Genomic DNA, 934,989 nt, shown 5'->3' with positions numbered 1-934,989 from the left:
CATCGATACAGTTTAATCGCCTCTGCGAAAGATTTATATTTCGAAACTGTGAAAGAATGCATGAAGTTATGCGAACGTTGTTGACAGTTATATGATAATATTTGCCGTTGGTTATCGACATTAATGAAATTGACTTGGCGCGTATTTTACTTTTTGTATTATTATATTTCCAGCGATATTCCACTCGTTAATTTTGTTTTGTTCTGTACTGTGAATACGTATTACACACGTGTGATATTCAATATATTGCAAATATTGTTACAGATTAGTGGTCATTTAAATATTATGCATTTTTACAATCGCGTTCTGTAGCTGCTGTTTCATTTAAGAGATTAATTCTAACATAAAAAACAAAAGAAATATAAACTTGAAAAGCAAATCTCGTTACTTCTCGGAAGCTATCGCCGTTTATCAATATTTGTCGACAATTATTGACTTTGTTCAATGTCTGTCGACGATTTCAAGATGAATTCAATCTAATATAATTTAAAGTTCCAATATTAAAACACAAAAACATATAAAACATCAATGATACTTTATACATGGAAACACTGGTAATTTCCAATAAAAATACGTAACGAAGAAAATACAATGGAAACTTAATTATTTTTTCTACAAGTCCATTCTTCGAACATACATTAGCTTCGCACATACATCGAACGATGCTATCCGATCGCTGATCGAAGATCGATAACGTTTACATATTCGCCGTTGTAAACGCGAATCTCTTTGCCAGACGCCACCTGTTATACCATTCGCGAAATTACGAGATTGAGATTATTAGCGATTCGGCCATCGAAAATTCGCTATGCGCCGCGGATTGACCCCTCCCTAACCGATCCCTCATTGACGAATTGACCCCGATGACAAATCGCGTCGCACGTGTGACTAACTGATAGCGGCGCGAGTTTCTGTAATCCCCGCGATCCCAAAGCCACTGGTGGCCGATTAGCGAACGCGATTGCGTTCAGTTAATTAGTGCGTACAGATTGTCAGCCTGCAGTCAGGATTTCCTCTCTCTATTCCAAATCTCCTGGTTCTATTGATTTTCCAGCAACTCTGCATATTCGTATTTTTATCAACGACGATGGAAACGAAAATTAAGATTAACGGTCCCGGCTTCAAATTTCTAATTTGCCAGTCGTGATTTTTGAAGGAACTGCAATGTCTTTTGAACAGCTATTTTCAGTTACTGTTTGTATAGAAAATTTAATCACGGAAATATTCAAGCAAAGTAATTATCTAGTTCAACGTGATAAAAATCGTATTATAATGGCTTGTCGCCGTACGCAAACATTCCATATTATGCCTTTAAATATATTATTTGTTACATTGCTTCGGTTTAATTACTTTTCCAATAGTAGTGCACAGCTGAATATACATTAAATTAAAATTGTATTTTGATAAATCGAATTTAGATGTGTTCCCTATTGAAAACGCGTTTTAGCCAGTTCTGCGGGTCATTCAATTATAGGAAGGAATCGCGATTTGAAGAAGATTGAGAAATATAGACGAATTTAACCTGACTTCGAAGAAAAAAAGATCGGTCGAAAGTATTGTTAAAATTAGACGGCGATGATGGGAAATTTGTTAATAGTATATCGTTGTAACTTTATTCGCGTTAGTTATTCATAGTGAAATTATGTATTTTGAAGAAACTAAAAACATTTACAGTAGAGCAGAATTGTTTCTTCGATAAATAATCTAATTCGTGCAACATGAAACTGCAAATATACAGGCTCTTACACTCTTTGATGGAAAATATATTGAACAAGAAACATATACTTAATCGGGTTTAAATACGAATTAAATACGAATTTTAAATTCTATTCAATTTATTCAACATATTTCCAGTGATCTTTTCGAAAAATTTCTTGCAAACAGGGTAATGCGTCAAACGTTGCGTCACATTTCATGAATAACATTTGGCAGACGAAAAGTTACAAGACCAATTGCGTTTCGTGTATGTAACGTAATCATGTTTAAAAATCAAGGTGCTTGGTAAACTGTTAACACTACGTTGAATGATCATTTCTCTGTGGCACATCTCCTTCGTCGTGGTTCGAGGAGCGTGTGTTTAGAAACGGCTTGTCGTACGATATAAATTGTATATACACGTCGTAAGAGAAATTGGTCGGGTTCAAATAAATAAACATCCGTCTGAAAATGGGAGCGCTAAACAAACGATGATCTTGATCGTAAAATTCGCGAGGGCGGTGGCAGCATCGCTATTTATTTAAATAGTGGATATTTTTGTAAAACTTCTCTCCGCGCTACAATTCTCAACTTGCTTGTAATTTCAATTTCTTTTTCTCTCTGCTCCGCAGACTAATTTTCCTAACCTTTCCACAAAATTGTATAACTTTTGTTATTTCCACTTCCGCAATGTTATATAATTCTACAATTCGTTGTACGTGAATATGGTAGGTTAATAAATTCTAAAATTTACGTAATTTACTTTATCTCTCTACCGATGTAATCTTAGTTTCGATCCGGATCATAACGATCGGATAATTGAAATATCGGTAAATTCAAATTGTACGGTTACGTATCACCTAAAATATCACGGCGATGATTCCTTCGTTTTCGTTATTTCTATTATTTCCAAAAGGTATCTATCCGGAGATATTTTAAATCGAGCTGTTTCGTCGGTTATCGCTCTGTTAGGTCACTTTTTCCGATGGCAGGACACGTGTCCTGTTACACAGCGCTAGGGATGGGCGTCAAAGGAAGCAGCTAGTGACCTCGAGAAGCAACGTTTCTATTTAGGGCAGACGATAGACGATAAACCGTGCTCCAGGATGCAGCCTGATAGAAAGCGGCGCGTGCGATTTAATTTCATTAAGATAGATGGTCATTCATATGCGCGACATAATTCATTCTCGCGTCTCTCACTGTACTGCGCCGTTAACTTGTTCATCGTTGATTGGATTTTGATTATCTCATTGTTACTTATATACCCACTATTAAATCTAACTTTACTTCTAATTACTTCTAATTTGTGATCTACATGAATTATTACAAAAGCTTTTGTTTTAATCCCATAACGTATATTTGATTTATTTCTCGCATTCAGGTCGACATCGTATACGTAAATCATAAAAAATGCATTGCATTCTACGTCAGATACATGAAACCGTATCTTCTGCGTGTAATTTAAATCGAGTCTAGTTTAAATACATCCATTTTCCACTACCCAGCCATCAGAAATCAGATTGTTTAAATGTCAGCTTAATTTCGAGTCAAGTAACTTTAGTCGTACAAACACAAAGTTCAATAACTTAAACCTGACAATACATATTTCCAGCCAAAACGTAGCTCATTTTCATACGAATGAATACGTTCACGATGAATCTCCATTGTGAATAACCTCATTATTTCCGGAAACAGGTATCAGCGAAAAATCAGCAGAATAACGTTTATCTGCAGGTTTAATTAATTTCATTCTGATTAACAACGTTTTCGGTTCGTTAATGTAATTGGGTCATTAGATAACGCTTTCGAAACTGTAGCCACGAGTAACCTAAAGCGTCCGTGGAGCGGACGAACGACACTGATTATACGCTGAAAATAAACGAAGGCGACAGAAAAAAGGAGAGAATCGCTATTGTCTGACACCGCGATATACGCGTGTTACAAAACGATGACATCAAACGTATAAAACGGTTACGTTTTAGTGTACGATAAAAATTAGAAACATTTCGCGTAGCTTGCATCGAAAACAAGAGCAGAATCGTACAGAAATGCGTTGGCGGAGAAAATAAATCGACGTTTAAGATGGCGTACAGCTATAACATCGAAGAAGTACCGCCCGACGATGTTCCTTGCGTGGAACATGATATACGGCGTGCTAAAAAGTTTCTTCAAAAACACAGTCCACAGTCAGGTGATAGCTTGTGAGTTCGTGAATTTGAAACGCGACTTGCTCCATCGAATTTAATCGGTGGATCGGTGAATCGTTGAACGTAGAAAATTTGAAAAACGATAAAGGAATTAACCTCTTGTGCGATCAATTGATTAAAGTTAAAAGAAAATTGTTTCTGGATATAGAACGACCATCGAATATCGAAATTCCTGAGAAAGAAGAGTTTGAAGCGTGTTAGGAATTGTAATTGATTATATTTCAAAGTGACAGTTACGATCGCGATATTCTTATTTCTCGATAGAATGTATGAATAGGTTAGTTTGATGTAAAAGGCTGACAGCGTACCAAACTTTTGAACGTATGTATATCATTGGTCGGTATATCATTGTATATTTGGAATTATACTCGTTGTAAACAAGAAACTAAATGTACAGACATCTCTTAGCATCCCTTATGAAGTTAGAATTTAATAATAATTACATATCAGCTTCTTAGGAATAGCGAGACGCTTCGAGGAAATCTTATCGAGGTTATCAAATCAAAAATATTATCTTTGACTACTACTCGCTTTTGAATATAATCAACTATTTTAGTGGTCGATTTATTATTAATAAGTTTGCCTTACGATCTTCTGGAAACTACTTAAGGCAACTTCGATCAGTCATTGTTACCATATCATGTTACTATAGTACATGAAGAGATTACACACAGACAATTTTTAATTAGTAATTCTCAGTCTGCAAAAATTGCTAGTAAAGTTGGAATTTAAATTAACCTTTGTTAGACATATAATCCTCCTTTATTGAATCGATAAGAAATCTGTACCAAGAATGTGACTCGATATTATAATATAAAAGAAGTGTTTAATGAAATAGAGACTCGACTGTTTCATTGCTCAACTTATAATCAATTAATAGCGAGGATCGGAGTCGATCTCATTGTCTCTACAAATAGAAAGTATCGCAGTAGTAAACATTTCCTTAGATATTATTCTCGATTTCGAACGTTTCTTAGGTACGATCACTTGACGGAAGTATTAGCGAAGATACTCGCCGAGAGGCCAAAGAACGCGGTGGATATTTTCGAGGAATTCAGCAGAAAAGTCAAGGAGGAGAGATTCAAGACTCAGTCCAATCATCTACGAGACGTATACGTTGCACCGGCGCAGTATGAGGATGCGAAGGAGATCATCAAGCTGTTCAAGGTAGGGGCAACCAGCAATTAACGATTAAACCGGCATCTTTGATTTAACTGTCGTATAAAATAATAACGTGAACCGCGAGGAAGTTGGTCGTTATTTAGACGGGTACTTTGAGCGTCTTACTGCAATTTCAGAATGTTCAGAGTATCTACGAAGACAAGGGAGATAAACTCGAGACAGAAGAGGAAGAGGAAGAGGGGGATACGAAGAATAAAATACCCAACATGTTGGATCTTCTATTTTATTTCGAACAGACTGGCGTGGGATTGCCGCGAGTACAAATGGTGTTGCTTAATTTGTCTATACGAAAACTCATGGCCGAGTCTCCTATAGAAAATGTCAGGTAAATACCGAGATATGTTATTATCGTAAAGGAAATGTTCGAAAATGAATAAATTCGCGCGATAGATTTCGGATAGAAATCCTTAATAATTTAATTTCACGCGATATATTTTGGACAAAGGTTCTGAATAAATTTTTAAACAATATTCTTAAATTAATAATTTCACATGATAGATTTTGGGGAAAGATACTTGGCAGTCCAAAAAATTATTACGTGGTAGAAGCAGACTTGCAACCAGAGGAATTGAACAGAAGGTTAGAGGTAAACGAGTGACTTGGAAACGAAATTTCCATTTTTCACAATGAAATAACTCCAAGTACTGTCTATCTTGATATTATTCGCTTGAATCACTGAAACATTGTAAGCCAACACGACGGAGTAAATTCATTTTAGAAAGAGAGAGAGAGAGAGAGAGAGCAAAGCACTTTCTGAATATCGTCCACGCGTCTGCAGAGAATGGCGGAGGAGGAGAAACAGAGGCGTGAAGAGGAGCGAACCAGAGCGGAAGAAATGGCTATAGTGGAGAGAGAAGTTGCTGAAAACATGGAAAGAGAAGCGACGGAGGAAACTGAGGGAGTAGCTGAAGCAACGGAAGAAAAAGAACCGGAAGGTTTGAAGCTCGTCTTTCCGCCTCTACCTACTCATTCGTGGGTACCGCCAACGGAAGTGCCGCCGGAGAGAATCGGAACTGGTGCGAATACCAAGGTACACTTCACGAATATCTTTAATGTAGGAACAATAAAGACAGCAAAATTTTTTTACCGAAAAAAGAGATAGAAGTTAATTGTTACACGCGAATTAGATCGAGCTTCATTAAACTTGTGGAAATTGTAGTAGTTCGTGTGTTATTTTTTTAGAAATAAAACGCTTTTCATGTATTCGTGTAATTTTTAGGCAAAATTGCGACGTATCGTAAAAAGTTAGGAGCGCAACTTCCACAGAATTAAAAATAAAATTGTCTAATATGAGTCATGGTTTCTGGCTAACGATTAAACGTAACGATATCATTACGTTACATTCCATTAATCGAAGTGGAATCACATTGTACGCGTGGAAAACATCGACAGCATTCAAAGCGCAACGTTCGATCGAATTAATATGCGACGCAAAACACGGGGCGTGTTTTCCTGAGCGTGATCCCGGTGGTCGACTTTGTTCCAGGTGTATTTTGTATGCAACGAGCCCGGTTTGGACAAGTGGATCGAACTGCCACCGGTTACACCGCAGCAGATAGTAATTGCACGACAGATTGTTCGCTACTGCACAGGAAATTTGGAAACGCCGGTACGTGTTCATTTTCCACAGAGACAAAAAAATAAAATAAAAAAGAAAGAGAAAGGTGAAAAATATGAAAAATCGAGGAACCACGATTAAATTTCCGATTTATAGTATCACACTTTCCCACCATTCCCTGGCACCGAAAAGAATTATCTCCGTGCACAAATAGCCAGGATTAGCGCGACCACCCAAGTTTCTCCGATTGGATTTTTCACTTTTGGCGCCGGAGACGAGGAGGAAGAGTTGATGGAGGAAGTGGAGGAAGGTATATAACGTTTCGTGTTTATCTGGAAGAAAATTCGAAGAAGAAAGATCAGTACTATAAATTATTCGCAACGCTCATTACTGTTTTATATAAGACTCGTTTTATTAATCATAAAAGAGGAATTTTTCTACCTTATATAAATATATTATTCTTTAAATGCTATTCATTGCATGTATAGGTGGAGTATTATCGGAGAACGTGCATTACGATCCTTTGCCTATTAAGGATTTAATAGACCCTTCCATGTCGAACTGGTGTCATCATGCACCGTATCTTTTGAAACAAGGCCGCGTCGTATGGTGGAATCCGAAGGCAGCACAAGAAGAAGTTAGTCTTTCTTATAATAATAACAACAGAGACACAAGTTTGTAAAGAATAAGCGAAACTTCTAAAACGACCAAATGTACTTCGTTATGATCGAAACAAAAGAATCTTACCGAAAAAGTTTAGATAAAATTAATCGAGAACAAAATTTTATTTTTAAAATGAATATTGCACCGATCTAACATTGGGAGCTAGCATATATCTATATAGAAAATATCTACATAGAAAATATCTATCATGGACTACTTATCATGAAATTAGGAAATTGGAGAGGAAGAGGAAGTGGGTGAAGAAGAGGAGGAGGAGACAAGAGCTGGACCCGAGGCAGAGGTTGGTCCACCACTTTTGACACCGCTATCGGAAGACGCTATCGTGGATTCGATAATACCGTGGAGAGTCTTGCAATCTTCTCACGTTCAACTTGACCAGGCAGTTGCGTTAATTAGATCAAATATTTGGCCTGGCGCATTCGCGTTCGCCTGTGGAAGGTGCGTGCACTCTAACCCCTACTCAATAATGATTTTCCATTAAGCAGACGTATCTTTGATATTTATGTCGCCGACGAGTATAAATTCCCCTTGGGATATCGAAGAAACAGCACGGCAAGCTTGGCCACGAGGGGTACGGTTTTATCATGGGGCGAATCAACCGGGAAAAGAGGAATTATGGCGCGTTAAAGGAAAATTAATGCGCGAGAAATTACGCTAATGTTACTTTAATGGTGTCTCTCCACAGGCGTTTCGCTAACGTGTACATCGGCTGGGGTCACAAATACATCACGTACAATTACAGTCCACCGTCCATGCCACCTGTGCAAGATCAGTACATAATCGGTCCCGAGATTATGGAAATCCAAGATCCCACCTTCGAACAAGAAGAAGCTTACAGAATTTCCCAGATGCCACCTCCGCCAGTTATACCGATGGGTAAGATCAATGAAATTAATAGTATAATTGGATTGAGAAGATTTTATTTTTCTCGCGTTATGCAAAAAAGGAATTGTTCTTGCAGGAGAGGAAGAGGAAGAAGGAGTTGAGGAAGAAGAGGAAGAAGAAGAAGAGGAAGATTAAGAAGATGAGCAATCTGGATAACTGCGTTACCAGTAAGGTTTGGATCTAGAAGGATCTAGATTTACTGGTAAAACAGACGAATTCGACTGTTGGTACCCTTATAATTGACTTATCTTGAGAGAGAGAACAATGTTTCTTACTATTCAAATCAATCTATGTAAGAAAATAATATTCTAATGTTGAACACTTTATGTGCATATGAAAAACTATGATACTATATATTATATATATATTACAATTAAGTTTAATATTTAAAAATTAATTGAAAAGCTACATGATCTTTAAAAGTTTATATCTATCGAAAAATGTTTGGAAAATGTTTCAATATAAGTATTAAAAACTATATTTATGGTGATTTGTATATTTTAATGGTGTACAGCGTTTTTTAAGAATTAAAGCAAAAAACATTTCTTATAGATCAGTTTTCAATCGGTAAGATAGGAATTTCTTCCTAGGGAATTTTGTTTCCTAAACGTTTGATTCGAATTACTGCAGCACGTGCTACATATATATATATATATACATATTGTTCTATATCATATTATAACCTCTGAACCACGAATTTCCCGCCAAGTATAACTAACAACATATGCTTTTTAATTGTAAAAAACGGACATGTCTGAGGAAACGCCGGAAAGTGAATTTAGATTACGACCAATGAATTGTGAATTAAACCAACTTTCAATGCCTGATGGATCGGCAATGCTAATGCAAGGTAGGATAACCTTAATTATCACTATCATTATTTATTAATAACGTTTTATATACTTTAGGAAATACTGCTGTAGTTGCTGGAATATATGGACCGATAGAAGCAAAACCACAAAAAATGATTTATGATAAAGCATCAGTCGAAGTATCATACAGTCCTATCAAAGGTCCGGCAAGTAAGTGAAACAAAATGTTTAATTATTGAATGAAACCTGATTCAATTGCTCAACAATATAATGATATTAATGCATTATTAATTTTTTCAAGAGGTGGATGACAGAATGACAGAAATGTATATCAAAGAAACTTGTGAAGCTGCAATAATTGTTACTTTCCATCCAGCAACTGCTATATGCATTAATGTACAAGAATTAGAAGATTCTGGTGGGGTATGATCTTTATATTCCTAGTATAAAACCCCTTATACTATATATTAATAAATATGAATAAATTTTAGATATTAGCCTGTACAATAAATGCAGCATGCTTGGCACTTATTAATGCTGGTATCCCAATGAAATTTACTATTGCAGCAGTGAATTGTATGATACAGGAAGGCACAGAAAATATTATACTGGATCCTGATACTACTCAATTACAGGTATTTAAAGGAATATTTATATACTTTAAGGGAAATATTGAGATATTTAATGAATTATTTGATCATTTTAGGAAGCTAGAGCAGAATTTACATTTGCATTTGATAGTATGAAAAAAGATGTCATATGTTGTAATACTGTTGGTTGTTTTACGGAGACAGAATTTTTGGAAGCAATGGAAAAATGTAAACAAGTTAGTCAATATGTATTTGATTTCTATAGAAATCTTGTAAAAAAGTATGCAAATGTGATATAATATATATGTATTGTTTGCAAAACATGTTTTAAATACTTCTGTCAGGATCAAGCAACTTGCCATTACCATCTTTTTACCACATGCGAAAAAATCGATTTAATGATCTATTAAATCAATTAAAAATGAGTATTTTTATTTAATCTTTATCAAAATGATATAAATTTTGTCAAATATCAACTTTAAATATAAGAAAACACAAAAAATTATTTATTTATTTATTTATTATTTATTTAGAGAAAAATTATAAGCAAATTGCAAATTGTGGCAACTAATAATCAAAAAGTTCTAAAAACAATCGCGATATCTCGTTATTCGTAACAGTAAAACAAACACAACTATCATTTCATTGCATTAAATTCGTCGGGTCTCTTCTAAATTTAGTCCCAAAAATCTCTAATTACAAAAAAAAAAAAAGAACCATGGTTAACCATTATCTTATATACGTACGTGCAAAAAAATACGTTCGAAATTCATCTTGTGACCACGACCGTTATAATGAATGTGAATAATCGATAAGCGAAACTAGAGACAAGTTGTATTTTCTACTCGAGCCAGTTTCACTGTCGATTTCTTAAATTTGAATTCCAGAGACAGGGTGGACACGCTATAACGCGCCTACCCGATCGAAGACTGTCTGATCTGTCCTGATCCTACCCATTTATAATTAACGCTAACACCAGAAGGTATGCTACCTGTCTACCTAACACTAGATTTGGAAAAATGGCAAGAATCAAGCTAACCAACACAATCATCCTTCAGTTCTCAGACATACCATCCGGATGCGAAAAGCTTACACTAGAGAGAGGTTCCGAAACGTCTCAAACATTCGAGTATGACATACAACTTTTACATTCTAATAATTAACGTAACATTTTCCTAAAATCAATTGACGGTGGCTAGCGATCATTGTTTTATTAGCGATTAACTCTATCCTGAATTGATATATAAAGCATAAAATATTATTACTCGCAGGTAAAAGATTTACGTTACCTAACCAATCACCCGTGTCGATTCGGACTATTCGCCATACGACATGATTGGATGACTGGAAGAATAAAAGTCGCATGCAACTCGCCATTAGACGCGAAAGATATCGTCATTAATGTTACCTCTGTTCAGAAAAGTGTTCCGTTCCCTCAAATATCGTATCCTATGGTGGAAGTGGAGGTTACGCAAAATCTATAATAAAAAGTGATTGAACTCCATTAAATGCTCAAATTTGCTTGGATGTTATAAATTAATGGCTTAACTGTTATAAATTAATATCAAACTTCTGTAAATCGATGAATACGAGAAAGTACTTTATGTTATATCCACTTCTTCAGTACCTTGACTTTGTTTCAAATTTTGCCAATTTTCATGTTTGAATTGAGTATACGGTAGAATTCCATTTATTTGAATTTATCGCGGGATGAATACGTAATTCATATAATTGAAGTTCATATGATAAAAGCGTACTTATCCTCCTTACTACTTACGATTTCTTCTTCGTATGATAATAGTTCACGTCCAGAGAAGTAAATTTAATCACCAAATGTTTATTTCATTAAAATCTTGTATAAGTAAACGAAGCGCGTTCAAACGAACTAACTACGTCCGACATAATGTTATAAACTGTAGAGGGCGTAATAAAACCTCTAAATGGTCGGTGTTACAGAACATGTGGCGGAATATCTCTGTGGATATAATATCACGGAATAAGAACTTTATTCTGACTAATTTTCAATGCTATATTTTTATAATACTTTTTGTAATATTTTTATAATATTAATTATTAGTATACATAGAATATTACAAGACTTTAACATCCTATTCCTACAAACTTTCGTTTGAAATTAGCGTTTAGTTAAATACAATAACTGCAGATGGCTCCAATAATTTCTCCGTAAAGTGGTGCACTCTAGTTGTAGCTTTAGTGACGAATTCTTATCCGCGGTTTGTGGTTTGTCACGTTTAAAGAAAATTTCGTTTTCGTCTTGTTGCCCTGTCATAAATCGTAATTCAGTTTTTACTATACAACGAGCACAGTAAATAATCTAGTTAATCATTTTTCTGTTATCATTGTTTGCAACACAATTCCTCATTACGATGTACTTATTTCTATTTTCAGATCGGCGCTAGAATCAATTGGGAAGTACTTCTAACCGTCGTACTTCAAATTCGATCAATTTCCGAGGAGATAGTTCGTCTAATCAGTTTATTATTTAATTACATATAATTAGATACCTGCATGATCTTTCTTATATCTCAAACGCACGCAATTGCATTAATATGTTCAGAGTTATGTTATCGCCTCGCCAGACATTCTCGCGCAATATTTCCCTGTAATGCATAAATATCAAGAAGCAAATTCAAATCAACAGGTAGCTTCTCAACTTCCTCCGTCGCCCTAGCAATATAACTTTAAGTTTCGCGGTCATTTATCATCGCAGCCCATTAACTTGCGCCATAACAATCGGCGTTTCTTAGATTGCAATTATAGTAAATTTTCGTGCAGCTTTAACGAACCGTGTATATGCTTCTCTAATAACAGCAACGACTTTTCGTTGCCATCTTGTCTACTGGATACAATGAATTATTATACAAGTGTTTCGTTACTTCCCTCTTCCATCGTGATAGCTTGAGTGTCGTGACGAATCGCTGACTCAGCTGTGTCAATCATTTCGGTTGCGTTAATTTCTGTGGCTGCTTTCAGGGGAACCGTGCGGTAGACGATTTAAGGTTATAGTATGCATAGACACATAAATACCTATAACCTATGCATATGTATATATACCTATCTGTGAAACATAATGTATATATGTAGCTATTTATAAAATACCACGTTTGTAGAAATAGTTCAAATACAATAAATAATTTAAATACAATAGTCATATTATCGCAGGAGTTTTGAATTTTACATAATATTTCAAGTAATCGATCATATTCGCGCGATTTCGAAACAATGTAACAATGCATACAAATAGACTTCTCCGATAATCTTTGCATTACCATGCAAGAGTAGATATGCATCGGTTATGCATGTTGCTTCGTTAAAGCCAGCGTGGCGTGTAGCGAACGTGACATTGTGGAATAAATAAAGTTATATAATATGGTAGAATAAATGTGCATATCGATATCGTGTCCGGCGAATTTGCATCGGCGCACGTGGTACTACATTTCGACCTATCGCCGTAGCGCGGCGCTATTAAAAACGAATGGCAACCAATTACGCGGGAATGCAATTGCGACCATCTCCGTACGAAAATGATCGTTCTCTGCGATATTTCCCAGATCCGTTCTCCGACTTTGATAATTGCCAGTTGGCCAATTATCATTTGTAATTCCGTCAGAGTTCGAAGCAAACTATGCTCGAAAGTAACTATGCTACCGTGACTGAAATTCAGCCGTGCTTGTACGTTCGTTCTCCGTTTCTAAACTGGCAACAAACGGTTCCCTTAACGTACAGGATAATGAGGTCTATCCGCGATTCTGGTTATCGTTGCCGAGTATCTTAGACCTTTTCCAGAGAGGCAAAGAGCAACTAACTGACACGTAAAAAATCCTTACCAACGTCCTTGCTTGACGGTTTTCAACCTTGTCGGCAGTCTTCCTACGCGATTATCCGTGTCATCGACGAGCTTACAGCGATTGACTGTGCGTGTTAGTCGCGTATGAGTGTATCGTATGTGTAGTATGTAGCGTATCGTGCAACGTGGGTGACAGTGGAGAGAGTGATGCCTACGAAGGAGATCTCGGAGAGGAAAGAGACAGCTAGCCTCGACGAAACGAATAGAGTGAGAAGGGTAACGATGTGAAAGACGAAAGGAGAGGAATAAGGGGAGGAAAAGGGAGAGGAAGGGGGACAGAGAAACGCGTAGCATGAAATAAAAGGGGAGGGAGTGAACAGCTAAGGGGGGAGAGCAAAGTAGGGTGGGCGGCGACCGTTTCAAGCGGAGGAGTGCCGTAGGGGCCGATAGGAACGAAGACCGTTGAGTTTGAGGCGAGGTGAGTGAAGCGCGGGCGTCACGACGACGTCGGTATCGTGGCTGGCCTCCGCCAATCCGTCCCTCAGCGGCCATGTTGCTCGTATACCTGGGGCGGAGCGCCATGGTCTCTGTCTTTTTACGTTCTCCAAGCTTCTCTTCCGCTCGCTCGCTTGTTCTCCTCCTTCTTCGCAACCAACGTCGCGTCCTCGTCTTCTCGTCGTTTCTATTCTTCTCCTTCTTTCTTCCCTTCTTTTTTTCATTCGTTTTGTTTCGTTTTTCTTCCTTCGCCTCGCTCCCTCTATCTGGTACGCGTACCTTGTTCTTCTCGTTCGCGCTCGCGTTACACTTCTCGCAGTCGCGCTTCTTTGTAGCTCCTCTTTCTGCTCGGCCACCTTCTTCTTCTTCTTCGGGGGTAGCCGATCGCGCACCTGTGTGACCGGTGACGTAATACAGCTGGTATCTTGACCGCCAGCCGACCCTTTTCGCTTCGGTACAAGAACCGATCGTGTCACGGTAGCGTTGATCTTCGTGGTTTATGAACACTCCTTGGTTCGCCAAGTCTTCGCGTTCTTTCCTTCATTTACTTAGATATTCTGTACAAACCGTTTAAAAATTATACGTAGAATTATTATATACAGAATATTCTCAATCCTACGGAAATCTGATGCAATATCGCGGTATGATAGGTTATGTAGTATTTCCGGGACAATTATTTATCTTATATTCTTGCCAGAATCGTTCGTTTTCTATCATCATTTTTAAATGCTTCTCCCGAATTTTACAACAGAATGATCTGCGACGTAATTGGGACGTAACAGGACCATAGAAAAGATCTTATAGGAAAAGATACAAAGTTGAGATACATGTATAAACTTGAGATTCGTTCAATTATTTCTTAATACGAAACGAATAATAATTGCTATTGTACTGTTAGTGTCACGTTTCGTGTAGATATCGTCCCTTTCGATGCGAGTTTAGATATCCATCTTCCAGTACACAAGTATGTACCTACTTAAAGTCGGGTGACTTGAATTCAGACAAATTTCAAGTCAATTAGCGCGTATAAACACAAGCTGGATATCAAGTTGTTAGAATTCACCTAACTCGACTAATCGAAAACGGGGCTTAATTGAAGAACTGTATCCCTGAACGAGTGATCGGTTCGCGTGGAATCTTCCACGCGGTGGTTGCTTAAACGCATCGACTCAATAGAATCTGTAAGATATACGAGACGGAGAAACGGCATCTGCGAAGTCGAAGTGAATTATTTCCAGCGTGGACACGAGCAATTATTAGGATGCACACGGCCACTCGAGTTTCCCTCCGCGTCGTTCCGTCTAGGCGGCGGCGTAGCCGTTGATTTACGCCGCGTTACTCGGCAACGTTTTCGCCTCGCAACTGGGAAATAACAGTTCCGTACTTAACGTTTCGTTTTACGATTACGCGAATCGTATGTAATTGCCGGCTGCGAGCTCTGGCCGCCAGCGCGATTGTATTTCGCCTTCGAGACCGCGTCAACTGTCCTATAGATCTTGGCGCGGCGAAAGAGAGCCGGGATAATTGCGCGAACGCGGGTCCCGCCGGGAAACTCTGCAATTATCGGTATAGTATAGCGTTGCTCTCGCGCGAATGGAATTCCTTGGCTCGTTACGATCTTTCTTACAAATCAATTAGCCGAACATGAAGATATCACCGAGGAAATCGAGAACGATCACGTTTCGTTGCACGATTTTCTTTGAGAATTCGTCTTTTTAAGTTGCTTTGCTCTGCCGGATATGTGTAGGGCAGAAGCATAGATATGTGGCATAGCAATTTCTAAATATTTTATATATGTAATACGTAGATATATTAAATGGTTTACTTATTGTTAGTATATTAATTTAGATTAAAAATGATAATAGATCTAGAATGATTTTGTTTCGTTATGGTAATAGATTACAGGTAAATAATATAATTGTTCAAGGTGTATAAAAATCGTTAAATTTGCTGTGTTTTTATTGGATAGAAAATATATAACAACGAGTTTACAAATCGCTAGGATTTAATTTATCGAAATATTTTGTTCTACCTATGTAGCTATCTACTTATATTAAGGACATTTAAATTATTAGAAGTTAAATTTATGATATGATTATCAACAATTCATCTTTATTCATTTTTAATTTCGCGATCAAAGTCTGATTAAGAAATAATACAGTAGACGTCTATTCCAGTGGGTATTTTATGAAGATGATTTGAAACGTAATTACGATATCATTTGGCTTAAAATTAACTTTTCTTAACGTTTATCAACTTCTTTCCACAAACAGAGATAGTATAATTAAATATTATTCGGTTGACGACAGCGCGATGCGACATCATTCGGATTCTTTTGGTGCATCGAGGCTTATGTTGGAGCCAAAGATAGTAAATTGACAATACTAAAAAATACGATACACAAACGTAGCGCAATTTGTTCTTTTCATTTTCTATTTATTCATCTCGAGAGTAAAAGCTTGGAAGAATATCTCAAATTCGATAAATATATGAGAGTTACATCGATATGGTAATTTCAAGTTGCTTGAGTTCGGATAATTTGAATAATCTGAACGAAACTTAGCGATAGGCACTTTTATACAGAACTATAAAATGGCGATAGAATTTTTGCACGTAGGTACAATCCGTAAATATTTTTCCATCATTTTAGTCAAGTACCTATATACCTGCTTACGTTAAAATCGTATTTAATCATTGTGAAGATCGCAGAACAGCATTCGAACGATCGTTCTACAATTCAACCGTCTTTTCCGGTGGAAAACGCGGCGTCCGGCATGCGGATCCCCGGTGTTTGCGTAACCCGACAAAATATACAGATCGAATTCGGAGTGATTTGTTTTCTTTGCCGTTAGAAATTTTGTTCGGCCGTCCTAGATGGCTACCGGGTGAAAATAAACATTTTTCCGGGCTTTTTTGCCGGTGCACACACGCACACGTTATTCGCGTAGCGTGGACGCGCGCGTCAAATAGTTGGAAACGGCCGAGCATTCATCTTCCAACTATTATCTCCAACATAACTCATCTGTTTTCCCCATCAGCCAAATTGCCGTTCTCTCTCGAAATCGACCAATCTCCTCCCTTTCATCCTGTTCTCTCTCTATTCTGTCAAACACTGCCCGCTTTTACATCGGTGACTTACGATTCGCGAAAAAGTATCACCCTGAAATCCCATCCAGTTTTGTGATTTACTGAAAAAGACAAATTTTCACCTAGACGTATGTAGGCAGAAAAATTCGAAGGTTGTCGCGGAAATCAAACCTATTCGGAGAAAGGTCTATCGTTATTTTTCACTGGCGATCAACGTAGTTTCACTCTGAATAATTCTATGATCGTTAGATTTCGGATATTTATGTGCAATTATATTGTTAAATTATGTATTATACTTTATGAAATATTGTATTGAATATTGTTACTAGTATTATACTTTACTTTGGATATTTTATATATCCTTTTTTAAATTTCCCACAAATGCCTAAGAGTGCACGGTGCAATTATCATCCCTCAATTTTGTCAGGCTTCTAGCATCTGCCCTAGGTATCTCGGACAGCGATTTAACGATATCGCGTTATTTCACGTTACTACTTGACTTTCTTGCATTGGGGCATCGAGTTTCAGGGTTCTGGGGGTTCTAGAAGCCAGGACATCCCGCGGACGAGACCTACCTATCCACGGGGGTCAGAAACGTAGAAAGATAGATAGATAGAGAGAGAGAGAGAGAGAGAGAGAAAGAGAGAGAGAGAGAGATCGTGCTCGATCCGTTCTCGGCGGGGATGCTCCGAATTCCGAAAACGAGACCGTGCTCCTCTCGTGGGCGGATCGTGGCCCATAAATACTTGCGGTGTAAACACGAGTCGCCGAATGTTTGGCCAGCCCGAGCTCGGCCAACCGTGCCACGGATTCGATCGTCTGATGTAAACCCTTTGGTTAAATAAACCGGGCGGCAGCGTACGAGCCACGTTTCGTACGCACACATCCAACGATCGTTGTGTGACGGTGTTAGTGAGCAATAACGCGAGTGAATTAATTATTAATTCCACCCCTGGCCTGGCTATCCTTGCCTGGACCGAATGGCCTGGCACTGCGTTGAAACCAGACGAGATTCGCGACGATCTTCGGTTAGAAGAAACGTGTTTACGATACGCAGAGGATATCGGTTTTATGGAGTATCGAAATTCGTAACGTAAGGGAAAGAAATTTAGCCGGTCGATAGTAAGATCCGCGTCTCGAGGTGCGAGCATTTTATCTTCACAATCGCGAGCTCTTATCTGATTCGGCAAAACACCGTCGGAGGAAGCAGTAAATCATTTTGCCACGGGGAACAATCGAAATTCAGGTATTGTCACGTGGCGGTCATGAGATCCGTCGTTGCGACATAGAGCTCGAACGTTCGATCTACGTTTCATGCACCGATTTCTCGGAAACGTTGAAACACTCGTATCGTAATACGATCGTACACCGAGATATTTTTATACTTCGGAATAATTTTGTAACACCGTGGCATACAGCTACGTGATATAAGGCGCTATTTACAGATATAGCAAATATTGTAGATAACGTATGGCTAATTAATTAAAATATTTTTTACAAATTGTACGTACGTATATTTGTGGGTTTATAAGTATTTGGTCATTGGCGAAAAAATATACCTGCCATTGCATTGTATCGATATAAAACGAGGATTTTATTAAGAAATACTATATCCTTGTCATCTTATCTATGCAATTATTTAACACAAGGAACGGTTTGTTTCTCTTTTTTAACAAATTTATCGCGTCTTTAAATAAAATAAATGAGATTGATATATATTTCCAGTGTATCGACGCCGATCTCTATTAGCCACAAGCCTCGACGTGAACCGTGTATTTACAGTGGTAGCACCAAAATTAACCTCGTCTGCGTCACCAAAAATTATCTCGCTCTTACTTCAAACACCCATATTTTTGCAAAATCAGAAACCTATAAACTCATTGATGAAAGCGATAAAAACTTCTACCAATACGTTAACGATAAATATGCCTAACCGTTATAATGTGAAATAATGCGAAAAAGAAAAGATCTCGCCCCGACCCATCAATTAAATCGTCCAACAAAATAAAGAACGGCAATTGATCGTCGACCCACCGGGAGAGCAGGCATTCCACCCGAATACCTCGTTCGTAAACGCGAATATTACCGAACTACCCTCGAACGGACGTGTTGCGTACGCGCCGATGTACGAGCGAGTATTAAAACGCGTTATCGCGGCAAATAGCCGTCGTTTTTCGACGTGGGTAACAGGGAAAGAAGGGTCGCGCGTTTCGTCGTCAAGGCTTATTCATAACGCGCGCGAACGGACGCGCGAGTAGTGCACGTGTAACCGCGAGGCGAGAGGCGCGTTTATCGCGCGATGCAACGTGCAATGTGCGTCGGGTGGGCTGCGCCACGGGGGTCTCTCGTCCCGGACGTGTATTTATGGCCGAAAAAATATTTTATCATAATAATACGAAGATACGTAGCCACGGTAGACTCTGCCATTCTCTCTTTCTCCTTCTGCTTCTCCTTTTCCCTCACCTTATCCCTGGTTCGTGCGATCGTGGTGCAAATGAGCAGCTCGCGTATCCACCGTATAAAAGAGAACTCGGATCTCCACCGTGTTCTCTCAATGTTGCCTCGTTTCCTCGTAAGGACTCGAAGGTAGTAGATACGTGGTACGTAGCCGACGCGATAGGTTCGCGCGATTACCAGAAAAGTTATTAGGATATCGATCGGGATCGAGGATTTTTCGTTGGTTTTTACGCCACTTCGTCCGTGCACGGGGGTGCCACCGTGTGCTGCTGGAACCGGTGTCGGCTTGCATGGGGAAACCGAGCCGCGCTATAATGCACGCTAACGAAGCATAAAATGTGAGAACGAGCGGAACGTATTACGCTCCCTAGTACACCGTTCGTTTTGCTTGCTTCGTACGCGCGAGTGCACTCAAGAGTGGTCCAGAGGCTCGCCGTTATTACGCTTGGCGGGGGTGGGGGGAGGGGGGGGTGGAAAAAGAGGAGAAAAACGAGCCAGCGCGAACTCCGCGATACGTTACATGCATCGCGACGATCTCGCCGCCGGTGGATCGTCATTGGGGTTCAAAGGGTCGAAGTTTCGCGGGCTCCGACGTTCTCACGACCCTCGATTCACGTCGGGTGCTTCTTAATCGTCTCTAAATCTCCGAGGTGTTTCTCGATGTCCGAGCAAGCTTCATCAGAGTCAACTAAATCGATGATAAAAGCGCACGCTTCCTCTCCCGCTGGCTGGTCTGACTCGCGCGTACAACCACTTAACACATTAGCCGAGGCGTATACGCGGGGTGCAAAGTATCCTCGTTTAAAGAAAGTCCTGGAGAAATCGTGGTATCGTGTTCGGTCGGTTACTCGCCGCGACGTATGTTCAGACGAGTTACGAGGCGGCCGCGCGGGCAGTTGCAGCTGCGACTCTAATTGCACTACCGACTCGTATTTGCATACGCGAAAAATATCCTCCGCTTCGTAGCTATGATTATTATTAACTTCTGGACGGCGGGATACTGGTATTATTGAACCTTCGTTGCGCAGCTGAATTTTGTGACGGCCATTTTACCGTCGTTGTTATTATTGTTTCGTGTTTATTGCGCGTCATAATCGACTCGTTATGATCGACTCGACGAGGGAAGAGAAAATATGTAGGTAGTCGAATAACATATATCGGGTGCGGGAAAGAATTTTCTATACTTAATAATTTTAGTTTTACGGTCCATAACGTTACTTCAAATTGAGATATCTCGTTGCCTTTTGCCGCGTCTATGGAGGTGATATTGCAATTTTTAGACAGCGTTTACCATTCTGTTTGGAATATAAATTGAAAAACTAGCCGTAAATGTATGAAAAGTATATTCGATAGATGTTATGTTTTCGTTATGCATTGAGTTAATAAAGATGTTGATTAGGTCACGGAAATGATTTATTCTGCTTTTGATAAAAATCAACACCGAGATCGTGTAAGAGAGACTTTTATTCTAAAAGCTCGACGAGAAGTACATCGAAATTATATCCATTGTTAAAAACAAAGATACATTTTATTCGGAAGAATGCAGAACTCGCTTTTAATCTTCGGTTTTGTATAGATCTTAAGATCGTGTACGATGTTGTTCAATGGTTTTTGTAACTTTTTATCATGATGTTTAGAATACTATGCAATATATTCACGAATCACCGATGTATATATCTCTCCTGTTATATATTTGTATATATATATATAGATGTAGTAACACCTATCTATATGGGTAAGTAATGCGGACAGTTGGGCAAGTTCGTAATAACAATATACAAGTGGTTAAAATAATGACTAAAAGCAATATTTATCATTTTATAAGATCAACAGATTATAAATTCGTGTAGTTTATTTAAAAACTTACCAACAGTATATTGGAATTAAATAGACAATTCACTGACGTGTTCACAGGCTTGAAACATCACTGTTTATTAATCAAACATGATAGTATTTCTCCTCTCTTCCTATGGTATACGACGATTCAGTACATCCGATCCGTAATGTGGAAACAAAACAATCCGAGGATAAAAAACTTTTGGAACAACATAATTGTTCTATAACGTTTGGTACATATAGATTTTATTATTGCATATTAGTTTTCGAGAATCAGGTTTATTACGTGGCATAATAGCTGTAATAGTATTAAAGGATGAAATCGTCGCTAGTATGTTTACTTGTAGCTTCCTGTAATTAGATCTCATCGTGTTAAAAATAAGTAAAATAGTTGCAATGGCAATATATGCGCATATATGTATGAGGATAATTTATGAACGAGATTAGAACTTAACGCTAATAGCTGTTGCAACAGTTAACATCAACGACTAAAATTAACGAAGAGTATAATAGCCGACGAGTAGAACGTTAGATGCAATTTTTCTAATCAGTCTTTCATCAAACGAATTATATATGTAACATTTTCTGTTGCGTTCATGTTACATAAACGCATAGAGTTTATCGTTAATATAGACGCCAGACCTACTACATTCGTCAAAATGACGTTTCAGACTTTTGGCCTTATTATACAAGTATTTTTAATTTTTTTTTATTTTTTTTTTTTCGAATACAAACACGATCCTGCCTATTCATTTTCACTCATAATTTTAGTTCTAATAACTTGTGTGTTACTTATCGTAGTATATTATAAGTCAAAAGTTCTAGCGTTAAAGGATACAATTGCTTAATTATTAGTTCTCGCAGTCTATTTCACAAATGTTTCCCATTCATCTTAAGCTCATCACTGGACTCCAAATATTATCGATCGTAATAACACGACGATCGCAGTCGGCAATTTCCAACGACGACTTTTTGACAGGAGTCGCGGGTACATCGTAAGCAGCCCCGCTGGCGATCGTTAAACTTCCATTTATAACCCAGCAAGTAGTTTACAGTTTGGCGAAACGCGATGAATAGAGTTGTTTGGGCTGATCCTCGAGGATCCGATGACACGGCACTGCCCGCTGAATCGTGGGTGTATCATTAATCATCGTTCAGTGAAAAAAAAAAAGAAAAACAGATCGCGTCGCTTCGATGACGTCACAAGTTTCGCGGATTGCCAGGTCACGTATCATCATCGCTGAGTTTCTTATTGTTTTTTCTAGAGTAAAATAGCTCGAAGAATGTATTTTTATAGCTATATTACGATCGGTAGAATGACTACGTTAAATATAACAAGTGGACTGTTAAGAAGAAACGCTCGATTGGTGTGTAGCGCGTGGGACTTTGAAATAGGTATCGATGATCTTGAAAATCAATAAAATCCTTCGGATAAGTAATTCAATTACTCTAGTTATGAACTTTGACTATGGGATTAGATAGTAATTGAATCATCCATCGCAGTCAATCTTACTTGTAGAATTTACATTGATATAAATTGACACAACTACTTTATATACTTTTCCTGGTATATACGCTACAAAACAGATACAGTTGGACAATTATTTCTCCTACAACCAACGCCAACAGTGCCAACAACGTGCCTTATATACCACAATGATTCTCAGCGCACCAATTCTCTCAAAACTTGAAAATCCACGTTACAGATGACAATCTGATAGAATCGCTGGCGAGAAAATTCAGTTCTATCCCTCGTGTCTCCACAATTTTTTTCTTTATATCGACTTTACACATTGTGCCAGGCCACTGCAGGTAAACACATAGTCGTATCTATATTCATTGAGATCAGCTTAGTAGCCGAGGGAAAATACTGCGAGTTTCCAGCTCTTAACCGGTACGTCTGACGCAGGCAGCGAATGGAGAGTGAGAAAGAGAATTTCGAAAGAATCGGTGAAACCCAAGGGCTACGGGGGAAATTTCACCCTGACAGCAGGTGAAACGACCGCCGCGTCCGCCCACATTTGACGGCTGCGGGTTACCTCTGGGCACTTAAACTGAAATCTTGACCGTTCCCCGCCCTTCGCTTCCCCTCCAAGCTGGTGGAGATCGGTCGTCCGGGCCGGTCGATCTCGCGCGCTTTTAAAAAGCGTGGCAAGGGGTGGCCCACCGCATTTTGCCGGGCATTATTCGTCCCTGCGGGTGATCCCCACGGCGCGCTGCTTTCTCTTCTCCTGACCCTTCCATCTTTTCTCTCTGGCCCCGCGAAGCTTTTTGTTTCTTTTTCTTTCCCTTTTGTCTCCCCCCCCCCCCTATTCGCCCAGCTTTTTCCTTCTCGTAGGTCGCATTGTATCCTTTTATAAAGTCGTGCGCCCGTCTCGGATCGCCTGGACGCGATCTTTCGACGTATCGGTGTATCTCTGCCTCTCGTACCTTTCCCTCGTACCTTCTATTTGACGCGACTCTGCTCGAAAATAGTTTCTGCTTTAGATGGATTTTTGTAGCTCGAGTAATCGGAACGCCTATTCGTAATCTCCCGTAGGAATTTTATGGATTTGTAACGTTCTTTATATCTTTAGTTTCATGATACGATAATAGTTAATAGTTTCGCGCGTTGTTTGATTAAAAGATATAGGAACCAAACGTATTATTTACGTCAGATAAAAGATCCTTTGGTACTAGGAAATTGCAAATGTTTGTGATCCAAGGCTTAAAAATTTATCTATGGTCGTTCCGAACGCTTCTTCGACACAAAACTGCAGAGTTGGAGGAGTTAAAATGGTAAATGATACAAGTGTCGAAAAGGTACAAAACTATTCCTTTAACGAGGGGGAACTTAGCGAAGGTAAAAGGTATAAGCGCTAGAATAATCCGCTTTAGCTTTTAAGTTTAAGTATTCCAAGATAATACGTATTAGAATCGTACCTGGATTTTGTGTAGATTGTCGTCGAGACAGACTACAATACATATAATGTATAGATACATAAATTTAACTAAAGCGATATTTTCTTCTTTGTCATTTACTCAGAAGAGTTTTAAAAGAATTAAATGGATGAACAAGTAGTGAAAATGCATATTGTTCATGAACGATAGGTATAAATACGATAATTAACAGAATTGCATTTTTCGTTTCCATCAGAAGCCTTAAGTTGCAACACATTCCAATTTACCATTCCAATCTGCAATTCAATCCTCTCGATATCGATTCACCGTGTCGAGATACCTACACGAATGAAGCGAGCCGATTCTAAACTTCTGTATGTCGGCTCGGTCTGTGGAATCCGTGAAACGATTGAAAATCTAAAAACGAGTCGTATAATAAGATAAGTCGGAACGATCGGACGGCTACGGGGATCCTCATTTCGAACAGAGTCCGAAGGAAACCTATAATTACCGATTACTTTAACCGAGACTTCATAATTCCACGGCCGACGAACCAGGCACACCTGTTGAAAACACGTCGTCGCGGTGTCTAGGAATTCCTCGAGTTTCAACTGGTGGAAACGGGTACCTGGCAGAGAGAGAGAGAGAGAGAGAGAGAGACCAACAAATTATATTCGGCCAGTCACGGCGAAAAATTAATGCAGCAGTCCGATCACGACGCGTAAACAACCGTTGTTCCACGCCAGATATCGAGAATATCAGCAATTTCCATATGTAATTTCGAGAACTATTAATTACAATGGATAGAAAATAGCAAGGCGGATCAATAATCGACAGAGGAATTTCGCTTGGAGAAACAAAAATCGACTAATCCGGAGATAACTCCTGCGTTTAAAGAAATCTGTGCAAAACTACGATTTATATACCATATTTATTTCCATAATTCATTCAAAAGCCCGACGAGATCATTCGATAGTTGCTTCCAAACATGTTGACGTGTCTATTAATAAAAATTCGTTGTAAGAAAATGTTTTAATGAATTATCGAATATATTTTGTTCTGAAATGTTCGTGTCACAATTGCTTTTTTTAAAGCGTGCTATAGTGTTTCGTAATTATTAGGTAAATTCAACGAAGAAACATAATTATAGTATCTAGGTATAGAATATCTCGGAAAATATCGCTGGTCATTTTCCTGCTCCTGCATAACTGTAAACTGTGATACGGTTGTAAAAGTCATATCTGTATATGGCATAGTAAAACTGGCATATAAATTATCGTCTAATTTTTTGGCAAATAACAATTACAAAATAATGCAATTACGCGATAAGCATAAAACAAACGAACCGACAAAAAGTACGTAGATAACAATGGAAATGACGTTTGTTGTATATTTTCGCGAACAATATGTTTTGAATTCGTTGAATAACTCATTCAATAAGTGCAAAGTGCAAAATGTGCTACATAGATATACAAATTTAAATGGCACTGTTGCACTAAATGGACTATCAGTCCGGATTAAGATCAACGAGGGAATTAATCTCTGGAATTTTATTTCCTTCGTATCGATTATAAAATCACTTAACATGTAAATACAATGCTAAGTGCACAATTTATTTTCTAAATGAAACAGCTGTAAGATCCAGAAGCTTAAGTATTCGGTTACAACATTCCATTCTCCTGAGGCGCACTCCTCGTTAGTATTTTTTACGTTACGACAGTCCTCCTAGATTTATAGTCTGTGGTGTTCCGAGCGACGGCGCGTGTTTCATCGATTGTTGAAATTCGTCAAAGGTGACCAGAGGCAAAGAGAACGATTTGAATTTCGGCATTCTGTGAATTTGAGAATGAAATACACAGCAGGAGGCACAGAGGTTAATATTTGTAAACGGCAGGTAAAGCTACATTTTGTTCAAGGTAAATCCTTGATTTTATGTCGGGAATGGTAAGCCTTTCCCCTGGGCCAGGTAAAATTGTCGGATGAAAAAGTTTACAATAATGGGTTAATTGCGCGTTTACAATAGCCAGTAATACTGTGACGTAGAAGTTTTAAGCTATTAATAGTACCCTGCAATCAAATATATAGTCCAAATTGTAAATCGCATAATCCTTTTATAAAGCGGCATTTTCGAGGGACCTGAATACGTGTTAACCTGGACATTGAATGCGAATTATGCTTTGGTATACCGCAATTGTAATTTTCTAATTTTTTCGTCAAACTTTTCCTATTAAAATTCCTTTTCATGCACTGTCCCTATGCTTCCCAAGCAGTCAATTGTTTTCAACAATTATTACTGTCTTGGAGTGCTTTCCAACCATTGTGTTTCGGAATTTCATTTTTAAAGATTATATAAATTAAATCATGTGAAATAGCGAGTACATAATGGGTAATATTTCGTCGAAATTGAATCTTTTGAATCGATCACGATACTAATTTTCTTACTATTACTACGCTTCCACGTTATTCGTGTATTTTCATTCAAGTTACATGTAGGTGTTACTTGAAATACTTGTATCTCAATGTGTTTACACATTGCAATATATACAATGTATGCTTATATTACAATGTAATAATTGTCTTATAGAAGGTGGAAAATTTTGGCGTGTTTTCGTTATTAAAGTATTCGTGAGTAATCGATTGTATACGAATTATTGCACGAAACTATCGAATATTTAATTCAATTCGTATTTCAAGTATTCAATTCAACTGCAACGACCCATACCTAGCTATTCAGGAATCTGGTGATTCGTTTCGTTGAAATAAAATATTTCGACGAGGGTTGTCGAATGACCTTTTCATTATTGAACGAGCCGATACACAGTGTGTTTGGTTGTGCACACGTTGCTATATTCGGAGCCCTTGGGTTTCGGGGATCGGGGAAGAAAAAACGCTTTCGCCATTACTCATTCTTGCTCTTGTTTAAAAATACCATGCGCGTGAAACATGGACCGAATTGAAAGTCTTCCGTAGTGGAGGACAAGGAAAGCAGGCTAGGAGGGGTTGTCGTGTTTAAAAGAGAAAAGAAGGGAAGGGAAAGGGGAAAACGGAGAAGAGTAAGCAACCCCTGGCGTACGAGTCATGCCTCGGCTAACGGGGAGAGCTCCTGTAGACGCATGACCCTCAGAATATTTGAAGACAATTAATCATAAGATAGCTGGAAGGAACGCGCGTGAGAAATACGAGACAGGGATGTCGCTTCTTGTATCTAGTCTATCAGCTGCGTGCCACGCTTCTCCAAGAGCCGATACGCCGACTAAAAATAGTAAACAAGTTTTGCGACGATTTGTAAAAGGATAATCAAAATGTTGCTGATCCAGTCGCCATTACATTATAATTTACCCATCGATCGATAATATCGGCAAATTTAGAGAAGTTACAAGCTGTACGTTATAGAGACATGTTTTTTTACAATTGTATAATTTTATATGAAACGTAACGATTCCGCAATTTATAAAGTCTATTTAGAAAGATTCGTTTATTCGTTATCGCGAAATTTGTTACCGTTACATAAGAGAATTTATTAGTACTGGCAACTTGTAACTTGTGATTCGTAAGATCGAATCAATAATAATTCTATTTCTCTGATTCAATTGCGCAACAGCTCTTTACGGTATTCTTTGGTTTGTTAGCTTTCGACCCGAGAAAAATTCTATCCTTTTTCAGCTTCAAAGAAAACATACATTTCAACAACTGTACAAAATTCTAGTACGTAAATCTCACATTCGTACTAGTATATTTTCATTCTAAGCACCTGCCATTTAGTCCAAACTAACTATTCCGGGCGTGCTCGATTAAACGCGCGAAATCCGCGCGGAGAATTCAGCGGCTGTCAAGAAAAGCGTGGAACGCCATGTATCTCGAGAGCAGGATTTCCTCTCAGAATTGATTAGTCGCGCCGTAGTCTCCATCCCCTTTTTTTAGCTTGGTAATCTGAGCACCGGGTACCGGAAACGAATCTTATCTGCGGAAGGCGAAAGAGCAAACAACAGAATCGGCGAACGCGTTTCCCTCTACCGTTCAAACAAACCAGGTTTCTCCGTGTTCTAGTGTCATGAATAATCGGGCATCCACAACGTGGCTCTCCTTTTCTCCTTTTCGTTCGCTCCTTCTACCAAGGACCGACTTTAATCCCGTATGAATATGTAGAAGACCCAGACCTCGACCTGGTCTGTCCCTTTTTCCCTCGAATACCTCCCTTGCCTTCGCGTTTTCGTCGGTGCAATGTCGGTGACTCTTTGACGCCGATCACCAGCCGACACTCCTTTATCTGTGATTTGTAATTAACATAAATTCGAACCAGACATTCCAGGACAGAGCGCCGATTGTGCGAAAATAAGAAACTCGGTGAAACTTTGTTGAAATTTCAATTTATTGCACGGTCCTAAAAATGTCTTTATATTGTGTCTAGCGGGAATAATTTACAAGCGTTACGAGTTCAAGCGAAAAAGTACTAAAAGCTACTTAGTTTCTTATGTATTGTAAAAAGATTTGTGTAAATATTCATTACGGATCATATTTTTTTCAGATTTGTTCCTCTGTTAATACATCGGTTGTATACTCATTTGTTTCGTGATTGAATATTAGAATTGAACTATTTCGTAAAATGAAATCTAGATCGATCTTAAAGTATAATATACATAGTGGCAAATGTTTAACAGATCAATGTCACTATTACTTATATAATATCGTTAGATCAATTTAGATCGTTAGATCCGTTTACGATAAATTAATACGAGAATATATATATATAACAAAATAATGTAATATACAAAAGTATTCAACCTAAAGTACACGTTACAGCGTCAGAGGGTTAGGCACAATATCCAGGTGCATGAAAAACATAAATCTGCATAAATATGCAGACTCGAAACATCGCTTCTGTCATAAAAGTAACTGAATCAACCGCAGCGTATAGTTCATTCGTCAAAGCATAGAAAGGCATTTATACTTTTGCTCCTCGAGCAAGTTTTACCTGATGCTCGCAGTGTTCCCCGAATCGCAAATCAATTTACCGTTTGCGTGTGAGGAAGCGCGCGTACTCGTACGTATCCCCTGTTCCTTCTTCGCGTTCTAATACGAAATGTGTTGCACGCGGCACAAAGAGAGCAAGAGTCGATCCTCGGCTCGGGGGCAAAATTTATGGACGCGTGGTCCCTTAATAGAGACTTTGAAAGTCAGGTCGGTGCTGTGCGGTGGAGCTTTCGTCGTAATGGGAGGTATAAGCAGGCATTATGCACTTAGCGGACCGCTATAGTCACGCGTAAATACACGAACGTGGCGTTCTCTACGTGGCACGAACCGGCGTAACGAAAGAGAAGTGACGCGAAACGGTTTCGAACGGTGCGTCGGTTCCTCGCGTCGTGTCATAAAAGGGTTGACGGTTGTATATCACTTCCAGAAGACAGAGAAACGGTATAGACAGATAGAAAGAGAGAAAGAATACGAACCATCGTGGTCGTGTTCGACGAGGATCAGTGGCGCGATTTCTCATGTCTCGAATGCTACAGGTGTACCTGCGGGGACAAGATAATAATTAGTCCCGATGTCGGGACACCGATACTCCTTTCTGCCCTTCTTCCTCCCTCTTTCTTCTTCCTTCTGCCAGTTTTTTCACTCTTACTCTCCGGCCTTTTCCTTCTCCGACCCGTTGGTTGGAACGGCGATAATAAAGCGGAACAACTACGCGCAGTCCATAAATAATTCGGACCACGCTTTTCAGTGGTAGCCGCGCGCGATAGCCCGCGCCCGATAATTGTTTTTATTCGTTGAACCGGCTAATTTCACGTGGCCCGTTATCGTTTCCATTAGCTGGCCATTTTTTACAGGCTGCGTTTATCCGCGACGAAAATCAACGGATAAATCGTTTAGGTATACTCGAATTGGAGGGGTTCGTTACGTTTTCTGGTTGCGGTTCGTGCTCAACGTTCTGTCGTCGTAGAACATAGAGCAGATGAGAGGGATCGATATCCACTGGTCGATGTATCTACTTATTAATCGGACGGAATCGATTGAAAAAGCTCGCTGCATCTGGGCGACTGATCTTTCAATTTCCGACTGGAAGCTTGGCTGCTTTATTAACTTTATTGATTCGCGTCTACGTTGGCTATGCGTTGCGCTCCGTTTGCTTCCACTACTGTGCTACTCGTGCCAATGGCGGATCCAACTACAAGTGCAAGATTGTTCGTGAATGTAAATAAATTGAATGTATACGTGCGCGAAGTTTGAAGTCGCCGGTAATTTCAGTGATTTTACGAACATCGTTTTGCATAGTATTCGAGACGTGCGTTTTTATGACCCTAAAGAATACAGGATGTAAAATAACTTTTATTACTTGGCTACAGATGATTCTGAATTGATGATAGCGTACGTTTGTAAAAGTTATTATTGTGCATAATAAAACAGAGAAACTTAAGAATCGAATTTTTCAATTCCACTGGGTGCCCTCTTGCAGAAACTTGAAAGCTTCCGAGCATTAAAATATCTCCATGAACAGTTGAGTTGCTCAGAAGCCGTATATTCATTAACACCGTAAATTGAAAGGTAAAAAGGAGTATGTTAAGCGTTACAATTTTTTGATGTTTGGCTTTACTTGCAGCTTTTCTTGCAGCAAAAAAGAAAAACATATACAAGGAAATAATTTATTTCTTCGAGAACACGTCCAGATAATGAAATTAGAAAACTCACAACAAGTGGAGTTGATCAGTTTGCATTTCTATTTAGAGGCTCGTTCACAAAATTTCGTATTTCCAATATACTTTCACCAGCAGAAAGTACTTCCTTGACGAATGACTCGAACCGAAGGCAAACGCCAATTACCTCCAGCTGTATCCAATATTGTCACCAGGTGGAAAAATGCCGCCGTTTACGATTACGGTGTCAGAAATGCAGAATTGCCGACACTTAGGGTTTGTCTGCTTTATGTCTGGTCGAAGGCATTCGGCCGGTCCTGTCTTCGTCTGCGTCCGTGACGAAACATTGTGCTACCTGAAAGAGTGACAGAAGTGTATAGTTCGGTTTTATTGCGCTAACGACGGACCAAGGTTAAGGAAGAGGTGCAGTTTTTATCGAGGTCTACCATTTTACAATGTTTGCATACAAGATTTGTCACGGCCATTGCAACATCGTAAATTATCACAGCCAACCATCCGCCGTCAGAATACAGTGGAAAAGCAGCGCAGGAAAAGGGTAACTTTTCTCTTTTGTGACGGACCATTGCATCCTCGTCCCTTCGTAATTCGACTTCTGACCTTTCCGTTCCGTTTCCATCAACAAGAACGTGTTCTGATCTGTTTCACTTTCAAATTTTATGGTATCTATTATCTGTATGCAGATCGAAGCATGGAAAAATCGTTCGAACAAATTAGATTAAAGAGTTGTCTTTCTCTCTTAAACAATAATTTATTAATTAATAATATTCGGTAGTACGATATGATTGATAATAAATATCCTTTACATTTCTATTTATTTCGAATAGACTACCCAGTCGATTTAAAAATTACTCGTAAAATTCTACTAATAAAACTATTAATAAAATTTACATGTAAAACCAGTTTTATTATCAAACTTGTTACTACATGTTACGTAAGCAAATATTTTAGTAACGTGCAACTTGATGGCATACAGGTTATAACTCACAGGTTTGGGTAAATTGTAGACTGTGTAACTTGAAAAATTCTATCAATAACATTAGTTCAATGTTGCATGAAGGCACAGTAACTTGATTTTATCTGGTTAATATATCTTGATCAATTTAAATTATCTCGTAACTATCGTTTTAGAAACTAATACTTTGCATACTTGACAATTATTTGAAGTAACGTTATAGAGGTAGAATCGCAAACATTTTCAAAGTAGTAATACCCTAAAAATCCCATTTTTCCTCTTACACTGCGTAATGGCCTAAATCACGTGTCTTGTACTCGAACTCTCCGTTATTTAATCGTTCATCGATGTTGCTACGGTTGTCAAGGCAATTAAAATAAAGACATATTTCCCTTGAAAATATATATCTATGTAAATCCGTGCAAAATTGTAGTCCGCGGTTGAATTCATTAGAATAAACTCCGCCGTCGCGTTCAGTCCTGCGCAGAGCCTGGTAAAATAGTGTTTCAGATAGGAAAGACCAGAAAGTTTATCTCGACCGTACTCCAGCCTCTATAAATAATATTCTGTTGCAACGTGTACGTGCCGGCGAAATAAATCCCTGGAAATATTTGCTACTTACTATTTAAAACTATATTCATGATTCTGCCTCACTGCTCGCGAAACCTTGAATCGACGGTTCTCACGTAATCCCGTGAAAAAATTCATTTCATTTGCAACTTTTTTCGACCAATTTACATCATCGAATTTTGCTTTTTAACATTGCCGTTTTTAAAAGGAAACACTCATATTTTGCTGAATATTTCCTCTTTCGTCTTCTTACATTCTACATTTTTGTGAAATTTGAAGTAACGTACGACTTCTATTGGCTCAACTTACACATTCGTCGTAATCATACGACGTAATCATCCGAGATCCGTCAGAAACGAAACGAAAGACAGAATACGACGATCGTAACGTTTAACGATTAATAAAGATTGTTTCTGGCTACAAGTAGAAAGGATGGAAGAGATGCAAGGGAAAAGGTTCCCCCTTTTAATTCTTCGATCGAAAAGAAAAGGAAAAAAGGTAGAGAAAAAGAAGACATTGGCCCGTGTCCCTGCAACAACGGCGTGAAAGATTTGAATATCGAGAGACCGACCGGGTAGCATCAAGTTTCCAACGGCACAACTATTCGAAGAATATGTAAATGCCTTTTTTATCTAGACATCGTCCTTTCGCGATCCGTTCGACGGGTTAAGCCGTTCGTCGCGTCCTACGCACCGCGTCGTTTATCCTGTTCCTGATAAAAAAGAAGGAACAAACAGGAGATCCGTGAGGCGCGTGAAAAAACGATGTCGCGACAATACAGCGGGGTTACCAAACTTTTTTCCCATCGTTTAGTATCCGTAGACTGTCGTAACGAAACGAAATTCCAAAAGTAGACTCTCTCGATAAAGAGAGAAAATTCGGGAGAACAGTGAGACGAATAAGAAGGCAACGCGGACGAACGGCAGAAAGAAAGCCGAAAAGCAAAGGGCGACGAAGAGCAAAGGAAATCTAAATGGAAAGGAAATCTAGGGGGAGAGGTACGAGAGGATAGCCTTATGGGCAACTATGGAACGCCATGGGTATGGGATCGCACGCATGCGTCTCGTCCAACCCAGCGGGTGGTGGTGCGTGCTCCTTTTTTTTCTTTTCCCTCCTTTCTCTCCTTCTTTCCGCTCTTATCCCTCTTACGGACTGGAACCGATCTCTCCTCTCTTCGGCTTGCTGCTTCCCCTGGTACCTCGCTGCCAGTCAGAAAACTCCTCGTTTTGCCTCCACGAGGCCCTTCTTCCTCCAGTTGGTTCCCCGCTCGCGCACACACGGCTCCGTCCTTCGTTTCGTCTCGTTTCGCTTTTGGATTTCGGCCTCCCCTTTAAATAATTGTCCGCCACGGGGAAGACGAGACGCGCGGCTTCGAACCAGAGGCCATCCTCCACTCCGGGGGGATTCAGAGATGCATCGGGAGATGCATGCGATGTAGTCCTCTTCCACGAACATGTGGATCGCGTTTTGGCCCCCGTGGAACACGCCGATCGCGTAAGTTCCTTGGAATTCCTTCGCCGTTTCGATGCGTTTCACTAGAAGTCGCCTAACATTTTTACTGTTATCGGAATCTCAGTTTTATTCCCTGGCGAGGGATGATTTTTCAATCAGAAATTATTTGTACGAAATATGTCAAGAATCATATACCTGTCGTTGCCAGTATAACAATCTTCTATTTAAGTAAAAACACGAGAGGAATAAAGCAGCTCGAAACTAAAGCTTAAAACCAATGATTGCAACGTTTCCATGTTGCAACTATCAAACATTCTCTACCGAAGAAAACAAGGTCAAAAGTCAATGCTTATACCGAAACAAGGATCATTACCGAAACATCGAAGATGATGGGAAGCGTCGCGCCATCAAGTCGCGGTCGATATTTATCGCTCGAAATACCACGATCATCGCCGTTGCTCCTTCACTGATTTCCAAAAATATTCGGCCGTTAACTCGAACGATACCGAAGAAGGAGCATCGAAGATCGACGAGGCGCATTCTTCGGAAACGAATCGAGAACGAACGGATCGAAACATGGAAGACGTAGGAAGAATGGTGACCCGAATGGTCCCGGGCGCGAGGGCTGACAAAGGCGAAAGAGGCTAGCAGCTCGCGCGATTCACTGGAAGCGGCGGAACAGACGAGGACAAACATAATTCAGAATTATCCCGCGAGGCGGTCCCGTCTCACATATTTCATTTCTGGAAAGGGGTTTTGTCGGGGCCAAGGGGTGGAGACGCGGAGATCCCCGAGATCCCGCGGGCCGGCCGCTCTCCCGCCTCTATACTACTGTACACACACGGCCGTGCGTAATCTCGTGATTGTCGAGCATGCAACGAGCGCGTTACGCGCGTGTACGCGATCAGTTCGAGCCAGAGTAAACTTTCGTTGGAGCAGAAAAGCGCTGGCCAGTGTAAATACGCTGGCGATTCGCGTGCGCGTTCGACCTGTCCGGATCTGGATTTCTCGCCATGAGGCACCGGACCCGCGTAATTTATCGAGCAAACTCGCGGCACGTTGGTAACGCGAGCTGCGGCGTCGTAAAAAGCCTATAAATTTCTGCCACCATCTATGGAAAATATTCGCTTTCGTCCTTTGGTCTTGTTGATCAAGTTCATCGAGCTGTTCACCGTGAAACATGATCAGTTGGAATCGTCGTTCGATTCGATCAATCTTAACGAGCAAAATTAATTAAAGGAAACGGTTTCGGTAGTAAGGAATGTGTCGCCCCCGACACACATTACGATACAGATAGCACACACGTAGAATGCAAACGCGACTTATCATTGCATGCGACTTCTTTAGGTAGGTCGACGTCGATCGATGGGTGGCGCGTCTTAAATCCTGGCAGGTGTCGCTCGCACCTGTCACCCGGCTACGTTGTCTCCGATGTCCACTCGCGACAACATCCACTTTGACCTTTTCGCCCATTTTTTTCGCCTCGACGCGCAGCTGACCTTCGTTGACTCACGATCAGATACACGCTCGGTGCAGTAACATCGTGCCGGACGTACGGCCGAGATAAAAGATCCGCTGTATGTCCGGCTCCAAAAGGGCACAGGGTTTATACGTTTCTCCTTGGACGAATTCGACTTCGTTCCCAAGGAGTTAACGAGGACGATAACGCGATGCATTCGTTTCGCTAGAACGTATCAACCTCGTCCGAGCTCCGATCACGATCACGGAGTCTCACCTGTGAGGATACCGATGTTAAAGAGGCGTGTTGGTTTCGAGTTGAAACAGCTCGTTTTTACAAATGACACATACTCGTCGTGGCCGCGCACCATCTGCATCCGAGGCGTAGGCGGCCACGCCAATGTTTGCCTTCGACAGACGTGTCGACGTGGCTCAACCCTTGCGCCACACGTCTATTTTCTTTGCTTCTTAATTGTGTTTTCTCAGTTGTGGAATAACCTTCTAGCTCTCGTCCACTGATATACTTTTACGCCATGGCTTTAGCGTCGAACCTGCTCGCGAGCTCTGATCGCGAAAAACGAAACCGATGGTGCGAGGTACGCGACGTTAATATCGTCTATTCAGTTTAACATGTTTCATGACCTGTGGAGTTTCGGTATACGAAGAGACAAAACGACAGACGGAGGCGAAACTCTCGCCGAGCAAATGAAGATACAGGCTTCTTGCCATACTGTTTTGGAAGATCGATGTTATTATATCTTAAAATATACACTTCCCTTCGTGAATTTAGATTTGCCCTAAAGCGTTTAAACGTTAGGTCGTCTCGCGTAAAACAACCGACTTTGGAACCACTTAAAATATTTCCGAATTTACGGTAATGAAACGTGCAAACTAACTGAATACAATACGATCTGTATCTCGTGAATTGTTTTATTATAAAATTGCGAGACTGTGTATACATTACTGAAACCGAACCATGCATCAACGTCTAATTTGATTACTTTTCTTATATGAATTTCAACACGAGCATAATGCGGGCAAATCTGTTCCCAATGTTAATACAGCTTTTGAAGAATAAATAACCTGTCGTTTGTGTGAAAATTTTCGATCGAAAATTATGAAGATAAAACAATAAACCACGTAGTCGAATAGTACCAATAACGATCGACTAAAAATACTAATCCGAACGACAAGCTTGTTTTACAATAGCTAGGGTATATCGCATCTGATCATGCTTTGATTAATATCATTTCATTAATTGTAATCATGAAATCGATCACTTCACCCGTAACAACCTGATATTCTCCTGGATCGATGGACTCGTTAACCGAAGCTTCACACGGTACATTGAAAACAATACTCTAAACTGTATCGGAGAACAGTCGATTAATCTAGATTGTAGATTCTAGAACGTCGCTGGTTAATTAGATAAAAGAGAATTATTGAGCGCAGCCGTGCACGTTAACGACAAACGTTTATACGAATAAAACCGGAGAGCAGCGCGTATAGGTGTCGAGGTTCGTAACTGCTCTCCGTATAAAATCTAGAATCTTAACGGCAGATAAAGGTGCAGTAAAATTTACAGATGGAACAAACAAGGTTTCAAAGGCCGGGCTATCTGTAGGGCAGCTGAGACGGTGTACCTGAAAAGATACTATCCAGGATGTAAACGTTGATTCAGAGCTCGAACGAGCTCGTTCAACGATGTGGCTTAAGCAGGGCGCGAGTTTAAATACGGCAGCGGAGTTCGCGACAGCTTTACCGCTCGCTGTAAAACAAATCCTAATCTCTTGACGTTGCTACCGTGCCACTATCTGCTCCACTTGTTTGCGCTGTGCCGAGGCAGACGATGGCGCGTATAGGCACACGCGTGAACTCACGAGGTTTTCGAGCGACTTTGATAAAAACGATCCGCGCGCTTCGTACCCGTTACAACGGGGCGATGTTTAATCTTCGCGGTGGAAGCGAGGTGGGCGGGCGAAACGATGAAAGGAATCGAAAGAAGGCTGGCAAACAGTCTCGAAACAGGTATCAGGTGGGCGAACTCTTTGGAAAAGCTATCTCGAATATACGGAATTCGTCATCCTCTCTTCGTTTACACGTCGAGTGACTCGGCCTCGATATCGAGAGGATTCTCTCGAACGAATTTCGATTGAACTTTCAAACTGAAAATAGAACGTGGAGTTAAGGTTTAATTGGCCAAAACTTTGCATTCTGATCGATTTGTCCCCTGTTTCGTTATGAATGGAGTTAAACAAGCGTTAGACAAACTATCTCGAATACCTATGATATTCGTCACGAGGTATTCGAATATTTGCAAAAATCTTTTATAAATGTACCGTGCGTGTTATACGGGACATTTTCAAAATTCATTAACGCTATAATGAGATTGATTTATGTTACGATTCTCGGCCTACCCTATAAATATATATACGAATCTATCAAACCTATATGGAACTTCCTTGTGTTTGCTGAACTGAAGCGATAAAATCGGTCATGGTCCTTTCCTTATGGTATCGAGACACATTTGTGATAAATACCGTTGCTCGACAAAGATTCGACAAAGACAAGCTGCGCTTCTAACAAAACTTAATTTCGATTCTAATTTAAATTTCAGTTCTTCGATTGAGATCACCGACTTCAAGTTACGCGCGATATTTCATGATATGACGTTACAGTAGCGAATACATAACGTTCGGGTAATTAGATATTTAAAAAATTATAGGATAAGAGATTGAAGCGTTGAAAATCGAGTAAACGTAATAGGAAAATCAATTCGATCCAGCCATATTTCAAAGTCGCTTTGGCAAACTCCTCGGAAGAATCGATCGTTGTGTTGGAGAATATATCGAGGTTTAGACGAGTCGCAACCGACAAAGAGCCGGCGTCCGCGCGCAGAAAGCGTCCTCCAGGCTAGTTGCATCGGATGGACTCATGCAGATGAGCATAAGCGATGCCTGGAACAGCGTGCACGAGCTCGAACAGGAGAATGGGAGGGGCCATTCTCTTGTTCCAAGTTCCCTTCCACGTTGCATCGGCTACCAAGATGTTTATGTAGATGAGCGAACCTGGTTGCCGAGCCGTCCTCGTCGTCGACGACGAGACGTGGATTCTGGGCGCGAATCGGCGAACCGATGGAAGAAAAAAAAAAAAACAAAAAAAAAAAAAAAAAAAAAAAAAAAAAAAAAGAAAAAGGAACACACAGAGGCCGTTTCGCATAAATATCGAAAGGGCCGAGAAACGAAACGTTCGCGAACGAGGAAAGAAGATTAAACCCAGGCGGAAATTAACGTTCGATTCCAACGGATGTCTTTAAACGCGAATAATTTCGTAAATCAACGAAATCGGCCAAGAAATCGAGGTATCGTGGGTTTACAGCCGTCCGTGAAATTAGGAGAGCAACGTTATCGTATTTTTTCGCCGCGATAACGGCTGCGTTTTCAAGCACACACTTTAGGAATTATATTGTGTTTACGACTTCGGTTTCGTCGTGTTCTTTCGATCGTATAGCCTTTTCGTTTCGTTACGGTCGTTCATGGGAAAGGATGCGAGAACATGTTTGAGAACGTTCGTTTTTCGAAAGTGGCCACTCTATGGCCGCGTTGAGCAGCTATAATGCAATAATCGTCATGGTAGACATTGTAGAGTTTTTTGAGTTATTCGACCAGACTTAATTACCCTTCAGAATCGAATCGTTTGTAAGAAATATAAAATGGAGATATTTTTAGAAATCGAGTGGTTCGCGTTTCGATGATAATTAACGTTAACGGGTTAACACTTATCCCATAATATTTATTGTACGCACAAAATACAAAATCTATTATATACTGGATTGGGAGTTGTAGCGTAAATTTCGATTTCTAGAGACTCCTCGTCTGTGACGTTCATTTTAAATGGTAATGGTATATAGTTTAGTGTTATCTATCTATTCATTTATTCGGAATATATTTATTATTATGATGTAGTTGGAGATATAATTACACGTGATGTATATTAAGTAGAATTAAAACTGCGGACTTACGTGTTTAAATCATAAAAATAATTCATTGAATGTTTCCATCCCTTTGTAAATTGCGTAGTGTGTTTACCAAGCGTAAACGACATATCTATTTATTGCAATTATGCTGCTCGTCAAAGAGATGGCCCGTGTGAGCTATCTTTCGTTTCTCAATGGCGTGTGTAAAGTTTTTCGTCTGTAACGTGTAATATCGAAGCGTTATGAGCTCAGGATATGCGGTTCGTTGAATATAATTAAAAATATTATGAGGTTTAGTGCCTAACAAAAAAAATTGTTTTATTTTAAGAACGAAACGATAGCACAATAAGAAAATAATGATCAACATAAATTGTAGCTAACAATAAAATTACTTATCAAACGTATATACTCATTTAATAATGGGTACATCACCCTTTATTTTCTATTACCTCTATTGTACCATTTGGTATCGATTTATATAGTTTCTGGATGTAATTTTGACTTAACGCATCCTATTCGCGTACAATTGCATTTTTTAATTGTCGTACGTGTCGATACTGCTTTCCATTCGCGTATAAGCCGTGAACAAGATCTGCCCAGCAATTTTCAATGATATCAAGGTCCGGGGAGCGTGCAGGCCACGGCAAAATAGATGTATTATTTTCATTAAAGTACGATTGGACCAATCTTGATGCGTGTACAGGTGCATTATCTCGCTGAAAGATGTAATCAGGTCCGGAAGTGCGTTCTGCGTGATTATTTGTTTGTTCTTTGATTAAATTTATGTATCGGACGCTATTCATTCTCCCAACGATGAACTTGATGCTCGTGTTGTCGAAATAACCGATGCCGGCCCAAACCATCACGCCGCCTCCTCCCATTTGTCGTCGAATCGCCGACATTGTCTGTTTTCTTGTGTCATGAAAATAATATCCATCAGGACCATATTCCAAGTTGGATATCTTTCGTCTGAGAATAGTACCCTTCTCCATTTCTTTCGCCAATGCACTCATTCTTTTGCAAAGCGTAAACGTTCTACTTTGTGCCTCGTTGTTAACGAAGCTTTCTTTTTCAATTTTTGCCTCTTGATATTTTTGCAGGATAGTAGAACTCGACGAACACTCGAAACACTGACGCCAGCACCAGATCTTTCCATTATTATGCTTCGTTAATTGTTTGCGTTAACTGCGAAGCTACACGCAAAATTGCTCGCTTATCACGATCGGATAACACGATGACGGCCGACCGCCACTTTTCTCTTTGCCATGATCTTCAACATTTTTTAAGAAATTGTGTATTACTACACGACTTCTTATTATTACTTTCGATATTTCTCCTACCGATAACCGTCGCTGTTTTAGTTCTAGAATTTGCTTATTTTTCAGGCTCGTTTAATCTTTTTCCGCGTCCCATACTTGCGAATTTATATAATATATATATATACTGTAACCTTCCCTCGTTGATAGATCATGAACTACCGAGCAATTTCTAAACATATTAACAGAGTGTGCTATCATCTCGACCTTAGTTTGGAATAGTTTCTCTTGGTTGTATAAAAACATCTACGACATTGTGACTTATTTCCAACAAGCCGCGTATCCTGACCTCATAACGTTTTGATGTTACACGCTACGGACGAAAAACTTTACACGCGTCATTGAGAAACGAAAGATAGCTGACATGGGCCATCTCTTTGACGAGCAGTGTATATTTAATTATATTAATCCACGTTACAGATCAGTAATTCTGACGCACATTCATAAAGATAACAACAATCTTTTAGAAATTTCTATTCCCTTATTAAATATGCATAGGCAATGAACGTCGCTAGAAGAAATCTTGCAAGTTTCATATTTTTCCATCAAAGAAAATATTTTACCATCTTCTAAATAATATTTTCACCGGCTACCATTCGATAAAATCAGCAAGTAGATATAGGTTCTTACACTTGTCAATGGAAGGGACCACCAGACGATCCGCATGCTCGGCGTCATGCCTTACACCCGTCGACCGACCCCGTTAAGTGATTCGGCTAATTGCGTCGTCCCACTGACTCGATCCCTCGCCCTTAATCACCCTAATCGCCGTCCGCTAATTATTCGCGGCGCGATTGAAGAAGCCAACGTGGTCTACGGGCTGCGTGTAGGTTCTGCTCGAATTTAAACACACAGGGACATAGATTTCTTCGTTTTCATCCGATCGCACCTTTTTTTCAAAATTTGACTGCTTGTTAAAACACAGTCGATGCAGGATAGAGTAAGGTAGGATTATTTGAGCCAGATAAATTCAATCTCGGAATTATAATAAATAATAATAAATTTTATAATATACCTATTATAAAACGTTATTGGTCTGATAACAGAGGAATGAGAAAATATCGCGTACTTTAGATTCGACGAGATAAAATATTGAAAATGAGAAAATGATTCTACGATAGGATTATTTCAGTCCATGAGGAGTTTAAGAGTTTAGAATGAGATAAGAATTTCAGGCTTGAACGAAAGACGAATAAAGAAAGATAAAAGTATTGACAAAAGAATAAAAATAATACGATAATAATATGACGTTAACTCCGCACAACTCGATTCTTTCAAACTTTGTTTCTCCGAACTCCCCCTACAATCGATCTCTATCCCCCTTTTCAAAACAAATCGTTCAACCACACGCGAGATAAACAAGCGTTGATGGTCCAAATTGTTAAATTTAAATCGTGGATCGGGGCGATCGCTCGTAATTTCACCGTAAAGAGACGGATGAACTAATTGCAGGAATTTCGTTGCTACGTCGAGATACACGGGGAAGCAGGCAATTAGGAACAATAACGAGTGCCGTTGTTCCATGCATGAACGGTACGTAGCCCTATAAATCGTGGTACGAGGCGTGCCTTATTTTTAATCGGCTTTTAATTTGTCCGTGGCGATGCTTTGTGTTCGCCGACACCAAGCGATGCCTCGCTGCTAGTTCCTGGTCTCTGAGAATTTTCTATATTAATCGTATCACGTAATTATATTAATTTTAACGAATGCAAACCAATCGCGCTTTCTAAAATATTTTCTATGGCCGCGATACTTTCGATTCTTTTATGCAACACGACGGCAGAAAATCAAGAAGGAAGCGATGAACACGGATAAGTTCCTCCTACGGAGCAACGAAGATATTGAATTGCAAAAGTCTAATTTATCTTTATGAATTATAGATATCATAGAATTAAAATAAAAAAAAATATTAATTCGATCGTGCGATCGTAATTGCCATAAAATTATTATTGGATGGGAATCTCGAGGAAAGTTACGAATTTACAATCGCTCCTCAACCGTGTAGAATCTCCAATGCACTAATCCCGCCGATGGTAACACACGAAATACTATCGCGCATTTCTTCGAAGTTTGCTCGCTTGCTTACTTGCTTACTTGCTTACTTACTTACTTACTTAAAAATCTACCTTAGAGATTTTTGCTAATTCGTCTCTTATACTCACGGCCAGGGAATTAACGCGTTTTTCGTTGCACGTCCAACGATCCAGCTACGATACTAGGATCCTTGAACGACGAGACTGGGTCCTCCGGTGATATCGCAAAATCGCGTGAGAGATCAGCCAAGGGGGATATTTGAAAAACAAAAATCTTGACGGGCGAGTGTCAACGGAACGATAGCCTTCATCGTAGGCGCGAACAGGATACGATTAGCATTTTCCATTTGCATATTGACGGGATTTCGAAAAGTTATGAATATTTTACGACCCTCGTTGCCGCAAAGCGGGCCACGACGTCGACGACAATGTCGACGACGCGCGTACGCTCGTTGGTCCATTGATAACGTTATCGTACGATCGCGTGACGAGTTTAACGAGATGTGGATACGTCAGGATGATCGTGTGATTCGCGCAAGTCGACCAACGTCTACAGTGAATTATAATCGAGTACCTATCGTTGGATTCGCGTATCGTTCGTGGATGAAGGTCGTAACGAAGAGCAGTCGCCCCGTGATGGACGTACGATAAGGTTGAATTCTAAGCGAGGAACGATGACCTTAGAACAGTTCGAGCTGATAAGGGTACTTGGAAGTATCGGCCGAGTGTGAATGGTTACGCTCTTGGTCGAGAGGTGGCAGCGCCTGGCCCTTTGCACTCTTCATCGAACAGAAATTATCCGATTCTTGATACAATATGATTTTCATTGTAGCAGAAAGATAATATTTTCAAGTGTTTCAATGTCGGAATAGTATTCCTGAATATCCGAAATTGTTGAAGAAGCGGGAGTTACAAATTAAACATCGGTTCCATTAATAATAATATATCGATACAGTTAACGAGCTATGTAATATAATAAAGTTAATAAATGATAAATAGTGAAACGATAAGTTAAGGTTAATAAAATATCTCGATGTTAAAATTTTAATATCGATTCGTTAATATTATACGCCGTTCCTCTACGGCATATAATAAGAGGAGAATATAGGAAGAGAAGGAATTTTTACTTATGAATTAAATATTCGTTTTATTGGAAAATAAATCGTTATATAATAATCGAAAGTATATAACGAATGTATAGAAAATTATTATATAAAAATATGATTTATATGTAAAAATAATAACCAGAGTATCGTAAGATACGATCGGCGATGGGGTATTTTCGATAAATATGACACTAATTCATACAATATTGACCATAATACTTATCCTAATGTAACCGTAATATTTTGCAACGTCGATCTTTCTAGGAAACAGGAGGGTCACAAATCATTTCGATGTCTACAGAACATCGATTTCATTGCGGAAATTGTGTAATTTTTAAGATATTATCGACGATGAAATATTTTCTTGTCAAAATACTGTTATTTAAATACTATATCCTAGGTACTATTGGCTTGGCAACTAAGCGACTGTTGAACACTTGGTTTCCAACCCTATAAATTAGCTGAAATTTGTCTAGTTTCTAATTAATCATCAACATTGCTGAAGAAATTATATAATATTTTAGGGTGTAATCAAAGGGAAAGTTTTTTCGTGATCGAATATCGCGATATTGTAACTTTTACTTCTGACTATTACATCATAGAAAACAAAAATTCAAAATGCGGAATTTCGAAAAAAAAAAGTGGGAGAAAAAGAAACGAAAATTCCCAAAGAGGAATCTCTCCGGGAAAACTACGTTTGAATTGATAATTACAACCACTCCGAAAGAACATTTCGTCCCCTATATGTACGGACGAAATAACAATGTCACAGTAGCTAATTCGATAATTTGAGCAAAAAACACATTCGATAGCTCTCTATTTTGTCCAGAAATGCTGTTTCGATAATCGGCTATCTAAAATATAGTACACGTCGTACTGTTTAATAGGCGAAACAAATCTTCGAATAAGTTTTATCACCTCAGCTATGGTCATAAATCTAGGAATTTGTATAAACATCGGCAGTCTGTTTGAAGACTTATCAGCTTCCATTTCTTCTAGAACCTCTTTGCTCGCGAAAAGAACAGACATTTACGATATCTCTTTCTCCAAATCGAACCAACGATATCACATTCGTCGTATCACGTACCTACCCCTAGAATTTGCCATACCTCTGCGCAATACCTCTGTGACACGGCCGCGCGTATCCATAGAACCGAACTAGCTCGTTAGTCAGAGGGCAAGTTCGGTCGAACCGTAGAAAATTCTGATTTCGTCGCGACGGAATTCCAGCTATTCGAAATTGACATTGAACCGCTTGCGGGTACGCGTTTCGCTCGCGGTACGTAAGTTACGCGGCAGCAGTCGCGACTGCCACCGATCAATGTCCCGATTATCGATAGTTTCGGAATTTCATTATCACCGAGCATAAAACGGCCGTTATTTAGAAAACTTCCGAGCGATGTGACAGATAGAGACGCGAGAAGACGGAGAATATTTATGCGAACCACTGTGCGCGCTTGAATCACGAAGAACGATACAACAAGGTAGGATCATTTGAGACACAGCTAGGCCTCGACATGTAAAAGTTCAATCCTGAATTTCGCACTGATTAATTAAACTTCCTGTACGCTATGAGCAGACCACAGACTTTTATGTAAATTTACATTTTTATGAATATGCATTAGTATAGATATAGAGTTTAAAGAGAGGGAGAGAGAGATTTGTTTCACGTACTAAAAATTATAACGAGTGCTGTACTTTGTGCGCTTGATATTTCACGTACTTTTGCAAATTATATATGTATGTGCGTTCTATGCGCATTCGCGTTTTTAAATTTTGCATAAATGTATAAAAATCCGCGGCCTGATTACGTGGCATCGCTAGTCTTTCAAGTAATAACGGAGGAACGAAGAAACTTTTGGCCGTACTTCAGGCACGGCGAGAAGAAAAACTGCAAAACGAAACGAGAAAATGATTCGAAGAACTCCGAGGTATAGTTGTTTGTGACAGCGATAAGGTATTGCGTATATCAGCTCTGATTAAATAAACAATAAAACAACTTGGTCGCTAATAACCAGAAACCTACATGGTATATTTTCAAATGTATGCCGTTTAAAAATTATTCATAACCAAATTAGATAAATTACAAGAAAAATTAATTAACTCGGCTTACATATTCCAGTGACTCAACAACCCTATCTTATCTTAATAATTAATGGAAACTTGGCCGGTGGTTGATAGGTATCTGGCACGTGGTTCTGGCGATAACGATTCGTCATTTCGGACACGTCGGGACGAATTTACTCGCTCGATGTATCGGTCCATTGGTTCGAATCGTCACCAAGAAACGGAGGAACAACGATTTAATAAGGCGTTATCAACGGAACTGGTTGAAAACAGGCTTTTCAATTGGCAGCCGGCGGAAACGTCCGGGTGATCGATGGCGCGCTGGCAATGTTTTCGCGCACGGTGAAAAGAAGTCGCAAGACACGTCAAAATAATCTCCTCTTCTCTCGCTGGCTCTCTCTTGAATTAAAAGATAACCCGAACAAATCCGAATCGTCCAGCCACGACGTCGAAAAGGATGTGGCTGCAAAACAAGCGATTTATCTTGTCCACCGACCGAGCCGGTATAGGAGAGGCGGAAAATCATAGCGAGAAAGATATCTCGTTGACTATCGTCGAGAGAAAGGTGCAGAACGTGTGGGAAAAAGTCGTGGAACAGTGGATGACTGACTCCGATCGAAGAAACCAAAGCAGCCGCGAATGGACCGTGAGGTGCTGCCTTCTGGCAGGGAGACTCGACGTAGATCGAATCGCGACGAGTCCTCGAACTTTGACTTTTTCCAACGAGAGCGAACCGGTACGTGTTATGCAACCCGTCTTGGAAGCTACTGTCCGATCGTTGATGCGGCACGAGACGATTTCGACGAAAAACAGCGCGTAGTTGGTAGCTACAGTGCCAGCGATAAATTCTCGTTTCGTGTTACTGTTCCACGAGAGTTCACCCTGGGTGCCTCGTCACTTTGTCGATTGCTCGCGTCTTCTGTCTTCCGTCTTCGCGCAAAGCACCGGCGATGAGATCGTGCCATCCAGATAGGGGGATTTTACTCGTCGGAGCAGCGCGTAGCTCGTCATATTCTTCTCGATTAGCCGCGATAATGTCGCCTAACGAAGGTAGGCGCGCGACAAATCAGCGCGTAACCAGAAACCCGATGTAAAAGTCAGCGACGAGCGCGGTCGGACGAGAGCCTGCAAACCCGTTTCCCCGAAAATAATTCCCAAGACGCGGTGTGTCCCCGTGGTGTTCGTAACCCGTCCCGGTCTCGGGACAGTCGGTTGATTCTCATCCAGGAATTCCTCAGGTAGAAGAGAGACAGGTCATGAGAGGAGCACGAGTTGCAGCCAGGCTGCATAGGGCTCCTTTTTTCTCTTCTGGGGCGGAGCACTGTCCATCTACCTGCCCGCGACCGGAGCACAAACGCGCATTCTAATAATAATCTATGGGAACCCTGCTCAAAGGCACGCTCCGAAGGGGGAGAGGCGAGGGCAAGCGCGCGGGATGGAAGGAGCAAGAGGAACGGAGATCAGAGGTTAGAGGAGGACCGACGAGGACGATACAACGCGAGGATACGGTCAGGTGAAGGTACGCGGTGGGGGCAGGGGGAGAAGAGAGGTATTAGAGGAGCTTAGCTTCGTAGAGCCTATTATGAACGCAGCGGGTGTGGGTGGACACGGATTGCGGTGGATGCGACTGAATCTCGGTCCATGGAGGGGAACCCAGAATGGATTCAGGCATTTTTCTCCTGATTTCGCTGCTCCTCGTCTCTCTGCTGAAAGCCGGCTGTCGATATTTAATGCGATAATGTCCCGTCGCGTGTGACCAAACGTCCCCGTTGACTGACTGTTCGACCGACCGACCGACCGACCGACCGACTGACTGACTGACTGATGTCCCGACTTTCGTGCTCACGGCCGTCGACATGGCCGACTTGTCTTCGAGAAACCCTCCCCTTGGGCTTCCGGGACGAGCAGCTTCTCTTTCGCTGTTCAGCGCCCCGTTTTTCTGGACCAACCTCTCCGCTCTTCCGTTCACGGCCCACGTCTCCTCTCTTCCTTCTGCCGCGGTCTACTTCTTTCGTCGTACGTCCGACGGTTTAACGATTTTATTACCGTTGCGATTAGATTTCGTGCCGTTTTTGCGGGGCACGGGGCTCGACGAAAGAGTAACGGGGTCTTATTGTTGCTTTGTTTCGCCGGATTTATGAACCGGCGGCTTTTTCGTTGCTCCTTTGTTGGCTCGAATTGTTCAATGAACTAGCCACGATCTTTGATCGATGATCGCATTATCCGCAATTAATTCTTCGCTCGACTACTATACTTTCCTATTGGATTCACGAGGAATCCAAATCGATCAGCCTGCTTCCATTATTCACGCTTTCGCTGTCAATGCGCCATTAAGACGTAAGGAATCTTCCCTGTCCAGATCTTTCGATTCACCGAGGTACGTCGATTCGATCGAGGATAAACAAGAACGATACGACTTCGATGGGAGTAAAATAGTTTCGGCCGATATCTCTAACGGAGGGTGGCGTCAGTAGTTCATCTTGCAGGAGTTCGTGGAGGCGTTTTTACTGGCCGTGGTGGGCCGTGGTTGCAACGAAAGGGCTGCACGAGATGTGTGCGGGGTTCTAAAGAATGGTTTCCCGCGGCGCATCACTCTTCCCCGCCGGTTAAGGCTCCGGATCTCTCTTCGTCGTTTTATCGGCTGTGTTTACACCGGGGCTCGAATGGATCTTTTTCGGGAAGAGAACTTCCGCGACGTGTCCGTGTCCAAGAAGAACGATCGTTCTACAGCGGCAGATAACTCACTTGTCCGACCGCGTCAAAACAAAGGATCGTGTCACAGGATCCACCGAGGCCTGGCAAAAAAATTCCGTTTTCAACGGCTCCCTCCGCCTCGTGCGTACGTCACAACGAAGCAGGATTTCGCGCAAATCACCGTGTCCCAAACTCGGTTACCTTCTATCCCCAAGGACGCTCGAAGACACTCCGACGGAGTGGTTCCCTGGCCGTGTCCTAAATTTCAATACGCCAAATTGCCTGCGACTTTTTCTCACACTCGCCGATCGATTCAAAATTTATCGCGCGAATGTTCCACACGACTTCTTTTTATATCCACTCGTTATACGTACGTGTGACAAAATTTCAGCAGGTACGCTTTAAAGGTCGCTAAAAGTCACGTCGAATCTATTTGTATGGTACGCATAGCAATTTAAAAATACGATCGTCAAACGTCGTTTAAGTTAACTTGTGAAAAATCAAGGTCACGCTAAGATCGTTCAAAGGTCGTTGAAAATTATGTCTATGCTTCTGAAGGCCATTGATGGTATGTCGAGATAGTTCGAAGATAGATGAAATTCGAGGAAATGCGGTTTATAGGTAATTCAGAAATAAATTGAAACCTTGCAAGAACCTATCGAGTTATTGAGGAACATTCAAGGATCGATCGAGGACTGAATTATCGAGAGATTATTCAAAGTCGAATGAAGATTATCCAAGGTTTCGCATAAATCGTTCACAATCATCCAACTTTGGTCGAAGAAATGTACAATTTGCTCGAAAGCAAAATTTTCATCGAAGATCGTTCTTTCATATAAGACCATTTAAAATCACTGGTTATGTCAAAGTCTTTCATCATTAGGGTTAACAGTTTGGTTCGTGCATTCTGGCTTTTGCAAGAGTATATTGAATCTTTCTAATAGCTGTGTCGAGAAGAGTATCAAATTTTGGTGGACCTAGTCTCTCTCGAAATTTAAAATACAGAGGCTTTAAATGCGATCGAATGTTTATCCTTTCCCTGGTCGACGCGATGTTATCCTCCAGTGTCATCGACTGGAAAGGTATCCTCCGTTCCCCGGGTCGCGAAGTAACCACGGCAGTCTTACCGCCATAACTCACCCTCGCGTAATTACAGGGTGTCTATCGCACTCCTCCCCCTTTTCTCTTCATTCCTTCTCTCTCTCCCTCTCTCTCTCTCTCTCTCTCTCGCTCGCTCCCTCGTTTTCTTCGCATTTCGCTTCGTTTCACGTTCGCCAGTGGCCAGTGAAGCGTGGCTGCGAGGCCGTTTACCCGGGTACAGGTATGGGACGCGTGTCACCTGTTCCGAGACATCTCGTAAATAACTGAAATAACATCTTAAGTCTGGTACGCGATGCCGATCCTTATTGCGAACATCGGTGTTTGTAAACACGGTCGATGTTACTCCGCGTCTCGATCGACTGTACAACGGCCACGCCAGCGATCAAACGAGCAACGTCGCCACCAGCGATTTACGACGTTAGTACGTATTCTGCGTTACCAGAACAAGCACGATACCGCTTCTTAATTTTTGCCTTCGAGGGATACTACCTATCGAGCGAGAAATAAAAGAAAAGCGTTGCGTGAACGCGGCGCTCTATAATCCGATCTGATGATACGTTATCGGTTCGACCAAGTGTTAGGTATTCCGTAACTGATTATCATCTCGTGAAGTGGTAGGTAAGTGTAACGTTTGTGAAACGATAGCCAGTAGATCGTATGATCTATGACACGCGTCGTGTATAAGATCATACACATACGCACTGATGATTTCTATCGTTCGACATCTCCGTTGAAATTACCTATCGCGTACAGCGCCCGATTTCCTTTGCTCGAAGAATTCGATGCAACGCTTCTCTCTCGTCAATGTCAACGCGGGTCACGAGCGACAGCAGCGCGTGTACTCTTTTCACAGTAATTTACGCGATTAATAACGAGACGTTGTCGCGCGTCGAATGCGTCGAATAAATTTTCGCGACGAGCGCAGTTCGAGCAGAAATGATAAATAGGTGCTGGCGAATACTGTGGCGCGCGTCGTCCGGTGAAACCGCTCCTCGAGTACACACAGCGTTGACAAGTGGACTGGAACTGCGGTCGGGAAGGATAGAATCGGCGCGGGGCGACAATTGAGTCGTTATTATTATTGATTTCTCAATGGATAATTAATAACGTCCGTAGAGGCGGAGCGCACGGGTCGATTGAAACATTGTAAAGTCTCACCTACGCGGATCTCTGATCTCTCCGACGTCGAACGACAGTGTCAGATCGATGGATCTGTAAATGCCGCGTCGGATTGTCTAGGAGAGAATCGGACTGGTCTCAATAACCATGGCAGCATACCAGTCAGGATGAGTCCGCGCTTTCGAGACGCTCGAACGGAGCGTTAAGTGGTTGTCGAATGGGGATCGAACATTTCCAAATAAAAGGGGCACCATGGATCATCCGGAGAGCTCGTTCTCGGTGGATCGTGATCTCGAATCGCAGCCACGCTCTGACATCGCAATTTTTTCGTCGGGCTGCACGCATCGTTCATCTTAATTATTCCTTCCTATTTCTCTGTCCGTTCTTCCATCTTATTATTCGTACGGAACCGCTTCTTTTTTTCCTACATTATCCTTTATTCGTTATATTCTATAGAACGTACAATACGAAATACCGATGTGGTATTTATTTATTTTCGATATATCCGTACGAATCGAGACTTTGGAGATGATCGACTGTTTCTTCTATTTAATTAATTAATTAATTAATCAATCCTTAACTCTCTGTCCTGATACACGTTGGCTTTGGTTTTCCACATCGCGGCTGTAGATTCGATCGAACTCCTTTCACGATTGCGTTTCGTCGGTATTGGGTTGGTTAACGCGGTATAGGAAAGATTGGTTCGTGTTATAGAAATTCAGAAAAGAGATACTATCGGTGAGGTACGTTCTTTTGGCCAACGAAGCTCGAAATATTAAGCAAACTTTGGAAACTTGTTTCTCGGTAGACAGTCGCGTTAACCTGATTGGAGAAAACGGAGAATCATGGAGGGAAAAAGAAAGCTTCCGGTCGTAGAAACCGGATAGGAATCCGTTCGTCTTGCGTTTAGTTATTTACGAGGAAAAGTGCACAATTGCGTTTATTATTCTCCGTCACCCCGCCGCACGTAGAATTTCTATGCATTTGCAAGTGACGACAGGGAGATGCAACGGGGGTTGGGATTTCTCGCATGTCATCGCCCGCCTGTGTTATGTATATGTATGGAGATGTGTACGGCGTTCTCCATTGTGAGGCAAACGCCATTCGATTTTCCACTCCGGAAAGAAGCCTGCACGGTTTCCCCGACGAATTCATTTCAAGTTTGTCCGCGCGTTGCCTCGCCAATACGCTTGCCTTTAATCTTCCATTACTTCGATATTTTACATTCACGCGGGATACTCCAGTTTCAAATTAACGCAACGCTTGCAGCCTCGCGTACAATCTTTGACGGCAACTTTGAAAATTCCACTAGGGATATGTCTATCCTCTTACCCGACGAAAAGAAAAGAAAAGAAAAGAAAAGAAAAGAAAAGAAGAAGAAAAAAGAAATAAAAGAAAGAATCGACGTAGGAAAAGGATTTCTGCGATTTTTCATCGAATTTTAACAAATATCTGTTCAACGAGGTACAGCTTTATTCTCTCACGATGTGTTTCGCAAAAATTAAGAAAACGGACGCAGAGATGATTGATGTGCGAATATTTGCGATAAGTGGCACGAAACTAGATATCGCGACACGGATTCGAAATTTGTTATCGAGTAGTCGGCGATGCGACGGCCGCGGTTAAGATAAACTATACAAATATGCCTATTTCACGGTGGGAAAGGCGGTGGCCGGTGGGCGAACAGGCAAGGGGTCAGGTAATTCGGTCATTTTAGAAAATGTATGGGCCGACCTTACACGAAATGCATCTAACCAGTCCGTGCGCTCGACGGCCTCCAATCGAGATAAGGTAGCCTACGAACGAGCATTACCGTCACCAGAAACGAACAGAATGACCGAAAGTGGCGTGGAAGGACCGACGGGGGATCCTTCTCTTCTCTTTCCGTCCTGCGGCCTCCTTTTCCTTCGACTCCGGGATAGAGAAAGAGCCCGGTACACCGTTGCCCGCTTTGTCAGCGGCCCAACAGACGTAATGAGAATGCCGGCTTGCATACTGAACGATCCTCCGAGCGTGCATCGAGATTCTGATCTCGCGGTGTGTACAAACAATAACGTCGCCGCCGGATCGTTCGTCATTTTCTGTCGTAAATCAGGCTGCGCGTGTGCTCCCGTTGTAACGCTGACGAATGTCCCGCCGTCATAGTTGACCGACGTCATTTGTCGAGAGCAAAAGCCAAGGTCCGAAACGTGGAATATCGGAGAAGAGAGTCGACTTTCAAAATTCCAGAGGTATCCTCCGAGAAACCTATCTATCCTAGGATGTTACAATGCGAGTGGACCCCACGTGCAACGGCAATACGCATGAGAAACCACGCTTTTGTATCTGTTCGGCTGGAAGAAACGAAGCTTTTTAAACCTCTTCCAGACCTGTTAACTTTCTCGCGCATGCATAAACAAGAGATAAATGTTGCCTTCTACGAAAGGAAGATTGGAAATTACGCGAAATTCGTTCGATATGATATACACGATCGGTCGTTCGTTAATATAACGATATTCGATGGTAATATCTTTCACATTTATCGCATGTTTCCTATATTCTAAGCACTACTCTTATTACCGCATAAACGTCTTGTAACTTTTATGTATATACGTTTGTAAATTATTTCAAATTTCACTGCCATAAGCATAACAGTCGTCTCTCGTTACAACACTGATGAAATTTCAAAATGTTATGTTCGCATAAAAGTTTCCTATGGCGAGCGTCTAACTACGTTCCTCAGTTGCTGCTACGTATGATTCATAAAAATTGACTGTGGTAAACGTTCGAGTACCTTCACGAGTCACCAAACTCGCCACTCGCGCGAAATTAATATCTCACGCAGATACTCTCATCCCACGATTCAATGATTCGACGTGGTCAGTGGCTATCGTTCGGCAGACAGTTCCTCGAACGATCTTCGTTTCGATGCATCATCTCCCCGCCGCTCTTTTCCTGTTTTCCCCCTTGCTCCTCCCTTTGGTTCGACCAAAATCTTTTTAAGTTAGCAGAGAGAGAGAGAGAGAGAGAGAGAGAGAGAAAGAGAGGAGCAAAAAGAGAAAGAAGAGATGTTCCGATGGCAATACCCGGGTCGACCCCAACCCCTCCGGCTGCATCCCGTATGCAGCCGGCCTGCCAGTCATCCACGGGGGTTTAGTCACACTGGAATTTCGTTGGAGGATTTCTGCTGGGCTGTCCTTTGCTCGATCGAGCCGCGTCTCCTGCTGCCGTGCGAGCAAGGCGCTTCGGAACGCAGCGAGCGACGAAATTCCTTGTCCATCCGGCGCTCCGTGGAATTCGCCGAGTTCCACACGACGGCCTCTTCCGAGTCGTCGATGCTGGTATTCGGGACTCGTTAGACCGAACTATTCCGTTTTGATGCGCATCGCGGCTGTTACGCGGTCCGGATCCGACCGAGGGAAAATGAAACGAGGGTTGCGCTACGTGTCGCCTCGATGTTTGATTTACCTTTCGGTATTCCAAGTTCGGCTGGCAATTGTCTCTCTGTGGTATTCAACGCGTTAGCTTCGGCTCGTCTTAGGATATTTCTCGGTTGCATGTGTTTGACTATTCTGTTTTATTGCGTTTAGATAAATTATCGGTTTGCGAAAAGACTTTTCGTATGTCATGGTCACCGTGATTAGATCGAGCAGGCGAACGTACCCGAGGATGAAATAAATTCTATTTACGTTCTATTGCTTAATCGTGTTCGTAAAATTATGACTCCAAACAACCATAGTGTTATTCAATTGTCCTTGTCATATTCTATATTTACTCGTCGTCTTAAAGCGTTTGTAAGCAAGATATTTCGAAGACGGATACATCGTATATTCGATTTCAACGGATTACCGGCCTCGGAAAATTTCTCCAGTATACCAAACTTATTGCCATTGCCAATATTACGATAACGTAATTGGAAAAATGTGCAAAGAAAACGAAAATAAAGGTACAAGTAGCAATAATAGACACAACTTGAACGTCGATTCGCCTCGGCATTGCAACAAAATACCCTAAATTGAAGATCGCTTGACACTAACACGCCTGTCAATCGTGCTAGCAATGAGCAACTTCACCTTTGCTACAATTTTTATCCGAACGTGATCGACGTACCAATTATGTATGCGCGATAGAATTTTCCATGGAATGTCATTTAAATCGATACTACCCACGAGTGGGATTTGCAGTCTTTATCCCCCTTCGTACGTCATTGGCATAGAAAAAAAAAAAAAAAAAGAAAAGGAATACAGATACGCAATCGTGCACGTATGTATTCGTTTCTTCGCGTTTCTATCATCGTTCCTTAACTCTTACCGTTCTTCTTTCCAAATATTCCAATTTTTCGAATCTGCCGACGAACGTAACGAAAATCGTACGAAGGCTACGGCTAAGAAACATGAAATATTATAGGCTATCGAACCCTCAAGCTGCTTTTACGATAAAATATACGATATAGAACGCGTAAAATATAAATGCGTAAACATCGAACATCCGCGAATCAGCCACGCTCGAAACTGAAAGCCGCGATCAGTTAAAAATCCACGAGGTTAACACGAAATGGAAATTGACGGAGCCGCGTTTTACCCGCGTGCGAGGTTTGGACAGCGTTAATTTAAATTTCAGCTGTCGGAATCGAGGTGCATGGATCATAGCAGCCGGTAGTCTATAAAAATCGCTGGCGTAACAAGGGAACAATTAGCTGTCCGTTGATAAGGAAACATCGTACCCGCGATTATTGGCCGGAGCGCGAAGGCGGAACGAGAAACGAGACGGTCGCCGTTTTGTACGCTCGTTACCGACAGTCTCGGAGACCCTCCTCGAGCGCTCGCGTTTTTACGGGCGGCGCGGTCTCGTTTTAACGCTCGCCGCAATTACGGCCTATCGAGGGAACTTCGGTATCGCGGAGGAGCGTTTAATGACGAGATCAGATTCCCTTTTGCTTCATTCACGATGGTAATTTATGCCTGGGCCCCGGTACTCTCGCGCGCCTTCTCGCTAAGACGCCCACGTTAACTTCGTTGCCTGTCTATCACTATTATCGCTAACGCAACGACCGTGAGAGGTACATTCGGCTAGATTCCGCGGATAGCGGGCAAAAAGGCTTGTAATTATTTCGCTGTTCAACGTCGAGCTCGTTTGTCCATGTACAACGAGCAGATCCCTCGATTTCATGGAGATCATTGCCATTTAAAAACCGTGAAACACGCGATATAAAGCCACCCTCTTTGTATCGATGCGGCGCGGTGCTAAGCAGTTTAGCGGATCGCGATAATTGCTGCTCAAGAAGCGATTATTTTACGATCTTCGCTCCTTTATTGTCCGTTAATTTTCTTATCGATTTCTGCCTCTTTTAATACGATCAAGGTCGTATGTCTAGCGTCCAGAACGAGAATTTCCGCTCTTTCATGATCTCTACTTCAGATGTATCAACGTGTTCCTCGTTATTCTTCGTTTAGACAGTTACCATGTTTCATTTAACTATCCTTTATATATATATATAAAAAAAACTCATGCAATTTAATGAAAAACACGCGCAAGCTTTAATAATCACAGCTACATATCTATCTCCTCGTTCTCCGTACGCGTTGATACATCGTCATCCCCGATAGATGTAATCGAAGACAAGCCATTTAGCGCCCGAATCAAGAATCATTCAGCACCTTTGACCACCGCGACTCTCGCGTACTTTCTCGCATGAGCTTCCGAAACACGTTTAAACGTACCGGCCCTGTTCGTCCCCCGATTGTCACTTGTCACCTAGCCTGCGAACCTAACACCTAACCCATTACTTAATAACGTATCCGACAACAGCGATCAAACGTCAACCAGTATCATCGACTTTGCCGACGAATCGCAGGGGACCACCGGACTAAAGTATCGAGCGTGGCCATTTCGTTCAATTATTTAGCTCTCGAGAGGCAAAAGACCGACGATTCCATCGCGCGGATAGAATGGTTTTAGGGCTGGAAGGTTTCGACTCGCGATGGAAGCGCGCAAGGGCGGGCTTAATGGGGCGCGGATACGCGTTCCGTAGGGGTGTCGCATTCACGTCGAGTGATCGATCACTGGGTTATCCGGCCTTAGTCCTGTTATAATACGGCACCCCGTATAACGTGTATACGCTTTCGGGTCTCCAGGACGAGATCACGCGTACGAGATGATAAATTCCTGAAAGGCGTCCGTCACGGTGCATCGGGTCACCGTGTTTACCATGAATAAAATTTGTATCGCGATGCGGAGGGTGGGCTGCGTCGTGACTCGGTCCGAAGCCGCGCATCTGCATAAGAAACGTGCGAAACAATGTAGCCGGAGCGTGTGGCGAATCGTGTGCGCGCACCAAAGATTATCAGTTGGTCCTTTAATACGATCGAGAGCAATTGAACGCTTAACCTGCTTCAGAATCGTGTACGTAGGTGTGCCGTTGATTGTGGCAAGAAGCTTTAATTGTTCGACGGGAATAATCGGTCATACGAGATTAAAAGGCACGTTCGACGACTTTAACACGTGAGCCGATGTACGAGCGAATTTTCATTACCATAATCTTTTTATTGCTGAGGTCTAGCTACGGTATATACGTAGAGTAGCTTACGGAAGTATTCGAACACTTGCGGAATTTCGTAAGCACTGTAATTAGACTGTTGTCGTAATTACGTCAGTAAGGTTTGAAACCAGTCGGAAAATTTATACAGAAGTAACAAGATATTTATTGCGAATATATCATTTTTTGTAGAAAGTGTAAATACAAATACTTTCGCAAACTACCGCACATATCTGGTTTAAGCGAATTATTGTAGCTATGCATATGGAGCAAAGTGTTTGAATATGGTAATTTATGAATATATTAAGCTTAGAGTTGTGAATATTAATGAAGAAACGGAGGTGAAAGAATAAAAACGAAAGAACGCTGGGATTAGATATCCCCTGTTACATGTTAATTTAATTACTCCAAATAAACTTCTGCCATATGTGTCTGAATTATAGATGAGAAAAGATTTTTAATCGATCAGCGAGAGTAATTGGCGATACAGTATCGGATTTGATTTATGACATATAAAAGGAAGTAAAATAAAGTAAGTTCAAATTCGATGATACCTTTTCACCTTTTAATTCTCTCGCTTTGACCAAGTTTTGGACAAACGATTACGTGCAACGCAAAGTTATATATTCAGTTGTTGATAACCGAGTCACGTGACTCGATGAACACAGTTAAGTCACCTTGGTTAGCATACTTATCAGTCTGAATTATGCGCGTGAATGCGCCACCGTATCGCGACTAAGTGGTACAGTGCGTTAGAAAAAAGCAACGCTTTGAAATATCCTTGCAGAGAACAAAATCGCAAGCCCACGTAAGAACAATTCCACGATAACGATAAAAGGAAATCCTAGCGAAATGGGGCGAGTATAAATAAGTATAGTACACCATACCGTACATAGTACAAACGGTAATTCATAAACTGGCGAGTCGTTGCCAGCACACGTTGAGTCTCGTCACGTAAGTGGAAACCCGATCCGCTATTACAACGACCATTTACGCGATCATTACCCCGACCAGAGGAAAAAAAGAATAACGTCGAACTTTTAGCGGAGCGGCGTATCGGCAAAAAACCAGTGATTTCTTCGCGAATACTTCGCAGAATGGTCTCGACCGAACGACTGGTAAAAAAGGGCGAGGAAAAGAAGAAGAAGAGGGGGAAAAAAAATGGGACAAAACAGGGAATCTGCAAGATGTTCACGAGTCAGGAGGAAAAAAGCTTGGTTGTTCGAAGTATACGCACAAAATGGTCAATGAAGATCGGCGGGAGGGAAAGAGAGGCGAAGCAAGCGACACGGTTTGCTCTGGTTCTTGCGCTCGAGGCTGCTTACGCCGAACCGTGTGGTCCGTGTTTACTAACAGACCTTTTTTCTCACGGGCTTCAGCGTGTCTCCCGGATGGTGGGACGCTCGCAAACCCACAAATTCTCGCCGTGCGTACTCGTTGAAAAACCATAAACACGATTACAAGCGAGTCGAGTGTGCCTCGAGTGCGGCTACTCTCACGAAAGAGAGAGAAGGGGTGGCTGTGGCGTGGCGTTTAGGAAACGGAGAAAGCCTCGGGAATTCGGTAATCCGAGAAACATAATCGGATCGGTGTCGCGTTTCGCGAGCCTGACGAACCACGCTGCTTCGAATCCTCCTGGCCTCGTTGCGATCGGGGATCAGCTGTTTTTATCCATCCTCCTCTCGCCGCCCGTTTTTTCGACGGTCCCTAGAGGGGGTTGGAAAATTGGCGCGACGACGACTCGCGTCGTTACCGTTCCCATCGGACAGCTGCTAATTAGGCATCTATGTAATTGGTGAAACGAGACGGGAAATCGGTACGATCGTGGCTCGTTGATCGAGTTGAAAGATCATCGCGATCGTTAATCATATTAAAGCGAATAATGGCCAGGGAAAATTTAATTAGATTTTGGAAACAGGTACGTTTAATACTTTGGATAGATTACTTATTTTTAGTGCCCGCTCGCGGATATTTATCGGAAGTTTAAAGTTGCGAAAGCGTACACATCTCGAACGTATGAAAATATCCAAAGTAACGTCGTAATAATATTTAACGAATGAAACAAATTTCTATTTAGATTTAATTTGTTTAGTCGTCTTCGTGAAAATATGAAATTGTATAAATGTACAACTGTCGAATGAATATCGTCGTGAGTATGGATAAAAAAATATTTTCAATTGTCGGAAACGAATATTTAATATTCCTAGAAGATCGCTCGTTGTACTCTCGCTCATTGGTTATCGATGGTCGGATAGATGGATCTTTAATTCTTACAGTTAAAAAGGCATATGTCAATACTCCGAGTATAGAAATTATTTTACCTATTTATAGACACGCAGTGCCTATACTTCTCATTGTAGTGTATTTGAATTTTAATTGCTTCAATATCGTAACTCGTTGTACTTGCTATTCAACGATTTAATGTATTCTATTATGTCTTCTTTTTTATTCTTACGAGAGACACGCCTTACTTCGGGTAATTGTTGCTTGTTACTGGTGTACGTATGAATAATTTATTCTTATTGTGCAATTTATCGATGGCACTAATTGTTGTTACCGTACTGGTTTCCTCGGTATAATTATTCGCGCGATTTAAATCAATACAATACGATATTTATTACTAATTCAGTTCATAAAATTTATTCATAATTTGATAATTCGATTCGATGGAATATTTATAACGTAGATCTGTGTATAAATGGTTCTTGCAAGATAAACGAGTCTACACACGTCGAAATAAATAAATAAGATCTTTGACTCGTTTCCCAGTCGGTTCGAAAGTAATCGAATCGTATTTTAATTTAATTTCTTCTTTGAGTGGAAATTTCGAGCGCTGTAAATACGAAGCACGAGTCTATCCTTTCGTCGGTAAGATGAATTATAGAAACGTTGGGATGATTCCAATTTTCTTGAATCAAATATTGGACGCTCGCATCGAGTGCCAACATCGGAAATCACTATCAGATGGTCGCGTAAATATATTAAGGCTGTCGGAATGGAAATGATAATTTTAGTTCCACGACTTGGGATAATAATTGAATGGACAGATATATAAAAAGGGAAATTTTGCGGAAAATTGTAGCGCCTTTCCGCAAACGCTATTCGTCGATGTTGCGAGATCTTTCGTATCGTAGAAGGAAGCACCTACACGCGTACGTACGTTGGATGTAACAACTGAATAATAGAATAGGAAGCCGAGATGCAAGCTGAACTTAATTCAAAGGTCAGCTGTCTGGTGCTAAGAGTCGTAATTCGTTTTCTCGCAGAAAACTCGAAATATCAAGAGGCGAAGTTTCGATTCGCAATGGTTTTCTTCCAGTCGTTCAAAGTTCGTCTTATTCTTGCTCGACCAATTTGGCCGCGTTCCTCGTCCGTCGCAAATACCGTCGAAGAAACCGAAAGAAAGCCCGGCAAGAGGCTGGCTTTTCCCCGTGGAGTCGAGTTTTGGCTCGTTGCCGGCGGATCGGGCGAGAATCGCCTTGGATCCGCGGTTTAACACCGCCCGTACGTATCCTCGGGCACGCGAAAAACCGGCTGATAGTTTACAAGGGCTACCGGTCCCGATAATCCACGCTGGACGCCACGAACCCATTTATTTCGATCGAGCTGAAAAATCATTTCATACTCGACTATAAAGTTTCGTATACTACCAAAATCTTTGACCCGATTTACGGTGGTATAAGTATAATAAACATCGAATAAGACGTAACGAACTCGATGTAAATGTTCGAACCTGCGAATTGTAAAATATAAGGTTTCTGTACATTCAGGCGACACATTGAATTTTCATCGGTCGTATCGTTGTAATTCTAGTTTTTCTGGCTTTTTTTTTTTTTTTTACGTCTATTTCAAGTATAGCTTACGTTCCTCCAAATAACTGGTTTGCAGCAGCAAGAAGGTAGCTGCGATATTTAAATTGTACTTATTGGGAGAGAAAGACAGGCGTATGTTTCGCACTCAAAGGCGTAGAAGTTTATTATCACGAATATTAATCAACTAGAAATTCGTGTCACGTTCGAAACAGTCGTTCGATTTTGATCGATCTTTCACGTTCGTCGTTATTTTGGTTTGCTCAAATTACTGGAAAGCGTTCGAACATAGCTCTGTTTCCCTCGAGTGCCTACTCGCGAGAAATTCAAAATCTTCCAGTCGGATTCCGCATTCCGATATTCGCAATATATCCCGTGTCCCGTCCGTAGAGAAAAATGCAGAGGCTGTATAATTGATGAGGTCGAGCGATACGATAGGATACATCGTCGCGGAACCCATTACGAATCGGATGCTTAATTTCGAGCATCAGACATAGTGCGGATTACTCGTTATTCGGTTACGAACTTTCTCGAGGAACGGCTCGTACCTGGATCGATCGATCGTTACGTAACCTGGAACGAAGCGAGGAACGCGCGCTTCATGGAAATAGAGTTATATTAAGATGGAAGGCATTTCCGAACGATACATCGGGTATAATACAGCAACGTAGCGTTCGTACACAATGGGTGTACGCGACCTAACTCGTCCACTGTCCCTGCGTAATTCTGCGAAACACCCCTACTGTCTCCTCTATTGTGCCTCCGGGCATAACAATGTCAATGTCTATACCGTTAAGCCGTCGACGAAACGTGTACTATGCGATGTAGCCCAATTATTCCACTTCCGCAAAACATTTTCCTAACCCCGACTGTCGGCGATCCTCGCCTCCTTCTTCGCCTCCTGTAATTCCTTGATCCCTTAAACCGACCCTTTATCGACGAACTGAAATCCAACGTGCCTCAAGGACAAGGTTTCGAAATGTGCATAGCAACGGCGAATCATATTTTCTCTTCTCTTTGCATGTATGTATTCTTTTACATTTATTTAGAGGTAATGAGGCGTATCGAATTATACGCGGCTATCTAAACTGTTATTTAATCGGTTCGAAGATTAAATTGCAGGTGTTTGATCGAAACTATATAAACAGTTACAAAGTAAATAAATATAGCCGCGTGATTATGTTTTCGTTTCAACGCAACATCGATAATGGCAAAGGCGTAATAATTTCTAATAATCGCGCGAATAAAAAGCCTGACAACGTGCACTTCGTGTCCCGTTTCGACGATCAAGGTTTGCTTTAAGTTTTACGAAAAGTTATTTTACCCGATTTTCATTCGCTCATTCGTTCCTCGTCTCAATTTCTTTGTATATTTTTTATCCTGGCAGCGTTGTAACGTTATAACGTACAATAAAATTGCATATTTTATTATGGAAATTTGTACGAATAATCCGATGGACCAACGGACATGTCGAAGGTCGATTCTGGTAGCTTCCCGAAGAATATAAGCCCGGGCTTTCGTGTTACGTAAGAATCGATCATCTTCGGGTATTACGCGCAGTTTAATGGCTCGTGGCTGTTTACTCCGCGAGGGGCGAAATCGCACGGGGGAGAATCCCTCGTTACTATCGACAAGCTCGGTTCCATCTCGCAGTGTGATTTATTGCGAAATAACAGGCTGGAAGTGTCCCGTGCCAGGTAAACCCCCGACAATGTCCGGAACACCTACGAATTAACCGGATAAATGGTGTTTCGACCGGCGAGAGATCCGCTCTCACAGTGATCGTGCGATTTTCATCGTCGCTGCGTGTGGCGTCGAAGGTCCGTGCCAGTTTCCCTGCGCTTTCGGCTTTCCTAACTGCTGAAAATATTTCGCAAATTCGATGGAACTTCGATCTCTGAAAAGTCGACGGTTCGATTACAGAAAATAGAAAGATAACGAAAGGGACGATGAAAGTTGCAAGCTCGTCGCCGAACGTTTCGAATAACTCGAAGAAGCGTGTAACGATATCGATCGCAGAGCGGACGATCCCCGTGGAACGATCGACCGCGGCAGGTAAACTTCCGATTTCGTTCGGACGCGATTTACAAGATATGAAATGTCCGCGTCGTTTCGTGGCTCGTAAATATTTTTACCGCAACTGGAGGAAACCGACGTTAGACGCGGAGTGGCGCGATGTTGGCGAACGAAATTTAATTTAACAGCTGAAAATTTACAATACAAATGTTTGATCGTAGCGAATAGGTTTGTTATACCGCCGACTTTATAATAATTAGCGTTCACCGGTGTTTTCATAAAACATAAGCGTAAAAAGCGCGGTACAAAGTATCACTTATTTATGCCCACGAAGGAATTAAGATTACTTAACGGTGTGTTTGAAGGCGGGCTTATAAATCGCGAGAACCGCCGTCCGCTCGTTGCCTGGCACCCTGGCTAAATGAATAGTCGTTCCCACTGCCGTGCATAAAACGTGTAATTATCCTATTTTCATCGAGACGCGTACTCGTTTAGATAATGAAGAATGCACGGTCTGATATTTCAGAATCAATTTAGTCATTCGATATTTATGGCACTTTCTTCTGGCCACTTCGTTTCGTTCGTTTTGCATAAATTCACGCCAGCTTAAAAGGCGTAACCACGCACAGTCGTTTAATTCATTGCGTTCGCTCGAGACGCAGAAACATATCGCGTATATATTACGCGCGGTAATTAATCGATCGCCAAACGTTGAATAACGGATGGAGAAAAAATAGTAGAGGGCGACCGAAAAGCGGTGAACAGCTTTTGGTTAAAACGATAGACCGGTTTTTGCTCGCGAGCGTTGGTTTATTAATGCAACGGATGATCGTTCTTCGCTTCGTTAAAACGTAATCACGTTCAATTATCCGAACAAAGTGTCCGCCATTTCGGTCGGATAATCGAGGTCGCGCCGTAATTTGAATAAACCACCGCGCGAAAAATCCGCAGATGCGTATCGCCGGTAAAAAACGAAACGTTGAACGAGCTGGTGCGTTCATCGACGACGAAAAATATATTTCAATCTAGCGGACGTTGCATACGCGCTGGTATGCGACTTTCTTCGCGCGAGGAAGCTTCACGGCGCGACGCTTTAAATTTTTAACCGCACACGATTTGGTGTTTGTGCGATCGGGCATCGTCTTCTTAAAAAAATCTCGTGAGTAATCGCTTAAAAAAAGAAGGAGAGGAAGAGAGAAAAAGGAAAAACGAGAATATAAGACGAAAGAAATCGAAGGAATAAGATAAAAAAAAGGAGAGAGAAAAAAAAAAAAAACAGAAATCCACGAGCATAGTCGAAGACGAAAAAAGGCCAACGGAAGAGGAGAAGCGCGCCCGATGTTCGGGGCCGAGGATTAAGCGCGAAAGCAACGACGTCTGGCCCATCCTTTAATCCGGCCGAATATTAACCAGATTCGCGGCTCTGTTCCTTTCATATTTCGCCGGTGACGGCATCCTTCCACCGACTGTTGAACGACTGTCTCCGATCGAAACCAAGAAGAACGACCGAGCGGACGAGACGGACGAGGAGAAACCGAACGAACAGAAACGAAGAGAAAACAAGCTACTTACTCGAAACGTAGAAACTAAATGGCGGGAAAAAAAAAGTCCGACCGAAAAACGAGAGACAGTCCGAGAGGGAGCGGGCGTGGAGGGGTGGATACAGAGGTGAAGACGAAAGGAAACGGATACACGTCGATTCGCGATATTATGCAAACGCGAGGAGACACGCGTGTACGCGCCACTGTCGCGAACGCAACGGGGGCAGAACCGTAGGGGTCTGGGGGGTAGAAGTATGCGCGCGGGATGAGAGAGAGTCATAAAATCGAGCGAAGTGAACGCCAGGAGGGAGACACTGAGTGATGTCGGTGACAGCCGCCTCTCTGCCCTCCTCCGCCTCCGCCGCCTCCTGTCGCTATTACTCACCCAACGCCGAATACCATTCAAAGTTCGAAACCGCACGTTCGCGACCCAATTCCTGCGTGGAGTCAGCTGTTCGTTCGGTTCATTCAAAGCTCGATCGACCGCCGCCGCCGCCGCCGCCGCCGCCGCCGGCTGGCCGTCCCGCGACCAGACGCGTTGAATTAATAACCAGGGAATAATAAAAAGGAAAAAAAAAAAACAGAGAAGAAAAGAGAGAAAAAAAAGTAGCGAGAGAGAGAGAGAAAGAGAAAAGGAAAAGAAAAGAGAGAAAAAAGAAGAACGATAAAACGAAACGATGTTTAACGCGCGAAAGTCGAGGGCTATCCAAGCTCTCGCCCTACTGCGGCTCCGACACCCCTTCTGCCCGTGCAACGAAATACGGCATCGAGCCGAGAATGACAGCGTCGATACGCGCTGGTCGATTCTGTAAATTTCGTCGAGTCTTCGAACGCGTTCCAACGGGTCGGTCCGACGGCCGGCATTTAGCCGAGCCTCGTTATTTGTCAGGATCATCGGCTGTGCGTTATTTAAGACGTCGAGCTAACGCGACGAATTCCTTGCCAAGAGACGCGCTCCTATCTCCGCGGCTATTCTACTATTTCTGGCGCGATATACGCGCACACCGGCTTCCTCGCCTTGGCAGAGTCGAACGAGAAATTTCGAGTGTTCCTCGACTGTCCGTTGGAACAATACGAAGAGCGCGCGGTAGTTGAGCGATCGCGTCAAGATTCTCGTAGGATTCGCCAGCGAGCGTTTGAAAGAAACTGCTTAGCTCCGCTCCACACTCTCGTTTACTGGTGGTAACCATGCGTTAGTCGTGGAATACATTCTTCATCACACGCGGTTGGATTCGTTCAACGTCAATGATACAGTCGCGATTCCTACGAACGAACGCAGCAACATACATAGAAGGCTATCACTTGTTCGTCGTTTCACGGACACGGGTAGAACGGTACGGTCGTTCCGTTGGCTTCGTACAATCTTCGTGCATCACATCGAACGCGTAACAAGATTCTACCGTGAACGGTAGAAACCTGGATACAGAGCGGAGAGCGTGATAGAAGCGTCTGGTTTAACCGATACGGGTTTTCCTCTGTGCGAGAAGGTAAAATCGGAACAACGCATTCTCGTGTACGACAGCGTCGTCCTCTCGTCTCGTTCGTCGTCGTCGTCGTCGTCGTCGTCGTCGTCCGTCGGCGGTCTCGTTGGTAGTGGTGTAGCGATGGCGGAGAATCCCGTGGTTCACGGTCTCGCCGGCGCGGCGCTAGTTTCGTCGGCCGGTGGTAGGGAGATGGGCGGGACCAGAGGACGCATTGGCCGCGTTCGATGGGCGTGACTGCGCGCCTCCCACTCCTTCGTGTAGCACGGCGCTGATTGACAGTTAGCGAACGACTGCGGACGGCGCAGGATCTAAAACCGCGCTAGGCGCTGCTCTCCACGCTCGCTCGCTCGTTCTGCTCTTCTCTTACCCGTGGATCTACCCGGTGCTTTTTCGTGGGGGAAGAACTCGAAACACGCATATTCCCGTGGCTGCCTTTGCCTGCCGGCCCGCGCGCAACATATACACCAACCTTCCACCTTCTGTCCGCCGGAGTTACGAGTGGCACACGCAGTAGTAGTTACGGTAAGGGAGGTGGGTCGGACGCCGTCTCGCGGACAGCTCTCTCGCGCGTCACCTCTTCTCTCACTCCTCTGCGTGACCGGTTCGTTCGTTCAGTAATCGCCGCGAGGAGGAACGCGCTTCTTCTTCCGCCGCGAACTCTCCGTCGACGACGCGTATTCCGCACCGTTTCTCCACCTTGTCGCGTGGAGGATATTGCCGCTGCTACGAACCGCGAATCGCTCGGTGTGTCTTCATTCGTTTATCATCGTAAAACCAGAACGGCCAACCAGAGATATGTAATTTGGCGCGCGGCAACGCAATATTCGCAAACAAAGAGAGAGAGAGAGAGAGAGATACGTCGTTGCAACGCCGATACCGCCGCATCACCGACGCTCGGCTTTTCGTTCGTGTCGCGCGAATACGCGACGACGAACGAACTCGGCTACCACGAATCATCCGATTTAACCACAGTGAACTGTTGTTCGGTCGCGCTTCTGCGACCTATGCACGGCAACCTTTCTGCTTCAACAACTCGACCGACTGCCCGTCGTCATCGTCCGACGGAATTATCGCGAAAATAATATTATCCGCATATCGGGCAGATATCTCGGTTTCTTCGTTTCGTGCACAAGTTTCGGAGCAGCAGTGTGACGCGCGCGCGATCGACGGCCACGCGAGTCAAGCCGTCCGTCCGTCCGTGTGCTCCGCTCGATTTCCCCGTCTCCTTTCGTTGGAACGAAAACTCCAACGACGGCGTTGATTTCGCGCCAATACTCCAACGGCCACGTCGCAACGAAGGATGTAAAGGTGTTCCGGCAGTGACGTAGGAAAATCTCTCCGGTGTTTACCCGTGCCGTTTTATCTGTGAAAACAACAATAATAATCAGTGCAGCGGAGAATCGCTGTCCGTCGGCCGACGTGATAAACCGTGTGTCGATTCCGAGCAGACAGCAGCGACGCAGCAGCGACGCAACATCGATAATATCCGTGACAACTAGAGATCGAGTGATACAAGTCGTGGGGTGATACAAATCAGTTTTCGTTAGAAACGTGATCGTGAATGTTGTCCGTCGGGAAACAGAAATAATCCGTCGTTTCGTGTGGTATATCGGTGAAGTTGGATTTATCCGTCTTCGATATCGGCGACCAAGAGAAAGAGAAACTGGTTCGAAACTATCGTCGAATATCGGTCGCAAGCTGCGCACAAATAACAACGTGGAACGGAGGAGAACCTATGAAAGACCACGTGTTGGAAAAAGCGGACGACTCGAGCGTATAATGTGGCGAAACTGACGCTACGGAGAGACACACGCTCCGTGGCTGCTTGTTTCGGTCTGTGAGTGTCAACGGAACATCCGGCGGTGTGACCGCGACGATGAGGAAGCACGTGTGTCCGGCCGTAGCCGTAGTCCTGCTGCAGCGTTCAATCGCGCGTGCCGAGCTCTGCTGACGCTCGCCCCCGATTTCTCGCCGTCATACAGAGTATCTCGTGTCGCCGGTCGACTCGGATCCGGGGATCGTCGAGGACCGACGGAGCCAACAGCACGCGTCAATAGTGGTTAAAGTGCAGTAGAACGATCGTCAAGTGCTGTGGGCCCGTTTTATCGCGGAACCGTCGGCCGCGTCTCATCGTTGGACAATACCGCCGCGATCCAGCATCGCCGCGTAACCAAGCTAAGAAGAAAGAAATTTGGAAGCCGATAGCGAATCGCTCGAGAACGGACGTTTGCCCTGACGACGCTCTAGCGTCCTGTTCTCTCTTGGTCGTTCCGTGCGTTCGACGAGGGCGATAATCCGCGAGTCCTCTGAGTGTGACGAACGGGAAACGGGCAAACCGATCGCCCCGATAAGGCGAATCGAAAAGTGGGAAAACCAGTGTGTGTGAAGTGTTCGAGGTTACTTGCTTATACTGTGGGAAAATACAGCCGCTACGGTGGCTCAGCACGCAGAGTTCCCCGGCGCGGCCAGGGCGTTCATGGCGCAGCCAAGGGTACGTCCGATTTATCGATGATTTTACTATGTTCGGATCACGCGTATTTCCCTATCCGATCGGAACTCGATGAAAAACTTGGGCGCTCGCGCGCCGTTACGAGCAAAAGCAGCTCGAGAGTGAACCGCGGCACGCGTTTCGTGCATAATTTTTTCCCTTGCGTAACGTGATTTATAGTTCCGTACGATTCTACGTGTTCGCTACGTAGCTATCTAAATAATAGACGCAACACGCATGAACTTGAAAATCGGTGACCGTCGATAGGTGCGCGGCTACGACCTTACCCTGGCGATCGACCGGAGATTTCCACGCTCAAGGGACTATAAATCTTTCGTATAATAGCGTAGCCTGCAGATAGATTTACCTTGTGACGTAACCGTTCGGCCATAGGATATTCGTTGGTAAGAGAGGCGACAGTGTAGGTTTCATGGTGTACTCGCAGAATCCCGTGAAAGTGGCCCGTAGATCGGGTTAAAACGAGTTCGGGACGCTTGCTGTTTTGCACGCGTCGTATCGTACGCGTCGATTCCTGCTCTGCTCGAACAGGTCTCGATAGGACTTTGTTGTTTAACCGGGGCTTCGGCGTGATCGAGCAACTTGGAAGCTCGAAGCTCGAGGCTCGATGGGTTCGTGTAGGCAAAATCGTGGTAGGTAGGAACGCTCGAAGGGCGTCTCGAGGGATCGATTCATAAGCGTGTAATTTTATTCCCGACTCTTGCGACGTGTATCTCCGCTGTAGCAGCGAAATCGGCAAAATCTCTTGAATATCGCCGACGGAGCAGAAAATCGTAATTGCTTAGAAATTGGTAATACTCGCGAGACAAACGGTATATTTAGGAGAAACTAGGAAAATCTGTCGTTCGTCGAGCAAAACGGGTCGCGTGCAAGCGTGTTGTAGTAGTGTCGTCGATCGGGAATCCGTGTTCAAGCGGTTCGTTCCGGAGAAACTCTCTCGAGGTAGACAACCCGAAATTATCATTTTACGTGAATATCGTGCACGGCCGGATTGACATGCCATCGAGATGCACGAATCGATATGTGAGAGCGTCTGTTGGACGCCCGCGGATAGCCGCCGTTCGAGGAATTGATTACGATTCTTGTCGTCGACTGGAATTTTGTTCACGCGACCATCGTTCCGACCCGTTGCTCGCCGTGGATCGTATTCCCCTTGATTTTCACTTGGCGGCAGTCTGGAAACTCTGGCCGGCGCGCTCGTCTTCACTGTCCGTCGGACGTGAAACTGCGTCCACTCTGCCAGATGTCCTCTCTTTCTATACCTCGACTTTTATGTTTCCCTGCGGGAAACCTCTCCAACCTTTCCAACCAACCTAGGAATTTCCTTCGCTGTAGAACGGTATTTTTAGGGAAAATCAGTGAAAGCCATAAGGATTTTTCAAGTAAAATTTCCACCGTGATTTACGAGAAATTTCTTCTATCGTGAGACTTTATTTTTAGTGAAAATTAGTGGAAATAATTGGACTTGGGATTTTCCCGACAAAATTTTAACCAATCTGATAGAAGTTTGCATCGATGTGACGTTTTACTTTCAAGGGAAATTAGTGGAGATAATCGATAGAATTTTTCCTGCGAGATTCGAACCTATACGATGGAACTTTGCTCGATAGGGGAATTTTATTTCCAGCGAAAATCCGAGAAAATAAGCTGGAGAATTTTTTAGCCAAAGTTTAACGTACCGTTCCGGTGGCCTATAATCGGTAGAAATTTCTTTCATCGTGAGATCTTACTTTTAGCGAGAATACGGGAAAATAAGCAGTGGGATACCCGGAGGAAAATCCGAACCGTGGTTTAATCTATTCCATAAATTCCCATTTGTTGAAATTAATATTCCGAGACAGCGAATAGAATTTGAAGAACCGTTTGGAAGAAAGACATGCAGGTTCGTCTGCGAGCATTTCGTTAACGTTCCATTCGTGCAGCGTTTAACGCACGAAAATGGCTATATCGTTGAGAAAGAAAAAGGTTTCCCTTAGAACCGATAGCACCAGATGTCGAGATAAAATTTATCAGCTGGTACGTCGTCTAGTCGATCATCGTGTCACGATTCCGTCTGGCATAATGTTGCTACTCTTGTGAAGGGTTAATCGGTCAGATTTTCTCTGACGTTTCTCAAATTCCAGCGACGATTACGGTTTTATCGGACACGGCCAAGTGAAAACGGTATCGGTGTCGATAAAGAGCTTTACGAGATCGTCGATAAGCGACGATTGCTCGCGTGCCGGTCGATTTTCAAGTGACGGAACTTACCTCTCGTTCGGATCGTACCGTCGGGTCTCTGCTCTTCCCTGTCAGTGTCGTATCTCGACAAAGTGCTTCTGTCGATTTTCCATGTGTCCAATCGCTAGACGTTGCTTATCGAACTAAATATTTCCTTTTTAACGCTATCGCTGCATAACAATTTGCCCCTTTTATCCAGCGTTTTTGCGCAAAATTGCCTCGTACGAAATATCGTCTTACGTAAAAGTGGTTCAGAAATCGGTCGTCTTCGTGAAGTTCGAAACGGCGATCGATATTTATCGTCTAATATTTGCGTGGCTCGCTCTGCGAATGCCAGGCTTCTTGGAAAAGTGAATATTAATCAAAAATTTGCGTCACCTTTTTTGATAATGGATCGTAGTTTGAACAGTGGCGTTTGGAAAAAGCGGCAGTGAGTCGTCTCGAATGCGTAATTCGAAATTCGACGTCGGACACAGCCGGTTGCGTCTGCCGAGCAATAATCGTGAACGAGGAGACGAATGAATTTTCATGTATACGCGAGCAAGGTGAGGTTAGTTTCCGTAAAGTACGAGCGAACGATTTGTTAATATTGCAAATGGTACCTTGAGGCGTTTCGATTAGTCGTACATTATTCAGAAATATTATTCGAGCAAAAGTATGTTCGATGTGTTCCGGTCTGAATTATGTATCCAGCATTCTAATATATTAATTCGATAGAAAACTTCACCTAGAAGGCGCACCGATATTCCAAGTAGACGAGTAGTAGGAACCTTCTTTATTAATCTCTCTGACGCATTCGTGCTTCATAAAGCTTTCATAGCCCGTAATATGATCGCGGCAGATTGCAACATTTAGCAAAAATTCAAGTCGATTCCAGTGAAAATTCAATTCGACGTTCGTTGTATTTATCTGTATTCGGTATGTTTCGTTTCAAAGGCCGTTAAAAGGAAATATATATATTTTTTCGACTTGTCCGCCGCCATCTTGGTCATCACTGACCGCCTCCACTAACTTTAATTAAGCCGTGCACACCACGTTGCCACTTATATCCGTCAAACCGCGACCCTGATCGATACCAGAAAAAAACTACCCTAGCATCGAGTGTACACGAGAGAGAGAGAGAGAGAGAGAGAGAGAGAGAGAGAGAGAGAGAGTACATACACTCTAGCTCAAACATCATTGCAACTCTGTTACGCAATCTGTTTGTCTTTCGAATCGCGAAAAATGATCCACTTCGAAGCAGCGATCGAAACGCTCGATGAAATCTCTTCTTCCATCGGCCATCGACGTTCGCTACACAACCGACGACCCAAATATCTTTGAAATTCAAAAAAATGTCGACAAAAAATGCTAAAAGATGCATCGAATTCACGGTATCCGAATGTCTAATCAGATGTTTTACGTATCGTTAAAGTGCGATAGTAACGGGTTAAACTAACATTGCCATCGAGAAGAAGGCAAGAAAATCGCCAACGATAAAAATCGCGATGTCGGTGATGTCGACACGGAGGACGGAAGCAGAAGGGGAGGCTTCTGTGCGTTTAATTGCGAGTCGGGCGAGCGTGGAAATAATGAGAGCCGCGGATTGGCTGGTTGTACGAAATAACACGGTGCATCGACGCGGCGTCTCAATCGCTTCTCTTATGGCTGTGCACGTTTTACCGCTCAATTTTCCTTCGCTGCTACTTGCTCGAAATTGCCGAGATACCAAGATGCGTGCATGCACAGGTTTCGCGTGCGAATCGCTCTTTTCGTTCGATCGCCCAGCTCCGAATACCGCGTAAACGCAATTCGTGCGTTGCATCCGGGTCTATCCAGCTTATCCCGTCATATTCGACCGGTTCGTCGGTAATTTTATCGCGTATGCTTGCTCGAGTCGTGGCAGCGACGCTGTTGCCGTGATTAATGCGCACCAGACTTGCGACGAAAGTTCCGACGAAATGAATTCTCTTCTCTTTTCTTCTCTTTTCTTCTCTTTTCCCTTTCGCTTGTTTCTGGAAAAAATCGCCAGCCAGAGGGCAATTTCGAAAGCGTTTCGTCGATATGTTCGTGAATTTCGTGCTTTCGTGGCGAATCGGTGCGCGCCGCTGTGCCCAGCGTTTTCGGGATTAAAAATTCCAAGGTTCGGTGAATAGCGGCGACGAGCGCGGATTTTTGTCCACGCGGTGGCGTACGAACCGTGATTATGTATTTATGGGTATCCATCAATCACTTTCGCTCTCCCGATCGCCGCGGATATCGGCCTTTAGCCTGTGGATTAAAGTCGTATCGATTTCTCGCGCGTTCCATTCCCTGCCCTCGACCAGGCGATATTTTTTTTGCCCTCCTTTTTTCTTTTTTCGCCAGGTTTCTGTAGGTTTTTCGACGGGGACCCCCTTCTGGTAACGGTATATACGGGTCGGAGGAAAACGTTCGGCTGTTGAAAAAGAAAGTTATCGAGGGATTTCTGTCGCCTGACTGGTTATTTCCCAGTGAAATTTAGTGGGGGTCTCTAAATATCGTCCGCTTCCATGTGTGTTGCTCGAGATGCCCGAAAATATTCCAGCAGATGTATACACCGTCCTGTCGTTTGTTTTCACCGTCGAAAAAGTATTCAGGTCGCGGGAAAATTAAGAATATTGCGTTCGGTAGCATGTTCGGTTCTAAACATCAACGGGCGTCAGCTTGAATAATGCCCCTTCCTTCGAATTCTACCTGTACCTGCTTGTAATTCTAATCCAGTTCTTGCTTCATTCTCAATTTCAGTTCTGTACTTGATATACGTCAACGTTTCTTAATCGTAGGTACCGATTACTTTCGAGTAATCAGCCATATTTTTTTTCTTTTCTTTTCTTTTCTTTTTTTTTTTTTTTTTTTTTTTTTTTTTTTTTTTTTTTTTTTTTTTTTTTTTTTTTTTCATTATGCTACAATCTTCGTTGCGAGATAGACATGCTTCCATTGCTATCTCAAAGCGAGACGAAATTGCTCCACTTTTATTCTGCAATCTTTTCATTACAGACGGTATTCTTGAAATTTGAAGCGTTCATAATTTATAGAATATTTAAGCCAGTCTTTATTGCCATGAAATACGCATATAAAAATTTAGATATTTTGCTTAATTGTCTAAACGGTATCGTCGGAGAAAGCGCATCGTACGCTTCTTTTTTCCTTTTTTTTTTTTTTTTTTACAAATAATTATTCAATTCTCAAGTACGTATCTGCGCGTATTCCGCAGAGAAAAAGACCAACGTCTCTGCGACAAAGACAAAAAGCTCGATCAATCGATTTTCAATTCACCGTACTGCTTCGCGCTTCCAATTATTTCGAGCATCTTCGTAAGACGTTTTAATCTAAGCGCAGTTTCGTCCAGCAGGGTCGTAGTGGTGGTATCGGCGAGTCTTGGAGCGGTTCGAGGGCTAAAATCGACGAGCTCGTCGAAAAAGAGCGGACGATAAAGCGGACGATGCACGATGCGCCCTTAAGATAGGCGAGGCACATGGCGTTGTCCCGATGCGTGCTTGTACGTCGCAATGTTTTCCAAATGTCGACATCAATCAGAAAGTAACGAACAGTCGCCGGGCCCTTTCTCTCTCTCTCTCTCTCTCTCTCTCTCTCTCTCTCTCTCTCTCTCTTTTTCTTTCTCCTCGCCTCCCTCCTCTCCTCACGACTTCTTTCTCCGTCCTGGAATCTCAGCCATGTTTCTGCGAGCCAAGCGTACTCGATAACCGCGTCCTTTAGGCTCTATTCACAACTGGTTTCTGGCCCCGTATAAATTTCGCCGAGAGCGTGGCGCGATTAATAATCGATTTACTCGTGGAACGTGGCTATCGATTCGAGCAAATTGCCCGAACGATCGCGCTCTGAAATCTGTCGTTTCGCCGCGCGTTCCAAGGTTGGGCTACGTCGCGAGTATTCGCAACTTGCAAACCTCTCGATTTTTAAGATTCCTACGAATAATCCTGTTGTGCGCGACGAAAGCATTAGATTCAATTATCGAGAGTTTTGAAGATCGTACGTTTAGTGGTCGTTTTCATTTCTTCGCGCGATCGGAGGACGAATCAAATTTAAGTCGGATCGGTGGAAGTAGTAAAAGCGTTGGAAAACCTCGCTCATCGGCCGTGATTCGATTAATCCACCGCGCCATCATCGTCGCGAACTACAGCCACTTCTCCGAGGCGTTCGAATATCTATTTTACATTACGTTTCATCGCATTAGCGTCGGCCAGAAGTTTATACAAGCATTGCAACTAAGCCTGTAAGCTCATGTCGTGTCGACGACCCGCAGGGTAGCCTGCACGTTAATATAGGACACCAGCACACCATACGAGACCACCTTTCGAAATATTTCCGTCCAACGGAACCCGTTTTTATCTTTTTTCAATTCTGACTAAACTTCAGCAGCGTGGCAAACATTTTCGGTCGGACAAACTTTTCTTTCTTGCATTTTCGTATTATCGACAATTTCATAGCGCGTACGTAATGCTTACCGATAATGGTTATTGATATCGTAACCATATGTATAATACTCTAATTTATTATTGACACGAAAACGTATTTATGGAAACAGCAATTATCTTCTACGAATTTCTAACGTAACTAAAAATACATTTTTAACCCGTCATTAAAATGTTAAGTTCAAAGTTTAACGTTCGTTTCCACGAATTATTTTTTCTTCTTATTGTTGAGCCTTTTTATCGCGCACAAACTCGAAAGCGCAACATTTTCGCGAACAGAAATATCGAAATAATCGAATAATCGAACGTAAACAGCGAGTACACTGGAAAAAGCTTGGTGCGGCGTCGCGTTATTATCCAAAGTTCTCCAAATCCCTCCGCTTACTGGCGATCAACATTTTTTTTCACGGCCATACGAGATTAATAGCGAAATGGGAATGGCTTCGATATTTCTTGGCGGCGCGTTTATGCCATTTTCAAATTGATTTCCACGCGAAGGGTATGAAACCATAGAGAGCGAAGGGCGAGGGAAGTAAGAGGAAGAAGGACCGCGATCGGGTTATTGGTGTTTACCTCGTCGGTTCGAAAAATTCGCCGGCGGCTGCTCGTCGATCACCGGCTAATTTTCTGGGTCCTCCGGCTGGGTGATCCGCCATTCCCGATGGATTTTCGTCGATTTATATTTCCGGTCGTGTCTATAATCGCGAGCAGCCGCGCGCGCGCGTGTTCACCGTATTGATCGTGAAAGAGAGGGTGCACACGCGTCTTCCGCGTCGTGCCCCTGCTCGCCCCCTTGCTTCGTCCCCGGTGATTTATACCGTGGCGTTTAAGCACACTCGCCTTGACCTATCCGCTTGCAAATGAGCCACGTTTCTCGGACCACGGTGAATCCTCGAACCGGTCGATCCGATCGATCGGTTTCGTATGCCTCGAATCGACCGTTCTAACGCGAATTCCATGCTCGATGTGTTTGCCAGTCGAAACCAGTCGATTTTCGCAATTCCTTATGTATCCGCTAACGTGTCTGCTTCCATTCTATAAAAATAAATAAATGTATCTCGGTATCTACTTTCTAACGTATCATCTATTTCCTTACCTGTCAATATTCGCCGGTTTCTCGTATTTATAAATTTCGATCAAACTTAATAACGTTACGCGTACGATACAGCGGTGTATGACGTTCTTAGGTGTACGCGATGTTTTCTTCCTAAATTCCAGCGGTGAAATCCTGTCCGATGATTCTTGAACGTAAGAGGGATCGTTCGTCCCGAATTTCTTAGGAATTTCAAGTACCTTACGTTTTGTTATCTTTGTCGAATTTTTAACCACACGCACCCTATATTAACGTTATTCGTTGGTGTACGTGATATTCTTTTGATAGATTCCTGCGGTGAAATCGTCTCTACGTTTCCAATCCAATTTTTTAGAATTTCTCGGGAATCTAACGTACTCGGGTATCTCTTCGTGCTTCTAAATGTTTCATCGAGTTTCCTAATATGTAATGCGTATGATATGTTAGTTTATTATGCTGTTTCGCGTTCCCGGTGTTCTTCCGTCTATCAGGGACTAACGACGCAAGTATTCTTTGATGTATTTCTTCGATCATATTTTTAGATATTTTAATAATATCTACTTACTGTAACATGCGTTTATAGAGATTCTAGCGTTTAGATATAGGTACGCGATAGTCGTCTGTGTACTAAGAAAATTACGTCACCCTCGAAAGACGTTTTGATCCGGGAAACAAAGAAATATGCAAATGCCTGTCCTCAATCAACGCTGTCGCAACGCAAACGTAGTGCACTAATAACGAGCATCGGGCAGCCTTTACCTATTTGCAATAACTCGTCTTATTTTCTTATTTTTCTACCTCTCTTATCGAATATCGTTAAAATTTCCCGCTATGCGCATTTGTCGAATCGAGCGCGGCTCAGAAAAGTAAGCTCTTCAATCGCGTTATGAATATTTCATCGCGGCTGCAGCTGCGCACCGTGGAAATTCATGCCAAATAATTCGCCTGCAGGCATTCAGCGTCGTTTTACATCGGCGGAATTACCGCGCGAAAACATATCTACGTTAACGCCAGATAAACTTCTGCATGTCGAGTGGCGAATCGACTCGCAGCGTTTTTTTTTTTCTCTCACGCTAACAATCGCCAACCGAGAAATTATCGTTTCAATTTTATTAGGAAAAGAATGAAGGAACGAGCGTTGATCGTAACGGCGGGTAATTTAGCTAAAAAGTTGTACTATCTTTCAAGTTGTTCAAGTAGGAAATAAAATCGTGGAACCCGGTATTGCTCCATTGCGATCAAGGCTCCAAGTTACCGCGTCCTCTCGCGTTCTTGCTCTCTCTCCCGTTTAAGATATTCTACGCGATCCACTAGTGATATCTTCATAGCTCTACTCTCTGTGCTGAATTATTAGACGTTGGCCGTTTTTTCTTTATCCTTTTCTGGCGATCGAATTCAGTTTCCTTTGCGGCTTGCCGTATTTCATGAATTTCGGCCAGAACGGAAAGCTACGTGTACATCGATTCAGATTCGTTTTCCTCATATATTTTATGTAGTTTCCTTTATGAAACGAGCATTCTTGGTGCTGCTAACAGAGTCCTCGTAACATTTTACGATCAACGACGGTAGTAATTATGCGTATCTTAATAACTTTGATTAAAAAATCCATCTTCGAAGATGGATAAATCATGCATCTGTGACATAGTACGCGTAGGAATTCTCCTTACGAATGGAAATATCAAAGTATATCGTACGTATCACTCTGTTCCTCCTATATGAAAAATGAACCTAAGGGAACTTTTAAGGTCAGGGAACTAAGGAAATATCGTTTCGAGTTTGCTCCACTCGATCGCAAACCGGTACGATAATGCGGTGAAATCAGATGGCTCGTTCCGTGCTGCACCAAATACTTTGTACTCCGGTCTGTAACACATTCGACATTCGACAGTACTAGTCATTTTTGCCAATCAAATTTTTGCGATCAAAGATTCGCGATTTACCGTGTAAACCATATTCCTTTGGAAATCACGATAGCCGAAGAACCTTCCTTCTCTCTTCTTTTCCATCTTCTTCTTCGTCTTCTTCTTTCCTTTCTTCCTTTATTTCGTCGTTTTTCTTTCCGTCGCGAAATTACCAGCTCTCAAACTTGACGGTCGAGCCACGTAATTAGCGATAATAATCGCCTTGCTTTCGTTTCCGCGATATCGTGACAAGGTACATGCCGCGACGAGTCAAGAAAAATCATTGGCTTCCTTGTTCCTGATCGTTGCACGATCGAGATATCTTCGATACAAACTCGAGGAAACTGGCTGGCCGACGTTTCGCTGTTTCGTCCGTTTCACGTTCGTTTCTCGTTCGTTTCTCGTACAAGCTCGTTTGCCGATATTCAGAAACTTCCTCGATTTTTTTGCGCTCGAAGAGCACGTCATTTACTGGCAAGTTAAGTAATTCCCTCGCACGATTCTCCGTTTAACGTTCAACGCTGATCTTCCCCGTAATCGACTCCGACTTCTGGAAGCTCCATTACGTTTCAGCGGCCAGGTTTCTAAATTCCCTTTGATTTATTTGATCGTTAATTTATTTTAGCGAACGGAATCTTTAATTCATGCTAACGTCCCGATCTCGCCATGTCTTAATTTTCTCCGCGAATTCCTCTCAAAATACGATTCCAGCGAAGCGCCTTCCACTCGATCAAATTTCAACGATTCCGCACACGCCACGTACCACGCACGCTTACGAAATTCATATTTCACGCGCGTCGCTATCGTCCAAAGGTTCGCTCCACTCATTCCACTTGCACCTCGAATTGCTTGATCGTGCGTTGCTTTCGCTTTCTAGCCATCTTGTACTATCCCCTACTCTATCACCTCTCTTCTTGGTCCATCAATATTGATTACTCATTCTACTTACGTATATTCTACTTACGTCCAGTCCGATGATAAGCTAAAAGAGAAGGGGAAAAAACGTAATAAAATAGATAGATGTAAGGAGAATAAAAAGAAGAGTAAAAAAAGACGCAGACAGAAACGCAGAAGAGGTTTCGCAATAAATTCTCAAGTGTGTCCCCCTCGGTATTTCTGTAACCCGGTGTATTTTCGATTGCGCGTACACCTCCCCGTTTGACGACGGTTGTCTCGCGAAGAGCGGAAATAAATTCCGCCTATTTTTGCTCGCAACAACCGGCATTCCACGGCTATGCCACTCGGAACAAGGACGGTCGACTCTTCTCTATATTTAATGCATTAATAGCGCGAAATCGATGGATCCGGTTCGTTAAAGTTTACGACCGCCTTAACCTGTGACATTCCACTTTATTCTTCGATTATTCGTCGCTGACACTCGTCGAATCGAAAGTTTCGTAAAACCGTATCAACGTCGAGCGTTGCTCGGATAAGCCAGAGATAAAGGTGTCTCGTTGTTGCTGCTCGTTCGTGTCCTCGCTAATTAAAAGCGTATTAACAAATAACGTCGCTCGTTTTTCGTTGCAACGTTCGCTTACGTTCATCTCGATATCTTAATCTGCGCCAACTTATCGCGATTATCGCGAGCCGCTAAGGCGGGATAATAACGATGGCTGATAATAGAGGAGTAGCCGCTTCCGCGAAGTGCTATTTCAAAGCTCGCGTACGCGCTTCCGACGAAACAGAAACAGTCGCTGAGTGTATTAAACGATCTGCACACGATGATACGTGCCCCGCAGTACCATCGTCCATTTCTATCGATCCTGCGATAGTTGCACGATTACGTTCGGATGGAATGGTATCGATGTATCGGTAGTAAAAATTACTTACGTCGATGGAGCAACGAGTGTGTAGTACATCTTTAATTGACTACGAGGGGGCTACTTTATCGCGGGCGCTCGGTTATCGCAGGTGACATGGAAATCTCGAGTATAGTAAGCTTCTACTTAGTTTTAGTCATCGTCAAAATAAGTAGTTTATATAATAGTAGAAATTTATTGCTTCCTCTCTATTGTTTAGGATTTGTCGTTCGCATACGGTCAATACGTTGAAATGTGCATGGCTGCTTGATGCTTCATATTCGCTTGAAATATAACTTTCCGATGTATAATTTTCCAATCTGTGGTCACAGTCGTCTAACGGGTGAAAACAAATTTCGGCATATTCTTTCTTTCCTATTTCTATATCATAGCGTCAGGTAAAATCTACCGATACATAACGTAGCCTGCATACATTTATGATTAACCAACAGAGGTTCGCGTTCCGATACATGAATTCAATCGGACAGGAATAGTTAATTGCGCTGTGTGTCTCTGTTTTCTATTAAATGGAAGTAAAATATATAGGAGTGTCGTTGCGCGAGATCAATTCTAAGAATCGATCGGGATAGAAACGGTCGGTTATCGAAGTACTGCTACATCGAGCTAACGAACGACATCTAATTCCGATGTATAGTTTCTGGAAACCTCGTGAAACCAGAGAGAAGTCAATAAGAGCAATATGTATCAGCGTGCGAAGGCTGTTTTAAACTGCGCGAGCACGTGATACCAACTAGTCTCGTAATTACGTTCGATTAACAAGTTTTTCGAGCTGAATGAAACCGAGCGTCGCCTGTTTTAACCTCGTAACGCGTGAAACGATTCACTCGAGTTAAGAACGATGGTAAATTTCCTTCTGGTCGATATTGTTTGGCCGATGTAATTTTTTTCGGTCGCCTCGAACATCTGCCAGTAGTCAAGGTGTGTGTGGGTCTCGCGTTAATTACGAGCACTGCGTTGCGCGTTTACGTATATACATATACGAATATTCATACACACACACATACATATATATACACGTATGTATACGCGAATACATACGATCGATAATTCGTACTAATTTTTTTGTTCTCGCTTTCTGGTGGTTTCAGTATGACGACGGCGGGCTGCACGGGAGTTACCTCGAGGGCGGAGGTGGCGGAGGTGGCGCAGGGCTGTACGATCCGCACGGGAGCGCCCGAGGTGTACCGGGTCTCCATCACAGTCCACACCTCGGAAGTATGGGACCTGCACATCCACAGTATCCACCGCCCCCGCCGCAACCACCCCAACACGTTCTCGCGGCGGCAGCCGCGGCTGCAGCATCTGCGGTACCCGATGTCCACAAACGCGACAAGGACGCGATTTATGGGTGAGTTCGCCTCTTTAATCTCTGTTTTCCTTCTCTCGTCTCCTCATCCTCCTATCTCTTTTCCTCGAAGATTGAAGATTTTTATTCTCGTTATTCCTCCTTTCGTTAGTATCACGGAATAGCGAAATACAATTAGAAAATACAGACGGTAAGCGACGAATATTGCTATCATTGTTATCGTCCACTTTCTCTATCTGTCGTAAGATCCAGGATAGTAAAATACAAAGAGCATGGTGAGTTAATTCCAAGCGACGAGTAGACGAAACTTTTTGTTCTTTTATGTGTATCATCGGTGTTTTCATTTCTCAAATGGAATAAAATGGAATACGGAGAGCAAATAACAATTAAGTAGTGATTTTTTATTTACTTTTATCGAGGCTAGATGGTAATCAAATAGAGTAAAAAGAGTGTAAAGTGAAAATGACTCTTCTCAGTCTCGAATATTTATACTTCCTTTTTTTTTTTTTTTTTTTTAGTTTTTCGCGAGATATAGAATTGTGAAACGAACTGTAAGAACAAATGACAAGGTGTATTGCGGTCGCAATGATGAAATCTAACCATATAGTATAGAGTATAATAACAGGCGAGTTAACGAATTACGTATAACGTTCAAGGATAATACACGCAACGGTGTGTTTGACTGATACGTATAGTTCTGTCACACGTATGGCTAGATGCAATAATGTGCGTAAGTAATATGAAAAAGATGCTTACGGGATATAATAATCTTCGTTGCTTGGACAAGTAGAAGGCACATAAGTATAAAAGTGTAATGAAAGAAGAACGGCGAACATGTAGAAACCGAACAATTATGCTGTAACATGTACGAATCGTTAAGTTAACGTACTAACGTTAAGTACCAACACGTAGACGCGTTTATAGGTATAGGTAAAAAGGAAGAAATTAATCATTTAGAGCATTTAGAGTAATCACACGATTTCCGAAAAGTTACACATACATCGTACATTTTGCTATTAAAATTAAGAACCTCTCGGACAGTACGATCTACCAGCAGACTGTGGATTTTTACGCAAATTGATATTTTTATGGAAACGAATAGAAAAGTAGGATCCAAGTAGGAATTCGTTTCGTTTACGTTACCTCGGATATTTTACACAGTTATTTTTATCTTTGTCTATTATTTGCAATCTATGTACTGTCTATGTACATTTTCTACATCTTTAAATTTCTTATAAACATACAAATTTGCGATCTATCGATCATTTTGCAAGCTCATTCATTGGCTTGTCTTAGTAACTCGCCCCGAAAAGTCTCGTGTTGTCAAAGAATAAAGAAGATTTTGTAATCCCCCCGTCCTTCCCAAAAAGAAGTATATAAATACCTAAAATCTTGAATTATCGTTCGATAAGGATTTTCGTTATCAATCGATAGAATTACAGGCAATTTGAAAACGTCTAGCGAGGAAGAGTGGTATCGCGTACGATCGCAACGATAAGAGTTCAAAGTCCATCGACGTGCAGGAACCTTGGAGCGTCGCGCAATTAAAACGCGCGTTTAAAATCGGTCGAATAAAAATCGATTATCGGAAGGGGGTCGGTTAATACTTGGAGGCGACCGTTTAACGCCGGCACTCGTGTTAATACGCCCCTATCGGCATTAATCTGCTCGTAATTTCGCTATACATCGGCTGACATGGAGGAATGCAGCGTTACAATGGGGTTTGATAAATCGTAATGGACACGTGACTTACATGAAAATTCATGACGCGTTACGTGTTTATTTCTTTATTGCAACACCTTCTTCCCCTTCCTCTCTTTCTCTTTGCATATTCCTTGTCGTGTGTGCTTCTCAGCGTGTTACTATCAAGAAACAAAACCTTCGTGCCGGTGTCAACTTTTAATATTCAACGCGTTCGGGTTTCTTGTCGCGTCGTGGAAGGTTCTTCTTCCATTGAACTTTCCTCCCCTCCTTCGACTACACGGATAAAATAAATTTCGAATGTGCACACGTACACGAGTCCCCGACCGATGATTCATGATCCAGCCAGCCAAATTCAGAGGATCCAGCGCCAGCGTCGTTCTTTTTCGTTCGCCAAACGAGGTCCAACTTTCCATCTTTCGCCATGCTGTCCGCTTTTCTCTCTTCGATATTGCTTCTTACCGTCAGCGAAATTATCTTACGATCCTGCATTCCTTTCGCATTATTTACGAATAATATTTAATAGTTCGCGTGGCAAACTAGTCGCGTGTTTTCAATACGCACCAGCCGATTTTCCAGTAATAACATAATTCAGCATATAGTAATCGACGTTCCTACTAAGGTATGCGCGTACGTGAATTTCTATTCTCTCGGTGAAATTCCAAGCTGCTCCGAATCTCAAAGTTCAAGATTTCCCTCGATCTAAAATCTCGCGGATAAGAAACGTGGAAACGAGTACGTCGATAAACGAAAGTAACGAAAGTAACAGAGTACGATTTATAAAAGGTACTCGATATCAACTTTGGGAAGCCAGCGTAAAATAACTTTAGCTTCAGCTCGTATCGAGAGACGCTTTCTACGACTCTCCCGTCGAATGATTTCCCATTTTTTTTTTTTTTTTTTTCGTATCAACCGCGTTGGACTCGCAGCTGAGAAAAATAATAGCCAACCTTAATGGATTGCGCTTCAACTCTGGCGATATATCGACGTATTTCAACAAAAAATAAATGAGAAGATTAATAAAAAGAGAAAAAACATGGATGTACGCGTGAAAGGTGATTGAGGGAAACGATGGCGGAAGGTGGATATGGTGAGCAAACGCGTTTCGAGGCTGTGCCTCGTGCCACGCTCCCAGCAGGCTCTGAAACTCGTCAATTGGCCGTTTTACGAAGCGGCTCGGCCGTGTTCCGTGTGATTTATAGCCGCGAGATGGCCCGATTTCTGGTATACATCCTAGAACGGGAGCCTCATTATTTCCTGCACCCTGTAATTTGTCCACTCGTCGTGTGCCCCGGCCGCCGATCCCGAATGGATTCCAGCGCTTTCTCGCAACCGTCTCTGAGGGCCGTTACGAGGCGGCGTTTAGCCCCTTCTAAGCCGTTCATTTCCTTGCTCGTTGATAAACTCGTGTTTACAAACTGATCGTGTACTCTCGTCCAAGCCGATTGAGTCGTTCAGGTGAAATCGACCTGCCTCTGTCGTCTATACCGCTCTCATTCGCCACCGCGACTCGTCTCTGTCTTCGTTTAGACGTGGAAATTGCGAACGATTTATTTGGACATTGCGAAGACAGCGACCGGATCGTTGCCTTATTCGATAGTCTGTCTATTTTGGATGGACAGCGCCAGATTGCAGAGAATAGTGGTGATTTAGGATGTAAAGTCGCGGAAAGCAATTGGTTAACCCTTTCGAGATTAACGCGAGAATACGCCATGCAAATTATCGGCTATAGTTAACGATAAAACGTCTAATCGACGACGCGTTAACGTACGTTCTCCGACAGGATATTAGAGATCTAATGCCTCACGGTAGATAGTAAATCTAACATCTTGTTTCCATTTATTAAAATAAATTATTAATGCCCAATTAAATGCGCTTTGCCAATCGGATCTTATCCGAACCTGAACGCCAATCATGTAATTTCCAATTACATAAATGAATTGTTTTTTACTCGTTTGTACTCGAACAAGCGATCGCCTGATAGCGCCGAACTAACAAACTACTCTCCCTTTGCTATTCTCTGATCGACGAAATTTCTATCAAATTTCTATCAAAAATTCTATTCGTCGAGCATGTTATCATGGACGGATCAACGGCGAATAAAAAAGTAGAAGTTCAAAAAATTCATTCGAAACCAGCGTCGATTTTTGCTATGATTTTACACGGCTGCACGGCGATCGCACGAAAGAGTTTTACGTAAGTGTGGCAGGCAGACGTAACGCACAAGCGAATCTGCCAATCACGGCTGGGCTCGGATCCTTATGCAAGGAGCATGATTGGCCGAGTCATTTATGGATTAGACGTCTTACGCAAATCTCTCGTTCTCTCTCTTCGGCAGCACACGGCGGAACACAGGTTTGGCGTTTGTCCGTCCCATGTTCGCTCAAAGTGCTTCGTGATTTCGTACGCCGAAGCACGGCACCGCGGTCCTGTTTAATATTCCATTTTTCTGATTGACGATAATTAGTGCATTAGTGTGACGTTTCAGCAGATGAGCGGCTAATGAATATTAATGCACTGTTTAATGGAATTGATCGGTGCGCGTCGCCTCTATGATTACATCACACGCGTTGCAGTTAGACAGCCACCCGGTAAAACAGGATCCCGACGTTTTATTTCGGTGTCTAGCATACGTGTCTGGCTTTTTTCCCTTGCCAAACGGTTAAAATACTTTTCGTGCTCGGCAAAATCCACGTTTATTTATTTACTTGGTTATTAGCAATTATTGCGTCTATTTTGGTTACATGGAAGTCTGTCAGTTTGATATCAGTAGATACCAGCGGTGGAAAGGATCGAAAACGAACGGTGAGATACAGGAGAGTTAAGAGGAATAGAAGAGACAAAAATGTGGGCCATTAGTTTCTGAAATCGAGTTTAAACTCGATTTTAAATTCGATTTTAAATACCGACAAGCGATAGTGTTTGATCAGAGAAGGTTCGACGCTTGATAGCAGTTTCCTTCGAGGGAGCAAGGAAACAGCTGCAAAAACCACCTGTGGACATTTCGTTGAACCACGTTGAATAAGATCGCGGTTTTCGGGAAATATAATATCGCGATTGATTTTCAACCCGCCACCTTTATCTCTTATTATCGGCGACGCGCATTTCCGTTGTTTTTATTTAAGCCGCGATAAAATCAGCGCACAAGAGCAGATATGCGAAACGGAGTTCGCTTTCACCGGCGACGGTTTGCCGCCGCTTCGCTTTGCCGTGTTGCGAGGGTTGCATTTCGATATTTCAATTCGCCGTTGATGTTGATTAATACGTGTTGATAAACTTTCCTCGACGAGCAGGAATGCTAAACCATTGGGATACGTATATTCCCATTCAGTTTTCTCACGCGTTGCACGCGTCCAAAGCTTTAAGGCCAGCTAGTGTTTGGAATATCGTAACGATAGAATTCTCAACCCTCTCTAAACAAATTAACACGTTTACATGTATTAACATGTTTTGTAACAACCAGTTTTATTATAACATGTTTTATTAACCAGTTTCATACACTGGAAAACACCGTAAAACCAAATAACAATTCTTTCCCAAGTTTAATTCCTTCGTAGCGAGATAAAACCATAGGATGAAACGATACGAACTGAAAATAATTCGAAATGAATGTAACGTCAAACGAAGAAACTTCTAATTTGCCACAGGAAATCTGCGCGATCCCCTCCATGGATCCAACTTTTACGCCCAATTAATAGCGCGATTCGCCACGCTTAATAATAATCATGCTGCCTTAACCACTGTTACAGACGTTTCACAGAAAAACGTCGGCGTAAAAAGCACGATGTTGACGAATCCCGGAATCACTGCACCACCGAACAGTGTGTATCGTAACTGGTCGAATCACAGCGTGAAATTGCCGATGGCCGCGTATAAAAAAAGGGCTGGGTCGGCAAGGGCAAAAGGGGGAGGGGGGTTCGGCGGGGACTAGGAATCGAGGGCGGAAACCACAAAACCGCAAACATCCTCCGCGTTCAACGGACAATCATATCATTACGTTCTGCGGTTCCGTCATTCTGACACCTCGTTCCGACCCGTCATTTGTCATCGACGTTGCACTTTGCTGCACCGCGACCGCTTAAGAAGCGTGCACCTCCATTCATAGCGGCGGTTTTCCTGATTGCACGAAAGACAAACCGCACGCCCCTTTTTAGAACCTGCTGAAACCGCTTTTAATTCTCCCCCGTACGAAAAAAGAGGACGCTACTTTTATAATTCCTTCTTCTTTTTTTTTCACGGTTACAGTGGTTAGTACCTTTACTTTGTCATCTCTATGCTTTGGAGTATAAGCGTAATTGTTCGCGGATGTTCCAAGGTTGTTGTCCGTTAAACGGCTCGTTGTTCGATCGGCTAAAAGTAGGAGTAGGTTTTATTGTTAGGTATTTGTGGTTGATCGGTGCGGCGAGATTGAACCTGTGACGATCGGGCCATATATGTGGTGAAAGTGATCGTTTATGTTGGTCCTTTTTACGCTGCTTCGGTGTTCGTTAGGTTGTACGTTTATAACAGGTGGAAACCCGATATTTTTTTTTCCAATACGCATTCAAAAGTAGACGTTTATTGAGCAATTACGCACAGCGCAGGCACGGTCTCGTATTAAGAATTACGCTTTTAATTAGCACGTTGTAAGTAGACCTGCTTCACGGTTCATTAAAATTCATAATACCCACCCTTCTGCGATCGTGCAACGATCAAACTTCCAATTACGGAAACGACTGGTCCTAGGAAGTTCGGCAGCCACGTATTTATGCATATACCTATGCATGTACGATATCATAAATCGGGAATACCGCGTTAATCGTTGGATCCGTAATATGGCAAAACCGAGCGAGCTTCTTCGACCACGCGGCAATAATTAAATCGATACGATCTTCCAGAGACGAAAAGAACGCCGCTCTTTTCCCTCGGCGTCGATAAACACGCACGTAGTTTAATTCCATTGTTTCACGAGTGACGTTAACGGTCCGTTGATACATGTTACGCAATAATTAAACACGGCCGAGACAAGCCAACTTTTAACTTTGCTTTTCCTTCCGTGATTTACCGGTGTTCGTTCGGCCGTTTTGTTGGTACCCGTTGCGATTAGGCTAATAGGTGGATGCTAGAAACCGACCTTTCGGGGTACGATAGAAAACGCAAAACGATTCAACAAACGGAGAGAAAATGAAGGAGGGTGATGGCGGGATTGCTCTCTTTCTGTTTTTCTCTGTTTTTTCTCCGGTTTGGAATTAAAAACAGGATGGGACCGTGGTTTGAAAATACACGGAGGGCTTCGTGGTGGACGGAAGAAAAGAGAACGAAAGAGGGCACGAGGGAAGCTCGTTTTTTTTTTTTTTTTTTTTTTTTTTTTTTTTTTTTTTTTTTTTGTTGTTGTCGGCTAGACGGTTCAGCTCGGCTCGGCTCGCAGAGTCGTTGCTCGCGGCGGCTCCGCGTCAATTTGTCGAAATTCGTTCCGATTCGTTTTATGTCTGCCACGCCGCGAGACGCGACCCGCTACCATGCGTACACAATGCCTCTGCCCATAGTGCTACCACGTATCTTGGTTCCACCGTGTAGCCGTTTCGTCGACGATTCGTCTCGAGACCTCCCGAGGACGCGTAAAAATTCGTTCATCTCTCTTTCGTTGGTAAGAAAGGTGGTAAGAAAGAGAAGAAGGTCGTTCTCGTGCTTTTCCCTTTTCTCTTCCTCTTTTTTCTTTTCTCTTCGCTATCCTCTGCCTGTGACCGCGCACCACCGAGAAATTGTTCGTTTCCCGCTGGGAATTGTTTGACGATTAGAGCACGATAATTGAGCGATTAAGGCTGCTGCACGTTGTCAGGGTTTTCGGAAGAAATGCGGGCCCGTATCGTGCCTTCTGTGAAATTCTACTTGCTGGTAGGATATCGAACAGTAACCATTCGTATAATCTAGAAAATAATATCCTATATACTTGTATAGTTTTTGATAGCTATATACCTGATTAAGAAAGATATATACACGACGCGAGGAAACTCGCCGTCTTTTCAAATCAGAAAGAATTGTAGTAATTAAAGAAGAACAGAAAATAATAAAAAAATAATTTACGAGCGCACACATCAATAACTTAGCAAACGAGGTAGCATTATCCTTAGACTAACTCAGCGGTCATTTCCTTTTCCTCCGCTTTGTTCATTTATTACGCGCTACGTTTAAAAATACTAATAAGCCTTTCTTGCCTTAAGCTCGATCTTGCAATCAACTATTTACATATACGTTGTAAATCATAAGCCGAAAGGCTGTAAATCGTCACGGGTATATCTGTTTCTATTTTTTTTCCTTCTCTCTTTTTTTTTTTTTTTTTTTAATACAGATACACTGGTGTTGCGCGCACTTTAAATCAAGAGCTCGGTCCCTCCCCGGTTGCAACGTGTGGTTGCACCAGCATCGACTAATCTTATCTTATCCGGTGATCCTCCTAATGCCGCGGTGTAACCGCGCTCGGTACGCAACACGCTTGAGAACACCATGGAAATATTCTTTTCGCCCCTTGGTTCGAAATAAAAGCGTTTAGCGCAAGTACAACTTGCGGCGGATGTTCACGATCGCGTCGATACAAGAAACGGGATAATTAAGGCGCGAAATAGAAAACCTAAGGCGAGACTTTATGGCAACACGTCGATCGAACACCTTCGTTAATTGACGCGTTCTTCCATTCTCTTTTCTCTTTTCTTCGGTTTCTTTCAACGAGCGCGACGGCGACGTTCGTTTGCTCGCGGAGCAATCACTCAATTAGAAAAGCGTCGTCGGGAGAAGAAAAATATCGTCGCCCCTGGCGAAAAACCACGTGAATCGGCCACGAGCTACGTGTAAACGTCGATGGACTTATCGGACGACGCTCGTAAGAACGCTGGCCGTCGGACAGCGAAAGGATTCACCTTACGACTTTAACGCGAACGAACGATTGTTATTTTTTTTTGGTGAACGTTGATTGGCCTGCCAATCGAGTCCTGCTATAATCGGAAACTTCTGTGTGATGGAATTAAAGATGTTGATACAATTTTAGTCGCCTGTAGTTTCTGCATATGACAAGATCTAATGACGAAATCCGCAATCACTTAGTTGCCAATTCAATATGTTGTTCAACTTGTTAAAAAAGAAAGAAAAAATGATATATCTGTGACAGGTGAAACGTTTCTCTTTATCATTATATTACTTATATTACGATCGATTTGTAACTCTTGTATACAAATTTTAAGATTTGAAAATCCTTGTGCATATTCGCGATGCTTCTATAAAGTATGCAAATAAAGTATTTTTTCCTATACGTTTACGTGCTTCGTTAGAAATTTTTCACCTTAGTCGTCGATAGTTATACCCGCGTAGTGTTAATCGCTAGTGTATTACGCTTGCGTACAGTTTATTACGCTGATATCGCAAGTAAATAATTTAGATAAACAGAAAAAGCACTCTAATCTCTATTATTTTATTACACAACGAAATACTTGTATTCCAGAAGTTGTAGCTATTTTTTGCCACCGAGGACAACACGTTTTTTGTTTTTATCTAGTGACGCGTTCGGTAAGCGCCGCTTTCACCATTTCGTCGTTGTTTTCGCGGCTCTTATCTGCATCTTCGATAGTATTTAATCGCGTTTTAATCAAAGATATCGTTTTCCGTTCTACGGATAAATTTATTAGACGTTAAATACATGTCAATCTCCGTGTTCCTTCCTTTTACCAAAAGAAAGTCGACCGAATGAAAAGCGAAGCCCAGGAGTATTCAAACGAAGAAAAAAGGTCGTTCGAGAAATGAAACGAGTTTGTCGACAGTCATCGAGTTAATTAATACTTCGAAATCCTCTCACGAAATACATTTGCTTGAGTTCTGGTTGAATTGGTAGGTTGCAGGCATTTATCTCACCGTGGCTTTCTCTTGCTGTGTTACAGACACCCCTTGTTCCCGCTTCTTGCGTTGATTTTCGAGAAGTGCGAGCTGGCGACGTGTACGCCGCGTGAACCCGGCGTCGCGGGCGGTGACGTATGCTCGTCAGAAAGCTTCAACGAGGACATCGCTGTCTTCTCTAAACAGGTACGTATCTCCAACTCATATTTTGAATATCCGATCGACATCGTATCGATAGCCTGGTGAAGTATATTTCTATCTTAAAGTTTCTATCCTTCTATCTATCTCTATTTTATTTATTACATTTTAAATTTCTACTTTATATAACAGAATTACGATATTTGAAGTTCGTTCGGTTTTGGAAAATTTAATATTAATTACAAATCTCGATCTTATAGTAGGTAATTTTATAAAACGTGATATAAATCAGTCTGGTTCCGAGTGCGAAAGAAAAAAAAAACAGTAGAAAATCGGATAATCGTTTTCCTTTAAATTAAAGCTTCTCGAGAATAGTCGAACTTTGTTGGACAACATAAAGAATTAAGATCGGTATAGACGAATTTCACGAGCGAATCTAGGTAGAAACAAACGCGGAACTTCAAAATACTCTCGCCCTTGGTAATTCGAAAACTAGAGACGGCGGTCCGCTCCCCTGGTTTCCCCAATCCTATCCAACGACATCGTCGTCGCTCGGATGCCTCGTGAGAGAATGTTCAAACGTAACCTCTCCTAGGTCTCCGAAAAGAGGAAGAAAAAGAAAGGGAGAAAGATTTGAAGCCGCTCTAAATGAGTCACGACTCTCTCGACACGTCCTTTCCTCTCCGACAACGAAATAGCGTTGCGCGGCCATGGATGTAACCCGTGGGATGTTTAGGGTCCGAAAGAGCGCTGGCTCTCATCGTTGGGACTTATTTTTAGGAATTCCAGCGAGCCAGTCGACGACGAGCATCGAGCGAAAGATCGTTCAGGGCCGCGTTCTTCGTGGTTTGCCACGGCCAACCAACCGGAAGAAGACTCGTATTCACGTTGTTGTTCGCGCGGCATGCTCCTTTCCTCCTGCTTTCTCGCTCTTCGTTCCTAGTTTTTCTCCCTCGGTTATTTCTGTCTTCGTCCACGTTTCTCACTCTGGTAACTCACCTGAGGCGAGTCCTGTCAAGGACACACGCGTAGGTAACCGGAGAACCTATACGCGAAATCATTTCGGCCTTTTAAAAACACACCGTTTCGCCATCTACGTTCCTTGGCCCAGGCCGACGAGAAAGGTGTTCGTAGATCGGTCTTCAAGCACGTTCAGCCGTATACATCCGTAATTGTATGTGGTTGGTAATCGTTCTGGTACGTCGATGGATTTGTCGTCGCGAATAAATTATCGATTTTCCGTGCTTAGAAAAACGAAGATCCGTAGCAAAGAAACGGAAAGGATGGTGTTTCTCATAGGTAACGATAGAACGGTTTCGCAAACACACGGAACAGTCGTGGATAGTTGGCTGGTGCAAAACAAAGCGGAGGCGATTAAGTCGGGCCGACAGTACGAACGATAAAAATGTTGCCTTGGTGGTTCTTTGCGCGTTTAGTCGATGCAAACGAATGCAGCACATTTAGATTGAGGGATATCGACGCCTATGTATATCGTAGAGCTAGATAGCCACGCTGTTCGTGGGTTATCTTTGCATAAAATTGCACTTCTGCTTTCGACGAAACGCTCCTCGGTTTCTCTTGCCTGGCACGGCTGGCTAATTATTCCAGAGGAGCGCCGTGCGAGCGCGGTTCTCCGTGGCTTTTTAAACGTTCGAGAGGGTACGAATGGTTACGCGCGATTTCATTGAGCGCCGCGTCACAGATGGAAAAATCAGCTGATAGGTCGTAACGTTCGAATATAGAGCGTCGGTAACACGGTAGCAACGGACTCGAGCCACGGATACGCACAGATAACGATAAGAGTTAAACCTGGGCCGCAAGGTAGGATAAGGAGCGAGCTTGGTTCTTCGCGTTGATTCCATGCTGCGTCATTGTTTCGGCGTTGTGTATGTGATTTGAAAACAAACTACGCGCCTTCTTTTTTTTTTCTTTTTCTTCTTCTTTTTTTTTTTTTTTTTTTTGAAGACCGAGTTTATGAATGCCTGCGATTCTTCTTTATCCTCGATCGCCTAGTATTCTCGTTAAATCGTTCGCCCGTTCTATTATTTATCCGCGGCATGTCGACATTATACCGAGCGAGACAACAGCGCGTACTATTCTCGAAGAAGCCCGTTAGGATTGCGAAATTGACATGACATTTGCATCTTAATAAGGTGCATAGTATTACGCGGTTGGACGAGGGACGGAGCGGGAGCGGAGCACAGAAAAGGAAAAAGATATTGAAAGAAGGATAGCCGAAGGCTCCGTCGCGTTTCTCCCAACGCGGTCGCGTATTGCGAGCCGTCGTCGTGCCGCTTGTAGTAAATTGCGCGCCGCCTTTTGCTCGTTTCCCTTCCTATCCGCGGCGATCCACGCCGTGCAAACGTATCTCTTTTTCTCGTTGACGCTCTTTCACGCAGGGACCTCGTATTTCAAGCGTGCTATCGACGCAATTAATTTCCCTTTCTGTCCGTTGGAAGCGAGCAACGACGTCGCGAAGAGACGTCGTTACACCTCGCGCGGCTCTGTCACTATCTTCTCGAGAAGATGAAGAAGATTGCGCGACGACGTGAAAAACTTTCGAAACGAGGAAGTGGTGTCACAGTGTATGCCCTCGCCCGTGGGACGTGTCCCGCTAATTCAGAGATTACGCCGCGGTCCCCACAGAGCGGATAAACAAATTGTCGAGGGGGACAGCCGGTTACCCTGTTGCCGCGATCGTGTTCCCCCATTTCTTCCCAGTACAGATAATGAATTTTGATATCGAGTCAACACGGTCGTTATGAAATTTTTTCGTACGTTCATCTTCTCGTTTCTTCTTGGTCGTGCTCGCAAGCACGATACTCGGAGTTAAATTCATTTTGCTGGTCTATGGTCGACGAGACGGGAAGATCGCACCGGCGATTATAGCGAAATCCGCGCCGCCTCGCCCATTCGTTCTTTACTTGCCATCGATCTGTCGTCGCCGATGTCTAGGCAGGTCGTTTTATAATGTCAGAGGCGGAGGGGTCAGGGAGGTGAGGTTATGTACACGCACACCGGCGGTACACGTGAAAAGATAAGCAGGTGACAATCCTCTTGCGGTGGTTTCCGAGGCGTGTCGTTCGAGCCCTTTTACACTCCGTCGATACTTGGACGGAGGGAGATATAGTAAGGCCGGTGCGCGCGACAAAAGGGCCGCGCGCGCCTCGCGTACACGGGATTATTCGTCCGCGTTTCGTTTTCGTTGCGTGCGCGGCACAGCAGCGTGCGCATGCGTCGTAGGTCGGCGGCGGCGGTCGGCGCATGCGCAGTCTCAGTCGCCGCACGACCACCGCCGCCGCCAAGTCGTGAGAAGCGACGAACCGTGGCGAGAGCACAGCACGTTGGAGGGGGCAGAGAGAAGGGGTGCTCCGCAGCCGGTGGAGAGAGCGCTGCTCATTTTCTGCCATTGTAAATTGATCTATTCAATGGGGCCTGGCATTATCCCGTGCGGTCCACGCATCGTGCGTGCCCTATGGGGCCCCGATACATTCCACACGCAACCCAGTTCCCCGTGGTCCGCGCGCTCCCTTTTTGCGCTCGCGTTGCCTCCGAGCTATTCGGTTTTGGCCTCTCCGCGTTCAGCCCAGGCTGGTGGCTGCCTGCGACGTAGCAGCGCGCACCGCAGGAGCGTCCCGCTGCGCCACGTTACGCGCATTGTTGTGCCCTTTTTTACCAGATGGATCGGCTGTCCCAGTTTTCGTGCCCACCGTGGGCGCTCCGCTGTGAAAATTTCGCTTTCGTCGGCGTCCCGTTGCGACGTGTTGCGCTTCGCCGCGCCCAAATTAATCGCGCGTCCAAGGGAGCATCGACGCTCTTTTATTGCGCGGCCGAAAAACTCGTTCGACCAAATTCTTCGCCTTGGCATCGAAAAGCGGACTTATTCGCGTGGCCTGCGGCAACTTAAAGTTTAAGCCACGTCACTAGGTAGTCGCACTATCTGGAACGCATACGTCACTACTCCTTCAGACGCTCGAACTGTGGTGATCTGCAACGTCAGTGCAACAACGTCACTGCTGCATTGACCCAATTCGTAAAGACAGTAACGGTATAGAAAGGAGACGGACGGACAGACGGAAAAGTGCCGCATAAGGATCCGTTGTGATTTATCGTTGCAATTAGATTTCACCTCCGGGGACATTAAACCCTTGTAAAACGTTAGCTCCCGCACTTAGACGGCTTGACTAATGCGACCACAAAACAGACACGTCCGCTGCACACGCTACCTGCTTTCCCGTCCCAAAGGTGCGGACACCGTTTCCCAGGAATTTATATATTTGCTTCTCTTCTTTTCCTCTGGTGGAAGCATTTATAGGCATTTACATAGAATCACGCGATCTGTATGGTTAAAGAATTTTCCAAGGGTTTATCAGACTTGAGCCAATTAGGAACGAATCAACGAATTGTTTACGCGTATAATTTTTAACGATCGGCGTCTCGATAACCGCATCGATGACGTGTAGCATTCGAGGACGCTTCGTTCCCTCTGCCCCGAGCACGAGGGGTAGTGTAAACAAGCGCAAAGCCGGATTATCATAATCGCGATAACGGCATTCGCGACATCTCTTTTGTCGCGCAGCCAGAGGCGTGATCGTCGCTTCCAAAGATCGATGATGCATCGTCGAGTTATCTACGCTACCGGTCTTTTCGTGCGAAGGTCGGTTCGTTTGTTCAACAGTGATCGTACGACTTTACGAATCCTTCTGTCTCTCTCTCATTTTGTGGAATGGAAAAATTTAATAGACTCGCACTTTATTGCTCGCTTTATTGGCCGCTTATAAAACGATGCAATTAAACGCGATTACACAGAATTCCAGAGCGTTGAACGATTGCAGGTTCCGTTGCTGGCTTATCGATGCTTTGCGAACGGCGCGGCGTGCTGATCGATTCGAAGGTAATTAACCAAACGCACCTCGCCCGCGAAAGCTGTGAAAGATTTTTCACAAGCTCATTGCTTAGTGCAATACCCTTCTCATTGGTTTTCGTATTATTCTTCCATTTTATCGTCGAACAATTATTTTCTTCGTTATTCAACCACAAACGGTATTTAAGGCTGTTACATGCTACTACATATGTTTTGCACTTGCCTGGCTGCCCTCTGTTATCTTTACTAATCGCTCAATTGTTATCTTTTCGTTCGAAGACCAATCGATTATCCTGTGGTCTATTTTAAATACACGTATAATTTTATAACTACTTCGACCAAGGTAAATGGAATTTTACTACGATCAATTTAAATAGTAGATAATTCTATAGGACACTTTAAGAAATTTAGAACAGCATTTTATCTTCTATAATGGCAATTAATTAATCATAGCGTCCATGACAAACTAGTTTCCTCTTACAGTAATAGTTTGTGTCGTATTCGTCAGGGTAACTCTAATCCCTTTACGAATTATCACTCGTTCAAATAATAAGTTGGACAATTATTTTAAATTTCTCTGGGATCGCCAGGTAAAACTAAGTAGGGTGACCGTCGGAACAAAGGGCTCCGGGGAAAGTTAACGAGTATTGTAATTTAGGTTTCCGTCACGTGGAAAGGGACGAATATATATCTTCTGGTCCAGTCTGGTTCGATGGACCTTTGTCTATTGTTTTATTGTCTTTTGCCTAGCCACTTTGGTACATGGTATGCCTGCTATTTCCACCGGACGTTCCAGGCAAGGTACAAAGATCCCGTGAAATTTACGTAGAGTGCAATTTGTTTTATTATGCGAAGACGGTTAAAGATTACCGGTTACCCAAAGACTATTCTTCCGAAACAGCCCTTCTATTTTAATTTCTCGTCAATTTTAGTAGAATACCGACAAATTCTTACAAATGACTCGACAAATCGTTCCAAAATTCCTGTCATTTGCGTTTCATGGTCGAAGATGGAAGCTTGGGATAGAAGGAAGGTACGTTTTCGGTGGCTTTAAAGCGATGGCCAAGGAAACAGAAGTAACAGCCAGGCGGATGAGCAGCTGCTTCGTATATCTCTCGACGGGATCGTCGTACACCACGAACGGCTACGTGCATACCAGCTAGTCCTAAATAGACGTGCCGGAGCGAGAACATTTTCTAAATATTATCGCGCAATACATATTTTTATCTCGTGGTCGATGGAGGTGTTGTATAGGCCCCGCGGAATTTCTCTCTGGCGTATTCTATATTTATTATTTTTCACCAGCAGGCTGTCCGTCTTTTCCCTGTTGTCTACGGCGAAGAAAAGAAAAACGAAGGGGCTCGGATATACCTTGTTCATATTTTTAACGATAATATTTTGCTTCGCCGTCGAAATTTTCACGTGGTTAGAAAAAGTTTATCTCAACGGCGCCTTCGTTAAGGTCGGGATGTGTCTTCGTTTCATTCACGAGTTGACGTGCGATAAATATAGACGATCTCGGATATTTAACGGCAAACAACGTCACATTAATAGCTTTCGTATTGCTTTATACATATGTATGCATGGGCTCAATTAGCTGTCACTCGCAGCCCCCCCCCCCCACCCGCTCTACCTCTAATCGGCGTGATACAGTCGTCTCAATCGTTCACGATAGAAGGCGCAAACTTTCATGTAGATTTTGCTTTATCTTTATACCGAAACGATTAACCTCAATACTATCTCTATTTCTTACATGTTCCACGTAAAATTCTACGGTAGGACGATAAATTATACGTTTATTCGTGACCAGTGGTCGAGTAGCTGATGATAAGGAACGAAATTCGAATGGATGGTAGAGAGAAAGAGAGGCAGGAGACGAAACTGTTTACAATTTGTAATCGTCGTGGCTACCTGAACGGGCGTGTTTAGTTTGCCGCTCGGGGATCGCCGAAAAACTACAGTGACAGGACCCTGCAAGAACTAGTTTCCCCACTACGAACAGTTGACAGTATTTTTCTGAAGCGTACGAGACGCCTTCATTATCCATACACCCAATGCGAGAGGAACTCCCATTCAGAATTCAGACTCATGAATACGCTTCTCGAACCCGTTCCCAGAATTCTCGCGATTGCGTTTCGTACGTCCAGCTCCGTCGTCGACCGGTAATTCGATTTTAACGTTCGACCCGTTTTTTTCTTCTTCACCTGGATTGCCCCTTTCGGTCGCTGGACTCTGTATATCTGAATTATTCGGGGGAAATTTTTTATTCGCCCAAGACACGATTTTATAAATTGTTATGCAATAGGAAACACAGAGAAACGAATTTCCATGGGGAATTTAAGAATTATGTGTGGCGCTTTAGAAAACTATAGCCTGTTCATTACGCTTTAATGCGATTACTAAAATTCCTCAAGCGTTTCTAACAGCCGTTTTCTTCATGCATCATGTATACTTTCAAATTGATTCGTCCTTCGGTGTCAAATTGGCGACGAGAAAAAGTCCACATGACGAAAATCCAATCAAATTTTTTTTCCCTCAAATTTACACATTCGAGCAATAAGCTGGTCCGCATCGCGCGTCATTAACGAAGCAACGTTAAATTGAAACAAGAAACGGACGAAGGTTAAACGTGGAACCTATATCAGAGAAAATTAAGAAAAGTTAATGTTCTTCCGCGTCGTGGAGCAATTTTCGACCCTCTTAATTCGTTTCTCCCATAGAAAACCGCGGCAACTGATTACGAAACTTCGTTGGGTATCCTCTTTCGATATACCGATCAGAGAAACAATATCGAGGACCGTAGCGGCGCGGGAAGAATGTTAACGATATTCATCGGAGAGTCGGGGACGAGCGATCTAATCAGATGGCGCGGTTCGGTGTCGAGAGAGCATAATCTGAGCGCGGTCCGTCGGTGGATTCCACGAGATTAACCGGTACTTCCATCAAGATTTGTCGTTCGTCTTGTTCCTTCTTTTTTCCCTTGGATCCCGGCTCGCTTCCTTTCAGTAAGAACACCGTGGGTCCAATTAAGAGCGGGCCCCGAGGAGCATCGAGCGGTCTCGGGCATCGAGCTCTCTCCCCCGTGCATTCTGTTTCCATTCTGATCGGCACTATGCGGCGCCATGAAAATGCTTGAGAATCTCCTCGTCTCGTTCCTCTCTCGTTTTTCACCGTTTCCCCTCTTTTACGCATCCCCGATGGTCGGAACTGTTCTCTCGCGCGCTTCAGAGAATTCCATCGCGTTCACCGACGCGTTTCCGTTTCTATGCGTACGAATTGAACTGTAGGGGTCCAATTAAGAGAAAGCACGCGGAGGAAATCACTTAGAGAGAGACACTAGGCTGCAACAGCGAATCCCATGGCCAGCCACGGTGGTGCACGGGAATAGAATAAAATGATGGTAAAAAAGGGATATGGAACGAAGGATCGATCTAAGAGAGGGAGAACCAGCACGTACAAAATAAAGGAACGCTCGTGTACGCATATACAACTGCGCGAGATACGATCGTCTCTATAGTTTTAATACAGCAATTACCACCGAACTTAATTGTTAAAGATTCTTACGTGTGTGCTTGTGTGTTACAGATCAGACAAGAAAAACCCTACTACATCGCAGATCCGGAGGTCGATTCGCTGGTGAGTACACTCCTGTTATATATCATATATATATATATATATTTTATCGTTCATAGCGATACAGATTTTTCCACTAGCCACGAATGACAATTTCCTTACCGATAGGCGTTTTCTTTCTTTATCGTTGATGTTTCTTTGTTTCGTTCCGTACGCTCGACTCGTTCAAAGGCTAATCGTTCTCTTTTATCTGACGATCGCTACTGGCCACCCGGCGCGTTCCTTTTGAAGAACGACCATGGAAAAGATCGCCGCCTTATATACGGGAAACGTTTAATCGTCGATGGAAATTAAGGGAGTAGAAAACAAACTGCTGGAAAAATCAAACCGGACGTTGCTACGAAGCTTCCGTAAACTCAGCTTGCAACAACTAGGTTGTAACTCGGATATCTGATAATTGAAAAAAAAAAAAAGGGGGAGTTGCTTCGTCGGAAATTTGAAAATTACTTCCCCTTCTACGAACTGAGAGTAAATTAGTCTTTTTACGTGGCTGTAGAGAGAAACATCCTGACCGTGCAGAGTTATTGTTATTACTCCCTACGAAGTTCATAACTTACGAGACTTATGGAAAATTCAGTACGAACAGCTCGTAAAGCAAAACGCGTGCGAAGCCAGGGAAGGGTGATAATTAAAAAAAAGAAACGAGACACGAGGACACGTTGCTGGTGCGCCTTTGTTTTCTCGTACGCTGGCCGCCAGCCATTCGAATGGCAGACCTTCGAAACACCGGAGGAAGAAATATTTCAAACGACCCTTCGCGTTCTCCGATCGAGATAACGGATAGTGGCCTTTTTAAATATCTCGGATGTATTCCTTGCTGGTCGAGGACGTGTATGAGGCCCATCGATGCTCGGACCAGCTCAACGTCGACCTGCCATTATGGATTCCTTCTTCCAGACAGCGCTGTCCCTGTTCTGGTCACTCGGCTTTCTTCTCTCTCGATTTTCCCCGTATAATACGGTCGCGCATGTATTCTTATTAACACAACAGAACGTTGTTCGATAATAAAATTGACACGCACGCTTGCGTTCGATGTTTTCGAAATGCTCATGTCTTTCGACGGTGCATACGAAAACAAACATAGATATGTCGATTACTTGGCTCGTATGCTTCGATAAAACCATATAAAATGCATTGTCGAGCACGTAAAAATGTTGAGGTCGAAAGGAAAGTAGCGTGTTAGACATTTATGGCTATATTCGTTACCAGATCTGATTTCTAACCATCCTTGAACGAGCGACACCGAACCGCCACTACGATATTTCATCATAAAGTTCGTTCAACGAAGCGAAGGCCTTATAGAGGCGCGTCGTCTGCTCGGAAAAAAGTGTCGCGCGTTTTCGAATATTCGCTCGTAATTCAAAATTGGATATATCGAGCGTGTTAATGGTGAACCGGTGTACGTTGTTTCACGTTGGCTCTCTTTTTTTGTTGTTCTGTTTTGTTGCATTTTTTCCTGCTTTTTTCGCGGAGCCAACGCTCGTGGTGGTGCAGCGGTGGAAAAAAAGGGGGAGAAGGAAAACGGACGACGAGGATGCATTTCGTTGACGTTGTTCGCATCGTTGGCCTCAATTTTTCAAAATGTCACGCCCGTTATCTGAGCTGTCAGGACGGCATCGGTCCGCGCGCAAACATCCACGCAAGGTGTACCGACTCGCATCTCGCGCCGCTGTTGTCACAACTGTCGCTCGGTCTCGATCTGCTGAAACAGAAAACGAACGAAATCAAACAAAAAAAAAAAAAAAAAAAAAAAAAAAAAAAAAAAAAAAAAAAAAAAAAAAAAAAAAAAAAAAAAAAAAAAAAAAAAAAAAAAAAAAAAAAAAAAAAAAAAAAAAATACGAAAAAATACGAAAAAAATCGAAACAGAATGGAACAAAAATAAAAAATAGGAGGGAAAAGGGAGAACCGCGTGAAAAAGGACGGGAAAAGCACGCGAGAGGAAAAAAACGAGCAAGATATATTTTACTATAGTTACCGATGGTGTTGTGTGCCTCTGTAGTTTCGTATCATCGAAAGAGCCGCGTCGAATTATGCATCCGTGATATTAAATAAATGTAAGCATGAAACGACCAGACACGCGTTTCATCTAAATTTTAAAAGGAAATGAGACTGGACGCTTCGATGATTTCGCAGTGACGCGTTGGAATTAACTGTTACTACGTGCTTTCGAATGTTCTTTACCTCCATATTTGGTAGCTCGAGTACATATATTATTGCATTCGACGAACGTATACAGTCCCTTTTACGTTTTATGCAGTTCTGTCTTCTTTCCACGTAGATTCTTTGATATGTTCATTGAACACGTGGTTTGGTGAAGTTCCTTATTTATTAAAGAAACGTCAGCAGCAAGATATGTAGTTTGAAATTGAATTAAAATTTCAAATTTGTAATTTCCAGCCGAATTTAATCAAAGAACGAAGGGATAATTAACACGGTTCTTCGAGATCACTCTTCTACTCCCTTTTGGCCGCTCAAGTTACTCCCCACGGACGTTATTGCTCCAGTTACGCCATTGTTACACCTGCTGTTACAAATGCAATAATTCAAAGCGTTTCGTGGAAGAAACCCCAATCGTAACGAACCAGTTTAATCGTCGATCGCTATGTCGTCGCTGAAATCATTTTCAAATCTCGTATATCTTTCATCACCGTGCACGCCGTTCCTCTATCTTCCCGGTAGTGGAACTTTCCCAAACGAAATGAGCATTGCCTCTCTGATTTCTTCGAAAGTAACGCTATTACAGAGCCACGGATCGGATTCGATAAAAAATTCGAGAAGCGCAGGAAGGTCGAAGTGAATCGAAAAATCGTAGTCGTGGATCGGCGTAGCTCGTTCGCCGGCAAAAGCCAGTAGCAGCGTGGCTTCATTAAGCCCGTGGCAAATCGCAATCTACGAGCAATGAGCTTCTATCGTAAAGAACAGGCACGTAACGTCCGCGGTTTTTGCTGTCCGCGCCCTTTGCCCGCCTCCTCTCGTTCCCCTTCTTTTCATCCTTTCTCGGGGCCCTTTTTTCTTCCCTCCCCTTTCTCGCCGACACACGGGTCCTCTCTTCTCTCTGCTCTGTCTCGCGAGAGATGGCCGTCGATCGACAGAAGCCCGGTTTTTGCCGCGATTATTTCGCCGAACGGAAAGTGCTTCGCCACGAGTACTCCGTTACAGAGGTCCGGATCTACACACGCGAGAGACGACGACCTGTGTCTGTTGATTGGAAAGGTCGCCTGGAAACGACGTGGTGACACGGTCGAGGGAACAGCCACGAAAGGGCTCGAGATGGCAGAAAATTCTACGCAGCTGTGGTGGTCCCCGGGAAAGCGTAGAAAAGGAGCCTCGCTTCAGCTGGGCTCCGCTCGGTGCAACACAAAGGAAATTGTTGCGCTGTTCCTGAGTGTTTCCGAGCTTCGGAATCGTTCGGTCGTGTAGCGCGATTTGCGGTTGAATCCATCGTTTCGGATTATTCCTTATTTCGAGAGTCTCGTTGAACCGCACGGTGAAGAAATCGGAGGAGATTTCTGAAAAAATGGACTTATTAATCTGTGAGAAGTATATAGAATTATCGAGCGTATTTCCTAGTCAAATACTTATTTTATAAAGTATTTTTACTTAAGGTGTTTTAAAAGGATGTTTAACATAAAATTGAAACGAGAAACCTGTCGCACCAACGAGAATTCTTTCGTATTCTGTTCAAACTCGAAACACTTTTCTAAAAAGTATCAAGTCCTTACGAAAAATAAAAATTAAAACCTCATACACATTTTGCTCGATTATCATTTTTTCTTGTGAACTCTTCCTCCCCGAAGTTTCTCGATATCAAAACGAAATAATTGTCGTCCAGTCAGCTGTCTTGGCAGTATGGTTGTTTCTTCGTCTTTAGAACGCGAATGACGCCCCGGAACAGGACAAACGATACTCGTATCGCGAGTACGTCGAATATCGAGCAGTGCTCTTCTTTCATTCCTTCTACCTTTAACCTTCGACAACGGCATGCAAAACGGAGTCGGGGAGTTGTTCCACGCCGGAAGAGGCACGTACATACAATGGCGGACAAGGTAAGGCGTGTAGCGAGCTCGTTCTCTCAATTCAACGAAGGTCAGGGGTTTCCCTCGGGGTTAAAAACGAGAATCCACGTTCGCCCTCTGCGAATTCTTTGACCGCGAAGAAAGCGTGCTCTCCATTCGTTCCGCTGGAATCCATGTTTTCCAGCTGGTATGCGGATCTTATCTGAGGCGTTCCGATGGCACGAAAATATCCAGCGTAGCCTTCGAAAACTCTCTTTTTAAGTCGCCCCTCCTGTTCCTCTAATTCCATCGAACCTTATCTTTCGTGTACTTTCTCTCTCCCTTGTTTCGTGTTATCTGGATGGATGTTAGTAGGCTTATTTTCGCCAATCTTGATGGAGATCGGAAGCTTTTCGATGGTTAGAGACCCCTCGGTTTATAATGATTTTTGACAAATACCTCTCGTGCTGAGGGGAACTTTAACTTACCAAGGTCTAACGTTGTGCCAATGTAATACTTGCAAGTTTTTCTCCAGTCGATTTATAGCTTTAAATTTTGCTCTTTTTTTTTAAACAAGGCGATTATGAACAGGAATTCCAAAGACTTCGCTTATTTTAACAATTTTATGAAATTCGAGGCAAATTTTGAACTTGCCTTTCCGATAATGACATTACGTTCAACTTCTCCGCTCAGCTCTTAAAGAATCAGCTAATTTCTACTCTTTAGAAAAATATTTCTCACGTGTCGTTCTCTCGTAATTGATAAAAATTAATTCTCCACAGCTCGACAAAACTTTTAAAAAATCTTTCAAAATCATTAAAAATCTATCCATCACTCAAATGTTCAAATTCATGGCTAATTTTTCCCGCCGTTTCCGCCGATCTTCACGAAGAGGCAACGCGGTGGAGTCGCGCTAGAGGTCGAAACCTCGCGTCGTGGGCGGAGGAAACGGTGGTCAAAACATCTTGCACGGCGTCGTAAATGAAACGAGGAATGGTCTTATGCTGTTTCGACCGCGGAAGAGAGCAAAGCAAGCATACGAGAGTTTGAGCAACGTTTGTGAGAGGACCTCTGCGAAGGGATCTGCCCTCGCACACGCGCTTTAAATAATACTCCCATTAGCATAAGCGAGAAATGAGCCAATGAGATGCTAATTGCCGCTCTCGCGTTTCGAGAATAATTATTACCACGAGGATACTTAACTCGCTCGGACGTTAGCCACCGGTTGACGACGTTCTCCATGTTGCTTCTTCGGAGGGGCGACCGAATCGTGTGGAGCCACCTTTTACATGCGCCGATACTTGCACGATTTTGGATTTCCTTCGTTTCCGTCCGGATTGAAACGTGGAACAACTACATATTTGGGGGTTTCTGGATTTTTAGAAGCAGGAAATAGGAAACATACCGAGAATGATTTATTATTATTACGTTTTTACGTTATTACATCCCGTAAAGAAAGAACACAAGGCCAATGACGTACACATATCTTTTCACGGCAATAAAGATATTGCCATACGATAGTTACGCTATATTTTGTTTAGTAGTATCACTCGGTAGTATTATTTTCCGTACATTTCTTATGGCAATTTATGATATTCGTTAGTTGTTGGTTCTTTCATTGACATGAAAAATCATCGCTGATCGTAATATGAGAAATCCGGTTACGGGCAGTTAATGGCTGTACTACCCTCTAATCCAAATATAATTCCAAATAGACCGGGGACATTAAAATGATCCAGTCGTGCTTGGTAGATTCTCGCCTGTGTTTTGACTTATCGAATACAATCGACGATACATCGCACGTAGTTTGAGAGGAATGTTAAATATTCGATTTCTATTTAACCGCTTTAGAACGACCGCAGAATTTTAAACAATTTTCCTGCATCATGCAGACATCGCTGCAAGAATATAAAATTCTGGTATAAACTTTACTTTCCTTAAATTATCTTAAATACTTGTCTTAAATTTCAGCGTGTCGTAGTTCGCGTTATTATACCATTGAATTCATCGTCAAAAACGAATTCACCTCGAAAGGGGTAAAAAAGGAAGAGGGAAATTATCGAAGGAACTGTATAAAATTCGTAATTGACGTTCGTTAAAAAGTGAAAGTCAAAGAACGAGTAATCCACGAACCAAGTCATTGGAACCTGAAAGTATATTGGCCGGGGATCGTCTTGTAATGAGAGGTCGACCTCGAATGGGTTAAAGTCGTTCGTTTCCGCGTGGAATTGGTGTCCTTCTAGTCCGCTCCAGACGGTTATCGACAACGAACTCGAAGAGGAAGAAGCTATAAATTCTCGGCGAGTCGTTATTTTCTTCCCATAGGAGGCATCAGAAATTGTACAGCGGTCGCAGGGCTGTTTTTACCGACGCGTTGCAAAATGGAGAAGTATCGTGGTATCTATAGGTCGGCCAACGTCTATCACGTGCAAGGTACACAAAGAAGCTAATTACGTGGCGGGAAAAACGCGTATCGTTTGAATGGATGTTTGACGAAAAAATGAGACGAAGTGCAGCGTCAATGATTAATGGATAAATGGAGAGGATGCACGAGTGTAATAACACGTAGACAGAGGAAAACAAGAAGATTGACTAATCCTCACAACGCATATTTACTATGATAGTACAAAGAAAATATCGCGCGTTAATGAGAATCGAGGATCCAAGATATATAAATATAAACATCTATTTTCTTTGCCGCGTCTCATCTGTCATATCAGAAATTACATTTTCCGTTTCTCTCTTCGTGATTTTCATATCCGACGTTAAATTTCTTCGCAACGTTTCCACCGTTTCCAATTCCACCGTTTGTTCTATGAAACATTTCTCATTAGCCGGCTCGGTGTCTGTAATTGATATATCGAAAAACTGAAGTTCCGTTTTTTTTTTTTTTTCATCGACGACGACATAAACCATTTAATAAAATAACAGAAAGTGGAATTATTGCGTGAAATTGCAGAGATCGAGGAAACGAACGTCGACTAACGAGGTGATCTCAAGCATGTAATAAACTGTGATGTTCGATTAATAAGAGGATGCGAAAGGTTCGTGCGAGTGCTTACACGTCGCGGGATCGATGTGCGAAGAGAGGGCGCGTAATGGCGCGAAAAAGAAGGCGGCGGATTTTCAATCGGAATGCATTTAATATGCCTGGAATTATTCCTTGACACGTTGAACGAGAACCGATGATTTCCGGCAGGGATATTTTATTCGTGCGTGCCCTGGCATACCGTCTATCAATTTGTTGCGCGTCAATTTGCGTCGATCGAATATTTATTAATTGATCTCTCGTTCGCCGAGCCGCTGTTAATATTACACGCGAAATACGAGATCTTTTCTCACGAGATATTCTTCTACCTGCACGTTGCCAACATTCGATTCGATTCTATATCTCTGGACGGTTTACTTAGGAACGTTTGGCCTTACAAAATAAGAGAGTGCAGTACGCAGAGAGAAAAAGTTCTCTCGAAAAAACGAGAGTATCGAAGTTAGTGACTGGACGAAGTTTCTTCAAATGTATTAGCCATTGCTATGTTAATCAGTGGAAATTGTTGGTAATAGACTCGAATAACTTACACGTTCGTAAGAATTCTTTTTTGCTTCGGAAACACGTACGAGGAATGGTCAGTTCGACGTTGATTATTTATAAACTGTCTCGGAACCTGTCTCGAGTCTGGGCTCAATCTCTCGATATTTTCTTCCTTACTTTTTTCCACAAAATTGCAAATAAAATTAATCCTACGTTTACAACTTCGACGATATTTCTTACATTTTTACGTTCCTAGAACTGCGCCAAATCGTTCCCTATGAATCCTTCTCAAAAGAGAGGATCAAAAAAGGGAGGGTAAAACGATTAATTTGTTTATTTACCTGTCATTACCTATTTCTCGGTGTGTCGGTGGAAAGGGACACGGAAGAGAAGAAAGTTCAGGCGAGGAAACATTAGAAGCCTCTTTTTCACCGGTAAGTAAAACTATACCGTCTCGTTTTGTTTCGTATCTGCTCCATTTCCATGAATAAACTGCGCGCGTTGGACACATCGGCGACGAAGCGACGCTACGGTCGCAGGCGGTTGCAACCTTGCGTCGAAGCGAGCCCAATAAAAGCGACAAAACGCGCTCCTGCTCTCCGAGAGAGAGCCGGTACAAGAAGAGAAGCGGCATGGTAACGGTACCCGGGAAGCCAAGGATACCACCCGAAGCTGTGCCGCAAGGATCAGGAGAACGAAATCTTTCCGTCTCTTTTTCATCGGTCTCTCGATCGCAAAGCGCGCGTGTCTCCTTCGAAACGGAATCATCGCGAGTTTCTTCGCTTTTCACTCTCTCGATATCATTCACTTTGCACTTTATCCAACATTTGACGAATTTTATCGTAATTTCTGAAATTATATAATAGGAAAATAGTTGCATCGGTCGTCATGCGTGACACGTTTGTCGCCTTCATTGTGCAGTCATCGCGAAGTTTCTCGTTCGTTACTCTCTCACCGCCCACTTTTCTTATTATTCAAGAATCTATTTTTATAAATTTCTGTGAATATAAATATCAAATGTAAATTACTATAAACGTAAACCTTTATGAAATGTTGCTAAATTTCATCGATCGAAGCTAACACTAAAAGTTGGGTCGATCGCCTGAACTCTAACGCACGTGTGTCGTCTTCGCCGTGGAATCGCCGCAAATTTCTTCACTCCCCCGTTCCATCACACTTTTCGCACTATCCAAAAATCAAGCGAAGAAATGTCATCGTAAGTTTCCCATAAATTTCACCAATCGAAATTAGGAAATGTTTCTTGCTCTTTATGTTATCGTATTTCTTCTCGCGCTAGGTAAAGGGTCGATCGTTTCGAACGAACGATGATTTACATGGTCGATCGCGTGCCCGGATACTCCTCAGTTCTAATGAGCGACGCTGGTAACGAGTTACGTGACAGAACGGTAGTTACGCGGATCTCGAAGGTACGCGATGCGCAGCTTGTTATTCGAACCAAGTTCTGCGCGAATAATTGCCCGTCTTGGAGACAACGGCGTTGGCCCTGGTTGCGTGTTTAATTATATGTACGATTGGAAAATCGAAATCGTTGGGTGGCTAACTCGCAGCACGTACACGGAATTTTCGTGTCTAAAGGCGATTTTATCCTGAACGATGTAGAGGATCGTTCATTGACTTTCTTATATATCCATGTGACAAACATAATTGAGCAATCGAATGACTCGTTTCTTGCTTTGCCAGTATCATTTTCTCAGATATCTATATTTACTCGCTTTCTTTCTGTAGAAAATTCCACGAGAACTGTCTGGAGATCTTAACAAATCACTGAGTACTTGAATAAATCATCTTACTTTATTTGTTGACGTCATTTACTTAGAAAATTTGTCTCGCCTTTGTACACGAAAGTGTGAAGCATGCGCCGGAGAAATGTTTTCATTATTGAAATAGAAATATATGAAATAGAAATTGAATAAAGTAAACAATAAATTGCTTTCTAAGGTTTTACACTCCAAATGTCCAGTTAATTATCGCGATGATTTTTAGATTAAGCTTGGAATCTGCTGTAAATACCGTGAGTAAAGAACGAATGATTTCTGCGAAAGACTCCACGTTGTTTCGAAGAGTTTCACGTCGATTTCGAACAACTTTCGGAGCAGCTGGCTGCGCCGAAACTCTTTACGCCCACGCCACTGTCGTTCTGCCAGCGATGCACCGCTTCGCTCGTGCGTCGTCTGGTTTCTTTTGGAGGCCGGTTCGCGAATTAGAAATAAAAAGCTGTCCGCGAGCTCGTAGGAGGTGTGCCTCGTGGAGATTCTGTTGGACGAGTCGGGAGTAAAAGAAGCGTTCTCCAAGGGGTGGGGAGCGGAGAAGCATGTGTAAAGTATAACGTAACAGAGGAACTGGCGAACGCGCTGCCACGCTGGTGGTCCATTATACCGGTCTTCCTGGCGACGAGGACAGGGGGCACTTTCTCGCAACTTTGTGTGACGCAAGATGCGTGTCCCCGTCTAAATTATCGGAATATTTGCACTCCGATGGCTGACAATTTTTGCCTGCAAACTTTCCACCATCTATCCGACGGCGTGACTTTTCACCCGTCCCGTTATATTTTATTTATGCACATGGTTGCATACAAATCGGTGTAACGTATGTATAACGAATAGTGGAAAGCAGTCTAAAATGTACACGGTCATTTGTAGGTTTACGAATATGGCACGATAGTGGACGGAAGTTACTTTATAAAGCTGCAAGATTTATTGGTTCATTCGTTCGTTCATTAATGGAGTGGCGCGTTAAACATGCAAACGCGAGAGGGAAAATAAAGTCGTAGAAAATTACAAACTCCCGATGGTATCGCGGAAACGCGGGTATTATTATGGAGAAGAGAAGCGTCGAGAAGCAACGGACAATTGAGACAACAGAGCGAACTGGCAAGATAAAGCGTAATAGCAGCTATTAGTGGACTTCCTATAAAACAATCTGATAGGTGGCTTAAAAAAAAGAAAAAAAAAAAAAGGAAAAAAGAAAAAAAAGAAAAAGAGGAAGAAAAAATACGGAGGAGAGAAACTACGAAGCAAACAGTACAGATGACAGAGGCACTTTGCAAAGCCGTTTTAGCCATGCTTGCACTTATCACGAGCAACTTCAAACATGCTTTACACGTTATTAAACGAAACTGTGTGTTTTAATGATTTTTAAACGGTTAAGTAGCAATGAAACGGAAATGGCAACGATATCGAGGCAAATATCTGAATACAAAATTATTTCGCGCGGTTATATCGATTAAACTGCGGTTGATCGTGCACGAGACGGTTCGATAATGACCGATAAGCGGGAGCTGGCCGATTCTCCGTGTTTCTGCGTGAGTTGTTTACCTTGGCGCAGGTGACGTTGAAAAATAGGTTCACGAGGCACGATCGACGCCTGTTGCGAATCGCTGTGAAAAATGCGCCAGGAATTCCACGGCCTCGATCGCATGCAAATGGATGCGCTGACGCGTTTTTCTTTCGAGAACGACGCCAGGCACCGCTGCTCGTCGGGAGAGCTATACGTTCTCCGCAAATTTTATGAAGAATCTTGCGTAACCTCATTTCCCTATGCAGAATTGTGCAAATGAGAAATTAATATGTCTGAGTTATAGAATTCTGTTCTACATAAAATTCTACGATTCTACTTTATCGCGATGTCGCTTAATTCTATTATTCTACATTTCAATAGGTATAGTTATTCTACGACGTTAATAACCTAGCGTTTCAGAGTAATACGAAATAACACGTTGAAATTTTATATGTTCGCACTCGATATCGAATCAGATTCTTCAGTTTGAAAGGGATCTCTTTTCAGGGTACAGGATTTTTCACAAAATTTGACCCTGTTGAGGTCAAGTGACGAGACATTGTTAGAACGTTAATAGCCTCGAAAATGTTTCGTAAAACGCAGGTGGCGGTGGCACGGGAAGCCACGCGTGCTCGTTACACGTATTCTCGGTCGGTTATCGTAAATCAAGCGCCGATTAACGTAATTGCCGGCTCGGATCGGCGCTCGTTCCTCCCGCCCGTATCTCTATGGTCTAATCTGTACGAATGTAAAATTGAAAATTTGCGGAATCGACGAAAAAAACGACGCCTAATGACGTTGTTTCCCGTTCGGCCGCCGAATAAATTTCTATGCCGGCCCTCTCGATTCTCCGTTTTTCTTCGTTTCGCCAAATACGGCGATACTTGGCGAAAGCAAGTGTCGTTCTACTATCGTTTAAAGCGAAAAGAAACGACAAACAGATGCTATATAAAACGCGCTAAGTTAATAATCGCCGGGAGTTTCGACGATGTTCTAATAGCGTTACGTTTAAAAGATTTATCTTGGAAATGTTAACAATCGGCCTTTGAAAAGATATAAATTACCGATCTACTGGTAGGAAGATTTATATGCAGGGATATTTATCATTTCTATCAGCTATTCGTCTAACGTCAGTTAAATATTCAGCATTCGTATTCACGACGATTAAACGATCGCTTATTTCATTAGAATGAGAAATCTCGTAAATGATGTTCGTGATGCAATGATCTTAATACAATACACGACGGTACATATCGCGTTACATATTGTACCATGAAAGGTAGTTGGGCATTATCTACATGTTTCCTCTTTTTGAACGTATCAATTAAGAACAATTATAATTCAAGAATTAGTAACAATCGAAACGTAACCGACCGGTAACATTGTTGGCAACATGTTCGTCTCGATTCCGCTATGATTCTCCAGTCCTTGTGATAATTAACAACCGTTTCTTTAATCGTAATCGTTTTAAGTTTCTCCATTAAACCTTGAGAAATTGTCTTTAGCGGTATCTCGCGTGGATACTTTTCAGCACACACAGACCCGTTTCTAAAAATCACCATCTATAAATGTGCGAGAAATTCGTTCGAAAACAACGACCAACGGTTGCATTCCATCAAAAATTATTATTCGCCGGGAAAAGCGGCGAACCGAGCAAGTTTGAACACAGAAATGTATGCGTGCAACCCTTGGCACAGCGTTCGCGCGCATAACGAAGAATACATATTAAGATGACAGTGCGTGCTGGCACGGGCCATCAAAACGGCGGACTACCGTCTTAATAGCCGGAGATTTATAGTCCCGACGAGTCGACGGGAACGTCACAGCCGAAGGAGTAAGAGAGGCAGGCCCAGCCTCGTCGTAACCTAACCCCCCGGTCCATAGTCTCGAGCGCAGAAAGAACGACCGCGAGGTGTAGGTATATATAGGGACACGGCCAGGAAGAAACACGAGGAGATCCGTGGAGGACGGGGAAAGGTCTCTCTTGCCACCGCGAGAGAGCTGCAGCCAAAAGAGAAGAGAGCAGAAGAGACGGGGGAAAAAGGAAAAAAATGAAGGAAAGGGAAGAAAGAAGTTATCGCCTAGCCTGGGTGGTCCGCGAGGGAAGAAAGAAAGAGAAAAGGCCAAAGGACGATTCTTTGGGAAAAGGGAAGCGACCTATTCAAAACTACTAACATCGAACGTCCAACTTTCGGATAATTGGGGGATTTTTGTTTCTGCAACCTATCTAGGATCGAATTCCTTCGCAAGCAATTCCCCAAATTTGATTTCCATCGAATCGAGGACGAACGAATCGACACATTGTCGATAGACTGGTTCAGGAGGAAATCGACAGGCTGTATTTTCATCACGGTATGTTTATCGATGGCAAGTATCGCGCTGCTTAACAATATTTAAATATTGTCGCGTCGAGTATGTTGGCCCGTCGAACGTGCCGGAGGGTCATATATAAACCGTCCTTTGCTTGCACAGCGTTCTCGACTACCGTGTACCGCAGCTTCTTCGACAGTTTCCTCCTGTATACACAGCCAGGGAAACGAAGTCCGTCGTTTTGGCCGAAAGTGCCTCGTCGGTCCCTCCTCGAGGCGATCGTTTCCTCCGTCACTCCTGTTTCACGCCTCCTCTTACGTTTCTCTGAACGATTTCCTCAAACCCTGAAAACACAGTCCTTCAAATTCCTTCTTAATTGCGTGTCGACGCTTCCGAAAGGAAATATGGAATAGAAGAACACTTGAAACGAAAATCGTCGAATATCCATAGATATTACACGATTCTTTCTATTTCGAAGATCTTCCTACTCCAATTTCCAGGTTTTTTTCTGCGAAGCGTTAAATGTCAATGAATATCGACAAATATTAAACATATCTATAGATGTTCGACGGATGTCCATTGAAAAACTTTCGAATATTTGCAAATATACATTCACTGACGGAAGAGTGTCGTAATCTTTTGTAGAACAGGGCATTCCGTCGTCGTAAACTCTCCTCTCTATCGATACCTTGCGGTATTGGTCGCGCAACGGAATAAACCCCTCGCCGTGAGGAAACATTCTGAAAAACAGAAACTGTAAACAGAAAGGTAGAAGGAAGAAGTGAGAAAATCGCTCGGGCAGAGAAGTAAACGGAGTAGACGAGGACGAGGAGAAGACGGTTGGAGCAAATGGTCAATGAATAAGTCACACGCGATCGTGACAGTGGCCGGGATCGGTGGTTGGAAATTAATTACCAGGAAATAAGGGTGCGGCAGGGGGCGACGTCGGCGGTGGCAGGGCGTCGCGCGGTATTTTCGACGTCGGGCACACGAGGCACGACCGATAATGAAGCGGTCGCGAATCGGCCAAGCGTTGAGTCGAATCAAGGTTTACATGTCGGAAGAAGACGAACGTATACGCGATAGAGACGAACGGAAGGAGAGAGGAGAGGCAGAACGAAGCGAAGAGAAGGAGGCTCGGCTCGTAAATCACTGGACATCGATAAGAGTCGTCGCGGCGTTCGCGCGATGTCCCTCGTTAATAATTGATACAATTAACGACCATTCATTAGAGACGCCGCTCGTGCACGTATACAGATAGACGAAAGACGAAAGCAAAGGATTCGACAGCGAGGTGCGCCGTCACGTGATTCGCTTTGTCGTTAGCGCGTCTCGTGGTTGCGCTTCGAGATAACCGACTATCGGTTCTTCCTTATATTCAATGCTTAACAATGTTATCGGAATTGTTTGGTCTATGGATATTCTTGGACAGAATCGTTGTCGTCTATTTTTCTACGATAAACCGCTCGATAGTGCGTCAAGTTGCTGTATATGTGTTCTCCTCCTAGGTTTCGCAAGGTACATCACCTTGTAAATTTTACAAGAATGGTATATTAAAATTATTCTTTTTTAGGTAATATTATTACGATATATTACATTATATTATTATATTATAGGTAATATAATCTTTGGTATACTAAAATATTGGTTCTTTATTAGATAATTGTCAGATTGCGAATGTTTATGCAAATTTACAGTAATGAATACATAAGATATGAAAAGTTCGTTGGAAGATAGTATTTTATTATTTGAGATTACACCGTCGTACTTGTTAAGATCTTGTCGGTTGCGCTACGCTAGGAAAAATAATTTGTCTACTCGCTCGGACAAGAATAACATCGTGTAATCGTTTGTGGTAGTTTTTAGATAAAGGTAGTATAACCGTATGGATCATTTAATTACTGATAGTAATACTCATTATCTTCTGATGAGATCGATATTCGTATTATGGATTTAGCGTACACGTTATAGGACGGTATGTGAAATCTACTCGTTTCTACATGTAATCGTTTTAAATTAACAGCGGTGGTCTTCCTATCAGTTTCAAAGAATCTCTTTTTTTTTATCAGTCCTGTAACTCAGAAATTAAACAGCCCCGAGATAAAGAACTTTCATAATAACTAAGTAGTTTCGTCTGGTTTAAAATGCTAATACGCAAATTAAACAAAATTAGTCTGATCACGATATAATGCTTTACGATCGTTGTACTAATGATATAAAAGAAATCTACTGCAACTCGTTCTGTCTATAACTTTCCAGTTAAATTACATGTTATCATCTTCATCTTGGGATTCTTTAATTATGCTCGATACCATCTAATGACATAACCCGCAATCACTTAGTTGCCAGCCCAATAGTAAATTACAGGTCAGATCAAAAAGGTACTTGCAAACTGGTACAGACACTCTCGACGTTAATGCATGCATTTTCCATGCTATTCTAATCAGTAATTAGACACTTTCAATTTGTGCTCTTTGTTAATAGAAATTGATGAAAATGGCCGAATACTAATAGATTATAGTAGTGTTATAAGTTATAGTAATAGTGATCGGTATTGACGGTATTCTTTCTCAATGCGTCACGATCGATCGACACGTTGAAAAGAATCAGACGAATCGGGATCGAGGAACTCTTCATCGATTCGCTGACGTAGAATCGCGACGCAATTCAATTAGCAACGGCCGGTGACTCGTTTATCGGTTACAATTATTAAATCATCGAGGCTCGTTCCGGTGGTCGCGCGGCGACGACGCGACAGGAGGAGGCCGCGCGGCGAGCGTAATTTATTTCGCTTCTTTCGCCTCGCGCGCCGCTTATCCATATTTCTATTTAGTATCACAACGGACCGCGCCGCGTCAACCGCGAGATTTACGACGTCGTAGATCCTCTCGACCAGTTGGAAATTCCCTTGAATATCGGCCGTTGAAGCACAGAGCCTGACCTTCCCTTTTCCACCTTTTATCGTCGTACAAAGTCCTTGGCTCTTCTTCCGCTTCCGTCAGTCAGCCTCCCCTTACACGTTGTTAGAATTTATTGGTTTTTTTCTATTAACAAGCGGAATTACCAGCTTCTAATTTTCTATTAGAAATTTCATAAATTCACTGTGATTCCAAGGAAATATAGATTCGATATAATTTGACCGAAGTTTTATCGATTTACTAATTTTATAATTGTTTTATAGACTTATTATAAAGTTATCTTTGGAAGATATTCTATGGATTTATTCTTAGAAGATTCGTTTCTTGCTTCGCTATTCGTTCGTATAGGTACCATCCATTTCGATCTTTTTGGTTGCGAGTTCCATAGTTTAATCGTCGATCGTTCTAGTGTTGACGTTGCAATAGTAAAACGCGTAATATAGAAACATACAATGTCTTAAGTCATATTAGTGGTATATATAATTCCATTATAGTTATAATACCAAATCCGCAAAAATATATCAACATTAATTTCAGTTGCATTTCGTGAGATTTGGAACGATTATAGTAGAAACTGCGACAATCATTTTGTATCATCGATGTTACAACAATGTCTAGCGAGTACTTATACTTCTGAATGATATCCTAACGCGTACCATTAATTAGCTACTTCAACTCGATAACGAGCTATCTCATCGTTTCTCACAGCTACTCCATGAATCGACTTTATTCATATGCAACGCAACTTTATACATTCTTTTGGTGTCTCTTTCTTTTATAATTGGCGTTGGTGTCGTCCGTCTGGCTCGTTTCTGACTTTTTCTCTTCCTAAACGAGGATCAATTAATACGAGGACGACTTGGCGAGCGACTTGGTATGATCGAAACTGAGCAGGCAGACGAGAAATCGCGCGGTTTATAGGTGTCGAGGATGACGGGGTTCATTGGCGCAGATTAATGGGCGTCGTTGTCGCGTTAGCTAATTTGCGGCTTGGTCTCAAGATGGCTTTTAATTAGATTGCTACACAGTGCCAGTAATTCGAAGCTTTCTTGTCTCGCTGTTTTCCATTTCATGTTTCCTTATAATCAGAAATAATCAATTCTTACGTTCTTCATATATTACGCGAAGAAATATTATGCATATTTTATGTGGAACGTAAAGTTTGCATGTATTAGTTTGGAGAAGCAGAATTCTAACAAATGTAGTATTACAGCCGATCCTCAATTATTTCAAGCGGCGTGTCTAATTCTGAAGTCTCGCGATCCGTCTCGTTCTCTTTAATTCGGGCAAATTAGTTGGCATTGAAGGAGTACACTGGCCGCCAAAAGTTGCCGAACACGACGCAATCGACGCGGAAACGAGCTCTCCGCTTACCGAAAACATATTCCTATCTATTTTCACGTATTAAATCAATCGGCAGTGTATGGTAATTATCAAAGGTAAAATCTTCGTCAGACGCAGAAACGTGTCTTATAAATCATCAGCAGATACGACTTAGATCAAAGGAAGCATGAAAATTCTCAGAACATTGAATACCGCGTTTATTCTCCTACATTTCATACAACTGTACTTATATCGTATTACAGAGTTGTATATTCCGACTATAAAAATAATTCAAATAGAATTTAAATGTTCGATGCGCTAGATCGAGAGTGTATAGATCTATTGGCTACTGAATAGTCTCAGTCTTTCAATTGTCAGACATCTCATACACAATAGGACTAATACTACTGCTGAAATTCTACGAGCTATTAGTATCAATACAGCCTCTTGCATAACGATAACAAGTTTAGTAACAAAGCGAATGAAACTCCAGAAATGAATTTTACGAGCTACAAGTCCACCAGATAATTCGATTTGGCCCAAATTTGTAAAGTTCTAACAGTGAAACGCGAAGCACACAATATGCACATAACTCATCACTTCACCAATACACACTATTTAACACGTTCACTGTCAGACGAATTTTCCATGGCGTTTGCCCAAGGCGCCGACGTGAACTTTTCATTACACGATGCATATTATGTGGAAATATTATTTGCAGCAAATAAAACGAGTTATAAAATCATGCTTGAAGCGTTTTTCGTGGCGAGGGCCACCGGTGACCCCCCTCCCCCCACGGCGCTATAGCCAAATCGAGTGCCGGCCACCGGTTACCCCCATGGCAGTCAACGTGTTAAGTAAATTACTACGCAAGAGGATTCAGAAAATGTGAACAACGAAAAAATTAGTGTCTTTCAAAAGCAATCGAAATGAAAACGAGCGACGACTGCACTAACCCATTATAGTACACTCGCGAATAAAATTTCTTCGAAAACCTGACATTCATTTGTCACGTATATCTCGCATCGCAGCTTTTGCACGACATAAATTATCGCGTCATAAATTTCCCACCGATGCCTAAAACATATCAAAAATACAACGCATACGTCGCGTTTCGTCGCGAAGGCTTCGTTAAAGCGGAATGAAGACGGACAAGGATGTACAAAAACGGTGGAAATCAGCGTGCATGAATCGCTGGGCCCCGACACGGCGCTCATTTACGCGCGTACGCGTCTCGTATCTTGGGCATGCATCAAATACGCTTGCGTATACACGGCAGCGTGCGCGTCGAACGCCGCTGGAGAACGTGCAAGAGCGAAGAGGATCGAGAGGCGTTTCGAGCAGGCAGCGAGATCGTAGGGCGGAGGCCGCGTCATCGGGCGTCGCTTCCGACTGCGTCGTCCCTGTCTGCTTATAAATAACACCATCTCCTCGTTTCTTCGCGCATTTCGCAGTTTTTCTCGTCCTCCTCTTCCGATTCTCCTCCAGGCCCTCTTCATCCTTACAGCATGCTGCTGCAAGGCTAATTAATATCACGTGATGAGCGATCGTGGCAAAACCTCGCAGCCGAGATCGCGAGGGAAGAATGCACGTCGAGAATGGCATAACGGGACGGAGGCGGTTAACACTCGTGAATTACGATGACTCGATCATTTGCGATCTATGCTTCTTACGTGTTGCGTGTCCGTTGTCTTGGTCGGTTGCATCTTTGTGATTTTGTTCTTTGAAGTAGAAATGGAGAAACGATGAATCGACGAGATGGAAATAGAGAAACGAGAAATTCTAATTACGTTGTATTATGCAATTGTATAATATAATGTAACTGTAATTGATACATAAAATAGCATTACTGCAGTTGATTACGATTGGCATTAAAAAGGACGGATTCGCTTGTTTTTATTTTTGTTCGTCTGCTGGAAGCTTATGGGAGATTTGAACTATCCAATTGATAGAAAGTATGAAAATTTCACTATGTAATGAGAAGTATAGAATCTTGAACGCAAGAAGAAATAACATAAGTTAGGTATATTTTGTAGAATAAAAGTTATGCATACACATAAATGGTTGTAGCACATACATGAAACATACATGAGATAAAGATAGTTGCAAATGTTTTTTCTCCAAATATTAGAATATGCTGTATAGAATATTAATCGTTTCAAGATCGAATGTCTCTTAAGTTGTGGCTAAAAATTTGTTTTTATTAATTGCTGGCGATAGAGACATATTTCTTTTTTTTTACCTTTTCGCGAGGATGACATAGTACGGTAAAATTGAAAGCTGTTTTATCAAGCACAAACTCAATTATCGACTGATTAATTATTGACAATTTAAAACCTAATATTGTTTATACTCGACGTGTCAAAGGTGAGATTGTTAGAAGACGTATTCTCTTGTTCCATTTAGAGCCCGAGTCGTAAACGATCGAATCACAGTGAGCCAAAAGTGATATGCGGTCTATAAGAGGATAGAGAAGATATTGTGCTTGCAGAGGAAGTTCAAGAAAACTTCGATGCATCTGGCATTCGTTTCGATAATTCTCGAATTCATACACGGGATCGTCGTACATATATACGCTACACATATTTGCGATGGCGTTCGATCGAGGCGAGAGAAACGCGCGAGAACATCGAGCTGGCCGGAGCAGATAACGAAACGTGCGGCGAGGAACGAGGCAGCGGGTGCTGCTTTCGCTGGTCGAGAAGCAACAAAACCGCAGCTCGGATATAGAGGACACATTGTGCGCGCGCGGACAGAGAGCGGAGGAACGCGTCGCAGCGAATCGACTGCTCGCCTCGCACCATCTCGTCAACTCGAGCACTCGCAGGGGCTGCGAGTGTTGCGCGTCCGTTCGTTACCACCGCGATACCATCTTCTCTTTTTCTCTCGAAGCGCATTCTGCTTGCTGCGGCGTGCCTGCGCGTCTTTTTTCACCTCGCCTTCTTCGACGCCCATCGCTTGTTCCTCGTCGACGAACGTCCAGTCGTTGCAAACCGTTTGAGATTCGATTCTCGATCACAGATTTTCCTTTCTCTCGCGATTTTCTTCTCCGTTCAACTAGCGATGGGAAACTAAGGAATTACGTCGATTTCAAAATTCTGTCGCGTCTCGGCGATAATGCGAGGTTGATAGAAGGGACGAGGTACGCGATGTGAGTTCACTAGGCAGAATATGAAATGGAGCCGAAATATTGCGACTTTCTTGATCGTATTAATCAGATATGTGGCTAGAAATTATCGTGTTTATTGAAATGCATAATCTTTGTTGCACAATAGGACGAAACTTGTATCTACGAAATAATTATTCTTTCCGTTTGTCTCCTGTTCGAGCTGCTCGGAAGCGATACTAATCAATTGCATAAGCTAAAAGGTGGAGGACAATGATGGTTTCTAATCATTTTCTCCAATTCAATTTTTAATCGCTATTTCATCAAAAATGTAATAACTCGTACGTTCGTAAAAGAGAGACAGCGTAGCGTGAATTTTACCTCGCACCTATGAATACACGATAGATTTTGCCGCATGCTAAACATTTGACAGACGCTACGAAAATGATTAAACCTTCGTAGATAAAATACATCGTCTATTATCATGTACAATCTGTTTGCATCCTGGTAAGCAGAAGCTTAGGGCGCGACAAAATCCAGTCGCGACGATATTCTAATAACGGTTTACTACGTTCGAACATGCATCAATTAACCCTTCATTTCCAATTACGTGGCTCGGTAATTGCGAGTAACGAGCGCCTCGATGATCATCGGTTTTCCCTCGCTTGGTTTACTCTCCTTCGACGGCGAAGAAAACAAGAGATAGTAAACGCGAACAAGACACTAAGATCATGCATTTAATTATGTCGATCCGATCTGCTGTGATTCTCGCTTTAACGCGCCGTTTTACCGAACTGGACCTCGATTTTATAACCCAATGCGCTGGTTCCGTGTGATATTTACGGGACTCGTAACCGTGGCCACTTTTCACTTCGTTATCCGACTGTCGGCATCCAATCGGACGTTCTTTATTATTCGACGAATCGGTGTTATCGCATCGAGAGACGTGTTGACGACGTCCTTTCATTGTGGCCTCTTCTTCTTTATTATCTCGCAGAAAGGCTCCGATACGAGGCCCTCGTCACGGAAGTTAGTAAAGCGTGCTACCTCCGTTATAAAAATTCCTTCGTGTCCCGCGCCAAATTTTTCTCTTACTTTCGCTCGGCGATCTCGTCGGCAAAGCTTTCATTTCTAAAACGCTTAAACAAATTTCCATTAGCATTTATTCTCGTTATATAAAGATAGAACTTGTACCAGGGTGGTTATCTTTCTTCAAGCTCCTCGACGATTTCCGCAAATAAATTAGATAACCAGATTAGTAAGAAATAGTAGATTATATAAATAAATGTAGGGTATTATTTTATCTCGTATCTGGAACACTTTTTCTGTGAAATTTCGAAAAAAAATTAATTATTTCATTATATGAGTCGACATTACTGACCGGCTACAATCTTCTCTATCATATTGAATGAGGCCAACTTCTGCATAAAAGTACGTGTATACGTTGCTCAAAGTAATTAGCGGATTATTTGGACGTTCGTTACATTTTTTTTTTCTCTTTTACAACTGTTTTAAATACCGTCTTTAACGTAATGTCATACGAATACCGTATTACTCAAGTCTACAGAGCTTCTTCTTTCCCTCTGTTCATTTAATTGATACGATAAAATAATCCATGCTAACAATCCCCTAATTATATTGACTGATATGTAATTTCTCCATACTAATCCCCTTTTCTAAACTCTATATCGTTCCCACGAAACAACATCTATTACCAATCTTGCGCTGTAAAATCCGTACTTTCATCGGAAGATTCGTATCAAAACGAGCTCTCTCCGATACGATAATTCCTCCAAACCGTCTTCCCTTCGGCACCTCTTTCAAAAATCTTCACCCACGACTGCAAAGACTCTCCTCGAGGTTGACCACCTCCGCTCCATTAAAAGCTAATTGCGGATTGTCGGTATCGCGAGGACTCGCATCGGGAGGCACACGTGCGTCCTGTGGATCTCGTTGATCGGTGGCGGTACCGAAAGAGCCGGTAGGAAGAAGGTGGAGACGAAGGTGCGTGGAGAAGGATGGCGAAGAAAGAAGGAGGTAAGGTAGCAGTCTCGAAGCAGTCACTATCTGAGGGAGCACTCATCGCGGTCGCTTCGTTATCGGCCGCGCGGAATCATAATGGGCCATAATTGCATAAATATAATGTTAATTAACAATTAAGATTGCCGCTTTGCCTAATTGAATCGCCGCTGCTGCTAGCTGAACGGAGAAGAGGGAGGACACCCCGTTTTCTCGTTCGATCGGTCGCCAAGTGGTCGGTAAAAGAGGGACAGGAGGGGACGTGGACCCGGAGAGGGCTTCGAGGTGGCTTTAAACGTAACGCCGTATCGGAAAATTATGCCGATGGTCGTACCTCGAGTATGCACAATGCACACGTTCGATACGAAACGCCCTCGGAGAAGCGTGACCGTGTGTCGCTTTAGAAAAACGCGTATTTATATATACACGGCCGATGCCGATTCGAAGAAATAAAGAAGGAAGAGTGGAAGGTTAGTCGGAGAAGAAACTGCCCGCGATGAGTACAGTCCATTCGCGCGGACCTGATAGCGAAGGCACGACGACGATCGGGCAACGTGAGATCGTGCCGAGAGAAAATTACGAGATATCGTTATTTTTAGCAATTATCCGGAGGAAGAGGGTGGAAAAGGAGAAAAAGGAGAAGGGGGAAGAAGTAAGCCGGCCAGTATTACGGCGTCTAAATATATATATATAGATATTTATTTGTTACCTTTTGTTGATAAGCTGCGACAAGTTCTAAGAGTTAAACACGTATTTAGTTAGTTACGCGTAAATATTTAAATATCGTAAGTATTTATTATCTGTCCGTTAGGAGAACATGCTAAATACATATTTTAGCATATTGGATACAAAGAAGGCGCGACGAACGAAGCAGATGGAAGACAAAGGCAAAGAAATAAGACGAAGAATCATAATTGATAAACCTAGTTATTGCAAGTAATAACTGTTGGCGATGACTCACTCGGTTCAACACTGTTATAGAATCATGAAAAATATCGATTTCGTCATCGAGCTTGTTGACCGATATACACATTCGTTTAATAGAATTAAATTTATCGAAAGGGATACACGGTGTTATTATATAAAAAGAGTAAATGGGAGTTGAGAGCCAGACGTGATGCGGATAAGGTAACAGATTTATCGCGAAGTAGGTAGAAAATAAAAGTAATGAAAATAAGAGAATGAAAGAAAATATCAGCAAGTATCTCGATACTTAAATACGTAGGCTGAAGCAAGAAATCGTGTACGAAGATTTTCTAATGGTCTCTCCTCGCCGTGTTTCTTCTTACTCGAGAGGTCTGCACGTCGTTACATACACGATATCGACATACACGGTCGTTGAACCGGTACCATCTATGCCCGATGCGTATCGATCGCTCGATGGAGCACACGGAATTTCGGGGACGCAATTAGCGGCGTGCAGATGCAATAATAATTAATTCCCGTTAATCCTCGCGGAGTGAATCGACCGATAGTCCGCGGAGCTTTCCGTGTACGAGGGAAATAAATGGAATCGCTCGCGATACGCCAGTCTCGAAATCTTTGCTTGTGGATTCCGTGAGATCGTCGAAGCTTCGTATTCCTCCTTCCCTTTCGTTCGATCCCCTTTTACTCCTTTGTGTCGATCCGGTGTACAGCCTCTGGCGAACGAATTTTATTCGGTTTCTTTTATTTTCTTGTTTCAGATGGTACAGGCGATCCAGGTCCTCCGGTTTCACCTCCTCGAGCTCGAAAAGGTGAGTACTTTTCAGATTTCACGTTTTCTTCTCATTTCCAAGGCTATATAAAATGTTGGAAAGAGTTACGATGGCTGATGTAGTTACATTTCTTACAAAATAATAACATTTTATATAGCTTCACAGATTGGTTAAGATCGATTAAAAAATAATACACTTAGTAATATACCTAGTAGCGTAACATTAACGATAGTCGATGGACATTTCTTGAATGAAAACGGTATTCATCGCCGATAAAGAACCGCATAAACACACCTTTCGCGTCCACGTTTCTTAATTCTCTAAATTTTATATTACTTATCGTTCGGATGGAAGTATCTTACAACTACTACGTGTAGAAACTCCTCAGGTTTCAGAAAAGAGGAGGATGCCAAAGACAATTGATTTCGAAATCCTGTGAAAACATATACTTATAAACTCCATAAAAATATGATCCATCGTGTTGTCTTCGTACGCTACGGCCTGCAATATAAGTGTAACGATGACTAGCATAAACCAAAGGGTATAGTTCCATTAATAACTGAACAAGTAGGTAAAACTGTAGAGTAAGCGCGAGGTTGACGCGTTTGGGTGAACTTTCGAGCGTACTAGCGAACGTCAGCGAGCGGCGTGTTCTCTCGTCCGCTCCAATTGTCGGGGATTACCGGGTGTCGTGGTAGATAAGCCGTTCGTAACGCTTGAAAAACAACTGTTACGGGCGGAGCGCAATTTTCCGTAATTGTAGTGAAAGCTCGGCACCACCCGTCGTCGGTCGTCGGTCGGCTATGGTGCACACCTTGGCGGTTTGCTCGGCTCGGGCCGAGTTCCAGCCGTAAGTGGCGTCATTTAGCTGTCCAATGGCCGCTAGACGTACGAACACGGTGCACGCTCCAAGTTGTTTGCATTGGAACGGCCATCTTTCTCCATCGAGATCGTGATTTTTTCCCTTGCCTCTCTCGTAAACCGGAAACCTGTAAATCGGAGTACATGTCTCGTATTAGGTCGTATAAAATGCTACGAACTGTGTTATACCGAGAAGCCGAGCATAGAGGACGTGTATCGGCATATTCATTCTTAATACGAAAGGTAGTTGGTAAATTATAAATATATAAATATTAATTACTAAGATGCAGCGATTCAATTATTAATCGAGCTTTGCATTAATCAGAACCTCTTTTGGTCATCGTGTTGGAAACGAACGTAGACGAGACAATTTTAATTACGTCAGTTTTAAATCCTGCAATCGTACAGAGGATTATTGAATAATTAAATTAGTTGAGATAATTTATAAATATTATAGACGCATAAAATATCGACGGTCCATAGCGAGTGACGTAATTAATTTAAACGAAACTCATTCACAAGTCTTCGATAATCCACAACGTCGCTGCTTCGTAAAGCTGGTACAGGTATTACGACTAAAGATTCTATCGGCAATAACTTTCGATTTTCCCCGAATTATAATCAAGACGGGGTGGGAAGATACCGCGGCCGCGATCGGTCCCAGCGGACGTGGAAAAAGTTGCAGGTTGGTTCGTGTCACGGTTCAATCGACGACACGAGAGGAACAGCGGTCGGGATTAATTGAACCGGGCAGCCGGTTAATATTCCGCGTGCGTTCTCGCGTTGTTACTTCGGGACCACGGTAAATAAATATTGCATTAGAAGGCCGGCATGTTTCGGCCCGTTTTTCCCCCGCTAACGATTGATAACCGTTCGACCGGTAAAGCCGGTGCGCGCAACAGAAAAGAGAAAGGGAGAAGGAAAGAGAGTGCAAGTTTTCAGGAGGAGCTGTTTGCGTGGCCGCAGAATACCGGGGCGGGCCCCGTTCGGCCCGGCTACGCCGTTTTTGCGCCGATATTTTATCATACGAAATAGCGGACATCCATCGCATTTCCATCGAAATGGCAGCTGACGTGGCGGCAGCCATTGGCCAAGGGAGACCAGGCCGTCTCGATGCGCCCCTCGTGTGTGTTGCTCCCTCTCGACAGGCCCGCCTGGATCGACCGGTCGATCCTGCAATTTTATACCAATTTTCCTCATTTGCCGCGATTACATTATTATAAAGGCCGGGGCTACCTACCGGCGAATCCACGCTGGCCTGGCGTACACGCGGGCCAACCCTTCTTCCTCTCTTTCTCCTTTAAGCATCCTGAGTAGGTACTTTTTCTTATGCACGTCGATTACTCGTGCAAAGAAATTCTGATGGTCGTGCCTGGTCCGTTACATGCAAAATCGTAATCACTATCGTCGTTCGTTCATTTAAGAAGTCTTGGCAAAAAGGATGATAAGAAAGACGCGTTAAGAAGACTGGTAATATAGCCAACTGGACGATAGGCGAGAGTAAAGCTGAAAGAAATAAATATGTCGTATAATATTCGTCGTGTACCGCCGACACTATACGAATTGTAACATAAACGTTCAGTGTCTGTAGCGTTCTATTCGCTCAAGCGTAAATAAGTTTCGCATCTTTCCACTGTATTAACAAGACGACTTGAAAACTGGACTCTAGAAATTGGAAGAACAGTAACGTTTCTCTAGTTTCGTCAATTTGTATACATCGAAAGGATTACACGTACACTGCCACGAAAGATATCAATCGATTCTTCTACTGGAACGTCGAAAGTACAGATGGAAGTTGCAAGAAATCGGCGTACAGTCATCCTCGTATGGAAGACCGCTAAGAGATAAGAAACCGTCTCACCGGGATCAAGACGCCAAACCGATATTCCATCCCGATCGTAGCTTTTTCCTCCCACAAGTCCAGGCTCCTACGATTCCAATACGCCAACCGGTGGATTTATTTCAGCGAGATCGTCGGTCGCGATATCGGGGCGGGTCTCGAAAAGCCGCGACAAAACCTGGCCGCAATTTGGCACGGTGTGCGCCGCACTGGCATCGACGGTAATGAAGATTGAAACGTTCTTGGTCCCCGGAGTCCTCCGGGGACGAGCAGAGCCGGCACATGGAGGACGCGGAGCGAGCGAGCAAAGCGGAATGCAGCGAACGCGCGATCAAGAAGATTCCATAAATATCTGGAGCTCCGAGCAGCGAACGACAGACAGAGGACGAGAAAGTGATAGATGAAGAGAGAAACGAGACGAGTGAGGAAGAGGTGTATCGAGAGGGACGAGGATGTTTGACCAATAGGGAGAAGCATGGTAGCCCGCGGTGCTGCGCTTCGTGCATTTAACATTTTCGAGCCAATCGCGTATTAGCATAATTACGTTTTGCAGGGGCCCGGTGCGTGGAAGGAAGGTTTCTTCTTCTTTATTGCTCTTTCTCTCGTTTCGTTCAACTTTCTTGTTCGCTCTATACAGCCTCTCTGCCTCCCTCCATCGCGAGTCGGCCTCTCTTTCCACATCGATCTTTCCTTGAGTTGCAGCCTATTCGTCGTCTTCGTTCAGCTACCACGTTTTCCTCCGTTCGTCTTCGTCGTTCGTTCTTCTCCCTTGGACCTGTACACTCGTGGCACACACCACCGTATATACACGCTATCGCCGGTTAGAGAGCGGTAAATTTCTTATGGGGTATTATGGCGCACCGTGCATACCAACCGGGATTCATACCGGCGCAACACGCGGACACAACCCTCTCCTCCAGCTGCCCTACCTTAGAAACTGGTTCTAAGTTATACCTAGTCCTGTAGGGACAGCAGCGTGCCTCCTTCCCCCGTTGTTCGGGTTATGTGTTTTCGCGGACATCTCGACGGCCAGGACATCCGGGTTGCTCCGCAGGCTGTTACCCTCTGCCTCCATTTCAGCGTCTTTTCGATCGCGAAGAATAGCGTAGCCGTGGCCCTTAAAAAGGAATCACCTATCTGGATTTCAATCGTTTTTTTTTTTTTTTTTTTTTTTTTTGGAAATTGATAGAGTCGGTTGTAAAATTAAAGTTAGGGCGAAAAACTGTGAAAATTGAAAATAACTTTTTAAAAGCGCAGACTATAAGTATTCAATCTTCTTTAACATTGACATTGACAAGATTTTCACTACAAAAAGAGAGGTTAAGTAATAATATCTATGATATATCTGTTCCGCAAGACGGTGCCTGATATGAGATGCGTCTCCATTAGCGAATGCGTTGGCGAACACTGTTCGCGAATTAAACGTTCGAAAACCAGAATGACTCTCCACTCCTTCCGTTCGCCAGGACCAAGCCTGTCATCGACAGCCGGATGGAACGCATAGTACGAGTCGTTCGTAGGCGCACACCCGGTATATAGGTATCGTGCGTGCCGTAAGGGGTGGTCAGGTTGTGAATCGGGGCACGGTAGAGGAACCGAGACAGACACCCCGAAACCTTCATTACCTTCGGCTTCAAAGGAACCCATTGTGCCGTAAATGGGGTTCGCTCTGCGCTCCTCTTTCCTTCTTTCTTTCTTTTTTTCCTCCTCTTCTTTCTTTCTTTCCCTCCTTTCCTCGCTGTGTTCCTGCGCGTACCCCGGATCCGTTCCATTCTTCGAGCCGTTTGCCTTTCCGAGAGGCCGTCGACAGAAAGGGATGAGGTAGGAGAGAGAGAGTACAAAGAGGGAGAGACACTTGCTCGTTCGTTCCTTCGTTTACGTAAATTCTCCGGTAATTTCGGGGGTCGAATGAAAGGAAGAACGAGGGGGAGGCAGGGGTACGCGAAGTTCTTGGGGGCGGAGAGGGCACGTCGCGATGGTACGATGTCGCCTCGTGCGGAACCTCCCCTCGCACGATCCAAGGGGAGGAGAAAGGAGGCAGAGAAAGGAAGAAGGGACAACGGGCCGTTTAAGAAGTCTTTGAATCGAGAACTCGTTTCGAATGGAGGGCCCGCTGCTCTCCGTTCGTCGGCGACACGCTTCTTCTCGCTGTCGCTGTCCCTTTTCACCCGGAACATCGACGGACACCGCGGACTGGTTGAACTCTCTCGAACGGAAACTCGCGGGGATCTATCTGGGCGTGAACACCCGCAAGCAAGGGAATTTTCTTCTTTCCCTTGGATAATCTAACAAATGCAATTTTAGTTCTTGGAAGCATTACTCGGTCGATCGTAATATAATTTTGAAAATATCACGTAGGTTTATGGAACGGCGCGGCTCGACATTCCAAGCTTCTCTCTGTTTGTTTGCTGTTTATATGCTTGGACGTAGGTACGTGTTAAGATGTCTATTTTTACGTATTTATGTAACGATAACGAGGAAGATGGAAGGTTGGCGGGAATGTCTCTGACGCGCAATAGGGACGAAATCCGGCGGTTTGGTGGCCGACTGGCGAGCCATCGAATCGACACCCCTATTCGCTCGCAACTTGTTAAATCGGCCATAAAATGGGAATAATCTCGAGTTACAGGCGACGTTGTCGCTGTAGCTGGTATCGTGCTCGGTCATCGCGAAGCAGCCTCGATTTTTCGTCTCCTTCTGTGGCGTTTCTTCCACGCGCGCAGAGGAGAGCCACCTTCCGGTAATGGCGTTGCCTCCGGTGTCGCATGTACCTTACGGAGGAACACGAGAAGCGTTCGCGGGGACGCGATGAAAGCGATACCCCTCGCTGTTTGCAAGTGTATACGCTCTCTCTTTTTTTTTATTCCTATTCGTGGCTTTTATTTCGGCCTCGGAGTGGCACGTGAAAGTTTACGCCCGCGGTTCATCGCAGAAATTAAATACCACCGCGCTTCGCCGGATAATTCCATCGAAGAGGGGAAGAGCTTTCACCTTCTTCGATGGAACCAGAAAGTTGACGAGGAGAGAAGGAAATGGCGATCCTTTGAGACACTCGATATTTTCCGTGCCACGTCCTTCTACCACCGCGAACCGTTCGCCGTATCAGAAAATCCGAGAAGCTAGTACCCGCTTGGATGAATTAGATACCAAAGAAGTGCTGCGCTTCCTAGCATATCCTTGGCTTTAGGACAGGGGGATACTGTGTCAACCATGCGGCAGTGCGAGCGGTGAAAGGATATGATCTTGTAAGTGGAACGGCAGAAGAATCGTCCGATGCCTCAAATTTGAATATTTATCATTATGTCATGGTAGTTCTCGAATCTTCCGGTTAAATTTCGACAACATTTTTTCAAGGGTGTTTCTATTTGGTTTTCTTCTTCGCGTACATCTTTGTTGATTAGCATCGAAACACTTGCTGGTCTTGTATAAAACACGATATTGGATGCGGTCTATCATTGAATCTTGTACCTGCGCAAAATACGGTTTCGAAATGTACTGTAGCGGCACAGGAGTCATGGGACGATTCGAATCGAGGATGACTCATGTTGTTGTTTCGCCTCGGAGTATCAACACCGTTATGATATACGAAATGTAATAACGAACAAACTCCGGACAAGAGAGTATGGCCGCTACGCGCAACCGTCAACCGAAGTCGAATTTAAACTTTCCGGCACTCCCCCCACAAATATAAATAAACGAATACGATCGTTGAGACAATCAGTGAGTTAGTATCGAGCAATCTCATAGCGATTAATATCGGGCGAATCGTACCGATTACCGTGTATAACACTGAGCGAACGACGACTAACTCTGCGCTGCAAATAATATTAAATACATTGACTACACCAAGTATTAACACGCCAACACGTACAATCGATACATCACGGTACGATGAAAATTGGCAGAAACCGTTTGCTAGAGAAGTAGAGGAATAATAAATTAACAATCAATCCGATATAAAATTCATTGAAGAAATTTGCAGTGAGATTAAATGGGGAACTCGTGCAACGTATTTAATTATCTGAGATAGCAATCTTTAATCGTTTTAACAATTTCTCGTAAGTAATCCAGCATTGAAGAGTGGGGATGTAAATTTCTCGACGCATCACGTGTTATACATGTGATAGATATATAAAAAAAAGAAAAAAACCCGCAGACAGATCACCAGGCCCTTTTGCTCGTGACAAGAAGTCGGAGCAGAAAATGGTCACGCCGTTTCTAATAACAGTGGAGAGCGGTCAATGTCGTGGAGGACCCGTTGGATCCTGTGTCAGCGCCGGTTGGACCGATCGTCTGCGGTATAGGGTGACGCGATTCAGAGGGCCGATAGATGGCAAAAATTCGTGTCCGCGATGCATCGTATCATGTTCTAGATCATGAGCCGAATACTGGAGAGGTTTTTGGTGAACGCGGAGCACGGTATCAACTTCGAGCATCCACTCACGCGAGCCGATACAAACTATCCGCGGCACGGTCTCTCTTTTGGGCCGGAAGTTAGAGCGGTTAAAAGCGATTATAGAGACGGGAGATTCGAGTTTCACGCGATGCCAAGTTCGAAAAACGATTTTTGCTCAGTGATGGGGCTGGGGTGTGTTCGGAGCTCGTGTACGAGCGGTAAAAAATGGCTCGATAACCGTGTTCCTGTGCTCGCCACGTACACAGAGAAAGGCGTACGGTGTAGGTGAACGCTTCTCAGCGTTCAGGCCGTGGCTCCTTTCGGCGATCCGTCCCGGCCAGCAGAGAAAGAGAGAAAAAGAGAGAAGGAAAGACGGAACCCCGTTTCTTTTCTTCGGTGAGCATTGTCGGCCGGTTCGACTCGACTCCCGGCGGATCAAATTCTAACCAGTCCGGCATTATAGCCGCTGTCCTTCGAGCTCTCTCTCCACCGCCCCCTCTCGCCGCCCTTTTGGTCCCGCGTTAAAGAGAGTCTAGTCATCTCGAGGAGGCATTGTGTTACCGTGCTCCGTGGCATAGTTGGTACTTGGAAGAAAATTCTGGAGAACGTCGTGCGCGCCACCATGAGAACCACGATCTCGCTGACCCAGTGTATATACGTATAGCCAACTCGGCCGTCTTTGTCGATCTTCGATGGTTCTTCGCGAAGAAGCGTTACCGAATGGAGGGAAAAAAGAGGAAAAGAATCTCGGAGCAAGAAGTATAAAATACCGTACTATGTAACGTACTAAACGCGACAACGTACGCTATGGTACGATCTATGAAAAGAGGATCGACTGCGGATCGGTTTCGCGTCCGATCAAGCGTCCTCTCGCATACGTTTAACGCATGATAAACGCGTGCATTGTCTACGGTGGTCGGTGTCGGCCACGGCCTTCCACCATTGGACGGTGCCGCCTACGGCAAAGATGGCCGTCTTCTCTATTACATATAAATGCCTAATAAGAAGAACGTCGTATAAGTATCTACTAGGTGGATAGGTTGCCGAGAGGCAGCCAGGCAGAGCCTGTTGTAGAAGTCCGTCGAGAAGGGAATAGATGAGAAGAGAAGAGGAGCGGAGAGGAGAGGAGAGGAGAGAAGAGAAGAGAGAGGCCAGGAAGAAAGCGCGTGTACGCGCTTGCAACGAGAGAAGACACGCCGCCTCGTAATGCGCCTGGCTTCTCTCCGTTCCTCCTCCCTGTCGATTTACATATAACAAGATAAGCGTTTTTATTTGCTTTTGCTTATATAATACATTTTTTCTAAACCGAATCGAGCGACCAGGCAGAGGCGAAGTCGGTCCAAGGACCGGGAGGGCAGGGAAAGGGGAACGGGAGGAGGATGAACCGTGAGGAGGACGCTGGAGGACCGGGTATCCTATAGGCCTGTCAGACCTCATTTGCATACATAACATTCTGGTCGACTGGACACCGGTCAGACCTCCTCGCTCCCTCTCGCTTCGACTCGCTATCGACGATACAACGGGTCTCGTTGCTCGCTGCCGGACCGCTTCCACGGCCTCGAGATGCAACGAGCTCTTCGCCGGCCTCCTCCATCTTTGTGTATCGATACCAGCGTTCGTATCGGCCTCGCCATCCTGCGCGCGGCCCTTTTGGAACCGTGGCTTCGATGGTGAAAATACCGGGTGAACGTTTTACCCGAAGCCCGTAGCATCGTAGGTCCATTCCGATTCGACCATACGAAATCGTTGCCAATTTAGCCGATGTTTATAGCGGTTATAAGGATATTGAAATTACGGAATTAACCGAAGAGACGAGAGAGAAAGAGAGAGAGAGAAAGTGAAAGTCTCGGTTTAAATAACTCGTCTCGACGGTGCCTAGAATAGGTCAAGACTCGTTTGTACCATTTCGAATACCCATATTACGTGACGTTCAAACGTCCATAAAAGATGTCCAATGTTTGATTCAATTCGTTCTTTCTTTATGCAATCGTAGGTCCATGAACTATGCGACAATTTCTGCCACCGGTACATCAGCTGCTTAAAAGGAAAGATGCCGATCGACCTAGTGATCGACGACAGGGAGAGCTCGAAACCGCCGGAGATCGGGAACGGTCTGGACGGTGGTGGACCAAGGAGCACCGCTGACAGCACCAGCCACACAGACGGAGCCAGCACGCCGGACGTCGTGAGTACCTCACCATCGTCAACGTCTTATTATCCGCACGACGCGATCACCCCCCACCATCACCACCACCACCATCACCACCACCACCACCAGAGCCAGAATAATAATAACAATAATAATAATCACGCCGGTATCGGCAGTACCGCCACTACCACCCCCTTGCAACTGAGCCAAAACCAAAGCCAAAACCACCACCCTGCGCCGCAGTCGAACACCACCACTACTACTGCTATTACCCCAAGTAGCGCCGCCACAACTCCCAACTCCCTAAAGCGTACGCACCAACAGATGATGATGGCAGCCGCGGCGGCATCCGCGATGGCCACCTCGCCGCACGCAGCCGCATCCGCGCCCCCTGCGCACGCGCACGCCGCCCTCGCCGCCTACCACAGCATCAGCTCGGCCGTTTATCCGTGCTCGTAATAGACGACGCGACTTCCGTGTCGATACCGCGACACCTTTTCTCTTTCTATCCCTCTGTTACCCTCTTCTATTAAGTCTTTTTCCAATTCTATTGTCATTTCGCGTTATTCTGTTTCAACCTCTACTACTGTTACCACTTCTTTTTTTTTCTTCTCCATCTTCTTCTTTTTCTTCTTTTTCTTCTTCTTCTTCTTACGATCCTTTGTCCAATTTATACGCTGTCTGGCTGGCTATTCTTCGTCATCTAGACCGTCTATCATTCGTACCTCCCCTCTGGTGACAATCTTTCTTCGAGATCTACTTCCTATTTGTCAGCTGTGAAGATTAAAGGAATTCGAACGTTCTCCGGTCTTTTTATCTTGCGAACAGCCTCGTGGTTATATTCCGTCGCGTCTTCTTCGTCTTTTGAAACGGGAGATTCGATGAGATCGCTGGTGACCCATGCGTCAGGATGGTTCGATCGCGACTGACCGTAGCGGGAACCACCGCGGACGCGCACGGCGCCCTCTTGATTCGTCCTCGTGGCTCGAGGTCACGTGTGTACACGTCTGGGCAAAAGTGCCATCCGAATGAACCACGCGCGAGTCGCTCGAAGAAAGATGTGTACCTAGGCACGTTCTGTTCGTAACACTTTCTCTTTCCTCTTCTTTTTCTTCTTCTTCCGCTTCTTCTTCTTCTTCTTCTTCGACTTTCCTCTTGTACTTCGTTTCTTCGACCAAATCTTACGAACCAAGCTTCGACGATGAAAAAGATCGAGGGTTGCAGGGGTGTCACGTACGGGTCGTTAGGTTACGGTAACGCACACGATAGGTCGCGAATTGTTGGACTGGCGCTACTTGTCGGAATTTCCAGTACGTTGCTAGCGAGTGTCTCGTACTGCTCCGAGCAAAGGACGAGTGTTATTCTGTTTGGCACTTGGCTGGCTTTTGAGTTCATTCACGTTCCGTTTTCTTTTCTCTCTTCTACTTCCGTTCTCTTCCACTCTGTCACTACCTTTCTGTCTTTCTCTCTGTTAAACGTTGCTCAATCCGTAGAGAAAAACCGTTCAGTTCACATCGTATGTACATAATTTTACACACGGTCTCAAAACATTCTCCGAATTCTTCCTTCGAGGGCTTCCTCGCGTCGATTCAGATCGCTAAATGAAACCGCTGGATCTCAAAGATTCCACTCTACCTCCTTCGTCTAGAAGCTACAGACGGTGCAATGAAATTTATCGCAGGAATTTCTCCTCAAATGGTTCTATACGGAAATACCATGTGTCAGCCAAAGTTCGGGCAAGTTCGCTCTTACGGTCGATTACGTAAGATCGCGGCGTGCTAAGCGAGGAAGAACGCTTCTAAATTCGTCCCGAGCCAGAGACACCAGCCGTCCGATGACATCGATTTTCGGCTAGTGTTCCGCTTTCAAAACACGTCCGGAGATGTCCTCGCCCCTCCGAGACCGCCGTTTCGAGGTCCAACCAGTCACGATGAGCTATTATAGCCGAACGGGACCTTATGCAATCGATTCTACGTTTCGAACCTGTTGTTCTCGGGCGCTTATGCTTCTTCTTCTTCGTCTTCATCTTCTTCTTCTTCTTCTTCTTCTTCTTCCTTCCTTGGTTTCGGTGTTATGCGTCGTCGTGGTAGCACGTGGTACACGCGCCACGTGCTCCGCCGAAGAAACGACTGACGCGTCCACTCTCTCTCTTTTTGTCTTTCTCTACCCCCTTTTTCCTTCTGTTCTCCAAAAACGAAAGGTCTGTCGCGGTGCGGCACAGTGCACGGAATTTCGTGAACAAACACGGGCATTATAGCGAAGAAACGGCCGCGTACGGCGACTCGGTGTGCTAGACAAGGTCGTTAGGCGAGGATCAGGCGTTCGAGGGGCACGCGAACGAAAGCGATATAGTCGTTTAGGTAGATCGTTTCTTAGGTTTCGCGCGATTCGTTGCCACCTAATAGCGTTTCTTTTAGTCACCCGAACTAATAACATTTACGATAGTTGACTTGCAACTTTTTACACTTTCGATATAGAAGATACTATTTTAATTCGTTTCTGTTATTTTAAGGCGTAATTCGATATCGAACATCGATATATTGAATTTACTTTAAACGACTGACAATATGTCCCGTTCTTTGAACGGGACGAACGAGAGCCGCAGATCGCGCGTGTCCGTCGAAACCGGGGAACCCTAAATCGTTCTTCTTGCTCTAGTTTTGTCTTCTTTCGTTTGTCCCCCCTCGATTGTCCCCGTTTGGATACTGCAGAGCCAGGGAAACGCGCTCAGCGTCGCGGATCGCGCGATCGATAGTATCGCGAGCGGTAGGCGTGTTTATGACAGGCGTTGTATCGTCTACGCGGCGTCTGCTTTCTCAATGGTCCTGGCTCGTGGGCATGTGGAAGGTCGCGCGTGTCGTGGACCATAGTATCGTGTTTGGGTAGAGGAAAAAAAGAAAACGAGCGAGAAAAGAAGAAAATAGATCAGAAACGAGCGGGAAAGAGTGGAGAATATGAAAGAGAGGACGAGTGAAAACGACGAGACGGTCGTTCGTGGACATCGCGTCGGGGCGCGAGCGATGCGAATTCATTGCTGAACCGAACTATTAATCGTGATCAGAATATACGTAATAGGATGTAAGGCTTATAACGCGTAACAAAATGAATTTTGTGTCTATTTTTAAACGGGAAAACTTGTTCAACTTATGTCTAATTTAAGAATGAAGTGCGCGTGCAACGGAGAGTGGAAACGATGAGAGTGGGAATGAGAGCGAGTGCGAGAGAAAAAGGTGAGAATGAATGATAGGAACGCTCGTAGAAAGAGTCGTTCAGCGGTGGTAGACGTAAAATAGTTTTTAACTTATTAGTAGCTTTCGATTAGTGGTTACCGGGCGTAAGAAGCGCAACTGGCGTTGATCTGATTGAAAAAAGGACACGAAGGGACAGCGTTGTTAATTGTACAGCGATAGAGCGGTCTCGACGATTTCACCCTGCTTAAAGTACATCGATAGATCCTCAGCGAGCATATTCCTATATCTCTGAACACCGAATGGATACGAAACTCGATCGTTTCAAATTATAAATTTAAGAATGTGGTAGTCTAGGAATCTATCAAGGGTATATTAAGCAGGGTTTCTCGTGACGATCTACGGAAAAATCGAGGCTCGATCTCGAAGGTGCACGCGATCGAAAGAGAGCAAAAACGAAGACACCCACGGTGAACCGCGTGAGAAACAGCGACGAGAACAGAGAACTGAGCGAGATGCCCAGAAGTCGTACGCGATCGAACTATCATCACCAGAACACTAGGTCTCGGTACTCGTAACTAGGGAGTTGTGTGAGGTACAAGTCCTGGCCGGCAGGGCGCGCGAGGTCCACCCCCAATCCCCGTACTTAATAACCCTTGATTTGTGCTGCAGTAAAAATAAAACAAAAAAGAGAAATAATAATAAAGAACAATAAATAAAAAAAAGAAAAAAAAAAACAAAACGATGAAACTTTCTGCATATACACTGATAGGAAGGGGTATCGAGAGAAGCAAGAGGCAGAAGGAGCCGAACGAGCAGCCCCCCAGCTGGTGCCCGTCGTAGAAAACGAGCCTCGAGAGCTCCTTGACCCTGGAAATTAGCATTTCCTACACGCGAACCGATACACATGCGATTCGCTGACACTCACTTATATGAATACAGACATACATCTATAGACTAATACGCAGAACACGATCGTTATGAATCACAAGACCACACGACAGACTTATACAAGCGGGCGCACGCGAACATTTGAACCAAATCGTCTCGCGGGTGCACGCTGCCAGGTACACGACGATCTACCGGTATAAGCGATGATACACATTTACTATCACAGGGAAATATATATACACAATTACCATGCAAGTACATAATGTATGTACATACAGAGTAGAGTCTATGGGGAACAAACGTTGATCACTGACGTCAGGTACGTAACGCGGAAATAGGGTACAGGGCATAGGGCACCAGACGAGGGAGGAACGTCCTCCGAGGCTCCTCGTGGCTTCAGTGTTCTCCCTTTGCTCCTTTTACATGACCAATCCCAAATTAGGATCCGAAATGAATGACAAAGTGCAAGAACGAAAAGAGGGAAAAATACGACGAAACAAAAATATAACGATGATAGATTTCAATAATAAACATATATTATGCAACGATTGAAAAAAAGAAAGACAAATGCAAGGGTGTGTACGGAGGTTGGAAGGTGGGCTCCGGCACCAGTCGGTCGGAACCCTAGTTACGAGTACCGAACCTAGGGTCGAGAGACCTTGAACACGGGTCTCTCGACTTTTCTTTCTTTCTCCCCCTGAAAGAAATTAACGCTATGGATCCTGGGAAACGACACACGGTGGAGTGTCGAACGGAGCACAGTCAGCGCGATGGAAGTTGCCATGTTCGAAGAGACCGGGCTGAAGAAATAGGAGAACCGCGCTACCGGTGTTCTCCGACGTGTCTTCTATTCGATCATTACATTGTATGTATTCATAACGACGCTCAATTTTTACATATTTCGCTCTGGAGGATAAGCTACGTTTTCCTATTATAAGTCTCGTTTGTTCACTTTTTTCTTTTTTTTTTGTTCACCGCGCGAATTTGTACATTTTTTTACGCCTATTTTTGTGATTATTCAATTCTCGTTTGTTGCGTCTTCCAGTTGAGAATCGTTGGAATTTGTATATTTTTTGATTACCGCAACTTTGTAGTAGAAGATAGAGAATATATAATTGATCGTTGACATCGCGATATTTACGTGATATTCTTCCTTTGTCTTTTTTAATAATTTCTTTTCGCGCTATTCTTCTCGACGCGTAGAACTTGGTCGAAAAGTTCTGTACTTACTACGATTATTAGAAGTTTACGCAAAAACAGATTTGCTCCAATTTACGCTTATCGAACGAACGACCGGATCCACGTCACACGCGGAGCGTCTTCTCGAGCGCGTTCACGAGATGAACCACGCATAGGTGATGATGAAACTGATGTGAATACATAGTGCCATAGGTGCAGGGCAGGCGCTCACGCGTGCGCTCAGACTGTGTACTTAATTATCATTAATCAAAATCTTACTAACGGATTGCTTCGACGCGAAAGAAGCATGTGTCGATCGACCACGATCGCTTGACAGTCGATGCTGTGACACGAGAGACAAATCGGGACGAATCTACTTGTTTTTATTTGTACACGATTCATTTCCTGATTGAAGATCGCGAGCCACGTTTCTTGTTTTTCCTTTGACTTTAATATGATTTCGGTGGAAAAGTTCATTTTATTCGAATAAATTGTTGATAAATTGTCACGTTTGTTATTCATTGCGACAGTTCCCTACTTAAGGTATAACGAGAGACTGACATTTAGGGATCAGTTATTACGAAGACCTATCGTATTACGATGTAACGCGTATATCAGTTTTTAACGCATCGATAGAACGAGCTCTTCCACCGATCTGATGTTTTCAATTTCGCGATAACGCATGGATCTGTCTGCGATCGTGGTCGAATCGTTTGACGGAGATGCTCGGTCGGTATGGCTTGCGTCTCACGTGCTCTGTACACTTATTATTTTTGGGTGGGCGAGGCTGGCCTCGACGAACATTGAGGAAGCTCTCGTGAAGGCGAGAGGAGGCGAGCAATCGTTGTTCGATCGATTCCTCCTTCTATCAGGCGAAAAACTACCGATCGTTTGTCGAGGATGTCGCGTTTCATACATTTCTTCTTTTATTCTTATTCTTTTCTTTCGTCGAATAACATTGTACGTACTTCGTTCTTTGTTTTTAGATTTTGTCCGTCTCGTATCTTGTTTCGTGCGATTGTTAACGTTTAGTCGAGACGAGACTTTACTCTTTCACCGTGCAAAGTCACATATGTATACGCGCGTGAGTAGTTGAATGAGTTTACGAATCGCATACGGACACTTAGAGGGTCGCACGACACGCACGCGCGCGCGCGCACACACGGAACACACAAGCGGTCACAACTATAGGGAGAGACATACGCGGCACACTCGCACACGCAGATCATACACGTATATTCAGCGGCAAAGAGAAGACACACGTGTACACGCTGTTTCGATTAACCGACGGTGCATAATTATTGACTCGCGTCGGGAGAGACGCTCTCTTTCTCTCTCTTGTACACATCGACGGACATTGTGCATGTATGTGTGTTTACGATTACAACTTTTACCTAAACGTAGGCTTAAGGAACGATTGGATGAGATTTGGTACGGAGAGGGATCGGGCGTAGTATCGAAAAGAAAAGAGACGAAGGAAAAAGAAGAAGCGACGAGAAAATAAAAAGAAGGCGGACTCACCCGAACAATTGTATACGACTAGCATTACATAGCGATAATATATTACCGATAATGATAAACTTGTTTAAACTATTGTCTCAATCAACGTATTTTCATTATAAATAAATGTTAGCCTTTTGTTGAGTTAAAAAAAGAAAAAAAAATATGAATGAATTACGAGAGATGAACAATACATTCACTTGCCTGGTAATTTCCATTAAGAAAGAAAAAAACACCGATACCAATGAGATCTTCGCTCGAGATAAAAAAAAAAAAAAAACGAAGTCTCCAACTCCTATCCCTGTGCATGCAGAACACCTTCGTGTCCTTTTTAATTAAAGCGTCAACGCACGGCTGTTGCGTCGTCATCGTACTATGTTGAATAACGCGCTCCGATCGTCGCTGCTCCTCGTCGTCTATGTCGTCGTCATCGTCGTCGTCTTCGTCATGCTCGTAGTCGTCGTTCGTTGTGTAATTGCGATCGGCTTAATTAAATTCCCTCGACTCATCGTCGAACGCTTGAGCGTAAGGGAGGACGCCTTCGTCCTCTCGACGTGTGACAATAATGGCGAATACACGGCGAATCGCGAGGATAACGGACGATTCCTGGAACGATTCGTGGAACGATAAACTCGTCCATCGAGATCCTGGGAATTAATTAAGACATGAGTCAGGGAAACGCGGTCGGCGTGGTAAAGATTTCGCTGGATTCGCCTCGATTTTGACTCAAGGACGATGTGGATTGTTTTCGAGAGAACGGGAGGATATCGATCATCAAATTGCGAAGACGTGGCTGCAGAGAGGAACAACGTGGACGATATTCCCTGGAGGAACGACACACACCGGACGCGACGAGGGAATATTAGCAGAAGCTTGGCCATAAATCTCGGTTAACCCTCCGCTAATAAATATTTAACCCTTTAAATTTGCAACAACCCTCGGCGCGTGTAGCGATTTGCATAAGACTTCTATTTCATTTACACATCGCATAATTGAATATTTAAATTCAATTGCCTGCCGTTACGCGCTCGCTGTTCCGAGCCGCAAAACTGCAGTAAAACTTGTAACAGGGCCACTTTCCATCCCCCGAAAACCCACCCCCGTTTCGAGGCTGGCCTCTTCCGTGGCGAGAGGAACGGCCTCCTAACCTACCCTTCGCGATCCACGCTGCGATCAACCCTTGGAAACTGTTTCGAGAATATTTCGCCGCCCCCGGGGAACCAAGAGGGACGGACAGATTCTTACCTCGGCGAACGTAACGCGCGTAAGAAGTCTTCTTCGCTCCCTCGATCGTACCTTTATATCCCCGATAGTCACTCGCCCCCAAAGAATACCTCTCTTACGACGAATTGCGATAATTCGTCTCTTGCGGTGGTAAGATAATTTTTAGAATCGTTTTCAGGATGATTATCGCGGTGTTTAACGCGTTAATATTTATGGCATCGGTCGTCATAGTGATATGTCGATTGATTGAATTAGATCGAAACAAGTGACAAAGCGCACAATTAATTTTGTGTCTATAGAAAGTGTTTTAACTCATTCGCTTACAAATTATTTAGGAGCTACGAACATATAATTTTTCTGCCTGTTATATGTCAAAAAAGTAATTTAAACAAGCACTTTGACATTTCGAAAATCGAATGATTTACTATTACCATTCGCGAAGAACGAAATATTTAACAAAGCCTTTTTTTAATATTAGAACAAAGATCATGACATGATCTAAGACACGTTTGATCTTTCCGGAAGGGATGCAGAATGGCAATCACGTGGGCGATACTCGCGTCTCGTCGCGAAACTTTGCGTTCCACTAGCCAAATTAAAACCGAACCCTCCGGTCCTCTTGTTTTCCTCATTTTTTCTCGGTGCTCGTCCCGCCGCTAAATATTTTTAGAAGCGTTTCATCGAGTGACGAACGCGTATATACGCGCCACGTGTCGAGGTCCGTTCGTGCTTCGTGGTGAATGTCCTCGCGCCTTCTCCTCCTCTTCTCCTCCTCCATATTCTTCTTCTTCTTCTTCTTCTTCTTCTTCTTCGGGGTTCGCAACAACGATCTCTTCTACATTCTCAGAGCGACATCTGGTGTCGCGGCACGTATATGGCCGTTAGCACTTTCAAGAAAGGGATTACCATTGTCACGTTATTCATGCTAACGATGATCGGCTGAGATCGGTTGCGACGATAATCGCCATGTCACTAAAATCGAGGAGGCGGTCATTGTGAGCGACATACTGACAGCATAATAAATTATCCTTTCCTTCTCCCTCCTCTCGCCTTTCGTCTGTCCTCGCTCTTTCTTGCTCGCTCTTCGACATCCTCGCGTTCTCCAGACTTTTGCCCGGTTGTCGTACGGATCTTCCTCTTTCCCTTTTGCGAGATGATGCGCGTACCGGTACGTGTAGCGTTGTAACGCGATACAAGACGATCCGGCACACCCGTCCCCCGACAATAATCGCGAGGACAGCCGGCGATTATATCGCGAGAACAGTGCCATTCTTTGGCCGCTGTTTATCGGACCCGTTTGACCAGTCGCCATCGTTCCAATTGCGACCGTGGAGAAATTAGCGCCGCTATGAGGCTCTCGCAAGACTTCAGATTAAATTTTATCGTGTACCTACCATATTGCCCGAATGTCTTTCGATGTAACTGCTCGATTTGGACAGCCGGTAATTAAGCATTTTTATTTTTAACGCAATTATTCATCTTTTTCCTTGAGGAAAGTATCAAAGATAATTATATAATTTCTACCATGGGAAAATTTTGTTCTTCGATACACACCGATACTCGTAATTATTCGAGCAATTTCACTAGCCGATTCGCTGTTTTAATGGTTCGGATTGAAGTCACGTACAATCTTCAATTGACGATACGATCAAAGCAGTGTTCATTCTTCCAAAAGAAGATCGAGTGCGTTAATAATGGGGAGAAACACTTAATTGACTTTTATAGTAGAAGCGAAGTATACAAGTACGTATGAAGGAAGAAAAATGGAAATAATGTCTTTGTCAGTGGGTCAGTTGATAATATTCTCATTGTGAGTAGAATGAGGGATGAATCTAAAATGTATAATACATATATTCGCGTTTGCATATTAATTAAGTTACAACGTTGCGTCGTCCTGGGTATCAAAGCCATGATGCTCATTTCTCATCCGTGATACGCAACACTACACGTATACACGTCGCTTGGCACCTACCACTTAAGCAATTTTTCACAACGATATATGTGCCGAGACCGACGATTATTCAAAATATTCCCGAAGCAGCTATGGTTCATGCCACGTAACTCCGTTTCTTAGACCTCGTTTCTTTCTTCTTCACGCCGAACTATTTCTTAAACTTTGAGGTTGATTCCTCAATTACACTTTAATAAAATACTTTAAATACACTGTTGGAATATTTACTTCGATTGGAATATTTAATTAAGAACGATTTAATTAACGAGATTGCTATTTTACTTTTTTATTTTACTTTACAATTTTTCGAAAATATATCGAAAATTTTTCATCACCACTCGTCTGTATCGAAGGGGCGGAAATAGTTTGCGAAAGTTGACGCTGTGTCTTCTATAATATCATGGAAACTAGACCTTCTGTAGCTTGTTTTCTCTAACTACGTATTACTGAATTTTGGAAATTTGCAAACGATTTATGAAGAACATGATACTATCTATCCTCGAATTTCAAATTCTATTAACAGAACATTTATAGTTTCAGTTAAATATACTTTCATAAGTAACCTTTGAAAATTGCATGCTCATTTGATAGAAAAATACAAAAATTGAATAATACAACAGAGAACGGCCGAATTTCGTTAACAAAAATTTTACCCCGCCAATCAATGTCTATGCGTCTGTGCCACCCAAGTACGTAATAAGGAACGTGCTCACGAGGTAATATTCATAAATCCTGAACGAAAGCGAGGCTGCTGATGGCCGCGTCGTCGTTTTTTCCTCGCATCCCGACCGCATCAGCCACAAAGGAAAATCCGCTTGGATCGCCGCAAAACCGCGCGATACAAACGGCCGGAGAGCCGCGTTCCCACACCCACGCGACCAATAGAGACCTTTCTGAAGATGAGTAACCGTCACACGCTTATTTCAGACCCATGCTCGCGATAAGTATAACGAGTAAACGGATCAATTGCGTTACGTGACATTAGAACCGCCCGTCTATAGTAGTAAACGTGCCAAACTATACGTACAGTAAACACACGTTTTGATGTCATCATGTAACATCGTCTTCATCGTCAACGACACGCGTGTACGAATAGGTAAAGACGTCATGTGATGTCACTCGTAAATCTTCTCATCTCGTGGAAAATTCCCTATCGAGACGTTAAGCAATTTCTGTGTACACGTGCCTCTTACCCAAGATAGATAAATCCGCGATAATTTGCTTGTGACGGTAGTTTCAACTCAATTTTGTCTCTGAGTTTACGTTATGTTATTTGTCTGTGACTCGAGTTTATACACGAATCGTGTGTAGACGATATTTGGTGACGAATGTTTTGGCTCCTTTCTGGATAATTTTTCTATGTATAAAGATTTCGTAAAGAATACCACCATTACATCGGTGTTTCAGGCTTTCGAGACTTGTTTTCGAGATTTTAATAGTTATCCGGATTACATGATTATTATGTAACGGTGTTTCTAATTGATTCTGTACAACGAATCGATAATCGTAGTCATAGATAGTGACGTAATATATTCCGTCGAATATCGAAACTGTCTCCGACTAAACGTCTCTATAATTAACGAACAAACGTCCAGCGTAATATATGCACTATCAACCATAAACATTTGGAAACATGGAAAAGCAGTTATAAAATTCAATACATCGTCCATTGGTTTCGTATTACTGAAATCTTTTCATTTATTTCTTGAAGCTAAGCGCGTGTTCTTTTATCCTTTTTCCAAATCGTCGAACTACCGAAGATATTAAAATTCGCAACCTGTCAGCGATCTTTGAAACATTTACACCTTCGGTTCTAATAAATCGTTTACATTTTCATTTACGCCATGTTAAAATTCTCCTGTTTTATTGTAAAGCGACATTCAAATCAGGTAAGGCTCCAACGACAGAGGAACGTAACTCCCAAAGTAACTTTAAAAATATTACGAAAATCTAACGTAATATATAACAATAATAATAAAATATATAACATTAACGTAATAAAAATAACGGAAAGTATTTCGATTGAATTGCATCAGGTGTTCAAACAGCTATCTACGGTACTGTATATACGATTATATCGTACCAGTAACATCAACCACTCGCACCAGTTTCCACTTAAACTTCCCCAACGCGGAAGAACAGAGGACCTCGTCTTTCCAACCTTGTCTTTCTAACCTTGTCTCTCCAAAACTCGTGGTCGTGGTGCAAAACTGCTAGGCAGCCGATAATAACATCGTCGGGGCGACTAGCTACGTCAGCTGGGGATGTATATTTTCATAATGTAATATCGTTGCGCCACTTAGGGGTGGACTTTCTTTTCTGGAGGGTGGTTTCGTGGAGCGGATGCCACGCACAGCGGGCGTCAACGCTTCAGGGAGAACAGAGAGAGAGAGAGAGAGAGAAAGGGGGGGGAGAGTAGATGGGGGTAGAAAGTGCGCGGAGGGTGTTTTGCTGGTAATTGGTGCCAATTTAAACCTGCCCTTCGCTCGACGTAGCCTGTATTAACGGTAAGGGAGGCGCACGGGAGTCTCGTCGTCGACGACGAGGGAGGCCAAGCACGGGAGTTCGTGCACACCCTTCCCACGCAGTTCGTAGGGGCCACCCCACGTTCCATAGCGAAAACACGCACGCACACGAGCGCCACGCCACGTGCTCGCAGACGAGGACGAGGGATGAGTAGCGGGTACGCGCAAACACAGGCCTGCGTGCTGGTGAGAGGCCAGGAAAATATAATTAACGGTAATCGCTCGCGTATATGGCTCGGATTAACTCCGAAGGGGAAGCTCCGTGGAGCGGGAGACCCGCGTCAAATTCTTCGGGGTTACCGGATCGAATGAGTTTTCCTACGGGATTACGGCTCGCCGACTTTTGTTCGCTGTGGTCGCCAGCCACTTCCGGGAAATTGGACCGACTCTACATATCGTTGACGAATGGACGAAGACACATAAAACGACATTCGAATTTGAAATGTTTCGTCGTTGACTGATAGGCGAAATTTTGACTAATGTACGGATCTGTCACTTAGATGTGCGTCTTGGCTTCGTTTATGCGTCATGTTCCTAGCTGGTGATTCGTGGCAAGCCAGGCTTGAAAGGTGGTGAATGGACGAGTACAAATTGTCACGCTTCGGGTTCTCCGTGTAGAACACGTTTGATAGAAATTATACATACTTCGTAGCTACGTTTCGTAAATGTTGCTGCTGGCTTCTTTAAGGATCAAGTGATATAGTAATTAATTTTCATCTTCCACAACTTGATAGACGCGCTTGACATATTTTCTACGTTTAAGATCGCTGTACGGTGTCTTCCGAGTACGCGTGAAAAATGTCCAACTTTCGTCAACCAGGCGTCTTAAGATTTAAACTCCTCTAAATTCTTTAGTCCCCAAGGTCGTCGCTTACCTTGAATTCGAATGGACGGTCTCGCCCATTGTTCCCTACTGAATCCCTTTCTGACCGCGAGGTTCTGCCCTCACAGAAAGCGGCGTATATACAAAGTTACCCGCGAGTCGCGTTCGAAGGGACGAGTTTCTCGATCGAGAGGATGAAAAGGAGAGGTGAAACCGAAAGAGCCGAAGCGGGAATAGCGGGAAGCGGGTCGCGACAGCGACGGCGACGGCGACGGCAACGACGAAAAGGATCCTGCATCTTCTACCCTTGGAGCGAAGAGGACGGAGTAGAGACTGTTCGGAAGAGAAGACTCGGTGGAAGGAGGAGAAGGGGGAGATGCCAGAAGATCTTGTATGCAAATTCTCTCGGTGCATCTCCGTGGGATCCTGGCGGGATCCGTGGAGGATTAACGGGCCGGCTCGCATGAAAGGAAGAGGACGAGCGAAGGGAGGAAGTGGGAGAGGATCGGCGCTCTCTGTCTCATCCCCCTCACCTTTGTGTATCTCTGCTCGGCCCAACTCTCTCGGTGTACGTCTCTCGTTTCTCTTTCTCTACCCCGAAAGAGGATCGTCGATGCTGCCGGTTGCTCGTGTTCTTCGTCCCTCCATCCGCTCGGTTCGGCCGAGGACCGCCAAATAAGAGAAGCGTTCGCTCGCGCGCCGCTCGGCTAGAGTGGACCTCGAAAAAAAGAAGAGATCACGGCGTCCCGTCGCTTTCAGCCAGCGAAACGAAGCCCAGTGGACACGCATTCCGTCGTCGTAGCTGCGATTCAGCCTGTCTCTCGGTCGCCTTCCGATCGTGCTCGCGCGGGAACTCAGAAAGCAGAAACCGAATGGAGCGGGTGTAACGCGAGCCAGCGGGAGAAGCTTCTTTTCGCTATTCCTCTTTCTTCCCCGTCTTCCACTTTCTTTCGCTTCTTGTCTCGTCGTTATCTTTAACATCGCACGGTTCAGTCGAGAGTTTGTTCAGAAAAATCACGCACGAAGCTTTAGGCACGAAGATTCTTGGTATCTGGATTGGTCTTTCCGATAAACCCTTAGGGGAGGTAACGAAGAGAAGAGGATACGTTGAAAGAGGTGCGAAGAAAACTATTTGACGAAGATTTTTGCTCGGGACGAGCCGTTAGATATACGATCGCGAAAGAACCGCGACGCTACGTGAGTCGCCTGCGTGAACGGAAATCTCTCCCTCGTTTCGCGTCACCGCGCGCTGGCTTTATCGTTATTGCGGCAGTTGCGGTGCAAGATGAAGAGGAGGAAGATGGAGAGAGGGCACGTGTTTCGCGCGATTTTCTTCCAAAAGAATAGCGTTTGGTGTTCCACGAACGCGTTAGTTTTTTACTTGCGAGTAGATTCCGCTGCGACCAGATTCTCTTTCGGATTTTTCTCATGAGCACTCCCACGGCTGCGAAAGGTTTCACGCGCTTGCGGCGCGCATTCCGTTCCTCCGCTCGTCCTCCTGTCCTTCGTGTCGCGCGGTTTTTGCGTCCCTTCAAATCGAAACTCGCCACCTCTTTGCGTTTTCGGTTGTGTCCGATCGTGTTCGCCTGCGAGCTGCTTTTTCCCAGCTGATTAATCGATCGTGCGGTGAAATTAGCGCGGTCAACACGCTTACGTCGTACTTCGAGCCCGGTGTTATCCTCTCGAGCGAGGGTAATCGAGCCCGAACGCATAAATCCTATTAGAGGATCAGAGGGACGAGCCCGCCGCACTGTACGTGCGAACACGCGCGTTACCGCTCCACTTCCGTCCTCGTCTGCGAAACTGTGCCCGTAAGGACGTCTCAACGACGATCCACACCGGATGCATTCGGGTAAATCGAGCGCGAGAACGACCCTCCGACTCGGCATCCTACGACTTCCCGACTGGAGCCCGAGCAATGGGACAGATACTCGATTCGTCGACTATAAAGTGGCTGTTTCGAGATTTCACCGATATCCTGGGGTGAATTTCGGTTCTTTACAAAGTTTCTTCTTCTGCTTTTTTTCTTCCTTTATGCTACTTTTAGTACTCTTTTTGCTTTCTTGGGAAACGTTTAATTCTGAGCACAGTTTTCCTGTGATATGTGACTATTTTCAGGTTTCGTTAATATCCTCGGGAAGATTTTGGTTCCTCAAGTTTATCGTTTTATATAATATTTATAAAATTTCTGTTGCTATTTTGGAGTATTTTTGACATTCATACACTTTTCATAACCTGCTTATTATTGGCAATTTCATTATTCTATCAATATCTCCGAATATATTTCGGTTCTCTCTTTTCGGTATTTTTCATTGATATCTTCCTTGGTTTTCCTTTTATGAATTATTTAAGTACGAATGTGGCTTTATAATGTTATAGATCGCTATTTTGTAGTGTCATTCAACATCCTGGAGTGGTCTTCGGTTCGTTCATATCTTCTTATATCTTGCCATTTTATAATGTTAATATTTATGTGTTTTTTGAAATATCTGCATATGTTGTTACGAGTCTCCGGTTTTAAAATTAGTAGAGCGAGTATTCCAGACCTGTTCCGTAGAACTTCTTAACTGATAATGCAGAGCATGCCAGAGAAGCTTCATCTTCCAATTAAATCACTTGTCTATCACGATCTATCATCTTTAAGCGTGAAATTACACGAAGAATTCTCTCGTTTTTCACCTACTGTCGTTTCTCAGTAATTAGATCAAATATCTTCGGTTTCACAGCCGAAAAATGAGTAGTATGAAGCTTCGTAAATATTTGGCAACGTCATTTTCAACATTGCCTTCGTATCTTTGTCCGTACATCGTCGTCGGACAAGCCATTCTCCCAAGATTTACATTCCAATCTCAATTAGTTTCCACGTGTCGATCTCTTACACATTGATTATTTATAAAAAGAAAAAATTGTGCAAGACATTCGTCGTTCCACGTATGCAAACGATATTTCGATAATGCAGCGAGCCGTGAATTACTTTCGATGGCACACCTCGGTTTTTCTTCTCGGTCGAGCGATAACCGTGTTCCCGTAGCCAGCTAACGCGAGTGGCTTCGAGAGTCACGATGAGTTCGTTTTTCGACCTCAGCCGGCTAAATTTAACCCAGTCGCCGCTTCAGAATTCGTTCGGCCTGAAAAAGGGAACGCACGCCGCGAGAATCTCGAAAAATCGACGTGCCTCCGATATTCTGTCCAAAAATTCACCATTGCCTCTCTTGTACGATATAATTTCGCCTTAATAACGGGAATCACGTCGAATTTCCTTCTTTTTTCCACGTCGTCGAATTTCGTGCTCGAGTTCGTCTCGTTTCATCGCGACTGTTTAATCGATCGGATTCCAAGCGAGTCGATCGTCGAGATAATCGGCGTGACTCGAGAGCCCGACGACGGGCTGGTGTTAAGTGCTACGTTTGCCCTCTGCGTGCGGCTGTCTTGTAACACGTCAGCGCAGCCTGATTTCACGGGTGGAGTTCAGGCCGAGTCGCGACGCCCGTGTGTCACTCGGGGACGTTCGACAGCGGCGCTCGTCCATTTGCATTACGAACCACCACGGCCAACCAAAACGAAATGATCGAACGATCGAACCGCGCGGCGATCGCGACCTTAGCCTTGTGCTCGCTTTCGCGAATAGATACGCTGCAATTAACCCTGTTGCTGTCGCCTTACCACCTTTTTAGTTTCTTATTTAGAATCGAGAGACTTATCGGTTGTTTTGAATAGTACAGTGGCCAATTGGATATTACTTTTGAAATTTGATTGCATAAGATCGAGTGTCTTAACCCTACGTAAATTGGGTCGTAAGAAACGGAAGATCTTTTCGTCTTTTTAGCTTTTTATCTTTAACCTTCGATTTCTCTATCTCGAATTTTCATTTTTATCGGGTAGATTTTGAAACGTTTAATTCGACCGACAATCGCGCGATCCAATCCGACAGAAGTGTATGAATATCCGAGAACATTTTTGCATCTCCGAAAATACCGAAACATGAAACAAGAATTCACCTCGTGCACAAGGGAACAGATTGCCCAATTAAATAAAATAAAGTTGAGTTAAATTAAATTTAATATAATCAAAAAAAAAAAAAAAAGAAATTTAAGCGTTCTAATAAATTCCAAGTATACGAATGTTATTGTAAGTACGCTCCAAGGCTATATTAAATTAGATTGCTTCTCTCTAAGTCATTCCAATTTCGGAACTATGCTTTCAAGTATTAATTTCCATTCTGAAAATGATTGAAACTTCCTCCACGTCGAAATTCTCATTTATCAATCTTGCTGAAAATACGTTCGAATACGCTTGTTACTGCCAATTGTTATTTGATTCACATTTTTCCCCGATACTCGTGATTCCCTGGTCGTTGTCAGAGGAAGAGAAAGTTATCGCGTGAATTGACAGTGAAGTAATCGCGCGGTAGTCGCCGCGGGAGTCACGCGTAAACGTAGTTCTGGCGATTTGGCAACAAAAGACGCGGACGAAACGCGTCGCAGTGAACGACGGGCAATCAGCGTTGGTCCGCGGCCGCGCGCGTATTGAAAGACGCGCCGCTGAGAGGATCAGTCAGTCGGTCTGGTGCGAACCACGTCCACATCGCGACACGATCTTTTTCTTTCTGTCAACGTCGCGTGTGGGCGTGGGCGGGCCTTCTCTCTTTTCTCTTCTGCCTTTCTCTGGAATCCCTCCCTTTGTCGAGACCACGGAAAAGGGATCTCTTTCTCTCCCTATCCGGCTTATCTCGCTCGTCTTATCTACGCCTCTCTCCTTCTCTATGCTATCTATGCGAGTTTCATCATTCAACCAGATAGGACAAAGTGCTTTCCTCGGTGGATGATTTCTTGTCAGTGTTCGGAGATGAAGCACCGTGAAGTTCGATGTTGGAGACATGAAATATTTGAAATTTTTAGTTGACGCAACTTTTTACCTCGACGTAATATGTATCGTAGTTTTTATTCTTTCGGTTATTTATTGACTTGGCATGTTCGTGCATTTACGGAAAATTGCAAAGATTCGCAGAGTGCGCGTAACAGGCAACCATGCACAAGATATCTGATAACATCATTTCTCGAAATATCAATTTATATAAACATCCACGGTCTTGTTTTATCTTTATCTATTTGTTTCACTCTGCTCCATTACCGTTATTACTTATTTACCGTACATTTAGAGGATCACTAGCAGCCGAACTGAACCAAACAACACAGTAGAGTTAGATCCGTTTAAAAATTTCGTTCCTATAGGTATGATATAAAACTGCTGCTTAGATCAGACATAATATTTTATCTTTTGTGGCCAATCGCGATTATATTTGTAAGGATTAAACCTTCTTTTCCCTCTCTTGGTGTCGCTCGTTTCTCGTATTGAAATCCTATAGAACTATGGACGATAGTGTATCTCGGGCGTTATCTTCTGGCAAGTTGTTCCCACAGCGGCCCGGATGTATCGCGAGGACGCATTTGTCATTCACGAATAGGCGCTAGATCTTGGGTGGTCATCGAGTTGAGGGACAGACAGGCGTCGAAACCTTTTGCCTTCGCTTATCTTCCTCGACAATGGTCTCAGCATCTTCGATTAGCCCGATAACTTCGGCCTGTCGAGTGCTCGTGACTCGTGACTCGTCGCGTCTCTGCACGAAGGGAAATTGAGGAATTCGTTCCTGACCCGTTTATCAACGATAGTAATACAACGTAACACTAATACTAAGGATATTATAACGCTTAACCATTTTACACTCTAATATATACAATATTATACTTCAACGAGTAAACTGTGGTGCACTGTGTCTTTCTTATAAACTCGTGAGAAATTTCAGAATTGGTGTTTCCATTGTTAGTAATTGATAAAAGAATATCTTGCCCCATAGCATCAAGAAGAGCAGCTTAATCTTACAAGCGTTAATATAATTATAGAAGAATCTTTATTAGAATTCCTGTTATGTTTATGGTAGTAGCAAGAATATTTGCATACATATATCTGTCGTTGTACCTAAAAATTTATCTCTATGGCCTTGCTATAGATTTTTAACAATTGTAAATGTCATCGAACTTTGCAAATAGAGAAAGAAACTTCGCGTGACGAAAAGCTAACAATCAACATCTTCCACGTCCACCCGTGTACGGTTGCGTGTACTAAACATCCTATTATGAAATCTCTGTCTACCCGGCGAAGATAACGAGATAACGTCGAGCCGTGACAATAACCCGGTGAGACCTACGAGTTTGTTCTACGTGCTCCAAATATCGACTCAAGAATCTCTGGCAGAGGTAATCTTCTAATCAAAATAAAAAGAGAGTTTCTAATCGGCTACAAAATGCCCGGATCACTATCTAAACAAAGAATCCTCGCTTTTAACAAACCGCTTTAATCCAATTATTACGTCGAGTAACCGAATGACGTACCATTTGGGCGACAGAAGACGAAACGCGAATGATAAAAATGACTTTATATCTCTAACTTGGAAGATCTCTATGACTTTTTTCCGAGAACTCGACCAAAAGCTCGTGGTAAAAAACATCCTTATTCGGATGTCAAGAAACATCTTTCTTCTTACATTTAGCTTCTGTGCGGATCTTAATGCGATCATAATACCTTCAATGCGATTGTTTTTCCTTCAGGAAATTTATACAACATATAACGTCGAAAATTCTCCTGATCTAGGCCTTTGATCGCCATTCACTTATCATTTCGTCGATCTTCTTGAAACGTATACTTGCTGTATAGATTAAATAATACTATCTAATTGAGAAAATACGTAGATAGTTAAGAATTAAAATACAGTGTAATGTTGATATGTACGGTACAATGTTTCATTGATAACATACACGTAATGACACGTACTGGATAAACCTTCAAACTCGATTTTTTCGAAGAAGGAGAAGATTCAAATGAGAAAATTGTTCTTTAAAGTGTCTATATATTTTTGCACGAAGAACAACCTTCTATTCACGTGTATTACAGGTCCTGTCACATTTTCTACATATACATAGATATTTACATGGGACGAGCGTTATTTTTTAATCTTTCACCAGGGTATGCAGTTCTCAATTTGGAAAAAACGCTGGAGAAAAAATCGCTGGCCTGCATCGAACTTAATGTTCGTCCAGGGCCAGGTAATCGGTCTTGGGGCGGCAGGTGCTTGTCTAACATGCACGTCTTTCATCATTGGTTCGGGAACGAGGCGACGTATTGCTAAGTGCTCGTTCGCGTGACACCGAGCTTAGGATAAACTTAGTAACGCGAAACTTAGAATGCCCGGCCGTCTTGCCGACCCTTGTAGAGGAGGCGCACGTGCATGCACGCGGACCTCTGATGCTACTTTTCGCAGCTCCTCTGCTTCTCTTCGTCCCTTTCGGCCTGTGTTCGATGCTGAATCCGCCGTGTCGGTTGCAGATCACGCGTGCGATTTCCCTTTTTCCGCGCCGCTTTCGCGCTACGCCCGCTGCCTACGAAGTTGCCGGCTCGTTTCATCGTCTCGTCACATCCCGTGAATCATAAGTTCTTGTTAATTGAGGATTTATAAGCGTAAGTCACGAGAAGCGTTGACCTGTGATCTAATGATCGTTCGCAGAGGCTGCTGCGTTCTCAGAGCGAGTTCTTTGTCCTTTTTTTTTTTTTGGAAATTCCGCGATTTTTTTGGAGTATGGGAACGTTTCCAAGATCTATGATCGTCGCGTAATCGTCGAATGAAAAATTAGAGCAATTTCTTTGCTTGCCGTTGTAAAGAAAGCATTGCCGATCTCATATTATTTAGAGCAACACCAATGTTTTGAAATAAAAACTTTCTACGTATTTGAATGTATCTTTCTCTATCTTTCCTGATTTCCTGACCCTTGACTTTAAACAATGATTCATCTTCCACCTAAATGCCGAATATACACAGTTGGCACTACGCAATTGTCGCGAAAGAGATTTATACCACGAACGTTTAGTATCCGTCGTCTTCAAAGATCTTCGTCGTCCATTCGCTGACACGTTTAATGATAATTTAAATGCACGATTAACGTCAATCGTTATACGTTCAACTGCTTTCTGTTCGAGCCATTAAACCGACCGACTCGTAGATCGATTGCAAAGGAGGAACCCGAAGGTGTTACTTTTTTCATTCGTGAACCTTCGACTCCGAAAAGTCTGGATCGTACAATGAACGCGGGGAAAATATGAATCGTTGCTAAGGTAAACACAACCGACAACGCCGGTGTAGATTCATAAATCCCGGATTCATTCAGTGCTTCACGCAGTTCCATTCATCTTGGCCGCGTTGTTCAGCTATTCCCTGTGATCGATCGTTAAAGCTTGGATCCCCTGTGTTAGAATCTCGCGAGTGATAAGGGTCGCTAATCTTTGTCGTCTTTTGGGATTATTCGACTTGCTCTCGTCCCGTCCAAATCTACGTATCTAGTCTACCTTTAAATTTCTTTTCGAGCTTTTGATACATTATATAGGACACCTTCAACGACGTTCTGACAAATGTCTCGCGTTACAAGTCAATCGAGATCTTTCCAATATTACTCGTTATAAATTCATATGAGAAATTGTTTATCGTTTTGAAATTTTATATCAAATTTTCACCTACGTTTGTTGGGATTTTCTTCCTGCATTTGGAGTGTACTACTTATTCTTTATCTACGACGCTTTGAAGCATTTTCTATTTACTAGCCTGTACGCTTTTATAATACATAGATACATAATTTTTACCAATAATTCTTATTAATATATACATATTGTATATAATATAAATAATTACAAATAAATGCACGTCCATTCTTAACTTAACGTCCAATATCTGCAACCGCATTTTCACCAATATCATGTTATACATCTGCAGTTCCATTTTTACCAATAATTACAAATGCGTGTATACGCCCCATTTTCATTAGTAATCGTGAATAATCTTCCGTTTTCAAATTTTCATCCACGATTGCTAGCCTATTCGGCAACTTCATGCCGACATTAGTGAACGCGAAACTTTTCCATGAAACGAGACGAGATACGAAAGAAGGATCGTGTAGGAAGAGAACAAGAGAACGAAACAGCGAACGAGATCATCGAGCGAAACCGCTCGGCGTCGATGTCTATATGGAAGTGTGACATCCCGATGGTTATTCCTGGCCGCTTCGGCGTCTGCCCTCTATTAACGTGTGCGCGTTCTCTTGCGCGACTTTCCCCTTTCTCCCCCTTGGTTCGCTAAGGGGACACCGTCGTGGCTGGGAGGCGGCGGACCAGGGTCCGTGACGTGGGACAGGCCGAGAGGAGGCAAGAAGAAGCTTCTTGTCAGAAATAGTGGCAGTTCCCTGTCTCCGCGCCAGCCACCACCGATATCTATTCCGGCGCTGCAAAACAACATCTCTAGCCCTGTCCGACTAGCCTGCCCGCTATCTCTAGGCTGCTCGCGCCTCGCGAGACCGGCCACGTGGAAAAATATCGCGAATCCTTCCTTCGGACGGTCATTGAAAGTGGTCGGAAGTTCATTGTTAATTTGTGTTTCGTAGCGGAAGCGTCATCGTCTGTAAAATATTCGCTGTAGAATGCAGATCTGGAAGTCGTGAAACTTTGAAGAAAGCTTTCAGAATAATTCAATAATATAACGTTATAATTTAACCGTATCTAAATTAGTCGTTTTATTGATCACAGAATTTAGTTAGACGAAATAAAACAGTAGAATGATACAAAATAATGCATTAAGATATTTTCTGAGAAGAAAATTAAGAAAGCCGATCGTTTTATCCTCTAAGTGATTCCATATAAATTTTTACGTCGAAACTCGTTCGGTAGGTTATTTTTGAGATATGAAACAGAGGAAGAATTTCCAGTTACCTGATCCGGCGATTAATTAAAAACCATTGGCAGGAAGAATTCCTGTATCATCGAGAAGAATATAAGCTCCATATACTTTATGTGGCGATATCCTCGGGATAAAAATCGTCCGGAAATTGGTAGTAATCCGGGAATCAATTAAACAACGATACGGTGGTTAACAAAGTACTCAGATTGGTTAATTCTTTGAAAATTTGTCGGGCGATCGAGATAAAACGGCTTCAATCAACAAGCCATTCGATTCCTCTTAATTACGGTTAATGCACGTACGTACAACGCGCGAGAGCTCGTGCAATTAAGTTGTTATCCAGGGGTACAGGCGACGCAACTGTTTTACGACGACCGTGCTCGTAATTCAGTCGTTTCGTAGCATCTGATTTGCCAAGGTATTTCCTCTTTTACGCGTGCGCCATTCTGACGCCGCAGCTGGCCTCTGCGTCCTCTAAAAAACTGAACGCTGAAAGCCCGAGAAACTCAACCATACCGAGGGTTACGCTCTCTCTCTCTCTCTTTTCTGTCTTTCTGGCAAACGCTGATGCACCTTTCGGTTTCCGTGTGCGGGCGCGCAGCTGTACTTCGTCGGAAGAAAAGGTTCCATTTCCAAGAGAAAAATAACAGCAAGCAACACTCGGTTCAACGTAGAAAATGAAACTCGTCGAACATGTTTCATGCAAATTGTAATTTTCTGATAGGAGTTGGCATTTTTTCACGAGGTTTAATTCGTTGGAAAATGGTATCTCTATGGAAATCTTGAAAGGAGTTTGATGTTTCGTTCTGTCTGTTCTATGGAAATATTAGAGTTCATGAAATATGTAGCTAGGATTTATCTTTTTCTAAGAATTGAACGAGCATTGAAGAAACATTCGATGGGATATATATTTCGATCTTTCGTATTTCCCATTTTCCTTGTCTCTTTTCATACTTTGTCATTGATACCACTTACGATTTACGCTTACGATGGAACTGTATCGTGTCCGTATAAGACTACAATAATTAAAAAAATCAACAAACCTTGTGTAGATATTCAAACAAAAATATTCCTTTATTAATCTCAGCATTCGTAGCCTACAAAAGGTAGACTTTATTTATATACATCCTTTCTATGTCGAAGAGAAACCTCGAAGAAAGCTTGCAATACTTCAAATTCGTCGAATGCTACTCATTTAAAGTACTCCGTAAGATCGCAAAAAAAAATTCATCGTCTACAACCAAACTAAAGCGACCATCTATAATCAACTGAAGATCACTCGAGTCTTGCCACAACCCCCTTCGTTTGGGCGAGTTTTGCACAAAATTTGTTGGTCCGTGAGTGTGCACTATGCTAATGGTTCGATCTGTTGGAAGACAACGGTGCACGCCATTAGGCTTTGCGAGGTCGAGGTCGGCCTCGGGTTGCTCTCCGCTCGGTGGAGGCACGAGCAGCGCGTGTAAAGAGAAACCAGCGCGGGGGAAACAATGTAGGTAACGCGGCGAAGGTTAGGGGCGTCGTAAATCAAGAGAACGAGCATCGACGCCCGTAAAGTCATCGGCCACGATCACTTCTATCGACACTGGTGGGAGAAACGATTAGGCCGTGTGCGGCCACGAGGCAAGAGAGGAAGAGACCCAGAGGCCGAGCCTTCGTGTTCAAACATCCTCCTTTATTGCACCTCTAAACCCGCCACGACGATCCGTCGATTGGAGTCGAATGTAAATCTGATCTCTTCCTCTTCGCCTGTTATGCCTTTTCATTCGCCACATTACTCTGTGGGACTTTCTAATCGTGCAGCTTGACCCGAAACGAACGATAGCGTTTGGTAATATGCATTTATTAAATGGAAGCATTAATTAGCATGTTTAATAGAGATGATTTAATAGAGTTTACTCGGAAGATAGTTTACCGTGTAGTTATAGTGGCGAAGATACACATTGGAATTCTGGCTACTAAAATAACTCCTTTGAGGTTCATGATGAATGATATTAATCATTTTTGCTTCAATGTTACATTATCATATAATTGGCCATCGTGGAAGATTTAATGCCGCTAAAAGTGAAGATTACGAGCATCCATGTTGTTGATAGTTCAATTCGTCGCTATGTTTAATGATTATAGAGAGTCATTTAAAAGTTTGAAAACTAGAAAAGTTTCGACCGAAACGAATGTGAACACCTCAATTAGGAAAACGTTCGGGCGGAAAAATAATTTAAATTAAAGTTTAAATACTATCGCTTTTGAAGAGAAGATATTTCCATAGGATAAATGTTAATGCTAAAATTTGAGAATATTCATTCAAAACTTCTGCTTAAACAGATTCTCTTAAGAAACTTCTAAGAACAAATTATCAATAATATGAATAATTTTCATTGAAAATTCCCTTTCAGCCTAAGTAAAGTATATTCGTTCCAACTTGAAAAAGACTAAAGAAAGATTGTAGCAAATATCGTATCGCTATATATATATACACACCTATCACTATATATGCCAGCTACATAGCAGTCGTGTCACCGTTCGAATGTTAACTCCAGTCGGATGGCTGTCATCGTTCGCTACTTTACGCATAAAGCGTAAACAGCGTCGAATTAATCGAGAACTCGCGCGGTTGCGCGTGCTCGCGAGGGTAAGAGGAGGCACGCGGCGAACCGACAGATACAAACGGGAACCTTGGTGCGCCAGAAATCGGCTCGTTTAATTTTATCGCCGGAAAAAGGGAGTTCCGCGGCTCCCGCGGCGAGATCTCTTGGAAACATCGTACGCCACCACGGGCACGGTAGTAAGTATGTTAATGACTCGTAGGCGACAGCCTTTAGATCTAGACGTCTCTCTGTGCCGTGCCTTTAAGCTCCCGCTACGCTGCCAGCGAATAGTTCAGCATCAATCCCGACGTCTTATTATAACGTTATTAAAATAACCGGCCCTCGCCAACTTAGTTCGCGATTCCTCCGCCCCTCTGTCCCTCGCTTCTTCGACTTGGGCGTCTCTTGGCTCCTATGACGCGCTCATCCCCATTTCGAAAACGCTCCCATTCCCTTTGAATGATTTTCCTCGTCGTCAATAGCGTAATCCCTTACGATTTCTCTCTATTTTTTCTCTTTTTTTTTTTTTTTTTTGAAATCTCGATTGAATGGGACTCCTTTGAATTTATTATATGGCGTTATATGGTATTATATTTGAATCTTTCGATTGGTATTTGATATCGTTGGTATCGATTGGTAGGATGGTTAGATTAACGATATAAACGGGAAGTGCAAAGTACATAGATATTGTTAGAACTGATGCTTGAAGGTAAAATTTTTGGTGAATATTAAGTGTCTTGCTCCTCTGTGTTGGTATGTACGTGTATGTACGGAATTTTCATCGAGTTGTTTGAATTGATACCGTCAAGAATATGTTGAAATTGTGCCTAGTAGGAGTATTAATACAGTGATAAGCGATCGAATTGTAGATACAATATGATGTATGTACAAATATGAATTGATTTTTTAGATATGGTGAATATTATCACAGCAGATACTAAAACGGACTGATTATTATTTAAATTAGTGGAAATTATTAGCGGCATTACAATCTTTGTCCTTAATACTATTGCAACGAAAAATGTTCTAAGCTGAAATGTCCTTATTTTCATATAAAATGTTTAAGAATCCTTTTTTGCGAAATATCCAAATCGATTAGCCATTCGAGATTCCATGGTATCTATGAAAGGGCCTATTTGCAGGTTAAATCAAGATTTTGCAAGGAAAGTGGCGTTAAAACGGAGTAAATGAGCCACCCTCGGCCACCCTCGAAAAAATCGCTCTTTTTCATTCACAGCCCCGTTCCCGGTTTCGCTCTTTCTCCATTGAAAAATATTGCAAATTTCCTGCCCTTTCGCGCGACACCCCGGTCGTGCAATCAGCCGCGAAAAGATAACTTCCCCTCGAAATCGCCAGGAGCGTATTTTTATCGTGTTTACGAGTTCATCGACGTGTCGCGTGTCGTTGATATATCGTCATTATTTGCCTATTATCGAATCAACAATTATGCTGGCTAAAAACATCTGCCAGTTGTTTTTATCTTGTGGCTAATTATCAAATATTACGTGGTTGCCTTATCTGCCGTCCAACGGGAGAGTTCTGAAAGTCTTCTGAAAAGAGCCCTTTGTATCCACGATGGTGTTATGAGATCTTGTTCTATCTATTTGGCAAGCTGTATTTAGTTTACGTTCGAATGTGAATAAATTGAATCATTTGGAAATGAACAAGAAATTCAAATACTATAAACGTAAAAATATAATACATAAATATATATATATAATTTGTATTATATATATATATAAGTATAGAAAATATGAAATTAATATAAAATACGAAATCTGAAATTTTACAGCTTCGATTTTATGAAAACTTCACTTCACTTTTAATTTATGTATGATTACTAAATTAGGACGCCAGACTTAATTAATACTTCAATTCTACAAACGTTCATATTTCAGTTTCATATTTTTATGAATACAGTTGGAGCAATGTAACTCAAGTAGAGACTTTTTCGATTGCCTCACTGCTCTACATACGTGTTAAATGTAACAGATACTCTACTTGGATATTTTATATATTTCTGCATCCTATGTTCGCATTTTTGAACCACCAAATTTCTCAGAAATGCGTAAGATCCTGATCGTCGTCGGCTAATCGTTAATACTCACCCCTTAGATTTCTCAAGGAGTCAATGTTCTCCCTTGTCAAATCAGAACACTGTATAATATACTAAAAGTGAACACGCGATCAAGGAATTAATCGAAGGATCAAACGAACGTTTGCTGTTTTACGTGACTCGTGTTTTCGTAAACGGCGGCAGGAAAGCGGCGTTTTTTCAGCGGGCGGTTTCGTGCGTCCCACCCCCGCTCGCAAATCGTTTATCCCTCTCGTAGCGGACCTTCTACACGCTGGATATTGTATTACAGGCTTGAATATTTAACAAGTCCGGGCGACACTCGGCACCAGAGGGGCAGAAGAAATTCTCGAACTCTTATACGTCTCCCACCCCCGTGGGAGGTGTACAACCGCTGCCCCTAATTCTTTTCGCCTCGATTTTCCCGATAGTCGAGGGGCGAAAATTTTTCTCCTCTGCTTTCCTTTTTTTTTTTTCTTTCTTTTCACGGAAACCACAGCGATAGCGACCCTCTTATCTGCTTGCTACATGTCACCAGCTTTATATGCTCAGGCGAGACTGTAACACGACGCTGAAAGTCGTCGATATCGGTGAATTATTCAGCCAAAGGCGTTTCTTTTAATGGGACCGCGTGTTTTGCGCCTGTTACCGTGGCGTTCGCCTCTTTAAAGTTTCACTCGACATGTGTCCCGCAGCGTTAAATTTTTGTCGTGCAAGTAGCTGTTACAGTTACGATGTCTCTACCTTTAATAGGCTGTTTTGACGACACCTGTCTTAGGGTAGATCCTACATCCTTCATAGGCGAAACGATTTATCGAATGAGACATCAGTCGGACAATCGTGAGACGATTCACACATTCGCTTGGAGGTCTTCTATAATTGAAGTAATCCTAATCCCAGAGGAAAAGAAAGACAAGAGTTATTGGAAGAGGGACAGTCAAAGTTGATACGCGATGATAGGAATTTGGTCGCGGTCGTTATCGTAAATTATTCATTCTGCAGAAGTTATACAGATTTCAATGTATGTATCATGGCTAAATTACAACACAGATATTCGATTAAAACTTCAATTTTATTCTTTTCTAATTTTATTCTTCAATTTTATTAATTTTTATTAATAACGAAGATTTGTACCCTGTCCCAATGATCGCGTGAAAAGTTGATGTAATATATTAACATATTGAAATACGTATTATAATTTGGTAATTGCAATATATCTTTCCCCTTGGTCTTTTTCTTTCGTTAGTAGTTTCTTCGAATAAGGAGATAAATCTTGCTCGTAATTTCGATGTATTTTTCTTAGTCGTTCAAGGGGGAAAAAGAGAGAATAGGGGGTAGCCGAAGCTGTCGTGTAACTCCAGGAACCGAGGCGTATCAAACCCCCGTCTCCGCCTCCTGGTTCCCTGCATCACCGAGCCCTTCCTGCAACGCCATAAATCACCTCGACAAATTTAATTATCCTGCTGTCTGCGATAAAGCCCGGCGCGCATCCTCCTTGTTGTCTAACTTCACCTATCTTGCAAGCCCTTTAAGCTTTCGGCCGCCTCCACCGACCCCTTTCCTCCACCTTCTTTGCGGAAAATCCGCGAAAGGATGGCTCCTACATTTTCTTCCTTCCAAATTGTGAAACGCCTTTCGTAAATTGGAAACCGGGCCTCTGCTGTTTTTCCGTTTCGTTTATGCGTCTATAAGACTGGCAAGGGGAGGTTCTTTGTAATTTGTGGTGCTTATTTCGTCTCAGATGAACACGAATTAGATTATTTCTTGTTACCAGAGGTTCCGTGCATTTAGATGTTTGGCCGATAATTTACCGTAAATAGCTGAACCTTGGGTAAACGTAGAAATTTCTAATTTCATTTGTAGGATCTTATTTTGGAAATATTCTGTTAGCGAAAGATTCCTGTAATTTCTATCCGCGATGCAAAGATATTAAAAATTTAGATAACGCGTAGAAGTTATAATTCGTGAACTTGTTGATCAGAGAGGAGAAGTTAATTTGTTACTTGATTCGCCATCTTCTTCGATAATTTCTCTATTAGACGATTTTCACATCTATTTGGTTGCTTTTAAAGATAAATTATATCGCGTTTATATCCGCACGAACTAAAACCATTCTAATGAATTTATTTATTTCTATTAATTTTGAATTCCAAGCTTATATAGAAGTTTGTACTTAAGGGATGACCGAGCTTAAGCGATTAAAATATTCTAATTCCTGGCGTAAAATTAGAGAATTGCGTGACAAATTGTTAGGTAAATTCCCCTATAATACGCGTTCTGATTCTGCCGGTTAAATGCACGAACGCCCAACAGTTTAGCCCGCTACCATTATTACCATTATTGTTTATAAGTTTTCCGGCTAATGAAACGTACAGGGTGGAACGTGATTTCCGGTTCCAACCCCCAGATTACACGGGGTCTCTCGTTTATTCGGGTATACTCCGAGATTATAACAACTTGTTGTCCCTTCGATTAATCGAAATTCACGTTTATCCCTTTCTTGTAGTACCCGCCCTATCTTTGCTTCTTATGGCGGGCTTATCCAGATCGTAGATATCAGGCCCGGAATTTACCTTGGTTTATCACGATTGTCTTCTTCCTCTCAAAAATTGAACCACCACCTACCTTCTGATCGTTGGAAACACTTTCTACGCGATTGTACCCACCGCTATGATCAAAATTTCATCGAAAAGGGATAGACGAAAAATTCAATTTATCTCTTATCGCTCTCTATCTAAGCCGATCTCGTTCTAAGCCGATGAACACAAGTTTGATGATAAAACGTATCGATTCTGGAAATTCCGTAAAAACTCAGTCGCACTTTCTGGAAATATTTTCAAGAACTTATTGAGGAACCTATGAAAACATTTTGTGCGAGTCATTTTTTTCTATAATTCCTGCCCTGTGACAAAATTTCATCCACTGACACACTCTTATTCAAACCACTTATTCAAAAGCAATTTTATTCACAGTCACGAGTAAACGAACGAGAAAAGAGCTCTTCTGCTTGAAAAGTACCTTGGAAAGCCTTCTGAATAGACTGCCATGAAAAAATACTCACAAGCCCACGATATCATCTTTCTCGACAATTGCAATACTTCATTCAAAAGAAATGTTATTCATCGTCGGAATATATAGCAAACGTAAACCGACTTGGGAAAAAATTCTTAGCTGTTCACGGTTGGCCCACGAGCGGACGTAGGATTACGAGCGTCCGTGGTTTGCCCGATTAATCGAAATTCACGTTTATCCGCGTGGTCGAGCATCCGCGAGCTCGCCTAACCTACCTTTCGTTGGAGAGCTTACCGAGATCACTATTAACTGGGCCGGGATAAAGCAGGGCCGAGCAGGTTCTTATCTGTCCCCGCCGCCAGATAAATTTCGCAGGACCCGCGGATTAGGTTCGTGCGGATAGTGCATTCCGTTATCGGCATCGTTGCAGCGTCCTGCCACGCGCGTCTCGTTTCCGCGTTCCTGCTGCTGGACACGCGATTAGACGACACTTGGTGTGGGTGCGTGACTTCTACCCTTTGTGTTCCATTGCTTCCACTTCTGCTGGAGATCCAGCTTTGTTGCTAGGAAAAATTTGAGAATTTTAGTATTAAAAGTGTAGTTACATACCAACATAGGATACTTGCAAAAGAGAAATTTAATCGTTTTAATTTTTATCGTAACATTATGTTTGAAGCAGAATCGCTAAGATAGGATTTTAGTTGTCTTTCTTATCGTTCGTATCATTTCTTAAATCTTGTCAATACGTCATGCAATCATAGAGAATCAAGTCGGCTATGGTTCTCGAATTTTTACGTGCCGATCTTGCTTTTGTTTCGACAAGCAAAAATATCTTCAACGTTCTAAGAAATTCTGTAGCATACATAACATGCAACATCCATTCTTTCGTACTTCCGCTATACTTGAGAAATTTATTAGAAATAAAAGGAAAAACGATTGGACCCAAAAATGATTCAGGAAACACAGCAGGATTAACTACCGTACATTAAAACGTGTTTCAACACGATTTACCAAAGATTTGCTTAAACAAGAAACTCGTCCATATCAAAGCACCTTCGTTACCATACAGCGTGATACATCCACCGGACGACGTTACAAATCGTCAGTCCAAGACACGTAACAATCGTAACTGCAACAAGTAATACTCCTGGTTTCTTTAGAATGACGTTACATGTTACAAGTATATCCTACGAATCCAAAAAGTTCCAAGAAATTTCACCGTATACACGAGATTCAAACAATCGCAGCTAACGAACCTTATCGCCGAGGAACGAAAAGAAGGAACTGCCATAGGGGGAGGGGGTTCTATACGTAGAACTCTTTCACGCAGTTTTCCCCGCAGCTCGCTCGGTTCCTCTTCGTTGAAATCGTAACCGCCTCCGCCGCGAGATTGGCATAAGGCAACTTGACCGAGCCGCTCCCTCATTGTCCTGGCTGCATTATAATACAATTTTCAGTAGCTGAAGCCGAGGTTGTGGTCCTCGTGGGGTGGAAAGGGAAGAAAGACGCGGAAAAGAGAGAGAGAGAGAGAGAGCGAGAGGGCCACCGTGTGCGAGCACAAGAAGAATATTGGCGTACGCACGCCGATTACGCGTGTGGTGTATGCCTGTGTGCTTGCAGAGGTATAAAGTGAACCGGTGGCAGCGAGCACAATGCGCCATATCAAACAAAGCTGCTGCGCGCACGGGACTTCCATAGAAGTGTGGGTGGGTTCGCGAGGTATAGTATTACTCATTCAAATGATCCTCTCCAGAACTAGCTCGTTCTCCTTCTCTCTTCGTTGTCTTTCTCTCGTTCTCTCTCTCTCTCTCTCTCTCGTTCTCTTTCTAACTTGTTACCATCTCCTATCTCTGTCTTTCTCTGACCAATGTCGCGGCTCTCTCTTCCCCTGACAACCCTCTCACTCTGCAACCACCGCTCGTCACGATGCTTTTAATCCACCAGGCCAGGCATTCACATCTTTCTGTGCTCCAGTTAAATAAAGAGTCCTGCGCTCCGGGCCTGTTGCATGCGCAAACGCGCGCCACCGGGACCAAAGATCGGATATATGCAATAGGTATATATGCACGCACGCGTGTAAGAGACACAGATATCTAGGTGGTTCCAGGGAGAGAGAAAGAGAGAGAGTGGCTAACAACCCCTTTTGCCTAGATCCCGTTTCGGAGCTCGAGAGCTTCCTCCCGCGTCCATTGTGCCGACAACTTTTACCCCCTCCCTCGGAGACTATTATTCGAGTCACATATCGAGGACGCGGCGGCACCGCTGATTTTCGAGGCTACCATTTTTGTTCGCCAGACACGCGGCTGACGGGCATTCATCGAGTCGCGTTGTTCTACGATCTTGCGTGTTGTTCGATTTTTTTACGTTTGTTCGATTCATCTTGATTGATGGTGCTGGGTTTGGGGAGTCTGAGAGTTTTCAAATGTTTTATTAATTAGACGCATAATTCGTTGATTAACAGCATATCCGTTATTAAAAATACAGCTGCTGCAAATTTTCAGTTACATATTGTTATAAGAAATGTTTCTATTTTAAGTATTAATATTCGTTTCGATATATGCTTTATTGTATTTCTAATTTAGACTATTATAGATGCTAACGATTTCCTTGTAAATCTGAGATATATAATTATGTTTTATAGTTTATGATACTAGAACCATCAAATTCGTGAATATAATAGATTCCCGTTCCCTTTATTCGAGATAGTAAACATTTGGAAAAATAAACGAAATATAATTAGTTAGATATGTGTTTAAAAGTTCATATTAGCCCTTTCTACCGTGGAGATCCGTTTCCTCGTTCTCGATCATTTTCCACGGACTTTTGTCGCATACAGCGTGCTTCCATCGACATCCGACTTTTACCGATCACAACATCAACCTCGACGAAAATCTACCGTGTCCTGCCTTTTACGCACATTTTTCATCAACAGAGTTATGCATTCAACCCCTCCGATCGGAGAAGCCACTCTGAACGGATTTCTCGGTGCACCGTTCTAATGCCATTGTGCAAAATTGTCGTTCGCTTTGCCTGCGTCCGGCGGTAAAGTGTTTCTCAATTCTGCGCCCTTCTTTTCCCGCCCCTTTCCTAGGGGATTGTCAACAGTTACCCTGGGTTTCGGAGAGACGGGCCAGGTTCTATGCCGTGGAACTTCTTCCTTCAGCCTTTGTTGAGTGGAAAATTCTCAGAAGGATTCGAAAGGAAAATAGATGGACGACGAATGGGCCTTGGAACACCCCCACTGAGCGGAACCATTGTTCGAACCCACGTCAGGCCCAACCGACCTGTTTTCAACGATACCTAAGCTGCCCTGCTAGCTTGTGGATTAACGAATTCGGAGCTTTCGAAAGGATTTTCCAGTGGCGATCCTCCAGGGCCCTCCCTCTTCTTTGGTATTCGGTGTCTTTCGTCGAAAAGGGGAGGAATTAGGACGACCTTCTTTGTAATTTTCCTGACTTTGAGTGGAAATTCGTTCTTCTTCCCTGTTTTTGAACAGGAAATACTAGGTTGTTCTAGAGTTCCAATCGAGATTTTAATATATGTATATGCGTGTCTTCTTTGAGAGAATTTTTGTAATTTGTTGGATTGCATGGTGACCGTCCTTTTTTTTTTTTTTTGAAAGGTTCTTTTCCACCATGAATTTTTGAAGTTCCTTTCCACAGATTTCTAGAGTATCGAGTTTCTTTTATTCCAGAAAAGCTTCGTAAAAACCAAAATAGATGATCGTTCAATCACGCTAGTCTGGTGGTTGGAACAAATTGAAATGAGTATTCCAATTATCGTTCAATCACGTAATACGCAAGATCATAAAGAGTAGAAAAATGTCTAATGTCTGCTAAATGAACTTATCAGAATATGCAATTTGCTTTCTGAAAATTAAAAATATTGGTCGCGTACATATGTAACGAAGTCGAGAAATCAATAAAAGGTGCAGTTGACCGGTTTGATTCGTGAAAAACTCGATACGTAAGACGAAAAGAGTGAGAGAAAAGGAGAAGAATAACCGTGTGAAAAGTGGACGATTCTTTTCACGACAGAATGATCAATGTAAACGTCAGGATGTGTGCGGGAGATCGACCGCGGACCCTGATTTCATCTTACGCCGGATTATCCAGCGCTCGCGATTATATACAGGGTGGTCCATTGTCAGGCGGAAATTACGGAAACGCAAATTGGCCGGTGTGACTGTGACGGGCGCAGACGTGGGCCACGTGCTGCCACGTCGCCGCCGTTGCGGTTCCGTAATCAGTAATACCGGCGTTCGAAGGGGGTTGAACAGGGGATGGCGAGATCGGGGCGGATTTCTAAGCCGTAAGCCCCGCTATTGAAACGATCAGCCCCGAAGGCTGTGTTCCGACCGTGCATTTCGGCAATTACGCGTTAACGATGCGCGCCCCGATACCAAATTGCCTTTCTCTTCTCTAAGCGCCATCCATTCACGATAGTTTTCCTTTGGAGGTGAAACACGTGCCCGTTGACTCTGACATGTTTTCTCGTTATTCGTTTAATTTCTTGAGAAACGAATTTCCTTCTTTTTGTATCTTGTTCTGCGGTACGTCGGTCTTCCATTTTCAGTCCTGTTGTACTCTGTCGGTTATTTTCAATGGAAATATATTTTTCTGATATTAAAAAGTGCCTCGAGTTTCGAACAAAATATAAGATAGTTATCATTGATACGCACGCACAATTTTTCATTTCAGTTCTCTGCAGCATACTTTTTTTTAATATCGACGAGCTGTTTTGTTTGCCAAAACTAGAGTAACATTGAAATATAGTAAATTCGAGTATTGCAATAGGAATAACGAAGCTTGCGTATTTGATAACTTGAAAATTCTAAGAATTCTTCGAATAAAATTATTGAGATAAAATATTACATTTAAATATCTCTCAGAAATTATTTAATTTCTTTGTAGTATCAGAGCACATATAATGTCTGTCGCAAGAGTTTGAGCAGCGAATTCACAGAGATTTTTTATTTTCCTAGGAAAAATAACGTATACAGATCGCTTCTTGGAACCAATACTGAGATAACCCAGAAGATTAATATTTACAAGATAAATTTGCATGTTTAAAGACGCGCGAATAAATATGTCTTGAGTTAAATCAATTATTCCCGCCTGTTACACATGTAGAATGAATACTAACTCTGGTTTTGCAAAACTTTGACATTTGATATTCTTATTGGACTGAATAACTTTATAATTATTTAACTTTTTATTCATTTCTTTGAAACACCTCACACATAACCAATAGAAGTAAAATTCATTTATATGATAAGGAAGCTCTACATATCTAGCTTATTTATGCAACAAGAACAGAATTAATTTTTATTAGCGCAGCTATTAATGCTGAAATCCGATACTGACCATTGCAGTGAAACTTGATTATTCGTGAAATCATCGATCATGTACTCGACAATATTTATTCACAACGATAATCACTGCGTTGGTTGACACTCACAAAGGAAAAGCTAAAACGACACCTGTATTTATTAAAAAGTTAATAGAAACGATAAAGATTCTGTTGATAGGAAAATTGCCAAGTATTTTGTAAAATATTCAACTACATCGTTTTAAGATCAATTTAGAGTCTAGAGGAATGAGTACTTAATCAAGCACTAATCGTGAAATGTTAATCGTTTCTGGATAGATCATCTTACCAGAGACATCAATTATTTCGTTTCATAGGGGATTAGAAGCAGATCGTTCCCACCAGTTAGATAACTATCTCCTTAATGGAATATTTCTGCCTTAGCCGTGTATCGCTGCAAGGTGCAGTCTTAAATTAACAAATGATATCTCTAGACATTCTTATCGTCCGAACGTCCCTATCACAAATACATCTTGATCTTGGGTATATCCTATCCCCTCAATACTTCATCGCTATTTTCACTCTCTTAAAACCAGTTATCGTATTGTTGTTTTCAGCCAAGTCTCTGGAGAACGTGTTATTAACAATAATTAATAGGTCTTATGCATAGATTATGTAACTATCAGATTACAGATCTTTGTACAGTTTCATATTTTTATATACAAATAGAGATAGATTTATTTCATTTAATAAATATTACAGCTGGATTAAATCAATATTACTGACCGACAGAAACTACCTGTAAGTTTCCTCGATTTCTTTTCAACCGGGAGTACTATATCCAGCACCTGGACTCTCTTGTAAAATAATTTATCAACTAGTAATATTTCATGATGCCAAGTTACAAGTTGTAGATTTCGATTTTGCAATTTTACGTTTAATAGGTTAATCAGATAACTTGCGATATGAAAAATTACCAACGCTTCCGAAGTTTCATCTGTTTTATTAACTAACTTGTTACGCTGGCGAGAGAATTTATGAACGCTGATAATTTGTAACGTGCAATTTGTAAAGTGTTATTAGTAATATCGATCAATTAATATCGAATAATGTCAGTTCAATTACAGAAGAGAGTGTTATACGACATCAACTCAATGTCCGTAAGAATGTCAATGTGGTATAACCTATACGGAATACCGGGCTCTCAAAATATCCAAAAATATCCAAGGTATACGCATAAATTCGAGAAGATAGCAGCAGAATGTTCTCACCGATGTTCCCAAATGTCCATTACAGGGGTACTCGGTGGCACTGTTTGCAAAAGTCACCGGCAGACAAGCGGGGCGGCGCGTAGTACAACATTGCGAGCGTTTCTCTCACACGGGGTGGCTCCATTGTCGTCGCCCTTCGGCTTTTCCGCAATTTTTTCAGCGTATCCAGCCCCTTCGTTCGTCACTCGAGGTTTACCCGCCGAGTGAAGCCACCCCTGGTGTTTGCGGAGCTACCCGTTACGCGTATCGTCGATCGCATTAGCCGATGCGACTATGAATTTCAGAATGCCTCGTAATTGTTATTGCGCCGTTACGAAGATTCAAACCCGCAAACGCGCGTTCTCGTATTCGCTGACAGCGTCTCATGATCGGATTTGCCCTGTTAAGTGGACAAATCGATAGATTTTCCATTTCAGTGTCTTTCGTTTACAATAGTTCGAGCTTCGAATAATTTTATTACTTTCTATAATTCGTTTTATTAATACTTGTTTTCTTAGAAGAATACGCAGTAGCGTTTCAAGCTGTTTTGTTCAAGGATTATTTTATTTATTTATTTAACGATGGCACGTAGTAAGTACATTTAGTTCGGTCAATAAATGCGATGAGTATTTCGTATGCCAAAATATTTATGTATCTTATAGAAAAGTATTTTCTAATCACTTAAATCGTAAGTTGTTCTTCTTATAACAACTTTCTTCTTATTATCTTGTTATTATTCTTATTTTCTGTAGTAATTATTTTCCAACGATAATATTTATTCAGAAATACTTTATGTTTCTACGTTATCACTGTAAGAAATGGAACGAAACATAATTAAAGAGGTCGATGATATCTGTTACTTACAACCTGAAGCCTCAAAGTTGATTAAATCTGCGATTACATCGAATAGTCGAGTTTTATTATTACTGTATCGCTTCACAATCACAGATCTTGGTATTTACGCTTGCAAAATATCGTCGTGATTCATCGTAACGTTTTAACAATGTTTCGACGATTACTCAAAAAGTTTGTCGGATGACCAGCAAAGTTCATCGACCACGTGACGCCTGAAATCGATCGATTTCCCGTATCGCGGCGGGGCATCTGCTGACACTGCATCGCGTCGCGTGATTCTCGGCGAGATTTTCGCAAACTTAGTCGTGACCGATAAGCGTAGAAAGTCAGAGATATCGGAAACCAGCCTATCGTTATCGTTCGGTTATCTAATCGTCGTTCGATAATCCACCAACATTGTAACGAATAAGCCGAATAGACCGATCAAGGTCGCCAGTGGAAGATGAAATTGGACGAAGCGACGAAGAAGGCACGAGTTGTGGTTGAACGTCACTCGTGGTTCCCAGCAACGCATAAATACGATTTCGCGTAACAACCGTTCGATCGATGACTCGACTGTGTCGACAACGTTCGGACCAGAGAGTGGCTATCACGGCCGGTTGATTAATTCCGCAGATAATCGATCGAAATGAACGCAGATTCGAATCGAATCCCGTCGATCCGTGGCCGATTGTTTCCACGCTGACGCGTAGCTTGCACGCCGTTATCTTCGAAACTCTTCCTGGTTCGATTGCGACAGATAAGCTCGAGTTTCGATCAAACGAAATTTTTCTAGATCGTACTGTTATATTTCTTTGGTTTCTATTTTTGGCCGGAATTTTTTGTGCGCGATTGATATTTGAACGCTTCAGACGGTTGTAACTTTATCTTGTAAAAATGTCAACAGCAATATTCCTCACGTTTTCTGTATTTGCCTTTAGTGACAATGGCATAAAATTTATAATAGTTTCGGCCAGGAAAAATAATTTAATGGAAATGAAGCAAGAAATTGCACGTTGAAGGAGTTATGTGGGACACACGCTGACAGAAAGGGAATTTAAATGATTGGAAGGATAATACGATACGGTCGATCAATTAAGAGCTCAGCAACTTTCCAATCTATGTAGTCCCGAGATATTATCTTCTCGAACGATTCTCGGCCGAGTATGGAGTTGAAAAAAATTCCTTCGAATTATAACCCGTCACAGTGGCCGCGGAACGAGTTAGCGGGTTGTAACTGTATCAAGTTGGCCGTGACACGGCCGTGCATAAATCACTTCTGCGGCGTAAGAAGCGTCGCCGACAGAACGCATTCTCATGCGTATTAAGAAAGGAGCGCACGCGTAACCGTATATTCGTAAATTATGTGTTCTCGCGCACCATTCATGAATCTCTGAAACAACGTCAGATTTTCATTCGGCGATCATCAACGTTCTTCCGAAGAAGATAGTTCCTTTCATATTCACAAAAGAAATATAAATTTAATAAAATAATTTATTAAAATAAACGCTAAACTAAAGAGCACACTCTCCGTCTATGTATCCATTAGCGATAAATTCTTATTACAAGACCTCTTTTCAGCCAGTTTCTCGATAATTACGAAATATCGTGCTGCTCCCTCTTAGCCTTCTTTTATTTTCTTCTGTCGCAAACTTGAACAACCGCGAGGCGGCTTAAAATTACTTCAAAATATTCGTCTGCTCCAAACAACACTCACGCGAAGTTTCGAGACACGATCGCGATTTCCATATCGAGTAATATTTTGGTAAATGAAATTCCAACAGAAACGCGGACAGGTTGGGGGTTGCACGATACGCTGCGACGGCGTGCACGCGAAGTGTAACGAACGTCTGTCTTTCGGTCTTTTACATTCACGGAAAATTTCAAGGCTGAATTTACGAGCGCGAACAGTGAGAGAAACGGGGGGGGGGGTTGAGAGAAAGAAAGAGCGAGGGGGTTGAAGCGGTTGTACGTGGGTGGAAGGGGTGGAATCCAGGTCCGTGTAGCGAAGTGGCGGACGGAGAGCAGCGAGTAGAAGCTGATTCAATCATGATAATTCCTCGAATGAAATTTACCGCCGACCATCACGCACGTAGCCAGTAACGTAGCGGCGGCCGGGCACCGAGGGTGCTTGGTAATCGGGGGATGCTCGCCACCCCCCTAGACTGCCAATCTAATAATACCAATTGACTCGAGCGGCCGGCGAATGCTCGATTTGCGGTCGTCCCTCGTTTTCTTCGCGGTCTACGCTCTTATCCTGTTAGTCGGTGGCAACGCCGTTCGAAAAGTGGACTGGGTTTTGCTCGGCAGTCGAGTGCCACTTCCGCGAAAAGGGGTTTCTATTCGATTTGAATGCGTTCTTCGGGAAAATTCGATTTACCGGATGCGAACGGGGTACCGCGGCTTCCGGCTATGGGAGATGCTTTGTTAAACGGCAGTTTAGAATTTAGAACGTCGCGTTGGGGGAGTTGATGTTTGAAATATGAAATTCGTCGGGGGTGGTTTTCGACTGCGTGATCAAATGAAACAATGGTGTGAAATGGGATAGCGGTATGTTATGATTATTCATTGATATTTATGATCTTTTTTAGGACATCAAACGATACTTTTATTACCTACTAATGCGGTTCTAATTGAATTAAATTAAATCAGCGTTCTAAATCAGTTCTAGAAGTTCGCAAATGAGGGACGCGAAAGAAATATCCACGACTTAAAAATACATCTTAAAGATAGTTTATCACAGTGTTATAAATTTTTCAATGCCTTCAAACTTCATAGCATTACAAGATCTATATAATAGAAAAAGTAACGATGAGAAATATGTTAGACGCGTCCTTGGAATTTCTTTCTACAATCGCCATATTAAAAAGACAAAATTCAACAAACAAATGTTTGTTAAATTAAGAAGAAAAAGTAAAGTTACAAATAAGATATTAACGCAACATTATCGCTCAATGGATCACCCTATCGAAGGGACAAAAAAATACATAGTCATGAGATTCCATTTTCTCTGCAAGTTAAATCGTTCGGCGATTGCCTCGCCGATAGAGGAGCTTTCAATTTAGTTACTAGAGAGACTGCTCCGGTTCTTGATTTGATCTGCTCATGGAAACCACGTTCGTTGCCCCTTTCCCTTGAACCTTCTCGTTTATGCACCCTCGGTACGTTCTCGACATGTTGCGCGCATTGTCGATAGTCAAATGCATAACAGGCTACGGTGTAAAGGCGGCACGCATGGATGGTCCAGATCCCAGGCAATGCCAGATGGGTGACTGATGCGACCAGTAACCCCGCGTCAACGTGAAACGACGAGTCGAGTGACAGGACAGACCGCCCGGGACCGAGTCGAGGGTCAAGTCGACACCATATTACATTTCCTGCCGATTTATTCGAAACTAACGAAGTGCAGCCCCTTGCCAAGAAGCGATGGGTGTCACCGTTTGCTTTGGCCGCGTCGTTCATTCGCAAGATTTACCGATCACTTCCTGGGTGAATTTTAGGAGTTTCTAATGACGAAAGGATTGCTATTATGCGATATTATTATTTCACTATTTATCTCGTAACGCGTTCACGATTACTTCGTGTTACATGGATTCATCGGAAATTGGGAAAATAATTTTCTTAAAGAGACGAATAAGTTGTTTTAATTATATTAGTAGCTGGAACCGTGTTTGAAATTCAGATAGGTAGATTCAATTAGAAGATACAAATTTATCATTCGAATTTGTTGTCTTAAATATGTTATACATTTTTAACATCGGTGGTATGATGAAACTAACATCGACGCTTATTTCGGTCTGAATAAAAATCAACATTAACTTGCCATTAATTTTCTATGAAACAAAATCGTAATAGAACAGTTCTGGTAGTCGGATGAATTAAAATTCCTTTTAAATCATTCGTGCTCGTATAGAAAAATTTCTACCGAAGATCGGTAGAAACGAATTAGGAGATTCGTATTCCTCTGTATTCTTCATTTTGTATCTCTCCTCGTAAATCTCCAGACATAAAACTGTATCGTTACGCGATATCTTCATTCTTCGCGCACCGATATTAATCGACATTGTCAACAAAGGTATACGGTGCGACACAGTTCGAGTGGATACGTTCGATCAACGAATACGCGTCGTGTATATACGCGTCACAGTGTCAGTACCCGGAGGGCCACGGAAGGCAACGCGTTACACGCTCGCTTCCGCGGTTCGTTTCACGTTCCCTTCGAGTGTCCGCAGCTGTCACGGAAAAGTCGGTTGCGCCGGCAAACATTCCTTTTTTCCGGGGGTTCCTTTCATTGTTCGTGACGGTGGATCGCGAGCCGCCAGAAGAAACGATTCCATTCTGGTGCACGTACGATCATCCCCATCATCGCTAAACAGACAGAGAGCGAGAGAAAAAAGCAGGAAAGAAAAAGAAAAATAAGAACCAGTCCTCTCTGTCTACCGTCCCTGACGTTATGTTCGACGAGGTAACACCTTCGATGTACATACGTACGTAATACAGAGGGTTGGTAACGAACTAGAGAAGGAGAAGGATGCGAAAGAGCTCGCCCTCCTTTTCTAACTGGAGAGAAGGGCAGGTCTGTTCGATTCAACGGTAGAGATCCTGCTATAGTTACCCGTCGTTTCTGCGGTGCCCCTAGCGCAGGACGCGAATAATGACGTAACAATGGCTGCCGTGAGCACACTACAAAAACAGCGGCCATTGTGTGCCGACGAGAGGAGCGCAGAACCGAAGCGGGCCGCTCCTCTCACCGGGTAATGTGATTACACGAGCGTGCACGCCGCGCGTCGCTCGGTGCTTCAGGCGATTGACAGTCATCCTCGTTAATGGTGTTTTTAAAAACAATATCCACGTGCTCCGACACACCGGCCGGAGTCAAGGGTGCTTCTGGATAACTTATTCGCGCCTCCCTCCGCGAGCCGGCGCCTACGGATTTTTCGCTGCTAAGGGGATTACGCCGGTTTTATGGGGGTTTTAGATTTGTTTGTTGGTCCAACCTGGAGTTTGTTTTTTCATTTCCTTCGCTTCGTTTAAACACAGTGATCCCAGGCTTTCGCTCTAACATGTAAAATCAGTTCGATCAATTTACTTTATCGGATTTTAAATATATCGCTAAAGTAATTATCGTTCTCCCGCCTGTGTGTTGTAACAGAAATGTTTGAGAAATAAAATCTTGTTATTTAATATTTGGATCTACGAACATAATGAAACGAAATATATGCGACGGGTATATTTTAAAAGCAACGAGCGCGTCAGAAATACAGCTGAAGCTATTTTCTAAAAATCGTTTCGCACGAATTGTAGAATTCCCACTCTATTCGACGAGTAACAGTTAATTCCGAAAACATTGACACAGAACGAGAATAGCTGACGAGCGCGATAAATTTTATTGCAAATATCCATTAACCAAATAACGCAAAAATAGAGAGGACGAATAACTCAAATCTCGTTTCAAATTCGCTCTCCATTTATAACCTCCGATTACAAACTCTGTTTTCATATTTTCCCTTGCCAACTCAATAAAAAATAACAAATTTAGTAGTGGACTCGAGATCGTATAAACGCCATCTAATAGTTCATAAAAAAAGGAAGAAAAAAATCTTATACGATCCATCCCATAAACGTTGATGTATCCCTTTTTGCGCGGGAATCGAGTCTCGAGCGTCATCGTTCCCATATGATATTCCGGCTGTTCCCATTTTTCACCTGTCTCATGGAAAGGAAAGTCGTCCCGGCGATGATGCCGTGATCGACGTCCACGATGGCGGTTGTGCTCGGTTTCCAAGATAATCGAACCGGGTTCTGAGAGCGGAACACGATGCATCGCGATTAATTACCTAACCAAAGCGGCGCGCCCCTTACATCTTCATTATGTAGGCCAGCTCGTTGTAGGTGCCTTTCATGGCGCTCACTCTCTTTCCGCGAATGGAGATCGGCTGCGTTACGAGCAATTTCGCTGTATTCCGATCACGTACAACGCGTGGCGGCTTGGCAGTGAGTTGGCCAACTTGGAAAATCGCTAACGTCGATAAGCCACGACTCTCGGAGATCCACCCGGTCTTGGCCAGGGACGTGTTCTAATTAACCGCCGGGCTACTGGTTTAATTAACGCCTGTTTTTCTTCCTTTACCTCGCGTGGTGAAATCGACGATGAGAATACTGCCGGTTTTTTAAGTATTCGCTCGATCGGTTTTGTCTTCGGGAAGTAATTTTGTATTCGTCGGTGGTATCTTCACGCGTCTTTCTTTCACAGAATTTATGGGGTGTCGATTGCTCTAAATGTTAATTACCGCATGGAATGCGCTATACTTACGATTATTCCAACGATTGTTTCTAGTTTTATATCGTCGAGCAAACAACTATAACTTTCTCTGTTCGTTATTATAAATGTATAAGTAGTCGGACTTGGTTCGCGTTTATTAATTTAAGATTAATCGAAGGTAATAAAGAATCGTCAACTCAATATCGTCATCAACTGAAGATCGTGCGAAGGTGATAAATAATCATCTAAGTCGTGTTACACAATTCACGTGAATTGTACTATTAGAGCTTCCAGTAATCTAGAGGCGATTTAAATGTTTATGATATAAATACGAATTCTCGACACGTATGCCCGTTATTATGCATGCATGCTGAGAACTCAATGTTTCATGATTCCAAAACTGTTCTCATTTAATAGCAACGAAACTTTACTGAATTTCTTTCGAGGTGAAAGATTCGAAACTGTTGTTACTTTCAAGCCGTTCCGATACAAATTTATGCAGTTTCACCGAACTGTTAACTTGACCGCACCTATTAACTTGATCCACAGACACGCCTTCTATCTTCTCAATCCTCTCGGAATTATTAACAAACCGAGGTATCATCTCCAATTAACGCACGTCGATCGACATATACGTATGTATTTTCATGTTCCGGATCACGTTGCTTTCCTTATGACTCACAAGAACGCGAGATTCCTTCCGCAAATCATCTTCGATGAACCATAGAAAATCCCATTGCACGCGATCGTTACTTCGCCGATCCAGTTTTATCTTCGGAGTAAACAGCCTCGATCAACGAAGTGATTTTCTCGGGGTTTTCTTCGAGGCGTTCACGCTCGAGGAAACGTAGCTGTCGCGTCGGGGCAATTTCCCATGCGCCAGTACCATAATCTTCGTTCTGGTCGACGCTCCTTTCCACCGAGATTCGCGTGGCTTGCGCGTCGTACTCGCGTGTACGATCGGCCGGCTGCTGAACTCAGCCGTGTCCTGCTTCTGCGCCGCTTTCTGCCCGCCAGCCGGTAATCTCGTGTCCGTTCCCGTGATTCCAAGCCTGGCAACGCGTAATTTCGACCTCGATGTCGCGAGTTCCGCGACCGAGCCCCGTTCTACCAACAGGTAGAACGGTGTCTCGCGCGAGCTGCTTCTCGATGAGCTTGTCGCGCTCCGTCGTTCGATTCGCTTTAGCTCGCTTTAATTTCTTTATCGGGGCTATTAGTCCGAATTGTTGACAATTTTCCTTCGTCACAGGATCGGTGTTTCGTGATTGACCTTAGGTTCTTTGAAACCTTAATCGTGACAGGATTGGAGCTTTCACGGGACAAGTGTCTTTTAATAGGCGTCTTTTATAAAAATATTTTCTCTAATATAGTGTCTTGTATAAAATTTAGGTTCGTTTGTATCGAATATATGTACGTCGTTTAACCAATGGCGAACCCAAAATATTTCTTATATTTCAGTTAAATTGAATTCTTCGCGTGAAAGCCTAATTTCTTCTGTTGTTTTGAGCTCCCAAAAAAGCTGGAGAGGTTCCGACATACTCGTCGATATCTCTGTTACATTGTACAACCAAGTTAAGTCAAAGATCGGAAACATCTTTCGAGTACTCGTTAAACGTTGCAAGGGGAGAAACTCCAGAATTTTCTGGTTTTAATTTTAATCGACGAGGTATTTGGTGGCGATATAAATTCATCCTGTTTTTAAGTTTACTCTCGAACGGGACAAATGTATGTTACAACGTAATATTTAGTTGAAACGTAATTTGATAAAAATTTGAATGTATAGGATCGTTATATCTCGAAGGAAAGGCAATGAATCCGCGATGCACCGAAGCATGCAGACGTGTGACTAAATTCAGTCACGTATTTACACGCACTGTAAACTTCGGTGACGAACGGGGAAAGCTTTATTAAGACGAGACTCCCCTCTTCGTTGCGAGGTATAAATCTCTTGGTAACGTCGCGGCTTTCTGTTGCTTGATTTGTGGCCGTGGTTAGGTCATGATGGTTGTCTCCGGCTACTTTTTAGCAGCTCAAAGCTGAACGTAGAATATCTATAGAAAAAAAAAAACAACCTAATGGACGTTTCCAATTATTCAAACTTTTTATAGACATCATTCTCTGTTTCGCTATTTCCATAATAAGAATCTTAAATCACTTCGTCTGATGCATTTTTTGTATTACTGTAAAATCTTCGATTAGCTTCATTTGTCACGGAAAACGATTTCTACGTTATTCTCGACAGTTTAAACTAGCATTTAACAGCAAAAAGGTAATTGAGAAAAATTGCGAAAAAATGTAATCTCGATAATTATGGCATTGCGAACAAATATATTAGGATCTAATAATAATAATAAGATTCCTAATAAGCTTCCAAATTACTATCGCATGAATTTCGTTTCAATTGTGTCTCTGTCAAACGATGAACTAAACCAGATGATTGGTGTACATTTAAAAGCCCGCGTCGTGAAAAATTTCATTTCAATAATTTCTCCTATTCTATTTCACAGTAAAATATTTGACAGTCACAGCAAGATCAAATAATTCATAAGAAAATTCGAAGCTTTCGTTGGACAAACGTTCAGTTTCAAGAACTTTTTCCCTTTATTTCGCAATAAAATATAGTCGATCAAAAAATGAAATCATCGCGGGATGAAAGTCTGTGTAAAAAAATTCGAATTTCTATTCTTCGACACGCGTGTCATGCTCGTCGGACGAAACCGAGACCGCGGTTTTCTCTCGAACGGCGATTACAGTGGTCGGATGATATATTTTTCTTCGTGGCACTGTATTGCCGTGTAAACCCAATAAAGAGGCACGAACGAGCGGCCACACACGACGAACGACCAAGGAGAGGAACGCGCGAGGACGAGTGGTGAACGCGGGTTCCTCGCGCGCGCGAAAGGCGAGCCGAAACGAGATCGTTCCGGGCCGCGCGTTTCATTTCGAACACGGACAATAAAAGGATTCCGGTGATCGGACGTGGAAGAACGTTTCCACGAGGCAGACCGGCCCGCAAACAAACGAGGTCGGAATTTTCTCTTTTATAACCGGGCCAGAGCGGTTCACTTCGCGGAAGCCGCTGCTTATCGGTCGCTCCCGCTTCTTCTTCTTCCTTCTGGATCAACAAACGAGTAGCGTGTCGCCGCTTTTGCAGGCCCCCTGCTGTTCCTCGATTTCTTTTTCGGTTGCGCTAAAAGCACGTGTTATCCCGATATCTTCGCTCTATTTTCCAACAATTTGCCACTATTGAAATATACCTAAGCGAAGTATATTAAGCAATATGTATATAATCGGTCTTTCTTTTATGAAATATGATATTGCGACGTTTGGTAATGAATTGTTTGAAAAAGACAAGATATGGATTAGAGGTAAAATATATAGGTCTTTGGCAAGGAATGTTAATGCCCCTGTGCTGCAAAACATTTAAATTGTTACTTTAAGCGAAGCGTGCAAGAAGATAAATGAATATAGGTGACTAAAGTCTTGTTCTAAAACTTGTACCAAAGAAATTAGCATAATATGTACATACATGAAAAAGCAATAGGAGCACTATCTTGCACGTATCTTAGAAGAAATCACTTAAACTTCAAAAATGAACTTACTTACGAATCTTCTCTGACGAAGAGAACATCTTTTTCCATCTTTCCTCGCCTGATAAGACTCGAACTGTTATTAAAACAAAATTATAGGAAACTACGACGCTATATACGTCTATAAAAAGAAGGACAAATATAGATAATACATAGATAACGATTTAACCAGAAACTCTCGAAAGCATCGGTTCACAATTTTCCAGAATTGCATCGATAGATCCCGTCACGTACTGCCGAACAGCGTTCTCCCGGCGAACGAATATCGTCCGCGGAAATTAAACCTAGATATCCATCTGGGGCGTTTAATATCGCGAAGCGTGCTGGAGCAGGAAGTACGAGACAGCGCGTTTCTGCCATGCTCTATCGTTACGTCGAGATTAACGAAAGCGTGTAACGAGCGGCGGATTTCACGCGCGTGCACCCCTGTCAGATGAAACGTGTTCCCGTTTCGGATATGGGCTAACCCAACGCGGTCTACCGGTCGGTAGTAATAATAATACGATAGAAACCCGAAGAGCAAGCCCGTGGCGGGTGGTCAGTCACGCGGCCAAAGATTCTTCACAATGGCCCCCCGGCTGGAGTCCGCCTGTAAAATGCACAATATCGTCAAATTTCATTATCGATTCAATAATGCGGCCTTAATTCGCCTTAGACCGGGGCCCGTTGCTCTCTTACCTCGTGTCGCGGTTCGCTGCTTCCGTTTCGCGTTCAATGGCACCCTGGGACGTGGGTCCCTAGGGACCGTGGTTCACGCGTCGACCCGCTCAAAGAGCACCTCGACTCAAAAACCTTCCCTTCTCCCAGCGATCTTCTTTCAGTTTTTGTCCTTTTCCAGTGCCTGTTTTTCGAACGTAGATTGTCGGTGTATGGGGTTACGAAAGGAAATTTGATTAATGCAGGAGATGCAGTTGAGTAGCTGGATCAGGGTGGCTGGTGTTGTATCTAAGTTGGATAAAAAGTTATTAAATTACGAAAGCTGAAAGTTAATAAGTCGCGAGGGTTTGAACTGATTATATATAGAAAATCTGTGGAAGACTTTTTTAACATAGATAATAATTTAATTAGAAACTTTCAAGAGGATGAATCCACATTTTTAATCTAACAGAAAGTTATTAAATTATGATAGATGAAAGTGAAGGTTTATATAGAAGCTACCGCGGTTATTCGACTTTTGACAGTTTGCTAATGAAGAATTTTTTCTGTGAACTCTTGTATATTGAACGAGATACTTTTATCCGGTTTTAAGAATTCACCAGTTTGCTTTTAAAATACTGTCGCCACTTTTAAGTTCCTTCACTTAGGTACCTATTAATTCGAGCATGTCAGTCGAATGGTGTGAATTTATTAGCCTGTTACGTACGATCTTGCACTTCAAAATCTGGCTAATGGACGTCAATTACGACCGGATTATCGTCATTTCGGGAATCGGGCGTCGGCTATCTGTCGGAAATAACGCGGTCGATTTGTATGCACGTTGGCTCGTTAGACGTTTCACGGAATCATTTAGTCGGCCGTGTATGTATGTAGGTTAGAGACGTCGAAGATGGAGTCCCGGTCGGTCCATTGGCCGACCGGGTTAATTTCGCCCGTTGATTTCTCAGAATCGTTACCCAGAACAAGAGCCAACATCATGAGGAAGCATTTGCATCCTTCGTCTTCCCTCTACGGGAAATCCCATTCGATTTCGATCATAGTTTCATTAGTCAAACATTTTTTTTATAATTTTTGTCGGTAAGCCGAGTCACTTTTTCCTAATTTGAATTTCTGTCAGAGTTTTGAAAAAATTCTACAGTACTTATCAATGTCGGATAACCATGATCATTTTCAAACAATAAAGATTAGAAGAAAGAAACGCTTTAAAAGCGAAACTTCGGTTGAGTAGCAGGAGATCCTCTTGGTGTATGAAAGGTTTCTCTGTGCGAATCCTAATTACATACAGACGTATAGCTTTCTAACTTGAGAGATTTGTATATGGATCTCGCTACTTAGAAAAGGAAATCTGTAATGAAGTGCGAATAGTTAAATTTAGAATTTTAGAGTTCTTAAGAATTTTTCGAAATTTATAATTCCCTTTAAAAGGAGCGAATAACAAATTATGACAGACATAGGGACATTTTCAAAGTTTCACTTCTACCACTGTGCTCGCAGAACAGACAGAGAAACTAACAAAAGATGGAGAATCGTCCGAGATTCCGACCTAGGGAAAAGAAGCATAGTCTCCTCCAGTCTGCTGATTTCTTTGCAAATCCAGCCCCAGAGAGTTTACCCCAAATGGGGGAGGGGGTCGTTTCGCCGTTTTAAATAGATTTAAGCGAGTTTTTCCAGGCCAGGTAAAGCTTCTGCACGGTCGTTTGACTATGCTTGTCGCGTTTATCTTGCCACTAGGAGAAGCGGCTGAAAGCAGCAACCACCAAGAGACGAGGGAAAGAGACTCCGCTGACCCCGTGTACTTCTGTACACAAACACGCTGTCCCGCGCTATCGCCGCAGAGATGTTTAATGTTTCGGACTGTTTGAGAATAATATTTACACGCAGCGCGCGCCCAGGACCTTGGATAGCTGCTTCCGGTTTATGCTCGTGTGCGCTCGCCGTCGTTCTTATCGCGTCCAGCAGATTCACCGTACAGTCATTGGTCATGCACGCACGTGCCTCGCCAAGAACATCGTGGCTTTTGGTGTTAATCGTAAAGTAGCTTGCGTGCTTTCAAATTTGACCGCGATCAAATTTGGTTTCGATTCTTATTGATGCTCGTGCGTGTTCATTTCGAAGTAAAGGAAAGATCGAATTTCTGCCACCGCGTTCTTCAATCTTTATCTTTGAAAAATAGAAGATAATTGCAGTAAGTGAGATTTAAAGATACATTTTATCGTTGAAATTTTCTTAGCATCGTAAGTACTGATCTTTAACCTGTAATTAAATATATAGTATACATGCTCATAATTTAGATTAATGTGGTATGATGATTAATAGATGCGATGTAGTCTAGCATGCGTTTATTAACGAGGCAAAAGATATGTCTATTCACGAGGGAACACGGTGGTCTGTGGCTCGATAAAAGTCAGCATTAATTTTGTCAAACATACGTATCCTCTTTAATAATCGTAAAACTAAAACGATCTGGAAAATTTCGTTGAAGTTTTATCAAACTTTGTGGTTGCCATATTAATCACAGCCCAACGATTCAAATGTATGAAATATCATTTTCAACGAAACTTTGTCGGTCTTCGGAAACACTGGAATCTTCACAAAAATTCCAAACTCGCCGAGAACTCGTTTACTCGCGAACGTTACTATACGAAGACAGTGGCAAATCGAGCAACTTCCCCTTCCAAGTTCTTAGCGCTCGTTCACAATTAAATGTCAAACGTGTTCGAGGGAAATGGAGTCGATCGATTCCGTGAAAGTCTTGTCGATCGAAACGTACGCGAACGGAATGGCAAGCAACGTTTCCAACGACGCGTCGCCGCGGCGTCGGTTCGAAGGTACACCACCTACGAGCAACCTTCACCTACGAAGCAAGCCGCACGCGAGGTAATGATCGCGCGGTGCAATTACCCGACGTGACTTGCATTCTGCACCCTCCGCGTCACGATGACCCGTTCTCTCTTTGCCCACCGACGCGACGTTACGACGACGGCCCTCCGACCAGCATGAATTTTCACAGCCGACCGGCGACACCGATTTCCTCCTTGTCGATCGATCGGCACATTCTATTCTCGATCGACGGGCAAATTTGTATCGCGCGTGTCATCCACTTTCTATGCTATTCGCACGATTTTATTGTTAATTCTTCTCGGATGAAAGGTTCGTGGTGTCTGCTGAACGATTATGCGATAGATGATTTATGCATTATTTTATTTCTTCTTTTCGTTTGCTACGGATGTTAGTATGCAGATTGCAATGGAAAAGTGTTGCGGATGTACTTTGTAAAAAAAAAAAAAAAAAAAAAATAGATAAGCATAGGAAATGATGCATAAATAATATCTGCATTTATTTACATAAAGGATTTTGTTACGAATGTTCGGACTTTTTAGTGTTTAAAAGTATATAGATTTCTTAGAATTCTCATCGGAATTCTTTATTAAAGTTCTCGACGAGGAACGTTCGCCGCTATTTTCTCACGTTATAGATATCACTTTTCCCTTAAACTCTTCGATTAATCATACATTCCAATTTCACTTGGCTTCCAGAATTCCTCTGTTCACGAATCAAATTTATCTACCGACTGTTATTGATAGGAAGGTGTCAACTGTGTCTTCCCTTTTCAAATTTACGCTTCAATGACGCTTCAGAACGACCTTCGAGTCATCGCAGGTGCATTTCTAGCGTTTGACGTACATCTCGTTGGAATTAGTCGGGGTGATGACCGTAGATCGGAAACAGCCGTCGTGTGACACCGCAACGGACAGACGAACGATCGAGAAAAAGAGAAAAACGGAGACGCGCTTAAGAGGCGACATTGGGTGCTTACACCCGAGAAACGAGCCCTCATAAAGTTTATCGTCGTGGCAGAAGTGAGAACACCTTACGAACCACTGAAAGAGAAAAAGAGTGGCGACTGCCTTTCTACGGAGGATTGTCAAAATAGCCGATCTTTATGTCGCTTTTATAGCCGCTCGACTCGTGGTCGTTACGAGCGTGAAATCCAAGCTTCTTCCGGGGGACGACGCGGAGTCTGCACGCTTCTTCCACGCAGACTTTTACGAAAAACTTGCGGCCAGCCCACCGTAACCGGCTTGAAGCGTCGCGAAGGCCTGTCTGTCAGTTTGGAGACCACACCAAACTTTAGACGAGCAGGGGTGTCCTTTGAAACACATGGCGAGCAAACGATCATCCGAGAGAAAGACTTTTACCCCAGGGGGGGGCCCACGTGGCTTTTCAAAGCCTTGTGTATTCGTATTTTCTAACCGGAGTATTCGGTTACTCGGGTCCTCGGCGGTCGGAGAGCTGGAAAATATTCAGAAGTCCTTTTCGAACAATGTACAGTATTTTCGGGGGCGGCTTGCTGCTAATTAAGAGGATTCCCGGTAAAACTTTTGCTTAGGACGCCGTAATTTAGTTTTCCCCACGAAATGGGATGGTTGGGAGAAAAGAGGTTGCTTGGACATTTGTTATCGTGGTGTCGATCGGTTTGTCTTGACAGACGGTGAGTGGGCTTGGAATGCCTTGCTTTTTTTCCGTTGCATATCGCTCGTGATCTATGAGGGCCTGGTGTTTTTTTGGTGCTGAAATGTATGCTGCTTGGTACCGTTGAAGGGTGGGTTTGCGTGAATTGAAATTGGAATTAGGACTGAAGATGTTTGTTATATTTTTCTACATTTTCTTTTTTTATAGATTGGTTGTATGTTAGAATCGAGCGTAGGAATTTTTCATATATTTCTATCTCCTTTTAGATGTCTTCTGCGTACAGCTATTATGCTAAACTTATTCTAATTCTAATTGTAGCAATAACAGAAACTATCTGCTACTGTGCATTATCGCGATAGTTAGATTGTAAATATTCATGTTTGTCGAGATTCATATTTTTATAAACACAACTAAATGGAACCTGGAAAAAGATATGTTTTACCCTTTTAAATATTAGAATGAATATTTCGTACATACTAAAAAAAAAAAAAAAAAGGAAAAATATCTTTCCATCAGCCGCATTTATCGTCTACCAAAACTTTAAAGCTTCCAATGACATCACGAAATATCATTGGTGTGGCATATTGTTAGAGCTCCACCGGTGCCTTTTCTACCTTTTCTCAAACAAATGCCGAGGTTTAACCGGGGAGGCGCGTGGCCAACCTGCAATTATTACGCGCGGCTCCTTTCAAGCGCCCAGAGGACCGGACCATAAAAAATTCTGTCTGCGGCGAGCGCTATCGGACGGTGGCCGGAAACGTTCTAATTTCCGACAAACAGAGCGCCACTTTTTCCCGCGGCCCTTCCGCGCCCCCGGTATCGCCTCGTTGTGCCGGTTTTTGTCGTTCGGTGGACGACCTACTACCTGTTATTATCGCGTGTCGGTCCACCGGTGAGAACATAAAGCTGTCGACCAACACGGACGCCTCTCTGCTCTTTGCCACCCCAAAAAATATGAGCACAGATGCTTTCCGTTTAAAAGTTCTTCCTGTGCCGGTATCAGAGTTATTCGAAGGGACTTGAAACTGTGGCTTCGATCGAACGTGTTTCTTCTTTTTCTCGTTCAGGGGATGTATACCGCAGTGTCAGATTTAAGAATCGAAAGGACTGCTGTGGCGGAAACCAGTCAAACGAAATCAATCAAAATCAGATCATTTTTTCAGACGTGCTATAAATTCGCGTGTAGCTGACACTTAGCCAACCGAATAGGGAGCTCTCCTCGCTTTAAAGTACATCGCTGCACGACCTTAGCAACGCGTTTTATTTTTTTTTTTTTTTTTTTGTTATTATCAGTTATTGTTTGTCTGAAATCGTTCCCAATTAATTGCGCCACTTTTTCTGCTTTTATAAAGCATAGCATACAATAAAATACATCAATTTAGTGATGTTAAAATTAATAAAAGTTACACTATCAGTTACGACTAAATAAAGCTAATAGTATAAGGTGTAAAAGATAAATATTCAAAAATAAAGTATAAGGTATTACGTTCTGTGACCCAAATATACTAAAATCCAACCTTCGGCCAAGATGGTCAACAGCTGTACAGATTGCTCGGACCTGCAATAATCCTATAAGTAATCCGTTAAACAAAATCATTGCTGCAAAATATAATTGACTACTTAGATAGTTTTTAGACTTGTTTGTTTTTCAAGTAGTGAATATTCGTCCGCGTTACTTGGAAAAATGCGTCATGGACAGCGTATAGGTTGGCTTGTTCGAGCGCGTTGGGGAACGTATAGTTCGCGGTTGGCAAGGTTTTAAGTAATGCCCGTGGTGATAAGCTTTTGCAATTTTGAATATGGGATCTGTATTATTCTTTTTTGCCTGCAAATACATTTTAGAGCTGTCTCCTTGCTGGTACAAACCGCTCAATTAACAACGGTAGAATTACTTACTAGCGGAATTAATATTCAAGGTAATATTGATCGCTTACCATAATACATATTTTAAGTAGAGCAGAGCATAATTTATATTTTATCTCTCTAATTATCATCGTGAAGCAGAAATTCCACAAATATTCTATCTATCGCGTATTCAAATAATAAAAATATTATATTCCTTTACACTTCAAGCCTCCATAATTTAATATAACCGTGGCGGTGAACATCGAGTCTGGAATCGGTACTTTCGCGAGACACTTTCTCCATATGTTATCGGATAAATTTTGCGCGTCATCGACTGAGAAAAGATTCCTCGAGTTCGCATTCCACGGCTAATAACGATTATTCGTTTTATCGCGGTTTCTCCTCGTAAAAGGCAGTACGCAAATTCGTCGAGCGACGCGTTTATCGACGCCTGGTTTTGGAAGCGATCGATAACGGAAACGCGACGGGAATGATCGTTCGCGAATGATCAGGACGGGGTGGTCCGTCGTTTTACTCGACAACCAAAGAAACCGTAGATAAAGCAGGCGAATAAGATGCGGAGCAGCTAGCGAGGAAAGGCAGGTGTTGGCGACATTCATTAGACTCTGCTCGTTGCATCGCTTCGGTATGAAAGCATATCGTCGAGTACGGTGCGAGTTCTCATCATCGACATGGGACAGCGTTTCCGTTGGCTGTGTTGCCTTCTTTTTTCGTCGTGAACTTCCGTCATTCGATGCTTCCCACGTGATACGCGCATGGCGAAGTGTTTGTGTAATACCTATTTACATTGGAGCTTAAAAGCCTTCGATAAATATATTTTTGTACCTTTTATACCTGCTTCTGAACACGTTAATCCAGAAGTCTCGCAAAAATGCACGACTCAGTGTTTCTAAATTTATGAATATTTTACGAGATATCTATTTTACGCTCTTAAGTATTTTTTCGTTTTACGATGATGTTAAAGAAACAGTAACTGTATCTTTGCATTAGTTTCTTGAATTGCAGACGTTATTCTAAAAGACGTTTGACTAGCCGCTTAGAGTAAACGTTATTGTTACGTCGCTTTTATGTAGTTAGAAACAATAAAAAGCATCTCTTGCGATAAAGGGAAAATTGAATTGAATATTTGCACGAGAGGAACAACAATAAGCAACGCATTTTCTTTTATACAACATATTCTTACAATATACGATTTAAGAAAGTTTTGAAAGAAAGCAAGCAAAATCTGCGTGAACATTTTCAAATATCTTAGAATTCATTCTACGTTCAATGCTCATCTCCGTTACGTAAACAGTTTCCCTGTGAAAGCATCAGAACTTCGCCAATGTCTTCGAGACTCTCTTAAAATTAATTAGAAGTAGCTACCAGGACTCAAAGTACGACTAAAAACGTCGTTTCAGCCACCTTTTAAAGACACGGGGGAGCATCCTATGGTGGGGGACGATACCCAACCACCCTTAACCATCCAAAATGATACCCTTACAGGCTCCATGGCAGTATCTCGTTGTAAAGGCCGGCTCAATTGCTTTGATGAATCTTCAATTAGAGGGTCTACGGTAGTTTTAGGTTCAGAGTCGAGGGTGGGTTAACGCAATGCGGTGATAATATAAGATTGCGATAGGGCAGCGAGTAATCGAAACACGATGGCTTGCTTGATAACGTAAAAATTTGTCGACGGGCCAACGAGAAGACTTGCTAACGCGTTTCTTCTTTCTTGCTACGCGCGTATTTTGACTAACGAAATCTCGATCGAGGAATTATCTCCTCTTCCTTCTCATGCTTATCCCTTTCCTCTTGTAGATTTCGCCTGAATGACTAGCGAGTATGCCGTACCTTAACGATGTAATTATACATTCCTCGTACGATGGCCGTTCGCGGCTCGATCGTTTTCAGCTTAATTGTCGCGCGCATTAAAGCCATCACGGTTTTTTTGTAAGTTCCTCCAATTTACGCCACCTTTCTTCCCTGTGTTTGTTCTCTCGTCTCCCTCTCTCTCTCTCTCTCTCTCTCTCTGTTTTGTTCGTTCCTTTTCATCTGAGAAAGAAAAAGGAGAGAGGAAGAACTTACAATCGAGAAATTCCTCGTCCATATTTGTGTACGCCGTGACTCGTTAACACGTGAACGTGACGAAGGGGGACGTCGGACGTGAAAGAGGAAAAAGGACCAGGAGTCTTGGACCTACGCTACGTGGTAATCGGGAATTAATTAAAGTTTATGTTGCCGCTGTAAACGTTTATAACTGTCGGTGGAGGGGACAGGTGTTTTATTCCCGGAGACAGGCACGTGCCGTCCAAGAAGCTTCTCAGAGAAGACTCGTTTATTTTCTCTCTCGTCCCGCAGAAGCGCTTTCCTTTCTGGCCTACTGTGAAATATTTAGAAAAATCGAGCGACCGTTGTATTCCGTCGCGAGCAACAGGTTGGCGGCGATATCGCGGCCTGGCCAAGCGCGACGCGGTTTAATTTATAAAGGGAAACCGCTTCGTCGATTTGGAAGCCGCGAGGACCTCGTTCGCCGATTCGATCCAGTCTCCAGTCGGAAGTGCAGCTCCTCCGGCGGCGTCCCGTTGTAATTTGTCGAAAAACTCGAACTCTTGTCAGTTTATGATTTCTTATCGTTTATGAGAAATACAAGAGCAAGGTTTTCGTATGTTCGACGGACTCTTTGGATAGTAATACTTTTCACGCAGTGCGATGAAAGGTATTTTAATAATAGAGATTTCGATGTTACTTCGAGGTTTTGACATTTTTTGGATAATCCATTCTCCAATATTGCTCGACATTTGACACGCGTGACATTTACTGACTTTTATTACTAGCACGTACATCGCGGCGATGCAAATGTTATTTAATCGTAAAAGTTAAGTTAGATTTTGTTTAAAACTAATTTAGATTTCGCTAAAAAAAAAAAAAAAAGAAAAGGAACGTTTATTACTTCGTAGCATTTTGAACGATTAAATCGAAAGTCGAAATAGAAAATTCAGAATTGAATAAAACTTTTCCGTTGAAAAAAAGCCAGTTAAAATTGCCACACCTAGTGACAGACAAGCAAGAGTACCGTGTAAATTTCCGGATAACACGCAGCATCCGGGTTATCGTGCGCGACTAATTCCCCCGCTAGAGGCGAGCATAGAAACGCGGTAGCGCGACACGATGCGAGGCGCCTCGAGATCGTGTTACGACGCGACCATAAACGTTCCCCGGCTAATATTGAATTATGATACCGGCGGCGTAGGTACACTCAATAAAATATTAAATTCCACCAGATAAGCGGCACTCGTTTATTTAACCTCTCCTATTAAAATCTAGTTCCCGAACTCTCTGGCGATACCCGATAAGAATATTTCATTGCGCCGCGTGGTTTCCCCGAAAAACTCGACGGTGATTGGAGAAGAACGGTGTGTCGTCGAAGCCACGTGGCTCGTTTACATACACACTGAATCAGCAGAGGGCTCGCTACTGCTCGCTAAGCTTGCGCAATCTCTTATCAGATCGCTATCCTTCTTGTGAATACCGGTTGCAACAGCTTATAAGCCGAAAATACATAGTCGCGAGCAAATCGAGTTCCTTTCCTCTTTAGTTAACTGATGAACGCATGTCTGACGAGTAGTTGATTGCGAGGAAACGACATCGACGATATTGTTTCTATTCTGGAAATCCCTGGCATTCGACGTTGCCTAGGTATATCTCGAATATCGCTCGAGATCTCGTGGGTAAATATGCTCTGTAGACCGTGTCAATTCTTTGAAAATAGAATAGTTGAAGTTGCAAATCGAGTGAAAAGCGATCTGAAACATGACATCGTAGAACCAGTTTTAGGAGAGCAAAAAAGATACGAAATTCAGATCGTTTTAGAAGATGGTTACACTAGACGGTAAAGGACAACTGCTATCAAATTTTAGCTACAATGATCATTTCCATATCACATATTTCGTTACACTTTACTTTGAACGAATTGCCGATTCATCGGCTCCTGAATTTTCAATATTTTGAATCACTTTGGGATATTTTTCAGTGTTAACAAACAAATGCATGAACGACGCGAGTGACTCTCCATCGATATGTTCACGTACTTGTCTTTCTGCATATTCATCACAATTGAAGAATTGAATAATGGTCGATGTAACATTTGTTACCTATGTTCAAGAAGACCGAAGGGCATTGAACCCCACGATCATCAATTCTGCAATGACCAGTCTATCTACAAAGTTCCTCTGACTTTGTAGTTCGTCTGCAAATTCCATATATCAAACCTGAAAAAATAAACCAAGAAGGTACGTAAGTACTTCGCATTGCCGAAAATGTGGTAAAAAAGAGTTCACGAGGAAGGAAGAAGAGGACAAATGGAAATGACAGAAGAGGGATAAGGAGGAAACGGGTTGGCGAGTCGCGAGAGCGTAACTGGTATTCTCGGTTAAGTGGGAATGGTCGATGGTTCGTTAGGCAGAGCAGTTTTTCAGGGCTGACTCGAAGGAGTTTTTCGAGGCAGCTGCAGGGCGAGAAGGAAGACGACGCGAAAGGGGCACCTCCTGCACGCCGATCCTCTTCCTCTCGCCCTCTCTCTTCATTCCTTTTCCCTTTTTCTCGTCTTCGTCCAGAGGGTCGACATATGGACGCACACGAAGGACGCCTCCTTCGGTGCACGCGAAAAAGATCTTGGAGTATTCGTCGTCTTCGGGGTTCGCTGGAGCCTCGTTAAAGCGGCCAGAAACTTTGCATACCGCGCACACCACCGTGCCTCTCCTACATTCCTCTTCTTTCGCGACATCTTTGCCGCGAGCTGGTTTTCTTTCTTCTCTAACGCGGTTCTGGGTTACGTTTCTTCCGTTTCTTCTGCCGTTAAGAATTTCTATGGTAAATGGAAATCGAACGGCAAACGGTTCGATTCGAATCGTTTGGTTACGGTTTCTTTACCAATTTTCCAAGGTGCATACGGCGAGTATTGGGGACAACTTATGTCTATCGCAAGTGAAATTGACTGAAATATTGAAGCAGCCGATAGGAGTATCTAATCGAGATCTCCTTTTTCCTACGTGTATGTAAATCAAAGTAACTGATCCAGCCGACAGGTATCAGAGACTACTAACTGGTTATTTAATAATTAGAGCAATTTTCATAAATTGACGTTAATGAGCTGCCTGTCGATAGATTGTAATTCATGTGTCAACCGGCAAACATATTGGAAAAATATTCATATACGCTGTCCCATCTATTCACGATGAATCTCTCTTTCTTCTACTCTGTTATTATATATCGTATCGGACTTGATTTCAATCATATCCGTGCACATCTATAACACAGAGAAAGAGAGAGAAATATAATAGAAAATTCACAAAAAGAGAGTCTATGACGGTCAACCTCTGGTGTGAAATGTTCGGTTTTTATCTACAATTCAATTTATTAACTCGGACAATCTAAAGTATTTTTCAATGTTATATTATCTATGAATTTTTTTTAACGCAGCCTTTGAACTAAAGCGTTTTATATATAAGTGGAAAATAAAAAATAATTTCTTCGAGGGCATAAAATATTCGCACTTGCAGAGATCAAACTGCTGACCAGTCACAGTTCCAATCTCAAGGCCCAAAAATTTCTCATCGTTCCACATCTTCTGTACTATTTCCTCTAGAAATCTCTCAGAAATCGTTTAGAAATCCAGGAAGTGGCAATCCAAGGCAGCTGCGAGAAACGAAAGTGCCCTCGCGGCGAACGCGCCTTTCCAAACGATTCGATGGCGGGAAACTGCAAGAAAAGGCGAAGAGGCGCGCAATTTGGTCGCGTAGGATCGTCTATTTGCATAAGCTAATGAATATGTTAAATCAATTTCACAAAACAAGCAGAGTCGAAGCTGAAGCGGGCACCGGTTACTCGCTCGTACAACTGACCGCGGAGGCCTGTTATTATTGTAATTGCCGCGCGTGCAAAACCGTCTGTGGAAAATGAGCCTAATGTGACGTGTGCGGGCGGCACGTAAGCGGTGGCTGCTTTGACGCGCGTAAGCACGCGTGTCATTTACACGCTTCCCCGTTTCTATATTTTCGAAAGTTCAAACTCGATCGTTTTGCCAGCTAGAGAATAGTTTCAATGTTGCTCGATACGTTGGGTTGGTAATTTGCTGGCCAAATGTTAAATTGTCAGAATCGAAAGATAGACAGACAATGGTGACGAAGGCTGGAAGCAAAAATTGTCTTGAGTCTTAAAGTATTCGATGCTGGATACTAAAATGTGGCTATGCCATGTGTGGAGTTACAAGTGTCTTTATTTTGACAATCACTGTTTCGATAGATCGTTCACTGCTCGGTTGAATTTTCTGAATTGTTTCATATATATATATAAAAATAAAAGTACAGCGGTTGTGTCGATCTTCGTACGATGGTTGCCAAGTACTAAGCCCAGGGATTGCTTGGAAGTGACAAAAGTCTGAGAGTTGGCACAGAAATTATTCAAAAGATAGCGAGATAGCAAAGTAGTTGTGATCTAACTCCTTTTTGAGAGCTATTCTAATTAATAGCCTCTGCACATGCTACAAAGACGCGCTACCTGTGCCCCAATTAGAGTTGTGCCCAGCATAAATTTATTAAATTCCCTTTATAGATAACTCTGCTAATAAATCTAAACAAACGATGATGATCTCCCGATCGATTGGTACCTAATATACATATCTTTCCTTTATTTCGTCGATTTCTTCTATTCCTTTTTTTCTTTTTTTATTTCTTCGCCTCGAAATATGAAATTATTTTTTAATCATGAATTTTTATGGATAGATGAAAAGTGTATATGCTGTTGACTCATTCGAGTAGTTGGATTGGAAGACTGAACCGAGAGACGAGTCAGTAGGAGTGCGGGGCGCGTTTTCAAAGCCGGTTGCGTGATTCAGTCGGATCGATGGAACGCAGCCTGATCCAACGATGGCTAGCTCGTTTGCTCTCGAGCATTTATTAAATCGCGCTGTTGGGAAAGGGAATCGTAAACGATTCTTCGCGGCGGTTTACGAGACTTTCTAAGAAAAGGTACGAGGCATTAGAAACCGTCTGGCTGAGTTTACGAGCCCTTTACGAACGATCCGCGTTGCGAAATAAGAGATCGTACGCTCTCGCGCTGGTCCGATTCACGACGACGGGGAACAAATGGTTAACGGTATACAATTCGCGATTCTATTGTGGTCACTGATTCCACCGTCGATGAGAACTTTCTGGTCGTCAGATCTCTTTCAGCGATCAAACTGAAATTTCAAACTGGAATTTGTTGCCTTGTCTCGTAGATATAGAACAGTAGAGTTTTGGTAATCTTCGACTGACTTAGAATCGTTTACTTCGGTTGGCTACTAATTTTTTGTAATTTATTATTAACAAAGATGTAAAAATTCTGCAGGTAAAAATTAGGGAAATCTAAGTATTTCAAGTCGGTAAAATTCTAATCTAAAAATTCCTAGAATTCTAAATCTAAGGCTGTTAATCTAAAAATTCTACAAAAATATAAATGTACATTTTTATAGAATTGTAGACCTAAAACTGGACGTTACAAATGTCGATATTTCAAATAATGATTTCTTCTGACAATTACCATTAATCACGGTTCACAAGGAGCAAGAAATGTTCTTTAAATGGAGAAGATTCATTAAGCGTAGAAAAAGTTTTTCACGGGTTTGAGAATCGGTTCATCATTGCTCTATTCTAGAGCCTAGCGAATCACCGAGGTGCTGCACGTGTCGAGAGCATTACGCAGACCGAGCGTGCCATTATATCGTCATTAAATCGGTGTGCAGTCCTGATGCGTCTTTTCGGTAACGACCTGGCTCGATCCTAGCCGAAGGGAAAACCGCTGTTACGGAAGTAGTGCGCGAATCGCTTCGAGTCGATTGAGGTTAATGCAAGAATTAAGGAAAATGCTCTTGGTCTCGGGTTAGCTCGCCTGGGTGGCATGGTTAAAGTAAAGCGCGCCTCCTTTAACGAAATAACAACGCATTCGACTCGGTCTGGTCGCGCGAGAAATTTTACGTGACACTTTCTTTTTATGACGTTTTAATGGCTGCTAACTTCCACCACGCCGTTACGTTTCGCCTGTTTGTTTTCTACTTATACCGGGCGCCCGTAATTCTCCTCCTAGTCGACCGCTTTTGGTCCTTTATTACTCCGTGTAAGAAAATATTCTTCCGCGGTAAGTCAGGGTAACTGAATCTCGTATCTGTTATGAACGTCTATCGAGCGACAAAAAAGATCATCAGCGTCTATGAGATACAGATATCTTCTTCTGTATTTTCTTCTTGTAACTTTATCTTGCAACGTATCCTATGAAGCCTTGATTTTCATACAGAAAATTATTTACCACAATTTTATGTCGGAAAATTAACAATTAACAATTCTGCTGCACCTGTTACCGACAAAGAAACATCAAACGAAAGAAAATCGGGATATTTCTGTATGACAGTGAAGATGGACATTAGCAAACTTCGAATTAAAACATTAAATAAAAATCATACGAAATTTTAGAGTCACTCAAAATCTTTAAAACACGAATCCTTTTGCTTATTTCTTGACACAGGACGTCAAATTTCTTACGTACACGTGCATTATTTTGTGGTATTCGTTCAACAAGAATACCCACTCTATTCTCGCATAACATATAGCTCTCGATAGAACGCGATACGTATCTACGTATTCTAATAGCGTTACATGTACCTGAAATATATATATGCAAAATCAAAACAAAAGTAAATGAACGAAACCAATAGTACCGAAAGAACCAGAAGCTAAAAAGAATGTATTACACGTATATACTTGCATTATTGCGAACGATACGAATCTCTCGATGAAACTTTGTGGTCGTGGACGCTTAACGACGAAACAAGACGAAGAACGAATTTGCAGGGGAACAAGCTAGGAGGAACCACGTTAAAGATAAAAATGTCGTCGGCCGCACGATTTCCAACGGTGCCCGCAAGTTTCCCTCGCTTCGGCAGCGGCGTTCGCGCTTTGATTCTTTTTAATTGCGCGCGTCGCTTGATCGAGAGCGGCGAAATAACGTTCTTGGGGCACCTTAATGAGAGGGAATGTTAAAACGGCCGCGGACCCGGAGCCATTTAGCGGCCAAAAATTGCGGAATACCCCAGTGAGAAACAGCGGTTGGGGGACCTCCTCTCGCGCGAATCGCGCTCGGAAGATACGTTCGAACGACGTTAATGTTTTGCCCGTTTCCCATCTTCTTCCCTCCGTTTGCTTCTTTCATCTGTGTCTCCTCCGTTTACCTTCACCACGTAGCGGCGTTTAAAGGTTGGAATCGGGGGATGAGGTTCTGAGAGTACCGGTGATAAGCGTTTAAAGAAGTTCCAGAACCGGCGTATCTTACGAAGGATATTAACGCTCTCCTGACCGCCCACGTATATACCTTGGCCACGAATCTGAATGTTCTTATCGTCGTTCTTCCTTTTGCATTTTAGTTTGGAGGGAGATCAAAGATAGATACTCGATCAGCGTAATATGCGAAATGGTATAAAGTACATAAGATTATCGGTTCTTCGGTATCACAAAGATGTCGGAGATTCTTGGATTGATTCTTAGTGGATAGTAAATACGGATGGATCGAGAGTCGCGGCAGCAATGGAATTAGAAATTGAGAACAGATTTCAGATTAGAAAACTGGTCTAACGTTATAACCTGTTAGTTAGCCGGATCTTAATCAGAATCTTTCATAAACATGGAACTATATAGATGACGATGAAGATAAATCAATTTCAATAGACTTGGCCTTAATCTCTGCACGTGTAGATATGATACAATTTTTTAATTTGATAGAAATCAAGCATAAAGATATGATTATGTCTAAGAGATTAATAATTCGAGCGTTTAATTAATCGATCTCCTTCAGATCCAAAAAAATTATATCTTCGACACGAAAACATTTCCGTAATGCGAATCTTTTTACGAAACTTTTGCAAATCTCCATTGAAAAATGAAACGGGTTAAAGAAATTCTAAAGGATCAAAAGAGATTCTTTCAAAGAGAAGCCATTTTACATAGCTTTCTCTTTCACCTATAGGGGAAAATCTCCTAGAAAAAAGAAATTCCTCCTCCTAATTTCCATATTGTCGTACAGTCGACCGCACGAGCGTCAATAAAATCATCGGGTGTTCGCTACGCGCGTCTAACCCAGTGACCGACAGAGGCAACAGCTCTGACAGCGTGCTTAGAGCGTGAGAGGCGGAGGGGCAGAGTGTTCGTGGCAGCAACGAGAGTCGAGACGGAATTGGGGGACATGTAGACGGTTGGGCGGATGCGTCGAGTAATGTGCTTCCGGTTATCGAACGCCGTCTGAAGGTTGACGGGAATTTCGGAGTTCCGCTGCGCTCTGAGCCACATTGCAGACTCCTCTGCCTGGCACCTGGATCCTTCTCGGACCTTTCCACCTAGAGAAACGCGTTACCCGAGTCTTGTACGCGGTCCTGATTAAACAGAATCACCGACCGAAACATCTGTCCGTGGGTTTGCTTGATTTTCTAACCATTTACCAGAGGGATGAACGACGAACGAAGAGATTCTTATTCATTGCTGGTGAGGTGGAGGACGCGTACGGTTGACTGATAAAGGAACGAGTAGATGAATTTGTAATAGAAAAATATATTGAAATAAGTACAAGTACAGATATAGCGTATGCCGATCCAGATACTCGCTCTCGCAGTACTACAATACCAAAGAATATGAGCGCGTTCATACGTTCATTTATGGCAAAGTATATTACCACAAAAGATTGACCTTAATGTGTAACTCTAGCTGAAGGCTAGAAAAAGCAACAACAACAATCTATTTATAGTTCCTTTGTAACTCAAAACAACACTTATATCTAAGGACACAATAATATGGGCCTCTCTCTGATTTGAATCTTTTGCTTCACTGGAGGTATTGAATTTAGTGTAATTTAGTGTAGATTTGATTTAGTTGTAAGTTTCGGAGTAACCGAGGAGGAAGGAAGAAGGAAATTTGTTCACAGTTTGCTATTTTAGGAAATTTCCGAACGATTATTCCCTATTGATTATTTATTAGGAAGAAGGGACGAGTTAAGTCTTATTCATCATTATGAATGTCGATTTATACTACGATTTAAATTTGGAATATCGAGTTTGCTGAGAGTTTAGAAGGGACTGTGGTTAATGAAGAGAAATGGACAAAGTGATACCGGAGAAATTGAAACTTTGATTTAGAAGAATTTGTTTGCCGAAAGTCTATGGAAAATTGAAGTTAATAGAGAAAAAAGTAGAGTGATAAAGTAGTGGCGAGGAAAAGCTTTTGTAAAAGGAATGTGGCGAGACATATATTGGAGCGGCGAGACGGTAATAAACGCACAGTTTATCAAAGTGTTTGCTCAATAATAAAAACCACCGACTGCGGTGTTGTAACGCGGCGAGCCGAATTATCGGCGTGTCGTAACAATTGCTGCGGGCTGAACCCGTGGAATTTTCCCTCGGTGCATCTCTATCGCTTGCTCGCGACCAACGCGGCATCGTGTTAAGAAGGATTCGCAAAGTCGAGACTCGTTAAAATAATTTACAAACGGAAATAAAGAAATTTGTAGCGAGAAATTTTCCAACAAAGGAAGTTCGATTTTTACTTGACAGAGATGAACGCTTCTTTCTTGAAGTAAGAGAAGAGTCATCTTTTCAAGCAGAATTCATCAACGATATTAGTTTTATGCGTTCGACGTAACATCGTGAAATACGGTTTCCGTCTACACACGGACACCGGATATACAATTAACAATTACAAGTGAAAGTACTCGGATCATTACAAATCCAATTTTTTTATTAAGTTCGAACTCTTTGTCGCTTCAAGTTCTGATCCTGTTCTTAGAATGAGAGCGCGATTTAAAACATATTTAATTGGAAATTCAAAATTATAAGAGTTGCAATCACAGGTAGCAAAAAGCGAGCTAAATAAATTTATCGAACAAAAGTGGTATTTCATGGAACGTGTTACGAATCCATTTCCGGTTGGCGTTTGCGTGAAACGATCGGATGAGAAATCAACGCGAGGCATCGTCGCCTAATAAAAGCCACGGCGGACCGTTGGTAATCCATAAAATCGACGTTACATCGTTCCTAAGGCGAGGTTAGTTCACCGATGGAGAACCCCTTGTTCCGCGGCTTTACGTCGTTGTAAACACGAGAGGCGGCTTGCCTCTGCTGCTTTCCTCTCTCTCTCTCTCTCTCTTTCTCTCGCTCTATTTATCTATCTATCTATCTATCTATCTCGTCGGCCGAATACACATTTAATTAGAGCCGCGTCCGACCGTAGACATAATCGTAATATGATAATTATACGGTGGATCCGTGTCGCTACCGTAAACTATGAAGCGAGTATAAAACACGATGATCCCTGACGATGGAGCCTCCGCGAAACACCTCGCCTTCGCTCGATGAATTCGCTCAATCAACTAGACGAGAATTCGCGATCATTCCTTCGCGTCGTATCTTTCCGCGTGATCAATTCTTCCTCGATCTCGTTTTTGTTATATTTGCCGTACGATCGAGTGCGTCCGTTGCTTCGCTTAGAATTCTTAAGTTAAACGATTTCATCGATGATAGAGAGGGAAAGGTTATGGAAACTTAATTTTCAAGTAAATGAAATATATTTGTAGTTCAAAAGGAATAATTGATTCTGCGTGAATTTCGAACAAATTATTTATCGTTTGATATTTCTTGTTCCAGTCACGCTCGATATCGACAAGTTACTTACCAGATCCGTTCGTAATTTATATTTCCATGTTGTATTCTGTAACAGACCTTAAATAAAATAGTAAGTTAATTTTTATTATTATATTGTAATAGAAACAAATAAGTTCACATTCTGGCTGTGAAATGGAAGAAAGTAAAATATCGAGTTGAGTTCAGCAAGAGTTGAGAATCGGAAAGAGAAACACTCTCGAAATAACTTCTCAAAATAATCGTCTTCTTTTAAGCAACGTACAACCGAGAATCATTCTAGAAAAGAAACCTGGTTACAAGTATCAAACGTAAACGAATAAAAACACTTCTTGTCTCCATAGTCTTTCCTCGTTTGTCAGACAGACACTCTACCGATTCACACGTAACTACGTTCTTCTTGCTGCGATCTCTAGATCAACCTTTACATTCGCGCTGATGTACGGTCACTTTCCACGAACTGTCAGTTACGGCAGTCGGTACAGCGGTCAGAGAGCTCTCTTTCTCCTCGTTTACGCTTTTTCCAACAGCGAACGTGCAACTTGGATCAAAATGTAACTGGAAGAACTATTGCCCGGTAGATCAGATTGTTTCGATCCAAAATCGGACAGTTGCACTCTTGGATGAATAAATGCAAGCTAATTCAATTGCAGCAGTGCCTTGTTATAGTCACAGAGTCACACCGATTCGTCGTGACAACGGCGATGGAAAACGCGTCTCCGATCGAGGGTCAAGTGAAACCCAGCAATCTGTCGCTGCCTGTATATTTCTATAAAGGGAGAGGATTTAGAAAGCGTGACAGACCGTTCCGACCTCCGTGAATTTCGTATCGGAACAGCGACGTTAGTTCGCGACATTCGATCGATCTCACGATCGCATTTTGTTCGAACGCGGAAAGAAACGAGAAATTGAATATTAGCTGATGACTACGGTAGACTGAGAGTCAAGTCGGTTCGTTCGGACGTGAAATCGAATTACCGTTCGCGACTATGCACCTGTTAGCGATGTTTACCTGGTCTGCGGTTTTCCTGCCACCGCGAAAGAGTGGCCCTGCACGAAAAATATACGAACACGCGCGGTGGTCAGCGTAATAATAGCTTGGCATGCGACAGAACGCGTTGCGTGCGCTCTGTGACAGACGTAAGCGAAGGAGGCGTGCGAGAAAGTGACCAACCCTGCCACTCTCTCCTTCGCTGATGTTTCTTGATTTGAAGAAAAGACATTCTTCATCACGAAGACTTTTCACTAACCACTTTTTACTCGCCTCTGTCTCGTTGTGTCTCTGTTTGCGACAGAAATGTTCACATATTCGGAATTTAGAAATAGATCGAGCTATTACAATTGGAAATGAAATATTAAGACTAGATATGAATCATATATACATATAACGGTCTACTTATGCAACTATTTTAAAACGTACAAATATCCTAAAAATGTTTCTCCTATATTAGGGCAATTGTAGTAGGAAGATTAACTTGTCGTTAAATCTGTAATTGATTCCTTAGGAGAATAAATGATTATCTTCATATGGATGATATGCTGCAAGGAACGATGTGTTACACTGGTATGTTACGAAGAATTGTAACATAATAATAATAATAATAATAATAATAATGTAATTTCCACATAAAAATGTACAAAAATAATACTATCGCAGACAAAAATACTATTCTCAACAAAAATAATCCGATCGCTTTTCTCAATCTTCTTACAGTCTCATAAAGCAGTGAAAGTACTATATATGTATAACACTTAATTTCATTTATAATCTTCGCTATACTCTTACCTATTAATTGTAACAAATTCAACATCCACTTCAAATTGCGAACCAATTTACCTAAAATAGCCTGGATGACTATATATATATATATAACGAAGTGACGATGAAAAAAGATCATTCTGATCCGTTCAATGCACCGTTTCTGGACAGATATCGTACTGGCTGGAATCGACTGGAACAGAAGTCAGACCGCGTGTCGAGATAAACGGTCATTATTGGCTGACCGTGCGTTTCGTTATCACAGTAGAGCGGCGCATAATGAGCGACGACTGGAGTAGCACGCTAATAATAAAGGCCGTAATTGAGCGGTCGAGTTCTGGAGGCGAGCAGCGTTATAGGAAGAACAAGCGGCCGAGGGTTTCGCGTTCGTGTCGCAACGGGACGAATGAATGGACCGTCGCCGTATAACAGGCCCGCCGCTGCTTCCGGTTTCGCCTCCGGTAATTGAGACCGTGCTGCTCTCCGGCCTTCGTGAGAATATCGCGAAGATTTCCTCGTTTGCTCGCGCATAGAAAGCCAAACAGAACTATCAGTTAACTTTATTACCGTACTCCGTGTAGACTTTCTTTCGTGAGTATTGTATTTTACCTCGGAATTAAATTCTCCATGTTCCACGTGGCACATGAAATATCGAACGGACACTCCAGTGCTATTCTAAATTGAAATTATTTTCGTACGCTCGAGGAATGGAATATTTAAAATTCCGAAAATATTTCTCATCGAAAATTTTTTTTCTATCCTACGCGTTGAACTTATTTGGGAGAAATATTGCTCGACTTAAATATCGAGCTTTGTTTCGGAAACTCGTGTATTCGTTCATTTCGTTAGTCAACAGCATTCGCGAGAACTGGGCGAACGATTGACGATCTTTCTTATTTTCTAATCTCACAAATTTCTCCTTGTATTTTCCATACCTAATTATACGCATATCGCAAGACGTTAAATATTCGAGGAATTTCTTCTCAGAGTACAAAGGACGCTAAAACACATATACCCGCGTCAAAAACCACATCGTCTTCATCACACATGGCATCGCCAAAAGGTAAAACCGTCCTCCAGTCACGAAAAACCTTAGTTCCTCAAAAAGCGTTCGCACACTCGATGCAAATCTATATTTGATCGCTCATGGGAGATAGATACGGCGAGAGCTCTCGACTGAGAATTGAGGTGACGTATCCTTCCATTCGCCTCGGAGACGTTGGGGCAGGCTTTCATAGAAATTTGCATCACGAACTTTGTTTCTTCTCTCTTATTCCCGTTAAATATGGATGCATTTTACGTGCACGGATCCATATTCCGCGAAAAAGGGGACCGTATGGTGTGTATCTATGTACGTATGTGTGATCCCTTGGTGATGCGCGATCAAGGGAGAGCACGTGACACGGGTGTGGCAACCGGTGAATATATCCCGGATGCGGACGAAACCGACTGACAGACGGCGAACCGCATGTCATGGCCTCTCCGGTTCGCCTTATCGCGCCTCTGTATCAGATCCACCCTCGCCTAGGGGTTGCGGCTCCGGTAATGTCGTTGCCGAGCCCGTGGTTTCTGGAAATATTCGCGTTCGATCGCTCCATCGATCTGCTAACCGCTTCAGGAGGTTCTTTTGTGGTTCAAATGCTGATTTTTCGTGGGAAACAGAAAATAAGGGATTATTAAATTAACAAATACCATGTGAATGTGCTAGAAAATATTAACACCGGAATGATCAAAATGAACAAAATTAATTGGTAACTTTTCGCGGAAATTTTACGCATTTGCAACGGTGGATTCTGGTCCTGAGGAACTTTCGAATGGCCTTCTGATGTTCTTCTTACATCGTGTGTATATAGAATTACACATACATTTTCTCGAATATCTTCCATTGTGATTTCTTGGGTAAAATTATTTTTATACGTTTTAATCGCGCAATAATATCAGAGATGATCAAAGACAACGTTTGTAGAGTCATTCGATTTGCTAGGATAGAAACAGAAAAATTAATAAGAATTATACATATAATGCAATGAGTTATGAGAAAGCATTATCCTTGCTAAAGGAATTAGGGAGTATTATTATTAGATACTACAGGAAAGTACATTGACAGCAAGGATAAGTAACAGTCTGATTGAGATTCACTGTGTCGATTATTTTATTCCCTTGCTCTTTAATTGGAAGTCCTTCTGGCAATTTGATTTAACGTTTTCCCAGGGACAATTTCCCGTCTGGAAAAGTGGCATTTTCATGGTCTGCCGGATTTTGGGGCACTTTTGCTGTTACCCTCGCTCGATCATGTGTCTACCGTATGTGTACGTTAGTATATGTCACACGATGCCTGTGTGAATACGTTAACATATGTGAACAGAGTGGTCGCTATCAAGGCTTCGTCCGTCCGGTTTGTCTCTCTCTGACTCCCTCCGCTCTCTGTCGATCAGTGGTTCTCACAAATTTTACTCTGTCCGTCCAACTAATCTGTAAATCTTGAAAATAAAGTCGAAACTCGAATTAATACTTGGAAAATACTCTTTTTTACCAATCTACAATTTCTAACAAGAAGTTACTTCTTCGTTAGCTATAGCCGCCTGTTATTGATATAAAATATAGATTATTATATATCGGAGCGAAGCTGTAAACAAGTTTATCTAACTGTGCTGCGGTAGTCGAACCTTGTACTTCTTTTAACAAAAAATGAAGTTTTTTAACATTTTAATAAAGTCTCTAGCAAAAAATCAGAATCGGGAGAATCATGCTTATCGGTAATAATTATTTCGTACTTTTCTCAGACGTTCGAAATTTGTTAACGCGGAAAGAATTTAATCGTATCAAAGGTGACTCAAAGAACTGGACAGGATCTAATGTAATACTCAAACTCTCGTATTATATTTTACTGAAACAATAAGAATATAAATATCGTAGAAAAGTTTTAACTAACGATTAGTTATGAATAGAATAGTCTGAAATTTAAGACAATCTCTATAATTCCTAGTTCACCGCTTCGAAATAACTCACGGCGTCAAAATTTCATTAGCCTCGTAAATAAGCTTCAGTCTTAGAAACCTGAAAGCATTAACATTCTTAAACGAAACCATCGCTGAAAAACGTTATTTCCAGATTTCACACAAATGCAAGTAGCGCATTACCGAGTCAGCAGGTGCAATTCGTCATTCGGCCCCTCGAGATACGCTCCGTGCCAGACAGCTCGTTCCGTCGTTGCGTTTTCCTCGTTACACAGCGCCAAATAAAGCGTCGACGGGCGTCCGGCATAATTTTCAATAACAGATAGACGATCGGAGGAACGTTGCTCGCGTTGTTATCCGCCGGAAAGACAAAGCCTACTGGTGCAACGCGCGCGTCTTTAACGACTCGAGACGAGGCCGCGCGAGCACCGCTCGCTGAACCCTCGATTATTTTTCGCTAATGAACGTATATAATAGCGGCGGAGCCTGGGTGTCACTGTCCACGCTTAATGCGATCGCAACTCACGATAAGATGCTCGCCTCTTGGCAATCGTTAGCGGACAGCGTTCGTCCCGTACGCACGCGCCCCTTTCGTACGATCCGCGCGCGCGGGCGTGCGATAAAAATTCGCGCACCCTCTCGTTAGAGCCGCCACGTCGCGATCCACCGATCCTGATTGGTCGCTGGCACTTGAATATCCGATTTGCATTGTAAATCCGTCCACTGGTATCGATCTTCCTTTCGAACTGTCGAGCAGGAAACCGGACGAGCAACCTGGAATCAAGGAGTTAGCGCGAGTGTTGAAAGATTGGATAGTATAAAGGTTTGAAGTTGTTCAGAGAGGTGGGATTAGTGTGTTGTTGGAATAATATTGTCGGTGATGATATCAAGGTTTTGTTACGCGGATAGCTTTATTGTGGGAATAATGGGAGTATCGTTGATCTTCGAGTGGATTATTAAGACGGAGAAGAGGTAGGGCAGGAAAATGAAGGAAATCAGCATTGCATTTTGTGGCATTAATTAAGAGCAAAAATAAAGATTCTGGAGACTCGGAATCTCTAACCAAGGACACCAAAGCACGTTTGCAAATATCAAATTTTCGTTCTATAAAGTCAGAAAATGCGTAAAATTAACAAGTCCTCGTCGATAATTCTCACTGACCAATCACAGGACTTTTCGTCGATGAAGAGATTAAAAAGGAAGGAAACCGCGAAGGACGTGAGGAAGGTTGTTCACGATGGAAAAAAGGTGAACGATATGAGAGAGAAGAGAAAGGTGACCGCCTTATCCCGAGGGAGGCGAACGCAACACGGGAAACCAATTAGCCGAAGAACGCTGCGCCACCGTGCTACTAGATACGAGTCGGAGAGCTGTTCGTAGCGTATTCGTTGGAGCTGCCGGCTCGACCGCGTTGTTGTACCAGCGATCTGGTTCCTGTTATCGTTACCTGCGAGCCTCGTAGACGAGGCGTCGATCGACGTCGCTTAAAATCCCCTGCCTTCTGCAGCCGGAGAACCATCCTCAGTTTGCCGGCTATCGAGATACCGAGCTCATGCGGGTCGATCAGTTACGTTTCCTTCTTTGCCGCCCCTTCCTCGCTTTCTTCATCTCTGTTCGCGATATAGATGTCCCGCAACATCGTAGCCGTAGAGTAATAGCGAAGGTTTTATCGTTGAAGAAACTTTTTCTGCTGGACGATGTGGGCTGCTCTATGGAGGAAACTTTGTAGGATTTTATGCCTGACAATTGGTCTTGTCCGTGTTAATCCTACGTCGGCACGATGGTTTGAACAACGATGGATATCGTGAATCACGATGTTTTAGTCATTTTTGCATAGAAATGTTTGCGTTGCACGACCAGTTTGGATCGTCGCGTCGTCGTCGGTCGACAGCAACAAAGGCAGGATATCGTAAGTCGTGAAACTCGATTTCGAAAGAAACGTAGGAGCCCGGAGGATCACCGGGCGACGTAGGTTTTTCGCCGGTCGCCGCGGTTTTTTGAAGGAGCACGATCATTTGGGAGTCTAATTTATACGGCGGCTAAATTAAAACGAATGCGTCGGCCGGACGCATCTGCAAATCTCTGCGGGTCCCGGGCTCTCGGCGAGAAGAAGCGTCTCGCATACGAGGAAAAAGAGGAAGAGGCTTGGTGGCGATCCCCGGGGAAAAGAGAGAGGCGACTATATTGTGATTAGGGAGGAATGTTGATTAGATCCATCAGCTGGTCGAGTGTCGGCCCTCCTTCCTCTGCTCAACCTTCTTGAAACTCTCTCGTCCGAGTCGGACGAGAGCCTGTGGCCTCTGTTCAGTGGGACTCGTGTGAACATACTTGCTCCAACAATTTTTCTCGTTGCGTTATCTCGCTTGAAGTTTCTTTATACTCGAGATAAAGCGGCAAAGAGAATTTATATTTAGCGAGTTTCGCTTGATTTATTTGGCTATCAGTCTGTTAACACTAGAAGTACTGATCTACAGTGTGTGTGTGTACTGGAACATATTATAGACACGTTATAGATGGTTACAATTAGAGCAGCGTGATGAGAATAAATGTATGTACGTGTAAAAGTCGCACAAGAACGATATCTGATCAATTTCATCAATTAAAATATAAAAGAAACTGAAGATTAGAAAATGAAAAACGTTATACCTTGGTATTCATAATTATTCGTATTGTCTCCTTGTAGTACATAAATTTATGAAAATATTTCATCTGTTTTTTGGAACACCGAATATTGAAAAGGGAATTGATCAATTTTAATTGATCGGCGTAATTACTTTATTAGTCCTAGCGTTAAGTATAAAATGGTACATGTTTAAATTGACATAATTCCGAGTTAAATTCATGGAATCGGAATTTTATGCCCTTTTTATAGCTTGTGTTTCTTTCTACCTGTTTAATCGGTCGATATCTGCGATCTTCGCATCGATCTCGTATTCAATGGCGGTAGGTAGTCGGAACACGACGCAACTACGTTCCTTGACGAACAAAAGCGAAACACGCGGGCATTATGCAACGCACCTGAACGTAAAACATGGTATGGATGCGTGCAAGCATGATGAAGACTGTCAATACATAATTGCTCTGTCATTTATCACACTTGTCCCTACGTTCCTTCGGTCTTCGTCTACGATGTACGACGATCGCGCAACGTACCGATAAGAAATATAAAACCGACAGAAACGTAAAATTCATGAAAAATTCTGCCACCCCTCGGATTCCCTCTTTCTTTTCCATTACAAGAGTCAGCATTTCGGCGAGCGTCGAACGAAGAGCACGATCGCGTAGGTTTTCAAACGATAGGTGTGAAATTAACTCGATGCAATAAACGTCATCGACAAGCTGCTCGTTTTGAAATAATTGAACCCAGGATCGACGTGCACGTGCCCGTTTTATTATTTATAATCGCGCTTACGATCGCGCCGATAAAATGGCGTTGATGGATCGTAATGGCGAGAACTGGTGAAACGGTCTCTGCTATATTGTTCACGAAGAAAATTAATGTTCCACGCAATTTTTTCCCCCGATTCGCCGAGTACACATCATTGAAACTGAAATTCATCGAAATAGAATTTGAAGAAATTGCTCATCGCTTTAACCACGTCACACAATATTCATCTACCTCTCTGTGTTATATATGGAATATTATGAATAACAATTCTAGAAAATAAAAATATATGATTCGTCGCAAACTATAAAATAACATCTTCGGCGAACACCTATACAGGATCGCGAGAATATTCGAACGCTTGCAGATACTCTTTATAAATATATTACGCGTATTATACGAAACATTTAAGAATTTCATTAAATAATTTCATTAAGTACCGTACAATTTCTACGCATATTTTCAGATTTAATTCAAGCTTGATCAATACGATGACGGTCGTGTCTCCTTGCAGAGCTAATGAAAATTCAAGATGTTTTATATAACACGTACGATATAGACGTACAAATATTCTCTGACAAATGTCCAAATACTTTTTCGTGAACCAATGTAGTTACCGTTTCTATGTCGTCCTTGTTCGACCGGAAGCAGCAAGGGCGACGAGGCACCCGTTGAAGATTTCCCGCGGCGCGGTGTCAGGCGCGAAACCGACAACCCAGAAAATCCGCTGTTCCGGCCGCGATCGCTGGGACTTCCGTGGCAAAGCCGGCCGGAATTCCATTACCGAGGAAAATGTAAATATAATTGTGGCGTGCTGACATAACGGCAAGATAATCCGTCGAGCGGAGGCGCTGGCTCCGCAATAAATCGTAATTTATGATCGCCGCGGACAGCCACCCGGTATCGTCGAGAAATTCAAGACCGCGAGACCGAACCGAGAAAGCTCGACTCTCTCTCTTTCTCTCTTCTCTTCTGGTAACTCGTCTTCGTCACTCGCGACCGGCGATCATTCCGCGTCGCGCCCTCGACACTCGCTATCGTGGACGGCCTCTGCGCCTGTTTTCTCCGCCTCCTCTTCGTCCAGCCGAGAAACGACCTAGACAGGCTCGAGCCTCGATGAATCTTGGCCTCGCTCGATGGCCACGCTCTCGAACCTTTCGCGCTTTCTCGCTTCTACGATCCAGACTCGAGACTCTCATCCTCTTTCTCTTTAGAAACTTCGTCTTCCTTGCTCCTCACGGATCATCCATCTCTTTTAGAGACTCATCTATAGCTCTCTTCGTCGCTCCTACACACATCTTATGGTGTGCCTGTCCTTTTCTATCGTTGGGACTCGTGCGACGTCTGGCCGTTTTCCTCCGGAGCACCAATAAATTAATTGCAGAGATTTACGTATCTCGCCCGTAAAACAGTCAGCGAGAGTAATGCTCGGCCGCTAATTACATAATTATACGGCATTATGTTACGACGACCAATTAATACGTGGGTACAATGACTCGGAGGCGCGCGAGAAGTACGAGCGCGTAAGTCATCGGCTTGCGATCACCACGCCGATAACGGCGCATCTCGCGTCGCCACTTCGACCATCGGCCTTATAATTTATCGTCCGCGTGCGTTTACGCTGTGAACTACGATCCCCTATTTACTATTGTTCTCTCTCTTCTGAACCTGACGTTTCCGACTTTCACATTTTCAACTATGCTCAAATTTGGCTTGTTGCTTTGCAGAGTCGCGCGTTTGAGAATTATCCACGACTAAAGATAGTTTACGATAATTACTAGATTCTTATATCTTTCTTAATGCTTTAGAAACATTTGCAAAATTTTATAAACGTTGATCGGTGCGTGAATCAGTGCGTGTTATCGAAACAGCGAGATAATATTTAAGTTGAGATGCTAAATGCGCATGATTGAAAAAGCTAGTGGATCTTAGAGTATCTAATCTATTATAGCAGTTAGTAATTCTGTTGCGTGTAACTGTTCAATGAAACGTACAATTATTGTAGAAAAACGTTTAATTTCTTGTTTAGTGCAGTGTGCGACATATCCGAATTAAAATTCAGTACATGATCGCAAATTATCGAAGAATGCCATTCACTAATCATTCGAACCGACACAGCTGTTGACAGATCATCGATCAATTATCGACTGTCTCCGCGTATCTGTTACACTTCTCATCTGCGCAGTAAATCTTTATTTATGCTTCGCGATAGAATCTTTTGCCAACCTTGTATTCGCATATTGTCGACAACATTTTTACCATCCTTTTTACCTTCTGGCGCGCATCGATCTTACGTAATAAAAGATAGAACCTGATAAAAAAAAAAAAAAAAAACACGTTTCATTGAAAAATAAGTATTTTTCGTGCACACTGTACACAAGCTGTCTCACGAAATACTTGTACTAATTATCTTGTAATTTACATCGTTTACATTTACTCGTACGTATGTGTATACATATTTTCAGATCTGTTGAGAATTTTACCAATATAATCACGATAGTCGAGTCTCATAAAAATGCTAATGAAAGTTCAGAATGCCTCTCATAACGCTCGTAATATATTCATAAAAGATGTTTACGAGTGTTTGAATACGTAGTGAACTTATGGCCATGAATTCCTCCATTTTACTCGCGTAGAGAGCAACAGTATATTTCGAGAAATCGCTGGATGAAATCGAAAAGGAATCACGCGTTGACCGTTTCACCGAAACTCGTGATCACCGCCCAATCGTCAGTCTTGTTTCGTCACCGATCACGCGTCCCGCCAGCATCTTGTTAGCTCGTCGCTTTTCTTCCGTTCGGGGACGCCTTTTGACCCGGTGTTTTCCATCGTCGAAAAGGGGGCGGAGAGGGAAACGCTCGGTTACCAGAGCGGGGGTGGAATATGAGATGCGGGCAAACTGATTTATTTAAGGGGCAGACCAGACATCCGGTTTGTCGAATTACGCTTTAAGAGCGCCTGTAGACGGAGTGGCAGATAAAAACAGAGAGATGAACAGATTGGAGAGAAAGAGAGAGAGCGGGCAACGAGGTGGAACGAGACCGCGTAGCCCGTCGACCCGTTAACCGTTTATCATTGCATCGACACAAGTCACGCAGCCGGACCCTTGCCTGTCCATTTAAAAAACGAAAAAGACCGACGGGACTTTAGTAGGAAGTGACGTCACCGGGCAAGATCCACCTTCAAACCGTGTCGTTCGTCCATGCGAAATTCAATGGCAGATAAAAAATAGTTTAAAGAAGGTAAATGGTACGAAGAAATAGCTCTGTAATGTAACAGGAAATTATACTTGATAACAGTAACTAGGTGAAGTCATCGATTTTAAAATGGTCGGAGGTGAATGAAAACTTTATTAGAGGTAATTAAATGGTTGATCCGATGTATATAACTGCTCCGAAAGTGAAGTGCTGCGTTTCGAAGGTTTTCATCATCTGTATTTGAAGAGTATTAAAATGTGTTTGTGTCTTAAAACAAGTAATTTTAACTTTAATTTTGTAAAACTTATCCTACGAAAGACAGGGAAAACGTAGTCTTGTATTTACGTTTACATTTTCCTGCATGTGTCAGGATAAATTTTTGCTATTTGCCAATATGGTAAAAAGTGTATAGTACAAAGATTTACATAGATATCAACTTCACTTGTCACTTTTTTACTATAAAGTTCTTGATACATATATGTATTTTATCTCCTCTTTCTTCTTGTATTCAAAAATAAAAAGCCTAGAGAACAAGAAAATGTTTATTCAATGGAACTTGATGTTGATTAAAAACTGCAGAAACTTAGTAACCTTTGACTCTGAGCGATCTTTAATACGTATACTTCGCTTTGTACGTGGTTATATATAGTAGAAGGGAATAAGGTTGATTTAATCGATTCGTCAACACGTTCGGATTAGACTCACCGATCGGAACGATCGTGGCCGACAAGATCATCTTCGCCTCGTAGGTGACAATGACAAGCATCGCCCTTTGTTTCGTACTTGCTGCTAGTAGGAAGCAATCCAGCGACAACCGATGCATTATTAATGTCCCCCTTTCGCTTGTTACCGCTCTTGTACTCGCTCGCGCGACGTATATATCCTCCGTGTGTCCGGGACGAACGATCGCGGGCCCCTTCTAATGAAAATTAAGACGTCCCGGACGAGAATTATGTGAAATTAATTGGAACGTATACAACCGTGTCTATTCAATTTTCTTTGCTATTAAATCTAGATTAATGACCATGGAGACACGTAAATGCAGATAATGTAAATATAATACAATACGTATCTGTATACAATAGAGATATGACCTATTGTCTTTATTCTTAATTCTTACAAATTGTCTTTGCTCTTCGTCTAATAAGGACTGCGGGTGTTTATGTAAGTTTATAATTTGAAAGTAGTAGAACCTAGAATTGGAATTTATTTCACTTTCTATTTATTGTTAGAAGTGCTTCGTTTTGTATACGACAAGCAGAAGTTTGTTTATTTGGATGAAACTTTAATTACTCTTCGATCAAATCAATTCTTGCTATCTGAATCTACTCATTTGCATGCGAATTTTTATTATATGCGACAAGGAAGAATCGCAGATAGTGGGAAGAATGTACGTTACTGTATTTCGTTATGCTGATTGAAGCGGGACATCGTAATCCTGTTAAGAAAAGCAATAAAGACACATGCATATATAGTGAGAAGAATTGATTAATTCCACATAAACTCCAATAATTATTTATACATTTCGCTACTGTATTTTATATATTTTCCCATATTACGTACATTCTGTGTAATTTCTTTACATCCAAACATCCCACGAACACATAAATACCTACAATCTACTTATCGCATTCGATCAAACTCATGTTTGCAATATTTTCTATCGTTACAAGCTTACCACCCACGTGAAGTCGTAGCCATTATAATTCTATACAAAGCACGCGAATCGAACGCCATGGCGCCTCCACTTACGTATCATACATTGCAACTAAAGTACAAAAGCTAGAATATGCGATTATTCCATTGCCAAAGTAAAGTACTTTATATCAGAGAATTCCGTTAGGTTGGTTCGCGTGGAATTTCAATGATTCGTCGTATCTCCACGGTGAATCGCAGTGACGACGATCTTTTCCTCGGTCGTGCTTTCATCAGCAGCTTCATCGTCGTCGCCGTCGTCGATGCGTGTACACGTGAACGCGTCCTCGGGACGCAGGAAGGTCCTATAGATTTGACCGTGTAACGATTTTAACCAGATACGAGAGCGACCAATCGAGAGAGGGAGACCGAGTCGGTACATTATCGCGAAGATGATGCCTATGACAGCATGTGGGAGTCAGCTGTCACTCATTGTTGCCCTGGCAGACGTGATATATCCAGACATTTCGCTTCGTGATACCGACCTGCCTGGAATTCTTATCCTACGACCTCGGGCCACGATCGATACTGTTGCTTTTCGCGTAAACAAATCTGCCAGGGGAGAACGATCTTGCCTGAACCCATGATTTCTCTTCTGCTTAAAATTCACTGATAAATAATATACACACGTATACGACTTTAATAACGAAAGGGTTAATAATGCGATTAACAAATGAATGAAAATGGTATTTACTTACGAGGATTGAGTACATTTTATGCGTATACATCAAAATAATTTATTGATTGGCGTTCGTAAAGTGAATTTACTCGTTTATTGAAATAAATATTAGTAGTCGATCAAATAATAAGAGGTTCAACGGGAACGACTACTCGAGTCGAGTGTTTCGTTTCCCAGTCGTGTAGCAAAACTTTCTTTCGATCAACGACACCGTGAACGCTAACAAAATAATAATTCCATTCTTACATTACTCATGCTGTTTCGATTCTCCAACCACTATCTATAATACGTATACAACGCCCCGTCTCCAATATGAATTCAATACCTCATTACTATACCAGTCCTTCCTCTTCTTACAATCTCATACCAGTAAGTAAAAAAACAAGAAAGAATATAATACGTCAAATGAGAAGAAGAACACTAGAAATTTCCATGTACATATGTACATACAATGGCTGCGAAAGTATTGGCGCACTCTCTTATTTTCCAATGAGTTAACTTTTTCTTATCACGTTTCGTTTCTTTATTTTCGTACTATCAAATTTTTGCAATTACACGAAAGGACTACCGAATAAAGCGAATTTTTCTATATTTGTGCTATGTACATGCTGCAACAAGTGCAACGATGTTGTGTCGATATTATTCGTAGCCATTGAATATACCATACGCGTCCACGAACGAGAATTCAAAATACATAGTCGTCAGTCCGAAACAGCCCGAACGAATCACGAGATCGAACGAGACATCGAAACGATCCGAAATGGAACAATTAGGCTCCGGTTCAAAGAAACGTGGGCCTCGTGGTCGCGTATTCCTCGCACGAGGGGCCGCCAGGCAATTTGCCGCGCGTATTTTCCCGAACGGGCAGGTTCGCGGCTTCGTGATTATCACACAGCTACACCCGCGGAATAAGCGAGCGTACGCTCGAGAATATTCAGCGGTTGGCGCGAGGCCGATTCGTAGGACGCGCGCGTCGTCAAATCGTTTATGCGATGGGCATTTTCGAGGAGTGGTACGTGTGCTCCGCCTTTAATCGAGATCGAAATCGGCCGCCGCGGCCTCGTCAATGGTATTCCCCGTGGATGGGCAACGGTATTGCGCGCGTACGCCTCGAAACAACCCTTCGGACGTGACGTTTGTTTCGAGTAACACCGAAGAAAGGGACCTTTTCGAACTCGATGACCGTGTCGTTCGATGCTTCGTGGCCGTTTCGTGTGTTGTTTTAATGTAGTGCAAGAGAGCTGTGTATCTGAGCGTATCGTCTGATCGTTTTTTGTTCTGTTCGTTACAGAGGCCACCCTCCTCGTCACTCTCGTACCCTGGTGCGGGTGGTAATGACGACGCACGCAGCCCCGGAAGCGGGGGCACACCCGGACCTCTCAGTCAACAGGCGCCCGCAAGTTTGGACTCCTCGGATCCCGGTAAGTACATCGATGACTCCTTTTTTTTTTGTTAATTGTACGAGAGAACGTAGCTATTTATGTGGCAAATAATTTTTTGAAAAGCTGCCTTTTTCCTGTGATCGATTGGTCATCCAAGATTGTCGAGAATAGAAATACCGGAGTGTCTTTTGGTATAAAAGTGTAGAAATTAATCGTGTAAATGGTAACGTTTGATAAATAATTGGATATAATAATTGGCAGATAATTGGAAAAGTGACCTTTGGTTGGAAATATAGTTATGAACGTAGTTTGTACGTAGCTTCGGAATGAATAGTACTTTCTCTTGTATCGCGTTTAGTGTGTAATATTAGCATTTTAAGCCGGAGCAATCTTCGATGTGAATTACTGGTTGGTAAACATTGTCGACAGTAACTATGGTACAAAATTTCTACTAATTCGATAAGAATCGATAAGAATCCTGATTCAATAACGGTATGCCCGTTTTTTTCCTAAATTTTTTCTTTAAACCTTTTCCCTAAATCCAACGCGTTGCTGTTCGATTTTGAAGCTTAAGCCGAATTTATGTACGCGGATAAAAGACGGGGATGAAAACAACGTTCGCCCGTCGTGTTCTTCCGAAGTGGAACAGTGCAAGTTCGGCTTTACGACTCCTTTAGTCAACGATTTTCCACACGTTTGACGATAAAAACAAACATTTTATGATGTCTATCGATAGAATCGTACAACTTATTAACCAAACGGAAAATTGATAAAACTCGAATTCACTTTAAATTCAATTCTACACTCTACTTTCACGACATATAAATTATGTAAAGAAGGAAAGCGAGAGAAATAAAAGACAAATGGCTCTTGTATGTAAATAAAAGATGACGGAATTATTCGCCTAATCGTCGACCATCGACAGGTTTGCAATCGACGTTTACCGAATGTTTATCGATCGTATGAAGATTCACACTGTAGAAGTCGACGGATCGTGAGAAGCATTCGAACGAATCGATCAACGTGGATCGATCAACGAAACGCGAAGTGGGTCTTTGCGTGGACGAGAGTGCCAGCGTTCTTCGGGGTTCGGCGCGCTAATGACAATATCACGCGACAAGCAACGGCTTGATGACAATCAAGACGCGACTCGTCGAGACCCCACGGACCTTCTGCACGCCCTTCAAATTTTACGAACACCGACTCGCGCGTCAACACTATCAAAGCCGCGGCAACGCCAGCGTCGGGTCTAATGAGCAACCCGTCGCATTGGCGTAATGCTTTCCCCTCGTTTTCTTTTTTTTTTTTTTTTGCTCTCTATGAATTATCTTCGAATGAAAAATTCTCTATCGAAAATAGACAAGGTTTACAGAATTTTTTAATCGAATTGATTGATTTCGTACAATGGATATAATATATCTATGTATCTTAAAGGTGGGAAGTTAGATCCTATCGATTCAGCAAAGACTAGAGTTTTGTTAATCGAACATTTGTAACTTTTTTCCCAATCAATTTACATCGTCGAATAGCGTTTTTTAATATGAAAGGAAATTTCAAGGATTTTAACTGTGCCGCTATTTCTCACACCTACGTACTTTACAATTTTATGGAATTTTATAACATTATAATAAATTATCAATCGATTAATCCATGAGTCATCGAGAATACTCCTGCCATTTGAGTCTCTTCTCCCAGTTAACAGTTTCTAATTCGTTCTTATAAAATAGCGAGCCTCCAGTATATTCCATTCATTCTAATAAAAAATTTCAATTCCTATGTCGACAATCTCGTCATCAGGATTGCAAACGGTTATCACAAATTCCACGAACGAACAAAACGTCCCGCTTCGTACATACCTTGCCAAGCATCCAAACCACCTGCTGACGAACTACCCTCTTCTTACCCTTTAAAATTTCCGGGTACATTGGTAGTTTGAAGCAAATTCGCCTTGATTTTCACGCTGGTTGAACACAAAAAAGAACGGAGAACAAACCAGAATAGAAGCATTCCGCGGTGATGAGACGCGCCAATGGTTAGCGCGGCCGGGTTCAGTCAGTCACCGGAGGGTACACAAGTTCACGACACCATCCCATAAAGATTCATTAAGGTCCGCCCGTCTCTCTATATTCGCTGTGTCGTGGCAACGTTATAGAGCCGCGTGGCGTGCCAGTTCGCTTTTGTTGCGTGTGTATCGTATAGGTGTACTCTACTCGTGCTCGTCCTCTCACTTTTCTGCGTGCTCGTGTAAGTACACGCCACAGTCAAAACGGTTGATCAATAATAATCAAAAGCGCGCGTTTCGCTGTGTCGATCGTAGGAACAACTTGGGAAAACGGTGTCGCGAGTTCCTTAAGCCGTTTCATCGTCCTCGATTAGACTCGTAATAGCGCGTCGATAAGGTGGTCCATAGATTGCAATAATGTCTTTGTTAAGAGGTTTCTTTTTCAAATAGACGTTCTTTCTCAAAAGCTGTATCTTAAGTGGAATCACAGGCGATTGCGATTTCTTGATGAGAATTCTTCGAAATCTGTCTGTAATTAAGATCGATTATCGCGCCTCGCGAGTATTGTTCAGTATATGATTAATTAAGATTGTGTCGAAACGTGTATTTCAAAATTCCGGAATTTGATCGAATTAGTCAACAATACATTTATTAACGACCTTCGGTGAATTAATTGATTCTAGAAATAGTACGTAATTATTATACAGATCCATACATTTGTATTATCCTTATGTGTTACGATGAACGCTATGATATTTCGAAGATTGATTCGTTCAGTGTTGCTCCATTTACATTCGGGATATATATATATATATATATATATATAGCCTATTAGCTTTAATTGATGGAAACTAGCATTGATGAAAGAAATTTGTCAAAATTAGATTTGTTGAAATTAGTATTAACTATGGAAAGTAGATTTTGATGAAATTCGGATTTCATTTATTACAGTAAGAATCGATCCTGCTGAATTTTATAAAGGACAAGTGCGGAAATGAAATGGTCGATGATATAAATTTCGATAGCATACATTTTTTAGTTGAAACGTTACCTAAGAATAGTTACTTGTTCTACGAATATTTCATTAACGACGTGTCTGTCTTTGTCCACTTATAAATAAACTTACTAACCAAACGGAACGCTTGATTTAAAAACATTGATATCCGCTGTAATGATGTGATGAAACTGATTGTACCGTAAGAATTTTTGGAGTGCAAATGCTTGATTATTCTTTACTGCCATTTAAAAAGAGCGAACTGCGAAAAAACTCGTATTTTTCCAGGAAGAAACTTTTACACGCGTTTGTGGCCAGTGAATGTTCTGAGAAAATTGAGAAACGATTTGCAAACAAAACTTACATCTAATCAATATTGCTGTATTATGAAAATACAGTAAACTGTGAATATTAATTTCAACTACATCGCATAATGTTCATCGAATAATTCTAGCCAGAAGTAAACGAAGCACGTAGTATCTTTACGTTCACCGATGATGTCACGAATTCTTCTCGCTAAGCGTCGACGATTGCCGGTCGCATATTTGTCATCGGCCTTTAAAATTCATCGCATGAGAAACATCGGCCGTTTCGTGACGAGATTTCGATCAGGCACATTCTCGTTCGCGACTTGCGCTCGCACGTTCGGTATTAATTAAATGACGCTAAACGGTAACGCAACACCCCGTGGATCAAACGTCGTCGCGTTTCACCACGATCAGCACGGAAGCGCTTTTTATCCGCGAGCGTATCGCCGCGCGAGTTACCTTGTTGAATATCGCGATCTTTATCCTAACGCGACGCGATCAACAATGAAATCACTACGATCGTAAAATGTTATCCAACGTTATGCGCATTGAATCTTTTGCTCGATCCGAGTGAATCGAGAATATTCAACCGGATATCGATTTTAAAGGAAAGATTCTTCGCGAGGAGAATTCTAAGACGATGAATCGCGAGAAGGATGTCGTAGCCGCGACCTCGAGGAATTTTCGCGCGTAACGTAAAAGTGGAAACGGCCTCTGCTCGCTGAAACGCGGCAATCAGCAAGACTTTCTCCTCGATTCGCCTCGATCGCGTGCTAGAGCGAGGAAATTGTTTCCTCGTCGATAGATTTAACGTTACTCGCAGCAGGGAAATCGAGGGTCGACGTCTTGACTTTTCCAAGATTAAAATGAAGCTGCATATACAGATCTATAGTGTAAACGCCTATATACAAGATTTTGATTGTATAGAACTATAACTATTTTATGGAAAAATTTTTTTTCAAATCTTCATCCTGAACGTGCATTTTCTTTTAGGAAATATTAAAAACGTTTCTAGCTCTATTGAGAACCTCTGTTAAACGTTGTTCAGCGAATCGATTCCCCTCGGTAAACGAGGTAGCGGGCCGCATGCTATTCTCTCGTTAATCCTCAATTACAATATTGTTTATACCTCAAACGAGCTGGAGAATCGCATTTCTGGAAAAGCATGCCGCCTTAAATCGTCCGTGCACGCCAGTGACCGTTGCGCACGGTTTGTTTGTCGGAACGAGCCTTTCTATATCTTCCGATCTCACGTTTCCATCTCCGTTTTCTTTTTTCTTTTCTTTTTCTTTCATTTTCAAACGATGTCACACGGTTACGAGCTTTTTTCACGATGGTACAAACACCTCCGACCTCGCCCACGCATTTCTACAGATCGTATAGAAACTGTACGGTTCGAACAGTTCGCGTTCGGGACACGAGTTCGTCAGGTTACCTAACGTGCAGATAGCATCAGTCTCATCGAAGTTGTCACCGACGGACGAGGCATTTGCTCGGCGCCCATCCAGGCTTTTCTTCGTCGTTTCAGCCCTGTCTATCGGCCCTTTTCGTCGTTTCCCTCTGGTCCCGTGGGCTCGTTAACGTGCCGGCTTGTTTGCCCACAGATATCATCTTCGACGAGGTCTCTCCGTTGCGTTGGTCTTGTCCGCGACCGTGGAACCTCTCTGGCTGGACCTAATTTCTGTCGAATGGAGGCTTGGATCGTAGTATCTATCCCTTAAACATATTCCACGACTATTCGTCTAGGTATAGAAATACCAGCCGTTTGGAAATAATTATTCGTTTGATTGCGAAGCAGCCGGTTCAATTTCATGCCTCGTACTCCGTTCCTTTTTCCCATTTCTTCGTTATCTAAATGAAACAGACGTTCCTGAGTCACAGTTAATTTTGGCGTGCCAGTTCTTATCGAATATCGATATGGATATTTCTCGAATGGGATAAGATACGGTGCCGATGGTCAGAGATTGTAATTATTCGTCGGTCGACGAAGATGAGTTGCCGATCTCTTTGACAAAGTAATTTCTTATCGTTTTACGTGCCACGTATCGTATAATAGTTAACGAAAATCGATTTGTTATTATTAATTGTTAGTTTCGTGATTATAGAAGTTCCTGGCTTAGGAAACGACCCGATCAATAGATTTGAAGGAACCTTGATTTAGATTGGTGATTTTGCAAATTAAAATTGACTTCGCCGTTTGTGATGACTTTGTTTTAATAGCAAACGAGCGATTTGTTCGGCTTGACGAAATTATATTCGCTCACGGGTATATCGATACACGTCGTTGGGGCGGAATATTTTTCCAGGACACGATGGAAACGCATGTCAGCGTCACGTGGGAAGAGCGCAGCCCGGGCATTAACATATCGTGTCGCAATCGCTCGCGGATAAACACGTTCGTTCTCTCGTCGAGGCTAGAGGAGATTCTATCTCGTCTAGCTGGTCGATCGCGATACGTCCTCGATGAACAAAGCGTTCCTTTCAGTCGAGGAACTGTTCGATTCTTGCTTTGTTGCACCTCGTGAGAAATCGTCAATGTTCGTAATAAAGCTTACAACGTTTCGAACAGTTTATATTTCATCAATGTATAAACTTCTTAACCGATCAACCACATTTTTTCCAAGTTTCTTCATTTTGTTTCTCTCGTTTCTCTTCAATTCTTAAGAAATGATTCGTTTCTATAAGTTAAACATCCTAGGACAACTCGAGATAAGTTCATTTATTGCAAGAAGCAGACGTAGATGAGAGTAAATTCTAAGCTTGTATCATCGTGTTCCTCCAAATTCTAAGTTTACAAAGTTGATCAGTATGGCTCATATAATTCACACCTACTAATATAAACACTCGGATAACTTTGTACGAAATATATTAATTGTGGCTGAAACGCGATCAACAAAGATCCCAAAAAATCAAACGATTTAGTTGAACGTGCACTTCCAGCCATGCGCTTAAATACAAACTGCAATGCAACTATCGTCAAACGGTCCGAAACTTCGATTCGACTCTCCGTTTTGTTGACCGGAGACCGATTGTTAGAAGGGGTTCGTTAGCTTAACAAGACGTCGATCTACGATCTAAAGCAGCGAACCGACGCAGACCTCGAAACAATCTCCGTGAGTCTCTATCGATCCCTCTATCTGCTATGTGCGCTGCGACCCATCTGGGGCCCCAATGTGAAAGGGGGCCCATTCCACCTCCGCGCCCGATCGTTTTTTCCTACTATCCTCGGACTTTAAACAGTTAGATCGACCCTCTCGATTCGGCAGGAACGAGTCCTGTCAACGGAGGGCCCGTCCTCGTCGTCCTCCACTCTCTTCCTCCTTCTCTCCTCCGTTGCTGTGTAGAGTCCTCCTCTGGTAACAACCTTCCTCAAGCTTGCTGGGACTTTTCGTGCTTCTCGTGGAGATCCTTAATCGACGGTTCGTCGACTCTGTGGTCTCCGTCCCCTCTGGCCTGGCCCCCTTTCTTCCTCCCTCGTGTCGAAAGAGGGAAAAAGCCTGGGGACCAGATATCCTCCGGTTTCTGACAACTATCTGGCCGAAGACGGTTGAAGAGGCACGGGGAGGTTGGGTGAAAGAAATAAATGAAGAGAGAATCGAGGAAGAGAGGCGAGAGATACAACGAGGGACGAAGAGGGAGGGGTGGGAGCGTGTTAAAGCGTGTACGGGGACCAAAGATCACGGAGAATTCCTGGAAATCGGCGCATGTAGGAGAGGGAGGCAGAGAGAAGGAGGAAGATAGAAGTAATGAGGCTGATTCTCTGTTTTCTGTGTTTTCAGCGAGCGGCGGTATCGGCTGGTTATCGGGGGCCTTCTTTTTTTTTCCTTCTCCTCCTTTTCTTTTTTGTTCTTTCGGCCTTCGTCTCTCTTTGTCCCTCTTGGAGTTCTGTTTCACCGCCATCTTCCGCCCCCGTATTCCCCGAACGGTTCGCCACGTCGTGCCGCGCCGCTATCGGGGTCCCTCTTTCTGCCTTTCGAGTTTCCCTCGCGCGGCATAATGAGGCCTTCATGTCGTGAACTTCTGCGCCTTGTAACCCCTTTTTCATGCTGCTCCAGAGATCTCGGTGTCCTGCGTAAAACCTCGTCCCCGGATACCGGCTACCTTACCGCGTGTCTCAGTTAGCTGCCGTTTAGAAATCCGCTTTTAAAGCGAGTACTCTGTATTCCCTTCTACTCGAACGACAAGAAAGTGCTAGTGCAATGCATTAATATCACAAGTCTTATCGAATGCACATGACAATTTTGTTATCGCATGTTGCTTGCATATTGTTATCGATTTCTGATATTCTGCTGTATGAGGTATAGCCAGAATGACTAGTTACGATGATCATGCGGACTACTTATTCGTAATTTTTCATTTGGTATTGTTTTATTTTTTAGCATAGTCGAGTAATTTTAAGCTACATTCTAGCAACGATAAGTAAAAATTGGTTCGCTCGTTTCGTAGTTTATGCGTCTGGCAAAGTATGGCCGAAATTGAATTGCCATTAAAATGCTAAAAACAAACGTTTCGTCTATTACATTATTTTACAGGATGAAATAAGAAGTGAAATCGATAGGTTAAATATTCCTATAAATTCTAATTACTCTTACGTATAGTATACTTGTGTTCAAACTGTCAAGCATTTTAATGTTGATCACAAGCAATTTGTACTTGGTTCATTCTAAACATTCATCGTATGTTTCATTTATAGTAAATGCTCGTATCCAGAATAATCAGTGCTCAGAGGGTTAAGAATATTCTCAAGATACACTTCGTATAAATACGCATCTATCTACAGCCTCTCTTTGCCATTCTTCTAAACAAAATTTACTTCGATATTATCTTTATCTTAATTGCAAGTTTCTCCATATGCAAGTACTTTCCTGGTTCATATCCCATTCGAAATGAAAAACCGAATCGATAAGCGAGTCTTACGGCACGTGGTGAACGCAGATGTGTTTTATGAAGTGACGCGAGAACGCGTACAAAGTTTACGAGGCTAGCTGCAACAAAGCGGCGGGGTTCAGGCATCACGACGACATTGGAGTTAATCGACACGTTAATGAATAATAAAGTCGCGCGTCAGCGTAGTCAGCTATCGATGGCTCGCGGGACAGTTCGATAGCCGAACATGACAGCCGGTGGAACTCTCATTAATATTACTGTTTACTATGCCTCTTAATCGCGGACTTTTTCTCCGTTTCATACCCTCCCGTTCCTCACGCTGTGCTGTCAGAGTTCATTGATTTGAATAATTCTCGTCTATCGCGCTTCCTCGCTGATTTCTCGGTAAAACGTTAGTGCACGGTGCAGCAAAAATTCTCTTATCGAACGAGCGAATCGCTGACCGCGAATTCCTCGATAAATCCTCTCACTCGAGATTCCGACCCGAGTGCAGAATCAGTCTGCCTACTCGTTACGTACCTTCTTTTCTCCTGCAATTACGTAATATAACGTGCGTATTTAATTACGTAATATAATTACGTAATATTCAACCTTGGTTAGACGTCGTTCGGAATAAACGCGATTATCGTTGCTCTGCAAAAGTTCTTGCCGATAATGTAATATCTAACGATAGAACACGAAAGTGATCGTGCGATGCTCGTGCAACGATAAATCTCGCGAGGCTGAGCGTTCCACGGATCCGGATTGTCCGGATGGATGCGTGCGATAGCGCGATCCCCGCGGTTCGGTTCGACTAATAAAAACACAGCGACGGATGAAAAAGTGACGGGGCGCGAGAGGATCGCAGGTGAAATCGGCGATGGTCGAGCTCCCGGCCGCTCGATAATACGGCCATCGATAGCCCGGCTAGATTTGGCAATCGCGCGTAATTGCATCGATATTTCACATAAGCGGCTTAATTGATTTTTCTCTCGCTGGTTGGCCGGTTGGTTAGCTCGGGTGTGAGAGAAACAGGCAGAGGGAGAGAGAGAGCAGGAGGAGGATCGAGCAGGGAGAACGAGAGAGCCGTATTTACGACTATTTTTAAATCAGCCGGAATATACGGACGTTTATTAGGATGCCGATGAAACGGGCCGCGTGAAGGTAAATATTCTGAAATTTGCTGCTCGCGAACGCGGCAGATAAATAATGCAGCCCGCGTGTATTTAGTTTTGTTAATTATTGCCGCTGTTACCAGCACGCTCTCGATAGCGAGAGAGATGCTCCAGCGTTTGCGATACGGATACATTTGGGGTTGCATCGATACGAACAACCGCGCTGTTTGATTAGTTCACAGGGTTTATTGAAAGAATTCGTCAAGTGGAAGCGGAGAATAGGACTCGCTTCTTTGAAATTCTATTCTATATCGAACACGTGTAAGGAGTATACTTGAGACGAAGGTTTATGAACACGCTGTTTTTAAGATTCCATCTTATGTGTACGTGTCTAGTTGAAAAGAAAACTAATGGCGATATAAGGGAGATTAGATGAAGATGATTACACGTAGAAAATTTCTTCCCGCTGCTTGCAACATTCACCCATTATGCAAGATTTTAAAGATTTGCTAGTTCTTGCTGATTCGAGAAGCAATAAAAAAAAGAAAAAGAAATTAAAAATTGAAAATTCAGTGTCTCCTCGGATATATAATTCATATGGAATATTTCATAATTCGATTTGTCTTACTTCGTTAAATAATAAATTCAATTCGATGTTCGTTCGAGACAATGTATTATTATATTATCCGTGTCTATTACCAAAGACATTTTTTTAATTGATTTATATCTACCAGTTACGTATTAGCAAATTACAGTGACTGCTAAAGGACCTAGCAGTTAACATAGAAAGCAACTCGGGAAACGTAATATTTACTCCATCTTATAAAATATCTCGTCAGGAAAGGGAAAAAGAAGATTAGGTAGAGAAGATTCCATTAATTTAAGCTTCGAATAACCTTCTAAGAGACAGGTTGCCTAAAAACTTTTGACAACCACTGTACATTACCATCGATCGACGAGAAGATGGTCGAAACCGGAGCAGAAAGTCGAGAAGGACGCGAAGATCGGGCTAAAATGTCGAGCAAGGTCGCGTGCTCGTTCGCGGAACCTCGTCCAATTTCGTGTTGCCGATTTTTGCCCGCTTTGTTGCGGATCCTTGCTTCCGAGAAAGGAAGTCCACGGTGTCCCTTGGCGCGTGTAGCGTTGATTAACACACAATGTGACAGCCCCCCGGGAAAAAGAGCGTGGATCGCGCATGTGTTATCGATTCATTGGCGAACATCCCCGACGACACATGCACCTGTACATCCCGCGACATCAGCGTCGGCAGCTTTGATCACGATCCACGTCTGTTCGCGATCGCGACGCTTTACTCGCCGCTCGTCGTTAGAAAGTATAATACTCGAGCAAAACGCAGCAAATAACGAGGCCTGGTTTTTCTTCGCGCCGGGACGCTCTTCACGCTGGAAGTTTCCACTTCGATGCAGGTTTTTTCCCGCGATTTTTTCATTTCTCACAGGGATACTCGTGTTACGGTAGTTTTCAACCGGGCAGCTTTCTTTCGTATCCCCGCGGAGAATGCGAATTGGCTGCGACTTGGAAACTACGAGTACTCTTCTTCGATCTTTGAAGGGACTGATCTGAAGGGATCTGTTAGCGTAATTTACTAATGTTTTTAATCCTTACATCTGCGCTTTAATATCGATCTTTAGTATTAAATCGCTTACTGTACAGTGACGTCCGAGGCCGTGGTAGTTTAAAGGTGAAAAATACAAGTCACGCTCGCGATACGCGTTACAGGACAAAGTTAACACAAATCAGACTTATGGCCTGCATATAAATCCAGCAGCGTGTAACTGAACAGTTTCTATTCCAACGCGTAAGAAACTTTCTCATGTACCGTACCACGTACGATTACAAATTAAGCCTGCTGCAGTTTTCGAATTTTTGTAAGTCAATTTCGTGCTCGCTTCGAAAATCAAAAGATCATTCTGTTGAATAAATAAAAAAATAAGACAAGTTATTTGGAAGTTACATATTCTATCCATCACGAATTACTCGGACAATTTCAAGCAATAATATATGTTCGGACATGCTACTTACTTGTAAAAACACGCGAAGGAAAGGAATGTACATCGGTAGAATTATTAACGGATAAACGAACGGACGTAATGTATACATTAGCAGCACAGAACATATTAAGAAAAGAATTTCCTGCATTACATAGAGAATTCTGGTCCAAAACACGATCTCGATGGATTCTCCGTGCTATCACGGCGCAAGCAGGATTCGCGGTTGAATCGAGCCATGGATCAAGGCCTGGGGCCATTTTTCACCGCGACAAAGCGTTTTCTAATGACGCCGGATTAGCCTTGGCGACGGCGATCAGGCAGGATCACGCGATCCTCACGACGGAAAGCCAACGACGAGTGATCTGTCTCCGTAATTTATTCCGTCGCGGTTGAGCACCTCTGACCGACAGCTGTTCCGACCACGTAAGATAACCTAACTCGCCTTTCTGCTCGCGTGCGTGCGTATTGACGTAGCAGTTTGGATTTTTTTAAGTCGTCAATGCCCAAATGGCCGCCGCCGTCGCGCCGTCGCGGCCTAGCTCCCTTTGATTGTCTTCTCGGAAGCACCGAGATTCTTTCTTCCTGTCAGCCGGTTAGCAGATCGGTCACGAATTACCGTGAAGCTCTGTTCGCTCCTTGGACCACGGGTTCTTCGAATCGTTAAGTTTCAGAATAGAGAAAACGTATGGTCGAATCGATCCCTCGATGAATGGAGAGACGACAAAGCGACGAACAGTTGTCTGAAACAGGAGAAAATCCTTGGTGAGAGTGTATTATTTGAGAATTTCACGAGAAGGTTCTTACGAAACGTACGGTTCGGTGGATTCGTCGCTGAACGAAAGAATTAAAAACTGACGAATCTCGAGGACGAAAGAGAGGGACATTTTTCGCGAGAAGATTTCCATTAAAATACTTTAGGGGTTGCTTTTCCTAATTTACTAGTAAGAAGAACAGACAGGAATTTATTTTTCACTCGTTCTCGATGTTGTTAAGAGAAATTCTCATGGATTTCAAATATTCTAGGAAATGTTAATCATCGTTGTTGATTTGCTTAATGAGGCAAGATGTCTGTTCGAGCGTTTAGCGTTGCGGTGCGTTTCGTCTCGCCTATTTCCAATTCCGAGCGGATAGGTTCTCTGTACGAATTACCTTGAAACAATCTCCGGATATAATTAAACGAATGCTTCGAATAAAGTCCTCCCAAATTCGAGCACGTACTAATTGAATCAGGCAACGTCCAATAAACAAGAGAATTCTAAACGGGTTTGTTGGTTTCTAGGTACTGTACTTGAATCGAGAAAAAAAACATGAATCTTCTCTGACACGAACGATGTTTGTAATAATTTGTAGATTCTGACTACTCGAATGTATAATTATCTAAAATGTCGAAGAATTTGATATCATACTTTGTATTACGAACTGAACAATTCTAGAAGATTTCGATTCTGTACATCCTCTAATAAAAATAAGTAAAATAAGGAATACGTGTGTTCCATCTAGTCTATTTACCCGCGTGAAGATCGCATTTCCTACGAGCTCGATCAATGTCGAAGATGTGTTTTGCCCGTTTTATCGTATGCTAATGAACGGAGCTCACAGTGACGCAGATGCGGTCGCTATTAATATAATTAGCATAGCCAGCTCTCGCGATTGGGGTTATGCAATATTTTTTTCCCTCGAACACGACGCGGAGGAAACGCGAACTCGCTGTCTCGCGTGCACGCGAGTTTTATATGGTAATTAGGGAATCGATTGCGAACGCTCGAGCGTGATTGCGATCGCGGCGCGGCGGCGGTCTCGAATCGGCCGCCTTACGCTTGGCCGGCTGGTTCGAACGCTAATTAGAGTCGAAATCGGAAAATTGACCGTCAGCGATATCGGCTCGCTTCGCTGAAACGATCCGCGTTTCCCAACCTCTCTCTCTCCTTCTGCTCGTTCCCTTCGCTCTGGATAAAGAGAAAATGTTCCGTTACAGAGGGTGGGGGATGCTTGGTAATTAATCGCGCGCGTCGAATATAACGTAGGGACTAGAAACGAAATGCAGAAACGCAACGGTTACGAAGGTGATGTCGAAACATCAATGAGCCTTTTCATTAAACGTTGAGGATAATAAATCGTGATAGATCTCATTTTGGAGCAGGGGCGACCGATACTTATCAAATATAAATATAAGTATGTTTCTCGTAAACCGTCACTGATATAAATTTAAGAAGCGTCCTGTTTTGCAGCAATCTGAATTTTTCATGCAATTAGCATATAACCGACTTGCTGTCCAGCCTAGAACTGTACATACCTACATCATTATACGTTTATTAAAACAAACGTACTTACCGATTATGGAATGCCGACGGTGCATATTCTTCGTATACGATAAGACTTTCGTTTTCAGTTGTTTATTTAATCATAGTGCGAAAGAGGCGAATATCGGGCCTCAAATACCGCGTATGAAAGAAAACATGGCGTCATCTTGTTTCTTTACCAACGAAATATTCATACGCAGATCGAGAATAAGATCAACAGCTTCCTCTATTTTCGACAAAGTTCCAGAATCAAGATCATGCTCGAGGTCTTCGCCAAAGTTTAAGCGAGCCACCTTTGAACTTCTCGCACGTTGCTCTTTATCTCGGCTAAATAAACAAGTTATTCCGTCCGATCTGGCTGGTCCCCTCTCGCCTGTCTCTTTTTCACACGCCTCGCGTCGATATTCTTGCGGGCAAACATGCAGGCGTGGCGCGAAACGCGATGAAACGCGAGCGACAATGGAGGCTGTTGCAATTGCCGCGACGATAACGCGCCGGCTGGACCGTGTCAACGCTCTCTCGTCTCGTTATACAAGAGAGAACAGGCCGGCTGGGACTTTGATTTAACGATTTCTTGCGGTATGCTGCTTCCACGCGCCCCGTTCCACCGCTACGAATCGTCACGGATACTTAAGACGCCGCTCATAAATCGCGCCGGTCCTCGAGGGAGTCCTCGCGACACCTCGTCGAAACGTATTCTTCTGGAGTTTATGTCCGTGCTGGCAGTAAAATCTTATCCTCGAGAGATAGCGGCGTGCTCGCGACCAGCGCCGTTCGATATCCACCGATTTCTTCTTTCCTTCCGGAGAAATACGCCGATCCTCTTCGACAACTGCCAGTTTCGTTTGTCAAACGTGTTCGTAAATGTAAATGATGGTTTTCCGTCCTCGACATTGTGCAAGCGTTGGAAAAAGTGTACATTAGCTGTTTCTTTTCTTTTAGTTTTTGCAAAAGTTACATCGTTTTTCTGTGTACGATAAATTGGGAATTTCATCTCTGTATTCTAACATACAGTGGCTACAAAATATTTTACAAAGTGTTTGTCATCTTCTTAAATATACATATATATATATCTTTTTCCCAATATCAGTTATTTCATCCAGAAAAATCAATTTTAGAGGCGTACATAGCCCATCCTCGTAAGGCAACATCCACTATCACCGTATCCCAAAACGCATCTCGCTAGCAGCTCTCTGAAACTTCAAACTTAATCTTTTTTCACTCAATTTCATCAACTCTATACGACTCGCCGTATCGATAAAAAGGAACCAAGAAAAGGAAAACAAATTATAAAAAGTCGATTTAGAGAAACGAGGACCAAAGATCCACCCCGAAGAAATACGTTGACCGAGGCAGCCCCGTGGCCGATTTCTGGCAAACCCCGGGAGGAGTCGGCTCTCGAGGCGCAAACAGCATTTCGTTCTAAGAGAGTCTGAGTCGTTCTAAGCTTTTCCGCAAGGATTCACCGGGTGGGCAAGCTTGAGTGGCCACCCCTTTTAGCGTCGTTCTTTCTCCACCGGTCTCGCGTGTTTTCCTTCCCTTTCTTCCCCCGTTCTCTTTCTCTTGCTCCAACGACGTTCCCCCAACGTGGAAAGAGCCCTATCTATGCTTCTATCTTGTCTGCATTCCTTGGGGTATTACTCGGACGGGCGTAGCACGATTTTCCTCGAAGCTTCTTCGCGAAGTCGACGGTTGTTCCCGCACCTCTCCGCCTTCGTTTCTCTTCGCGTAGCGAACATGGCTGGCCCGCAAACTCGTTCAAATCCCGATGCGGCCCCGGGAACAGCGCAAACCCATTACGGATTCATCGTGCGCCATTAGCTAATTCTTCCCTGCTACTAACGTCTTCCTTTCCGCGCTCCCTTTTACCGTTCCTGCTGCGGTTTCCCTAGGCGTCTTACTCTGTGTGTTTTCCTCGCCTACGCCTTCCTCTCTCTCTCTCTCTCTCTCTTTCTTTCTCTCTCTTACTCTTTCGCTCGTCTCGGTCTCTTATTCCTGACTCGGCTCCTCTCCCGAAGGAGCTCTTCGTCAGCTCTTCTAGGACCCCCTTTCAGCGAGTCCTTCGCAGGCTTCCCGAAACGCGAGAATGATTCGACGGTTTGGAAGCCTAGCTCTTTGTTTCCACGAAAATTCGTGGGATTGGAAGGGTTTAGTTCAGTGGAATTTAAAGATGGAATTTCTTCTCCTGTTGGTTCTCGGAATCCTTCGATTTTGAAATTTAGATGACACAGGTACATAGAAAATGGACTTGCGAGAATGGATTTATGGACGGAAAATACTGGAAGAATTAGTAGATTCTACGAAAGTATTGTTTCACTTTCGTCATACCGAAAACAGTCGGATAGAATATTCGGAAATAAACTACGTGTGATAATATAATATTTTCTCCATTTATAAAAATTCGAACAACCTCAACGCAGCCACCTGTGCGTCCAATTCGGTTCCGCCAGCTCAGAACCGAGCGAAGCATATATCGCGATGCCCATAATCAGACCATAGGAAGAAAATCAGCATGGAAAACGAGAAAATAAGGGAACGAACGAAAGGGAATAAAGAGCGACGACTCGTAAAGATGCGCGACGCGGCGCGAGTAAACTCGACTCGTCTCCTGTGCGAGACGCATGCTTTAGCATTCGCCGGAACGAGCGAGGACGTGCCAGATTTTCCATCGTGTGTACGACCATCGAACAAAATTGCTTCGCCGTGGAGGAAAGATCGGCAACGGTCGGAGTGTAGAGAGGGAAGAAACAGGAACGCACAGGGGGTGAGTGGAAAGGGTGGCCCCGCGCGCGATGGAACGAAAGTGCAGTCACCCGGAATAAACGAGGAGGAGACCCGAAGTTGTTGGTCGAAGTTCAGCGAGTAAGAGAGAAAGAGAGACTGAGAGGGGTTGGGAATGAGTTTGCGTCGCGGCGGTGATGAAACTTTGCCGTGACGAGAAAGAGGGGTTGTCACGCCGTTCGCCTCTAAAACCCACCCTTTCGACCGATCCGCCGCCATTCCTGCTTCCGCGAGGCGTTTCTGCTTTTAAACGAACGACCAGCAGCGTTGCTCTCGATTTTTCCTCGAATCGGTCGAGATACTTGCTGTTTGCTCTCTCATTGGCGGATCGATGTCATTCGAGTGCGTTCTTCGTTCGCTTTCCAGGGCAAAATTGGTAATCGAGAGCTGCATCCGTTGGTTTTTTTCTACTTGTCTCCTTTGTGCGTTGAAAATTGGAACGCTTTGCATCCTCATCTCCGTGGTTTATCTATGAATTTTTAATTTTTTTATCTAATTTCATTACCATGCTATATTACATTTATATACAGTCGATCAAACAACTATTCGTCCACGTTGTTCGACGCGTTATGATATTTCATTTAATTCTTTGCGGCTGCTATATCCGCACGGAATAATTTCTGTGTACTTTGATTTCGTGTATTCATTGATTTATCTGTACGCAAACCGAGTACGGTACGTGGTCGACTACTTATACAGTCGACTGTATGTCAAAGTCCTGTGACGTATCTGAAGCTTCAAACTTTCAAGTTGTTATCGTGGTCTTTATAATTTGAAATTACATCTTTCAAAACTCGTCGGTTGGAAGTTTCGTTCGAGAATTAATCTTTCCAGATGAAGGAACACTATCGCGACGCTTTATCTGAAATCACCCTTAATTTCACACCCCTAATTTTCTGAAGGAAGGTCCCCAGTTTTTTGGCCAACAAAAATCCGAACTTTCTCCAATATGAAATATATATTAGATACCAGTTGGACAGGGGGTATTAGGATCGCGATTAGGCGATCTTGAACAAAGTTCTCAACATCGTTGACGTTCCCAAGGGTTTTACGATGGACCACACATTACGACCGAAGGGCGAAGATACCTCGTGGTCGTGATGCATGGATATAAAGAGAAGTATGACATATTTTTGCGAAGATCGTGCGTGTGAGCACAGTCGAGCGAGAGTACGCGTCTACGAGCGTCTAAATATAGAGCGTGAGTCACGGTAACGCGCGGCTCCGAGAGGAGAGGAGAGGAAAGGAGTCGTGCAAAAATACAGAGGCCGGAGTGTCGTCCTCTTCGCCTCGTCACGAGGAACTCGCGCACGTAACCTCGAAGTGTCCCCGCATTTTCTGCGTTCACCTTCTCCACGCTTTCCGCGTACTTGCGCGCTTTCCGCTTGCGATATGTCTTCGGATCTTCTCTTTGGATTTACACTTGAAATCTGTTCAAGAGGAAATAGTATGATATTTGGAAACATTTGCACAACGTTGTCGATAATTTAATGTTCCCTTTTAGTTTTCTGTAATTCGAAGTAGTTTTACCGTCGATCTTCAATCCTTTCGTGTAACGTTGAATAAATTGATCGAGTATAGAACATAAATTTCACTGTGTATAACGTGATTGTTAAAAGTCGTAGGAAGTATGTAAAATCGCATATTTAATTGTATGTATCTGTGTATTTTTTAAACTGGTGTCGCAATTAGTAATATAGATCATGCAAGTACACGAAGTACACGTGTCAATGAAGTGATGGAGAGAAAAATGATGATAAAACTCTGATGAAAATTCAGGATAGATAGAGCGAAATATATTTCAATAATTATTATAGTATTCGACTATCGGTTCTCTCTCTCTCTGAGTCGCAGCCGATTATGTTTTATGTTTTCGTATTTTAATTACATCGTTCTGTAAATTCTGTCGTTCTACTCAAAGACAAAGAAATCCTTTTCAAACTACTGCGCTTTTCGATACTCCGCAAATAAGAAATTCCTTCTTCGCGAACTATTTAAAATTCGCACTGTCCCGTTTCTGAATAATACTTCCTTGCCAGAGAAACAAGCTGCAAAGACATGTTCCACGAGAAATAGCTTCCCTTGTAGTAACCCCAATCACGAAAGAGTCTCCAGTTGCACCCTCAAGTGTACTCGATGAGTCGAAACGATGCTCGAGGCGAACTCGAGGCGGTATCGTTCGTCAGGCCGGAATTCGTAACCCAATTCCCAAAGGCAAGAGAGCTCCGCTCTCTGGTCTCCTGTTGGATGGTTCGACTCCTCTCGAAGCCGGGAACGACACGGCGAAACGAGATCCACCGATAGACCGGTGTATCGTATGGCAGCGTATCGCGATGCGCAACGGGGGACAAAACGAGGATGCGATCGTCGTCGCGAGGGACGCGCTTCGACACTCGAAACGTCGCGTCGTGGCGGAGGAACGGGTTCCGCGCGACCACGAGAAGGTCGCGGAGATGACGGCGGAAACCGCAGAACGATTGAATTCTTCGGGATAAAACACGACGCAGACGTATAAGGTGAAAAATAAAGGAACGTTGTCGGTGGTAAACGGCGCCAGGGGCGGCGAGGGGTGAAACCCGCTCTTTTTTCCCGCTCGCTGCGCCGAACAGACTTCATTCTTGGTTTACAAGCGTGCGGTCTACAAAGAGGTTGCAACGTTGTTAAAATAACCGCAGAGCTCGCCGCTCGCAGCCGTGCGTTTCAAACGTTCGCGCGTATGCGTGCCTGTGTATGTGCGTGAGTGCATGTGAACACGCGCGTGATCACTCTTCGCTCGGTACGCGCAAATAGAAGCGTGCCCGCGTACGAGCACGAAGAGGGTGGTGACGAGAATCGACCCATTCAATGGGTCGAAGGCTTGCGGTTTTCTTCCGTGATTCGAAAGAAGGGAATTCTGCGGTAATTTGAATTGTAATTGCTTGAGAATTGGGAAAGAAGTCGGGTAGAATCTTTTTGCATCGAAGTATTTGAATGTTCGGTACAGTTCGAAAGTCTGATTCATGTTAAAAGTGTTGGAGCAATTTAAGCTGCGATTGCCTGAGAATCGTGGAAGATAGAAGTCGTACAGGAGATTTAATTGTATACCTTCAAAATCTAGATTGGGATTTCTAATTTGTTCAAGAATTAACTACACAAGTGAAACGTTCATTTAGAATTGTTTGATCGTAGTAAACCCGGAGCAACGCTTTCAGCCACATTATTTATCGTAAGCTACTTCGTAACAACTTATAATTTGTATCGCGCGTCGTAAAGACAATTAATGCCATTTATTCCGTGAGATATGGGGTATAAATTAAAATAAACTAACTGAACTCGGTTCGACCGAAATTGGAACGGTCACCTGTGACTTGACCGTTTGTAGTAGACAACCTTTCCAGTTGTAGATTTAATGAAGCTTGGCGAAACATTTCAGCGTTTCTATCCTTAAGACAATTGCCAGATCTCCATATTAATATTCATTTGCATACGGTCAATCGTCTGAATCTCCGCAACGAGGTTGCGTTCCGATTGATAAACCTCATTAGCTCGAACGAATAGAATTCCAAATAGAACGCGTTCGAAGTAGAACGGTCTGATGAACGTTTGTAATTTCCTGGTAATCTGTGAGGTGCGTTACAGCTAACGCGTAATGGCCGCACGCGGCAATGGAAAGTGCAGCGATCAAAGTTTCGAAATACCTCTCCGGGTAACGCATCGGGTGCCAACGTACCAGACGCGAATAGATAAGCGTGAAAGGGTCATTTCCCCGAGGAGCGTGCTCATCACAGGTCCGCGAAAACAAATTGCTCGCGTTTCGAAATACGGAAGGCGAAACGATAACCGAAAGACAAAGTTCACCCGCGCCTCCACCCGAGATAACATCCGGCATCGACCCGAGATAAGTCGTCGAACTCTCGTACGAGCCTCGACGCTCGTTCCAAAGAGAGAGAAAGAAAGAGAGAGAGAGAGAGAGAGAGAGAGATAAAGAAAGAGCAAGAGCAGCCACTTCGCCCTCTCTCATGGTGTATCTTATAAACCATCGATTTTACGAGAGAGCAATTTGCACTAGGGAAAAAGCTGTAAGCGCTCTGTTCATTCCTTGCACGTTTGGAAAAAAACGATCGTCGAAATTGCAAAGAGATACAACGAAAGCCGCTTTCGAGGAAGCGTTATCGAGAAACGAGATAAAAGATTCAATTACTCGAGACGTGTACTGGCGAGATTGCTGCCTATCTGCGGATTTGTAAAATATGCTTTATAACTGTAAACACATGTCCGAGTTATGACCAGGCTACTATCAACTGGCTATAAATGTTCTACCCAATTCTAGGTTTCGTAATTTCATTTGTAATAAAGCGCGAGACTCGACGAAGCTTCTTCTGATTCACGGTTAACCAAATTAAAATTAGAATAATATCTAGTAATGTCTAATATCGGGGAACTTGGCTTGGATCATCATTGTAAAATATTTTATTTTACGATGATAAAATGAAGAGCCGTCTGAAAATGATTTTCTCCCGACGTAATAGCTATATTTACATAACAAATGAGATCGCTTGCGTATCTCGACTAGAGTAATAACACGGATAAACGTGCCGCGGATATTTCTGCAAATTCAAATTTTATTAATTGCATTTGAAGAAATGTACCTGAATATTCCAACGAGTTTTGGACATTTCATATATTTACCTATTGTTACGCGCAATTCTGTGTATCTTTGCAGTTTCAAGTATCCGATAAGTGCATAAAAGATCGCGATTCAAATCCGAGTTAAAATTATCCAGCCTCCGCCATGCGACGGTCATCCAACTGGCATAAAAACAGGTAACAAAAAGTTACCATTTTACTTAAATATTCACATCCTCCTCCGCGTAACATCGATTCCCCGAACGACAAGTTCCAGCAGAGTCAGTTTTCCGGCGGATGATGTGTTCAAGCGTGTGGCTCGGTCGCAACGCAAGAAACTCTGGAAACCGCAAAGTACGGTCGTAAATGGGTGGGCCTCGTGCGCGTTTTCAGCAAGGGGCGCGAGAGACGAGGATCACACGTCGAAAGAGACGAGAGCGAGCGCGAAGAACGACGAAGACAGAGCAGCGAGCCAGGGTGTTCTTCGTGGGTTGATATTTTTTGCCTGGCGTCCCTCGTCGACGTCGTGACTTTTATTGCGTGTACGGCGTAAACGCGACGTCAAGAGGCGAGCGTGGCTTTATCTCGTTAGAACCGCACGGTTAAACTCGAACGGCAGAAGCTAACGAGTCGATACACCATCTGGACGTTGCGCGTTTGCAAAGAGAAACAGGTCTGAAGGAGCCCTATTGTCCGCGAACACCTTCCGCTAACGGCCGCCATTTTTACTCGGGGCCTCCTCGTTGCGGTTTTAAAACGCGACGTCGACCGGCGAATGATGACGCGCCCACAATAATCGGTAAATGATACTGGCCGCGATGAATTGTGTATTAGTTCATTGTTGCCGTTAGATGGAAATTACAGCCGCGTTCGTAGTGTTTGAAGAAACCGCGATGGTTCGACGAGATTCCCTCTTTTGCTTGCGGTACCGAGGGTGTGCTTTGTGGTCACAGGAAAAAGAACATCACCGTCTGAACGAGGTATTCCTTGGAATTGTAGCCTGGCTTGTTTCTGGAACAGATGTTACGGGTGTGTGGCTGCTTCCATAAACACGCTCTTTCGGAAGAAACTCGCCTTTTTTCCAACTGCTTGCCGCTTAACTTCACACTTTATGGTTTCTTTCTTTAATGAGAAGCATGCGAGACTTCTCATCGATACATTGAATACTAGACCTTTTATAAATTTCTATTTCAAATATATATCTGGGCACTTATAAGATCTTAATTTTTCCTTATATTTACGATTACAATTTCTTCATTATGTTAAAGTCACCGTTTCAACTGTACTTTAACACAGTTTCAACGCCATTATATATTTTTGTAAGTAGAATTATCAGTGTTCGTAGCTTTAATGAAATCGCCGATCTGCACCCTTCTCGTAAGTCGACCAAGCTTCCACGAGAATACGTTACCATAGAAGAAACGTAAATAGTTGTAGCGATTCTACCTTATTATATATCGTAAAACTTCCGGTCGATTGTAAACGTTGATTTTAAATCTGACGCACAAGGGTGTAAAATATAGAAACGTAATTTTCCCCTATCAGAATAATAATTTACCATGACGTTGTACGCGTACGTGCGAGATAGGAAAAGGAGAATGAGAGACGTTTATCGATTACTCGGGGACTTATTGCCCCCGGAGGAGGTCTGGTCCCGAAAAAGGAGAACGCGAAGAATGCCTTCAAACTCGGTAATAATGAAACTCACTGATGTGTATGATTGAAAACGCCGGGGACCCGGTGAAATGGCTCAGCGAGAAGGGTCGATGTCGAGGAAGGGACGTGGCGCGCCATTACCGTCCCGTAATGCCGTTACGTAATTGCGTTTTTCTCCGCGCTTATCGCGCCATTTTTCGCGAGTTCGCCGAATGCTTTCTATTTGAATAAATGGCGTGCTGCGTTGTGGGGGCACAACAAAATTTCTCGACGAGTTGAATCGATATTCAAAACCTGTATTTCTTCGACTTTTAGTACCTGAAATAATAACTAGAGTTAGGTTACTTGAGGTTATTTAACTTTAACTCCCAGCTATTTAATTGTAATTTCTATTCGCGATTAGTAGTTCTTGTAGCAGATAAAATATAAAATATGCAAGAAAATTAAATACTCCAAAAACCAATTCCTGATATAGACAAATATATTTTTTCATCCCTGTTCGTTTGAATATTGTAGTCGATGTATGAATCTAATTGTTGTTCTGTTTTATACGAACAAAAATCTGAAAAGTTTCCAGGATACTCTGTACAATTATTCACGAAGCCTTACGTTCGACGTTTTTTTCCAATAAAAATAAAATATTTTTTCAAAAAAATTTAAAGACGAAGCAATCTAACCTAAATCATTATGATTCCACTCAAGAGTTAGCAATACCATTAAAGTAACGATAATAACATTCAGATGATTCAAAAGATGAAAGTCTTTTGTATTGTTGTGAATCTTTTACGAACGGTGTCATACAAGGATCATCGAATCGGCGCGTCATCCGCTTTTTATTCGAGCGCAATTTTTTCTCCGACTCGCGTAAAGAAGAAACGGCGAGCGAGTTTCGCGTAGTGTGTTCTCCGGTCGATAGGAAAAAGAAGTCGGACGAAAGTGTTGCCGTGCGAAAGGGAATTTCATTAGTCACCGGGCTTTTTCGTCAGGCTTGTTTCGTCGAGCGATTTAACGCGCAACGAGGAAAAAAGCAGAGACGTCGGCGGTGGTCACGGCTCGTTTCCCTCGATTGATTCGTGACAAGGCGCGAACGAACGGACCGCTAAACGCCTTCGCGCGATTCGCGCGAGTAAACGCCGTTTTACCTCATTTCGTCTCGGAATATCAAACCTTTCGCGCTTTTACGCGCCGTTTAATATTTCGCCGCTTTTTCGCCGCAACTCAAATGCCACTTTGCAACCGCGTTCTTTTCCACTGCCACTACTTTTGCCCCATAGCAAACACGATTATCCGATGTTAGAAAATTCAATAATACGCTGCCCTTCTCTCTGTCGAAATTCGAAATTCCAATTCTTTGAAATACTTCAAATCACCAGCTGTCCAAAGTTCGTTCTATACATACAGTGGCATTAAAAATTCAAAATGCTAGAAAATCCCTATATAACTATTCGGAAGTATCAAAAATTAGAAATGCCCAAAACGTTGTTACATAAATCACGAAGCGATCGATTAGATTGGCTTTCGAGTAGAAATTTCGGTGGAAAAATCGCACTCCTTTTCGAGAACCAGTAGCACCGAGTGCCCGTGGGTGGTCGCCGTGGAAAATGGCCGGATTCCCTGTGACTCGTGACGGATTCCCGCGTCTGTGATCCGTCACATGCAGATACTATTCTACGCTAGCTGCGATCGCCTCTTACAGAACGTCGATATCGATACAATGGAAGGGGGAACTCACCACTCGGTCGGTTTTTTGGCCACGCATCAATGCTCTTTAAAGCGACCTGCTTCTTCTCTACGCTCTTCTGTTTGGCCTTTTTCGCCCGTTCTTCCTCCCCCTTTTCTACGTTCATGGTGAATGGTTCCGTGTCGAGGGTCCACACAGAGGGGCAAGAGGGAGTAGATAGAGCAATGAAAGGGGGTTGGGCGATACCGAGAACGCTAGGCTCTCTGTCTGGCTGCAAACGTTGCATTGTGTCACTTCTTCATTCATTTCTGATTTTGCGGTCGGCTTGCGTGGCGAATCTGCAAAAACTCTCTCTCTCTCTCTGCCTCTCTCTCTGTCTCTGACCCCATCGCTCCCTCTTGTTCCCGTCTGTCTCCGAAATTTAGCTTCCCGTCTGCCTCGACGAGTCTCTTGTCGTGAATCGTTTTTCTCTTATTTCTACGCTCCTCCTTCGAGATCCGCGGGAACGATTCTCGTTTCGCTGTGAGAACGTCGAATATACGACAAACGTTGTTTGGAGAGTACGCTGAAGTACTTACACTTAGGTCATCGATAGTCAAACGACATACGACGATGAAAGCCGCTTAGAATTGTTATTTTAAAGTTATTCCTATGTAAAATAAATTGGATCGTTGACGACGGACGCGAAATTTTTATTTTTATTGATATCGATAAAAAATTATATAGTGACAACATCGATACGTGTCCCAGAATTTTTTCTATAATTCCATGTTTGCATATCTAGAATAGCAGAAATATTAAGATTGGACGTTAATTCAGTTTGTCCATAAAGTGTAAAAATATATGTTTGCTTCTGAAGGGTTGATTAGATAAGGTAAATGATTGGTAATTACCAATTTAAACGGTGATTGGATCGAAATGAATCATTAAATAACAGCGTGGTTTGTTGAGATATGTTTTCCTCTTCCCTGTCTCTTATAAAACACTCGTGCAAACGGCTCAAACAATGAATCATTCAATTATTCATTCATTGGAAACTCGAGACTGGATTTATCGATTACGTAATTATCACCTGAATTCTTGAGAATTCCATAAGATCGCGTGGCAATCAGCTCTCCATCACCCTCTGTCATCAATGCGACGATCTTGCACCTGGATATGCTCCTTGTATGTCGAAATGAAGAGGAAGAGAGAAAACGAGGGATGCTTGGATGCGGACAACGATGTTTGTTGTGTCGAGTAATCGAGCGTTACTCGAGTGGATCTCGCCAGGTTTGCCTTCGCTGAGAAAACAAACTGTGAATCTGGTCCGTGTTTCTCTTTCTCTGGATTGGGGGAGAGGCCCCCTCGACCCCAAAGGGGACAACAGGCTCGTGATTGGGTCCATTGAGGGTTTTCAAATGCACAAGCGATCCCTGTCCCTCTTCCGATCGTGGGAGACAACCTTCACGCTGTCACGAAATTCCTTCGTTCCCCTGCTGGGAACTATTCCTGGCGTTGAAAATTTTTCCACCACCAGTAACTCTGAATCTCTAGATCAGAAAATAATTTTAGTTTCCATACTGATTTACATTACCTTAATCCTTTGTCTTGTAATAACATGCATGTCAGGCTCGTGCTATGGATCGTGGTTACGATCCAACATAGATTTCAGTTGTAACAAGGTTTAGCTTCGTTTCTTTAGGCTGAAGATTTCTAGATTTAAGCAATTTTATGTTATCGTGTTTTAATATTCCGTGTCAGACATAGCGTCACAGCAATGAATAGCTAAGTTATATAGCTAGCAAAAAGAGTTTAAGGCAACGAGACTATGAAACAAGTATGTTCTTACCTGAAACACGTTTCACTCGGTAATTAAATTATTGAATAAACGTAGGGCTCATGAATATTCATCGGAATATTTGTTAAAATAACACTATCGTGTTGGTCGGTAGAGTGCGTTCTAATCGCGATTATGTTTATTACCAACTGTAATCTTATTTTTTCTTCCCCGGTAATTCATAATGGATTTCTCTGAAGTTATTGTTGATGGACGGGTTTGTCACGGTTGCCATTACGCGTCTCCTCTTCTTGTCGCTTCACACCTCGCGAGATAATCTCCGAATAAATTTGCCAGACGTAGGTCGTATCGTCGCGGCGTTCCGCGGTAGCCCGTGCGAAACTGGTCTGCAATCCGCTGGCGTGGCGCCTCGATGCGGAAGATCGTCGATCGGAATTCAAATTTCTTGAAAGGTTCAAGATCACTCGCGATTAATTTCTGGTTTAACTCGTTCTTATCTGAGTGAAGCTTTAATGAAGATGAGTAAAGAGTTTGATTTAATACTCGGGGCATAAAGTAGTAACGTGTTCATTAACGTGAAAATATGGATCTCTTATTTAGATAGCAGGTGGATACACATGCATCCACCTGTCCACGATCTATCGTTCGCGTACGATTGATAATTTGCATTGACCGTTCCAGCGAATAAAGTATGATATTCGTACAAACATATACAAGCTTTAAAATAAATTAGATATCGTCTAATTAATAGATATTTTAAATAGATATCTTCAAATCTTTTCAATTTCCCTCAACTTTATCCTTTCTCTTGCGACATTAGATCACATTTATCGTGATCTTTATCACATATATAATTATGATACCGAATCAACAAAGAAATTTGGTTTGAATTGCAATTTTATTTCCAATTCCTCGTACCTAAAGGTAACTGGAAAGAGAATGATCTATAATGTGCCCATGTCTCACATCAACGCGTTAACTGAGATTAATTAAAATTGACTTAAATAGTTAATAAAATTCATCCATTCTTTTCTGCACTTTCACTGACGACAAGTCTTCTCCGCTACATTGTCTCACACCACAACCACTTAACATGCCTTTAAAACACATCTAGCGAAAGATGAGCGAGATTTCACGCACCAGACTTTCTCGAGCTTACCGTACAAGAGGAGAAAATCCTCCTCGCGTCACCGGAGCCTCCTGTGGAGGCTGCGGCATTCAGGGAAGCGTGGCCCGGCCTGGCAACCCTCTCTCACCCTGAAACGACGCGATAAGAATGAAACGGCGAGGCTCACAATGAAGGTGTCGTTGCAGGAAATTATACAGCAGTTAGACGAACGGGCCTTTCTCTCCCTCTCCTCGTCCCTGGTCGCGAGCAATTGTCTCTTAGGCTGGTATTGTCTCGAACGGAACTCAGCCTCCACTCTCTCTACCTCCGTCTCTCTCTCGCTCCTTTTCTCCGCTTCACTCTCCCCGGGGGCCTAACGAACCGCTTGTCTGACACCGCGCGGCACAATGAGAGATCTAATCGCGGGTAAAGTACTTAATATCTTAAGGTCGGACGAGAGGCCCCCGGGGGTGGCCGAGCGAAGACGATGTCGATGGGGGTGGGGGCGTGTTCTTGTGCCGCGCGAAGATTCGCCTCGGTTACAGCGCGGCGTATCTGATGAAGAGGACACCTTCGAGTGACAGCTCGTGAACTCCGACGAAGTCACAGGTGTCTACGACTCAGAGAGCAGATAAACGCGTCACCGTGACCTTGATCTGCTAGGGTGAGTGCGGCGCGGCGGAATGAATTTTTGCATGGGTGCTTTTAGAGAGATAATCGGGGAAATGAGAAATGGAAGGATTCTTGGGGATGATTGCGATAAGTTTTTGAATAGAATGTGTCGTGTTCTTATAAGTTACTTTCTTATTGTTTCCTTTCATCTTTTTCATCAGCTTCTTGGTGCAATAATAGTCGTTAATAGTAATCCAGCTACTTGACAATATCAACTATAATCTTGATCGAAGCTAAGGAATACACATATTCAAAAGAATCTGAACAATAGTTGTTTATTTTTGACAACAATTAAAATAAAAACTGGTTGTAATGAGATATCGATCATTAATTTGTAAATTTCTATCAAATTTAAATACTATAATGGTGTACGTAGCTAAAGATTGATTAAACAATCGAGCAGTTACACCCACGTATGCCATGAAAACCAGGAAGGAATCTTAAAATCAAGCATCATTCACAAACGCACCGCGGTAATTAAGCGATGCACGAGCATAAAGGAGGAAGACAGCGAGGAGTCTCGAAGCTGCGAGTCATCGACCACGACCTGGCGCAAGAAGCGGAACCGTTTCGTAAAAAAGCGCCTGGGTGATCCCTCTGATTACGCGTAGATTGCAATCACGGGGCCCGCGAATTCATCGACAAAGAGCGCTTAATGATCGCGCAGTAAAGGACCTTTTTTCACGCAGTTAATTACTCGCTCCGTCCTTTTTCGTCGTTGCACTTTCACGAGCGCCGCTTTCTGGAAAGCAGATGCGTTGCGTTAAGAACGCGGCCCAGTCCGCGCAGGAAAACGGTGACTTGTAATATCGGCAACTAACGTAGGAGCCACGAAGGAGGATGAAAAAGGAGAGGCGGGAAGAAAGAGGAGAAGGAAAGTTGTTTCGTCGAGTCCTTCGGCAGTGTACACCTGCCACCTGGCAAATGAACCCTTTGTCTCTACTCGCCAAGTCATTAGGTGTACGCTGGAGGCAGTCGCGGCTTTAACTAGTTGACTAACCGAGAGTAATAAAAAGCGAAATAGCGGGAGTAAAACAAATCGCGGACGTTGCGTCGTGGTAACGATGATCTCGTCGCTGACACGCGGACTTAATCGAAATATTCAATCTCGGGGGTGGTGTATTACTCTCAGGCTCGACCGGTTACCGTACACGTCCGTTTCCAATCGATCATGAGTGATTTACCTTTTATTTTTAGAATATCCTTAGCCGACCGCTGTTGCGAAATTTAGGGATGTTTATTCGATGGTGAAATCGATCACTCGTTTGAGCATACGATCTTAAAGTCGAATATTGGATCAAAGTTGCGTGGCGTTTGATCGATAGATCGTGACTGTTTGAAGCGAACTCTTTTTGTACGATGGTTTGATGTTGCCTAGATTCTTAATCGATTGGCTGATATTAGCGATATTAGCGAGGGTAATTGATGAAGCGTGACTATGAATTTACTACACGAATTAATTAGCGAATATGAAGAAAGCGTAATGAAATAGGTTTCTTATGGAACACCTGAATATTCAATTCTCCAGTTGATAAAAGGAGAACGTTCATTCATGAAAGTTTCATGGAGGGTTTTACTGCATATACATATATGTCTCGTTCCATGGAATAAAAACATTTACAGTGTGTCTGTTTGAAACTAGTTCTAAAAAGATTTCATATATGCGTATCTATCGCATCAACCTGCTGTTTACAAGAACATCTTCAAACAGCAGGAGCAGATATTCCGCAACGCGGCCAAACGTATCCCATTCCGGAGACGAAAAATTCTCTCCCCATTTCTTATCGTCGCAAGCAGAAGCACGAGGGAAGAAAGCGTTTCCCGTAAGAGCCGGGTACGAGGTCGTTTCGATGGAATAACCGCTTGTAGTTTGCCTCGTATGCCTAATATCGTAACCATAATGATACGGCGGCATGAGAGAGCTACGGATTCTCTGTAGGAAAGAGAAGGCGGAGGAAACGACGCGTTTGAAAAGAAGGGGGAAGGAATATGGCGCGGTGAAGAGGCGTGTGCACGTCGACGTATGCAAAAGCGTGTCGAAAAAATGGAGGGGTATCTGGCTGGTCGGACGCGTATATGCAAAACTTCTGGTCGATTTTCGGCTGCTCTTTCGTCCGGCCTTGCACTCGTTCCTCTTTTTACCGCGTCCTAGAGTCAGCCAGCCCTCCGAATCTCTCATTGTTCTTTTTTTTTTCCCTCGCCCAGCATTTGCAATTCAACGAATACGTCGCGACTCGCACGCGTACGGGCCGATTCTCTAGCGATCTCATCGCCTGTGCGCGCGATACACGCGCGAGAAGAGACGTTGCATAATGAATAATAATCGCACATAACGTGGCAGTTGGAAAGTGGCACGCCACGGGGGATGCACCGTGTTCCCATTGTGCTCTTCCTCGACGCCTATCGGCGACCTCGACTCGTAATTTCTTTCGGTTTCCGCGTGACGATCTTATATGCTCGTCCTCTCTTTCCCTCTTCTTAGTTTCTCACCGGCGACCTTGTACCCCGGTTTTATTGCTTTCTTTTTTAATATGCCACGAACCGAGACACCCACCGCGATGGTATGAAATTGAACCTTTAATATTCTATGGAGTGGCAACGCCGTGAGAACGGGGGTCGCCGCCTCTCTCTTTGATACAGTTATATAAAGCATCATTACGGGGACGAACGACGACTTTATATTGCTATCTTCGCGGCGAGTCATCCACCCCACTGAGAATTCTAACTTTATTAACGTTAACCATACCCCCGTCCAGCTTGGGGCAAGGTGGTTTCTTGGTCGGTTACCTCTCGACAGGGGATGATCTTTTTTTAAACTTCGACTTTAAATCTCTTTGTTTTCCTATGATGTCGTACTACGAGCGAAGCTTGCTTTTATTAATAAGCATACAATGTTTCCCTGAGAAGGCATAAATCTATACGTTTCGTTTCCTTAGTTACGTTGGTAGAAATATAAAATTGCATACGAATCCGATTTTTTTTTTTTTACAGCCGGGGATTAGTTACGACCAAATGTGAGCTGCAATTCTGACGCAAACTTTCTTTCCAGCTCGGCATACTATATACGTTATACTACAAAACTTGGCAAATCAAACGCGATATTCCATTACGTAAATTACCATTGAAGCATCCGATGTAGGAAAATTTTGAACCGGTTGACAAAGTCGATTAACGCGACGCGAAGCCAGCCCATTACGGGGTGGTTCGTGCGAACCTCAATTTCGCGCGGTGCGATTAAAGTCGGACACCGGGATGAGGGAAAGAAATTCCCCCACAGGGCTTCTCTACCATTCATCGGGTCTGTTTACACGGGGGCGCGGCACCGAGTAATTTCTTTATTTCTTTCTCCGGCAGGAGTGCAAGGGCGTGGAACCCTCTTCGTTCCGTCTTGCCTTTGCGCCACCATTTGTTTTTATCAGAGGCTCCCGGGGGACGTTAACAGCCACCTGCCGGTACGTCGGCCTTCTCTCCGTCTTCTTACCACCCGACATCCCTGGTTTCGTTTTCGGAGGGTCCACAGTGAAGTACACGCGGTCTACTCCGCTCCTTAAGGGACCCGTTGCGAAAAGCTCCGGGAAAAGCCTTTCGTTCAGACACGAAGGGAAAAATGGCACGCGTGTCACACGTCGCGCTTCCCATGATTACGTTATTTCTTCGCGACTCGCATTTATTATTCAAGTCCGCGACACCCTCGCGTCCTCGACCGGTTCTTTCCCTCATCCCCTTTTTGAGACTTAGTTGACGTGAGTTTGAGGTCGTCAAACTGAAGCGCGCAAGCTTCTTGCTTACGTACTATGCGCTATCACTGTGTGCCTTGAAGCGAGCAGAGGAAGGAAACGATTAATGAAAATACAGAGTATCTTGGTTTCGCAACTCCGTTCGGTGACCTAGCGTTTGTTATGAGTAAAATCGTAGAGACAGTGTTCGTAATCGTCTATCTACAAACATTTCAAGCGAGATGATCGAGAGCAAAGCTGAACGCATTTGGCCCGTGCCCAGGAACAACTAACGTAGCTGCCGATCGCCATTCGCGAGTGAAAAACGCGTGAAGTTTCGATCGGTGAATTTCTTTGCTGGAGCGTTGCCGGATGCCTGGGACGAATTATCGGGCAGAAGGCGGTCTGTTTAGAGCGACGGATTAGAATCTGCCTTGAGGCGTCGTCGATGCGTTATAGAGAGATTTCGGTGCAGCAAAGATACGAGGGGGTGGTACGGGCGTAGTCAAGGTCCATTAGGAAACCCCCAGTCTAAGGAAGAGGAGAACGGTTGTTGAGCTTTCTCTTTTTTTCATATAGAAGAAAGGCTCCCTCTATCTCGAGAAGTGTCACCCATGATGAATAGTTGGCATGAACAAAAAGAATGCTAACCGCGTCCCTCCGGCCGCGCCCCGCTGGCGAATCACCCTCGTCAACCCCCTTGGTTCGTTTCGAGAGCGAACTCTCGTTCCGGCTCTCTCTCTCTGTTGATTTCCCGGAAAGGAGAACGCGCCACTCGAGAGCGGGATGAAGCGAGAACGATACCATCTTAATTAAAAGTTGCCAATTCATTTCGACCACCCTCTTTCACCCCCGTCGCCAGTTCCACGCTGGCCAACGCAAGACAACCTTGCCGAAGGCTGCTTTTGTCTCGCTTTGCAAGGGGAGCAGAAAAAAGCACGTCGAGAGATGATAATAAGAAGTTTTCGTCCGTGAAGGAAATTAAGTAAAAGCAGCCACCCTCTTTTTCAACGCGGTCCACCGGGAAGACTCCGCGGACCACCCTCTTTTGTCTTTTCTCAGCTCGCTCTCGGCTCGTTTAAAAACGTGTACGCGGAGGGGCTGAAACGGTGGCAAGGGTTTCTTAATCGCGGCAACTCGCCTGCATCGAGAAACGATAAAGAAGTACGCGCGACCTTAATGGCCGTCCGACTCTTCCGTTCTCGTGTTATCGTTTGGGGTTACGCTATGGAAACAGTTAGGCGGGTTGGTTGCGATTGTTCGTTTGTTGGAAGGACAAGTTTGTACAAGCTGGTCTTGGGGGAACCAATTATTCGGAGATTTGTATGTCTCTGGTTTAAATAATGCTTGTAAGAGGGATGGTTAGACTTTAGTAAAAATTTTAATTTCTATTTATGATACAAAATTCTTTATTCTCAACAGAAGTAGCCAGGATCTTATATATAACGTAACAAGCATCTCCAATTTTATATATTTCCTATCACATCCAATAATTTCTCGACCTTAGCTCGAATATTTTAATCGTTTCTAATGATATTTTTACGGAATTGGAATGGATTGATAGAGCTTCAATGAAGATCTTTATTGAATTCATTCCTAATGCACGATTAAATTCACTCCTATTTATAAACTTCCCAACTCAGCAAAAACATTCACAGCCGTGCCAATCGTGCAAATAAAATCGCAGATCCGGCACACCACTCAAGAATCGATTTCTCTATCTCGGCTCCGCAATCGTAAAAGTTCCTCTCTGTTAGTACGGTGCACGATATTGCGGCGGAATCGCGGCGTAGAAACGATCAGGGTCGTCATGACGAATCGTACGTTTTCGTTGATGGCCCGTTACGCCACCGAATGCTAATTAGTTCATTCATGGGGCCGGAACCGATGAACCGAGGATGGAGCGAGTCGCAAAAGGACAGCCGCGCGATTCGGCACGGTTTACACGCGAGGATCGAGAACAACTTTGTACGATGGCGCGTAAATAATTAAGAAATGACTCAGGTTCAGCCTCACTCCGCGTCTCTTCGTCTCTTTCGTTCTAGCATTCGCGCCTTTTCTAATTTCAGCCGTCCTCTCTCTCTCTTTCTCTCTCCGTTTGTCCCCGCGGTGCTTTACTTGCTCTAATTACGAATTTTTCGCCGATGTCCGCCGCTAGGTAATTTAGCCTTCCAATTTATATAAAATATCGCGCGGCTAATGAAGCAATTTGAGGCTGTCTGGCCGCCTAACGTATGGAGTCCGGCTCGCTTCGTTGTAATGGAGAGAAAACGGGGGTGGCTGGTAGAAGAAGGGCTTTACTTACAGAGATACCCCATTACCGGGCCAGGCATTAACTTTCCCGCTACGTTTCCCTGTTCCGATGAAAATCTCCAGTCGACACTCGCCGCAATGCGATACTTTCCCTTTCGCGATATCGCGTCTCTGGCTTCGACTTTGCTTCCATTATAGAAATAAATTGGTCTTTATGAGCTTTGTAAGTTGTCTGCTTAATTGTCTATTAATATTAGATTTATATCCTGGCTGCTGGGTATCGAATTTGCAATCATATAGCACTTGCGTGAGATGACGTGGAAAAATTCCTTCGACTTGAAGATATTTTCTTTTCGATGATAGAACTACTTCAGTGTTTTAAATGGTCAAGCATGCATCTTTAGGATTAATATAACTTCTGACAAGATATCCTCATTTTTCAATGATTCATACTTCCTCCCGGAAAGAATGCGTTTATTTATTACGCATGTAAATAGTAAAACATTAAAATCGTACATGAAAGTTGAAACATCCATCTAGAAAAAAAATGACTCAGGAAATCAAGCATTTTATATATCGCAATCTAATATGCATAAAAAAATACTCCAAGAGTTGTATTTACTTACAATGTATTTTTTTCCATAAACGTTCGCTTTAATATCTTCCTTCAATTTTCCAAGTCCTGTATTATTCTTTCATTTACTCTTCGGTAGCTCTGGCATTAAAATTTGATAAAGAAATCGCGGCTGTGATCTTTGCTGTACGTTTCGTTGCCGCGGTTTTTCCAAACACAGCATCTCGCCGGAATTCGTCAGCTCGTCTAGACGACGCGGGTCACTTAATTGAGAGCGACCCACGACTGCTATTCGTGCGCGTGACAGCGTGAATTATTTATGCACGCGAGAACCACGTGCCGTCATTGACGCGGCCGTCACGCCGACAGACCGCGAAGAAGCCGTTCAAAACGACGAGAGGTGCTCGGCGCCTCCTGCTCGTGACGTTTTCATACCTTCGAGTGCGGTGAATAAAAAATAGTCTTATCGCGAAAATTCTCCTCGTTCCTCGTTATCGCAGCTCTACTACGAAGCAGCTGGACACCGCTGAACTCTATTGTTCTTCCGTGACTTACGTGATCACTAGTGTTAGGAAATTATTCTTCGAACGCTTTTGGTACTCTCATTAACAAATTATTGGGGAAGATCGTAGAATCTTTAGATAAAACTGGAATCATAGCATAGATTAGTCGAAGGTCTATACTAGTAAATTCCAAATTCTATAGAATTTTAACGGAAAGTATTTCTGAACTACGAAGTATGCAATATTATTGGATCATAGGTGATCCGTATCTAATTTTAATTATAATTATAGTAATTTTATAGTATTTCTGTGAGTTTATATTCTATATTCTTCGTTAGACCCGTAGATTTTTACATAAGTTCATATTTTTGCACAAATACGACTTTATATCCGACATTTTAGAAATTTTTCCATATTATATACATATACCGTGGCACATTAAAATTTCCCATAAAAGCATAAATATTCACGGTCTAGCAATCATCTATAATCCAACGGTACCAGTCAAGGATCAAGTATCTTCGTTCCATCTTCTCGAACTCTGTTGATTTTTATTCAAACAGCATGCATATCTTGCATATTTCGTTTGAAATCACCTCGGAGCTTACCTCTCCTTTAATTTCCTCGCAACGCGAAGGTTGATCCACGTGATAGTTCGTTAGAGCATCTTCGTGACGGAACACGGCTCCGGTGGCCGACTGCTTACGCGACCGGCCATCAAATCGAGCTTAACGTTCCGGCGACTTCGGTTATTTGTATACACTCGCTGGCTAATGGAGCAGTTACAGCATGGTCGCGACAACGCGCGAATAAATCGACGATAATGCCAGCGAGAGCGTCTAACGAGAGCCACGTTCCCTGCGAGAAAGCGCGTCGTTTACGACGCTGCATAATTCCTTATTTATAATCCCACGCGTACGATGGGACACGTACGCGTGGAACGAGCAATTATCGCGTATGGATCATCGAACCGTCGGTTCGGCTTTTTCCGTAAATCTGCTGTCTGGTCGTTAATCGTGCCCACGGTTTATTCGTAATTTCAGGCATTAATCCTTATGTATTCATTGGCCAAAGTAGTCGTTAGAGATTTTTTTTCTAATTGTCCGGTTACTGGTTTGGTCATGTTTTGCTAGACGTGACTCGAAAGTGGGATCGAGAAGACGTCAAGCACACTTCGTATGAAATAAGCTAGTTTGCATATTGCAAATTCTTCGAATCGTAAAGAATATTATGGTCGACGTTGCTGTAAAACAGACACCCTTGCTCTTCGCTTCGAAGAAGATTGAAGAGTGTTCGCCATAGCTATGCAATTCTCTTTTTATAAGATATATTTATCGATGTTATTGAATGTGTATTCAAACATACAACCCTCTAGTGGAAGAACCTTTTTCCAGTTACAAATTTCTTCCATAAGGAACAATGACGCTATCTACCTGACGCACGTAGTTGCGTCACTAGATACAAAAGCGTGGAATATGAGTTAATTCATCACTCTGATTCCTAATCTCTTGAGTATAATAATTTCTTTTTAAAAATTCTATTTAAAAGTCAGTTACGCATATCGTTTTTCACGCTCGAGGATACAGAAAATGTTTCTGTATAGATCTACCTTTTAATACGTCATGTCACTTGCCTTAAAAATCTCTTAAGAAATTACATCATCCTTTATGTAAGAACTACGTAATCGACGTAACTGGAATTATCTTTATAGTAATTTAATTCTTGAATTACAAAAATTTCTGATTAAGAAACGACCAGATTAACAAAATTAAAGGTACCTTCTTATTTAAGACGATTCCATTGCTCAAAGACCACTGACTGAACGTTCCACTGACCTAGTGCAACCCTTAAAACACAGTGAGACACAGTGGCACGCGAGAGAATCGGCACACGGTTCATAAAGCAACGAATGGATGATCGGTTCTGTAGGATATCGCACGCGTAGCAGGTTGCTCGTCGGGCTAAAGCGTCCGCTCGTAAACTTGATCCCTGTATAATTTTCAATCGGGCCACGGATTTGACGACCTCGTCACGCTGCTACGTCTACTCCCTTCGGCCGACTTCCAGCCCCGCTCACTCGAGATCCATCGTCTTCTTCTTCTTCTTCTTCTACGTCCTCTTGCTCGGTATTCGTGGGGGGTCCCCGAGATAAGGGAGGAATGACGAGGTCGCAACGACCGGTAAAAAGGTGATCTCGGCCGGATAGTGCCGGCAGCCGGAGGTGGAGGAGCTCGAGGAAACTGGAACTGGAGACGGTCCCCTGACTCCCTCGGGCGTTGGGAAACGCCGCTGCCTGCGAAGGCCGTAAAAAGACAATACCGTTCTCGCGCCACAAAAGAGTCTTGCCACCAAGTACCATTACCAGGGAGGGTAGCGCCGATTCCGCGTGTACGGACATCGACGACAGACCGATCCCAACTCCGTGCGTGAATTTGTATGTTTCTGCTGTTTCTACTTTTCCTTCGATTCGTTCTTCTTCTTTGTCTTTTTCCTCTCCCCGATGATTAGAGAAGTTGGCGGATCATAGTATCGTCTTCGATTCTTCGAAATCATCCTTCGAATATAAAAAGATCTTGGCTATATATGGACGTGCGTATTTTCTCCTATTCTTCTTTTTCTATCTCTTTTCTTTCTTCTTCTCTGATTCATTCTTTTTCTCCGACTTTTTCGTCCTTGTGATAATTAGAGAAGTTGGTGGATCGTGTTACCACATGTGACTTTCTGAAATTATTTCTTAAACATAGGAGCCTTGACTACGCGTGAGCTCGTGAATCTTTTCCCGTGTCTTCCTCCTCTTTTTCTCCTGTTCCATTCTTCCTCTATATTTCTCCCTGTGACGATTAAAGTGAATTGATAGATTGTCCTTCCTATTCTTTCTTCTCCTCTTCTACCGCCTTTTCTTCTTCAATCTTTTCTCGTTTAAAATGAGAGGAGAAGTCGATGAATTCTACTACCACCTTCAGTTCCTCGGAATCAACCCTTGACGACACGCAGCAGCGAACTGTCGTGAACTCGAAGAAGCTATAGATCAAGAAAGTTATGCTCAAGAAAGAATTGTATTCTATACCCGAACGATTTATTTATCGATGATGTTAACTCTCGTCCAATCTTCTGTTTCTTCTCTCCTCCATTCGAAATTTTTTGAGGACCGAGCGAAGGGTAGATTGTTCGTGGGAATGTTTAAGTCCTTGGTAACGTTCTAACGAGGAGGAAGAAAGATATTTAGGATTTCGTAAGTAAACGATTACCTCCGACAGCTTATGTTTCTGTCTGAATGCAACAATGGAAAAAAAAATGGAAATGTCGAGATGTTCGATATGAAAATTTTTCTTTTTTTTGCCAGACGAAGTTGCACCGGCTAATTAAATAAAGCTACGTATGTCCTGTTTGAGCCGATTAAAATCTCTGTCCGGAGTTTCGCGCCGGATTTATCTTCGATCGCGTAACTAACCGAGTAATTCTCTTTTGTTTCAGGTAAGTGTGAATGACTTCGTTTCTGAGCGTGGCGGGTCGTGACTCGTGTGGATCGTGAGTACCTGGCGTTATTACAATTGAGCGTAACACGCTGATCGCCGCGCCCATTTCCCCCGCGATTACCTCGCCAATCATATCGTTGCTCGAACTTTATGCGGTTCCATGGAATCGAGTTATACCACTACACTTCGTTACACGTCGAATGCTCTGACATTAAGGCCGCGCAAGATTGTACAATACATGGATCGACGCTACAAGAACTGTTTCATACCTGAAACACTGTTCCATGGTTTAAGTTAAGCAATTTTATGGAGATTTTGTGCATCGTGTACATTCAGATGACTATCAATATGTTAAGTAGACTATCTCGCCGTGATAGCATACGATCCTTTTAAGATTATTTTTTTATTTTATTTTTCCTTCCATTTCGTTATTATATTTTATAAATACTACAACATATTTTCACTGGATCATCTCCAAAGGCGTTGTCATCTTAAATCATTTATTTAGGTATTGCCATTCACGAATTTTTTCTCCCGAAAAGAGCCAATTTTTTCATTATTATTCGATTCTAGACAAAATGCAAAGAACGGTAATAATCTTTTAAAACACATACAGTGGCGAGGACTATAAACAGAGAATTAAATTAAATTATATGTTATATAAATATAAAAAACGGAAAGTAAATTAAATTCCGATTCATATCAAATTTTAAATACATTTCTCGTACTTTGAAGCACTAGAAATATAAACTACAAATTTTTACCTCTAGCACAAAAATTACAAACAAAATTAAGTTGAGAAAACTAGCTGTAAGAACTTCCCCTATTTATATGCTCGCCACTGAATAACAGACGATTGGCAATCGCTGAAAGTGGCCCCAGAATACGAAATCTTTATCCTCGGCTCGTAATTCTCTCGGTGGTAATGGCTCAAAGAAACGTCGACGCGATCGACTTCCCATCGAACCCTTAATGGCAGTCGGAAATTAAAATGCGATTCGAGGAGCTCTCTCGCGTTTCCCTTCTCGCGAGACGGCACCCTCGCCACCGTGTCGGGGGTGTCGGGGACCGGCGGTGGCTTGATCGCATTTAACTTGGACGCTCATCCGTTGATTTCATTAAACGATAACCGGCGCGCAACTTTAAACCAGCCTGAGAGTACCGACGCATACGAAATCACGACGCCTCGTTTGGAGACAAGAAGCGGGGGTTGGTTTCGAAGGCGCGAAACGAGGGCGGTTCCGAAATACCAGAGGCGATACATTAACGACCCGTAATGACATCGGCGCGAGGGGAGGCTAGATAAAAATGACATTAGTCATTTGGTGTCGGTGTAATTGCATCTAGACTCGACTTCGAGCGATTTCCATTCGTGCCTGCGTGTACTTCAACGAAGAATAGGGCTGCTTTCTCAGTTTCGTTTCACTAGGAATCGAAACTTATTGTTACGAATAATCGTTTATTATTCGTAGATGGGTGAAAGTTTATTCATATCTGAAAGATTTGATAAAGATTTGAATTTAGAGTTTATTCGTTGTTTGCTATAAATCGTATAAAACACAGTACTTTAAAGGTTTAACTTCGTGGTATTCACAGGATCATTTTTAAATCATACATACGATGAACAAACCTTCAACTTTATTTTTATTACAATATATTTTGATTAATTTATTCGAAAATGGAGTTAAGCAAAAACTAAATACCTGGTAGATCGATATACAAATTATTCGAGTCTATTTGGACCGCAATAGGATATCTTTACATTGTATAACTCGATAAGACTTTCAGGTAATCGATTTCAAATCACGCCTCTTATTCTCACTATCTAATCGTACAAGTATAGTACATTAAATACTACTAAACGTACAACTAACCAGACCAGAAAAAGACACGTGTCTTAATTATCATTGGCAAGAATATCCGTAGAAACATTCACGGTTCTATCGATCATGTAATCAGATTCATCGATCAAAGAAAAGGAATGGCGCAGATTTCAGCGTGTTCTCCGCGTTCTCCAGCTAACGACGTTGTTAGCGGTCCTGTTACCATTATTCCGTCACAATTCCGCGGAGATTTATCGAATTCGGCGGGTGCCGTGGGTGTACGCGTATAAATGTTAACGACGTCGACGGTGCGTCCAGGTGTCGCGGTCACGAGTAATTGATTCTACCCACATGAGGATTCTCTGCGAGTAAGAAGCGTTCTGCTGCTGAGAAGCTACTGCCGCGTGTCGCGTTCAGGTGTAGCATAACCGTCGAGCAAATCGCCGATCTGTTCCCACGTTTTCTTGCGATCCGAGTAGTCCACCTTGTTCGAGACACGTGTGGGACGGAAGCCACAAGCCCTGGCTACATTTAAGTTCTGCTTAAGTACTTCTATTCGGCGTGACGGTCGTGTCATTTGACGTTGGATGAATGATTTTTAGGCCCTCGGTGAATGTCCACGTGTACGCGAAAGAGATTCTATTATTTTAGAAGTTCTACCTTCTACATGTGTGACGGGATTAATGGCGATGCTTTGCAGTAAGTTCTGCGCAGTACACTGTGCTTGGTTTTCTTTCGTAAGGGACCGTCGAGAAGATGAATTTGATGCATCGAATTTTGCGATTGCTGGAATATTTTGTAATAATTGTTCAGAATGGCAATTGTACCTGAAGATCTACGAGTATTGCGATGGAATTAATACGAACAACGTATTTTCTCCATGTCTTTATCGCGATCTATAATGTCCATTTATTCACGAATACCGTTCACTGCTTCTTAAATCTTTAGCACATTGTACGAATATAAATTGCACGATCAATTAATGTTTGGACGAGTATAAAAGATTAACTAATTATTATTTGTTTGATCTTTTGTCGCACGTGTATATCACTTGAAGAGAATAACGAATGACGATGAATCAGAAGCAAGAATATCTCCTTCGTGCGATTCTCCTAACTCAGACTCGCAGCAATATCTTCTTCGTACAATGAAACTTCATTTATCGAGATGTAATATCGATTAGTATCTCAACATCAACTTCTACTATTTGTATGGGAAATCATGGGAAATCATATACTTCTATTATATGAATTATCTGTCCTGCAACGAGATCAATGAAGATAAATAAAGTATCGTTCCATTGTTGGAATCGTACCTACGAATGAACAAAGAGACAGTATGTGAACAGTACGAGGCAGGATACACTGTTACCACATGTAACAGATAAAAACCGACTTATCCAAACTTGCCAAAGCTTGGCTCGAACAATCGAACAAAGTAACTTCCCGTAAAAAGTAGAGCACCGTATGACGAGTAATTCACTTCATTTACTCATAAGTTACACTCCCTGGTAGAATTGTATTACCAGGCAACCTCGTCTTCCCGCGTCGAACAATCGTCGAAGCGCGACCAAACCATTAAATCCTCCCTCGTTTACAGACGTACAAGCAGCAACCAGCGGAACACGGTCTCGTTACGAAGTCTCTACGCGAGACAAGTTGACAAGACTCTCTTGTATTGGAGCAAAGTCTAATTAAATCGAGCAGAGTCGTGGACCCATGCCTTGTGTCCACATTCGATTCTTGCCTGCCGGTTTTCTGCGTGGAATCGCCACAAGCCGTTTTCGTCTCGAGCCGGAAAACCAGCTAATAAATTATCGTACAGTCTCAAACGCGCGGCTGGGCGGAGAGGATCAGAATGGCGCGATCGCTCGAAGCTTCTCCGCTCGAAACGTGACTATCGCGGCGCCGTTCACGGTGTACAGCGGAGGCCGATGTTAATTTAATTGGACGTTCGATTCGCGTAAATAGTCATCGATTTACAGCTTTCATCCTGGCCCATCCAATCTTGACTATTTACGTGCCGACTGATCATTTCCTCGCCTTTTTCGATCCTCTGTCGCTGCTTTTCATGATTTATCGTCGATTGCCACTCGCCAGATGCAATTCTGTTGGGAATCAGTCCGTTTATCCGGACGATTGCGATCGGTGATAAAGTGAGCCTCGTTGAGGAGCTAGGTTTTTGCTGGTTCGTGCTTTTTCACGATCCTTCTCTGATTAACATGTCGAGTAGTAGACTCTTCTTACTGGTTTTGCACAATCTGTGGTATTATTTATCGCAGTAGTTCACGATATACTGTGAGGTTACGAATAACTTTGCGAGCGAAAAGAGATTGCATAGACTTTTCTCGAAACTGAGTTTGTAAGGATTTTTATTGCGGTAAGAGTTTCATCGAAGAAGATTAAAAAAGAAATGAAGAGAACAATTGGAAATTATTTTGCAGCACGGGAAAGTGAATTCTAGATGAGAAAATAAAATGTGGATCAGATTCAGATTAAATTCTCAACAGCTGTAATGAAATGGAAATATAATAACTGCGTGATAAGGTTCAGAGAAGAGACTCTACGAAAATTGTAAGTATGGATCGCAGGATCCATTTAATGGAAGACTGTACTGCTCCAAAATCTTACACCTACCATTAATCATTGTATTATCGACAAATATATCTATATTTTTACCTCACATAAAATTCATATAGTCAAATAATTCCAGCGGCAGACTATCACCGACAAGACTTGTTTTCCTAGAACGCCCAAAATCTTACAAAATACATTTCTATACACATCGCCAAGAATCATATCGAGCACAACGCGTTGCTCTCGACATTCGTAGGATTAGCCCTTGCGTAATTACTCCGAGGGACTTGTATATCGGTTGCGTGCTTGGCGCCGTGAAAAGAAGTATTACGACGATGGACGGTGCTTAGGAGTTACTCAGAGCCAGATCGATCTTAATCCAGGAACAGAGGTGTAGCACTCTGGTATCGGGGTATTAGCTTCCATCATTCGTGGGATAGACCGCGTACGAGGCAGAGCAGAAACAGACGATAAAAAAAAGATAGAGAAAGAGAAAGAGAGAGAGAGAGAGAGAGAGAAAGAAAGAGTTCTAGAGAAGATGTGGCGCGAGTTCGGCACGGTGCGTTACCAGGCGAAAGCACATACATCAGGCTCGTCGGCTAATCTGATTCCCCTAACAATGTGCACGCGTCGGAATCTTCTTACATTCCCCTTCTTGCTTGGCTACCGCGTTCCGTGTCCTTATTTCTCTTCCAGTCGTTGCTAGAGGATGTGTAAGAGAGAAACGAAGAGAGAATTCTACGTCCAGACGTTGCGTTAGAATCGTAGTTCCTCCCCGGATGTATAGATTTTTGGATTTGGCCCCTGTTCCAATCTGAGCGCAAACTCACGTAATCTCGTGCTAATAACCGCGATTTATCCTTCCGACTCTCGGCCTGTGCCGTCCCGATCATCAGAGCGTCGATTAGAGAAATCTTAGGGTTCAAATGATTTCCGTCGATGAGGGAGAGAAAGATGAGGGCGACGTTCGTATCGTAAACCAGTCGCGTGCACATCAGTGCCTCGTACGGATGTTATGTTTGTTTCATCCACTTTTTAAACGATTAGTATAAAACCTACGAAGGAGAATATCACCGATATCATTTATATCGATCACAATTAAAAAATATTGCTTGTAACATTGTCATCTTTTCGCGTTTTTCAATTTATAGTATCGGTCAGTGTGACTTCCAAACTCAACATAGATTTAATCTAGACTGCAATTCGTTAGAATAAATAGTTCAAATTAGAACACGCATCCCTTGTAAGCGTAGCCTAATGTATTGCTAATTTATAATATACGGAGTGTTGCACAAGTCGTTTGAAAGCCAAATCGATTAACACCACTTTCCGTAATTTTCTACTTCTTCTATTACTCCTAGTGAATTCTTAGTTATTTATTATTATTTTTCTGAGATAGCTGCAAAATCTAAGACAATTGTTTGCAACGCAAAGATTGCGAGACAAATTTATTCAGTTTGCCTGATCGACGACGGAAGTTTAAGCTCTCGATATCGCTCTTCCGGCGAGGATCTCTGAACTGGTTTGCCGGAGCAAGACGATTCTCACGGAAATCGCGTCGAGATTACGTCCATCCGCGGCGATTCGGGCGAAAACAACGGCACCTTTCATCGACGGTGCGACCTTGTGTACTCGTCGCGAGACAGGTACAGGTTGAACGCCTCCTGTCGTAAACGTAGATTAGATTATCACGCGTAGGAAACCGGAAATTGTTACTTCCACGAGGAAAAACGGAGCTGCAGAAACAGTCACGCTTTTATTGTCTCCGGTTTCTTGGCCGTGAAAAGGGCCCTTTCGTTAATAGGGCCGAATCGACCCACCTTTCTGGCTATCCCTCGAACTCTTTCTCTTTCCCTCGATCTTGGACGAGTTGTAGAAGCCGGCGGTGTTCGAGATAACGGCCAGGGGATCCGGCCAGGTACAAATATTTGACCGGTTAACTGGCTCCGTGTTTACCCTGTTAGCCGCGCTCATGGTCGTCGCGGTGCTTGTTGGCCCGTTCGTTGTCGCCGACGACTTCCTCGTGTGTATATTTCTGCGACGCCCCGGCTGGTACACACGTCGCCTCGGTGATAGTCCGCCCTCAAGCCGAGCCGGCGCGTTACACGCTCGTGGAACCAAAGCGTGGGATGTGTACCGTCTGGATAACGCGCGATGAACGCCTTGTTTCTTTCTCAGCCTGTTAAGAGGCAAACTTAGGGACCTGTTTATCGATCCTGTTCTTCGTGATGGTTCCTCCTCCGTGTTTCACTCGACTAGCGTTTTAGATTTGGTTCCAAGGAGATCTCTGCTTTTTCGTGTTGCTTCAGTCGTTTTAGATTAACACAATGTTCCGAAAGTTTCTGAAAATTCCTCGGAAGGTTTCACAGTGTAGGATATTGGGTGGTTAAGAGAATTTATAACGCAGTAAAGAAATAATTCCAAAAAGATATTATAACGTAGATGTGGTCGAAAGGTGTGGGTCTCGGGGTGAATCAATAGCGGTTGGCTCGTTCATTGTTAGAAAGGATTGTACTAACGATAATGACAAGCCTACGAGTCCCGTTGCCTCGAGTAGCGGGCAAATATGTTCAAACATGGTCGAGCAACAAACCGAGCAACACTTGGACGAACGACGACCCGTCTGCCTCGCGTTATCCTAAGCCTAAGCCAACAGGCTCCGATGCCAAGTGCTCTTCATACACGGTCTCGTGCCTCCGTCTCGTAACGAATGAGGAACGTGACTTCTTCCGTTTGTCACGCGCGGATTTTACCTTCGGTACGTTACCGAAGTGTCCTATCGTGATAGTATTGAAATCTTTTTCGTTGAAGTGTAATATATTTCATACGTTAATTCATTCACGTAACTATGAAAATCTCTATTTTGGAGAATTGTAAACTCCAACTCTGCAGGGGTTAAAATATTCTGCTAAACGATCTACGGAGAATAATTTTTGGCAATGGTTCACTTGTGAGTGACAGCTAATAATTAGAGCGTGAAGGAAGGTTGCGTGACTATCTGACGCATAGAGTGGACTTTAATAAGGTGTTGAAAATGTCTGCGTGGTGTGATTGGAGTGAACGAAAGTAAATTGTTTTAATTGCTTGCTATGTATCAAACTCTCATCTGTCCCCTAACTCTTTCCAAGATATTACTTAAAGCGGTAATACAAAGTTTTGTAATAATCCGACGAGAGAGGTTGAGAAACGTTGTGCTATTTCTCTCGCCCTCCGTTTAGTAGTACCAGAAATAATCGAACACATTCTCATGATGTCGATGTTTTCCATGTTTCAATTCAACGACGCCGACGACGCGAATTTCTACGATTCCTGGCATAATCAAATAGCGTTTTCACACGCGCGCCAGGCCTCCGGGCGAGGGGTCGCGTCTCGCGGAAGTGGCACGCGGAGCTGGTTCGCCGGCGTGTACGGTGAGAAAAAATCCGGAACTCTGCCGTGCCTTAGCGAAGGACCGTGTCGGTGGCGCGCATGGTTCTTAACATGGAAACGTACTTACACACGCGCACAAGATTTAATCAAAACGCAAATGCCGCGTCGCCAGCCGAGGTACGCCGCTTAAGAGAGCGTCATCGAGCCGCATGCCTCGCCATCTCGTACCTGTCTTCGAGCTACTCTCCATGAGGAAGCCTCATAAAGAGTCTCGGCGGGTCTCCAGGCGTCTCTGGTTATCGCGCGTGGTACATTCTCGCCGCTTCTCGTCGCGAAACGACGATAATAATTAAGGATTCCCGGTGAACCGAGACGTGTGCATACGTACCAAGCTTACCGAGGCGAGAACAATTTTCGTCGTGCTCGTCGACAACAGGATTGCGCACATTCTTTCTCTCTCTCTCTCTCTCTCTATCTTTCTCTCTGTCTCTGTCTTTTTCTCAGTTTGTTTTCAGTAGCGTACAGGCCAATAAGGAAACTCAAGTTCCCTACTCGTTTTGTTTTAGAATCTTCGCGTGTGAAAGGAGAATTATGGTACTTGGTTTGGAAAAGTTCGCACGAGGTTGTGGCGAGACTGATAAGAAATGTCAGACGTTTGATGTTCGTGAAACTTTATGATCACGGTGACCGATTTACGAGGAAAGAATTGAATGTTCTATTTTGTTTACGATGGGACAAGATGGCTGCCAGTATTACAGAATTACAAGCGTCTTGGGGATGTAAGACGGCCCTTGTAAGGTAGTTCATATATGCTCTAAGAACTACTAAGAAGGAACAAGTGTTCAGCATATTGTTTACTTTGAAAACTTTGCCTAGGCCATAGCTCGGTAAACTCGCTTCGCGGGGGCCATTTTACCCGAAATTTACATAACTTCCGTCCCTCGGCCAACAGAATGACATTTGTAAAACGTAAACGTGAAATCTCGCGTCCCTTCAACTTAATCATCCAAGTACAATTGCCTCCAAAATTCCTATAAAATATATTTACAAATCCTCCGTTCGAGGAACAAGGAATTTAAATTAAAAATGAAAAATTCTATCGTTCTATTTGATCTAATTAACGCCAAAGCAAATATCTCCTATCTTCCCTATACAAGTGCACACAATCTATTTACCGCCTTATTTACACGAGAATTATTCAAAAGAAGAAATTCAGAATAAAAGCTGCTCCATTCTATTCGGTCTGAATCTACTCGAAGCCGAATATCTTATCCTCTCAGCGATTAGGTACCGCCACATTTTATGAAACGCCACGAAGAAAGTAATCGTACGGACAGATCGAGACGCGAAAGGTGTTCAGCTACGTCAGTGTCAAGAGTGTACGCATCGTGTTCTTACCGTTACGTTCACCTGGCCTTTTAGCGAGCGAGAGAAGGTGAGGAAGAGATCTCATCCGTGCTCCTGACGCTCGTTATCGTTCGCAGGTTCATGCCAGCGAACAGTTAAGGTGCCTGGTCCGCTGGATGTTCGACGTTATAAATTCGAGCGATATAAACAGAGACAGACTATCGAGGTGGAGGAACCGAGGGATGGGGGGATGCAAAATGATTCGAGATGGTTAAGCGGAGGTGTGCCTGAACCGGCCTACCTTTTAACACTCTCTTCTCGCATCCACCCCTCTGATGAAACACGCACGCGGCCCATTACGGACAACACCTTGGTTCCACGTCTACGTGGGGTCGTTTCTATTGCTCCACAAATTATCGTTAATTGTTACTTTCATAAATTGTAACACAATATGATTTCATAGACTATGGATAGGTTACACAGATGGTAACGAGAGTTGATTATAGAATTAATTAAGAATCCTCTTTCTTTAACGTCGTTCTTAACCCTTGATGAAGATTTACGTACTTTAACATTGTTTAATTTGTGGAAGGATGTATTTATATATTTTCTACGCTTTTAATAAGACGATGGCGTTATGTTCTATTTGTGTCTCGTTCGAACGCAAAGCGATAAAGTTGAGCGTGGTAAATAGATTCTCCAGGGAGACAGGATTTTCCCACGTTTTAGTGGTCATTACTCATTGCCACGCGAATCGACATACATATCTCCCGTTGTCTTGATTTCCAATCTCGTGGTATCTTGGTCTTCCCACGCAAACTAGGTCGAGCTCCAATTCGAAGACGGTAGCTGGGTATCTTTCATCTCGTCAAAGGTGCCCCCCCCCCCTTGCCTATCTTTCTTGTTCGGTCAACTTTTCCTCCTCTGAGCTCTTGATGTAGAATATCCATTTGTCGGAACTGTTTCTAAAATTACAGAAAATTCTCGCTTATCACTGACCATTTTTCGACCATCAAAGTTTATCATTCAAAGAAATAATTCTTATCTTTAACTATAATTATTTCCATGTTGCGGAACTCTTCATATATAATTGCCGTAAGTTATTTTAACAGTTCCCGTCGATTTTTGGTTTATATTTATTGGCATTGTCGCTATATCCACAAAATAGAAATACATATTTCCTCATTCTACATAACGAAGGTGTTGAGTATTTCATCAAAATCGTCCTAGCTTTATCCCTATTAACCAGAAGTCGTCTATCCTTCGCGAGAAATTGGAATAAGCTCGCAAACGAAGCGTTCGCGTGAAAGGGTGGGCGAAGTGCTCGCGGGAACGAAGCCGCGAAATACAAAGTCTTCGAAGGTGTAACCGCAGCCACGCCCCAATTAGGTTCAGCGGACGGTTTACGGGTGTAGCTGGGCCGATATTTATGATGAGAATGTCCGCACCTGTGGTGACACTCGCCACCGAACGGCTAGCAACCCCTCCTGGAGCAAAGCGCGAGTGTTTTATGGCGCGAAGATAGCCTCACGCACACCTTCCTTCTACGGCAACATTAGCTACAGCCAGGTGATATATGACGCGTATATTGCTCTTGGTGAACGGCGAACAGCCGCGAGCCACTCTATCCCTGTACGATCCTATATCCACGTCGTCGCTTATTTCTAGGATACCCTCGCCACAGTGCTGCAAAGTTTTCGTGATGGAAGCGAGGCCAAACGATAGACGAAGGGTGGAAAGAGGGTCGAGAGTCTGGCTTTTTGGAAAATTCTCCGATTTTTCTCCAATTATTCTATCATCGTGTCACCTACGCCGTTATTGAGAAATATAATAGTTCCACCCCATCATTCACTGCAGTCGTTGGAGTATTGGAGGATATACAGTTGTTTATTAGGTTGGTTTCTCGTTCTCATTGTCGAATAGATAGTTAATGGTGGATAATTTCCTGTTCCTTGTTTATGATTTAGAAAATGAAAAGGTCGATATGGTGAGCGATATTGTCGAGACACTTTCAGAAGTAAGATAGCCAGTGTGTAGTAACCTTTCAAGAGAAAGTTTAAGCTCACACGACCGACTGAGACAGCGTGTGACTAATGGTCAAGGGTCAAGGGTTAAGGTCAACTAAAAACAAAATCAAAGTAGGAAAGAACGCTTCTACACTCTGGTAGTCCTGCAGGTATATTTTCGCTTTAGCTAAATCTTCAGAAGATTATATATATATATGTACATCATAGAAGTACGTAGGTGAAGTTGTTTCGAAAGGGGGATAAGGGTTGGTCGCGCCTCCGCCTGGAGACCTCTGACATCAGAGGTATCCACGAGGAAGCGTTCGTGACGTCAGCCGAGAATATCCGTCCATCACTGTCGGCCAAGAAAACTCCCCGGCAACATTCTTCTCCGAGTAGAAAATTGACGGCTTCATATACCTAGCTTGTTTTTGGTCTCACGAAAACCAGGAATCTTCCACCGGGACTAACTTCCTCTTTCCTAATCAAATTATTTTTACTCGATATAAAACAAGATAATCAAAACTATACTTCGTAACAGAATAACAAAGATAACTTTTAGAATACCTTCTGATTCTCTCGACATTCTCCGAGACTCTCAAGTAATTCTCTCAGATCTCACGCGCACTATAATTCTTGTCACGTGCAACCAAAGTTCCACGTGGTGCTATGCATCCCAGTATACTAATACATTCTTCGAATCCTCGTGGTATAAACGTGTGCTTTATCGCTGGTCGTTTACACGAACTCTTCCACACCTTCGAAAAACAAATTTTGCTTAAAATAATTTAATTTTTTAAAAAGAAAAAAGGGAAGAGGGAAAGATCAAACTTTCTACTCGACGAATTCATCGTAGCTTAAACCCTGTTGCGAAAGACACTCGAATCGATAGCAGAAACTAATCAGCCTGGTGTTCCGCGTCGCTCGCCGATGAATCACGCGTGTCCCCGTCTGCGTAAGGCTCCGCTACAAGTTGCAATTCGATTTCGTGTGCCTGACAACGGAGGATCTCGACGAGGAGAGGGCGGTGTACGGAAGAGGGAAGTACAGGAGTGTGGAACGGGAGAGGATGAGGCCGTTTTCCATCCGTTTCCATGAAGTATCAGCTCGCTATACGCGCTTTAATCGCATTCGAACGCAATGTCGTGGAAAATTTCATTGGAACGGAGGCGGAGGCGGCACGGCGGCGGAAGAGCCGAGAATCGAAACAGAATGGATCCCGCTGTGACTTTGTCTCGACGTTGCGGGACCCCCAGCCGTGTTCCATCGGAGAGATATTTGCATATCCACCAGTTCAGGACGGCGTCCGCGAGCTGCAATCGCGCCGAGCCGCGGCTCGAACCTTTTTACGAGGCCGCGAATTATGGCGTTACGATACCGTGCGCGCGTACATGTCGCTGATAAATGTGTATCACGACGCGTTGCTCCTTGCTCGGGATATCTCCTCGTCCTCGTTTCGGACGATCGCAGACTCTATTTTTGCCGGGAAGGATCGACGGTTTTGCAACCGCTACGTTATCGCGACGCAAACCAACCGTTTCTTTTATACCGACTCTGGATCACGCGTGCTGACTCGTTTAGCTGTTGGAAATATCGTAGATTATTCTTTGTAAAGATCGTATAGGGATTATTAATGATTGGGATTTGGAATTTTATATTAATGTTCGTTCTTATCGATCGCTTGTAAGGACAACTTTCCGAGTACTTTTTATGCAACAAATACTTCTGTATACTTATGTCGTATATTTATAGATCCGCTTATAAAGGTGCACAGCTTAGAGCTAGAAACATCGAATAGATACTTCTATGTTGTTCGAAACAGTGATATAAGGGACTTGAAATGATAAAACTGTCATGGTTACTGTATACAAAATACACTTACATTTTGAAGGAATAATCGTCGTCGTTCGATACTTGACAGATTGTGTGCTACCCGCTTGAAACGTTAATATATTTAAGAATTGTGCAGAAGAAAGCTTTATAAAAATCATACAATTGAAATAACCCGTGTTATATAAATATCGCTCCAATTTCCTACTATGTTACAGGAATAATTAAATTATTCAAAGAGCGCGAGCCATCTCAGTCTATTTCTTGTAGACATCATGTATCTTACTCTACGTTTTTCGCTTTAAAATACCTGACGCGCGATCGAAACCTACAGTGCAACGCATGTAACTGTGAAAACGATTCGGGTTTGAACCCGTTGGTTAAACTATGACCTCCGTTATCCATGGCAATCTCATCTGGCGAAAATCTCGGTCCCGAGGGCGTAACACGGGTCGTCTACAAAAATGCGCGAAACTGGTAATTCCAGACGCGCCGCAACCATCGAGAGAAAGAGAGAGAGAGAAAGAGAGAGAGAGAGAGAGAAGTTCGTCTTGCAAGGACTTTCGTCATTATTCGTGCCGCGTACCATTTGATGCCGTCGTTACACGTCGGAGCAATGAGTCGCAAAGGTGTGGCTAACCGGCACTGGTGCGTGAACCATTCGTTTGTACACGTGCCGATTCGTTTGGAGTTCGACATGCGCGGCCGGTGGTACGACGCGTTAACAAGTTCTACAAAGATTTCATAGCTTCTGTCTTTGAACCGCGTTCCTTTCCCGAAACGTGTCGTCGATGATCTCGTGTATCGGTTCAGAGACAGGCAAACGAGCGAGTAGCTTTGTCAAAATGGAAAACTAGGCTCGACACGCGAATAATAATTTTACTTGATAGACGTGTACGTGAGAGGCAAGGCCGTTTAAAGCCACTCGAGTATCTTTGGATTTTGAGTACAGTGCAGTATGCTAAGAGGAATGTACTACGCGGATTCTGGAATTTTGTCTGCTATAGCCCTTGTTCTTTCTAATATGCATTGTTTTTTTCTTTTTTTTTTAAATAATATATTCCAGAACATGAAACAAAATTCCTATGCGATATAAAAGTAATAAGGATAATATCAAATTCATTTATTCGACTGCACGATAGCTGCGAACAAATTTTTCTTAAAAAGAAATCGCGTTCGTTGTACCTTTTTGTTGTAGCATCCTGACTTTATTGATAAGTAACTGATTGTAATAGCATTCATTTGTCGTAGCATGTTCCATTCCAAAATACTCTGCTACATTTATAAGAGAAAGTATGTAATGTATCCCTTAAAGTGATTTTTGTAGTTGCAAATAGGTCATGCGTTTTTATACCGAACATTTTTCAAACTTCCGTTTGAGATATAGGAGGGAATTTGTACGGCGACGGTAAATATCTTCCTCGATAAGAAGCAATAATTAATTGGGTCGTTAGAGCGAAGAAAGTATAAGACCTTCGTTGAAATCACGCGGTTTCCGTTACACGGCGAATTTTAATAGCAACAGGAAACGCGTAATACGATGTGCAGGATGTGTCGTGTAGCTTCCCTCGCGTCTTTGAGCAAATAAACCAACGCGGCGAAGTCTGAAAGAAGTAGACAAGGGGGATGTCCTGATCGACTGGGACCGAGCCGGTGCATTTACATTTACAACGGGACTGATTGAATCTTGATTGAAAATTCACTTAATTAACGGTCCGCGCCATTATGTTTATCGCAGACAAAACTGACCATGCATGGACACTCCTGTATTCTTTTTCTTTGCTCTGCGATATATTACTGTAAAAAAGAAAAAAAATCGACGAAACGCCTGACAAATATTTGATCGTATAATCGACAATCTTTCGTTGCAGCATCAAGAATCTATGGAAACTGTCTTTGAGATTAATAGACGGCAGAATATTCTAAGGAAACTGCGATAACTACGAAAGTATTGGTACATATCTTTGTGTACTCCAATGAAGCGTTTTGTGTCAGGTTCTGCATTGTTCTCGTAGTATTAATTTTTGTAGCCACATGAGAGTACCGGTTAAACGATACGGAATTTAATATGCTTGGACCTAATAGGTATCAGTGAATATTAAATAAATGCAATTACAATAAATACAATGGTGTGCCAATACCGCAGCCATCGTAATTGGTCCTTTCACAGGAACCAAAGGAATTCCATTTACACTTGTTCTTTACTTTCTAAAAAAACCGGATTTTCTTATGCCCTTGAAAAATTCTCGAAATCGCGAGAAAAAATCGCGACCAAAGGAGGAAGTCGTCACCCCCTTGGGATAGGTCGAAGCGCAAGAAATACCGCGATGATCGCGGGGCAAACGGCCGAGTAGACGCGTGTCTCTTCGCGGCGAGATAAATCTGGTCACGAGGCGAACGTCCCGCTATGGGAGCGCATTCTTTCAAGGTGCACCAGCCGCGCAAATATCGATCCATCAATACCACCCAATGCGGTGAACGAAGGCTGGCGTGGTCCGCGATCCGCGATTCCATCCGAGATCGATCCGTCGATCGACCGATCCATCCGTTCGAAAGGAGGAGAGGAAAGAGCCGTGTGCCGACGGTCACACAATTTGCAGGATCGGCTTGGTGCCGCGTGCTCTCGCCCCACCACGTGACCGCCACGAGAGGACTGACCAGGAGCGCGCAAAAAATCGCTCGTTAATTGGGATCAAGACGTAACCCCTCGAGCATGCGGACGTATAGGGACATGGCGCGGTAGTTACACGTATCCCACAGGTACCGGGACGGTTGCCTTCTGTGGATCACGCACACATCGGTCCGCGGCCTGTACGTAAGCGCCGCTGCCACGGGAAATAACAAACGACGTGCGATCCTAATTAATTACTTGTCCGCTAATTACTGTAATTATATGTTGCCACACCCGACCGACCGCCTGTTCCTCCCCCACCCCTCTAATCCTCTCTCTCTCTCTCTCTTTCTCTCTCTCTTTCACTGGCTGGCTTCGTCGGACGGGAGGAGAGAGGAGGAGAGGATTTGTAGCGGCGCGATGTTTATTTTCAGCCGGCCACTCGCGGTAAATCTGCTCGTAATTTCTCTCGCGTGTCTTCGCGCGCCACCAACCCGCCAGCCGTTTCATCGTTTCACCTTTTCTCCCTCGATAGCGATATCACGATCCCTGTAGTGCCTGTACACGTTGATGCGTCGCGTTGGCGTATCGTGACTAATTCGACTTTCACGCGTTTAATTTTTAATGAAACGAAGAATGGAAATATAAGAATATATTGATGGAAGTGGCGTTATTTGGAAGATTTAAGAGAGAATTCCGTGGATGGTCGGTTTAATTATGAGAAGTTGGATTAACGAGAAGACGGAGTTGGACTTGGCTTTTAAGTAGGTTTACGATTATTCGAGAAAAGGATTGAGAAAGTTAGCACGCTTTCCTACACATATACGGTTTCTTCATTTGCATTCATCAAATCCACGGATTCGAAAACAATGGAAACTATTTAGTTTATACTATGGTCTTGCGATAAATGGAATTGTCAATTATTTCTCTAGAATGAAAAATTAATGGTGTACCTGACTGAAATTCGCTCGAAAATAACTGAATGAAAATGCTCGAAAGAAATCGATCGTACATTTTCTTCATAAGAAGGTATTAAAAAGGTGGCCAGACACGAGGATCTGGAAAAATTTCGGATCGCGACCGCTAAATTGGCCCGTCGAGCAGGGCGCTCGGCAAGAAATATGACAGCGGATCGAGGCCGATGATCGGAATAAAGGATCGAGGGCGGTTGCCCGAGCGACAGGTGACACTGGCAAAAAGCCACCGTCTCCAGGATTACGAAAGAGCCGGTGCGTTTCATACTTGGCCTGACGGGAGGGCATCCGATCTTGGAAGAGTAGGTACGATCGGAGCTCTCTCTTTGCGTTGAAAACAAGTAGACCGAGAGCGTGGAAGAAAACGTGGGACGCGATGTGCAACCGGGGATAAGGGAAGAAAAAAGGAAGAGGAATCGTCCGTGCTTTTGTCTCCAATTAACCGACCTCCAGCGACAAATTAGGTCGCGTCTGCTACGTGGCTATAACGATCGTATACACGTTCGCCACGGATAGGCCTCTATCGGACCATCCTTGGATTTCTAAGAGAGAAACGCGTCCTTGAGAGGATCGAAGGAATTTTCTGTATGATCGAGTCGTCGAAGAATCCTCCAGTTATCTCGCAGTTATCATTTAGTTCATAGAAATCGACGGTCGCCTGCGAAAGATACAGGTATCTTTATAGATTCCACTAGAACTATGTTCATATACGTTGTATTCGTTTAAACGAAATTTAGCTAGTGTTCGGTTCGATGAAATCATGGTTCTTGAATAAACTTATCTCTGAATGTGAATTCTTATGAACGAAAAATCGTAGATAGTAGGGAGGAATCAGTGGCCTCCTGTCGTATAAATTCCAATTACATATGCGTATAGGTTATTTGTTCTCCGACAAATTTATGTAAACGGAGTTCTACTCTGCTAGTTCTACCGATTCTGTTTCACCGATTAAATAGGAAAATGTTCTACATTATTAAATGGCTAAGGGAAAAGCATGTCCTTGAAAGAATCGTGGCACTCGTCTGTACGGCCGAATGGTCGAAGAATCCTCCAATTATCTTGCAGTTATCACTCAGCGTGTAGAAACCAACTATCGCCTTCGAAAGGTGAAAGATACAAGGATCCTTATAGAATACTGCGGTTCGCCGACTAAATGCGAAATTCTTGGAACGTAAGAAGAGAGGACGATAATCTGCGGACCGAGGAGTCTGCGCATCGTTAACTCGAAAATAACGCCGGCAATTTCAATAATCCGAAAAATACAATATATTAACGTTCCTGACAGAGAACAAAAAGCTGGCGCACATGGTACTCGAAGAGAAAAGACGATGCCCGCAGACGATGGAAGCGCGAGCGAGAGAGTCCGAAGACCAGTCCGGGCAGACAGTGTGGCACGCAGAGTGGTATAGTTGCGGCATTAACCTCTCGGTGGTGTGTATGATTGGGCCGGCAGATGTCACTCGTTATGTAAATGCCCGAGTGTTTACGAGGAGACACCTCTGGTAACTAGCACTCTGCACTCGCGGCTTCGTCGTAATGATGCGCTAGAAATGACTTTTCGTCTTTTTGCCCGTCCTCCCGTTCTTCGTATTGCCTGTTCTCCTGCACGTTCTTCTCTCGGCTTCGCTGTACGGTCGTTCCCTCGTTCGTCAATATCCTTCGGCTCTGATTGCTTTTGCTGGTTAGTTCGCCGGACAAAATAATCGGCAATGCATTTGACGGAGACTCGATTCTGTTGGCACTCGTAAGAGGTTCATTAAGTTTCCACTATTTTTTGTCTTTCTCGAGACACGTATCAAAGTTCAAAGTCGAAGTACGAGAAAGGTTCGTCGTGAAATCTCGCTCGAGATACAGAGAGCACGTCTACATTTGCTTGGGTCGAATAGATGGAATTGAAAGACGCTTTTAGTGACGAACAGACTGCAGATTTTTATGCATTTTTATATCTTTACAAACATAACTAAAGAAATGGAATCTTCATAGAAGTTTGTTTCATTGCTAAATCTTAGGATGCATAAAAATCCGCAGTCTAGCGATAAATATTGGGAAAATCGAGAAATTTTTCCGGGGATGAAAGACAAGAGTTTTGATTATGTGGATATAAACGGTTAATGGTAAAGACGCTAATTACTTCAATTGCTCGACTAAAGCTCGGAAAAGTTGAACGAAAAGTTGAACTTACGAAGAATTGAAGTTAATCATGGAAACGAATCTTCCGTTTTATCCGATTCCGCCATTAATGGAATTATCAACGCCGGTTCTCAATTACTTCTCTAGTCAATCGACTCGATTAATCACGATTGATGAATTCCGTTTTCCATCCTTCTCGAAAATATAGAACGTAATTCATTCGACACAAGGTTGAAATTAAAAATTTTTTGAATGTGTTGAAATTGCTCATCAATTTATTATGTTCGACTTTCACTGGACGAAGGAATTTCGTTATGAATTCCTCCGCCAATACTCAATTTTCGTTCAATCATTTATTTCCTACGTTATAAATTATCGAAGCTTCGCGATATTCATTCAATGAATAATTCGCGTCGATGCTTTAGAATCTTAAATAAATGACGAAGTAGCGCGCTAAATAATAAATGTTTTTGATATCAGCGATCTTCAATCCTCTATTGATGTCACTTTTGCAGACATCTCATGTTAATTATTTTAATTATTTTCAAGTCCAGGCGATTCGATCATTCTTCGAGCCAGCCAGTGCAGTGCAATGGCAAGGTCGTACGCGAATGGCTCCTCGCTGTCGCGAGATCGATATCTGCGCGTCGTTCGATGACGAGGACACCGATGATCATTCCGACTATGCTGTATCTTGATCCGCGCTAGAGACTAGGCTCCGGTTATTTCGAATTTTTCCGTCTCCGTTCGGTCAGGGCGAACCTCGCGTCCTTTGATTTGTCCGCTTAATGTCGCGCAATAAAGCTGTCTCGATATCTAGAAAATCAGTCGACCTTGTTAGAGCCATTATTAAACTGCAGATGTTTATGCAAATTCGTATTTTTATTAGGTAATTAAAGAAACGGAAGCTACGTAGAAATACGTTTTAATATTTAAATATTGTAACGAGTAAGTACTTTTGATATTATCTGGAGCTTGTATATTTTTGCACATTTCAGTTTCTCATAAATGCATAAAGATTCGCGGTTCGATTGTTACATTCTAGATGAAATTAAATCTCGTGCTCCGAAAAATAAATCCACAATCAATCGCGACGATCTTCCTACGCCCTATAAAAGTACCACTTCAATCAGAATGAGGTGCTAGAAAATGTCGCTGCAAGGTTAGTGCTCCAAATGTTACGTATGTGCACGTGTGTCACGCGTTACCTCAAGTAAAATTGTCCCTTTTACAACGTGTACGAATACTTTGGTGGATAACTGTCTATTCAAGAGGGCCGTGGTAACATCAATTTGTACAAACGTTAAAATCGAAATAAAAATCAAGATCCACGGAACGGTCACGGTTTAATCACCGTCACAGCAGCCCGTACAAATCAAAGCGAATTAGCCGGACAGAAAGGTCCGTGTTAGCGAACAGCCAATAAACCACGAATTTTCAGATAAACGCGGAATAGAAAGGCTTTTATTGGCGGTCGTACAGCCAGGACCATAAATAAGGCCTCGTTCTGTGTAAATAGCATCTCGTCTCAAAGAAGTGAGAGAGGAAAAGAGAAGCGAAACGCTGTTCGCTTTCGCGATATCTTCTCGCGCGAGCAGTTGGTCGAGAGTGTGCCACGCAACAAGGGGCCAGGACTTGGCGTCTAATTGCGTTAGATAGCGACGGCCTTATTAATAACCTCCGTGACGGAGGGATTATCCCGCTAGGAAGATATCCAAGAACGAAGGAAACGAGTCCTGGTTGAGGCGAAGAGCCGCGTGAGAGCCGGGAGATAGTGGACACGGCATTTCACTTAATGATAACCCGTCTCCTTTTGCTCCTCCTTCGCCCCCACCCTCGACTCCCGCGCCTTTCTCAACCTGGACGATCCAGAGGACCGCGAGAAGACCGGACTCTCTGACTCCTCTTCTTCTTCTTCTTGTTCTCCGTTCGTCTGTCCTTGCTTCTATCGTCAGCCCGATCTCACCGACGCAGAAATGCCACATCGGACTCCTTTTTGCCCTTTCTATGAATATTGCTTTATGATGGATATTCTTCTCGGTTTCTATACCTGGATCGTGAGAATATAACGTGCCACAGCTTTAGACAGTTTTCTTTTTTTATTCCGACAACTTTTTGTTTCTCGAGTGATTCCGTTCGGTTGTTGCCGACTCACGACAGACTGGTACAATTTCGTTATTCCAGGCTAATTTAACTTATTCCCGATACTCGTTATGTCGATATATTAATTGACATATGTTACTTAATTTTGAAGCAGCACATTTTAATTTGCATTTTATATTCTACGCAACGAACATCATCCGTGGTGCTTGTCACGTACATGAGATATAAATTAAAAATAAATACTGTGAAATTAAATGAGTCGAACAAATCAAATCTAACTCGGATAATTGCGATCATCCACGATCCACTTAAGGATTACGAATAAAATTGAACATTGAACATGTACGATATAAAGGTAGGTCGCTCTGGAGCTACAGAAACTGGACAAGTCTCGTAAAATACGTCAATGTAACAAAGGAAAGCGAACGTTTCCCACGGTCAGACCGGATAACGCGTATCCGAACAGAAAGTGGGGCGTGTCAACGGATCGGTTCTTTATTTTTTTCCTCCATCCTCGGGCTATCTTTTCCCACAAAAGCTGAGGATCCTTTCGCGGCAGGAGAGCCGACATAACTTTATACTGGAAGGGATTTGCATGCGCGTGTGAAATCGACTTGGTGTCTCGTTACACAGTCAGAATCATCGTCGTTGCTGCTTTCGTCCTGACGACGCTACGGGCGACGAATCGAAATGTTCTCCTGTGTACCAACCCTTAAACATCGTCAATGCAACATTGACAAACTAGGTATGCAAATACCTACTGCAAATACCCGGGGTAACGGCCGGCGATCAAAAGTCATGTAATGGTATGGCCACCATCAAGGCAAATGGCCGTGGCGTGGGTGTAGCGGAACGTTGGCGTGGATGAGAGGAGGATAACCGCGAACAGTGCGAGCAAGAAATCGCGACGGTCCCGTGGTACGAACAACGCTGTTCCGGCTGGGCATCGTTTCACAGGCACGTCAACGCGCGCGAGCTCGATATCTCAGCTCCGAAAGAATTTATCAAGTACAATCCGGTGATCGATCGAGGGGACTCTGAGTACGGTGTCGTTACCGGTCGGAAGGGAATAATCGTTCGTTTGAGACCGAATGTTTCGAAGGAACGCTCGATTGATGCCATTACTTTCGTCGGGACACTCGAAGAAGCTTGGCTTTCTTCGGAGAATTCATGAAACGAGGCTCAAACCTGTGAGACCTAGAAGTCCAGAAGAAAGATAGCATCGAATAGAATCATCGTTGCGTCTTCTAATTCTTGCTTCGCGTTTAACTTAGCCGTTTCCCGTGTTCCAGAAGATCCTCCGGTACGTAGGATCGTCGCCGCAGAAGATTTGAGCAGAGGGTAGTCAGGTCGTAAAATTTCAGAATCGCGGAAAAGATTCATCGAGATCGTTACCGATGCTGCCGGTCTCGTAGCTAATTGCCTCTTCAATCGTGCACCGGGCCGGTTCGATGTGCCCGTTTCGAAGGAATCCTCGCGAAACGGACAGCGATCTCTTACGGCGAAGGAGAAAGAGAATTCCGGTGCGTGGATCGTTCTGTTCGTTACAAGCCAGCAGCATGGGAGGAAAAAAAAACGGTCGCTCGTAAAACTACCAAATCGTAAAGAACGTCTCCGGGAATCATTAGTATACAACGTACAAGTATCTTCGCATAACTAAGCGGGCGAGTTTGGTCCCTGCGTCGCGTCTCTGGCCACTCTAGCCGCGCCACTTACCTTCCTCGCGCACGGTCGACAGATAATAACGCGAAGAAGAAACTAGTTGCCTTCGTACGATCCTCCCTCGTTTCTCTTTCCTTCTAGGAGTTGGCTTTGGTACGTGGCGGGCACGGATTCCTCGCGCTAAGAGCGGTTAGCGCAAGCAAACGCGCGTGGAATGTCGGCAAAACCGTCGCGTGCGATGCGATCGCCTTGGTCTAGCCGAGCATTCGCCGCGAGGAATCGGCCACGGATGGCGGTGCCGCGACAGCATGAATCCCCGCGTGTAAATTCGGAGTATGCGGCGATACTAGCGATCAGCTTGGTATTTTCGCGCGAACGCCGCGCTATAATTGATTTCTTATTTACCGGCGGTAAGAGTTCCCGGAAGCGGCGCCGTTTCGCCAGATCGCGAACGTCTGCGTGTCGTTCCTTCGTGAACGAATCGAGGAGAAAGAGGATTCGTGAAGCGATCCTCGCTTCGATGGAAGAATTCGCGGTAATTTGCGACTTTTTGCCGAGGTACGGGTATCGCCGCTGCGTGATGCTGCACACGGGGTGTCTGATGTAACTGGTACCGTGAAACTTTAAGTCATTGTTCTAGCTGTTTTTCAGCAGCACGTGTGCATTAGGTGTTTTCTGTTTTAATATCGTGTCAGATGGGAGATTTAGTTTTTTCGGCAGTTGTTTCGAAGCAATGCGGCAACATACGTTTTATGTGTTATATTTCCACTTTGTCTAACTTTTACCGACTGCCCGTCGATGTGTGATCTCTTTGCTCCTTACGAGAATGCTCTCGTATTCTTATAAAATGTGCCATTTATATGAAACAACCTGCATTGTCTATTAACGCAATGACAACTTCCACGTTTGACCAGTGTATTAAACGCAACGTGTATTAAATCTTGAAAGGATCATTGGCACGATACAATCCAAACTTTGTCGCAAGTACGATTCATCTTTTACGAATCTAATCCATATCACAAGAGAAGAGATTCAAATGACAAATTCTCAGCCATAAATCAGCCTTCCGCCTTCTAAAAATCGTTTTTCAACGAAAAATTACTAGAATATTCAAAAATCCCATTTAACTCGAAGACTTTCTAAACTATCAACATAAAATCCTCACGTCGGAGGCGTATCGCAGCCTGAGGCTTCCGTGCGTGCGCGAAGAGAAGAGAGAGAGAAAGTGAGAGAGAGAGAGAGAGAGAGAGAGAGAGAGAGGCGGAGGCGGAGGCGGCGAGAGCAACCATCGTGTTGCATATTTTACATTCTGCTGACGTTCGTGCCGGACACAGTTCGTTCTCGTACACGCGGAGTGTCGGCAAAAAGTATGGTGGTTCCGAGGCGAACGGCAGGACCAGGGGCCCCCGCAGTCGGGTCACCAGTTTTGTACCTTTTTGCCCGGCGAGGCGGTGGCTGGGGCGGCTGTGGTTGCGGCTGCGGCTGCGGCGGCACCGTTCGCTCGGTATGCGTGCCAGGACATCTTTTGACCCGCGAGGACCTCGTCCCTAATTTGTGATTCCGTTCGTCTCCGGACGCACCATGACTGCGTTCTTTTGCTTTCCATCAACTTGCTTCTAGTTCGCCAGAAGCCTTTCGCTAACCGCCGTTTCCGGAAACTTTTTCAAATTGGATGCCCACTGCTTTTACCCCGTCCTGTTACTTTTAATAAGACATTACAGAGAGGAATTTCGGGAAGAGTGAGTTGAATGAATTTTTTTTTTCTTTTTTAGAAAACTGGAAAACGAAACACATGCAAAAATTGTACATTTCTTATTAGAATATTATGTTATATGAACAGCAAATTAATTTAGGTTACCTAAGTTATTACCGAATATATAAATAATCATATTATATACGTAGATAGGAATTAAGTAATTTATCGAACATAAGTATACTTAGTAACCTGCGGAGTTAAATCACAGAAGATCCTAGTACTTCCATGGACGTGCAAGTCATCGGATTAGGATTCCCATTGAAAGTATCTGGAATTTGTTAAAATTATATGTTTCGAGATATTTGGCAGTAATGGAAAGGTAAATTACACGACACGGTAATGCGTACAAGTGGGAAAACACGGATTATTAACATACGCGTGTGTAACACCTCGGTGCTTGATAAACTTCGCTACCATAGAGTTCCATGCTTTTTAACTTTGCTAAAAAACTGAAAAATGTTGAAAGGTTTGAGTGGCCCTAATTCGATAGCCAGAGGCGGTACATGAAAATTAATATAAAATACTTGGTAGCTTCTGTACGGAGTTAACGACAACTCGAGCCAAGGTAATTGGTCAAAGTGAAAGAGCTTAAGCCTGATTGTTATAGCGATCGTGCAGACGGTTGCTGGCAGCGAGCATAAAACAGTGTGCTTCCAGTTAATTTATGAAATTAATAATGAGAATGCTGAACAGGCTGGCGTTGCGTAACGCGAATGGATACGTGGTTCGGCTTAATTAGTAGTTACAGTCGATTACAACGTCTTGACGACCGTGCACTCGGCTTCTTCCTCGGTAATTCCTCAGAGAACGTTCCACCGTCGCAAGAACTGTCGGCGGTAAATTGGAAAAGATAATAAAACGGGTTTACGCAGACTCTTCTATAACCACGATTTTTCCGACGTTTTGTCCGATAAAATTGACGATAGTGTTAGAATCAAAACGATTCCGCTATTCGCAACAACGTAACCGTCTCCATCGCGAGAACTTATCATTAATAACTCGCAGTTCAATTTATTTTCCTCGCTTCGTGTCATTAACGATCTATGTAATTTTCCTATTCCACATCGTAGCTATTCTACTCCAATATACCGATAAGAAGAATCTCTATTCGTACTTGCAGTTTGAAGAAAAATAACGTTTTTGCCATTCAATTACCTGGAAGGAGGATCGGGGTCGTATCAAGACATATCCATCGCGGTGATCGCGTTCCTCGATCGTTGGATCATCGATGTCGGGGCAGACGCACGTTCGCCAAATGTCGGTAGCCAGGCCGGCCCGAAAATTTTATTTAATATGAAATAAAACGCATTCCCGCGTGCTGTGCGTGCCAACGACGACGAGGAGGGCATCGACGCGGCCGCATCCTCTCGCGGCCATTGTGTTTCTCCTGTTTGCCGGTTCACTCGGACGTAGGTATCCACGGATCGTCGCGGGTTCTCAACCTGCCGGTTGTTCTACGTTTTCCCGCGACAGAAACTAAACGAGTCCGTTTCCGCCACGCGAAAAAGGGCGCGAGCTACTGTGTACGTGAGCCGTGCGCTCCTGTCCTGCTTACCCGGCCACGGAATTACGTGCACGCAAGTCCCGTGCACCTGCCGTGCGGAAATTTCTCGACGTGCGGACTTTCAAGACCTCGAACGTCGCATTTTCGAACCGTTATATCGGCGATGATAAATATTCAATCGTGTGTGGATGGAAGAGATGTTTGTGAATTCTGATACGAAGCGTAGAAGTTGCGGAAAGCGGATCATATTAGACGTAAGGTCTGATATCTACGTGATGTCTGATGATTTGATTGAAATCACACGAGATAGCTACACCGCGTAGACACAGATTACAGATATACACTTGATTTCCTTAATCTTAAACAAGATGATATCAAATACTTAGTACCGTAAAACCACCAACCAATTATTCTTATTCAAACGATTATCATCGCGTTTCGTTCATTTTTTATGGACCATCGTTCAGTGAATCAAACAACATCATCTACGGGGTGAAGAATATTTCCTGTTCGTTAATTCCAGTCCAAGAAATCGAATGTTCTTCTGTCTCGATTAATAAACATACGATGAGAGAACCCCTGACTGGTTGACGTTTCTTCGTGAGACCCGTGCACCGGCATAAAACGTATACACGTTGCGTAGCTCGGAGAGAAGGACACTGTCGCCACTAGCAAAAACACTATTGAGTTAATCAACTAATTTATAATTAAAATTCCACGCTGCGAGCCGGCGGGAGTCTCCGGTCGCCACTGTCTCGCTGCGAGTTGCGCAAGAAGCGAGTCTACTGGGTCCAGTGGCCGTGGTTTCGCGGTAATCGCCATCAAATTCATAGAACACCAATTAGCCCCTCATCGACGCTCGCGAGCCATCCTCTTGTTTGGTTCGTTGCCTCTTCCCGTCCACCTCGAACAGCTGGAAAAAGTCGACCTAGTTCCGATGCTCGAGTTTAGACTCGTTCCGACTAGCGGTTCCTCTCTTTCCTTTTCATCGCGTTTCGTGCTCGTTGCTTCTTGTCGGTGGTTCGTTATAGAAACTGCAGAATGGCAGACGTTTTTCGTGGAAAAGAATTAAGGCTCGAGTCTCAGAGTATTCCTTTGAATGTCTCTCGAGGATTTCTCTAAAGGATAATCTTTGACATTTTTTTTTTTTTTTTTTTTTACGATTCTCTGTTACTCGGAGAAAGCGGTATCTTCGGATGACTACATCGTCGATTTATGTTAGCGACGATATGAAAAATACGCTACGGAGCTGTTGGAGCATTCAGGAAGAGCCTGGAGAAACCAACGAAGCGGCGATACGAGGCACGCCGCTTCTGGAGTCCTTGTCACTTGTCATGGTCCGACGAACACGTTGCTGAGATCGCATTAATTACACGTATTAGAGCCTCCCGTTTTCCTCCCGCCTATCTCGCGCCACCCACATAGACGCAGGATTCTTGTTGCTCCGTTGTATGGCAGGCTCTTCGTTCGTCGAGGTCCTTAACCCTTCGAGCACCTTTCAAGATTTCGCGGAAATTTATCGTCACGATTTATTTCAACAAAACATGAATTAAATATTAGTTCCATTAAATTTCATCCATAATGGCGAACAGAGAGAGAGAGAGAGAGAGAGAGAGAGAGAGAAAACGGTGAGAGTACGGAAAAGCAGGATGAAATTTCGGAGCGGAAGAGGCAGAAGGTTCCCGCGGCGGTTTCTCTCGCTGAGAAAGGGTGGAAGGGGAGGAAAGAGAGGAACGGTCGAGTCCGCTCGGACGGGGAGGCGTTGGGCCCCGAACGGGCATAACGAGTTTTTGCCGTTGGAAATTTGTTAAGGGGAATGTAAAGAGAATAAGTGGCGATTCCCTTTCTCCCGTCCCTTCGTGTCTGACCGGCTGGTTCCCGTGGCGTATATAGGAGTCGCAGCCAGCCGGTCGCGGCCTGACTCGGTTGATTGACTCCCGGGAATTGGAGGCACGGGATACCAGAAACGAGCGGCGCTAGCTTAGCGAGACTTAAAAAGGAACTGGAGCCCGAGCATCGCGTATGTCTTTTTGCGATCGCGGCGACCCCCTTTAAGCGCGGATCGACGTGCTCGCGTTTCACGGTGTCTTTCGGCCCTCAGAAACGATCCGACCGACGACGATCGGCCGCCACTCCAACCACGCCGTTGCTTTTCCTCTCTGCCGACCACTGCACACGATATCTGGCTTCGTGTCTGTCTAGCCGCTTGTTCACCGGTCCCTGCTAGCCTCGTTTCGATTCATCCATGGGAATCGATCTTTCGTGCCACGGTGCCGCGACCAGCTCTTTTATTCTAACCAGAACACACGAGACGAGAAACATTCAAATTCTTTCGTGTCGTAGTAAAACGTTCCAAGATTATCCATCGATCTATCCCCGAATCGTGTAAATTCCTCGCAAGTCCGGACTAGCTGGAGAACTCGCGTTAATTAGACCAATTAATCGATGCCTTGATCAGGGCCCGAAATAAGGAGAAGTTGCGGACTGGCAAAGTGTCGCCGGAGTTTAGCGGCCTCTTATACGCTATGTCGAAGTGAGACGTTAAGTGCGGCTCGTACGTTTCGCTGGTCTCACAAATTCCCATTAGGCGCGACCCCCGATTCCTCGGACGGTGTTAAACGGCCGGCCGGGTTTTTCGTTGGATCGGCCGGCACGGCGTGTTGAATTCGGCGGATTCCAGGCGTTCGGAGGCACTGGCTCCCGGTCATTGTCACCGTTCTCGTCCGTATTAGTAGTGGCTGGCTTCACGGTCCGGGAGGGGCTTCGCGGAGATTAATTAGGGACGATGTTTTAGCAGCAAAAATGAGCCGGGGCAAGAAGCCGGCACCATCACCAGCCGCCTCGGATTCGCGCTAACTAACCGGCCGACGCCGCTGATCGGCAGAGCGCCTGCTCGTCACTACCGACCGCAAGAACGTGCTACAAATTAAGCCCAGATCGGCAGAAACCATCTCGAAAATTCGGCCTCCATCCTCTCTTCCTGCTGTGCTTCCCTTTCCGCTGCACCGCTGTAAAGAGTCACTGCGCACGGCTAAGGAATCCCGCGTACCAGATCGAATCACGCGATTCGATCCTTCAATTGCACCTCATCGATCGTTCATACGTTGGGAAAAATGTGCCTGTCAGACTTATGGTTGTTTCGATGCATGGTAAGAGTGATCTGAGTATAGTCGAATCCTTTCTGGAGAATACGGCTGGCTCGGGCCCGATGTTGATGACGTTTACTACTTTGTTTAATAGCGTCGCTCGAGCTATCGAATACTATTTTTACATCGTATCATTCTATGTAATTATTAATATTTATTTCCTATGAAAAGTCGAAGGTACCATATTCTTTCTCTTTGCTAACAGAAACGCAGAAAAAATTCAGGATAATTATCTTCTACGTCAACAATTTCGAATTCTTCGTCACTTTATTACACTATCAAAGAGTTAACAGAATCCATCCGACTATAAAACTATCGATTACAAATATTTTACGGCAAGAACAATTTCCTAGCTTCGAAGGCCAAAGAAAAATATTATATCTAAATACTAGAGACTCGTACATACTTGCTGCAAAATTGCTACGATTTTACGAGCGCGAGTACTTCCCACATGGAAGCTTTAAAAATCTTCGTAAATTTGAAAATCTCGATTCGTGGTGGAAAATATAGTCGACGAGGACGTTCGTGGGTGCCAGAAGCGACCCGATACTCGAGGAAGACGGGAGAAGGCGAATTCCAGGGATCGACCTCGTTCAACGATTTCAACGACGATTTCGAAACGGTCGGTCGAAGAAGACCCGTGAATACGTCGGCGATCATCGCGGCGCTCAGGCGGGGTCTGTCTTTTGGCAACGTTGGAACGATTATCGTCGAATTTATCGCCCTCGTTCCGTGTCATCGTGTCATTCATCGCGTAGACTATTCGGATCCGCGCGCCGTTTTATAGACGCGCTGCCAATTTTCACCCCCGACTTGTCACCATAATTTTTCCCTATATTTAAGACGTTGATCTCTCTCCGTGTTGTACACCTTTTACACTCCGGCTCGTTCGGTCGTTTCTAGACAACACGAATTATCGCGCCAATTTATTCTAGCGATAACGCGCTATCTTAACGTTTTTGTTCTTTTACTGGCTTTAATTAACCGTTGGTTCGTGGCGTGGTACAATTAACGCTGGAAACAGTCGATATTTTTGTTAAATTACTTCTGCGAATTTTACTTTCGCGCTTATCACGTATAGGTAGATTAAATTTAACATAAATTTACCATTAGTGTATTGATACAAGATAAATAAATATACGAGTTAAATGTGTCGAAGGACACAAACAGCATAGCATACATCATACATCGTACATTTCTATTCGGTCAAAATGTTTATTCACCAAAGCAGGCCACAATGAAATTAAATTTGATTTAAACCAACGCTACTTGCATTTAAGGAATTGCAGTTAATAGTAGGTGTAACTCGAGATTATTTTTATGCTAAAGTATCACTCGCAACATTGTCCCGATCTTTGTCTCACTTCAACACGTTTCCAATACGCTCAAATTCAATTCAAACCGTAGCACATCTGACCCGCTCCTTTCACGATCATCTAAGTATTCGATGCTACATCCTCCAACTTCATCAGTTTCAAATTTCAATCAGAACGTACTCTATTACGATCACTCCGGAAAATCTATAAAATATTCCTTCTGATAAATTGAAATCTAGCAAATCGTCGTACAACGTTGACGACATATGCGACGCGTTATACGAACTAAATACATTTTTACACCAGCCATACCGCTATAACTATAAATCATTAGATCGGTTAGCAATCGTATTCCACGAACATTGTAGCGATGTGTTCGTCGCGTTATGCGAATCCGCGTTACAGAGAGCTATACGCGAATCCATTCTACAGTGCCTATCGTGGTTGATCGTGGTTATCCCTTGAGTAGCTTCGTGGCATCAGCAGGAAGCGGTCGCCGGCGCCTTTATCGATCGATTCGCCGTGTCGATCGGCAGCCGAGGCGCTAATGGGTTAGTCAGCTCGAACACGACTCGAGGTACGGCTACGGCCGCGAAAAATTCGCCGCTCTTTCTCTCGCTCCCTCGAACGCGGCTGCAACATATGTAAATGGCGCGCGGGAGAGCAGCGCAACAGCGGCGGCAGAACGCACACTCGCCGCTCTCTCGCGTGTTCCCGGACTCGTTTCTCCAGCGTGCTATCTCTCGCTGGCTCGCGCGGAGACGCCAAGTCGCGCCTGCCGCCTAGGAATAATAAATAGAGATAGAGGAGCGTAGATAGCCGGCATGGGCCAGGGGGAGGTCGCGTATCCTGCCCACGCAGAGATTATCTCGAGGAATTATGAGTGACCGCTCCGGCTTCTAGGTTATGTAAAGCAGACATGACTATCGACGCTGTTCGTCCGTGAAATGGGCGATGGTTCTGGCTACGAGTTGCACAGACGCTTGATCGGTTGTCAAGGGTAGAGGGTTGAATCTTGCAGTCGATGTGGGAAGGGTTGCAGTTGTTGCGGATTTCGTGAAATTGTTTCAGCTTCAACTGGCATCTTTGGCTTGTAAATAATTACATTAGATTTTATTAAGGGGTTATTTAATTTCCAAATATTCATTTTTAATGGTATCGTATATACCGCTAATCAGCGCTGATAGCCGGCTAAAATACAGAATGTGAATTAAAGTACAGTAGTTTAAAATTTTAAAGATCCAAGTTGTGGGTTGTCTGTGATTCAAAGATATTGAGAACTAAACGAAAGAATGTAAATTAGTCGTGTCAAACAATGCCAGGAATATCAAAGACCATTTCAACAATTATCCCTTCAGTGTTTCCAGACAAGGCGAATAATTAATTCTTGTACTTCGTCCTTATTCAACGATATTGCTCAACGTCCGTTTCCTTCGTCAATCATCTGTCAACAACCAGAGACATTTCATAGCTTATGTATTTCTTTCAATCGGCGTAATTTATAGGGTTATTTCGCGCGAACGCAGTCATCGTAACAATAGAAAAGAAGCGGTGCACGACGTCAGCCGTCCGTGAAACTCGCACGCTTGTAATTTGTCGCTCTTTATATTATTCCGTTGTACGATCGAGCACGGTCGCCATCATTTTGTAATCGTTCAGTATCACGATGACGATCGGCAACGATCATCAGATCGAATTATCGTGTTGGCTAATCGCTGGAGACCTCGATTATCTTCGCGATTAAAAGCTGCGAGCTTCCATTCCAATGGCATCTCGGCTCGATTGCAATTCCTTTCCCTCCGTCTTGCTCTATCTGCCTGCATCCTCGCTTCTATCCCTCCGCTCTATTGCTTTCTTGTGGCTGGAAAAACAGGCGAATCGACGGCTCGCCTTCCGTCGTACGTTTCAATTAAACGCAACAAAAGGCGAAGGAACGGATTTTCGCATTTTTACAAGAGCCGAGGTCGGGAACGACGGCACACCGGGTAATTGCGACTTTTATCCTCGCGGCCGTATGGCGCGGCACACCGTGAAGAGAAGAATGCCATTCGCGCTCTTAATCCCCTTTTCCACGCAGCCACGGAAAGTCAGTTTTTCGTCGTGAAACGCTCTTTAGCGCCAAGAAGGCAATTAGCTCGGAATTAGCCGTGCATTCTGTCAGTTTTCCCATTTATGCATCGCTCTATCTTCCTTCCCTTCTTCGCGCGTAACGTCGTTCAACGGGTGACTTTTCACCCCTTGACGATGATCGAGAAAGAGAGAAGCGGCGAGAGTTATTTAAAATTGATAAAACGGCGAACGTTGGTACGTTATCATGAGAAATATATAATTGGCATTTCGGTGTAGAAAAAAAAGGGCACGATGAGTGAATGTAATTTTTATATATAATCATCGTGGAAAATGAAAATTCGACTAAAGCTTCTCCCTTTCTTTTGTTTCAGACGTCACGGGTAAGTGGACAAGCGAATTCTTTCTACTTTCTATTCGTTTCTATTCTACTCCTTCGTCACCCCGGTTTCTTCTTTGTTATTCGCCCTCTTTCTCGCGATCAAGGATCGTCCGTAAACTCGACATGACCGGATCGATCCTTGCGGAAATGCCTTTAACGATCGTAATTAACGAAGTTATTCTTTACTCTTGCTACTCGGCCGACCACGCAGGTTTTCATGCCGCGTGCTCGATGAAATGCCTCGTTTGACGAAACTAGTCGCTCGAACGATTTAATCGCGGCCACCGCTATCTTACCGATACTTCGACGTCGGTGTCGTGAATTTTTCACGTATTGTTATTCTGAAATGTATACGAGTATTTTTATTGACAATTATGCTCTTAGAAACTCTAAGATATCTTTAACCATTACTGTCCGAGTGAAATTCAACATTTTCTCGCGACTGGTTTATACTAATTGGTAAAATTCGAGGCTGTTTATAATTGCGCTATATCATATCTCCATAATATGATAATATACGTACGTCTTGATATATGAGTCAGTTAAAATCTAGAAATAGCACGCACCAAGGAATTAGCTTCAATATGGCCAACTTGAATTTCTATTGAATTTCGATTAAATTGAATTTTAATATCAAAGAATCTGTCTCATATGTCGAAAGTAGAAGAAATGGGGGGAAATATAACGATAAGTCGAGCGATGTGCCACAAGTAACGAGACTAAAAATATGCAACAGAATTTTAGAAATGAATTTGTTGACTAGGTATTTATTATTCGTTACTTTAACATGTAATATGCCTATCACACGTTAAACGAATATAGCAAGAAGTAAAAGTGATAGACTACAACCAAATACCATTATCAAATCTGCAAGTAGCATTGCGATCAGATCATTTGCAATTTCATAATCTACAAAATCTTTTCATTGCCAACACGTTTCCATTAATAGTATCTTGAAACGCGAACATGGCTAGTTCGATGGCAATGATATAATTAGTACCAAATAACAAAGTTCCAAGTATTTCAAAGGAATGACAGTGGCTGTACTAGAACGATCGTGAAGCGATCCGTGTCTCGTACCGATGGTCTTTCGCGGAGCGTTTCTTCAACTCGGTTCTGTGTTGGCGCGTACGGCGCGCGCCGCGGTAACGAGCCGCTCCGGCGGCTTAATTAGATTAATTAGATTGCAGCCGAGGCGGATCGCGCGTTCCGAGATCTGTCGTGATCCGCGATCGCCTCCGCCAACGTTACGTTTTCATTTCTACGCGAATCTCGTTAGAGAATCGAACCGTGACCGAGCTCGTTTCCACATCATTTTCTTTTTTTTTTTTTTTTTTTCATAATAATTCTCCACTGTAATTTCGTGTGCGTCTCGGTCTGCGAGCTTGGGGTTTTGTATTTTGTTATACCGATGGATTCATACGTCTTTAACTTCCCAATTTTATTTCATATCATCTTAACAAAGTATATATTGTTCCGATTTCAATTTCATTTCAGATGGTGTCGATAATTTACTTCCAGTTTCCGTTACGTTTCCGAATTAGATGATTTCTACAGATTCCTTTGATTTGTGAAAAATTAAACATAAATCACCGTTTTAAACATCTGACACGGAAATAAAGTCGATCGTTTTGATTCCAAATATTTGAAATCCCTGGCGGAATTTCGTATTTATGCTGAATATTCCAATCGCCGCCACACGCAACTTCTCGATTTCGATCATTCCATCGACTTTGGTTACACGATTTTTGTCGCCTGGCCCGTTTCCCGGCCGGTTTCGCCGCATTTATAAATAGGTTTTTCAGACGCGTGTGGTATCGGTCGCGCTCGTCAGCATCGCGGCTGAATGCTAATTTTACTAAATCGTATATCAAAAGCGTAATCTACCGTGCGTCGCGCTGCACCGTGGAATCCTTAACGATGTAATTAATATGTAAACTGTAAAATGTGTACGGGCCCGAATCGATTCCTATAAATATGTATGCGACAGATCGGCCGGCCGCATTCTTCGTTATAGTAACGTGTAGTTTTGCCGTCATATTTTTTTAACCATCGACCCGTGCGCGTCGATCACAAAGTATATTCACCGAGTATACCATGTTTCCACTCGTGGCGTCTTTCGACGCTTCGGTAAGAAAGCGCAGTTCCGTCGATCCCGTACTTTAATAACGATACGTCGAATCTTTGACGTCGATGAATTTTTATCCATGAATATTTATGCTTTGAACGTTCCTACGAGCACAATGTGGCATGTTCGACGCGTCGTCTACGCGACTTTCGCGCTTCTTCGGGGAAGAAACGCCCTCGAGTCACGAATTAACGCGGATTATCCATTCGGTCGTATATCAGACTCATTGCGCGGTCGCGTGAAGTAATTAATATATAAATGGCTAAAGGTGGTGCCGAGGAACGTGGTCGCCTATAAATATTTATGCATTGTATTATTCAGTCGGTGAAACGAGCCGGATAACGACGACGCGGTGCCGCGGGTAATCTCGAAGAATAGAAAAGGCGGATTGCGTGGGCAATAATTTTGCGACGGCAAGTGTGTGGAAAAAGGACTAGTCCTGGCACAATCTGAGAGTTATGAATCCCTTGACCTTACTTTGGTCCTTGCTTTATAAGGAATCATCCTCGTTCTATGATGATAAATCTTCTAATCGTCGAATATTTCGATTATTTTCGCTTGTCCTTAAAGCGAGTAAAATCGCGAACGAACGAATGACCGAGAATTTGAAGATTTCACACCCGTTTCGCACGAATATCGAAGTACAAATCGATAAACGAAGAAGGGTCATCGATCGAATCTGATCAGCGTACAGGTCGAAAGATGGTGTACAAGCGGCTGAAAGGAGGAGAGATCCAGAGAAGGTTCGAAGCGTTGACTCGAGTCTCTCTCGCTTCTGGAACCGCGCAAAAAACATCCGCGCTGGGCCGACTTTTTGGTCGTTAATTAGTCGCATTTTTTTACGATCCCTGGTCGCGTTGCACACACGTGCAGCGTAACAGTTCGTCGGAAGGATGAGATACGAGGCGAAAAGAAAAGGATAGAGGAAAAGATAGAAGGAAAGAAACTAGAAGATGAGTAATGAAGAAAGGAAAAGAGAAGGAAGATCAGGCAGAGCGACGTTAGTAGCGACGAGACTTAATTTTTAAAGCACGCTGCCCCGCGTCTGAATCGCATAATGTCCAGCATTGTGCGTTCCACGATCTTCTCACCGTTCTGATCGAGTCCCTTTGACAGACATATGCGGCAATCAGCGCGAAATACGCTCGCCATGTGGCGCGTTTAAGTGTAATTACCGGCCATGCTTCTAAGTATTCATTAACGGGTCCCGCGTGTCCCTTGTGGGAGCGACAGGTTAGATCGATGCCAGCGCGAGCTCGTCTGCATTGTGTCGAATCGCTCGCGACTCGATCATCCCGTCACTCCAAGGATAATTAAAAGACCATCTCAGGTGTTGATGTTAATGATCCTGGGAAAGCTGTACGAGACTCTTGCCCTTTGAGAATCTCGTGGAAATTACGCTCCATTCCATAGAATTAATTCGACGAAAGTATTTCTCATTATTGCTTCTTTTTATAGTTCGTATTCAACCTTTTTCTATCCAAATTTAACTTCGACCGAAAGTTTCTTCTTTATGCAAACATAAACGATACAAGCACCCTCATTTTCATTCATGCTAATAGCAATATCGTGTACCGAGCGTTAACACACCGAGCGCTATAAAACAAAGGTGAAAGAAATTGATTCTGTATGTATGGACAGCTTATCACTAAGCCAACGAATCGAAGCGTTTAGCGACGCATAATTCGCATTGGAATGAGCAATCTGAGCCGATAAGCGGAACACTTGAGGCCATCCGAAGCAGAGGGCAATTTGAAAAATGCTGACATTATGTGCACGGAATAACAACCTGAATCGACGTTAAAACTCCATTCAGGCGCGTTCACGGTCAACGTGGCATAACCATGTTCATAAGTACTTTCCTCCCTGGGATCGTCGTTTTCGAAGACACCTGCGTAACCGGCGAATCTCCACTTTACGTCTACCGTATTACCACTTTCTTCAAACGATACAAACCGATACACAGTATTACTTTAACGTGCAATAAAATCTGCATAAGGGTAGCCGGGTGGCTAAGGAAGCGGCCCAGGATCCAGCATGGGATGGTGGGGTTAATTAAAAAATTCAGTAGCCAGGGTAAATGAGGAAAATTAAATTTTATGGGCACGCGGTTAATCCCGTGGTGCGGGCACGTATTTATTGGCTACCGGGCTTCGATCGAGCCTGACGTAATGGGAATGATTTTTGGGAAGGACCATCGGCCCACCGATAAGATAAGCATCCTATACTCGCTAGAGGGAGAGAGAAAGAGAGAGTGTGTGTGTGCTTGCCTCTTTTTACCTCGAATACGGGCTCGCATACACCCGTCCGCGTTCTCCGACACCTCGGTCTATCCTCATCTTCTCCTTTCGTTCCTCGCGCTTTCTTTCCCCTTTACGATACCTCGAGCCGGGTCGGATAATAGCCGCCTGTTTGTCAGATCATGCGATAATTAGAATGCAAATCTACTAGGTGCTCGACGTGTGTAAAGCTTTATTCGATACTAGCTAGCCGATCCTCCGCCTCTCTTCTTTACCCTTCCACCTGAAAACCCGTAAAATCTCCTGCTTCCGCATAAATCTACGCGTCGAAGATTAACCAACAATCCGGTTTAATCCGATTATTATATTCGGTAATTAATTACCGATTGTTTGGCAATTCGGACAGTAAGAAATGGTGTTTCTCAAAATTATTCACAGTTGATGTTGGTAATAAGAACCACGAAAAGGGCAGACGTGGATTACTTAAAGCATCGTTTTAACATCATGATTTTTGCGGTGCCTTCGCGATTGAAAATAACGAACTCCTTATTAACGCCGTGCTATAATTCTCGGATGAAGACTTTGAAAATCATGAGAACGTCTTTTGGTTTACGGCTTTAAAAAGTGGCCATAAATTCGCACGACAATAAGGTCCTTCGAAAGGTATTCGAACGGATGGACGCCTCTTCTGAGACGTTCGGATCTGATGGAACGGCAGACCGCAACAACTCGGTGAACGGCACCGAGATACAGAGATTCTTACGAGCGGAAATACGACAGTATTAAAGTCGGTTTTACATCGGCCAGGAATGGATACGAGCCGGTTAACGTCGTTCGTAGCGGGGATTTTCCTTCGCGTTCCTATCGCTCGGTCCCCGCCGGATTTGCCCCTAATAGTGATTCTTACGAGTTTCGAGGCATCACGGAGTTTGCCGATGCCCCGAACGGTCCCTTAAACGACTGTTTGCTCCGCTTATGCTCGAAACGATCGCAAGAACTCGCCTTCGCCCGCATTGTAATATTTAGTAGGCGATAAATGTATCGAGAAATTTGGTTGAATCGAAGGGAAGTTTCTGAGATGCTTCTGACACGAACGTGGTTGTTTAAAGCGTGTAATTAATAACCCGTATAGTTGGAATATATGTACGTAATATACCTACGGGACTTTAGTCGAATGAAATCTGAGAATGAGAAATTTTAAATCGGACAGAATAGCAGTGTGGCGCTCGAAATAAAAAATAGGCAAGCTTATTTCGATAGTCAATAGACGATGCTATAGCCATTAAAAGATATAATATTAGAATACATACGTGATATAAGATAATCTTAAATGAAAATAATATACTTTCAAAAATATCTAGAGTTCAAAAGAACTGAAAGATAAGTAAAAACATCTGACAGTTTCTAATCCCTCAGCTACCAATCAGCTCCATAGAAGATCAAGATATTCGAAATAAAGATACCTTCTCAAAGCGTAAATAGAAATTCGAAGCATTTTGCAAGAACAAAAGATCTTCGATAAAATAAAATCTATTACTTTTCTATAAGAAATATGAAATAGCAATTTTGAACGTCGAAAAAGGAGGGAAATGGTTCCAATTTTCGCGTCTGTCTTCCACCGGCGACCCCGCTGGGACGTACGCATCTTTCCCGGGCGAACGAAGTTGCGGTCGCTCAACAAATAGATTACGTGCTCGTCGAGGGTTTTCCAGGGGGTTGTCTCGCGTCGACACTCCTCACACATGCTACTCACGTAGTCATCCCTCCCGTGTTGCTCTCTCCTCTCCAAAAATTACAACGCGTTAGCTCGAGATCCGCTAAGCATTCCATTATTAAATCTACGCCCGTATTACCGTATGCCGTGCGAAAGGGGCCCGGCACTCGAAGGGGGCCGACATTACGATTCAACTTGCGTCGAAGCCATCGAAACGGTGAAGACCGACGAACCACGCCGATTCGTCGTCGAGAGAGGTTGGCATAGATTAACCGTAATAACTTGCCTCGATTTGCGCGTATAGCACGCGCGATCGCGTTTAATCGCGCGACGATAACGTGACTCAATTCGAATGCTTCGTTTACATCATTCGTCTTCGCTATTCGATATGGCGGAAGATGGTGACTCTACTTCGAAGGAAATACGATTCTTTTTATCGATTGTGAATCAGTTTGCGATATGCAGCATTTGAGAAATTAATTTTCGATCGAAACTGAATTGATTCTGATTAGTGCAGATATTACTTTACCATACCGATTTCGTTTCTAACTTTAATTCATCTGCTAAAGAAAAAAAAAGAGATTAAAGGGAAAATACTTGCCACCGTTTATTTTAATGGCTTCATTTCTAATTAATACGCCGTCCGATGAATTCGATAAGACATATTATTGTGCATTAATGCGCGATACATGTAAGATACGGAGTTTATTCTTGTAAAAGAATAAAGGGACAGGGGTGTACATATATTTGCTCCGTGATAGGAATCCATTAAATTTCAGAGTTCCAAATTACATTAGACACCCGTTGAAAAGCGACGCGGTCGAAGGATTAGTGTCGAACAATATGTTCTTTGAATAAATTACCATTGATCAAGGCTCGTGATGCGCGAGTCGCGAAATTAATCACGAGCCTCTTCCAGAGCCTCGTACCAACGATTCGCGGATTTAATTTCCCATTAGCGTGGTCACACGTTGTTCGTCATTAAGGTTGTTTATTTGCCGGGGCTGGGGAGCGATCGGCGCTTAAGTTGAGCAACCAGAAACGATAGAAGCATTTCATTAGAAGAACACGTTTGCATACGAATCAACCGCGCGCGATCCTCCAACGATAGGATACGATTCTTTTTTTTTTCGCGCACACCTAGTCGACAACTTATGAAAATCAAACAAGTGCGGACATTCGATAGCCGGAGGCTGTTAAAAACGTTAATTATCGGTTGAGGAACGCAATCACCGATCTCTCTCATGGACGTTCACGTAAGAATAACCGGCTCGTTTTCAACAGATTTTACTTTCAAATCGTCCAAGACATTCTCTTTAAATGTTATTTCTGCGTACGAGAGGATAACCCTAGCGCTTCGTTGAGTCCTAGGGTTTGGTTTAACAATTCCTCCGAAGACGACGTTGTTCGTCGAAGGACAGTCCTCTGGCGATATTGTAGGAATAGTAACAATATCGCAGTCTTTATAATTTATTCAACTACCAGGCGGTGCAACACCGACGTCAAAGCTATGACTCTCAGACTATACCTGCGTTTGCCGGTGTTTTTTATACATTTCCGGGTACCAACATAGAACAAAAGTAAAGTATTTTAACAGCGCAATAAAGTTGCGAAGAGTTAAGGATGTACGATTCAGAAGTGAAAGGAAACCAAGATTCAAAATTTTGTACCTTTCTAACATAGGATACGAACGATATATATATATTACTTTCGACCTTTTGTACGAAATTAATTCTACTTTGTCAATTTTTCAACGTTTTATCTTCGCTCGTATCAGGCCCATCGTTGGTCGATCGCAAAGCGCGGACAAATCTCGCGATCGGAGCGGGAAAAAGAGAAACGCGAAACCCGTTCCCGAGCGCGATAATCACCGGTCCGATCGGGCTTCAAATTTGACAGGGCACCGATGGCGGCTGCCCTGTTCCCCGATAAATCTCCGACCCCCTCTAGGCCCTCCGTGTCGGCCGTCCGATCGGCATGCCCGGCCCAGGAGAAGAACAGTTCCAGCGGCACGATTTACCGGCAAAACGAGTGGAACCGTCGCGAAAAACCGGAACGTTCTTGACGGACGGGTGACTAAATCGACCCTAAAGTAGTACCGTCGCCCTGGCACAAAGAGACACGAGGCGACCCAACCAACCAGCTGAACGCTGCAGCCAAACAAAGAAAGAACAGGGATCTTTACCTTGAGAGAAATAGAGAAACGAGAACGAGAGAGTAGAGAAAGCACCTTGTGGTCTGTTCTTGTCACGGAGACCGGATACCCTCAGAAAAACTTCGCGCCTGTGATCTCACCGCGCGAGAGGATTTAGAGTTGTTTATCTACTTATTATGTCAGCCCGGGCTAATTGGGCATATTTGAGGATCAGTTCTCTGGGTGGATGCTCGCACGTATATCTACAGTGTATAAAAGAGATCGACGGAGCTCTCATCGTCCGGTCCCCTCGTCCGCGGCACGATTGCTCCGCGTTCGTGGCATTTCGCGGGGGCCGCGATTACAAGAGGATAATATCTGGCTACGAAAGAGACGGAAGCCGTGTCCGTGCCGGTTGCTCCGCTCTGGTCCGAGCTGAGGCAAGAACGCACGCATAACTTTCAACGATCATGACTCGGCTACCATCCGTCTTTAGGGAACTATCGCGCCATCAAGCATCCCACCGTTGGCCCCGGTGATCCTCTCCCCTGTCTTTCTCTCTGTTCCCTCTCTTTTGCCCTCTTTGCTTCTGTATTCTCGTCTTTCTTCCTCTCTACTCCCGTGACCACTCTCTTTTTCAACCTGGTACCGTCTCCGTGCTCCGGCTTTTTCTGCGTCTTCCCTGGATTTCGTGCGGCATCGGCCGTCTCGCTCGAAAGATGCATCGCTTCATTCCGCGCCAACGGACGCAGATTTTCGAGGCCGCTACCGAGCGGAATGTCCCGAGCCCGGCTTTATCGGTGATCGATCTTGAACGGTGCACGGCTCGTCCGAGATCGCCGGTGATCCTGGAATCGCCGCAGCTGATACCGTTCCCGCTGGAATTCCTGACAGCCGTTCACGCGCGAGATAGCGCTTTTTCCAGCGACCGTTCTCGCGTAAAAGGGCTTCGATGGTCAAGGAAACTTGAGATCCGTGAGACGATTCGGGGGGTTAAAATCGGAGGCCTTTGAACCGAATCATTTCCAATATGGTTGCGTTCAAATTATTAAGCGGCAGGTTGAAATTTTTGCAGTTTCTTAACTTGGCTTTCTTTGGTCCCTGAAAACATAGTTTCAAATACACGTTATAGCTGTTGCAATTAAGGAGATCGACGGGCAAGTGGTACAAGTGTAAAAACGAAGTACATGTTTTTCAAAAATGAACGAAGCGTACAGATACGTAACTCTCATATTTATTTAGAACATGTTACACCTAAGATTGAATCGTACATCGTAGCGTCGGGTTGGAAGAGGAAGGACGACGAAATAAAATGTATTCAACGAAAATGGCTGTTCAAAGAGGTGGAAGGTAGACTATTCGCCGTTGAATAGAACGTGTACAGTAAGCCAGTGCGGTTTATTAATATGATTTATGGGGGGGGGAGAGGGTGAGCACCATCCGTCGTTTTGGCCATGGTTACTCGAGGTTCCTCTGACCGTCTTCCGCCTTGTGTCGAATCGATCGATTCTTGTTTTGCCTAACCACGAAAGCGTTCATTCGGAGGGCGTGGGTTGAAACAACGCGGGTTACCTCGTCGATTCGGTGCCCTTTGTAACGGGACTCGAGCTGGATCGTGTCGGAAACTTGGTCCTTTCTAAAGACCATGTCAAATCGTGTCGCGAAATTTTATATTGCCTAACGATCGCAATTACAGTTGATTGATGTGTCGTGGCTGAGTGAATGCAAGTGCAACTCGATTCGTAAATGTCAGACAGGTGTGCAATACGATCGTCTATCGATGTATGATTGGAAGGGAAGGTTGGAGACAGGCAAAGTTCATATTTATGCAAATTCACAGTCTTCCGGGTAATATGGTCTTGATGAGAATTTCTTTCAGCTCTTACACTCTTAGGCAACTGATTTTCTCGCAATTTTGAAACCTCAATTGGAATCAATAGGTCATAGATGATCACAACAATTTAAGATAAATTTGAATCAAGTAACTTAATTTTAGAATCGTTAATTTGCATTCAGTGTATATTTTACGCCATAGATACCGCAAAACACAGGCTGCGAATAATAGCTTATAATATCTAAGATGTTGTAAATTTCTTCCACGATTCCACTGTTGCAGTTAAAGAGAAAAGGAAATTGTGGAAGCTTCTGGCCCCGTAACCTGTGCCACGGTTCGGTCGATTTCTAAATCGCAAACATTAGAAGCATACGATAAATATTTCTATAAAAACACCGCGTAAATCTTTCTCATCTCGAGAACTCTTCTCTGCCTCTTTACAATCCTTCCATTCTCTCATGGAGGTCTCGATCCGCCTCGTTCTTGCAGCTCGACCGACCACGTCCTCCAATCGCGCGTCTCCACGATTGCTCTAAAATGGTGCACAGTGCTTGCAACGCACTATCGGTTCCATTATCCATAAAGGAATTAACGACTTTCTTATCGCGAGTACCCAACCTGGTCCTCCTTACCCATGTAGCATCCACACGTGGAAGGGGTGGGAAAGGGCTACTCAGCGGACGATTTATCGTACAATTAGCACCGTTTATCCGGCCACGCGGCGGAACATAAACCCGAAAAGGCAGCGTATAGCCGGACGACCGGTTTAACGACATCCGTCGCGGTGTTCGCGTAGTAGATCGCGGACCGCCGGTATCGCGGTTCGAACGCGTCTTGCAACTTAATAAGCTGTTGGCCCCCGATCAACTGCTTCGTGTCCTCGCAAAGCCACGGAATCTGGTCCAAGAGTACGCAACCAAGCGGCCCGGTGCACGCCGGTCGAGGCGTGTAAACGCGCCGGAGATTCGTGGGCCTGTGTTATTGGCCGGCGTCACGCGATTTATCGTGTTCCCGCCGGTTATTGTAAATTGCCCGATGAAAGAGCGAACGGGATGGAGAATTTAGTGGCGCGATTATCATATTCCTATGACGTTCTAGTTGGAATCGCAGCCGCTCTTTGCTGTGGATAAATTCACGCTTATCGGCAACGCATAACGTTGCCGTGGAGGGTGAGTTGTGATATCATCGTGGCCAGGTTCGTTTTTCCGTCGGTTTTGTTTGAACTGGAGTTTGATTGACCGAGTTGATTAACTTGTTTTTTTTTTTTTTTTTTTTTAATAATCTTTCTTTGGACATTTAAATATTTGGTGGAACAATGGATGAAGAATTCTAATTAGAAATCGAGTGTCTCCGATGGTTTGCCTTAATATCTTTGCTATGGATATTTGCTTTGGTTCTATATACATCGGAGCAATTTTTTTTTATAAAAAAAGGCATATGCACGTGGATATCTTGTCACACGTTCTCCGCTTGGAGACTTGAATATTTGGTACAATAAAGAGTTTTGGTTATAAATTGAATATCTGTGATAATTATTATATCTAATATTCTTGCAACTGTAGATACTTACTTTGCGTTTTATAAAGATTCAAGCAGCTTTTGTTGATACAAAAAAGATATTTGTGCAAACGTTTAAATACTTTTTCGTAATTAATTGTACGTATGATGGAAATATGTTTAACACGGAGATGAAAATTTATTTGGTTGCAGCTGAACACGATGGAAAAAGTGTTTCGATTTCTATGTCGGAAAAAAGCGCGAAAATTACTCTAATGAATCTGCTAATTTCCAGCTCGCGATCGGATGCTTAAATAAACAAGCGATCGGATGGCGGGAAAAATTTATAGCTACGCAGAGCGACTAGGAATCGGACGGGGCGGTCGTAAACGTTTGAGTTACGATCGATTCGATCGACCCGCTCAAATTCCTATAAATTATATTTATAGGCGCACAGCAGATTCGATTCAGAAACGATAATTGTAATTTTGCACGGCGTTACTTATGTATCTAAATACTCGAGTTCCTCATATTGTCCCCTAAACGCTACCTTAAAAATGTCAAGGAGTCAGATTCCAATATTCACTCTGAATTCCAATGTTCGACAATAATCAAATTCATTCACGGGTCAACTCGACTTTAATCCGCTGATCAAAGAAAAGGATGCAAAAGATATAGAAAAATAAACCTCCATGATTACAGTAAAGAAAATCAAACTCGGCTAACGAGATTCCAAAGTACCTTAAGAGAAGATTTAAACTTAAACCTATAAACTGTAACTGTAAAATGGAAAATAGAAGATGGCCAAATCGCTTGACGTTACTTGAAAGTGAAATTATATGAAGCCGTTTATGCCCAAAGCGTCCTCTGGATGCGATTAAGAGTTCAAGAATTCTTTTCTTCCGTAAAAATGAACACTTTTGGAGAACGTGTAAAGAAATCGTAATAATTGCAATTAGTCCACGACCTGGGACAAAGCTACGTCGATAATTACGCGACTAACCCACCTCGGCGTCCAAGTAAATATATATACTCCCTCGGTCCAAGGTTCTCAGCGGGCTTGTAAAAACGTTTTCCTCGGTGCACGGCACGTACGTAGATCCCAGCCGGTCGGATCGAGGCGAGAGGCGAATTCTCTCGTAGCCGTGGACCACGGTACGACGGGCACGTATATATACGGAGTGGTTGGGATGAGGGAAGCGCGCAGATCCACACGAAAGTAGCGAGTGGTCAGCGCGTCGAATACCAAACGAACGAGTGTCCGCCCTGCGGATGACGGTGGCGTGCTGTACATAAGGTATGATCGTGTCCACGGACACGGATGCGGGAGAGAAAGAGAGACAGAGAGAGGGAGAGAGAGAGGGAGAAAGAGAAAGAGAGAGAAAGAGAAGAGAAAGTGGTAGCGCAAAGGGATGAGAGCGAGACAAAAGGCGTGTATCGTGAAAGAAGCGCGAAAATCGCATGAAACGAACGAGGATGGGAGGAAAGGGAGCACGCGACGATGATGGAATAAAAAAAGAGAGAAGAGAGTAAACGAATCGATACAGACGACGACGATGTTGTTGCATCGTGTGGCTCGGGGTCCACGTTCCCCTCGGGACCGGAACGGACGATTTCCTCGGGTTCTGATCAAAGGGAAGGCCGCTGGTACGCGTAAATTCTCACCGTGTAATATTTCATGAGACGTTTCGCTTTGTCGATGGCCGTCCGCGCGAGGAATAGGGAATGCCGTGTGGCTGTTCGACGAGCTGTGCACACTATGCTCGCCACCGGCTCGCTGTCTTCCGATAGGCGAGCACACTCGGCTCGCGTTCGCCTCTCTGCAAAGACCTGGTCGAACGAACGAACGAACTGACCAGGGAACGGAACGGCCCCGCCGGCCTGAAGGGGGATAATTGCACCGGACACGATCCGCTGTCTCGAGGTCTCTCACGCGAGACAGGAAGGCGAAGGAGGAGACGAAGGATGGAAAAAACAGGGAACGTCGGCCATTCGCGGACGTTCTGTCGCCGCTTAATCGGCCTCGATTCGTGTAATTCTACCCTCTCCTATCTTCTTTCTGAATTATCGCGTCGAAGCTTGCCGCATGTACTCGTTAGGCACCGATAACGGTATGGAATAATAGAAAATTATGAAACGGTTGGCCGATGGATCGCCGAGAATTCAGTCGAGGTGAAGCGGGGGACTCGAACCACGTAGGATCTCAACGCGTGAACAAACGACGTGTCCGCAACGACTACAATGGCGTCGAGAGATATGCTGGTAGCAATGAATATATTAGGCACAGCGATAAACCGTAAATAATATAAGTCTGAAGATTGGTGGAAAGTGTTGCTTTGAACGGAGTCCCGTGACCCGTTCGGCATAATGATTCATGCACGTGCAACACACGTCGTCCAAGTGACACGACGTTGCCGTGGCAAGATAATCGCAGTGAGTCTTTAAGGTCAGTCACGGATAATGAGCGTCGTCCCTTCTCGCGATACGCTAACGAAGTGCGGCGATTCGCGTTAAAAACTTCCAGCTTTGTAGCAGATCGTTAAACGACAGAAGACCACGTTATTCTTCGTTGCATTTCGCGTTTTATTGGAGTTAAATGGTTCTTCTTGTTACTCTCTCTCTCTCTCTCTCTTTCTCTCCGAAATAACTACTAAATTATCTGATAATAGTGACAAGATTGAAGTTTCTATTAAGTAAGGTGAAGTCGTGGCAAGCAACTTATTGACCCAGTATTTCTCACCAGTAAACTCTTCGAAGGAAACGTGCAGGGAACCAATGGAATCGATATTCTCCATCAACTCCACGATTTCCCACTAACTTTCCAACTAACGGAGATAATGTGTGCGAAATTAAGATTGAAAGATAGCCGTGGAAATTCTGCAATTTCTCAAGACTTCTTGCACCTGTTTAAGCAATAAGAGTGGTGGTCCTGTGCGGCTTCCCCGAACCGCCATCCTGAGATTTAAAATGCAATCCTGGTCGTCATACTTCGTACGCTGCATTCGGAATCGGCGACGATTTAAGGAAATTCAAACCGCGAATTTTACCCATAATTGGATACCAACGGCCAAGGTCACCGGTCGTTTCAATTCGGATTCTGTCCGCTATCGAAATTTCATTCGAAATTCCCGTCGGCGAGATCCTCGGGCATTTGGACATCTGGCGAGTTTCGTGCGTCTCGCGGTCGGTGCATTTAGAAAACTATCTCGGGGTGGAAAGGAGGAGGTCCTGGGGCGGGGAAGACGGAGACGACGTTTTAGAATTCACGTGATGGCGCGCACGGCTCCGCCACCGACGACCGCTCTTCCTCCCGGACATTTTAGCGACTGCCGTGCTTCGCATCCACGAGCGATTTCGCTTCTTTGCCCTAAATCCAAAGGCTCCCCGGATTCCGTGTCTGCCGGCGTCTTAAATTCGCTTTTCACACTGCTGGTACCGCGGTAGCTGTAAAACCTGGAAAACTTTTGAAGCCATTTTACACGAGAAAATTTGAATTTCAGCGGACAAAGAATCGACTCTTAGAATGAAAATTCGAATGTGCTACGATGATGTATGTATTTATTCTCGTACGGATAATGACGATGGTAATAATAACCACCATGGTAATATAACAATGATACGATATAACGAGGTGATCCGAAAACGCAATATGATACGTATACTACCATTTGGCTCGACGACTCGTACATAACCGTGTTAACCGTCAGCGATCGGCGCTGTGGACCAATTATTAAAACCCACGAACAAACGTAATTGTAAGAAACGTAAATTTGAACGAAATATTTTCCTGTATAAATCCGAATTAAATAATACGAAGGAGCCGTTGGTATTCGGAGTAAATCGAAATCGATTTCGAATGCTGACGCGCCGTACCCGGTTGGTCATCAAGAAGCAATCACGAGGCGGTTGAACCGGAACCGACGAGAGACGTAGGTACGTCGGTTCGTTCGTGGCTCGTCGGGAACGTCACCGGTTCTCCGGTCGTCAAGGTTCCCCCGTGCAACACGCATTTTTGCTCGCCGCGGACCGATAGATCGACCGGTTGACGTAACGCTCGATGCAAATCACCGAGTGACAGGTGAACGTGCACACCGTTTGCGGTGGATGGAGTTCCGCGGGAGCGCAGCGTGACGCGGCTTGATCTCTTCGTTACCGGATCGGGACCGCGAAAGGGAACGAGAGGCACGAGATGATGCACGGGCATCGGAAGCACGCGGCTTGAGACGAAGACGAGAAACGAGGGAGAAGGAAGCAGACACGTTTCTGTGGGAGCACGTTGCGCAATTCGAAGTACACGACGAAGGCAGAAGGAAGCGCAGAGACAACGACGCATTCACGAACGTCTCTAGGCTGCACGTCGTGCATCCATCGAAGAGGATCGCGGCGGTTATCGGAGATAAATCATTCGCGGCGAGTAAACGAAGTAGCGTACTCGTGGATCTGCTTGTTGCGAACAGGAAGTGACCACTGGCGATCTTAGGTAGCGAACATGGGGAAAGAGAGAGGCAGAGATAGACAGGGAAAGAGAGAGAGAGAGAGAGAGTCAGAGAGAAAGAGAGAGAGAGAGAGAGAAGAGGGCTCGTAATCGATTCTTATCGTTGCAAACTCGCAGATACGCGAGTAATGAGGATTTATATTAATTCCGTTATTCCATCTCAGTTCCAGATTTGTTGGTCGATTGAACTTGCTTTTACGGCAGAGAAATTATCGCGAGTTAGGTACATTCAACGAATCGATTTGCATCCGTTGGAAACGTTAATTGCCGTGTTAAAAGTTAACGATGACACGGTATGTTGTTATATTCCGTTTCAATAACGGGTCGTATTAATTCCCATGGAAATTAAAATTAATTCCTACCGATAATCGTGGCCGATCCTGATAACTGAGCCTGTTTTCCGAATGATCTATCACGATATTGTGCCGAGTTTATTTAAACTTTGATAACAATAAGAATACACGCTGTTGCCACGACGAGTGTTCGTCTTTCGTTCGTCGTTCGTTTGTCAAACTTGTCGACTGCCGTATCTTCCGTATGGTTTTAGAATGGAATCTCCTCAGCCTAGCACACAACCTTAACGATTCTGTCCTTTGGTGAATGGACGCTGAGGGATGCACCCATCGAGATGCGAAAGTATCTATCCACGTTGGATCCCCACTTCAATCAGGCTCAAGTTTACAGACCGCGCGGTGGCTGTGGCAAGCGCGTCAACGCGCCGTTCGTAAATTCTCGGCGGACAAACTGGCAAGAATAGTTCGCATAATTCTTCAAGGCCTACCAGTTTTGACGGCGGCAGGCGGCCTATCTTGGCACAATCTCTTTCTCTCCATCCCCCGCCCCTCTTCCCCATCACCCTTCTTCTTTCTTTTTCCTCCTCTCAGCCTCTCTCTGCTCTTCCCTCTCCTTTTTCCATTTTTTTTTCTTACCTCGTTCTCTTCGAGCCGGTACGTCAGCATCGGCTTTGGCTCGCGCGAGCGATGGAACCTCTCGAGACCAGATCCTCGTGGAACAGGGAAGGAGAGGCTGGAAGAATGCGGCACCCGATGGCTGGAATAACGTTGCACGCGGATATGAGATACGGTGAAAGTGGATCGTTAGCGCGACGCGTTATCGCGACTCCGCGATAAATCCACGTCTATAGAGAATGTCTGTGTCGTTTAGCGGAATAGGCAAATGAAGAAGTTATTAGTACGGGCGTGTGCGGTTGCATTGGTCGTTAGAGGCTAATTAAATTGTCCTAGAAATTAAAGTGGACTCCGCTGGTCGCTGGCGAACGCGCACTTACGCTAGTCGATTAACGAGTTCCTCGAAACTCTTATTAACAAGCCTGCTATCGGTCCCGATCTCCGATAGTTCCAGGAATCGCTAGGAATGATACGTGGCGCGTTACACCGTGATACGATCTATGGACGTGTGTACACGTGGGTCGAGTTGATTTCTGATTAGCTCGCGTTGCACAATGAGGAATTGGAATCATCGCTGCTTGTTGTAGGTGAACGGCTCGCGGATGATCGCTCAGCGCTTTCAGAGTCCTGCGTTTATTCAAACTAATGGCGATTCAAGGTTAGCTGACTGAGCTGTATAGTAGATCGGCGATCGATTGTTCGCGGGAGATGCCTCGACTCGCTTCATCGAAGATCTATCTTCAAGCCGAGCTAAATGATTTTTTTTTTCGATGTAAATTGACTTGAAAATTGCAAATCTTCGCGCGGAATTCCACGTGGATAGCCAACTGGTTATCTTTTAATTTTTCTCTTACGTAAAAAGTCTGTGATAAATGTTATCTGTACGGTTATTTTGCTATCCGGTTTCCTTCAAATTTATAAGGTTATATCATTCATTTTGTGCAATAGTAACATTCTTCTTTGTGTGCCAAAAAATAAAAATTAAAGATTAAGTTTGGCTTGTATGTCGACTACGTTCTACAGAGATTTTAGTTTCATTCGTTAAATTTTTATTCCACGCAAACTGGACAGAGAGTTGTTCGTTGAACAAACGTACAACGAAAGCGGTACATGTTATGGGAGTATAGCGCAGCCATCTCGAATCTAGACCATTCTTTTTTTCACGGTCGCGCGACTCGAAGGCCGTCAGAACGTAACAAGCCGAATTCGCGGCCCGTGACAGAAGCTAGTGGAAAAAAACCGTGTTGCTTATCCGTCCTTGATACGAGGCTGCCCAATTCTCAGAATGATGTCACCGCGTTCAAGAATGGAGCATCTAAAAAAGAACAATCAAGATTACTACTGGGCTTAAATTGAATTCCCTCCGCGTCATACAATTGTGAGATTCTGCTGATTCTAATTATTACCTATGCATCGATTGAACTGTATTATATCGTTCCTGGTATTCGTCAATTGCGTTAATCTATTCAGTGATCAACACTTCGTTAACCATTATATCGGTTTTCCCGATCTGGTCGCGGGAAATTCAACCATTAGGAAAGAACTGACGACGAATTCAATAGTGCAATTTGGTTTTCATTAAAATCCGGAACTCTGTTTAAACGCTTACTCTTCTCCGACTAAGGAAATTGCGTCAATGTACACACGGTATACAGAAAATGTATCGTTTAAAAATTATTTGATCGTCTTGTATCCAAATATGGAAGAAACACATCGTGCATTCTTGTTCACGAAGATGGAGTAAACGGAAAAAGTTTGATAATCGCGTCTCACCTGGGCGCCGTTGAGTTATCGAGTCGGTTCGATGTTCTCCACGGAATCGGATTAAACGCGTCACGCGCAGAAGCCCGTGAAGGGAAACGAGCAGCTGGACTGATTTTAATTCCGCCACTGGCTCATTGCCCGCTTCGATTTTCGCGTATTGTCGTTCTCTTCGTTCAAACTATGGCTATAGAAGTTTAGATCTTGTGACTATCTTCTAAATTTAATATCGATCTGTCAATAATCTTCTTCGTTGCATCTTCAAGCTATCGAAGTTCACTTCTTGAAACAGTTCATCCAGCATTTCATACAAATGATTTCATACGAACGGGGAAATAACGAATTTCTTTATTCTCAAGATCGTTTGGATTTTCCATATCAGATGCGGAAGGTGCCTACTTTCAACTGTTTTCAGGCGAATAAATAACGGCCAATGTGTTACACGCGATGACACTTTTAAACGTAAAGTTTATACACTGCATCGCTCTTGTAGAAAATTATATTGGAATCGGCGAGCGTGTAAATATTAGATTAATGCCTTCTGCACGGAACAAATATACATTATACAAGCGCGATTCCAAGAATGTGGAAATTAAGCGCTGCGCCATTTTCCAGTGGTTGCAGAACGCGTGCACCTTGAAGTCTTGGCGTACTGTTTAATTCAATGGGAAAGGATGTCTGAGATCTCCCACAAAGAAGATAATTTCATTGGGTCACGGTCTTCTTCATGGCTTTTCGCATTGTATACATAAAAATTCGTCGTGCGAGGTTCAAGGATGAGGCTCGTCTCGCTCAGGCCACTTCCGACGCATAATTTCGTTATTGTCGGGATAAGAGAGACGGGGCGACATAAACGAACGTCGATGTGTAGCTACAGCCTCGTTTGACCCTGCACGGTTGAACTCTCGTCGCGTGACACGTTGTAAATCACCGGGGCCCGACGTAGTAGCGATACGTGCCTGACCAGTTTGATGGCCGCGGCTCATTGACGCGGTTCCTCGGTGCCCCGCCATTCACAGGATTCGTGGGTGCGTTGCATATTCGACCGCATCTGCTCGCCTCGGCTGCCATTCGGGCTCCCTCGACGGTATTCCCCGTGAAATTTCCTCGAATATCATTGCGGAATATTTTCGAAGCTCTGAGACAAGTTCTCCCATTTTATTCTAATTCTACGAAGATTTGAGTTTTGAACATCATGATTAGCTGCGTTACAGATTAGGCAGCTTTTTTGGAGATTGCAGTAGAAATTCAGTTTTGGTAATTTTCGAATTTTCATTTTACGTGACCGTTAAAACGGAGTGCCTTTTGCGTGTCCACAGAGTTAAAAAGAGAAGCAAGTTGTTGGATTTAAATTCATGGTGTTTTGTGGAAAACCAAAGGGTAGAATTGGTATTACGATGATCAATATCTTTGGGATATTCAAGAGATCGAAGATACGTATTTTATCCGAGAACGAAGCAAAAAGACAGTCTTATCGTTTTTACCAGTTGTACATTTATCACACTTTTCTAATCTTCGAATAAAATTTGTACAGCTTTCGTGGGAAAAAGCATCGAATAGAAAATCACGGTTTTTCATAATCTTTCTTTAACTGAAAGAAGGATACGTCGATAAAGAGACGGGATCATGAGCGCGAGACGACGCGACGGCATCTGAACTGGTCTGCTTTAATGATATCGTGGCGGCGTAGGTAAGCGCGCACAACGCGACATATACACACACACACTCGTACACACACGTACACACCGCGTCTATAATGTATTCTGACCACGTGGCTTATCAACCGTTCGACCGAATGAACTTATCGAGGAACTAGCTCGCCTCTCGGTGTGCGTACCCGTGGCCGCTCTCGGTACCGCGAATAATCCCGACCGGCCGTGAAATATGGCGTTAATTCCGATCTCGGCTACTGATTTAGACGGCACCGATTTGCACCGCTAATTCGTTCCACGGTGTGCATTAACCTTACACGATGGTTAGAGAGTCACGCGTTTAACCTTTAGCGATCCTCTGCTGTCCACGTTGTCCATTTTTATTCTCATCTTACGACATTTTGGATTTCTCGCTCGATCCTGTATCTGAGGATTATGTTATTAAATATCTAAGGATTTCGACGATAGGTCGAAGGATTTGTAAGAAAATCCGTTCGATTCTGATCGTTACGAGCCTTAGAAAGAGAAAGCCAGATTACTCGAGAGTGTCACGGATTAAGTTCCTCTCAGTGACTGTGTATGTAACTTCAGAGAGCATAGAATAATTCTTGATAACTTTATTGTACGCTTACAACAACCGAAGTATAATACTCTAAATAACCAGGGTTCAACGTTTGACCATTTAGCTTCGTGTTTCGGTAATGACCCGGTAGAGAGAGTATGTCGGCGAGGTGGCGCGACAACGAGCTGCTGAATCGCGCGCGACTCTTCTTTTTAACTCGTCGTCGGAACCATTACCTACCGTGGTCCGCCTACTAGAGTAGCGACTTCTACTCTCGACGCTCAACCTCGATACTCCCGCTGGCCGACCGAGATCGTGGATAACAGTTATTAGGGGCTTTTTATAATGCGCGCGTACCCCGCTCTCTTTCTCTTTCCCTTGGTACCACGCCGGTTTTGCTCCTCGTTGCTCTCGCAGTTCGCGGCAACCACCTACCAGAAGGCCGGCTAACCATCGAGAGCCCTTCGCGAGAGAGTAAGAACGAGAAACGAGGAACGAAAGGAGACGGAGGCAAGACGGGCAAGGGAACGAGAAGAAAAAAAGAAGCTCCTGTAACGTTTACCCGTGCAACCGCGGTAAACGTATGCGTAGGACACTCCCAGCCACTTAATTATATATAATTATCGGCATTTTAATAACTAATCATTTTCTCTGGCTTCTTCTTCTTCCTCCGCAATTCTGTGGAGAAAGGAGCAGCTTCCGACGACGAACTCCGCTACCGTATCTCCGGCTCCTTTTGCTCCTCCTCCCTCGGCAAGCGTATACGCATCGTAATCACGCCGGTGTCTTTACTCGAACAAACGAACCGAGATCCTATCGATAAAAGGGAATCGATGGCAGCCGGTATAAGGATAGATGAATTTGTGGATCAGACGTAATTACCGAGTCATCCAATCGTGAGTGTAACTAGTGTTGACAAACGAGAGTTATCGTGGGCTGTAGAAGATAGGTTACCAGATGTTTAATGAAACAGCGATAAAACGAGAGAAACAGGCTAAAGTGATGTTAAGTTTTGAAAAATAAAAGGGATATCAGAGACAGAGACAGAGAGAGAGAGAGAGCGAGAGAGCGAGAGAGCGAGAGAGCGAGAGAGAGAGATATTTAGATAAGATAAATAGGTTAGAGATTTAACAGAAAAAAGAGGAGTCTATATGTTGTAAAAAGCACCTGCTGTATGCCAGTGGTATGAGTCTGTCTGAGTAAGGCACGCAACGTTAGCGAAATCAGATAAGCAAATTATTAATAGCCAGACACGAAGTAGCTTATAACGAGCGACTAGAATGGGAAGAAGGTTTCGAAAACATCGTAGCTTGTTGATCGCTTCCTCCTCTTCTCATCAGCGTCATTAACCCTGTGGAAGTCGCGGTTGATCTGACAGATAGAGCAAAATCTTGTTATAAATGTTTTTAATTTGTCCTGAACTGTGTATCAGTAAATACGCTGCGCATTGATCGCAATCATCGTTCATTTACTTTACTCGCAAGGGTATATTCGTATATTATTTAATAATCATAAATTGCCTTCGCATTAATAAAATTGAACATTTTTATCGCGCGTGTATAATTTACTATATCTGTTAGATACACCGCAAAGCAGTACTAAAATTTTTAGGGCTGCGGCCTCCACAAAGCTAAAGACAACCCCTAAATCGTTTCGCGAATCCTATTTCCCATCCCTCGTCGAATCTTCCGATTGCGTGCCAACGGTGATCGATTGTCGAAGGAAGAGGCAGGAAGAAAGCAGGGAAAAATCGCAAATTCTGGGTGCGCGACTTGGGCTATCGGTCGCCAGGGTACGCAAGGAGATTCGCAGGGGTGCGCTCCGGCCGAGCGCCGCTCGTAAATATCCCCCGGAACGTAATTAAAAGCTATCGATTTGTCGTAAGCCGCGTAATTGCACGAGTTACTACGCGCTTCGAATAATCGCCGCTCCCGACTGGGAAACTTCGTAGGGCCGCGCCGACGGAGATAACGGAATATTTACATATTATCGCGAAGCCTGCACGATCCACCTACGCCAGCCGCATGATGAACCCGTCAGCCTCCGCGCCCAAAAAGGGCTTGTGTTCGTGTCATGGATTTCGAATCCGCTTCCGTCTTCAATAGTCAAAGAAATTGATGGTTCCATTGGAATTTGCTTGGAAATACTGAATTTCATTGACTAAATCTTAGAATGATACAGCCTTCCGCTTCCTTAGTATTTAAAAGATATTTTAACACGTTTGTGTGATATTCAGGCAATGGCGATTTCTTTCTGGGATTTCCTGTGACTAAAGTTCCCCTCGAGTCTAGTCTATTGGCCGTGGTCGCGGGTCGTAAAACAGCGAGATCCCTCTTCGTGATTAAAAGACCGTCGACACTGTCGTTCGTTATGTAGACTGTTCCATGATTCTTCCATTTCCTGTGACACTTTCTACGTTTCAGTTTCGACGAGTTGAGTGTTTCAAAGAATACGTAAATAAAATAGTACGACGTTAACCGGCTGCATTCTTCTTCATTAACTGGCTGCCGCCGCTGATTCTTGGAACTAACGTTCTTAAAGTAAACTTCTTGCGCAATAATTTGTCAATAATATTAATGAGTTGGCAAACTACAAATTAAAGCTTCTAAAGCTAGACTTCTCTTTTACAATTTCAAAGTGAATAGGATAATCGCATTCTCTTCTTATGTTTTAATTATTTGCTTTACCACCCACCTGGTAGTATTGGTAACTTGTAATTTGCCAAATTTCATGAATAATATTAATTTTGATGTGCAACACGGTCCTGATGTTACGTATGCAAAATAATCAAATGTTTCGACTATCCATATATACTGTATACACTTAGTAAAAAATGATTTATCTAAAAATTCGCATCTCCGTTGCCAACTAGCGAAACTGCTGCATGAACGAAAAATCGTAATGGATTTCGAGACGTTCGGTTCGAGTGAAAAAATGCAAGCAGCACGAGCGTGCCGTGAGTCGAGAACGCGCGAAACGCGATACGAGTAAAATGAGTGTAGGGGTGGGTTGACGAAGGTCATATAGATTTCAGGACACCCGACACCTTCGAATCGGCTGGGGGTGGAGCCGGATCGCTCGGCTCGTTTCTCGACTTTCACGAGCACTAGGAACACGTGTCCGTCGCGATGCTTAATTTCACCGGCCGGTGAATATTAATCTCGATCTTCCTGTCGCGCAGAGTCAATCGACGCCTCGTGCAGGACCAGCCTCGTTCCCTCAAAAAAGCCAAAGCCACCATTTGCTGAGCTTGCGGTTCTGGTTCGCGTGGTTCCATATTTTCCTATGCTTAGCCTGCAACGATGAAATACGAAAACGGCCACCGATCGTATCCGCCCACGAGGATCAACTGTTTCCTCCCTTTTTCTCCTCCAAACGAGTACATCGGTGTGGCGAGTAGCGTCGCGTGATACCGGTCAATCATCACCGTGGAGGGCTAGTCGTTGAAAAACTACATGGTTGCCAGCCTCCTGACTTTGTATATGCAATAATATACGTGTTTTTGTATACATCGTATTGAAAACGAACGCTTTAATTCCCTTGGCCTTTCCTACATTTGAATCAGTCGTTTTATCTCTTCTCTTTTTGTCTTTTCCTCGGATTTCCTAAGGCTAATTGACAAAATATTAGTAAACCACATTTGCCTAGAAACAGCGAACAAAGTGCTCGTTCATCTGCGAGATTTTTCTCTCATGCTTCTCGATCCCGTCGTTGCAGCTAGATAGCATTTACATTCATTCATCGTACACGTGTATATTTACTGAGAAATATTCTTATGCACGTGGCCTCACGAATGAGAGATTTAATCGCGGCTATTCGTGAGGCTTTCGTTCTCGGTAAAATCTCATTTGTGTTTTAATATCCTTGTAATTTCTGTCGGCCAGATTCGCGGCCACTTCCGAAGACGTCAGGCGTCCCGATTTTCAGGCGAGTCACGTTGAATTATCGCGAACGCATCGTCGGCGAATTAATTCTCTCGCTCGATTGTGCAAGCGAATTTGCTTGCGGGAGATGGTTCGAGCGAAATTTTCATGGAAAGGAGGCGGTAGGGAAGTTTAAGGGGTGCGACACTCCACTCGAGCGGCGAAGTGGCCGAGCTTTATGAAGCACACACAGTAATGGTTACCTCTCTTAGAAGTCGGGAGAAGGGGGCGATTCAAAACGCTCTGTGTGTGTAGTTCCGCGAGCATTTTGCGGATCCATGGATTCGTGGACGCCCGTAAGTGGACTGCCTTCTGGTAAGGCAACGGTGAAGCTAACTCGAGTGAAGTTAAGGAGGGGCTTGGATGGCTCTTCCCACGGGAATAGGAAGTCCAATCCACCCCGTGGTTCCGTCTTCCCTTTCCTTAAACCCTGGAATGTATAAATCACTCCTCTTGCCCTCTGTCGCGGCTGCTCCTTGCTAACGTTTCGCTTCCTGCCGATGCTACGTAAGTTTCACTGCAGCTTCCTTCGAATTACCCTCCTCTGACCAAAATGCGAATATTTGCTGGCTACTGACGATAACAATTCAATTACGTCTTGATCCATCAACACGTTTATCGCTAATCGAACTAACAGTTCTCGCAAATAAATCTATTTCCATCCTCATAGTAATATGTACGTTACATGGATTATTGTAAAAGACTTTTTGACGTAAGCAACGAATACGTTAACATACATGTCAGTTTACAGCTTTGGCTACATGCTTTGGACCATTTTCCAATATCATTTCTTGCTCGGCATTATGCTAAAGTTTGCTTACGACGCCCTAAATCTGTTCGTTCGAAACGAGAAAGAGATTAGGATATAGAAATTCAACGACCGTAGTTTAAACTCCTCCATCTTTAAACGAATCGTTACTTCATTATCAAATGATCTAACATGCAAGATAGCGAGTCTATTATAAATTCTTTTCGCACCGGTTTCCATAACAAATGACAAAATAGACATTAGAGAAAAGTAACACGTGACACGTAGATAGCCGAGCAGAGAGGCGATTTGCGTACGCGTGCAACGTACACACGTAGGGCTGACAGAGGGGTTGAGGGCGGTTGGTAAATGTAAGCAGTAAGCCATTTTCCAGACGATGAGGCGCGAAGCCCTGTTCAGCCTCTTAGCACGGGTAATCCCTGCTTTACCAACCGAACCAGGCGGGGAAAGAAGCCACCCGCAGGTGCGAGCTCGGGGCTTCTTCCCCCGTGGCGCAGTCCATATTTAATGTCGTTCGTCCTCGTTACATTCCAACCATCGACAACCTCGACCGGAACTCGTTTCTTTGCTTCGTAATCGCGCGGCAACCGGCAAATATTACGTCGTCGACCGATTTTTTACACGTGCTACGGTGTCCGTCGCGGTTTAATGTCTCAAATTTAGACGATACGCATACGACCGACAATTATTCGATCGTCGTTAATTACCCTTCTTAGTAAGTCGCGATAAGCGAGTAGTATCAATTAAAATTAGCGTCACGATAAATACAGCGCGAGGCCGAGGCAGAAAGGCACCGCTACGGATTATGAGCCGCGCGTGCGTAATCAAATTAATACAGCCAATTATGGTTTAGCGTTACTCCTAATTATTTACACTTCTGCTGGTTGTTCGATTGCTACTCTGGTTCTCCCTGGATCATCGATGGCATGGCAAAAATATTCTAATAAACAATGTTTATGTTAGGACATCGCGGCGATCTCTCAACGCAGATCAACTTTCACGCATTGCGCGACCTCGAGGACTGTTCCTTGACTGCGGCCAGGCACAGACCGAGTCACGTCCGTGACACGAATCCACGCTTGGTTTCCTGTTTCCAAGTCAAGTTCAGTTGTTCCCGCAACGATTCCCGATCGGTTGAGTTCGTATTGGAATAATGGGGGAGGCGGAGTCGGCAGACCAAAGGGGGTGAACGTCGCGCTTCCACTTGGTTCTCGTTGTTCGTCGCCGCTCGCGATCGTCATTTGTCCGTGGGAAGTTGATCGATGGCGATCTGAAACGGCGCCGCCTTTTTTACGTCCGACCGGATGTCGTGATTGCCTCGCGTCAAATTGGAATTTCGTTCGATCGTTGGTACCATTTTATTAAAGACTAATCGTCGATCAGAGGCAAAGTTACGAGTGGAGCCAAGGGACAAATGGCAACATACAATTTTCTCTAGAGCAACGTAGATGATTCGACTTCGGTATAGTTACACGGTTCGCCTCGTTCGTCGAACAGAGGTGCATTCCACTCGCGTCTCGGGCGTAATTAACAGCGTGACGCAGGTGGAGACAAACGCGCGACCTCGTTAGCAATATCGTCGCTGCACGAGGAGCTGTACAAAGGAAACAGCGGAAGAAGTTTTGCCGCCCAATTGCCCACGACGCGCGCGATAAGAACTCAATTACCGTTTTATCCAATTGCGCGCGCCTCTTCCTGGCGCCGTCCTTTTCCCTCGCGCGAGCGCAATTTTTTCCCCCGCGTACCTACGATGGGAACGGAAAACGCATTCCTTTTCTTTGCCTCGCTCGCGGCTCGAGTTCCACGCTTTTTGTTCGACGATATTTTTTTTCCTGTTCGACCAACGGGTTTAACGTCTTCATACGCCATTGGGGAAGACCGGCGTTTCGCAAGTTGGTCGACGGTGTGTCAGTTCTAGTCTTGACGTCGAATCCGTTTCCAGGTCCCCCCGCGAATCAGTTGGAAATGTTAATTAAAAGTTCGGGACTGGCTCGTTTGAAAATGTAAATTACGCTCTAGTTATTTATTATTTGACCGGTCACTAATTTATGCGCCGCAGCTGTGTAATTCAAGTCCAATTACTTCGGGATCGGGAAATTTTGCGGTAATGAATATTTATCGAGCGGAACCTTCGAATAACCTGCACGCTTACTGACCAATGAAATAAATCAAAATACCTTGCGCATCGCCTGCCGGTTAGGTCGAGGGGGACGAGGTGCCAGAAAACGGCGGTGCCGTTTAAACAATGCCCGTGTAACGCGACCGGTTGCCCGGGCTGCATCGTTTAACGTTGGCGACCCAACAATACCATATCTTATTCAATCTGGCCGAGCGGCTAACGTTGCCAACGTTTCTAAGAGGCATTGTTCGGCATCAACAGTTAGCCTTGATTCAAGCAGATGTTGCTCGACCATCGAGTGCGTTGCCACGTAATTAGCGGCGCGTAATCTGGCCGCGTGGCAACGGCAACGACGCCATTACGGCTCCGACGGCCGCGAACAATGAGAGATACAATACCAACGAGAGACGATTGTAAACGGTCGGAGAGACTACTCGCATATCGAATCAATGTTCCTCGTGAAACCGAGCAACGAACGCGCCGCAACAATGCCTGTCCTCGCCACGCCCTCGCGTTCACGTTTTTCGTCTTCTTGTTAGATGAAACGTGTCAGATGCGTACACAGACCGCCACCTGCTTCCCCAGGAATGGAACAGCTGAAGAATAGTCTCTATGCGTTCGTCGCGGTAATCTTACCGAGAATAGAGGCTCCTTTTAAGCGGAAACCTAACGACAACTTTGTGGAACACTTTCTTTTTTCTTCAAACGACTTTTGATGGCTACGTGTGAAGTCACCTGACACCGAGACACCCTCTGCCTGTGTGACCCCACCGTTTGAAGTTTCGTGGGAGAATGCCGATGTAACTCATAAATTAGGGAAGCGGTTGGCAAAGAGACTGACTTATATATCTTCCATTAGACAGCTGTTCGATTAAATATGCACACGGTTAAAATATTTATAATAAAATTCTCAAAATATGCTAATCGCAACCATCCATCAATTTTTTGCTTCAATTTGATGTTTGATTCAGAAGCGTAGCTCGCGAAACGCATTAAGCCGACATTACAGCCGAAAAGATTCGAGCATATGCAAGCTTTCAGAGTTCGATATTGACGCCCCTTCGCGAAAAGGCAATTTTTCGTAGAGGATACACGACTATCGCGTTAACGTTGTTCCCGCGGGATGCTCTTGTCGAAGGGGTGCGCCACTATTCGCGCGCGTTTTACCCGTCCTCCGGTGGTGTACGACCACGGGGGGTTGAAAGCACCACGCTCCACTATTTCGCGGACAAACAGATTTTAATGAGTAAAACGGTGCGGCCGAATTGCATCATGGCGTTCCCGCGAATTTTACGGGCGTCAAACCTTTCGGTTCCACCCCCGGTAACCCCCTCTCGGCCCTCTATGCCAGCTCGACGTTACACCCCGCCATAGTCATCCATAGTTTATATCGCACGAACACGCGGCCCCCGCGTAATGGCCGTCCGTAAAATATTTATCGCGGAAATTAGTCGCACGATGATGTATGTCGCCGACTGTACGCACACAGTCGAACGTGATCGCGCTAGCAAGCACGCGCGCGCTCGCGGCCAACCGTCGACACGCGTGCAAGTTGGCGCAGGTAGATGGAAGCGTGTTTGCGCGAAATCGCTGCGACCGCACGCGCTGGGGGAGACTGCCACCCCTGTTTCACCTACCCCACAGGCTAGCGAACGTACTCCGTGTCGTATCGGCGAAATATCGATCCTCCGTTTCGATCGATCTTTTCGTTCTAGAACGGCACACGCCGCGTCATTAGCGACCGAACGAATTATCAAAGTTAAAACGATGCCACTAATTACCCAGCAGATTTTTATATCTTTCTGTTACTAACCCGTGTTTTTTTCTGCTCTGTTTCAGGTAAGTGTTGGAATCTAGATTCTACGGGATTGGTGCTCGACTATCGTAAGTTCTAGGATTAAGCCACTCCTTGAAACGACCATTTTGCGAAAGAGTTTATAAAGAGATTTCTCTTTGGTAGAAACGAAACGATATCTCGAAGTTTAAAACTTCCTATATAATTGTACATATTGTTTTAGACGACTGACTTTATCAGAATTGTGAAAAATCGAACGATCGTTTCGTTGCGAGTCGGTTCGTTTGCATTGCGTCTAAGGGTGGGTTTTCTATAACTAGCGAATACGTTTAACGTTGACTTCGGTCAACCAAGTGCAGCTAAGAAGGACGCGTAAGGACGCATACAGGCGAAGCTTGACGTTAAGAAACGAGAAACACGAGACTGCCGTTACGGGATATGAGTGACGAGGACGTAAAGGAGCTCGAGTGGCTGTATAATGAAATCGCGGGTCACGCGACCGGAACATTAGATCGAATCCGCAGTTATTTCCCTGGGATGGATGATTCATCGACGAGAAGTAATCGGAAGACTAGCAGGCGTTGATCGTCCTATTAATTCGGTCGCAAGACCGTCGATGAATGAACGATTCGACCAGAAACTGTTTTATCGGATCGATCGACGAGTCTGTTTGCCATGGAAGCGTGAAACGGAATCCAGTCTCCTAAAGTTTTCCACGATGGCTGTGTGCTCCTTCGTAACAAGCAGTTAGACGTAATGACGTGTGTTTACGCTTCTGAAAAGTTTCCTTCGATCCCGGTTGTTTCGTAGCCGGGGACGGAGCTTGTTATTAGTAGGTGCAGCGAGGATAGAGTCGTGATGTGACCGGGGTAATGTCAGGTTGGTCGAACGTCGCAAATGACGACGGAAAACACGGTATTAATTAGCGATTGGACGTTGTTTACCAGTCACGACCACGGGAACCGTATTGTGGGCTGCGCTTCTTGCTCTAGCCGACTTTTGCTATTACATGCCATTTAGCTAACGGTTCGACGTGCACCATTATTTTTACAGCAGTCGGTTAAACCACGCAGAGAAACTGTACCTCGTCCTTTTCGTTCCCCTTGTCGCGAGACCGATCCGACCTTCTTTCATCTTCATCCTTTCGATCGTATCGATCAGTTATAAGTCAGTCTTGCGAGCAAACAGAGAACATTGACTCGAACGTCGTCGTTAACTTCGATCTTTCGCCACGAGTTTTCATCTTCGAATGAACGACAGTGCAGTTGCCGCGATCGAATTTGCCGGCTGTCGTTTCAGGGAATAATTAGTCCAACGAATTTCGTCAAGTTCGGACGGTTTTCGGGGACAGTTTTTTACTCGAATTATCGTGTCGACGCGGTTTTCGTTCATAACAGAGGCTGGCATGAAATTCGTGTCGTCGAATTTCCGCTAATCCCGGGCTCGGTTCGTTTCGCGGACCCGCGAAACGAAATTAAATCGTGCGTCGGCCGCGTTAATTAATACGCATTGCCGGTGTGTCGATTCGCGTGCGCGATAGGTAATACGCGGCTCGATTCCACAATATGTAGTAGTTTCTAATTAACGGGAGACATTGCGATCGATCCAATAAAAGTAGGCAAATAAATCGCTGATACCCTGTCAGTACGGTCGACGCGATAAATCAGTACTTTCGGGCAATTATACGGGTTCGTTGCGCTGTGCCCGGCACGAAAAACAAATTTTGAGCAACAAGCATCGATTTTGATCTCGAATTTATTTAACGCCGATTAAGCTGTATCGGGATATATTCGCCATTTATAATGCTCGGCTATCGCGTTATAAATAACTGGTCTGTTTATGCGTTCGTGCGGCCTTTGAACATTAATCTTCGCGTCATTAATGTCCGATTAAAAGAACGAACGAGGGACCAAAAAAAATATCAATAAAAAAAGAAGTACATGGCGAACGGGATCGTTTGAACGCGCTTTTACACAAACATCGTGAACCAGACAGAGAGAAAGAGAGAGAGGGAAGCTCGATTTGAATAAGAAGCAAAGACGCGGTCGCGAGATCCGCAGGGGACATCAACTTTTCCCAACCTTCTGACGTTCAGCGTGCTTATGGATGCAGCATTAACATCGAGAAGTGACAGAAGTTAAGCTCTCCGTGTCATTTCGATGTCTCTTTAGCCCGTCCCTCTCCACTTTCGCTTCCATTCCACTTTCTTCCAGCGAATAACTATCCCAAGAACCTCGGCATCGGCGACGGATCCGTCGAGCTCGATGCATTTTAAAATTGCACGCGATTACGTTGCGCGCGACCTTCCGTCATCGCCAATAATGCATAAAGCCGAATGAATTAATGAAGACTTTGCGTCGAGAACGAGAATAGATCCTTTTGAAAGAAGCATGATTAGAATTTCGGGATCTTGCGCGATCTAAAATTTCACAGCTACGTCGTGGATCAAGTAAGTCGGATCGCTACGATGTCAATAGAATTTCTACGAGCCCTTATTCTACACCTTTCACTTTGAACCCTTACCTACCTTGATCATCCTTCGTTCCATCGATCGTTGATAACGCACCGTCTGCTTTAAAGCACCTCCTACACAACAGTAATTCGCATACCTAGTGCTTTGATGAACATCCATGCCACAGTTTGCCTGAACTATCTGTAACGATTCTAAGGAAACCTGCGTTTCCTCCGCTAGACAACGCGAAACAAATATTCGTTGGACGAAACCGAAGAAAGGGAGATGCGCAAGATGTTGCTACGAGTCCTCGTAGGTGAGTCAAGGTGTAAAAGTTTAGCTCGCGAAGGAAGAGGGGCTTCGGTCGTCGAGGTGCAATGACGTAGGGCGTCGGAGGCGTTGGTGGCGCTGAGCTCCCACCAGCGTATCGATTCCTCGATGCCAGGCAAGGAAACCAAACCCCACACCCCCTCCCTTCGGCTTCCTCTGCCTTCAACCACCCCCAGGCGGCCGTGTCGGCTAACTCAGCCTTCTCTTTCCCTCTTTCCGCCCACCTAGTCGGCCCAACCACTCACCCATCTGCCTCCCTCCTCTGCCACCCCCGTCTTCCGCCCACCGACAACCCCGTCGAACAGCCCTTCCTTCCACCGTCGTTTCTCTTCCGAGCGACGGCCAACTTTCTAGATATGAATTAACAGAGTTACGGAGCTTCTGCGGCGGCCGAGCTTCGAGTTATGCGGCTTACCAACTTGAGAACGTCTCCGTGGCACTCGGTTGCTGCGTCGTAGTTCGTGCGTTCACTATTCGCGTCCCCCTTATTTCCGGCGATACATCGATACGATTCGTTGATCTTCGAAATTGCAACTCCCCGTATCGAATATTTCGATCGCGTACACCTTTTGATTTACGACCATTCACCGGCACACAGCGCTAAAGCGATGTCAGGCGTTTTTTGTACGCCTGACACGCGTAGGACTAATAGGGTAATTAAGTCGGACAGCGTGGGAGTGGTAACTCGTCACGAATGCTGATTATCGTCGATGCGTAATCTGTCACGAGATCTGTATTCGATGGAATCCCGTTGTTAGCCTATACACACTGTTCCCCGTCTCCCTCTTCGTTTATATCTGTTTCCATTGTTTTATCGCGAAACGATCGCGTTTAAATCGCGCCTCGGCGCGAACGTTGCCCACGAATTCCATCGTGTTTCTTGTAGCCCACGCGAACCGTGCGCAATTTCGTCATCGACGCCGGTCGTGTCTTTTCCACATTGTCCTATTGTCGATCGTTAAATTTCTCTTACGATCGTGAATCGAGTGCACGCCCGTGATTTCACCGACACGACTGTGTCGGCCACGAAATTAATGCGTCCTTCAAACCCTTTCTCCCCGGGCCTCGTTTGACCCTTGCACGGTCATAGAAGCATCCGGCTGATAATGCCATTCCGCGGCACTGGGTTAGTGCAAGCACGCGGGTGCAATGTTGGAAGAGGAGGGTTCGGAGAGAGAGAAAGCATAGAGAAACGTGAGGAGACGACGGGCGGGGGTAGGGGCCGCCGGTAGTCAACGGAGGAAGGGGCGGTCGTAAGGGATGCGCGGGTAGCGGCGGAGAGGGAAGGGTTTGGGGTATTAAATCATAGAGCCGGAGCGCCTGCCGCCGGTTTACTGCCGGATAAAACGCAGTGACTGTTATGTTATGGACCACCTGTATGCCTCGACCCTGAACTCTCTCTCCCTGTCTCTCTCTCTCTCTCTCTTTCCGTCGCTTTACCGGCTGCTCCCGAGCCGACTGAAATCTATATACGTCGGAAAACAGCCCTCTCGCGTCCGCGTGTACCCGCGATATTGCTCTAGATTTGATAATTTCGCGAATTTTCTCCGACCTCGGTCCTGTTCATCCTCCAACGACACACTGGAATCGTCCTTAAACTTTCCAAACATTCCGGACACTTCGCCGATGCAGATAGAAATCGTCGATCGAGGGAAGGTTACGCGTGTTACATCGAGCTTGAACCTAAAATCGTGCGGTCGGGAAACAGAATCCACCCGATGGCCGATAAAAATTTGTCCGAGCGCGGCGCGCGAGTGAAAAATAGCGCAGAATCACGCGAGCCGCAACGCTAACAGGCGTTCACCTGCTCGCCTCGGCACTAATTAACGCGTCGCCCTCGACAGGTCTGACGTGCTAGCCGCTTCAGAAAGGAATTCGCGACGGGAAGCAGCCACTTCGCACCTAGTCCAGACACCAGCTGACAAAAACGGGGCCTCGAGTAGCTCGTGGAAAAGAGCAGGAAGCCTGTTCCTTCCTGTAGAAAGAAAAGCCGGGACCACGCTCCGGCTGCGTTTCTTCGTTCCTATTCCGGAATTTTATTCTTTCTCTTCTACCCTTTGCACGTCCTTGGGGTTGAGTTTTTTAGTTTCTCCGCGGAGATCGGTATCCGCGATTATATTATAAATATACATGTAACTTTCCAGCGAGGGAGCGTCCCCTCTTGTCGAGAAGACGGACACAGCACACGAGCACCGTCCTCACGTGCGCGAGATACCTGCCGACGCAACCGTACACCGTGCGCATTCGGTGCACAGTCACGTGTATTGTATATGGCCGGTACCATATCTGCCTTCGTATGAACCCAACGCTCAACCTTCGTCTTATCTCCTTCTCCTTCGTCCTTCCTTGGCTCGCATTCTGCACCACTACGCTCTATCATCTCTGTCTCTCTCGTCGTTCCTCTTGCTGCCGAGTTCCTCGGCCCACAACTCGCGGTATTAAATACAATAAAGACATTCAATGGGAATTAATCGGATATCTACGTATCTACCGTCCACTCTGGGCTGCATTGTTGCGCTGGTCCCGTGACGGCGCGCGCTCGACCGCCACTCTTTTCTCTTCTCGTTCCCGCTCGTTTTTCTCTCGTTCACCGGCGCAACTCCTCCTACTCTCCTACTCGTTCTTCGTATTTCACCTTTTTGCCGGTCGAGCCGCCGGGTCGAATGGAGATATTCCGCGGCGGAATAATATCGAGGCACGTTTTTAGAGAGCGCACCCAACGCTCCGATGCACCCGCTCGTCGGCCCTCTACACACCGCGCTACCGTTCGAGAGCCTGTGTAGTATGTTCAGTCGATCGACAAACACGAGCACGACGCGGGCCCACGACCACGACGAAGCCACCCTCGTTCGCATTCTCGCGTGAGCGACGTATGTAAGTACCTGCGTACATACGTGCACGAGGTGGATACTTAACGAACCCGTCCCGTGTGCCGCGAGCATGCGGCTTTTCGAGCGGCGGCTTCGTTTTTCTGACCGGAGGGAAAGAAGCGACGCAGACCGTACCGGCTCGATACGCAACGTCGACGGGGAGATTTTAATCTCGATCGGAGAATTAATTTGGTGCCTTGTAGGGAATTGCGCTCGAGGAATCGTAACTGTCTTTAATTCGATTATCGGCTGCTCTCTATCTTTCCGTGGTCGCATTGGGCATTGGGATACCTTAATGTTTTAATTATGTCGGTAACGAGCTTTTATGCGCATTATTTTTAATTCTGTCCGATTAGATCATAGGAACTTGTCGCTACTGCTACGAGACTACGAGGCGATTTATTACGCTATGGTGACAGTCGCTAATCTAATTTCGGAGTTGGTCTGTCCTCGCTATCGATAATATATAGGACGTTATTTTCTTCTCCTTTTTTTTTTTTTTTTTTAATGGCAGTTCGTATATCGCGAATTATCCATCAGCGAGTTTCACGATCGCTTCCGGAAATCTTGGTTTCGAGGAACCTCGATAAACACACGAGCAGTTGCCGCGAAAGTTTTCCATGCTGCAGGGTTCTTCCACGTTGGAACTTTTCCTCCGCGTATCAGGACACATCGTCCGCCTGCAACTCCACGGGAACATAGTCGCGCAAGTTCGTCAAAACTGTCAGACTGTTCGCTCGCGGAGTTACACCGCGCATTAAACTTTGAGCCCTGTTCCAATTCTTGCCACCTGTTTATAGTTAGCCTCCCCTCGAGCGTATCGATTGTTCATTACTGTCGCAACTTTGCGGTGAAACTTCGCCCGGAGCCAATCGACGTTACATTGTAACGTTATACCAGGACGGTGTGTTGTGCTGCGAAGAAAGCCAACTGCGTCTAATGATGGCTATATAGGGAAACTCCGTAGAAAACACGATGAATGATAAATGCGAGTCGAGTCGATCAATGAACACAGAATAAAACACGACCGAGGGAGATTCATTATTAAATCCTAGGAAAAAATATAGGGTCGTACGCGACATCGTGTACGCTCAGGTGTCGTTCGCCGACTAGCTACAGGAAATGAAAATTCATCTGCACGTCGATACTGGTAGCAAGCACTGTGGTAATTGCGAGATTGCCTCGGACGTAGACGTTGTCTTATCGAGGACGAACCTTCTTTCTTCGTACCGTTGCCTCCAAGACACCCCTCCCTTGCTGTTACAATTATTATTCATCTTATCTCAGTCGATTTGCATTATATTTAAATTTAAATACACAGCCAGGCGGTTACCGCCGCCTTCTCCACCCCACCTGTCGCCTCTTGGTCCCTCCTCCTTGCGTTCTTGTCTCGCTCGGAGCCGACGGGGGCCAGCTTGCCACCCGCTGCCTCGTAACTCCCGGCCTGTAATTGCAGGCCACGCGAAAACAATGCTGAAGTCGATACGATCACGTGACCAACTCGAAATAATTCCTGCTTGTTTTCGACCAGCCGAATCGCGTGGTACCCCGTGAGAGTTCCGTCGGCTCGGCCTCCAGATTCGTCGTTCTCTTTGTTGCAGGCTACGAAGGGTGGAGAGAGAGCGATGGTTAATTAAACGAGGGCCTCGAGCAGTCAACTCGTGTCTGCATATAATTTCTGCTTCGTGATTCTTCTTTCCCCTTTTTTCTCCCGTCCGTGTCGTGCGAGGGAAACTGCTCCGTAATTTCGTCAGGCCATAAATAGAAACGGAAACACGGCTTCTTTATATTCTTTTCTTCTTGTTCTTTCACTCGAAAAACGTTATTTTTCAATTATCTCGAGATATCATCGATTTTCAAAAATATCCCTGTCGAAGATTTTTACGGAGAATTTTCTTACTTCCTTTTTCAATCAACGTCCGATAATGTTCGAGTATCGACTATCGTTGCCGACCTGGCCCAACTGAAACATTAGTGGCGAAACGGCGTCATAAATAACGTCTTAAGTATAGCGTCACGGCGCGGCGTCGACCCTCTGCAGAAAGCAAGACCGACCTACGGGAAGTCCGTACACCTAGAATAAAAAAAATTTAGAAATTCGTACATCGTTCTTGATATTGTGATCGTAATTCTCGGCAGCAGAGTACCTCAAATGTCGGGGAGTCGGGAATCTTTCAGCTTTTCTCCCTGTGTACACATGCCGTTTCTTTCATTTTTATACCTAATCTGATTCCTAGGAAACGTTAGTGGGAGGAAAGAATCGAAGCTTTACTCCAATCCAAGAGGCAGAAAAAGAACGGTATCGCTTCTTTCTGCTATTTAGGAGATACGAGAAGAAATAAGAAGGTGATGGAGAAGGGCGTCGGCGATAAAGGTGACGTAGGGCGTCGCGACGTCCGTCAAAACGCGCCGGTTGGTCTTTCAAGAGAGGATCCTGGCTCCTTTCCTATCATTTTCTTTTTCTCACTCTTGTTCTCGTACTTGGCCTTCTCTCTCTCCAGCCCCTATGCTCTATGGGTTTCGTCGAAGAGAGAATCTTCCACCCCCTCCGTGTTTCCCTCGACCACTTTCCTTTCGTGTCTCTCGGCTGAAACGAGCGAAATGCTTCTCTCAGGATCAAGGAAGAGCGCAGACTCCAAACGGCACCGGCGACCCCCGTGAATGGCGACCCTCACAAACCAATCGTATTCCCGTTTCCATCCCTCTTCGCTGCCGGAGGAGACTCCAACGGGAGTTTCCCTCCGCGCAACCCTGTCGACGTCGTTACTGTTACCCGACCTGCCCCTCGTCGTCTTCCCCTTGCCACGTCTCCACCCTTCGAAACGCTAGCTAGCTCGACGATGATCCGACGTTTTCCAGCTTAAGGATGGTGTTTTCGCGTTTTAAACGCGATCTGGGTTTTTAAAGCGACTCGAAGAAAAATCTTCGACTCTAGTCAAGGATTTATCTGGAAATATAAAATAAATAGATACGTTATTGTTGCGTTAAATCATCGAGGATATCTTAAAAATGAAATTAATTCGTAATTAACGTTTACAGTTCGATTCCATGTCGCGTACCCTCGCTACCTACCCTACGATTCATTGACTTCAGTGGCATATTCAGGGGTCTGAATGTACGATCGTTCGGGCGTCTACGTGAGAAGGGATGGTTGCGCTTAACGCGACCGTTTATCGTCCGTTATGTAATGGAAACGTTGCCGCGTTAGCCGAACATATTATTCGAATCTTGATCGACACGACGGGGCACGGTGACCGGCTACGATTTGCAATTATTGTCGACACCGTTATCGACGCGCACCTGTCGTGTTGCTTCGCTGATAGCCGACGCGAGACTTAACGCACTGTGTCAGTCACGTGACGGACTTGTGCGCGCGTGTCCAAGAGACATCCGTCTGTCGAGACCATGCAATTCCCAAGGAATCCTTCTTTCTGTTCCACCATACGTATCTTCTGACGTCCCAAATGTCGCGAGGCGTAATAATAGAAACTGCTGGACCCAACTGTTTCGCGGTAATACCTTCATATAACTTTCCATCGATTCCATTGTTCTATAAAATTTATTAACCAGAAATAGCTGATCACGGAGTAGTTAAGACACCATACGGTGTATTTTTGGCGGTATTCATCTGGAAAAATCAGTCCACACGATTTTCTGCTACGAAAGAAAAGGAACACGCCGGCGAGTTATTCGCGTTTCTTCGTGTTCGGACGTAAAGTACACCGATGCGTTTGTATAGGTATTCGAGCGCGGAGAACGGGCGCAAACGGTGTATCGGGGACGATATCGGAACGGGGCTTCCGGGCAAAGAAACATAAAGAAAGCGGGGGGCGCGCCTCCGGGACAAAACAGCTGACGCCATGGCTGCCGCCAACCTCGTTCCTCCACCTCCTCCACAACCTCCCCCCCTGCTCCGTTTCCTACCCGTCTTTTCCTTCTTCTCTCTCCTCTTGTTTCTTTTTTCTCAGCTGCGCTTTCCTTCTTTTCCGCCGTCGTGCCGCCCGAGGGATTTAAAAACAATTCGGTAAATTGCATCCCGGTCCGGAGAGAAACGGAGAAATCGGGCTGAAAGAAGACTGGTTGGGTAGAGGTTGGTAGAATGGGGAACAGGATGTGGGAGGGTGGCGAGGGAGTTGCAGTCAGTATCGTCGTTGCACCGGCGTGATATCGCCCCGGATCCTTTCTGCCACGAAAGTAATTAATGCCGGCAAAGATACGCGGACTGAGCTAAATTCTTTCCACCCCCGCCTAACAACGTTCACGAAAGAACGGCCATCGTTAAAAATCCCGCGGCACTTTTTAGATCGGGGAAAACGGACGTGGAGGGATCCTTGTGAGTTCCGGCGCGCCACGATCAGGACCGAAGATAGCGGCGCGGAACATTGATAAAGTGTCCATACTATTTGTACTGGCGGCCTGTCGGAAATAAATAGCCTTCGAGGTTTTCTTCGCCCGCGCTACCCGGCGAAAAACTTGCTCCTCGTTGGTGGTAGTTAAAAATCGTCGAATTCCAACCGGCAAAATAATCCGGCAACCATTACGGAGCACGATCTATTTTCTATCCCGGTGACAACTCGAGACAAAAGGAGGTTCGCGTAGGAGAGCTGTTTCTGTTAGTTTCAATTTTCTGAAAAATATAAACAATATAGGCCGTGTAATGGATGTAGTAATTACATACAGAATTTGTTTACATGTACTTGCTATAATCGATGCTTAAAATGCTGGAGAACTCTCGAACGATTAGCTGCCACGATCTATTAATATTAAGATCTATTTTCATTATGCTGCGACAAAGAAATGGCTCGAGCTGACGTAATTTTATTTCGTTGGGGCTTAAACGTTATTACGCGCGAATAAATGCACGAAAGCAGAGGCGAGGCGAATTGATTGGCGGCTGGGCCTAAGCCGAGCCGTAAGAATGCAGCGTCGGCGAGGCCTTTGTGTCTCGCGTTTTAACAAGCCACGGTGCATAAATTAATCCAGAAGCCCGATATCGTTTGATTCGCCGCTGTGCCGCCATGTCCGTCCAAGTGCACCCACCTCTCCCTCTATTTCTCCCTTTTCCTCTCTTCCCGTCTGCGTGGCTACGTACTTACCCTCCCTACCGATTATACTGCTTACCTGCCAATACACGGTACACTTCGTATGTAATACCTCGCGTACGTGTATGCACCTTATGCACCCGCCTCGATATACACTTTTTATGGCCGTCGTGCCGTACTACTTCCAATGGTAGTCTTTCTCTTTCTTTTTCTTTGATGTCTCGGTCGCCGTCCTCGCGAAACGCCGTTATTTTCGCTATATGTCGCGTATAACTTTTGATACGAAATCGCCAGATTTAAAGCTAAAAAATGGCGGAAGATTACTAGGAAATTATTCAATGATAGATTTGTTGAAGCATAGGAATCGTTAGATATCATATAATAATCAAAAGTTATTTCTAAATTTACCGAATGAAACTGAACGACATCAGAAGTTTATCCTTTCCGTATACGTATAGAACCCAGAAATAGAAATGGAAATTGCGTCGCATTTTACAGAATCCTTTCGATAATGCCGGAATAGGTTCTAAGGTTATGTTTGTTTGGTTCTCGTTAAATATTCATTAGTATATTTGTCGCCATTGATAAAAGCTTTTATTTATTCAACAATTGAAGAAAATGTTTGTACGGAGTTCTTTTTTAATATTCCTTCTTATTCATAGCCAACTGCTTTACTTCTTGTCGGCTTACCATATAGCACACCGTTCTATTGTCAACATGATTGAATATAGGAAATATAAAAAGAATTCAATACACATACCGTTTATTCGATTTTTTCAAGTTAATTGCCGCGTTCAATAATGCATTAATTCAAAAAGAAAAAAATCAGTAGCTTACCCGCGATATTGTCACAATTCCTCAACCTTCTTCTACCATTTGTACCCAAGTATTCATAAATTTCAATTAATTTAGCGAGTTGAACACGTATTCCTCGTACACGTAATCGCTGGCAACGAATAACGTGAACGAGCCGCGTTAGTTCACACAGCTACCGATATGCGGCGCTTCGACTGTATCAGCGAGTAGTTACCCTGAGCCTCGCTAGTTGGCAGCACAGGCAAGGCGCGATTCGGTTGTATTACGTATAGAAACGTGAAAAATTCGTTAATTGTTTGAATAATTAGTGCGTAGTGTCGTTGATGGCCACTAGTTAATTAATCGACAATCGCGAAGAACTTGCGGACAGTTAGGCTGACAGTCGGGATCAGACAACTTTCACAGATAGTTGTTATCTGCATGTAACGCAATGTAAGTATATACGTAAACACGCCATTCATGGAACATAGCACGTAGCAAGTCAAAATTTTACGATAAGCGTACGACGTTTCTACAGCGTCATTTTGCCGATCGGATAAATATCGACGCTCGACGAGCTCGTAAAAACGCAACTAATAGAGCATAATCGTGTTTTATGTATTTTTATGGGCAATTCGTAATCGAATCCCTTGGGCGATCTCGTCCCTACCATTCTGTACCCATAACACCCCCCCCCCTACCACTCCTGAGCGGCTCTTCGTCATCGTTGCGCCGCTGCGCGGCCGATTGGTCGTCCCTTTGAAATATAAACACAGTGCATTTGCATGTTTTCCGGATTTAATTAGCTCCGATGCGATTATTAATTGCCCGCGGCCACGGGAATGGTCGCGCGTCGATACGTCTACCTCGCCTCCCCCCTACCGCCTTGTATTTACAATTTTCGTTCGTAAATAACAAACCGTGGCGACGCCGCGGGTCGGATTTTAACGAGGGAATTAATAATTCGGCAGAAAGAGGGTGACGGGCGGAGGGTGGGAAGCGGGGAGCGGTGGTGGGGAATGGACGTGGCAGGGCCGGAGAGGGAAGGCAGCAGGGCGAATTCAAGCGAGCATGCACAGGGAGAAAAGTAACGACCATAATCGCGTGGCTGGAGGTTTAATGGCGACGGATTGACCGCGTACCAAGGTGGCCGCTGATAAGTCGAGTCAGTTGCAAATGGAGCTTTTCTGTGCGTTACTTCGGACGATCGTTAGCGGAGATGGAAGATAGCGCGTTGGTTTCACAAGGGAACGTAATGGTTTGACGAAGAAAATTCGTTCAGGGCGTAAGGCACTGGACGTGTATATGCGGTTTATTTGTAATTTCAGATTTGACCTCCAACCGCGTTGCGTAATGTACAAATGTCGATCTACTTTTATTCTTTACATAATTCGTCTTTCTTTTTGGTTTATTTATATCGCGAATTTTAAATTGCTCTTTCGAATTTAAATCGTGTTTCTCCGGACTACAGCGACTACGAAAAGTATTTACAGAGTATTGTATTTATCGTAACGTTTATATATCAATTAATTGGTATGTGTATATATCCAAGTGCATATATTAAATCTCATATCACCTAGTAATACTCTCATATGATTATGATAGTGATATGTAACGAATGACAAAAAGATTCTTCGTTGAGGAAGGAAAGTTAAAGAAGTTAAGGAAAATGAGAATATGTACAAATATCTGTCATGGCCAGCGCGAGTGAAGGATATAGGAACGTTCATATTTACGAATAATTGTACGAGGATGTCTCCTCGATTGTTCGATCAAAATTGTGTAATTTATGATAGCTAAGTAACTGGAAAATCCAGTGATCCAGGGTTTTGCGTCTTGGTCAGAGCAGAGTTGACGTGTTTTAGTTGTTCGCCCGTGCACGTCGAGCGGCGAGTAGTTTTGTTTTTTGGCTGTAATTCAAGTCGGCGTGCAGGGTCAGTCTACCGGGACCAGTGAGATAGTTTATCATCATTTAGTCCTCCCGACCTGCCGCAACATTTTAAATCTCTCCTATCTCGGCCGTGTGTCGCGCTGGCCGAGGACATATGCTTCGCTATACGCGCGAGCACGTCAGCTTTCGAGCCTGTCCATGCGCTCAAGGAAAGATTCTTCCTATCTCTCGCCTATCGTGAATTAGTTTTTGCACTCGAAACTTGTTTGGACGCGTGATTACGTCACGATAAAGATTTTTTAACGTCAACCAACTAACTGGAAAAAATAATAAAAGTCAATGTCTCGTTTCTCTTAAAGGTTCTCTTTTTCTTTTTCATCTTTCTCGTTCATCTGCTCTTCTACCAAATAGTGCAAATCGAACAGTCGAACGAGCGATCGATATATGGCTCAGAGAGAAGAGAATGAGATCTTTCCTAAGAACAAGCAGGCATAAGAGCGTTTCATTTTAAAAGTATCGAGGCTACTCTCGCGTCCATCGCAAATTCTCCCGTTCCGTTTCCACGTAACATTAATTCCAGAGCAAAAGCAAGAGGAAAGCGTCTCGACGATCGGTATATACACGAGATATAGACGCGAACCGGTGCACCGAGTGGAGAAGGAGCGCGGTCCGGAGGGGGAGGAAATTGAGGGGTCTGGGAAAGGGGACGTCAAGCGCCGTCGATTCGCCCTGAATTTACGCTAAGTGCACCGCTGTTGCAGCGACGGGACCGGTAATTCGGAGAACGTGGTCCCGGGGTCCCGGGGGCGGGTCGTAGGTCGGCAGGCAGAGTGCCAGAAAGAGAGGAGAGAATCGTAGTCGGGAACAGGGCACACGGGTGGTGCGGTTTGCTCGGGCTTTGCGTCCTCCATCGTCCGATTTCCGACCTCCTCCACCTCCTCCCTCTCGGCCTCCTCTTTCTCTCGCTGCGTTTCCACCTTCTGGCTGCACATGCACACAGATTCGGCATTGTAGCGCTAATTAAACCAGCGCGTGTCACGAGTCACGGGCTGACATCACTCCGTGATTCCTGACCACCTCCGACCGCCCAACCACCCACTACTACCTCGCCTCTACCTTCTGTGTTCCGTTCAGCCCCACGTTCTCCATTTCCCTTCCGTCCCTTTCGGTCTTCTCCTCCTATCTCATTCTCTTTCTATCCTCCTCCCTCGTGTTCTCTGCTACTCCGTATTCATCCCTCTCTCCCTCCACCTCTCTACCGCGCCACGCCGCGACTGGCTTTTGGCTGCCATCGATCAAACGGCCTCCGCTGCGGGCTGCGTTTATAACTCGAACAATCGGACGTGAATACGGATAGGGAAGGCCGACGAGGATCCGTCGAGAATTTCCCTCGACCTGTTTTCTTCCGTCGACGCGACGATAATTCACCCTTTCGTTTGTTGTTTCAATGGAGGCTAGCGAATTCGACTTCGATCTTCTTCTCGTCTCGCGAATTCGGAATAGACACGGTCAACATAGGTCTCCGCGGAGAACGTAAAAATAGCCGAATTTCGAGGTCCGAAGAACGAATGTACGTATGTATTTTGAAACGCAAGGGACACCTTCGCGAGGCATGACGAAGCGCTCCGTGGAAATTTTCCCAACAAATTCCAGGCTTCTTCTATTTGTGTACTCCCAGGAGCGAATCCTAAAAATGGATCTATGCTTTCGTCAGGGATAGCCTATTATTACGCTCCTTATTACGTTCCCTATTTTAAGACCAGCGTTTCTTCTTCAAATTCCACGGACTTTCGGTTTATTATGTCTGCTGACGTATTTCTCTCAACGAAATGCTTCGTCTGTCTTCGTTTCCATATCGATCTGGAAACTTTTCCCAGGACATATAACAGCCATAGCGAATAACGATAATCGATTCAACGCTGTAGACTGATCGGGGCATTATTTAAAGGAACTAATAAACCACGTTTTGCAAGGTGCTTTTATTTCCGTTTGAGACCGTTCCGTGGTGTTTAAAAATTCAGCCTACGGCTGCTCGAATCGGCTGGCAAAGGGTGACGGGGAACGCGCGACGACCGCGCTAAGTGGCAACGTAAATTCGAGCGTCCTGGAACGAAAGAGTGTTAATTGTGGATTTGCGTTTTATGGAGGAAGTCGCGGAAGCGGAGTGTGTTCGCGAGTGGCCGCGCGCAACACCGCAGCTCGGTGCTCTCACCTGTCTCCGTTGAGTTACGTTAACACCTTTGTTCGATGTTATCGCCGGTGACCAGGTTCCTTCGGACCCGTTTCCATTACGCGTTTAATGGTAATCGCGCGTTCGCGCGACACACCGTGGCCCGTAGCTGCGTTTGTCAGCCGCGCCTACGTGCGAGACCCCGATCTGTACGCGCCTACGTGTTCTCCGTGATCTGAAACGCGCGTTTTCTATCCCGGTCCCACTTCTCCTCGGCTTATCTTTATTCCTCTTAATAACGTCCATTCGATTCGGCGCGCGTGTCACGCTATCGCATCCCTATCAAACTTGTTTCGTTTTCGTCTCGCCGTCCGTTTATACCATCCCTTTATGACGATTGTCCATCTTGATGGTCTTGAGAGAATATCAAAGCGTTGTGGATTGTTCTGAGGAGACTCGTGAAATTATTCTTTTATGATTACATACGAACTTTGTTAGTATATTGCTAGAAAGTGGTTTTGTTAATAACATAATATTTTAATCGTATAATATTATTTGAATAACGCGGATTTACAAAGAAGAGTGCTTATAGTTAATTCAGTATCCTCTTCATAGTTAACTCATAATATACAGATAGTACTTGTCTGTATATACTTAATTGAACACAGATCAGATGCAGGAGAGTCTAGAAGAGATCTATATCGTTCTCTGTAGTTAGAATATCCTGTGTTGTGTTTGTTCCTCTTCACTCTTTTTTTTTTTTTAATATTTATTCACGTTTCCGTAACAGACTGTGTAAGTAGCTTTGCTTAAAAATCACAAAACACGGGGAACTTGAAATTGTGGCGGCACTCGACAACACAAATACCGCCACTCGATACTAACTAGTAACGGACGACGGTAGCGCAGTGGTTAGCGCCTTAGGTTACGAACGTTCGGATCCCGGGATCGAATCCCGGCGACCGAAGTCCGATTTTTCTTCCACGAGTCATAAATAGGGAGAAAAATACAGCAGTACCCCCAACAGCAGCGGCATCTACAACCAGCAGCAACTAATACCATGGACCACACACACATGCACAGCCACCTCAACTGGTGACCCCGACGTGATATGATCGACTTCGAAACAGAGGTGTGACTGTGATAGCGCTAGAGAGACTTCAAGCCGCGAACCTACGACTGTGGAAAACTGGGCCTCTACCGCTACGACGAACACGAAAACGACGACGACGCGCACCGTAGCGACGAGTATCCACCGCCACATCGAAGATCTCGTGNGACGACGGTAGCGCAGTGGTTAGCGCCTTAGGTTACGAACGTTCGGATCCCGGGATCGAATCCCGGCGACCGAAGTCCGATTTTTCTTCCACGAGTCATAAATAGGGAGAAAAATACAGCAGTACCCCCAACAGCAGCGGCATCTACAACCAGCAGCAACTAATACCATGGACCACACACACATACACACCCACCTCAAAATGTTTCAACATATCTTAACAATGAGAAGACACTAGGTAGGGCATTTTAACTAAAGAGGGCAGTACATAAGTTTGGAAGAAAATGTGGACTTAGTTTCTCAGTAACCAACTGGCGAAAGACGGGAATTCGGAGTTTGAAAGAGCAGTCATTCGCGAAAAACTAATAAGCAAAACCTACCGCTGGGATAGTTTTCAGATATCATGCGGCATTCGTGGATCGTTGAAATGGCAAGTAATTGAATTAGCAGGTGAGTGGGAATCGCGCGCGTTAGAAAGAAGGAAGCGCGAAGGGTAATCGTCCGTCCGGCGGTGGCGAGGGTGTGTTTGTCACGGTCAGGTGGAGAACGGCGGAGACGAAGAGCGGTAGCGTCGAGATAGTGAAAATCGCGCAGCATGCTGCTTAAAATTAATTACTATACTGGCCGGTCAGTGAAGTCGTCCGGCTTGTCCGACAGCCGGCCGTCCCGTAGCAGCGCAACCCACCGGCCATTACAAACTGCGTCCTGTTTATCAATTTGAATTCGAAAGACGAGCCGAGAGAAGACGAGTCCGCGGCCCCGCAACAAATTACGTTTATCGGGCGTCATTAATCACCCGGCGTCTCGAACATCTGCGAACGTCCCTCTCCCCTTTCTCTCTCTCTCTCTCTCCGTGTGTTTCTCCACCTCCTCCGCCTCCAGCTCTGCCACCTCCCCCCGGGAGAGAAAGACACCGACTACGCGAAACGGAAAATACAAGCCGTGGTTCGCCTCTGGCGTCGTGGAAAATTCTGATCGCTTTATCGCGGTGATCTTCCATTCTATACGAAGAACAACTCGATAACGGTGGAAGCCTGCTGGATTAGGAGTTATCGTGTATGTTCTTTCGTCTTCTTCCCCTTCACTCTGATTTATTCGAAGATACTTAACGGTTAGAGAAAAGATACTAACTACTCTACGTAATTTATCATAGTGCTATCGGTGACACGTGACAAATGAAAAGTTCATTGGGTCTAGTGGGAAGAAGGGACACGAGGATTATAGATTCGTTCAATTTGGCGCTACATATAGTACAGGTGTTAAGTGTACTTCCTGGTCGAGTGGTTGAATTGTTATGAAATTTTCAATCTATTTATGAATACGAAAGGAATGAAGTTCTTTGTAATTAGCAATTGAACATATCTAATATTAAAGACTAAGAGCTAAAGCTTCTCGGTTGAAAGTCAGTTTCTCGGTCTTCCGAGGTTGGATGCGCCTCAACAGATGTAAAGTCGTCGCAATGTTACAACGACGAATTATTGAAAAATAATTTTTATCTCGATACATTCACCGATTCATGTGTGGATTACCCTTAAACGAAGAGTCTCGAGAGCACGGACGAGAAAGATCGAGGATAGCTATTCCGAGTAAATTTCATGCCGGTAGCACGTAGGTGGGTGGTACGGGCTGACATTAAGGTTAGATTGAAGTTACCGGAAGAAAGAGAAAAATGTAGAGGAACATGGTCACAGGAAGAGAAAGGCCGAAAGTGAAAGAGAAGAATAAAGAGAAACGAGCGAGGAGAGTTACAGGCGGCGGCAAGAGGAGAGCAGGTGCAAACTTGGCCTGTCAGGAAGTCGCTTACAGCTCGAGGACAAAAGCTTCCCGAGGGACTCGTGCACGCCTGGAAGCAAGACTAGGGACGAAGCTCGGTCTCGGATAGAGAAGATGCCAGCGTGGAAGAAGGTTGAAGGTGGCGGCGCGAGCTGGGATGGGGCCAGCCTAACTGTGAAATAACAGGGTGGCCTCCTCAACCCTCGTTTCAAGAGGATGCGAGTCTCATACGTCACTTCCTTACGGAGAAAGAGGGCGGCGTCTCAGAGTGGAAGTAGGTTATATTGATTTATTTATATCGAGGACGCAACCTCAATACGATGGGGTTTTTGGGAATGTATCTATATCCGGCCTATAACCTCGTCTATGTTTTCTATGGTCGAGATGGATCCTGCCGTTACGTTATGCCCTTTTAGATGTTTATCTATACCGATCCCTAGGATGGACGTCGCATCCACGTTTAATTCGCATACACAGTTAATATACAGTTGATAGCAAGCAATCGTAAGAACTGAAAAGACACTTATATGTTGCGTTTTATTTTCGCGCGATGCTGGTCGAAGATTAACGAACGGGTCAAGTAACCCTCAGCCAAGCGAGATTCCAAACGAATTACAAAACCGATGACAGACTACCGAATGGAGTAACACGATGCACGAGGCTGACTCATAAAAAGAGAGCAGAATTGTAATTGAGAATATCCGTGCGATTGGCCAGCGAAAAAGTTCAACGAACCATCCGCTGAAACTGGAAGCACGACACTCGTTAACGCAGATGAATCAGTGGCGGACAGCGGGGGACCCGATACCGATGAGAGATCCATGGACGCGCTGCTCGAATTACATTCCAATTTACAATCGTCGAGCGTGTGATAGTCTGTAAAAATAAACCGGGACCGTGGTGAGAGACGCGTTCGCGCGGAACGTATCAGACTTCGGGTCCTGACTTTTCGTCTCCGGTTAAGACGGCGACAAAGATGAAGAAGACGGTCGTCGAATCATCCACCTCTCCTCCAATTCGGCCCTCCTCGATTCCTGACTCTCCTCCCCTCCGATCTTTCTATCTCATTCACTCCGGGTTTCATCTGCTACACACGACTCGACCGCGTGGCATGACTGTCGCTAACACGCGAACCCCGAAGTTAACCCGCAATTTAGCCGCAGAGCGATCGTTCAAAAGAGACGTCTCACTTGATGCCACTTAACGAATCCCCCGCTCGGCCCGACTCGTGCTCCGTTTCCAGATGCGACGATTGCTCTCCTCAGAACACGGAATCGGCCGTGATTAAAGTTTCAGGGGCGGAATAATTCATGATGCGGTTCGAGCGCTTCAATGAATTCGAATCGTCGCTTTCGTGTGTCTGCCATGGACTTTCCCTCCGGATTCAATTATCAGCTCGTGACTATCGCGTCTATATGAAAGATTCGATTAATAGGACGAATTACGTTTGCTGGTAAACTGTTAAAAAATTGATCGTCATCAAACGAGATGAATACCGGAAAACGGACAAATAGAATGGAATTCGTGGCATCCTTTTATAGAGCATCGCAGACATTCTCGGACGTCTTTGAAAATTCCCACGATAAATCACGGTTACGGAGTTGACGGGGTGACGCGTATGATTACACCCTGTCTCTTAGCGGCTATAAATTTCTTCACGGCCGCTTCACCTCCACTCTAGGATCCTACAGGTATTCCCGGAGTCCCGTTTCATCGACGACTTCGGGGATAACTGTGACGCACGGTCTGCCAGTGTTTAATGGGTCGGCAACGCTGGCGACCGACTCCGAATAATCCTGATGTATCGTTTATTCGCTCGTTCCTCCTTCCAGCGTAGAAAGGCAGGATTCCATCGACGTGAAGCAGTCATTTTCGCTTTCTCCGAAGGATCTCGAGCTGTTCTCCACTTCGTTCCTTCTCCACCCATATACTTCTACCTGCCTGAAGCGTCTTTCCTCTCGTGATACCGTCCTCGTCTCTGTTATTCCAAAATATTATTTCACTATCGTTTGTCACACGAGCATCTTCGAGAAATTCGTTCGAATTCGTCGTCTTTCGATGCACGTTGATCCGTGAGTTAGGCGTCATCGAATCTCTAATCTCCTCGTCATTAACGTGAATCCAGCTGTCCCCCGAGCCAGGGATAATCATTACTTTCGAATCACTGGTTCGGCCCTGTCATTTGGCTAGGCTACAAATTAACACGACTAACCATAACCGTAACGTCGGGTTAAACGCACCTTCTCCTCGGGCCGTAGAATTAGAATCCCAGCTCCGTTTTTTAGTCCGCTAAACCTTTCCAAAAGAGAGAGACTTTTACTTTTCGTAGTGGCAGCATAAATCACCGGTCAAATTCTATATTTTTCACGCAAGTTTTAGTTTTTCATCGCATTATCAGGAGCCGAAAGACGGTGGTGCAGTCGATTTGTTTAATTAAGTGTCATGGATAATAAAACGATTCGTTATTTCGGTCCGTGGTTCAGACACACGAAGGAGGACATCTAATATCGGCGCGCTTGGTCCGCAGCTTCCGAAGCAATTTTCTGCTTTTCAAGAATATAATTTTCGCCGGGGGATGGTCGGCTATATTTCCGTAGATAAGACTGTAGCTCCGGCGGATCCGGCGGCCGCCCGGGCGAGACCCTACTCTCTCGTGTGAAATTACTTCGCTCCGCGGCTTACTCTTATCCCCCGGTGCCACCCTTTCTTACCGTGTATCCTCATTCAGCTGGGATCTCCCTGGAAATAAAGTAGATACCTTTCCTATTTTCGCATCCGGAAAATTGCAATACCTTGGCTACGAAACTCGTTCTTGTCCGCCTTATAAATCAGTCTCGCGGCCTCCCGTTTGCCACGTTAATCGGTTCGTGATTCGATCATTTCTCCTTTCGTAGTTCCTGATTATTTTCGTCGTATGTATTTACGTCGCTGCTGAGTGCTTTGATTTATCATCGTACCCTCGATGTCACGAAGGAAAGAAGAAGAAAAAAGAAGAAACGGATATAGGAGAAGAATTTTTTCGAACACGCGACCGTCAACGTTGATATTAATCGACGATAATTTAATCGTGAAATACGGAATATCTGGCGTTTCGGTATCGCCAGTGCATCTGTCGTAGCCGGCGCGACGTTGCGAGGATTCGTTCGATACATTCCGGTAGGCGGTGAACCCGTTTGAGCGAGTACCGGCTCTTAACGCAACAAGCTCTCCTCGCGCGTTTATCTAATTATTATAATTGTGCGATTATTCTTGGTCGAACGAGCCGCGGCAGGGGTGAGATCGCATGCCGACCAGTGAAGCCGGGAAAAAGAAAGGAAAAAAGTAACGGGATATATATGGAGCAGCACGCGATAGAATCTGCCCGGTCGAAGTCGTGATCGTTCGCATCACGAATTCTTTGCGCCCTTTGTGTATCGAGACTCGGCGCATTCTTTCCACGCGCACATATTGCTCTCCGCCTTTTTACGTATCCGTGTAATAACTGTTCCTCTGTTGAACTTTTACTACAGAGCCACATTTATTTTTGTATCACCAAGAGCAACTCCTCTTTCGATGGTCGACAGAGTTTTTATGTTTGCCTATGTATTTGCAGGAATTTATGTGTTTCATTAAACTCTCGAGCGGCGACTCTCTCGGTGATTCGACTCGTTTCTGATATCGTTCACACGATGCAAATTCGATTCGTACTCCGATCGGTGTTCGCTCACGGTCATCGATTACGTGACCGTGCGGTTCTAATGCAGCGTTTTCAGAAAAGAACCGGTCGAGGGCGATTTTGTTTGATACCAGGTGATATTGAGAAGGCAGTGATTAACGGTGAATCGATTTTTTTCTTTGCTTCAGGTAAATGGTGTCCGCGTAGGGAATGGAGTTCGCCGCCGGACGCGCAGCGAGCGGCGAGCGACGCGCGTCGTGGCGTTCTTTACTCTTCCGTCTTCCTCGGTAGCCCCGGTAAGTTTTACCAACTTCTCTCTTCTCACTTCTCTTCTGAAACTTTTCACCCTTCTCTAAATTGAATATCCCGGGCGAAATATGGGCCGGCCTGGTTTTCTTTGGTCGCGTACTCTCCGGCGTTCTAGCCGAACTCCTGTGGAAATTTTCAGCCGCTCGTACGTTACCCTTAATTAAACGGCACTCTGGCTGTTTAACGTCCCCGTGGAGTACTAGCATTAATCGTCGCGATTAGGCTCGTGATTTCGCGCGTAGTATATTTATCAGGTACTCGTCGGGTATTTCCACCCTCTCATCGAAAGCTACTGGACTGGACGATGTTTACGAGGAACCTGAATAGTCTCGTTCCTAATCCTCCGAATAAATTTCCACGAAGGAAGCACCGAAGAGGAGACGAAGAAACAAGCGTAAAAAGGAACGAAACGGGAGCGAGAGTGTCTGAAATACGCATGCAGACACGGTGTGCAGTGAGAACGCGAGCGATATACGCGGCCGTCAGTGGGAGGAGCGCAATCGTTCGCGGCATAAACAAGTTTTAATCGTGCCTCGGGCATTCGCCGCGTTGAATAAATATTGATATCGGGTGACGCGACGGCCAATCAGAATCGGGGCTTATAAAGCAAGCCGCTTACACCTCCGCCTGTCTATCCATGCTGCGACGCGTACACACGCGCGCGCGTCCCCTGTTCCATCTCGACGTGTTACAACATCGCTGCCTATCGACGATATACTCAGGCACGAAATATCCAGAGATAGAAAACGAAAAATATATTATATATGCTCCGAGACGCGAAAGAGGGGATTGATTTCTTGAATATTGCTCGTGTGTGTCTCGTTAGTCTCGTTTTGCTACCGGTGGGTCGCGATCGCAGTGGCGCGATGATGTCGAGCATCGATACCTATCGATGCCCGTCCAATTCTCGCGGAAACGATCGTCAAGCTGTCCATCTTCGATTTCTCCTTTAATTAAATTACGCGGCCGCCAAGGAGGACCTCGATAAGGGGACGTAAATCACTTTCAGCCGATAACTAATCGAACGATTCCAAACGAAAGACGTCCAGGCTCGTCGTGGAAGACAGGAGTATCGCGCATGCGCCCGCGAACACCGCCGCTTCCCTCTTTTCTCTCCCTATCGCGTTCCTCTTTATCTCGGGCCCTCTCTTCCTCTTCGTTCGAAGGAACGGAGAGAATATGAGCGAATGCCAGAGGTAGAGAGAAGCTTGGCGAGTTGGCGCGACGCGACGGGGAGAAACCCGGAGAGAGGGAATGAGAGAGACGGTATAAGAGATCCCGGGTGTGAGAACGGCAAGGAATCGGCGATGGGTTTGGGGGGGGAGGGGGGAAAGGGACGTAGAATCTGGGAGGACGAAGAAGACAGACAGAGGGTAAGCGAAGGTGAAAGAGAGAGGTCCACGAGGCGTCTCCATGGCAACGAGGCGAGGCGGGAATGCGACGGTAACCATGGCAGCCGCGGGTTCCTCTCTCGGACCGACCTGTCTGTCCCTCTTTCTGCTCCCTCTTCCTCTTCGTTCGCCTCTCTCATATGGACCTCTTCCTTCCGCCCACGGACTGAGCCACGAGCACACCGACGGATTCGCAAAGAGAGAAGGTGGAGCAGTGGACGCGGGATCTGCGCTCTCGAGAAAGCTTCTGGCTTCTTCGTTTTGCTCTTTTCGCGATCTTTTCTTCTATACGACGACAATTGCGATAGCAATAGCACCGTTTTATCGTGCCGGTTAAACCGAGATATCGACGCGACGGATAAATACGCGAGGTAGCGGAGGCCGATCCAGCTTTAATTGTAATTGCGGTGTAGAGCGCGGAACTTTGAAATACTTTGAATACATGCAGGCAACTTTGATGGACAGCTGGTAGAGAACGTTAAACAAAAAGGGGGATAAATAATGGTGTAGCTCATCGGTAATCAAACAAACTAGTTGAAGAAAGAACGATAGGTACATATATTTAGTTTATCGTGTTTGCTGTACAATCGGACGAGTTCCATACTTCCACACCTTCTTGGTCGATTGATGAAAGTATACAAAGGTTTAGAATTATTATTGCGCGTTTTCTCTTCGTCCATTGAGTTTCGTACGGTATCCATTCGTTAAAACGTCAGCCTGTTCCGCGGCGGTGCGTTAATATTGTCGTTTAAAAAGCGCTACGGGAGCCGCATTAATTAATCGAAATACGGAAACGGGGGATAAATTTTATCTCGGCCGCGCAGCTCGACTGTTAATAATGAATCGTTAATGCTAATTTTTGATTTATGCGTTCATAATCTTTCCCCCCGACGCGTCTCTCCGCGGCTAGATCGCACTGGGCCGCGCACGTTTTTGAATGCAACCGATATCGGTGACTGAATTAAACGACCGGCCGGAAGCGTGGGATAAATTTTGTTGCAGGATGCACCGGTTATTAATAATGACTATTTCCTAGCAGCTCGTTAATAGAACCGCAGCAACGATTGCAATTTACGCGTCCCATCCCGCACTCGGTTGCATGAAATTTTCGAATCGCTGTTTCCACCCCTCGTAATTTCAAATCGACTCTTTTGTAGCGTTCGAGCTGTAAATTTCTCGGAATCGCAGTCGCCTGGTAAAACGTAGTTGAAGCTAATGGAGAAGTTGTCGGTAAATTCGCGAAAGTCTCGCTAGACACTTTGAATTTCTACTCTTGAAGACGAACGTGGACGACCGTTGAAACAGCGTGATGGCGGTGCGTGCGAGCGTTCAAGCGCACGTAGTTCAGAAGCTATCGACATTCTTCGACACGAAAACGTGGTTCGCCGTTTAACCAGCCGCGTGAAAGATCCCAGTCGTAGACCAACTTCGCAAGCCTGATTATGTATGACTGCCGAGAAATCGCGGGATTCCAGGCGTCGCTTAACTCTCGATACGTGGACCCTTCCGCGCACGAGAATCGAGTTTCCGCGTCTGCATTATCCCCGATTATATATTTTTACCGCCTCATTCATTACGGGCCGGACGGACAGTTCGCTCTGTGGTCTCTGCCCAATGCGTCGATGTCCACTGTTATTTTCAGTTTCAGTAAAATTACAGCTCGCCTTCAAACGCAACTATTTTCGCTCGTTCGATCCAGCCGACGATAACGTTTGCAACGTGTTCTTAATTTTCGTTAATACCGTCGACCGAGCCAACAGGGATTAGCGCGCGGAAACAGCGACAAACTTGTTTCGCGACCTCGTTCTAATTTCTTCTCTACTCCTTCGCCACGCGTTTCGCAGATTTTTCGTTAAGATATCTGACGTCAATCGCGTGTACTTTGTTTATCTTGATGAGGATAGAGACTTTTCAACGGACAATAACGTTCGAAACATCTGGAGAAAATAGATCGGTCTACGTTTCAACGAAAGACACGAGGTTACACGAATCCTCTCCTTTTTTCTTTCGTTCGTTCGTCAAACGAGAAAACTTTATCACTCCGCTTTGGTTACTCGAAGTGGGTCGCGCCTGTCGCCGACAAATTTAAGAGACGTTTAAATTTTCCTTCGTTCCGAAATAAATACGGCCGAGAAAGAAACGGCCTCAGTTTCGCCCCACTCGGCGGAATTTCAGTGTCGGCGAGCGAATAAATTACCACGCGGTCGCGTCTGACAAATTCGTCGAGGTTCCGTCGAAAAGCTACTTGACCGCTCGTTCACGAGAGATCTCGTTACTGTCCTAGCGGGTGTGCTGGGGGTTGGTCGAGAGGTATAAGGGACTCGAGGGTGGGGCGGCCAGAGAAGAAGAGCGAGTCGGGACGGAATTCTCTCTGTTTGGTTTTTCGTGGATCGCATATCAACCCCCTCGGCGTCCCCTTCGCCGCCTCGCAGGAACGGTGCTCTAGGCTAACCCTCTCCTCCTTCGCCACCCTCGGTCCACGCTGGTGCAATGGTACACGACATGGCTCCCTTTTCCGCCGAGTGTAACGTAATGTAAGGGTTGCGCCCGCGTCGACGGTGTTTTGGGGTGAGAGAGTTTAAAACCCCTCGGGGCTTGAGGTCCAGGCCGGTTAGATTTATCGGATGTTTTGGTTGGCGGCCATTGTTAGCCGACCTCTCTCCACTCTCTTTTCCTCTTTCAAACTTCTCTGCGGCCAGTGGCGTAGTCGATTCAATAGCAAGTCGTTTTTTCGTCTTTTTCCTGAGGCACTCGAAGGCCCATCGAGCGCGACCGGATATCGAGATTTTGCCGCGGTAATAACGCCAAGAACGTGCCGCTGTTTCGTGTTTGTCTTGCAGTGGAAACGCAACATATATATTCCCCGTTTTTTCTCGACTCTATTCGATGGTTCTCGAGTCATTTTCATAGCGCACGGAATACTCTAACGAAGATGAAATTTATCGTCTATACGTAGTATATGCAGTTCGTTGATAGACATGGAAGTTACGCTATTGTACCGTGCTTGGCGCGCAAACAGTCGTTCCAGTAGGATTTCTCGGTAACGCCAATCTCCAGCAACCCCTCCGCTATTCCGCAGCACGGTGGTTTGAACGATGTTGGAGCTCACGGTCCGCGACCCTTCGCTCCAACCCTCGTAACCGCACTTCTCTTTGCCCATTCTAACCGGTACATCGCGATTCGCCCGAGAAAACCGTGGAACACTGTCTCGCTCGGTGATCGATGCGGTCTTATAATTAGCTCGCCTTAAAAGCGAGCTTCCACCGTTCTAATTGCAGACTCGAACTCCCTTTGTATTACCACTACGTTGCTTAAACGGTGTGTCCGTGAAATCTGCCAGAAACCAGCTTGAATTTCCCCATCTGTCGATGCGTTGCCGATGAACGATTGAAACGTTCGGCGTGGAAACATCGTTCGGTCATTGCGAATTCGTCATCCTGGTCAGAGTTTTCGCGGAAAGGAGTTAGCAAGGAGCGGGTTCGTACAATAGCCGAGAATCAGGCTTCGCGAAGAAACGACGGAGGACAGAGAGGGAAGGCAGGGTTTCTCCGGCGAGGCCGCACAGGGCCACCTCGTGTTCTTCGATTAGCAGGAGACCGACCCGACCATGACCTCTCTCCTCTCCTTTCCTCGTCCGCTGCGTACCATGCCATAGGTGGAGAAGATTCTCCGGCTCTTTCATTCTCTCTCCGTTCCCTTTCCGTTTCTCTCGTGCTCCATCTCGCGGCACTGATTGGACGATCCATCACCGGCGCTCCTCTCTCTCCAGCCTTCGTCTCCGCGTCCCTCCCTCTCCTTCTACCCCTTGTCTCTCTTGCCCCTTACTCTCCAGTTTCCTCTGGAACCATTCTTACGGAGGAACCGGACACACGTTCACGCGCGTATGTACGCTCGTATATATGTAACTACATAGGTGAATACATAAGCTTACGAGAGGTATTCAGGGAGTACGGTATATGAGAATCGCGCGGACCAATGTATTTCAGCTGTGTTTCAGTTTTTCGAATTTCTTTCGTTGAAATAAAATATCCCGCGTATAAATGGATTTCTTAGAAGAATCTCAGGGATCTCTTCCCTTTCCTAATAGATTCATCGTCTGTGGTTTCGTTAGAACATCATACGGAAGAAGTTTAGAAACGGGTTGATCGGGTCATTTACAAGTGCGATGCATCGCAACGCGTGCATTGACGCGTGCACGTAGCCTCGCGTACTTACACGCAGTCACTCGGCAACAGGAACACAGGCGACTCGCATACCGGCGACCATCGCCTAGAGGGGCGGCCATTCTTGCGAAAGGGTGGGAGGGTAATTGGTTCCCATGGAGGCAGAAAACGCCTCGCTCGAAAACGTCCCGTCGAAACTGCACGACGAACTCGGCCGTGACGCGGATCTCGAAGTAGGAGGAACTTCGAACAAGGCGAAACACGAGAGGAGGGGAACTTATTACGAACGATGAAAATTTCCGTATACCGTATGGAATTCCTCTGTGTACGAATCGTATTGCAACGAAACGAATCCGTCGTCATTATCTTCTCATTGAAATATCGTCGTTCCGTTGCGATACACCCTGTATAACCGAGGAGTTATGGTCGTCGGAGTATCAGAAAGAAAGGTGAAACGGTAGAAGGATTAAAGACACGGAGAATGGAGATAGGCGACCGACCGGTGGCAGCGGGTGGAAATAGCGGATCGGTGGACGTTGGAACAATCGAGGCGTCACGTGACGATACGGCAAGTTAAAAGGGAAAAAGAACAGGCAGGGAAAGGAAGTAAGGAGACGAAGAAGGAAGGCGACAGCCCGATAAACGTGATACACGTCGCGGGATATACACAGGCGTGCCGCTATCCACGGTCCGTATTCATTAGTTCCTTACTCAAAGGCACGGAAATAGTTCCGGAGTTGCGGGAGGCACAAAGCACAAAGCTCTGTCGCAGAACAATGAGAGATAGCGGGGAGTGAGAGAGGAGCGAGAGGTGAAGTCATACATAACAGTGATAGTCGCGAGAGAGAGAGAGAGAGAGAGAGAGAGAGAGAGAGAGAGAGTAAGAGAGGAGGAGAAGAAAGAGAAGAGAAACAGAGAGGGAGAACTGCAGATTTCATGAAGTCGAAGATAGGCACAATGGTTTAGCTGGTGAGAGTGCACCATTTCTCTCTCTTTCTCTGTCCACCTTCTCCCCCACCCTCCCTCCTTCTCTGTTCTTCCTTTTGCTATCTACCTTGTTTCTTCCGCTCCTCTCCGAGCAATATTCGTATGTGTTGAATATATTAATGCGCCGAGAGATATGTAAAGCGTGTGTGACTGGGATTCGCGCGACTCCGCTCTCGCTTCGGCGGCTGGGCCGCAGTGCAATATTAGTGAAATGTGTCTCAGAGCGTGCCCATATGCGACTCCGATATTAAACAGCAGCCGTCGTTGCATCTGCGTTTCCCGTCTACTCCGTACGTGTTTCCACCTATCGCGTAGCAGACTCCCGCGCGGCCTCTCCGAATTTCGCCTCTTCCTTCCACTGTCGTTATCGACTGCCTCACGGCGTCTTTATTCTCGCCTCAGCGTCGAGCAACGGGTGTATCGCCTCACGGTCATGCGATATTTTCCGAAATATGAAAATCCAAGCGGCCACGGTGTCCTTCATTGAGATGCAAAACGTGTCCGCGTACCGTCTGGAAATAATGACTATGTAGGTTACTTATTATTTCCCGCATTTTTCTTAGAACGGATATTCATATTTCTCGTCGGAAAATTACGATTCTCGCGTAGAACGTATTCGTAGTGTCGTTCGTCAATCGTTGCCGGTAGTCCAGCGTTTTAGAAGCTTTTCAGGGCAGACGTGCTCTATTTCGTCCACCTCGAGAGACGTGCTCGAGCACATTGGCGAGTACGCGCGCCAAAGGACAAAGGAAACACGGTGGAATAATTAAAACGCGGAATTTACGAAAGGACGGAGGCAGCGAGTCTGCCGGCTGCATCATCGGGGGACAAAGAAGCGAGAGGACAGAGAGCAGGACAGGGAGGGAAGAACACGCCAGGAAAATATACACGGAGAAGCGAAGAGACAAAAAAAGAAGGGAGAAGAGAAAAAGAAAAAAAGAAAAAACGTGGAAGAGACGAATATAGCTTGAAAGTGTGCTAGTGGAGGGTGAGTCGAAGCTATATGGAATAGAGAAAGGTAGGAGGGAAGGGTGGTTTCTCGATGTAGCACGGTACGGCACCGTACAATCGGTGGTACCGGCACATGGGCACACGCCGACTTGCTCTCCCTCTCTTCCCATCCTTCTCTCCACATCTCCCTCTCTTACCCCTTCGTCTTCTCTCCGCTTTGCCCTCTTTCTCTTTCTCTGCCTCCACCTCCACATCCACATCCACCTCGAACGTGCCCCTGCACGGAGTTCTCCCAACCTACGGCCCAGCCCCGGCAGCAGCAGCAGCAGCACCCAACCCAGACCCTGGGGCTGTCAAACGCAGGCCGAATCTTCTTCTGCTCGTGACAGCCTGGAAATGAAGAGAGTGCCCCCGCGTGGCGTATCCTACCCGCTTTCCTATGTACGTTAACGCGCGTCCTAGGAATGTACGTTCTGTTCTCACACGCGTGTCCACGTTATCCCTTTAACGTGTACGTGGACCAGGGGCCTGTGTGACGAGAGCACGAGTTCAACGGAGGTCGGCGCTCCTGTCTCCGTCTCTTTCATTTTGTCCGGTTCTTTCATTACCCCCACCCCTGTCCCCCTTTTAATTTTGTCTGCGTCTGGATAGATTCATTTTTTTTTCTCGCTAATTCGTCCGTAATTGTTCTCTCTGTCGATGGGAGTTCGCAAAATTGCTCGACAAAGGTGGATCGGCTTTTTCTCCATTTTTTTCTCTCATTTTCTGCCCTTCCTGTCTTGTTCGAAGGGCCGAGGGGAAGGGAAGGGAATTATAATCCGACTCTCTCGTTGGCGTATACTCGAACGGTTTTATGCTTTTTCCCGGCGGTGACACGACGAAGGCTTTCGAACGATCCGTAAGCCCACGACCGTGCCTAAGCCCTTTTGTTACGAATTGCAACTTGCGCTTTTTAACAGATTTCAGACTGCACGAAACTTGCGATACTTTCGTAGGATACTTTAAAGGATGACTAAAGAGGCTGAAGGGGTTCGTACCCACCGATTACGAAGCGCTTTTCGAGCGCGATCATTAGCGCAATTATTATTGTGTCGGAGCACAATGCGCGCACCGGCTTCGTCGAGTACAATGGGCGCCGAAGGTGAAGAGGCGAAGGATGGAGAGAGAGAGCGCGCGCAGATGGAACGGACTGGAAACAACGGAGTCGGTAAATTCTTGAGACTTCGCGCGAAAATAGAACGAAACTTGGCGTAACCTTTCAAGGAAGGAGCACTCGACAGTCTGACAGCCGATACCCGGATAATTAACGAGTTGGCCCGCTTTTAAAAACTATAAAAGTCACTGATAAACTTCATCGTGTTCAATGGGTATCCTATTACGCGAGGAACAGTATCGTTACGTTAACGTCTACGCCTTTGCAATACGCGATAGACGATTGCAAAGGAATTCCTAGCGTATCCTTCAAACGTTAGGCACCAGACAGGAACAACGTTCTCAAGAAGTAAGTGCCAGCAGGTACCTTTAACGTGTATACAACCCGACCTTTGCCGCTCGGCACTACGAGCATAGCGACCGCATCGAATAGTCATTCGAGTCCCTTTTCGACGTTAGCTTAAAGTATGTTCGATGCTCATTGCTAAAAGGATACGGCGGAGGAGAAGGTATATCTATTAGAACGTAGCCGAGCGGCACTTGATGCGTTTACATCGCCGTACAAGAGGTACTTGGCGTATACCTCGGCAGATATTACCAGTACGTTCACCGTGTTATTACGGCGTTACATTCCATCGTACAAGGAATCCGTCGCGTTCGATCCACGAGTACAATGATCCTCGTTGTTCTCGCTTTTTTCTCCTCTTTCGTAGCGGGGCCGTCAGAACTTGGTCGGGCTTTCGAGAAACACGCCGAAGAAACTCACAGGGACACACGCTACGACCCCTGTTCCCTTCTTTCGAGTGGTGACGCTCCTTGAAAAAGTATTATCGACGATCATCGCTCCTTTTGCGAAACAACGGTACACGGAACTCGTCCACTTTCCATCCGTTTTATTATTGTTTTACTACACGCTCCGGTATATCGCCGTACGAGAGCGTGTACGCAGCCACGATGCCTCGCCCACATCGATAAATCGAATTTCTTATTAGAAACGGCGTGCACAGGGTGGGGGAGGATCGATCGTAATTTGCAATTCGATACAGGTGAGTCAAGCCACCTTTTCCAAGCCTTCGTCCCTTTTTTCCCTCCTTTCTTCTTTTATCGTTACACACGCGGTGCGCCGTGTTTTAACCCTCTTCTTTTTCCCTTTACCGTGGATTCTCTCTTTCCTCTATAATTGAGACAACTAACTCTCGATCTTCTCTTCTTCATCCCCGTCGAACGAGGAACGCTCGACGGGGAAAGAGGCGAGAGCACAAATTATTATGCCGGGCCAGATGGGTCTCTTCTTTTCTCTCCTTATCTGTTCGCCGACGTGTTTCTCACCCCGCCCTATTAGTTGCCCGTGTCTCGAGAATCCATACGGTCGACCGGTGCCCGTTTTTTCTTGCGGTCCCCGTGGCTCGTTTCTCGGGCTTGCGACACGCTGGTCGCGCGGCGACCAGAGGTTCAACCGGGGTCTCCTCCACGTGAAATACTGCGACTCGATTTCAACACCTCGCCGTCGTTAATTAGCCGAGCCACTCGACTTTTATTCCGGCAGCATCCTCGCCGTTTAATTACAACCGGCGTCTCTGCAACGCCGAGGCCAGGGAGGGATAGGAAAGGAGGGAGGGTGGGAGGGGGGGTGAAAAGAAGGTTGAGCGCGTGTGCTACACGTTCTGCCGCTACCTGCCGGACGTGACACACGGAGCCTCGCGACTAACACGCGCTCCCACCACGTATCGACTGGTATCGCCGCTATCAGTGCCACGTATACGCGGTTCGCTCGCTGCCAGACCAGTTTTGTTCCACGTCGCCTTGCTCGATCTGCTGCGAGATTCGGTAATGAGCTTGTGCCCCGACCGAGTCCGACTTTCTTCGTTCTCCGTCTACCTGACTTTTATGTCGTCGATTGGAATTTCACCACGTAGACATTCTTTTTCCTAATTTGAGACTTAATTCGAAAATCGACTCCATAAATTCTGACAAGAGTTCGAGGGCTGAGAGATACTCCATACGCGTGTTGTTCGGAGCGTGTAGCAAGCAATCGTGTAGGCTCTCACGATTTCTCGCCACGCTACATCCAAACACCGTCCACCCCAACGAAAGAGAGTAATCGCTTCTCTGTTTGTTTGTTGTTCTGGTTTAATTCTTTCGCAAAGCCGTACCACGAAGGGGTCCGCGGTATAGGTCAATGGGAAACTAATTGTCGGCGTTTGGAGGGTGCGCGTGCATGGCCGGGGGGGACTTTCCGTTGCTGCTTGGAGGGTCGATTCGAGGGTGGTTGAGAAGTCCAAGCACTCGACGAGAGCACGGACGTGGAGAAGCCGGAGCTGGACGATGAGACTAGACGGAGTAGAAGGGCGAATGAGAACGCTCGACTGGAGTGCTCCGACAAACGGATTGCCACGACAAGAGAAACAATGCGATTCCGCTTTCTCCTCCTCCTCCTCCTCCTCCTCCTCTTCCTCCTCCTGCTCTTCTCCCTCTGCATCCCTGACAGAGAACCGTAACCCGTCCCTGTTCTCTCGTTCGTGTAACACGCTTCTACGTGGCACTTTGGCATCGTGTATCGAGGAGAGCCTCGTTCGATCTCGAAACACGAAATCCCAGCGATTTTATATCGACGAGGCTAGCTGGTCGCCGATAAAGATGCCAATATCGATGAAATAGTACAGCGTTCTATGCATTAAGGGAATCCAGAAAATCGGGGGCGTGGTAATGGAAGACAGCTACCATCTGGAGCACCGTGTGCATATTTATATTCGCGGACGTTGTTGCATCGTAGGCGGCGTAAAAAATTCTCAAAATTGCACGGTCCTCGCCGGAGGCCACCACTTACCGGCGTTCTTTAGGTCTCTTGGCCGCGCAACATGTAAAGTACCGATATTATGTATTTATTATAATGCGATCCAGGCTCCGGCCGATCGAGAGCGGCTGCGTTGTTCCATCGGGTCCTCGACGGCGAGAGGCGAGGGGGCACGGGCAACAGGGATAATCAATTTATCACTGCAGGTGCCTCCGCGCATTTACATACACGAGGACGACGGAGAAGTCGTCGTTACCTTGCCGTCGCTCTTTTCGCATTCCCTGCGCAGTTATTCGCGCCGGTACAAATTGCCGCGCTGAAACTCGATGCAAATTCCCCTTCGATCGGTTTACATGGTCGATCATCTCGCGACGCGATACCGGGAAAAGTACCGGGTACACGCCGGTGCGTTTTTCGATACAGCTGAATATTCATTTCGCGGTCTGCAAGCCTTCGTGTAGCCCTGCTGTCGTGCATCGGTTAACTTCCAGCAATTTTCTACGATTTCGTCCCTCGTTTCGTGTAATCGGTCGATCGAAATGTGTTCCTTTAAAGAAACACGACCTCGAGATGCCGATTAAAATAGCAAGGTAATGACCTTGCCTGTTCAGAATCGGAACGTTTATAAATTCGTCGCTTTCATTAATCACGAGAGAGACAGGGGTCGCGGCACCGAAATAGCTTTTATGTAATCGTTCTTACAGAACGTTGACACGTCAAGGATCAACGTCCTGGATGGAAGATCCCATTCAATAGTTTCTCCAGCATCTCGGTATAGTTAATCAAACGGTTACATATACGAACAGTATCGACGATATTTCGCAACCGCGAGGCTTGCGAGACGCGTCCGTCGAAGGTCGTCCGGATTTACTTCGTCTCTATCGCGTAGCGCTCGTCGTAAAAACGGTGCTAATGCGAATGCAATCTGAATACTTATCCATTCACGAGGTCGTACGATTTTCCGTCTACTCTATCCTATATCATAATTGTCTATCTCTTGTTCGATAAATTTTATCGGTCCTTGAAGCTCGCCTCTGTAGAAATAAGATTTAAATAATTCAAGGGACTCGCTCTAGACAATCAGGTACCGGAGAATTTATCGACGGATAACAAGCACTTGGACGTTCCGCGCGAAGCAGCCAATTTCCTTATCCTAGCATAACTCGAGAGACACACAGTTTTTACAGTTAGCCGAACGTTCGAATAAAATTCGCTGGATCACGGAGCATCGATTATCCCGCGGGACATCCAATCCGTCGTAAACGATCATCTTTCCTCGTGTTTTCCCCACGACGTTTTTCTGCTGCGATTTCAGCGACATCAAGTCGGGACAGCCGTGCTAAAATAATCGTAAAGTAACGGAAGGTCTCGCCCACGCAACGGGTCTCCCGAGCGACGTTACATACTGTACACCTACTTCTTCTATCTACATATCGGCCAGCGCGAGCTCTCTTCCCTCCTTCTTTCACGCGGGTTCACTCGTTTCGGCCTCTCGTGAGATAGCGACGTGCCGTGCGAGCCACGTACTCGCCGTCGCCATAAGGGGTTAGGTTTACGAGCCGAGCCGGGTGTCGATATCGTTGTCGTGTCGTTGCGAGTGTGCCTGACCTCGGCGACTTCTAGATCCATGGACGCGTGTACCTGGCCCCGCGCCTTCGACGAGTGTATTTTGCTCGGTCCAGGTATATCCTATGATCACGCGAAATCTATCCTCGTTTCGTGGCGAAATGTTAGGAGCGCTAACAATCCACTGTTTCGGTTTTCACGGATCTACTTTAACGATGATAAAGGAACGAAAGGGAACAGATAGAGAGTGGCGATATTTCAGACTGAATAATCACGGGCTTTTTACGCGCTATTATGCGCCAACTTTGGTTCACTTTGCCCGTTGACGTTTAGCAGAGGGCCGAGACTTGGCGATTACAACGTTTGCCAGTGAGAGACGCGCGGTTCCAATAGTCGTGTGACGCGAAACGAACGGGAACCGGCGCTAGACTTTATATGTACTCTTACACACCGCTTTGAAGGTGCACGCCAAGGGAGGGACGCGAGGATTCAAATGAAACACAGTGGAAAGAAGGGGACATGAAATTCGGTTCCGACACCGTGTCGTCGTGGCCGTTTACATCGTGCTCGTTTTTGTCGCAGCTGTCGCTGTTTTGTCTGCGATGAACTCCGTGGGCTCTTCTCCGCGGCAACGAAGCCGAACGCCGCGTTTTTGCCGCTATTTTCGTGCCGTTAAAAATGCATCCATCGGGACACGTCAACGCGCCCATTCGCCGTCGCGTCGTCGACCTTTCTCGCATCCACGAAGACTGATGCCCTTGTTGTTGACACGGAATATCAATTCTGACGTCTCGAGAAGAATTCAAGTAGAACACGCGTCCCACCGTTTCCACTTCTTTCAGTCGTTTGTTTAAATTTCAACAGTTTCACTTCGTATCGCTTCGTTCCCCAACCGTACGAAAATAATAGAAACTAATCGCCGACTGCTCCGTTCGAGACGAACACGTTATTCTGCTCATCCTCTCGATCGGCGGTCCCTTGATCCCGCGCAGGCTTTACACGGTGTTCATAAAAAACGAGGCAGCCGCGGATGGAGCAGCGTTCGATCAGAATTGAGAGAGGAGCGGAAGGAGGACGGATGGATCGGGGACGGGCGCGGAAAGGAGATAGAATGGAGATACGTTGCCTGGGGTTTAGACGTACATAAGATGGAGTCTGGTTTGATGGAATGCTGCCTCCATCCCAAGCACACGGGGGCCCTCCCCTAACTTCTGTCCTCTCCCCTCCCTCGTCTCGGATGTTCAGCACCTCTCTCCCACCTTCGCCGTGCCGGAACATGTGTGCGAGGTTGTGTTAAGACGACTCTCGCGCTTACGAAGCCGGCGCGTATCCACCAAGATGGAAAGAGAAAGAGAGACGCGGTCTCTCGAATAGCCGGGGAACGATCTGTATCCACCTAAGGCAGCCAATGAGACGGACCGCCATATTAGGCGCTTGTATATGGCCTCCTCTATGCGCCGCAAGACGTTCCGCGTATGCTTAAAATGGAGATAATAATCGCGCCGCGCTGATTAGACGGCTGTCGCGGATTCCAGGTAGCTCTCGAATCGCGCCATTCACGGCTTCCCCTTATGCGATTCTCTGCCGGTGCCGGGCACGCTGCAGCCGCCGAGGACGATTGTCGGTGTTTCCTGCGTACGCCGCTCGTATTAGGGCACGTCGGTGGGAAGCGCAAGGTACGGCCAAGGGCCGCCGAGATCATCGAGCGCGCGTACACGCCGCCGCTGATGGACGTCGTTCTCTGAACTCCTTGAAACCACGGCGCACACCGTTGTTTCTTATTAACCTTTTGGTACTTTGCGCGGTGCACCGCTGCGGTGCACTGTTATTTGCCGAATGGCTTCGCAGCTTCGCTCGTGGTATTCGATTTTATAATACGTCACGCAGACGGATGGGGATATTTGGAACGTGAGAAAGCGTGCAGGAAGTTTGAACCCAAGTTTCGATCTAGGAACTTGTAATTCTGAAATTCTGCTACAGCAATACGTGGCATATTTTGTTAGCCTTTTCGTGTAGATTCCGTGGTATTACGATACGTTGAGAAAGGTTTCTTAAATGTTCCTGTTGGTCGAACGATTTGCAACGATTCTTGAAGTAATATCTCGGACAGATTGCTTTGTTGTGATTTAGGAGAGGAGAGTATAAATCGTTAGTATACACCTTTACGTGGGAAATTATTTATCTCGCACATGTAAAACGTTCTGTACCAAGGCTGTCTAGTTTCGCGTCTGTTGACAGCATTTCATTATTTTTGAAGGCAACGCTGTTCTTTTTTAAATGGAACACCCTATGTTTTATACAATGCCTCGGAAAATGTGGAATTACGAATAAAATATTCCGCCATAAATTCACTAGTTGACAAAACACTTTGCTCTCTGTATCGGAAACTTTCTTCTCCTAACAAGTTGAAAATTTGAAGGGTGAGTTTCTTATTTCTGTCGATACTCGTTTTATTCCGTTGCTCGTCGGCTTTAAGGATCGCGTGTGCGTCGTGGAAAAATTTCAATGGCATAAAGCGTGTCGCGATGCACAGCAGCCCGGCCACGATCTCTTGCGAGCAAGGTATATCTCGTGCGCGGCATTGTTCGATAGGACGGGGGTCCAACGAGATAGCAGATCCGGGAGAGATAAGCGCTCTCCGGATGATGTATCGCCAGCGATGCTTCGCTGCGCCAGTTGATCGTAAGTACCGGCCTGAACTTGGTACCGTGCTGTTTTCCGACCAAGGACCCTCGAGATTCGAGCAGGCATTCGATATCGGTACAAACTGTTCCATAAAGCACCTCTTTCGCGCCTGCTTCTGCGACCTGCAAGATCATTTATATTTCCAGCATGTATAAAAAATGTCTCATCTCTTTTGTACACTCCCCCTCCTTACCTTTACAATCGAATGATCAAACATTCCAAAGAATTGCCATATTTTTGAAAGCGACAAGTTCTATTTAAGACACAAGACAAGCGAATTTATTTGAGAAGTTTCTCTACTTCTATGTACCCGAAGAAATCTACTCGTTATTTTGGCCGACGGACGCGAACCGAGCCGCCCTTTCCCGCTTTCGACAAACTTTCCATTATACGTCCGATCCCTGACGGGACGGTACACGGTCACGCCCCCTTAGCGCGCCCTTGCCCCAAAGGGATGTAAGTCACCGGAGCACTTAAGCGAGTTGAGACGAGGCTCGCCACTAAATAACGCGACGCGTCCAAAAGGCGAGCGGGCAACAAACTAGCTTTTTGTACGTCGTCGTTCGACTCCCCCTCGCGTCATCTTTCTGATCCTTCAAACCTCTCTCTTTCTCTCTCTCTCTCTCTCTCCCTCTCTCTCTCTCCTCTATCTCTCTGTCGAACTCAAGAAACTCTAGTGGCCGCCTAGGTTACCGAATCGATAATGAAACTTGTCTTCGACGTCCAGCGGAAAATCGAAGGTCCCCTGTCCGTCTATCTATCGGGAAACGCACGAGAGAAAAACACGTTTGCGAAACGTTCTCCGGCTGGTGGAATTCACGGAAATGGAAACGGCGCGCGTAAATCACATTTACAGCGTTGGCAAAGTTATCGACGGTTTTATGGGAAATTAAAGCCCTGCCGAGCGGACCGCAAAGTCGCGTCATCATCGTCGCGGAGCGCGGGGGAGACTCGTGACTGCCGGGCTGGTTTCGATCGTGATTGCCGAGCAGCGAATTTGTCGCCACGTGTTTTATTGTACGATGAAATTGGATGGAGAGCCGCGGCCAGGATCGCGCGAAGGGGGACGCGAAACCGGGACCGTAATAAAACGGACGCGCGTGCTAAACGTGTCACTCAACGTGTCACAGATAGATGCGGAGCCGCGGCAACGATTCCGCACTCTAGCCGGTGCCGTAATATCCAACGCGAACAGGAGTTTTGTTTCTGGCGAAAGCGGAAATTGCATCGGAACAGTTACAACCGTCGGACGGCTGCGTTCTGCAAATCTATTCCCGTCGACTCCAATATTCTTCGACTTTCGATTCGGCGAATCGTACGATTTGTAATCAACTGGAGACGATAAATAATTTCGCCAGAATATACGTTACGCGAATATGTGAACATACGGAAGACAAACTCTGTGAGAGATCGTTGCACCCGTTTATCTGAAATCGTTTCTCTATCTAGATTCTATATTATCCATATCTGCCGACAAACAAGCCACGCCGCGTAAAAGGCATTCTCCCGTTGACAGGGAAGAGTGTCACGGTGCCATTAACGTTAACAACACGTGTCGTGGCGAATTCGTAGGAAGGCTGTCCCATTCCCCTGACAACGTTCTCAAACAACGATCTTCGTCGTCGTGAGCACGCGACATTACAGGCAGCGTTCTCCTTCCGTGCTCCTGGATAATTTACGATCCCGCGTGGTCGTTGATACGAAAAGTCTCACAGGCAGTCCTCTATCGACCAAACGGTGCCGACGGATCCGCCGCCCCCTTCGTGGCCTCCGAAACGAGGCCCGGTACCCCGGCTGAATTCCAGTTGATCCAGCTAAGCGGCCTCCTAATATCGTCCGGCCCGATTCTACCGGTCGGATTCTCCCGATGCTCGTTGTCGGGAACTCCTAATGGCGATGCGTCGAAAACTCGCGCCGGCTCCAGGCAAAGGGAGCGAGAAAGAGAGAGAGAGAGAGAGAGAGAGAGAGAGAGAGAAAGGCCAACGCGGTGGACCGGTCGAGCGACGCTGACGGGTCAGCATGAATAATGTCGACTCATTATTCTTTCGGGGGGATTTATCAGGTCGAAGTACCGATAACGCGCTCTTTTCGTTCGGTCGTTCCGCCGGGGAAGATGCGGTCGGAGATAGCTATGCATTTATGCGCGTTGGCGGAGTCAGAGGATCGGAAGAGCAAGAGGCTATATCTTGACTTCTTCCTCTTTCGCTTTCCTCCACTTTCGATCTTCTATCCTACTTCCACGTACTCGCTTCTAACCACGTCTTTGTATATATGCCCTTATTCTTCTTATTCTATCTCTTTCCCTCCGTTACCCCCCCTTTGCCTCTTCTACTCGCGTCTATTTCTCGTTTTTCTTCTGTTGCTCCTCTCATCGTGAATCGTCGTCCCTCGACTCGTCCCTCGAGCGGGCTGCGTATATCGGTGGAACAGACGGTATCATAGTTAGGAGAGGTCCTCAGTTCGGTTTCTGCGGGGCGCTAACAAGACGGGCCTGCGGGCCAGTCGCAGTGAGTTATGGGCCCGCGCGTGCACCGGCACACCAGCGAGAACGCACCGTGTGTACGTACTGCGAAGGAACAGAGACGCGGCCGTGTGCGAGAGTTAGATGCGAGAGAACGTCGCACAATATCGCGCCTCGTCTCGTTGGGATAGGATATAGAGGGCATAGCGTAGCTGTCGCCAGTTTTCTGGCTCATTACTGGCCACCGGCGCCCATTTCTCTTGAGCTCCTCTCCGCGTTTCTCTCCCTTCGTTCCCTTCGTGGCACTGTCTCGCGTCTGTCGGGCAAGAACTGTGCTCGCTATTGCACCGAGTTTCGTATTTGCATGCTGATGCCGTGCACGCGGTCGGCCGTGTGAATACGACGTCACGGTTAAATTTCTAGTCGGCTTGATAGATCGTCGATATTAAGGTCCGCGACTCTCCGTCGTCGGTGTTTCATTCGTCGAGTTAATTAGCCGGTTAATGGGACGCCTCGGCCACGAGCAACGCGCTAATTGCCACGAAGAAAGTCGGTGGAATCGGTCGAGTTTCTTCACGTTCGATACGAATTTCAAAATTTTCTACGGCGACGTAACGTAAATATAGTCGACGTTCGAGGGGGAGTTTCGACGCGTTCGCACCCGATTAGGTTATAAATATGTGGCAGAGGGTTCCAACTGGAAATAAACGGGAGTTAACGCGTCGTGATGCATGACGAAAAGTTTAAACGCGTCGCGACGCCGCACACGGTGACAAAAAGTAGAGCTGCCTGCCGCTTCCCTTCCGTCGCCGGCCGCGAAAACTCTCTATCTCTCTCTACCCGCTTACTAATTCCAAGACGAAAGCCGATACGTACCAGTTCGAGACACGTGCTCGTCACATGTACCCGAAAGCCATCCCGCGTACGTCAACCAACAGAGAAGTCGGAGCAGACGGAGAAGAAAACGACGAAAACGGCGTCCCGACGTATCTACCGGTGGCGCATCGCCATTAACGCTTTTATTTCTACCACGCGTTAAGTTTCCGCTCATACGACCGATTTTACTGCCTCTTCCGCGGATGTCCGTCTCCGCTTGAGAAAGCAAAGTAAACTTTTAGCCAGAAGTGTTTTAAAATTTCTATCCGCGAAATTAATCTACTTAAAATTTTTTTTTTTCATTTCGAGCTAGTATACCTTATGATCGACGCTTAATTTTTCAAAGTTCAAACGATTAGCCCCGACGAAGTTGAGCGGTTTCCTACTTCTCTGCGATCAAATCTTACATTTTTTTCGTCCTACGTTGTAATTTATATCGTGCATTATCTCTGCAATTTTCTTTGATCCATGTTTGCCTCGTTCCATTATCAAGTAACCACGAATCCCGATCGAACGTCCTTTAGCATAGAAATTGCGTTCCCTTAATGAACGTCAACCGGTGACGTTCCCATCGACGATAACTAATCGGAAGCGAGCAATCGAGAAGCTGTAGGAGGTGTCGCGAAACGGGTCATCGTTGGTGTCGCGTTATTAATTCGCTCCGGTAGTCCCAATTAAGACGGAGCCTCACGTTCTGCCGGTAATTATCATAGTAACAGCGTCGTTCCTAGCGGCAGCACATCAGCGAGTCCGCAGCGTCGGCCTCTCGGTCCCGTGGCATTAATTAGTGCAATCTCCGTACGTGCCTGGCTGCCAGCATCGGCCACGTTGATATCTCCCTTTCGCGTTTCTACGTTTCTCGTTCCATTTCACGTTCCGCGCTAACGTTCAACGACTGCATTGCCATTCGAGCTGATGGCTTTTGACGCCAGCTGGACGTTCCAAGATGACATCAACTACCTATCTGTCAGAGAATCGGACGCAAGTCCAGATTCGAATCGCGTCACCTCGATTTGCATTTGTTACGATCGTTCCAACGTCTTACGGTGGGTACACGAAACGAACGAAATACAAAATTCTCTGGCGTCTGCGGTCGACTCGTTTCTTTTTTTTTTCTTTTTCGTTTTCTTTTGCACGCGCGCAATTACGCGATTCCTGACGCGGCGCGTTACCGCCATGGCTAATGCTCGCGTTAACCGAGGCGCCTTCGGTGGTTGCGCAACGAGCTCCGCGCGTCGTTTCCCGCTGACGATCGTTATTTACTCGCCACGATAAATCTGTGTCGCGACTTTTATGTTAATGCGGCCGCGTCTGACGAGGATTCGTCTTGCCGCCGAATATCCGTGCACGCGAACGATGCGTTAGCCGGGACCAGAGCAGATTAGTTCGACGGAGTCTCTTCCGCCAACGTTCGACTTTCTCTCCGACCGATCCGATATCGCTTTCCCACACGCTACACGCGTTCCGTAATCCCCTGTATCGTCTGCACGCTGCGCGATCACGACGAACGTAATCGTAATCGACCGCCGAGGACGACGAAGACGAGGAGAAGAGGTCGAGAGCGGCTGGATCGCGAGGCGATTTACGCCGCGTCATTTCGTATCGGAGGACAACACGATGCGTCGATACAAATCGGCGATTTATCACGTAGATTGTTACCGGATAAGTATCTCCGCGGATCCTCGCGGAACTGGTACCCGGACGCCTGATGAATCGTAATGCGATGTTCCCCGCCGCGCGGTTCCGTCTAACGCGACGCGCTCGTTGCATCGTTGCTCGGCCGCGTAGCTTCTTCGCGTGAGTACGTGCTGCGGCACGGCTTGGTCCGCGTACGCGCGCGTAATTGATATATCCATATACGCGGAGGTACCTATGATCTCCTCGGGCCAGTCGAGCCGCCACGGCCACCGCTGTCCCGCGTCCGATCGATCTGTATTCATAGGTCGTACGGCATAAAATATACTCGGCATGTCCATGAATCAGATAACTGTCACAGCTGCTCCGTCGATGTCTCAATCAACCGCTCGACTCGCTCGCTCGTTCGTTCCTCGCCTTTCGCGCGCTGCGATCCAACGCTTGTCCCCGACCGCCTTCTTTTCCCTTCTTTCGTATGGATGGATTTTCTTGGCTGTTTTGCAACGGGTCTTCTTTTTTTTTCTTTTCTTTCTTCTTATTCTTTAACGGATGAGACGATGGAAATGGAAGGAAGGTGTGGTTGGCCGGAGAGTTTCTTTATTTAAGAGGCGCGCGTGTGAGAGCAGGTCTAAGAATAAATTGCGCTCTCGTGTTTCGAAATGTTTTGGATGGAAAGTTTAAAAACGTTGCGCAAGGGGATGTTATGAGATTGGGAAATGGATTCGGTTACGTTGGCGATTCGTTTCGGAAAAGTCATGGTTGAACGCGTTCGACCACCGCGAGAAGTGCCAAATAATTTCGTGGAATGAAGACGCAGGACCCTCTTTTACGAGACCTATTAATACTTTCTATTTTGACTCGGTAAATAAGTGGCGAGCGTACGACGTTCATCGTTGACGAGCTGCGTCAGGTGTCGAAAAATACGTGTTTCTCTTTCGACCACTTTGACGCGCTCGTCGCTTCGCGCGCCGTTTTCCCAAGTTCGTGTAAACAATTACTCGAAATCACTCGTTCGATTCAACATCTCCCCCACGTTTCTGTAGTCGCTTTCGGAAATCCAAAACGAACAAAAGAAGATGCAGCTTCGCTCGAAATGAGAGACTTCCAGATATTACTCCGAGACATTAATTCGGACAAATTCGGTGTCATCGCTGGTTCTTTCTTCCCTTCGACTCGTGTTCCTCCTCGCCCCGCGACGACGATACGTCGGTATTTTCGTCTCTACGTTCGGTTTTCGACGACGTGTCTTGCGTCACCGTGGTTGCAGGAATTTTACAAAAGTAGAGTCTCTCCTTTTCGACGAATTGACTGCTACATCTCTGTACGTTACGCAATCGAAAACTATTTTCTCTATCGCGAGCCATCAATGGTTCATAGTAGACAAAAGTTTCATTAGACGAGCAACGATATATATCTTAGTACGATTAACGTATAGCACTCTTCTCAATTAAAATATCCTACGAATAATTACAAAACGTGTCTGCTTTTCCTCATTTCACTTCAAATATTTGGTCGTTATATATACCTCGTAATATACCTCTACCTAAGATATAAAGAACACGAGAATTTTAAATGTTCCACATTTCATTATTATTATCTTCCATAATCATGTGGCTACGAAAAATAGATTTTCGAATGATTTACTTAAAGTTCTACGATGGAGAGATAAATTTTCTACAAAAGCTGTCAGAGAATGCGATCAGCGATGAACGTGTCCAACTCTTGGAATAACTTTTCCAACTTGAATTTCTTTAAAGTCTCCAACGATTCTCTCTCTATACAAAGAGTAAACCAGAATCCTACCGAACGTTTTCTCCAGGACGCGACGTGTCGTCGCGTACCACTTTCTTTCTTCGCATATAATCGAACCGTGAGATCTGCTCGCGATCGTTCGCACCGAATAAGGCATAGCCAGCCGCGTGGTAAGCAAAGCGTAACGAGCGCGTCCAAGTGTCGCGCAGCGAAAGGTTAACGCGCGCGGCCGCTGCGTACTAAATTATCCCCGTCGCTCGGCTCATTTGTAAGACAAACTCCTACAAAGCGTGCTCGCCGTTGGCTGCCGCCGCGCGACGCCGACGCGGGCCGATTTCGTTGCCGCGGGACGCCGTCACCGCGACAGGGCAGACTCCTCATCGCGCCTCATCTCTCTCACAATCGCCAATTAATCTTTTGGTTAAGCAGATTCTCGGATTAAGCGGCCTGTCCGTGTCAGTCGTGATACAAGCGCGCCACGGGAAATCGACCGTGGCGATCTTAGCGCAAGGGCGACACGAGAAATCCACCTCCGCTGGCCGTGGAGGAAAAAAAATGGGGGTGGGAGTCAACCACCAGTGGAAAGTAGAGAGGGATGCGGGAGGTGGGCTACGATCCGTCGAGCTGCATTTCATCGCCGAAAATAGTTTCGGAATCGGTGAACAGGGAACCTGCACTCTCCTTCTCTCGCTTTGGTCGTGCTAGTATAACTGGTCGAGGCCGTTCTGAACGAACGAGAATAAGCGTGTTTTGGTGCGTTGACCCCTTTCGTGATTTTCAACCACGCGAACGATCCTTTCCTCCCCCCGGTCGAGATGGCGTATCGAACTTTATCTTACAGCCGTTCGATCTTTTCCAGCTTTCCCTTCCTTTTTTTCCCCTCTTTTTTCTGTTAAACGGATATGGAGGAAATATCGGCGCGATTGTTGGAACTTTCGTTGACGTTTATGGCGCCTCTAATGGATAGTGGCCGTGCTGGTTTGGATAATCGAATTAGAAGCGAAATGGTTATTGATAGAAAAAAAGTGTTCGTTGCGTGAGATTGAAAAAAAAAAAAAAAAACAAAAAAATAGGAAAATAAGAGCGGACATTTTAGTAAAGCACATTTTTATAGCGTTCGAATCTAAAATATACACCGGTACGACTTTATTTCATACGTTCGATGCGTGCGTGGAAAACTGCGTGAAAATACAACGAACGTTTATTGCAAATATTACATCATAGAGAAACATGGGATATTAAATTTTCCACTTAACGGCATTCGCTCTTTATCGTTTATTTTTGCGTGACGTTCACGATGTGTTTTGAAAAATGAAATGTATATATACGTATCTATATACACATATATGCATCGCTGGGCTTGATTTAACTCCTTTCATATTTCACATCCTCTAATATCGATAAATAAATCGCGGCTTTAACGGGCCAATATTTCGTCAAACTTTAGCGACACTGCTCGCAATTTACTCTCAAATAATGCACAAACTTGCGTTTTCCATTAAACCACTTTTTTTTTCCTTTGTAATTTTACCATCCACTGCTAAGTCGAACATCTTTCGAAGAACGACATCTTCGTTCTCTTATCTTTCCTCTTCCGTGAAATTAGTTAAGCAGCAACCCAAGATTCGATAACTTGAGCATCTCAATCGCGTAGGAGACTTCAGCCATTTTTCTCCGAATGGCGATAGTCATGGGAGCGTGTAGGACGATACTTTTTATTTCGTTTCTTCTTGCTTTTTGCTTGGACACATTTTCCAGAGCTTCGTGATTCTACGCGTGCCGTATCAGCTAGCGTATCAGCAAATAAATGCCTCGGTATCCGATGCGTTTCTCTACCTACGCTGGTAGGCAGAAGGTTGCGGCGCCTTTACGCTTGGTACTTGCAAAGAGTTCGAAGCAGATCCGCTCGGCTGGAACGAAGACTGGGACGAAGACTGGAACGAACAACCACGAGAGATAGTAAAGTAAGGGAAGAGGAGTTGAAGTGAACAGGGTTCGTTCGACGGAATGGGAATAAGGAGTTTATTTTCGGTGGCCATATGCGCGGTTTATTTCGACAGTCCGCACGGCCACCCTAAATAGAGGTAGAGCTCTCGGTTCCGACGAAGACGTATTCGATGGTGTCGAGCTTCTTTATCTCGTCTCTGTCATCTTCCAGAACACCATGAGATTCCCTTTCGATCGTCGATAAAAATTGACCACGCGTGACACTAATTGCTACTTGCTTCTATCGGAATTATTGTGTTATCGTAGCGTTTAAGCTCGTTGCTCCCTTGTTATCTTCTTCGTGCACGCAACTTTGCTAATGATCACGTACATACGTCCGCCTCATTGGTTTTCGATCACGATTATTACAGTCATCGCGGCTTATTATTTCCAAAGGCGAATCACCGTGCACGATGCTCGGTCAAGCGAACACGCTGCAGGCCCATGAACTCCACTCGTGATCATCCTGATCATCATCGTATCCTCCATTCAGTTCAAGAGAATAACGTATTTATCACTGCGAGACGAATCGCCGAGTGTAATTAACCATTCTTCGATTGTTTCGCCAGCCTTAGATATAAAATATGACGCGACTTTCCTTCTGATACCGTTAATCCTATTCCGTATAAAGATACGTGCATCGTGATACGCGATATGAAACGCAGGGTGACTGGGTGTTGAATATTTGCTTCTACAACACAGCATAATGAAATGTTTCGTATAGCACACATACAGTGTATAGTACATATGCATAATACCCATGGAAGGTATTGTCATACCACTCAATTTAATATAGAATTTACATACTAATTATTTAGGTCCAAGAATATTGCATTTCGTATCATTTAGTAGGACTCTCATACGTCTACCAAAATTTGATACGAAATTGAAACGCGATAGAAACAATGATAAACCTGATAAAAACACGTTTCATTGGAAGGTCAGGGTGCCAGTACCTTTTGTAGCAACTGTAATATACTCATAAAATGTGTCTACAATCTCTTGATATTGTCTCTTATCATCGGTACGAATACCAAAACAGAAAAGGTTATTTCCCCGATGGCAGCCAGTTCGGCGTAGAGACCGCGTGTTTTCACCGTGCCCCCCGAAATAGCGTATAGTCAGGCCGACGTGAGACTTCGCTTATTCTTGACCCATCGGCTAAATATAACTCGCGAAAGCTTTCGAAAGAAAGAAGCTAAGAAGGAGAAAGAAGGGAATTCGGTGTTCTCTCTTGCATCCGCGTTGGTCCCAGAACGTGACGATCCTCTTGGTCGTCCGATGTTCCCGGCACCAGGGGGAACAGGAACGGCGTAAACGTATAATTGGCTACACTTAAATCTCTATAACGTGGCAGTAAAAATGCGCGGTGCGCCGCGGTAAATCAACACGAGGACGATATAGCTCCCACCATGGCGTTGGCCGCTGTGTGTCGCTCGTAAACGCGTCGTAGAGGGAAGGCGCGCGTGCACGCGTGCACCAGCGCATGCCATCCACAATTTTCGCGACTTTCCGCCCTGGAATTTATCGCCGCGTTAAATTTCATCCCGATGCCTGCACGCGTTTAATTTCCTATGGCTGTTGCCTGGTTACACCGAGGGGACACTTGTTTCTGCTTCGCGCAATCTTTCGCAATGTGTTTCAGGTATTTTAAGGCGATCGAGAATCAAATTGGGGTGGCGGCTGGTCGTTGGCTAGGATCGGAAGGTAGACAAACGTGGTTTCGATGATCGACAGGACGTGGGCAGTTGGTCACGCGTGAATAGCGCCGTGGCTGGATTATAAACGAGAACGTTATTAAATAGTAGCGTAGCGAGGTCGTGCGGCTAAGTATCGAGTAGCTTTCTGATTCATGCAGTTTCAGCTAATGCGGTATGCGTAATTTTCCATACAGATTTAATTCGGACTAAATTATACTCCACAAAGACTTCATTTTTAAGATGTTAATCTTTATGTATGTATTTAGGTTCCTGTCGATCCCTCCACTGCGACATTTAAACATCTAAATATCGAAGCCTAATCGATGCATGTTATGATCTCATCGTACTTTCTTCGCCGATGATGATACGTATCGCAGTTCGAACCTTGATTCACGTGTGCTGAAGTTCATCTGCAAAACTGCGGATGTAAAATTGCGAAACGACATGCGCGGACTATACAGAACCGGATTCTCCTTGCCAGCATTTTTAATTGCCGGGTCTTAATTGCTCTAGAATGGTGGGAAATTAGATGCATCGTGCGCTAGATGCGTATCCTTTAGCCTAGCATTCCTAGTTACCTTAATGCTTTAGATAAAACGATACATATATAAACAAGAAGCAACTCGCTTTAATCATCGACGGTGAATATTAGTCGGCATTTACGATACACGATTTTAATCAAACGTAACCTTCTTCCATTATTCTCTCATCCTCGTTTCTGAAAACGTTCGAAATATTCCACGTGCTGAAAAGTGCGTTCCTCTGTCACACGTTGTCCACGTTATCGTCGATGAATAGGACACGGTATTTCTTTCACATAACTCTGATCGAACGCAACCTTAGTTCGAGTAATTCCATTATTCTATCTTTTTCCTTCCTGTCTGAAAACAATCGGAGCATTCCACGTCTCCTTGGAAAACGTATCTCTTTAGCGTTGGTGTCTAGTTCGCGACGTCCGTCTTCCGTTTCTTGTAGCCGCTCAGGATGGGAAGGTTCGTTTTTCGGTGGGATTAGTTTCTCTCTCGCGGAAATGAGAAATTCCTGACGAGCAGGAGCCGGAGAGCACGGCTTCTTCGACCGATACGTCAGGGCACGGTAACGGCAGCGTACGATCGGCACGCTACATTAACTCGATTCACCGAGTAAATTAACTGCAATCAGGGGGACGGTCCGCTGGCCATTCCGTTATTCCGTTAGCCGGTTGCTGGCCGTTCCGCGCGCCTCTAGACCGCTCTATTCTCCAGTACGGGCTCGCCATTACAGCCCGTGGAACAACGCTGGTCGACGACGAATCGAGACAGGACCTAACGTCGTTTTTGTGCTGTGAACACAAGGACCACCACGAACGGCTCTCTCTTGTCCCCCGGACGAAAACAAGCGTCCTACTCCAGAGTGGGAAACGGATCGACGCCAAGACTCCTGGCTCCTTGTGAATCCAACCGTGATGGCTCGCTGTGATGACGTGATTTCTTGGCCGTTATTGCGCGATTGCATGAGCCTAGTCTTCCTGCACCGCGGTCTATACCCGTTCTATCTGCACGTTCCATCGCACTGATTTCTACATTTAGTTAGATACATTAGAAGCAATTTGCGATTCTAGGATAAATCGTGGCTAGTCCGAGATGTAGATTCACCAGATTTCTCCGTGAATCTTTGATATATTGAAGCGAAGAGAGAGTTATTTACCTATTGTAGACATGTCTGGTCACGTTATGGGGGCAGAAAAATATAAATGCGGTAGAAATACGCTTACTGGAACATGCCGGGAGACAAACAATTTATATAACTGCGGTTCATGTAATAGGGGTTCATCAATTTTCTTTTCTATGTATTATTTCACATCCGTGTAATAGAAGTTCCAGTAGCGCAATTAATCGAGCGGCAACTAAAGTTTCGTTTGATAAGTAAATATAAACGAAGTCCAGGTAATTAAGTTCTATTATACAATTTTCTTACAGCCTAAAATTTGTCACTTTATTAATGAGAAAATCGCATGAACATTAATTTCGAAGTAGTACGTACAAACGATTATAGAAATCGTATCTTGACAAACAGTTATCCGATCTCCAAGGATATAATATAAATTGGCTTCCCAGGCAATGTATCGAATTACCGTTGAATTACTGTTACTACTATCGATCTAGCCATGGCGATCGTAATTCGAAAGCCACACGTTCAAAAAGAATTCGCCATTCTTAATTGAACATTCGCGCGTTTCTCTCGTCGATTATTCCGTACGGTGAAATACCGTACGCCGTCAGATCCGAAATCTCGTCGGTGAAATCGAATGGCAGGTGGTCGACGGAGGCTGATCGAAGTCGATCGCTTTTCCCTTCGGTTTTCTCCAGCCCTTGATCGTTGCCGGAGAGAACGACGAACGCGAAGATACGTCGTGCACGGATCCGATTTCCATCGATCTCCCGCCGTTTCGCTCCGTCCGCTCCTACGACGGACAAATTTTTCGTCCTGCTGCCGGCCACCCTTTTCGCCGGACGAATTCAAAGTTAATCTCGGTCACGAGACCGTTCCTCGGCTCTCGAGGGGTGGTGGCGTTGGTGGCGATATTGGGTTGGCGCCCCCGGGCGACCTGTCATCGTGAAACCCCCGGGAGCACCGAGGCTCACCCTGATCTCTCTGTTACGATAGAACCTTGGGAACCGGGGCCTTGGGCGGCACGATAAGGCTCGGTCATTTATAATCCGTCGGCGTAAGTAGCCTGCCGTTCTCCTTCCGCGCCAATCCACAGAGAGAGAAAGAGAGAGAGAGAGAGAGAGAGAGAGAGAGAGAGAGAGGGAAAGGAATAAGAATAAAGGAAACCTCGGACTTCCGGCCGTTTCAAACGAGATCGATCGACCGATACGCCAGCTGAATTTTGATGATCGCGTTTACTGCTGCTCCGATTCAATCGTTCGTTACTGTTTTTATGTACCACCTAGCGAGCGATAGCCCAGTACATAATCGACTTGAATTTAGTGCAATTTCTAGCGAAGAATTCGTTTAGAAAGCGAGTGATTTGGTTCCGAATATGGGGCCAAGTATCTGACCAGGATGTTCCTATTCTACTTACTAGTTACAGAAGTAAACGTTGAAGACTATGGTTACGGTGGATGCGTATCCGAACGATACCGACATTGCAATCTTCGAATGTTTGATTCGTCGCTATAGCCTTGGCGTTATGCGTAACTGAACAAAAGCGATCCCAGTTGTTTCGTGATACTTAGACAAGTTCTGATCGTATAGTATGCTGACTTCGCGAAAAATAGCATCGAGTGGCTTTCTCGGAAGCATCAATTTTCACGCAGCCGGCAGTGCCGGACGAGTTCATCAGCTCGGCTCTTAATTAATGCGAGGAATGGATCTGACGGAAAAAGGGGATAGAAATGAACGGGGAGGATACCTGGAAATGGCTCCGGCCCGATAATTTATAAAAATGATATTTGCTTCGGCAAAGCGTGACCGTAAGCCGTCTTAATATCTCTCATTACCGTCTCGCTGCTCGAGTCCCCGGTGACCGTGCAATTAAAAAGCTAAGATTGATAAATGACGGGGAATTAATGCGGCCAGGGGATGAAAACGAGGGATGGGGTGGGGGGCAGAGGCACGGCATCGGAATCGGGGCTAGAACGTTTAGGGGGGCCGGCCGGAGAAAGAGGGACAGGGTGATTGCGGGTGGCTTAATGGTGTTTGTATGCATGGGAACCGGTCATAAGGGTGAGGCAGTTATCGCGCTCAGTCTACTTTGCGCCGAAAATCGGGACGTGGTTCAAAGTACTTTAAAATCTCACCCTTGATAATACATTCGAAATATATTTCGGTCCTAAAAAGAGTGACGTACGAAGTGGTCGTTGCAATTTTTTATATCTATGTTAAGCTTTATTGTTGTTAGAGTTTGTTCTTAGACCAAGTTCACGATACGATCGAAGACTCTTCTATTTCCAGGTTCTTTTTTCCGTGATCTTTAATAGAAGATTCATGTGATCGAATTTCGTTTGGTTACAGGTGACGCGAGTAACGCGAGTATCGGCAGCGGCGAGGGCACCGGCGAGGAGGACGACGATTCGTCGGGTAAGAAGAACCAGAAGAAGAGGGGCATCTTCCCCAAAGTCGCGACCAATATCCTCAGGGCGTGGCTGTTTCAACACCTCACGGTAAGTACTTTGCATATACCTTTCATCGCGTATCGCACGTCTCCATGACGTTTCTCCGTCCGTGAGTCTTTGGCACGCGTCGCCAGGCAACGACAAACGACGTCGTTCGTCGTCTTCGTCAACGATCGCTCTGACTCTCACTCGTATATCTTCTTATTGCAAACCGTACACAAACGTGACCTACATGGAAGAAACCTACCCAAGTTTCTTCCTTGCAATAACGGTAGTAAAGCAAGTGAAAACCTATCCGTTTAAATATCGTTTCCAAACGATTATTCACTTATCAAGCGGCGCTTAAAACCGAGAAGCGAAGATAAACGACGCAACGAAACGTCGCGGCAAAAAGAAACATTTCCTAAATTGCTTTTACCCGGCGCTGGAGTTAAGCTCGGGGAACGATGAGAAAAAGAAAAAGCAAAGGCGAAGACGGAAAAACGCGTTCGAGAGCGAAGGGACGTACTAATCTCCTAATGCCAAGATAAGGAGCGGTGGCCGCGGTGCCACCTCTGCTCGTAACCCACCGGGTCCTCGGCCATCTAATGATTCACGGGTAATCTGAGCCGCAAAAAGCGCAACGCGATTAAAGGGACCGGGAAGGGAGAAAAGAGAGAGAGAAAGAGAGAGAATGTTGCGCGCTGGTTGCCGGTGGCCGCGGTTGCGTAACGTTGCGCGCGGCAATTCGGAGCACGGTACATTGTCCCTCATACTACGGACACCCCATAGATTTCGGGTGTGATCAGGTTACCTTGCGAGAGCGGTAATCATATTGCAGCTCGGTTAATGCCATTACCGCACCGGGGGGGGAGGGTTGGCAGCTACCCTCGAAACCACCCCGCAACCAGCACGTCGTCCGCGTCCCCCGATACCCCGCTTTCTCCACGCTTCTCTAGCGCCGGCTTCACCAACCCCCTAACAACGTGTATTGGATATGACGTCGGGGATAGTGGGTTCATGGTTTAATGCATATACGCTGTTTGCGCGATGACGATATCGCGCGTCGTGAAAAGACGAGCTTCGCCCCCTGATACCGCGAGCGCGGCCTTCCTCTTATTCGGTTAATCGCGTTCTCCAGAGCTTGCAGCAGGCTAACGCGGCGGTGCTTGAAAGGATTTTAATGTTACTCCAGAATGTGTCTCTGTGTTGATGCTCTTCAAGTACTCGGTCGTTTTAGGTTGCTTGAGCTGGCGATTTTGCGAAGTGTTATTTAGCTGCTTTCGCGCTAGAGTTGGCGAATAGTTCGCAAATATCGTGGATCGCGAATAGCATTCAGTGGTAATACGTGATATCACGAGTAGCAGACAAAGAACTCGTTGGAAATTATTATTCACTCGGGAGATCAGGACAAGATGATAATGCCTTCTTGGTATAAACAATCTATGGTTTATGCAAAGACGCCGATATCATTCATTCCAGAAACGACCAATCGTACGTAAAATAAAAACGAAAGTGTGTGATCTGCTGTGTAGTTTATGACACTGATTTGTCGAGAAGAACACCATGTACATTTCGTTCACACAATCGATGTGACGGAAAACTATTCACAAACGATTCTCGAAGGTAGAAATGGAATTTAAAAAATTGATTAAAAGGATCCTGTTTTTTCAACGATCTAACCACGCGACCAAAGTATGAATAATTACGATTAGAAGATAAAAATAATTTTCATTAGGGATATACTCGCAGAATTCGTTGCAAGTCTGATACTCCATGGCTGTACTATTACGCGATATCCACTGCCAGAAATTACAGCGGTTTTTCGTGACGGTCTCGGCTCTATTACGAGCGATTAAGCAACTATACCATGAACCAGAATTCATTCGGCGCACTGGATACATATTACGGCTTAAAAGAATAACTGACTCGAGCCAAGTGTGTATTCACTCGAATGGCAGTCTCTTAAAGAGCTCCTTCCGACGTTCCCTTTTTCCAGCAAACGAATTACGGCCTCAACAGCCTTGATTTAGCGTCCTAATCTTTCTCCCGCGATGACTTACGACCGCAACAAGGGCTAACATTCTCCTTGTTCACCCCGCGGGACCGTTTCGTCGGTAATTATTGCGGAACAGATGTCTGAAACGAGTGTGGCTCAATCACGGTACAACTAGCTGCTTTCGCACGAATTTTCACTATTCTGCTTCCCTACTTTTTCTTCGATGTACCTTAACGTCATTATATCTATATATTCTACATATTCGACATCTACTTTCGTCGGCGGACAGTGTCTCTCTGGTTGCTTATTGTGTCACGTTAAAGTGCAAATAAATCGAGTAACGGTCGAACTTGAATACCAAGCTGTTCGCTTCGGTAAATTTATCACCGTGAAAGCGAACGCGACGTTGTCGTTCGTTCCATCGTGTCTTGTCGTGGTCGTGGTCGGGCGTCGTGTCGTTTTCATCGAGGATTCCAGATCGTAGCAGGCCACCGGCCACGTCGTTTCACCCCGTCGGCGAAACATTTCGGAATCACGGGGACCCGCGCCAAGGAATTCGTCGGAGCTCGCCAATAACCTGTTCCCGTTCGAGAAAGCCAACGCCAATCTCGCGTTCCGCATTGACGCAGAGCGAAGGAAGGAAAAAGAGAAAAAGAGAGAGAGAGAGAGAGGGAGCAACAGGAGCGGGAAAGCGGCATCAGATAGTACGTAGACATAGTTTACATACAGCCATATATAGATGACTACGATCGAACAAGGGACGTGATGGTCAGCTTGGATAAAGGCGCTTGTCCCGGTCGTAGACGATGAAAAGGGAAAAACTAATCTGTGTTTTGGCCGATGTTAGATCAAAGGAGACGAATATGTTGCTGGGAAAGCTGCACGATTGGTAGACGCGAAGAGTTGTCAGCCGAGTCTTGTACGACCGAGTGTACATTAAATTAATTTGATGGAGGCGGAGTGGCTACGCTCAGTTGGCGTGCGTTAGACGCAATCTGATATTCTACGGTCTAGCTTCTTCTTCTTCTTTGCGTCGCTAAATACTCGTAACACAGCGAGTGGGAATGTCGACTCTGGTCGAGAAGTTTCGCGACGTGCGTCGTGTAAAACGCGAAAACTGAACGGAAAAGTCACGGTCAACCGGGTGAAAGTCGCGCCGGGAAAGAGCCGTTTAACCCAGGAACTTGTAAATAGCGTTCGAGACGCGACGCCAGATCGGTGATTTATTTGTCGTCTGGAAGCCGCTTAGAACATGAATAATTTAGGCGTGCTCGCGAATAGAAAGGGTCGACGTTAATTCGATACAAGGATGTTCAAACAGCGAGAACGTCGTAACGCCGTCAGTGTACGAAATCGTTCCGGTTGTACCGACGAGAGGTTGGGAGAAGCGACGTCTTTCTCCGGTGGGTCTCTTGTTCGCCAGTTCTCACCGGGTTTCAGCCGCTTTCGCTCCTTCTCTCTTGCTCCTTGGCTGTCATTTTGAAAGCCATCCCGACGGCCGCCCCTCACCGGCCGTCCGTACGTCTGTCCGACCAGCCAGCGTACCAACCAACCGACCAACCAACCAACTCTGCGACCCTCCCCAAGTTTAATTAGACGGAAGAGGAGCATACATCATGGTCGACTCCGTGTCCCGACCTTCCATGCCAGCCAACTTGGGCTTTCCAGAATTGTGGCCACCGACCTACTACCACTTCTCTCTGTTCGTTCCTTCCTTCGCACACGTTGCTTCGGCAACGATGTTTGGAACTACGAGAGAAGTCTTCTCTAGGATTGTCCTCCTTTTAGGATTCTGTGTCGTCGTACATGTATGTAGCAATCTGTTCTATGTAGGAAATTATTCTTCCCAACGAAACTGGCGACATAATCCGCGATTCGCCGATTGGTATCGAACTGCAGTTGATATATCGTATCTGAATTTATCAGCAAATCTAAGACAACGAAGGAAGATTTCAACGAAAGAATAGAAATTCATTAGGAAAGTTTCGCTCGAGCCAGTAACAATTGCGCGTGGCGCTCGAGCGATAATGCGGAAGTACGCGGGGCAGGAAAAGAAGAAAGATTGAAGATGGAGTCGACATATATAATCCATTTTAATTTACTCGGAAGATATATCCCGTCTAGCTTGCAGTTTCCTGCGACTTCGCCGCGCCGCGCCTTCCGTTCCCAACCCCTGGCTCCTCTCGTTCTTCCATTTTCTATCTCCGCCTTTTGCCCGCCTGTTCCTCGATCTTTCTTCCTGCTTCGGCGTCGCCCTTATCCCTAGACATCGTACCGGAGTCTTCTTATATCAATGGAAACATTTCGCGAAATTACATTTGCCAGTTCCGCGCGTTGCGCCGTTTCACGTATCGAGTGGCTCCCAGGAATCTCTTTTACCTTCGGTCAAATAAATTTCACGGCGAGCAAGCCAGTTTCGTATCAGATCCTTCCTCGGCGAGATCTATGAATGTTTAAGTCCGACCTGTAGCAAAGATCTTCGTTTAGTCCCCGGTCATTAATCGATATAATTCTACTCGTCTTTCGTCTCGACCAAATTAAGGGAAAGCTGAACTCTACCGAAAGAACGTTTAAGGCGTAAAGAGACAGAGTAACCGAGAAGCGTACGACGATTCTTATTCCGTGTTTCGTGTTGTAACGCGAGAACGGAGCATAGTCGTGGCAATCAATAAGCCATCTAAGGCAGGTAATGCTGCTATGGTACAAACCACAAACCGGCAATGCCATTATCTGCACATGCACACGCATACGTACAGAGTCACACGCACACGTGCACACCAACGACCGCAGGTTGAGAGATGCAAGCGCAGTTTCATCAAGATCGATAATGAACCGCGTTTCATTTAGCGTATTGCGCGCTGCCATACCAATATATCTTGCCGCGATCTTTAATTCATCCGTATCGCGCGCGCCGATCGGATCGGGACTCAGCGTGAAGCTGCGAACAAAAACGGGCAGATCGATCTGACGCGTGGCGGCATTCTTCCACGTTCGACGTTACTCTCTCCGTGTAAAACGCCATAATCCGGTCCTTTTTCTCTGACCAATAGAATTGCTAATCCGTTATTTCCGACCGAGATCATGTTTCCCCGTCACGACTACGGTCAAGCCTTTTAATCGTCTCTTTCTAAATCTACTAGCCGTTGTACGTCATCATTTCACGAGAGCCACCTTCCCGGAGAGTGAAACCTTCCCTTGAGATCGTTCGTCTGAGAGAATACAGTAAGCTAGAGTTATCCGAATTATTTAAGCTTCAACATCGTAAAATTCAGTCTTGAAGTTTTAAATTTCAGTCTTGAAGATTCACGGAATCATTAAATTTGTTGTACGTTATGAGATTTCGCTATTATCTGATATTGAGGTGGTTTATTAAGAGACGAGTGATAAAATTGTAATAGTCAGTGTATATTAAAATCACTTTAAACGTAAGCGCAGAGGTAGTCGGTCGTGATCGTCGCTTGCTCAATGCTACTGTAGTGCTCGCTATACTGATTCGTTTTTCTGATTCCTAGAGAGCACGTGTGTTTGTTTATATCGATCGGTGGGCTTACTCCGGTTGACGATTACAAATAACGGCGATATGTAATGTTTTGTGCGGAGTTGGTTCACTTTTGAACCTAGCAAATCAAAACAACGTTGTCACTCCAAGGCACAACAATACGAGTCACACGGATTTGAATCGTCCTCGTTGACTCGTGTGCCGCTACGATATAATAACAAGAGAATGAAAAAATATCGTAAATAGATGCAGTAAGAAACTATATAAAAAATGAGTACTCTATTACAGGATTATAGACACGTAAAAATAAAGTAATACACGATATTGATTAATGATAATTACAACCGAGAATATTGACGTTAATTGAATAAACTTTCCGTTTGATGAGCTTAATTGCATTCTCGCAATAAATAGAAAACAATGGCCGTGGCCTGTCAATGTAAATACACGATATACTATTTCATCGTTCATCGTGCCACAAATAGCAGGCCGAATTGGTCTATTTTCAAATTACCTAAAAATCGTTCGTAACCGAGCATGACGAATTACAAGGCAAATTACTCAGCTTGACTAAAATATCGTGCGATGGTCGTTCGCAGGATTTCTCTCGCTGTGTTTCGAGACAGACCCCCGTCGGCAGTTGTCGACGAGTCTCGCGCAGCGGATTTCACGGAACGACGCCCTCCCAAAAGACGGTGGAACGGTCTTAGTCCGGATATTTTAAACAATTTGCATAGACAATCATAGCGGCCGTTTTTTCGGCCATAAAGGGGCTCTCGACGACACTCGAGTCGACTGCCACGATCCGCCAGCTGGCTGACTGGTTGGCTTCTGCCCCCGTGCCGCCCTCTTCGTCGCCGCAACTACTACTACCCGAGCGTTTTATGCCGCCATAACCGTAGCGTAGCATGGCCCACTTAGATCTACTATCTCGGTCCCGGCGTGGTGTCCGCGTACACCGGCTGATATCTATTGTCCCCTTGCCACCCCTGGACCAGCCGTTTAACCGACTCGCTTCCGCTACCGGGTTGCTCGTCCTTGCCAATTGCTGGGTCAAGGTCTACGAGCCCGCCTCATCTTCTCTCTCCAATGGCGTCCGACGATTATGTTCGATGAGTTCGTTAGCTGTGATCCTTGCATCGTTTCCTTTGGTCGTTGGACAATTGTTCCGCTGCGAAGTTACAGGCTTCTTCGACACACCCGTTGTCACCCTATCGGCTCGAAAGGACGTGGAGGAGACGTTTGCATACATCGGGCGGCAGTTTTCCGCTCGAACAAATCCTCGCGACTCGTTTCGCCTTCCTTTCCCTGGCTGGGATGTCGATGCTTCTTCTCGCTTTCTCCTCTTTCTGCGCCGATACCGACGCTCGTTTACCCCTCTGAGCGGGCTTTCTTTATTCCAACGTGTTTCTCCGTTTTACGATCTGCCTACGTTAGGGATTTTCTCGGGGAAAGCGATACACGATTCGGATGCTGTATGTCATGGATCATGTTAAATGGAGTTCGCAGTTAATTGTGTCTTTAATCGTTTCTATTATTTGTGTTGAGATCTATATGGCCCGATCGCGCTCTCAGATTGAGTTAATTTTATTGTATCGAGATTTTATAAAAAAGTATTTGCACACCGGGAGCAAGTATATTAAATTTCATATCATTAAATTTAATACTATGAAAATGAAGCGTAGAATTCGAGGAAAAGCTTCAATGAAAATTCAAGTATGTTCAAATTCTTTTTGCGACCACTGTATGTTAGTTAGGGGACACGTCAATGGATTCGTCAAACTTTGTTCTGTTTAAAAAATACGCATAATTGTTACAGACCATTTTTACAAACGCAATGAAGCGCCTCAAGAAAATCTAATAAATCATAAACTCTTTCGCACTGTGCGTTTATGTCCCTAGCTTCTCTTTCTCAAAGTGTGAAAATATATCGTTTGGTCGAGTTAGAGGGTTCAAGCAAGACGATGTAATTTCCTCTGTCCGTGGGGTAGCCCGCACGAAGGGACGTTTCCGTGTCCTCTCGGTTGTCCTAGTCTGGCGAAAGGTATGCCCCATCCACGCCGTGTCTCTACGGTCAACCTACAACCTTCAACCTCCGCTGGTTGGCTCCGGGGTACGGCAAACCCTTCTGGCTTTTGGTTCGTGCTCACTGGCGCCGCCTTGGCTCGCATTTGAATATAATACTTGGCCCTCGTCGAGCGACCGTCCCGGCAACCGAAGCGAACTGTAATTATGTTGATGCGCAGCCATTGTTGCGTCCATCCTGGACGCCCGGCTGAATGCCGAATCTCCTTCTTTCCCTCTTTGGAAAGGCCTCCACTCTCGCCCACGCCGCCGCTATGGCGAGAGATACCGAGACGATTATTCTCGTATGCTTGATGCGTTTTACCGAAACCGGTCAACGAGCAAAACGAGAAAGTTTTGGTCTGTTGCTAGTAACATGCTCTATCTCCATTCTACGTTTCTGGTATCTGTATTCCCAGGAAAAAGAACATAAAGGGAGAAAAAGGAAAAGAGGATTGGTAACAATCGATCGTGCAATTTCAAAGGAAAACTACTGATCCCCGTGCGAAATTAATTGGCGGAGCTCAGTTTCCCGGAGATTAACTCTCCCTGGTGGAAGGACGGGAGCGGGCCACGTGGATGATTAAAAAAAGGAAGAGAATTCTTAAGAGCCGGTTGGATAATTGCAAAAACTGTACGCGGTTAGCGTCGTAGTGACGGTATTGGAAGTTAGCGTGCAGGAACGGTGCACCGGGAGCGTGCAACGGGTTCAGTGTCGAGAGCCACCATCCCCCGTCTAGGTGAAGGGGTGGCGCGCGCGGACCCAGGATTAGACTGTCGCCCCACGACAGGGTAAGCCCCTATTTTTGCGAAATTTATCGCCGTTAATCCCTCACCCTCCTCACCCTCGCCGTTCTCTCCATCGTGCCCGTTGTTCTCGTTGTCCTCTCCGGTTTTGTCATTCTCTTTCTATCTTCGCCCGTTCGTCTCCTCGTCTCTTGTCCTCTTGCGCTCCTCTTCCTCCTCCTGGTGCTGCCACCGGTGCTGCTGATCCCTCCCGCCCCCGTTGTCGATATGAAAAATAATAAAATGCCGCGTCTTTATAGTCGCAGGCGCGCCCTTTGCCCCGCCGACGCGGCGCCTGGCCTCTTTCAGCTGCGCGCTGGACTACTCGTCGACGGGTAATCCGGCCGGGATTTAAAACATTCGTATCTTGAATATGCATTCATAGGTTTAAACCTGCGGGGCTGGCTCGCGTATATCCCATCGCCGGCGTGCGGGCAAAGGGGAGAAGGGAAAGTCGTAAGCGCAAACGTGGACGCGTGTTCGTATCGAGTCTATGCGTGTATACGTATGTAGGTGTGATTGTATGCGTCTCTCGTCCTTACGCTCGCTAAGCGGCGAGTAGAGCCCGGGTATTAGCTCGGCCACTCATTAGCCTTTCTGGTCCTACTTGTCGCTTGACGTAATCTCACGTCCGTCCTGACCGTCCGGCCAGGCTTAACTTTGACGCTGCTCCACGTCGCTACTTCCGGGGCTATCACCTTCGCCGTCGAGTTCTGCAGCTCGTGACGCTCGTTAGGCCTAGGCTCGAGAGCCGCCTCGTCTTCTGTGCACTTTTCGCCACACATACGGGATTCCTAGCTCCGTTATCAGATACCACGGTAAAGTACAACGACGACAGACGAGATGAGTTATTGTACTCGGCTGGTCGAGCCGTGCAACCAAGAAGATTCGAGCGTCTGTCCTCCTCGCGGTTATTTTCTCGCGTGTCCGATTGTATACGTAACACGATTCGGTAACGCTGATTTTTCGCTCGATACCGAGAGGGAGGGTACAACGATGGATAGACTTCCAGGTGAGAATCGTGTTCGGAATCCGTCAAGGACGGTGCTTTCGTTACAGTTTAAATTAATCCAATTATGCATGCCGAGCAAACCGAAGAACCGACTACTCTGTCCGTCTCCCCGCTTTCTCTCACTCTCTCTCTCTCTCTCTTTCTTTCACGGCCGTTCTCCTCTGGTCCGGACTTTAAAGGTTTAAGCCGAATAATGGACGTAAGGTCCGCGCCGTCATCCATATGCAAAACGTCCTCGCAGCGGCACGGATTAGTCACGGTGATTTCGAAAGGATCCGGGACGGCGGAATTTACGTGGCGACTCTGCTCCGCTGAACACCTTGCACGCTGATTTGTCGTCCATCGTCCCTCGTTACATTCGATTCAATCTCGTATCAAAGCAATTACTTCGACGTCAAATGTAAAACATCGCGGTTTTATCCTGAAAAATGTCCTTTGCCCCTGATCGCTTTTATCTTTAAAATAGAGCTCGCGTGAAGAGTAACCGGACGTGTACGCGTACTCTGTTTCATCAGCATCCAGCCGAAGCTCGATTACTGTTAAGAGTACTCGCTTAATAACCGCTTAACGTACCGCACTTATCGCGACTCCGAAAGCGTGTAGTCACGGCTGGTCCCATGGGTGCCTCCGACGGATTTATGAGCCGGAGCCACGCTGTCCGTGAACTAGGTTGAGCCGAGCTCCACGGATAAAACGTGGCTCCTCTTTCGAACGCCTCGAATTTTCTCTCTCCCGCCGGTCGTCTATTAATGATCCTTCTGCGAACACCAATCCCATTAGAGGCGTCTTATCCGCGATTCCCCGTGGACCTTTAAATTTCTTCTAACCGTCCAGCACGCCCTGCACGACGAAGATCGGGAACAGACCGCGAGAAGTACTTCTGTTAGTCTATGAACTCGATTCTAGTTCATCCGTGCTTTGTTCTAGAATCCATCGTGTCTAGGTGTGTTTGTGCCAGAGAACGTTTCACGGATCAGGATATCAAGCGGCACCCATTAAGGAGAGTGCCGGACATCCAAGCAGCCTGTGTACTTAACTGGCATTAGACGCTCCCCTGTTCGTGTAACGTTGAACGGGTGCGTGCGCGCGCGCCCATGTGTGTGTGTGTGTAAATGTTTTCGTATCGATCAAATATCGATACGCGTACCTGTGCGTGTCGATCGACCAAGTGGCATTTACGTCTACGACCTTCCCGATCTATCTATCTTATTCTTGGTTTTTGTTCATTTGCCCGCTCCCTCTCTCTCTCTCTCTCTCTCTCTCTCTCTCTCTCATCCACCATCAGGACTAGCAGTTTAGATTGTAGCGCTACCGTGTATAGTCGAAGCGCAGGGCTGTCTCATCGATTATATTATTCACAACACGTTGGACGCTTTGAGAGCGACGATAGAGTCGCATTCTTTCGCGCATCTCCTTCTTTCCATCAACGAATGATTTGCAACGAACGGTCGATCAACAGCTTCGATCCTTTTTCGGTTCTCTGCCTTTCTTTTCTCCTTCATCTCGGGTTACCCAAGCCTTTTCGCCCGTAGCTCCCGGCATTCTGACACAATGGCGCGACGTTTATGTGCGGAACATTAATTACCGGGCCGTTAACAAAATATCATCGAGTTGTTTTCAATCGATAATAAAGGCGTGGCACAAAACACCGGAACTCCGGTATAAATTATTTACGGGCGAATAGCGACGAGTCGGCCAGCGTATTATGCCGGAAGAGCGAACAAACGCGCGCTCGGCTCGTGAATTTCTATCGCGCGCAATTAACGAAATGTTAATTAATAATTGCTACGTCCGTTGACCTGTGCTCGTTCCAATGGCTGACACGAGGCTCGCCATTCCCGCTGTTCGAAAAATACGGCTCGATGATACGGCTTCGCAAAGGGCGAAGCGTTCCTGGTTTCTCGCGGTCTCTCAGGTAGAGGTTTCTTTCTCTGGCCACGTCCACGCGTGCCAACCGAACGAGGTGACTCTCGAACGAAGCCAACCTCGCGATTTTTGCGGCACCTTTTGCAGCCGGTACGCCGTCATCGCGATTGGACGGTTAACGAACCAGCGAAGCGAACGAATCGCCGTGGCGATTCTCCACGCGGTTCTCCTCGCGTTTCTCCTCGCGTTTCTCGCGCGAGTATCCTCCTTTTATTGGATTGGCCATCCAGAAGAGGGTTAGAGAGAGAGAAAGAGAGAGAGAGAGAGAGAGAAGAGTCCACGTTAGAGAAAAGAGAGTTGCTTTACCGGCTGAACGGGGCTTACAGTGGATCCGGATTTCACGGTCTTCAGGCGGTATCGTTCGTCGCCTCTTCCTTTTTCTTCTTCTCTCATTTCTTTCGCCGTTCTTACGCGGCGACTTCTCAGAGCCTGAGCCGTTCCGCGCTCCGCTCGATCCTTCCGCCGGCATATTTTACGCGTACGTTCGGATATGTTTGTAGCGGCTGGAAATGATTGGAGAAGAAGAGGTAAGAACGAGAGAGAAGCCGCTAGGTTTTTGCGTTAAGCTGCGGGATATTCTAGCTGGTAGCGGTAACTCGTTGATGAGGTTCGTTGATTAAAGGACATTTCATTGCTGCGAATTTACGCTACGTAAATATGGCAAAGTTTGGAATATACATAGTCTGGTACGAAGATTAAAACGATGCGTGTCCAACTTGTAATTTCTTAGTTTTCGTATTGCTATCGTCTCAACGAATGAAAAATTGGGATGGAAAACTTTGCGTATTAACGATGATTCTTCTGTATTTTTCTCAAATTTGAGGAACTTTTTAAAGACAGAAAGATACGGTTGACAGCGAGGACGCAGACGGTTCGCTTAATGATAATTAAATAAATACGAGTGTTCGCGAAAGTGTATCAACGAGTTAGTAGCAACATAAAAGATTAACAAGTTAAAATACATGAACTTCCATAATTTTGTCGATCTGTTAAACCATTGAAAGTATCATCAACGGTTATTAGCAACATAAGAAAGGTCTACTCCGAAAGAGAGAAAAGTAAATTCTCTCATTGTCAGCGAATTCCACGCGAATCCCTGGTTCCATTAATGTATTACACCGAGACCCAACTAAGATCCGTTCGAATTCGCTGGCGAAACAAGCCTCGAGAGTGGCCGAACGGGGACGTCGAAACACCGGTATCCTCTCTATGGTTCCTCGAAATGGGAGTTAACCTGATCCGAAAGACGCTTCAATTGCTAGAATCCAGCATAGGCGAGTATAGCACAGGCGGGTTCTCTCACACGCGTCCCACCCGACCATCCTTTAATTCAGGTTGACAGGTGAATTCCTTTCCCTCCGCGCCGCGACGCCGCTATCCCTCGGGGTAAGATAGATCCGTTCCCGGGATTTCCTACGGGATCCGGTGGATCTTATATCACCGACGGCCATCTCTATATAAGCAATCCCGCCCTTCGTCCTGGCTCATCCGAATTGCCGGTAGCGCTGGCATTCGATCTGCTGGGAATCCAGAAACATTTCCTCTCGGCTAATGCGCCGGAATTACGCAATTCTGGCTGCGCCTTGCTCCTCTTTTATCGGCGCCTGGGAAATCCCCGCGCGATGGAAATTGGAACATATCGATCACCGGTCCTTTCCTACGCTTTCCTTCCTTCTTTTCCTTTTTTTTTTCTCTTTTGTTCTTCTGCAAAGATCTCTGTGTCGCGAGGAAGTTCACGCATCGTCGTCTTAATCTTCACGCATCAAACGCGTACAGATTGCCTGGCCGACGACCGTAAAACGCAACTAAAGAAACAGGATTTAAATAGCAATTTATCTTACCCATTTAAAACTATAATAAAACTTACCTAGTATTTTTGAACTTTCCTATGGCCCATAAATGTCGTACGTAAAAACCCACTATCGACTAATATTCGTTGAGAATAGCAGCAGTTAGGATCGTTCGTCTAGTTCGAGTATAGAAAGCGTTTTCGTGTAACGTTGGTTTAGACACGGGCTCGTGAAAGAGTGTTAGAATTGCACAAAAGCATCCAGGAACCTTAGTTTGCGTTTCTCACAGTACGAGTAATCGCTTACCAGCCAGTGGTTACAGCCGACTAGGCTGAGACGGCCGTTTTTCTTCTCCAACAACGCGGAGAATAATTTCCCTGCGCTCTCTAAACGAAGCGTAATGATCGGTTCCGCGTGTCTTGGTCTTGGCGAACGGGGTATCCCGCGCCACGGTTCATCCTCTCGGTGATCTCCAGCGATCGCGACGGATACGTTCGCGATCGAATCTCGCGATGGATGGACTAAGCTCTCGGATCGGCCGGAATACCGACGTCAGATCGCATTAATCGTAATATCGCGAGATGTAGGACTGGCTCGCGGGCCAAGATTACATCGGACCAGAGATTCCGCAACGCGGTGCATGCTAATTGGAGAAAAATCGGGTAGTACTCGAGCGCGCGGACTTTCTCGTTTGCCGCTGAACGATCCGCGCTCGAATCGTCGGTCGTAGAGAGAACACGGCGAGATAGGGATCGGCTTTCGCTCCTCGTGAGCGTCACTGTAGGTAAGGTACGCGTATACAAGCCGTGGCTAACCACCGGGGAAACGAGGAGTAACGATTTTACAAAGTGCCTATCTCGACGTTGCGCCCTGCCTTCCCCCTCGTGCCGCGTCTCATCCGCTTTTTCTCTCCGCACGCACGATTATGCCGGCGCATTACCCGCGTACGTGCGTCGCGAGTACGTGTGGGCCGCGCCACTAGGTGTGCGTACTTCTTGCTCAGAATGCGTGCTTCGGCCTCTCTCGTAGTCGCCACTCGTTCTTTCTCCCTTTTTCTCTCCGACGAGATGCCCTGTCTGGAGGACCGACCGCGGCTGCTAGGAGGTGGTAGCGTGAAGAAAGAGCCCGGACCGAAGGAAAAAGGAGAAGGAGAGAGTGGCCGGCCAAAGAACCATTAGTCATGATTAGGCCGTTGACATTGACGCAAGCTTGTAGCTCGAGGCAGATGGAGTCCTTTGATACACACGAGCCGAGCCGCGCTCGACGATCTTCCCTCTTATCTTCGGGCTATCTGCTAGCACCGGTCGAAGCCCCTATGATTTAGCGGTGTTATTCGGTGTTCGCGGAACTGAAACCGCGGCTGGGGTCGTGTCGAGACTGGTGCCATCCAGGAAGAGTGTTTTAAGCGCGGTATCGCCGATCGGAGATGCGATCTGTCCGGTGAATTACGGAAACCTCGCGCAGCATTCGTAAACCTTTTCCTTTGATCGTGATCGTAACACCTTGTAACGTTGATGGTACTCTGCCTCTTTTGTTTTTATTCGTTACGTAACATGTTTATACGGTTAGCCTTTCTTACTTTTGCTAGCTTTTTTCCTCTTTTTTTTTTTATCGACGATCGTCAGTCATGCGTAAAATATACTTCGGATTGGTAGTCAGGGTCAGAAAAGAGCGAGCCTAGCGTCATGCATACGTGTAACCTTATACAAGCGAACAGCAATACCGAGACAGCTCTCTGCCCCTTACGCAGCCTTCTTTACATTATATTACACGAACCGTGTCGGATTACGGTTGGAAGTGACTCTGGACGTGTCGTCTATCGTCTACGTTGGTGATCCAGTGTGCCAGCATCGATCGCGGTCAAACGCGTCGGGCACGCTCTCTCGTCGCGCGTTACCTTTTTGGAGTTGCACTACGTTTCTTCAGTCTTCTCCAACTACCTATCGCATCTTAGATGTCTGTAACGATGCATCCTCTCATAATCTTGCTGTCGTCGTAATATCGTTAGAACATTAGGAAAAATTCTCCCTTTAAACCCTTTAACCCTCGAACTCTTAAAAACTTCACGTCTAATCTATCACTTCAAATCGTCGCGTATCTCTTAAACCAACTCCATCAACTCGCACGATGAGCAATACGACTTTAACACTGAAACTTTAAAATTTTCCATCCGTGATCTGCTACTCCGAATCATCGTACGTTCGTCGAGCATCCTCCGTCGATTTGCATGACGAGCAACTCGGCATCCACGAACCCTTGCCTGTAAAGATCGAAACGAAGCAGGCGCAAAATTCTCGAGATCCGACGCCGGAGCGTAGAAACGCCGGCGAGGGCCGAGTTTTTGCGGTTGCGTATAGCGATAGTCGGGCCGGCGAGGACTCGGCGAATCGCATTCCAGTGTCTTTCACGGGCGAGAATGAGCAGCGGGCCACGAGGGCTCGGGGAGAAGTTGGCGAGACCGTAGAAAACATCCGTGGCCCGCGCCGGCTCATCAACGCCTCCGGCTTCGCGGCGAAACCCATTGGCGCCCCGGGACAATGCCATCTGCATTCCGATCCCGAGGGCGAGAAAGCCGACCGCACGGGCCCCGCGATCGTCGTTTCTTACTTCTATCTCCCTTATCCCCTCGGTACTGACGCGATTTCAGTCCGGCACCGACGCGCGCCACCAAACTCTCTGCCGCCAGCTTGATGAATTCCGGTTTAATGTTCTCCGTCCGCGTTCTTTCACCCCGTGGAATTTACTGAGGAAACCAGAAACTCGTCTCGAGGGTTGATGTACGTTATGGGAGACAGCAACATGGTTGTTTTATTTTATTTTATTTTTTTTATATTTATTTTCTTGGTGTTTTTAAGAGACGAAGGAAATATCGCTGTTTAAATTCCGTAAATTTTTCGTTACGTCTTAATGTGAATATGGGCACTGCGAAGCTCGGGTACCTTCATATTGGAAAATTACCACTTCTTATGAGCATTTTTCTTCTCGAAATTAAAATGGAAAGCTTAATAAAGCGTCAGGAAAATGAAAAAGCGACGTGCAATGTTCCGTAATAATGCAGAAATTGTTCGAAATGCTCCTCGTAGGGTCAAAATATTCTCGGGATTATAGCGCTATATATACTTTTAGATATATTCTTGATTCTTCAAACGCAGTCCTCGTATTTAATTGCTGAACAAAAATATTGAAAATCGATTTCCTCGAAAACAAAAATGCCATATCTTCGACTTATCATCGACTTCGTATAATCTTTAAATACGCTTAAATTAACACATACATCACACATACAAATATATACTATAAATTATATACGTCATATAATCAAAGATCTAACGCCTGATTCAAAGAATCTTTCCTCGACTACCGAGCATTGCATGAAATTAATCTCTGTAGTTTCCTTAAACGGATAATCCCGTTTCTTTCTCGCATCTTCTCAAGTTCGTTGAACTCGAAATACGTTTCGGGGATGTGCATGGGGCGAAAAGAAAATGGGGAGAACGCGCGGCAGCGTAGCTCTCGTCGGGAGCGTTTAAACGGAGGCGCGTGATTTATCAGCGCGACGTTGGCGTCGTAACCGGTGAATTTCACCGAGCAAGCGTAAATGAAGCGTCTAACGACAATCTCACCCGCGAAGAAAGCTGCGACAAAAGACAGACGGGGAGGGTTGTAGGTCGCTCGGGGAGCATCTCCTGTTTTCCTTCCGTCTCTGCAAGTTCGTATCCTACCTAGTACCAGCTTTTTCCTCAGTCACATCTCTCCTCCCCGCGTCTGTACTCAATTTCAACGAGCAAGCAGGAAGATTAGGTCGCGGAACGAAGAGTGGCTGCGCGGAAAGAAGCCGAAAATACGGGTTCCTCGTTATTTCTCCTTAAACAGCGAGACTACAGAAATGGACGTTCCGTGTCCCTTTCCCCCTCTGACCCCTCTGACCCGAACTTCTTCCAGTCGGCGCGACCCGAACGCAGACGCGAAACGAGCGGACCCGTGCTCCGGCGAAGAACGGGGCAACAAGGTCGTGGTAAGAAGAAAAGAAACGTGGAAACACCGTGTCGGTGTAACGAGGAGAGAAAAGCCTGGAGTCGCTGGAACGCTAGGAGGAAACGCTAAGAAGAGCGACAAAGGTAAACGAATAGATAGAACGAAAGGTTAGAAGGAGTAAGAGAGACGGGGAAAGACGGATGGAGAAGAGGAAGGTCGAGGGTGGCCTCGTGGAGCGGGTGGTAGGTGGAAACAGTGGGGCAAGGAGGAAGAGGGGCAGAGGGTGCTCCTGGAGATTTATGACAGGCGTTAAGCAGTAATGAAATTGCTCGTTGCTCGTTCCTCGAGGGGTGTGGAAGGGATGGGAACCGAGTGGGACCCACACGGGGGGTTTGACGTTGTTCGAGGCGCACGAAGGCGCTGGCGGTAGAGACGGAGAGAAAGGTATAGAAGACGGGCGAACGGGGGCGGGAAAGAGAAAGGTGAAGAGAGGGTTGGTTGCTCGGTGCAGTGTACAGGAACAGAGTCACGTGGCGCAATTACCTCTCGCCAGCTGTGTATCTACGCTATTCTCTGAAGGACTTTTAATCGCGCGCGCCACCCTTCCGACTTCTTCCTCTACGTCGTCGTGTCGTTTATCGCGTGCCGCAAAGATACGAAATGCAACGGCTTCTCGGTAAATCCGTACGGCCCGCCAGTCTCTACCGAGCTACACGAAATCTGCAAGGTGAGTTTTAATGCACGTGGTATCGCGACCACGTTTCGTACACGCTACACTGTCTTGGCTGTGTCGTGAACGTTGTACGTACGCTTCGTTTCGCGGCCGAGGTGGTCGTCGTATTTCAGGCGGACGAGGGAACGTACAGTCGTCCGATCTAATCTTCGAGCATTTTCAGTTGGAACATATTCCACGATATAAATTTCGAATGTTAGCAATCCTATATGCGTTAGAAGTTTAACGATAAATTTAATTAAACCAAGCTGTGTCGTTGCGCTCGTACAACCGTATTTTTATCGTAAATTAATTACGCGTTGCTAGAAACGAATAATCGATCGAATTTCAATATTTTTATTCGAACGAGTAACATTCAAAGAGTCACGCGCAAGAAGCTATGGCCTCTAGTATATCCCTGAAGGATTAAACGTTTACAACGTGCAGAGCAATTTGTCGTCCCCGGTCTTCGAACCGAAGGAATCGCGATCGAGAGGCTCTCACGCCGGTCGGATCCATTTTCACACCGATCGTTGCAGAGTTCGGGTTACGGAAACGATCCGACGTGAGTATCGGAGCTGTATTCGAGACGGAATTCGACACGCGGCGAACGGGTCGATCGATCATCGAGCGGTAAGCGAGCGCACGCTCAACGATCCAGCGAAGTCGTCGTGATCGTCTGGCATCGAGCACCACCTGTTCCGCGATTCAGCGCCGATTTACCACTCGCTTCGTCGTTCACTGGGACGATCGTCGTCATTTTTCTGCGTACGACGCGAATTTTTGTTTGGACAACGCACCCTTTGTCCAACGTTGATCCGCGAAGGGGGACGCTTTGTGTGGCCGAACGCGGATGTCGCGGACATACGAACCCAGCAAATCGCGTTCTCGTGCGCGCGACAGCATCTCTCGAATCACGTTCTATGCGTGGCAGCCTCAGTTTGAACTTGTCCCGTATGATTTTCTTCCGTACTATGGAAAAACGCGAAGATGAAACGAGAAAATGAAATAAACGACTACGGTTATGTTAATTGCAGAACACAGTGGCAACTCCGACGAATCGCATGGTTTAACAAACGATAACCGTTGTCGAATTTCTGGAATCACATTTTTCAGATTCCTCCATACGCGAAAGTATCTATTGAAGAGAATTGTTGAGTTCGGTTTAGGAATTCCAGCGTGTAACAGGACTTTGGTACATTTACCCTCCGGATATAAAAAAAAAAAAAGAAAAAACAGTTACGGGGCAAACGAACCACAAGCTTCTATTTCCGTTTGTCCGCCAGAAGTTGGCTGTATTTCCGAGACATTTATTCCGGTTTGGCTTTCTCTCGAAGGTATCGATGCAGAATCGCGGAGGAACTACGTCCTCCGAGGGTAGTCCTGAGATCCTGCGAACTAGATACGGATCCTTGGAATCGGCCGCTTTTGTACGATAATATATCTTCTAGCGTGAGCCGCTGTTGTTACTTAGTAATTCAACTATTATTGCAACACGCGGCATAATAACGGAGTCAGTGCGTTACGGACAGCTAAATCGATGACGCTTGTTCGCGTTTTAATTCGACGCCGGCGTTATTACGATCTAATGTTCCGGCTTATTGCGCAGCCCGATAAGAGCCGAGATATCGAGTTCATTTGCATTTCTATATTTGCCTCGCGAAATGTCCTAACGACCGTGTCACGCACGTGCGTGCGTAGCGTGGGTTCGTGCGCGTTAGAACGGAACAGGGAGAAAATGGAGGAAGCTAGGAGAATGGATACGCGTAGGGACAGACCATCGAGGTCCAGACGAGCCAACTCCGCGATGGTTATGGCAAACGGCCAATCAAATTCCATTCTCCGAAGTCGCCAGATGACGCCGGATAAATACGCCGCACGCTCATGACCCTTGCCACCCCTTGTCGCGAAAAAGGGACCGTCGTTTATCGTGGTTTATCGCCAATCGACCCAGCTTTCGGTTAAAATGGGCCTCACTGCGGTAGCTCTGTCTCTCTGGTCCTACGTTAGGATGTTAATTAGATCTGTCTCGACGAATAGAACAGAGGTTCCGGAACTGTCGACAATGGTTATCCCTGGAAGGCGACTAGGGCGTTTGATTTATGAACGGAGGTGAGCCTCTTTCTACTACACCGTTTAGTCCGTTGCTACTTCGCCAGATCTATGCTCTCGTGATCGTAGTATTCTCTGCTTTTTGGATTGAAGCCATCGGTCATTGCAACATCGATGCTTCGATATCCCAATTGTGGCACGACGTAATATATTTCGAAATATCGGAGAATGTAATAAACTTCAAAGAGTTTTATTACTCAATAATATCATATTTGCATTTGGTATAAAATTTATGATGTAAGTTTATGCTTTTATTATCTAGTATACTCTATTTACGTAAATGTATACTTTGCTCGATATCGAACTTTCACGGCGATGGATGCGAGTCTAAATATTTCCGAGCCTACGATTTTTCCCACTGAATTGAACTATATGAATGTTTGGTTGAACCATGTTACAACTCTTGCTGTAAAAAGCCACGATTTGTTGCAAAACATGGCAAGATCGGGTATCATTCGACGAAACCATCCTGCAACACGGAGCAGCTCCAAAAGCCATCGAATAGCTCACGATCGGGTCCGAGGGCAGGTGAATAAGTTGCCGGACGGACGCGTCGCGGCGGCTGTTGGCGAAACATCGGACAGGTCCGCCGGTGACGGGCCTCGTTCTCTGGGGAGAAGAGAGGAGAGCGTTCGATGCATCGGGAGCTTTAGCGGGAAATAAATTTCGAAAGCGACACGCGGCTCTCTGGCCTCGCCGCGACAAGAGAAGTGGATGTTTTCGAGGGCGTCGCGCGGTGCATTGTTTGCCGTGAGAACCCGCCGCGGAGATGCGCAGAGAGATATTGCGAAGAGATAGAGACAGAGAGAAAGAGAGAAAGAGAAAGAGAGAGAGAGAGGGAGAGACGGCGGAGAGGAATGGAGAAGGGAGAACACAGAGCTCTGGCATCGATCTAGTCGTCGGTTCGGCCGGGGGCGGAGCAGGGACACAGGTGCTTCTCCGCGTCTACGGGCTTAGTGTCTGAACCAGCCCCAGAACCACCTCTGCGAATCAGCCTTGATAGCGGCCACCGGCTGCTCCGTATAGTCGTGGTCGGGACTCGCGTTGGAATTAGGCGATACCGTTCCCCCCTTTCTGAGACGTCACTCCGCGTGTATTCCACGCGCGCACGATAATTCATCGTCTGGCCGAAGCCTGCACGCGTGGTTGCTTCCGTCATTAGAACTGGCTACGGAACGTTTCTGGAACTGCGTAGCTTATTTTCGTATCGGAGAACGAATACGATAATTGATGGTCGTACTCTTACGTTAGATTCAGAGTTTTACAGACGTGCATAAATTTTCCTTGGATTATAGTTTTATGTTATTGAGGATATATCGGTGAAGAGAATGAGGATGGTACGTAGGAAAGACTAGGCTAGTAACGATGCTTAATGATGGAATTCTTACGCTTGTCTTACAGTGACTTTGCCGTTCTTACGCAATGCCTTACAATGCGTATCTAAGTTTCCGTTGTATTATGATCTCATGTTATCGAGGATAGATCGGTAAAGAGGACGAGGCTGATATATAGGTACAGAGTTAGACATTCGATGAGCAAATTTTTAAAATAATATGGATCTTTCTTGCGCTATGGGTTCGCGTTAGATTAACGAAGAGAATGGGGGGTGTAGTGGCTAGGGTAACGTCTTAAAAATCTGTTTTTTCGTCGGGTCGGAGCGTAGTCCCTTCGAGCGGGGATCGCGACAATTACGGGACGTCCGAGAGATTTATAGACACGGTGGAGGGAGAAAAAGAGCGTAGAAACGCGGAGCGAGGAGGCGAGGATCGAAGAGGACGGAACTTTCGTCCCGAACAGTCGTCCCGTGAATAAATTAGAATTCGAATATCCGCGGTGATGTATAATGTAATGGATACCGCGACAAGCAGAAGGATAGAAGGAGGAAGGGTAGAGCACGAACGAGAGAGAATGGGAGAAGAGAGAACGACGAGCCGCCGGCGAAACGGCCCGACCGCGCTAGCTGATTAATTATTTTTGTTTAAACCCGAAACTAACAACCATCGGACCGGCCGGATTCTTGGAACAGAAGAAACTTCCTTTACGATATTTGATGCTTCTCCGACGAGGCGACGCCTGCTGGTGATCACCGGACTCCTCGCAGGCCCACTACTATCCCACGATCCGTGTCTTCGATCGATGACGGAGCAATGATTAGATTTGGAATCAAGTTCCTCGCCGTTAGTTTCCGGGGATCCGATAGAGATCGTAGATTTCTGGCTCGGACGTGTCGCATCTCTCTGGCAGAAGCTCTTTTGTTCTTCCCTTTGACGGTGATCCTTGTCTTGGCCTTCTTCGAAAATCTTCAAGATCCACATTGATCGTAAGACTCTGGGAAGTTGACTCTTAAAAATAACGCTTTAAACGTGAACATTGATCTCGTTTAATTTCCATTGGATGGAAGCTGATACGGAGCAACCATTCGAAGGACTCGTATACGTAACGGGGAAAGACCTTGCAAGTTGCGTAATTATGAGGATAGCGTAATGGTTTTGCGTTTCCTTGCGAAAGTCGACGGATCGAATAGGCGACCTATTTGTCCTCGAGTAGCTTCTAATACAAAGTAGAAACCGGAGCTATCCGATCCAGTTACATAATCGTAGTCAGGTTTTCCGCTCCATTTTTCTAACGCTTTATAGCAGACGATATTTGACGATCGAAGTTTTTGATAATTTTCTTCAAGCAACTGGATTCTCGTCTCCTCGGTACGTGTATATACACGTTCGACGATACATACTATCGTTCGGAGGTGGACGAAAGTGGCGCATTTTTACGATCAGATGGAGGTACGTAGCGCGCACGGGCCTCTGAGAAATGATGGGAGTCGCGGCGGAGAAAATAAGGAGCCGAAATAAAAGGAACGGAGTGAACAGGAGACGTGGAGCAAGAGAAGAGAAGAAACAGAAGAAGAAAACGACGACGAAGACGACGACGACGACGACGACGACGAAGACGAAGACGAAGACGAAGACGACGACGACGACGATGACGAAGAAGAAGAAGAAGAAGAAGAAGAGGAAGAAGGAGAAGAAGGTGATGGCGGTGGTAGCGGAGAAGGACGAAGAGGGAAGGAGGGTTTGAGGAGAACTCGACTCGGAGATCATCTGCCGCTATAACAGGCTGCCAGCTGGCAAAAAAGTCAAACGCGAGGCTCCCTTCGCTATGCGATGCTATGTTGATGGCGTGTCGCTGCTTATTTTCAACCCGCTGCCTGCATACCTGGTTAGATCCGAGAGGGATCTCTGAAATGTTCTTGGCTCCGATCCGAAATCATATACTACTGCTTTCATCCCTCTCCCCTTTGCTTCGATCTATTCGTCTTGCTCGAACCACTCGTCGTCCTTTTCGCTCTTTCGTTGTTCCGTCTCGCGTCGTGGTTGTCGCGGTTGTCGCGTTTGTCGTCCTCGACCGCCCATCGTTGACGCCGACGACATCGCGATTCGCGTTTTCTGCTCTTTTCCGCCGCGCCTACTGCCGCAAATTTGTCTCCGTTCCCGTTTATTTATTTGCTCGAGTCGGCTCGCGTCGAACCTGCCTGCCTACCAGCGTGTGTATCGGCTGCGCGTCGTGTGTGTCACGCGAAAGCCCGCGCGAACGTGCTAATTATAATCCTCGATGGGCGCAATTGATCGCGCGACCGCGCGAGCACGTCCCGTTACGGCTCCAATTACAGCCTTGATCGCGTCATCGCGCATCGAAACCGCGGTATCCAGCTTGTATCGCGATTTTTCCTCGTCTATCGTTTCTCCGCTTAATTAGCCCAGTCGTCGCGACAGAGGCGATAATTGCGTTATCGTTGTCACGCTCGTTGTTAGTTGCCTGATGAAACGCCGCTATCCCCGCGAACGAAGATACGCATACGGCCAAGCGAATAAGTGGAACAGTAATAAAAATAAGACGATCACAATATCGTCGCTCGTGGTACCTTTTCTTTTTCCAACTGGTTATCTCGTTCCGTATAGAACAAAGGTGAGGTCGTTTTTGGTGCTTCGAGACGGGACTATTCAGAAGGCGTATCGTGACGAGATTCGTGTTGGATCGTGACAAAGGAATGCAGGAACAGGTAACAGTTAGAACCGGGCCTCTGAGCGCAAAAACATTTTCCGCGCGTTTCACGGTGAAACTCTAACCCCTTCGACCCGTTACACAATCTTATCGCGAGCCCCTGCTCACCACGGCTTTCCTCCTGCCTTTCCGATCCCTTGCCCCGTATTCGAGGTGGTGGCGGAGTTCTCGTAGCCTTCTACTTACCGGAGAGGGAACGACGCGACGAGAGAAATCGAACGAAGAAGATAAAGAGAAGCAAGAGAGAGAGAAAGAGAAAGAGAGAGAGAGAGAGTGAGTGAGAAAGAGAGTAGAGAAGGTACGGCAGGCAGTCAGGCAACCCCTGCCTTGATCCACGTTGTACCCGTGGCTCATGGGGGGTGCAGCAAGGAGGGGGGCTGAGCGGATGGAAAGGGGTGCGGGGCACCCCCTGGCTAGGTAGTAGAAGGGGTGTCGTGATAACGTCACGCTCTGACAGAGTGCCGCTGCTATCGCGCCGCCACACGCCGGCAGAGAAACAAAATGGAACCTCCGACCGTCCTACCCTTCCCACCGTCCACCCCCTTGCTTCGCCTTGCCATTTCATCCTCTCGACGAGCCACGATTTCGACCTCGACGAACTTTTCTCTTCGCTGGTCGACTCTCTTTCCAAGCTAGCTCGATTTCTACTATCAACTATGGGCGGACAACGTCGACGTGGCGTAAACGCGAAGTCGAGAAAGGTTTACCAGGTTCGTAAGAGCCATCAAGGCAGAAAAAAGTGGAGCGAAGATCGAGAAAAAGCGGAACGCGAGACTCGGTAAGGACATTGCGGCGTATCCACCTTTTCCAATCGTCCCGAGGCGCTCGAGATTCGATTCGGGAGATTAATGATCGGTCCGGAGGATCCGGACGATCTTCTCTCCAGTCTTTCCTCGAGCGCCTCCGGGCGACGAGGCGAGGCCTTTCTCGTCCTTCTGGCTCCGGGAACGAAGGACACGAACGGCAGATCTTGTCTCGGCCGGGGAGAGCCGCGTCGGAGAGCGAAAATGCCGGTGATATACAGCATCGTTCGATTTGATTCCCTGATCGCTAGAAAACGATAGTCTTTCCGAAAGATTGCATCTAATCGATCCCACCAAATATCTTCGATAAACGATTTCTGCGAATCTTTGCAAATTTCCGAGTTACAACGAGCAGTTTTCGTATTCCAGACGCATATGCAGTTCATGGTTATTAGTGGGTTCGTTAAATTTTCCTCGAATCGGTCTGTACATCAAATCTCGTCGATTTACTGGAAGAATAGCACGACTGAGAGAAGTATATTTTTCCGCAAATATCGGTTTGAAATCAAAAGATTGAAACAGGAAGTTATTTGGTTATATAGAAAGATTTCTTTTTACGACTTAGCCATTAGTCTTTCGATTTTCAGAGTTTCCAGAGTTTCTAGCAAGCTGTGTGATTGTTTATGATTGTTGACGACGTATCGATTACTAGTTGAAAAATGGCTTGAAATAGTTCTATTTCCAATTGTGACGTTGCTCCTATTAAATGACACAATTTTATTACAACTTCCCTATGAAAGTATATTACTTTCAAAGTTAATTTTTCAACGTGCCTGGAAATTTGATTTTATTTGAGATGTTTTACTCCCCCAACAAACTGTTAAACTCTGTTACCTATGCAAAAATCGTACATCGTATCCTTTTCCTTTAAAGCGATTGTTTTTTCACCGCATCTCTATTTATATTCAAACAATTAAAAAATGTCGATGTAACTCGGTAACGCGTTAACAGCCGAGCATTTCAGCGTCCGATACAAAGCGAAGCGCGAGGGGCGGGATCGATATGACGGGGGTACGCATACGTGGTTTCTGGCCGAGCACACGTCCTGGTCAAACGCACACAAGGTAGTGGCGGAAATCCAGCCGCTATCCGCAGCACGTATAGTCCGCGAAACACAGCCAACTTTTAGGCTGCGGCTGCGAGTGACCGGATCGCTTCCGGCGTATGCAAACGTGCCGCGTACATCAAACGCGCGAGAACGCGCAATAAATAGAAAGCAGCTGATATTAATTCCGTTAATTGCGTAGCTCGAGGCCGTGGGTAGCGAACCTGCAGACCACCCTCTTGTGTACTCGGGAATAACAGGTGCGCGTGTCTCTGAAAAGCTTGATTTTTCAAGCGTGCCGACCGTTTACGCGTGTGGATGCTGTGTGACATTGGCCGTGTGTTGGTACCTAGAGAGTACCGACGTCGGCTAATGGTACGGAAAGGGTGGCGAAAATAAAGAGGGTGACCGGCGGGTGGAGGCTGTAATTAAAACAGGAATGTTAATTACTCTTTGCATTACCGAAAAGCCTGTTATTGCCGGTGAAGCTGGCATGCGAATCGTAGCGCAAGCGCGCGCGACAGCAACAGCGCGAGCGGAGGCGTACCCAGTAGGTATCGTTGGAACATTTTAACCGAGCTTTTCTCTTTTCTCCCTTTCTCCTTTTCGCCCGGATGCGCCGATAATAGTCGCGTAATACTCGCCTGTCGAATTAATTGCAGCTATCGGGAATCGATCATGAACCGGAGGTTTCGATGAATTGACGATAACCGGAGGATGCCTTATGCAATCGTAATTGGCGCGCGTTATTCCGCGAGTAATTATCACTCGAAAACGTCTTATTTTAGTTCTACGACGACAGGAACGGAATCAACTGTAGGAGCAAGGTGAACGTAGCCTCGCTCAAATGTAAACGATCCGTCGTAATAATTCCCATACGCCTGCGGACCGTGGAACGTCGTCGTTGGCCACTGCTGATTTTTCCTTTTGGAATATTGAGTATTCGTTCCAGGAACCGGTAGTAAAGCGGACCGCGTGGGATCCGCCGCGCTGCCGGTAATTTATGTCGACGACAGAGACGTTCGCCGGGACCAACCGGTCAGAGGAATAGAAACTTAGTCGAAATCGACGGAATACTTTGTCGTCGTGGTTTAAACGGTCTCGCGTTCCGCAATACAAAGGAACAACGGCGCGGATGGAATGGAGGCCTGGCTAGGTCAGCCGGTTGGCTAAGGTCGAAGGGTCGTAAATACGGGGCCGAGTTTCGAGTGAGCGAGATGATTTATAGAAACTTAAATCCCCGGGGCTCTCGTCTCACCGGGCAGCTCTTCGTTCTCTCTCCCCTCCGTCTTTCTTTTAGACGCGGACAACGAAACGAGCCGCGTGTCTATCTATCTTTTCTCCATCAACGCCGGATACGGACAGGACGCAAGCAAGAACTCTGGCGGCGTTCAGAGGCGGGAAGGACGAGATGGAACCGCGAAGAGAGAGTCAGTCTCTCTCCGGGAGACTCCGGCCGCCCCTCTCTCTCTCGCTGGGAATATTTAATTACAGCCTTCGCGAGGAGTCGAGAAAGAACGGGAAGAAAATAACGCGGCGGGGGCCTCTTTCGAATGGCTCCGTTCGAAGGCGCACGCTCCTCTGTGTTTACCTCGTACTTCTAATTGCTTCGGCCTGGTCCGACTCTACCATTACGGCCGAACGGAGATCGCGTATCTCTGTATGCAACACTGCACCGATGCAACCGGTCGCGCTCGTGTGCACGCGTTTTATCGACGAGCTCGTGGATGAGCGGACGAAACCGCGCGCACGCTCGAAATCGGAGCCTCTAAGTAATAATTATTGAAGCGGTACACCCTAGGGGTGAGTCGACGAGTCAGGGATTTCTGATGCGCATCCGAGCCGGCGTTTCGTAGATTCGTCGAAGGACGACGAGTCGATGACTTTATTGGTCGAGTGAGGAGACGTTTGAAGTAAAACACCTGAGGATATTCCTCGTCGTTTCGAAATAATCGATACTTGCGGATTTTTAACCGTACGATCGGCGGAATTCTTTCATCGATAAACCATCCTCTTGTATCATCCACGTACAATCTATTCTATTTAACTCGACTGTTGGAAATTTTATACCAACAACTTTCGTATGATCTCTGCGAATAATCCCTCGGTATTAACCCTTTAAATGCGGCTGTTGTCAATAGACGTTGAAACGAGAATTTTATGAAACACCGCTGTCGAATCGATGGACGATATTAAAATTTTAATTGAGTTTGAGACGCGGCGATCGTTTATCGCCGATTCCGTTTGATATTGTATTTAGCTTTGCCTTGTTCTTTTTGCCTTTCATAGGATCTGTGAAAATCTACCCGTGCTCGAAGGGTTAATAAATATTCAAATACCCGGCAACGAGAAATAATATCAATTTTATTGGAAGTGGAAGAAGGGAGTAAGCAAAGTTTCCGCAGATCGACAGGGCGACGCGTGTTGGACGATAACCACGGTACCTTCGCTTAAACCGTACGGACATCTCGGTAGGTTGCGTTAACGCGCTGTTTCGCGATGGTGTTAGTGAGGAAAAGGGGTACGGCCATGTTGGTGAGGTGGCCAATGGCGCGCAGAGCACCTGCCTCCCGTCTCTCGCGTGTTTCGTCGGACGTGTGTGCCGGCACACCGTGTGGGCGTGCGTTTGCACGCGTGTATGCGTGCACACCTCGTGGAATTGCGCGCGTGCGCACGTGCATCGTCCCCGCACACGCACATGCACTGTAAACATCGCGCGCGCACTTCTTCATGGATGCTTACCACGCGTTGCTGCCATTGTCGCCACTATTATATTTCCGTATCGATGTATCGATCTAATATCTCGCTTCTATCCATGGTGTCGTATCGATTATTCGATCTTTTACCGATTCACGAATTTTCCATTTAGCAACATTTGCTTAGGGATTGAACATTTATCGACCTAGGTTGTACATTTGCAAATATTTTATTGTGATCGATGAACTTTTGTTTCGTAGTTCATTCTTGTTTAATCGTTGCCTTATAATTCAGATATCGCGATCGTTAGTGTGATTATTAATTGGTTTTACAACAAAATCAATATTTAATGTCAATGACTTCACTACCTGGCAGGGTAGTGCGTTAATTGTAACGGAATTATTGATATTATTGAATTCCTGTAAGAAGTTGAAGGCATGCATTTGTGGTTGACGATTGAACGCGTTGGCCTATATAGTGACGAGACGGGTTAATACTTAGTGTAGTCAATGTATTTAAAATTATTTGCAGCGCAGAGTCAATCGTTGTTTGCTCAGTGTTGTTCTATATGCGTATACAATACTTACTACTTACGTACGTAATACTTGGAAGAAATCTTGACGACAAAGTAATAGATGATTGTTTTCTACATTGCTCGCTGTGAATTCCTCACCGTCTTATTATACCGTCAGAGAACAACAGAAGCTAACAGAAACAATCTTCAGGATCCTCGAGAAGGAATCAAAAACTTCATGATGCGTGTTAAAAAGACCTCGTCGAAATGTTGGGAACCTCAGCTCGAAATGAATTCTCAGGAACATCGTCGTGCCTGTAGATCAGGTCCCTTCTCACGTCAGCGATCTTCATGGTTCTCGTGAGTCTCCAATTTGTTTGGCGATCGATCGGAACGAGGTTCGTTCCTGAAAAAGGAAGAGAACCTTTAATCTGGAATTCGAACGGCTGCCGATACGATCGCGGGTTCGGTGGATCGAGGCGGAAAGCAGACACGTCGAGGGTCCGTGACACGTGTAATTATCCGCGCGATTTCATTTGTACGCGTACGTAGATCGGCACACTGGACGCGCGACATATCCTCGAGACGGTCGACCGTCCTGGCGTGTCGTCATCGCGATAATTATGCGCGAGCCGAGCGTGCGATGCCGAGCCGCTGATATCGTTGCCTTCGGCGCGTACAAAAGCTCCGTTCGCGACGAATTCCACCAGGATGAAAGTTGATTCTCGGGACAGGCAAAAGAAGAGGAGCCGCGACTAACTGACAAGGTCGACCTCCACGACGACGACGACGATCCTCCGGTCGTATCGTTGGTATCGTTCGCCGCCAATTACGGTCAAGATCGATGGAATTTATGCACAAGTATGCGTGCCTGCTAGCAACACTCTTGCCAATCTTGCTTGATTAGAAGGGCGTACGATACCGAGGGAAGATCGATCGTTCGTCTTTGACCCACTTTTTCTCGGCTTACGCGGCATGAAAAGACGGGAGTATGACGGGTGCAACGGCTTTTAACGAGATATCGAACATCTCTCGTATGAAAGAAACTGAAGGCGCTCCGAGAGACACGATATCTTATCGCACCTTTACGTTATTCTCTTAATTCGCGGTTATAGCTCTATATGCCTGTTCTCGAGTATTAGAATACTTGTTGGTTTCGTATTCGTCAGAAGCTATAATGATTTAAATTGTTGGAACGCGATTAGTTGGATGGAATTTTGTATTTAAACATGCTAAAAAAAAAAAAAAAAAAAAAACTGCGAGAACTACTTGGAAGAGTTTCAAAGAAGTATAATGAATCGACAATTACTTGCTTGGCTCGTGTATAGCTCTTTGATCTAAACCTCGTTAAAAGAACTCCGGATGAATGAAATAGCGCGAAACTCGTTGCAAGTGGTCGAATAACAACATGTATAGAAGTGCGAGTTGTTTGTAATCCATGGTTCTGATCGAGGTAACGATTTTCATAGACTTTAATAATTTTCCAATGACTTGTTAAATTTCCCTCGTTTCTCTATAAACGTTCCAACAGTTACGAACAAGGATGTATATATGTATATATTAAAATCGAGAGGAGAACTTTGGTAATGACGATATCGTAACAATTGTCGTTATCGTTTAATACAATTGCGCTCGATCGGTAGATAAAAATGATCGTCGGTGACCGTGCTACTGCGAGTTGGCCCATCGTGCCACGATTTTAAATCATCCCCCGTATATGGGGAATAATTCCGCGCGATGGCTGCCTTAACGATGCGGTGAATTTATCGTAATTACCGACGATTAATTGCTCTAAAATAGATACGATTCTTCCCCCGGCTCGTTGTTTCCTATTTCGGGCAGCGGTTATCGCGATTACATAACCATTAACCGCTCGGCGATCCGCGCTCGCTTTCTCGCCCTCGTGGCGAGCGCGTTGTGTGCGGTCGCGAGCGCGCACCCGCACACCTTGCCGCAATTTCCGTGAACGTTTCGCCGGTATACAAATAACCCCGACGATCGTAGCCTCGCCGGGAATGGCCTCGGTAAATCGTTTTCGAGGAGAAAGGAACGAGGGAAAGAGATGCCGAGGAGCGAATGATAGAGAAAAGGCAGGCAGAAAGAAACAATAACAAAAAGAGCGAGCCGCCTGACCAGAGAGAAAGAGCTCGAGACCGAGGTACCAGTTAAAATCTTCATTGCGGTCGGCCATTCTTCTCTCGTCTCTCTGCCCTCTGCTCGTCTCGGCTCCACCTGGTGCTTTCGCGCTTTCGTTCCTCCTCTCGTTCTCGCTCCACTCCCGATGTTCCTCCTCGTCCGACGGTCCTCCTCGATCATTCGACCGGAGGGCAATGATGCGTGTACGCGAAGGTCGAAATCTTCCTGTACGAAGAGAAGTTCAATCAGAACGAGGTTTCGAACGTGCCACGACGTAAGAAGATTTCCCAAGGGGATGCTCGCGATATTCTTATGGTACCACGATGATTTCCTCTCGTCTTTGATATGATACTTCCTTAAGCCTTCTTCTTGCGCCTCGGTTTGATTCTGTCGCTTTCGTGAAATCCCGTAACGTACGAAAGTGATAGTGTGTTGTGGACGTTGTTGCTTTCCTCGCGGTTTCGTCGAAAGTCATGGCGAGGTCATTAGAAGACGATGTTCACGATACTTGTATGTGGTGGCTCGTTGGCTTCTACTCGCCTTTGATGTTCCGCTACTTCGATCCTTTTCCACGCGCTTTCGTTCGATTCCGCGATATACAGTGCAAAGGCTATACTGTGTCGCATAAAATAGAATTCCATTCAACCGTATCTCGTTTGTAGGAACAAAGTTAATACTGAATTTCCATTATCTGGAACTACGAATGTAATTTCAGTTATGCGCGTCGTCTTACGATGAATATATATGTTATATACATAGTATTAACCTGTACTGAAAATAAATTCTATGTATCAAAGAAGGAACGGCCAAATCCCATTACCAAAAGTAATGAAAATGGGGAATAGGCAACCTCTGTTACTGAAACTTCTCGGTTATCCGAAGACTTGTCTTCCGACCTGTTTGCATATAAGAGGCTCTACCGTATTGCTCTCCCCGCGACAAACGCAAGCATTGGTTGATTTCGTTGAAAGCTTGGTGAAATTATTAGATAATTACGAAAGAAAGGTTTCCGTCGAAACGCAAGTGTCATCGCGCTGCTTCTTCCCGTGCATCGATGGTCGAGCGCGGATCTTACGGTCGCGTAAATAATCGACTTTATTAATTCACCGGACGGCTGACAAATAGCGTACACATTCCAGCATGAAATATTCTAATAGCGTTTGCTTTATACGCCGAGCTGGACGTCGTTTATCGCGGAATCGCGTTCGCGAGGATCCTGTTGGTCGTTCGTCGTGGAACGAAGCGACGAGGAGCATACTGCTCGTTAATGGGCCTGCAGGAAACGAGTCGATTGTGGAACGCCGCCCATTAAGAATTAATAAGAAGAACGGACAGGACACGGCCGCGGGATCGATCCAATTGCGCTAGCATAATTGGACGGCAGTTTCTCGTAAAATTGTCCGGCTGGAAAACCGGAGAGCCTGGATGGTGAAAGAGGTCGTAGCTTGGCAAAACTCGGCCGCGCCACGAGTTCTTCTCGGAGCCGCGTTAGCGACCACCATAATAATTCCCCCGTGATTTTTATTTGGTCCCGTTTCATTGCACGGGATGGCCTATGGGCAGCCAGTACGGTCTGTTATTAGCGTCTGGTGCTCGCCGTTATTGCCGCTCGGCTATACGCGGCTCTTCTCTTCCCTCCTTCTCTCGTACTCGCGTTTGGTCAAGCGTCCTTTCTCCCTTTCTCTCGTTCTCTCTCCCTCTCTCTCTCTCTCTCTCTCTCTTCTTCATCCGTGGTGTGCCTCTCTCGTTCACCATCGACGAAATGGTGGTGCACAAGGTACGAGAAGAAGAGAGATTGGTCGGATGGGAATCCTTCTGCTGGAATCGACGCCATATTGGACATCTATAGGGATACTCAAGGAGGAACACTCTGAGAACTGTCCGAAGAAACTCTCCGAGGTATTACTCTCTGAGAAACCATAGTTTCTGAATCACATTTGCGGAATACACCTGTACTTGTCAATCTCTTCGGTTCTAACTCTTAATGCATGCCTACAGGATCTTTGTCGTTAATTATTCGCTCGTCCAATTTGTAAATATTCATAGTAGGGTGGCAATCAGGAGAGAGAGAGAGAGAGAGAGAGAGAGAGAGAGAGAGAGAGGGAGAGAGAGACGGAGTGAGAAAGCCTGTAGTCTATAGAGACGCCGTGACTTTCTGGTAAATTTATAGCTGACGAAAGAGGAAATATGGATCATAAAAGAAAGCGCGGGGAATATATTATGCGAGTTCACAGAGACAGCCCCGCGCAGTGATCGCGCGAGCGGCGACCAAAAAGGAATATCGACTGGACGATCGAGAGCAGAGAACGCGCGAGTCGTTTGGTAGCTACCGCGTTGCCGCTACGAAAGACATCAGGTTTGTTTTACGGCGCAGTTAAATACGATTTAGGTTTTAATTAAACCTAACTCGGAGCGAGCGAGGGGGCGGGCCCGCCGACTCCGCCGTACGAGACTGGCAGCGATAAAATATATACGTAGGTATACAGAAAGCGTTTCGCTGCCCGGTTCCCGTCCCTCTCGATTTCTATTTCTTTTTTGTTTTTATCCTTCCCTCCGTTTCCTGGCGTGGCGTTCGATTGAAAGAAAAAAAAAAAAGTAAGAAAAAAGAATAAAGAAAGGTGGAAGGGAGTAAAGAGACCGAAGAAAAAAAGGACAGCGTATTCGGTCGCGCCGATAAACAGGCAGAAAAGCTCGTAAAGAGCGTTTACTGCCGGCGAGAGTTGGCCGCCCTGCCAGAGGAGCTACCATCGCTTGGCACGGATCGACTTAACGCGATCATGTGTCTCGCGCCGATCACCGGTCGTATCGGGTGATCGATGTCGTGGTATCGAGAAATCTTCGGCCATCGTAATTTGCCGAGAAAATCGGCCTCGACGATCGCGTGATCTCCGTGAAGAACAGAAATTACGATATAATAGAAAGGCGAGCGAGTTCCTTCGGGCGTTCACGACCCGCGAGTTCTTAACATCGAGTTTACGTCGAGTCTACTCGTAGTCATTTTTCTGAAGCGTAACTGCGTTTTATTCGAAAGCGAAACGAAAAGCAAGACGCAGAGCGAGACAAAATGAGAGCTATGTGTAGGTTTCGAGGTAACCCTCGAGCGACCATCGCGTCGGTGAAATTACGCGAAGCCGCAAGGTGGGATTTCGCTGCTCGCGATCGGAACGTAGCCAAAGTCCTCCGACAGTTCGGAGTTTAAAATTATATCTCCGGTCGAAGCCGGTGGCCTGGGAGGTGGGTTGGGGTTGAGGGACCGCGGGGGTAGTCGGTTAGTCAGAGGCGCGAGGTGACCGCAGCCACGGCGTACAGGGTTTGGCGTAATGCACGCGTATGACGTGTGCGGATAATTGCAGTAGTTACAGCCACGACCGTGCAGCCGTGGTGGCAGCGGCGCTGGCTGGCTGTTCGGTTGGGGTTGCTGTGGCAAAGGGTGTCACCAGTCTTCCCCTCGACCACCCCCCCCCAATCCTCCTACCCTCCTTGCACCACTAATCAAATTCAAATGCATATACCTAACAACCACTGCACACACAGTCGTGCCGTTGATGAAATTATGGTCGACTGCACTCTGCACGCCGCCGTCGTTCACGCCGCGTCACCGACGTCTCCCGACGTTGCGCTGCAACGATCTCGCGCGCCATCGACTCTCGATCGAAAAGATCACGCCAGCCTGCGTCGTACGGCGCGTCGTTGCTCGACGTCTCCCGTTTCGTCGCTTTAACAATCACCATCGTCATCCGACACACGGTATCCCGTGGCGGTCTTTCGATTAAATTCGAGCGAAGTCTATCAATTACGGGCGGAGCGAGGTAAAAATCGGCCGTGAAATTCGATGGCTGGCCGGTAATTGAAAGAGGAGGATAGGGCGAAGGACGATGCGCGAGACAATGTTGCGTTACGCGACAGAGGTGGAGAGGAACGTGAATGAGGAGCGAGGAAGAGAGAAAGGGTCGGGGAAACGGGACAGCGAACAACAGGAGGGAAGTGCATCGTCGGCGATATCCTACGCGTCCATGGTCCACGGCATGGCAGTGCACGGTGCAGTGATGCACATAATGGGCGGGATGTGCACTTGCCGCAGGAGCCAATTATTCGATACGGCGGCCGGTCGCTATACGTGCCGCCGCTATCTCTTGCACGCATCGCGTATGGGCCTCTGGCTAACTCCTTCCTTTTCAGCCTGATTTCGCCCCCTGCATCCCCCTTTTGTCCACGCTCGCCACGTTCGCCGACGTTCTTCTTATTGACAACTTCGCGGCCGGGACAAAATCACCGTCCGCCGAATGATCGATCGCGTTTCAGAACGTAAAGGCAAAGTATAAGACAAGCCTTTGAGTTAAACGTTTAAACGGCGGTAAATGTCGATGATACTGGAGTCGCGGCTCAATTATCGAAGTCGATTTACCGTAATTACGCGTTTATGAAAAAGAAAACACACCGATCGAATGGATAATCGAGTGAAAATCTCTTAACGTTAGAGTATACGTATTTTGAAGAATTTACATACAAGATTCATTCACAATGAGATGCCGTGATTAATTCACGACGCAATTAGAGAAAAAAGTGGGTGGAAACCACACGCAAAACAGAAATCATCGGGTTCCTACGTGAGGGATCGAGACGTTTCCCACGGAACGGCAGCCATGATAATTCAGCGAAGACCGTGGCAGGGCGCAACGTTAATGGATATGAGAACTCGCGAAACGTGCGAATCCCGGCCCGTCAGGCCAGAAAAAGTCCAGCTTGATTCCCGATCGACGAGGTGCCATTACAATACCAAATGTCGACGATTCTCCTTCTTCGTCTCCCTCTAGGCAACTTCCTCGTGGTGAACGGAGCCGCGACGATGTCTCGCCGCGGGGGCAACAATGGCAAAACCCTTCAATTGTATTGAAATCCTCGGCGAACAAATGTGCGGCCAAATTCGTCAATAAATCTACAAGTCAACCAGGGCCACCTTCCCCTACGCCCGGCTTTCTTCGAGAAAGGAAAAGAAGGGCATCCTTCTACGCCCTTCGTCGCGTCTCCCACGTCACCGACAGCGCGTATATATTCATGTTAGCTGCGCGTGTATGCATATAGGCTCGTACACGCGCGCCGACGTGACGTATACACGGACGTGGTCAGGTGTACGCTCGAGAATAAGGAACACATTAAAATGCAGCCGCGTCTTTGCAAGCCGACTTCCCCTCCACGGCGAGTTCTCACGCGAGCGGGGCGGCGACGATAAGCGCCATTTTGCTTGACGTCGATGCGCCAATTCTTATCCCTGGCATCTGCTGCACCCTGGGCGCATGCATTATGCATCCTCTTGGTCGTAGCTCGCGTCCAGCGTTCCCCTGTATGTGGAAATCAGTACGAGTACGTTGCACTTTGAGAATTAATTTGAAACACCTTCAGCGATGCCGCTCGAGATGAATGGCGGAGATGGTCTCTGTTTAGCAAGATCGTTGCTGTATCACGGTTTTCAAGCTTTCGGATACTGGTTCGTGTTGCTACGGATCGGACGGTTAGACGGATTCGGTTTTCATATGCAGCCGTCAGAACGTTCTACGTCAATCACTAGTTGCCTCTAACTGCTGTTAAACTCCAGCTACTTATAATTACACGCTGCAATGTTCACTCAGCTAGATATTAATACACGGTATTCGGTTCTAATAATGCGATGATTGTCGAGAATCGTTTGATCATGCTTTAAATAGAGAAATGACAACTGTAGTTACCGACGTGACAAGTATTGATTTTGGAGAACGTTCGGAAAAATTGTTGTAGCTTAAACGGTTTAGGTTCGAGTTTTAATGGAACCGAATGGTTTGAGATCCGGTCTCGTGAGTCACGTTGAGCCACTTAACGTAACGAGTTCGATCTGTCCCGTGTGCCCGACGATCTACCCCTGCCGCTTTAGAAGCCACGTCCATATACACGAAAAAGCGTGGCCCCGCCGGTAATCGAGCGAATGCGTGTTGCAGGACACACACGCGCCACTGTTCCCGCGGGATGCTGTGCTCGATCGTTTCCTAAGAGCTGCTTATGCAATTTTTATGACGCTCTGCCGATTCCTGCCAACGTTCTACCGCCTCTTCGTAACTACGAAACCATATAAACGCGTCTACGTGATATTCTCGCCGGACCCCATTTCGTTCTTTTTCGTCGCATTTCACGCGGTTGCTTGGGAGTAAAAGTTTCGCCATTTGGGAAAAGTTAAATTCTATCGAGGTAGACTTTCAGTAGAATTTCTTAGTAGAATGTTTTACATCCCCTCGTTGATTGTGACTTCGATTATTTTACAGGATTCGTGTACTTTGTAATATACGTTTCGTGAAATAAGTTCGTCGTTTTCGTGCGAAATTCATATAGCAAAGGAAGATAAAGCTTCTAAATATTCCTTGCAAGATTTTTCATCTGTTCTTCCGATTTCATTACTTTCACATTTTTTCTTAGGCTCTCCATACCTCTATCACTTTCCAAGTATATATGTCTCGATAGAGAGTAGTAGCTCAAAATTGTTATCATAAGAATTCTTAAATTCTCTTTGTGAAGACATGCACAAATTTACGAAACTTTACGAATTAATATGGAAAACCGACGTACGTGATTAAACGTTGTGTTACAATTTGGTGACTTTCCTCTGATCGATGATCGAATAAAGAATCTAAGGAAACGTCATAAAACTCGGTCAGAAGTTTCTCGATGGAACGAAGAACCGTTGCATACGCACGATCGCGTATCCGCTCGCGTTTCCAATCATAGTAAAACCCAGACAGACACGTCGGTCCATAAACCGATCGGGGAAACGATACAGGGCCGGTGCGTATTATAGCGAAGAAGGTCGTGCGTGGATATAGGTATGCATAATGTAGAACGTAAGAGAGCGCGCGTCAGGTCGTAATGGACGCGATGCGTTATCTGAAAATGGTTTTACAAGGGCGACGCATCGCCCCCGGGCTCCATAAACTCGGCACCGAGCGACTCGTTTCCCGGTAGCGAGCTGCGAAAGGGAGTTGAAACGGCGCGAAGTAACGGGTCCCGTCGCAGGGAAAACCAAATCTTCGAATACGATCTTCCGCATCGCGATCCCGCGCCCTCTGGCCCGATATCTCCGCGATCGCTCCACCAGGATTCGCCTGCACGACTCTCGAGGCGCTCGTACGATCCAGTGAAATTGGTTTCGCTGGCGAGTGCGGCGAATTTATAATTTTCCAACGAGTTATGTCCTGTGGAAGTATGGCAGAAGATTGCGTCGAGACACGATAAGTTATGGTTTGTTGATTTCCTAATTTTCATTCGGAGATAAAGGTCATGAAATAATGTCTTTTAAAAAAGGAGGAGATCTTGTTACTGTGATGACAATCGATAGTTTTTTCCATATATTCAGAGCGTGGTAGATCGGCTAAAATTTTGTTTAAACGAGTTTAATCGACAGTGTACTTGAAATTTTTAAATTACATAAAATATGCAATATATGATTCGTCATGTTTTGCCCCTATATTCTTCATACGATACGCTAACACGATCGCGATAATTACAATTGCACAGTTGACTAAAATTTGTAACACAAGGTTTACCAATCAAGAATCTTTGTATTATACCTTCATTTCCATAAGAGATAGTCATCAAGAACAGATACAATCACCGTTTTACGATGTAATCAGTGAGGTCGTGGTCGATAAGAATCGCCGATATATTACACGCGCATGTAGCCAATTTCCCGGAAGGGTCAGTTGCCAGCACCTCGCACGGAAGTCGTCTAACGCGTTAGTCATGGGTATAATAGACAACCGCGCGGCTTTTTCGAGCCGGATAAGAGGCAGCAGAAGCTTGGTGCGCGATCGTTAAGAGGGGCAAAATTTTACGAACGAGGAAACGCGTCAGTCGGACACAATCACGCGCGCATTTATCAATTGTGGCATCGTTGCCGCGATAAGGAGCGTTTACACGCGCGAGGCCGCGGGGTGTCTGGTAATCCAGCGCACGTTCGCGGTCCCCCGGACCGACGGACGAGCCGGGAACGCAGAAGAAACAGCGAAAAAAGAGGATCCACCGAGTCCGTCGAGCATGCCGGTGTACCTGTTTCTCGGAGGATATTAACGAACGTACGTGTACTCGTGGCGGCGATCGCGAGAGCCCCGGCCAGACCCAGCACGCCTCCGAATATCCGCGTTCTCTTTTTTGCGAATTCGACCGAAAGGCGTCGTCGATCGATATCGTTGTCCGTCCTCTGCCTCCAACATCACCCCGCGATCTCCCTCTCTTTGTCTCAGATCTTAATTTACGGCCAGGTTATCAACTGGCAGAAGGCTCCTTTGCTCCCCGCTTCCTCTCAGAACAGGACTCGATCTCTGTCACCAAGACCTATCGGCCGTGGTAATTATCTTCGTTTTTCAGCGGCAAGCTCGACGACTCGTTTTAATACCCCGGGCCACGTCATTCATTCGCGTGTGGTCCATGGTATCGTGATCCAAACAGCCTCCGATTTCGTGTTTTCGTCCTTTCCGTTGATAACAGACGGCCACGAAGCTTCTTACTCGATAGCAGCAACATCGAGGTTTTTGATTTACGAAGTTTCCATTTTTTTTTTTTTCATCGCGTTAGACCGTACTTGGTTGGAGGTCTTACAGACACGTGCGTGTATTATTATTTATTGATTTTCGAAATTTTTTCTTTGGAAACTAAAATTGGTTGTCGTTCTTAAAAAGCCGTTGTTATTCCAGACACATGGGTAGAGAAGATATATTACGTCGATGTATACGGTAATCGATATTATGGACATACTAATGATACGCTAGATAAATACGTTTACTAAGAATAATAGACGTTATTTGAGTCTTGCATAAATGAATATATTGACTAGTCAATGTACATTTTTTAAAACTCAAACACATCTATCTATATATCTACATATGTACCGTTCTTTTATGCCCGTCCCAGTATTCTTCATCAAGTTACAAATTTACGTGTCTCGTGTTCAAAATTTTCGTTCCAATATAACGCTCACTTTTTCTCCTATTAACAGAAACAAGTTCGACAGGACTTTGCTCGTGCACATTTTCCAGAGGTCCCGTTGCGACGTTATCATCCGGACGAGTCGAGTGCCGTAAAAGCGGCGACGTGTTTCGCGTCCTCTCCGTTTCCTTCGTTCGCCGTTTCCTGCGTATGAATAAGCCGGGGTTACACCCTCCGGCTGCCGCGAGACACCCTTTGCCGGAGCACAAAGCTCGCTGGCTGCTTGTCGCCGGAAAACTCGTCGTGTCCTCCCGACGTCCCTCTTTTCTCGTCTTCCGCCACCACCTCTCTTCTTCTTCCTCGATTCGTCGTCGTTGCCTCGCATCGGGAAGTCCTTCTCGCGTTGATTTACCGTCGGACTAGCGGCGCTCGTTGTTCGTCGTCCGTCTACAACGCCACGCTCGCTCCATTTCGCTGTCCACCTTCTTGTTCCGCGAATGTTACGGGCGTAAATGCCAGTCGGTCCCGCGAATTCCCACGGCGTCCTCTTTTCTCCTGTGCAAATCACGACCGTGCTCGCTAACGACGCCATTTGAAAAATTGGTTCAAGTGCCTAGAGCGTTTCCCGCGAGGTTGTTTTAACTACTTCTCGATTTGTCTGCAAGCTTTTCGTTGGGAAATTACCTATATTATGCAGCGAATAGAAAGTGATGTTTAACTCTTTAACGTATGGTGTCTCATACAGCTCATCGCAATTAGTAACTTTGAAATGTGAGAGTAGACAAATTTATTTCTTTTTAAATTTGTTAATTTTCATTGTTAAGTTGATTCAATTAATTTGTTAAATACTCATTGTTTCGCAGATAGAGAACTTTCATTAGTTGCAACTTTGGTAGCGTGGAGGTATATGTCATAAAATTATTCGTAGCCGATTGTTGTATTAAAAGGAACAAGGTTTAATTCTTCCCACTAAATGCAAACAAAGTTTTACCTTACGTTATATATCGTACAATTTTACATAACTCGGGGGCAGCATATAAATATAATATTCAAAGTGTTAAACAACTCGGAGCGTTGAATCGCTCGGACGAATGACATCCAAATCAAACAAAGCCCAAGGACTCGTGTTTGCTCGATCGATATCACGAATGCGACTTTCACGTCGCACGTAGAAAAAGGAACGCGACGCTGCGTATTTAATCGACTTAATAATTTAATTACACGATCCTCTGGTTGTTGAGTGAGCGCAGGAGGCCGATATTGAAATACGAACTTTAATTCGCCGCCACGATTTACATCTTTCTTGTCGATATGGTCGTGGACCTCGCCGCGAATCAAGCTGGTATAAGAGCACACTGACCGAGCAGAAAACACCGAGTTCTGTCCTCGCGAAATTAGCATACCGGTTTATTAATTACACCGTCTCACCCCTTCGCTCCCTCCCTTCCCTCGTAGCCGTCCCTTGTCCACGAACCGACCGGTACAAGATTTCGTTCTCGATTCTCGGTACAAGCAACGAGGGGATGCGGGTTTTTTCTTCCTTTTCGCGCGTACAACATAAATCTCTGTTCTTGGTTGGTTGAAGAGGCCGAATCGACGTTCTCCGTTCTTTTTCCTTTCTCCGTTCCATCGTGGAATACGTGTAGCCACGTCCGCACCTGGTTATTACAGGATAACGAGTTTGATAGCGAGTTATTATTCGCAAGAACGATACACAAAGATGAAATGGTGTGGACTATGGTGTTTACGGTGAGAAAAATGGAGAAACACGCGGGGAGAATCGAAGCGTGAACGATGGACAATAAAACGCGAGAACACAAAGCGCACGTTTAACGAGGTTACGATCGGTGACTGATTGAGAGGAAACAGAGTAGTCGTTTCGAAGACGTTTTATATGCTCGCGTGCGTGGCAATCGGTGCCGCAAGATAGTCGTCTAAAATCAGTACAACTAATTCCCCGTTTTCTTTTTCTGTTTCAGGTGAGTTGCAAAAACACATCCAATTTCGAAGTTCGCTGTCCCGGCGGGACCAGCATCGAATTTCGTATATATATAAGGGACGTAAGTAAAAACGCTTGCGATCTCTCGCTTGATCACGGTTGTTCGATTCTTAGGATATTCAGCGAATCAGCGATGCGAAAAGTAATCGGGATACCCTCGCAAATCCCAGCTCGATCTTTCCAGCAAGGATTGCCCGGGCTTCTTTCCTCCTTTCCCCTTTCTTTTCCCTGTACGATCGTTCCTCCTGTGTCTTTCACTCTTTCTCTCTCTTTCTCTTTACCGCTCTATTTCTGCCCGTGAATCTCCCTATATCCGAATGCAATCTAGAACGCATTTTGCGGCCGTCCTGCAGGACGTATACATCTCCCGGCGTATTATGGAATAGAATGGAAGGAAAACGGGATGTAGAAACCGAGTGGAAAGAGTAGGCCTCGGAGGCTCATAACCCCATCAGGGCTTGTCCCAGGGGCGGCATAACACAACCCAACCCCCGGCCCTTTCTCCACCCTCCGCTTGGCCCGCGTCTCGAAACCACCTCTTGCGGTCTTCAGGACCAGATCCAGAAGTCTTACTCCGTTTCTTCTTCTCCTTCTTCTTCTAACTTCTTGCTCTTCCCACTTTGCCTCCTTTACCATTTCGTAGCCTTTTCTTTTCTCCGCTCTGCAGAGTCTCTTCGGGAGCTTGGCAAGGTTTCCCGAAAAAGAAAAAAAAAGAAAAAAAAGAAGAGAGGAAGGAAACACCATCGCCGCCGCTCGGTTCACGGGGATTGAAAAGAGGCCTTAGTTACCCACCAGAGACCCGACCGCGTTCGCGAATGGAATGAATTTTCGTATTTTCCGCGAGGGCATCACCCCTCAGGAAACTCGTTATTAATTTCCCGTTCCCCGATGCCACGGGGAACTTAACTTTTTACCCTCGTTCGCGATTTTTTCACCCGCTACAACCGCGAGGGAGCGACTCTAAGGAGAAAGAGTAGTCGGATATGATGGCGGAACGTCGTTGAATTTACCTCCGCGTTTACTTCTTGCGATATTTACCTGTTTTATGTAAGACAGTGTTCCGTTGCAAACATTCGACGGTTGCTATTCGGTGATACAAACGATGTCTCTTCCGTGGTTGCTGCACGGTAGCCTGGGAAAGGGTCTGCGGTAGAGCGCCACGTAAATTTATTTAGAAACCATCGAGGAAGCGCTGCTATCAATACTACTGGAGGCCGGACATCCTTTGAAGTATTCACGGTGCTCGAAGCGGAACAAAGGGCGGTCGACCGGCGCCGGATAAAGACGCGAAGTGCTCCGTTAACCCACGTAGCCGGCCTTTCTTTCCTTCTGTCCTCGGCCGCTTCTTTTTACCCTCCCTTTTCGAGGATCCCTCGTTTCTCTTGGCCGTTTCTCGGTAAAACGAAAGGCGTACGGACGGTCGCCTTGGGGTTCGGCGAAGCCCGATAATGGAGGCCGCTAATAAATTCACCCGTTAATATAAAATAATCGTTAAATGCACTTAGGACATACTTACAGCGACGCTGGCTGCGGTACGCGTCATCCTTTTTTTTATCGAGACCAGCTCTCGTCCTCTCGACGTCTTCGACCTCTCCTTCGACGCCCTACGGCCCTTTCGCCGCGAATCCCACGGATGGGCACGGAATAAAAATGAAAGGAGCTCATTTTGTTGCGGGTTCTGAACGTAACGTCGAACTTTATATCTGCCACGATATTGCGCTACACGCGGAATCGAGGTGATTGAGGTTTAGTGGATTTCGATGTAATACGCGAGAGTTCCCGGCCACTCGTGATGTACGGCTGTCTGTGCCCGACTGACCTTTTCTACTGAAAATTCAAGAGAGCTTTTATTCCCAGCGACTGTGTACGATAAGGTTTATTCATGATTGTACGAATACACATATTTCAGTCGACGGTGTTTCAAACTGTGTAACAGGGTCTCAAAGGGAATACGACGCTAACGTTGGATATTGGCAAAGAAACTTAATTACTAATTTAAAGAGCTGTTTGGGCGTAACGTTCTTGTCGACCAAAAGGAAGAAACAACGATATTAATACCACTATCTTTAACTCTGTCGCATTGCTCGGGTTAATTGTATCTTAAAAGAGACAGTATTTAATAACGTGATATCAAAAGATTACTGGTATCATTAAAGGGATATATTATATAGAAACATATCGCGTATTAATTAAATTGCAACAAAAGATATTCGTTCGGATGTATTTTTTTGAACAGTTTCAACGTGGTACTTGCTTATACGATTACACGGCGATTAAAAAGACACCTGCTCTCGAATACAGTCAAACATATCATTCTCTTACACGTCCTTATACCTCAAACAAGGTCTGCCGATACGTCGCCACAATTGCAAATCTTTTTGCAACCGTCGATTATCCCTAACACGCTGCTGAGTTCCCCGCGAATTTTCTCAATTTCGAGTTACGCGATAAGACGTCACGTAATGAAATCGCAACGTTACAAATCTATAAAACGATTACAGCACTGTATACAAGACACTCCAGCTGAATTACGATTACAAGAATGTAGTAGTGGTGATGTTTGGTGTTCGGAATGTTCGAGCGTAATTCAAGCGTAACACTGGATTCCGCGTGATATTGGAGGTTGTGTCCGAGGGCTTTTATTGGCCGCCACGGAAACGGACGCCAGTCGTCTATTTCCGTTTGGCAGACCGTTTCTGCGCGGCGTATCGCGTCGTCGACGTGATCAGCGGTCGTGTAAACTGAAATGTTAAGACGTGACGGGGCTGCACGGTGACACGCTGGTGCTACCGACTCGTCGCAGTGTATCAAAGCGTACACGCATCGCTGGCATTAGACGCTGACGCGTTTCGCGGCCTGTGCGCATTACCACACCATCGCTTCGAGAGCTACAACGCGACCGTCTCGACCGTTTCCTGTTCCGTTCTTTTGCATCCTTTTCGTCTTTGAACGTTCGAGGCTTTCCTTTCGAACATCTGCCCCGTTACGCGTCGCCAAAGACGGTTCCCCGTGACGCTTTTTGGAGAACGCGGTCTCTGCCGTAGACATTGTCATGTTTTAGATCCATCGAGGTGTAATTTGGTTATTAAGTTAACAAAATTCAGACATAGATGTCTATAGATGTAGATATGTCATAGATGTCACTATTTTCGTATAATATTTCAAAGGTATTACGAATGAATTTGATGGTAAAAGATGCAAGATTTAATTCGGAACACTTGTCGTTTAGTGAACTTTTAAAATTCTATAGATTTTTTTCTAAATCTGCACTCAACGTCTGTTAAGGTTTTCTCGATAGAATTTTAAACTTCTGTTTCAATTTCCTCGTTTATCTCGGTCGAAATTACCTATCTACCGTTTCGAAGTTGGCGGAACGCTAAGTTTTATCATCTTCTTTGTGCCATCTTCCTTCTTCTTTATTCAATTTAAAATGAACGTGATCTTTATCCAAAGAGTACAAAAGCCCAGGAGCTTTAAATACTTCCATATATCCATAATGGAATCTTGCCAACATCCAACCTTCTTAAGATAATTCGAATCTCTCACTAAGTTGATCTTACTAAAATTAAAAAGAAATTTCAAACACGAAGATATGGCATAATGTACTAAATGCGGATACCGGCTGTCAGATGGTGACGCGTTCTACTGGTAATTTCCTGGGGCGAGCGTGGTTGCGCGCGGCGTCGCGACGGCTCGCGGTCGCCGATTCGACGGTGAAAAGGAAGCGCGTCGCCGTCGCCCTACCGTCAAAGTTAATCCCTGCCAGGTTTCGAATCGGTCGAGAACCGAGAGCATAATTCAGGGATTCGTAACTTTACCCCTTTCACGTGTTCCCTATCGTGGAGAAACTCCGCGGGGCAAGTAATTTCCGGATGACGGTGATATATAGGATGACTCCGGCACGGAAAGTTTTCGCGCTCGAGCGCGCGGCACCGCGTACAAAGTCCGCGCGGGAAAAACGATCTCTCCTTAATTATGATCGAACGTACCATGCCTAACGAACCGGCCGAGGCCGCTCTTTGAAGATAGACACACGCAGTGATTTAAATTTAAATGGATCGCTGAGTTCTTTCGGCTTTCGAAAGCGAATCAGCTCGCGCAGATTTTTACGCTCGGTGTTTCTTTGTTTATTCTCGAAGATTTAGAACTAATGTACTCTCCTTTTTGTCAGGTTTCTACTAGCTTCTTAACACGTTCGTTAGTACAAACTGTTCCCTCTTCGTCTTCATCGGGCATCGAATGTTCACACTGTAAGGGACAAATATTGCGTGTTATTGTGATATTATTCACAATTTTACGGGATTATTTACTCATACTACGCTTAAATTGATATAGATATTTCTAATAGAAAGAGCGTGTCCTTTTACCTTTTACATAAAACATAAAAGGCTTCTCGCTCATTGAATAATCGTGTTAGGTTCGATGTTTATTATATCGAGATCATAATCTTATACAGCAAACAATCAACGAGCGGATGATAGGGGTTTTTTAAATTCATCAAAGTTACTCCGATATCCTTGCGTAATCTTAATCTTCAAAAATGCCCAAGATATCAACACTCCATGAATTCTCTCGTCTCGAGTAGATCTTCTATCTATTTATAGCAATCACCTACACCTCACACGTGTTACAAAAATGCTGATTGTTCGATCGTGTCGCGGAATCGAGATCTCTTAATTAACGCAGCGATACACTGCGCGGGTGGAGAGGTTCTCGCGTCTGCTCGTTATTCGCAGGTAATCAAAGGGAACAAGTGGTGGCCGGGTAATATAGCAAAGAATCCAAGAGAGATTCTTGCATAGCCGGTCGACGTGGACAGAGAATCCGTGGAACGAGCGTGGAAGAAAGAGCGAGGGAGGCTCGATTCGCGCCTCATTGCCGTCTAAGCGAGAGCTATATCTCTTTGTGGAAACACGAGCCCATGCATCTCCCGCCTTCACCCTGTTCATCTTCCGCGATCCGCTGGAAGGGCCCCTCTAACGAACTCGACGTCCACTTAGAGGCCCTGAAAGGAGCCACGTAACGAGCACCCCACCCCCACGAAACTCGAACTGCGGCTCGGTTGCGACTCGCGCCTTCGGGGCCACGCTGTCGCAACGTGTGTATGGATACACGGCCCACGTTTTCATGTATGCACAATGTACACGTGTGCGAACATTCGTGAGTCAGGGTGCGTGGCTTGGTCGCGCACCAGGCTGACCCAATATTTTAATAAAGCGCACCACCCGTAACTAATCGACTAACCTGTGGCTAACGGAGGCCGAGAGACACACAAAGAGGGAAACAGAGTGAGAAAGAGAGTCAGGCAGAGGGAGAGAGAGTCGTGCAACGCGGCGCATCGTGATGTACGGGCAATCAGACGCATTAATGCACCGCGTGCGCTGCACGCTCTCCTATAAACTATATTTATAACACTTCGTACGGTAATATATCCCGGAGCGTAGCGCGCGGAGAGATTATCGAAGGGAGAGGTAAATCGCCGAGAGGTAGAAGGGAATAGTGGATTTGAAAAAGGAATAAGAAAGGACCAAATGTCGAACATTGACTGATGGGTAGCGGTAAACTCATTATGATACGCCGTACCTTGATACCAGCCTCACGGACGCCAAACTCCACTTTTCCTATATTATCCAGATACCTAATTAACATTCAGCATTTTAACAAAGAAATCTTATTTTCCACGTTTATTTATCATAAACGAACAATACGAATGATCACAAATTCTAAGACAATACTTTAAAAAACAATGAACGCAATTGTCACTTTTCCACGCATTCCAATTTAAGTAACGGCGTAGCGCGCGATGAAAATATCGAAGAGGAAGTGACGAAAGCAAGTACAGGAGAGAGGATTTAGAAAAGGAATGAGAAAGGACGAAGCGTCGAACGTTGACCGATAGGTAGCGTGTACTCATTATGTGAGAAGTCTAACCGTTGGTCTAGATAGATATTCCTCGAGAATGGTTATCGATGAACGTAGAATGGCCACTCGGTTGTACGTGCGCATTCGTTAGCGCGGTCTTGTTCGGTCGTTTAAAAGTAATGAAATATTAGAGGTAATGTAAGCACGGTTGTGCGCACCACCTTCTAGCATATTTATGAAGCGGTTATCGGCGTTACGAATCGGCGCGGGCCCGGGCTACGAAGCTCGCCCCGGCATTGAATTCAGTTTCTATATCACGCGCCGATCCAATTACACCGTTGGTAGCCCTGCTGAAAGGGCTTCCATTCTCGATGCCACGGCGCATACGCCGCGCCCGCGGAAAAATCAAGCGGTCCCTCGTTTCAGCTGCCATCCCGGCTGCGATATCGCCTGTATCCGTAACATCGAATATTATACCGTTCGCCGGTGTTCGACTGATAAAATACGATCCGCGCTGTCTTCCGAGTTACTGGCGAGGTGCACCAAAACAATATCGTTAACGCCATGTTGGTTTCTTTCCTCTTTGCGATTTGGGTAGTGAAAGAATTATGTTATTTTCTTCTAAAGATTCTTCTAAAGATGTCTCAAAGTTAGCAATGAGGGAATTCTCTTCCGAGTACATAGTTTCGTAGGAACATAATAGTTTAGTAATTCTTTTCTTTCGCGATGTAAAATAGCAGTGCTTAGCGAGTGTAAGTTTCTAGTGCCAAAGTAGAAAAATAAGATAAGAATCGAATTATCACGAATTAAATAGCTTTCTCTAATTTCCTTTTCATCGATCAATTTTATTTTAATCTTGATATAATATAGATCGTTTTCTCTTTATTCGCTGTATACGTACACTGTGTATATAAACGTCCAAACAATATTGAACAATACGGGTATAAAAATGTCTTGTAATCTAATCGTACAACGTATATTGATCCAATGCTTTCAAGTTTGAAATTGTAAGATCTAATGCAACCCCTTTTAATATACCCAACGATGTTTTCATCAAACTCCTTAAATCGTTCGATTCACCCCTCCTGCATCGACGATCCTTTAGTAAAGATATATTCAGCACGAAACAAACATCAGTTTGCAAAGTGTTCCTTGCGGACACGCGAAATGGCTAGAAATCAATTCGATGATCATTAGAATATTTACTCTGGCGGAATCGGCCGTTGGCCGATTACAATGGGACCATGGGGTGACTATCGTTACAGATACCGCTAATCAGAGCGAATCATGCCGTATCGCGGTCTCGCAGTACATCATGCTCGCAGGTCCGTGCAGAGGGTCGAGGGGATGGTGCTACGGGGGTTGACTACTGTGCAACGACCGGCGGAGGTGGTGGATTTCGCGTTACTGCCGACCCATTATTATTCATATATTCCGTATCACGTCTGTTCGTACAAACCTACACAGAGCGTCCGCGAGCCATAACAGCTCGTCGTCGTGCCACCTCCGTAAATAGCCTCAGGTATACCTACACCAACAACCACTTTGCGTCCTTCGAGATCGCGCTCTTGAATATTCTGTCGGAGCTGTTTACCCCGACTCTAACCGGAAATTGACTGAATCGCATTGAAACGTTCGCTTGCTTTTGCTTCATCCTCTTTAACGTTCGTTGCTTTTATTTTATAAGAGAAAATGATTATTTCGTAAGTTGAAGATTTTTCAATTTACCAGAGAATTCTCGCGCGGACCGTTGAAAGTATCGCCACGCAAAATCAGCATTTGGCTGAATGTCGCAACGAAGGCGAAGCATACGTGCAGCGAGAGGTCGAATGTGCGGTTCAGGATGCAGGAGGAGGCAGTGCCCGACGGTAATTGCCGTAGGGACTGGTCAGAGCCACGATTTGCCGGGGACCAGACCGCCCGCGCGACTCGCCTTCTTCTCTTTTCTCTCGCTTGTTACTCGCTGCCTCTATCCTTTCCCTCTTTTATTCCCTTCTACTTATCTCTTTCTCTTTTCACGTCCTTCTCGTAGCGTGGTTACTAATTACGAATCGCTGGCTCGATCTCGATAGGCGGCTGTCCGAGTATACCGAAATTGCACTTCGCGTGCGCCAGCACCTTCTGACGAACATTCTCCTCTCTCCTACCTTTCCCCTTCAAATATTTAAACGTCTCGGTTTTCGTACACTCGAGGATGCTTACAAGGTTCCGATGGCTCGGTGATACAGTTATTAATTACAGGTTGCCAATTCCACGTCGATGGGCGGCTATTCGATCCTCGAAATTGCGTTTTATGTTTCTTCTGCAACACTTTTTGTCTCCCTTCGAGTTAACGCTACTTCGAGCATCGGCCGAACATCGGTGGCACGTTCAAAGGACGAACAGCATGACTGGAACTTCCTCTTTGTATCAACGATGCAATTATCGGCTGCAGATTATCGGTTTCGTTTCGACGGTTGTCTTCGATGATCGTCGACGTCGGAAATTCGACTGGATTCTTCTCCTTTCGGTGGACGGTTTCGTTGATTCGAGGTTGCGGCGTGACTGGCGCACGAGCATCACGTTGCTCCCGACATAGGCTTAAATAAACGTTCCCCTAGCGAGCACCTGCTGCCCACGAATTTCTTTATCCAGCTGCGCGTCTATAAATCGAGCGGCGAGCGACGCGCGCCAGCGTATCTTAGTGCACCGACAAAGGTCCAGGAATTACCAGCCCGTACACACAATTGCGTACCCTGTCCTCATCGGTTGCCCGGTAAAAACACCGAGTTTTCATAAATTTTATCGTGTCTCCTATTCATCGAGTTAATTAAAATTACTCCTTCCTTTCGGCGGCGGGAAAAGAAACGTTTGTTTCGTTCGTGATTTTTAGTCGTCCGCGTTAAACGATCCGCTTTCATACAATTCTGACTTTTCGAACGTATTATAGAAACTGTAGGTACGTAGAATTAAATGTTATGAAATTCTGGAATCCTAGAATTCTGTCATAGAATCGCCATTTGAACGCTGCCGCGGGCAAACACGTAGATCGCGGATCTTGACGTATTCGTATAAAACTTGACAATGTAAAATTATACAAAATGCGCTTAATATGAAAACGTATATATAAAATATCCAAATTACAGTTCTTTCTATGATACTCGATAGATAAAACAATTTTCCATCGAGGTTATACTTTCTCAATTATATCGTCAGGAATATGAATCTGCGCAAAGATGCGCAGTCTAGCGATGATATGCGATCGATATGCATCGTACAAGTATCGTACGTCGCGCGAAACAGCTCTTAGCCTTCGAATGCTAACAACCAAGAAACCTCTCTGAACACGATTCTCTGCTCTTCTGCCGCGTTTTCGTGCTTTCCCACGCGACAGAGTCTTCTTCTTCGTCACCGTGGAACGCGTCTCGTGAGTTACGCCGCTCGAATCCGATCTTCATCAAGCTCGCTCGCTCCCACCGGGGGTGAAGGTACGCGCGTAAAACGTCCGCGGTTCCATGCAAATTTCTGCGTGGGGGTCTTTGTTGGCCGGAGGATACGTGTTAGCTCGGGATACCCTTCTTTCCGGCCCCGCAGGGAGATAAATAATGGTAACGCGACTCCGCGCGATTCTGTCTACCTTGCGTCCGTCTTGTTTGCATAACCAGCCATATCGGTGGGGTACTCGGTGTGGGCCGCTTGCGTGGAGTCGCGGCGGTTCGCTTAACCGAATCAAAGCTCGCTCTCGCCGCTCGCTACGATTCCCCGTGTCTCTGTTCTTCCGTCCTTTGTTGTCGCCATCGCGACGCCGCGGTACGCCGTCGCTTTCTTTCGATGTCGGCGCGGGGGTGAGCGTGAGTGAATTTGACTCTGAAATATACGTTCCTTTTCTTCATTGTTAGGATGGTTTTTAGGAAATTGCGTTTTCGTATGCGCCAAGGTTTCGCAAAGTATTAGGTTAAACTGGTAGTTTACGGCGACTGTATTGTATGTATTAGGTAAGAAAATACTTGATGTTGAAGTTAACCAAATATCGCGTTCTTCCCGATTGCTGAATTTTGACGTGTTTATTTCTTTTCGTCGCTTGCCGAAGAGGACGCGTTTAGAAGTGTCAAATGGAATAGTAATTCGCAATTACACGTATTTTTGTACAAGATTTATTAACCTGAGATAAATAACGGCAAAGTTCAACAAACATTCCCCTTTATCGTTCGTCGAGAAGGCAACGTTTAGAAGTGTCAAAGCGGATATTAAACAATTACACTTGGTCTTTTACAAAACTCTAGATTTTATTCGACTGTGATAAATGGCAGGTAAAGTTCGATAACCTTAATAACAATTTTTCACTGCAGCCGCCGTTCAGTCTCATACGTTGATAACCTGAATTTTGAGATAGGTAACGCTAAACTCACGAGAGGAAAATTCAGCGTGTTCTTTCTCGGGCACGAAAAATCCCTGGGCGATCGCGGTGGCTCGAATTTGTTGGCAATTATTATTAGCTTATAAATATCTCGAGGGATCACGCGAGGCCATTTCAAAAGGGGTGTTGTCGGTGTTTATGACCACGGCGCGGTAAACCGCTGAGAGGTCGGAGAACGCGTGTATCGCGATCGGGCAAAAGCATCATCTGTCAATAACCTGGCCGATAAAAAGCGAGAGAAAGCGAGAGAAAGAGAGAACGGGCGCGAGAGAGAAATTGCCGCGTTGCTGGAAAAGAGAAGGCGAAATGGGAACGCACGGTTAGCGCGGTGCTAAATTTTCACGAATCGCGTGCACTCTTCTGTCGATTGGTCGGTCGTCGTGGCTTTTCGACGCGGCCACGTGTGTGCGAATGCACGCATTATCGACACGCGCGTGCATTCACGAGATGGAGGAACGCGGTGAATACGTCGTGCCAAGGGACAGTGGAAATTCATGCATTACGCGTAACGTCACCGCGGGCGGCAGCCATAAAACAACCCGCGGATTATCGAATGGGGCTTCGCATAAAAATATCCGGCTGTCAATCTCCGCTCCCGCGGTCACCTACCTCCCGTCGACCTCTTCTTCGCGTTGTTCCCCGCTGCCATATGGCAAATTGCCTTGTGAATTCTTCGCTAGCGCGAAATTAGGGTGCTCATGATAGGGGTAGTCGGTTTCGCGAACTTTTTTGATCAAACAGAGTTGTTGTTGTTGTGTACTAAGATCGTAGATATCGAACTTCACTGATAAGGTATTTTAACCAATCTTCCCTACATTTTTATATTTTCCCCTCTCTTTGCCAGCAGTGCAATAGGACTTAAGAACTTGAACTTTCGAGTTTATCAAGGGTCATGCAATTCGTATAATAGGATTTCGCTGGTTTTCTCCATTACCTATGAATGTTCGTTCGTGCAATAGAAGCTCATGTTCAGACTAGCGAATTCAATCGGCAGTTTATTCGACTGGACAGCAACTAAATTCGGTTCAAAGAATTGAATACGGAGTTGTGCTGTAGATTCGTGGAAGAAAAAAGGAAATGTAGTATTTTATCTATCGTATACACCAACTATGTATATTATTAAGAAGTATATAAGTATATATATAACAATGGATCAACAATTCCCGTTTCAAAAATAATGCTTATAAAATCTCTCCACTTTCAAAATTAACCCTTCTTTCATCGGTTTCATCTCAAGAGACTCATCCGTTTCCCACTTGACAGTGCAACTATCGAACCGACAATGATCAAGAGTACAATTTTCGTCTCGCGAAAAACAGCGTGGGAGCACCTTTCTGGTAGAGAGGATCGCTATTCTCGGAACGTTCCACGTATGCGATGCGACGATATCGCTCTACCCCTTATTACTCTGTCCATGTAGCGCGATCGCTTTTTCCAACGACTGTTTTTGCTCGCTTAAATCCAATACCAGACGCCCACCTTCCTCTCCCCGGGCATCGTAGCCAGTTCGTAGCGATCGCTTCTTCTCGAGCTTAACGATTGCCGGCCGACATACCGCTGCTCGATATATAACCGGCGGTTCTCGTGAAACCATCCCCCGGCGGAACCGCGCCGATCCCGGACGAGGATAATTAAACCATCGTGGAGTCGCGTCGCGCTATTTAACCGGCGCGGCAGAGGCGGTCACGCTGTTCATCCGCTCGAAACAGAGACTTCAAAGCTCGCTGGCGTCGCGCGCACTCGCGTGCAAAAAGCACGCGAACCGATCGTCCCGCGAGGCTGCGGCGCGGCCTGAAAGCCGGCACGAGTACATAAACAACACTCTTGAGTGGCACGACGGGACGCGCTAATGACCAGGATATTAAATAACGATAATGACGCCGTCAACGGGGCGGTTTTTTTGCCGGCTGTATCGCCCACGATGACGCCGCTTCTCGTGGAGCGAGAGCCCGTCCTCCATCGTTGTTGGATCCGATCACGAATCACGCGAATTTCAACAGAGAAATTTCGCAAACTTAATTAGCCGGAACATTGACCGGTGCGTGCCACGAAATAATCGACTTCCTTTTACGCTCCGGCTACTCTCTTCCTCCCTTTTGTTCTTCTCCTACCCTGACGCGATTCTGCCCGATTGCGTGATCGTGATGTGCACGTTCTGGTTTTGTTCGATTTCAGTTCGAATATGTGTGGCGAAATTCTTTAGTCTTCCCGTGGTTTGCTAAAGGGAGAGATTCCTTGTAATTTTAAGCCTTGTAGATCCAGGATTTTTTTGACACAATTCACGAGGAACTGTAGTAGATACAGTTTTGCAGTTGAGCTTTTGGAGAAATGTGGAAACATCGAATGTAGTGAGTTACTATTTACGCAGTATCCCATAGGAAGCATCCGTTTTCCTATCTTTTACTAAAAAAATTAAATCGAATAAAAATTGTCACACTAATTATCAATGTCGTCGCAGGAGTATCGCTACAGATGGATGATAGAAAGGTGGAAAATGCGTGGTAGTTTGCTATTCGCTACTCTAACGGGGAATCTCGATTATCGCGAATGGAGATGAAACAACAGCTGTCTTTTACGATCAAATACATCTACGTAACTTATCGAACATATTTCAATCTTCTATCAAATTTCTCGGTTTCCAGTCATCATAAAAACAGCCAAATTTTCCATCGTACGCAACAAATATTTTGCATAAAAAGAAGTACGAAAAAATAAAAATGGAATAGCAAAATAAAAATTACAATACTGTCGCATGAAGTAATTTGTTCGGATAGAAAAAAAAAGGAGGATCGCCGGAACAATGAATAATTGAAAAAGCCCTATCGATTGGCTCGCGCGTTGTGTACCACATTCGTTGGCGCATTAAGCGTCGCATCAGATAACAGGAAGCCGTGGTGGAAGGCTCTCGAGATTGGCCGGTTCTTTCGAGCCACGATAATCGACCGCTCTCGTACTCTGTTTTTAGTAATTACTCGGCCGTTCGTCGATAAGACAAGATGATCGATCGATCCAAACGCGGCGTCCGCGTGTCAGCTACTTGGCCAGCGATAATCATTACTCGGTATAGCGCATCCCGCGATGCTCTAAGGACGTTTGAATTATGGATCGCGAGTAATTAAGCTATCCTCCGGACGATCCCAGACAACGCCTTGCTGCTTTTATATCGACGTCGTTCGCGATACAAGAGAATATCTCGATCAGGACGATGGAGGATCGCTGCGCGGGAAACAGCCTCTACCAAACTTCCGTTCGCCATCAAATCCTTCATTAGCTTGTCCCCGTACCATTTAATATCCCATTCTCTGTTCTAAAATTTTGTTTCTCTTTTCTCTTTTTTCGTTCGTATCGACGATATCGTAAGAATCGATCCTTTCAGTTTCACATCGATCGAGGAAACATAATGGTCGGTAACGAATTAAATCTTCAGGATCTCTAGAATTTTTCTTCCATTAAATTTTCTATGGAGACGATCATCGCATCTCTGGCCAGATGGCAACAGATGGCAACTTCCGGCTGAGTTGTAGAGTTATACGAGTCCCGGGCAATTGATCCATCGTACCAGGTAGCCAAGCGTGCACCTGTGCGGCTTGCAATTCGCTCCGACGCTGGATGCAACGCGAGCCAGGTACCGGACAGGTGATTGTCAGTGCCTCGGGCGACGCCTCGAGATCTTCATAGAGCGTCGGTTCGCGCGGCTACAACCCGGCGTCGAACCAGACGCTGACATGCATGCTAGTTACACGCCCCGGGCACGGTGATCCAAGTAGCAAAAAATTGTAACATCCGTGAGAATCACGGTGATATGATACGCGTTAGTTGGTTAATTACCGGTAGTATTATACGCTGCGAATTTCCGTGTAATTTCAACCTGTTAACCACGTCACCTTTACACGGAGATTTCGATAACAGAGGTTTATGAAATGAAAAGACGACGAAGGTAAATGAATTTCGAATGCGTCGATTTCAATTCTTTCAAAGGCAAATATTTTATCATTTATTTTTGGCAGAAACCAAGCAATTATGATATAATAAATCCATTAAACGGTTATTACGTTTCAAAACATTTAAGAAATTTGGTTACATTCGATCGAGGAATACAAATTATTGCCTTTCATATAAATTTGTATTCGTCGAGTACAGAAAGATTATCATTTCGAGTAATTATATATTCAGAATTATTTAGGAACTCTGATTATGTTTCAAGACTTTGGCATAGCGGGAGAGTACGAAGTTATCCGATCACAATCTCGAAAGATAAAATAAAAACGATCCTCGCGAAAGTTTGTCGAGATATTCGCGAGACGGAATGCCGATAAACGCGTGATTATCGTACTGAAAACGAGCGGTTGGGATGGTCCAGGGTCGTGCATAGTACGTAAGAGTGGATAGCCGGCCCGTGTGTGAAACGTGTGCCGCCACGGCCAGTTCGTAAAATCGAATGAACAGTCGTTTTTATATTCCGCCTGTGCACGCGTTGTAGTCGTTGAGAGCGTTTAATTTTCCGCGTTATGAAGTCTCGACAGTGTTTCGCCGGGCTCCGATTTCCCTTAACGCGCGCCGCTCCTTAAATATTTTAATTCGCCTCCACCGACCATCATTGCCGCTGTTATAGTTTAAATTATTGCCACTTGCCGTTTATTATCATCGATATGGTGGCATTAACGTATCGAGGGAGACTTCTCTCGCAGAGAGTTTTGCGCGAACGCTTACCAGAATGCCTGTTTGTGACTCAATTTTATTGATTGTTGGCGAGCTGCACGATGTTACTCTTTGCTCTTGCCTCTGCAATTTTCCACCACTTTCTCCCTTCAGTTTCTTTCAAATGATTCATTTCCGAGATATTCGACATCGTTGTCCTTATGATTATTTGCCTATTATTATACGTTGTGCATATGCTTGTATTCAAATAGGTCGGTGTGTGTTTGCGAATTCGAGACTTGATTCTCATTTGTTTCGTTGCAACAAGGTGAACATACCTATACGTAGGTACGACTACAGAATATTCTACTTGATTTTATTCTTTCATATTTGCATTTCTACATTGAAACTTCTTTCGCGTTGAAGCGCAATATGTAATTAAATACCAGGGTGATTTTGAAACTTGTTGGCAGTATACGAGCCGATCTCGACAAACCATATAATACCATTAACCTGAACCAGGAATTATTCTGCCTTAAACTATTAGTATTCCGTTGAACGTTAACAAACATACCACGATATACAAATAACCGTGTTCTCGCAACAAGATTAATTTCCTGCACCAAAAACATTCCTTCAAATCCGGGCAAATATTACTAGGGCAAACAGTTCGCATACACATGCGTGTACTATAAATATCTTAAAAAAAGCGCGGGTTTTGTTGATGGGCACGGAAGTGCTCGTTGGCCGATATTTATTGCCGGGCACGGGGGCTAGCTTTAAAAATGCATTCCGCGCACAAAAGAGAACGACGGTGAGCGGTGTGCGCGCGTGCTCGCGCCGTGGCCAACGGGAACGTAGGAATTTGTTCCTATTTGTTTGAAAGCGTTATGCAGCTGTCAATGGGTCGAGCGGCGCACGTATGTTCGCCCGGAACGAGCGGTCAACACTTTTCTCGTGCGCGCATCACGATCTGTTCCATCCGATCGCGTCAATCACTCAAACTCTTCGACGCGCGCGGGTTATCGATACGCCGCCGCCCGCCGTCCCCGCGATCCAACGTGTACGCGAACCCGATGCACGCTTTTGACCATCCAACGGTCCTCATTATGAATATTGTATTTTATGATCGCGCGTTTTCATTCCCACCCATTTCTTTCCTCCTCGTTTCCGATTTTTTTTTTTTTTTTTTTATTTCTGTTCCTCGACCACGACACCACGTTCATCATGGTCGAATCATGAGCGTGTTTTCGATGGTGTTGTAATGCCAGACTTTGATGGATTTCGCAGTAATTTTCCATGTTGATGTTCTGCAGGTGAAATTTAGAACACTGAAAGCGAGATATGCGATCGAGATATGGTATTGAAATTATTTGTGAATTGTATGGCTCGTTTATTGTGTTAACTCTGAAATAATGTTGCAAGGTATTGATTTTCTTAATCAGTTTTGCGCTCTTTATTTATTTTATTTGCTATAGATAGTATATACACGAGAATGCGTATAAATACAGTGGCGCATATTTTAATATTCATACACAATGAACTCTGGTAACTTGTATCCTAAACATTTTTTACCATATTTACGTGATATCTATTTATTTATCTATTTATTGTTGTTATTGGAGATAAATCCGTTTCATAAAATTATACCACTCTATATACTTCTTGGTTTCTAAACTCTCTTTTGACCGCAATTGTATCTTGAACAAATTTTATTCCATCTATTGCATTCACGTATCGCGAATGAAAAATTCACGCAAAGAATCGGTCGTCCAACAGCAACGTTTCAAAATACGAAAGCGCAAGGGTGACGTAACCGATCGATCGGACAATACAGCCGAAGGATCAAAGATCAGATCGAAGTGCGTTCGCAATGGTCGGAGAATTTTTCCGAAGGTGGTTACGAAACGACAGGCAGCCATCGTGCGCGCAATTTTTCTCCTCTCGAGGCGGGTTAGGCTCGCGGAATGCCAGGCAGGCCACGATCCCGATGACGTAGCGGAACGTTGAAAACGTACTTGAGAAAACACCTACCTGACAATGTTAATGTTGCCGGGCACGACAGCCGGCCGGAATTATTGAAGCCGAGGTAACAGCGTGGCTCCAGCGATAAAGAATGACAGGAGGCGGCCGTTATCGCTCGTTCCTTTCATGAATAAGCACGCAAACATTCGCATCCATCGCGAGGAGCGGGCCGAGGGCCGATAAGCCGAATCGCTAAAGTCGGACGGCCCGCTATCGGTCGTATCGTGAACGTGCCGTATTAATTTGAATATTTAACCGCGCGCCGCTTCATAGGTTGCATGGCCGAGCAATTTTTTCTTTTACTCCTCGCTCTCTTTCCTCCTTTTTCTCCTTCGTTCGTTCTTCTACGATCTCGTCCTCGATTCCTCACGCTCCACGTCTCTCCCCTTACGAATGGTTGTAACGTCTCTATCTGTCCATGACGAAGGATCAAACGATAAAGCATGAAGCTCGGAGTTAGGTAATTTGTCAGAGAGGATTATGTTAGCCGGTTGACACATTTAGTGGTTCATGGTTGTCGACGGAAGTCAAATATTCATTAGGCAAGTAATATTCTTTACTGTTATATATTCCGTTATAATTAATGTATTTATATTCACCGACCTCAAACACTTCGACTAGATTACTTTTTTCGCCTTTGTATATCTCTTTGTAAATCATTCAAACCGCAAAGATTCTAACAGGCTGATTCATGGAGGTAATCGGCGATAGTAAATGTCCATCTATCAAGAAAAATGGAACCTAGAAATTTTAAATATACCGATAAATTCATTTTTTTCTTTTTTTTTTTTTTACTTGTCGAAGAAACACACGATCGTGCATAGATTTTACATTCTACGGCTATATTTAAGACGATCGGGAATTTAGTTCGTCATCGAGAGGCTTCAAGAATGCATGGAAACCTTGTTCGCCCGTGGCAGTAAGGGATCACGGTGGAAAATGAAAATCTCGTTCGCGATCGGCCATTACATGGCGGGGCAAATCGTTTCGGCGAACACGAGCTAACAGAGAAAGGAGGGTATCGGTACACGTGGAAAGAGGATACCGAAAGGAAGAAGAAAAAAGGAAGGAACGAGAGATGGAGGTTCGTGGATCTCCTTGTAACCCGTATAGCCCATTTCAAGCTCGCGTATATGAGGCCATTCGCGCGGAGCTCGACGACTAAACGAAGTCACCCCTACGAAGGGCTGTCGGCGGAAAGGGGTTGGTTGCCCTGCACGGGGTTACAAGACGAAATAAATACAATATTATGCAAACGGGCGGGGCTGATCGCGCTCGGCAAAGCCTCGGGAATCTCGGGAATCCCGAATAAATTGACACTAAACGTGGAAGGGTCTGCCCCTTCCTCTCGACTACCCTCGCCAGCGTTTCCTCGCTAGAGTGCAAGCAACCGGGCGATCCAGCTACGAGCACGGATCGCTCAGAGCAACGGGGAACACCGGAAATATATATCGATGCTCCCACAACACGCCGTATTCCAATATCACCTAACAGCTATTTCGTTTATACGCGCCCTGCGCCGAAGTTAGGGCGAGAGAGGGTGAGATCGTGCCGACCGGGAATGTGTTTTTCCGGAATCTATGCATAGCCGACACGCCGAGTGACGAAGGGCCAATTCCTGCTATCATCGTCCGTTGTTTCGCAAACTCTTTTGTTCTTGAAAATTCGTTTGAAATGGTTCTGTTGTTTGTTTGGTTGGCGGTCGTGCTAGTTGCAATTGCATTATTCTCTAGGAATTATATTTCTCCACGAGAGAAAAGGAATAAGAAAGATAAGAGGAAAAATAGAAGGAGGAAGGTGAAACCTGAGAAGATTGAATAATGGAAAATACGATTCGCTGTATCTTTCTTCGCTGATGTTCGATCGAGCCGGTTATTCGACAAATCGGTTACCTGCGCAAAACAAAAACTAAAGAAAATCCATGAAATTATAATACATGATAAACATAAAGATCAATCAAATGGCACTAAAATTCCAAAGTTTCATATAGCGGAGTTAACAGTTTGGTCCTGCGAACGACTCGAGTAACTTGGCTCTTTAGGACAACATTTTTATCACGATAACATCCACAGGATCGAAAATATGGTGTACAACGAGGTTAAATTCACGCAACAGGGTTCGTGGAGGTTGCACAATTTTTCTCAGGACATCGTCGATGGGGAGGTAGAAACGACGATCCTCGTTATCCCGACAGATGGTAATTCGATAGAAGTTTGGCCCGTGTTTGGATACGTTCCCGTAATTTATCGGCGCGGGGATATTCCGTCGTGCGGGGCGGTTGTTTCTCCGCCCGTAATTTCTGCCATTTTTCGCCGGGCCCTGGTAACGGCGTAAATAGCGGAGGTATCGTATAATCATCTAAATTACGATCTCAGAGCATGGCGTTCGCCGCTCCGCGCCTGGACAGAGGGTTGGAGAAGAGCGAAACGCGCTCGCGGACCGCGTCGATTCTAATCTCCCTCCCTCTTTATCTCGCCACCGCGTCGAACGTTGGCCCGGACAGTAAACCTTCGAACGAAATGGCACTCGCCGCGAAGCGTATCCTTGTTACCGATACCGGTAACGACGAGGACGGCCATTCCCGCGCTATGCCAGCCTCCACGCGTATATACGCCGAACTCCCACGCTTCCTGTTGCCGTGCAATCCAATTACTTCTTCCTTTCTTCCACCAGAAAGCGTAGAAAAGATCGCAAAGAAGAGCCGCAAAAATATACGACATCTGTAACCATCACTGGCAAATTCTTTTTTCCTGTTTGTTTCTTTCGATGTTCTTTATCATTGCTGAGAAGATAACACTGACGTTCTCGAAGCCTTCTACTCGATGCACATATTCTATATGCTGACATTGAAGTTTGTAAAATTTTCCACGAGATAGGAGCTTTAATTGTTGCTATTTAGTATGGTATAGTTTTTGATAACGTATTTGAAATTCCGAAGGTTCCAGCAGATTAATTCATATAGATAATCGAGCACTAACTATGTCGTTGTCCTTGAATATTTATATTCCTATTACACCCTTGTTTTAGTCCTTCCATATTTTCCTCGAAACTCAAGAAACTTGTCAACAACTAAAAAAAAAAAAAAAAAAAAACAGCATTGCGTGATCTAAGAAAAGCATAGATACGAAAGGAATGGAAGTTATGGAAATTTTAGATATAATTCTACTTACCACTCACTTCTTCAGAAACTTTATCTTTATCAACAAAGCAGCACCGGCGTCCTTGAAATATTCTACTAGATATACACGCTCTATCTGGTGACACTGGTAAAACGTTGCTTATTGGCGAACTAATCGTTAAAAAACAGTTCGAACCGAAGGCGCCATAAATCAGCCTTGCGAAAACGACGACGTATCGCATAGTCACGACCTAGAAACGGTTATTTCGCAACAAAGTTGCTTGCCATCCTTATCTCGACTTAGTTTCAAGTCGATATCGATGTACCAACGCCTGGCTAAGCCTGTCCATCGGTGCTTGTGTACGCGAGAGATCCCACGTTACGCCGACGCTCTCTCCTATCCACATATTCGATCAGCATCGCACGGTCTCTCGATATCTCGCCCGATTTTCCCCTGTTCGCTCTTCTTCTTCTTCTGGTTGTCGTTGTCCGAGTCGAGAGCGAGGCACGAGTGAGAATGGCGCGGTGCCCCGTAGCAGAAGATTATACGGTTTAAATGGATAATTAAATAGCAACGAAACTGACTGAAAGACTGACTGGGGATGATTGCCGGGTAGCGGCGCGAGCATGAGCGTGGAATTGCCGCCCGGGGGCCCCTTTGAAGAGGAGGAGGTTACGTTATTACGGCTCCGTCCTCTCACCCCGAAGTCGCGTCTAAACCGAACGGAAACGTTATAATTATCCTGATTCCCACAAGTCACGAGGTCTGAACTCTCTACGGTTCCGATTGACGTGGCGAGGAAAAAGGGCCCGGTGCAGCCCTTACCCAGGAAAACAGGACTCTGTCGGTGTTGCGTCGATGACGTTGTACCTTTCGAGGACCTCGGAGACCTCGACTTTTTGGCCTGCCTTGAATAGTTAAATGTCGGCCCCGGTGCACAGCCTACGCTTCGGCCCTAAATGCATCGTTAGAACTCGTTTCGTGAAGTTTTATAATCTTCGACGTACGTTATCGTTGTGATGATTGTTTTCTTTCAAATCCGAGGATGTAACGGTAATTAACACTGTCGTGTATGTTATGGACTATGTAATTTACTGAACGTCTGTTCTCCATAGAATTTTACGAAGAATTTTTCGATTAAATCACTATTAATTTATTTTTCACTCTTTTCCCGTGGGACTAATTGAGCAATTGTCTAGAAGAAGGGTCCATAAGACAAAACGCTGAATTGAATAAATGTTGGTTCTGTCATTTCAATATCAGCTACGTTTGGCTCGATAATTATAATGGCTCTCGAAGAACCTTGATCTTTTTACATTCATAAAGTAACACATACCACTCGGGACTTATATATTTACCCATAGACCTAAACAACCTTCTTGAGAATATTCTCCAATTTCTCTACAAAATCTACTCTCTAATAATATTATTGCAACATATATCGCCTTCTTCCAAACGTTTTCATCGACGATGTCCTATGAAAACAAGTTCTTACTTACTGCGTAACTTCAGCAAAATAATCAAGCGCCCGACGTTCCATCAGCGAAGCTCTCTGAAAACAGCGCCATAACGAAATCGCAGGTGTGCACTTTCCTCGGACCATTAACCGGTCAGTTAATCGCAACCAGTGGTCCCTCTTCGGCGGAGATTAGTCCGGAGTAGCCGTCAGACGTTTCATTAGCACGGTCCAATCAGTTCGATACGGCCCCTAGACGATCCTTAGGGCGCGGGACGCGGCCTAATCAATGAAATTGGGAGACAAAGCCGGGTCAGTAGCTTGGGTCAACGGTCATCGGTTGTCGCGACGATTGAACTACCTCGATCTCGAGGCTAACGCTACCTCGAACGACACAATGAGGTAGGTGTGTCTGGCCGCCACGTTTCAGGGTTCCTCCTTTACGCACCCTTCGTGCTTGTTCTTGACGAAACGCGATCGTGGGAGACTTGGAACGCACGTGCGCTTCATTCGGTCCAGGGGAAACGCAACGTAGACACGCTCGATGTTCCTCGGTTGTGTACGCGCGCGAATGGACCCCATGGTAGACAGGGTCGCGTGATAATGACAGGCCTGGGCGTTACACGGTGATTGAGGTGGCCGTGTCACAGAGACCCGCTTCGACCACGCCCTGCAGGTCGCCGTACCAATTCTCATCGATTCCTCGGCCACCCTGCCGAATCCTGCTCTTTGACCTCTAAGAAGCTAACGATAAGTTATGTAGTGTTCCGGGAAGATTGGAGCTCGGTGGCTTTCGGCCGAGGACGATCTGTTTTTGCAGGAGGATCGGGTGGTTCGAGTAAGCGTTAGGGTGTGTTGCGAGACGTTAAAGATACCTTTTATGTGATTTTAGGGATTTTTCGTTGAGGAAGATGTGTTTTTGTAGGAGGATCAGATCGATTAAAAGTCTGAGAGGTGTTATGCTTTATGGTGTATTGTGGGACGTTAACGTTTTGATACGCATAAGAACGAATAATATTGACAATGGGAGATTCAGGCTTAGGTGTGATAGGACTAGAAATGTTAAAATTCGTTGGATAATTGACACGCTCGAAGTATATCAATGTAAGTCAATATGAGACAAACAACAGTTCCTAGAATTTCCAAGGTACATTTTTCTTAGACGTGATCTTCTCCTGTAGAGGGCAAGGAATAACGTGTTTATCATTAGCGGTCTTTATATATTTGTTTACTCGGTATCTACGAAACATACAGTACAAAAACTACGTTTTACAAAATTTCTTAATCCTTCATCGTTAGAAAGATACAAGTACAGTTATCAACGATTACTACACATATACGTTTCTATTAATATTCATGGCGCACGTTATCGACGATCACGAAAAATCATAAGAAAGAGCGAAGTCAGTGGTCCGGGAATTTTTCACGCCGTCGAGCCCGGTATGCAGCATACCGGAATAGCTGATTATCGAACGCAAGCAAGCGCGGCCGCCGCAATGACGAGGCAGATTCGCCGACGATATCTATCTGGCAGATGGAGCTCCGCGTTTGCTCGGTTCCCGTCGTCGTGATGTTCCAACGGGGGTCAACATCGCGGCGGCATACCATCTTTGGGCTTGGCTTATCTCGTATCGTTCAGAGCTTGCCACGAATAGCCAGCAGGCGCGTCCTCGCGCATACCTCCATACATTCCATTGTATTTCGTCTGTAATTACACGGAAAGGGGACATGGCGCGTCTTCGTTCGGTGCACGGCTCGTCGCTCGGAGAATGCGTTCCCCATCTCCGATTCTAATCAGTACCGTGCATCCCTGACGGCCAAACGTCGCATTGACAGCGCGTTCCGATCGTTGCAAAACCGAGTTTCTGCATTCAATGTTCAAACATCACGGTTCGATCTATTAACGCTCGCGTACACTGGAATGCGTACAGGTAACGAGCTTCGCGGATGTTCTGTAAAGTCGTGTCACCACGTTGCACGACTGTTTGACAGACTGTGATCGAGAAATGCTAGGATTATGGTAATGCGTATTTTATCCATATATGGGAAATTTAAGAGCGCGATCATGCACAGAGTGCACATAATATGCAAAATTATGGAAAATATTCAATGTGAATTTATCGTTATTAAGATTACACATTTCTTCCCACTTATATCCTCGCATTGCATCCTCGCATCATGTTCGATTCTTTAATTTCTCTATATTATATTTATCGATACCAGATTTCAAATTTTTTCTCAGACGTTTTGTATACGTATAAACTTCTTTGGGTTTGTTAAGATATAGAAAGGATTCGTAAATACGAATAGTTTACTTTATTTCACACACAACAGCTATATATAATATATTACACTCTGATGACATCGATAACCTACCTGCACGCACGCTTGTTGTCAACCGACTCCTTTAGATTCTTCCAACGGTTCCCAATCGCCTTTTGTCTCAACTGAGATCTGGACGCTCTCTGACTCTTATATGCACATTCACAAGTACAGTGTAAATGTATCATCCGCCTAACAGGATTTTGTATCTAACTCGTCCAAGAAATTTTCAGCGAAGTTTACATAATTGTTTAGAGATAATATATAATTCCTAACTTATCACGTTTATCCTGTACAGATGGCTTTTACAAATACTTAAATCAGTGTCTTGTACAGAATTCAGAATTCTGATAGATCCATGGTTACATTGATAATTTGTAGCGATTATCGCATCGTGTATAAGGATAGAATGTGCCTTAATACATATGAACGAGAAGCATATGCCGAATAATAAAAATGGACATTCGTCATTCTAGTTTCATTTGTCATAATTGTCACATTTAACTGTAACTGACGTCTCGAACGTTCAAGCAGGCACGTTATATCTCCGGTAAAATCAGAGAATCATCGATCAAGGAGCGTATTACAGTTCTCTCGATTCTGTCTTTTATCCTGGTCCTCATACCGATTGCCGAGGTCTTGGCTGAGAGTTTCATCGTCGGGCCCCGGGTTCCGTAATATCCAGCCGGCTCTCGAATCTTCGCGTAGACGATCCTCTCCTCTTAAAGGAAATCCCGTGGAAGTCCTTTCGACGTGCGCCAGCCATTACCTCCGCGCTGCTCTTCGCTCTCATCCCGCTTGCAATAACGGCACATTAGAGGATTTTAACGCCGAAATTGAATAACCCCCGAGACGGTAACGAAGTTATGCTCGCTCATGGAAATGCCTTATATAGCTATCCACCGATGGAAGGAGACAGTCGGAATGAAGGTATTAGGGATGACTGACGCGCTGACGTCGCCGATTTCGTCCTCCAGTTCTCTGGTGCTTTTCCTTCGCGCGCCGTTCGCTCGTCCCGCTTCTCGCATCAGCAAAGGCCGACCCTCTGCTTTCAAATTGCTCGACCGTGGCAGCTTTACTGCCGGGTGCTTTTCTAACGATAGGTCGGTTCTTTTTACCCTCGGAAAAACGGTTATTAAAAGTTAAGATAATTGATTTCATCGCGGGTGTCGAATAAACGAGTTAAACTGTTTACGTATACAAGTTTCAAGTTATTGAAGATACCACGCCATTCTATGAAAATGTTGTGCTGAGTTGGAAGAAAATTTTATAGATGGAATCCGAGTGGTTACCCCTCGTAGAATTGGCCAAATTTATTTCTCGTTATCGGCCAAAATTTTCGCGTCTAAACATAGAATTTCATACCATCATCTGACACCGAGTGGAAAGGAAGAGAGGAAACAACATTAGGCAATTCTTTTCCTCTTCGCAATAGTTGCCATTTACCATTCACTACATCTACGAGTGCTATACATTCGTCAACGATTCCAACGGTAGCACAATTCCATAACTATGTACCGACAAAAGCTTTTAACCTTTGTAAAATCAAACCCGAGCTTTCGAAAAATTACGGAGCTTCGCAGAATCCTCGCTCCAACGCGTAACACTTTTGCCGCGAGATCTACTGGTACCAAAAGGGTGAAACCGAGTCGCGTGATGACGAGGCGCGATCCCTGCTCCCACGCCCCTAACGCCCCGCTCGTTAGTCGGAGTCAGCAGCGATCGTCATCGACGTGTCATTCAGCGCCGCGGTTATCGGGGGGAAACCCGAGTTTCGAACGAAGGACACGCGGATGGAAAGAGAGAAGAGGATCGGGAAACGGGTCGGTCGGACGTGAAAGTCCGCCCATTCGACATCGACGACCTGACGCAGCATCGAGAGCCAGCAAATTGTCGTGCTCGCGGCGACGTAGCGAGATCGTCGATCGTCGGGCGTTACGTGGATAGCGCAGTCAAGGGTGGACGACGAGTCCGGGGGAGGAGAGCGGCTTCTTCGTGACAACCGGTTACTGTATCGTCTCGTTTGATCGTAACGAGGATACGTGCGCAATTGGTCCGATCAGGGTGCAAGATGTGGCTCGGCCATTCTGGGGGCCGGGGGTGTCGTCGTCGTTATCGTCGGCCAGACTTTGGCAATTCTGCGGAAACCAGTCGGTTGGTTGCTTATCGAGGACGATTAATAACGGGCTCGGCTTGCTTCTCGCTTTCCTATGATTTATCGTCTGTAGCCTGGCTATTCGCGCTCGAGAACAGGTTACAAGTTGAAACATTGCGCGATGCTAATGCGCGTACATTGAATATTAATAGACAGTGAAATTAGTTTTCTTCTTTTTACGTTTCTCGGTTCCGTATATCTCGAGGTAGAAGTGGGCGTATCATTCTTTCAGTAATCTTTCGGTGTAATCCTTCGATTAATTTGACGTGGAATCGGTTTGCCACGACGTTGGATTCTCCCGATCCGTTTCTCGCGTTAATTGATCATCCTCGAGGAAACCGCGTCTCACTGATGGATTCTCCGCCGAATTTCATTTTTATTCCAAATCATCGCAGTTGAATTCTGAATATCGAACGCTGGTACCACACGCACACACACCTGTGGATACGCTAAGAGGTTGGAACTCCTTGGAAAAGATACTTCACCAGCTTGCGAGTTTGTACTGATTTGAATTTGGGTCACGAACGATCTCATTGCCTCGAGAATTGTCTTGCAGAGCAGTTCGCTCCACGAAAGGGCCGCGGTTATTTCAGCTACGTCTCCGCTATCAAGGTAGCAGCCCGTGCGATGAGGTTAGCGTACCACGAAAAGGGGTCGTCTCGAGGCAATCGGGCTAAACTACGGACTCATTTACACACTTAGCCGGGCTTCCGCCTCGCTCGTTTCTACCCCAGTCCCGGTCGACCGAGAGCACAAATGGTTTTCATATTGTCTTTTTATCGCTCATTTTCATTTTATCGCTTGTTTGGCTGCCGACTCGAGTCATCCGCTTCGACAATTCCGCGTGTCTCTTTCTTCCACCAGTTCTGATTCTACGCTCGAAACGGCTACTATTCTGACCTCTATTTTCTCTCTCGCGTTTCGCGCAAACCTATTTAATCCATCTGACAGTCGTCTAGCGACCTGTAGGTTTGGAAATTTCATACAAGTAATTTAGACGTCACTAAAAGAAACACGATATAGTTAGAGAGCTTCGAGTTACAGAATTAAGGTCACGTAGATGATATTTGTAATACTCTTCAAGTGTCAATCATCGACCGGTGTGGTACAGATCAAATCATTGACAGATATAACATATTTCCTTCCGTATTTTTCATTTTTCTCACTTTTTATTATTCACGTAATACAAGGACAATTGCTACCTTCTTATAAATGACTTCTACAATCATTACTTGCTAATTTATTAGCAATGCGATCCTCGCCATATCAATTGCGGATTAAGCTAAGAAAAATTGTAGGAATATTCCTTTTAAATTTCCAAAGTCTTTATTAATTCTTGCCCATGCTTCATTTAACGCGCATACTGATCCAACGTCATCTACTCTAATCAACGCAGTCCCGATCGTTTTCTCGTGCGATAATCGCGTAAGTATGGCGGAATATGGTGGTCGACTAAATCAGGCCCGGTTTTGCACGGCGACACTGTCGCTCGTAATTCACCACCAGGTCGCGCAAACACTAAATTCGACGAGAATATCGGGCCCCACGAGCCGATGCCAAAGCCGATGGTAGCGCGCACGAACGCGCGAGCAAATCCGGCTGCGCATAAAAGCCCGCGGCTGCACCGCAAGCGACCGAACCGCATCATATTTTTACATAATTAGCACGTGGCGCTCGCGGTATTACGTTCCCGGACCCTCGTACCCCCTCCCCCTGGTTAACCTCCCCCCTTTGCTCGTTACTTTTTCCCGAAGCCTGCGGTATTTTTGGAAACCGCTGTAAGCCCGCCGCCAATTCCTCTACCCCGTTGTATATCATGTTTCTTGGAGGCGAGCCATAGTATACATGCAACAGAAGCGTGGCTTCGACTCTCCTCTCCGCTCGAACCGCTCTCCTCTCTCACCCCCTCCGTGAAAGCCCATTGTGCGGCCGTGTATACGCGATCCAAGCGATTCTTATCCTAATTAAATCGGCCCAGAGCATTGTCTGCCCGTGGAGTTTCTATCGGATCTTGCCTGGCTACCTAGCGTTCTCTCCATTTGCGGCGGTAACGTCATACCGCCGGTATACAGCCGCGAGAGGGTCGATTGAGACGTGGCTGCGTATTCGACGAGGATTGATCGTGGCTAAATAAAGAGCGAAGGATTGAGAGACGCCAATTATTCTGGGAAGGCAAGTCGTGACGAGTTTGCGACTCGAAGGGAGAAAGAAACTTTGATGGAGAATTATGGATACGAATTTTGTTATTTAGGAAGCGAGGAATATAACGAGGAACGTAATACGAGGGTGGAAATCAGTGGCAAGCTACGGCGAACGTGTTTTGCTTGTCGCGAGCAGGCGAGCTATCGAAAGTATGGACGGGCGAGAATTTAAAATCTCGTTTAAGGGCGTGTGAAGAAATTTTCTAACATAGATTCGCGTATTTTGTAATTGTATATTTCTACCTTCGCTCTGAATTCTACGGGCGGTTGTCATATTTATTTTCAAACCGAGAAATGTTAAATAATCCTTGAAAGGTATAAAGGAATGATTTAAAGGAAGTAATCTAGAAACGTTTAATTCCTCCGTCTGTGTATTATTAACACAGCTTCTTGAAATAAATTCGTGGCAGTAACTGATGTTCAGAAAAATGTAACCGAAACCACTTTTGTCCTTGACGAAACAATAAGGAGAAAAATTGGCTGGCGACAGATTTATCATTAACCGAGAAAGGCAGAAACAAGCGGAAATGTCGGAAGGAATTTCAACTGGATCGTGTTTCGTTCGCAAAATCCAAGGACCGTCTCTCCCCTCCTATTGGCCAGAGTCGCGTCCGCCTCGTTGGTGTATGCATAAAACAATCAAGATAATTGTTGAAGCTACATGGGGACCGGCTGGCTGACTGCTTTCCACCCTCGTCTGGAATCGTGGTAGCTGCCGGAACGGAAGGCAGGCGGAAGTAAAAGGGACAAAGAGGGAAAGAGAGAAGGCAGCAGCTATCCAATTACATTGAAAACAATAGTCTTAAGTGCTCGCGGCGGTCCGTTCTGGCCTGCCCACCCTCCTCCCTCCTCCCTCCTCCGTGCCGCCGCCGATGCTTTTCCAGGAGGGTCGCCCCACCCCCGCTGGGGCCACCCGTGACGATGCACAACTTTGACTCGCTAAAAGTATTACCGCGAGAAAGTTACAGGTAACACTCCGCGAATTGAATGAATCTTGCAGACGCTTCTCATTCCTCCGGTTGAACGTTGCCCGATTAAGAAATGATCGTGAGGTCGACGAGGGGATGTCGAAGGTATATGAAAAAGGGGGATGAAGAGGTGAGAAGAAATCGGAAACCTTTGACGGTAGCATTGTCGAGTAGGCGTTTTATTAGATGTTCTTTGTCGTCGACTGAGAGCGTGGAAATAAAATACTTTGATCATAAAAATTTTAGTGCAAGGGAATCACGAGGTAAAAGAGAAAAAGTAATACAAGAGTATCAGGAAAAGAGAATTCAGTATTTAAGGAATGCGTGGAGAAACACTGGCGGTGTAACGACATCGATAAAAGGAGTCTGGTAATGAAATAAAGAAACGAGATCGTGATAAGATGCGAAAAATGAAAGGATAGAAAAACTATGCAACAACTCCGTAAAAGAAGCGAAAGGGCAGTAAAAAGAGTCGGAGGAATAAAAAGAAGAATGTGAGAAGATACGAGGAACACGAAGAATACATACCCTAAATAAGAACAAGCAACAATGGCATCAGAAAGAACGACGATAACACTAAAGCGCTTGAAAGAACGAGGTTTCACGTGGAGAATGACTTGAACATGAGTGAAGCTACGACGAAAGATACTTCGAATCTCCTAAAGATTCTCAAGGACATATGCCAGAAATCTGAGAATGGTAGTTTTAGATGAGAGTAGAACTACAAATTTGCTGATGTGAAAATGCCACATGATATATCTACAGGGCTAGCAATGTACGTACGTAAGTTCGACATTCGTACGAGTTCCATGCTTCCTATGATAAATGGATCCATGGTAACCTCGATTTGTTTGCTCAGTGACGACTTTAATATCGCGGTGGGAATTAATACAAGAGATGAAAATTAAGATGCACGACGCATTGTCCCCGGGGGACGAGCGTTTCGTGTAGCTCGTGATGTAATTAACGTGATTATCCGCGGATCGCGTGCGTTCTTTTTTCTTCGTAATGCAGGATATGATTCTATGCTCTGACAGGTCATTCAGCTAGCATTTTAGTCTTGTGTAAAATTGATTCAGTTATTTATAACATTCATAAATTATGTATGATATCGTTTAATAGTGTTCAGAAACTCGTTTATCTTTGACAGGATGTTATTCAATTACGAAATCGTAGCTATAAAAATGTAGAATAATATTGATCCTTATTGTGATTGTGACAACAAAATTATCTTCTTGGCGTTAATTGGCTTCATTTCGAAGTTATGAATCGTACAATTAAGTTTCTTTCAAATTACTATAAAGATCACTGGTATTTCAAATAATGATATCTGAAGAACGTAAACATAATATCAAAAAAAAAGGGAATATAACTGCTCCGTCTTTTAATAGGTAATATAAACAAATAAAATTGTATATTTCAACAAAATTAATGTACTCAGCTACTATAGATGGTAATTTATTTCCATCTTTTCTTCATCAGTGATCGTACTATTTTTGTTACGTTTAAGATACCGAAGAAAGAAAGAAAGATTTGAATCAAGACGCACTTTTAAATTTGCAGTTTTCACAGATTATATTTTTTATTCGATAGACATCGTACGCACGGATTAACACCGTTTACGAACCAAGACATTTCGCGGGAATGTTTTCGTTGTAACGCGCGTAGGTTCGGGCACGTGTCGTTCGTCTTCCTGTTGCTCGGCGTGCATCGAAGCGGTTGGTGTTGCCGCAAGTGCGAAATTAATGCGAGCAGTAACTTCGCTTGGAGAACGATGAGATTTATACACGAATTTATGGACTCGCGCAGCAAGACCGATGGAATAACCGAGGAGTGCATCATTTATGCATCTAGCTCCGCTTTCGCCGCCGCGCCTTTGAGCTCTTGCCAATGGCGAGCTCCCTTCGCCGCTTGTGTCACAGTGAATCATTTTTTCGGTACGGCAAGCGAGAATCTGAATGTATCCTGATGGAATTTTAAAGTGGCGTTTATATACGTGTAATTTTATTTCGACAAATTAGAATTATATCATGACTTTGACGCAGTTGACTCTTAAATACTGTCCAAGATACAAATAAAACCAAGTAAATACTGTAGCTTCGCCTTAGTTTGTATTTTGTAATTTTCGAAATCGATAATCAGCAATCATCCTCTAAATTTCGTTACAGAAACGAATAACTTATTAAATGTTTTATTATTAAAAGTATTAAAAATAGGAAAGTTGCCGGGATGTACGGAGAAGTTTGCAATGATATAGAACGAACTTCACATGGAGTGAAGTCTTCTGCTCGCTTTATTAAGCATTAACGTTTTAAGCCTCGGCGCTTTAATCGTAAATATTTAATCTTGCAACATGTTCCATTTAATCAAGGATTTTTGTACGACCGACGTAAAACCATAATTACAGGCGCGTCTGGTTGGGGAATTATTTTAGCGACAAAGTTATAGCTCGCAAAGTTAACATCGTCCATGTGCCGTTAGGAAACAAGTTTCTGCAAAAGGGTAACGTTAAAACGCAACAAGAGAATAATTTACAACGACATAGCGTGCAACCAGCAACGAAGTTGCTACGACCTTTCTTGCGACCACTAAATCCAGCTCGGTCATGTAAAGCTGTCGTTTCCGAGGGCTTTATCGCCGCGGATCCGTCGATTTCCTTCAATAATTCGCGACACAGAGATTATCTTGTAAACCGCCTATCCAGAACGTGTCCCTCCACCATTGACCTTTCTCCCGTATATCTTGAATGGCCTCTCGTAAACTCTGTCTTCCCTGAAAGCCAATACGAGCATCGAAGGACTGATCGTCGTGCGTGCATCTGCATCGACACAACACGATAAAACGCTTGTTGCTCCGTTATAGAGGGACGACCTTTTTTTTCTACCACTCTTCTCTTACCTTTTTCTCTTTTTTCTTCTTCTCTCTCTCTTTTTTTTTTATTGTCGTTGTTGCCCAGCAATAAATATAGCATATAGCATTTCGCAGGTGCGTCCAGACGACGCGATGCCCAGTAATGCGACTGCCGTCGCGCAGATAAAAGTCCCCCGTGCCATCTATGCGCTCTGTGCACTTACCTGTTACGCGATAAATCACTCGATAAATTGTTTAAAAGCATAGACTGCCGGGGAACGCGGAACGGCCCGGGCTTTGCCCTCGCTTCGACGCTGTGTCGTCGTAAATAACGCGTAAGTTGCGACCGGCTCGCCTCGACTACTCTCGCGTATAGTAAGGAAGATGTAACATTGGCTAGAAATGTTTTCGAGTATTACCATCGAAGAGGAAGGTTCGCTGGGTTAGTCGCAGATAGCGTGTGATTATGATATTTTGTAAAATGTACGCGGTAATTAGATTTCTAGAGGAAGAAAGTTATTAAGTTCGTTCGTTTCTTTTTGTTGTAGCATCCGTACCCTTCGGAAGACCAGAAGAAGCAACTGGCTCAGGACACGGGGTTGACGATTCTCCAAGTTAACAACTGGTGAGTGCAACGAGGAAATTTATTGCGTTAAACTGTTCGAAGAACTCGTAGCGAAATATGTGAAAATTTAGTCTTATTACATAAATATATAATCTCCATTTCTCTTCAATGATTCTTTTTCAACGAATTTTTCTCGGGAAGGTTTCATCCTTCTTTTCTTACTTCACTTTATAAATTTTACTCGAGTTTCATTAAGTTCCTAGAGTATTCTATTTCTGATAATTAAAAGAGTTTTATAGGAGCCTGAATAAATGACAGCGCGATTTCTTACATCCTGTGAACGAAATTCAACGTTCCATTCGGATTCAATATTTTGATCTTCATCAGTTTATCGTAGAGGAGACGAAACTGTATTATTAATCGAATACAGATATTTCATTTTAGTCTCTTTTAATATTAATAGAATTAGAAACTTCTTTTCAGTCAAATGCTAAATAGAATACTTCGACTGGTGTCAAACACGCTATGAATTGTTCGAACAACTCAATACGTATACATAAATCGATTACATGAATTACAGTCTTTCACAGACAGTTAATAATTCGTTTTCCAACCAGAGACACTTTCTCGATCTTAGCCTCATTGAAACACAAATTTCTTTTTCCCCTTGCCTGGTTACGACATCGATGTTATCCATAAAATCTGAATAGCATTAAGCTATTCGGTCGGTTAAGCTAGTCAAACAGCGACAAGTAGATTAGTTGAACGCGTGGATCGCGCGAAATACGGAGAACTGTATCGACAATACTTTGAAACGTACGCAGCCGTGTGGTAGATCTCGAAATTCCCGCGATACCTGTCTCCGCGCCGCCATTAGACGGCATTGTTGAGCCCGCGGGATTCCTGGCGTGCCCCTTGTCGAAGATAAAGCTGCCGTTTCAATGGGTTTTCGCGTTCCGTTCGAAGGAAAGCCATTGAAGCAAACTGAAAAGAATTTGACGTATCGGCGTGTCGGCTAGGAATTTAGGAATTCGATTTTTGCCACTCGCAGTTACAACAAAGTAGAATGTGCCAATCTGAGAAATCTTATCTTTTTATTATCGAAAATTTACAAATGGCACCTTTATCGAGAACAAAATTTTATCGATCCGAGTAAAGGTAAATAAATCACGAAAAGACAAAGGACGTGACAACATCGTTTTCTTAATTTCCATCTCGCTATCTCTCTATCCGCATTTCCCACGTTCCCTATCCGACAGTCATCGTCGTTCGACTTTCACCGGTCGTAAACCTTAACGACCCTCACAGTGTCGCATTGTTCGACGATTATTTCTTTAAAACCACGTACCACGGTTGTTCTATTCTGTTATTCGCTACGGTTCGACCACACGCGTTAACACGGGTAAGGAGAATATTTCCCGCGGAATAAAACCGTAACACTGTCGAAGCCGGCCACGCAGCGACGTAACGAGACGTTCAAAATAATATCTCGTTCGCGCGGCTTGCACGCTTGGCAGTCAGGTAGGCGAGCAGCCTGTAAAACGTTTATGCCAGCCCGCTTTATGCACCTTTAATCTCGGCGCGAAGTGCCGTACCGGATTATACTAGCCGCTATTATGTAGCGACTTTACGATTTTCGTATCTGGGCCGTCGAGGGAGCGAGACAGAGAGATCGTCTTTCTACGCTCTCGACCGATTTCCGAGACAAGTAAACCGCCTCGTTCTACTTTTCTCTTTATTCCACCTTCTTCGTTTTTCTTCTTTTCTCGCTGTTCGCCTCTGTGCTCTTGTTCCTTGTATTCGACGTTCGTATATCGAAACGAGAATACCGTAAATTCTGTGGAATTTTGACGCTACCGATAAACGCACTCACGAGCGCGTGTACTCCGGCGAGATTTTCGGTTCCGCTCGCCATAAACGCGATAGCGAAAAATGCGAGACACCGCGAGCCCATCGCCGCGGGATTCTGCGCTATACAAGCGGTGGTATCGTCCGCTGACCAGGATCTCGATCGTCGCGAGGAACAGGTTAACCGGCCCCTCGTAGGTGGCTGCATCCGCTTAGAATGCGGCTGCAGGTGCGGCTGATAAGCTCGACAAGGCGTGCTGCCTCTGCTCTTGGAATACTTTCCGCACGGTTTCTAATTCCGATCTCTGAACGACTATCTGATCGTGTGTTAAATTATGTATGTATTATTCCAAGCTAAATTAGTCTATCTGAAAATATGCACTTTGTACTCGTTTTTTATTATCGTTCGTCGTACGCGGACCTTCGAACAATAATCGTTAGCAGCAACATTCCACGAACGCATCGCTGATATATGGAACGCGTTACGAGTGGCTCGCTGCCTCCAGTTAAATGTCGACAGATTTTTTTTTCACGCTCTCCCCATCGATGCTCGAATTAAAATGAAAAAGAGAGAACGGAAAAAAGGGGAAAAGGGAGGGCAGGGGGAAAAGAAACGAACACGCGCTCGAGATTCCAGCCAACGAGATGGCGAGGTTACATTTTACGGTCGTTCGCGTTACCTTACGGCAATTTGCCGTACGCGGAATGCCGCTTCGGAACGATCGCAATTAATAAGCCGCTGCCTTCGTTCCTCTTATGATTCATAATGATACGGTTAATCGTTCGACTGCTGTTTATGGCGGGCCGGGATTAGTCTCGCGGGATATGCCGCCTTTCGTTTCGTTCTCCGGGAAACGCGAATTTAATTGCCGATGCGCCTTCGCAGGATTATCATCCCCAAGTTCTCCACGAGTTTGATGGCAGTGGCGCGTGTGCACGGCAATCGTTTAGTTTTCGACGTTCGATTGTGAGTTTCACGACCGCTTATGATAGTAGGCTTTTACGACGAATCGATAAATTCGAAGGAAATTGAGAAGGGGATGAGTGGGAGCGAGTTTTTTCAAATATTCTCGCCTATCGGTGAGATATCTACTTAACGTTATTAGCTTGAATATTCCTTTTATTTGCTGCATCGAGATGAAAAGGATCGGATGTAAGTTTTCCAGATCCATAAAGTGAATAGGATACGTCTAAATCATTAGGACCAGCGTTTTAGATGAAACTTGCGTTATCGAATTCGAATTTCTAAAATTGTGTTTGCGGTGAGAAATTCCCAGAATGCGCTTGATATTCTCTTCGTGGCTGTTTTTTTTTTTTTTTCTTTTCTTTTTTATCGTTGTACGAAGTTCGAAAAGACTGAAGCGTCTTTATGAAATATTCATAGATTCTTATCCTAATCAAAACCGACGACATACCGTACGCACCGTATTATAAATAGAACTCGTGTTATCGTTACTCTAAATAATTCCAGCATTGGAAACATAGTTTGCGCGCGTCATGAAAAAGCACTAGCATAGAAAACATTGAGTTAGATGAGCAGGCCATAATCGAAACCGTGAAGACCGAGAAATATTTCTGGGAATTGTCTTATTGGTTACGTTCGTGCGTGTTGTTATCAGATGTGTTAATCGATTAATCGGTGGCGGAGCACTAAATTCGAGTTTCATTAACGGCAAGCTATTGAATATAACGACACATAGTATCGTTCATCGTACTTCGTATCGATTTGCATAAACACTCCAATCTAACAATATCCATAATTAAATAACTATCCTTTATAAACGTAAAGACACATATTAAAGATATCGGTTTCACGAAATTCCCATCCAAATCCAAAATAAAGATCCTCCTAATTCACGTCACGTCAAAGGAAGTTGCTGGACAAACTCTTGGAAGAGTCGCGCGTCCTGAAGAAAAGTTAATTCCACGCGATCCGTTACGAGGCGGAAAGGGTTAAGACGAGCCAGAGAGCACCCTCGTGGAAGCTTAGTGCGTCCTGTCCCGTGAAATCCCTCGTTTCTTCGAGTTGATCCACAGTTACCTCTCCCCCTGCCCAATCCACGCCGTTCTCTTTACAGAGGACGGAAGCGTCCCCCTTGGCTCGTATCTCGCTATCTTGATAGATGTTTCCGCGTAACACCTGCGCCAGCATCCGAATTACACCGGCCCCTGTTTACCGTGATGTTTAAGCGGCCCTTTCACCCTTCCGTTCTCGTACAAGTTCTCGGAAAATACGCGTTCCCTCCCCGCTGTCACCCCTTGAAATTTCGTCGCGTCCGTACAGAACCGTTCAGGGGATTGGATTTACGTTTAAACGTTTCTTTCCCAATTTATTTCAGGGATTATGAGAAGGTATACGAAATGGGATACAGGTGCTTCTCGGAGAAACAAGTTATAATCCTTGCAATCTTTCTGGAGAATTATTTTTTTATAATTGCTTAAGAAGTTACATAATCTGTGGCAGAAAGGGATGCGCTAGCGTACGAGAAAGAACACGCGCGTGATATTATAATAAGCACGGTATATAGGTGCAGTATGCACCGCTCACAGGCCAAGTTTCATCGATATTCTCTACTCTTTATTTCACGGAGTTAAATTCATTTGGCAAACGAGCGGCTTATATAAGAACAATTTAACTACAAGACTGTAACTTTCACGTGAGTGTGAACTTTCTATAACATACGCTCGACAGCTTCTCGGACTGAACTGTCCCGTTGCACGTAATCTCCATGGGACTTGCGGGTCAAAAAATTTGTCGCGGTCTTTAACTCCGTCGATGTAACGGCGTCGTCCAGCAAGAATCTTGTTTATACCGACCGGAATGTAAGAATTCCCCGGAGGCTGTCTCAGGTTCAGTAAACCTCACCAAGGATCGAAATAATCCGCGTTCCCGTTTACGGTGTCGTCCACGGGGGTGAATCAGCGACGGTTCCTGCGGCCGGATATAAAATGCGAAACGAATTGCTCTACGTTTCCCATCCTCGTCCTCCCTTCGCCCATCCTGGCTGCACGCGGTTGGTCCGGCACGTCTGCTCGCGTTCTCATTGCATCGCGACGCCACGGAGACGCGGGTGGTTTGCGGCGCGTATAAATAAAATCGTCGCGACGCCTCGCGAAACGACGAGCTCGTATAATAAGAAGGAGAAAGAGAGTAGAGGTTGGCTCGAGACAGGAATTGAAAGGGACAGGAGGACGGGGGATAAAGGGTGGTGGACGTGGAGCGCGGTAATTGAGCACAAATCAAGTTTAAGGAGGCCTCCGGCGATCGGGATTTTTTTCATCGAGCCACGCGTTAATATTTATTTGGTGCACGTTCTAGCGACGCCTACGCGATGCCACGATAATTGCGCGGCCGAGTCCTGAACGGTGTTAATTGCGTCGCGGCGGTGCAGCCGCTCGCAAGAAGAGAGGGAGAGAGAGAGAGATAGAAAGAGAGAGAGAGACGCGTGCGATGTAACGCGCGCGGAATTTTTGGCAAGGCTCCCTGTTTACGTGCTCCCCCGTGCCACCAATATTTTCTCAGGCATCTGTCCATATCGCTGACATTTTCCCTCGCTGCCGGCCTCGTAATTAACCGTAACCGATGTCCACGCGCAAATTAGTAGCGCATAACTTTTCACCGCTCGACCATGCTCCGATGCGTCCGAAATAACCTCGACGAGGCTCGTCGCGCGGCTCTTCGCATTCCGCGGTAACTTCGAGGTTAATTAAGTCGATCGTGGTTGAGCCAGAAAGGAGGTTAAAGAAATTACGTAAAAACGATAAAGTTACTTCGATATTCGGCCGCGGAATCTCGTGGATTTTCCTGAGAGAAACTCGCGAAACGGAGCGAGAGGCATGGAAAGGAGGCGTTCTGTTTCTTTTCTTTCTGCTTTCTTTCTTTTTTCACGCAGACCGAAAGTGCGGGCTGTGATGTATGCTTCGCGTGGGTGGGCAGGTATAAGGGCGCACGTAGGCGGGCCGCAGAGCTTACGAGGCTTGCACTTGCGCGCCGGCGAAGTGTATGCGAGGGCCGCGGCAATTTCTTCGTGGCGCGATAAGTTTCGTGATATATTTCGCCGGGGGAAACTCATGTTTCCGTAATGCAATTAGAGCATGGCCGTTGCACCGTGGAACGTTAGCTCGGACGAGGGCTGCGTTCAGGAACGACGGCGACGACGACGTCGACGGACGATGCCAGTGGTGTTGCTTAGAAATAGCAGGTCTAATTAGAATACGCGAGACAAATGAAATAATTCGTAAATAAAACGCGTTCCCCTCGCGTCTACGTGCACGAAGGACGCAGTCCGCCCTCGCCCAACGGCAACCACCCCTTTTTCTTCTTTCCGCGATACACCTCCTTCGCTTCCCTCCGCTACTTCGCTTTCTCCGTTCGCCGCTCTGTTTCTGCTCACTGTCCCGCTCTCTCTTTCTCGCTACCTTCGCCCACAATTTTCCGTCACATATATCAACCCGGACAGTAGTTAGAAGCGTTGCCAGCTTGTTACCGTGTGTAACCCTTCGCGATCCTCCGCGTACGCGTGCTAGCTTACCAGGAATCGTGTATCGCGGGGATGAAACAGCTCTCGAATTGAGTTCAAGATGGAATTTATCCGATCGGACAACGTATATGTCATTTTCTCCTGGACCAGGCTGATTAATCCCACAGTCGGAAGTGGAACTCGATTCGTTAGATCGTACAGTGCATAGCGATATCAAAGGAGGCGTTGTGAATTATTTTCGAGGACAAAATTTACTAAAAACTAACGAGGAATATTATCTTTTTAAAACCAGAGGTATCCTGGCCTTTCGTACGAGTTAGCCGATCAAAATCAAATTAACAAATTTCTTTATGTCAATATTTATACCCAAACAGTACGATTGATCGTTATCGAAATTCGAAACGATCTACTAAATCCAATTAAGCCACTTCCATCACGTAAAATCTAATAAGATTGATGTGATTTATTATTAAGCTGATTTAAGACTGAGTTGTTCTAATTTACGCGAGTCGGAGGAAACATACTTCGAAAACTATTCTATTCCATCTCCTTGTTTGCAGAGTATGACACACGACTGTCGCTACTTCCGTTGAACAGCAGCGTGTTTCGCAGTGGCGCAAATGTGTACTAATATTTCTGCTAATTTAACCGTTCCCTCCCCACCGTCGCGTATCTGGCTAATAAACCAGCAGTTATTTATCGGTCTGCCCGTCCCCCCGGTCCATCTCCTCCCGCCCCACGTGCGGCAACTGCCACTTAGGCCGTTTATTTCGACGCCGCGTCCGACGCGTTTTTCCTCCGCCGCGAATCCACCATTTACTCTATTTCGTCGAAATAATTTTATCGCCTAGGCCGTTCGTTTCGTCGACACCTTGCCGCGCGTTGACGACCGTTTCTCGCTGTTACCGGCTCCCTGCTCGTGCGCCTCGCTCGAAATAAGTTTATCAGTCGGCCCGTTCATCCCCGATGACGCGTGTTCTCGTAGACGTTGCGCAATTTGCGGTAGACTCTCGTGCCTACCCGTGACGTTTATTTCTCCTTTCTTGATTTCGCTGATAGTTAAATTACTATCGCGTGGCCTTTAATAACTGATGCAATTTTAATGTAACTCGTCGAGAAGCATAATAATTTATTACGCAGCGTGCTATTCTTTCCGATTTCCATTTTCGATCGAGAAATCTTTGCGAACAATCAATAATTCTTGTATTTAGCTCGCATGCTTCCTCTAGAATACCATTTTCGATCAATAAATCTTTATAAAGAGCCTATTTTCGTTTTGTATTTAGCGCACACGCTACTATAAAGTCTGTTCGTTTTAAACGAAACATTAATTATTACGAGCGTCCGCTTTCCCAAAGTACTTAGTCGCAACAAATTTACGCAAGAAGGTAGCCACGTTCGTTAATCAATTTTCAGAGGGTGCTTCTCGCAGGTATATCATTTTGCTCTTTGCTACAACCGCGTGGCTGTCGACGAGTATCGCGCGGCGCCGCGAGACTTCCTTTCTTAACATCGCGTCCGAAATAATTTTATCGGCCAGGCCATTTATTCCCGCGCCGCGTCCCCGCGCTCTTGCGCGCATCGCCGTCGAGGTGTTTTTCTTCGCGCGATGCACGTCCGTCGCGGAGCACGCGATTTGCTCTATTTGACCGGAGGTTGAAATAATTTTATCACTTACAGCTGCAACCGAGCTGCCGCGACGGCGAACCGGTGTCTTAAGAGGATTTTGATGTTAACGGAGACGAAGAGCGATTTCGCTTAAGCCCCCGAGACGACGCTTAATCACCGCTCGAAATTTACCGTCCTCCGGCCCGGCCTTCGTTCTCCAAGCAGAGGAAAAAGAGCTTGGCACTCGGCTCCGTTGCCATACAGCAACGCCGCGTTTATTGAAACTCTCGTTCTTCGGGTCTTACCTATTCCCTTGATGAGAAAGTAATAGTGGTTTCGTGGAATGTAAAAATCAGTCGATTCATTACGATAGTATTATTTCGTTTAATCAATCCTGTTACGTTTCTTACAATTGTCTCGCCGCTTTCGAGATTTTGACTGAGACGCTGTACGCGTTGGTTCAGCCAGACGTCATCCGTTTGTGAAACAATTCATATATCTCCTATCTAATTCGGCGATGTCTGCGAAAGGTGGTAGTGAAATAGTGTCGTGAAAGAATATCACGTAGTTGTATTCATATCCTCTTCGAACTTACGTAACGTAGTGGACCTAAAACAGACATTGTCGTACTCTGCGCCTAAGAAATTCGGTCGAGGTTCAAGTTTCTTGCGATCACAGAATATCATTTTAACAAAACGATTTTATCATAGGCTACGGAGTAAGAGTCTCTTGAAATTATTTCTCTCGGTAGGTACAGATTTAGTAAGAATCGAAATTACGTTCAAATCAAGCCAGTACGTATCGATCTTCGTACGTTTACAACGCTTATTGGGCTTATCGAACGTTATCGTACAATCAGTAGACAATTTCAAACGAAACAAGCTTAATAACTCGTTCACTCGTCCAAAACGAAACGAACAACTTTATCGACGCCGCTAACGAACCTAACACGTTTACCACCAACACCCTATCAAAAGGAACACGCTATTTTTTTTTCATCTCGCGATACGATATCTGTACTGAGCCGAAGAGTAACATCCATAGAGTGATTTCGCATGCACCAGGCGACTAGCACGGTGTACAAGCACTCGACCACCCTTCTTCCCTGCTCCGTCGTTGTCGCGGTTCCTCGAGCGGATCGTTAACATCATAACTGTACGTCGCACGGGTAATTTAGACCGCTGTAAAACCACCAAGCAGTCTTCGTCCCGGTGTGTACGTTATAAACGTGTACGTACATCCATGTCTATATATACACATGCATATAACACGTGGACACGCAGAGCGTTCGGCTGTAAGCGACTTGCTAACGAGACGTTTCGTTTTACAAAATCGTCCGAGACCCGGGAGCCACGCGAATGGCGCCGTAAATCCTCAGACCGGATGTTAATATCCCTCCCCCTTGGTCGACACTGCACCCTGCCTCCCTCGTCACATCGCCGATCCTACTTGTGCCGCGTGCTTGGCAAATATTGTTGCACCGGGCGCGCGCGGTTGTCGCAGTTTTGAGCGCAATGGCCGTTAAACGTCACTTCTGCGGCCACGGCCGAACTAATCTCTTTTACGCGTTCCGCGAAAACGTTGCCGGGCCAAAACCATCGCTGTCGGGACGATGGAATGATGGCTGATGGTAAATCATCCGGATGCGCGGAGGTGGCAACGTGTTTTGTTAACGTGAACCACCGCGGAACCCACAGACAGCGTTTAAATAAGACGTGGTAATTGAATATGGTATAGTTAGACTGCCGTTTCGTACGAGATAAACGGAGTTTGGTGGTAATGTTTGCGCGAAGTACAGGTGGGATTGTACAGGTTGATCCTCTTGGTCGGTTTGTGTTGGCTGGATTTATGGTGGGCGACGTTTTTCCGTTCCTGGTCCTCGTGGGAAGAAAGGTTGCGCGGGATACGGCCTGAGTCGTTTGCATTCCGTGTAAGGAGCGATTCGGTTCGAATCCGACGAAGATTAGGCGATTCGATTAGCCGTGAGAGCTGGAGAACAGTCGATTCGCCGCAAATGAGCTCGTTCCGGGAAGCAGGACCTTCGGTGCACGAGTCGGCCTTTGTCGGGTAAAAGAAAAATTCTTCCTTTTTCTGATGCTGTTCTTGGGATTGGGAAAATTGATCTCTCGGAGAAATCTTTCTCTTTATATGGCGCTAAAAAGTTATTTAAATTTCTATCTTCGTGCCCACATTTCAACCCCTTCATATGCGAAAAAATATCGTATCACAATGATAAAAATGAATTCGAAAATAGTTCGTAAAATAATACAATTCCCCTTTATTTATTCGGACCCATAATTCGTACCACAGCAGGGAAAATAAAACAACGACGCTAGAACGTGCAGTTTGTTGAAAAACGTGTGATCAACATTTCAAGAGGATTTACGGTGGATCATCTGAAAAAACTCAAAAAGCAACGGATTATTAAATATCGATCAACCAGACGGCAAAGAACACATCTTCCTGCATCTTAAAAATCTTCGAAACTGCAAATTCATACCACGGAAGCGTATGAACAATCCTATACACTTTCGAGCCCGGTGCACCTCGAGGCTCTTGAATTTCTGGAGACGACGGAAGATCCGGATGCGTGACAAGGATCCAAGTTTATCGTGGGTCGCGGCCGCTGCTGAAACTCTGTAGGGTAACCGAAGCCCGCGCGCTCATGCTCGGCCGAGTTGAAAATCTTGGGGCAGCCGTGTAAGGCGCGTCAGCGGTGCGAGAAAGGGCCTCGAGGTGATGGAGTGACGCGATACGAGCGCGCACCGGTGACACTGTACACCCGGCTAACTTACGGTCCCCGGCATCACCTGCTCTTACAACGTACAAACGAGCCTGCACAACGTCGAGCTTGATCCGCGAGGCGAAGGAGGCCCGCGGGAACTCGCGCGCCTCGCCGCGCGATCGATGGTGCTGCGATAGAAGCGGACCAAAGGGAATGGACCAACGTTCGTTGCCAGACTGTTTGGTAGTCATCGAGTGATGCGTAGGAAAATGTGCGGAAATGTTTGGTTTGATGTTGGTGGAAATTGTATCATGCTGAAATTGGATATTTCATTAGGAACGGCAGGATCGATGTTTTGAACGTTTAGTGTCCTTCAGTAGAATGTCGTTTAAAGATGCTTGACGGATTTCTGGTCTCGTTCGTTGCTTGAACAAATTTTTTCTTCGATATTTGATAAGTTCACTGTTGTCAAAATACCAGTAAGCTAGCAGAAACATTTGCGAAGGTGAATATTTGTCTTCAGTATTCTTTGCAAGAGCGTACGTCAAAGTACTTTGATCGATTCCTTGTTTCGTTTCCGGCTTGGTGGATTTCTTCCTTCAAATCATTTGTTTAAATCGGGATAGTTCTAATAATCGATCGACTACCGTTCGAACTACTCGCTGTAGCATCGTTCGTAGAACGATAGATTTATTTGAATGAATTTCTAAAGACTCCAGAAACAAAATATTAATTAGAAAACGAAGAGGTGCAACGAACGTATCATTCAAGATAAATGGTAGAAGTTAGCAAATCCTATTGACAATAAGGCCGCAAGCTCAAAGATAACTCAAAGAATACACGTCACGTTTGACAAACGAGACTGGGCAATGCAAGCGCGGCTAGTGCGTTCGTCCAGCCAGAGAAATCCGAAATCGTGTAGTACACATCGTTGATTCGGACTCATTGGTTGGCTTCGTGTAACAATCTCATTTAGCAGCGCTTTCCACCCTCAGCTGGCTGACGGCGTCTCTCTCTCATCAAGCACCGTCGGTCGTCTGCGAAGTCCCCTCTCGCAGTGGTACGACCACCACCGCCATCACTATGTCCCGTATAGCGAAGCGGGAAACCCTCTGGGGGCCGTAGGGTGGGCAGGAGTCGGATATCTAATTAGCGGGGGCTGATCGGTAATTACTACGATTAATCAATCCGTTTTCCATTTGTACGCGCTGTGCGCGTTCGCCTGTGCCAAAGGGAGAGAAGAACCGTGGCCGCGAAGGGGGCGAGACGATATTAGGGGTGAGCGTAGGCGGGGGGCGGCAGCCACGAAGAGAACGCGAGAAGAATAGGCGTTCGTGACGGGCGACGACCGAGAGAGGGTTGGTGTACACGAGTGAAAGGGGTACCGAAGTCGAGAGCGAAGGGGTGCGCTCTGTGGATCCACGTTGTTCCACGATTCCGCTGGTAGTTTCGAGATTGGGATTGTCGGGCTCTCGGTCAATTAAATTCTCACAATGAGCCGCCGTTTTCGTAGACTTAGCGGTCCTCCTCGATTCTTCTCGAGTACGGATGTTGACCTGTGAAAACACCATTGTCACTCGTTTGTATACTTGGTCGGTGGAAAATTAAGGGCAAATGTAATCGATATTATGAAGGGGATGACACGTTTTAGCGTGTGATTTGATTGCGATGCAGTACGTGTCGATTGGTTTTAATAGGAGAATTGTAACGTGTTTGGACTTTGAAAAGCAGCGTGAATTACGCACGTACGTACGTCTCTCGTTTTCTCAAGGACGATTTGCATACGAGGCGACAAAGAGCTGTGTGTTACGGAGACCGGTCCTGGAAATCGAGTTAAATGCGTTCCAATGAACGGATCGCACCTACGCAATGGCGAGCCGTGGAAACCGACACCAATGTGGAGGGGCGAGGAAGATGGAGGTGTGGATGATCGGTAGCGTTACGAGATTGACCGGGTCAATATGCATACGTTTCAACCCACTCGACAAACTTTTATTGCATTACGCTCCACACGTGCATTTGCTGGCCCCTTCCTCGGCTCGTTTTACGCTCGTTCAGAAGCGGCATTATCACTGGCGTAGGCAGGAAGGACGTTTTTGACTTTGACGGGGCCACTAAAAGCTTCGATGACATGTAATCGTTCAAACCTAAAGCTGATAGTATTTATGATCTCACAACAAGTGTCGGCGTTCTAAAAATTTCCGAAGACCGATTAACTTCGGTGTATATATCATTCGTTAGATTAAAATACAGTTAGGCCAAAATTGAAGAGCCTGTCCTAAGTAGTCACGTGGCGATGAGGATGAAGATTTTTAAATGTTGTGAATAATATGTTTTCATTAACTTTGACATTTAAGCTGGTCAGAGGTCACACTGATCAACTCCATAAATTGGAAAGCACAGAAAAATGATGATATAAACACTGTATTTTAAATTTACTTTAGATTTTACCACCGCTTACGTCATCCTTTTGGGGAGAACAGCTAAAAGCAAATTGAGAATTGAACGTTAATCGTGGATTTGTATAATTAAATTAGGAAATTAACGAAAAACGGATTGATTTCGCTTCGCAGAGACTCATTTACGGAACGAATAGATAGAAAAATTCGAAAGAAAGGGGATGGTACGCCACTGGAGGCTCAGTGGATCTGGTTAGAAACAGTACGCTAATGTCGTAGAAGAGAGCAAGAGAGTCGTAGTAACGAGCGAAATTCTGGCAGGGTGTCGAGGCATATGGAGCGAAATCTCTTGATGCCATTAGCCCCGACTTTGTAAATAGTTTTCGCTGGAAGAATAACAGCGCGACGGCTGCGTAGGGGTCGTAACCCTAAACCCCTGTATAGGCTGTATTCTCTGCGAGCGTCGACGTTGCGAAGAACACCCTCGAACGAAAGGAGCCGATTGTGATCGATCATCGGGGATTGCTCTCTCTTTCTCTCTCTCTCTCTCTCTTTCATCGCAGAGTTTCAGGAAAAGGGTTGAAGTTAGCCAAGGGGCAGGAACCCCCATTATTTGTTTTGCACGAGAAGATTATCGCGTTATTACGCGGGACGAGTCAAGGGTCTTCTGTGATCGGCTCGTGGGACTCCGGCGTTCGAAGACACGCAAACACTTGGCTTCTCGAATTACATTCCTGAATTGGGGTTGCGCGTCTCGTAATCTTCGTGGAAGCTCGCCTCGGACGGACACGTGTCCGGACGTTCTCGAGGGCAGAATGTGGACCGAGTAATTACTTCCGTGTTAAGTCGTGTCTCGATATTTGCTGTTCGAACTGTGATTCAGACACTGCTACCTATAGCAATTCAAACGTGTTCGCCATATCAAATAATAATAGACAAAAATGCTACATATCAAAGTTTGGTACCAGTATCAGGATATTAAAGTTCAAGGAAACGTAAATCATATTTTTCTTAATTACTATTACATAGAATATTACGTAGAATAGTGAATTTCGAGTATAAAAATACTATAGATCATTCGTGCTAAAACTTACTACACAACTTTTCAATTAACCTAACGAAGAAGACGTTGCTCGTAAAATCAGTATCAAGATTCAACCGTCGTAAGTTGGCAACCATCCTAGTTGCCCATAGTTCGTGTAAACGTCGTTCCAAATAATTTTGAATGTCATCTCTGCGGTGAACACAGTGTCGGAAAGAACAGAAATCGGATGTAAAAGGAGGGGGATGCCGGATACGGACAGGGGCTGATGGGGCGCTGGCGAAGGTGGAGAAGATGGTCTGGCCGCCTCGAAGGCTCACGGGGAGAGGAGCCGTTGAACAGGGACAATGCTTTCATCATTGCCGCTCTTTCTTTCATTCCCCGTGCCGGAGGTGGACCGCTCTCTTTTGCCCTCTCCTCCTTTTTCACCGAACCCAACCCCTCTTACCCCTTTCTTTTTACGCTTTTTTGCCCGCAAAGGATCCATTGTCGTCGGGTTGTAGGTGGGTACCGTCAGCCGGTAGGTATCAGTGTCTCTACGCGGGCCAGGGTTTGGGGGATGGATGAGTTTTGTAAAAGTCCCTTCTTCTTTTTCCGTCCTTTGCCGGTGGTTCCTCTTGCCTTCCTCTCACCGTCCTAGCCAGTCGCCTCTCGTCCCATGGCTCGGTGTATGCGCCGCGCTTTTAAAAGGCAGAAACGGTCCTCTCTTCTGCAACTCCTCTTTGGCCGGGCCGCGCGATTATGTGTGCGCTTCAGGTGGATGACGCGCACGAGCGAGTCTGCCATGGAATGAGCACCGGCCCTCGCAGAAAGTCGTCGAGCGGACAAAGTCGTATCGGCTGAAAGGAAGAGGGTCGCTTTTGATTCTAATTCGTTGTCACAATACCGCCGCTTCTTCCCGTCCTGCACCGGTCCGCTCAAAGTCGCCTCTCCACCGTCCTTCCGTGGCAGCCGGTGAACGACCCAGTTCAAAGGTAGAATTTACGAGAATATTTTTTTAGCAAACGCTATTATGTTAAACTGTCGAGGAGATTTGTTAAAAAATTATAAAGGTTGCGCAGTTGAAGCGCAAGTAATTTAAGGCTGCAGTTGCCAGAGATGAAGCGTTGATTTTTATAGGACTATGTACTTAAGAATAAAAGTAAAAAAAAAGGAAGTGAGGAGTAGAAACGACGAGTTTTAGAAATCATTAGAGGAAGTGACTAGGAAATATTAACACTAAAACGATCAACGTGCTAATAACGTGATCAGTTCATAATGTTTCATAAAATTTGCTTAAATTTACAATAGCGAAGATATGAATGCGTTATGTTCTTTTTCATATATACGCAATTTATTCGCTTTCTTTTATCTACGCTTTAATTGCTGGCGATTCTAGTATAGGATCATAGGATCTCATGGACCTATAATTATTATAAAAAATATTATTCTAACATTTATATATCAATTGATTAGGCTCAAGTACACTAAATTTCATATAATTTAGTACTACTTCTATATGGCTACAAAAATTTCATACTGTGAAAATGAAATTTATAGAATTTGATAAAAACACTTTTCTCCTATCATAACAAGATAAGGATATATGCAAATAATCTTTTATTTGTAGTCATTGTACATTCGCAATTAGAACATCTTCATTCGCTTTCCCCGATAATTTCGTCGCAGTCTAAGCTATGTTAAACCTCAAACGTGTTAGTACAGAGAGAGTGGCACACTAATCGCGGGGACTCGTTTATCACGCGACACACGGCCCGGCTGACTTCTCCGTTCCGATCTGACAAATCCTCCGTTTTCATCCGACGTGTTCCCCTAGCCGAATGAAGACGTCTTTCGGTGTATTACCTCGCGATTGTAGGATGATTGTCGTCGTGGAGCCCCGCGGGAGGCCGGCAGATGTTTCGCGGCGACCCAATCAGACGACCCCCGAAGCGGTGCGCGACAATCAACCATCAAACAATCTGCCACCCTCCGAGTGCTCGGTTGCTTGGATGGCGAACCAAAACACAACCCTTCAGCCTTTTCGTGATCCGCCTCAAGTGAGCATATGCCTTCGCGGCTGGAGTGATTATTTTTCACCTTGCACGCTGAGGGTGCAGCGGAGGGTGAATAGGGTGCATGGTGTAGTCTATTGATTTTTGAACGTCGACGAGTTTAGGGAAACTGGGCTTTTGATTAATGTTTCTGCAATGTAGATTACATTTTGTTGTATCTTACTGTGAACAAAAATGTTAACGTTATTACCAATCGAACCGAGCTCTAATATGTACTTAAATATGAAATATGGAAGTATAATAAGAAAGAATAACAATATAATAATTATGGTTTTTGTCTTGATAAAAATTTATATTAATTTTGTTAAATTTATCACTAAATATTTCTAGTAGTTTGGAAATTAAGAGATCTAACGCCAATCATTTTTATTGATTTAGTAGCTCCATTGTTAATCTTTATACATTTGCATTGAATCGTCAAATTTCGCGTTATTATTATGGATTACTCGTTACAAAGTCTGAAAATCGACACAAAAGAATTTATCATCTTTCTGCCTTATGATATTATGCGATATACGGAATACAATGCAATGAATGGACTATCAAAACCGCCACGGACATACCGAACAATCTAACGTTCTCGCAACTGTTTTCAAACCTTCCAAAGAGCATGTTGCTTTTCTCTCGTTCCAACTTTTCCCCGATGCGAAGGTAGCGACGATGGAGTTCCATTTGGCCGTACCAGGGACGGCAGCCTAAGCCACTTCGTAACTCTTCCTTTGCTCGCGGTGGTAACTTTTAATTTCCTTCGAAGAAAGGTGATTCTAATTTCCGAGCGTGCCGCGGCGTGTATATATTGCGGAAGTTTTACCGGTCGGACTTCATATTGCTTCGCTGTGCGGCGGCTGCCCAAGACTCGGCTGACTTAACGCTTGTCTACCTAGTTTAGCGTCATCCCCGCGTTATTAAAGACTCCGCCTAGGAGTGTTATTACGCACCGGGGGCAGGTTATTACGATGTTGTCCGTGAACTTTGTTCGCCGCGGATTCTCGTTCCCGGGCGATGACGATAGCTCGATGATGAATCGTTCGCCTCGCGCCTCTCTTTCATCCGAGCCGAGTTTCTTGCTTTAATTCCGTTCGGTATACCAGACTAACGACGTAACGTCTTCTTACTCTCGTGGTCGGAAAATCAGGAAAAAGCGACGCCTCGGCGGTGATTTACAAAATTACTTGCCAGTTCGACTCGATTAACGCCATAACTCTGCCCCGTCTGACAACTGGATTTGCTAATGAGACAGGCTCCAGCTTTTCCGTAACGACGAGCAACCGATACTCGCTGCATGTTTCGATCGACGCAGATATCAAGCACAGGTTTACACATTTTTGTTGATTTCCCGATTTGCATTTTATCTGATCAGAAAGAGGAGTATAGGATAATCATGATTTATTCATAATAAATTTAAAGATTCGAGATTACACCGATTGAATGTAATAAAAAATATCTTAAATATCAAAGGTGTGGTAATGTTTATGGCTTTTTGTGAACGACAGAAATTTCCAGCGAACTTCGTTTCTTGAAATTTGTATGGAAATCCAGCGTCTAGTAATCGTTGATACGGTCCGCCATATATCGTTCAATGACGTTATCCAACTGGCTCGTGGAATATCTTCCTTGTTAGAAAGTTTCACGATGAGAATGAAGGTCTTTGGCGAAAGCTGCAAAGGGAACGACTGTCTGGGTGTTTCGAGGCTCGTAACGGAGACACCGAGACGAGAGCCGCTGGTGGTTAAGGATACGCGACCCAGTATCTGGTACGAAAGCAAGGAAGATCTTGTGTTATAGCGCTGCTGAAGTCCTTGCTCCGCCATTTGGACGCTCGGTCGATGGCCCATGTAGCCGTTATTGTCTCAAGACGGCATCTCGTATCGTTAGCTCGCTCCTTACAACGCCGTTGACCACACGTTCGATAACGACAGTCTTGGAAATTGTTAAAAAACGTACGACATCACGGATCCTACTCGAATTCTATCTTACGTTTATCTTTCCTCTTCTATCTTCTATGTATCGATTCGATGCTCTTTCACCTGCACGATGCTTTCTCTCGTCGCGTTGACTCATTCGCTGGCAAAGTCTCGGAGAAAAGATAACCGATCTTTATTGGATCGTCCGTTACGAGGACCGGCGATGGTTCCCGTCTCGGTGGCGTCTAAGTTAAGCGGATAACAGTATATTTCCGAAGCAGAATCACGCACCTGCGTTCCACAGCCCGAATCTCTCCCTCTTCCCGAGTCCACTCATTTTCCTTCGCGATTTTAACCTCCTATTCCGTAATTTGCATCTGCGGCTATATTATCCACGAGTTTAATTCAAAACGAAATTCCTTCGACGGAGAAGAATCACCGGCGAATCCCCACTCGCAGCTTTAGCTTTATTCCTTCTACGATAAGTCTTCCCAGATGGATTGAAAATCATTTTCGAACAACTCCGTTACACTTTTAGATGCTATTTTCAGTGTCGATTCAACGACTATTCAAAAATTCCGTCGCAATATTAAGTTTCATCTTAGATCATCTAAAACCTTTCTAGAGGACTAGTAGAGGATGCTTGACCGTGAGATTTATTGAACGAGATTGCTCGTTGTTGAAATCGTCGAATATATTTAAAAATAATTAAATAAAGTTATGTACAGACAATATTCGCTGAGACGCTCGTACAGTGTATAAGTCGTAAAATAAGATCGCCAATGACTCGTTAATTAGATCGCTGTTAAGTCGGGACAGAGTCGGAAAATTGAAATTCGTCTTTGTTCGACGGTTGCACGTGGCGACATTGTTTTGCCCGAAGTTTATTTATCCTTACATTATCTGTATCCTAACGATCTTGATATTCTGAGACAAAACAACAAGATGATTTGAAATGTCCTCTAACTCATGTGCCGCTACACCTTCTTCTAAACGGTGTTTCCAATACAGGTTTAAATGAATTGTCAAGGTCGATTTAATAAAGTATACAAAACTTCCATCACAGGTAGCTTCTAGTTTCAACTTGAATTCAAGGTTATCCAAAAATTCTGTCACGCGATTAATTTCTAGTTTGAACGCGGACTGCGACGATGAACGCAGACGCGATCTCCTTCCGCGGCGCGCTCGTTCGCCTTTATTAATTACACCCCCGGCCACGGTCTGGAGCACGGTAACTGGATTGCATTATATTAAATTTATCATAGTTTTCACCTCCCGCTCGGTATTAGATCCACGAGCCCTCTTACTGGGAAACAATTTACGCTAATTACAAACGCTGCCTAATTATACATCCGACCTATCCTTCCTTCAACCCGAAATCTCTCGCCGCGCCACCACTCTCTCTCTCACACACACATATACACACACACATATTCTCTCTACACCACCCTTTCTCCAGCTCAGCCCGAGGAGGAGCCCTCTTCTCGTTACAGGAAGCGCGGAGGGACGCCATTTATAATGAAGGTTCCGCGCGAGCGTGTACATGCACAGCGCGTACACCTGGGTTTACCTAGCTCTTCCGGCACTCCTCGTGGATGCTGAAATTGCTACGTACGCGCCACGAACACCGCAAACCCCCTGCCATAATACACCGCTCGACCCAGTTCCATCGATTCGATTCCCTCGAGCTTTTCGAACGGTTCCGACTCAACGTTCTCTCTGCATGGCCACGGACTCTTATTGGTCCACACGGATAACGAAGTCACGGCAAGTCGTGCGGGATTCCAACTTTTCGCGCAACTTTTTAATGGATCGCTCTGGATTAGACGTATGATCCAACTTGGAGCTTGCTCGCTTTACTGCTGCGATACGGTATCATAGTTAGTGATAAACATCGTATGGTTCTGAAGCGTGTTAAGAAAGGAATGAATACTTGGAACGTTGTTAATATACGTTTCTTTTAGATTTCATTGACAGATTTTCATGATTGGATCGTAGGTTCTGTACATGACAGCTTATAATTGTAGTTAGCTATATTTCTGTGACTAATTGTCTTATTCACATTCTTATGATTGTGTTCTAACTTTCTCATTCAAGCTTCTGCGACTGTATTCTAGCTTTCTCATTCATGTTCCTGTGATTGTATTACAGTTTCCTCGTTCAATTTCTTGTTACCTTGTAATCAACTTTCTGTGATTGTATCTCTATTTTTTCATTCGGGTTCTTTATTACAGAATTTTTCATTTAGACTCTCCAGAGCATACTTTTCTCGTTCTACTTCATTCTTTGCGTAACTCCATAAACACGTAATTAACGTAAGAATTGCGTAATTTGAATTGGACGCTGATACAGCAACAAAATACACATATTTAGAACGTATTCCACCAACGGCGTAACAACATTCAGTTCTTCAATCTCTCAAATAAAAAACATCACAGACAATAGTGAGTTTCATCGATACGTTTACGGAAGTTCACCTTACACTGTTGATTATCGAGGATTTATTTATGCAAATTGATTCGACAGAGCGAGAGGTATTAGAGAGGCGTACACGAGATCGCGGCCTAACCCCCGTGGAAAATATAACCCGGGTATCCGAGCTCCCGTGGGACTTTGCGCGCGAATATTTTCAGATTCGGAAATATGCAAAGTCTTCGGAATATTGGGGGATCCTCGTGGGCGGTAGGGAGGGAGCGGCAGCCCGTTTATAATAAAGCGCAATATCCGAGGATTTCCTTAAGTTGCATATTCAATGATTTCCTCGGAGACTTTGGCCGTTTCACATTCCCGAATCGAGGGGAAGAATAAAAAAAAGCGGCCACGGCAACGGCAAAATTGGAATCGTTAAAACCAAATTACTCCCCCGCGCTTCGACGAACTTTACGCATTGTTCTCCACCCGGTCGAGTGTATTATTAATGGTTTCGACCCCACGACGATCGGCCCGCGTTTTCAAATAATTCCCCTGTCGGTGTTAGACAAATTCCTCGTTTCGAATTACGCGACACTCGACTATTTTTATTTAAAAGGTAAATAGGGCTTTTAGGATGTTTATTTGACATGCTTTTTAAAGCGGATATATTTTTAACTGAGAAATTTCATGCTTTCTACTCGCAGAACTTTTTCTATAATTATTGAAATTGGAAACATCTATTTAAAAAAAAAAAAAAAAAACTATCATGAATAAAAGTGTGTGTCAAAAGTTACAAATACACTTTCACCTATTTTCGACAAATTTTGGAAGGATGTACATCGTGAAGGAACCCATGAAACAAACACCGATCATTAGAAAAACTTCTGATCCTGTCGTTTTTTATTCTCGAGAAAATAAATATAATATGAATTATTACACGACCAAATGTAACATTACAAAATTGAGGATATAAATATCCATCCCTAAAAACAAGCAATCGCAAAGTATTACAAAACTTTCGCCAAAGGTAAGCTGGGAACCGTATCAGACGTAATAAAACCTTGAGTACATTCAACCTAGCGATCATATCATCTAATCTGTTTGCCGCAAACGTCGCATTAAAAGATCACCAAAGTGCGCGCCCACGACCGGCAATCTGTGCCTCGTTCACGATTCTCTAACAAATCGAGCGAGAAAGACAGAGAGATACAAAGAGAGAAAGAGGAAAGAAGAGAGAGAAAGAGAGAACATATGTGAAAGGCTTCCCAGAGCGCGATCAGCGGATGGAATCGACGAACGCGGTCGAATCTCGTTCAGAGACGATTATGCAGACAAGGCCATGACGTCTACGGGGCTTGGTGCCGTGGGTGGCACCGGAACTCCAATTCAGCTTGGCCAGGGGCCCCGGGACCATGATAAATATTGTTTAGCCTTGTCCGACAGTGAGTCGGTAAGTGAAGACCCGGGCATCGTCGTGGCACCGATGCCACGTTGGACCGGGTGAGTGATGTCCAGGCGCGCGCCTCCCGTCAACGGGATAGGTCGGCGCGAAGGAGAATGATGATGACATAATGACGTCCCGGTGGGCGAGCAATAGCTGACATCCGCCACCGAATATTCTAAATCACTTGCTCGTCGTCGCCGTCTTCTTCGTCGGGGCCCCGTCGTTCCTCCTGTCGTCGGTGTCATGTTCGCGTCCTTGTTCCACGTCATTCCATGTTTACGAGTTCACGACTGTCGGTGGCCAAGCGAGCGAAGCGCGGCTGATGCACGCCTTGCCGTCACTCGCGTTCCCTCTTCCATTCCGCCGTTACCCCGTCACTGGCTGAATATTTTATCAGGAATTTGTTGGATTGCTCCGAAAATATTTCATGCGAGCTGGATACCTAGCATTACACGCTCCGTTGCTGCTTCACGATTTGAGGGAAATCAGGTTTGATAAACTGAAATGGTTGTTTGGTATATTAAATACATGGCTCGATTGAGAAAGATTTCTTGGCAGACAGGATTCACGTAACTTATAGATTTTCTAAGTTTCCTGATTTTTCTATAGTTCATGCTTTCTGATTTAACCCGACAAATACGGTTGCCGTTAATAAAGAACACAACTGTCGTCGATGACCAGTAACGTCAATGATATGTATCGTATTGATACTGTATTTAGCTTTGTTATTTTTTTGCGCTTGATGGGAACGATTTATGAAAATGTGCACATACTTTGATTCGTGGTTCCAATTAAATCAGGGAAGCTGTCCTTTATACGTTAGGATAACGCATTATAATAACGTAATTGCGATACGTACTATGAACACATTAACTCCAGTTATTCATACTCTTTCATACACAGATATTACACAACAGTTAAGTGATTATGGCTCATCTAAAAATACCTTTACGCTACGATGAAAGTTCAGCCACGTTTCCATATGAATATTTCTTCCTAAATCGATAAAACTTTTTTACGAAAGTGAACCAGTAAGCTTTCGTCGCGAGCAGAAAATCAGCTCGGGCGGATTCAGCCCGTTAGCGACGATGACGCAGCGTTATTGGTCGAGTCGCTTAAAAGTGCCAATGCGGTTCACGGTGGCAAAGAATAAGGGTATTACCTATCTCCTTCTCTCTTATCCCTTCGACTTGACTCGCACCGTGTTGCCGGTGCAAAATGTGTCGAGGGTGACTGTGCCGGAGTATCGTGAAAACTCTCTCCCCCGTTCAAGAAGGGCGAGACCGAGCGGCGACGGGGTCTATGAAAAATGATGACGCGGCGCTTGTAAAAGAAATGAAATCGGGCCTGGTTGCCAGAGAGGAGGCCGAGGGTTGGAAAACGATCGACGGGGACAAGAGAGTGTATTGCTTACGTACGAGGAGTAGAACAAAGAAACGAGGGCTAATTCGATGTGGCAGCGAAATAACAGTCGAACGCTTTGAGAAATGATTCTTACCCTCAACACTCGAATCGATCTTCCCAATTCTCCAGTTCGGCGATCGAATTACGTTAATGGTCTTCATATTCGTGTTATTACAGGTATTTTAATAGAAGTGCATCTATTTAACAACAAGAGTAAAATATTGATACTCTTTTATCGCTCCAATTTGCTGATTATGGCCTTTCTGCACAATTGAACCAAGGTTATTAGTGAAATTGTATAAGTCGTAAGATATTGATATTGATAAATGTTTCTTACGCAACGATAACAAGTTTGGTAATGAAACTTAAGAGGTACATTTTGAAAATTTTATATATTTATATATAAAATTATTTGATTTGATATACAAGTTATTTAATCGTAATATTTGAATTCAAATTGTAAGATTCTGAAAGGAAAATTCATAATTTACTAGTATTCTTATATCTCGTAAATTATTGTACAAGAAGAAGTAACGACATGTACAAAATGGATAACGTAAGGTTCAGAGAACTAGTTCGAAAATATCGATAGAATTTTAGTTCGCCATTAATGCCTACGTAATTTATGAGCTTCGCTCTCTTTTTCTTGATTTTAATTTTTAAGCGCACAGTGAACCTCACCATGCGTGAGCAAGCGAACATTGTTGTTTCGATACTATGTCGTTGAACAGGGGATAGTTGCGAATGTGTATCAATGGTTGTTCGATATCGTTCGTTATGGCGTTAGAAAAGGATGACTTTAAACCTACAATCTTTCAATCATTTACTGGCTTGAAAATTCCAATCGCCTGGAAACCGTCCCGTGAAACTTTACATTTTCAGAGCACGTTCGTGGGCCGTGGTGGCATAAAGACTTTAAGGGGCGAACCTATTTCTCGTAAAACGATCACCTAACCGGACGAGCAGACTGTAATCGGCCTTCGTGGACTCGTAAACACCGCGGGCTACAGCCATAATCCAAACCCTTACCTAGCTGACCAGAAACCACCACGGTGAGGCCGAGTCACCCCTTAATGGGTCAGGTGGCCGACGTTTTGATTCCCACGGGGGTAGTTCGCCGTGTCCTCTGTGACGTCATCGAACTTTACTAACGTCCGTTTCCTTCGAGTGTTCAACGGCGTCGCGTTGCAAAATGCAGGCGAAACCATTCGGTGTTTGGTGTCGTTTCTCCCTCGAGACGAAACGAATCATTGAAAACACGCGATGGAACGTTTTACTCGCGTTGTAACAACGATCCAAGAGAATCGTCACTGACGAGTAAACGGTGAACACGATTTTCCGTTCACGTACAAACGAATTTCGAGTCTTTAGACTACTTTCGTTCTCCGTACCGCCGTCTATGATCGTGTTTAGCATAACAATGAGAGGGAAAGAGTAAATGGACCGGGGGTTGGAACGAAGAGAGGGCGCCGTGGCGCGTTTTGACAAATCGCCCTGTTCCTCGTCTTCGTTTCGAGGCTCTCCCTTTTCTCCATCGTCTTTTTCTATATTCTTCCATTTTTTTCCTCTTTCTTCTTTATCTCCTGCCGAGACTCCGCGTCTAATTCCCCGGAATGTTTTCGACCGATCTCTCGCTGCGCCCAGCTTGCCCCCGTCCACGCGAGGATTTTCTTCCTGCGTTTCTTCATTCTCGATCCCCCACTCTTCCCTGTCGAATTTATTCGCGATTCCGTGGATAGATACGTCGGACCGCGTCTTTCCTCTGTCTGGGAATTCCTCGCGTTTCTTTAGGCCCACGAATTCCGAAACTATTTTGTAAAGCGGAATTCTTCGGGTGCTTGTTAATTAGAAGATTATTTATGTGTTTAGTTGTACGGGGAAAATTATTATGAGCGATAAGGAACGTCTTTCTATGTCTCTCTTTCTTTACCTCTCTCTCTCTCTCTCTCTCTCTCTCTCTCTCTCTCTCTCTCTCTCTCTCTCTCTCTCTCGAATGTGGCAATTTTTGTCGATCAACACAAGGGGATGGTCAATTACAAAGAATAATAGAGATCCGCGAGTTAGTCTGAAAAAAAAGTTTTCAACTGTGAACGAAGGGAGGAGGCTTGTCGTCTCCCCTACTTTCATTTCCCGTAGCAATAGTTCATTAAAAAGGTGTTTCAGGGGTAATTCCGTGAGCTATTAGGTAGCCTCTATTACTCCTCCGGGGGCCATTTCTTTCCTCCCTCGCCGCTGTCCTGGTCGCGATCCCCATCCCTGCACCCCCGCCTGCGGGACTACGGATTCAGCACGGACATTACGATAGTATAGCTCACTGGGATACCCTGCTCCAGCGGAAACGAGAAAAAGAAGACGTCATATCGTAACGAGGTCTCCTGTATGGTCTGTGCTTCGTGGCTCCGATTTTGCTCGGCGAAATGGCGATGAGAAACGAGGAAATAAAGATCTTTATAGTTTCGATAATTAGTAGACTACGGATATTTACGCATTTATGGGGGAATTTAATAGTTAATCTCTGAACGTAGCCAAGAGAGCTAATTCGGAAATCGTTATAGTAATTTTATAGATCCACTATGATCCGTTTTCAAGAATTTGAGTGATTTTTGATAGACTACAAAGATAGAGGGTTTTTATCTCTCTTGAACTAAGGACACGAAAATATACAAAATGCATTTAGTGTACAGAAATATGTATCGTATTCAAACTAAGGTGTTCGATTACAATGTCTGGTAACTTTCTAATTCTGGCGGAAACGTATTTACTTAAATTCTATTTCTTCGTGATTATGTTCACAAAAATATAAAACTGTACAATTCTCCTCGCATCCCACTATACATCAAAATATCTTCTTTCTACAAATTTCCGAGACGTTTAAAATTTGCCTCGCCCCTTTTTATTAGGATTCCAAATGCCGAAACATTAACCCTCGTAGATACCTTCTCGATTCACGAATTGAAAACGATGGAAGGAAACTACTACGATAGGAAGCTAGGAATTCTAACAGATACCAGAGACGGTTCGAACGAGATGGAAGCGAATTTTCAGAGTGAAATGGGGTTTCTGCGTGTGTGGCCACTAGCGGGGATGGCGGAGAGAACGACGAGAGTCGGTGCGCGTCCAAGTTGATAAGACCTTCTCGAAGGACGGAGGACGAGGGTGGATGGAACAAGGCCATTTATCACACGCTGAGACCAGGTGGAGAGAAAGCGAGAAGAGAGAGAAAGAGAGAGAGAGAGAGGGAGAGAGAAAGAGAGGATGGCACGAAGGAACTAGGCGAAGCAATATAGCCTGAAGGGACTCGTTCAAAGAATGGGCATAGAAGGTGCGACTCGAGAATGTAGATCGTCGTCGGTTCGCGAACGACCGGATTATTCCTTCATATATTACTTTATACAAATCATACGATTTAATACGTTCCGGATTGAAAAACGACCGCATTAATTCTTTCCATTGCTCATCTGTCCATTTCGGGTTTCGGGAAATTTCGGGAAATTAAACCTCGCGGTGAATAGGAATTCCCGTTTTTAACAATGGCCCAACCTTATTTTCAATTAAAGTCACAATGTCTATTAAGGAAAATGTTCGAGCATTAGTCGTTGCAGAATAGGTAGAATTCTTTTTATCTTTACCGTAAAAGGTGTTTATTCATACTTTTGAAGGATCATAGAAATTTCACATTAATATTAACAAAACATTTTACAGTTATTTGGATTTGTTTATTTACGGAGAATCACAGAGTAAGCGTAACCTAAGTGCAAACAGTCAATGTAACGTTAAGCATCGTCTCTCAAAATAGCTGGACGAAATACAGAATTTAATATAGAAGAATGCACATAGCCACGGATCAGCGACATATGAAATATACCTACCACAAAGGCAACAATTTCAGAAAACGATTAAGTTGGGAGGAATTCGGGCAAACGAAGAAACAAGCAATTTTCACGTGGCAAACGGTAGTTAATGCCTGGTCTCGGACGATTTTCGTGCCCGTTTTTCTATAAATCCCCGAAACGTGTCAAGAGCCGGCATAACGAGGCGATTACGCTATCCCCTCTATCCCCCTTGGGTCCTCCTCCTCCTCCTCCTCCTCCTCCTCCTCCTCCTCCTCCTGGAAGGGTCCTGAGGATTTCGGCTTGGGCCGCACGAGGAAGTCGCCCCGGGGCAATAACGCGTCATCTCCGGAAGGGGCGTTCGTGTAATTATACGGTAGCTAGCGACTGCCTCCTCTCTTTGCCTCTTGCGTTCTGCTCTCTCGCCCTTTCGCCTTTCCTAAACCGTAAACTCGTTGGTCCCACCGGCTACCGGTCTTCCCTATAATACGCCCTATCTCTCATAACGTAATAACGGCGCGGGGGAGCAAACGAGTGGCCGTAACTTCTCATCCTCTTCTCTCCTTCGCCGTCGTCGCGTATTTTGCCAATTACTCAAATTCACCGCCCGTTTGAACCTAATCTTTGATAACATTCCCTTGTATACTGAATCTCTGCTTCCTTTTTATGTCGTGACGTCTCGTCAAAACTCATTTAAGTATTATTCTAACTCCACGAGTTCTGCTGCAGCTACACTGCAGGGCGATGTAAGCGTTAACCATCAGTGCTGTATATATATTTATTCATATATTTAGGCATCTCGTAAATTATTTGTTACTTTTACCTTTCTATTTGTCAAACGAACGAAACCACTGAATTTTTTTTATGAATATATTAAGAAGAAATGTTATGCGAATTCTTGACGTAAAAATTGTGCTGGAAATTAGCCGGCATAGTGTTGATTTGTAATCTGACTAAAGCGCAAATGGTATCAATTATTAGATTACGGTTACTTCTGCATTTGTGAGAAATTCAAAGATACAAAAATGCCTGGTACATGTAAAAATATATGAAGCTTCGAAAGTATAGCATTCTTTATAATATTGAATGGAAGAAGCAAATGTTTGCTCGGATCCCATTTCTTTCATTTGCATAAGAATTCGCAGTAAAAGTAAATCGAATAAGAAGAATATCTTTCTCTTCTTAGATATTTAGCTGTCGCGAGATCGCCACGGTTTTTCTTTCGGTGATTTCGAGGCAGATTTCCAAATAGAAAGTCAAGTTCGCACGCCAGTAAATTTTCCCGCGAATCAGCCATAGGATTAGACGGGGGAGGGGTTAGGGTACCGGGAGGCGAAAAAAGAGATCGCCTCGCAGACTAAACAGATGGTATAAATTTTAACTTCGGCTGAGAGTCGCCCGGCGATGAATCAGACTAATCGTCCGCCTCTTAAACGCACTTTCGCGCGTTTCTATTTAGGGCTGTCTCCGGTGCCAGCGAACTGTCTTTCAATGATTCGCCATTTATATAGAAATTCCTTTGTCCCATTGAAATTGATACTTTATCTATTCTGGTGCAACAAGCAGCAGTAATTTCTCAGCCAATAATTTGCAAACGCTTCTCGGAACCGCCTCGTTCTCGAACAGGATTTAGAATCTTGGAATTTTTTAATTATGAATAACTGCAATAACAAAGTTTAGAAATCTTTCAATTTCAAGCATCGATGTTCTGCAATTATTTTTGAAATTTCTGTTACGTTTACAGACTCGTTTAATCGCATTTTCATTAATTCATAGTTGCAATTGATCAGGGGTGCAACAAGTCCCGTATTGTTTCTGGTAATCGACCGTTTACTGTATTCAACTAATTGCATATTGTACTAATTTACATATATTTCATTACGATGAATATTCAATGGAAAGGCACCTCGGTATCGCTGTGCGAGAACATTCGCATTATATCCTCTTACACGTATAACACATCGGTGTATATCAAAAGGACCTCGATTTCACACTAATAAGTACTAATTATATGTAAGATATCTTTCTACTTGTTGTGAGTAGTACAACTCAATCCATCTGCGAGTTATTCCCAGCTTTTCCATCACGAGAACCAATTCACGTCCTACTAATCGTTTTATAATTATAGATCAACAACGATGAATGCACTTTACTACACGAAGTATCATAACATTAAAAAAAATCATCGATGATTTCACGCGTCCAAAACATTAAAGCTTTGCCGCTAGAAAACGGAACGAAATTCGATATACATTTATTGGACAAAAAAATGTTTGTCTCTGCTATCTCTCACTCAAAAATCATTCCTAAACATCAAATTCCAATGTAAGATCTATCGTTCTGTATTTAAATAGCATAGATGTGAAGCATGTTGGCTCAGTTATCAATAGGACTTACATTAGCAGACAAAGAGCATGATGCTCGATAATAATTCTCGGTCGACTAAAGATAAAGCCGGACCTGGTGGCGGTCAGGTATCGACCTTTGGGTGTTAGGAAGCGGCTGGTGGTTCGTTAAATCGACGTGTTCGGCCGCGGGCAACCCCGGGGCCGCGTATTGTTGCAAACTATTTCGAGATCGTGTGATCTCGCGCGCAACAGCTGCGCTATCTATCACCAACAACGATTCAGTGATCGTGTAACGGCGCCGCTTCTGCCGCTGCCTCCGTTTATAGAGCGTAAACCGAGAAAGGAAACGGCGCGAGCGAACAGAGAGAAAGAGAGCGACAGTGACAGAGAGAGCGTGAAAGAGAGAGAGAGAGAGAGAGAGAGAAGAGAAGAGAGAGGAAGAGGGAGAAGGAGAACAGAATGGAACAGAGAATGGAGAGCCTCGTGCCAGGCCTCTGATCTTCAAAGTATGGGCGAAGCTTTTATCCTGTGCTTCGCCTCGGCTAACCTATCGCTGTGACACCTTGTCCCAGCTATATGTCGCTCTAGAAATCGTATTCCTGATTTCCTTTGCCACGCTATTCACAAGATCGCTTTGCGTTTGCGTTCCTCTTTGAGCTTTTGTTTGGGTAATCCCTTGTTAACAGGAGACTCGGATGAAACTTAATTTGTATATATATAGTTGCTCACGAAATTTCCAAAAATGATGAAAAGGCAACTGATGTTAACGATGAGCGATATTTAAATTGCTAGTAATAAGTAACATACGAGTATATTATTGCTATGTTTTTTAATAGTTAATGCAGATTTACAATCTGATGATTTCTTCTGGTTACTAATCTATCATTAGTTCAAACGCCTCGATAAAATTCACCTACTGTTACTACAAACCAAACGAAATATTGGAATATTTATCAACGATGACGTCGATGTATGTTCGTCCGTAGTAAGATCGTACGTAGGATTTGGAAATTAGATCTTCTATTCTTTCCTTCGCTACGTTTCGTGTTTCTTCCTCGATCGAGCCGCGTATAGATCTCACGTGGTGCAACCAGGTCCATCATGCGGTCAAGCGTCGCCCATTATTCCGCTCTTTACGACGCTCCCAGCAATCGTAAATGCTTGTCGAACGTGACGCGAAACAGATTACAGTTCCGTCTAACGGTCTGGAAACTTTACTGCTTCGAAAGATACTAATCATTACCAGTCCTTTTTTTCCCTTTAAAATATATCTACACAATATTACATCTACCATGTGCAAACATCTAAAACACATAAAGCTCCTCTTGGAATATTCTTTCCATTTTCCCCCTCAAAAAAACACGCTTTACTCAGTCTACAAACACGTTGCCGAATCAAAGAGAAGACAACGACACCACTGTCGCATTTTCCACTTTATTAAGCCTCTCACGATCTACCCCGTAGGCCAACGTACTCTCTCTCTCTCTTTCTCTTCCTCTTTCTCTCTCTCTCTCTTTCCATTCTTCCTTCAACCGAGCTCTCCCTTCGCCAGAACCTTAGAGTAACCGGGCCATGGAAATCTTTCCTTCGCAAGGGTTGAAATACCGTCGGATCGAGGCGTTTCCTCTTATCGAGTGGAACGAGACTTCGCGCCAGGAAAGAAAATGTAAATCAGACCTTGGGGTTAGGGAAAAGGATGGCGTTTGCGCCTCTGTACGCCGCCAGCTTCAGGGGGTGCATAGGGGGTTGGAAAAGGTGCCGATCGGTTGCTTCAATGAATATGTGTGTGCAACATCGTTTTCGTACGTGTGTCTCTCTGTTTGGTTCACGTCGTCGTGTTTGTGGGAGAACGTCGAGTCCGTTGATGCAAATGCAACTCTCGTCGGGGGTTGGTTGTTTCGTCGCCCGGTGATATATCGCCCCTCTTGTGCGTAAAACTCTCTCTTTCCTGGCCTGTATCGCATCTTCGTCTCGCCAGCCAAAGCGAGGCGAGGCCGACGTATTTTCGAGCCCCTGGGGCCGACGTTGCCGGCCCCTCTTTCCACTCTTCGGACTCGTCTACTTCTTTTTTCCTTTCCTCTTTCCCCGTTTTCTCTTTCTACCGCCCCCTTTCCTTTCTCCTCTCGTTTTTCCCTCTTTTTTATGCGTTCCTCGCTCGGGGAGAGAGAGCAGGCTTTAGGCGGAGCCGGACCAACGTCGCTTCTGTATTAGTTTTTACGAGGATAATACACAACGCTTAAAGGGATAAGGGATTAAACCCCGGCCCGCTACGACTGACCACCAATCCCCTTCGCCCGCGCGTATTTCGCGAACTCCTCTGCGGTGCTCTTGCGGACACACCTGCGAATTTCGCGTCGAAGCTTCTCAGACGATCCGGGGCAACCGCAGATTCAACGTATTTTACAGATGTTGCCGGTAATACTCGATTTTTGTTTTATCGAAGGAACCTGTACTGAACCGATCAGCAGAAACATCAAAAGACTCCATAAATTGGATGAGAGGAGAAGATGCTACAAATATTTCCGTTTTAGAGAAGCTGCACACGAATCGTATATCTGGAAAAATTGAAACGCAGAGTTGACCAATTTAAGTTCCGCGTGTTTGCAAATCTAAAACATCCGATCTATCTTTAAATAGATTTAGAGATATCAAAAACCTACGTGCAGAATATTTTGACAGTCGCACCCTGACAATTTTACACTGTCGCACTTTAACGTAAGATACGGATAGACGAAACTATGATATTTCCACGTCTGTACGCACCTGCACCGTGTCCCACGGTACAACCCCACGTGTCGGAAAAACAGAGGAGGAGCACGTGTCACACGGCGAATATCTGAAATATCGTCGCCGAATTTTCGACAAAACGAGGACAAGGTTTTCTGTCAGAAACATCCCACGGGTACCGTGCACGCGAACTCGGGGGCTCGAGCCGCGCGAGCACGCACGAGACACGATAATACGGCGGCTCGCTTGTCACGTGTCCCGTTATTTATGAATGTAACTCGCACCGTCGACCCCCTTATTCGTGGCTGGTTTTTACTTGTGTCTCGCGACGCCGTAGACCGAGTTACACCCCCGAAACGCCACGGGTTGCGGAGCCAGGCCGATATCCGTGGACCGAGAAAAGCATTCAGCAAAAAAGTGGGAGGGGACGAGATGGCAAGAGGTGCGCAGGGCGTCGAAAAGAGAAAACAACAGCAGATCCAAAGTTCGCCTGTTATTTATGACGCTTTCTCCCGGAGCAACCGCGACTTTCGTAAAAGCGCGATCATCCTTCCGTCGGATTCGCCGTTGTTTCCTCTTCACGACTACTATCCGTCTTGGACGAGATGTTGCTATTCTCTGCCGAAATTTTCTACGAGAAACGTGCGATGTTGGCACGCGTTGAACCTCGAAATTAAAATTCTGCAGTTTCGATAAAGAACTCTTGGGGTATAGCGCGCTCTAAATTTCTCGTTTTTCGTGCAATTTTTGTATCCAATGTGTACTATGAATTTCGAGTTACGAATTCTGATACTTTCAAAAGAATATCTAGTTTTCTATAGAATTGTAATATTCAATGCAGATTACGAACTTCCAGTCGAGGATTTTGGTACTTCCTTTGTGAGAACATCGACTCTTCTGTCGATTTTTGCGACGGGATATTCCATTTATAGATTATGAGTTTTTTTCAATAAAATACTTGCCTCGTTAAAGAATCAAATAGAATAACATTCCTATACGTCATTTTTATCAGTTGCTCGATTTTGTTGAATTTCTGTTCTACTATCCAGGCAATCTACAACACCAGTAACAAGTTCCAAATTCATTCGCATCGTACCAAAACTACCCCAGGTGCCAATCAAACTTACAGTCGACCATTTAACCATTCGAAGTACGAATTTCAAGCAAGCATCGCAAATCCGAATCGCTCGAACCGAACATTTCACCCCTTTCTATTCTCGTTAAACCGTAACTTGCCTCGCCCTTGAACCATCGCTCACGATCGCTTAGATTTTCAAGCTTGTTCGATACGTATGTATCTGTGGAAAACTTGCGGCTGCCATTATCTGGAGCGTACACACGCTGATATCCGCTGGAAGTCCCGTTCCAGGTGAACTGGTACCTGCGCGTGCCACGTATTCCGGTATCACGTGAGAGAGCGATGCACGAACAACGGTGAAACAGCGGAACGCTCGGTTATGCGCAGCATGCACGCCAGCTATCCCGCGAAATAATATATGCGGACGCTAATACATAGACGTTAGCCGCCACCAGATACCGGCGGGGGTGGTTTCGGCTTCGCTGTGTATCCTGTCTCCGCGCTGAGTGCATACTGCAATATTTACCCCCTCGATCCACCGGCCGAAACACGCTCTCGAACGTGCACCACCGGCTGCTAAAATAATGGACAAAATTGTCAGATTCTTTGACGTTGCTGCGTCGCGGTCCCGAATAATTCAGCTCGGTTCTGAAAGCGTTTTCACCGATTGATTTGGCGGTTCCTACGGCATAAGCCTATGCGATAGTGATTACTAATGTTTTCAAAAATATGAAACGCGTTACTATGAGGCAGCTTTGAGTAGAAGATGTCGGAAGTTTGATTTTTAAGAAATTGTTGAAAGAGAGTGATTTTAACGATTAATTTCTGGTTGCTACTCGTGGTAAAGATGATTTCTGCTGGAACATATTAAACATGCGTAAATTTTGGTTTTATCCTTTGAAGGATTGTTGGTAAGATTTTTACAAAATTTCACGTGATATATAGTAGGAAAGAAATATCACAAGCAATTCTCTTATGCCATGTACAGTGGATTTTTTACTCTTTTTTTATTATTTCTGACATTTTATTATCAAAATATGTCGTTTTTCCCCCGAGGACTGAATATTAATTATGTACCTATGCTATGAAATTAAGAAATTAATGAAAGCTAGAGTTAATAAAATTGGCTTCTAAGAGGCTCGTATCTTAGTAATGGTTTCTTCGTGACTAGAGAGTTTTCGCCACAGCGATCCATTGAAACTTACAAAGAGCCCTGTCCTTCTATCGATTACTACGATTCCTGATCGACTCCAAATAACCGTCCGCAGGACACTAGGCGGACTGACCCGCAGATGCAAACAATGAGAAAGGAATTCGTGCGGAGAACTCTACGGCGGACGGATGATTACTTTCGTCAGTTCGTTTGCGGCTGATCGTCGTCCGGATGAAATAAGAATCGCGGTACTAGCGCGCAATGCAAAACGCGTGTTGCACTTCTACGGCGCGCGCGTGTGCAACAGCGTGTGCACAGATTCCCGACGCGTATAATACGAGCGCCGATGTAAGACAATGCCGCGATTATCTACCCGTCTGCCTTGTAAGGGGCAACGTTCGGGATACGGAGGAGTATCCCCGGCTTGTCGACACGGCTACGGCCACCTAAAACATTATATTAACGTGCGAAGTAGACTCGAGTGTCCTGGCATGGACGTTGTTCCGGCCTGACTTTGTGTTTTGACCAGGAAAAATCGGGTCGTGCGAGGTCATGCTACGAAACTGGCAAGTAGAAGAGCATGTGTCGGTTGTAGGTTGTGTAAGACGTTGAAAAATTCGAAACCCGTGCGAATAATTGATGTGTAAATTCACGCGGAAATATTGTTGCTTGAAAATTTGAAAGTACTGCGTGTTACATAATATTTAGGAATTTGAAGGAATTTTGAAATGTTAAGAGATATTAGTGAAAGATATAAAACTAAAGGGAACTGATATTTGTAATTTCTAACTAACTGATTTCGAATTAAAAAACTAAATTAACGGGAAGTTTGGTATAAATACATTTGAAGAAGTAATTCTAAATTATTGGCCGGCGGTGTATGCTTCCTGTTTCGTGGAATTTAGAAGAATTTCGAATGACATCCGCGTCTCAATCTCTGTTCTCTGTAACTACGAACGTCAACGAAATGAAAAGAGTTTCAGGCAGAAATAGAATCTACTAAGTTGAACGCTATCAGTTTTCCCAAGCAGCCGTTCAAGATTCAGTTTTCAAACAGAATCTCAGACGTACGAGGCCACGGTGAACGACGTTAAAAGCGATCCGGTGGAATCAATTTCAATAAACGCTGGGAGCAGTGTCAATCGACGAGAGACGCGGACATCGCGAGGATCCGCGAATCGAAGTTCTGCCTAGGAAGATCCGGTGAAATTGCACGAATGACAGGGCGTAGGGGAAGGGGGAGGGGGTGTCGAATCAACGAGGGAGAAGGTAATAGAAAGACACCGGGAAGCTGGGGTCGGCTTCCACTTTCGCGGCTTTCTTTGTCGGCCTTTTGTCAGCCTGTGAATTAGATCGCGTAATCCCGTTTGTATACGAAATGACACCGTCGCTCTTCGTACGGGCTCTGACATTTAGGCAGCGAGCTAGTCCGGGCATTGTCAGCCTGTAATTGACTCCGATTGGAAGATTGGATTTGGATCGTCGTCGTAACTGCCGTGTGGGGTGTGGAACGCGAGCGCGCGCGCGTTTCGACGACGAATTCGTTTCCACGCTGCCAGACACTTCGTTAAGTTCAATTATCCGAGGAGGGGTTATCGATATGACTGGCGTCACGATGGTACCATGGGAGAGGGAGCGAGAGACAGGGAGAGAAATTCCGTTGTTAAATTCAAACTTCGTTTCGCTTATCCTCGAAAAGTTTCGCGGTCGCCAGCGATTTCCAGCGTCTATCGTTTCAACGTTTAAACATCGGTTTTCCTGGTATACGATATAATCGTATCACCGAGATAAACGATTTTCATCGATATACAAGATTTTAAAGTTCAACTTCGATGACTTAACCTCGGTGAGCTTCCCTCAACTTCAAATAATTTTGAGTCTTAATTCCACACTCTTGGTGTTCTTTTCTAGTCTTCAAGTGATCTTAAATACCAGTTACACGATCACTCGGGTGGCGACCTTTTAACCTCTCAGTTCTTACTTCTTCAAGAAAATGTTTTCATACATACGATATCCTTTGTGAGCGACATAGTAATACTTCCGGAAAATCTAAATATAATTCAAAATAATACTCGCTCATAAAAACGTAGCTATCTTTAAGGCATTCACCGGTTCAAGTCGGGTTTCTTCAAACGAACGCTATACTTTTTGCCTCGAATCACGTTTCCTCTAACCACCGAAACGAAACGAAACCACGTACCAAGATCGATACCCTCTCCGACCAGCTAGAAACGCTGCCGACTTCCTGTACGGGGAACGCTTTCGTTCTCGTTAAGTATTCACAATCGGTCTCGTGTAATTTAGAAACCGACGGTCGCGGATACCGGCACGCAATTAGACAGTTTCGCGGAAAGCAAACGCGCCCGCCTGCCAGCCAACCGGTCCCGGCTACGACCGATCTAAACGAAATATCTGGGATTCCAGAGTTGCCCGCAATCGTGTTTCATAAGACCGTAAAACGGTCTGTCATTAAACGCGGCTCCCTGTTGCGGTTCCCTCGTTTCGTTTCCTCGCGAAACGAAGCGAGACGCGGCTTTTTCGCGTGTTTGCGGTCCCTTCAGCCGACCGAGAAACACCTGCTCTCGTTTCTTCTTTTTCAACGAGGAAAATAAGATCTCTCTCGAGAACTCTCCATATCGCGGACCATGCAGGCGAACGAACTGCGGTTTGCGGACATTCAAAGCTGGTTTTCAGTATTCGCAAATGCGGTTACGATGCTTTGTCGCGCGCGGATCGTTGAAATTTTTTGGTGGCATCGTTTTGAAGGGTTCCCTGGTTCGTAAGCGATTCAGGAAAATTGGGCGACTTGTGTGAAAAGCAAAGCTGAAATTTTTCAAATTTCTTAACTTACAACATCATGGAATCGATATTACTTCAAACGATCTACGCGAGTGAAATGCTTTTTAGTCGGGTGAAAATTACTTTGTTCTATAAAAACTTTTGTCACGTGCTCCGCAACTTCGTGATTTAATTCAATATAAAGTTCTGCTGCGATATAGTTACAGAATAGGTTATAGAAGTTATGTAATATAACGAATATTATGTTAAAAAATGAAGACTGAAACTAAAGATAAAGACGCTTCCTCGGAGAAAGATAAACCTAGACACAGCTCGTTTTTGTTACGAGATTTGAATTACGTGTTACGTATATTGTATTTACTAAAGATGTGACTTAAATTCAACATTTCGTAATTTTACGGTTCTGTGTCTTGAAACATATCGTGTATCATTTACAAAAATTACGTCTCATTTTTTCGTTCGAACTTTGAAACTCTACTCGAGCACAATATCTGTTCTACGTAGACAATAATTAACTTAATGAGTATTTGCGCATTCTATGCGTCTCGATAAAATTAACAAGCTCCGAAGGTGATAATCCTCGAACAACAAGTTCAAAACATCGTTAATTTCCACGGTGACTGTTTCCATTTAACGAAACGATTAACTCGTTACTCGAACCTTGACCATTAACTGGAATTTTTTTCATCGGTCGCGGATAACGACCGAGCGATTTTTCCTGTACGTTCGATAGAACGAACCCGGACTCGCCATTAAATCACGCAAAAACGAACGCCATTAGAGGAACGGCCGGCTAAAGAGAATTCAGATAAGAAAGTAATTAAAGCGACCGTGGCAGTGTCTTTAGTCGCGGCCCGTGCGATCCGTTTCATAGCGCATTGTGCACCATCGACGATTCTTTTTCGCCTTTCGGCCGGCTAATCGACTCGATCGACTCGCCATTAGCGCTTTCTTTCGCGACCGCCGGGTCGATTATGCATGCCACCTACAGGAAACGTTTTGCGGTATAATTAGCGTTCCACGTGCAAACGTAGACAATACCGAAACGAGCTGAGAATTCTCTCTTACATGAACGAGCCTTAAGAACTTGCATGAGAACTCGGTCGCTCGTGTGCGCGCGACTTACACCGCAAATTCCGCCTCGTCATCGCACGATGACGACGCTCTTCGTCTCCTACAGGGACCGAGAAAATAATACACTGACCTACTGACCGAATCGCATGTAATCCGCCGATTAATTCTTCATCGAACAAGTTGCACGAATCGAGCAATTTTCGTTGTGCGTAGGATTTAGAATCCGTTTCGTTTATTTTTACCGTGAGTTGCCCATAGCTGTTTTCTTCAGAAATTACTGTATCTATCGATAGTACCTAGGGTTACAAGTTTACTCAAAAATTTCATACATCGACCTTCGAATTCTCTAAAGCCAGAGAAACCTAAAAGTATCCCAGATGTAACCGAGATACATGGATCCGCAGATATCTCAAAATATGCCCGAATCTCTTGGAAAGTCAGGAAATGGTAAAAACAGCGCGTTCTCCAGGCGATTAATACGTCTCGAGGCGAAGTGGCATGGCGCAAGAGGCCGAGGTAGAAACCGAGGTTCGATTCCGCTGGCCGATAGGCGTTCCTTTCGGTTTCTTGCGGGGTCCGGTGCATTTTTATTGGGCTCGTGAATCGCCTATGAGATCGGTTCGAGCAAAAAGGAAGCGGCCGCAGCGCCGCGTCAGTGGCCCCGTGGTGAATCAAGTTGTGTGTGTCGGTCGTGCGGCAGGGGGTCGGTGGCCGACAGTATCGCGGCTGTAGCATCGCTTCCATAACGCGCGAAGGGGCCAAGCGTTACCATCCTCTGATCCAACCCAAGTAAACTACAGGTCTGCTCCAACTGCTGGACCGTCATCAATTATCATTAGGTTCACGCGTGCAATTAGAAACGTGCGCGACTTTGGTGAAAATAACGTGTCGTCGCCCGATGAAGAAGAGTCGAAAGGAAGCGAAAAAGATTCGCGAAAGGAGAAAAACTGCCTTTGAAGAGGGGAAGTCGTGCGATCGATGTCGACGTATTAATAAAATCGAAGCGGGAGGACTCTGTCTCGGCTCTTTTCGCGGCTTGTTTATTACGCCGGGCATTTATCTTGTCGTAGGTGCGCGCAGGCCGGCTATGCCCGCCTCAAATGAAAATTTATGAAGCGCGGATTGCCGCGGAATGAGAGCGGAGCTGGTACGTACGTGGTTACGGAGGCCGGGGTGACGCCGCGGCCGGAATTAAGTCGCCTTCCGGATGAGTTATGACATCTCGGACGCAGTCAGCGATCAGACTGATCCTCTTTGTACGATAAACCAGGCTCGTCTTTATCCTCGTCTCTGTATCTCGTTGGCTATCGACACGTGTTAGGTTGTTAGGTGGACAAGGTCTAACGAGGTGGTCTGTGAGCGATGCTTGTTTCCAGTCGTCTTTCATGAAATTGAGCGGACGTATGTTAATTACGATAAACAGTTCCAAATGATTTGTGGTCATATGATTTAAATCACAAATTTACAAATTTCATGATAGATTTCATTATATTCAAGACTGTTCAGTGCTATACAACGAAGCACATACGTGGAAAAATTCTTCTATTTTATTTTAAACAGAAACGACACGAGAAGATTTGATTCGATAAGATACAGAATATAGAACAGTATACAGAATATAGAACGGAATTCCAGAATCAGATGAAAACGCTTCTAATCCACTTGTTTTCCATTAACTCGCTTATCATGTCGCTCCATCGTACCGCACAACCAGTTTCTCTGCATAATACCACCTGTAGTCTGAGAAATCTGTATTCTTCCACTAATCTCGCAGCACAAGAAGCATTTTTCCTCCAGTTTTCGAGCAAAACCTCTAATAGACCAGTTTCATTTAACCATCAGCTGGAAAACATAGCTCGGTCCGCGGCATTAGATAAAGTTTTTGGTAGGGCGATGCCGGGGAACGGCAGAGAGTGCATCGTTAATAAAGAATACGCCCTGGGCACGCATACCATCGGCGTTCGCAGCATCTCGTTATTCGATATTAATAACGAGCGAACCAACGGAGCGAAGAAGCGCCTCCCTGGCTGCTCCTCCCGGTAGATTTGAATCATTATAATGATTCCGCTCGCTACCGGTTAAAACTTAAAACATTCCTTGGACGCGCGGTCGGAGGAGGAAAAGAGAGACAAAGAGAGAGAAAGGTAGAATGAGAAGTGGAAGGAGGTCTTCGAGGGACGTTCACGTTCTTTCTGATGCTCCTCTTTCGTTGGCTGCCGGTCATTTGGTACTTCTAATCACGTGCCTCTCCGTCGGGGTTATAAATGACCCTTTGCTTTCGTCTCGTGCTCCATCTTGCGTCCCCTGACTGCCCTGTTTTTTCGCCGCGAACCTCTCGATTCGTACTGCCGTTGCTGCCTCCGGCCACTGATTATTGAGAGGTACCTTGGCCGCCGCTTGTTTTGTCCGATTCAACGGTTTCGTGTGTTATGTATATGGTCGAGTCTTTAGTAAGAAACATGACGTTGGACGTCAGGGGTTGAAATTTAAGAGTTGGATGACATATGTCGGCAGTAAGAGCATCGGGGCAATCTACGCGAATTTATATTTCTTTGCTATTATGTCATTAATTTGTTAATTGAGAAGGACGAATTAATTTCGTACTTGAACATAGGAATTTCTTCACCCAATTCTCCTACAATTCGTAGGTTGATTCAGTAAGTAAAATCAAAAATTGCTGAAGAATGTTTCGTGCGGCCGAAACGTTCCAAGATATATCCAATATTAACATTGTTCCCCACTCGTCCATCTGCCTCAAAACCGGCTGCCCCAAAAAGTCATCATCGTCCAGCGTCATCCTCTGTCCGTACCATAACGGTGCCCGCTCGCGTGCATCAGCATCGAGCACACGTTGATCCACACACGGTCGAAGAGGTGCATGGGTCACATTCCACGGCGCATTATTTCCTCGCTCGTAGCGTGGACCAACAAAAGGCAGCTCCTTTGAAAAGAGAACCCACCCCGTGTGCCCCTCGATGCCGGCTGGTTCAGCATCTTTTCTCTGCGTTCCCCGTTTCTTCTGCTTCTCGTTCCCGGACGGGCCCTCATTAATAGTATTCACCGGAGAAGATTCCAGCTTGATCGCGTTGTACGCTCGCAGCTTGGATACGAGATGATATCCTCCCTCATCCTCCTGACCACTGCCACGTTTAAGGTTTCTAACGAACTTCGGATGATACATGGGTTTGTCGGATTAGGCTGCCTCGGGACGCACGCTCCTCGGAACCCCACTCGTGTGCTCTTCGTCATCGGGACTTTGCCGTCGTTCGGTGTATTTTCGGCCGAGATGCTCTCTTTGTTTCCTTCGCCGTCTCTTTGTCGCTGCCAGGAAAAGCGTCCGCTTTGTGCTACAAATACGTAATATACAAAGCTTAACGTTACAGCTGTCTCTTGGAAAACGTACTCTAAAGCAACGTCGATGTTGGGACTAGCTGTACTAAGGGATGAATGATAATTAATAATGTGTCATACAATACCAACTTCCGATACGATTTTGATAATCGTACGACGCCAAATCGAGATTCTATCGAATCTATGAACATAACATTGCGTTATATTGATTTGAAATAAAATCTGTTTATAATCGAGAAGTAACTTATTTCATTTTTCTACAAATTTACATAGCTACCATCTTTATATTTTTTAAACTATTTTTCTAATATTCTCTGAAAATGTACACACTAGTGAAAGACTCAAGCCACTAATTTATCATGTGTTCGGGCTAGGACACGTTGCGTGCGTAGGACTTCATATATTCGTAATTATCAATCTCTCAATGCAACACGTCTGAATATAGTCGTCTAATCAGAAACATGTTCTGCGCGAAGACCTCGAAACCTTCTACTTACCTCAAAAAAGTCTGCCCAGACGGATCTATATTTCCTAAAGTCAGTGTGGAATTTTCCAGAAAGAAGCTGCTTAAAACCTGGAACACACGAATACTCTAAAAACATACTTACACGCGTGTATCCAATCAAGCATTGACCCGAGCGTAGAAAACATCCGCCGCCAGTGAGCTTGGCAGGATCACCCACCACCTCCGGGTCCGATGCTCTCGAGGAAGGTGTACTCGTGCTCGCTGCAACGTGTACGTAGGTACACCCACACCGTGGCTTGGCGGGAAGCGACGGGGGGTCGCGTGATTTGTGGCTGCCCCGTGAAGTCACACAGCGGCTGATATATTTTACGGGCGGCCGTCCTCCACCTCCACTTCTTCGCCTCCTTCTCAGCCACCATCAGCACCGAGGCACCATATAACCCTCTTCCCCCTCGGGCTCAGGTTCGGTGCATCATCGTGAAGCTCTGCGTGGCCCGCGAGGGGCCAGCAGCCAACATTGTGCCACATACACGACCGGTCAGCCGCCTTTACACGCGGCTACATCGTATTTACATGAGAAAGGAGTCGCCTCCACCTTTTCCACCCCGTTTGGCCCGGGACCCGCCGTTTCCTCTCGCCCCCGATCCGGATCCCCGACGAGGCGCCCCTCGAAGCTCCCTCCAGTGTAAACACGGTTCATCATTATCGCCGGGGAGCCTATATTTCAAAGGGCACGGCGCTCGCCTCTTTACGCTTGTCCCCCGTCACTTTGGACACGACTGTACGTCCTCCTTCTCCTCCTCCTCCATCCACGATCGCACTATCTATGCTGGTTCCATTGAGAATTTTTGGGTTTTTTGACTAATCTTTGTGTTCAAGTCGTCTCATTGTAGAAATGCTAGAGATGGTGGAGATTGAAATTTGAAATGACGGTTTTGAAAGAACATTTTCGAGTAAAGGAGTGAATTGTATACTAGGGCTTTGAAATTTAACCCTGGTTTTGTAGTCATAATTTTGTAGTCGATAGGTCTCGGAATAGCTGAACCGTGTTTATGGAATCTCTGATCAGTACATCTCGTAGATGGAATATTGGGCTATGTAAAATTGAACGAACCTCAGATCCTGCTACTAGATTTATGGAAGTTCGTTTCTATTATTTTCACAAATACGGTACAGTAATAACTCTAATTATCACGAAATATCATATGACCTGATTAATTTTCATTCGAGCTATTTATGTTTCCTGGTCATTTCCTAACATTGAAATATCAATACCACTCAATTAGCTGCCTCAACCTTATTTGAAGCGGTTATATCATTTCTACAGTTAGAGTACTCATTTCCTTCACGTATCATCAACCGGATTGTATATAGTCCTGCTATAGCACTATTAATTAAACCAACATATTAGAACTCATAAAAACGACTATTTTCCTTAACTCGCCACACGATCAACCAACTTCCATTCGACGATCCAAATCTTGAATACCAGCCATAATACCGGCTTAAAGTAATTTCAGCAAAAGATAGAAGAAAGTCGTTCTTATCATTCGAGCGATCGTAACTCAAATTGCCGATGAATCAAGGATTATATTGGTGGAAATCCACGCGGAGTGGCTCTGCGACTGGGTTAAAAAGTTGACGGCGGCGCGTTATCGGCGGCGAGTAATCGCGTGGCAGCGCGATGCTTGAAAAAATACAATCAAAGGCGTGCATCGGAGTAATCCAACGCGAACGGAACGCGGACGGTTGCGGTCCGGCCGGACTTCACGCTCGTCGATTATCGTTATCGCGGCTCGATGCGTGCTCCCTCGGCGAGCGGCGGGGCTTGAGGGTTATAAAAGAATTTAGACGCGGTCTGGTATTATCGGGATATCCACGGCGAGATAGCGGGGGGAACGGTGTTGGAAAGACAGGTTGGTCGCCGCGGGGGTCTACCGCGAAGAACGCATGCAACCAACAACCAGGAGAAGAAGAGAAGGAAGAAGAAGGAGAAGTAGGAGGAAGAAGCAAACGAAGAAGGAGAAGAAGAAGGAATGGAGGAAGAAGAAGAAGAAGAAGAATAAGACGAGCCAGTCTCTCGAATATACCTATATAAGCTCTTCTCTCTCACCCACACGCTCGAATCGTATCTACACGTGTGTACCAGTATGTATGCACTTGCGTTTTTGCCTCGCCGCTTTTTAATGCTTTTATGCCCACCGCGGACGAGCTATCGGGGATCTCGCGTCGTAAGTCTGGAACTTTATGTTTACGCCGGCTAACCTTCCTCCTTTGCCGTCCCACCTTAACTTACGATTCCCTCGCATGCCCGCGCCGCTTGCTTTCGCCTTGCTTGAGACGTCTCGCGTCGTCGTCGCAGTCCTCTTCGTCGTCATCGTACCGCTTCTCGTTCACTTTCTTCTTTCTCCTCTTCTCCTCTACTCCGCCTTTCGCTGCTGCCGTGTCGTTGCTGTTGCTGTTGTTACCGGCGCCGGCGGCGATGGCGATGGCGCTCGCGGCTTACCTCGTGTCCCGTACCTTATTCCTCAGCTTCGAAAGTTCTCCTCGAAGAATCGCGTAAATTCCCGCTGTCGGGAACTCGATTTTACGCAACTCTGGCAAGACGCATATTTAGGACAACTGTTCCACTCGATTCATAGAGTTTGATAACCTTATCCACTGTAGAGGTACGAGATGTCTAGGAATTGGGCTAGGAGTACACTGAATTTTTTCTTAAGAAGAAAGAGAAAGGTTGCTGGGACACGGGCATATCCGTCTGTATCATAAAGAACAGTAGAATTCATCGCGTGCTCTCCCGTGGTCGACCGTTTCTCAAGACAAAGAGCCCAATAACTAACTGGCGCACCGAAAATCATTAAACCTTCGGCTGGCCTCTGGCGCGCGCGAGCTGAACGCGACCCGAAAGAGTATTAATAATAAAGCTTCATTACACCGCGGGAGACGTCTGGTAAGCCTACGCGCGCGCCACGGAGAATGGCCAGTTAAAGCCCGGTTCATACTCGCGCTTCCGCACCGATGCTACCCCGAGATATCGATATCCAGCCAGGACAGGGAGCCCAAGGGAGACGAAGGGGAGGAGGGGGGTGATCCAGGTTGAAGGAAGACGGGAAACAGACAGAGGGAATCAGCGAGAGGAGGACGAGGAAAAGCTTATAGACACCCTCAGCTATCCATGGAGCCACTAATGTATGTAATTGATCTATTGTGCGATGCATTAGCTCTACGGGTACCAGATAGTTTATCCTCGGACCTGATGGCGAAGGTTCCCAGAGGTGGAGGGGCCGCGAAGAAATGGAAGGACCTTGATAGAATGACGAGAACGGCGGAGGAAAAGGGATCCCCGAATGGGAAACGGATTCAGCCCTGGCTCGCTTATTAGTTCTTTGCGTCATTAGATTAGGCTAATGCACTATGGGTTCCCCGTGCTATTTTCTCCGGAGCACGCTCGATGGAACGACATGGTGAATAGCATTGTCAACGAGCCCTTTCGCGCAGTCTCGATGAGAGAACGCGGCGAAAACTGGGGTGCTTGAATTTTTCATTCGGATGGAGTATTAGGGAGGCTTCGGTACTTGGAAAAGCGTATTTAGGTCGTGTTGATTCGTTTGGTATTATTCCTGGTATTATTGATTAATAGTTCTCAAGTAATATTATTAAGTCTTGTGGAATCTAGTCTGGTTTACTTAATTCATTATCTTTTATTCTATGTTTCATACGATAGAAACCATCGATCACTTTCATCGAATAAAATACTTGCGTCTAGAATACGAATTAAAATGAAGTGTTCACTTATAACGTTTAATTATAATATAAGTTGTTGGTTAAAAAAGAAAAGATAATCTACTGTGGTTACGCACACCTTACGTTTGAGATTCGTTAAAGAAAACGTGATTAGGACGAGGTATTTGATTTATTACAGCTAGAAGCTTCCAACAGAAAAGAATGCACGTTCATCGGTGAAACCACAATTTGCGGTTTCCCAGTTTCTTGCTGCCGCGCCGTCGTGCCGCGCACTCGTCGCATCCGGTAAAGGTGCATATTCTTTTCGATTGCAAAGGAAACCACCGTCGCTCATTATTCCCTGTTTAAGGCGAGACGATGGCGCACTTAGGCTTGTCGACACGTCACCTCGCATGACTCAAAGCCACCCCACTCTTCTCCTCGGGGTTAGACCCGTAACTGTTTATGCGGTCTACCGCAGCAGGGCCATTGACATATTTTGACTTCGTCGCTGGCTACCCTTTCCACGGCTTCGCCCTCTTCCGCGTTCGTTAGCTTGCGGTTCTTTGCGAAACCGTAATGCTAACGGCTTCAATAATCCTGGAATAGGATTTCGTGAAATGGAAGGTGGTCAGAAAAGAAATCGTGCTGGAAGCTAACAGACGCTCGTAATTGGAACAGGATATGGCAAATTACGCGTTCGTCTTAGAAGCAGCTAGTGATAGCTCGACGACATCGCGTTCAATCGGTCGTATGAAATTACCGGAAACTCTCCCCTCGTTTTCGCCTACCGTTGTTTCAATTTAAATTCGGCGTTCGATAACTCTGACGCTTATAAAAGTCTTCAGTTTCTCGAAAGAAACAGTTACTACGAAATAAAACAGGCGCATTCATTTGTCGCAGAAAGATATATATCTATCGCTGTGAAAATTATTGCGAGAAACTTTGTTTTCGTCCTTAACCAGTCTTCCTACAATTTAAATTCGTTATTCGACCAGCTCTCGTTAAAATCGGTATCCATTACGAAGTACTTCAATTTCCTAACTGAAATCATAGTCATAATGGAGCAATAAATTCACTCATAGAAGAGAAATACTTGTTCTTATCCTTAAACGAGAAATTTATTTTTCATTCCTTTCTTATTTCAATTTAAATTCTCCATCTGGTGGCTACCTAACATCGATATCCATTACAAAACACTTCGACTTCCTAAAAGGAATCGTCATCACAAGATAATGAGAATACGTTTATATTAGGATGATACGAATTCTAGCAGAAACACTTATGGAAACGAGAGAAGGTCCATCGTAACCGGAAGTCCTTGGCTGTCCCGCAGCGGCCGTAGGCGTCTATGCGGAGCACTGCGTGGCCGGCCGAGAAAACTATTATCTCGAGTTGATTATGATTGCATGACTGTGAAATTGCTCGTGACGAGAGCGGGGGCGGGCGATCGAGGAAGCAGAAGACGGGGAAGCGGCGCGACGGAAGGGGAATGGGCGAGCATTGCATGACTCCGAGTTTCTCGACAACAATCGTAACTAGCTTTCGGTAGCAGGCGTTTCGGGGTGGAACCACGCGGCGTCTTCCCACGTCAGCGTGACGGACAGACAGGCCTGACGGACTGACAGACAACGCGACCGGTAGCTTGTATTTTATTCAATGGCCCCGACGACCGAACAATTACGAGTGTTCCGCGTTTGGCCCTAGCGGACACGCATTGCACAGGATGCAGACGCAGGATTCGCTGCAGGATACTTCGATTGTGTGCGAGCGCGACCGGTAATTATCGTCGAACGATGCGCAAAGGAGAGACACGAATCCACCGGTGCGCGACTCGCTCGCTGGTTAATCTTGCCAAGCTTATCTGTCACCGTATTTCGACTGGTTTAACCTCAAACGCATGTCGAAGAAGCAGTGATTCGTTGCAATGGAGCGAAGAATCTTACCAGGTGTATGTAGTAAGCTTTGGTTTGTCGTTTAAAATTAGGCTCCAACTGTTTTTCATCTTATGATGGGATTTCATCGATTTTTAAAAGTCAACGAGCAAGAGTAAAATTGGGGCATGCAATTGTCGAAGCTTGTATAATTATTTTATGCGAAGCTCTTGATCTTCGAATTCTTTTATTTCCAAGTTATGAATTAGATTATGAAAGTTCTTTTAAACTGATCCTGTGAAAGGCACAGTATGAAATTTAAATGTTGCTTTCAACTACATATTGACTAGCCCTGATTAAATTAAAAAATACTGTCGCTACAAATTGTGAAAAGTATCCGAGTTACTACGCAGAGCAGCGTACATACAAAGGTACGAAGTAGACATTTTTTCAATTTCGACCACATATTCTACAGCGTCTTTCACGTTACCCGAGGTCTTCTATTCAGCGTTCTCCATTGCGAGAAAGAAATCACGTCCCTATTCCCTTAATTACGCTTCAGAATGAAAAGAAAGTGTGTGCGTGTGCAAGCAGAAACGTCCATCGTGGCTGGGTTTCTTCCCGCGATACTCGGCTCTTATCCACGGCCATTGTGATCTCTTTTAACGATGGAATAAAAACCGTAAGAGTAAAAAAAAAAAGGAAGAAAAAAGGGGAACGAGAATTCGAACAGAGCTGTCGCCACGAATAATTGGACTGCTAAACGAATCCTTGTGAAAATTCCGTTCGCACGACGACTCTCCTCGCTCGGTTTCCCAGGGATTAACGTTGTCGTCGGGTCTTTGTTCCCGAAATTAGGATGCGGAAGTGGATTTCCAGTTCGTCGTGACTTTTAGTAGCGTCGTCGTCGCTGTCTTTTTCCGCGTTGCGCCCGGAACAATGGCCGCTTTCCGCTCCTTCCTACTTTCCACCGATGAAATTTCCATGAAGAGCCACGACGACGACGTTCCCCTCCGCAGTTTTAATAAAACTCGCGTCGGAAAAATTTCGAGTCGAATTCGCCCGATGGACAGGAATCGCGCGTTTCGAGACGCTATGCCCCGCTCCATCGCGTTCTCCGAGCCCGCTGGTCTTTTTTGCGCGGGGCCCCGGTCGTCGCGCATCGCATTCTTCTATTTCAGCGTCGAGAAAACCAATTTCCTGGTACCTAAATTACGCGCGCTTCCGCACCCACCGCTCCCACTCACCGGTCGGTTGGAGGGGAACGGAGCCGAGAGAAAGAGAGACGAAAAAAGCTCGCTGTAATATCGCAAGTTTCCTCTTTCTGTCTCCGTCCCACGGTCTACGCTCTCGTGTCTAACGCGAGCTTCACGTTGAAGCGCCGCAGGGACGACGTGCACGGCTGCTGAAGAGAAGAGGAGAGGCGCGAGCAGAGCTGGCTGCTCCGGCAAAAACCTTAATTTGAAAACGTCACAGTTTAATTTAAAATTACGTAAGTAGGGGGCTGCGCGCACCCTCTCCGCCGCGTCCACCCCTCGTCGATCCACCACCTCGTTTCAACTCTACGTTCTCTCTAGTCCTCTTTTCTCCTCTATCTGCTGCTCCTTTTTTCTCGCGTCTCGTCCTTCTTCCACCGGCTACTAACCGTTCCCAACCGCTTCTTGTCTCTCCCTCGCGAAATCCCCTCGTCCGCTCCCCCCGAGGCTTCTTCAGCACGCCTGCCACGGCATTCTTGCGATCGTGGTAATAATAGACGCGAAGTTTCGCCCGCGATTCCGCCTTTTCTCGTACCTTCCGTCTACCGCCGCTTGCAATTATTCAACCAACGAGCGGAATCCTCCTTACTCGCGCATAGATACCCGATCGTCCACCGATCTGTCCTTTGGCGCGGGGGTGGATGTAGAAAGTGGCGCCGAATTGGAAGTTTCTCTATATTGGGTATATTTCTGGAACTATGGCGTTTGGTTCTTAAAACTTCCATTAAAACTAAAATTTGTTGATTTTCTAATTTTTATATCGATATTATAATTCGATGGCCATAAGAACGATTAATGATTTATGATTTAATTCGCGAAACAGAACTTGCTACGTCATTGTCTTTAATTGCAAAGGAAGATAACTTCTAAATCTGAAGACTATCTTAAAAAACCTTCTCCTCTACGCGTACAAGTTTCCAACTACGATATTTGTAGGAAAGTTAAACGAGTGGCACTGAACAACTCTATAAAAATACGACGCTTCATTACGATCTTCAATATACCGGTATTCCTTTTGCATAGCAAGGATTTCGCAACCATCCGTAATTGATCAGCTCGGTATCGATAAGAGTCACGCGGACACATTGGCCAATAAATATCTTCGACACGTTTTGCGACCGCGGTACACGCTACGTGTCCCATTTCAGATTATTTATGAGCTGACGTCTTCAGTGGCGACGAGTCTCTCTCTAACCGGGCATAGGAACGTCCAATTGGATTTGTTTCGCGTCGATTCTCCCTCTCGTCTATCCGCTTTCTATCCACGAGAACATGTGCAGAACACGGTGGCAGGTGAAAGGTCCCACCTTCTGTTTCCACCTATGATTCTATCGACGAATTCAAATGCAATGGATCGCGCCACGTCTCGCAGCTGTCCCTCGCGAACGATTTAACAGGCTCTTCGTAGGCGAACGAACGTCCAGCTCGTAGAAATATTCATGCTTCGAAGAAACGCGGAAAGGGTTCGCTCGCTATTTACTACGTGTACACGGTTGAAGATTATCGAGGCGACGAGGACGTTGTGGCCTGCCAGGGCGGTCAGAGTTATAACGCGCGTCGCGGTAATTTAATGCGAGCATCCACCGCTGTAAATTCGAACTGGCAGCGTAGGTGAATCTATGAATCGCAGGAAACGTTTGTCGTTGCTTCGAGATCGTGTATCGCGAGCGCCGGTCACTTTTCGAAGCCGGGGATGGAGTACCTTCAGGTGTTGTCGAGAGGGTGACGCGGATAAATTATGTAGGATTCAGTCGGGCATGTTCGATTGAGTATACAAGAAAGGGAATGCTTCTAGAAAATGGATTGGACGAATGATAGAGTTTATAAGTATATGTTAGAAATATAGCTCGGAGTATCGGTACATTTAAGTTTTCTTTAATTCAAGCTTGATCGTAGATAAGCGTTTTACGAATGGCTAACGTTAGCTTTTAATTGCTACTGTCAGACTATCTTGACTACTTAACACATTATAAATATAGTGAAAACGTCGATCTCAATTAACACATAAGGCTAAGTGGCTGAATAATTTTCATTTATATCTACAACTTCTAAATTTAGACTTTGAACAATTCATCTTATTCTGTTGAAAAAAATGAAAGATTGGTCTGGTCTTAATAAATTCGCCTCTGACAAAGCTAATACGTGTTCTTTATATGTTCAGGAAAGATACAGAGAAATACTAAAAATAATCACTAAAGACAATCACTAAATTCTTCCAACATATCTACTATTAAATTCACATTCTCCGAAAACCTAATCTGAAATTCATAATCTTGGCCTGATATTTTACTGGCAACGTCTCCATAACTTCTGACTGACCTCGGAATAACAAAACTGTTCAATGTCCAATCATCGTCGTTTTCGAACGTCTCCGGCCTCTTCGTGGAAGACGAACTCCTCGTCCTGGGTTAGATGGAATGTCGAAGATCGCGATAGGCTAGCGTACCTACCGCGCCGTGGAACCTGATACGAGAATTCACCGGACAGGCCAGGCATCTCGCGAATTTGCCGAAGAGTAGTGCGACTCTCGAAACGTTCGCTTTTTCTTTCGTTTTGCTTGCCACTACCTCATCCTACCTTTTATTCCAACTTCGTTCGTTTGCCGTGTGTCACTGACTACGAGGACACGCTCTCGCAGGCGCTCGTAAAATTTCTCGAGGCTCCATCAAGAGATCCGCGCGTGGATCGACGAGGATATAGATAGTGTCCTTGATCTCTCTTGCGACTCCTACTCGCATGAGAAATTGCTAAATACTGGGTTCAGTGAAGAAGAGATTTCATCTTACCACGATGTTCCACGAGACAGTTGAACGAAATACTACTGCTTAGTCTGTATCCGCGAAGATCGTTCACACCCTTGAACGTGATGCGTGTTATCTCTTTCACAGCGTGGCACGCAAGTCTTTCGTACCTTTTCCCCTTCCCCCGCTGTATTCCTTCCTGAAAAAGAGTCTGGCGAGAAGGTGTCCCTTGGTTTTCGTAAAAAGGAATCGAGATTTCATCTTGAACCTCTGATACTCCGCATTTCGTGGCTTTTATGTTACCCAGAGTCACGATGAATTTACAATACGACTTTGTTCCAACTAATCAGTCTCCAACTAAATTGTTATTAATTTTGATTATTTTCTATTTCTGTTACAGGTGAGTACATTGGACCCTGCTGTTACCTATCGTGCGATCTGTCGGTAAGATTTTCCAGTTTCACGAGTTTTAAACATTTGTGACTTCTTTTCTGAAACAGCGAAATAAATTAGATCCCTCTTTGGTCGAATGTTGAAGAATTTCGCCGGAAATCATTCCGTTTTAGCTTTTCCACGGTTCCGTCCTGTAACTTGATGGACAGCACGATGACGTTACTGTTTATTCGTGGCATTAATAGGGTGGCGATGAAAACAGGGGTTGCATATGTTGCACGATGTTTCCGCACGGGGTGAGAATAAACATGTTTGTGCCAAATAATGTGTCAGAAAGGCAGGGGGTTTTCCGTCGGAAGCTATATTTTCTTTGCGTGACGTTTACTGGGACGATTTCGGTGATCTCTTTTCCTCCTTTCTTCATACTATACATAGATACCTATCACATACTATATATAGATACCTATAACATAATTTGTAGACATTGTTTCCCAAGCGAGACAGTAATCTTTCCTTTTCCTTGCTACCTTTCAATAGAACATTATACTTTCCGCGATACATTGATAAAAATACTAATATAATAAGCAACAGAACAAACAAATAAAAAATTCCAGAAATTCTACGTATCTTTACTCTCATAAAACAGCAATGCACATTTTATCATTGCCTAATAGTTCAACACGTTGTTTTTGCTTAACAATTTGGAATCAATCGTATTACATTTATGCAACGAATGAAAGTTTAGCCAGTCAAACGTCCAATTTATAAACTACAAACGGCCTAAAAGTGAACCATCGAATTTTCCGAAAAAAAATGCATCTCCCTTCGATCAAAACGCCGAACGATTTCTCACGCAGTTGCACCGTTCCATCTCGTCGTACCTTACTTCGTTGGAAATTGCGAGCGTCCGCGGTGACGAAAACGCAAACGGGCCATTCCGTGGTATCCGCGCGCTGGAAACGTAATATTCCGCGCGGATTGCTCGCAGCTCGCGCCACTACCGGTCCCGGTCGAATCGTACAATGATCGTTTAATCGGCCGTGCAGCAAACAATCGCGTTCGGCGATCCCGGCAACGACTCCGGCCCGATTCGCAACCGGCGTCCGCTCGTCTTCCGCGCAAACGAGCATCGCGCGCGAAACGCTCCGGCAAGCATTTGATCGGCCGTGCTGCTGGCCGCCGCGTGTTCCGCAATACGCGACCCGTTTCCAACGCCCGACTATCGACAGGAAGCGCGAGATCGGCAAATCGCTGTGCCGGCTGAAAACTGTACAGGCTGGACAAAGGGGCGACGATTGATCATGGTTGCCGAATGCCTACACCATATATCGGCGACAGGTTAGCGATGGAACCACAGAAGGAATTTTTGAAGTGAAAATTGATAGGATTTGGAAGGTTGGCTTTTACGCGCAGGAAGAAACTTTGTGGGGATCTGTTGCGCGAGTAATCGAGTATACTCGATTATGGGAAAAGACAGTAGGAAAATTGTAGAGAAATTATTTGTAAAAGCTAGGAGTATGTATTTCTTGTATTTGACACTGGAGCTGCAGAAAATCTTGAAGAGGAACAGGGAAGGTAGCAGGAAAATCACTTTTGAAAGTTATGTATTTTTTGTATTTGACACTGCAAGCGCAGGAAATCCTGATGATCGTCGTTCATTCTGACGCTGTTAAATTATGATCTGTGTTTCAATTCAACGTAAAAATGTAGGAAAATAGTCGGAATAAATTCTAAATCCTTCCATTCACATTTAATATTTTATTCGACGTAAAAGGTGAATCTTTATTTAACTGATTAACTTTATTGAATTTATTAAATTCATTCCACGGAGAAGGTTTTTATTTTCTTTCAAGTTCTTCACACTTATATTTCATGCATTTTGTACATGATTATATTGCTACATTTTAGTTATTCTCCTTCCTAATTCATGTCTCGCTGTTCAGTTCTTGAAGAAGAATTCGATCGAGCGAAGGTTGCAATATTTTCAAAACTTACCCATTGTCTATACTTTATGTACTTCTTAATAAATCTTACTGTGACCGCTTAAATTGGCAGTGTCCACCGCTTTTGATGCGACGAGAAAATGCCGATTAGTGTGACGGATTAATAGAATTAACATATCGCGGGAAACGTTCCTCGGATGCGACACCATATTTCTTCAGCGTTGCGCGAGACACCGAGGCAACACAAGATCGTGACCAGCGAATCCGCGTTTCCGGCGATGTGTTCGAGCGGCGGGAGAACAACGAAGGGCACCGACGATGATTCAGAGATATTTATGGGGTGCAGAGTGTTGCCGCGCGAGCTAGAAGAGGGCATATCGCGTACGCTCGAGCAGAATTACACGATGTCGGCAATGATATAACGCGCTTCGCGTGTCCCTCTCTCCTCTTTCACCTTTTCCAGCGAATAGGAGATCCAGCAAAGTCCAACTACAAGAATTCTCCGCATTTAGGCTTGTTCTAAGCGCATTAAATCATATGTACGTTCAATCATTTCTGGCTTCTAGAACCTTCGCTTAATACCTTCACTCGTGATTTCTCGAAGATTTGTTGAAATATTAGAAGCTTATCATAATTTATACATGTTACTTAATATACAACTGTTCGACTTTGATTCTGAATGTCTGTCTTTGCGAAATATTAACATGCAGAAGGTATATGTAAAATATTAGACATATAGTTACTTGATGACTTTAAACAATAAAATATTATATTTACAGTTAAAATTACACGTATATCAACTGCGTCAATTGTAAAGATACACAAACTTCACAGATGGTAGTATAGTTACATTTTCATCGTAATCTATAATAGTAGCTTGATTTAATATTACAAAATTCTCTTTTCTGGAACGATGCGTACAGAGACGAGCAACTAGAGTTGGAAAAGTTCACCTGTTCACCAGATGGTCGAATAAATCTTGCGAGGCAGGTCAACGTCCTCTCTGGTGCTCGTCATACGGCTCCCTGGAATGCTCTCCGCTACGCTCCAGCGGAGGAACTCCAATAACTTCGGCACCGAATTCCTGTCGACCCACCCACCGCCTCCCGAAACGAGGCTGCTGTCGGTAGATTTGATCTAGGAAATTCGAACAGGGCTGAAATGTGCTGAACCGCTGGATTAAATTAATCCCAGTGGCCGGCTGTGATCGACACGCTCGATGTTTGAACGTTCTTCGAGTCCACACGTTTGTAGGTTGCGACCGAATCCGCAGACAACAATAGCGAACTAATAAATGACTAATGGCCATTTCTAGCCCGTGGAGAATCGCGTGAACTGCTCCACGTATCCGGTGATTGGCTAGCTTAGAGGCTGGAGTAATGCACAGAGATGTTTCATCTCGAAAAATCGCAAGGATATCCTCTTCTGTTGTATTTCTTTCTCCTTTTATGAGAAGTAGTCACTTAAGAATCGCGTTAAAGGCTACACTATGTTAACACGTTGGTTGTCATGGATATCACAGTGACTTACGTATTTAAATAGGACATTTCAAGTGTGTAAAAGTGTATAGAATACATAATGTATGCAAACAGATACAATATTCATAGCAAAGTATTTAATATATCATATATTTAGACGAGTGAATAAAGTTTCTTTCCACGTTTTAATCCTCGTAAAATTGCGCCAGTCTTTAACGAACGATGACATTTAGGTTCATGACATTTTTAATATCAAATAAGCCGTCGATCGTAAAGTCTTTAATATTTCGAATGTTCGAAATAAATGCTTAAATAAGTTTACTCTTTTTCACGTGTATATTACAAGGTGTCACGCTGAAATGACAAACGATATTTCGTGAAATATCCGGTGAATACGTTAAATCCAAAGCTGAGGATAATGGTAACAGAGTTGAAACAAATTCTAAAAGAGAAATTCTCGAAGCAACGAGGAAAAAAGCAGAGTGCAGGGGTCGACGATTAGGAGACGGATCGTAGATCGCTAGACTGGTGCACGCGGGCGCAGGGGTCGACCACTGACTTCCTTTATCGACATTTTGATACAAAATGGCTGCTCGCCGCGGGGAGTCCCCGCGTAATCTCTCTCGATTCAAATTAACACACGCAGCGCTCGCCGGGGGGCCGAGGTTGTGCCACGGGGAACTTGCGCCGCGGTATGGAAGAGATAATATCGCCGTGGATCCTGCGTTTCTTTGTCTTTCTTTTGGCGAGCCCTCGGTCCATCCTCGTTTTTTCTTTCTTTCGCCCTCCTTCACCTCCCCCACGTTAACGATCGCGCAGTAAAGAGACGAATGACAGGCGCCACGCCGGTTTTGACAAATCGCTGGCGACGGGGGACGCCAGTCGGTGGATATTCCGAGAGTGGCCCGCCTCGAAAAAGTACGTCTTGTTCCGCGCAACTGTGGCCACCGATCTCCCCAGAGAATTTGTCCGTCGTTACGTTCTTTCGTGAATCTTTCTTTTTGTCTCCAACCAGTCATCTAGAAATCGAATTTGCTTAATTTTTTTTTTTTCTTTTTTGTTTGCGGAATATTCGAAATATACATTGGCTCCGAATGATCAAGATTTTAAAAATTAAACACAGACTTTAAAATTGCGGAGCGTTCAACAATGATTTTCATCTGTGTATCGATCTTTCAGATCTGTTCAGAAGGGTTCGGTTCGTTATACCTGTTAGTGGTTTAATCATCTTCCCAGCAGCAAGATGTATTCGTTTTTACGTAACATTCAGAAACACGTTTTCCGGATCAATCTTTCTTATGAATATAAACTTGTCCAAAGCGAGAAACTTATAGCATCCGCATCCAGACAAAAATATTTGTCTCCGTTGAAGTGGCTGTTAACGATTTTTTAAAGAAATTTCTAAATTGACAGTTCTTTGCAATCTTAGAAAATGTAATGAACAACGTTTATAATCCAACGTAATGCTATTCAAAGATATCTAAGTGGGAAAGAAATTTCCTTCGCAGAAATTATGCAAAATAAGGAAAAGGTAATGAGAAAAACCGAAGACGTATGTGCAACTATTGCGTATAGAACACTTGTCGGTGAAATAAAAGGAGAACCGGAAGAGGCACGTGCTCCGACATAAATTCCAGTGTTCGCGGTCGTTTTGATGGTTGCGCGAGACCTAGCGAGGCACGTGGTTGTTTGCGCTCGCGAATCGCGTAAATAAGATCGACGCGGCAAAGATAAATCACGTTTCATAAACTGCACCTGCGATCACACCGTGCAGTCGGTTGTACGCGCGGTTGATAGATCGTTCGCCTGGAAGAACTGTCCGGGAATAAACAGCAGCGTCAGCGTGATTCGGCTGATTTCAGTAAGCGAGTTTCTTCTGGCTGATTCCGATCTGATTCACGCGGTAAAGGATCCCCGTTGAATTGATTGCGACTGCCCGGACACTCCGTAAGTCAGCGCGGATTAATTTTCAATCCTAACCCCGACGCAATTAATTCTTCCTTTCTTCGTTCTCGCTACGATATACTTCTTCTGTCTTCCCATGTTTGAATAATATTTTTCTTATGGGTGATACGTTCGAAGAATGTGGAGAAATATTTTCAAGTGGAAGTTTCCTGTTTGATATAGTACAGTTCGCGACATGTGGTCTTTGGAATGTGTCTATTAGATCGGGTTTTACTGTAATTAATTGTTTGATTAATTATAATGGAACGAAGAAACGCTCCGGGTTTAAAAAATAATTATTTCTTTGTCGTCAAAATTATATACGACGCTATATATTTCCAATTTTTTTTATAGGAAATGAGTATTAATCATTGCCCTACGTATGATAACATTTAAGATGTGTTTTTCCAGTATTGTATTAGATATTATACAAAGCTTGCATTGAAGATGTCAACGATACTTTAAAAGACACATAATGCAATTAAGAAAGCAAGCCTTTAGCTGTATATTTTATAAAATGTCGCTTGAATACCCAAAAATGCACCATTGTATATCTATACAATTTCTATAAACAATTAACTATTGATACCTAATTTTCATTTTACTGTTGAAAGAACATCGTACTTTTTCTTGGATATTCATTAAACGCGGATTCGATTACGCTTAATCGGAGAGTATTGCTGCGAATTATCAACTAAAGAGCAACCGGTCAGGTGAAACCGATCGGACGATATCGCGTACGTTGAACGACTTAACGCTCAGGGTGGAGGATGTTTAATAGATCGGCTGTTTGTGTAATTTAGCACTTTATTTGCACTTATTGTACAAAAGTAAAGTTTGATGTTAAGAACACAGCGGTTGTAAGATCTTGTTGAGACTGAAGTATTTCCTGACCGAGGAGTCACCAGCTCGGGGAGGACAGGTAATTGGGAATTTGCCAAAGAAGGGATAGGTGCTGACCGAGCCATAAATGGACGGCCGTTCAAAATCCCGAACAAGTATCTTTTTCTAACGATAAGACAAAATGGCAGAGATTTAATTACGAAGAATATCGAGCGAATCTAGTCGTTTTTAGAAACCCCTGTTTATATCCATTTTTACCGGGTTTCTAGTTATCGAAGGAATAAAAAATAGTAAAATATTCAAGGACCATGGTGTAATATCGTATGCACATGTGCGTGTATTTGCCATAAGTTAGCGAGAATTAAGCGTAACGCGGCGCCGGTTGGTTCGTTTTCGAAAACAGGGTAGGGCAGGGGCAGATAACGGAAGAGATTTTCTCCAACAATGGAATAGAACTGTTTTACATCTAGTCGCCAGATAACGATTCCCTGATATCTGTTTAATTATCTAAATTGTATTGCCCCTTATTCAAGGCTAGAAAGCACGCGACTGGTTACCGCGACGCTCGCTTTATTTCAACCGATAGAAACGACACGTCATTCCGTCGTTTTCATTACTTTTTTTTTAATTTCCCTCTTGCTTCTAACTCATTCACCTCCTGCGGTGTATCCAGCTAATGATCACAAGGAATTAAGAACTTACACTCTTATGTTAAATTAAAATCGACGGAATCTTCTCCTACGTATCGCCATTTCTTTGACATTTTCCGCGTGATCTATGGCGACCCGGGGGCGTCCGAATTCCTTCGATTTTTCCGTGTCGCCGACGTCGAGCTCGTAGCAGAAAATCGGATCTGCCTGCGAGGGGGTGAGAGAGCGTCGGTGGAGGGTGCGGTATCGAGACGGAGATTCCACCTCCGGGCCGGTTATAGGACGGCCGGATTTGTAATAAGAATGTCGACGTATAAAACTGTCAATAAGCGCGCTGACCCCAAACGTAATTTCAGAGCGCCTCCCGGTTGCAACTCGGGGGCGGTAGTGGCGGTGGCGGCGGCTGACCGGGGGCGAGAGGATAGATCGAGGCTGAGGCGGGAAATAGAGAGCGCTGGAGAAAGGTGGCTGGACCGCTGGTAGAGAAATCGAGAAAAGCGAGAAAAAGATATGGTGTGAAAAAAGAAATATCGAAAGAAAGAAGGAAATAAAAGGCGGCGGCGTTCAGGCCGAAAGGGTGGAACGAATCGTCGGAGAAGAGGAAACGAATCGAACAAATCGAAAGAACGGAAGCGGAGGATAACTGGAATTGTACGGGGAAGGGAATGGAGAGGAAGAAAACGAGAGAAAGGGGGAAAAAGGAAGAGAAAGAGGAGAGGCAAAAAGAGGGATAGAAACGGAAAGAGGGAAGAAGGAGAAGAATCCGAGAGTAAGAGAGCGGAGTGATGCGCGAGAGCGCCTCTGCCGGGGTTATATGGAAATGTTGGTCAAATATATCATTCCGGCTTGACAGTGCAATTCTCTTATCTGCCTCGCGCCGCCTGCCGCTCTACCCCAAACCATCCGAGCTCCAGGGGCGGATGGAGCTGCTGGTGGAGGCGAAGCCGGGCTACCGGGAATGGGGATGCTGGGATCGGGGGGTTGAAGCGGCCGATAGAGGATCTGCAAACACGCTGCCCTCCTCTCTCTCTTCTGTTCGTTCTCACTCACCCTCTTACCCTCTTCTGCTGGCATCCTCCACCATCCCTCGTTCCATCCGTTCAACCTACGCTATCCACGAATCTTCCCCACCCCTTCACGACCACCATTCTGCTTCTCTCGTCCTCCGTCACCGTTCGTTCTGCTCCTACGGACGATTCAACGACATGACGGACTGCCTAGCGAAACGAAAGTAGAATGTGGAATTTCGTAAACAAACGAAACACGTACATTTATTGGAGGAGCCGATACGAACGGCATTCTCTTGGGAACGTCCGTGGTTAAAGTTTCTCGTATTGTTAAATGTGATTTTTATTGGTTTCGCCGAAGCTAGTTTGGAATGTTATTTTACGAAATGTTATATATCAGTGTGATACTTTGTTGTAACACGCGGTACTTGTTCTCGTAGTCGAATGGACGTTGCTGATATACGCATAGCGCGGAATTACGAGGACGCCGCGTGTTTCAGGGAATTAATCCTCATTATTCGGAGACAGCCTCCGGCGGGAAATTAAACCAGTGCTAATTTTGAGACAAAGCCATGACGATTTGTCTTTTTTCTTCTGGGGGATTGCGAATACCGTTACACGCTGATATCACGTTTTAAACGGTTTCATTTCCACTGTATGTTGCACGCTTTGTCTCGAACACGTAATTTTAAATCTGAATTAGATGAAAATTAATGTCAGCCTCTTGACTTTATTTTAGAACGAATCTTCTATGCCACCAGTAGCTCGGATATGAGATGATTTGTTATAATTATTGCTCCTTATTACTAGGAATACGAAAATGGCAGAGGGATCATGTTGGTATTTGTAAATTTGTTTGCAAAATGTATTCTCAAGGAACGCTTAATAATTTCGAAATCAACGCACTCGACGCTCTATCGCAATAATTTCATTTCCACCAATAACGACCAGCCCATTGCTCATGCACGTGAAATAACACACACGCGAACACGTAAAATCAATTTAATCCACGTATTTCCATCAGGTTTTTCGTCGATCCTTCATGCTATGTTCTCGTCCTCCTCGATCCAAATTCCGCCCTGGAAAGTGGCCGCGCGAGACTTATACATAAACATGGTTGCACGCGCGCGTTTCAGTCTGATGTATTGCCGGCACTACGTCTCCTCGCGAGTAAACACGAAAAATCGGTCGACGCCGATAAGGAGCAGGGCTGAATTTCAGCGCTGCCTTTTTCGCATTTTCACGGCCCAAGGGGAAAGGGAGCCAGGGCTAAAAGCCTGGGGCTCGTTTCGGGGCCGTGGAAATGTATGCACGTGGCCGTGTTTGCCGGGCTGGAACGTGACGTGATCGATCACCAGCTCGTGAAAATTAGGCCCGAAACGTTGCCGAGTTCGGGGATTCGGGTTAGCTAGCCAGCGTTTCTCCACGAGAAAGCGTACAGTCCGATCGAGCAGATCTCGTTGACAAATAGCGCGACAGTAGGGAATGCGTCCCGTCGAGACAGTGCACAGTTCGCTGGAAAGCTGACGCTGCTTGATTTGTTTTCGACTTACGTTCATTTTACTTGCACATTTATAAGATAAGAATGTTGTTAGTGGACTCTCGAATAGGTTGCTTTTAATATTTACTTGAAATTTTAGTTCATGCAATACGTGCATGTCAAAAAAAAAAAAAAAATTCAAAAGTCTCTTCTTCCAGTGTCAGATTCTATTTTTGCCTGCAGTTAAATGGCCAATAAATTCATATCAGAAATGTTCCTGAAATCTAACGATTATAATTATCGAAATTGTACTTTTAATTTAAACACATATTGTCAGGATCGTATTTGACTAGAAAAAGAAATTATAATGCACATGTAAAAAATACATATTAATTGGTACCAAATACATGAATACCAAAATCTTTTTATAATTGCAAAACAATATTCACAAATTCAAGTTTGCAGTGACATGCCACAATAATAAAACAAGATCGATATAATGTATCCGATATCATAGCAAGGGGACAAATAGCATTCCTCCACGAATAGCTTCGATCAAGACTAAGAAAAACAGAAAAGGAGAATTACATAACGCAGCGCGTCGAAGTGCCTAAAGCGACAAGGAGCGACGCGTACAAATCTCGCGAGCGTGCCTACGGATACGCGCAGTGCGTCACTTTCGATTTCCCGCGTAATTACCTCGCGAGCATAGTTCCGCGACAGTCTTGTTATCTCGGCCGTGATAGATAGCGCAAATAAACATCTCACGGTTGAACCAGAAGTCGCTGGCGTGCACCTAAGATGGCTAACGGCAGCCTGGCTAAGAATAGAAACGCCTATTATTGCGTGGCTGACGGGGTGAGGAGAAGAGAGAGAGGGGAGGGATGATGGGGTGCGGCGAGAAAAGAGCTTTTGTCGCGGTTGCAACTTTGCCTCGACGTTCCACAAAAGTTCGTCGTTTAAGTTGCAGGGAAGGAGAGACGCTTTTACCGTGCCGCTGCTGAGAGACTGTTCCTATTTTCCAGTCGGCGAGACAGAATGAAGAGAGGAGAAAAGAAACAGAAACAGAAGAAACGAATAAAAGAGACGAAATAGAGAAAGAGTTGGTGGAGACGCGGAAGTACGGAGAAGAGGACGATCAGTTCTCCCCTTATCGGTTCATTCGTATCTGCGCTTGTAGTCCGTTCTATAATTGCCTCTTTTAACTAAGATTACGGGATTTAACTTTCGGATGGATGCGTGGAGCCCGTTCCGTGTGGCAAGTGGACGGGAGGAAAGATAGAGTCTGGATTTTTAAATTGGTTCTTATAACTTTGAATACGGGGGGCAGGTCTCGCGCGGAATCAAATCACCGCCGTCTTAAAAGTTCTGCGTTATCTCGATCCCCTGCCGAGTGTTTCTTCCAACTCCGGTGACCCTTTTTATCGCTCCTTTATAGCCGCGGTGGGGACCCTGCTTTCCCGCTAGATCGTTTAATTGTTTTTGCTGGCTTGTATCGTAGTTGAGAATCCTATGCATCGTACTCGGATGCATATATCGTTAGATCGCCATATTTGACGCGTGTCAAACGTATTCATACAACACGGTCTTCGTTTAAACTACCAAAGGAGATTTATTTCTAGAAAATTGTGGACGTATCTCTTGTTAATTGCGTACGAGTGAAAAGTGAATATTTAGGCGTAAAATTAGTTCGAAAATTAGATCCAAAATTTTATTCGAGTATCGATAGGATAGTTGAGGGAGGAAAATTCCTACCTTTTAACGCTGTAATACTTACTAAATATACCGTAAGGTAAGGGGATCGACGAATAATCACCCAAAGTGATTTCCATCAGCCGACACGATTTAGATCGACGGGCTCTGTGAAAGAAACCTGTTCGTCCGATCCTGCGGATGGTTCGTCCATTCCCAAGGATCGGCCAGTGTCGTCACCAGACTGACAGATCGCTGACGCTCACGAAAGGGTTTCGTGACAGCATCGTTATCGTGATTCGATTCCACGAAATCACGTTGATCCACGTTCTCGCCCAGTCTGTTTCGAGAATCCTTCCAGCCTGTCCCCTTGTCCGCTATCTTGCTACAGGATGAATTGCCTTCCTACCAATTTCCTGCGCCGGTTCAAAGCCGATCGCTTTCGGCCTGCAATTAGAGGGATGCGCTCCTTGTGCATGGTAATTCGGAACTGATTCAAGAGAGAGAGAGGGGGAGAGAGAGAGCAAGAGAATAGGAAGAGGACAAAAGATGAGAAGTTAGCTGGCCGATGAGCAAGGAAAAGAAAAGAAAAGAGAACGAGAGCATGAGACGTGCAGCGAACGAAGCGCCATCCTTTCACGGTCGAGGGTATATATCGGACCATTATTTTCTGCAGTATTTTAACGTAAAACCCTCCGGATTCCTGGAGCCATCGTATCGATTCCTGTAGTAGGAATCGACCAACGCGGGGGTGCACGGGGGTGTGGCAGGAGACGTAGGGGAGGCAGCTTCGCACGAAGCTTTTCCTGCGATGCAATCTTTGAAAGGAGAGCCGCGTCATTACGTCGTGGCGGTGGTTCACGGGCCATTGCCCCACCTCCCCTTTCGACGTACCCTTCCCACTGCCCCTCTTCCCCGACCAGGCTTCTCCTTTTCTTCTTTTCGCTGATCGCGAGCCCTCGTTCCTCCACCATTCCATGGGAGCAAGGAGAAAGCCGGTGCTTACCCTGGTTTTTCCCGATTCTGTACGGCCCAATGACACATGACTCGATATGCGACAACCTCATGCGTCAACCGAAGCCCCGTGACGCTGTTTAAGTCGTTCTTCTTTTTTTCCCCCCGAAGCGAACATTTAACCGAATCGTTTAAAGTACGTGAAGATTCTAAAGATATTTATTCGAAAGATTCTATAGAAATCGTGTGGTGAATTATTAGCTATCCCACTTGTATTATATCGTATTATATTGTATACATATATAGCACAGATCGACACTATACGTGGTTAGACCGGTGATTAAAAAAATGTATTTGGCTAATTCCTAAGATCACCTTCTAAAATCGATAACCTTAAGTGACTACACGTTTTATTAGTTATTAAGGTTGAACTTTGAGCGATCAGTCAGCTCACTGATAATATCGAATACTTACAAGATGACTCCTCTTGGCAATGATTTACCTCTATGTAACAAAGTGCTCGGTCTTCCTGCGATCTGTAGATGTATTTCGTTTGAATCAATAATAAAAACGTATACATGTTCCTTGTTTTCGAAATTATGTCTTATTTGAGGTAATTCTGCGATATTATAAACTAATCAGACCTGCATCTTCAGCATCCATCATTTCGTCTACGAAGAGTATTGAATCTCCAGGAGGCGTGTTTACAATAAAGTCACTCACCGTTCGGCCGCGGCTTTATCTCGATAATGAAGCCACAAAGCAGAGTCTCTATTTACCCGCGGACCTTCCTCCTCTGGCTCTCTTTCTGGTTACTCTACGCGTCTCGGCGTGCACGCTCCTCCGGTTTCTGGGTGGTGCGTCTCCGGGATATCCGTGCTAACAAGGTCCACTTGGGTGGCGCGGCCACGGCTTACCTGGTCGTTTGCTTCGGGTAATATTACCGCGAGACGTTTCGCAAGCGGACGAAGAGATGTTTAGTCGCGGTGGGTGGAACGGGTCGAATGTATACACAGGCGATCATTCGCTCGCTTGGCCGCGTGCACAAAGTTGCGCCACAGCTTTCAGGTTCGCGAGAGAGTTTCCAAGCTCGTGGCCGGCCTCGGCATACCGCGACAAAGATATTGCCGGTATTAGTAGGTATGCGATGATGGTTTAAGCTTCACCGTTCACGGTCGTGATTCTCCCTTTCATTTTTTCTCTCTTCTTTCTCTGTTGCCGAGCGTATAGGAACATTCGAAGCCGAGTAACGAGCGCATGCAAATCGCTGCCACGACCCTATCAGTTATTTTTAATGCCGGCTTGATGCTCCGCCGCCACCAGCGGATTTATCCGTCTCCGTAGCCGACCTGCCGCTCGCTCGAATCGCGCCGCGCCGAACTTTATGGAATAACGTTAACGATTCCTATTGAAAAGGGTCCGCGTCGATTTATGGAACGCTCGTCCCGCCGCGTCATTGTTGTTCCAACGTTGCGATCCTCCGAGTCCGCGGTTTCAGGGAAATGATCTATGGAAATGCGAGCCACGGTGTCGTCACCGCTAGGATTATTCTGCCCCAGTCCATGTTCCACGGTTTATCGCCGTCCAAGGCGGATTTTGTTATGGTGGAAAAAGTTTGGTCAAAAATTGCAGATTTTGCTGCATAAGATTTATCAATAGTCGTGATAAAACAATTACAGAGGTCAGTTTAGGGAGATACGTTGATTTTAAACATCATTTATCCCATTTGTCAATTTTTTATATTCAGATAAATTTCAGAAAAAGCAATATACCTTGCATAGCTTTTCTACTTGTCCGAAAATTCCGTTTCTTTGTAATTTACTTCCTCGATCGTAGTTTATAATTACACCAATTCCATACTAAAACGTGCATCGAGCTAGGAAAAGAGAAACATGAACAACGGTCGATGGTGATTCTGGTTATGCAGAATTATTAATTAGCGAAGAAATTTGTCCAGATAGGTAACTATTGAGGAAAGATCATCCTATTTAAAGCGCGGTATATATATAATTGCTTATTTATTCAACAAAATGAAATTCGATCTGAATCCTAGATAGCCAATTAAAAATTTCTCACTCGCACTCCCGATACGCAACCCCGTTTATTATTGCTTGTATTCGGAACCAGATTACACGGTTAGCGAGGGTTATGTGGACGAGAATCAAGGTCAGAGTCGTAAAAGCGAACGACACATCGCGGATAGGGGGGGGGGAGGAGGGGTAAAGGCAGTGGCCGATCGATGCGATCGTCTGGGAAGACGCCGGTTCCGCCGAATTCTCGTTCTCTTTCTACTCTTTCCCCACGAAGTTTCAGCGCTCGCAGGCCATAAACGCAGTAGTGGGCCCTGGGTGCAAGCTCCGGGGTTTATTATCAGGCCGGGCTCCCAATTAAGCGGCAGCAGCTGTGAAAATTAATGGAGCACAGCTTTTAAGATGTAATTGGGCACATTCATAACTCAGGGGTGGAAGGAGACCGGGAGAGAAAAATCGTGGCCAACGGGAAGGGGGCAGGCCAATCTACCCTTGCGCAAGAATACACTGTTGTAATTGATACAGCTATATACGCGTCGCCTTTTTTTCATAGAGTGAAACTCGCCGGTGAGTTACAGCGAAACATTTCCAACCCACCTCACTCGTTTGTTCCAACGACGAAAGAACTCGATGAATAAATAGGGATGAGTGTAGTGGTTAGTAGTAAAGATACGTTGATCGTGGGTTTTCATCAACTGGATTAGATTGGTCGTGTCGTGCATTTGATTTTTGATTATTGATATTCACCGCCGATCGTAGGTATTAGAACGCTTATTCGTTACATTTATTGGGAAACTAACACATTGTATTTTAATTGGTATTTTATAGTATAAGACGCATACAATGGACGCGCAATAAGAAATTTATAACAAAATAATTAGAAAATAGAAACAGCAGGTCATTTCGATACTTGTTACATTACAATTCTAACAAATTTTGTTTTAGTTCATATCATACGTTATAAGGCACGTACGATGTAAATGAAATAACAGGCCCATGATATTTAATGAAAGAACCAGAAACTAAAAGCAGTGAAAAGCATTCGATCACGTTAAATATTAGTAAGTCAACGATAAAAGTACAAAGTTATAGAGAAAAAGATATTAAAATTAACATACCACACATATCACGTTCTATGTAAGAAAACATATCGAAACTTTCACATCTCTGTCTCAAAAAAGGGACGAACTAGAAAAACAAAATATTGTTTCAATCGTCGAGAACGTAGCCTTTATAGGAAGAACAGTGTGACAAGAAGACGAGACTGAGAAGATCGGAAAAGAGTGGATTCGAGAGTGGTCGTTGCTTCCGCGAGATGGTGATAGCGACGATGTAATAATACCGAATGACGCGACATTGTACCATATCTGTCTCTCTTTCTCTCTCTCTCGTAGGATACGGTTCGAAGGGGTGGTGGGGACTTCGTCGGGGTTGGACGCCCCTTCAGACGCTCGTAAACATTTCGTAAATTTGCTCCACAGGTGTGCCATCGCGGCAACTAAGCCATCCACGCCCGACCGAATTCGCCTATTTACTTGCGCGACGTACACCCTGCGCTACACAACCACCCCTTTCTGGAGCTCGTTATCCCTTCCGGTCTGTTGATCTTTGTTCCGTAATTGCGACGTCTGGAGTTTTTCTTTTCCCTCGGCTCGCTATCGTCCGTCCGGGACACTTCGCTTCCGGCTTGGAAAATTGCGATTGCGTCTCGCGACGTTGTTTCTTCTCGTTCTCTCTCCAGTTTCCCTGGAGTCGCGTTCGAAATAGCATTTCCAGTGTGATCGTTTTCGAAAGGCAACGACTCTGCTTCGAGTATTCGATGGAAGAAATTGAATGGAGTTTTCCCGCATCCCTTTACGTTCTTGGCATCGAATTGTCTTCTTTGGTCGTCTCGATTAGGCAAAGTGCTCTTAACGTATCTTTCTCGTTCTCTGACATCTCGTTTTTACCGATCTCCGCAAAATTGTATCCCACATAGGAGAAGAATCTTTTCCTAAGAACTCTTTTTGCTATTTCTCTTCCAGCCAAGATCTCTTTCTTGAAATCGAGCCAATTATCAACAACCTTGCCTTTCTTCAAATACCGCAGAGCTTTGTCGAGTTTTTGCTCCAGGGGAACGTTACGTGTTCCCATATATTTGGTTATAGGTGGTCCGTGACGGTGGTGCATCCATCGGTCGAGGCCGAAGGTGGTCGTAGGAGGAGTATGCAGAATGGTGGAGGCGGCAGAAGAGGTGGAAAAGGACGCTGTGGAGGGCACCGTTCCGGAAACTGCGCGCGGATGTTTGCTACGTACACGTCGTGCGAGCAATGGCGGCGTAACCCGCTCCACGCAGAGTGATGGAGGAGCTTCGTGCCCGGGATACCGGTTTCCGGTTCGGTTCTTCGCCGATAATCTCGATCCTGCCCCGCCGCACCTGCGTCTCTCTCTATATATATTCTCGACGAGCGAACCATGTAAAAATAGCGCGAGCCTTCGGGAAGAAATATGTAAAACACGAAAGCCAGACACACGCGGCACGTACGCCGCTGCATTTCTTGTTTCCTGTTTCCCTCTTTTGGTCGAGCATGCTCGCCCCGGCTCTCCCGCTCTCAAATGAGATGGCCGGAAAAATTATGATTTCGAGGCTGCCGCGGTGGGACCGTAACTGAAATTTGATTCGGGAAAACGTTTCGTGGGGTAAATTCTGGAGAGTATAGGTACGAATATCGTATCCTGGAAACGTTGAAAGAAATAGTCATCGTTTCTCGATACTCGCATAAATTTCCTAAACGAATTACAATAGAATCGCTATCGACTTATCGGATTAGTCTCTCGAATATTTTCGTTGCTACTTCAGTTTGGTCTGTTTTCACAAGAATGTATCGATTCTTGTCTTTTACTTTTCTTACCTAACGTCACGAATTTCTACGTTGCTATTGGAACTATTATATCGATATTTTTGCTTAATACAAATCAATTTGTTGAAATATTCTTAAATCAATCTTATTTCAACGAATAGAAAAACAGGCCACAAGCGTGTGTGTTAAACGATTAAAATGACCGAAGAAACGCAACGAAAGATTGAAAAAGTACCAAATTCTAAATTCTACATTCTATTACTTGCACTGTGTCTTGCAATGAACAGCAACCGAACCCGGAGTCATCGTGACACAATTTCCTACGAAGGAAACCTCCAGCCCCGGACGTATTAAGAACCGGGGTATAAAGCAATTTTCTATCCATTGTTCCCCTTCGTCGACCATTATTCGAGGACGCGACGCCCGACACCTATCCCACACACGAGCGGAGACGTGTAACGACGTGGCAGCGAAAGGGTTGAACTCCGGGCAACCCTTTTTGCTCTCAGTTGCTCGGAACAACCGAGAAGAAGAGAGACAGAGCGAACAGAGAGTCACGGCCAGGGGGATAATTCTCATTTGTGTGTAATCGCGCTCGCAAAACTCCATCACACTTCCCTAATAGAGGCCACGAGGGAATACGCGGGTCGAATGACTCCTCGGACGCAGCCTTTATGCTTCGACGTTACGTTTCTGTCAGCCTGCTGTGTACGTGCATGGATGAGCCTGCATCTGGGGAAGCGTAATGGGGAACACGCATTGATAATAGAGATGACAACCGAGATTCTCGTCCAGGGACTGTAGGTCCGATTGTTTAAGTGGCGAAAACAGTTTGGCAATTACCCGTGATTTTTTGACGCGGCGAGTTATGGAAGATTTTAATCGGGCACTGAAATTAGTATTCTTTTTTATCGTTAAAATATTTCTTTGCCTCTTCAGAGATGAATTTTTCCTTTGGAACATGCATTGGGACATACATTTTCCGATGCTTTTGTAAAATTAAGTAATACGCCACACTTCATAGCTCGTTGATCCAGAAGAACATTGGTATTTACGGATTTAAGCTATCTTATAAAAGATATATTACATCCATTTTCATTATGGCACTTGTTTCCTTTTTATTATGAAAATAGTTTAATCAGTTGCTGCCAATAAACTGGAGAAAACCACGCACGTTATATAATTAATACTAGAACAACTAAATGGCAAAAATAGTTCTTTACCTCTTAAAAAAATTATATGAATTTACAGCAGAATATTTTGACCATTTTCAAAATATATACTTAAAAACTTGTTCCTTTTCTTGCGCTATATATCTTTTCATCTGCCATCCATTTTGATTTCCGTGGTAGTCCAACTTCTGTGTGTGCTTCAATGTTATCTTTTTCTCTGCCAAATATCAAGCGTTCTATACCACAGATATTTTTCTTCTCGATCAAAATTCCCACTGTCTGGACCATATTTGGTAGAAAAGAGTATATTAGATTTATGTTCAACCGATGCAAATACAAGCCTCCGCAATTCTTCGTGCGCGTTCACCTAATCCCTTTACGATGTTGCTGCGATCGAAGAGGGGCGAGAAGGAGCTGGTCATCGACGGCTTCGTTCCAATCGCCTCCGTCGAATCTCAAAGGCTTTGGCCCGCATATTGGCTCACTCGTAACTTCCGTGGAAGCTTTTGTTGTCCCACACACACCCATCTCGTGTACCGAGCATGTGGGATAGCGTTCTACACGTTCAGAAGGAAGCGAGGGTGTACCAGGAGGTGACTCTACTCTCACGCGTTATTTAGCGACAATGTGTCGCGCATAGAAACTGCCCTCAAGTAGCCAATAAACGGCGTTACGCGGCTGCCCTTTCCATTCACGGCCTTTGGGGCCAATTTCGTCAGATTTCAGGAAATTGTTGTTGCGTCCAGGAACGGCGTCTGGTGTCGCGTGCTGAATCGACAAACGCGGATCGCGTCGAGAGTCACGAACGCGTCCCGATCGCTGACGTACGGCCTCTTCGCTATCTAAATTACTCCCAGGTCCCATTTCTCTCTTTCTTTGGAATTTTGTCTGAGGCCGTAAATTTCGTCCGATTCGAAGTGATAGAATCGAGGTCAGTTTTGCAGAATTATCATTGTTTTATGACGTTTAGATTCAATGACAGTGAATTGTAATATGTTGAATCTTCGATCGTAATGAACGATGGGTTTTATCGTCGAACTTGTTTATTCGATAAAATGAGTTTGCTTTCCGACATGATAGCTTACGGCTTTCGATTCCTGATTTCACGTTTTTCGCTCTGGTTCTGTTTAACTAACTGTAACTGGCGCTGACGTTCTTCCTAATTATTTATTCTCACATTCCTATGTATATTTTCTCTTTATCTATTATACGCCGTATTATACAAAGGTGAAGCAACCTTAGTTCATCCACATACCAACCACCTATTCATCGTTCGCTGCATAAAACACTATCGCTCCAAGGATAGTCCCTCACCACCCTTGAAATTCTCATCTTCCTCAACACCATTCATAAACAATCGAAACGTTTCCCAGCATTTCCCTGGTTACGGGCAAGAACAACGCCGTCAGTGGCAATAAATTGGTGAATCAAAGCGTCGCGTCGCGGTAAAAGCGATCGCAGTATTTCCCAAGGAGGGCCATGCATCAGCGGGCCGGGGCGAATTATCAAAACAGGAAGCGATCGATCTCCGTGGCAGGAAGATGTATAACGAGGATCGAGCAGCGTGCAGAATCACCTGGCCACGAAGAGAAGAAGACAGAGGGAGAGCAAGAGAACAGCACGTCGAAGCTGTGAGGCGAAACCAAAAACGAAGCCGTGCACACCCCCCAAGGACCGGTTCCTCTATTAACTCCCTACGTGCCGCGACGGCTAAATGTTCCCCTTTACGCGGAGATAATGAAAATTACAAATAGCCCCGCACCGTACGTGCGTGCACGGACGTATGCGTCCGGCGTCCATACTGGAATTTCCACGTCGAAAGTTTCCCCAATGTCAGGAGTGTGTGGACCGTGTGGCGGAGCACGCCGCGCCCTGGACTTATAGGAAATTGTCGGCTGTTATATTTGCTAGCGGCTGGGGCCGAGGATTGGGGCGGCAGGAAGCAAGTCATCGCGTGGAATACATTCGAAGTGCCGATAAGTAGATTGGCTACCGACCGAACCGCGCTCCCCGGTTTGATTCCAACCAATTGCCACTGACCGACTATACTATGCTTCGTCCTCATCGTCGTAGTTTCGTTGTTATCTGGAGACAAATGTCTGGCATCTAGGTTTCTCGGAGGATGGAGTGATTCGGTGGTGAGAAGGGTTGGAATTTAATGCGATAGGTAAACATCTTTAGGTTTTCCCACAACGCGCATTTCCATTCCACGTTTCATATTTCACGTTTTCATATTTTTCAGCCTGTAATACATTTTCAGATATGTTCTTTCCTATGTCCTATGTCCAACCCTTCTCTGTGTTCGATATCCTACACTCTATTTGCTTTTTCCTACATTTCAAATCAAGCTACCAATTTTCTTAAGCCCATTTCCAAAAGCGCCATATATTGCAAATGAAGTAGAAGAAATATATTCTCAAGCGAGAAGAATACATTTATGCGTAACGTTGAAACGTAAAATGTAGCCCACCAATTGCCCACAAGAAATCTCCACTTCGCGTAAAGGAAATTAACTATCCCACAAAACGGCTATTTCTTGTGGATTTTGTTAGAACAACGAGTAACGTAATTCTATTGTATTATGAAATGTTAACAATGATTTGGAGATATAAATACGAACTTCTCAATTGCAGAGAACGCGAAACATAATAAAAGTGGTAGTTTCAGGATTTATAACTTCTTTCTCCAAGTGTAATGAAAACAACCGTCAGTCTGACACCTTCAACGTTCCGGGGGATGAAGAGCAACGCGTGGCAGGGGGTGGCAGTAGCAATAACGCGCTCGCGCGCGCGTTGCTGAAATTAGTTTTCCAGATAATCATCTCACGGCATTGTGTGTTGCGTCTCGTAGTTTCCTGGACGAGAGAGCAAATGGATGGAAAGAGTGGAGAGGGTGAAAACGCTTCGAGGACGAGGACGCGATTTAAAGTACAAATACGGATTAATGACTAGTTATGAACGCCTGCTTGATAATCAATTTTTTCACACTATTCGGTGCCTTTTTATATAATTGACCTTTGATAGACTTTTAAATCGACACTCCATAGTCTCGTCCAATTTCTTGTCTTACAGCTTGTCTTGTTTCGTAATTGTTGTACTACAAAGAATAGAAACTATTGTAGAAATGTTAGGCTGCAGACAAGTTTCTAGTCATTGAATGTAAAGTAAGATAGTGGAACAGAAGTCGAAGAAGCTCGCCATTCTTTTCAGATTCTCTTTCCTTCTCTCTTTTCGGCTCTCAAATTACTCTTTGAATCATTCAACGATTCGGAGAAAACTTGTGAACCGTATAATTATTCTTAATGATCTGGTACAAAACAAATTCTTGTCACGTGCAACCAAATTACCGCTTACACTCTCCGAATCGTCCCTCAATCACTATTTATAGTATGGCATAAGCATTCCCTCAGTTCTTTCTCACACTGTTGTATCCTTCCCGATTCTCCCGGGAGTTTCGATAAATTATCAAATAAACTGTCAAGAATTCTGATAAAGAGCGTTTTAAAAAACACTCGAAAGCAGTAAGACAATCAATTTCAAGATAAAAGACGCGATATCGTAACGCTAGAGAGAAAAAGAGAGAAACACGATTTCAATTGTTCCACGTCAGGAGTATAAAACAACCCTAACGCGAAGCAAGGGGAATGGAACGCGTCATTCTCGCGAGAATCGACTAATCGACGATTCGCTGGCCGTCGATGCCGCGTTCTCCTGCGAAAGCGCGGATAAAGGACAGGAAGCATGACGTTCGCTGTGCATCGACCCCCTCCGTTCGCTCGCCCGCACCCCTTCGAGCATTTCGTGGCGTTCCCGGTGATTAATGTTGCCGAACAAATTGTCTAGAAAAACATGTCGTAGCCGGGGCATTTCCCGCGCGTGCACTGCACCCTTTATCTACCCGAGTCACCCTTATTTCCCTCGAGCGTGGAGGAGGCGCACCCCTGCACGACGCCACCCCACCCACACTCGCCGATTTCTAACTCACCAACCAACCCCCGTGTATACACGGTGACCGTGTATACATGCCTGCATACATACATTACGCAGATGATATCCGAGTAATCCGATTTACTTCGACTTCGCTATCAACGTCATTGCCTCCGCCCCGTTTTGGGTAATTATACACCGACCTGCGCTTCCCGCACCCTCCTCAAGCTTAACGTGAGATTAGACGAGCCGATCTCATCGAGATCAGCTCGCGACAATCGATCGACTTTCGATGAACAACGTTACAAAATTTTACGCATTGCAGAGAAGATGTAAACGAGGAGATGGCATTTTAAGAATGCTTTTGGTATTGTCGATGTGTGACGAGGATGGAAGAATTTAATTTTTACCATGGTGAAAGCATGGTATGGTGCGGTAATGTATGGGAGAAACGTAATACGTTTTTGTTTTTGATGTCACGCGAAAATAGAGTATTTTTTAGTGTGACACAACTATATAAAACGAGAACGATCTGATAAATACGAGATGTCAGGTGACTGTGAGTGCTTATGCAAATTCATATGTATATGTGGACGTAGCTAAATGATAGAAATTAGCTAGAGATTTGCATCATTTACAAAGTATCTCAACAAGTACTCCGGTAATATTATATACGTTTAAAAAATGTTTAATTTTCCACAAACACACGAAGCCTTTGTAACAATGCTACAATAATCAATATCTGAAATATCGCTGTCATGAAATTAATCGACAGAGTATTAAACTTCAAAATAACTGCATCCCTAATTTCAAGCACGTGTTCAATTACGTTCCTCCCTCCTGATCTGCAATTATTCTCGAGGAATTAATTTTTCGAAAATACTTTCCTCTTCTTAAATCAAATATATAAATTGACTAGATTTAAAGTCGATATTTGAAGTCTAAGATGAAACACGGGCGGAGCAGAATTTCCTAGCTATCGTGGAGGATCGAGATCCGAAGGGTCGCGCGGAAAAACGGCCGTGGAAAAATTTAGTCGGCGGATTCTAAATGTCGCCTCGTTATAGTCACGCACAACATCGGTACATCGTTTGCAAAAAGGCCGGACAAGCTACGGCGTGTCTGTTCGTTCGCCGTGCTCCTCTCCACTAAATCTTCCCGATATCTCGCATCTCTCCGCTTCCCACCTGCGAATTACAAATTACCGGAGGACTCGTAGAACTGCACTGGCTCCGCTCTTTCCTCGCTTCTCCCTCGTTCGACCGAGTCGTCGCCACTTTAAACGTCGCGGTTCGTATCGTGACCGAAACTGACACCGATATTTTCGTTTCTCACGATTTCACCTGTTTCGCGTACGATCTTCACGAATTTCACGAGGGAAACCTCTATGATTATGTAGATCCATGAGTACGAGTTTGTATGATTTACGCGACGACGTTTATGAGAAAATCGCGATTCTTCCATGTAAGACTAGTGGTCGTTCACCTCGCAGAGCAGGCAGTATGATGTCATTTTTGCAGCGTTTGAGGGTTTGAACGGCACTTTAATGTCTTTAGGATAGAGGATGAATTTATTAAGGATAGAGGGAGATAATGGTTGTTTAATTCCGTAGATGTATTTGCTTGAAACACAGTTGCGAATATCAACGGGGCGTGTAACATTGAGAAATATTTTTTCGATGCCCGAAAGCAATTATTTTGATCTTTGTGTAATTTGGAAACACGTTTGAAGAAAATCAAATGTACGCATATTAACGTGACAAAATCTTTCAAGAGATTAACGCTAGAACTATTGACCATTAAAGTATAAAACCTGTGCTGGAGATATAAAAATGAAAGATGCGATGCAAAGAGAAAACCAAATTTTTGTGCATATATATTGAAATTTCTAAAATTATACTCTTGTAAATTCACAGAATTTCTATGAATAATTACGATTGGGTCATTTTGATCACTCTGATCTTCTGATAGTTTTACTATCCGTTCTTAGAAATATCCACTGTTATGGCCGTGTATCAAAGTTCGACAAAAAGATTCATATCCTGTTTCCCAACAAACTTAGATACAGTACAAATCTTGGTTTTTCTTTCTTCAAGACACGTTATTCAATTTTCCAAATTAGACTAATGACTCAAAGTTCTTCGATTTCTCATAATAATCTCAATAGTAAAATTCGACTTTTCCAAAGTGAGGGCAATCAAAAAACGAATAACAAAGAGGAGGCGAGATAAAATGGAAACGCGAGCGAAAAAATGCTGAAGGAAGAAGGAAGGAGACTGGTAACAATTTCGTGGTATTATTTACGTGTTCCGTGAGCGGGACGCGGTCACTGACGTTTTATACCTGATCAGCGACACAGGCCATATAGGCGGAACCTACCTGTACACATTTCACCTTTTCGTAGGTAAATGCGCAGGCTGCACGGGCACACGGGGTACCAGACGTCGCATAAAGCCCGGACTTTATTACAAGAGGATTCAAATTCCGCGCACACGGCGAGCCCCCATGCCGCGGTTCGGCGGATGGGGGAGGGGGCGAAGAGAACGAGCCGGAGAAAACGAGAGAAAGACCGTAGGAATATAAAAAATACCGGCTGGACCCCGTGAATCCTCCCGCGGTGTAAACCCATAAACCACTCTCGTATTCTATTTCTCGCGGATAAAAATTTCGATCTCCTCCCTATCCCCTTTCTCTCTTTTCCCACTATTCTTTTCTTCGTTTTTCCCCTTTTATTTTCTTTTACGCTCTTTCTCGTCGCTATCAAAGCAATGTTTTTAAACTTGTTTAAGCGCGGATATTAGTTTCCGTTGTTTTAATTGGTTTCGCGATTTATAATCCTTTCGTTGTGGTTATCGTTGATAAGAGGAAGGTTTACGATAGGGATATTTAGAACCCGTACTGTACCTATATTGTCGTGCTAATATCAGTTCTGTGTAAATTGACTAATTTGATGAATTTTGGAGTTCAATTTCGAATAAGATATCTGCTTTTGAATACATAAAGTGTAATACAATTACACCGCGCATTTAGTATCTGTCGGGAACAGGAGAGGAGAAGGTGTTGATCAGAAACAATCATAAGAGGATGTGATTAATCAGTTTCATACAGATACATAACTACTTTCAGGTGCGCAATGCTAAGTTTACGATTGAACATAATCGATACTATGTATATATGATATATGATATATACTGTGTACTTTTTAAATATTCCTTCCTCTGAAATTTAGCTGACAGGTTTTCAAGTACAACGTTTACGAGAATTATTTTATAAAATCTACTGGTCCACATAACCAGTTACAGTGGCAGACAAATTCAAACTTTCTCTTTATACGTTATCAGAATATTTCTTCATTTTTTTTCACGGTCTCGTTTTCCAGACCTCACACAAATCTTACTCAGCGCCGATTCAAACGGGCAAATATACAAAACTCCAACTTCACCCTCCATAAATTTCGTTTGCTTCTTCTTTCCCTATATCTCCAGGATCCTCGAATTTTCGGTATCAAAAGTCGTGAGCAGAATCCCGGCAAAGGAGCCGCGAGGCACGCGCGCGAAAATACGCGCCAGTCCGCGCGATGCAGCCGGTCGCGCGAAGGACCAAACGTCAGAATGAGAAACGTCTTGGATGTACGTAACGCTTCCACGTGCACGACCGAGCGGAGATGTAGGGAAAAGATTTCATGGCGCGCAGAGATGGTAAACGGGACGCTTTAGGGCCATCCAGAGGACGAACGGTCAATCTAAACGACCCCTTATCTCTCCACCGCGAGGCAGGCCTTCTCCGACAGGCTTTTTCCTCTCGCTTGAAATCTGAATAAAAAGTAGTTACTCGAGTGAAACACAGAGATCGCCGAGATCGGGAATAATGGGTACCTTTTTCCTCGGGCCACCGTCCGGGACGGATGGCACGGCCGCGGTTTTAGAAGCCTAAACAACCACATTTGCCTACAGGAACGGCGTGCTTACCGACGCGTCTGCTTTACTGCCGCCACGTGCCCCTAAATTCGAGGCACCCAGTGGTGAAAGTCAATCCTTGGTCCGACATGACTTCTAGTTCGATTTCTTTCACTTATCAGTGGAATGAGCGAGGTAGAAGTCTTTTGGTGGTTCATTTCGGTTCTTTTGCTGGGTGGAGACAACGTCTCTTTACAGTTTTCGAGAGAATTTTGTTGTACTTGAAGGATTATTTTTTATTCAGTCCTGGTAATAAATAAATATGCAAAGTATAAAACACGGGAATAGGGACACTAAGAAGAGGAAAATGAGAATATTGGAGACTTGCATGTTAAAGGAAGTAAAGTAGAAAGTTTGTAGAGTGTCGTAACGTCCATCGGTGCTGGGACCATACGGAGAAACTTCATAAAATATAATTTACGATAGGTACGTTTAACAATAAATATCGTGTCTTGTGCACTAGCGTATAAAGTATGTGAAAGTTTATAGTCTATCTTGTAATAATAGTCCAGGTGCAGTTCGTAATTCTTTTTCCCGAGATCTAAGAAGAAAGAATAAGAAGTTTTTGTTAAACTGCATTGAGATTGCAGTACTAGTAACAATAGTGTTACAAGAAGTACTAAGTAGTATAAGTTTCCAAGGACAATTCTCTATTATTTCAGAAAACATTATGACTATAGGGGCAATTACGGAAAGAGTGTCCAGTGGCTTGATGAAATTGGCACAATTGGTTATTAAGTGAAAGATAAAAATATTACGAATAACAATTGTTAAAAACGTGAAGTGGTACGAAGTAGTATTTTTCTTCTTTCGATCAATACGATTGGTTAGCGTTGTACATACATCTTGAACGATAAATACTTTTCTCGTCAATTTTACGGATGACAGAGAAATGATCAATTAGTATACCACTTAAAATCTGAAGATTAAGAATCTAACATACTTCTTCCTACGAAAAGCGTGTAAACGCACTCGCGAAACGTCTGATCGTTATTCGCGTAGCCGGTGCGTCTGGTCCCGCGATTGCTGCGAATGCCACGAAGACGGGGGAGGTGTAGCAGTTTATAACGGCGTCAGCAGTTGGTACATCTAGTGACTCGGGTGCCGGAGAGTTTAAGAGACTGTTACAAGCTGACGCCTTCGTCGGGGACGACGGAGATAGGGTGAAAATCAGGCTATAAGGGGGCAGACATGGAATATAGAAACGGGGAGGAAAGTAGACGGACGGGAGAGAATGTTAGGCACGGCGCAACCGGGTATCAACCCTCGACCCGACGACGAGATGAGTCTGACCCCGACGACGAGGTAGCCGGTGACAATCGGCACGAGTATCCACTACCCAGTAACGGGGGAGGGTTGCAACAGCTGTGGACTCAATAACTTGCTTCCGCGAACGGAACAGGCTTGCCCTCAAAGGGCTTGAAATGGCGACAATCTGGCTCGACGTTTCTCCGCCACGATGTTCCATTGACGATGGTCCAGAGTTTCGATGCTGCTCTTCGAACGTATTCTTAAAATTATAAGCGCATTAGCTTGGATGTAATTGGACACTTTGATGATTTTGATAATTTATATTACATTTACGTTAGAGGATTCGTATAGGATGTTCAAAAATTTTCTAGGCTATGAAAATTCTTCTTTATCTTTTCTTTAATAAACAGGGTCCCTTAGGGGTTGATAAAGATCGTGGATTATGAAGTGTGGAATATTTTGATTGATCTGTTATTCGCGTAGATAACAATGATGGTAACTTTATAGCGAATTAATATGTAATTAGATGCGACGACGAGAAATCTCAAGTCTCATCCCTCTCTTCTCAGTAAATAAATATCATCAAATTTTCCTGTATAATATAGCACAATGTCTATTACAGCCAAAAATACAAGATATCAAATTTAGCATGTCAAAATCCTGCCTCAGCTACAAATCCCTAAAAGCAGCATCGCCAAAAACGGCACCATTCTATTCAATAACCTCGCTACGCTCTTTTCAATCACTTGAGACTAGCCTGATCCCCTCTGAACCGAAAAAAACCAACGAAACACAGCTCTAAAAAAGAAAAAAAGAAACAAAAAAAAAAAACACACACACAGTCCGTTTGTAAAAGCAGGAAAATCGATCGTACGTTAAAAGTCAGCGGAAGAGCGGCGAAAATCGGGCAGGCGAGTCGCGTCGGACGTCGAACATTTTTCCGGATCCTTTTATTGGCGGGATCGTCGAACCGCCCATCAACATCAGCGCGAAACGACGCGCCGGCGCTATCGCGCTTCGGAACACGATTTAGTGGCGACCCCGGCAAAACAATTATATAAATTCCACTGGCGGGGCGGTTGAGAGGGAACCGAACCGGTCACGGGCCGCGGCACGGAGGTGAGGGGTGCAGAACCACGGGGGTGGATGGTCGGGGGCGGACGGGTGGTGTTCGCCACGGAGGTCGGAATTTTCCGAAAAAGCGTTGCGCCACGGCCATAGATTAAACGCAGCCGAGCTGCACACGTCGATGCGACGCGGCCGTGCGGCTGCAGTGGCAACGAGCGGCGGGAGCTATCAGTGACACGTCGCGTGTTAAATCGCTTTGTTGACACACATAACCTGTCTACGCGTATCCGATACGCGCGATCGCCGCGCGCGCTCGTTGCGCGCTCATAGCCGGCCGGCACAGCGCCGCGACCCCCAACCCCCTCGAGCCACCAGAAATTCGGCCCGCGCATTTTTTCCTTCCCATCTTTTACGCCACCGTTCCCTCACTTTTTGTTTCACTATTTTTATTTTTCATTTTATTTCTTTTATGCGTTGTTTGTTTTTACTGTTTTCACGGGCAGTAGATTAATATCACATCTCTCATTCACGTTGACGACTACTAACTAATAATATTAGTGAATTAATAAATGACGAGTCGTAGGTTAAAAATTTCTATTACCGATTTTAGTATTTCAGGCGCTTAATAGGGTAATTATATCGTAGAACTGATAAGTACAATTTTCCTTGTTTTAGTATTAAACTTGCTATCGTTAGGGAGGAAATTTTAGGAAAGATTAATATTAATAACTTGTCATCTGTGATTTTTAAATCTGCAAGAGTCTCAAGTCTTGTTTCATCAAGTTCCTGATGTAGCTTCTTGCGAAGCAACCCTAAATCTCAATAATCGATTCCGTGTTACCAAACCTGTCTTTTCATTTCTAAAATGATAACATTTCGAAAATGATTCGTCGCTTAATGGTTTGTCAAATTTACCTGGTTTATCACCTACCTTCAGGAAACTTATATTTAAGAATCTATACAAGTTTCTCGAGTAACATCAAAATGAAGAAAATGGTAAAAAAGGAACCTGATCTTCTGCCATGCATATAAAATCCCCAGTTCACACGTTAAAAATTTTGCTTCGGAAAAATTCCCAGAGTTTCGTACGCGTAGCTATAATTTATCTACGAAATAGCACAAAACTGCTCGTGAGAAAGTAACGAGTTATCGAACGTGTGTCCACGGTTTAAACAACCAGCGAGCAAGGCGAAAAGCAGCGTGGATCGATTCCGTTTAGCTCGCACAGAGGGAGGCGAGTTTTTCAATATCCGTGGGCGTGAGTATCGGCCGCTAAACAGATCATAAAGTATTGATAAAATCGGGGATGGCGCGGCAGGCGCTTGGATACAAATTTTCGGTGTGGCCACGCGGGCCAACCCCTAAATTCGGGGGCGGCACGGCCGCGATTTTGGCCGCAACACCGCCAGGAAACCCGATTACACGCTGGAAGGATGCTCACGGTCTACAATGCTCATTGAATTTGTCGAACGGGAATTATGTATCGCGAGTGCTGTCCGAAGGGGGAACAGAGAAAAGGCGAGAGTCAAAGGGTGTGGGTTAGAAAGCGAAGATTCGGGGTCCCGGCGGCGCGAACCGATCGCTCGAATGCATCACAATGAAATCGCGATCTCGATCGAAAAAAAGGCCAACGAGAGAAGGAGAAAAAGGGATAGGCGGTAGGGAATGGGAGAAAGAGATACGGAAAAAAGAGGATCGGAAGAAGAGGAACGTCGAAGGAGCGAGAAGAAAAGAAGGTCGGAGGAGGTGGAGGCAGAGAGGTATGGCGCGCGAATCGAGCGCGCATTATATTCGGATAAAATGATTTTATCGATCGTAAATGCAGCGGTTGGCATCGCCGGCTTATGAGCGTCTGGATTTACAACCATCGGCTCGGTATGTCCTCCGTGCTAGGCTCGCACGCTCCTTCTTTCTCGCCGGTGCAACAAAATTGTCCTGAAAGGCATGCGATTCCAATGGCCGCATAAAAATTCGACGTGGAAGAGCCTGCTTTATGACTCTATCGCTCGCAACGCTTGGATATCGGCGGCTCGACGATCTTTTCACCGTCACCTCCGTTTTTCTTTCTCGTTGGCGTTTTGTGACCCGAGGCTTTGAGTTTTTCTGCAAAGTACCAAGCTTTTGCAATCGGATTTGATCGACGTGCCGACGCAATCTTTGGTTGATTTATTATTTTTGAAAATACTTTATCAAGGAATATGAAACTTCGTATTAATGAAACGCCTGACTATGTTTTCACTAGATACAGAGCTATGCTATGACGATTATAGATAAGTTATTAGTAGACTCTGCCTGCATTAATCGTTTAATTCCTGAATGATCGAAAGTATTAAGGAACTCTTCAGAAAATGGAGTTGTCTAATCGATTAATCTTCTAAGTATCGCATATAATAATATTTCTGTAAAGCTTAAGAATATTCTTATCTTCGCAAGATCCAATAACTTTCTTAAAAATAACTACGAAGAATTAAGTATCGACCAATCGTAATCTGTAGAAAGGCGAAAAACATATACGAGATTTGTATCTATCGAAGCACTCGAAGGAACGGTTCTTCGGGAAATCAACGGGAAGCTTGCGCGGTGCTCGATAGGCGATTCGATTCATTCTCTAATGGGCAATGATCACGGGGACGGCTGTTCGAGCCTCGCTAATGCGAAAGCTCGCCGTTCGCGTCGCATTAGTCCGCGGTTCTCTGTACAGCGGCGAAATTGATTACCAATACCAGCTCGTTCGCTGGCTGGCCTGACTATCGCGCGTTCTCGTGTCCGTGCAGTAATGATGTTTTGATGCGAGGACCCCGGTGCACCGCCGCGTATCGACTGCAGTTAACTAATGGAAGCTCTCCGATAATTGCGAGCGCCGCCGGAGAGTAAATGTTGCCAGCGCGACAGTAATCATCGTTACCACCGCTGTTCTACCACACCGCGAAACGAATTCGACCGCCGTTGAGAAACTCTCGATAGTACGGGTTTGTTTGATGAGACGAAAGTCGGCAAATTTTTCAACCGGATAATATCGGTTCTACAACTACTTACGACTAAAATAGAAAACATGTACGAGGTAAATGAGAAGTATAAAGCACGCTCCTTCTCGCAACGCTCACGATAGCTTCTGCTTTTTACTGTTATTTAATATAAATTATTTAGATTCGATACATTTTTTGGAAAATTGTTTAGTAATTTTCTTATCGATGTGTAAACTTCAAAATTGGATGATACATCTTTCTTTCCAATTGTGGAACGAATATGACAGATGTTGGAAGATTTTCGAGTGTTGTATATGAAGAAGAACGTGATGCAGGGAGAAATACAACACTTTATACGTTATTCCAAAAAACTTGTAAAATCGTAACTTTATGGAATTTCTGCAAACAATTACGAATCGATTATTTCGATCGCTCTAGTAGTTGTAATGTTAAGGAAGATTTCCTTCGTATCAGAAAGCAGCCGAATAAATTAATAACAAAGCAGGAAACATATTTTGTTTGTGAAAGTAAAGTCTGCTTGAATAACATTCTCTGCGAAGGTTTTCCGCATTCTGAGCATTCGCTTCTAGAAGATTATTCATCCAAGAAGGGAAGTTACTTCATTTCCGCAATTCGCTTTGATGACGGTGCCGTTTCTTGCCGAAAGTCGACGCGCAAATGGCCGACGATTCGCTCGATACTCACGACGACGGTAGATGCCCATGAAACCGTACGAATCGAATCCACGCGGCGTATAAGCAAATTCGAGCATTATTCATGTATGCGCTTGGAGCGTACTAAATTTCGTCACGGCGCTGGAAGGTCATGCGGGAGACACCCTCTCGTAACTCTGGCTTTTATATCTTTTTCCATGGCAGAACCGTGTCATATGTTCTTGCCTCTCTCCCTGCTCGTATAAAAAAGTAACGACGAACTTAAGCCTCGCCATCGAGCATCAGCGATTCGTCAATTGACTTCAAACGATGTCGGATTATGCACTTTTCACAGGTTGATTACTTAGTAAAATTACTTTACATATAAAATGATCAATATAAATTGCGAACGTCTATGCAAATTTATATTTCCGTGGGCAGAGTTAAGGAAAAGAAACCTAGAAAAATAGAAATTTGTTGAATTTCCTATTGTACTTTATTGCTTTACTAGTACTTGTGTGTATTAGCGAGTACTTTAATAAGTAGAGCGTTACAATATTATAACGAACACGCTGTCCTATACATTTTTATACATTTTCCTGTAGATGTATAGAGATTCTCATAATGGTAAAAAATTCATGTTTCCGATGTAGATAGCTAAATTCTTTCTACTTTTAAAACACTCGCATTAGATTCATGGAAATACTTAGTAATTCCAATCTACGAGAATATAAATAATATTTATTCAAGTATAAGAATTTAATTCTCCCATCAATTCGAATTTCCCGAAAAACTGAAACCATCCCTCGGATATGCTCGATCGAGGAGGGTTCGTTAAACGCATTTATTAAAGCGTCTTCGACGCGTAGAAAGACAGAGAGAGGGCACGGTGTTCCATGAAAAATTCAAATTCGTTTCCGGAACGATGACGAGGCGGCGAGAGCCGGGCGCTTTTCACCCCTCGCGTGACGGGGGTTTGTTTCACGCCGCGAAACCGAGATGCCCCCCCCACCTCACCCCTTCGGCTTCATAATCAAAACTGCATTAAAATCCTGAAAGCGGCGACGAGGGCGCGGTGAAAAGTGTTTTGTCATCCCACGGGGGTTGGCACGACGCAATATGCCTCTCCCTTTGCCGCGTCGCGACCCGAACACGGCGTGAATCCTGCGCGTCGTAAACCGATAATTTTACCGGGCCATTACGATCGTCCACGATAACAAACCCGTAAAAAGTGCATCACCGCTCGCGATGCTTTCCCGTGAAAATACTAGCGAAACTGTTTTAATCGCGCTCGCTTTTTTCTCGCGCCTCCTCGATCGCGATAATAATCGCAAAACTAATTTCCTATCTGTCGATCAACGGCGCGATGATGCCCTCTGATGCCCTCCCTCTGGAGGTGATGGATTTTATTAGACTAAATGGAATGGTTTGTTTTATTGTAGATTTTTAGTGTCTATCGTAAACTTTTGTTAAACGTCTTAGTAAGCAGTCATCGAGCCGTGAACTGGATCAGCCCTTAATTGGAAGCTCCTGTAACTGTAGAATAAGGAAGTTGTCGAAGGCAAATCGATTTTCAAGTTTTAGTTGGTTGTTTGTAACAAAATTTGAGGTTGAGAAAAATTCAAAAAATTCGCGAAACCAACCCCGCGACGAGGCCGCCGGAGGGACGAGGGATGACAGGACCGTTTGCCAGCCGCTACCTCGACTGTAAAATTTCATCCTGTCCGTTCTATGTGCGGTGAGCTTAAGTTTTCCGGTGGCGAAGATATTTTTGCCGGTTTCCAACCCCCTCCCACACATCGAAGAACGAAAGAAGGAAAGAGAGGGAAAAGGTTGGGCAGTTGCCACTGCTTCCGTCCCCTTTCTAACTCTCTCTCTTCTCCGCCTCTGTTCTTCTTTGACTAGGGGCTGTGCGCCATTGTTCGGGCGATATTTCAGCCACGGGGATGGTTGCCAGGAGGGTGACGCGGGGGTTGGCGGCAGTAGTCAGCTGGCTGTGACACGCTGCCTACGCCGCCAAAGGGGAACCAGAGGCGTTTAGGAGTATTTGGGGGCTGGAAAGGGGCCCTCGGTTTATACAAGCAGGGATACTCTTTCATCCAACGATAGCCGAGGCCTTGACTTTGTGGGGAGTCGGTGTTACGATCCACCCGCGCGTTTACACACCCGCTGCTCTCCGTTCCAAGTACGCTATACTGTGCTCTATCGACGATCCGTGTTTCGTCTCCACTTTGTCGTTTGTTTTAAGAGGGTGTCAACCCTATCATTTTTTTCTTTGGTACTTGTGAAGGAACTCGGAGGAAGATTAAATAGTCACAGTAGTACGCGATATATTCGCTATTGAAATCCATCTAGATTCCTCTTATTTTGAAAGATTTCGTGGCGTTTCGCGCATTGTCGTTTACTCTAAAGCGTCAGGTTTTGATTTTTCTTAACAGTTTGTTTCAAGAATCTTTTCCTTCTTCGAAGAATTTCTTTTCTCCAGTAAAGTATGCAATATGCGGATCTGTTATATTTAACAATATCCACGCGCATACCATCGACACTCGCCCAACCGTGCAGCTCTCCAATTCCTTCTAATTGAACCGGAAATCTCCGTTGTCGACTTACGCGCGAGTTTCCTACCGGTCGGACCGGCCACTCGCGACTGGCTGAGCTGCGTCGAGCGTTAGAGTTTAATAATTATTATTCATAAGACTCCGGACAGGGAGCCGGCCAGGCGTGAGACCGAACAAGAAAGATGCGACGCGAAACAAGAGGGGCTGCAGCTGCCACCGAGTTTCTCCTCTCTCGCTCATCCCTCTTCTCGCCCATCGGAACCATGGTTTTCCACGATGAGAGAGGGAGGAATGGTGTGCTCCCGAGTCAGTCGAGCAGAAACCCAATCACTTCCGGCGTCTGCGCCCATTAGGGCGCCGCGACGCTGACGTCGGCTGACGTACGCCCTTTCGCCTGTCTTCCTTTCTCCGTCGCGCCCTCCCTCTCTTCCTCTTTTCCCTCTTCGTGGCCTGCAGCAACCTCCCTCTCAGGTTGGACCTCTACCAAACTCGAAATAGACCGCAGATCTATTGTTTGGAAAGCGCTCGCACGGAAGCTCCTTCACCGTGGCTAATGACGTATCGAGGATCCCGGGAGTTCTCTCTTCTTGCCGGCCCCGGTTGCTCCGTCTTCCGCCGACAACACACCGCCTCCTTTTTCTTCGTTGTTAGCCAGATAATAGGTCGCGAAGCGATGGAGAGGAGAATATACTCCCCTAGGATGTTTTTTGAAAAATTTAGTCGGGATTTACACAAATGATCCTTCGAGAACGTGTTTCACGAAGTGTTTGGGACAATTGATGAACGTGATTGTTAATTAAATCGCGAAAAGGAATTAAACTGTGTCACTTTTTGGCGAGGTATCTTGCGATAAGCTCGTCACACGTCATAACGAGGGAAATGGTAATACGCGAGATATCTCGTCCATAAATATGGGTAAAAATCTAATCTACTTCCGATTTTTTACTACAAAGATCTATAATTTTTAACGAATGATAGAAACAAGAGAATCGCGATGAATTGACCTAGATTAATCTAATTAACTGTCTTGCAGTTTGCAATGAACGATTGTATCCACCTGTAATTTCCATTATTCTATACGAGAAACTTATTACTCTATGTTCTCCCGCTACTTTCTTCTCTAAAAGTACGCAAGAATTATAAAAGGACGGTAAAAGCGAGAAAATTACGATCGTTGTAATTAGAACAGATCTATACAAAAGATTCGCATTGCAAAGATTTGTACAAATTTTAAGCTTTGTCTTTTTCTGCAATCACAAGTTGCATCGTTTGCCAGTCTTTTTATACGAGCTAATTCGTTGATCTGTATTTCCAAGAAAATTTTCTTCCTGAAAAAGAAAACAAGAATTTCGTACAGAAGATAGATACAGGGCGAAGTGTGATCGATGGAACGAGGACAGTTCGATTCCAGCCATCGCGACGCGCACCTGTAGTTCTCTTTCGGGCGTGCATTTCGCTCGGCCACTTCGTCAAATTAACATACACGATTCGGCCGGAAATTACGTCCGACAATTACCGACCTTACGCCGATGAAATATCGACGGTAACCGCCCCGGCCGGCCAAATTGAGATGAACGATACATCGACGTACGTATGCGCGTTCTGACCGAGCTTTCGACCTTATCACGCCGATCGCCTAATGCCCGCTGCCCATGATCCACTGATCTACATAATGAGTCATGAATACGTCTGGCTACCTGACTGTTATCGTTATCTCTGATTACCGGAATAGATTTCTTGCCAAGGACGCTGCTACGGGGAGATCCGTAAGCAACTAAATGACCGACGTTAGACGCTGATTGGTGGCATTACCGATTTATTTGAGGCTATTTTTCTTCAGAAAGCTAATGTATAGTTCGCATTTAACGCGGTGGATAAATCGACAAATGTTCTTAGATCTCGTTTGGAAATGAAGAAATGGGTTTCGAGGTTATAAGAATGAAATTATTTGAAACTGTTGATTTTCTTGTCGGATTTAACGAAAATGGGAAAAAGTTGATCGTATTTCTGATCTATATTTTGCTACTGAAATTAAGAACTTTTACAGAAAGTAGAATTGTTCTCAGTGATTCATACGTATATCGAAGGGATAATTAAAATAGACACTTTTTCCTGTATCGCGAGACTTGCACTCAGCTGTTTCTATAAATGTTTCTTCATTAAATGTATATTTAATTTTTATGATATTTCATAATCAACGCCATATCTGATGGTATTGATTCAATAAAAATACGATACATCTGTAATAATATTTATAAATCTCATCTGCATCTTGACCTGCAATTTTTCAATATGTATTACAAATATAATTGTAGAATTATAAATATAAATCATAATATTTTCATATTTTCCATGATATTATGATCTTATAGCAGTAAATAACTAAGACAAAATTTACATAACCACTAAGGAAGCCTTAAGACAACTGATTAAATAGAAGAAGATATATTTTCAAATAGAATTATTGAATATCTAAAGATTCTATCTTCCATTTCTGATTGGTACATTTCTTTTGTTACAGGTTCATCAATGCGAGGCGTAGAATCGTGCAGCCCATGATCGACCAGAGCAATCGAGCCGGTAAGACGAGCCCAATTCTGTCAACAGACCCTTATACACACACGTACAAGACCGAAGACGCGTATAATTTCATGTCACCTGTGCCGGGCATGCATCACGGATACGTTTATCCGGCTTATCACGAGGGTTACACTCCTGGTCCTTATCGCTTGACATAGATCGATGCGTTGTAACGAAGGAAACCCAGCAGCTATAAGGGCTCGTCGAATTCGATATCTCTTATTAACCTAAGATCGTTCCATTAGAATCATTGCTTCACCTATTATGTTGTTTAACGTAGATGTTATAATTTCATAAAGTAATGTTGCTCTTTATTATATGATTTATAATATTCTTTAATCTCTGTATCGCAGCAAATGCGAAATATTGCAATATCATATGCAATATTTTCTAGCATAATTTCTCAGAGTACTTTAAATAAAAAATACAACCTATCGATTATTGGAAAGATCTTTTTATACTTTGTAATAATGTTATTCTCTTTAGTGATCAGTAGTCTAATTAGTAGTTGAATCTATTATAGTTAATCGATTATATTCCCGTTTCCTATAATTAGATATCTTTGTTAACACATTTTTATCACTTCAAGTTGGCAGTTGTTTGACATATGATTAGATTTACGATTAGATTGATTTATTTTTCTTTACATATAATATCGATGTTAAATATTCATGAGAAACTGAATTTGAGAACTGACAATCACGTTGCCCGTTAATTCATCTCTTCTTTCGTAATTTGACGAAGAATTGACCGCGACGTGTTGTTCGTGCGATTTATGTAATTTTCGGTTGCTCGGAAGTATTCGCGTTTCCAAGCACCTTGGTCATTTATCAATAAACGAACAATCTGAACCGTATTAACCGGTAGCTCGTTTTGTTTCTTTGGCGGAAGGCAATTATCCCTCGTGACTCGATTATCGTCGATCGTAATCGTGCACTTCGTCCGACCTCTCTATTTTCTGTCTCGTTAACGTTCCGACTTCGAGTTCGATCTCTGTACTTTGTCATTTTTCCCCTGCAGAAACGAATTCAATCTTAATCGAGTAGATACACATCACAAAAAACGAATTCTCTTCGCTAATTTTGCTTTGCGAAATATTCCTCAATTTTTTGTTTAAGTAGCATTTCTTTGACCTAGAAATTTAATAATCAGGAATTTATTATTCGAAAGGAAAATGTTACATGAAATTATACAACGCGATCAAAGTATAGGAGAATAATTTATTTTAGAAAATCTAGTTAGCGAGTATATAATTTACACTACGTTCTCCGATATTTGGCGCGGAGTTTCTTTTAAAATAAATATTTAATATCCAGGCATTCGGTATTTAAAGTACCAAATGAAGGAGGTTCGTTGCGAAGATACTTGAGAAAATTTAATTTTTATATTTCAGGAAATTTAAAGTTACATATTTTCTTACTTCTGCATACTTTATTTTATACTTTGTTTTATTTGTTTTCCGCTATAATATTCTACGTTATTACGATTCTACTAATACTAAAATCCTGAAATATATATAAGTCCTGGTTTCTTATCTCTAATAAGGGAAGAGAAACGTAGAAAAGAAAAGAAAATTCTACTCGTATTGTAAACATAGAGGGTTAATAGCGTATTCGAAAATTTCCCTTGATACTCAAGCAGCGGGAAAGAGCAGCGAAACACGATAGAAGGGAGAAAGAAAAACAAGGAACCTCCGGTTTCCGGGCCGTGTAATCTGTAAAGACGTCGCGTTTACGAGGAGGGAATCACTTCGTTTGCAGTAAAAGGCGACAACAACGGTTACCTAGCCCGATATTGGGGTTCGTGGAAGTAGCGTCGCTCTCTTCGTTCTGTGGACCTCTCCTCTAGGGGTTCAAGGGTTCGCCTAGTGATTCGGATGATGGCGGAGAGGGCTGTTTCGTGAGGGCCCTGGTCGGGCAAAAGGTGGATAACGTTTCGGATAACGTTCGGATAACGGCGGGATAATTGGTAGCGGTGATCAGACCGGGTTTTACGAGCAGTCAACATGCCTCTCACCCCTCGACTCAATCCCGAACCGCGTCTTTTTCGACCTTCCTCTCGTTACGTTTCTTTGTTTCGTCGTAGATGAGCTAACCTGCCGGCGATCGGGGTTGGTTCTCTCGGTTAAACGCTCGAAACGAGAGAGAATGCTCGATACAGCGAGTATTTTTACGACTGACTCGCTCATAAACACTCACTGAGTTACGGGTTGTTTGCTCCAGCCCCGAGTTTGCCTTCTCGGAAGATTTCTCCTGTGTTTCGCAAGTGGGTTAGTTTGTTTGGATAGCATCTCGAAATCGTTGGATTGTAATTGAGATAGAAAAATCTGCTCGCGACAAAATATAACGAAAATGATTCTTTCTGTACCTATATTTCATACCATAAGTTTATCAAACTTCTAGTATTATCTAGTAGTATTCTAGTAGTATCTAAATTATTACGTTATTATATCTGGAACTAAATTACTAATTAATATTTATTCAACTTATCCGCTCCTAAATTAAAAATGTTATTGATAAAACATTTTATTATCTATTTTGAGTGAAAAAATCACTGTCGCCGTCAACAAATTCTAGAAAGCATTGCACGATTTCATTCAAATGCAATACATTTCTCTCAAAATCAAAAGCCACGTCCGTTTATCGAGTCCTACTCTCCTAACTTGGGAATATCGTTGGCCAGCTAGGAGCATGTTACGCTAGCAAATCGCGACAGTTAGAGAGCGAGCATGCGTGCACCGTCAGGGTAATTCCAGTTCGAGAAAGAGCGGTGGTAGAGAGAACTAACGAGCCGAAATGTCGCAGTCCGTATCGAGAGTAAAGTGGAAACCCGTGTACGGTTAGATTGTCATCCCGAGTCAATCCTGATCACGAGCCACTTCGCAACCCCTTTTCCTTTGCGTGTACCAACGTTTCTCTCAGTCTCTTCCCAAAGAGCTTTGCCTCTCGAATTGAAATTGATGTCGTTACACGTGAATTTTGCGGACCATTCGACCAAACACAGAGACCAGGAAATATTTCTAAAGGTGGGCGAAGCTTCGACTCTTTTCTTGTGAAAGAAATATTCGCAAGATCACGTGCAATTCGCCCTCGTTCTCATCCATTTTTCCGATTCCTCCGGGATTCGATCCTGGCATCGTTCGTTCTCCCTCTTGGCTTCTGGACGATCAGCAGTCCATTAAACCTTAATAGCCGAAGCATTAGGCCCCTGGGCAGATTTTGCTCCAACGGAAGCGAGATGAATGTGTCTTTCAAATGCTGCTGATCCCCCGTGGATCGTCCAACTTTCGAGCCTTCGTCGGTTTTCAACTTTGGTCGCTGGCTGAGACGTTTTATTTCCAAACCCCGAATCCAGAATTGTCTCTGCAATTTGCGTGAACGCTCTTCGCTGTTCATTAATTATTTGCGGATCGAGATGGCTATGATACGATTTATATTGGTCGCGTTAGTTAACAGTGGTAATCTATATTTCTTTCTTCGATTGATATATCAAATACATTGATCATATCTCTGTATGATTTACATTTTATACATTAATTCATTTTACGGATTAAATAGGATTTAATAGGATGGATTTATGTAAAATCCGTGTTTACACGTGGTCTGTGTACCACTTACGTATTCTACTTCGTTTCTCCTTACGCTGTACATTGTACACATAACAGGATGGATTTATATGACATTTGTGATATGTATTTGTAGATAATTTGTAGATGGTTTTAATGCTTGCGTTTTTCCTTCTTACTCGTCACTATAAATTAGTAGCTACCTTGCGACTGTTCGAAAGAATCGCTGCTCTGGTGCCCATTTGTCTCCCACGTTCTTTTATCGGGGAATATTACGTCCGTCGCGGTAAAAGAATACTCGGAGCCGAGGGATGAACGTCGAGCTCGTTCGAATTATATTAGGCCAGATCGCTAATTCAGAACACGTTTCACGGCGACATGGCTGCAACATCTCCCTGGATGGGACGAGAGAAAGGTCTCGAAAGAGGTAGACTGTTGGCATCGTCCGCGTCGTCGCGCTTCTTCGTGTCGAGCTAATGACGCGCGTCGACTCGATCATCAATCATACTTTCATTACGCGAATCGCAGCTGCTCCGCATTGACTTCGCGTGGCCCGCGGCCCATTGTTATTATTCCCAGCTTCCATCCTCGTCGCGCGAACATTCTCGTTTCCTGGCTACGGCCACGTTCTTGCCCCGCGATAACGATGGAACCGGCGCAATCAGTGATTTCATGCTTCGCTTCTGCCTCGATAACGATTCATTGCAACGTGTGAATCCAGAGGAATAAAGCTGATGATGAAGATCGCGCGCGGTTCTTGTTCTAGTTTGCAGTTGCAAGAGAACGTGTTTGGTTTGGTTGGAGGACCGATGATAATAAGGATGATTGGAGGATGCTTGTCTGGCAAGGCTGGCGATGGTTGGTTAAGATATTGATGAGCGGATACGGTTTGTCGGTTTTGCTGAGAACCGAGTTTGTATCGGAGTAATGGCGTTTTTCTTGGGCGTTTATGAAGACTCGGAGCATTCTGCGGTGAAAGTTAAACACTAGGTTGACAGATATGAATGGCTAGGAAATCGGTTATCCGCTTCGGTTAACCTGTTAGCCGGATCGTTCTTTAATTAGAAATTGCTGGACTTGTGGAGTAACAAGTTAGCAAACTAATCTTATTTAGATTGGTTTTAATCCTTATAAAGGACGATCCATCTCAAGAAATTGTTATGTCCAAGGGATGGTCTACCGAGTGATAAATTAAATTCTTCTCTGGTTAACAGGTTATTTATAGCTCCATTATTACACCTGAATATTCCACATAATTATGATATAATACATACATAGTAAATAGAATACATACGAAAGAACACAATAGGGTACGTGCATAGTGAATAGAACAGATGTCATCTATGACAAGGTATGCCAATCAAAGTAATCCTTCGAGTAAATAATTCAAATCTGCTTATGGCGATTTTAAACTTCCTCCGATTGGAACCTTATTTCCCATCGCTAAACACAGCAGAAGAAGGCAATTTTCCAAGTAACAGGCTCTCATGCCCTTATACTCATTCGAGCAAGGAAATCCCCAACGCGTGTCTCTTTGATCGCAAGGAGGGTACGATATAAACCTAATAGAATCCGGATTCGGGGAGACACGGAGGCAGCTTGTACGTCGTAAAACGATGCGTCGTGGCTTTATACTTTATAGTTCGAGTGGCTGTTCGTCCGTGTATCGTGCTCACCATCGAATGGGGAAGGATTTAAAAGGGATCGCGGTTTTACGGCTGGTATTAGGAGGGCGGTAGCGTTAAAACCGCACGAATGCCTTTACTGCCATAGCAGGCGTGCGTGAGCACGGCTAATTTTACACTAATTTCGAGCCACAGACTAGATCCGGACGATATCGCCGATGATCTCAGCCTGGACCATTTAATAGCTTTAAGATCGCAGTAGAAACGAATGGTTTGCTGATTTCTTACACTAAGCGCCTTTTAGCTTTTTTGCAAGATTCTATCTCTTCCGTTGATGATGCTTGAAACGTACGATTTTCTGACGAATCAAAAGGAAATTGGACGTTTTATTCTCTCTGTGAAGTGGATAGTTATTTAGTTTTGTAGCTACGAAAGGTTTTAAAGTTTAAGTATTCCATTATTTAGACCGAATTGTTGGGATTGTAAAGGAAATTTTCTCTTTATTAGTTATTGATAATAGGAACATCTTTTCTGATCTTCCTATAAAGAAGGTGTAGTACACTGACATTTAATGTCAGTTTCATCGAAGACAAATGTAATTATAGTTTACTTGATATATTGTATAGATATATATACGTAAAGATTGAAAGTCGGATGGAGTCATAACTAATTGAAAGCGATGTTCCGCGATAAATGGGAAATTTTAGGCGATTTAGGAACATTTGAAGAAAGGCTCGCTGAGGAACTTGTGCTTAGCAGCGCGCCATTCAGTGGTTGGTCTGTCAATAATTCTGGTTGCCTTCTCGCTTCTTAGAATCCATCCAATTTGTACGCAGGACAATGTGAAATTTCTGCGTGTCGACGTCGCTTTATGATCCAGGGAAGCCGCGTGTTTTTGGAACGCGGCCGCCAATCCCTATTAGTGAATTCTACGTTGCGAGCATCGTTCAAAAACAGAGAGGCCACCGCCTCTGCTCCCTGCGCACTCCCTCCTAAAATATTACATTACACTTTCAAATCGGATGGTCAGTGTGTAAATTGAATTCGATTACGGGCCGTTACGGAATCAAAGCTCCACAATCTGCTGATTGGAACGTGTGCCGGCGAAACGCGTGAAAACACCACCGATCATTCGTAATAAACTACCAACGTTTTCAAAAATCTGACGGCTATAGAAATGAGCGTGCAACGGTAACGAGATGTGTAAACCAACGTTCTTGCTGCTCTTAAAATACACCATCAACGCTACAATATATTTACAGTTAGTAATAGCTAAAACAAAGTAAATGAAATTGTAATAACTCGTAGTAATTTATAATTGCGTAGTAAAAAATCTTAAATCCAATCCACTGGCGACTGATAAATTTAGAATAAATCTCACATACGTGATCTATGATCTTGTGGAAATAAATATCAAGCAATTTAGTTTCACGAGTGTTTCTCAAGATCACCTGAGGTTTGCAACCCTTAACCACGAAACAATCGACTGCACAAACCTTGCAACCCTTTAAACCTACAAACCTACACATTACATAAATTGTTCAATTTGTTAAATACGTATTCTTTTATCATTAATTTTTCGCGTCATAGTTTGCTTCATTCGTACTATCACAATTCGCAAAAAGAATCTCGCGAGACAAACATTTCCTAAAATCTCCCTTGGTTTACTTCTAAGAAATTTGAAAGAATCTCAGTTCGATCATCTCTTCCTCGTTGAATGAAACGTTTATCGTTTTATAGGCACGGATAACTACTATGTTTCTCGTGCGTTCTTTTACCTTTAGCCCAATAACCTGACGTCCCGACGCCAACGCGCGAACGACGCGCAAGCAACATAGCCAGAATCGTGGTCCCTTCGCGTGCTCGTGAAACGACGCAGTAAAAACGTAACAGCGGCCCCGAAGTACCGTAAAGCTGTGACCGTACGGTGCATTTCGTAACGATGCCGCGATAAAAGGCGTCGGCCAAGCTCGCGCGAACCTTCCAACGGTTGTTTCCCTTCGTTCCCGCTGTTGAACAAGCTGTTTCTGATAGCACGAAGTCGGTCGAGTGTTTTTCATCACCTACCTACGATTGGAATTCCAAGATTGGAGTTTTATGGTGACGATGATTAATTGCACCCTTTGCAAACTAGGGTGCTACTAATCGAAAGAGAAAATTTCTTTCTCCTTTGAGTATTTCAAAGCTTTTAGCGCAAGCCTTGATTAAAAGAACAACCTGTTTGAGATTAAAATCTTGATAACTTGCAAGTTCCATGCTCTTAAATCTTTCAATGGAGGCGTTTGTAAAAAGAAGGTAATATATGGAAGATTAGAATTTTGATAACTGACAAAGTCTTTATTTTCAAAATTTTCAGTGTAATTATTGGCTAAAAGAGCAGCATAGGGCTAAAAGCGTGATAATTAAGGGACTTTAGTCGTGAGCATCTGCTAAAAGAACAACGCTGCCTGAAATTTTGGTCACTCAAAAAATATTTGTTTCGATAGTTTTAGCTTCCGATGTAAGCGTTTGCTAAATGCAAAACGCTTCCAGAACCCTAGAATTCTTCTAGAATTGTATTCCCAACAATTAAGAAATTCTTTATTTTCAAAGCTCTAAATAAAAAACATTAGACGAGACAACGATGTTCCCACAGCTAGAATCTTGGTAACTTGGATTGTAATTTTCAAAGGTGTTGTTTCAAATATCAAAAGGACGAAATTCTCAGTAATTCCAAGGATCTGCGTTCTCTAGTACCAGGAGAATCTCGATTTCCGGCCAGTAGTTCCCGACAAGCGCGATTTATCGCGAATCGCCTGCCACCGCAGTCCCAATAAACATGGCCGGACCCGCGTTCGATTTTACGAGACGCATTCGATTTACGCGTACCGAGAAACGATGGCCAAGAAAAGGGCAAAGGAATCAGCGACTAGCCGTGACGACTCAGTCGAAGATATCTTAATTGCCGGGTTTGCTTATTATTCTCAGCATTCGGTAGCCAAGGGTCAGCGCGAGAATATGGGAGTTCAGAGCCATAGATCACGGGGAAAGGTCGGCTTCGTGTCGACTGTCTTCCGTCTTTGTTCTACCAACCGTTCCAACCGAACGATTCCGCTCTTTCGTTTTTTCCACGACGTCTTCAGCTTCCTCTCTACGCTCACTTTCACAGAAGCTCGATTGTCGTTTACGATCGCCTGTTCGTTTTCCCATGCTGTCAGAGATCGACAAGCGAACGTCCGTGACCGTCGACTGTTAATAGCCGGTGTCCCTTCCAGGTTCGACACCGCAGCGCATCCGGCGATTAGTGTTTAATTGGCCGGCTTGTTTTTAATTCGACTGGTCGCATGCGTGCGACGTAATCGCGTTACGGCCTGATCCTAATCGGATAGGGTTGGTGCGGACGCTTTGGGTGGTTGATCGTTGGCTGGAACGTGGTAGGATGTTTTTCGTTCGTGCAAGGTTTAAACGTTAGACATGTGAAAGTAATATTAATGTATGATTTTTTTAATCTCTTGGGGGATGTACGTATACATGTACGTATGTTTAATATCCTTTTAACTGCTTGGTACTATCGCGAGACAGAAACTTTATGGTCACATTTCGGGGTGACAGTTTTCTAATATGTTCTCACGAATTAGCAGAACAATAACAAATTCTTCCGCTTTTACGATTGGTATAAACTAAAAATGAATGAATGACGATGAAATGAAAATTGGTGTTTCAAATTTTAAGATCACAAGTGAAAATACAAATTTCTGTTATTGCACATAAATGCAGGACCCGTGGCGTCAAAAAATTATTTCAATTCTGATAGCAAAAAGTTAAAATACGTACACAGAAAATTACTCGATGCGACTTGGTTTGTTATATACCAAGTTTACACTCTCTTCAAAGCGATATTCAAAGAATATCAGTGGGATCTATCCACTGCATCAACCCCATCTCTTTACCTTCAGCCCCAAGAGCCGAACGATCTAGACGCCTTAACGAAACTCGTACGATCAAAGATCCTGCGTAGTTCATCGAATATTCGGATCGGTCCGCGAGAGCAGCCCCTTGCGAATCAGCTCGCGGACCATTCGTCACGCACTCGCTGAGAGGTCTCGGTTGATAACGCGCCCCCTGTCCCCATCCTCTTATCGTTCCCCATTGCACGCGGAACGCTATCTGACCGATGTTGGAAAGAGAGAAGGTCCCTCGAAGCGGAGTCCAGTTTAGTCCGCCGCGCGCGTTCACTACATCCACTCCATCTCACTTGGCCGGCATCCCCTTCGGCCCGTCGCAACCCCCTCGGTCTCCTGGCACATTCGATTCCCCTTTTCTCGTCGTTCTTCCCGGCCTATCCTTCGTTCTCTCTCCTCTTCTCGTCCGGCCAGCGGATCGGCTGGCGTCGTCCCTTCCGCGCTGACCATCAATCAAGCTTGTCAATTTGTAATGGCGATTCTCTGTGTCCATCTCGGGAGAGCGGTCCAGACACCCCAGCCCACGCTCTCTATGTTCCCTTCTTCCGTCTCGTCTCTCTCTCCACCCCGTTCGGTGCGGTTCGATCTCCGCGCCACTCTATATCTGGCTAACTCGTCGAGAAGGGGGATGGTGAAGAAGGTTCTCTTCTTTCTCTTCTTTCTTTTCTTCTTTCTCTCTTTCGCTCTCTCTTCCCCTCCCGCTTTCTCTCTCTCTCTCTCATTCTCTTTTTCTCTCTTTTTGTCTCTTTCCGTTTTCTCTGTCGGTGGCTGGACACCAGCCCGCTGTAAACGTTCCTGCTGGCACTGATGGGATATCGGTAGATGGAGAAAAAGAGAAAGACCCTTGGCCGTCGAACGTCCCCCTCACTTGCCTCGCGGTCCACCGGTGCGCTAAATAAAATGGATGTCCTAGGGTCGGGAATCGGTAGAAATTGCGAACACCCTGTACGTCACCCAAACCAACTCCCGAGAACGTCATCGGAAGCGCCGACGTTGACTACTTCGTGCTCTGATATAGACATCGTGGTAGATTTGAATTGGACGGAAAATTGGGCGGTACGCGGTGCTCTTGCTAACCCTTAATTAGTATGGTGGTCATTTTATTAAGTAGACCATAATGATATATAATAATGAGGAATATAGAAAAAGTGGTACTTTGGTTAATCGTACAATGTTTGATATTTTGCAAATTATCGCGGAAGTAAAGATCGTTGGAGTTTCTCTTATATGAGAACAAAGATGATTTGCGTAACACGTGTTACGACGAGTTTGCGGACATTTCTATAGATTTACATTTTTATGGACACAACTAGAGAAACGAGGTCTTAGCAGAGATTGCTTACTTTATCTACCAAATATTATAACGGATATTATACATTGGATATTTTTTATTATGAATTTTTATACCTTAAAATCCTCCATTTGCAATCCAGTCACCGGTTCTATTTGTTACAAACTTTATAATCTTCGCGTATAATCTAAATGCATTTTAAGCCATCGTGTCTCAATAAAATTAACATCCCTTTATCCACGATATTCAGATAGACGTTTCTTGCGTCGACACGTTGTGTAACGAATTTTTTGACGAATAAGGAGCGATATTTCATTGTCTGCAGAGAACAACAATGGAGACCGAGGGGACAGTTAAAAGATCAAGGACAATTCTTGTCCTTTTCGACCATATAAGATTTTTTTTCTCTGCGTTTCGTGTCACGTAGACGTGATATAGAGTTACTTAGAGCGGCGATCCCTCGCGCATTACGGCCCCAACGTTTGAAAGGTGCTGGATACGGCTCCTTATACGACATACATCATACGTTAATTGAAATGGGGTGCATGAGCGCCAGTCGTCGAATACAAACGACCGACTTATAGAAATGTTATTATTTGCCGGAGGGTGAGTGGAACTGGGACACAACCAGCTTAGCCGGGGAAATTGCATCCGGTCGTATTAGAGTTTCGATCAACGCGCTCAGTTTTCAGTGGTTAAACGTAATATTGAGCCGACGGAGGTTGACCGTTCTGAATTATTCGATAAACTATCAATTTCTGAAATTTCTCTGCGTCTGTCGATATTAAGATGGAATCGATAGGTTGCCTCGATTCGAGCACATTGCACATCAGTTTCTCTGTAGATATCGTTAACGAAATCCTGTGTTACATTTAATCTGTTCTGAATAACAAACGAATGTCCATTATATTTAATACTAAATCTCTGGAAGTGGGTAAAATAATTCTTAACTTTTCATAGTAATTTTACAGACTTGCTACAGTTCTTTTTTACACATCAATATATAGCGCTGTATTAGTAGGTATAACGCCATATTAAAACTGCCGGAATGATTAAAACCATCCATTTTTAATTTCTTATAAAAATTTAATAGATTTCACGCAGCAGATTTTTCAGGATCTCTCTTAAATCTTTATGAAATACGTAGATTAAAGCTTGTCTCTCTTATATTACGTTTTCCCTCATATACGTTTCATCTCAACCGAACACGAGTCTTATATTTCAGTGGTCGGCTGGTGTTATCAGGTTGTCTAAATATCCGAAACGACAAAAATAAAAGTCTATATTCACTTTCTCCGCAAGAATTCCTTCGAAAATACGCTGACCTTTACTCTTATCGTTAGATCGAAATACCCTTTGTCCGTAAATCGTTTCATCGGCTAATAACGCAGAGCTACTGATACCGCATTCTGAACACGCGGTTACCCCGTCGAATACAACGCGTCGACTAATTTCCTCCAGCGAAATCCGTGCCCACGTAAACGAGCCAAGAGGTCCATTTTGTTACCGGTTACGTTACGTGTATAAACCGGCGTTGGGGTGGCTCCTCGAGCACGGAAATGAAGTCTTGGACGGTCACGATCGCTATGAAAAGATAAGGTCCGAGTTCTCGGGGCGCTGGACACCGCCCTCGCTTCGTCCTCCCCCTTTCCATTCGCCGCCACCCCCTCGCCATCCACCTCCGCTTTCCCCCGTCTACCGTCCCATTCTCGTCTCTTCCAACTAGATTTTTCATGCCGTGGATCGCGTCCGGTGTATCAAACCCGTACCTAGAACGTTCTGACCGTGGCTACTACGTATCACGGAGGGTGGACCTATCTTATCGGCGTAGCCATAATGGCCTGTTCTATCTCATCTCGAGTCTCGTTGACCGTTTGCCCCCTAGATCACTTTCGCCATCAAGGCTCCGCCGCGGTAATGGCAAGCAGGAAGAAACCTGGCTCGCTTCGAGGGACAGGCAAGGGGCAGGGAGTGGTATCGTGAAAACGCATCGACGCCGTTCCACGGCTGTTAAGTCGCTCTATCGTCCATCGGGCCGTTTTTTGATTCCACGACATGAGATCGACGCGTCATCTCGCTTCTTTTCTCGTTCAGTTGTGTATTGGTCTATGCGAGTATTCTCTTCCTTTTTGGATTAGAAGAAATATTATAGGGTGGTTTTATCTCTTACTTTTGTTGCTGTCTTCCCTTTTATCTTGCAACGAATATTTGGTAGTATATAAAACGAATTAATTACTAGCTTAAAATTAATCGATATAGCGAATTGTGAAAGTGAAATTGAACAATTGAAAAATGTAATTTTATTCGTGTGGCGTTCTTCTGACGGAAGTGTAGATTTAGATATCATTGGAAAGTATAAATAACAAAAAGCTAGGCATCTTTAACATGCAGCAGTTCATCGTAGTATCAACGATTAGTAGATTAGTGTGTTATTTTCTAGTATTATTTTCCCTTAATATCTCACTGCCTTCTATCATATCTCGATCGCTCAATTTAAAACTCCCGGTAAAGAGTGTATTTTAAAATATTCTCTAATAATTCATCGAGCGCCGCCTCAACTTGGCCCGCACGCTCTCACCGAAATAAAATGCTCGGATCAATAACCTCCAACGAAGAAATTAAACTTTACACCCATCAATATTCCTCGACCATCAAACAGACACATGCGAGAGCACTCAGTCCCTTGCTTAAAGAATACAAAGAACAAGCAGCCACAGATTACAGCGAGGAAGCCGAGCGTCGAAGCAAAGTTCACTCGGGCCGGGGAGTTACTTCGCGACATTTAAACGACCAGCCAGCCGCTGCTCGGCTTATTTATGTCCGTCGTAAGGAGAGACACTTCCGACGTTTGTGGCTCTCATAACCTCCGTTTATTGACACTGTTAAGAATGCTCTCTGTAATCCAGCGGTCGGGGTGCCCCCGACGGGGCTGTTGCATCCGCCGGCCTCGTTAAAATCGTAATTCCTCGTCCACCTTTAGCCGTGCATTATTATTTCAATGCCTCCGCTTCGTCTCTTACCGCACGATGGGTGGAATTGAAAGGAATCGCAGGATGACGTTCGCTCTCCAGACGCTTGATTAATCGAGGCCCGAGCAAGGTGCCGAGTGATGCGTCTTTCTGTTTGCTGACGGTCCACTTTGATTCCCCGCGGGATTCCTAATAAATATTCAGAGCCAGAGACGATACCTTCGATCGACGTTAAAAAGCGCTTTTAAGGAATTCTCGTTTCGTGTGCTCGTCGAATTACATACGTTCTTATATTCGGTTTAAATACGCCAACAAATTACAGACAAATTATCTATGATTTGCTGGCTCACGATTAAACACCAAATGTCGGAGGTCTTTAACGATAGAACGATCCCGTAGAATAAGCAACTAGCTAGCCCCTACGCTCGATTCTACGTCTCCCTGGGCTCTCTTCAACTTCAGTTTACGCATAAACCGTTTCCCATAAACGTAAAATAACGTTCGAGGAGACCGAGTAAGTAGCTCTTGAAGAAACGGTCGCAAAATCCAACTTAACGATCCCGTTCCTTCGCCAACGACGTCTCTCGATTTGCCATATGGCGTACTACGATAGCGACACGCGGGAATTCCAGAAACGTTTCTAATCGGCGAATTCGGGACGAGACGATCCACGACGATACGTCGTGCACATGTTAACTCGTCTACAGACCCCTGGAGCAGACAAAACAACGCGAAACTCGACAGCGTAGGCAGGTTCCCGTGCGCTGGTCCTCCTTAATTATCATAATTTATAGCCGATCGGTTAATTAAAATATCTAAATACCGTATAGGCCGCATAAGATCCGATAATATATATCCGAGTCAGGCGGTTGTCCTGCCGCCCCCTCGCTTCTCCTCCGTTTCGTACCTTATAAATATTAAATGTTTTATGGACCAGCAATACGCGTCTGCTCTTCCTTCTCCTTCGCCTTTCTCCTCGGCCCATACTGGCCGTTCGATCATTAATTATTTATCGCGTCAACTAAGGAGCCAGTCAGCCGCGAGCGCTCCACGGGTTTTATCGAATCGCCTCTCGGCGGATTTAGCGAATCTCGATCCGTCTGTGTCCGTTCGATAGAAATTTATGTGGACTCGTAACACACAGAGGGCGGAGGGTGAACGGTCGAGGGGTTGGAAAAAAAACACTGGAGGCTGAAGAACTGGGTTAAAATATGCCAACGCTCGACGGTCTGGAGTAGGGGGTAAATTAATTTCGGCTTGTCACGGGGAGGACATCCATAAATGCAGTAGCTTCTTTGCTACCCCGTCCCGCTTTCGTATACTCGTTCCTCCTCTTCCCATTCTCTCCCTTAGCCCCCTTCCTATCTTCCTTCTCTCTCCTTCGTTCTTTAGGGAGATTGCTCTGCATCTTGTACGATAAAAATCTGTCTTGTAACGCTGGTTGCTTATGCATTCGTAAATAAGTACTTCGTTGAACGTTGCTCAAGGCGAATCGATACTGCTCTTCTCTCTGGTATACAGTGTGTCTTCTTGTTTGCAGAAGCCTAGAGTTATTACTCTTTTCTCTTGTGACATTTTCGCGGATTAAATTTTTGTGAAGAAGTAAGAGGTTTGGTATAAAACGAATTGATAGGATGATATGATTTTCACCAGAATGAAATTAGATAAACGAAACGCCAATAAGTAGAATGTCATAAGTAAACTATTTTTTCTGTTATAATTCCCATTTGTAATAAAATATTTAAATATATTAATATAAAATATATGTATTTTAATATATTATAAATATAAATATATATTTTTTAATATATATATATTTAATATAAGATATTTAAAAGTCGAACTAGAACTAGCGTAGTAGTAGCGAAGTTTCATTTATTATATATCCTTATAACACATTAATTGCTTAGTAAATAATTGAGATTGATATTTACATGTTTGTATAAAGAAGCCGTATTTCATGAAATTTCTACTCACTTTTATCTCCACTGTACTTTAAAAAATACTGCATTCAGAACTTCAGGATTAAGTGGCTCTTTGCGTGGCTCTTACGTTCAACAAAAAGAATTTCTGACAAATTCCGCTAAAGAACAATCTTCGAAATTTTCTAAAATACGCAATTGCCATATTCTTTCTTCGAACGCGAAACGTCATTGCTGAAAATACAGTTGTCGTTCGATTTGCGCTATGAAACTCGATCGAAGGGGCTGTTCGATGTTCCGAGGGCAAACAAAGGCTCGCGTGGTCTCGATTTCCCGAAGATTTGGTCGGTGTTACGGGATCTTCTGGTGCAACAGAACAGCCGGCTGGTCTCGATCGATGTCCGCCGCTGGATATCCGAGAGCAGGAGCGTAGGAAAGTACCGAAACGGCCGGGCGGGGTGCACGTTAGGAAAGGGAAGTTGCTTGCTGGAGACAGCGGAAGAAAAATAGCGGAAGTCATCGACCTCCAAGGGGCTATATATCAGAGGGCTGCAGGGGGAGCTTTGTGTGTGGCCGTTTCCACTCCGTGTACACGCTCGCCCCTCTCGCGTGGACGTTTCTGCACGTACGAGAGAAGAAAGAGGCGAAGTTAAAATCGACCAAAAGAAGGAAGAAGAAAACGTTCTTCTCGAGAGGAGAGAAAAAGAAAGAACGAGAAGAGGAGATGTTAACTGAAGAAAATAAGGAGAGTGAATCTAGGATAGTAGTCCTAGCGTTTCATCATCGGAACGACAACGATGACCCGAGTTCGCCGTTCTACTCGATGTCGCCGACTCCTGGATTTATCTTAAATGAGACTCCCTCGGGGCTTAACTCGGCTTGGCAAGGCTAGGAAACTGCCGTGTACTCGCGCTAGGGTATGTTTCTGATTGATTAAATTCCTGCAATTACGTCGTGTCGTATATCACACTGAACATCCCCCGGAGAGGTTGTTTTAAGTCCTACCAGGGAGTATTGTTTCGTCACTCAACAGGGTTCCTTCGGATAGTGTGACTTACTGAGGATAGAGGCTGTTGCTTTTTGTATCTTGAGTTTGAGGAAGGTCGCGGTAGCCAGTGATTCCATTTACGGATTTTTTAATCTTTTAATCTGTTTTTTAATCTTCGTTCGACTGTTTCTCTGTTTTAATCGTACAGATACGAAGAATAGTTTTAACACGTAAATTATATTCTTCCGTGTCACGTATGAATTTGGCAGAAATATACAAATGATATGTAGATATCATAAATACGAAAATACAAATATATTATTGGTTACGAGAATATAAAAATTCATCGAAATTATGAGGAGATTTCGAAAATAACTTATATGGAATATGAATCAGTGGAGATGAAATGTCAAATGTCAGATAATTAATATACGTGCTCTCTTCGGATCTTCCAACAAGCCTTTACGGTTCTTGCTCGTAATTTTGAATATTTGGAACTTTGATCGAATAAAATATTCAGTATCGTACGAGATAAAGAACGGATACCTTCAGTTGGCAAACATCGACCGCGATATCCGACGTGAATTACCGCGGAATCCGCGTTTTGACAATACGATGTAAAGGCTGGCCGGGCAAGCGAGCCGTGACGATGTCAACCGGTTTCCGGAATTGTTTCCATTAGCCGTTTTAATCATACCATTTACGGATCTCGTGTACGAACCGGCAATGACATAGCGCCGCCGATTCGGCAGAAATTCATTGTAGAATCGTCACAATACACACTGGCCTTCGTGACACCGATATTATTCTCTCCTCGCCCGACGACATTATCTTCGATCGCCGTCGAAACGAACAATGCGCTAGGAAACGGTAGACGACACGACACGAGAGAAAAGGTGGGAGACGCCGTTACAAGAGAATAGATGGAAAGAGAGCGAAAAACAGAGGAAAAAATACAGCATGGATAGTCGAAGGGAAAGAGTGTTAGGGAGAGAGAGAGAGAGATGAAGAGTAGGAGAGAGCAGGCAGCAGGCGGATGAGTTATTAGATCCGGCGTATCCGGTATTGCGTCGCGGATGACCAATAGTTTCATCGAGGGATTGTTGAAGGTTCCGGAGCACATTTCCGGTTTCCGCTCCACGAATCACTCTTCCCGTTCCCCGTCTTCTTCTTATCCGTGTCTCGAGTCCGCAACCTCTCGGAATTTGCTTGCCCGTGAACGACAAGGGCTGCATAAGGGGAGAGGGAGGATTTTGGCTCCCTCTGATAGCCACTAACCGTGACGATTTTCTCTCTTCCTCCTTTCATGGGGCTCGAAGGTAGTTTGTCTCTCGATGTGTATTACTGTTCTAGGAAAACATTCTTGAGAGACCATTTTGGGTTTCAAATTGTTGATATTCTTAAATTTACAGTACATGTTAGAAACGTATATCACGATGATATACGAAGTAACGTGATGTGTTTGCCACTTAGTATGCAGTATAACCCCATTTATCTGAATTTGTCGAAGGACAAATGGTTCATGTAAGTAGATCATTCATGTGGTAGAAGGATTTCAATGTCCTTCGTTAACTATGATCTTTTGTCGATCAGGATAGATAAAGAATACATATGACGCATACACTCCGTCATCGATTTCAAGCGCGTTAAACGACCAAATGTAATCTCATCGAATCTATATTCGTATCCATCAGCGATTAACTACGATATTCTTGCAGAAAAAAGAAATTCTCACGACAATCTTCCGCCATATAGAACGACAGAATATGTCGGTAAGACATGGACAACTACTACACGATATCTCAACTTTTCCAAGAAAACAGATCCATAGCACTCGCTGGGCCCGCAGTCGGTTCCCGTCGCTAATTAAGTCGTCAATTTCGGTGGGAGCTCACGGGGGGCGGGTCGAACTTGCCGGCTCCTTTAAATCTTGCCGGAAGTTCGTTACTAGACTCGGTCACGGCGTGAACTCCCCGGGAACTGATGCTTGTTACTTAGACTGCTCATATTTATCACGGTTCTCGGCTGGTTCTCCTCAGGCTCGGTGGCCGCCCTTCTTCCGCGGTTTTCACACCGCGTTCCACCGGTGAAAGCCCCCGGCAAACTCCTAGCTGCCGCGCTCGCCCGGGTTATGCCCTCTCCGTGGCTGGAAACCGGGCAGGCTCTTCGAACTGGAACTCCGTCCGAAACTCACGGTGTCGCCGGGTAACTAAGTTCAGAAGCTCGGTTCGCCTCGGTTTCGTTCACCTTCCACCCCTTAACCCCTTCCCGCAAAAGGATTCCACGCTCGTCTTGGTTGCAGCCGGTCTCTCTAGGCTTCGACCTCTTACCACGGTTCCGTAGCTCCGGATCTACGTCTGTAACGCAAGCAGCCATCCAGTCGCTGGGCCGCAACCATAAGTTACTAATGTTGTTCCCGTGTTGGCGGGCGAACGCGCCACCGAGAAGGCGCACCCCCAACCCTTTCCTCCCTCTATACGCCCCCGCAAAACGGATTTCGAAGTTTTACCTCGTTTCCGAGGGGATTATCTTCGCCGGTATAATAGATACGCTTTAGTGGCTGCACGAAGGTGTCTTTCCGTGTTTTGCGGTTTGCTCCGGCACGCTGATCAGAGGTAATCGCGGACGAAACTTTGCGCGAGAGGAAATCTATCGCGCTGCGCTTGTGATGCGCCTGTTTGATCTAACTTTTACGAGTTGGTTGTGTGTTACGTGGCCGAGCAGTAGATTGTAGTTGTTCGTGCGGTTTCACATTTTTCTAAATAAATATTTCTATGAAAATTTCCCTTTTATATACCTTGTGTATTTGAAATATTATTTCGTAGGTGTAGTTTTGCAAAATTACGCCGAGAAGAATATCGGACGTTCGATGAAACTTTCACGAGTTTCTTGTCGTGTATATCCTCTAGGCAGGGCTAAAAAAATGGATTGTGCATTTTAAATATCAAATGTATTCTGTCTATTTCTAGAAATTTTCGATAAGAAGAACAGCGATAGCGTTGCATCCACGATGCAATTATGTGACGAGACATTTACTATTTTATGATTATAAAATTCATGAATATAAGACGAATAGACCCTCGGTAGAGATATATTTTACCGTTTAAATATCGTAATAGCTACTACATTATAGACATTTTGTATAATTTTGCACATTATATATTCACCGCATTCTTCGCATACATTCTCTACGATTTTGCATCTTTATATATTCCATAAACACATAAACATCCGCAACGTAATGATAAGATTTTGAATTTTACCGTCGCTAATTTTACTTTCAGCCTAATTTATGTCCATTAATTATAGCTTGTTTCTTGTAGCTTTTGGCGATATCGATGTTAATTCGTAGATAACGGTAGAGTAAACGTGTTTCGAGATAGTTCATCCTGATTTTTTTTTTTTTTTTTTTTTTTTTTTTTTTTTTTTTTTTTTTTTTTTTTTTTTTTTTTTTTTTTGATTTCATCGAACTTCATCGACTCTCGATACATACGGCTCGGGAACCGTCTCATAAATTTCGCCAGTCGTTTCTGCATCCGCAGTGGCTTACATAATTTATCATCGATTATAACGATGCACAGTTTAACGCGTCCTTATTAATCAATTCGCTGGCTATTTATTACGCGGCCGGCCAATTTGTAATCGTCGCTAATTCAGTCATTATTCAATTCTATAAATCGCCGGACGTCAAGGAAACGGAGTATTGACACTTCCCTCGCACGATCTTCGCTTTGAATAATCGGCCTCTCTTTAATTTCATAGATCTATAATAAAATATAGTAACGGATATACATAATTTCATCCAGTCGATTATTGTTACATTAACAAAGTGATTACGTACCCGGATGTGTATGTTACAGTGAGCGATCCGATAGAATTAAAAATGATACTGACTGAAGATCGTGCGAATATCTCGACAAGTGATCCGGACAATATACAACATATAGAAAGGGTGTCGCGTGTAAATCAGGCTGCGCGTAGAATTTCTGTCTAAAATACAATAAATCGGAAACGTAGAATTGAATCTTCCCTCTTGGAATCTCATTTTCCTATATAACTGCGGTGCGATTGAAAATTCGAGCAGTTTCGCGCGAATCATTGAAAAGTAGAATATGTTCGGTAAAAAGATCTTGTACGAATATCACGACATGGACAATGACATGTGACCAGTAGGATCGATGTACGTCTTTATTTATTTATTGAAGTATTCTGCTTATTATTTGGAGATATTCACAATTATCGCAAAAGTCAGAACAAACATAATTCTAACGCCATTCGAAGATTCAAATTCTCGGCCTGAATCGTCTTGACCCTTTAAACGACACACCAAAGTTACTCCCAGGCGCATCCTCGACATACTTTCTCGCAAGTTGCCGCGTCTGCAATTAACCTCCTCCTCCAGGAGGGTCTCTAAAATAAATGACCGGCCACCACGGTATTGCACTCGTAGTTTCGGTGTTAAACCCCTTCGAGGAGGGTCCGAAGCGCGCCTAGGCGAGAAACTTGGCGGATTTACGCGCGTTAGTAACACGCTTCCAGCTAAGTACGAGCTTTATTACGTTGCATCGAGTTTTTCCTCGTTACCAATGTGATCCTCTCGTGTCATTGGTCCATCGGCCCTCGAAGGCTTGCGCGTCTCGAGCTTGAGGAAAGGTAACGCGCTATACACACTGGTGACGAAGGGTCCTCGGTTAACGAACTCCCTCTACGACTGTGAAGTGCTATCTCCACGAGACTCAAAGGCGTTGTAAGAAGTGCCATTAAGACGGCGATCATATCCTCCGATAGTTCGTCTTCGTGTATTAAAGCACGGTGAAAGGTACGAAAGCGTTCGAGATACTCTGGAATCTGACGACCTGGAGATACCATCGATCCTTTTGTTCTTCATTCGATAATGGTCGATAGCGTGGTTTTGTGGGCTTCGTCATTTCAGCTACGATACGCCAAAATAGTGAGTTATACAGAGTGTCCGAGAATGTAAGTTATTTAGGATAGAACTGGACGCTGTGGAATATCGTAATTGTATTTCATGGTGACAATATATACCATAGTGTTAGTTCGTTTCTTTGCATCATTTTGCATCTGATCGTTTTTGTATATAACTTATACTGAAATTCCTCTGACTTTATCGTTATACGATCGCTGTATTCCTTTCTATCTTTTATAATGTATCGGTTGGACTTTGAATCAGTAACATCGTTATTTACACTATCGAGAGAGTTTCCTCGGTTTCGTACAAATATTTCAATATCACGGTTAGTCTATAAAAATGGTTCCTATCGCAATCGTTTATGGCTTTTACGCAATGACAATGACTCTATTTCGAAGTAACGGATCCCTATTTCAATATCATTCTGAACCATCGCGAGTTTAAAATCACGTTCCCATATGAAGTCCTTATCGACTACCATTACGAGACTGCAACTTTCAACAAAAACTTGGATCATAATCATCCGCCCGAGACAAGTCATACGAGCATACCGATCGTTTTACAGCCTCTTACGCCTCATCCTGCTCGAACAACGAGGAGAAAAACGAGAATTACAAGCTGAGATTGCAGCATCCGACAGGAGACGAGCGAACAAACGTTCGATTCGTTTCCCCGTGTGCGATCCCGCGGCGAAAAGGATCGGTAAGAGCCGTTTTCCACCAATCACGGGTGCATGGAACGATTATCACGAGCCCGATGAAACAAGAGGGTCCGAGAACGATTCCTTTGAGCGTCTTTCGCGTTGCCCACGAAGGCTGTCATGGAATGTAATCTCGCGTTATAGCCGCCACGATATTCCACTAACGAGGGACGCACGCTTGTAGTGTGATTAAACCGCGCTATAACGCAGCGGGGCGTCCCAGGACGTCCAGGACCGGCCACAGTATGGGAAATTAAGGAATCGGCCGCGCGGGAGGCGTTCGAAGAAATCGCACACTCGAGGAATACGCCACTGTGCGCGTCAGCTTCTTGTCTTTTTCTCCGCGTGCAAATTGCATCGTTAAGCGCACTCGCAGAGTCCCTTCTCTCGATTATTCCTCGCGAAATCAGTCGCGAGTCGAATGTTACGTTCGCGTCGAGCCAAGACGAAGAAGAGGTGGAAAGGGTGTGCGTTTACTGGGAATGCGTTTGGTTGGTGTTACTGTAAAGTTGCTTGAATCTATAGGATCTATCGGACACCATGATTTTGTTATCTGTGCTGGAATCTTTGAAGAAAGGATGTAAATTGGTTCAGAATACTGTACCTAATTTCTATTCAATCTAGGGAATTAAATTAAAATTAATTGAGTAATGAAGGATGGTTTTGAAAGAGGGTGGCGAGAGCTTATATATGACATTTATTTGTGCAATATATTAGGTATTATTCCTACTTTTTATCTTCTCAAATATATACATATATATATACGAAAGGAGATCGTTACTGATCGCTTTACTGATTCGTTATGGAAAAGATTTTTCTACGTTTCAAAACAATTTCAAATTAAATGAACGGGGTGTCAGTAAGTGCTCGGTAGGTGATCCTACAAGTCATCTATCTCAAGCAAATTAAATTGCATTCTACCAGTTACTTAAAATTCTGACCATCTGTCTAAACCTTTCCACTACTTTGATTTAGTATAGCTAACGTATTTGCATAATATTTCTTGAAGTGCATATATTATCAAGAAGCGAACAAATTTATTTCAATATAGTAAATGACAAACTTATTTTAATATAATAAATTGCTTCTTCAACATCTTCGTCGCACTTAACAGCAACTTAATGGCAATTTCCAGCAGGAAATGGTATGCTGGTTCATCCAATGGTATTTTGGTTCTTTATTTCGATAAAGAAACGGAGAGGGAATTGAGGTTACGATGAAATTATTTGCGTGCCATCGTCGGTGCTCCCTCGTCAATCTGCGATTCTTTGAGTTCCTCCGTGGGGTAGAGCGAACGAATCTGGCGGAGTATGGAATTCGCGGCAGAAAAACACGCGTCCGGGAAAACGGAAGAGTCGTGGGATGGATAGAGAGTGGCGAGGCAAAGAAACACTCGCGATAATTGTGATTTACGGTACGGCCGTGAAGCAAATCGCGAGGAGTCTGCTTGCAGCGCGTCACGTCCTAGAATTGTCTGTACCTTGAATGGTACAGAGATAAATATCGCATTTATTTGATTAATTATCAGTTGCGAAATTTGTATGAAAATTATTTTCCTTGCTGTAAGAGAATTTCCGGCAAAAATCTTGCGATTGCGTTTAAGGATATTAGCCTCTTTTCTTACAATTTTTTTCAGTATCTACTTAAGCGGACATTTGTTATTAACTACTGTACCGTATAAAACGCAAAAATGCTGAAAAATCGGACATAATTATTGTCTAGCGAGCCTTATTGAAAAATCGAAGCTACAGATTGAGTAAACGTAACGCTTTATTCTTCGAAAGGGAATAACTATCCATGTCACTGTAATTAAGCGAATCTGACCTAAAGAAAAATCAAAGTATCTCAAAGAACGCTCCGTACACGCAATAAACATGGCGCGTTGCAAAATCTGTTAATTTTATCGTTCTAAATACCGAACTTTCAAATTACAATACTCGTCAGCGAAGATGAAATAATTCCCCTTGAGATAAATCACGAGTTATTCGAAATTACTTTCGCATACAGCTATCCATCCAGATTATCGCAATCTCCAGCACCCAACACACTTCCTCTCTCTCTCTCTATATATATATATACCATCGCTATTTATCAACACGTGGAACAATTATTCGCATTGGCTGTAGTATTTTACCAAGAAACCAAGACTTAACGCAACAGCCTGACCCGCACAAAGGATCTGGCAAAACGAGCTCGTATTCGACAGGCAATAAACCACCATACACGAGCAATATCGTTCCCTGGGAGATAGCCCGACCAGATTTGGCATAAGAAAGGCTTAGAAGAGTGTTCGACAATGGCCGGCCTCCGTTACGAGATTTCGAGATGACGCCGCCACCGCTGTCTTTCTTCCTCTCGTCCCATTTGCTCTTCGTCTCACCGCGTATTGCTGCCCGAGGGTAGGACGCAATCAGTGGCCTTGATTTATCGCGGCAATATACATTAAGATACCGACATTAAAACTAGGGGAGCCTCCCGTGGATTCCTGCTCCATTACCGCTTACGAAAAGAGAGAGGTGCTGTCGTCGCGTCGACCGTTTCGATATACGAAGACGAAGATTGAATCCCCCGATGTCGAGTCCTGAGTGAATTGCTGACGTCGCGTGCGTTTCCGGTCCGTACCTCTTTCCCGGTATCAGGGTTGCGTGGGGGGTGGATCTTGTTTTAGATAGATGAATATATTGATATTCTCGAGGAGAATCCACCACTTTGGATGTTCCCTATCTTTCGAACAGGGATGATGAATTTTCTCAGGTGACATGAACGCGTCGACGTAGTCGATGTCACGAATGTTCATTACCGTTTCAGTTCTTAAGCAAATTATCGCAGTTTTTTTTTTTTTTTTAATAAAAATGGGAAATTAATTAAGTTTGAGTGAACCTTGCCATAGACCTTCTGTATACTGTATAGCAGTTTAAATGTAGATTATCACAAAATGAAGATTTTGTTGCGTGGAAAACTTGCAGCATACGATAATTTATGGCAAGGCGTCTAGCGATTCGGAGTAGTTATCGGGGTTTAGAATTAATCATTTAGAAGCAGCGTATATAAAAGAGAATTCAAAGGTGGCACTCTGCAAAGGTGAAACTACTCCAATGAATGAGAGATTAAAATAGAGTAGAGAATTCTAGCCACACGTTAAAATAAAAGAAATGATATTATATCTTCGAGATTACGAGAGTCCTAGTATCTTTGATTCTTCCCTTCGATATCTAATGTATCGCATCAACTGCTAATCCCCTATTATCCCCAAACTTAAAAAAAAGAAAAAAAAGAAACAGAAGAGCAAGCACGTGACATTGACTGAGAACGATACACAGCTCGTTGGATCGCATTTTTAAATTCACGAAAACGTCATTGGATTTACCGCAGGGAAGAAAACGGCAAGCGAATGACGGTTTCAAGGGATCCAACAAGCTTTTCCAATATCCCCTCGCCAATTACAGGACAGTGATCTAACCGTAGTAACGTGTAGTGTTTCCGCCATTGTCCGCAGGCCCGAGCGGGGCGTACAGTCCGGACGCGACGATGGGTTACATGATGGACGGACAGGCGGCGAGCATGATGCACCGGCCGCCCGGTGATCCCACCTTCCACAATCAGTACCATTACCCGCCAGAGTACTATGGACATCACTTATAAAGGTACGTGGGAAAGTAGTTCGGCCGGTTCCGTGTTGTACGTGCGACGTCGAACACGACACCGGCGGCCATCGTTGATTTGATAATCGAGTCGGTGACGAGGTCGATGACGATGGAAAGATTGATAGCAGGAAACGAAGATCGAACGGACGGTTAAATTGGTAAACGTTGATGAAAACCCGGATAAAGGGTTGAATTTGATGAAATACACGAAACATCGTTCTTATCATTGGGAAATTGCAAGTATTTCTTGGTATTACTGGTGGAAATGATGTTGCGAGGTCGTGTGAATGGATCTCTTAACTCGTGAAAGGATTTTTCAATTTCTTCGACTTTGCTTGTCTTTTTATATTATGCGACTGCTTTTGTTCGGTATCATTTTTTGATTTCGTGACTCTGAATCAGGATTGAAGAAATTAAAGTATTAAGTGGCTATATAGAAACAGACTGGTTGCGAAGAAATTCTTGAAAGCTTGAAACGGTAAAAGTCTCTCATCGAAACTGTACTACTTCCAATATTTCATCAAGATTGAATGCTATTAAAGTTCGCGATATCTCCCGTTCAATAATAATTCCAATAAAAATTGTACCATTTTTCAAGCGCGTGTGAGAACATTTATTGACAAAAAGTAATTTACGTCTGCATTAAAAATACGCGTTCTTATTTTTAAAAGAAATAAACATATCGTACAGTTGAAACTAGGCTCTCGTGTCTCTCAACAATCTCAAAGTACTTCGCCCCTGGAAGCACATCGATTCTACCTCCTAACAAATTTCACGGCCTTATCGTCTCTTTTCCACCAAGTACGACCAGAAGACTCGTACAAATCATAGATTCTCGTACTATTTCAAATTACCGTTCGGTCAGTCTTGAAAACTTGCGGATATAACAATCAAGTCGGTAGTCAAACAATCGCTGAAGCTTTGTAAATTGCATATACAAAGCGAGGAAGAACGCTTTTTTCCATCGTCCTCGGGGCAAGTAGAAAACGAACGGTTTTATTAATAGAATATGATTTGTCACATTGCAGCAGTAGTCGCAAATGAAGGTAGGCGATGGAACGACGGTTCTTGCGGAATGGGAAACGTAGCAGCGTGACGGAAGCGCAGCGTGCTCCGGTTGGCGTTTAGAGCAAGGTGCATGGGGGCAACGAGGAACGATTCGTCGCCTCCGGGGCGTGATCGACGCGGAAGCGGAGAGATATTTCTCGGCAGCGTCGCACGTCGAGGCTCGTGGTGCCGGCTGTTCGAGCCAGGAGCACACGATGCGGACGGTGGAAGCGGAAAAACAGCCATCGGTCCGGTTGTGGCTCGGAAATCGAGTATCGAAGCGGGGCAAAAGAAACTCGCGAAGAACAGGAGAAAGAAAGAAAGGGAGTCAAAGGATGGCGGGTTCGTTCGCCAAAGCAGAGAAAGGCTCCGTTGGCGGAGAAGGGCCGACACGGGACGTGTGGAACGCGTGGAACCGGAAGCAAGATGACTGGAGAGAAAGAGAAAAGAAAACAAATGACGAGAGACGCGCGGCTTGAAGGGACGAGAGTACGAGGAGCCGCGTAATACGATGGAAATTCATGTGATTGTTCTGTGTACAAATGTCGCGGTGTAATATTGTAGTGATCGAAGAATTTAAATGTTAAATTTTAATACGGTCGCGATCGAGCTATTATTAATTAACGATTATATAGAGAGAACATTGGGGGCTACGAACGAGGTAACCTCGAACAGAGTGATATAGGCAATTTCTAGCGGGCATGTGTACATTAAGAATGAGTGGTAAGAGAAGCGGGATAAATAAAAAGGTAGAAAAATGCAAGTAACGAAAGTGGTAGAGGGGGTTGGAGAACTAAGGCAAACCCGGTACTCGCGAACTCAGATCCGATTTAATTAATAGATAGATATGCACGTGCGGAGAGAGGCGACGAAACGGAAAATTCGGTAGTTCTGGAGGCACGAAACTACGCAGAATGGAATTCAATATGATCGAATGGTATATATATATATATATATGTATATATATACACACAAACGCGCGCGCGCGCGCAGATGCGCATTCATGTGTATATATATATATATATATATATGAGTGTATAAATAAATATATATAGGGAAAAGAATTTTAGATACGTGGTGGGTGGCGTTTCGGAAGCCTACTAGGAAACGAAATGAGAGGAAGATAAGTGCGGGGAAAATTGAGAAATAGTCGGTTCGAACGTTTAACGAACGTTTAACAAACGAATGCACCCGCGATCAAAACGTAAATGCGAATCCGATAATGAAAAAGGATGCGAGGATAAAGAATATAGGCAACGTGAGGAACAGAATGGAACAAATTTAAGAATAGAGAAACATAAACGAACGAAAGGAAAGGACGCGGCAGAACAAAAGAGAAACTTTTAGGACAGAAGAATGAAATCGACGCGTGTGCCGGACTCGAGCGTCGATCACATTCACTTGCATATATATATAGGTGACATTGAAATTTGTACAGTTATTAATTATAAATGAATTTACTAATTAAAGGAAGGAGTTATCATATAATATAAATATATACATAACAGACACACACACTGAAGTAACATGTGCGCCCCCCTCCACCCCCGATTGTAATATATATATACAAGCAAGCGTTTTAATTGGACTTTTGGGACGATAATTATTCTCGTGTGTGTTGTGCCGTGTTCGATGTGCGTACTGGACCGAGGAGACGCGTCGAAAGAATTAAAAAAAAAGGAAAGAAGCGGGGAAACAAGAAGAATAGGTAAAAAAAAAGCAAAGAAACGGGTGGCAAAAGCGGATAAAGTACACCGAAACAGACGTGAGGATGGTGCGGGAAAATGTGCGAACGCGAGAAAGGAGAATAGTATACGCAAGCGACAGTTGGTGAGGGATTATATATATTTATATATATGGAGAAAGGTATATATATATAAATATAAATAAATATATATATGTATATACTTATACACATATATACACAAAAATATAGATACCTGCGAGAGGATCAGGCGATTCTTCATCGTTCTACAACTCGGTGACACAGTCAGATCTCTCCTCCCCGACCTGTCCGACTCCACACGTATAGAAAACGATACACACGCGTAAACACACACACACACACACACACACACACACAAATATAACATATACAGCGATACAGAGGAAAACACGTAGACACAGGCGCGCGTAAAATGAGCGTTATTACCCAAGCCCCGTCTCCCCGCACCGTAAGGATAATTACGAAAGAAAAGGAACTCGCGAGAATCTAAAAACAGGCGAACTACAGACGATCTGCAAGTTTAATTAATATAATATATTGTGTATATATATAAATAGTTAATTGAACCGCGGCGAGCATGGGAAGGGAGGAGGGCAAAGGAAAATCCAAGATTGGCAAGGCTTTACGAGAGATGTTCGCGACCGCGCAGAATTCTCTCGCTCTCGTCTTTCCGCTCCTTTCTTTTCCTGCCGTTTTCTTTTCCTCTAGCCGCACCGCGGGGAGGTGAAAGGGCTCGGTAATAAACGGAGAATCTGTGGACCAGTGAGATCCTCGGCGAACAGTGGAGGTTGAATCGGGAAACACGTGCGACAACGAGGAGCATCGTATTGGTACACATTGGTTGGTTTCTTTCGTTCTCGTCTTCTCTTGGTTTGTAATCCTTCCTTTCTTCAATTAGTCACTTTTTGGATCCATATATATATATATGGAATAAATATCAAGAGCTTAAAGAAGATACTATTTATTTCATTCAGTACTATTAAAGATTGTAATCGAGACGAATGCCATGCCCTTTTTTATGCACCTATGCCTCGAAACAGAACGAATTGGCCCTATAAGACGTATTCCTCCTAGTTTGCTTTCAAAGAGGAGAAAACCCGCCCATCGATTTAATTTCTGTGTCAGTGGAAAAGTTTCTAGGAAGACTTCCTACGACATCGCAGTGAAATTCTCGAGTAATCCAACGACACCGCATTGTGCCTCGGGCAAAGAGAAACATCGAAGGTCAATGAAATTTCGAGTATTTTCAACGATCCAAAATTGGCAGCAGTTTCGTCGAAATTTTTTCCATATCCAAGAATAAGTTTGAGAACGAGATGAAATTTCCTGCGAAGCTATTGATCGGTATTCAGGATCTATCGAAATTCCATTGGATTCTCGAAACGAATGCAGCTCGTGAGACTGTAATCGCTGTGTATATTGGATGGAACGAGCCTTGGAACTGTCTCGAAACAGATCGTCGAATAAAATCGCAACTATAAGATGGGCCACTTCGATCTCGACACGGTTCTCGACACTTTCCTCGTCCTTCCCGTACCGTTTTCCTTTTAGAAATTACTTACCCCGTCGTTCGTAGAATTTTTTTAACAAACTAATTGACGCAGTTACGATGCTGAAAATTTCTTTAGCGAACAATTTTTATTTCGTTACGAATAACTTTCCAAACGTTGATCCAACGTTTAATTTTATCCGGTGGACAAGAAACGTAGAAAAGAATCGAAGAAAGGGGGAAAGAAAGAAGCGACACGCGCAAAGAGTATACGCAAGCGAAGCGAATTTTTGTGATGTAAGGATAAAGCAGAGAGAACATGAATTAGAGAGAAAGAGTTAAAAATTTCATTAAATTAAACGTCGATTATAAATCAACGCGTGGAAGGATGAATAGCGTAAAGTTCGAAATAGCTCGTGCTAGGTATCTTTCGATAATCGAGTGAATCGCTCGATTAGCGACGGATAACAGGAGAAACGGGACGAAGGTAAGGAGAAGGAAGACTGTGAGAGAGGCTTGGGAGAAAGAAGATGCGAACGAACGAAAGAAACACAGAGCATACGAGACAAATTTTATCGATATTTTCAATACGCCCGCATACACGCAATTCTTGTATAAAAATTTTAATGTAAACACACTGCTCTTGCCGCGAGTCGTGACGTTCACGAGAAAATCGATGCTGTCGTTTCTCGTTACCCCTGTTCGATCTCAAAATGCGATCTTTCAAATTGTATTCGCGAGAAAAATCAATCTTCTACGGAACGATAACGCGAAACGACGCTCGATTTTTTTCTAGCCACGGTCGAGCGGCGTATTAGTATACTGAAAGAAAAAAAAAAAAAAAAATGATAACCTACGTATACCGAAAGACTCAGGTGCGAGAGAAGTCAGTTATAGGTCCTGGTTAATTGGTGAAATTCCCGACACTCGTCGAGATCCATCGCGACCGATTTTCCGATCGGTGAGCGCGAGCACGCGTGCGTAGCAGCTCCTCTTCACGAATGCGACAATCGATCGTGCGATCCTTCGTCTGCGAATTTTTTTCCAAATTTCGACAATTCGAATCTGTCACTTGAAACGAAAAATACGAAAACTAAAAAAAGAAATGTATAAAAAACTGAAAAGAGAGAAGCAGAAACATGAAAACGCGTTAGCACCACGTTTTCCCGGTTGAAATTTCTCGACGACCTGGTTACCTGGATACATCGTATACGAGAAAACGCGAAAATAGTAGAATCTCGCGCGTTCGAAATCGTCCCGCGGCTACGACGTGTTTTTTAACATTTCGATGCAAATTCTCGCGATATTTTTCGTAAGAGCTTTTTACGACACGGGGACCGAGACTTTATACCATTTTACTGAGAATAAGCAGCGTCGCTCCCGTAGACGTGGAATATTTTCGTTTTCATCCGAATTGGATCTTGTCGATGCTAGAGGGGACGATCTCGCGACGTCCGGTGAACAATCGTATAATACATAATCGATTATCAAATACGAGACAATCATGGAGACGAACGCGGATGATGGTCGACGAAATGATGCGTGATCGAGCACGATCGTCTACGGAGCGAAGTGTTTTTACGAATTCTATTTGTTGGACGATATATTGTTTAATTTTGTTAATGATCGCTCCGTCGGTCGTTCCCGATTCCGCGTCGATTCGTCGTCGCGCATACGAGAAATTTCAATGGGAATCTTTAGCTAGAGCTTTATCAAAATCGTTTTATCAAGTAAAATGAAACAAAATTTCCAAACGGATGAAATTATAAAACGAGAATGTAAATTAGCAACATTGGGCCGTCGTTTTCGTCTGTGACGAATCTTTCGAGTAGATTGATACACGGTAAATGTCCCGATTTACCAGCGACTAGGGACTACGACAACGACGATTAAATTATTTTTTCACGAAGAAGATCGATGTCCGATGAAAATCCCGATGAAACAGACGCCGGTGGAACGCTCGTCGGCGCATTTCCGTAGCAGCCTGCGAAAGTGCAACGTCCATGGTGGACTCGCGTACGAAACGACTCCGTCTTTTTACCCCGCTCGCTGACACACCGCCCCCGAGGTCGGAGAACGCGATCAATATTTTCGTGGAAATGCCCGGCGACGCGTTACGCGGCGAAGAAAGGAGTAAAGGGGGGAGAGGGAAAGAGGAATAAACAAAAATATATAGGAAATAAAAGTAGGATCGCATGAACGATTAACGAAAAGAGCCTATACAAGGGGTGCGAGATGTGTATAGGCGTGTAAAATGGGAAACGAAAGAACGAAAGAGAAGAAAACGTAATGTTGTAGCGCTTATGAAAGGAATGTGAAGACGGCGGCGAACGGACGACGTTTATTGGCTGTTCGTTTTCTAAATGAGTTCACCCGATTGAATGAATCATCGCCTTAAAAATGTATACGAAGTAACAGTAAGGTATCTAAGTAATAATCATGTTAGAAGGTAAAGAAACTTAAAACAAAGATTTTATGAGCGACGACAAGAGCGGCTATAGGGGCAACGAGAGAACGCGAGTGAGAATGAGAGAGAAAGAGTCTGAGAGAAATCGAGTGGTAGCGAGACAACGGTGCGATCGAAGAAATAAATGCTGTGTATGAAAGGAACACGTGAATGAACGAGCGAATGGAATGAAGCGACTAGGAGGAAGTGATGGACAAGAAAGAGATGACGCGAGAATGTAAAAAATGGAGAAGAAGGAAAAGTAATGTATAATTATCGTGTAATTACGGAAGAACGACGATATTAGTAACCGCGTTGCCGGCGTTGGCGGCGATGATCATAATGACGACAGCGATAACGAGTGTTGGGCGGGGTTTGTCGGCCACCTGAAGATCGCCACTAATCGTCATTATGATCATCAAGCGATCAAATGATAACGAAATAATGCTGATGATGATGCTATTCACAACAATGATGATACTGATGATGATATATGATGATGATTATGATTATGCTGATGGTGACGATGATGTGTATAGTAAGCTACAAATTTATTATATCGGTATGGAATCAGATTTTTTCAACTGTTTGCGTATTGACGACCTATTGACACTCTTAAGTAAAAAAGATTTAAAAATGCAAAAATAAGAGGAACGGTAAATAAATTGAACAAAAAAAAAAAAATGGAAAAAAGAAAACTTAATCGAATCGAACTGTGTTCTGTGTTTGTGAAATCGGGAAAAAACACCGCTTCTTCGATCGTTGTTTCAGCACGATTGTGATAGCGCGACGACGCGGAAATTACGATACGCGTGTGGTCGTGCGGGAGGTGGTTCCTCCTTCGACCCCTCGAGAATCCCCGGGGCGAGGATGTTCGTTGATCCCTCGCGTCGATCTACGTATATTCTCACCTCTCTCTCGAGCAACTCAGAGAGCGAAAGAGAAAGAGAGAGAGAGAGAAAGAGAGAGAGATAGACGCGTGTGAAACGGAACTAAAGGAAACGCGTAGAAACAGAACAAAACACAGTGAAACGGAAACTGATACCTGTCGATGTAAAATATTAGTATTAACATATACGTGGGATTACGTGCACACACGCGTCCATCCGTTAACAAGAAAATGTGTCTGGACACGCGCGTACACGCGTCCCCGGCTTGCGTAGAGACGCGTGACGGCGTCTCTGGCATAGAGGGAACAGAGTCGATCAATCGCGTGAATTGGCCCGGATCGATTGTGTTCAAAACACTCACGGATCGCAACGTGATGACGATGAAAGGAAGGACGATGTCAAAGGTGGTCTATGTTAGAGAGTGTCCATTGTATAGTGTTTTTTTGAAACGTGAGCATTAAATGCTACATCTTGTGTACGCCCTCTTGTGTCCAGTCTTTTATTTCACAATGCTCGCGAGTAAATACGTTGACGTGGGTGTGATGCTCGTACGCCTCGCTTTTGAATATGTTTTTCTTTCCTTGTTTTTTCCTTTTTCTTATTTTTATCGGTTCTTTTGTGAGACTCTTTCTGAAAAATGTTCGAGGGAATGGTACTGCGCGGAAGAAATCGTCCTTCAATTTTGTTGGAGCATCACGCGCGCATCGCATTTTATCACGAGTGACAAGCCGTTGCTCCAGTTCCTTTTATCCCGTCTGCTAGAAGTCTACGGAACTTGGCCGATTTTCTCATATTCAAATCACGTGAATTTCATTTTGCTGCAATTTTATACATTAAAAATAGTTCACATATCCAGTAAAATAAAGTAAACATTCACCTTGTATCCATCAAAAATTCTCATACGATCTTTAAAAATAGCCAAGTTTCCACTTTATATAAACTATAAACTATAGAAACCAAGTCAACTCTATCAACTCTATGGCAATTCAACCTCGACAGCCTTTGAAAATTCACCTTCCTTTCTCTCGAACCAGGTAAGTCATGATACGCTACATATTTCAACTATAGACACCCTTATCAACCCTCGAAAACCATGAATATTCTCGATCACCCTGATCGTCGGACCATAGTCAGCACCGTTTCACACAATCGACATATGAACCAAACTAAACGAGATTCCAACGTGCCTCGAATGACGTTCGAACGACGTTGAATGCACGACGAGTTGTCGGATTCTGGCAAGGTGGACGCAACGGAGGATCGTTAGCGAGCTGTCGATGGCTCCGCTTTGTTATCCGCAAAGGTCACCCCCTCGGTCAGACTGAAAAACGAAAGGGTGCCGTCGATGTATAAAACACGCGTTTGCGATCCGCATCGTCGCATCCCCTGGACCGTGTTTCCTGTTCCTGCCTTCTCTCCAACCCCATCCACACTCTCTCCCCACCCCCTCCTAGTTCGCCTGTGCCCGTTCTGAAATATGATAGGGGCCGCGTATCCACCGTAGGTGCCAATTACCGCTGATGGTTATTCCATGGAAATGGACCTTGTTACGCGAGTGTCGAGAATCAAGGGGAAGGCACCAATTATTTTCGCTGCCGTCGATGCTTTCTGGCGGGCGTCAGAGCCGGGAAAGCGCCGACTCGGCGCTCTGTCGTCGACGTTTTCCACCTTCTAACGAGACAAATCGTGATCCCAGGCATCCCCTTTCTTCTCGCCATCGCGACAGTTCGTTTCGCTGCGTCGATTGTTTTTCTTTTTTCGTTTTATTTGGCACGCGGGGGTGGCACGAGATGGATCGAAGTAACGCGTGAGTAGCTTTGCGGGGCTGAGTTCTGGTATTATGGTCGATATTTCGACGTATAGAACGAAATACTCGTAAAATTAGGTAGAGGAAAATAGGAATGTCTTGCGTCTGAGTACAAGCAAAGGTAGCGAAAACTTAATGAAAAATTACTTTTTATAAAAAAAACCTTGTCCGATATAAATTTTCGTTAAATTAGGTAATGCCAAATATAAATAAGATATCGAAGACATGGGATGTTAATTATAAATTCCGATTTAATGAGATTTTGGTGACTTCGAAAAGCGATGATAACGGATGGGAGTTGATTATCGCGGAAAGTTGGTTGAACGAGCGGGTTCTCTCGTCAGACACGGGTGAACGCGTCAGGAAGTCGGCAATACATTAGACGAGACGCTCCGCGAGCAAACAATCTCGTAATGGCAGCACGGCACGGCTGACTGGTGGCGCGGTAATGAGATATTAGACTCGAGGCTGGCCTGCCAGAAGGGAGTGGCCACTTCGGGGTAGTAATGCGCGATAGGCAGCCGTTTATGCCGTACGAACTCGAGGGTCATTATTAGGGAGCGCTGCTAAGGGGCTGGTATCGTTTTCTCTCCTGGGACGCGATTAGGATGTTGTTTTCTTCGATGTCTTCGCGTACCGAATTGCCAACCGAACCACGGAACTCAGAAACGTCCTGCTCCTTCAAGAAGAATATATATCATCTACTAAATTGCTAGCTATAGCCTGAAAGCGACTTTGCATTCTTATAAGATTAATCTGATAAGCCTATGTTGCATAAACACAATATTATTTGCAATTTTTTTCGATCAATTTACGTTATTGAATTCTGTTTATTAATATCATCGATGTGAAGGGGAAGTTCCTAGATATTTTCTTTAAGACACTATTTCTTCTTCTAATTAGATCCTACAATTTTATGAAGTTTAAATAAAGTACCCCTTTTTTTATCATGGAAACTTTTAGTATATTTAATTAGTAAAATTTTTACTATTCCAATATCTGTTTTGTGTCCTGATGACACATTATGTAAGTGACTTTATTTGCCATTTTCAGGAATGTTCATGCAACTTCTTGGTGTTATTTCGCTGTATAGTTCTTAATGTCTCAAAAATGGAAAAGGAACGAAAGCTGTTGCACAAGTGCTGTTTTAGCCATTAATTTGATAAAAAAGAAAGATCTCAGACTGGCAAACACGTTCCATTAAGATCGTTAACAGCTGCTCGGCGCGAAACTGGAATCGCGTAAACTTGGTTGCGCGACACGGAGACGATCGGATCTGAGAGGCAACGTCAAATACGCGTTTATCTCTTAAACGCTTCCCAGGTGTTATTTTTCAGCGTCCGCCTTTCCGTTCAGAACCGAAAGCATCGTGCGAAATAATGGACGGCTTTATCGTCCTTCAATAAACATCAATTTTTCCATTCTTTGCGTTCAACGAGCCACGCGGGGAGACATTATACGCATTAACATTTCACGTCTGGCTCGACGCGACGCGGAATATAAATCCAAATATTTCAATCGAAAGAATTTATCGTCCCCGATGAAAGAGACGTAGTAATTTTGTCAAAATCACCGGCACTCCTGACTCGCTAGAAACGGCCAACACAATTTCTCCGGCGAAAATCTCCACGATCAACCAGCTCGAATATATACGTGACAGGAATTTGCCCAAGCACGTTCGTCCCACCCTGTCCCGAAAAATAACGAGGTAAACAAACTCGATGTGGCCTCGTGCAGGCCGACCAGTCAGCCAGCCATTCCAAGATTAAATTCATCCCCTAATTCATTACTCAGCGGTATGCCCGTTCGCTCGCGCGGTCGCATCAACATTTTCCACGGATATGCCGCGCGGCGTATCAATTACAAAAGATTAACAGTTAACTAACGGCGGCGGTATCGGGACCAGCGATCGTCGCTCGAGTACAGAGAACGATCGTTCTGCAACCGTTTCACGACCTCGTTTTACGCGGATGGCACACGCATCGCACGACGAGGGTAGATCAGAGAATCGCGAATTAGTAGACGACACGGCGGTCGTAGCCGACGGTCGTCGTTGTCACTGTCCCCACTTTCTGTCCTCTGGCTTCTTTCTCTGTCTGCCAGCGTCCACCACCCCTGTCCCACCCCCGCGCGGACAAATGGGTGTCCCTGCATATGTAAAAGCGGCGCTGTGTTCGGCTCACCCTCGGTCAGCCATTTGTCAATGTCAAGGCGCGAGCGCTGTATCCATGGAAACACCCCCGGCCAGCCGACAGCGGCGTAAGCGAGCGAGCGAGCACGAGCGAGTGAACGAGCCGAGCGGAGCCGTGGGCGACCCTCGGTTTTGCGCGACTACCACCCCGCCGGCAGAACGTAACCCCCGGGCTTCCACCACCACCATCGCCATTCTCCACCGCCGGGCGATACCACCCTTTCGTTCCTCCGATACCCTCCGCGCGACCACCATCCCCGTAGAACAGACTCGTCGCGCCGCCAACCTACACGCATGCTCGACGGAAAGCCGCGACGGTTCGCCGTTTCGCCACCCTCGCCGCTGGTGGCGCCTGAGGACGCGTATCGTTTCACTGTGTCGGGGCTGTATTGTAGAGGTTTCAGTTCGATGGTAAAGTCGGGGCATGGTGTTGCTTTTTAAAATAGTAACCGGCATTTTTGAAGAATTTCAATGTTTTATAACTCGATACATTTTTCAATGATGTTTAACAGGCGGTGTTTAATATTCGACGGGACCTAGCACTTATTTCTTTCCGTTTTTATTCTCATTCCATCCCTTGTTATTCTCACGTCGATGCTATTTTTTTATTCGCCGTTTCACTTTCGCGTCCTCTTTTAAGAATGCCCCTGGTTAGAAGAATACATCGAAACGCGTGGGGCGATTCTTTTATAGAGGTTGTACAAAAGCGGCGGACAAAGCGAACGCGGCAAAGCGAAGTGGATGATGGCGCGGGGGTCGGTGATGGTGGAGAACGGTCGTCGAGCGGTCGGCGTAGGTGGTGCGGGTGGCTGCATAGCAAGACAGCTCGCTTAAATATGCAGGATGGGCGGCGGCGCGCAGCATTGTAGCGTGCTTGTAGCACGGAGCAACGGGGTGAACTCGCTACTGAGGGAAACGATGGGGATGAACGAGCCGGAGAGAAGGCGAGAGAGAAGGACGAGCAGAGGTGAACGCGAGGGAGAACGAGAGGATGATTCGAAGGAGAAGCGAGACGCGCTCGCGGAAAGAGCGAAAGGGGAAGAGTGAGACGGACGATGGGAGGGGGTTTGAAGGACGAAAAGGGTGAGTGGAGGAGAAGGAAGGTGGGTCGTAGGCGCTTGCGCAGCCCGTAATGATTGACTGGCTCGCTGGCAGCCAACAGACAGACGTTCGCCCACCAGACCAACCGACTCACCCCCGCCGCGGCTCGCTTTCCACCCTCCCCCGTACCCTCGTCCTCTCGAAACACCCTCTGCCGGCGCTAGCACGGTCGTGGCGTCGTCCCTGGAGCAGGCTCGCTCAAAAAGCTCGCGATACAATGCATGACTGCCACCCCCGACGCCTCTACCCCCTGTTTAGCCAGGCCAACCCCTCCTCCCTCTTCTCCCTTCAAGCCGCTTCCTCTTTTCTTCTCTCTGGACCGTGCACTCCGGCTAGCCATCCTCTCTTATCGCTACCCTTTCAACCCTTTTTCCAGCAAACCTGTGTCCCCGATGTTGTGTTGCGAGCACTCGTGTGCGGACTCCGTACAAAAGCCAGCCACCCAGCAGATAGCTCGGCCATTGAATCTTTAAAGGTCGACTTACCGGGCCAGTGTATCGAGGCGCGTACCTGTCCGGATGGGATTCGGAGTCGGATAGAATTCTTTCTTGGAATTTCTCGGGAGCCGGACTGAAGCGAAGAGGTTTTCGTCTGTGGATTATTGGAATTTTTGGGCCAAGCGTTAACCTAGGCTTCATATTCATATATATTTTTTCTTTTTCGAGTTAGAAATGGATGGCATGGATGAAGCAGTATCTACATTCTCAGTGGATTTACTCGAAGAAATGTAAAAAACCTTTAAGACGCAGACTGATCCGCGTTTTTCGAATACCAAAGAATATTCTAAGATAATGGTTTATCAGAGATTCTCAAAATTTGAAGAATATTAGTTAAATCGTAAGAGGAGAAATATCGTTTCGTTGCTAAATGGTTGAGTAATAAATAATAATTTCCTATTTTCACCTTTCGAATAAACCAACATTCACTTTACAGTTACATATACCGTATAAATTTAAGCGATTGCGATTCCAAGTATTTCAATTGTCAAATATTTCCCCCGTTTTCATCTGCCGCTTCTTTAACATTATTCCATGGCAATCGAACACATCCTCCGCTTTCCTTCTTTTTTTCCATGATGAAATTAAGAATCAGAAAAAAAGAATTCAGCACGATAAGAACGCGGTTTTTAAAGCGTGTTCGGGCGATCAAGCTAAAGCTTAATGAAAAATCGCTGACGGATTTACAATGCATGATTTTTCTTTTTTTTTTTCGCCGTGAGAGGACCGGACCGAAATTAAAATTTAAAATAACTCGCGCGCGCGCTCTTGCAATACCGATGAACCGGTGCGAAAAGAGCGGCGAATTTATCGTCGGATTACCGTGTAAATATAAAAACGGTTATTCGCAACTTTTCGATGCAGGCGCGCGCGTGTCACACGTTGCATCCCCATTCGAACATTAGCGAAATTTACGCGCGTTTAACTATGAACGCGTTCACATAATAAAATCGACGAGCGCGCTCCGCTGTAACGCAGTTTGCAGAACAGATTAACGCCGTTCGTTTAAAATCGTACGCGTTATTCCGGATTCATGGTTTTCCCCGACCGCCGACCCCGCTGCCCACCGCTCTGGACATTTTTACAATTATGCGTTCAGCGACGAAAAACGGACTCGATGCTTGGCCGTTGGCGGATAAATTTTCATCCTAGTTTAATAAAAATTTGATGAATTTTGTAAAATGTAAACGTCAGGCAACGGTGGTGATAGTTTTAACGAAGGTCGATCGATTGCTCTACAATAAAAGAAGAATTATTAAATATGGTACGATAAAATAGAAGAATTATGAAAGTTGTCAGAGGCTCGAAATAAATGTATGCGAACTTTGAACTTTTGTGGTAATGGCTTTTGGTTTCTTAGAACTCTTATATATTACATCAAATGTTACCGTATGATTAAGCGTCAGCCTAACCTCAAGTTACGACTTCTTTCGTAATCACCCTCTAACAACCAAAAATCTTGAAGTCTTTTGCAACCCCGGTACTTGCTACGACGTACGTATCATTGTACGAGACACTTTACTGCGCGGTTCTTCGATTTCTCATTAACACGTCAGAAATCGTTAAAACCGTCAAAGAAATTTCTTAAGTATCCTCGCAAAGGATATCCTCCGAGATTCCCAAATAAAAATATAAAACGCGGACAAAAAAAAAAAAAAAGAAGAAAATCGATAAATGATTTAAGCCTCGACGACCAAACAACACAAATATCCCAAAAAATCCTATTCCAAGCGTGTATCAGCCATTCACCAAAATCATTCACCCGTTACCGAGCAATCGATCATCTCATTCATCTTTCCCTTCAGCCCATCGCAATATTTCGTCGATCCAGCAGATAACAACGGATACTTGCAGCTTCTTCCTTGAAACAATAAAAATGCACGTCTCTATCGCGCAAGCGGTATTCGCGAAAGAAACCTCGGCTCGGCGCACAAAGGTTGTCTGCATATTTTACCATTCTTCCATCCGGTCGGGCGTATCGCGATCGGCACGTTCGCGACGCGAACCGCGGCGGAAAGTCTTGGCACGGACGGAGAAAAAGCGAGAGGAGAAACAGGGAGAGGAGGGCTGCTCTGCTCGGGCGGCTGCCCGTTGTTATTTCCTTTCCTCTTTTTTTCCAGGCGTTTAATCCAATACCGGCCAGGCGTCCATCAAGCCTGGAGGCCGGTCGCAAAGGTTTTGTCCGGAGCTGTGGCCTCTAGCGCGGCCGTAGCCTCCCCGTAAATTCGCGCGCGCCGCGCGCAATGTTCTGCGTGTCGCATAAAGCGTAAAACCAACGTGAATTACGGTAGGATCGCGTTACAGCGGCCGCGGGGTCCGCGTACAACTGCCGCTGGCCCGTTCGACAATTCCCCGTGTCCTTTGCCCTTTAGAAATTCATGTAATTTTTTGCCCGTTGGTCCCGGCCCCGACACGCCAATTTTCCCACGGACCACCGTCGCGACGATCGAGAAATTTAAGGCCGAACCGGCGGACGCGACGCGAAGCTGTAAAACACGCGGCTGTAATGTTGTAACCAAGCTGCCCCGGAGGCCGCCGCTCGATCGTTACCGGGCGTCTGCGCGCGATATTCTTCCACAAGCGACTCTCTTCTTTTTTTCTCTCTCATCCTCTCTGCTTCCCGTTCTTCTGCGCTTCTCTTTCGTCATTCTATTTTTCTGCTAGATCGCCTCTTTTTTATTTGGTAACGGTGCTTTCTCTGTTCGACTCGGATGATCTTTATTGTGCGTGCAATCTCTGGAAGGACATAGCCGACGTAGGAAAGCGGTTTGATAGTATAAAATGGAGATTTTAGATCACGTTGAAGCTTGAAGGTTCGATTTAAGTAATTCGATGTAATGGGCTTTTCGGAAGTGAAATACACATCGATTCTTAAGTTTGATACTAGGATTTACCATGCGATTGCTTTGAGTTACACGCGGTGCATATAACAATAATTATAAGCACTGACTACTGATAATGATTACTAATTTAGGATTATAGTCTCGTAGAAAATACTGAAGATACGATAAATGATAAAGCTAATTTAAAAAGCCATTAAGCATCTAAGGACAGATGAAATCAAAGAACAGGAAACCTATTTACTAAGACGTCGCTTCCAGATCGTAATCATCGACAATTAATCTAACCGATATTTTATCCTCAAAAAATATAAAACGAGAAACGAATACGTGCCATTAAATATACCACCGCGTCATCTCCTAACGACGACAAAATTCAGAACGATCCCTGTGAACATTCATCGACTCGATACGCCGCAACTACAGCTACACCGAGGGTACCATCGCTCTAATCCCCTCAAAATCCAGCTAACAAAAAAGACGCAAGCTCCACCTTCTCCTTCATCCAACCCACACCATATCTCGAGATCCGCCAACCCGAGTCACCGATAAACCAACCAGTCACGAGTTCCTCGAAGGAAAAGAATCAGTTCCACCGGGTCCCATTTCATTTACGCGTGTCCCTCTCGAGAGGGAATACAGCCTGTTCGTCCTGCGACGCCCGTTTCAAGCCTCTCTTTCCCCTCCTTATTTTAATCCAACTCGCCTTCCACAGCTCGCTCGTTCGCTCGCTCGCTCGCTCGCAATTTCTTGCGTCGGCAGACACGGGAATCAGGCAATGCTCTCACGGAGCGAATGCAATTCAAATGCCGTTTCCGTGGCTGGTTCTACGTGCTGGTTCGCGCATCGGGGGCCCCGAGTCAACGAGAGGTCGTCGTTGCTAATTGCGGCTCGATCCTCGAACACGGTCGGACGGAAATGGAGAAGAGTTGTCGCGAGGACGAGTTGTTGCCGCGGCCTGTCGCCTCGCGTTTGCCCGGTTTCCGTGCTCGTTTCTCGCACAGCACGGCTCTGTCGTCGTGGCCTAGCAGGCAAAATAGCTTCGTGTCCAGTCGTCGTCCACTGGGATCGTCGTGCAGAGCGTCCACCGTTTCCGCGGTTCCTCCCTCGGCTCGGAAGTCGCCGATAAATCGGGGGCTCGCGACCACGCGCTGTGGAATTCGAGTGCGAACGAATTTGTAGGCAACCGGCTAACACGGGCCCGAGTGCCGCCCGTAAATGGCCTTACAACCTCTCGCCGAGTAGTCGGCCGGCAATTAATCGCGCGGCATTAAGCGCAAATGAACTTTCGTCCTCCTCTCTCCTCCCCCAACGACTCGCGCGGCCGAGGGAGGCGCGCGCTGAAAATCGACGGCAAGATTGGCGTCGCTTCCGGCTAATCGATCGTCAAGTATCCCCGGGCTCGCTGCTTCCAACGATTTCCGATAATTCTACGTTCCAGTTGTTGCGTTACTTTCTTTTAATCTGGTTGTCCACGGGAAAGGATGGAAGGAGTCGGTGCTCTCTAATAAGGAAAAGATCTCTGGTATTTTCAAATTCATGAAAGGTTGTCTATGGCGCGTACGTACGTTCGGAATTACATTTCGATAGAGTAGTATTTAAAGGAATTTTCTTGATATTCTTACTTATCTGCGAGTACTAGGCCATTTTCTTTCAAATCAGCCTCTGCGCTCGCACTGAAAAATGGAAGACGGTGCGTTATTTTGATCTTGTAATGTTTAGAGAAGGCTGATCAAGATTCAGGATGAAATTGTGACACAGTAGAATATGGCAAAAGTTACGTTGATACAATTATGACGATTGTCAGGCTACTTTTCTTTGAATCAATATCGGGTTTCTTATAACAGAGTGGGAAGCGAAGTTTGTTTCTGTAACAAAGAAAGGAGAAATGTTGATTTCGCAAAGTTCGTTTAATGGTAGATCGAAGTATATCTCAGATAAAATTACGATACAGTAGGATTTAACGGAATTATGTTGCTGATACTTTCCGCTATTCAACGGAAGTTCTCTCAGGACCCACGTCACGGATCTTGACAAATCGTTCTATCCATCCTGTGTTCGACCCAAGGAGGCCTGGTTAACGATCGTTTAACGATGCCGTGGTCTAAATATTCCAACGATTCTACAGCAAGAAAATCGGAAGATCCCATGGGGCGACTGAGAAATAGCGAGATGGTTATCGGTTACTTTGATGGATCTGAAAACGAAAAACCTTCGCATTGTCATCCTGTCCCTCTGTAGATAAAGAACTTATACTTAATCTTTCTTCGTGAAAATAAATGTCGAAGTCGAGATAATCTCTCACAATGATGATAATTATTGAACCAATTTACAACTCGTAACTCGTACGTACTTTCGTTTAATGCAATACAGCGACAAAAGTTAAATAACGAAGTTTATTTTAATCTAAGTGTAATATGTTTCCCATTATTCTAACAATTTCTTACCTTATCCACGTTCGTATTTTTAACACAGGCGCGAAGATAGACGTGAATTTATAGACTGTGCTCTTGCACAATAATTTATCAACTAATAAAACGACTGATTCGACGCGCGATACGTTCCAAGTCTACAGACTTCTATTGCGCAAAATAGCTTTCACAATTCTGTAATTTTAAGTCAAATAAAGCAATCGTTATCAATTCATAATTTGTAAAATTCACTTTGCCCGTTTTATTATCAGACTTCCTACTAACATATGACAGAACTTAATCTCACTCGTAATATCTAACTCGTAATCTATAACGTTTCGTCGATAATATTCTATTTATTAAATTATGTATAGAATCGTATTACATGTTATAAAGCAATGTAGTATCTTATTTTTTTCCAATTCTGTTAAATTCTTGCGTTCAACAAGCGACACGAAAACGCCTAGTGCACCGAGCGACGGAATCGGAAGGAAAAGAGAAATCAAAGGATCGTCCAGTCGCGAAGGGACAAGTTTATGGTTCTCCGTCACCCTCGACGAGGAACCACTATTCATTAATAGCTGCAGCCCGAGTTAGCCTGCTACGACGTCGTGGCAGTCCGGGCCGTCGCCAAAGCTCGACCGGCTTTATGGCCGTTTAATTGGCCGAGATAGACGACGATATATTATTATGCTAATTTTCAAGGAACTTCGCGGCCACGGGAATCGTTACCGGGAGATTAAAGGCCCTATGTGACATCGCACCGTTAATTACCGCATTGAACATAGACCGCACCGATGTTAGCGGCTTATCCGGCCTTCCTGGACTATTTGTTGTCTGTTTACACGGGACACTCGAACAACGCCTACATCGAAAATACAGGAACAACAGGATCCAACCGCGCCCTGACACAGAGAAGATTCCGACTCTAATTATAAACAGGTCCACTCGTATCTGTCATTCGAAACTTTGACACCGTTCGTTATTTTCTATTTCCAAAATCAGAGCAACAAATGTTTTCACGATGGTTAGTGGCACGATAACTAGAACCGGTTGACGTTCAGAGAATCAGTGTAATAGTATCGTGCAATTAAAAATTCTCGATGATCTTCGCGTTTTCTTTGTAGCGAGATCTTGTTTTATTTTAGTATCGGTATTCTAGAGTCTCTATCGAAGAAATAAATGAAACATTTTTCGTCAAATATGCACAATTGGTTAAAGTGTAAAGAATTGAATAAAATATCGCGAGATTAAAAATTCATAAAGATTGTTGCGTCTTTCGTTACAAAACCTTGATGTATCTTACTTTTCTTCAAGTTTCGCTAATTCCTACTATATAATATTTATCCTCCCACAAATCAATATACGCTTCCTCCCGTAAGTATCTGAACGCTTACGTATTTGCGGATTTCGCATAAACATCTTAGGAATTTGGTTTTTCTAATGAATTGATTACGTTGCTTTGTAGTTCTCATGCAATTCTTGGATGACATAAGCGATATTTATTAACGAATAATGTTGGCAAAGTTATTACAAAGATAAGGAAACGAAATCGTACGAAGACTGGTATCAGTAGGACGCGTTGCTCTCGTGTTTATGAATCTTAAATGATCGATATCCAATTAAAAGTATAAAAATATCAAACTTTACGCACCGTAAAGAACAAATCGACGGGAAATTATCTGAAACTGTTTTTTATCGTCTTGATACCTCCATACCACTCCTATGTGTACGTTTCCTCTTATCCATTCTTAAAATAATAATTGTCAATATTATTTCTTAATAAATATTACATAATATTGGCTAAAAATAACATTAAGATAGTAAGACTGCATAATAAATGCATAAAATTCGCGAATACCTAAGTGCACGGGTATTTACAAGAGCGTACATACTAGCAACTTAAATTTCACCAAACTTTCTTATCGATCCTCGCTGTCAAAAATTTCTTCTTCCGCCAAATTTACACCCTTCCAGTAAAAGTACATGGAGCAACCTCTCAGCATTAAATTCCTATTAGTCGATGCTAATGATAATTTGTAAAAGCCACTTTTCTCCCGGCCACTTTACTCATAATCGACGCGCGAAGTCCAGCTAGTTCGCGTAGCCATTATCGGTTTACCTTTCCGAATCGCTTGCTTCTCGTGGTTGGACAAACGAACGATCGCGTTTATCGAGGTCAACGATTTCTGCTCGTTTTTCTCGTATGGGAATCGTTTCAAAGGAACATCACGCTCGTGTGGCGATCCAGACATTTTTCGCCGCGGACAACCTTTCTCCTTCGCGAACGATTTCGTCCATAGATGATGCAACCCCTGTTCGCCATTCCAGGAGAATACACAAGCGAAAAACTCCAGCTAACTCGCATCTGTATCAATTTATGCCGCCGACAGCGTGGCCGATGATAACGAAAGCACCTTGACTATCGGGTGGAAGGAAGATAAACTGCCGGAGTAATCTCGCTGTATGACGATGTTTGAGGATGTCCGTGTCGTTCGACACATTGCGCTTCCTGGTGCATTCCAGTTGGATTATTTAGGTGAACGTCTATCTGTGATGGCGTAGGTCAGAAGCGGAATTCTCTTAATAGGAATTACAAGGAATTTAAGGAATAGTTTTTAAGATGGAGATTTTTGGATTTATATATTATACGATATATCGCGAGAATTTTAAGTCTCAGACTTTTGAGAATTTAAAATGCTTTTATGTATGTATATATTAAATTCAATGCATAGTCTTTTAGCTTGATATTACTTTCGCAGGAGGGACTCTTTTGAAAAATGACAGAAATGATTAAATCTATCGAATATATCTTCCATTAGAAAAATCTTAATTGCAATTGAATATGAGATGGTGATTTATAAAGTTGCTCGACACTCAGAAATATTTCAGGAATACATGAATTATTCAACAGTTATAATAATACTTGGTAATACAATTATATTGTACGAATAAATCATAAAAATTTCCATTACTGGGTAATTTTCAGTTCCTTAATATTCAAAAGCTTGGCAATGATATTAATGATTCAACAGTTATACGAATATTCAGCTTTCTTATTCACAATTATAATGTGAGAATAAACGACCAGAATATTATTTCTGTGACGGAGGAAGCTTAAAAATTTTATAAAGATGTACCAATAACGAGATCTTCATAATTGTTTTAATCATACTTGTAGGATCATGCGATAAAATGATTCTTCTATAGGGAAAATGGACTAACCAGCTAAGAGTGGTAGCCGTTAGTATCATCTCCGTATCTCTTTACTACCCTGATTAAACTCTTTTGTCTATTTAATACAAACAGGTAACATCGTTTACCTCTTCCAAGTGCATTACGCTTTCCTTAAACTATGCTGAAAGGTAAGAAAAATATAGATTTTGATTAATCAACCTAATACATCCTCCTTCGTCCCTCTGCTATTCAAATCGCAGTGCTCGTAACAAGATCTGCAATTTTCCTCGCCAAACATCACTGCACGCCACAAATTCCATGATTTCACCTGGATCGAAAAAGTACCTGGAAAATTCCGCGAAATCAGCCCCGGAAGCGAATTCCAGGCCTCTTCATTCTGCGATTTCGTCGTCGCTTTCGCGCGACTTGCACACAGGAACGAGATGCACCCCCTGTCCCCCTTCGTTGAAACAAATTGTTTGCGCGGTCTAGGGTGGCGTGTATTCGCGTCGCTGGAATGAGTAATGGCGGGCTGGCGGCCGACCGACCGAGTGAATCTACGACTCTGAAACCCTTTGGAAACGACCGTACTGGAACTGCCAACTGGAAACTGGCTGAGGGGCTTTAACGTAACGGAGTAACCGCGATTGGCGCAGATGGCGTGGCCCTAGCACACGCACATACACGGAACCGTCACCCTTTTGCGTTGTGTGCAACACCCTTCCCACAGGCTTTACCCGGTGAACCATCGTCCTTCGCGAAAACTGCCGCGCGTTCCAAGTAATTTACTCCGGCTCTTTCCCGATCGGGAGCAGCAGGTGTTGCCCGTGAGCCGCGGCTTCGTATATTTTTTCTTTCCTTTTGATCAACAGGATCACCGGCCCTTTTTATTGTCGGATTTGAAATTAGCATTTTAAACCGAAGACAGTCAGTCGTTTGGGTTAGGTAGAGGGGGAAACGTAAATTGGACGAACATGTGCGCGGGATATTCGAGTGATTTATGTTACGTTTGGCTGATTGAACGAGATGTTGTCCGAAGGATTCGAGTCTCGGTAAATGTCGGCGGCTAATGATGCGTGTCTTAATGATTTTAGGATAGACGAGTTTTAGGTTGGAGGAAATATTATCGACGTTGGAGTGGATTTCCCCACTTTGTTGTGGGAACTTCGAATTAGGTAAATGTACGAGAATGTCGTATATCTTAGAATTATTCTGTTCCTACATCAAGGTAGGAGGGGAAAGCATAACGAGTATGTTTCCTAGATTTCATAATTTTAATATTTCAATATTTGTGACCAGAAAGGAATATTTTAATAGTCAAAGCGGAAAAAATGCTATTAATTTGATCCGAAGAATCTTATATAATTCATTCGTATAATTGGTAGACATAATTGATGAACTTCGACTATGATAAAAGGTATAACTATTAAAACGAATATTAAATAGATAAATATTACGACGAGCAATATTTTTAAAATTATGAAGATAGTAAATCTTAAAATAAAATGAAACGAAACAAGAATTAAGATATACGATGCAAACTTCCAGTTTGTAATTAAATTGATTCTGTCAGATATTAATCCATAAGTAGCAAAGAAAAAGATTTAGTATACTCGAAACCAGCGACGTATGTTAACATTCAGTAGCTACCTATCTCTTGCTGCATTTGTGCTAATAGAAAACGTGCCTACGGAGCACTGCAGATGGAAGACAGCGCGAAAAATCAAAGAGTTACGAGCGGCAGAAGCAGCTCTCTGGAGCTGCAATATCTTAGCCAAGCGAGTCATGAACTAATTTTTCGATCAACCGTGATTTGAACGTATGGATAACAGCGAAATCGGTTCGATTGAAATTAGAAACGTCTTCCGATCAAGCTTGCTTTAATCGTGCCAGGTAATTGCCTATTCCCCATGCGATTAAACGGAAAGGAAGAAAAGTAAAGTAAAAAGAGGGTAAAAAGAGTAAAAAAGAAAAAAAGTGACAAGAAGTAAAGCAAGGTAGCTGGTCCGCGACTGCATAACGTAACAGCGTTGCTTTCGTTTTGCCACCGGTAATCCCGGAGGGGAATACACGACCCCCATAGGCTTTGATCATAATTTATGGTTATATAAGAATGCGAAAGGGACTCCCGGCACTGTTTACTGTCCTATACAGGATTACACGTGATACCCGTCCATTAATTTCACCGACCATCACCTGTCCCTTTTTCTTTCCTTTCGATTTTGTCCGTTCGTTTGCGGTGATCCTCGATTTTCCTGGATCTACCATAATATCGCAGGGAATTGGATGAATTTTACGTTGTTTTATTGTAAGTCAGAGGCGTTTTTGTTTGACTGGTTCAATCACAGATACTTTGTACTAGGTCACTGCATAAGTATCATCGTGATTACGTACGTGACATAAAAACAGTAACAAAAATTTTCTCTAATTTTTTAAACTACAACACTCACTGTTTGATTTGACAAATAAATAGCTTGAGATTAAAAGAAAACGTATGGAACGATATCCAGAAAACGATCATAAAAGATTTTTTACATAACAATACCATAGAAGTTACAACGAACCAATATTTAACATAGTCGATCATTAGCTCTTGCATTGTTTATTTAAAAATTATGCCCATTATTTTGATTCTAGCTCCACCTCTTTCTATCTTTCGTACTAGTCATTTCCCGCTTCTACCTAGCAAGGATTTTCCAGATCAATCGTGAAACCCTTTCGCAACAACTGGCAAAATGGCCAGTCCGAAATCTTCTCGAAATTAAAATCCGAAATTCGTTACACAAGCACAAGTCGATCTTCCGAAAGGAGCGGAACGAGTTGATTTTAATCGAAGTCACGTAACATCGGCCAAAGCATTAACTGGAGCGTATTACGTGCGTCGCGCTCGGCCATTTGGCTGCAAGTAGTAGCAGCGTATCTTTTGACCACGACAGGCCAGTATTTCCCAGTTAATGAACGCTCAGCCGCCGACAACGGTCCTGATAGACAGAGACGACGATACGGGATTATTAAACGCTGGTACGTCATTGTGTGACGTCGGTCTTGCGGCGCGTGGCGCCTCGGGTTTCTGCGTACCTAGCCTACGTAGCGATACGTGGAGGTAGCAGGCGCGTTACGAACGGACGATTATGTCACTTCGATAACGAGGATGGAAGGCGGCCGCAGTCATTTGTAACGTGACTCTGCGGAAATCACGGGGAACGAGAGGAACCGTTCTAACAGGAGCTTTCTCTCACCCCTCTCTCTCTCTCACACACACACACGCACATACACATATACTCTCACTCTCTCTCACTCTCTGGCCACTCTCGTCCTACCTCCCTTTGACCCATAGATCCAACCGTGTCTGTCTTCGTCTTTCGTCGACGAGCACGAATCACACGCGCGTGCTGCGTCAGATCGCGACTAATGGTATTAGTGTCATTGATAGTTGATGCGCTGTGTGGCGAACAAATATGTATTTATTGATTCCGAGGCTCGCACTGGAGAAAGGATGAACTAGACGAGTGACGACGACCGGCTGGAAGAGAAAGTGAAAAGTATAAGAGAATGGATAACACGAGGTTGAGAGATCAAGGGAAAAGGAAGAGGAGATTTTTAGAGGAACGTTCGTTCTTGAATCAGATGATCTCGAAAAATTAGGAGCAAAGACTCGTACTGGAAAAAGGCAGAACAGAAACAGAAGTATATAAGAGGATGGAAATATAATGAAGTCGAAAGTGGACGAAGAAGAGCCGAAAATTAAGAAGAGACCTCTAGCGGAATTTTTACATCGGCTCAAACGATTTTAGAAAATCACTAGCAGAGATTCGTACTGGAAAAAAGAGCTAAATGGACGAACGACGAGAAGAATATAAAAAAAAAAGATAGAAAGAACGAAGTTGAAGATGAAAGAAGAAGAGTATAGGGTGACAGAGGCCAAGAAAAAGGAGAAGGAGTTGTTTGAAATTTTTAGCCCGATTTAGACGATTTCGGAGAATCAGGAGCAAAGGGTTGTCTGTCTTGTTGGCGAGCCAGAACCTCGAGTGGGTTTCACGCTGGCCAATATTAATGGCTTCCAACCGATTCGAGCCAAATGGAATGGCTAACGTGTAAATCGAGAATGTTTGCGCTGTCCTCTGTGAGAGAATTCTCCTGCATGTGCACACATCGTGCGAGTTGTCATCGGCTGCGAAAGGGATGTTCGTCTTGCTATCCGATGTGCTGAGACTATAGTCGAACGATGGAAAAGGTTTGTGAGAATGTTCAACCGTGTGTTCGTTGCGTTATCGATAGTTGGCTTTTATAATATCCTTGTTGTATCCTTCGCTTATATCGTAGAGTGATTCAATGGGAACTGCTTCTTAAAAAAAAAATGTTCTTGGTAATTGGTCGTTTAGCATCAGAGGATAATTGAAACTTTTATCTGTAGAAGAATTGTTATCTTTGTTTGCATTTTGTATCTCGAAGGCCGAATATATGTCCTCTTATGTTTATTCTATTTACGTCTATGTATATTTATATTTATCTAATTATTTTTTCAAACAATATTCTATATTACGATACGAATATTGTTCGAAAAATAAGAACCAAATTCAAGATGTGTACTACTAACTAGTTTAATAATCGGCTCAACTATTTTAATAATCAATTACCATCAACGTCAAGATGTCTAAAACACAATCCTTGGCAATCCCGAGCGTTATTCCTAAATTTATTCCTCGAACCAAATTCACAAAAATATGAAAGGCGTCCCCTTCTGAAAAGCACGATGAACTCGACAGAAAAAGACAGACAGTCGTGGAGGTGTTGAGTGGAAAGAACAAGGGGGAGAAGGTCGACGGTGGGTGAAGGAACACTTTGTTGTTCTGACTGCAGCAAGAGTATCAGAATGGTAAACGACTCGTGTCCATTAATCACGTTTATAGCGGGCCACTGACGCAAGTTACCGTGTGTACTGTGTAAACGTACGCGTGTTCCCTTTTCGTTTCGGCCTCTTCCTTTCTGGGCCCGTTCCTTCTCTGCCAACTCTCGCTTTCCGCGTTCGAGCACCGTTTCAATCGGCCGCTAATGGCAGTATTGCTTCTTAGATCCCATTCAGAGGAGCGAAGCGCGCGAATGGTTGGCCAATGACGCGGCAGGTATGGTTTCCTGCTTCTATTACCGAGGACCGTGAATTCTTCGGGGTTCACGTGGCCTATGCATGGTCATTGATTCCATCGAGACGATATTTCCCACGCGTATACTCCAGCAGCTCTCCTTTATTGTCCCGGTTCCATGAACTGAATGCTAATGCATCTGAGACAAAAACAGAATTTTAGTAGAAATTCCTTATTGATTGAAATCAGGAAAGGGGCGATAAAAAAGGAACGGAGAGTAAAAGAGGAGAGAGGAAAGAGATGAAAATACAAAAATCAAAGGAAAAGGTGTGAAAAAGAAGAAGCGAGGAAAGGAAGGAGAGCAATAGTAGGAAGAGAAGAACATAACATTTTATCTATCTGCATTGTTGGTGAATTCAAGATCTCAGCAAGAATTTGTCGTTTGTCCACTCTGACAAATGTTACTGTTACACTGATGCGTGAAGTACAGAATTCTTACTCGTCATACTTCTTATTAAATCTGTAGCAATAATTATAAAACAACTACCTGAATCTAAATCAGCCTAACCCACAATTAGAATAGAATAATTAATGTTACGTTCCTTGTCGCATCATCGTACCATAGAAAGGTTAAAGAACCCAAACAATACGAAGAATGCCGAGGTTAACCCGGTCTTCACAGAACTTCCCAGTCACTCATCACCAGAGAAGAAAAAAATCACCAGTCTCCTCGGGGTTACTAGCTATTAGCTTGTGCGAGCGAGCCGACAATGTTGCGCTCGGTTCTTGAAACCGTGGCACAAAGGTAGTCCGCCCTCGGGGACGATAAGTAGCGCGGTGCCTTCGCGCTTGTCCCGCTTTAGAAAACCGGGATCCGACGGCGGGACGCGCTTCCTTTCCGCGGAGAGGGTTGGGAGCCGCGCAAATTTTCCACGCTCGTCGGCTCCAAACAGAGATACACGCGTAACGCCTGTCAGTCGTCGCTTTGTCGGCGCCGCTCGCCGATGTTGTTTTATTAATAAAATTCATAGAGACCCCAGGCTGGTTTCAAACCACCCTAAGAGAAATAGACAGACAGAGAGAGAGAGAAAGAGAGAGAGAGAGAGAGAGAGTCTGGTCTGGCAGCCATGAAACGAACGAACGAGTCGAAGAAGCGAGCGGGACAGGGGAAAGCGGCGAGAAGGCAACAATAACAGTGACAACTCTGATTCAATAAAGCATAATATCTGGACGAGGAGGGTGAGTGGAGGGCGTCCTTTCGACACGGGGACGCAGGGGTGAGAGCAGCGGACGCCACGACACCGAGGGGTTGCCATTGATATCAACATAAATCACAATAGGAATTTGTATTACAGTTACAGAGGCTGGTGGATAGGAAATAAGGAATGTAATAAAGAAAATGGCCGATCCAAAGTCGGGGGTGGCCGATTCCAATTGGAGGATGGCAGACAGAAGAACGTCGAGCAGTCATCCCGATTTTGTCAGGAATATTTTTCCGGGATGACTCGTTCAAGATCCGTGTATTGTATCCCGTGAATGGAACCATTGCAGGCTTTTTCTTTACTCTCGTCGATGCTTTACGCACTTCCGAGGGGCGGAAGAATTTGTACTCGAAGCTTCTTGACGATCCAAGAAAGATAAGGGTCTTTCGGTTTTGATCTACAGCCAGACACGTTTATCGAAGAGATAACCTGATCGATGTAGCATGCACGACAGTCATCGGATGGGATTTTGATGTATCTGCAGGGTTCAGGATAAACGCGGGATTTATCGGTTACGCTCGTATATTTATAATTTACGAGAATGTCAGCGGGCCGGTGTAACCTTCAAAATTTTGCGCCAATATTTGACCGCAATAAATCCCCCATCGCGACGAACTTACCTCCAAACATTATTCGTCACGCCGACTGCCGCGCTCGATAGAATAAAATCCCCTTATCCTAACCTTTCACCCCTACGAACAAAGGGTTGCAGCTCGTCGAACCGGTTAAATTAGGATTCGATCTCGAGCAGGATGAAAGACGATTAAACGAGCGATTAAAAATTAATATTTTTATTAGCCTGTTCTTCTTCTTCTTCGCCTTCGCGGGGATGATTTCACGGGGGCAAAATAGGTTGCGTTTGCGCATAAACGTCAGGAGAAAGGGGCAGGAGAGACAGAGGAGGAGACGAGGAGAGAGAAAGCGAGGAAGCACAAACGGCGGAACCCTTCGTTGCCTCCGCTGCAGAAACGAGACGTTCGAGGGCAGCGTGGAGAGGGGTTGGGACGCTCGGGGCTTTGGGGAAGGGGGTTAGTTCAGAGGCGAGGAATGGGGAATTGTAATGAGCAGCCCGACAGTTACAAATGACAGGACGGAATTCGCGAACTGCGATAGAACCCAGCTTCTGCCTAAAGGCCGCTTTACACGCTCGGACGGAAATGTTTCGTCCGTTGCAGGGCAATTCGACCTTACCCAAGGTCGTAACTTCATCCTCTTCAGCACGTCCCATCGTTAATATTTTCACCTATTTCCCTCCCCCATTCTCTTTTCTTTCTTTTCAAGTTGATAATTCCTACGTAAGGCGAATTATAAAATTCGTTTCGGGTAACTGTTCACGGGCGAGGTCGATTTTTCTAGCCTGGATTTCATTACGTCGACGGCGATTTTACTTCGTGTTTAATTCGTCTCAGGCGTTTGAAATATTTTATTCCCGCATGGAATAGTTATTTGTTACCGTAATATCAAATTCATCGAGTAATTACAGATTATAGATATCTGTCTCGTAGCTTGAAACAGAGATTTTAGGCAATACATGGTCAGACGTTGTCCTCGTATTTTCTTAACGACATTAAAATCTTACCGTTGTTACGGTTCCCAAAACTGATCGTTTGTTCGTTTCAACGGAGACAAAGAGACCTTTAATATTTCAACGGTAATATCATACTGAAACGACAAAATATAAAAGTTGTTCAACTTTTCTATCTCTCAAATTTCCCTCAAATTTAAGGAACTTTTTAACGACGAAAAAGAACACGTTAAGGTTCGAAACGACCCAAGGGACGTAGCGTGGTTCGACTAAATCATTCAGTACCAATTTCTCGTCGCAGCTAAACCGACTTGTCCCAATATACGAGACCCATCCAGGGGAATGAATTCACGGCCGTATAAATCGCGGAAACTTGGGATGATTCACGCGTTCCCCCATTGTCAATCTTCTCGTGTAAACTCGCCGAAACGAGAGACAACCATTTCTATCCCGTCTAATATGGTAGGGCGCAGGGAGACCCTGGCAAGTAACGGACTGGTGTTTGCGCATTCCAAACGGCTGGGTCCCGTGCTCCAAACGATAAGGTATGCCGCTAACGAGGCCGTGGCCGCGCGAGTTGATGCGACGAAGAGAGAACGACGACGACGACGACGACGACGCTGTTCGGCCCGCCGAAACATCCTGGTCCCAGCACCTACGAGGAATTCCGCGATTCCGTCGGCTGCCACAACCGGCCGAGACATTCCGAAATTGTCGGAACGAGCCGTGGAACGCGCGCTTATACGCGATTAAACTCCGGATGACGGAGGGAATTTCCGCCGGATTATTTCGTTTAAACGTTCAGACGATCCCGTTCCACCCAGAGAACGGATATTGGAAGAGTTTCTTGTTCCGGATAGGTAAAAGGTTTTTCTTTTCAGAGGAAGAGCGACTTGGTTTATTCAAATTCTATACGGGTTTTTAATGTAGGTAGTTTGTTCTTTATTTTTAAGGCGATTTTATTGCATTTTAATAAGGATACATCCGATAGGTGAAATTATTGTTATATCGCTTTCTTCTTAGAAATGTTGATAGTTTGTTGTAGATTAATGGCACAGCCCTACTGTGCCGAGTAACTAGATCGATAATTCAGTAGAATATTTAAGATTCTGGAGTTTATCGATTCATAATTCTTGTGAATAGACGCTTATTAGTCCCAGATGTAATTTTCATTGAAATAAATTTCTTAAATCGGACATAAAATACAATGTTACATATTGCAGCTTCCTTTTTAATATATTAATTTCATTTTATAATTACAACGTTTATTTGTCCTTATCCTAAACGATTATTATAAGCATGCAGTTATATATGAACGAAAGTGTATATTATTTCGATAGGAATAATTCCAAACATCTTTCGATTTCTCACAGAAAAAAAAAAAAGAAATGTTCAACGATACGGTAAAGTGACTCATCACATTCTCTCACCCCATTCGTATCCCGATGATGTGTTGGAACACAATGGTTGCCTAAAAACCGACATCCTGAAAGTATCCTTTATCCCCGCGAGATGTGCCACTCCGGTCCCAAAACAGCGGAAAATTCTCGATAACCTACCCTACTTTTCCGGACGATACAAGCTTCCTCCCCTCGTGAAAGAACGCGCGAATAAGCGAGCTTGAAGAGGACAGCGGATCTCTTTGGCGGAAGAGGCGGAAAGGAGGCGAAACGTTGAAATCCCTGAGGGAACGGAAGCGACGTCATACGAGTGGATCCTGGGATCTGATTCGGAATAAACGGCGCGAGGAGATATTTTGCGGGCTGGCTGGAGAAAAGGGAAAAAAAAGAAGAAAAGACCAGAGATGTTCTAGATCCCAATGCGCGCCATCATGGGACGTCCCGCGAACGCGAGGAGGTCATGGTTACCCGTAAAGGTTTTATCGGCCCGTACTTGCGGCGAACCCCTAATGCGCCCTCGCCGCGGTTTCCAAATAACTTTATTTTCCCAATTGGATGCGTGCTGTTCCGTGGACCTCGGAATCGTGTAGTCTGCAAACCGAGGGCGTGTTCCCACTTTTGACGAATGGTAGTTTTGTAACGCATTTGTAAGCGATTATTCTAGATTTTTAATTCGATAATCTTTGTGCAACTACATTGGAACATATGCTGTTATTGATTCTTGCAACAGAGGCGAATAAATTTAAATGATACGCGAACTAAGGTCGACTCCGTCGATAAATAGGAAATGCAAATATCTTCGACTAGTCAAATGTGCCGACGTAAAAGGCAAATTACACTTCTTTGTAATAGATAATTAGGAAAATGATTGTAGATAAGTAGGAGATTAAATAAATTTGTTTATAGTAAGCGATTGGCAATGAAGATGAATGTGATATATCATTTTGTAGCTTCAATTCCTGAAGATTAATGACTGCGATAAGTAAAGTGCCAATAGGTGAGTATTGGCCATGTTGGTATATGTACGTACATGCATAACACGAATTTTACGATTTGACGAATAGAAGCGAAAAAATAACGGCGGTCTATTATAAACAATTTCATTTATCTTACTGTAATACTTTCTTGAGATATTCACATTTTCGCAGAAAAGTTCTCTTGGAAGTGGAAAGTCTGGAAGAAACAGCAGAGCGAAACTCTTTTGAACAGCCACGCATTTATCATCTGAAATTCAAACTTCTCGCAGATTGATGAGGTTCGCGAGGAGTCAGCTGAGCCGCATTATTATTCTTTATGGTGTACCTGTTAATAGCATGGTGAACCGGTTTCCTATTTATGTTCATTGCTTGTAAATGTAACAACTGTTCCTTTCTTTACGATATATACAACAAATAGAGGAAAAGCTTTTAATGCAACTCAAATATCCGCACTAAACTTCACACATATATTTTCTTAATCACCTAAACGAAAATCCCCCTATATAGTGAACATAACTTCATTATCATTGACCAGCCTTACTTTTGTGAAATTCTCACACCCATTGCCCAAAAACATAACCAGCATTCAACTCCTTGAAAAGACAAATGATTCACTTTCACGAGCCTATTAATTGCAAACAGACGTCATAAATAATAATACCATCGTTTGTTTTGTTCATTTAATTCATGAAGCTTCTAAATTCAATTATCGTAATAATTACTCAATAAAAATTCCATTCTACCGTTTAAAAATGAAACGACTTTAAAAACGAGCAAGATCAAACATCAAATTAAAATCTAGGTAGAAAATCACCGGCCTAGAAACGAGCCAGAAGATGACTCGGTGCCCGAGCACCAGGTCGAAGAACAGGCCAGCAGATCTAGCGTTTAGACTGGTCGAACAGAGAAGCTCGGACGAAGGCAAGAGCAAAGAGAAGAACGAGAGAGAATATAGCGAAGCTCGTGGACGAAGAAGCAGGGTTCGGTACGTAGCAATATACGGGAGACTTAGCCGTGATAAATCCTTATATATGAGGCCACACCGCGGCGGCCCTCTATATGAAACTCCCTCCGGGGCACCCCACGGGATTACCCTTATACCTCTCTGGCCGACCTATACCGGCGAAGAAAAGTCACTACGTAGCTACGTAGACCGGTTACATCGCCGCTAGAAATAGAAAACAAATGAGAAGTCAACAGTTCCGCTCACGTCCAGGGATTCCTCTCTGTAATCGGCGGCTGATAGCTCTACGAATATCTGGCAGAGTCTGGCGCCGCCTGAAGCATGCGAGCTTCTGATAAGCTTGGAAATGGTTAGTGAAAAATTTAGGAATAGCTTTCAGGATTTTCTTTCCAGACTTTTCAAGCTTTCCTTGAGAGGCTTTGCTTCAAGATTTTAAGGGACGTTCATTGAGAGCGGCGAGGGTCCACGGAATTTTTCAAGAAAATGATTTCTTCAGCAAATATTGCATAAAGGTGTTCAACATTGTTACGTTATTATTTAATACTTGGTTCGGCTTCGAAAATTGAGATTAAAATAGTGCAACTTTTTATGGTGAGAGTTTTATGAAAATATAGTAGGAAACTTAGTAGAATGATGGCAAATGCAATTGCAGGCAACGAGGAGGAGGGAACGTATTATTGGTTGAAGAAATGTATTTGGTATGCGATAACCTAAGAATTTCAATGAATTAATACAAGATCTAATTGAATCAGCCAGAGGTGAGCCTGATCATCGAACGGAAGTTGAAATTCAGGATGAAAATTTCTGAATTCTGGTACCAATAGTAAGACGAGTGATTAATATTGAAAAGATTAACAACGATATAAAATAATAATAAAAGTCAATAACGAATAGAACTAAAAAAGCGAGGCTGAAATAGAAATTCGTTTCACCATCTAAATTCTACATCCTAGAGTTTGCTTCAAGTATTTTATATATATATTTTTGTTCAATTAAATTTCTATTAGTCCAGTAATTGTTACTATTTTAACATTTCACCAAGGTAATCTCACCGTCGGTAAAGTTGATCGATCAATTTCATCCAATTAAACCCCACTCAATTAAAAGCCAAGTGAAATATAATAGGTTCAGAATTGCTCTTCCAATATTATAGTCGTACAAAGAATAAAGTATTCTTCCCTTCGCAATTATTTTAGCAATAAGCAAGAGGAGATGGCATTTCGTTTCCGGCAAAATGCCCGCAGATCGCGAAAACTGACGGACATTTGGTACATTTTCACCGTGAAACACTCCCGGGGGCGTGCCTCTGGAGCGTGTTTTCCGGTGCGTTTGAAGTTATAAAGATTCGTATCGGTGGCGATAGTGATTATCCCGGATGGCGACATAATCGTTACGTCGTTAACTCTTAACGGCTGCGTAAGCCCGTAGCATCGTGCCGGCACAAAAGCGAGCCGGTATTTTGTTTTATTGCGTCGCACGGAAGTAGTCGTGCCAACACCCTAAAGAGTGTTTTCCTCTCTTTCACCGTCAATTACGCGCGACGTTTACGCGCCCTCTAATCAATTCCGCGTCCCCCTCGAATGGCCGCAGAGAAAAAAGAGGAAATAAAATGGAAAAGCCTCTTACTGTTCTTTCCAGATATTTTCTATCAAAGCTCGATGCCACGACGTTTCGCGATTTTTCGTTTTTCTGTTTTTCCTTTCCTCGTCCAGAGGGCATCGTGCTCTTGTTTCTCGTCCAGCTCTGTGCACTTTGTTAGAGAAGATGACACTGCATAATCTACGTATATTAATTCGTATCTATTTCATTAACAGCTACGTAGAGTTTAATATACGGCTAAACCTATAAAAAAGTTTAATTGTCTTTGCCGCGTTTTTGCGGAAAAATTTACTCGTCCATCGACAATCGATTTCGCGATATCGGGAACAATGGGGGGATATACATTAAAGAAATTTACACGATAATACGCGGTACAGAAAGGGGATGAAACTCGAACGGTTTGCAAGAATTATCAGTCGGTCGGGACAAAGAATTTCATAAATATTTAAACAAAGCCGAGGACGAGTTCGAAGCTCGATGTAAATTCAACGTTCGAACCGATCGGAGAAAGCCCGGGCAAAACCTGCGTTTTTCCAGCCACTGCCTGCGCGCCGCGGCCGGTCCCAACGAGGGCGCAGCGGTGCGATTAAAAATTAGCTGAAAATCCGATATCGTTCATTACATCATATCCCCGCGACGCGATTGTTTTTATTTGATGCTTCAACGCTCACGGTAGCCGTTTTAAATTATAGAGGATGCATTCGACGCGGCCGCGCGTGTGAATTCGACGTTTTTATTTGAAAGCTGATTCGCTTTTCCGTCCACCGGTGCGCGCCCTCCCCGCCCGCGTCCTGCTGCCACCCCCGTCATGACGCTGTGTGCAACCCCTCGGGCTGGGTGGTGGCACCGTTGAAATTTCCGCGCTCGCTGATGCGTATGACGTATGTAGAATATAAAATGCGCAACGTATTACCGAACAATTGCCAGCCGATAATACGTTCGAATAGACGTCAGTGCGTGTCATTAATGGTTTCGCGATTTTCCGTGAGTTTTCCAAGAATCTCGGCGAAGCACGCGGTGTCGTTTGTTGCCGACACGAAGCAAAACCGATCATCAACGTCGCGCGAAGATACGATTATAGTATGTGTGCAATATATACGTTATATACAGGTGGATATATTGAATTCGAGATGTCGAAGAACGAGAGGAACAAGAGCAGGACGGAATCGACGTGGAACTACGGCGGTGATTTCGTCGTCGAAACGACGACGATCGTTTTTCGGAAAGTATGGTGTTTTCCACGGGGGTGAAACGCGGGAGAAAAAAGCGCTTTGAAGGGGTCCGGAATTAATCGTCAGACATTATCAGAAAAATTACCGGACTGTAAAATTCACTCTGCGTCCGCGTTCGAAACACTTACGGCTCGTAAAAACGCTTCGGAATGGGGTAGAAGAGAGCGATCGCGAGGGGGTGGCCGGGACGTAGGATCAAAAAAAAAAGCTGCGCGGTTCGACGAGAACAGACCGAACAAACAAACAATCGAACAGCAAAACAAAAAAAAGTGGGGAAAAAGAGGAAACAAAACGGAAAGGAGAAAAAAGGAGGACAAAACGTGCGCCAAAAAAAAGGACGGGAAAAAAAAGGAAAAGGGCGGAGAACATCAACGCGTAAAATGTTTGCCGTTGCGACGGACGAACGGTTATCGCGCGTTGGCTGCGATTTTTGGTACACGAATCTCGCTGGTGGGAGGCTGGAAAATCGGCGGGAGGGGCGCGGGGATGGAAACAAACAGAGAAGATCCGCAGAAAATAGCGCGGAGGAACGGAGAAGGATAGAATCAGAGAGAAATCGAACGACAATAATTATCGTGAAAACGGAATATCTCGCTGGGTAACGAAGGGATGTGTCGGGGATTGGCGGGGGGGTGGGACAGACCAGCCGGATGTCATTCCCGGTCGCGTCGTTTTGTGCCGTGAGCGAACAAGAGAGACAGATAGAGGGGACAGAGGGAACGAGGGAAATGGAAAGATCGGTGAAAAGAGACGGAAACGGTGGAGAACGGAACGGAACGAAACGGAGCGAAAGAGACGGCGAAAAATCGCTGAAACCACGCTGGTTCGGGAGGGGTAGAACGAGTTCTGCGCGAGGGTAGGGGATGGTGTGCCGTTCGGTGCATGGCTGCCATTGTGTTCGTTATAATTAAAAACGCGATTCGCAATTGCAAATTGGAAAATGGGAGAGCGCGTACACCGGGCGGCGTTGTTTATGGGCTGTTCATTGATTTTTATGCGTCGAAATTAATGACCGACCTGCGATTTCGGGGCGTCGCCGTATAATCGGCGACGTGTGTGTACCTATGGGTGCCGTTACGCGTTCGCGCTCGCTCGCTCGTTCGCTCTTCGCTATCCCGCGCTGGCCGCGTAAAAAGGCCGGAAGGGATTCCGGACAAATGCAAAATTTGCAGCACGCCACCGAATAACCGAACGATCGCCGTGCCGAGGCCAACCGGTTGCCATCGATACCTTATTTGCAGATACACCCGGCCGCTTTAGCCCACGGGAACCCGTGGGGCCAGGGTTAAATGATTGCCGACTCGTTTCCGGCCAGCACTTGCCGTCCGAGTATTTTTGATTTCACGGTTTGATAGAAAATTTGAGTTTGTTTCCACGTTCGTTCAGTCCGTGAGATTTTTCCCTGCTTTGTTCTCCTTTTTTTTTCTGCGGGCAATTTCGGTGAAACGATGGCGAACGAAATGTGAAATATCGCGATTGGAATTTGTTCATCTATTCCGCGTAGGTGTAAATTCGTGGATTTGTTTAAATATTTGCGTTTACGCTATTAAGTGGCACGGAGTTTAGTTTTATTGCCGCAAACTCTATGCGAAAAATTGTCATTATTGTCGCAACAGTTAGTTTTTTAAATTTTATCGTGTCGTAATACGACAAAAATAAAGACAAAATAACGCGGAGGAAATAAAGCAAATTAAGAAAATCGACTGATTAAGAGATAACGCCTAGAGCAGTAAAAAATTACAATTTACCCGGACAATTGTCGATTCAAAGTGATATCTAATCGACAATCTATAATTTCGGAATTCCGTCTAGCTAGCCCGTTCAGAATCCATCAATTCGCCAAGGCTTCCTCTAGCCGGATTCACAACACCCGATGAATGTTTACTGCGCGCGGATTGCGTTTGGCACGGGGCGGAAATATTACACGGCGTGCATTGTGCCACAGGCTGCTCGGATATCACTTAACAAACGTTACGTACCGTGCGATAAGTTTTTATGGAAAACGACCGGACCGGAACCGGGCGTGACCATGTTGATTAATAGAACGGGACTCGGCGGAGTTTTTATTGGCTGAAGATGAGCGCGTCGATGCGCGATAAAAACACGATAACGCCATGGTTATTATTTCCGCGAGAGATACATCTGCGCGGGATTCTCCTCTTTTTCTTTGATATTGCCACTCGGATAAATCGCGCGTGTCTCATCCCTGTTATATCCACTGTCAATTTATTTCTTTCGGATAATATTTTTCCGAGAAGAATGCTCGAGGATCCTTCTATTCATTCGTAGTTGATTTATGAAAAAGTCGTATGCTTGCTTGATCTATTTCGTTAAATATTCAACAAATATCCTTCGTACCATAACTTTCTCGTTGTCTCGATTATGTGAATCAAGTTATCCAAGTTCAAACATCCTTACAAGTTTCTGTGTTAGTTCTCATTGCTCGAGTCACTTGACTTCAAACCTCTTGAAATTATTTTACTAATATCAATTTGTTAACTCGAAGTTTTAAGTTTCTTCTAAGTTTCAGACAAAGTTGATATTCTTTCAACTATTTCTTGACTCGAAAGAAACGAGGATTGGTAAGTAACGAAATATTATTTCTGCTTGCTCATACTAGTTTCGCAAAAACAAATTTTGATCTTTGAAGTATACTTCATTCTAGGCGATCTAAAGTTAGGCGACACGAATTCAAATCACTCAAGTAACTTGGTTTGTATAAAGGCAAACTTGAAAGTAAACTACTCGAATTCATACGACTTGAGTGATCCGAATCCGCTTATTATACTATTCGATAACTTCCATAAAACACACTTTACGCCATAGAAAATTAACTTAAAAAGATTTAACGAGTAATTTAATCTGAAATTACTCGAATTCCACCCAAAACATCACTCTATATCGCTCGTTACCGTACGATAATCCTCAGAGGAGGCACTTTGCAATAAAAATTTGAATTGAAGAAGCTTGACAAGTGACTGGAAGTTATTTGAATTCAACTCGAGGCTCGACTCTACATCACATATTACCATACGACAATCTCCGGAAGAGATACTTCACGCAATAGGAGGAGAGATAAATCATAATCGTGACGATAAAGACGACCATTTCGGTCTCTCACGAACGAGCATCGTTTAAGATCTCTATTCCCATAGACGGTCAGACTGGCAGCGCACGGTAGCGGTTCCTAAGTAAGCACAAATCCGGATGATGCGCTCATAAAAGCGACCCGCGACGTTACCATGGCGGTGCTCGCGTCGGAGAAGAGTACTCGGATCTAAAAGCGTCTCACAAGGGTCGGAGAGAAGCTCGAAACCGTGGTCGTCATCGAAGACGCGAGATTCTCGTTCACGTGTCACGTTACACCGTGAACTTATGTCGCCCGGATGGCCAAGTTTTACGACTCGCCCTTACTTCTTACCTTGTCTATGGTTGGACACGCCTGTGCACCATACGTGAGGCCACACGACAGAGAGCCCCATATAAATACGGTACCGGCTTGTGGTCCGTCAGGATGCTTCGTTTTATTATATCGTAACCCACGACGGTGACCTTATGGATTTCTGATTGATAAAATTGCCGGCGGGACCGGTCTTTTAGTTGCCTATGATCTACTCGTACCGGCGAATGATGTTAGATTATGTTTATGTCGACACGAAGTTTTGATAGAATATACGGTAATATATTTGGTATGCGGATCCATTGAAGATAGATTTTGCAGTTACATGATCTAATAAAATAGATGTCCACTCCCGAAAATGATATTTTCCAAATAATAATTCTCATATAATTATGATCTTTAATTCAGTGGATTTTGAACTGTTTATTCGTCGTTTCTCAATAAGTGAAACTCTGTTAATAAATAGCTATGATCTGCAAACGGCTGTAGCTAGTGCACCTCTAAATCCATTGGAATTACTACATACTTGTATATCTTTGATATTCGTGAAACACTTGTTACAGCTTCAGATTCACGGATATTTTTATTACTGCACACCTTTGGTTCCATTTAGGATACTATAATGTTCATGCAAATTAACAGAACTTTAAGGAACTCCACTACGGTAGCTCCGAATATCTCTTTCTATCTTTAAAGTATTCTTTTTGTAAAGTCGTTCCTAACACAGTTCCTGAATTAACTAAAATGAAAATGTACAGCGTGGTATATGGAGGTTCCGTCGTAGGACCATGCTCACCCTATAAATTTAATAAATAATCGTAGTAGAATCGTAGAAAAATAACAGTTACTGCTTGTGATATTATCGTTCAGCATCGTTTTGATTCTGAATTAATTATTATTCTTATGGATAGTTTATAACTGTCCTACACGTGGATTGTAAACCGCACAACAAAATTCATGCTATTGAAACTCACCAACAAGAAGATTATTTTCCGTAATAGATCTTTCGCGAAATGGCTTTTAACAAATATCAAAAAGCCTCGTTGATGGCTGCCCCCACGAAGCTTCTACAATAACGTCGGATATCGTTTCCCGATACGACATTCCACTCTGTTCAGATTCGTTTCAGCCGGCTCGGTGAAAAATATCGCGGAACTATCTACGGGAAACGCGAGCTCTTTCTCGTAGCGTGACGCCGCCGAAATTCAGGATCACCGGAAGTGAAAGGCGACCGAAGACGCGGCTACGTTGAAAGCACTTTTCGCGGCAAATGTTCCGTAACGGCGAACTGTTCGCCACCACTCGTCCCTTAGATGTCCACCCCTAAACAAATTTACGTTCGACCGGAAAATAAATGTTCTCCAATAGCCAAGCCTTTACGTATTCCATACGCGAGATCCTCAAGAAACTCGTCCACGTTGTATTTTCCTCAGCTCCGGTAACGTTATACGTTCTGCTCGGTTAACTCCGCCAAGTTTCCATCGTCTGTGCATCTGATTTCCGCCAAGAAATCTTGGATTCTTCTTCTTGTAAAATTAACAGTTTTGAGTACGACTGTGGTAAAGAAATTCTCTGTTTAAATATTTCCTATCTTAATTTTCCATCTACGCTAAATCACTGCGACTAGAGGCATAAGGCGTTTTATCTAGAAATTTTCTATCTAAATTTTCTATCTATACTTTTGTCAGAGATAAATGGAGATTGTGTTTCAAAGAAATTACGATTTGATAAGTCGTCGACAGAAGATTATTCAATTGATTGGATACGTAGATAAAGTTGATTTCGTAACAGAAGCATTCCTTCTTAAATGAGCGGGTTTAAAATTCTTCAACCGGGAATTCTATCTCCGTGAGGCTCGGCTCTTTCGGTCGAAGGTGATTCATCTAATCTAAGAATCTCGTCGTCCGTATAGGATTTCTCCAGCTGTATCGAATGTTTTTAACCTGTTTGCAAGGCAATCCGTGTTTTCACCCGAAACCATATTCAATCGTCTTCGTGTTTTATATCCTACAAATTAACGTACGAATGTCTTTATTTCCAGAGAAATATCAATATAATATTTCTTAGAATCGTCCTGGATCAAAGAAGAAGATGAATCTCCATTGTTCCTCTATACGTTGAATTTTACATCTTGGAATGTCTTAGCTGTCATTTATCTATTATGTAGGATAGTATTGTCAGAATCGAGGAAATTGTCGTTATCGTCGACAGATACAGTAAAATTCATGACGTTAAATTCAGACCCAAGTGTCCATCGAAAACTAATTTACGTCTACGAAGCAGAAACTTTTGACAAGAGAGACTGGATCTTCGCGGAATAATAACTTTAAAAGCATGTCAAGAGTGTTTTTTTAAGCAATTATACGTCTCGACATTAATGCGCCTTCGACCTCCATCGGAATCGAATATTAATTTGACAATCGAACTCGAATGTGATTAGTGAACTTTTCGCGCGACCTTAATTATCATGGAGAACCTACAAATGTATTTTATTGCGTAATATTTAACGCAAAAACATTGCAAATCAGAATATTCAAATCCTAAAATGATTCCTAAAAATATATCTGCAATGAATGCCTCTCTATGATCTTGCTTCACTTTTGTCACTTTTGACAACGTCGTTCACCATTCGATCTCCTCAATCATAATTAATAACCAATTACCCGACACGAGGATAGGAAACAACATTCGTTCCATGTATCGAGGAAAAGTCAGCGCGGCGGAGCGCGGTCGACGCGCAGTAGAAAAGGACAGTCATGATCGGGCATTCTGAAACGAGAAACAACACGAGCCGCGGACGATTAAAGCGTAGTCGCATCGGCCGTTTAAAAAATACACAAAGGCCCGGGTGACAACCAATCACAAGTGTCGTCGTTGTAATGCAATCGGCCTGTGAAATATCGCCGTGCCCGATACCGATTTTAATTTGCCTGCCTAGCCAAACGAACACGTGGCTCACGATACTACATATCGTCGCCGCAAAAGAATCGCCAAACGGACGTGATAATTATTATTCTCGAGACAAAGAATGGACACACCGATGCCAGAATCCGGTCCCAATCGACACCGATCCACTGATCCTCCAATGCACACGCACACACATACACACATTTTTCTATGTCCGTTCGTGTATACGTGAAACAGCCGTATGGACGACGTGCACGTCCAACGAACGAGGCTGGACTTCTTTGATGTTACACGCAGCGATGCGAGGCTGCTGGCAAACTCATTTTCTGAAGCCTGTCCTCGGCTGTCCGCGGACCCGTCGGCCGGATTACGTATTTTCCATTTACCAATCGACTGGCCTTTTCTCCCTGTCTAGTGGCGTCGCTTGACGTACGTACGTTCGGTTACTTTATAACGACAAAAAAGCGATTCCAGACACACGGGGAACCTGGTGGAGTGGTGGTGGTGGGGAGTCAGATCGGGTGGCACGAGGGTGTAGGTAACAGGGGGGAAACGGCTCTCTTGTCAGGAACTAATTAACGGTAGACGTCGACGTTCTCCATCGGCGGAAAGGAATATGTCACGGTTTATATTCAGCCCACCAACGGTCCAGCCGGCCGGAAGATTCCTATCGTCGGTATAGATTTATCGGGGCAATTGTTGTGTCTCCCGCGAACGATGCCACGAACCAGACCGTTTTCGGTCTACTATGGCCGAGCTAACATGTTGCGTTTGCCACGGAATTATTGGCGGTCACGGGGAATCTACTATGTATCGTGTCTCATGTATGCTTCATTTAAAATATCGTTTCGTATCTTGATGAATCAATATAAATGCTATTTGTAACATTGGAAAATAAAGTAACAGGGTTTCAATAAACGAATCGTTCTAGAATACTTTGAATATCCTCTTACAGAATAGTTTGTTTTAATCACGAGCAGACACTTCTTCCTGCGCGGTCTAACGTTCTTAAACTTGTTCAATGATATGAATTCTTCCATGTGTTAAGCAAAATCCATCCACACAGTTGATCAGGTTGACTTCTAACTGGCTCATGTATTCGCTGGAAAGATTCACTGTGCCCTATAAACTCTCGCATACGTTCAACGAAGTTCGTGATTGTTTCTCTGATCAAATATGGACTGCTTCTAAATCATTTTTGCGATTAAGAAACTCGATTTTCTTTACTCCGCAGATATCGTTGTTAATACATTTCATTCCATCGATAACGGTATAAAGAATAATTCCTACGAGTCGACGATAATCCAAATCTGACATCACGAGAAAGTGAAGTCACCAAAATCCTCTCATTGCTGAAGCGCGAGTCATGGTTCCATCTTCGACGAAGATGACTGGTATTCGATCCACGTCCGTTCGTTTTTCCCACCGCATCGATTAGCGCCTATTTATAGTAATTTGGCGCGGAGCCCTTGAGTTCGTAGAAGAGGAGCCATCCGAAGATAAGGGATCGTCCTTGCCTCGGCGCGAACCGAACCATCCACGCATTCGCAATCGTTCACGATGGATCTCCCTTTTCTTCGTTCGTTTCTCCCTTGTTGCACGCTGTGTCCGGCGCACTCTCACCTCAACGCGATCTTTCTCCCATTCTTTCTCCCGTTCTGGGCACGCACAGACACAGCAGAACTTGCGGATTCGCGTCATGCGGCTACCGGGAAGCCAGGCGACGTCCTGCATTGCGATGCGACATGGTGCACCGTCGTCCGTCAATCATCCAGAGACACGTCCCCGTCATCGCGCACTCTGCATGTAATATAACCAAACACCGGTCCGGCTGCCCGATCGTGTAAACAATCCGTGTTTCTGCTGCTCTTTCGAATTTTTTCGTATTTGTCGGGCGGAGAGGATCCGCGTGTAGTTTGGGACAGTGGTTCACAAACTGACAGCAGATGACAGCCGCTAATTTGAATGATAACAGCGTTAGAAGATGTAACTTGTACGTTCCTGTGCATGAAATTGAAGGAAGTTGTCTTAATCCTTAATCGGTGTTGTTAAATTGTAGGCGATCCATAATAGTTTAAACGGAGTTGTTCCATCTTAGGACATCTCATTTCGTAGCTTCTATTCTGCGTCATCAATCGAATTTATTACGTAGAACATAAACTAGAAGAAGCTTTTCTTCATCCTTTATTCGTATCCTTGAATAGTAAATGATCCATCAAAATGTAGATGAAATTATTTAATTTTGCGTGTAACAAAAACCATCGTATATACCCATACAAAATGGAATTTATCGTATGAGATATAGAAAAATTAAAATATCGCAAAATCGAAAGTAAGTTTGCTCCAAACTATCGTGGCCGCTTAGAACGTAAGGATACTAGTCGAGAGTTTGCGTGAATAGCGTTGGAATAATTCCACGGGCAAGATATATCGGTATCGATTAATCTTCAATTTCTTTCGCTTCATTTACGTTAACTTTTAATCGCGTTACACCGTTTATACCTGTCTATACGAATTGGAGCGTTTATCTGTCACTTCGTATCGAAATAGGGCGAAAAATAAACTGGAATTTTCACGCTCAGCCGACGTTTTGAGAACACGCATGTCTATTGGGCTCGACCGATCGGCTGGCAGGAATGAAAAAGGACGAGGCAGGTGACGTACAACGCTCCAGGTAATTTTCCATCGCAACGGGAAACAACAACGTATTCGCCAGGCGACACGGGACCATGTGTAACCGAATATTGTCATGAACGATCGAGCCCCGGCGGGGAGGCGTTTCACCCTTTTCATCATCCGTTGCTCGTCTTTTTTCCCCGTGGTGCTTCGGGGATACGTAGCAGCAGCACTACGAGAGAAACGAAGACTGTCGGCCCGATTGAACGGCTGACATGAATCGCTGCAGGCAACATTACGGTAAATTCGTGCAACGCTCGCACAGACGGCCTGCTTGACACAATCGACGTGCATTTAATTCGGTACCTGTCGTATTTGTACGCTGTAATCGGATATTATACCCGTACGGGGAGACGGTAAGCTCGGGCATTACACGCGTTTTATTTAGATGCTCCGAGGCTTGTATTAAACAGACGATTGCCTGTTTTGTTTCTGCCGTTACGGAATGACGTTTGTATCTTGCAGATGGTACTTTCGATTCGTTTTTGCTTGTATAATTTCACGTGTTCATTTTACAGGCTTCGGGAATAACAGGAACAGCTTGTAAGGATAAACGAAATGGGAATAAATCGGTTGCTCGCCGAGCAAATGTACCACGAGATGTTTATGAAGATTGATTTAGCAAAAATATCGCGAGAAGTGAATTATTACGAGTACCCATGAACTGATGTTACCTCTCAATTAGTATGTCTGTTTCGTTATAAGCGAAGAATTTGGGTTACGTTACTTAATCTTTGGTACTTCCGGTAAACTGAGACGTTTATATTCCAGCTTAATTTTCTTATTTGTATCGTCCTAAGTTTCCAAAAAATCTAAAAAAAGAAATTGTCATCGTCGATTATGAACCAACTATATTACGTGAGGATTAACGTGTAATCGATATGACCGACACTTTAACAATTTCCATACGAATCAAATTACACTACCGTCCCCTCAATCGCATAAAAAATCATCCCCTTCGTAATTTCGCACCAAGGAACGATCACCGACTACGGATCGGCCACGGCATCGATACCTTTCCAAGCACGGAACCATCGTTGATCCAGTAATGATACTCTTTGTCCGCGATCCTAGCGGCGGATGCAGCAAGAGGACACCGCGAGCTGTAGAAGGAAGGCATGGAGAGAGAAGGAAAGGTAGAGGGAGAATCTTGCTGCGAAGGGAAGGTACTCGTCGTAGCCTGGGGTGGGAGAGAGAGAGAGATAGAGAGAGGGAGAGAGAGATACTCTCGGAGATGGTATCGGATTGCGGGCGAACGGAACGTTGTTACATTCAAATTAGAGTGGACGACGGTATGCGTGGCGGAGAGTCGCGTCGGGTCGTTGTCGTCTCCGTGGTAGGACGGACCCGGTGTGTGTACGGGCGGTTCGCTTGCACACAACGCGGCAAACACGAGGACTTACGGACGGTGGATCGTATTCAAAACAGCGGGAGGCTCCCAAGCCCTCGAGCCGTCATGCGATCTTGTCCTTCCACAACGACCGGGTCCCATCGCGCTCCGTCTCCAAGCGGAATTTCAATACACTCGTATATTTAACGAACCCTCCCCTCCTCTCCTGTGGCCCCGTTCTCCACTAAGCGTATTCCTTATCCTCGAGGCCTGGTCCTTTTCTTTTCCTCTCGTCTTCGAGTCGCGCACAAACTGTCCCTGTTCCATGCTCCTCCTGTTCTTCTTCTTCTTCTTCTTCTTCTCCTCCTCCTCGTCTTTCACTCGTTTCCTCTTTCCATCGTCTCCCTGTCCACTTCACCGCCATTTCGCCGTCCTCCTTTTTCCCCCCTTTGCTCGGGGTTTCTTCGGGGTCCCCCGATACCTGGAGAACTCGTTCGCTCGGCCGCGGAATCGACTTTTTATATTTCCCCGCCGCGAATCTGCCGCAGGGCTGTTCCAAGCCCAACGCCGGGATTTATCGCCGGTTAAACGGCCCTGGCCCACGGCCACCTTATCCCCTGCTGGAGCTTTCGACGTGAATCGCCATCCCGGTGACTGGCTTCCCCCGCGAAAAGACGTATCGACGAGCCACTTTCCGACAGATTCAACGGAACCTCGCTCGAGGGGGTGGCGCGTACCGTGCACGAGATACCACAGGCCTCTGGGAATAATGGGGTTTCTGCAGGGATCGTGGCGTTGGGTCGTCTCGCTTGTTGATGGTCTAAAGTGTTTTCGGATGATGTAGAGATGAGGTGTTGTGGAGATGATGGTTGAGATTCAATTTTTTGGTTTCGGTTAAACTTCAGTGGATGCGATGGTGAGTTACGAAGATGAGATACAAATCTTACAGATTCTTGATATATTTGTTACAATTAGAAATATTAACACAAAGTCGAATGAAGTATTAATTGTTGGTCGATTGCTGGTATGTGAACCACATATTTTCGATAGTGCGAATTGTATAATTCTAGCATCATTTTTATACGAATTAAGTATAAGATTCAATCAAATACACTTGCTATGAAATTGCCCATTTCGTTAATTAACAAACAAGTTTTCATAAATTTACCTGTTACGAAGAGATAGCATAAATAATCACAAGTTCTCAGTAAAAATTGAAAAGAAAAAACAATGCCTGTGATGAATCGATCAACTTGTCAGCGATTTATGCATCTATGTCTGATTAACGCGCACTAAATCTACTGACAGTTAAACTGCGAGAAAGGAACATACCCTCGTCACTAATTCTTCTAACCAATCGAAACTAAAATTCCTGACTAATCGTACCATCAATCGAACAAACAATTAGAACGTGTTACGCAATCTCTTTAAAAAACAACTCACACAAGCAAAACTTTATTTGCCTATTCCCAAATCATAACTCGTCCGATCTTCGATTGCGTGGTATGGCGAAAAGGATGCAACAAAATAATCAGACGCGACGAGCAAAGGCACGGAGGCACGTGATCGCAATGAGAAGGCGCCCTCGAAGAAAGTTCGACGCGTTGCCGTCCTGCTATTCGGCCATTATCCGTGCGTTGCCCTTCCCGGCAATTAACCTGCGCGCGTTACTTTGTCCGCCTCCTCGTAAAATCCGTCTCCTCGCGTGCCACGAGTTTCCGCGAAAGGGAAGACGCGGTCTGCATGTCGTGGATCGACAAGGTCGTTTCTTCGATCGACGCTCTCGTCTGACTGTTCGCCATGTCTCGCCGACGCCGCCGTCTGCGGTGCTTCCGCTCCTGGTGTATTTCTCGATCCTCCGGCCTCCGTTTCCGTGCAGACGCGGACGCCGTCATCCGATGACGCTTGTATCTTGTTACATGACGCTTTTTTTTCCTCGTGACTACGATATTTTATTTACAAGTCAAGGAGTTGCCACGGAACAGAGAAAGTGGCAGAGGAAGACGAGGAGGAGGAGGAGGAGGAGGGAAGAGAAGGAGAGAGAGAGAGAGAGAGAAGGAGGACGAAGATGTTTACGAGTGAGTGAATCATGGAGGACACAATTTGTGGATTGAATTAACTTTGATGCTATGATGATGATAATTCTTAAAATTCCGAGTAAAAAGGAGTCAGATTTTTAAAAATATTCTTGATATTCGAGAAACATGTTTTCATAATTACATGAATTAAGAATCGAACAAATATTTTAGAAGTATCGGTCTGAAATGTGATTGATTGTGTGCGATGAGAAGTGATATGAAGAATGCGCGAATGAACTGAGATGCATGGTGTCACGTGGAAATTTGACTATAAATTTCAGGATTATGTATCCTGTCCTTATATGCCCTGTGAGAAATAAGAAAATTCCAGCCGTATTCGGGGAAACCTGTCATCGTATTATTAAGTATGTCTATTATTCCATTTTATATTTTATGAATAAAAATTTGCCTACAACCCGGAAGACCTACAAACTAGAATATCGATCAGAATTGCTTAAAAAAGAAAATTTGATCGACTTAACGAAACTTCTTTGCTTCGATTCATAAGATAAATTTTCTGCAATGATCGACCTAAATTTTTCGTTTCTTCGAAAGTAATAGTACCAGGGATGGGCCTAAGTTGTTCGATGGCCAGGAACAAAGAGGAGAACGGCAAGAAGCACGATCGACGCGAAGGAAGAGATACTTCCTTACGGATGATAGAGAGGAAACCGAGAAGGGGTTGCGTTTTTTTGCGTTTAAACGCGAAAACGAACACCGTTGCCGTTCCGATCTCCAGCGTATTTCTGACACAGAACATTACGAGTTTCGGGGCAAAAAGGAGCGGAACCGCGTTGGAGGAAGAGTGACGCCCCTCGAATAAAGTATGGCTCTGTTTACCCAGAGCTAATGGCCGTCGGATCGACCATCGTCTACCACGTAACCCGACTCACTACTGCGGTTCCTGCAGCACGTTTTATACGTCCACTCGGCGAGGAACACCAACGATCGTCGTTTCTCGAAAACAATAGAAATTTCGTCCGAGAATCCAACGTGGAATCTTTGAAATATAACTTCTTTATAACATACCATTTCTGTTCTTATTTCCAACTATATTTTATTATCCATACTTTAATAAAATTTCTGTAGAATTTTCTGTAGAATCTTTATGTATATTTTAGGTTAGAAATCATACAAAGTCCAAAGGGTAGAACATATCGGAGACGATAAATCGTGATTGAAGGTATCTCCAAGATCCTCCGCGGAGAATACTCACGTTCCAGACGTTGTGATGTCTCTGTCCAGCAGCACTGGGGGTATACATTGTCTTCGCCTTCATCTGGTCACCTCTTGACCCGCGTTTCCATACGATCACGTTCGTATTTCGCTGGCTGGTAGCTAGCGAAAGGTACGAACAGAAGTACACCCTATAGCTTTGAAAATTCCATCACGAACACCTACAACATAGCATCTCTGTCCAATTTCCTTCAAACTGCCAGAACCTCGATCTCCAATATCCCAATATCCCAATATCGCAGTACACATAAATACTTCAGAAACTATTCTAAAAGCATTCTACTATGACAAACCAAAGAACACGTCATAGCCAGCCTACCTCGTATTCTTTTTAATCCAACTCATTCATCTCTGGAGCAGCCAAGAATTTGCATAATTCTACGGTGTGGACGTGATGCCGGCACGATTATAATTCTTGGGCTGAACGCCGGCCACAAATTCCCGCACTGGCGGACGAAAAATTCTCAAACATTCATAAATTCGGGGGATGAAAGTTGACCTTGTTTTCGCAGTACGTCACCGACGTATTCCGGTTTGGTGGCGGCTACGCGCGCGCGAGAGAGAAAGAGAGAGAGAGAGGAATAGATGGAGAATGACAGGACGAGGATGGCGAAAGAGGAACAGGAAAAGAAAAACGGAGGCATGCCGTTTGTTTATAACTTTCACTAGCAGTACGAGCCGAGTCACCGAATGGCAGAGGGCTCTTTGCATAATACCGGCTGCGACGAGACAAATGGCGATCGTTTGGACGCGAAACGTCGGAAGTAATGGTTGCCCTTCTGGCCCTCTTTTTCAGCTTTTCCAGGCCAGCATTATTGCGCGTGGGCCGCCGCCGCCGCCGCCGCCGCGCCGTGTCCCCCTTTTTCCGTCATTCCCAAGTTTGTAGGGAACAAAACGACGGTGTACGCCTGCTACGTTCGTGTTGGTCCATCCCCGAAAAACGTGCCGACCACCAAACAAACCATTTGTTATCTATAATTGCGAAGGTAACATTTTTCTCGTTACACCGGCGGCAGAATTAAAAATATGGAAATACGGTGGATGTAACATGGCGTAATGCTGGCCCGCGTAATTCCTGCGTTCAACGAGCCTGTCCACGCAGACCGTAGTAATTCATTTCACCCCGGGAAACACGGCCAAAAGAAAACTGTTAGACCGGGTTTCAAACGTATCTTTTAATCGTTGCAAGATCCCCGATATCTGTTCCTTTTACGGTAATAACGTAACATATTGCGCTTGTATATTGTGACTTTGCGTCTCTGTCTCGCAACGCACAGTAATTTTTTTTTTTATCATGCAACGTGGAATTGTATTACACGTTGATATCCGGATTGTGATGAGATTAAAATTGTTGTGGTCGGATGGTTAGAACGTTTGTAAATTTATATGGTGTTGAGAAACGTGTAGAAGTTTATGGAAATTTACAAACTGAAAATGAAAATGGACGAACTAAACTGCGAATAAACGAAGGTGTATGTTAACATATACGTATTTTGAGACTCGTTTATTTTGTAAGAATGATAGATTCATTTTTCATTAAATAAAATATCAAGAATTTACCACTTATGAAATCTCAATATCTATTATAATATCTATTTTTGTTATAAGATCCTTATTTTAATGATAAAACTTATTCAAAATATACAAAATTTAATACGCTTGTATAATAATTAGCCAGATACTCGATACTGTAATACTATCTGTAACCATATTTCCAAATACCATAATCCTGTCTCAAATTGTATGTTTCTCAGCCCGACTTAAAGCGTCTCCTTCTCATACAAGAATTATATAATGCTCTTTATGGTCTTTTTAGTTGTATCAACTGCATCATTGTAAATATTAATGAGATCTGCGAGGTTCTCGACCTTTCCTGTTCACATACCACCTTTAGGCTGGGTCTTATTCGTGTCTTGCTTTCGTATAGACAATGACAATGATTACATATTTACTTGTACACCAAAGGGTTATTATTCAACCCATAAATAAATAAATAAATATTAATGAGATCTACGAGGTCCTTGACTTTGCTTGTTCACGTACAATCTTTAGATGCCGTCTTATTCGTATCTTCCTATCTTTCACGATGATAATATTTGCATAGTTACTTGCACACTAAAGTGTTCTTCTTTAACCCGATGATAAATAAATAAATAATAAATACAACGGTGTGCAAATACTTCTTGCGGCTCAAATATATACACGATATATATTGTACTATAACAATTAACCTAACTCTTCTACACCTAAAAACCCCTAAACTCGCCCCGTCACAATTCATCCACCAATCCAAGCTCTTTCTCACCGAACTCACCCCTTCGAGTAGCCCGTTCATTGACGGGTGCGATAAATCTTGCCGGGGAACGGGCGCGTGTCCGTCCGCTTTCCGCGGCGAGGGCGCATGGAGATGAGGACCACCGTGAGGCGCGCGAGAAACTCTTTGGACGTGTTTCGATGGTGATTTAATGCAACGGCGTGCAGGTGTCCTGGCAGTGGCCCGGCATGGCTATCACGGGCTTTGAAAGACCATCCACAATGGGAATCGAGGCTGAGAAGAGGCGCGGTGCATTTTGATGGAGCCGATCATCCGGCCCTCGTTGACTGGCCCCCGTGGCGGCGGCGTGGTCTCGTACAATGAGACACGTATCATCCTTATCCTGCCACATCTTGTCACGGAGCCAGCGTACCGAATGCGTCGTGTCGATTATAACGATTTGTTCGCACCGCCGGGGGCAGGCCTGACCGGATTGCCAAAGCACGCGATCTTTCTCAGAAAAATCGACACCCGAAATCGCCATTCCAGTCAGACAACGACGATTTTCGACGGTGATCGAAAGTAATCGGCCATTCACAGCGTCTATCGATTCTTAAGTGTTTTGGTAATTTGGGCGCTCCTTTGTACCGGGAATAGTTGTCGAAGAAGAAAACAATGGAAACGCTGACTGTTTTTCTCTTTGATTTCCCATCTTGTTGTTAAACTTATTTTTAATTCTCTCTTCTCTTCTTAGTTTTGTAAACTGTACGTTAAGTTGCTTGGAAATTATTTGCGCTTTTGACGATTGCTTCATTCTATAATGTTTTGTGCATTGTATATCTGCAGAGATTTCAAGAGAATTATCTATTATCTACTCTTATGGAATACTGCTGGATAAAATAGATTCTAGATGGACATTGAAGAGAAACATTTTTATATAAAATTCCATGAAAAACATTAAGAAACGTTCAACCATTAGAATCAACTATCGGCTCATTCCGATGTTCACAAAACTTTCTCTTCTGCGATAAGAAAAGAGTGAACGAATCTGGAGAAGCTATTTCAACGAATATTTAAAACGCCAACAAATTATTAGAAAAGACGGGTGTCCCGCAAAAACACCGCAATGCATGAAAAATGCTACACGCGTTATTATTTAACAAAACATTAATTTTGTAAAATCACACCATCTTCAAATTGTTTCAAATTCTAAGAATTTTCCGAACCTATGTCGATACTTATCACGATCTCCCCTAATAAATAAATATACTCGCACGATAAACCCTGGTAAACTCTAGCAAATACTCTCATTATCGCAATAAACTCCAAGCGCGATAAATCCTAGTCATCGACTCTTCGCAACCACTTACCACCTCGTGCTTCTCACCTAAACCACCGAGTTGCACGTAGCGTACGCGCAATTTCCAAGCTTCCTTCGCGCTATCCTGTCGAGGGAGGCAGCACCCCGCAGCGTATCGACTCGGCCATCAATCTCTGGTTCCGTCGCGGACACAAAGTCGGCCGATTCGAATATTCATTCGAACCGGCGACGCCGCGTCCCCCAGTCAACTGTCAATGCGCCGACAGCGGGACGGCGGGTTAGGCGAACGCGGAGAACCGAGAGGCCCAGGCTGAAAGAGGGGCAACTAAGATCCGCGGAGGCTGATGTATTTATAAGGAGGAGGATTTGCATACGATGCAGCAGATCGTCGATAGCGAAGACCAGTGCGGGGCGGCGAGGCTCTAAGATTCAAAGAAGCTTTGTGCCATTATATCCTGCCAGGCCTCTCTCTTTCTCTTCATTCTTCTCTCTTGCACTTTCGTCGGACCGGGCGTCCTGCCAGTTCTCTTTTAGCGGGTGAAATAGCGGCCCTCGTGCTATATTTCTTGTTGCGCCGCGATTCGCGGCCCCCAGACGTTCCACGGCTCTTTCCTCTTCTCCATCCGAGCCGAACCGGCGCCCAGCCTCCACCGCAACGTTTCCCTGATTGGCGTTGACTTATGAAGCGATCGCTTTTCGCCGTTTGAGTCCGACCGCGCTCTACCCCCACGACTATCTCCAGTATCGTGGGACCATCCTTCCTTGCTTTCTTCATGCGGTCGTGATGTGTCTTTTCCTTCGATGATTAGTTCCTGTTATGGAGAAGGTTCAAGCAAGGAGTCTGAGATACGTTTTTAGACGTAACTTCTTCGCCGATGCTGCTATATTTATAGTTCCTTTCTTTTCGATATATCTCGTGTAATTGAAATCGAAGACTTAAAACAATGTAAACGTATTCTAGGAAAGAAAGATTTCTTCTGAGGAATTTCATTAGGGTCTCTTTAAATTGTAGATATACCATAATTTAGACGTGGTATAGTTTCAGCCAGCGATATTCGTGTCTTGCCTCTCTAAGTGTAATAGATGGGTCAAGCTGATTTGATGTGAACTTGTTATTGTTAACGTTATAAAGCGACTAGCGTATGATGAACAAGTATTTGGATACTTGTATATTGGGAACTTGGTTCCACAGTTTATCGAAGATTTACTCAAATATTCAAACGCGATATTTAGTTTCGAGTATTTCTAATTACTTCTCTCGTCATCCTTTTCCCTCTGCTTTGGTTCTTCACCCACGTGTTTATGTTACAAACATTTTCCAGATCGTATATATTTCAAAAGATAAAATTAACTTAATCGGCGACAGAATTTCCAAAATTGAAAAGATGCTCGAACCTAATCTCTTTACCACTGTGATTTCGCGATCAGACTTCATCGAAGAAACTGAAAACGAGATCGTCGCAACGGTGTCCGATCACAAAGAGCAGCAGATATAGCCTCGACCTTGTCCTTCGACTAGTACGCGGCCATGCACGGTCACTGGCAATTAAGGGACGGCTAATTAATGGGTAATTAACGGTAACACTGCGAAAAGGAGACGTCGACGAGAGGCCAGGCTCCCCTACACAGGCGATCGGGTCCTCTGTGTCCCTTCTATCTGTACCGTGCCGGTATCTCTCGACTCAGTGGATCCCCTTGATCAAGGTGCACCTCCTGCGTGCCGGTTTCTTCTTCCTCACCGCTTCGCTTCTACCGGCTGGCATTGTTAATTGTTTGATCGACAAGATAACGACCGCGTCTTACATGCACCGCATCTCCTTAACTCTTCCACGCTTCCCTTCGACCGACGTTACTCCCACTCTCCCCCTGTCCTCTTGTCTGATGCTGGTCCCGCTTTGGAAACCCGCCTTTGCGTACCGATATCGCGATCGTCCGCTTCTTATCGATCGTAGATTAGACTATTTGTCCATATTGTTCTTTTGTTTGCCATTCAAAGAAAGAAAAGAAACGTTAATACCGAACGTGTGGCTCTTTTACGTATTTTACAGTTTCCCTTGCAATGGAGTTTCTGAATATAGCTGTGAGAAGATAAGTGTTTGAAAGTTTACTGCGTGTGTGGGTGTCGCTGTTTAATAGTTTAAGATCGAATAGCTTAAGAACAGCGACAGCCAGTTACGACCCGGCCTTCGACAACTATTTCGAGGATGAGTTTGTGGGGTGAGTATTTCTTACCTATATAGAATAAACAAATGTCATTCAACGTTGAAGAAACGTTCTTGGGATTTTTTAGAAACATATCACTCTTCGTAACTGGCGAGTTATCAAACATCAAAATTAAATCAAATATCGAAATCGATTATGGTGCGTAAGCCTTGAAAAAGCGGAGCTAATAGTATTCTTAAACTCGTCAAAACGTGAGCGATACTTCGAACCTCTGCTTGTGAGTATAAAAATTACACCAATTCGTATCCTCGCAGAATTCTTCCAGACCTATTCACCACGTTGTCCATTATTCGACATCCCATCCATATAATCCTGCTCCGATCCGTCGCAAGTTCGCCGATCAATTAACACGCGGCCTCCTTTAATTGCAGCGATCGATTCAGTCACCCCCCTCGGTTTACGTTTCCAGGCAAAAAGACACTTGGCCAGCGATAACGAAGCGCGCTACCGTAAGTACGTCGCGGTACGCGCGCAAGATCGATTGGCCAACGTTAATTGGCAGCGTCTTCGACTCGCGACGTCAACAAGAGAGACCGATACCCTGCGGTGTAAATAGATCCTATGCTGGTTAATTAGCCACGTGAAACGTAAACGGGGCTCCGTATTCCGAGAGGCGGAGGCCAGACTCTCTACGGGCGACTCTCATTAAGATATTCGACGGACCGTTTCTTATCGGGCCAGTGACAGCGTTCAATCAAAGAATCAGCCGGTCCCCGATCGTGGCAGCCTCGTTGTCAATCACGAGGGGCCTCTTACCTCCGGTCCTCGCCGCGAGGGTCCACCCGGACGTCTGCGCGAGTCCGTCTGTCGTCGAAGAGCCGCGACGGTTCCCCCGGCATCCGTATCTTCATCCATCTAATCGCGGAGTAATTGATATGGATGAAGATATCCCAGCCACGATCTTCGTCCGTCTCGATCGACGAGCGGCTTTGTCCACCACACTGGGCGGATTAGTCGCGACGTTTCCTTCTTTATGCGAGATCGCGGCCAACCGCACGAAGAATGGCGAAAAGGGACACGCGACCGATTGATGGATTCTAAGCGATAATTAGGCGAGCGCAGATTGATTGGCGAATTGTCCGCGATAATGTATGGAGGAACGTGTCGCGGGGGTTGATAGTCGAAGAGAATGAGCAGAGAACGTTGATAGCAATGGTTTTGCTCCATACAATCGTAAAATAATGGTACTCGATGGTGTTGCTACTTTTTGAAATTTGTCTTTTTGTATTGTCTTAATATTATTTATGCCACCTTCTTGCATTAAGCGAAGTTGTGGAAGTGAATCATATGCTCCTTTAGAATTGGATATTAATCAGGTATCTGTGTTGCAAAATTTTTAATGTAAAAGGCGGTTGATTAATTTCTGCTGTGGATTTATTAAATGAATTTTTCAGTATTAATTGATTTGAACAATTGTGTTACGAAAAAAAAAAAAAAAGAAAAATGGTGTAATCAGCTTGATCCCTGAGATTCTTCATTTATATTTTCCACCTATTACTCTTTTTTTATCGTTCCTATGATATGGTGATTCTTTACAGTTCGTTCTTTCTTATAATCTTTTAATTGATTTTAGGAAGGTGAATATTATTTTACGACAAATTTCAAATCATTTAAAGCGGATACTATATTAATATAATTATGTCTTTCAACTTTCTATACTAGTACGTACACACAGATATACGTGATTTATATTAAAAATTAGAATACACAATCTAGAAGTAACCATTGAAAAGTATATCAGCTTTAAAACTTTTATTATATAAAGAAGATTTCAACGGCCCAGCAATTACGACGGTTATATGCAAACTTTCCATCTCTCTCTTCCATCGTATTAATAAGCGCGTCTTCGATTATCCAGCCATCTAGCGAGAAATAAAATCACGAGCGAAGTTCCAGGAATATTTGCAGAATGGCAATAACGTCTCCGCGGAGAGGTTATCACCGGGGCCGTTCCCGTCTGCAGTCGTTAATTAGACGAAATTTAATTTCAGCCTTTGCGATCCCTTAAGTTCCCGAAGGCTCGAACGAAGGACCGAAACTTACTGCGAGAACCGAACCACTCTACGAACAAAGACAGCGAATTAAAGGGAGAAAGGAAGAGTAAGCTAGAGTAAGAGAGAGAGAGAGAGAGAGAGAGAGAGAGAGAAAGGAGCTTGTTAAACAAATTTAATATTCCCGGGGCCACGCGTTAAAATTTCTCGGAACTCAGGAAGACCAGCCGGAGGAAAACTTCTTGGGAAACTTGCATCAGCCCGGAAGGCACATCAAGTTCGTCGTTTCGCCCGCGACATGGCAAGCTGGGCGTTGCAGGTGCTTCAACGGAGCGAAAGCAGAGTCAACTCGAAGCCGTGCAAGTCGCCTCCACCCTCTGTCGAGTAGGCTCGATACACGTTGTTGGGCCTAAGCAACGTTTCCTTGTGAGACAGGAACGACGGAGTAGCTTTAACCGGCTGGAAAGCAACACCTGGGCCACGACTAGCGTGGATGCTGCGAGCTGAAAGAGGATAGCTTGCGGCAGAGAGCCACGGATACGGGGTTAGACGCGGCGGTAAGGTAATGCCGGGCCAGACTTAGGAAGTGGCGTCGTCGAGACGCCGTAATTTCTGCCACCCTTGTGCCAACCTGACGCCGCGCGACCTCCCTCAGGATATGCATGTAAGTTTCCCTCGCGGCGACACGTACCTTTCACGCTCGCGCAACCGTTCCCCGCCCGACCCTGTCCTGTCCTATCATATCCTTATCCCGCAACGTCTCCGCTTCCAGAATCCCGACATCACGCAGGATGCACGCCTGGAACCGAGACTCGAGGACCTTTGCACTCTCGACTCTTGAACAAAGTGTTGGGATTCTGGCGATGTTTGACGCGAGATAGATATGGGTCGAGATGTCGCGGATATGAGCGCAGCTTTGTGATGTTGGATGCGATAAGACATTTTTTAGTATTATTAGATTGTGAAAGCATTTTCTAACTTTATGGACTTATCGTTACGAATACAGTGTAAGAAATGTTGCTTGGATTGTTCCATCTCCCAAATTTCATAATGAAAACTTCAATCTCGATAGTTTGTGTTTCATGTTCACCCTGTATATTTTAACATATTTTCATAAATATATGAACATTTACAGTCTAGTTAATAATTTAGGATGCTACGAGAAGCGGAAGAGAACATGAAATCTGTCGTGGACGTAAGAGTTGTTATGTAACTGTTATAATCGCTACGTAGATACCTGATTCTGACAGTTTAAGTAGAATAGGTCGGATTAAACTTTGCTCCGCAGGCCGTAATGTTGCTTTCCTTCGAATTCCTAATGTCTCTTATATTATAATTCCGAGTATTTAAGTAGAATGGGTCACTCTAGGCGCTGATAGTCAGACAGTAATGTTACTTTTCTTCGAAGTTGAAGAAATCTCCTATATCGAACTATCTTCCATCTACGACATACTGAACACATTTCCATACCATTTTTACACTTCGAACAAAAATATGTGGACATTCGGTTTCTTCGGTTCCAAAAATTAAGTACCGAACCAATGATAAACCTTCCACCACTTGCAGCACATACCACGAGGAAGTCAAATAAACATCGATTCGTTAGGGAATCGTTAATTTTCCCTTTTGTGCTGCGAAACGAACCTGAGACTCACGATTGGTTTGCGGAAGAGCCGCGCGAAGAGGAACAGGTTTCTCGATCCCTTGCTCTCGTGCCGTCGACCGATCCAATTCGTAAATAAAGTTGGCAAGCGGCGAATTGCGATCGTGCACGCCCACGTAACTTCCATAATGGCGCAACAATTCCGTTGGCGTGGCCAGCAGCAGGGGTATCGCGAGGGCAGCTCGCGATCATTGCGTGCCGACCGGTAGTGAGGTGTTTCGTGGATGACGAGTACATGGAGGACGCCCTATTGAAAAGAGCCAAAAAGAAACAGGGTGGCATTGATGTATGGGTTACTTAGGCTATTATCATCACCAACACCTACAATCCAAGTAGCTCTGTCAGCAGAGTTATGGACAATATGCGAGATAAACCTTGTATCAAGAACAAGAAATAAAAATGGAATTTTCCTGCCAAAATATTTACAACATAAGATACATAACGCTAGAAAAGAAAGAAACTTTCGCCCCTTACTATGTCATGACAAATTAATCATTTTGACATTATTTTATTGGTTCTAGTGTTGAAGGTTCGTAAGATTCTCGTGTTTGCTCCTATAAGTTGAATACGAGTACTCCTGATTATTATTTTGCTAATTGATTGTCTATTTTCAGAAAGCTTATATCTTTGAAAGTATCAAGTTATTCAGCAATTTTGTCTAGTGTAAATGATATTTGTGATCTTGGCGCCACTTTCTTGACGAACCTGTCTTTTACCAGACACGTCGATATAACTATCTAGTGCATTTAAAGCTTTAGGTTATCTGCATATTTAAATTTTTTAAGAATATTAATACTTTGAGAATTCTGTATTGTTTATGTGACCGTCCTGATTTGGAATACTTGAGAGCTGTCTGATCTCCACATGAGCATTACATTTGTAACATGTTTGCAAGTACCAACCGCCCATCGAATGGGTCGCAGGCCCATTATACTTGACTTACTGATGGCACATAAAATGCTAAATGATACTATGTTTCTTTTTAAGTTAAATATGTCATTCAGAAGAAATCGTATGTTACTGCATCAAGAAGCTTACCGTACGATCTCTAACCGATTTAATTGCGTTAACCGCATAATAATAAACGTCAATAAAGTTAATGCTATACAATAAACTACCAAGTAATCTGAGTTACAAAGTCAATAAAAACGTACTTAACATATTTTTCCTGTAAGGTCTTCATTCAGTTAAAATATCTTATTACTACCAGTATTCGTTTTTGATATTCATTCATTATCCATTCTCGATATCAAATAAACGTTGTTTTATCCATCCAATTATTTACCCCGAACTCGGCTCACCGTCAAACGAGACTTAAAGACAAGTACCGAATAGTAGCTGCCGCACGTTGAATTACATCAGACCGTTAGCTATGTTGAGAATATCTACATAGTAAGGTTGGACTAGGTCTGACTATGCGAGGCACGCGAGGGAACGGCTTGTAAATTTTGCCCGAAATGAGAGTGTCACCGCGCTGCTACCCTCCTCGCCCCCTTTCCTTTTCCCTATGTCCCCATCCTTCCTCGTTCTCTTATTCTCCCGACGCTCAGGATCTTTCCCAACACCACGAAGAACCACCCCCAAACCCCCTGCAGCCCGATAGGACGATCTACTCTGTTCTGGAGTCTCGGTCGTACGTACTGCATGAATTCTAAATGAGATTCCGCGTCCCGGGCCAAGCAAAGGGAGCTTCTTTCGCGCGCGCGAGTCGCTCGCTTTCACACGGTCCCGCGAAATCTTCGCTCCGTTTCGGATGCAATAAATTCGTCAGCCGAAGAAAGAGAGGAGAGCCTGCGGAGAGATCCGTCGATGAATGCAGAACGGGAGAGAGAATGGCCGAACGACAGGAAATCACGAGAATGTAAAGTGCCCCGCAGACGTTTCGTGCATCGGTAAGATTATTGTGTGTTGCGTGCCGGGCAGATATGGCGACCGAGGTTCAGGAGATTGTCGTGGAATTCTTAAATCGAACGCGTTTCTTCAAGTTTAGTGCCGCCATCGTAGTTAGCGATAGATTTTAAATTGAAGATCGAAGGAGCTGCAGGAATCGAAGTAACGATATTCGCGATAAGATAAAACTATGTAGTATTAGGTCGTCCCAAAGGTTCCTTTCGTTTTACAAGGAAATAACAGATGCACAACATTTTTCGTTTTATACTATTTTATTGAGTTATGTATTGTCCACTTTGTCCAATTACTACGAAATGTATAATCCACTTTGTTCTATTATTACAAAATGTATGATTCATTTTGTTCCATTACTACATAATTCGATAGAATAATATAAAACAATAAATGTTGTGCATCTATTATTTCTTTGTAAAACGAAAGGAACTTTGGGACAGCCTAATATACTCCTGTTCTTAAATACTAAGACACCTCGTGGCCTTGTATAAAACCTGTGATACGATGCGTTTAGAAGCCACGATAAAAAAAATACAGAAAGGTCATTTTTTATGTCATTCTCTTGCGATAAATGAATTTGTGCAAGTAAATCGCCTCTTGAGAATAAAACGCTAATTGTATGTCTATATAACGAAACTAAGAAATTAGAAAAATGCAGACTTGATCGATTTAATCCCCGGGAGGCTGTATTCGTGTAATCGAACAGTTGTTTAAAATAACTAAACTGAAATACTCAACCGGCGGAGCTTGTAAAAAAACAAAGTAAAAACGTTAAATTCACGTAAGAAGAGCTAAGTCTCCCACGCAACTTCACCGGTTGCTGTTTCACTCGATTTCGTATTCTTGCCAGAGAAGCTGGACGCTTCAGCACTGTGCGAACAAGTTCTCAAACCTATTTCCCTGACTCCCTCGTTCTGTCGCGTTCTCCAAGGAGTCATGGATCACCGGAGTGCTGGCACTCAACGTCGTATGATAAACGTCGGACAGCCCCCTGTTTCTACGAAAGAACGTCTCCGGGCAGAATCTAGCGAACGAACGGCGCGGCGACTCCACCCTGTCGGCACGTTTCCATGCATAATTGTGTATCAACACGCGGCGTGTGCGGCCGACTTGATAACGTGACGAATGCCGTTGTACCAACCGCCTTTCCCCCTGTTCTATCATGGTGGCTGCCGATGAACGACGAGTATCGAGTGTCGAGCAACCGTGTCACGACACTGACGAGATGATCGATTGACTGATACCGGGACTCGAGGGAAACGCGCTTCGTTGGAATCACGCTGGAAAAATATCCGCGAATCCTGGCACCTTTTATATGGGTTACCGTGTTAACGAGCGCTGGATAAGGCTGGATTTAGAGAAAGATGATAGTTTATCAGTCAGATAATATAGAAAGAGATAAAATAGAAACTATGGCTGTGTGCTTCTATTTTTCTTTTGAAGCAGTTTATAGTTGGATCAATCAATTTAGAGTTTTTTAATGACTAGAAACTTCTGAAACATTTTTTTCTCTCGTCCCTTACTTTCGTTTTCTCCCTTTCTTGCGGTTAGTTGTAATTGACAAAGGCTACATAATGTAGGGATAATTTTGGAATTAACTAGTCCGAACTGTAATATTTACGCAAAACAGATTTGTCAGAAATAGTATCGATTAACAACATGAAATTATAACTGTAACAAGTACAAATAAATCCGACATTCGTAATTACACACTACGTAGCTACTACTAACTAACAATACTAAACAAGCAATATAGTAAATTATCGTACCCGTAATTCTGGTAACATCGATCGATAACGAATCATTCCTATGAACTTGAAACTCGTCCATTCGCCAATTCTACAAAATTCCTCTAATAAATTGCAACCTAAACAACCTAAATAACCTAAACAAGTTGGCGCAATATCGAGAAGAGCACGTAAGCGGTGCAGAGGGTGGCATGAAACGTGCATACGTGATAGGTCGAGGGTCGAGTGGTTCTGCTTTTCGAACCTTCCTTAAGAATCCAAGGGTGGCCCTGTGAAAAGGTTGGCTACCATACAACTACCAGTTTTACCCTCTCCGAACCACGAGATCCAAATGAAAAAGAGGAGAAAGAGGGGCTCGACCGAGAACATTTTCCCCGTGCGCGCTTTCTGCGGGAACCGTGGCGCGGCATGCGGTCCACGTTTCCCTTATTTATCGTTTCCCGATGCTTATGTTTTACTAGGCCGAGCCGTGGCGCGGTACACGATAAGGCTGGCAAGGGTGGAATCACTGAGAGAACCAATAACGTGATGTATTATACATAATGCATGGCCCGTCCCGCCTGGTCGCCTGCCTCGCTACCTGTGTAGACGTGCGCGAGCACCGGTTTTCCTACGCCGCCGACGTCACGGAGGACTCGAGAAAAAGGCTGAAGGGATGTGCTCGGTAATGGATCGTCGCGAGAGACAAATTCGATTTCGGCTACTCGCGTTCCTCGGCAGATCGCGCCGACGACGATCGGACAAACGAGCGTGGATGTTCTTCAACGCCTGTTCTCGTCATCAGACTTGATCGATCTTCGTCGATGGGCCTTCCGCACGGGAAAAAGCTGCTCCGGGTCTTGATTGTCGAGGCTGGTGGGATGGAAGATTGGATTATGGCGTTATCGAGGGAAAACACGTTGTTACTTTGGATATACCGTCGCTGGGTGTCCGAGTAAATTGTAGTTGCTTAAATGGTTAAAGTGAGGATGAAAGTAGAGGTTCGTTGCGTAGAAGAGAATGTATGACTCGTGAATACTTCAACAGGGGTTGGGAAGGTACCGAAAATAACTGTTAATACATATCCGTTATACGAACCGTTCAGAACACACATTGATCGGCGCCATAAATTGAAAAGCTGAAAAAGGTAATGATGTGACGAACATTATTTTCTTCATTTACCTTGGAAATTGCTATTGCTTATGTCAAGTTTTTGTAATAATGGAACTCGCGACGGTAAGTGACTTGTCCCCCGATAATTGAATATTAATTGTGTATTTATATGATAGAATTTGGTAATTGATAAAAAGTTGAGTTGATCAGTTCGAATTCTGAGGGGATCGTATAGAGGTTCTAACAAAGAACCGAGATATCGTCTGCTCTTTAAAGACTCACAGATCGCAACATATTTTAGGAATTAGAATTTTCAAAAATCTGATTATGATTAAATCATACACGCATGGAATGAAGTATTCGTACGAAGGCAAGTATTATCGACCAAATAAGAAAGTAAAAAAGATGAGTAAAATCCATTAATACTGTTATTGGAAATAACGTTCTGGTTGGTGCAATCGTGCTTTTACGACTGAGAGTGAAAAGATCGGCGGCTAGAAAAATAGCTCTGATCGCTTAACGAGTGTGGTAAATCGGATAGGTGGAAAAGAAACGATAAGGCAATGAAAAAGAAACTTGGTGGAAGTTAGGAAGTAATAGCTCCTTGACTTTTCCTCACATTATAAATCAGAATCCGGAGTTCGATCAATTTTCATTTATCCTCTTACGTTCCAGCGACTCGGTCGTTCGAAATTGACGCGTTCTGAATCATTGATAGATTTATATCGACCAACCAATATTCGATACATTAATATCGTAAGCTACCCTCTAAAAGATTCAATACCGACCCCGAATCCCAATTCGATCGAAACTGAAACGCCTTAATGCCGCTCTAATAACTTACCACGTTGAATTTCCGACGAGCATCGATGAATCGTGTTTTGAGGGAAAATTTTCGTAAAAAAAAAAAAAAAAAATAGTAGAGAATGTAGTTGCCGGAAATGGTGGTGTAAGAAGGGCATCGCGCGAAATGACTTTGCATTCGAAATACTTTAATATAGGAGAACGCATAATTCAAAATTGCACTCTAAATCATGGTCTCGATTCGCCTCTAGGCGGTGGATGTTTCAATTTCCTTGAAGCGCAATCTGATGGTCCCTGCACCGACCGCGGGAAACTGGGAACGAGAAAACGGAACCTGAAAAAAGGAGCCATAGATTGACAAAGAAGAAGAAAATCTACGGGTTAATTTCTGCTTAAGTTCGTACTATTCTTTTACGTAGATTATATTTAGAGTTTGATTTAAGTCGAGGAAATAGTACTGTAACCAAGTTAGTGGATAAGTGTCTAATCCATAAATTGAAATGTTATCAGTAAGCGGATATTTAATAATAATGCGGCTGTTTATGCAAATTCATACTCTTATGGATATGAGCGGAGAAATAAAACTTAGATACAGATTTGTTTTATCAATGTTATATATGTTTAACGTATTATATTCGCCTTTAAATTTATCGTCAAACTGTCTCGTTATTATTCCAGATTATATATGTTAAATAGAATAAATCATTATAAGAGAAGGTATTATGTAAATCGTTCCTACAACTAAAAAACCATAAAAAAGACTGAAACCCGTCTAACGCTAAAAAAATTATAAAGCGATTAAAACCTGTCTGACACATAAGGTACGATCTACTTCTACCATTTCTGCACTCCATCTAATCTCGTAACATAATTCTCGGCAAAACATCATCGCGAATTTCCTTCTCCAGCAATTACCCGTTAATCACAATGTGCGACTCTATACTCAAGAAACGCTGGATCAAACAAGTAGTAGATGGAACCGCGTCATTATCATCGAGACGGACGAGTTTCATACGCGTTATTCATTCGAAGCGAGTCGACAGGCGCGCGAAGAGTTCAGTCGCCGCGTAATTATGGCGGATGATGGGGCCAACGGGGGCAAAGGAAACAGAAGCAAAAAGTTGTCCGACGGTGGAAACGAGGAAGAGCTGGGGCCATCCATTAGCGCACCCTTGATTACTTTTTCTCATCTCGGCATCTAAATAAATAAAATATCGGACTCGCGCCTCGGTCGGCGTCACGACGACGGCAGCGGCATCGTGACGCTCAGATAACAGATAATGGAGAACGGAAGAAGCTGACTTTATTTAATTACGATTCTCCCCCGCCGACAACCCTCCACGTCGTCCAGGGAAACGGACGCACAGTTATCTCGTTTCTTTTCATTATTAACGTCGAAATCGATGATCCCGCCTTGGCTTCGTCTCGACTCTCGAAACAGCTCGAAAATATGCATGAGCTTGGCACGAAGAGCCTGGCTTTAGGCGAGTAAGACAGTTCCGCTGTCGAGAAATTTTGAAAAAACCGATACCGTGCGTTTAATCTTTACAGAAGGAAATTACGAATTATAATTGGAATTGATATTGATGAATCTCTTGAACGTTCTTTGCTATCTCGGTTTATACGAATATTTCAGGTATTTTAACTATGGAATTTTATAACGAAATGCTACGCTCTTCGCCCATTTTCTTTTAAAATTCATAGTTACAAGAAGTGTATGTAACTCAATAGTAGATCTGAATTTGTTTCAAGCAGCTGTCGATAGTATTATACTGTTCTATCATTTTCATAGCTGAAACATTCAGTTGCCCAATCTAGGATTAACAAGATTCTATATAGACATACACGTAGATATAATATCTGAGAATTAAAGCGAACATCGAAGACTCATAAATCGTAGGAATAGAAAACCAAAGCAGCTGCAAGTTAGTCATAACTGATATCTCCGAATCCTAATATATCAAAGTACAGCGAATTTCAATGTTGCAAGACGCGAAAGCCACTTCACTCGTAGTCGCATGATTGGTATTCTCCAAAGATACGATGGTAGCGTTTACGAGAAAAGGGCCGATCGATAGCGCGTTTAATTATCGGCCAAATTATCCGGCAATTTTTTGCACGTAATACATGAATCATTGTGGGCTCCTCATTGGCCATCCGGTAATGGCCGGGCGCGATTTCGTCGATCGGTATGCAAAGTGGCGCGAGCCCAGGCCCGTAAATCACAAGCGTGGCCATACGATTCAGCATTCTTTCGTTCGGCCCCCGCTCCGCCTTTCCCCGCTTCACCCTCCGCCGCCTCCCAGCTCGCCTCGTTCAACCCCCATTATCACGCCTGGCAAAAATAAGGCGGCGAGAGCCTTTTCCTCTGCCCGGTTTTAACGAGGCCTGGGCGATCAATGTAGACTCTTAAACACCCCGATTAGCTAGCTGTCACGAGCAGCCCACCCTCGGCTCCACCTCATTCTTTTCTTTAATTCGTTTTTTTTTATCGAGCCAAGGGTAATTAGGGTGGCATCCCTGCAGTCACTACTCCCTCGAAACGTCGTCAGCCAACCGGTGAATCTCTCTTCCTCTTCCTCTCTCTCTCTCTTTTCCACTTTTTCCCTTTATATCATTGCGAGTTTTCTGTTCTTCTCTGTCTCGATTGCGAACCCCCTTCGATCACCCCCCGAGGCGAGCTCCGCGTTTTAATGAGATTTAAGACTCTGTTGCTGGCTAAATTTTCATAAGGTCCCACGAGAGGCCATTTTTACTTCCCTGCGGTAATCTTCGTTTGGTTGGAGTTGTAGCAATTTGAACATTTTGCAGAATGGCTTTATAGTTTCGACGAAAAAACGTTGGAAGTTTAATTGTTAAATCTTGAAAGGTAACGCACTTTAACTAGTTCATCGGCTGGGATTGTTTCCTAACTCCAAGCTGGCTCTACTTCTCATTAATTTCTTAATGTCATTACACGATCGCACGATTAATATTCGGCTCTCAAGAAACAAATGACTTACTTTCATAAATTCATTCGTAACGACGAATAATAGCAATGTCAAATACTGAGGTAAATTTTAAAAACAATTGTAACATCATCGCTCTTCTGTACTTTTCACTTTACGAAGTTCATCGTGTGTCCTCTGAACGGTTCGTTTCACAGTTCTATGACGAACGTCTCTGCAATGCACCATTCCTAGAACATCGAGGAGTCACATTTTCAAGATATCGAATATATAAAAGCAACGTACGTATAGCCAGACGAGATCTCATCAAATCCAAAATTAAACTGAAAAATCCGTGGGCACGCGGCGTTCGAACATGGACAAGGCAAATGACAGGCGCACGCTAATGCACGCAAAGAGCTTTCCGCTGGCTAAGGATCCCGAACGAGCCATGCAGCCGGAATGGATGAAGGAAAGGCGAAAGGCAGATTAGGGACGGCGTTGGCATTAGCAAGAAACGTTCCCGTCCAGGGGAATTCGTCTCGCGGCTTAACAACCAACCGACTTAAGGCAACCGCGCCGCGACAACGGATTCTCTTCCCCCTCCGGCCTTCTCCACTCTGTATCGTTGTATCTCTGTTCCGCTTTAGCGAACGGCGCGTACTCGTGTCTCGGTTTAGTCCCTGTCCTCGTCTGGTACCTCGCCAGAAACACAGAGCCGTGACAATCGGCTGCAAATGCATCTCCCTCTCCCAACGGCGGCGGTGTTCAGCTCGATGCATCGGCGATGTGTCACGCCGGATTACCGGAGGACGAAGCTCCGCGCGACTGCCTCGTGAACCGCAAGCATTACTCCGGGCTCTCGTGGCCGGGACTGCCGCGTGTTTATCCCACGAAATCTCCCGATGAAAATGTCACGCTAAGTGGCCCCGCTACGCTATAATGTCCATTAGGAAAATTAAAGGACGTGCACGTTCGACGAACGTGTATCGCGCTTAATTGCACCACCCGCGGTTCCTGCGTCTTCGAGGAACCAGATTCGTCAGGATGGTGTGGAATTTGGGAGTGGACTGGATTTGGAGATTATTTTGAAGGAAGTCTCAAGTTCGAGGAGTAGACTCGTTCCGTTCTATGCATACGTATAGCTTTTTATAACAGTATAATTTTAGGTACTGCGATATATCGATCGATATTACGAAACCATTAAACGTTTTAATTTATGGTTTTGCTATATTTTTTTCATTGATTGTATCTCGTAATATAGGATATCAATGGATTGTAAGTTTGCATAAAAATAAAACGCCTGTTAGAGGTGTACTTTCCACGAACGTAAAGCGTTGTACAGATCATTCAAGTTGTTTAAATTAAAGTACACGAGTTCAAGTTTACATGTGTGTGCGTAAATGTAAGGTTAAGTGCGTGCAAGTTACTTGAATCCGTGTCGCTTTAATCTAAACGCAATTTGAATTCAAGAAATCTGTTTTCAAGTATTAGATACGTACAAATGGTACTCAAAATATACATCAGCTCATAAAGTTACCATTTATGGTAAAAGGAAACTGAACTGCTCTTGACACTTAAAAGAATATTTCTTATCAAATGAAATACCAGTTTCCAACCAACCGACCAGCTTCCAGCCGACCAACGTCAGCAAAGCGATTTCAAATTACTTGAACTCAGGCCGTTTGCTTCGAGCTTTAACTTAATAAATCTGACCACAGCTTTAAACGCACAAATACAACAATTTTACATCGTGTACGTTAAATCTCCCAAGTAAAACGTCGCTATAGAAAAAAGAATGATAGATGAACGGGCACACGAACACTCTGCAAAAGCTGCAAAATTCCTCGACTTCCTTCGAGGGTGGCTTACAGCCCTCGCGGCCGATTCTCGACATTATCCCCGCACCATCCTTCGCAACAGTTTCGCGCGGTTGATCGTCGCGGACGAGCGTGCCTTTCTTTTTGTCAAGCCCCGGTGAAAAACGTCGTCGCAGCTGCGGAATGCTAATGTACAGCGCCATGGTTCTGTCTTGCACTTTAAACTGTCGCCCCGCGAAACTCTTTCCTCTGAAAGAGGAATACACGGACTGCGTGGAGGGTGGAGCGTAAAGGGAAAGAGGCGAGGAGACAGAAGAAGGGAGGAATCGAGCCAAGGAAAGCTTTCTCCGACGATTCCAGCAAGCGGTGCACCGTGAAATTCGAAGCAGTAAATTCCAATAGCACGGTGCAAGCTCCGGCTGCTGGCTGCCACCACTACGCCGTTCCATTTCGGATTCGATATCGGCTATCGACGAGCATTGTTTCACGTTGCGACCGCGCCACGTTCTTCGGGATAAGTTAACGGCGACACGGGGAAGAGTGGAACCAACCGAGAAGGCCGAAAATAGCTGTGCTGTGTTCGGGAATGTGGTTCTGCCCGGTGATCTTTGACGCGAAGACTTTCTGTATAGTGGTTGAGAAACTAAATTCCAACTAGTAATTACATCAACTCCCAACTGGTGTCTTATAAGTCGCTCGATTTTCTAGCGTTCTATCTTCGCTTATTACATTCCGCATTTGCATGACAGAGAAAAGGCAGAACGATACTTTTGCATATGCATATTCAAAAATCAAACAATCTAACCCCAATCTGACCGACATTATTATAGACGCAAAATAACCCTACGGAACCAGAGGATCAGGAGGGTGAAACGTCCTTTAGACCTTTCAAACACATTGTTTTCATTTTCAGCTACGTCTCATTAAGATACTCTTCTCTGACCATAAAACGACAGCGAAATCAAAAGATTGATAAAAATGCATTTACCGCGTTTATCTGCTGGGCAGTTCGAATATCCTTGACGTGCGTAAAGACGAGAGACAAGCGTGACCGCGGAAGGACGCGGGAACGGGGCCGAATTTAAATTCGAACTTCAACGACGACCGTGGGACCACGGGTATGTTTCGCCCGACGTCATACGTGCGCGCGGTGAAGCCTCAAGAATCGGAGGATCGGGTAGCGCAAACAATACACGTTGTAGGCAAGCCGTGTCCATGCATAATTCAAATAGTCGCACAGCCGTCCGTGGAACCGCGGAACCGAGCGAATTTTCCCTTCCGTTTCTGCCTCCGTTCCTAGTAAATACGTAATCAGACCTCGCTATCATCCCGTCGCCCGCCTCCCCTTCCACCCTCTTCGTATCTAACCCCGTGAGCCGCTGTATTTCTCGTTTCAGCTCGTCCCGTACAGCTCCGCGGGAACACGGACTCCATCGTCGTAGACGCGGTTTCATCCCATCGACCAGCTTCTCTCTCGCTCTCTTCACCCTGCTCGTCCCTGCCGCCAACGTTCCATACCGATACGGGGTTTACACAACGACGCCTATAAAACACGTATGAGATCTTCTGTACCGCATTGCGACACTTTGACGCTACCGGCTGCTGGCTGGGGGAATGCTCGAGTGCCGTTTTGCACCGGCCCCACCTGCTGTGCTTCGCGGAAAATGGCAAAGTTTCCGCGATCCCGATCCTCCGCATCCGCGGTCACGATCCCCTGAGATCGCGAGGCCACGTTAAAGTCGATCCCGGACCCTGTTAACAGGGACATGAACCCTAGTGGATACCTTCGTGGGTTGCTAATTATGATATTGATGTTTCGAGGACTCAATAATCGATGGACGTTTATCGAATAATTGTAATCTTGCACGTACTAATTGTAGGTAATAATGGAATCAGGAAATGCTCACTGTTTCAATACAGAATCGTGTGTTAACGATAGCAAGGTATTTTTGCGGAACATTTGTGGCAAAAGTGATGTAGAGTGTAAATGATGGATAATGAATGTTGGAAACATTTGGTTTGTTTTTTGGAGATTCTGAAGTCAATGGATAAAGTGGAGCGAGTGAGTGAAGATTTGTACTTGTTGTTGTTGGAAATTAAATCGACAACTTGCGCTAGAACTACCAAATTTGTCGAAACAATGGGCTTTAGAATCTTTGTGTTTGCAATTGTGAAAGCATCACTTCTCAAAATTATGAGGCTTTTATAAGGCCTGTATGTTTAAGCTTGTTTCCCACTGATTATAAGAAAAAGCACTTTAATACGAGGGAACTATAAACTCAATAAATAGGATAATTCCGTTACATCGTATCACGAAAAAATAACACGACTTTCGTGGCTATCTGATACAGAAAACTCTTCTTTAAAGTACTGTAAATGTACGGATGAAACCATAAAATTATCATAGCAACGCAAACCCGTGCAAGAAATATTTTCCACGAAATCCTTACTCCATATTAATACATTCAATCCTAAAGACACTTTCGTACACCGTTGTAAATTTCGTGAAACACGCTTACAAAAGGAGCCAATTATACCGTAGAGAAGAAATCTGTAATTGCACTTTATGGGCCCATAAACATATTACATTTACAAAAACATGTTCCATACTATAAAATGAACAAAACTCGTCTTCCTAATAATTTCTGTTACCGAAACAAGTCCTCGAAGCAGCACGCTCTATCGCCAAACGCATAAAACTTGCAGCGTGATGGCGCCAGGTCGATTAAGTATCGCCGATGAAATTTATAAAACAACCGTTCCACTTTGGGATGGAGCAATTTCGTTTCAAGCACTCGTTAGCGGCAGCTTCTCCGCTTGCTCCCGCTGTCGTTACCGGATCGTTCGATCGTTTGAGGGATCGACAAGGTACCGCGTGAGATCCACGCGGTGCGGCTACCGGATCCATAATTCTCGGTCTCGCATCGGGACGCTTATCCGGTCTGCCGGTTTCGATGCAAAGGTATTAAACTGCCGGTAGGTGGTCTGCTGGCACCGAGAGGATAAAAATGTATATGGCCTCCGGGGTTATTGGCAAACGTATATCGGAATGAGCGGCCGCCTTTGCTCGTACGAGACTGCTCAAAGTTCCGTGACTAAATCTTCTAGAAATTCATCCCGTATAATTACAGATATTTTCATGAGAAATTAACACGTTCATTGCATACGACACGGCTTCGATATGGTACGCGTATAATTTCAGATTATGCATGGTAAATTTAAATTATGATATTTAAATTATTATATGGAAGTTATTTGTTGGCGTACGGTATTGTAGGAATAGACGCGATAGTCTATGGAATTCAAACAGATACACCGGAATTCCAAATATCTCCCAGGACGTGAAAAATTAGGGACAAGTAGTTCGAAGAAAAAGAGAACAATTCGTTAATCCGATGGTAAATAAAACTGAGTCGAGCGTGGAGGAAAGACGCCCGGTTTCCATTCGCATCGTAGCGGAGAGCAAAAAGAGCTGCGCCGATAGAACCGGTTCGTCGACGTGCAACACAGTCGATCACAAAATTGCTCGAAACTTCGAATTACCCGCAATTACTCCGACGATTTAAGAACGTCGTACCATAGCTCTTCGAGTGAAAGAGCAGTCGCTTTCGTTCCGTATCGTTGGCCTTTTCAACCAAACGGAGTATCCCTCTTAAAACAGGGACCTATGGACGGGATCGTTGACACACGGGATGGCCTTTGCTGAAATTACTTGAAAATTCTAACCGCGACACGTTGGAGCAACGAGGAAAGAGAAGGTGAGGAGGTGGAGGGAATGGCGAAAGGGTCTGCTGGATATCCGTTTCTCTCTCGGTAACATCCACGGGAAAACGGTATCAGTATGCGAGCTACGATTCGGCCACATCTCGCGCTCATCCCTCGACTTATTGCGGCTTAACTCCCTCCAACGTGGCACACACGGCATCGTATTCGTCCTTGTGACCGGTTGCTCGCACCCTGAGCACATCCCCGAGCCGAGCGTAGCTCCGTGCACAGATCTGGCCGCCGCACATGTCCGCCTCGCAGCCAAAGCCTCTAAATTGTTTCCATCATAAGTCCAGATACTCGTGGCGCATATATACACCGGGATAACCTTCCACGGCGGAGCCTCGCTGGCGCGCCACGAAAGGTGCTCGTGAAATACGCGAGCCGCTCGTACCATTAACCCCCGATGATAAGCTCGTGGGAGCAAGGGAAGCGGGGACCTTCTCGCTCTTTATTTTCTCCGATTTTCTCCGCTCCTTCGTGTCGATCGATGAAAGCACGCGTACGTTGAATTGTATTGTTTCATTCCTTTTGTAATGAGGGTGATTTTGTGGTCGATATGTGGGAATAGAAATTGCCAGAAGAAAGATAAACGCCGAGAAGAAATGGGACAGGTTTGGGAAATTTGAAGTTTTGAAACACGATTCACGGTGGCATTGTTAGGCTCGAATAATTTCTATTTGCCGAAATTCTACGTACATGAGTTAATGTCTTTGTCCGTGAAAGATATTATTCCTACGCGAATATATACTCTTCTCTGCTCTTTTTTAGCAATGTGTTTTACTTTTGTTTTTATCCTCCTTATTATTAAACGCGTACTGATTGTTCGAAAACATATTAATGACACTTTCTTTTTAAGTTTTAAAGTCTACTTTTTATATAGGCTGAGTTTGAGCATAAAATGTGCTGTAAAAGGTGCCATAAATTCTCTTATGACACCATTTTCGCCTTGCAAATATCATCACGTATGTAGATGAAGACACTTCTACTCAGACAGAGAAAACCTACGAATATTTTTCCTGTATATTCTAACAAAATAGCAGAACGATTTAATTTCTTCATAAAATTCGCGAAACACCGACGATAAAGCGACACCTCTTTTGTTCTTTTTGCGACGTTGAGGGAAATCGGTGCGCGTAGAAGTAGAAGCTAAGAAGAGAGACGTCGCTTTGGCTGCGTCGTTCCCCGTGGCGCTCTCACCTTGGACTTTTCAAGTGGTGGAAGGGCGTCACGGCGAGTGAAGACGGACGTCGCGACGCTACCATAAATCCTGAGCTTACCCGCCGACGGAGTGCGTCCTTCGTTCTCTTCGGGGTTATGTGCGGCACTTCTCCTGGCCGTTCCTCGTCCTCGTTACTCCGGAACGATCACTGCTCTGTCTGCCGCGTTTCCTTGCTGTTGCCGCCGCGAAAGCAACTCGCGCCGCTTGTTGCGGTAGGTTAACTCCTGACCGGTCGGAAAGTTCGACCTCGTCGAGATTTTACGAGGCAGCTATCTCGACAGCTTCTAAGTCATTGTTGCGCCTGGCACGGAGCTTTCTCGTACTTTTTGGATGTTGAGGTGCCTTAGATACTGAGGAAGTTCGTCGAAGTTTCCGTTCGCCGTGTTTGTTCAAAAACCGGGCTCGCGATTATTCATGGCTTTTGGAAATAAAGGTCCGGCGCAATAATTGTTAATTATATGGAGTGACAGGTGCTCATTCGCTTCGTTATCGATACAGCATCGAATTATTTTTCACGAGGGACCGAGCACGGGTAAACGAGCGAGCCTCGCCGATACAATTAAACATTATTGCGCTGGGAGAACTTCATCAATGTGGTTCGGCTGGAAAATACAAACCGAAACAGCGCATCCGATGTGGCCACTTTTTATCCATCGTTGTTGCCCGAATAAAAGCGGAACTTCCTGTTACGTTCATAAAATTTCATTTTGCCATCTAAGTTACTACGAGCGAGCGTTAGATTAAATCTCGCGTAAAATTTCATAACTTATCGCTTTCCGAATTTAGAGGCTTGCAAATAAGGGTGTACAACGGCGATAATCCAACGAGCTGGCGATAAAGTGCCGTCTATCCGCGAGACGAGCGGGGTTAATATATTTAATCGACCTCGTTTTATCACCCGCGAGGAGGAGGAGATAAGTAGCCAGTGGGATAAAAAATGGTGGCAATGCAGCAGATAAGGATACGTTTTTAACTGTAAACTAATTCTACCTGGTTAGCAGTGGCTCGTGACTCCCCCGTTGCAGAAAGTTTCCAGTGATGTAGTCGTCCCTAGAGTGCTGATATCCAGCGACTATTCACGGTCTGAATATTATTCGGGACGAATATAGATACGGCGCGCGAACTAGCCAGCGAAAAGGGGTGAGTCGCGCGGTAAAAATACCTGGAATTATAAAGGCACGCCCCGTCATTACAGAACAAATTAAAAACTAATTAAAACAACCGGAGCTCGCATCGCCTTCCCTATTCAACGAGGTGCAACGATTTTTCTTGGATCACGAAGCAAATAAACAGCCAAGGGGTAAGAGTTGTGGACAAGAAGTTGTTGAAACAAGCGGGAGGATTGGTGGGGAGTTAAAGACACTATAAAAATTAAAACTTTTATCGAATAATGTGTCTTACAATGGCCGCGAATAAATTTCAATTTTCTTTTCTTTTTTTTTCTGTAACTGCGATAACTTTGATTTAAGGAGTGAAATAATCCTTCAAAATTCGACTTTGTTCGTGTAGTCCCCGTCGCATACGAGCGAGAAAAACGCTACATAGAAGCGGTACGCATCTGCTCGAACACGGAACGTCGGGGCAAGGGTAACGTATGTGACGTCCACGAGACGACGTTAATATTTGAAAGCCATCTTCCTGCTGGCTTCTCATCCTCCGTCCTCCATCGTTCCACCTCCACACGTTCTCCGTCCCACGCAGAGTGACACCTCTTGTACGAGCGAAGGCACTCGACGATTATTTATTTATAGGCAAATGAAGTAGAGGCTTCCATTAATTGATGGGCTCTCAGTGGCCGCCAGTCGAGGGATGACGTCTATCATTTTAATTTACCGCGTCGTTATTAAATCGTCCCTACCAGCGCGAGGAACGCTCGCCACAGACTGCACACGCGGAAGGGAAAACACGCCTCTTACCCACCTCGCCCCTGTCGCCACGCTACCCACCATATAGATCGTACAAATATGAAAGTTAGGCTCGATATATCTACGTTTTCTCGTTTCCTTTTTCCCCGTTTTTGCATACTACTTTTTTCATTTTCGTTTGTTCGATTTCTCCTCCCTTTCTTTTCGTTTTGGTCACTCTTCGTCGACGCTTTTTCGAGGTGACGTTCCCAGTTCTGTTTCGTTTCACGAATTATTACCGCGGGAATTACCAGGTCCGCGTGCAGATATTCCAAACGTCAGGGGGAGAATAAAAACGTGTGGGGGGGGGTTTATGGACCGATCAAATGGAAGCGTTTCGATATGTAATATGTAAAACGACGATAAAATTGCGTCCATGTTTCGTCGTCGATGCCACTCTCCACTTTTTAGAAGTCTAACGCACAGGGACTTTGCTTTTAACGTTCTCTGAAAGGGTTTACTAATTCATCATTAACCGTATCCCAATAAAACTTACAACCTTGCGCAACAGCCTTGCACGAAAGCCTTCCATGAATATAACCTGCCCTACCTAACCTCTTCCTACCGATCATCAAATTCGAATTCACTTCACCCTCGATTAAATACCATTTAACGCGATCTAACATTTAACCCTGTACGTTGAAAGTTTCATGTTGCAGGAAAAAAGAAGTCTACCCTCCTTCAAGCGACACGGAATCGTAGAAATTCAAACTAATTCGGCGAACTCGTTACCGTGGAGGAATCGAGAGCGTTTTAAGAGGGTGGCAGAGGACGACGGGTGGGCTGGCCATCCACTGACACGCCGGAAATATTTGGCAGCTGATGGCGAGTATTTGGAGCGCGAGGGAGGCCACTACCTCCGGCTTGTAATTAAAAATGTCTCCCGACCCCTTCCGGCCGCCGCTCTTTTTACCCTACTGCGACCAGCCCCTCGCGAACCGACTCTCGCCCACAGGTTTCGCGCCGAAACGGCACCACGGGGCTGTCTAACAGGAATGCATCGGCGGGACTAATGAAAAACCTCATCGGCGTGTGTGTGACGCTAATGAGAAAGACAGCCGGCGAGAACGACAGCGGTCGATTGAAATTCACGAAGAAACAGCGGCGCCAACGAATATCGGCTCGTAGACGGACGCTCTTCATGCCGGAGACAGTTTTTATGAAGTAAAATCGTTTCAGCGGGAAAAGAACGGTGACGCGATGACGAGTATCAGGAACGTTTGTCTTTTCTTCTTCGTTCGATCGAGCTGACAATGATCACAGCGGGAAATATTTATCGCGGCGTATAGCCGTCAGCGAGCGTAGGACGCTCTCGAATTTGTAAGATGGAGGCGCGATCGTAAATCTACTACGTCTCGTTGCGTGCTTAACAATTGAATTTCATTCCGGCCGACTCGCGGGAGATTCGGTAGCATTGTTCTCCCCTGGATCCGGGCATAGACTACTTTTGGGACATTAATCTGTTAACTCGTCGCGTTCTCGCCGACTAGTTCGACGGCTGCTCGATTTATGTAGTAGGATAAAATAAGGATATTTGTTCACTGGAAGCGTGATTTAGACGTAACCGTGAGAGAAAGGAAGAACGTAGATTAGCTTCAACGGTGACGCTTTAGAGGCTGATCCGTTGAAATTTGTGTTTTACGACTATAATAAGAGGAAGTTAAACAAACTTACGAGCCATCTCTTTGAAACAAAGGACAGACTAATGTTCGGGAGTGACGTGCAACCAAGTAGTTAGACAAGAAAATGTCAATTTTCGAGACAACTGTTAATTCTCTCGGAACTCGCCACTTCGACTATCAAATCACTGTCTCAGTTCTTCGACGATCTACGCAAATTTTTCTCTCTTCTTGATTATATCACACTCTGAAAAATCTCACGTGGCAAAATTTCCACGTTGCAGTACGCATCCTATACCAACTCATATGTATATTTCGAATCTCTCCTTCATCCCTACAGGTACCGTAATACTAAATATTCATTAATTTCTCAATCCTTCGAACTTTCACTCATAATAATCTCCTCATAATGGAGGCTACCTCTCGGAACCGTTCACGACACAAATTACCTGTCAGATCTTGTCCCATCGCATCGATCAACGATTTCCTACTTTCAGAAAAGGCCGTGTCACCCTTGGCCCGGCGACATTTAACCAGACCCTTTGACATCGAAGGACAGAGAGGGGGTTGGCGGTGTCCAAGGCACGGAGATTCTGGCGCAAACCTGGCAGCGTTTCGTACTCTGCTGAATGATGCGGAGGCGGTAGTGACGTCATTAGCAATTCCGATCTCGTCGGGCGGAAATTATGTCCAGCGCGATGCGAGTCGCTCTCAATATCCTTCCCCTCCGTGGGCCAACACACGTTCACGGTAACGTTGAGAAGCGTTGGCGAAACGGGCGCGTACGTACGCGTACGTACGCCACGTACACCGTCAGACGAGATTCCTTCGCTTCCGGTTTCCGGCACGGGAACGGCTCCGCTGTGATTGGTTCTCTCTGACAGATCCGACGAAGCAACGCGGCCAGAACCACCGGACGATATCGTTCGCCAGATATAGAAGCGCGATTGTCACTTGACCACCGCGACGCTGAGACGCTATCGCTGGATAATTAGATCGGATCCACGTCACGTTCCGATCGATGCGTGTTTCATCGGGGCCTTCGAAAGGAACGCGGGGATATCGACGATGCTACTTTGAACGGGGAGCGTTCTTGTGGATAGATGGTGAATGACCTTCTCAAACTGGATGCCATTAATGCGATCGTTCGCACGTGAATGGCGAGCGACGTGGTTCGTGTTTTACGATTGATGTATGTCTTTAGGGATGATAGGTTAAGGAAATGTTGTATAACCTTCTATTGTATCATAGATTTCGGTAGACTCGATGGTTAGTTTTTTCTTTTAACTCTCAAGTAGTGTCGTTGGAGCATTGGGGAGTTATAACGGTTTAAGATGAGATTATTTAATTTTCAAATATTTCAGATAATTTAATTACCCTAGTAATTTATGCAACGGAGAATTCAACATACAAAATAAAATGAAACAGCCAAAATTTTAGTGGTCTATTATATATTATTATAGCCATATAACGCAACTACTACAACGCTGATACTACGTATATCCTCAAGCGATCATGCTGAGTGATCTGTAGTAGTCTGAATGAAGTTACTTAATTTCGCTTTCCAACTATTATAACTGCTTTTTCTATCTTTTCGAACACTCTTACGCGATGAAATCACGAAATTAACTGAAAGCAGGACTGACGAGTTTGGTTTCTGAGAGGCTGAAATACAACCCTTCCGTAAATACGATCTATCCAAATCTACTCCTACGTCTGATTAACTTACGCAAGTACGAGGCCTAATTAGAATATAAATTGCGATAAAATACGACTCGCATTGTAGAAGACTTTCGCGACCGGCTCGTTCGTCCATGGAATGAAGGCACGAAACTGAAAGCTCGAACAATTCGATCGGATCCGATGAGGCAGCGCGAAGGCAACGTCCGCGTCGCCGTTGCCAGATAGAAACGTGATTGTCAGGCCGTGTTCCGCCTACAGGATGCGGCGCGAGACATTGTCGCTAGATAATTGGATCGGCGAATCGTACCCATCGTGCCACTTCCAAGCTGAACAATGGCGCGACAAAAGAGCTAGTTTCGAGCTCGTGTGTCACCGCCGGAAAGATGAGGGACGTTCTATCAGTTTTCAGATGGCCGACTGTCCGGCCTGGAAAGGAAAGTAATTAAAGCGTCATGCGTCGTTTTCATCGGAGAAACGCGGAATCGGCCATACCAGAAGTGACAACGATGTCTCGTGTAATTTTTATTGTGATCTTAACCAAGCAAGAGAGAACTACTTTGATGATCGTTCATTGTACTTACCTTTAACTAACTCGTATAGTATACGAGTGATCTATACGTGTCTGTTAGAGAAAAACGTAACAGGATTACGAATCTTATAATGCGAATAAGTTAAAAATTCTTCGTCGATTACTATATTTTTTAAAACCTGTATATAGTATAGTACAGTATAGTGGTTTCTTGTCAATTAAATAATCAGGCCTTAGACAATAAGAATGTAAAAATATCGGTTGTAAAGTTGATTTCTGATGCAACCCGTTCGACATTTGACGATAATGACAAAATTTACGATGGAGGCTGTCGTACACAACTATCAACTACATTGGACGTGTGACACAACCTCTGTTAAAATTATTCATACGATTCATCAATTATAGAATATTTATTGAAATACATTTATTTACATACATACATTTAAAAGATCTCCGAGATTCTTCGGCTTTCGACTCACAGAAATACGAGTTTCCAGCTATATAAAGAAGACAAAATATTGCCGATGCTTTAAAATCTGTGGAAGAAGGCGTCGCTTTTTTCTCTGCAGATATTCAAATTCGAAGATTAAGGGTGACCACGACGGATGATCCATGAGAATTCGTTTCTAATGCAAAGCCTGGCAAACGGATGATACATACGCAAGTTCGAGCGAGTGTTCGCTAGAGAAAGAGCAACGTGTATAACGTTGTTTCAACGAGCTTGAGTTATCGTATTGGACTCGAGGGAGGAATGCTATTTTCGCGTGAAAAGCTGAATGCCGAATATAATATATGTCCGACGCTCGAAAATCGTAGCATGCAAGGAGGAAAAGATATTCCCGCGAAATCCTGACTCCCTCCCCGGGGGATGTACGATCGCGATACGAGGGATCGACAGTCCGCCGTCCACGCCGTACACCATCGATGGCTTCTCTGAATGCACGCGCATCCACTTTCGCATGATTTATGCTCCCAGTTAGATTTCTGTAATGTAACCAACGCGATCCGACGAATTGCAACAGTGGAAATCCGATCAAATTGCTGCTTATCATTTCTGCTTCTACCAAGAATATCCAAAGTAATTGGAGAAGTCGAGTGTGAAACAATAATTTAACTCCATAGAAAATTCTTATATCAAACTTAGCCCTCGACTGGCATTGTTTGGTTACAGGTGGCTACGATAGTTTCCCATAGGCTTCTAATATAGCAGCTTTCTACTGAAAGTATTCTAACAAAAATTAAAGCTTGGACATCTACCGCTCGGAGCTGCTGATTGATGGTCGAAAACAAATTACCCAGAACAGAATTAAAACGACTATACCATTATTCCAATTACGTTAAAAGCCGTTTGAACGTGAAAGGATAGTTTGTCCCAATCAACCCGACCCGATTACTGACGATAATTCCCACTTTTCTTCCTATGAACTTTCCATCTACCAAAATTACACCAAACAAGTCGCCGTCGAATTTTCCATCAACGATGGCGCCGATCGGCCACTCGTAGCTGACGCGTGAAAGCAACGAGAAAGAGAGCAGATGGAGTCGGGAGGCAAAAGGTGCGTTCACCGGTCCGCGATCCGGCCAGATAAGGATTCCAAGTTTTAACGACCCCTGGCCACTCCTCGTGGGCCTCGACGGCCGTGGAACTCGCACACGAACGACTCGGGTTTTCGCACCTTGCGAGGCCAGGTTATTTCCGGTAATGACGTAAGAGCCAGGGAGAAAGGCAAGACACGGGCAAGAGGTGGCGATGGTAGGAGAGAGCGGAGTCGAGCTTGGGCACGATGCTAATTTTCACGCGGCTCGAGCATTAATTCTAATTAAATATGTGCGCACGAGGGGCCACGGCGAGATAAGCGGGACGAAAGGCAATTTGTACGGGGACGCGGTCGGTTTCCGAGATAAAAATAAAGGAAAGGAGAAAAGAAAAAGTTTCGCAGAGGAATACCCCGAGCCTTTCTGGCTGTCTCATCCTATATTCCCCATCCCCCCGACGAGTTCCCCGTCGTTTCTCTTTCTCCCTGTTGCTCCGTTTGCTCGTCCGTTCTTTGTCTCTCTCTCCCTCTCTCTCTTTCTCTCTCTCTCTCTCTCTCTTCCTTTCTCTCTCGTCTTGGCACTGGTGAGCACTCCGGGGCTGATCTCTCTCCGGAGTGAGATGTTTAATCATTCGGTAGATTGAATTCACGGATCTCAGCGAGACGCTCGCCGCTGAATATTTTTGCATGCGATGTTTCGCAAACTCGAGCGATGTCCCGCGGCGCGGCACCGATAACGCTTCGTGATATCTTCCTTTCTCCCACGGAACGCGAACGAAAGAATCGTGAACACGCCGGTTATCGCCGCCATCGATTCTCGTCGAGCTGGGAAACGAAGGCAGCTAGTGAACGTTTTATCACGCAAACGAAATATTCGCTAATTCCAGCTATGCTTGATGCTCGGCGAGCTGTTTCGGAAAGAGCTCGATCAAGGGAGATCCAAGCCGGAGAATTCGAATTAAGAATCTTAATAAATATTCAGACACCATTAACCGACGGACACTGGAAGCTATGAGAGAACGGTCGCGGTCGTGGTCGTGGTCGCGCAAGTATTTCCTCCGAGTTTCGAGGACGGGAACCTTAAGCTTCTTTTCATTGCAGCCAATTTTGAGAGCAGAAGCCGGAATACTTTGAGACTTCGTGCTCACTTTGGACAAACTAAACGCGTTGCTTCTTTAGAGTAGATTTGTTTCCATTTAGTTAACCAGATAAACCTTTTTGTAAGAGACAGAAAGACGAAGAAATATTTGATTACAAGATCGAGACGTTTGATCTCGTAAACACTTAGTTCGTCCAATTAAACGAAGTTAGTCTCTTTCATCTTCCAAAAAATATTACTTTTTTGAAATCGTATTATTGCTCTTGCTGAGCAGCGAAATATTCACGGACATTCCAAGATCCAGCGAAGCACGAGCGAAGGAGAACGAGTAAGGAGAACTAAGTCAAACCCTTCTCAAGCTCCCGTTTCACAGAACCAAAGCGGCAACTCCTTCCATCATCCACCCGCCCCCTTGTTCCAGCAAACTCCCCGAGGGACGAGAAACGAAGTCACCGAAAGCGCAAAAAGTTAGACGAAGTATCGATCGTCTACCAGTGGAAGCAATATCCGAGTGACCCGACGAGACGATATATTAATCCGTGGTTAGTTATCACGCGGATTTCTCCAGGATTTCTCTTGGATATCGTCGAGGTACGGTGCACCGTGTGGTCGAAGTGTGTTTACTGTGCCACCGCATAGGTCGAGAAGCTAAAATATATATATTTGTGGGCGTGGGCCACGGCAGCAGTTGGTTCACGGTCGCTAGGTCGAGGGACCATTGAGTTACAGCCTCCACTATTGCGGCCAGCGACGTTTCTGAGACCAGCAATGTGCAGCGATAATGAGCATCGTGGTTCCAACCGCGTTCGTGGATCTTGTGGCAGTGGATATTCGTGTGTATGACGAGTGGTGGAAAATCAAGCGAATTTCTATTTCAGAATATCGATAAAGTTGAAAGGGCGAACAAGCAAAGAATGCCCACGGAGTGTTGGTACACGTGGTAGCGGAGTACGTGGAAATTTGATTGCGATGTTGCAAGAACGCGTGTTGCGCGTATAAAATTTTTAAAGGCACAGTGAGATCGAGATACGAGAGAGTTCTTGGCGAGTAATTTCAAATTTGACAGTGGATTTGTCTCTCTACATGGGAAGAAAAAAATATATGCGACCATTCCGAGTTATTCATTCGTTTCGATATTCATTTGGCTTTATTTAATCTGTCGTGTTGTTCGGAAGATAGAAAGCGATTCGTTCGAACAGAGATTAGTTTCAAGGGTTGTCTTTCGCAGATAAGTCTTACGACGATCGTTTTAATCTTCTGTATCGTGATATTTTATTCTCTCCGCGTCAACTTAATACCTCTGTCGCCGATGTGTTCGCTTCATTTCTGCCCTGGTACACGATAAAGGACAAGATAGGAGCGTAGATTTCGCCAGGAGGAAATTTATGGATCGCGCGTTTTATCGATCTCGGCGGCACGTAACTTTTAAATCCGTCGCCGACGGTATGGAGGCATTTCGAGTATTTAAAGCGTTCTGTAATTACACGAGGCGAACGAAGGAAGCGGCAGAATCGGGGAGAAGTACGAGGAAGGAGAGAAAAGAGAAGAGAGGTGAAACAGGCGAAACGAGAGTGGAGAATTCAGAGACGCGAAGGGAGGCAGAACGAAGCAAACGGAGTTAATTTACCGGGATGTCGCGGATCGTTCCCCCCTCTCGCCCCCTCCGAACACCCTGTTCCTTTTCCTTTTTATCTTTCTGCTACGTCGAACCGGCTGCGTTTCCCGCGATAAGATCTACCCGGCCTCTTTCTCCTCTGGAGATCGAGTTGCAGGAGGTCGAGAGGCAACGAATGCACCCAACTGCAGCGACAGGATGCAGGTTACTCTCTCTCGCGTGCGCGAGCGCGAGACAACGCTCGCAAACGACTCCTGCGGTAGCTGAAACTGCTCATTCCGCGGATGCTTTCAGGTACCTGGATATTTGAACGAGTGAACCGGTCGATATCTTCTTGGATAAATCTTCTTAGTTTTAGCACTGTCATGACTAACATAATAGCGTTCCCTGGTTGTAACTGTAGATAACGCGGGAAGATCGAAAGGCGGTAGAAAGCTTGTGCGGTAATTTAATCGAAACAGGTGAAACAAGTCTTGTCAAACGGATTAGGCAAATGAATTAAGCACATCAGGAAAGTCAGGTGAAGCAGATGAAGCAAGCGATATAAGGACAGCCGCATCAAGAAGATAAATTCGTTCAGTTAGGCGAATTAAATAAATCGAGATATTCAGATGAATCGCGTAAGAGTCGTACCGAGTAGATCAGTTAGATGAATTAGGTAAATCAGACAAATCAGGTGAATAAGGCGAAACGAATCTTGCAACAACAATAATATCGAGCTGATTAATTACAAGAATTAGGTGAGTCAAACGAATCAGGTTGTATCAAGCGGATGACACAAAGGTACATTAGACGAATCGGATAAATCAAGCGAATTAGGCGAATCGAATAAATTACAAAAATTAAGTACACAATGTGATTGAAGAATAAATCGGATTGAACGACGACACAAATTAGAAGAATTAAGATACATCGGATGGTAGGATCAGCTATACCATGTACGTCTGCCGACAAATTAGCTAAACAATCCATCTCTAAAATCTGCAAAACTAATACAATTCCTGATACCTTATTCTCGCGAGCTAAGCAAGAAATTGACGAGGCCGCTACAAATTCTCAGGAGCAACCGTGACTTTTACCCGACATTGTTACCATAGCCGTTCCAGCAGGACGCGACGCACATCCTGAGCACGTTAATCAAAGGACAATCGGCTGTTCGAGCAAAAGCTTGAGAGAAGCGTCTGCGCGTGGAAAAGGTCGCGGCGAATTCCAGCGTGGAAAAAACGAAGAAACCCAGCGGCGCGCTACCGTAAATTCGAATCATCTCATCGCGGATCCGGCTGCTGCTTTATAATGAGGTGCACGCACCTCTCGAACATCCACGGACTAGTTGGTATTTGTTTCTCGTCAGAACTTTGCATACGGCCGTGTGCGTCAGCGAACGTTGCAGTATGCAAAACAGCCGGGGGAGGTGCATCAGAGGTGCACGCCGAGAGCGTGGTCTGTCGTCCTTCTGCCAAGATAGCCGGGATTACCGATCCAAGGCGCGTCAACTTATAAGGATTTCTCCCTCCGTTGAATCGAAAATCCTTCTTTATACGACTGCCATCCGAGCTTTTCATTCTTCAATGTCTTCTTTCCTCTTTGTGCCCGGTGCCCGGTATACGGAATAAGGCGGTTAATTATCGCGCCAGCCTTCCCACGTCCACTGCCTATACGTCACTAACTTGGAAAACTCAAATTTGTTAAACACATAAAGGATTACCTCGTTGTTCCTTTCCCTCATACTTTTATTTTCTCTTTGATATCGTGGAAGTCTGAAGAGTTTCTGAGAGTGCAGAAAAGAAAGTAATCGTCCTAGAGTCGATGAATTATTGATGCCTGACCACTCCTGTCTGCGACATGTTCCTATTAGAAAAAAACCCTCAAAGATACGACATACTAAACAGCGTCTGGCAGTCTCAACAGACAAGGCTTCTTTAATTAGACGTTTCTTAATAGGAAATGGTCATAAACAATACTATACTACATAAACATAGAGGCCTGATTTACGATCGTAGATGCAGTAGAATTCCATTTATTAAAACAAAATTTTAGTTCATATGCTCGATTAAACCAACTTCCTTCGATTAAGTTCACTTGTTCGAATCTGAAGTTCCAGTTCTACTAGTTGAATGAGAAAATTATAGATGGCAAGAAGAATCGGTGAACTCAATATTAGATGATTATTATCAAGACCGCAGGAACCCAAAAGTAGATGTTCAACTTTCGTTCAAACGAATCAATTGATAGTTACTGCATCCTATAACTTGACACGCTTCGTATCGTTCACACTCACGGTATTACTTCCCGACAGCGTAATGAAATGACACGGACAAATGAACTTATAAAATAATTATCCTTTCATCGTCAAGATTTGAATTTCTGGTATCAGATGCGAAAACTGCACACCTACACTTTTTTATGAAAAAGAAATATTAATGATTATGTCATGTACGATGATATTTAAGAGCTGAAATTTATAAGCATACGAGTTTACTCTCTCTCTCCCTCTTTCTCTCTCTGTGTCTCGAGTTGTACCGTTAAAGAATCAAAACCAATCGTGCCAAAGTCACTTGTCCATGAACCCAATCGTTCTCCACAAAAAAAAAAGAGAGAGAAGAGGAAGGGCCAGCAGAAGGAGGTCGATCCGTTGGACATGCATCACCGGTTAAATATCTACACTATATTCAGTCTGTGCGAATGACGGGCCGCAGCGTGCAAGAGAACGACGAAAGCAGAGAGGCCGGTGTCGCGCAAGATTTACAGCGATTAATTCAGGCACGCCAGCTGTGTTTCCTGATCGCGTTGACGCCACCTTTGGCGCGGAGGCGGCGGCGGTGGCCCGTCGCCACGGCATGGCAGAGAAGATCGGGGCCAACTTCAATATTTGAGAAAGCCCGTGGAATCCCGGCCGCGGCGCGCACGTTATCGTGTTCAGCTACGGCACACGGAAACCGTGGCGTGGGTCCGCGTGCGGCGAGCAACCGTGCCCGTCCTCGCTCCTCCTCGCTGACTACCGAGATTTACAATGAGTTTCCGGTACAACCTGGAAGGAAGTTTGCTCGCGCCAGACCGCTCGTACCAACCACGCTACATAAACGTTATCGCCGACGTATCGCGCATTCGGATCTCAAACAGCCCTTCCGCCAATGTGGAGACGCCTTCGTCGCGGTTGCACGCAACACGCGCGGAACGTCTCGCGTTGCACGCGGAAAAATATATCGTTCCGTACGAACTCTCGTTCTTGCTCTCCATTTTTCTCCTTTTTTTTTCGCGTAGATGATCGATCCGGCGGAAGAGGATTGGGAAGAAAAATGCTTTTTTAATCCATTAACACGTTGACACAATGGCCACCGGTGACCGACGTTTCTAGATATTTTAGAACGATTTGATAAGTAATAAAACATTTTAGATAACGTAAATAGTTAGATAACATTAGGAAACGGAAAGCAATTTTCAAGTTTTCCCTTAATATTAGTCTGCATATGTAACTAATGTTTTTAATATTTTTGAAATGTCCCTGTGGTTGGCGTAAATCATTCGATAATTCATTCAAATTCAGAATATTCTATGAAGAGCAATGAAAAGATAGCAGGTGATGTGGAATTGATCGACAACGTGTCCATTTTTAAAATTGCTATTCTACAAAAGATTGTGAATATGGCTTATCGTGTTTTATCCTTGCGGTCTTTAATTATCGTTATGGATAATTATGATAATCGCGACATTTGAGTGTCTCGATCAGCTTTGCCAATAAATTGACACAATAATAAATTATGATAAAATAAACTATCGATGTGTCAGTCGAACCTCTGTCAAGCTGCACAGTTGACGAATCGTCGAGATATACGTGTGAGTCGTTCAAAAGTCACATTTATCATATCTCTGAATAGAAAAGTAAAGAAAAATAGTAATATGGTGAAAAAGCTTTTTTTTTTTCATTTACCTTGCGACTTGTGATTATTTACGACACCTCCTTACGATAAATAGACTTATGAAAGTAAATCATTTACTTTTTTTAGAATCGAATATATTAATCGTGTTTCTGGGTAATGAAATTGATAACTTACAACCTATGATTTAAAAGATTTTGCAAGAGAGTGTCACAAGAGTTCTAAAGGCATAGATAAATTACGAAAGAAATTAATATTCACTTGCTAGACGATGGAACTCCTTTCTGATGGTAATTGAGGAACATTTGAGGCTATTTATACCCTCTTGTCTTCGCATTTAATTATTCGAATCGTACTTTATTCTACTATAGCGTCGCGTCGATGCACGAAGCACCGTGCGTATATCTGAGCGCGCTTCAGCATTTGCGACGTATGTAACCTTCGACTGCGCCAAACGCTGCTTGCGATTCCGAGAAACGTCGACGGAGGTTAGGCAAAATGTCAGATAGGAAGGTTAAACGTGGATGTCATTAAGAATGTAACATCGGATGCTTGTGCTTCCATCGCACGAAAGGCTGCCAGCTTGCAACAATCTCGCAACGATCAATCTTTCCGCCTCACCTCCGCTAATTCGAAATGACAACTTCCCTTCGAATTCGATCGAGAAGACTATTCCAATGTTTATCCAGTCTCGTAGCAATTATACGTCGATAAATATTCGATACAACCATGGGAAGATAAAGCACGTTCTTCCTTCCGTTTTTTCACGATAAAACAAGAAACAATTTTTTCAACGTGGTTCGTGACAAGAAGCGGTCCAATTCCGGCAAAAAAAAAGGATAAATCATCGTGTTTACACGTATAAATTTATTACGACGCGAAAACAATGATCCGATCGAAGGAATAAATCTCGGGCGGTTGTCCACCGACTAGTCAACGTTTTGCCATTGACACAGCACTTATGTACGTTTCGTCGGTACCGATATCCTTGCCTGTTTTATTTATCACGCCGGTGAAAGCGAACGTTGACGTGTCACACCGACTAGATGAATTATGAATTCTGAAAATAAGCCGGCTGTCCGGGAAATATATCGATCGATCACTGTCAAATCCCTCAGGGTCAATGCTCAAACGGTGCCTCTTACAGCGTGGACACGCGTTTCCACTTACACCCGGATTAATTCGTTCCCCTTTCGTGCTTCCGCGATTTGTTCCTTCCTCTCTCGCTTCAAGCTTATTTAAAGCTCCCTTGACTTTTGCCTCGTGTATTTACAGAAAGCCAGCGAACTTAATCTTGATTTTAATAAACGAGTAGGCACTTGATAGTAGCCAAGATTATATTAAAGTAAAATTCGGATAAATCAACCAAAGTCGGATCTAATCAACGTGAAGTAGTCGAGCATTGTTAATGAAGGTTTTTACGATTAACCTTTTGCATTCACAAGACTTTTATGATACGATCGACCAAGCACATTGTCACAGTGTTCAATTTACAGCGAAGCATCTTGAAACGTATATCGAGAAGAAGAAGGTTCAAGATGTTTCTAAATTTATTCATATAGTATCTTTTCCTTAATGAGAAAAATAATAATGAGAAAAATAAAAGAAACAATTTTCATATTGCCAACTCCATTGCAGCAATGTCAGTGAGCTGCGAAGTGTTAATGATGATGATGATGAAATCGTATGTTTGAAATGTTACGACATTGTCTGAATAATGATATTAAGAAGAATAGCTTCCGCTACCTTGAAACATGGTACTTCGACTTCATTATTCTTTGTATCAAACAATAAACTGTAATACTCGTGGGAAGTAGAAAATGAGAAAATAACATTTCGAATAGCAAAGAGGTAGTTGAAATAAGAAAGCAAAAAGAAAAAGAAAGAATCAGAAATGTAAGAAGCAATAAAAGGTTATTTTGAGAAAACAAGATCAATCTCGCTTAAACGAACGAATATCACAGAACCAGTCGACTAACCCAATTCCCCCTGTTACACGGCCAGAATTTACGCGTGAAGTCTCCGCTCCAGACGTTTCATATAAACTCATCAACGTCGCTCGTTGGTAAGTCGCGTTCCCAGCGAGCAATTATCGCGGGCAGCGAGGAGCGCAATCTTTATTTTCCATCTTCGCGACATTCTTCAGAAACCGCACGATCTTTCGACTCTGAATTTATTTCGCATCAGAATTCACCGGGAGATACGATCCGCCGTATGTTTCGAGGGACCCCGTTAAAATCGCGGAAGAGTTAATTAAAGGCTGCCACACGGCGAGACATATCCAGCGATCTTGAGCGCGTATCTAATCTGAAAATCTCTAAATAAGCCTGGACGAGTCCCCGTGGCCAGCGAGATTAGCCAGACGTAGTTCCACGATAAAGAGAAATGGAAATTATAGGCATTTCGAAATTCTACAGAATTAACCCATTGACATGGTCAGTCAGTCTACCGGACGGTTGTGAGACACTGCCTGATCCTTATTTATTTGAATATTATTAATACGATTCTTAGTAACTTAAGAGTATAATATCTAATACTTTGAAGACTGAACATCTTTTTGGGTTGTTGGAGAAATTTGTTCGTCGATCGTTAATAGCAATAAATAGTAATTTTGAGAAAGCTTTGGTTCGTTTTTTTTTTTCATATTAGCTACGACTGGACTGGATAGTTATTTAAGTACGGACATTTATCCAAATTCGTAGTTTTATGTATAAAACTGAAAGAATAGGATCCAAATGGGGATTAGTTTCACTGACAATTATCATAACCACTATGTTACTTTGAAAATATTTTCTATATCTGTACGCTTAGCGATTATACTTGTATTTATCAGACGTAAAGGTTCTTTTTTCATTGTTAAAGGTCCTCCCGTTATAGTCCGAATTTTGCGATTTCGTACAAACGAAGGAAACGTGTCCTCGACGATGAAAGGAGGCAGGATCGAATGTGAAAAAGAGAAAGAGGGTGAAGAATAGAGGTCTCGAGCTTTTTACGAGTCATAAAGTCACTCGTGCTTCTCACAAGTCGCTTCCGAAGAGTAGGACTTCGACCCTCTTCTATTCTCTTCTCTGGCCCTTGACCTTGCCTACCGCCTAACTGATAATAATACCGTTTTTATTGTACGATAACCCTTAAACGAGCCGATAAAACGACGCTTTATCGCTTAAAAAAATGAGCCTAACTCTGGTATTCACGCTTATGTCGCTTCGAGAGGGAAAGTTGGGAAGACAGGTGAAGATCTCGTGTCGTCGATCCCTTTCACGGTACGTTGAGAAACGATACTACGATCGTTTAGATGTTGTAAAAAAGTTTGAGATTTCCGTGATTTATGTACTTCATATTTTGTTACGATATTGTAGCTTCAGGTCTGTTGAAATCGCGCAATAAGCTTGTTTTATGATTGTCGTTTACCGAAGTCCAAAAGAAACCGTGTGAATCCTTCGGCACTAAATCATATCTTTTCGTTACAAGGTGACAACATTGAATCGAGATTCTTATCTGTTACGATAGATTTCTTCAAATTATACAGCATATTTTATGCTTTAATTATACAGTATCTTTTTCTTCGCAAAAGCAAATCGATATCAGAAATTATATTTAACTTTGCAAATGTTCGTCTCAGATACAAAAGCACGTTCTCGTATCTCGCACATTTTTCGCAAGATTATTCCGATCAAAGGAACGTCGGGAAATAACGTCCTCCTGACTTTCCAAAATCCTATCTAATTTCCTCCTCGCTTAAACTCAAAAACATTCTTCCATCTTCCACGACCTTCTGTTACGATAAATTCCTCTAAACGATACAACGCTTCTTTCCTTCTGCACAGAGCCATTTGAATCTGGCAAATGTCCCAAACTACATTTGTCTAACTTCTGAAATATCTATCCTGAAATTCTCCTCCTCCACTTCTTTTCCTCAAATACTATGATGTTCTCCCCTCGATTTCTACGATATTTTCTCATCTATCACCCGGAGACCTCCAGTTCTACCTTCTGCTACCTTGAAGTGCCATTCTCTACCGCCGTTCGCAACCTGCTGGCTCGTCCTTTTCCACTGCAATCGATACTCCTCGCTACATCTGTCGGTGTCCCACCGAACTATGTTCCATTCTCCATCGGAACATCCGCCAGCTCGTCCGCTATTTTGCCACCATTTTTGCCGCGGGCGCCGCGATTTATGCGATAGCTTCGTTAATATGTAATGAATATTAATTATTTGTCAACGAAGGCGAACGGAACCACGACAAGATAGGAGAAGAGGCAGGAAAGAGGAACGACGAGGGTGAAGGAGTACAGGAGACGAAAGAGACGGTTGGTATCGTAATTTGTAATCTGCCGGCGTGAAGCGTATCCACGCGGCCAGCCGCGTGCTCTTTGCATCGATATGAGCCATCGCTTCGTTATGCGTAATGAACCGAGCAGCCAGAGCAAGCTCTCGCGACAATGAAAAATTTTCGGATGCGTAAGGGGATTGGTAAATCGGTTTCTTTCTCTACCTTGCAACGGATCGATGATTCCTTGTTGCGTTTCGGTGTCGAAGATGTTGCAAATTCGCCGTAGCATACTCGCTTGTTAAACGATTTTCGTTCTAATTTCTTCGTACTATTACGATTTCTAAGTAGAACTGTGATTCGTGACCGCAAATTTCGGAAGCGCGAGATTCCACAGTAAAGAATTCTACTCATCTTGCCCTGATGCAAATAGAGCGCAGCTGAATTTCTAAAAATGTATCGGGCAATTGCACAAACGGTGTGGCTTTTCGAAAAACTGAATTTAGGACAATGGAACTCGTCGAGAGACTCCGGAGTATTTGCATTTCGGTCTTCAGATTCGTTGGAGGGACAGTTTATCAGAATACTCGTGCACTGTGATCCTTAGCTTTTCAATTTGTTGTCTTCCGATCCCTCGTTTCTAAGAACGCAAGTCTTTAATTTCGCGGGAGTATCGAATTTTAGATTTCTTCTACGGAAGTGGTCTCGAAGCATTTAAGACTCTCCACTTCTCGGTGTCCCTAATAGTAAAAGGATCTAAACTACTCATCACCGCCCATCGAGCTTGACTTTTACTATCTGCCTCGTCGTTTCTCCGAGCCATCATCCACCCTTCCTTCCCCCTTCCGATATTCGTCCGCTTTTCTAGTAGTTCTCTCTGCGTAAAAAGGTATCTTGTTCCTTATCCAAAAGAAGAAGGAAGGAAATACCAGTAACGATCATCAGAGGCTACAAGCGAGACGAGCGTGGTTGAAGGGGCTGAAGCCGGTGGGCCGTCCTCGGTTCTTCTGCTTTTGTTTGTTCGCATTTCGGTGGTGTACCACGGCTGGCCTGCGAAACCAGAGGAGGCCGACGGAGGCGCAGAGGTGGAGAACGAAAGATGGACAGAGAAAGGAACAGAGAGGGCCAAGGAGATTGGATGAGGCTCTCGCGCAGCCTGCGGTATAATTAAAATACAGCCGAGCACCAACTGCTGGCCCGTGCTGCTGTTGTTGCTGCCTTCTCCTCTCCTCTTCCATCATCTTGCTCTTTTCTCCGTTGCTTTACGAGAAGGTGCTCCCGCTTCATTTTCCACTCCTTCCTCCTCTTCGCCATCTTCTCTCGCACCGTTACTTCTTCCCTCGAGTGCAGCCTCCGGCTCAGTGATTAGTATTTAGGAGCCGGAGTATTGGCGTCGAGGTACGCGGGCTTCCTCTCGCGGTTCTTCTCCTTTCCTTTTTACCAGCTTTCTTTCGTGTAGGATTTAACGAGAGAAAAAGAGAATGTCGGTAAATTGCGGACTTTGATCCGATTTTGTTTAGTCGTAGTCGAACAAGTGTCGTCGAGGATGGATCACGATGACTTCGATCGTCTAATATCTTCGAGATAGTAAATATTAAATAATAAATAACGACTCCACGAATTTCCCCCAGTAGGTCGATTTTTTCTTATTTCCTACAATTCTTTGTCGTCTTTTGAGTGTTCGTCGAAACACGCATCCATCTCAAGACTTCCACCTTCTTTTGAAAAAAAGCCACTCTGACACACACGCACATTCTTCCGAAAGAAGCTACTTCCACGGAAAAGTGAAACCTTCTCGCGATAAAAATCATCGACGATAAATTATTCCATTGCACGGCCTTCGGAATATACTTACTATTCGATCAAATACTCATCCCCGAGTTCCACAGAAACGTTGAGAACTCTTCCCTCCAATGATTTATTACCTTTCCCTAAACGATTCTCGTTATTTAGCAGGACACGATTGAAATCTGGACCACAGACATTCTTGACCATTCTCCCGCGAGCATCGCATATAAATCTTCGTCGAATTGCAGCACGCGCACAGACGTGTTTCTCGCGGGAACGCGCGGCGTTCCGCATCCATGTAAGCGGCCTTATTATTTCACGGTCCGTGCATACTCATTATACGCGCTGTACATGGCGGCCTGTTACGTTTACCGGCCAATTTGGTGGCGGACTGCCTCGTCTTCTGCCATCTGTTCGCGGCCCCGTAGACAGTTCCGTCCGCGGCGTTACGCTTTAATCCGCGAAACGAGCTCGTTTCGGATAAACTCCTCGTTTAAGTGAAACTCTAACCGAGCCAGCCTTAAGTGCCTCTTACCCTCTCGAGCTTCGCCGTTTCAAAACGATTTCGTATTATCTACGTCGAATCGGAGATTTGCATTCATCTTTCCGTTTCCTCCAGCATTTCCAGTTTACTGGTCGAACGAGCGTCTTCCGTGCGAAATTAGACTTGCTCGAAGCGATTTATCAAATCTCAAAATTAACACGAGGCACGTAAATTAAGAAACGTTGGCCGTTCGATTTTGTTTCCATTAAATGCCGATTTAAATTCATTCGTCTGGCGGAAAATCTATCAAATTTATTCTTCTACCTTTTTCCACATATTACGTCTTATCTCTTGTCTTTGTCTTACGTGTATTTTCCGTTAAAGTGTTTATAGTGTATTTTGTACTCGGCCAATTTCTAGGAGCAGCTTCTTTGAAAAATACAGCGTTAGATCGATACGTCGACTCGGAGCTCTTAATACAATCCCTAAAATAGATCCAGCCGGGAAATAGAGCGCGAGAAGCGATTTTTTCGGTCGTGCCGCGACGGAACCACGAAATGATATACAGTTGTTTGGCAAGGTGATACGAGGATCCTTTTCAGCCGGTCGTCGTCGCTTGTCGTCGGCCACTCTTTTACAACGCTCGTACAACCACGGCCGACATCAATCTCGTCATTAGTCTTCCTTTTCCTCGCTCGCTTCTTGCCCGAGTGTCTTTTTGCTAGACTCACGGTTCGAGTTATTGATAATTTGTCACGCGATCTCCGACTGCGGCCCATCCATCCTTCATTCGCGAGCGCACCGTTATTTCACGGGAACTTCTGCCAGATTGTCGTTGCGACGTTTACTTTTCTGGTTGACCTATTATGATGGACGATGGAACGAATCACGAACGATCCAGCTAGTTCACGATCGACAGATTCGTCGACGTATCATCGTTACGCTTTCGTTTATTCTGACGAGCACAGAACGATATGCTCGAACCAGAACGATGTTCGTGGCTTTTCGAACGAAGATTTAAGGGTTGATTACGAGCTGGACACGTTCGATTATCTCTCGTTTCTTCTGGGGAAAAAAGGAAGCGAGGTTGGCGGTAGGTTCGATGGATCGAGAAAAAAAGGAAACGATGGAACAGCCGGTGAACGAGTGAACACGAGAGGAAACGCCTTCTCCGCCCTGAAACGCCTCCTGTCCGTCATGCCGTCATCCCCCTTCTTCTCATTTTATTCCCCACCGTGACCCAGACGTTTTTCGTTAACGTTCGCCCCTAGCCACCTACCTAGACATAATTACAATTAACAAAACGCCAGGTTAAAAAAATTCCATTTCATTCATCGACGTCTCTCGCTCATTTCGCTACACTTCGAATATCCACTCTGCCTGACAATCACTCTTTCGTGCCTTGTAAATCGAATAATTAAATTTTGAGATTGTCGCGAGTTTTTACGAATTCCGTAATTGAATATCATCTGCGTTCTCATATTAAGAATTCCGACAGAGATGGAATTTTTATTTCAATTTTTATTTCAACTTTTAGCTTCAAGGTATTTATTTGATCAAATGGGGGACGAACGCGGCGGCGTATTTCCTTTTCATCTTTCCCGCATTCGCATTTAAACGACCCATCCAAACCGTTAGCCGCGTTTCTCGCTTTTCAAAAATTCATCAGCCATTCAGTCTCGACGCTTGCGTTTGCCCGCCCACGAAAAAAGCCGTATTCAAAGCGTATGCTCAGCATCGCGCGTCTCTTTAATTAATCAAAATACGTGAATACCTTTTACCTGGCTACCTAACGTTCATTAGCTTTTGTTCCTGCTTTTCTTTATACCAAGCATTACACAAACTACACGAAGTATTATAGCATGTAACTGGACATTGTTACTCGAGCACGAACCTATATGTATAATCGAAACGCCGATTGTGGTACTTGTGATAATCGTGAACGTTCGAAAATGTAGGCCACACCTTACCAGGTTTCTGATGAAAAAAATCAAATACCCACTACTTTTGTGTACCGTTTTCTGCCCTTTTTCAATTTTCGCTCTGCTTCGAACGCTTTCCCCCGGTTCGCTCTCCGTTCTGCCCGTGAGTCTCTACTCTACCGTATTCAGTTTTTGATTCTTCGTTTTCAGAACGAGTTACCTCGGTTTCGTAGATTTAATTTGAAAATCAGAAATGTCCATGAAGGATACATTTTACGACTTTTTTACTTGCGCAATGCGTTTCTCGACTTTCATCGACTTTATATTCAGGAATGTACGATTCTTACGAACATCGAGACATTCTTGGATTTTCTGCTCTTTCGCTATACTATCCAAATTCTACGCGTCTAATCTCGTAGAATGCATTTTCATCAGCAGTAAATCATCTTTCACGTGTCTCTCAAATGACTTCCACTGATATCTAGTTAGCTAACCAGTTCGAATTACCGTGTCAAACGCTCGGTACATTGATTTCTCTTATCGATGTACAAGACACCGTCGCAACATCGTCGCAATCTCGACGAACGGAAAAGAGTTAAAGAAAACAGAGTAAAACTATCTGTTCCGACGCTAAACCGGTTGTACGGTTCTCCCTCGATTCCATGATTTAGGGTATCGTCTCGAAAGTACTACTTTTCTGCCATTCCGCTACCAGCCGATCCCACAAGTCATTTCCACACCTAGGCATTAGGAGGCAGTAAGAGAAACGGGCCTCGGTCGATGGGAAAAAGGAGAAAGAGAGAGCGGACGAGGGCAAACGGGGTAGTGAACACGGCACGAGCAGTCTGTCCGTGAACGGATCACAGCTGTGCACCACGAAATTGCAGCGTGCGAGCAGTTACGAACGTTTTCGACCGTTTAATCGCGATAATGGTAGGCCACGCGACGGAACAAACTTTCCGGCCCCGAAGATTACGATGTTCTCGCGCGAGCGAGAATAAAAGTCACCGAACGCTTGTTATATCGTCGGTGTCACTTGGAAACACGCGTGATTATGGCCCTTGTAACGAGGGTTCGGCACCAACATCATGCTACTGTTCTTGTAACTCGACCTCTCTTGGGAATCTCTGACCGTTTCCTGTCTCCTACTGCAGAACTCAATTAATGAGACTTCTTAAATTATAAGCTGTCAATTCTATGAGATAAATTTTCATGCTTGCAAGTAGTAACTTTGAACGTGTTTATGGGAAATTGTAATATATAATCCACCTACAGGATGTGCGACAATACTCAAAATACTTAAAATAAAGTAAAGTAGTAGAGGAAAATCATCCGATCAGCGGGTACGTTGCAGTAACAAAAGAAGTTCTTCTTTATCGCTCAGCGTCATGCCTTGCTATTTGGTCTTATTTGAATATATAATGACACTTTCGCTGAATACAGAGTGCTCATCCTTATGATCCCGCCGGATTTATCAGAAAAGAAGCCTAATCGTTTTTCCAGCTGTCTATTACACTTGCATTATGATATTTCGAAACAGATTTCTATTCAGGTTCTAATGAGATAATTATTAATACGAAATATGCCTCGTCCATAGTTGCAGCGAACAATTTTCACAAAATATCCAACCAATCATGTAAACAAACGTCGCGGACAATTGGAAAAATTCCGTCGCCGGATCATCTGACGAAGCAGAAAGTTCGACTAATGATCCGAGGCCTCCTTCGAGCTGTACGAGAGGCCAGAAAGAAGAAGAAGAAGTCAAGCTCGAAGAAGAGATGGAAGAAAAGGAAGAAGACGCGTCGGAGGATCGGTTTCTTTTCGACGCGAGACCGCGGATGATCAGGTCGCTCTCGATGGTCGGCGGGGTGATCAAAGATCCCGGGCTGCGCCCTTACGAACTGCCCGAGAAAGGAACTAAAAGAAGCCAACGAGAGGAAGAGCAAGAAGAAAAAGAGGATAGGGAAAAATCGAAAAAATATTGCGGGTGTCGGGCCTAGTCGGAGAAGGAGGCTGCGGCTTGCAGCGGAAAGAAAGCGAGAGAACCTGCAGGTCGGAGGGTGAGGCGACAACCCGTGACCAATCTGACACTAAATCAACTGACGTGCGCTCCGTGCTCGATCACGTGCACGTGTAGCAAGCGTGAGGCTGTGTAAACGATGCAACATGCACCGCTGTCGACGATACGAACGATTTTGGGAACGGCCACGATCAAGTGATGCAACCACGGATTCCCGCTTAATTGATTCCGATATTACGTAAGGATGCGCTTGATTACGAGCTTTTGGAAGTATCGGTGATACTGTACTGCATGAGAATGCACAATGTAATTGAATACAAAGGACTGTTGCGATAAGAAGCAGGCCCTATTTTCCAGTAATTTGAATCAACGAACAAAAAACCAACTCAATGGGAATCAAATCGCTTTTTCGAACGTACTTTGCACTTTTGAATATATACCTTTCTTTCTCTTCGAATAAATGCAATTTAAATATCGGAGCAGTACTCTTGCTGCTTCATATCCTTCGATCGTATACGTTTAATCTTTGGATCTTGCTAAAACTTTGTGACAGACGTCATTGGTACATCGGAGGAATTTTTTGAAGCAAAAGTTTCTGAACAGCATATGTTAATAGCGAACAGAAACGAAGGATTAGAGTCTTTAAGAAGAACGACGATTTAAATGGCTCTGCTATAGAAACATCCGACTAGAAAGAATAGTAAAATTCATATTGTCGTTGCGTAATTGATTTTTGATAAGTAAAAATTTAATCACATAGCTGTAGAAAGTAAGAGGAAATAATTCTTACGAAATGGTGATAAAAAAATTAACAAGACACGAATAAGCATCTCGAAAATCGAGATTTCCACGTGGACCACGCCTTGAGTTCACGAACGACTAGCGGATCGACTCCAATTTAACTGAAATTTCGTCCAGGTACGTCACTAACGAGCCAGTATATATACAGATGTTTTCAAAATGGAAAACATCGGAACACGTCCCTTTTTATTATTCCTCGTGCGATTTCGTGCGTGCGCCGCGCAGAATATTACCGCGCTTTAAATATTTGCCCGCACGTTCTTTCAGGATTCTCGTTCAGACGGAATAATAACCTCGAGTATCAAGCCTTTCGATCTTTTTTTCTCCTTTTCACGTCGCTTCTTTCTTCTCTCTCTTTGCTGCAATAAAGCGAGATCGTTGATACGTGAATTATGCAAATTGCGGTCGAATGCGTGCTCACCGGCGAATTCGAGCACGATTACGTGTAACTGGCGAGAGCGAAGCTCGATCATCGAATTGAGTACAAGGAAACAAATTTGAAGGACTAAATTTCGTGTATAATGAGTCGGCGATGCAAAGAATCGATTGGAAAAAAAGAGAAACAGACAGGGTGAAAAACCGGGCGCTTCAATCGAGACCCTTCGAGAATAATGTCCATGGATATTCCTGCCAATTATACAGACAACTGATTAATTATTATTTTTATCGTCTTAGTTTCTTGGGCTGCCTCTAAAAACCCATGAAGATACTTTATTTTTAGCCACGGAGAATTTTAATTTTCTCGATGTTAGTTTCTTAAATTCTTTCTAACAATTCTGAAAAATTCTTCTTCTTTAATAATTAACGTTGAATGAAGCCCGAGTAGACGATTGTTACTTATCTGAATTTAAATGCTGAAATTTCCTTTAAGCATGCTTAAAAATTCTTTTTCTTTACGTACTAACGCTAAACGAAATCTAAGTGGAGGATTTTAATTTTCTTGGTACTAATTTCGTGAGTTTCTTCTCGTTTCTTGGAAATAGTTTTCCTCTAATTATTTTAACATCAAAGGAAAGTTTCAATGTTTACTTCTAGCATGCTCGATCCTCTTTAGGTACATTACTCCACCTAAATACGGGCACGCTATCAAGAAAGATCTCGTTCATTTTTTCCCGAAAAACGATTCCTTGCTCGGTGAAACGGTTTATTAACCAAACGACGTATGCATCATCGCGAGGAGAACGGTTCAACGTGAGGCATTAAAGCTAAAATTCGCCTGTAAATCAAAAGCTGGCCGCGATACATGCCGACGATCTTGGCCGCTGTACGAACCGTAATCGACGTTTATTAATCAAACTACCTCGGTGCTTATTAAAAATCATTCCCGCGCTAAAAACCATACAAGCATCGCACATTACCATGAACGAAATTTGCCTGAAGGAACCTCATTCCGAGTAATTATTTATCGTCACCGAAAGATCGATTCTCCTCGCGAACAAATTTCATTCATAGATATCGCAACACTTAAAGGAAAGGAAATAAATTTGTGTAATCATTAGAAAATTGTTACATTCTTCAAGAATTATCGTCTCATTTGAAACTTAAGATCGTAAGCATTTTTAGTATTGCAATGACAATCTGATGAATCGCGTGTAATAGAATGAAGTATTTTTCTCGCTTTTCATATTTGTATTATTAATTCTACGGTAAACGATTTCACAAATCACCTTCAAATTTAGGCACATTTTGCTATCAATTTTCCATATAATTTGTACCAAATCTTACCTGTGGAAATCAGTTGAAAAAGAATTCCAGGGCGAATACACAGATCAATCTTTGTTTATTTTTTCCACTTGTGATTCTTGCAGATAGTTTCTGCAAATTTGAACTGTGAATCATCATCTTGCATAAGCAGAAAGTTCTTATTCTCTGGTCGTTCCTTTGATAATTTCGATGAGTCGTTAAATTTTATAATAGATAAGGGAGACGTCCCAATACTTACAAGTAGGAATACGCACACTTTCCTTTACTCTCTCTTTGTTCTTTCGTTGATATTTCGAAATTGCAATCGACTCGGATCCTGACGTCGACGCGTGGGTTCTCCGCGATTGGATCGCGTCTCGATCGCGGATTAACGCGGAGAAATAAGCGAAGGATGGGACGAGCGTTCTCGTGGCGGTGGGTCACGCGGTTAAATCGCGGAATTCAAGCGGACGAGGAATGCAGAAGCGTTTCGAGCGATCGTTCGATAAATTCAGGTCTCCTGCGTGTTTATGGACTCGAAGTTCCCGGTATCACGGTGGGAGGAATTATTATAATGTTGCTGCTTGCAATTTGTACGCGTCGTTGCTGCTCGGGGTACCTCTTCGTTAATCGCTGGAAGTAACGCGACGTAAATTCCCGGGAGAAAAGGGCAACGTTCAACGTTTCCGTTCGCGAGAACACTTCAGATTGGACTTCGAATGGGATTAACCGAGAGTTATGTCTCGTATGAGCGGTAAGAAATCGCCTGGGATTATGACAAATCAAATTATACTAGGTGTTAAGCAAAGTTGAGTCTGCAATTGATGGAAGAATTATCTTTTGCTTTTGCCAAGTACTAATGAAAGTTAATCGCTTAATATTTAAGATCGTTAAACATTTCAGACTTGTTTGCTTCTTTGGTTACTAAGGACAGGTCGTTCTAGCGCTGACAAATGGAATATCGAGGTCTTTCATCCGATACGTTAACTTTTATTTCACGCAGAGAATCGGAGCAAAATAGTCAACACAGACTTTACTTTCTTTTTTGCACCCATTTCTATACAACATATTTTTGTTGGAAATTGGACAATTGTCTGCGACTGAGTTTTGTAGCTTGAAATTAAAACGTAAATCTTAAACAAATTCACTATTGCATGACACCGAACGTCTGAAATAGAGACACGATTATATACTATCAATTTTCATCGTAATTATAATTACCGATGTAAATATATAGATGGAACACGTTAGATAGTGGATACACAATATGGTTCCAGAATGAAAGACCTCGAACTAAAGTGGAGAAACGCCTCTCAAGAACTGCAATACCGGTATTAAAAGGAGAAGGCAAATGGAAACAAGATATCGATGACAAGCCAATAGAGAACGAACAGAAACCTACGCCGGAGGAACACAAAACGAAGTCTAGGACGAAGAAAATAGTATGAAACGAAGTTTCCTCCACCGAGACGAAGGAGCGAGGAGAGTACGACCGATAAGACTGGAATTTATCCGCGAGGATCGGTCGCAATAAATTCGGATCAACGAGGTTAGCCGTCTCCGAATTCGCATCTTAATACGATCGCGACAGTGTAGGACGAACGACGCGACGAGGAGCTGCGGTTCGAGCATCTCGTGAATGGAGAGGAATCCTCGATTGAAAGAACGTATTCTACGCGCCGTTTCTCTTTTTGTTTCTTTCTCTCGTACAGAACCTCCGTGAAGGAAAGACGAAAAAATGAAATCTTCGTTCGTTGGAGAAACGAGGAAGCTCGGGATCGCGAATCGACGGAACGCAGAGATGGCGAACGTGAAATAACAATGTAAAGAAAACGAGAAAAAATAAGAAACGAAGGAACAGGCAGAGAAAAAGAAAAAGGGGCAGAAGGCGCGGCGCGGCGCTGGCCGTTGGCTCCACTCGGAGATTTTTCAAAAAGGAAATTATAAAAGCGGTCTGGAAACGAGAGGGGCGGCTATAAAGAGGGATCTTTACGAGACACGGGGCTGCACGAGGCCCTGCTTTCGAACAGAAGAAGCGCACGGGACCTGCCGTGACATCTCGACGTTGTTTATCGAGTTACGGAATTCGAAGATAAAATCGTGCCAGCGGAGAACGGACGCTGGCCCCAGGGTAAACTCCAGGGACGGGCTTCTCGTTAAGGGATCGCGAACATGCTTGTTTCGCCACGTTAGATGGTTACTCTTTGTCGGGTGGTGGAATTGTCTCGCGGGGATGCTCGGACATTCTTCCCATATAGGTCTCTCGTTTGTTTAATTCGACGACGAGGTGCAAGCTTTCGGTGCCTTCGTGGGAGTTTTGGCGGTTACTTGTGAAACTGTTAAAATTCAATGGTATTAAAGGGTTTAATATCGTTTTGCAAGAAGTAGTTTTTAGTAAAGATTCTTGTCTCTGTTCTTGTATTATATAGATCTGTAATTTTCTCTACGTAGAAATTTATCGATTAAACCTTCGTCTTACAACGCAGAATGTAGAATCACATTTATTTGCCACGTGTACGTCGAATAGGAGATAGGTTATACTTGTCTGACAATTCAATTTTAATTACGCTTTAATTCTCTTCGTGTTCTCTTCTTAAGTTTGAACAACGTACGAAAGAAAGAGTCGCTTTTACGAAAGAATTTCTCGTTGCAATTATACGCTAAGATCCTTCTTCGAATATTATAGATAATCTACCTTGTTGGAACAACGGCTAGATTATACTACGACGATTGTAAATAATAGGTGTTTTATAAAACATTGGATAGCAAAAAATTGCATAGTAAATAGTTAACGTTGACGTATGTAGCCATAGAAAGATTCATAAGGCAAGGTGTTGATCCGATGGTCTAAAGTGCGAGAAAAACGGGAAAATAATTTGATACTTGTTCGCAATCGCGAATAGAATATTCAGAAAATATTTCGAGCGAGGCAAAGCACAATGAGTTCCCTGTTTCAAGCTACAAGAAACGCCGTACCTATTTGTACAACACGACGCAGGAAGTGAAGCGATAAAGGGGCGAAGAATAATTAAAATGTAACAAGAAGCTGTTTACCGAAAATTCCAACGGAGAACCGAGCACCATAGGGACACAGAGGGTGTAAATTTCCCGGGTGGAGAATAAACTACCGGTAATATGCCTGGACTCGCCCGCGAGAAAAGATCGTCGTCATTATAAAGATAGAATTATATTCTGACGATATTAACTCTACAGAAGCACTCCGCAATTTCCAGAACGATAAATAACCGTGCTTGCTTCGTGAGATACACTCGACGACGCTTTTATTGCGCAGCACGCGAAATTAGCGGCTGCTTCACGGAAAAATCTCCTTTTCTTCCTATTTTCATATTTTCGATCTTTGCATGATCGACGAACGCACCAGTGATCACGCAGTCGCCATCATCCCTCGAATCCATACCTTTTTTCTTGCGAAGGATATCAACTTCTTGTCTATAGAAATTAAGAAAGTTTCTTTGCTGCTACTACCAATTTTAAATTTACATTTGTCGCTTAATACTTTTGACTGAAACTTCCAATGACAATGGCAATAAATTTTTAAAAATGCAAGTTTGTTTCCAAGTGAAGTTTCCATGCATGTTGAAAAACGTTTAGAAAAATGCCTCTTTTTCTTTGCTAAAGCGCTGTAGAGCATTAGAAAGGGCCCAGAATATAAAAAGAAATACAAAATTTAATGTACTTCTTCAGTACCTGTTACCGTAGCTCCTTCTACTCCTTACTCACAGGTTTCAAATTCTTCCTGTACATCAATTTGTTACAAATTCCTACTGTTCTCCCTGTACCGTAATTCTGCCTGTACTTCGCCGTTTAATTCTTTTCTTACTACCGTTTGCTCAACCCCCTCCTGTACAAGCTTCAAATTCCTACCACGTTTTAATTTATCGCTTCTTCTGCCACCGAATCTGCTTCAGTTTTTTCTTCGGCGAGCTTCAAATTCCTCTTGCACTTCAATTTATCGCAATCTTTTTCCCCCATCCGCTGCAATTCTTTTTCCTACTTCTCCTTCTTTTTCTCCTTCTTCCACTTCCTGACCTTTTTTCGACCGGCTTCGCTTCTTTCTTCGACCGTCTCTAACAGTCGAAACGAGGAGACGAGGATGGAAGAAAAGGATGCAATTACATCGGGCGCAATTTATCGCGATCAATGCACAAAATAGCCAGATATCGCGAGCTTCGTTCTTGTTTAATCCCCGATTACGATCGTGAATGGACAGAAGAACGCGCGGGAAATACTGCCGCTAATGGCACAGATTTAATTCGGTCTCGTACCTGACCTCTCTCTCTCTCTCTCTCTCTCTCTCTCTCTTTCTCTTTCGCTGCGCCACGAGAAATACGAGTCGAGCCGTACTTTCGTTTATATCGCAGCGAATCACTTAATGGAAGACAGAAACCCGATTCGATCCTCTGAATTTTTGTCGTTCAATGAGATATCACTGCCAAGTCGTAACCAACGAGGAAAGTTGTAGCTAATTAGAAAGAATCATCTTACGTATAAACATTTCCAACCCTTGTCATCCTGTTAAAAAAATATATTTTCATTTTTATCATGAATTACCATTTAAGAAGTAATAAAATCACCCCTCGAACTAAACCACCTAGTTCACATTAATCTTTAACTAAGCCTAATCTGAAATTTAAAAAAATTTTGAGTCGCGATATATAGCCAACAATTTTTTCTGAAATACGGTGCTCAAATCTCTTAATTTTCTTCGTTTTTAACGCTCTTACGAAATTCCATTTCCAAGATAATAAAATCAACCGACTCACTGAATCAACTAGATACGATTTCCTTTCAACTAAACTTAGTCCAAAATTTAAACAAGTTTCAAGCCGTGGTATATCCCTAATAATTTCCCGAAAAACTCAGCGTCGAAATTCCTTTCCATTAATAATCCTAGACCATAATCCTGCGCGATGTTGCACCCGTTCACCGTCCAAAAACCGTCCGCAAGTATTTTTCCAAGCCGCTAGCTGGCTCGTAGGAAGGACCGGCGAAACCCGGGCTGGAATTAACGAGGACAAAAGTCCTCGAGTTCCAGCCGATCGTGGTGCAACAAGAGAACGTGGAGGGCATTATTTCCTCGTCCCCGACGGTAATTCCATAGAAGCATAGAGAAGAAGAGGATCCGTTCGTGCTTCGATCCCACGGTCTCGCTAGGCTCGAGAACTTCTCTTCTCTCTGGTTCTCTCGTAAAATCGCCGAAAGGAAGATTTTTAATTGGCATAGGAGTCGAATGGAAGTCACGTTGCAACGGCGTAGAGTGGCAAGAGGGATGGAGGAGCGCGCGTGGAAGAAAGAAGGAGAAAGATAGCCGAGAACGCAGGAGGTGGAGACGTTAGAAACGATCATCGTCGCCCTGGACGATCTCGTGGCCCAGAACGAAACCGACGATTCGTGGATCCGGGCTTCGATATTTCATATTTACGACGACGTACCGGGTATATAACGTGTTCCAGTGGACAAGGACAGGACCTTCGGGAGCTTTAATAACCTCGGCCCCTCTTTCGTATCGAGGGGATTATATTCCGTGGATTAACATATTGACGCGGTGTTCTTGGAGCCCCGTCGTTCTATCCGCATCCGAGGAAGGGGAAAAAAGGAACGAGTTAACCGACGAGTTACTAAATCACCGGCCGGACCCAGCCGTGGAACCGACCAGGAATTGTTATTAATATCCTGGTAACCCGGGTTTCGTTCACGAATAGCTGACAGCCGCGACTCTGGACGCCTCCGTTCATTGTGATCACCCTGGAACGATGGATCTCGTTAGGAGACGAGCTTCCTCTCGGGTCTAATTTCGACCGACTGGCCCCGTTGATTGGATCGATTCGGTCGGTCCCGCTCGGTGGGCGTTCGTTTTTTTCCAAATTATAGAATCGTCCGGCGGAGCTCCGCCAGCTGCAAGGAGGAATCAAGGGATCGAGAGTAAATTGGTATTCGACGTTTCCAAGTGACTTTGAAAGGGAAGATATTAGCTTTTATTCCTCCTTATTATGATAGGAGATGCACGGTTGAATTATTGCCTTGTATAAGCATAATTGGAAGATGCTTTTTGTGAGAAGGGATCAGAAATTTATGCGAACAAAAATGGTAAAAATGTATGCAGATGGGAAGGGAGAAGCGGAAAAATTCTTGAGATACATTGCTACGTAGCAAGGGAATAATGGAAGAGAGCCGTGTCTCGTCACGACAGGCTACTTGCTGTAATAATGAATGATACTCGAAATTCGCTCGTCATCCAAGGAGACAGCTCCTGACGCCTTCGCGATACCTCGTGCCACTTCCGGAAGGAATTATCCGCTTGTTATCGTAATATCCTTATTGGTGGATTTCGTTACTGCACTCTGAGTAAGTTTGATCCATTAGAGACTGTGAATCTCGTATTCAACCCGGAAGTTGCCTCGATCAGTTCTGTTGGAAACTGTATCACAAATAATCGTACACTGTGTATTCACGATATTACGATTTTTCTGTACAATGAGCTGCCTGTTCATGCGAATTTGTCCAGAGACAAATAACTCGTACAACTGAAATTCGTTACATTCTTACCACTATACGATTTCTCGTTCAAACGATACGAGTTCACGATCAAATATATAAATACGTAGAAATGGAATTCTGCTGTACTACACGACAGATGGAGTTTCTAGAAACGAACAACGACCAATGACAGAACTGTCGCGTGAATCATGTGACACTGCATCAGAAGAGAGAGAAACAGTCGAAACGACCTCTAGATGCATCGCTAACTAAACGAGTCTTTTTTATTCGGCTGAAAATGTCGAAAGAAATCAAGTAATTTCTCAAACCAATCGTCAAAATCAAAGTGGTCGTCTAAACTATTTTCCGTCGCGTTAAAAGAAAGAGAAATATTTAACGCGAAACTACGTTGCACGAAACAAATTTACATTCATCAATGGCGATTAGAATAAAAGTTGCTCACGTTCGGCCAAAACATTCGAGAAGAAGTCAGAAGACTCTCGATCGGACAGCAGAAAGAGGAGTCGTTCGTTTCCAAGCCGGTCTCTGGTGGAAGACTAACGGTCGTTCTCGCATGGAACGAGAGGGCAGGACGAAAAGTGTGCGTGAAAGCCCGGTGATAAATGATAGAACGTACCGGGAGGCCCTAGAAGACCCGCAGACCCAGAGACCCACTGAGCGCCGCGGACGAGCGGATAAAGGACCAAGCTGCCTTGTCTCGGCGCATATTAATGGACAAACATAATCGCCGCATCTCAGCAGGAGCCGGCAGCTGAAATATCCGCTCGTTGCTCTGCCTCTTCTGCTTCACGCCGGCAGCAGACTGGCGGCAGTTCCTCGCACGATGCCAGGAGGCGACGTACCTCGCCACGGAAGTGCCTTCACCGTCTTTCCTGTCGCGCCTGAATCCCACAGGATTCGCGGAATCCCGCGACCAAGATCCATCAAACAGCTTTACGACGTTCAACCAAAGTGAAAGTGTTTCGAGTGCTTACAGTGTTGGAACTTCAAATGAACGGTGTCAATAGTGTCGTGTATTATCGAGCTTCCTAGTGCTTGCAATTCTATTTGAAATTCTATTCTAATTTTAATTAAAAGTATCGATCTTTCGTCGCGGCTGTTTAAGAGTATCAGAGAGTACGAGCATGAGTATCGTTTCCCATGTGACCATGAAACGCGGTTCTGCAGTGAAAAGAAACCGAACATGCGTCGGAGAGAAGCACGCGAAGAAGTCACGCCCCAAAACGATCGTAAAACCTCGTAAAGATTGGCGATACCGCGCGAAAGCTTGATCGCTCCATACACGATGGAGTTACGAGAGGCTCGTAAGCGTGGTAACTTAACGCGCGGCGTAAACCAGCGGGGACCAGTGGCACACGATTCCGGTCGCGTTCAGTTTCGGCCATTATTATGCTCATTTTACACGTCGACGGGCACCACTTCCCTGCTCCTACGGCAGCGAGAAACGGTGGCGCACGAGCGAGCGAGCGAGCGAGCGAGTACGCGGAGTCACGATAACGCTCGACGTCGCGGCAAGTGCCGTTTGATTACGCTGTCCGCTATCAGCCGCTATAAAGTCGATGGAAGGCGGGCGTTAAAGCCGCCTCTCGGGCCCGCCTCTACCTCCTGTGCACGATCCCCCACCGTTTTCGCCGTCTCTCACCGGGAGACGCTACCAGACCTGCCGCTAACCATGAAGTTGCTCGCCGCGCTGGCGTTTCGCCTCGCCGGAACTGCCGGACGATCGCGAGCCAACGGCTACGTAACACGCCATTCCAACGTGCCCCTCGCCGTGCCTTCTCTTTCTCTCCTTCATTTTCCAAACATACTCCTTCAGTTTGGTTTATCGTTCGTTTTGTTTTCATTAATTAATTACAACGCGCAGACTTTTCTTCGTTATCCACATGGATCTTGTTTCAGTTCTGTTCTGCAGATACGAAGTAGATACAATCAACGTTCCTAGATCAAGATGTAAATCGTTTTACGCAGACCATTCAAACATTCTTCAGTTTGGTTTCTCGTTCGTTTTGCTTTGTTTAATCGATCACAGCGTGAAGCTTCTCCTTTGTTATTGAGATTTGTTCTCACTTTCGCTTCGCGGATACGAAGCAAATGTAATTAAATAGATTTAAACGATCGTGCGCAGACCTGTTAGATGAAGTAGGTAACGCGACTGGTTGCATGGAAGAAACGAAAAGGTAGATATACAGATTTGGTAGATTTCCAGCAGACGAATTGTTTGTTAAGCGTGTAGACGAAGAAAGCTCGTAATCAAGGTAGGCTAGTGAGTAGAGTTCGGTATCTTGATTGACGTCATTTAATGAAATGAAACTATAGAATCGCAGTACGAATTCAATTGCAACTTAGAAACTCAAACGAGTTGGACAAAAGTCGACTCAAACTCCCGATGAACTCCATTTTCATTTAAAAATCCCAAAGACAAAAACTTAAAATCCATCTGAACTTGAGCGATTTTTTACCAATTTACTTCTGATCTATTTTTAGCCAACCGTTTTAACAACCTTCCGATATAGAAAACAATCCAAATTCCAAGCAACGCTCCTTCATTTTACTATTCCAAGAACACACAAGTAGAAATCTATCAGATCTCCGTAGCAATCGTTCAATAGCATCGTCAGCTGTCCAAAATTGTTCGCCACGACTCGTTCTCCACTTTCCTTCTCTCTCGCGCTTCTTCTCCCAGTTCTTCCATTTCCTACCCTTCTTCCATGACCAAGCGCACCCCTCTCTCTGCACTCCGACAACACGCTTCCCCCCTTCTTCTGCTCAGCCCTCCTCTCTTCCATCCCTGTCGATCGTTTCTGTCAGCAGACTAGCGCTGTCCTTCGTGCACCACCGTCGAAACCGCCTTCGTGCAAACGCGCGTACCCGCTCACGGTGTACCGTGTGGCCCCGCGGACTGCGTGCGTGCGTGCACGTCCGGGGGTTTAATGGGCCCAGCTAATGACTATTGGCCGGCAGACCTGGGCGGGACCCGGAGAACTTGTCCGGTGCACACAGCGGCGCGTATGTGGGGCAGACTTGGTTCCTCGTCGACCGGCAATTGCCTGCTGGAATATTTCGTTCCCTCTGGCCGATCTTTCTGGGGATGTGGTCAGGATAGATTCTCAATCTCGATAGCCAGCAACGCGTTCCCGCGCTGTTTCCTCGCGGGAAACGCGTGTCTAGAACTCTGACGGTGATGAAAGAACTTTGCTGTTGAAACTGTTGAGAGGGATTAATGCGATTTAGATGCATCGTAGATGTAGGATTTAATACATTGTAGTAACCTGAAGATTGCGGAAAAATTAGGATTAATAGGGTTGTACGCACTCTCTCTGCCCTCGCCGCCAGAAGTCCATCGACGCCGACACTTTCTCGCAAACGCTCCTTCCGTCTGTCAGTTCCGATAATTAGAACCTTCCGATCCGACCTCTCCTATCCCCAGTGTCTAAAGCATTTGATTTACCTTTCTGACGAGTTCTCTAGCGGCTCCCATCGTCATTCTGCGTCTCATTCGCAAGATAAAACCTTTACACGGTTAATAGGAACCTATCGGGATTCCTGGATCGTTTGGTTTGTCAATTAGCTGTCGACATTACGAGAATTCAGCAAGAATTACGCATATACAGTGGCAATTTTACAATGTCAGAATTCCGTGATCGTCCGTGAAGTAAGGAACGCCACCGATGCAACATTAATATCCAATTTCCATAAATCTTCCAGCGGCGGCTTCTGGCCCGAACGGTGTAGCTTATCAATAAAGGGCCGCCATTCAGGGTTTCTAACGTGCTCACGCGCGTTTCGACCGCAATATCAATACCATCGAGGAGGCAACAATGCCAAAGGGGCCGATCCAGGGGAACGAAAGAGACGGAGCGACGAACCGGGTACCGAAAAGAAAGAAAAAGGGAGAAGAAGGACGAAAGGGAAAGAAGAATAACAGGAGAACGAACGAAAAAGAAATCGATATTCAAAGTACACACCCCGGCATCGGGTCCGCGGCACTCTAATTTCCCCTGCGATCAAAGCGGTCGTCCGTTTTAATGTCGTGCCACGACGTCGTCCTTTGGAGGAGGCCCTACACGTCCTACGGTCCTCCTCAAGGTCCGGTGGTGGTGTCGGGTCTTTTACGACGTGATTTACATAGAATGGCCGACTGCCGGGGCGTATATCGGCGGCATTAGAGACCCGCAGAAGGAGAGGAAGAAGAGGAAAGAGACGAAGAAACGGGCCAGAAGAGACGAAGAAGAGACTGGTGGTTAAGCGAAAAAGGTGGTGGAAGAGCAATAGCGACGCACAACGAGGCAACGGAAAGAGAAAGAAGGAGAAGAGGGAAAAGGACAACGGTGTCCATAGTTGCGAGCTCGTAAGTCAGTAATACGGAGCAGACGCGTAGCAGACGCTGAAAACATCCATCACGCTCGCGGGGCCTTATCTCCTCCCGTAGATCTCCGCTTCATAATTACATTCTCGCCAGCTCCAACAGTCCCACCCTTCCCCATCCACCACCCATCCCCTGAAATATTCTCTCGCGCCACTGTATCACCAGATACACGGTGGTTGAGATCGCGCCACCCTCGTGCATCCACTTCACCGCGTACGTGCCACGATTAAACGGAAAAATGTGACACGCGCGAACGAGTCGACTTAACTCGCGGACATTATTAGAACGACGCTTTTTATTCGCTGTCTAGTCAGAGAGGGATTCGCGGTGGACGTGACTTTTCGTTTCGATGCTACTTTTCCCTTCGTACTTGTCAAAAGTTCGCGCTGAAACGCGAGCAAATGCTGTTTGCCGGTCTCATGGCTCGTTAGGTGGCGCCTGCAGTCGCGAAGACAGACCGGAAGATCGAAGCTTTGCGGAGAACCAGCAACGAAATGAATGATTGGAGCACGATGGTCCGTTATTTTTTCGCGTTCTCCTTTTCTCAGAAAGGTTTAATCAAGGGACGAAACGAAAGGAAGAGAGTTGAGCAATGTTTCTAAAAGGGATGCGGTTGATCGTGAAACGCTGAGGCCTTCTTGTTTCAATTTTACAGCGGTAGGGTTACCGGTTTACGAGCGAATTGCGAGTCGGAGGAAGTTGTTCGTATCTGTACGTGTTGATTTAGGAAACTCTGAGTTAGATTATAGTTTCTTATAGATTGTGGTAGTTCACCGTGTTGCTTGTAGATAGAGTAGAGCGTGGATTGGTCTACAATTTTTTATTCGCGACTACGCGCGGCAAGTGGAATGACTATTTATCTCTATCCAGGAATAGATCACGAATCGGAATCGTGTTCGTAAGCTGTAGCCTCTGATACGTAGCACAAGCATGACTCGTGTTTTTCACAATTAATTCACAAACCGTATCACGATATTTCCACGTTGTTATCAAGCAAGTCTAATTAATTAAGGTATCTAGAAGCTTAATACCTGGAATTTCTTTTAGATCTTGATCACGTACAAATGATTAAGGCTCTATGGTTATAATGAATGTATGTTCCGACTGATTGAGATATCTGTAAACCAAAATGCATACACTCGTAAAAATCTATCTACACATAAATACATTTTCTCTGTTCATATTCATTAGAGCTGCAGTTTATCAAAACGCGCATCCACGCGTAACCATAGATCAATTACTCAAAGAACGAAGATTCTTTGTGCGCTCTTATCGCGTTTCTATTGCAAAATCAGAAATTGTTGTAATTACGCACACTGTACTTAAAATAGAAGGAAGAAAGGAAACCTCTTTCGAATCGTCCATCGATTCGCTAACGATTCCCTCAATCGATTGTTAGGGCAAACCGACGCAATAAAATTTCGAAGCAAAGGAAACGATGCTCGATAAGGGTGATGCAGCAGGCCACGGTCCAGCGTCTCGCGCGTATATACGTAACAGAATTGTTCGCCGTTAAGAGCGGCTATTAATCACGAGAGAACGAAAGAACTCGGCCGAAGAAGGATAATCCAATAACAACTCACTAGAACACGATACGGCCGCGGCGATAAGCGCGCGCGCACGCGGTTGATTGCATCGCGGCTCGGTTCCTCCAGAGATCGAGACAAATGATACCCCCGCGTTATCTCATTATGCGGAAGGCTAATTTAAGCGGTACCTTCTGAAAACTCTGGCCCGATAAATCGACGATACCAGCGGCCAGTAATTACCGGTAATACGCGCGATTACTTAACCGGCATCGAGGCCGATTGTCGACTCGCGTCTGGTAATTGGATCGGAATGTCTGACATCCCGGAGAATAATTAGCGTCTGACACGCGTTCCGTGCATCCGCGATTACGATGCGCATTATTAAGAAATACGACGATCGATAGAACGTATCCAGCAATTACAAAGTAAGAAGCTCGATCATTAGATTTGACAGTTGGCAGAATGGTTTGACAAAGTAGAAAATGACGATTTGATGTATTTAGTCGCTGCCGATATAGATGCGGAGGATGTCGTGATGTTTTTAACGTTCGTTCAAGTCAGGCTGAGTTTGTACGTTACGCTTTCTAAATTGTGGAATTAAGAAATTTCAATTCGAATAATTATCACGCCACAACGATCAGGATTATTGACAAACAGAGTAATCGATGGAGGAACGCGTCGTGAAATTATAAAGTTAGAAACTCGATCGTTGGATCTGACAGTCTGCGGGTTGGTTCGACGGCTGATTTCCTTCTAACGTTTCTCACGTGGTCTCGTGGGTTTCTTGTAATATTTTAGTTGGTTTCTTGCAATGGTATGCGCTTAAAATGATCCAGTACTGCAGAGTATTACTATGAATTTTTTACAGGTAGAATTTTATTAGAAGACAGAAGCTTTTAAGAAAATGAGAGAGTAGTTACATTAGGAGACGATAAAATAGTCAGGAGAATATAGTTCGTTTGGTGAAATAGTTTCCGTTTGCATATACTGTGTTTTAATATTGAATAACACGATATGATGTACTGCAATTGGTAGGAATAGAAATTGAAACTGAATCTGTCAAGGAAACAGATATCGTGTAAGTAGGTTCGTCTGTGTAAGTAACGAATTCGTGAAACAACGATCGAAAGCTGAGTAAAAGCTAGAAAACTCCTTCAATTCATTTAAGTATTGCTCATATAAACTCATAGATGAAATCATAGATTCTATTATTTCGTTTTATCGTTCCATTTGGTAAATATTAACCAGCCATTCAGGTTTCCAATTTCTCAATACGTAACAATTCCTTTATTCAAGGAGATCTTATTACCTTCTTGTTTCGTTTCAAAATAAATTATATCACATTCGCTATATTCAATATATCATTTGCAAGGATTAGAACCAACCTAATTCGGTTTGATTCGTCTTCATAAATTTCAAACTACTTTTAATTCCATGACTATACAATTATACAAGCGTCTGGATAACAACTTCTCCTCCATACAAGTTGATTTTTATCTTTGCACTCTGGACTAAATACGAGACCACCAAAGACCAAATTTACGCCATGAAATGTACACACCGTGGGCTGCATATTCGCGTGAAAATACAGCGGCGTCGACTGCGCGCCGGTCGAAGGGCGCGTTCTTCCAAGAAAATAGGAGAAAGGTAGCCAGGTGAGGAAGCCGATTAAAGTTTCAGCGACTCGTGACAATAACTACAACGCGAGCGCCAGGTGCCCCCGCTCATCTAACATTAACATTGCTGGTCGATAACGCCTGGCAACGCTAGAGAAAGAGTAGCCGTGTAGAAGACGGAAAGCCAAGCAGAGAAACGAAGACGGAGGATCGAGCCCACGGCGTGGGCGGAGACAATAATCGACTGAATAACTCGTTTGTCTTCTCGCCCGGCTGTTCGTTAGGGACTGTCTATCGCAAATATCGTGCGAGCACGAACGTATTTACCGACGTCTCGGATTGGAGTCGTGAGTATGAATCCGCCGGGGCGAAATGGGAAAGCGAAATGACGATCGGTGCCTGGAACGAATGAAAAGAGAATTGTAATTTGCATTGCTCGCGAGACTCGTCCTCCCCGCAGCTCGTTCCTCTTGATTAGTTTAACAGTCACGCGCTCGAATGTGGTGCAAGAGGATGTTGCCACGGTGGGAGAAACGACGATGGGAATTCTCTGTTGCCAACGATTAGTCGGAGGATTCTGCTATAGCGATCATACGTCTACGATAGGGTCTTGACGATGGATTATTTATAATTGTTTGTAATGATTCGTAACGATCTAATTGTAAATGATATTCGATTCGATCGTTAATCTGTGTTCTTTAAATATGCAGGTAAATAGGAAGAAGATGAAATGCTTATACGAAATTACATTTATATTGAAAGCTACGAGTACCTGGTCGCTTCCAAATTATTGCAAATGTATGAGATATACTGTAAATGAAACTCTTTAATATAATCTTCACCTCTGTCTAAATAATCCATTCTTATCTTAAATAACGATAGTTGGATGATAACGCAAGCAAGTTTCTACATTCTAAAAGCCACATTCTAAAAGTTTTACTCATTGCAAATAAACGTAGAACTCGAATGATATGAACATGCTTGCGATTGCACTTTAAATTTAACAGAGTACTCGGTTACAATTATACAAAAAAAGAAAAAGGTAAATAATTAACAATCGATAAACGTTCCGCTATAATTTTCAAAATATGACGAAAATATCAACTTTCTGATCGATTTGCACTAGGCGTTCAATGTACCTACATGTGTCGAAAGCGACAAAATTAAATTCGAATGTCACTCGAAGCTATGCAAATTTTATTTGAAATTACAATTGAAACCGATCCCGGTGATCGCGTGTCAGTGCAATAAATCCAATTATAGCCCGATAATTAGCATATGCCATCGAATATCGCGGAACGATCGAACGTCGAGCATCCACTTCCGTTTCTCGTCGATCCTTTACACACGTACGTTCACCAGACAAAAATAGTCGCGCGAAACCCTTAACGAGCGCTTGTCGAAAATATTTCACTGGTGAGGTGGCCGCGCTCGTCCCGTAACCGAGTTTCACCGGGCCTCGTCCTTTTTTAACGTCCACAGGTGATTTCCTGTGGCGTGAGCGGCGGCCATCGCGATCGCGGCGCGGGCGAGCCTTGCAATTTTTGTATTTGCAGGAATATTTATAGCGGCACAGGTGGATTACCATAAACAACGCGCCGAAGAAACTCAAAGATTACTGTATTTAAGTCGCGAGGGGGAATAATTACCGCTACCAGCAGGCTATCCATGTCGACGGCAGAGCCTCCGTAACCTCATAGAACGCTCGCCATTCTTTTATATAAGAACCTATTTTTCCGTCGGCGTTCGATCGATGGACGCGATCTTCGAATCTCATTTTCTATGACAAAGTTTATTTATGTAAATTACCCGATAAGAATTTTGTTATTACTGTCAAAAGAGAGAAAAGAAAGGACATTATTCCTAGCGTCGCATTATTCCTCTATTTGCATGATTGTAAATAATAGATACGTAATAAATAATATACGCGTGATACAAAAGTTTAATAAATATATGCAAGTTAAATCTGAAAGAGGAAATATTGTCTTTGAAAACCGTAAAATATCTGAGAATATCTGATTCAATTGATCAATGACAAAGAGCTAGTGACTAGGAATAATTTCTTTAGGTAAGAACACAAGATAATGTTCGAGTTGTTAGGCATCAGATAATGGTTAAATTCATGTTACATGTACAAATTACTCCGTAAATTGTAAAAAGATACATAAAAGTTGAGAAAATGGTGTTATATATACATATATATATATATATATATAATATATAAATGGAACCTTTAAAACGGTGTGAACGACCGTACAAAAGTTAACGTCGAAGGGAACATACAGATAATATTCGATAATATATTGTAGTAGAAAGATTTACAAGTGTTCCATGTTTTAATAAACCGATATTCAGGAACCTTAGGTTTCTGAAATACGGCCACTTGAAGTTATTGAATTATGTCGTATTAAGCGTTCTCCATTGACATGTACACGCGTTCCAGCAATCTCGTTGCATTTCCAAAGATACGTAACGATATTATGGAGCAATGAATTAACGTATTGCGATGCGTAACACCTTACGAGCGTACGGAATATCGTAAATTTTACCTTTCCTAGCATAAACTAAGGTAATTCTATTGCAGAAACGAAAGGTTTATTGAATTAAGGTTTACTTGCTGTAAGAACATATCAAAAATCTAATAAGCTTCGCAACTATTTCAACGAATATTCTGGTAATAAAAGTCACTGATCTTTAGTAACCATCATAATGGTGATCCATATTTATCGGAGCTTTGCGTCCATTATGGAGCTCAGGATACGCCCATGAATATTCAAACTTGGTTATCAGAGTGAACAGTACAAGTCCACAAATCATTCAAAAAATATCTAGCGATCTGGTCACGTTGATACCAAGGCAATGAAGCTTTCCGCGTCGAAAGGCGAGTTCGAGGCAGAAAACTGGGGACGAAGGTCATTGAATCGTGGACCTAACGAGCGGTAGCCGTAAAAGGTATAAATTCGCTTTACGTTCGTGTCCCGTACTGGTCACGCAGCGTGCCTCGCGACTTGATGATGATGAACTTCCTCGGATCCGTTGTTCTACCTCGCGAAGCTCGCTCGTAAAGTCGACTTTAATCTGGGCGCCGGGCAAAAACCGAGTCGGCCAATTGTTCGCGTTGTTTCGCGTAGTCGCGCGCCGCCCGGAATTTTCTAATAACGTCTACCTCGAAAACGTAAAATAAACGCCACGGCGAACGAAAGGAACGTGGTGCTTATTTATTCCTGAACGTGAAGCTTCGCGACGTGATCGCGTTAATCGAACTACTCTTCAGCCCACGCTTAGCAAAACTACAGCAATTTCTATCGACTTCGGATGAATTGCGTACACTCGAAAAATCACTCAACCTACGACAAGGTCTCGACGGTGCGGGTCGAAGGTTAATTAAAGTTTCTAATATCCTCGCTAAAATTTTACCACTTTTTACCGCGTACGTATTTTCTTCCTAAGCGCGCGTCGTATTCGGTCAGTTTAATAACCTCTGATATATGACAAGGCGCAAGCAACGATCTTTCTCCAAGTTTCCTATAAAAACTACCTTGATATTGCCATCATTCAACCACATTCCTCTTCAAAGATTAGAAATATCGGAAATAGTCGTATAGGTAATCGCGTAAAAGTCGGATGATTAATATCGCCGATGATATTTCCATGATTTAGCGGCGGCGCGTATTAACGACGCCAATTCCCTGGGTAATGGTGTCACTGTCAGCTCGGAGTCGTAGCTAACGACAGCCATACAACCATTTCCCCAGTGTCTGCTCAAAATTACGAAATCGCCGGCAGGCCAAACTCTAGAAAAGACGACGAAACTGTTTGCGATCGTGTACCGTTCCGATCGCAATGCATTAACGTCAACCTTATCACCTCTACGCTCTCAGTCAGCGGTCGCGGCGAGACGCGTACGCCATTGTTATTACCTCCACGATTATCCTCGCCTTCACTTCCGCCATTAGCATGATCGACAGCATTATTATTCCCGGCGTGCATTTTTCCAGTGAGTTCCTTTCTCGTTTGCATAATTAGTATTGCGTAAAACGCGCGGACAGTTCGAAACCGACTTTCGCATGCAGTCGATGCCACAGCGAACGGATTCCTTGCGCAATCGACGTATTTTTTTTCTTTTTTCATTTCTTCGTCACTCCTTTCTTCCCTCCTTCCCTCTCTCTCTCTCTCTCTATCTCGCTATGCTGTTGGGTTTTACAGTTTGCAAAAGTCAACCGTCGCGTCAACGCAATAATGCAACGTCTTTGATATGAATGAAAACTGGTAGACTGTGCGCCGGCGTTCAAGTTCTTTGGGTTTAGTTGGAGCATAGAAAATAGCGATTCGATATGCTAATCTTCGTTGATTTAAAGTTGGAGTATTTCGTGACTGCTGTGGTATTGATTTAAATTAATGTAAATTCGTATGCATCGAATGGCACGCTAGCTACCCTTCTTTTTTCCTCTTTTTTCTTTTTATAGAGTTGTAAAATTTTCAACTAGAGCATTGAAGTCGAATGTTTCGAGTGCTATACCTCGGAATTTGTGACATCCGAGAAAAATAGAACCGGTAATTGATAATTTAGAATTGGAGAATGTTATAGCTCCTATAGATTTGTATATGCGCGGGTAAGTACGTTACGTCTTTTGACTTGGAAAATTAAAAAATGTAGACGCTTCAAATATCATTGTGCGAGCTTCAGAATTTCCGTAGTCAGGAGACAAATAGGATCTTAATTGCTTAATCGATTACCATCCAAAGATTTTGATGCGTCGCGACTTGCAAAATTATACGGTTATTGAGTTATTAAACGTTATTCGATCTGAATTATTCCAACGATGAAAATTTCTCTCCATTCTACTGTCCCGATATTAATCTCGGGGGCATTAAGAAAGGCTGGGATAAAACGTTTCGATCTCGAGTCGATTCGAGATCGAGCAGGCTGATCGATAAATTTCGTGCGCTTTCGACGGTTCCCGCTTTCGTTACGGGGCCAACGTTATCGATGAATATTTATGAACGCAATTTGCAAAGTGGTACGTCGATACGCCCGTGATTATCATGAGTAATGTATTTTTTTTTATTCTTTTTCCCTCTCTTTTTTCCTGCGTTTCATTTTTTCTATTTTTTTTTTTTTTTTTTTTTTTTTTTTTTTTTTTTTTTTTTTTTTTTTTTTTTTTTTTTTTTTTTTTTTTTTTTTTTTCGATCGCAGTTTTCCTTCCTCCGTTTTAATCGATACGAAATATTTATAGCGGTGTTATCTGTTGAGTGAAATTGAAAAGCTTCATCATGCGTGACAGTGGCAACGATGACTCGAAACCGCGATCTGGCTTTATATTTGTTATTATATACGCGAAATTAAATATCGCGCGTTCGATGCGGAACCCGTAAATCGAGCAACGCCTTCCGTAATGGAACTCGTTTCGAAAATTCTTCTATGTAGCCGACCAATCAATTACCCGCCAAGGAACGACTAAATTAAGCGAGCAAAACAACGATACTTTTATTACAACATATCGATGTAACAATCAACGAAGATAAAATAATAATTCTCGATCGTCTGGAAATAAAACGCGCGCTTTCGTTTCCGAACGACGCTCATCAAACGAGTAATTATTGCTCACACTGACACGTAATTTGCAGCGTCGAATATCTTTTTCCATTGCAAATGTAATCCACCTCTCGTTGGTGCATAAACAACGCTCGATGTTCGCAGATTCCGCCAGCCAGAGAGGGAGAGAAAAAAAAAAAGAACCGCGGTTGACTGTCGATTTGAGTCGGTTATTGACAGTTCATTAAATTAAACGTTACGCGGCTACGGAATCGGCATCGACGCCAATGTCAATAAAACGTGAAATAGATTCGACTTAAATTACGCAACAACCGTTTCTTACGCGCACTCTTTCCCACTCGATGGAAAATTGAAATCGATTATTTCGTCGCAGCGTGAAACGCGTCCCCGTTAAAATACACGTCTCTGTTACGCTTTTTAATCGGTTATATCGACTTAACGTTCCGCTCTTAATTTCCATATTCGCTATTAAATACTACGTTATACGGTTTATTACCAGACGGTCTAAAGAAACAGCTCGACTAGCAATAATTTTATGTTAATGCATGATTATCGTTATCAGGCTCATGTGACGTCTTATCTACTGTTTTTCAGAGGATTATGTCGTTTATACAGCCGCGAACCTTCCATCAGTATAAAGAATGTATGAACCTGCGCGTATAATTACGATCCAATAACCATCGCGTTCAATAGCGCATGAAAATTTATCGACCGGTCGTAAAAGAGTCGTTTGTTGAACGATTGCTTGCTAATGTCGAAGGTTTGTTAATATTTTTCTAATAAAACCAGTCGCTCGATAACGCGAAAATGTATTATTCTTGTATATTTATATTAAGATTCGGTGGTGGAAATTATTTTTCGAAAGTCGAGACTGTCAGATAGTTAGATATTTAAACGTGCCGCGATCAACGTGTACGATTTGCGATCGACGAGAGTCGTGATCGAATAAGGTACATGGGAATATATTGTCCCGCGTGTATAACGTGGGACGGAAACGTCGAAATGATCGTAATGCCCTGATGATCGATGGATCCTCGACCCCGACGCTGTCACAGAGTTCGTGCGCGAGGTTTCTATCGCTAGACCACGATCGCTCGTGAACAGCTGTGACAGGTATAATTCTATGTAACTGTGCGATAAAAATGCAATAAAATAGGTTGTTCCCTGACATTTAAATACCACTTCGAAATCTTTACTATCGGCAGAATTACTTGTTTTGTCTCAAATTTTTATCCAACGTTGTACGTACCAAACAAGAAGAATTAACACGATATTATTTCACATATTTGTATAATTCTTTTTACGACTTCAAATTTGGGATGTTCAAGTGTTAGGATTGTTTGAAGTCGCGATTCGTATAATTCAAAACTAATGATATTTTATTTGGAGAATATGTGGAATATCAGAGTATTAGAAAGTGCTACCGACCATAATCTTTCATCGACAGGTAGTAAAGAGGATAATACATGAAACAGAACTAAGTTATTTTCCGATTACTCGACCTTTGGGAAAAGATGAAGGAAATAAAGAAAGATGAACATGACGAATTCTCGAATTTTACAACGCGGACTTACGAATTGTCCTACTTCCAAATATTTAGACAATTATTCAATGGGAATAAATTCTTCCAAAATAAGGAAGCATTATGTTAAGACAGCGCTCGAAAAATACTGGAATTTCGGAGCTGGTGCTTTTCCTATAATCCTAGGACAAGAAACTTCGATGATAGACGGAAACGTAGAAACGAAGGAAACCTAACCCGGACCTAACAAACAACGAACTAAATAACTCCGAATCTCTAACAAACGCTGCTCACAGCAAATATCTCTGATCAAAGTACAACTTCTTCGCTATTACACGTGTACGTAAAATCGAGCTTGGCGAGTCTTATTAAACGTCTCCCTTCCTGCGAACCCAGTAGCCTTGTGTCTGTGTCACTGGAGGATGTTCTAAAACTATCCAAGACGCTCGGCTCCCTTGAAATAACGTCCCAGGGAGATCCGGAGCTCTTACGGGTTGGAGGATGGTTTCGAAGGAAGCGTGCGAGACGGGGATGCTGGCAAGCCGTGTAGAGGTAGAGGCATGGAATGTAATCACAGGATTCCCTAGCGATCCTTCGGGATGCAGGTGGCCATCTTGGATTCTTAGCCGGCTGTTCGCCGCCTTATATATATTGTTCATTAGGCGTTGACAGTGACAGCGCGGCGGCTTCTATTTCTGAGTGCTCACGTGGCTCGTACACCCGCGGTATAGTACCTTCCGGTAGTCTCTCTCGAAATCGCTTACTAGCCAAGACCATGAAAACGGCTGCGACCACGAAATAAGTGTGGCAGGGTGAAGAGGTTAAGGTAAGTTTCCTGTTACACGTGCCGGCTCGTATATGACCGAGCGTAAACTTGCATCGTGTTCCGTGCAGCCGACGCGGCCTGATATTTACTGGCCCTTAACCGTCTGCCGGACGTAGTCGGCTTTCGTCGCAAGGATTTTTCTCGATTTTTGTGGTCCCTTCGGCGTAACGAGTTTCTTCGGCCCCGGTTTCTTTCGTATCGATCTGCAACACCAGTGGCTCGCGCTCTTATGTACTTGATGGCGTACTGGCTACCGCGGTATACCTGTCGAGACTGCGAAAACATCGGGGCTCGAGAAAATTGATACTCTCACCGAGGCACGTGTATTTTGTTAATAAGAGAAAACACATTTCGTGCGGAGGCATTTGAACAAATAAAACAAGAGTCTTAATATTTCTCGACTAGTTTTATGCCACAGTATTCGTTCCACTTTGCGCAACACCATCGTTTGAGAAATCGTATCGGCTTCGTCTCGATTACCCGCTCATTTTTCCACGAGCTTTCACCGTCGTACCGGGTACGAAACCGAAAAATCTAGGCACTAAGTCGTGGCAATTTCGTCGTACAACGCGCAACGAACTGCCTTATTTATTACGTACATAACAAACGTACGGTTCTAAATGCGAACATTAACGTCTACACGAACGCGATATAAAATTATATCGTAGGCACGGAGCGGTTGTAGTTGCCGATAGCCAGGAATACATCACGAATTCGCGAGACACCGGTTAATCCGTTTTTAATTAATCCCTGCCACGAAAGCCGGATTACGATACAAACGGTGGATGGCCGGACGAAATTGTTTGTACCCTTGTTGGTTCTCGGTCTGTTTCAACTACCGCTCGATATCAAGCATTTTCAGCGGATCTACGTTTTTATTAATTAAAATGGAACGCGACCGGGCAATAAATTGGCGCGATTAAAAGGCAGTTTCGCGTGGTAACGATTCCCTCCTACTCGTGACCGGGTCGAAGAATAATCGTTCCTTCGGTAGCGAACAGATTTGTTTATCAGCTTATCGACCGTCCGTTTCTGCCGTCGTAAGTTATATTGTAAAGCGAAACCGGTTCGGAACGCAGCCGGGAATGCCCGGCTGCCAGCCAGCCACGATGAAGTTACATTCTCGGGTTCATCGATGCATAACGATCACGCTCAACTATCACGATCATCGTCGCCGTCGATCGAACGTCGCGTGAACCGTGAGGGATGCGGATCATCAGAGAGCTTGTTCGTTGATATACTACGTGTACTTTCAGGATCAAAGTCAGTAATTCATGGTGAACGACGTAGTTGAACGTGATTCCTGTTAATGGTATTCGTTATGGTCAATATGCAGAATCAATCATCTCGAGTTGGCTCTTTCAGGTGATTAACCTCTCAGTACGCAAATTCTTACTCGGTCTAATAGCGAACACGATTAAGTGCCTTTGTAACAAAAGACACGAATATAGCCGCGTAATATATTTTTGCACGCATAATATATCATAGCCTGAATCCATGAGAATCAATGCGTGAAGTAATTGAGTAAATTGAGAACAATCTATGCTCGCTCATGTAACGCGTGTTAAGCGATTGTCATAGTAATAGCAAAATTATAGCAATATTAAATGCACCAGAAAAGTCAGCGTTAGAATATTCGATTGGATAAGTATCTGACATTTTGAACAACACGTCGAACAATATTTTCATTCACCTCTGTGAAACGTTTTACTTTTGTCAAATAACATAAACGCTACTTGGTACGAAACATATTATTTAATCTGGATGCTTGTAAATCCGAATATCGATTTTGTAGAATTATACTTCGCAAAGTGTAAAGACTTTGAAAAAGTTTTAGAAAGAGGCATCACAAAACATAAATAAATCCTTTACGATTATCAAATATTCGCAGTGAATGTTCCAACTAATAATCATCACGTTTTACTACTCGCTCTCTGGTAAGATCCGCTGCGATTAAAAGCATGAAAGGTAGAGCAAAGTACGTTTCTTGGCTACTGCAGTATCCCTTCCCGAATATCCAGCAAGACGATGACAGGGAGAAAAAATGTACCTCGTAAAGAACAGCGCAAATATGCATGGGAATTGCATGCGCGGGAGGAACGGCGGCGACCACGAGAAAGAGAGCGAATTCCGTAGAAAGAGGAGCGGCGTAAAATAGACAGGAGCAAAGAAAAAAAAAAAGAAGAAAGCAGACAGGGGTTAGAACAGAGGAGAGATGGAGAACAACCCTCTCGAGCTTCCACGAACGGCTAAAAACGAGCTGCATGCTTTGCACGTTAAAACGGCTCAGCCATAACTCCGAGGATTTTTGTCGCCGGCTTTAGTCGCAAACTTTATGAGGGTGCGACGAAGAGATTCGAAAAATTTCTCGCTTAACGAACACCCCCGGAGGGGATGATCAGTAGCTGACCTTACGGCCAGCGCGGAATTTTATTCGAACATTAGCTTGGTAAAAGGTGGTTCCTGGTGGAACTCTCGAACCGAGTGGCAAAGCGAAGGAAGAAGGCGAGACCCACCCTCTGTTTCTCTCGTCTCTCGTTCTCCACCGCCTCGAGCCAACGTCTTTGCATCGAACAACCATCTATGAATATTTCAGCCGGATAAATTATTAACGCGATAATTGCCTCGCGTGAAGAAGCGGGTTCTTTTCGTTGCGTTAACGAACGTATTCCTGATGGCGCCCCGCGATTCATTACGACCTCGTATAATTAGGTAGCGTTGTGCGCATCCCCGTCTAAGAGAGCACCATCGACTTTGATCGTGATAACAGCGACCAAATTATTGTATATCCATTTCCACGTTACCACGAAAGAGAAACGAAGAGCAACTTTCCCAGACAGGTTCGAGCGTTAATGCGAGAGTTTCTAAGGTTGGATGTAGATTTCGAAGGAAGTAATCATTTCTCTCACAGTCCTTGATAAAGTATGCTTCACCTTTTTTTCACACCTGCGAGCCACGGATGTCTTAATTCGCTACGAAAACCAGCTCTGACAAAGAGAGACAAGAAAGGAACAAGGACCAACCACGGAAACGATTCAACGTTCTCGACAATCGCGATCACGATGGACGTGCGGCTGTTGTGTCGGGTGTCAGCCATGATGTTCGTACTCCTGTTATCGCAGCTGCTTTTATCGGTGCAAGCAGAGCAGTGCGATATACGGCGCGAAATTGTGCAGTTCCCCGGCACGAGCGGTGGCCCGTATCTTTATTTAATTAGCGAATTACACGCGTTCAAAAGCAATGGAAACAGTCGTTTTTCGATCAGATAGCAGATATTTATACGAAACGGATGTGACTGGTCGAAGAATTACGAAACCTGACTGGCGGGCAATATACTTCCTCGTCTATGGTCACAACACGGATAAATATTTAACGATAATACGAATGTATAACATATGCTTTATTGTTCGCCAGACCTCCTTTCGATAGTTCTTCCTTAAAAACGCAGTTTATAATACACTTGTATTAAATCGTTTCGTAGGTTCTGCTATTCTTTTTATTTTAGATTTTTTACCAAGTATTTTCTAACTATCGAAACGACGTTGTTTTCTAGTTTAGTACTATATTTCCTCGATTAGTACTTAATCGTTAATAAAAGAGAAGTTTCCGGAAGATGATCGGTGTAACGAAAAAATGGTAAACAAAGATCTGAATCAAGAATATTTGGGACCATTGTATGACTTTTTAACATTTTGTGTGAATTTTTTGAAAAGGTAACAGACATTAACGAACGAACTCATAACGCTCTTCAGAGTGTTCCGCTCATTTCCTTAACTTCGTATCAAACTATTCATAAAGGAAAACTTATCATCACAAATACCACCGTTATTATAATCGTCAGAAAAATAACTACATATTTTACTATTAGAAAAAAGTGATAGCGTTTAACTTGAAACTTGACGATGCTTCTCAACATGATCGTGGGATCGTTTCAGATTTATCCCATGGAAAAGGGAGCAAAACAATAGTTTCGTTAAACCGTGATTAAGGGATAATTAGTGAAAGATCTTGAATGTTGTGCTGAATGTTGAGAAACGCGAGCTTTCGTGTAATTCCCAACTTCAAGATGTACGACGTTCTTCTCCTTTCTTGCTTTACCTTTTTCAAAAACGCGACTGGTAATTAGGAGCAGAGGCAAAAGGAGGCAACTGATTAATTATTCCTCCCGTTTAGCATCAGATACTACGCAACGTCGTTAATGGATCACAATTTATGGAAATGAACTGCTGGCAATGCGTACCACTGTTCGAACGTCTGGAATCACTCGTTGCTAAGAGTTCATGAATACCTTATTAACGCCCAGGAATTAGAACATTACAGATCTACATATTTTCACTATTAACAGACGGAAGCGAGGCATGATGAAGCTAGCGTGTATTATACTTCGTTGCATTTATACCAATGTATATACCATTATATTCATTCCTGTTCAAACACCCGTTTAGATACGCTGACTATTCTATTGTCTATGCTTCTATGTTTTCATGTTGCGTATGCCTAACAGTGTGCTCTGTAGGTTGTTAACTAACTACGTAATAAACTTATTTGTCTTTAACAAGATTGCAAATCTTTTTTCATTATGCCCTTCTTACAAACATATCAGAAGAGACAGGTATGTTCCTATTACGAATAATTGATCAGAACAAATTTTTCTCAAAGTGAAAAAATGTGGTTCTGAAAGGTTGTAAATAATCGACTTACCGCTCCATTTTACCATTCATTTCCTACCGTTCCCGTTTTACTCGAACGACGAAAAATTACGAAATTAAAAAACAGAAATCTATGAACTTACAACTTGTCACTTTACCGCTATCATTGCCAAATTAATCTATAAGAATATTATTAAAAATACCAGAAGAGGTAGGTATGTTCCTATTACGAATAATTGATAAAAACAAGCCTTTCTCAAAGTCAAAAGATGTTGTTCTGAAAGGTTGTAAACAGTCGACCTACTGCTTCGTTTCACTTCGTTTACAAATTACAAATTCTGTAATCATCTTATTCGACGAAAAATGATAAAATTCAAAAAGGTAAATCTAGAAACTTTTATAACTTGTCGATTTACCAATATTATTACTTGGTAAATTATCGTGCAAGAGGATCGTACAGAAAGCGGTTCTAAACTACCGACATTAAATTCTCCAGTCACCTTCGTTCATTCACGTTGTTATGTATCATCCGTGTGATCATTTCTCTTAATTCGTAACTCGATTCGAGGAACACCTAGGATCCCTGGTGAGCGGAGACAGCGAGGAACCACGAAGGAAGACAAAAGGAAGAGGGTCCTGACGGAAGTAGGATAAGAAGGGAAGTGTAAACAATAAAAGCCGGACGGTAGGGTTGAGCCCGGCTAATCTTGTTACGGTTATGAATCGCCGTACTCAGGATAATGCTGTCTACTCAGGGACGCGGGTTAATTTTATTCTCGCCCCGTCCGACCGATGAAGTCTTTCCTCGTGCTTTAATACGCCTTGATATGCTTCGTCTCGCGAGGATCCGCTTGGAACTTGATAATTACCCCTAGTAGAACGATTATCGCGCTAGTTCCTTCGAATAAAAGCGTTGAGTGAGCATTATTGTTTCTTCAACGATACAGTCCCTTCGAGATAACAAGAGATCTCGATTGAAAAATCTCGTCGCGGTCGATACTCTAATTATAAGCGTAACGTGTTTGTTTTCCCACTAATTGGATCGTCGAGGCGTGAGCCACGCCGCTGGCTGTTACCTCTGATTATCTGAAACATGGGGAAATAATAAAATAACCAGCAGGAAATTGTCTGATCTCAGAGAGTTTTTATATACAATGTAACAATCGTGATGTCATTGGCACGTTACCGTGTGGAACGACAAGGCTTCTTCAACGTTCTAGGTCCCGATAAACGCACGAAACCACGCGTTCTGCGTAATTCACACCGACCTGCGATAATGGACGGATAGTTACACGTTTCCCTTTAAGCAAGCGTTCCGACGAAGTGCTCCACGGATCATGCTTTCCCGCGGGATCGTAAATGTTTTCTTAATACGTTACGTTGAAACATTAACTGATTGTGACCTGCAGACCACCAAGAAAGTTCGGAATTATCTGCAAGTTAATTTGAATTAAATCAACGTTCCATCTACATGTCAAATACATTAAAAGACTATATAAATAACTCATTCGCGTGGATAAATCACTTCTTTCGTTTTCATCTAGATATCACGTACGAGCAAGAGAATCGGTTTCCATCGCGAGGACAATCTCTACGTATCTCGAAGTATCCACGAACCGAAATAGAAAAAGGGCGAAGAAAGAGAGGAGAAGCGAGAAAGTTCTGTCGCGGTCTCGAAGGCTCGCCCTTGTTCCAACAGCGGCTCCTCTCGGGCCTAGCGTTAATTAGTTTCGCCTGAGTTAATGACTTTTTCCCCGCTAATCAGGTAATTCCGTATCTCTTTAAAATAATCTCGCCGCTCGTCCGCTAATGAAATTCTGAACTCGTTACTTACACCCTCGGCCGTTGTTTCCCTTTCTGTCGGCGGTCCCCATCTCTGCTTTCCTTGCGAGTTTCTCGAAACCGATAGCGGACGAGGATCCCGCGAAAGAGGCCACCATATCCAGCGAGGCTCGTCGTGGAAGCATCTGCCCGAATTTTTCTTCCGCCCCGCGCGCATCCACCCTTCCCACGAAATTACGATGGCAGGGCGCTGATGAAAAAGCGGCGGATTTATGAAGCCGGCACCGTTACCTTCTTCGCACGCGCCACGATTATTCGTGAAACGCCGCTGCTAAAGTTCGTTTAATGGCCCCGCGGTAATTTCGCCCGGCGCTGATGGCCCGGGGATGGTTTGTCGGCCTGTTTTAATCGCTGCGCGATGTCGAAACTTTGGATCCTCGTATTCTCGGCTAGCCGCCGATATATTTGCCTTTTATGTTCGACTTTCGCCAGGCGGTTGACGGTTCCAGTGTTTAAATTAATCGGCAGATCGTACGCCGTAAACGTTTTTATTATGCGAAGAGCGCACTAGAGGCGTACATTTGGTTAGAAATAAAAGTTCGTGTAAATTAGGAATTTAAGTAATATTCTGTGTACTGTCAGTTGAAGAATAAGATACGTACGATGTAGAGAATGAAATTACAATTGACATTTATTCGTGTGTACTGGAGAGAAGATTAGATCGTAACTATGTTTGGAAATCTCATTACGGTAAAACTATCTTAAAAAGTAGCGAAAATACAAGTATTATTAGATTCCACTTCTCGTAGACATTTTTAACCAAGTTTAAGTTACTCCCGCGTTACGTATATAGAAATGTATACTATAGTTATAGTTAAAAGACGTATTGATGTAATATAAATTCTGTATAACATCAATAAATATTGCAAACGAAACAACAAAGTCCTTTCTGATAACAAAAATTCGATCGATGCAGCGAAAGTTGACAACTCCTACTCGAGTTGCATCGGCGTGACGTTTTCCATATTTCCAGCGTCACTGACGACATTTCCCGAAAACCATTCCAGTGTTCGCTCGTATCCGGCCGCTGAATCGTTCCCATAAATTCCTATCGAGCAACATCTAACTGGGACAGCGTGATTCCTCGCAAATCGAGCGCCAACTTCAAAACGTACGCGTGGGTGTAGCTGAGTTCCTCGAGTTGATCGTTCACATGGTCGAGGGTTTTCGAACGCCCGCCATAATGGTTGCGGATTACGGTAACAATTCGAGGCACGGTAACAACGCATTGGTTACGAAGGGCCCGCCACTTTTCTCGAGAACCCCACCCAACGTTCGCGTGACTATTCGCGTGATCGATGTGGTCTCGCCATTCAAGTCGTTTTAAATGTGCTTCGAGGTTTCGTTACAATTTGTTCGTCTGTCAAGGGCTGGCTGAGGTTTTATACTTTCCAGAGCACCGATACTCGCTCGATCGTCCGAGATTTTTTTACCTCGAATGTGAATAAAAATGGATAAGCTGTACTGGGAATGCTACTTTATCGCGTCTTTACGATTTGTAGAGATTTAAATGAAGAAATACAATCAGGCGATACGAAAGTAACGCATCTAAACCTGAAAGACTTGACTTGAATTAAAAACAATATTGATTAATTGTATTTTCTCATATGTCGTTCCATTTATAACGAGATCCTATCTTTCAGTGGGTTTTAACGATAAAAAAAAATTGTAGCAACCTAACAATCTTCCTAAAAATTGCTTCAAAACATACAAGACTCATAAGGGTTGCTTCCCCCGCATGTATCAAAATTACAAATTTTTTAAAGGCATTGCCTTTGGATCATCATAATTGCTTCGTCGCTATTCCATCCGCAATAATTAAACAGCCAAAACACATTTAACAAAACATTAAAGATACGGAACTTGTAATTTATAATATCTGCCGAGTAAATCTACGCAGTTCAATTTGGTTTAACAACCGCTAGAATAGCAGAGAGACGTCGTTTAATTAACGTTCAAAGGACAGAGCACTTTCACGCGTAACAACGATGAGAGATTATTATTCACGCGTTATTTTTCGCGTAACAAGACAGGTACACGGTCGCTATAATGAACACGCTCGTGGCACGAGAGGCCTGACGATCGCCATCTTGACCGAACTAACCACGTGCATAGACGCAAACGATGGCCACGCAGGTGGTGTGCATTATCTGTCACTCACACAAACTGATATACAAACGGTGAATTCACCATGGCTTCCCATATGAGCCTGGTAACGAGCATATGATTGCTTTGGTTGGTCGACTCTCCTGAAACAATCGCCTCCAACCCCATTCCCATAGAAATAGTCGACACCCCTCTCGAGGTCTAGCGAGGTGACGATTCTTTTGATACTCTTCCAATTAAAAACGCAGCCATGGTTCTAAAAAGAATCGTTAAAATAAGTCTGCTTCAAAACGCGCGAAGATTTAACACTCGTGTTGATTCTCAGATTACAAGGTAACGTTCAGGTTTTATGAGATTTTCCAAAGCGTAAAAATAATACGGTGATAATGTTGCCATGGTAGTACGTTTAGCTGACAGTTAAGCCGATAGTTAATCGCCCTGTGGAATCATATGGCCTGCCATTATTTCCGCAACTTGGTTTTTCCAATCTTCGATCACAGAAACAACGAAACGCTGCATGCACTCAAGATACGGTTTTCTAATCACTGAACGCCGAAAGCTAAGTCAATAGTCACGTTTGTTTCTTTCTACGTTGCATTTTATCGTTGTTACCTTATCAAACTGCATTGTTGATTATATTTTCTAAAATAAAGAACATCTTCACTTGATTCTTGGCTTGATCACTATAGTAACGATCCAGTCTGCTTTGACGAGAGTTGATTTTTCGCTAAAACTATCAAACATCAAAAACATACAATTTCCTTTGATTCTAATATTTTTACAGAGCCTAATTATTTCTACCATTCGAAGAAGCAAAAACTTCGTTGCCCCTCAATAAAAAAAATTCTTTTTAATATTCCTAAGATGTTATCTTATCAAACGTACAACCAACTTAAATTCCAGTGTAAATATTACCTTTATTCGAAGCGAAAACCACGGAAAACGGGAAAGACACGACGAACGCTTAATCACCGCGATAACAGGATCGTATCAGGCCGTGATTCCCCCTACGACGGGAACAGAATTTACGAGGATGCCGGGCGATAGATCGCGCGGGTCCGGAATAAATTCGCGGAACGTCTAGCGGGAGACGTTCGAATGGCAAAAAGGGGCGAGTTTTCCTCGGCTATGAAGATTCAACGTGCGCGACCGCGTACAACCGAACAGACTCGTCGTCCCGTCAATGTGAAACATCACCGTGCCACCCCACAAATAGAACCGACGGGATTTCGTTGCCGCGTGCTCGAAATACGCGTGTCAGCCGCGTCGACGTTTACAATTCTCCTAGCCAACGGCAACGGCGACATCTCAGGCCTCTTTTTCCGTTTCCCGCACGTTATCCACGCGTAACCGTCAGCCTAAAATCTGCATCTTTCTTCGGATAACACCGAATCAAAGATCGTATTTCTGATACGAGTCAGGAATGATAATGTGACCTATCGCGTGAACACTGGTTACGTCCTTGCAAGAATGGGTTATTTATCGCTGACAGAGTTTCTTTACCAGGTACTATACGTGTAAAATTTATCACTATAATTGTCACATATCATGAAGATCCTTGTCACCTACACGATATTGCACGTTAGTCTCATTCCCTTCCAGTTTAGCTATCGTGGTTCCGATCGTGGTTATTATTAATTCCTGCATGGAGAAGCGGAAGAAGACAATCAGAAACGTATAGGACTCTGAGTGAAATATATTTCCATGAACGATGTTCATGTAAATATATCGACAAATTCACGTTTTGTTTTGTTAGCAAGATTAGGGAGAAGAAGATCATCGTAGGAAAACATTCGAACCTACAATTTTCAAATTGATAATTGACCCAAAAGATAGCCATTCCAAAGAATTTCGATTTTTTCATCTTTCTCTCATCTAAACTGGATCCCTTGTTCCCTTCAGTCTCTTTCCGAGATCCAATAACGAATCACATCGAGTTGGACCTGCAAACTCATATTTTAATCATACCGCAAACTCCGAACAAACTCATTGATGCGTCCTTCGCGTCATACTTTGTCCCATCGCGCATGAAAAACATTCTGACTCGATCAATTCTTTAAGAAGAGTTCCTGCTCCTACCGTATGTTACGATACGTTTGCATCATAATCAGGACGGAACGAACAAGAAACGTGGTACGAAGAAACTTGAAAATCTCTTCCAACTTCCAAAGTCAGCGTTGCTGTTCAATTTTCTCCCAAAATTAAAGTACCTTGATGTCCAGCCGAGACATCGTAAATTCCGAAAATGATTCTCATCTCCTCTCATCTCTCTGACAGCAATCACGCGGAAACTCGACAAAGCAGGGACAGGGGGGCGCCATTTTACCGGCTTCGAGAGAAATAGAACCTTGCCGGAGAATTCTTCTTCCGAGTACGTCAGCATAGTTCCGTAACGCGAGGCGCGGACAAAAGAGAGAAGCGTCTTCCGTGGCGAAAGACGAACGAGCCCGGAACGCACGAGACGCTTGGCGGGGAATGGAATTTCGCCGACGAATTCCGGAATTCCAGCCAGCGTCTTCGGCGTCACACGAGGGATACGAAGCCTCTCTCTCTCTCTCTCTCTCTCTCTCTCTCTCTCTCTCTCTCTCTCTTTCTCTTTCTATACGCGGTAGATGCACGTACGAGGACGCGTCCCGAATAACCGTTTACCGTTCAGCTTAGGAATGTTACGAACCGTGGCTCGGAACCGCCATGGGCTTGCAAATTGTTCCCACGTTGCGCGGCAGCCGTTGTCAAGAAATTTCCCAGGGGTCCTCCACCGACGCGCACCGGCATACTGAGCGGCCAGATCCGACAACTTCCAACGACTGCGTTCTCCGTCCGGCTCACCATTGTGTTTCCGTTCCTGATGTCCTCCAGGATCATCGTTCGTCCATCGCCCGAAGCCTTAGGAACTGTTTAACGGAGTCGTTGAAGATTTCGGAACTTTGACCTTAGATTAATCGTAAGATCGAAGAATTTGAAGCTCTCGCGTTTGATCGTATGCTGTTAAGACCATTTGACGATTTAGCGTGTAAGACGTGTTCGTCAGCATTGCAGGTTCTTCAGAAGGTCAACAGATATAGCGAAACTGTCGTGTACCATTGTGTGTCACGAATCATCTTTTGGTCACAAGTCAGGTCAAGTGATCAGCTGACTAATTATAGGATATTGTGTTGCGTGCTTGAATATATTCCAGTTATTTTATAGATTCTCGTTACAGAAGCGCGCGGTTTTCTACAGTTTCAATGAAAGTCGTCGGTCATCAAACCTTCATCCACTAAAATTACATTATTTACACGTGAGAAATATTTTCATATTCCATAACATGTAGAATCTTCTACTCCTCCAACAAAAAGTTTCTTGTCATCAATAGGATTCCTACAAGACTCTGTCAACTTGCCGCATCAACCTGCCATCGTCCATCGAAACCTTCGTCTCCTTCCACCGCGGAACCGTATAAACCACCCAGGAACACCAGGGAATTCAGAAATTACAAGCTGCGAGGACAAATCTATCCGCGGATCAATCAACGACAGAGAAGTAAACAGGGGAGGCTGCGTTAACGAAGCGTGTGCAGAAAAACAGGCATCCATCGCTTGGTAAGGGGACGATGACGCGTCCTAGAGTCGAGGATCGCGTTCGTGTGCGAGGGATATAACGGATTGACCAGCCACGCAGAAGTTAGTGGTAGCTGTCCAAACGGTTGAGAAGCTTATATAGGCGGCGACCAGGGATGGCCATTCGGTCGTCCGCGGGGCCAGCTAATCGGGGGGGAATTAGATGAATATCTTACCTGGAAATCAGGAGAGGCCGACCGTGAACGCGGGATCGGTTGTCGGACAGAGACGGAAACGGTGGAAAGAGAAATGGACGGCGGAGGAGAGGAGTCTTTGGCCGGTAATATAGTGGCCGGGCTGATCGCAATAACTTACTTTGAATAAATGAAACGCCGCGCGCGGCCGTTTCGAACGCGAGTCAGGTTTCGCCGGACGAGCGGCAGCAGTCCTTCAACGGGACAATGTTTTAAGCGTTCGCCAAAATAAACGACGACGCCCGCGAAACGACGCCGCGGCCCGATCCACCCGCCCTCCAGGCTTCCAGCCCTGTCAACGTCGTTCCCGATCTAGGACATCCCCTCTAACGTCTCCGGCGACTGACCTGCGACCGGACACAACTCCTAGTGACACCAGTATCTGTCCGGATACGGCATAAAATAGCATCGATCCCAGATTTTTCTCCACGCGTCGTCTCCTTTCTTTTATTTATTCTCTTTCCTTTTTCTTTTGAGACAACTGCATTTTCTGTGGAATTGACCCGTTGACGAAGGGACGCGCGATGAGTATCGAGTTTGGAAAAAAATAGGGGTAAAACATAGATAAAATCTTTGATCTTTGTTAGTCAGCTTAGAATGTTTTCTAAATCAGTAATTAGTTAGAAACGATTAATATTCCAAGATTCGTTCCTATACGATTGCCGTATGCTTGAAACGTACAACGCAAGTAGATTCGTACCTTCATACGCGGACACGTGCGATGCTCAGTATACCATAAAGAAATATTCCTTTCTAATTCTCTAAATGTTTCATCATTATGAAACATACCATTTTCTTGTTCAACTAAATAATCCTATTCCAATCCACATTTCTTACGCTTTAAACTTCAAGCACACATAACTACGTTTCACTGATTTAATAATATTCTTGAAACAATTACTCCTCTCGAAGTAGCACGTACAGAAACATGATCTTGAACCATTTTTTAAGAATAAAGCTTAACAAAACAACAAGAAGAAAGCTTAACAAAAGCACATGGAAACACAGCAAGGATACGGTATTTTTACAAAATTGAAATCAACAGCCTTACACGAATCCACCGATAGGAACGAACCTATTCAGACGATTTTTACTTGAATTAAAAATTTCCATTTTAATAACTCGTGTCTCGACAAAGGCATTTATAGAGACTCTGCATACCAAGCGTACCTTTCACCAACGTACGACGTACAATCACCCAGCAGAGTGTTGTTTCTCATTAGAAATACAAGGATGGCGACCAGAGGCGAAACAAAGAAACGCGATAATCGTGTCTGCCGCTTGCGTAATCGATTACTGTCGAACGGAGAGCCCTGTCGAAACATAATAGCGTCGAAGTTTGCAGCGCCAGATTTACGTATAGAGCCGCGCTGCCTGTCAAAGTAGAAACAGACCGTGCGGGTCTTTGGTGAATTTACGAGACAGCCGGGCCATCTTTTACAGAAGAGCAACGCTGCAGGATTTTCAGCCATTGTATCGGCCGAGGCCTGCTCTTTGATAAGTCGCTGGCTGACTAACGAAGCCTAAAGGGAGTTCGCCGCTTTTCACCCCCTACCCTCCTCCCTTCGTTCACGTCTCCGCGTCCCCGATCGTTTCGCTGCTTCTTTTTCCTATCTCCTACGTGTACCACCGCGGCGACTCTCCAATCGATTTCGATCGACAGACAGTGACGCGTCGACCATTCGCGTGAAAGAGTGTGCTTAATGAGTAATTAAGATCGAGGTAATGCGTGTTCAAATTTTCCAACTGGGAAACATGTTATTTTTAAAGAATCTGTAATTTCCTTCGAGAATTACGTTACACTCGTTTCGGCAATTACAGTAATTATTGAAGTAGTAGATTGGGGGAAAAAGAGTGGATAAATAGGTAGTTAAGTATAGAAACTGCGATCCAACTCGTTTCTAGATCTTGAGCTGGAAATTAATAATTCAAGTATGGGCACATCTTCGTAAATTGTTCTCTCCAAACGAAAAGGACGACAGAGCTGAATACGATATCATTATGGATACAATCTTGTATCTTCGCTCATCGACCACGACCATATTTAAAGGGCTAATAAAAAATAATTTACCTATTCGTCCTTGCTTTCCTCCAACTTATCAAACTGAATAACATTCCTTAAATAAGTTTCCTAAAGTGTTAGGAGGCTCGGTATTAGAAAAGAACATGAAATTTTCTGGCAAACTTTCGCCTATCTTTACAACCGCAGGCGAAACTGGCGAGAGACGAAAACTGGAAGGAAATTTCCAGTACGATAGGTGCACTGAAAAATACAATGAACGAAAAGAAACAGCATTCTCTAAATTCGCTATCCAACGCCACCTCGGCAGGAGTAAACTCTAGAGAGGAAACGAACGTCGGAAACTAGTGCGCCGAAATTTCTTATTCTCCCTTGCTCTCTGCACTCGAAACGATTAGAAGGAAGCAACACGTGCCAGACTCTCGCCTTTCAAAGGGAAGAGAAGATTCCACGAGTCGGCTGTCGCCGTGTTTCAGCCATTACGATCGGGCTCCAAGGACGCCTTCTTCGGTTATCGCGATCGCGAAGACTAGAACGGCGATATTAATTCGCGATTCCATTTAATTTTCTCGAGGCGGGCCCACCGCAGCGAGAGATCCCGTCATCGCCAATCAATATGCTAACGAGCGATTCCGTGGCTCGGAACGGGGTGAGACAGAACCGACGAGGTGGAAGGTGGGGGTGACTTGGAATAACAGAGAGAAGAAGAACGAACAGAAGGAAGAGAGAGTCTGATCGGTAATCGAAGTGGACTCGCCGCTGGGGAACCTTCCACCTTCCTCTTCTTAGTATCTCTTTTGAATGTGCGCCGGCCAATTAAAATAATTAGCGACGAAACGAACGAGACCGGGTTCACCGTGCGATTATAGATACAGATACAGCGAGGGAAAGAGATCGACGGGCGGATAGAGACGAGGGGGAAAAAGAGATGGAACGAGACGGTGGACGAGCCCCGGGAATGGGAAAGGGAAAACGATGAAACGCGTTATTTACCGTGGATCTGATTTAATAACCGCTCGAGCGGAGTGTGTAGTTCGTTACGACGAGTGCGGAGGAAAGGCGACGCGACGGCACGCGCGGATCTTAATGAAAATCGCGTCGTTCTGCGTGGAGGCAGCTCGCTGATGAATGCTGGCAGCTTGTCGCGGCGATCGTCCCTCGTTGCATGAATCTTCGTTCCGTTTCCGCGGATCAGTTCCCAGACCAATCGCATGATCTCCTTTTTCTTCTTCTTTTAGATAAATTCTACATGGATTTGTACCGTTGTAAACCGATGAAACGTTTTAGACTAGAAATTGTGGAGCTTCGAAGGTAACATTATGGAATAACATACGGGGACACGTGAGTTGAGATTTGAAATCGATGAAAGGTTCGTGAACAGGAGCTTTATAGATTCGATGAAGAGATAAATTATGGGGATAAAAGTTGAAGCGTTCTTTTGAAAGAGGATCGGCGATAGTTTCCAGCCAAGGTAGGGTTTTTTAAAACCGCAACTGGTCGGAAAGATCTCGAGACAGTGCCACGGAAGAAAGAAACGGGAGACGGATCACCATTATTAGTGGGCACGCCGGAGCAGTTTCATTTTCGTTATTACCGGGCAATTTTACAGTAGTAAAGTGAAATTAAACAGAAACGTGTTATTTGGACGGTCCTGACGGGCGCGCCGGGTACCGATCGCCCTAGGCGGTCATACATAATCCTTTAATATTTTCTAGCAGCGTACGGTAGAAATGCTGAAAACCTGTGTGACTCGAAAAACCTAATATACTCCTGATGTTTTAAATAAACAATTTTTGTCCGGCTTTCAAAATCATAGCGTTGCCTACTTTCGTTAGAAATTGCTCGAACAACGTTGAATCTACTTTTTTTCTTTCTTTTCTTTTAACTAAACATTCGAAGCTTCGATACGGCTATATTTCGGCTATATTTGCAGATGAGTTAAGCTAGGGTCTAAGAAAGGTAGATATAGACATAGGTCATAATAATGTTTAGCTATGCAATCATCATTGCCATACCGGAGTTAAAATTTTCTACTTTCCAAGTTTCTGATTAATTTTAATGTTTATGTGTCGTGAAGTTCGCACTATATATATGAAATTTCTATTTTCATTTTCAGAATTGCATTTGCATTATAAATTATTTATGCCAACATGAGTAAGAGAGGCAGACAAATTACAGCAATCAGTTAATTGCAACGATAAATTCTCTAGTCACGTTATTATGAGTACCATAGCAGTTGGTTCTTATTATAACAGTGTTACAACTGTGTTTTTTCTTTAACGATTTCCTCCGTTTTCGTAGAGATTATTCTAAAATCACGAAACGGTAGCAACATGAACGTTCGTAATCATTACTACTTTAAAATAAATCGTTACTACTTAATAACCCATAAAAGACCATAATTACGCCACGGGTCGGAAATTCTCTGTAATTCAGCATTCTTCGACAAACAAATCCCTTGCTCCTAAAAACTATGGTCGGTCGTGCATCAAAATTTCGCTGTCGGCGATCAACGTCTCGCATCGATACCTTCAGCAAGATGGAGAGTCAGCGGACTGGTTCGATTACAAAGCGTTACAGGTGTACAGAAGCGATTCTCTGGCGAACGGATCCCGTACATATTTCACTATCATCGTCCAGTTACCGGCGGTGTCTCTGCTGCGCACACGGCGTAGCGGCCCTCCCCTGTATCTCGTCCAATCTCTTCGCGCAAACGTCTCAACTGGCGGCAGGCATAAATCTTAGTTCAGCCTCGGAGGAGCCAGTGTGCCTAAGAAGCAACGTGAACGACGACGACGACGACAACGCACAGCCAGTGCCACAAGACGAAGAAGAAGAAGAAGAAGAAGAAGAAGAAGAGACAGAAGAAGAGGACGAAAATAAAACACGAGAAGAAAAAGAAGAAGAGGAAGAGACGTTAAAAGAAACAAAGAAGCGACAGGCATGGAATTCGCATGAACGAACCACCAGCAGTAGCTGAATCGACGAGGAAAACAATCGACGATCACGTGCCTGACGGAAGACGATCTTTGCTTCGGAAGTTCGTTTCGAACGCGACCAATGCGAACCTAAGCGGCGAAACAAAGCACGAGCTCCGCCTACGTGCTCATCCTCTTCTTCGTTGTTGCTGTTGCTCCTGGCGTTGTTGCTGTGTTGCATCGCTGCCTCCTGGACAGCCACCACCCGTTGTTTTCGTCCCCTTCCAGCGTATCCTTTCTCTTACCACACGTCGATGAAGAGAACGGGGTCCCCTCGTTTCGCTAGCATTCGGGACCCTGTTCCTTCGCTCTTCCCTACCCCGCCTCCACCTCGTGTCAATTAATGTCCCTCCGTATGCAACATCGAGCGGCTACCTTCGCCGCATCGTGTCGCTTCCTTCTTCCAGTCGCCTCTCCCTTTGCCCCTTTTCCCCCGTTGCTACGGATTGATCGATGGCCGCGGTGGCCGCGATGAATTGGGCCCATTCGCCGCCGTATTTTTCGGCGGCCTCTTCCCCTCCGCTCCTTACACGCCCGACTCGTCGATGAAGGTTGTCCAAAGCGACGAGCTGGCGGCCGAACTTCCACCATCTCGCGCTCCACTTCATCGAGCGAACGATGCCTCGATAATTGTCGGTCGTTTCGCGTGCTGCCTCGATGTCTCTACTTTGATAGATACTTCTGTCGATGATATTTATACCAACGATTAATTTTTTTGATACCACGTGACGAATAATCGTCGAAGAATAATATCGAAAATACCGTGTTGTTATTTATATGTAGAACGATGTGGTCGTCACTTTTAGAAAGATATAACTCCCATTTTATCCTGGCGACTCTTGCCTAATTGATAGGATACTTTCGAATATCTGTCGATATTACTTATTTAAATTGTTACATTACTTAATTAAATTTATCGAAGATGCACATAATGGAAAGAACGTTTCCGACAATAGCTGTCAGGAAACTTTCCAACTGGAAATTCTTCAGCCTTCAATCATCCTCCAGAAGCAATATCTTTTAAAAACATTTCCTTTATCCTCGTTATACTTGCTCCTCAAGAACACTAATCTATCTCTCAACAACTCGACTCGTCTTCATCTCTGTTGATTACGCGAAAGCAAACGATTGAGAACCAATGAAAAGAGAAGAATCGAGGAGAGTCGAGTGTCCGACCGGGCGTCTCAGAACGGTACGCTTTCGCGGGTAAACCGGGCTAATGAGGCAGTTTGGCTGCGTCAGGGACGCCGGTTATATTTTTCTTTGACGCATCGAGCGCTTGTCCGACTGTCCGTCCATCCATCCGTCCGAGAGAGGCTTCGTGGCTTCAGCCTCTCTTTCTCTCGTGCTGTGCAGCCGCACGAAGACGAAGAAGGCGGACAACGTGGTGGAGCGTAGCGAGCTGGAGATTGACGTGGCACGCTGTCCCGCTTGACAAGAATGTGACAAGAACCAAACTGACTTCGCTGTCCCGCTCGTTTCGAGCACCGACGTAGGCGGCGGCCGTGGCGAAATTGCTCGTTCTTCTTATTCCCCCGGCGCCCATCGAAAAAAAGGGTAACACGGTGTGCGCCTCAGCCTGGCCACGGTGTCCAGCGCCACGAATTATTCGCACGATCTTCGCAACGATCTCACCGAGAAATCCCTCCTGTGTCGTCGAGTTTCATCTCCAGGATTCGATAATCTTGCAGACACTGAGGTACGGTTTCGATTATAATCTTGAGATAATCAGCCTGTGAACACGAAGAACACGAGCTTGAATTCTTCGCAAGATTTATAAGCATTTTAATGTTCTAATCTGGGTTGTTGAATATAGAAAAATGTACAGGGCGTCTGTGATATATGACGAAAGAAATATATTTTGCGATAAGGACAAATTTAATGTAGCTCTGTACGATGCGAATGAGTTAATTGTTCGTTTAAAAAATGGAGAAAATGTGAAGAGCAAGGTACTTGTGATATTTAGAAGGTAAAATAAATTTCTGTCCAAGTTTAACTTTTTCCTACGACTGTCAGCGTTTTACGTTAAGGATAGGTAAAAGAGATGGAAGAAATCCACTAACATACTGAAATAAAAGGATCTACGTGCCTCTAAAGATTTTATACGCGTTACCTGTTTAGAAAACGTACCTACTTGATCCGCTTTTTCAATTTCTTCGATTTATTACCAACGAGTATCGATGACACGCGAAGTACCAAGCTACGAAACGAATTTACATAATAAGATAGTATCTCTCGTGTAAGTTTATCAGAAAACACGATATTAACATCGGGTTATTCAAACTACTGACGTATCGGAACACCTAAAAGCCTCCGTCTCTGAAACACGTCTGTATCTAGCCACTTGAAACAGACAGAAAGAGAACTTGAAAACTATTTTATCTACAACGGTTCTCCGAAGAAAGAGCACGTTAATCTATCACGCGACGAGTCCATTGATCTCCATTTCGCATAACCGAAGAGTTATACCACCGCGGGTATAACTGTGAAAGGTGTCCAGAGAGCAAGAGACGTGGGCAGAGAAAATGGTCCTTGTCAGCGGCGAAAAACCATGTCGTTCGAGTGGTAACGCGTATTGTGACCACCTGGAGTGCCGCGTTGCGTCGATCGTTTCGCCGGTTTTTCTCGGTTATTAAGAAACCATCAATCTTGTCGGGCGATTGGATCGAGCGGCGTCGCGCCACGGGGTTCTCGTCGTGTTCCTCCTTCGTTCGTTGACCTTTCCTTCGCGGCGTTATGCTTACACGTACCAGGAACACCGTCGGAAGCTCGACGATTCGCTCTTTCGCGCTTTATCTTCGCCACCAGAGCCAGTTTTCGGTCTCGTTTCACCGTCTCCTCGCTCCTTCGGCGGAGAAAACGACTCGACCATCGGCTCTCTGACTTTTTTTTTCTTCCCTCTTTCTCTTCGTCTTGATCTTCTGCCTCCTTTTTACTGACTGGGTCTTCATCCGATCGACGAGACCGATCCGATCACCAAAGACCGGTTAATCATTCGAGGGGGCAACGTTATGGCTTGTAAGCGAGGCTGACAGATCGACAACGGAACCGTAACGTCATCATTGTGGCCGGCTTTTTGTCTCCTGTGTAAACATCCGCTTCCACCGTGTCCTGTTCGAGGATCAACGGGGATACTTGGTGGATCATTGGACAGAAGGTGAATGATGTTCGAGCTGGAACCGTTAGGAACCTCGATCTTGATGATCGTCGAGGGCTTGTCAAAAGGAGCAAGGATTAGGTGGGAAGATTGGAGGGTGTGGAGACTTCTTGCGTTACAAAAAATCTTTTAAATATTTCTGCGTGAAATATAGCTGCGTGACCGAAGGAATCAAATTTTCGTTAAACTGTAAACAAATTTCGTTAAACAAATAAAATTATTGAGATATACGTAATTTTGTGTGCTACACTGAATTAGCCGCGTATGAGTGTGTGTGTGAGAGTATGTGTCAAAACGGAAGAACACAACTATTCCGTACGCATGGTGGTAAAAAAGATGGTGAGACAAAAAGAATGCTGAGACACGTGCAATGTGTATCTACGAATATCTTGTGAATCACATATTAAATAAATATGAAACTATTTTAATATCGTTTCTACGTGTAATGTGAGAGTTACACATGTATTTCGGCGACTAAGATCCATAATTCTCAACAAAAATAACTAGCGTTGTAGCGTAATAAATTGTAGCGTAACGTGTAAAAAGAAGTTTTCCTTGTACGAGTGAAAATATCGCATTGCTGAAGAACTTAAAGCGCAAGAACATAAAAATGTCATTTCCCTCTCATTAAGTATTCCAACGTAGCTTATCTAAACGAGTTAAAAGTATCGCAGGATACCAGCGGAAGATCATTTTCTAAATATCACAGCGTCTAAAGCAGGAAAAGGAACATCGATTGGTCGTTCACCGTGGAAGTCATAGATCGCACGAGCTGTCAGTCGTAAGTCAACGATTCGCCAAGGAATTACATAAAAGATTATCGATAATAACGTCGTTTATAGCGGCACGTATACGCGCATCAGACGTATCGAGGGAATTTCTCCGGAGACGTTTAGCGAACGAGCTACGTGACGGGAATCCATCATCCGAGTCGGGCCTTGTTCCAACCAGGGGCCCCAAACAGACCGAAAAAAACAATCCCTGCCGTTTCGTTTCTATCTCTTTCTCTTTTTGTCTGTGCGTGTCCGTATGTTTCCCTTTCCTTACGCGTGTTGCGTGAACGGGTATACGCGTGCACCAACAACGGGTGTCACTTCCAGTCGTGTCAGCTGTCAAACGTAGAACTTGTAGCATGAAATTAATCGATCTACGCTCAGATAACGTCACACCATGCAGAATCCCGGTTTCACCAGGAATTACGTTATTCTCAACGATTGGTGCGAACGTTACACCAATTTTCCTCCTTGGACACCTATGATCCAATGAATTTATCATATAAACACCTGTGAGATCGACGTCTAGATACGAATACACGAAGTGCGATTTCTTGTACGACGTTTATTTGGAATACGTTCTCCGATGACGAAGCACTATTGCATATCATTTGCGCTGATTCAATTCGCTGCTATCGCACGATCTTATTAGAGAATCCTCTTGTTCAAGTTCTACCTGATACATGCGGCGTATATATGGAATAATATGACAATTCGCTAAAATATCAAATACAATTATTATTGCGCAGTTTTCCACCGTTTTCATACTTTTCAATACCTCGTATATCATCCGACCCCAGCTACGTAGAAAGTAAACATAGCTCTTACTATATCTGAAAAATTCATCAAGATAAATCATTCACTTCTCTAATTAAGAAAAGTATAAATCTGCGATGAAAACATAGAAAAAGTACTTGCACTCGATTGTATTTATTAAGACGTTTACATGCTGATCAATTAGATTCGAGTATATCAAATTTCAAACCATCCAGCGTTATATATTTTCATACAACTACAAAAGTTTAATTTAATGCTATGAAGGTGAGATGTTACAACATGATAAAAAGAACCATCATTGAAAAGTAAGAGTACATAATACTCTTTATAATATATAAAACTCTATAAAACTCTATAAAATACTCTCTGCAACCACTCTACATATAATTATAACTGTTCCTAAGTAAGCATTGCCGTTCATTTTATCAAAAATGCCCTCACGTTTTTACTAATAGTAAAAGAGAAGATGTAGAGTGCGTCAGTTTGACGAGTTTGACGAGTTCCATCGTTGACCAAACTCAAGAAGAAGAACCAAACAGCGCCCAGCAGAAGCTTTCCACCGCGAGAGGCCGGTACGCGTGACGGGAATCCATCATCCCCGACGGTCCCAAAATCGCATCTTGGTCCCCTGACGGGCGCGCCACGGACCCCGAGAGTGTCGGTTTCACGATGCACGATTCCTGTCTTACACAAGGCGGCTGTCAGTTCGAGTCATGTCAAACGTCAAACGACTTTCTCTGTCGCTCCAGCAGCTCGAGCTACTGTCGTTCGGCCCCTGGATTCCATTCATGGACCTCGCCACGAAATTTCACCGGGGACCGCGCAAAAAAAGGGTCGAATACAGGCCTGCAACACCGGACGAACCGATCTCGGCTCTCGTTCGAAACGAGAGCGCTGGAACGAATCCGTTCAGGGCCGACGACTCAATTCCGACGGGAGGATCCGCGAGGCCCGCGACGCGTATTAATTGCGGGCCACGGCGCGTGTAATTAGTTTCGTTGGACGATAATATCGGACGATGAGGGCCGATGCACGGGACCGATATCGAGCGTCGCGCGCTCGCCATCCCTGCCCTCTAATTATTGATATGTATGTAATTAAATACGAACGATGGGAATTCGAAAGGGGCGAGAGCAACGTTCCTTCGTGATTTTGCCTTTTAATTGCCGGGGGATTGATAAACGTGTCGCTTTATTTGAGAAAGCTCGGCATTTTTGTAAGTAGAAGAAAGATCGTGACTAGCTGCAGCCTCTTGCACGATCTAAGTAACGTCGTTAATGGAATTTGACGAGTCGTAAGATAGAGATGAGCTTTCGGTATTACATTCCTCTTGCACAACGACGACAGACTTATAAAGCGGAAACAAGCTGCAAGTTATTTCCTTTAGATTATTGTGTTTGACTTAACATTCTGGAAGACAAGAAGTTTTATAAGATAGAAACAGATAGGTGTCGTATGAAACTTATTTGTTAATATACAACATCGTAGGTGATGAAAATCGGATTCCTAGTAAATGTGTTGCTCCGAAACGGACACGATTACGAAACGTATTTGTGTTTGAACGTAATGTCATACCATTTGGTGCGTAGAATTTATCGGGGAGAAAAATTTGTCGAACGAGAATGTCAGAGAAGTACTTCCATATGTTGGAAAAAAACGTTTCACGAGTTGTGGGCCTTTTTATAAAGAAGGTACGATGTGTAGCTTCAAGAAAGTTTCCTATTTCCTTTCTACGAAGAACCAATATGGATGGTGTACGATAGAATGTATATAGGGTTGGCACGTTGCCCTAACTGGTTTATCAATTAATACAATACGGCGAAGTAATATATAGCATAGGTGGTACGACATGGAATAAGAAACGAGTAACAAATGAACGTGTTACGTAATTTATAAGGAAGAATACACGGTCGCCCATCGTTGCTTTAATTACTGGAGGCATAAATACACGTCTCAATAAAATTGCCACCAGTTGGGAAAAAAATTAACAGATGCAGCGTTTCTCTGTTCGTAATTGAATCTTTCTGTATGCAAATATATGCGACGAACTTCGAGGAATTCTGTCCGAATCGAAATACTTTCCCCGCCCTTAACATCGTGGCAGAGGGTTAATTAAAAGCAGGCCAGATATCGCATTAATACGCATCACGCTTCTTGAATGATTAACATTCGCTTCTAAGGCTGTGGTTACAGCGGATGCGTGTTCCGATGAACTGGCTTTATGAATTTATCAGGAGTTTAAGTCTGCTCTGGAGCCTAAAGACGTAGCTTAAAAATTAAACGAAGATTAAAAATAGCTGAGAAATTGACGAAATTTTGCAGAGGTCAACAGCATACTTATTAACATAAGCAACGTTTTAACGTCTCTGATATCTTAATTTTATGACGAACAATGTTTCAAAAATTTCGAAAAAACACGACCACGTAACACTGAAAACGAACGAAATTTAAAAGCTGCTTCTCCGTAAAGAAAAATAGAAAATAAGACTCATCGTATTCTTCCTCCGTAATCTTCGTATTTCATCGTTTCGGTTTATTCGTCGAAAGCATAGTTCAGCAGAACACGCGTCTATTGTAATATCCTTAATCCAAGAACCATAACACAGGGATATCGGGTGCGTCAGTCAAAGTCTCGAAAAATTCTCGCCTGGCGCGATACGATCCCGCCCCGATCGAAAGAATCCCTCGATAAGTGACATCGCCTAATGAACGCAATTAGTTAACCGAACGAGCTGGTCGTTCGGAGATGCATAGCTCGGGACCGCGGTGTAATCTCGGCACGCAGCTTCCATTGAGACATCGGAACTCTTAATTGCAACGGCGTACGTGGAATGAAGAAGAAGCCGAAACGGAACACACGGGGGTGCGTGGAAAGAGTGGAAGATCTTCTTCATCGACGGGGCAAAGACGTTGGGGGCAAAAGGCTCGTAAATCGTTGCAGGCCAATGGGACGTGGCGATGGTACCGTCTCGGGCTCACGATTGGCGGCACAGGGCAAAGCATCCGGTTCCAACCGGCTTATCCAATCCCAACGTGGAGCCTTGCAAGCGATTACCTACGTAGCCTCGGCCCGATCGCTCATGCTAATTTCATAACAACTACCCTTGCGCCAATGGGCGAGCCAGCTATAGAAAACAGCGAAAACGAAGGCTCGACTGGCCGCGAGGGACTGAACAAATAACACAAAAAAAAAAAAAGCAGAAATAAGGGTAAAGGAGATCGGAGCCTTTGCGAGACTCGGTCCACCTCCATCCCGGTGAAGAGGCAACGAAAGCCGCCTATTTCGTTCAGCAACCGTGCGTCCGCGCGTTCACCGTGGCCCCCAGTCGTAAAATGGAGAGCTCATCTTCGAGCTTGTGGCCGATAGAGGTTGAACGAGCCGCGGGTGATGCTGACGGCAGACTATCGGTAGGGAAAGGTTGGCGTACACCGCGTTGTCATCGCCGCTGGAAGTCGTGACCGTTTAAAATTAACTCGCGCACCGAGGATTTATCGGGGCGAGTGGTGGCACACCGTCACGCGAGGTTATATCACCGAGAAACGTTACTTACTTAGAACGACGTGCACGGTCGTCGAGCTGGCTCTGTACCTCGCCAGCCACGGTGTTCGACGATCGTGTACGCCGACTCCGAATTGACCCCTTTGATCCTTTCCTTCGGTTGCGTACTCTTGGGTATCGTCGGGACAACGAACGTTTAATCATTACGATTGACATTGAGCAAACGAATGTTACAAATCGACCAACACATATAGTAGTACTAGAAAGATGTGTTTCAAGTTAATTGTTAACGACCAGAGGATATTGCTTTTTAAGCAAGTATGTAGCTCATGATGCTTATTAAATTCCGCATTATATCGGATATAATAAATGATTCGTTATAATTGCGATATCGCGGTCGTCGAAGAAAGGTAAAAATGGAAGACTTCCGGGGGCAGAGAGTGGAAGACTCTCGGTGGAATTAGCGAAAGAGAGGAACGGCCGGCTATACGGTATTATCGACGGTTGGTCGGGGCAGAGGGAGCAGAGGCGGTCCCGGGCAATAATATTTCGCGTTCCGCAATTTTTTGCCCGGCCGTGAGTTCCATTCGAGGCTCATCGACGACTCCGGTGTTGCGCCACCGGCTCTCCCGGTTCCGCCGTGGGTATTAATTCCGGGAGAGAAGGAGAGGGCCAAACGGAAACAGAAGAGGGAACGACCGCTACGACGTGGAGAGGAACAGCGTGCCGAGGGAACGAACGGAACAAAACGATGCAGAAGACCATCTATGAGATGAGAAAATAATAATAAAGTGGAAATGAGCGAGCCGGTCCATAAATTGCTCCGCTCCTTGTTAATGGTCTGGGGGCCCGGGGCGACCTCAGCTAAACGTGGCCCGGTCTGACCCGGCTCTATCCTTCTTTATCCTATAGCCTTTCTCTTTTGCACTTTCTTATTTTCTGCCGGTTCGTTCTTTCCTACGATGGTCGGGGCCCCGACCAGAGGATCTGGTTCGACCCGTTCGTGGCGCTCTTGGAAGGCTCATTTCTGTATTTAATGGACGTCCAGAGATGGCCACCGAGTCCCTGGGCTCCCGAGAGTCAGAAAGAGGGACTTAAAAGGGTCCGGAGGACACAAAGGATCCACGTCGAAGCTCGGTACTGGCTGTGATTGGCGACCGGGCGTGGCCCTACCGACAGATATCCTGCTTCTTTTTAAACGCCGCTGGATTCGTGGACATGTTCGGGATTTAGCTTGTTCTTTCTTTCTCTTTTCATGTTCTTTTCTTTTTTCGCTAAGTTTAAAGAGTTTGGAAAACGCGGAGATCAACCGTAGGCAGATTCGTTGCATTGTTGCAGAATTCTTTCTTGAGAGATTTTGTGAACTGCGTGATAGACTATAGTAGTTGAAAGAATGGTGATATAATTGCTTGGATGTCTGCTTAGAATGAGGAGAATTGTCTGTTGAAATGGATGAAATGGAAGAATCTTTGGGACTAGCAGTTCGGAGTTAGAGTACCACTTTCCATTATGGGAAACATGAAAGTTATACAGTAATTGAAATAATGGAATTAACGATAAATTTAAAAAATGTATGTCAAGTTTTATCGCCTGGTTCGTTTCTCTCAATTAAAAGTATTTAAAGATCTCCCGTACAGAGGGCAGAAGCAACCAGGAACTCTGTTACTGCCCTCTTATAAAATTTGTGAAAAACAGTGTGTCGATGTGTCTACTGTGAGGATGTACCAACATAACTCGTCTGTGGTACCAACCTACCTTCTACCGTACCGACGAACGCTATAATATGTATATTGTTTGAGAATTTCTTATTTTCGAAATGAATAAATTAAATAAATTATTAATAAATAATAAAAAATCACAATAACTTACGATAATATAATATTGATAAATAATTACCAATACTATTAATATAATAAAATAAATGATTAAAGAATAATGAAAACTAACACGCACAGAGATAAATTATTAATAACGGAGATACTATTAAGATCTTTTGTTATATAGATATAACAAAATTTACTAATTCCTAATTTCGATTCGATTCGTACGTATTTCGCCAATCGCCACGCTTCTATACATCTGTGCTGCCTCGTATACCTAAGCCGGTTTCCAGTTCCCGCTTCCCTACTATATCGACCATCGACCTTACCACAGTTTAACTTTTACTGTCTCATATTATGAACACGTTGAAGCTATACGCATTAAAATCGAAAATCATAACACAATGTACATACATAAACGCATTTGTCTCACGAATGGCATAAAAATTAATTAATTTGTAATTGAATTGCATTTCGCGATGGTACATGATAAATCGCTCATATAATGTTTTCTGTTTCTCTAGTCCCGCAATCACTATACTCATTAAAATTCTGTTCATCATAAAATCATAAAATCTACGTGATTCAACCAATCATCCGTACTGATTCGGACCTTTTATCGTACGTCATGATTGAATGATCGGAGGAACAAAAATGTATGCGACTCACGATTAGATACGAAGAACGTTGCCTTCAGTGCTGCAATAGCCCAGGGGCAAATATCGCGCAGACCGTCATCAAAGAAAAACCGCCCATTCTCATGGTAGTGGTTGTGGAAAATCTTTAACAAAACATAGAATATTACAATCTATTCTCAAACTAATATTAATTACTTGAGAATTAAATTTTAGTCCAGAATTTGTGACAACTACATTTTAATGATAATAATAATGAAAATTGAAATCCTAATAATAATAAAATAGAATTAATTGAGGTACAATATTAAAAAATACTCACATCTTTGGATATCGCAACACAAAGGTTGTCATCACAAAGGATCCATTAGCCCCATGATAGACTAACATAATCAATAAAATATCTTTGTATAGTGTCAAATATATCAGAACAGCGTAAAGATAATATAACTGATTTCAAAAATTGTACTTCACCTGCTTGTTATTGAAGTTTTTAGCGAAACATGTTTTTCAGAAATAAGCTATGTGATATTCTATAAATATTCGACAATGTTTGTGTCTGAGCATTTAAAAGGTTTGTTTACAAAATATCAGTGGCGACGTTACACTAGAAAATTTACGTGTGAAACGGAGCAAAATGAGAAGGTTATATCGTTTTCGTGTTGTAAAGTAGCAAAATCTATAATGTATAAGAATCTACTGTATTAAACTATTCAAAATTTTACTTTACAATATAGATTGAAACGAAGAAATAATTTTAAATAAAGAAATGATTCAATATTTTCGAACTATAAAAATGATTTCTTTAATCTTTTACACTTTCATCTTAACGTTTTGAATAAAATATAAAAATATAAAAATTATTTATAATTTAACTATATTATATATGAATTATGTGTTATGAAGAGCATATTTGGTATACATGTACATATATCAATTGTATATAAAATATATTACGCGTTTGTTCATTAAAAATAATTATTAATTAAATAAAAGTAATTCGTACACATTATATCTCTTACCTTTATTATAATAAATCATGGCGTCAGCAAATCTGTATTCAAGATCACCGAATTGTCTGTTAATTATCAGGGCGCCTTGTGCATCTTCGAAATAATTTCTGAAATCATCTAATGGGAAAGAAAATCAAAGATTTAAAACAAATGTATAAGAGCGAAATTAATTACATCAAAAAAAAAAAAAAAATAAAAAGTATACAAACTCAAATTCTGTCTCGAAGCCATATGACAGAAGCTATTGGAAAATAAAAGTATGAAATACATGCTTAAGGGCAAAGGAACGAGGAAATATACATATACATGTATAACTTTGTGATAACAATATCCAATAAACTATTATATAAACACGTACTTATTAAACAAGGGTAATAATAGAAAGGGTAACAATAAACAGTAATAGAATGTCCAGAAAAATACTATACAGTCGAAATTACCTCAAACGGAATAACACATAATGACGCACAAATATTCGTGAGCAGAGTGATTGCCCGCGTTAGAGCTTCGCCTAGACGATCCCTCATTGGATGGATAGTACGCAACTGCTTTCGCGCAACCGCGCGAAAATTTGAAAAATTAACGTCATAAATATTCTTCCGGTCAACGAATTGATGACAAATTTTCAATATTTCCCTTTTTCCTCGTTAGAAGATGCATATACGTACACGAGTAAAGGATTTCCTGAAAAAGATCAGAAATATATCCAATATCTTCGTAGTGCATTGTTTAAAATTCAAACAAATGAAGTTGAATAATGAACAGAGAAGATAATTAAAGACGATATTCTTTTTGATACGAAATAAAATAATTTATTAGTAGGAAATTGTAATTGTATTTTATACATATGTTTATATATTATTTCTTTGTTGCAATGAGATGCAGTATCCAGTAATTTTCTCTCCAACGACACAACCTAATAGTTAAATACAGCATAGGACATAGCAAGAGAATCTTTCTTTACATTTTTACCAGTTTAATTTACCAATTTCGTACTACTCTACGAATTACCGCTAGATGACGCGCGTATTTTGTTCCGGTCAGTTCTAATTTTTAGAATAATATTGGAAACGTTGGCTAACCTGGTTAGTTAAAGTTCACTAAGCAGTATTTTCTTGACAATTGTTAAATTTATTTTACATTATAATAATATTAAGACAAAAAATTTAAATTAAAAATTATAAAGATATTAATTTTACCTCTTTTATTGTTAAAAGTTAATTTCCTGCGATACTTGCGTACAATAAAAGTTTATTGTATAAAGTATACGTAATTTGCGCAATTTTTATGTTTTTCTTAATATAATTAATAATTTCTTTCTTAATCTTTATATTTAATAAGTTTCCCCAGCATCTTTTTGTTTTAATTTTATTTGTAAAAACAAAATTCTATAAAACAAACAGAAAATACACGCAGATATCAGCGTCTCCTTACGGAAGATTCTAGAAGTAAAATCAGCTGACCCTGTCTTCCAAGCGTCAAATGCGTATTTATAAATAGTGTACCGAGTTCATCGGAAACCGAAGTTACTTTTCAATAACCAAACATCAAAATGGTTGATATGAAAAGTAATGTGAGTTTTGCGTGTCAACGATGTCTACAACCTCTCAGACTAGATCCAAGTTTTTATCATCTCGGAGAACACACGCTAGCCGAACTTTCACGTAGGTAATTTCTATTTCGAACTATATGACTTTATAAGTTTCATTGCCTATTTTATCTCTATTAAGAAGAAAAATGAGATAACATTTTTTCCCTGTAATAGTATTTTTAAATTATGCTATTCTACGACCTTTTATGATTTATTTATATCTCAAGAGTGATTATATTCATCCCTTTCAATTATTTAAAACAATTGATATACCATCAATATTTTATTTATATTAATTTAATTTAATTAATATAGTTCCCATTCAACAACATGTGGTGGGCGAGCTAGAGCCCCAAAGTGGAAGCATGGAACATTTAGTGCCACCATTTAAATTAACTGAATCTGCAAATGGAACAAATGGATTCATGTTAGTTGGGGATTCTGGGGAAACAGAAAGTTTAAGTCATCATTTAAAGGTATTTAAGACTTATACTACTTAGTTACGAGAAATATTAATGGAATTTATTTGTTGAAGGTACGGGCAACATTGTTTGATATCCTTAGTAGTAGTAGTTGTGCTGATCATCCACTCTGTGATGAATGTACGGATAGTCTTTTATTATTAATGGATCAACAACTGAGAATGACTGAAGGGGAATGGTCAGATTATAATGAGTACTTAAAGAAATTAGAAATAGAGCAACAACATCAGGGTCATGAAGATATAGAAATGGAAACTCTCACAAAAGAATTGCAAGATGTGAAATCTGAAGAGGAAAGAATGATAAGCGAATTAGAGGCATTGAGAAAGGAAGAAATTGCAACTAGAAATGCCATAGCTCAACAAGAAAGGGAAAGGGAAAGGTTACAAAGCGAAGAAGAAAGGTATTGGAAGGAATATTCAAAACACAAAAGAGATCTCATATTAGCAGAAGATGAATACCGTAGGTAATAATGACATGTTGTTGCATTAAATATACCTTTCATATTTCTGTTTCATTAACAGTAATAATTTTGTTTAGCTTGGAGTGTCAGTTAGCTTATGCTGCTTCACAACTAGAGAGACTGAAGAAAACAAACGTTTTCAATGCTACATTTCATATTTGGCACTCAGGACACTTTGGAACTATAAATTCCTTCCGGTTAGGTAGATTACCAAGTGCACCAGTAGATTGGAGTGAAATAAACGCTGCTTGGGGACAGACCACTTTGCTATTAACAGCTCTTGCTAGAAAAATGAATCTCACATTTAAACGTTTTCGTTTAGTGCCATTTGGTAATCACAGTTATATTGAAGCTTTAGATCAACACAGAGAACTACCATTATATGGAAGCGGAGGATTTAAATTTCTATGGGATACAAAATTTGATGCAGCAATGGTCGCGTTTCTTGATTGTTTGCAACAATTTAAAGAACAAGTGGAAAAAGGAGACAGTGGATTCTGTCTTCCATATAGAATGGATCGTGGAAAGATAGAAGATTCTGCAACAGGAAACTCTTACTCCATCAAGTAACTATTGTTTATATCAATACGATTGTTTAAATTATATCTATTTGATGAATGTATTCTATGTTTTGCGTTTCAGAATACAATTTAATTCAGAAGAACAATGGACCAAGGCATTGAAATTTCTATTAACGAATTTAAAATGGGGCCTTGCTTGGGTTAGTTCCCAATTCACAAAAGATGAGGCTGAGCATTAGCTTCATGTTAATTTATGCAAATTCATCCAGTCTTGATACATCTCTTACATTCATTTATGTACATACACGTTATTTGTAAATAAAGTCAGTTAAAGGATAATCCTTTTATTTAGAGTCCAATCAGTAATACTTATTTTGAACAAGTTTGAAAGATATTTGATTCTAAGTTAAGAACAGTGTTGAGATTTGTTAGCTAAAAACCAGGTGACACCATATAATAAACAAGGTGGACTTTGAACTTCCTCAGAATTGATGTATTCTTTTACTTCTGGGATGCTTAGTTCCACCACTTCGATCAGTTCACCTTCAGATGCAGCACCCCCTCCTTTAATTTGACGAATTACTCAAACTTATAAGGATAAAAGACATAAGATCTTTTCAAAAACATTTTATTGAACATTATAAATTTATTTAAAGCTTGTATCGTTATTTCTAATATAATTTTAAAAATAAAGGAATATTGAAAACAAATATATTTATAATTAAGCTTACCAGGGTGTGTATGCATCTCATCTGTAACTTCCACGTAAAACAGTGTATGTTTGCAGACTGAAGTGGAAACATACCTATAATCAACCCATAATAAAATAAATAACTAAATATAACAAATTACAAATGACATATATTTATTGTTATTACTATTATTATTTTTAATAAAACATTTTCTACATATGGACAGAATAAAAAGGTACAGCACATGCGCGTATACAGACACTATGACATTTCACGTATTATTTCTTACATCACGAAATGAAATATTGACAACTTTTTACTCTACAACTTACTCAACAAAATTTTGACATTTCAATAAATGCTTGCCATTAACACACCTGAAAGTAATGACATATTTAAAGGCTTCTGTTGGCACTTCGTATCCACATTCTTCTCTTACTTCATCTTTCGCAATCTCGACAAGTGGTTTATCTTTATCCACAATACCGGCGCAAAGTTCCAAAGTTAAACCCAGTGACGGTGGATATTGTTTAAGATCTACCGGGCCTTGTTTCTCCGGAAGAAACGTATAAAAGAACGCTGGGCGATATTGTCGAACAAACACTAGTTTCTTTCGGCTGATGTTGAAGATAATTATACTCACACCATCATGTGCTCTTACCACATCCCAATCTTTCTGTTCGCCATCTTGTTGGTAATGTATCCGAACGGGTCTGATCCACGGTGAATCCGACGGACATTCTGCTATACGTAATTGTTGCACATCGAGTATTCTTCGACGTATATTTTCATTTTGCTTCTCTTGTGCCTTTATATCCATTTCTTACGCGCTATAGAAACTGATTATTCGATTTAATTCAACCGTTTAACTCCCGTCGGTAATATTTCGATGAACATGCGCGCTGAAGACCTGCAGATGCCGCACTCGATACCAAACTGAAATGCGCAGTCTCAAACTTGCATTAGAATAGTTTCGTTCACGTAACGTTTATAAATCATTCCACATTATCTGTGTTAGGTAAGATAAGAATATATCAAGCGGTATTAATGCATTCTTTCTAACACTCTGTACCACTGTTCAAAAAGTTTCTATCTATTCTATGCTGTAATCGTATCGTACGTTTCAAATTTCACTATTCAATGGTCGGTTTTAAACGAATTCTTTTTAACTCTTTTATGACTCTTTTTTCAACTTCTTTTCCCTCCTAGGTCCTCTTCTAGCCTTTCTCTTAAACTCTTCCGCTTTGTACGCGTCTATAATTTCCTGCTGACGAACCTGGGTATCAACGTGAACAACATCAGGCTTTTTACGATACCTGGTTACAGCTGCGGGAGGAGAGAATTCGATCTCCATATCAGACGCCGTCGAGCTAGACGTGATAGAAGCATCGTCCTTGTTCTTCACGATTTTAAACTGCAGCGGTTTCATTGGCTCGGACAAACGAGGCTCGGCAGATGTCTCTTGCCTAATGGGATACATCGTTACATAGTAAGTGCCATCTTTCCTGTGAATATGTAAAGTCGGTGGAGAACCCGATCCTTCATCTTCTCCCTCCATTTTCGATTGTTTCTGCATCGACTGGTAACTCATAGTTCTTCCGGCTCTCTGTCTTCTTGTGCCACTCTTTGGCCGCGAAGGTGCTGATCTCGCGCGTTCTATTATTCTCGTGCGATCAGTTTTTCCACGATCGATTTTTACGCGATCGAGTCTTCCACGATCGGCTCTGCCACGATCGGCTTTTCCACGATCGACTTTCCCTCGGTCGGCTCGAGCACGATCAGTTCGTTCTATTCCTGCTTTTTCTTCTTCTATTTCATCCATAGAAACATCTTTCGCATCTTGCAGCATTTCGTACAAATAGCGGCCAATGGCACCCGGCCTCCAACCAATGCGCGGCTTCAATTTTCCCGCCGTGTCCATCGTGTTCCATAACCAACCCATGTTAGCCGGGACTCTCATGGGTATGTCGATACAGTCTCTGTGACCGAAGTGAATCCCAGGATAATAATCACCGACGAAGTAGACGTATCGCATTACTCGTCTGCTGACTGGAAATGCCGGTTGCGAGGTTATAATACCTGATCCAGCTACATAGCGATCACCACCAGGTCCTAGAGATCTTTCCCTTGCACTTCGTCGAGTCACCGTCTTAGCATCATGATGCTGATCGTGTATCGATGCCTGTACCGTCAGATTGTCCTGCTTCGAGTGCGGACTACGGCGCTTCAAGTCCCGTTTGGATCCTTTCTTCGTTTTACGACGAGCTTTTGGCGCGGTAGCGGCGGCACGCTTTACACCGGTCCGCGTCTTAGAAAAGACATGAGTGCTACTCTGGGTCGCGCTACCATTATCTGGTGGCTTCCTTCTCCTCGATTTGCATCTCGGTTCACCGCAAGGACCCACCTCCGAGTCCATCAGCGCGGACGACGTGGCTTCGAGCTCCTTCTGTTTGTCCGTTTTCTCGTCCTTCTTCTCCTCCTTCTTCCTATGTTTTACAGGCGCGGTTGGTAAACCGGCCTCCGGTAAAACAGGTATAGCCTCGCGGACGATTCCTAACCGAGGTGGCACGATTCCTCGTGCAATCGAAGGCGAGTAAGCAACAACGTGAGGACGCATATCGTCCATAGGTTTGATGCTACAGGGAGCGGTGCAAGTAGGAGCCGTTGTTGCTACTGTTGGTTGCGAAGTCCCATATGGTATCCTCCTCTTCGACGCTAGTCGATCTAGAGGCACGTAGTCTTTGTTGATATCTCTACCAAAATAAGGACTCTCTGATGGATCCATTAAACCGAGTCCCGGCAATCCTGGTACTTTCCCAATGGAATCCACAAAGTCTTGTGCATCTTTGAAAGCTCGAATCAAGCAATCTATCCCCAAACACGGTGATTTCATACATTTAGCAGCTCCTCTAGGAAATTTGGCATCTTTTCCAGGACAAATGCAGCCAGGAGTCGCCCCAGTTGGCGTTATACGAGGCGTGCAAGCGTCGAAGATGGGAATTACGTCGTTATCTCGAGAAGTTGCTTGTGCCGAAACCATAACCGGGCCACCGGAACAGCTGCAGCTGGACATATCTCTATCCTCGCCGCCACCTTCTAGTCGACTTTCCATATTATGCTTTTCATTGTACCAGGGATGATCAGTATCGTAATTGATCCATCTGAAACTAGACGGATCCAGATAAATCTGCTCTACCTCTCCGCCGCCTTTCAATCTAGTTGGTTTACTAGACGAAGAATCCTGTTTCAGAACGTACAACGCAGGCAGGGTATTGTCAACGCAGTAAGTATTGACTAATGGATCCTCCACGCGTTTGTTCTCGTCCTTGAGTAGTATATCGGGATTTCTTAATTTCATGCAGCAAGGATAAGTACAGCCTGATGGACATATCATAGGATGTATCGAACGATCCTTGGGCAAGCAGCTACACGTCGGCTCATCTGGATAGGCTTTGTATATCAGTTCTCGATATTTGGGATCGTTGAGCTTTTCGGCCATCGTTAGAGTCTTAAAAGCGGGATGATCCATTGGAATACGCGGAGAAGAGCCTGGCCGCTTCAGTAATGATTTATCCAAACCACTTTCATCTTTCGGATCTTTTTCAACCTTTGAACTTTCTGGAAGAATATAAGGACATAGAAATTTTTGAAGTGGTGAGTCCTCCAGCATAAAAGATTTGCCGCTCAGAGAAAATTGCTCGATGATACTGCTTCCGAAACACGATAATCTTAAAACTACGGCTATGTTACCAGACGTTTTCCCACTAGAATCGGTTACATCGAACGAATCTTTCACTGTACATGGCGTAGATAAACCGTTAGTGTCATTTTGTGAAGCAATCACATGCTTGCACATGCAAATAGGCAAAGATACTTTTGCGGTCCCCAAAAAAGCACCATTTTTGTTTGAGCAAGCAACGTCTTTACGGTACAGGTCTAAATACATAGGTGACCATCTTATAGCTCTAATCAGGGAATTAGGAGTCTTGGCGAACAAGCACGATTTTCCAAATTTAGAATCCCCAGGTGATTTATTATTATCACTTTCTTTACTTTGAGGGACACTTATCTCATACTCTGGCAGATCGACGAATCTCACGCATACGAGTAAATTATCCTTATTGATGTCTATAATTTCGAGGCTTAAAGTCACATGATCGACGAACACCTCGAGCATATAGAGCTGTTCCTCTTTCGATTTCGCAATCTTCCTTTTCAGAGCCATTTTCCGTTTTGTCTTGCTCGATGTTCGTTGCACACGGGAATTTAGAAAAGAATCGCGAACCCGCGAGAACTTCTGGAGAGACTAGCCGAAACGCGCCATTAATTTTGTGGTCGTTTTATGGCCAATAAATTTATGTACCTAACCACGCCAATCGGTCAGTTTTGTATTTAATGTGCCTCCTATGATTACCATGGCAACCCATATTAACTGAATTCCTATATCAGGTGATCATCTTATAAATAATTCCCTCAACGCTCTTAACGCTTAATAACGCTCTTAAAAGCCGTTATCTGGCTCGCCCTCCACCCTCTGCGCCTTTTCCCTTTCCTTTTCCTTTCTTCTTTTTTGATGGTTGTTCTTTTGCCTTTCCTTTCAGTTCATCAAGAGTCGTTCTATCCGGATACTCCGAAATATTCTTAGCAACGCCTTCCTGATAACTAGATGGTACTAAGCGTCTAACGCAGAACTCTCTTTCCTGGTCCTTATTCCTAAAGGCGAAGAACTTAGGATGTAGTTCATAGTGAGTCATGATCGAGCTGCCGAAACACGACATCCTCATTTCCATTTCCAATGTTCCCGAGGGATTTTCGCCAGGATCCAGCAGATTGAAACTACCTTTTACCTTGAACGGTTTTGGCAGATTTTCTGGATCGTTTTGAGCCATCGCTACTTGATCACATAAACAACCAGGTAAGGTTATTTCGGTTTCAGCAATGGGATACGTGTCCCCAAGGCGAAACACACCGACTTTTATCGCAGTTGATTGTAATTCTGCTACCAGGTGTTTCGGTTGCTTGATAAACAGACAACTTCTGCCTATCATGAAGTATAAGATGCCATCCTCGGTTGGTGGTGGTGGTTTCACCGAGTAAAAGTCGTCCCGCGTAATCTCAAATGTGGGGAAATCAAGGAACGAGACCTTCACGGTAACCGGATATTCACCGATGTCTTTGATTTTACTCTTTGTCAACGTCAACTTGTGAATCAGGATTTCGACCATGTAGATTTGATCGTCGCTACCACCGAAACAGGACATCTTGGAATTGGACGGTGTTGAAAATGGTTAGCATCGACGGAAGATCCAGTAGAAGGTAGGATGATATTTTATATGTATGTAATAATTTTCATACCGGGAATTTTTGGAGGTTCGGTACGTCGAGAGTGAATGACGGATCGAATGCGTAACAATCGAATCGCGAGTACGATGTATGATTGATGACATCGGTGAATTTATACATGTATCTATTTATTCCTACAAATTCTCAGCATCATCGAGTTAGCGCGTCGATGGATTATCTCTTACGACAATTTTCTCCAAGGGGAATCTAAACACCGATACACCAATGACTCTCTTCCTATACTTCGCTTCCGTGTCTATAGATATCCCATCATCAGTCTACCGATAAAAATCGCGTCGACGTATAGTCACGTATATCCCATCTAGCATACGCGACCGTACAGCGTCTCTAATTCCATTGGCAGTTATTACTTAGCTCCCACAGTGGTGTATACTTAATCTTGCGCCGTGAAACAGCTTGCCAGAACCGTTACGAAAATCTAAAGGGAAGCCTCGTCGCAAAACCGTCACTTTTTTTGCTAGCCGCGTGATAATCCCGCTACTCGGTGTCGTCGAGTGTATCCGAAACACCGCGTAATCCCAGGTAGCTCTACACCTTTTACATCCCCATTCTTTCTCATCAGGCCGTGATAATCCGTAATCGCCGCCTATTCGCGAACAAGCTGACCATTTGCGTCCGTTACAACCTGCAGTCATAGGAACCGCGCGATAGTTTCCTTTCTCCTCGGAAGCTAGGACTTTCAGAAGATGCCGAAATGTGAAACAACAACCTTGGAACGATTCGTTCCATTCCGTGGCCGCGGTTTCTGTTCTGGACTCTGGCCACCGAAAGCGACCGACTGGGCCAACGTTAGGACCAGTCGAACACCGAGGGCCGAAGTATGCGCTAATTGGTACGGGCGCACGCACGCACACACGTGAAAGAAGACTCGAATCCTACGTAAAGATCGAGGCAGCCGGAAAGGGGCGACCCAGTCGTATGGTCGAGGAAGGCTTGTAAAGCGAGAGCGGAGAGAGAAGAGATATCGTGAATGCGCTGTGGCCTCTGGTTCGGAAGACGCTCTGGAAGCCGACCAGGCAGAAGTAAAATTCCGAACCGGGCGACACGGCGGCTCGTTAAAATGCTTCTGGGGGTTTCGGGCGCGGGACGCTCCAGGTAATTGGCGATTAGCGATTAAAACGAACGAACATCTCTTTCTCTCTTTCTACACCGTTCAAAACGCGTCGTCTTCTTGTCGCTGCCCTTTTCTTCACTGTCTCCGACCGCGTGGACAGAGTAACGTTCGTATAAAGCGCCTTTTATCGACTCGCCTTAGAAAAGGAGAAAAAGAGACGAGGAAAGAGGTCTCTGTGTAGATTGGCCGATTTTATCTTCTACCTGGCAACGATGACACTCGACCAGGCCGTTTTTGAAGCTTCTTTTCTCTGGTCGCGAGACCAGGGAGACGGGGAATGGCGTCCTTAATCGTGCGACTCGAGGCAACGATGATCACTTTCCGGACGGGATTGGGAGACATTTCTTGCTCGCTTGCCTGGGAATCCAAGCGGGCCGCGCAATCCGCGCGAACGGTTACCGGCATCCGGATGACCGGAAATAAATACCGAACTGGCTGGACACTAATTTGATCGTATTTAGCCTCAAAAGGGGGCTTGTTAAGCCGAAAATTGGTCGCCAGACGTCCACTGTTTTTAATTGCGTTTTATGGCCACGGTTATTAATTTTCATGCTGCTTTTTAGAACGGTATTAAAATTCTCATGGTATCGGTTCTGCTATCAGCTTGTTTCCAAAAAGAATAATAGTATTTATTTTTGCATCGGTACAGCAGGTATATGGAGTGTTAAAAAAAGGGTGCTTCGGGTAATATTCTGTCTGTAATATATAACAGAGCTTGTACAGTATATAAATTGAAGAGTTAATTGGTTCGAAGTAAAAACACATTTTACGCTTCGATAATACAAGTTGCCGAAGTCTTGTTAGGGATTATATAAGATACCCGTTTTCTCTCTTTATAATCTTAAACCTCTGCACGATTTTAAATACGACGCCAGCAGAGATTTCAGCGTTTGTTCCGTAATAAATAGCACCGTGCCTTTGTAAAATTTGCACAAAAAGTTCTGCAACACATCGTAAAACAGGATCGCAACTTCATATATCCAACAACTTTGAAAACGATAAGTAACAGTTTCCGCAACCATACGATTTGAATTCCTTGACACGTTTTAGTCTGTTCCGGACTCTATAAAGAAATTACACACGATCGCTGTCCTGGTTATAATGTTGACTCCCATTAAATCGTGGTAGAAACCGGAGGACGTGCACGCCTGCTATTTACTCAAGATTCTCGCGGGATTGCTTTTGTTCGCGGCTCGGTATCAACGATCAGAATTATATAGCGAAAACGGCGAGCTCGAGTGAAATTAAATGCCGTGCGGCCACTTAAGGATCGACCATTGTGATCTGCGATTTTTTCCACGGTAGCGGTCTCGAATCCAGTCAGGTTAATTTGCCTTCTCGGCGATAACCGTTATTTCGGTATTGCTCGAAAGCGGTTACCCTTGTCCCGACGTCCGGTATTGGGATTAGTCATCTCGCTAATCCATGATGAGCCTGTACACGCAAACGATTCGCTCATTTATACATACATGAATAATATACATGGATGGCGTTCATCATCATCCTCGAACATATCGATTTTCCATCCGAACACTGTAGGCATGATTTGTATATTCAATACATGTTTATGATTGGTAAGCCAACATTATTTGATTAACATATTGCTACTAATTTTAACATGGAGGATATAGTATTATATTAGGGTATTTCAGAAAATATTGCGCACTGCGGAATGTTGCTGTAGCGTCTATAGCTAGTTATTTACATGAAGCATATATAGTTTCTTACATTAATAGAAATTTTTCTTTCTGTTTATATCTCCACTTTTCAGTTAGGTGAATTTTATATATCTAGTATTTTATCGTATTTTCTTGCACAATCTTTATTACATTGCGATGCAGTTAGCAACAGCTTAAACATTTTTGCCTCGATACTTATTCACGTTCGTTTGTTCAATTTATATTTTATAATCCATCGAATCATTTGTCGTTCGATATCCAGCGGTGCATTTATTTATTCAGCATCCAGAGGGACGCGTGGCCTCGAAGCAACTCGTTGAAACCTTGATAGCGCGCGAAACAATCCCACGACATTATTTCCTCCGCAGAGCTCCCCGTTTCCAGTTGTTCTTGGGCTTGCTCGCGCGCGCGCGCGCCCACCGCTTCTACGTACTTGTTACTGTGCTCGCCGCGGAATACTGTTCCAACTGGCGGGTTCATCGGCAATTTGAATAATTCTCTCTCGAAAGGAACGGTTTCTCATCTCGAATTCGCCTAACGTCCGATGTTTTTGTTGCACCGGTCGGCTCGCTCGCTATTTACCTCGGAATGCGAGTGCTTCTGCTCCACGCCACTTCGTAAATGTTCCATTCCCACGGAGAAAAGTCCGCGAAGCGACTCCCCGGTTCTGCCATCCGATTTCCGTTTTCCAAGTAAAAGTCCGTGAGTGTCCCCATTCAGGGTCCAACTTTCATTAAGACCAACGAACATTTACTTCCTTTATGTAACATCCGTAAATTGACCTAATAGAAGAGTCGTCTACAGAACAATGTAGTGCCTGCTAAAATATCCCAGACAAATGGCGGGAGAAGAACAAAAGGACAGGAGCAAACTATCAACTCTCCGAATCTGTTTGGCGATCGAAATATCGCGTGAGCAACAGAGTTTCAAGGCAGTCTCTTTGGTTAAATCGATCTACTACGTTGATCTTCGGCGTGAAGAGCCAGGTTCGCGAGACCAAGGAGACCCTCTTCTCCGATTTTCGATGATCTAGATCTGGGTAGCACCAGGAAGCCAGGACCGAAGGCAAAATTACCGGTGCCAGTGGAAGGAGGCCTCGTTCGCTCGCCTCCAGAGGTCAGAGGGCGATAGCGGTACCTTCTTCAGAGCCAAGGAAGGCCTCATCCTCCACGTCCTACCACCTATCGTGCTAGTATGCATTGCACGCTCCAGTACGAACGTTCCTCGAGCTCGTGCTCGCGCGCATCCATATACACATGCACATGCAGATTCTTCTGCACACAAGTGCAGACGTAACACACGGACCTGTTCATAGAGCAGGAGAAAAGTGGTCGTGCAACGAATGCTAAAGGATGGCCGGCGGCGGCGAACCAACTGTGCTGGAACAGAGGGCAGGGAAGAAGGAGCGAGGGGGATGGGAGATGCCGGAGAACAAGGAAGAATCAACCGGGAGGATATTAGAAGGCACTCTCCCGCGGCGCTAGACGAAATTTGTCAAACAACCCAGCGGACCCCAATTTGTTCTGCTGCGTGTCTTTACCACGATGAAAGAGCCGTAGGTGGTTCTCTGAGATCCTTTCGCTGCACGATCGGTGGATGGTCGTTATCGTTGCTACCAATGATCTTATTAGGTTATTAAAAGCTCGAGGATTAATATGGTGTCTCTAACTCGTTCGATACATTTATAAATCTTCCGATACCGATTGGTTCCTTTCTTCTGTACAAAAGGACACGTGCTACCGTGAAACGAATTAAGAATCAACGTCAAAGTCCACGTCATGTACCTATTTTTATCGCACACCGTTTGATCGAGATCCGAGTAGCTCGATTAAAATCATGACGTTATCAAGCGTAATTAGGCGACGAAAATAACGTTAACCAAGGGAATATCATACATACGGACGTATACATATACATACAAAGGAAGATACGGAGGGCGTAACGCGCCATGTTATTTCAATTTGCATGGTGGCGGGTAATCGCGTTCCCAGAACTAATTTAGCCGTATCGGACGGGGGACACGGTCCGTGATCGTAAGCCAGATAACGTTGCAGATGATTATCGGACGGCGCAATTTCTTGCTCGCCGGAAACCGTAAGTAAACGCGCTAAGCCGCGCGTCAGATGGCCGCTACAAATTAACAGCCAGTTATTTACCGCTTGACACTGTTCAACGTCATAAACCTCAGCCCGTTACCATTCTAGACGTTCCCCGGTGTACTTCATTGTATGGTAATCCTTCACGAAATGTGGAGAGGAAAAAGAGGAGTAAAAAAGTGAGAGAAATCGTTATGCAATTCTCACCGACACGTTCTCTCCGACTGTTGGATCCATTCATATACAGTAGTCGTAGAAAGAGCAACGCTACGACGTGTGTATCTTGAGATAACACTTCCAGATTCTCATTCGATTGCGTCACAAATTAACAGAATTAATGAGCAAAGCCGCGACCGTGACTCGTGACAACAGTCACTACAATATTCGAGAGATGAAAGGATGATCGCGTTAACCCCGACGTTTATTTTACGACGACCTCTCGTGACCGGTTAACTCGGACGTGTAACGATCGTTTTCGTCGGAACGCCCGAAAAAAGTTATCGGCGAAATGAATTGGGCAGTTTTTATCTCAAGGTCAATTCGTTCAGCCTCGCCTCTAGGGGGAAATTTTGGTCGGCCGCTAAAGACACGGAGGTGAACGAACTCCATAGGTTTCCTGATATTTTTCCAGAAATTTTAATTGGACTATCGGCTTGTAGTGAAAGAAATGTACAATCGGACAATCTTGGCTAAGAAATCATTGCAATCGCTGTAACATGCTGTCAAGTACGATTGTTTAGGACAGAGAATGGCATTGGAATAACTGTTCAATCGAAAGAAAGGCGGATAGAAAATGTTTGAATTTCTTTTAGGCGGTTTGGCGTCATTCGATACCACAAATCCGTTTTTACCACGGCGATCCAATTGATTCCTGGAAGGTAACTGTTATGATCTCCACTCGTCGTTACCGTGCTTCTTCAGCAGAGAAGCGTCGCGTTTCTTTTCGTACCTTCGAAAGAATATCGAGAAGATGATTATTTGCTTCACCAACGATGGCTAGTGTCAATTCTTTCGACTTTGAGCTTCCTTGCTTTGAGCTTGCTCGTATCGAGAGACCTTCCGATCCTCGACAGCCAACGAGATTTCAAGGATCTCGTAATGAAATTAACACTTTTTGCATACGAACGCTTTTTCCAGAAACCAAGGACTTCCGTTCAACGATCGTTCGAGTTTCTCGCGTAAATGTAATACGTTCTAGAAATTATGCGGCCGCACCGGGCCGCGTGTATGCACGTGCAGCTCGCGTTTAAATCGTGTAACCTATCGGAAAAGATCGTTACCAGGAACCATAAGAGCTCCAGCCACGTCGGCACGAGACACGGGATGAATCTTCAAGAACCGGGTTAGCAACGACCGTTGAGCGGCCGGTGAAGTGCAAGCCGGGATCCAGAGACGAGAGGCAGTTTGCCAGAGAAAACGGCCGAGCACCCACTTCGAGAACCTCTAAAACACTTTAAAGGGGAATGAAACTAGTCGTAAGGGAATATAGACTATCGTTGCCAGCGTAACCACAATGGTGCAAGTCTTGGAAACGGCACCACCGACTGGGCCTCAGCCATGGAATACCTTATCCATTAGACTATTATTTAGACAATGTCTTAAAGGCCGGTGCCTCGAACGGCCACAGCCTGTAACTTCGCCTGCGGGCAACTTGTAATTTGAAAATTACCGCGGTACCCTTCAGCCGCGTGAAATTAATATATCCGATGCGTTCGGATTATTTGAAGAAATTGCGGTCGGTCTGGCTACAGACGAAGCGTATTCTCGCGCGTTTTCAAGCTCGTTACGCAACGATAACGGAGCTCGTCGATGGATACGTACGTTCGTCGATGACACGACGTATTCCTTCGGAGATACAGTTAGGAAGTAGTGGCGGAGCTGATGACAAAAATCGTATCGCGCAGCGTCATGAATTCCTCTGTCCGCGGCTGGCAGAAAGTTAATTACAGCCGCAAGTGTTTCCCCTAACGAGGCAACAGCGACGAAGCGCAAGTAAAGTCAAAGTACGGTGCCGGTAGCTAAGAAATTCACGTAATCCTGTGCGTTCGTCGATGAACGCACGATTAAATTCCGGTTACTGAATAGAAGTGGAACGTAGGTTAATCGTAGTCAGGAGAAATTAAGTGGCTTGACCGGGTACCTGATTCCTACGGTGGAACTATCGATTCTTCTCTCTCCGCGGAGTTATACCACTCGTCGCGTAGGACTCTACACGTTCCCGCATGATTAAGCTCTTCCGATCGCGGAGGTCGTGATCACGAGCCGCTCGATCTATGTATGCGCTCGCCTCGAAAATCAGGGCAAGCTACTTCTTCTCGCGGGAACGTCGCGGGAACTTACGTCGACATCTACCTCACGAACAGTATATCGTCCTCCTCTCTTATATTCCCAAGAACCCGTTCTTTGCCGCGATGTCAACCTCCGATACGAACCTCCTAACCGCCGATAACCCAAATCTATCCGGATAGCCGCGAGAGATGCATCTATCCAGCGGGTGAAGTTAAGCCGCCGGGAACTCCCATTGGTCATCGTCTCGGGTTTTACTAACGAGAATGACTAAGAATAGACGACTACGAAGGATCCTGGACAGTTGAGACGAGACGCGAGGAGAGGCAACGAGACGCCGCCGCGCCGCCGGAGTGAAGCCGGAGTGAAGCCGGAGAAGAGCGAGTAGGCAAAGGGAGCCGGGTTAGGTAAAGCACAAAGGTAAGAGAGAAGGGAGGTAAAAATGTTTGGAGAAAAAGAAAAAGCGGGAAGATAGGAAAGAGAGGAAGACGGAGAAAGATGAAGCGAGGTGAAGGAGGCGAAGGAGGCAAGAGGAGAACGAACAGGGGGCGGGAAGGGAAGAGGGAGTGGACCACGTTGAGGTCGCGACCCGTAGCCCGCAGGCCTCAGTGAAAGGCCCAACGGCGATCCGCATCCGCGGGGCCCTGAGCAATCGAGACAGGCAACCTCACGAGAGACCAAGCGAAACCGAGACGAACGGCGAGCCCTGTGCCGAGGCACCGTGAGCCGTTTCTTAAGATCGCGTTCTTCTTAGCGAGCCCACTGCCATTATGGCGCACTTAAAGTGGCAATCGTGTGGAAGGCAGCACCGCCGCGCAATAGCCACGAGTTGCGCAACCTTCGGTGACCCCACCCTGTGAAACCACATCGTGAATCGAGTCCTATGAAGAAGCAAGTGGTTCTATGTTCGATAACTAATAAATTGCTGATAACTAGATGGCGACGAGTGGCTGGCTACGTTGTACAGGAGATTTGTAATAGGGACGATGTGGATGATTAATGTATTTGAGGAAAGACGGAGAGTTGTTTGTAAATTTAGTAGCAGCGATTATTAGTAGCAGAATTATTTTTCAGCATTTTTTAATTACAAGGGCTCCCTGGTAGATATGATTAGTGGTATTACTATAACATCTAATTTATGTAATCGTGCTTCGACTTAAGTAAGCTTCTGATTCCTGTCTTCGTTGTTGTAATTGTACAGCGAAAAATATAGAAGATAGTAAGAAAGTGGTATAGCCGACTAGCGAAAGACTAATTTATTTCCGAAATATAGCGTTTCGTTATTTAAAAGAAGTATTTTTAAAAATGTTTCGATATTATTTTATATATAATGTAAAGTTTTGTAGGATAGGTAAGTCGATAAGGTATCTCAGCAACGAAGTACTAATTTATTTTCTAAACGTAGAATCTATATTTTATCACCTGAGGTTAAAGTTCCCATAAAAATAATAGCATTCTCCGACGTCGTTTTGCATAGAGTGTTCATTTCTTGCACAGACAACCCTAGTTCTTCATAGCAGTCAAGTCTCTGCCGGTGGCTGAGGGTCCGAACAATCACGAATACAGCTCTGATCGAACGATAATTGGATAGATTACGCGGAACCTCCTCCAACTCCGATAGCATCTCGTTTATGCGCCCGTTTTATGTGTTATACAGCCCGTGGTCCTCCGCACCGTGTACTTGACTACAATACGTTCGCAGGACCGCTGTCTACAAACACGGTACGGTGGTCGGTGTGAGAACATTTTTGCTTGTTGTTAATGCTTAAGAACCATAGAGAATGATCGCATTGCCTCCTTAACTTCCGACTCAGTCCGCTGCTGTATTTGGCACTTCTACTTTCTCATTCACTTTTGAACATTCTTCATTCATTATATATATATATTCTTTAACGAAAAAAATAGCTCGATATTCTATATTAATTTTCTCAAAAATAACTAGGTCGCCTTTCGTGCAACACTCAAGTTTCATTAAAAAGTTTCTAGCGAAAGATTTCCTTAGAATCAATTACTTTCTCGGATATTTTCTTTATTTCGTTTGATATGAACTGCGATATTTTTAAACTAATATAACACATTGCCATTATATCATTATTATTAAGTTTGAAAAAAATGGCACTTCGGTGTAAGATATTCCCGAAACGTGGTTAAAAATAGTTGGAACGAGATTCTTCGAGTAACTCGCGCGAAATGGTAATTCTAATAGCGATAAGGAAGCCGGCGGTTTCGCTGCATCCAAGTCAGGACTCGTGAAAACGTGGAGGAGGCGTGATCACGCGATCGCATAAAATTTCAGACGCCGTATCCTACGATTTAGACGCGGCTGTCTACCACGGCCATGGATCTTCGTGGAACTCTAGAAACCTCATCGTTCCTATTTTCACAGTCGACGTATCCCCGATCAGTACGCGTTTCTGAAACCACGACAGAAGAGAGAAAGAAGTTTAAAATACGAATCAGCGATTCCAGGACGATACGATCAAGGTGGACTTACATAATCTGAAACAGACCGTTCTTTCTCGTTCGAGTAAGCTATTTATTTCCACGCGTCTACGATAAAATCAAGGTGGCGCGGACTCGATCATGCGGACGAATGAATGCGTGCAAGAAAAGCAGATCTCAGTGAAAAAGCAGGGATTATTTGCCAGAGGCTCGATAACAACGCGATCACTGATTCTCGATCGATTTTTATCTATCGATCCCGGGTACAACGACTCTCTATATCTTTAATTATACGATATCAACGACAATGATTAGAACGCGTAAAGTGATAATTATAGGCTATCTGACGTTTGACAGACTGTACATACTCGAGAAGAGATCGAAGTTTGCTACCGGACGCTCGATAGATTGGTGTAATCGATTCTCACCTTTGGATCTAATTCTTGGTTGTTCGAAGTGTGATACGATTTAATCGGTGGTTTCAATTACACGACGGCGTTAGCTTTTAATTAGTGCCGCTGAAGATGTGGAGTGAAAGATAGCGTAAGGTACTGGTAGCTCTATTATAGCTACATAATTCGATCAGTACTGTTGCAGTAGCTTCGAATCAGAACAACGTTTGGTCTGCGATATACATTCATGTATAGGATACAGAAAAGATATAGGATGACAGAGATAGAATTTAGTGGGGCAGAATTTAGTCGGGATCATACGGAACATATAACAACTGGTTATGTCTTGCTCGGTGCAACTGGGGCATCGATCGGACGGTTTAATATCGAATCGTTCAAAAACCCCTCAACTTGCGAAATGTTTATCTCTACTTGGCTTGAGTTATAGCTCGACACGCGAGGCGATCGATCAAGCAACCGTATCGTCGATTTGCTAGAAGAATAACACAACTAATTGTAAGAAAAATAAACTTACGGGGAAACTGGGTTGGAATAGAAAGTTTGCTAATTACTCAACTATTTAGCAATTAACAAAATGTTTTTTTAACAGTGTAGCTAATAGTGGCTGAATTTTGCTATTAACGAAAGAGTTAAATCCGCTCTATTTTAGGTTATAACATTGTTATAAAAGATTATTGTTATTAAATAACATAATTTTATTGGGAAAACACGAGTACCATTGTCGTACTAATACATAGTTCACTTTTACAATTTTTTGCTGATATCATAAAATTGACCTTGCGTGTCTTCTAACAAGCCGAGAATATAACTTTTGGATCGTTCAACGAAACTTCTTTTCCCGATCATTCTTTCTTTCCTAGTAAGCAATAGTGTTTCGGTGGTTTGCCGCGAAATCGTGTAAAGTGGAACGATCGACGGTCGTAGACACACGTAAGAGAAAAAGGAGCAACGGACGAAAAAGCGATAAGAACCGCCACGATTCTAGCCGAGCGAGGAGCCAGCGTGCTGACTGTGGGAAAACGATCGACTCCGGCAAAAGAAGGTCCGTAGACGTCGTAAAAAGCGTTAAACTCGTGATTAGGCGCGGATTCGCGCATGCCCTTGCCCGCGATTCTTCTTTGTATCCCGATATTCTGCAGCCCGTAGTTTCTTTTTCTCTCCGTTTTTGGCGATCGCCCCCGAGATAGTTGATACACTCGATACTACCCTAGCACGTGTACGATCAACGTTGTCGCCGTGAAAAAGAAGCTGAGGTTAAGGAACGATTTTCGAGCCGTTCATCTCGATCCGCAAACCGTGACGATCTTTAAGAGGTTTTGATTTAACGCTTCTTTCATACAGACGATCAGCTTTGAGCGTGATTTCTGCCAGCAATTTCCCATTCCCATTAGTCGACGTCGTGTCCGCATCTTTCGTTCAAATAATTTCGCGACCAGTTAACGCGATCTTTTAAACGAAATAAAGATAAGACGATTTAAAGATCGAGTGGTCAAGAATAACTGCCGTAGGTTAAAGGCACTGTGTTTAGCAGCCGTGTCGCTATTAACGCATTAAATATTGCGCTGCACAGAAGGCTGAGGCGATATCGAGAGTGTTCTGGATGAAAGAGTTCGGTCGATCGTTGTTACAAATGTTCATGGATACAGGGAATGTTACAGAGGCAAATTAGAGCCGCTTTTGCAACGTCTTTCGTTTGAAACTAGCTTTAAATGTCGGATTAATAGGGACGGTCTCCTGTTTATTATCGGTGATTGTAATTTAGTATCCACCAGCGGAAGACACGACTGGAGCACGCTCCAAGAGAACTGTTAATTGCTGGTCAAAAGTAGGAAATGGAATCGTGTCTGGACGATTCCACGGGTCATTAAGTGCGATGTGTGTCGTGTAGATATTCAACATCCTTCCCGTGATCCTTGTACGTCTTCAGCTTCCACAAATTAGTTTCGCAAGTAGCTACATGTTTTACTTTTCAGGAAAGGTAGGACGGATGGTGTCTTCTGTTAAGTCATTCGATAAGGACGATACGTATTGGGAACGTATTGGAAGCTGTTGAAGTAGAGACCGACGCACTAATAACTAAGCGAGGAAAGTATCACAGAGTATAAAAAAGACGTTTTCAGAAATATTTGGAATTTAGTATCAAATGAACTGATTTAACGTGAGCTGGACATAAAGATCTTTTCTTATCTGTAACTAATCTTAATGAGTGCAAGAATATTTTTTGTGGCATTATGATTGTATATACTTTGTTCAGGTAGCAAGAAATTGTTGAGTAAAAAGAAAGTAATGATGAAAGAGCCAGAGTTTCTTCGCGCGGTTCGCGGCAGTCTTTAATCGAACTCGTTCCAATCTCACAGTTTCATGGATGAGCTTGAGCTTAGTATTTTCCACGGGTACGGTAAAAAGCAACTGTATTTGAGAAATTTATCGCACGTGCTCGCGGTGGGTAGTCGAGGTGAGAAAAGAGGGATCGTAGAGAGCTACGAAGAAAAAAGACGGAACAAGTAGTTTGAAGCACGTAGCGTGACCCAAACCCGTGACAAATTCATCGTGTCACGCTGTCTCACGTGTTCCGGGGACTGTGGACCACCGACGGGACGATAGAACGCAACGCAATCGTGACTCTCGTCGTTGATATAATTTTGAAGTAGAAGAACCGTGGCCATTAACGAGTCATTAATGGCTCTGATCATGCGTGACTCCCTCCACAGGTTTAAAGGGATCTTTTGAAGAACACGAACCATGTACATCATTGTTCTAAATGATACCTCACAATTAACCTTTTTCGATTAATTTTTATTTACCTCTTTTGCAATTCTTCAATTATCCCTTCAACTTCCAAACATTTCGATACTCCCAGTTAACGAGAATTAACTGACGCGACAATACATTGCCGTGATATGAGAATCCTAATTCACACGTTTCTATTTTTATATAAGAATAAATGATATTTCTTGCGATTGCTAGAAAGTTACTCAGATATCACGTATACAACACAAGCTCGTATGTGTCAAAGAGCACTAGGAGGTAACCTATTGAGATTTCTTCTAACATAGATCCTAACATGCGATATTATTCTTTACGACTTCAAATTTGTTCCTCGTTCGCTTAAGTTTCTTTAAACGTCGCGAATTCCCTCATTCGTCTTCCTCGTTAATCATGCAACATCCCTGAATGGTCGTCAGGACCGTTGCACGCGCAACCAGACCGTCATACCAGTTTTATCTGGCTTCGATATCATCGGTCGCGTCACCCATCGATCAGTCAATCTCTCATCGGATCTGTGAGTCCCATAAATGGTAGTCCCGGACGTTTGTCGTTGACCCGCTTCCAAATTCCAGATTCGTCTTGGGACTCTCTGTTAGACGATTCTGGAACAGGCACCTGTGGTGTCGATGTCGCTGATGTTCCACCAGCAGCCGGCCAATGAATTTAAGCGAACTGAAACGATTCGAGGTGAAGCGAATACCGATGGGGTTGAGACAGGGGCATATAGGATCGATACATCATGGGGCCACAGCGGGGGTCGTTAGATAGCATCTTAGTTAGCGTCCTCGAATAGACGCGTACGTAGCTCACTCAAACGAACCAGCCTCGTCATTATATCCATATCTGCTTATCTGTAGCGGCCTAATATTCACGAAGCTTTGCCCGAGCTTTTGAAATTATACAGGGATTATCGGCTTCTCGTTTAAAGATCGCTTTGTTCCTGTATTCGCGCTGTAATGGGGTTAACGAGAAGCTTACGCCTGTTTATGAGGGAACGTGTTACGGGATGATCGGGATCGCCACTAAATTCTGACGTATATACGTTCGAGGACAGTGTGGATGATGGGATAACAGGAAAGCGTTTCGTTAAAGGGTGAAGGTAAGGAGATATTCTGGTATCTGGAGGAAATCAGGAATGAATTTGATGAAACGATTAGATGGAAATATGAGCAGGGTCCTTTTATTAGCTGCTATTCCTGCGTGGGTCATTATGAACAAAATTTTATGACAATATATTTATGTACATGAGTATCTTGCTGGTTACCTTCTTATAGTCTTCTTGATTCCAACATCTTCGGGAATGGTATATGGATTAAGTATCAGTTATTTCGTACAAGATGGCAGAACATCGCGAAAGTAACTAACGTCTTACACGTTTTCTACTTTCATGAAGACCGCTCTCCTTCTTATCTTACTTCCTGCAGTTGCCGCTATTTATGTCCAACACATTTATTAAATCTTGGGAATTAATCGCGAAGAAAATACGCAAATCTAAAAAGACGGAAACTGACTAGGCGCATCCGTTGCGCCACCCATTTTAAACTCTCTACAAGGAGAACTGTGTGGGTACTTTATGTTCCCTGAAATGTCCCGCCATTGTCTTCGAACCGGGTTATTAAGGTTTGTTTACATAGTTAGGCAGTAAATCCTACAAAAACTACCTAACTAAAAGTTTTCTCTGACTATCGTCCGATCAGCTTCTTCAATTCTAATTAGAAATTTGAAAGATTCATAAGACACCTTATACAGATACAGTACATGATGGGTACGTGATTCTACAATTCTCCTACCTAAATAAACTCTCACGATTCTACGTAACATTTGGCATCGTACATTTGATCTTCAGTGATCTTTTTAACAGTGGTTCATTTTAATTAAAACGTACCGATCTTTACACAAACCCGACTGTGTAAACGCAGCCTTAAGAATCCACGTTCACCGTCGAGGCAGTTGACGTACGCTTTATCTCATTGTGACGTCTCGTGGCACATATTACAGAGCTTACGAAACACTTCCGCGCGTTCGACAAGTTTGCTAATGTTGCTCCCATTTTTCTTCGTTTTAGCAACGACACGATGTGATACGATTCTTTTCTTCGAACGATCGATTTCTTACCAAAGAACCGATATATTCTTGATCAATGTTTCACAAGACGAGGATTCACAACGGGCGCAGGGAATCGTACGGTTGAATCAATTTCGTCATCGGGCCAAGTCCAGCGTCTGCTGGCTGGAAAAGTTGCAACAACCGTCAGAGCATTCCGCGTCCCAGACAATTACGGGCACCGATCGGCTCGGTTACGCCTACGATCGTTCTGGTTACAAAATCATCGGTCAGCGAGATTAACAAAGGGTTCGGAAACTGTTTTATCTGTTCTCGATCTGAAGGCAATAAAAGCCCATCGGGGGCCCCTGAGAGATAGCGCAGAAAATCTTTGCGATACCCTTTCTTACATCTGTGAGTCGTCGTGTTGCTCGATATAAAACGATCGTCGATCGAAAATTAACGGAACGATCCGGCACGGCCACGCTCTCGATCCGGTAATCGGCTCGTTACGTAAAAATACTTTCCTTTCTCTTCTTCTTCTTCTCCTTCTTCTTCTCCGTCTTCCTCTTCTTCTTCTTCTTCTTCTTCTTCTTCTTCTTCTTCTTCTTCCTCTTCTTCTTCTTCTTCAAAGCGGTGCCTCGAAAACGGTATCGTTGTATATAAATTACGGATATCTTCACGTAACTATAATACTCATAATTGCCGGATCATAATAAGCATGTAAGTTATAGGTACAAATCATTATTACCTGGTTATTAGGAATCGTATGGCTTTCTATGAACTCTTGTTATGCCTATTGTACGGATAATCGTCGCGATTTTCACTTCCTAATTAGTTTAATATCTGTGTGAGATGAACGGGCATGAACAAACGCGTTAGATTTTCGCAAGAAACTTTATTGACAACAGACATATCATCATTACGTGTTAAAGTAGACATTTTTCAAAGAGTTTTATAAACATTCTAAAATCTATTCTTTAAATGCGTTTCGTAACGCGCACTTATTGCTAGTACAAATAATGACATTGTCAGACATAGAAAAGTCATAAGTACATCTTAAATTGTTACCTTCTCTTCACGCTGACTGTTTCAAGGATATTCAATATTCCGTCATAAACCAATCTCTCCAACAACTCGCTGTTGCTTTAAAAATGATATACATCGATCGAACCTTGTCTTGCCCCGAACCATAATACTGTGAACGTAAAACTCTATATAGTGCTACATAGTTAAAATACTATCTATCACCTCCAAGTAATTTCGAAGATAAAATCAAGCACAAAGTTGGCTTAATTTCCCATTTTAAATAGAGAAGCTTTTCTGTTTTTCAGTTATTCGTTATTCAGTTATTCAGTTCATTTTTCGTTATATTCGAACAAGACAAATTTAGGTGTCGCGTTTCTCAGCAAGCTTGTACATTCCACTAGACGCGTACCAATGACTAGGTAAAGGTAAAGGAAGAAGCCATCAAGCTGCGACTCGCGGTTCGCGGAATCGAAGCTGTCGGACGATCGCGTCGATTCGCGACGATAACGCCAGGCGTCTGAAGAGCCGAGCGAAAACGTATCCGGACGCGCTCGTTCCCAACACGGTGGCAAGAACCCACATCACCGGCTCATTTATTCAGCCGGTCGACGTGGAAGTCGCCTACCAACGTGGCCCCGTTCCACCCTCTTGTTCGGTCGTCTCCGCCTCGAAAACCCTTTACGTCGAGAAGAGACTCAGGACAGCGAGACGTGGCTCATTACGCGGTACGGTCCTCTTTTATTGTTCATTACGGTAATGAGCGGCCCTGCCTGTTGCATTTCGGATTAGCCGGCGATCAATTAGTAGCCGGCCACGACAGGGAGGAGTAGGTAACCCGAAACTGGAAAATAAATAAAAGCCAGAAGGGTGAGAGGGGGACATCTTACCAAAGGAGAGAAACATCGGTGGACTGAAGTTAGGAACCTTGGGTATATAATCGGCACCGAATTCGAGAGAATGCGAGACACGTGTATTAATTTCACGGGACGGCTCGTAAAACTCGTGCCTTTACGATTCTAGCGCAGATACCGGCGTACGTTGGCTCTCGGCTGAACGTCGGCCAGTCAGACAGGTAGGTACAGGTTGGTACAGGCAAAGGTGTATCCGATACGCTGCCCCGAACGTTTATTTAAAACACCTTTTCCAGCGGGGCTCCGTGAGTAATATTGCTACGTAGATACTTTCGAAGATCTTCGTTCAACTGCATTTTTTTCGTCTTTCTTTTCGTTCCCGGGTTCTTTTTCTTTTGGCTTTTCGGCGAGGTTTGTAAGAGGCGGAGAAAATGTAATGAGCGAAGGCGTGTAATTCGCCATGTACGGGTTGTTCACTTTTTTCGTGCGATTCTTTCCAACAAATTTGTGTGTTTGTATAAAAGTGATGTAATGGGAGATAAGTAACTTCTAAAAAAATTCTTTTCGAATCTGGGAATGGAATTTTCTTGTACTAGTCAGACATCCATCATGTAGTTTTAAAAAATTACTTAATTTGTACTCGGTGAATGGGCCTCATTATTCTTTTTACACGGTGTTCCACCTAACTTCCTTACTTTCAATCACAGGGTAAGACGTCAGAGGAAGAGACAAATACGATAAGCAAACAAATTTTCCCAAGCTCGTACTGTTCAACATTTCATTGTCATCGTTATTTCCTTAAACAAGGCTACGTGCTGTGACCATCGCGAAATAGATAAGCCTAAGATCATTCCAATGATCTATAATACCATATCCTTCACACATCTGCAAAATTCGGACATGTATAGGTATAAAAGTACATCCCAAAACCGAGAAGTTCATTCAGGAAAAAATTTTTTTTAACCAATTGCGAACTACTCGATATACGTAGAAACAATTACATGGAAATAGTCTTAGACTGTTGCTCGACTCGATTAAACTCGAAGCAATCTATCGTTCGACAAAAAACCAGATCCTTTTTTTCGTTCTCTCCACTTCTTCCTTCAACATCCAACGGAAATTACGATTTTGTCTGTTCGATTTTGAAAACAGTTATAATTCTCCGGGTACGTTCTTGCCGCATTGTTTTACTCCCGTTCCGATCGTTCCTCCGTATCGACGTGCCTGCAGCGTCCGTCAAAATGGCCTCAGCCTCGTGAGAACTTGATCGAAATCCGGGCCGTTTCTTCCTGCCGGCTAATCCGCGAATGACGACGACGCGTTGTCGCGCCGCACAAGTGATCTCGCTGTTTTATCACGAAACTCTCGACCGTCCGCTGGGAGAATTCTTTTTCATGGCGCGTTTCGCGCGCCTTCTTTACGGCACCAATTACTCGGTCGTCGATGGAACGGTTGCGGAGTATTGACGAGTTGGTTCCCGTTATTTCGAGGGGCAATCTTCCAGTACAGGCTGTCGATTTGCCCTCGAAATCGAATCGAAAGCCGCCTCGACTTCCCGTGCTCGTTCGTCTGTTATGTCAATAACAGTAACCACGAATGGAACCGGCGAAAGGGTCTACCCTGTACAAACGATCAACAGCTTGCTTTATTTCGCGGTTAAATCGCCATTTCTTTTTATTTTATCTCTTGTTGGAATTTATCTGCTGATTCTGTTTTTTGGGTAATTAAATAAGGAATGTGCACGTTGATGAAAGCCCGAAAACGATCACTGGAACTCGTACCGGTTTGACTGATAGCAATTATTATTTGCATAGAGTACATATTAGGCTCGTGTAATTAAAATTGGAGAAAATTCGGCATAGTACAGACGTTATTGAACTAGTAGCGATTTTTAGGAGTTAATTCTCGTACTGTAAATTTCGAAGTATTCATTCACACAGGGTTTTTATGTTAATTTTTGTAGCAAGTTCTAGTCTTTATCTCGTTTATATTATTATTCTTTTATTATTCTCTTGATAAATATGTCCCCATAAACCGTGGGATAGTGCATAAAGTTGCGAAAAAACTTATTTTAACGAATCGAATTTAGACGTCGAGTCACGATCATTGATATCACTTCGTTTGTAAGATTGTGGCATTCAGAGATCCGTCGAATAATTTCACATGCCAATTGTGCATATGTTCGTATTTGTGTATTAAAAACAGTTGCTGCAAATATAATATTCATAGCGTACGTAAATTTGTATTTGTTACACATTTGCCGGCGAGCCCTATGAAAACCTCCTAGTCAATATAAGATAGGAAATCCATCGTCGAGGAGTTTTACCCGAAGGTCGGTTAACACATATTTTAAAACTTTCTTTTACAACAAATATCCCATGGTCTCAATCCCAAGGGTTTATAAATATGGAAAGAAAATCGTTACGTCTGAACGCGCTTTGGTTCCCCCATGCTAGCGCTATTCGATGCATTCCCATTACCATTCCGTACGATTAACGCGTTTCCTATCCTCTGTAGCATTCCCGAGAGGTTCGATCGTCGGTTAATCGGATGCAAAGCGTAATGAAGAGAAACTCGAAGATCAATCTCGGCGTTCACCGTTGAAACCCGTTTTATCCCCTCCAACCGGCCATTGTCTAATTTATTCGAATGATCGTGTAAAGACTATCTCGTATAAGGTGCACCTGTAAACGCGAAACACCGACCGCAGGGAGGGCCCAACTCAAGGAACACAGGTACCACAAAGCGTCCTACTAATAACGCCGCGATCGGACTCGTAAAAGCTGCCGAACGAAAACCGGGTCCAACCGATTCGAGGCCTCGAGATACTTCTTTTTCTTTTTCTCCGACGTCTTTTTCTTTTCCTCCTGACTCGACCTACGCCGACCTCCTCGACGTTTCATCCTCGTGGACCCACGCTTCGAGAGTGATCTTTCGATCGCCGGCTCCAATAAATGCAATTAATGATCTGTCACGTTTGATCCTGGCCCACCGATCGTTTCAGGGTCCTGTTTCACCGCTGCCAAGGTTGCATAGAGATTCCGATATACCGTGGGCTGACGGTTTTATGAGATCGGGAACGATGAATTTTGCTTGAGAACAAGCTCGAACAAGATTTTTAAAACTATGCGGAGTTTCGAGCAAGAGGAAGAAGGACAGAGCTCGGTGTGGTCTTTTTGCGCCACAAAGAGATTCTGCAGGTCGTGTTTCGCGATTCGTCATCGCGATGCTTCGTGGATCCTCCGGATCCTCGATATCGGTTCGATCTAATCGACGCCTCATTAAGGATCTACTAACGTCCCTGGTTAACGTGCAGTGTTGGGGACAGTGGTTCTCAGTTTGACTCTTTTGTCGTTATAAGATAGGCAAATATAGGAGATACGTATTTTTGATAGCGAGTAGTAGTGTTTCTGTGCATTATCGGTGACAAACGAAAGATACAACTATCGTCAGTTAAGGAAATAGATATATTCTTCCATACAGGGTACTCCAGTTGGATTTTTGAAGAAGATTAGAGACATAGTAATTGGTGTGATCTTAAAGGAAACGTTTCAGTACTGCTAAAATGTTTAATATCAAATTTTTTACGTACAAATCAATGTTCTTAATATACAGTAACTTTCAACTATTATTGTTGAATCCTAGGTGATCACAAGCGCTTGGACTGGACTTAACTTACTTAATTTTGGATTTATATTTCAATATTATTTGTATTCTATGTCATATTCAATTGTCACAAGAATACAAAGAATACAAATTAAGATAAAGTGCTCTAAAATTGAACAACTTGATCAGAACTCTTGTAGATCACCATCTATCTACAAAACCGATCGGTTTCAGAAAGAATTTATCAAGATTCTTGACCTGTCTCCGACACGTAACATTAAAAGCAATAAGCCTTATTTTACAAGACATATAGTTTACCTCTTCTCACACAATTCATGCTATTTTCTTCCCCTCGATCGTGCCTAGAGCATCGATATTTCAGTTCAGTTTACTCTCGATCGACTGACGATCGTCGTCACGCGTAAATCCGGGAAGACAATCGGCACTTTTGGCGCACGTAATCGTGCGACAGAGGTTCAACGTCTCCTCGTAATTACCACGAAGTCGGCTAAAGATAGACGACATGTAGCTGTCGAGCGAGAACTACGGAACGAACGGTCACGTAGCAACTGAAGAAGGTGGGAATCGAAGACGATTGCGAAAGGTCCGATCAAGGGGGTGGAAGGGAGAAAAAATTCGCAGGCAAAGAAAAGCAGAAATCACAAAGTGGAAAAAGTTGGTCTCGAAATAGACGAGACGAGTCGATCGAAACGATCAATGGGTAATTACGAGTCCATGAGTGACTTGTTGTCTTGATTCCCTCTTTGTTGCATTCACCTTTGCGGCCGTTTCTTGTTTCCCTCGTTGCAGCCAATAACCATGCCATCCATCCTGATGAATTCCGGCCAACAGATGCGAAACCTGCACGCTCACAGGACAATACTCCGCATTATTTTTCCCCTCGACTCTTCGGGATCGTTCTCTCTGCTTTATTCGCTTGTCTGCATGTAAATTGCGATTTTTGTCAGCGATATTTAAAGTTTTGTATAGCTACGTACTACAAATTTGACAAGATGACGTATTAGGCAAGTAGTTTTAATGTGTCGGGAAAGTCCAACGACATTTACACGATAACATCGCCCACCTGTATCGGAGTTAAAGGTGAACAAATCGAACTATGAAACGTGTTCATCGTTCTTGTCTTTCTTACTTGTTGTATATCTGTCGTCAATAGACTACCATCTTTTTAAGTATTCGTACGACGTCTGACAGTAGAAGATCTGTTGTAGTACAGGCAAACGTGTCAACATTTTTAAGAAATTTCTAAATCTGAAAATTCTGAAATCTTACATTTTTGTATTATTGAAACAACAAAGAGGGCTTGTATTATTGTTGGTAGAAATATGTGTGTGTAAATCGTGATATACTCAAAGCTTTAATAACGGTGACCTAAGCAGGTACATTATTTAAATGCTAAAAATTGATTTTACGCTGTGCATGAAATTTGATAGACGTATATTTATGTATATATAGGTAGATATATATACGATGCGTATATATATGCAAATCTGTGCGAAGTATCAAGTATTTAGAGTTCTCAACTATCGCCTATCAAATACACACACACACACACACACGTATATGCGATCCAACAACAATTTCTAATATTTTTCCTACATACGAATACGGCCCGCTTAAAACCTGTAAAAACGACTCTTAAGCAAATCAACGACCACTTGGCTCTAAGCTATCTTAGTCACAGCCATGTTATAACATGTTGCAAAACGTCCTGTTGCAAAATCAGATAAAACTGACTCAGCGAGCCTGGCGCTCGTCAAAATGCAATATTTTCATATTAAAACGACGGCACCTGAGCGTCTGCCATGACACAGCCGAGCTCAGTCCTCGTTTCAGTTTCCCATATCACATCGTCTAGTTTTCCCCTTTTTTCTCTTCTTTTCACGTGCCACCACGACAGCCAATAATCGTAACATCTCTGTGAGGAATTTCAGAGATCCGTGCGACTAGCCTCGTCGCTAATGAGAAAGCTGTCCGCTAGCCGCTTCCACGCCAGCTCGAAAGCCGGCCACCTTTCCTCGTCCTTCCGACGAGTGTGAACGTTCGGCCACCTACCAGATGATTCATGCTCATGCCCATCCACGTGGAAAACGAGCCGAGGAGATCCGGCGCGATCGCCGCACGCGGGTACACGCGTGTATAATGCTTGTGACACGGATCCTATCCAGTCGATGGAACCGCCTTTTCCCCTCGGGCTCATCACGATCGACCATCAGGCAACTTCGGAAAAACATGTCTTAGACAGGGTGGTTAGGGTCGAGGTTGGAACGTTATGCAGACTTCGTACAAGCGAGTCTTTCTACCAATTAATACGATGACCAATTGGAGACAGTGACGTTAAGTTTTGTTATTATCAGAAGGTATAACGCGCTAGATTACACAGCGGTGGCTAACTGCGGGATTTTATTTAACTGCGAATGTTTATGCACGTTCATACTTTTATGAATATAAATAAAAGGACGGAATTTAGATAGAAGATTATTTTAACTGGATACTAAATAATAGAAAATACTACAGTTATGTATTTTTCTATATTACGCGTATTTTGCGCATTTTTCGATAGAGTGTTGAAATTTGTCTTCTTTACTTAGAGATCTTTAATATTCTACAGTATCTCTAATATTATTATTTATTTAATATTATTTATTTTTAATTACGATATTCCTGTTAAATGTTACATATCGATCTTAGCAGAATTTCTTATATAATCCCTAGATGCAGACAGATTGTCTCCAAGTTTGGCAAACTCTACGCAAAACACAGCTTCCTCTGATCGCTCAAAATTTCCATTCTGCATCATTCTTTGTTGCTCGCGACAACCAACAAACATCTTCCTTACGATTTCCTTCGTTTTTGTTTAAACGAAGCGAATCAAACCTCCTTCTCGTCGAGAGCGAAGGTCGAATTAAATGAACGTTTCCTAGAAGTGAACGTTCAATACTCTGTCTCGTTTCTTCGAACTCGCCCCTTTCTTCGCGTTAACGATAGCTTTCACATTCAATGTGCGAACGGCAAACTGCCAGTGTCCGCTTACAGTACGGATCCATGGGTTTTTTGCGTTAACAATAGTAATACCAGGACTTGGACCGGTCTCGATTACCGAGATCGTGTTCACAAACGATGCAGACTGATACCGTGTATGTACAAGGATCGAAATTTCGCTGCGGCGCGCCTGGGCCTAATTTTCGTCCATTCGAGAGAGGCGCCCGATAAGAATTATCGTATTAGCAACGGAGCAGTCGTTCAATCGAGATAAACACGGGGGACAAACGAATGGAATAAATACCAATCGACGGGACTCTCTGATCCGATAATCTGTCGCTCGTTTCACTCGTCGGAACATCTGTCGCGACGCTTTGTCAAATAATTCTAGCTGGAGCCTTCAATTAACTTCCAAAACAATTATACTCGTATTGTTCTTATCCAATGGTGACTTAATAGTTCTTTTTTTGTAACTATTCTTCTATGTTTATAAGAGCATGATTGTTTCGATTTAGCGATGACTCGAACGGTTAAGTGGCGACAAAATGGTGCGAAACAGGGTCGAGGACATAGCCGCGGGACAAGCAACGTTCGATTCTTTCAGAGGCGAGCGCATCGCTGGGATTCCTGTTGAATGGAATTCCTCGATGCATCCCGCGAGGTCGAGTTTTGTTACCAAGTTACGAACACCAAGGTCGTCACTTCTCGTTGAGAGGATATGCGTGCATATAAGATCTTACTCAATTGTTCTAACGAAGGATAATCGATTTATATTTACCAACGATATCCGTTCGATTGAAGTGTAGTTTCTGATAATATCTCGTTTCAACAGATATATAAAGGCGTATTGTAAAATATTTGACAATCTATATAAATCCTTCCACGTGTATTTAGAAAAATTATTTAACTTGCGAAACCTTCACGGGATACATCCACATCTTTCTTCTATCTTTGCCAATAAAAATCTCACAGAAAGGAACAAGTTTCTAAAATATCTTTACAAAGGTTTGCGAATATCGATACGATTGTCAGAATTTCAATAGCAGCGTTAATAATGTCCTGTAATCGTTAAAATTTCATTCCCATGAATCTACAAAATTTATTCGTACGTAATACTTAAACATAAAATACAAGTCAAGCCAATATAACCACCCATCTGATAACACCTCGACGAGCTTACTCTCGAGCAGCGAAACCATCTCTGTACAGCGAGGAGGAACACTCCATCCAAACCAGTGGTCGTTTCACGTCGAATTACACGAAAACATAGCGACAGGCTCTCCTCCTGGCCATACACCAGCCAGGCAGGGATCGACGATCGTCTCTGGTCGTCTTTTTGATCGGCGCGTTGCGTCCAGCGTCCCAGGGGCGGTCGTGTCTCGTCAACGGGCCACCGGGATGGTCGGTCGAGAGGTAACGACCCACGGGGTCACAAGAAGGATCCTTCCGAGCCCAAGTATTCGCGACGAGGCACGTCGAGGGGGAAAGCTCGCGCACGCCAGAGTCGCGCCTCGAAGATCGTGGATCGGCACGGAGCAAGATTCGGCGGACGATCGACGCGGAGGGAGGGAAAAGGAGATGTTCGACTGAGATTCGATCGGTGGTCCCGCTCTTCCGTCTGTCCGTATCGAGGGATCGTCGCGACGAAGAAGCTCGACCAGGATCACCCTCGTGTGTTGCACGTACCCCTCTCTGGTACTCTTTCACGACGAGCCGCGTACCCGATGGTAGTCGAGTGGTTGTGTGTTGGTAGTCGAGGAGAAGTTCCGTGTACCGTGGCCTACCTTGGGTGGAAGGGAAGGTGCTGCGAAGAAGAGGAAAGGAGTATCGCGATCGATCGAGGTAGGAGAGAGAGGGGACGAGGGTTGTGAGAAGACGGAAGAAGAAAAGAACGAACGTGGACGCGATGGAGGGAGGAGGATGATGTTCAAGAAGGATAGACGAGCAACGACGTTGAAAGGGGAAAGAAAGAAGGGACGATCGGAATACGAAAAGGAAGATGGGTAAAGAAGGAGATACCTGAAGAGGGAGAGCTCTGGAGAAGATGCCAGAGCTTTTTCTCCGTCTTTCAAGCAGAGTGAAGAAAGAGAACGAAACTGGCAAACCTCGATGGACCACCTACCGTTCCTGATCCGATCTTCGTAACGCTCGTCCGTCTGTCCGTCTCGCGCGTGGGGTACTTTGCTTTGCTCTCGGTCACCCCGACCCCGCTGTTCCCATCAATAACGCTTATAATGTCTAATTAATCACAAATTATCTAGATCCCCGGACCGAAAATCGGAGAAAGCAAACCGCACTGATCCGTGATCTCGAGGACTGCCACTCGGCCCGCGGATGTGTCAATAGAGGTTACAAAGTGGAAGGTAACTGGCAAGAAATTCGTGTACTATTTGTCAAGCCCGCCGGCTGGAATGATGAAATTGTCGGCGAGAGAGACAGCCGGCCACTTTCCAGCCGCGTTATGTAAGCGATTAATTAATCGTCTCGTTAAGCGGCCAAGACGCGTTGGATACCGTGCCGGGATTATCTCCTTGGATCATTAATTTTCCTGTATTTAAACGCGCCTCGTTTCGTGGATTACCTGCTTTTTCCAGGCCGGCCACGCGAATGATTTATGAACGTCTCCGGCGAGCGAAGTCGATTGAATCCAATTCGAGTGGCCGATGAACACGTATCTAACTATGGAGACCCGAGGAATCATTGTTCGATCGTACGCCTCCGCCGCTGTACACCATCCACTTTCGATGGGTATTCACGAGCTGTACGACTACGTGCTGGCCGAGTCGGTGTGTAACAATAAGCGCCACTGCGTGCCGCGTTTGTAGCAAACAAGCCTGTTCACCGTGGCCAATTCCCACTGAATGATAACACGTAGGAGGATGCCTACGCGTTATACACACGGCTCTCTTAGACGTTCACCAGACGACAGGCTAATCCCCGAGGGGAGAAGGACTGGCAGTGGATTTCTACAAACAAAAGGGACGGAAATTCGAAGTCGTATTCCCGTCGCGATTGCTTTTGTTCGGCCAGTTCCAAGGTATTATGTTGGCGTTTAATTGAATTCGCCTTACCGTTGACGCAGCGTAGGATAATACCGGCGTTTAATTGATTAATTAAGGCGTATTGTAGACGAAACACGGAAACGCGCACTTCTCCGGCGTTCCTGATAAATTCTTGCTCTATTAAAGATATTATTCCATGACTTTCAATATTGCGCACGTAGCTCTAGAATTCTTAGAAAGTAACCGCGAGAAACGAAGTGATTTATGAGGGATGCTTGCTAAAAATTCGGATTGCTTTTTCTCGTTCCTTTAGGATCACAGTTTCCTAGAATCGTATTAATCGTTTAAAAGTTATTAAGCTCTAACATCGAGAAAATAGAAAGTCGCCTGGGTAAGCAGCGCGCGTATGTTTGACAATGAAAGAAGTTAAATGCTAGTTTGCATGATGTGTACTGGAAGACTGTTTTTCATTCCCTGTCAGTAGAGAGAGAATATAAGTAAACAACATTTTAACTCCATAATAAGTAGTAATGGGAGAAGCTGTCATTGCGTGTTTCAAAGATGTTAAGAAATCCACGGCAAGTATTTTAATCCTGCTGAATATTAATTGGAAATCAGAGACTTTTAACAAGTTCCCTCGATTTTCTTCGATCGATATCTCCGCCTCTCGAGTCCAGTTATACCTGTCTCGTCAATCGGCAGATAAAACCTATCGAATCACAAGATTCGTCGTCTCGAGTGGAAAGAAAAGAATCCAAAGCGTTCAACCGTCGGAAAACGTGCTAAAAGTTCCCAGGGATCACCGTCGGCATGGCATTGACGGGCAGAAACGCGACGAACAGAGAATAAAACCGGCCAGGTATCCGGCGGTCCAATTAAATCTGTAGCATGTATCACGGTTATAGAGAGTGCTTTTTTGTGGGCATTCGGGATCACGCTAGGCGGTCCAAGAAGGCCGTTCCCGTGCCTAACACCGTGGAATCGACGCAACACGAAAGGCGGATTGCTTGGGCTGTTCTCCGGGCTGTTCTCCGTTGGCTCTGTCTTATGTTCAGCGAACGGGAGGTGACGATAAAAAGGGAGCAACGAGAGAAAGAGAACAAACGGGAAGAAAAAGGGGAGGAGAACAAAATCATGGAAGAAAAAGATGGGCCGAGAGACGATGTTGGAAAAAAATTGAAAAAAGTCAGAAGGAGGTATGAAAGTTAATAGAATAAATGACACGGTCGTGGTGGGTATCCAGGATCAATGTCGATCGCGATGCGTGTCGAATCGTTTCGAGAATTAAATTCGTTCTTTCGTAGCGTGCTCGACCGTGTTGACTCGTGGTACCGTTTATTTTTACGCTTTCTCTCTTCTTCCCTCGTACACCAGTACATTTTCTCCTTCCGTTCTCAGCCGATCTTGTGCAGGCTCGTAAAGTCGATCGAAGGCACAGGCTGAAAGCTGTTGGCGTTCCTCGCTAATTTCTCTCTGCTCGAATATGAGAGTTTTATTGAAGCCGCTCGATCGTCGAACGCGGCGAGATATCTGGTTGTAATTGGTGCCGGTCGGACGGTGTCGCTTTTCATTTTATCGCGAGGAACCGGTTGTCACCGATGGTGAATCTCGCAGATCCATCGGTCGGCGGCCTCCTTTCAACGAACGAATACGCGCGTTACGGGAAATTAATCGCGGGAGGAGTGCGTAAGATTTGGAGCAAGTCTGCCTTGGCGCCTTTTTAATCAGAGCGTTGCGCCTAATTAATTGACCCGTCTTGCGTTCGATCTCAATTCACACCGTGCACCATCCAACGAGAATATCACACTCTTTTTCTCCTTTCTTGCTCTTGCTCTTCCCTTTTCTCGTCGAATCTGCACAGCGACGATAATCCGGATAGAAATAATTTCATCAAGGGCCTGTCTCACGTTCCCTCGTTCCATCCCCGTTTTTCGATTGGCCCGGAACAAGAGAAGCAGCGGATGTCTGCTTGCAGGATAAAGCTTTTTACGATCGAGATGATCGCAAGGAAAAGAGGATCGCCGCGAAAAAGGAAAGGGGAGCGTAAAAAATCATCGGTTACAGGATTCAGGGAAACAAGACGGGCATATGTATGAGGCGGGAAGCGAGGGCAGAGCGGTGTTACAAGATTGAAGAGCAGTTGTCGGCCCGAGGCCGATATAGTGTTTGTACTACTACATCGTCTATAAATCCAAAGCACCGCCTAACACCTACCCCCTATTATAAAAGTTGCAGCCATAAAAGCTTGCTCTTGCTCACCTAACATGTCCGCCATTATTATTTAATAGTCCCATTATTGTAATTGATAAGTAGTCGCCCGGCCCCGTTCGGCCTGTTACGGCAAACACGTTTTATTACGTCGAGTGTTAGGAGAGGGAAACCGAGCTGCTCTTTTACTTGCAGTCCCCTTAATGAACAAAACTGCTTAACGCCAACTCGATAAGAAGTCAAATTATCTTCAGCCGCTTAGATGTAATCGCCCCCATTAACGTTCGTTTCGTTAACCCTTTTGCACGTACGTAAGGCCACATAAGTACGTATGGTCCACCACGAGCTCGTTATAAATACCCGTTTAATTATGTTGATCTTTAACGGTCCCAGTTTTATCGGCGTCCCTCCCATGAACAGGCCCTGAAACCCGGGAACGGGAATCACGTTGATTTTACATGCGCGGATATATACCATTAAGCCGGAAATTATCACTGATTACGTTATTAGAGGCATTACCTCGCGCCTTCGACACCCGTTATCGGGTTGCTTCTTTTACAACGCGCCTGATACACGGTTCGCTATCCTGATCCCCTGTAATTGGTTTATTGGTTATTGTAATTACGAACGCGTATAGGCGTGCCGTTGGTTATTGCTTCTCTCTTTCTCTCTCGTATTACGTGAAAATTGTCGCGTGCCTGGAATTAAGTTATCCAACTACCAGTTTTCCCTGGGAATGATCGGCCACCAGTGAAACTTTAATTTATGAAATTACTCGTCGAGTGAAAGAACGCGACATAAAACGTGTTCTTGTTGCCTTATTTAATAATTACCGTGGCTGTTACTATACCTTATGCTTTTCTCGTACTTTAGTCCGGGCTTGAGTAATAGTAATTAATCAAAATAAGTAATTAGAAATTAGTCGTTTATGTCCTTCGGAGAATAAATTTCAACTCCAAAGAGAAGCATAAACCAATTTAATACCCTTCGGTAGATTCCAAAAATAAAGTTTATCGACTCGTGAACTTTGGCCCTTACGTAATTACCAAAAGCTTTTTCCAAATTCTTATGTTACTATATATAGTAACCGTCGTCCTAATCGTCAGTGGTTGCATAATGTTAATATTCTTTCAAAAGTCTGAGAAACTTTTCATAAAACCTGAAAGCTTCGAAAACTCTACAATCTAATCTAAACCTTTGTCTAACTCAAACTATCTTCTCGGTTTTCCTACGGTATCAACGATCCTCCCGTCCGCGTTTTAAAAATATTTTCTCTTTTGCTTCTTCGCTCATCGAATAATCGAAAAGAATGCAACGCATTTTTAATTTCCGAAACCTTCAAATTCCATAAACAAAGAAATACTTCTACCTCTTGAACTGCTATTCAAGAACGTTGCTAAAACAAAGATTCGCAGCCCGAGGTCGGCTGGATCGGAAATTAAATTCGATTTAATGGGAACCGCTTCCGATCGAGTCGATCTTGTGTTCACCGGGGACCGGTGTACGGTTGGTTGGAAATATTAGCAGAAATTTCGCGAAGGATGTCGGCTGTCCGCGCGCTGGTTGAAGCAAAGGAAGACCGGGAACGCGGCGATCCATCCGCGATGCCTCTTATGCGCTTGTATATACTAGCGTAATGATGGTTTATGGTCGATGGAGGCGCAGACCCCGTGGCGGTCGTGTTGGACATGCGGTAAACCGCAGAACGCAGCCGCGGCAAAACCTACGGTGGAATACCGCGGACAGGAATCGCCGGTGGCTTGCGAGACGATGCGCGTTAAGCTTAATTACCTCGTCCCCTGCCTTTCATCCTGGAAGGTCGGCAGCCACCGCGGGCTGGCTGATGTCATCGTAAAATTCGTCAGCCCTCGACGAATTTTTCTATTAAATGGAAAGTCTGGTTTTCCACGAGGAAATGCAATTTCGAATTTATCGACCACCAGATATCAAAAGGAATAGGTATATATTTGCATTTGTTATTGAATCCCTGGCATCTGCTTGGAGATGGTCATAAAATAGTAGTTGGTATATTTTTGGGTTAGAGGTGGCGAGAAATTATGCGGAAGTAGTTAGGGAGATGAGAGAAATTAATGTACTAATATGGTGAATGATAAAATTTGAATTTGTTAGGATCAGGAGTTGATAGGAAATTATTGGATGTAAATTTAATATTCCTGTTTATGCTGAGCTGTCTTTTTTTAGAAGATTTTAACTTCTTTTCAGTTATTTATGTTCTGTAAAATATAAATACGTGATACCTTCTACTTTGTGGTTCAAAAGTAGTGTACACTGCCGGCTATAAGTATCGGTACTGTTCGTTACATTTATTGGGAAGCTTTGATATATTTGACTTTATTTAGTATTTTACGTTATAAAGCATACGTGATACGAATAAAGTAACAAAATAATTAAACAACTAGAAAATAAGGACAGTGAAGGCATTCAATTTGTACTACGGTAGGCTTCTAATAATTATAGCTTACAGTGCATATTCATATAGACACCATTTTTTATCTAGAATAATCTCTTAAAGACCCACCTTTTCAAACTTGACAACTGTTGACAAAGTTTCGACATTTCTGTTTAAAATCTTACTCGCATTAAACACACGTGTATTATTCCCAATTTCTTCTTCTTCTTCTTCTTCTTCTTCATCTTCACCAACTAACAACAAAGAAGAATAAAATTCACCAGATAACATCATCGAATTTCAACTGTAAACAGAAACATTTCATCGACTCGCAAGTGTCCAAAGACGTTCCATTAACAGGCAGTCCGGACACAAAGGCACGGAATCAGCGTGAAAAACATTTCGCCGTGGAGAAATCCGTCGATTTATCGTGACGCAGATATCACGGCACGTAAGCTCGCTCCGTGGTCCGGGGTTCCATTCGTTTGATCGAGCGCCGCAGTGATTGCCCCGGCCGATATCTGCTCCCGCATCTCCGGCTAATGATTATTAGCCGTGAGCCCTCTTTACCTTATTTTTCTACCCCCGTCTGCGAACTCCCTTCGTGCACCGGCCTCATATTCATAGGCGCGCGATTCGCTCGCGGATCGTATCCTGCGAGCGATCGAGTCATCCAGGTAGGCCTCCAGGCAGATGGATCTTCCACGCGCTGATATCGGCCCCGGGGATCGTGACTTTTGGTTTGCGGTGTAAATCGAACGATGTTGTGTGTGTAATAAAGATCGATTGCGAACGGCCCAACCATGAGGATGCATCGTCGGCTTTTTAATCCACGAAACTCGTGCGCGAGAGCTTGTTTGTAATAACGTGATACGTTGTAGTGGAACGTGATTGTGCGATGCCTACGAAGGGTGAGGAAGGTAGATTTGTTAAAGAGAATGGCTATGTAGTAGCTTTGTGTTCTTCGTTTGAATCGAGCTCGAATATCTTGTAATAGAATAGTAGGTATATATATTTTTGGTATTAAGATGATTTCCTTTGATTACATTAACTGGCGGCTTTTATTCATCCGATTGTGTAAATTGATTTTCATTCAGAGACGAATATTTTGTGACATAATTGTGATTTTTAGTATTGTTGATTTGTTGTAGTAAAATGGCGATTTAATGGTATTTTTAATAGTAAGATGGTTTAATTTTATTATTAATTATTATTATTATTTATTATCAATTTTATTTTATTAGTTTCTAATTTCGAATATCATGCGATATAATTCCGATGGATTCCAGCATCAGGATGTAACGACGCTTCTATGAGTACGATATTTCATCGAAATAAATCCTTCGGGATATCCTTTTCGTATCTCGCTCGCATTATTCCCGTGGACACCCGGCAAGACCGAATGAATTATGTCGAGAAGAAACACGAAGTCGCGCTGACTGGTTGTCAAGCGCAATTTATAAACTTGTATCTGCATTAACGTGAATTATGGATCATTTATTACCATTATTTCGGTCGGTCTCAACGTGATTCCGTTTGACGTAATCTCTTTTATCGGAATCATCGCTGATCAACTCGGAATAATTAACGATCTCTTATTCGCGATTCCAAGGATCTCTGTCGTAACTCCTTTGTTTTTATCGTATCACCATGTCGAATTAACCGAAGATCAAATCGAAATGGAATCGAATTAAGAGGTCAACGAAATCAATAAAATGGATCATTATGAGAAATTGTTAAGATGCGACAGAACAGGAGAAGGATCGCGATGAAAGACAGCTTCTCGGCGAGCTTCGTAAGGGGAGACTAATACACGTGCAAACTTACGCCTCGTTCGAGGTTAGGGTAATTAATAATTCGATACCCGCATATCGACAGTGCCCCGTCGATTCTAAATGATCTCACGTTCTGGATTAGACTTTCAGCTTGCCGTTCCTGTCGTTTCGAGGAACATAAGCACGAGATAGCGATTGCGTAATACGCGTGTCCACGCACACCATCAACCATCGAAACATTAATAGGATCAATCCGTTTTAAACGGTAATTTTATCGTTCGCCGATCTTTTTTTCCTCTTCGAATTCTCTCCGAGAGAATTGATCGCGGCTATTAAGATACAGGAATTATGCGTGGCAGTTGGCAGACTCGGTTCAAACAACTAATTTTTGATGCGCGTTATTGCGACGTATTGTAATTGGTTTATCATTAGGATGGGTTTTATTGACACGTTACATTTAATTGCCGTATTAATAAGGCGATTGGAAACCTTGTTGTACATTTTTTATTTTTCAATATTTTAATATTTCAGAAATCTTCCATCCTTCTTCTGTGTTAATATGTATATTAGTAAACGTCGAATAAATACAAGATTGAAGTAGTAAAGAAGCATGAAAGTAAGTTCCATACAAATAAACAAGTCCAATATGAATAAAAAAGTGAAGGTCGAAAATATAGATAAACAATCTGAGCGAACCCAGAAGATAAATAATCAAACTGAAGATGTAATCGGTAATGACAGCCTAGTGATATGTATCGATATTATCAGTCGAATGTAGAACATTGCCAGCTACTCTAATAGAAAATCCAAGCCAGGAATAAATAGCGATCAACTTAAACAATAAAACAGCCACTCGCGAGTAGTAAGATCGACACCATATCGAAGAGAGCAAATGCAACGTTAGATGCATCACCGTTCGACACCGCATTTAGTCCAACGGCGAACGATTCATCGACGTCTATCCGAGCATCGAGGTGAAATCGCGGCTTCTATCTTTCTGATAGTAATTAATAACCTTGTAGCAGTCAGCACTCGCGATTCCATCGGAATTCAACCGATCGATCAGTCTTCAGCCATCCGTCTGCTTAGACGTATCCAACTGGAGCCTAAGTTCCAAGCAATATCATCATTACCAACAGCAACACGAGCACTCCGGGGCTCCGCGTAAAATCGCATGAAACCTCCACGTGCGTTTGCAGCCATAGATCTCGAATCGTATGCCGGTGAAGACCGAGCTAGATGAGAATTAATGATCGCGAATCGTGGGTTACGCCGATCACAGCCAATCTGGATTACGCCGTATCGATCAACGGTTCCGTTACGCACCGCGCATGATCGTTTTTCCGCGACTACCTACTCTCTCGTTCTTCTCCCCTTCCACCCTTTTTTTTTCTTCCCCTCGATCGCTTTGCCATTCGTTCGAAACGATTCCCCACGCTGGTCCGAACTTTGTTACGCTGCCTGGAGGCGAACATTGCGGAAGCAATCTGTTATGCCTCGGAATAAACAGGACCTGCAACTTTCAGATTCGGTTGGTTGGTGTTTTTACCGGGAACAGGTATCTTCGGTTTATTGGTATCGCGTTCGGCGATGGGATCTGTAATTTGGGAAGGTTTTTTGATTTACTCGAAGTGGATGGTGCGTTGCCCGTGGTTGGATAAACGAAGGGAATGCAAATCTAATTGCTTTTTGATGTAATAGGAGTATATTTTGAGATACAATCTTGAAAACAGGACATGCGCACCTTTGTTACTTGTACAAATGACCACATGCAGAAATTGGTCAGTTACGTCCACTTCTCTTGTTCACGTGTCGATTCATTAGTTTACTTCCCTGCAGATATTACATATGCCACATACGTTTTCGTGCGATTACTATCATAAAAATATGACACGTTCGTCTAGAACAGTCTGCATATATTGTGGATAAGCCATAGACAACGTGCAATATAACATAATACAACATATGTAAGGTACAAGTTGAGAAGCAAATATTAATTTACCATTAAAATGGAAAACAAGGAACAGTATCTGTGGACTGTTAGGTCTATATATATATATGGATAGAAATTGTTCATACTCTTCAATAATTTATTTTTCCTATCTTTTACTCGGTAATGGTCTACTTTATTAATGCGAAATCAGAGATACATGCCATGAAATAAAAAGGCGATATTGAGCAATACATTGACAGATAGATTTCAGTAGAATAAGTACAGTCGTTAGTCAGACACGAGTATGTACCTAATAGAGTGCACTCTATCGCTTTACCAATTTTCACCCCCAACAAAATGACACAATAAAACTTCCTCGTTTCGTTAGAGCTTCGCCCCTCGAGTACGTGATATGAAAGTCGTGAAATATGACGCTAAACCATCGATCAACCCCAAGAGATGTTCATGATGCTGCATCAGTTTATACATGACGAGGGGTACGCGATCAATCGACGACAGGATGTGGAAAAGAGCCGTCTGTCGCCACTGGGAAGACAACAAGTGTCCTCAACACCCTTTCACCCGTGTGTCACTCCGTTTTAACTAAACTGTCTCGTGGCATCCCTCGTCAACGTCTCCCTCGTTGCACCTGGCTATCGAGATCATCTCGTGAAAACATCGTACAAAATCTTAACGGTAAATTATCTGATTTTGATACGTCGACAGTAAGACAGTAAGAGACAGTAAGACTCGGCTGTTCACAAGTGAAATTTTTTTTTTTTTTTTTTTGGTAGTCTGGGGGTATAAGATTTGAATAGAATTTTCATGAAAGATAATATAAGATACATAGATACTACTTATTGGTATTTGTACAGCTGCGGCAACATAGAGAAAATGAAGCAAAGAATTACTCTTAAGTATTGAATATTAGATAAAATAATATTAGTATCTAAGCACCTACATATTACATCGATGTGATTCGCTATGTATCTATCGTTACTAAACAGCGGATGTTCGCGCAGATTCACGTATTTACGAATATAAGTGTTATATTTACGAAGTGTTTTACCTGTTAAATATTATAACGAGTATTTTACTGTGACTATCTTATATATCTTTGCGTATCATACAACTTCAGGTTCTCCACAAAAGCATAAAAATGCGCAATCTAATCGTTACCGCATTTCTTCATACGTCGAAACTTAGGCTAGCGTTACGCTTTATCGCTATACACCTTCTACTGTTTTCTCTTGAAACACGCAACACAACTGCAACCTCAACAACATCCGTATCTCCATTTCCATTTCCTCGCACTACGTCAGTTGCAACGTCATCGTCATCGATTCGTCGAGAGACCGTAACTCAAGTTGCCAACTGGATACCGACGTTACGCAACGTTTGAAAGATTAACCCGTTCGTGGCGTTCCACATAAGCAGATAGGTATCGCGTACGCGTTCGTGGCGGTTCGTTTAAGCGGCTCCACGGTTTCGTCTTACGTTTTGGCGCCGCTGGTGTTAGCCTCGCGGCCTAAACGAAAAGAACGAACGAAGAAGGGTGGAAAGGGAAGCTAGCCGATGGGGGTTCGGAAACAAGAGAGCCACAGGATAAAAAGAAGCGGCGAACGAACGCGCAAACGCTCCCGTTCTCGGATTACGAGCTGTCCTAAGCTGTCGCACGTGGATTCTGCCCGTGCACAGACACCAAGCGCGTGCGCGATCACGCGTGAACACGAAATTCGTCAAAGCTGCGACGCCAAACCTCCGACCATTGGCGTCGACATAGGTGCTTCTTGAATCGCTAAACCTGACTCGAAATAGGTTCCTTAATTGAAGGGACAGAAGACTCGAAAGCGTGTCAGGTTTGTTCAAAGTTCGTGCTTACTTGGTTATACGATACGTTCCATTTTTGTTTATATAGTTGTAGATAATTGTTTTAGGATTATTTAGAATGGTAATAGGTGTTTCTAGCAAGTATGGGAAAAATAATTTGATCCTGGAGAAGATGATTACGTAATATATTTGAGACACGCTTATGCGTTATCCTTCAGCTGCAAAATGAAAGAAATGTTCAAATGCCTGTCAGAGGATATAATACGTAGAATATAATAGAAGACGAAATAAAGTAATTAATATAAAAATATCGAGCACAGTACTTAATATGCAACGCAATCAAAACGTGTATATATTCCGCAGCCATCATACATCAAGACACTCGAACATAAACGAGCTACCGAGAGCAACACTGCAATCGTGCAATACTCGTACGAACAAGCTATTCCAATTACCATTTCAATATACATTTCACGCTCTCCCTGAAAACCCAGCGCCTCGACTGCTGCAGGATAAAACAACAATACTATCCATTAAAGATTTTAAACGCTCCCCAAACTTAAACCGCATGCACAACAGCCCACGTAAATAATAGCAGGCTTAATAAAATCATGGTTCCGAAAAGCGGCGCCAATGGTCGTAAAGCTGAAAGCGGAAGTACGTTGAAAGTAGAGGAGGCGCGTGGATAGAAGGGTGGACGACTAAACGCGTAGCCCCATTTAAATCGCCTATGGCCTGCTGACAATGCCGCGGTGATTGCGACAGATGCGTGGTCGCGCGTGTCCCTTTAAAAGGACGTTTTCGCAGCCCTCGTGCAGGGCTCCTCGTTCACCGATGGCCCCAACGGCGAGGGCGCTCATTCACCGCTGAAAAACGAACACAGGTGCGTGCCACCGGGGTTCCCCATTGACGCTGGCGACCCGTCTCTTTCTCTTTCTCTTTCTCCCTCGTCTCCCTTCCTTTCACGGTCTCCTCTCTACACCAGTCCAGATGCGTCGGCGGCGTAACGCTCCCGCGGGCGCAAAACACGGGGGCGCCCCGTTCTCGTCGTGCACCGGCGTCCCGTCGTCGCATCTGCGGCCCCGACACGGCCCACGGCGATTCGTAACCGGATCGAAGGTAAACTTAGTATTCTCGTGGCGTACCGCTCGAGTGCCTGGGATTCCAGGCTTCCAGCTCTGGCCGTGCGGATCGGCCAATTTACGAGATCTCGCGCGCGGCTCGTTTTCTGCCTCGTCTCGTATCACGTAGCGATACCTACACGGCTATTAAAAACGCGGTCGCCGCTGCTTTCACTTCTTCTAACTCTACGCCGATTGAATATTTACGAAATAAGGGGAGTTTCATAGGGCGAGAGAGTGACGTAACGATATGCTTTTGGGTATACTGTCGAAGCTCGATGATTCGGGTCTTTATACTCGCGACATTCAACCGGCAAGAATTTTTTGTTACATGTAGCATCGGCTACCGAGGTGAGCAACAAATGTTAGGAAATGAAAGAAATAGTAGAATTCTTTTTGAAATAACATAGTTGCTCGTCTATGATCCTTCGTACAATCGTCTGCTTTGTCAGAGCTACTCTTCCTTCAAATTGTCAGAAAAATGTGGCAATAGCCGTCTTGAAGCAAAAATGGTATACTGTTTGATGTGCCGCAGAATTTTAGCAATTGGTTTATGTGTGCTGTGAAATGAAAAATGTTGAGAATCAATATTCTATATGCTACAATGAACGAATATACAAATTATTTAGCTTGACTCAAATAACTTTACTTTAGCCTACATATTGTAGCGGATCAGGAAGTCAGCTCTGTTTTGGACTGGTTGTTCTTTTAGCGCTGGAATGTCGAGGATGTTGGTATCCGAGAGACAGAAGTACGCGTTAGAGGTGTGGCTGAGGAGGTTTCGTTGGATACTAATGAGATGAGATATTCTAACGAGAGGAAAGTCCAGAGACAGAATGAAAGAGAAAGGTAGGACGAGTCTCCGTAGCAAGGAGAATGACAATTATTTCAGCATCCCTGGAAACTCGCAGATGCCAAAGAAATTCCAGAGTATCTTCTGCGCGCTCTTGTACGCTTGCTTCTACGCAGTTTAAACACGCTGCTGCATTTCTAAACTAGTACTTAAGAATCTAAGATATTCTTGAGAAGGCCGTGTTCGTCGAAGAACCTTCGGATCAAGATCAAGAAAGTCCTTCGAGATATATTTTTGATAAACCTGTTCTACTGTTTATTGATGAAATCTTTTTCCTGTCCGTTACTGCAGACAGTATTAATTTTTAATATCCTTGCACTGCTATTTTAGTATTGGGACTCGTTTTTTGCGCTGCTCTTTTTCTAACCATGGCTTCCTTTAAAATATTCTTGTGTTACTCTTTATACCTGCAACTTTCTCTTCGCAGTCCTCACATCCTTTTTTATTTCTGGAATTTCTCATATGTTTTTTTCTCATTTCTACGATGCTACATTCTCTTTAAAATACTAAGCGATTAATCAGTGGCTCGGGCATTAAGATTAATATGTACATCTCTCAAACGAACAAAAAGATGAATCCTGCGAGCTTGGCAAAATCCCGTAAGGTATACCTTATATCTAAACAAAGATTCAATCGCTATTGAGAAAGGTACATAATATTACGCTTATAGTATTATAATGCGAGTCCTCCTTTATATCTACAACGAGTCCTAACACATACAACATTACACATTGCCTCCGGCTAGCTGAATCTAACGTCTAACATCCATTACAATGAAAAGGCGCGTAACGAGCCCCGCCTGTGTGCAATCGAAGCGCGGGATAAAGATATACGTAGTTCTCGTAGATCGTAGTCGTAGATGGATCGAAGGGGGCGTGCGAGGAATCAATGGCAGCCGCGTAACTTAATCCATTTTGACGCGGCGAGGCCTGAAGCGCAATCTGTCGGATCTCTCGATCGGAACCGGGCATTTGACGGCCCTCGATATTGGGTCCCGATTGGAAACTCGATCGAGGATGGCTACTCGAAGCTCGCGACTTGCAAACAGAACATCGGAAACGCGGGCTTAGGAAGAGGGGCCCCGGTAATATCTGGCGGGTCGATCTGTGATCGTATCGGCCGCGGTGGTACGATCCAGCTTGGCAAACAGGAATCGCGATACCTGGGGGCCGGCGTCGCGGCACAAAGCTCAAAACCGCGATTTATATTTATCGTATATATCCAAGCTTGTAGAATCCGTCGTGAATTTTATCGCCGGCTCATCGCCGCCGGTGAGTTCGATAAATTTTCCACGGGGCCCTACGTGACCGCTGTCTTCGATCGTTATTCCCTCCGCGATCGAGCAATTTCGATTATTAAGTCCGGCTACTATTTAAGGTTATAGAACAGGTAGCCCTGTAAAGGAAGTAGATCCCGTTGCCTGATCATGAACGTGTAGTTTCTACTTCGGATAATTGTACCGAATATTCCTGCAAGTAGAGTTATCCTTCCACATGTTAACAATGTTGCTGTTGATTGCTTCTCGTTACACACGTTTTACGCGTACGAATAATTTTTGGAAAAAATCTATCATGTATAAAGAACATAGGGGGGAGAGATAAGTAGGTACAAGTAGTTTCTCGTAGGAGAGCGATTTTAAAATATAATTTTGTTGATACGATACCGAGTCCAAATGTGGGATAATCAGCTGCTAGAAGTGCTAGTTGATGATATAAAACCGGCTTCACTCCCATCTTGTATGCTACTTGTTATATCGAAATTAGTTGTATCTACTTACAGGCTATTTGAATACTTTCACGCGTATGTTTTTATTAACAAAAACTGCCCCGAAGAGATTAATATAGATACTAACGTTAGCAGAACTACCTTCTTACTTTATCTTCCTCGTGAACGTTTAGAAAATATCTATTCCAGTCTACAATTTACGTCTTACAATTTACAGGCTTCTTCTCTTCTTTAATCGTGTCATATTAAAACATTTACTCCTTTTTATTAGCTTGTTCTAGCTTAGAACTCTCTCCGAGCATCTTGCTGTTAGTACGATAAAATCAACCACGAATCAATGGTAGTTAATTTAATTGTGTCGTATTAGAACACTTTCCATTTTATCAATTTATTTCTGCTTATTTAACTATTTTCGAGCATCTTCGTACTAGTACGGTAAACTCAACCAAAAATCAACGGTAGATAGTACCGCTGACTCGGTGGTATCTGGCGACTCGATCCGCGATCGTATCGAGGCACGAAGCATTCCGTATGGCAAACGGGAGCCGTGATATCAAGCGTTGCTCGAAAGCACACGGCGAACCTCTGTTATTACACCGCGGCCAACAGCGTCGGCGAATGTTTGCCTTAAGGCGTCCGCTGCTTTTCCTCCTTTTTACGTCATTCTCTCGAGCCGTTGAGAATCCGCTCGATCTTAACTCGATGATACTTACAAAGTGCCCTTCGGTGCTACGTGCACCTGTATAAATTAGCAATTAATTCGGATATTGATTTATTTCGTTCAGTTTGTAGAAGCTTAACGAAACTTCGAAAACAGCGAGAGATAACTTCCACGCATTTATCAACATCGCGTTTCTGGTTCTTTTCAACGGACCTGTATCATACGCGAATAACAGTGGTGATTTATAATAAAGTCTATTCTGAATATTTTGTAAATTTTTATAGGCCAGTATCACTCATGTGTGGCACGTTAAATAATTCATATATTCGGTTTGTCTATTTACTACGTTTCATGCATACACGTAGGCATTCAGCAGAAAGAAAGTAATTTTTCATTTTGAAAGTGAGACAAAATCAATTTCATTAAATCAAAACTTTCCGTATCTGTAAGATACGTATACAGATTTTAGATCGTATAGATTCGATCAAAAGACTCGAGATCTATCGAATCGAGAACAACGAAAAAATATTTAATAATGCTGGAAGCGAAAAAAGGGTTAGTACATTGATTTCTGTGATTTTATTCCGTTCAAACGATTATGCATTTCTAAGACCAGTAATTAGTCCTATTAAGCGAAACGTTTCGATTTTACTCTCGTATCCTTGCCTTTCCTAAACAGCGATAATATCCTACACACGAGTGAAAATTAAATGACTATCGGGCAATAGTCTTCCCTTTAGCAATTCTCACGCGTGCTCACCAGGAGAACAGTTGCTCGTTTGTGCCGGTACTGTCGGACACGCATAACAGCATGCAGTTACCGGTGCATGGGCGTAGGTTGACGGGTAAACCGATAATCAGCACATCCAACGAACGACTGGTGCACCTATTAAGACTCAATAACGACAGGTAATAGCTCAGGTGTTACGAAGGATGAGCCGATGGCTTCTCCACGTGGAGAAAACGATCAACGACGACCGACGGCTCGAACAGTGTGGGAAGCAAATTCAGATACAGTAGTGAATTTCGTTGCATGACTGGCGTGACTAAGCTTCGCCTTTCAGCCGCGACCGCGCGCCGAGTTCTATCATCGGCGAGAAAACGGAAATCCGTGTGTGTGGCCTCCGTCGTCCCGGAATTTCACGGTACTCCGGACTTAAAACGATCACGACCCACCGCCGCCGTCCTTTCCATCTTGTCGTCTGTTAGATACCTGGCTTCGTTAGAACGTCGTTTACAGAAACTTCAATTAAACGAGGTGACGAGGGAAAAAGTTTTCCAGAATGTTTGTTTTCTGTTTAAATCAGTGGTAGTTGAGTTTGTCGATTTGTTGAATGGTCAGGCTGTAAGTAGGGTCGTCCCTCGTATTTTCCGCTGCTGCTGTATTCACGAGCTCGCAAAAATATTCGAATACCTGTACATACTTCTCGTGAACACGTTATGTGTGTGTAAAGTTTAAAACAAGTCTAAAATGGTATGTTGAAATTACAAATATATCTACTTTATCTTCAACCTTGTTGATTCTTCTCTGAAATACTCATTGCCAAAAATGTATTGCAATTTTTTTCCATTCATCTTTAACAGTTTCTCTTTAACGAATCTCTTCCCTGCGATTCGCATGCCTTTTCCGCTTAAAATATCATCCACATTCATCTCAACTCACACGCTGGAACAATTCTCATCGAAGCTTACACCGTGCGATGTCACTCAGCCGAAAAATACAATATTCATGTCTTCCACGAAAGCTGCAGCGTTCCGCCGTTCTATAATAGTAGAAAATGAAGAGATCGACGCCTACGTTTCAACACATCCCACGTCCCTGTCGTAACGTATATACGACCTACCTTCCTGCTCCCGTAACGAGGCAGGGCGTCCCATAGCGATGTCACCGGAGAATATTCCTTATCCCTACAAACCCGTCCCGTTATTATTTCTACGATCTCTCGAAGAATCTCCTCGCTCTCGTTTGCTCTCTCGCGAGGCGGTTCAGTGCGGGTCAATCGTCGCTGGTAACGAGCGACAGCAATACAATTAACGCGCGTGCACAAGCGTAAAGGAAGGAGCCGGTTTCGCCCGTTGTCGTTAATTATCACGGCGTCGCTTATCAGCGTGCATTGGCGCGTTATCGCGGATCGCGATCGGTGACTCGTACGTTCGCTCTGTTTACTGCGTCCGCCTGGTGTCCGCTTTCCCGCGCGATTCCACCCCGCCACTAACGGGGCGATGCCGCGCGTTTGTAATCTTCTGGACGCTCACGCCTCTCCCTGCGCCGCGATACCAGAGAGAGAGGGAGAGAGAGGAAGCTGGAAAACCGCGCCTTTTCAAGCCATGCGTAATTAGAGATTCGTGTCGCTCCTTTGTGAAACCCGCTCTGCTTTGTAATTACCAGCGCTGCACAGGGTATTGAGGGGGTAGGAGGAGGCGCGCGAAAACCACAACTATTCGCGACATGAGCGGAGACATTGTATGCCGGAGAGTAATTAGAGAATTCTGCTGGATTCTAGGGTTGAATGAGTAACTGTATTCGCTTGATTCGCCGTGGAATTGCTGGGAAATGGGAATATCGGAATTTTACTCTATACGGGAGAGAATTAAAGAGATCAACACCTTTTATCAATTTCTTAATTTCTTTACGTAATATACGCGAGTATAATATTCGATTTTGAAGAACGAGTAACAAACAGATGATTTCTACATGTTCGTTAGTTGCAAAAAAGATGGCTAAATAATGAGGAGGGGGAAGACAGTTTCGATTTATGGAATTAATCCATATGACTTTTGAGGAATTTGATTGTAGCGCAAGCAGTGCGGTGACGATTGTTGAAACAGTTCGAAAATGTAGTTTAATCCTGGCACATCGATTGCGTCGTTTTCGACCCAGTATCCTTGTATCGATAGAAAATTACGAATTAAAACAAAAAATTACGAATACCTTTCAGTACCTTTTAGTTTTTGTGCTACAGTTTTTTCTTGGAATGCTATACAGAAATTTTTTTCGTATAAAGGAGAGGATAATTGAGATATAAAAATTCGAAAAAATTGTTCCTTCGTAGAGAGATGATTTTAAATCGTGAGATAGTGTACAGGCAAACAGTCTGACCTTTCCTCCAAAGATTTCTTGGAAAGACATTTCACAGAAAGTAGAACATTACGATTATATTGGGGCTAAAAAAGGAGTAGCAACGCAGCTAACGATAATTCAGCAGAAATTAAAGACAAGGTTTAGAAAATCCTCGTAAGAAGAATCTTTAGGTTTCTACTTGGTCATCTCTCAGTCCTTTCTTCGAACGGAAGTAATCAACGTCGCGAGATCACTCATAATCAGCCCGATTTTTCCTCGAAAGGTGACATTTCTTCGAATATTAACATCACATCCAGAATGATAATGCAACTATGTAAGTGTAATGCGAGGGAAGTCGAAGATAAAATTTAAAGATCCTCATAAGAATCTTCTCTTATACTCGATCGTCTGTGCATCTTTCTCCGAACGGAAGTAATCAACGACGCGAGATCACTCAACATGATTTTTCTTCGCGCTTGTTACGATCACGCCATAAAGAATTCGCAGATTGAAGTAGAGTCCGAATAGCCAGTCGAAAAGTTCCTAGTCACCCATCTAAGCTTCAACCATGCCCAATGCGGCCCAGCTTCAGCGATCATCCGAGAATTCATGCGTTTTCTGCATGTTAGAGCCGGCGGCGAATCGAGAAAATGATCGTCGCCGGTCGAGGGAACACTCTCACGAGTTCAACGGGAAGGGAAAGTGAAACCTTAACAGCTACTACAATCAAAGCCGCGAGGAAACCTTTTTAAACGTAGAAAACTTCATCTGTAACACCCGAAAGTCGCTTTCTCGCACCCTCTCGCTATAACGATCGGTTAAATCGCTGCTTGCTTTGCACGACTCTCACGAAACTCGTGCCACGAGCGATTCGCATACTTCTATATCTATCTTCTATTTACCATAGGAAAATTGAAATCATCTCGAAGAAGTGCATAACTCACATTATTCGCGAACAAATAGCGATGGATTTGATTTAACTTCAACAAAATAATGATCGAGTATTCAATGATAAAAAGATAGCAATAAACTTCGAACCCCTCTTATCATTTCGAATTCTACCAACTCTTTGATAATATTATGATAGGAAAGATTTCTTATATATGTAGCACCAAATGCGAGAGATACGTATCTTCATTTTTTTACAGAAAATACTAATGATTCCATTACGTACGATGATACAAAATTTATAGTGCGCTATATTTAAAACTTGCCTCCTCGTGCCACGTAATACGATGGTATTAAATAAACGAATCAAAATATCATCTTTGTTTGCCCTCCATAACCCGACATATTTCTACTAATAGCTCCTATCTTACCAGTAATTGAACCCGGAAGCCAGCAAGCATAGAGCGCCAGTTTACCGCAGAAACTCACCCCGTTTCTCAATCTACCCCCCGCAGATGCGCATTTTCGTTTCAGTAGGAAAGTGCAGGTTAACTAAGAGGTTCTCTCGCGTGGTTGACGGTAACGCAAAGCAGGTGTTAAAAATAACTTAATTAATGCTTGGTAGATACCGATACGATAATTGGGCGGCACTGGTGGAAGGTAGAGAAACTATGATTAACTCGGCATCCAATTAGTTCGTATTAGGTGCAACGTCGACGACCGGCGTCTCTGTGTCCGTGTACACGGTCTCTTTTGCTCCTTTTTCTATTTAACCGGTACGTTACATGTGCACGGTAGTACAACCGGCGTCTCGACGTTAGATCGGAATTATCGGCAGATTGTTCGCGGTCCGCGAATATCCCGATAATAGCGACTCGCCATTACGTATGTATGACGGGATATCGTTCGTTCGATTTCTTGCATTCGGAAAGGCCCGCTGTGTCGGGACGCAGCCTCATTACCGTGCCACCGCGTCCCTCCGTTCCAATACGTTCGCTTTCTTGCACCTTTCCCATCGAGCGGTTTTTAAGCGACGATTTGTCCGCCGCTCCTTCGAAATCGACTTTGTTCCGCTTCGAACATGTTTGATGACATTTGACGACGGAGAGGGGAATGTGGATATAGGTATGGATTTAAGAAACAGGGAGGTATGTTGATTATGGCCGATGAACGCTCAGGTTCTTCTTTTCAGGCTGTATTTATCAAGGAAGAGTTCTTTCAGCTATGTATTTGGTTTGAAGAGGAGAGTAAAGTAACATGTTGGTTTATGACGTTTTTAAACTAAAGTTCAATTTGTTTCCTTTTATTTGAAAAAGAAACGTTTGGAAAATAATAATTCTACGACCAACTTTCACTGACAAAGGAACAAGATATTCAATGTGGTTGAAAAAAGCTTTGGAAAGAGAAATGACAAAAATTAGAAATTTCACTGTAACAAAATCTAAGGAATAAAGAAGTTGAACTCCAACAACAAGATGGGCACTCGTAAGAATTCAAGTTAACAAACGTATCGCAACAAATGTGCGCAATTAAGTGTATAATTAAAAAAGCAAAGAAACTCCATCAAAGTGTATATATAAATAAAAAAAAAGCCTAGTTTAAACCTATACGAAGACATATCGAAAATGTACCCTTCTCTTTCTTTAATTATTTCTAATAAAAGAGGTAAAAAGCACTGCAATAATGTATATAAAAAGAATGAAAGGGAACAGTCGGCATTTCAATAGAGTGTTTATTAGCTTCTGTTTTAATTATCACTATATTACGCGATCGGAGGAACCGGTAGTCGCTGGACTTACATATGCAACAGATATTACTATTGCTCGTTCCACGGTGTTCAAGTAAAGCGTGGCCGTACAGATCCCGCATAATTGTGCAATAAATTGTTGCTTAATTGAGCGGCGAGCGTCCCTGATTTACATCGAGCTTTCACCTCTTTCATAAATCGGCCCGATACGTTGCGAAGTTGGAAAGCGATCGGTGATGTTCTCGCTTCTTTTTCGTGTTCCGGAAGTTGTACTGTGTCGACCCTCCGGTAATATGTGCTTTGTATCGTTGTTTAATCACGGGTGAGGCCGTAACTTTCGAGAAACCAATATTCTTTATAAACTCCGGAGAAATGCAAGTTATACGCCGTTGAGACTATCTTACATAGCAGGTACTATTATTACTCCACATATACACATTACCTTGAGATATTATTATACAAAAAAATTCGTGCACTCTCCGCTTCTGTAAAGAGTCAGTCGGTTGATCTGAGAAAGATCTTTTGGGATTATATTTGAGAAATTGTTTAAACTCCTTTCTTAAATTATTTTTGTTCCTAGTTGCAAAATTAAATCAGCATCAGAATTTCTTTACGTCCCACTGCAAACACACGCCATTTATTAACCTATCTGTGCGAAAATGAATCTTTAAACTCATACGGACTCATACAGATATCGGTCTTTGCTACTTACGTTTAATTGATTGCACAGTTACTCGAATAGAGGTTCTCGATACTGCGAAAAGTCAAAGAACGAAACATACGAAGCTTCGCAAACAACGTAACATAATTCAACGCCAAAGTATGTACTCAGAAGTATCCAAGATTGATAAAAAAAGAAAAAAAAGACAGGATCGTAGAAGGTCTGCGTGACAATGAAGGATATAGCTGAAAAATGAACAGAAAACGTTGGCGAAGGTTTCGCTAAGAGGAGCTCGACAGGCAGCTGCACTGCGTGGCAAACCGTGGCGCTCTTTCCGTGACTTTTTCTTCCCGTGACACGCGGGCTGACCCCTTTAAGAATGTTGCTCACCGGGCCCTGGCTCTCTCGGCCTTACCCGTCACGGTTATTACTTATTGCCGATCTCAAGGAGATTCGCCGTGTGCATTGTTTTATGGTGCAACGAGAGATTGGTCGGCGCGATGAAGCGATCGTGAAACGCTTGTCGCGAGAGAGCGACGTCTGCCGTGGCGAGAGGATCCCGATGACGAAGTAACTCCGACGCTCGATTGGAAACTCGTCTATTTTTGCCACGATGGAAATAATGATGACGAGAGTGCCTCGGGCGAAGTTAGCGTGGTAACTAGCTGCGGGCCACTCGAGAGCAGGCCGACAGTTGCCGCAAGGATTATTTTCGTTGCACGATCGTTCGAGAATTATCGCATTAGCGGATGGCTGATCGGTAATTGCCAGACGACGATCCCCTTGCTCGTCCATGTTAATCGGTATGGTGGCGAAGAATCGGGAGCACGATTACGAGGATGAAATTTAATCGGAGAGCTTTGTGGGACGAGGCATATTTGAGAAATTAATTAATTATGTTTTAGACTTCTGCACGGGGGAACTTTTTACTTAGCTTTGATACGTCTTCGTGCGTTACGATTACAAGAGAATTAGTTTAGAGAGAGATTTTCTTAGAGCTTATATTTGAAAATTTGTATACTTTCGAAAAGTCTTCGTTTCGTTGCTGGCCACATAATCCTTTCGACAAATTTTCACTTTTAAGATTTACCTCGGATGACGAGTTTTTGCGTGGATTTATAAACATTTAATGGATGCATGTATCGAGTACTTTATATATACTTATACTCAAGTAACAAGCCGCGAAATGCTTTCATACCTCGTCAACGACATTCTATTCGCAAAAAGATACCGCCTGGCATTTAAGAGGCATTTAATAATTGTCATTTACCACTGTCGCGTTTTCATCGCAACACAGACTGTAATTTTCCCGTGTACCAATGCCCGCGAAACCTGAAGCAATCACGAACTCTGTTCACGTTCGCTCCCGATGTGTCGTCCCGATGTTCCATTATCTCCTTTCCCGAAGCAACCGCAAGCAATGAAATAACACCGGCTCCGACTTCTCGATTCTGTACCATTCTCCAATTACATACGTCTTTCTGTCTGTCTCTCTTTCTTTCTCTTCCCAAGCCACGTTCTAACGAATATTTTCCAAACTCCCATTTCGAGCAAACATTTCTTCTTAAAAACAAAACCAGGCAAACTAGAAGAAAAGTCCAACGAAACCAGCTATAACTCCCTGTTTACGTCAAAAAAAAAACAGCTTGCCCCTAACTAAAAAACAAAGTAAAACGCGGTTCCATCAGCTCTGCTACTACTCGTTACCATTGTTCTCCAAAAACTAATGGCAACGAAGGATCGAACGATCGGTCCATCCGACAAATCATACGTTTCTGGTTCCCTCGAGGCAGTAGCAGATTCGTGAATGAAACCTGGCGAGTTCCAACGTTGAACGAACCCTGGCCGAACCACGAATGTTCTGTTTTTGGCACGTGAGATGGCCCTGGTTTCCCGTGCATCGACCTGTTCGCCATCGAGACAAGTTGTTCGCCAATCCGATGGAACATAAGGAACGAAAAATTCATTTCATGGCAGGAACATCGCGTCATTCTCCTCGTCTTCTACGTAGACGTCGCCATCGTCGTCATCTTCGTGGACGTCGTTATCGTTCTCGTTCTCTGCGTCGACGTCATCATCGCCCCCGTCTTCTACAAACACGCAATCGTGTTAGACGTCATCATCGTCCTCGTCTTTTGCTTCAACGTCGTCGTGAGTCTCGTCTTCTACGTCGACGTCGTCGTTGTTCCGTCAAGTATCCGGGCCATGGTATCTGATTATGGTGACGGGGTACGGGTTGAATGAGGGACAAGACGGCCGGTGGAGCGATAATACGGCAGTTAGTATGCGGCAGGTACTGTTACTTAATGTTAATGCCTCTGGACCCCATTGATACTTGTGTACGCGACGGAACGAAGAACAGATTCCAGCTACGAAACGGAGAAGTCCGCCACGGACGCGTCCCCTTCTCCGCCACACCGGCAAACACCGGGGTGGTGCACGAAGAAGCCGACTCTGGAATGCTACGAGTCCTGATCCGGTGTACAGTCCGGGTCCGTTCCAACCTGTCCGGCATGTACCACCGTGCAGTCGAGTCGAGGGGGCAAGAAGGAGAGCTCGCGACGAGGGATCGGCGAAGGATGAACGAGGGGCAGGGAAGAAGAGGGAAGAAATCGCTTTATCGCGCCACCGTGGCCCCCTCGCGGACCCAGCTCCAGCCAGCTCTCCGCGGAAAAATTGCAAAACCCACCAGTTTTGCTTCCATAGTTCGCGGAATTTATACTTCTGTGGGTTGAATAGAACCACTGCGATGATTCATAAACGATCGTATTTTGATATTTTATTAATGCGACCTGTTTTTAGCTTTGTTTTTACGTCCGAGCATTGGGTATTTATGCGACGCGTTTTGTGAAGGATGAATTGCTTTACGGAGATCTCTAACCCGTTGTTGAGTTTAAAGCTTTAGAAAAATTGAGAAAGATGTGAGGTTTGCCTTTGGAATTATTGACATTTGGATCTCTATGCTTTGGAAATTGGAATCTTGGTGATATTGATGCTTTGATGGTGGAAGATTCTTATTTTCATCTGCTACGATTTAATTCTTGTCCGATAGATTTGATAGAAGAAACGAATCATCTTATGTCGTTGTGGGTTTCGTGGTTCTTTAGCGGTTCACATTGATCTCACGGGATAATTACGAAACCCTGAAGTATTGCTTCTAAAGAGCGGCGAATTTATATTTTCTTAGTTTCCATAAAAATTGCACATTTCTTCAAAAATCACACCTTCGATACACGATGAAACGAAGTTTATAACACCGTAGCGTTTATAGTGCATTGTAGGATCCATGCTCTTTCGCAAAGCTCTTGCGACCAGCGTTCGCTATCAGTTCCACATTTCTCACAATTATTTATATTTCTCTAACTTCAATTAAAGTGACAAAATTTCCAATTACTCACTGACAATTTTCTTACATAATAAATACTCGATTACCAAAACACTCGTAACTTTATTTCTGATATTCAATTAATTGCTCGATATTCGGCGATATATTGCCACAGTACAGCTATCGGTATGCGATCCGAGTCTTTTGTCTTAATCGTTTCTTAGCGAGTTATCTCTGACCGTGTATTGTGCAAAGCCCGTTGGCGATAATTAACCCAGAGTTGGTCGATCGATCTCGAGACCACAATAGAACGAGCTCTTTTACCGACCCATTACCTGTTCGCAGTATTTTAATAAGGTCGGGGATGTCTTTATTACGCGGACACCTAGGAGGCCTGAGGATCTATGAGCGCCGCGCCGGCCAGAGTCCTCGTTCCCGGGCATTCCTGTTTCGCGTCACGTAGATCCGTTTAATCTACGCAGGTATAAATCAGGTTGATTTCTTAAATGAGGCAACACCAGGCTCAACATCTTCGAATTAACCTTGCACGCCGTGACATCATCTTGTATATTTCTTTCCTGGCTTTTTAATGGCGTCGAATAATTCACTCGGAAAGGGCGACGAGTGAAAAGAACAACGAAAACGACCGGGAGGGCGGGGAACACGTAGGAAAAAGAAAAGGAACGAGAGTGTAAAAAAGACGATGGTGAAAGGAAGAAGAAAGGCAGAGCGAGCAAGACGGAATTCGAAAGACGGAAACGTCGAGGAAAAGATACGATGGAGCGAGAGAAAGAGAGGAGAGTAAAAGGAAGGGGCGGTTAGAGGAGGCAGACGATGGTTTGGTCATACTTCGCCGGAAGAAATTTTTATGGGGGCCCATCTACGAGCTGCGAGCTCTCGACGGGAACGCCTGGAATTTTTAGATCCATTCCAGCTCACTCGTAAAACCGCACGCGCCGTAATTAAAAGCCACGGCGATCGCAGGATCTTCGCGTTTAGTGTCGCGGACATTTTCATTATTGCCAGTTACCTTCTCGGACAGATACGGCCGGAAATACAATAAAATAACGCAGGGTACGTGCAACGAATGCGGCCGTAATGAACGAACTTATCGAGCATGAAGCCGATATTTATTGTATATTCCTTTGTACCGTTGCCAATTGACTAATTAGTAGCAGATAAAAAACGCTTAATGTGTGTACATTGGTCAGAAGAGTCTAAATAATTAGCCGGTTCGGCTGCGAAAAGCTCGTAAATGATTCGAGCACAGAGGATCCACGTAACCGTCGTTCGTGATCGTTCTTCATACTCCATAAAACAAAGCAACTAACGGGACAATTTCTAGTGCAAGTTCGCGAATTCTCCCTTACGGCGATGTCAAGCTATCCGAGTACTGAGCGGCAAAAGGGGTAAGCACTGCCGGGACACGGTAACGAAGGGGGTTTCGCCGTGCCCCCGTGACGAGAAAACGGAAGAAAAAGTAGAAAGCACGGAGGGAGAAAAAAAAGTGGAGACGAGAAGGGACCGGTGAAAGATATGGACGAAGAAAGACACGGATCGCGAAGGCGAAAAGACAGAAGAAGGATGGCAACCGAACAGGCAGCCGAGAACCAGGGAAAAAGCCAGAGTGGAAGAAGGACGGGCTGACGAAGATTCTCGAAGGATGGAACTATGGAAGCAAAAACAGAAACCAGTCTCACTGGCTCAAGGCTGCCTACCCCAGAGAGTACCTGGCTTCGGTGCAGAGGCAACAGCTCGAGCCTCGGCTACCTGGTCTGCCCGTGAGTACCTGTCTGCCTTTACCTCCGATTCTCTTCCTTCTTCTCCTTGTACATCACTCTTCCTCTTTCTTCTACTCCTTCTTCCCTTCTCCCTTCGTCCTCTGCTTCGTCCTCTTCTTCGTCTCGATCCTTCTCATCCCTTCCTTTCTCTCTCCACACGAGTCAGCTCTCGTCCAAGGGGGGCCCTCCATCACGCTGCTACCACCTTTATCCTTGGTCCGTAGCACACCGATACGCGGAGTCGTTTCACGCAAATTCACCGGGAACGCCTTCGTCGAGCGCGTATACCCGAACTCGTTCCCCCGTTAAAACCGTGACGCATCGTTGGACCGGTCGAAGCCAGCATATCGCGCGGGTATCGTCCTCTTTGATCCTTCGACTTGGCGAAAGGACCCAGAGACCCCTCCGTCCACGCTCGACTTCGATTCTTTCCACGTAATTATACGTGCTTCGTTCCCGTTCTTCCTCGATAACGTATACCCGGTTACACACCCTGAACCGCCGCCGATTCCACCGACTGGTCGTACCTCCAGGAACGACCGATCCGAAAGTCACACGCACGCACGGCCACCGGTAGAACGAGCAGGACGAAGAAGCAGAACTAATTAAGAAAGACGCGATAAATCCGAGGACAGAACGATAGTAAAAGGGCTGGAAGGACCGTTAAGATGGATATTAGGCTGTGGATGAACGAGCGACGCGAAGTATCGCCGATGAATCGATTTCACGCGCACGCCTGGACACCGCGCTAATGGCGTCCTGTCCGCCGGCGAATCGGCGCCCGGCTATGACACGCGAAATGATAAGTCCTTGATGCGCCGTGGCGAATCGCGATAATTCGAAACTGATGACTCGCCGCGGGAACCGGCATTCGAGCCGGTGGCGATTGATAACGCGACGAAGCGACCATCGATTTGCCGCGGAAAATTAGCATCCGCGCCTATACTACGCCGATGACGCGTTCCAATCGACGACAATTTCGCGGTACCATGGAAATTGTGTTATTTAATGGAGCCAGGGAAGATTCAGTGGGAATCATCGGGCAATTGATGGTATCGGATGTACGATTTCTCTGATCAATTTATTTGTCTTTGCGATTTTTTTAGTGCTTGATAATCTTTGCCTAGTCATTTTATTTTCTGTAACGCCACGTGACTTTGGAAGTCACGTATTTTCGTATCCGTATTTTTCAAATTTACTTCTACTTGTTCGTCACTGATATACTAAATAATTTATACGTATTTAACTAGCTATTCGGAACTATGCTTCGCATTAAATTCACATATACGTAATTCAAATTAGAGTTTCCGTCAAGTATATTCCAGTTATAGAAGATTCACTTATTAAACTTCTTTTTATCGACGTTAGTGCCGATTGTCACGGTTTAATTAATTTTAGTCTGTTTCGAAATATAATTTATTACACGTATAACCGAATACATGGTAGGTGGTTCTTAAGCATACAGTTCAGGACAACGTTACAACTCAGCACAAAATGGTTTAACAACGCAAATGACTCGACTAAAGAAAATTGCTTTCACTCTCGATTCTCTACAAAGACTAACCCATTCAAAGATTGCCCATATTCATATTTCCCACATAGTATGTATATTCCAGTGCTCGTATATTTTCTTTTTCTCTATCTCAATTCAGATAAATTACAAAATCTTCGACGGCGATGTACTCTTCCTCTTCGAACATTCTATGTCACTCGTTCTAAACAAACTAAACGCGCAATTTTCAGAAGCTGCGCGTAAACAGCCGGATGCGTAATGGGGTCCGTAAAACGGCCGCATAATGCGCTGATTTTTATTCGGCAAATATCTGACTAACCTACCTACTAACTACCTACTCTTTATAGGCATTCCTATCAGATTGTATATTCTTTTATTTCATATGCAAATTCTCGCTATCAACGTTCCCACAATATATCGATTAGGCAGCAAATTTACGAGCAAATTATCTACCGCCAGTTACTTACGTAGCAAGTTCAAAGCAGCGACGATAAATGTGTCTTTAACGCTTCGTTAAGGCAGGATATAAATGATAATCGGTAGTCGTTACATGAAAATAACGAGAGGCTAAAGGTGGTAGCAGTGGATCGATTTCCTCGTTGCTCGTGGTCAAGCAAAAATTCAGCCAGCATCCTTACGAAACCGACGCGACTTCGTAACACAGAAAATTCCCGTTTCTTCCAGCGGCAACCGTGGCGAAGAATGTGAACTCGTTATTTCAACGATCAGACTGTGTCGTGCGCGACGCGAGACCCACCACATTCCATCGTGTATCCACCGTTTGCTTTGTCATTCTTGCTTGAACAACGAATTTACCCTTATTTTGCGTTTCGTGAATAGTGCGAATAACGTAAGGGATAACGTGGATCAGTAATTGTGTCGTCGATGGAAGTGCACGCTATATCTTGATAGGAAAATAAATGACGTAGGAGATGATAAAGATACTCGTTGTTTTATGTTTAAAGACTACAGGGGAAGAATGTGCTAAGTCACATTTCCCATTTTTTACGAGCATAGCTGATCAATGACAACCCCTTGTCTAGTTTTGCAGCTAAACACGTATCTTTTCATTCTCTTCCAAATTTTGAAGGTGTCTTTTAACATCGCAACACAGAAATTATTTGGCTTCTACAAAACTTGGTTAACTTGCCAGCTATTTTTAAAAGATTACTTAAAATACCTTTGAACCTGATAGGTTGTTCCATTTTCAATTGTGTCGTATTCAAATTCCTTTGTTCAATCATAACGAACATGTAACGATTCCCATAACTTTCGTTTATATGATATACGATACTGCTATACTTTTATACACTTGGTAACTTTTGCGTTTGCAAAGATAAGAACAATTTACCCGCCTTTACCGATCTCCAATCTCACCCCTACGGACAGTTTGCAACTCAAAATCGATCCAGTTAAACATCCTCGTCTTTACCCTTCGCTCGTTCCATTTTCCTCTTTTTCCCCGGCAATCGCGCGCATATTCTCACGAACGGAGCAGGCAATCTCCCTGTGCCCCACCCTCCGTACTGTCCATCGACGACAACGTCCCACTTAGAGGCCGGTATAACAAACTGCCTCCGCAGAAACGTACGCAGCTAGTCCGGTCGAGCAGCCAGCCAGTCGCGTTGTAATCGCGGAATAATTGAATCCGCGCTCACCACGCACCGATCTCCTCTACTCTGCTCTGTCTATCCACCTGTTCAACCTCGAGTCGCCGCGCTGTTCCCTTCCATCCTGCGACACTGGACGAAGAAAGAGAGGAAGGAAGAGAGAAAGAAAGAGAGACAGAGGCTTTATTTATAAGCGCCTGCAGCTACCGGCATAAACGCGGCGAGGACTGCATTCATAAAGGCCGCCTCCGGCCGCCGCCAGCTTTCCTAGACCAGGTCCGCGTGCTGTTGTTGTTGTTGTCCCGGTCCCCGGCAGTCGCTGGCGACGCTGGTGGCGCTGGCACCGTGCTCGGTGCAACCAACGACCCCGTTTACATCGGCTCCGGTCTGCTCGGGCCCCAGGGCACGCTACCTCGCTTACTCGAACTCAAACGATCCCCTTTTTGTCTCCCCCTCCCACTCTTCACCTTACCGCTTTCACCTCACTGTGTCTCTTGCTCTCTCTCTTTTTCTCTTTCCTTGTTTGTTCTCCTACGCCCGCAACCACCTTCTCTTCTCCTCTCGATTCTAAACGCCGCCGCCGCCGCGAGATTAATGCCGTATCCTTCACGATTCCCGAGCTCGTCCCCCGAGGCCCGCTTCCGGAGATCGTTTTTCTCTGTTGGATCCTCAACAGGAAGTGTTTGTATATCGTGGGGTTGGAGAGGCAACCTGGCTGATATTCGGGCATCACAAATTGCTCGGAGGAGGAATGACGAAGGTATTGCTTGTTGATCTGTGTTGAGACTACTGTGGCATTGGAGAGGGTTAACGATAGACGCTAGCGATTAGTGGTTAGGAGTGTGCCGCGTTAGGGTTTCAGTAGGTAGAAGCGTGTTTGTGGGATTTTTGTTAGTGAAAAATCGTAATTTATTTGCTGCGTGAAATTTCGTGCGGTTGTTTTTTAACGTATTAAAGACTGCTGGCATGTAATATCGCAATATATTTCTTCGTTGTTAAAGTAGAGTAGGCCAATTGTCAGTGACTCGAGGAAAAAAAGAAAGAGAATTTCTCGTACTCATTTTTTAACAACGATGAATGATACAGATCTTAAAATTCCCATCCTTGTCTCGCTTGCAAAAACTTGCAATTTTCTACTTTAATAGCTCCGTAAAATGAATATTACCAGCGGCGAATATATTAATAATTCATACCGTGTTGTCGTCAAAAATATATTAACTGATACTAAATTTTGATTAACAGCCCGTTCGTACGTTTTGCGAAGCGTAATCAAATTAACGTACAATCTTTCCATCGTTAAATTAATGTACAAGCAACTGGTAATGGAATTAAAACACAGTAAACACGAAAGGAATCGCGCTCGTTAAAAAGTCTACCCATAAATCAGTGTAACTGCTTGATGTTCCTTAATCAACGGTTTCAAAGTTCCTCAAAAACTCGTACCATTTATTCACACATTACTCGAACGAACTTTCCCACCGAATAACCCATTTCCCTCGAGTTCGTCGGCGAAAGTGTCGCGTCTGTTTTAAACGAGCCAAAAAGCCGCGTATATTTAACGAGGTTCAGAGACGCTATTTCTCCAATGGACAGGGCTCGTTAAGCGAATGTAACGAAGATGAGACGCTCGCGCAATGGTGACCCGAATAAGCGGATTGAGCGTGGATCAACGAGTGAAAACGTCGCGGAAGATGCATCGAAACGCACGCAAGCGTTTCTACGATCACGATCAAGCTTTTAAACACTGCACGGACCAACCACGAGACGTCATTCTGATTTCACGCTGCTGATTCCGCAGATTTATATTTTTAATTATGTATTCGCGTACTCGCGAGCGGATATTTATGCAAAATCCATATTTTTGCGACCAGGATTAAGAAAAATGAAGCTGAAATCAGAGGTTTCTCTCGTCTAAAAAATACGATAACGACCTTCGATATTGTATTGATTTCGATCTTTTATATTACGCGCCGAATTCTCTGTATTTCCGCATCTCCTTTTAAATCTGATAAATTTTTCATAAATACGTAAAAATCTGCGGTCTGTTCTGGAAGTATAATGGAGGAAGAATAGGAGATTTGATTGGAATTTAATTAATTGAGATCGGATGAAATTGTTGTGGAAGAAGAAATTGCAATCGTTCTTACTTTAATGAAAGCGAATATTAATTTCGATAAGATCATACTTTTATCATAGTTTCACACTTGGCGTAAACGTAAAAGTAGAATGCATTGCGTCATTGGAATCACTTGGAATCACCAGTTACCGATAAAAGTTTGTAACGATATTGCGTTGCTCCTCTCTATCGAGATTAGAGTTAACCATTGCGAATCCTCTAGTTATCGTTGAAATATTTGAGAGCATTGTGACGTTCAGGCAAGAGAATAATAGCCTTCGAGAAACAGCAGCGCGTTGCAAAACTCGATGGTCTGCATCGAGCTTTAACGCGACCGGTATTGCGACACAGCATACATCCTCGTTGGATATCGTCCCGGTTTTCTAGGGATATTTATGAGGGACAGTGGTGCGCGTACGATGGCATTTCGTTTGTTCGTGAGCACGATGCTCTCTCGCCAGAGCATAGCAATTCAGATAGGTCGCTTCATACGAGGAGAGAAAGAGACTGAGCTCAGGCAAAGGTTAAGAAGAAGCTTCCATCGATGCTCTGTTCATGCTCCAGAGATTTTCGACCATTCTCGTCCGTTTTTTATTCAGAGTTTCCGTTTTAACTCAATTCCAATTTAATTATAGATTTTGAAGATTATAAAACATACGGATAAATTTCAATGTTTTGTCGGAAAATTTGTCGGATGTTTGAAAAGGATTTTAGTGTTTAGAATACTGGAAAATGTAATATTCGACAAATCTTGAAATACTTTCTCTTAAATTATCGTACGATTTACATTCTACTTTGACTGTTAATTGTTTTACTTGAAATACAAAATTATGTGAAGCTCGATAGCCAATGGAATTAATGACCAAAGATAAGATATAGAATAAAACAGTTTAGGAATTGAACCAATTAAACGCAGATAAGAGAGAAGAAGAGCTTAGGGAAGAAAAATCGTTTCTTGTCTTAAAATTCTTCGGTCGAATCAGTCCTTGAAATTCTCCTCTAAAAGCTACTTATACACATCAACGCAAAAGATAAATTGCTTGTTTCGAATTAACCAACGCACCGACACTCCAATCTGAACGGCACACACAAGCCACAAAAAGCCTCATCACCTTGAAACTCGCAAAAAGTTCTCATATACAAATCAAACATAATCTTCATAAAACATTCGACACCGTGAAGAACCACCCTCGCCGGCGAACAGGAGGATCAAAAGCCCGTGCGCGTCACGAAGGCGTTCGGGGACGGTGGCTACTCAATTTTATTGGCAATAACAATGGCACATTGAAAGCTCGAGGAACGCTAATGCATCATTCTGATTGCGAGCCGCAATAAAGGGAACGAGGATGCAGCTTGGGTCGAGAAGGAGTCGGCCGCCAACAGCGTATAACGCGTCCGCCGATTTAATGCACCTGAGCAGAAGTTTAAAATCGCGTAAAGAGGATAGGAGTCTCGGGAGCGCATCCTTGAGAGCGGAAGGCTATTCCCTGGCCTTGGATGTCCGTTCGTTGCAGACGTCGGCGTCCGTGGAAACGATTCGCTCGTTATTTTCCAGCTGCGTTGTGTAATGAAGCGAGTTTCGCTACGTCGAAGCGCACGCCGATCTTTATTCCGTAGTTTATTGAAACCGGACGATATTAACGCGCCTCACGACGAGGGAAATAGAAAAATCGAAAAAAGAATATCGCGTACAGCTACCGGTTACAGCGAAGCTATTTGCTTGTTCGCTCGTCCGGAAAGGATCGATGGATCGTGTAGCCGATAGTTACTTAGAAAGTGGCAAGAAAGAATCTCGAGGTGGAATCGCGGGAGGTGTTTGAATCAGCGGACAATGCGGACGTATCGTCGGTTTCCGCCGCGAGCCAACCTTCTGCCCGATTATCCTTGGATCGCGAAAAAGCCGTAAATGAACGAGCCTTCGCACGAATGTGTTAAGGCTTGTTCATACTGTGACAAATAAGCTGCGTATTGCAAGCGTCCGAGGAATCCTATGATGAACCGCGTTGGTGGGAAAATAGTAGGATGTAAAAACTTGGGAAAAATTAACTTGTAATACGTGCTTTTTAAAGTCTTTGGAATTGCTTGTGCAACTTAGACAGTCCATAAGTCTTGATGTCATTTTTACCGTGCTTTATGGATTCACGATCGTTCATACGAAGCCTCGTAAAGTGAGTCATAAGTTGATTCGCACACCGAATTCCATCCACTCTGAATCACTCGTATCGAGTCTCATAAACACCAACTTCTGAATCGTTCACACGAACGTTTCATGTTCATCGAATTCTACGAATTATTACAATTGTTTGAACCAGTCTGGAAGAACTGGATGTCTTGTGGTATCAATTTCTGCACTGCGACTCTCTCATGACAACTCGTTAGTCTATGGTTATAGCGATCGTGTGTTCTAAAGGTTCTCTAATGATTCTTACGAGCATATGAATTTTCGTCAACAGTCGTTTCATTCGTCGAAACGATCAAACGTAAATATCCCTAGTTAGTACGTATATGAATTTTGTTCTTCGTACTTCCAATTTCTAGATACCGAAGCTTACTACGATCAATGCCATGGGTTCAAGATAACTTATACCATGTTCTACGAACTTTACAGTAGATCACGAGCTTTTTGCCGCACCCTATATATAATCGCATTTACGACTATTCGTAACAAATCCCACGGGTGCAGGCTCAACTGTACACGTAATTACCATGCTCGGTAAACCTCTAAACCAGAAATTAGAATAGACCCTTCCCAGGCACTTCCAATCAAGCTCCACGCTAAACTCCGCATTGCAAACGTAGCATAACGTTCAGCAATGCTTAGTGCTTATTCCGCGGTGCATCGATTAAGATCAACGGTACTCCTCGCGCTAAATAATCCTCGGCTAGCCGATTTTTTCCGGCTCATTAAGCCGGACGTCGACGGTCCATGGTGTTTGCATTTGCTGGCTCGTTACTCGCCGGCTCGCGGTAATTACTCGTAAATAATAATATATCCCATTATCGGTTCATAAATTTGTAGTCGGCGGAGCGCGTCGAAACTGCGAGACTGCTGTTTCACGAAACTTTACCTCTACTCCGCTCGTTCGTACAGATATACACACGTTCCCTGTGGCTGCTCTTTATCGTGGAAAATCGCGCACGATCATGATACGTACCAAAGAGAGGTTGATTTGGAATTTCATGTCTTGATTTACGGAATTCAACTTTGCTCTAATTAAGCCATGTACGTGCTCATTTACCAAGATTGCTTGAACGAAATACTCTTGTTATCGGGTAAGTAATCTCATGGATTGCATCACGTGCATGGAAATCATGGTACATATCGTTTCCCTGGAAACATTTCAAAAGTGTCTTTTAGTTTAAAGATTGAGGGAAAGATCTACCGGTCTTCGATTCTGCGAATTTCATCTCGTTAACGTCACCGAGTATTTCCAATTTGTTGTATACAAATTGATATTTCGCAATGATACGTGTAATGCTTGCAAGTTGTAGTGGCTTTAACGATTTTATGATTCACAGTATCCGTTATCTGATTTGGATGAAACTTAATAAGCTTAAAGAACAGCTATAATATTAAATACGTATATTTTTACAACATGCCAAGTTTAAGTCGTGGTCCATTACCGATCATCGTGCGATATTTAACAAATTATATGGTACTCGCCAATAACAAATGGTGATAGTCTCAAGAATTGAAAGCTTCTTGTAAACAACGCTGTAAGTGCAAAAATTAAAAAATGTTGCTCCTCCGTCGTTTTATATACCACATGCCAATGAAACTACTACAATTTTACAATTACAGAATTTAAAAGTAATTTCCATTTGTAAATAATCACTGATAGCGTTAAAAGGCGATGCCACCGATACGTCCAACATTGTCTCTGTAAAAAAGAATATAAGTGCCATTAAGCGTTAGACATGCTCGAACACAGAAACACTAAACATTACAAATTTTAGAATAATTCTCACTCGGTACGTTATAAAATATACCTTTGTGATAAAAATAAAAAGAACATCTTAAAAATACGAGTCTCTGCAAGCAAGAGGTGGCACACACGGACTTTTCTACAAGTACAATTCTTTTTCGATTGTATTAGTCCAAAGGATAGAAAATTTTGTAACGCGTTTGAATTATTTTTTGTACGCTTAAGATCTTACAGTAATCGAAACAAATTAATTTTCGAAAATATATTTCATATCGGAGAAGTTCTATCCCGTTCCTAAAAAATTCAATGTTTGGCACTTACAGCGCTGTCTACAAGGAGTCTTCAATTATGAATACAATTATTATTATTATTATTATTATTATATACGATAATCTATATGAAAATAAATATAAATATCTATAGACACCATATTATTTTTGATCAAAATTTGATACACATATGAAGGAATAGAGAAATGGCAAAATACGGGGACCCATTTTGAAAGCCGTGGTTGTTCTAATAACACGGGAGCACGATGGTCGAACGAACTCGTGGGACCAAAGCGCTCGACTGGTAGAAGAAAATCGTGGCTCGATATTCCAGTTTCGAGGGCCGATGGCGCGCTTGAATGGCCCCGTAAGAACCCGCAGGGCCCTCTAGACGCTCCTTTTAACCGGCTCTGATCCGTGACGAAATATTAATTGACACAAAAAGTGGTAGCTCGCCGCCAACTTACGAAACCGCCTGCGACCGTACACGTTGGTTTTCTATGGGCCTCGAGCCGCGTATATTAATTCGTATTAAATCCTAGTTGCGTGTGGAAAGGGTCTGGCCATTGTCATTAGAGCCGTGCCATTATTACCTTTCGGGTATTATAATTGATACCGGTGACTTTAACACCGAACTGTGAACCAAAGGAAAAGAAAAAAGGGGAGAAGGAAAGAGAGAGGGAAATACCGCACAAAGAATAGACGGTTCCTAAGAAATTGATCGTTTTGTCCCGCATAATTGTATCAATTTCTAAGGATGACGTAGAACGAATCTTTCTTCTCCTCTAGTTCCTTCACGAAAAAAAAAAAAAACGGTATTCGATTCTGTTTACCTTTTTTCTCACACGGTTCTAAGTGAATTTAATTGCACAAGTTACTTCGCTGCTATACTTTTCTTTAGGTATATCCTTTTCACAACGAAGAACACAGCGGAATCGAGACAATTCTGATTTCTATCGTTCCTGTTCTCATGGATGGTATTAAATTGCACCCGATTCACGTAAAATAATTGTTGTCCGAAACGTAGTTTCGAATCCAATACTTCTAACAGGAATGTTTTCACCTACTACGATTTTTCCCTCGGTGAAACTCTAGAAAACGCTTGCATGCTTTATTAGGAAATAAGCGGGAGAAGATCCTTTGGTGAAGATTCTTTAGAAAATCCTCCGTAACTTTCTTCTTCCTCTTCTCCTTTTTTTTAGCGACAACTTTAAGAAGAGTCCTCGCGGTATTTTCCTTTTCTTCAGTGAAAGCTCTAGAAAATCCTCGTATATTTTCTTCTCCCATTAATGCGAATCATTATATAATTCTCTACTCCATATGTAATCATCGTAGAAAAAAAGAACTCGAAAATTACTTTGATCTGCTTCTGTAATGAACGAAAAAACGGTACGCGGAAATGAAGGAAATTTCACTTGAGCAAGTGAAACTTGATCGGCGTTGATCTGACGCGTCGAACGAGCTCATAAGAAAAGGGTTAAACCAAGCTGAAGAAGGGAAATCACTTCGGTTGATACAGACATCGTTTCAGTATATTACCCGGAAATTATATCAGCGGTTAGGTTGGCTCGTGTGAAAGGTATATAGACGGCCAGTGAAACGCACAGGTGCTGAGAGGGAGAAACGAGAGCATCGAGGGTAGCAGTAAACTTTATATGGCAGCTTCTTTGTCCTTTCACGAATTTACGAAGCGTTTTTACGGCGGCCGATGCTCCTCGTAAATCGCCGGCACCCATGTAATATTCCGTTGTAAAAGCGTAAAGGCGAAAACAGAGGGAAACAGGGGGAGCAAGTAGTAAAATCCTCTGCACGCGGAGCCGCGTTTACGCGAACGAGCATCGATCACGCGGCGCGTTTCTTCGAATCAATTTGCACCTAAAATAAATACCCTTATTTACTGTGAAATTAGGGGCGAATTTTATGTGATATTTAACCTATTTAATATTTCTCAGCTTACCCTTATGAATATCTCAATACCTGGTTAGTCTGGTATTTTACGTGCAAGTGGATAATATTTGACGAACTAAAATTAAGGAGCTTCTTTTATTTGACGAACTTCAAGCTAGCGATACTGCGATGTTAGGATGTTTTCATGTGATACAAGTAATCGAAAGAATAAATTATCTTAGCGTAGTATCTTTCGAAACGTGGACGATAGAAAATTGTCAACCCTCGTGTCGGATTTAGATAATTCTCAGGTACAGTGGATCGCTCTTAAACCTGTTTACCTCGTAAACATCGTTCAAGGTCGGATTGGATTTTGTCTACAATTGCCTACTGTTTCGGTTGTTTTTATGGACTCATTAGGAAAAAAGATACACATAAACACGAAAAACGGTACACAATAACAGATTTTATTGATGTTTATATACAGACATAGAATAATGTTTTGATACAAATTTCTCTATTCAACATTAATTCCATTTACACTTTGAAAAATACATTATTTGATTACTGTAACCATACCAAGTAACACGATTACAATACCATAATTATACTTGCAAACAAACTTGACACATACAGAAAATCGGTAAATATCTGACATCTAAAAAATGAATAAAAATCGTGGAATGAAATTTGCTTGGAAAAATTTCCTATTCAAAATATTCGCTTTGAAACGTTCCGTCTGGCGAACAATGCAGGACAAATCGCCGGCCATTATGATTCTAATTACACGGACGAAATGTTTGCGGTCGAAGCGAACCGCGTGAGAGTTGGAACCTTAGCCGTGACTCCCCTCGATGGCAAATCAGCTTCTTTTCACCGTTCCTAATCCGTGGCTGTAATCCGGTTAGCCGAACGCATTAGCCTTTCGGCCTCCTACGACTGTCAAGATGTGACAGGTGAAAGAACAGGCCCGCGAGAACGGTCTTCACAACTTTCGCCGCAGTCTCGTTACAAAACGACTAAAAGCGCCACGAAATTCCCCTCCGTAGGAAAGTCGAAACCTCTCAACTTGAGTCGTTGTATTCCGTTGTCGTTCAGTGGCAAAGTTAACCAGTCGTCCAAGATATAACGGTGTCACTATCGGCTGTCAAGCGAACGTAATTGCTCGCGACAAGCTAATCTCCGAATAGGATAAACGACGCGATACCACGGAGCTAAATCACGCGGTGTAATTCGCCGCCGGCACTCGGATACCTCGAGATCTGTCCGCTTTTAATTTGCCAATTCTCCTTTGCGCGAACACGAGCCTGACGTGTTTCCTATTTGGTACACTTGTTAATTGAATCGTATGCACGTCGCGAGGTTAAACGCCGCCGAGTAAAACTGGTCTAGTTTCTTTTAAGAGATTAAGAACAAAGATACGGTGGTGGGTTTTTGGGATTTCTGCTCATTGGACAATCGGAATTTTAGAAATTTTCTAATTGTATAATTAATCGTCTCTCGGTTGAAATCAGGCTATCTGTAATCCGAATTTCAGAAATTCCCTTATTCTGACGAATCAGAATTGTTAATTGCTTAAAACCTTTAGTTTAATAAAAGTTTTCAAAGATGTAACATGGATTTCACAAAGCTTTTAGAAACGTGTTAGTCAGACGTTTCTTTATACGATAAAGATTAGAGGACCAAGTTTTCTACGTTACAAAGTTTGAGAATGTTTGATGATTGTTCCGGATTGTTGAGGTTATCAGATGTATAATGAGAGAGACGCGTGGATAAATTATAAGGCAGAAAAATATATTTGAAATACGGAAGTGAAAAGTACAAAAAAATGAAATAATAATATGAGCTGGTTCAGATCCGCACGCTAGCAGTGTTACTCTATAACTGAAAAACCCCGAAGCCAACGTCGCCTGTCGACTGTTTATGGTCTGCCTTCGTCGCAGTTTTTTGTTTATACGCTGTCGATGGTTTCAGTGCTTTAGAAAGCTAAAAACACCAGATGTAGAGTTTTCTTAAAAGCGGTGACCTTCAACACGGATAAAGTAATAGTAACTGTATCTAAGAAAATGATCCTGTGACGATAGTAATATATCTGGCAGTACGTTTTATTTTGTACAGATTATTCTCATTTATAACGTTATTTTTCTCGGAACTGATTCAAACCAGCTCTCCGATATATAGCTTCAGTAATTACTCATCTCCTCTATCAACTTAATCCGACACTCTGCCATTAAATTATTCCGGTAAATCGTGCAACCCTTGTTCAAGATATCCTGTACCAAACACCGTGTTCGCTAAGAATGTGTACCTGAAGAACGAAATTGAGCCGGGTCTCTGACCCAGGGTTCGGAAAGGTACACGAAAATCCCGGTGGAGAGAATCGAGGCCCGTTTATTAATACCAGCCCCGAAGGCTCTCGAGCAGAACCGAGGCGGCGAAGCGTGCTCGCAGTGTTCCCCACCGATTAGCCTGCCTCGACAGAATCACTCCGTGAGGGGCCCATAGGGGGCCCATTCTCGCGGGGGACGTCGTAGTGGAGGTGAGACGATGCCTATGCAGTTTTTTAACTCTTAATATCGCGTTCGAGACCCATCCGACTACACAAAACTGCCTCAAAAGCACAGCAGTTTAAAGGCAACTTTACGTCGAAATTCCAGCGGCACGAGTACAAAAAGAAACGAACGAAACCAACACGAGGACGAAAGTTTAAACATCGAAGAAACCTCGAGAAAACTTTTTTTGGTTAGATCGAAGTTCGATTTGGTAGATAACGAAGGTTGGTCGAACGATGGTACGGCACCAGGAATGTTAATTAGTTAATTAAAACGTCTTGGCCTGTTTCCACCTTGAGGATATATTTAGATAAGGTCGGTGTGTCCTATATCGGACACTTTTTGGGGCTGAGACCCGGATCGGCCCCGATTACTACGATCTAGTGCGTTCGACCGCAAGATAAGTCGTTGATGGACCGACCACTTCCGAAGACGTTGCGTTCAGATGCTGTTGGATCAAAGAAACAGTAAAGTAACGGTTAATTAGCTACAATGTCTGTTGTAAAATATGCTGAAGTTTATACTGAGCAAAGATTTTCCAAACTATAGAATTGAAAATCGTAGATTGAAGAAAAGAGCTTCGCGAACTTAAAATTAGAAATTACGACATTACCGTTGCAAATTCCAAAATTGGAAGTTGTATTATATTAACGTTCTTTGTCGTTTATTTTTCTAAATATACGGCAAATTTATCTATTACAAATTACGACTACCCCATGAGTGATACCGTGTAGTTCTCAGACTAAATGCTCCACCACCGATAATATATATCTACCACGAATCTTTGCATAAAGAATGTCCAAACTCTGAATTTATTCGAAATTGTTCACACCTAGCTGGCTCAATTGCACATAAATCTGAAAGCCGCTCTTCGTTGATAGCATTCACCATAAATTGCTTCGCAAAGTTCTCTACATTTTAAAAATGCGTTGCCATACTTGTTTCAAATCGTATCTCAACGAAAAATCGTCGTCATAAGGATCTTCCAGCAATCACATTTGCCACAGATCTCAGCCCGAAGTATTTCTAAACTCTAGATTTATTCCAAATTACGTTTCAACGAGATAATCGATAGGATACAAATTTCAGCGCATGCAACACCACTGGTAGCATTCACGACGAATTCCTTCCACAACGGAATCCCACCGCTGAAAGGGTTAATCTATCCGCGATCGAAACGACCGTGAACGCGAGCAACAACGGCCTCGTGCCGTTTCCTTTCATCTGTTCTCGGAGTCGAGCGATTAGATCCGACAGCGGGGATCGTGAACAGATGGGATCCTTGTGATCGCTGGTACTCTGACCAAAGCTCGAGACACACTTTCTGCTCTCTCGCGCAGGATAACGTGATTATCCCACCGCGTATTATGCGTGCCTCTATTACGTAGCCGTGGCATTTGCATCATGCTCGGTCGTTATTGAAAATCGCGACGAGCCACGATCGGTATCTTGACATTGATCGCGGATAACGCCCGACATGGTTCCCTATCATCGATCATTACTTTTCAACCAGACTAACCGTAGATTAATCCGCCAGATCAATACGTGGATCCTAAAGGCGTGGAAAAAATCCTTACCGATAAAAATCACGATTTCTTCTTCTTCTTCTTTCTTATGCAACACATCTCTAGAAATTCAACATCACTTGTATTTGTTTATCGAATATTTTTCAAGAATCTTACTGCTCAAGTATCCGTATTCCCTGAATTCCTGTAATTTTAAACTTGCTAATTACGAAGCGCGATTTACGATGTTTAATGTAATAACGAAATACTCTGGAAAATGCCATTTAATATATCAGTTCCGTATCGTATAGTATAAGACCAAACAATTCAAATTACAATTGTTTAGTCAGCGATTTATCGAAGATGTTTTACGGAACTTTCGTTTCCCCGTTGCTTTACAACTCTAACATCTCCTTGAGGATTCATTTTGGTCTGCTAAACGATCCATAGCTAATAGCTGATAACAAGCAAAGTGGAAAGAAAGGTCGTGGTCCAGGAAACTCGAATCCTGGACCACGAAGTCCTTCCACGGACCTGGAAGTCCGATGAAATATAATGTATGTGTATAATTCCTTTTTTTCAAGTTGCTTTAACGACAACGTTTAGCGGTGTAAAGTATCGGTTTGTGGCATTAGAAAGTACACGTGTAGATGTTTCAGGTGTTGGAACGAGTAAGTCAGGTTGCAAAACGTGAAACAGGAGAAGCATGTTAAGCCGCAAACGGTTAAGCGCGAGTGTTTGTGGAGTGGCGCGGTGTATTTATATTTTCTTGCATACGCTCGCTGGTTAGATATTCGAGATACCGACGTATGAACATTTTCACAACCCTGAAGCTGAACGAATTTAATATTGAAAATCGAGATCGTAAATTCGATTGCTAGACCTAACTGATGGCAGAGCAAAATCAAGGAATCCCATTATTATCATAGGTCGTATTCTCGAATTATTATCATTTCGTTAGAACGTGGAAAACTATTTTTCAATCGCCATTAATCGACAATCGGAAACTTCTTTGTTAGCCTCTTAATATTATCACGTTACAACTCAAACGGTTCAAAAATCTGGTTCAAATTACCAATTGGAAAGTCCATTATATAGGAAACATGAAGTTCAAGAACCTCGTTGTAACCAGACATTTCATATTGTCATTACAACCAGAAACATTGTTCTTTGCCTCGAAATTACAATCGCGAATGCAATTCCAGAAGCTTCAAACTACTTTACAAATAAAATCAGCAATTTGAAGTTTCCACGTACATAAAAGAAAATCTCTACCGTAATCAGAAATATTATTCGTTAGCCTAAAGTTGGTATCATGGTATCACAATGGAATTCCAAAAATTCCAAGCGTAATTGTAAATAGAAACTATTGCTGCAAAATTCTCCTGTATATCGAACAAACACTAGAGAACTCTGAAAACCCCATCTCGCCCACCATGGTTGTACAATTCCAAGAGTTTCAAGTTCAACACCCTGTCTCATCGAGTAGAAACAGAGTCGCAAGCTTGAAACCGAAGGTAGCCGAGCTTGTCCACGTCCCGATGGCCTCCCCAGGGAGGACAAAGACCAGATTTGCGTGGGCCAATGCACCGTGTCCCGTGCTCCACCAAAGCAATTACTCGTCGATCCTGTTCGGGGCACGGGGAGGAATCTCCATCGGTCATCGACGATCCGGATGCCCGTCACGTGGCGGCGTTTTGCGTGAGTACCACCGTAAGACCCTGAAGAGCGGTCCATTGAATGGAGAACCGGAGAAAGAGAGAGAAAGGAGAAAGAAAGACAAGAAGAAGAAGGGAAACGGGGATGGGACGAGGAGGCGTACGGATCCTGACGACTGTCGCGTCAATGCAAACGTCTAGACGTCACGAATAATGCTCTGACGACCCCCCTTCGCCTTTTATTCGTACGTGGCTTTCTCGCGATTGTCATTGATGTCCACGACCACCTCTAGCTAACCGCCTTCCAACGTTTCTCCGTTTTTCAGATTCAAGGAGAACTGTTTGAAAGTTGAATGTGCTGTCGCTGTGCACGCTAATGAAGCTATATTTGCTACTTCGATCGGAACGTTTCTATCATGATAGAAGTACGTTCCATTATCATGCCGATAATATAATTCTATGAAATTAATCTTCGGAATAATATATGAGCCGCCCAAAATAGCTAGCTTCGTTTGTTGAAATTTTTCAGTTTTAACGTACATTCACATACAGCACCTTTATTAAACGTTATTCATGTCCATCTTATACAATTTCATCGATTCTCCCTTCATTTTACTTTGCGGAGTTAACCGACTTAGTAAATAAACGGATCATGTAATCCTACGAACGAAGTAACTGTGGTTGCAGAGTGAACGTTGTTCATAGAAAATCTAGTCCAGTTCGCTTAAAAAATTGGGGTGACTGCGTGTAGTGAAAAATAGTAGCGCAGGAGGAGGCAGGAATCGGAATGAGCGGAAAAGTATAAACAGTGAAACGAACGGTGGTAGAACGGAAGGAAAACTGAATTGCAGAATCGTCGTTCCTAAAATATTCCCTTCAGTGTACTCGAGAAATTACTAACTACACGTGCAGAAAATCAACGTTGCTATAAACTACCAATAGGAGAATCTTCGTTGACGAACGGTCCAATCTATTTCAATTCACGAGTTAGCTACAATTCACAGTTATAAAATAAAACCCCTCGGGAGAACACCAATAGTAATCTGTTTCAAAATCGTCGTTTTTAACAAGAAATCGGGCCAGAACTGTAAGAAATAATCAATGCGATTCGTAATAAGGTATACGAAGCCGATTCATGATAATTCATCCGCGAGGGTTGTTTTTCCTGTGCCTATTAGCAGTCGCAAAGACGCGTCCTTGTAATTAAATACCCGTGCTCGATACATTCTCTCCGATACATTACGTGCTTCTTCATATAGCGGCCGTTCACGCAAAAAGGGTTACACCCGTCTGCACGCAAGGGCAGCGTTCGTTTAACACGCGAAACGTCGGGATACGGAACGTTCGACTTTATTACTGCGAGCATTCGCCGCTAAAATATCGCCCGCGTAATGGAACGCTTCTCACCAACGAGGTGCAACGATTTTTTTTCTGCATTTTCACGCGTTTAATCGCCACCGTTCTCGGATACCCGAGGTTCACGCAACACGGCGACTATTCCGCAGCATCGAGCAAGCCGATAAGCTCGATGTTTCTCCTTATCTTTATTAAAGCATATACTTGTTAACCGTTTCGAAAAGGAACCAGCAAGCGGAGGAATGTACTCGACTCTTTTATTTCGTCGCTATTCGCGCGTTCCATACGAACGTTCCATACATGGCGTTTCAGAAAGTTGGTACAAAAATTCAGAAGCATGTGGTACCGGTAGAAACAAACAGTAAGATCTACATCCTCGCTCAAAGGACTTGGCACGGTTGTTATATTTACTTTCGAACTGAAGACAGTGAAATAATTGTTAAACGATATTCCTGTGAATATCATCCACCTTGACACTGTATACGACTCAGAAAATACTTAATTGTATATACTGTGTATATATTGTAGTATATAGAGTGCTAGTGTATTAAAATGTGTACAATAACGTGTATATAGCTCAAAACTGATAATCTACAAAAGTGCTGAAGCTTTATTAAGAGTGAAACACGCCGTAAGTTTTTTCAGCAGTGTGTACATGTTCAGGACATGTACAGTTCAGGAGTATACATGGAACCATATATCATTAGTTTCAGAGTTACCTAGAATTGTTACGTGATCAGAAGACACCAACTGGTAGTCACATAATTCTTCATATAGTGATGCATATAGTTAGCAATCTCTTCATGTACTTTATTCCTCGACAGATTATATCTGAATTCTCGTACATTTTTTATGAAACTGATGAAAAATACGATCTAATTTCGACTTTTCACGCTCGTCTTATCGACCTATCTTATCAAACGTAATGGTGACCGAGTGCTTGGAATTGTTCCGATCTCCGAAAGCTTCTTCGCGCAATAAAACCTCTTGGACTGTTGCAAGCTCGTACTTCAAAACGTATTATAACTGCGAAATTAATATTTCGACACGCGTTTATCAAGACTCGTCTGCTTGTTTCGAGCACCGCATGGTTCTGAAGTTCAGTATCAACTTTCTGAGACATCCTATATACGTACGTATTCAGTTTTGCCACGGTATTATTTCTGAAAACTTACACGCAGCGGTAATAAAACTGACGGCAGTGTTGGTGTGCGCGCGAGGGAGCGCGCGAGTAAGTTCGCCGGCGCAGCGAGTGCAACCGATCGAGAAAGAGCGAGGGAGGAAAAGGAGAAGAGAGGAGCCGGTTGGCAAGAAATTCCTGCAATTTAATGGGATTCTTTGATTGGTACTTGATGCCAGTCGCCATTGGGCCGATACATACGCCATTCACGTACCCGAAAGGCATTCATAAGAATCGGGCTTTCTGTCCTCGGCGAAATTTAGGCGTCATCGATGTCAGCCGATTTTTCTCCCATCCATGCGCTTTCCCGGATTCGAAAAATCGTACGAAGATACGGGAATCTGATGCCAGGATGAAAGACTTCGTCGATGGATATGGGTATATTAGTATCAGTATATATGGGCGTACTTACATAGACGTACACTACTAGTTGTTAGATTTGATATGTCTAGTTACACATATTAATTAGTAGCTTTCTTTCCAAAATTATTATATGTAGGGATTTCTAGTGGTTTGAAATGGATTTGAGGAGAATATGTTTATAGAATATTAGTTATGTGTAATTTTAAATAAGTTCGAACGAAATCTTCGTTTGGAGATCATCTTTGAGGCTGTGACATTTCTTTCTGTGACACCAAAATAGGGTGAGTACAGAATAGGCAGCTACGTCACAACGATGTGACAAGCTTTCTATTCGACGATTTAGGCGAATTTACTTTACGTCACAGTAGTTGTTGAATATTTTCTTTTAGCATATAATGTCTATTTAGAAATTTAATGCACCTGGAAGAAGAACGGTTAAAGAATCAGATTGACACTCGTTATTGTCAATAATTAATAAGAATAATTGCGTCTGTACTTAATTGTTTCATCCCTAGTGAAATTTATATTCAACACGCAAAATTCTATTGCTGCGTGCAACTTGATTCTAGTAAGAAGCGAGACTTTTAATCTTACTTTTCATTCGATCGCAATTCAATAAATCAATAGCGTCTCGTCGATTTATCTGAGACTAAAATTCCAATACGCACCGCAACAAATTAAAAGCAATTTATCATCACGCCATGATTGCGATTCGTTTCAAGAATCATTGAACCATAAGTAACAATATTTTTGAAATCCGGGAAAAAGTTTGCAGCAAGAACAAACAAACGTTTCCCGTGTTCTTTCCCGCGGCTCGAGCGTACACGCCTGGACGTCATGCGAGCCCATTTTACAATTGTAATTCCGCGAATTAATCACGATATGCCGACTAATCAGCGGTCTCCTGTATTTCAATAAACCAGCGGGAGAATTTATAGCGAAACGAGAGAACGAGGTGCCAAACGTTCTGACTCGAGCCGCGTTAAACACCGACTAACAAAACTCGGTTTAACAGGCCAGCTCGGTTTACCAGCCTTGATTACGGCAATCTTCGCTAGCAATCGCGACGTTTCTCCCGCGAGCAACGCTCTAACGCTTCGCGTTTGCCTCAGGAAATTTCAATACCGCTCGAACCCATCCTGCCGCCGTTTCACGATTTTAATCTGGAAACGGTAATAATTTTTCCGCCAATTACCTACTGATCCGTGTTCGACCGTCGTTGTAATTTATACGCGCGATATTCCAGACGATTCTCTGAGGTATATAGCGACGAAAAATGCGCAAGAGTTCATTATCGATTCGAGTTCGGGATCACGAAACGCAATTGGAGTGAAAATGACGCGGTCGAACGACCACGCTTCCTCCTATAAATAATATCATCGAGATTCGAGCTGTTTATTCTAAGCTTATTAACTGCCTGGAATTCGTTGGTGCGGCGTGTGTATATCTCGACTTTTCCACGCGCAGACATTCCGCGAATTTCTCAAGGATCTGCGGGATTCCGACGATGGCGCCCTTGTGTCGCAGGATGTACGCGCGATTTGCTTTCAACAGCTTCCCTTTGGCCCTTGGAAATTCTGGTCGTAATTAACAGGTGTATTCCAGGGCGTTTATTATGTACGTTTGTGACTGTGTTAATTGCTCGGGGTATTTAACGTATTCGTTACTATCTTCGCCACTTCGCTATGTTCTACGTCTGTGCAAGTACAGATGATTATTGTTGAAGAACCTGCAATCGTTTCTCTGATTATATCTACATTGAATCGTGTAGCAATTTTGCTACTAATTTAAAATTATTGCTGCGAATATCAATAGCAATTTCCTGCACTCCGATAGGTCTTTTACCGTAGAACGTTTTAAGATAAGGGAATTTTTTAATTTCCCTTCGAGCTCTTTGCTTCTATGGATCGCGCGATTTTTCATCTTTTAGCCACGATTTACATCCAAAAATTATTGCTACTAACACAAGTATCGATTTCCGGTACTTAGATCAATTTTTTACCGTAGAACATTTTAAGATAAGGGAATCTTTTTAATTTCTTTTTAAGTTCTTCACTCGTACGTTCTATAATTCGACAGGAGATAAAGATTATACAATTATACTGTATTTATGCATTTATTCGATCATCGAAGATCAACATTTTGTTACTGTTTCCGATTGCTTGTTCGTGTAATAAGATTTCAAGCTTAGGTAAATGGAATCGATCGATAGAAGTTAAATTAATCGGACAGTAAAATTTCATTTTAACAAACGAAGTTCAAAAGTGGAATTCTATAATGTTACACACATGCGTGTGACAGGATATTCGAAATATTTTTGGAATTTATGCCTCGTGCCTCGCTATGTACACTCGTCTATTAGAAGATAGAAAAAGAATACCTGAAACATTCCTTAGGCTCTTTCGAACGATCGTAGAATGGCTCTATGGACTCTCAAATTTCGCTCGTTAATCTAACATCTATACTTCGTTGCGTCGTCAAACTGAGAGTCCCAACCGTAATCCTTTATCAAGTACGATCTTCCTGGGTTCCTCAAACCAAAGATTCACCGAGCCTTAACGAAGGAGGACCAGAAGTCATTAATAACCTATCGTGCGTATCTAAAAGGTCTTCCTAAATTTTCACAAAGGACGTTTCGGGAGGATAAATGGTCAATTTTCCGAATGAACTTGCGTAATTGATGGGACAAGTGTTTCTATTTAGTGACTAGAACACCGAATACCTCAAAGTGGGTGTCTGGCCATTGGCGTTATTCTTGCTTTCGCTTCTTCCTGTTGATTCGCTTTCTCTTCGCTTTCTTTTTGTCGCGGTTCGACCTCTCGTTGATTGTTAGGTAAATTTCTGAATGAAATCATTTTGTACGAATTAAAATGAAACGAAACTCAATTTTCGCAATTTTAAAAATCTAAAGAGAAGATAAATTGAATAGCTTGTTTAAAATACACAAATTAACAAGATAAAATTATAGTAAGAGGTAATACAGACCCGTGCAATGAGACAGGGTTCTGATTAACCTTTGTAGCGATTATTGGATATATTTTCTTTATTATATTATTTTATATTATAAAAGGTTTATAAGGAAATAACAGATGCGTAACATTTTTGTTTTGTATTATTTTATTGATCCATTTTATTCTATTGGAACAAAATTCCTTATAAAACGAAAGAAAGCTTTGGGACGACCTGATATTTGGTTGCTTTAATTACTTAATATTTAAAGCGTTTTAATAGCTAAAAATTCGTAGGAACCTCGAACAAGACACGATGATCGTTTATAGTTGAAAATCTTGATCGAGTTATGGAAAACAAATTTAAAATCTCCCAGTGTGCATGTAGGCTATATTCTTGTCAGACAAATATTAGGTCATTCCTATTCAAATCCTGGGATCAGTAGGACTGAAAGCAATACTTCTCTTCCATTCTTCCTTTCCTTTTCCTCTCCCTTCCTCTAGCTTTCAATTATTTTGCCTATGCAAATAAATGTATCGTTCACGGCCGTATTTCAAAATAGAAAAGAGAAATTCGTAAAAAGCATTTTATCGTTGATATATCAGACGTGAAAGGGTGCTCGCCTTTGATCTTCCTTGAAAGTGGGCAAACCTCGATCATCATATTTGCTTCCGTAATTGTTAAACGAAGCTCGATGAAACACGAAAATCTGAAAACAGGTAGAAGAGACACCTGTTGATTCCGCTCATCCCAAAAATCGTCTCCCACGAGGCAGGACACTCGGTTACTCGTTAAAAAGCCAGGGTTCGCTCGCTCTCAATATATCACGGCGGTGGCAGCTACACCGCTGACACGGACAGACGGCTCCTCCAGAAAACCGGCGATCTTTCGGACTAATGGGATTTTAACTAACGATCAGTAGACAAGAACCGAGCTGGCGACGAGACGCGCCAAATCGATCGATCGCTGCCTCCCTGGAATTAAGGATACTACGCTCTTTCTTCGCCTCTCTTCTCGCTTCGAGGAAGAATGTATCACGGCAATAAATTGAATTCTTTCGTGTCATGAATCGAATATTCGCTGTCTGTAACCGTTGGAATTAGCAAAAATTGACGGTTGAGGATTTTGTCGAGTTTTTCAATTATAATTAAGAGATTAGTGTTGGTAATATGTTGTTTGGTTTGTGTTGATAATATTAATATATACGACGATATTCTTGTTAGATTTTCTGTAAAGATATTATAATCGGTATTTCAATAAACGTGGCCTAATGCAACAATCGAGAATGAAATATGACTTTTGTTTTTCCACGTATTTCTTTTTCTTTCTATTTCTTTGTTGCGTTTGCGTTCATTCGTATTCTCGTTCGTCTACACTTTTTCAATCACGTCATTCGTCGCGCGCTTTTCTTTTTATTTTTCTCATAGCCAGAGGTTAATTAAATACTCAGCCATCATCGTTATAGTTATTAGCCGCTTTCTACGCCGACACCGACAAAGTTTCCAATTTTCATTAAGAATTTTATTTTCTCGCCCTACCTTACCAGAGAAAGTTACATCTCAGAAACACAGATCCGAAAAAATCGAATCACCTTCTCGTCCCGTAAACCTCGCCTGGAGATCGCTATCAAGGAATTAATCGAGCTCTCTCCGCCCAAGTTTTCACGAGGCGGCCGTCTCCGTGCTACTATCAAAATCAGCTTCCCATGCACTTTATAAATCCACAACGAATCAAGCACGCGATCAGGTTCCCATCAATATCACGAAAATCATTACCGAATTGCACGAGCGATTTCGACGTCAATCCGGCGAGTCTCATTAAATCTTCAATTAAAAATTCGCTGATCGACTTTCCATCCCACCTCTTTTCTCCCGTGCCTCTTTCCTTTCCACGCGTCAGGAGAGCAGGCACGTCTCTGGAAGCGGCGAGATAACGAAGAATATCTCGGGACTCGGTCCACGGCGGAGCAAGGGAGTTCCTAATGATCGAACCCTCGAGACCAACGAGGCCGAGCGAGCCCATGGATGCCGATCAGCGGCACTACGACCGTCACGCCAGATTAGATAGGTCCTTACTCGAGTTTTTACTCCGATCTCGGCTTAGATTATTTCGTTTAACGAGCACAATATGCATACACGTTGGCTTGTGTCGCGTCGAAGCTCGAGCCAGTGCTACGAAGGAGGTCCGCCATCACGCGAAATCACGCACGCACCACGAAACCCTCTTTACGCTGCTTATCTCGCCCCCTTTTCTCCGCCATTAATTAACCGAGCCTGCTTTTATCTGCCTGGTCTACCGTGGCTCGAACGTAGCCACACGCTCGTGGTCTGTTCGATGTTGCTGGTCACTCCGATGACTGGTCAGCCCGCAGAAAATTGAACGATCAGCCGGTTCGCGGCGTTCTCCATGTATCCACGCCGGAACGTCATCGACGATGATTCGATTATTACGGGCCAAAACGTTCTTGACCCGCCCCGTTTAACGACCAAGACAACCAGAAAGAAAATCACGGGATCCTCCGTGTAATTACAAAGTTTTTTCTCCGCCGCGCCCAAAATCGTCTCGCGTCGTGGTCGCGCATTACGCCCGCAAAACGAACCCAACACGACCACCCAATAGTAAATCGCTCGGCTCTGGAGTTAGGCTCCGGTGTGGTTTTTTACGTGGCGACGAACATTAAACAGCGTCCGCTAGTCGATTTTTCTTGGTTCGGTTATCGAGGATCCGAGCCTCCGCCACGACGATAAATCTCCGCTTTATCCGGCCGTCTATCTATACATCTTCGCCCGTCTTCGATCGTTATTGACAACGTCAGTGAATTAACGGTACGAGAGCCCGGCTGCGGATCCTTCCTTCCACGTTTCCCCACGGTTGAAAGGCGCCTTCTCAAAGGACGAATTAGAGGCTCATAGAGCAGGTACTCGTCCTGTATACACGGTGCATCGTAAATTGTGTTACAATGGGGTTAGGAGTATGGTTGTATGAGTTAATATGAAATAGAAATTAAGGATGATAAAATTATGTCGGGAGTTTTATTTCTCTTGTGACCCTACCATATTTTAAGCAATATCTCGATGAAAAGAATAAAGCAAACTCGAGTAAAAGTAAGGCGGACTATTCAGTATTATTACTTGTCGCGTGCGTCGTATTCGTTTAAAAACAAATTACAAAAATATACGATACTCCGTCAAAAGGACAATTGGATGCTATTTAACAGCTGCACAAAGAGAACAAAGTGGACTGTAATGGAATTCATAACATCAGACAACCTTTCTGCGCAATTGATTCAATAGAAAAGTCATTCGATCATCCTATTTGAAGTAAAGATTATAAGATTGCGAAAGAAAAGTCCTACAACTATGAATTCATTAAGGTAGACTTAAATACTCTGTTGATTCTCAAACGTGTGTCTCGCAAGAACGAAGCTTCCAACGCAATTTTCTTATTCTTAATCACTTTATTGGATAGGCATAGAAACCGTCTCGTATTTCTACCTTGAATCACAGCCTACTCTATATGTATACCTATAGAGTAAGTACTTAGCGACGTACATATACGTCAACGCGATACAACGCTTATCAAACGTTTTTAACGCGTTTCAATCGAAACGTGTCTCGCAGGCACGTACGTAATTACCTAAGGAATCGGCATTGTATCCGATTTCGTGACGCGAGTTAGCGCGAGCCACGGGCACGTGCAATTTACTGAATAACATGTTTAGCCAGGCCACGGGTTATTAATTCATGAAATCGCAGTGTCCTCGCGTGAGCATCGATGAAAAGGCGTTCAATAAGCAGCGCAGAAAAATTATACATTATTGATGGCGGAAGGATCTCTCTCTTTCTCCTACGTTTTTTCCCTTTATTCTTCGATGGATCCACTCGTTCGAAGAAGGCTCGACGTGTTATTAGTCCTCGCTGTTTAACGATTCAACAACGGCTGAATACACGGGGCTATTATTCTTACCGTTTTGTGCCTCTTTTCGAACGAGAATTAATACGTTGTTAGCCGCTGGAGTAACTTAATAAGATAGAAGCCGTAAGCAACGGACGTTTTTTCGCTTTCTTTCGAGCCTTTCGATTCGATGAATAATTCGCCGTTTCTTCGTCCTTCGATTTTAATTGCGCGAGTTTACGATGCCGATTCTGGCTAAGAATTCGCGATAAGATTTCGCTACCTTTTTCTTGTTTGCCGCGTGGTTCGCCGCCATCGAACCGATACTAATTGCACCATCCTGCCACGAACATTTGCATGGCCACGGTGGAAGCGTTCTCCGTTTAGATTTAGCGAGAGTCGACGCGATTTCGACGCGCAAGACGAGCGAACACAGCGCGGTATGCGATTTTTAATTCGTGACTACGTAACGGGTACACGATTTCAGCCGGAGCAATTAACGTGCCGTGTCAGAAGGACAACTGACGTGTGTTCGTGGTTAACGGAACCGGGAAGAACACCGGGTTCCTCGGTGCTTCGTGATACGCATGCAAATTCTCCCGGGAATCGATCAACCAGCACTCCGTCCTGAGTAATTTTTCTCGTCTTTTATCTCTTCCCCTTTTCCCGACAAAATCGTTTTGTTAATTAAAACGAAGCAAACGAAATTAATCTGATACGCTTGTTTACTCATATTTGTACTTGTTTCATGCGACAGTCTTTACATTTAGATAATGACTGTGATGATAATAGGACGAACAGAGATGAATCTGAAATCGAATCTCAAATCTTTCAATAATAAATAATGGTACTGTAAATACAGCGACAGATGTACAGATTAAACACGATGAGATTCCTTGACTCTACCAAGAAACGATTGTAGAAAATTTCGTAGAATCTACAGACATTTCATTTTGAACAAACCTACAAAATTTTATGTTTATCCGACAAGAGGCGTTACTCCGTTAGAGTCATATTTTTCTTGGTATTCGAATAATTTTTCAAAAAGAAACTCTTCTTCGGTGATTGTGTAGGATCCACCTAAATTGCTATCAGATAATGTGTCCAACTTTCCTCTAGAGTTGTCCTAGGCCACAAAATTCGCGTCCATAGTGTTATTTTCCACGAAATAAATTTAAAGTAAATTCATTCATTTTTTGCGAACCTAGAGTCAATTTCCCGATGTAAATTTGTTTACACCGAGAAGAGTTACGTCCTAGACGTGGCGCGTATTTCCGTCACATAACCGGTAGGAGTTCCTTTAGGAACGTCAACAGGGAATAGTAATTTCGCGACAGCGTGTATCAAACGCAGAAGCCAGAGGCAAGAAGCTCTCGGTCGGCGAAGCGATGACGACGACGGGAAGACGCAGTGGATTTTCAAGCGGCGCGGCGGCGGCCCAGCTGGAATCTGGTATCTATAGCCAGCCGACGAATACCTGAAGAAAGATCATTAAAATCCCTCAGCGTATACGCTCGCGCGGTTTGTATCCCGTCGCGTATCCATTACGCCTTAATTTCGCGAAGGCCTTTCGGTAAACCGACTCACGAATAATGCCCGCGGGAATAATCGAAATGGAAATGAGCGAGGAAACGCATCTACGGAAACGCATCTCGATAAGCAAAACCAGAAGAGAAATCGGGAAAAGAAGCATCGTCACGAGGTAATAAATTTTCGTCTCGAAGAGATTAAAACAACCGAAGAAACCGGGTATCTCCTTAAAGAAAATCCTTGATATGAAAGGAACGACGAAATTATCCTCGTTATGGAACGATTTCTCTCATTTCGACGGTGTATATTCGAGCGGACAGGAGAGGGAAGAGAGTAGAAACACCCCGAGTGAAGTGAATCCGAGACGATCTCACGACACGAGGGGAGACAACGAAGACAAGGCGGATGAGCACGGCAGCAACGGGCAAGATATCACAGGCAGCACAGGTGGAATCTGGTATCTGACGAAAAGGCAGGCCTGGGACAGCGAGGCACGGAGAAGGATGAGGAAGAGCGAAGAAGAAGCGAGGCAAGAAACGCGGAGAGGAGGACAAGAAGATACAACGGAAATGTGTAAGAGAGAGAGAGGAAGAAAAGAAACCGACGATGAGAGCGGAGAGCAGTGGTGGCTGCACCTAAACACCCTTGCGTGTACCGCACACGCGTTTTCTCCAGGCAGGCAGAAGCGCGTGTGCGTTTCGCCTGGGTTTTAGCCCCATCCTTACAGAGACCCCCCAGTCCCGTGTAACCCCCTTGAAAAGCCCCGTGTGCGCTTGCTCTTGCCTCTGTTGCGGCTGTAATAATGTGCTCACATATTGGAGTACCCGAGAAGAGCCGAGAGAAGAGGGAACAGCTCGAAGAAAACAGCGGGAAGGACGGAGAAGAAGATGCTCCCGAGAAGAAGAGGGGCCGGAGGAAGACTGACGGGCCCCGAGCTGGACCAACGCGCGCATCGTGTGTATATACCACACGTACGTGTACCAATGACTCCGCGAGGTAAGGCGTGTGAGTGCGTTAAGCGTGGCCACATGCCCACCAGCCGGTAATAAGAGAAAATAAGTAAAACCCTAAGGTACGAACCGGAGGGGGCATAGGGCGGCTGAAGGTGGAAAGGGGGCGAGAGGGAGGGCCATGCCACGAAGAGAAGAAGGAACGATAGGAGGAGGGAAGAGGGAGTACAGCGCGGCATGGATGGAAGAAGGAGGAGGAGGAGGTGAACCTGTTCCCGAGGGAGTTCCTTGACCCTCGGGGGGCACACTCTGTGTGTTGCGAGCGCTTCGAGAGACGCGAGAAGCCAGCGGTGTAGCCACCATGATGCCCGCCGGCTAACTTCTCTTCGGGGCTCTCGAGAGGTAAAGCCAGTCGAAGACGAAGACGGAACGCGCCAACGAACGAAGAGATGGAGTAGGATATAAGTACCTACTGCTCCGTGGCTGCGGTAGGCAGACGGGAAAAAGATGAAGGATGAGAGGCTACGGGGGAAAGAGACGCGAACAACCATATATACAAGGGGACCAAGGGGATTATACGCGAGAGGAAGAAAGATAGAGAGAAGTCGGTGAGACGCGGTCCAGGCAGCATCACCGGCGCAGCAGTATCCCACTACTACTGGCTGTCCGTCCGTCCATCCGTCCGTTCGTGGTCCACGGTGCACCATACTGGCACGCTACCATCCGAGCATCGTAGCTCGACTTCGTCGGGTATCGCGGGGCTGCCTTCGCGGAGACGGTCGGACGGAGAGGGAAACCAGAGGCGACTCCGATGTTGCGCCGTATCGTCTCTCTCGGCTGTACAGGTTCTTTCAAGCCAGAGCTGACCTCGCCGGTGTAACGAGTGGAAGAGATCAGGGCTGCCGGGAGGATCGCGAAAATTTAATTTCGATCGCCGCGGGGATCGTTAAATGAACGCTCGTTTTTCTTCCGCGAACAGCAGGAGAGAGAGAGAAAGATAGAGAAAGAGAGAGGGACGCAGGGGGTGGAAATAAATGTTCGAGATCGAGCGCGGCTGATCGCAATTAGGCTAACGCGATCGAGCGGTTCTCTACCAGGGGGAAATTAATTTTATCATCCATATTGCCGCTTGTAAACGTGGAACACATTACGGTAAATCGATTTAGAAGGTATTTAAAGCGTCGGTGAAAATCGGCCGACGTTAGGCGCTACAAGTTTCTTTGCGATGTTCCGTTTCGCGGAATAACGCGCAACAAGCGCTACGAGACGCGACTAGAAAGGAGTTCAAGCTCGCCAGAGGCCCGGTTACCGTTGATAATTTATTGCCATTTAACCGGCCGTCCCTTCGGCCCGCGCGATAACTCGACACAGGGAATTACGCGGAACATCGTATACGGGGGCAGAAATTCAATGACGAACCGCGCCGATGGCATTTCTCGCCGAGGAGCCACGGTACCATGCCTCCCGATCCGCCATATAATGACGGTGGACACGCGACAGCCACTTATCCATTATTCATCGTCCAAAATCATCCTTCCGGAATATACATAATTTCGTCGGTCCAGGCCTCTCGTCTCCCTTTTTCCTCCCCTCTCCTCCCTTCTCTCCCTTCGTCCTCGTATCATTACGCTTCTGGTCGTGTAACCGTACATTAAACAGCATTGATTCCCAAAGGAAAGAAAAACCGAACGAAAACCGAACAACTGGTCGACAACTCGATCTCGATATCGTCAGAGACTTCCGTGCTGAAATTCTCCATCGTACGGGGATCCGACTCCCGATCGAAGAAAGCCGCGCCGTCGAACCCGATGGAAAGTACGTAAACGTTCCTCGTGTTGTCGTGTCGTGGAACAAGCGGGGAACTCGATCTCCTCTCGCGTTCAACGAGGTGAGAATACACAAACGGCGTTTACGAACGGTCGCGATGAAACCGATCTTAAGATATACGCGAGCGGTTCGTCGCGGTTATCCAGCGTGTGCACCAGGATCCAGCATCCACCGTCCAGGGCAGCAAGTGTACGATCGTGTAATGCCTTCTAGAAAGGTATCGCGAGGGAAGAGATCCCTCTTTAACCTGACAGAGATAGAAATCCAAAGTCTCTGGCCGTCTACACACTTACATACATACATACATACATACGCTATGTAATACCAACACACGAGTCAGCGTGGTCTCGGCCAATTCTCCTTACACAATCGTATACTTACGTACGAACGTGTTGCACCAAGCATCCATGCGGAGGGGGCGGAGGGAGACTAGATCAGCGTACGTGCGTGCACCGCGAGCGTATCCACGACGGTACGTATATACAACGCGCGGGACGAGCTTGCCGCGCTGGACATACGAGAGAGGCCAAGCGCGCAAAGCGTGTACAAAGAGAGGCAACGACGCGAAAGAGAGGAGAGAAAGAGAAAGAGAGAGAGAGAGAGAGAGAGAGAGATGCATAGGTCTTGGATCCATAGGGTCGGGGTGAAGAGCGGCCCCTCCGGTGATGGTGGTGGGAGTCATCGATGCTCCCGATGGTGGAGGTGGAGGAGAATGGAGGCGGGAAGGGTCGGCTTCACGGGGGTAGGGGGTTCTCTCTCTCACGGCAGAAAGAGAAAGAGCGAAGGAGACAGGTGGCTTGAGTGCAACGGAGACGAAGGGTAGGGAGAGAGAGCGAACGAGAGTGTGGTCGGAGCGAGGGGGAGGGGGGAGGCCCGCAGGCCGGCCTGCGGCTCCGACTCAGTATCCCCGGAGCGACCGTCTCGTGTACCCCGCGGAGGTGCTGCGTTTCCGTGCTCCAGCGTGCACGACACAGCCGTAACACGCATACAGGCACACGTACACGCGACTCCAAGCCTTATACATATTTACACGGATACGTTTTACGTGGCCGTGCACGCACGCCTGGTCCACCTACACATCAGCAGAACAGTGGAAAGGTGCGCGTACGTGCACGAGGTAGGCGCGCGTGTGCCACCGTCCACACACCTGTTCCTTCGGTCGAGAGACACGCCGATATCTCGCGACGAGAGACGACCGCGACAGTTCGACGACGCGCGTGTTTATCAAGACCATCGCGTGGTTACATCGCATCGACAGCTAAGGGCGAAATCACCCCCTTACGGAGGAACAAGTTCTCGAGCGTGGATGCTAAACACAACGTAACTGGAACGCGTGTTTTTGGTGGAGTCCAGTGAATTTGGTGGATGTTTCGTTGATGGATTACAATGAAAAATAATTAGTCGCGGAGGTTAACGTCGGACTTCAAATTCCCGATACGCGCAAGTGTATCGTCCACCGTACGATTTACAGTCGCATTGAATCTGATATCCGATTTATCCTTCGAGCTCGACTCTACGCCCAAGTTAGATAATAAAAAGACGTCCAACTGCCTGGCTTGTATAGTGGATTTTCAGTCGAAGTGCGAGGCGATTCGGAAATTAGGACAGCGTCGAACGAGTTCAGGCGAAGTCTGAATCTCACGTAAATTTCTCCCGGTATCGGTGAGCACGTGCTCCGTGAACGGTTTAGACAGCGTCGGAGAACAGGTGGGAACGGGAGCGAGCGCATCGTCTCGATCACGTGTTATTCACGCACGTCTTTTGGAAAACAATTCGAGTACTCGTGGAAGTGGGTCGTGGTGAATTCGTGGAAGATCCAGGAACAGAGGCCTGGTGTTGTCGAGTGTACGTCACGTGCACACAACGACGCGACTCGGCACGATTAATTACCGGCGATCGAGGTGAAACGGCCGAGCAAGAAGAAGGCTACGAGAAGAGAAAGGAGGGAAAACGAAGAGGATCGTAACGATCTACCGATATCGCACGATCAAAGGCAACCGTACGAGGGAAAGGTACCTGTCGCGACGCGAGAGTGCACGTAAACATCTCCGAGCTCGTCCCGTATCCTGGATCCACACGTCCTCGTTGGAAAGCGTAGTCGTTCGTTCTCTTTGCTACGAGCGATCCTTGTACCTCTTCCGTCTAACGATATCCGAGAAGATCCATGAGAAAAGCAATCGAAACTCTATATTACCTCGAACCTTGTGCGTTATCGGATTTTCATAGAGAAATTTCAGTTTCCAAACGATAATTCCTAAAACAGTGTTGAATGAGTGTTTGAAAAGTGTCTCGAGGGAATATCGTATTTTTTGTACAACGACCGATGTATCTAGGAAGTGGAGAACCGTGAGATTCGAGATATATCGACAACAGTGGCTCTGGTATTCGGTGTGTGCTCGCGGACCGGAAATAATAGTAATAAGTATCGGAGAAGTGAAGTGTGATCGACGAACGGCAGGGTCTATAAACCGGTCGATCGTATGTACGGTGTGAACAGTGTTTTCTGAACCGATCGATCCGTGGAATAACGTCGGATATATACAGCAGCACCGACCAGCAACGACAGATCTATTCGATTTCAAATCGTTAGGAGTGGCTGAAGAAGAACTCAGGTGACCCACGGGGAATGGTGATGCGGTAGTCGAGGGATTCCTCGAGGAAAGACATGAGGGCGGCCGCCGCCTACGTCCTGTTCCTTGCCCACCTCATACAGGTAACGTGTACGCTTTATCTGCCCTATTCGCGACAACGGGCCGCGGATTCTCTTCCGTATTCGACTCATACGGACATGTATCCTGTCAGACGTTTAATGGAGCCGACGAGTACCGTCTTGTTCTTCTCGTAAACCTGCCTCCATCGCTTTCGCTCGGGAATCTCGTGAATTTTTCGCTACTTTGTAGACATTAATTCACTTTGTAGCGATTTTAATTTGAACGAATTCGTTTCTTCGAGTGTTTCTTTCTTCTTTTGCAACGAGAATTTGATTCTTCTTATGGTATATGAAGAAAAAAATAGAATATTAATCCCATTAAGAGATGAACATAATTTATCCTATTTGCGAACAATACTCAAACGTGCTCGTATAAATCGATCGTTTATCGCGTATCTGATAGACAGAGAAATGACGGGAAAATATTCGCAGCTGATATGAGTCGATTATTTGTCGTGTATCTAATAGATAAAATAGATATTATAGACAGATGTTTGTGGTTGTTAAACGAGTGGGTTAAGTACGATTATTTATGGAGAACCTGTAGCTATTTAGAATACAGGCACAGCATCTAGAGTTATTATTAAACCGGAGGAACAGCACGTCGTACGTGTTGGACAAGGCGTGCGCTTATACTTGAGACACCCGATGCAATCTCCCCATCAAATTGCTTCGCATTTGGAAAAAAGTCGAACTGGATACCCGATAATCAAACCACGGGAGACGGGGCAATTACTCGCCGATGCTGAACGATAAGGTCGCGGGGCTAGATAAGCCGTAATTACCGGCAACCATAGCCACGAATCGAGCTTGATGTATCGGTGTAAGATACAGAAAAAAGGGAGAGGAAAATAAAAAGAAAAGAAACGATTACATATTAATTACATGCATCAGGGTGAACGAAGCGCAAACTGTCGCAAAGTGGAACGATTAGATAAGTAGCGGCCGGCTCGGCGATGAATCATTGGGACGAGGTTTATTAACTTATCTTAGACGCTAATTCGATGAACGCGTAAAGACAGTCGGACGACTGCACGTACCATGTGTATTCTATTCGTCGTTTCTTCTCTCCTTCCCATACTCCTTTTTCCTTATTTCCAATCTTCGTTCTGATAACCTCGGGTATTCTTTTCTCTTCCATTTCCTCCGACAGTTTCGTTATTCTAACGCTTTTTCATATTTTCTTTCTCTTTTTATTGAATCTGTTAGTCGCTATAATTTTTTATAAGTGAAACTTATAGAAAAAAATTTGTATACATTTGGTAACACGGCAATTAACGAGACAGTTTCCGCGTTATATCGTTTACTATCAAATTACGTTTCACAGCTCGTGAACATCGTCCTCGTCCTTGTTGCGACCTCGATCTATCTCATTTCTATCGCATACTCTTCCAAATTTGTAACGATTGACAATTCTAATTCGGTAGAAACAATCGCGTATCATTGGCATTCTACATACAGTATACTCTTCTAAATTCATAATAATTCCTAATAGTAATAAGCCACGAAAAACATCCACATACATTACCATTTAATATACATACTCTCGTTTTCCCAGGACTACATAGTTACCAAACTGTCCCATTGTTGACGTGATCGGCTCTTCCGCTCGCGTTTTTCCACCATAAATTACGCTTAACCAGGAGGATCTACGTAAAAGCGCTAAACTTCTAACCAGATAATTCTGGATTCTTCGTAGCTATGGTCGTCTTCGTAACGATCCAGATGCTTTTATTTAAAAAATCACACTACAATGCGTTTAAAAATCTACTTTTGAGCACGTCTACTATTCGGAACTGAAATCAATCTTCAAATATACTGTCTCTAATAAATAGAACAATTCGTTTTAAATATTAGCTTTTTCAAGAAAAAATAACGTCACTACACGACCGAAACTACGAAACACGGCCACTAAATAATATTCTTTGAGACGTGGAGAATTGCCGACTTCTGTGTAAACATTACCCTACTTTAACCATTTTCACAGCCAAATAACGTGGTAATTAAGAATCGCAAAGAACATAGAAATTTAAATAATAGAAAATGATCAAAATCATGGCTTTTTCTCAGTCACACGGCTATTCTTGAAGACCGTGCGTCAAAACGCGATTCATGTCCCGCTCAAAGTTTTTTCCGGCCTTTCCACTGTCTCTTCCCTCTGCTGGTTTCTTCCCGGTTGTGTGTCATTGCACGAGAATAGGAGAACACGCGCCGCATCCTTCTGCTCGTTCTCATCAAGCGTATACATAGTTACGGTGTAACCGCGGTCTTTTTTACCACCGATGTTGCCTCGTCACCCACACTTATCATCTGGCTTCGCCTCGGTATCTTTGTCGTCTCTTTGCTCGACGCGTTGGCATTATTGCAGAGCCGGCTCCGTGTATCGTGCTATTGTCCGCGCCGCGATGCCCCGTCGAAAAATGTATAACACGTTGCATCAGTGTAATGGGACCGTCTTATTTGTATCTTCCTGCGCGGTTATTACACGCTCTCGTGCACGCGTTGTGTGTTCAGGAAGTGTGGCCGGGACACGGCGTGCCTCCTCCGCCGAGAACGCGCGGCTTCTCCAGCTGAGAAGGGATGATATCGTTCACAGATTGAAATGTTGGCAGAGTTATTCGAATTATCGAAGCTGTTGGTGACAGAATTGTTTATCGAATTCTGAACCATCGGTATCAGTTCAGGTTGTATTATGTTATTTATAGCGAGAGACATATTAGATTGAAAGTATATACAAGACGGTTTAATAAATGTTTCAGTAGACGATAATCAACTTCTATTTTAAATACTTTTCTATTATCGGCAAAAATTCTGTTAGATATTTTCATCGTCCCTCGTGATGTAAAGACAGCAGCTGAAGAACCAAAAGTTTCGTATCAACTATGGTTAGAGACGAACTTGACCAATTGTTCTCCACGATTTCACGAAACATATTATTCCATTATAACGAGAGCTATAGAGCTGTTTGCGCGATATATAGAATAATCTTTCAATTACTATTCACGTCACAGGATCCGAGAAAACTCTTCATACTGCAGGCTCCATAAATAACGAGTTAAAGACAAACCATGAATTATTCTTCAGTATATTATTCTTCAGTATATATTAAAAAATCATATATATTCGAGATGCATCACGAGATCTGACAAGATTTTTTTGCACTCGATGCAAGCCCTATAAACAAGTTAAGGACGATCCATAAATCCCTCGGAATTCTCTGAAAATGTGGCATGTGTATATTCCAAATGCATCACTTAGCTCCTTGTACTCGATCCAAGCAGCATAAACAACAGGCCAATAAATTAAAGACGAGCCGTAACTTATTCCAAAGAGCACTCTAAAAAATGCATCGGTACCACTCGACTGAAAAGCCAAACGACTGACAGGATAGCTAAACGATCGCCAGATCTTGAAAAGTCTCGTTCACGAAAAGCATCCGCAACAGAAGCTGCCAAAGAGGCTCGCGAAGCGCAATCTCGTTGACGGCTAAACACAGCCTCCGTACAACTCGAGACGTTCGAGACGAAGCAACCCCGAACTTGGGGGTAATTGGAGCTCGGGAGCGAAAAGTTGGACACAATGGCCACGAGTTATGGAGGGGGAGGCCCTTACCAAATGACTTTCGAAGAAGTGGTGCGCGGGAAGCTGGAGCCAGGCCGCGTCGTTCCCTCGATGATTTCGACCTAGCGCAATTAAGCGCCGTTGCTGCTCTCTTTCAATTACAGTCCGAGCTGGAATTACCGTTATAACGCACGGTGGCTGCCATCCGAAAAAACTTCGCCGAAAGTATTCCAAGAAACCGATACCTTAGACCCCATGAAGAACGCCCTGTCACTTTTCGACCACGGATCATTTCTAACGTTTAATATCACGGTAGACTTGATGGAACGGAAGGTGTAAACATATAGAGGGAACACTATATGTGTTCATTATCTTTATGATATTTCTTATGAAATGGGGATTTTGCCTCACGTATGTAATTATTTGCCAATTATTTGTTTGGGGGATGGAAAATTTGCTGGCGGAAGGTTGAATTTGGAGGGTGAAGGGTAATCGTAGAATGCGGGTTACAATTTCAATTCTTTTGTAATGGAATTTGCCTTAACATGTATTTGTTATTACAAGCTACATGTGTACGTATAAAGTGTCTCAGGAAATATTCTCTAAGATCGACTAGAAGCTTTAAAAATTCTCCATGTCCCGAGATATCAAATTGAAACTTGTAAAGAAAAAGAATTCACCTACAATGGTGATTGTTAGTTCGTCTTCTAGGCAAAATAATCCGCTCGTGAAGATTTCTTCTGTTCATTCTTACCGATTAATGACAAGCTCAAAAAATACTCGAGTATCAAAGGGTATCTGCAATCTCGCACGCAGCCAGGACTGGAAAAATACATTTAGGAATCCATGCACCACGAGTCGGAGGGGATCGTTCGTCTGCGGAGGACTGTGCACAGGCGTGACCGATCTCAAGCCAGCTCTCCTCTCTCCTGTGTGCTTTTTCTTCCAGAGAGCCGACTCTCGATCCATCCTTCGAGCACGTCCAAGCCGGATAATTAAGACGCGCCGACGGTGGAGACGATGAATTATAATCGAGTCGGTCCGAGAAAAATCCCCGCCGTGTACGAGTGAGTCGGATTTCGCGTGCGCGATTCCACGTCCAGACACAGATCGATCTCTCGTACCAACCTCCATAACGGGGGTTTACGATAATTGCTACAAGCATCCCGTGCAATTTCGAGCTTAATGGGCTGGCCGACGTTCGTCGACGAGCGTCGAATTCCATCGAGTCGTTCCGTCAAATTCCATCGTGAGGAAAATCACGACGGTCACGATCGCTTTTCACCTTTGCTTTGTGCGATATATATATCTGCGATATACTTTGGCAACAGCTACCGAGAGACGCGACACCTCCTTCGCTCGATTCCACCTCAACAATCTTTTATCCTGTTCCATTTTATTTTGCATTCTTTATTTACATTTATTCCTGTTGAGATTTGATAAGCATGTTTTGCCTTAGAATCGATGGTAGATTTAAGAGACGATTTCGATCTTGAACTTTGCGGATACGCAAAGGTACGTAGAGGAATGTATATGGGTCGCAAGTGGAGCTTTCTAAGCGTATTTGATTCGGTTCGTCCTCTTCGATCTTCTATTTTCCTCCTCAGTTGTGTATCTTCCTTTATTCTACGTTTGTCGACTTCGAGAGCGAAATTTTTTACTAGGGTGGATGGAGAATTTAAAAGTTAGATCATGGTCGTGGATTTTAGAGACACGTAGGAGTAAATTGGTGTTTTCAAATCCATTTGTCAGTCAGAAAGTAATGTATGCGTAGAGCAAAGTAGAATTGGAGGAACGCATTAATGGAACGGTTTTTAGTGAACGTTATAAGGAACAGCACCGTCTGATGTGTTTGACAATCATATTGAATACATAACGCGAGCGAACGGTACACGTGGAGGAATTTTTTTCCGCAAACATTGACATTCATAGTCGTTACGAAGGAAGCCGAGGATCCTAAAGAAACACGGACCGTAATTAATCAACGCCAGCGGATGAAACTCATTCGAGTGAACTCAATAACCCTGTCAGGGAAAATTAGCTGGAGCAAGCGCGTGCAAATCGCGCCTCGAACGGGTTTTTACGCAAAAGTTAACGTCTCAACTACCGTCCGAGAAATCTCGTCTCTCGATCTTTCCCAAACGAAACAAACCGAACGGGGGAAAACCTGCAACACAATTAATCATCGTCCAACTAATGTACTCGGCTCATTCGAAACACCCTGTCAAATAGCCTGGATCTAGCCTCCTGGAAGAACATCCACTTCTCGACTTCGTACGAAACAAATAGAACCGAGTCGTCAGCCCGCGGCTAGAAATTAATAACAGTAATAACACACCTTTATCGTGTGCTATAATCATCCAAAAAACAGACGGAAAAACGACGAAGAAAAGAAATATTCCAAGATAATACTCCGTAAATCACGTGGACGTAATATGAACAAGCTATTGTAAGAAAAGAAAAAAAAAGAAGAAAAGAAAGAAAAAGATAATACTGCGTAAATCACAAGCGAGCTATTCTAAAAACGAAAAAAAGGCAAGTGCACATTAAAGTTGTTAGACCCAGAAGTTGCAAAAGCAACGAGCGGATGATCGGAGCCGTCCCACGCGAAAGGGTTGAGAAAAAGACGCGCGTATGCCCCGCGGCGTTCGACGACGACCCGTTTAGCGCATTAGCGCGTCGCTTCCGCTTTTACCCTGGGAACCGATCTCTCTCTCCCGACGTATACACGTTCCCTCTGGCCGTACGGGCGCCCGGCTGCGTTCTTGTTCCTCTTCTTGCGCCGCTATCGCCGCGGCCAATTATCAACGAGCGAGAGCGCCGTCTCGTTGCTCGCAGGAAGTTGCAGCGGGATGCAGCCAGCCAGATAACGCGTGTACCCTATGGTCGTGAATTGGAAAAGTAAGAAGGGTGAATAGCGTGACGGGAAAGATAAACGCGGCGAGAACGTGGAACAGGTGGAAACGCAAGGACGAATAGGTAACACGGATGCCGAGTCGCGGAAGTACCGTTGAGAAAAGCGTCGAATCGATCCCCATTGCGGATAAGGAAAATGCAAATACACGCGTTGCTCGTGGAACATGTATGAAAAAAAAAATCGGCTCTAAGCGGGGGATAAATTTATTCTCGTCGACTATCGAACGACAGGCGTGTTCTGTGACTGAAAGACGAGCGAGTTAAGCGATCGCGAGGAAGCGAGAGGCGGAGAATCTGACCCACGCGAACGCTAGAGGAGTAGATGGAAAAAGAAACGATATATACGAGTCGACGAGTCGTGTAGCGTGGAGTAAAGTCGAGTGTGAAGAGAAAGAGAGTGACGAGAAGAGGTAATACCGGGAAGAAGGTGAAAACAGGGAGAAACAGAGACAGGTAAACCGCTGCCGAGGCAATGCTGGGCGGGTTAAAGCGAAGCGTTTAGCTGGCGGTCACGCGAACCTCCTATAAAAATCTGCCCTGAGGCTGGACTCGCCGGATGCTCGGCCAGATAGACAGATAATACCGTCTCGTGGCGGTGTTACACGCCGTGATCCTGTGTGCTCTCTTCTTAGCCCCGTGCGTTTCTACCCTGTTGTGCACCGTGGCGTACAGGTGCGTGCCTGCGAGTCCTTCTTCCCTGGCTGCTGTTCTTCGGTCGTCCACGACGCGGTGGCCGAACGAATAAAGAGAACAGACTGACGGGAAGGTAGCCAGAGGTTTACGAGTTCGGGGAACAGGATGGATAGGAAGGGGGCAGCTTTCGAGCAATTTGTGATAAACAGGGACAATTTTTGGTGAGATGCAGTTCGTTTGTCGACACGTGAAAAGAAACAATCTTTTGGTTCTTTTCTGACGTTTTAATCTCTTTGCTTCTTTTTCCCTTTTTTTTCTTTTTTTTCTTTTTTGCTATTGTAGGTTTGTGGCTGTTGCAGTAATTTGGAATAAACAGAGACAATTCGTGGGGAACGCGAATTTTATTCGTCGACACGTAAGAGAGCTTTCTAGATCCCTCTTTCATCTTTTAGTCTCCTTCTTTTTTTGTTTTTGATGTGGTAGAAAGTTCGTAGATATTCTACACGATCCTTCCAATTTATGAGAAATTTTACAGACAATTTTTAGAGAGATGGAAATTTATTTGTCGACGCGTAAAAGGAGGGAAACACCTATCTTTATTCTTTGACTTTCTTTCTTTCCTTTCAAAACGGTAACAGATTCATATTTATTCTGCTACAGTAGAGAAATCAATTACAGTCGAACGTTAAGTTCTTTTATCGCATCGAAGATTGAAAGAGGAGGGTACGGTATGTTAGGCAAATTAAAGACAAATGCTACTGTCGCAGTTACAATGTTTAGCTAGCTGTTACATTCACCGTGGCCTGTTCTTTCCACCTCGGCCGTCGTTTATCAACTTTGAGAGCAGAAGCGCGGTAATTTCACGGGTGTCGACGGGAACGAGTGACAAAACAGCGAATTACCAAGGCAGTTTCCACGGTAGCACTCCGAACAAAGAAGCCTGCTCTTGCTCCGGTGACGTTTCTTGTTGCCCACGATTCTTGTCATTCGTTCACCAGAGACATTTTAGCTTTCGTTCGATGAATAGCATGCCTATTTTCTCAAATACTTCCTACAAACATTTTATCGAGAACAAAAATCTTGAATAATAACGCCTGAACAAAAGGGACCATTTGGATCCAGAATATCTCCGAACGTCGGAAGCGTTCCAGTTTCTCTTTGTTTTCAACAACGTTGTTCATATCCCGTCGATTATACGTCATACTAAAAATTTCCACAGGGTGTCAAGCATGCACAAGTCTGGCTATCGAATATCAATAAATTGCAGTATTCAGTGGAAAAAAATGGCGCGAGTGTAATTTTTCTAAAAGTGAAATAAATACAAGAAACACGACATTCGTATTTATCTAGAGGATTTTGTTACGTATGAAATATAGATAGATTGCAAATATTTTAAATTCATATTTTTATGAATGTAATTACAGAAGAAGTACCTGAATGAAAGTTTGCTTTGCTTATTAAATGTTATAACAAATACGTTATTTTAGATATTTCATATGTTTCTTTGCATCTTTCAATTTCCTACAAGCGCATAGAAATTCAGGATCTCCGTTTATAAATTGATATTTATATATTTATTACGTTATTATAAATTTAGTCCGCCTGTGCCACTTTTTCTTCGAACCTCTCGATATCTCGTAGCATCATCGACGCTCATTTCCATGTTCACCGTGCACGACCATCGTCGATCGTGACTAAGTGTACGCCTTAACGCTTGACACCCATCAACGAGCCCGTATATCCATTTAATTTATTGTCACACCGTTCGATTCGCCAACGTCGTACAGCGTACACAGCCAGCCACTGTCACGCGTGCTTACGCAACGTGTAATCGTCGATGATCGACCGAACGATCTATGGTCGCTTGATTAGAGACTTGGCGCGCCGCGTCTTTTTCGACGAACAGCCCTCTTTACGCCCTGGGCGACACGATCGATTGTTTTACGCGTTCCAACGCGTCTTCGCCATTGAGCGTGCCGAAAAAACGAGGCTAAGAAACGACAGGAAATTGCACGCGAAATTTGCACCTGATTACGAAGCATTGATCACTGTCAGTGTTGCGACACTTTGATCCTCGTTACTTCGTCGCATGATTAATTTTAATCGATTGGATCCAATTGAACGAAAATTTTGCAAAGACGATAGTTATCATTTGGGGATATCAATTGACGAGACAGTAATTTAGTAATTTGATCAAATCGATAGAAACCAACTGAAAATCCATCCAAAATCAAATTACTTTTTCGAACTCTGCTGTAAATTCATAGTCGATTAATATTCGTAATAGTGACATTTTTTTTTACTTTCGTAGGTGAAACCTATACGTTTCTTCCTCTTCGGATAAATACAACTTAAATACGATTGAAATTGTCATTAAACGTTGATATTGAAACCGTTTAATCGTTGCATTTTGGGCTCAATACGAACGAATAATAAAACCCGCTGTTGTTGTGACTTTGCTATAATGACGTCGTATGTGACGTTGGCAAGTTTATATTTCTAATCGCGATGTACGCGAACCACGATCCCGTTATTAGAAATACATACTGTGTATATAAGGCACAACGATGCCATAACGTTGCGATTTCCTGGTGGTGACTCTGTACTTTTTGACAATAATGCAGTTTCCTAGGAATACAATACAAAGTACGCGATACCGTTATTAGAAATATAGAACCCAATGAAAATTAACGGTGTAATTTTGTACCGGTAAGCTGTACATTCAACAACTCTAAATTTTTTAACAATACAGTGCGCACAGTTGTACGATTTCGTTAGTACAAGGAAATAAAATAATTTACACTAATAAAACTATACGATTCGACACCTTTATATTCGCAATATCGAAACCTCAAACTTACATGTATTACACGATCATTGAACTGCGTATAATTATAAAAGTTCATACCTCGATAAACATATCGTAATTAACAAAAACGAAACGCATACAAAGAATGAAGTTTTGTCTACTAAATATTACGTCGAGTACTAAACTCTTCGCGTTATATCTTATATCTTTCCACGTTTTAGACGTTCTATGCGTTTTACACCTTCAGATTTGCCATAAACTCATAAAAATTCACAATCGAATCGTTAAGAATATAAATCTACGAATCGTATAGCATCACCGTTACAAAATCATAAGGCGTCGTCGTCTATATATCAAATTTTCAAACGAACCAAAGCGCGCAGATCACAACATCGACATTGAAAAATCACAACAACGTCGCATCATTCATCCCCAGCAGAACCGAAGCTCAAGGAAAGACAGCAGCCGGCGAGCAACGAGGGAAACAGGTTGTTATTGAGACCTCTGCGTGTCACGAAGTTTGGGATACCAAGGGTATTAGTTAATAGAGCGAGACTAACGTCTGCATCGACGTCGGATGCCTCTAGTCCTTCGAGTGTCTTGACTCACACCTGTTCTTCTTGTTTCGAGCGTTCGATTCCCGCCAGGTAGACGGATCAGGTTGAAGAAACTGGATGATCCTCTCCCCTCCGTACGCCAGGCTTACTCGCCGATCGTGTTTCATCCACCCTTGACCGGGCCAACAAAAGCTCATCGATAACAGCCTGCCGTTTTTAGTAGCGGCGACAAGTTCCCATGGCTCTTCCCACGGGGAACACGATACACCCACGCAACGATTACTTCTTAAACCGCCTGAGAAAATGCCGATCGACCCGGTAAAAATTTCATCCGTCGGCGTCCTCCGGCTCTGCTGTGCGTCTGGAGATGACCGTTCAGAAAATTGCGTCGGGTTGCCCTGTGTACACAGGAGGAATTCCTGCCGGGTAATTTGGTAAACAGAAAAAATCCCTCTGTAGAGGGTAAGACGTTGGCCGGTGTGTTTTGTGAGTGATTTTTGGAGAATCTTTCGACGATTTTCTAAAGATATCCTTTGGATTTGATGGATTTTTAACGTTTCACGTAGTGGTACCTACGGAAGAATTTCGGACATTTTGTAAATATTTAGAACTTTGAATATTTGATCTTCCGAGAGTTTACTCGTTAAATATCTATTTCGCTAGCATTCTGTTTGATATTCGACGTATTTGGTATTCAGCATTGGTATAGCATTTCACTGAAAGCACAGAGCACGAGGTTGATTGCTCAAACTAATTACGATCTTCGCTAACTTCGAAGATTTGACCGTGTCGGGAACGTAATTAGTCATTCCATAGACACAGTACTCTATCAATCCGATCTCGATTGCGCCAAATCACGTTCCTATCACGAATTACAGTCTAAATATCTCGCGAGAAGCAGTGGTATTCTATAAGAGCGGGAGGAGGCGTGAAACGATCAACACACTCGATCAACGTCGCCGAAACAACGCCTCCGTCAGCTTCTGCTCCCTATCGACCGTACGAACTTTCACTAGAAAACGAGAAAGGAAGAACGAACTAAAAGAAACGACCGGATTAATTTATTCTATTCTCTCCACCTACTGGCGGGCTGAAAGAGCGGACCGATTAAAATCGTCCTTGCTCGATGATCGGTAGTCGAAGAGCGGATCAGCCCGGGAGGACTTCCCACGCGAGCTAACAGTTTTTAATTATTTCGGTAATTTGTGGCTGATCGAGCCGGCTGCGGATGGGATCGAGTGGGTAGCGATATTAAGTATAGACCTCTCCGCGAAAACAGAGAGATATATGGTCGTTGAAACGTACACAGGCGCGCCTATATACGCGAATACATGGGCGAAGGATTCGAGCAACGTGTTTCACGGAGCAACGATTCGTCCGTGCTACGGTGTAAAATTAAATGGTGCTCCGACCGAGTCTATTTCGGCGGGGCAGGTAGCGGCCACCGGTAATTACTACCTACGACTTAGGAGCTCAAAGATAAAATGAAAGGGCCCGGACGATTTTCGAAATCGAATTCGCGTCAGTTGTTGCTGTTGCCGTTCCCGAGCCATAGAGCCCGTACAGGCACCCATCGTGCACCCATCGCGCAACCAGCGCAGCGTGCACCCTCCGCAGACTTCGAAGTTTTGTTCCTTTTCCGGTTCGACTTGGGTCGCGTGAGCAACTGGCCCTCTTCCCTTCTCCCTTTCTTTTCTCTATTTTTCTCTGTATCGTATTGGAAAGAACGAGGATCACGATGGTCGTCGAAGATGGGACGATTGATCCACTGTATGCATCGTTACGGAGGAAGTTCGTTAGGTGATCGACTGGTTGATTAGGTTCGCATGTGCAAAGAAAGTAGATCGATCGGGTTAGTCGGATTCGAAGGATATCTCGAGTTTGAACGAGATAAGCATTCTAATTGGTGTGCATGAATTCTTGGTGGAGTTGTACGTGAAACATCTTAGAACGATGCAAATTCTTTTTGCTCGTTGGTATAAAAACAGCATTGAAATACATAACAATTCGTAAAGGGGTAAATAATAGCCAGCTCGCTGGAAGTCGTCGTGTTAAACATGTTGCGTCTGACTTCTTCAAAAAATGTCTTCCTAATGACTTGTTCGAAACAAGCAGAAGACAAGCGTCAACTTGTACATATAAATCAGTTGGAAGAAAGAAAGGAAAAGAAGAAGCATTTGAGGATATCCATAAAACACATAAAAAGCCAAACTCAGATTGGTTCAAGGGTTTACAAGTACAAAAGTGGAATTATCATTTCGTTAGATAGCATTCGACGTTTCTTCCAAATCGGTAAATAGTTGAGAAATGTTCAACTTCAAACTGGAAGAATATATCAAGACCAGTAAAATAACAGGTTCACATTATTGATTTCAAGTTTCTCGAATCAGACAACTTTAGTAAAGCGAATTTTATTCCCACAGGTATCCCAAAAATAAGTTAAATAAATGAAAGAGGCATAGTTTTTGAACCGAAACTTCCGGGTTCGAATACGTAATTTCCTCCGCTTCGATCACGTCCAGCGTTCGTTTCCTCGTTCTCGGATTTCCTGGATTTCCAAAGCGCGGATTTACCCACCGTCGCCGCTTGATTTGTATACTTCTATGTACGTACATCTAATCTTAAAGTATCAGAAACGCAACTGGAACTCGCTAATTAGCATGCACGAACGAGGATAATGATACTTTCATTGATCCATCCCTATAACGAGCTTGGTCGGTTAGCTGCTTTTCAATTAAGATATTAAACACACACTTGCTTTTACATAATTGCATCCAGTTCTAATTAGGCATTTACATAATTATACGTATTCCGTATAAACGTTACCCCGCCCCCAACTTTATACGCGCTAATGAGATCGCTGATAACAATTAACCCGCTTAAACGAACGTCCCCGTGCACCATTTACTCTCGATTATCGACGATGATCGCCGCGTTTTCGAGAGTCATGCTGTTATTAAGGCGTCTGATTGAGGAGCACTCCGCCAACAGCGAAAGAGGAATACGGTTTTATCGATAATCCATTCCCATGAGTCACTTACAACCTGTTTCGTTCGACGATCCTCCTCTTCGACCTCTTTCTTGTTCCAACTCGAGTGCTCAATTATTTCTAGGAAGAACACAGCCATTTAATATCTTCCCGAAGTCCATGGAATAGATTATTCTAGCCTCTTTGCTACTTCTTCGTCGATCAATCACCAGACAGTTAAGAGTTAGGATAATTGCTAAATTAATTCTTTCCGATATAAAACTGAAATATTTCTGATAGTATCTTTGGATTGGTAGGTGATTGGTAGGTTTGGTGATTTTGTTAGCATCGGATCGTTTTGATTACAGTTTCATAGGAAAGATTGATCAGACTGGTTTACCATTCGCTGATCGTATAAAAATAATTCAAGATCTAAATGAGAGGTGTGCGTTCGAACTTTCTTTGTATAGCAAATTACGTCGAGCATTGGAAATTTTTAAGATGTTTCCTCGAGACTACGTCGAAACCACCTGTAACTCAGATAGCTAGAGATTAAATGTTAAATATGGAACATTAAGCACAGAATGTGAGCGAAAGCCATGTTTAATTAAGAAAATGTCGCTCTTCCTATCAATCAATGTCTTATCGCTTGAATGCATTTGCATATAAAGGAGGATGAAAAGAAACTATGAATTTGTATATCCACTCTGACTAATCCCACCTTAGATCCAATTATCCAAACACTACCGACAGCTGATTTCTGTTCTATATTATTTTATTGAATTAGCTACGATCCATTATTATGTTCGTGCATAATTCGATAAACTAATATAAAACAAAAGACATCGTGCATCTATTATTTCCTTATAAAACGAAAGAAATATTTTGGACAACCTAATACAAGGAAGCCCGTAGCATTGGAATAGGAAGAACTTCTAACGTACACTCTTAGTATATAACAACTACGTTAAGGATACGAATAAAGTATGGAAGAACGACTTAGAAGACCAGATGAGGAAACGGTTCGCGTTTCGTCAAAATCAAATAAATTATTATTAAAATTGATTAGCAGACAGAAGAAAAGTGAATATGGGATCAAAGGGAAGAAGCTCGGAAACAGTACCGACTTCCGTCGATATCCTTCAGGACAGGCGTAGAAAATTCCATGAGAACCGGCGGTAAGGATACGGTAGGATCGTTTCTCAGTATGCGTTCCGCGGCCGTTTTTTCGGTCGAATGAGTTATTCGTATTAACTCCCGCGATGTTCGACGCGCAGAAGACTAAGAGCCGAAGCGAGGTATGGCTCGCTGCACCTTGGCTATGCGGAAAGGAAAGGCTATTCTCCTGCGAATCGGCACACGGACGGCAGAGAGAAACGACTCATCCTCGTCGTGCACGTCGAGAGGCCCGGCAAACTCGTAACAAGTCACGAGCAGAGGTGTATACGCGTCGACGGCCACGGTAATGCTCTCAGAAAGGAGCCCTAAAACGCGCGTAAAACCCTCTACTCTCGTGTACCAGGTGTCCAGAAATCAATCTGGTGACAGAACGCCGCTCCTTTGTTTCCCCGTGTCAGCGACCGATCGTTTTTTTACGCAGATCCTTGGTGGTCCACCGATATAACGACGTTTTCAGCATTGGACAAGGTATAAGCTCCGTTGCTCGAATTTTTAATCTCTTTGAGAAATTTTACTTAAAAAATATGAAGAAAGAAACGGTGATCATTGCGTGGATGAATATTTGGATCATATGGATCATATGGATGAATATTTTTATAATATCGTTATGATACGATATGGGCTAAAGGAATGGCGTGTAACTTACACTGTCAGAATGAATTTTGTTAGAGTTTTGTAAGACTTTACATTTCTTTGCTATGTTATAAACTACGTGGTAGGTAAAGAAAGCGTGAAATGTAAAATATCGAAGAGTATAATCTTATAAATTCGGAATTCATTGCTTTATAGTAAACACTAAAGATCTACAGGATTTGTTTAATTTAATCCTTATCGGAATATAAATTACGTGATAGTTAAAAGAAGTAGCGTAAAACAATAAAGAATATAGTTTTACAAATTAAGAATTTATATATATATTATTCAAGTATCTTATAGTAAAAATTACAGTACAATTTGACTAGTACATGCGTATTAGTACCAGTATATGGCAGTATATCTACCGTTAGGTTTTGATAGACGTTACAAATTTCTAACTTCTTCCAATTTTACTAAAGATTCATTGAACTCCAATTCCAAAGCCATAAGCCTTTCAAATAGAGGTCATCTTAGATACATCTTCATCTAGAAAGTCTTTTAAGAGACCGTGGCAATAACGTGTCTGACAATGTAACAAGAAAGAGTAACTGGCGGAGGGAACTTCGAAAAAGCGCGGTAATTTCAGTCATTCGAAAGACAGACGATGCCCTGACGAAGTGGAAGGTTTTAAGTAGCAGCTGGAGGTAGTTGACACTTTAATGACTGATGCAGCGTCGGCTCTGCGCATCGTTTTCTTACGCATTTAACCGGTTGCTGCGTTAATGCCTGTTTATATTACGGTACTACTGCCATGATCGTGCATGTATTCGCACGAATCGGACGCGAAAAATCGTAGACAAGACTTGGCTCATTGCATCGACCGCTGTATGACTTCGCTGGACTTCCGACAAACGGCTTGACAGTTACTAAACGTCCTCCTAAGCGGATTAATCTTTCATAACTGCGAAACGTTACCAGGAACGATCAATAGAATTGAGTGAACATATCTTTCATTGTGACATGCGTATTATGGGAAGGAGTACATTATCAGAATGTTTTATCGTATTAGCAAATATTTCATAAGCAATTCGAATCCAATGACACTCGATATACCATAGCGAACTTTGTTTTACTAATATGTACATTATGTAGAGAACGCATAGAATAGAATTAAATAGAGAGGAACGAATACAAGTGAAAATACTCGGATTCTCGTGTATTTATGAAGATTTATAGAGCGCTCGCGATGGATGAAAATTGACACGTGATTGGAAGCGAAATGTTTTCTATAACGTTGGAAATATTAATCTTTATTAACCCTTATTTATTAGGATTGTTTCTCTATTTGAATATCTTACTCTTAAATTCTAAATCCTTTTTCTTATACTTACGCTTACACCGTTGTCACGTAACTGACCATAAGCGTTATTTTATCGTGTTAAAGGTAACCACTTTTAAGAAAACTCTACACATCCGGTCTTTTTAGCTTTCTAAAGCACCGAAGCCATCGATAAAATATAAACAAAAGACTGCGACGAAGGCAGACCATAAACAGTCGACGTTGGCTTCGGAGTTTTTCAGTTATAGAGTAACACTGCTAGCGTGCGGATCTGGATCAGCTCAAATTATTATTTCATTCTTGTACTTTTCACTTGTGTATTTAAAATATATTTTTCTACCTTGTAATTTATGCACACGTCTCTCTCTCTCTTTGTACATCTAATAACCTCAACATATCGCAACGATACTTGCGTTACTTTATGTTTTATAATAAAACATACATTTTGCGATACCTATATGTATTTAGTACGTAGAACAATTTTATAATACTACGGAAATATAGGAGAAAAAATCGCACTCATCTGCATCGAAAGTAAAAATTGATCGTCAAACGGAGTTACGCGTACAAGATTCGAAGAATAGGATTACAGAAGACGATCGGGAGGAAACAATGTTACCGAAAGAACAATCGACTTCACGAAGGAGGTACCCGGTGAAAGATGAGCTTTCGCACAATTGACCTAATAACCGTGAAAGCGAGCACCACGGGCAAAGTGATTGTTCTGTGGCCGAGAGGCGCGGAGCACGATGGGAAGTGGACGTTAATACGAGGTGTCCACCTTTATTACACCTCTCGACAGCTCTGAGAGACTTCAATTATCCCTGGGTGGAGCCCGACCTTGTGGGAAAACAACGGATCGAGCCTCTTCACGATGCTCGAGCATCATCCAGAGACACAAATGTCGTTTTTATGCCAGGCTATATTCTTTGCATAAATTCCAGTCATAAAGATGCTTAAACTACAGTAAATCTTTCCGTACAGAGATTTTAAACGTTTCTTTGCAGCCTTGAGAATTCTCGATTTTAATAAAAATTCTCCTTAAGGTCGTAATACTGTTTGACCGTTGATATTCGTCCGTTGAAGTTCTTTCCTCTCGCACATCGATAAGCGTAGGCTTAATCGATCGCGCATTGTTCAACACGTTTTATTCACCACGAATTTATTTGAGTTAAACGGAAGGTTATTTTAGACTTTCAAAAAATCCGAGAAACTTCAGCGTCAGATTAAGTATATTGATATATACAGTCGGAAGTTTCAAACTTTCGTCGATACGGATAGAAGTTCTTTTCCAGGAAGAAATCCAACAATGAAATATCGTATGACCCTTGGACGACCTACCTTAAACACGACTAATTATATATACAACTAGGAACACAGTCAAACGCGTGCTGAAATACAAGAGCAAGTTGTAGAAGAAGCCACAAATTTCTTACGGGACGTCTAATCGTCCCAATTAATCCGGCATAAGAGAATCAGATCACGCGTTGGCGCGCATAGTTCACCGGTTCGGCCGCGTGAGAAAGAGTAGCGTCGTGGCACAGCGATCGGCTGTTAAGAATTCCAGCCTCGTATCCACGACGATACCCATCCGTATACGTATCATCGAACGTACTGGCCGATGCCAGTTTTGAAGAAGGCCATGTTCTTCCGTGTCGGCGGCCTGAAAGCCATCTCCGCGGCTTCGAGCAATTTCACGTCGGCACGTGAGCGGACTGTGCAAACTTTGGCCACGCAAACGCAATCCCCCTTGTACCCTGGTCACAGTCGTTCACGGTTTTCAGCTGCTTTCGGAGGCAACGGGTTACTCCAGAGGCGAGTGCCTCCAGAATAAGTATGCACGGCTAATAAAACGACAGAGAAGAGGAACGGTCGTTACACTGCCGGGCTGGTCAAACACAGCCGCGGAACAGGGCGGAAACACACCGCTTCTTGGACCAAGTGAAGATTCAAGCGTCGTAAACGCGACGACGACGATCGCCCGCGGTACCAACCGAGACCAACCGCTCGAGCAAACGCACGCTGCTCGTTTTACGGCCACGACATACTCGCCGTTTGCACGCTCGATTGATATATTCCCCTCGAGGAGAAAGACTCTCGTCGCCGTTAACGGATATTGCCGGCAGGCTGCGTATTATCGACGTTTAGCTCGGTTAGATCTTTTCAGAATCGCGTACGGGGTGTACCAGTGTTTTGCAAGCTGGTTGTCTATGTGGGAAAATATGTATAGAAAAAAGTATGTTTGTTAATAAGAGAATTCGAGAGAGAGAGAGAGTTTAGTTTGAGGATCTTGATGTTGAACTTGATAACTCGACGAACTTCGATGTAGATTATTATCTGGCAGGAAAGTTTAGGTTTATAGGTTGGTTGAGCAAACTGCTTGGTCTAATTTGACAAATATTATGAAATTTATGTGTCCTATGTAAATTAGTTGAAAAGTAGCTTTCGCATCAGGCGATCCAAATATCAAGCAGAATTTCTCATTGTACTTGTCTTTTACTTGTACTATACACTTTTGATCTTTGCTTTATCCTCATAATTCTGACAATTGGATCATCAGTTAATCCAAATATCGGACAGAATTGTCCGTGTTGTCCTGCGCAACGTACAAAAAAGAATTTAACAGGCATCAAATATAACTTCTACTTCGTCTTTCCTCAAGATTCTAATGATCGATGCGTCATCGACAGATCTAAAAATTGAACTTGCCTCGCAAGATCGCACTACTTGGTATAAATCAAACGTACAAAGAGTTAAGAAGAGATTATCAAACAAGCAGACACCGAGTGCATATATCTACACATTCCTCACTGGCTTCTGCAATATGTTCGAAACGATCGCAGAAATTCCAACCGAAGATTCATCATTGAACAAACTGCCTATTCGCGGTAACGATAATGCGAGGACACGTTTCGTTTTAACGAAGATTCCTCGTTCGAGGGAAGGAACACCGCATTGTGTCCCTCGCGCGAACGTTCGCTTGATGGCTCCTCCATTTCCCGTGCGCCACAGCCGGACATTATCCGTGATTTACTCTTCAATTTCCGCGGGATTCATCCTGGCGAAGTTGCCAGCCTCTACCCTTCTTACTGTTCCACGGTGTTCGCACGAAACCACAGAAGCTTGGCTCTAGCAAGAGCGAAAATGTCACTCGCGAGACGACGTTATATAACATAGTAGGAAGCGCGTCGTGGAAAGGCCAGCAGACGATCCTCTGCGCTTTCTACCTTCGATCTTACTCTTACGATAATTACATAGGCCCCCAGGGCTCGTCCGTGTATGCTCGTTCGCTCGATGCACTTATACGTACAGGGTGTCTTCGTTATTTCAAATGATAAACGAAAATACATCGTGGTTTTAAATTAGCGGTACAAGCGAAGTTGAAGAGATCCTATGGCTGAAAATAAGACAGAAGTGGAGAATAAGAAAATTGCTTTGAAAGCTACGTTCTCGAGGAAATCGAGTCTTGTCGAGTATACGTGAATTTACCTGCAACTTCGTTACTCTTGATTTTCGTCTTACTTCGACCAGACAATCTCCCTGGCTTTACTTTTACCACGAATTTACAACGATATGAATATCGAATTTATTGCTCTACGAAGATCACTCTGATCTTGCATCGTCTCAATGGACCAATCTCTGCTTGTACTAATTCATCGTACACGCGAATATCAATATCTATCTGGCATAAAATTCGAGAAATTCTCTTCGTATTTTATATTGCTATTCTAACTCTCTAATAAAGTTTTTTAATCATCTTAGTTTATACGATATTTATTATTCAGTTATGCTTATAGAATATACCGACGAAGTTTGACTTTCAAAGTCTGGTACACCCTGTATATCCACGTATCCACGTCTAGGCACATACGTGTATGAATACGTGCATAAATACACGTATAATATATACGTTTAGTGTATGAGTACGTCGAATACACGTGCTCGCTCGATGCATTAGAAACCGATAGGTATAGGCGAAGCATACATAGAGAGCGTTTCGTAACTGCAACGAAAGGAAGACTCTCCGCCGTTGAAACGAGACGATTTCGTGCCGCTTTTATTGTTAATCGTACGTGGGCAAAAGCGAGAGGCCGATGTAAATTCACCACGGGTTGCGGCATCGGCGCGGTTGCGAGATCCCCCGCGCAATTTTGACCGTGAATGGGAAAGTAGATGGACTTTCGTGTAGACTAACCTGGACTGCCAATTTATAGAAGGTATCGGAGTTAAATCTCTTGAAAGTTGAAAGTCGGATTGAAGAACCTTTCTAGGCAAATGAATTTCTTGCGGAGCTAAATTATGAAATTTCAGTTTTCTGCTATCGCTGAGAATAACAAGCATGGGAAATATTTTGGAATATTTAGCAACTACAGTGAGTAGCGTGAAAAAGCGTCAATATTCCTATTAATTGCTAATATTGGGGCTAGTTACGAGTTTAATCGGAGATTTTTAGGAAACTGTATTTATTAGGAATTCGTATTACCGTTTAATTTCTGACGACTGACAGCTTGAAAGCGAAATACAAGATTGGGATATTAACGTGAAAGATGAAAGGAAGCATCGAGAAACTATATCGTGTTCAAATCTTGTAAAACTAAGTTGCATTGTCCTATCGTAAGGAATTTTTACAGTATTAAACTATAGGATATTTTTGGAGGAACATTCTTTTGCACCGAATCACGTGGTATCACACGAAACATGGGGATGAAGTACAAAAAAAATAATGTCAGAATGGGAAGGTGAACAGGGAACATCGAGAAACTATATCGTGTTCAAATCTTGTAAAACTAAGTTGCATTATCCTATCGTAAGGAATTTTTATAGCATTAAACTATAGGATATTTTTGGAGGAACATTCTTTTGGATCGAATCACGTGGTATCACACGAAACATGGGGATGAAGTACCAAAAAAATAATGTCAGAATGGAAAGGTGAACAGGGAGCATCGAAAAATTGCCAGAGCACGAATATAGTTTCGAAATAGTTCGACTTTTTCCAGCGAATCGGTTCGAAGTTGGCGAAGCGTTCGTAATAGATACTCGAGGGGCCTTTCGCCTCCTAAGGCCGCGGAGACTTCCGTTTTCGCGGGACCCGAGCTGGAAAATCCCGCTGTTTTATTATGCCCATTAGAAAGAGCCGAATGAAATCGTGCTGTGTTTAATGCGGACCGTTTTCTCCGCGTAACGAGCCCGATAAATTCGCCTTCATATTGAACGGAAAAACAGCGACAGCTTCGTCGCTAATGTAAACGCACTGATAGAGTTTAATGCGCCATTAGGGGTATCCAAATGTCAGATGTAAAAAGTGATATGTGCACGAATCAAAATATAAATTGCCGCAACTTAACTGGACTCTTTTTCGATGATTTATTCGATGTATTGTTTCAATAAATGATAGACTCACAGATGTTAATTTTAAAAATATAATATTTCAAATTGCGATAACATCTTCCTTCAGTGATAATCTGGTAATTTAATATCGCAAGAAAGAAGTTAGAAAATATAACTATAACGTTAATTATAATATAAGATAACTATAATATTTAACGCTTTCCTATTCTTTTCAGAAATAATTCCAACGAATATAACACAGTAGAACTCCATTTATCTCAAGTTCACTTATTGGAACAAAATTTTAATTAATTCCCGATTAACTGCACTTTTGTTGATTGAATTCGCTTGTCTGAACGTGAACTGTTATGTGAACGAAACATAATAGGTAGCGAGGAGAATTGGTGAGCTCCTATTATGTGAACTCCTGTTATATAAACTGTTCCCTCCGACAAGTTCGGATAAATGGAATTCTGTTATGTATATTTAATATCCATTACTTACGTTTCATTATACGATATTCAATATTTTCCTCCAAAATACAATAATATAGAATAAATATTCGAAGAAAAATTTATTTTCATATCGTGCAATTTTTCTAACTGATAAACTCGTATAAAAGATTAATTCTTCGATAGTATGATCGAAGTTTATGAACAGTATTATAAATATACTTCTGTCGATTGTCACAGGCTACGAACGCGAGCGGATTCTTCGAGGTACAGATCCTCTCGCTAACGAACAACAGGGGCACCCTGGTGGACGGTAGGTGTTGCGGCGGAGGAGGTGATGGCGGAGGAAAGGGAGAGTTACCACCGTGCACGACACCGTGCTCGACAGCCTTCTGGCTCTGCTTGAAGGAATATCAGTCGAATGTCACCGCCATCGGCTCCTGCAGCTTTGGCAACGTATCTAGTCACGCCCTCGGCCAGAACACCTTCACCCTAAGCGAACCTGTCACCCTACAACTTCATTTCACCTTCCGATGGACGGTGAGTAAAATGTTTTATTCCAGTGATTCTTAATCTTTTATTTACCACGAACCCCATTTAAATAATTTCTTGTTATCGTGGACACCAAACACTTAAATCCTCAGTGTGCCAAGTATGTTAAGTAATTAAATAATCATTTAACCATTAATAATTAAATAATTAAAACACACATCAACTGCTGAACAAATTTTTTGGGAAGAAAAGATTCATTATACATAAGCAAATGGATATACTAAATATTTGTTATTCGAATAATACAATAACAATTTGCGAGAACTTCGTAGCCTGCGGAGATTCGCGCACCACAGGTTAAGAACAGCCGTCTCGTTTTATTAGTTTTATAAATTCAGGCAAATTGAAAAATAAATTTTCAAAGAAGTTACAAAGAAAAATAAATTTTCGTTGAAGAATGGAATAAATTTCTGCAAATATATAGCATGTTCGATACTAAAAATAATGATGTCCAGAAAGAATAATTTTCAAATGAATCAGGCAGTTTCACGAACCTTGACAGAAGAAAATATTGATCCTCCATTACGTCTTAAACAAACACGCGTTTCTCTCATTCCAGCCTCGAATTATCATAAACAGCATAATGATATTTTCTCAGGCAAAAAGACGACCGTGTTCGAAAGTGTGAAACGTTCGAACAGGATTAACCTGTCAAAAGTAAGAATACTTAAGAATACGTGCCATTCGTGGGCTAATTAAATATCATACACTGTACGACTATTCGTAAACATGAGCTGAGAATTTTAACGCTAATTGTAAGTAACAACTTTAATCGAAAATTTCAAATAATCGCCTGGTAGCGAGCGATTCTGTCATTGGGATATAGAGATCTTTGTCCATTGATCATGGCGAGACTTCAAAGAATTCAGTCGAGGTGGGAATTCCTAAGAGATCGTTAGATGCAGTGAATATTTCAATATGGCTTCAGTCGGCAAAGATAATATCCATATACTCAATATCCTCCGTATTCAATTACCGTAACGAAAGTCAAGCTTAGCAGTTTTTCAAGACGCGCGCCGCGAAAATGATTTCATAGTTGCTATAATACCAGGAAATCAAACCAACGAACCCGAACATAGTACGAGATCTATGATATTTTCTAAATTCCTGACCACGATATCGCACACCTACATATATGCACATAACGCAGCACGGTTTTCCGTGCTTAACGCTTACCCTCGAAAAAAAGAAACAGCGGGGCGGCTTGCACGTATATTTGCTTTCCATATATTTTTTTATTGCGCGCCCATGGCCCCCCATAATTGAATTAGCTCGGGGAGCGCTAAATGCTCGAAGAAGCGTACACACCCGTGAACCTAGTCGCTCGTGGCAAAGAAAAACGAAGGAAAAAGCGAGTGGAACGGGAGGACGGGGGAGAGAAAAGATCCTTCACGGAAAGGAAGCAATTTAAGGGTCTCTGTTTATGCCCTCCTCTCGAGTGGGAACGGAACGAGGAAAGAGGGAACGCATCGGTCCCACCCTTTGTCGCCCTCGGAAGAAACGGGCCCCGGCATGGGTCTTCTTAGAGCCTCACGAGCGAGTTATGAAATATACAAACACGCTAGTGCTCTTCAAATAATCCACTACTGACCGTGTCTGCCTGTCTGCGTGCGAACGCGTACCTCGCGAGTTTTAATGCGCGCACACAGGCACAGTACAAAAGGAGAGCTGTGCCTCGATTTGGTCCGTTAGGTTCCAGTGGAGAGCCCTTGACGTATACGTTCAGCCGATGTGTATACCTCTTGCGCGCGGAAACACGTCGTCATGGTTGCTCTCGAGGATCTTCAGAGGATCTCTTCGGTACCACTCGTCGAAATCGACCGTTCGTCTCGACGTAATTACGCTCGACAGCCGCCTGACCGGGCCTGGTGACACATCACGTGTGTGGGATGTTGGCAATCGTTCACTGGAACTGCTGCTGCTGTTTGGGTTTAAAGATTCGACGACTGCTTTTTCATTACGCGAAGATACATTGCTAGGCATCTCGAATCAAGTGTTCCTCGAGGAGTTTGTAATAATTGGAAAGCGGCTTCTAGTTCGTATGGTATTACGAAAGAAGTTTGGTGAATCGTATGAATTTGTAAACTGAAGACGTTTTCTCCAATTAGTAGCTGTCTCTTTTAGTCGAGGATTTATTATGTACCACTTTGAGGTTCTCCAAGAGCTTCTGTATTTAATCTTAGGAAATTCTAGCTCCTGTAGTTCTCGTATTATTTGTAATTTTAGAAAAGAGTAGCGTATTATTAAGGAAAATAATTCAGGGACCACCTTTCTCTACTACTTTGCCTATCTTTTTTAGCACAAGATTTGTCATTAATGAGAAATTTACATCGTTCTAGTGTTCTTCAACTTCTCCCCGCAGTTTCTCTCCGGAACTTTACAAATTTCTTACTTTGAAAATCTTGATAGGATTCCATTGATAATCACTTGTTGTTTTAAAGGCAGCGAACACATTGCCAAAGAAAATGAACAACTTGGAAAGATTATCGGAAGATAATGTATCATTGATATTATATTGTTCATATGAACAACATTGAAGGCTGTCCTTGTTTTACACTATTCCAGTGTTCGCCAAGAGCTTCTCCCTACGCTTCTATAAACCTTTTACTTCAAAAATCTCCACACCATTCCACTAATAGTCATTTGTCGCTCCAAAGAAAACGAGACTATTGACAGAGAAGATGGACGATTTGAAAAAGAATTCCACAGTTAGAGGTCAGCCAAAAAGGAAGAAGAAGGAGAGGCAGAGGAACACGAGGAGACGTTGCCAAGCGACTGGAACCGAACTGGAATTCTACGTAACGACTCGTCGATAGAGGAGCAACAGACCGGAAATCCTTTGGATTCGATAGCTCTCGCGCGCCCCGCATCGACAAAGGAATCGGGGCTAGAAATTTGCGATCGACGTCGCGATACAATGCTCCCGTAGAAGTCCTTTTCCAATGGAGCGACCGGAGCCCTCTGTATTGTTGCGAAATTGCCGGCCCGCCCGGCAGAGATTCACTCGGTTGCCTTTCAACGATTTCGAGAATGAGAACAAGAGGCCGCCGTTTAATAGAGCCACGGGCGCCGCCTCTAAATGAGATTTCGCGCGATTTTAGCTCCAAGAGGAACGCGGATGATCTCCTTTCTTTCCGCCTTGAAACCCTGTTTCTTCGCACCAAGTACCATACCTGGCTATTGTATGGGGTGGTTTTTTTTCATCTGAAGAATAATTAGATGAACTTATTTTACAATTAGATATTTCGAAATTTATAAATTAGAACGAAAATGAGAGATATTTTTAAATTGTTAGCAAACCGTATTATTTTGCAACATATGGTTGCACGTATGCTTATTTTCGAATGAAGCGTTCTACATCTACCAGGCTCTCAATTTCATCCTCATAATATCAAATTTTTCGAGTCAAATCGAAATTAAATAATAATTACTAAATAATTTAATGTACTTTTACATTTAATACACTTGGCTAAAGTGCCCATTACAGAGTAGAACTACAGCCACGTATTGTTAAAATTCATTTTATGAGAATGACCAATCATCTCGTCGAACAGAGGCATAGTTATTGATTGTTACGACCACGCAGTAGGTTATTATTCTTGCTAAAAATTGGAACGTTGAATTTGCATTGGACGGATAATTTGAGAGATCCTAATTTTCCCAAAGCAACCTCTATTTTCTTAAAAGCTCCATCCGCATGTATGAATCCATAGACTATCCAATACATACAAATTTTCCCAACCACCGCCATCCGATAAAACATTTCGAGACCGGTGAAATCGACCGTAGACCCTCGGATAACCTTCCTCTCTGGAATACCGCGTGCACTTCGCTCGGTCGAAACCACGCTTAAAGACCATAGTCTTCCAGTTAATAAGCACGCCACTCGATACCGGTTACGACCAAAGAAAGAAACAAACAGGCATATATGTATACATCTGGCACGGCGAGTAATCGTCCTTCGACTTTCTCCGTTTGCGATTTCAATAGCGGCGTAAAGAGGCATACATAAGAAGGGAGTACCAGCCGCCTTTTCAGCGGTAGCATAATGGCACAGGAAACGATCAGCGAGATGAGAGTTAGCCGAGCTTTTGCACAATCCTGACGTCTGTGTGTGTCTTCTGAGCAAACACCACGTTTCGCATCTTTCCTTTCTCCAGCCACGTGTTTCTATCCTTTTTCATCCCGTTCTACGTTATATAGACGCGTCTTCTTCGTCGTCGTGTTCCTCGAGGCATCTTTGTCTACTCTGCCTCGTCGAAAGCCTCGATCGCTTTCCCGCTATTTTCATCCAGAGCCTTCGCTCTTTCCCACAATGATCATTTTCTCTCGTCCGTTGAATCGCGAACTTTCGTCGATTTTCATTTTCATTCTCCATACACGGACAACGAGTCGCAAATAAGCAAACCCGTTGGCGTATCTATTCTTGACACAATATCCGCGACTTCTAAGCATCCAATGTGGGCGCCTCTATCAATGATGTGACGTCACAGTCGCTGGGCCCACGTGGAACTCACCGGGCATTATGTTGGCTGAATTAGCGAGTCGCCCGCTCGACGTGTTCGCTCGCTCGAGGGTGGCGAGATTGAAAACTGCTGGATGATTCAATTGGACGTTGTTGGTCGAGGAATATAGGCAACTGGTATACTATATCGTATAGTACCAAGTATATACGTTCGTAAGTATTTCAATACTTCCAAATAATTGTCGCGAAACGTTTTTTCATTGTATCTTTGAAATACTTATGAAAGATAGTATCCGTAGAATTTGGTAAAATTGGTAAGCGATGAAATCGTTATAGTAACCAATTGAATCTATTTTGTATAAAACGTTATAGCTGGATTATTGCTTCTTATTTCTCGTGCGAATTTAACGATACGCACGTGATAGAGAAAGATTCGTGCGTGATTTTGATCGCGACTCAATAAATCAATCATACGTCGATATTGACGTATCTCAAAATAGTAATTTTTAATGTACTAATCAGAAACTCGATTCGTCGATGACTAAGTGTAAGCTATAAGGTAGAGTTTGTAATAACATCGAGATACACGCGTAGAATTTGATGAGTAATATTCTTACTTTGTTGTTGGAAACTACTGGCAGCATCGAGATTGGATCGTAATTGACTGAATCATAAATCATGCATAGTTAACGAAAAGTTTCGGATAACCTAAATATAGAATGAGCTAATAATATATGAGATTTTGGTTTAACGTTTTTATTAGCGGAGGATAATAACTCATCGATTCGCTACTTTTACAAATTGTCAATTTGGTCAAGTAATATAAAATAAAATCGTAAGTTTTCATTGACATCATACAACCTTAACGACGATATCTGATAATCTTATTAGATGATGAAATTGCATCTTATCGAACTATCGTACGAAACTAATTATAAACAACCAATTATTATCCGAACCAAAAATTCGTTTACAATCGACTCGTTAAAAGTCCGTTTCCCTTCAAGCTTCTCATCGATTCTGTCCACACGCATGTCACATAATCACGAAGAATATAAGGAAGAAAATGACCGATTCATTCTTGAAGTTGGTGTGGCCGAAGGACGTCGGATGATCGATGCGACGTTTAAGCGACCGTGTCACGCGTCAAACGGCATCATTCAATTTAGCCGGGTCGCTATTGAGTTCCAAACCGCGGCGTCGCGTAAGTAGATTAGTCGAGCGGCTTTAATCACCTCCGGGAGGGGACTTTCTCACGCTTTAATAAAGTTCGTCGTTACGGCTCGCCGTGGCTGGAAGCCTAATGGCTAAAACCGTTTGATCGACGTAACTGGAGTAGCCAGAGAATAAACGCAGCAACGTTTCTCGTCCCGCCTAGAGCACAAATAATCCGTAGGCGTTAAATTTCCCAGGTAATGTCGTTGGCATAATTAGCACCGGCGTATTAAACGACCTCGGCTCGGCTCAGAGATCGGCCAGACAGGTGAAAATCGCTCTCGGTCGAAATCCAGTGAGAAATAGAGACGAAAACGCTTTACCCTCCTTTCTCCGTGGCGCGTGATAAATTCCGATAATTATAGCTTCGATAATAACCCGTGTAATGATAAACGATAGTCGTCTAAACGGTGTTCGCCGCACGAACGACGGATAAAAACCGCGGGAGAACGAAAATGAAGGAGTCAAGCCCGTGAAGGCACGCCTCGAATCCCCGCAGGGGATCATCGTCGTGAGTCAGAATCCAACAGGTGTATTCTTTGCGTCCTCCAACGATTCCTCTATGGCCTCTTCTGCATACTTTTCGAGCCCAGACCCGTTTCCTGACCCTCCATCGAATCTCTCGTTCATCTTTGTTGATATCACATTCCATCCGGCTGTATCGTTTCGTCGAGGAACGTGGCCTCGTTTCGAGAATTACCTGCGAACAGAGTCTCGTCTAGAATTACCAGTTTATACCACGTCAATCGTTTTCAATCGTATTTCCAAGTGAGTCTGCTAATGTAAATTTTCTATCGCAGTTATGCTTTCGGACACGGTCTGACGTGGTTCTCGATGTATTTTGATGTTCCTGGAGACGGTGTTTTAATCTAACATTCTACGATCATAACGGTCTCGGCGATGCTATCTGTACTGGTCTCTTGATTTTGTTAATTTCGTTTGTTGCTTTTGCTTACATACTTTGCTTTGCGTTAACTGTTAAGCTGATTAATCTGAAACGAAATGTGTGTGGTTCTTGAGAAGCAACGTTTCAAATGGGAACAACATCTGACGATCTAAACCATTGTTCGTCGGCCACGTCGATGTTCGTTTTACAAATGTAAACGAAATCACCCTTCGTAGGTAGACGGTGGATCTACCAATAGAGATATTCGTGGCGTGTCATTTATATTTTCGTTGGGGACTGCGGCCGATTCTAAGCGCGTATAAATCACGCAGCGGCGCAGATACGGAAGCAGGATCGATTTGTCAAGAAGTGTACGCGAACCGGTCGTTAATCGACCGAACGGCTCCAAAATCGTTCCGCCGGCTCTCGGTCGCCCGCGGGGATCGCAATCAGGCTGCCTGTTGGTCGTCGGCCAACACGAGAGATTTACGTTCAACACGAATGAAAAACTTCCATCGAGCCTTTTTTCAAATTCCACGACGCACCTCGCGGATGTCCCGCTAATGAACTATAATTCGAGAACTATAAAACGTCCCACAATTAGTGTACAAATTTTGTCGAGCGACCATCCGGTCTCTAGGTTTTGCTATCATTCCTTTTCCATGAATTAACGACACACCATTTATCGGGGACATCGATTAAACGCTCAACGAAGTAATATAACCATCGATTTGTCCACGCTTCCGCACGATCCTGTTCTCAGGACGCGAACTTATATACTTACTTACGCACGTACGTAGAAATAAAGTCCCCGAGGCTTCTATATCGTTCGATGTCTCAGGGATTCTGCGCGTTTCCGCGTTCCCACACGTGTGAATTCAATCTATATTGCTACCCGTGACTCGTTAATTCCACGAGGAATCTCCATAATTCGCCGCAAGTGCAGAACGGATCGGCATTATTAATTATTTCTCTGAGAGAAAGGCGAAAGTCATCGATTAATCCCGGGCCAACGAAACTGCCCTCGTTGACGCGGCAGGGGAGCCAGCCGAGTATTCGCGTTTACAACGTAGATTTACGCTCACCGGGGAACTTATTGGTCAGGTGTACGCGGCCAGAGACGGACACGCAGCCAACGAAACACACAGGTGTACCGCGCATCGCGAGTATGCAAATGAAGGAAAAGAGGGGAGGAAGAAACTGTCGCCCCGGTTTGGGCAATGCCTCGCGAGCTTGTCCTCTACCCCCTTCTACGACTCCTTCGTCTTCTTCTTCTCCTCGTCTCCGCTTGCTCAGCCTTTAGACTGGCTTTGGGCCGCCTTTAGGTCGTGTGTGAACCCGCTGCGCGGACCGCATACCAATCTCCTCGATCGTCTCCTCCTTTTCTTTTATCCGCACCAGCAGAATCGTTTCTCTTCGTCCTCTTCGTCTTCTTCCATCGCTAGTTAGCCCGTGTACGAGTCGCTGCCGTCGTGTCTCCCGAACCACGTTTTCTGTTCCCTGTACAGGCCTCGATTCTTCGCCGCGACCTCGCGTGCACGTACACCGATATCAGCTTGTGATTGTGTGTAAAGTTAGGGGAGGGGAATGTGTGTACGTATTGTACGTCGGCGAATTTTAGAGGTAATTTTTGAATGAAGAATGCGCTATCGTTCCTGCTTGAAATATGGCCATTATTCCCGGGTGTGTTCAGAGGAGATTGTAATACGAATGTTTAGTGGGACCATTTTATGGCCGCAAGAATTATGGCGATAGGATATTAAGAATTTTTTCGCTGGCTTCTGTGAATTATGGAACGTTCCGATATTTTGTGCTGCGTCGTGTTACAGGGTTTAATAATCTGCGTAAAAGTGGAACATTGTGATACTTGTATAAATATACGATAGAATAACAAGATGAGCTATTGTATATCTGCATTGTACGTGGAATCAACCATTCTATTTTATAAAGCTTGCAATATTTACAGACTTTATCTTTCAGATAGTACGAAATTAATCCCTCGATGTGGAATTTACGATGCAATTAAAAGAAACTTTATTCGAATCTCACCGATCGGATATACACCGATCAAAATAAAATCCTCCAAGTTTTACTTTATAGTTTTACTTTCAGAATCCAGCAATCGTTCTCTCTTCCGATACAACTCCAAAATTCCCACCATCTATATATGTTTTTAATAATACGAAATTTACCCCTCGACGTGGGACTAATGATTGAGCGAAAAGCCTCATTCGAGTCTTCATATACGCACCGATCAAAAGAGAATCAATTTACATCATCTTGAAATCAACGAAATTACTCTGCAATCCGTTGACATCAAACGAATCTGCAGCACGCCATTGTACACTTTGGTCTGGGAAACAGACGACGCTCAAGAGACATCATTCTGCTTCAAGATGTCCAACAGTCTCGCTGGAGACACCTGTGCATCTAGAATTCTATTCTTCCAATACCTCTCGTACGAAATACTTCCATTCGTTTCCAAGCTCATCTTATAGCCATCCATATACACAGAGAAGAACGAACTCGTGTACGTGTAAATGGGCGCGAGAGTCGGACTCGCTCGTCGAGCAGGCATTTAACGCAAAGAATGCCAGGTTCCCCGCGATATGCAGGTAGAGGTACCAGCATACAGCACAACCATCAGTATCACGAGGTACTGACTCCTCGCGGAGCTCCTCCTTTGAGCGTCTCGAAGCGAGGAAAGAGGCTGGTCGCGACATCGTACGAAGGCTTCTTGGCCTTGTGCCCCTGCGAACAGTGGCTACCACCGGCTGCAAGAGGATTCTCTACGTCCTCTGTCGCTCGAAGATCCCCCCACAACTCTTTCTTCCTTCCCTTTCTGGCCGCGTGTCCGCTTCCTCCTCACGGACGTTCGTTTTTTTTCTCTCCTTCCGCGCTGCCGGTCCTCTCGCTCTACGGTTCTCGTCGGGGACAACGCGAGATTTATTAGCCAGCCGGCTAATTGGGAACCGAGGACGCAGGAAAGGATTCCAGAACGAAACTTCCCCTTCGGCGCTCGCTGGAATTTTCAAGGGGACGTGGAACAACCCTCTTCTACGTTGGCCCGCCGTCAGATGAATCGTTCCTTTCGAAGTATAAGAGGAGAGGGAATAAGTCTGCGAATTTATCGCATCGCGACGCCTGACCTCGAGACCCCCGATTGTTGCGGCGAGATTTAGGGTCAAGGGTAAACCACGGCCAGGCGGTGCTCGAAAGCGATCAAAAGTCGGAATTCCACAAGGATTCAGGGACCTCGTCCGCGCCTCGCGTTCCTGGGAAATCGCTTTCGAAAGTAATTGAACGGAGGAGCTGTTGGAATGCAGCTTTTGGGAGGAACGGAGCGCTGGAATTCCATTGCAAACCGTCTTATAGCGAGAGAATCGAATTTATCGCGACGCGCCGCTGAAAGGTGGGTCTGTTTAAAGGTGATGTTCGGAATAGGTAAGGCAGGGTTATTCGAATAAGAAGGATGCTTCGGCCGAGCTAAGTAATTTGCCTTGTAATTCGCCAAATTCCACGGATCCATGTGACTCAAAATGGATGTTACATCGATGTCGATAGGTATTATTAATTAGATAGAGGTATATTACAGGTTAATTAGAGGTTAATTAAATAGGCATTAGATAGTTTCGACTTTAGAATTCGAGTTTTAGATTTTTTATATTAAAATATAGATAGATGTCAAAATTTAGATAGTTTAGATTAGTAAATATTTGGCTATGGTATGTAATATAATTTTACTCGATCCTTTGTGTATCCCATGCTCTTTGCGAACAAAGTATAATAAAGGAAGAACATACCTGAAGAGGTGCGAACGTAAAGAAGCAAGGAGAACGGTAGATTTTCATAAAGCAACCTTTGGAGAATGGTTTGCGATTGGCATTGTGTTACCGTTAAGTATGGAGTTACGAATGCGCCGAGATGATACAGTACAATGAATAATAATATATCGCAACGATTTTACGTAAGGAACTTTCACGAAATAAATTGGCGTAATCGTCGTGTAGATCTGAGCCGAAATTTGAACACGGAGGCTCGTTCGAATGTATATACCCTTCGAAACACATTTTTGGAGGAGAAAGGTAAAAGAAATAAAACGATTAAATATCGGGTAGGCTGTAGATATGACTACTTTGTATATAATTAATGTTACTAATATTTTCTACACGTTCAAGTGGCTGACAAAAACAGGTATTTGATCCTAAAATAAAATACAACTATAATAAATAGATATAATAAAATACATGCAAAAATAAAATTTGATCGGTGAATTACTTCGCAATGTATTGCATTCGAAAATTGGTCTTCTATAACAGAAAAGAAAACGTGATTTATCACATTCGCTTCTTCCGAAACCAATACGATCTTCCTTCCATTCCAAATGCGCAGTTCACACACAGAACACTACACGCGCAAAATCTCATAACAAAATCCGCAATTTGTCGCTATATGCTCAACTGCACGTTTGAAATGTATTTTAATTTCAAATTTTCCATACCGAGTGTTTATGGAAAGACATAAAGCCGGGACGAGGGTCGTCGAAAGAAAGAAAGTAGGAAGCCTCGGGGAATAAATCGACAAAAGACATAAACCATTCACGGCTTCCCGGATCGGTGGCGGGCGTGCTGGAGGTTCGTTTCTGCTTAGTACGCGTCCTCACGTACCGCTCGTTCGATCTTTTCCGCGAAACCAAAGACACGTCGCCTGACATAGAGAAAGAGAAGGCGTTCTATTCGGCGTACGTAAGTACGTACGTGTAGTTACCGAGCCACACGATCGACGTGTACGCGTCTACCATCGACGAGCGCCACGATGCGATGGAACGACAGTCAACGCCAGATAGAGGCTCCTCAACCGCTTCTACGTGCCCGCTACGGCTTCTGTCCATCCTTTTCGGCTCCCGGCAAATACACCTTATTTCCACGTTGCGATGCTCTGATCCATTACCAAGATGGTAAAAATGCTGACTCACCGTGACTACAAAACGTAGATAAATTGATTCTGAAATCTGTAGACAAACTGCAAGACGTTGTTCTCAGTCTCTATCATAAAATTAGCTGAAGTCTTGATGCTTCTATAGCCTCGCTTATCACACCTAACGCTGTTAGGTACGCTTTACACCGTTATACTTAACACTGCAAACATTTACTAATGCTGTCTAATACTGTTTGAGGCTTCCGGACCGTAAACCGTATCCAACGGAAAGCTATTTCCGATGTTTCGCTAACATCGTAGATAACTTCACGAGATCTTGAAGTTTCTAACTAAATAGCAATCCAGTTAAGATCCGGTATGAACAAGATATGCGACGTAATTAGAATATCGCATCGATGACGATGTACCGACATGTATACCGGCGATTACAAAAGTGATCTAAGTCGTTTATTTTCTTCTACTAATTTTGGAAGATCGTTTCAGATTGTCGTAGTATCAATAGACGCGAGGTGAAATAAGTGATAAACTCCTTTTCTTTTTAGATTCTCGACTCGGGCCGCTTTCATAATCATCGACACATATGTCTGATTTATATTTTTAATAACACAATGCACACCATCGTGCTATCCTGTTATTGCATACTTGTCTGCGTTGCATCATTAGATATATGTATTTGTCGAATGACACGATATTGCTGGTGCAAAATCACATTAGCATAACGCGTCTGAAATCAAGTTTAAGAAACACGCGCGCGGAGAACCCTCGCGACGATTAATGTCGCGAAGCCACAGAAAATTAATTAATTGATCCTGGAACCGCATCTTACGGAATAATATCCGACTTAATGAATTTCCTACGCCCACGAAACCGGACGACCCACGTCCATGGATGGATCGATCGATGATCGAGACCGCCGGTGGTCGGATCGTGACTTTTACCCGCGATCCATCCGATAATTTATTACACGCCTGTGCGAGGACGCGGCCGCGCTCTTTAAACGCGTCCGAACAAAACGAAGCCCGTTGTTTTGCTCGGTGAAAGGCGAAAGGGGAAATTCGCTCGTAACGCGGTTTTCTGCGGGACACCCACGCAAATTCCTAGACGCTTCGTTTGTATATACTTCGTTCGTCGTATTGTGACAGAGTGGTGAGTGGATACTTTCCTCGATGATGGAACAAGGAAATGCAAATTTTAGAACTTAGATGCGATGTATGCTGTGACGAACATAGGCATAATGGATAGGAATACATAAATAGGGATACAGTGGCTCGCGAAAGTGTTTGAATACTTAATGTAGAAACCTTCTATGAATATTATCTTTAATTTATTTATGGAAACATTTGGAAAGCTCATGGAAACTCTAATGAGACCAAACTATCGCGATTACGTGTATTGATAAAATCTGAAACGAATTTAAAAATGCGTATACTAGAGATTACAAGATATTTATTGCAAGCATGCAATTCGCAAGAATCGTGAATTTTCCAAAAGCTTCGTATAATACGAATAACACGTTGGTAGAAATTCGAGGAGAAAAATTGAAAAGGTTAAATGACCTGGAAGATAGTAAGAAAGACACATTTCCTCTATTGAGTGCCCCTAATCCATTTCTCCCGACCTTTCGCGGAAGTGCAAAATTCTCGAGGCCGACCTGGACAGCACAAAGAGCACCGTTGTAGCCAATCCTCGTTGAGCCGGGTGTCTCGTGCTAAATGTAAAGTCGGCTCACTCGTCGCTGCCACTACCTAGAGCAGATGAGCGCTAATTGGTGTTAATTGGTGGCTCGCTTGGGGCCCGTCGTTCCCACGCCCGCGACTTTCATGCTCGACTTTTTTTCTCTCGCACCTCGTACATATATTCTAATTCGTTCGTCCGTCGCGTTCACTTCCACACGTCGCGGCATCCAGCCGGTTCTTTGTGCCTTTGCAGCTCGCGAACCGTCCGACGTTCCTTCATTGTCCGGCCGTCTTAATCGATATGAGTCAGCGCGTGGATTACGATCAGATAAAATTTCTATTATTCTGACATTTTCGTGGCGTACGGATCGAAACCTTTCTCTTCTTTCTTTCTCTCTCTCTCTCTCTCTCTCTCTCTCTTTTTTTCTTTCTTCAACGGGACAGCTGATGGAAGAGGGAACGAATGGAACGATGAATTTCGAAACCTTAAAGGAGAACGATCCGATCGATGGTAAATAGAAAATGACAGCTGAACAGATTCGAGTTATTCATCGAGCGAGATGGATCGGCTGCTCAAGGCCGTTTTTCGGATTATATCACACAGCATCGTTTAGCTACTCCATCATTCTGCCCTTTTGTCTTTTTGCTTTTAGCGCTCCTTCCGTTGTACCTTTCCTGTCAAAGAAGCTTTTAGAGTAATCGTAAGCAGCTACTAATTTTAAAATAACAGTTACTGTTTTGTGGCAGTCGGGTTCTCTTATGTAGCCAAGCTATTTCAATTCAAACGACTTGACGTGAAGTGATTTGTTTTAATGAGAAGGATAAATGGAAATTTTAAGTCAAGAAACAACAGGTTCACACTTGCAAAATAATGTCAAGCTGCTTGGACTCGGTAACTTGGCTAATTTGAACCAAACTCAAAGAATAACTCGCACTTTGAACCGTATCGAATATTCTTTGAAATTCGCGACTATCAACGGTTAGTGGGAGAAAATATGGTAGTCTCGCGTCATACAGACAATATCGTACTTTTACTCGCAATAGTTTTATCAATCTAATCTATTCTTTATAAATATTATATACTTTTTATCGCTTATCGCTGTTAGTCGAAACGAATACAAGGAATTAGCCTGTCTAGCTTCACTTCAGCCATAAAAGGAAATAATCTTCACTTTACCCATGAAACGATATATACTATTACACAGCAAGCAACGTTTATTAATTTCAATGTCTTTAAGAAATTCAAAAAAATCGGCTAATAGCTTTTAAAGACACACTTTCACGCAATCCTAACTGTATCGAGAGAAAGAAAAAGAAAAACCAGCAACCGGAATTCGTTTCAAAGGTCTGTCTCTCGTGGGTGACTGAAAATCACTGGGAATCACCGTCGAACAGGTTCCACGATCGATCGCTGCCAAATCGGTCGAAGCTGAGCAAAAACGTGGAGTTTCCAACGGTGGAAGTGTCGCGCCGCTTTAGGAAGCGATTTGTCCGCAAGAAAGGCGCGCGACATTAGCCGCGTTATCTAAGTATTTGGGTTGCCAGCGGGGGAGAATGTTTTCGCTAATTTGTCGATCGACAGTTCAGTCACGATCGAGCGGTTAGCCGGTCATATTGAATAGGTCCTGGACAGAAAAGGAAATCGATCAACGAGGGGAAACAACACGGTTCCCACATGTATCGTGACACGGAACGCTTCTTTCCAGCGTGGAACCCCGCGTGGCGTACCCACTGGCTCGCTAATCGAAAAGTAGGCTCCAGAAGAGAAATAAGAGAAAGAAAAAGAGTGGATCGTTGAAAAGCACGGAAGATATCTATTATTCGGCGTCGTTTGTTATCCTCGGGTCTCAATGCGGCGGAACGGCAACTCGCAGCTTATTTTTCACTTTCCACCGGTTCCATCGACTCAGCCACCCCCGTGGTCTGAGTGATCACGCGAAACACCTGCGGTTCTAATTAAAAAGTCGAACGAAGAGCTACAGTGCTTGGACTCGTCCCTTCTCTCATTGTCTACCAGCGAGGATCCAACCGAGTTCATTAAACCGCGCGCACACACGAGCGAGCACACGCGAGATCGTCGATGCGCTGATCCTTTTTTATTTATTTTTTTTTTTCTCCTCCACGAGACCGGTTCCATCGGGAACACTTCCAGCTTTCTATCGTACAACCCAGACCCCTGGACACCCCTTTGGGATCCGTTGCTGGTCGCGTTTGCTGCTGCTGTTGCTGCTGCTGCTGCTGCTGCTGCTGCCGTTTCTGTCTCCGCTTCAGCAGCCTCCGGACGAACAGATAGCCGCTGTCTTCCGCGACAGCGCGATTGGAATTTATTTATTGCATTAGCCGACCGTCACTCACGGGCCTTGATTGGTGGTACCAATCAGGTACGGCCGTTGGAGGAGAGGCAACGTTGGTCAAAGAATCGGTAGACCAACGAACGCACGCAAACTCTCTCTGTGGCTGTAATTATTCTGATTTGTGGCGACACGTGGAACACAGGTGTCACGGGTGAAAAATACGCCGGTGCTCTGATTACAACGACGATCGGTAATTATCGGAGACACGGTGGCCACCTTTCGATGGAACATTTGTTTTAATCCCTGCTGGTTGTGTTGCATCCCCGGTGGTCGGACGTCGCGTCCTCCTCCTCGGGTAGCTCGGCTACTTTTTTACTAGATTATCGATGAGCTCTCAAGGTGTCTCGGTATGGTGGAGGGATGATCGAACGTTGCGTTTAATCTTCCGTAGACGTTCAACATTCGAGTTCGGTTCGACGCCAATCAAAAGATATTGATGGAACGTACGAACGTATGTATATATGTGTAGATTGATCGGACACGTATGAATCGTAAACTGGGTGATTTAGGAATGATTTATCCGTGATCGATGATCGTGTGCCCGAAGGTACGATGAAAATAGCGGAATTAAATTTATAAAGTATCTGGAGGTGGGAAACGGAAGTAAAAAATTGATAATCCTATTGTGGCGTAATACGGGAGGTTACCGAGGGTCAGGAAGCCCTGTGTTAAATTTGCAAAAGTGCATCTCGGAAGGTTCCACTTAGAGGCCACACTGGCTAAGGAATTATTCAAGCTGACCAAGGGTTAATTGCTGGCTTCATCAAACCACCTCTCTTCCTCTTTCGAAGCAGCCCTAGACAAGCGTGACGTCATCTTTCCGTATTCGATTCGCGTTTGCCGGAACACGACCATTCAGCATATACCGGTTACGAAATACGTATAAAGTAACATAACGTAAAATGCAGTGTAAAATATGAATAATATAAGGTACAAGGCTATTATAACTCAAAAGAAAGCAAAAACCGGATATAAAATAAACTAAAGGATACGAAAGGAGAATTAATTTTAATTTAGAATTCATTTTTTTGAGAATTATTTATTCGTATAATAAAATAGTAAATTATAGCAGAACAAAGTAAAACGGGAAATATGAATGGAGGATTACTTTTAACTTATAATTGCTAATTTCAAAGAGCTCTGGGAAATTTCCCAGAATTCCTAAAATCCTTAGTTAGAAGATTCCCAGCCTCGTTATCGAATTTTTTTCTTGGCTCGCAGAGGCAATTCACGCTGATCCTGCAAGCGAGAGACGAGGCGAGCACAGGCGTGATCGAGGAAGCGAGTTTCAGCGGCATTGTCCTGCCAGGACCCACGTGGCACACTCTCAATCATGAAGGAAGAAACGCTCATCTAGCTTATCGCGTTCGGGTCCAGTGCGCGGACCATTATTACAACGCGACCTGCACGAAGTTCTGCAGGCCAAGGAACGACATATTCGGCCATTACACCTGCGACGAGAATGGCGATAAGGCGTGCATACAGGGTTGGAAAGGCGCCGATTGTGAAATAGGTGAGTCAATTCTCACATTTCATTTCAACGTATTAACATTGCGAGTCCGATTGTACTAAAAAAAAAAGAAACTTATCTTTGCTTCTAAAAGAAAGTATCTCAAACTTAACGTTGAGACAATTGTCATGCCCATTGAACATTGCATAAATTTCATTCTAAAGGCTTTGTCAATATCTACCATGTATCAGCCCTTTGTTATCACGTTTTGAATGACCACTATGGAAATTTTGAACACCTGGAACTAGTATATCCGCTTTGTATTTAGGACGAAGAATTCACACGTTAGATTCTTAGAAATTTAATTCTGAATACTCTGCTAATATTAGCTTCTTCTTGCCGATTTCAAATGCTCGTAACGCAAAATTTCAAAAAGTGCGACCGACGTTGATTCACTTCGACATTAGCGTTCGTAACTGTTTTAGAGTAGACGTTTCAAGATGCACGTACATAAATATCCATACACGATTATTTTATGCAGAGAGCGAATGTCCGGAAGATTTTCGCTTTCCCCTTCGCGGTTTGACACGGCTTGACAAGCACGCTGGGAAACATACATACGATCGGTTCCATGGATTGCTGGATAGGCATTTATAGCCAGAGAGAAGCGTAATTGTTTTTCGGTTCCGAATACACCGTACACAGAAACGGTCAGTTTCTCGGTTATATTTATTGCAAAGAGGCGGCGAAGCTACGTGTCTAATTAATCAAATGTACCTGGAGGAAGCACGGAAAAGTTACTTAGCTTCGAGTCGCATCGGTATCTCCGATTAAACGGTTGTATTCGACTTAAAGAATCGTTCTTACGTATATACCATCTTACCCGTTAGGAATAATTATTATCGTGAATTAGGATCTAAAGCCGCCACTATTTTATCGCATGGTCTTTGCTAATCGAACGCACGTTTTCATCGTGAAAAGCCAAGGAAAAGAAGAATTTATGTATATTTCTCCGCTCAGAATTCGAATTTATCGATTTATGGTGATTCGCTTTAACTGTGTTTGCTTTAGAGAAGTTTTGATTAGCCGACCAAGTTGATCGACCTCAACCGTTTCACGGTTAACCCAAGAGAGACTCAAGCAAATATAATATATCGGAAATTTCACATTTTAAATGCTGCCATTAAATTGGATTTTCATGTAAAAACATATCTTTATGAAGGCGCATAAACAATTTTAAAATACATATAAAAATTATAAATTTCATAACAAATATTTTACTTTGAACGGTCCGCATATTTTACAATATCACGCGTCCCCTGTGTATTTCCATAATTGGAATATTCATGTCTCCTAAAAAATTCCACCTATGTATCTAATTTCTGTTAGTAAAAATGGAAGAAATTTTATCGACGAAGAGATAATTAATTGCTAAATCGCTCATTTTAAATCCTTCCTAATTTTATTATACCGTCAGAGGGAGAGAATAAAAAGTTACTTGTAAAATACTCGATTAAAATTTCCTTTACAATTTCGAACAAATGGAAAATAATTTAATTGGTTCTCGAATCATTAGGTGCCTAATATAAACGCGGTTTTTTTTGCTCGTAGCGGCAGCCGTCCGTGAGAAAAGCGAGCGGAGCAGAGCGCGAGTCGCGCGACTACTCGAGACGCGAGGTTTCACGCTTCGAGGATCGATTAATTATTCCCTCAGCCAGACGCGGCGAACAAAAAAAGGCTGGTGGAATCGTTTAGCCGCCAATATCCTGGCAAAGACCTTGCGCGACGCTTCGTTGCATACGTAACGAGATCTTAGCGACGACAAAAGCGTGTTGCTCCGTCGTTTCGTGCCAGCTTTTTGCTATGGCTCTGATTTTTATAAAATAGTCATCTACTTTTTCGTCTCTCCTCCATCCCCTCGATCGTATGTCGTTCCGCTCGACTACGATCAACACGTTCTCCTCCTTTGTCTGGTTTTAATGCTTCCGGTAATTGAAAATCGTTCGGTAATTTAATGACTGAGATTACGAAGGTACATTGTTTTAACGGTGATGGAAAAGGCCGTTTAATTACAGCGCGCTCCGATCTGTTTTCGATCGTTTTCAGAATAATTTATTTTTCTTTCTTTAGCGTTCATTTATCGAAGTGGCTCATAGACTTATACGTCTATTACAAGTAATGAATAGCCATTTGTAAATTATTTATTAATAGGATTTTTGCTAAGCTGGAGTTGCTAATAGAATTTAAATGTTCATATTAACCACTAACCTACTAATAGGATCGATATTACATTATAATAAAAAGCTCTCCACTAGATATTTCATCGTTGTCGTAACTTCGGAAATATTTCAAAAAATATACCAAAGATATGCTACGTAAATCATCCAGAAGTAAGACCTATCTTGAAATTATAATTCCACCAGGGATTTGATCTCCAGAGTTAAGATTATTCCAATCGAGTATTCTAATAGAAAAATGAAAAAAGTTTCGAAAAGTAGATTTGACGCAGATCTGTGTATTTCCTACTTTCGACGATAGAGAAATTATCTCCTTTTCGAACTTGGAGAAAAAGCAAAGATTCAAAACTGTTAAGAGATTGAATAAAAGTTTGGAAAATGTGGAGAGATTTTCGCTAGAGTTCAATGGCTAAAAGGATAAGCATCGAGCTATTAGATGCAAGAAGCTCGTTCCACGTGGAGCTTTTATCGAGACGGAAAGCACGAGTCTCGCGAGTGTCTGATAGGCAAAGATGCAAACACGCGGCACAGCGAAACACACGAATTATCTCGAAGCGTGCCTTAATGGGCGGACGTTAGACGCATGTCGTACGATCGTATAAAGGTAGAGAGCAGCATCACGCCAGATCCCCTAGCACAATGCTGCCCGGACTAATACGCCAGCTCTTTCTTCGCTGCTTAATCGTTACTTCCGCCTCCCCGTGTGTGCTGTTTATCCGACTCGTGGTACGTTTTATCCCCCCCTCGAGAACATCGTTTTCGAAAGACACCAGCTATGTAAACGCTTGAATCATCCTCGAATCCCGTAGCATTGTTGAAGAAAGTGTAGTCCCCTAATGGTCGCTGAAAGGGATTCATATTTCGTATCATAGGAGAACGAAATGATAAAAATTGAACTTTGTGTGTCACTTGATACATAGAAAAGTGTGTTTCATATTCGTAAAGTTAAAAACGTTCAGACTGTTTAATCTTTACTCGTTCTCTGTAAAAATACGCGATCTATGATTGGAAATATGGATGGTTAATAATTGGAAATACGCGTTTCATATTCGTAGAGTTAAAAACGTAGAAACTATTTAATCCTTTGTAAGAACATATGATTTGTAATTAGAGATTATGTCTTTTAATCTATATTTTATCTCGTTTTACTTTGCTCGCGTTATTTTCGCGTCTTTTGTATTATTCTATCTCCGTATTATTTCTATATTTTGTTATTGTATAGTTGCTGTAATACGAATCGATCTGTTTACGACAGTATCGCGAGTTTTATGTTCTTAGAAAAACGTGTGAAACAGCGAACAGCTGTGATCTTCATAATAGTGGAAAAAATTCCGATCATAGAGAATTAGATCGCAGGAAAATAGTATTTTTATGTATTCAGAATATAAAAAATGAGACTAACTCTAACAGTAACTGTTTACAAAGGCTTTTTTTAACTTCCAATTGTCCTTCGATAAAGAATTTTAATATGTCTATTTATTCCTTGTCGCATGAATATATCATTAACGATGTTTATCCAAGCGTCGTTCAAGAATCGTCATATATCTTCCATTTTTTATCTTTCGTTTCATATGCAAATGCCAAGTATAATCGTTCGTTAATTATATATCCATTAAGACCGGCTATCTATCCAACGTAGATAACAAAAGGCTGGCAGGATTTTTCGAAAGGCTTAAATGCGCTGGAACAGTTGAAAACGAGCCAGAGAAAGTAGGACGAAACGCTATTAGACTTTTCTGCGGTATAGTAATTAGCAACCGCTGTGATATCGTGTGAAACCGAACTGTTCGGACTCGCGGTGCTCGAGGGCAATAGGAACTGTGGCAAGACGCTCGTCGAATTCAAAGAATCTCTTAAATTGCTCGTTCAACTTTAACAGAAAACAGTGGCTGCCTCGGAGACGCAGCCGGTTTCCCTTGACACTATGAACTTTAAGATCTTCTCGTTTGCTTAACGTCTGTCTTGATGCTCCTTTTATCGATGAGACTATGGTCATTCGACTTTGTTAGCTTCAAAGTGCACAGTAAAAGATTCACATAATTACTTTCCATAGCTATGACAGAAATTCCCAAGTTAACGTAAGAATTGATGTAAGAACGTAAGAGCGCGTATGCTGGGCTTTGCGAGGAGACAGAATTTTCGTATTCGAGAACGTATCGAAAGCGATAGAACTGGAATCTATAAAAAATGTAATTACAATAATTTATGAAGAGACACTTCGATCTTCTCGGCCTTCTTAAAACCTTACAGCGCGAGGCAAACCACTCACGCAATCAAACACATTTTTTTACAGCTGTGATACAATTTTTCCAACCAGTTTAACTTACAAACGTACTTCTGTAGCTACAGGTTTCTAAAAACGGGAAACGTTCATTAAAATCGCTAAGAAAGAAGATGAAAGGAGTCGCCTAGACTCCGGTTCCATAAGAAACATAAATATTTTAGGTACTGATCGTGAAATTCATTGAAAAAGTTCCACGCAATGATCCGCGATAAAAATAATAATAATCTGCAGCAAGTTTATGAAAATGAAAAATAATCTATAAAGAAAGACAAATATTCCATGAAGCAAATTGCTGAATTCGTAAACAAGTTCACGATAGATATGTAATAAAAGTAACAGTAATCTGTATCGAGTCTATGAAAAATAATAGCAGTCTATAAAAAGAGAAATTCCGTTATCTCTGCGGTGGAACGAACCGGGTCGCATCCCCTTGACACGGAATTATTGCGGCGACGGTTTAACGATGCAGGAGGATCATATTATCGGTATCACAATTAGACACGTTCCACTTTCGTCGAACGCAAGGGAAAAAGGAAAGGACAAACGATCCCAATTAGGGACTATCGGTGGAAATCGTGTACTCGTGAGACGACGAGCCGGTCGGTCGTTTACGAGAGATGAGAGAAAAGAGAGAGACGGAGAGGTAGAGAACTGGCTCCGGCATTTTTGTCGCGCTGTGAAAGGTCAATACGAGAATTTCACTCGTGCATCGTCTTCACACGAGCTCTATGCACCGACCGCATCATGCAACACACCGTTCCTTGTCGAGAGTACAGCGTATTTCTAGGCTCGTAACGCGAACGTTCGTTTGCATTTGACCCCTTTTCACCACGATCGTAAAATCCTTCCATACTGCTCTTTTACGAGGATCAGAAGCGTTAGAAGGAAGCGTTGGAAGAAAGACCGCGTTTAATATAACGCAGAATCGCCGTGAAATTAAATGCTGCGTTAATCACGAACTTTTGACTTCGTTAATTGCTTTGAGACACAAAGTTTAATCAAGTCGAAAAGTATCGATATTATTTATTACGTCATCTACTCCGTCGCTAGGAATTGGAAAGTTTGGTTGAAACAGAGGATGTTTCGCGTAGAAAGTTTAATTTATAGGAAAATCAACCGATATGTAAATTTATAGTAAAAGTAGCTGGTGGGTGAGACGTACATATGAGAGCGCGCTTTTATGCACAGTCTTTGTGTTATTTGGCGAATGATGAATTGTACAGTATCGCGGCTAATAGCGCGAGATAAGCTAAATGTTTGTCGTTTTATAGAGAGATTATCGGTCGTTGGTGGCAAAGGTAAAACGGTTGAAGCGGTTGCGCGTGAAAGTCGTGAACCTTCACCTGTAATCCGATTCTTCGCGCATCTGTTCCGTTCACCAGATCGGGGGAATACGAAAATAAAGAAACCACGGTGTACGAAGATGAATTGCGCGGGTTAATTCGCCTACTGCCGGCGGATTAGCAAAAAATTCCACAGACGTGTAACTGTAGACGTTCCCGGGTAGATTTATAGAGCCTGAACAACGAGAGAACGGTACTGTACGCGAAGCGTTGTTAATGTCGAGGATCCTACATGCGAAACGGTGTACTTCGACGAGATAGCCACGGTGAAAGCTCTGCTAATTGCTTTTCGCACGACCAACTTGCCAAATTCGTCAAAATTTCACGACTCGCGTTCAATTAACACGTTTCCCGCCGCTCTTCATCCAAGAAATCCGACCATTACAGACCGTGCGCAAATTTTAACGCAAATTTTAACGCAAATTTTAACGCAATATGATACGCGTTGTTGCAACAGTCAAGCACGTGTAGTTTGTTACTTTTTGTACGATACATTGTACACAAGCATCTTTGTTAGATTTTATTTAGTTTAATTGTCACGAAATCGTTACAACTTGATAGGACGAAAGAGAAACACAATTCAAAAAAATCGCCAGAAATATCTATATCAATTGAAAATGAAAACTCGCTACAAGAAGGTTCTGTACAAATTGAGAATGATAAATACGTTTGCAGTTGTTGAAGAACTAATACCTTTGGATCGTGTCAGTTTTGAAGTTAAGGTGCGATACGTGACACTGATTCATCTCGCACGTCGGTCCTGCATTCTGTGACTGCTAGTGAACGTGTTTTGTCACTGCTTTCTCGTCATTTATACAAATTATGCAACTTCCTTCTTATAAAAGGAAACTCATCTAAACTCGTAGGACTAAATCTTTGCATTACTCGTAATGATCAAATATCGTCTAAATCTCTAAACAAAAAATTTAGGAATTTACATACATGTAGAGTCTCTACTAAACTATTACCATTAACTGAAGTACGAAGAATCATCACAATCGTTAGAAAACTTCCGCTAATCAAAGTTACCTTAACTAGCCACGTATTCTTCCATAAAACTGATCGACGAAAAACACTCGAACCGAGACAAACCAGACGAAGTCGTGGCGCATTCATCACGGTAGATTTACTCGATTTGCTCGATTTCACGGGCAGACGAGCGCAATTAGCGCACTATACCGTGTTGCAGTCGATCGAACTCCCAGGCATATCCCCAGTAATCGACTTGCCTAAACGAAGCGCGAATCGTCGGTCACGAGAGCGCGATCCTCTTTCTCTTTCAACCCTCGCGCACCTGTTGCGTCGCTGATGAAGAAAAAGAGGGCTCCACGGTGAGTTCATCTAACCACCGTAGATCGAGCACACTCGCTTCTTCCCTTGATCTCTGCGCCGTAATTGCCCAGGCGCGAGTTGCCCGCGAGGGAAATCTTCGCGTTCCCATCTTCCACGCAACAATTGGAAGCCGGATAGCACGGAATCGATCGGCGCTCAGTGGATGCAAGAAAACGGCCGGACGGATCATTACGTGGATCCGACGGGCCACGAACGTCACGCTGCAGTCGCATAAATATACGTAAACGTTCGTTGTCCGCGCGAGAACGAGAAAGCTCGGCCATTAATCATTAAAGATCCTGCGAGCCAGTGTGAGTCCTTCGTTTATATACGTTCTCCCGTACGTGAGAATGTATGCACACGTATACCTATCTTGAACAGGTTAAAATATGCAGCTGCACGTCGTGATTGGTGTACCCTGTGGTTAAGGTTGAAAAATAGCTGTTAGCCGCGTGTAAACGTAAGATGTCCTAGATTTAAGCAGACACCGGTTGACAGAGGGTTTGCCAATCGCATACGAAGCGTTTAAGTAGCAGTTGCCGCGTGAAAAATAAATAAACTCTGAAATATCATCGTCAGTGTGTGTTATTATAGATGACAATTAATTTGAGAAATGTACTCTCGCGGCTCTATCAATTCTTCGGATAAAATAATTATCTCTAGTAGTAATCTCTATTAATAACAATAGTGATTGGAATTACTATCTATATAGGATTCCATATATTAAATGCTATCTGTCTAATCTATAAGATATTCGTCATCCCGTTCGAAAATCGTTGGTGAAGCCGAATCAAATTCATCGAAACGACATCGAAGCGATTATCATTCAGCTATTTCTTCATAGAATATATATAGCGTAGTGGAGAGTCGGTGTAACATGCGATTCCTCCTCCGGTTCGTTCGAGGGGCCACGGTTAACGGTAAAGAGTCAGCAAGAGTCGGCTAAAAGTCGTGCGGATACGTGTGTGCACACGCGTGTGTCGCCGCGGCGTGAGTTTTCGTTTCACGGTCAGAAGGATAATCCTTCTCTCTGTCACTTCTCATCCGTCTTTCTGTCCCCCCGGCTAATTGAGTTGCTCCGGCTCCGGCCACGGATCTCTGTCACGTTTCATTTTCTCCCGTCTCCGTTTCACCGTCAGCGTCCGAACGACGGAACTGTCGTTTCCACGGATACGGTGTACGTCTGTTCGACCGTGGACGAAATTGGATTTCGTCATCCTTACCACCTGTAAGAAGGAGAATTCGTACCTGTTATATCCCGCCATCCGTCCCCTTCCTCCACTCTCCTTCCATCTTTTCATCAGATAGAAGGACACGCCGATGCTTCCCAGAGGAGACATATGAAACGTCGGTGATCGTATAATCCGGCGGGTGAACGCGACCGCGGAAAATAATCCGACACTTATGCCTTCGTGACCGTGGGCGGATTAATCGTTTGTGTTTTAACTTTCATTCACGGACACCTTTTGTACCGCGTTATGGAGCACCGGTTATTGTTCGTCACGACGAGATTATTCCTTTGGAAAGTCCCTTGAATTATGGCTGCCGGTGGCTCTTCTTTTTCTACGTTATTGAAATCCCGGTATGCGACGCTCGAAAGAACCGGGGAAACGGATGGATGGAAATAAAATAGCTTCGCGATACTATGTTTGTGGATTGTAATAAGGAAATACATGGTTTTTCATTGTAAGTAGCTTGCTAAAGGAATTGGGGAAGCTGGAATGTTGGATTTTTAAACAGCACACAAGTGGAGGTAGATTAGAGTTGGTACAGTTATGGTGCCATTATGTGTGATATGTGAAACATTGCGAAATCTTCTTAGGAATAATGAAACACAACAATCGTGATTATATTGGCAAGAATTGACACGAATCTGAGAATGTATATAGAAACTACGAGATATATATTGCACAAAAATGGTCAAAATATTTGAACAGTCAACTGATTCACTGTATCAGCAGGCTACGATATTTAGTAAGACCATTTTTGATCTCCGACGGTATCTACACTCTAGAAGCGATTAAGTTACAGAAACCACCATGTACACCCACCCGCTATGATAATTAAACCTGTGAATTTGTATGCATCTATAAGAAACGCAAGGATGCAAAGATGCACGTCCAAAATAAACCACTCGTTATAATATTCAGAGGGGAGGCAAATATTTATCTAGATTTCCATTCTGTTAGTCATATTCGCAAAAATACAAATTTCCATAAACATTCGTACTCTGATAGTAATAAAAATGAAACTAAATAATATATCGAACTAACCATCGCTCAAACTATTTTTCAGCCGTCTGCAAGGAGGGTTGCCACCCCGTGCACGGCCACTGCAACGTGAGCGGCGAGTGCAAGTGCCGACACGGATGGCGCGGTGAACTCTGCGACCAGTGCACCCCGTATCCAGGTTGCAAGCACGGATACTGCAACGGTTCCAGCTGGCAGTGTATCTGCGACACGAACTGGGGTGGTATCCTCTGCGACCAGGATCTCAATTATTGCGGCACGCACGAACCCTGTCAAAACGGTGGGACGTGTGAAAATACGGCGCCGGATCAGTACAAGTGCACCTGTCCCGAAGGATTCTCAGGACCAACCTGCGAAAAAGTCGACAATCCCTGCGCCTCCAATCCTTGTGCCAATGGAGCGACCTGCAGAGAACTCGGGGAGAGCGCCCACTGTGAATGTGCTCCAGGATTCTCCGGGCCTTACTGCGCCACGGATATCGACGAATGTGCGTCTCAACCTTGCCAAAATGGAGGCACTTGCGTCGATGGAAAGAACGAATTCGTGTGCAACTGTCCAACAGCCTGGCAGGGTATCCTTTGTCAGTTCGACGTGGACGAATGTGCTCTGAAGGAGTCTCCGTGCAAAAATTCGCTGACCTGCGTGAACCTTGCTGGTGACTACAAGTGAGTACGATTTTTATTGTACTTTATTTGATTCTTACATAGAACTTGGAAACGTTGACGTAAGTTCTGTTTCTAGTACAGGTAACTTTAGAATTGTTACAAACTTAATAACGCATGAATTAGATACCTGATCTAATATTAGGATAATATCAGAGTTTTCACATTTTGTGCTCGAAAGTTAGACTAATTTCATTTCTTCCGAACTTTCACAATTTTACGTCGGATAGATTAATCAAACAACTTATAGTTGCTCTTGATATTTCAAACTTCTCAACTAAAAGAATCAATATGTATCGTCCATGTTTATTGACAAACTACAGTTTCCTTGAGAAGTTCGAAACATGGACAATATTATTGATCGCCTGAGGGATCGCCTATGAATTGTAAAATTTCTCGTAAAATTTCATTCGTCTTATTACTAAACCTGTTGCTGTTACGCGACAGAATGTACTTAACTTGCAAAACTTCACTAATAACATTAGTACAACTGTGCAAGCCGGCACAATAGTGTAATCCTCTGCAAATATTCACGTAAATAACTCTCCTCTCCAACAGTAAACTTTGATAGAAAAATACTAACATTTATAGTTTATTACTAATTTTTCTCGATCATTAACTCAATCCTATTGGTCTGATCTCAGATGTCGCTGCAGGAGTGGTTTCACAGGGAAGAACTGCACGAAGAACATCAACGACTGCATCGGCCAATGTCAACACGGGGCACTGTGCATCGACCTGGTCGACGACTACCACTGCAGCTGCACCGCAGGATATTCGGGCAAGGATTGCGACGTGGACATCGACGAGTGTGCCTCGAAACCCTGTCAAAACGGCGGAGAATGTAGAGACCTGGTGAACTCCTACGAGTGCGTTTGCCCAGTCGGTTTCACCGGATTCCAATGCGAGATCGACAGAGATCACTGCAGTCCGAATCCATGCAGAAATTCCGCACCCTGCTTCAACACGCAAACGGATTACTACTGTCACTGTCCCGAACAATGGCAGGGGAAGAACTGCTCCGAGCCAGCGGCTCATAATCCACAATTTGGCGTCATGGATGAAGAATCTGGCTGTGGTAGCGAAGGTACGCCTTGTGGAGGCAGAGGCAAATGCACTGGCGGAAGGTGTATTTGCGATGCTGGTTACACCGGGATGCATTGCCACGAGAATATCAACGACTGCAGAGGAAGTCCTTGCTTGAATGGTGGAACATGCGTCGATCTGGTTAACTCGTTCCAGTGCATCTGTAGGGAGGGATGGACTGGAGATCTGTGTGACCAAGGTGAGTGATTACGTTCAATTCTTTTCGCTTCGTTCGAAGTTACAATGTCTTTATACTATAATAAAGTACAGATATAAATATGAAAAAATGGTCGAGAATTGATAAGAGTTCAATGTATAAAATATCAAAAATGAATTATATATGTACAAATTAAAAACTATACATAATATACAGATATACGTACAATGTTTACGATCATTCGAGTTCCATTTGGTTATCGGTCTATAAAAATGTAAATTTATATAGGCATTCATAGTTTAATGATTACAATTATTAATATTCGTCTCGATCCATTAATTGTCGATCTTTCTTCGAAATTGTTGTACGATTCTATGAATTTTCCGAATATTCGACCTCATATTTATGCGACTCAAAATGATAGATTTATTAAAAAATATTAAAGAAATAAGCGATTTACCAACTACAATCCAACACGATTGCCTTCCAGACGTGGACGAGTGCACGACAACTCCCTGTCGTAACAATGGCACTTGCGTGGACGGAGTCGCGGACTTCACCTGCATCTGCAGGGGTGGTTGGAAAGGGAAAACATGCACCCTCCGTGCCGGCCACTGCGAACCAGGTACTTGCCGCCACGGTGGAACCTGTCAAGATCGCGGCGACGGATTCACTTGTCATTGTCCTCCAGGATGGGAAGGTGCTGCCTGCCACATAGCATCACCTGCGTGCGCGAGTAATCCCTGCGAGAACGGAGCGACCTGCGTGAACACCGCCGATGGCAACTATAGATGCGTCTGTCGCGAAGGTTTCGAAGGGCCAAATTGTCGTCGAGACGTGGACGACTGCCAACCTTTGCCATGCTTAAACGGTGGCAAATGCGTAGATGGAATCAACTGGTTTAGGTGCGAATGCGCGCCAGGTTTCACCGGTCCGGACTGTCGAATAAACGTGAACGAATGCGCTAGCGATCCCTGCACGGGCGGATCGACGTGCGTAGACGGTATAGCGAGCTATTCCTGCATCTGTTCGCCGGGAAGGACAGGAGTTCGCTGCGAAATCCGTACCGCGGGCGGTCTGGGATGTCCCGTAGCCAGTTGGGACGACGACTGCAACGTCTGCGAGTGTAGAAACGGAAAGAATCAGTGCAGCAATATCTGGTGTGGTCCTGGGAACTGTCTGAATGGTACATCGTGTCTAGCTCACGAGGTCTGTGTACCTAGTCCAAGCGAGAGTTGTCTGGCTCCGTCGTGTCCAGCCTGGGGTGAATGTCGTCCCGTGGAAACCGGAAGACGAGTAGGACCACCTGCTCTGCCCGCGCCGCCTTCCTGTTGGCCTGGACAGGCCACGCCAGGTCCAACCTGCTCTAGACTCACTATTTTGCTTAGAAGAGATACTCTCGCCGCTGGCACGTCCGTTGAGATCCTCTGTAGACGGCTGAGAAAGCTCCTGGCTGACCCAAGAAGGCCACAATCCATTGTTCTTTTGTGTGATCTTAAACCCGGAGATAACGATACAGTGGAAGTGACTATCTTTTCTGAGGCAGCCTCAGATGCTGCTAGAGATCTAGGCGAAGCTCTCAGCAGACCTCTGGGCAGACCTCTCGCTCTGGCCTCTGTCCTGGAGGTCAAAGTGGAGACGGCCTTGCTCAGTGAACCGAGTTCCGCGAACTCCAGCAGCGCCGGAAGCTACGTGGCCGTTCTTGGCGGAGCTCTGGCGACTGTTCTGGTCCTGGCACTATTTGGTGGATTGTGGTATCTTAGAATGGTCAGGCAGAGATCGAGTTTAACCGCAACAACTAGCAGCGAGACTTCGTTGCATCGGCATCGTAGCGATTTAGATGAGAAGTCGAACAATCTTCAGAACGAAGAGAACCTGAGAAGATACGCAAATCCTTTGAAAGACCAGGACCAAGGAGAACCAAGAGTCTCTGTGGTGAGACCTCTGTCTGGAACTTCGCTGGGTGCTTTGGGTACGACAGAGGAAAGCTTGGAGATGGTCTCTGAGGACAGTAGACATCGCTTGCCACCGCTTTATAAACCTCCCAGCGCAGAAGCTAGAAATAATACTGCCAGTTTCACGTACGAGGAAGGACCCCATAAGCCATACAGCAAACCCAGACTGCAGGAGCCGACGTATTCCTCTCATCAGCAACCGGGCACCAGCCAGACTTCAGCACCCCATCAAGTACTCACGGTTCACGTGTAATATGATAGAATCGCAAATGTTCGAAGATATCCACCTCTAAGGAAAGATCCTCCTATCTTTAGATGACAGAAACAAGGATGAAGAAAGCGGTTGTAAAGGACGTTGTATGAAGAAACGAAGTGAAAAATGATTATCGAACTGTAATGGGGGTAATTTGAACGAACAGACTTAAGAATGAATCGCATGATTGTTGCCTCATATTAAAAGCATGAATCGTTAATCACTTTTAGGAAATGAAATTGTGAAAAATTGTGTATTGTATTTTAAAATCAGGATTATTTTTTCTTCCTGAGAAATACAAAACGACGTGTAGGAGGCTAGAGAAAGAGATTGTATTTCCTTTTTAATAAGATTCTGCTGATTATAGATAAGAGATGATCTTTTAACAGAACTTTAAAGATTTATTGCAAAAGAAGCATCGTTCTCTATCTTCCTCCAATGGACCCCTCGCTATTCCACGACAATAATCGACAGTCTACAATTATATATCGACAACGTCGAGTTGTTTTATCGTTGTACATATGTACATAGCCCGTACTTATTAATTTTGCTAAGCCTGTATCACCTCTGAACGCCGTCGTCCCTATGGCCAGCCTTAAGGTGTAATTATCGACGTGTATCCGCGTTACAATCGTAGGCATTCATACGCGATCCGAAGTCAAGAACATAGCCAAGTGACGGCGAGCAGCCACCGTAGGTTTCGTAGAGCTATAGCACGTAGGCGAATTAATCTGCGTCAACGCAGGCTTCGGACGTTTCATCGGACGATATTATTGTGATACTCATAGAGCGAACGAGAGAAAGAATGCGAGAGAGAATATCGTGCGTAAGATTTAACCAGCTCCGTGACACCCTCTTGGAAAAATTACGAGTCAATCGGTGTTTCGAATCACGATCAAAGCTCGTTCGTTGATTAAATTTATCGATTAATTAATTCAAACTTACTTTTGCCGCCGATTTTGCTTTCAATCCTAACATTGGTCTTCTTACAATTTGTTCTAAATTTTCAACACGGTATTGCCTTAATTAAATGAAAATTAATTATTTCATCAATAATATTCGTGAATGTACAATTGTGCGAATTAATAAAACGATGTATCTTTTTCTGTATGAAGGGTGCGCGGAGAACTTTTGCGATCGACGAGAAGCGACATAGCACAGCCACGATCGCATGTTCCGAGCGATGTATGATGTAAATAGACCCACGTACATAGATCCAGATACTTTCTTGTCCCTCTTTTGGATCTCCCTTACCTATGCCCTCCTATCTTCCCCTGTTAGATGTGCAATTTTATTTTTCTTTTTTCTCTCTCTCTCTCATAGCATCGTTCCAAGCGTATGACGACGAACGATCAACAACGGGCGTGCGGAACGCGCGTATTACTAGACTTTTATCGACGAAGAGATCGCATAAATTCGTATTAGGCGTACGTAAGTTGTAACGGGAGAAATTTTTATAACAGATAGTTTATTTTATAAAGAAAGCTATATTATTATACAAAATATATAAAAGCGATGAAAAAATATATATATATAAATATATATATATATATTATATTATATTATATTATATTATATTATATTATATTATATTATTTTTTATTTTATTGCCTTGTATTAATATTGTTGAGAGATCACGGACAATAGTTCCCCCTAAATCGAAATTCTGCTTCTAGTACCATCGGTCGGAAAAACGATCTAGTAGATTTTCTTCTCTCTAATTTCGATTAACAGAACTAATGTCCTTGGTCCCTGATCTAGATAGCTAATGGATAATCCACGCGTTGTGATCAGTCCCGTGTCAGATAAGCGCGAAGGAAGCGTGAATGTGTGCGTGTAAATAAAGTTAAGCTCCTTCCGGTCCCGCAATCATTTCTTTTTTTTTTTTCGTCTAAGGTAGCGACAACGACAATGACGATGACTACGACTATGACAAACAACGATGATAATGGTGATGATGATGATGATGATGATGATGATGATGAACAAGTTTCAATAAAAAGTACAACCCTTACAACACCGCCTGGTTTTCACTGGTTTATTGTATATACCCGAACGCAACTGGCCGAACGAATTCTCTCACGTGGTGAGAGTCGATGTCCGCGCAAGTTGCATTCAAATCACCGGGAACGCAGAATCGTAGGTAGACGTGCCTTCCGGGAGCAACCGCCACAGGCCAACAAGACGAGAGGCAGAACGGGACAGAACAACGTGTTTGGTTTCGAATCATTTGATCGCATTAAAGAACGAAGAAAAGAAAGTTTCCTTGAAGGCGTGGAAAAGACTTTCTTTGTGTACTTTACGCTTTGTATAGTCGTGACGAATAGGAAGACACTCGATGTTTTTCTTGTCTTCTGTTCGATCGAATTTATTTCTAATTGGATGGCACATACGTTACATGGTTAGATGGCTCCATAAATTTGATCGAGAAGGTCATAATCGTAACATAGACTCAGGAACTACGAGGATAAAATTGAAAGAGAAAGTTTGGAATCCTTGCAACTTTCCTTGCTACTTTTATCCATATTTTCTTTCTGTATACACTTTACTCGTTGGTTTACACTTTTTATTAATCAACACGTTCAGTTTGCTTACTTGTAACATTGCTATATGGAAAGCAAAGGTCCAACTTGGAGACGCTTGTTTTAATAGTATGATGCAGTAGAGACGAAACGATACGAGGTATCATCAAACAGTATATTAAACTTCTCGTCTCATTTCTACGTCCTCGCTTCTACGAATAAAATATTCCACTTGTCGAGCATCATTTTTTGAGCCATCCTAGGCACTTACTCTAAACTAATCGCCGGAGAACAAACGTGGTCGTCGGATCCGGATCTCGTTGCTGGCAAACCGGCCACGGATTTCAATAGATCGTTTCATTGAGGATAATACAGTGTTCATTATCATCGAAAGCGCGTCTGAGATTAACAAAGGGCCCCGTGTAGGCAATTTCATGAGACGCCGAGACGAGGATCGGTGACCATCGTGGTGATCTTGACCACGGTACACGAGCCGCGTATACAACCGCGTGACTGCTGAATGAACGATCTGCCAAAATTACAATACAATGGCCCAGAAGAACCACTTGACGAATACCCAGTAAATGAGTCAGCCTGGTTGCTTAGCCGAATAAGGCTCGTGTGAACCACCAAGTCCAAGAGCGCCGTCACTGTGTAAATGGGATACCTTGAGAAAGCGCAAGAACCAAGGTTACAGATCGACTCTGTAATACCATCGGGAGAAATATGACGCGTTTTAACACCTATGAATGCCGTTTACAGTTCAAGACAGTTAACGTAAACGCTCGGCGAGCGAATATCGGACACCTGACGCGAGAAATCCCACCTGATCAAGGAGAATAAACGTCGTCGCGGATGAGATAAATAAATAAATAAATAAAATGTGGATAAATATAATATAGATAAAACATAAATAAATAAATAAATAAAATTGTAGCGTATCATTTTATCTGATCTGCATCCTCTTGCACAGTTGAACTAATATTAATTTATTTCGAAATTTTACAGGCCATAAATTACTAGTTGGTACTGATAAATTCTTTCGCGTGGCAAGTAATCTGTTTAATGAAAGGATTCGATTTTATTGTCTGCACGTGATAACTTCACGTTATCAAAATTTGAAGTTGGTCTCTTATCAATCTATCAGTAAAATAAACTAAAAGGAAGTCGAATTAAAAGGTTCAACTGAAACAAGACAAAGGAAATGGAACCTCTCGAAGTATTTCCAGTAATTCTACAGGTTCCTTAGCATCTTCGAATTCCATTTGCCAAGAGAAACTTACGTTTCAGGAAAATATAAATTTCGAGAATGTTATCGGAATATCGAATTACTATTTGGACTATTACGGGAACGAATGGGAATTTCTGGACGAGGAAATGGAGGAGGAAGAAGAAGAGGAAGAGAAAGAACTAGAAGAGGGTGACATTTCTGTAGACTTGCTGACACAATTTCGGCAGTCCACGATCGAAAAGAAAGCAGCCGAGATCCAACTGGAAAAAGGGAAACTACGAGAAATGGTTGGTGTAATTCCATTTTGGTAATCGTAACTCGATTGAAAAAAGATCATTCTCATACACAAAAAGAAAAGTATAAGGAGTATTGGCGTTGAATATGTAGATAAAAAGGGAGAGAGATCTGTCGGAAGAAACTCTGATCACTCCGGAAAGCGGGGAATCCATTGTTTCTGCCGAATCGTCCGCAGAAAGTTCAATCCATCCTTGCCTCAAAGATATAGATATCAGCGATTCCCAACTGAAATTGCAAAATCTGTACACGGTGTTTCCGATTCCTGACGATCCTGGCTTGGTGCCCGAGTTCTGGACCATTCACGAACGTAAAATCGAGTCTTATCCAGATGATGGCGTGCTGAAATTTTTCGACATGGTAAAGGCATCTCGCATCAGACCTATACAGGCCTTGGAAGATATGTTGCTATCAGAGAAAATCAATTTGCAATATTACGGAATCGATTGCCGCGCCGTTCGACCTCTTTGCGAAGCCTTGATGAAAAATCCTTTCGTTCATACAATCAATCTTACAGTAAGATAAATATTCGTAACCTTTGATATAAATTAACAAACATCAGTTAATAAGGTTAATACGATTAAAAGCAATTTCTTAATTATTAGAATTATTTCGATCGACAAATGTTTTTAACGAAAATTAATTAGAATTGAAAAAAAAAAGGAAAAAGAATGTTAATATTTTTGCCCGAAATAATTGTTTCGTAGGGTAATTGGTTATCAGAGGATGCCTGTTATCATCTGAATGAATTGCTACTGAAAAACAACATGATACACACGTTGGTATTATCAGGATGCAAAATTGGTCCAAAAGGTGCCGCGAAATTTCACGATGGAATTTCGGAGAATGTGTCACTGAAGACATTAGATCTCTCGGATTGTAATATTCGTAAAGAAGGTTTGGACTATATTACACAAGCAATGTGCAATAACGAAACCATCGAAACTCTTTTAATCAACGACAATAATTTCGATGAATCTTGCTCGGAGGCTTTGCAAAGATTGCTCTCCTGTTCGCAGACAATACAGCATTTAGAATTGTCATGGAATTCTTTGTACACGGCGGAAACTTGGAAGAAACTGATCAAAGGATTCGATAACAATGAAATTTTAATCGATCTTGATTTATCTTGGAACGCTTTAGGGAAAGAATGTGTTCCATATCTTCGTCGATTATTAATACGTTCTACGCCATTGAAAAAGTTACATCTGAATGGTAATATAGAAATCATAAAGACTTTTCTTTTAATATAGAAATTTCTTAATCCTTTGCTGGATTAGAACAGTGAATCTCGATATTCAGAAACCAATTTAATGTCTAATATCAATATTATATTTCAACTACGTTCAGGAAATCGATTTTATGATGAAGATATAGAGATCATAGCGAAAGGATTATCGAGGAATAAAGAACTGGAGGAATTATACTTAGGTAACAACCCTATAAAAGCTGAAGGTGCACTTAATCTCGTTAAAGCAGTTACACCCGAAAAATCGCCCGAAAGTTCACTACGTATTCTGGATCTTACGAATATTTGGGCGAACAAAAACATATTACCGGAGCTTCAAACAATTCAAAATAATAGACCATGGCTCGATATTAAGTTAGGAGGGATACTTAGTAATTACAAAGTCGAGGGTCCAGATGTACAAGCAATATTTTTGAGAAGAGCCAACTACGAGGCCATGAAACCAAAGAAGAAACGACATCGCAAGAATTTTGGTCACTTTGTATTATCACTTTCTGATGATCCCATCTCAAGAGGTATAGGAAAGTAAAAATGATACAGTAGTTGCTTCTATTGAAATAAAATTAATGTTACAGGGAAATTTGTAGAACTGGTAGAAAAATTCCAACTAAAGTTATCTCAATCTTTGGTAAATGAACTAATGCATACATTTGCTGGTGTAAGGCATACCGTCGATCAAGGATTATTAAAATCTGTTTACATGAAACATTTTCCGAATACAAAACTTCCACTGGAAAAACCTACTAAAAAAAGAAAAATCAAAGGTGCAAATATGAAAAAAGAGGAAAAGACAAAAACTAAAAACAAATATGGACTATGAAAATGAATATTACAGTTTATTACAATACTCTAACTTTATTAATTTAAATAAAATAAAATTATATTACATTTATGCTTTTTAACGAATAGGAAATAAGTGTTACAATACAAAAAATTACAAAGAATTGTAATAGTAGCGATATAGATTTTAAAATTTGATGCATTTCTTAATATCAATCTATGTAAAATATTCTAGCAGAAATATCATCGACGATCCAATTTATTCCTTCCACAAGATTTTCTGCTGTAACTGCTGAACATTTATATATTTGCCAATGATGGGTTTTAATATTAGGTAATTCCAAAATTTCTGCAATATCAAATGCAGACAATGCTCCAGGCAAATCTTGTTTATTCGCAAGTATTAATAAGCTTGCGCCTTCTAATCTCTCCTCTTGTAAAAGTTTATATAATTCCGTCTTACAATCCTCCAATCTTCTTCTATCTGCGCTGTCAATTACCCACACAAGACCATCTGTAGACTCAAAATAATTTCTCCAATAAGACCGTAATGACTTTTGTCCACCCACATCCCATATATTTAGTTTGTATCCACGATGTTCCAAAGTTTTAATATTAAAACCAAGAGTTGGTGATATTGTATCAATTGGTTCTCCATTAAGTCTCTTTAAAACTGTTGTTTTACCAGCATTATCTAAACCTCTGTAAATATATGAAGAAAGTGTACAACGAAGGTGTACAAAGACAAAGACTTAAAATATATATGAAAAACTACAATCATTAGAGTATAAAAAGAAAGAAACAGAAATATATAATAAATTATTTAACATAGTTGTTTAAAAAGTGGATAATACCATAACCTAAAAATATTGAAACATAAAAAAGCAAAAATACGTACAGCATTAAAATACGCATTTCTTTCTCCTTTTGCTTCAGTTTCTTAAGAACTGTTAACAATCCCATTATTAATTACATTAGGAATATCACTGGTCGTTATTTTATAAACATAATATGTACCCGAAAAATGTAAAGCTACTCAACGTAACAACTTTAACCTCTATCGAAAACAACAAAGTCAAATCCAATACCGAATGAGTATCTGCTAAATATAAAATGTGTTCGATAATATACAATATATTCATTTATATATTCAACATTAATAGTAAATGAACTACTAACAAATAATTTACTCAAACATATCAAATAATTTATTAAAATATATATTATAAATTATACAACATATTATGATAAAAGTAATTCTGAAACTTTATTAACAACATCAGGATGACAAAGTGCATTAACAACTTTTTCAGTCAAATCTTGAGAAGCATAAGTATCTTGGATATCAATATGAGGTTTAGAATCTTCTTTCACTGATTCAATATAGACTTCAGGAAATCTCTCCCTCTTCGTTCTCAGAAATTCTTTTAGTTCTGTATGACTAAGTTCACGAAGCAGCTTTACGTAAATTGGATATTCTGTTACTAAATCCTTAGCAGTCCATATATTACGTTTTATCTTTCCAGAAGATGATTCTACATTTCTCACAGTTTTACATTCCCCAATAGCAATGTTGAGCTGTTAAATAATTTGATTTTAATCTTAAATATTTATAATTAATATTGATATAAACTACAGATATGTAACGTTCAATATACATTACCAAATCTATACAATCAGTGTCATTAGGTACATTATTAACATCTTTCCCAATTCTGGTCACTATTAATTTAACAATAGCTTCTTTCACTCTTGATATATTATCTGTTATTATGGGTAGCCATATATTGACACTAACAGTTAATTCCAGTGACTCAACATAGTGCCACCAACCAGGAGGAACAAATAATACATCTCCTGGTTCTAATATTACTAATCTTGCTGTGTCTTGTATCTTTAATATATTAATTTCATCTTCTTTAGTAGGACAGAAAAAGTTGTATTTACTATATATTGTAGATTCTTCATAAGGAATTCTTGTTGGCTGGAGAAAATTACTTGAACTTGGAGGAAACAATAACCATTGTTTCCTAAAAAATAATATGAACACAAACAGTCTTACTTTTATGTTAAAATTTTTGTTTTTATTTTCATACATATAACTGACCTTCCATGAATTTGAGCAACTAAATTACAACCATAAGAATCCTGATGGCAATTTGTATGAGCTCCTTTGCTTCCAATCCAAAGAGTAGAATCATCACCAGTTTTATCAATATCAAACCTTTTCCAATTTACTGAATTTATTATTTCTGGTTTATCTTTAAACCACTCTTGCATATACTTATAATCAAAGTAATACCATTGTCCATGATCTTCGTGCAGGTTCATATTTTGAATAAAGTATGACAGTGTGATTGAAACTGTTGAACAATTTATTTCCCATTGTGGAGTCTGAAATATGTAAAATAGTTTTTAAAGCTTGTCACAAAAATGTCCAAACATAAATAAAAGGAAAAGATTAATTAAAATAATAATAATTTACCATAGATCTAGCATTATAACCAAGTCGAAACGGTAATTTAATATCGCCGAATTTTTCAGCGAGTTCAGATAAATTCCATTCTAATAATTTCCAACAATATTCACCTTTTTCATTTTGTAACATATGTTGAAATACTACTGGCTCTTTCATTTCCATAATAGCTTCATATAAGACCTTATCCGATGGTGACTTTAATTTATCCATCGTTGATAATTATTTACTCTTTTTTAAATATAAAATTTGATCACGTTACAAACTGTTCCATTTTAAAACTTAAATTGAACTTTATTTTTTAAGTTGTTAAAAATATCCTATATCTACGTTTTTATGCAAGTTTTTATAAATGAGGATACATCTTCTTAATAAAATCAAAAGAGCTCTTGTAGATAATAAATTTAAAGTTGTTTACAAAAGCTACAGACTTTGGTTAGCTTCAATGATTACAGATTATGTGCACGTACAATAGTGCGTTGCTAACTACTCAAATTCCGATCCGTGGTCAGTTAACAAGGCATTATTTCATGGCGTATTCTAACCTAACAGAAACGTCACGGTAGTTTAAAATTGAATATCAACTTGTATGGCATGCTTTTTAGTTGTACCTAACAAACAAGTAAATATGTTAAGGTATACGCAATTGTACTTGAATTATTTAAAATCAACATTTCTTTCTCGTCAGAATAATATATTAGTGCAACAAAACCGGGTAATATTTTATTATCTATTTTGCAGAAGATTAATACAAGACTGAACGTTTAAAGGTGAACAATTATTACTTTCTATTTTAGAACACATATATCTTAAAAAGAATGCATCCAGTACCGCTTCATAAAAAGTATGAGAGGCAACCACGGTTAACACATAAACATTTCATTTATGAATTCATAGAGCATTCATCTCAAAGGAAACAAAAAAAGATTGATTTAGTTTTGTTAGAGAGTGTAAAAAACATTGGTGAAAAAGGTCAGAAGGTATCAGTATCTTCTCAAAAAGCTTATGAAAGTCTGATATTACCAAAATTGGCTGTATATGCAACTCCTGAAAATCTTAAAAAATATATAATCGAAGATATAGATGTCCAGAGAAGGTTATCTAAATATAGCTCTCAATTTGTAGAAAAAACAATAAGCACATTATCTCAATGTTATTTACCAGTAACAATGTCTATGGACAATCCATGGACTATAGAAAAATGGCATGTGAAAGTAGCTTTTCGTAATGAAGGATATATTGTACCTGAATACGCTATAACTCTTCCAGAGAAGACTATATCTGGACCTGATTTATCCATTGAAAATAAAGAATTTTATGTTATCGTCAAAATTAATAATATTGAGGAAGTTAAAGTCAGATGTAAAGTACATCATTATACTTCTAACTCAGAAAAAGTGATTAAATATGATGTACCATATTACTTACTACCAAGCATAGCAATTTTCCCAGAAGATCAATCAATATTAAATTCCCTCCCAAAACATCCTTTGGCTGATAAAGAAAGCGTGGAAAAATAAAAAGTAAATAATAATTGTATTATAAATATTGTAATAAATAAAATATTTCGTTCGAAAAAATTAATTAATTTGTCATATCTATATTTTATTAACATGTGAAATACAATTATAATTAAATAATTTCATTATACATATATATGTGTAGATACGTGTGTATTTTAAGTCTTACGAATTAGAATTAAAAATTAAATGATTTTTTTTCGATGATAATTATTTTGCTCACAATACATACATGTATATTTACACCTTCCTTATTAATGTAATTCTCCTTTTTATCATATATTTGCATTTATGAAATAGGTATATATATATATGTGCAATCAATAATTAATTTATATAGTATTGAGTGTTAATTTGCTCTTCATTTTTCTTTTAGTTAACCTGACTTCTTACTAATTCTATTATTACGAATGAGACGTATCATTTTAATTTATTATATTGATTAGAAATGGAAGAAAGATATTTTGGATGGGATGAAATTTCTGATGGATTACTTTTATTAAGGTAATAAAGTTTTTAGAAATTCAAATACCTCATATTTTTGTATAAATTACATCCCAAAATATAATTTATTCATAAATAAAATACAATAAATAACTATTTTACTTATTATCTTTTTCTACATTTAAATATTAGTACACAAAAGACTGAGGATGAGCATACCAAAAAGACTAAACTACAATCTGATACTAATCATGTATCAAAGGTATATTGTCCGCACTCATACTTGATTTTAAATTTCCATGAAACCTTAAGTCAACGTGATAAGGTAAATAATAAAAAGAAAAGGAATTCAATTGCAATATCTGTAATTTCTTTATTTCAAAAATATATCATTTTTAGCTCAGATTTAGGAAATATTATTTAAGGAAGGTAGCTCCAAATGAACCAAATGTTATTATTTTACAAGATATAAAGGATCTTGTAATGTATTTATTAATCAGTCACATAAGCCCTCAATTTGTGAATTTCTTCTATTTACCAATTGTGGATCGCTTTTTGAGAGCTGCAATACTTTATTTTCAATATTATGTGATAACATGGGAAGAATTAATGAAAGAACGTACAGCTACTATGAAAAAAGCACCAAATCCTTTGGCTCAGGGCTATAGATATAGATATGCAGAAGAAATGCAAATTCTTCGTTGTGTCTTAGGTAGAGAATATGCTGATTTAATAGTAGGTTGTCACGATGTTATACAATATCATCATATGACTGGTGGAAAAAAAGGAGCTCCATCTGTGACACAATCTCAAGGAGAAAAGGATTTACGAATATTTGAGGTATTAATCTGTATGACACATCGTATTGTCTGGATAGCTCTAGAACGCAAGTATTTCAGTTTGATTGGTAAGTGAAAACTATAATAAAATAGAAAACATAAACTATCTATAAAATAATAAGTATATAATTATATTCAAACAAAAAATATGATATTTGTTCTAGAAATAGAATTGCACAGATTATTTAGAACTGAAACATATAATATAGCAGAAAGACGAAGTCATATCATTCAAGATATGTTATCTAATGATATCCAAGTATTACAAGGACACAAAATACAAGTAAAAAGAAAATTATTAAGAAATTCACCCTTAATACAAGGATTGATATACTCAGATTCTGACTATCGTCTTCTATCTTTAGGTATATTACATACTTTTATATATTTCTTTATAAAAGAAACAAAATAATGCATTATGGTTTACAGGAATAGAGGACAATTCAAATGATGAACGCATTCTTTATTTGAAATATGCACTTGTTGCTGAAGAAGATAAATTACACGAACTGGGAATAAAAGTAGGAATTTTAGGAGAAAATAGAACTAATTATGATATCCTACTAATGCCTCTGGAAGAAAAAGACGAAGAACAAGACAAAACTCAATTATCTGATAGAAGAAAACATGAAAAAAGAAGAAGTATTAAAGATACAATGCAAGATACAGTGAGTTTTTAAAAATGTTCTGAATACATGCATTTATTATGAAACATTAATGTTATATTTTTTACATTTAATATCATAGCAAATATCTATAAAAGTACAAAGACTTCCGTCTTTTCAAACCAAACCCGACCTAACACAAGACTTTTCAACGAGAACAATTAATATTTCACCAAAAGGCTACAAAATTGCGCGTCAAAAAGCAAGGAAAAAGTGGTTGATTAGAGAAATTAAACGGCAAGGATATAAAGAAACAGATACATACTCAATAGCAACAATGATAGATTAATTATTTTTTTTGAAAATAAATTAGGAATTATAAGCATATTTGTATCATATAATATAAATTATCGTAATTTGAATAATATTCTCTTTTAATTGAAAGTTTATAAACTTCTTCTATGCTATTATGTGAGCAAATATAAATGTTACAAATTCTTAATTTATGTTAGTTATATTTTTAAATAAATAAAATTTTGAAATTTGTATTATTTGAATTAAACATATGATATATATAATATATACAAATACAAATTAAAAGATATACAAATATATACAAATATATCGTTATAACACAACAAATAATAACAAATAACAAATTTTTGTTGACTATGTTTGTTGAACTAAAGTAAAATAAATAGAACACAAATCAATGTTGAGTACTATTTCAAGACTGTTTTATTTTTCGTGTAATTACTTAAAGTTAGTATGAATTAGTAACAATTAAATATTTGAAAATATGTGTCTATATTTGGTTTCGTAAAAAATTTACTTCATGCAATAATTTAATTACTTTACATTTAATATTATCTTGTAAGATTGAGTAATAATGAATAAAGAAATACAAAGTATTTATATTTTTAATTATATAAAAAGAGAATTGTTGATAACTAATACAAAATATGGGAAACTACTTAAAATTATTCGTAACGCGCATTGAAAAAATTTAGAAAGAAAAATACTGATAATTATTTTTATCGCATAAGATATTAAACATAGACACATATTTCGAAAATAACGCTTTTAGGATATGTGATAAGGGTGGATAAACTGAGTACAATAAGACAATGTAAAAAATATGCTTATTATAATTGGTAATGCCTAATAATGCGTACTAATGCTGATATTTTACAAGGAGATACATATATAGGTACATTTGAAGCAATGCATTCTTTTAAGATTAAATCTTGCATTGTCCTTATATAAATAATAACTGTACCTACTTACTACCATTATATATAATAACAATATATATACGACATTAATTTAATCCCAATATGGGTTAAATTGTAAATTATATTGTATTTCTGTCCATATACAAATGGCAAATTACTGTCCATTCGCATTGGTTTACATTTAAAACATTTATTATTCAAGATATACTTCCTTGCGACCTATTATTTATGAATAATGACACGCACATGTAACGTACAAAAATTAATATCTTAACTAGTACATTTGGCACAGAAACTTTGATAATAAAAACTAGATCTCACAAAAATCTGTACAATTCTAGTGTCACAAGTAAGTTGTTTTTTCTGCTGCTTTACTCTCTAATGACATTTATTTATAGTCTACAAAGTGATTCAACATAGTTCTTTTCTTTAATTTCGATTACGATATGTATTAAAATTATGATAATTTGAAATATATTGTGTACATTTGAAAATATTACATGTACGTAGATAACTCTAGTGTCAATACTATAACTACGTTGTAATCATTTAAATGTTAAATGGCAGTAAATGATTTAGTTGTCCTTATAATTAACCAGAGGAATCTAGTTTTTTTCTCAGAATCTGTGCCCTCTTTAATCTGAATTTTATATATTTTTACTCTGAATAATAAAATAATATATCACGTGTCATCTTCTCTTATAGGCTGCAAAAGAAATTGAATCATATTACAATTACTAAAGATATCAAAAATGAAACTATTTCGGCACTTCTTATTAAATTGAATCTTTAATTATATGTTACAGTTATCTATTACTGAACATTTATCTATATGATTATAATACAAAATGAAGAAAATGATGATAGTGATGATTATGCATATATCAATAAGATTATTTGCGATTATTCGCATATATTATTACAGCAGGCAGATGATAAAAAATGAATATGACCATTTATATGTATATGTAGTTTTTTTTAAGTTCAGTCATGTGTTCATGCAATTCTATTTTATAAATAAAGTTTCTTAGTAGAAAATAATCTGTTAAAACTTCTAACTTCTGTTTAAACAAAACCTAAGTTATATTCATATCAAAACATACAATGAACTGAATAATATACTGACTTTTAATAGAAGACTTTACCTCTGTTTAAAATAGAAACTTTATACAACTTAGAGAAGTTATATAAAATCATTTGATTATATTTTTACAAAATATTAATGACTATTATTTGCAGCTATATCAGGGTACTTAAAAACAAAATAAAAATCATTAATAGTGAAGAAAGCAATATGTAAAAATAAATTTATGTGCCCTGAAAAATTCAAATATAGTAGAATTACTTTGTAGGACTGTTTGTTTCTTTTGACTTTTGTATCTTTCATAAGCAAAAAGTATTTATTGCTATACCATTATAGCTACAACACTGTAACTGAACTTTTAAATTGTATTCAAAATAATTCGCAAATGTATAAAAGAACAAGATGATTTTACAATTTTTTCGTGATTACTTTTTTAGCAAGGATGGAATTTGTAGAATTTATAAGAAATACGATCTCTTTTCTTCCTTTTTATGGGAATCTAACTATATGATGTAATTGTACCCAATGAAATTTATATTAAATTAGTAATAGTTAACTATTTGTTGTTACTTTCTGTATGTCAATCCCTGCCATTATCTCGGATTTTTATAGTTATATAACGAAAGTCAATAACACAATCTTACATTTAGCAGCACATACACAAACAGTATTTTTTTCTATATTGTAAGGAACACACGTGAACTCGTTTTCAAATTATTATATTACTAAAATAGGCGGGGCTACGAAGCAATATCTGACATAAGTTGAGCCAATAAAGCTGGCTCTAAAAGTCCATGTGTTTGCCCCATTCTCTCCAAATTCCGTACATCCTTATCCACTGCCTCTAATGCTCGCTCCAATTCTTCTTCTTCTTCTCTTGATGGTTCATATTCCCCATTTCTGCCTTCTGAAAACATAAATCTTATTTTATTTTTAAATTAAAGTAATTCATAAGAATAAATATATTTCACACAACATATTTATATAAATTAATATCACATAATATAAAAAGGACAATATCATTATAATTACCAATAAAGAGGTCATTAAAAGCATCAGCAGGTAAGTTGTTGAGCACATTGCCAAAATCATGCTCTGCAGGATCCAAAGAAGGAAACACTTCATGATCTCCCAAATCTTTGAGTCCTCCTCCAAGACCAAGTCCTAATCCTAAATTTAAGTTAGCAGAATTTGAAGTTCCTTGTGCTACAGTATTCAAATTATTCAAAGTTTTTGTCTGATTTTCACTAGAGTTTATTTGATTCAAATATTGATTCTCTTCATGTACTAGAGTAGGATCTTTAATCTCAAGTTTACTTGCAAGAGGCCGCTTTCGTTTCTTTGGCCTAGATTTTGGTTTAGGCCTGGGAATTGTAGGAGATGTTGGTTTTTTACGAGCTTTCTTTGGTTTAGACTCTTGGGCTTTACGATGATAATTATCTCTTTTCCTTGCATGTTCTGGACAAAGAGGTAATTCATGTGCAACATCAAACACAGGAATACAACATTGTGTATTATCACTAAATTTGGCAGTGCAATGTTCAAATAAAAGTTGATCTCCATTCAACATAATATGACGAGAACAATGGCGAGTACAGGGCAAAGATATTTGTTGACATCCTTCAGCTCCACAAAGCCCACCAACTAGAAGTGGCCCGTCAACCACTTTACTTGTATTTGGAGAACCACTTAAAGCTCTTGCTGTAGATGCAGGATCCTTGCAAGCAGCTTCTAGTAGACATCTAGCTCTATCACGTAACAAAATTTCTGAGTCTGTCCCACCTTTATGTAACTGAAGTAATCTTCTTCTTAGTTGGGAACGCAATTGAGAAAGGCGTGCAGAACGATTCAATGTTGAAGTGCTTTCTCCAGAAAACCAATAACGTTGATAAATTGTCATTTCATCTCCACTAGAATCACTATCTGATATTTCATCCCCAGCTCTAGGATAATACAATAGTGTATGGTCCCGACTTTGCTTTCTATTTTTTAGTCTTTGTAAATTTTCAATATGACGCTGCTTCTGTTGAATTGCTTTCGCAAATTTATAATCTATATGTTCACCATCACCACTACCACTGCCACCACCACCAACACTACAATCAGCATCTAATTCTACAGCACGGTCTTGTACAGCTTTGAATTCCGCATCTGGTACGGATGTTATCCTTATTCTTTGTTTCATACATTTTTCTTTAGTCTTACTATTTTTGCAATTTTGCATTACTTTAGAATTTTTAGACGACACTACTGAAACATTTCTTCCTGTCGCTGTACCAAATGGCTCTGGTTCACTGAAAATATATGGATCGACATCTTGACGAGCCTCAGTTTTCAGCAAAGCCTTCAACCGATCCGAAAACTTCAATTTATTGTCCATGTTTGAGTTTTCGGATATAGGGACCTTCATTGATTACCGCTTTCCTCGTATCTTGTTCCACCTGCATTCTCAAATCCTCTAAATCTTCCTTTCTATCTAGATAAAACTTAGTTCAAGCCATGTGCCTAGATCCAAGTCCATACATAAATATTTCTGAATTCATAATACTGAGAATAAAAAAATAAAAAGTTATTTTTATTGTATTATATCACAGTTTGATTGTTTTTGTATTTGCTTTAGACATTAATGTTTACATATGCATCAAGGTAATACAACTAACAAAATGAAATTTTGTACAAAGTATAATAACTTATAAAATAGTCATATCCACTACATATGCTAATAATATTAATACGCACCCAACTTATATACATATATCTGCATATGTACAAAACTTAGTTTTGTCATGGGTTATGCTTTGATAGAAACGTTAAAACTGATTACCTATTATTTAGTATCAAATTTTATAGTGGAATTTTACAAAAAATCTTGTATAGTTAAATGACAATAAAATTTATTTTGTGTTTTAAAAGTGCAAATAATACTTTAGTAGTCAATAATATCTAGATCAATTAAAGCTACATATCACCATAAGTATAAATTTCAATTCACATATTCCTGTACATATATGTATCAGATGATTACTAAAGTCACCTGGTTCAAACAATAAGCGTGAACTTAGTCCATGGCTAGATCAGGATAAAAACAATCCTTGCCTCGCATAGCAATTCACACTAAATATACCCTATACATTTTCAAACAATTTCATTACATGAAATATTAAAGCATTGAATGTGAATTCTAAAAGTTCTGACAAACTTTGACAATTCAAAGCCATATTAACAAACATTTTATTTCTAGTGTTGACATGAGTACATGATGTTGGATATCAACACTGTTTGGTTATGTTCACTCCTTATATAGGCAATAAGACACTTTGCAAAATACTATAATCAAGTTTCAGTAATATAATCAGAAAAACTCATAAGATGAATCTTGCAGCATATTTATACCCTATAACAAGGGTAAACTATTCACAAATACTATCACGAAATCCTCTTTATGAACTCGTTTCGTTTAGTTTAACCGAGGTTGGGACAATGGAAATTACTCCCAACAGTAATGGAGGTTGTTGCCCAATCAGAAGCAATCCGACCTTTTTCGTACAAAATACACTCCAACGAGATTGAAGATTCACGCACAAATTTTAGCATTCATCGATAATAACATTAGAAAGACATGTCAGATGTAAAGAAAGCAAAATGGCGGACACTGCACACACGAACAGTTTCTCATGCGAAAAATCTTTGAATTCATTGTATTATCATTATGAATTCGATATACAAACAATCTATGTCCACTTTAAGTGTTAACTAATTTTAAATGATAATTTACGAAAACATATTTTTACATGATTTCGACTATTTCTATTGGAAATGTTTAGATTGTTCTCCGTTATTCATTTTGACATAACCTTTTAACTGTTTTATGTATATAATAAACCTAATTTCATTTCTACTTCTTTTCTTTTAGAAAACAGGATAGTATAAATAAAACGACAAATATAATAATATTTCATTTTTCAATTTTAAAACATTCATTGTATGATCTAGTTTCCTTAATGCTACATTGTATTCAGAGTAATTATATTTAATTTACATAAATGTATAGCTTTTCGTTAATATTTTAAAATATGGCATGTATAACATGACATGTATAGAAAATTACATTATGTTATTTAGTAACATCATTTTACTGAACTTTCTTGATATTAATATTAAAAGAATAAATTATATAATTGATTAAATTACAATGATAGTAATTAATATAATGTATCGAGAAATATTGAAATAGTTGATTTTAAATAAATTTTAGCCTCTTACAATAAACATTGAAAATTTCATGTAACATAGAATTATTATTTTTTTGTAGAATATGAAGTGCATAAAAAAGATATTGTCTTTTGATAATTAATAAGTAATAAACAGTGCGCGATCTATATCTATTCAAATATAATTAACATGCTCTAAAAGGATATTATACTTAATTAAAAAATATAGATGTAGAAAATCTATATATAAATATCATAAATATTATTTAAACACGTAAAAAGAATAATGAAGATAAAATAAATTATGCATGTATTAAATATAAAATCGGGCGATGAAGTCAATGTCAAGAGCAATAATTTTCATATTGCTACATAACCAAACCATATTTTATATTTATTCGAGATTTTATTCAAACATTTAATTTTTGAATTAATAAATAACTAGATTCTATATTTGTGTGATAAAACATTACAAAAGACAATTAAAATTCATAAATCTAGTAACCTTCAAAAAGTTACCAGTGATCAGCTGATTTTGACATTTAAGACTATAACCTATTAATATATTACAAAAGACCACCTGTTGATATAGTCCGTTCTTTCCGAAAAAATTTTTAATTATTAATACTCTACTATTTAAAAAAAAGGTAAGTGAATTCAAATATTATATTAATATCTTATTTTGCCAAATAGCATAAAATAAGAGTATGTAAATTATATAAACGAATCTTTTCTACTCTCTTGTGTATACTAAATATGCATTTAGTATACACAATATACATATATATTTAATTCTTTCATTATTATATAATTTTTAATGCTTGCCATTTTTCTAACATAATTGCATTAGTCTTCCGAATTTTATATAGGAAATAAAATAATGTTGTCAGTGATATGTATTACAACCTTGTTTCATTTATATTTTTTTGTTTTCTTTATAATCAAATATACACAATGATTGTGTACACAGCTATTTTGCGTACTTAACATTGCTTTAACTATAATTTTGTGATCTTTGAAATACATACAATTGCTAAAAATAGTAATTGGATTATGTACATATTATAAATAAACAATATGTTCTATAATAAGAAGAATGGTTACAATGTAGATCACAAAGATATAAATTTCAAATTTGAATGAAACATGTGAACTATAGCACTGTACTTAAAAAAAAAGTGCTAGAACAATGGACAATCAAAAAATTATAAGATAAAATAATACAGTACACTTAAAAGCATATTTCCACTGCATAAAATTCAATTTGTCTTCTATATTTTTAAATTCTATACAAAAAAAAAGGAAAAATAAATGAAATATTAAATGTACAATGCTTTTAAGTGACAAGTTCCTTCTTACAAATGTTCAACAAGAATAGTATACAATACTGTATAACTGTGTATACATAACACATATTTAATCCCTCTGATCTCACCTGTTTGATATTTATAATAAATGTTTCCATTTTTTCGTTCAGTTTGACTAGTGAATTTTTCTTATTGATGTTTAGTGTGCATTACACAGATATAAGAAAAGTTTACGCATTAACTCTTTTATCATATTTCTCATGTGATAATTCAAAGCTCATTTTCGTAATTTGCAATCAGAATATAATATGCATAAAATCACGTAAGCAAAAAGCTAGAGACTACTTAAGTACAAAGATTTAAACTGTATGAATAATAGAATTTTTGCACTCCATGAATAATGTAAATTGAATATAATACCATATAGAAATTATATTTTACCTAATCGATATGTAAAGTAGTCATACATAGATAATATTTCATAATTTTGAAAAAATAAGACATTTTCGTAGTGTAATGAATAAAATTGAAAACATGATCGCTTTTTTAAAGATCATTTTTGTTAAAAAATTGTCCCAATTGCTTTCAGTGTTGAAAATTTCTTTTATTCTATATTTAATTGATTCGAGTTTCAATGATATTAAAATCTTAATTTGAGGTATAATTTGTGGTAGACCCAAGGGACGGTGTATAATTCTTTTTCCTTATTATAAAAGTTGTATTTGAAAATTATTATGAATTAGATAATAAATGTATGTTACGTAGTTTTTCGTTGAGGTTTTTGTCCTTTAATAATAGTTGGCCGGCCTTTTATATAACCTTTCTTGCGACGTGGTGTCTGTAACATTAATGTCCCCCACCCCACGATTTCAACTACATTTCAAAATTACACAATGTTATGATTTAAAGAAGGAAAAACGATACGATTAAGAATTCAACAAAAGTAAATGTTTTAACTGCTTTAACTGTTTAGCATAAGAAATAGAATTCTCACCTTTTTACTAACATATGAATTAGCATTTCGTGCAACAATTCGTTTAGATATTGGAATGCTTGGTCTATTAAATTCATTTGGCTTTTTCACCCTAAAATTGGATTTTAATAAGGACGTTTGAAATTTATAAGTATAAAAATTATAAAATTTATAAAATTAATTTATGATCTCGTTATTATTATCTATAAAATTACCTGTAAATTCTAACAAGCCAATGTTCAGTCGTGTAGGCTTCTTCCAAATATGTTAACTGGAAATTTTTATTTCCTATTTCGGCGTTACGCGTACGATCATAACCAGAGGGCGATCGATAATCAATCTTTACTTTCCCAAATCGATAGTAACTTAATTTATACATTAGTGAATTCAAAAGGGTAGGTGAACCTTCCGAATCCACGCGAAATTCTCCTTTTTCAGTAAAATAATCACTTTCACGAATATCTTGTGGATGTTCGCCTTCAGCAATTCGTACCATCCAAAGGAACTTATTAACATCATCTCCGGAATATCCAATCATTCCTCCAAAAATAACTAATACATAATCTACATCTAATGATGTCATAATTTCGTAAGCAGCACTTTCATTTGAGCTCATTGCTTTTCCAACTAGAGCTATATGTGAATTATTCCAAGTGTTATTGTCCACAAGCGTAGTTCTATATTAAAATGAAAATGCTTCGCATTGTATTATATTGTATTATATATAGAAAAAAATTTAAATAGCACATTTTATTCTCTAATAATATATACCTATTAGCCATTCCAGCAATTTGATAGCCATAATCCCACCAACTCATAATCCTAGCATCAGTAGGTGTATTTTGTGCTAACCAATAATAAGCTTCTCTGAAATCATCTAGAATAGCTCTACCTCCATCATTACTATATGATGCCAAAACAATCGAAGGGCTAGAATATGCATTACTTGTAATCCAAGTACAATGCAGTGTAAACATCATCATTAATACAAATGCACCAATGACAACACCATTTCGAAGATTAACACCTAATCCATCTCCATTACCCCTAGGTCTCTCATGTCTCATTCTACGAAGTTTACCAGCTTTATCATAGAGTGATCTACCAGGACTTCTTTCTCTTTCTTCTTCACTTTCTTCTTCACTTCCATTATTACTTCGATCGTTTCTTTCATTGTCTTCCTCTTTGAAAAATAATTCAAGAAGATCACTAAATGCAATTCCAGCAAGCATACAAACAACTGGAGTTAAAGTGAGCATAAGCCTCACCATTACTCCAGCAAAATAAACAGCACTTATAGCATACAATATAACTGTAAAGTAATTATAATTAATATATTTGTGTAGTAAATTAATAAAGAACTTCTTTCTTAAATCTTACCAAAAACACGTTCATCATTGATACGTTTAATGCAGTACCACAAGCCCACAGGAAACGTTGTAACAAGAATGTGTAAATCAAAGAAAAAGCTAAACCATGTTGTAGGTTGATGTTCAGAAACAGATGCTATTATTGGAATGTGTATCTTTGCATAACCAGTATCCCAAAGTGAATAAAACCTTCCACTCCAAGGTGCAATAACACCGGCATAAGTCAAACATATTAAAATAAACAAAAGAATACCAGCTGTAACTGCAACCACTCCGCCAAAGTATTTCATTTCAGATTTTGTAAGTACAGTTCTTAGGTATCTATAATAATAAAATATACTGTATTACAAAATTTGATATATTAAAATTATACTAACATATTATGCTAACACACCTGAGAGTTGCCACAAAAATTAATAATCCAAACACACCTCCAGCTGCCATGTGTTCTGATGTTCTTATTGGTTGAAAACCAACAAATGGTATTTGCATACTCAATAAAAGACCCAGAATATAAAATGTAGTGTAACTTGTAAAAAGACGATTACTGAATCGATTCATGATCAATAATGCAAAAACATGAAGTGGAATTAAATTAATGATAAAAACATAACCACCCCATGCAGATACCATATAAAAGTAGGACAGAGCAGTCATAGAAGCCCAAAAAATAGAGCCAGTTTTAACTGATTTAACCCACAGATAATATGTAATTTGTAGTGCAAAAATGGCAATGCCTTCATTGTCATAACTTCCTGCTACAGATCTTGAAATGTAACCAGGTACAATTGCAATAAAACACGCTGCAAATAAACCAGCTCCTGCACTCCATATTTCTTTTGTTAATAAGTACGTAGAAATGGCTGTAAGACCACTAAATATTGGAGCTAAGAATACACAAATGTCTCTTATATGCACTGGGATATTTAAAGAATGTAATATATAATGTATAGATCCAGATGTTATCATTAATCCAGGATAAACAGTTCCACCTACAATACGACCCAGCGGATACCATGCTCTTTCATCAAACCAATTTAAAAAATTATAGAATCCATGTTGTACCATATATGCTGTAGCTCTGTAGTTAAACCTATGTTACAAAAGAATATTTTATTTTATAGTAATGTTTTATAATAATTAATATGTACACATATATGTAAAGCTAATTTACTTTATCAATTAAATTATTAATAAATATGAAAATTATTTTTTATGAACAAAATGTTAGGTAAATATTAAATGAAAAATAATAAATTAAATAATTATTATAAATTAATAATAATTAAAAATACGTACCAGGGATCGAATTCATGTATGATACTTTCAAAACGTATAACCGCGAATAACCGAGAAGCAAATCCTGAGATCCAAGCAAGTAGCAAAACAGTAAAAGTAATAAGAGAACTAAGACCAGCGGCGTTTGTTAACGTAGAAGTTTTCATTTGCTTAGACGTCGATTTCTTGTCAGGGAACATATCTTTTCTAGTATTTGTAATGGATGTTCTATTTGGCAACATATTTCCTTTAAATTTCTGAATGTAATGATAAATATTTCCGTGAAATTTTAACAGACATTTGCCATGAACATATTAACATTTGTTTCTATTCAACACGCTGCAAATCAAGCTGCTTGCAACAAATTATCAAATCACTATGCCTAGGCTAGGAGTTTAAGACACGTTGAACACCGGCTACGTGTTAACCATGACTTCGCAATGACGTTCTCTACCTACTTTCATAGGAATATGGGTACAGGAATGGTATGTTCGAATATGCGCTTAAACGTACACCACGTTCGTTATGAATATCAAGCTGCCGATTGGTTTCAATAACAACACATAAAATAGAAACAGTTTGTCTACCAATGGCATTAATTTTATATCAATATCACATCCGGTCATCGACTATGATCTAAATACAGATGCAGTCACATGTAATGTACTTACTGACACTTATTCTAAACCATCATATCCGGATAATCTTATTACTTAACGACTGCTTGCTATAACATAATACGCTGCGAAATTAATACTTCCTGTTTGCGTTACAACATACAAGAAATTTAAAAAATTTTGGTATGTAATCGTAGAAAATATTATGAGCAAAAGAAACACCTAAGAAAGTGAAATTTTTGTACACGAGGAACTGTAAATTATCTTTTTTACCACGTCCACCGTTTAAAAATAGTGATTAAAAAATTCAAAATAATGGAATAGCATGAATTAAATATCATGAGTGAGAAATTTCGCTAAGTAATATAAACGAAAATTATTCTCTCATGTTTACTAGTAAGAAGCAATTAATAAAACGTACTGGGAAAAGTTCTATTGGTCGTTATGATTTCTTAAAACTTTTAGCTACAGAATTTAAGACCACTAAATCTAAAGGTAATTTACATAAAAAAATATAATTACTTATATAATTATTATATAATTATAGAAAATAAATTATTTCCACAGAAGCAAAGGAACAAGTGTTAGCAAACCTTGCCAATTTTGCTTATGATCCTATCAATTATGGATACATAAGACAACTACAAATAATTGATTTGTTTCTTCACGCTTTGTCAGAAAATAATTTAAAATTAGTACGTTTTGCAGTAGGAGGTATTTGTAATGTATGTGCCGGTAGGTATATAATGGTTTGAAAGATTTATTTTCAAAAAGTACATCCTTGTGATAACTATTAATTAACAAAAGGATTATATTTTAGATCCAATAAATAAACTATACATTTTACGTAATCAAGGCATTTGTCTATTAACACCATTACTTTCTTCACAAGATGAAGATATCATACTTTCAGTAATTACTAGTTTAATATTTTTAATTACCCCTGATTATAAGAGTGAAGTAACAACTGAATTAATTGGAAAAATATCTGATTTGTCAAATCATGAAAGTAATCGTATTAAAAACTTAACAGCAATATTTTTAAATGACTGCACTGAAATGAAGGATAAAGTTGAAAATTTTAAAAATACATAAAAAATATTTTGGAAGGATATATACCTAATTATACCTTGATACATAAAAAAAGAAGTAGTTAAAAAATTATATATTATAATTCAATTGTGGAGTAAAATGAAGTTCTCAAAGCCATTCTTTAAGTTGTTAAAAAGGTATGTGCAAAGATATTGTACAGGACCTTCAGATGTTGTAAACACTATGAAAGTTGGAAATGAAATATCAGTTTTTAAAACAGTTACCAAAGATGATATACTAAATTTTGCAAAATTAACGGGTGATTATAATCCAATACATTTTGTGTCATCAAATAATCTTGTTCATGGTGCTCTACTCAATGGCTTAGTATCAGGAGTACTTGGTACAAAAATGCCAGGCCCAGGAACCATAGTAGTTGGACAAACCTTTACATTTCCAGCACCATGTTATGCTGGAGATATAATAGAAATAAAAGTGCAAATTGTTTCTATAAGAAAAATCATGAAATGTGAATATATTTGTATTGCAAATGGAAAAAAAATAGTTTTAAAAGGAAATGCAAAACTTATCAAAAAGTTATAAAATATCAATGCATAATAAAGTGAATATGTATAATCTTATCAATAAGAAAGTAATCTAAATCTTATTGTACATATATTTTAAGATTATATTCATATTAAAAGAATAAAACAAGCTTTTTTTTAAATACAATATGATTACAGTACTGCAGTATTATGAAATATTGCTTATTATGAATGTGACCCATTTTAATTGCTGATTTTACAAAACAAAGCGCATTCAACAAAACCTGCACGACTTATTGATTTTCATTACTTCATGCAAGTAATGCACACAATTTGATTAATGTAAGTATCATTAAACTGAATATATACTTGTATACTTTATTAATACTTTACAGTTTAGTGTACAGATTTTTATATATTCTTAATATACTTAGATGCAGCTTTCTTTTATTGGTAATTATTAATTAAAATAATCTTATTCATAAGTGAAATCTGAAATAAATATTTTTTTTACAGAAAAGATGAATCCGGTATTTCTGTTATCAATTCTCTATTTCTTATCTGCATCAGCAGATCAAATTAAAATAAAAGTTTTAAATGATACTCTTAAAATTGTAACTACTGAATTTCCAATTGGTTGTGCTTGTGGAATTTTTTTAAGTGGACAATTTAAAAAGAATGGTAAAGAATCACCTACAGGAGAACCTGCTATTCTTCATGATTTGCCTGGAGCATTTTCATGTACTCCAACTGGAAATAAACTGTGTACAAATAAATGCTTGGAAACTGTGAGTTAATCTATAAAAATACAAAAATTAATATCACACATATATTTTATTAATGATACAGTTAATTTCTTATCTCAAGTAACGCAAAATATGAAATATTTACTATAGATTATTAAACATCTGCCAAACAGTCCTAAAATACTATGTAATTCAATAAAATATGACTGTCATAAGGAAAGGGTAAGTTTTATTTTAATGTTTCACAATAGCTTCAAATTAACTATTAAACAACATTATATTATATAATTTCTTTATATTAGGCTTACTTATTTATTAAAAACTGTAACAGTGGATGGATTAACACTAATCTCTCTGCTGGAAGAGAATATTGTTGTAAGGATGGCACACCATACAAATGTCCAGTATATTAAAATAAATATCTTTTATTATGTATGTGTTTTCACTTGTTATAAATGTATAAGCTTTATACTTTTTTAATTTAATAAAACCATTATTGATTCTACCAATTTTCTTCTTAAATGTCCCGCTTCTTGTCTAAATATAGCTTCAAGAACATCACATATACTCCACAAAGAATCAAAGGAATCCCAGATAAATATCTGAAATCTTCATTCTATAATTAAATTGTCATATATAAAACTTTGTTCTATTTTGTGCACTTTAAGAAAGAAAAACTTTCAACTTACATTGAGTTTTTCTCTATACTTATTAACATATGAGGTATGATTTTGATCTTTAATTTGTGCCATTGGGTCAAGTTCAGGCATAACCCCAATAATATTACAGATGACAATGTTAAATTTAAATTAATCAGCTACTTTAAATTTGTATCTCAAACACTCTCTACTTTTATAGCCAACATTAAGTCTGTATAAAAGCTAATTTTTATTGATACAAAAAAGATGGAAAGATTATTTATCATTTATATTATTAAGAAAACAATGTGAAGCTCTCTATTATAAATATTATTTTGAATAAAAAACATTATAAATAAAAATTGGTAAGAAATATGTGTGCAAGACTTTTAGCATGTCCTTTGTGCTCACAGCCAGGTTTTTTAACATTGGATGCATTGCGAGCAGGATTAATAAGCGTAGCAACACGACCTCTTACATGCCCTGTGTGTAATGAAGTATTGCTTGGTATTGATAAGCTTACTATTCATTTATTCAGCCACACTATTAATTTAAGTAATAATAATACAACAGAGTCATTGAAACATACAAATATTATTACCAGTACTCATAATCCACCAATAATAAATAATTTAGAAAGTATTACTTTTCAAGATTGGAATATGTCTAAAATACAAATTACAGATTCAAATAAACTTTCACAGAATAACTTAAATATTCAAAATAGTTTAATATCTTCGCAAAGTCTGCAAAATACAAAAGATGAAGCTTCAATTTTGAATCCAGAAGTTTCTATTCAAAATCAAAATTCATTGAATCATATATCTCAAATTACATTTCCACAAAATTCAATTTGTGGAAATAAAGAGATACATACACTTCAAAGGAATAAAGAAATAGAGTCAGAAAAACTGCCTCAACAAATGTTACAAGAAACAATAAAAGTAGATTATGCTACACAGTACTTTGATCATCAAAATGTTAAAAATGTAAAATTTGTACAAAATTATCCTGAAACAGAATATGAAAATGTCCAAACATTTAAAAATTGGATAGAGGATCAACACTGTGAACAATCAAACAAAGAAGTAGCAGACAAAATGGAAAGATCTGTCGATAAACCTTGTAGTAATGAACAAATGATAATAACAAACAAATTTCCAAACACTATAAGTACATGTACCAATATACCATTGGAAGAAGCTAATGATAAGAATATACAAGAAGATTCATCTGTTGTATGTAATAAAAGACAAAATGAAAGCCTTGAACATAATGAGATATTACCTCAATTAAAACTTATAAAAACATTATCAACGAAACAAAAGACTGAGCGTTGCAATATATGTGGTTTTCATTTTCCTGATCATAATATTTTGCTTTTACATAAGCAATTAATACATATGATCAATGAGAAAGATTTAAATGTTATGCCTGAAAATTTACTTAAGAATTATTCATGTCATTTATGCTCTAAAGTATTTAACATGAGAGGTAGTTTAATGGTGCATATGCGAGTGGCACATATGGGATATAATTTAGGTAATTTGTTATTACATTGAAAGCATATTAATATCTATTATTTAATAAACATTAATATAAACATATTTTCAGGTTCTTTGGTCAGAGGTGGACAAATAGAACTCATACTTAATGAAAATAAATTTAGCTGCCCCACATGTGGAAAAAAATTTAAAAAGGTGGTAAATATGTTTCTTTGAATATGTTTTTGTACAAAATAAAATAAATTTATTATTATAGGAACAACATGTAATGCAACATTTAAAAACACATGAAGCTAAACAATGGGAATGTGATATATGCAATAAAATGTTTACAACGAAATATTTTCTAAAAAAACATAAAAGATTACATTCAGGAGAAATGCCTTATAAGTGCAACATATGTAATAAAACGTTTACTTTCCAGCAGTCATATCATAAACATAGATTATACCATAAAGATGATAAACCTTATACATGTACAACTTGTGGCAGATCATTTAAAGAATTATCTACTTTGCATAATCATGAACGAATTCATACAGGAGAAAAACCTTTTGCATGTGAAACATGTGGTATGTTAACTTTTGTAAGAATTTTATTTAAAAATGTGTTGCAAAAACTGAAATAATGCATGTTTTGTTTTCAGTTATTACTAACAATTTAATATGGATTTTTCTGTTCTGCAATGTATGTATAACAATGTTTTGTAGTTTATTATATCTACTACAAATACTGCTTATATTTAGAAGTATGTAATAACTATATTCATACAGCATATATTTTGAGAATTTTATAATTAAAAGCTCCTTTCTATAATGAAAAAATAGATGGATAAATATGACATCATCTTTTTTATAATTTAGATGCTTGCTTTTTAGGAAAATGTTTTCGTCAACGTGTTTCATACTTGGTTCATCGTAGAATTCACACAGGTGTAATGCCTTATAAATGCACAACATGTGGAAAAAGCTTCAGATACAAGGTATATCAGAATAAAAAAGAAATACTTTTATGATTTTATTAATTATCCATTACTATAGGTAAGTCAAAGAACTCATAAGTGCCCAGCACAACAAACAGGAAATGTACAACAAACAAATATCATGGATCAGAAGTCAGTAAATTTGCCAGATATACAAGGTATACACAATGATATATGTAAAACTCAAAAGGATTTTTTAAAGGAAAATCAAACGATGCTAGATACTGTAAATAATGAAGAAAACAAATACGTGTTAATAATAAATACTCAAGGTCAGCATCTTTTAACAAAAGAGTCTAACATTGAAAAAATACAAACTATTGCAAATACTAACATTACAAATAAAAAACAGAAGTTAGAAGAATGTACAGGGACAAACAATGATAATGAAAAAACAGGGAATATGTGGAAATCTGACATTCCTAATAGTCCTATATTTAAGAAACCCTTTGACACATGTAAAGCAATACAATCAAAAAATGAGAAACCATTTCAAGAAGATACACATGATTTCTTTTCAATGGTAATGTCTCCCCTTGAAAATGGACTATCTTCACCCACTGCTGAAATGGAACACTTAAGAGTATCATCCCCCACACAAAAAGGAGATATATCAAAATCTTATGATACTTTTAGAAATACAGCACATATCATGGAAATGAATATGTTTAATGCTGATATAGAACAAAGTTTTAGCAGTGCAGATAACAACGTAAATAATTTGCAAACTATTAACGAAGAATCATTGAAACAACTACTGTATAGTATTAATGAGAAATGATTAGACAATTCGCCATAAAAAATTGCGTTATTAGTTATCATCGTTATAAATAAATAAGAATTTTTCAAAGAAGAATTAATTATAAAAATTTATAATGAATTTCTTCTCGGAAATTTAAAAATATTAACAAAAATTTCTTTGTTTAATATGTACCTATTTTTTGAAACATAAAGTTTACTTCTTCGAAAAAGTGGCACAATAGTTAATATCGCTGAGTTAATCCTTGAATCATTTAATAATTTCGCTAAATATATTTTAGTACAAATGTTCAACCAAAATGCTTAAATCGCTTTTCCAGCTTTTATTAATGTTTATAGATGAATAGTATGTATTTTAACTAATCTTTTTTATGAAATAAAGCGATAATATTATTCTCGTTGCTGATTGGTTAATAAAAATCGAATAATACACATTAACCAATCATCGTTCAGAGAACGTTACAGTATGGCTACATAAAGGAACGCACATGCTTCAGCTGAATCAACCATACAACCTGCATCCTGTATAATCCTCGGTCGAGATATCGTAGCAGACGACGCTCTAATCGACTTGACAGCACAGTCTGTATTTTCACGTGTCCTCTTATACATCGCATTGCGTAACTGGAGTTCGACTTCCAGGGAGGAGCTCCCTTTTTCGGTAAGTAGTTATTTCAAATAAAATTAAAAGGATCAACAAACGTTTAATAATTATAACATATGTTACGGTTCTGTCAAACATTTGTTCTGTTTATTTTATCAGTATACTTCATTTATCGCAAACTGTTTTGACATAGGTTGAGAAATATTTTAACTTATCGGCCAATTGGATACTACTAAATCAGATTTTCAACCAATCGTAACGATGTGTACATACTTGCCGTGATCAAACAATAGAACCAGAATTCGACATTCGTTACGACATCGTAATTGTGAAGTTTACGTGTTTTCCTAGAAGATTTAAAAAGTGATGAAATAACAGTTCTATAATTGTTTCAACTTTCTATCTGTCTGTTTAATCTCAAAAACATTTTATAATTATCATTTAACACGTTATCAGCAAATGCGTTTATAATAGTTAAGATTGGGTTGACAAAACTATAAGAATTTTTTAAAAGTATTGAACAACGAATAACAAGCTTTTTGTTTAATTTGTTACACCTCCATGTTATTATTAACGTACATTAATTTTATATACGTTATTTTATCGCCGCTCTATAATTCTGTCTGCTTAACACATTTATTTATGATAACCTAATCATATTTATTTTGAATCCAAGCAGTGTTTAAGGTTTGACATATCACATGTTACCCATTAGTGGAAATTGCATTTATTCGAGTCATGATTTCTTTTCTAATAGACAGATTTATGTTTATTTATAAAAATATATAAGTTCATTGTACTAGTTTGAAAAATATAAAAAGAAAAATTCTTTTGAGATACTGTAACATAGCATATAATGTTACAGAACAACATATTGAATCACACACATACGAATACACACGCTCATACGCATAGTACATATGCATATTATTGTGTACATATCGTAGTATATGTCTATATATTATTACACGTATACTATTGTGTATATAATTATAGTTGTGTATATAAATACATGTATATATACACATACATATATTTTAACCAGGGAATAATTATATATTTGAAGATTTCTCATTGATATTCGATCAATTGTTTGCGATTAATTTGGCACTACAAACGAAGAGAAAGTAAAAGTTGGTGTTTGAAAAAACTGCGGCAAGATGGCTATTCGCGCCGGTTTTACATCTGCTGTTCCGTTATGAATTGCGATTTCACTCCATGCGGGCACCGTGTTTTCGAACGCACCTACGTTGAATTCGTGTGTGACGTTTCCTGATGGGGGCGGAGCATTCTCCAGCTTCCCAATTCTAACCAACCCGCTCCCGATAGCCGTCGCATTCCGCTGAGTTGCTTCAGTGTGCCTCGGCAGTGCGTTTGGTGCGTTTTTTGGTGTGTGCTAGTGCACATAGCCACTCACCAACGTACGTGCTCTGCGCGAGAATCCATTTTTGTGTCGTATGTAACAAGAAACGTTTGTGCTCATAAAAATCATCGACGAGAAGACATTTTCCTCGCGATGCCCTGGGCATGTTTATCCGACATTCAGGTAATCTTTATTCTGTAATTGAGAATTCTTTTCCTCTCTTCTACTCTTTTTTTTCTTCTTCTTCTTTTCCTCTTTGTCGAGGACCTGCATACCTAAGTAGGGTTCTCTTTTTCGAGGACCTAAACCTGAGGTCACACGGTAACGAGAGTGGAGAAACGAAAGATAGAAAGAGACGAAGAAAGAACTCGTCCTCCATTACTTGTTCACAAGCAAATGGTGGCTTGCTCACTTACGAGTCTTTGTTGTAATTATTTACGTCTTTCGTTGAATATCTTACGGTTGTACCGAATCTATTCGTGGCTTTGTTGCGAGCATGTAATCCTAGTATTCTTAGAAGAGGTTCTATGATGTCAACGGCACAATTTTGCATTGACCATGATATTATAAACGGACACCAGTTGTACTGTTTGTTATGATTCTTGGGTTTGTTACTATCTCTTTCACCGTGAAGGAAAACATTAATTGCGCATCGCCTCTGCTGTATTATTTAGTCACGCTCCTCTTATCCAAGTGTCCATTGATTTATCGTAATAAGTGATTTCTGTTTAATCTATTTTGTTGAAATTATACACACACACACACACATATATATATGTGTATTTTTTTTACTTTTAATGAATTATTTGTAAGTAGATATATATATTTCTTTGTTACATTTTTAAATAATAATACATTACTCTTTTAACATTTGTACAGGCTTTTATGTAATGAACATATTTAATGTGTTTTTTGTTAATATTTTTCTCTTTAAATAAGCTATATTTTAATAATGAAAGTTAAGTATAATAAAATATTTGTAAAAATGTTTATGAAAGAAAATTTAGGGTAGTAATTTCAACTATATCTTCTAATTTTAATTTTTATTACATTATAAAACCTTAATTTCATGACAAATGTTAAAATTAGAATTACTTTTAATTTAGATTTATTATTCTGTTTGATATTTTTAAGTCTAATTTCAATCTTAACTTAGATTATACTCTTGTTATTATATAATGAATGTGATGCCAAGGATATTCACTATTTTATAATTACTTTGGGTTTCATTAAAATGATTACATGTTATAGAACTTTTACATGATATTTTATTAGTTTCTCTTTTATTTAAAAAATTATAAGAAATATTTTCTTTTTTGTTGCAGACAGAATAGTGGCATGAGTCGATTAATCTATGGCAGATCAACAAGATCAGTCGTCATCAGGGGGGTCTGTAGAGACGGCCAGTGCTTCAGCAGACACCTCTAAGGTTAGAAGGAAGAGCTCTAGCAGTGGTAGTAGTGGTTATAGAAAACGACAAAGCACTGGTTCTATTCCTGTCACGTTGGAAGAAAAAAGACGTAGACAAACCATTGGTGATCCACAATCATCTGAAGTTTTTAATAATACTTCTTGTAAACATTCAAGTGAATCAACAGGAATTAGAACAAGAGGTGAATTTAAAGGTCATGGCAGTGGCTTAGAATCATATCTAGGTAATTATATTTTTTTAAACAATATGAACATAATCCTTACATATTGTTTCATTCTTTTACTATTATTTTAAATGTCATGTTTATTAAAAATTGGTCATTATTCTAGCTATAGTCTATATTATTTTCTATAGATAATAATTGGAAGCCACAACATAAAGTTCAGCAATCAAACTATAATATTAGTGCGAACAGTACAAGAGCTCGTAGTGTTGCAAGAACAAGTTTGCCAGAGTTAAATTTAACAGCTATTGACTGTGTTGCATCAAGGACTCGTTCTCGTACGCCACAAAATCCACAAGCCATATCACAAGGACATAATAGTTACAATTTATCAGTGTCCAGTGGTTACGATAGTAAAGAAGACTTAACATATAACAATTTGGTACCAACATCAACTGCTACACCAGTTACTAGTCATCCATCCACATCAAGAACAAGAGGTTAGTGTATTTATTGGTTTTATATTAAAAAGTGTTGGTTGCAATGAGATGTGATGTGTGATTTGAGTGAACACATAATACAAATTAAACCAACTCTAAAAATGCATTTATTTTAATAATTTTTATTTTAAGAACGCATATAAATGCATAAATCGTAACAATAATAACAGTAATAATTAATTAATTAACATATTTACCAATTACAATTAATTAATATGCATTTTCTGTAAATGGGCTCTTTTACTTAAAAAAATTAATCACTTTTAATGTAAATAAGATTTTATTATTTCAAGAACAATGAACTTATGGTTTTATATAATATGTATAATTAACATTACTTTTTAATTGTTTATGTACTAGCAATTCATTGTTGTGTTAAATTTTTTTATTTATAATGTTTTATAATTTGTAATGATTAATAAGAAATATGATAATTATCAGTTGCTTAATAGGATACTTAAATTAAGAAATATTTTCTGAAAATTTTGTTTTGTTAAAAAAAAATGCAATATCTTTTTATTTATTATTAACAACATATACTTTTATTTTTTCTAACATACATTTTTTAAACAATTGTAATTATTTGTTAAAGGAACTAATCAATAATAATTTTGAAGAACTAACCTTTTAAAATGTTCCAAAACAATTAAAATTAACTACATAAATGTTCTGTTCAAATAGAATTAAATTTTATCTTTATAAACAAATTAAATAATAATAATACCTTTAAACACACACGAGTGAAAACAATAATGTTCGTATTCACAACATATATTTGATACAATAATATCATATAAATTTATTATCATGATCAACTAAAAAAATCTTTGCTCATATATTAAAAGAACGTGTTTTGCAACCTTCATTTAATGGAGTAGTAGGCTAAAGTATAGGGTAGTAAAACTAGGATTTGATTCACAAATATCTTAAAATTAAAGAAAGAAAGTATTACCAAAATAAGAGTCATAGATCAGACTGTATCATTAGGCCTGAGGATGAGCGAATGTCTGGAAGGATTTGTGTCTGCTGTCAAAGCACTTTTTCCAATATCAACACAAACGTATCATCAAGAAGGTAAGCCTAAGGAGTACACACTTCGTACTACATTTTCTTACCCTTATTTTCTCTTAAAAATTCATGAGTAGATTTCTTTAAACGAATACAAATCATTATAAATCTGCTCTCTAAATTGGTTTTCCATACCCATATGCAAGTATATCATATATAAATGAAATCAAATTGTTTGTGTCAAATATGATTTATGCATGACATTATTTCTCCAGACATATATAAAATAAATATGGTTCTGATGTAAGTTATACATGTTTGTGCTATTTAAAATTTCATGGTGAAATTCCATATATATATATCTATATACATACATTTGTGTGTGTGTGTGTTTGTATGAAATTTATATATACATATAAATTCAAACACTCACTCAACATTGTTTTATTACTTGGAGATTTTGATGTGCAAATACTTCATGAGATATGAAGATGGATCAAAAATATTAGCATAACAATTGAGTAGAATATTATAAAAACAATTTAGTTATTCACAAATAAGACCATGCCTTAATACTCATACATATACATTGTACAATATACAATTTTACTTCTCTATTTAATGCAGAGTTTCTTACAATTAAAAAGACATTTTCCTCATATTACAAAATGCAGCATTTATGTATGTATTAAATAATATATATACATATAATAAGATATATAATTATGTCTACAATATGCATACAATTAGTAATGATCATTAATAAAATGTATCAATTTCCATAGATTTATAAATATTATCTTAATGGTCCAAATTTTTACTAAAATAATTATTATTTTCAGTTTTGAAAATTACTAAGTATATTAAATTTATGTATCCAAATGTGCAATATAGCATGTGCAATATTTTCATTTAATTTAATGGGATGGATAGTGTCAAATTAATAAGGTAAATATAGTTCACTTGTGGTAATGTTGAGCAAAAATACATATTTTGTATATGCACTTTGTTAAAAGAGATATATACATATATATATAAACACATTTTGTATATTCTACAAAAGATGTACAAAGCCTTACATGCAGATATGGAAAATACCTATACAATATAACTACATGAGTGTTATCTCTAATATTTCTTTCCTGTAATAATATAAAACTTATTGAATAGTATTTAATACAATAATCATATTTTGATGTTATAATTATACTGTAAATATTTATTTAAATATTATTAAATACTATCATTTTTTGAAAATGTAATGAAATAATCTATTTTATAAAATGAAAAATGTTTATAATTACTAAAGCATAAACATATGTCTGTATAAATCACATGTTTGTTCCTTCATAAATTTTTAGATATAAAGAAGGCATTTAATTTGTATTTTGCTTTAACTTTTGATTTTATGTGGAATTTATCCTAATATCCATTGTTTACCATTTTTATCATATATAAACATAACCTCCCAATCTATTTTGTTACTATATTTATAAATGTAATGTTATCATCAATATGTGATATTATACATACTTTTTAATCCTTAAGATCATTTATGAAATCTGTAAAATGAATAAAAGCATGTGTTGTACATCTATTTAGGTTTAGCACAGGATTATCCCATGAACATGTGTAATACGAATATGTATGCAATTAACATAATATCTATAAAAAGAAAATACATGCTTGAATAGGTTGTAGATTGCACAGAAGACAATGTACATATAGTATTATAAGTTATAACGTACTTATTATCAACTTTTAACTTGTGAAAATGCTTGATTCCTATAAATATGCACAAAAAACAATGATATTTAAAAAATTTGTTTTATGTGCACTAAAACATTATATATGTATGTTAACGTTTTTCCCTTTCTTGTTATCCAAAGTGGTAATGATTTTCAACGATAATCAAGTTTTAGAACATTTAAAAATCATTGCAAGTATTAAAGTCTTTATATATATAAATCGTAATAATAATAATAGTAAAATGTTTCAATATTTTAGGGTCAAAATCCCACGGTGGTACAACCTGCGCGAGTAGCAGTGCGAGTAGTCAAGTTTTAAGTGTGAAGTCCAGCATCAGAGTGGGTAACGCAGCCAGTAATTCTGTGGAGAGTGGTGGGGGGGCGTTGGCACATGACGGGGCAGGCACTAGTGGCATCGCCACAGCCACTGCCAATCCACCTGTGTCTGCCACCGCCACTGCCAACCCTGCACACCCTCATCCTGCGCACAAGCATATATTACGTTCTCGCGCAAAATTATCCAGTGACTATAAAGATCTGTCAAGTATTAACAAAACTTCAGGAAAGCATCATAAAAAAGATACTACAACAGGCACCTGTTCAAGCTCCAGGTAATTGATTGCTTAAAAATGATTATTAGTTATGTTTTGAATATCATGATGTTTAATGTGTGTTATCACAACTATAACGTTTTATTCAAACAGACATCGCTCTTCATCACGTGCACGAAAAGCAGTGATAGAAGGAGGTTCAGGAGGAAGTGTAATACCAGGTACTGACTCTTTGACTAATAGTACCACCCCCACAACTGTTTTATCTACAGTTTCTAGTAGTCAATTAGTATCCACAGCTGGAGAAGACGAATTGGCATCCACTGCTACGTCTGCCACTGGTAAGTTCCTCATATACAAGATGGTTCACAACAAATGTTACAAATCATAACTCTTTTTTGAAGAAGTTAGTGTTACAATATCATGTTTTTATTAAGCAAGTGGAGGACCATCCGGAATGTCAGGGACTACTGGAGACAGTGAAAGTGATGATGGGGAAGTTGGGAGGTTGCAAGCATTACTTGAAGCTAGAGGTTTACCTCCTCATGTGTTTGGTGCATTAGCACCACGAATGCAACATTTGTTAAATAGAAGTATGGGTGCAAGTTCTGGTAATGTTCTCTTCTTTGCAAATTCTACTTTTTCTTATTTCATTTTTTCATTTTATTTCATTTTTATTAAAAGCAATTTTTTAAATAAGTATTATGTTTAGGAAATAATTTTATAATTCTAGCTGCTAAAGCACAACAGTTACTGACTGGTTTGCAAGCTGTTGATGATGAAGGAGAACAGCTACAAGCTGTTATTGGAATGGGTGAAATTCTTGTTATGGGAAATGAAGATACATTAGCTGGTTTCCCTGTGAAACAAGTGGTTGCAGCATTAATAAATTTACTCGGAATAGAACATAATTTTGTAATAATGACACATGCATGTCGTGCTCTTACTTACATGATGGAAGCTTTACCCCGATCATCAACAGTTGTGGTTGACGCTGTTCCAGTGTTCTTACAAAAACTAGAATCTATCGAATGTATGGACGTAGCAGAACAGTGTTTAACAGCGCTAGCTATGCTTTCTCGAAGACATAGCAAAACCATTTTACACGCGGTATGTGTAGTATTAATTCATTGACGATCGATTTAAAACGAATATTGTTTCTTATTAACACGTCTATTTTTAGGGAGGAGTATCAGCTTGTTTAAAATTTGTCGATTTTTTTAATATCACAGCACAACGAGCTGCATTAACGATTACAGCAAACTGTTGTCAAAATCTTCATCCTGATGATTTTCACTTAGTAGCTGATAGTTTACCTTTATTAACAAGTAGATTGACAAACCAAGATAAGAAAAGTGTTGAGTGTGTTTGTCAAGCATTTAGTCGATTAGTTGATAGTTTTCAACACGATCCAGTGACTTTACATAAAATTATCAATGCAGAACTTCTTCAAAACTTACAGCAGTTGGTAAGAGAAATACTTATTTTTTATTATTATTTTTCTTAATAATGTAATGTTTTATGAACTTTATTACTAAAAATATATGCATTTTCTTATATTTTAGCTTATGATTACCCCACCTGTTAACAGCATTGGTAATTTCATAACAGTGTTGCGAATGCTCTCTGTGATATCAAATCGCTGTCCTGATTTGGCACAGCTGCTTCTGCAACAGAATATAGCTTTCACATTAAGTTATCTTTTAACTGGATCATTAGAAGTGAAAACGGAAGATGTAGAATTAGTGCCGCGATCTCCGCAAGAATGGTTTGAAATCACTTGCTTGATTGAAGAACTCATGCCTTCTTTACCAACAGATGGCATATTTAGTGTAAATAGTTTACTTGAAAGGACCAGTAATCAACAAGAAAATGTTCACTGGGAATGGCGCGATGAAAGACATTGCTGTCATCCATTTAGCACTATTGATTCTAGAATCATTGAGGTATTGTAATCATACTTGATTAAACATTATAAAAAATCAAATATGTAGAGTAAAATGACAATGTCTTCTTCAGATGGCATTTCAGAATGGCGAGGATGAGATTTGCTTGTCCTCTTTAGGACGAACTTATACGATAGATTTGACTGTGATGAAACAAATTAATGAAGATATTGGGTTAGCAAGAAGCATTTTTCGCAGAGTGAATGCGCATCCTACAGAAGGCAAAAGTCCTACATGTTCATCTAAGTAAAAATATATTAATATCTTTATGAATTAAGATATGTTAACACTTAGCTAACCGAATAGGGAGATCTCTCCTCTGTGAAGTACATCGCTGCGTGACCGAACGGGGAGATCTCCCTTTTTGACTTGTGCAATGTTTTCTTTTTTTTGTTGTTGTTATTATCAGTTATTGTTTACCTAGATTTGTTCCTAATTAAATGCGCCACTTTTTCTGTTTTTATAAGATACAGTATATAATAAAATACACCAATTTAGTGGTGTTAACGCTTAGAGTGCTGAATACTCGGAGCCTATGCCATCCGTACGGACGGCACGCTGCCAGCGCTGACGATCGCTGTTGACTGAATACTTTTTCGCTATACTGAACTCTGTTGATTGACTATTCAAAGCGCAAATCGTAATAAGTTATAGTAATTCTTTTGCACGAGATTAAATGATTCCAGAGCGTTATTTTTTAGTATTAATTATTTATTATAAACATTGAAATTTACAATAAACTAGAATTTGGGTAGTAAACTAGAAAACAATAAATTAGAAAACTAAATTTAGTAAATATAACACAAGTTAATAATTCAGTTATGTGTGAAAAATTTTAAAACAATTATCGATACATAATGCGACATCGCATTTTCTGCATTCGTATCGCGTGTCGTTCCTTCTCTTATTTTTCACACAAACAACACATTTTCTTCTTGATAATTGTGTTGTGCCGGCACAATTATTCTATCAAATGTCCAAATTGGACAAATTGTGAATGCAAAGTATTAAATAAAAAAAAAGAGAAGGCAGTTCCTTCCTTATATTTATCTCACACAAACGTAATAGTATTACTTCTGTGTAGGTGCTCAGAAAAATTGACAAACGCATATATGCGTCCTTAGTCCACACCGATGACTTTCGCCAGACGCATATATGCATCCATAGCACTCTAAGGGTTAAAATTAATTAAAAAGTTACACTATCAGTTATGACTAAATAAAGTTATAATCGAACGATACCACATTGTAAAAAATATATTAAAATGCATTATGAATTTTTTTTTATGAATTTCATTTTATTTTTATTTTTAATTGAATTTGTTATTTATCTTTAGTCATCTTTAATGTTTTTAATTTTACCTATATTTTTTTATATTTTTTTATATTTTTAATATATACTTTTAATTTGATGTTTTGTATAAACAATACGTGAACTTGTTAAACAAAATCATTACCGCAAAATATAATTGACCACTTAAATAATTTTTAGATTTCCTTGTTTTCTAAGTAGTGAACATTAGTCCTCGATACCTGGAAAAATACGCATATAGATTGGCTTGTCCATTGCAGTGAGAAACGTATAGCTCGGTGTGACTATGTTAGCTAAGTGTTAACACACTGGGGACTGGAGACATGAATTCGCGTCTTTTATAACTTCATGCGGTATCCTATAAAAATGTTAACTATTGTTAAATAAAACAGTAAAAAAAGCAATGGATGCTATAAACGAAATGTTATGAAAGTGTTTCTATATTACATGTTTGAATAATACGAAACCATTATCAATATATTAGATATTGGTCGTTTTGAATCTTTTCCCGTCGCTCCAAAAACACCTGGGAATTCAGGCTATATGCTTGTCAGAGCAACCGGTCTCCAGAGTGTTAATATTCAAAATGAATTTTTCACATGTTTTAGGTATTATAATTCGTATTATAAATTCTTGTAGCATGGATGTTGTACCTCCAGTAATTGAAACAAATGAATGGTTAGTATCGTTTATTCGAACGTTATTCTCTGTGTTATATGAAGTCTACAGTAGTTCTGCTGGTCCTGCTGTAAAATGTAAATGTCTCCGAGCTCTGTTACGTATGGTCTATTATGCCTCAACAGATTTACTTAAAGTAAGTGTATATGAGCTAAATGAGAATACTATTATATTTTTGAAATTGTTCATCATTGTTTACAATCTCCTTTATTATTATTAATACAGGACGTCTTAAAAAATCAAGTAGTATCATCACACATAGCAGGTATGCTAGCGTCCCAAGATTTACGAATTGTTATTGGAGCTCTGCAGATGGCAAGTATATTAATGAAAAGACTACCACAAGTATTTGGGGTTCATTTTCATCGTGAGGGCGTTTTACATCAAATACGTCAACTAGCTGATCCTGAAGTACCTCTTGGTGTTTCACCACCCAAGTGTCCTTCTAGTACTGGTAATTTGCCTATAATAATAATAATATATTATTATATTATAGGCAATATATATATATATATGATTATTAAAATGGTTTACTAATACGTTACATATTACTATAGTTACTTATTACGTTACAAAATATATGATTTAACATTTATATTTTCCATTTTTACCTTTTTTAGGTACATCGTTACCAAGCCCACAGCCAGGTCCGTCTAATACGTCGCTTTGTTCCACCACGATGTTTTCTTCTAGTAATGCTACATCTCCAATTGCTTCTCCATCAACGAATGGTAATATATTATTCGGTACGATTGCAACATGTCAGTTGAAATCAAATCTCTCTACATCAATGGAAACGCATACCAGAAATGAATTAAACTCTACCGTAGATGATGTAACTACACCACAAAGTGCTCATTTGTACGTGTATGCAACACTAAAATAACTTGAAAAAATATCTTATACTGTGGATGTAGTATATTATTTACATTAAATATTTTATTAGGAGAATTGGAGATGTCCTGAAAAGGAAACGACACAATAAGAAGGGTCGATTTTCTAGACTTGGCGGTACTACGCCACAACAAACTCAGCAACCCGAGTCACTTTTTACTGGTTTCGCTCCCAAAAATAATCGTTTCTTAGGAAATCTAAATCCTGCTAGATGGGGTCGAAAATCATCGTCTTCAAGTTCTGCTAGCGATAAAAGGGATACAAGTTCATCGACAAGTTTGTCAAAGCCGCCTAGTAATTCAAGCTTAACAGGAGGTAACCGAGACAAGGCTAAAGCATGGGTACGTGATCAAGCTGCTCAATTTTTGGCTCGATACCAGGATGATGCTCCATGTACACATCCTGCAATGACAGTCCTCTCAAGGCTTACTGCTGCCATACAACGGCTACAATCAAATGTAAGTATCTTTCGATATAAGTATGCAATATTTAACATTCATTAATTGAAAATGCATTTATAGGAACTGGATGAAATGTTATCAGCACTTACTGAATTACGAGATATAGTACTGGAAAGTGATATATCTCCATTTGAGATGAATTATAGCGGTCTCATCAAAGCTCTGCTAAACTACCTCACAACTACGGATGCACCTGGTAATCGTTATGATCGCCTTCGTATGTTCTGGAAATTATTTGCAGAATCAACAGTAAGTAAAGTGAATTATTTTACATTTTTATAATTTATATTGGAGACTTCCTTTGAGGAACATTCTTATTACAAATGTTTAATTTTTAGATGTGTCAAGATAATAACATTACCGACTTTAATCCTGGAGCATTTGGTGCTCTAGTAACAAAATTGAATAGTTGTGTTGCGCAGTTGGAACAATTTCCTGTAAAAGTACATGATTTACCAGCAGGATCTGGGGCTGGTCGTGGAGGTACTAGTGCTCTTAAGTTTTTCAATACACATCAACTCAAGGTAGAGTATTTAATTTTCAAATAACAATAGTATTTTAACTCGAATAACAGTAATAATTTAACTTGAATTGTTGTGATTTTGTAGTGTAATCTTCAACGACATCCAGATTGTAACAACTTAAAACAGTGGAAAGGAGGTACTGTTAAGATAGATCCTCTTGCATTAGTACAAGCAATTGAACGTTATTTAATTGTTCGTGGATATGGTAGAATACGAGAGGCTGAATCTATGCTTAGTGACGACGATAACAGTGAAGATGATATAGATGATACATTGGTAATATTTGTATATGTATATACATTTATAGCCTTTTTTGAATTAGTAAGTAACAATATTTTGAATTTATATTATTAATTTTATAGGCAGCAGTAGTTATAAGTCAAGGGTCAGCGAAACATAAACTCCAATTTTTAATTGGAGATGAAGTACTGCCTTTTAATATGACTGTTTATCAAGCTGTTAGGCAATTTGGTTGCACCGGTATGGATCATTCTGAAGCAGAAGCTGATGGTGAACCACCACTTGGCCACGATGCTGTATGGGTCCAAACTCATACAATTTATTATAGGTATTTTTAATTTCTACCCCTTCTTTTTAAAGCAAATAAGGAAAGTAAATGATCCAAATAATTTTTATTTGTTTAGACCTGTACCCGAGGAAGAAACTACAACGTCGCCAAAACCAGGATCAAGTTCACAGGGTAGTAGCCGCAAAGGCAAAGGAAAAAGTACAAAGATCAGTTCAAAACGAAAAGAGGATAGTTTATGGCTTGAAGGAGTAGTCCCTGCACAACGATGTCCACTTGATTCTTATTTGTTACCTACTTTACCATCTTCAGTTACTATTACTGATGCTTCATTGGATGGTTTATGTCTATTACGTCTTCTACACGCTTTAAATCGTCATTGGTGTGTTCTATTTCCTTATCTAAAGGGTTTAAATTTACTTTCTCCACAAGACTTTATTAATAATAAAATAGCCGCAAAAGCAAGTCGGCAGCTACAAGATCCTTTAGTGATCATGACTGGAAACTTACCTTTGTGGTTACAACAAATTGCTACAGTGTGGTAAGTACTAGGAAATTCATAATAGTTTACTAATACCAATTTTGCTTAATTATTATATTTTCAATCGTTTACAGTCCATTCTTGTTTCCGTTTGAGACAAGACAGTTGTTACTTTACGCAACATCGTTTGATCGAGACAGAGCTTTGCAGCGTCTTTTAGATTCCGCTCCAGAATTATCGGGATCTGACAGTCAAGAACGTGTTACTCCACGTTTAGAACGAAGAAAGCGAACTATTTCTAGAACTGATATTCTCAAGCAAGCAGAATTAGTTATACAAGACTTAGCATCTAGCAAAGCCTTACTTGAAGTGCAATATGTCAATGAGGTTTATATTGTATACTTGTTATATAGTTTATTTTTCATGTTATTTTCACAGTACTTTATAATTATTGTTTTACAGGTTGGTACCGGTCTTGGTCCAACATTGGAATTCTATGCTCTAGTCTCCCAGGAATTACAGCGTGCTGACCTTGATCTTTGGCTTGGTAGTTCAAATCCTACAGAAACAGGATATGTTAATGTTCCGCAAGGACTTTTCCCAATGCCGATTGCGTGGAATACTAAAGTGTCTCATCTTGCAAAACTTAAAACAAAATTTAAGTTCCTTGGAAAATTTATGGCGAAAGCGATATATGATTCAAGAATGGTACAAATTTTTATTTCGTTGATTAAGTTAGGACTTGCGACGTTATCATCGAGTTAAATCCTTATTTGTATAATTTTTTAGTTGGATTTGCCATTCAGTTTAACCTTCTATCGATGGTTATTGGGAGAAGAACATATGCTAACGTTAGCCGATTTAGCACATGTATGTCCTGATGTACATCGAACTCTTAGTAGATTACAAGAAGTTGTTAGACAAAAGGAAACAATTGAGAAGGATCAAACATTAAGGCCACATGAGAAAGCAAAACTAATAGACTCGTTAAATTTAGATGGCTGTTCAATTTCTGATCTCAGCCTTGTTTTTGAATTACCGGGTTATGAGAACATCGAATTGAGGAAAGGTGGAGGCGAAGTGCCCGTTACCATTTATAACTTGGATCAATATATCAAGGTACTTCTATTATAATGATTTGAACGTTAATGTATGAACTTATTTGATATTTTTTTCTATTACTAATTTCATACTTTAAAATTGATTGTTTAGTTGGTGGTACATTGGTTCTTATACGAAGGTGTCTTCAGACAAATGGAAGCATTTAGGGAAGGATTTGAATCTGTATTTCCACCATCACAACTGAAACTATTCTTCCCTGAAGAACTTGAAGCAGTGTTCTGTGGGCATGCGCAATCAGGCGGGCAATGGGATATGAAAACGCTCTCAGAGTGTTGCAGGACTGATCATGGTTATACACCAGATTCTCGTGCTATTCGTTTTCTATTTGAAGTTATGTCAAAATACAACAGTGAAGAACAAAGACAGTTCGTTCAATTCGTCACAGGTTCACCTCGGTTACCAGTTGGAGGTAAGTTTTTATTACTTTATGTAATGATATTTACTATATTCAAATAAATTTGAAAGAAAAATGTAAAAAATAAAATGTTATGTTACAGGTTTCAAGAGTTTAACACCACCGTTAACGATAGTGCGTAAAACGTTCGATCCGTCTATGAATACAGACGATTTCTTACCATCCGTAATGACTTGTGTTAATTACTTAAAACTGCCTGATTACACAACATTAGAAATAATGCGGGAAAAGTTGCGAATAGCTGCACAAGAAGGACAACATTCGTTCCACCTTTCCTAGAAACGGATGGAAAACCGGCGCGCCATTTGCTCTTTTGCTATCACATTGTCCAGGTTGAACAAAATTCTTCAGACACCATTTAAAATATCTAAAAAAAAAAAGGCTACGTTTTGTTCGAAACTCAGTAGCCGTACATTTGCACTTTATATAAGCTTTTTTCGAAGATATCTTTTTCTTGATTTCAGTGAAAATTAATTTAAATAAATTCTAATTTGATGTTTACCTTTTTACTTATAAACATAGATTGTGATATATTTTCTCATCAAAAAAAAGTGCAAAGATATTAGCCCTACCATATGAGTTTTCTCTTGTGGTATTATGAACCAGGTAGCGTGGGAGCAGCCTTGTTCTAGAAAACTTATCTTTGATGTGTTACAATGATTAATAAAAGTTGTAAATATAGTTTAATATGCGCAAGTCTATATAAATACTTTATATTATATAATAGTGACAAAAAAATGATATTGCTATGAGACACCATGCTAATTAAATATAATTTAGTCTGAGGGGACATCTATTAGATATAAGTAAATTTTATATCAGTGGTGCATTTAGCATCGCCATAAATCGCCAATCTCATGCCTCATTGCAATTTGCAATGAAATCACAAATCAAGATCAATGAAAGAATAAAACTGCGCTAATGATGTAACTCATGTTTCATCATCATAGAAATATAATAACTCCGAATGTAATTGCGTGTTTACGATTATCGTTTTAATTTCGTAATCGATCTCTTTGTGTTCGCTGCTTAGTTTTCAGTATGCGAGCACTGCGCGAATTAACGTGCAACACTCCTATATTTAAGTTTATTCGATGTATCACTAATTAAACTTATTTGATATTTTTATTCTAGGTAAGATAGCCCAATTAATACTTTACTTAGCTGTGTAAGAATACAGCCAACATCGTCAGATCAAGTCATCATAATGATATATGAATCGAAGAAAATTCTTATATCCACTTATTTACAGGCGAAGTATCTATTTATGAAACATGTACGACAACTGTATAATACGAAATAGAATGGATATAAAAATCAGCGAAGCTGGTGTATCAAATGGATTATACAAGGTACATTACTTTCTTATGTCTCTGTAGAAATGTGATTCTATACAAAAATGATAAAATATGAATTGATCAAAAGTAGAAAAGGAATAAGACGCAATTATTTGTTTTACATTTATATTTTGTACCATTGTTTGAGATGATCAATATATACATACATCACTTTTTGATTTTTATTTTTATATACATGGAACTTAATCGGTGAATTAGCGATTACATTAATTGATATTATACATAATCATCTTTTTGATTTTAAACGCTTAGCCAACCGCGCGCGCCACAGTGAGCTTATACGTTTCGCACCGCAATGGACAAGCCAACCTATACGCTGTCCGCCGCGCATTTTTTGAAGTATCGAGGCGAAGACTAATATTCATTATTTAAAAAACAAAGAAATCTAAAAATTATTTAAGTGGTCAATTATATTTTGCGATAATAATTTTGTTTAACGATCTTATATATTGTTTATACAAAACATCAAATTAAAAGTATATATTAAAGGTATAAAGAAATATAGGTAAAATTAAAAACAATAAGCGTTTGAGCCCCAGGGGTCCTTGAAAAAACAGGGTTGAATAATCCCGAACAGCACGGTAATGCTTGTCTTAATTGATTGCGAAGAGAAACAAGCGGCGCGATAATGCTTGTCTTGATTGATTGCGAAGAGAAACAAGCGGCGCAATAGCGCTCGTCATATTTGTTATTTTTATGAAATACGTCTATATTATTATATATGCGTACTATTAGTTTATAAATATTTCAAGTTTTGTTCAATAAAAACTATTGAGAAGATAACAATGAAACACAAAATACCATCAGTCATCCGTAGCGTTCAAATGTACTGGAACTTTTCGACGCAAAATCTAAACAGCACGATCGGGCTGCTTGGGACTTAAACGGTTAAAGATGACTACAGATAAATAATATGACTTGAATGTAAAATTAAAAATTCACAATGCATTTTAATATTTTTTTACAATGTGATATCGTTCGATTATAACTTTAGTCATAACTGATAGTGTAACTTTTTAATTAATTTTAACACCACTAAATTGGTGTATTTTATTATATACTGTACTTTATAAAAACAGAAAAAGTGGCGCATTTAATTAGGAACAAATCTAGGTAAACAATAACTGATAATAACAACAACAAAAAAAAGAAAACATTGCACAAGTCAAAAAGGGAGATCTCCCCGTTCGGTCACGCAGCGATGTACTTCACAGAGGAGAGATCTCCCTATTCGGTTGGCTAAGTGTTAAAAGTAGCAGGATTACTTTAAAGTTCCATTTCAGTTTTACAATGTTTTTTTAACGTTATATTATAAAAATTATTTACAACCTGATATTTATACTTTATAATTTTTATGTATTTTATGATAAAACGTGAAACGTTATATTTTTGCATTATATTTCTAATACAAATAACGATGGATTATAACTGGTAATGTATACATAACATAAAACAAAAATCGTTCATAAAGTATGCAGGATACAAGTTAGGAATATAATTATAATGTATAATAGTTTAGGGTATTATCTAAACCTACATCAGTAATATTATAAATGAAAGGTACATTTATATCAATTCATTAGCATAAACAAATTTTAATTTTATTTAGATCATATTATATTTCTTTAGCAATTTTCAATAAATGAAAATACAAATGTTGCTTGCCAACGAAATATTTCTTCTAATTAACAATATTTCGTAAGTAACATGCATAATATAAAAAATGGTTTCATCCTATGAAAAAGTAGTTTATTTCAAAGTAAATCCAATTATTAGTAATTATTTTTATATACAGTAATTAGAAACTTCTTTTATGCGTGTTAGCTTCCTTTTCTTCACATATATTATCACATTCCTATGTTTTTTAATATTTTAAATACACATGCTTAACCATCCTAGTATGAAACATATACCACCTACTGGTGTTAATCTATTGTATTGTTTGTCACCAGTAAATGCAGAATAATAGCAAGTCCCACAGAACAGTACTATTCCAGAAAGTAGGAATGTTGCAGCCTAAATAATATAATAATAAATATAATAATACAAATAATTGATATTAATATTTCACAAAAATTGAACATACCACATAAGGTGATCTGCAAAGAGGTAATCCTAACATTGCTAATGTATGAATAAAATGATAACGACTTGCAGTTTCAAATACTTGCTTCCGATCTACTTTCTCATGCTCTGGATATTCCTCTGAAATCGTGATGAATCATAAAAAATTATTTTGTTTATAAAAACCATACTGAAAAATATAAAATTTATTCTTTAACATGCTCAAAAAGCTTGTTAATAAAATATTCTTCATAGAGTTAATTAAAATATAAATTTTCTTTAATACATGCAGAATATTGCACTTGTATTAAATTAAAAAGCTGCAACAATTTTTTGAATCTTACTATGAGAACCATAAGCACCAAGAATTGTGGCTGCAGCACCACTAAATGCAGCAAGTTTAACAAATGGTCCTGTAGCTGCAGCCAACTTCCATAAGGGCACTGGTGGTGGCATTTTTACTTCTACTCTTGGTTTTAAACCTAATTGCTTTGGTACCTGAAAACAATTTCTCTTTGATAAAAAATTTATATCTTACATAAATCTAAAAATTTGTGTTGGCAGAAACCAACACATTATAAAGCTAAGTTTATACACAAAGATTTACACATTATTAGAGTAAAGAATAACAATGTTTAATGTAAGCTGTAATTATACAAAATTAAAGATCTACTGCACTTCACTTAACAAAAATATCCTAAAAATGATAATGCATTACAGTAATAATATTACATGATAATATGTAATATTATCCAAAAAATTTTTATAACAAGAAAATGCTAGAAATATTAGATAACTATTAACTTCTTTTTCATTTCGATAATTTATTGCTCTCAATTATGAAGTTGCAATTTTGACAACTACCAATTATATCAATATAAAATAGGCATTCAATAGGTTAAAAATTTAATCTATTATAATTTACAATAGATAAAATAAATGTTTTAGTACTTTTACATTGTATTGTAAATATTTATAACTTAATGTTTTAGTTCTGTCATTAATTTAATAGTGTTCAAACATTTTAATTGTAGTAAAGCACTATAAATACTTATTATCATTATTCTCTATCCTTATTATTGTTAATCTTTTTTATAAGAGTTTATAACTTACTGCTTCAATCGATTCCCAAATGTACGATGCTGTTTGTCCAATTAAACTAACATGAGTTAGCGGATTTAAATAGTACATAACTTTCATACATTTACTAACATAAGTATACAAATACTATTTATTTTACTTAAAATTTATATCAATACACAATCCTGATAAGTTATAAGAGCTATTCAGTTTATATTATGAATTTGTATCCTACCTACTGAATCGAGTCAAAAAATCAGATAGATCAGATTACATTATCGTCAGAAGTAAATAATGCTATGTGATCTATGGTCATAGGAATATAGAAGCCGAGCAATAACTTAGCAACGGGAGATGGAGTAATTACCAGCTAGTGAGGAACGTGATACTTGGAATCGCATTAGTGATTGGTTGTGTTCACGCAAGCGCAATTTTATTTTCATCGAGTAAAAGTGAATCAGTGTAACTGGTATATTTTCTCCTTCTGACATACATCATTGAGTCAGCGATCAATGATGAATACGATTCCAAGCAACATGTGAGCGTATTTTCCGCTCTCCGGAAGTGGTTTCATATACCACGTCCATATATTCCTATATCCCTAATATGATCAAAATCTAGAGGAATTAATTCATATTTCATATTCGTAATTCTAATAAATTATGAAATAAAAATTTGCTATTCGAAGATTTATCTGAGCTGAATTGAACATTTTAATTAAATTCATTTTTAATTAAATTCATCAGATTTAATAGCTGAGATCAAATATTTTTATCTGTTACGGTTAGTTACAGTTAGTAAACCATAATCCTAAACTAATAATTACCAGTCAATAGCTGCATGTATCATAACGTGAACGGATATATTTAAAGATCGCTAGATATGGAAAAATAAAAAAAAGCATCAATGTATCAAAAGTTATATTTTATAAAAGATATTAGCTAATTTTAGATAACATATCACATATCTATTATAGTCTTATATAATATTTTACTAGAAAATCTAATGTTTTAATCTTAATTTAGTTATAATATATTAAAATTAATGATACAAATATATTTAGTAGAAAAAAAAATTTATTTTATTGTATCTCATATACATTCATTTCATTATTCCCATATGTTAATCCAGCTGTAAATAAAAAGAAATTGATTTAGATATAATATTTAATTGTTATATATATTAGAAATATATCTGTAGACATAGAAGAATTCAAATTTTATACCTTTTTGAAGCCAATATCGGCAGCATATTCCCTGAAGCATTGCCTACAAATGTTCAATCCATATTTTCTTATCAAACCATGCCTGTTCGCACAAGCACGACTGTAAAATAGCATAATATGATTAATTACACATTGAAAGAACACTATTATAAATAGACTACGGCAGTATAATAATAAGTTACAAATACTATGCATAATACATACTACATTGAGGTTATGATCGAAAAATGTAGAAATGATATCTTTAAGATATGAATTTTTTTTTAATTATAGTGATAATAAAGTAATTCATATTTTTAAATTATCTTAAATAACCTACACTAAAAGCTATAAAAATATCTTCTTTCATTGGAAAAACATAAACGTGGACACGCGGTCTATTGCATGTATGTAACTTTATGATATAAATTGATTTGTCTGCAATTTAAAAATATAATACAAGATAGTAATACTTACCAAGATCTAGATCCTTGTCCATATTTACGTGGATGTGAATACCAAATGTTTTGGAATCCCATGTTTGATATACAGAATTTGTTTACAATACTGCATTAAAAATCGAAATGGCAGAAAATGGTCAGAAACCTTTGCGACGCAACATTACACCCACTAGCGTACTCTAGAACGATTCCCGCCAATGTTTGAACGTTTTTCAATATAAACATCACATAACATCAAAAAGAACTTATTACATGTCTTTATTGTTATAATATACATATATACTATTATTATTATTAAACTGCGGATATTCTTACAAATTTATGCTTTTATAGACTGTCTTTTCAGTCTGAAAAGTATCCTGTACTTTTTTACATTTTTAAGTTTTCTATAAATACATAAAAACCCGCAGTCTAATTTTTATATAAAAATATGTACATTTAGTATATGTATATTATAAAAGGTAAGTGTACGATTTCGTTGTACAATAGTGCCTTACTAACTAACTATTTTCTTGCCTTTTAACTAACCGTTGCCAGAACTTTCTCTCTATCCTATTCATACTGAACCAGAATTTCTTATGTATATAGAAAGGTACTCGTTTGCTAAGTGACCAAATTCGGTCTCGCGGCCGGTTATCAAGGCAATATACTTTAATTGTAAATTAAAGAACATTTACTATTGGGAAGTAAATTTCTTCGCATTTTATTTCTTTTTAAATTATTTACAAAATGCAAGGTATTTGAAGAATCGAATCTAACACAGGTTCTATGTATAGAAACCGGTACTAAGAAAGTATGTTCTCATTAAAAAGCAGGTGGTATAGCGGGGAAAACTACAACGGTATTTACATCAAGCTAGAACTCAGTAATGGGGACACAAATATACTGTGAGCCATACCATCCTGCGGACTATTATTAACAAATGGTATTAAAATTACATGTTTAATCATGTCTAGTAAACAGGTTTGTACATTTTTTTAATAGTTGCATGATTATTTAAATTACTTTGATAAATTGAAATAACCAGTTCAAAAACTTCATTTACTTTTACAGAATGTTAATGAATCTACAATATATACCCAAATGATGAACTTAAAAGTGAAAACACTTTTAAATATATTTTTATATTCTATAACAGGTCCAATAATTTTATATTGTTTCTTCTGTTTTTTATACTACCATGAAAACTTAAGAAATACGCAATTAAGTACGGCAGAAATAAAAGAAAAGAATCCATTATATCGAGTATACACGAAAAGTAACGATACTGAATATTTAAAACATGTATTTCTTGTATTGGAACGTTTGGGATTTAAACAAACCAATGATGCACTTAATTGGGATTTATTGTGGGCACATGACTACCCATTTAGAAGTTTAAGTTCTAGCTTAAAGAAGTTAAAAGCTCATCAACGTGTTAATCATATTCCCGGTTGCGGATATATTACGAATAAGGTGGATTTATCAACCGCGGAAGGTCGCTACATTTTACCAGCATTTAAGATACCAGAACAAAGCAGCGAATTTCTTTTGTATGCTAATGAGCATCCAGAAAAGATGTTTGTACAAAAGTCGAATGATCATCGGGGTATTAGCATAAAAAATGTGAGCGATATAAATGTTGCAGAAACTGGATCTTTTGTACAAGAATTTATACAGCGACCATTTCTCATAGATGGATATAAATTTGATATTGGAATATACACCGTGATCACGTCCGTTGATCCTCTTAGAGTATATATATACAAAGGTGATGTGCTCTTTAGATTCTGCCCTGTAAAATATTATCCATTTGACCCTGAAGTTTTAGACAAATATGTAGTTGGCGATGATTACTTGCCGATTTGGAATGTTCCATCTTTGAAACATTATTATACTAAATTGAAGTTTTCAATGAAAGATTCGTTCGATGCATATGTACGTATGCAAGCAAAAGATCCTGAAAAAGTTTGGAGTGGTGTACGCGAAGCAATCAGAGAAATTACTTTGTCAAAAGAGATTTATATTAGAGAAGTTATAAAACGTTTCGGAAATGGAAGAAATTTTTTCGAATTAATTAGAATCGATTTTGCACTCGATGAGAATTTAAATGTTTATACCATGGAGGCAAATATGTCTCCAAATTTATCTTCAGCGCATTATCTGCCAAATCAATTACTTTATGAACAAGTTATATTTAACTTATTTTCGTTAGTTGGTATAGGACAAAGAATCAGGAAAGATTCTTTGAAAATAAGGTCTTATAAATTTTATATTACAATTAAATTAACAATCTTTTAAAATAATATAACATTGACTAATGTTTACATTTACAGGAACAGAATGGAGGAAGAAATGGAAGTAGCTGAGAAGAATATAATGGTTTTGCCAGAACTTTGCATAGAATGTAATGACTGTTTTCGCGTAGAATGTCAGTTATGTAGCCCATGTTTCACACCTGAAACTAAATTGATTTTATCTCAAAGTTATTTGGAAAATCAGAATAAAATGGATTTTCAAAGGATCTTTCCACCTCCCATAGTAAGTTGTTTTTAAGAATAGATATTCATTTTATTTAATGTGGATTAAATAAATATTAATCATCATTTGCAGACAAAAGATATGATATTAAAAGATTACACAATAAAAAATCAATTACTTGTCAGATGGTACCAAGGCAAGTGTAAATTAGATCATTCATGGTGTTCATAACTACATTTTTTTGGATTTTATTCCTTTATAAATAAGTACAAAATAAATAAGACCACTACATGTATATAAAACAATTTGCTCTAATGGCAATGTACAATTATTAATACATAATATTTTGTATAAAATTGATTTCTTTATGTATCATATTATAAATCAAAATAGAAACTAATATGTTCTTTAGTAATGAATTATAATTAAACAAAAAATGAATTTATTAAATTTGTAATATTTATGTGTCCTTCTTTTTACGGTCTTTTTTAAATTTTGATTCAGGTACATTTGGATTTGTACCTTTATAAAATTCTTTTAACAATGTCATTGCTTCAGTACCTTTAATACCTCCTATTATCTTTGTTCTTGAATTATAAAGTTTTGGTACTTCAAAAACACTTATACATCCACCAAAACGATCGTTTCCACAACCATATATAATGTTACGTACCTGTAGTTGACATAATGCAGATGTACACATTATACATGGTTCTACGGTAACAATAACATCAGTATCATAAAAAACATTTTTATAGCTTAAATCTTTTATGTTACAGGACTCTAAAACTTGATCTATACAATTTATTTCTGCATGTCGAGTTGCATTGCGAGTTTCGTTAACTGTATTATTACCTGTAGCAATGACATCATTGTTATATATAAATAAACAGCCAACTGGAACTTCACCAGATTTTAGTGAATCATTTGCCTTTTGTAAAGCAACATTCATCCAACTTAAAAAATCCATTGTGTCTTTTATGTTTTAATAACTTAAATTTGACAAATTTTCATAGAAAAATTACCAAATACACATATACACACACATATACACGCACGTAATAATACATAAAAAAATAATATTAGAAATTACCACAAATTTATAAAGTAATATACATAACATAAATAGTACAGTTAGGTAACATAAAATTGTACTGATAAAGAGCAAAAAATTATTTTTCTTGTCAAGGTACTTTAAGCTGTAAAACATTCAAGTAATCCAAACTCACTTAACTTTTGTGTTGCTTTTTCACTCCAATTTTTATTATTCACAGCACGTGGACTTGGATGAGGTAAACATAAAACCTAAAAACATAAAAGAATTACATATATTTCTTCTATATCTATTTTAAACAAAATTTTAATAAGTAGTAATTACCTTCACAGGTAATTTTGAAGATTGAACTACTAATTGTGCTCGTTTCTCTGCATATCCACCAATGCCAATTACAATTTCAACTTTTAAAATCTTAATTACATCTGCTAATGCCTTGTCACAAGCAGAATGTAAGATTTGTATCTCTGGTCCCTAAAAAAGTAAGACGTTTAATATGTAAATATGACTATAATAAAAGATAGATATATTGCCTTCATTTCTGCTGGTGTAATATTACAGCCTTTTTTATTCATTAATGCAATAGGGCAATAATTATGTATATATGCATGTTCAAAGAATTTCTCTGGACTTTTACATAATTCTTGAAAAAGACCCCATAATCTTTTCCCGCTGATTTCGCTACGGGTACATTGAAATCCAGCTACTTTTCTATTTGGCTGTTCTTTGGCTGGTTTTCCAACAGGTCCAGAAATTTTTAACCAATCGCGAACCATACTTATCTCTCCAAATGGAACACCAGTTTGGGACATACCCCAAGGACCAGGATTCATTCCAAGAAACAATATTTTCTTAACAGTATTACAATACTTTTGTACATACATAGTGTGTATATTAAATGCATATTCAAGTGGACTATAAACATACTCTACTGGCAAACGGAATGTAATTTTTCTTAACTCAGTAGCCAAATTATATTCCACTGACAATAATTGTTCAGAAATGTTTTCAAGTGAAGCATCACTTGTAACTATACTATTTTCCTTTTTTTCTGAATTATCTTCGTCTTCTGATTTCATTCTTTTAGGATTAATATCTACTGAATCACTATCACGTCTTGTTTTGGTTTTTCTAGAATTCGACATTATAATGATCTCTTCAATAAAAACTTTATTATATTGTTTTTATAAATTGTTTTTAAAAATTCATATAATCACACATATAAATTCAATTTAATATATTTAAAAAATACAGTCAATGTGCTTAGCAAACACTTACACGTGTACGATTGTTATTTGAATTCAACAGTGAACGTTCGCAAGGAAGTCTGTTCATTCTTCATTCATTAATAGACAAAGAAAAATATCTTATATAAAAATGAAAGAGACATATGAATTTACCTCTACCATCCTCTTTTATATTAATATCTGATTGTAAAATTATGAATTTATCAACAATATTATTTATAATAATAAAGGAATCAACAATTGCAAATGTACCAATCATATGATTTAACTTTTCGCTTTAAAATATTCCCTTTAACCAACAGAAATGATTGGAGCTTTATCTTAGCCAATGCACAATCGTGGTACTGTGTGTATGAAAATATAAAAATTTTATATGAGTACGTGCTGTTTGATAGTTACTGGTAAATGTGAATAATTGTAGTAAGTACAGATTTATTTGGAAAGAAAGTGAAATAAATGATTTATATGACTGTATACAGTTTACTACACAAATGCATATTACTTGTTATCATGTCTAACATTGGTTAATTTTTAATCATAACCTTAAACTTAATCTTAAAATCAATTGAGTCAACAGCCCAACATGGAAAATCAAAACACTATGACAGCTAAAAGCAATAATCCTGCTCCCACAGTGGAACAGATTAATGCTGATCGTATAACACAGGTATTTATAGTTAAACTTACTTTATTACATGAATTACACATATTTTTTCTTTATATCTATTTTATTAAATAATTACAGCTTGCAAATAAATATTGGGCACCACATACTATGGATTCACATCTTCCATTCAGTTCACAAATAGTAGAAGATATTTATATCCAAGAAATATGTGCATCTAAATTTTCTATTCGAAGAATTATGATGTTAGAATTCAGTCAGTATTTAGAAAATTTTTTATGGCCATATTACAATACAAAAATTGCAACTCGTGCTCATACCATGTCCATTGTTGTTATGGTGAATGAAAAATTTCGAGAACGTGTTCAAGTTTGGAAAGTATTTGAGAAACTTCCAGAATATTTTTCTGAATTTTTCCAAAAAGTCTTAGAGACATGCCTTGAAGACAGTATAATGGACTTTGATTTGAAAGAACAAACAGCATTGATCGTTTTTTTGAATCATTGTTTTAATTCCATGGAAGTATTATTAGTAAGAGAAGAAGTAAAACGGCTGGTGTCATTGTCTATGTGGATTTCACTGCAACAAGGTCGTAGAGAATTAGAGTTTAGAAAATATCCAAAGTGGAGAAAGTACTGGAAGGTTATAATCAAAAAAGATAATCCTGAATATAAAGAAAAGTTAGAGTGGGAACGTAAATTTTTACACAGATTAATGATAAAATTTATGACAATATTGGAGACAGTACCGGAGGAAGGTAAATTAAACCAAATAAAGATCTAATCTGTTTTATATTGTTCGAAAATATTTATGTGGTAGAATATTATAATTTGGTATTTACTTCTCAATAGGGCCACTCTTACCAGATAAGGTACGATATTGTGAAAGGTTTCTTGAGTTAGTAATAGATTTAGAAGCTCTATTACCGACTAGACGTTTCTTCAATACTGTTATGGATGATTGTCATCTGGTAGTGAGATGTCAGCTATCCAATTTATTACATCGTCCAGAAGGTGAATTGTTTGGCCAGGTAAGTTTTATTTCTCAAGTTTTTCAAATAAATAGAAATATCTAGTATAAAAGGATATATTGAAATTGATTTTATAAAAATGATACACCATTTACAAAAGTCATATGTTTGTACAAATATAAATATTATATGAATATCTTAAAAGTAAAAAATTCCTTAGAAGATGATATTTTTATAAGAAATGATAGATGCAATGATAATGTTTATGGATGTTTATATATTTTGCGATTAATGTTATATTTTATACAGATAAGTGCACATTTTCGTAAGGCATAAGAAATTTTGTTTCAAGGCACTTATGATTATAAATTCCATATTATTCAAATAGATAAATACATATTTAGTATAGATATATTTAAGTTTGTATGTAAAAAGCAATGAATCTATCAACAATGATACATATAAATATTATATTCTCCTAGAATAATATAATTTTGTTGATTTTAGAAATTCTTTTAATTAAATACCATTATATACAATGCCTTAGCTTACTATTTATGGACGTTATGTTCCTGCCTTAATAAAACATGTATTTGTTAATATTAACTAATCTGATATATTCCTTGTCGAGCACTGGTTTATGATATAGACTATCATTATAAATATGCTTTTCACTTGATATGTTCAATCAAATGTGCAAAATACAATGCTTGCATAGAACAAAATTATTTCATTTGAGATCGAATTTCATAATCGATTATACGATTTAAAAATTGTTTAATATCCCGCGTTAATGGCAGTCATTTCTTCGCCCCAATCAAGGCCCTCGATATTTTCACCTGAATTACAGCAATTGCATGTTTTACCAAGTAAGAATGTAACCCTTCTCTGTCCAAATACGCAAACGTATAGTATTAAAATTGCCTGTAGCAAATTAATAACGATATGACAATACTCTAACGCTTCGTAATTCAGTCGTGATAGCAGGAATGATAGCCAACCGATACTCATTATTGCAAACAGGAAAACGAACATTCTAAAGCTGTATTTCATTTTATGATGAATTCGACCGTATGTGCTCATTCTTTTAATCCTGTTCGCGGTTGTTAATACGAAAGATAAATCAATCATTATCGTAAATGCGATCGATGTAAATAGTACGGAAATACCGAGCCAACCGATTGTTTCTTGAGGTGGATATATCTTTCCGCCAACGACAGGTTTATTAGTTTCTAAGGCAAAGTGTGCAAAAATCGCAGTGCCCGCTATGCAAACCGTCGAACCCCAAACATACGTAGAATAGTAACAGTACTTTCTGCCGTCAGTTACTCTTAAAAATACGTTTCGTGAACGGAAAGTGCTCCATACATAGTAACCCAAGGCGTTCAACCAGAAAAATGCAGCTAGCAAGGAGACATACATGACGGTATCTGAAAGAAAGAAATATTTTCGTAAAAAGTTAAGCATATTTCAATCGAAGATATCCTAATTGGAATTGAAATTTAATTTTCCATGAATAGCTTGAATATTTACGAATATTCATGTACTTCATACCGGCAATCATAAAACTGATGTGATTGCCGAATTCCGTGAAAATCCTGACGGTAGATGCAGATTGCCCAGCTATAAGGCACAGAGTCATACTAGTTATCATGTTTCCCACAAGATCACGCAGTTGTGGTAGAACAAAATAGACAACCGCGACAACCAGATAACTAGCTATCGATATAGCATGAAAGGTGGGATCGATGGCATGTTTCATCAAATAATTGGTATCGGACCATGTAACGACTACGTCGGGTACGCAAATCATCGCGTACATCGCTACCAGTCGATCTCTGCTCAAAATTGCTTTGTCAGCGCAATAATGTCCGAACGGATAATCATAATGAATAGAAACCATCTCGAAATCATCTTCGTCCATTGAATCTGTATTGTCGAATCCAAATGCACCATTATATTCGTTTTGCTTTCCCTTTGTCAAATCGGTGGTGTAGTGTCGCAACACGCCAGTTGTCAGTATCGCGAGCCGATCCTCGCCTGATCGATAATGATATACGTTCCATTGATGCTCGTTGGATTGACACTTAGGTCTTCCAATCTTCAGTTGATAATTCGGTTTAACCGGTTTGCTTCTTGATATACCATTGACCTTCTCCTCGATGAATTCCGGTCTCCACTCCGTCTCGTTCGTTTCCGTCAATGGCGTGCACGTGTCGTCTACAAGAAGCTCGTTGTGCTCGCAACACTTTGCCACGCTGATCAAATTTGCCTTCCCGTCTGTGTTTGCAAGAAGGGGATGATTCCCCAGTATACCAACGATGATAAGCAACGCACTCACGAGATAATACATGTCATCGAATCGGCACCGTTCCTACTCTCGCGTCTTTGTTACCATACATTGGTTCCGTGCATTCATTCGTCAACTAACTTTCCACCGTGGCCGAGTTTAGCGTTGCTCGTGATCGATTTCGTGACTGCTACCCTGACGTTATTTCAACAGCGTTGTTATTCACTCGTTCATTTTAACGCAACGATAATAGGACTTCTCGTGTGTTCATCGTCATACCTGCCAATGCCGCCTGCGGTAGTAGTTACCCGCCTAGCGAGACTTACCCCTGCCATACTCGCCGCCATCGCATCGCATCCATTCCCATTCTCTGTTGCACTATCTTTTTATCTCTCTTTCTCTTCCGTTTGTTCACTCGCACGCTGGCTTGCTTACTCTCTTTTTCTCTCTTTCTCCCTTCCCTATGGCTGCCTCATCGCTCTCCCTCCTCTCGTATACTCATCTTTACCTTTCTCGTTTACTTTGCATTTTGGCTTCGTTGGTTCTTCTTCAGATATTCGTATCTTCGTGTTAATTTAACTTGTAAAAGTTCGACTTGCTGTATGATCCGAATATTTATAATATAATCATCTATAACATAATTATTTATAGCATGTTTATCGGCATTTATGCAATGCTATTACTTCATACTTTATACGATTAACTGGTGCTTTGTTATATACGCGCTATTTGTCTCGCAGTTTTTAAGCGGTCTCTAAATACTTGATAAAACTTATAGATGAAACTTATCTTGAGGCATGCCTCTAGAACAGGCCTTGGAATTGGGTATAGTGATATATCTACTTATAATCAGCAGGTTTGAAGCAGTGAAATGACATTTTAATAGCTATATGTATACGAAAAAGATTGTAATTGTTAGGTATAGTTTATTATAGTATAGTTTAGGAATGAAATCAGGTCTAGAGGCATGCTGGGGGTACATACATATGTATATATCTGTATTATATTGCACAATCGCTCCTTGAAATTACAACGCGTTTCTTGGTTTCGCACAGCTTCTAATTATGAATCTTATTCGCAGGAGATATAATAATCATAATTGGAAGTTTATAAAATTTTTGCATGGTTAATTTGGACATATTTTTCAATCAATTCAAATCACTCTCGTTGACTACAATGAAAATCGATGTACGAAATCTTTTTCAATGTAAGAAATCAATTATCATGTATCATAATACATTCATTTATGCTAACGACATACTTATTTTATTATTTGCACGTTTATTTTTACAGAGCAACTTATCGCATTTGTATAATATACAAACGTAGATATTTTATGAATAACGAGCAAAAAAAATGTTCAAGATAGACTACGCTACAAATGTTACGGATAGCCAATCAATCTCTACATAAATAACCATCTTTCGACGGAAAATTATCTTATGCGTGTACAAATTAAGATCTAAATCATCTTACAAATAATTCACTGTCTGTTATGCTATATTATTCTATATAAATTAAAGAATAAAAATATTCTGAAATTGCCGGTAATTCGAACTTGAAGTCCGAAGAATCGTCTTGCACACGAGTCACTGCTAAGGTATTAAAGGTTTCGCATTTCTCGCTGTAGCAGCAACCTTTGCGTTGCTAAAATATTGATCAGTAACATGTTCCGTCACCATGGAAAACGTCACGTTGCATTCGTGCGTGTATCACGACAATGCAAATCCTCATCTTTGCAATGTCGATACTAGCGTTACTCATAGTAATATGTGGGTAACCACCACACACGTCATTGTTGTTTTGCACTATTCTCGTTTATCATGTCTTCGTGCAACAAATTAATTGGTTACTCGCGCATATTGCTTTGTTTAATCATCGTAATAGCTTCACGCAACGAGAAATACGATTGTTCAATGCAGCGTATCAACGATAATTTAGTTTTTACTCTACCTCTTTTTACACACCGTAGATTATTTTGAATTTTTTAATTAAACAATTTTTTAATTTGTAGAAAATTCTGCCTATCTATTTCTACATAATATAAATATAATTTCTACAAAGTAAAAGATATAAAACTTACGTGAATTAGTATTAAAATTAGCTGGATTTTTTATGCCAATGGATATAATGCTTACATTAAAAATGACGCTTAATTTTATTATCATACTTAATTGACGTTGTTCACATAATTCATTTTTCTGTCTCTTATATTTATTTTAAGATAGAACTCTTTCATTTTGTTCGTTATGGTAATAAAAAGTATTCTGGCAACTTCGAATGTTTACGCTCTTATTCCGTGTGCTCCAGCGTTCGTGGTTTTAACGTTTGCGATATCTGTCGACTAACACGTTTTTAATGACTCAAAGACGTCAGAAGTGCATGATGATGTAAGGTGAATCGTCGTCTCGGAAGTGTCGCGTCAGTCGATTAGAATGAGAAAGTTTGATACGAACGCCTACGAAGAAAATAATAAAATTACTAGATTACACGAAATTGCCATGATGAGTTGTGAACCTTCTTGTTCTTTAGCTAATCTACAGATTGGCAAAAATCGTATGATAGTAAATGACACGATAATTAACGCGATACTTGTTGCTGGGCAATGTTTGTAGAGATTCTTAAAAAACGTATTTTACGACGATTCATTAAAAGAGTATTAAATTCTATACGATCTTTATACGACCATGTTACTTAAATAGAAGTAATTCTTTGTCTCATTGTCATTACTCATGATTATCTTCGACTAGTCGATTATATTGGTATAAAAAGAAACTACACGTCTTATTACGTTACGTTATTAGCGACGAAAAAGAAAGAAAGTTATTTTTATAAACACTAATCATGTTGCGATAATTCGACTTCTTCAGGTAGTACTTCCTCGCACTCTTCATCCTCGTAAGCTGCCCAAGATTTTGGGAAGCCAATCCCACAAGGTCTCTTCTTGGCCAACAACTTTCTCACTCGTTTTCGCGTCCCAACCAACAAGAGGAATATTATAAAGCCTTGTAACGCATTCAGTATATCCATCGGTATCCTAAATTGAAATTAAGAATCAAAGTATGTAATCAAGCATCAACGTGTCCACTGTATTCCACTCAGCAATTGAGAAAATTAATTTCTTCGACGAGACTGTGACTTATTTTGTTGATAAACAAAAATGATGGAAATTACCAGAAATCTTGTTTACTATGATCAGCATACGAAAGCACTTCAAAAATCCATGTTACGCCCATGAAAAGTATCAGTTTGACGTAAAGCAGGCATTTAAAACGAAGTACTCGTAATTTGCTTCCGCTGTAGTCACGATATTGATGCCACAATCGCCAGCCAGTTAAGCCGAGATAGATAACGTTTAACGTTAATAAAATACTAATTGGTCCATAAAAATACGCCCACGTTTGTTCATGTCCTATAAAAACATAGACGATAGTCGTTATTCGATAACAAAATTAATATATAATAACGGAGGCTATTAGAAGATCGTTAAGTTTTGAAAGATATTGTTCTTACCGTTGAACCAACAGCTGCTTTCTCCAAAACCGGGTTTCAGATGGTTTCCTTCTACGTGATGAGTAATCAAAATTGCAATTAATAAGCATAATGGTCCACTCCAGCCGATAATAGAATAAATAGTAAAAAGCATTTTATCTCCGATCATGAAATCTTTAAACCTGTAGGAATAACAAATCAAATGATGACTATGAATGAACTAGATCTTTAAATGTTTTTATCGACTTTATTGGTTTTACCAAACTATTCTCCATATATTGAATGAGACGATGTTTAACCAGAAGAAAACAGCCATAAAACCGAAATATAGAATGAATCCTAGAGGAATAAATGAATTATTGATTTAAAAATCGTACAATGTAAATGAGTAATTGTGATATAAATAAACAAATGATTATCAGCATGTCGTACCTAGAGAGACACATATATGATAATCATCACCGTGCGACTGCCTCAACATCTGAATAGAAAGGATGATATAGCTAACTGTTAATGACGTGACTACAGCCATCATTGCTTTATCTTGAATCTCTCTTAATTCTGGTAGCAAAACATAAACTGCCAAGGTGATGATCAAAAATATGGCCGATATGATACTCAGGGTGCAGAACAATGTGTTTCTCCATTGAATACCGTCGTATTCAATATCTATGCATACCAAAGCAATTTTGACACCAGTGTGCTGATTTTTTGCCACGCAGAATCTGAATATTTAATTAAATTAGGAATATAAAGATATAATACAAAAAGAATGAATAAAATTTAACATATTTAAGTGTCAAATAAGCTTAAATCCCGTTTTATCCGTATTTTAAAGATAGAATAGAAAGAAGAATATTAACAAACAGTATTATATCGATTGCACAGATAGATTATCTTTAATCCTCGATTAGTGTCGTTGGATCGTGATCTACGAGAATTTAGTTATTCATTTATTTTAACTTTCATTCTGTGTTGTATGTGATAAACATCACACAAATTAAGATATATGAGCGAACTGTTATGGACCCCTATGACCCAACGATAACAGTTGAGGACTAAACAAACTTCTTGAAAAAAATTTGCAAACGTCACTGAAAGAAATGCAACTGAAACACATCGTTTACCTCTCTGCTTCTATTTTTGTGGATGTCGTGTCTACAAACTGCAGCCACAGTTTCCCATATTCCTCGATTATAGTGAAGTTATCGAACGTGCGCATGTCAGGATCGACTATGTACCAACCAAATGGGCACACGAGATTAATCGTCTTGCCATCAGAACAATTCTGCGTATCTAACGATATGAGACCATCCGAACAGCAATTGTTGTCTTTCGCCTGACTCCATGTGATCGCCAACATTAATAGACTGATCCATAGCAACCCTGAAAAAGGGTAATTCATCCTCGGTCACACTCGATCGTGAAAGTTTCGCTCTTCATGAGAACTAAGTAGATTATATCAATTATTATATATCGAAGCACGCACTTGTTATTGCTACACATATATTTTCAAGTACTTTTAGCGAGAATCTCCATCGTACGATCTTTGTGTATATAAATGAGTATTAAAAACATATTTATATTTGATACGTAAAGGCGCCCGTTTACTTCGAACTTGTGGCACTCGTGACGAATATCACGAATGTATCGATACAATCTGAAAGCTTGAAAGGGATTTCACGAATATCGCTGTGATATCACAACGATTCCAATACTTTATCTTTTCTATGTTTCAGGAAGTGCTTATTAATCTGGTAGCAAAATGAATGGCAATATTATGAAATTGTTAACGATGTCAGAATGAAGGCAAATAATTCATAGAAGAAACAAGACGAGAGAGAACATCTCTTTCATTCTAATATCCATTGTAGGTCGATGCTTTTTTTTTCTGTTCGCATAAAAAGATTATAAACAATGTATTTAACAAAATGATTAATTCCATGTTCTCGATAAGATATGATATATTGCAGAAAACTGTTCTCGATATCGGTAATTGAATATCGAGCACGTTCGGTGTGGGAAACAAAGAGATTCGCGTTTAAAAAGACGCAGTTGTAGTAATATAGTTCAATGGTGGTCGTTATGCACGTATGCAGTCTGAAACGACTGGATCGAAAAAAGAAAAGGGATGTTTGTGCTTCTGTTAGCGAGAATGCTCCTCATGCCCTTTTCTTGGCTTCCTCAATGCCTGCACGAACCATTGCTCTTTTTCATTGAGCCATGTGCATCGCGTGTGTTCTCTTGTTTTTTACGATTGCTATGGTATCAATGCGGCTAATTCAATTTATTCGATTACAAAGTTACGTTAATGAAGTATTATTTGTATCGTCATTTTCTAATACTTTACAATGTTAAGTTGTATTTTACTTAAATGAGTACAATCAGAAAAAAAACAATTTTATCGATGTCCCAAGATTGAGACACGTTCGTATTCATTTGTATTTCATTTGTATCATTCGGTAATAAACATCGGGTTCTCGTAAAGAAGATGAATGAAAAGTTCGCAGAACACGCTCGCGAATGGCAGAATCAAGTATTGCAGACTTCATATTTATAGAATTTCCTATTTATTAGAGATAGTTTCGTGAAGTAACGGAAGCTAGTAATATGAAATGATTTAATCATTCGTGATAACGTTATTTGCCATACATCTTCAATATATCTGACGCACATAGAGCGTATCTATGATTTTTACTGCCCCTGGCTTCGACATTTTCCTTCTATCAGTCGCTTTAACCGTGATCAACGAGAGAAGGGAAATAACAAACATATAAATTCTTTTTCTTTTTTCGCGTGATGCAACACGTGTTTTTGCATGTAAAATTTCATGCTTCTTCCTCGAACGAGAAAATCTACATCGTCATTCCGTCGAATAATTCGTTGAAAATTCCTGAAAACACACGTGCGTCTTAATCTATCATAAACAAAATCTCTCAACGTGTTACGCGTCAAACATTCGTTACAACGTAGAATCTATAGGAATCCAAGGCCTGTTTGGTTATTTATCTAAGGCTAACTATTAGCTAGTATTCGAAATATCTATGACGTACTTTGCAACAACATATCCTTCCCTCAATGAAATCTATTCAGTGGATTCGACAAAATTTCCAAGTAACTCGGCCAGTAATTAAGTTAATATCTAGTATTTATCTCGGTCCAAGTATTAGCTAGTATTCATCTTCAGAATGCCTACAACGTGCTTCACAACAACGTACCTTTCCTCAATAAAATCTATTCAGAAGACACGACGAAATTTCACTTTAATTTAACTACCTCTATTATCCTAATCGAAATAGGGGATCGATCGTGGCGTCGATTATCTAATCGTAACAGGAATTTACGACTCTGGTTGATGTGTTTCCTCGCGATCGCGTCTCTCCGCGAGTGGTCGAAACATATATCACGAATAGTGAATTAAAAACTCGACGAGTAGTCGAGTTAATATTTAACGCAGCTAAATGGAATATGCGTGTGCGTGTATGTGTGCCTGTGTGTGTGTTTACACACACACAGAGGAAGATAAACAAAGAATAAAAATCAGAATAATCCGATCAGTAGAGCTTTACGTACCTTTGACTGGCAATGTGCCCGAACGCCTGCTATAATTCACATTCAGCATCATCTCTCTGATTTTTATTAATACATTTCTTTTCATCTACTGCAAAACGAGCTTGTTTCAGTGAAATTCACCAAATAGCCAATCAATTCAATCCCATTAATCCATATACACCTGGCAATCTTCACTGTCGCAGAAGTTCGAAACAAGGATGGTCTCTTTTGTTGTCTGATGAAAGATTGAAACAAAATCTTAGAGATCAATCTTGGGACCGATCAAAAACAGCCTTCGCTATTTAAACTCGACTTAGCATATTAATTCTGTTGGTCTTAGCATATTAATTTGTCTAATTTTATACTCTTGTCTCGTTTGATAAACATACAACGTTAGAATGTAAATTATCAGCGGATATAGCTTTTCATCATCTGGATTCTTGATTTAAGAAAAACTGTACCGAAACACGAAGCGCTTTCGTATCGGCGAAAAACTGATCTCGATCGGTTGTTAAAGAAAAAGAAGAAAGAACAGTCACCTTATATAGCCACTAGTTTATATCCATTCACTATTAAAACGAATTACTCGATCTACTCGTACGACAAATGAAGATTGTAAAACGAAGAAGTGGCAGATAACCAGACAGACACGTTGACACACTTGCGTTACGCGTGGTACTGAACAATTGTAGATGAAGCATTGATGAGCCGGTCCGAGATATAAGATACTCCCACTGTGCTCGAAGTAGAGATTTCTTGGCTGGCTTACAGCCAGTGCAGTGTTCAGTGTGCCTTTGTATCCTCGCGAGGAGAATGGGTTCCTGTCGAACAGGTTCACCGATGCCTTTATTCTAATTTACGATCCTCTTCCAATCTTCTACGTTTCCTTAGCTATTCTGTCCCTCTTAATCTATATTTAATCTCTAATATTTTTCCAACTATCCATTCCAAGATACGTTGAAGTATTTCAAGTTTCCCGTATGTTGTTTACCTTTTAAGTAAAATTATATTGTACAGGCTGTTACGAAACAATAATTAAGTATTTTAAAGTGAACAAAGAAAGAGATAAAGCTGGCATAGAAAAATGCATGTTTATACATAATTATACATTTATAAATTCATATTTTTATCAACATAATAAAAAAAAAAGCGAAACTTACATAAAGATTTGTTTCATCTACTGATTACTGTAACGCATGCTTTACCTAGGATATTTTCTATATTTTATATATTTTAAAATTTTCTATAAACGCATTAACAACCGCAGTTTAACGGTAAAACTTAGGTTTCTTCCAATTTCGATATGGTAGATGGAAATATTCATTAGGAAGGGCAGTATTCCTCGTTAGTTATCCATCATCTACCTATCATAAATTACGGAAAGACCGAAAGGTCAAAGCTTGAATAAGCTAATGCAAGATAAGATTTTATAAGTTTAATACGCTAATAGGAAATTAATGTCATGTTGATTTTATTCGTACGTTATAACGTAGAAAGCGCGCTACGCATATATTCACAGGATCTTTCTGGCGAGACATGGTTTATTACAACATCGGACAACTGACACAGCCTTGAATAATGTTACATTTAATCCACATTGGCACTAGCAAACGTGATTGATTTGCAGGCGTCTCTTCATTCATTTTAATGGTATTTTTTTGCGTAGTATTTTCGTCGTGGAGAATGATTAAACAGTCTTGTTGCTTCATCAATCTCTACCGAGGTGAACTTTGAATGGACATTGATATGTGTATTTATAAAATAATTATTGATAGAAACAGCGGAAAGTTCATTAAGGGATAGACTGTCTATTAAATAAATGGATTAGTATTCGATATATGCATAATAAAACATAAAAAATTATTAAACAATAGCAAGTGACGTCGGAAATCACTTATGAATAGTAATAGCGTCAAACGAAGTAACGTATTACGTGTCTGCATAGTTTTAATAGTCTACATATTTATTTATAATACACATTTATTTTTATCTATCACATTATGGTGTGATAAATATTATTGATTATATTTGATATATATGATTATATTTGTTTGTTCGATTTACAGCTATTAGAAATGTTGAAGTTTTACGCGAGATTTGAAATCAACGAAGAAAGCGGCGACCCCCTCACTGATCACGATATGACACAATTGCATTACACTAAAATTACTTCGCTTCAGGTATAAAATATCACATATATTTCGAACGCTTAAGAAACTATTGCTTTAAAAATTACATTTCTTTTTCATCTTTCTTTTTATCGAAAAGAGGTAGACAATTCCAAGAAAAGAAATAAAATATTCTTTCTTATCAAATAATGAAAGTGACAAAATTACTTGTTTTGCTATTAATTGATATTTTAATTCTTGTAAATAAGTATTCAACTTTCGAGTTATGTATTATTGAAACGATTTTTCCGCATCATTTGTCAAATCATCAACGTTCTCGTTAGAATGGGCGTTCACATATTAAAACCAAAGGAGTACAAAAGCATAAACCAACAAACAAAATTCGAACTGTGCACAGAAAGCAGTTTTTGCGAAGTTCCCGGACTTACGAAGCTTTGCGTTGGCGAATGTGGCGAGCGTTGATACAAGAGAATCTCTTTATAAACATTTCGGGTTGCTCAGGTAATCTCTTGACAATTTGTATCTTATTTATTGTACGCTTTTCTAAAGAATTATAAATCATTTTAATATTTTATCTCTATGCGAATTTTCAGTCAAGAGAAGTTAAGATCAATTGCGAGTTACCTCAGTTTGGTACCATCGGAAGAACGCGAGAAAGATGAGAATTGGTACCGGTATGATATAGACTTTCTTCGAGAACTTTTGGTAAGTTAAGTAAAAAGAAAATTAATAAAAGAAGGAGAAATAGAAAATATAGATTTAACATTGTGAATAATATAAACTTTAGATTTCACGTCACGAGCGTAGAGCTTCTCAGTTAGAGGAGCTCAATGAAATGCCACTTTATCCAACAGAAGAGATCATTTGGAACGAGAGTATTGTACCGACAGAATATTTTTCTGGCGAAGGTTGTTTAGCTTTGCCAAAATTGAATCTACAATTTCTTACTCTGCACGATTATTTACTGAGAAACTTCAATCTATTCCGACTTGAATCAACTTGTATGTATAGATATAGAAATGTAATTAATTGAAGTAATATGGGATGATCTTCTCACTAGTTGATACAAAAACAGGGTCGCCAATCATATCGCGGATAAACGCTCTCATTTTTATTTCATGGATATACACACACATAATCGTTTCTGACCTAACACAGAGTCATTATCGATTTACGATGTTAAATCATGTGTATAGATTAGCATAACGTTATCACTGTGGAAGAATTTCATTTGAATCAACTGGCGAAAAAATCACCCTGTAATATAGTACAGTAAATGATGATATGAAATATTTATAGATGAAATACGGCAAGATATCGAAGATGCTGTGAGCAGACTAAGCCCTTGGTAAATTATCATATTTCAATAAACTGAAACTATTAAAAAGTATATTAATAATAATATAATGTATTTTATCTAGGCGAGCCGAAGATGGTGGTGTTTACTTCGGCGGTTGGGCTAGAATGGCTCAACCTATTACACAGTTTGCTGTAGTCGAGGTAGCGAAACCTAACATTGGCGAGAAAAGACCATCCAGAGTACGTGCTGATGTCACAATAAACTTAAGTGTTCGTAAAGAAATTAAGTCTGAATGGGAGAATCTCCGGAAACATGATGTCTGTTTCCTCATTACAGTTAAACCACAAAACCCAATCGGTAAGGTTTCATCAAATAATTTTAATTATTCTATTCTACTTCATGTAATTAAAATAGGCAATTAAATCAATAATTTAACATGCAGGTACAAAATACAGTCACAAACTACCTTTTGTACCACAAGTTGGATTAACAACTGTTCGAGGATGTGAAGTTGAAGGTATGTTAGATTCAAACGGTAGAGTAATCGAAGATGGACCTGAACCACGCCCGATTTTACCTGGAGATACTCGCACGTATAGAGTTTGGCTAGATTGTAATCAATATAGGATTGATATGGATAACGCTAGCCATGGTGGTGAAGATGTATATGAAAGTTTTAACATCATAATGAGACGTAAACCTAAAGAGAATAATTTCAAAGCAGTTTTGGAAACGATAAGAGAGCTTATGAATACAGAATGCGTCGTACCCTATTGGTTGCATGACATAATTCTCGGATATGGTGATCCTGGTGCTGCTCGTTATTCTAGGTACATCAGATGCAGATATTATATTTGAAATATACAATAATATTAAAAGTCTCTAGATATTTCATATTTTTATTTTCTTGTAGAATGCCAAATGAAATTGCGTCAATGGATTTCAATGATACATTTCTTGATATAAATCATTTAAAAAATAGCTTCCCTCAATATGAAATTAAGATTTCTACCAATGATGAATCAAAATTAGTACGTCCTTTTCGTTTAACATTTGAAGATGTACTTGCGAAACATAATGTTGAACCCGTAAAGAAAGTTATTAAAATTGAACCTCACGTGCCACCCAGTAGAGGCCCTTATAAAGCTAACGAACCAAAAAAGTATGAGGAACTATATTTTTCCTTCTTTAGTGATAAAGTATAATAGTGATAAATAATAATATTACATACAATTTCATTCCAGAAATCAGATTCCTTTTACACCAACGCAGGTCGAAGCCATTCGTGCAGGTATGCAACCAGGATTGACGCTTGTTGTAGGTCCTCCTGGTACTGGTAAAACGGATGTCGCTGTTCAAATTATATCAAATCTTTATCATAATTTCCCGAATCAGAGAACCCTTATAGTTACACATTCTAATCAAGCACTGAATCAACTTTTTGAGAAAATCATGGCACTTGATATAGATGAAAGACATTTATTGCGTCTTGGTCATGGCGAAGAAGCGCTAGAAACTGAGAAAGATTTCAGCAGATACGGTAGAGTTAATTATGTTCTAGCCAAACGTTTGGATCTTTTAATGGAAGTTCAAAGATTACAGGTTTGTAACTTACAATATGAACTACAATATGTATTATATCTATCACATATGATTTACATGTATAAAATGTACAAAATTAATGGCTTTAGGAATCCTTAAACGTAAAAGGTGATGTCGCATATACATGCGAAACAGCAGGACACTTTTTTATGTATCAAATACTAACAAGATGGGAACGCTTTGAAACCAGAATTAAGCAAAGACAGGGAACAGGAAATAATGCACCTACTGCTTTTATCATAGATGAAGAATTTCCATTTCATAAATTCTTTGACAATGCGCCAAAACCGTTATTTAAGCGAAATTCGTATGAAGAAGATCTTGAAATAGCATGCAGTTGTTTTCGGTAAATTTATATCAAATAAAGATTTTGCATAAGAAATTATATTTATAACTAAATTTTTATTAAATATCATTCTTGCAGATATATAGAGCGAATTTTTGCTCAATTAGAAGAGTTTAGAGCTTTCGAGTTATTACGATCTGGCTTAGACAGATCAAAATATTTATTAGTCAAAGAAGCAAAAGTTATTGCTATGACTTGTACTCATGCTGCTCTTAAAAGACGTGAACTAGTAGACATGGGATTTAAATACGACAACATTCTCATGGAAGAATCTGCTCAAATTTTAGAAATTGAAACTTTTATACCGTTATTACTACAGAATCCACAAGATGGATATAATCGATTGAAACGTTGGATAATGATAGGAGATCATCATCAGTTACCACCAGTTATTAAAAACATGGCTTTCCAGAAATATTCAAATATGGAACAATCTCTTTTTGCAAGATTTGTACGATTGGGTGTTCCTACAGTTGACCTGGATGGTCAAGGTCGTGCAAGACCCAGCATCTGCAATCTATACAACTGGCGTTATAAAAAATTGGGCAATCTTGCACATGTGGAAAATAGCCCGGAATACTTAGTGGCAAATGCTGGATTCTTATATGACTTTCAACTTATTAACGTCGAAGATTTCAATGGAGTGGGTGAAAGTGAACCCAGTGCCTACTTTTATCAAAATCTCGCTGAAGCTGAGTATTGCGTAGCTGTATTTATGTACATGCGCCTTCTTGGCTATCCAGCTGACAAAATTAGTATATTAACTACTTATAATGGACAAAAGCATTTAATAAGAGACGTAATAAACATAAGATGTGCTAGCAATCCTTTGATAGGTCGACCAAATAAAGTAACAACGGTTGATAAATACCAGGGTCAACAAAATGATTATATATTACTATCTCTCGTGAAAACTCGAGCTGTCGGTCACTTACGAGATGCACGACGATTAGTAGTCGCTATGTCAAGAGCGCGTCTTGGCCTTTATGTTTTTGCTAGAGTGTCTCTTTTTAACAACTGTTTTGAATTAACACCCGCATTTGCACAGCTAATGCAGCGGCCATTAAAACTACAACTCCTTCCTCAAGAACACTATCCTACCGAAAGACTTAATGATGCTAATCTCTCTACTTCACCAATGGAAATTGAAGATATGCCTCATATGGCTAAATTTGTCTACGATTATTATATAGAAAAAGTTAGTGGTATGAAAGTAAGTTATATAGAAACTTTCTTTATATTCATTCATATCATAATTAAGTAAAGAGTAATAAATAACATTTAATTAATTACAGGAATCACAAAAAGTATGGCAGAAACCAGGTATGATGCAAACACCTAACAGTCCATCTTACAAAGTTCCTGCTCATCCTGGAGCAGATGATGATACAGATGATGAAGAAATTAATCAAATGGAGGATGAGCAGGAAAATATCAAAGAAGAAGAGAACAAAGAACCAAAATTTGAATTAATTAAAAATTTAGTTGAGGACCTAACTTCGGAAAATGAAGGCAGTGGTCGTTAGAAATAAGCTCATACATTTATAAATGAGCACTAAGTAATAATAAACAAATATTTTTACTAAAAATACGCTTTTTTTTATTAAAATTATACATTATTATTACATTGACATAATGTCGAAAGTTATTATAATAAGATTAAAGAATATTTATATTTATTATAAATATCATATTCTGATTTTCATATATTTTATGCATTTCATGTTCGTTTTAAAAATGTTTTAGATAAATAGATTCATATTTCACTTTGTTAATATTTTTATCTTAACGTGTGTTTTTCTGATTGTAACTTTTTGTGCCTTTCTATTAACTTTTTCGAATTTTCGTTAGTTAGTTGAACACTTGACGGCACATAACTATCATCAAATTTCATTGTCTTACTAGTAAAATCTGGATAATATTCCTCGATAGATGCCTTAATTCCCTTTGAATTGGGAATGTATTCTTCAGGATGTTTTAGAATAGTTGTACCACTAGGTTCATATGTTTCATAAGATACTTTTGATGAATCCATGGAATTTGGTACATATCGAACTACGTCCGCTACGCTCTTATTATCCGATACTATAGGAGAATATTCATTTGAAAATACTTGGATTTGTTCCAATGTACTCTTTCTACTTGGTATATAATTCAAGTTCGCGCATAACTTTTTCGTCACAGGTGCGTTTGGTACATACTCCTCTAAGATATCATTTCCCAGATTGTCAACTGGTAGACATCTTTTAACTCTATCGTTTTTTGTGTTAATCGATTCTTTCGCTACTAAATCATTGTTTCCTGATTTTGTGAGTAAAGTATTCTTGCTATCTTTTTGATATATATGGTCGGAAGTCTTCCTAACTGGCTTTTCTGTTATTTGATTCAAAATATCTTTTTTCTCTATTGTTACTTTGGGTAATTCCGATTTTTCTAATTTCTTCTTTGCTGGAGAAACATTTACTCTAATAGTAGGTAACGATGTAACATCTTTTATACTTTCGGATGGTTCAAATGTATATCTATAGTTTGTAAAAATATCTATGTAAATAACTAACAATAATTATATATCATGATGTAACCATTGATGTATATATTTTTTAAATTGTAATGTTATAGGTTAAAGGCAATATTTTTATATGTAATATTAAAAATTAATATAATTTTTATATAAATTACTTTATTTATATTTTATATAAATAAATATATATGAAAAATAGTATAACTTAAGTAAAATTGAAATTAATATCGAACATAAAATGATTTTGCTTACGTGATTTCCAATTGTCGAGTAGATTTTTTACATTTGCATTTCTTAAAATTCTGAGGCGATCCTTCTGTTTGAACATTGCGCAAAATTGCTTTCTCCAAAATTTTATACAGTGCCACCCAATCCTCAAGATCAAGCCATTTATTAGTTGAAACCTTTTTCTCTTTAATTTTGATAGTCTTCTCTTGAACAGTAACAACAGCCGTAACTAAACAATCATTCGAAGCCTACGAACACAGCTTCTGTTTTACTTGTGCAGATGCAAGATCGTCTATTGACAGCTGTTAGCA

General features: G+C 42.8%; 31 protein-coding genes across 63 annotated transcripts in view; 15 read left to right on the top strand and 16 right to left on the bottom strand.

The window, feature by feature from the left end:
- The first annotated feature begins 3,685 nt into the window (after positions 1–3,685).
- Positions 3,686–8,531, top strand: LOC122567987 (radial spoke head protein 6 homolog A). Of its 2 annotated transcripts, none has more exons than XM_043727218.1 (11): positions 3,686–3,896; positions 4,880–5,069; positions 5,201–5,409; positions 5,583–5,670; positions 5,863–6,114; positions 6,571–6,693; positions 6,799–6,952; positions 7,131–7,279; positions 7,538–7,708; positions 8,069–8,202; positions 8,288–8,531. In XM_043727218.1, exons 1-11 carry the CDS (start codon positions 3,778–3,780, stop codon positions 8,310–8,312), a joined length of 1,614 nt encoding a protein of 537 aa, XP_043583153.1. In that variant the 5' UTR covers positions 3,686–3,777; the 3' UTR covers positions 8,313–8,531. The 2 variants fall into 2 exon arrangements, with proteins under 2 accessions (XP_043583153.1, XP_043583152.1); XM_043727217.1 differs by having other exon boundaries at positions 7,538–7,764; positions 8,012–8,202.
- A 355-nt stretch (positions 8,532–8,886) lies between these two features.
- Positions 8,887–12,769, top strand: LOC122567964 (exosome complex component RRP46). 3 transcript variants are annotated; one of them, XR_006316934.1, is made up of 8 exons: positions 8,887–9,061; positions 9,120–9,233; positions 9,325–9,446; positions 9,515–9,658; positions 9,730–9,849; positions 10,501–10,595; positions 10,672–10,742; positions 10,885–11,029. XR_006316934.1 is itself a non-coding variant. In XM_043727167.1 (6 exons), exons 1-6 carry the CDS (start codon positions 8,962–8,964, stop codon positions 12,128–12,130), a joined length of 708 nt encoding a protein of 235 aa, XP_043583102.1. In that variant the 5' UTR covers positions 8,887–8,961; the 3' UTR covers positions 12,131–12,769. The 3 variants fall into 3 exon arrangements, 2 of the variants coding, with proteins under 2 accessions (XP_043583102.1, XP_043583103.1); XM_043727167.1 differs by lacking the exons at positions 10,501–10,595; positions 10,672–10,742; positions 10,885–11,029 and adding an exon at positions 12,023–12,769; XM_043727168.1 differs by lacking the exons at positions 10,501–10,595; positions 10,672–10,742; positions 10,885–11,029 and having other exon boundaries at positions 9,730–9,934.
- Positions 12,770–66,339: 53,570 nt separating this feature from the next.
- Positions 66,340–566,318, top strand: LOC122567954 (homeobox protein homothorax). 5 transcript variants are annotated; one of them, XM_043727144.1, is made up of 14 exons: positions 66,340–68,525; positions 81,075–81,334; positions 90,898–91,039; positions 99,441–99,491; positions 123,671–123,721; positions 132,773–132,964; positions 215,546–215,675; positions 286,633–286,641; positions 338,614–338,721; positions 368,833–368,981; positions 443,527–443,603; positions 532,609–532,667; positions 558,095–558,242; positions 559,271–566,318. In XM_043727144.1, the coding sequence occupies exons 1-13, from the start codon at positions 68,511–68,513 to the stop codon at positions 558,238–558,240; spliced, it is 1,389 nt and encodes a 462-aa protein (XP_043583079.1). In that variant the 5' UTR covers positions 66,340–68,510; the 3' UTR covers positions 558,241–558,242; positions 559,271–566,318. The 5 variants fall into 5 exon arrangements, with proteins under 5 accessions (XP_043583079.1, XP_043583077.1, XP_043583076.1 ...); XM_043727142.1 differs by having other exon boundaries at positions 66,341–68,525; positions 558,074–558,242; positions 559,274–566,318; XM_043727141.1 differs by having other exon boundaries at positions 66,342–68,525; positions 558,074–558,242.
- LOC122567955 lies at positions 354,027–359,891 on the bottom strand. Of its 2 annotated transcripts, none has more exons than XM_043727146.1 (2): positions 359,631–359,891; positions 354,027–354,545 (listed from the first exon to the last, which is right to left on the bottom strand). In XM_043727146.1, the coding sequence occupies exons 1-2, from the start codon at positions 359,734–359,736 to the stop codon at positions 354,241–354,243; spliced, it is 411 nt and encodes a 136-aa protein (XP_043583081.1). In that variant the 5' UTR covers positions 359,737–359,891; the 3' UTR covers positions 354,027–354,240. The 2 variants fall into 2 exon arrangements, with proteins under 2 accessions (XP_043583081.1, XP_043583082.1); XM_043727147.1 differs by lacking the exon at positions 359,631–359,891 and adding an exon at positions 354,617–354,692.
- Positions 566,319–584,546: 18,228 nt separating the features above from the next.
- On the bottom strand, positions 584,547–710,428 carry LOC122567527. 2 transcript variants are annotated; one of them, XM_043726160.1, is made up of 5 exons: positions 710,304–710,428; positions 710,104–710,211; positions 709,404–709,464; positions 709,116–709,227; positions 584,547–585,144 (listed from the first exon to the last, which is right to left on the bottom strand). In XM_043726160.1, exons 1-4 carry the CDS (start codon positions 710,362–710,364, stop codon positions 709,140–709,142), a joined length of 318 nt encoding a protein of 105 aa, XP_043582095.1. In that variant the 5' UTR covers positions 710,365–710,428; the 3' UTR covers positions 584,547–585,144; positions 709,116–709,139. The 2 variants fall into 2 exon arrangements, with proteins under 2 accessions (XP_043582095.1, XP_043582093.1); XM_043726158.1 differs by lacking the exon at positions 584,547–585,144 and adding an exon at positions 698,384–700,153.
- Positions 710,429–711,491: 1,063 nt separating this feature from the next.
- On the top strand, positions 711,492–713,490 carry LOC122567389 (beclin-1-like protein). 3 transcript variants are annotated; one of them, XM_043725823.1, is made up of 6 exons: positions 711,492–711,758; positions 712,001–712,161; positions 712,221–712,633; positions 712,708–712,832; positions 712,983–713,196; positions 713,273–713,490. In XM_043725823.1, exons 1-6 carry the CDS (start codon positions 711,647–711,649, stop codon positions 713,388–713,390), a joined length of 1,143 nt encoding a protein of 380 aa, XP_043581758.1. In that variant the 5' UTR covers positions 711,492–711,646; the 3' UTR covers positions 713,391–713,490. The 3 variants fall into 3 exon arrangements, with proteins under 3 accessions (XP_043581758.1, XP_043581757.1, XP_043581759.1); XM_043725822.1 differs by having other exon boundaries at positions 711,508–711,758; positions 712,708–713,196; XM_043725824.1 differs by having other exon boundaries at positions 711,623–711,762; positions 712,708–713,196.
- On the bottom strand, positions 713,480–714,816 carry LOC122567392 (uridine diphosphate glucose pyrophosphatase NUDT14-like). Its single transcript, XM_043725826.1, has 3 exons — positions 714,221–714,816; positions 713,883–713,956; positions 713,480–713,715 (listed from the first exon to the last, which is right to left on the bottom strand). Exons 1-3 carry the CDS (start codon positions 714,661–714,663, stop codon positions 713,558–713,560), a joined length of 675 nt encoding a protein of 224 aa, XP_043581761.1. The 5' UTR covers positions 714,664–714,816; the 3' UTR covers positions 713,480–713,557.
- A 196-nt stretch (positions 714,817–715,012) lies between these two features.
- Positions 715,013–718,179, bottom strand: LOC122567388. The gene has a single exon (XM_043725821.1). The coding sequence runs from the start codon at positions 718,066–718,068 to the stop codon at positions 715,018–715,020; it is 3,051 nt and encodes a 1,016-aa protein (XP_043581756.1). The 5' UTR covers positions 718,069–718,179; the 3' UTR covers positions 715,013–715,017.
- Positions 718,180–718,354: 175 nt separating this feature from the next.
- On the bottom strand, positions 718,355–719,154 carry LOC122567391. Its single transcript, XM_043725825.1, has one exon. The coding sequence runs from the start codon at positions 719,102–719,104 to the stop codon at positions 718,355–718,357; it is 750 nt and encodes a 249-aa protein (XP_043581760.1). The 5' UTR covers positions 719,105–719,154.
- An 84,323-nt stretch (positions 719,155–803,477) lies between these two features.
- On the top strand, positions 803,478–859,937 carry LOC122567387 (protein jagged-1). Its single transcript, XM_043725820.1, has 6 exons — positions 803,478–805,314; positions 827,873–828,172; positions 844,940–845,231; positions 854,660–855,278; positions 855,920–856,560; positions 857,009–859,937. The coding sequence occupies exons 1-6, from the start codon at positions 805,267–805,269 to the stop codon at positions 858,724–858,726; spliced, it is 3,618 nt and encodes a 1,205-aa protein (XP_043581755.1). The 5' UTR covers positions 803,478–805,266; the 3' UTR covers positions 858,727–859,937.
- A 700-nt stretch (positions 859,938–860,637) lies between these two features.
- LOC122567885 lies at positions 860,638–864,809 on the top strand (the record flags this gene model as incomplete). The annotated part of the gene is made up of 6 exons (XM_043727010.1): positions 860,638–860,769; positions 862,539–862,766; positions 862,867–863,289; positions 863,481–863,988; positions 864,124–864,537; positions 864,598–864,809. Coding segments are annotated over exons 1-6 (1,917 nt in total), but the record flags the coding sequence as incomplete, so codon positions are not given.
- A 25-nt stretch (positions 864,810–864,834) lies between these two features.
- LOC122567397 (ADP-ribosylation factor-like protein 2) lies at positions 864,835–865,879 on the bottom strand. Its single transcript, XM_043725844.1, has 2 exons — positions 865,701–865,879; positions 864,835–865,504 (listed from the first exon to the last, which is right to left on the bottom strand). Exons 1-2 carry the CDS (start codon positions 865,763–865,765, stop codon positions 865,015–865,017), a joined length of 555 nt encoding a protein of 184 aa, XP_043581779.1. The 5' UTR covers positions 865,766–865,879; the 3' UTR covers positions 864,835–865,014.
- Positions 865,880–865,984: 105 nt separating this feature from the next.
- Positions 865,985–867,533, bottom strand: LOC122567395 (HSPB1-associated protein 1). 4 transcript variants are annotated; one of them, XM_043725842.1, is made up of 5 exons: positions 867,392–867,533; positions 867,105–867,196; positions 866,910–867,026; positions 866,466–866,832; positions 865,985–866,380 (listed from the first exon to the last, which is right to left on the bottom strand). In XM_043725842.1, the coding sequence occupies exons 1-5, from the start codon at positions 867,398–867,400 to the stop codon at positions 866,045–866,047; spliced, it is 921 nt and encodes a 306-aa protein (XP_043581777.1). In that variant the 5' UTR covers positions 867,401–867,533; the 3' UTR covers positions 865,985–866,044. The 4 variants fall into 4 exon arrangements, with proteins under 4 accessions (XP_043581777.1, XP_043581775.1, XP_043581776.1 ...); XM_043725840.1 differs by having other exon boundaries at positions 867,288–867,502; XM_043725841.1 differs by having other exon boundaries at positions 866,910–867,196.
- Positions 867,534–867,773: 240 nt separating this feature from the next.
- Positions 867,774–872,011, top strand: LOC122567394. Of its 3 annotated transcripts, XM_043725835.1 has the most exons (8): positions 867,774–867,914; positions 868,020–868,048; positions 869,175–869,302; positions 869,435–869,567; positions 869,642–870,149; positions 870,246–870,446; positions 870,511–870,749; positions 870,829–872,011. In XM_043725835.1, the coding sequence occupies exons 3-8, from the start codon at positions 869,247–869,249 to the stop codon at positions 871,033–871,035; spliced, it is 1,344 nt and encodes a 447-aa protein (XP_043581770.1). In that variant the 5' UTR covers positions 867,774–867,914; positions 868,020–868,048; positions 869,175–869,246; the 3' UTR covers positions 871,036–872,011. The 3 variants fall into 3 exon arrangements, with proteins under 3 accessions (XP_043581770.1, XP_043581771.1, XP_043581772.1); XM_043725836.1 differs by lacking the exons at positions 867,774–867,914; positions 868,020–868,048 and adding an exon at positions 868,662–868,801; XM_043725837.1 differs by lacking the exons at positions 867,774–867,914; positions 868,020–868,048 and adding an exon at positions 868,964–869,098.
- On the top strand, positions 867,852–868,862 carry LOC122567396 (39S ribosomal protein L9, mitochondrial). The gene is made up of 2 exons (XM_043725843.1): positions 867,852–867,993; positions 868,076–868,862. The coding sequence occupies exons 1-2, from the start codon at positions 867,868–867,870 to the stop codon at positions 868,796–868,798; spliced, it is 849 nt and encodes a 282-aa protein (XP_043581778.1). The 5' UTR covers positions 867,852–867,867; the 3' UTR covers positions 868,799–868,862.
- Positions 871,815–877,161, bottom strand: LOC122567393 (INO80 complex subunit D). 7 transcript variants are annotated; one of them, XM_043725828.1, is made up of 3 exons: positions 875,745–877,161; positions 874,038–875,552; positions 871,815–873,912 (listed from the first exon to the last, which is right to left on the bottom strand). In XM_043725828.1, the coding sequence occupies exons 2-3, from the start codon at positions 875,413–875,415 to the stop codon at positions 873,746–873,748; spliced, it is 1,545 nt and encodes a 514-aa protein (XP_043581763.1). In that variant the 5' UTR covers positions 875,416–875,552; positions 875,745–877,161; the 3' UTR covers positions 871,815–873,745. The 7 variants fall into 7 exon arrangements, with proteins under 7 accessions (XP_043581763.1, XP_043581765.1, XP_043581766.1 ...); XM_043725830.1 differs by having other exon boundaries at positions 874,038–875,510; XM_043725831.1 differs by having other exon boundaries at positions 874,038–875,477.
- Positions 877,162–878,111: 950 nt separating this feature from the next.
- Positions 878,112–882,572, bottom strand: LOC122567354 (dolichyl-diphosphooligosaccharide--protein glycosyltransferase subunit STT3B). Of its 2 annotated transcripts, none has more exons than XM_043725751.1 (7): positions 882,166–882,572; positions 881,261–881,959; positions 880,877–881,187; positions 880,268–880,808; positions 879,712–880,173; positions 879,518–879,608; positions 878,112–879,396 (listed from the first exon to the last, which is right to left on the bottom strand). In XM_043725751.1, exons 1-7 carry the CDS (start codon positions 882,384–882,386, stop codon positions 879,370–879,372), a joined length of 2,352 nt encoding a protein of 783 aa, XP_043581686.1. In that variant the 5' UTR covers positions 882,387–882,572; the 3' UTR covers positions 878,112–879,369. The 2 variants fall into 2 exon arrangements, with proteins under 2 accessions (XP_043581686.1, XP_043581685.1); XM_043725750.1 differs by having other exon boundaries at positions 878,112–879,361; positions 882,166–882,571.
- A 259-nt stretch (positions 882,573–882,831) lies between these two features.
- On the top strand, positions 882,832–884,406 carry LOC122567884. Its single transcript, XM_043727009.1, has 4 exons — positions 882,832–883,256; positions 883,329–883,496; positions 883,582–883,838; positions 883,905–884,406. The coding sequence occupies exons 1-4, from the start codon at positions 883,148–883,150 to the stop codon at positions 884,394–884,396; spliced, it is 1,026 nt and encodes a 341-aa protein (XP_043582944.1). The 5' UTR covers positions 882,832–883,147; the 3' UTR covers positions 884,397–884,406.
- A 132-nt stretch (positions 884,407–884,538) lies between these two features.
- LOC122567369 (follicle cell protein 3C-1-like) lies at positions 884,539–885,589 on the top strand. Its single transcript, XM_043725782.1, has 4 exons — positions 884,539–884,680; positions 884,855–885,126; positions 885,235–885,306; positions 885,387–885,589. The coding sequence occupies exons 2-4, from the start codon at positions 884,860–884,862 to the stop codon at positions 885,495–885,497; spliced, it is 450 nt and encodes a 149-aa protein (XP_043581717.1). The 5' UTR covers positions 884,539–884,680; positions 884,855–884,859; the 3' UTR covers positions 885,498–885,589.
- A 146-nt stretch (positions 885,590–885,735) lies between these two features.
- Positions 885,736–890,442, top strand: LOC122567353 (zinc finger protein 83). Of its 2 annotated transcripts, none has more exons than XM_043725748.1 (7): positions 885,736–887,264; positions 887,337–887,422; positions 887,484–887,799; positions 887,874–887,975; positions 888,091–888,209; positions 888,268–889,629; positions 889,766–890,442. In XM_043725748.1, the coding sequence occupies exons 1-6, from the start codon at positions 886,097–886,099 to the stop codon at positions 888,988–888,990; spliced, it is 2,514 nt and encodes an 837-aa protein (XP_043581683.1). In that variant the 5' UTR covers positions 885,736–886,096; the 3' UTR covers positions 888,991–889,629; positions 889,766–890,442. The 2 variants fall into 2 exon arrangements, with proteins under 2 accessions (XP_043581683.1, XP_043581684.1); XM_043725749.1 differs by lacking the exon at positions 889,766–890,442 and having other exon boundaries at positions 888,268–888,481; positions 888,562–888,730.
- Positions 890,443–890,729: 287 nt separating this feature from the next.
- Positions 890,730–905,391, top strand: LOC122567348 (E3 ubiquitin-protein ligase TRIP12). Its single transcript, XM_043725735.1, has 25 exons — positions 890,730–891,118; positions 892,261–892,590; positions 892,722–893,030; positions 894,018–894,104; positions 896,046–896,397; positions 896,491–896,678; positions 896,775–896,948; positions 897,071–897,447; positions 897,521–897,805; positions 897,903–898,283; positions 898,357–898,529; positions 900,234–900,408; positions 900,498–900,726; positions 900,893–901,133; positions 901,219–901,624; positions 901,688–901,876; positions 901,966–902,151; positions 902,236–902,427; positions 902,514–902,719; positions 902,796–903,218; positions 903,293–903,545; positions 903,621–903,866; positions 903,948–904,277; positions 904,371–904,689; positions 904,778–905,391. The coding sequence occupies exons 2-25, from the start codon at positions 892,290–892,292 to the stop codon at positions 904,972–904,974; spliced, it is 6,219 nt and encodes a 2,072-aa protein (XP_043581670.1). The 5' UTR covers positions 890,730–891,118; positions 892,261–892,289; the 3' UTR covers positions 904,975–905,391.
- A 2,394-nt stretch (positions 905,392–907,785) lies between these two features.
- LOC122567368 (transmembrane protein 256 homolog) lies at positions 907,786–909,574 on the bottom strand. Of its 2 annotated transcripts, none has more exons than XM_043725781.1 (4): positions 909,433–909,574; positions 908,462–908,615; positions 908,140–908,258; positions 907,786–908,069 (listed from the first exon to the last, which is right to left on the bottom strand). In XM_043725781.1, exons 2-4 carry the CDS (start codon positions 908,571–908,573, stop codon positions 907,926–907,928), a joined length of 375 nt encoding a protein of 124 aa, XP_043581716.1. In that variant the 5' UTR covers positions 908,574–908,615; positions 909,433–909,574; the 3' UTR covers positions 907,786–907,925. The 2 variants fall into 2 exon arrangements, with proteins under 2 accessions (XP_043581716.1, XP_043581715.1); XM_043725780.1 differs by having other exon boundaries at positions 909,231–909,509.
- Positions 909,575–910,255: 681 nt separating this feature from the next.
- LOC122567371 (40S ribosomal protein S29) lies at positions 910,256–911,040 on the bottom strand. 2 transcript variants are annotated; one of them, XM_043725785.1, is made up of 3 exons: positions 910,879–911,040; positions 910,423–910,522; positions 910,256–910,328 (listed from the first exon to the last, which is right to left on the bottom strand). In XM_043725785.1, exons 1-3 carry the CDS (start codon positions 910,938–910,940, stop codon positions 910,320–910,322), a joined length of 171 nt encoding a protein of 56 aa, XP_043581720.1. In that variant the 5' UTR covers positions 910,941–911,040; the 3' UTR covers positions 910,256–910,319. The 2 variants fall into 2 exon arrangements, with proteins under 2 accessions (XP_043581720.1, XP_043581721.1); XM_043725786.1 differs by lacking the exon at positions 910,256–910,328 and having other exon boundaries at positions 910,417–910,522.
- Positions 911,041–911,053: 13 nt separating this feature from the next.
- Positions 911,054–914,230, top strand: LOC122567357 (probable tubulin polyglutamylase ttll-15). Of its 2 annotated transcripts, XM_043725753.1 has the most exons (5): positions 911,054–911,598; positions 911,675–911,825; positions 911,916–913,099; positions 913,178–913,382; positions 913,455–913,596. In XM_043725753.1, the coding sequence occupies exons 2-5, from the start codon at positions 911,811–911,813 to the stop codon at positions 913,551–913,553; spliced, it is 1,503 nt and encodes a 500-aa protein (XP_043581688.1). In that variant the 5' UTR covers positions 911,054–911,598; positions 911,675–911,810; the 3' UTR covers positions 913,554–913,596. The 2 variants fall into 2 exon arrangements, with proteins under 2 accessions (XP_043581688.1, XP_043581690.1); XM_043725755.1 differs by lacking the exons at positions 911,054–911,598; positions 913,455–913,596 and adding an exon at positions 914,102–914,230 and having other exon boundaries at positions 911,685–911,825.
- Positions 913,175–915,648, bottom strand: LOC122567364 (single-strand selective monofunctional uracil DNA glycosylase). Of its 2 annotated transcripts, XM_043725771.1 has the most exons (4): positions 914,910–915,648; positions 914,701–914,850; positions 914,552–914,627; positions 913,175–913,305 (listed from the first exon to the last, which is right to left on the bottom strand). In XM_043725771.1, the coding sequence occupies exons 1-4, from the start codon at positions 915,519–915,521 to the stop codon at positions 913,274–913,276; spliced, it is 870 nt and encodes a 289-aa protein (XP_043581706.1). In that variant the 5' UTR covers positions 915,522–915,648; the 3' UTR covers positions 913,175–913,273. The 2 variants fall into 2 exon arrangements, with proteins under 2 accessions (XP_043581706.1, XP_043581705.1); XM_043725770.1 differs by lacking the exon at positions 913,175–913,305 and having other exon boundaries at positions 914,486–914,627.
- On the bottom strand, positions 913,783–914,315 carry LOC122567367 (tRNA-specific adenosine deaminase 2). Its single transcript, XM_043725779.1, has one exon. It carries the CDS (start codon positions 914,290–914,292, stop codon positions 913,783–913,785), a length of 510 nt encoding a protein of 169 aa, XP_043581714.1. The 5' UTR covers positions 914,293–914,315.
- A 309-nt stretch (positions 915,649–915,957) lies between the features above and the next one.
- Positions 915,958–933,518, top strand: LOC122567349 (RNA helicase aquarius). The gene is made up of 15 exons (XM_043725736.1): positions 915,958–916,290; positions 916,369–917,005; positions 917,100–917,278; positions 928,619–928,732; positions 929,079–929,182; positions 929,275–929,386; positions 929,469–929,682; positions 929,981–930,029; positions 930,103–930,338; positions 930,424–930,811; positions 930,895–931,143; positions 931,226–931,583; positions 931,673–931,929; positions 932,008–933,142; positions 933,225–933,518. The coding sequence occupies exons 1-15, from the start codon at positions 916,207–916,209 to the stop codon at positions 933,453–933,455; spliced, it is 4,347 nt and encodes a 1,448-aa protein (XP_043581671.1). The 5' UTR covers positions 915,958–916,206; the 3' UTR covers positions 933,456–933,518.
- LOC122567358 (probable G-protein coupled receptor Mth-like 5) lies at positions 917,321–920,282 on the bottom strand. 3 transcript variants are annotated; one of them, XM_043725756.1, is made up of 3 exons: positions 919,788–920,282; positions 918,752–919,703; positions 917,321–918,648 (listed from the first exon to the last, which is right to left on the bottom strand). In XM_043725756.1, the coding sequence occupies exons 2-3, from the start codon at positions 919,569–919,571 to the stop codon at positions 917,996–917,998; spliced, it is 1,473 nt and encodes a 490-aa protein (XP_043581691.1). In that variant the 5' UTR covers positions 919,572–919,703; positions 919,788–920,282; the 3' UTR covers positions 917,321–917,995. The 3 variants fall into 3 exon arrangements, with proteins under 3 accessions (XP_043581691.1, XP_043581692.1, XP_043581693.1); XM_043725757.1 differs by having other exon boundaries at positions 918,752–919,698; XM_043725758.1 differs by having other exon boundaries at positions 918,773–920,177.
- On the bottom strand, positions 920,752–927,289 carry LOC122567359 (probable G-protein coupled receptor Mth-like 1). 2 transcript variants are annotated; one of them, XM_043725759.1, is made up of 8 exons: positions 927,092–927,289; positions 926,574–926,787; positions 924,128–924,386; positions 923,433–923,725; positions 923,261–923,339; positions 923,022–923,182; positions 922,683–922,920; positions 920,752–922,545 (listed from the first exon to the last, which is right to left on the bottom strand). In XM_043725759.1, exons 2-8 carry the CDS (start codon positions 926,656–926,658, stop codon positions 922,347–922,349), a joined length of 1,314 nt encoding a protein of 437 aa, XP_043581694.1. In that variant the 5' UTR covers positions 926,659–926,787; positions 927,092–927,289; the 3' UTR covers positions 920,752–922,346. The 2 variants fall into 2 exon arrangements, with proteins under 2 accessions (XP_043581694.1, XP_043581695.1); XM_043725760.1 differs by lacking the exons at positions 926,574–926,787; positions 927,092–927,289 and adding an exon at positions 924,490–924,514.
- A 48-nt stretch (positions 933,519–933,566) lies between the features above and the next one.
- LOC122567363 overlaps positions 933,567–934,989 on the bottom strand; it is a 1,582-nt gene continuing 159 nt past the window's right edge. The window contains exons 2-3 of the mRNA XM_043725769.1: positions 934,703–934,926; positions 933,567–934,451 (exon numbers count right to left, since the gene is read on the bottom strand). Of these exons, the coding sequence (XP_043581704.1) occupies positions 933,710–934,451; positions 934,703–934,926 (966 nt within the window). The 3' untranslated portion in view covers positions 933,567–933,709. The remainder of the gene's footprint in view (positions 934,452–934,702; positions 934,927–934,989) is intronic.
- LOC122567365 overlaps positions 934,103–934,989 on the top strand; it is a 2,907-nt gene continuing 2,020 nt past the window's right edge. Inside the window, exon 1 of one of the 2 annotated variants that reach the window (XM_043725774.1) lies at positions 934,103–934,238. The gene's annotated coding sequence lies outside the window, so the exon portion shown is untranslated. Of the gene's footprint in view, positions 934,239–934,783 lie in introns of those variants that run through there. The other variant, XM_043725772.1, reaches the window with a different exon arrangement.

Source organism: Bombus pyrosoma, linkage group LG5 (genome assembly GCF_014825855.1).
Source record: "Bombus pyrosoma isolate SC7728 linkage group LG5, ASM1482585v1, whole genome shotgun sequence".
NCBI classification, from domain to species: domain Eukaryota; kingdom Metazoa; phylum Arthropoda; class Insecta; order Hymenoptera; family Apidae; genus Bombus; species Bombus pyrosoma.
Note: the sequence above shows the minus strand (reverse complement) of the source record. Positions and strands in the feature narration are given on the sequence as shown.

What these genes read in the sequence shown, in the direction of transcription:
- LOC122567987 (XM_043727217.1), top strand. Translation starts at nt 3,778, where the DNA reads ATGGCGTACAGCTATAACATCGAAGAAGTACCGCCCGACGATGTTCCT. An exon ending in AGATCATCAAGCTGTTCAAG is followed by an intron (nt 5,070 to 5,200) that starts GTAGGGGCAACC and finishes CTGCAATTTCAG; the next exon opens with AATGTTCAGAGTATCTACGA. An exon ending in AATTGAACAGAAGGTTAGAG is followed by an intron (nt 5,671 to 5,862) that starts GTAAACGAGTGA and finishes ACGCGTCTGCAG; the next exon opens with AGAATGGCGGAGGAGGAGAA.
- LOC122567964 (XM_043727167.1), top strand. Translation starts at nt 8,962, where the DNA reads ATGTCTGAGGAAACGCCGGAAAGTGAATTTAGATTACGACCAATGAAT. An exon ending in ATCGGCAATGCTAATGCAAG is followed by an intron (nt 9,062 to 9,119) that starts GTAGGATAACCT and finishes TATATACTTTAG; the next exon opens with GAAATACTGCTGTAGTTGCT. An exon ending in CAATGGAAAAATGTAAACAA is followed by an intron (nt 9,850 to 12,022) that starts GTTAGTCAATAT and finishes TTCTATTTTCAG; the next exon opens with ATCGGCGCTAGAATCAATTG.
- LOC122567954 (XM_043727142.1), top strand. An exon ending in CGTCTTCCTCGGTAGCCCCG is followed by an intron (nt 338,722 to 368,832) that starts GTAAGTTTTACC and finishes GTTTGGTTACAG; the next exon opens with GTGACGCGAGTAACGCGAGT. An exon ending in CGACCAGAGCAATCGAGCCG is followed by an intron (nt 532,668 to 558,073) that starts GTAAGACGAGCC and finishes AGTAACGTGTAG; the next exon opens with TGTTTCCGCCATTGTCCGCA.
- LOC122567955 (XM_043727146.1), bottom strand. Translation starts at nt 359,736, where the DNA reads ATGGACATGCCGAGTATATTTTATGCCGTACGACCTATGAATACAGAT. An exon ending in CTGGCCCGAGGAGATCATAG is followed by an intron (nt 354,546 to 359,630) that starts GTACCTCCGCGT and finishes ATGATCTTGCAG; the next exon opens with GTCGCAGAAGCAGGCGCGAA.
- LOC122567527 (XM_043726160.1), bottom strand. Translation starts at nt 710,364, where the DNA reads ATGTATTTCATACTTTTATTTTCCAATAGCTTCTGTCATATGGCTTCG. An exon ending in CATGATTTATTATAATAAAG is followed by an intron (nt 709,465 to 710,103) that starts GTAAGAGATATA and finishes TGATTATGTTAG; the next exon opens with TCTATCATGGGGCTAATGGA. An exon ending in GTGTTGCGATATCCAAAGAT is followed by an intron (nt 709,228 to 709,403) that starts GTGAGTATTTTT and finishes GTTTTGTTAAAG; the next exon opens with ATTTTCCACAACCACTACCA.
- LOC122567389 (XM_043725822.1), top strand. Translation starts at nt 711,647, where the DNA reads ATGGTTGATATGAAAAGTAATGTGAGTTTTGCGTGTCAACGATGTCTA. An exon ending in CACGCTAGCCGAACTTTCAC is followed by an intron (nt 711,759 to 712,000) that starts GTAGGTAATTTC and finishes TAATTAATATAG; the next exon opens with TTCCCATTCAACAACATGTG. An exon ending in GCAGAAGATGAATACCGTAG is followed by an intron (nt 712,634 to 712,707) that starts GTAATAATGACA and finishes AATTTTGTTTAG; the next exon opens with CTTGGAGTGTCAGTTAGCTT.
- LOC122567392 (XM_043725826.1), bottom strand. Translation starts at nt 714,663, where the DNA reads ATGGATATAAAGGCACAAGAGAAGCAAAATGAAAATATACGTCGAAGA. An exon ending in AAATATGTCATTACTTTCAG is followed by an intron (nt 713,957 to 714,220) that starts GTGTGTTAATGG and finishes GGTTGATTATAG; the next exon opens with GTATGTTTCCACTTCAGTCT. An exon ending in TGAGATGCATACACACCCTG is followed by an intron (nt 713,716 to 713,882) that starts GTAAGCTTAATT and finishes GTCAAATTAAAG; the next exon opens with GAGGGGGTGCTGCATCTGAA.
- LOC122567388 (XM_043725821.1), bottom strand. Translation starts at nt 718,068, where the DNA reads ATGGCTCTGAAAAGGAAGATTGCGAAATCGAAAGAGGAACAGCTCTAT.
- LOC122567391 (XM_043725825.1), bottom strand. Translation starts at nt 719,104, where the DNA reads ATGTCCTGTTTCGGTGGTAGCGACGATCAAATCTACATGGTCGAAATC.
- LOC122567387 (XM_043725820.1), top strand. Translation starts at nt 805,267, where the DNA reads ATGAGGGCGGCCGCCGCCTACGTCCTGTTCCTTGCCCACCTCATACAG. An exon ending in AGGCGCCGATTGTGAAATAG is followed by an intron (nt 845,232 to 854,659) that starts GTGAGTCAATTC and finishes ACTATTTTTCAG; the next exon opens with CCGTCTGCAAGGAGGGTTGC. An exon ending in TGGAGATCTGTGTGACCAAG is followed by an intron (nt 856,561 to 857,008) that starts GTGAGTGATTAC and finishes ATTGCCTTCCAG; the next exon opens with ACGTGGACGAGTGCACGACA.
- LOC122567397 (XM_043725844.1), bottom strand. Translation starts at nt 865,765, where the DNA reads ATGGGATTGTTAACAGTTCTTAAGAAACTGAAGCAAAAGGAGAAAGAA. An exon ending in GAAATGCGTATTTTAATGCT is followed by an intron (nt 865,505 to 865,700) that starts GTACGTATTTTT and finishes ATATATTTACAG; the next exon opens with AGGTTTAGATAATGCTGGTA.
- LOC122567395 (XM_043725839.1), bottom strand. Translation starts at nt 867,491, where the DNA reads ATGGATAAATTAAAGTCACCATCGGATAAGGTCTTATATGAAGCTATT. An exon ending in GTTATAATGCTAGATCTATG is followed by an intron (nt 867,197 to 867,287) that starts GTAAATTATTAT and finishes TACATATTTCAG; the next exon opens with ACTCCACAATGGGAAATAAA. An exon ending in GTTGCTCAAATTCATGGAAG is followed by an intron (nt 866,833 to 866,909) that starts GTCAGTTATATG and finishes ATTATTTTTTAG; the next exon opens with GAAACAATGGTTATTGTTTC.
- LOC122567396 (XM_043725843.1), top strand. Translation starts at nt 867,868, where the DNA reads ATGGCATGCTTTTTAGTTGTACCTAACAAACAAGTAAATATGTTAAGG. An exon ending in TATTAGTGCAACAAAACCGG is followed by an intron (nt 867,994 to 868,075) that starts GTAATATTTTAT and finishes TTTCTATTTTAG; the next exon opens with AACACATATATCTTAAAAAG.
- LOC122567394 (XM_043725835.1), top strand. Translation starts at nt 869,247, where the DNA reads ATGGAAGAAAGATATTTTGGATGGGATGAAATTTCTGATGGATTACTT. An exon ending in CAAGTATTTCAGTTTGATTG is followed by an intron (nt 870,150 to 870,245) that starts GTAAGTGAAAAC and finishes TATTTGTTCTAG; the next exon opens with AAATAGAATTGCACAGATTA. An exon ending in AAGATACAATGCAAGATACA is followed by an intron (nt 870,750 to 870,828) that starts GTGAGTTTTTAA and finishes TTAATATCATAG; the next exon opens with CAAATATCTATAAAAGTACA.
- LOC122567393 (XM_043725828.1), bottom strand. Translation starts at nt 875,415, where the DNA reads ATGAAGGTCCCTATATCCGAAAACTCAAACATGGACAATAAATTGAAG. An exon ending in TTTTAATGACCTCTTTATTG is followed by an intron (nt 873,913 to 874,037) that starts GTAATTATAATG and finishes TTATGTTTTCAG; the next exon opens with AAGGCAGAAATGGGGAATAT.
- LOC122567354 (XM_043725750.1), bottom strand. Translation starts at nt 882,386, where the DNA reads ATGTTGCCAAATAGAACATCCATTACAAATACTAGAAAAGATATGTTC. An exon ending in ATTGCTGGAATGGCTAATAG is followed by an intron (nt 880,174 to 880,267) that starts GTATATATTATT and finishes ATTTTAATATAG; the next exon opens with AACTACGCTTGTGGACAATA. An exon ending in ATTCATATGTTAGTAAAAAG is followed by an intron (nt 879,362 to 879,517) that starts GTGAGAATTCTA and finishes TTAATGTTACAG; the next exon opens with ACACCACGTCGCAAGAAAGG.
- LOC122567884 (XM_043727009.1), top strand. Translation starts at nt 883,148, where the DNA reads ATGTTTACTAGTAAGAAGCAATTAATAAAACGTACTGGGAAAAGTTCT. An exon ending in TAAGACCACTAAATCTAAAG is followed by an intron (nt 883,257 to 883,328) that starts GTAATTTACATA and finishes TTATTTCCACAG; the next exon opens with AAGCAAAGGAACAAGTGTTA. An exon ending in TATTTGTAATGTATGTGCCG is followed by an intron (nt 883,497 to 883,581) that starts GTAGGTATATAA and finishes ATTATATTTTAG; the next exon opens with ATCCAATAAATAAACTATAC.
- LOC122567369 (XM_043725782.1), top strand. Translation starts at nt 884,860, where the DNA reads ATGAATCCGGTATTTCTGTTATCAATTCTCTATTTCTTATCTGCATCA. An exon ending in CAAATAAATGCTTGGAAACT is followed by an intron (nt 885,127 to 885,234) that starts GTGAGTTAATCT and finishes TATTTACTATAG; the next exon opens with ATTATTAAACATCTGCCAAA. An exon ending in ATGACTGTCATAAGGAAAGG is followed by an intron (nt 885,307 to 885,386) that starts GTAAGTTTTATT and finishes TCTTTATATTAG; the next exon opens with GCTTACTTATTTATTAAAAA.
- LOC122567353 (XM_043725748.1), top strand. Translation starts at nt 886,097, where the DNA reads ATGTGTGCAAGACTTTTAGCATGTCCTTTGTGCTCACAGCCAGGTTTT. An exon ending in ACATATGGGATATAATTTAG is followed by an intron (nt 887,265 to 887,336) that starts GTAATTTGTTAT and finishes ACATATTTTCAG; the next exon opens with GTTCTTTGGTCAGAGGTGGA. An exon ending in GTGGAAAAAAATTTAAAAAG is followed by an intron (nt 887,423 to 887,483) that starts GTGGTAAATATG and finishes TTATTATTATAG; the next exon opens with GAACAACATGTAATGCAACA.
- LOC122567348 (XM_043725735.1), top strand. Translation starts at nt 892,290, where the DNA reads ATGGCAGATCAACAAGATCAGTCGTCATCAGGGGGGTCTGTAGAGACG. An exon ending in ACAAACGTATCATCAAGAAG is followed by an intron (nt 894,105 to 896,045) that starts GTAAGCCTAAGG and finishes TCAATATTTTAG; the next exon opens with GGTCAAAATCCCACGGTGGT. An exon ending in AGTCCTACATGTTCATCTAA is followed by an intron (nt 898,530 to 900,233) that starts GTAAAAATATAT and finishes AAATTCTTGTAG; the next exon opens with CATGGATGTTGTACCTCCAG.
- LOC122567368 (XM_043725780.1), bottom strand. Translation starts at nt 909,317, where the DNA reads ATGAAAGTTATGTACTATTTAAATCCGCTAACTCATGTTAGTTTAATT. An exon ending in TGGTGCTTATGGTTCTCATA is followed by an intron (nt 908,259 to 908,461) that starts GTAAGATTCAAA and finishes TCACGATTTCAG; the next exon opens with AGGAATATCCAGAGCATGAG. An exon ending in TTTGCAGATCACCTTATGTG is followed by an intron (nt 908,070 to 908,139) that starts GTATGTTCAATT and finishes TATATTATTTAG; the next exon opens with GCTGCAACATTCCTACTTTC.
- LOC122567371 (XM_043725785.1), bottom strand. Translation starts at nt 910,940, where the DNA reads ATGGGATTCCAAAACATTTGGTATTCACATCCACGTAAATATGGACAA. An exon ending in GGACAAGGATCTAGATCTTG is followed by an intron (nt 910,523 to 910,878) that starts GTAAGTATTACT and finishes GCTATTTTACAG; the next exon opens with TCGTGCTTGTGCGAACAGGC.
- LOC122567357 (XM_043725753.1), top strand. An exon ending in AAAGATTCTTTGAAAATAAG is followed by an intron (nt 913,100 to 913,177) that starts GTCTTATAAATT and finishes TTACATTTACAG; the next exon opens with GAACAGAATGGAGGAAGAAA. An exon ending in GGATCTTTCCACCTCCCATA is followed by an intron (nt 913,383 to 913,454) that starts GTAAGTTGTTTT and finishes CATCATTTGCAG; the next exon opens with ACAAAAGATATGATATTAAA.
- LOC122567367 (XM_043725779.1), bottom strand. Translation starts at nt 914,292, where the DNA reads ATGGATTTTTTAAGTTGGATGAATGTTGCTTTACAAAAGGCAAATGAT.
- LOC122567364 (XM_043725770.1), bottom strand. Translation starts at nt 915,521, where the DNA reads ATGTCGAATTCTAGAAAAACCAAAACAAGACGTGATAGTGATTCAGTA. An exon ending in TTACACCAGCAGAAATGAAG is followed by an intron (nt 914,851 to 914,909) that starts GCAATATATCTA and finishes TTACTTTTTTAG; the next exon opens with GGACCAGAGATACAAATCTT. An exon ending in CTTCAAAATTACCTGTGAAG is followed by an intron (nt 914,628 to 914,700) that starts GTAATTACTACT and finishes TTATGTTTTTAG; the next exon opens with GTTTTATGTTTACCTCATCC.
- LOC122567349 (XM_043725736.1), top strand. Translation starts at nt 916,207, where the DNA reads ATGGAAAATCAAAACACTATGACAGCTAAAAGCAATAATCCTGCTCCC. An exon ending in ATGCTGATCGTATAACACAG is followed by an intron (nt 916,291 to 916,368) that starts GTATTTATAGTT and finishes AAATAATTACAG; the next exon opens with CTTGCAAATAAATATTGGGC. An exon ending in AAAGCTAACGAACCAAAAAA is followed by an intron (nt 931,144 to 931,225) that starts GTATGAGGAACT and finishes ATTTCATTCCAG; the next exon opens with AAATCAGATTCCTTTTACAC.
- LOC122567358 (XM_043725756.1), bottom strand. Translation starts at nt 919,571, where the DNA reads ATGTATTATCTCGTGAGTGCGTTGCTTATCATCGTTGGTATACTGGGG. An exon ending in TATGAAGTACATGAATATTC is followed by an intron (nt 918,649 to 918,751) that starts GTAAATATTCAA and finishes TCTTTCTTTCAG; the next exon opens with ATACCGTCATGTATGTCTCC.
- LOC122567359 (XM_043725759.1), bottom strand. Translation starts at nt 926,658, where the DNA reads ATGAAAAGAAATGTATTAATAAAAATCAGAGAGATGATGCTGAATGTG. An exon ending in TCATATATGTGTCTCTCTAG is followed by an intron (nt 923,340 to 923,432) that starts GTACGACATGCT and finishes TTATTCCTCTAG; the next exon opens with GATTCATTCTATATTTCGGT. An exon ending in AATATATGGAGAATAGTTTG is followed by an intron (nt 923,183 to 923,260) that starts GTAAAACCAATA and finishes TTATTCCTACAG; the next exon opens with GTTTAAAGATTTCATGATCG.